The sequence below is a fragment of the Bombus pascuorum genome, chromosome 3 (assembly GCF_905332965.1).
Source record: "Bombus pascuorum chromosome 3, iyBomPasc1.1, whole genome shotgun sequence".
In the NCBI taxonomy this organism is placed as follows: Eukaryota; Metazoa; Arthropoda; class Insecta; order Hymenoptera; family Apidae; genus Bombus; species Bombus pascuorum.
The window spans coordinates 10898421-11729755 of record NC_083490.1 but is presented as its reverse complement, the minus strand read 5'-3'; the positions used below and the strand labels follow the sequence as shown (position 1 = coordinate 11729755).

Here is an 831335-nt window from a genome sequence, read left to right as displayed (position 1 = left end):
TTATTCTACATTTTTTACTTATTTTATCACTTTTTTCGTAGAATTATATGCTTTTCGATTGTACCGCGTTTGCTGAAACACCGTATAATATATAACAATAAAAATTAATTATGAGCATCTTGAAATTATTCACGAAACTTTATTTAAAAATATAAAAATTACAGTAGCTACCAAAAGTATTTGTACACCACTGCATTTATTATTTCATTTTTATATACTAATTAACTAGATCCGACTGTAACACATTTTGTATCATTTAATGGTAACTTTCATATGATTACAAAAATTTCATACTATGGAAATGAAATGTAGAATTTAATAAAGAAACGCTTTATTGAAATATAAGGATATGTACAAATTACAAATATATACTTTTTGTAGCCACTGTAAATATAATCTTTTATATAGTATTTATGTATCCTTTATTCCACATTTAGTATCTATTTATCTTTTTTCCGGTTGGTCGATAATCGAAATCGCTTCGAACTTCAGTTCTTACCCTTCGATCATTAATTCGCGCCTCGAGACAAGGGGACTCGGTCGTCTCCTTACGCCTATTGATGGTCCCCAAGCGAAGCGATAACCCACAGGAAAGGTATAATCCCGCTTACAGACTTAACAATCTCGATACGATACTCCGAAGGAGCAAGAAGGATGAAGAGGAGAGAGAACGCTGAGAAAAACGTGTGAGTGAGAGTGTGAGAAAGAGAAAGAGAGAGAGAGAAATAGATAAAACGAGCGAGCGCAAAGACAAAAGCAAAGATCCAAGGACCAGGGAGAATTTGCGTTCATGGGCGGCGCTAGTTGTGGCAGGTAGTTTTCCAGGAGTCTATCGGCCAGAGAGTGGAAAAAAGTAATCCGTGAAAAGGGGTTCGTTGTTACGCCGATCTGATGCGACGTTGCCGATTCTGTACGAATGAGAAGAGCGGTTGGCTGGGTTGGTCCAGGACCGAAACTAGAACATTATAGAGCCCCTCCCTCATATAACCTCTCTCTCGGGGGAGCGGGGGGCGTTGAAACAAGCGCTATAAATAATATAAATCCTAAACTTTGGAATATTTGAAACAAAAATACAAATCATTGATGAGAGAAGAGAGAGTGCTATTTATATGGGTGTAACAATTAATCCATATGATATATATTTCGTAAAAGTAAACAAAAATTTCGATACAAAATTCGATGAATAGAAATAGAATATTGTTATGACAATGTATGTATTTGATAATTCGTGCAGGGTACCTAAATACATAGTTGCGAGTTTGTTCGGCCCTCTTGAGGTGGCGGTGGCGGCAGTGTTGCCAGGCGAGACTAACCACGACGAAGTGGAAGCCGAAGCCTGCTTATGGGGGTTCTCGCGGGAGGGAAGGAGGGATTGAAAGGGGAAGTTGGATGAAAAAAGAAAGGTAGAATCAGGGCAAAGAAAGAGAAAGAGCGGCACGCGGACCGGGCAGGGGTGGCGGACCAATTAAATATGGCGACGGCAGTGGGGTGTGGCGCTTGCGCATGCGCAGCGCCGGTTTCAGCTGGGGGGACAGGAGCCACGGACAGAACGGGGCAGCGACGAGAAGGAATCAACCGGCCGGCAAGCAGAGGGATTTAGACGAGTACTCGGCGTACGTTTGTGTGGTGCGCGCTGTCTTCGAGAGGATAGGCTCTTCCAGTGTCGCTCGAGAACTTGCCCGCCGACGTTTGTTCGCTTGGCTTAGCTCCGCTCCGCTCTGTAACGAAGCGTTTTCTTCGTTTTCACTTTGAGACCGGGTCGGACCTGTGAAAAAGTAAGAGTAAAGTCGAGAGATAATGACGATGGCAACGGAAACAGAAAATACCGGGCCCGAGAGCAAGGAGATTAAAGACGTGAAAGAGATGAAGGAGGCATTGAAGGACGAAACGCCGCCGGACAACAAGCAAGAAGAGAAAGATGCGGCGAAGAAGGAAGATAGTGGTAAAAAGGAAGAGGCCGCTGACGCTGCGGCCGCTACGCCATCCAACGCACCGACCAAGGCTATCAGCGTGCATAAGGCCAACTATGAGAAGGATATTGTTTATCTCTATCAGTTCTTTCGAATACCGCTTCTACCCTCCATCTCGCCGTATTGTCTTAAGGTGGAGACATGGTTGCGACTCAACGGCATCAAATACGAGGTAAGTATTTTCATTTATCGTAGAAAAGATTTACATACTTAACGTTTTCAAATTCTTGTTTGTTTGCTAGAATAGTAACAAAACAGAAAGGTGATATATAAAATTTGGCGGAGATTACTTAAAAATAGTACATTCGAAATAGAGAATTATTATCACTCGACTATCTGGGAATAAAAAAATGTTTTTTTTTTACAGTGTAAATAATCCTTAGATTCTTAAGTTTCCTTTCATAAGATATTGTTTCTGTTCACTGATTACTATTAAACATAGGATTAAGATATACTTTGTATTCTGACATCATACTTATTACATCGTAATCTTGTTAAATAATTACATTTCCATAGCTCTATTTTAGAGTTAATTTTTGAAGACATCTTACAATTGATGTTTTTCTAGATGTCACTCTTCTAGCAGATATACTCTTTCCGTACTCTCCGATCATTTGAATTTCGAAACTCATGACACGGGGCAAAACAGGGAGATCGATGCGAGCACAATGCTCCCAAGGTTGTACCCCAGGCGTCATGTTTCTTCCGGGTATATCCAAGAACTCTTTTTTTTTTGGACTTCCGTCATTATAAATCTACCGAGTTAAGTTTCAATGTATTCATCACGCTTCATGTCGGGGATATATACAATTCCATCGAACCGATGAGCATGATATATTTTAAAAATTGATAGAGAAGGTGGACCTTTACCGATTATTTCAAAATGGCGACTCTTGTCAACCTTTGTGCATTCAAAGTAATGTTTAAATGCACCTTCGATACTGTTTTCTGTCACTTTTCGTAGTTTTCTGCACAATCAGGATTTCGTTTTAATCACAAATTCGTTCTTCTTATTTTATTAATCATTCGTTCTCTCATGATTCGTGATTTTATCGAGAATTTAAAAATACCTCTTATCACGATATCGATTTCTCTTGACTGGAAACTCGGTGGGCATTTGCATGAATTTTTCGAATCATTAACTTAGATTCGAATGCATGAGATGTTGCATTGTTAATTTATTATTTATCAGAGTAGTTGCTATTGCAACTTCTGTACGCACTGTTTAGTTTAGAACTTCTTAGGTTTCTTTAAGACAAAATAAATTGATCCAATAGCCTACCTTGAAAATTTTGCAACTTTATTGTGTTAATATTGATAGAAATCGTACTGTTCATACTCGAGCTTGTAGACAAGCATTAGATAATATACTCACGACTCTTTGGACGAAGATGAAGCATGTAATCACGCACGTAATAGCTAAACATACAAGAATCTTATTCCTATTACACGATACATACAGTGTCTGCAAAAATTATTGGCACACTATTGTGTGTATTAGTGCATTTACATACTAATTAATTAGATTCAAGTATATTAAATTTCGCATCATTTAATAGTGCTCTCATACGATGACAAAAATTTGATACTATGAAAATGAAATGTAAAATATACAGCCTGTCAAATGGACTGTAAATTTTTATGAAAATTAATATTTATGTTTACCTATTAGAAGTTTGTGAGGGGTATTCTGTTGTATATATATATATATTATGTATTGTTGTACACTATATACATTCTATGCATTGTTGCATCTTCAAATTTTGCATAAATGCATAAAAATCCGCAGTCTACTAATAAAAAACTCCTCCATTGGAAAATAAGTACATGTGCCGATACTTTTTGTAACCATTGTATACATATACTTATCAACCTAATCCGCTGGAACCATCAAACCTGTTACGCTCTTTCGAAACCCAGCAATCTTATACATATCGACCTCGTTATAGTAGATCTCGCTCTGTTACACATGCTACATACATATTATTCTACGAATCGTCCATTTGAATAAAATAATAAATATGAAATATCCATGACCCGTGTCGGGGTCACGTTCTGATTTCCAATCTAGCGTTTCGAAAAAAAAAAAAGAAAAAAAAGGATATGTACATTAAGAACCGATTTCTCTCTCCATGCGCGATGTAGCTACCGTTTTCCATCGTAAAAATTGTATATCCGGCGCGAGAGTAAGGCAGCCGGATGACTGGCACACGCGATCGAAAAGCATGAAAATACATTTTCTCGCGAAAGAGGTGAAAGGCCCGGCGGCATGCATTCCTTTACGGACTTTTAAAACGGGTTTCAACGAGTCGCGTGGGGGGCGAGCCGGGGAAGCCTATTGGAGGGCTTCCAACTTGAACAGAGGCAAAAGTGCCCCCGTATGCGCCGCTGATCCTGCGCGTTTCTGTTTCCGAGGGGGGTGGAAAGGACGCGTAGCAGACTATTTCGTTTCCGAATATACGCACCAGAGATACTACTAACGATTATCGATGTGTTAGCGATATTAGGGGGCTTCTGAGGAATCACAATGTCTAATTTTTCGCTCTATAGATTTATAAGCGATTCACGATCCGTTCCTAGGGATTGGAATAATTTTTTATACAAATATATAAATCAGGAAATATATAACCTGTTATTACCGATACTGAAATTACCAGACTGGACAAAATGATCAATTCGTAATTTTTAATTTTATAGATTTACATATTAGATTATATTTTTATAGATTAGTTTATGTACTGATACAATTTAGTGATTTTTCTCAATTTTCACTATTTGATACTTTTTTTCTTTACGAAATAGAAGATTTGAACAATTGAATGCCTTTTAAGTTTAATTCATTTAATGTTGAAAATGTACCAAACAGGTTAGGTTAGGTTTCTTTGCGGGGTAAACAATTTTTTAAACGAAGAGAGTACTTTTATTTATTCAATTACGTTGTATAAATATTTAAATAAATCTATCGAAATCTAACCTAACCTATCTTGTTTAGTAAATTTTGAACGTTATAATAACAAAAGTACATTAGTTTCACCTACAATTGATATCTTGTTTTAGTGGTAAAACGATTCTTTTAAAAAAAGACTGGTTAAATAGAATTGGGAGGAGTTAGTAAACTGCTGTGCCAATTCTCCAGCAATGATTTCTTTTTACCGTCGTCATAAAATTGTTCTGTCGTATTTTTAGGCGACGTAATACTTGCTCTTTCAGGATAGTGAATATCTTTCTGTACACAAAGAAAGAGACGGAGATATGGTGGTTTCTTATTGTTACTCTCGGGATAGCTGTGATATGTGATCAACTATCTTCGCGGCTGTTTACGCGCGTTTTTGTATCGATTTATTTATATCGTCGACGACGGTGATATTGGTCGTGGGTCACGAAGCAGACAATAAATAATCGGAATGTCTTATTACGGAACTTACATATGGAACAAATACATATCACGTTAGATAGTAATTCGTATTTTTTCTTGTTCTAGTTGTATGAAATTTCGTTCAAATAAAAAAACAATATACTGCTCAAAACTGATCGATTCTAATTTTTAGAATATACATATACTTTTGTGTTTATACATATTTATTTTTATATTTGTTAAAATCAGCCTTACAGTAGGTATCATATTCTATGAAATATATGGCACTTTTTACAAACGGTACTTCCGTTTACTTGGTTGATATGGTAGAACTTTTCATATTAGCAATCGTATGTTGTTATCGTTGTATGATAATGATGTCGATTGATACATTGTAATACAATTTCAAGTGACAAACGAAAAATTTCCGTAGATGGTAAATGATATTGCGTGTAAATGTATATTACGTTTTTCGAATGAGAATAATTTTTAGAAGATAGTTTGTAGTAGCCCATCATAATATCCATCATTACGATACTGATATAGACACAATGTATAATACGTACATTAACAAAACACGAGTAATTGCAATATCAATTTTTAAAATTATCAGACTACAAATCTTTTTTAAATTATATATTAGAAATAACTTAAATATTATATATATAAACTATATATAATATTCATTTTAAATAATAAAACAATATACGGTAGATCGTGTCATTCTTTTCGCTTGAATAATTTCCATAATTAATATAACATAAACAAAAAACTATAAAATAATTAACGTATTTCATATTATTACAAAAAGCAAATTTTTTCTCTTGCAAATATACAGTAAACCGTCTCCCAATAACGGGAAACAAATTCTTCGCGTATTTAGTTTCGTATTAAAGAAGGAAAGAATCCAGGAATTTTCTGTAGCGTGTTTGGAACGAATGGAATTTCGTTCTAGGGTGGTCGCCACTTTTGAAACACTTTTGGAAGCTACCTCCATCTCCTTCTAACTGTTGCTAGAGCGGTGTTTTTCATCTGGCCGCCAGAATCGCAGGGGTCTTCTCACGACATCTGTTGAACATATAACGCTTTCCCCTGAAAAGGAACCACAGATACTGCTTGCAGGGACCTTCTAAAAAGTAGATTTTAGACATCCATATTTCTCTACCTAATTCTATACTCTCGTCTATTGTTCATCATTGCACAAAAGAAATGATATTATTATTATTATATTAGTATTAATAATATTATTACAATAGTATTATGAAATTTTACAAGACACAAATTACGAGTTACTAGTATTAAATGATAATTGCCAAAGTTGTGTCAAAAGCAATATTTGTAATGTCTTTTTAATCAATTCTCATTTGTAATTTTCTTTTTTTATCAAATTACATTATCTAATTTGGCGCAGTCGCGTTGCATCTGGAAAATAGAATTTAAAGAATTTGTTCAACATTCTCTTCGTTTTTAAAACTGTTTGTCTTAAAACGAAGGTTTATAAGCTATAAACCATAACTCGTGAATTCTCTAAGTGTAATTTCGATAATTGATAAATTGTTCCGCAAAGAGTATGTAGAGTATGAAAATATACTTTGCAAATCTCAATTATCTCAAATTCGTGTTGGATGAATAAATATAGTATTGTTTCGTCTGGTCTTTTCGGATTGGCAGGGCTATTTTTAGACATCCTAATGGAGGATTGCGCTTTATGTAATTTATCAGTCGCAATTGTCAAGTGTTACTGACGCCTCCACTTCCGGTACCCGCTTCTGGATTCCCCGATCGCAGCTCTTGATTTCATACGCATGCTCTGACTGAATCATAGTGGTAATTGTTGCATTAGTCACCTAATATAATGATATTTAACACCAAAACTACCAGAATAGGCAAAATAACCAATTCGGCATAATAAATTTCGTCCAAATTTTGTAAATGTATAAGAGTTGCATGTCTAACAATGTGAAACAAATTTTTGTGAAATATATAATTATTATATATATATAATTATTATTATTATTTAATATATATAACATCTCTTCTCATATAAGTATATTTGTCATCTTAATTCCTCTGATACAAATTTATGCTTAAAGACGAGTCAAATTAACTGATCTGTATTATTCATATTTTGTAACAAAATGCATTTTTAAGAATTTTAATGATTTAACACACTTATTAGGAAACATAAAAGATATAACTTAGAAAACACGAAGCTGGTACCCCGCTGGGGTTAGCCACCCACATGCTACATTTATTTTATTTTTTTTTTTTTTTTATTTACCAATGAGATATAACACTTTACCAAATGTCCTTCAGGACAAATTGTAAAAATTAAAATAAAATAAAAAAAAAACACTTCTTAGAAATATATCAAGAAAGAGATTATTGGGAATATTGCAAAAAGAGTTACATACAAATGCATAAATCATTTTTCATTACTATATGTTTATGTTTACCATTCTCTCTGTTATTAAAAATATGCACTACTATCTTCTAATATATATGACTATTTCTTATTATGATATGCATGTATTTATCGTTTTCTTTATTAATAGGAACATTCCTTCCTAGTGTAATTTTCTACCTCTGCAGAAAATTCCATCAATTAAGAGTTTCGATCTCCGCAAACAGAAATTAAAAATCAATTCTTTGATGGCTGCAATAGAACTTATTTAACTTCTTCGCGATACTAAACGCCTCGAAGGACTTAATTCCTAGACTGTGGATGAAGATAGGAAAATCGTATCTTGTTCGTTGGAATCTAGTCGAAAACGATTATAGATCGTATTCCCATCGAAAGAATCGTAGTAACTCGTCCGCAATGTATGGCTGTTCGAATGGCAAAATGACAGAAGCGAAACAAAAGAGGTCACAGGTAATACGGAGGAAGTTCCTATTGAACTAATCATTACCAAGATAGGTATAAATAACGCGTGGAGTGGCCGCAATCAATTGGCCAACTTGACCAATTTTGCACCGGCTATAAACGATGCCTGTAATTTCTAAGAAATGCTTTCTATCCTTACAAATTCCGTGATAAATACTATGCATCCCTATATTTGGTGTTAGATCACTACATTTGGAATAGTATTGTTGTTATTATTGTGGTACACTGAACAACACTATTCTATTGTCTTCTATCTTCAGAAGAAATCGTCGTTTTCAACGGCAAACACTAAAAGAAAGCGTCGTTTTTTCTCTTCATTCATATTTCTAAGATTTTTTAGATCCTTTACAGCCCTGCTGTGATTTTCAAAATCTTCTATTTCCATTTCGCGCTCGTTTTACCAAAGAAAAGAATTTTTAATCGAAGAAGATATGTAACATAAAATTAAAACGAACCAAATCGTGTATTCCATTATTAATTTCTTTTATTCGAGCTTAAGACGTTAATTAGGAAAATGCAATTTCGTCAAAAATGATGGAATGATTGCAACGGGATTGTTTCTTTTTTTCAATCTGGAATATTAACCATCATTGTTTATTGGAAACACAATTATAGCCTTGTTTAAGGCTACATAATTATGCCACAGAAATCGACGTCGCAGCCTCGGTTATTGTGCATTGTCTGTTAGTTATTCTCTTAGCCTGAAATTATATGGGGTGTGTCGTGTGAAGTATTACGAGCTGTTCTCTTGGTTACCGTGTTAAGATCAGCCGTGGAAAATACAGAATTGATATTTTGGGATTTCTCAACATCTTTATGGCTGCCTGAATGTGCTACACTGTACCTTTCATCCAGTTTTAGAAACCAGTCGAAAGAAGCCTTTTTTTCGTCATTTTTCAATTCCACAAATATTTGGATTTACGTCGCGAGATATTTATTTTAGAAACAAATAAAAATGTAGAAATGTCGGGCAATATTAAAGATAATAACAACGGCCAAGTCTCTGATTTTAGCTTTGTAAATATTTATCTTTACATCTCGAAATACCTATTTTAGGAACGAACGAAAAATCCAGATAGAAACTTTTAAATCGTCTTTGTATCGTATATACACACGCTATTGTATCAAAGATAAAAATAGTATTTCTCGCACGTAGATTCTCTTGTCTCTCGCTGATTTGAATAACAAATAAAGATTGTAAAAGATATCACATAATAAAACAGCAGGTTAATCATCGTTCCAGTGAGTCTTAACGAAAATTTACAATACAAAGGGCAACAAAAAGTTTGAAGAACAAGAGTTGTCTATTGTCCGAACGTGTTTGTTATGAAGAATGCTATGGTAAATGAATATTCATCGGAATATTGGAAGTCCTTGAAAGGATGCACGATTTGCATAGAGTTGCGAAATAAAAGAGAAGGAAAAGGCTACTTTCGAAGATGTGCAGAGAGACCTGGAGCAACGCTAATACGCGAATCTAGGTTATGAAAAAATCTGAAACAAGAATTCTCTGTTTCGTATCTGCTTCTCACGCTTTCTTGGCAAGACGCGCTTTTCGGTGCGAAAGTTAGCGGGACACGGGAACGCGTGAAATTGTGCTAATTTATCTGTAGTGCCTTCTCTCCTTCTCTTCCTTTAGTTTTTTTCCAACCTTGTACGGTCATGTGTGTCTTGTTATGCTGCATATTTTTGATATATTATTAATATATATTGATATATATTACAGTCTCTAACGATATATTTATATGCCTGCTTTCCAAAAAACTTATATCATAAAGATGTTCGTTTCATCGTTTGCTTGTTTGTTCTTTTCCTATATATCTCTCTGAATCTGAGAAGTTACCATTAGCGTCGTCGAGACTGTGATTGCTATAGAAATAGCTTTGCTTTCTGATAATTTATTATGTGCTTCACTTTATTGGGCTTTTTATCTATATATAATGTATTATTGTTAAAATTTGCAAGGTGGTATATTTAGTGTAATGTTCTTTTCCATTTATCAATTAAAAATTCCACACAGTCGTAGGTATTCTGATTCATAATTCCAATATGTAATTCTTTCTTATGCATATGTATAGTTCTATTCTAGTAGAGTCTATGTAGAGTTCTATTCTGAAATTTTACCATTATAAGCCATAAGACGTAGAAATTACGTATTTGTATCTTTATATCCCACAATCGTTCTATTACTATACTCCCCTGTATAAGAAGTTCGTAGCATAATATTTTTACTGTCATCTCAGCAACGCTACGACCATTTGGTAGGGCGAGGAATGCAGTTCATAGCCTTATCTATAAACAGATTAAATTTCGCGAGTCTACGATAAGCTGTTCGCTTATGGCAACTTCTTTAGTATGCTCATGTTTCTTTCGGCCGACACACGTCCTGGAAACGTCTGGTGATCTTTTTAAAGACCGAACTCTCATTTGAGTCTCATTGCTTTTGAAGCAACAATTTTTAACCTAACTTAGTCTCTTTTCTCAAGGGAAAAATAAGAGAAAAAAAATGCGATTATAACCTAACAAATCTCATAAATTTCTATTACAAAACTTGCAAATCGATCAGGAAAGATTCGACGGGATGTTCGACGAAGGTCGAAACAGGTAGGGCAACGAATCATGCGTGCGAACGACCGAAGAAAGAACGAGGAGGATAGAGGGAGAGAGAGACGCGCACGTAATGCGCATGTCCAACGAAGGTTTGTCGGGCCGAACCATTTGTGCTCGGCCAATCGATTGTTTCCGACGTTTCTCCAACACGCTAAACTCGTTTCCGGTCCGATTTACCCGCGACCAGTATCCGCGATACATACTGAGCACGAGAAGTCGACTACGAAAGCGATACATTATAATTGCATCGTACAGTCGCCCGTTAAACGGCCGATTGTAGCGGTGGTTTTATTGCCAGGAGTGGGGGTAGAAAGATGTTGGAGGGGAGAGAGTGGGGATTGTATCGGTTTCTTTTACAATAAGTAGAATACGGATTTTTATGTAACATCATATCTTTATGAATATAAGTAAAAAAAGAAATAGAATTTTTAGTGGCTACAGAAAGTACGCCAACTACATTTATTACTGTACTTGTGTACTAATTAATGAGAGCGAACATTCATATGATTACAAAGATTCGATACAATGGAAATAAAGCGTAGAATCAAATAAAAAGAACGCTTCCTTGGAAAATAAGGGTGCGTGGAAATACTTTTTGCAGTCATTGTATAAATAACGATTTGTTTCATTTGAAGGGCTGTGAAGGCATTCGGCGTAAGTGAGCTTTCCATGAAAAATGATTTACCCTGTAAAAATACCTCTTCGTTGGCGGAACTTTCAATCGACGGAACAGTTAAATAATTACGTTACAATAACTGAATTAATCAATGAATTATAAAGAATAAATCGTTCCGTCGACAGAAAGTTTCGAGACGAAAGAATGTAAATGAAAAGCTGACTTACGCCGATTGGCTTCCGAGCCCTCCTCGTGTTAAATGTTATAACAGGTATTCTACTCTGAATATTTCATGTAGTTTTGCATATTATGCACAGCCTATGCTTCTCAACACATTTGAATTTCCTATGGAAACATAAAAATTCGTAGTCTAGCAGTAAGCTTATAAGTAACCACTTAATATTATATGAGGATCTCTCGGTGCTCCATCGAGCATAAGTATTATACTTTCATGACGGCGTAATGAGAGAAAGCAGATCTCGTTGCAAGGAACCCTGGTAAACTCGATCGAGGTCGCGCATCTCGGTTTAACGATCTCGTATATGTCTATCTTATGGCTTTTAGGAGAATCGATTACAGCTTAAGAAGCTTGACGATGCTTTTAGATATTTAGAAAGATTCAAGCGTGTAACAGGTGGTTGTTGCTGTTAATCAAGGAATGATAGGGCAATGATGACTTTTTGTTCCTATGGTAGAATGTTCAAAGATGTGACAATCGAGTGGAGAACTTCTCCATGAACCGCAGGAATTAATAGATAATTAAAAATAAATAACAATTGGTGGATTCGAGGCATCGAGTCTTGTACCAAAGAAATTGAATTTTAAATTCGTTTAATTTAAAATTAAAATTAATTAAATTAGATAAAAATGAAATTAATTTAACTAAATTAAAATAAAAATTAGTTAAATTCGAAATTTAGTTTTAAATTAAATTTAAAACTAAAAATGTCTAAATTAATAAATCGTTTGCAATTTTTCCATTTTGCAAAATTCGATACTACCGCGGAATAAGAATAAAAGTCTTCTATTGTACAAAAATCAGTGCGGATGCTGGAATGACCATAGATCGTATATGATGATAGACGAGTAATAAACTACAATGTTGATTACGTGTACAAGTACAAAATAGAGCGAGAAAAATCGTCTGAAAAGTGGTACAAGGTTAAAGAGGAATTCGAACTCAATTTTCTAAGACAAGTTTCTCCTATCGAAGTTGAGATAACGTATCCATCATTAATTGTAAATGAGAAGGTGTGGATGAAAAATAATAAATCAGACGCAAGTGGCAATGGCAACGATGTTGCAATTGTTTAACGAGGAGACTGGTTCCAGAGGAAACAGTCCAAAAGATCTCCAGTTATGGCTTGGGCTGGGTCGGGATTTAACGAGCCATGGAATGAGCTGACTCATAGGAACTGCAGAGAACGCAGTTCACGAGGAAAAAACAAAAGTGGGCCTGGTATTTAGGTTGGGAGGAGTTATCAGCCATGGACACCTTTAGCGAAACTTTATTACATCGTCTAAGTGTTTCCGATTAAGCGACGTGCAGTTTGGTCGAGTGCTTAAATTGCATGATTGATCGGTCGCTTCGTATCGTTGTCTATCTATTTTGATATTGTAAATTATGGGACTGACCTTCGTGAATGGTTCAGACGTGGATCATTATCGAATATAAATGAACTTGATAAACGTGATACATTGTAATTGAGATGAGTTTTATTGCATATAACTCGATTATATTTTCTATGCTCTCCAACTATAATAAAAAACGTAGATAGAATTTTTGTTCGAAGAATTACAAGAGGAGTAATATATTTCTTGAGATGGTGGAGTACTTGCAAAAAGTTTTCGAGAGGTTCTAGTTTAGAAGCTAATCGTGGCGTGTATGTTCTACAACTTTGATGCTCTATGCTTTTACTATTATTATTATTTATACGTATACGAACGATTTGAGGGAAGTCTGCCAATTTACCTGTTAAAAATCATGAGAAGATATTATTGTGTGCAGCAATGTAGATTTGTAGAGTTATTATATATTTGTCCTTTATTTTCATACTCTTAGCCCTTTATTACTATTTTTATTAGTATTATTATACACAAATGATTTGAGAAAAGAATCAGTTAATTCAGAAACGTGAATTTTGTTTATAAGAATGTATAAGATAATAAGTACGATTATTCGCGATAGATGAGGAGTATTTTAAAATTCCTATTCATTTTCTATGAAACATGAAACATGAACATTTCAATGTAACACGTTCTTGCCACGCGCTAGCCAAGTTTCCACATGGCATCGTGTATCTTAATCTTCACGTGCATTCTTAGAACTGTTCCTCCCTCGTAACCTGTATCTTAAAACAAATTCGGCTGTTCCGTTATATTCTCATCATCGTCACATTCGTAAATTCAGATTACATTTATTTATATTACATAATACATAAATATTATTTTGCACATTATTTTAAGTAACAAACCGGTCTAAGATAACGTTTAGAAATCGATTAACATTCTATAAGATAAATAATTGATGAATTATGAATCCTATTCATAAGTGTTAGGTTTCTGACGATGGTTTATCAAATATGATAATTGATTGGAATTATCAGGAGAATGATTATTTAATTAGAATTATGTATTCGTGCGAGAACGTCGAAAGAATGTGCAAGTATTACTTGCAAAATAATCGAGGAACTTGGTTAATTAGAAATTGTATATCAACGCTCTCGTTGTCATCATTTCTTAAGATCGTTTCGAAATGGGAGCATTTAACGTGGCCGCCTAATAAATTCGACCGCTAAATTATACACGTTGGAAACTGTTAGCAAAGCGTACTAAACTCAGCGTACTAAATTCTTGAGTTTCAGAGTTACTGAACTCGAAGTTCCTGGGTCCAGAAGTTCCGTAGTTAGTAAATCCAGAGTTCGTATATTAAAAAATATCGCTGGCTTCATTTATTTTCACTTCCACTGGTTTTTTCTTCGACCAGTTCTCAAGTAGTGGTAAATGCAGCTCAAAATCTGCAAATAATCCTAATAACCTTTTAAACGGTGCTTCATTTACGAAGAAGCGATAATCGAGACTTGTAGGTTCTTATTTTGTAGTGACGTTAAAACATGATGATTATCGGAGCGGATGGTAACAGTTATAATCATTGTTTATTAAAATTCGATATATCTGTCTCTGTGGTAAATGTTGAATTCAGATTGTTCGAAATAGTTTGAAAAATTTGAGGAATTAAGTAAATTTCAAATCGTATTTTGCTGAAATTTTCAATTTTCTACGTGTGTTCTAGTTTCTTGAAGATGGGTCATTTGAATTGTTTAATATTTGGTTTCATAGAATTTAAATTTCTCTGTTTTTATCCTCTGAATTTATTTTGTATGAAACACAACTATAAATACAACTATACATAAACAATGAGATCTTATTCGAGCAATAATCTAACGATAAGACAGTCTTGAACAACAATAGTCATCCTATTATTGTCGTATCGCGTGTGAAACGACAAAGAGCCTCTTGGAGTAGTTTTCAAAGTTTGTTTCGTCGCATACGAGTTACACGAGCGTAGACCAATGCCTGTGTTAATTTAGAAAACCGATTCGTGTTCTTGAAGTTTAGGATGTTCTCGAGAGTTTATAACGCGCCGATCCCTATTGAGTCAGGCGAGACGAGTTTCTGATCTAATTAGAATTCGTAACTTCCCTACCCATAAATAACTAGGCTGAACAGTGACGGGACAGATGTTTGGGGTAGTTTGTTCCCAGTTGTCGAAAATTGCAAGAAGCTATATGGTTAGCTGACGTTCTAATAGTATATTGCGTTTCGTTTGAATAAATTTCAAAGTTGAAACAAACTTCATCTTTGATTATTATCACGTTGTATCATTTGAATAATACCGTGCTTAAGAAATTGCTATATTTAGTAGAAACTTATATTAAGACAAAGTAATATGAACGACCCGTGAAGCAAAAGCTTTGTAAGATGGCTTAAAAACTTAATCCATTATTTATTCTATTTGTTATTCTGTTAATGATAAAAGATTATAAAATCTTTATATTTTACACTATATACATATTACGTGACTTGCAACTTGACAATTCATATTATATTACACACATTAATATATATATTTATAATTGGAAGGATATACCGTTGAGATAGCAAGGCAACTAAGAATAACGATTCATTGTAAACCGAATCCCTATCCAAGACCAGGAAGTTAAGAAATAAACTATTCCATAAGTATTATTATATACATTTATATATACGATATACAACTTGACAATTTATCGATATTATACATACATTAACATATACATTCATAATTGGAAGGATGTACCGTTGAGAGAGCTTGGCAACTAAGAATAACGATTTATCGTAAACAGAGTCCCTTTCCAAGGACCAAGAGGCTGAAAGATAAACCATGACATATCAAGTATTATCATACACATTTATGTATACGATATACAATACTAATATCAATATAATACAACATAGCATCAGTAAACGATTTTACAAACAAATTCGAAAATCATCCCATCGTCATTGTTACGTCGCGTGAGATGGTCCGTGCGACGTCCTTCATGGTCTGGGCGCCAAGGCCTTCACATCGTTACACTGACCCGCAATAAACCTAAGGAACTACGATAAACCGAATCTTTTTAGCTTAGTCTCTATTCATATAAGTATTTTCGGTTTATGGATGGTCCTTCAAACAGTCCTTACGTTTATTTCACGCTCTTACAAATTACGGAGAAAGCGGGTGTTTGTCTAGCGAAATAGCAGGTTTTTCCCATGAACAAGGACACCCATGAGCCACATCTGCAGGAGACTTTCTCCTCATATTTTTATTTATTAACGTTGGCTATAACCAATGGGCATCGCAGATCGTTATCCTCACTTTTCTGCCGAAAAGTGTGAGCAACGAATCCTCGTTCTTAGTTCAAAAAGACACATCCACACCGAGCTTTCCTCCTTAATAGTACGAGACGGGTCTTCTACTGTTCTTCTTATTCTTCAACGGTCTTAGAGCAGTCATCTACTGTTTTTTCCATTTCAGTGCAGTCATCTACTATTGCTACACATTTAGATCAGTCAAATCTATTGTTCTTTCAATCTCGACGTAGTCATCTACCGTTGCTGCAAACTTAGGCCTCACTACGGTCTACGCGACATTAACTTAATCTACGTTTTGCTTATACGAAGCAGCTAGCAAGTATACAGTTATCAAACATATCTTCCGACACGGCGCAATAATAAGTGTAATAAATTGTTGAAAATATGAATCTTATAAAACTGTTGATTATTACACAACAAACACCCCTATTATCCCACAAGAAATAAGGGGATCGGCCTGTTCGTGGTGTCGATTGTATAATCGTAACGTGAATTTACGACTCCCGTTGACGCGCTTCAACGCGATCGCGTCTCCCCGCGACTGGACGGAAGAACAATCATCTTTTCAATTAGGCCACCTTGTCTGTCGAAATATGCCGCTATTTACCTTAGATCACGAACCAATTGCAACGTCAACGGCATCTACACCGCGCATAATTGTTGAGCGAAATGATCCCGTGCTCGCTATAATTTCACAATATTATCCGGCTCTATTAGTCGCAGTTGGCGAGCGTGTTAATTCAGTGATTACGTCGGGCTATAGTACGTGAAATAGCGTTAATAAGACTTTCATTCTGTACGGCGCACGGTTGGCCTACTGCGCCTCCTGCCGATCGGCTCGAGCCTAAAGCAAAAGGGGGATGAGGCGAGACAAGGAGGCGAGTCGTGTGTATATATGTGCAAGCGTGCACGCTTCACGCTTGAGGCAGGTCGGGCTCTTTAAATCACCGGAAACGCGCAGGTAGAGAGAAGATGTGGGTAAACTGTTCTCCCTTCCCCTATCTTCGCTCTCTCAGCCTTTTAAAAACAGTTTCGTGGAAGGTCTACACGCCTGAAAAAGCGCGTGCACGACCGTTTAACATGGAAAATTTGTCTCGTCAGAATTTCTAGGCGGACCATGTGCATTTTAACGGAGCAGCGGTTTTCCTGTTAGGCGTCCCTTCGGGATGTTACGATATGATTATGGTGGTAAATTCTTGCCGTGGAAAGGTTTGGAGATTAACGCGAAGATTAGGTTTAGTCGACCGGGAAATTTCGAGGGCGTTTGTATACCCATACAGGCTGTTCTACTGTTTACGTAGACGTTTCTGTATTCGTATCTGCGCTTGCGGGATTAAGTGGAATTTCGAAGTGGGTTGTTGTACAGGATTTAGTACTTAGCAACAGTTCGAATCGGAGTATCGTGGCATTACGTGGTATTTGCGGTATCTGTAGCGAACACCGTTTAATTCTCTCTGTACTCTATTTATCGAGATTTTATTGCATAGCGCACTTACGGAATATGCTGTTCGCTTCTAAATTTCGTTTTATCGCGTCGTCTATAGAAGCGGGGTTACATTGTGCGATGAAATTGCACAAAAGATTGGACGGGGAATTAATTCAAGTAGAATTTCCTGTTGTATCGTAGTTTTCGAGCGGAACAATAACAGAGACGAGGACATGGAAAGAATTGGAGAAGGTGGAGTACATACGCGAGCGATATTTTTGAATTTCAACGCTCAAACCTTTTCGCATATCGCACTGCGACAAAATTATTTATAGTATTACGTCAACGGTACTTGGCTGTATTAATACGATGCCAACTTTTAGCATATTTTTTTAGATTGGATCAGTTATGTGTATAATTATGATATTATTCGCAGTAGCAATAAGTAAATGGAAAACATGCTAAGTCTATTACACGAATAAAAAATGTATAGTATTAAAATATATTCCAAAAATATATTTTTTTATTTTAAAGTACAGTTTATACGCAAACTCGTTAGTTGTCCTAGGCTTTTGGCAATTTTAGTCGAATTTTCTCAGGATTGTCTTGCGAACATTAAATTAAATTAACGAAAGACACGAAGGTAATTTTTGGTAAGAATTGAGAAAGCGATGTTGTTTTCGAGTTTCGGAACGAAAATGATTTTGATTCATTGGGAGAAGTGTCCAATATGCCTTCCGGCTGTTGGAACGCGTAATTCGATTCTCTTTATCGAGGCTATTGCACGAGCCTCATTGAGTGCCGGATTTTTTTCTTTAATTCCCGATAATAATCTTAATGGAAATGTTAATGGAATGGACATATTGGTGGATGCTAATAATAGAAGCGTTTTAATGGACGCGTTATAACGGTGCTGTAATGTTCTGCATTTGAATATTACAGCCGTATAAATTAGCAGCAATTTTCGAATGAAAGTAGTGCAGCTTTATGATCGATATTTTTATGACATTCCATACTTGCTGGTAAAAAATTATTTCTACATTTTGCAGTGAGTTTATCATGCGAGATCTATTCAGCAATAAAAGCTTCGATCGCGTAGATAAATAAATTTAAATCAATTTTTTCTGCAATTCTAGCTTCATCTAAAAATGAAACGTTCATGTTTGCGCAAGCCATACTATTCAGCTTTGAAATGAGGCTAAACTCAACTATATATCGTTTCTTTGAAATCGACAAATCAATAAGTAATTGGTTGAACAGTTTTTATCGTTTTTTTACTGTTTCCTAAATATATTCTATGATAATATCGTTAATGCGTATTTTACGATGAAAAGCGTCAGTTTTTTCTCGGATAAGAAATTATGACGGTAATTTTACCGCATGAATCTGCAATAAAACTGCAAATTTTTCTGCGAGTAGTATCTCTTTGTTTATAAATAATGCTAATAAAAATAGCTTACGGTACTTTATAACTAATATTTTATAAAGTTTTTTCTATAAATAATATCAGACACAGATATTCCTATAAAAAAGAGGGAAAGTGCGATGTAATTTTAATAATGCTATGGAATTCTTCTCTGTTAATGAAAAAGGTAAGAAGGAATGCGGAAGTTCCTCGTTAACATTTCCAAAACGTCTCGTGGCGAATTTAATTTGTATCACGCATATCGTCACGTATACATATAACGTGACAGAGTATGCAAATGAAATTTTTCTTTCAGCTGAAACGAGGCTTGAAAGAATTTTAGAGCGAGAGAGAATTTCGTAGTGGCGCTCTCGAGTATCCTTGAATTGATGATTCTACATACATTAAAAATATATGCATTTTTCTCATGCCTATGCGTGCACCATGATTACCTTGTGCAGACTGCGACGTGCCTTGCTATTTTATGGCTTATGCTTATCTTTGTTCCTCGTCCAAGTATTTGCGTTCTTATTTAATAATAGAAAAGTACTAGCGAAAACAAACTCGTCTATTGTTCCATTTCCTCTTTCTATTGCGATATCTTCTTAATAAGCATCAGGAACAATTAAATATAATTATGAATATAACACGCAATGTAATGTCTAAAATAAAGGACTAAGGATATCGATATAAATTTAATTTTACATAATAATAATTTTTAATAAAAAAAACTTGAAAATTTTCGATAGCCCAAAAGTAGTTTGGAGAATTTTAAGAGCCTAACAGACTTAAGAAAAAATTGCAATCTTTCTAACAATATTATTCCTCAGTGTATTACATTACAGATTTTTTACTGTATTTAAATTGCACATTTGAAATTAAAAAAATATATTTTTTCTGAATTACATTCTAATATAAAAATATTTAGACTACAATAAAACTCTCCCATGTGTTATTAATTAAATAAGCGAATAGTATAGTTTTTCACAGGTATTTTAATGATCAGGATAATACATAGACAATAAATATACGATTTTCTAATTGTGTATTCTTTCGCGCTTGTTTTATAAACCTTTTTCTTAATTGAGACATTTATTCCCGTAACCGTAACATTAGGTTCGTTTAACTTAAACTCGTCAGCTACCATTTCCTTCTGATTTATTCTCCAAGGAAAATTTCCTAATCACGTTGCACGTGATTCCCCTGTGCAGTTTCTTGCTTTGCAACTTAAGCAACTTACCGCACGATCGTAGGCAGTAGTAGATGTTATCTTCAATTGAAGACAGAATTTCCGACGTAGTAACATGATCATTGTCGATGCACCAGACCTTTCTTCCATTCGTCACGATTTTATCTTGCAGTCCTTTTGCTTTTCCACTTTTTCTTCGCTGCAAGTTTTACTTCCAATAAGTTATCCACATTGCGGTTACTCAAATCCTTTTTTCGCTATTTCGTTTGTTATTTCTGACTTCGATCAACGATAAATTGGCTTCCGTCAATTGCTTCTTTTCGCTACTTTTTGCCTGAAATTACGCCAATTGTACCTGTACCGCGTAAAGAAAACAATGGAAATTATATTACTGTGCAAGAAAGACAGTTCATTATTCCAAAACTTCAGATCTTCAAACCCATTCAAACTATTTCAAACACGTTAAACAATCACCCATATTATCACGAAACTTTTTTATTATTTCAATTATTATCTTTCATGCCCAAAAGTATTCCTTTATTCGTTCAAAAAAAAAAAAAAAAGATCAAGAGAAACGCTAACTCAATTCCTCAAACATCTTCAATCCACGTCAAATGAATTACCGATACCCAATTTCGGAATAAGCCAAGTAACTTCATCTCCCCTTTGAGTCTCTTGCAGACAGCGGCATTATAGACGTCTGTTTATTCTACTCCAGATTTCAACTGTATACTTCGCACAATAACCTTGCATACAGACACATTCATTTACCTACAGAAAGAAATCAATTTCGATCGTGCATTGAGCGCGCGCGAAAGATCGTCATTGTCTGGGCGCATGCGATACATAAAGAATAAAACGTACGTGTATATGTGTAAGGCCTTAACACGCACCTTGTTTTCCATGGACAGCCGTCAATAGGTATCGCATTATAAATCAACGCGACGCGGTTTCCGTCCGAGGACTGTCCATTCGAAGACGCAATACGCGATGTACGCGTTCTTTCGCTATATAAAGCATCCTCCGTTCGATTTGTTCGACTCGTCCGTGGCTGGTCTATTGAATCGCCTCTCGTCGTCCTGTCGTGCTCTATGAATACAGATTTACTTTGTCGCTTGCACATATACAGTAGCCGACGAAAGTAATTTGAACACTTGCGACAGAAGACATTGATGTATGCGCATATATGCACGTGTTACATAATACATTTCGAAATTTCAGTGTAACGGGATACGTCTGCCCTGATTATACTGGTCAAATTTGAAACCGATCTGACAATTTATATAGAAGCTAGAAGATAGTTGGTAGAAATATATATATTTCATAGAATGTTAGTATACTGCACGAATGGTAGCCTTGAGTTTATAATTAGTTAAAGATAGTCTCGCTAAGTATTGTTTGGATAATACTGAGATAGCGAATAATTGAGTGTTTAAATACTTTGATGAGTTTTGTGAAGATTATGGTAAATATTTCGTCGCTTCTGTATATTGTAGATTTTGAAAAACGCACATATATTTGGTAAAAAATTATTTCACAGCGCGAACGCAATGGTCATAAATATATAATAATCGTTAAAGATAGTTTCACCGAATGTTGAAATTTATTTTAAAAGATGCGCTAAATATCTTGTAATCTCTTTGCAGATTTCTTTCAAATTTTATCGATGGAATCGCGACAGTCGGGTTTCGTTCATGTTACCTTAATGTCACCTTAAGGATTAATGAAACATCTTTACGATCGACCAAATTCGTGATACTAACTATACTAACGTTACCATTCGAGTTTGTTTTGAATTCGTGCGCGTGCCTAACGAAACGCGTTCACGCGACTTATTTGTAACGCGTAGAAAGCGTTTCCGTTTGTTAGGTGAATATTCGGTAGCAGCGAAAGTTCTCCTTTAGTCGGCGATAGTCGATATTAGTTGACGAACGCAAACATATAAAGCGACGCTCGCCGAATAGTGTAGGTAGAATGTAAAGGTTAGATATGTTAGGAATGTATTTATGGGAATGATTGGCGTTTAGCTTTGGGTGTTGAACTGTAGGCTGTGTTGAGTAATTTATTGGGTATGATGGTGTTGTAGGCTTTGAAGCGTACAATTGAAGGTTGAACCTTTCGTAATTACGTCGTTTCTTTTTATTGTGGCCAGAAATATTATAAGGGGTCAGTTATTCAATTGAATAATTGGTTGGTAGTAGATTTTGTTTAAAAGCAATCATGTAGTATAGTGTAACAATACGGTTATATGTAATTGTACCAATAGCATTTATAATACCTTACAATTTAATTAAATTTTATTATATAGCTCTTATCAAATATTCTAATTTAGTTCATCACGCGATAATTAGGATATCCCTGAATTTTTCAAATTTTTCGTTATTGACAATGTTTTGGAAGAATTTATATATGTAGAAATGTAAACAGTGGCTCTTCCTTAGCACGATGCGAGCAAACGGTTTCACTGTTTACGCTGTTTCCTAGTCCTTTGAATCCGGCTAACGTATATATACGTTCTGTATATTTTGATTGAATCCGGACAACGTATATATACGCTACTGTATATTTCGATTGAATTCGCGGGAAATTTATGCGCGCTTTTGTTAAGTAGTTATTTATTTTAGTTATTTATCTATGAAGTGCCGTTTGGGAACTCGGCGTTGGCTTCGATACCGGACTTGCACGCTTTTGCTCGCTCCTAAATTATATCGAATTAATAAATGAATTAATGAGTATTTGAAAATGTTTGTTTTTGCGGAAATTTCAAGGTAGATAGTTCTAGAGACAGGAATTACAGTTGTTTATATGAAAAAAGTCAATGAAGAAATAAAAGTCAATAATGAAGTGTCTGTTGAAAAATTAGATGGAGGAGTTTTGAATTGGTTTTCTTAATATTAAGTAGTACAAGTTACAAAATAATGAAAGTAGTTGTCATAGGATATTAAATTACATTGATGAATGTAAGTCGCGGTACACGTTAAGCGTTAGAGCAATCTTTTTTTATTTTATTTTGGTTTTTTACAATTTGTCCTTATGGACATTTGGTAAAGTGTTATATCTTATTGGTGAAAAAAAAATAAAATAAAAATAAATATAGCATGTGGGTAGCTACTCCCAGCGGGGTGCCAGCTTCGTTTTTTCTAAGTTATATCTTTTATGTCATTAGAGCAATCTGAAGGAAAATTGCATCAAATTGTATATTTAATTAATGCAATTAAATTTAGAAGCTTAGCTGTTTCCACAATAAAATGATAAAAGGACTAAGATGAAAATACACTTAGCGAAATAAAATATCGAGAATTTCAATTGGTACAACTAATGTAATAAGTTTCGCTTTCCTTATAATTTTGGAATATTTAGTATTTCTAATGCTTTGCTAATGTTTATCGCTTGTATTCGTTAAATTCCTTTCCTTTACAGACAGGTGGTTGCATTAGAACGTGTTTCAACATACGTTTCAAAGCGTCAATTTAGAAAAGCGATTGTGCTTACACCTACTTTGCTTGAGCAACGAATTAAGAAATATCTGTACGCATGCAATGAAAATTGTATGTATATACTTGTGACAACTATCATAGGTCGTAGGTACACACACGTCAGACATTAATCTTCTTAGTTAAATTTCAAATATTTAAGCATTATAATGCAATCAATCAATTTCACCGTAGGAATATTATTATCTAGAATCGTTAAATTCTATTTCTAATTCCTCGTTATTTCCTAATTAGTTACAATTAGCCCGCAGCGAAATAGAATCTACTGTTTGTGAAAGAAGTTTGGAAATTAGTCCAACAGTTGATTTTACGACAGACTTTTTCAGTGCTGTAGTGAAAACTACCTGCATGCCCTAGATATTTTCACATTGATACTAAATAACGATAAATAATGTAAATTGCCATGGGCTACGACGCAATATGGGAAATTTGATTCTAGAGTTTGAGATTTGAAATTTCGAACAACGTAAAAATGTGAGGAAATTTTGCAAGAACATTTTGAAAATTTAATTCATTATGTTATAATTTAATTCCTAATGTATTATACAATAATTCGTAATAAAATAACACAACGTTTTATACTCGAAAAATAATGTTTCTTTTCGAGTAAAATTTCAAATAAAAATTTCAAATCGAGTTGTTCGAAAACTATGGAACTTGGCCAGCAGCACCAATATTTACACTCCGTATATCGCCTCGTATTATTTATAAACTTCGTACAATCGTGTGTATCGATATAAATATATAAATTTATTCTTTCTCTCTTTGATCATCAATACTTCTCATTCAGTGACCAGAAGGCATTGATTCTCGTCGAGCATAATTATTTAATATTGATGCGAATGGATCGGTATACGGGACGATAAACGCTTTATCCTAACGAGACGGTTATAAATTAGAGGATTTTAACGTAACGTAATGTGATTATGCGTGGGTAACGTGGGGATTCCTTATCGAGCAGAACGATCAGAAAACAGACGGCAATTATTCATGGTCGATGATTTACTGGAATGGTATGTCCTGGAATCGACACAGTGAAGTCTCGATCGTTGTTACATCGTACAGAATGTAAAAGTCATAGTCGGAAAGCACATTTTCCAAAAGTAAATATAATTCTCGGTAGAAAATGTAATTTTTCTATAATAATCAAAGACTCGATGATCGATGGCTTTTCGCCACATTTGCTTGAGAAAGTATTTTTAATCAGATAAAGATTACACACCGAGGATAGAATTTTCCAAAATACATCAATTTGGTGTTTAATTAGATGATTATGCTTGTTATCTGGGCAATTTGGAATTTGAGAAATTACTTGAAAATTAGCAATTTACACTTCGTGTGTTCCCCCTATGTTCACTTTATCCGAAATTATGATATGAATAGTAAATTCGAAGATTCACCTGTGTGTCAGAAAGTACTGGGTTTACTGGGTTCGTTAAAATTTCATAATTTGGATCTCGAGGTTGTTAGTCCACAGTCGATGTACTATGAATGCAATTAGAAGTCTCAGTCTTCAATAGTTGCCTTTGATGTTCCATCCAAGCAAAATGGAGCTGGATAATGAAGAAGTTCAACCTCAGCAGTCTGGCTCGTTAGACAGTAATCAGTAAATGAAATAATTTTAGAAATCACCTGTCTTAATTTTCAGTTACTAAAGAAATTACTCTTTCGCTCTTGCCTCTTTTCAAATATATTTCTACTTTCTTGTAGATTTTTATTTCCTCTATTATTTACTATATTTAAGTAACAGAAATATTTCTATTCCAATATTATAGTATTACTATGCAGATTTTAATTCTTTTTATATTATATATATATTATTACTATATATTATTTACTATTAAATATCAGAAACATTTGTGTTCCTATACCATGACCACGTTGTACGATATAGTGTCTCTTTCCAGTCACTTTTCCAATTTCTTCAGACAATTTTTTCAAGTAATAGCTTCAAGTATATTTTCCTCCTGTAAACCGTTCTTCACGCACTGGAAAACCTGTTTCTTCGTGGTAACAAAAATGAGATTAAGATAAAAACTTTGAGATTTACAGGAAGTTCGAATTAAATGATAAATCACCTTGCTTTATGTTTATGCACTCTTCTCAATTTTGTTTCAACATTGGATAAGTCTGAGCTATACATTACGAGGCTGTAGAGCTATACATTCCCTAAGATCTAAGCAACGCTAAACAGACGTGTAATACAGCTTACTCGTAATCTGTAACATGACACCAGCAATATTAGTGATCCCGTTACGTTAGCACTACTTGGGTGCCCAGATCTCACCAGCCGATTCAGAGAGCCTTCAGACACGTAAAAGTGGTACTGTCCACCAGCTGGTGCATCGATGACACCGTAAATCGCGAGTGATCATGTCTGCACTTGAGAAACCTGCTTGGAACGATTTCGTTTCGTTTCTTACCGCAATAATTTATATGTATATATATATTTATTTATTTAATATTTATTTAAGATACCCTATATATGGTGTGTTAAAATGGTTGATAACATCGAGTTGTAGATGATTTTATATTAAAAAATAGGTAAAGAATACGAAATAAAATTCTATCATTTGTGGCTTTGCTACTGTGACAATCGAATTTTTAAATCTCTCGGGTATTCGTGCCTTTCGTTGACTATTGATGCAGTAAAGGTATAATAATACCGTGTAGATGATAATTCTAAAAGCAAACAAACGGTTTGGTTAGTAAAGTTTAGTTAATTAATAATTGGAGTTTAAAAATGTCGATTATTTTGGGATTCGATATTATCGAAAACGACGCGTTAAGCAAAAAAGTTACATCGATTCGGACCGTGTTTATTTGTAAATATACATATTCCATAAATTCTGAAATTTGATTTTCTTGAAAAGAACAGCTTCGAACGAAGAGATCGTTATTCTACGTTTCCCACTTATTTCTGCGCACGCCATAAGTTATTGCTCGCTTCTGATACCATTTGGAGACACCCGGTACATGTGCACTGTACACATATCTGGTGATTATTTATATTGGTGGTATAATAACAGGTTATGCGTTTTCAGCATGGAACGCAGTATAGACAGCAATTGAAATTCATGGCTCGATAAAGCTTCATCTGGATCACTGCTTGATAGCGTTGGTGGATCTAGGAAATGATTCGCATAATTGCGATTTAGTAGAAAAGGGATCTGTTGAAAGAAAGTTATAAAATATTGATTATTCTAGAATCTGTGATTTAAAGTAAAATGGTAGTTTATGATGCGTTTCATAAATGCGATAATTATGAATGTATCAATTTATTATTGGTATTTAAAAAATGTTTAATTAAGCATTTAATTTCGGCATTCAGAATGTTAAAGTAAGCTTGCAATTTAATAAAACTCGAAGCCTTGGAATGCACATAATGTATATCTCTTTCAAGGAGATATAGTTTTTATGAACGTGAAATGTAAAATGTAAAATCGACCAACGACGAGTATACACATCGAACGCAAATGTTCCTGTTATAAATTTGACGAAAGATGTAAAGCAAAACGAGGAGGGATTACATTTTTATTCGATAAGAAATTAACAATTCATGGTTGAAAAAGGTGTTGTTATTAAAAACAAAAATTGCCAAAAAATAATAAAATTCATAAACTAGAAAAATTGAAGAAAAAGAATTTAAGCAATTTAGTTGATTTCAGTGTGGTATTTTTCAAAGCGAGGTAGTTCCTATAGTAAGTGGTAATTCTTTATTTTATGCGACGAGTATACGCGTCGAACCTAGCTAACTTGTAAAAAAAAAAAAAAAAAAACTTGAAGAGCCATTAAAAGTTCCTAGCAAAATTTCCCAACATAAAATAACTATTTTAATATCCTTACTCTATTAAAATTAAAAAGTAAATTTTGCTACAAATTTTGTCATTTTTTCGTAGTTACAATTTATTGCAAAACAGATTTTTCTGAAAAATCGAGGATTCCAGGCGAAAGTTTTGCTTTTTCGAAAAGAAGATCGCGATCTTCTATGAAATTAGTTTTATCACATATCCAAAAACACACTGACACAAATCGATTTCGATAAACCCGCGATACCATACAACATCGAGGACTCAAAACTTCGATCTATTTTTATATCTATCTAAAGAAATTAAAAAGAAAATTGTGATTAAAAATCTAATTAAAAGCTGTATCTTATAATCGTCTAAAATTATCCTTAATTGTTTTACGATCGTTATACAATTTTTAATATTCATTTGAAAGATTTACCTTTCCTCTAAATCTCTTTTACATGCTGCATTCTTGTTTGAAATATACGCAATACCTAATTCAACGTGCCACGCTTGAGAAACAGGCTGACTCACTCACCTGGCCATTTAAATCCCTGGAAAAGAAATAAAATGTCGCACCTGGTGCAACGTGTCGTCATTCGCAAATCCTAAAATATACACACACATACACACGTACACATAAATATAAATATTACAATCCATTAAATTTCATGGTGTCCATTTAAGGTGCATAAAATGAAATCTGTATAAATTTCGTAATATCGACCGCGCTCCCTAAATGGAGATTTTACTGTAAATCCAAAAATATACAAGGTGTCTCTGGATTCTTTAAAAGTGAAGGATATCAATATAGAATTGTCGTTGAGGCGAAATTCGATATGTAGAACGCAGTAAGAAAAATATAATAACAGAAAGGATACAAGTGGCAGCTGGTCGATCGTTTCAAGTGTACAGTACACTTTTATTTTTAAAGGCGATCGATAACTATCGATCCTCCGTCGTTTCATTCTTAAACCTTGGTTACTTTTAATGTTTCCTCTGGATAATTATAATTTTCTTCTTATTCGCCTAAACATTCCGATTATGGAGAATTGGAACAACTCTGTCTTATATATAGAATGGCAAATTTGAAGTATGGGAACATAAATATTTCCAAAAATATGTGAATAAATAAAAAAAGAAAACGAATATGTACGTACATACAAATTGAAATATATCAAACGTGTAAATGTGGATGAATTATTTTAGGGGTGTAATTCTTTGGCTTAATTTGTTTCTTGTATATGAAAATGCTGGTGTAATTTTTTAAAAGTTTCTCGACTGATCTTTTCTTAGATGAAACATTTTGAATATGAACTAGCCTAATTCACAGTTTAAAGAACTAGATAACTATAGTTATTCGATGTTTGAGAAACTTTAAATCTACGTATTTTTCACAATGTCAACCTTCAATTGAGATTCAATCTTATTTCACAGTAAAAGTTTATTTTATGAGATATCTATCTTAGATATTTTGTATTAATTGCATTTTTGAAAAATATTGTGCATGTGTGATTTTAATCATTCTGGTAGCTAAATTGTCGATCCGTTCCCTATTTGCATTTTTGTCCTACGAATTGCGATTTTTTTTTTAAATCTTCTCTATGTTTTTCCTTTTATAGACTAAAAAGTACGTAGATGTTTTTGTTTTACGATCTTTATAAACCTGTTCATGTAAATCATCCATGGAGAACATGAACAATATGTACATTGTAGAGCTTTTACTTCACGAAGCTTCTTAAGTATTCTAAAGCGCACTGTATAAAGACATTTGCGACTGATCAAAGCATGGTAATTCCAAGAATACGTAGCTGTCATAAGTATGGCCTTAGGCAAATAAGTAGAACTTATAATCGGAAACTTTGCCGACTATATAGAATTTTCCAAATTTTTCCTGCTGTTCCCGAGTATTCGATTTAAGTAGAAAATATTCGGAGACTAGGAAATTTTCTACTGAAAATTGACAAAACATGGGAAAAGAATACGAAACCGTTGATAAAATATCAAAAGGTAAGGAAAGTAACAAGAAATGCTATAACTCTTTACTTACCATAATAAATAATATAAAAATACAATATTTTATGGAATATTTAAGTATGTAGAAATACGTGTAGGTAAAGTAAAATATTTGTTATAATATTTAGAGGCTGAAGTAAATTTAGTATATTTCTTTAGGTGTGTTTATAAAGATAGGAATTTGCATAAACATCCATAATTTATTATGAAACTCAAGAAAGCTATAGTAATCACAGATGGCTATAATAAGAAGTAAATTTTTTTTTTATTTTGGTTTTTTTACAATTTGTCCTTATGGACATTTGGTAAAGTGTTATATCTTATTGGTGAAAAAAAAACAAATAAAATAAAAATAAATGGCTGGCTACCCCCAGCGGGTTGCCAGCTTCGTTTTTTCTAAGTTATATCTTTTATGCATAAGAAATAAATAGAAAAATATAATCAGTATGATAATTCTTTTAGAATTTACGTTCACAAATATCAGAAATATAGGGGCTGATTTTTAAATGAAATAAGGAACAGGAATGAAAAATCGTTTCTCTTGAAAATACATGGCGAACGTTGGGAAGAAATTTCTCTGAGCAATTTTAAGCTCCTTAATGGATCCGCATGACACGAAATCCTGACACGTGTCCGCCTAAGGAGGTATTAGAACTCTGTGCGTGAGATAAAGGAACTTGGAAAGGTCATTTTTAATTTCGTATGACGCAACTGGTTTAAGTAACATGTTTGCACATATTTTCTCCCCGTTATCGTTAAACTCCTTGCTACGTATATATATATATATAAGATGGTTCATGCAGCTGGGATAAATCCGTGTTTCTTTTTTGATCGCAATCTGCAACGAGTGCAAATATAAATAAAAGATAAAAAAGTATGTGGTTTCGGAGAATCATATTTACTTTTAAAAAGGTAGATGTCCATTTTCGAGACAAGGCCATCGTTGAAATTTTAATCCTCCATAGGCAGGCTAGATCATTCGTGTCCACATCTAAATTCGTTTTTGCTGTTCTGAGCTTTCAAGAGATCTTCAAACTTGACTACAACAATTCTGAGATGTTTGTTGCAAGTCTTCGTTACCTTAGAAAGTCAATGTTTCAATGAGAAATATTCGAAAGATTTTTCAAACGAGATGTTAAAAATTCATTTTGAAGAATTTGGGGGTAAAATTTCACTCTGGAGGTTTAATCTGAATTAATTATTCTATTCATAGCATATCGTGGTGATATCAACGAGTGTTTAAGAGATGAAAAAAAGGAAGAAGAAAAAAGGAAACAGAAAATGGTAAAGGAATTCTGGTTAATCTGTCGCAACGAAATCGTTCCCCTTGAACGATCTCATCACCAGACACCATCATGCGTTTCATAGCAGACGAAGCATACGACAGAAAGACTGTTTCGTGGCCAAATGGATGCTGGGCGTGCATCTCGATGGTTTCTATCGCGGCAGAAATAAAGTCGCCGGAACGAATGCGGGGGCAGAGGCTTCTTAAAATAGCGTCGAGACCTCTGGATGGACCTCGCCGATTGTGCGTATCTCTTGGACACGATGAAACAAAGAGACGAGTCGATCATCGTCATTCGTTATAGAAAATCGGAGAAGCAATATAGGAAGATATTTCCAAACCGGTGATACAAACCAAAAATGGGTGAATTTACGTGAAAGATGAGATAAAAAATAATATTTGTTTAATATACGTATAGGGAGACTGGTTTCCAAGTAAATTGATGTTAAAGGTTCGTCAAATACTCGAACAATTGCCTTAGTCTCTGTTTCTTCTAATTGAAAAGATACAGCGAACGTTTTTACGAATAAATGAATCACCAGGGAAATTAATTTTAATCTCTTGAAGTATATTAGCATATAATGCATACACAATTAGACTTTCTTTTCATTTAAGTGTGATTGTAATTAATTAAGTGATAAGCAGTATTTTAGAGAAATATTTCTAAGTATACGAGATTCTTTTTTAAATCATCGTGCATTTCAGATCGTTGTGTTCAATAATCAGGTATTTGTACATTATTTTCTACAGAAGGAAATTTCTGTAATTTTGGTTAATTTGTCTCTCCAAGAAGCTTAATGACCAAGTACTTGGATATTATTGTTGTAAGAAAAGAAAAAGATAATTACTTGTCGTGGTCTTGATAAATTTGTCCTTCAAGAGGTTAACATCCAATGGTCGCATATTTGGATGTTATCTTTCCAAGAGAACTAAGTAACAACTCTCGTTTTCTGGCCTTAATAAATTCTTGAAGAAATTATTTCATTCGATCTTCTCAAATTGTTGGATTATAGTCAACGTTTCGTACAGTATATGGTAAATTTTATCAAAGAATTATACGATTACCGCCATACAAATAAAGCTTAATAAATTCCATATTACAATGTAAAATCCTATTATGATATTATAATTGTTATTGTTATATCGTAAAATTAAGAAAATTCAGTATCTACCTATATGAAATTCTAGTACATTACGTACAGATTCTATGAAAAATTGTATACAAATTTTGGTCCACATTAAAGTAAACTTTTAGAATTTCAACAAATTCCATATTACCCTATAGAATTACAATCACACAGTGATATTACAAAAACTCAGTATCCAATTACGTTGTACGTACAACAATCTTTGTCGACAAAAGTGAATAACAAAAGAAAAGAAGGCTTAAATAGACGTGGAATAGAAGGCGGAGAAAAGAAGAGAGACGAATAGGAGTAAAAAAAGGTAGTCGTTTTGCTCTCTTGAAGTCGTTGATTAGTGAGCGACCAATTGACGTGCTCCGTAACTCATCCATTCCCTTTCCCCGTCTTTTTTCTTCCTCTTTTTTTCTTCATTCTTCTTAACGAACGATCCCATATTGTCGGATAATTTAAGCTAGTTTCCTTCGTGACGATGCTCGTTTCGGGAATGCAGGGTCGTTTAACCTTTGACTTCGTAGTCACACCGGAATCGCGTGAAGAGTATTCGTGGGATTTCGAGCATCCGTCTACGAACTTCGGTTCTACTTATCTTCGACTCTGTTTAATGACCGATTATCGTTGGTGAAAACAAGATATGATAATTAGGAGGAGGAAATTGTGTCGTTCCATTAGATGCTGTTGTTGAGTGAAGAAAAATGAAAACTACGCGGTATTTTCTACAGTTCGTTTCTTATTTGTAATAGTCGATCGTCGTTGGCGAACAAGATATCGTAATTAAAAGAAGAAAATTACGTTTGTTCCTTTTATTCGTTAGATATTCTTAAGAATAAAAGAAGTAGGACTATATGATATTTTTTATAGTTACATGTAATTAGAAGTTATTATTTTTCTATCTAGGTTGTTGATACAATTATATATCTTTGGTTTCGTTTAATTAATTGTTAATTAAATCGTTAATTGTGTATATATCGTTGAATTAAAAAGGAAGGAGTATATATTTTTATAGTTAGATTGAGATAAAAGTTACATGCAAATAAATGCGGCTACTATATATGCATTTTGAACATATATAGCAGTTCATTATGGTTTTCCGTCTGGTTGGTGTAATTTTATTTTTGATCAAAGCTGCTATTGTTGTTTCATCAGACCATCTCTTTCTATCCTCTTCTTTATTGTGTAATCGATAGGCTATTTATACGAGGTTCTTTACCTCATACAGTTCATTTAAATATAATATGAAACGGATTATTATTAAACACAGTGTGAGAGAAGATCTTGAACATAAATACAAAAAAAATTACAAACTTCATTTCTTTTAATATACTGTGTGCCAGTTTAACGTGACATATAAATAAAAAAGATCTTCCAAAATTGGAAATGAACGGTAAAGAATTTCTCGGAAACGAACGTACGAGCGCAAACATTTAAGGAAGTGTTACATGACCCGATCCACTTTTCGAAGAAAAATTCCCGAAAAAGTAAAAACAAAAATTTCTCCTTAATTCAGCTCCAATTAAGCCGACCCGAACTACTTCTCAAAGAAAAATTAAAAAAAAAAAAAAAAAAAATAAGAAACAAAAATTCCTTGATAATTTAGCTTCAATTAAACAGGACACTATAATTACTGTGTTTCATTATATTAGAAATTTCTTCGTTATGTACTAGATCAACTCACACGCGTGTGATATATATATATTACAGGTAGTAAATCAAACGATGGGTAGACTAAAAAAAGTTTTTAGTTTTAGAAAGCATCGCATGACTCAACACACTTCTCAAGAGGAAAGATTAAAAAGAAAAGAAGAGCAGAAAAAAAAGAAAGAGAAAAAGCAGAAAGAAAAAATTTCTCATAATTCAACGTGGCTCCAATTAAACATGACAGTATAATTACTATACTCGATCATGTTGGAGAATTCTTTATTATGTATTGGATGAACTCGTAACCTCCTAGGTGATGGATCTATTTCCTCGTATCGTGAAACGAATACCTATGCGTAAGTTACTTGTAATGGGAAGTTATGTAACTCTGGACAGGCAGGGAAATTGAACAGTACCGTTAGGTACCGCAACTGCGATAATCGAACTCCGCCCATAATTAAATTATCCTTTAATTGGATCACAATACGACTATACACGGGGCCCACGTTTCCTCGCGATGCATCATGTGGGCCCTATAAACGTTTCTTTTTCGAATCCATCGTTAATACAACCTCCGCATCTGCCATAAATCTTTGGTTGCTCGTAATTCTTCTCGTTCTCTCCTACTTACAGTATTTTTAGCTCGTCTTGTACACGTAAAACCGTTTTCTATTTACTCTTCGAGTTTCTCGTCTCTTGTTCCATTCCCATTAAGTTCGCCTGTTAACCCATTCAGCGTTCCATGAAAGTTTCTTTCGTAGACGTTTCTTCTTGCTGCTTGGCATATTTATTGCACCTTTTTGCTATCTTTCTAACATTTATTTATTTTCATCGTACGATAGACAGGTGTATTCTCAAATTGTAGGAAATTTGTTCTTTTCTATGAAGCAAATTATATTTCTTATAATTAATATATATTTATATAAAATGAAATTGTTTTTAAGGATATTATCGGAAATTTAAAAACGTAGAAGAAAATTTAAAGATGCAGAAGTATGGCAGAAAAGATAGAAAATGTGAAAACTGTAGCGTTCGTTGTATAATATTTTGCGCGTGAAGCTCTCCGTGGCAGTTTTAGTTTTTTAATTGCGTTGATTAAAATATGAATTTTTCCACAGCCTGTTTATTATACGTATATCTTGTAGCTATTTTTCTTATCCTCTTTTCACAACAGAGAACATGCATTTTGCTATAATTCTAATTTCCAATCTGTATCCGTATCTATATCTTCATTTTAATGCCATATTAATGTCAAACGTGAACAAAGGATACCTACGAGTATTGCAGATGTCATTCACGTAAATGTGATTCAGCGAGCAATGGATTAACCTTTAATTCGATCATGCCTCCTAGGCGTAAGTTACGTTTCTATTGAATATCGCTGAATGTCATGATGCATATACAACACAGCCTACAAATTACCTGAATTAATATTATAATTACCTGATAGAAAACCGAGTGCCCAATTTTGCAAATTCCTCCTTAATTATTACGTTTCTACCGTATACTTTTACGCTTAAATTCACAAGATTATGTAAAAATAATATATTAATAATAATTCACAATAGGATGTAAAAATAATAAATAATAAACATGAAAATAAAAACGAACGATATAACGGTATGTAGTAGCCGACGTCATGCACATTCTTCTGGCAGAATTATCCTAGTCGTCATAGCACTCTGCTTAGTACGAATTCTGTTTTTTTATTTTTTCCCGGTTACTGCGAAGAGCCCTAGGACGTTCGGTTTAGCGTAGTGGCAACAGAAGCATCGTGTCGGCATACCACCGCAATGTACCCAATTTATCCCCTTTGCCGCGGGTCTTAATTAATTAATCTTCCAATTGAACCTCATCATTGCTTATCTTATCGCGTTGGAACGCTCGAAAGACTGCACGCGGCCAAACGTTCTGCTCTCTCTATGGTATTCCTCCACCGCGAGAAATTCGTTTCATCGCGTAGGTTCATTGCACCGTTTCAACATAGAACGAACAAGAATATTGGACGTTGCGATATACAGGGCGATTCTTTCCCTAGAGGTCCGATCGATCCGATCACTGCGATTTTAACCGGATCATACAGAGTGTTTCGTTTAGCTTGGATTTCCCCATTGGTTTAGTTACTTTTATCAACAGAACAGATTGGGGCAAATTTGGTTGGATTAAAACGGCCAAGATCGTGACTCGTGATTTTTTCTTACCTAAGGTTATTTTTTAATTTTTTAAGATTATAACGAGATTGTTTTAAACAAAGATATTTTTTTAACGAATTAATTTTTGTACATATCGCACGTATCTTTTTATCTTCGATAGAAAAGTGTTAAGGCACTCTTCAAGTTATTTACATTGCATCTAATTGATACGAGTACTAATGTGACGATCTCACGACGATTTAAAAAGTTAATGAAAATTGAAAGATCTTAAAAAATAGAATCTTAATAATTTAAGAAAATCAAGTTATTTACATTGCATCAAATTGATATGAGTACTAATGTAACAATCTTATGACGATTTAAAAAGTTAATGAAAATCTAAAAAATCTTAAAAAATAAAATCTATAATTTAAAAAAATCTAGCTATTTACATTGCATCAAATTGATATGACTATCACTAATGTGACGATCTTACGACGATTTAAAAAGTTAATGAAAATCTGAAAGATCTTAAAATAATCGAAAAAAATAAATAAGAATCTTCGTATTAAAAAACACTAGATAATGTAAATCCTAATAAGAGTGTAAATCCTAAAACTTCTGAGAAGAAAAGAACCTTCACATGGTCGTAAGAATTCATTGGAAAGTTTTATTCGTAATCCTCTATGTCACGTAAGCGTTATCTATTCAGTATCTCAAGAACGTGGAAAGAACTCGTGTCCCTTAGTGTGTTTCGTTCGACGTTGGTAACCCTTATCAAGGATACGTGATGCCGTAATCGCATCGAGTGGATGATGGCTTGGCAGGCCTCAGACGAGAAGACGCTTCCTTCGAGTCTGTTCTATTGTCCAGATATCAAGGAAGAATTATCTTGAACGTTTCGTAAGACGTCTCACACGCGGCAATGAAGGAAGTTCATTGTTCGATCGCCGACGATCTATCGGAACGCGGCCATAGAAATAGTCGTTTCAAGATAATTCTGTATATGATGAAAAAACGAGGATCTTTATCTGTTCGATGGGCTGGAATATTTTTCTTTTCTTATTGTCAGTATGATGCATGTTAAAGCAGCGATGTATAATTATATAATCCAGTAATGGTTTGATAATTTTCACTCGTGTGTCTTGTGCGGTCCATAATTTTTATAATATAAATATTTATATCCTAATATATTACAGATATATATTCTTAAAGCGTTTATACGATATAACAAAATAAAATAAATAATCAGAAAAATAACATGTAAAAATGTTACATAAAAAATCATCTGCTAATACAAAAAGCAACGGCGATTTTGTTTTACTGTATCAACGATGAAAGCGACGAATGCGATATAATTTTCTAATTGCCCTCGATGTATTCACAATTGGTCTCCCACAGAGCGTAACTCCCCAGTCGGCATACTATTTACTATATTAAATGGCTATAAAAAGAATTTACATTTATCTTCCTTTTCTAACCATGTGTGTTTTTTTTTTACCAGAATCTATATTTCATTTCGATATTATCAGATTTTTCTCAGTCATATGAAAGTGCTATTTGCTACTAAATGACAAACTTATTTAATTAGCATATAAATGTTATAATAAATACAAGGATATACAAATACTTCTTCTAGCTACTGTATGTATGTATGTACGTATAATCCAAGTATACACGGTAGAATCTCATATCTGTCTATAAACGTCGTCGTTTCGCACAACGCTAAAGAGGCGGTAGCCCGTGAAACGACGGTGCTGGTGCACGTTGACGCGGAAACGCGGCGAACAAGGTGAACTATCTGGACACACACGTGTTGAACTGCTGGCCGACATGTGCGGCATCGAGTGTCGATACGTTGAGGTAGGCCGGCCACCGACCTCTCTACCGAGTTCTAGAGTCGACTCGCTCGGGCCGACTCGTTCTCCGTTCTCAACCGGTGTCCCGTCGCATACCGCTACATTTTTATTTATTTTATCCTCTATACGTGGACCTGTTCCAAATGCGTAATCGAAAATCGCCAGGCAAATCAAAATAGATAAAGAAGCTATGGGATGATTTGTTTTCGCGTTTTAATGGGATAATGAAAAAATTGAAATATTGTTTTTTTATCGTATCATATATTGGATTTTATATCTATTATTCATTTGTCTAATGATACCACATTTGTATTTTCGGACCTTGAGGACTTGGTCTTTACATCCTTAAGATTACTTGTTTCTAGTAGATAGTGGATTTATTAATTTCTTTTTATTTTTTAAGAAAAGATCTTTGTTTGGAGGAAGGAAATTTGATCTTGAAATTAGAAGACAGAGAATCGAACATTTGTTTAGATAATAGATTTATATGAAAGATATTTGCAATATCGTATTTCTTAAAATTCATCAAGAAAAGAAATATTGTCAAATAGGTTTTGAAAACACTAATATTACAACGTAAAATTCCAACGAAAAAAAGCTCAAGTATAATCAGTATTTATTTTCATATTTTAAATTTGGAAAGCAGGAACTTCATTTTCATATATGAATGATTACGTAAGAATTGTATTGTCACGTTTGTACTTACAAATATGTCGGGCGTTTACGTAGCAGTAATTAATAATTAGTCGATATGCATACAAGTGTTAGACTTATCTGGTTGGCCTTAATATATCATAAAAGGTAGAAGTTAGTATTCAGTTAGTTTGTAAATATATAGCTTGGCGAATGTTAATTGCAGGCCTGCCATTGAAGCAATCTTTTAAAAAGATTCTCATAATTTCCTACTTCCACCAGTCAAAAGTGTTTATCGTTCGTTAAGTAGGCGTTTTGAAATGAATGTAGCCGGGGATCTTCATTATACACGTTCGTGCTATGAAGAAACCGTTGTTCTCCATAATTAACGCTGCAATCTTGTGATGGTAAAAGGATCCTTAACCCTTTTAATGTTTAAACTAAGGTCAATGTGGGTCAAATAAAAAATTGTACGGAACAGAAAATTAAATACTAGTCGTTAAAACACAAAAAGTTTTCGTCATTACGCTGGGAAATTTAATTCATTCAATGGATTGCTCACGATTAGTTTCGTTGGATGGAATATATAATTAATGAAACTTTCAGGCGTAGGTTTAAAATCCACGTTTTAATTAGCCTTTTATCGTAGTACGTAAAGAATACATATTTTAAATGAAGAATTTTCAATGTACCAAAATATAGGAATTTTCAGATTAGGAAATACAATTTTCTTTAAATAAGAAAGTAGAAGATAGTAGACAAATATAATGTAATGTAAAATTTAATAAAAAATTTTTAGCATTATACTTAGAAAATGTAAGAATTTGCAAAACTGCAAATTTTAGGCTGTTAAAATATCAAAAGAGTTCAATCCATTTCATAGAACAAAAAATCCAACTTCTTACGATTTGAAAATCCTCGTATATTTCATAAAATGTTAAACACTAAAATTTAACTAGAAAATTACGAGCTTAACGTGCCAAGAAAAATGCACAATACACTACGTGTATTTGTGAATCTGTTAGACTTAATCTTCGGTCTTGTCGCACCTTGAGGAATAATATATATATATATATATATATATATATATATATATATATTAGGAGGAATATATATATATATATATATATATATATATATATATATATATACACAAAACATACAAAGTCATATACAATACAAACATACATAGTTATTTACAAACATACAATACAAAAATTATTTCTAGCTTAAAAACTTGCTTGGATACATTTCAATGAGAAAATCAAATCAAGAGAAAGCATAAAATAAATCAATAAAACGTCTGTCTAAAGACAAGTCCAATGTTTGCAACTTCAATAATTGAAACGATTATAATCGACTATAATGTCGTACATCTGTTGTACTGTATCTCTTGTGCTAGTCAGACAATGTAGAGCGTCAGATACAGTTCTGCAAGCACGTATGGTGCACGCTGTCCGTTAAAATTTAATTGTATGATTATGGATCGGAATTTCGTGGCAGGGGGCAGACAACGAGCAGAAGATTAGGCGTTATGCAGCTACTGCAATCTTCTTCCGAGTAATTTCTTCTCATAGGCTTTTCAGATTCGTCGTAAGTGATGCAGACTGTTGCATCCCACATTGGACCACGCATTACGTAGGATTTCCTTCTGCCATTCCATCAGTTGCCACGGATAGTAATTGGCACGTAAGTGCAGCTTCAAGATTCACGAGGTTCTCCTTCATTCACAATCTACCTATGAAATTCTACTGGGGAAACGAGGATTTCTAATTTATGGAAAACGATACATTTTGCATTACCTTTCAAGTAGGTCATCGTGTGAATCATAAAATGGTTCGATGGAGAGGAATTTAGATGAGTAACGCAGAGCGAATTAAACGATGAAAAACGAGGAGAAAAGAGAATTATTTTATACTAAGTCTTCTTCGATTTATCTCGCTCATTGTTAGATATGTACTTTCTGGATAGTTTCAAAGTTCTCCCGTTTAATACATTATATCTCGGTCGTTTTATATGTTCTGAAGTACCGTTTTAAGGTAATGGAGAGTTAAAATTGGATTGAAATTGACTTGGCTTTTGAATCATCGTATCTCGCCTTATGATCAATCTTAGTACATTTATTAATCCGCCTTTTAGTATTTCATCCCTCTTTTATCGTATACACAATCATTCTGTGAATCTTATTTATAAATTTTCCACAGATGCATAAATGTTCATACTCTACCCATTATTAGAAATACAAACACTCTCTGAATTTTTGTATTTCTAAATGTTTTCACAAATGCATACACGTTATTCATTATCTTTCCATTCGTCTAAGTCTCTCATAGATATCTGCAAAGAAAAACCATCAGAAAAGATATAAACTCCTCACACTCGCGTCAAAACGATAAGTTTTTCTTCTCTTGCATTGCCTCCCTTTATATCGGGTTCTGCTTTTTCGAATCCCGCGAAGTTAATCGTCGGTGAAGACCACGAACAGAATATAAGGACCCACTCGTTTTACAGCTTCTGAACATCGCGACAGGGCGCCTATTAGGAATATTTATGGGGTACCACGATTCTGTCACGTCCAGAAAGTCTTTGTTTCTCTTTTATAACCCCTCGATATCTTTCTCTCTTTCTGGCCAACCGGTGGATGTAATCGAGCGATAGGGTCATTTGTTAACGGTTAGATAGGCCGGCCAGCCTGGTGTGTACGAGTTAGAGAATGGGGACCACTTTCAGTCCTCTCCATTACAGTGGTAGGTATACCGGCGGTCTCAAAAGGTCGAAGCGCATCAAAGTGACCGAGCTACGGCCATTTTACGCAACAAATTGCCCATTGTTTCAGGGATACACAAAAAAAAAAAAAGTAAAAAGGAAAAAAGGAACTTCTTCCTACTTTCTGTATTCTGGGATATTTTCCGCGACAATCGTCAACGAAGAGACCCATTGTCAGATACGCTGTGCAATTTCACGTTTCCGCTTTTCTTGAAGCTATATTTCTTGGAAAAAGTGGATGGTTAACGATGAGAACCGCCTCTTTGGGTTAACTTGGTGGTTTGTTTGGTGGAGTATAGCAATACTTGCGTATTAACAAGGTATAGATGGAAAAGTATTTTTTCTTGGTTTATAGTTAGTATTCGTTAATAATAGCACGAACAGAATTATTTCTATAAATCTCGTTTGACTATATTAAATGTTATTTCCTTCGTGAATTTATATATGTAGAGATTTTTGTTGCTATATAATGTTAAATTTTGTGTATTTGGATAAGATTAAAAGTAGTGCTAGAAGCTCTATGATACACATAATCGTTTCTCTTGTTCTGAAAAATGGTATTAATATAGATTTGATAATGTGATACTAGGAATCCTTATAACGCTGTATATTATCTTACGTTTCATTAGTCACCAGTTTCATTAGCAAAAAAGAGATTCTAGTGGATAAGATTACAAGTGCATTATATGAAATTACAATAAGATTGTAGCCATTAATTTAATTTTAAAAGGGCGTGTAAAAAACATGTTATAGAAAAGTAGGACACATTTAGCTATACAAAATGTCTTCTTCACACCTCATGTTTTGACACTTTCCTTCTACAAACCTCGTGCCACATTTAACGACTTGTAACTATAAACTATCAATGACATATTCTGCTTTACAACTTCCCTTCGCTGTCATTCTCTCAAAGTAGTTCTTCACGTATTACGTGGCTATAAATTACGGCAAGACTCTTTGTAAACTTAGTTGCAACGGTGCTCATGCATGAATTACACCCTGTGCATCTATTCCCTCGTGAGTCATAAACGTGACTCATCCCTGTACATCAAATAATAATTTCGTGTATGTGTTTCACGTCCGATTAGAATCGTCCTATCCATCCCCTAAACCAACGAGTCTCGTTAACACGGGGTAAGAAAGAAACTTCATTCAAGAAAATTGGCTGATTCATCGGTAACCGTGTCGAACGGATCACCTGCAATTTCATGGATGCCAGTGACAGTTTTCTGTGCCAACATCGGGCACCGACACTCCGCGGTTAAAATGGATTTAGGTTTAGCGGGTTCAGTGTATTAAAGACACTCTTGAGCACGGACGTCGGCTGCCAAGTGGCAGGTTCGTTGGACTTGGCAGTCACGGCTCGCGTTTGCTTTCATTTTCGGCTCGATCGGTTCTTCGCGGTAGCGGCCGACTTTACGACATAGCCTTGTGTAGTGAAACTATTTTCACGTGCCGCGAACCATTCACCTCTCGCTGGTATTTTCATCGAGACGACGTGTTCCAACCATTGATAGCCGTCCGACATTTCTGCACGACGTGTAGGTGTCGGTGAACGCGCGCTTTCCTCTTGCAATTGGCGAACAATAGAAATGTTGTGGACGTATTTATGTTCCCTTTGTATGCTCCATACATTACTTTTAATCCTTTTGGAAGCCAATGTATTATTGTCGTGCTGGAAAATACAGTGATATATTAATGTTATGATTTTGGTTATAGTGAAGGATTAAAGTAGTAGAATTAATACATGTAGAAAATGATAGAGATATATAAATTACATTTACTCATGAGTTAGATGTATTTGTACCTCATTTGTATGTCTCGTGTCTAGTGGAAGAAATATGGTTATGTTGTGAAACATGTCGCTTTCCTATTTTATATATGGTAAAGAAAGAGCGTAGTATTGGTACAAGTGATAGGTGTAGTTAGCTGATGATGAAGTTGGGTTATTTTGAGATATATTGCGATATAATTAGACGAAGGTTCGACGTTTGATGGGGAGAAGATACGGTAGGGTCATTGATTTGATGTTCACATTTTGCACACATGTAGCACATGTGATGCATGGCTAATGGATTTAGAGTATGTGAACGATATCGTATAAAATTATGGCCAGAATTTTCTCATGCATTTTATGTATATATTTAGATCTTTATGTCATTATCATCTCTATATGAATCTTCTGCATTTATGTATCATAGTATTTTGTATTATTTTAATGTCTGTAACATTTCTCAATTTCAACTTGGACACATTTTCTCTTCTAAATACAAATAGTTATTATATTCTTCTACGGTTCCAAGAAATGAAACAGTATGAAAGAACATTCATTATCACATCTCTATGTTTTTCTATAATCATCCAACTACCACACCTATCAAATTAATCAATCAGAAGTTTTTTTAGCATCTAAAAAGATAAAGTAACAATAGTTTGTTACATTTACTTTCATTTTTGGGCAACTATAATGGGTAGATACAAGCAGAGTAGAAAGTCAAGAGAGAGAGAGAGAGAGAGAGAAATTGGTGGTCCTATTGGTCCTTGGTGTAGGGCTGTGGCTAAAGCTCACTGTTAGCCGGCGCTGGAGCAGCCAGCAACCAGCAGCAGCTAGCAGCAGCATCCCGTACGATCAATACGCAGCGCAAGCTGCGAGGCACGACTACGTGAAAATACAACAACGACTACCATGATCGTCACTGACGAAGACGATGACACGACTACTACGTCCATGACGAGGACTGCCTACGTACGATACCACGACATAACGGCTTGGAGCCTCAGAGAGAGGAGGAGGAAAAGGGAGGAGAACGTTGCCAGGCGACGGAAGCTGCCTACCGCCAGAGTTCATCGTCCTCTGGCATGTTTCTTCTCCCTTCCACCCACCCATTCACCCTCCGTTTATCCTTCTCCTCCCCTTCTCTCCCCGCTCCACTCGACTTTGTCTTGTTCTCGCTCTTTCTCGTTTTTCATGCTCCCTCTATCTCCCTCTCTCTCTCTAACCCCACGCATGCCCCCCTCCTTGACGGTTCGCTGTTGTACCACTCCCTGATTCCCTCTCTGGCTTCTCTTTTACATTCTCGTTCCTTCTCATCTCATCTTTTTCTCTTTCAATCTGTTTCTTCCTCCTCCTATGTAGAGTACTCTGGCCCTTTTTCTTCAGGTTTCGTATTTTCCACATCGTCCCACAATGTTCGGTCAATGTTTTTCCCTAGTCCGATTTTTCCTAGACTGTTTTCTGCAGCTTTCTCTCGGGGGCTCTTCTCATCTGAAGAAAATTACTTTGCTGGGTTATCTCTCTTTCGCTTAGGATTCTCGCCTTCCTTTCTTTTTCCTCTTGTACTCGTCTTACCTCCGCGCATTTATTTTTCCCTTTCGCGTCGGTTTGTTTTCCTTCTTCAACCCTAGCTCCCCTCGATGTGCAAGCGAACGTACACAGAGAACGCGCATGCGCGTATCGTCTCGTGTCATATACACGCGAGTCGACGGGAATCGCTAGCGGAGGGCAGCTGCCCCACGGTAATTTGTACTCCACCGACCTTCCGCCTCTGCTCGACTTTTCATCTCTCGAAATTGATACACGCTTCTCCGCGATATTCCACGGCGTCGGTTCGCTCTCTTTTTCCCGGTTATTATGCGCTTTTGAATGCGCGCGGACGTTTTTTAACGATCGTCGCCGGGTCACACCGGTGTACCACGATCACCGCGCCATCTGCGGAACCGTGGACCCGCGAATTAATCAGTACCGACCGCCTGCATTGATTTTACGCCAGAGGATATTTAATTCTGCCACGGCATATCGGATTTTCATGCTTTCTGCTCAAGTCGTCCCTCCGTTCGGATACGGCTTCAGCGCTCAATTCGCGACCATTTTTTCCCTCTATTTTCTCTCGTCGCGCGTTGTATTCGAAACAAACACAACGCGCGAGTTCAATGTCCAGCCTGGATGCTCGTTTCCAATAATATTCCAGCGAAAACGAGAGAGTACATATACAGTGTATCTTCTCCATATCCCTTTATCTTTCCGGCTACCGTTGCACATGTGTACCCGGTTTCTTCTTTTTCTGCCCTCCAGTTTAAGCTTCTCTTTTTCTCGATTTGTTTTCCCCCCTCGATTGTTTGTTTTTTTTTCTCCTTTCCCGCTTTGTGTCTCTCTCCCTAGACCGTTTCTCCTGCCTGAAATTCACATTGGTATATATTCTCCGCTGCTCTTCGTTTCCCCCTTGTCCTAACCTCTTTTCTCCCTCACCTCTTTTCTCATCTCCTACTCCCACCCCTTCTTGTACCACCCGTTCGTTACTCACCATTATCACGACGCACTCGTATTGCAAAACAGCAGTTGCACCTCCGTCGCTGCCGTCGTAAACGTCCACGTCGTTTCCATCATCGCTATTATCACTCACACAGGGAAGATGCGCACGGAAGCTGCGCGTACTGCGCTCTTTAGGGCCTGTCCTCAACGCGCCTCCCGCCTCTCCTCTCACCATCGAACTGAGAGATCTTCCTATTCGACTTACTTTCGTTTATTTCCGATGATGGTGCAGCTGCACGCGGCAATCGCTGATTGCTGACGATGATGAGCTCTTTCCGAAGAGGTATTCCCACGTATATATATCGCGACGTTGTTCCCCTTTTCGTGGGACCGGACTCGATGCTCCGGTCTCTTCGTACATTATTGTACGGTTAATTCAGGTGATTTCTATAGACACGAGCGCGCACCATTTGTTCCGCTCGTCGATTCGTAATTGACATGTTTCCTTGGCATTTTTCTTTGTCTCATGTTTCAGTATTCTTTGTTCTTTATGGATTTGGCCGACGATTCGACAACGACGCCATATTGGTTTTTTAGGGAATTGTTGAGAACTAAATTGTAGGTGCATACACAATTAAAAACAGAAATAAGTGAACAGGTAGTAAAAATAGATATTAATGAAGTTTCGTTAAATACGGCTTTTTTTACACAGAAATGTAAATCTTAATTTTAATTATGTAATAAATAATTTATATACTATAAGTATATAAGGTAATTAAAACTTAAGTGTATAACACTACTATTAATTCGATTAAACTTTATTGATACCTATGTATTGCTACTACCTGTCCTTATTTTTGTTCCCAACTATATGATACATGATATCTATTGACATAGATATATAAATATCTAATGTGGTATAAACAGATGAAAAGGAGAACAGGGTTAAAATGGAATAGGTTGGAATGTTCTTTATGTTAAAACTAATAATTTCGACGAAGAGGGGATGGAAATACGAATAGAATATATAATTTGTGAGAACATTAAAATGAGGAGTTATATTCACTGCACCCGGAAGAATTTTTAATATTCTACTATTACTATATTCACTGAATCTCCAAAAATGTATAATAACGTTGCATACACATGCTGTGTCATTTATCATTTTGTACCAATTTGCTTAAAGAAAGCCGTAAATCGAGAGATTCTAGGTCACCGTTCATTCACAATAAAATGTGCTAACAGATGGCCAGCAAATAGCTAGAAAGTTTCTTATGTACTGAGGTGAAATCTCAGGTAATATAAATGTTATTATTCCCATTGACAGTGTTTTAAATCTTACCCATTGTAAACGGAGATTGAAGAAAGTGGATCACATCCGTATTAATTTTCATATCCTTACATATCAATGTCATCAGAATGATTAATTCACTGGAATTTTATTTTTTATTTGTAGAAACATTAATATAGATTTATTACTCTTCTTAAGTAGCTTATTATCTATCGTCCTTCATCGAAATCGTTCCCTATTTTGAAACTATATATGCATTGAAATCATTTGCAGACCTATTGTTGTATAATATAGTATAGTGTATACCATAATACTGTTTTGCAATATGATCCCCACCTGTAAAGGAACACCAGAGATATCTTATTGACTGATGTGGGATGAGGATGTGTGTATTCTCTGTCTGTGGCGCTGACGCGTATAAATGTAGCGTGTTTTGCTACAGGTGCAACTGTTTGTATATTTATTTCAATGCACCAATTAAATACTTTTGAACTTAATCGTACATCTGTTTATTTAGAAATCCATGTTGATAAGGAGAAATATGTTTTATTTATGTTGAAGTAGAATGGAATGAAAGATGGAGGAGTAGTATTATTTATTTATTCGTATCAGGATTCGAACTCGAGCCAACAGCACCAGTAGCGCGCGCCTTAGTCGTGACGCTATTGAAGCCCCTTGGTGTTCCTTTACTTTTTCCGGTTTTTTTCCCTGTGAATTTACAGTTTGTATCGCAAAGGCTTCCGATCCCACGAGCACATACGCTTTCAAACATTGCGTGCAAAATATTCAATATAAAGTATGAGAGAAATATGTATTTATTACATTGTGTATAATGTGAAAATTATATTTCTTTTGGATAGATCTTATTATATCCAAAATGACGGATCCACATGAGGAGGGTATCATTCAAAAACGAGTAACAACACTCTACTAATTTTTTGAGGAAACTGCCAAAATTTTGGAAAGCACTAAATGCTATTTTCCACCAAAAGCTGCTCCCCAAATTTTGCAAATTAATTTTCAAAAGCACGAAAAATATTTAGGTTAATATCAAATAATACTTAGGTTATTTAGTATTTTCCACCTCGAAATACGGAATTTCAAATTTACAAATCTCCGTATATAAAAAGAAGTTTGTTTTAATAATAAAGGAAATAATAAAGAAAAAAGATTCTAAAATTTTATTTTCTGAGCGAAAATATTTCTTATAATAATAATATATTAATGATTTCAATAAAAGAAAAGATCTAAAATTTTATTATTTTCCTTCTGATTTCAGAATGTGGACCATAAGATGAAGTTCCGCTCTAAGAAGGGCGCATTGCCGTTCGTCGAGTTGAACGGTGAGGAGATCGCGGATAGCACCATCATCCTTCGCGACTTAAGCGCGAAATTCGACAAGGATTTGGACGCCGTCCTTACGTCTGAGCAACGAAGCGTTTCTCACGCAATGATATCGATGATCGAAAACCACCTGGTATGGGTTGTCATGTGCTGGCGTATCAAGAATCTCGATCAGGTTTTGAAGGGTTACAAGGTGAACCTTCAGCACGCGCTCGGTACTCGCATCCCTAATGGTATCCTCAACTTTTTCTTCAAGCTCACATTCGGGCGTAAGGTAATTTCCTATTCTAAATCCCGTTATTATATCTAAAAAATTTCTTATATTTTGAGTATTCAATCTTTGGAATAGATTATAGCTAGATGTATCACTAAATTAAGAAAAATTTTTTAAACATTAATTATTGTAATAATTAACTCAGATATACCCAATATCCTTCGAAGAGAATGATTCAAAAGTAATTTTATTATGTTCTACTTAAACTTTATTTTTAAGAAAATTTCATTTAATAATATAAAAAATTTTTAATTAATATATAAGGGAGGGAACAATATTTCAAAATGTTTTATGAGATGGATTGGGCATATTTGAGTTAATAAATATGATTACGTCTATGTGAAATGTAATATTTTAAATATCTGAATCAGTACAATGAGTACTTGTTCCAGGGTGCGAAAAAAGCGAAGGCGCAGGGTATGGGTGTGCATACTCCAGAAGAGGTATTCCAATTCGGTTGCGCCGATCTCAAAGTACTCTCCGACATGCTTGCCGACAAGCCCTTCTTCTTTGGAGATGAGCCGACTACGGTAAATTTTTATTCACTTTCTTGGCAAATCTATTTGAAGACTACTGCAGAAAAGCACGATAAGCCACATTTTCCATTTGTTATAGCACAGCAATTTCCAAATTCAATGCATTTTCAAGTAATAATGTATTATTGAAATTCCCCTTTGGGGCTAAATATATATTTCTACCTTAATTTGTTATAACATTAAAATAAAATATTTCAATTTCTTCCAATACGTTAATATTATAACAAACTTTCAAGCTTCTGATATTTTACATTATATTTTTTAAATTATGGAGAAGGTAAAATAAATAACAATTTTGAATTAATCGAGAAACAATATTTTAACATCTTTCAATATTTCATTAAAATATGTTAAAATATTTTAGCCATACAGTGACAATGAAATTATAAATTCAACAAAAATGTACTTATCATGTTTTCTCACGTAATCTTCATTCATATTTAATCTCTGCTAAAATACTTTTATATTTGAAACAGTTGGATGTGGTGGCATTCGCCCACCTTGCCCAAATCCTCTATATCGACAAAGACACGCCGTACAGTCTCCGAGATTACATGCAGGAGAATTGTCCAAACTTGGTTGGTCACTGTTCGCGAATGAAGGAGCGATGCTTCCCGGATTGGGATGAGATCTGCTCCACCCTTGACATGAACACGCACCTACCGAAGCCAGAAAAGCAAGAGGAGAAGGAAGGCAAGGAGGACGCGAAGGAATCGAAGGAATCAAAGGAAGAGAAGGAAGGCGACAAAGAAAAGGCGGATAAGGAAGAAAAAGAGCTGGAGAAGGATAAGGAAGTTGACGAGAACAAAGAAAAGGAAAAGGAAGGGAAATAAGCTGTTTCGAATGGACATGCAAACAAATAAATCGTTCAAAAAAAAGGGAAAGGAAAAAGAAGATTTGAAACTGAAGAAAATTGAGGGTGTGATCTGGTGAGATATAGAGAAGGGGGGAGGGGGTTGAAAAAGAAAGGAGTGTGGAAGAAAGAATGATCGTGTGTGTGTATGTGTATATGTATGTGTATGAATGAGCGCGCGCGCACAAGCGTGAATATGTTTCGTGTGGAATGTTCGACAGAGAAGAATAGAAAGAAAGAAAGAAAGAGAAAGAGAGAATGTGTGCGTGAGAAAGAGAAAGAATGGGTATATAGAGAGCATGGTGATAAGGAGAAGGGGTAAGAATGTGCGTGAAAGATCGAGCGACAGAAATTCGATGAGTGCAAGAAAAAAGAGGGTAGTAGGGGGGTTTCAGGTTTAGAGCTCTCTACTTATACGTATAGATATTAAAATAGACTCATAATGTTAAATACTTCGTTTATACGTTCGTAACACGTTACGCCATTTCTCATCGACACCCCAGCACACCCAGTATCGAACAACAAACTTTATTATTATATTCGACCCAGGGCCCTTTTTTCCCCCGCGAAAGATAATACATACAATGAAAGGTGGATTAAAAAAAAAAAAGAGTGGGAGGAGTAATAACAGAAACGGGGCTATCTTATAAGTCATTAGAATATCGTAGGTTTGCAATATATCAAATGCAATAGCCTGATACATTCAGGTGTGTGAGAGATCTTCTTCGCTGGACAGTGGCCAAAATGAAATGCATCGTACTCGTCGTGCGGATAGACGCGATGTGTATTGTATACGATGCAGTTTAATGCGAAGGAGCAAGATCGTTTATGGTTGCGATACAGGACGATAGATAGCGCCCCTGACACTGATTCAGGGAGAAGGCGTCTTGTGGTCGCTTCTTATACCATTGGCTCTTACTGTGCAAAATGAGTTACGTACCTAGCGTTCCAGCAACGTACCGTATATCACATTATGATCTTCGTTTGATCGTGTTCTTTAGCCACATATGTACATGTCCGTACTTTTAGAATTGCTATTTAATATGTGATGATTTTAATATTTTGCATTTTTTAACCATTCTTTCGACACAATCGGACTCCATTCGAATTATCATCATTCAAAACGCAATATATCATAAATTCCTTTTTGATACATTTGAATACTCGAATGACCTCTCAGAAATCGTTTTTCATGCAACGATAATCAGAGATCGAATTGTCAGGTGCATCAGAAAAAGAATGATAACTGTTTTTCATATTGTCTTCAATTTGCATCGTGATCTTTATTTTTTTATACGACTCTCACCTCGAGTAAACTCATTCACGTATACGCGTGCGTCGAGTTGTGACATTTTTTACAATCTATTAACGTCTCTTCGACGAACGAAGGATCATTTGCGATTGCGGATCGACGGTAAATGATAATATTTACGATGATTTGTATATTATTAGAGATATTTATATTGCGTGCACGCGGATGCAATCCGATTGATGGCGCCGCTGGAAGCGGAACGGCGCCGTCGCCGCGCTCTGAAATCGTTTCAGGCGCTTTGTTTCTTCTTTTTCTTTCATCAAGACAAGAAGAAAAAATATAAATGAAATAAAGAGACAAAAGGAAACTATGAAAGAGGCATCACACAAATATCGATTCCCTCTATCTGTGTTTCCTTTTGATATTCGAAAACAAAATAAAAATTTTTTAAAATAAAAGAAAAAGAAAAACGAATGAAACGCTGTGCTGCCCCCGTGTGTTAGTTGAACTTTATTAGATGACTTTTTTCTTCGAATGTGTGAGAAAAATTTTACATAACGAAGTAAAAGAAGAAGAAAAAAAAAAAAGAAAATACAAAAAAGTGTCTTTCACGCATCGAAATGAAGGGAAAAAAACAATTTACACACAAAGAATACACCAACACATACACACTCACATAAACACACACGTACAGACATTTTGATGTATAATGTTATATCGAACGGGAATTGAATGTTTTTTGTACGAGGCCCGCTTTTTAGCAAGCGTTGGTCAGAAAAATAATTCCACGAGGACACGAGTTTAATATAATTAATATTTAAGTAGCTTACTATAATTAAACGACGATTACGATTACATAAAGGACAAAAGGAAAAAACAAGTAAACAATTAGTGTGTGGAAGCTGTTTATACCTTAGGAACAACGCATACGTTTACACCCGTGGTTACATTATTATTATTATTAATTATTATGGATTATTACGAGTACGAGTAAAATAATAAGATAATGAAAAATTAGACGAAGAGAAAAGGAAAGAAAGAAAAGAAATGGAGACAGCAAGTAATAAGGAAACACAAGACCATAAACGTTGTAAGCACAGTAGGTAGGCACACATCCAGTACAGTAAGATTATTATAAGAGGAATAATAATAATAATTATAATATGACTGCTCGTTTTATGCTCGGCGCTATACATTTCATTGTCATTATTATATCACCATTTATTAACGAAATACATACGAACAAATAAAATGTGTTTATAAATATAATGTCATCTTTACGAAATTTTCATCGATCTTTATTGAACCGACCTGATACGATGAACATTATTTTTTACAAGTAACAGAAAAAAGAAAAATCTATGTTTTATTTTATATTGCTTGTATTTTGCGACACATATTTTCTCCTTGTGCATTTTTAAAGGTAGCACGTATACACTGCATGCAAATTTAGGTTAGGCGATATACGTAATTTAGTTTTCGTTTTTAAGAGAAATCTTCATTTTTTAATCTCCCCCTTTTAATTATGTTATAATTATAACGAATATGTACATACGTCGTGTATAAGCTGTACGATCAATAATTTTTTTCACACAAACCTTGATATAAGTTTTATATTGATATACATATATACATAAATGAAATTAAAGTATAATTAGAAACAAGTAGAACAATATGTGCATTATATTATAAATAATGAATAAGAACAAAATTGTCGATGTCGAGTTAGAGATTTAATAAAACACAATAAAAAAATATATTCACAATGATCGATATTAATGTTTATTTTAGTTTATTTTCAAAAGTGCCATAAGACGAAGATGATAAAACTGAAGAAGCATTTAAATAGAATAACAGTATGATTAGACTAATTCTTGTTTATTATCTAAAATCTGAAGATTTACATAACAACGAACGATTGAAACGATTCTGTAAGATAGTTTACAATAGAATACTTTTAATTTGGCATAATTTTCAACTGTAGCTGTATTCTTTTTAAATTTGTTTGTACCAAATTATTTGAATTAATGAGACATATAACTCGTTCATTTTTATCATACAAGTTTGAGAAAATTTTACTGTTGATTGCCTTTAAAAGAATACAGCTTAATAATACTTTTTATTAATTAAAGCTTTATTTTACGACCTACTCGGCACCAAGATATGTATAATATTGCTATAATTTAACGCTACGATTAACGATGTATACAATTATTCAATGCCACGCAGATAGCTTTTTATTTTCCGAATCTTTTAGATTTGATTATGGTTACACATTAATTTTTATTTCCTGTTTAACTTTTCCTAAAACTTCTTTTAATCGACTTTTTTTTCAACAATGCTTAGTCTATAAAGATTAATAACAGGTTTGTAAAAGCAATAATCAAATCAACTTTAGAAACTAAAAACACAAACTTTTAGATATTAACTCTCCTTTTATTACATTAAAATATTTTTATCAATCGTGTAATTTGATAGTAAGTTATTTTCTGAAAGTCAGAAAATTCTCTAGATATGTAAAAATAGACGCAAGCAACTAATATTGCTATACATGTGGTCCCTACTGATTCAAAAATATTTTAATCATGTTCTAAAAATTGTTATTAAAATATAACCAATGTTTTATTTTCTAAAAAAATAATTTCTGTTTATATAAGACTAACATTTAAAGAAATTAATATACATATTCGTAATGTTTGAAATAAATTACTGTCAAATATCTCATAAAACAAAAGGAAGTTCAGCAGAAACTACATAGCTTCAAATCTCTATAGTTTATCGCATATTTATTTTTATCTTTTCATAGATATAATTAATTTTCAAGATTATATATATTAATCTAAATATCATTATGGACTCGATCTAGAGTACCATGTTCGAGGTAGTGTAATTAAGATCTTAATATTGGTTTAATATTTTATGTTCTTTAGTATCTCTTAATATCATCCTTCCTAGGATTTTTAACTCTCCAAACTTTTGAAGATGTTGAATCAATCAGATTCACAATTAAATTTAGGAAATTATTTTTTCAATTCATTTAACAGGATATATAGCAAAATATTGTAACACACATTAATTCCATAATCGCATAATTCCATTTTACCTTTATTCTCTTATCTAACAATATTTTCTGCGTTTTTTGAACTCATATCACAAGAAACATTAATATTTGCAATTCGCATATTCTAAAAAGTGCCATTGCAACATATTAACATCATAAAAAATATAATAGGTACTTGGCCAGTTCGTCTCAAACTCTACTATTGAAGGATTCTCATATATAATATCTTAACAATCACTCTCAAGCGAGCGAAACAATTTGAAAGAACTGTACTAACGGCAAAATGCAAAGAATCATGACAGCCTCCTCAAAAGGCTGTGGTAGCCGTGGACGACTGCACGCCGGACTTTGAATTTGATCGTCCGGCGTGTGACTATAGCTACGTGGACGCAGCTAGACTTATCGATGTCGATTCAGTGACGGCTGATCGTGGTTTCACGTCCAACGAGTCATAAAGCGGAAACTCACAACAGAAGAGGCATTTCAAGAAGTACGGCACCTCGACGTAGAAGGATGGTGGCATTGGAATTAGTGGCGATGTGGATTGCTTGTAATAGCGATACTCGGCGTTACTGGAAGATAATAGAATATTTTTCTCGACAAATCTTTCTTGTTATTACATACTACATCTTATAAAAGATTTATATAAGACTTAACCCATTAGATCTTAAGATTTTTCCAGTATTTACTTTAACCCTCAAACAGTATTGTTGGGTTAATTATGATAATTGTTATAATAATTATTTAGTTTACGTTTCTTAATCTCACAACCAGATAAAAAGTCAGTTTTGGCAACATAGAAGTGATTATTGACAAGGTGATTATTGATAAGACAAGGAATTAATAAAGACTGAAGATTTGGTAAAGTGATATATGGATTGTAAATCGGGAACTTACTCGCGATACCTCTCATCAGAAGCTCTTTCCAATAGAGGCATACCAGACAAAAATAGGATAATAATTGTAGTGAAGATTGGGGAAGCTATAGCGATCCATTCAAAGCCTTCAATCACGTTTAACGATATCGTGAAAATGCCCCACCATACCACTATTTCCCCGAAATAGTTTGGATGTCTGGAGAGTCGCCATAATCCTGCAATTAAATATAAAGTAAACAGCAGACTTTGAATAATATTTTAAAAAGTTTAGTATAAAAAATATACCATCATTGCACCACTTTCCATTATTTATTGGATCTTGTTTGAAAGAGAATTTCTGTAAATCGGCATATGTTTCGGCTAATAAACCGGTCACAAAGAGCCCTGTACCAGTGCTATCTAATGTCGTCATAGTTTTAGGAGCTGGTGGTATTTTATGCCGCGGTGAATTGATGATAATCACTGGTAAACTTACTACATAAACCCATATAGCCTAAAAATAAATTTTAATTAGTTATATATACATATTTATTGTGTTCTAAACAAATATTTGATTTTGACTAAACTGTACGTAATCTTAAAATTGTCTGTCACCTGAAATGTCCAAAATATAGCGAAGCGAATCACATTACTGCGGCGATCTTCAAACCTCTTGTCACGACCAATTTTAATAATTCGATACAACAGATATCCAGAAAGACGAATACCCCATAAGCAAACGAATATGGTGACCATAAGCTGCCTGCTGTCATAAGGCTACGATACAATTGTTTATACAAATATAAATTAATAATTTACAAATTATTTATGCGATAATAAATCAACAATTTTAAAAGTTTTATCTATCGATACATGTAACATATATTTCATATGTATGATATATACTATAGAAAGTAATTTTCTTTTTAATTTCTAGTCTCTCTATAGAGAAAGATTTAATGTTAAATATTATATTTTTTATAATAATCTTAAATTATTTGCAGTTATAATTTAATAATTTACAATTATGGATAATATAAGTTTTTGGTGAATCTACTGAAGTGGATTATATTAATCTATTATAATATAATATAAAATTACTATAAAACACTTCAAAATACCTTATAAATTTCATTTCATAAAGATACGTTAATAGTTCCTCGAACCTGAGAGGAAGTGTTTGAATTACCTCTTAATGGCGGCCATAGATCTCTTTCGAAAACAAACGGTCGTGTAAAAATAAACTGTGGCGGTTGAATCAAACGTTCAAACGTATCTTTCCGCGCATTTTCGATTAAATGATTTCGGTCTGTTGTTCATTTACACGAACACGATTATGGAAGCGGTTTTATAATTAGAATACCTTGCCCACTTGGCCGAGAAAAAAAGTGAGAAGGGCGAGGATGATGAAGTTCGTGCCACCGGCAAAATCCGTTAATTTGTCCAGCTGAAAGGTCGCCGCAATCGTGAAGAAGATGATTTGCATGCCAACGGTGACGATCGCGCTCACCGCGAAGTGGTCCTCGTCTAAAATATCGACCGCCATTGATCCTCGTTGATTGCCCACTCCCGCGCTCGATGAACTATTTTCGAATCTGGAATCGTTAATCAAGATATTACATGTGCGTTCATGTATATGCTTAGTTAGATAGAGATCTAGAATTTTACTGTTTTAATTTCATTACAGAATGAAACTTTTGGTCACCTATTCATAACTTCATATGTTATTATGTAAATAATTTTTTTATGTAATTTTATTTTATGTAATTAGATATTTTATGATATTTCTTTGAAGGTTATATTTTTTTATGTATTTAGATATTTGAACTACTTGTTTATAATTTTATGTAATAATTAAATGTCAAAGTTATTTGTAACTTTTTATTTTTATACTTCATAATAGTCCTTTACAGGTTATGTTTCTTTCTTTAAATTTGTTTAAATTATCTAGTCAGTCTTTTATAATTCCGTAATTATTAATAATGAATATAATCAAATAAAGTAATTTAATAAAATAATTAGTAATTAATAAATAAAAGAAAATTTATTCTTTGTGTTCTTCTAATATCATTTATATATAATATTTTAGCAATCTGTGTTACTATAATTCCTTATAATACGATTGATGTAGTAGATTACAAGCGTAATAAGTGTAGTTGGAACAGCAGTGTTATAACTGGTAAGTAGTATAAGCAACGGTCTGATCAGACTTAAGAAGATTGTGTGTTGATACATAACTCAAACATCTGACATCTTTATGATTCTATTTTGTTTCTTGTATAAGCAGCCTTGATATCTATAAGCAGGCTCATTTATAAATTATATCGGTTCGTGCGTACTGCAATTGCATTACTCAATAAGAATAGTATGTTTCCAAAAACATAATATACCTATTTGAAACTGAAGAAAAAACATCAATAATTTTATTTTATAACTTGAATCGTTTAATTTGGAGTCAAATTTCAATAAAATTATTGATAGAAACTTAAAACAATTTATGTGTGTCAACTTGAGATAAAAATGTGAAAGATGAAAATAAAGGTACAGTGTCTAAAAATTAAAAATTTTTAATTCAAAGTTAAAAATACAGATGCTATATATTCCCCTGCTAAGCAAACATTAGTTTGGTTAATATATTTCATTGTATAACGTTGATTCCTGCGTCAACATTATGATCATTTTAACTGCCACTGCATCGTAGAGCGTCGCAATGCAGTTCAGTTTGTTCAATATCCTCACAAAAAATGTTCAGAAAGATACCATTCCTTATACAACATATACTCATAACACTTAAATAATCTCTTTTATCTAATGCAGTAAGATTTCACAAAATATTTTCACTCATAAAAAAAGTCAAAAAACAAAAATATCATTATTTGTACTTACCGTCCTTTAATTCGAAACTTTTGCATTGTATACTCTCACAATTCTATCTTTAATCAATCATAAGATAAAACGTATCTTCCTCAAAAAAAAAAAAAGAAAAAAAAAAGGAAAAGAAAGAAAAGAAAGAATTTCTGAAATATCAATTATTTATTCAAAATAGTACGAATTTCCGGAAGTGCACATTATCACCACTTTCGAGCCAGTATAAAAATTCCTACCATTTTTCTACTATGAAGATTGAAGAAGCAACTTGTTCGATGTTATCAATGAAAAACAACGCGAAGCACCATTCACGAGCTCGAGTATCGCCAAATATCAAAACTGAAATCGTTAATTGTTATTCGATTAACCATTTTTAAGTTACGCATCAACGCTACGTTGGAGATGAATGCGGATCACACGAGCCACTGTCACCTCGAGAATACCACGGAAATTTCAGCGGACTCACAATATCTTAGTAGCGCGAATTTTTAGCCAATAAAGAACGTACAGAGTCTGTGCGATGGTATATACATTGGTTAAAGGGATACGACAATTACCTCGACAGAGAGGGACATCATCGTAGTAACTGACAGAACGGGTGGACTTACTTCCACCCGCGGCGACAAGCAGCGGCAGGACTACGAGGGGATTCAATGTCGAGTCGAGTCTAAAACGAGAAACCCATGATCACGTGCTATGAAACGACCGCGAGCGCATCGGCGCTTTTCTTCTAGCTCCGTCCTTTTCTCGCTACGCTACGCGTCTCTCTTTTGTTTATTACTCTATGGTGTCGACCTATTGGATTTCCCGATTCAGATTGACCCCATCTGGCATTATGGTTTATTATAATTATTTCCATAATTAATATTTTTCCGCATGATTACTTTACCATTAATAGTGTCATTAGAAAAAGTTTATTTTACTTAAAAGTAGGTAAAATTAAAATATCTTACATTAAAGAGAATTATTATAATTTGTTATTTAAAATGATTTAGAAAGGGGTAAAAATATACTATAAGGATTTTAATTTATTTCATGTTCTTTAAGATACGTGTATATGATGTTTACTTTTGTATGTGTATATACATTTTTTGTAGGTATAGGTAACGTCTTTATGAAAGATGTCTTTTGCTCTTTTTTCGATAAAATGATACGTGATTGTTTTTCTGCTTTCTGCATAGTTATTTTATCACAATTGCTCTTTTCTCTCAGAGCGCTGTGATCTGCGCCCATTCAGTATGGAATCAATACGTACACGCGAGCGCGGGTGAGTTTCCAGTTAAATGGAACATGGCGCATTACGCTTTTCGTTTGTATTGTCATTCATTTGTACTTGCAAAAACAATGGGCATCCTTTAAGAGCATCTTTTAAAATGCTCGAGTTTGGTATTGAACTTGGGAATTTTTTTTGTAATTATACAAAGATGGATGAAAATAAAAAGAATTAGTAGATTGCTTTTTCAAATCGAATTAATAATAATTTATTTTAGTATTGTACATTATATTATTATAATAGTAACTTTACAAACAATAACTATGTCTTAGATAAGATGACGCTTCTCAATGCGTATCTTCTTATAAATGTTATAAAATCCAGTTTGATGAAGATAAATGATTATAATAAGTGTTTCATGATCGCGCGTTAAATTTTGGTCTTCCTTCGCAATAAAAAAGTATAGAGATCCATTGTGTATGGAAATGTAATAATTTATAACTTGCAGTGCTCTGGTTCTCTTAAATGAATTGGAAAATAATATTAAAAATGTAGCATGTTTTCTTGAATCATATTGATCTTCCGTTTTTACAATATCCTCAACTTCTTTTTAATTCACTTCAACAGCTGCACTGCACAACTCGTTCCAATTGCTTCATTTTCTTCTTAAGCTAATACCTATTTTAGATCTTAAGATCTGGTATATTTGCCCCAGATGTGAAGCATGAAGACAGATGCAATGAAGAGAAGAGACATAACAAGCACAGGCACTGGTCCTCTGTAAATAGATATTTAGATTATTAGCATTTGACTCAAATATATTAGCTCATGAAACTATTTGAACACCTTTAGAAACTTTTTATATATATATTATAAACAATATTTTGAAATTTCATTAGCACTAGAGCAAAACACGACTATTGTGATTATATTGATAAAATTTGAAATGGATCTGGAAGATCAGTACTTACAAGATATTTCTTAGAAACATATACTTTGCAAAGATTATTACGGTATTTCAACAGTCAATAATTTCATATATTAATAAATTAGAATATTTAGCAAGACCATTTCTAATACTAATTGTGTGTTTAAGGCTACTATTCATGTTTTATATTAATTTTTCATTAACCATATGTTTGCAATAAATGTCTTGTATATTATATATATTATAATAAATGTCTTGAATATATTTATAAAAAAACTTTGCAGTTAGTATCCAAATATTTTCATGGGCAACTATACATATTTGAATTCTATATCCCTATATTTTTTCTCAAGACTTTACGTTTACTTACACTTTGATGCCAGGAGAGTCATCGGTATAAAACCTCCACATGCCATCAGAACCAGCTCCTGTGTTTCTATTCCTGGTTGAAGTAGTTGTCGCAGTTTTCCTTTGTCTAACTGTACCACCACCTGTTCTAGGTACTATAGCTTTGCTTGGCGATCGGCCCGCGGCTCCAACTGAAGTAGCACTAGCTGCAGCAGGCTTAAAAAGATGAACAAAATATAACCATAAATATCTACACAAAAAACTGTCTTCATTTCCTATTTAAAATTTTTACGAAAATACTTACCATTGTTTGTTATGTTTTCTTGACGCTTGTTCGTCAGTGAGTACCAAATCAGGAAAAGTTTGTTTTATAATTTAAAATTTTGTTTAAACTCACAATGAATTAATATGTGGATTCGCTTTACTTTTTTTAAGATACGTTTCGTTATCTTATTGCGAACAACATTAAGAGAATATTGGAATAAAGTCACTTGGTAATATTGTATCGTGCAAAGCCTACCTTCAACCAATTAGTTTTAAACGTTTACTGCTAACATAAAGCACAGTATAAAACGACGTGTCGCATGCATACCATCCACGTAGTGAGCTTCAGACACGTCATCATATGCCGTTAAATTCATAGTGATACGTGAACGTTGATCTTTATGCCGCGTTTTCATGTGAAGAATTGTGATCAAACATTTTATCAAATTATATATAATTACAGTCTGTTAATAATATCCAATTATCTTTAAAAAAATGAGCAGTTGCATAAATAATTATTTTCAAATTAAATTAGCAAGTTTTGTAGAACTTATTACAGCATAAAATAAATAGAACACAGTACGGCAAATTTAATTGTAAAATATAGCTTGATATTAAAAATTATCTGCTTTATCAAATTTAAAACAAGATTAAAACGAAACAAAGATATAAATAACGTATTTTGATATATAATATAATAAAAGTAAAAAGTTTTGAAATATCACGAAGCGCTAATGATTTAAGTATTTGTAATTTTATAAAATTTCAAATTTCATCGATTTTGTTAAATAAAAAGAAACTATAATGTTACATACTTATGATAGCATAGGGCATTTATTTGTTATTTACAGAATATACGTTCATTAGTTTGTGTTTCACAGTTTTCTATATTAATTATATTTTTGGTAATAAATAACATATAACTTTTATATAAGTATAGATCGCACGAACTAATGCATGTAATTTGTCATACTGTGATTCTATACAAAAGATCTTAAGTATTACGTGCATGCATAATGGTCGCACGCATAATAATTTATGTTCTACAATTTTATTCTTTAATCTTTCCCGTGTTTTAGCAGACTAGTTATAAAATTATGACAACATATTACACTATCTCTTACAAAATTGTTCACACCATAATTGTGCGATAGAATCTTGGGATATAAAAGAAAATCGTACATATCGTTACAGGAACTTTCCCTTTTTGTTTCACTTGTTGTACATTTTTAGCCAATGTAAGGTAAAAAATACGAAACTGTGTTGCCATTGTAAATCTTTACATGTAAATCTTTACACAAATGCTTTCATTATTGATTAAAGTAAAAAGTTTATAAAATACAAAGTTTAATACTTCTATTGGTCTCAAGGTGTACAGTCTCAATAATTCTTCTCTTTGCGCCAATAACAGAAAATATTCTGTAAATGCTTATAAATGCAGTAGTTGCATGTATTATACAGTACTTATCTGTGTAAATTAGATATACCTTTTCAACGGTATCAAAACAATGATTATTGTATGATTGTTCAGTCACTGTAGAGTATTTTAAATGCATAAATTCGAAATATTTCATACGAATCTTACAGTAATATATTGATATACTAGCAATACAAAATTTTGTAAAGGTATGTTGCATATCTAAGCTACTGTAACTTCATTATGCTTTGGCATTCTGTTATATATTTTACAATATAGAAATACTTAAAAAATTAAAATGACTTTCTCATCCATATAATTATTTCTTTTGTTAAAAAACCAATCAGGAAATACGCTTCACTTTCTTGTCATTCAAATAAAACTTCTTTTTTGTATGTAAATATATACATAGTGTTAAGAAATATTCATATGGACCCAGCGCAGTAGTTACTGTTTGGCACAAGGAATATTGTTGCAAATTTTGATATACAATAAACATTATATAGTGCGATTTTTACGCAGGCGCATCTAAATCACGTTTTTTAAGCATAATTTTACATGAATGATAGCATCATTAGCCATTATCAGAAAAACATTCCCATACAATCACATTTTTTTCAACAACAATAACAAACCATAACAGGACCTTTATACATATATATCTATTGTTCTAATGCTCTATTTCTATTGCAATTAGAAACGGATATTATGCCTGCAATGTAACCATAACAATCAGTGAGTGTGCATCAATTAACATTATGCCCCTATTATAATTGGAATCGTAAATAATTGTTACAAATATGTTTTAAAAATAGAAATTAAAACACAAAGTATTTAATCATTTTGTGAAAACTAACTCAAAGATATCTTACTACTGGTCATAATCTAATACAATATTTGGCAGACATATAGCTCCAATAAATTGACTTTGTTATTGTATAGAGCGAAATAAATATTCTTCTTAGACCAAATAGATCTCTTATTTGGTATTTAAGTACTTGTCACTCCCTTGCGGGCTACTAATAGATTTAATACTGGATGCTTTCTGATATATGATACCGCTTTTTTATGAGTTACCATTGTAAAATCGTACCCATTGCACTGTAAAATTTTATCATGCATACGAAGACCGCTCTTTGCTGCTGGTGATCCTTCGTGTACTTCAGTTACATATATACCCTAAAATATTGTAAAATATCAGTTAATAACATCTGATAATATGGGATGCATTTACAATATCCTATATCATATTAATCTCCATTACATTATCTGTATAACCCTGAGGACTTTTTCTGAAATCTTGATCAATTCCACCTCCAATTTTAAAGCCACACTTCATTACTTCTTCCCCATTTTCATTAACATCCGTTTCTTTTACCAATATAATTGGTATCTAAAAATAAAATAAAGTACATAGTAAAATTTGTTCATAATAGAATATTTTGTTTAATATTACTGCATTAATATCTTTTATTATTATTATTGCATCGTATCAATTTATATTGTATGAAAACGAAAAAGATCAGAAAGAATTTAAAAATAAAATTATATATTGTCAAAAATAAAAAACAATTAATCATGAAGTTCAATGCCTAAAAAATACTTGACAATAATCGAACGAGTATCACTTGTATACTTACGCTTAAACATTCCATAGCAGTGCCAGCTTGATGCTGAAAAGCCATTTTCGCGCACATAATGATAAATCTTGTGTCTGATGAGATCAGATTGACAATTGCTTCTGATGATTCAACGTTACCACCAATTGCTCACGCACTATACACACCAATGTACCGATCACACAACTATTCAAAGATGAGTGTATGAAAATGTATTTAGAAAAACGTGTTATTTAGTAGCAGACAAATTTTGGTTCACTCTGAACGTGAAATTAATCGGACAATGTCAATAAGCTTGGTACACTTCAGCGTTGTTAAGATCAATTAAGTTAAGACAATTTCGTTCTCACGTTGACAGCCATGCGTACTGTTCAATATAGATAGGAAAATATCGTTCCAATAGAGTGTATCGTAGAAAATATCATTGACTAAGTATAGGATAGACTTGACATTCAATGCTTTTTCGTGTTCCATGTTTTAAGAGTTACCTGACTCGCTTATCATTTATGTGTCACATGCGATATTATCGATATATCATGTATCCCACCACCGACGAGGTACAGAATAGATGTGACATTCAATGCTTTTTCGTGCCCCAAGTTTTGGGGGTTATCGACACCTCATGCCATTTTCATATCGCATGCAATGTTATCAATTCAGCATAGTAGAGGTTTGAATTGAAACAAAATTTTCCTATGAAATTACAAATAACGTATAGAATAAGATAGTTTGCCTATGAAGAATTTTTACGATTTAGAATTCTACACTTTTGCAAATATGTATTTAATTATTTCTGTGGGTATTTTCTTAATTTTCTCGGATGTGGTAAACAAGGCATGGGATACAGAATAAAGGTTATCGAATGCAAAAAAAGTAGTGATATGGAGTAGGAAATACTGAATGTAGGTTGTTAGTATTGGATTGTATATATTAGATATGAGGTAGAGAAGACTTAAAATTGGGAAGTGAAATAAGGAATACGAAATGACAGTGAAACTTGACGCGATAAATGTCTGTTCCTCTTTATTAACAAGCTGAGTTAGCATACCTTGTGAAAGTTTGACACTTCGATAAGACATTCGATTGTTTTATTCTTTTTTTTTATATTCTTTATTTTATTTTCGCGTTAACCATAACGGACGACGATTAATTTTATCGAATTCGTCCACGGATAGTTATACGAGGATATGATACATAAGTTCTAAGGTTCACGGATCTCATGTATTATACAAATAATTCGCTGGTTCGCAGTAGCTGCGACGAGTTTCTATATCACACGCATCTCACCTATGCACGCGTTCATCGGACGCACACTCGAAAAACCAATTGTGCTATTTTTTGTTTTCGCCCAAAATTCTTTCTAACTACGATCACGCATTTTTTTTTTTTTTGACTTTGAAAAAAATTTATTAGAAACCATACGGTCGCTGCTATCGTACGTTTTGCGCACGATTTGATTTTCATAAAATTCGCCATGTCCGCTACGTTTGTACAGACGAAATATGTATTTATGCACGTATAATAAATTACGTCGTTATCTCGTAAGAGGGCATACTCTGCATATTTGATGTCTAAATTATGAATTTTTTTCTAGGGGTTTTATAATTTAATTAGTTAAGTATATGTTGCACATCAATAGTAAGGCGCGTCATTAAAAAATGTAAAAAATTTAGAAAACATTGGGATAGCCCTTAATAAATACACACAGTAACTCACAAAAGTATTTGAACACTTATCATAGAAAACTTTTATGTATATATTGTATATTTTATTTATGTCAAATTTTACCAATATAATCATGATAGTCGAGTCTCATTAGAGATGCTAATGAAATTTCAAGATGTTTCGTAGAACAAAAAAGTTTATAAAAGATTTCTACAAATGTTCGAATTGTTGTTCACTTTTCTGAGCTACTGTACACGATAAAAATGCGACGTATTATTGAGCGTGTCGTTAGTGAAAGAGGAACTTCGGAAGTTGAAGCTGTACTCTAGTAAATCCCTGTAAAAAATTTGAAATGGGAAATTGTTACATTCAAAAGTTGATATGGCAGTTTATTGATTAATTTTCAACTAAAGTATAGATATAAATATATTAGTACTATCGAATTCGATAGTTTCAATAGTACTTTTATACTGTTACTTATTAAAAACGTTTGTGTATTAACATTATTACGAACAACCTAGTCTGTTAAAAGTTTTCGTAGAAATATATTATTCATATAGAAAATGAACGTCTTTCCCTCTCTTTCCTTTTGGATAAAATGCACGGAGTATGCCCTCATTTGTGAAAGTTCTGAAATTATCAGCAGTCGAAAAACGTACGGTCTTAGACGCCATGATAACGATATCTCGTTTAATTATTACGATTAAGGCAATAGCCTTATAAATTAATAGTCTTTGGGAACCGTAAACTCTGTTTGGCAGAAATCAACTTAAGCGTAGTTAATTAGCCTCACTCGCATCATTTTGAGAATACGATGCGTGAGACTTCAATTGCTTATTGACATTTGAAAATGCCTTATCAGTCCGCGTAATGGGTAACTTATCGATCATCGTGAAAGTCGTCCGATTCGATAAGTTTTGCTTCGAACAAAATGTTTCACCTTTTGTTTCACTATGCATTTCAAGAACAAGTAATTTAGAAGTTTTTACTCGCTCTTTAATAAAATTTGTATTAGCTTTCATGGAAGCTAACCTTTATTCTCAGAAATCAACTGTCGATAAAAAAATTTCCTGTTTGTTGCTCTTCCTTCGTTTCCTTTTCTTCGTTTCGAAACGCATGGTCACGAAAGGTTAAACATTAAAATATCTATATAGAATATTTCGCGAATTAAAACAACGTAATACTTAAAGCTATCTTTTGTCGTTAATTAATAATCGAGCTCATTGTATGTCGATAAATTGTTCACCCTCTAAATATGATGCATACATGTATGTACATTTTTAAAACATACCGTTAAATACTCTTTCTCACTCACACTTCTCGATCTTTGATCGAAAATGCGCGTTTTGACGCAAATATAATCCTCGAATTATTTTATCAACATAATTAATCAAAACGAAATGTTGAAACACACAGTCGTGCTTTCTTAATGCCGATATTTAGGAATGTTGTTGCAATTAGCACTCTGCGTAAAGCGGAAGTTGCCATGATGTATTTGGAGATTCGTTTCTTTCTTGAAACATCGTTATATTATACTTTCTTATTCTTATTAATTTATGTAGCGATAATTTTACAAATGATATTTGTATGAAAAGAAGAGAATATATAGATTTTTTTACGCTAAAATGTAAACAGCGTCGATTTAATATAGTTGCCCTGAATACACTGAAATAAAGTTGTATTCATTCTTCTTAATTCTTTGTCAGTATAATAGAATTACAATTGTACTTAGTTATCATATCATTAGATTTTCAATGAACGCTTCATGTCAGCATTTTTGTTTTATGATATAAAGCGAAGACCACAGGTAAAAGACACGATAAGCAATTTTAAAATTCAATAATCAATTCCATGTTACTAAAACTATTCTTTTAAGTACTTGTGGAATCACATATTTCTTGAATCCTACTGGACGTTCCAAAAACAATTCATCAGTTGCTTCTTTATATAATTTTAAAGATATATTGCCCGTTTTTTTTTAGACATACCTGTGCACCTAATAAGTTGTTCAAAATCAAGAAATTAACAAAGATGGACTTGTCACGTTCTTTTCGTGTGCTGTTCAAGTATAATAGAAGCGACTATACAATAGATATTTAAACGATGTTTCTCGAGGATAGCAGCAAACGATTCTCGTTACCTCACTCTCATCATGCCTCTTCAACTATACAATCCATGGTAACAGTGTGACTAATGATACGTACAATCTATACTATACAGTAAGACGATTATACACGTGTGTAATCCATCATTCCATCTTTAAATTGACTTGTAACTCTCTGTTGATGTTCTTGTTTCTTCTTGTTAATCGCTGTTGCAGAATCTTTCTAGGAATGATTGCGTTTCTTGCTCTCACGTAATGTATGTGGTTGGGTTTTAGAAGATGAAATTCTTATATAGGGCTAAGGACTTTTGTCGATACTTTCACATGTAACTGGTTCCTGTCGTTTCGCGATTGGTCGATCGGAAAGAACTGCGAATAATGTAACGGCAGTATTCGATGCAACGATGAAGCGATCGTTCAGACGATTTGTCGATAACTTTTAACAGGAGAATGCACTGAGAAAAATGTTTAAATATAGAGAAACTATCGTTATAACCTATAGGAACATTTTGTATATATACATATACAATATTGTGCGTATATATACAAAATGTTGTATATGTATTGTATATATGTATTGTATATATACATATACATATACATATTATATTAGATGTTATGCTAACATTAATTTCTCTTAAGTAAAATGGACATTATCTTCGAAATGTTAAACGCTCTTCTCAGTGTTCCAACGTGAGCAAAGATTTTTATTTTTACGACGAAAATCCCTAGTTAATTCCGATTTTGACAAGAGTTATAACCAGACTCTGTCAGTTGTCGAAAATTACAATTTTTCACTGTACGTTGACGTTTCTGTAAGATCCTTAGATAGTCAGAGGATTCTTTAAACCTCTGTTTATACCTTTTCATGAAGAGTTCCGCTAGAATTGCTAAATCTTGATCATACATGTATAGTGAATTCTTGCCTTTCTTGTTCCTTTCTTTGTTGATACCTGAAACGAAATTGTGTAATGACGTTTTTAGTCGTACTTCAAGTTGCAGGAGGTATGCTATTTTTCTTTAAATACTAATCTATCTTTTAACGCTAAACAAGCTTTGTGTCATTGAAGCTTTTGCTAGATTAATATGTGGCGTGAATTTTTATTTGAGTACGACTGATGATGCTTTTTGGTGTAGCTTCTTTAATCCTTAGAAGACATCTGTTCAATTGGAATCTTTAGATCTAGTTTGAGAGTCTTAGAATAAAATAAAATTGATAGGAATCCTGTTTATTTATAATTCAATAAAATTTTACTATATTTATTCTGAGAATTCAGTGAAATGGTAATTTTGGTCTGAATATCATGATTCAATCTTTACTTGCAGAGGATTCGATCAGGATACTTATAAAATACATTGAATTAACTATAACATCTATTGACCATAATAAGCAATATTCGAAGTCCATGAAGCAAACCTTCGATATTAAATTTAGTTTGCATTTATAAGTACATATTGAACTTAATCTCATCATTAATAAATATAGTGGTGTATAAATACTTTTGGTAACTATCGTATATCTCCTGATGAAATTCATTGAACAGGATATAGTCAACCAAAATTTCAGAGGCCTTCCCAGGATTAACATGAGTAGAGAAGGGAATCTCAACGTGTCAGCTTACTACGGTCTACGGAGGTTCGTGTCGATACCTAGCGAGCATAGATTCGACGGCCTCGATCGGCAGTCTACCCAAACTGCCGCCGTGGCGGGTCCCGGTCGACAGATCTTGCCAGTCCCGTTCACGATCACGATCACGATCACGGTCGCACTCTACGTCGCTCAATTCGCGACTGTCGCTAAACCCGCTTGGCGGCAATAACGTCATGTCCTCCACCGAACTGCACAATGTATCAAAAACACAACTCTTAGGAAAATAAGAAATTATTCATAATATTATATTGAAAAATATTCTTATCGCCATTCATTAAGAAATTGATCTTTGATTCGAGTTTGACTAATTATTCTGGATCTGGTATTTAATGGTTAAATAACGTTTAAATTAAATATTTGTATAATTTCAGTAGATCCAGATTAATTTAGAGAAGTTTGAAAAAATGTTGTTATTCAATATTTTATATGGATATAATTACTTCATGATGATGATGAGAGATTATGATGATATATATGAATTTAATCGTCAAGGAATTTGATGAAATTTATGAAGATATATGATACGATATCTTCAAGTAATAGAAAAATGTAATCAATGTAGTAGTAAGAATGAATTTTTATGAAATGTATTGCATATGAAAGATTTTAATTCTTTTATTATCATCGTGATTGTTCTTCTAGACTTTACATTTTTCTATTATTTATCAGACATGAGATTGATAAAATCGTGATACGAATATTGAACATAATCAGGACTGAGTGCTATGTGGAAACAAACAAACCTTGGCTACCTGCGAGTAGACCGGCTCGGCTGTCGGCTTCGTCGTCTCGCAAGTGAAGGTGAGCCTTCGTTATTGGATTCTGTACTCGATTCCACCCCTCGTGAAAATACATCTACAGAATGATTTTATGCAATTAAGTATGTAATTGGAAATTTATCAAACTATAGACTTATTCTATAAAAAAAGCAATAAATTAAATCAAAAACTGTTTTTACAAAATTACTACCTTAATTGCGAATCTTTCTAAAAATTTAGAAAATAAAATTTTGTAGAAAATTTGCATCATTCATGGGGCAAAGTAAAAATATACAAATTTGAATGAAACAGCGGGGCTATTTATTAATAAATCAAAGAAAAACAATGAATTTCCAACAGGAACTAGAAATAATATTACAAAATTTACCTCTGCAAGGCTTCACTGGCACCCTGTAACTAGGTCCAGCGCACTCTCCGCAAGGGCTTCCGGACGTGTCGCTTCCGGAACCTTGACGACTCGAGCGCAGTTTGCTTTCCGCTTCTGCGATGCTTGGGAAGTATCGTTGCTTGTGCCACCTTGGAGTTTTAGACCTGAACGTGAAAGAACACCAGAAAGAGGAAGAGAAAAGGGTTTGGGAGCAGGATATCAAGCTTTCTTTAGCAAGGAAGTCGAGCAAGGAACGTTTACTCTGTCTAGCATGCGTTTTAAATAATAAAAAAGGGTTGAAAGAAAACAGTTACCTCTCGAAGTCCACGCTGGACCTCTCGTAATCGATCGTGTTGATGTCTTCGTTCTCCAAATGTCCAAACGTTTTGAATTGCATTGTATAATCGAGCGTGGCTGTTGTTACTGAACGATTTTCTCTTCCTGGTACGCTGAACGTGGCGTACGGACTTATTTCATACATTTCTACAAGAGAGAAAATGATTGTTAGTTAATATGTGTAATAAGAATGCAAGAATATTATCTAAAGATTCCTTTAGAAAATTATATTTTTAATATAAGTTTCTAACTTCTTTCTATTGAATCTAATTCTCCAATTTGACAAGTGATAAAAACAAACCTGATCCATGGTCGTTAGACTTATGATTCTCTTGCTTCACTGGCGAACTGGTGTAAACCTGATGATTTCTTCTATTATCACGTTCAGCAGTGGACTTCAATTGCATGGTCGACATACAGCTTGAAAGGTGATGATGTTGCTGATGCTGCTGCTGTTGCTGAACCAAACCCAATCCTGACTGTTGATTCTGTTGTTGTCCAGGAAGAATTTCTCCTAAGTAATTAGCCCTAAAAAGCACAAATAATATCATTCTTAATCATAAGAATATTTATTAAATAAATGACAAGTTTTAAAATTTATACATATTAATGATAATGTACATAAACGGTAGTTTTTGAAACTTATATAATTCAAATTTTATATATAACTAAAATTATAATTTTGAAAGTAATATACCTTCCATTGCGTTTCAGCATTACATATCCCAGAATAGCGGCGGAAATAATTAGCACGATTGCACAGACGAGAGGTACAACCACGTAAAGTACTTTATGATTAGGTATAGCTTTTTTAACATCGTTTTCCATAATCAGGTCATTTGGAGGACCAATACTAACGCCACTGAGAGTGGTCGTCGCGAATTCCATTTGCGTTTGCGTGGATCCAGCGTCATTATGAGCTGTCAGACGTAAACTATACCACGAGGCAGTCTTTAACTCTCTTATGACTAGATCTTCTGTAGCACGACTTGCCACTAAATTCCATGGTTCAGTGCTGACACGTCTACGGTACTCTACGGTGTAATATTGAATTGGACAACCACCATTTGGCCAAGATATAAGATTTAATTTGACAGAGGTGCCATTGGCAGAGATGATGTCTCGTTCTTTTGGTAATAAAGGAGCTGTGAGAAAAATTTGGGAAAGTTACATCGTATTTTAATAGGAGATTATATAAGAAGTTAAACTTGTATTAAAAAGTTACCAGTTCCTTTGGTCGTGGCACTAATTAAAGGACTTGGATCTCCAGTGCCCACACGATTATGAGCTGTTAAATGTGCCAAGTAGGAAGAACCGCATTTTAAACCTGATAAAATGAACTCAGTTTGTTCGGGTGATAATGCGATTTCTTCCCAACCACCCTGGTCCCTTTTGTAGCTTAACACGTAGCCTGATAAAAGTAATATTTTTATATCAGTTTTATTAATTATCATTAATATTAGAAATAATATCATTCTATCGTTTGATTGTTCTATTACGATTTTTGATATTCTATATTTCTAATATACCTTGAATGGTAGCACCACCATTATTAGGATGATTCCACCTAAGTCTTATGCTATTCGTTGTTGTATACTGTAGTTCTAACATTGGTGCTCTGGGAGGCATCACCACGACCAATGTGTAAGTGATGGAATCGTCACCGAATAAATTGCTAGCTGAACACGTGTAATTCCCAGCGACTGATTGTTCTAATCCTAAAATTTTTACTTTCTTTAATTTCTTCGTTTATATATTTTTTAACTTATTCAAAGTTGCCTGAATCTTACATAACATTTTAAAGTTGCAGCAATTCTTTAAGATTATTGATTGAATGAACAAAGTACATATAATAGATTAAAGTACATATAGGTATATTAATTGAGGAACTTCCTGAAGACTCATAGGTTTATATGTATTGTATATTATATATAACTAAAATTATAATTTTGAAAATAATATACCCACGACTAAATACATATATAATTAATCATTTTACCTTATCGATATCTTTACCAGAGATCATTTTAACTATTTTTATACCGATATTGTTAAACTAACCACGGATATTGAGATGACCATCAGCAGTTAATTCGTAATGTCTTCCAGTAGAAACTTGACTATTTCGATATGTCCATATTGGACGAGGCGTAGGATTACCCACGACCAAACAAGACAAGGTAATTGATGATTTAATCGCTCTTCTTAATAATTGTGAAAAAGACGCCACTCTAGCTGGAGCTGTAGAAGCAATTTTATTAAACCCTATTAGGTATATTTAAAATTATCTATAAATTAAACAATTTACAAAGAATATTCTATGAGCAATCAAACCTCTAGTATTTGTAGTTTGAGTTACTATGGTGGTCGGTTCTCCTTCACCCAGCCCTGTTGTTGCTGACACCCAGAACTCGTACAGTTTACTGATACGTGATTTTATTTTACATCATTATTTGCATTAAAGTTTCATTACAGTAATTTTATAAAATGGCTATTACCTTTCAACCAAACCTCTTAGTTCCATAGTAAGAGTGTCAGTCGGTGATGATGGTGGTTCATGCATGGTGTGCGTGTTATGGTTACTAGACCCTGCCTCCCTGCTGTAAACCGTGTACTTGGAAACGTTCCCATTTGGTTGTAGGGGTGGTAACCACGAAACTAATATACTCTCCGCGGTTAGTGCTAAAGCTTTGATACCAGCTGGAGGACCTGGTACTAAAATGAACAATAAACAAGTTACAAGTCATAAATAGTGAAAGAATTTATATTAGGCGAATAAAAAAAATAATAAAAATGTGATTCTTACCATCTTCCTCTGTTGTACAAAAAATCGGCGGACTTAGAACTCCATCACCAGCACCAGTATAAGCCAATACTCGAATAGAGTAATTCGTATACTTGTACAGAGTGTGTAGATAAGTTTCTACGCTGGATGTCTTCTTTACTTCACCCACTGTCGATATGTCCACTGAAACAAATTTTAATGCGAACAAGCCTTTAATGGAGAAAGAGAATCAGATACCTGTAATATAAAATACTTAATTTGAGTAGATTGCAATGCTAAAAATTCTATCATAGATCTATCATACATATATCTGAGAAGTACTATAACTTTAATCCGTGCTACAGTACCAATTTTTGGATCAAAATTATACAAACACATGAAAAATATTTGTTTTTATTAAAATAGATCTAATTTATAAAACAAATCACTATTAAACAAAACATAAATATTTCTTTGCGACAGACTGAGATATTCGTTTGTTATAGAAGAAAAGTAGAAAAATATACAATTAAATACACTGTTAAAAATCAGAAAAGAAGAGACAGCTTTATGATGTGCTTGAAAATACTTACAGAATATAATAAATATTGTGTTTAAAAATGTTCATAAGAAGATACAATACACATTATTTTACTTACTGTTGTCAGTGGGTACTGGTCTGTAATATACTTTATAACCCTGAATGATTCCTCCATGTTGATGGGGTGGAGGTGCGCTCCAAGAAACTTTTACACTTTGGGAAGACAGAGGAATACACGATACTTGCGTTGGCGGAGTCTCAGGCACTAAAATAATTACAAGACAATACAATAAATTAGTAAGAGATCACCATCGTTCCATTAAACGGTAAAACAATAATATTCATAAAAAGGAAATGTTCTTGCGAAAAGTTTATATATATCGCACCTCCTTCCTGAGTTGTTCCAACAATGGGAATGCTGGCTGGGCCGCTGGCTATACTATTGAAAGCTCTGATCGATATATCGTACTTGGTGAACTTTCTCAAGCCTGTAAGCTGCACCTTTGTAGTCGCCCATCCGTTCACGGTTAAACTTTTGCTTTGGTTCACACCTGATGTTGAAGATGAATGCTCCGACCATGTCACTATGTAGCCCAATAGATCTCCGTTACAGGATTCCTTTGGAGGCGGCTGCAAACGCAATAAACCTTTCAGCGTTTCATTAAAATTACATTGAATTAACATCTTCCTACAAAATCAATCAAATTTATCTAGCATGTATAATTGATATATTAGGTTGCGTAACAGTATGCATTGAGTAATAGTCGAGTACTTATATATATTATAAATTATATTTACCTGCCAGCTAACCATAAGTTCTCCAGGTCCTGCTGATTGCACTTTGATATTTTGTGGCGGTTCAGTAGGTGCTGTTAAAAATAAAAAATATGGAAACTATGAAATAACAATGAATAAAATATTTATAAGTTTATTAAAATTATATTAGGCAGGGGTATATTTCTGTACCTTCTTCTTGAGTTTTGGCGACCACGGGATCAGTAGGCACACTCACATCTATTGAATTTATGGCAAATATACGAAACGTGTAAGTCACTGCTGGATGAAGTCCTCCTACCAAAGCTACTTCCTGATCGTCGCTAGTAGTCTCGAAAGGAGATAAACCTAAAAAAAATGAAACTGCAATTATTATATTGAATTATATTGAATCTAATTATTATATTACGTTCTATTGAAATTATTATATTAAATTACAATGAATACTAGATAAAAGCAAAGATGCTACATTATCTAAAGTCAGAGATTAGTTAAAAATTTTACTTTATGTGAATGCGAAGGATATCGATACTGTAAAAAGAAATCAAACTAAACAAAAATTTAGTGCTTTCGTAAATTACATTTTTTTGTAAACGGTATACTTTATACATATAGCAAATAGATAGTCATCCATTAAATATCACAAAATTAAGCTCGAAAGTATTATCGCTTATAAAGATTAAAGAGAAGTAGAATAGAAATAAAAACGAAGACATTTTCAAAAAATAACGACAGCTATAGTTTTACATAATTTAAAATGAAATTACCATTTTGCGTTGGATGTATGTTATTTCCGTTATTGGAACTTCCAGGGGTGTAAGTGACGTTGTGCGTTTTTGCGGGATTCCAATCGTCAGCTAGACCGTGATTCAGAGATCGATACTGAATAACGTAATTTCGTATCGGGCTGTTCCCATCGAAAGCTCTCTTCCACAATAATCGTATCGATCGCGAGCCAATTTCTATGACTTCTAGCGAGGCTGGTGGATCTGGTCTCTCTGTACAGGCGATAGAATTAGCATAATTAAATTATCATCCGTGATCACAGAATAAATTAATTCGTTTGGACACAGAAAATAGAACAATAAATTTATTCATGATGATAATGTGATGTTTTAGGAGCGTGTAGAGATATATTATAGAGATTAATTAAATATTTTTTAATTAATATAATGAGTCAATAGCAATTGTATTATCAATTATTCAACATACACATATCTTAATCGTATTAACAAATATCATCGTTATTAATTATTTGCACTTTAAAACCTTTTCATTTAGAGAGTCTTTCAACTTGAAGAATTTTTTATTCTGAGTATTATGAAACATTTCGAGATTTTAAGAATCTCATGGAAGTATTAATACTGAAAGTATTATCAAGGATTTTAATATTCTAAAAACTATGATTAATACCAATACCCAGAGTTATTATAGTATTGTATTAAAAATATTCTCTCCATTTTTAAATATTTTTTGTCACACTTCTTCTAGTTGAATATTTCATTTCAAATATCAATATTTATATTTATATTTAATATTTCATATAAAATACAAAATTAAGAAAGAAATCACCTAATTAATAATATCAAAAAATTGAAATATGATCCTAAAGGTACAACAATGAAAAATCAAAGGGAGATAAATCTTATCAAAATACTACCTTGAACAGCAAGATAAATCAGATGTTCGCTTCTCCCATAGGCATTGTCCGCTGTGCACCTGTAAACTCCAGAATCTTGACGATCACTGCTTGCTATAGATAATTGTGACTTGAGGCCGTTGTCTGTTTTTATTTGACTGATGCTTAACCGGTGACTGTTAGTATCTAAACGGTCACTATTGTGCATCCATTGGACTTCTATGGGATTATCCCCGATGACAGTACAATCAAGCGTCACGGATTCGCCACGACGGATCGTCACGTTCTTACTCTGGAACTCGAACCTCGCTGGTTCTATAAAAATACGATAAAGTATTCTCGTTTGACATTACTTTATAAGATTACTGCAACGAAATTCTAATAAATTTGGTAATATTTTACAAATATTTTCACCTTTATGTATTCTTAAAAAAAGAAAAGGAAATAAAAGAATGGAATAACTGTGACTATATAAGGACGCCAATTTATTTTCAAATTTCCCAGATACTAAGAATAAATAAGTGACGATTATTCTAAAGTTTGTGATCAATGGGGCTCGTAATAAATGTCTATAAAAAATAGTATTTGAAATGCTGTACAAATATTTCATAAACATATTATCAATACTAATATTTTAGTAAATTTACAGATATATGTTTAATATTTTCTTTTGATCCAAGATTGAATATTAGGATCACAAATTTAATAATACAAAATAGAATATATTTTCTTAATTAATAATATAATAGAAATTAAATACAAATTTTGTCCTTTAACACTCAAGACATAAATGTAGAATAGATAATGTCAAATTTTGCTTAACACAAAATATGAATTAAATAAAGATAATGTCCCCATCAGATAAAATTCAAATATTCACCTTGTTAAACTTGACTTACCATGAACAGATACATAGATCACTTTACTTAGACCTGATCCAATGCCATTATTTGCTCGACACAGATAATGTCCTTCATCCTGTGGTCCAGCAGATGCTGTCCACAGAGATCCATTCGGTAGAATAGTTAATCTTCCATCAGAACCATCAACAAGAGGTTGATAGTCGTTGGAAGTTCTTTCCCTGGCACGCAACCACGTGACACGTGGCGGAGGAAATCCCTTGGCCTCACAATGGACGTTCAATGGATTTCCCAGGAGGGTGGCCACGTCTTGCGGCTCGAAAATCCATTGTGGAGGTACTTTTACCAAAAGTTCCGCTGTGTGGTTGACTTTGGCCGCACTGTTAGTCGCTACGCAGGTATATTTGCCACTGTGACGTGAAGAAAGTTCCTTAAAGACGAGTAGACTGAAGAATTCAGCTACTCTCTCCTCGATCTGAAATGCAAATATTTGTGAATGGAGCTTTTTTTCAATTTAATAGTATTTAATGGCTTATTTTCTAATTTTTTGAAGTTGTTATGGAATCATAAATGGTATTAGGTAGATATGTTATATTGGGTGTTTACATTTATTACACTTTATATGTTACAGTATAATTGTACAGAGTATGAGACTATAAAAGACAGTAAGGGATTTCTTTTTAGAAGCCTAGAATTTTATTTTGTTAATTATTTCTTTCTCAAACAATAGAGTACAGTTTTCAAATTACTTTGAGACTACCAAAAGATACAATTTTAATTTATTTGTAAATTGTTACACTTGAGCAAATAGGAATAGAAAGAAATTTTGTTGTTAAGTCTAATATTGGTTCTTAAATTGTGGAATTAAATATTTTTTTGTCATACGATATAATAGTTGGCTCACATAAATTAGTTTTCTTAGAGAGACAAAGACGTACACGTAAAGAGGAAGGTAACGGTTCACCATCCTTTAGCCAGGAGAAGTAAATTGGAAGATCACCGGAAGTGACGGTGCAGGTGACCTGGGCGCGACTTCCTTCTTGGAGGTTTGAAGGGAAATTGAAAGGACTCATTACAGGTGGACCTGAAACGAGTGATATTTTTTGCTCTTACTATTTCTTTAAATTTCCTTGTCTTTATTCATTTAATCATTATTTCAAATATATATAAATATATTATATACTATACACATAAATCACGCTAATTATTGCAGTAATTTTATACCTTTTTAATATAATTTATATGTTGTTATTTGCAGTCATTTGTGGAGTAAAAATTGACATACAAGAGAAGAAAGTAAAAATAATTATTGTGGTTAACACTTATTAGTTTCCATCCACGTGTATACTTTTTAGCTTACTTTCTCAAACGTCACGATAAATGAGAAAAAGTTGAGAAGTAACGCTAGAGGAATTCTTTCCGGCGTGCAATTTACTTCTTTCGCCTAGTCTCGTGACTTCTTCGTAGACGTAAGCGACCCGACCGTAAAGAAACAGAAACAAAAACTCGTTTCTCGTTAAAATGAATGTATGTATGTGCATAGTGGTACTTACGGTTTTTGCTTCTACTGAAATACGATCTTACCGGGAAAAATAGATAATTATAGTAAATATTTACCTTTTATAATATGTATAATATTGTGTTCCATTTTTCATTATACTTTCATACTTCAATTTCTTATAAACTATCAAATCTAAGAAAAGCATTTTAAACTTCTTAATACACTAATAATTAATTTAACCCTGTAATCACGAGTACTTCAATCTTCTATATCTTAATATTCCATCCGACAAATTAATATTAATATTAATATTCTATAGTATTTTATAGTTGAAGAAATATGAACATTCTATAACAAGTAAAAATTAAAAATCAATATTCGATGAATATTCTATAATTAAAAAATATTTTAACGTAAAAGAATTACTCTATTTTTATTCCCAAAATACTCACTACTGACTGTTAATCGGATGTCTCTGCTCGCCGTTTCACCGGATCTTGCTTTAACCATGCATGTATAAATGCCAGCATCGTTTGGATCCACATTGGCGATGGTAAGATGGCCCTCGCTGTCTACACGGTGCCTTATGTCAAGAGGCAGTGCAACTCCTCCACGAGACCACTCGACTGACGTGATAGGATAGCCGGAATAAGGACAAGCTATGGTGGTATCGACACCGGCTATCGCACGAACTGGTCCTATCGATCGGATGTACGGCGGTCCTGAAATTATTAATCGACGTGAAGTAGCTTCCAACACATTTCACCTGGCCACTAGTCGAATTATTATAGGTACCCCCCCAACGTAATTAGGAGCGATCAATGTTCTTTGAGATTTACCGCCAATGTTTCATTACAACGTCATGTTCTAATATTATCATATAATTTTTTAAGCATTCTCAGTGCCAATAACTAATTTTATTTATTATTTATTTAATTTTATATTTATTTATTATGTATTTAATATCTTTAAGATACTAAGAATATTAGTATTACTAATTACGGAATTATAATAAAAAAATTAATTAGAAAATTAAAAATAGTAATATTCGTGTGAGAAGAATATTAATATTAATGTTATTAACATTCTTGTATTCTTAAAATATTACGAATTTTTATTCAAAACCAACGTTTCTAAATTAATCTATGTTAAATAAAATTCTTATATTAATTTGCCAATTTCACTATTTTAAAACCATCAGTTTCTCTATCACAGGCCTTCTCTAGCGTGAAATTAAAAATCAATGAAGTCGAATTAGCTTCGGTTAGATCAGACAATGTATTAAAGACGACGTAACCCTTGTCAAGTAAATTACCAAGTTCAAAATTACAACTACACTTCTCTCATTAATAATTTACCTATCAAATTCGCAAAATTGCTTATCCAATCTGTTAGACTAAAGATTAAACTTTATTACAGATGCAACCTGCATACTTGGAATTGAAACGATACAATCTCTCTCGCTTGATATCACAAACCAAAAGATGATTCCAATTATCATAAATCTAAAGCCACGATAAAGATGAAATCTTATCACAAATACAATCTCCTTGACCAAATTCGAACAATATTATCCGTGTCATGGCATTAGTCAATGTAACAAGTCAAAGGATGAATCGAATTACCATAAATGTTTAGTCTAGCTTTGTGCTCGACTGTAGCCAAGGTATTGGCAGCGACACAAGCGTAGAGACCACCATCTTCAGCACCAGCCGACGATATGTTCAAATGACTGATCACGTCTCCGGACTGATCGACATACTGTCCTATCGCGTACCTGTATCGGGCATTGTGCTCGGTTAAGAAGCTGAATATTGATCGATGAGAGATCTAGATACGCACCTGTGTCCAGAGGCGATCTCGCTTAGAGGCTCTCCATCCAGCAACCAAGTGAACGATGGTGGAGGAGATCCGGTAGCAGAACATCTCAAGGACACTGGAGGACCTGGCCGCAGTGCTTGCTCGATGAACGTGTATTGCAACTCTGGTACAGTATCTGACAGAACAGATCGAGCGTTAAATAGTTAATTGGGCCAAGTTACGTAGAAATCTGTCAATCCTAAAAATGACAAAAAATTAGTTAAACATGATACGGAGCTATTAAAGGTATCAAACTATAGTTTTATTTTAAGCTTACGATTACTTTGCAGAAAAATTCTAAACTACATATTAATTATACTACTTACTATTAAATAAGTCATCAGAAAACATTGTAGAATAGTAACAAGAAATAAAATGTACCTAGTAGAAATTTGGAAGGACATATCTTTCTTGAGAAATTAAAATCTTAATTTTAGATCGTTAGGACCGGTAATTGAGGGCCTCAACTGAGTAAACAGTCTATTGGAAAATACGTTCTTCTTATAATAAAAAATACAATAAATAAATGAGGCATTTGTTATTGTGAACTTCTATAAATAAAACATTTGTTATATCATATATCTTTGTAAATGAAACACGTGCTAAGGAATAATATTCTTCTGACAAACATAGAATGTATCGTTTTGTATCTTTATTTCTGATTTTGTTTATATGAATTTCTAAGAAAAATGGGTTATTTGATTTCATTATTGTTGATGACTCATAACTATCGTCATTATTTGATTTCATAATATTGATTTTACCATGTTCAGATTCTTGTTTCTGAGCCTTTCAATTTTGTATATCATAATGGGGATGAAGCTTTCAAGATTTCAATAATAATTGAACGGATACCTCGAATAAGAGAGTAAAGTACATGTAGAGGCACTTGGCAGCAAACTTTCCAACGGTTTCTGTCCCGTGACTTGCTATACAAAGACCCTATTCTTCGGACAAGATGATTGCCAGATATCGAAACATCTTCATAGCATATTTTTAACTAGCCTAAGGACCCGCTATAAATCTTAGGATTTCTCAAGCTAAGGTTCTTCAAACGAACAAATAGCCTTTGTCTTAGCATTCTCTAAATTTATCACCTACTACGGAAAGATACGGGAAATCTGTTTTTTCTCACGTACGATGCTTCCCGCTAGCAACTTTCCCTCGAGGGCGGTTAGCATCCTTCCTCAACCACCACCCTAGAGATTAACCAATTAACAGCAACGTCCATTTCCCTCACTTTCCTAACGAAGGTTTTCCTCGACGAATCCGATGATCTCGTATCCTTAGACAACACACCCCATCATAGTTTTCCTCCGCAGCATCATCGTGACGGAAAGTCAGTTGGTAGTTGATAGTTGACTAGAGTTCCTCGGAGCATCTTGAGCAATCATCATCCGAACTTCCTCCGCACATTCTGCTGAATCGCTATCGTAACGCATCGTCTAGAAGTCGAACTTGTAACCGCGAACCTCTAAGTGCAATCGCGAGCTCTACGTAAAGTGTACACCGAGAGTATTGTTAATAAATATACTGTTAATTAGACTCTACTTTTTTTTCAGTATCTATCACGACCTAACTATCTCATAAATTTAACACATTTTTGGAGAAAGCTGTTTCTAAGTTCAACTGTTCCACAAGTTTCAAACATTACATCACCCTTTGAACAGATATCTGCCATTTACGTCTACTAACACAATCCACATGTGCTATAAGCCCTTATTCAATGTTTCCATTCAATTAACGAGTTCTTGAGGAAAGTGATACAAGCAAAGGAAATTCTTCATTTAAAAGTTAGAATTCAAGCAACTTGCCCAATCTAAACAAGACTTTATCAGATGTATTTCTCCATATAGTGGACTAATTAGTTCAACGAAAGAATATAGGCATTCGAGTTGTCATGGCTAATTCTGAAACTTCTATCAGATTTTTAGATTTTGAACTTTCACGATGACTAGATGATGATATCTATAATTAATCTTTCAGTCCTGTTGAACCTGACCTGAAAATGAAGATTTAAAAATGGTGGCGCGAAACCTTCAATTTCAGATCTGCTTCGAGCAAAAATGAGCTGGAATGTTCACAAAACGTGAGAACGAAGCGCAACGTGCTAATAACGCGATTGAAAGCCAACGAATCACAAATACGTATGTCGTCTTTATCAGATTCAGTCGAATATACCTCCAAGCTTCAATTCGGCGGTAGCCTGCGCGTTCTCCTTGTCGCTTCTGACCAGGCACTGATACATCCCCTTGTCCTTTCGGCCGACCGAGCCTATCACAAGCACCAGAGGAGCCAGCAATCTGATTCTCGTGTCCTGCGCGGTCAATACCGGCACACCGTCGTGCAACCACTCGACGCTTTCGACCGGATAACCCTCCACCGTGCAATTCATAGTGGCTGACTCCCCGGAATTGATGATCTGTAAATACCGGGAAACGGTTAACGATTCGTGCTCGAAAGTTAATGCCCGTGCCGCGATTTACGCAGCTGCACGATCCTTTTCCCTTTGACGCAAACACTGCACTGTTCATCCGCTTCGTTGGTTGCCCAACCGTTTTATGGTGCTCGCATTTTTTCTTTATTCTTTTTTTCTTCTTTTAGTTTGTAAGATTTAATCGATCTCATGGAAGAGTGTAGAGGTTTGTTGCAATGTCGGAGATTATTGGAAAGAAAAGTCTTTCGTGGAAAATGGATGGAATCGTCGAAGTGGAGATTCGATTTTGAACTTACGCGGTAAGTGTTGAGATGTTTGTGAGAGTTTCCGTGTTACGAAGCTCTTTGGGATTCTTTGTTACGACGTTAGATTTTCTGGGTACAGTGATTGTATGAGATAATATAATGTTGGATTGTATGTGTTCTTTTTAAACTCTTTCGTGAATCTTTAATTTGAAGCTTGTTAGGAAATCGTTATAGTGATGAGAGTTTTAATAACTTATATGTAATTTTATAGAAAAGATAATCGTCTCTTATCTTCGGTAGTGTAAGTAGAATGCTACTGTTTGAAATAATAGGAATAAAGTTGGAGAACAAATCTTCAAATGATTTGCTTCCTAAATTTTCATTTCTTATTTTTACTAATGTAAGCAGAATACGATTACTTAAAGAAAAATAGAAAGTATAAGACGCGTGAACTGTCAGTAATATTTTCTACATATAGTAATATTATTAAAAAACATATGTGAGAATTCAAGCAGTACCATCTTCAAATCTTCTTATGCCATTTTTCTAGCGATCTGCTGTAAGACGTCTGATAGCTATGAAAGTTTTATTCATTAATTTATCTGTAGGTATCCTTAGGTAGTCATCCTCTACAATTAATCATACGAAAGAAAAATTATCTTCAGACAGTCATTTTTCACGAGCCTCTGCTTTTTCGTTATTTTGAGAACGAAAATATTTTCACATATCAAATTGCTTACAATTCAAGTACCTTATACTTGATTCAGTTGGGACGTAATACATATGAATTGAAATAAAAATGACGCGATATTACAAAAAATATACATGTATATGTGCATGTATATGTATATTCTTTTAATTATATTTCTATTATATTCTATTTATTATTATATTTATATTATATTCTATTTATTATTATATTATATTCTATTTATTATTATATTTATATTATATTCTTGTATATTCTTTTATTATTTTTATACAATTAACAATTTGAGATTTGAAATTAATAGAGGAATTTCACATTTTACTTGCAGTTTGCTAATTGCATATGCATGTATATATATATATACACACACGCATATACTTTGAGTAATAAGAGGAATATGTTATCTGGAATCTTCATAGGATCGAATGATCCGATCTTTACGTTATTTCCGCGATTCTGGGGCGATAGTCGTAAAAGTTAACAGTAAGTGTTTTAGTGTCATAGCTGCCACTTATGATAAGTATTTCACTATTGTGGAACACGAGGGTCAATTGTAATTGGATTTTATGACTCAGAAATGGTCGCGATTGAATTTTGTAGCCTGGGAGTTACCATAGTCGACTTCGATGACAACGAATCCTTGCCAATTTATGTGATTTATGAATTCATAGAAATCGACACCATTACCTATGACTTATGACTTGTGAAGTCATGATTATGGTCCGCCCTTATGTTCGCTGTTATAATTAAAGCTCAAAATTCAAATTTTTTAAAATCGTGATCTAGAATTCATGTTTTAAAAATTCATATTGAAAAATTCATATTTAAAAATTCACAAGTTATAAAAAAGATATTCATATGCCTGTGTTCTAATTTCACTTTTAGCAGGAGTAAAAGACTTTACAAATGATCAACATTATGCTATTGAGAGTGCTAATAAAAAATACAGAATAAAATACGAGCAGATTTAAGACGTCTGTAAGCTATATAAAAAGCATGTAGAATTAATATAGTAACAAAATTATTACTGGAATAGAATTATAACATAATAAGAGAATGGAAGTGATAAAATAAAGAACATAGAGGACGTAAGAAGAATATAGGTTTACAAGTAGAATAAAAGATATAGTAAATAAAAGATAGAGTCAAAATAGAAGAAATAAAATTAAAACATGTGCAACAAATAAAAAATCTATAAAATTAAAAATAGTATAGATAAACATATATGAACAGTGACATGAAACAGATTTTGCAACTCCTCTTTATGTTACAACAAATAAACAAATGAAAAACATTTAGACATATAGAGTATCTTTTCATGTACAATTCTGTCAATTCTTAAGTATTAAATATATCTCATCATAAAAAGTACTATTCTTCAACAGCTTCAAGAAAACTATAAGTAGCATAATTGTTTACTAACAAAATATGAAATAGTTTTTTGGAAATGACTTGACGTTATATTAGCGAGTACCTCACGATCAGTTCTATTAGACTTTTGATGTAGGCTAATTCTTTATTATATAATGGAAGTATAAAATAAATCATTCTTATTGTTATTATTCAGAAAATATGAAGTACGCTTGATAACATGACGAAAAACGAAAAAAAAAAAAATATAATTAATAATCTCTCATTGAAGAAAAGGCAGAGCACTACAATCTATCGCGGATATGCCATCGTAGAAAAAGTCACAATCCATGATATATGTACTATGTATATTTCTTTATTTATCGTAACATGAGGAGAAATTACGAAGATTTTTAAGTCAAGTAAAGTTACACAGGAATGAAGGTGATAAATCTAAATCCTACCTGAACTCGGGGTTGTATTCGCGCGTTAAGTTTTGACGTGACCGACAGGTGTGTTTCCGCTCGTTGCTCGCCGACCTGATTGCTGGCTCGACAAATGTACCTTCCTGCATCCTGAGCGTCCACGCGGCGAATTTGCATTAAATCGCCCCACAGTTGAATTCGACCAAATGACTCTACCGGTATCGAATGACCTGCAACAACGGGATATTCGTTGCTTGATGTTCGATACTACTCTCGCTAACGCGGGATATTACATGTTATCGTATCTCGTCATTTTCATGTACACTTTCGTTCAAGACGAAGAATGGAAGGGAATGAAGTTGTTAAATTGAACTGATTGGCATAAAATTTAATATAGATGATGTATGTATTGTAGTTTTGATCTCACGAAGATTAATCATTTTCATTTATTACAATTATTATTTTAATTTTATAATTCAGCATAATTATGGAGTATATAAAGAATTGGATAGTATAGAAGTAAAAATTAACATTTATGACCGATCAATCAGTACGTAAAAATTCCAAATTTTGTTGTTACCATCAATATAACGAAATAATCTTACTTTTTATTATACTCTTTATTTAAATTCGCGGAATTACTTAAACATTCCTTTCTTACAGCAAAATGCACGATATATAGAAAATAGCAATCAAAATTCTTAATTGTGTGTATAATTCTTTCCAAAATTGATCATATTACAAATCTTGTGGCTCTGATATTGTATCATTTGAGGACAGCATTAATAGCACATTAATGGCAAATATTTAATCGTGCACAAGCTTGCAAACAAATGTTTTGTATAAATTTTATAAAGTGACCATTGTAGCCAAATTCACATGAGATCTATTTTTTAAAAGCAATCGTTGGAATTATAATTATTTAAAGGATATTATGTTTATGATCTGATATGGTTTGATCACGTTGGAATATATGATGCTATAGTGCATTTAGATTACACAGTAAACAATCCTATAATTAAACCAACCGTTAACATCGCGATACCAAGTAAATTGCGGGGGTGGAGTCCCCTGGGCTGAGCAAGTTAGATGAACGTCCGAGCCGCTTTCAGCAGAGATGGCGATCTGAGATCTCTGCATCAACCGTGGTGGCATAGATCCCGTTGGTTCTAAAAATTAAACGATATATATTCTATTAAATGTTCATTCTCTTTGATAGTTCGATGAAAATTGAATTTATATTAACATTTCTCTAATATAATTCATATTGTATAATACGGAATGTGAGCAAATATAGGAGACCAAGTGAAATTTTGATATCGACGCAATTATGAATGAAATAATAATTAAATAATGTTGCAATTGATGTTGTTATTTAATACTTCAATTAAAATTTCATTCAAATTAAAATTTCTGTAATTCGTAGTATGGAATGTTAAGTGAATGTGAAAGTGTAAATTAAATTGTAACATTGTTATGATTATAAACGATATGATACTTGAAGGGTAATAACAAATTAATTTTATAGCGATATAAAAATTAAACAGTATTTTAGTAATAGTTACATTATATCTAAATTTGCCTTCTAGCAAGAGAATCTTGATAATGTGGAGATAGAATTGCTTAAGCGGAGAAATGTTCAGCAGTAAGAGAAAAATATGGCTTATGTAAAAATACAAGTAACATGCCTGCGACTGTTAACGTTGCAGGCTCGCTTCTTCTTCTTTCACCGGTCAATGCGTGAAAAGTTAAGCACGAATAGGTGGCTCTGCCGTCTTCCGGTCTGGCGGCTCGGATATGTAGGTCCCCCTGAGACGTGACCACGAACCTTCCACCTGCGATCAAATCAATTTCTCGGTAAGAAAAATCTTAAAATTGACAAAGGAATAGATTAAAAAAGGGAAACATTGAATTTAGTTCAATTTACGATACTATGAAATTGACAATCGCGTAAAAAGCTTATTAGTTTCACTTCTGAGCAGTTCAAATTATTATCAACTTTCAAATATCTCTTAAAAGTAATATAATCTATTTGTTGGACGATACTGCAGTTTTTTTTCTAAGTACTATAGTAGAAATTTCACTTATGTCTTCATCTAGACTGGATCTTGGTGACAATAAATGTTTTAATTACAAGTCCAGCGTGATCAATTTGATTTCTCAGAGGCTCAATTTATTATCGATGATTAAATGGTACACCTCCTAAAAGTACCATAATCAATCAATTAAACAGCGTTGCAGTTTTTATTCCGCTACAATACCAGTTTTCCTTAAGCTTTCATTTAGACTGTTTCTTGTCATCAGTAAATGTTTTAATTACAAGTCCAGCGTGATTTATGGCGTTTACGGATGAGACTGGTGAATTACATCGTCAAAGTAACGCAATACGTCAGCGGCCGACGTTAATCTCCAGTATTTGACGCGGCCTGCGAACGCCACGTTTCAAATAATCCCTTTGAAATAGCTTTACAAGCTGTACAACTTTCCCACGGTTCAGCCCATCGATATATATCGTGCATCGTATCATTTAATTCGTTGTTCGATTTCACGCGTTTTTGCCCAAAGCCCGCGAGAAATATCATTTTTCAACGTTTCGCTCGCGCGTCCTCGTTTTGCGCAGCTTTTTATTTAACTTCCGTTGCAACGGCGGTGTATATCCGGAAACACGTCATATATTACGAGGTTATACATTAAAAATCGCGAAAAACAAAATGTTCTTCCGACTCGTGAAATTACTTACTGCTATTTATATCCGCGAATGTAGCACGGTGAAATAATTTATTTAACGAAAGAATACAGATATTCCAGTACTTATGGACAATTTACAATGGAATTTATCTCCCAATTTAATCGTTATCAATAAATTAGATACACGAGATGAATGTCTACCCGATAAATAAAAAGTGTACGTAGATTACTTGAAACGAAGCTCAACTTGAAATTTCGTCGAGTATCCCGTAGAATTGACCATTAATGTTCGTTTTCCTCAATTCTTCACCGAGTAATAATTTATATAATGGAGACAGCGCCTTTGATGATTTATTAGCTAGCGGATATAAATATGAAATAATATTATGGAAGTAAGTAATGAATATAAATATTAAAATTGCTGGAAAGTATCATCAATCTCTTGGTATCGTTCACGATATATTTGTGTGTAATAAAATTTGATAAATGAAGAATCGCGTGATAAATATGTTTTGTTCGATTATTTTCACAACTATCTTCATGTATTAATTCATTTTGTGTGTAATATCTCGTTTCTTTTTTTTTTGTTTTTAATATTTCGTGAGAGCTTGATGGAAAAAATACACCTTTAGACCATTATGCTCTGTACGTTATTTACATTTCACCTATCTTTCCATTGAAAATAGTTTTTATTAACGGTATAGAAACATGTATCTTCATTTTGATGATTATCTAAATAAATTTTTCAATAAATTCAAGCTTTATGAAGCTTTTGCAGTTCGAAAAATTATTAGAATCTTGAAAAATTGTTTAATCGACAAACGAAAAGTGTATCTTTTATATTTCATATCGGAAGAATTGTAATTCGAATTACAAATTAACTTGCGTTACGTACAATTTAAAAATATTAATCATTCAACATGAAAATCATTCAAATGAATATAGAAATCGCAAAAGATAATTAACAATTCACCATGGAAATTAAATAACACTATATATAATGCTTATTAATTTTTATATATTCAATTTAACGAATATAAAATATTATTAAATCGATATAAAATTTATTATAAATAAAAACACATTCAATGCAATGTTTCATAATTTATTATGTTCCATATAATAAATATAAAACGCAGTAACGATTATAATAAATTGTTAAAATGCACGAAATACGCAAAAATATATAAAACATTTAACGTCATATATAAATTAAATTTGTTATAACATCCAGTAGATAAAACAATTTTCTATCTAGCTTCCAATCTTCTAATCTATATTAAACTATGAAAGCAAATTAAAGATTCAAACTACATTAAAACATGTATATCTATGGTAGATATATACACATTACAAACAGAAGATGTCCATTATTTACATGCATTATGTTACCATATTTACCTGTCATTATCTATAACAGATCACAAATAAATCAGGAAATTATTAAAAGAATTTATCTACGATCGCTCAATCGCATTCAGTACGAGAAAACAAAGCAATTTTATTTTGCACATCTTCGTAACGCGATCGAAGCCGATATTCCTTTTGGAGCGCGACTGTTTCCGATGAAAAGCGGCTTCAGGAGGCCGGAAGCAGTCGGCTCGATTGAAAACAAAAGCTGGTTATGCGTGGATTTCATGGATCCGGAGGAAATAACGCGATAGCTTCGATATTTTCGTCTCGATTCCAATCCACGCGAGAGGTTATGCAAAATCCTCGGTATCTGTCGATGAAATCCCGCTGCCGACGTACCGTCAGGCGTGAAATTTTCAATTTAGTCGGAGCCAACGGCCGCTCGATTCGCCGGACCTTGGTTCTTTTCTGCTTCTTTTCAAGATCCTTGCCTCGTCCACCAGATTTCGACTAAGCTGCTCGCGTGTAACTGCCCTCCACGCCAACGTAAACGCTCGGACATTTCGAGTGATCCTTGAATCCTCCAGTTCAGCGAAAATGAAATTACTCCTCATAACGATCGTGATGTGCAGATTGTTTTCACTCGGTGTCTTCGTTTTACTTGTCGAAGCTATTTCGTAGTTTGGATTGCCAGCTTTTTGTATCGTTGGAGTTTTCACAAGTTTTGAGATTCTTCGGTTCTATTGTTATTTGGTATCTTTCTATCAAGGAGCTTTTTGTATTGTTAACAGCTTTGTATTGTTAATAGTTGAAACTCTGTATCTTCTGTATTATTAACAGTATATGGAATTCTATATCTTCTATAGCCAAAGAAGACGTTATTTAAGATTCTTTGCTTTCATTGTTATTTATATCTCTTTATTAAGTTAGTGATATCTTTATATCACTAACAATATGTAGAACTCTATATTCTCTATATTATTAACGATATTTAAAATCCTGTACTTTCTATTGTTACTGACAATACCTAAAATGCTATATCTTCCAAAGTTAGAAAAATAGGAATTCCAAAATCTACGCGCCAGTTTTCCCCAACATTCTACGTCTGCTTTTTAAACTTTTTAAACTTCACGACAAAACATTTTTCTTTCTCTACCCAATAAATATTTCCAATCCATTTCCAATGGAATCGAACGAACCAAAGTAGCTATTTATTACCTCGATCGAACATTCGAGCTGGTGCTTATTTCCTAAGTACGCACACAGTCTTTTTGTTTATTACATCAAATAATGTTTTTAGGCACGAAGGTATCCAACAATACGTGAATAGCCCTGAAAGAAACAGGAAATGAGGTTGCTAGACAGCCCCGACGGGGCCAAGTTTCTTGGATGTGAAAGAAGCAATTTAATATCGTCTCTCCCGACGGAATAAAAATACGGAGATAAATAGCTCGTAACTTGCAGCTCGACAGCCCTATGCGAATCGGAAGTACGATTACTGTCGTCCACCAGTGGGACGGCGCATGCACGTCCCTGTCACGAGGCATCAGGATGGATACGTGGACGTGGAGTCGCAGGAAACGGGTCAGTGGCAATCGATTCGAGCTTTATCGACTGTATCCCTAGTTTTTTCTTTCGTTCGATATTCAATATATATAGACTTTGATAAATATATAAAATTATCTGAAAACTCATTGTCAATCCCATTTTTTAACCGCGGAAGGCGTATAAATACGCCTTTAACTTCGTTACAAGGCGATGTCTTCGTTATTTTCAACGACACGCAAAGATGACGAAGAAATAAATTGTTTGGTAGGGAGAGACAAATATCATGGCGAATAAAAATTTTGTCTTAAGATCATATTTTTCGTGATTTCAAAATGATCGATGTTTTTTTTAAACGGAACCATATATTTTGTAATCCTCTATAAAAAATTATTAATCTACTTATCTCGAAACACTATTAATTTAGTAAATATTCTGACTTTTATTTTGTAAAACTTATTTTATGAAAAAAGGGGAAAACGAATACAAAAATAGTTAGCCTTACGTCTTTCTTTGTTTATTCCCTGAAAATTCCCTGAGTTGTTTCTACTGTAATAACGATAACGATGAATTCATAAATTTAAAAACAAGCTGATTATAAATTAAAGTAAACCGGGTGCGTCATATGCAGTTAACAGCGATTGTCTTCTTGCACTTTATCGATCAATGACAAAAATATCATTCGATCTGAAAACCAGTTTCAGAATGTACCGAAAACGGTACACGTGGCTTTCATTTTTACGACACTTCCATTATCCCCAATATCAGAAGGTCTGACACGTCTTCGAGGCTTCTATCCTCTCGCAGGAACAGGATATGAGGAGAAAAGGGGTCTGCGCCGAGGTCTATCGATTCTTTTTGAAGTTTTTCTTCGAGTCACACCGGCGGCTGTTCGTGTCAAACGTCTGTCGGCCAAGCTTTGTCGTCTTCGCAGCGTCTGGATGGCGCATTTTCATTTTCTCCAAGAAGGGCAACATCCAGCCTTCTTGTCACGTCGTTGTCTCAGACACCGAGTAAAACAACGGAACACACGAACCATTCAGCACTTTTTTCCTCGAAAACATTCGTCCTTTCATGGAGATTCGTAGAGAAAAAGGGGATTAACGTCGAGAAACAATACCAGTTTGGAAATTCTCTGGTAATTTGTTCCAAGTTTCGCGTGCTCTTCAGAGAAACACGTACATTTTTTATAACGTTGAAGATAGCGTGTGACTTCCTTTGTAACATCGTTTTAAGGTTTGAATTGGAATTGTTTGTTATAGTTGTTTCTATTTATTTTGCCATTTTTATAATTGGCCACAAAAAGTATCTGACTGTATTACATATTTATTAAGTACTACTATGTATTACTATTAAGTACACGTATATGATTCAAATACTATATTTAATATATTCTTTATAAAATTATGTATTAGCAAAGGGAAAATAAATTGAGATTTATTTTTAACGAACACCTATTATTGTATTTTATAATGATGGGTCAGTTGTTGACACTTATTAATTATCACACACCACTGTAAAACGTGCTGAAAACGACAAAAATAAGGACGATAAAAATCACAAATATCTGTAATATTTACGTAAAAAGAGTAACTTTAAAAGAATTATTTTCAAAATCAAGTTTAATTATATCCGGCTGAAAATAATAATCGCGAACAACTTCAAGTATTCTTAAACCACAACGTTCTCTTCAAAACTATATTAATAATATAAAATCACTTGATACACATCTGGAAATTTCCATGCTCCAATTCTCGTAGAAGCCTCAAAATCTTGCAGAAACTTGCGACAACTTGAAAATTTCGTTGAACGAAACTTCTCACTCGATAATTACGCTACGAAAGCGCAGTGAAAGACGATCGTTCTTTCGTTCAACCGAAGTATCGAGAAGTTCATATAACGGAAGACGAGGCGTTTACGTAAAAGCTTCGAACTACTTTGTAAAATCTTCGAATGCCCTATGGACGCACGTCCGCGACAGATTCTCCTGGCACGTATTTCAATCGAGCGTTCGTTCGCCTGTGAAACTATCCCATTTGATCCCCTTTTCTTATAAGAACCGAGTCAAGAAAGAAGAATATTATTACGAACAAAGGTGGAATAATTCCACGCACGATCTTTGAACCAATGCCAACGAAATATAGACGAGCTGTTTTTTGAATAATTTAAAGGAGTAATGGAGAAGCAGTGTAGCAGTGACGGAGCTTTTAATTTGAGGAAATTGCTGGCAAAGCTAAAAACTTTGATCTTCGATTAATATCTTCTTGCTGAGTTATAAACGATTATAATAGTTTTGGTTTAGTTATATTTAGTTATATGGTTAATTAGTTTTTGGAAAAATTTATATTATTTTTCCAAAATGTATTATTTCTATTTGTTGTTTTTACTTATTGTTTATATTTCTTTATTTATTATACATATATATTATTTTTCCAAATATATTATTTTAAAATAGTTTATATTATTTTTCTATTATGCTGCATCATCGATGGACGTAAAAAATAGATTCTTCGATTTAGTCTCTTATTTTGTATCATAATCCTTCTTAATAGAAAAATTATAATAGTATTATAATAGTAAAATTATTTTTAAAGTTTGAAAAAGTAATTTCAATTTAATCGATTATAGTTTGTGATATAATCTTTCTTGATGGAAGAATAATCCTATTTTCCGAAGTAATGAAATAATAAAATAACATCCAATTGAATTTCTTTTTCATGCGTGAAAGAGTAATTTAATTTGACTCGATTATGATTTGCGACACAATCCTTTTACGAAATAATTTTTCGTTTAACGAAATAATGAAATAACAAACTGATTCCTAGATGTGGTATTTCAAGCGTAAAAAGGTAATTTAATTTTATTCGATAATAATTTATGACATAATCCTTTGTTTAACCAGAGATTTTGTTTCACCGAGTAATAAGATAATAAAATGATTTTTAGTTGGCCCCTTCGAAGCGTGAGAAAGCAATTTAATTTTTTGGCTATTATAATGCTTGATCTGTGATATTATCGAAACAGTGGAATAACTTTAACGAAGGAAAACATGGTTTATCTATTCTTCCTCTATAAAAACTGATAAATTTTATTCGTACTTTTTCAAAATAGTCATTTATTGCAATGGAAAATCTGAAATAGCAAAATATTTTTGCAATCGCTATTTTTTGTAGACGAAAATCTAATTTTAAATAGAATTTACGTATACAATGTTCGATTGTTGCGGGTAATAAAATCTTCAATCTTTCTTTTAAAAGCGCAATACAATTTTATATATCTGTATTTTTTTTCAAATAAAACACATTGTAAACGTAATTTTAAAGAGCTTTACATCAAATTTGTTCTGGAATATCAACGAAACCACTCGAAGCAGCGATTTGTTCCATAAAATGATTCTATCGTTTCATTCTACTCCTATTCGTTATCGATTTCGTAGGAAACGCGAAGGGACAGTGAAATATTGGCAAATGTTTAAACATGCCAGCAAGTGTACGTTCCATGGTACAAATGCCTCTATGAAATACCGTTCAAAGTCCTTTCTTCGATTGACGTTATTCCGCTTCACGTGTCAATTTTACCTGTCGTACAATTCATTTTCAAACGACGTCCCTCGTAAATGTCTATTCTCCCTGATGCCTTGTAAATACGTACGTATCGGATTTTCATAGTGATAAGAAAAAGTCTTTAAACTATTAAATTGTTCCCATCGCGTCGTGTAGTATTCGCAGCAATACGTATGAAAGTCGATGAAAATGAATTGAAATTACTCTTGATTCTTCACGAAGAAAGTACAAACCATTCATACGTAACCAAATCCTACCGTGATACTCATCTCCTAAATATTACACTTAGCAAATGTATTATACTTCGAATATTTTATGCATTTATAAATATTATAGGTATTTCATCGTTTCCAAATTTCCCATAAATATTTAATCATCAGCAGTCCATTCTTCTCCTAAACCGAGGAAAAAAGTAATTCGCAAACGCTTCCCTGATCGCCTAATCACAATCTTGTGAAACCCACTCCCCTAAATATTAAATATATACTTAACAAGTACCATACTTCGAATATTTTATATACATACTTTTAAATATACTATGTGTATTTTTATACACTTTTATCTAGCTTCACTTCTATGTAAGAAAATTTTGTAATTGAATTTTCGCCTACTCCTACATATCCGATAAACTTGAACCTTGGCACGCGTGCATGGTTTCCGTGACAATGTACAATGTTTTAACTTATTTATATGATAAAAAATTTACAGACCGATACGACTAAAAATTGCACTTTCAATCACCCCGGAAATCTATTAACATCCACAGTTCATCCTCCTTAAAAAAAAAAACTGTTTCACAAATTCTTTCGTAATTACCAATCACGTGGCGTATCATTCACAGCAACGAAATTACTCTCGATTCTTCTCGCGAAGAGTGTGCAAAACATCCATACGTAAACAGACATCCACCCCCATCCGTCCATCCGAATCCAGCACGGGCTAACGGGCCGCTTCTACTCTCGTCCTGTACACGCTCAGCCATTCATGTCCCATACATATTTATGTTGGTCGGTTGCACGTAACAGGTATCACCTTCCACCTAACCTCTCCCTCATCCTCTCTCTCTCTCTCGTCTCTTGTATCAGTACAGGTATACACGAGGCACCGTGTGTCCGCTGACGCAGGATATCACGGTGAACATCACGTCGTGTCCGCCTATGATACGTTTGTTTCGTAACCAACTGGGCCAACATTGTGCATGCTGCACGTCGCGTCGCACGGAAACACCTGCGCGTCCTCCTTAGTCATTGCAACGAGCAACGTTATCAGCGACGCTATCCTGACCCAAGAACAGTAGACGGAGCAGCCTTCGACGACGTTGTATCGCGGCGACGTGCCAACGTCGTTAACGCGTTCGTCGTTAACGGGTGAGGTAAGGGGTGGGTTGGTGACGAAGGTGGATGGCGTGTCTCTTGCGTCTCCGGGGAACGATACAATCGATGGGACGATGGGTTTTCTTTTGTGCTTCAGGTTGGAGTATAGGTAGGGATGTAAGATAATGGGCTTACTACGTGGCGAAGATGATGGCGAGACGCTGTTCGAGAGGGTTGATGATTGCTGCTGAAGGGTCTTTTTAGGGTGCGGATGGATATATCTATAATTTTATAGTTGATTTTCTTATGTTTTAAACAGGTATGTTAATCGGAAGATCTCGTTGTGCAGGCGAGAATTATTGTTTTATTAGTTATTATATTTTTCTAACTAAACGTAATAATCTTCCTTTCTTTGTCACTATAGATTTTCATGTACTAATATCCAAAACGAAATTTCGGTTTATATATCGATATTTAGATTGTATGCGATATTTTTGTATGCGATTATTTTGCATGCGATATTTGTATAAAAATATTTCAATAAAAGTTGAGAAGCGGAAATAAATAAAGCTGCAAGTGATGAAATAAAAATTTCGTGAAAAATACCTTTCTGTTCGCCGAAATGTAGTTTATCGATAGAATATAACGAAACTTATTTATTATAGGTTCTGTGCTGCTCTATATAATTTTACAATATTTTTAGTTTTATATTTCGAAGGTTTGTTAATAAATAACAAAAAGTATTTTATATTTCAAGTGAAAGTACCAGTACACATTTTCTGTCTTGATGGGATAAACGAAGCAGATTTATCTTTAATGTCGATGGCGAGTAATTTTATTTTTTTCTCTGTTATAATTCCTGTTCGATGTCCGAATTCTTTTTCGTTCATTACCTTTGCATCTCTCGTCACTTCGTCGTTTCATTTTTTTCCAACACTCATATTACTCATCACGTTTACGTTTTTCACAGGTATGGCGGGTGTATATATGTATTTATATTACGTTTATTTATAGTATACGCTGTCCGCATGGAGTGGTCACATAACGAATGACGAGCAACGAAAATAAAAATGAATTCTTCTCGCAATCCAAGATGCAACGTACATGACCGAGCACTAGGAGCTCGCAGGCACATTTAGTCTAATCTCGGAGACGAATCGTGTAACATACATCCTATATCACATACGAAATGTTATAAATTAATAACACTTGCCTCCATATTTAGTGATATTGGTTTCCATATAAACGGCCTTCTTAAGGGAAAAGGAATTTTTTTTAAAAAGGCACATACAGTTTTTTTTTATTTCCACCCTTTGATTATTTCGCTATCTAAGCTCTTCAGGAAAATGGTACAAACGATGCTTCTTGGAACAGATGTTGAGAAATTATTAGCAAATTGTTAAGGAATATCATTGTAAGAAATTTTCTGTTTGCTGGAAAAAGAGAAGGATATGTACAATTTTGTTTCTATGAAATCAGTTATTGCAATTATCGAGTAATGCAATGGGATCCAGTGATGGTGCAAGTTCATGGCCAAGACTCTAAGCTCCGAGTTTACGAAGTTTCAGAGTTTAACAAGTTCCGTGTCTATCGAATTCCCACGAGTTTGGAATTGTTTTCGCTTGAACTTCTAATTTGTTTTAATCGCGAATGCTAGTCATGATGTTCCAGTTAAATTGATTTGTTTAACCTATTTTTTTAATTTCTTTGAACGTTTACGAAAATTTGATAAACGAAGATAAATATGAAAAAGTGGCTGAAATATTAATTATACTTATACTATACTATTTGTTGTTTTATTGTTGTTGTTATACTATTTGTTGTTATACTATACTATATATACTATACTATTAATTATACTTTTGTATAAATATTATAGATAGTATCAAAATAATGTGCAATTGGATAAATGTAAAAAGATTAGTTTTTAAGTCGTAAAATTACTATTTTAATTACTATAAACCCAACATTTTCACTTCAAAAACTGACCTGCCCGAATTTAAATTCTACGATTGACTTTATTCCCTCCGATATTTTTTATTTTATATATCTCGTATCTTATATGTATGTGTATTAATATTTGAATAAAAATTTCATTATGTCCATTTAATATTTAGGCAAATTTATATATATAATAAATATTTCGAGGTCAAACACTTTTCCATGTCACAATTCTACAGAAACATCATCTGTGTCATAACTCTCTATGTAACTTCTGTAACATCTTTTCCTTTCTTCTTGTAATTCCGCATGATTACAATAAATTACAATAAAGCAATAAATTAAAATTTGAATTCTCTTTGAAAAGGTATGGAATCAATTTAAACACAAATTATTTTATCAGCGAAAGTGGAAAAAATCCTTTCATAGCCATTCAACAAACAGAACCAGAATTATCCTGAACCAAATCTCGTGCACGGTCCATCGACCGGAAGCTGGTGAATGATTCAAGCCTCCATCTTCCGCCAGTCCAGTAATTGGTACTACTCCACGAGGACGGCTAATGTTGACATCTCATTCTCCGGTTCAAACTAGCTTCCATTTCTATTACCGACGTTCCTCCAACTTAAAAATCTTCCTTTCCGACAGCGAAGCTTCGCAGAAGCTGGCCACCTTAAGCGTAAGTGTGTCCGCACACATTTGCACAGCAACTTCTCCGTGCCTTCTTGTTCTCTAGCTCATCTTCTTCTCCCTTTGCGTCGTCGCGTTACGACTTTATTTCTCTGTACCTAACTTCGACTTCTTCTTTCGCTTTTGCTTCCGATTCTTTCACGTGTGTTTACTGGTAGACTACTTGTATCGTGGAACTACAATTCGTCCAGTGTGTTTATAGCGTCTGTTCGTTTTACTTTGGTTTTAAATCTAATGTAGCGAGATACAGCCGAGGACGAAGATAAGTGGACAAATAACGAAAGTAGGTATCCATGAAGTTTCATTAAGTAAGGCAAGTTTAGATAAAAATTCAGATATTAATTTTAATTATTTATTAAACAATGTGCGTACTATAAAAATGTATATACAGAACCTAGTCGAATAATATGTTAATATAATATAAAATATAAAAGCGGCTACTACGTGATTCCATATGGAGGAAAGAATAAGAAAAAATGTAGAATAAAATTGTTTCACTCTCGGCTTAGTTTCCAAGAAAATCCAGTTTGAAAATTTATCAAGTATACTAAAAACATGGCTAATCCTGGACTTTGAAATTAAATAAAATTATATAGGGTTCTACTAAAAGATCGTGGAATCTGATAAAAGAATTACCTCGTCTTGAGATAGCGTAACTTTCTTCTGAAAAGTTTTTCTATACAGTAATTAATAAATCAGATATTTTATGTGATCCCACTTAGCTGAATCACCCTGTACCGTAGTCACGGATTGCCTCGAATTAACTCCTGGCAATTTCGAATCAATAACCGTTCAGTTTAGAGATCAGAAGTATGAAATTCCTTTCTATTCTCATAAGAATCGCAACATCTGTAGGGGATGTCCTCGAGGGCCCTGTAAGGAATCGTTACGACTCCTATGGAAAACTGAACGATAAACGTTCGCGTCGAAGTGGCGCGCTCCGCCGGTTTTAATATCGGCAATAGAGAAAACAAATATGGCCACCGGAAGAAATATGGAAATATTCCGGGGGAAAAGCATTCAGAAGCGAACATCAGCCATGACGAGATGGTAATATACCCTCGTGCACGATGCCCCTCTCTCGATTGCAAACAGTGGACGGTTTCGTGACAAAATGTGGACAAAGAAAGAGGATGGGAAATGGACAGAGGAAGCAGAAATGGAGGGGTAGCCTTTAGAAAATATTCAAACTGGAAAGGTGTTTTAGTTAGGGGACGAAAATTAAATTTGTCTGAATGGTTCTTGGGAATTTTCAAAGTACATTCTTTTGATTTTTGTTTGTTTGTTGCGTTTCATGGGGCATGTCTTGATTAATCGTTGAGGTAATGGAGTTTGAGAAGTTATGGTGAAGTTGGAAAGGATTTTTTGGTACTTTAGATACCAAAAGAAAATCATTACCGAAAGAAAAAAAATTATTCTTTACACCTTTTTTCAAATTCCTTATAAAGATATACTGTTACTTCTTTCGTTATATTTTTAAAACTTTCCAATTTCTAACAACAATTAAATAAGTGTCCATCACGAATTAACAATCTCTATCTTCCAAGCAGTGAGAGGCCAATCAATCTCTCTAAACTAATTAATTGCAAACACACAAAAGACGAATTATCCATCTTTCCACCATTTTTCAAATACATTACCAATAAATTCTATTATCTCTTCTGTTACATTTTCTTAATCCGAACATCTAACATTAATTAACATCTTCAGGCTTCTAAATATCTAAAAACCAATCAATCTCCTAAAACTAATGAATTGCGAAGATCAATCTCTCCAAACTAATTAATTACTCCTTTCCAGTCACATTACCGTAAAACCTGAAATTTCTAACTTCGTCTAATCCCGATCAAAATAAACCAAAATCATCGTGAAACTCTCAAACTATTTAAATTCACGATACTCGCTGGCCAGTAAGAATAGTTGAATTTTCAGTCAGCTTTTTAATTTGTATCGGCGGTGCGTGGCATGAATTTACGAATAAATCTACTGAAAAAGAAGTAAGGAGATTAAGTTTCGAGTAGGGTGGCGGTATTTTTCCCCGAGGGTGCTTCGAGGATTGTTTATAGAAAGGCACGTAGCGAAAGTCTCGCGCCGTGGAAAATGAAGTTTGAAGACCTCCACTTCTCTTTTTCTTTTTCCTCTTTTTTTCGTCCTCTTCCTCTCTCTCTCTTTCATTTGATTTTCCAGCGAGACTGTTTCGGAGATTGTTTATGCAGGATCCACCGATGAAACTTGCACGCGTGTCGGGTATAAACGTTTAAACTTCTCTCAGCCACTACGTTCGGCTTTTTAATTGAAATCAACTCCTTTCACGATTATAAATCCATACACGTGGAGAACTTCGGCTTTAAACGAGCGGATGCAGACTAAAAAATTATTTACGAGTTCGATAATGGAAAGCGTGTTATATTGACGAAGTTTTCTTATGTACAAATTTTGTAATACGTTTTTACCAATTTTTTTCGGTTATATAATTATATAACGAATGTATAGTACTTATGTAACTAAGCGGCTACGAAAGTACTTGTACATATTTTTATTTTCCAATGAAGCTTTTTATCGGGTTTCACAATCGTTTCACGTAAGTACCAAATTTTTATAGTCATATGAGAAGTATTACGAAATGGTCCGAAATTTAACGTGCCTGAACTTAATTAGTTAATAAATGTTATAATATATTCAATGGTGTACAAATACGTTCTATAGTCACTATACATTTATCCGTATGACAAGCATTAAACATAAATATTCATACTGAATATTGAGATTTTTGGTATAATGGATAATGGACCATTTGAATCTATTTATGTTTTTTACGAAATATATACTTGCAAGAAATATTTTGTAATTCCTATGGAGATTTTTGAATCAGTTTCAAACTTTACCAATATAATCATGATAATTAAGATATTAGTACAGCGCTAATGGAATTTCGAAATGTCTTATGTAACACGCACAAGATATTCACAAAAGGTCTACGAATATCGAAATAATTTTGTGAGCTAACGTATATTTATTAGAGTAATCCAAGATACGTAACTAATGTTAGATATGCAAATATAATTTGTGTTTAATTAAAATAATCCGAGTCAGCAGATTTAATGCTTTAAGTCCTTTAATTACCGAGAATGTTACATCACTTAATTTCTCGACTTCCATCATAAATCTTCATATCCGTTAAACCTCTCGAATAATTAGTGTCGGATATGTAAGCATAATTAGTGTTTAATTAAAACGATTTGAGAAGATTTAATGCCTTGTTACTGAGAACGTTACATCATTTAATTTCTCCACTTCCATTACAAATCTTCAAATCGGTTACATCTCTCGAAATTTCACCCTTTCAAGAAAACTACACGCTACAACACACACGTCATCTTCGTGCAATTGCAAGAAGCTCGCTTCCATCCTCATCAGAAGCTTTCTTTTGTCAACGCTTCGCACCTCAAAGATCTCTAAACATCCCTTCGAATATCTGCATCCTGTCTGATGTTGATCTTTGATCCCTCTGATGTTTGATGTAACAAGTGAAAAAAAAAAAAGAAAGAAAGCGAAGGAGAGTGAAAAAGAAAATGGAAATTCGTCGTCGACGGCGGATAAACGAAACATCGCGAAATAAGAAAGAAAATGGTAGCAGGGAAAGCTTCGAGATCGTCTGAAACTGCTTTGTCGATTACGATGTGCTGTCGATTTGGATTTAACAACCGTTACGCTGATGAGACGCATGAGAACACGCGTCGTCGCCGTCGCCGTCGTCGTTGAAAGGACAATGAGGCACGGGAATTGTACAAAGGCATAAAGCCGGAGAGAAGCACGGCTAAAACACGCTTGAAACACGTCTGAATCGCGCGTGCTCCGCTGTCTGAAAAAAACGGAAAGGAGTCGAGCATCTATTTCCGGTGCTGGGACGTCCCAGCCGACCAGAGAAGGGGATGCGATCGTTATTACAGGTATGAGGCTAGTTTTGTTTTAGTTGTTACTGCATAAAGAGATTGAAATGCAAGAACCGAGAATGCTGGATTAATAACGAGCATCTGTACATTTTAGCTTTTCATTTATCTGGCATATTAACTTGAAGAATAGATAAATCTGATTCTCTCAATATACACAATCCGTCATTTGAAAACATTACGTAAAATCTTATATTCATAAAAATCGATTATATATACATTTCCTAAATGTAACACTTCAACTGGACGAATAGATGAAAATAATTTTATCAATACACATAACCTGGTTTTTAGAAACGAGATCAAATTGTATTTTAATGGAAATCAACATAAGAAGCTTTCTTAAAATTTAGGATTTCAATTTTAACAAAGTAAACAAGGATAATTTCCTCAAATATGTACAATCCACTTTTGCAAAAATAATGTCAAATCCTGTCTCAATGAAAATCAATATAAAAAGTTACATATACCGATAGAATTTCATCATCCATTTCTTACTCGTTTAATTATAAGCTACATAATTAAAAGAAGTTTTTTCAAAATACATAAATAGACGTCGTTCGACTCTATCGATATCCATTAAAGTGTCATCCAACGTTTATTCCCAGTTCAGGCACGCAGACCGTTTAAAAACTATCAAACTCCGTTCACAAGTCCTACCTACCACCTGTTCGAAACACGTCCATCGAACGAACAACTTTGAAACAACTCAACAGTTAGTTGGCGTGTTATATTCCGCCCCATTCCTCCGCTTTCCATCTTTTCAACTTTATCGTGGACTCGTGTTCCTTTCGTCGAAACCGTTCCCGCCATCTTCTTTTCCCACGTTTTCTTCTCGCGATCGAATGTCATCCTCTATCTCTCTGGGGACCCACTGTGTTTGTACTCTATTCAGGTGGATATTTTTATGCTTTGTTGGACTCGTTCGATCGTGTTTAGAATTTCATGGCACGAAACGACGATTTATCATCGTGTCGCTACTGATCGATTCCAGATTACATTTTTTGCTCGATTTCCGTTTGATTCGGCTGTTGGAGGTCTTTAAACCTTTGGAATGAGTTTTGTGAGAAGAATATGGTGATAACATGTGGACGAAAGAAGAGATTGCATTATAGTTTGACGATTTTGCTGGTTTCTCGTAACGTACTCATGTTGTTAGAATAAACAACATATTTAAATTTCAATTTGCCGCGCGTTAATCGTAGTATGCAACTCTCGCTTCCGATCAAATGTGACTCAAAATAGGATAGTGAATTGCAGAGTGAAGATAATGAACTGCAGTGAACGAGAAGAAAATTGTGGAAAGTAAGAGAAATTTTTTTAAACTGAATGATACAGTTAAGAGAAACGATAAATAATCTAGAAAATGGCGCTAGAAAAGGTAGAGGGAAAAAGAGGATGCGAATAGATTTTCCTAAATTAAATAATACAGCTAAGGAAAAGTTGCGAATAACGCAAAGAATATTGCGAGAAAAAAGAAGGAAGCGAAAGAGGAAAATGATTTTTAAATTGAGTATATGTGTATTATAGCTAATTTTATATAACAAAATAAAATTCATAAATAATATAACTTCGAAACGTCTAATGTTAAAGCTGCATTATTGTAAATTATTGAAATTTGTTCAAAATCGTTTTAAGAAAGCAATAAACTAATAAAACGATATTCTTTCAATTTCTGAGAATTTGATCGCAGAAAGTTGAACGTTTCACTTCACTTGCCGCGTTAGAATTTTTGTATCTTGTATTTTGAGACAGTAACAGTTGAATTTAATCGAATTCTTAATTTAAATTTGTTCTTTAATGCTTAAGTCAATAATTTGTCGTTATTTGTTCTCCAACATCAATTAAAATTTTAATAGCTTTATATTAATATGCTGTGAGAAATGCACAATATTTACGAGTTTTTTATAATACGTGTATAGTAATTATGAATATTTTTAAACATTTTCAATCAAAAAATGAAAAATTGAAGGGATGTAACATCGCCGAAAATACGGTCGTTTAAGGATCGAATTCTCCTGGTGAATTCCCGTGGAAAACTTGTGAACTTTAACGAACATATATCTCGACGCTGATATTTTGTTTTTAAATATCAACAAAGGTGCGCCGTTTGTCAGCAATTAAAGTCAACTATGTCACCAGAAAGAGCGCGCTTTAAAGTAGGTTATTTTTTATTTTTTAGAAATACCTAGACAGCGGAATGCTGTCGGCCATTTTATGAAATATTTTATGGAATATTGCTTCGTCGACAGGCATTCTAATTTTTACGCTCTCATTGTTTCACGACAACAGGAAAATATTGAAATATTTATCATTGTCGTAAACGTAGGTAATATAAATGTATGGGATGCCAAAAAAGTATTCTTCGTGGCTTTGCAAAGTGATTCTACACTTTCGGGTCGATGGAAATCTTTTAAAAATGTGGAGCATAAAATTGACCTTGAGTATTAATTTGAATGCAGAATCTTTTTCGTTTGCATCGTATGGTACTCATCACGAGGAACAAAAGTCTCAAAGGAGCCACGGATCGTAAATGACAACTTGGAAAAAAATATTTAAACTTGTATTAGTCTCCTTAAACTGATTTTATTTATTATATCGAGGTAATATATGAAAAAACAAATAAACAACAATATAGTGATAGCATAATATATCAGTAGCATCAGCTCTCAAAACCATGACAAATACTTTTTTGACACGTATTCTATCATCTGTAGATTTGAAGAAATGATTATTTCTTCTTCAATGTAGATGGAATTACTTCAGAACTTGTGTTTGGAAGTATCTATATATAAGTAGTCTTGAGTACTTGCACAATAAGTAGAGTGATGTATCTGAGTAACAGATACTTTTCAAGTAGGTATCTCATTAACAGATTTGATTAATCATATTAAACCTGCTAAGTTGTTTTGGTGGTTTTCGACCCAATTGTATTCTTCTGACGTTACGAAGTATCTGGAGTTTGGACTAAATACGAAAGAAGTCTTATTCAAGTGCAAGATTTCTCGTTTCATTTTTATGTTAATATCTTCTCCAAAAATATTACAACTTCTTTATGTTTACCAAAATGAAAGCAAGATTGAAATACAAGAATTGGAGAATCGTTGCAATGTTAATAGCAATGGCCAGCAACTGATCTTGTACTTTAAGAGCTCGTCCAGACGATATTGGTTTTCGATCGATTGGATAATTGTATACCTAACAGTCGAAAACAGCGTTCACACAATTCCTTGTTTTCGCTAAAGATCCTGATTACTTGCTTCATTTGTTCGTCTATTCTGTCATTTACAGTCAAACAGGATGGACGTAAATACATTTTTCATTATGTTTTGATATTACGCTCGTAGAAAAAAGACCATCAAAAAACATTGGTCACAATCTATTGTAAAAAATAGACATCAATGTGGTTTCTATCAGATGCTCATAATTCAATTAAGAAGAGATGAAATAACATTTTTTAACTATTTTCTTCTGTCAATATTTACTATTTAATGATCTGTTGAAAAGAGTGGAGAGGGGTTTAACAAAGTCAAAATCTTCTTTTAATGAGATAAATATCCCCTTCCATTCTGTTTCTTTGTTTGTTATTTCTTCTATGTCATACAGCGCGTCTTTACTTTGCTAACATGATGACAAAAATCTGTATTTATTTCTGCCATTTTCCACGGTTCGTGTACGCTCTCCTCTATAACTCTTTCATAAATACAAAAAAAAAAAAAAAAAAAGAAAAAAAAGGAAAAAGAGTATCGACCGTTCGGTTTTATCGTCCACTTTATACCATCGACAAAACCAAATGTCAAAAGCGAGCGAATCGGTGATCTCATCGAATGCACGGATAAGTAAATGTGCAATTACACAAATAAACAATTGAATCGACAAGTGAACAATTCGCCGTAGTGTGAAGTAGCTATTATAGTAACAGCTATTACACAATTCATTGAATCCACTAATGCGTATGTATTGAGAGCTGAACATGCGACGTGAAATATAGAAATGTGTGGACGTTGATAATTCGACAAAATTATTGAATCGTTCAAAAAAACCATATCGTCCGGACGTAAAGCTGTAAGCTATCAAAGGCATCTAGTAGCAAGTATTACTTCTCTAATAAACATGAAACATATAAACATATGAAAGAAAGCATAAATATATTTTTAAAGAACGTTGACACTCACCCGTGTCCGTGCTTCCAGGTAGAAGAATGGCATCGTCACGAAACCAGGAGGTGACTGTCAGATGTTCCTTCACGTCTTCTCTTGCCGTGCAAGATAAAACCGCGTTGCAACCCTCCACCACCGGAGACCTGTTCACCCTTACATCATACCCAGGTACTGTCAACACTGAAATTCGAGCACAAATTCCAAATTAGAATTATTAAGCTGTTCGTAGCGAAATTGATGAGAAAATTTAAAGACAGTGCAGAATTAACGTTTGATTAAATTATCGTCGATATTAACCCTTTCGCTTCGGCAGTCCAGTCCGCCGAAGTACTGTTATTGAACAGAAACGCGCGCCAGAAATACGCACAGTGTGCGTGGTTGCTGTATATACGTTTCCCTAAGTCTTAAATAACAATAATTCTTGTAAGAACCGTATATGAAATATCGTTTCGCTGTCAATGGATTTAATAGATGTTTTAGCATGAAACAGTATACGATCGATTGGAGGTTTGAAATATATTGCGTGAAACGTTCTGATGCTGTTTCAATAATAAGTAACTTTAAGAAGTGATTAATCCAATATGTCAATAAACTCAACAGAAGATGTTCTGCCGATAACGAAAAAATATATTATTGACTACAGATAGCACTTGTATATGCATCATTTGGATGCCGAATATATGGGGTGCCGGACCCAGGAGTCATCGCGTGGTCACCGCCTATATGCGGCGCTCGTACCCACAGGTCATCTCGTGGGTGCCGCCTATAAGCTGCGCTCGAAGCGAAAGGGTTAAAATTCGAGCAGAAGCTCTAAATTAGTACTATTAAGCTGTTCGTAGCGAAACTGGAGAGAAATTTTAATACAACGCAGAATTAATATTTTAGTGAATTGCGTATGACTCGTTTCTTCCAATGTAACTTCACGTTTTCAAACGACTAATACTCGTATTTTTCAGCAACGAGTCGAAACGAACAATTATTAATACAAACTTGGTAACCAGACTTGACAAAGCGTAATTACCCAATGCTTCATTAAAGTTTCCTTTTTCTCCATCTTTTCTTCGTTTTTCTCTGAGCTTTACGTTTAAAAAGTTTCATCCCTTAAGGAAAAAATGTTGCTGCAGATGTTTGCGCTGCTGTTTGCGTGGATTAAGCGGAGATGAAAGGGAAGTTTGACAAGTTTGGGGTTGTAGATTCCTCATTCTTTAGGAATCGGAGACTTCGAAACTGAGTTTATGGTAAGGGGTGAGTTATCGATTTGTTTTCGAGTGCGTTTTGTCGGGATTCTCTTGAGTGGATTAAAGTTACGCGAACTTGTAAAGGTCTTTGCTTTTCGAAGGTACAGATTTTTGTCTGTTTCTTTGTACGTTTCGAAGTTTCGAATCCAATCGCGAAGTTGTTTTGTACGTTGGGTAGCAAGTTTCTGATTGATAATTAATGCTCTAAACAATACTTTAAAGTAAAGTTTTATCTCCAATTTGTATTTTTCAAATAATATCTTTTAAATGTTAGTCAAACATTAGTTATTTCAAATCCTACTTCATATCTTTCATCTGTTATTGATAAATTTAATATTACGTACATTATTATAAGATTATCCAACAGGACTTTGCGTTCGAACCTTCATAATCATATTCCAGTAATATTCTCTATCTTTTTTTAGTTACAACAACAATCTTCTCTAACAGCCAAATATGATGTCCTGCTTGTAAAAGACATTTTCTAATAAAATATCGCGATTTATTTTTATCCAACGTCACAATGTAGCCATATTAAAATAAATACTAAAAATCTTCAATCAAAAATCATCTCAGCGATGCTCGCAAAATACATCGATCCACAGCTGAAGTCAATTTTGAGATTTACGAGAATGTAGAGAAATAATCTATTGCAAGGATCAATTCTCATAAAACTATCGTAAATTATTACCCTGAAACAAAGTAGAACAATCAAGTACGCTTGTCGTTCTATCCACACGATCCAAAAGAAAGAATCGCGACAGTCGTTTTCGCCCATCCGCTATTTACATAAATCCCCTTCCGGACGAGGATTTTTCACAGAGCTCCACGTTGTTTACCGACACGTTTCGTTCGAATACCGATGCAGGAGCTATAAATCACGCGGATGGACGTGACATCCGTTTCCGACCCGACACGGAAAATTCTCAGAGTAAAAATCGACGATACATCCCGGGAAGACGTTACCACCCCCGCAACGCCATTACGTTCGCGATTCCACTGTTAAATCGATAAAGTAGTGGATCGAAATCTTTCATTCCCGTGTTCCAATCTCCTTTCGCTACAATCGTTTACACGATAAAGTTGCTTGAGCGAATTTATCAAGAGTTATGTATCGAGATAAAATATAATCGTTCATGGAAGTATTTTTGGAGTTTCATTAATTAGAACTGCAGTGAGACTCGATTATCACGGTTATATTGATAAAATTTGAAAAGAATTCAAAAAGGTACAGTGATCCGTATTAATTTAATTTAACTCGGATATTTCATACAGTTTAAAAATTATTTAGCTTATTATTTTTATTTAGAAAAAGTATATGCATTGGACAAGTAAAATATTTTTCCAATTATTTGTATTAATATATTAAGGACTGATTAATTAACTCGTTGACTGGAGACGATTTTCATTCCTTTTTATGTAGTAACCGGGATAAAGTTTATTTCACGGTGTATCGTCAATAATGCGTTAATTATCAGACATAAACTTATACAATAATAATTCTGCGCACACCATGGTGCCGGAATATTAATGCACGCCTTTGTACATAGAAGCCACAGGATACATATTTAGCGGACTTGTATATTTCGAAAAGTTCATATATCGCTATGTATACCGACGATAATAATTTCGATTAAATCATATGATTTTAGAGTTCTCTGGTTTAATCTGTATTTATTATATAATAATAATATTAGTGACATTTATCTTATAGCTTGAGATGATAAATTAAAGGAGACAAATTAAATCCAACCAATGAAATTAAATAGCCTGATTTGAATTCTATACATTAAATTATATCACTCGACGATACCAGCTAAAGGTTAATTATTATCCAACTTCCAGTTACGTGAAATCAGTGAACAACAAATGATTCTCGATTATTACTATTTTCACGTTCACGGATTCGTTTAGGTTTCCTCGGTGAAAAGAAAGGAGGACGTTTGTCGAGGTAAATTCCGTAGCGGAGATAAGATTAGCGTCGCATCCGGAAATTCGTTTTCAGCTCCAGCAGTTCCGTCGCCGCTCCATTTATTCCCAGATCTGACAGGTAGCTACGATATTGCTCTTAATAGCACTGTCAGCTTGGGCGTCACGCTGTTACGCGTCTCATTTCGGAGGCACAATTTAAGTATTAAACGTAACGCGTTTAAGTCACTCCTTCCCTGCTTCTGACATTCGAAAATTTTGCAATAACCCGGCTCCTCTCTTTTCCACGCTTTCCATCCACGGAAAACGCTGTTGCACGACAGTGAACAACGTCGTTTAAATGAATTAGATTCAGTTTATAGTGTTAATTTAATACCTCCGGACAAGGTACTTGTCTGTCATCCGGATGTCAATTTCAGTTCTACGTTTGATACAATGTTATTTCGATTCTAAATTCTATTAGGCTTCTTCTTCGTCTATGGTTGATGGACATTCGGAACTAATTAACAGTTACACTGTTGCAATAAGTTACAAATTGGACAATGTTTGGTGTTATTTTTTAGTTGGATTTTATTCGATTTTGTATTTAGATTTATTAGTTTTCCTTTTTAAGTATGGCAGATATTTGGGATAAATTGAAATTTCTAGTTGAGTAGTATTTTGTGTTCTTTCCCATTTGTATATTGTTTGTTGCTATGTATGGAACACGGAGAAAGAAAATTCGGCGAAACATCGGCGGCATTTAAATAAAACTACTGACAGTCCCATCGTTCGTCTTTATGAAATGTTAAAAAAGAAGAACGTGTCTATCACAGAAAAATTTGGTAGCACGAGAGTGAACAGAAAACAGTGGAAAAAAGGAAATTCGAGGAAGCGTCCAATTGCATTTTGGAGATATGAAAAATGAAGAAAGTAGAGTGTGTCGTAAAAAAATTTGAAACTGAAGAAGCTAGAAAATGTTGGATATAAAAGAAGAAAGTTGGAGGAAATATCGAGTCAATTACTTTCTGCTATCGTAAAAAAAATTAAGAAAATATCCAGAGACAGAATGTCTCATAGAAAGAGTTAGTGGAACGGAAGGAGCTAGAAAATATTCGAATATAAAAGAAGAAAATTCAAGGAAACGTCGAGTCGATTGCTTTTTGGAGACGTGAAAAATTAGGAAGCCACTTGGAGAACGCCCCGTGACTGGAGCTGGCAAATACCTGGATAACGATCAAATTCCGTCGAAGGGGAGGAAAACGAAACGAAACGTGCAAACGAGGCCAATATGCGCAGATCTCCAGCGAACCGGGCAACGATATTTCCCGTGGATTCGCAGCCAACCCCAGGATTAAGTTTCTTTTCGATTCACGTTCCCTCGATATCGTGGTGCAGCCTGCAACGCCTCGATTTCTCTCGGTTAGATTGACGTAATCTGTTGAGGACAGACCGATCATCCGCTGAATCTTCAATTGGAAACATTGTCAAATATTTTTGTTAACTTCTTTATGTAGATACTGTATCGTTGAAATTATTATTATTTATTCGATGGTGCTTGACGTAATTATGAGGATAATTCTTTGATATAATTGAAGACGAGAATTTGTTGTTTGTTTTCGATGATGTCTTTCTTTCTGATATTTTATAGTAAGCTGTTGAATTACGTATTGAATTATTTCATTGTTCAAATTATTGGGTTCTTGTTTCGTTATAAACTTTTGGATACGAAGTTGAGATTCTATTGTCGATGACAAACGAAAGACAAACTTCTCTATAACTCCAAAGACAGTCTTAGAAAACATTAAATCAGTGCAAACCTTGTTACAAAATTAGCCAATCAATGCACCGATCTTTTATCAGCCACTCTTTAAAAACGAAATTTATAACAAACAGTAATATTAAACAGTCTCAGAATTGTCCAAATTAATCTCCAAATCTGATCCACCAATTTATATTTGTAATTGTCAAATTATACCATTAGACACATACTTCTGAATGATCTTAAATCTAGACAGTCTCGTCCTATAAACTCCAGGTTAATGAAATTCTAAATGGAAATTTCAACAACACCGAACAAATTTCAAGATCTTTTTCTTTTTTGAAAGACACGATATTACACAACAAAGTCTAATCTGATCCCGTGATCTAGTGAAAAATAGTAATAATCGAGAATCATTTGTTGTTCACTGATTTCACGTAACTGGAATTTGGACGATAATTAACCTTTTTAATGCGGTTGACGCGACGTTAAAAATCTCTTAAGAAAAGAGAAAAACAGAGGAAAGGAGAAACCAAAAATTCCAAACAAATTTCCTCGACGAACCAAAATAAAAACCATTTCTCGATTCATCTCAGAATCAATTAATGATCCATTCGTTCTCGGTGCACGATGCTTTGCAGTCGCTGTCGGAGGTCATCGTCGGAAGTGGCGTGGCACGAGCGCTTCCCGGGATGCCCTTACGAGAAACCCGCGCCAAGTTGGCCGGAGAGAAAAAGAAAAGCACGTAGAAGGAAACAGAGAGAGAAAGAGAGGAGAAACGGCTCCCCTTTTTTCTCCAGACAATGCAGCTCTTCTCGGGAACAAGTCCTTTGGCGGACGACGAGGGTCGAGCCGATGTCATTTCAGATAAATTCCTCATCGCTTTTCAGCCGGGTCCAGGCCTCACCTCTGTATCTCGGCCCTTTCATTCCAGTGATACCGTGCATCGAGAAGAGAGCAAGGAACACGTGGAAATCAGCTTGCATCTCTCCTCTTTAATCGTGTTCCTTCCTTGCGGTTAGTTTGATTTTTTTCAGGTGCGATGAGTGTTCTTCTCGTTTCTTTCAATTTCATGCAGCGGTATTTCTTTTCTAGCTTTGTCATTGACGTTTATAATACGATTGGTGTTTGGTGGTTTGAAGAGGTTGTTTTGGAAACTTGAAAAAGTAGTTGCACTTGTTCGTTGCGAGAGCAAGCAATTATGTGAAATTATTCATTCGTTTCTTGTACTCTTCACGATGGATAGTACGGTTGATGCTTGTTGGGCTTATGAAAGATTGTTTTAGAAAATAAGGATTTTTCTTTGGGAATTTTGTTGTTTATCGCGGGAGCAAGGATTCGAGAAGTCGAATTCTATCTTTCCATTATAATCGAATGTTTTATCTTATTTAAATTTGCTAGAGAGATCATACAAAATTACCTTTCGTTTCTACAAAATTGTATTTTAATAGTATAAAAAAAGTGATATAACAACAGTGTTTCGTTTTATAATAAAATGCAAAAATAATCTGTTCATAGATATTAAAATTGTATTAATAGAAGGAAGAAGGAAGAATTTAAGAATTAGTTGTCGAAATCTTTTTCATATCAGAAGAAAACAAGAACAAAACGAATTTCTTCCTTAAATTAGCTGAAAATTAATTCTTATCGAAATACAGAATCTGTATATTCTACAATTCAAACGAAAATAATTTCCCTGAACTAAAAACTCGCTTTAAAAATTTATCTTTTTTAAACTAGCTTCTAAACAAATTTTTAATTAATTAAACTACGCTTAGGAATAACCCCCTGCCGTTATATCTCAAGAATTTCACCAAAAACGATCAATTTTCCTTTCACTCGTTACAGAAGCGACAAAATTAATAATATCCGTACACGAGAACCTGCAACTCCTCCCCTAAACTTTGTCTCACATTGTCCGCTATCCTTCCATCTGATGAGCCAGCGATAATTAACGCGCGCAGCAGTTTCTCTTATCCGGAACCGCGGCACGAAACGCAAACTGCTCGAATTGCAAGCGAATAGCTCGGCGAATATATCCCAGTGTCCCCTTCACGACCAATTAACCGTTTCATTCGCGGTATCCGCGTCGGATCTGGCCTGTAGAAGACGCTGCGACATCCTCAAGTACGTCTGTCTCTATCTTCAAGCGCGACACAGACGTACGAACCGGAAACGGGACGGAAATGGTACATGTTGAGGTTGAAAAGGCGCAGAGTTGAAAAGCCTCGGCTTGAAAAACGGAAGGAGAAAGACACGAGAAATACAGAGGGCCAGGCCTAAGGTCCAAGCATCGCGAGGCAACCCTTCTGCCCACCCTTTTACCACCCCTGTTTCTACAGCGGAAACGTGGAAAGAAACAGAGAAAAGGGTAGGAAGATTGAATGAAGATGGCGAGTCCTCTCTGATATTATCGAGACAAGAAACGAAAACGCTACTTTCACAAACTAAAGAGCTAGCGCGCGAGAGAGAGAGAGAGAGAGAGAGAGAGAGAGAGAGAGAAGGAGTAGAGTTTAACCAGAGGGAGGGAATCGAAATGGGGATGAAACGCAGAAGAGCAGAGGTGGGGATGAAATCTTGCTGAATGCCGGGTCACTCGTTTAAATAATTAAACGCGTAATTACCGCCGGCTGGAACACATTTTAATGAACGGTGCCTTTTCCAGGAAGCTCTGCCCCGTCTCTGTCTACCTAAGCTAAACCGTCCTCTCCTGTGTTTTTCTGCCGGGCTGCAAGAAGTCGGGGAAACTGTGCGTGGGTCTAAGAGACTCTCTTACGTAAAAGGAAGTTGCCAGACTTTTTTGGCAGGTTTCCGTGAGTCGTAAGTTTTGCGTAAGTCTACGCGAAGGTTAGGTTTCGCCGAGAAGCCTGGTGAAAGGGTGATGCCGAGCGAAACAGAGTGGTTGATAACGAGCCACTTCTTTTCGAAATCCTCTTTGGCAATCTGCTTTTAAAGGGTGGATTTATTACGAAACGCTGAAGGCTCGAACGGTCCAAGACGTTCGAGAGATTATCGAAGATTTCGATTCGACGGCAGCTTGTTAACGACGAAGTTCGTAGAAAGTCCCTGATGTAACGAGGTTTAATTAACGCCGCGTCTCATAGATCTGGCTTCTATGATCGTTTGCGTTCAACGTCTTTTCCGTTGCCCCCTTGTCGCGTCTTCTCTTCCGTCTTTTTCCCTTCGTTTTCCTTTTTTCTCTTGTCAGGCGGTAATTACGTTTAAGAAGAGAGGAAAGTCGCGTCGTTTATTAGTCGGCAGACTTGTTACCACCGGAAAACGTTGAGTTTTCACGGTGGGACGAGGGAACAGGGTGGGAGGACTTTGAGAGTAAATTTGGCGGAAATTCTTGGCGAATTCATGATAATTCGATTGTTATTGTTGCATCTTTCATGGGATTAAGCAGCACTCAATAGCGTTTAATTGGAAGTTCTACTTTGAGATGAGTTGAAGAAGTCTGTACTTTGTACTAATTTAGAGAATAGTAGATATCTTTAAGAACTAATTTTTTTTTTTTGAACAGAGAATGTTATTTATTTTAATTTTTTAAATGCTTTAGATACTTACGTTGGTATAGTTGATCAATATAAACGAACATTGGCGAACTTGTATATTTTTATATACTTTTTAAAAGTATTTTTATTGACAGATAGGCATATTTTTAAAAATGATGTTCCTCGTTAAAAGATTTAAATACTGATATTTGGGATATTTATATTTGTTTGATTTTATGTTTAAACTTAAAATATAATTTCTTAAATCCTACCTTCAATAGACGGTCAGATGTCGCACTGACCAATTCCATAAAGTGAAAAGTACAGAAGAATAATGACACTACAAACACTGTTTCTTAAATTTACTTTGCAATTTATCATTATTTGTATCATCTTCCTGCATCATATTTATATCTCTCCTCATCTTATATCATCGTCTAAATGAACTTATGGAACTATACATAAATTTATATTTCTTCCTTTCTTTCTTGAGAGTTGAATATTAATCGTGTAGGTATTTATGTAACGAAATAAAGAAATTAATAAACAGTGGAATTGATAAATCTGTCCTCTGTGAGGTTCAGTTTTCCTTTACGAATAATTCTAGTCTAAACAGCGAAATCCTCGAAACGACATCGCGAAACGAGACGAAACTCATGGGATATTAGTCGAAGACGCGATCAAAGTAAACTCTTCTATTCTCGTTCTTCGATCTAATAAACAACATCAATGGAAAACAGTCGGAACACGTGCTCGTCGGACGATTCATGTTCGAGAACTTTTCGCGAAGTGACCGACTTACGAACGAAGGATGAAGTTAAAAAAGGGGAAATCGTATGGTCAGGATCGTAGGATTTGACTTTCGAATTCTTCTCCAGTTTATTTCCTTTTTTTTCTATACCAACTGGTCAAATTGGCTGGCCCGTATACGCTCGCGTTTCCTGTCGGAGAACTTTCTCGCAGTTCCCCAGACGGGGATGTCTCGACGTAAAGTAGAAAGAAGAATTTTCTGTTGCCGCTGACGGCCGCGACTTACGAACTTCCCCAGACGAAAAACCTACCAATCGATACACGTTTCTCCACCTTCGTCTCAAGAACTTGGCCGAATTTACTGTCATTACGTCTCTCCTTCGAAAATTTGTCTATGTGGTAATTGACGAGCACTAAACCTATGTTACGAAAAAAGAACACAGTGGTTATAATGTTATAATTGTACGTATATTGCATATACATATGTATACGTAGAAAAGAAAAATTAATTAGATTGCAGATTTTTATATTTATGTATTCATAGGAAATTTGAAGGTGTAAAAATGCATTCAATACATATAGCGTGCAATAATGTATATGTATAACATTAATATATAATATATATAACAGATATAATATATAAAGTATATAAAATATTCAAAATAGAATATTCATTATAATATTTAGTACATGGAACTTCTATTTAGATTCCATTTCTTTAGTTACATTCATAAAAATATAAAACTGTATAAAAATCCGCAGTCTAATGATAACTACTTAACAATTAAATAATTGCAGAGTTGATTGTTTGAATTTGTAGGAAGAATCAGAGAAGAATTTGACACGGTTAGAAATGTAATTTACGTAATTGCATAATTGCATATCTAATGACGAGGTCGCTAAATTTAAGATCACTTATCAGGAAATTGAGACGAAGACTGGATTATCGTGCGAGGAACGCGAACAAGTATTAAAATTAATAAATTGGCGTAGCGGAGGACTGTGAACGAGGTTGATATGTTTGGATAGAAAAAGAATATCAACGATCTTTCTCCAATATACTTGCTTCTCCAAATTACTTTCTTTAAAATACTTTTATAATTATATTTGTTGGTTTTAAGTTAAGGCGATCATTGATCGTAAGTTTTATTCGTAAATATTAGGAAAAGGGGAATCTAATTTGAGTTAGCTTTCATTCTAAGATCTTAATTTAGGTTGAGTAAATTTGGGAACTTCTTGCTCTTCTTTTTTTAAATTAGGGTATTATTCTCTTTTTATTTTTTATTATCAAACACTAAATTCCAGGAAGAATCCTATTCATAAATATTAGGCTGTCGCATAAGAAATGTTTTTTGAGAAATAATAACTTTCACAAGGCAAGTATTTGTAAAATTGCGTATTTAAAAATGCTTATATATCATAATTTCAAAAAATATCTGGTAAATTAAAATTAAAATAAAGGAAAATTAAAAAGTACTATATTATATTGACCTAAAGTTCAAAACGGAAAAACCTTCATCAACGTTAATTTTCTTTTCTCCTAATCAAACAGAAATCCACCTAAAAATGGGCTAAAAGTAGAGAGAGGACTCGTTTACGCGAAAGTAAAACAGCGTGTCGACGAGATCGCATTAAAAAAGCAACAGAACGAATCGAAAGCAAGTTAAATGGAAGGATTCGAAATTTTCTTCTAATTTCGGTTGCACAGTGTACACGTGCTATCCACGGCAGGCGAAAGCACGTAGCTTGCTATACGCGTTGGTCGGCATAAAATCAGCCATTTAAATGGTGGCTCACGTAAAGCTCGTGGTACCGGACCAACCTTTGTCCCATGTTCTCGCGAACGATGTTCCCCAGACGTTTCTCCTGTCTTCTTCCTCTTTCGCTTCTTTTTTCCTATTTCCATCTTTCCTCTTTCCTTCTCTGTCTGGTCGTTTGTTCAAATCGAACTTGCTTCGATACAATTTAACGGCTTTCATTGGCGTTTTCCCTCCGGTATTTACTCGACGATGTCTCGGTGAAAACGCGGGCCGCGTTTCCGGCATAATGGGATCTTCAGCAACTTTCCGCCATTTCCGGCGACCAGTCACGTTCCAAAGGCGACGTTGGCTACTGTAATTGACGTTTATTGTGCTCACGCAACGCGCCGTGGAAACGTATCGATGGGTACAAGACCTCCTTTTAGTGCTCCTTTCGCGATTTATGTTTTAGGTCCTGTAGCTTTCAGAATGAAAGATGACACGAGCTACCTTTGTACAATTCCTTCTAAATAATTTTTCTTAACATTTTCTAAATAATGAATATACGATTATAATTTTCGACGTGTATTCATCGTTTGCACTTTACAGCTGATAGTTCGGACAATGCAAGACGACACGCAATACTTTTATGCAGTTTCCTTTTCGAAAATTATTAGGCTCTGTTCTGGACAGGGAATTATTATTTTTAGCGTTTCTTTTTTAAGTTTCAGCATTTGTCATTCGAAGAATGAAAGAAAGACGAGATGGAGTATTTTTGTACAGTTTTTCTTTCAAAAATTCACTAGTCTCTATCCTGTATAGTGGATATTCGATTATTATTTTCAGTGTTTTTTTCATCGTTTGCTCTTCAGTTTTATAGATTGAACAATATAAGAAGAACGACGAGTCTTTATGCAATTTTGTTTGCAGATTATTATTTCTTAGTATTGATAGTACAAGATCACTACTCTTCATTGTAGATATTCTCAGTAGCATTCGACTATTATTTTTAGTGATAGTTTCATCGTTTGCTTTATAGTTTAACTGCTTGCAGAATAGAATAATTATATTTAGAATAATTTATTCTTACACAATTTTGTCGTCAAATCATTTTGTCCTATTCTGAATCCTACACTGGACTGTTTAATTGTTTCTAATATTTTTATATAGCGTTTACTCCTTAATTCAGTATTAGGTGGTCCGAAGAGTTTCTTTCGTTTTATAAGAAAATAATAGACGCATAATGTTTTTTGTTTTATATTAGTTTATTGAATTATGCACGAACGTAATAATACAAATATAAGGAAATGGATCATACCTAATTCAATAAAATAATATAAAACAGAAATTGTTCATCTATTATTACCTTATGAAACGAAAGAAACTCTTGGGACAACCTAATAGCTTGAAGAATATATAAAGAACAAAGTATTTCCATACAATATCCTTTTATTTAGTTATTATTTGCTATTCCTACGGTATTTTTTTATTACTTCATATTTCCAAGAAATATATGGAAGATATAACATATAAGACTCGAATAAATTGAAGAAGTTTTTAATAATAAATTTCAGGTTAAAGTCGCGACTATTATTTTCCCGATATATCGTGTATATGTGTATCGCTTCTATACAGCAGCCTGCATGAACATTCCCCTTCCGATGCTGGGACATCGGGGGAAAAAAACATAGTAATTAATGAGCACCGCACTGGAACACGATAATGAGACTTCTGTCCATAAATGCAGAAATACGGATAGAGATTTTCCCTCGTGATATTTTCCGCTATTTTTATGTTATTAACGCGTTGCCCTTTACTCGACTACCTCGCAGAACTGAATAAAACGCGACGCAACCAGAATCTTTTAATTATTCGTTAAGCTCCTTATTTGTTGCCATTTCAACCGACTAAAAAATATACCATAACTTCGATTCAGTTTCATCAGTATTAATCGGAATGAAATTATAGACAAATGCATGCAATTTAGTATGTTTATATTTCTTTTATATTTATTTAAATTTCATTTGAGCGTTAGCTTTTGTTATTGGCTACAATTTTTAATTATGTATAGAATTGTTTGTTCCTTTATGTTATATACATTGTCCATATGTCTTAATATTTTTACTGTATTATTAAAAATTTTATTTCGTCTTTGTACTCGTTGTTTGTTCCAGTATTAAGTCATTGCACTGATTTTATGAGACTATTTGACGACCATAAGCGGAAAACACGATGAGTCACATCTTATGGAAGAGTAATGTCATTTTTCTCGGAATGTAATTTGCATTTGATTTCTAGATTAAATATGTATTCTTCTTCTCTTCTTGTACGTTTAAAAAAATCAAATTCGCATTAAAGATTTATACATGTATAATTTGTTAATATTTATTTATCTCTATACATATACATTTACATATTTATGAATTTCATATCATTCATATTAATCCGTTCTTTCTTATAAACTGTTAATATATAATTATGTTAAACTGACATAAAAACCGAACAAACATCATTCGTTTTTTAAAAAATACATTGTGAATTTATCACCTATTTTCAAAAGATCTGTACTGAATATTACTGTTAATAAAATACTTCCTTTTAGTCATCGAGCGACGTAAAACTGAGAAAATCAATAAAAACGCACTCATCATATTTCTCCTGTCTGTGGTCTTCATTTATAAACTGAATGTCACATTACGAGTTAAAAATTCGATCAGCCAACTCTCTAAATTTTACCAAAAGTATAACAAACTCACCAGCACGAAGAGTAACTTCCCTGGAAAGCACGGTTCCAACGGAACTGGTTGCACGACACCTGTATCTAGCGTTGTGCACTTCCGCTCGAAAGTCCTGCGCCAGAAATGGCGGAAAGTAGAGGGTGCCGTTCCCGAGCAGCTGTCTGAAACAATGGAAAAAGAATGAAAGAGTAAGAAAAAAAAAAAGAGGAGAGAAACGAAGAAGCTAGAATTCTAACGTCTTCGCCCAGGTTCCATTACTGGCGTTACCATTTCGCGATATAAATTCGCCCATTTTTAGCTTCCTTTTACCATTCTGCCTTTTTACCACCGACACTCTCACGAGCAAATGCCTTTTATTAATTCGCCCAGGAAAGCTTTTAAAATTGCAGAAGAAAATACGTGGTTCGAGAATAATTGAAATATGCGAATAAACGAGAGTAATTCTAATGTTGCATTGAATAGAGTGTGTTTCAGATTAAATTATAGCAAATAAAAATGGTACTATTTAAAGCGTTGCGTTGATTCTTTACTATTCACGTACACAATGTTTCTTTGTTTAATTATTCAGTCATTTGGTTTGCGAGATTCAGAGAAATTATTTAAAAGTTTCGTTTTTTAATACCGTTTAAAACATTTCTACGACTTTCTTGTATCCTAAGAATTTTTATACAGCGTAAGGAAATTAAATTATGGAAGTATATTAAATTCTAGAAAATCGGATGCTATTATTTAGAGTTTCATGTTGATTCTTTCCGGTTTTAAGAATTTGCTGCATTTTTATTGCCCATTTTTATGCCCCAATTTTATTTCACTCGATTATATTATCAAAAATAGTTACCTTTTACTTGATATATTTACTCTTCTGTACATAAACTAATAAAATTCAATTACACTAGACAATGATAAGATTAAATTTCAGCTTTAATAACAATAAAGTATTAGCTTGAAATCTAGTGTTACCAAAATCTATGAATAAATGCCATATAATTTAATTTTTATTCCCCTCGAACCCTATGCTTCCTTCTAATCTGTTCCATTTATAGTCATTTTATCAAGAATCGCTAAGTCTATGCACAAATCGCGCTCGCGTCGATCGAAATTTTAATTTCTTTTTCTTCCAGTAACGAAAAAGTCGTTCTGCAGACGCATCGTGAAAAGCGCGCACGTCCATATAAACGAATGTCCTTCCCCTAAGCGATAAATTGTCGCTAATGTATGTGCATAACATAAAAGTCGAGTCTCTTTGGAGCTGCGATAGAAAACATTCTGTAGGTCGATCAACGAATCGAGTTAACCGCAAACGAGATGAAACATTCAGGATTCGCGTCATAATAGCATAGCTAAAAATGGCTAAAAAGGTCTAACTGTGTCGGGATATCGATTCTTCGAGAGGTCAAACTAGCAGCTAGTTTCTGTTCGTCTCGTCACACGTGGGAACATCACGAAGCTTTTCAGTTTTTTGAAAGAATTTAGGATTTCAAAATTGAAATTAATTTGGATCGACTGGGATATTTCCTTAGATATTTGCGTATTATACTTTGATTACTATTATTACGAAGATCTACCTTCGGCAAAATATTTGATAACCTTCGAAAATATTATGGCAAACTAGAATTATAACAAATATGTCTTTTGTTTTCAGTATAAGTATGATATCGTCACAATGAAATCTTTCGATTTTTAAGAGTTGAAAAATTGGAAAATTCCAAAATTGGAAATTTCTCTATGCATCGAAATTCTTCTCTTCGTGTGAAATGAAATTTTCCTCTGTACAATAAAAATCTTCATTCTCTATGATATACGTATAATATCTTCATAATGAAACGTTGCAAATAATTTTTAAATACCGATATATCGTAAAAATTGTAATGCAGTATGATGCATGACATTATTCCAAAATCTAGTCATAGCGAGGTCCTTCATTTTTCACGCTACAAATATAATGCTCTCAAAATAGATCCTTTCAACATTCAATTCTTAAAGATTGGAATATTGTAAAAATTATAATATATTACGATGCAAAATATTATTCCAAAGCATCAACATAATAAATACCTTCGTTTACTGCGCTACAAACAAGATACTAGTAAAATAGGTTTTTCTCAACATGTTAAAGCTAATATTGTTTCTCGTCAGATGTCCGAGTATACGTTGTCTTATGCTACCTGCGTTATTAGAAACCGTTCTGTATTCGCTGCGTAATTACACGCGTTCGTGTACGCCCGTACAATGCGGTTACGTTCCAGGTTATGATAGCCGGCTGACAAAGCTTTCGGCTATACTACTTGTTTAACTACACACCGAACCATACTACTTAATCGCTTACGTAACCTACTTGTACTGATTACTTACACAATCGGGTAACAGTTGTTTGATAAAACACGTTACTGTTGCCGTTGTCTGATTAGATATTGTGTCGGACAATATTTACACCTATTCTACTTGTCTAGTTTAATGCAACCGTATGCTATTGAACTCGATCGTTTGTTTTAATCTTCTGACCAGTTTCGCTTTAAATTTGTTTAACAAATTCTATTGAATGGCTATTATCTACTATGATCGATTTTCTACTCAGAGAAGGTTAGTGTTCAACCTGTATTATGTTTACTGCATATTGGAGGATAGTAGAATGACTCTATTTACTGACCTATTCTACTGCAGCATTCTGTAGAGCTCTATTTTACTTGTTTGACCACATACAATCCAATTCTACTTATCATACAGATAATGTCCTCTACCGATAACTCTATTTTATTATTCGATTATGCACCGTTTTGCGATAGTTTGATCTTGATAGTTCTTTATTGTTTATGGAAATAATAACATGTTTGTAAGATAGAAAAGAGAATAACAGTTTGATATATTTCTAGATATGAATTTTTGGAATTCAGTGCCAGTGTACTATAATGCGAGGTAAAAGTTACGTAATTTTATAACTAAATACGTATATATTGTGTAATTAATTCTAATTAAATGTGTTATTGGTAAAGGTTGTATTAATATACGAGATGCTATGACAGGATTAACATTATCTCTGTATGATGCTATATATGCTCTGTTGAGATACTTAACTGTACAAATATCTACCTCCTCATAAACGGGTTGTGTCGAAGGCAAATAACGTCATACGTGAGACAAATTTATTCAAGTGGATCGGATCATTTATGGAACTACAAACGGAGATCAGAAATGAGAAAGTGTCATGTTTCAGTCTCAATGAGGTTTACTAATACATAATTTACATAGTATCAATGCTAATATCTAATAATTCTAGTAATAATCTACTAATTTCAATTATTATTCGAGAATCAAATTTTCCATAGATCGATGGGGAATGTCAAGTTTTAGCATTTCTCAGAAAACAAACATTTATTTCTCAATATAATATTAGATATAATTCAATAAATATTATATTAAAATAAAACATTTCATTATATTTTTATTCTGCATTATTTTCAACTTCTATGTATAATTTTAAGTAATATATGCATAAAACGTTAAATTGTAAAAGATGAAAAATATGTTGCATATCTCAATGTCTTCCAATTGCTTTAGAATTTAGCCAATTTTAATTCAAATTAATGCAATATAGCCAGTGCTAAGCATCACATACACAGGGATATACGAAAAACAGTTAAACTCGAAAATTTATTAAATTCATGACACGATATTTCCCTCTTTTCCCATCGACCTTTCAAATATATGAATAATAGTGGAAGGAAATGTTGAATCGGATGTGAAAATCGTTGCATACGTGCAATTTCAGAAAGTGTTGAAGAATATATTAAGCGGATGAACATTTGCTTATATCCTCCACTTGTACGCAGCATATCGCACAGTGCAACTAGCACACGCTTGTCATCCACACTTTTTCCGCGTGTCGAGTGTCATCAACAGATTTTCCAAGCTCCGCCTGCGAACGCGAATGTCCCATTTCGAGCTAACTGACTCTTGATCATACATCCTGCTGACTATTGTAAAATGTGGAAATATAATTATCTGATGATGTCGATCCTTCATTTGTCACGAGCCATTTCACGAATCACATTTGTTCCAGATAATTTCGTAGGATTTACGAAATTCCAAAATAATAACATACGAATGAAGATATGAAAGCTAGAAAATGCAACATTTTCGGTTCGCTAGAAGAATAATTTTTTCAAGGAACCAGGTACAAAATAAACACGAATTTGTCGAGACGAAAAGTTATTAGAAATAGTAGAAAAGATGGAAATAGAAAATTACTAACAATTCAAGTATTTGGTATTTAAAAGACTTGCTTTCTTTTATTATTCAACTAATATTCTTTGAGTGTAGAGAGTATTTAATAAGATATCGCGCATTTGCTATTATTCAAGGAAAATAAAAAAAGATTTCTGAATTGTAATATTTTTAGGAAATACTATAATTTTGTTGGATAACCACGACATTTATATTCTAGCAAATAGTAGTACACTATTACGGTAAATTTTTGTAAATATCAATATCGACAGCTTAAATAATATATTACTCTTCTAATAAGCTACGTAGGAGAAAAGTTCAATTCTAAAACAGAGAAAGCAACATCTAATAACATCAAAATTTCGAGGTAAATGAAGAAAAAAGGGAAACAAAACGGAAAAATATAGCAAAGAAAGGGGTTATTCGAGCGAAAACTGCTCCGAAATGGCAGAAACCTGTTTCCAGTTTCCAGGTAGCTCGTTGTTCGCGTTACTTTTGTATGAATGATTTTATAGGTGTTATTCCTTTATGCTGCACTGGCTTTAGTTCTTGATTTCATGTTTTCACATCACCCGTGTTATTTGTTTCTCGTGTATTCATATTTATGTTTCTTTCCTTTTCTGTGGATACTCTTTATATGCTTTTATTGTTTATTATGTAACATTTCCTTTGACATTTTCAATTTCTACCTTTTATCGACGATCCACATTACGTTTCTTTTATACTGTACGTTGTACAATCTCTTTGACTTTCACTTTAATTGTTTCTCGTCTATTCATCATTATGTTTCAATTATACCTTATTTTCAATCTTTCCTTCAATTTCCTTTTCCATTCGAAGAACTGAAATATTCAAGAAGAGGGTGTTTCTTTTATAAACACAACTGCGAAAAACAGCATAGAATTCACTGCATCATTTTAAGTGCAATTTATATTTCAATGGTACGAGTATTCGTTTTCATTAAATATTTCTCTGTGTGCCATTTACATTGAGAAAAATGACTGATTATTTTCATTAACGCTTTTCATATAATTTCAAAATTGAATTTACGTCTGAATAATTCAAATACCATTCCTCGTAAGGTATTCTACGTTTACTTATCTGTATTTATCAAAATTTTCAAACTGCATGTTTGTTTAAACTTGGACCTTTTACCATAAAAGACTTTCATATTTTACTTCATTTATTTCCTTCAATTTCATTTATACTTTTTCTAAATGTATTTTATTTACATCTAACGTACTACAATTTCAATTGTTGAGATATGTATAATTTTCTGTGCTGGACTGGGTTAAATGCGTATTAGAGATGCTTGTATGTGAGTATCAGTGTGTGAATACATGTGTGTAAGCGTCAGAGGGCGTCCAGGCCTTAGTTAGGACAAAAGACGATTGGCAGTGGTTTAGAAGCATCTGGCAGAGTCGGTTAACAGTCGAGTGTAGAAGAAAGTGCTGAGACGCGTGCAAGTGTGTATCGATGAATATATGATAAATTGTCCATGAAATAAATATATTATTACTTTAATATTAATCCTCAGTGTATATTCATTCAAAGATCCACAATTCTCAACATCAATATCAAATGTTTATTTAACGGTTAGTTAATGAAAGACGCATATTTTATTTATTTCGTAATCTCTGACAAATATTTGCACCATTATCCATTCGACTTTCATTTTAATTCGCCAACCTTTCACTACCAGTTTGATTCCAATTTATCAATTCTTCGTCTCACTATTTTATTCATTCCACCCTCCCTTTTTCACCTTTCATCTTCATCATTTCCATCCCTGCATCCTCTTTCGCGCGCGCGTCGTTACATTTATTCCAGCAATTCCTCCTCCGGTTGCTTTATCTTCTGCAAACGAAAAACAGCCTCCAGCTGTTTCCTCTCGTGTCTTTAATCGATCGACGTGTATCGAAACACCAACACCGCCGGCAGTGAATTTTCGTCGGATGCGAAATGAACAGAAAGCTCGACGTCTGAATTACTGAAAACCGAGAATCGAACAGCAAAGAGGAATGTTTCGCGGATGAACGTCGAATCGGAAGTCGAAAGGGGTTGCTTTTGCTTTGAATTCTTCCAGCTTCTCTTGCGGCTTCTAACTGATACAAAGTTTCGACTGCTGAATGTTCGACTGATTCAAGGCTGTGTCTGTTTCTGTTTTGGCTCTGATTTGCTTCTGATCGATGCGTCTGGAGTATGAGAAAGACGAAAATAAAGGCTTCTGCCAGGCTTCAGGGGCAATTAGATTGCGTAGCCTTGACGAGGAACAAAAGATGGTTTTTGCAAGCTCAGCAGTCTTTAACGGAATATTTGAGGTTGAAGAATCAGCGAATAAAGCGAAAGTGTTTTAAGATACTTTAAATATTTGAAGTATTTTATATATTATGTCTTAAGTATGCTTCTGAATTGTGTTTTTTAAAAGAGAGGTTTATTGATTTTTCTGGAATTCGAAGATATTTTTGTAGAGGACAGTGTATCGTACAATTAGCTTGAAGAACAAGAGCTTCCAAAGTTACATTGTATGAGACAGAAAGTTATAGTTATTATATAATTTGAAAATTAGGTGTGAGTGATAAAATTACAAACTAACAAATAAGAATTATAAAATTCTGTGAAATCAGTCGCGGATTATAAAACGAATGAATTATAAAAATAAAGTTAGAATTCGGAGTTGAAACATTAATGAAAAGAAGTAGCAAAATTCGGTATTAAAACTGCAGATTCTGAAATTAGAATTTGGATATAGGTTTTCCAGTTATCTGTTACATAGAAATCGGAATTCGAAATATTTAACTTATTTAAAAATTAAGATCCAAGAGATGTGGAACTTGAGGTTACCGGAGAAAATAGAACTCCAAAAAGGAAGAAGTTAGATCTCCTAATTAAAGAAAGTTACAAAACCAAAATGATCAAATTGCAATTAAATAAAGGATTAAGAAAAATGGAACTGAGTTACAGACCCAACTCTATTGGGTATATCATGATTAGAATTCTAGGAACTTCTTGAAAGATAATTCGTTTCCTTTTTTTTTCATTTATAAGATCACTCGTTGGTTAAAAGTTCATTAATGTGCGATAAGGGTGTTATCGAAACGAGGTCGAGCGGGAGGCTACGCTTTCCTGTGGGACGTCTGCTTGCGGACAAACTTACTGGACGACCATTGGATAAGGAACATTTCAATTATCGAGAGGAAATGGCTTGCCCAGGTGCTACGTTTACGATATTGCCGGACGTGAGGCATCAAACTTCCAATAATATTAACCTTACGCGATTTGCACGCGTTTTATATTGGAATACATTCCGGAGAACTGTTCAAGTTCATGTGCCTACACAACAAAAATGTTGAAGTGGTCACCACTTTTAAGAAAACCCTACATCTGGTCTTTTAATTTTCTCAAGCACTGAAGCCATCGACAGCGTATAGACAAAAGACTGGGACGAAGGCAGACCATAAACAGTACACAGGCGACGATGGCTTCAGGGTTTTCAGTCATAGGGTGACACTGTTAGTATGCGGATCTGGACCAGCTCAATTATATTCCAACTTGTATTTACATTTCCGTATTAAAATATATTTTCTACCTTGCAATTTATCCACGCGTTCCTTTGTTCACATACATCTAATAATTTCAACAAAAAGCATTTACAGTAGAATGTTCAGATTAATAGAACATCAAACGTTTAATAAACTTACCTTGAAATATGATATTAGTAATGTTTAATTAACGAATGGTTCTAGAACAGAGAACTACGAGTTTTGGAGGGCATCGCTGTATATCTAATTAGATAATTAGTGCATAACCGTAATGTAATTGAACAAGTATAATAGGATGACACATGATCAGACAAGTATAATAGAACAATGCTTGATTTGGTAAATGGAATACGTTGTTTGTTCGTGCAAATAAGTATAACAGTACGATAATTAATTAAATAGATTGATTAATATCGCGTTTGATGTAACGTGCTATGTAGAAAATAATAACAATTTTGAATTAAATTACATAGAACAAAGGAGTTCTTTCCCTGTGAAATTTTATCACGCTCGAATTATCTTATTCTTTGTTTCGAAAATGAAATAATTATACGTGAATAATATTTGAAATTACACAGAAGTAATACGTTAAATAATTGAGAACTAAAAATAATTTCATTTCAATCACATTTCAACCACCTTGTTTTAATATCGCTTTGAAACATACGCAGATAATATTTTCAACAATTGAAAACAGTAAAACGATATTTTAGGACATTTGGATCATCTCAAACCTTATTATCAACATTGAATAATTATTCTCGGATATTATTTTATATTTTGAAAATATACCTTAAATATTTTGAAATAATAAAATGATATTTTAGATCATAACGTTGACAGTAAAATTTAGGTTCTCACATTCTTCAAATTTTTTATGGTGGAACTATGTTCGTACAGTGCTTCAACTATTTCCGATAAACGATATTAAACAAGTCTGTAAAGTACAACAAATGAGAAAACCGCGAAAAGTAAACGAAGAAGTTCCTTTTGATTACTTTCCCCCGTCTGATATCAGTAGTTGAACTTCCTAATTATGTTTTGCGCCGTCGTTGCAGCTGTATTTTTTCACGGGACACCGTAATTCCGCCGGGTTCGAAACTCCCGCAATTTACAGCAGCTCGCAACTTCTAAATCCCGGCACTATAATCCGCTTAGACCCTTTCTATCGCGTCGAGCACTCTTACAAATCGTGAATTTTCAGCCGAAAATGCGGATCTTACAACAGGCCAGCGATAGTGGAAACGCTATTATCGGAAGTTATGCCGCATCGATGAAAACCTATTCTCTTCATGCACGTTTCTCAGCAAAATTTCTATACGAATTGGACATATAGAATATTGTTGCGTTGTTGATTGTTCGTTAGTTTACTCGTATATTCAACTAAGTTGTATTTGTGCGTTTGTAATTGTGTAATTTTTGTATTTAATTATACGTTTATTATCTAAAATGGCTATCTGCAATGAAGAAGGTCCATTGTAGTGAACATTCTCCAAAATATTAATTTAATCGTCTAAAGATTAGTAGGAGCAGTAATATATTGTTTTGTCGACAATAATTAATTTATTCTATATATACAGATATTATTTATTACCTTATTATTGATTTATTTATTATTTGTTATTATTTATTGATTGATTGATTTTGATTTATTATTGATATTATTTAGTCAACAGGTGTTATTAGTTTACACATTATTATCTTATTCACATCTTTACCACAGGAAACATTTATGTCTATATTGTATATATTATATAGAACGTTTCGAAACATCATTAGCATTGTAATGATTATACTACTGTCACGATTATATTGATCGAATCTGAATCCAACCTGAAGATGTATATAGAAATTACAAGATATTTATTGCAAACATATAGTTAATAAAAAACTAGTATCTAGCACGAATAACTATTTTAAACTATAATAAGCGTTACATACAGTGTCACAGAATATCGCAGTTCATTAACACAATTTAATTGATACGGATATGGATAATCGACTGTTTAAATATTTTTGTAATCTTTGCGAAGTATATTTAATACATTTAATACTATTTTTAGTACATTTTTATTTCAGTGAATTATCCTGTAATTTCTATATATATATTGTCAGATTTGTTTCAAACTTTGCCAATCATGACGATCGAGTTTCATGGCAGTGCTAATGAAACTTTAAAATGTTTCGTATAATACGTGCAATAAATTAAAAAAAGTCGCCTGTAAGTGTTCTACTTACTTTAGTGAGCATATGTATTTAATTGCGAATTTTACGAAACAGAATTTTTCCACTTTCAAACCTACTGAGAACCTACGAGCCTAATAAAAAGGTTGAAGTATAGTTGTAAGTACTTTGTACTCATGTTAATTAGCTCACCTTAGTCCAGGAACTGCGGTGACTGATCTTTGATCCGGACTAGTTATCCAGGTGACGTGCGGCGTTGGGCTCCCATGAGCGGAACAGCTTAGCTGTGAGCCTGTGGTATTGGAAAAGACCAGAGTACTTGGTGGCTCGAGAACGAACACCGGACCTTGCTGACCAACCACGAGTTCCAGAATGCAAGCTGAAGAACAGAGTAAAGATAGACGGATACGTTAATGGAGTTCCCACATTCGCAAATAATATAGATATTTCGTTTGCTTTTCGCGATCGACAAATTCGACTGTGCAACAGTTTCGTGTGCAAGTAAAAATACGTACAAACAACCCTCAACTGTAAACGTTCTTACGGTAGCTTCGAACCGTAAACGTGGGTCTTTTACGTCCGAAGCATTTTTCAGTAGATAACAACCTGTTAAAAAAATCCAGAAAAATCAAATATCTTCAAACGTTCTAAATTAAGGCTATCATAAAACTTTTGTCAAGCAACTTTTTTTAATCGGACGGAGGGAGGAAGATTTTCTACTTCAAGGCTACTCCCTTGCGAGAAGTTCAACTCGGTCGAAATAATCCGAGCATGAAATATCCACCTTTACAGTTTAAGGGATGAGTACAAGGAAATAATTCTTAAATACAGTGGAACTACGTTTATGTGAATCTGCCGGGGATAAGATAGTTCATATAATCAGGTGGCATATATAAGAAGAGTCCATCTGTTTCTTCATATCACCTATGATTTCTTATTCAGTTAATAGGAATGTTCATGTTCGTATAAGAGTACTCCACGAAACATTTGCTCTTACATAACGCGTGTCCCTACTGTTTACATCTTATCGCTAGACGTTCATATGAGTAGATGGACCCTTGATAGTTCAGATAATAGGAACTCGGCTAAAGCCTATTTAATCTGGCACTACTGAAATTTCGTTCATATAAGTGGAGTTTATTACAAACAAAGTTCATACAATACAACTCAGTATATTGAGCCGAGTCATAAGACACAACGTTTTTTGAGGGTGTCATCAGGAACAAGGGTGAAAGAAGAATCTGTATTTGTCTTAATGTATCGTGTCCTAAATTAAATATAATGTTAGTCTATATACGAATATTTAATATTTTTTTTTTATAAAAGTTATTAGATTTCAATGAGAAAAGTAAGGAATCTATGCCATTATTTCTTGAAGCAAAATTCATTAATTTTTATAGAAGAACCAGGGCACAATATATATGAGAAAAAATATTTAACATATAAACATCCATACATGTAAATGTAGCTGAAAGTATAACAAAGCAAGCTAATAAATAATAAATAACCAAAAATAAATTAATTAGCCCTTTTCTTCTTTTTTTTTAGCAAAGGGAAACAACAGAGTGTGCAATAAATCACTTTTTCAGAAAGTTACAGATAACTTGAGCCATACAAATTTCTTCTCCAGTTTCCAATGTTTCTTTTACGATTGGTTAACAAGAATAGTCGATTAATCTTCTAATATCTCAATGTCAGGCGATGGATATTTACATATCAGAGCAACGGATTAAAACAAACGGACAAAGATAGACAAATGGACAGTCTATGGAGGGATAATTCAGAAACCGGAGAAATCAATTCTGGTAAGCCGAATTCGACCTACATTCCATATCGATTTGACACTATACTATCGGACAGCTTGAGATTAAACGGCCTGGGAACCGAGTGACCGCATCATCGGCTTGCTAAAATATTTAATTCGAAATCCAAAGGATTAAAAACCGTTTTCCGGAAACTGGGCCGTCTCGATTTATGATCAAATCATTTCCCCTTCATTGGCCTCTGTACGATGGCGTCTACGTACCCTAGATGCATTCTTTCGCATCTTGTGCGCCATTTGTGGTACACGGGTAAATAAAAGATTCTTATTGAATCTATATTTACGATAGAACTCCACTTATCTGAACATGTAGGGAGACAAACAGTTTATATAACTGGAATTTCTGTAATAGTACTTCACCCACTAGTTATTATTTTTCGTTTACACAGTTGGAACTCGCGTTCAGATAAGTGGATTCGATCGGCAAAGATACAGTTTAAAACAGAGTTCTGGAAGAAGATATCTTCTGATTTCGACAGAACACTGATGTTTCTACACACAGACAGGTTACTTTATCCACTCGCCGAAAATAGAAACTCGGTTTCAGTATTTAAATATGGATGTTATGGATGTTGCGATCAATAACTGCCACGTTTTCACGTGTTTCTTCCTTAGTTTGTGAGGGTTCGAGTTATTTCTTTAAATATATATCGAAGTATTTCGGTTCTATTTTACTTTACTGTCAAACGTTTAACAATACTTGCTTTCTCAGTATCTTAAATATATTTACTTGATAATATCTTAATACATTTGCATAAGTTTCACAGAAGTTTATACAAATATCAAGCTATCGATCGATTTCTAACTCCTTGCAAGGTATTCAAAAATATAAATCAAACAAAATTAACGAATATAGCATAACATTACCAAGTACACAAAAGATATAAACGCTAAGCTATTAATCGATACGCATCAATCTCTAATCTCTTATAGGGGATTAAAAGTTATTAATCAAAAGGAAATTTTTATCTCACGAGAGTTAACCTGGTCGTTCAATTTGCTGGATGAAGCATCGTCCAGTTTTCGCGATCCTCAGCATCGTGCAGAGATTCGGCAACCCAATGCCAACAGGCAACATGGGAAAACGCAAAGGGCAGCGTTTTTACCACGGCAAGCAGGCAGCCGTGAAAACGTTTTCCTGCCGTGTTTGCAGCAATGGATGAAGATAAGGAATTTTCGCGCGCGTAGCCGCGATATCCACGAGCGAGACTTCTTTATGAAACGCAACGACTTGATATTTTTCGAGTTCTGTATTGGTGAATAATAATACCTAAATATTACGTATATATATGTATTTTATGTACAGATTACAGATTATTATTCGTTGATATTACTCATCAGTCTATAAGTAATAAAATTAGAATAATAATTTTCTCAAAAATCGATAGAGGTTTAGTAAAATCGTTTATACAACAAAATCTCATTACTTGAAAATTTGCTCGCTCATTCATTATATTATACATTTTATATACATATATTCTACATTCTTGTCAAATAATGTTTGTTATATCTTAAACATGTAAAATTTGAGCAAAGATACTAATATTAATTTCCGCTCTAAAAATGTCATTCTTCCCTTAAAGAGCAATTTGAAGAAGAAAAAAAAACGGTTTATACCATCCTGTAATTTTGATTGTTTTGTATCAAGAAGGTACCGTAACACATTGCTGCACAATATTTTTCTGCTACAAACTGTTACACCGTACGTTCTTTACCATTTTAGTTAAATCCATTGGTAATGACGACTTGGCTGAAGAATGGATTTCTGACAAAGCTTATTTGAAGAAAATCTTAAAAGTTACACAAAGCCTCTGTTCCATACTAAACGTCAGTATGAAATGGAAAGGAGGATAAATGATTTCTATATGACATTATTCTTATTCCCGGCATTGGGGCTACTTACTTAACCACCACCATGTATATTTAGAAAAAGAAATAAATATCGAAGAAATTTCAACTGAACCAGCGAGTAAGAAAAATACCAACGAAGACTTGACAAACAGACTTTTACTGACGTCGGATCCCTTCGTATCAAGTTTCAGGAGAACTGCACGTTATATGCATTTTTTATTTTCGTTTCGAACGCTCCGCTCCACTTCTTCAAGAAGCAGATCCAAAATATTCTTCTCGCTATATATTCTGTAATATTTTTCGTAGCGATAAAAACACGATTGAGACACGAACAACCACCGGTTGATGTGACATTTTAAAATGTAAAAAGGTAATCGTAAGACAAAAGTACTTTGCGCAACACGGGTTGCCAGGATCGAGGGAAAGCTCATGTTTGAAATGGAATTTCAATTTCCCGGCTATGGGGAGCGTCGTAGGTTAACAGAATCTAACGAGAGATGCAAATTTCATCTGGCGTCGGGGCGCTGAGACGCCGAGCGTCAAAACGTATTTTAAGCCGTGACACGGACCGAGGGCCGACTGAAATAATTCATCCGATGAATTATTTCCGCTCGTGCGACGCCCGTTAACGAGGATCGATCGTCTTTCGTTCTTCCTTCCATCGATCGAAACCGATTACTCGACCACCTCAAACTCCCACCCTCAATTCGCTCGAAATACGCGCGAAATCACACCGATTAAACGAACCTCCGCTTGCCGTAGAATTCAAATAATAGAATTTCTTTCTGTTCTATTTCCTTCCTTTCTGTTGCGCTCTTCTTTTTACGAGCTCGTTTCTCTGCGAAGAATTGCTTGTATTTTACAGCGTGAGAGTATGATGGCACGTTTAAAGAGTAACGTGTACGTGGGAACTTAATTTCAGATACAAAATGAACAATCGTATAATGTTATTTATAAAATAGAGTCTGGTTTTATGCATGGAGAGATAATTGCAACAAGTTTCCAGGGAAACGATTAAGTGAATAAAATTTCGCATTTATAAAAAGAATGTGACGTCCCGTAATGCTGTGACCTACATCTCATTAAAAAAATGTTGAACGAATTAGATCAAAACTTCAGAGAAGTTCATATGTATATTCGAAATCTTAACGAAAGGAAAATTGAAACAAGCGATATGAACAATAAACGTTATAATTATGGCGAAGAATTGTTTCAAAGAACGAAAGCTTTGTGCAATAACGACTAAACGAATTTTAATCAACGAAAATGGTATTATAATAATAATTGAAGTTTCTTGGAGGAATACAAAATCCAAAGAAACCAGAACTTGAAGTGAAGAAATAAATCTCTCTGCCACCTTACGAACAATTATTTTTATAATTTTTATAATATAATAACTATGCTACTTATTGCGTATAACGCTTAGCGAGTGAAACAAATCTCTGCAGAGATTCCGCTTCTTTAATTAACTGTATAATAGTTAAAATATATAAAACTACAGTATAGTGATACAGTATAGTTTTATAATAACTTTCGAATCATCCTATACGATAATTAGCATGACACATAAATTTATAAACTTCAATTTGACAATCACAGGACTGTAATGAAATATTCGTAAAAATATCCACGTAATTCAATCGATCCTTAAACAGTGCATAAACTCTGAAAATAAATAACTCTGTTTCAATAACTATCATCGATATCGGATTATTATTTCACCGGAAACGTACATCAACAGTGTCTAGGAGGATCGAAATCACCTTTCGATTGGCGCGCATTTAAAACAGGCATGGGCCAATAAATCAGCGATAATGCATTCGCTGTAATGAATAAATTGATCGAGTTATTGTACTGGCAGCCATATAAATTAACGTAGACGTCGGTATGTCGAGCTTTGTTCAGCCATGTAGGATTTGAAGCATGAAATCTATAGCTGGTGTACACTGTTACCGCCATTGGCTCCTGTTAACAACACATGCATCGCCTTCGGTACAATTAGTTTCACGAATGTATAAAACCGACGGTGCTTGAACGAAAATGGCAAAAATCCTGGCTGCTTACAAACCGGCGTATATTCCACTGTAGATAAGTTTTCAATGCCATCTGCGAAACTCTGTACTCCAATTATAATAACATTTGTATATTTTTGCCACACGATATACAGTGGCGGACAAAAGAAAGTTTATAAAATAAGAAATGTTACGGCGTTAGCAATTAGTTTAAACAGGATGTACAATCCGGACGCGACTTTGTTGCTATTTCTGAGTTTATGTTTCTATACGCATTGCTACTACAGAACACGTAATTTTCTTTATAGTCAGAACTTTAATTTGGAGAATTAATGGGATAGTCAAAGTTTCGTTTGGAACCTCAATAGCATTTCACGTAAACTCTCGGAGTGTCGAAGCTTACGCACGCTACATTGGACTTACGCTTTCCCTAACTCAAGTGACCTCTGTCCCGCACCAACTTCCTGAGAGCGGTGTTTTCCTGGGCGTTAACAATGTGAAAGAAGTTGAGTCTTCCTTGGACAAAATTAACTCAATGTTAACGAGGTTAATTCTTCGTTAGACAGCGCATAGTCAGCTCTGCCAAAAGGAATTTGGCGCATTCTATTTTTCTGCAAGAGGATGGAGATTGCGAGTTTAAGAGTTTAGAGACACTTAGATTACTCAAACTTTCGATGGTAAATTGTAATTACACATTATCATACATCTACTTTCATATTAAGCACGTTAAGCATTCGTGATGCAACAAGAAGTATAGAGATACCATAATTTCATATATTAAATAACAGCGATGAATAAATGTGATATTGTATATAGTACAGAACAGATGATTGTTATCAATATGGTAAAACATTTTCGGTAGTTATCTTAATTTTTTCATTTTTAGTGCAAAGTTCATAGTATATCAATTTTTAACTTTCTTTCATTTGTCACTATAGATTCGCCATGACAAGGGGTTTTGAAATATTTTTGTTGAAATTCGAAGATTTTGATAAGTATTTATAGGTTTTATCATGTAGAGGAGAATTTATAGAAAGTTTGCCAGATTTTTTATTTGTCAATTATGATATTTATATACAATTTTATGAGTCGTACTATGATCATTTAGGACTTTTGGTCGAAATTTTAAGTTTTTGATGGTGAAATACCGGTGTTTAGAGATTATGTTATATGAAAGATTTCCAGAAATTTTATGAAAGATTATTATTTTCTTTTTTTTTTTTTTAAAGAACGTTTTTTTTAAAGTTCGTTTTTTATTTTTTTCAAGAACAAATAAAAGATGGTAATTAAATTAGTTTTCATAGGATAACGCGTTATAAATTTTATATTGTCGTTATATCAATGAAGATTTTATCAATTCTTTGCATTCATACAGAGTTTTCGATAATCCAATAGAATTTTTGAATGCGGTCTTGCTATGGAAATTTTATGTATGTAGGAATTACATAAATTCCGAGAAATATTATTTATTGGGAGGATTAATTTTTTAGATAAAAGATTGTAATTTATTATTCAAAGTATCACAGATTTTACGCTGTTATCACGTTGACAAAGGTTTTCGAATTTTTAAAAGTTTCGAAGTTTCTCTCCCGATATCTCCTACAATGAAATGTGTTATTACGTGGTGACGTCTTTTTGACATGGAAATTTAACGTTATACGTAGGAAGATTGATAGAAGTGTTGATTCAGTATAAATGCTTTATTATCAATCTTTTATGTGAACAATAAATAATCAGATTTTATTTACTGGATGTATACATAAAAAATGTTAACATTTTATGTCGTTGAATATTTGAAATTTTACACTTCTGTCACATTGACAAATCAAATATTTTACTTCCATTTCAAATTTTCAACGACGAAACAGTGATGTTTCAACATGGAAATTTTATGTTATATAGGGCTGGATTTATAGAAATTTTATGAAACGTTTTACTTTTGAAAAACCGCTTTTCATCGGCAAATGTAAATAATATTTTGCTGCTGTATTTAATTTTCCATAATGGAATTAATACGTTCATACTTTTTAAATCTAAAAATTTCACGAACCCATAATATCATCATATTAATAGCGACGTATAAACAAGAAGCAGCAACTTTTTGTATTTTCCAACGTATTGTAAATTTTCTCAATATTTGCCAAGACTTTCGAAATATTTCACTGTTATTTTAAACTCTTGTATACGTACAGTGGTGGTTTTTCAAATTTTTAAAATTGACAAATATATACACTTACACATATATTTATTTCTATATATATCTTATTATTTCTCTGTATAATGCATACATTGTAATTCTTGGATACAATCAATTATCACAAATATAAGTTAGTCTTAAACCACAGACATAAAACCTAGGGCCTACAGCTTATAATTAATAGACTGCTTACCTGTGATAACAAGAATTCTTTGGCTTTTATTGCAACTCAGTTTTCTTGCCAATTATTCCACTGTCCTACTATACACAACTATTTCACTAATCTGTCTACTAATAAACTATTCATATTTTCCTTTGTCATTTCCTAAATATTTATATTCATACGATGACATTCATAAAATGTTACATAATTTGAATATATTTTCAATAATTACATTGTAGTTATCATTAATCAATGGATAATAAAATTTGTCCTGTGTATTTCGCCTAACGTTTGCTCTACAGCGAGTAGCATAGACCTACATGTAGCCAGACAAGTGATGAGGCCCGAACACTGGCCGACAAGTGAAACAAGCCAGTGTAATGTCGGACAAGTAGCTTGCTCCCGTACACGATCAGCCACGGCTATACATCCGACACAGTTGAACAACCGAACACGACAAAAACTTAATTTCAATATTCTACTAACACGAACAGAATAGGACTTTACGATTTATTCTAGAGATGAGACAAGGTAGGAAATAAGATTTTTTTAAGAAAAAATAAAATGGGGCAAACATGATGCTATGAAATTTTTGTAAGTATCCTAGCGATTTGATTGTGCAACATTGTTACGATTAATTTTGAATTTTATATTGTTTTGATATTGTCAAATTTTGATAATCTATCTATAAATGATATTCACAGAAATTCTAGAAATATTTTCTCAAAATAAAACTTACTTAACAAGCAATGTTTGTCACTAAAAATTTGTTTTAAACTATTATGACATTAAATTAATAATACAACCACTTTAAAAAAAAAACGCTTCCATGTATTTCTGCCTTCTAAAACTTCATGCAACTTTTTTCTAAAACAAAACATATTCGAAAATAAAAGTATACAAAAATTCGACACTAAACAAATTCCTATACTAACATAGTTCTAAAATGATACCGTAGTAACCTACAAAAGAATATTTACATATTTCTCCAATATCGAAAAAATTCTATCAACTCCACAAAAAAAAAAAAAAAAAAAGAAAGAGAAACAAATTCCTAAACTACGACAAGTTTGAAGCTATTAATAATTCCTAAAGGGGCGAAATCCAAATAACTTCTGACAGAAAACTGTAGTTGACAAAACAATTTCATTGTGTGCGGTCTTTCTTTTTTACTGGTTAATTTAGTCGCGTGATTTATCACGTGACCGGGAAATACGTGTGCGGCAACACAGGCACGAAGATTGATCATTATTATAATCTGGGAGGGTGGTGGCGTACGGAACATCTGCTACTGCGAACTCCTCTCATCTATCTCCATCACGCAGCCGTAGTTTCGCACATGCATAATCTCGCGAGCCGCGTTGTCCGACAAGGAAGATCCATTTCTGATCTTATTTAACCCAGGATCTCCAAGCCTGATTCGTTCCCGCGATTGTGTGTGCGCCTTTGCGTTTCCGAGAGGATACGATTAGTATTCCACACCGTGTTTTAGAGCTCGTTTAGCGCGTTAACGTTTTCAAAGTGTTAAGTATAGGGGAACATGTATTATTATTTGAAGGGATTTAACTTAATTTAATTATAATCCATTTAAATATTAATTTTTAATAGTTATATAAAATGAAATTATTATATTATATTATATAATCTTCAACTATATTTTACAGAACCTAGATGTTCTCTATTTCTATAAAATTGCCCATTATATTTATCATATAAACAAAAAAAAAGCAAACAAATATATATATTCTCAAACAAATATTAAAATGAAATATTATAATAATAAATATAATAAATACAATATGACATTTATATCGCATAATATTTATAATATAATTTTTACGTTTTATATAATATTACAAATATAAAACAATTTCTATCCACTGCAAACAAAAGTCTAAACCCATTAGTAGCAAAATGATTTATGAAACCCTAGAAACTTTTATTTTGAAGGTAATTTGGTAAGCACACGTCGTGAGGTGTTGTCCCATTATTCAATGTATAGCATGAATATCAGTACCACTTTTTGTAAATTTCTGGACACCTCTCTACGTAATAAAATCTCCTTTATTCTTGTATATCTTTTTCTGCCATCGATTACAATCGTACAATCCATCACAGAGACTAAACCAAAATTCAATCAGCTGAAGTAATAAAAGAATTTATCTTCAGTCAGCTTGGCGAACGAATACGAAGGAATATATCCAAGAATGAGATCCAATGGAAATCGTAAGTTCATTAAAGCCCGTACCGTGATCCTCGTTTAATTAATAACTCGAATGTGCGTCGGTTGGCTGATCGGTTGGATCGATTTCGTTTCGATAGCGATCGCTGATTCAAGCGACAGATACACTCTATATCCTTTTTATTAATTCAATTCAATCTCTTCGATATTCATCGATGCGCGATTTCATCCGAAGAATGGAGGCATTCGGGTAAATAAAAAGCAAGAGGGGGTCGGGCTTTCATTAAATTTATGATAAAAGTCTAAGGAAAACTCTCCTCCATTTGAAAGAACCGTCCTTCTTTATCTCCAGGCGTTCCTCTACTTCCGGTCGGATCTATTATTGCACGACAAATCAATCGTCACTTCGAGCCTTAATAAAAATTGGTTTCCACGTAAAGGTTGTCGGAAACAGATGCTACAAGTCAAATTTTCTATTCTTGAAACACTCGCGGTGTTTATCTCAACAGAACACGATGGACCGTACGTAATTTGACAAAATAATATAAAACAAAAAACACTGTGCGTCTATTATTTCCTCATAAAACGAAAGGAACTTTTCGGACAACCTAATGCAACGTCAAAAAACCGCAACACTATAACGTCTACTAAATTGATTAAAAATTACCATAAATTGCAAATGAAATATCGCACCAACTAAAGATTGGCTTTTAATAGCGTAATTTCCAATACAACAGCCACACATTATTATCCCATTGCAAAGTTAAAATTTGGTCTGTAAGGATAAAAAGTCGTGCAACCTTAAAACGAAACAAAATCATAGAATTTCACGGATCCCCTCATCCAGTGATAACGAAGTAACACGTTGGTCGATCCATCCGATACGTGAATAATTCGTGTATCCGATTCGGTCTGCGAACCGAACAGCTGGCCACGTCTTCCAAATAATCTGATCAATAATCCACCCCCCACTGGTGGCCATCGCGCAGACCAATTTCGGCGACCACGTCGAATAATCGGCTCACCGTTCGAGTTTTGCCGCGTGCACTTGTCCCAAGCACGATTTACACACGTCCACGTCGATTCTTCAAATTTCGATTAGCTGCTTCTACTCGAATTGCATTTCTTCACTGGTAGCTATTTCCTTTCTTTTCTTTTATTTTCCTCCTCCCTCCATACTTTTTCTTCTACTTCTTTTTGCAGCAGCGGTGTTATTGGTTATGGAAATTGCAGAATTGAATTTTTCTGGATTTTTGACGAGCAAAGGAAAGATATTACACAGCACGAAAATTATTTACATGTTGCATCAGAGATTCCAGAAACTAATTAGAAATAAAAATATGGATCTTTTGGTTTTTAACTCAATTATTGAAATTTATGTTTTTATGAATGTGATTGAAGGAGAGATTTGATTCTATTATGAAAATAACATTTTTACGAGGTACATACGAAGATTTTCAATTATTTCATTGTTTTAATTATTATTTAGAAAACGTATGCGTTAAATTCTTTTTATTTACTATCTTTATATTTCCTATCTTTTTACATGGCATTTTTCAGTTTTCTTATATGACAAACGAATATATTATTATATGACATACAATATACGACAAAGAGAATTACATAAAAATATTATATTATAATAATGATTGTTAAATAATTCAGGAATAAAACAGTTGAAAGCCTAAACAATTCCTATGCCTATACAATTTCCTACATCATTTTTTCTAACATCGTTCCACCCCATAAAGCCTGTACTACTTCCTACAATCAATCTTTTTCACCAAACCAATTTGTTTTTCTCCCAACGAAACGTGGGCTATTCGTTTCGTTTTTTAACGCAGCGTTTTTTGCACAATAGTGAACGCACGAGATGGCAATAAAGCGCGGGCAAAACGACATAACATTAAACGGCACCGTTCCATCAATCGTGAAAGTCGCGTGTCAAAGGGAACCCACCGTTTCCGTTCCGGCAATCCGTCGATCGATCGATGCGAAAGCTCATTCGTAAGCTCGCAAAATCTGCCAGAATAGCGTGCCTGTACGTGGCACGTGAAGCTGTGGAACGTGAGATCCGACAGTTGCAATTTTACCGCATCTTGTCACCATCCAATCTACAATGTCCTCCCTCTGGTCCCTTTCGACCCTTCGCATCCCCTTCTTCTGTGACCTTTCTGCTTTTTCGGTCACGTTTCCACCAATTTTCATATAGTACTACATTTTTCATTTATACTCCTTCTAGTATCAATACCTGTCAAAGTGTCTTACCTTTTTCGCTCGGTCTTATTATTATACGACGCTTCTCTTGTTATTAGAATATTTATTATGTTATATATTATTATATATTATATACTATATATTGTATATATTATATTATATTCATGCATTTATAAGAAGTGCAGATACATACACACGTAAGTACACAGATGTGTGTTAATAAATAGTAAATTAGTTTTACTTCCTTCCATTTACTTACTTCAAGGTTTACTTCCTTATCTATGGTTTAGAAATATCTGCCATATAAATACCATATATTGTATCGAAATGTGATTTGCATGTCTAATTTAGAATTTATATTACTAGGATCAATTTAGTCGATTAATTTGTTCGATTAGGTACTATGCTCATTCTTACGCTGTATTTTGATGATGTATTGTTGCTTAGAAAAATTATTGGATCATGCTAATATTGTTAACTATCCAGGATAGAAAATGTCTGAAACAAGGTGGGGATGATGGTATCTTCAAATTGGAAATTTAAAATATAAATTGAAAAAGAAGATGAATTATTACAAAATGTGAAAAAGTAAAATTAACAATAAAAATATAACATGTTGACGTTTCACTAATGTCAAGGATACCATAAGTATTCAAGGATTACTCTAATTAATAAAATATAAAAGATAGTACTGTAAAATATGAAAACGTTAACAATAAAATATATATGCGAAATATTATTTGGAAATACACATTCACGGCCATTCACAAATCAATCACGGCCTGGCGATCGATACTGTTAATGTTAGTGAGAGATCAGGGTCGAACGATAAGTTTCCAAGAGGGTCAATAACTCATAATTGCAGCCGTTATGTCGCTGTTAAATCACAAAGGTTCGAGGTGGACTTCAAGGACGTTTGTTATTGGATTCTGCAATTACCACGGGGCAATAATCGTTCGCACCGCAAGAGCGATCGAAAACACCGGGGGTAATTGCTCGACACGTGTGGAAAATGGCCGCGTGAAGGGGTCCGTCCAATTTTCCTGTTTTTAGCAGCCAATTCGGAATGGTTACGCGGCGAATTTGAATGGGGAAAAAAGAAGAACGGAGGGAAAAAAAAGGGGAAAAAATAACGCAACGACCAGTTTCGTTCCAATCAGCGTATTCGTCGCGAATACAGTGTTTTCAAATTTTTCCGATTAGTTCTGGGGTGAACGAACGAACTCATCACGTGAAATGAGAGAAAACTTTTTCATATCGTAACTAGGAGAACCGAGGATTAAAACTATTATTGGATCAATTTCAGTATGTATTTGCAGATCCAAGTCGATTTTAACGAAAATACGAAAGTTTTATATTTTAAACGACAATGAACTATCTAATAACTAATAGCTTATGACATTTTCTATTAAATAATTCATTCTTTGCAATTTGTTATAATTTTATAATATAAATTGTTAAGTTGGAAATTCGAATCTAGGGCAGTTATATTAAACGCGTAACGCATATTGTACCCATGCGAGAAAAGCGATTCAAGTTGAGAAAGTATATTTTCCAGAAAATGGGAAAAACTGTTTTTCAACGTAATTGAATCAAATTTATGATCGGCAAGAATAACGCTTGTAACACTGGCTCAGACGTTTTTTCTTTTTCCATTTTTATTTCTTAACTGAGAGACCACCCTTGCAGTCAGGACACAACAAATAATAAGATGCATTTGCAGGACACAGCACAGTGCCACATATGTAAATCAGGAAGAGCGACATAACTGCTCTACCGGCCAAATTGTGAAGATAAATGAATAAAATTTACATAATTGCTCGAGGAGCGTCTCTGCAATATTTTCAAAGGGATAACTCGAAAATCGCGTTTCTTGAATTGTATCGCTTTCCTCGCGAGGATGCGGCATACATTTACAATCACCTATAGTAGAACTCTATTTTTCCGAAGGAAATTTTAGTTAATGTCCGATAGATTGAACTTTTGCTGGTTGAATTCGTTTATGCGAATCCAAGCTCCTATTGTGTGAACGAAAAATAGTAGATATTAGAAGTAATTGAGGATAATTGGGATAACTCCGATTATATACACTGTGTGTCTCTCGACAAGTTCAAATTCATGGAGTTCTGCTGCATTTCTAAAAATTACATATTGCACTAACAATATCGTAAAGAAATTGACAAGTTACATATTTTACTGTAGGCTTAATTGAAAAAAAAATATTACAAGTGGAAATAAAGAGAAGAAAAAAATACGAAAGAAATGTTTTAATACTTATGGCCAGTAGAGTAGAAAAGTAGTATTAGTTTTTATATGGCCAGACACGTGATGGTATAAGCTGCGGTATGGTGAAAGAGGAATCACGAGGCATTGCATGCCACGCAAGTGGAATCGCACTGTGCATGAACAGACCACTAATGATGAACTCATTCGTGCTCTGAAATGTATCATGCATTAACAAGACGCCTATGTTATATAAACTAATGAATTTCTGTTATTTTAGCGACGTAGATATTACAATAATGTTGCTTGGATAAAGGGATATTGCTCTCTCTCTCTCTCTCTCTCTAAATATGTCGTTTATATGTAAATCTAAAATAAATGTAACGCATTAATTTGTGATAATTATTATTACTATAACTACTACTATCACAAAAGCGAGCTCAGCTCGTGTTTGTCTTTTTTCAACAGAGTCAAAAGATATATGAGGATGAATTAAAAATTTCAGAATTTAAAATGATATATATATGTCGGGTTAACATTAGGGTTAGGGGCGTGTAACGAATCTTTCTTTGGATTAGACATTGTTATGCAAGAGCGATGATATTTACTAGTACAATTATGATTGTGACCGAATTTGACAAGTAACCGCGGTAATTAGATACTCGGAATGTGAATGGCAATGATCTTAGACTCAATAACGAATTCACGGTCAACGGGATGACGAATACGATTTCTGCCATAGTCTGAGTCGAACTCAACTTACTGATCCATGATTCGGGTGTGTCTCAACGTACTTGTCCACAGTACAAGTAGAACTCATCTGACTGGATCTCAGTCCAAATAAAACTACCCTTACATACTCCTCTCTGTAGCTCTCTGTATCCCTCGGATCAATCTTTGTTTTTAAGGAGAGCTATTTAATTACTCCATACCTTTGTTAGATACACGTCCCTTCCGTGGTCGTGGCTACATTCAGCGACCCATTATGTCACTTTGAGCCTAAGCCCATTGTCATTAATCTGGGGCACTTATAATCAGCTTAAATCACAAATAACTATTTCTCAGTTTTATTATTTAAATATAGCTATAATAAAAGGTCTGGACTAAAGTATTGGGGACCTTCCCAAACCTTCCGAAAGAAAAACCCCGATGTCCTTTCATCTCCGACATGTAATTGACAAGATCTTTGGCACGCTTCTTGCTCTAACTGGTAGCCCTATCATTATTAATTTCTGGACTGACAATTCTTTTCCTATGTCTATGTATTTAATACATTGATTAACATTCGTGTATATATGTCTATAATTATCAAAACCTGAGTAAATAAGTAGATAAATAAATACGTATATTTTGTTGCTCATAAAATCAACATACATGGAGCAAACAAAATAATAGGTCCTCCAATAAATGGGTTTAAAGTTATTTGAAGTAACCGGAACGAAAGTTAAACAAGGGATGTAATATGCAACAGTACAATGCAACAGACATCTCAAATCGGTCATCTCATTTTTATTTAGTTTTCATGGTGAGACATAGCACGAAACTACTCCATCGTTCACGAACGAGTCGTAAAAAGCTACGATATAGAGACGAACGAGGAAGAGACAAAAAAAGGTGAAAGAGGAGAAGAAAAGAATAAAAAGGTTGGAGTTGGTGTTGGAAAGGTTGGAGCGTCGATTCGGCGTCGCATCTTCGTCGTCGTCGCCGTAATTCAAAGGGTGTCGAGGGATCCTAAATGTATGACGCAGTTATATGTCGATGGTTTTTTTCTCACCATTGGACACGATAGCTCGGGCTACAATGACATCGAGCGAAATATGCGAGCACTCGTACGTTATCGGCGCGTCAGGAACATGAACCAATTTACAGCGCGTCGATATTCCGCCGTAGACTCGTGACCCGTTGCGAAAGTAAGAGATACTCGTCACGCTAGTATGTACATACGCGTATATTCCTCTGAATTACGAACATTCGAGAATTCGAAGCATCGCAGGTAGAAGCTTCGGATTATTCTGGAAACTATTGTACATGGAATTCTTTTTCGACGGTTACCTTTCTGAATGAAATTAATTTTTCTACATTTAAATTTCACCCGATCTTCGTATCGTTGAAGTAGTTGCAAATTTTAATGCAGGTTTACAACATTGAAGATTAATGCTTTGAATGATATTACTCGCTCTGTGTTTGAAAACAATCAAAAATATTAATAGCAAAGAGCTAACGCTTGTTAAGAATAGCTAAAACAATAAAGCTAACCTACTAATAATAAACCTTCAACAAATTTCAATGGAAATTCAGAATATTTTTAGTGTCTTTTCCGATGATTCTATTGTCTCCATGTTAGAAAATGATGAAAACAGCCTAGTGGAAATAGCTGCGGTATCCGGTCCATGAAACTGACCCGATGAATCGTCTTTAATTATCGGAATGAAATTAATCAACAAATACACGAAAAGGTAATAGATCTAAAAATGTAAGTGGAAGTTAACTAATCACAAATAACAGAAATAAAACAGCTGAATTATCGTAGTCTTCTAAAAAGAATAGAAATGGCACCAAAAGACAAATATTTTATTTACGTCATAAAATACCATCGTCTCCAAGAATAAAAAAAGAATAGATTATTAGATACCAAAACGGAAGAAACAAATAAAAACGAATAATGATAATAAAATAGCAGAAGTGTCCATAGACTTACATTAGAGAAAGAAAAAGTATGAATGCTTGCGTTCTCATTTTATTAAAAAAAAAAAAAAAAAAAGAAAACACGCACACGCGCATGCACAAAAACTAACAAAAGACAAGTAGCAGAAATAAAATAGCAGAACTGTTGGTAGATTTGTGCTAGAAAAAGAAGACTGTCGGAAGATCGATCACTATAAGTGGTCGCGTTTCCGTTTATTTCTCGGGGTCGTATTATTGGACACGTAGGCGTCAAGCACACGCGTGCGTGCGTGTTACGTGACTAAACTCCAAAACGAAAGCGATAAAACGACGGGAAAGGAGAAACATCAATGCAGAATATTTTGGTTTTCCCTTGCAACTTCCACGGTTTTTCCCAGCCCTCTCAGCCGGCGTCTGCTTTGATGAGGAATGCATGTGCGATCGCGGGGCTGCATTTTTTATGAGCCACGAGAGAGAACGTCGCACGGAGACCGAATAACCGAACGTCGGGTTATTCCAGAACAAAAAAAGAAAAGAAAAAATAACCTCGACGCCGGTGAAACGTGAAAACTCATGAATGCCACGGGTTCCCGTGGACTTTGCGGACCGTTCGATCGATTCCTGATTAATATTCGACGGGAAACACCGATTTCTGGTAATATTTTCCCTACCACTTCTAGAAAAGCTTTTTTCTGGATGTAATATTGTTGTCAAGCATGAATGATAGCACGGCGCAAGTATTAGATTAGGGTTATTAGAATTGAATTCTTGGACTTAACCCTGTGATGGTATTGCGGGGTTACAGATTGGGTAAATTTTATTTGAGATCCAGATAGAAAACGACGATTTGAGATAAGAAATTATTTCTGCTACTTGAGTATTTTTATTTCAATAATAACAAGTAACATAACTTTATTTCGTGGTAAGATTGAATAAATTATTGTCGAATAAGTTTTCGTTATAGTTAATTTTTTCTGATACAAGCTAATAATAAGATAAACATTTGAATTGTAAATATTAGCTTTTACATATATACATAGAAATCAATATTTTTAATGCAGTCGATAATGTTGCCATGATAGGATCAAAAATGATCTGAGATCTTATTTCAGGAAGTATTAATCCAAATACAAAATATCTAATGAGACGAAGGATTATCTTTTTCAATGGCTGAAAACTAGGATACATGGTTTTGCGTAAAAAATTGCATATTATACAACTCACAGCAATGTATTTGTGTATGCAAGATATTTAAGAGATTCAGAAACCAAAGAGTTCTGTGTGAACCAATAAGTAATTTGATAATTGGAGAAACAATTCCAAGAATTTTCATTATTATTATCAAGTATAATTTTATTTATTCTACTTTGCATTCAACGAGTGGAAACTTGTCTATAGCCAAACCTAATAATATCATATGTTAAATAAATTTCACGAAGAAACCAAATTTGAATTATAAAGTATAGATATAATAGAAAATAGCCTGAGATAATATGAGCAAAGAAAGGTAATATGCGAGCGTATGTGACTAGGTAAATGGTACGTGATCGTATGCTGTTAGACAAGTAGTACGTGACCGTATGTAATCAGGCAAGTAGTATTAGGTCATATATAATCGGGGCAAGTAGCAGCGGATCGTATATAATCCGACAAGTAGTTCTACGCAGCGTTGTACAAGTGGTATGCGCCGATGCGTGGCCACACACGCTGTGCAAGACTACCGCGGCATGCCGTTCGCGGTCAGGCAAGGCGTGTGAACTATTAATTTTCAACACGAACACGTAACGGGCACGTGTTGATATCATTTAATATTTTATTCCGATATAACAGAACATAACAGAGAAAATAGCAAAAACTTTTTACCAAAAGTGAGTCACGGTTGCAACATGTATATTTTGGTTATACAAATATTTTTAATAGTTTATTTATAAAGTATTTTTACTACTTTATTTACTGTGTTATTAATTTTCGTTTCGGTATGTATTTCTTTCTTCTGTTTAAAAAGATTACATATACTTGAGACCTATATTTTTGCTAAAATGTTAATATTTAGTATAATTCATTTGTATAAATATGTATATGTGTAAATATGTATAATGCAATATCCTACTGCGAATTGATTATAGTAAATCAAAAGAGCAAAACGGTATTTAATTGAAACATTAATTACAATCATTTCTCTCTCTCTCTCTCTCTTAATGTTGACATCTCGTATTCAAAGTAAAATTATTACATGAATTCCCTATTTTTGTGCACAGTTGAAATTAAAGATTTGAAATAAAATAAAAAAATGTTTAAATAAGCTGCAATATTTACTACACAATGTAAGAAGTAACAATATAGCTGAACATAATACACATTGGAAGTAAATGATATTAAATTCTAGACCGATAGCCTACGCTCCAGTTTTGAGGCGGTTGTCTGAATATTGCATACTCAATCTACTCCACTTAACGTTCTACTGCATCATGTACATTCAGTGAGTAATTCAGAAGCAATTTGACTGGTGGTTTTGCTAACTGTAATAGTGAGTAAATATAACATAGACTTGGCTCTTCTCAATTACAACTTTTCAAACTTTCAACTTCTCTAAATATTATATTTTTTTTTAAAGCACATTATTCTATCCGATTTCATTTTCTATTCGATTAAAGCATCCATTTCTTTATATCCTAAATGTTCACAGCTATAATAGTACAGATGGACACAATGCTATTCTTTTATCCATTATCGTTAATCAAGTACTTGCTTCCTCATGAATTTTATGTTATATGAATCGATTTTATTGGCTTGATATTTTCTAAAACAGTTTAATCTCGGTATAAAATGGTCTTTTCCATCGCTAAGCCTCAACCTGCTAATAATTCTCAAAAGTGGTTGCTGCAATTTTAAGCAACAACAGAGAAGAAAGAATTATTGGAACATAAAAAAAGCTACTAACTTTGCAACGAATTAAAATACGAAAGATATTTATAGGAGTTTTTTCATTGTTCCTGTGTTCTCCATCTATTCTGGGATAGGCCGCACATGTTACGAAAGAACTTGTATGCTTCCAGCTTTGAAAGTTTAGTATTTTATTTATATATAGACGAAGACAAACTGCATCAAACGATAGCTTCAAAATAAGAATGTAACATACAATTTCAAATAATTAGAATAATATCAAATCAATTTCAAATGTTATTTAATTGGAATATAAAAATATTACAGACTATTTCGATTTAACGAACCTAATGTCACAAAGTTTCAGAGGAAGACTAATAAAAGATCAATCAAATTTTAATATCAACGATATTGAAAGTCATTTGCAATGATCGTTAAAAAATTGTAATAATTGTTCGGTTCACTCGATCGATTTATACCTAAACGTGATCGACTTTTTAATTCATGTTGACTTTGTATTGCGAAAAACAGGAACAAGATTTTGGTCGATAGTGGCGTCCCAGCCTAAGGCGATTATGACACCGCCTCTGGGCTTCGGGAATCTCATTACTGTCTCGACGCTAGTGTTCTTCAGCCTCCGAGTCGAGACTCAAAGAAACAGAATTAACAGCGAGAAACAGACGAAAGAAATAGGGAAATATCAAAAAGGAAGGACGAACGAGAAACAGATGTTTGGAACGATCCGAAAGAGCATTGAACTCCTGGAGAAAGTTAGAAAAATCAAAATAAAAATACTACATACATACGTGTGTATGCGGATCGGCTGATAAGTAGTGCACGTTCGACTGCGTCTCTTGAACGAAAGCACTTATCGAAATGAAGCAAAATGAAAGTGCCATTTATTAGCTAGAAAATACTGTATTTGTTTTGTATGTATATTATTGAAATATATGTAAGTTTGTGCGCTACACCGGATCAGCCGCGTACTAGTGATACACATATATGTGTATGAGTATGTATATAAGTAATTGCGTGCGCAGCGTCTCGCAGAACGAAAGAATGTTACTGTACCATGGTAAAAGTGAGACAGAAGAACGCTGAAACACGAGTAATGGATATCTATGAACATCTTGTAAATCGCATATTAAATAAATACAAAACTATTTTATTATCGTCTCTAGATGTAATGAAAGTGTTCCTACATATTTATTTCGGCGATTACGATCCTCAATTCTCAACATATATATTGCGAATTCTCGACTAAAGAGCAGCTGGTCAGGTCAAACCGATCGGTCGATATCGCGTACCTCGAATGACTTAACGCTCAAAGTGGAGGAGATTTAATAGATCGAGTGTTAGAGTAATCCAGCACTGTATTTGCACTTGTTTTATAAAAGTAAAGTGTGACGTTATGAACATAGCGGTGGTAAGATCTTGTTGAGAGTGAAGTATTTCACCCGCACGATACGATGTCTGATGATGTACTGTCTTCCTACGTTGCTGATTCTCCCTACCAGCCGTTGGGTTTCGTCTGTCGTGCTCTTCCGGTTAGGCTTTGCCCGGGGTTTTTCATCTGACCTTGGAGTCATTAGGTTTACAGCTCGAGGAGGACATGTAATTCGGAATTTCCTGAAGAAGGGAATGGGCCTGTGCCATAAACGGACGGCCATTCAAAATTCCAAACAATATGTATATATTTGCCAACGAACAAAAAGTTTTCTCATTTTGTCAGCGAAGAATTTTGCCGGTCCGATCTGAAACGAATACTTTTCAAGATTCTCTTCAATTTTGAGAGGAAATAGGAAGCCGAAGGAGTTAGATGTAGACTGTGCAACAACTTCAAACATCAAACTCGCAAAAGCATCATGTGTTGCGAATGGGGTGTGCGGTCGAATGTTGTCGTGCTGCAACTATATCGTCTCGATTGAATTCCAAACCCGACGTGCACGTCTCCGCTAATGCTTCGCCAATGCTTTGTTTTAATGTCATAGCATACCTTGTCAGTAAACGACGATGAATTTCCGGGGGTGTAAAGCTTTCCACGTTGTTTGAATTTCGTTCATATCGCATCCATATCAAACCTCACTCTGAACGATACTGTTCGTGATTGCGCTAAGCAAACTTGGTATGTTTATAAAGGAGGGTAGTAGCTTTAAACGAGTGCTCACGCAGAGCTGTAACTTTTCCGTTCTCGAGATACAAACGAGGGTGCACTATTTATCAACCGACACTCGTATATAAAATAACTGTTGTAAATCGTTATTATAGTGTGCCACTGTAACAACTATGAAATAACTAGAAAATGAAACGATTGAAATCGCAATATCGAAGATCTTCTCAAAAGATACGTAAAACACTCCCAACGGAGAACCAAACGTGCGCATCGCCTCTTTGCTAAAACTCCCTAGAAACCTTCCCTTTCGCAACAAAGCCTTAAGAAGGATTAAAAGCGTTAACAGCGATTTATAAAAACCTGATCAAGAAGCCGCTCGTCGTCTACGAATGGAATTTGCCACGGAGGGGAAACTGCGAGCGAGCCCGCGAGACCAGGAAGAGCGAGGCCAGCCGAAAGACGTGAACACGGAAAGAGGCAGGAAGCTCTGGTGGAAAGTCAACAGTGGAAGGGAAGACGGGAAAAACCAACAGAAGAAGATCGGCGTCGTCGTGGACGAACGCGAGAAAATGGGGGAAAAAAAGGCGTGGAACTCTGGCGAGTTAGACAGAGCGGGAGAGAAATATCGTCGGGGATTCCAAAGTCGACGAGAGAGTAGGTAGTCACGTCGACGTGAAAGATCGTAATTGCGAATTCGTTGACCCGCGAGTCGAGTGAGCTTTTCCACCAAGTCGCAATAGAGGGATACTGTGTTGAAGAGGGGTTGGAAGGTAACCAAAGCAGAAGAGAGGGGTAGCATTCTCTCTTTCTTTCTTTCTCGGAGAGAGAGAGAAAGAGAGAGAGAGAGAAAAGGGACGAAGAAGGGATAAAAAGAGAAAGAAAAACAGAGAGAACGACGGGGTAGGGGTAGAAGCTGTTACACACAGAGAGAAAAAGCAACGAGAAGAGATTCCGCGTGAGAGGGAAACTAAGGGTGAGGGGATGAAACGACAGAGAGTGAGAGGGGGATGAAAGAGGCGCGAGCAAACAGACTTTGCGATCGTTTATTTTTCTGGCAATTATATTCTTCCGTGAAAGGAACCCGAGCCCTTTTCAACTTCGTATTTATTTCTGTCGTGAATACGTCGTGAAACGTCCGACCTTCGCTGGTGCTCAAGACGGGGGCAGGGGGCGGATTCTCCACGCTTTTTAGAAGCGTCAACCGGCGATTCCGCGATTTAAGGAAAGCGCGCTAAGGTTCGGAGTCGCTCGGGCAGCATTGAAATTTATTTTCCATTTTCTTTCATTTTTCTTTTTTTGTGTCGCTTGTGTCGCGAGGAAACGCGAGAAGATGAGGAATAAGCGAAGAATGCCCAGCTCGGCTTTGATGCAGGTCTATCGTAGGTTCTAAGCGATAGAAGGCTGCGTGCTATTAGAGGAACATTTGTCGCAGAGCGACCGAAGAATTGCAAAGGCGATGGATTCGCGGAAAGCTTTTCGAGGGGCGAAACGTGTCCTTCGTACAATCTAATGAATTTGTTAATCTCTTGAATCGTTGGGAGAATCGAGGTAGCTTTAAAATTAGTAAAAGAATTGCCTTTTTCTGACCAACTAAATTCTCAAATATATTAGATCGTAACGTAAGTTCGTTTTTAAAATGGAAATTTTAAGGAACAATTTTGTGTTCAATTCGTTTAAAATGTATTATTATATCATAAATATATTACATGACAAATGAAAAATCAGAATTTGAATTTTGTTCGAAAATGCACCAAATTAACTTACGCGACTAATATATATACACATGCACATACCTGTAATATAATTTCATTGTAAAAAGTATCGTTCCTTTTCCATTATGGGCATTGCCACAATAACAAACAGAGAAAAAGAAAACATTTGTAAAATGTTTTTTGTACGTAATTTGTAAAATAACTGTCCTATAAAATAAGTGTAAAATAAAATCCTGACCATCACCTGTTGCGAACATATTAAATCGGAGCAATTACTCCAGACGAAAAAGCATTCGCAACTGATTGCAACTTTTCACTCTAATGTTTTCTCCCAAGATACTATCTTATCAAGGTATCCAGCAATCCTACAAATAGAATTGTCCGCTGGAAACTTTTTCGTGCAACAAAGAATGTAATAGTTGCTCTGAAGGTGAATCCTTTAAATCCACCGATACACGAAGGATTCTGACAACGTGACGGAGAAAACCTCGGGACAGGCACTTTCACGCGAGCAAAAGTGTCCACGTCAGAACTCTGTTCACCTCACGGGTCAATTCTGTCCGTGAAACGGAAACGAATGATTCTTGAAACGCTCCCCCAGGAGGATTTAAAGGAAAATATCGGAAATGTCTGTTTTATCTTCACTACCTTAACTCCTCGAGGGAGTTGCGTCTTCAGTTTCAGCCTTTTCCACCGTTTTCAAGCTTGTATCCGCGTAACTACTCCTGATTTTTATCTCATATCTCTCAAACAAGTATTTTCCTTCCCAGGTTATCGTTTACAGTAGCATCAACCGCTTGAGGAGAATTATTAGCGACTTCGGTTCAAACTATTTCAACCTGGCATATCCCAGACAGTTTAATTTATTTTGAAGATCGGGAACTGTAGTTAATAAACAAATTAGAGTAAAATGAGCAACTCTAATTAAATAATGTTTCAATTTTACGAAGTTTCAGTAATTGCAGCAACTTTAATAGAAATATCAATCTTCTTAATTTTCTTGAAATTCTATTCTCAGATTTCTGATTGAGATTTCTTGAGATTGTATTTTTTCATGGCACTCTGCCTTTTATTATTAAAATTTTCAACATAGCTTTGCACGACTGTAAGACAATCGTAACTATTTCTCACAGTTAATTAATTAATTAAGCGAATTGTAAAACTAATTTATCTACGTTCTTTAATATCTATGAACTTTATTTTTCCTTCAACAATTCGACGCTTCATTAAATTATTTTGTCTTGCACAGTTATTTACTGACAATTTGTCAACCATTTTCTCTTTGCATTATAATAAAGTAAACGACTGAACAACCCATAAACGAACAACCAAATAAACGATATGCTTCTCTACCATTTACATACAATTAATTTCTAAAATATTAGACTTAGCAATTGTTAGGAGAAAATTCAGCTAGAAGATTCTAATTCTAAGAATTCTTCGTTCAACAATTCGATACTTAAATCTTCGATACTCGAACATTTCGAAACTTTTCTTGCTCATTATACTCTTCCGCGAAACGTCTAATTATTCGCGGAAATACACGTTGTAGCCGAGGGAGGGGTAGGTCTAATTAAAAGTAGCACAGCATTCGTTGAAATTTCGCAGACGGGTCAACGAAATAGAAAATGCCGAAGGGACGGAAGAAGAAGAAGACGACACGCGATAACGGGCCAGGAAATTCCGGGGCAAATAATCGATAGGCAATAATTCTTAATTACAGTCGCGTCCCTAATTATTGGTTTTCAAGTTCGCCTGGCTGAGTTTTGCGATTCGAGTAAGTCGATAACGAAGAGGATTGATTGATCGACACGCACCATTCCGATCTAACGAGGAAACAGAGGGCTTCGCATTTAAAAAAAGAGCAAAAGAAATGTGTTAACGAGGATCGTACATGGAAATGCGACCTCGTGAAGATACAGGGTATCTCTCTTCAATTCGATATCTAAGTTATTTCCATTGATATTCGAAACGAGAAAAGAAATGTAGATGAACATCTGAATATATTTTGCATGATGTTCGATATAAAAAGAAAAGGTTTCAAGACTGGTTGCTTTCAAGATTTGTCTAAATTATTTCCACGGACATTCAGAAGAAGAAATGTAATTTAGATGAGGATCAAAATGATTTCCATTGTTGTTCGATATAAAAAGAAAAGTTTGTATGGTCCGAAGACCTGGACATCTAAATTATTTCCATTGGCATTCGAAACAAGAAAGATCATTTAAACTAACATTTAAATTATTTATATCGATGCAAGTATATATCGTTTGAAAATTTCAGCATTTAAATTATTTCCATGGATGTTCGGTATAAAACGTACAAAACGTACTGCTTTAAGACACGAACATTTAAATTACTTTCATTGTTCCTTTTCGAATCGCATTAATCTATAGATTTCATTCATATGCTTCACGAAGAATAATTAAACACCTCAAGAAATACCTCGTTACCGTGCATCGTAATTTATGAAATTTTTATGAGAATTCGAGAATTATTTTCATCACTTAACTGATTTTATTCTTAACAATGTGGAAAACGAAATAAAAAGGTGGGAAAGACGCGAGGAGGCAGCCAAAGTGTCCTCAATTTACGCGACGCGGCTTCCGGCTGCCACAAACAAAACACTTTTCAGAAGGAAGGGGTTGAATGTAAGTATGCCCCCAAGCAATACGTGGGCGACGAAAAGGGTCGAGCACTTAATTAATCGAAGCTCAACCGAGGGAAATTCAAACAATATTCGAGGAGACCCTCGCCATACGCGCTGTTCTCTAACTTCTGCTCGCGGCTTGCCTTCTTTTTTTTCATTCCTACTTCCCTTTCCTTTCCTTTCCTTTTTTAGCCAACGTTATCCCTAGCCATCATAAATATTCGCGATTACATTGGATTATAATGATCACGTTGAATATGCATAGTCTGTTCGTGTCTCATGCGGAATGTATTCTTGTCTCGGTGAATTCTTTGCGCGTTTTATGCCACATACGCATATTTATGATAATAATTATTTATTAACGTCCCACGCGACTGAAATAATTTTTTCTCTCATTTTGCTTTTATGATTTGGTTTGATGTCGTTTGGTTTGGATTTAAAGAAATAAGCGAGGTGGAAACTATGAAGCTTTTATTTATTGGAATAATTGACATTCCATGGAAAATTACAGTCGCTTCTTTGTTCCTATTTTCTTTCAATTGTAACTTCTTTCTTTTCCTGGTCTGACTTGATTCGAATTAGGATTAATCCTTAAAAGAAGAAAAAGGATCAGTGTGATACCGCAGAATAATAATTCATTTTTCCTCTATTGTCCTTTTCGACACGGTTTGATTTCGTTTGAATTAAGTTTAAGATGCACTGTGCAAATAGTGGATTTTAAAATTGACCTATGGAGATGATTAGTCATCAACTTTCACAAACTCATGGCTGTGTTCTATCTTTTCTTTATCGTTGAATTTTGATCCTTTAATTTAGCCAGAAAAGGATTTAAGAAGTAGCATGGTTCAAGTTCGTACTTCTTGGTTTTCTGAATTTAATTCCGAAAATTGTTTTTCTTTTATTCTCTTCGTATAGTACTGGTTAAGGTGATCAGCATCACGACAGCTAGCGATATTTATAAATTTAAAATTGAAATGCAACGAATATGAATTAATTAATCAAGCAAAGATACGCTGCATTACGAATATGAAATTCGTAATTTCTGGGAATAATAATTTGGGAATATTTGGTTGATTCTCTCTCTTTCTCTTTCTGCATGAAAATTATTTTATTTCCTTTAATGAAGTAAACTTTAATGATTATTTCTTTGTGTATTATGAAATTCGCAATAATCCACTGTCAAATATATCTCATTATATCAGCACGTAATTTTCTTTATATTAAATAATGCCAAAATAAATTACATACTATACCTTTTACATCAGTTTAATACATGCTACTTTACACCAAGATGTGATATAAAATTACAGCAAAGAATTATTACAAATAGAAAAATACAAATTCTAATATTAACACACAAATGTGTGTATCTTTGTTTTACTTTAGAGCACAACAATTTCTTAAGAAGATAACATTCATGAATGATCTCAATAAGAAAATGAAAAATTCCAAATCAAAATCAATTGCCTAGCACTTTCAACAGTTTCAACAGAAGCAAATTGTAAACCTACTGCACCAAGCAATCACAAACAGTAGCAACACGAAACGTTATAGGAGCAAACATTCCAGCAATAATCAATCGGCAGAAAAATTTCATTCGCTCCGACCTTAATCAACTTCTGAACGTCACCGACGCGTTCACAATTACCTATTCCGCTTCCTAGCTGAAATTTCAACACTAAACGCTCCGATTACATTCATTTCTAGGCTCATTGTTACGTTCCTAATAAACGGGACCAAATTCACGAGATTCCAGTAACACGTGCACAGTTACCAGGTACTAGTTGCTAGGTAACTATCAGGGCACTTATTGATGAAAGCATCGAATAACTTGAAAATTAACGAATACGCTATTTCTTTTCTCTGATGATCCTCCGATACAATTCTTTCTTATAATAAAAAGAAACATGGAAATTACTGATATTAATTTATAACGTGGAAATGAACATCCATTTGAAAGTTTCAGATTTAGTGTTTGAATTATATTCAGAAGTTATTTACCACATGAGTATAGTATTATTAAAAATAAATGGTGATTTATGTCTTTTTATTATCACCTTTTTTGTATACATTAGGTTTCAGTTAGAGCTGCAAGTTTTTAAATAATTTTTATGTTATGGAAGAAGCATCAAGGTCTTTTCCAATAACAAACATCCAGAGATAACAGATATCTCTACCTGAATTCAGAGTAAAACTCTAAACAATTATTTTCAATAAATAACATAATATTTATCCTTATGTCCGTTAACAATATGATCTGAATAATACAAAAGAAGCTCCAAAGTCTTTTTAAATAACGACTCCAATTAGTTAACATTTCTAATTTCAGAGTAAACTTTGGAACAATTATTTTCAGTAGGTAATATGATATTCACCCGGTATATCTCCCACAATATAGTCAAAAATATAAAAGAAGCATCAAATTTCTTCTCTAATAACTAATAACAGACACAGTAAGCAACGCAATATTCATCCAGTAAATCGCTTGATAGTATGATTTGAATAATAAAGAAGAAGCTTCAAAATCTCCTCTAATAGGAGAAACCCAAAGATAATTTTGGCTTGTAAAAAAACCTTTATCTTATATCAGCAGAAAATTTAAATATTTAATTACTTTCATTAAGTAGTTTAATGTCCACTCAGTATGTCTCTTAACAATAAGGTCGATCGCATGGACAGATATGCAGATCCCGCAATACACAAAACGGGGAGAGTGGGGCGGCGGTGGTGGTGGCTAATGGCACGTTAATTAGTTGCACGTGCTGATCGTTATAATTACCGATAACAGCAACATTTTAATCGGCCTCGTTTAAATAACCGCGCTAAATTTGTGTCGGTTGTTTACGATCGCTAGCCACGCCGGTTTTTCGTATTAATTTCTCGTCCTCCCACCCGAAAATTGCTTCCATAAATTCGGCATCGTACAACAAGGGAGGAAAGGGTAAATCGGGGTGAAAAGGGTAGCCGATACAATTCACCCCGTGACCTCGATAATTCACCAAATTAATATCGAGCCATAAGTCTCTACGATTCTCTTTACGTGACTCTCCATTCGCTGGCCAGTGCCGTTGAAAAATAAAGGAACTGTTCCTTGTTGATGTTCGACCGCAATCAATGTTCGAGTAACGTTGCTGTTTCATCTTTTATACGTCCAATAACGTTTTCGAACTTGTTGACAAAATTTCCAGCTTTTTCCATGTTGGAATAAATTAGTTGGGTGGCTTGTTTTAGCAAGATGTGAATAAAAATCTTTAATTGAAAGTAGTAAGAAAGATTAACTGTCTATCAAAAAGTCTCATTTAAATACTATTACCAATCCTTCTGTCTTTTCTCGCTGTACGAACACGCTGAAAATCATTTTAAAGACTTCCAAGCTTGTCCAAATATCCGCGAAACTCAAAATTCAAAATCTTGAAACCTTGAAGACTAAGAATTTCAAAGTGTTACCCTCGAACGCAAATGTCCAAAGAATTGAAAATTCATAAAGTCAGCGGAGAGAGCGACAGTGCAAAAATCTCACTTCAGATATCGAGCTAAAAATCCAAAAACCTTTATACCGACAATTTAAAAAATCCGACTGTTGCACGAGAAATATCCTTCGTTTCCAATCCTCACTTTCCACCAAAGATATAATTACTAACCCCCGAAGCTGCCACCGATGCCAGCGAACCCGAAGAAACCCCAGACCCGCAAAACGAGGAAGCTCCGCTCTCTTAATACTCGTGATCCTAAAAATCTTATCGCTGGATGACGAATATCTTTCATTCTCAAGTTTTACTCTCCATCAAAGATATAATTATCACAGCCTGTCTGCTCGATCGCGATACCACCATACCCAAAATTTCAAAGGCAGAGGAGCCAACTTGCATAACAAGGATGCAGGATTTCGAGGCCGCGGAAAAATGCACGTCGTGTCGTTGGCCTCGTACCAAGTTCCCCGCAGCCACAATAGGCATCCTTGCCACCAGATAGGCAGATAATTTCCACCCGTCGTTCTCATTCCCTGTGCACACTCCCACACGCCAGCCTACACATCTATGTGCATATACTCAACATGCACGTGCACATTACACATATATCTTTGTTACGCGATGCATAGGAAGGATAGTCGTCCAGTGAAGAGACATCGATGACACTATACATATTGACAAGACACTCGAGACCGCCTGACTGGGTCCTCGCCCTCCAGGCTCCTCATCGCCCTCCAGCAACCCTCTACCGCCCCTATCTATACAGAGTGTCTCTGTAATCGTGGTGCAACCGGGCGAGGAATGATACTTCATGAGGAAATAGGTTCAGTACATGGAATAAAAATGTTGGCTGTACTTCAATTTAGTGAAAGGAAGTTTGAAAAAGATAAAGGTTTCCGGGAACGTAATGTTAGCATTTGAGGAAGGTTAAAGATACTTCTTATTCTATTTAAGCAAACTTTTCGACGCATACATTATTTTGAAAAGACCTGTAAACGAAGAAATCACGATCACTCTGTCTTTAGATTGAATTGTGAAATACATAATTCTTCTCATAATTCTTAAATCTTGCAAAAGGATTAGCACGTTCTGAGGTTTCTTGAATTGTAAAAGCGATCACTCTTACGCAAGACCCAATGAAACGAAATAAACATTGAATAGGAGTATTGGATGATATGGACATTATTTGAATGAAGTATGGGATATTTTGAGAAAATGATGTATTGTACGATTAACGTTTTCTAATCCAAATCTAGTCCAAAATTAATAAAATAAAGTTTTTGCGTATGAAGCTTGGAACACGTGTAGTAAATGTGACTTCCGACTTAGCAGACGTCGTATAAGACACATAACGTATCTACAAATGCTTTCCACCATTACCTACCATAATATATCCAAAAATATTCAAATACTCTCGCGGGCAATCGTATACTTGTCAAGTTTCCAAACTCGATCATTTGAAAAATGAAACGTTGTACGAAAATATTCTATTCTACGTTTTCCACTTATTTTCCCGTATGAAGTAACCTTTTTTCCTGTTTGTATCACGATTACTGGGACACCCTGTGTATCTTCTCTTGCTTTCCTTCTTCTCCAAGCTCCCTTTCCATCCATCCAGGCCAAAGGCAGTCGCGTAACAGAGAAACGAAGCGCCCCTGGACCGATGGATCGTTACTTTTTTTCGATTGGACCAGGGGAATCCTGGCGACTCACGAAGGGGTGGGACAGGGGTGGTAAAGTGGGAGGCTGCATCGATCTCCGAACGCGGTGAACTCGAGCTTAAACTGTCACCGGCTGTCGATACCGTATCGGAGAGATTCTCTTTTTGCGAGCGTCGCGAATGTTTGGACACTGCGTTCCACGCTACGTTTCCGGCCAACCGGGGGATGTTTTCAGCTACGGCGAGGCTTCTGCAGAGGAGTTGCAATTTTATCGGCTGGTTTAGCTGTGCTTTTTTTGTAAATTGGTTTCTTAGAGGGAGAGAAGCGAGTAGATTGGAACGCGAGGTTTTAGGTTACTCGAATCTTGCTGTTGGCTTCATAAAAAATTCGATAGAAGCTCATGACTATCATTGAGGATTAATTAATTCATTTTTCGCACTTTCGGTGGATTTAGTTCTGCATTTCTAAAGATATCTGCGAAGGTAGCGGTCTACAGGTATTCAGGAGAGAATTTGTTTGCGATTTTCCAAGGTTATATACTATTTTGGAGTACTCAGAACAGTAACAAGTTCCGAAGACTTTAATGTACAAAAGAATGCTTCTCAATGCATTCGATTCAACCACATACACAAACAACAATAAACAGAAATGGAATAACCCATCGACTTAATTCAACTGCATAAAATCTGCTTCCTTTCTGCTTCTAACTATTTATTAATATCAGCAACGTTCCAACAATACCTTTAGCTTCAAACAATACCAAGGAACAAAAATACAAATCATTAACCCCTGACCTGCCCCATTACCAATCTTTTCTCAATTCCCCCTCGCGAATCAACCGAATAATCCAACCTCACCCGATCTCACAAATATCGTTGTCGCATGTACCTACAGGAACAAATCGCACGATACACGACACATTGGTGTAGCACGCATGAAAAGAACGGGACGCAGGACGATATTTGCGAATGTTCCGTGGCAGCACGCGTAAGTATAAATCGAAGCTGGGAAGCTAACGAGGCTGAACCCGCGCGTCGATAAACCGCGGGACAATGGTACGCGTTTATTCCACAATGCCACTCGAAAACTACGAGTGCAACGATACGGAGACCCCCGTCGAGACAATACGTCTCTAAACAATAGCGATATCTTTCGGCCAATTCAGAGTCGAAACCGATGATGGAATAGCGATTGTTCGACGGTTCGGAAAAGGGTGGAGAGAGAGAGAAAGAAAAGAGAGAGAGAGAGAATTCGATTCGTCGTTGAAATCGTTCTACCTTGCGCCAACGAAATCCGTCGATGACTAAATTGGAAGTTACCGATGGATTTCATCTATAGATTACGGGCTATGGTTATGGGTTAATAAGTCTTTTTTGTTTCGTTTCTTTCTTTCTTTTCGATTGATTGATATGTGGAGATGGATTTTATATTTGAAGATTGAGAACTTTGTATAGATTGGATAGTAAAGTAATTTTTTAAATATGTATAAAACGTCATCCCGGTGACCATGTGTCTTTTTGTATTTTTTGATTGTACAAGGTTTGTTATATTATGGTTATAGTCACAATATAAATCAGAAGAACAAAGAATAAAGAACAAAGTCTGATCTACTTATTTTCTTCCTTAAATTATTCGTGTCATTAATATATCGAACTTCTACAGAAACCATAATTACAATCTTAACCATAATAATTTCCAGAGTAATAAATCTACGAAGAAAAATATTTTTACTTTTACGATTATTCCCATTTTATATTACAATCACCCAATCTAACCATCGTCTCTTGTAAAAACTAAAACCTTCGTACTAACAATGATTCAATGAAAATGCTTCTCACCACCTTCTTCTGATATCGTCATCAAGTTTCAGGAAAATTGCACATTATACGTGTTTTTTGATTCTTGGCTGGAATCCTCGTTCAAGTGCCGCACTGTGGAACGTGCGAATATGGCACGCAGTGGACTAAAACGGAAATAGTCATTGTTCGACTTTGGTTGATGATATCATCAGCCTGTATGTCAGTAATGTAAATGTAAACAATAATCGTTTCCAAAATCGATGGAAGATCAGCAAAAATCAGTACACCAGAATCGAATCTTTTGGAAATTAGCTCAATAGTATTTGTTGCGCGTTAAATATGGAAAATTTGAGCAAAGATACATATAACATTAATTTTCAACATGTAAATGTCTTTCTTTCTTTGGAGAGTGGTTTAAGAAAAGACGATTCAAACAGCTCTGTAATTTTGATCGTGTCGAGAAGATATTCCATTACATTGCTATGTAATCTTTTTCTGCTACAAACCACTACACTGAACATTTCTTTTCTTTTCTTCTTTTTCAATAAAATCCATTTCATAATCGTGACTTGATCGAACAGTGAATTTCCGACCATATTTATTCCATGAAAATTTTCAAACTTACTGAAAGACTGTTCTTTACTAAATGTCAGCGCGATACCTGACGAAATGCAGAGGAGGATAAACGATTTCTGCACTTGCGAAAAAATGAAAAGATTGTTCCCAGCGTATGCATTATTTATTTAAACGCCACCATGTGTTTAGAAAAAGAGATAAACATTTGAGATATTTCAACTGTATCTGTAACTGTAACACAGTACAACAACTGTAACTGAGGAAGTAGGGAAAATATTAAAAAAAATATAAAATCTAAAATGTCCAACTCTCAAAGAAACAAAAAAAAAAAAAAAAAAGAATGAAATAAAAGGAAACATAAAACTATACTCGATGGAAAGAATCAAATTTCCGAATGTTTAGGCCACAATCGCCTCGCGTAAGAGCAAAAGCCTGAAATCTAGCGGAAAGTAGCGGCCGAAAGGCGGAGGTCGTCCGCACGAGGGTTAGTTTCCTCATAACGGTGCACGGAGATCTAAAAGACCAGTCAAATATTTACTGGGACTTCCAACGGCCCCTTTAATAAGTTTTTTATTGGACTTCCCTCTTTATACTCTGCGAGAGGCTGGCCTGGTATTTGCGCGCGTCCGATCATCTCTCTTCTTTCCCTCCTACCCCTTTTCTCTTTCTTTTACTCTTTCTCTCTTTCTCTTCTCCACTGAATCTTCAAACCAGGAGGCTGACAATGAACTTGCGTGGGATGGTGGCTGGTTGTTCGCGTTCCTGAATCATTCTCGAGGCGGCCGGTATAAGGAGAGCCGCCGGTACATGGCGGGAATGCGAATCGACGTTGATTACCCGGAGAAGCATCTCCGGGATTTCGCGTTTACTCGACTATGAAGCAAACATCGCGTTGCTATCGATCGCCCGCGTGCAAACCGGCCATCCTATCAGCGTGATTTTATAGAAGGAGAACGGCGAATCGAGCATGTGGATTAGCTTTGTTTCTTTGAGTTGTCGGTTGAAGAGCGTCTGGGGACTGGGGGTGTACGTTTGATGCTGAGGATTCTTGCGTCCAGGCCGAGGACGTATTTTTGAATCACCCGAACGGGTATTTTTAATGAAAAGACAGCGGGCTGGTTTTTGCATATTATGTGCGTTTTGTATAATTTTGAACACTTAAATTCTTCATAAATGCTGAAAAATTTACAGTCTAATGATAGTTTGTTTTAATTATGAGCTTGGTATCTGAAAGATTGTTGAAGGTGTGTAGGATGAAATTTTTGGGAAATTGTAAGATTGTATTGGTGAATTTGTTGGACGAAAGAGCTAAGAAACAAAATTGCTTGAATTTTGAAATGGAAGGCTGAGGTACGGGGAGTATAGTAGAGTGGTAGCGTGTTTTTAAAAGGAAGGGTTTGAATATTCAGATTATAAGAGCGTACAGGGCAAATGGTAGGGGCTGGTGCTACTAGAAATTAAGCGTTGAAACGAAAAGAAATTTAACGTGTAATAAACGAGTTAAAAAGTGTACTTTGATATTGGGGATTCTTGTAATGGGAGTAGTGAAGTATTAAAAATATAGCAGGTGTAGAGGAAAAGAAAGAAAAGAAAATAAGAGAGTGGGATGAAGATATAGTAGAGTACAACTCTATGTTTTAAGAAAGAGAAGTCGGAATATTAAAGATACAGAGATGCAAGTGAAAGCAACGACGTTTTGAAATTAAGCGTTTAGATTAATAAAGAAAAACTTAATACGTAGTATTAGTATGAGAAGAAAAAATCTTAAGAATCGTGAATTGCAGAGTTCTTTTTTTTTTTTTTTGAAGAGAATGCGTTTGATGTTGAGAATTCTTGGATTGGGTGGGGCAGTTGTTAATGGCCAGTATAGATTAAAGGAGTATAATTTAAGAAGGAAAGGTTTGAATATTGATAACCTAGAAAGTGGAAGTGTGAGAGAAGAGTTACTAAAAGCTGCTCATATATTCGAACGAAGGGAAATTTAATATCTAGTGGGAGTATAAGAAAGAGAGAAATCTTAATAACGGTAGATTCTAAAGTCCTTGTTGCTGGTGTTTGATACTGAGGATTCTTGGATCCGGAGTGAAGAAACTGGTAAGAAAAGATGTTTTTAATTAAGAGTATGAGGTGGAGAATATTGAATATATAGTAGTTATAGACTGGAAGAAGATTTAGGAAACAGAAGGATTATTGGTAAGGTGGAGATGTAAGAAATGAAAATTTTGAACAAAGAGAGGCTGAACGTAATGGAAGAGAAAATCCAAAGAATAAGAAACTAAGAGAAAATCTAAGACTCTGAAAATTAAGGATTTAATAAAAAAAAGGAGAAAGAGGCTAAAGTCTAGAGAAGGAGAAGGAATCAACAAAGAATTTAAGTAAAGAAATACTTAGAAAAGAGAGTTAGATACAGAAAAACTAGCAATAAAGGAAAATAGTACAGATAAAATATCAAGGCACGTGTTTCAGAAAGATATAGCAATAAAAAGAATAATATAGATAAAATATCAAGGTACAAGTTTCATTGAGAGTTTGTGTGTAGTTTATAATTATGATAGACCATCATTATGACACTTGGGAACATAGAGATATCTACGTAATACTTAGGAAGCACTTACAGAAAGTAAGGTTTTATTGAAAACGATGTGTACATTTTCAGAGATCTCCGAGTTTTATAAACTCTGGTTTATCGACCATACTCGACATACTATGGAGTAGTGTCGTAGCTACAAGTTAATGGCATAAACGATCTAACCTATATGGTACTCATCTTCTGAATGGCTACTTCAAGTCTCTAGGGAGAATGAGTTATGATTTTTCAACTTTCATCGAATCTACTGCTTACAGCCTTCCTGTATAGGAGAAAAACGAGAAATAATTGAAAAATGAAGATTGACGAGAGATTGGCGCAAAGATATGATTTTAAGGAAAGTCAGCATCGTGAAAAGAGAAATTTGTTATCCCTATCATGGATCAAATATACCTAAGTAACAGAAATCTCACTTTATAATTGATCGTTCTTCGAAGACGTCTTCCAAGTTCTCCTTTCACTCAACATACTTATACCTATTGAAACAGTCGCCAAATCAGTTTCACGAAGGAACACAAGCTACTTTGATAAAATAATACAAAACGAAAAATATGTATCTATTATTTCCTTATGAAACGAAAGAAACTTTTCGGACGACCTAATAGACCCTCTTACGTGGCCGAAAAGTCATAGCTAATAACAAGAATCACCGAACTACCCTTCTACATACTCTGCGGATTTTCATGTATTTTATGCAAATTTTAATACGCGAAAATGTATAAAATATCCAAAATAGTAGATGAAACGAATTCCCCATCAAATCCCTTGAAAAAATCCTTTGAAGCATAAACATATAAAAATATAAAAATGCATAAACTCCGCAGTCTACTTATATCAATTCCAATTTGTACCAACTGCTTTTGCCCCAATGAGTCTTCGTAAATAGACTCATAAATTGTAAGACGTAAATTGTACAGTACATCAGCTCCAAAGCACCGCAATACGTTCGTCATTTTCATTCAAACGTCGCCGTACGATCACCAGAACCAAAACGTTCCGAGGATCAAAGGGACACGATGACAGCAACGCGTTATCCTCTCCTTGTGAAGGGATCGGGATTCCTTGTGGATGCAGGACGATCGGGAGTGGTATTAATCCGGAGCCTAGAAACGGCAAAGGAAGTGAGAAAGCATAACCAGAAGAAGACAGGAAGGGAGGGAAGAGAGTGGACGACTGGTGTCTTTGAAGCAGAACCGTTGGCGGCCGCGGAGTGAAGGGGATCTTTGTAGCTCGTACATCTTGCTAATTAAATAAAAAAAAAGGTCCCCTCCCGGTATTTTCTGCCGTTGCTGCTGCTCTCTGGCTGTCGTGCCGCTATTCTTCTGGGTGTCGGCCCGCGGGCAACCGTCATTCGGTGAAGCATATAGAGGGTGAAGAAGAGGGAAAAAGAAAGGGGGCGCGGGGATAAAGAGCCGTAGCACTCCGTACCGAGCATTGTCTCCGCCATTGTTCCCGTGTGTTTGCGTTGCTCGCGGTGAGAAACCAGTCGAGCGACGTTACGCACTTAGCGTTTCTGATATCGAGTTACCGATGGGGCTTTTGAGATTTCCAGATGGAAGACTGGTGTAGGTCTTTTTGGAGGTTATGGGGGTAGATCTTTGAGTGGTTAAACATGGTGAGGTAGTAGAAGGTTTGGGTTAGGTTTAGAGTCTCTCAGGTTTCTCAGGTTTTTGGTATTTTGGAAGAAATTTTCGGGGCAGGGGTTAAGTTTTTGGGAGGTTTGCGAAGGGACTTGCGTAGTTGCCATTTTCATACTTCCTGTGGGATATTTAAGAATTCAGAATATTTTGTATTAAGAGTTAGCGAGTGAGAATTTAAGATTTTGAATGTATTACGAATGATTAATATCCTTTCGTAAAGTATGTTGACTTTGAAATATTTTCAGGAGTTTGAGGTTTTCGAGATGTTACGAATGATTGATGACTCGATCTGCGTTTCATATAGAACGTTTCTGAAGTTGGCAGAAGAGTTATAATGTTGATCAAAATTTCCTGTCAAGATAATAATTGAATTAAACTATATAAACCTTCTAAACAATGTAACTGTTTAGTTGTTTGTTGGTTCGATTACTTTCAAATTTCAAAATTCAAGCTTTTAGTTTTTTAGCTCTTTTGTCCAACAAATTCGCCAATAAAATCTTGCAGTTTCCTAAAAATTTCATCCTACATAGGTTTGACTGCAAATTTTCCCGCATTTATGAAGAATTTAAGTGTTCAAAAATATACAAAAACGCATATAATATGCAAAAACCTGTGAGATCCCCAGGGTAAACATCTCGTTATAATATCATAGGTATAAAACAGATATTTACCTAGCTTTTACTTCTTTTACAGCGTTCATAAAAATACGGACGTTTCTAAAATCCGCAGTCTATTCACCATACAAAGAATCAACCAAATAATATTCAAACTTAACCAAATTCCCTGAAACCTCATCCAACCTCTTCAACGGGTACAACGGTTTGACAGCGTTCATAAAAATACGGATGTTTCTAAAATCCGCAGTCTATTCACCATGCAGAGAATCAACTAAATAATATTCAAACTTAACCAAATTCCCTGAAACCTCATCCAACCTCTTCAACAGGTACAACTGCGTGCAAAATTTTTCACATCATATTTCAAATACGGTATTTTAAAGAATTTTAAGGAATATTATACAACTATATAACAATGTTTATCTATCATACTATTTTATTTTTACTCGACACACTCTTATACCCAATATTGTTTAAGATTTGTTTATTACACACAAAAATGAATCTTCTCCAATTTTTATGTAAAGTGGAAGTTTCATTGTCGGAAGGAATTCGTTTCTGCATCTAATAGACATTGCCTTTTGAATATGAATTTAAAAATCCATTCTTGCCGGAAATCTTCGCGCGCCGCTTTATAACATCGGCTTACTCCACGCGTCTCGCGAACATCACACGAGTTCCCCAACTGGTGAGCTCTTAATTCAGCTATCTAACAATAAAACCCCTCGCATGGCGTTCCCCTAACTCCGTCACCCTATTCATCAGCAGCCCTTTGGTCTGTTCGCGTCTCGAACGAGATCTATTCTTCCGTCATCGAGGATGCGCGCAATTTTTCAACCGAGTAGACACTTGCGCGGCGATCGCGAGGAATCAAGAGCCAGAATTACAAAGTCATGAAGAAAGGGGACGAGACAAAAAGAGAAAGAAAGAGAGAGAGAGGGAGAGAGAGAAAGATAGAGGGGAATAGAAGAAGCTCGGTATCCAGGCTTTTTGCAGCGCGAAACAGAAGACACTTTTCGCTTTGATCGGTCACGACACGAGGAGGCTGGCGAACCTATTGGACATTCGACGCGTGCGTTTCAATTTCGCGCTCGCGGCGACACAAGCGTGGATTGGCCGTGATTATACGAGCCACCATTGTTTTCACCAACTGTAGAACGGCTTGGTAACGTAGCTTTATTATTCTTGCGCGTTCAAAAGTATCGGGCTTTATTTTTGCTTCGAGTGGTTGATCGTGGCGATTGATGCTTTCAAATGATTAATTGGATCGAATGAAAAGCGTGGTATATTGTTTGAGGAAGAAACGTAACATTAGATCATTCTGAATGTTTTCGTAGTCGGAAGGTGTTCCTTTTGAAAGGATATAACATTTTCGAAATTGTTTTTATCTAATTTCAACTGTGTAAATCGATATTTTTGATATTATCAGACATGTAGTTCAGACGTTTGATATTTTATTTATTAAATTGTTTGGTAAATTAAAGCGTTCTTTAATCACAGATGGGTTTGTTAGGATTTTTTTGTACGATAAAAAACACTCAAACGCAGAAGTTTCTGGAAATCTTTCCTAGATTTTGAGGATTAAATATATAAATAAAAAATAGAAAATTTGTGTCACGAAATCTCAAATTTCAAAGATATTGTCCGATGGAATTTACGTACACAATTATTTATTTATTTGTTAATGTCATATTCTTCATATTCTTCTGTTATATTTTAAAATACTGCAAGTATTTTTTCTTAACGATTAATCGATTTTTCCATTCAGATTGACTGTTCTTAATAAAGTTGCAGTGCTAGACAGTATTGGCTGAAATTATTAGTAGATTTCATGATTACAGTATATTCTGGTGGCGGGTTCATTTATGCACGTATAGTCGGCTGAAAAGCAGAGAGACAGTGGCACCCATAGAGACGCAGATTAGTCGAGATTGTGGCTCGCCAGAGGCGCTTTCTCACGTTACTCGAGTTTATTACGTTGCCGTACGTTATATATATATAGATAATTTATTAATGTAAATAACGCACAGCGGTCCGCGGTGAACCTAACTATAATTGTATAATAAATTCGTAACGCCTTCTCTCCTCGCTCTTCTCGCTTTCTTCATTTCTGTTATTCGCGATGCTGAATCATTTATTAAGTTTCGAGATGAATAAATTAGATAAATCGCGTCTCCGTAATCGGAATAATCTATTTCGTTTATATGCAATTTCCATAAAATAAAAAAAGAAGAGAATAATTACGGGAAGAAATAAAAAATAAAAAAAGATCAGCCTTAATATATTTCACTAGAATATTAAATGATTAAAATAGAACAGAAGGAAGAAGCGAGAAAGTTCTGTATTATTTAAAATAATTCCACGAGGAAAAAGAGTCCGAAATAACTTCCAGCCTAAAAAATGTAGGGAAGGGGACATACAGAATTTAATAATCCTGAAAAAAGGAAGAAAACTAGAAAGAAAGATATAAAAGAAGAGATATTAGATGTAGGAAGTTAAAGAAGTTGGAAGGAAACTTATAGAAGAAAAAGGTACACGCGGCGCTGTCTGTGAAAATAAGAGCTGGAAGTTTGACGCTTCTTATCGCGAGTCGTTCGACTTAACACTCTGTTCGATTCTTTTCTACGCCAAGCATCGAATTCTCGTCATTATTTAGATTACTTCGCTCCTCGCGGCAACCAACCACCGAAGAAATAACTTTTTAGGTTTGAACCTGCTCCTCGAGAAAGTTTTCACAATCACGATCTTGTTATATCGTTCCACGGCAGTGGCGTCGATCAACCATTCGATTCGAAAGTCTAGCAGACTCCTTGGATGAGTCTAGTTTGGACATCCTCGACAATTTTTCACTTGCTAACGAAGCTTAAAAGATTAACTTGCGCGATAGTAGATCGAAATGCTTTTAAGTATTCCACACCTGGCGAGATCTGTGGAAAATTTGATTGTTAATTACGAAATTGGGTTTCAGGTGTGTGTACGTGGATTTCTTTCAACATTTTCATCCAAATGTTCATTCATGTATATTAATTGTAATATATGTTTGATAAAGTGAAAATTGAAGTTTTCTAATGGCGATAAAAGTCAAATTATTTTGACAATTTTTGCATTTACTGATGAATGATAGATGGATGTTTCTTTCAAATGTCCGTTTCATCTATTGATTCATCTATTTCATCTAGTTTAGTTATAATACGAGCTTGACAAAGTAAGAGTCAAGTTTTATGACGATGATACAAATCAAACGTCTTTCTGTTTAATTAATGAATCAGTTGCAACCGAGAACTTGACAGAAACTTTCCATCCGTTTCAAGCTACGGGCTCCTCATATTCGAAGTTAGTTCAAATTAAAATTCAATAAACTTTATCTCCTAGTATTCATGATATATTTGCTGAATTTTATTCTATTTCCTTATCATCAAAAACTATATTGAGATATGTATAATTTTGTGTGTTAGACTATATTGGCCGCGTAGTAGTGACACACGTATGTGAATATGAGTGATGTGCGCGGTGTCTCGAAAAACAGCTTAGCTGAGACGCGTGCAAATGTATATCGACGAAGATCCTGGAAATCATTTATTAACCCATTTGCACCCAAGCGCGGATTAATCCGCGCGCTGCGACTGTCTTCTATCACCAAGCGCGGATTATTACGCGCGTTGCGACTGCTTTTTTTTATTTCCATTTTAATCTAAATAATTTTTTTAAATAAATAATTTTTACTTTTTTCCTCTGTTACAAAGAATGTAAGATGCGATGGTTGCAAAATAACATTGTCTACCAATCGTTTTGAATAGCAAATTTTCGATAAACTCTATGATGTCATTTGCTGCACCTACGTCCGACCGCACGCGGTGACAGGGACCAGTCCTCTGAAGTAGGGCCATGACGCAAATGGATTAAATAAATCTATAACTATTTTAATTTGAATTCTAAGTGTAACCCTAGTGTTCCTTTACTTTTATTTCGGCAATTAATTCCACAATTCTCAACAAACTATTTTTATTTATTACATGCGATTATATTATTGTACCGATCTCCAATAGCAGACTATTCGCATCAATTCTTACCTTTCGACAGTACTACGTTAAACAAATATTTGTATACGTGTAAAGCGCGAAACGATATTCGTATAAATTTCCAGTCGCAAAAACCTGCTAAATTTCTGCTAACAATAAAACAAAGCTGATCCAAAGCTTCCACTTTCATCATTTATACATACTTACGCTTAAGGATATTAAATTTTGCAATACTTCCACAGGAATATAAATATAACTTCAATCTACGAAAATGGAACATAGAATCTGATGGAAACACGATTGATTAGAAAAGGATATACGCAAATATGTTTGGCAATCACCGCACGTAACTATCCTTTCCAAACGAAACAAGAAACGATGAAAAGGGAGATACAAAATTACGAATCAACATTCTAATTTCCTTGTTGCAGCGTTGTGACACTTCGACAGGTAAAAAAAACGGGTATAGAATAGGCGGAAGCCAGCTCGGCCGCATTTCGCGGGAAATACGAACGGATCACCCGACTCTCTCTTCGTATTTCCATTCTGTTGAAGTCGTAGACCCCGTGAGCGAATGCCGGCTTTGCCAGGCCGAGCGAGCCGAGAGTAGAGAGAGGGTGAGAGAGGGTGGGAGTTATATCGGGGCTTTCGAGGTATCGAGGCTTTTGGGGATCAAGTCTGCCCGTCCGTTCACGGGCTCGTCAGGCTGCGTTGCTGTAAGCCGATTATACCCGCTGCAGCCTGCATCCTTGTTCATCCGACACACTCGCCAACCTCCCACACACTGCTGCTGCAGCCCCTGATCGACGGCAACGTGGCGTGTTCGACGATAGGCGCTCGAGTTTTCGACGAAACGCGAGATCCCCAGACGTGGAATCGTAGAGACGGGTTACCTCCGAGACTGTTGCCTTGATTTATCGTGTCGTTGTCTTGATCCCTTGGCAGGTAGGTTTAGATGTTGCATGCTTTCCACAGTTGGGAGGAATGTAGTGATTATACTTTAATAAGGATTCTTAATGTGACTTATGATAGCAAGTCACATTTGTGACGTGTGTGGATTTCCTCAGGAAGCTTTATACTCGCGAGGAAGAATTAAAGATTAATTTTAAACAATTTTAACAAACTGTTTGTTAATGATGATATTTGCTTCATGAATTATTGGATGATCGAAGATTTCAATATCGACGAATGTTCATAAGAGATGCCAGTTTCCTCTGAGATAATTGAAATTTGTACTACGTGCAATTACAATATTCCAAGTTAACGTCCCTTTGGCTAAATTTTTACAGACTTTTTTGTCTCTTTATAAGACACTGATAAATTCTTAAACTTTGGCCTGCCTATCCTGCTCTCTATCTCGATCCAGTTTCACAAGAAAAATTCTTTCTGTGTTTCCCGGTAGATACGCGTATCCCTTTCAACGACAATCTTCCAACTCCTACGTTCTCCACGAATATAGAAACAAATCGGAAACTAAGAACGTAACTGTTGCCCGCGTTTCCACTTCAATTCCTGTATCACAAATTTTCCAACATTCCAAAAATTCTCTTCGCATTTATCTATCGTCTATTCTTCCTGATGACGATTCCGCGATCGCAGTATTCTCCTCCAACATAGAAACGAATGAGAAACTAAGACACTCTGAAATGCTGCGAACTCCGACTATTTCGTCCTTTAAAAATTCTCTCTACACTTTCCAATTGCGTATCCTTTCCAATGACGATTCTTTAATCCCAATACATCGGTGCAGTATCGAAACAGGCGAAAAGCACACGACAATTCAACAGGGGAATGTTTCTTAATTTTCTGCGATGCGCACGTCTCGTTGCAGAATCGAGCCGTTAATCGTTGCTAAATTGCCGATGAAATCCTGCACGTGCATCGGATATCATACGGATCGCGGATGGAGGATGAGCTGGACGATCGAGAGGACCGGCATCGAATCGAGCAGGGATTTAGAGAGGTCTGGCTAAGGGACGGAGGGAATGTTAGGGCAACGGGGTCATCGATAAATTCGAGGGAAATGCAAGCTTCTCTCGCAGGCCTAGCTTCGTGTTTTCAAAGCGTTTTCAAGCATCGTTCGACCAGGCTAACCAGACTGTTTTTGACCTGGTTTCCGGTGCATCCCGTGTCTCCTACTTTCACGTTTCTACGTGAAAGAGAGTATACCTTAGCCTCAAACGTTTCGCGAAAAGGATATTCAATATGGTTTGCAGGGATGATACCCACGTATTTCGTTTACGAAATATCATGTTCGTGTGGTTGCTATTTTTTGTCCTTGTTTCACGTTCCTTCACCGTGGAAGATCGTATATATATATATTTGCGTGCAATTTCAAAATAATACTTTTTCTCTCACTCCTTTTTTTTTCTTTGGCTTGCTTTTAGAGGATTTTTGTTTGATATCGAACGATGGTTTGTGGCAAAAAAAAGAAAGAAAAATAAAAATGTTGCTTCCTGATATAATTGTCTCGGCGCGGATAACGGGTATCGCGATTTGTTGAAATTTAAGGAGAATGAATTTTTGCTTGTTTCATGCACTACTTTCGTGATGAATGATGGATTAATGTAGATAAAACGAAGAGAAATATTATCGTAGATTGAATGTTTTTGTTTATGGAGATGTATGTTTTTAAATAAGTATGATTAAATGGATATTATATAAACATCGTTAATAAGTAGCGTTATAATGAATTGCATGAAAAACAATTGTTACTAAATCGATACCTAAATTATATGTAGTCTTCTTCGTCATGGTTTATTGAATATTCTGAATGGTTCTATATTATAAGTATTTCTCCCTACTATACTCTTATTATTGAATACTTCTTTTTGACTAAATAATTTTTTATTTATTTTCTATAATGAACACGTATATTTTCATACTTTTCCCGATTGAAAAAAATACTGTTTATCGTAATATTAAAACGTCGACAGGCATTTAAATATCGAGGCTGTTGAAATATCGTTCGTTTTAACAGCTGTATGTTTAGCTGTGCTAACACAGTCATAAATGTCATAAGGCATCATTAAAATATCATAAAGTGACATTAAAATGTCATAAAGTGACATTAACATCAAAAAATCAATAGAAACGTACTTCTCATCTTCACCTCCCACGATCTTCAAATACAGTAAACTAAATTTACGTAAACTAAACAAATTCCTTTTTTAACTACCGTTTCTCATTTTCGTCATTTCTACAAATCAAAAAAAAAAAAAAAAAAAAAAAGAAAGAGAATGACAGAAACGCAATTCTAAATTTCGCCATGGTAAAAACGACGATAAATAAGCGCGTGACGACCGCGAGAACGGAAGCTTTGTATGTTTCGAAAACGTTGGCTATACAGGCTCGTCTCTACAGGGTAACTGAACTGCACTTGACCCAGTTTCCGGTATATTGCTATCATCTCGACGCGCGGCAAAACCGTGCTTCAGATCAAAGCCAGCCCGCGACGAGAATGTCCTTTACATTTTGATTGTTTTGTCGCTGCCAAGCTTTACAAATCGTCGCCCCGAACCACGCTGCTAGAACTATTCATTTTCTTCCAGAAGCGTTCTGAATTCATTCCACTTTTATATCAAACGTCACCACCTGCATCATTCGGTTTATGCTTTCTCTGCCTTTCGATTATTATTCTTTCAATGCTTTGTTCGACGTCGCGTTTTTCGGAACGTTTGCCAATGTAATTTGCTATTTGGACCACGCAAGAGCTTTTTGCCTGGTGTTTTTCCGTTCGAGATTTTTAATTTCTCTTTACTTTGCTTCGACGCAAGGTAATATTCGTCGAATAATACAAATAGGCCGAGATTGCAAAGGACTTCTTCATTCTCCTGCTGACTCGGTTTTTCAGGTTAAATCTGGATTACACTTTGTGTTCGAGAAATGTTAGTTGGTATTGACGAATAGTAAATTCACGTGGAAGCGAGCTTAAAGAATTAACGTAACGGCCAGCATTGGAATCGACGTGGATCTGTACCAGATTCAAGTGAAAGTAGGTTAAGCCTGGATTAAGTATATTTCCTTTAACTTTCACTTCCTATGTTACATTAAATTCTCGTCACTTTTCTTCGTTCTGTTGATTAGAATTTTACAAATATGACAAGGTTCTGACTAAATTTCATCGCTTCATAGACGCCTCACGTTTCTTCAGATTCTATTACTACGTGTAACCATTCGTAACAATGAGAGATTCCTCGCGAATTATGTTAATTTGACTCTTCACGATCGGAACTCGTTTGATAGCGAAATAGAAGATTACAATTGATCTTTCGATATTTTCGTCTGATTTGAAACATAGGAATCAAGAATTGCGATTAATAAATGGCTAACAATCACTGCTATTAATAACAAAAAATAAATTACATTCCTTCGCGTACAATCACCTTAAAATCAAGTAAAATCATAGTTCCTCTAGTTCAAATTTTCTAGTTTAAAAAGTCATTCGTTACTGATTACTGTTGCTAATAGCGTTAAAGAAAAGACCTCGTTCCTCTTTTTCGTGTTATCATGGAAAACGATATTGTAGCGACTCCAAAATACAACGAAATGTTTAAAAAACAAATGAAAAGCGTTTTATGCCATTGAAATGCTATTAAAAATAATTCCCATCGTCGATACAATGCCCAGGTGAAAATGTCCGATTTCGATCGCGGTACTCACGGTTCTCGAGATAATTGAAAGCGAGCAGGAAAGCAGGGCTGTCGCGCGTTCGAAAACAACGCCGCCGGAAACAGTTTCCTGTTGAATTCGAGCGCGTTCGCCCAACGTATTGTTATAACCGATGATAGCTGAATGGAGGGTCCTAAGTAACTCTAAACTGTTTGCAGTGTACCGTGACTGTTGTTCCGTACGAATAGATCAATCCTCTAATGACGAACGCATTGGGCAACAATTTTCGGATTTGTCGATCTGATGAACTGTGTTACACTCGGTATATATGTATCTAGATTTCCAAGCATTTATATAGTTAGTTTTATGAATTGAATTTACACCAGTAGCAGTGTTATCAATTTTTTAAAAATGGATATTACGAAATCTTTAAAAATTACCTTCAAATCTATCATTACATGTGTCGATTCTGTATGATCAATAAATTTACGACGGTGGATCGTTCGTTTTTTAGGAACTAAATATCAACTGTGCGATAAGAAAATTGACAAATTTACAAAAAGTAAAGTCAATTTGACTTTTGAAAAGAGGCACGTTTACTGTGACTTTTGTCACTCTTTTGTGATCATTTGTCAAAGTAGATCACTTGTTTCTTTTGCTATCTTTTTTTTTTGAGAATCGGGGAATTGAATTGAGAAATTTACAGATCAGCTTGGATTCTGAAAGGCACAATTATATTTACTGTTGTTTGTGTCGTTTTGAATCGATGAATTTCTGAAAGTAGATGATTTGTTTTTTGAGAGTTGAATATTAGTCGATCTAGATAATAAAATTGGGAAATCTACAGAAAGTGTGTTTAATCAGTTTGGCTTCTGACTCGACTATCAGAAAATAATTAGCCACATATAATACACAATAACATTGCAACGAACCGAAAACAGAAACAGACATTCGAAAGAGATTCAAAGAAGATTAGAAAATTGCATAAAGTAATCTAGTGGTTTGGAAGAGAAACGAAAATGAGATAGACCCTTTAAACTATTCAACCACGGTAATATTTATCGTAGCTTGGTTATACGAGGGAAGTTTTCGCAATTTATTTCCCTTGCGTTGGCCAACGAATAGATTTCGTCTATTTCTACGTAACGTAACGTCGGATTTAAACATCAAGCATAGAGGCAAAAGCTCCAGTGGCCGTCTGTTACGCCAGGGATTACGTCATTCACTTTTAAATGCACATGAGTGCAACAGCAGGAAGAAATTTTAAATCGAGTAGTCGAGATATTGCAACGTGGAACGCGATCTACGTAATAGCTTGCTATGACCCGGAAACAAGAAAAATTCAAACGTATCGTGCTGATTCGCCTTCTCTTGTTTTCAGATCGTCACGTATGAAAATCCCTCGCAGAAATATGGCAATATGGTTTTGTATTGGAAAACGGTTTAACGATTGGTGGAATAAAAGGGATATATGTATTTAGGTTTATTTTACGATAAACGAAGCACGGTATAGCCTCCTATATTTGAACCAATATGCACACACAAGTGTCTGAATAATGGAATTCTTGAATAACAGAACGTTCACTTTCTTGATATTTTTCATTCCTGTGAATGACACATTAATTCGTTCTAACATTTAATTTGTCCAATGTTCTAATTCCGAATATGATTTTCTATCAAAATATTGTAGCTATAATTAATGGAATAAGAAGGATATATTGAAAGTGAATAAACCATGATGATAGTTGTAGTAGTTGCTGATGAGTTTGTTGTAGAGTCTCCTTAGTTAATGTGCTAAGCCTGTGTGTTGTGTGAGAAAATTTCTGCTGTGGGTCGCCGGCGATGTCGCTGGTGGGGTACTGCTGTATTTCCCTTCTCATTTTTGATACCGCGGAAGAAAAATCGGACTCCGGTTGCCGGGATTTGAACCCGGGTTCCGAACGTTCGTAACCTAAGGCGCTAACCACTGCACTGCCGTCGTTGGACAACTAGTTAATGTCGAGTGGTGGTATTTTACTGTCGAGTGCCGCCACATATATTTAGGAATTTTCTATGATAAATGGAACACAGTAGAGACAGGGCTTTGACAAAATAATGGAAACATCTCCTATACGTCATATACGACAGATACGTATTTATCGTAATTTAACATGGAAATATAATATCAAAGAAGTGACTGTAACCATCATCCAAAAAGTGCATGTATATGATATATATATAAGAGGCGTTTCCATTATTTTATCCAACCCCTGTATTTCAGCCAATAAGCAGACAGAAATGTCTGAATAATAGAATTTCTTAGATCATAAGTATGGACTAAGAACATTAACAATTTGTCACATATGTAACATTGTCTATCAAACTACATAAATTGTTTAATATAGATAAATAACTTTGCAAAATTATATTCTCTTTATGTTTCTTTTCCCATCCTTTTTCTGGTTCGAATCGTCGAAGTCCTTTCCCAAGTGCCTTAAGTTTAATACAACAACTATAATACAAACAAGCCATTTCTTATAGCAGAAATTATTCCCTTCAATAAACAAACCACAACAGTTATGACTGTAAATGCTTTATGGACAAAGTATCAAGCTTCTTTAAAGATACGATTTACCCTGTGAAAACCTGTAAAATTGAGTCAGAGCAAGAAGCTGTGCTTTTTATATCCCGCTGCAATGTACAGATTAATAAGCACTTTCTTCGTTTAATCATAAAATCTGCTTTATGGGATTAATCTCCTTCTTCGTTGTATATTACTTGTTCATTTTAATTTAGTTTCTACTAAAATAAACCAGAGGTCTACTTCGTAATACCAAGAACAGAGTTAAATAAAGCTTCAACTTGCTATTAATATCTCTGCAGAAAGAAACTCCACTTTATTGCTCTTCTAGTTCATCAAACTACTTTGTAATAAAGCAGCGACAAACGTTACAAGGTTCGCGAACGGAGGTTGTCTCTGGTAAAACACGATCCGTTGTTTGTGGAATGCTCGTAATCGCGACAGAAAGCACGCCGAACGTTTCCCAACCCTTCTGTCCCTCTCTCTTCGCCCTTCAGTTTCGTCTGGTTTCGCAAATCACCTCTAACAACGAGATTGTGCGCGAAATTTACGGAAGATAAGCGGGATCGCGGCAGTGTCGATTTCGCTCGCAGGAAGTTTCTCGGTAAACCGAAGTTCACTGCTAATTTCTCGTCCCGCCACACCTCAAAGTACACTTTAATTACGTTAAACGGTAAGTAAATGACATTAGATTGTCAACGCTCGAGGATGTAAGCCCCAACGACACAGAGCCAGGTTCCGACTTCCGGTACGCCCTCTACGTTTCGACAGAGTTCAGTCTGCAGCACGAACAAGATTTAATTAATTACTCTGGATATCGGTGTATAGACTGTTTACAATCGATAAACTAATTTGCAAATATGTTGCAAGATCGTCAAAGAAGAAGATCGCGATGAGAATGACAAGGAAATAATAAGGAAGTTTTAAGCTTAGACAAGTCGCAGGAATAATATGCCCGAAAATGGTGATAAGTGGATTATAAAATCGATCGGATGGAAAAATCATCAAGGGAGCAGATGATAGAACGAAGATAAAGAAACAATAAAAAGTTTTCGAGTCAAGTCACGACCTCAAGATACTCACAGTCAAAGAAGAAATATCAAAATTCAGCAATAGACGTAGCACAAGAATTAACAACCACCAAAACCCTCTAATTACTCAACTACTCGACGCGTCGGAACAGATCCGCAGGCTAAAAAGATATTACACTTTGCACCTAAGCACTAGACTCAGATAGAACCAAACATATTATAAACACTTACTAATCATGTCATAGTACCACGTCAGATAAATTTGCTTAAAATTCTCCAACGAGAATTAATTGTAAAATAAACGCAAATAAAATAAAAAAAAATAAAGTTTAGAAAGTTCTTAGTAACCAAGCCTCTATTAGAACCTCCACTGGAAAGTGTAGAAAATGTTTGTGAAACGTAAAATCTATTGAAAGATCGATAAAGCGGTAGACTGTGAAGCAACCGTAAAGAAGGGATAAGAAGGTTCCAAAGATAATATATTCCAAAATCCTCTTGAGACATGAAATCCTTTGAAAGATACCAAAGGGGAAAGTTGTAAAACAACGATAAAGAAATAATAAAGTGATCTGAAATCTAAGAAATTCCAAAGTCAATATTTCAAAATCTTGATAAAGCCGATAAAGGATAAATCGTAAGGCGACGAAATGATACAGAAATTACACAGACAATATCGTTGTAAATTCACTAAAAAATTCTTACAGAGGAAGATCACGAGACAAATATCGACTTTAGTGGAATCTTCGCTCTACGCTTTTATTGTTCTTTAATAAAATAAAAGGACAAAAAAGATTTCAAATGCTCAAAAAGTCCAAAAACTAAATATATACAACGATTCTCATAAAATACCACTGATTCAACGACTAATCGAAATACTCGAAAAATAAAATAAAGTCTACTAGTCTATTTACTAGATAAGCCTAACAGTGGACCAATAGTAGACTAATAGTAGTAGTTCAATGGTCACGAAATACCAACAGCTTGACGATTAATCGAAATACTGAAGGTAAAATGTTCGGCCAATGAAAAAACCGTCACAGAAGAAAATCAGAAGAATTTCATTGTTTGTTTGTCGTTGCTTCATGATATTCTTCCGTCTGAAATCCGAAAAATTCCAAAGCGATACACACGCTGAAATTATATACAAACACAAAATCAATGGAAAAACCGTGAATCACGAAGCAGCAACGATCGAGTTTAATCGTATCTTTTCAGTATCTGGCGAGTGGTCTCGATTTATCCAGAGCTCTCTATTTCGTAGCTTGTCGTCCATATTTGTACATTATCGAAACATCGTGGTGGGGTTTGCAGCTGGGAAAATGGGGATGGAAGCGAGCGGGCTTTTGACGGCGGGTTGCAAAGCTCCGGAAAAGCGGAGAACAGACGGAAGCTTTGATATACGAGCAGAGACCGGTCGCAATCTCGCCGTGTCCTCGCGCGCCCCGTGACTACCAATAATCGAACGTTATTGCGTTACTCGTGGCCCGTGGTTGAGATCCGTTCGCAGTCGTAACACGTGCACGTCGAAATGGAGAACGGGTGTTGGTCGATAGGGGTGGAAAAAATCAGAAAGAGAGACAGGCAGAGAGAATAGAAACGAGATTCGATCGTGCGAGAAAGATTTTAACGCGTCGTTTCGCGTGTAACTCGCTCGGCCAGCTTGATGATTGCTCGTGACTAGGGAGAGATATGTGTTGCTCGAAAATAGGGTAGAAATTTAGGGAAGAATTGAGAGGAAATTTCAGCCACTTTCACTGGTTGGGAATTAGTTACAGGGGCTTGTTATTTAAGTTGTATAGGTATACTTGGGTTATTTGGGTTGTTTGAATTATTCCGAGTTGGGTTTGGTTTCTTTGGAAATAAGATGAAAATAGGAGAGAATTAATAGAAAGCATGGGAAAGTTTTTCTTGGTTAGAAGTTAGTTTAGAAGTTAGTTTGCGAGGTTCGTTTTTCTTAAGACCGGTGAATTTATTCTGTAATTCTCGCGTTTAACGGAAGGTAGAGGGATTTATTTATTGAAGTTCGCGGTGGAAAATAAAGTTTCTAGATGTTAATATTCAAACGCAGTTGCAATGAAAGATATAGAATGAATGGGTTCATAGCGGAAACTACAAACTTTTTCCTTTGGATCTAAATAGTGAAACGAAATTTTTTCAAACAGAGTCTTTTTAAAAGTAATATAAATAAATATAATAATAATCAAACGACTTTCCGGATCAACGATCAGTCTCACATTGTTCGTCTCATCAACAAAGAGTTCTAACTAATTAAGCCACTTCCACACTACTAATTTCTACGTTCGTTTTATATTTTACAATTTGCTCGAAAACATAATATTTTGTACTATAAAAAAAAGAATAAAGAAAAAGTAATTTCCTGCAGTTCTTTATTTCGATTTAACGCATCTCGTGGCGTTATCTTTTTTCCATGGGAACCGGATATCTCGTTTGCGAAACGCGAACCACGTTACGGCAGCCGGCGATGTTTGCTGAATTTTTGAAAATTTGTTTTTCATTTGTTCGGCCTGATAGTGTGCGCCCAACAATCGACACATATATGTCGACGACAATGTTCCGTGTTGTTCGTGACTGCCGTTGTTCCCAGGTAAACAATTTATTTATTCGAACAGGCCCTCTACTTCTGTCCGATCATTTCCAAGGCTCTCGCTCTTTTCTACGCGTGAATCGAACCGGTTCGATGGAATGTTTGCGGATCGTTCCGAGCATCGCGTCGGCCGTGTTAAATGAATTCGAAATAAAATTCTATCGATGGCAGATGGTGGTAAAAGAGACGAAAGGGGGCTGGGGAAATAGAATGAAAGAAGGGATAAAATCGAACGTCGAAATAGTGTCAGGACGAATAAAATATTTCTGACCTAGATCCACCGATCTGTTTAAGAGTACCAAATTTAGAATTCTTGTCCTGTTTTCTTAAATTGCATTCACCTGTTTCTTCGTTACTTTTAAAAAATCATTCATCATTTTATAATCGACCGTGTTACTTTGAGATTTTACACGTAGGTGAAATTTCTTTGATTTCTTGTGTTGGATTTTTCATAGCCTGGAATATATTCCAGCGTTTTTGCCACTTGAAAAATTTGTACAGTTTAAAAATTTACAGCCGGACTATTGGCTTTTTGTTGTTTTTAACAGATTCAATATATCCCAATGTTTTCATCATTCAGACAGTTTTTATAGCTCGAAACTGTGCAGTTTTATTATTAATTTGATCCTACAATTTAACCGACATCTGGATTATTTAAATGATTTTATGATGTAATTATTTTATACTGCTGTAATGTGAGGTTTTTGTACGAATATTAATATAATCGATATCGAGTAAACATTAAATGGATAGTTTAATTTTAAGTTTGATAATAAAGTAAATTTGCTATATCGTTTCTTAGTCTACTTTATACTTTGTGAAGTTTTTACTGCATGAGATACAACATCCCTGATGCATCGTTTTATAAGTTTAAAAATACCACAGTTCTTTAAGATGTTGCCTCCTATTTATCCTAACTTGCACGTATCGTATCATATTTTCATACGCTTCGCTCCTCTTCTTCGCTACTTTTATTCATCCTGCTTCTGTATATCTTTAACGTCCTATACACTTTATAATATTATAGAGAATCTCATAGTTGTGTCATTGGATCTTACATTATCGTAAGCACAAATACCAAACTGATCTTCCAATTCCTTTCCTTAAATGCAAAACTTCGAACACAATATCCTTTTAAGTCACGATATGCATTCGCTGTGAAATTCGAAATTCATTCGAAGAATCGATAAAACGCAAGAATTTCTCGCATAAATAAAATAGAGCAGAATTTAAATACTAGAAAATGGTGAAAAATATGGAAGGCAGATATTCTATTCAGGAAAATGTTTATTCTCTTTTTATGAAAGAAATGAACATTAAAGCTGTTTGAAGAATTGGAGAGAAATTCAAAAAATGATTATAAACTCGACAAGGAGTTTAGCAATTACGTTTAACCGTTATCTTTATCCTCAAAAATACATAAATAATTACTAAAAATCCACTAAGTATTCTCAAAGGTTGTATAACTATTCGAAAATGTGTTAGTTCCTTTGATGAAAGAGGCAAGTACCACGAAACTTTGAAAAATTGTTCAAAGCACTAGCTGCAACTCGCCGAAGAAGAGTCAAAATCTCGGCAAAGGTTTTAACAGTTACGTTTAATCGCCACCTTTTTAGTCCATAAAAAAGTACAACGAAATCCCCTAAAAGCGATACTTTCAGATCTCCAGAGACGGTAAATCTCTAAAAGGAGGAACATCAAAAGAAGCAATTATAACCTTACTACACAATATACGTAGGCTAAAAATGCCAGATAAAAATCGACAAGAAAAAACAAAGATAATTCTCAAAGATTGAAATATTCGACAAACATAACTTTACCAATCACCGATAGACGCATCCTCCTTCTAATATCTTCGCAAAAAGCTTCACGTTGTCTGTTCTACCGCCCGTACTTCGGCATCGACGAGATTAAAACACGAAAAAGAAGAACGGGCAAAAAATCTGAGAGAGAAAAAAGTGGAGACTAGAGAGGAAAAAAAAACGAGGATGCAGGAAGAGTTGCGGTCCTCGTACGGGAAATACGGTCGAGTGGCCCTCCAAAGCTCCTTTTACTATTTCTCCCTCTCTCCCTTTATCTTCGTTTTTCTTCTCTCTTTTCTTTTTACATTCCTACAGTCATGAACGTTAATAATGGCAGAACGTTATTGCATTATTCTGTCCGGCGGCGAGTGGGCCGACAGTACGGAAAGACATTACTGTGTGCACACTTCACGTTTACAGTTCCATTATGCTATGATTACGTCAAGTATCGCGAACGAAGGTCCGCCCAGCTTTTTAACGAGGAATCGACGCGGTAAAACGCGGGACCTCCATGTTCAGGGTATCGCCACTTGACTCCATATTCTTCTGCCCTCTTCTCCATTGCACCGAGGACAATGTTCCGCCGGGAATTACGCGGTTCTCGATGATAATTCAGTGGTAGAGTGGAAATACACGAAATTATTGCGATTATGTGACGTTATTAGGGAACGTTCGATGGATAGGATAACGAGTCGATCGTTACGCGTTTGGTCCTGAGGCTCGTCGATGGAAATCGATACATTTCTGGTTATATGCAAATATCGAGACGTTTATGGCCGATGAGTGTACTTGGAAATTATTGACAAGTGAGTAGAAATTTTAAGAATTATTATATGTACGCTTGTGGTTGTATGAGAATGTTGAGACATTTATGGCTGATGAAGCGTACTTGAAAAATATTGAGAAATGAGTAACAGATAGAAGAATTGTTATATTGTAGTCAATGAAAATGTTTAGTTGTGATTACATGCCAGTATCGAGACACTTATGAACGATGAGACGTATTCGAAGATTGTCGAAGAGCGAGTAAACGCTTTAAGAATTATTATATCGCTTGGTTGGAAACACTGGCTCAAATAATTGTTAGAAATCGTGACATTAACTAATTGAATTCTGTGTTAGACACGTCAAATGGATTCTGTGATTAATATCGTGGCTTCTGTATCTAACATAGTACATACGTATGCAATTACTACTAGGTACGTGTATCCTCAGGCGTGACTAATAGGACATTTATAGAAAATGAAATGTATATATTTGGAATATAATTTCACATCTAATCAAAGAAAATGCATAGTTTTATACCGTTCTGAGAATTGTTAAAAAATTAATTAGCGTAGGCAAATAAGGAACGAAGATTAAGTCAGATTAACACGTGTAAACTAATTGGAAAATAATGATTCGTATTGATGCTCTGTACCGAAAATATTAATCCATCCTTTCGTTCGACGTTGGAATATTAATATATCTCACGGGTTTAATATTTTCTTAATTAGTTAAATTCAACAATTGCCTAACGAACATTATTTTACATATACATAAATACATTTGCACCAGAATTATTGCAGTAGCGAAAATGAAATACACAAAAGCTGCATCGTAAAACAATTAAATCTAACCATTCACCTAAAATATCCGTGTCAATAATTTCTCTCAAAACACAAATTTCATTCACCCGTTAGATATTACAACTCTCAATTCTTGCTCCCCAATTATTTCAAATCTCTCGATCAATGTAACCATTTCTCTCTAATTAAACCTGCCGCAACATCATCGGCAAGTGTTCATTTTCCTTCGCTATTATCCGCAAACCTTCGCAAACCTGCACAAACAACAGATACAAACTCATCGCGCCAGTTTCAGCACGGTGTCGAATTATAGAGACGAGTCATCGATTTCATCGGAAATAACGGTGGAATCGTGACAATGGGACAATGCTGGATTCGCTAGACGCTGCAGATAGTACGGAATTAGCCCTCCAAGTGCATCGAACCAGGGGAAAGGAGTCAAGTGGGCCGGTTCACCACCTAAGCGGTGAATTAAATATAGCCACCGTGTAGCAGTCGAGTGGCTGTTCGATAAGTGGTCTAAAAAAGGCAGCCCTGGAACGCCCTTCCGTTCGCGCCCGATTCCCCTTCCTTTCTTTTCACACATCCTCTTGTTTCAATCGCGTGAATTCACCCTCTTGAATCGTCATACCGTCACGCCACACTGTAGGTCTTCTCCCCTTTTACTATCAACTTGTCTGTTTGTTTGAAAGTTCTGATAATGCTGTGGCAATGCGGGTCAGCGGGTCTGGTGTATTAGACGAAGGAGCAACTATGTTTTAGAGAATTCACGATGACCAGGACTGGCGATTTAGGGGAAACTCGAAGACACAAGAATACACAGGATGCACGTAATAAGCAAACCGAAAATAGAATATTATAAAACTCATTGTGGTATTTAGCAAGTTAAAAAGCTCGAACAGAATATGAAAAGATCCTTATTAATATGCATGATCTTTCGTATTGAATATTTTATTAAGTCGTTGGCAGACGTCGACTCTTTGTACGAATATTTCATATTTATTAAATTCATATCTTTAAGAAGGTAATTACGAGAGTAGAACCTCGGTAGAAAGTTGTTCAAAAGTATTATAGAATATTATAGAAAGCACTGCATTTTGAATAATTCGTATATTTTTTAATATCACCCTGTACTTAATGTACCCTGTGCAATTTTCCACTTCCAAATTTCCTATAAACGCGTAAATCGCCGTCTAGTCATTACAGGTTCTCGTTAATTGGTAAAATTGGAGCAAAATCGGGATATAAAAATTGAACGATCGCAGCGGTGTTAGCTTCACGTAGAATCAACGTGTATGCGATTTATACGTTTAAACTTTATACAAATTTCGTATAACTTGACTAATGGACAGAGATGTACACCTATACATCGCTAAAACCACAACTTTCCATAATCCATAATCCATAATCAACCCTCTCTCGACCCTTCACACAAACCTTTCTCATAATTATTATCAACAATCACCATCGACGTTCATTCAGCTTTGACCGAGGTCAATTTGCGGCTTCGTACATTTCAAGTACGGCGATTAGATGCGACCAGTCAGATAGAGATGATGAGTCGCGGTTCGCTGTCCGATCAACGCGTAAAAGCGTCGCACGGTGGATGATTCACTGGCGGAAATACAACGTGCCACCGACACTAAATCTTTTCGTCGAGGTAGCCTTCTGTATCGCGATATCGTGCACGCCTTCCGCGAAAGACGCGATTACCAACGGGCACGGATACCAGCGGTACACGATTTACCGATTTAATCGGATCCTCTCCGTTATTATGTAGATAACCCGGCGGCGGTGGGAATAATTGAATTTGGCGCGGCGATCGGACGCGTCATGGAGACGAGTGGGATTGGGAATTCCGCGGACCGTGAAATAGGATTTCGCGAAATTCTCTTTCGCCGCTGGGATGGGTTTCGCGATATTAAAAATGAACAATTTTTTTCCGATTCTTTTCACAGAGGGCCAACTATTCCAGGAAATTTTTTCCCCGATTTTAAGGGTCGCAGAAGTGTAGTTGACGAGGTTGGAGGAAAGTTGCACGGTTTTAAGGTATTTTTAGATTTCAGATTGCAGCTTCGGTCCATTCGGTTATCGACGTATACTTTGGAATTTTTAATTGTTAATTGCCTATGTTTAGGGCAATTTGAGAAGATTGTGGTTCGTGATTCTTGAAGCTTTGTCTCTTTTGCTTCTTCATGGTTGGTACTTTGTATGTTTGTATGTCGGAGTTTAACCATATTAGAAATTTCATTTAATTTTTTGGGAGTTTCAGTTTTTAAGTTAACCAACTCAAGTTAGTTTAAGTTCGCGTCTTGTGGATTTCGTCCATTTGTAGAGTTGCGAAAAACGTTGTAATTAGTTGCGGTTGCAGCTGCTCTCTGAATTATTTTTAGATTCTAAATTAGAATTTCAATCGGTAGGACAATTTGTTTTGTGAGACGTTTCACACCTAAAGCGCTAAACTACAACGGCTGAATCTGTAGGCAAAAGAGGGAAAAATATAGTTTGTCAAGAAACGCTTTGTTACAGATCTGTAAACTAAATATCGCACGTATGAAACAAGCAACGACGTATTTTCCATTACTGCACACAAAAATTAATTGTATTATCGTGTTAGCGTAGTTACGTGCTTTTTATCATGTGATAACAACCGCGTGCCGTTAATAGCTACAATAATAATACAATAAAAAACAATTAACTAGTATTTTTAATTATACTGTCCCGGTGGTTGGATACAAGTTTGACATCGATGAACAATGGAATTAATAGCATTTTGTAATTCCTGGGAATTTTGTTGAGTTTCAACGACTGCGTGTTTCATTCGTTACGCTAGTTTTTCATGCGAACTCGTCTCTATAAAATAAACCTCTTCTTTTACAGTTTCCCGTAAGTAAAAATCAAAGTACGTAACGCTCGGTGATCTCGGTGGCTAAAAAGCTGCTCCACCACGTCCTGTACAGCTTTCAGCGTACTTGGCACGAAGAACTAATCTAACGAATAAAAAGACACAGTTCTCGAAACTGAACAAAATTGTTCAGGACTGCGAGATGTTATTAATCCCATTGTTTATCGACGTGAAACTTATATCCGAGCACAAGGAGATTTCGAAACGTGGGATTAAAAATACTAAATAGGTAATTGCTTTTTATTGTATTATTATCATAATTATTCTAAACTGGGCACAGAATTGTTACCACGCGATAAAGAGCATGTAATCACGCTGACACAATAATACAGTTAACTTTTGTATGCTGTAATGGAAAATACGTCGTTACCTATTTCCTGCGTACAATATTCGTTCATAACTCTGTAACAAAGCGTTCCTTGGCAAACTTCATATAATAACGTTTCTTTCTTGCTTTTCTTGCAGTTTAACGGTTTAAGTTTCCTACGCGTACGCAAATTTCAAATACAGGTAACGGGAAACGCGGAACTTTATCTTTCTGTATATTTCAGTGAATTTTTGAATATTCATATGTTTTCTTAAAGGTGTTGATATTTTTGTATGACAAGTATTTCGTGCCTGAGTTTGCAAGTTGTTTAATGTTCTAATATTTCATAGTAAAATAAAGAAAATATATTGAGAACAAAAATTCTTCCACAATGTGACTTATCGTACAGCGTACCATTCTCAAATAAATTTTCTGCAGTTCCGCTTAAAGTAGCATCAAACATCCGGCATATGGTGTCACTTGGAGACAAGTTCCTTTTTGGTTTTTCATGATGTTTATTGACCCAGAAAATTATTACATATGTATGGCATTCATAATAAACAATGAATTTCGGCCGTGGGGTGGATTAGGCAAAAGTATCGATACGTGTCGTTACGACATAGCCATACAATGTTATGTGTGTCTGAATTACATATTTTTGGCATTACAATTTATAATTTGGATTTAAATCGCTGTAGAGCGGTGCTTATATATGATATTATTTTTTTTTCTATCTCTGTCCTGAAAACCTGGTCGCAAAAACAGGGCAATTTGGTAGTCTGCTTTTGGAGACAAGTTCCGTGGTGGTTTCTATGATCCTAAGTTTCTATCCCTGAAAGCGGTCCCATTTTAATAAACAGGTCGACGAGATCGCTGTAAAACGCGACACCAGCCACGAGAGTCCGCCAATTTCCGCTCCCCCTAATATCTCTCCGATTACAACGTTGTTGGGCGGAACAGGCTGGCAAACCCGATTTGTTGTGTCAAGCTGACAGCCGAGACGAACTTCAACACGCAATAGCGAACGTGTACGCGTCGACACGGCGTCGCGATGCCTAACGCCGCTGCCACGCGGTGATGGATTAGACGCGCGGAACGACGCGTCACGGATACCAGATGAAAATCTGATTCGGAACGTATACACAACCAGCGAGTATTCCGACTGGTAGAGGATTCAGCTTTCTCACGGATATTTCAGATGTAACATCTAATTTTTTTTTCAGTCGGTATACAAAAAGATTCGCATTAATTTTTGAGAAGAATACGGTGATTCGAATTTTCTGCGAGTTTTAATTATTAAAGACTGTGAAGAATTTTCGAAATTTGGTAGATTATAATGTAACGTTGATGTCTCGTAAAAATGACTAAAAATATGATTTTAATATTTAATATTCTTTGGAAGAATTAGGTTAATTTAAAGTTAAGAATGTTTTATTGGAAGATCAGTGGGAAGGAAGTAAAATAATTCTGTAAATACGTAACACAACGCTATTGCAAAATACTGTATCTTTATGTAAATAAGATAATTACACATTTTTTGAGAATTTTGTGTGTGTTAGATGCAAGCGAGCAAGAAGAGAATATAGGAAGATCGACGAAAATTTGTATCTTTTAAATTCTGAGATTTAAACATTATAATTATTGTAATAACAAGAACATAAACAGTGAAATCATTAAAATTTAATTAAATGCCTGTTGGAATACAACGATATTACACACATAGACACAAATACTCTTATACAGACACCTACACAGGCATTCGAACAGGACACTTACACAGGTCATACTCATTACTGCATAGAAGGTGAGGTTCAAAATATTTAAGGGATCATGGGTCACTACCTACAGTTAATTTGAGAGTAACTGGCCAACAACCCATAAATTCTTTACCTGCATACTTTGTTAATTATAGCATATCACTCACTTGTATTTTAAATACGTTTGGTTCTTTAGTTCTGTTTAATAAATATCACCTAATATTATTTTAACATAAATATGGTGTCTTCCACAGATTATTTATCTTAACTTTAAGATTAAATTCTAACAATATCTTTAAGTGAGCCTGTATCAATTTTATATCAGAGTTCGGATATTTATTCGAACTGCGAAAGTATCACGTCACGTCTTAAGATTATATTAGTAGTAGACAAGAGCTTTTGTGAAATGTGATTAAAATTCTTATTCCATCACGCGTGTTACAGGCACGTGCGGTCGTTCCATTTTTCGTGTTGCATCTTTTACGATCTTTTAATAACTTTCCCTACTACGTTTCACAATGTCAACGTGTCAAAACGTAGGATAGAACGTGCTTTGAATATCATCTCATTTCTCTTGAAAGCTATCCCATAAGCCTATTAAACCGTTGCCTGCTGCACCTTCAAACCTCCTATTAAGATGTTAAACAGCAAAATAGTTTGGTACGCGACGATCGATCCAAAATCATTCTATTACGATCGATTAGAAAAAATAGAAGATTTAATATACGTACCCCTACTCCAAAGCTACTGATTAAATTTCAAAATTTTTCACTAAACTATATTTCGAAGATTGGGAGAATTTTATTCCATCAAAATCGTTGTTCGGAATTTTCCCTTCTTTAGGAAAATCTAAAATACATGTCCTCTGCGAGCTGTAAACCTAATGACTCCGAGATCAGGTAAAAAACCCCGGGAAAGGATCAGCTGGAAAGGCACGATGGACAGACGAAACCCAACGTCTGGTAGAGAGAATCAGCAACGTAGGAGGACAGTTCATCATCAGACATCGCACCGTACGGGTGAAATACTTCACTCCCAACAAGATTACACCACCGCCGTGTTCATAACATCATACGTTATTTTTTGCTGAAGTAGTCACCACTTCTAAGAAAACTCTACATCTGGTTTTTTTAATTTTCTCAAGCAATGAAGCCATCAACAGCGTATAGACAAAAGACTAGGACGAAGGCAGACCATAAACAGTAGACAGGCGATGATTTCAGGCCTTTCAGTCTTAGGGTAACACTGCTAGCGTGGGGATCTGGACCAGCTCAATTATATTCCGACTTGTATTTACACTTCTGTATTAAAATATATTTTCTACCTTGCAATTTATCCACGCGCTCCTTTGTTCACACATCTAATAACCTCAACATTTTTATACAAGTGCAAATACAGTTCTAGATTAATCTAACACTCAATCTATTAAACCTCCCCCACCTTGAGCGTTAGTTCATTCGAGGTACGCAATATCGACCGATCGGTTTGACCTAACCGGTTTCTCTTTAGTCGATAATTCGCAACAATCATTAATGCTATAAGATTCTCAATTAGATATCTCAAATCAATAAAAATCCTCTGTTAATTAAATTTTCAAATCAGTCGAAAAATATTACGTAGCTTGAAATCAAAGACGATGTATACGTACATTTAAAACCTTTGCTCGGAAAAATCACATAAATTTTTACAACCTAAAATCATTGAAATCTATCTATTTTCGTGAACGACACAGATAATAAAAATAAAAACAACGACTAAAACAAAAAAAAAAAAGGCGTAAGAGACTAAAAAATAAAAGCAAATAGTGTAAAAAAGAACGAAATGAATCAAAATATAGGAACGGTTGTTACGGGGCAGGCTGTCGATTTTGTCGAAATCGATTTTATCCGCGATATTACGGCCCCAGCCGGACGTTTACGTGACCGCAGAGCACGCGTTGCCAGAGGCGCTAAAATGCGCGCTTAATATTTACTCTGGACCGCAAAGCGGAACGCATCGCTGCCAGGTATCGCAAATTTCATTAACAATATCGTCGATCAAACGTAGCCTGCCGTCGATAGTTCGCGATCGCTTTCTCTTCGGGCTTCGCGTTTCATATTCGCGGTGCTTTATTCGTTCGCGACAGTGGCAATCGAAATATTATGTGGGTCAAATTGAAATTCTACGGTAAACGGATTCGCGATTGTCAGAATTGAGCAGAGCATGTCTGCTACATGTACTGAAATTGAACGAATAAAAATAATGGCGATCTATTTTGTATAAAAATAAGGGATTGAGAAAAAATTGTTGCGAATGAGCCTGTCCTTGTGGGGAAATGATTTTGTACATTTAACGAGTGTACATTTGACTATTTTAAATTCCCGCGGACTTTTGCCGGACAATGAGGTAACAAGGAAATATGAAATCGAAGTTTATTTCAATTTATAATGCAATTTCTCATCGTCTGAGTAATAGTCATTTTTTATCGATTTTCTGGCTGGATGAGAAATGATAGCTGTTAGCTGTTGTAAAACAGACTCATACTTTACCATGTTTGATATATAATACAAATTAAATACACCGATGTTAAAAAATCTAATTTAAATATAATACGATGATATTCTATAGTTTTATTTTGATATTTGATACTCTGTGAATGGCCTTTAGAATATTTTTAATGCTTTCTAACTTAAGATCAAAAATACACCGAGATTGATAAAAGAAAAATAGAAAAAGGTAGAACGTATGATACGAATGTACCTTTTTCACGGTGTAACCCGTGAAAATTCGTCAGTCGTTGGACGAGATGGAAATCCGGCAAATTCGATCTATCGTTTTTCCACCGCTTTGATGTGCATGCCACGGACACGATTTAATCCGGAAAATAGGGGTGAAGCGAGGGTTGACTAGAGTGGCGAAGGGTGAGCTGCAGGGAAGAAACGAAAAACACATAATAACGGGAGATCAAAATCGGATTCCCCGTGGTACCGTGCAACGCGTGAAATTAGTTTTCGCGGTGTTCTGAAACGATCGAATGTTAAAAATATAAAATCGATTTGTGGACGATGAGGATGCCTGCAGCGAATTAATATTCCAAGTATCTGTTTGTTAATTAATCTGATGGATTTAGCCAGCCAAATAAAGTTCGTGATCGATGAACGGTGATTATTTACTTTGGAAATTTTCCGTTAAATATTTTTGGTGAAAATTTATATTAAAGGCATTAAATTAGATAGTAATGTACTGTGCGGAGCAGTAACTGCTTAAAAAGATTCGACACGAGGAACTTAGAATTAAAAATTCAGGCTCTTAAAAAAGTTGGTTAAAATCCTGAGAAGGTTCGTTAAAAGTTTCAAAAAGAATTCTCTGAAAATTTCAAACATGATCCTCGAACTGCATGGCAGAGATTTGTCTTTTTTCAAGTAAAATTACACGATAATTCTTATTAATTGGATATAACTCTCCATCTACTGATTTATGCGTCAATCGATGACACTGAAAACAGCGTATATATCTGTACATTTGTTTTATTAGAAACGCTAATTAAATTAAATATTAAGTTGTCCGAAAAGTGTCCTTCTTTCATAAACGTGTTTTTTAGAACAGCGAACCTTCATACAAACGTGAAAACAAGTCTGTGAAATGTCGCGGTGTTCGACAAAATTCGACAAAATAATATAAAACAAAAAACATTGTGCGTCTATTATTTCCTCATAAAACGAAAGAGACTTTTCGGACAACCTAATACGTAAAATTGTAGACAAGGAAATACAGAATCGTATTCTAACACACTTTGACAATCTCAAAAGATGCTGCCAAATTCTACATTGCAAGCCTTTCATTCATTACCGATAATTGAGCACGAATGACAGACAATTTATAGAATTATAAAATTATCATCATACAATTATTCAACTACCTTGATCTATCGTAACTACTCACGTAACTCGCTATATTATACTATCTCCTGAAACTACTATCACAATGAATCTATACTTTCTATATAAATGTCACAGGTCAGCTATTTCAAGTTCCACGATGAACCATCGTATTAAGGCTCACTTATCAAATTCTATATCTGAAGCCTGAAGACGATTTATAGAATTATAAAATTACTACAATTAGTAGCTACAATTACCAAATTCTATCGAACCGTTACAGTCACTTCGATAGCTCATTATATTATATTGCCTCATGAAACTACTAGCACAGAGAAATGAACCAACGACCATCTCAAGTTTCAACAACCCCTATCATTCACTTCGACCCTTCATTCAAGATGTGACACTTTCTATATCCACCCCGAGAATCAGTTACTTCGAGTTTCATGGTGAGCCATCGTATTAAGGGTCACTTATCAAATTCCAGATCACAGACCTACATCGATGGTTTATTGTCCATGACAGACGATTTACAAATCCATAAATTTATTACAATTATCAACTGCAATTATTAAACTACAATTACCTACATACCTCGCTGTATCATACTGTTTCATCAGACTATTACCACAGACAAACAAACCAATAGGCACGTCAAGTTTCAACAACCCCTATCATTCACTTCGACCCTTCATTCAAGATGTGGCACCTTCTATTAGTTTGGTCGAAAAGTTTCTTTCGTTTCCTAAGATGATAATAGATGAACAACAACTTCTGTTTTATACTATTTTATTGAATTAGGTATGAACCATTTCGTTATATTTTTATTATTATGTTATAATTCAATAAACTAATATAAAACAGAAAACATCGTGCATCTATTATTTCCTTATAAAACGAAAGAAACTTTTCGGACAACCTAATATATCCACGTCGAGAATCAGCTACTTCGAGTTCCATGGTGAGCCATCGTGTTAAGGGTCGCTTATCAAATTCTATACGCCAGATTTGTCACGATTTACAGAATTATAAAATTAATACAATTATCAGCTTACATACCTCGCTGCGTTACACCGCATCGTAAGACCAAAACTACTAACACGGACAAGTTAACCAACGACCATCTCAATTTTCAACAACCTCTTCAACTTCGCTTCGGCCTTTCATTGAGGATGCGACCATGTTCCGTGTCAATTGTTTGGAGTCTTACGATAAATTATCGTATTAAGAACCACCTATAGATAAACAGAATCTTTCGATCGGCGAATGCTGGAGGAGCGAAAATGATCATGGGATTATTACGCGTGCATACGCGTTATCAGATAGCACTCGCGCTATCTTGCGAACTGAACCGTTCGATCTGAGAATACGGTCACGTTTCATCACTTGGGAACGGGCACAGAGTTGAGTTATGGCAACGTAAGCATTGTCAGCGAATGAAGCTCGAGCGACAGGCGCATGTTTTCAGCTGCTTTTGCAGTGAAGCGAAGCTGAGAAAGAGTAGTGTCGCGTCAGGAAATTGCTCCTCGCGCGGAATCGAGTGAGTTGCAGGTGGAATGGCACGAATTTCGCGGCCCATTGATGGGCTCTTCGAGTTCCCCGGTAATTATGCGGTGTAGCGCGAGTGGATGTGGAAACCTATTGGGGTTGAAATTTCTTCGGCTTGGCGATAGAGTTTCTCCGCGTTCAAGATTGACGATTTAATTTGTTTTGCAAGAAGAATTCGTCTAAGATTTGAGAGGAGAATCATTTCCGTATGTGGCTGTACTTAGGACAAATTTCAATGTAAAACAATGTGTAGATTGCACATCTGCGTTTCTTAGGAAGGATTCGTGTAACATTTACGAGGAAAATTATTTGCACGTGTGTCTGTACTTATGAGAAGCTTAAACGTAAAACACTGTGTAGATTGCACATCTGTGTTTTTTTTAAAAAGATAATCCGCATAAAATTAGCAAGGAAAATTATTTGCGCATATGTCTGTATTTAGAAGTTTAAATGTAAGAAGAAATCGTATGTTCGCGAGAAAAATTATTCGACTACGTATGGTTTGTTTATTTATAGGAACTTTAATTATAAAATATTGTACAGATCGTACATCATTGTTTTATAAGAAAAATTCGTATGAAATCTGTCAGAATGTTTCTTAGGAAGTAAATTATGTGAGAAAATTAGGTAACAGTGAATTTCAAAAAATGAAGATGTTATACGAAAGTTCAATTTAACGATAATGTATATGATTTCGTGAAACAAATTCTTCTGAAGTAAAATAAAATTACGTCAAAAAATTCGAAATATGCTTATTTAGGTATTTTGGTATAGCTTCAAACGATTCGATGTTATTTTCGATGATTTCGATACTCGCGTGAAATGATGGAAATTATTCAGTTCATTATATGACAGTTAATTGCCTCTGTAACGTGAAACACTAAATTACATTAAATTCGGCTGTTTAAAAAAAAACCCTAATTTAATTTTAACGTACTTAGTCCAATGATCAATCAAGTATCGCTCTAGAAACGGATACGTATTTATACTGACGGTAATATTACGATCATACAGATTCGAAATTTCAATCACGCTTTGAAATTAATGGACATCTCTGATATCCCTTCTCAATCATCGTTTAAAGAAAATCGTACAAAATAAGGAAAATTAGAAGGATAAAGAAGACAGGCCGAGAAGATAAAATAGTAAAACGATATACAAAAATATTAAAATAGATTCTCCAATATTATTTGACAAACTGTATTAAAAATTATTTCGTTAGATCACTGCAACATTTATTATCATTAGGTAATGTTATAAACGTCAAAATATCGTTATTTACGATAATATTTGCTACATTGTCAGATTTATTCAAACGAATAATATTAATAAGTAATTGTCACGATAAAAAAATCATAGATAACTAGAGAAAATATCTCGTTTAACAAAGAATATGATATTTATGCTTTGTATAAAGATTTTGACTGAGAAATAAAATAAGATTTTTGCGCGAGTGTAATAGCTAGCTTAGTATTCAATATTTTCGCAATAAATAATTATCATTCCGTTATCACTAAGCGAGTAAAACAATCAAAGAAAGACGATCCCATCAACGCCGATCTAAATAATTTATATCGAATCCGAAATCGAAACTGCTCCATTTTTCTTTTCTTTTCTATTTTAATCGTCGAAATATATAACGATAAATCGAAGATTTTCACTGTGATTCGAATAAAATGTGATAATGGAACGCTGATTAAAAGAAATGGTAAGATAAAAGAAGATGAAGGATTGAAAAAAGATGGCTATCGTGCCTCATTAAAAACGTATTCTTTCATGAAACGTAAACGAGGTGAAGGGAAGATCGATGGAAACAGCAACTTGTAACGCGAAGGGAAAATGATTCATATTTTTCAACTTTCTCAATATTTTAATTTTTACAAGCAAAGAGATATGCCGCGATTGTTTTCAATTTGCTTTGCAAATGCATTAGAATCTACAGATGCCGAAGTGAATCAAAATTTGAATTGTTAAATCACATGTTTTTATAAAATCAATTTTACGTGTTTTTGTGACTGTTGAAATGAATAAATTATTCTTTCAAACATTATGCATAAATGTAAATTCTTGGTGATTGATATATACCATAAGCTTATTGAATTTTCCTTTGAACGATAATTTTTTCATACTTGCTGAAAGAGCATTAATTCGAGTTCCATAATGTATTGCTAAAAATACGAATATTTTATTAATATATTGTATCCTAAAAAATATGCAGCTTCTAAAAATAACAGAAGCTTATTCACATGCTATTTTAATACTACTTAACAGCAAAATCTTTAAATCATTTTTTTGTTCTGGGTTTCCTCTATATATTATATATATTTGTATTTTTAATTTTAGGCTTCCTGATATTCAATAATTATTCAAATTTTCCTTCAAATATTGCACGTACAAAATTTCGTAGTAATACATTTTTGACCAATAGTATACGAGTGTCTTACGCTATAGCACAAATAACTGATTCAGCCATTCATTTGTCTTATTAATTTCTAAAATCAAATAATAAATGTCCTAGCAGGTTATACCTCAACGAAGAGTATTAACAAACCAAACAACTCCGTCATCATCCAGCTTTTTACAATACAAACACCGAAAACACACAAATCCAAATCCATCATTCGCTAATTAAAAAATTAAATAGCCCGAAAAAACCTAGAAACAACGTTCTGTTAGCGATTCAAACGGAAGAAGAAACAGGAAACTCGTTCGCATGCTTATCTTCCATTAAATTCCACCCCTAGCGAAGACCAAACTCATCTACATCTAGCATCCGTTCGTTCGCGTAAAACAAACACAGCTAGAATTACCATAGGTAGGAGATTCCCTGCTGGCGAAATGTTAACAACGATCGCTTTCCAAACAGGTCGAAAATTCATCATCTCGTCAACGTTGAAGCACAGTCGAAAGCCACGTGCAACGTGTATCCGAGGATCCGTGCCCACGCGATGCTTCCGCGAAAAATACAGACAGCGAAGAGGCATCATACCCCTGTAGTCCCTGTCCCCCTGGCCATCCCCGTATCGATTTCTGCCCGATGGAGTATCGCGATACTCGCTCTTTGCCGCGTCTACCCCTTCGCCAACCCATCCAACAACCCCCGCTGCCTGCCTGCCATCGTTGGTCCACCCTCGATCGCCATTCTTTGTGACTCTGGCGGGCGACCCACCACCTCCCGAAGCCTTTTTTTTTTCTTCTTTCTCTGCTACCCCTCGTGTCCTTCGTCCTCCGACCATTTCCCTTGCACGCGTGTTCCTGCATCACCGTGAACGGACATTAAGCGAAGGTACGTGTCCGCTGGAAAATGGACGACTTTACGGTGGCTACCGTTATTCCGGTAGCTCGCATCTTTCGCACGAAAACGTCACTGTTAGGGGAATGATGAAGGGGGTGTTTGAACGTGCATGGAGTTTTGAAACGGTGCGATGTAGTAGCTGAAGAAAGGTGTTCCAACATTTATCGTTAGACCGAAGATTTCTATGCGAGTTCGTATTTTTTAAAATTTAATTAAGAAACTATAGAACCTCGGGAGAAGGTCGTTTTATCTAACGGCTACCGTGGAGAGCATATTTTATATATTTGTAGAGAATGGTTGGTCGTGTGGTAGTTTAATGACGAGATTACTCGATGTTGAAACCGTCAAATATATTTTAAAATAATTAATTATAAATACAAAGTCAACCGTAGATTGCTCGATACGGGTCATTAAAAGAATGTTCGCTAAGCCGCTCGGTACTAACTGATTCGCTAAAGACTGTGTGTTGATCGCTAATAAAAATCGCTTGAGCCTGAGACTGAAAAACTGGCCACCTTACGATCGTGTTCGTTTATTTATACTGGTCGAAGGGGTACCAGTAAATTTCCATTCGCCTTTGTTTGCCGGTTACACGTGGCGGCGATATTGTTTTGCCCGGAGTTGGTTTATTATTACATTATGTATATCCTAACGATATCAGTATTCCGAGGCAAAACAACAGCGTGGCTCGAATTGTCCTCTAACTCATGTGCCGCCACATATTTTTGCGTATTATGTACACTTTTGCATCTTTCAGTTTTCTACAAATGCGTAAAAATCCATAGTTCTCTTATCTTGGATTACAGTATATATATATGTGGAAAATATATACAGTGGCTACAGAAAGTATTTATTATGGCATTCGCGTACCAACTGATTCGATTCGATATTAAATTTTGTACCAATGTCGATATTAAATTTCTTGTTTAATTCTTGTCTTTTATCTCGTGGTACTTTCATTTGATACTATGGAAATAACATGTAGAATTTGAGAAGAAAAGTGTTTCTTTGGAAAATAAGAATATTTGCCAATATTCTTTGTCAGTATATATCGTGTCACCGTGTATATCGTGTTTACTATGTAGAACATTTTGAAATTTCATTAGCGCTGTAATGGGACACGACTATGCTGATTTGATTAGTTAAATTTGAAACTAACCTGAAGATATACGTAGGAGTTACGATATGTTTATTGCAAATGTATATTTAATAGAAAATTAACATACAGTATGAATTACCATATCAAACATATACTGAATATTAAAAATGGTCTCTGAATATTTAGATTTATTAATATAGATTTATTAATAAACGACAGTTGACTATTTAAATACTTTCGCATTATCTGCAAAATGTATACTTGCACTAAATATCTTTGCAGTCTCTATGTACATTTTTATATTTTGAAAATATAATTATGGTAGTCGAGTTTCGTCACAGATTTCTTTCAAATTTACAACCGATAAAACTATGATAATTGAGTTTCGTTACTGTTAATGAAAGTTCAAGTAGTTTCATATAACACACATAATATATTCGTGAAAGATTTCCATAAGTATTCGAATACAATCGCGAGAAACTGCATATGGGAGAAGCTAGAGCTTTTATTATAAGGAAGCAATTAATTACCAGGACGAACACTGTAAGGAGAAAAGGGTCTGCGTATGGTCAGACGCAAGTTATCTTCGCCATAAGCGTCATCCTCTGACGCTTGATTTAAAAATTCACGTGAACAAAACTTTCCCACATATTTCTTTACTTTCTCACAAACCCAACCCAAACAGGTTAAAACTTCCAGAACTTTTATCGATAATATAATAGAGTTTAAAAACGATCTACAGAAGAGTATTATACGATTATAAATATTAACTTTTAAAATTATTTATATTCCATGAAAATATTCTGTGGAATTAAATTTGCACCTTTTTACATGCACATATAACTGTATGACGTTTATTGGCAATGATCATCTTTGTTATAATCAATTATTTACTTTATAAATTCGATCAAACTTTTGATTAAAACCGCCACGAAATTGAATTTTTAATACCTTCATCGTTTTTAACTCGTAACGTTAATTTGAGTGAAAGCAGGGAAAAAGCATTGTGAATGAAAATTACGTGCTTGAAGTAGAACGAAGCACGGTTTTTTATTCGTTTGATTTTGCAACGGCAAGTGTTATAATTATTGGTGCTTCGCATCAATTCTAGTACTTTAGCTTAATTGTTCGTTAATTAACTGCGAGAAATTAATTAATACTTCATTCAGCTCGTTACAAAGTTGTTAATGCGGACAAGTTATTCGATGTGGATTCTGCTGAAGCAGATCTCCAAACATTAATTCGAGCTTATCGAAATCCTAATTCTTGGGCGGATGAAACCGTTGTTAATTAAGAAACAAGCGCTTTTAGCAGGGAGAATTCTAATTAAACTATTTGTTACATGATCAGTCTTGTTTAATTCGTTTGTTCTTTTATTTTTCTACTAAAGTATTTGCATTATAAATAATCAAAAAATGTTGGATTTCTATAATTAACATTACGAGAAGAAAATACTTCCTGGACATTCAACTTTTTATCCCCTTATTTGGCTAATAATATACACAAAGTAAGGATAATTAAAAAAGTTCTAATTTTTATGAATAACAAACTATACATAAATATTATTTATTATGAAATGTTACGTCGAAACAGAAGGCGTTAATTAGGAAACTTCTTACTTTACAAACTGATTATGGGATATTATTTCTGATTTTTTAATTTTCTACTGATGTGCAATTAAGTATAACATCACAAGTATAATGTAAATTAAGTAATTACCTAGTTAAATTTGATTTTCATTTGAAGTTCTTGATTAGTTTTGGCAATATCTTTGTAGAAATATTACGGTGATACTTCGAAAATTGATGTAAGGCGGGCCAAGTTTCTGTTGGAATTGGATTAAACCATACCGGCAGAACAAACAGAGGAAGGAGAAGAGGACTGGCTTTGGTCAGACGCACTTATCTTCAATCCTAGGCTTTAATTCTTGTTTCAATTTTTTACGTGCTTAATACTACTTTTTCGACCTATCGCTACAGTAATACTATCCTCCTTTAAGACGCCTAATTTTCTATTTTCGAAATTTATATTTTATATTTATTTATATAATTTTACATTCAAATTGGAACTTCAAATTGAGACTACCAACGACTTCAAATTCGATTTAATTCCACTATCACACATTTCACCCTAACTTTTTACCATAATTCACCTTCTATAATAACAAACCACTCAATACCTAATCAAATCTCGACCAAACAGTACAACATTAGGTAATCGTAATTAAATGTTATTTGAAATATTATAATTTTTAAATATAAGTAAATATTTTTTAATCCCACTGAACGCACAGAAAAGTTAGGAAAAATCCATCCAAACACTTCATTCTCATCTGAACGAAGCCATCCTATTACCATTAATTACTCAACAAATCCCACTTTGCAGAGCTCTTCGTTACCATCAGGCAGATTAAGAGGAATAAGCAGAAGCAAAATCTCAACGGCGTATACCGACTTGTGCACCGTAATAATTAGCGAACAAGCGATTCGTCAGCATTTTCAGATTCGGCTGATTCGCTGACTTCCGTTCATCCAAAATTAACTGATAAAAGCAACGCTCTTTGCGATCGTTTCTCTTAAATATTTAAAGAATATTCGTTTGGTTTCGATTCTTACCGATATCGAGGACCGGTTGAAATCGCGAATCGTCGTCATCGTCGTCGTATCACCCTGTCGTTTTCTGTCGTTTACTCGTCGATATTTCAACGCAGCCTATCTTCGCTGTCCTCTAATGGATAATTTCCACCCCACCCCTGTTCCTGCATCGAAACTTTGTACGAACGAGCGAAAAAACCCGGTCTGATACGCTTGTTGGCATCGACGATTGCCTCGATCAGAAATCAATAGGCCTGTCTAGAGCGTCTCTTCTCAACGCGAGTCTCTCGCGTACGTTGCTTGAATTATTGCCATAGTGTGACACGTGATCCCAAGATCCTAGAATCCTTGAGACGAGTATGCGTGTCTTTTCTGTGGTGCTGTCTGAGGAGTGGGTTTTACCGAGCTGTTTTTCGTTATTAACGTTTTGCAGCGTTAGATATTGTAAAATATTATTGTAATTCAGCCAAGGCAAAATATCAATTTTACAGTTGTCCAGTCGAGTAAAATACACAAGCGGGCATGATGCCAAAGAAGTCTTAAAAACCACATTCCAAAGTAGAATACCATCAATGCTCAAATTATAATTCCCAGACGATCAAGATAATCCGCAAAATGTTAAATTTGGAACTAATCTAAAAATATATGTAGAAACTACAGGGTAAGATTTAAGCTGTTGTAACAAGTTTAAATTCTAACGATGTAAAAGTAAATTCTAGTGAATTAACTCGAAATCGTTACCTTCCCCAATCTTTTCGATCTACTACAGTACGAAACATCGATAGACAAACTTCAAATGCCTTCCCATAGCTTTGAAATTATACAAGTGTTCTTTCTTAAAATTTTGAAATACCCTGAACGCACAAACCATCATTCCAAGATTCGTCGAATCCTGCGACCTCTTGGCATCGATAAACCGTCATAAATATCATGTCATCGATAAAGTGTCGAGTTTGAAGCGAATATACATATATATAAATTACAAGACTATATTGCACACTTGTTACAGCGAGCTCTAATCTTTTTAACCATCTAGAGTAACAAGAAGTAGATAGATTTTTGTGCTTCTAAACTTTAAAGTGTCTTCTCATTGCTTGGCAATTGCTCTGGCAAAAGAGCCAACGAAGTCTTGAGAAAACACATTCCAAAGTAGAATATACCCTGCACGCTCAAATCATCATTCCAAGATTCGTCGAATCTTGCATCGTACCGGCATCGATAAACCATAAAATGAGAATCACTGAGCTGTTCGGGCCGGAGTGTTGGCACAGTGCTCGTGATCGATTACTCGTCATCCGCGCGCGATGTCCCGAGTTCGACGCCCACCGCCCGCTGCCAAACCAAACGTACTTCTTTCTCTTTTTTCCACACCCCGCCAACCCCTTCTGCAACCCCTTCTCGCCTATCCTCCTACTCGAGCTCGTTGTCTCCTGCTCTCTTTCCCCTGTTCTATTTCCAACCTACGGGTTCCTCTCTTCGGTCGTTGCATCGATCTCTTCTCTTTCGTTCGCTCCCACCTTTCTCTCTCTCCTTCTCTCTCTTTCGACACACGTAGAAAACGGCCGTTGTATACGATGGACGTTCGCACACTCAGACTGATCCTTCCTCTTCTGCTTGCCATCGGGACCGCTTCCACCGGAAGGGAATCGTAGGCGCAAAAAAAAAAAAAAAGAAAAAGAAGAGAGAAGAGAGAGACCAACCACGCGGGAGGAGTCGATCTTTGCCAAATCAAACTTAAGCCAGCCCCCTCGTCTTCCGTCGCATGCTGGACATTCGGAATATGGTTCGCCGCGTTCAAAGTATCGATCGTAGGTGACTAGACGACCAAACTATGCTCTAGTTTTATCTTCTTTCGATTCCTTCATAGAGGACTCTTTCTTGTCCACGTTGTTGCGGACCAAGGTTCTTTATTGGAGGTTGCTTCGAGTCGCTTGTGTGGATTTTTGGCTTAAATATCGAGAGCTTTGTACGTGGAGATAACGACGTTTGAACGGATGATAATTTGCAATGAGCAGAGTTATGATTTATCCACAACTTTTCTTTCTCTGTTTCGAAGCAGATTTTTTGAAGGTATTTCGCTGTGCGGATTATGGTTGGAATATTTAGAGTTTCGTACATGCAGGTGGATAATTGAGTGGATGGTGATTTGGAAGAAAGTGACTAAGATACGATCAGGATCACGATATTTTTCGATTTCTTGATAGAGGATTTACCTCTCTCTATTTGAGAGAGGAAGATGCTTTACAGGGATTTGATTTGGTTCGGCGAATTGTGATTTGAATATTGAGAGTTTCGTGGATGAAGATAGGATTGTTTGAATGGATAGTGATTTGAATAAGAAGATCACTAGTCTACGACCATTCTCGATACTTGCGTTTTATCTCCTTTCGATTCTTTGATGGAAAATTTTCTTCTGTTTTTCGCGATAAAGCTTCTTTACAGAGATTTTGTTTGATTTGGAATAAGGTGACACTAGTCTGCGATCATCCACGACATTTTACGATTCCTTGATACAGGAAATTCCTCCTCTATCCGTTTTCCGGAACAAGGTTTTTTAAAGATACACCGTGCATTTATAGTGGAACAGCTGTAAAACTATAACAGGCGAAAAAAGAACAATACGTATTTCTTTTAATACGATAAATCTCAATCGACGCGTAATCGAAGTTGAGCCGATCAAACGCGTTATTTTTATTCGAGATTAAAAACGCAAATGTATGAAAACCGCGGATGCTTTCAGAGAGTGCGTGTGACGAAGCTTTATCGAAAGCCACGTGCTTCTAGCGCAAACATCCACCTCTGTCCTTAATTAAAATGTAGAGTAACAAACAACGTGTTGAGCAAATAAAACTCAATACCGGAATTAAAAATACGCAAATGATGATCCACCGTGCGTTCTTAATTTACATCCACGGCTCCCGTGACTTTCAAATTATTATCATAATCTAGCCGAACGGGCGACTAGCAAGATATTTATTTTCATTAAAAAATCATGGTTGTTATACAGCATGATAACGTGCGCATGAAAATGTTTCCAACGTGATTGAAAGAAAACATCAGATTTTCTAACTCTACTCTGCTAAATTTTACAATTAGTAGACAAATATAGGAAATATAATTGATCTTTCAGCTTGTAATATTCTTCTATCGTTTTAAATAGGAATATTTGAATCATCCAATATAGAGACGAATGATTTCAAATAATAAACAGGTTTTATCAGGTTTGTCAATTACAAATTTCAATTCTGCTAATATATGTTGATGGATTCATTTATACAATACGGAAATTAATGTTACTGTTTGTATTATTTCAGTATATTAATATTAATTGAAATAATGGTATAATAATAATAGGATGCTAATTATACTAATTAAAGTTAAATAATGAAAATTATTATAGAGTCCTGTATATGTAATTTAGTCCACTGTGATTTTATTTGCTTACAAGAAAAGAAAATATAAATTCAATATTCTATTAAAATTCTGAACGTAGAACTGTTAAACAATATTAATTAATTGTTTAGAATATAAATAAATCAAGTTTCACTTTCTTATCACCCTTTGTAAAGATGTGAATTTAACAGTTTTCGTCATACAACATTAAATTACATTCTGATTAGTTACTTTTTAATAATAATTAACAACTGTATAGATTTCGTAAACATTTTATCCTGGGATACCTAGTTACTTCTCGATAACAATTAACTTTTGTAAACATTTCGTAAATATTTTATCCTCGGATACTTTTAGATAATATCGTATACAAACTTCCTTGCTTTACAATTTAGCATCTTAAGCGATATGAAATTTAGAGTACCACTTCAAAATGCAATCTCTCGTTTTCTAAACCGAAAGAGAAACTCAAATCGCAATCACACGTCTTATCTACGCTATTATCAATTTCTCGATAAACCAATCGGTCAACCGTACAAAGGAAACAATCTCGTTCATATAATGTTTTCTTTGTACTCCACATAAAATGGAATTCAAATTACTCCATACACTTCTGAAAAAGATCGCCAGATTGGGTAGGTCATTGTCTTACGTTGCTTCCATATAATAAGAACGCTATCTGTCCATTAATCTAGACACAGTTCAAGCACGGCAACGCGTCCCCTAGGATACACAAACCCTTTTCTTTCCCCCTGCTGGTGGCTATTATCGAGGCGAGAGAGAGGGAGAGAGAGAGAGAGAGAGAGAAGAAAGTAGAGAGGCAGAGGTCGTACTATGTTCAGAAACGAGAATAAGCCTAGACACTGGACACGCCAGAACGCTGCCAATTCTCCATTGTCCTTGGCAATCGGCCATTCTACCATTTCACCTGTACTCCTTGTTGGGGTGAACATTTTTTGGAATTACCCAGGTGGAAAATTTTGTTGCAGAACGTTGATTTTTATTCCATTATTAGACAAGACATGTCATTACGTGTACAGAAAAATATATTTCCGGAGGTTATTTTGCGAGCTTGATTAACGAGCTTTCACTCTGTTGAATGAAGTATGACGATGAATATCGATCATATAGAGAATAATATTTTTGAAGAGTTTGTGTCGGAAGGTCAATTACAGAATTTTGATTTCGATCGATGAATTATTAGGTTGTCCGAAAAGTTTCTTTCGTTTTATGAAGAAATAATAGACGTACAAGCTTTTTTGTTTTATATCATTTTGTCGAATTACGTACGATCCATTTTGTTTTGTCGAGATAAACACCGTGACATTTCACAGACTTGCTTTCACGTTTGTATGAAGGCGCACTGTTGTAAAGAACACGTTTGTGAAAGAAAGACACTTTCCGGACAATCTAATATAACGATGAAGCTGAATTAAATATACGGAAGATACCATTTTTTGGAATTTCATAGCGAAGAACGAATCAAAGGATTTTGATTCTGTTGGACAAAGTAATACGATGAATACGGATTATAATATAAAATATTATTTTTCGAGATGTTCTTGCAAGATGAATTAAAGAATTTGTATTCCACTGGGTAAAATATGGCAAAGAATTATTTCATAATTTTTACTAAATTCTCGGATTCTGGAAAATTACTGGAAAATTGTATTTTTACATATCTATTATACTACTCTAACATACTAATTCAACTTCCGGAAATAAAATCATTTTATATCGTTGAAAATAATGGAAACATCGAACCGATATAGATAACCGAATAATTCATTACATTCCAAAGATAGCAGATATGAAAATAAATATTTTTAAAAATGTACAACATACACGATATAAGTTTCTATAAATTATAACTCGCAACTGTAAGAAATCAGTTTACAGTAACACGATGTACAAGAAATATAAGTTGAACGATAAAGTTTGAAAAAGTGACTACTCACCGGTCAGAAGGAGTAACGCCACGGTCGAGTCCATTCCCAAAGCCGAAACTCTTTGAAACGCAATCAATTCAACGCATTCTCGGAACATTCCTGTAACAAGAATTACCAGGTGGTTAGGGAACGAAGCAAAAAGCTGGGATCATAGGGTGGCAAGTAGTTTGGAACAGTGTACGTTTTGCTATGATGGATTTTGGGAGTTTCTTGTGGGCGTCGGAGACCGGACGGAAATGGCTTTCCAAGCGATTAATTAGGATAGAAGGTTCCAACGGATTGGTCGGTGATGTATCGATGTTTGAGCGGTAAATACGTTTACTACCCGCATTTATTCGATAAATTTCGCTCGTGAGGTCGTCAAAGTCTATATTAGGATATTATATATAATTCTATACCATGAGATATATATTGGGAATATTATTGTTGAGAATTTTCGATCTTAATAGCCGAAATAATGGTATAGGAATACTAAATTTACACTTAGAATTTATATTAGAATAATTATATATTTATTTGATAAACGATTTCAAAGATATTCATCGATACACACTTGCACGAGTCTCAGCACTTTCTTCCATATCCGACTATTAACTGACTGAACAGTTTACATTCCTTTGTTTTCGAAACGCCGCGCACACACATACTTGCACACTGATATTCACATACAAGTATTACTACTACGCAGCTAACCTAGTCTAGCACATAAAATTATACATATCTCAATAATTATGTACAACGCTTTATGTAACTTTGTGTATTTATTTATATCTAAAGGATGCGTTTGTCATAGAAGAAAATTAACTTCACCAAAAAAGGTGAAAAAATTTATCCTATTATTTATCTATTTTTTATTTATTTATTTTCTATTTCCATTTATCCTGTTTTATAATTTAAAATTGCTTCTGTTTAGAAAAACAATCTTATCCTTTTATCAGCAGGTATTTTTTACCTCAGAATTAAATTTGACATAAAAATCCAAAGGGATATTTAAATAATTCATTTAACAATATTTATCTTAATTTGAAACAACTTTCATTTCATACGAGCAAAATCAACTTCGGCCAAGTACAAGTTGATCCTACCAAATTTGTCATAATTCTGTTCAAAATAATGAAACTGTTTGCTAGCACGGTATTAAACAACTTTCGTTCATAAAATCAACTTAATCCATGTAACTCAGAATCGAGTCAAACTTCGAAACGACATTCGCTGCAAAACCTACCATGGTACGAAGCAATTCTCATTCATAAGATCAACTTCACCTAGAAATGCAACATTGAAGCAACTTTTCTGTGAGATTTCATAGGTTTAGCAAAAGATATTTTGCCAGCCTATCTTATAAAATCGTTTATACTAATACAACTTATACTTAGTTAACTTCGTTAACATACTTAGAACAGAACAGAGCTTCGTTAAAAATCTAGAAAATTACGGATCTTTTATTATTCCTCTTTGTTTTTCCCACTATACAGTGTAAACAACGACTCGATCGATTAAACTGAAGCTATTGGAACGTCCTGATCTTAAAGATCATTCATATTAATAAGGCTTAAAGATCCATAAAGTAACGTTTTACTGAAAAATCGTTGCCACATCTAAACGCGAATCACAGTTGCAGATTTGTTATCGTCAACCTCTCTTTTGTATTATTCTAAAGCGAAAATTAGGTTTCTATATTTTAAGGTCATTCTTGTTGATACGATTCAAAAATCGTGTTGTAGCGTGAGACTTCTCAAAATGTCGTTAAAAAAATTAAGAAATAAATCGCACTTGCAAATGTTTTACTAAATGATCGCGGATTTTGTCATTAGCACCTAATGCCCAATATTACGTATCACGAGTTAGGTTTGTATGTTTCGTATTGCAGTCATTCGTATTGACGTAATTGGAAAATCTCTGAAAATTTCTCTAAAAGGAGTGTCGAAGAGGATGGGACATTTTCGAATCTTTTATCTTCGTCATCCTAATTTCACGTCATTTTACGGGGTTAGTTGGACGAGTTTTGCGAGAGCTTTAACGACGGAGACAGTTTGAGAATCAGAGGGCGAATTAGCATGCTGCCTACGCATCTGTTGACCATTAATCAATTAGCGCGATTCCACGAGCATGCAGGCGGTGTAACGACTGTCCAAGCGATAGAGTGTCCCCGTGGCGTAAAATTTCAGTTAAATGGCGCACGCTCGTACTACGCGCGTGTTAAATGATCACGTCGAAAACCGCGGCGAGAGTAAAGTTTAATAACGCGACAGAAACGGCCATCGTCAAACCGTACCGGCCAGACCATGGTGGCCGTACGAAATTATTCGCTTTATGGTGCAATGGTGTATTGTGGTTGTTCATGGTGAAGGATAACGCGCAATGTTTTCGGGAATTTGGTTGGGTTATTGGACGTGAAATGCCGGTGAATGGGCATCGTTGGTGAGGATTATGAGGTGTGCTGTATAAATGGAACGAAAGCAGGTGTCGAAGATAAATGTGATTTTTGCTATATTTTTTTAATGAACTATTATAAAAGAAAATGGTAAAATTGGAATAATATTGATACGCGAGATATACATATAAGAGATAGAAATCGGAAGATCAGCTTCATCTTTCATTGTCGAAATATATGACTAATGCCCAATTTTCCAACAAAATAAATGAGCGTATGATGTACGCTGAATAAATCGTATGAAATCGCGTGTCGGATATAAATGTGATTTTTATCAGGTTTCTTTAATTAATCGTTGCAAGTAATAATAAAATATGCTAAATATTGGTACGAGTCTCTTAGAAGCCACAAAAATCAATTCTCTACTTTTTTATAAGTTTCACAATTTTACTGTCGAGGTACATAATTAACGTTCGACTGTTAGAAAATAAATAATTCATTTCCATAATTTTGCTTATCGAAGAAACATGGCATAAATAGTAGCGGCAGCACCTAGACTCGAGAATCAACGTTAGTAATCGATAATTAGAATCTAAATCTTAATAAATTCGATATCCTATTATGTCGTTTTTTAAAAAGTAAAACTACCTTTGCCTTCATTTTTCTTAACAAAGTAGAATCATTTTATCATTCTACGTAGAATTAATATTCATATGGCAAGGAAAGTATTTGAGAAAATTCTACGATTTCAAATCCTTCGTATAATTCTTCCTAAAAATATTTTTAAAAATATTCACCTCTTTGTAATATATTTCCTGTTACAGTTAATCAATAAATAATTCTTACCCGTGTCAATTCGATAAAGCTATTAAACGTATTCTACATCTGTTAATTCTATAAAATTCTATAAAGACGTTGCTTTGAAAAGTAACATGATGTATAAGTGAAGGAATTTCTGTTCGAGATTCCTCGAATGTCCAATGTTGGAATTGAAACGTATTAGGCTGAACGTGGGTACACGTATAAACCGGTCGATAAGCGATAAGATTGATGATGGCGTGGTTAAGATATTCATTTATTTCTGAAGAGTGACACGCTATTTTTCAGGACGCTCTTCGACGAGCGTAATACATTTATCTTAATATTTCATGCTGTCCAGGGAGCCGAAAACGTGTGTGCGTATGTATATATATAGAACGAATGTAACTGCGAACGTTGGAAATAGAAAGAATTACACGACGTATTTTATTTTTTGCCATTCACATTTTATTCTATTCTAACTCTAAGGGATAACAGTAATTGTAGCTTTCCATTTATATTATACTCTTTTTATTCTTCGTATAAAGCTTTTATTTAATATTCAAGGGTCGAAGATATTGTGATATATGGTAAATGGTAATATATGATATAAGAAATATTTCATCCTCTGTGTATAAATTGAATTTTAAATTTCAAGGCGATTCATCTCCCTATCAACTTTGGAATAAATCATCGTATTCAAATTCTCTTCTCTTTCTTTTCTTTTCTCTGATGCAAGAGGTCTAAAGTAGGTATGGCTAGATATTACAAATAAAAGGGAGGAAGAGATTTTTTTATATCGACATATTGTTGAAAATGGCAACGTGAGTTCGTGCTCTCTCTCCATATGCAGATGCGCTAGTTACAAAAAGCAGTAACTAGAAGATTGTGCTAGATACAATCGATAGACTCAGTCGATAGTTTTAAGATGTTCTCTTGTTTCTCTTTTCCCATAGTCCATGTAAGTGTGTGCAATAAAGGTTTTTCGGTTCAGAACGGTGTGATAGATTTATCCATACAAAATAATAATAACTATTGTGATCCTACCTTTAAGTATAGAAATAACAACACATATAAAGAACTTTTCCTTCCTGTCTAGGATATTCCTACTATTAAAATATAGACAAAATTGAAATTAAATATGAAACTACTTTGCAAAGTGTTTCAACTAACCCTTCATTCCTTCAAGATTATATTTTATTCACTTTTTGATAATTCTCCCAAAGGATGGTCGATTCTTCGCTTTCTCAAGATCTTTCGATAAAACATCAGAAATTAAACATTACCAATATCCTCTATCCTTCGATTCTATCTTTTTATTCTCATTTTTTTTTAGTATTTTATACTCATTTATCAAATTGCAACATGCTACTCTTTATCTCACAATTCTTCATTCTTTATCATCCTTCTAATCATCCTTCGTCATTCCCCAACACAGAAATTAAATTAACAGAACATGATCGTAATATCAATTGCTTGCTACTAACTCATGCTACCAATAATTACTATGATTACTTCTTATTAAATAATTAATTAATTTTTCACATCATTTTCAGAGCGTTTGAAAAACAAGAGAAGAAAATTACAGTCAAAAATACTATTCCCTATCCTTCAACTTTGTCTTTCACCTCTATCCATCCTCTCTACTCGTCTTCCATCATCCGTGAAAAAATACGCGTACCACCAAACCCCTAGTTCCTCGATTTCTTTTTCGTACAGCAGACTAAAACTCCAAGTATCCAGAGTCGCACGTACTCTGCACCGCGGTATAACTTCAAAAAGGCCACGCACGCTGCTGTAGTTGGTTGATCCCAGCGGAACGACGACGACGTCCGGGTTATGGTCGCGTGGGGGTTTACGGGGGTTGTAGGTTGGGTGGTTGGCTTTAGAAGCACATTTCGTTGACCGGACAGAAAAGCACGGGAATAGTTCAGTAGGGATGGTGCGGTTGTACTGGTGTCCGGAAGCGCGACGACGGTCATTTTTCACGGCACGGACGTCCGTTTCTGGTCCACGATCACCGCGAAATACAAACAAAAATGGGCCAGGAAATATGCAGGGAATGAATAGTGGCTTCAACTGACTTGTTTTCCGCGTATAGTAACTTTTCTCTTGTTTCTTTCTTTTCTTGCATCTTTAAGAGGTTAACGAGTAACGAGAAGATTAACGTTGTTTGTTAAGAGGTGCATAATTGTGCGTACGTACTTCGCGGTCACGTGTTATGTAAATTTGCTGGTTTCTTAATGGCACGTTCTTTTATCTTGCTTTTAATTATCGTGATTTTCCGTTCTATGCGTAAATTTAATTTTAACATTATAATTGAGAAGGTTATTATCGATGGTTCCTCTTATGACTACATGAACCGTTTTTTCCTTTTTAAATGAAATTGCATGAAATTTTCATTTTAATTCTTATAATTTTTCGTTGTATTATAAATACTGAGAAAAAGAGATTTGTTCTGATACTCAATTTTATCATTATCATTGAATGTGTAGCTTCCTACATTACTTAACACTTTCTATCATATCACTGTGTTTTATGAGTTAACTTATTAATGCAACATTCGATGTATATTTATTTACAACAATTTTTTACAATTAAAAGTACGCATATGTTGGAATGTCTACAATTTTCAGCCAGAGCCCGGTAATGAAATAAAAATTCAATCTTTAGGAAACTACAAGAAATTGTTTAATAACTTCTGATTGTATTATACAATAAATACTAAGAAAAAGAGATTTGTTCTGATACTCAAAATTTTATCATTGCCATTGGATGTGTAGCTTCCTACATTACTTGACACTTTCTACCACAATACTGTGTTTTATGAGTTAACTTATTAATGCAACATTCGATGTATATTTATTTACAACAATCTTTTACAATTAAAAGTACGCATATGTTGGAATGTCTACAATTTTCAGCCAGAGTCTGGTAATGAAATAAAAATTCAATCTTTAGGAAACTACAAGAGATTGTTTAATAAAAGAAATTGTTCGACTTAATCCTACGATCGTTCACACTTATAAAATTACACTAATATACTTACGTACTTACACTTTATAAAATAAATTCCAAACAGATCATTTTATATATTACGTTCTATTAAACGTTTCCTCTTAATCTTCGCGTATGTAGGTAAAACCTGAAGTTTGAATAAAATAATAAAAGATAACTAAACAGCTAGTGGCTGAAATAACTTAAAAAGGTACTCAACATGAAATAAATTCACAAAAACGAAATACTCTGATAGTTGTTGCCAGTGGGTGACTTAGCGACCAACGACAAATATCGTCTCGGTTCTCTCCCCTGTCGATCGTATTTTTTCCTGGTTTATGGTGCGTACACAAGAATTTACTGTTAAGGTCTCTTAGGGTCTCTTTTTCTTGCACAGCCGAATAGCGACCAGCTTGACTAAAGTAAGCCCAAAAAGGATGATTTATGATCCGACACGGTTTCTTTCCAAGCTTTTCAGGGAAATCGACCCCTGCGATCGCAACGTATCATGCGATATGAGAATGGCGCGGGCGAAAAGAATTTAAGCTCAACCGTTTGATAGGAAGTAGATAGTTGGAAATTGTCCCGAGATGAAAATTTTCGAGAATATTTTGCTAGGAAGCTTGTGACGGAGAAAAATTGAAAATCTTCAATGTTTGTGGTTAGTATAGTTACTTTTTACGGTCTGCTGAGAATATAGAACATGGTTAGAATATGGTTAGGATATGGAACATTTATCAAATCAACAGACACGTGGAACGAGATCCAGATATAAGCAAACCGTAGCTAATGACCGTGTTGTCGATGCGACGTTGAAGAATAAAAGAAGAAAAAGAAGAAGAATATTGTACAGAAAATATTTCCTTACGAAAAATTATTACATAAAACTCAACTCTTCACTCGAGAATAAAGCGATATATATTCGACATATTATAAGCGTTAAAAAAATTTATAACTTTCACTTCTTCCATTTATCGTTCGATATACAAATTACGCTCAATATATTAACACGTTCGTCGCCCAGCGTGATTCGGCTAAGTTTCCTGCGGGGCCCAAATCCGACCGCCGGTACGCAGAATGTAAATAGAGCGACAAGCAGGAATTCATCGTTTATCACCTTTGAGTCATTGTAAAGAAAAGATTATTTATTTCTGAAATGGAGAAAGCGATAAGCTATCCAGCTAGAGTATTCCGAGGGATCTCATGGCAGATATCTCAGATCTTTCATTTAGTCAAGAAGCATACTTGTGAGACGTACATCAGTGATTTTTTCTTCCTCAAAAGTCTATAACTATTGTTCGAAGTGCCCAAAATCACCCCAAATGTGTTTGGAATGTTTTAACGAATACCATGCGACATAGAATAATGTAATATATTATCCAGAATATAAATTAATAAAAAGTATGGTATAATGTGTTTTTAATATTTTTATGTTGTATATCCTATATATAATATCGTATGTTTAATTAACTCGAACAAGAAGAGCGTCACCATACTTTGGTGATGGGGTCCCCATGGAAGTATACCCGTCGCATAAATATGTGCGACGTGGTGACGAACGTGTTAATACTGTACAGGATAATGGTATTTCACATACAGTAAGCTCGTTACTAACTTGAGATGCAATCATTATAATTACTAATGTTACACAATTAGAAATGGAATTAGACCATTTATTAGCAATATTTTTTATTTTTCGCCGCCTCTCGAGAAGGTTGCAATACAATTAGTATACTGTTTAGTAACTAAATGGGTAATCTAATCGCTGTTGCATATGTGCGTAGATAAAATACAAATAAAATAGAAATTATGTCATACTTTTTAGCGTTTTTCGAAGTCAGTAATATTTTTTGGCAGAAAGTCTTTTATTTCGCATTTCGGCAGCTTTTGACGCGACCAATACGAAAATTCGAGGACGAGGAATCATCAGGATCGTTGCTCATTCGACCCCAAACTGCAACGTTGCGATTTTTTGCAATTTAAATGCAATAACAACGAAGCATTTTCATGGAGGACAATTTCATGGAGAAAGAGTTCCCGTTACAACATCCTCTCGAGTTCGGTTAGCTTTGCAATTTACGTTGCATGTAGCTGCGAATACAAATCGGTTTGATCGATACACCGAACCAATGGATCACTGTCGAGTTTCAGAACTCTCGTTCATTTGTTGTAAAGAAATGTGTCGTTGTTGCATCGTTGTCGTATCGTTCGTGCGGTGAAAAGATATATCGGAAAAATTGACGTTTCATTGTACAAGCTTTTATGAGTGTCAACCATAAAAGATATTTGGTGCACGAGAATTATTAAAATGGATTGTTATTTCCCTTGTTTCTATTATACTGATTTATCGCGAATTCCATTTACAAATTTTTTATTTTATGAAATACTTCACGTTCCTGTTAATCATACACTGAATTCGTTACATTGATATAGCCATGACTATTCGTGCGATTAATATTTTAAGCAGCAGTGGAATTTTTGTTAACTCCCGACGTGTTACTATGTATTCCAAAACTCTGTTCCAAGTATCGAACGAAGACTTTAGCTACAAAGCGCGATACCAACTCTTAAACGTAATTTTTAATACAGTACAAATTAAGGACGCAAATAAATAAAAAAAAAATACTACAAATCAAATTACCAATCATTACATACAAAGTATACCAAAGACTTGAGCAATTACCTACTCACAAACTAAAAAATAATTTCACAGAAGGAAATCGCCTCTCATATATATACAATCCTCGTTAAATTAACAAGTAAATGGCCAAACAAAACATCGACGTTTCCCGACCCAATTTCACGCCCGCATACAGAACGAATAACCAAAGAACCCCCATAGAATCGCGCCAAGTCGCATTCAATCCCTCGATTCGAGAGCCGCTGCTTGTACTCTGCGTAACCATTAAACCACCCTTTCCTCGTTCGCTCGCTATCTTCCTACAGAGAGACGCATCTCGAAAACACACACAAAACGGAAAAGGGAAGAAGAAAAATATTCCACGTAAACCAGGAAACGGTAGTTACGTTGAAACGATAGCGCGTAGCGTACAGAGAAAATACGAGAGGAAGATGGATAGGACAGAAAAAAAAATTATTAAAGGTCTCGACGACGACGTCGACGACGTTGGAACATCGCTACAACCGGGATCAACCGTTTCAGTATCGCATGAATGCATTATTCGCCTGAAACGCGCTCACCGCGGTGAGTAACCATAGACACGCGTGCAGAGCCTCGACAGATTTCGTTCGATCATGCGACCGAGGGAAAAAAGGTTTTTTCAACCTCCCTGCCCCGCCGGGGGTTGTCACTTTGCGCTGACGTTTGATGCTTTTACTCTGGCGTCTCTCTCGCTTTCGTTTCTTCTGCCGTTTCTCCCTTTCGTTTTTCAAAGCTTTTTGCATCGGTGAAAAGAAGCCAGGAACCGGGCACGGGAAACACCGACGACGACGACACGATTTCCTCTGGTCGTCGTCGTCGTCGGTGGTTTTTACGCTATACACGCGTCGAGAGCATCGCGAGCGTAACTCGCCTATACGGCGAATGGCTATACGTTCGTTACAACGAACTGCATGGAAAAGGGAGATTTTTTCGTTGATATTCGATTCGTCACGAGAAAGGGAGCCTTTCAGGGGCTGTTTCTTTTCCCTTTTTCTTCTATATTTTTCTGCCAGTCTCATGGCAGTGGTTTAAGTCGAGTGGTTGAAAGGGAACGTCGATGGATAGCTTGGTTTGATCACGTTAGAGACGGTTTGACGAGGTCCTCTCGCCGACTTTCGGAGTTTTCAGAGGTTCATTGGTCGCTTGATAGAGTTTCGTAGCGAGAAATTCGTACGATTTGGAATTTGAAGCTTTCTGCAGCCTGGTATCGTGATGTTATTAAATTGGAAACTTCAGTCAAATGGAACCCGTTTCATATCCCTTTCCAAGCAATACGAATTACGTCTGAATTTTCCACTTTTATAATTGCCGACGATTGATCACGATCGTTCGAGTATTCGCTAATCGATGACAAACATTTGCGTACTCTATCAATTGGAATTTTAACTTGAATCCTCAGAAGATTGGAAAGATCTCTTATGCAATTGCAGCGACTGATAAACGATAAATCCGTGTAAAAGAGAGCGTTGGAACCGTGGTGACGTGAGTTGTAAATTCACTATTTAGTTGTCTTAGTTATAGCTCATTATTGTATTTAGTTCACGTTAAATAACCATCGTTTTTTGTTTAATCCATCTTAAATAAATAAAAAAATCCTACAGTACCTTAATTTCCTCGACACGTTCGATACTCCTTTACGTAAATACTTCTTCACCCACACGACAAAGAATTCTCGTCGTATCCTGAAAATTACATGTCTCGATGCATTTCGCGGCGGCTTTCGCTTAAGGATACCCTCCGGTAATGGAAACCATTATTACGGCGAATATCGAAAGGATTTTGCGGGTAAGCGGGCAAAGGGAAGGGGGAGGAGCGGAACAGGATCGGGTTTAATCGGTGGAAAATCTACTTTGCCAGAAAATTACGATATTGAATTCGTTGGCACTTTAACAAGTCCCCCACGGGCCGAGTCTTCGCCGCGATCGATCGATTGCAGAAACTCGGCCCCGCTTTTGTCCGCCACCGCGATACGTCTAAATCGCTTATCCGAACGTCTCTGCGTTCTCTCACCTGTTGAATACCAAAGAAAGTTCGCTCGGCGGGCGCGTCGATACGCCGCCGCGCTCAGGAATAACGAGAAAAGGGTCTCGCAGTTGGTTGCGCGCGAATAATAGGTCAAAACCGGTCACGTGCCGACCTTTTCCTTCCTTTCGTTCGTTCGAACGATCCCTTTCTCTTTCTTTCATTTTCTTTTTTTTTCTTCTTTTTTTTTTGTGGGATGCGTCGACGCGTTCTGATGTTTCGTTTCATGCCTCGCTTTAGAGGAATCTTCAACTTTGCGTACAGTGGCTGATGAATGAAAGTATTCGAACGCTTGACCGTAGAAAACTTGTATGCATATATCGTGTGCGTTATATAAAACATTTTGAAATTTTTATTGTAATATTATAATAGTATTGTAACGAGACGTGACTCGTGATTATGTCAATTAAGTTTGGAAACGATTTGGAAATGTAAGTGGAAGTTAGGAAGGATTTATTGCGAATGTATATTTAGTAGAAAATTAGTACGCTGAAGGAATAACCAATTAAACTCGTGAAAATGTTTGAACATTTATCATAGGAAATTTGTATGTTTGTTTTATGTTTATGTATCATATGAAACACGAAATTTGAAACTTTGTTAGTATTACAATAAGACACAACTGTCGTGGTTACATTGTTAATATTGATAACCAATCTGAAAATGTATGTAAAAGTTACAAGAGATTTATTCCAAATATATAGTTGGTAAAAATGTAATATATGTATAGCCTGGACAATTATGTTAAACATATGAGTATTAAAAGTAGTTCCAATAAACATTAAGGCGTACCGATATACTGAATAATTAATTGTTTATAAATTATTATATTTAGATACATAATATATATATATCGATTGTTTATAAATACTTTTATGATCTCTGTGGGAGAATCACCTACACTAAACATCTTGAAACTTCTATGTACATTTTCAAATTTGTTTCAAATTTTACCAATGTAATCACGATAGTCCACTTACATTATAGCGCTAATGAAACTTTTAAGTGTTTCGTACAAGACTCATATTAAGAACACAAGGCAAAATATAATTAATATTCACAAGAAATGCCTACAAGTTATAAGAATAATTTCGTATCAGACTCATATTAAGAACACAAGACAAAGTATAATTAGTATTTACAAGAAATGCCTACAAGTTATAAGAATAATTTTGTACAAGACTCATATTAAGAACACAAGGTAAAGTATAATTTGTATTCACAAGAAATGCCTACAAGTTATAAGAATAATTCCGTAAATAACTGTATGCATGAGAAAATGCGGTTTATCTGTCGTTTCAAAATACTTGAAAAAAATATGTAAGAGCTGTATGAGCAGAATGACACAAACGTACGGAGGTACGCAGAAGAAATCGAGGAACGCAGCGTTTGTTTTGATGGTACGACAAGGCATAACAGACGACAGAAATCAAGAGCAGAACTTTCATTAAGCGAAGGAATATACTTTTTACTGTACTTTTTCCAATGAAATTTAATAAAATGTCATACTAATTAAATATTTACTTTCAAACATTTTTCGCAACGCAGATGTTGACTCTTTGACGCTAACACATGTTCATGAATCGAAACTACACAACAAATCGTATAAGAAATTATACAAAAATATTCGACACAGAATGGTTTGTACTTTCCATTTATACTTTTTCTTTTTCAGCAAACGTACAACCGTACAACAACGAAAATGTAATAAACGCGTTACAATATTCACGGGATATGAATTTATATAAAAGGAAAATAATTTCATATAATAAATAAAATAATAAATATAATGAATAAAATCTCACTATTAAGAGGTTAAAACGTTCCTCCTAATGCATTTTGCACAATAACACCGATGCAATTCACAAAATGTCTAAAAAATTAGACTTTTATAAATTTATTACAGCAACGCGTTAACTATTTGTTAACTGACTTACTTACACTCAGAAAAACTCTAAAATCTTTTACAAAGTCGTCTAAAGTAGAAAGAAATCTTACTTGTAATTCCCTATGTTCGTGTCAATTTTGAAAAAAAAAAAACAAAAACGTACTTGTATCGGTCGTTCCTCCACAGAACTTCTCACTTAACGTAAAACAAAAGGAAACTTTTTCCAACCTTCCACATCGGTCCCTAGCAGCCTTCGGTGTTTTTCCACGACCTCCACGATGAAACGCACCAAAGTTGCTCCATTATCACGAAAAACACGTTTACTTCACTATCGAGAAGACCGGTAACTAATCGAAAGTTTCGCGATACGACCAGCTCCGTACGGCTTAACGCGATTAACTGAAGAAAGAAAGGGGCGAACGTGAAAGGTCACGGTTGTTTAGCCGGCCGAACTTGTCTAAATGCAAACACAATAAGCCTCCGGTGAGGGCGCGAGTCACGTAACGTCGCGTAAACAAGCTGTAACGCCGACAGCGACTCATTATGAAATCCAATAACGCGAGTTAAGACATCGTTACGCGACACAGAGCAAACGAAACTGTCCTCGATTCGTTACCTGGGCCCGACTAATCGCGACTAAGCTTGAAAATCGATCACAATTGACGCTTGGCGAAAGGTCGTGGAGGGGATGTCGTAGTTCTCTGCCGATGATTCGACTGTAGATTTTCATGGATTTTTACACCCTTCGACAAAAAGATAGCACATGTGTGCTATCATTAATTTCTCATAGATAGAGTCCGAATTTCCCAAGTTTGACGAATGGCATATAAACAGTACCTTGTAGTAATAAGGTATATGAGCTTGAAACTGTATCTTCGCTATTCCTCTTGTATTTATCAACAATGATTGTGAAATCCGGTCGGCGAAATGATAGCACACCAAGCATTTTGTTTCCATTCCTTAGTATTTCTGTGTATTCTGAGTGGTGTAGACGTAGTGAAAAGTAGAAGAATTTCATTAGAAACCTTACAAATTTCGATTCAAACAATGGGACGTGGAAAACAGCTAAATAGTGAAGAGATTCAAACAGTTTTGAAATTAAAGAAAGAAAACTTTACTATTTCTAAAATTGCAAAAGTTCTCAGTAGAAGTCGGAAAGTCATTTATAATTTACTGAAAGATGTAAATAATTATGGAACAAAAAAAAGCAGTGGGAGACCTTCCGCGATTAGTACTCGTGAAAAACGTGCAATTTTACGTGCCGCGTCAAATTCGCTTCTCACGTCACGTGAAATTGCAGAAAAAGTTGGCGTAAAAACTAATCCTCGGAATGTCAGACGTGTACTACAACAATCCGCGCACATAAAGCGGATGAAATTAAAACGAAGACCAGCTCTAAAGCAGATTCACAAGGAGCATCGATTATATTTTGCAAAAGAACATATACGGTGGAACAAGAAGTGGAGGAAAGTTATATTTACAGATGAAAAAAGATTTAATTTAGATGGCCCAGATGGATTCAATTTTTACTATCATGATGTAAGAAAAAAAAAATTGTCACAAATACGGCGTCAAATGGGTGGAGGTAGCATTATGCTTTGGGCAGGTATTGGGTATAACGGAAAGACTGATTTAATATCAATTCGCAGCAAGATGAATGCTATAACCTATCGTAATTTGATACAAAATCAAATTGCAAAGTACGCAACACATATTGCGAGACAAGATTTTATTTTTCAGCAAGATAATGCTGCAGTTCACACCGCTAAGGTTGTGAAAGAATATTTTTCAACAGAAAATATTGCAGTTTTGGACTGGCCTGCATGCTCCCCCGATTTAAACATAATCGAAAACTGTTGGAGTAAATTAAGCAATGCCGTTTATAGAGAAAATAGGCAATTTGAAAGTATTAATCAGTTAAAAAAGTGCCTTGAAGAGGAATGGAGAAATATATCGCTGGATTATATTAGAAAACTATATCGTTCTTTGCCGAAACGAATGCTGGAGGTGGTGGAGAATAAGGGAGGATCCACACATTATTAAATTTTAAAAGGTTTTTTATTTTTGTACAATTTAGTAGATAATAAACACTACAACTTTTGAAAGTGTGCTATCATTTCGCCGACCGGATTTCACAATCATTGTTGATAAATACAAGAGGAATAGCGAAGATACAGTTTCAAGCTCATATACCTTATTACTACAAGGTACTGTTTATATGCCATTCGTCAAACTTGGGAAATTCGGACTCTATCTATGAGAAATTAATGATAGCACACATGTGCTATCTTTTTGTCCAAGGGTGTATATCCTTGCGAAATATTTCTATTGTTACGACTGAACGTATACATTATATGCGAATGTATAGTTATATTATGCAAATGGAATTTAGATAGAAAATTATTTTATATTGTTATGCTTTTATGAACAATGATCGACGAAATAGAATTTCAATAGAGGAATAGAGAGTTTTTCGGTAGAATTTTGTATATGCATACACATTATAAACATTTTTCACATTTTTGCATTCGCAGATTTCACATAAGCTTATAAAAAATGTATGTTCTAGTTATAACAAATACTCTATTTTGGATATATATATATATATATATATTGCATTTGTGTAGATCGTGTGCAATTTTGAGTCATCAAATTTTCCATAAATACATAACAATAAACAATCTTGGACACTAATGAAACATAATGTTTCTTTATGAATTAAAAGTTATTTTTTAGTTTGATAAATATACAGCGTGTTACGGTTTTTTGATCCAACTTTATTAATTTATTCTGTAGCAGGCTTGACCATTGGTTAAATAAAATATTGGACATGTAATGACCAAAGCAATACAAAATACCTTATTTTTACTAGATATTATATTGAAATAATTATGTGTTTCCTACAAATTATTTCATTATTTAATAATATTAGATATTTGATATATATCATTAAAAACGATGAAACAGTAAGGGACCAAGTCGAACGTAAATTTAAGTAGAAAATGCCGTAGTGATCAGACACTTGTGACCAACTGCATACGTTACAACCTAATAGAAAACGAGAATAGATTGCTAATAACCATAATCGTTAGTATTAACATCCTCTATCAAGATGTTTACTGTATTCTTATTATAACTTTTCAATAAAACGTTAATTTAGTAGTATTGAGTCGTCCGAAAAGTTTCTTTCGTTTTATAAGGAATTAATGGATGCACAATATTTTCCGTTTTATATTATTTTATCGAATTGCGTATGGTCCATTTTGTTCTATCAAACTAAAGATCACAACGTTAGACAGTGCATTGACAATTGCATAAAAATGCATTGACGATTTATTTAAACATTTAAATATTACAAACTTTAGTATTGCTATAGTCTATTTATATATTATATACCCTTCTTTAAACACGAACAGGCAAATATTTATATTTTTCCCTAACACCTTTATTCCGCTTTCGCAAGAGAGAAATCCACTCTCATCCCCATCCGTCTACAACCGCACAGAGACTCGAGAGAAAAGTCATTTCGAAAATCCCCCTTTTCAATCATCGCATTCCCCGCTTCTTCAAAATCCATCTCACCGGGTTCCCATATACATCTCTGACTGTTTCCATTTCCTTCCTTCCCCTCCTGTGTCCTCCAACGCGTATTTATAACGGCGTTATCGATCGACACACAGGTTCACGGGACACTAATTGAATAGCCGTGCCTTATCAGATGCCACGAGTGCGCTCGTCGCCGAGCAGATCGAGCTTTTTTTCGTCGTCGCCTCTTTCCAATTTACCGACCAACGACTCGGTGCATCGTGACAGACGACAAGGCTGAAGAGCGGAACGGAGTGTCGCTTCGACCACTTTAACGAGCTCCTCTAGTTTCCTCTTTTCCAGCGAACCCTCTCTCGCCCCCCCTCCTTTCGTCCTCGTTTTATCTCTTTTTCGACCTATAACTCGCTGTTATTTAATTCTTCGGCCATCCTGTTTTCTAGTAAGCGTTAGAAACGACGACACCATTAGTGATTACTAGATCGTGTACTTTCATGTAAATTTATACCGCTGTGAACGTAATTAAAAGGATGGAAGTTAAATAGAGACTCGTTTTACATAGTGCAAACGATAAGAAATATCCTATCTCGAGAAGTGTCATACACATTTGTCTTGTATTTTTTGCTACGTTATATACGAATTCTGTGCATCTCCTGCGTCTTCAAGTTTTACATCAACGTAGAAAACGACAGGGTCTGGTGATTACGTTTCGCATTTTACACGTCAAGCGAGGTTTCCAAAATTCTTCTGTCATAAAAATCGCAGAAGAGTATTTTTGATATATTTGCGATTCTTCGTGTTTAAATGTGTAAAGCAACGCAACAGTGATCGGCTGACCTTCTCACATTATTTTTCTGCATTTTCGTGTCTCTCATAAGTCTCAAAAACCGTAATTTTCTGACACACGCATTTCGAAACGTTTTCCTACGTTTGAAGGGATCGTGCAATTGAGAATCGAAGAAAAACGCAAAGATTTGGAAAAGCGTAGAATATTGAAATATTACATGGTGGAATTTAGAGAATGTTCGAACGAGACTTCGCTGGAACTGTTTCCGAATGATCGAAGTTCCGTGTGGAGCGACGCGGTGAAATTACAGGACGCAATTTATGTGACGCTCGAGGGACGTCCCGGTAAAGGATACAAACTAGGACCATTTTTAAACGTGTGTTCGTAAAGTGCTAGCTAAACCTTATCTAAATTCCGCACCCACTTTATCAGTGAAAACGATTGCAGTTGTCAGTCTCTAGAATCGCTGTGGCAGCTTTTCAACCTTTCGCTTGTCAGATAAAAGAGAGAAAGGCTTGGTTGGCTTTCGAAGCGTTTGACTTGGAAGCATGTGAAGGAATTTGTAGATTAGCAGATGCTTTGCCAGCTGAAGAAAGAAAGAGGAACGTTGAAGAGGGAGGAACAATTTTTTGTATTGCAATTTCCTCTAGTTCACGATACGTATTAGTTTAACGTACGAAACGATTATCAGTAAATTGTTATAATTTATGGAAAAAGTTTCTACTATATCTCTCTCCTGTTTTTAACGATGCGAGTAAAATATAGTCATTCACTTAGAGAAATAAAAATGGACACTTTTAACGTGTAGGTAAATGTGTTGCACCCAGTGAATTAGAATTAAAATAGTACGTCGAAAGTTAACAAGCACGTATATTGGGTTGGCAACTAAGTGATTGCGGATTTTGTAATTACCATCTAATGACAAAATCCGCAAACACTTAGTTACCAACACAATAATTATTAAATATGTAAGTACAGGTAATTGCTTTTTCGTCTCAATAAAAATAGGCATTTCTATTTTCGATAAAATCGACAAATCTGATAGCGACAATTTTTCATATGGTGAAAACAATTAATACGTAAATTATATATACATTTTCTGCGTATTAATAAGAATTGGAAACTCTATTCGTTTTAATTGCTCTTATACGCGCTCGAACTATTCATTCAGACCACGCGCGATCAAAGAAATGTTAAAGTAAGTCCTAACCTAACTAGCTTCCTATCTTACCCTAACTTCCTTATCCAAATCCTTAACTTCTTCCTTATCCTTAATCCTTAACCCGTAATCCTTTCGAAATCCTTAGCTCCTTACCGAAGTGCAAAAAACAAGATCTAAAAACCAAAACTCCATTTCGTCATTCCGTTTCGTGTAATAAAAATCCAATCGCTCAAGCGACCAAAATCATCGCTAAACTGTGCGTGTCTATGCATTTATGGGAAATCGAAATGTGCAAACATAAGATGTTTGAATTAAAGATGTATAGAATGTGCAAAGTAGAGCGTATCTAGCACACACGTCATAATATTTAAAGGATGAACCACATTTCTATCTAGGTTACATTCCTCTGGTTACATTCGTAAATGGATTTTGGATGTTTGCGCAAATCGGTATTTTCATGAACACGTTTAAAGAAACGGAAGTTGAACAGAGGAAGTCTTTCGCTCCTTCATATTCTGTACACCTTTATACGGTGGTGGATAAAAGAAGGTTTATACAATAGAAAATGTTGCAAGGGTATTATAATTTTTCAAAACGAATTTATGTTTAACGATAAGAGCAACGAATAAATATGACACAGGGTGAGTCAATAAGAAGTAGTAATTAAATTAATTCCTTATCTATTGGTTTCATCGAATTACACTGTATTTCGGTGGATGAATCATCGACACGATAGAAAGCTTTCGATACGATAACATCGATTTGAAACTTTATATATTCTTATATATTCTTCTGTATATTGTAGTGAATCAATTTTAAACTCTCTTTTATCCGCCGCTGTATTATTTATGTATGATTTCGTGCATTCTCGCGCCTTTAAATTTCTCATGAATGCATAATCTGCCGCGATCTGTTCGTACAAATCTGAATTTTCATAATCGAAAATCACGGCAAAAATCATCGGTCGACTCGGTAAAGACGCGACGAGTGAAACGACCGCTGTGAAACGTAATAAGTGACGGATATAAGATCGCCAGGGCCGCGAATACCTAGCAATCTCCGTTTTCTACGTTCTCAATTTCCACCCTTCTCGCATAATGTGGCTTCTTTGTCCCTCTTCAACTCTTCGCCTTTTCCTTTTCCAACCGACGCAGCCAGGTACTAAAAAGGAGAATTTATTTTCTCCGACGGTTCATCTTCGATTCAGTCGATTGTCATAGCGGACACTTTGGAGGACACTTGGAGAGGACGAAGCTGGCTTAATGAGAAGCCGGAGCTCGGTGTAAATGTTCTAGCAGAGGTTTGAGGAACTTCCAGACCGCGGAAAAATCACAGCTACCTGGAGCTAGGTTCCTGCTGCTGAACGAAGGATCGGGTCATCGGTGACCTCTTCAGCGGCGGTGAAACGCCTCCGGTGAAGAGAATTAATTGAAGCGCTTGGAACGCGAAGAGGGCGAAGAGAAGAGTTGGATCGGTTTTGTGTGACGCGAAATTTATGTAGCGGTTATATAGCAGTACATAGCGCATTAGCATTCCCAGGGAAATTGATAAATTGTGTGTGAATTTATGTTTGGTTGTGACGCGAAGGAAATTTAAAAGGTGGAAACGTTAAAGTGAGAAATTGAAAATATTCGGCAGAATAGTTTCTGTATGTTGCAGATATTTCAGTATTTCGGAGGAAATTGATGCATGAATTAATTTTTAATTGTGATATGACGGAAGCTCTGAAGTATAGAATCATTGGGGCGAGAAATTGGAAATATTCGCGAGAGTAGATTCTGTATGTTGCAGATGTTTTAGTATTTCGGAGGAAATTGCTGTCTGAATTAATTTTTAATTGTGATATGCTAGGAGCTTTAAAGTATTGAATTATTAGTATTAGAATTGTTGAGGCTGAAAATATTTGGAAAGGTAGTTTTGTATGTTTTACATATATTAATACTTAGGAGGAAAACGATAAGTGTGAATTCATTTTCAATCTTAAAAGTATAGAATTATTACGACCAGAAATAGAAAATATTTGAGAGGGTAGTTTCTGTACTGTTCGATGTTATAAATCGATAAATGTGGAATTACTGGGTTGACAAACTGACAATAGGTTTTTGAAATATTTCATAGCTTAATACCATGTAATAGCATGTACCATAGTACATAGTATACCCAGGAGACTTGAATTTTGTAAAAAAGTTACAAATTAGTCTTTGAATCTAACTGGAAAAATTCTATGGAGATAAACAATTTACAAGACCATCGTCTTAAGTTTTACTTCTCCTCTTAAAAATTCCTGTGTTTAATACATTTCTAGTAAATAAAACTGTGGTAAAGAGAGATCCATTTACAAGGAAAACAAGTTAATCGAGTTTTAAGTAGAATGCCTCAGTCGCTAGTCAGACACGGGGAACTCTGGAAGTTGGACAGTCAGATCGTCGCACAACAAGCAGGAACAAGGATTTTGCATTCTCCTTCTACAAATTGTACCATAATAGCTTCTTCCCTTTGCGCGGCTTGTACCATGTCAAAAATTAAAGTCGAGAACCAACTATTTACCAAATTATATAGAGTAGAATAAGAAACTAATTCGTGAGAGTTAATATTACAAAAAGCAAAGATTCGACAAAGGAAATAATTTGCATCCTCTTTCACTGCACAATCACACTTTTTCTTACTCTAAAAAAAAGAGAGAGAGAAAAACATAAAGAAAGGGAATAAAACAAAAGAATAATTAAGAAAAATAATCCCTTTGCACAGAGAACAATCTCGGCGGCACGCAACACGTCACAGGGATCGATCGACAGCTTCCGTTTCCTGGAGAAACCTCGGGGTGAGCGTCAACGGTAACCCGCTGGAAGTTGAATAGCTGAGCCCGAGGGGTAAGACAAGGACGGCCAAGAGTTATGCATTATGATTCGCCGTTCGCAGGCCCCCTTTTCACCCTCCGCCGCCAACCTAATAGCATCACTTGTTGCACGGGCCGAGAGCCTCTGTGACCCCGCTCCAACCCCCTCGCTTCGTCGAAATCTCGAGCTGAGAGCAAAACTATTGCTCGCCAACCACCGTTTCTCAAACCTGCAGACCGGGAAAGTCCCGTCTGGAGGATAGCGAACCAGTCGTCTTATGAATTTCATTTATCTCGCGGAGCATCTCGCACGCGAACGACGTCGCGCCGCGTCCCGACGCGTCCAGATGTCTGCGAACGTTTATGGTTGGAACGAGACCACTTGTACGATTATTCGCCAGGCTATTTTCCAGGGTTTAGAGTGGATTGAGATTTTATTGGGGCGTTGCGAAGCGGAGCGGTTGGTGGAACCAGCAAAACGGTGGTCTTTTTTATAGAAATGATTTTTTAATAGGTATCTTTTCTGTTTTATTTTTATTTTTTTTTTTTTTTTTTTTTTTTTTTTTTTTTTGGTGTTTTTATTAGATTTGAGTTATGTCGGTATTAGATTCAAATCTACGCTACGTGGAGGTGATTGTATTTTTATTGAAGCGTGGCGATTATTTCAACAATGTACTGTTGTATTTTTTGAGAATTGTTGTCGGGTTCGAATTATTTAGCTGTTAGATTTAAATTCCTGCCATTTGAGATCGTCTGATATTTTTATCGAAATCGTGGCGAGGGTAAGGTCTGATTACATCTGAGCAAAGTGCAATTTCAAGATATTTTCTTGGAATTTACAGTCGGTATTAGATCGGAGTTCAAGTTATTTATAATGGATTAATGTTTTATTGGAGAGCATTAAGAAGATGAGACCATTTAACGAAGGGCTGGGATAACGATCTTCAATTAAGGCGCAATTTTAATGTATCTTCTTTGTTAACTCCAACTTGTAGCTTCCTAAACTTCCTCCTCTAAATGTCTGGCGAAGTAGTACTTCACGTGCCACAAAGGAGAACAAACTGTATCTTCTTTCATCCAAGTATTCAGTTCGATTGTCCATTGAAAGAACATTAATTCTCGAGTATATTCAAGCATACTATACAAATATTGTACGCATTTGTATGCATTCCACGAATTACATTTTTTACAACAATCGTCACGAAATACTATTATTGAAATATGTATAATTTTGTATAAGAATAAAATGTTAAATTCTGTACATATGCAAACGAGTTACTTTACATAGTTGGAGATTGTATGAAAGATAGTGAGACAAAGAAAGTGCTGAAACGTGTGCAAATGTATATCGACGAAGATCCTGGAAATCGTTTGTTAGATAAATCTAAAACTATTTTAATATAAATTCTAAGTGTAACCTTAGTGTTCCTTTACTTTTATTTTGGCGATTAAGATCCACAATTGTCAACAATTATTTTACGAGAATTATCAACAAACCAACTAACGCTATAATTTACTGTACAATAAAGTCCATAAAATTTCACCGTGTAAAGAAACATCATCAAACCCATTATACATAGCAACGCATTCGAACGTCAATGTACCCTTTAAAACGTGAAATCATTGGTGCTATTAAACGAAAACTATCTTTAACAGGAGATCGTTATCAGGAACTCTTGATTTGTTGTTTCATCGCGCGATCGTGGCTGCAGAGGCAGGGTGCGCCGACATCAGCTATTTTCACGAGAGCTGTGCTCGGTTTGATTGCGCGTCCCGGCCACGGCTCGTTGTAAATCTCATAAATCTTTCATCAAAGCGATCGGGACGACGCGTCTGAGAGCGTTCTTCCGTTAACGACCAAGCGTGTCAGCTTGATATTTCGGCGAGCGGGCTACCACTCTCCCCCCGTGATATACGACGAACCCATTGCTAAAATCCGCAGCGAGGAATCGCTAACGACTGTTAGAATCGCCGCCAACGATGAATCAACGTTCGTCCAACCGTCGAGATCGATGTACTTTTTAACCTTGTGATCGATGGTGAATCGTCGTTCAATGAAAAGTAATTTTGAAATTTGCAAATTCCTTGATCATTGCAAGTTCTCAATTTTGTCATTGAAAATTCTTTTTTATCTTTCTTTTTTATCATAGTCTATGTTCCAGGTATTAGGTTGTCCGAAAAGTGTCTTTCTTTTACAGACACGTCTTTTACAACGATGCATTTTTATACAAACATGAAACCTAATCTGTCGAACGTTGTGATCTTTATTTTGATAGAACAAAATGGATCGTACGTAATTCGATAAAATAATATAAAATGTTGTGCATCCATTATTTCCTTATAAAACGAAAGAAACTTTTCAGGTGACCTAATATTTAAAAGCTACCCAAATGACGTATATTACCAGTGTAAATATTTGCTGCAATCATTAGAGCGTAAATGAAAAGTGATTGACGCAGATAAGGTTTGAATAATTTACATTATTTACTTCGTCTACATATTTGGAGCTCAGATTCTGAGTGCATCCAGCCGATCATTTTAGCAAAATTACATTTTACATGTTACTCGTATCAAATTTTTCACTCTTCCCGCGGGTGAACATTTTTCTGCCCCGTGTTTGTCACATAATAATGCAAAAATGATAAGTTTGTATCTCGTTCCAAGGCAAACAGTGTATTTTTCATTTCAAAAAGCAACAATGTCCAGTACACAAATTCACATCCAAGCAATAAAACTCAACAGTTTTTATCTGCGTTCGTATAAACTGGGCAAAAATTTTGTATACGTTCAACGATCACGAAGTTACAAGGTTTCTGCAACTTTGATTCGCTTTCCTCTAAAGTTTGAAAATCGTAAATTAATACGCTTTGATTCTATCAGCCAGATATATATATTTATATACAACAAGTATCATTGCTGGGAAATTAATTATATTTGAAAATTCCTTCAGAAACGATGTCGCTTGAACACGATGAAATTTTCTTTCTCGACATCGAACGTTGAACGTACGTAGGCAACAGAGAACGGAGCGATTTTTTTGTCCGATGGTCAAATCGAAATCAATGCAAGTTCGATAACCGGGTGCGCGTTAATCGGCGTTTTTCGTCGACCGTAAATTGAAAATTCGCCGACTCTTTAACGAACGAGCGCTGTTGCCGATTACCAGATACCAGGAAACGAATGTCTGACCGAATGGGAATAATCGAGTTCCCCTCTGTCGCCGCGTGGCCGAATCGCGGCTGGTAATAGCCACATTGCCACGCAAAATTAAAAGTGCCGCGTCAACTGAACTATGCAACGTTTGCGTCGCTAACGTTCCATTTCCCCGTGCGTATTATCGTGTATAAGTAGAAGCACATTTTAGTCAATTTATTGCAATATATTGGCTGTTAAGTTTATGATAGTAACATTGACACTATTATTACTATTAATAATGTTACGTAATATACTATTACATTAATACTATTTACGTTTTTTTTTTTATCAAATTGTAATTGTTGCAAAGGTACAATTTAGTGCTTATCTGAACATATATCAGAGCGAGCATGAATCTTAATTATTTTTAATTATTTCTCTATTTAGATTGTTTACATATTGCAGTTAGATATTCCAAAGTTAAAAGTTCCAAATGTACAATATTTATTAAATTCCAATTAATTTCGATGTTTTTCTATCGTTGCTGAAAAATCTTCTTTACTTATCTTCTTTATTCCTACAATAATTTAAAAATTACACAGAGCCTGAAGATTCCTATAAGTTTTTTAATTAAACACAAGAGTTCCATACAACTACTGACTACTACGGAGTGGCTTTAAGAAATTACTTTTATCGCATAATAACGTAGAATGAACATAGCCAAACAAGTAGAAACAACATGTAGATTTGCTTTGTCTTCTAAATATTCTAACGAGTTTTAACATTCTGTGCACTTTTATATATTATATATACGGACTATAATATATATTTGCACGTTTCATAGTAATAGCAATAGGCTAGTGTACATAAATGTACCGACTACGTAATATTAAAGTGATCGCACAGATTCTTTTACGAGCGTAATTCTATTAAATTGCATTCTGTTTAAAACGAGCAATTAGTTTCAATGAAAATCCAATGGTTACTCGCCGTTCGAATATTCGTGACACGATTCACTTGTGATTTTATTAACTAACTGCCTTATTAAGTCACACCCTGTACATTGTCTCGTCGACGCACATATCAATTAAAGTCGATATCGACGAGCTGGCGAGCTTGATTTTTCATTCTGTAGACGAGCTTTGTCATCGATGTAATTCGAATATAACTTTATACATATCTATATAATGTAAAAGCGTCTCGTATCGAGTTAGTCGCGTCGAACCTCGATTGCACTTGAGAATCAGGGGCTTATTTCGCGTCTGTCTGCGTCGCGACGCTTCCGATATTGCGTATGGACAAGCTTGCATCAGTCAAATGGAAACGTAAATCAGATTGAGACTTGCTCGAGTAGTTTGTGTTGCGTTATATTATGAGAATCGTATAAGAATAAAATGATAAGTTCTGTGTACATGCAAACGAGTTACTTTGATACATTGAGAATGAAAAAAGCACAGGAAATATAGAAATATAAATAATTGTGTCTGCAAGCTATTTCTTGGTTCGTGCTTGCAGAATTTCCAATAATTTCTATAATTTTAAATTTTATGAATTTTATGAATTTTAAAAGTTCATACGTGTTCGTATTAATTGTAAAATCTAATCATTTAAGGGGTTGTCTACATCTCATAATAAAAATGTGCGTTTCTTAAATTGATAATTTTAGCAATTTTATATATCAGTACTATAACTATTGAAATATGTATAATTTTGTGTAATAGACTAGACTGGCCGCGTGGTAGTGACTCACGTATGTAAATATGAGTGTGTGGAAGTATGTGTGTGCGCAGCGTCTCAAAAAGCAGATGAATGTGACTGTTCCATTGGCAGTATGGTATGGAAGATATTTTATTTTATAATGAATTCTCGTTAGAGAATTTTAAGTAAATTTATCTGACGTGGTACTATGACATGATTAATAAGTGTTTATAATATGTTTGATTCTATTTGAATCTAGTGCTTAGGTCTAAGGTGTAATGTTTTTTTAGCCTGCGGATCTGTTCCGACGTGTCGAGTAGTTGAGTAATTAGAGGGTTTTGGTGGTTGTTAACTCTTGTGCTATGTCTATTGCTGAATTTTGATATTTCTTCTTTGACTGTGGGTATCTTGAGGTCGTGATGTATCGTTTCGTTGGTGATGCGTCTATTAGGGATCTTAAGGTTTTCGATTGGAATCGTTGGAGAATTTCTATGATGGAATTACTTGCTGTTCTCCATAGTTGGAGATTGTATGAAAGATGGTGAGACAAAAAGAGTGCTGAAACGTGTGCAAATGTATATCGACGAAGATCCTGGAAATCGTTTGTTAAATAAATCTAAAACTATTTTAATATGAATTCTAAGTGTAACCTTAGTGATTATGATTCACAATTCTCAACAATAACTCTACTAATAAAAATTTGATAATTCTATTTATTTGGAATCTCAATGATTTCCGTAGATTTTGTCAGGGGAAAATGTTTTCATGAATTTTTTCTCAACTCGTAATATGATTTAATTATTTTATGTTTTCTTCGTCTCTTATAAATTTTTATAGGCGTTGAATATTATTTTTAAATAATCCTCTTACTTTTCTAAAGGAAACCTAGTTGCTCTTCCTTACGATATTTTCTTGCTTGGCCTCAATTTTGATACGAAGTTCTTGCCAAAATACTATTGAAAACGAGTCCTATTGCGATTTATTAGCGTTTGTCGTGAAACGTGAGAAACTTCTTAAGGCTAATTCTCAGAGTCGTTGAATTATCGCGACAGATTTCTAACTGAGAAATGACCGTCGTTTCCTTACGTGCTATTACCAATGGCCATTCGTTTCCTTGCTGTCGCCTGTTCACGAACTGCGGTTGCTTTTATTAGAATTCGTCGAGCGGCACACTGTATATTCGCGTTCCAAAAGGAACCCTAATGGAAGCAAAGGCGACAACTGTACGTCTAGATATTTAACTTAATCGCGTCTGAATGTTTGTACTATTTATTACGTTTATTTATTTCATCTCTTTCTTTATTTGAATGTAAATTAAACGTATTTTTTATATTTTTAGCTGATTTAAAAAAATATAAAACTATTTTTTCAGGACGATATTGATATTGTAGAGATCGTAAAATATTGTTCACGATTATCAATTCGGATGGCATTGAAAGCTGTGAGTTTAAAAATTTTCCGATAGCGTTTTGTTAAAATAACTTTTTTTTCTATTTCCGTTACATTTTTCCGATATTCGATTCTATTGATATTTAATTACGTCTCATATTCATAATTTGATATTTATTAATGTTAACTATTTCATATCAGGATAGATCTGAGTACATTGTTAAATTCGTCATCGACATTGTTTAAAAGTGCAATAAATATAGTATGATATTTGTATTAATTAAACCTGCTATTTTATATTATATATAATAATTAAAATATTATTTCACTCGGAATATTCTTTATATATTTTTCTATTTCACTGTGTTCCGATATGGATTTCCGGTAGACCAGCTTCCTCGCGACGTTGTATTTTTCAAATTTAATAACATCACGCTACAAGTACGTCGAGAAGCAAATAAGACAATAAAATTGGTATTCCCGTTCATCAAAAGAAATCAGATTTTTACATCCTCGTTTGTTAAGGAACTAGATTTTACGTTCGAATTCACCTTCAAGTGTTTTTTATTAATTGACTGCTTCATTTCACTTGACTTACTCGTTGGTACTTTTTTCAGATCATCAGCATACAAACACAGGAAACGTATTATTTTATGCACTTTCTTTTCTTACTTTTCTTTTCTTCTACTTAAACAGGAATATTCCTTCTTTATATTCCTATTTCCCTTCCATAGTCTTCTTATTTTTCATTTTCTCCTATTTTTCTATCTTTCTTCTTTTTCCTACTCTTTGTGGTATATAATACACACCATAATATATTTCTAAAGAAATACATGCATGATATGTAAGAATAAAATAATATACTATGATATATCCATAAATAGAGATAAATAAACGTATTAATAAGAAATTATATTGGAATAATAAATATTTAACTAATATAAAATGTTGTCAAATATCAGAATAATTATTATAAAGATTAGAATGTTACAAATCTCAAGAGTTTGAAATTGAGTATTATCGAGTATCGTAGTTTCTTATGAGAGACTTTTAGCTAATGAAAAGAAAATAGTCGAGACGAAGGTAGAAAAAAACGTACTACGCAAGCTTAAGGCGAACAACGCGTTAATATATTAACATATATTAACATCGATGGGCAAATTTCCTGTGTCTTGCTCGCAATAACATTCGTTTGCTCCACCACGTGATATATTCCAACACAAATATACTTTACAACTGTAATTTATCTCTAAAAAGCGAGAACAATTTATAATCCAAAATTAGCGACTCTTAATCTCAGCATCTTTCTAGAAGAAACCTGATGGCTTCTATTATTTTCATATTTATGGAAAAATTATTAGCCTAACTCTTCGAACTTAAGTTACAGGCTGAAGGTTTCTCAAACGAGGACCAGATATTGGCGATAATCTCAGAATAATAATAACACCAACGAGAATAATCTTGTTAACCCTGAGATATGAATTTAAACAATGGAACTTGTTACGATATTCTACTTGCAATTTCCAAAATTCGCAACAAGAGAAAACTTGTCATCGATCTAATCATAAAGCTCGATTTATCGTATATATTCGCCATACATTTGCAATATTATCCAGTATATTTCCCAATCATACACCAAAATTCCAATGAAACGTAGAAAAATATCTTTTAACCGCTCTTCTAGCCCACTTAATAAAAGATTATCCTCATCAATATCAATCGATTCTACTTTTCCTGATCCATTCCAACTGCTCTCCAATTCGTATTTCAACGAGATAAAACGAGCCAAGATTGCCGTGGATATGAAAACATTTATTACAGCGTAGCTCGACCGGAACGCCATCAATAGATCAAAGAAATCCTCTGGTTCCCTTTGTACGCGATTCGACTCTCTCTCTTTCTCTTTCTCTCTCTTTTTATTTTTTATTTCGTTATCGACGCGAAAGGACGCATAAACAACAGACCGAGGAGGCTTTTGTAACTTGCACTCGAAGTGTGTCCCCACTTGGCGACAGGAACACGCAGACGGATCGTTAATTTTCACTTTGGCCAGGAACCGCGTTTTTTAAACGCTCGATAACATCTTCGCGCTGTTTGTCGTTTCACCGTGTAGCGTACCGTTACACGTATATCCGATATATCGGTCGCTCAGAGAGCAATTTATATCGAAACGCAGCTCCATCTCGAATCTCGGATCTCTTTTTCATTCCTATTAAATCCTTTCGAAGCTTCGATGCGATACGATCGCTTGCATCCCGGTCCAAATCATCTTTTTGAATCGTTGATACCGCTTTTCTTTCCATGTTTCATGGTGTATTTATTTTTTAGATAAAAAAAACTATCATGTGAGATGTATCTCTAGCGATATTGATATTTGTTACAGCGAAATGGCAATTTTTGACAGATTTTTCGTAACAGTTCGACATTTTTTGCCAAAGTTTCTGTATTCTTTTTGATGAAACTTTTACGTAGCGCAGACGAGTGATAGAAGAGTCGTGGGTTTTCACGAGAATGAAAATCAATTAATGGACGTTTCCGTTATGGGTGAAACGGCAAGTTTTTGCAAAGGAATAAAACGCGCGACGTTTCGATTTTTACAAGCGTAAATGAGCTACATATAACGCATTAATTGATATACGTATAATTCATATGAAATGAGAATACGTTGAAAACTAGGGATTCTTGGATGAACCGTTAAATTTGAAATATTGGAGGTCCACACCTCTAATTATTTCTACTATTTCGAAAATTCAAAAACGATCTTCCTCTAATCTGCAAAATCGATAGATGAAAAAAATAAAATAAAATCTACCAATTGCAAAATCATGCGATACGTAATCCAATATACTGTAACACCATCCATATATCTTTTATCTCTACTATCTGGAAACCTCGAATAACCTCAACTCTCAACTAACCTGAAAAGGACGCAATACAAAATCCACGTACCATTTCAATATTCAAGCAAAGTAGCTATATGAGCTGACAATCCAAACAGAGAATCCAAAATGAAACAACGTCCAACCTATCTAATCTACCCCTAACTATCCATTTCCGGCGCCTGGAAATTTCAAGCAACTGGTGAACAAGCTCTTGCGGAAGCGAACAGCGAAGAAAGATCCTAACCATCCAACCAAATCAAACGTAACACAACATACAATCTACCAACATCCACGAAACTCGAATCGTCTGTACAACATAGAGATCCGCAACAACCGTCGTAAACTACCTGGAACGATGGAAAAGAGGCAACTAGAACAAAATCCCTGATGCACGATTACCCATCTAGCTGAACTCCAGAGACACGAAGCTACGATGCTTGTAGTCCTGGTCGGAAAGGATCTTCGTTATCGTCCTCCAATTGCCTAATTCTGAGGAACGAGCTAACCCTCCTTTGCAGAAGGTGGTGGAAAAAGACCATCTCCTATTCTCCGCACGCTTAACCCTTCCGTTCGATCGATCGATGCCTGAGCGGCTAGAAATGAGATAAAACGAAAGCGAACGGTGTATAGAGTGCAGGAAATAGAGAGACGAAGAAATGGAGGTTTCGGGAGGCAACTGGGGAGGAGGAAACGCGGAGGGGAGAGAAGACAGGAGGAAGGAGGGTGGAGCACGAGGGAGGTGGGTGGCAAGGAACGACAGCAGCGGGTTTCGAAGGACTCGAGGGAGGCGAGGGAGGCGAAAGGAGGATGTGCTGTCGTTCTGAAAGGATAGATTGTTAAGCTACGGCTGAATGGGAACGTCTCCTTTTTACCTCTCGTTCGGCTCTTTTCTTTCGCTCGTCTCGCAGCCGACTTTTCGATTTTCTACGTCGTCGCGAAGAAAGGATATTGTTCAGCTCCGGCAGGAGCAACCTCGGGACACAAGGTTGCTTCAAGAAGAAGAGTAAGATGGAGGAAAAAGGAGTGAGAGAGGGGGGAAGGATAAGACGGCCAACTGCTATGAGGATTTTTCATCAGCGTTTGCCCAGCCAAAGTGCTGATTAGCGGGAACCGCGCCGATGAAACTGTTTCCTGCTTCGAAGCTGCGCGCGAATGGAATCGAGAAACGCCGACGGATCCTTCCGCAGACCTGAATAGATAGCTGGTTCTTATTGAACCGGTGAAGCTGTTTGAAGACACGTGGCGATAAGAGGGGAAAACGGTGCTTATGGGGAAATTTATGCAGTTTTCTTTATGCATATTTTATTTAGGCGTTGGTTAATTTATTGAAGATGAACGCTGGCTTGGTAATTCCATTATCAATGTTGGCAATATTTCATCTGTAATTTCTCTTTTAGGCAATTTGTGTTATCGAGCGTTAATTCTAACATTATGCTAACTACGAAAGTGTTGAAGTTTTAGGATTGAAATAATCTTTGTAATTTGTTGTTGTGTAATTTATTGTTTCGTTTAATATTGTATTAACGCACTGTTTTATTTGTAGTTTTGTTTTTTAATATTTTTGAACGTTTCAGTTATGGAAGAAAATTCCAAGGGTTCCTTTTATCGTTATATGTTCCTCCATTAATCTATCATTTTAGTAACAAATGGAAATTCTAAGAATTTGTTTGGCATTTTCCCCTGCTACTATTCTTCCATCTAAATTACGCAGTGAAGATTAAAAAGATTTCGGTGAGTTAATTTAAGAGATTTTTGGTACTATTCACTCGAAACCGTTTTTACTGCGAGGCTGATTTCTTACGCGTCCTTTTTTGGAGTAGAAAAGAAGTCACCTTACAAGTAAGGTGATTTATCTTCGTTTTCTATGACGATCAATCGGCGAAGTTCCGGTCAGATTGAGGGTACAAGACATTCCACTATCATGAATTGACGGTACAGTAAACGCTATAGCATTGTAACGTCGATCATGGTAAAAACGATTAAAGTGATGAAAACTATCTTATGCAACTATTATACAACAGGGACTTTTTTAATTTGTTTAAACCGAAGAGAGCCTTGAGCGAATTATTGAATTGTAAGAATCACTTAAATTAGTAAACGTGTTGCCAATTGTACCTTTACCATCATTCGTCACTAGAATATCTATTAGTAGTCACTATAATGAACTATTATTTGCTACCTACAAATCCATAAATTTCCATTTTTTCGCGAATTGCGTTCACAAAGACTCGGGATTCATCGTCAGAAGCTCTCCAAACAAATTAAAGCTCACTCTCTCCACTTACAATCAATCTACATCTACAAAATTTCGTTCTCTCAAAACTCGGAATTTATCATCCAAAAACAAAACAAAAAGAAAAAGAAACAAACAAACTAAAGCTCGCAAAAATTCTCAGCTTGTAATGTACCGATCCTAAAGTAACCAACATTCTCATCCTTTTGCTTCTCCAACCCATCTTACACCATTACATCCCGACAACTTCCAATTTCACCTTGTATCCACCTGTGAGGGTAATCCGAACTTGCCATCGAAGCGAGGTAAAGCAAGGGATGACGAAGGGGAGGAAGAAACGACGAGAGGCAAGAAATAGGAGACGACGAAAGGGAGATGGACGAATCGTCCGAGTAGTCGGTTTAATTTCCGGTTGGATAAATTTTCCAACGTGGAGAAGCCGAACCAGGTTTCGCGAGAAGCAGCGAAGGCAACGAAAGGTAAACCCCTTTTCCACCCTCTCGTAGGAATGGAATCTTTTATGCGGTCGAAATGCAATCAGCTTGTACTGCACGCTGAAATATCCGCAGCAGGTACAGTTCGGATCGTGTTTGCGTATCCACGACTCTCGATTCTATTTTCCAGCGGAATTATTAGCGAAGGGGTGGAATGGGGTGCACGAGAGCGGGTTTGATCGTTTGAGTATCACGAGGACAGGAGAATCGAAAAGGTGAATAGGAATTGAATGGTTTTTCAGGTATTTAATTAATACGTTCAAAACGGCCGAAACAATTTTGGAACGTTTTTAATTTATCAATTAACATCACGTGGAAACTCGTTTCTTTCCGAATACCATGCTTCTGTCGTGGGTTTTTCCAACCCATACGCGAGCACTCGTAATGAGCGTGATTAGTTATCGAGATTATTAGACATCAAGATCTGGCAGGAAAAACAATTTCGAAATTAAACTAGCTATTTTTCTCAACAAGACGGAATTATTATTGTTGAAGTGGTCACCATTTCTAAGAAAATTCTACATGTGGTCTTTTAGTTTCCTCAAACACTGAAGCCATCGACAGCGTATAGACAAAAGATTGGGGTGAAGGCAGACCATAAATAGTACACAGGCAACGTTGGCTTCAGGGTTTTCAGTCATAGGGTAACACTGCTAGTGTCACAGGTCAAACTCTACTAACTATGCGATAAGATAAAAATCCAAGCGCCTTATCACGTGTGACTGTCCCGGGTAGCATTTGGTCACTCTAGCCGTTCTTAGAAATATATGACAAGTACGACCAAAGGGCTTCTCCCACTCCAACGAATAAAGAATATAAATACTCCCTTCAAAATCATCCAAGTCAGAATATTAAAAAGATTATCTTTGCAAATCGCAAATACTATTGTATAAATTGAATAAAAATAAAGAACTCGATCTCCTGTTCGGAAATCGACGTTCTTTTTTTTATTTTTTGTCAATTGTTGAATTTTTTACGCGACACTAACGTGCGGATCTGGACCAGCTCAATTATATTCCGATTTGTACTTACACTTCTGTATTAAATTATATTTTCTACCTTGCAATTTATCCACGCGCTCCTTTGTTCACGTACATCTAATAACCTCAACAATTATTAATTACGGAATAAATTATGGAATCGTTGAAAAGAAGATACTTGCTGCTGGTTATTGGCAAATATTGTCAAGGAGATGGAATTTCGAGCTAAAGACTACAACGTTATGTTGTCGAACTTCGAGCAACTACAGTGAATATTCGGATACAACGGTTTGCCGATTAAAAGAAGCACGTGTCGAACATATTTGAGTACATTCTAACATATGGAATATTGAGATACTATCAGCAGCAATCAATTTTGGAATTGAGAAACTTATTACTTCAGCAATCTTCTAAGCTTTCAATTGAAGTCGCAGAAACGCTTAAACTCGAATTCCAAATTTGATGATGATAACTATGAAATTACTGTGAAATTATAATTGTGATAAAATTGTCAATTCTTTCGTGAGATTCCATAATTCTAACGAAATCTCGATGTCGACTGAATAATTATTACAAGAAGCAACGAAATGGAAAATTTGAAATGTAACATTTGTTTAAACATATCCAAGAGTTAAATGCACGTGAGAAATGTCCTATAAATGGCAAATAAGCGGAAGGTATTTGGAATAGCGCGAATAGATCGAACAGCAGGAATTGTTTCGTAATTAGTTGTTAAGAACGTGTTTGCGGATAGAATATATTTTTTGGAGGTGAAAATCCATAAATTCCAGACGTAGGAAAAAATGAATCCGTGCAAGGAATTTATGAACGTGCAGCGTAACAAAAATTAATCGCATGGTCCGCGCGAGAGCACAGCCGCGAACAATAAACAATGTCAGCCAGGAGTGAACGTGTAAAAGTGCTTTGCGCGGATTTCACAAACGTGGCTGGATATAGCGATCGTAAATTAGCAGAATAACATGGCATGAAGGAAAAATGCGTCGTAAGTGTCGCGACAAACTTAAATCATACTGAGATTTTTTGGATCGTTAAAATTTCCCTAAAGACGATTTTAAAACAGAACAATAAAATATTTCTTAAATAATAAACAGAATATTTCTTTTTCAATTCATTTTTAGAATATTCTGTAACAGATAGGATATCTAGCGTTTGTATAATATTTAAATGAAAAGTATTCTTAATTAACTTTCCAACATATGCAGTAAATCAATAAGAATTACTAATAGAGCCATCGCGTTACCGGTTGATTTAATAAAGAATTTTTCATATGAAATATATTACATTTTTTTTCATCTTTTAGTGTTTTATTTTATCAGAGACGTCAAAGAATCTTCTGAGCTTTTTAAATTTCAACGAATCGAACTTCCCACAAAATTCATCAAGCTTTGTAAATACTTTCTTTAATAAGTTGCAACCAACAAAAGGACGAATTCAATGATTTCTAATATTAACAAATATTTCGTGTATATTTTAATGTTTAGAATACTAGCAATAGGTATACAAATTCTGTAGTTGCACGGATAATGTTTAATATTCATGTATTTTCGACAGATTAATTGATATTTGTAACACAAATATCGAATATCGATATTTTACTAATATTATCTAAAAATAATTATTAATTTTGTACAAATACCGAATCTGTTTATTTATTCTGTTGTTTGTATGTGATTATAAAAATGGTTTGTTTGACTCTATTAGAATAATGTAAAATCAAAGCCAAGGAAAAGGAATTACATACCAAAGGGATTTCTTTAAGGAGGTTAAAGTGAAAGACTCGAAAAGAGAGGATTATTTCACATAATAAAAGATTCTCTTTTCCTGTGATAGAATAAATCTACTTTCTATCTCAGTCATACTTTGTAAATCCTACAATATCCACCAATAAATCCTATAAATTCTGTCAATTTTTGACATCGCCAAATTTATATTCGCATATAGCATTCTGACTTTACACTCCATATTATTTATGTACGTGTAGTACCTATACTTGCCATATCTGTGACAAAAATATACAATTTCCAATATGCATATCTGGATATTGTAAACAGGCTTCTCGCATATTTTAATATCGCGACTCGAATTATTTAATGTTTCATCTACAAAATCATAATAATCCTTTTTTATACTAAAGAAATATTTGATGTGAAATGGAATCTTCATAATATCTGGATAAAGTTAATATAATAAATCCAATGACTAATAAATAATCAAGATACCATATGGTATTTGTATATAAAACGCTTTAAAAATCATGCAACTTTCTCTACGTTCAAGAAACATCACATTCGACGATCGGTCATTTTTCTACCCTTAAATCCTTACCACCCACTCTAGGAATCAAACTCTGTCGTTTTAGCTGAAATTGGTATGTTTCTGACATCTGATGAATTATTAAGATTACTATGATTTCTAATTAATTAAATACATGTATCTTGCTCAACTGCGTTGAAGTTCTTTTTTCATTATTATATTACTTTGAAATTTTCTACGTGAAACCCCCGATCGCTTTTACATACATACGAACATTACGCGTATATTTTTAACATTAAATCTTGAAACTTAAACCTTCTAATGCAACAAAAATATTACATTCTAATATCTCTAATAAAATTCGAAACAATTTCTTTTTCCACTCGAATTTCCTCGAGAAACAAATCTGTTCCATCCAAAGCCATAACGCAAGAACCGCAGTGTCTAATAAATAGACTGCTGACTTTTCATGCAAATTCGTATTTTCACACTGCCGATTAAACAAATGGAATTTAAATTTCAACATTTTTAATTTCATCCATTAAATATACTGAATAAGTGCTTTGGACATTTTTTCTATTTTTGCATGTTACGTGCATTTTGTGCATCCTTGCAATTTCTAATTTCCTGCAAGCTCATATAAATCCACCGTGCTCTAATAGATAATCAAGATGCTGTACTGTACAAACTATCAGCTAAAATATCGTACAATGGATGCAACGATTCTCAAGCGTCTCGTCGAGGCGTTTAACGAAACCTCTCTCAAGAATCTCTCCCGAGTTCCCGGCATATTTTAGGATCGTCGAAGCTCGCCGTAGGATCCAGGACCGTGCCATTAGCCGGAAGATTCAATTACCTCGACAAGATATCCCTCCATAATCGAGGTCTTGCCGTCCGCGTCGGTCGAGCGTTTTATTAGCGACCTTCCAAACGCAACCCTCTACCGCAGCCATTTTACCAACGAACGATTAAGAACTATGGCAGGATAACCGTGTGGATAAGATAAGACACTATAGCCGGCCACCCGTTCTCAACGTGTATTTGAACGTCACAATTAGAACAAGTTTATTCCGTACTTAAACAGAAAGTTCCAAGCGTTGGAAGCAAATTCAAGCGGATATTCGTCGTTCGTTGAATTCGCGTTGATTTCCACCGAATTTGCGGCTCGTTCGCTATTTATCCCCACCTGCGCTCCCTGATCCCGCACACTGATTGTCCCATTAACTCCGGAAACGACGATAATGAATACCTGCGCTAATAGTGTCTGTTTCCTTTCTTTGAGTCGACGATCTTCGCGCTCGTTACAAGATGAATGTTTGAGGTAAGAAGCTTGGATTTTGTCTCGTTTGTCATCATTCGAGGCAGAGAATATTCACTTGTATGTCTGGCTATTTGCATTGTTTTCGTTCCTTGTAATTTATCTTGTTGTAACGTGCAACGATTATATTTTGCACACTAGAAATTATTTTCATTGGATGTTGCGACGTGCATTTTTGGGAGCTTGTGAGAAATTTTCAAACGCAAAGATATATGTGAAATCCATGTAATTTGCGATATATGTGAAATATGGAAAATAAAGTGTTGAATACCTGCGCTAATGGTGTCTGTTTCCTTTCTTTGAGTCGACGATCTTCGCGCTCGTTACAAGATGAATATTTGAGGTAAGAAGCTTGAATTTTGTCTCGTTTGTCATCATTCGAGGCAGAGAATATCCACTTGTATGTTTGGCTATTTGCATTGTTTTCGTTCCTTGCAATTTATCTTGTAACTTGCAACGATTATATTTTGTACACTAGAAATTATTTTCATTGGATGTTGCGACGTGTATTTTTAGGAGCTTGTGAGAAATTTGAAGCACAAAGATATATGCGAAATCCATGTAATTTGCGATATATATGAAATATGGAAAGTAAAGTATTCGTTACGATATGAACTAAATAAAAGGAATTTCTATTTAGAACTCTAAAATCCATCGCTTTAATAAGTTCATCGTTCCGTTGGTAATGTTATTCGTACTCAATCTTCCGACTGTGACTTTAAACATTTTTCTTTTATAACAATTTATATACGGAATTTCAAATCTATCATTTCGTTAATGTAGAATCCAACTTAAGATTCATCGTTCCGATAAATTACGATACACTTTCGAATCTATCATTTCGATAATTTAGAATAAAAGTCCTACGTTTCATGGTTTGTCAGAAGAATCGTGTCCACTGTGAAGTTCATTGTTCTGTCAGGTTCGGTATTTCTACGATTAACGATATTCACTGAGCGTTGTCTGAAACTTCTTTGATAATTGTCCTCTCGACAAAACCGAGAATGGCGCGCGCTTAAACGCGCTATTACCCGCGTCGAGCTTCGATAACAAACGGGTTTCGAAGGAAAAGCACGCGACTCAAAGGATCAACACGCGATAATTACCCGAACAAAGGACACAATACCTCTTCACCCGCGTGCTTTCACACCCCTTTTCACCGAAACTATACACTTTCTCAAAACAAACGTTCGTCTGGCCGTTCGTCGCATCGACTGCGAACAACGCGCGATTTCTCAGTAATTAAGAGTCACATAATGCAAGTCGTTTTAATTGCGGAATCTTAGCGAGCTTCGCTAAGGTTCGTCCAAACAATGAACGAATGTCTTTCGGAATCGCAGCCGTGAAAGTGGCGTCTGAGGGCCAACGCGCGGCGTTGATTGTTCCCGCGCGTTGTTTGCACCATGGAAAAATTTCGAAAAGGAAGTTTCTATGATCGACGACTGTTTGGTCGTCGTGGCTACTTTCCTGAATAAAGCAAGGTTGTGCAGATTCTGGATACGAACGTGTGTTTCTTCGTTTCCATCGATTAAGTCTCTGAATTAATCGATATCGCATGTATTACTGTGATTTATTAACCAATCAATGTTCAGATGCGAAATGTGTCGATAGAATATTTTCTCAAATATTTCTAAAATCTCGGACAATAAAAAATTGCTTAATTATGTGAAAGGCGCTGTAAGAGATTTTTAAAAATTCATCAAAACCTACGATGAGATGTAATCTATCACTGTGATTTATTAATCGGTGTTCAGATGCGAAATATATCGATAGAATATTTTCTTAAATATTTGTACAAGATCGGACAATAAAGAATTGCTTAGTTATACGAACGACGCTGTAAGCGATTTTTAAAAATTCATCAAAACCTACGATCTTCGATCCTCATATACATAATAATAATCTCTGTTTCCATTAAACAAGTGAACTTCGAACAAAGTTCCACAATTTTCAACACTTTCCTTCAAGAGGCTGCCAGTCGAAACTCGACGATACTCACAAACCAAAATTCATTTCTCAATGACCAACTAAAATGCCCATAGTACCTATCATTTCCTTATCCTCTGAAAACCACAGAACTCGTTCCAGTCTAATTTCCACCCTGAAAAAGGATCACAGAGACAATCGAGGCAACGTATTCACCGGTCGAAAAAACCTTCACCCCACAGTATCATCGGCCGAATCGAGATCCACCCAGGCGAAAGCGAAAAGACAGGGCGACGACGGGGTGCCGTTTCTCATTTAGCCGGTACATCTATCCGCACGGAAATCGTAATTGCATAACTCCGTTGCCGACAACGCGAACAAAGAGCGTACCCTAATCATTGATTTTCACGGTTTCACGATGGCAGAAAATCGTTTGCGGCGAATCACATCTAAACACAACAATGGGCTATATGATCAACAATGGAGGCTGTATTGTTTCCTCCGTCATCATGCATCCGCCCCCGCGAACATCGACTCGCGATTCCATCATCAGAACTCTGGAAACCAAAACACAAAGGGCATTTCCAATCACCGATACTATGCTATTCGCATCTTTCGCCCTCTTGCTCCGCCCCCGACGCGATAATCTACCCTTGCTGTTTCCTTTTTTTCTCCCCCCTCTCCCTCTCTTTTTTCTTCTCTTTTTCTTCTCCTGCGTTCTCAGCTAATGCGAAACGCATAGCCTCGCACAATAGTTGGATGATCTCTGCGGGCCTCGAGGGCGAAGATCCTTCATCGTGGTGGCTTCGGGTCGATGACATCGAGATATTCAAGTATCTGATGGATTCGTCGATCGTCTATATTGTTGCTCGTTTATCCGCGATAGTCGTGGCTGTTTGTCCATGGTGTCGGGGATGGGCTTGGCGAAATATCGAGGAATCGCAGCAGCGACGGAGGATGTTCAATGGAACATTTTCGGAAGACCGTGAAAGATTATTGACGATAGCTTCGTTTTTGATGATAGCTCGGTAGAGTATGCGAAATTAGAGAAACGATTGACTCCTCTTTTTGCGTTTTTTCGCCGATAGAAAATATTGATCCGCGCCATTGATATTACCGTTGATTGGTAGCATTGATGCGCGATATTGATTGGTCATATTCAAACATATTGATTTCTATATGCGACGTATATGGTGTCGGAGTTGAAGTTTGCAAAATATTAGAAGCGCTGGAGAATGTGGAAGATATGGTACTCGTCTCAAGAACCTTCGAGGCTTCGCTTGAAAAATTCCATCTCGCAAACTTAAACCTGATATCGCGCGTACAAGAAAAAGATTCTTCTCGTCTTATTATTCGAAAATACCTCATCTAACTTTCCCTATCGGTTCGTGTTCTCCATAAGTACACCGAAAATGAGAATCGTCAAATACTACCACTTGAATAAAGCTGGCTCGGATGTTTTCAAGGAAACGACAGAAAAAAAACACGCGCTGTCCGTTTATCCGGCTAATAAATAAACGTTATCTTCGCGACGCAGAACGATTAAGCGGAAACGTCGTGCGACACATAGCCATTTATACAGGGTGTCCCAGACAGTTAGCTGGAGTTAGGTAGGTACGGGTTTGGAAATGTTGAAGATAGAAAGTAAAATTGCAATGTTAAATGGTTTGCAGGGGTGTATTATATGATGTACGAGCTTTATACATAGATGGATACGTCTCAAGGTCAACTGGATTTTTTAACGTTTCATTCAACGTTATTAAAATCTCTTAACGTGCTCGTTTAAACAGAATCGTATATCTTTTTCACGTGTTAATTGACGTACTTTACAATTATAATTTTTAATTATATTATAACGTAGGTTTAATTATATTATAAAATAAATTTATCTCCGTATAAAATGATATTAAGCTGCTGCTGTTTTAAAACGATTATTTTAAATGATATATTAGCGCCGATTTTTCGCGAAGTTATACTTGCGCTCGCGCACCTTCCTCTTCCTTTTGTTGCTAACAAACATTTTTTTAATTTTACATTCGAAACGCAGAGAGAGATATACGAGAAATACCAAAGCGTAAACTATTGTTTCATAAAATTAAATGTAACATATCTCGTATCAATTTTCTGACATGAGTATTTTAATATTTTACATCTTTAATGCTGGTTAGATGATATATTTGTGGTATTTCGGGTCTCGGTCGTATTTTCATTGGTACGTTGCGCATTTTTCCGATGTTTCGTAAATATCTTCGTTCACTTCTTCAAGACAGACCCGAGGTCTGTCGGAACAAAGGGCGATATACTAAGAGAAAGAGGATTGAAATTCAGAGAACTACAAATATGTCGAGTATTTTAACACTATGTGGCAAAAAGAAAAAAATTCGTCAATCTATATTTTAATGAATATCTATTGAAATATAACATCCGTTTCAGGTCATGTAAATCGGAAGAGATTAAACTCTGAGGCACACTACAGTAGCTGACGAAAGTATTTATACGATTTCCTGCGTGTTTTATGAACACGTTACTTGTATTAGCCATTTTGAAATTTTATTGGTAATGATACATAACTATATCATGATTATATCGGTAACATTTTTAACGATTCTGAAGCTGTATACAAAAGTTAAAAAATATTTACTGCGAGTATATATTTTCCAGAGATCAGAAACGTATTTGAACAGGAGATCATTCACGATATTATAGGACTTTTTTATTTATCGTATATGATAAATTTATTGATCGATAGATCTGTTTATAATAAATTAAACAGGAAACAATGGTTGCTAAACGTGAACTAAATACAGTAATGTGCTATAACTAAATAGTTAATTCACAACTCATAACAACTCGGCAACTCAACTGTCGACACCTCATAACTCGACTTATCACCACTCGACTGTCAATTCACAACTCGACCACTCGACTCTCAACTCATGACTCCTTAACTTCTCACATTTTGACTCTCGACTCACGACTACCTCAACTGGATTCTCAACTCGGCTCTCAACTCACGACTATCTCAACTCGATTCTCAACTTACGACTATCTCAACTCCTCACGCCTCGACTCTCAACTCACGACTATCTCAACTCCTCACGCCTCGACTCTCAACTCACGACTATCTCAACTCCTCACGCCTCGACTCTCAACTCACGACTATCTCAACTCGACTGTCAACTCATGACTCCTCAACTCCTCACACCTTGACTCGCAACTCACGACTATCTCAATTCGACTGTCAACTCAAGACTCCTCAACTCCTCACACCTTGACTCTCAACTCACGACTATCTCAACTCGACTCTCAACTCACGACTCCATGGTAAAACAGCCAGGCCTTTTTGGCCTAACGGCACTTAGGCCTTCCCGCAATATTGTTTATGGTTCACCTGATATTTCTTAGGCCCTTTGTCCACGATACTACAATACATTTACAATACATACCACGATACACAAAACACTTATATGCTTCACACGATCGTTGATACCGTACACTAATTTCTCGCTAAATATAAGTTTGCACTAAATATCTTGCAAGCCTTATGAATATTTTCAAATTACATTCAAATTCTGCCAATTTAATCTTCCGAGTCGCGCCTCATTACAGCGTTAATGAAATATCAAAATGTTTCACGTAATACGCATAGTATGAGCATAAATGAAAATTTTCTATGAAAAGCGTACGAGTACCTTTCGGAGTAACTGTATATTCGCGTACACACGAAGCAACAAGGATAATAAAGCCATTTCAACCGAGCTTGGCGTCCGGCGCGCTCGTTGCGAAAATAATCGCGGCTGAAAATGTTTCTCGGACGAGCGATTTATCGAAGGAAAAAACTCATTCTTGCGCGGAAACGGAAGCACGCGAATCCTCCGCCGCTCCTCTTCAGGTCGCTGCTCGCTGGTCAAGCCACCGGAAAATGTCGCGAAAATTTATGCGACCATTCATTGAAATTTCGAAATGAATCTGATCCTACTACGTTAGCCGGTGTCTGAACGGAAGCTCGACGATACAAGGAAGTTGGCCGGGAAATTTATAGCGGCACGGGAATGAAATTCCAACGAATCGTGCGCGCGTTCCCAAAGAATTGTCTCGTTTTAACGGTAACGCACGCCGCGGAAAATTTGACTGAATTGCAAGCAATTGTTTCGCTTTCTGCGTCTCCGTCGGGGAAACGGAAACGCGTCGAGTCTCGTTTTCAACGATGCCGCAATGAACGTTTCGGGGATATGAGAGCTCGATGAGACCTCGATAGATCACGCGAGATTTCGGTCTATAATCGTGACATTTTTGCGGAAAAACGTTATTTCTCTGTTGTAGACATACGCGTTTTGTGATAGACCACGTGTATGTAATAGATTTGAACTATCTTCCTTATCAAACCGAAGATGCTTCGGTGTAATAAATTGAAGTACCTGCGTTATCAAATTGAAGGTGATCGAGGATCGCCAGCAAGCGAGACGATGGTTTGGAAGGAAAACGGGAGAGACAAATACACGTCAGGAACGTAGTGAACTGTAAAATCGTTAATTTGTAAAGCTTCCGAAACGAAATCCTTTCTTAATGTCTCAGTTAACTAGTGGGAAGAGTTGTAACGTGTTTTATATCAGTTAGAAGAGTTCAACAAATTGTTGCTTCGTCTATTTATCGTTATCTCTTGCGAAATGTTGTAGTCATACAGATCTTGTAATATGATCAACTATTCCTCGATCAAATTGAAACTTAAATAGTTTTGCCCTTTCCATGTTGGAAGATTGCTAGAAAATATAAACAATAAAGAGTCATCATCTCACAAAGGCAGTTACAATAAAAAAAACTGAAGAATACTAACTTGTCTAGTGTATATAATGTAAATAAATAGTATGTTGTTCGATACAGTGCTCATCTCATTCCTCCTTCATGTTCAAACGAGCTCTCGATATTGTCGCCTAAGAATAATCTCGAGCGAGTTAGCCTCCTTCCTCGGATATTAAATTTAAAAGCGATCTATCAGTGACAGGGATGATTTATCGAGCATCCTGACTCGTTGTCCTAATCCAATCGCGGTCCAACCCTTCTATTTATCCGAGGAAAGTCTCTGGCAGTTCGAAAATAAACGTAAAACGAAACTCTTATAACACAAACTTGATACACAATAAAAAAAAGTCATAGATCAATTGCAAACGATGTATTTGCCTGGATCGCTCATCTTGCATAATAGAAAATGAAATTGTTATTTATCCAGGAAAATTTTCTGACAGCTTCAAGATAGACAGAAAGACGAATTCCTGGTCGATTATGCAACATTAATTTATGCAAACGCGTGTCTTTCCGAACTCGATTAAAGAAATGAAACGAGCAGGGATTTGTATGACAATGAATACTGTATTTTAAATGTTTTCTACATTCTTGCATGTTATGTGCATTTTATGCATTCCTCCTATGAATTTATTCATCGTATTCGTAAACATCCGCAGTCTACTCGTCACGCAAACTCAAAACACGATGGAACACCCACAAATTGCAAATGATCTATCCCGCTGGACCATTTATCTTACATGATAAAAGATTCATACAATTGTTATTTAAATCCTTATTTATCTTCTCTTTTCAAGACAACTCGCCGACAGTTAGAAAATAAATGAGAAACAAAATGTTCGTCAACTCGAAGCACAGTAAAAGTGTGAGTGACAGACCGATCGCAAATGATCTGTAGAGGACTTGTGTAGAGGATGTTTGACTGTGCGATTTATTGGACCAGATTGCTCGTTGTTGAAAGCGTCGAATATATTTACAAATAATTAAATAAATTAATGTACAAACAATATTCCTCTGTTCCTCTGTTCATAAATCTAATAACCACAACAGCGTGTATCCTAACTGTTAAGGTTTTTTGATGTATGTGGAATCAAAGAAACGCGTGGGTAAATTGTAAGGTATTGTAAGTATATATATTGTGAATATTAAAGTACAAAGTGTGGAATACAATGTAAACTGGTCCAGATCCGCACGCTAGCAATGTTACCCTGAGACTAAAAGAATACGTCGCAGATCTTTGTCTATGCGCTATCGATAGCCTCAGCGCTTGAGAAAACCGAAGACCAGATGTAGAGTTTTCTTAGAATTGGCGATCACTTCGACACTAAAGATCTTGATACTCCGAGGCAAAACAACATGATTTGAATTGTCCTCTAACTCATGTGCCGCTACAGATTTATTCTCTTGCACCAGTTACGTGATAGAAATCTTCTGTCTATTAAGTTCTTTTTTATTCCAAAAGAGAAAACTCTGCAATCCTTCAGCCGTGGGCAACGTGGAAACTGCGTTCCTGGTACATTTCTTGTTAATTTGCGCGGATGACGCGATTATCGAGTTGCCGCGGTATCCGCCAAACAATGCCAAACGATGGTTCTCCTAGATTGAATTGTATTTTCTATTTGACTACATGGAGTCGCTATTTCATCAACTAATGTCGCTATACAGAACATGTTTGCAGATATATCATGCTGGAAAACAGTTTTAACTTTCCTTCTGTACAGTACGTCGATATTCGCGTTTCCCGCAAGATGCCAGAAAGCAAATAGAAATATTTCCTTCGTCGACACTAACTTTCAGATTTCTTTTTCGATATCAGTGAAATATTTTCACACGGTAAACGCATAGGCGAGAAAAATGCCCGTGGTTTTATAAGGCAGCGGTTGGCTGGTTAAATTCTAAAATAAAACAAAATTAATTTTGCTCGTCAGCTTGAGACACAATAAAGCAGTCGAAGATCGATCGCAAACGATCTACTCTCCCGGACTACTCGTCTTCTTGGGTAAATAAGAAACCTTCGTAGGTATAGAATTTCTATCGCGTAATTTCTTACGTATTTCTTACGAAGGTTTCTTATTTACCCAAGAAAACTTCCCAAGTTTTAACGCGAGCCAAAAACAAACGCCTTGCCAACTTGGAACGAAAAAAAAGTCATTGATTGGTCGTAAACGACCTTTTCTCCTGTCACCGCTCATCTTACGCGATAGAAAATTCATAGCCATCCGATTGCCGCTCGTATTGTGCTACGATCGCCAGAAGAACAGCGTTTTCAATTGGGGCAGTACGTTGGAATCTAGCGGATCATCGGATGACCATTAGCCGAGTGCTCCGGTGCATCTAAAATTCATGTTTCCATTACCAGTTTCGAACAGTGTGCACGATCGAGAGGGTGAAAAAGAGGCGAAACAGGAAAATGTACCGACAGAGTGAAACAAACGGAAACGAGGAAGATGGCGGGAACAGGCTGCATCGTATATTTCATCGGGTTCGCGGCTACTGAGATTTATGTCCGCGGTAGTAACCCGTTTTATCAGGAACGAGAAGAATCACACGATATTTTATATGTTTTTGCGGTGAACACAGAGGATGCACGTTTTCTGTCTGGCGTCGTTAACACGCCAGGGCGTCTCGTATTGCGTCCGGTGAGCGACAGACTTTCCAAATAAAAGCCGCGCTACTTTTCAAATGCAACTATAGCGTAACGACGCTGGTTCTTTTATAGACGACGACTGTTTTCCTCGAGAAACTAGACGGTCATTGAATTTTTAGAATCATTGTTATTGCTACTGAATTTGGTTGAGACCGACGTAATAAAAATTATAGATCGACGACTCGGAATTTAATGTAGTTGTTATATATGTTTCTATATCTTTACGAGTGTTATTTTAGTTTTACCGATAGTATTCTTGGAGCACGCATATGAGAGAATTGAAGAATAATTCCTAAGATTTTGCAAGTAACTGTGGAGGATGGTTGGTGGCGTGGTAGTTTAAATGACGAGATTACTCGATGTTGAAACTGTCAAATATACTTTCAAATAATTATAAATACAAAGTCAACCATAGATTGCTCGATACGGGTCTTTAAACCGTCGTTATCGTTAGACCGAGGATTTCTATGCGAGTTCGTATTTTTTAGAATTTAATTAAGAAACCTCGAAAGATTGCCGTTTTATCTAACGGGTACCGTGGAGATTTTTATATATTTGTAGAGAATGGTTGGTCGTGTGATAGTTTAATGACGAGATTACTCGATGTTGAAACCGTCAGATGTATTTTAAAATTATAATTATAAATACAAAGTCAATGCTCGATACAAGTCGTTAAAAGGATATTCGCTAAGCCGCTCGGTAGTAACTGATTTGCCAAAGACTGTATGTTGATCGCTAATAAAATCGCTTGAGACGGAGACTGATAAACTAGTCACCTTACGATCGTGTTCGTTTATTTATACTGGTCGATGGAGTACAGGTGAGTTTCCATTCGCCCCTGTTTGACGGTTACTCGTAGCGGCGACACTGTTTTGCCCGGAGTTGGTTTATTCTTACATTATGTCTTACCTAACGATGTTGGTACTCCGAGGCAAAACAACAACGTGGCTCGAATTGTCCTCTAGCTACGTGCCGCTACATAACAGCGGGATATTTTTAACGTGGACCGTCGTGCAAAGATACTAGTTCTTTTAACACTACACGTTCGTAAATATTAAGACACCTGCTGGTCTCGCACAGAACATTACAATTGATGTATATTATCAGGGAAAAGGGTTATATCAATTAGAATTTTCTATTTATATAAAATACTACCTAAGGTGTAAAAGATGGTACAGATTGTTTGCAAATATTATGGGAGAATAATAAATTAACTATTCGGATTCCGTTTATTTATTTGGAATTTTATATTAATAATACATCGGTTCTTTTTTTCTTTTTCTTTTCATTATTTGAAACGTGAAAACGAAGAATGGAGAAAATTCGAAGGTTTAACTATAGTTTCTCTGGACCTCGTGTGAAAATTTTCGACTACTGAAAGAAATTTATTTTCAAAGTTGCTTCATTGGTAAAATCTATACGAGAAACATACCAATTATAATATTTTAACAATGTATACTTCAACGTACACCAATTATAATATGTTTCGGAGATTGTGTGTATTCAACGTGAATTTACAGTAATGTTTTTAATACGATACGTAGAGTTTGATAATAATCTGTTTTAATGTTGCAGGATGGAATTTAATACAACTTTAACATATGGCCACAATATTTTTCTTTTATTAGATGAAAAAATTCAGAGAATTTTCAAAATACTTCAATGATGGTACAGACTAAAAGGTGGATTTACCTAACAGCATATTTCGTTAATTATTTTTAAAGATGGCAAAGAACGAAAACCAATGAAAAATCAGCAAAATTTCTAATACCGAAAAATTCACGAGGGTAACAAACACTCACTGACTGTTTTAAAAGCGCATAAAATCGAAAACCCAATCGTATTCGAAAGTTGGAAATCGGTGGACGATAGCAAAGTTCAAGTCTCGTTTCCGATTCAGGCCCGATAAATTAACAAACAAAAGTTAACAATCGCGTTCCAGTGCAATAGAAGTTGCAGCTGATCGAACGTTGAATCGGAAAGTATCAGTGAGTTGCACTATATCTCTCTCGAAGGAAGACTTGTCTAATTTCATTGTAGAAGAATAATAGAGACGAGGGAACGCAAAGAAGACAAGAGAATTCTCTCGAAAGATGTTTTAAATTTTGAAGATCGTCGTTTGATCTAACGTAATTTTAACTTGTAGATTGACTGTTCCCTTCCTTGAATCAACGATGAATAAAGATACATTCTTTTTCTCCATATAGTATTCCAGATCGATGACTGGTGATTTGCGAATCTGAGCGTTTGCCAATTTGCAACTCAAATTTGTATTGTACCTTGTCGACTTGAGAAAAGAGTACTTTTTATACGTTTGCAAAGATAACTAGATAAAAATATCATTTACAAATCATCCCTTTAGAGCTCACCTTAAATCCAGACCAATCCCAACACATCTTAATTCTTGAAACCTGTATAGAGAAATTTAAACAAAACCAAATATCTCGACGCCCAAACCCATCCAACGTAGTGGCACACCGTACGTCATTTACCCTAATGATCGTTCACAAATAATCCCTCACGATGAACGCTCACAATGAACCCAGGCCCACTGAAAAAATACATCTTGGTTATTCAAACCTACCCCTACAGAAAAACATGGCGAACAAAAATAAGAAAACAGGTTCTTCGACCCTCTCTATATATATACAAACAAATCTAAAACCTTTTTCCGACCTGACCATACGTCATACAACATGTAACTCACGGATCATCCCACGAGCCATCCTAAGACCTTCCAACAAATCGCAGCATTCTAACTACGACAACAAACACGTCGTAATTCTTAACTCCACGAAACAGATCAATTTTGCTGAATGGGTACGAATTCAAAGGGAGACGACCAGCATCGTTCACAATCCTCCTACCGATTATGGAGGCACGCGAACAGGCTGCGAACACCGGAAGCAAGAACGCGAGTTTTGTTCCGCGTGGCGGATGTCGCGTCGCGTACGCCTATGCACTATGCAGCCGTTTGTACACGTACGCAAGCGTTACAGTGGACACATCGTCTGGTCTATACTGGTCGAGATAGGGCTTTGGATCCGGTCAGGCACCGGTAGGAGGCCGGCGCTTGGATTTATGTCCTATTCATTACGTAGCGACACAACGACGTGGCGTCACGCCGCAAACGCACACGGGGAATCCAGCAAGCGGGCATCGATCCCGCGGCCTGCATCTGCTGCTACCTGCCGTGTTTACCGTGCTCCGAGCTCCTGTTTGCTCGCTACCTACGCCAGCGATACATTAATGACAGGCGGTCCGCCGACGAGGATAAGGCTCGTACCAGAGGACGTAGGACTCGCTGAGGGCCACTCTGTCACGAGGACTTCCGTGGTAACGAATGGTTTCGAATGGTGAATTTTCGGCTTGATCGGCAAGACGTGCAACGTGGTACATAGACGCAGGAAATTGTGTTTTAAAAAAGGTGTGTTAGATTGAAGAAAGTTCAGGATGATTGGACTACACGTCTCTGAGTCTTTGGATTTCGATCTGTGTATCTCGTCGATCCGTTTGTCCTGAACAGATGAAGCGCAGACATCGCGACGAAACGCAACGTACCGGTAACTCGATTGAAACGAAGATTCACAAATATGCGAAAGAGCTGTTTTAATCTATTTTTGGGAACCTGTGGTTCAGGATATGCACGGTTTTTGCTGAGATTTCTGACAAGCAGAGATCAATCTTTGATTTGGAGATTTTGAACTCGATGGAGCGTGGAGCGTAATACACAGATGCGAAATGGTGGGAGTAGTTTCGCTTGATTTTTGCGGATTCTTCTGTAAGTTGGGTCGAAAGTGCTGAATTTTTTAGAACAGGTGATCTGTGGTATATGTATGTTTGTGGGTATTTGTTGAGATCTATGACGAGTGGAAATTAATGATTTCGGAAAAATGCTTTTGAGAGTGGAATATAGAAGAGTTCTAAGATTGGTGACTTAATAAAGAAAATGCAGAACGACGTGCCAGAGCCTCTGAGAACGTCGTTTTTGGCACAGTTAAAGAGTATACAGTGGAGAAGCTAAGACAAAAGTACGAAGCTGCTTTTATGCTGAAGAAATGGGTCAAGGTTTAGGTACACAAGCTGGAATACTGCTAAGCTAAGTACTGCAGGTGGCAGCCATCTGAATATTAGCTTCAAGTAGAATGAATTTGTCGATGGCCTGGATTATTCCACCAGTTTGTCTTTCGACAACTAAACAAACAACTAAAGTTCTAATCCTTTCATATTAAAATATCCCAAGCGAAAGCATTAGATTTGTTTTTTGAAAAGAGGAAAGCTGAAGGCAGTAGAAGGAAGGTAATGCATGTTGATTTTATGCTAATAAGATTGCAAATTCAAATTCCCATTCGACCAAATCTGCATTTCTTTGCCTCTGCAAAGCATCCTTCGAAAGAACTTTCGGCATATCCACGACAGTCATTTTGCATTCAAACTACCCCTCCATGGTACATATGAATTATATCTACACAAGAATTTGAAGAAAATGTTTTAATTCAATTGCTATTCTAAATTCCCAAGTAAACGAAACGGAACACGAGTTAAAGATTCCAACAGCGAATAATCTAATTCTAACGAAACAAGATTTAACCACGCCATCAAATAACCACGAGATTTGTCCTGAATTAAGAAATCAAAAAGAATTCCAAGTTACTGGTTACTCGATACGAGTTACTACAATAATCTACGCGATATCGCTCAGTATTTTCCATCGTTTACAATGTTCCGAAACCATGCAACCTAACTCAAAGTGTGCACCAAAGTATTGTAATCACGTGTGCATTAGCAAAAGCAATCAGAGTTCAAGCACGCCACTACAACCACGAAATTCTTCTTGAAGCAAGAAATCAACGCTTGGAGGGGCAATTCGAAGTTACCTCTGAACAAGCCACAGTAGTGTTTCCAAAGTTGGCAGGCCCGCAATGGCCCTCGACCATCGGCGTTACAAAGCAACCAGTTGTTTCAGGGGAGCGTTGTCCCACCTCTGTTTGTGCAGGCCTGCCAGCCGCAGTATCGTCGCGTTTGATGGCGCGGCTATTCTCGCTGAATTACGATGGAAGCGTGCGTCGAGCCAGGTCAGAGTATTCCGCTCGGACGATTTCTCGTTGGTCAGAGCGTACAAGCATTGCTCTTTGTGAATGTAGCATGCATGGGACACGTGCGTGCTGTGGTCCTCTCTGTCCAGCGATCACGCTACTTTCGCCCGTCGACGCGGCAAATGAATGCACCGTCACCGGCACCGCGAGTATTTAACCGGATGTCCGGCGTACACCGCGCGTTTCACGGCGGCCGCACGCGCGCTCATCGACGTTTATGACGACAGCTTCTGGTTCGATATTACGCCAACTGGTATATCGAACGCGTGATGTTCCAACCGACGCTGAGTATTGTATTTTAGGCTGACTGAATTGGGCATTTTATAAATTTGGGAAAAATGACAGATAGAACGTTTATATATGGCATGATTGATAAATTGTGTTTCAAATATATCATATATTGAGGATCTATGGTAATAGCAGCTAAATTTTTACGATTAGGAAACTATGGATATTTATATTTTTAAGAGCAAAATTAATGGAATGCAAGCTAAACAGGCGATGTCTGAATAGATACCGAGAACTGTGCGATGGAGTATTTCGCAAATTTGGAAAAATTGGTAGATAAATTAGGTATGTATTATATTTTGAGCAGCTAAATTTATGTAGTTATTACACCATGGATATTCGTACGAAAACTAAGCAAGTGATGTTCCAACCGATGGCGAGTATTGGATTTTGGAACGAGTAAATAAATTTGGAAACGATGGTAGATGGAAGCTTTTTATGGAATGATGTGGTCAAATTGTAAAGATATTAAATTTCGAGGCTCCAGGATAAGGGTAGCTAAACTTATACAGTCACTATATTTATAAAATATTATATATTTCTATGGATATAATTAGAGGAAACTAAGCAGAGATATGTTTCCTCCGTTAAATATTATTCCTAACAGTATACTGTTACTATTTTCCATATTTCACGTATTCTGTGCTCTGTTGCACCCAAATATTTCTTCTAAATGAGTGTAAAATGTACCACTTGCTGCTTATAAATTTACTATATACTATATAAATACACCATATTATATTTCTATCCTGCCTCCGTTACTATTCAAAAGAGATATTACACGTTGTACCTGTAATTCCAAGAATTCCAACATTCATAGAAAAAATAAACTTATCAATTCGCTCAGGAAAACGCTTCGACCATGCGAACTCTAACGACTGGTCAGCTTTATTATCTCGTTATACGATGCAGACTATTATAAACACGTTTCGAGGAAGTTTCATTACGTTGTTGAAATTCTGACTACTTTCTGAACAAGCAGTCTATGGACCTAGGTGTGTGTCAGCTGGATATCGGATCACCCGATAGAAGAGAAATCGATAGCATTGTAATCCCAGCGAAGGATTTTCGGGGAACCACATTACCAGCTCACCCTCTTTTCTATCGATGGGAAAGAAGTACTCGCTGCCAGCGAGCTTATTAAGATTTGCGAACTTTCCTCTCTCGTAAATTTCGCGGCAATGGCCACGGTCAAGCGTTCGACGTTCGAACACTCCAAGAAAGTTCCCGTTCCGCTTGGAAATCCTACTATTTATTCCTGTGCTATACAGCAGCCCTGTAAACGATTTCATCGATACTACCCCGTTCTTTGTTTATTTTAGAAGGCTCTTGTCGAAGGAAAGTTATAGTTTCTTACAATTTATTCGCTGAAATTTGTGATTTAATCGAAATATGTCTGAACTTTTCTCCAATGTTTTGTGAAGTAATATCGTTTCATTTAATAATAATAATATTTTATACTAATCATTCGCGATATCATAGAACGTTGTAAAGCATATAGAATAGATCGTAGAGTACGTTGTTTATTTATACGTCAGTGATAAAGATCTTGTAAATCGACTAGATCTAATTGACGAAGTTTGACGATTGGAGAAATTCGTATTCGAAGATTATTGGAAAATGAAGAGAAATCGAAAGTGAGTTACTCAACAGGAAACGAGTTCCTGTTGATAATTACGAAGATAAATATATATACGCCTCTTATTGATATAATTTCACTGGAATGACGAAACAGTAGGACAGAGAAACGCGAGAATGTGGTAGAGACGATAGAAGGGAAAAAGCAAATAGCAACATCTGCATCACGCCACATTATACCCATATTTCCCATGGGGTGACAATGAAACTCTTGTAACCAAGAGAAGAGCTGCGTTGCGTTCCAGAGATCATGAAAAGCTCGTACATTTTCGAGGGGAGACAATACGATTTAAGATCTCGATAATAGATGAGATGAGATGAGAGGAGAGGAGAGGAAAGGAGAGAGAAAATGAAATTTTCTCGATACCTCGCCCTTTAAGAACCTCGTGAACGACGTCGGACAATGGTCTATCGAGGAAAAAGTTAATACTCGTAAGTAATCGCAAGACGTGGAACGATTTTCCAACGGACATACCGATGAGAAAGTTTTGCGCCCTTTTCTACGGTCAGAAGCTCGAAGAAGCTAACGGTGTCACAGAGTTGTTTTTTTAATTTATTTTTAATTATAGTTATATTATAGTATAGGTATTTTATTTATTAGTTGTCGATACGTTTGTTCAATTGTTGTCGAATGAAGAGATCTTTCTTCTGTTCTTTTGATTTTCTTGACATCTTTGCTACGAGGTTATTGTAAATGTTCTTTGTAAATGTTCTTAAATAAATAAATTACTAAATTTTATAAAGATCATTAATTATTGAATATTACATCGAATTGACTAAATTCATTGAAGTATTTAGGTAGATTAATATTGAATATCGAAAAAAACATTATTGCTGATTATCAGAACTTTTGTTCAAAATTTATAAATTGATGAGTAATTATTAAATTTGGAATAGAAAGTGTCTGGAATTTAAAGATAGTAATTCCTTTTAAGGTTCTTAGATTCTTTTAACGTTTCTCCCAAATATTTCTTTTGTTATCTGTTACAATGTGTGAATTCACTGATTTTCATATCGCTTGGTAAATAATTTTAATAACATACATTTAAATTGCAGCTAAAAATCAATAGCCTATAAATGCCAATATGTAATATTATGACAGTTGATATTTTTGGAGTTCAGAAAGGTGATAGAAATACATATTTAATCGCAAAGCGGAATAAACTGACAGTTTAGAAATTGATTAATAGAACTGATTAACAGCATATGCAATTTTCAAATTTATCTCCCACAAAAACAGACTAAACAATAACCTTACAGTTTAAAATATTGGAAAAAATTCCTATAACAATTTTTTATTCCTTTTATTCCTTTCCATAGATTTTAAACTCAAAAAAATTCCTCTTACCTCAAAATTCAATAAAAAATCAACGAAACTCTACTTATCATGTCTTTACTCTGTAGTCTTCAAATACAATTGACAATTGATAAAAATTATTAAACTATCAAAACCACGTTACGCATGGTAAAAAAAAGCCGAAAGGATTCAAACAAATCCCTAAACAGTAAATTCTACCAAGTTCCATCAAGTTCTACACAAACGAAATAACAATACTCCACTACGTGAGAACAATCCGAGATTTGCGTCCCGGAAACACCCGCCTCTTCCATCAACATGTTCCTTTCTTTGCTGATACCAGGCGGCATAAGCGATCCGGATAAAACGAGCGGAAAACTCGAGTTTTCCTTGGTATTAAGAACCGATTCTCGATTTTGAGAATTCCACGGACGTTTCTGGCCCGGTGGGAATGGGCCAGCATTTAAATTCTCTGCGCAGAAGAATCGATTTTCACGTAGATCTATTTCCACCTGCTGTGTTCACGTTCCAGAAACTGTAAACGAAGTAGGAAAAAAGCCACACGTTCATCGATCCATTTGAAGCTTTCGCATAAGCGTACCGATACGGTGAAGAAGAGAAAGGAACATAGAAACGTGGTTTTTCTTTCCTTTAGAATCTTAGCTTTGATGTTTCATCTTTGATTTAGAAATCTTTCTAGGGTTTCTGGAAATCGAATTAAAACCATATGTGGAGGACCGAGAATCATAGCGGTGTAAGTCACTTTGCTGATTAAAGTCGTTAAGTAAATAGAAAATTAAAGAAATGATACTTGTCCAAATTGAAATAACTGATTAAATTGAAATTCTGAAAATCTTCATTTATGATTTTCAGCTTGCTATGTAGAAATTCACTTTTCCAATTAAAATACTGTAATAAATGGAAAATTATGCTTGGATAAGCAGATTAGCGATGAATACTACTTTGGAATATTAAATGTGCAAAACACACATAATACTCAAAAATATATATAACCTTAGCATGGAAATATAAATTTATACAAATATTTGCAGTCTAGTTATTACACTTACGTTATACCGAAGAAATAAATTTGTTACAGAGTTCCTTCCATTGAAACGAACTGTATTTATTTTATTGCTACGCGATGTTACAATTCTACTGCGAACGATATCAATTTTCTCTTCCTGTTTCGTATCGAAAAAAATTGTAAAAACAATGAGAGATCGAGAGAAAAGTTCAATTTCTAGCGCTATGTGTATATTCATAGAAATTCGATTCTATCATCATACGAGATCTTCAACTAGAATGAAATAGAGTAGCAAAATATCAGAATATCATTATTACAATATCATATTAAATTAGAAGTTGAAAGATTCTAAAGAATTTTCTATTCAGCTATAAACAAATACAGAGAAGTTTCTCCACTTCTCCAAAGTGAATTACTTACCAGAAACTTCTCCATTGTATCTTCTTTGTATTCCATTTATTTTCTATTAAAAGACAAATTCTATCTCTTATATCTTGACCACATAAATTCCACTATCGAATGGCATCATTATTCAAAGTTAAATCTGTCAATGTAACAAAGCAAATTCTTCAAAATTTCCCATGTGGCAGAAAAAAATGAATAAACATGGAATGTAGAAGCTTCGATTATTAAGTTGATTTTTCTTCAACGTAGATATATGAACAGATAGATAGATTTTCAAAGTGATCTTTGATCGAGCACGCTGTCGAACATTAGGAGCAACACGATCATGACAGAGGCTCTTTTTTAATGCGTCAGCGAGCAGACGGCCAGGACCATACGATGAATAATTTACAGGTTGAAAGCTTTTCGGGCAAACATCCGTGCCGGCGACGATTTAAAATTCCGATTGACCCTCGTCCGGCTATGGTTGCGCTGGGAAAACGCCCACGGGTTCGTTTCACCTCGGCGTTGGATGACCACTTCCGGTCACTCCAACCGATCACCGACCCTTCGCTTTTCAATAGAATTTTAATTCTTGCAAGGAGCTACTGATCTCAAATGTTACTGTCTCAAGTGTCGCTTGAATGAATTGAGAATTGGGTTTTCTTCTTTCTTTTTTTGTGAAATCAGATTTTCTAAGCTGATAAATTTCTGTAGTATTTTCAATGGTTGACGATAATGTTCCTTTTTTATTGTGATTCCTCAAGAAGAGGTTATTTAAGAATTTGAGAATTTTTTCTTGCTTCTGAAAATCGAATTTAATAAGATGGGATATTTTGTGGTGTTTTCTACGTTTGACGTTTATATTCCTTTTATACTGTAATTTTCCAAGAAATATTTACCTTGACTGTTGCGTAAATAAGCGTTTGGGGTTAGGTTTCTAACCAAAATAACGTTAGTATTCAAAAGCACAATAACATGGATCTCTCCCAGCTTTGAATTTTTCGTTTCAACTTGACTTTTTCTACGCTCATGTGCAAATAAAATGAGAAACTCGCTTCGAGTGACAAGTACTTGACCACACTCAAAACATTCTCGAACCCTAAATCACTCCCATCTAAACTCAACAAAGAAACACCGAACGTTTGTCAGAGCGATCAAACTAACTCGACAAAGGTACACACAACGCGATTTCCCGGTGTTCAAGCCCTAAACGAAACGATTAAAGGGAGAGACCTGACCCTCGTAGCTCTCAGTCGAACGCGCGTTAATCGACATCGCGATTACATATATCCATTGTCGTCGCTGCTCAGATATTCAGATACACCATGGTGTAGAGGGCCTAATCCGGACAACTGCAGTCCAATAACGATAAATAGCCATTTCACGAGGGCGTGTGCACCAGCGGATAAGCATCTAAATACCCGGTGTCCCTGGCATCCTGAATCTCGCAGAGCAGGCTGACTATTAGCTTCCCCAACAGCCAGCCGTTGTGCACGCCGCGTGTAACGCGATATAAACACCTTATGATTGCCCTTAGGGGGATTTCGTAACCCTAGCCAACGATAAAGCCATGGTATTTATAGGGGAACAGGGGGCCCAAGCAACCAGGGTAAACTCAACCGCGATTTACCAGGATCATCGTCGTTCGATTGAATGAAACAATCGGACACGGTCATTAGGTTTATACGGGGACGTGTTAATAAATGTCGTGTCAAAGTGGGCGGTTTGTCGGAAAACTCGCGATTTCTAGCTTGTTGAACATTTGCAAGGGAAGATTCCAGGATTTAGAAATTTTGGAAATATTTCTGCCTGCGTTTTTATTCTCGGTAGAATCTTCGACGATGCTTTCAAACATTTCCGTAAATTCTGGCACTTTAAATTACTATTCGTGTACCTTCTAATGTTTTTCAAGAATTTTAGAGGAATTCTATAGGAATTTGATAGCTTTATTAAGGTGTTTAGTAAGTTTCTCGGAATTCTTTGAAATATTTTCGTGCATGCAAACTTTGGCAAAGCTTCTAAGATCTTTTGAATATTTTTGTGAATTACGAGGGCGGTTGATCGCTGGTAGTTCCTTGCAATGGATTGATAGTATTCGAGAACTTTTGTGAGTTTGTTTTTGTTGAGAATTGTGGATCTTAATCGCCGAAATAAAAGTAAAGGAACACTAAGATTACATTTAGAATTTATATTAAAATAGTTTTAGATTTATTTAATAAACGATTTCCAGGATCTTCGTCGATACACATTTGCACGCATCTCAGCACTCTCTTTATCTCACCATCTTCTATACCAAACTGCCAACGAAACAGTTGCATTCATCTGTTTTCTGAGACGCTGTGCACACACATACTTCCATGCACTCATACTCACATACGTATGTCACTACTACGCAGCCAATCTAGTCTAGCACACAAAATTATACATATCTCAATAGTTTTGTATTTAATTACAGGTAAAGATAATCTTACGAGTGTGGACAGATACAATTGAAAATTAAAAGGTGGAATTTTTTGGAATCCAACAAAGACGTTGATAGGTGCGAGTATCCTAGGAAATGGCAAGTTAAAATTTCAGGATTTTGACGGTGGCTCGAAATAAAGCGCGCCGGTTTGTTACCCCGAGGAACCTGCGCCGCGGCTTTTTACACAATTACAACCCCCTGACGACTTGCCCAACGGGTTTGTTTTTCGCCAACTTAATTACGTGGACGAAACAATCTTGCCGCGTGGCAGCATGAAAATTCAAGTTTCGGAATGCAACGAGATTTTTTATCTCCTACTTCCCTGCTCTGAAATTATTATACCACGTAATAATGACAATGATGATTATATATAATAGGTAATTGCTGGTTTTATTTTAGTTTATTCAATAATTATGTATATTTCAGAGTTTCTGAGAAAAAAGAGTTTAAGGGAATTGCTGAGTTTAAGATAAAATTCTGAAACACATTCTGAAATAATTAAAACGCGGGGTATCTTGAAATGCTGCTAAAATTTCTCTTAAAACGATACGTTTGAAAGCCTGAAATTATAAAAGAAGCTTCATTATCCCAATATTTTTCGTTGCAAATGTTATCCTTAAAAATTGATGAATCTTAACCCAATTATTTTGTCCCATTATATATAGAAATTTCTTTGTACTATCATAACATTAATTCCTGACTGTTAGTCTTAATAATCAACGACTTAAAATTACTTAGCTTGTCTTGTTAACAATGCAAGACCTTTTATCCTATCATTGATCTGTAGCTATTATTTTAAGAAATAAACAAATCGAAATGAATTATTCTTCTCTGTTAAAGATAAACGCCAAGCGATTATTATTGCTCCTAAAAATAAATCTCAGAAAACTAATTAACGTCTTCTCTCAAACCTAAGTCTCTTCGTTCTACCATTAAAATATAACGATCGCTTCTACAAAGAAACAATTATTATTTCACAAACAGAAGCACCAATTTCACCCTCCATCGTTCCTCAACATCCACAAACAGAAAGTACCACGCGTTCTAATCAAAACTTCATCTTCTTTCCAATTCTGTCCAAGACACTTCGTCATCCCGCGTTAACTAAAAAGCGACAGCAACAACGAGAACCATAAAAAATAATTAACATCGACGCGCGGAAACTTCGTACAAAGAGTCCGGTAGAACAAAAAGGAAGGGCACCTGAAACATAAATAGCCGCTGGAAAGGTAACGGAGGCCACTTTCAAGAAACTGTGTCGAAAAAGCAGTAGAAAGGTAGTTTGCTTGAAACGTGGCCGTACTTTGGTGCTTTCCGTAAACGAGAGCGACGTTCATTGTCTTCTGGTCCGAACCGTGTCACACCGTTACAGTCGTGCAATCGCAGATTTCCCTTAATTGTTGTGCAAATTGCTCGACAATGCAAATTACACGAGTACGCGCGATTAAAAACAGCTCGCCACTCTAAAGGCGACCTGGAAACGCATCAGGTCGTACGTCGTAGTTTGTTGATTGAGAACATCGATTGTCTCTTCGTCCTGCAAATTCGTGTGATCGACGATTGTTTACGACAGAGGCTACAGAACTTGCTTGTCAGCCGCTGCATTTCTTATTGCGTTTGCACTGGTGTACGTGCGCTAGTTAATTAGCTTCAACTGTAATAAGTTTCGTATTATTCTGCAGCGCTTTCCTGATCGTCAGTGTGATTAGAGAAATTCGGTATAATGTGGGAACGAAGCGTAAAATTCAATAAAACAACGCTTTATTAGAAAATAAGGTTGTGGACAAGTACTTTTTGTACTCACCGTACATGAAAAGGATGAAGATTTGTAAAACTGGTTGTGTAAAAGTGGGGGGGAAAGGCGAAGAACGATAGATGATACGCGAGTGAGAAAAGTGATGCAGACAAAAATTATACACGATGATAATGTATTTGATGTAATGATGTTATCTCGATGCAACGACATCATAGTTAACACGTTGATTTGCATTTACATGAAACTTGTACATACGTTGCCCTGAGAATCGGAATAGATCGAAACGTATCTACGCTATAGCACGTTTTCTCTTACGATATTATTTACATCATTCGTATCGTTGATAATTTGTCAGTGCATGAAACTTACTTTATTTTAATCATTCTAAAATAATTCTAAAAAAAAATAGCCACCGTTGTAGTCAACGTGTTAACACAACAACGCGATCTATGCTCGATGCAACGACGCAATGATGCGACAATACCATTGTACATTGAAGGTAAAAAAAGGGTGCCGGAGCGACGTTATGTTCGATGTAAAAAGAGTACATCTCTCGAAAGCTATAAAAAGATTCTTAAAGTATTCAGAATTTCTCTCGTGAGAAAAGAAAGTAAAAAGTACATTTCTGTGAGCTGTGAAAGAAGAACCAATCGAAGAGAAACGCAGGTGTATTCCAGCATTCAACAATAACGCCATGTTCAACGCAATAGCGAAATCAATGCAATGACACAACAATACTATTGCGCGTTCAACGCACAAAAAAGAGGAGAAAAATGTAACAACGTTATATTCGACGCAAAAGGAGTCACATCTCTGGAAAACTATGAGAGGATTCTTAAAGTGTTCGGAATGTTCCATCTGTCTCGTAAAGAAAGAAAAATAAAAAATACATTTTTGTAAGTAATCGAAAAAGGATCAATCAAATGGAAGCGTGGGTATAGTTCAGCGTTTAAAGTGGGCTTCTCGAATCGAGCCGTAAATTCACATCACTCTCCCTTTTCATAAAAGCACCCTCACGCACGTGCGCCCTCGATCACAACGCGTCGGCGATTCTTGCACCCTCGACACCATTCGCGTCCCGGTGCACCGTAAAAAGAGGAAAAGAGAAGCACAAAATACGACGATGATGAAAGAAATGGCGAGAAAAATTCGTAGTTACTTCCCAGCGGAGATAGTTGGAAACGAAGTTTCGTCGCGGTCGAATCGAAGAATATCCTAAACATGTTTCAAGTATTCTATACGCTCCATGCACCAAGGGAATGGAGAGCGTCGCGAGAAATTTCCAACTAGGTCTAAAAGTTGCATTGTGATACGTAATTGCAGGAAACTGCGATACCATTGCAAAATTTCCGATTCGCTTCACTGGAGAAACATTTTCAAATTTTTCATTTAGAATTTTTAATCCACGTTGCACATCCGACAATTGGTAGAATTCACAAGGATATTTGTTAGAATTTAATCTTGAAGTTAAGATTAATAATCTGTGGAAGACACAATGTTTATGTTGAAATAATATTTAGTGATGTTTATTAAACAGAACTACAGAACCTGATGTATATAAGCAAGTGATATAATTAACAACGTATACAAGAATTGTTGATTGTTGGCAAGTTACTCTCAGACTAGACTTAGGTAGTGACCCATGATCCCTTAAATACTTTGAGCCCCACTCTCTATACAGTAATAAGTATGACCTGTGTAAGTGTCATGTTCAAATGCCTGTGTGGGTGTCTGTGTAAGTGTATTGTGCCTATGCGTGAAATATCGTTGTATTCCAACAATATTGTTGAACTGACGTTGTTCGACGAAAATAAAAAATTCTCTACGTAAAGAAAAAGAGGCAATGCAACAACGTTATATTCGATGTAAAACGAATACATCTTTGCAAAGTTACAAAAAGATCTTTAAAATATTCAGCATTCCCGTGAAACAAGAAGATGAAGCACGATTTCTCTAAGCACTGGGAGGATCCATCCATCGACGATTAACGTCGTTCGAACAACTGATGTTTTGAATAATGAACAGTGAACACCTCCGATTCTACCATCGATTAAAACTCGTACGTGTTTTAAATTCAAATTACCCAGGAACGTCGTTCGATTAATTACAAACAATGCGCCACGTTTTTTATCGTATTGTTCGTCAAAAACTGCACGTACCTCAAATTCGAATTATTCGAAAACTATCCATCAGCTGGTAATGTCGATCGAACAATTACAAACGGTAACATACAAACGATGTACATCGAAGAACCATCTTCTTTCGCATAACGAGGATTCGACTTCCGGTGGCCAACGATAAGACAAGGGCGTTGATGGAATATTTGACTCTGTTTAAGAAATATTTCTCCTACGCGAAGAAATTTAACTGGCCACCCACGAGTAAGATGGAAAAGATTTTCCAGCAACCTTCTGTCCACGTGGACCTTCTGAATACGTAACGAGAACGAAATGATTATAAATTATGTGGAGCTCGTGCCACGGCGTATGAGGGGTGTTTCGACGTTGTTGGGATTTCTCTTTTAAAGAATGAAAAGGGAAGAAGGAAGGAAAAAGAAGAAAATATAGCGAACTCGAGCGGAATACAAAGATGCGGGTGTTCTAGCGGAAATGTGCGTTGGAAAAATTTGATGGATTCTTTCGCTACTTTCCCTTTGGACGATATTTCAGCAGTTATGGGATGTCGCGGCATTTACATGTCAAAGAAAGCCAGGATAGGAAAGATGCTCCGCATCAGAGCGTATTCTCTTAGCAAAGCTGAGCCAAGGGGCGTTCTGTACGTCGCGTTTCTCTTCCTTCCTACGAGAATGAACTTCTTTCCAAACGCCCGTGGCAACGTTCTTTTCAACCGATACTCTGTTTCTTACGTGAAATGATGAAATAAGAGCAAACGTCGGTTTGATTATCGCTCACTTCGTATCTATTGCCTCCCTACGTGAGCGATTTGCAACAATGTGTAATAAATAATTTCGCGTTATCATTTCTGTATTTTGATTTTTCCATGTTACGTTTATAGGTTCTCTGGAAATGATATTCCTGGATTAAACGATAAGAAGAGCAAGATTAACGAATGAGAGAAATGATATTCCATATTGTACTTTCTCCATCCTATAGTTATAGATTTTGCTGAAACGATATTTCTCGAGTGAAATAAATAGAAATATATAACTTTTAGTATTATTATTATTCTTGCGTCTTTGTTGCGTGTCTGAATGATAAATCTTGAAATACCGTGTAAGATTCATTGTATATCCTTCTGCCATTAATGAATCTCATATATCATCTGCTACAGTCTAGATCGTTATGAAAAATGACCTGAAGAATAAATACATATGTCCAATATAACCTGTTAATAGAACGTGTGTGTATATATATTTCATTGTTAAGATCTAGGATATAGAAGTAGCAGAATATGAAAGTAGAAGGAAAATTTTCCTTTGCTTTATCTTTTGCGTAACTTTAAACATAATTGATGGAAGCAGCAAGTTCGAAACTAGTATTACATGTAATCCGTCATGAAAAGATTACAGGACTTTCCTGAACCGAGAAACTGCTGTATTTATTACGCTATTTATTATGGTTACTATTCTGTCGTTTATGTCGTTTCCGTTACTGTATGCTACGAGGAATACAGGATGGTATAGGGAAACATTGTAACGAAATGAAAGATTAAAGTTTCAGTCGGTGGATTAAAGTTGAATATATGAATGGAAGAGAAAACATTAATTGTGAATTTATTTACGAGAATCTTCTTTGTTATACGCCGATCAAGATAACGTTCCTCGTCCAATTTAAATCAGCCTCTGCCAGTGATATAATATGGAAATGTTACTTTCTATTTGCATAGAAGTTCGTTGCATCGATGTGATATGAATTGCCAACATGTTTTAAATCAGTATAACGATTATAAAATATCATGAATAATATATTAAAACAGGATGCAACTATTTCTTCGATCCTCGCCGTTCTTATCAGAGAGGACTGATAATGAATTATTACTAATTCGTAAAGAATATCGTCGGATAAGATGCACGCGAATTTTTCTTTTTACATTATTGTACTGTAATAATATCATCGTAATTTTATTTGCAACGATCTTGTACAATAATTTAAAACGTAGACATTTTTTTATTATTCGATACGTAAATCAATTCAGCGTATTCTGGAACAAGAAAAATTCCAATTTCATTTACGAATGTGATATAAACTTAATCGCTAAAATAATTTTTATTGTCCATAAAAATTAACTGCAATTACAGGCAGTGCTTCTACAAGATCGCAATTTAAAATACAGTCATTTAGAATGAAGTCATAAAGGTTTGAAATATTCGACATGAAAAATAATAAAGTTGACATTTTCGAATTACTCATGAATTTCCATGATTTTGTTCTATTAATTAATCGATCGAAGATCAAAGAATACCCGAGCTTGTGAACTTTCCCTCGTAAAATATCGAGGGAATAAGAGCGAAGGGAGCAGAGAGGGGAAAAAAGGAAAGGTGGAAAAAGGGCGCAAGTGAAGTTTCAGGAATGTTTTTAAAATGATAATACAAGGGTGTGCCATCGTATCGGGGATTACCACGAACGAGGTCCGACACAAAAGGCATTTTTATGTAAATCCTTCAGCCGGTGGACAATAATTCTACGTATTATACGACGGAACCCTGGGATAAATCTGAAATCTCTCGTGAGATACGGTGCACGACGGAAGAATGTAGAATTTCGACAGTAAGAAATTCAGAAACGGTTAACTAAGAAAGGAAGCACTCGAATTCTTGAAACGAACGCGTGGAACGTGCTGCGCAAGTCCTTTGGTAACTTATAATATTTTCGTGTTATCTCCAAGTTTGGAGACTCGATCTTCTGTCGCGTAGAGAAGTAAAATTTTTAATTTACAAATCGACACCTTGGTTCCCTTTTATCTTTGAGGAAGAAAATTTTTGAAAACGAGTTTCGAGATAAGTACTCCTTCGAATAAAATTGTAGACGAGAATTAAATGTATTAAGCAATGGCTAAAACAATAGCAAAGACTCGCTCGATATATCGACATAGAACTAAATATAAAGAGAAGATATGCTGAGAGAGACATAATAAGTGAAATTTAATATAACTTAGGAAAAGGGATTAAAATATTTTGTAAGTTTATTTTGGGTGGAAAAACCAAAAAATGCAGCTTTGTCTGGGTATAGAAATAATTTTGAACTAATTTCTAACTTAATCTGGAAAAATTGAAGGTAAGTTTGATGTGATTTATTGAATAGCTGACTAAGTAACGTTTCTTCGTCGTCAGAAATAAACACTCTGTTCTAGTTCAAAATTATCTTCGCCTTTGACCTCAGTGGACTATAATCGTCCAGAAGCAGTCCATAGAGGTATATCGTATGTACTATATTAACCTATGTTGATACATCAAACACTAGCGCAATAGCATCTGAACTTCGAAGATAAACAACCTTCAGCCTGATATACCGTATATTATTTCTATACTAATCTAGACTACCTATTACTAAAAATTCATGCGAAAAATCAAAATACTCTTCAATTCAACAAAAAAATAAGCTTTTCCTACGAAAAAGACGAATGTCTAGAAATTCTAATAAATTCAGACTCTAAACTAGCTGTAACAAAAACTTCACGCTAGAAATCAAGTATACTTCCTAATCGAGTAACATGCTCGATTGCAACATCATTCTACAAGAAAGATGAATACCTAAAAGTTCTAAGCTACGATTTCTAATTTCTCTTAGCGAAATACATTCTGCCGTAAAAATATTAAACCAAGATAGTTTTAAAAGTAAAATAAAAATGCCCTTTTCCCTCGCGTATATCATAAATTCTACCTTTAACGACACCTTTAAAACCCGCACCTTGACGAAGCTAAATGGCCAGCAACCACGCAGCTCCAAACTCATCAACGAACGAAGCCATTACACAAATCACACGCGATCGTCGGTAGATCGTAAAACGAGCCAAGGAACAGCGATCAACCGGCCGAAAGAAATCGCTAGAAACGGATAAACTTCCTCTGGTGAAACGAAGAGGGAACGCGGAAACCTGGAATTGAGGATCGACGTGGATCCAACGGCGGAACCGTTCGATAGACGCGACGGTGGCTGTTTGCCATGGAATCAGGCGCAGGACGAGCGTGGAGAGGTATTTGCCCTGATGAAAGGGCCTTTCAGGCCGAGACAAAAGCGCCGCCGGCTTTCCGGCGCGATCGATCCGCGCCTATGAAGGGACAGATGGAAGCCGCGAGCGGACTAATTCGAGGAGCTGTCCTCGAATCAGCGCGTCGCGGCGCGCTGAAAGACCAATCGCCACCGATTCGTTTGCAACGAGTCGAGCGAAACGAAAGGGATGGTTCTCCTTTCGTCAAATAGAAAACTATTTTTCTTGGTAATTGAGACGCTTCACTATGTTTGAGAACGTTTGTCTCGCTGGGGAAATTTATTGCTTTGCCCATTCTTTATTATGAAATTTGTGGTTTGTTTGAGAATCTAGATAGAAAACTATTTTTCTTGGTAATTGAGACGTTTCACTATGTTTGAGAACGTTTGTCTCGCTGGGGAAATTTATATCTTTGCCCATTCTTTATTATGAAATTTGTGGTTTGTTTGAGAATCTAGATAGAAAACTATTTTTCTTGGTAATTGAGACACTTCACTATGTTTGAGAACGTTTGTACCGCTGGGGAAGTTCATTGCTTTGCCCATTCTTTATTATGGAATTTGTGGTTTGTTTGAGAATCTAGATAGAAAAATATTTTTCTTGTTAATTGAGACGCTTCACTATGTTTGAGAACGTTTGTCTTGCTGAGGAAATGTATAGTTTTGGCCGTTCTTTATCATTTAGTTTGTGCTTTGTTTGAGAATCTAGATAGAAAACTATTTTTCTTGGTAATTGAGACGTTTCACTATGTTTGAGAACGTTTGTCGCTGAAAAGATTCTAATTGTGATCATACTTTGTTACTCAGTTTCTGGTTTCGTTATCTGCATTCAACAAGAAAACTATTGCTCTTGATAACTGAGACGTTGCACTATGTTCGAGACAGCCTGTGTCATCGGAAGAAGATCATAACTTTGATCGTTCTTTTTTATCTGAATTTTTAGCTTCTTTATACATCTACACTGGTTCGCGAAAATATTTGAACACTTATCCTATAGAGTTTTGCACTTTCTGATTTGATGCACTTTTATCACATTGTATGCGTTATACAAAATGTAAGATTTTGAAATTTCATTACCACTATAATGTCGTTGCCACGTTCCTGTCATGATTATATTGGTAAACTTTGGAACACAGGCAAATAATTCGTGCAATTTAATCCAACTGTAACTACAAAGTATCTAATCAAGATAGAAATTTACTTATTAGCTTCTACCAAGATAACCTTTCCTTCCTGTTATATTATTTCAAATCCAGTTTTCCAATTTTCGTATCTCATACATAATTCAACGCATTCGGTCGCTTTAACATTCATCGAACTAATCTTCCAATCAATTCAGTCCACCTATCGATCTATTAAAATCATCAAACTCAATCCACGCAAGAAATATTCCATCTTCATAATCTTAAATCTAACAATCCTACCAACTCCAACATATCCTAAAGGAATAATTTCATTGAATTTATAAATTTATGTAACAAAATATCCCTGAACCTATAAATCGAATTCGAAACCCGTACCGAGGGTACTATCAATCTGGCGATAAAAAAACTAAAAATTAATTTTGTGTTACGTAAAGGATATTGTCATGGCTCTGCAATTTCTGTTGCAGTGATATGTAACAGCGTGAACCGCAATTTCTGTATCGCGTCAAAGGGATCTAATTCACGCGGTAAATTTTTCTCCGTGCGATCGCGAGGCGGTCGTTTTGCCGCTAATTACGCGTACGGAGATACGCGTAGCCGCAGCTGGATGGCTCGCGTAGATCAAAGCTTGCCCTAACAATGACGAGCGAGCTCGACCTCTGTCTCGTTGCCCTTTAACCGGCCTTTCGACCTCGTCCTGATGGTCACGTGAGAGAGGAAGGGAGAAGACAGGTTGTACCTCGTTATCGGTCCCGTGTGACCTGGTGATACAACCTGTCGGTCGCATTGCCGCACAAAAATTCCACTGTTCGACGAAAATTAATATTCCCTCGTTTCGTAGAACGTTTACGATTCTGTGGTGTACAGGGAGTGTTAGTCACAGCTGAGAAATCTTTTTAATTGTTGTTTATCTTATCCTATGCATACGTAACGACTCGTGAAAATATTCCAGCACTCGTAGAAACTTTTTATACTTTTATATTATGTGTATTATAGGAAGAAATTCTAAATTGTATTACAGCGAGACACGGCTGTCGTAATGGTATTACTGAAATCTGAGAATGTTTACAGAAGTAACAAGGTATTCTATTTACATACATTTATCTACTAATAATAGATTCCTAATTCGTTGATGCAACACTCTTCTCATCCTCTATTTCTTCCTCGTGTACAATTTCCTCCTTTCAACCGTCTCTCTTTGTTCACACTCAATTTCCTAAAGATTTCCTCATTAGGACTTTTGTAGAAATAAAATAGCTGTACACGGTACTTTTCAGTCATACTCGATACACATAATACGTACGTACACAGTATACCTTTTGCAGCTAAATAATTATCCTCTACCACTATCGTACTAATAATTAACTAGTAATAGTTCCCTAGTTCATTAACGTAGTGTTTCCTTCACTTTCGCTACAACGTCCTGTACATATACAATTACCTCAACCCTTCCAAACCTTTCCCTTATTCTCACCCGACTTCCTAAAGATACTACGAAACGACTACCTGAAAATGAAGAAGTTGTAGACAGTATACCTTAAATTTGCAATCACGCATGATGCAATATATATGTGCATATGTTGCATACACCGAAATAATAATTACAATACCACTAACAACACATTTCCACCATTGCCATTATCTATGAATTTATCTGCCAACAATACTTTCCTAATACACCCACGTTGTGCCTCTTCCATTCCCCCTCCAACTTCTTCCACCCTTCGAATTTCCTCGATCCTGTCAACCTTTCCTCCTGCCTAACGTTCTAAAAATATATATGGACACACGAGAATTAATTTCCCGATAGCCTCGCCTACTCTCTACCATAAGGGTCAATTATTTCGTCCGTTGGTAACAGTTCTGCACGAGGTCAGTGTACACGTAACCCATTTGCACGCGTGTATTCCGTATCGTCGTGCGTGTACGTATATAGAACGACGTGAAAGGGCCTTGTGTATCTGGCTGTATGGATGTCCAGTGGGCAAATACACGCTAGGTCGAGCACGAAGGCAGCAGAAACTGTCGTGTCATTACTCTGTCGCGAGTCTCTCCGTGCACAGGCTCGTGAACGAGAATCGCGAACGAGGATCGTGAACGGCATTCGCTTCGTTATCGAAAGGGCGTGGTATCGTGATCGATTTTAACGGTATCCGGTCAATGACAGAGCGATACGTGTGTTTTCGATAACGAAGTTTCAACGTGTGGCTTGTTATTAGACCCCGTTTCCCATAAAATCTGTTTGATTTACCTGTCGATATTTGTTTGCTCCCTTTACTCTAACAACGCGACAATTGTTTGACGAATTAATAATGCCAGCCGGTCAACTCGTATCAACGAATATTCTTCGCTCCGATAATTATAACGCGGGCTGATAGATAGCGTGACGAGTGAATATTTTCAGAAATATCGCTGGTATCCAAAGAATATTGCACGAAGGATATTGTAGCTTCCGGAGGAATCGAGTTTTCGATCGTTTCGTTGCTTGGTATGAGACAAGCTTCGAGATATGGTAAAGATACTGACTTCTTTTTAACGCGTTCAGTGTGTACGATATGAATCCAAAAATTGATACTTTTAGATTGTTTATCGTATAGATTCGAATGTAGGAGACGCGAGTCAAAAAGCACGAAACTATGACAAAATATTTTATAATAATTCGCATCGAATAAGTACGTAACAATTTACGTTTAAAAAGTACTTGTTAATATACAGCACAGTAAATGGAAATCGAATTCGAAGGGAACGGATTAATGATTTTAATATTCTGCTTTGGATATGATGCTGAAGCAATAAACGTGGTAAGGGCAATGCCAATGTGCGTGTAACGTATGTAGGCAAAATTATAGTACGATAGATCAATTACGTAGGTATGATAATTTTATCAAACTTCGACTTTATAAACAAATTTCTTCCAAGATAGCGAAAATTTCATCGAATTGTTTGACAGCATATGATCAAAAATAAAAGAGATACATACGATTAAATGAAAGTTTTGCAATTTCAGCATGGAATCCGGAAATATCAGAATTTGCAAGTTTGAATTTAAATCTGTATTCGTGAATATATAAATTTGAATGTAAATTGAAATTTGAATTTTGAGAGTCGTATGTTCGAACGTAGATTTGGATTCGTATTCGAATAATTAGAGAAAATGTTTTTCGGACACATGTACAACGAGTAACAAGTTTTACCTAAGTTGCTTATACTTTATACAAGCTTTCTCGTAGTCGTTATGTTTGAAGCGTTGTTAAAATACTACTAATTATTCGTTATTACAAAAGCAAATGAATAATCATGCCTCATGTAGAACATGCAACGGTGCAAGTAGTCAACGACGGAACCGCCGCGTCGTGTCTGACCATTGCGGTCTTCTACTACTGCTGTTCTTCCTGCGTTTCAATGTTAAACACGTCAAATATTACGCAGCCATTTACCGTGAGATTTAATATAAACTCGAATGCAATGTTATTAAAAAATAAATTATAAAAGATCTGAGCTTCTTTTTTAACAAAATAAATCAAATATTAACGCAACTCCTCTTAAACAGGAAGATCGGCTATAATTTTAAAATACGAAATATATCGTTTATTATTAATTTTGTTAAACGATTAACGTTGAAATGATTCGTAATAAACTAACTAAATAAATTGAATATAAATAAAATAAACAGTACCAAATAAAATAATTTCTTTCCTATACTATACTATATTATTTTATCAGATAAGAAAATAATTTTTTTCTACGCACCAGTGTGATTACTTAATTACACAATTAACGTTAAAATACAGAATATACTAACATCACGTGACGTTCAATCGGTAAAATTAGCGACGGTTTAACACTATGAAGATTTAATTGATAAATCACCGTTTGGTAATAACTTAAAAGCATCCAGCCACGTCACGAACGTTGTACCAGGATCGCTAACGAATTAACATTAAACAGGCGACTAATTTTAGGCGACCCATTAAATATATTTGTTGCCGATGATTTAGTTACGAAAGGAATTTCGAAATCGAACCCGCAGTTTACAACTCGCTTATCCCGGGTTAATAGCGTTGATCATCGAATGGAGAAATACGATCCGATTTTCAGTTCCAGCAACGAATATTTCGATAATTGATAATTATGTATGTTTTACGAAATGAATGTTATTATAGAAGAAATATGAGATTGCAGGACACTCACGTTAGAGTTGTTTGATCATTCAGGCCTGACCTCCAGGATGACCTCTGATCTGCTACACCCACGCTGAAAAAAGAATAAAAATATTCGTGGTAAAGGAATTTCTTTAAATTTGCTGATCGAATTTATACAAATTTGAAGAACTCGAATCGAAAGATAAGCTTTTCATATATCGCTTGCAACGGGATACGAGGATTTCATAGAAAATGACATGCAAGTTTTTTAAGAATATAGAATTTTTTTTAGCCAATGATAAAATTCTATGGTGTAAGGTTTTTGCAAATTTTCATCGCACTTTTCGAAGAAAATTTATAGAAACGAAAAATTTGAAAATGCCAGCGCCTTGTGTTAACACGTTGAAATATAATTTGAAAAAATATTTAGAACAATTTACATGGATTTCATTAAGTAGACATTCGTAGTTTCAGTGTGTAATAAATTCTTTAAGAATACACAAATTTTTACTAAACTTCTTTATGAATCTGACATTTTTTCATGAAGATTATCAAATTTCTTATCACATTTTCGAAATCTACCGCGAAATCGGAAAATTCAAAGAGACGTAATATTTTAAATTAATAAAAGTGTACTAGTGAAACTTTAAAATCATTGAAAAAAGAAAGAAGTCTATAATCTATCAATTCAGTAATATTATTAACTGGTGAATTATCGTAAAAGACTGCAAGTAACGAAAGCTTGAAAAATGAAATTTCTCATTTTTCCCGTTCCTGTCTCATGATTTTCATGTCGCTTCGTTCGAAATCGCGAAAGGTGCTCGATCCGTGTCGGACATAATTAATTCTGTGGCGCATTCCATTAAACGCGACAGGTCTGGAATTATTATTCTAATTAATATACGACGGCCGATACGCGTGTATTAGCGGCCGACTGTTGCTCTATTAAATGCGACGCCATGACCGGACAAAATTTAAATTTCAAATCGGTTTCGGTTGCGCGACGACGCGGCGGCCAGGGATTCAGCGCCCCTTTTCACCTATGCCACTGATCGATACAATCGTTCGACCCTCTTTTGCATTCGCCAATTTTCGTTTATTAAAAATGGCAAACCGCTCGGTGCATACGCCAACCTCTACGAGATAGTATTTCGCGAAACGATTCAGTTGTTTGAACTTCGATTTCAGTTACGGAACTATGAACTGGAAATTGTCGTCCAGGAAACTATCTTCTTGAGGTTAAGATGATAGAAAGCGATATGGTGAAATCTGAAGGTTGAATGAAAAACAGCAAACGAGATCATCAAATTAGACACAAACTTCTTATCCGATAAAACATTCTATCCGCAACACATTGAAATTGTAAAACAATTACTTATATAATTCTCATAATAATTTAATTGATCATTTTCAAACCAGTAGAAGCACCGTAGAAGTATACAGATATAGTGATCAAACTGAAGGAAGATCGTTTAAAAAATAAATATATGTATCTAAATTAATCGAGGCGACTATAAAATCTAAAAACTAAACAAAGTCAATTTATCGAATCTAAAAATCATAGAAATGATTTGTAATGAAAAACGATGATCATGAGTATATTATACTCTCTATCTTTATGATACCAAAATTTCATGTTTCAGTATCGTTTTTCTCCGTAGTAATAGATTATAGGACAAAGGAAAAAATTTCAATGGAATTTTCAGATCGAACGCAAGTTGAAACGGACATGACAATCGAGAAACTGACTGAAACTTTTCCTCTCGGAGAACCTCTTCGTTCAGCATTCGAATTTCCACGGCATCCGTTTAACAGGAAGTTGCCGGTCCCGTTGGCTCCACCGGCGCTCTCCGCGAAACGTAAAACGAAATCGTAAGCCGCTTAAAGACTTAACGGACCCGACGAAAATTCTACTGGTTCGCCGCAGCTCGCACGAAATCCTCCTCCACCCTGTTTCATGCTGCTCCACTCGCGTTTTTTCCCGCGATACGAGTCCAGAACAAACAAAATGCAGCGGCGCCTGTTACCGTGAGATAGGTGAGAGAAATTTTTGTTGCGTAACGGGGTATAAATAGATCGTTCAACAATAACAAAATTGTAATGAAACGGTCCAGAATGAATGAGGTTACTATTTTTATCGTTTTTCTATTTTTTTTTTTTTTTTTTTTTTTTTTTTTTTTTAGATCTTTAAATCTTCAACCTTTCGAATTTATGAGTTTTTAAATTCGAAAAATTTGAACTTCTTCAACAAATTTTTCATATTTTCAATTAACTTTCATATTTTGAAGCCTTTGATCTTTCGAAATTTTGAACAGTCGAATATTTAAATTTTCAATTTCTATTTAACATTTTGAAGTCCTCGAATCTCCAAATTTCATTTTTTTATATTTCCGAATTGCCGAGTTTTTGTATTTTTACATTTCTGCATCTCTTTCGTGTAACTTTTTTAATGTTTCGGGCAATTTGAATTTATAGATCGTTTCAGCTTCAAATTCTTTGGAACGAGAGAAATTTTGAAGAAAGAATTCAATAGTATGCTTCGAAAGTGTTATCCAAGTTTTATTGAAAGGAATTTGAGAAACCTTAGTAATCCTAATGCTACATATCAACGATAATATCCTGAAAGGAAGACCCTACGGCTATAGGGCTGAATAAGTACCATAAATAAGAGGAATAGCAACCACCAACCGACTTCACCAACGTTTACTTACTCATAGAAGTACCTGTTGCGACGTACATTCTATTCCTCTAAATTTAACTACCTACTTCAAGAAAAATCCTCTTAAAATTGACATTAACTTAAACAAAAAGTATAAAAACTGAAAAATAAAGTAAACCCTCGTTAAACATTACACGAATTCCACTAAACGAAGCTAATATCTGTTTACAGAGAACACAACAAATTAATTAAAACTCGTGTTAAATTACTTAAACAAACTTTGAAAAAGGAAAAATTGCAATTAACAGAGTGTCACATTTTTCAGTGTGGGAAACCATAATGAGAATCAGAGGACGGAAATGCAGAAATTGTTAAGTTGAAATATTTGAAATTTCGCAAGTTGAAAGATTCAAATTTTAAATCTCTCGATCTATCAAAAATGTCTTACGACAAATTTGAAGAAAATGACTAGAACGATAATTATAATTTAATCATAACACATATTATGTAAGACTAGTTCTAAAAAAATTATAACTGACCTATATTTTTTCAAACTTCAGTGTATTATAGGTATATCTATTAAATTTCTGTGTTCGTCGTTGAAAGAAAAATTCATGTGGGAAAGTTTCAAATTTATGGCTCCTTCAAGCGATACTTCGAACACTGAAAACTGAAATATCGTGGATCTCGGTACAACATCTTAGAAATTACGAAAGGAACAAATCGACCAGTCGAAGAATTATCGTTGGCGATCATGTTTCGTGACCGATCCAGAATGCAGGGTAAAGCACAGATGAAAGCCGACGGGAGATGGAACGGGTATTTTATGGAAAACGAGAACTCGATAGAACGCGACGCGCTGCGTCGGTTTCCAGGGTGCAAATAACGCGCTGAAACTGGAGACTCTCGAACGTCGCGGTACGTTTCCAGCACTGGCTTTATTATGCGAGAACACGGCCATTCTGTGGACGTTTGATGCGCTCGCGAGTAAAAAGAATTCTCATTCTTCTCTGCGGAATCTAATATCGAAACGGTGTCAGGTGTTAAGACGTTCTTTTGTGCTTAAGAGAATGTACATGTGCGATATAAAGAAACGGAATTATCCACTCTGTGAAAAGTTCCAGTTTGATTTTCTAACGTTCCGAGTATTTAAGGAATTGAACGATTGAAATGTAGAAATGTTTCTGATTGAATATTTATATTTTTGCGGAATAAAGTGTTCGAGTTCTGAATTTGTTCATACGAGTGGAATTTTAAAGCAAATAGGTGGATTTGATGGAGAAATTTATTTAACAACAACCTCCTTTACGTTGTTGTATATCGAATAATTTATAATTATTGATATTTTTTAATCTTGAGAAACAATATATAAAGAGATAACTTTGGTTGTAAGTAAGTGGAATAGGACGCTACGACGGTGTGGCAACCTTAAGTAGAATGTTGCCTTATAGTCAGACAAACTTACATCCCTACGTTTCTCAACTAAAGATTATTTAGATCTTCCGTCGTTAAACGAGTAAAACACATAACACTAGTAGTGGGGTTACGTATTTATGATATGGAAATATCTCTTATTAAATGAAATATACAGACATACACATGACGGTGTAAACTATTTCAAATAGAATATTATTTGAGAGTCAGACAAACGTAAATCCCTATGCATCTCAATTAAATAAGCCGTTTACCCAGCATGAACACAGATTGGCGTTCTAACTGAAATCTAACTAAAATTATGTTATCTGTAACGAGCAACACGACATAGTTGGTGTTCGATGCGAAACAGAATAGAAACATTATAATCCCTTTGACTCTCACGAAAGAGGTGTACAAATGCGATATTCTGCAAGGTATAACATTATAATTAATAATTGCCTATCAGTCATTTTACATTAATCGAAAAACGAAATTTTATTAAGCATGAATAACATCTTAAAACGACGGAGAAGAAAATCTTCACCCAACACTCAAGAAAAGAATTAAACATCTTCATTAAAAAATAAAAAGAACTTTGTTCGTTAACAGTTTCCAAACTACTTGAATACGATTGTTATCCATTAATTCGCAGGTTAACCAAAGTGAATAAAACTCAGTGATTGTATATAAAATTTAAATAGTACGAAATCTGCAAAGCTGTACGCGGGGGAAAAAAGAGGAGAAACAGTAAAAAGAAATTACAGTTCTAAGTACTGTTGGACGAAAGCAGTCGTCGCTTAACGACACTAGCGTCGAGTTCACCAGAAGAAAAATCTAACGCCTGGACACCGAGGGCAACGTAATAACCACAAATTGTCGAGTACAATCGCACGGTGAGCGCTTTTCCTTTGGAAATTTCCATTGTAGCGAAATAGAAAAAGTAAAATCGTTATCTAACCGACGAGGCCGCGGGGATTCGTCCGTAAAGAGGGGATGCTATGAAACAACGCTGGAGAGGGTCTCGCAGCTTTCGTCTGGTAAACGCGAGGAAAAAGAAATACCTAATTAAGTAGTGCGTTTGAAACGCGGCAATTTGCGTGAAGAGCCGAACGAACAGCGAACAACCAGGGAAAACCGTCTCTGGATGTATCCCGACTCTCGAAGCTCGATAAGAGAACCTCTGTTGTTTCTTCTTTCGAATGCAGATCCCCTGGAATCTTCTCTATCCCTCCCGGTTTGTTTTACATTATTTATCTTCCTTCTATTTCTTCTTGTTGTATCGTTACGATCGATGTTACGGGGTGAATGACGTATTGCGAGGAATTAATCGACGTGTTATATGTTCCATGTATTTTTTAATCGAGGTGTATACAGCAAAAAATGCGAGGTTTATTTTTGCCGAATGTTTGATTTTGATACCGTTTTTAACGAACAACTCGTTAGATTAAAAGTCCAAATCTTTCAAAAACAGGAGATAAATCTGTGGAACTTTTAGATAATCAAGGGAATATTTTATGTTATCGCACTTGGTATTTTTGAAACGTTCGATAGGGTGCCAAAAAAGGCATGTCTGATTCTACAGGCGAATTAGAAAGGTGTCGATCGGAGAAAAATTATACAGAAAAATTATTTTGTAAATGATTTGAGTAGAAGAGAAACAAGAGGCAAAGCGCAAGGAAGAATGAACAATGATAATGGTTAAAACTAACCATATGATAAAAATGATTTTAGTAATTTTCACAGGTTTGTGGCTCTAACATCGAGAAGAATACCAAATAAAGAGAACGAAAATTCGTGTTAATTAACACGGAACAACTAGCTGTCTGTCTAGTCGTAAACAATTAAGTAGAATAACTATCGAACAAAAGCGCAATGACAAAAGCAATATCATACGAATCTAATAAATTCTCTGCTACGGAACGTCTCAACGTAAACTACAAGAAGAGTAAACTGTAAGGAAACCGCGTTTCAGCAACTTCTCCCTTCGATAAGACCGTTCCGTCCGCGTAGCAAACACATCAACGAAATATGAGACAAATTTCAGCGGAAGTTGCGAGGTATTTCGGGACGAAAGGGATCTCGGCAGAAGTCGCTGGAATCCCAACAAAATATTCCCAGGCAACGTGTATCCGTGCCCGTGTTTCAATTCGAACTATCCGACGCAGCTTCGTCCCGGAACTTTTTCTCCTGACTTCGTACTATTCTCCTACGTTTCTGCATCTTCCTCTCTTTCTCTTTCTCTTTCTCGCTGTCTCTTCATCGTGCGATGGCGAGTCAGAAGTTTGAAATTCAAATACGCGAAAGTTTCGCCAAGAATAACGTTGTCCCGCTTGTATCGTGGACCGAAGTTCCAACGGTGAAAATTCTTGGTATTCTTTCGTGACATGGCCTGCCTCTTTTCGCTGGGACGTCGACTGAATTTTCCGGCAATAATCACGAGAATCGAGACGAGAGAGGCTTTTGTCGTTTCTCCGCGTATATTGAGTTTCGGAGACGGCGGAGTTTAGGTGCGCCGTGTGCGATACGTTCGCTGGAATCTTTGATATGAGAGAGTCTAGAGGAAAAGAGGTGGGCTGTTTTGTTGTAACAAGTGTATTCGGAGATGGGAATCGAGCGTTAGGATTATTTGATGCCACGGTGATGTAAATTGCACGTTACCGGTGTAGACCTTTGTCCGTGAAATGTGAAAATTTATTCATTTAAAAAGTATATATGCTACTGCCAGATACTATCTGGATAATGCTTACTGTATTATAAAAATAAATTAACGTTTCAGCTTGTCTTGTGTATTGTGTCAGTACATTATGAAACAAAATAATTCTTCCCTGATATAGTTCCTTTCAAACAACGGATAATATCGTTTTTAATTACGTAAAACATACTATTACAATTATGCGAATAGAATATACAGTCATTAAAATTGAGAATACTAATAACAATTTGTCAATCCTGTCCCTTTTATACATATAAGATAACGACATTACGTGGTTAATTTATATTTAAATTTCTGTTTCTCCCTTTCCCTTGGTAAGGTGTTCATCGATAAAACGCAGAAACGAGGGAAAAACGTTATTACAGTTATTACACAGAGCCATAAACGTTTAGAACCTTTTGCTTCTCGAAACGCTTTAGTTTAAAAGAGTTTCATTGTGGCAATATATCGAAGTCCTTTCTGATCATAAAAATGTTCAGAGCGCAAAAGCTTAAACCACGGACGTCTTAAACTCATCCGTATCAACTTCGCCAAAACCTCAATATCTTCGCTATAAATCTCCAGCGTGAAACTGCTACACATTCCACCGCTATTTCCTCAACTTTCGGACGAGCATCGTCTCGGACAGCAGTTCTACGTCTGCTTTCGGTGCAATTTGTTTTCCAATGATCCGCAACTCGTAATTCCGTACGGGAAAGAGGGCAGCAAACAGCGTCCGTTAATGCACACGGCGCAAACCAAGGCACGTGGTGGAGAACACATTTTTCAGATTCCACGTTTATTGCCGCAGCTTTATGATACCTTTATGATACGTGCGCGCACACGTCCGGCCACCGTTACACGCTCTTGCTCTTACCTCGTTCGATTCTTTTTGCACGCGCAAGGCGTGTGCAATTCGCGTTCCAGCCGCACCGCAAATTCCATTCGTTGTTGTCTGCCCATAAATTACGTGCCTTTTTCCCACGATACGATGCAGCTCGCCACCTTCCAGATACGTTGAACGAAAAATAGACGTCGAACGCTATGACTGGTTCCACTTTGTGCGCAAAGATCGAAGCGATTCGAGAGTACATGAGTTCCATAAAAAAGTATGCGTCTGCTGGATGTTCAATGTTCAATGTTTATAGCGCGATCAGCATTTGATATTTAGTTTCTTCTTAGTTTATAGTCAAAAAGATATTCTCGGAAGCTGCTCAGAATTTAGACAACGACGCGTGTATCTTAAAATATTTCTATCGAATAAACATGTATTACGGAAGAATATTTTATGCATTATATTTTATATGTGAAAAATGAAAAAATTCGCATGAGACAGAATGTCAAAAATAAGATTTTCATTCAAACGAAAGTTCAGCCAATGCTCTAGCTAAATAAACGTTTGTCGTGAATTATTCGGTGAATCCAGTTATCTAATCGCGACTGTCCCTTGTTACACGCATGAAAAATTACAAGTAAAGAGGAAAATCAGTGAACTGTTCATCTCTTGATAAGTTTATATGAATAAAGTTCTATCGTAATTCGTAAGTGGCGCATCATTCCAGAGTTAACATCATTTGATATGATAATTATCCTTAGTCGTATGAGAGATCTAACCTACCAGCAAACGACCATAACCGCGGTCAGAACTGTTCATTAAATTTACGCTATCAGTGTGACGACTCTATGAGACAACAGATGTTCACACGTATTCGATAACATTTGTTTAAAATGGCTGTTAAGTTAGAGCAGCATCGCCCGATGCTCCAGATGTTCAAAATATTTGGATACTTTTCAGATAAACGTCCTACACGCACGTAACATTTCAAAATGTAATATTCAAGTAAAAACGAGAGTATAAAAGTTCCATTCTCCTGTGACTTTATTTCGATACGCTCAAACGCCACCCTATGAAATATTGCAGCCTTTTGGTCGCTTATGGATGCCTTGGAAAATGCGCGGGTGAACGTGCAACTTCTCTGCAACGCTCGTTCTGATAGCGAATATTTATCGTTGTCGTTATTATTGGAATTTTGTGGTAGTGTTAGTACGTATAACAAGAAGATGATAAGATTGCTCGTATTTAATAATCCTGAGAAATAATAATAAAACGAGCTACCCTATTAGAATTCGATTCTTCGCATTGCAATTATGATAGTGTGAAAAGGATGAATATTATGCGAATATTACATATTCGTAGGGACGCGCAAACCTAACTTAAACTTTAACGATCGTAAATTGTACAGTTTTCGATTATGAACAAATTCACGTGTTCGACGTCGTAATAAAATGGAATGGGAAAGGATTAAAAATTTAATTAATTGACAAATATCAATTTAATTTGGCAAGTACAGAGTGTTTCACGCAACTGGACCAAGCCATAACTCTGAGACGATAAGACATACTTTTACGGAAGGAATGATAAAACACATCGATAGCTATGTGAAAAAATATATGGTTCATGACATATATAATTTTATATTCAATTTCAATATATGATTTTGAAACATCTCCATTTCCAGAGTGGATACATACGTCGTGTAATGTATCATTCGAAGACAGGTAACCTTTTTCGATATTCTACCATGTCAGAATTACAACTTGGCCCAGTTGCAAAAATACACCTTGTAGATACGTAAGTTATTTATTACGTTATACTTTACTTTGCTATTCATCGTTACGAAATACACAAGAACACAGTTCCCAACGAGATAATAAATTTTAAAGCTCTCGATAATTCCTTAATTTCTTAGAGGTTCACTGAATTTTAGAAAAGTGCGTGAGAAAGAAAAGCTTTGCGTAATATTAGCATTTTCATCAAACATAATGTTACGCGGATGAAATTTTAGAACATAGGATCAATTATTTTTCGTCAATTCTCTAATTATTCTTTTGCAAGGATCTCAATGCTATGGAATTCAAAGCATCGATACGATTTAAGCATCTTTCCATATTCTCCCAAATATATTCGAAAATTCTCTACGTTCATAATCGATCACAATACAACGTTGAAATTAATTTAACCACCTTCCGGGCGAATCTTTCAGCGTACAGCCGTATCAACGAACTCATTAACGCATTCGACGCATTATACGGTCCGTATTTCTTTGTCCCTTTGTTTCGTTTCGTCGCACTCGCTCCACGATAATTCCACCCGCCATGGAAACTAATCGCAGAGCTCACGGTTTGCCGAGCAGAACTAACGTGGCATTATTCCGGAAACGGACAAATAGGTAACCGTTGTCGACAAGCGGGACCGAACAGATCATATTTCTCTTCGGGCAACCGGTTCCCAATCCCCTGTTGCGTTTCTCTGCGAATTGAACGTATGGCGATTAGAATCGATCATTCGGTTCCTTCGATGAACGAGGAAAATGTCGAACTTTATGAAGAAAATGAAAGAATGCTTCGAATTACTCTCGTAATTACATAGCGAAAAGGAAAGTAAACAAATATTTCAAACACGTCAAATTGCTTTAGCTTTCTGCCAAAGGGAAACATACTTTCGATACCCCTTTTTCTATGTCGATAGATTTTCTATTTTATACCACTGAGCTTTTCTTTGAAACATTTCTTCGTTAAATTATTAGAATCAATTTAATACTGGAAAGATCAGCGGGATTATTTTGTCCCGTTAAATTAATTTTGCGTCGACAAAGTTACTGTTTTTACTAACAAGTATAATTATCTGCGAGGTTTTAACTTTCAAAGAAAATCGTTTCCTTGTTTTAGACAAAACTTTCTGTTGCAGACGAAACAAGAGATTATTTTTAACAATGGTTTTTATAGGGTATAATAATAAAAGTATAGATACCTAAGGGAAAGACCAGAAGCAAGAAACTCTGGTACTTCTAATGCTGAATACCGTAACGATTAACATCTTCTATAAAGAGTTCACACGTATAGAAGAAAAATGGTACAAAAGTTTGTTCGTGATATTAACTGACACGTATTTGCGATAAATACTTGAAACTTCCATGTACATTTTCAGGCTTGTCTTCAACTTCGTTCACATAATCGCGATAATGATGTCTCGTTACAACGTACACGAAGCTTCAAAATATTTTACACGACATACGTAACAAATAAAATTTCCTTCACTCAGTTTCTTTCGAATAGTTTAACGAGCCACGTCGATACGCTTAATGTTGCTATTTGAACGACCATCCAATATGCTGAGGAAATTGTAGAATTTCTAATTTCCAAATTTTGTATTATCATCATTTTTTATTAATAACGCTAACGTGTTAAATACGCATATTCACAAACACATAAAGGATATCGTATTCATCAGAGAAAGATTTGCAGGTTGAAACGAGATCCGTACTCGAGACACAAGACACAAAAGGATTGGGCACATGAAACTTTAAAATATTTCAACGAGGAAAAGCGCAAGTACTAAACAAGATCCGGCGAGATTCCCGTCGCATCAAAAACTCGGCTCACTTTAAAAAATGCATTTTCTGTGTACATCTGCCGTGACTTCCCTCTACGATTCTCCAAAAGCCCTTTCCCGTGACGCCGTCCCTAGTTGAATTCGTTATATGGCATAATGTAACTCCATGAAATACCTTGTACACGTGACGTTTTATTTAAAAACCCGAGACTCGCTCGCACGTGTACCCTTCACAAGCCTCCACAGCAATTTGTTTTCATGGCTTTCGAATGTTCGACTATTCGATGCGACGATTACCACGTTTCGCTGCTAAATTAAATTCTTCGTGAATTTTTATTCCGATATATGCGTAATGCGTTGTTACATTTCGTAATCCTCTTTAGAATATGTGTTTTTTTTTTCTTTTTCATGTGACGTAGATCAGGAGTGACGGAAGTACGTACCTGACTGAGTATTTCGTATTCAATCGTTCGTGCATAATTCGGTAATTCTATTTTATCTTGAAAATTTGAAGATACGATTGTAGATAGGAATATAATAGATATTCGTGAAAGAGAGATTTCGAATTGCTTTCTCATTATCGATATCTCGATATTAGCTCGTGAAATAATAATTTTATATAAAGCAGACGGATAATCACTAATTTTAATCGAGCGTTTCGTATTATTTATTCATTTTGTATCGTCCCTACGTCTGTTTATATATATTCATATTTTTCCATGATAGAATAGTTTATATTCAATATTAGTTCTATATTCTAGTTTACATTTCTCCATCCGTGTTTACTCGTAATAACAGAGATTATTATTTATATAGCAATGGAATTATACAGATCGGTGGATATTACATTGATAACAATCTGTGACATATGTAATACGATGTTTCACATTTTAAAGCAATCTGTATGTGATTCATATCATATGAAAACCGTTTCACCAACCCTTCTATTCCGTTCTTACAGAATACATCATTTGTCAGAAACAAATTAACAATTTTGTTTTGCGAAACAAATTAGCGAATTACCGAACGAACTTGATTGAGAACGATTTCATAAGAAAACGCCGATTATGACTGGAATTAGTCCAGTCGCGTTGTGTCCAATCAGAGCTTCTTTTATCCGATACAGAGTTTCGTCAGATAATTACAGTCACCTTTAGCAAGCGTTCGACGTTAGGTAATTATAGTTACCTTCGACTTCGATGAAACTGTTAAAAAATAATCACACGTATACACATACAGAGAATATACCTTAACGAACCATTTTATTTTATCCGCTAGCGACCAATTATCGTGGCTTTCATCAGATGGCAAAAGAACGATGGCAACGAATCTGGGTCGAACGTGGTGCCGGCTGAAAATTGCTGGTATTATAAACAGTTAACGACAATTAGCCGGACGTCCGGTATCGTAGCACCGTGTACGAAATCTGTTATCCGCCAGCCGATAACAACGCGACACTCGGCCCGCTCCGAGCCAAATTTATCGTCAATAATTGTCAACGCGAGCTCATCTGTTTGCGCGAATGGTGGCCCCGATTTCCGCTGTTAACGTTTACTTAATAATTTGTAATTAGCGAGCACACGATCGCCGTTAATCGACTCGCCCAGGCGAACGCGATCATTCTTGCAAGGGAGGAGGGTGAATTGTGACCCTTCGGTGACTTCATAATACGATCTATGATATAACCAGGTCGTAAAATTAGTCGAAGGATTAAATTTATATGTTTAAACATGTTATCGAGTGAATTGAGAGAAATTTGATACGAGAAACATTCGAGAAAATTTAAATAATAACTTCGATCTTATTAATAATATCTTTTCTCTTCTTTTTTTTTTTTGTAGTACGTAAGTTGATAAAATTTGTTCTTCTTCTTTTTATATCGTCAGAATGGTTGATTGGATGTTTGAGATTTTGAAAACATAGTATTTTACTGATATAATATCTGTTGTTTAAATATAATACTTGAGATTTGGAAAATATGTTTCTAGTTTTATCGATATTAATCCCAACCCTTTATAATTCTTTCCAGCCAACCGTTTCCTCTTAAATATTCCGTTTTCCACACACGAACGTCCGCTTCCACGTCACTGGAAATTTTACGCGCATTTCTACGTGGATAGCTCGACGCGAAACACTTTTATTGTCCATCGCGAATCCACGAGCAACGTTCTCCTCTTCGTTGCGACGCGTCTCGTCACACGCGTATAAACACATCAACGCGTTAATGGACCGCAATTTCTACACCGTTTTCGTGTTCAGTCGTCAAATGGAATTAATTTCATATATATTCTGAGGTACGAGCACATCGGTACTGGCAAATCAAAGTAGGAATGATATATGTGCGTACGTGATCCTGGACCAGATATGGAACATTTCTGAAGAACAGTACTTCGGTTCAACACACGTTAATTTTTCGTTACGTGTACAGCGATACTTAAATGTGCGGTGCAAAAGCATACGTAAAGTAAACACAAGAAATATTCGTATACATCCATTTTTATTAATTATTGTTAAGGTTATTGGATGTATGTGAATACAAAGGAACGCGTGGATAAATTGTAAGGCAGAAAATATATACATTTTGAATATTAAAGTGTAAGTACAAAGTTCGGAATATAATTGAGCTGATCCAGATCCGCACACTAGCAGCGTTACCCTATGACTGAAAAACCCTGAAGCCAACATTGCATGTGTACCGTTTATGGTTTGCCTTTGACGCAGTCTTTTGTTTATGTGCTGTCGATGGCTTCAGTGCTTGAGAAAACTAAAAGACTAGATCTAGAGTTTTCTTGGCGACCACTTCAACAATTAAGTCCCATATTTTATTTTTATGACAAAATATAGACCCTGATGTGTGATATATTTGTTGAATTTATAATCTAACGGTTACATATAAATAGATTATGGTAAATTGTTAAATATATTAATAAGTACTATGGAATTTTTATAAATGAATTTTTATAATTTATAAATTGCATGAGAACGTAGGCTTATAAAAGGAAAAGAAATAATAATTCTTGTTCCAAGTACCTGGTATAAAGAAAAGAGACAGAAGGTAAAATAAATTAAGAAAAAGAAGCAAACAAATACCAGTCGAAATTCCACAAGTAAAACTCTACGTCAAGTATCCTTCTTCGTTTTATTTCCTGACAGATGAAGGAAACCAAGAATTTAGAAAGAGGAAAGAAGTAAAACGAACATAGAAAAGTAAACAGAGCTGCAGAATTAAAAGACCGCGTCAAATTGCACGAACAATTCCTTATCGTATCATCCTCGTCGTTCTCGTAAATTGTCCAATCGACCAGATAAGTCTACAACATATCCTAAATCCACTTGCATTCGTTCCTCATTCTCGCAGATAGAACCTCATCATCGTAAAACAAGACGGAATTATCATTCATGAACTTTCTTCGACCGTGGAAACCGACTTCCACCAGTTACTTCCGTCTTGTTGCAACGGCGCGGGCAAGAACGATGGAAAGAAGAGAGGAACTCTTTTAAAAGTTCCGCGCGAGAAGATTAATTAAAAGACGTCGCGAAGAAACAGTTTATACCGTGCAAAAGCGACATCGAACTTTTTAGCTTCAACGTGATTCGCGTGTTCTTCGTTCCATCCGCGACCTTTCGACCACTTGCGTCCTTTTAAGCGACTTTCTCCATCGACTTTCTCCAAGGTACAGACTCGTCTTCAGAGGAGACATCAAGGTTTTGATCTCGTTGGATCTCTGGCCTCTGTCTTTGAGAAAAGTTGCCGATGCTTTTCCGCATCAAAGAAGGAAACTGTCGCGATCCCTGCCGATAATTGGAGGAAAACGAGCAGCGAGGAATTCAGCCGTGCGATTAATGAACGTATAAATACGTCGTCGTTGGCCGCATTTTGTTTCCCTCGTTTCCTTTCGCCACGGCAGTTTCGATTCTCTCATCCCCCTTTCTATTTTCTTCGCGTGAACTTTTAACGACGCAACTTTTCTACCTCGCTTCTTGTTAACGATTTGCAATCGATCGAGGAAGCAGCTTTCGCTGTTTCCGGGACCTTCGAATCTCGCTCTACAAGTTTTTGGGGAGGAAAGTTGGAGAAAAACGTGTTACACAGAGCGAGGACACTTGTTTTAATTTGACCGATACAAATGAAATTACAACGTAGCTAATTAGAGTGCAGATGTTTATACGTTTGGCAGAAAATCGCAAACCTGTACAAAGTGCAGATGATGTGAAAAGATATATAAAATGTGCAAGGTATAGTGCTTTTCTACAGTACCTGATGGGTAAAATAATCTGCCACGTTTTTTTAACTATATTCTCAAAAATATGAATTTACATAGAAGAAAAGGAAAACCGCAATCTACCGATAGTATTGTCCTTTTAAAGTCGATTTTGTCTGCTTCAACCAAGCAGAAAAGGTTCTAATATTTTTTTGAGGAGATCTTTGATAGAATTTTATTTCTGGGGAAAAATGCATTTGCGCTGATTGCGATGATTGTTGAGGTTCGAGTATCTTTTAACTTTCTTAATTCTCTATTTGGAATCGCATGAAAGAAAATCGTAACTTTTCGTTGGAAAGTTATCCAATTTTAAAAGCAATCTTAATAGATAACTTTGCTGAACTCGCTAACTCGCGTGGTGTTTCTTTACGTCGAATGATCTCAAGAGAGAGAGTTCGCGACTCCGAGAGTTTTCGATGTGACAACTTAATGGCGCGAAGCTATCATTGTTATCGAAGACGGTGCGACGAAAATTGAAAGAATCGTTTAATTTAAACTAAACTACTGTTGAAATACTTTGCCCTTACTTTTAAGCACTTAAGTGCCTCAAGTAATTTAATGTATCACTGTAAATTGAATTATTGTATTTTCACAAGCGTAAGAGTAATTCTTTGCTTATTACAGTGCTTATAATCGAATAGAATATTACACGTATATTTCTTTCTCAAAGCAAACGATGTCTTTCTACAGTATTTTAATGTTCCTTATATTGCAACGACAGGTGAAATATCAAAAATATTTTAGTAGATGAGAGAACGACCATTTAATAATTCCTCTTCTTATTTTTCTCTCATTCTTCGTCGGGAAGAAGCATTTAATAATTCTTTGCAGATAAAATGGAGAGCAGAAGCTAAAAATCCATAAAAAGAAAAATTGGAGAAGATCTATAAATCGTAGAGATGTAAGGAAAATGAAAAGAAGGTAAAAAGGTTCGTAGAAATAAACCTAAAACATTTGCCTTGATTTATCCAGAGATATCAAATTTCTTAATATTAATAAAAATTCCACGCCGAGTTTAAGTTCACCGTTTCACAGATAATTTACAACAATGATTCTTACTACAATCGACTCATTTCGTCAAATCTATTCGCTTTTAAAATGCTTTTCTGTCCTACCATATCTACCATTGAAATCCAAAGAAAATATAAAGAACAGACATGAATCTTTCCGAGAAACCACTGAGACTGGTTTGTAATTTCGTTCCTGGTAGAACGATCAGTTTCAGTTGCATGGGACGCAAAGATGGAATCTGAATGGCGCGATACAACGAACGAACGTTCATAATCCGTACGCAGAATCCTATAAACCAGCTCGCCGATCTGCAGTTGATTGATTCAAAAATGTTATGACCTGTGCGAATGACAGCTCGATAATGAGTTTGTCAACGAACGACGAGCTCGAGCTGATCGCGACTCGATATCGGTGAATTATTTTTTCCCCCGTAAACAATGGTCGGACAGCGTATTATCTTCGTTCATTCTCAACAAAAATATACCAAGGAAATATTCTTCACCGAAATTCTCTCGAACGATCTTTAAAGATATAAACGGGACCTTCGACGTTGCTGAGATAAAGTTTCTCTAACGCTTTCGTAAAAATCTAAATTTACATAAATATCCGTAATTTAACGATTACAGGACGAATATGAAAAGCATCTTCCTGTTTTAAAGCAGCGTAATTTTTCAAAGTATACTCATTCGACGTGGTTAATAATCGCATCTGTTTAAACAGTTAAACTTAACAACGAAAAAAAATCGTTTCGTCGATTTCTCCGTTGCAGGATATTCAAGAACGAACAGAGATAAAATATAAAAAGTAAAAGAATGGGAAGTAAAGCGAAGAAAAGGGGATGATACTGGAATAGGGAAAAATAGGGCTCTCTGTGTTTGAACATTTTTTTTTCAACGACAAGAGCAGACTCGACGTGCTTCAATATACTAAAAACCTTGCTGTTTTTCATCCTTTGGAAACTCTATTTAGAGAAGTCGCGTGCGCGATGCTACGCGTGCATTCATGGGACACGTGTCCCCCGTGTGTTTTGCATATTTCGAAACGGAGCATTTGACTGATGAAAACATTTTTGTGTAGACCATCGTAACGTACAATGGACGTACATGCAAAACCACCTCCTCCCTGCTTCACCCTTTTTTACATCTATAGTCTCATTCCAGTGGATGTACGCGAAAACGACGGAATATCGACGCCGCTTTAATTACTTTAATTATCTCGAAAATATTTTACCAGACGTTTAATCGCGGGGGACAGAGGTAAGCAATTTCGTCCTTCGACGAAATTATGAATTTCCCCCAGCAATTCGATATGGTTTAAAATGTTCCTGTTTTTAAGATTAAATTGAATTTTTGGTATTAGCAGATTTTTCCTTATCTTTTGTTGTATCTTTTTATTTCCCTCTTTTTTAGGAGCCAGGGGGAGGAAAGATGAGGAGATAGTTTTGGAAGGAAGGAAGACTAAATACACTGGTTCGAAGAAAGTGTCGTTTAATTGAGAAGTAGAATTCGAAGTACTCTGATACTTTTAATTTCTATTCGATATATTTTAATTACCTTTGCAAATCGAAAACCTAAAGAAGACACTTGTTTCGAGGAACAAGCAATTAATTGACAGATTGCGTTCGGGACGCTCTGGTATCTTTAGTTTTCGTTCGACAAAGTCGTTTCTGCAAAGTTAAAAACTGAAATCTGAATTAACACGATCTTCAATTTCGATAGCGAGTAAAGAGGAGCGGAAATTATTTTGAAAACATCGTGACAACATCCTTTGCTAATTACATCTGAATGTATTTCCCGTGTAAAACGACGAAGCAAAATTCGAAAAAGCTCGCTTGCAAATTTCCAGCTGTCTATCGTGTTACGTTCGGTCCATAAAATCTTGTCTTTCCTGTCGTTTTTCGGGAAAGTGTAGAAGAAAAAATGCAATTAAAGGGGGAAAGAGAGTAGAATCGGGGGAAAAGAGGAGGAGAGAAATAGAGAATAGCGGAAGTAGGCTGTTGGATTACCGGGGATTATTCAGAGAAGAGACATTCGCAGAATGCAACGTCGATGCGCAGGATCTAGCAATAAACTGCGAAGCCACCCGCTGGAAACGATTCGATTTTGCGCTCGTACGAGCATGCTTTTGCCACCGCTATAGGGACGTCACCATAACATGCGTCAAATTATGTCTGCAAGATACTCTCCTCGTTTCACGATGAAAACACGTCGTCGTCGAGCTTCTCTGAACTTTAACCGATAACACGACCAGAGGAAAACAAACATTTACTCGACGACTTAATCGTTCGTCTTAATCTTTTATTGAAATTCCACGGGAATAGCGAATTTCAATTTAATTAGATCCCCGGTGTTATGTACTTTTTCATATAATATTTTTATCTCTCTGAGTACAGCCGCTGTACATACTTGTTTCCTTATAATTCTAACGTTATCATTGTATTATTGTAAAAATCGATAATTCTACTTTTTTTAATTAATCCATGCCAAATCTTCTTTTCTGCATTATTGCCATTTATCCATTAAGCACCGGTACTGCATTAACGCAACATTATATTTGCGAATTTTTTTTTTATGAATCTGCATTATCAAGTTTCATATTCCGTATTTACACTTTTTCATATTGTAGCTGTGAGAGGGAATTTTAAGGATTCGTTTAATATTGCAATATTGTTCCGTCATTATTTCCTTCATTTCGGTTCTACGATTTTATGAAACTAGTGCGTCATATAACGTTACGATAAACCATTGCTCGATCCTTAATGGCTTAACAGAAGCTTTATTTACTAGAATTGATGTATTTTGCATGAATTCACGATAGATAATTGCCTTTCAATTTCATGAAATACGTAACGGATCATATTGATCCTCAAAGACGTACCTGACTTCTCCAACAGCTCAAATATTTATAATAAAAGAGCGTTGAAAACTTCATTTCACTACTTCAGAACGTAGAAACTATCGAGATTTATTAAATAAAATTTGGTAGCGGATTATTTCCACACAGAGGTAGAAAAAATATCATTGTTGAATTTATTATAACGTCGGGATGAAATTTTTTAATTTTAAAGGAACTACACTGTGATCAAAGGTTCTCCTGTTACGAATTGCTGTAATTATTTTAAATAATACACATTTCCCCCGTCCTTTCGTTAATCACGATTTTACAACTTACGAGAGATTCAAATCTCGACCGAAATTCCAGGCGAAAAAATACAGAGGATCCACACGGACGGTCTTGTAATGTACAAAACCGAGTTAATGGTGCTTCGTTGTCTGTTGATTAACATACGATATTATTTCCGACGAGCTTCTGCTTTTTAAATGAAATCCCCCAACAAAATCATTCTGAAATTAACACGTGCTTTTTAATTCCACGTTTCGACCAAATTATTATTACTGGGTTTAAAATCTCTCGTACGAATTATCTTTCTCGTTCAATGAACCGACAAATATCAAGATATTTGCATAAAGAAATACGAAAGGATCGTTTGACAATCTTTGTTTCGTCGACATTTTTCTATTTATTTCGATTATTTTCTCTAGAAGATAAAGGCAAAGAAAAAGATCTTATCTTACATTCTTCTTCTATTTTTCATTCTATTCTTGTCTTATCTTTCGAACAGAGAAAAAGATATAAGTAGAATTTTTCATAAGATTTTTCAACGATTTCTTAATAATATTCTGCGTGAATATTTTTCCATTTTTTCTATCGTCTTCTCTGAAACATAAAAATACTGTAGAGAGATCTTGATGCTGTGGTTCGTATACGCTTCCGCGTTTTCTCAAAAGGACATAACTCCCTGGTTAAAACTTTTTCCGCGGTAACACACGCGAATACTCATTAGCATTTCCTGTGAAGCCGGTTGAATCACCTCCTTTGATAGCATATTATCTCGCTTTTTGAAAGAAACGAAAATTTGCTTTTTCCCCTCGTTTATATGCAAGGAAAAAGTATAGTGTATGTCGAAAGTTTATGATATTACATGTATACAGGTTGTTTTATCTGTTTACTATTTGCAATACTTTTGCTATATTAAAGTAAATTGTATGCAATGTTTTCTATAAAAATTATATGTCTTTTCTGAAAGCCAGCGTACAGTGATAATTTTATTCTTTTATATCTCTGTATTTAGGGTGGTAAAGTTAAACGACCATGTGCAATACACGCTTTGCTGGAAATAGGTCGAACATACGTACATGTTTCAAAAGGTACCTTGAATTCAATGGAAATTGATCATTGAAATTATTAACTCGATAGAATTCTTTTAATAATCCATAGCTAAACGTGCCTTTAATATCATACACGAAACGAAATTATTTCAAATTACTAATAGATGAACGTTCGCGATAAATTTATGCATTTTCTCTTCTAATTATGATCCTATGGTATTGATTCCTATGGTATAGTTATGGATCCTATGATATTCAACTAAATATAAAATCCTATCAAAGTGGAAAAGAGTTCATTTTCAAAATAAATCTTCCCCTATTCAAAATACTGTTCTCGATGATATTTTATAACGTGTAACCAACATTTAAACGCACAAAAATCCATAACATTTGATAAAAATTAAAATTCCACAAAGAACTATGTGTAATATGCTTATATGTAATGGCATATCTAATATGTATATATATAAATAAATATAGAATTTTTTTAATAACTCCCATTCTCCTTATTAAAATGATATGTAATGATATTTAACAATATTTGTTTCGAAAACTATGATGAATAAAGGAGTTTCTATACGAGAGCGTAAGAAAGTAATGATTGGAAATGTATAGAAACTGAAATGAATTTAATTCAAAGATAGTCCGTGTAATATCCCTTTTCCATTTTCAAAGGGTTATCATCACAGTACGAACAAGTTAATTGAATTCCTCTTGCATCGTAGCATCTGAGACATTACTGTTGACTATTCAGAGACTGATACGAGCGAATTAACCCAGTCGATCGAGACACGTACAGCTCCATGGACGTCTCAGATAGAGCATTATAGACAGCTGTTCGATGAAGATGTATAGGGTGCCCGCAATATCATCTACGAAATAATTCGAACAACGTACGTGCAGAAATAAGACGCTTTCAAACAAAATTTCTTCTATTAAGTTTAAGTAAGTTCAATTTGTTGCTAGTTTTTCACAAAACCCTGTTTATATATATATTTAATAGAATATATTCAATAAATTGTTAAATATTAGTACAGTGAACGTTTAGTAAAATTTATCAAAAATATTATCCGCAACAATGTTAAATACACCAAGTTCTATGAAATTTCACGATATTAATTTTGCTACGGTCTTTAGTTCATTTTCAACCTGAAAAAGATCATACTAAAATCTCGAAACGAGTATAAAGAAACTATTGCTACGATCTTTTCTTAAAACTACGAAGAAGGAAGATACAAATTTTGCACACCAGTTCTCTCCCAGATTAAGTCCGCAAATTTAATAACAAAGAAGATTCTATTTCCCAATTTATTTTCGCCCATTGCAACACCCTCTAGTCCAATAAATCTCATCGTGCGGATCCACCCTATATACATAAAACACGCCAAACGTCTAATCTGATCAAGCACCTACTTGTGTAACGATCTCTATGTACTACACATCAGATGCTTCAAAATCCTTTCGCCACTCTTTCGCGCCTAACGCATCGTGAAACAACGGGAAAATTTCATCGAAAAACACGTTTCAGTCTCGAAACTTGAAGAAATGGAAAATATCGGGGAACACGGATGAAATTTCATGGCGAACAAAATGTTACATAAAATCGGGGCCGATCGCAGAGGTTCGAACCGATTCCCATGGAAATACGTGGAAGAGCACCGCGAACGCCGCATTATGCACGCGCGGATTATTCGTTCGAGGAATATATGCGTGAGATTCGCGCAACTGACGTACACGTATATCGTGGCGAGCCTCGAAATTAACGTGTGAGCGTAATTATTTCAATGGTCGCGCCGGTGGTCGGTCCGCTGTTCGACCTACATACCTGCAAAGCGACCGAACCACCCTCCCAAACGCGTTAAATTAGCGATCGGCCTACTTAACAGCCTCTACGACCAACCAATTGTCATTGTCTCTCTCTCTCTCTCTCTCTCTCTCTCTCTCTCTCTCTCTCTCTCTCGCATGCGCGCGTGCGTAATATCGTTCTATTAATGTGAAACATTATTTGAAACAGCTTTGTCTATGCGGGTGCAATTTGGAAAATTTGGATGTTTCAACATACGTGGGATTCAATGCTGAGATTTTCGTTGGAATATAAAAATTACGAAGTTGATAGCGTTGCTGAGTTTCTGTGCGTTCAGTGCCGTTTGAAGCTGTGAGAAGAGGCGTGCATCTAGTTCGGAGGATTCAAATATTTGGGAATGTAGAGACTCTCATGGAGATGCAAAAATTGTCGTTATTGAGCGCAGGAACGTAGAAGAATGATAATAGGCATACAATTGTAATGGATGTTGATGAATTATCAATGAATTTCGTGAGTAATCCTGTTTGACCTTGTCTGAAGTTCCTGTGAATCTCAATGTTCTTATAAAAATGTAAAAGTCTTGAACGTGGAGTATTAAATTGTAGCAGAGTCTTACGAGCTCTCTTATTTATGTAAAATAGAAAATATTCATCTTATTCGTTGGAAAGAATAATTTAAACTCGTGGAAACGTACAATTATAGGAATCCTATAAAATTTCATAGCGACAAATAAAGCAGAAAATAAGCATCAAAGAAAGTTTTAATGCAGGATTTGCACATTTTATTCGATTTCCAACCACCGAAACCTCATTGATAATTTGTACCTCTCTCGTGTAGTACTGCACATTTTACACGCACCTCCGCAATCCAAAGGCAATCTAACGTAATAACATCGAAATATTCAATGTAATTCCAAGTAAAATGACAAAATGTATACCCGACCGAATACAGAGAAGCTGACTCGTGTTCTAGCCTTAATTAAAAGTCCGTGAAATATCCGAGTAACGGCGTAATAAAGGTCTCGCGGTAGTTCACACCTGTGAACGTTTAAATAACAGGCATTTCAGCCCACCTCGAGCAGAGAATCAAGAATCTATTCGCGTAAACTGGCGTCTGTTGAACAAAGAGCGTTTATTGCTCCAAGCTGTAATAAGAAAGACGCACTTAATTCTTTCAACGCGCTCTTATGTCATGGAACACTGACAAACTATGATAGTAATTAAGTATCAAAATTTTTTTGCATAGTAATTTATTAGCCGTTGCAACATGGATAGATTTATACTATTAGATTGTCCGAAAAGTTTCTTTCGTTTCATAAGATGATAATGGATGAGCAACAATTTCTGTTTTATATTATTTTATTGAATTAGATATGATCCATTTCGTTCTATACCTATTATTATGTTCGTGCATAATTCAATAAACTAATATAAAACAAAAAACATTGTGCGTCTATTATTTCCTTCTAGAACGAAAGAAACTTTTCAGACAACCTAATAATTTCTCTTATTGTAACTCTACCTGGTCATATCAATCAATCGAATTAAATTTATCACTAGCCAAAATACATAAACAAATTTATCTAATTGACTCCTAATATGCAATTTACAAAAAATTATCTGGAGAATTATTTGTAATAAAAATATTTCAAGTTATGAATATTTATAAATCAATAGTAAATTTGAGATTTAGGAAACTGAAATACATTTTGTCTAATATTTTGCAGTAAATTCGTCGATTCAAACTTTCGTTTATGTAAATCGAATTTAATTACACGCAATTTGACAGTAATATAACTGATATATAGAATAGAATAGAAAATAACAATAATCATCTCTAAAAATGTACAAGCTACTTTCAGAATGAATCGAAATACTGTGACTAATCGCAATTCTTTTTTTTTCACTATAAACATTCTGATCGCAAAAGATGAAGAAATTTCCAATCAGCGAATTATCAGTTTCTAAATATTATAATCTCTGTTTGTCTATGCTTCTTTCTATACTTGCCAAATTTATTCTAAGTTTATGAAACACGAATTTCTGTGAGAAACAAAGAATAGACGAATATTTCTCATATCTGAAAGAAGTCGTCTGGCACGTGCATGATAATGGTATGTTGTATCAGTGCCAAGTGTCATTTATACCTTGGGGAGAAACGAGCCACGCAGATTATTGGTCGCCCGTTTGTGGGATCATCCTATCCATGGATTTCGGATACAAGTGCCTAACCTGCCATATTCAGGTCTCCATTGCCTTTGAACATGGACAACCGAATGCCTCTAGCACATCTAGCCCACAATGTGGCTTTGCTGTTCTATGAAGATGATCCTGTTCTTCGAGGACCACACTGTTCGATCGCAGTTCCCAATACTCTCTACATACTACGTGTTTCACAATGCATTGCGTGTAGTTTTAGAAATCTTACGAAGAAAATACAGAATATCATTGTTGAGAATTTTGGATCTTAATAGCCAAAATAATGGTATACGAACACTAAATTTACTCTTAGAATTTATATTAGAATAGTTATATATTTATTTGATAAACGATTTCAAAGATATTCATCGATACACACTTGCACGCGTCTCAGCACTTTCTTCCATATCCGACTGTTAACTGACTGAACAGTTTACATTCCTTTGTTTTCGAGACGCCGCGCACACACGTACTTCCACACACTGATATTTACATACAAGTATTACTACTACGCAGTTAACCTAGTCTAGCACATAAAATTATACATATCTCAATAATCACAAATACGAAAAAGAGTGGGAATATCGTTAAAATTAGATCGTTAGTGTAAATGAAATGGAAAAGAATAGGTGCGTTGGGTGGTGAGGAAAAATACGTCACAGTATATTTACCCTTTCGTACGGTTGTAGTAGATTCCGAATTTTCTGTAATATCAGCATTTTAACGTAGAAAGCATTTGTAATTTTGAAATGATGGAATACCGTGATTAGTGCTACTTTTGTGTCACTGGGAAAATTCTACGCTTTTAGAATTTTTGTTATTCCAATATTCGTACTTATGCGTTATTAATATTTTAATACGGGATTTAAAATTTTGAAATGATAAAGAGGTAGTTGGCGTTGCTTTTGTATCATTAGGAGGATCCTGTTCTTTTCTAATTTCTATAATATTAGAATAATAATTCTTCTACTCCCATATAAGGTGTATAGAAATGAGAATCGACAAAATAATGGTTAGAGAAGAATATTTCTTGTACATGCTTTGACTATTCGAAAGCATTCGACTCTCCCTCGTCGCTACATTCGCCAACGTTTCCCACCCCTCATTAACCCATATCGCACCACCTTACACAATCTTGCATTTCCTTTCAGCATCTCGATCATCTTCAATGAGAAACCTACTTCCAACACACTCATTCACAGTGAAAATCATACAAAATAGAATTGAAAAAAAGCCATTCGACCATCACAGTATCAGTGAAGATGTGATTCCCTGGAATTAAAGAATACGACAGAGAAACACGCATTCAAACTCCCACCAAAAAAAAAAAAAAAAAAAAGAAAAAAAAGAAAGGAGGAAGATAAAAGAAGAGAAAGATTTCACGGTTTAATAAAAGCTGACCTATATGAGAATCATTAGAGGGAACGACGAAGCCGCGTGAGAACATTTTGAATCGAGAAATACGCGATATCAGTTGAAAGAGGTTTTTCGTCGAAGCGCGTTTTCAGAGTGCTTTTACTTTTCTTTCGCACCTTTTCGCTGGTTACTTTTCCAGACACACCTTCCGCGTGTTAACGTTCGCTTTAAATGCCCTTCTGCTTCAATTCGCTCGATTTTACGCGCTTTTCTAATAAAAATATACACGTGCACACAAAATTTCACGAGAGACAGGGTTCTCGAGCTTTATGGCGGTGCTACTTAACACGTTCCGTGCCACGATGAAATTAACAGTACTGGTAGCAGTTTAAAAAGAGAGGAATTATACAGGGTGTTCCATCTACTCTGTCCACCTAACGCCAACCTAACCTCTTCGTTATTTTATTATTTGGATTAAATTTGGATTAAGTTTGAGCTGTAGTATAATATAAACGCTTTCTTGTTGTTATTTAAACACGTATTTCTTAAACGAACATATCCATAGACATACTGTTTATCAATTAACAATATTTATAACGTCGCGGAGATTGGCCGCTCAAAATCTCCAAGTCTTGAAACCCTCGAAACTCAAACCTTTGTGATATCAAAATTCAGACACGTACAATAATTTATTTTTATTGCATTGATAACGATGCAATTGAGCTTGTGTTTAAATATCGCTTTAATCGGTAGCATTTCACCAAGTCACTACGATCGTTTATATCGAGAAAATGAATTTTAGTTCCTGACAAAATAGGCAACCCTTGGAGAAAAAAAGAATTATCGATTATTTAGTACTGACCAGTCCAGAACCAAGCCATGTTTAATTACACTCGATAAATTTTCAAATTCGATTTCCTCAAAAACTAAAGTTTACATGAAAAAAATTGTATTTTGTTCTTATTTTTTCATAAGGAACCGCCTCGTGGCCGCCTGTACATGTTATTCGGCCGCATCCTATATGTTATGTCGTCATATCGAAAAGCTGAAAGTGCCACGCAAACAAGCTTCGAAAAAGCACCGACACGGCAAGTAGCGAGCAGGCAAAGGACACGGTGTTCCACCGGACATTCAGCAGGCATTTCCTGTACGCCATCGACGAGCTTCCGCGCTCGCGAGACAATGGTCCGGCGAACAAAGGAAAAACGAAAAGCAGCGGCTAACGGTGCCTCGAAAAAAAGAAAAAAAAAAAGGAAATAACGCCGTGCTGCATCGTCGTCATGGTGCAATCGGATGCAAATCAAACAAGAACGTAACGACGAAACGAAAGGCTAAGAGAGAAAGAGAAAGGAATAAATAGTATCGAAATAACGAAAGCGAGATAGAAAAAGAGAGTGTGTGCCGTCTAGCGAACGAGCCTAGCTCTTCTTTCGGCCTGGAACACCGCGAAAAACGCGTTATTATTAAAAAAGTTGGGCTTGTTATCTCGCCGGTATTCATCCATTAATTGCACCGCGTCTCTCGCGAGGTTTGTCCGCGTGCAACTGCAATGGCCGAGAGTCCTGGCGAACTAACCGAATCCTCTCACGGTGCAAAAGGATTAATAATTTCGTGATACCGCGATATTGCCACGCGATAATCCCTTCCTGGTCTCAGGAGGTATTCCCTGTTTCCAAGGAACCAGAGTGACGAACGTTCTTGGATATTAACATATATGGACCTCTGAGACCTGATACGTAGTGTTCTCTAGTAATCGCTATTTACGCTTGACCTCCATTAAACTTGGGAGAACAGCAAGATTGGTTGAAAGAGTTTATTCTTTCGTTTTCACTGGAACTGCAATTAGAATTAGCTTTCAATTTACGAATGTTGGGAATAATTTTGTCTTCTGGCGAAGGCAGTTAGGATCGTCCATAGAGGAATTTGTATTTGTCAATAATGTTGATAATTAGGAGAATATTCGAATAATATATAATATATAATATATAATATTTTATTCGTCAGGAATTTTCGAAAATGGTGAATTTGAATTTAATACTTCGATAATCGGATATGGTGAGAGTTTATATTATTTATTGGTATTTTATTAATTAAATATTAATAGAAAATCTCACATTCTGTTAGTGTCTTATCTATTGTGCATCAAGAAAGCGATACAAATCTGTCTTCTTAACAACTCTTCTTCGCAAGAGATTTATAAGAAAAGCCATAAGCAATTTCTTCGCGATCTAATTATGTATTTATTATACGTAAACTACTTTCACGTATATCTGCGAAGAATTGAATTAGGTATTTACAGGGAATTTTCAAGCCATTAAATTACAAAAATTAAAAGTCTACTTGCAACAACACCGGAGGCCGACCAAGAACTTAAAGTTCAAAGACTTCAAATCACAACAACCGGTCGCGGCCCAAATTCTTCGACGTTAAAGACTCGCTAAGTACGTATATTCCAAACGACTCCACGGCCTACGAAAGAAAAGTCGTGGAAATTCACCCCTGCCGATTTGGAGAGGCTTTTCTCTTTCAATATCGACGACCTCGACACCCCTAACACGACTCCCCTAAGTGAGAAACAACTCCGGTGAACGTTCCACGTCTTCGAATAGTCGCGGAACTCATTCATTCGACCTCACTCAACCCTCCTCGACAAGATCGAAAGAAGAAAAGCGGCGAGGCGAGCGAAGCCAAGTCAAGAGTCTCGGGATTAAATTGCAAAATAGTTTCGGTGGTAAATAACGAGGAGGGAAGTTTGGCAAATGGCGTCTTCATTTTCGCCGTTAGAAACCGTCACCAGCGTGTACATACAGTGAGAATCAAAAGTGAGCATACACCTTGCAAGCATACGGAGATATCTTGGAAATTTATTAAAAAACTTTTATGTGCGTGTTACGTGAACTAAAAATAAGTTGGGAAGATTTTTTATTTATTTATTTACGAGGCAAATCATTTAGTACAAAAGGATATATTGTAGGGAAAATATATGTATAATGCAATGGTGAATAAAAGAAAGTTTGAGATTAATGCACTATGAATCTTAGTAATTTCTGTACTAACAATTTTTTGTCATATTAATAATCTTTTTATTGCTTTTGATAAATGAGAAGCAATTTTGTCAAATTGCGTTCCTCTTTTATTTTCCTTATTTTATCAACTTTCTTTTCGCCACCACTGTATATTGCATATATACAAAAATGAAAAGAAGCGAAATAGAAAAGATAAGGAAGAGAATGTTAGAGAAAGAAATATATAATTAAAGTATATGCCCTACGAATCTTAAGGATACTAGGAATTGATACAAAGTATATAGGAATATAAATTAATAGTAAAAATCATAAATAAATTTGTGGATAAGTCAATATTGTACGAACCTGATTTTCCTAAGATGTGTACTCACTTTTGACTTTCACTGTATATACGATTACATAGGGTTGACCCTACCCCTTCTAGTATGAAGACCGAGCCTGCCCAATGGGGAACGACCGAATCGAATTTAATTACCGATGTGCAGATATTTACTTCGTACACCGGCTCGCCGGCGACCAGCTCGTTAAAAATTTAATTTTCCACGACGTCGGGGCTCGCTGCCTCGCGTACACCCACGCCAAAGGTCATCCAAAGTGTGTACGGACCAGATGGAATTTATTTAACCGCCAACTTTCCATCGATTGCGAATCCCCTTCCATGTTTTTCTTCTTGTACTTTGCTTCCCATCCTACGTCTTCTTCATTCATTACTCACCGTACTTCATTAATGTAGAGGAAAGTAGCCAAGTAAAAAATATCTTTTCTTTTTTCCTGAATGTCATTCTTGCAGAATCGATCGCAACAAATAAAAGACTTTTATGGGTATTCAGCCATATAATTACGGTCAATTTAAGACCAGTCACATGTCTCTAACGTTATGAATAATTTTCAATATTGGACTAACATTAGGCAAACATAAATTTATGTACCTAACGTGGAACAGGTTGTCAAATATGAGACACTGACATCAGATACGATGCTTTTATGGAGAACAAGCAAAAAATAATTGTATTCTTCTTATTGATTACATTAAAAAATTGCTCTGCAATAATCACATATCCAAGCGTCAGTCTACAAACAGCATACTAGTCGTATGCCTAGAATGAATTAAATGTGTAACGTGCATTTAATTCATATTTCCTCAGCAGATTATTGCGAGAAGAATTCTTGTCAGAATTGAACGAGTGAGATAGCTCATAATCGGCAGACGATAATTTTTAGCCATTTGTTATATTTTTAAAATGATGATTAAGATTGACACTACTCCATATTTTGCCACTTTCCTCTAAAGGATATAAAATTCAATACGTTCCAGTCTTCGTCTATCTATAAGCCAATTTTTTTAAATTTTTCTATTTGCCAAATGAAATGTATTTTCAATCCCTTGGCAATCCAATTCAACCAAATTTCAAATATCTTACGTGACGTTTGTTGCTTAGCTCTATGGAGTTTTAGAAAGTTTGAAACTGCTTAGTCCGGTTTCGTATTGGAAAGTTTCGGGGGTTCATTGACCATCCTCCCCACGAATCTTCCAGAACCTTATGATTTTCTTTCGCGACACACACACACACGTGAAGTAGAATTGTGCTGACTCGCGTGGAGTTCAAAAACAATTCTCGTACGTTCGCAAATTTCCTCCTTCAGATTTCGCTGGGATAGTGGCAAGTTTCTTCGTTATCGTTACTTCGCAGTTTTACAGTCGATAAGGCTGAAGGAATATCAATGAAAAATACGAACGTCGATCTCGCCCCTGCCTTTTCGAATATCTCCTTCCGAACATGAAGTGTCGAATATTTCAGATCTAGGAATGAATTTTCTTTCATACATTTTCTTTCTCGAATTTTTATAAGATTGGGATTTCTGATATTCGTTGGTTGTTCAGAAGTGAGAAGATTTATACAAAAATTATTTATCAAGCAAAGTTAGTTAGCAAAAAGATCAAAATCCGGGAAACAGTATAATTTTTTCAATTTTTCATTCTTAACCCTCGAAATTTCTCTTCGACGATTTTCATATTCTTCCAGTGCAAGACTCAATATGATTCAATCCACAAGATTCAAATTCTCAATCAAACGGAATTCATCCTTAACCCTGCCATGTCCCTTTGCAATTCTATGCCATCAGACGATTTCCCAAATTCGAAAAAGCTATTGTTACAAAAGAATCCTCATCGGAACGCGTCGTGTTTCATTTGAATTCCACTCCAAAAAGTATCAAAAACTTTTCCCTTGATCGAAATTCTAACAAGATAAAGATATACGAAATACAGTAAAAATAGTACGATTAAAGAAGCCTAAAACTTTCGCCGAAGCAACATAAAATAACCAACCTAACCCAACCTATTCAAACATTCAAACATATACAAAATCTCCCGTACGTTTCTCGGACTTGCAGCTACGCGATCTTCTGCCCTACGACCTTCCACTTACAGAAGCTAACGAGCAAAGACGGGGGATGTAACCCTTCGATTTTTCCGCTTCTCCGGGCGACAGTGCCAGGATAATTGTGATTACGGTCTGGCTCGACGAAGAAGAGAAAGTCAGGAAAGGCTAAAAAGTGGAAAGAAAGGAAGAGGAGAGAAAAGAAACGAAACACCCGGTGCACTGGTGAATACTCGTTTTTTCGGTCGTTACGAAATCGGTAATAGGAGCTGCGCCAGAATGCAAATGAAACCGTAACACGGCAGAAATGTAAATCCGACGTGGCGACCGAACTCGAGGGGGATCTCGTTACTTATAAGCACTTGTTACCCGGTGGTTACCACTTAATGGAATTAATGGGCGACGTTGGTGCACGCGCGGCTCCTGTTACTTCGTGAACGTGTTCCGGACCTGTGTTCCGGTTGTCTGTCCGAAAATGTAGGACGTTCGAGCCGAATGAAGCTAAAAGAAGCTCTGTTATACCGTGAATTTCTTGTCCTACTTCGAAGGTTCGCTGTAATTGAAAGGTTAATTTGGGAACACGCGACTTTTTCTATGTACTGGTTGTACTTGGTCTTGTTTGTTCAGTTTTATCTTTCAGTACAGAGGTACGAGGGAAATATCGAAGAATATATCGCGTTTCATACGAGAAGCTAAGATGATGGCTTTCTGCAAATCAGGCAATTTCTATTGATCGAATATAGAAATAATTAATTTTCCATTCTCAAGAAACAAATACAAATATTCAAAAATGTAGAAGAATACGTATGAATGCAAAGGTATATAAAATATCGAAGGTAAAGCACGTATTATTAAATTCAAATAATGAAGCATTCTTTCACATGTAAATTTCGTTTCTTTATCTGTATTCGTGACAATGTGAATCTGCATGAACATACGCAATTTTATACCGCTCTAGGTATTGGCTTATCCAAAAATGGAAGAAAGTAAATGTCGGAAGTTAATCCCATAAGAAAATACCTGTAACAATTTCCTTTCATATTTACTGTAATCTTCTTCTCCTTTTAAATCTCCACAGTTTCGTAGTTCTAACTTGGCTAATGCACGCAAGCACCCGCCAAGGGAAAATATCGATGAATCGTTTCTCGAATCAATTAGATCGAGATTTTCCAGAAGCTGGGGCGCAAACATCGGGGTATCGGTATGAAAACTTGAAAAGTATTTCACCTGGTGGAAAGCAGTCCGTGGCAAGGGTAGTAATGAAGCACCGCCGAATCTCCTGGGAGTCAACAAAGTTTCATTAAAACGGAAGTAGCTCAAGCTGCCGGGTTCCCTCATAAATGAGTATCCCCCATGTAGGTAACTTAAATCGATTTTCGTGGAGTTACCGCGGCCGCATCCACAAACTTTAATTCCCTCCGTCACCAATTATTCCAACGCCGACGTGGGACACTTTTGTTTAACTCTATCGGATGTACACCGACGTACAAAATCGCTTCTCACATTCCCTCGATATACGCCACGCTTCTATAATCTCTGCTCTTCTTCTTTTGTAAATCGTATCAATTATGGTAGATGTATGAGTAATATTACTCTTAGGCATGATTCTTATCGTCGCGATGCTTTCAACGAAAGCGCTGTGGCTTTGGAGAAAATTATGCAAACGTTTATTTTATTTAGAAATTTAAAGGAGCCGAGGAGTATTTTTATTTTATTTGTAAATTTATAAGAGTTGAGAAATTGTTTATTTCGTTTGAAAAAGAAACTGTTTATTGTATTTGTGTATTGTTTTATATTTATAAAATGAAGATCAAGTTGAATATTAATGAAAATTCTCTTTCTCTTTCACAATCGAATTTTGCATCAAATACACGGCACGAAAGACTTCTGCGTTATGATATTCCGCAAAAATGAATCTTATCTGATCTACGTAACTAACAATTTTCTACGATTAACATGCTTCAGTAATGGTTATAAAAATGAATTACACGATATAAAAGATTCCTGTACTATAAGTCCCTCAAACATCAAATATACATAAACTTCCTAACGTTACTTCTACCGACTACAAAATTCACAACTGCACGACCTGCAATAGACAAAATTGCGCCCATAAACGTGCATCATTATGTACAAAATACAGACAAAGTTGAAGACGGAAGAACGTTCTTTCTCTCCTGAAATCAACGCTTTAAATTAATCACGTAACGTAACATCCTTCTGTGTCACGATATCCTTCAGAAATAAATCCATCTGATTTATGTAAAATCTAAAATTAACACTTTCTAAGAGTATTTACAAAAATTAACTACTATCTAACTTAACACCCATCAACGATAAATCTACCTCACCTACCTAACAAAAAGTCTTCTAAAATCTTAAAAAATTAATTGCACCGTATAAAAGATTCCTGTATTATATAACGTCGGTCAAAAGTAAATCTGCTCAACCCTCTTAACGATACTTCAACCAATTAGAAAATTTACAACTCCACAACCTATAATAAAAAAAACTGCACCCATAAAACGGTTAAACTACTCATTCCGTTCGGTAAACGAGGGTTGCAGGTGACTCGGAAGGTTGGACGAAACGCATCGTCGGCTAAATGAGTCGAAACGACGCGAAAAAGGGGAACAAGCGGATACCAGCGGTGCATCGTGATCGAAGAAAATCCTGCGTGACTGGGCGAGAGGATTTAACGAGGCCCGTTTATATCGTGCCTCCGTTAGCCGGCTACGGCACAATCCAATTTTTTTGCCTCGTTCCTGCTCGTCTGGCGTCCGTAATGCGCGCCGCCCACCCCTTTCATCCACCCTCTTGCCACCTTGATCCCATGGTGGAGGCAATTACCTATGCAAAGAGGCAAAGGAAAAAGTAACGAGCGGAGCGGACGCATCGACGGTGGAACGCACGTCAGAACGACGCCCTTTCGAGCTCGGTTTAAGCTCGTTGTCTTCCTGGACGAGCAAAGAAAAGAGGGGTTGAGAATATGGGCTATGGGGCCTGCTCGTGATAAGCTTTCACGTTAATGCCGGTAATCCGGGACTTCTTGGAGGGCATTCGCCGAGTTTTAAAAGGATTTCGTTCGGAAATGAATTATTCCAGCCGCCTCCTTCTGTCCTGCTTGGATTTTACCTTTTTTGGCTGCACTTTCTTTTTTGGGGGAGGGGGCAGTGGATGGAAGATTATGCGCAGATTTCTGGTCTTTTCTTGGATGCAAGAGTTTGGCGATTCATCGTGGAAATGGGATCTCGACTTTTAAAAAATATGTTCTTTCAACAAAATTTTGCTTAGGAATTGTTCCAGCAATCTTTGGAATTCCGCCTTCACTTTCCTTTTCCCTTGTTTCCGAACATTTCGCGGAGATTTTGCATCTCTGTCGAATACCAGAGTTTAGCGTTTCATTGTGAATTTTTAAAAAGTATGTTGCTTCGACAAGGTTTCCTTCAGCAGAGAATTATTTCAACGATCGCTCGAATTTCGTCTCCGCTGCAAGGTTTTCCTTCTTCCCTGTTTTCCAGTAAATAGAAGATTATGTGGAAATCTCTGGACCTTGCCCGCATGCAACAGCTCAGTATTTCGTTGTGGAGACGAGATCTTGACTTTCAAGAAAATATGTTGTCTTAAAACAATTTTATTATAGAAACGAATTATTCCAACAATTTCACTGAAATTTGGCGTTCAGTTGGATTTTCCTTTCTCCTTGTTTTGGCGCGGATGGAAGATGATATGAAAATTGTTGGTTCGCACGCAAATACAGAAGCTTAATGTTTCGTTGGTAATTTGCAAATGAAGACAACGCCTTAAATGGATATCCTACAATAGTATTTGGTCTTGGAAGTGTCGAGTCAGAAACTGGTTTATCAAGATGAAGTAAGAGGATTTAGTAATTCGAAGGGTTGTCGGAAGGATGGAGTGAGATTAAACAGTTTGTTGGGTAATTCATTACTCATCTTGAAGTATATAATCCCTAATTTGAAATACGTAATTGAATATATGCGAGAGTCCCAAAAGGAGATTGATGTCTGGTCATATATACGCTCATACTACTTTTCGTGTTTGATTACCGTAGTAGTAAATTGCTTCCTTCGATTTTCCTTAAAAATTTGTATACACTGAAAAATAAGGAATCTACCTAAGGAATCTAAGAAACGTCGATCTACACTTTTTTCCCTTATCATCTCAAAAATAAGAATTCTGTCGAGTAACTTGCTAAATAATTTTTCAACAAACTCATATCGTACATTCTCTTTTCATTTACTTTCTTCACCTTCTATCTCTCTTGCCTCGTTTCAAGATAATTCTATGCTTGTTTTACAAAATTTCACTTGCTTACCGTAGTCACTGAAGCATCTCTAAAAACTTGTGAACCAGAAAAGATTGCCAACACGTAAATAAATATTTAAAACAGTCTGTGAACGCGTAAAGAAACGCATAATAATCGAACAAAATAACAGAAACATTTGCAAAAAAGAAATCGCCGTTTCATCCAAGCTCCGAGAAAGCTGCAATAACTTCAAGAGGACGATTAATAATCATCGAGGTCGATAGGAACGAGCTTTAAAGAGTCTCTTAATATTCCCCTTGGCAAGCAGCACGAAACACGGTAAACAGAGAAGCAGAAACGAACTGATTTTCACCTAGGCCTCTCCCTCCGTCGGGGACTCACTTTAATTAATTGCGGTCAGTCAGCGGAAACGACGTCGCCGTCCTATCAACGGTAAATTGCTCGACATTTTGACCCTTCGCCTTCGGCCGATGCCTCGGAGTAATTGAAATTTAAGACGCGAAACGAGCGCATCCACCAAGACGTAGACGACGGCCACCAGTTTGGCCTTGCGTCGCCTCGATTCGATCCAATTAACCACCGCCTCGAGAAATCGAACGACGACTACGACAGACTACGTCTTCGTTCACGAAGAGATTCGATTCTGGTTTCTGTGTTTCTTCCTCACGTTTACTCTGGTCTTGTCCCGTCCTCTTCTTCCAGGGAAGGTGACGTACAAACAGCGGCTACAATGACGCGAACCAGTTTCCAGAACATTGCAATCCCCTGGTCGATCGAGCGTCACACTTCCGGTAAGAGACTCTGATTAGACCGGTGCCGAGGATCACCGAAGGAGTTTACGACGCGACGTGTCCGCTTGTGCAGAAGATTTTTTGATTTTGATAATTTGATAACAAGTTCTTAAATCGTTAAAAGGGGCAGGCTTAATATGTTGGAAAATGAGAAAGGCAGGGGAAAGTGGTAATGGAAGGAAAAAGATATTGAAAATTCTGGTTCTTGACTTTCGACGATTAGCGAGGAATTTTTAATAAACCAGGAAGGCGATGAAACACTATTATATTGACTCGAGAAAAGCTATTGGAGCATTCGTTTTCAACACAGATCTTCTACTTTTCGTTTGGCAAGAAGTTTTGATTGGAAATAAAACGATATAAGAAATTTGAAAAGCTACTTTTAAATAACTGAGAGACTTTTAATTTGTGCTACAGAGGTTTTAAATTCTTGAAAACTTCGACAAGTTTGATTTTACCTATTTAGACACGTTCCTTCGCTACTTCTTCCGAGTACGTTGACCTCAACTTCTCTGTGTCTGACATATGACGATCCTACGTTACTTTCTTAATTTAAGGTGAATTTACAAATTTAACTTTTAATTAAATTTTAGTTTAATTTCTTTGGTGATAAATTAATGAAGTTTTATGACATCGTAATAAAGATTGAAATATTTGTAGAACTATTAAAATTTTAAATTTAGAGAATATATATATATGTTAGAGATGGAGAATATTAAAATATTGATTTAGTTTCAATTATTCTCGAAAAATAACTGCCAGCAAGATGTTTAAATTGGGTATTACATATTAATCACATTGAATAAATAACTGTACCTACTATAAATTTCGTATAAACGTTCATTATGTTTTTCGTTAAATTTATGCAGCGACATGAACGCTCGAAATCCACTCACAGCAGACCGGTGTTAAAATCACTATACTTATACATCCTACGTCTATATCTACACTAAAGCTGACGCTACTAGCCGTGAAGGTACTTAAACAAATTGGCTTAAACCGAGTACTTGTTAGGAAGTAATCTTGTTGATGGAACAAAGTACACTCTTGTGGATAGTAGATGAAGTTCTATCGTTTTCTGACTCTGTGGTCTAGATTTCCTTGTAAAGTAAACTTGAAATATCTTTTTACTTAATTTCTCTGTCTCATTTAACGAGCAAAATAATTATCACTCTCGTCCTGAATATTTATTAACATCACTAAAAACTGGACAACGAAAGGATAAAAGTTTCGTGAACGATATTCTCGAAAAATATAAATAACTTGACTTGCATATTTAGTTTTATCAAGAGTTTTTAATTAATTCTATATAGAGCTGTTACAACTTCTTCGAACATCAGAAAATTGAATCATTTAAGTTACAGAAGAAATAGTGAGGCTAAAGATATTGTCGAAGATACTTCTTGTTATAAATTCACCGGTATAAAGTAATTGAAAAAACAATCGCGAATGAAATGTCCCGTTAATACAATGCTAAACTTTAATAGCTTAAATAAAACTGCGTTGAAAGTTCTATTCGAACTACTTTAAAACCAAAAGAAATAATTCGAACCACTTTCCAAGAACGAAGCTCAACCCTTCACCTTTTCAATTCCATTTCCATTTGAAGATCTATCAAAAGCTCTTGAAATCCTTCCGAAAATTATTCCAACGCGTCAAATCGTCCTCTTACCAAGAAACCAGAGAGCAGCTCATAATCTCGATTCTCGGGAGACCGTCGAAAACTCTCTCTCCCTCTCTGCCTCTCTTTCTCTCTCACTTGGCCTTTATCTCTTCCCTATTCTCTCAAGACTTAATATCCGATTTCGCCTTCAACGGGATACAAACTACGCTAATGCAAATCCGTGTCGAGGAACGTTTGAAAATTCCGCGAGCGGAACCGCCGCAGATTGCAGCAGATTAAAAGGCAAAAAGAAGTGGGAGGAGGTCTAACCGGACACGGAAATAGATAAAAATAGTAAGAACATCGTAGCTAGCTACTCTACTGGATGTTAGCTGCTCTTAGTAAATCCCTTTTATCGACTTTCTATTCGAAAATCTACCATTCTTGCTTATTGGTGATTATGGTGCTCTTATTTAGTTTTTTAAACAATATGAAAGTATTATATGCGACCAATTAATGTTAATAGTATACTGGATTATCAACTATAGTGTAAGAAAGTAGATTTTGGGGAAATGAATTCTTTTTGTAAAGAAGATTCGTATACGAAGATGTTTCGGAAGTGTAGCATGAGATTTTTTTATTTGAAGATTCGTTTTTGAAGAGACAGTAGATTTGAAAATTCGTAAAGCGTACTGGGGTAGTTTTAATTACCTCGCTGTCATATAATTTTTATTCTTTCGTTTTGTTATGGATTGCGTTAGTTATTCAGTGGCGTTTAATTGTGTCTAATTATTAAACAAAATTTTACTGCACGTATACAGCCGACTGTAAATATTAGAAAGGGGATATTTCCATAACGAGACAAAATGTAATATTTTTTTACAAATCGAACGCTTTCAAATATTATTTTTATAAATTTACTTTGGGATTTACTATTATTTACGCTATACGTTTCCTATCGATGAACATATTTACAAAATTGAAACATTAGACTCTTCAGTTGCAGATGTGCACTCCAATAGTGAAATTTAAGAAATCATAAAAAGCAGGATTCACTTCACCGTCTAAAGAAGCTCGATTGATATTCGAAATAAAAATGTTGAAGTTGTTCCACGTTTATGATACTTGAAGCTACCACCAACTGCTATGTTATAACAAAATAGAAATGAAATACGATTAGTTAAATTTATAAATTCATTATATATCTATATATAATAAATAAATTTACATATTACAATAAATTTACAAATTTCCTTATTAGTACTATCACTATTGCACACCATTCCTCGTTTTAAAAGCACAGAGAACTTACAGTAAGGCGTTGGTGTCACGATATGCGAACAAACGCCGATTACGACAGTCTCTTAGCTTATGACACCCTCGTGTGCAATGGGAAACTAAGAAGAAACCTTTAGAAACTCTCTTTGTACCTTCGTATTGGACGAACTTTAATGATACTTCCATCTGAGCTGACCTTAACGTGTCTATTTTGCGAACGAGTTTAGTCCCTGGAGAATTGCATGGCAGGAGGGTGTGTGTGTTTCATGATCAGATTATCGCGATTGTTATCGAGGGATGAAACACTGAATGGAAGTGTAAGTTACCGTAGTGTGATTGATATTGTTGCTACTCACTGAAAGCGGATATGTTGGATGGATCCGAGCTTGTAATTTTGTTTTCTCCTTTAGACGCTCGATACCTTTGTTCTTACATTATTGCTTTTTGAAATGAATATGTATACAGGGTGCCTTGTTTGAAATTACCAGCTTGTACGATTATTTTCGTTGTTATGAAGATCGACTGTGGCTTTTTAAATCAATGTCCGATCAAGTCAAGCCCTTCGAAACCATTCGACTTCCATTCGAATATTTCTCGCTGCGAATGATAACAACGATAAAAATCAAGCTGGTAATTTCAAGTGAAACAGCCTGCATTGTGAACCTGTGTTTTATGAAAATGTTAAAATGTTCTTAAATATAATTTTTAAACATCATATATAAAGTATCATGGCATTAGTTGATCGGAAGTCCTTCATATCGAAAACGTCGAATTAAATATCAGAATTTTACTTAAGTTCAGATAACACGTTGCATATTTAGAATATTTTATAATCCATTGAATTTCAATAAAATATTATCACGCATACTGTCTCAATTCAACCGCTTAAAAGCTTCTCTAATATCTTAAATAATAAATTTTAAATAGACTTTATAGATATTCTATTTAAATATTAACTACATTTTACTATATTAATATTTCAACATTTTACAATAAAACATCTAATTAACATCGATATTATTAATTAAACATTTATTTTTTAAAACACCGAATATTTTTGTAATAGCCTTTAAATCGAATTATTCACAATTACCCTGCAACAATGCAACCACAAAACTCTCATAAAGGAACGACAGAACTCTAAGATTTAATGTGATTCGATGGTTTGTTGGATTAATGGCAGGACGACGTTTATGTAATTCACGTTTCCTTGTTCGTTCCTTTAAGGAATGCAGCGAAGATGGTAGCGCGGAACAGGAACAAGGCGGAATTAAATCGATGGAATGTTCAACGACATTGGCCCTGAACGAAGCGATCGCTCCAAGTCGGTGTAATTCCTTGATTAGAAACAAAAGACCGTCTCCTTTACTGGCTCGGTCGCTCGATTCTTGATTTTTACTTTTGTCGAGGCGAATAGACCAGAGAAAGGTGGTCTTAACTTCCCTTGTAATCTCTTAGAGAACTTACTTTTGCTCGCTGAACCTTGGCAATCGCGTTATTGAAATGTATTTGTGAAGACATTTTGTTAAATATCATCGTCCTTCTTCTTTGAGTTATCTATCAGGTTAATTCGTTTAAGAATTCAATTAATTAGGAATTATAACATTCTGATTTTACTGCAGAGATGATCCCGCGAAATATCATTTTTATTAGTTTCAATACGCAATATATTATTCTTAATTCTAATCTGCAATTTGTTCAGAAATTTCGTTAATTGATAATTATAATACATATTCTGATTTTGTTGGAGAGGAATGTGTGAAATATTATTTTCATTATTTTTAAAACTCAATGTATTATCTCTAATTTCACCGTGCCATTTATTTAGGAATTTTATTAATTGATAATTACAATAGTCTGATTTTGTTAAGGAGAAACGCGTGAAATATTATTTTTAGCATTTTTAATGCGCTATGCACTATGTCATTTTTAATTATGGTTAGACGGATTGGTACTATTACGGTAATTGAATGAATGTGTGGCGAAGGTTTAAACCAGGCAACGCAAAGTATATTGGAACGATAATTATAACAAATGTGAGGAGTTCCGTCTCGCGTGAGCATCGAGCCGCGACTACCTGAACTCGGCGCAGCTTTGCTCTACTTATGCTACTTCGCTCATGGTAGTTCCGTCACAGCAAATGAGTGTAACGTTAAGAATGTTTTAACTTAACGAATATAATAATAAAACTACAGTACTACAACGGAAACTTCGTTTATTCTTCATCTTAAGTTACTTTACATTTCATTACATGAAATTTCTAAACGATTTTTTAAGTGACAAGAATGATGTTTGACATTTTACTAATTTCAAATAACAATTATTCTAATTTTCATCCATTTGCTTTAAAATTTGTCAATTTATCCATTATTAAAATATCACGCCGATAAGATTTATTAGATAAAATTTATGCTCCAAATGAAAACTTAAAAAACCTAAATTCCCTGAATACCTAAAAATCTATCAATTTTTCTTCCAATGTAATTAAAAAAACAAAAATAGAAAACAAATACCGTAATCTACCCAACGAACCAAAATCTTCTCTTCAATTTGATAATGGGACTGTTTGCCACGCCTAAGCGATTTCCGAGCAATTCTTTCGGCGACAAAGCGCGCTCGTTAATTATTCACGGAGTTGCAATGGGCAAAAGGATTTCGCGGTTAAAAATTTCGAGCGACGAAACAGCAAGATGAGACGACGCGCACGCGAAAGAAAACCGCGAAAACCGAGTCATTAGGGGAACAATGCCTATCGCGAATTTTTTCCTTTTTTCTACTCTCCACGACTATTGTCCAGCCACTGCAAACATTTTTTTCCCTCACGATACGGATTCTAACTATTTGTAAACGTAACTCATTTAACTAGTTAGAAAAAGCGTAACGTTTCCAGTAGAAACGCACAGAATAATTGTTTATAAAATTGCAGAAATCAGTTGCTAGCTTCAATCAATAAAATTGCTTTAATACATAATATGTCACGAGTTTCTTCTTAATAAAATCAGAATATCGTAATCGTCAATTAATCAAACTCCTAAATAAATTGCACGTTAGAATTGAAAATAATATGTTACTTATGAATTTAACATTTTTGTTGAGATATTGCTATGATATTGGAATTTAGAAAACTTGTCGAATCTGAACGAAGGTTAAGATATACAACGATCGATAAGAGAAACGACGAAGAAGGGAGAAAATAAAAGTGGAAAATCGTTTTAGAAATTAAGAGCAACGAAAGGCAGTCGTCCAGGGGCGGTACTTCCGGCGAATAGGGCGTAATGCAATTACCACAGGCTGAAATCACGTTTCGGTCAATCGAGTTTGCGAACGAACGAACGAATCGGTCGAACCATCCTGTGATACTGCAGGAATTTATGTCTCGCCGAGGTTCTTCGTAATTTATATTTGACGTTTTATTGTAGCTTCAAAACGATTTTCTTTGGTCGTATTTCATGGCAGAGATATTAATTGTGTTTGTAGAATTTTACTTTCGTTCATTCAGCAACATTTTAAATTAGAACACTTAAGTGAAACAATAAGATTAAATGACAGAAATTGTCTCGAGTTATAAATCAACGTGGGATTATTTTGCTCTTCTACTGGATTTGCTTGTGAAGATAGTACGACATGGAAACGAAGGAACTCGCTGATTTATAGTTCCATGTAATTTTCTTTCTACGATCATTCAACAAAAATTCCAAGTCAATCGCTTAAAATGTTTCTTCTAAATCTTATTCGAAAGAAACAGATTACGTTACTCGTTCGAACAGCTTCCTGTCTCTTAGATGCTTCTCATCCTGTGTGACAAAGAGATTACAACAAAAGGGAGCGACTTTGAAATTATACCAAAAATTATTCGGTTATTCCTACATAATCTAACAACAAAACAGTTACGTTTCGTTTAGTATCTCGTTTCTTTTTCCCGTTATTTTTCGTTCTCTCTTAACATCAAGTAATACCTTTGGTCGTTAACAGAATAGACGATACAGTAGTTCATCAGCTACTTTTATATCATTGTAAACTCACCATAAAGTATATAAAGTATTACTATATTTATCTTTCTATTATCATCCTGTTGTTATTGCATCGCGTTAAGTTAGAACAAGAGAACGAAGCGATAAAGAACGTGAAATGGAAGCTCTATAACTCTTTAGGGAATCAATGAAGAAGTAACGATCCACAGTATCAAAACATAGCCATCCATCACCTACTCCAATCCGCGCTTACCACGAAAATTCCTAACAAACGATCGTCCGGAAGTGGCGGATTCTCCGGCGCCGAATCGTATCGCGGTGTCTGATTTCTGTGTGGGCTGGTCTCCGACGTATCAAAGCGCGAGGAAAACGCGCACGGGCTTTGCGTACGTTCAGGGTAACTCTCGGTGTGCCGTGTATGTATTATGCAATGAAGCTGGAGTGTCGCTCTCGACTTGGTCCCTCGTACTCGCGCGCTCCACGCGAAGAGGGCGGAAAGGCGGGGGAGGATGGGTTGGCGCAAGAGGCTGAAAGAGGAACCAGGGAACAGGGACGTGTTTGAACAGACACGCGACACTCGTGTTTGCCCTCTCTCCTACTCTCTCCGTCTCTGTCCACCCTTTCACAACCTGTACGCTGTCTTTACTTCCGTCTCCTGTCCCGCGCGCGCGTTTCCAACACTCGCTCCCGATTCCCTCTGTGTTTCGTTCTTTCTGCTTTTTTGTCCTTCTTCTTTGTATCATTTTACAATGGAGACACCGGTGCCGTCGCCGCTTCCACCGCGTCGCCTGACCCCTCGTCCTGGGCCGAGGATTGAAGTGCCATTCATTTTCGAGTTGTGCGAGATTCCGCGCGCCAAAAGAGTCGAGCGTCCCCTTTTCCTTCGTTCTTTCTCTCCATTTTTCTACACCGCCGCCCCGCCCTTCTCCTCCACTTCGCCACCGTCTTTCGTCCACCGAGTAATACTTGCCCCGTCACCGGGAGGCGAGAAACTGGAGAACGTGGAGAAAGGACCGAACGCTGGACGCGATTGAGAGAAAAGCAATGGGAGGATTTTCGGTGACACGGTAATGGGAGATCGACGAGGTTCCTACGATCCGCAACTTGATCGACGCGATTTTGAATAGAAATCTTGTGGAAGGAAGATGCGACGAAACGAGAAAGAAGGTCATTTGACGATCGTAGAATGTGGTTTGTAGACCACGGAATTTTCTTCATTTATGAAGAACTTGCGCATGCAAAGATTAACAGAGTGCGCGTGAAGAAGAGTGCAGAGCGAGAAAACGTATCAGACATGGAGAGTAAAGCACAGAGTAAAGAGCTGTAACGTTTACCTTACGTGAGGCAAACTTTTGTTTAGGTTTTAGTTTCTTAATCAACTTGATAAGAATACAACTTTGCGTAAATATTCGCTGCCTAGACAAGGTTCTATAATCGGAAATTTTCGATATAGTTGAAAGACGATATAATTGAACGACCTGTTTCTAAACAGAGATCTTATAGAAAGAAGCTGTTGTACGTGTTTTAAGAAAGAAAGTGTCATCTGTAATTGTAGGCCATAAAAAGCTAAGTTATTGACAGTATGCGGTATAACTGAGAGAATCGCTCCGATTCAAATTTAATCGGCGTACTTTTAAATGGAGATATCGTGAAAGAAAGACGTGATACCAAGAAAGAAATGATTATCTGCGATTGTACAATAAAACAGAGGAAGATAAGATTCTACGTTCGGATATCTTCGATCAGAAGTATAAAATGTAATTGTGCTGCAATTCGGGTTTGACTGACGTGTTTTTGAACGGAGAATTGGTACGACAAAGATGTGAGGAAGACAGAGAGAATTATCTATAAGATCTGTGTAATGTGAAAGATAAGGGTAAATTGAAAAATTTTAGGTCGAGATTCTATAATACAATTAAAGGGCTGTTCTAAATTCGACTCAATGGACGAATCTTTAGCTAGAGATTTCATAAAAGATGATGTAGTATAGCAGTTGTTCGTGATTATAAAGAATAGAAAAACTCTGAATTGAACAGCTGAGAAATTATTATCGACTCTTATAATTGTAATCGTTTATCTCGTTCAGATTTGATCAAAGATGTTGTGAAAGATAAAACTATGGAAGAAAGGAAATTTGCAAATGAAATTTAACTATCAGAGATGGAAAGAATTATTTAGAAATTCAGAATTAATAAAATCTTGTTTGTAAGCTCTTAGAAGCTTCTAAAATTTTATTAACTAACAGCGACTGCTTATAAAGAATCTACAACTTATCGAAGAAAGGTGTCATAAAGGTGTTACTACCGATATTATTACCCATATCCCAATCCAGACAAGACGTGCTGCCATCAAAAATTGATTAATAGTAGCCATAACCTGTATCATTACATATTGCGATTACCATAAAACAGACGAAGCACATTTACAGGCTCGTATAGACAGCTTATTAATTATGGGGACTTTTACGATGTCGACCTAACAAATTAACGACAGACACGAAACGCTCGTAACGCGCTTTACGACGTATAATTATCTGCAAACGCGACGTAAGCTTTCCAACAGGAGAAGAATCGTCGTTTTTTGCAACGTCGACGAGACAGACAGACACGCGTTCTTTAATTATAATCCGTTCACGAAAGTTATCGCAACGTTTAATCCAGTGGCATACTAAAGCTTTTCACACTGAACGTTGCCTATTTTTACCTATTTTGCACTAAACGTTGAAAGCTTTACTTTCTGAAGTTATACCCTGGCTACAAAAATTATTAGCCTCCTTATTCTCCGATAGAGCGTTCTATATATCGGGTTTTATACATTTTGTTTTCATAGTATAACATTCTTGTAGTTGAATTTGAATCTATTTTGTAGGTGAATCTATAATTAATTAGCATGTAAATGGTGTCCGAATATTTCCTGCAAGCCATTGCAACAAATAATCTTCAGAAAGTAAAACTAACTATAACTTCAGAAAGTAAAAATTATATTTCTGTCTCTTTTTTTTTAAATATGTGATTGAATCGAAATTCTTAAAATCTTGACCTACACAACTATGATATTCAATCCGCTAAATATCGCTTACCGCGCTTTTTAATATCCTGTATTTGCCAAGCTTTCGACCGAAACTTCATTGCTATAGAAACAGGCTGCACCGCCATGTGACTCTGATGCGATGAGAAAATCATTTTTAAAGGGTCGACGTCGTAAATTGTGTCACCGGCTGTCCTAAGGGCTGACCTCTTAGACGTATTTCACGCTTGAAATTCGAAGGGGACGACGGTCTGGCGCGAGGAAAACCAACTGAGCGAAAAGTTGCGGAACTTCCTGCTTCCAGGGAGGATTGACGAGGGTAGATTTTACTGGAAAACGCAGCAACTAACGTGGATACGAAAGCTGCGCTTCATATTTTTCAAATATGCTAGTACGTGGAATTAAAGTCTCTTTTCGAAGTTTAATACGTGAATTTCGATGCGATAAGTGGAGATTAAAAAGTTTTCTACCGACGAGCGAAATATACGATTACTGGAATTTGAATGACGAATGATGTTTGCAATTTGGCGTTTTAATTTCGTATTTAAAAAATTGCTTGATTTGGGAATTTTTTGAAAGAAGAAACCTGGTGTATTTGTTAAAATTTTTGTTATAGAGTATAGAAAAGAATGAGTTATCGCTATAGGATATTTTTATTGAAGTTTAGAAACTCTAGAATTTCGTATTTCAATAATAAAAGCACTCCGAGTTCTTTTTCTAAATGCGAAACACCTCCATCATTTGGGATAAACTATTGGAATAATAACTATCTCGCTTCCCAAGAAATGAGAATGAAAATATGAATTTCCCTTCCGAGTTCACTGAACCAAAAAATCTTCCAACCTACGGTACAAACTTTCGTCATAGTGTAAGATATATTTCTGCGAAAGTAGAACGTAGAATTCCAAATTAAAATAGCGTCGAATCTGTGAAATATTCAGAAATTAAAATAAAATTCTACGTTAAAAAATCTGAAATCTCGAATAAAACTTCATAGTCCTCAATTTCCCATCAAACGCCAAATATTTCCAAATGTACCAAAATGTAAGGAAAATACTATAAAAAAGAAACAAATCCTTAAACGTAAAACTAACTAAATTAAATTCATTGTATCAAAAAGTATGTTCTAAACATAGTGTTATAAAGATCAGCAAATACTACAATTGATACAACAAGATACGTAATTGCATTGAAAATTCAATGAAGAACGACCTCGCTTTCCAATAAAATAGGAAATTGTATACTTTGTGTTGCGTTCGAATCTAAAAGCTGGAAATAAACCATCACGTTGCGAACGTCTCTATTGTAACCGTGAAACGTCTTATATATGTACTTCTCGTAAAGCAATGAACAAAACGCGGTAACTCGAAGCAACGTTAGCGAAACGTCGCTGCGACGTCGGGACCAACAATAAGAAAGTAGAAGGAAAGTGTCGGTGGAAGGACGAGAAATTATGGGGGCGGCGTAAAAATGCACCGCTGGGCGATTTTACGCTTCGAATAGAGACGCAAAATCCTACCGCAGCTTTATGTACACTACTGTCCAAAAGTATTCAGACACTTTTGCTAGAACGTCTCTTAGCTACGAAATTACAAATGGGAAGGTCTGCAGTCATTTTATTCTTTACGATCATCATATCTGCACGCTATAAACTTTGAAGCGTCCTGCATTTTTTTAGATAAAATATTTGTAAAGCACATGTTTTTGAAGAATAAGAAAAAATGTATTGTAGCTATGGAATTACAGATGGAAAAGGTGTGCAACAAATTTTATTCTTTACAATCATCGTATTTATACTTGAGGCTATAAGGTAGGAGGGATGTTGTGCTTTTTAGGTAAAATAAATCGTTTTGTACGTTTTACGATATTTTTTAAAAGTATTAGGATTATAATTTTCATTTTTAAAGCTTAATTAATTGCAGTTTTGATTCTTCTGAAAAATTTAACGGAATTTTACGTGAAATGATAGAGAAAGTGGTGCTTCTAATTATCAGCTCGTCGTTAATATCGATTTTAATTAGAATTTGTCAAATTAAATTTAAATTCCAAAATTTAATTCCATCGATTCAACTTCAACTCCGAAATTCGTTTGGTCCTGTTCAAGTGCAACTCCAACTACGAAATTTAATTTGTATATTCGTCTTGGTCAAATTCAAATACAACTCAGCCAAAGTGTTTGGATACTTGTAAATGATAGTGTATATACATAACGCATTGTACATAATCGTCTAAAGGACCTAGTTTGTTAGAAAGAAATATTTTTCCACTAATTTTCATTCGTCGACATTCATCAAGTGTGGTAATTAACGAAACATAAGCGATAATACTATCGATTTTACCATCATATCAGATTACAATGTAATTTCATGGTGAGCTACTTATGTTACCACAATACACGTCAGCACGTTAGTAATTTGAGAAATCACAGTGATTGTTATTATTATTATTATTATTATACCCGCGTGATTTTAATGTTATTAATGAATTCGTGATGCATAAGCATAATCTCGATGATAAATTTATACTATTTACTGGGTTTGTGGTACAAACTGAAGATACGATAGATGAAGATTATTTTTTTAATTAAATATTCTCCTTCGTAGTAAATTATACACACTTATCGTTTATTATGTTATCGAGTTAGACTTTTGTTCTTAGTATAGATTTTTTGTGAGAAATTCAATCACCTTAATACCTTTGGAAGAATAATTAAAGGTTTATAAAAAGGTATTTTCTTGCTTCTCATCGGTTCTTCGCGCGTATTAAATTTCACTTTTTTAGTATCGGATATCAAATTTATTCCGAAGAATGAAAATTTACATCGTCGTCGTCTGATGGAGATGAACAAGGTATTATTATAAAAAAGTATCCTTCTTTAGTATCCTTCGCGTCGTGTCAAATTTCACAACTTGAATAACACTCGGTATATTTATTTAAATAGAAAATTTTTAATTGGCCGTGAATAATTTCTAAGAGAACATTTTCAACAATTTATCCGAAATAAAAAAGAAAACAATTCGTCAATCTCAAAATCACTGAAAGCCACTCTTAACTGCATTTTCCTCAGACGAAATCTCCATTACTGAAATCCCAGCGACCTAATTCGTTACTAAAATCACTTTTCTAATTATACATCCTCTGTCCGACCCAAATACTCGTTTCATTTTGCAAACTTCTCTCATAAACGTCTCTCAAACATGTTTAAATCGAAGCTGCCTGTATATTTCAACCGTCGATACATTACCAAAAACTATTTTCTTAAATACACTATTAGGTGATTAAAATCTATATGCAATTCAACATTCTCAACGTTTCAATTCTCTCCAACATGTAATTAAATATTTTACACGTGTATAAATCATTATCGTTCAAACGATATGAATTAAAGTAAATATGTCTATATAACAGAAACATCAATATATCAATTGTAGCAAATACTTGTTAGAATTGCAAGAATTTGTTATTTCGATAGATTTGGTAATCGCAGTGTTAATTTTCCAAAATTTACAACGTGAAACCTAAGAAGGGAAACAAGAAACAATAGGCTCGTATTTATATCTTCTTTCCAAGAAATGAAGCATATTTCTACCATCCCCTAGATTCGCTTCGCTCTCAACCTTCCGAACAAAGAAAAAAAGTACAAAGTCTAAAGAACAACCCCAATAACTCTGTCCCTGTAACGCTCTCCAATTATTCTTGCGAAACGAAAAATTGTTCTTGTTGTTTTAATATTCGGATGCTGTGACACAATTGTCCAGCCGCAAAGAGAAATCAAAGGACGTGCTGGTGGTATGGTGGCTGTCGTTCCTAAATTTTCAACTTTGATTCGTCAAAATTGACGACCCCAAGCAGAAAAACGTAAAACCTTGTAGCCTAGTATTACCCAATGCTAACAATAACACACTTCAACACTTTTTCTGTTTTCTTTCCTCAAAATTTTCAAGAAACAACCGACGATGTTCGGATATATCGTACAATTGGATAGCAACGACTTTCCCATGTAATTTTTTCTTTTCATTTAGCAGTACAAACTAGCTCCTCGATACTACGACATGAGTCTCGTATAGTGAATATCTTCCTTCAAAGTATAGTATCTTCCTTGAAAGAAAAGAAGCATACTTTTTCCATCCCCTAGATCCACTCCGCTCTCTCAATCTTCCAAGCAAAGGAAAGAAACGCGAAGCCTGAAGAACAACCCCGATAACTCTGTCTCTCGGTAACACTGGCCAACTATTCTTGAGAAAGAGTTACTGCAAAATTCAGAAACCCGCGAAACAATTATTCGGCAGAATCAAGCAACGTCGTAAGGGTTTCGTGGCGGTCGTGAAATTCTCACGGAAGTTCGACGTGTTCGAAGCATGCTCACCATGGTGTACACCCCTTCGGATAGAACACTAGGTACACAGGGTCGCGTTTCAGTGGCAGAACGACCGTAGGAAACGTACTGCTTCACCGTGGAAACATTTTTAAACTGGCACGCTCGTTTCTCTCTTTAAATCGCTCGATGCCGCTGCGATACGTTACAGAGATCCATGGCTATGGCCTCGAAACGTTCCGCTCGTTTCTTCTCCGAACGTTTAGGGATCAGTTACCCGCCGTGGTCACCCTTATCCCTTCCGGATAATCGCGCCGCGATCTTCGCTCATCCGTCTTCCTTCCTTGGTTTTTTCCCGGCTGATTTTCTCCAAAGTCACCGGAGTCCATGGAAACGGATGGGATAACGTTTTTTTGCACGGGATGGAAGTGGTTTTCGTACGGATAATTAGGTTAACGACCGTTATTGAGACTGACAAATTGAACATGATTTCGACATGTTGATTTTTGTTGGACACTTCATAAATAGACCTTCGAAGGGAAGAATATTTTGTGTAATGAACAGAGGTGATAGGAAAGAAGGGGGATGTACGTGGAGGAATAAGAGAAGATATCTGTATGTATATGTATGTATTTTAAGAAATAAGATTTTTGAGAGCAAGTGTGATCTGATAGGATTTTGTACAGAAAGTTTTATGTAAAATTTGTTAGCCTTCCTAAATTCCTGCTAAGAACGCTTTTCGAAGAATAAAATCTTTTAGAAAATAAGATCAACTTTGGGAGAACTTTATACATATAGAGAATCTTATATAGATTTTTAGAATTTTCTACTTTTCTTCGAATCCCTTGGAATCAAAGATCATTCGATTCACAAGTTTCGTCGTCAAGTCGCACGTCTAAATCTTTAAAATTTTGTTGGTTTTATCATTACATCGTTGTACTATTTTCTTTTACAAATACAATATTAGCTTAATACCGAACTGTTACAATGCATCTCATGGCCTATTTATCACATGTAAGTTCTAGATAAAAATGTTCAATTAAAATACTCTTGCTCCCTCTGAAATTACGATTCTAAAAATTTTGCAATTTTCATCGTAATTAGGAAATTCCGTAAAAAACTTCTAAACTTGAAACTCCATCATCGAAAGTAACCCGATAAATATACTTAAAACGAGCATCATCTCATCCGAGCCCCTCGATGCTATCAGACGATTACCACACCCCTACTCGATCGAACCTCGTTCGATAATTAAATTAGTCCCGCCTTTAATCGCGTTACGCGATTTTTCCTCGATACAAGTCGGAGGGGAGAGCAACGATAGATAATAGAATACTTTTAAGAAGTAGCCGATTCACCTCGTTGAAAATCGTGTCTATTTTTCAAGAAGACCGATCTCGATTTCTATTAAATCTGACGTTTCGTTGCATTTACAGATCGAATCGTTCTTTCGCGATCATTGTATCCTCAACCAATCGGATTTCGCAACTTCCTGTTTACTTTAGTTTCGCGCGTCTTGGATAGAAGAACGAGCAAGTAGATATTCGAGAAATGCTTGTACCGCAAATTCGATAATGGAAATTCGCCGATATCGCCTGTAATCTTTCCTTTCCGTGAACGTTTCCTGGGAAAAAATAATATAGTACACCCATGGTAACTAAGCTGCAATAATATTTTTGCATAATTTTTATAGATACAACTGAAAACAAAATGAAGTTGTAATTAGACTAAGCAGATATTTAACTCGCGTTTTAAATATTGTAACAAGTGTTCTACTTTGGATATTTCGTATTCTTTTGCACATTATCTGCGTTCCTTTTTACCTTTAAATTTCCTAAACTATTATATAAATTATTAAGACAAACGTATAAAAATCCGTAGTCTGTATGTTTAATTAACTTATATGCCATACATGTAATAGATACATATAGTATAATACAAATATAGCTAGATATAGTTACATATATTTGTCATATTACTTTCATTCTAATTAATCACGTATGACGTGCCTGGTTCTAGCGTAAAGTAAACTTCGAACATTTTGAATGGCATTCAAATCGGCTGAATTGCCGGTCCATAGAAGTACGAAAATGAATTTCGACGAAGAGAACTCTGTGATGGACTTAGCTCTGTGACATTGCGCAGCAACAAATTCAAAACGTCTACGGATCAAATTCGTAAAACAAAAAGAAGAAAGAAAAATACCAAACGAATAATAAATAAATAATTAATTATAAATAAGCAAATAATTAGTCTAACCAAAACATTTCCTAAAATTTTCTACATCGTAAAAATTCCTAAATACGCTTCACACAAAATTTATCGAGATAATAGAAAATAAAAGATTTAAAAAAGGAATTCCAACGATCGATATGAAATATCAGAAGCACAGGACATTTCCATTTCAATCGCGCATACAATTTACGCGCGTTGCATGTTCCTCGTATTACATCATCTCGCGAATCAAAAGCCGCCGCTCGATTAGTCCATTGAAAATTCGCCGGGCGATCGCCGCGTGTCGCGTCCATCCGGTTGAATGTCGGGTTCGCATGAATGCGACGCGACAGGCATCGAAGTAGCGAACGTCACGCACTCTTCAGACGGGACACGCGGGATTTTAATCAGCCGCGGCGTGTAATGAGGCCGTATGCTGCGGGTACCAACGATTTTGAACAGGCTTCGTCCTAATGAACACAAGTCCTGATCGAGCTAATTGAAGAGCTCGACTCTCCTGTGACTTCATCGGGATAATTAACTCGTCAATGTAAAATTGTCGTCGTTAAAATTAAAATACGATGTCACGACTATTGGACTCTTGATGTACGCGACTGACTAGTATGCTGTTGAATCGATGTTAGTTGCATAGATTTTTTTATTCGGTTCGAAAGGGTATTCTACAAAAATTGGCAAAAATATTTTCAAAAATTCTATTGATAATTAATTCGGCTGCGTGATTTAGTTTCGTGGATTATTGAAGTTACGATTCGGTGTAAACTTCTTTATAAAATATGTATATTTTATTAAATGTGGGAAATATTGAAAATTTCGTGTATCTTTGATTCGATTATAACTCGAATTGGATACAGTTAACTGAGATATTCAGCTATCGCGTGAAATATTAGAATCTTGTCGTAATTTAATGATACAGGTCTTTTTGAACGGTTCTTGAGAAACTGAGACTTTTATATTGAAAATTCTAAGCAGTGTCTATATTAACGCGGAATGTTATAAACTAATTTTAGGAATTCGAGATTTTTAATGTATCACGAGTAATTAATAGTCCCGTATAGAATTATATTAAAAGATAATGAAGAATATCAGCTGAAATTTGTGTAAAATACCCAGAGAAGCGTGAAATATCTTGATAAACCTTCAGATAAATTTTTCTATCTCGCATAATTTCCAATTCATCTTAATTTAATCTCAATTTAATCAGTAGCGATATAAAGTAGTTACTGTACACATCTATTTCCTTAATAATTTTCCCTTAAAGCGTTTGTTCGCGCGGAGTATCCTTTTCCAGCTGTCTAATAACTCAATTACCACTTAATTAATCTCAAACGATCGTAAAATTCCGCCTCTCATTCATAAACCGATCTCTTCCTCGACGATCTACATCCGCTTTCAAGCTAACTCGATTGAATAAAACACAATAAAACTCAAAAACATATCTGTCATCATCGTGATTTCTTCAAAGACTGAGAACAATCGTCGCAGTCTTTGAAAATTTACAAAGTAGAATTACTAATTTCGATCCTCAGAAATATAACATTTTTTAAAGAACGAATCTTCAGAAAGTTGAATATGAGAAAGAGATACAACACTGATCTGAATACTAATCGAAAAGAGACAAGAAACAATCTAATGTTTTTAATAAACACAACATTACTGACTTGATTGAACGACATTACCAATTTCGAGAAGTTCACAACACACCCTAATCCTGCAACAATGATTCTGATAAATACGAAATTGCCGATTGCTCGAACCAATCTTCGGGATAAACAAAGAAAATGAAAAGATCCAAAAATCCAAACTTCATACTCGACACTGCACAAATCCCAATATTACACATCCAAATCCTCCAACAATGTTCCTAATTAATACGATATTCTCGATTCGCTGAATCGATCTTCCCTACCCCCTCCTCGTCACATAGCGAATTTAATAACAATACGAAACGAGAAGCTCTGAACGCTGAAATTATATCCTGGATTCTGTACGTATCTCTCTAATCCTCTAATCCTCCAATAGTGGTTCTAATAAATACAAACAAGCCCCGACGAATTGTTAACACCTTAGCAGCTAGCTACGTCAATTACGACTACAAACATCGGGAATTTACCCTCGTCGACTAATACTCGACATAACGCAACAAGAAACGTTTCAGCCAGAGTAAAATTGGTGGTCGATAGCGAAGGATCTGCGTTCGTTAAGTCCGGCAACGATCTTGAGTGTTTATTAATACACGAACAAGAGAGGTGGAGCCAGGTTGACGTACACGTAACCTGTTTGATTATGCGACGGTTTGCGTTGTAATTAGCGCGGCCTGTTTGACCAGGCCGACCAGATACTCGTGCTACGTGCCTGTAACTCATGTGACCCGGTTGCAGGGCCACTGAATTACATAATACACACGCGACGCGCGTACGCGAACGCTGCAAATGACATTTCCATGACGTATGTAGCTGCAAAATGAACGGACGGGTCGGCCCTTGTCGCGAGACCGGCCCTCTGCCAACGAGTGTCGTGAAAACACGTTTTAATACGGCCAGCCGGACAAGACGACCACTCTCAGCGAAGAATTACAGCGAAATAACAACGACGTAGGATAGGTTCGTGGATGGAGAAAGAGGATGTTTAACTGAGGACAAGGTTGCGTTGTTATTGTCGCGAACGATCGAATATTTTATCAATAAAAAAGAAAAATTCGTAGCAAGGTTCGAGAAAGATACGTCGTTTTATTAAATTTTATGGAAAACTTGTTATTCTTTTCAGCAACGAGCAATGAGTTTTTTTTAATCTTCGAGTATTCCGTTTTCCATAATTAGACTGCCGATCTTTATACAAGTTAACATTTTCGCGAATAGAATTAAAAAACGGAAGCTTCCCATCTTTTAAATTTTATAGTAGCAGCTGTTGTCCGCGACTTCGTTTGCGTAGAAACTAATATGAGTTTAACTTCGTTATTCTAAATTCACTGCATCACATTCAATCGTTTGTAACAGTAGGCAATATAGTAAACAGTTTTGGAGGAATATTTGGAGGAGGTGACGACTATCGATCAATCGAGGCGCAATGGAAATTAAACTGCGTTAGTGCAACTTGGATCGAATGTGTGCTCATTGCTCGGTTCCTTGAGAAGTAAACAATAATCATAAATTATAGACTGTGTCCACGTATGGAAATGTACTTTCCAACGGTGAAAGAAATAACCAAATCAATCGAACAGTTTCTCGGATTACCTTGGACACACGTACATATACCTACATACTTAATGTTATAATATATATATTAAAAAATTCAAAGTATTTAATAAATAAAACATTACTAAGAAATAATCTCAGAGTAAATTGAAGTATTCACGTCTAAATCTCCTTTATCTCTGATAAATTGTTAAAGTGTAGATCGAGTTAAAAATAAAAGAAACTACATTGACACAAGTATTTTGCACTTTATCGATATCAACGATTGAATGCGTAAAAATTATATTATTTGTCGCTGTTTTATTCATTAGAGAATTTTAGTCTAGTCTTTATTTATCAATTTTACACATCCCAATATAAGCAAACTAATATTCGTTTAATGTTCTCTATTCAGAAGAGAACTCTTTTAAGTCCAATCCCTTTTGCTCTATACATCAAGTATGTCCAAGAAAAGTGTCTCTAATTTCAATAAAAATTTCCCTATCCCATAATTCTGAACTATTCCAGCGTATTTTACTTAGCTCGCATCTAATTTACACCTTTCCAACTTCAACCCCGCATAACTTTCCAAGCCTCCGAAGACGTATCGCTTTCCCAGTATGCGTACCAGCCACGAGATACATTTTTATAAAATAGTCGGAAGGTAGCCGACTGCGCCCAGGTGAAAAATTTTAATACGGACAATGGCGGTGGAATTAGCATAAGCGCATCGATCATTGCTCTCGCGTAGTATCGTCGTCTAAGAGAAAGTTTCATGACAAGAGACATTCTCCTCTGCCGTTTATTTCCACGGGATGAAAATGGCCTCGTCCCTTTCTTCTCTCCGTCGTTCTCAGCATGTAAATCCGCGAGAATTAAATTTCACCCCGATGAGGTGAATTTCAGAGGCAATTTAAGATCCCACGATGCCTTTTGTAAGAGCGTGCACCGTATCGACGATTACCCGGTTAAATGGCCTGGAAGTATCAAGTCGATTGTAACCGCGACAAAGTGGATTACCGGTGTAGCATAATCTCGATTCTACGCCAAGGCCGTCGTAAAACTTCCATGCAATTCTTTTCCACGATGCGCAACCATCGTCGAAAGAACGCGGACGAAGCCCCTCGCGACATTAACGAACTGTTGTGCCCCTCGATGCTATTCGAGGGATCAATGGCTCCTCGAATCGGAAATGGATGATTCAAGAGCTTAGGACGCGTTGAAGAGAAAAAGTAAGATGGTAAAGCGCCAACGTTTGAGCTACTGGGTTGACAACTAAATGATTGCGGATTTTGTCATTAGGCGGTATTGACCTAATGACAAAATCCGCAATCACTTAGTTGCCAACCCAATACACTGGAATTTTTGCAAATTCTGTGCGAGGATGCTAGTGAATGGACGATGTTCATTCGTTTATGATGAGCGCGAATATGCAAAACTCGACAATAACGAGATACTTTTATGCAAGTTTTGTACGTCAGTTTTCATGAACTTGGAAATTTGCACGAGTATATATGCAGCTTAGTAACAAAGAATCACAGTTGAAATTAGGATATAAATGACGTAAGAGATTTAATTAGAAATTTTGTTGCAGGTATTCGTTTTACGGTAGCTTCTTCGCTTTGCCTTGTATTATGACCTTGTACATGTACATACATGTACAATATAAGGGAGATTTCTTCGAATTTGAACATTGATCGAATAGAATGCGCTTGGAATAAAGATTTTGTCAAACTCTGTGTGAGAATATTAATCTTTAAAGTTAGCTACTGTTTCGTACAGAAGCTTACATTAGCCTAACACCCCTATCATCGTAACAAATTCTCCAAAGCAACTCGACAAACACGCAAAAGGCGTTTAGGAGCATCGGGCCGTAAAGAAAGAAATAAAAACAAGTTGGTTCCGAAACAAGCGGCGTAAGAATACTCATTTTCGAAGAAACGAGCACGAAAGAACAAAAGTTGGGAAGTAAAAAAGCAGGATCAGCCGTCGAGTAATCCACGTTTAATCGAATCACTCGTCAAAGCTCGCGGCCCCTGTTCTCTCACGGGTCGTAGAAAATAGATTTCCAGCTAAAATATTTGCACGCTGTCACTGGTCGTCATATTCATGAGAGCAGCACGAGAATGGAGTGGGAAATGGATGACAAGAATTAGATTCCACGTAGGAAATGCGACCGGCTTTTCTAGACGATGCCTACGCGCCATGTCAAAGCTGACTTCATCTCCGTGGTATGCTCCCTTTTTTCCATTTTCTCGTTTTTCCAAACGGTGTTTCTTTCCAACGGTATACCTATGGCTTATTTTACCGTGTCTATGTAAAATCGTTTCTTTACACTTATCTTCGCTAGAGACGATAGGAATAGATGAAGAATCGGAGAATAATACGAATTGTAGAGACTTCCAACAATTTGGAATACGCACGAGAAATGTTTTCAAAATCGAAAGAAACTTTAAATGTAAAAGAACAAATATATCTTATCTCCACTAAACAATAGTTGCACGACCTATTTCATTACAGTGTATTGGAACATTTATTTTGTCCAACTGTATTTGCTAAAGAACTAATCCGTGGCAAATCGATATGATATCAACGTTACGCCATCAATTTCTTATTTACAGTTCAATTGGACTACAGCATCAACGTTTTAAAGACGATACTCGATGATACAGTTAGTAATTTTCTTGTTTGTATTTATTACGTTTTGTTCAAAGGCAAGTAAGCGCGTTACTGGTTTTTATCGTAGTACTAATTTCAGGAAACTTGAAATCCAACGAAATAATTTTATTTCCAACTAGAATAGGAAAGTTATTTCAGAATAACGCGAATAAAGACGATAGGCAAGCGAAGCATACAAATGAACGTTTGTTTAAGGAAAAAGAATACGACTCATAGAAACTAAGATTAACGTGTTGCTCATAGGAACAGTTGGCGTGTTCTACTGGCTAAATGAAATAACAAGCTTCTGTATGGACTTGAATGAAATTATACGAGCAACGATGTCTGGGTCGGATGTAATAGACTTTTAAAACTAGCAATTGTTGATGTAAATCCATTGCGAACGGTACATGCGATTGAAATTCGTTTAACGCGTCTCTGTTACATCGATTGCGGTTGAGAAAACGTACTATGAATGTTTGATTTAGACGCCATGCTATATTGATTTCAGTACTTCCTTTGATTTATGGTGTTTGTTTCACAACGGAGGAAAACAATCGGACTATGTATTTCTCGTATCAATATAACTCGAAGAAATAGAAATGTAATCGTTAAGGTGCTGTTTGCTCCATCCGTAACATTTTAATCTCGTAAAGGATAACTCATTGCTAATATTGGCGTCATTTGTAATTCCTTTAGCCTGCAAGAATCACTTATTCTTAATCCTTATAATTTTTCCATTGCTTCTAACAAAGTTCAAATAATGCCATATTTCTTTCATAAAATACCAGCAAAATATAATGTAAAAGCCATATGTTATTACCATATAACCATAATAATATAAAACAAATAATTTCTTCATTTTTCCCTGACAATTATTCCCTTCTTCCAGCTTTGAAATAATAACAATTCCGCATGAAAAATAATCCTGCTGAAAATCTCGCCTCGAAACTAGCCCCTTTCGAATCCTCTGTTGCTTTTGCCTTCTTTATTTCTTAAAAAAGAATCATTCGTTTGAAATGACTTCGTGTCTTCGATTCACAACTGTGCCAATGCTACAGCTATGGTGTAAAATCGTTATAATCGCGACTCGAGGAAAGAAAAACGACTAGGAAAGAAAGAAAGAAACAGAGAGCCAAACGAACGGTAGGTAGCGCGCGTAAGCACGAGCGCGGAAAAAAACGCAACACGAAAAGCTCGCGTTAATTTCCGTAGGCAACGCTTTAAGTACGAGCGCAATTAACGCGATCCTGTAACAGCGGTATCAAAAGGCTGGCATTCCGGGTTTATTTCGCGCCACTGTAACGTCGCTCTTAAACTTCGTCGTCGTTCCAACGCTACTACTTCCCCAGTCGCTATTTTCGAAGCCGAACAAAACTTCATCGCGGTATAGATGAAATATATTTATCACACGATGCTTAATGCTCCAATTCCAAACTAAAAGTTAGTCAGATATCTGGGCATGATTCTGGACAGAAGAATGGCATGGAAACGTCACGTCATAGATAAATCCAAACAACTTATATCAAAATTTAAAAAATTCTACTGGCTTATTGACAGACGTTCCAGCTTAAGCGCGCAGAGTAAAATAATGCTATATAAGGCCATGCTAAAATCTGTTTGGACCTATGGAATCCAACTATGGGGAACAGCAAGTAATTCCAACATAGAAATTCTTCAACGATTCCAATCGAAAACTCTAAGATCCTTAATAGATGTTCCTTGGTATGTTACCAACGAAACAATACATCGCGACCTTAAGATATCCACAGTTAAAGAAGAAATATCCAAATTCTGTAATAGATATAACATACGAGTTAACAACCACCAAAACCCACTAATTACTTAATTACTTGACACGACGGATCAGATCCGCAGACTAAAAAGACCTTTAGACTAAATAAGATTATAAATTAAGAATAAATTAAGATCCTCAAGACTAAAATTACCCTTTAGATTTAAGCACTAGATTTAACTAGAATCAAACGTACGGTAAACACTTATTAAACATGACATAGTACCACGCCAGAATAATTTACTTATAATTCTCAATGAGAATTAATTGCTGAATTCTTCCAAATAAGAAAAAAAGATGCTTAATGCGAGCTACAGTATCCTGGCTGTAGCGTGTAATTCATGCCACCAATCCGATGGAGAAGAGGATAATTCTTAACTAGTTTCTAAACTAGATTTAAAGGTGTTGAAGTAATTACTTCAAGAAAAACTCTACATCTTTTCTTTTGTATATCCGTGACCTGTTACCAAGAGAATAGAATTTAGTGAAAAAATTCAAAATAAGGAGAGGTCCATATTATTGTGCCCTTGAATATAAACTTTCTTTTGGGTTACAAGGTCTAGAAACAAAAGAACTATAAGTAGATTTCTATTGCTGTTTTCTTATAGTCTTCAGCTAGATCTACGCACCAAGGTTAATTTTTTGGTAATGTCTTTTGCTATAAATATATGAACGTGCTCCCTATCATTTTTCCTATTGTACTGTAACACTGTAAGAGTGAGAATTTGGATCACTTATACTTATTTCAATATATTTTTCTATTACAAATTCATCCACTCGATCGTCTATCAGTGAACCTGAACAAAAGGATTAAATGCTGAAGAAAGAATTGTCAGATGTAAAGATTTAGTAAACTTGGATTCGACGATTTGAATAATTTATTCAGTGTGGGATTCTATGATTTGTTATTTTAATGATTCATTGAATGTGGACTTGGTGATTTAGCGGTTTTAAGGATTTATTAAACGTGGTTCGCATGATTTATTAATGGAGCTTTGTGATTTATTCAATGTAGATTTCATGGTTTGTGAGTTTAACGAATTGTGAAACGCGGATTCGGTGAGCCGATGACTCGTGAATCGGTTGAAGGATAAAAACGATCTGGATGTGCGATTGGAATTTTGAGAAGAGAATCTTAAAATCTTCGATATTTTGGTTATTAAAGGGTAAAAACGAGATTAAACGTGTGACAAGAATTTTCCAACGATGGAGAATTTTGTAAAATACGTATTCCAGGCTAAGATGAAACAAATTAAAGGAAATCTTAATCGTTGTATTCGATAATTTTCGAAACATATCGTATGTTTTCATGATACGTTAAGCAAACTGACAGAAAAATAAAGTAAATACGTATACCTTTGAAATTACGGAATATGATTCTCTGTAAGGTTGAATTGATCCATGAAGATATGTCGAGAATTCTTTAAGGGAAACGAAGTCGACGTTAGAACATTTTTAATATTTCAGATTTCCATCAGCAGATTCCGTCTGTGAATTCCTAATAGAAGTCTCGATGTTCCTCCAACATTTTATATTCGACCTTTTTTCGATTTCAAATTTTTTCTCGAAATATTCTTCCATGTTAATCAACAAGCTACCATTTCAAAGGTGAATTTTAAATAAATTTCTCTAAATTGAGATACATCAAAATCTTTGGAAAAATTTCCGAAACAGTTTCCGAATTAGCTTGAACAATTCCTCCAAGCATCTGACGTTCTCTTGTATTTCTTTATATTTTCAAGCCGTGTTGCAGTCTACTTATCAGAAGGCATTACGCGATCGCGAATAAAACGAACACGGAAAGCCTTATATTTTTCCATATCTCCGCTATCAGTGTAATCTTCGTGAAATCGATATGCTGTGTAAAGAGAGAAGAGCAGAACGAACCTATTCACATCCCTTTACGTTTGCAAGCATTTAACAATCGTTTCGTAGTGCTTTTAAAACTCGCAAGAACTCGGCAAAGTGCAGAGTGTACACAGTGTATCAGACACCATGAATTTGGCCGGGTGCGGATCGAAAGTGGCGCGATTCGAAAGGAACATTCGCTGCTTTTCGCTTACACGAGCGGAGCCATCCCTTCGAACAAACAGCCGGAGAGAAATTCGGTGGGCGTGACCGGTCGTAAATTTTTACACTCTAGATTACCCGGTGCCACGGCAGCGAATACCACGTTTTAACGGCTCGTAAATTTTTTTACGCACCTTTTTTTTATATATACATACATTTTGTTACGCTGTCTCTAGCTGCCGCCTCGTTAATTCCATTAATAAACCTCGGGACCCGCGTAACAAACGCTACGACGAGCCTTAGCAGTGAAAACAAATAAAATGCAACAGCTGAGTGCTATTGTGCCGTATAAAACAAAAGAACTACTCAGAGATTATGTTAACCCTTTGTCTTATGATATTGATTCACGCTCGTCGAGTGAATTTAAATACAACGAAGGTAAGCTGTACTTACGTCAAAGTTCCATTTTATATTGCAATTGTAGAAATTAAATACGGCGTTGTCACGTGTAATTGTGAGTTTGCCTTAAACTCGAATCTTTTTCCTCTGCTTACTGCATAAATATACTATGTCTATATTCTGTGAAATTTGTGATTTTATACGCAGAAGTTGTTGACTATTTCCTTATGCTGTATAAAAATCGTATTTATACCCAGTTTATAAATTTGTCAAAAATAATATTTTTGTTTAACGTATTTAGTGTATATAAACCATAAACCATCTTCATCATTTTAGAAGGGATCAACGCACAATTTGCAAGTAAAATGGCGTTAATAAAGATAAATACAATACATAAAGTATTTATTTAATTATAAAATATCATGAAATGTTTCAAACTGTTTCTCTCAAAAACACTAAAAGCATAGAATGTTTGTCAAATAAGCGATCGATATTTAAATCTCTTTTTTTTTTATAGTTTCCAAGATGTCCTATAAAATATATTCCCACCGTTTCAACTTAAATTTTAAAAACAAAAATCGACCTATTGAACGTTTCTTCGAGAAGTACATGACTCGGACATTTTATAAATAGCAACGACTTATTCATCCACCATAATACGATCCATCATCGTTCTTCGATTTTTGATTGGTATCGTTGAATCATAGGTGCCCATAACATCTTAGGGATCAGAGGTTACTTAAATTTAATTTACATTCTATACTTCATTTAATAAAGACAATTTGATAACTCTCATTGCGTAAAATATCGATTTAAAGGAATTAGATATTCCAAGTAACATCCTAAAGGAACAGCGACATTGTAAGAGAAAGTTTCCGTTTGATATCGAAAATTCAAATTCAAATTGTGGCTGATAGTCGGAGTACCACTAGACTTGGCTCCTGTTCGTATCGATAATGTAAAAAAAAAAAAACGAAGAGAAGACAGTATAGAAAATATATTACGGAACGAAACAGTGGGAATTCGAGCTCGATGGGGAATTTAAACGTAACATAGCTGGAATTGAAGTATCGCGACGACTCCTCGAGACTTTTAAAGCTCCACGGTTGCACCTCCGAGGCCGAGTATCAATTCCGTTCAATCGACGTTACAAATTTACGAGGGAAACTCGTGATAAAGCGGCGCGTGCCTACGATATTTTAATATTATTCTCTGAAACTGCACCATGAGGAGGACGCGCCGGCGAATATTCCATGAAACATTGGGATGCATCGGCCGTGAATCTTTGATATCTTCATCGGATATAGGATTATGGAGTGGCGCTAATATTTCAATTGATCCCAGTTCGTTTCGATGAGCACCCGACCGATGTAACAAGCGAAAAAAAAAACCGCTGAATAAAACTCGTGAGAATTATTACAAAAGGCGTTGATCGGTGCATATTTTTTATTTTAAATCGATTATTACGCGAAACTGTCTCGTCTGATGTTTATTTATACCTTGAACGATGCATTTTTCATCCGATCTTGAATAATACCCCGTCGGTGAAAAATGGGATCGAGGGGAGAGGGAAGAGAAAATTGAAAAATTAAACTCGACCGCTGACCAACGCATCGGAAAAGTTGATATTTTCATATATATATATATATATATATATATATATATATCTGTACCTTCTATATATATAGAGAGAGAGAGAGAAGACACAGAGAGGAAAATAGACGGTTACTAAAATTGCCAAATCGACAAATAAATCAGAATTTTTCTTTTTTTAACTGGAGAAATAATAACACGGGCTCAGCAGAGGTCGGAGCGCCCTATCAGCGAAAACGTGAAAACGTTCCGTTAGCTCGAGCGGACAATAACGCGAAACGATTATTAACGAAAATCGTCAGCGGTGGGCTAGTTTAAATGTTTTATACGCTGGTTTGATTCTTTTATCCAAATCAGAATGCCTCGAAGCAACTAGCATTTAAAATAGTTTCGCTGAAATTATGAATCTTTAACGAGGTAGAGAAAAGCTGACTTTTAGGGAGAATGAACACGATATTTGAAATAAAAATATTACGTGTTACCAATTGTTGAATAGAGAAAAATCTGAATCTAGTAGAAAGTAGTAACATATTAACAGGATTATTGAACTACCGAGCCAAGATCAAATTTAGTTAATATAGATGTATTGTGTTGTATCGCGAGTAGAATAAAGTATATAGTCACACAAGTTAATTGAAAAAATTTCGAACGATCAAGGAAATAGAAGAGTGCCACCGAAATGATAAATTTAACTAACAAAGAGATATTACATGCGTTGACAAGTGAAATAGGATTGTATATAGTCAGACGAGTCACGAAAATATGATGCGAACATCAGGATATTAAATCAATCAAAAAGTTGGGCTAATATAAAGACATCGTGTGGCTTCATAAGTGAAGTAACATTGTATGTAGTCAGACAGGTGAAAACATCAAATAACCGAAGAATAGAACTCCCATTATCATGGTCGCGTTGGATTAACATAGAAAGACGTTATACAATTGTCTGGCGAGTGAAATAAGACTGTGTATAGCCAGACGAGTTATGTGAAATAAGGTTGTATACAGACAGACGATTTAAGTGAAATAATCCGGACAGTAGAACACATCCGCAATCGGTGAGAATAATTTTACAGGGCCATCGACTTGAAAATACTAAAGTCCTAGATCAGATTCTGCTGACTATATTAAATTCCACGATTCTGAAGTGTCTACTATCTACGTTCGTATATCCCATGGATCTGCATCAAATCCTATGTTCTCGTGATTTTTATATGGAAGTCTAGGAACTTAGCAGAATCCTACATCGAGACCATATGTTACCATGGCCATCTGTATCAAAACCCTATCGTTCTATATCCTGAATTTATTTTATTAGCAGGCATTTTCGTATTCTTATATTCCATAGCAACTTACTGGATTCCAAAACGTCTCGTACTATGGCTGCATGATTTTTATCGTTTTGTTCGATGTTCTACGCGACTGTGGCTTCCTAACGCATCTATATTATGTCAATTACGATCTGGCAATTTACTTCGGACGACATCGCTCGATGTAATTTCATCAAAAGCGGTTCGATGCAACATTCAACGCAAAATATGATTCGGAAACGCACGAAGCGCACGTCATTGATCATTCCGTGTATCATCGCGATAGATATAAATACCAATGACACAATTTTCCAGAATTCACTCGGCTTGAATCAGTTGACGGGTTTATAGTAACACAATATGGTTGTCGCGGACGCGTTCGAATTAAAATTACGCGCGTTATAAGCCAAGTGAAAACCGGGTCAACTCTTTGAATCGCGTTGCGATGATAAATGACGTTCCAGTATTTCGCCAGTGTGGCGCCGAGCTAAGAGAACGAAATTCTCAGACGCGCGTCAAATTCCATAAACTAACGTAATCGAGCTCCTGTACACGCCTGTACACGCTTCGGTTACGGGGTGACAAATTAAGAGAAACATTAACGTCGTACCGACGCGACGCGGATCTTTCGAATGAACCGCGCTCGACCGTACCGATACCCCACATAATTTATCTCTTCTCCCAGGAGGAGATTATCGTTAGACAGAGACCAGAAGATCCATTGTTCCTATACGATTAACAACGACGAGCCATACCGATGACGGTTCTCGTCTACGATCTATCGATCGTGGTGCACGCCGAGACACCGAGGAAGATTAATCAGCCGTCAAACCGTCACGGATTAATTTATCAGGTGAATTAATGAATGAGAGTTATGTGCCAGGTTCTATCACTCCGAGAAACGTTAATTGTGGTAAAATATGTGCTTGCACGAGAAATAGAAGGAGATTTAAGCACGCAGCACCTTGTAAAAGTTTTAGAGACACAGCAAGTAGAAACATTCTGGTCTTACGAATGAATGTAAAAATACTTGTACAGATGTTGCTCTTTGATCAATCTCGTCTTCGTTTTAATTGATAGAAAGGTTTTTAATGGTTTAAGAGAAGCTAGAGAATAAGACTTAAGCAATTAGAGTTTTAAGTTTTTTGTATAAGCTGTGTAGAGGGATCGATGTCTGACCAAATACGTATTTATACTACTTTGGTTGACAATTATCATATCGTACTACCTTCTCGGATCTTCTTCAGAAAATTTCACACGATGAGCTAAAAGTATGAAATCGAAACACGTAACGTAAGAAAATTTTCTTTGAAAACATAATTCTTTCTTTTATTCTCTCCTTGTTTTCTTGTCAAATAATTTTTCAATGGACTTATTTCGCATCGTCAGTCATTTTGCTTCCAATATTTCAAATTATCTATTTACTTTTCCATTCCTAACTGTTTTATATATTCGTTCTAAATCGTTCTACATATAATGATTCAGCGAAGCTAAAAAAAATTCGAGAATCGCGAAAACTGATAAAAAGTTAATACTATAAGGGAAATATCTAAAAATTCATCGACCGCGTCGATCCGCAGCCTAAATTTATAACTTGAAAAATAAGCATTGTCCATCGTGAATCTTCTTCATCATCTTGATATCTAGAATTGAAAAAATTACTCGAATTCCATGCATAAATTTCAATCCTAAAGTTTAATCCTAACGTTTTTTCTAAAATCATAAGAACGTACTTAAGCATTCCTCTTCTGTGACTTAATTCCACCCAATACAAATATACCGTGTGACACCGTATAAAAATATTTCCTAAAAGGTACGATTAGTCTCCGTTATGAAACTTACTAACGTAGGTAGGCTGACTTTTGCATGATACAGCATAGAGAAAGTGTGGATAAAGGAGAAGCTTGAACACGGCAGAGTAACAATGCGACCAGCAATAAAACGGGATGGAATGAAACACGGGCATTCACGGGCCAGCCTTGGAAATCCAAGACTCTTCGAAACGAGGGTTTCGCGCGTCCGAACAAACCTGCGTCGCGTGATAAACGCGTCTTGAATGGAATTCAGGCTGCCTCGTTTCTGTGCAACGTCGCTCCAAAGTATACGTTGATTACGTTAATGGAAGTCGCGTGCCAACTACGAATTGAACCTTCGTTGAACGATTAAAAAATGTCAGTGCATTTTGCGTGACTGACTGCAACATGAACCTCGTTCCCGTTTCCACTTTCTGTCCTACAGTTTCGTATCGGTATTCGATGTAATTATACTGTTTTTAGAGTATCGTTCTCGTGCAGAGATCGTCGAATAACGATCGAAAGAAACGTATGTGTTTCGTACATCTTTACTAGTCTCTTTAGTGATCACTTTATGAGTATTGTTCTAGCGTGATGATTATCAAATAACGATGATAGAAATTCTATTTCTTTCTTACATCTTCGCTGGTTCCTCTAGCGGTTACTTCACGAGTATTGTCCCCGTGCGAAGATTATGAAATAACGATCAATGCAATACTATTGGATTGGAAATTAAGTGATTGCGGATTTTGTCATTAGGTGGTATTGACAAAATCCGCAATCACTTTCTTGCCAAGCCAATATATGTTCGCTACAGTTTTACCACGTAGTTTCTTTGTTATTTATTTTGTAAATGGATACTCGTGAATATCAAATGGTTTCCTCTTTGCCAGAACCTATACGTAATTATATGTATGCTTCGAGCATCGCAACATCCCCGTACAATTTCTCTACTGACAAACGACCAACAAAGAACACGTAGATCGGCAAAGGCACGCAACGCTTGGCTAAAGAATAATTATAAACGACTCTTCGTGCAGAGAGCAGTTTCCATCCGACTATCGCGAGGATACGGAAGGGAAGGAGAAGAACGAACGAAGAAGAAAAAAGAGATCTGTGGTACGCGTGTGCGGAAATCCAAGAATATTCGAAAACCGAGTTTCCGCTCGTTACGTAGCCGGAAAAGCTTGGTCGCGTTAAAAGTGCAGTAAAAGGAATCCAAGCTCGCTCGACGAGCGTACCAACGTCTCTGCCGCGTTAATTGTAATGATATTAATTACGATAATGGAGATCCCCAACCAGCCTCTCCGCCACTTACCCTCATACCCCTTTGCCTCGTCCCTTCTCCCCTCCCTTTCGATCCATCCTGTTACCCTTCCTCGTACCATCCCTTGCCCGCGTTTTCTTCTCATCCGTTCACGCGGAGTCAATTAAGTGGATATCTCAAACGAAAAATTCTAATAAGCCCGCAAAACGACTCGACTACGGGCGAGCGCGCCGAGAGAATCGCAGAGAAAGAAAGATCATTATTTTTCGTTCCCTTTTAGAACGGTCGCGTTAATTCCCCAGCCCGTTAGTTTCATGCTGAATTTAATGGGGTTTAATGGTCTTCGGCGTTATTAGGTTGTCATAGGCGGAACTTGAATGCAATTCTCTTCTCTCTTATTGCAATTTATTTTCGCTTTATTCGTTTGTTTTTCCCCTTTCTTTTCCTCTTTTTTTTTGTAAATAGCAGGATTGCAATACGTTTTTCTTTGCGGACGTTTTACGGGGTTTAATTTATTGATCTAGTGGCGGAATTTTATAGAACGGGATCGTTAAGTCTGGAAATAAGAGGTTTTGATTGTTGTTTAGGAGGACACGTTCGTCTGTATTAAATTGCTTTATGCTACGTGGTTAGACTATTGTGAAAATAGATGATCTGCGAGCGTACTTCTATTCTTCCAATTTATTTCTTTCCATCTTTTCTTTTCGTACGTAGCGAGTTTATAACGCTTCGTTTTTCTTAATTCTTCTCTATGTATGTATCTTCATTTATTTAATATCGAATTTCAAAGGAATAGAATGAAAATACAAATACGAATTATGGATGAACTTAGAAGCAAAAGATTTCGATCCTTGTTAAGCTCTTCGTGATATGGAAACTTCTTCCGTTAATCTGAACGTCGAAGTTTTAAGAAATAATAGAACGATTTTGTTTCTCTTAAAATCAACAACTTTTTTAGATGTATTTAATATTTTGTAACAATTTAAAGACTCTGATAAAACCAAAAATTTTGATACATTTATTATATAATAATTTAATAAAGTCTCTATTGAGAATCCAATGATTTTATGAATGAAATACTAGTTGGTGATTTTTGACATTACTAAAATATTCTAATTAAGTTCGCAATTACACGCAGAATTTTCAACAATTGTATTTCCTTTTCTGTGACTCAACACCAAGTTTTCAGAGAAAGGTAGAATCAAGGATGAACATCGGAGTAGAGGATTTTGGTTTCTGTTAAAGCGACCTCGTTAAGCCCTGGCAGTTAGTTTTACGCTGGATTTAATAGCGTTAGATGGTTTTCAACGTTATTAAGCCGGCATATTGGGAATGCTCGAATGCGATTTGCGTAGAGATTTATTCCTCGCTTCCGAGAAATCGGAGAGACCGTATACAAGGACAAAGGAATCATCGTTCTTCCCTTGACATTAAAATACTCCCATTAACTTGAGCCAAATTGAATAATCTGCTCCCTTTTTGATTCTCTTTCATATCAAATAATTCATCTAATCTAATATCCTTTTCATCGTCTTTGTCTCTCAAATTTCATGGATGATACACATTCTGTTATTATCGAAACGAAATAAAAGACTAAACAGGCGAGATTAAAAGAAAAGTAAAAGAAAAAGCTTAACCTTAATTAATTACTATGAACATATTCAAAACGACGTCAAAATTCCAGCAGAATCCCAGAATCTGAAAATAAGTATTTTAAATAAAGCATTAAATCGACAAATTATTAAATTACACAGTCATTAATTCTCGATGATGTTAATAAGAAGAACCTAATGGAATTGATAAAAGAAAATCCGTGTATTGAAACATCCACTAATCCAAAAAAGAATTCTCAAGTTGTAGCATAATTCCAGAGAGAGAAATTGACTAATCCAAATTTTTGCATTCAATGATATTGACAAGAGCCTAATCGAATCCATTCAAGAAGGTCTACCGATCTGTTAGAATTTAATCTTAAAGTTAAGATTAATGATCTGTGGAAGACACAATGTTTATGTTAAAATAATATTCAGTGATATTTATTAAACAGAACTACAGAACCAAATGTATATAAGCGAGTGATATAATTAACAACGTGTGGAAGAATTGTTGATAGTTGGCCAATTACTCTCAGACTAGACGTAGGTAGTAACCCATGATCCCTTAAATATTTTGAACCCCACTCTGTATACAATAATGAGTATGACCTGTGTAAGTGTCCTGTTCAAATGCCTATGTAGGTGTCTGTATAAGAGTATTTGTGTGCCTATGAGTGTAATATCGTTGTATTCCAACACAACCGAAACGTTCGCTACGTTCCAAAGTAATTCTTAAATTGCAGCAAAATCTCAAAAAACGAGAAAAAGCAAAATAGCGATATTTGCTGTCTTCGATGACAAAACAAAATAGAAGGCTGATCGTAAATTCGCAAAGCCGCAACACCGTCGAATATTCGATCGCGGGACAAGGTTCGACGTCCCCGATAAAACCGTTCCCACTACACAAAAGATACTTCCGGCATCGATCTTCCACTCGTGACGTTGTGTTCGTCATCGATATCATCGTGATCTTTCCTATCAATCTCGTCCTGCCAGCCAACGACTCGATACGAGTGCCACTCGAGTTCCAGCGGCAACTGAATTCCCATAGGGAAAGAAAGGGTGAAGATAGAAAAGAAGACTTTCCGGAGAAGAAAACGATGGAAGGGAGACTTCCGAGAATTCCTACTTTCCCTTCGACGGGACGAAAGGAATGAAAAGAAGAGGGGAATCAGCGAACGAAGGGTGAGAGTGGCTGAAAGTATATCCGAAAAGGCAAGTGGGAGGCTTTTGTCTGGACGAGAGCACGAAAAACTTTTGTTCCATCGTACCTTGTCGCTGGCATCCTGGTTCGAGCCAGTGTCAATCGACATCTGTCGTCGTAGACGAGCCATGCGATTCCCCTATCGTGCGAGAACAATCGCGCCACGATTCCGATTCTTATTAAGAATCCGCCTTGTACCATTCTGCCGCTAATAAAAGTTGCTGCCAGGTGGTCCGAGATATAGACACCATATCGTTCCATTAAGGAAACTTCGATGGAAGATTTGTTGAGCTGAAAGCGTTAGAAAAAGGAAGTTTGTAATATAAAGAGCGCGTATGCCAGTAACAACGAGGACGAGAGGATGGTTTTAAAAGAATTGGAATTTTAAGAAAATAAATTCGTATGATTTTTGTAATTATTTTTCTTAACTCTTTCACGAGCAAATGTCTCTTGGACTGTGTAGAACAAATAATATTTTCGTTAATTAATTGTAATGAAAATACAATTTTTCTGGCCCTCTTGTAAGGCACATAGAGCACGCTAAATAGCCTAATACTAAAATTAGGTTTTTGACGAAGATAAATGCATCTATTATTTTGTTAATCAATAAGATCTTAAAATACAATGTCGTTGTAAATATATCGAACTCTGGGTGTGATTTTTTAAAAAGATCGATATCTTTTCATCGCGCCTCTTAATCGCGAATAATTAAGTATTTGCAATGGAAAATAACGAGGAATACTTGTTAATGCAGAACGAATGATTAACGAAAGTGCAAAAATAACGTTCGATCAGCATGGAATAAATTGTGCCGGATATATATGAAATTAAAATCACCGTAAAGAAGTAAATATTCATGATCATCACGGTTCAGTTATTCGACGTTAAATGGTTATTTAACGTCGGTAGGGGAAAACTTCCGGCGATTTTCCTTCTCATCATGAAATTAATTTCCGAGTAACGAATTTCGAGTTTAAAGGTCTCTTAATTGACAGAAATTATGCGGGTTTCCAATAAATCAAGAGGGTGTACTTTGGAGAAATCTCACCGGGGCGAATTAAAACGTTCAACTCCCTAACTATTTCGATGCCGCCATACGACTCCAGTGAATATTTATACATAGTATGAATTGCTGTTTCAATGAATAACTTGTAAATAGAAGTAGCAGTCGTAACTGCGATTTACCCGGGGGAATTTTAATTAAAGAATTTCGAACACTCGATTCCGAATGAGCATCTGCAAACCGGAGCAAATGTAACGATGAGACTCGCAGTAAATATTTTTCGAAATTTTCGACATATCCAAATTAAGCAATTTTTGTACGTACAGTTCTGTGATGTCCTGGTATCACCTTGTTATAAATGGATTTTAAACGGATTTTAATGGATTTTAAATTTTAATCAAAATTTTTCTATGTAAAACAGTTCCCCTCGCTATTAGAAACCAGGTACGAAATCTCTCGGTATATTTCTTCGATAACCTAAATTTCTAAGCACTGTCTCATATTTTGTAACTATGAATTATCGATAAAAAGAAATGATAAAAGTAGTTGAAATTCAATCGATTAAATTTCTCGTTTAAAATTCGCCGGATAGTAAACGTCACCATTGCTGTATCTAAAAAGAGCAAATATTTTTCTGCAAATGTTCTCTGTGAATTTTCTGGTTTTTACAAATTCTCTACGTTTCCTGATCAATTTATCAGCGACAGAAGAAAAGAATATTAATATCTGAATTTTGTTCAAAACTCCTCTGTTAAAAGTCATCATCGCGGTCAAATTCAGGAACAAAAAATTGTACCATACAACCCATAGAACAGCGAACTACAGATGCCCTATACAACGTTGTTGATTCCTGTGAATTTTTCATGACCTTTTAACTAACAATTACTAAGGATAAAAAAGACGTAACAGCAACGTATAAACTAATAAATCACTATCTTTCCAAATTACGAACCATATTTTTTAAACGTACCAAGCTTCGTTTATGGATCACTGTGCGTGCCGCTCGAATCCAGAAGCAAAACGTGGCAAAGACAATAAGCGTCTCGCGTAAACAACAAGAGCTGCTCTTTATTGGACGATGAATATTTCAGATGGTGTTGCAAACACAACGCGTGCAACGACTCGCCGATTAAATAAATTTCATTATTCCTCCCGCTGAAGTATCGTTGTAGTAATGGCGCGTCAATTGAATTAACACTGAAAGTATGAATTACCGATTAACGCGTCTCCCGGTCTTAACAACCATCCGCCCCTTCTCTCTCCCCCTCGACACTCGACTATTGTGATTTATAACAATGTTGTTTAATATATCGACTACACGGCAGAGGAAATAATTATTCCTGCTGAAGTTATAAATAACAGACATGAAATTGTGCTGTTTCCTTCGCAATATAACTTATCGATGTATTAATGCTCCTACTGATCGTTAAAAGCGAAGAATGACGAGGGTGCGCCAGGATAAAGCGGCAAGGGGATTAACCGACTACGAGGGTTAATTGGCTCGTTCGTCTTTATTACCATAATACCAATGGTGTTATTAACCCCGGGATTCAACGTTTCGAATGGTTTCTCGCGTGCAACACTCGCGTCAATTGTTACACATTCGTCACAAGTGGACATCAGTTTCGTAGCATTTTCAACGATGCTGTATTTTTTGGATGATTTGGATGCTTTGCTGCTGGCCTTTTTCCTTTTCGTTTTATTGGGTTAATCAATAATAGGATAGTAGATTTAATCGAAGAAATATGAAATTCGTTTTATCTATTAAATGCAATAGTAAGTGCTATACTTTGGATATTTTATATATTTTTATATATTATGCGTATTTTTGCAGCTTTGAACTTCCTATGAATACACAGATATCTATAATCTAATAATCAGGAATTGGAATTAAACGTATTGTATAACTTAATACAGTTTTCAGATCATTTTTTATTAGATGATGTTATCTCATAACTACTGAAAGAGCCTAACTATGCAAGAATATATATAAAGTTTAACTGAAATAAGCTGAGGATTATTGCAATGAATTTTACATCTTATTTGAGGTCGATCGACTAGTAATTTATAATTGTAGGCTTTTAGTATATCCATATTTATTGACTGATTTCATGTGGTGTATGATCCTCATTCTTTATTGAATGTTGAAGAGTCGTACTTTTATAAAACAGAATGTTAGTTCAAAATAAAACGATCAAAGGGACAGTTGTTTTTAAAATAAACAGAAGAAACATTTGCATTAGATTGGACATTAAGTTGGATATTCCAAATGAAAGAAGAAAATTTATTTCCAGCTACAGAAAACCATTTTTAACGTGTCGTATCAGACATTTTCATACGTTATCTAAAATAATAAAAATATTGAAATTGAAGATAATTAGTGGGACACCTTTTATTTATTGGTCTATTAAAATTTAATTGTAACTCACTTACGCTTAATTAGTTGCTTGCTATCCTCAACTGTGATAACCAATAACAAATATAAAATCAACTTACGATTTAATTAATGCTGTTACCTACAGATATTCGATCTTTACGTTCTTCTCTATTAACACATTGAATTAATGCAGGAACACCGAGAGTAAATTAAATTCAGCACACAAACAGCGTAGTTGAGATAAACAGATGCAAAGTTCACGAAATTGCAGAGCTCATTTCAACGAAAAACACCTACGCAGATGATTAATTGAATTTCGTTTAATTTTTATATAAATGTGTTCACTTCACCTTTACATTCTTTCGTATACCAACACTTGGAATTAATGTGAAATACAGAAAATTAAACACGTCATACAAACGCAGTCGATTCCAATGAATAAATACAAGATAGACAAAAATATCAGACTCATTTCCATCAAAACGACTGAATAATCATATCTCATCCAATTCAAATCTCTTTACAGCCAATCTATACATTACCTGTACATTATCTTTATATTAATATTTCGGATTGATATAATGATATCCACGAATATAATATTAATTCATTATATTATATAGCATTTATGGTATAATATTTATCCTACACTATATTAATAAATCTCAATGTTCAATCGGAATGTATTCAGCACTTGTTATACGCTTCAAATCGCTATTCACGCTGTAATAACATTTTATTAAATTCTAACACATTTCCAGATTAGTTTCTAATTTCACCGATATACCTAATCATAACAGTCGCGTTTCATGACAGTGCTCATGAAATTTGAAAACGTTTTAGTAACACGTACGATATATTTTTAAATGTTTCTATAAATGTAAAATACTACCTTGAATCAGTGTATTAACTTAACAAGGAACGAGGATGGCTATTTAAACTGCATACTAATTTTTCACTATACGAATCGCTCAGAAACCATGCTAATCAATTCCATAAATTAAAATACATTATAAAAATGACATTTACAAGTATTACTCTTCCCATTAGATTTTCCTCGGTATTTACGATTATTTATACCTTTTCCTTGCGATAAATGAATTTATGAAAATAAAATTCCATTATGAAGATGTTGAATACTAATTACGTATACATCAGGATAATGTGAGATTAATAACTTTATAAAAAGTCGAAAAGCTCGCGTATTTTGCCATTTCTACACAGATTTTCAGACTGATTCCAAACTTTGCCGACATAACAACAGCGATCGTGTCCTCGTTACAACGCCAATGAAATTTTAATACGTTTCATAAGACACATATAATACAGACGTAAAAGTTCTGCTATTGTGGGCGTCGAAATACTTTCGCGAGCTGATGAGTATACAAAATTGCACACCAAGTTTGAAAAGGATTTTCATGAATCTGGCGGAAGAAGCAACACGGTCCACCGGCGAAAATACGCGTGTCACGTTCGCATAATGATTTCGAGCGGAGTGGCGTGTCGGCCGTCGGTCAATATTCAGCTGGGTTTTCCCGTAGAATGAAATTTATCGTGCAACGCACGCCATTATCGGTTATTACGTCACGAAAGACACGTGCCACTGATGTAGCCCGGGTCGCGCCGAATGCATGCATTAAACCCAGTTTTGAAATATTCAATACGATATCGAGCCGAACGCAAATAACAATGCTATTATCAGCACCGAAGTAATAATTAATTTACGCGCCAAACAATAGCCTGTCCCCGTCGTTTTTTATTTCCTGCAAAACGGGTTCCTTTCGACCGAGTTCCATTAACGCTTTCAAACGTTCTAGCATTTCGTAAACTTCATCAATTTATTCATCTTTCTATGGATTATGTGTTTACTTCACGAATACACGGCCGTTGTTATACATTTCATTTGAAATGCTGTTGCAAAAGAATGGTAAATGTCAGACAGGCTTATGTTTTTTAATTGACCCATTAATGATCATGGAATAACGCGTATACGGTGCGTAAATATAACGTTCTGACGAATTGTAAATGGAGTAATTTATACAATGGCACGCAGAAGTATTCGTACATTCTTCGATATCTTTCATCTACGTACCACGTTTGTTATACGAAACATTTAAAAATTTCATCGCATCTGTAATGGACACTGAACTATAGTGATCACATTGGAAAAATTCGAAACGATTCTGAAAGCATGTTGCCCGAAAAGTTTCTTTCGTTTTATGCACAAGGCTTTGTTTTATATTATTTTGTCGAATTACGATCCAGTTTCTTCTGTTGAGATAAAAACCGCAACATTTCACAGACTTGGTTTCACGTTTGTATGAAGGTGCACTGTGAAAAAACACGTTTGCGAAAGAAAGACACAAAAACTACAACTATTTAGTTAAAAGCTACGAGTATACTTATTTGCAAGTTACAAGTAGTTCGTACAAGGATATTACTCAACCCATTTATCTCAAATTACGACAGTCCTTCTATAACACGATATTTTTGTAACACGGTTTCAAATTAACCGTGTTATACATAGAAACGTTCACTGTATACATTTTCTAGAAATCACAGAGGCACTTGAACAAGCAATCATCCGTAATAAGAGACGCGAGGTTTTCACGGCCTGAATTGTCACACTTAACGCTGTTGTACACAACACTGTTTGAGTTGGACCCTGAAGAAGCTAATTGCAGTGCTGGCGAAACGTCGAAAAGAAATTCCTCTCAAATACGACTTTAACCAGTGTTGTATACAGCAGCGTTAATAATAAATTTCCATATTCAATAGAACCATCTTTAACACTTATTGCTTAAAATAACTGTTTATACTGTAGACCAATTTTTTATTAAAAATAAATTTACAATAAACATCTTGCAACTTCCATTGATAATAGATATATGAATTTTCAGAGTAGATTCAAATTTTGCCAATACAATCTTGACACATTGCATTATATTATTAATGAAATATCAAAATATATTGTTTAACACGCAGGATGTGCGTGTATAAATTTTCTATGGTAAATGTATATTTTTATTTTACTGAGTGATACGCTAATTGAAGTGGAAATCTCATATAAGAAACAGTAGCACATTTTGCTGGGAGTTGAATTAAAAGTTTTACAGTCTCTATCGTTTTAGTACACACAGATTGCAGATATTTCGTCGAGAGGCGGTTTAATGTTAAACACAAGAGGCACGTTAAGTATTTTAGTTCTTAGTATTTTTTTTATATAAAAGTCGCTTTTTCACAAAATGCGTTAGACGTGCTTTAAACCTTTATTCGAGGCTTCCATTTAAACATTACTTTAATATATTTATTTATATTTTTATTCGTATAGTTATATATGTTATATTTATCTAACTTTCACTTTTTTCTTCGTATCAAAGATAGTTAACAAGTAAAATTCCTAGGAAAGTATCATGAATAGTCTGAATGTTCAAAGAGGAGTTGTTATGAGACCAAATATCGCAGTAAAGTCGAATGAATAAGTCAGCTTGTTACAATTTTCACTAAGATATTGGCAATGAAATAATATGTGCGAGAATAGTTGCGCGAAATATGCAAATTGCGTAGTGACGAAGAGGAAAAGGTTTCGATAGCATATCGGGTAGAGTATTGAAAAGTAGAAAAGCGGTTTTCGGAAAATGGGAAAAATTTACGTGGCGGATTTCGTGAATAGAAATAAAAAAAAGTTCTTCTGAAAAGGGTTTTTGAAGGCGATGGTTTAACAAGTTCAAAAGGATTCCGTGCGAATTTTGAAACGGATATTATCCCGCTTTAAAAACTGAATCAATAATCTGGAAAGCAACTTGCAAATAATTTTGAAAAACTATGTTGCTACGTAATCAGAGCTCGATCTCCGTTACAATATCTCATATATATAAATTGAGGATTAATCGAACTTTAATAATTAATTGGACAGATATCGCGTTCAATCGGCGACAGTTGTATCATTGAAAAAGGAACGGAATTAATTACTTTGTTCGCAAACGATCCTTTATTTGCAATGTAGAATAATGTTAAACAGACTGCGTGATTCATTGGTAAAAAAGAACATATTTGTACTTCATAATTTTGCTTATCTGAAGTAACAGACACCGAGATCCATTTCGTTCGACCGATAGTCCCGTGTAATTAATGAGAATATGTATTTGATGGGCAGCAAAATTTGCATCGTAAACGTACGTGCAATCATAACGATTGATACCGAACATTCAAGTTCATCCTCCTTATTTTCATTGTGGTTGTGTGCTCAATGCGTGCACAAAGTAGAGACTCTAAGGGGGAATTATTAAAATTAATGTCGCTTCTTTCTTCAGCAGCAATAACATGAAAGCAATTCTTCGTATAAATTTGTTTATTTATTGAAAATTTTAATATGAGAAAAAAAACCAATCGTCTTCATACGTTAAACGATACTTCTATACTCTTGTATACTATTTGAAGATTCCTATGATCATCCCATAATTTCGATTCCCATAATTCCCACAAAAATAGTTCATCTCTATGTTCACCTATAACTCTAGCCATTGCTCCGAACAACCATTCAGAAACTTTTCTCTATCTATATTCAACGATAACTTTAAATTATTTGGACTTTTTCACAAGCACCTTGTATTTTTACCGACATTGTCGAATCACATAAAAATGTATGTATATAGCCTTTGCTTTTTAACAGTATCTTCGAATCACCCGAAGGACGATAAACCTTTCATCTAATGGAATAAAAATGATCATAAAACAACGGTATAAATTTACCATAAAACAGTGGTCGGACGAAAAAAACGAGCTACTTCCTCGTGAGACAACCTAACTAAGCAATATGAAAGCACTGAACACGTCATAGAAATTTACGTGGATCGATTTTACGGGCTCGAGTTCCGTCATATTCACGTACAAATTCTATAGAAAGCCGTACGTGAGAGTCTTAATGTTATCTGGGAAAGCATCATGATAAGAATATACGAAAAGATTATTTTTGTGAACGAAAACGAAATACAGAGAGAGGTAGGTTTCATGGAACACTCGGCGTTTGATTATTCAATCCACGGGATAATTATACAAAAATAAGAGCATGTTTACACGAGTGCATAAATAACGGGATAAACGGGTTGATTTCTCGTTATCGTCGGGCAAAACGAGACAACGATCGATGGGTTCAACGATCGAAAAACTCGGTTCAAAGCGAACAGAACGAGGAAGAGAGGGAAAAAAGGAAACAGGATGTATGAAAAGTAAATTGGTCTGGGATGGATCGACTGGACGCCTTGTTTGAACTGGCCAGGCAAAATTAGCGAGTTGCTGGGCTACTGTGCAACCAGGTAAACGATGTAAAGTGGAAAAAAGAATACATATACGCGAAGAGAACCGGGCTCAGAGGAGATTAAAACGTTGCGAAAGCGTTCCTGATGTCTTGAATTATTTAGAGCTTCAAACGGAAAAACTCGCCTTGTTTTTTCACTAACTCAGATTCGACGCTTTCATTAAACATTTCGCATAAATGTATACGTCAACTACTCACAAAGTAGATCAAATAAAAACGCCATTACTATCTAGATACGGCGTATATGTATAATATATTACATTTACGCATTTCTCTCTTGACACATAAAATAATAGTAAAACGCATTTAGTCGTTCTAAAACGTACTAAACTACTTTGCAATACTATTTTATAACATTTCAATTGAATAAATACAACCTTTTGATAGGCTAAACAGACGTTTATGAGTAATTGTAGGCGTATCAAATTTTATACTTTCCCTGTGACATCCACAGCACAAGAACTCAATCGAAACTACCCCTAAATCCATGCTACATCGTGCAGAACAAAGCATCCATAAATCTTGTGCAGACCGCCGCGTGTCACCCTTGCCAAAAAATTACGAGCACGCGCCGAAAATACACTACTGTTCATAAATATCTGGATAACAGTGCGTAAATGTTAATGAAACATATAAATTACAGAGAAGCCAATGGTCCAAGAACAGTACTTATTATCTTCTTATAAAATCAACGAGTAATAAGTTTTAGCTATTCAATCATTGAACGATCATTGTTCATCACCTCGCATAATTCTTATCGGCAATTAAAATACATCTCGTCACGAGTAAGCGAGTCATGGTCCTAGTTCTTAACTGTTCTATCTCTCCACTAGCTTCTACACCAAGAAAAACTAATTTAAAATTTATCAAGTTTAATATTATTGCGCGGATTTAACCTTCTAAATAGAATTTTCATCGCATTATCACGAATTTCAATTCTTTACACCAACGAGACTACGTGCATCATCGGTTAATTATTCGTGAAAAATAGACTTAGTTAAGAACCAGGACAATTAATTCTCTCGGTATTTTTCTACATTTATTATTGTACCTATTTATTCGCCCAAGTTCTCCAAAGCCGATGAAAACACGCGAACAGTGCTATCCTTCGAAAAAAAAGAAAAAAAAGAATTAATCGTCGGTTGTACGCAGCATCGTCACCGAGCATCATCGAAAGGGCGATTCGTTATCCTGGTAACAGGTGCTCGGGACCGGCGGCGTAACAAAAACACGAGGGGCGGTTCGGCGCGCGAGAAAGGAAGCCCATTAGCGTTCGCGCGAAAGCGAAGTGGTCGCTCATTCATGAACTCGCCAGACATACCGTTGTACCCACTATCGTACTACTACTATTACTACTACTACTATTACTACTACTACTACTACCGGTGTTACTACCACTACGATACGGCCACGTCACCACCACTTTTACGCCACTCCAACGGCAACGTTGGTGTTGGTTACGTGTGTTCCACCGCAAACCGGCACCACCACCGCGATACTGCACATCCCGTGGCCACCCGCGTTCCTCGCGTTCTTACCCGAAGGAGTTTCGAATGCTACTGCGTTCGCCCAGCCCTCCCCTCACCCGAACCGCCCAATCCTTAACCACCTCAATCTGATCACCGGCCACCTTGACACTGAAACTGAATTTTGGTAGCGCAAGTATCGACTTGCGTGAATTAGAAGAAGATCGTCTCGGTGAGGAGTGAAGAAAGAAGGAGGATTTGAAATTTCGTGAACGAAGAGCGAAGAGAAAATGAAGAAGATCGGGGATCTTTCGAATATTCGAGTAGCGAACGAAAAATGAAAGGAAATTGAGAATTCTTTAAGCGAAGAGTAAAAGGAAGATAGAAAAGGTTGGTAATTTTTCAGATGGGTTTATGGGAGAAGAAAATCAAGAAGATGTGGAATTTTTGAGCGAAGAGCGAAGAAGAAATGGAGAAGATTGGGAATTTAATTGAATAAAGAGTATAATTCGTGATAAATAAGGATACTATTTTGGGTTTTGTAATTTAAAAAATTTACTCAATAGCAAAATCTATCTATATACGAAATGATCGAGAAGGATCCCTATAGAAGTCCCATAATTATTCAACGTGTATCATAATGAGTAGCTTTGGTATTAATCGATCGTGACAAATTATGCTATTCAAAAACAAGCAATAGATCTTATTTGTTTATCCTTTGTGACTTTCCTAGTAATTTCTATGTGAAAGTATCCTCTTTAAAATCAAAATCGAAATCAATATTCATCGTGAAATTATCTAGCCTATTTTTTTTAATTTGGGAATTCATAACATTTATTTTTCTATTCTTTTCGGTTTTTGTTTTAAGTTTGTTCATTCATTAACCCCTTAAACATTTTCTCTTCAAGCCCTGTTGTTTCGAGATTTTTTATCTTTGAATGTTTTATATGTTTCCTATCGCTTGGAACTATGAAACGTTTCAAGATTTTTTATCCCTTTTCTCTTATTGGAAACTATTTTTTTCTTGGTCGTTGTACGTTTAAGAGATCTTTCGTCTACCTTAAAATATTGCAGTTATCCTCTGCAAATTATTATCTACGAATAAACAATATCTTTTTAATACTTTCATACATTCCTTAGCATATAGCGGAAAAAATGTATAGCGTTAGTTAAAAAGATAATTATCACGATATTAAATGTTTTATGCTAAAAAGTACAGCCGTAAGATCTTAAGAATATTTACTATAAAAGAAAACAAGGATCTTTTTCAGACTCTAATTAACTAGACTCGAAAAACTGAGAAAAAAACTGTAGACTGTGAAGTAGAATTTAAACAAATCCTATCGCTGGAAACTTCGAATGATTTTCCCTTGATGGAAGATTAAGAGACGAGTACATTTCCATTTTATGGAATATTTTACTGGATCCCGTTCATACAGGATACGACGGATCAATAATTCAGAAATTCCAGCTTAGCGAGCTCCCAGCATAGGGAGAATGGTTTTTGGAATTTCTCGTAAAAAAAGATAAAAAAAAAATACGTATACCGGGACCGTTTTTATTTCGAGCTATAAGAAGTTTATTCGCGGCGTAGCATCCCATAAAATGCTCGTAAACCGTCACGTACAGGCGTAAAAGGTATTTCAAATTTTTTTACTTCCCAAGTATCGTATACGACTGATTGCAGTGTTTAAACTTCCATGGAAGTTACGTAAAAATTGTTTCCCTGCCTAGAATGTATGTTACTACCACTGAATTTCGAAACCGGAATGAAACCTGCAATATTTATATTGCATCGATACTTGCACGATATATGCATAGTAGCTACAAAAGTATTTAAAGTATACCACTGTATTTATTACAGTCTTTACGTACGTAAAAACGTTAGTTAGTAAACTGATCAGACACAAATATAACGTATTAAATGTCATATAGTAGTCTCATTTGGTAGTCTCATATGACTAAAAAAATTTGATACTATAAAACTGAAATACATGTAGCGGCACATGAGCTAGAGGATAATTCAAATCATGTTGTTATTTTGTCTCGGAGTAGCAATATCGTTAGGATACACATAATGTAATAATAAATAAACTCCGCGCAAAACAATGTCGCTACTACGTACAACCGTCAAACCAAGACGAACTTGAATTTTCCGGCTCTTCCCCGACCAGTATAGATAAACGGACGCAATCGTAAGGAGTTCAGTATCTATCAGTTATCAACGAGTTATCAGCGATCTTATTAATGATTTACACTGTATAAATTTATTTATTATTTATTATTTAGTTATTATTTTAAATATACTTGACGGTTTTTAACGGTGAGTTGTCTCGTTATTCGAACAAATCAATCATCTTGTACAGTGACCAACAAACCTCTACATGCAGAACCTGGGATAATAAAGGTTACGTGTTTCTTATGCACATAATAATAATACTTCTTCCACAGCCATTGTAGCTATCTCGATAGTGGACTACAACCCCCATAGGATTAAAGTACAAAGTCTTCTACTCTTTCTCGATCGATATAAATCAATATCTGAGAAAAACTTCATTCAAATCAACTTGATGTATATTACATTATGAAGCTGGATATTTTCATACAATAGAAACTCGATTTGACTTTCAACCACTCGTTCGTAGCGACAATTATCGGAGAATTCATGAAAATGTTAAATATCTTCTCGCAGAGAGCTCGTTCACGGTCGAGTTTCAAATTGAAAAGAAGTCGATTCTCGAATGGAGGCGTGATTTCATCGTATTTTTTTCTTCTTTTTTTCTACCACCCCTCGTATCCTCCCTTTTCCACGAGAGCCTCAAACGATTACCACGTACTGCGAATTTTCACGCGAGAGACAGCCTCTTGAAAACAGTTCAGTTGACCTATTTCCTTCGTTCCAAATGACAGATTGGAATCAAACTTTTCTCCGGGAAATTCTCGCCAAAAATAGTGCACGCTGACGTTACCGGATGAAGATCGATGATATGAAACTGCCGCTGAAGATTTTCCTACTAAACTCGTGCTATCCTCATGACACTAATTGACTCGTATTTATCATAAAAAGAACAACCGACGAGTAATATTTTACTTCTTTAAATTGATTGTTTACAGTCGCATTGCAACAATATATCAGCATATTATATATTTTTGAAGTTATATTTTATAGAAAAGAAACGAACTCTAAAGTATCATCTGGTTTGATAATAAAATATGTTTCAGTATAAAATGAGATAATCGATAATAACTTTTTAATTACATGCAATGGCTCGTAAAAACTGTGTGTGTAGAAAACATTTCGAAATTTCGCACAATCCAAATAAAATAATATTTTCATATAATATGATATTGAAATATTTTTCCTAGTCACCGTGTATCGCACAACGAGGATTTCACGACAAAATTTCGAGATTCTGTAACACTTAATATCGTTAAGGTAGCGGTGGAACGACGTCTGGATTCTCGATATCGACGCCTTGACCCTGAACAGCCACTGAACTTCATAACTTTGCAGCAACTTCCCGAAAAGTTTTCTCGTAAGAATAAAAAGTGACAGGGATGTGCATAAACAGGATGAACTTGTACTTTCCACGTTGAAAGTGTATTCGATGGTTTCGTGTAGAAGTTTTAACTTTAAATGGACCAAGTGCAGAATGAGTTTCTTAGCGTTCTTGTTTCAGATTTATGAAAACTACTCGTTGAAACCAATGATATTCACTTTTCGTTTAATACAATCTTCTTTACTCTACTTAACCACTCTAGTTAATCCTGATATTCTACTTCATTTTAATTAAAAACAAAATTAAGAAACGGACGAAATTAATTAGTCACCAAAATATAAGAAAGATGTCTTGTGAATGAAAAAATATCTACAAACGGAATAACGAGCCGATAATATAATTTCGACAACCCAAATACAGGATAATAAATCAGAAAACAGCTGACAAATGAATGAATAAATAAAGTAATAGGATCAGGCGAAGTTTAAGAAGAACGCACGAAATGCACGTGGTAAATCTGCGCCGATTAAACAACCCTTATATTGCTATGTATTCTATAACAATCCTAACAATATTATAATAACAATAATGTTATCCCGCAATCGTAATAACAACAATTTACGCGTTGATTTTTCTCAAAAGTCAACGATCCAATTTTTACATTAAAAATTCTCAATTAACACGAATGAATCGACCAAAGATCCAACAATTAAACGTTCACATACGGACTTGAAGCAGATACACCCACGTTCCAACCAATTATTCACTGTTCCCAGCCGGAACGTGCATCTTGACTCACTCTGCACTCGACGAATCAGTTTCGTCATCAGGCAAACCGGAACACATATCGGGAACGAACGTAGTAGGCATCAGTGAAATTCGCAGTTCGAAGGCTGCTTTAACGAGCAGCTCGTTAAACGCGAGGCAAGCTCGCACGTAAGCCCACGACCACGTGTCCTCCGAACAGATTCTACGCGTTCCACCATTCATTACCTTCTTTACCCATATCAACTCACCAATCACTCTCACGACTGCGAAAAAAGCAAAAATCCAGAAATCCCAACCAGAGCTAAACCATCTGGATAATATCATTTAGAAACTGACCAAACTTTTTCCTGCAACTGTTCGAAGGATAGGAAACCTTTCTCCGAAATACGACAGTGTATCCAAAATGAGAATGCCACCATTCACTCTCACAAGTCCAAAAAACAGAAATCATTTTGCCTACATCTAACACTTAGCTCATACGTGTGTACTGAGAAACGATCAAACTTGTCAAACTTATGCCAAATTTTATAACAACGTGTCCGAAATTAAAGTGCAACGATGGTGATGAGAATGACCGATGAACGTGTTAAAAGGCCGAGCTGTTTTGAACAGAATTAAAAAGGTGTGAAGCAAAAGATTTCTCACCCCCCGCAGCAGCCAGGCCTCGCAGCTTCCGCTGGAGCTCCGACCGTAAACACACGTCGGTGGTTGATCGCGTACTGAAGTTTCCACCGCGGATCCGACATCCGACTAGGATCCCACACCGGCGAACACCGGCAACCCCCGCCTCCCCTTGCCCCACCGTGCGTCCTCTGCGCCCCACCAGACACCCCGCTCGACGCTCGGAGTCGACGAACAACCACCCTTTTTAACCCTCCCGCCTAGCCGCCACTCGAAACCGTCACCCGACGTCACCGTACGCCTCCACCTACGGTACCATCCCCCTATCCATCCTGTCGGCCTGACACCTAGTCGCCCGACAGAAGCCGCCGGACGAGATGAAGTAGTTTCTTCTTATCTCAAGAGGATACGCGGGGGTAGGGTGCTCTGATCGTACCGGGTTGTGGCGGTGTGCGCCGGATGAGAAAGAATTGGATGGGTCGTGGCTTTTGTTTTTAAAGATAAAGGTTGGCTCTCTTCGGATTTTTGGAGGAAGATTCGAAGATTCGAAGAGAAACTAAGGTAGCTACACGAGGGTTCAATGGTACGCAGACGAGTGCGAGCCTCGGATTGTACAATAGTATTGCAGTGGGTCTTGTTTGCAAGGTTGCTTATGGTTGAAGTTTTCTTCATCTAACAGGTTTGAAAGAAAGTATATGGGCGGAAGTATATGGGGCATGATGATTGAAACGTAAGTGGCATGTAGTAGCTTGCAAACGATTAGGTGATCGTAGTTGGAAGTTATGTTTGAATATGTCGAGTGAGAGAGAATTGTATGGGCTGCTATAGTTACAGTGCTGAATTTTCTTTTTAAAAATAAGGGTTGGCTGTTTTCAAATTCTTAGAGTTCTTGGAAGAAAATTGGGAAATTCGAAGAAAAACTCGGGATATACGAGGGTTTAATGATACGTACGTGAATACGAAGATTGCTTTCGTTCGAAAGGTTGGTTATGCTTGAAGTTTTCGAGGATTTTTTGTATATTTGGAGGATCTAACAGGTTTGAAAGAAAGTATATGGGGCGAAGTATACGGGGCGTGATGATTGAAACGTAAGTGGCATGTAGTAGCTTGCAAACGATTAGGTGATCGTAGTTGGAAGTTATGTTTGAATATGTCGAGTGAGAGAGAATTGTATGGGCTGCAGCTATAGTTACAGTGCTGAATTTTCTTTTTAAAAATAAGGGTTGACTGTTTTCAAATTCTTAGAGTTCTTGGCGGAAAATTGGGAAATTCGAAGAAAAACTCGGGATATACGAGGGTTTAATGATACGTACGTGAATACGAAGATTGCTTTCGTTCGAAAGGTTGGTTATGCTTGAAGTTTTCGAGGATTTGGAGGATCTAGCAGATTTGCAGAAAGATGAAGTATATCGGGTGTAATGATTGAATCGCAAGTGTTATGTAGTAGCTTTCGAGTCGATTGTATGATCGTACAAATTACGCTGCAATATATTGGGTGAGAAAAAATTCAAGGAGTTGCAACGTGCTCGGCCTTGTTTGTTGCCAAAGTGTTGATTATGGTTGAGGTTTATTGGGATTTGTTGAGATATTTGGAAGATTTGAAAGATTTGAAGAAAGGCAAAATATTTTCGGTATGATGATTGAATCATCGATTATGTCATGGTACTGATTGTGCAAAGGAGAATTGGATGTCTTACACTATGCTGGGCTTTGTCTTTCAAGATAAGTTAGTTCTCCAAAGACTTTTTTGTGGAAAATTTGACAAATTCGAAGACAGACGAGGTATATGGCAGTGAAATAATAGGTGAGTGTGAGGGGATCGTACGATTGTATAAGTTGTGATGGAATATACTGGATGAGAGAAAGTTGAATGAGTTGTAGGAGATGAGTTCTTTTCAAACTTTTGAGAGGAAATTTGGAAGATCCAAAGAAAAGCGGGGTTGAACGATAAATGAGCGTAAGTGTAAGGGTTGCATTATACGATTCTATAAATTGTAAGAAAATTACTTGTAAGAAAATATTCGATCGATTGCATTATTTCTTCTACTTTTAAAGATAGTTTTTAAGACAAATTTTTCGAGAAATTTGGAAGATTCGAAGAAAAATGGGCATGTAGTGATTGGACGATAGGTGGAATGTGAGATGTATAATATACCGTATGTGTGTGTATAAACAAAGCCTCTACATAAACTGCCATGTTATTATTCAAATGCTGCTTGTTTTTGTTCAATTACGTTAAGCTCCTCACCTATCTGCACGTCAAATATGTAGATTTTTCGTTCGATTAATTCTCTTGCAACTTCGAATAAGAATCGAACGAGATATATAGAACATCAGCAAACAAAGTACGCTAAAATTCATAGATTGTAATCGTTGATCTATGTCTTCGAATAATTCCAACTATCCAAAATTAAAAAAGAAAACATGTAAAATACTTAAATACACTAAAACAGTTTATCATTTTAGAGAGACTATCGAAGCAGTACGTTTCAAAATCAAATAAAAGTTATAACCTTTAGGAAGATTCCTATACATTGTTTTAATTTTTCTAATATTATTAAAGTCTATCGAGATTTACGGTTTCATGATAAATGAAACTACATATCCTATTTTAAAAGCTACGCTTTATAACTATATTAAATAATAATACTATGCGATACTATAATACTATAAAATCTTATCCCCTAAAAGTTTGTTTTTAATACTAACGTGCACGATCGTCTCGATTCTAGAAGAAACGAGAGAAATGAAATAAAAGAATATATAACAGTAACTTGAAATTAAAAAACAGTAACTTGAGAAATATATCTTTCTTGGAGGTACTGTAATTTTTAAAATTTGATTCTAGCGATACGCATTTATAAAAAGATTGGAAACCTTCCATTCATATTATTATTATATTATTATTATATATAGAAAGAAAGATCTATCACGGAGAGATTAAATCAATCCCAAGAAGAACAATCTTTTTTGCTGTTACGCTTAAAAGATTCCTATTCTCTCAGAATCGAGATATTCGCAATTCAATCACAAGTCCAAGATAGATATCTAAAGATGAAAAGTATTGTCAGGGTGAGGTAGCTCCAGGAGATGATCCGCAGATCGTTGAACCTTGGATTAAAAATTTTTGAAAAGCGGTTTTTCAATGGGGAAGGGAATCGGATCTGCCCGAGAAAGTCGACGGTTTTCACCGGTTGCAGATTTGCCAGAGTCCCAAGTCGGTGAAAACTTTTTACTTCAGCAAAAGGCTTCCTGTTTCTGCAACTTGTTAAGAACTCGCCCTTTCGCTTTTCCACCGGCACTCGTATAAAACGACCCGTTTATGTGAACCTTGCCCTCTCGATGTATATGCAATGTCCTCTTTGAATAAATTTCCGGTAATACTTGTCGAGCAGAGGAATATCATACGCGTCGTGTCGTAATACAAGTTTTTCCTATGTGCACACGATCGAAAATGTCTTGTATAATATGTGAAAAGAGTCCAAATTTATCGTAATTATAGTCCACTTATCTTGCTACGAGGAAATGTTGCAATAAGCTGGTTTCACTGTAGAAGAGTAACCTAATGTTTCTTTGAAGAGACTGAAATTGCGATCGAAGTAAAAATATTGAGATATTTATTAGATTATATCCATAAGTTTTTATTTATGGTCCTTGAGAAAAGTGTAGGAAATCACTTTTTATGTAATATCTATTTAATCAAGGATATATGTATTATTTTGTCCTGATATCCTTCGCGAATGGATTAAGTAACTCAATTACCCTATCACTTTAAACTGTAAACTTCGTACATTGTTTTTTTATAAGAATATCAATTTCAATATATATATTGAACGTATGTATTTTTATATCTTTGAATTATTTATTGCTTACTCGTAAAACAGTTCTTCAGATATTGCAATAATTAATACTCCAGCACAAGTTAATAGTTTAAAGTTGAGTGCACCTAATGTAGTTTCTAATCTTCAACGAAGAAACCTAGACAAATGCTAATTGTGGTAAAATGTAATGTTATACGTGTTTAAACATTGTCCTAAATATTTAGTAGCTTCACAAAACATCACTAGTGCAATATTAAAGAATTGTACCAGTTAAGGATTAGATGCTTTACACCTTCAACAATACTTAGGAAATTAATAACACTATATAATATTTTCGATGGTCAAAATCAGTTATTAGAAATACAGGTTCACATAGTGTTACTAATTATCTCGCATTCTGACGCCGTGGAGGATTTTAACACAACCACCTAAGAGGCTGCCGTGCGGAGGAGGGTTAACCATCGCGGTTGGCCGCGAGATCACCACCAACCTCCTAGCTTCCGAAGCTCTCGCCGCGAGTTTAACCGGTTGTCGGTACTTACTGAATCTGGAGCGATTAATAGCCCGATGTACATGCGCAAGCATAAGTGAAACGTAATCCCTGGTCAGAGGATGCTCATGAATAAACAATAAAGTGTGAATTACACTCGTAATTTGAAAACGGTCAATCGGATTAAATTGGACGATTTTTATAAAATTACGGTAAAAGATATACTCCCTCGAATACACGATATTAATTGATGAATATCATGCGACGAGGGAGCGACTATTTTTTCCCTTCTTTTGTCAAGAAATATTTGATTAATTTATTTTAATATTCTACATGAATATTATGTTATATGATATATTATTAAAGGGATTTTATCTGGAATTTGAATATCTAATGATAATATAAAAATAGACTTGATTTGGTTTTAAAATGGTAAAAATGATAAAAATGTTGAAAATGTATTTTACAGACTTACGTATGACGTATATCACCACAAGAGAAGGTAGCATAAAGTCGTTTCGGTGTACTGTAGTAGTTATATATATATATATATATATAGTAGAACTCGAACGTAAACTCTGAAAATGTTAGAAGATAAAATTGTTTATAAATAAATCCTATTTGTAAATTTGAATATTGTTGACAATATCAAGATTTTTACCTGTTTGTGCAGAAATAAACTGCAGATGCAATTCATATTTTCAGTTTGAAAATTTTCACACGCGATATCATTACATCGTCAAACTACAGATCACGAATTTACAAGTTTAAGGACGAATATAGAAACTATATTCGCGTATAATATGACGCGTACTGACTCTAATACTATGAAAAGATAAAGTAATAAATAATTAAGAACACACATTTTATATTTAATTAAGTAAAATTACATAAATAATTAACACAAGATAATCAAACACTCTGCTCGAACTTTCGAACACTTCTATTTTTGCAAGCATAATGCAAGTCAATTCAATGTCAAGCCGGAAGTCCATTTTAATTAAAATTTAATAAGTAGTGGAATTCAAACAATTATTTCTAGTAAATACTGTTTTGTTTCGTTTATATGTGGTCAAATATATTAATATAATTTTATATATGACAACATAATGGCAAAAAAATTTGTAAATATAATGTAATTTGCAAAATATAAAATCCCGCCAATATTAATTGTATACGTACAATGGATTAGAGTAGTACGTTTACAAAAATTTAAAATTAATAGCACATTTTATTTGTCATTTCAATTTCTTTAAACCCAAACTATTTTATAATTCAATAATACAATACTATGTTCTTTACACATCATATCCATTTAAAAAAGAGAAAATGGGACAAAAAATAAAGATTCATATTTTGATTATTGATCTATATGTATGTATATTTTATTAGTAACATACTTATTTATGTAGCGACATTTATAAAAATGTTAAATAGCATATAAATATGTTATCACTACATATTTACAAAGTATTTAATATAAATGATTTGATATCCAGCATCGTTTTCTTCATACCTTCATATGATACATAAAATATTATGATTTTATTCCAAATTATAAAGACTATAAAGAATAAATAATCTCACGTCACAAGAAATAGTTCCTAAAATAATTCACTGAATATATGGACCCTCCATTTCAGAAATGCTTCTGGCAGTATTGCATTTCAACCGTTTAATGTACATACATCGAGTAAACTGATATAAATAGTCCTTTTACTCAGTTGCTCGGAATGGCATATTTTGTGCTTGTTCCTTATTCGATTACTAGTGCTGTTAAGGCTATCACGTGACATTTTTATAAAAAATTCCTTGTATTTAAGATATGAAATGTTCTTAATTCCTAGCTAGACTAGTTTTGTGCGGTCAATAACGTTGCAGGCGTTAAAGCAACGCTTCTCTTTCCGTTTCGTCCTATTTTAAAATGCGACGATAATATGATTCCTATACAATTCCTTTTTCAAATGACTCATGTCCAATTTCCACTGAATACTTTTCCCTAAAATCCTGCTAGGTGCAATATCTAGTCAACATTGACATATTGCCCTGTGACTGTGGCTGTTTGATGGTATCTTCTTCTTCCAGCAAAGTCTTCATTTTCCTCGTTTAATTGAGTCGAACAAGTTTCTACACCAGGATGCACAGGTGTAACCACAATTTGTTCGTAATCATAAACTTTTCTTCTGAAATTTGTAAACAATACCTCTTTTATTATTATGGTTTCGTCAAAAGAATATTACAATAGTGTTAAAAATTACCCCATTATTCTCAATAGCGACGTTTTCAGCCATTTAAGCAATTTAAATTCGGACGATACACCTGGTTTAACTGCAGGATTAGCATGACCAATATAACTCCAAACAAGGAAAACAACAACAATATTGGCAATAGCATAACCCCAATGAACAAGAAACATGATGAGTATTTTTATAAGACACTGCAAAAGAAATTCACGTTATAATTATACTTAAATCATAAGTTTGATGATGTATAAAAAAAGATTTACCCCTAATAATGAAAACCATCTATTACACAAAGGACTATACCAATTTCCCAGTTTATTATGGATATGAATTTTTCGTTCTGAATTATCTGTACTGCTAGCATTTTCATCGATACTTGGAGAAGAATCTATATACATATTATTTTCAGAAAGGCTAGGATTTCTCTGAAAATGATAAATACAATATTTTCTATTTTGTTCTTCGTACAATAATTAATGAAACATTTACCTGTACTTACGATAAGATTTTTATGTCGTATTCGTTCAGGAAATAAGTTATCGAGATCATTATCGATATCGGTTATTGAATTATTTCTACTTGCAGAGTCATAATCGTGATCAAACGTCGGAGACTGTGTTCGAAATCTTTGTTCACGAGACAGTTGAATATCGAATGTTTGTGCAAGGGCGAAATATGCATAATCCAAGCACGCATATGTCAAGAGAAAAGGCATAGTAACAATTGGCGCAAGTGTGTTAATTTGACCAGTAATAATGAAAGTCAATGTGACGATGGCAACGACTAACATTGCATACACGGGTACCTTGTTTGGTCCTTTCTAAAATGTAATAATTATTTTATGGTTATAACCACACGTGATAATAGAAAAAATGTATAATTGTAAAATCATGCTCACCCCTCTTTGCAAACAACTGATTCCTGGTATTACGTTTTGACTAGCGATAGATTGAAGAACTCGAGGTGTACCATACATTGCACCCAAACAACTGCTAAATGATGACACATAAAGACCTGCCAATAGCAATACTGAAATCGCTGATACTGTTGATGCAATCATAAAGTTCGTAAGTAGTGCCTTTCGAGTACAAGTTGCCGCAAGAAATAATGAGAAACATAAATACAAAAAGGTTCTGAAATTAAATACAAAATTATGATTAAGTTCTTGCAATGGGTATGACACACTTAATTTTGAATTATGATTTTTACCCAGTCCCTACAGCTGCCAATGTTCCATTAGGAATATCGGTAGATGGATGTTTTAAATCTCCACTCATATTAATACCAGCTAAAACGCCAGTTACTGTGGGAAAGAATACACCAAAAACTGTAAACCAATTATATCCATCCTGATAGTTGGTAAAAGTATTATTTTTTAAATTTCCTGATAACCATCCTTCAAAACCTGCCTCTATAATAAATTCATACAACATATATACAAAATTATACACTTGTCAGAAGTTTCAATAAAAATATGAACTATAGACCATTTCTCTTACCAACATTCACATGAGTAAAACTTCCAACCATAAAGTCTACACCAGCAAGCAATAGAATTAATAATAGAATAAATTGGAGTTTTATGACCCACTTGACACCAGCAATATTAATAACAGATAACAAGATAACAGCAGTACAAGCAAAACCACGTTCTGCCCATGTAGATTCTAAACCCACAAGACCAGCCATAGATTCTCCAAACCCTAGAACATTTAGAGCACAGCCCACCGCCTACAAAAGGTTTTAAAGTAATGTTCTAAATATTATTGTTATACAAATTGTCCCACCTGTCCAAAACAATATAGTAATCCAATAGATCCACCAAATCTTGATCCTAACACATGTGATAGTAAAAAGTAAACTCCACCACTCTCTACGCGACATCTTTCACATATTCCCACAGCAGATAATACAGTCACTAATGCGATACATACTAAAATAATGATGAAATATTAAAATTCTTCAAATGTTCAAATCTAATCATTACTGATATATAAATACAATTGTTATTACCTGTACACAAAATTATTAAAACAGCATTAAGAACACCAACTTGGCCTACTATCCACCCAGATCTCAAAAAGACAATAACTCCAAAAATATTAATTAGACAGGACGTAAAAACCCCATCCCAAGTTCCAAATAATACAGGTTGAGAAATGAAAAAGTTTGATTTCCACCAAGGATCAGCACTCTGAAAGGCAGGAAGTTTAAGAATATAATGATAAATACTCTTATCTTAACCACTTACATATTCTTGCGCAAACAATTCATTTGCTCCGGTTTGATACATTTCAGGACCAAGTTCTTCATATTCTCTATTATGTCTTTGTGCTTCATTATTTCTTTGAGACTCTGCATTATTATGCAATCCATATCTAGACCAATCGATATCCCTATTATTTGTGGTATCTCCATTTGACAATTGATTTCTTTCGTTTGACTCCATATCTTCTTTTATACAAATAAAATATTTATTTTATATAACAATTACTTATGTTTAACAGTTGAATCAGTCTTCTTGTCTTCGATCAATTCCGATTTTCTGAAGATTTTAGATAATAAACTGATAAGCACATAAAAAGTTTTTCCCTAAGAATCATGTCTACGTTATTTGTTAAAATACATTTTATTTGATGCCTTGAAAGGACAATTTTTAACAACCGATCTAACTTGAATAATATAAACATCGAATTATTTTATTGTCATAACGAAAACGTCAAATGTACTTAGTGTTTACTGACGATTTTTATTAAAATAGGTTAGAGCTCGATTTAGGAGCTTTAAACAAAACGATAGTTATCATAGGCCTTCACAATAACGTAGTAATTTAATACATTCATCTTTTCAAATTTATCAAGCTCTTATGTTAGTTTTGTCTCTTCAAATATATCACCAATATATACTGGTGACGTGTTGTTCCACGATAAAACGACCATTTTTTATCTTTCTAACGGTATCAACTATAAATATATACCATAGTGATTAGTTCATCTCTATAACGCACTATGACGCTGACGCTACTAGATCGAATATTCATATTTAAATAAATATGTATATCATTCTTTCTAGAATACAGAATCATTTATTTAACAATCAGGTAACGAATATAAAATTCCATATAAATAAAAGTTAATTATATAAGTAAAATAATCTTGTTCTGTTAATGGGTTTAATAAAACATTTTGGACATTATTGCATAGTCTGACTTTAAAATATACATTTATTCGTATCCATTACAGGTTACAATCAAAGTCATACCCACATATATGTATTAATCTAGAAATACACTCATTCACAACAACCATTCACTTCATAAAGGTAGAAAATCCAAATACTTTCCGGATTTATTTGAGGTCATTATCCATTTGTAACATAATGGTTACGCACAATCTACAAATACCGCTAAACACTCTCTTCAATTCACACACTCGGAAACATTCTCATAACACAAAACATACAGTTGTTCAATTTCCTCGAAATTTAAATTTATCGGAATAATAACAATAATCAATAGTTCTATCTCACGAATTATTATAAATTGCATATTTACAATAGTATTCATGCTCCTCTTCTCCATTTTTCACCATTACTGAACTTAGTCATTTCTCGACCGCTTACTCCACACGTGCCGATTCCAACTCGACCATTTACATTTTCTGGCGTTGCAAATATACTTTTTTTAATCACACCTTTCTTAGAAGACTGCGTTAAAAAACATATTATATTAATAATTAATAATTAAGAAATTTAGTAACGATTTGAAAAATGAAAAATACTTTATTTGTAAATGCTAGCCATTTGTTTTTCTCCATTTCGCGCTCTTCTTCGAGTTCCTTAAATCGCTGAAGTTTCCTCTGTTTCTTTTTTTTTAAATATTCTCTCTGTTTGTTAGGATCTGAACCTGCTACTGCAGCAGCTTGCATTTTTCTGAAAATTAATAAACTTGTCATTCATGAAACAACTAGTGATAATTCTACCATGAAGTTTCCATATAACATTTCTGGCTAAAAATAGAAAATATGAATAATGAATTCTGTAATGAATTCTAGCAATATTGATTATTGTAAAATGAATTATATGTAAAAAAAAATAAGTGGTTACTACTACTTAATGAAATATAAAGTCTAATAAATCGTTCCATCTCTATAAGAATAATGATAAAATAGAAATAATTTTAATTCACCTAGAAACTTATTAATGCAGATTAATGTAAATACAGCTAAAAATTTACTTACAATTATTAATATTACATATTATCTTAAATTTCACTGTCATAAAACTCTTTATTACTTTGTCCTAAAAACATTATTATTATACTGAAATTCAAACTAATATACTATTTAAAATCATGTGTAATAGTATTTGTGTATGTGTGTGTATGTGTATGTAAGAAAAATAAAAAAATATTCCAACAAAAATCTATTATTTCTTGTTACCTTTTCCTGGGTTCCGGCGATGTACACGAACAGAGCGACACCAAAAGACAAATGAACAATAACGGAATTTCAGATCGAAGCAGACCAAACAGTGGAGTGAATATTGTAGCCAATTGGGGATAAAGGAATAAGGAGAAAAATGAGCTATTAGTAATCATAATTTCTTGTAAAACTTATCCCACAATGTTCTTAAAAAAAGCTGATATGTGCTCAAAATTGTAAAGAGGAGATCATGTTAATAATGAATAAATAAAGTTAATAAATAATTGTTAACTCACTTTGACTTTTGATCTGCCCAATCTGACGCTGGCCTTTTAGCTACAGATTTTAATTGACTAAGCATTGTGACATCTGTGTTTTTATATTCGTTAAATGTTATATTGACAACACCATCTTCACTTATTGCATCTATGGTTGCCTCATAGTATCTAAAAAAAGTAAATGAAATAATAAAAGATATTGTACATATATTTTCAGATTGGTTTCGAATTTTACCAATATAATTATGATTATTGTTTCTTATTACTAAACTATAGATTTGTATGCATTTATGAGAAATTTTAAGCAAAAATACACAGAATGCATATGATACATACAAATATAAGAAATACCTAAAGTGTAGTATTTCTTATGATTGAACTACGAATTTTTATACTATTTTATATATTTCAGAATATATTTAAAAGGTAGAACCTTTGTGCAAAATTGTTTTACCTATCAAATATTATAAGAAGCGTTATATTTTGGATACTTTATATATTTTTGCACCTTATATGCATTCTGTGCAATTCTATACTTCCAAATTTTCTATAATTGCAAACAAGTCTACAATATAGTTATGACATTTAAGAGGTAAAACAAATTTCTATCTATGTTCCATTCTTTAAATTACATTCATAAAGCCACTGTAGATAATTGCTAATTTATCAAAAAGATATATGCAATTACTTACTTGCCATCCTCGCTCCAGGGTGCCATGCATTGATCACCAACCTTCCACTTATTGGCCAAAACTGCAAGTAAAATAGGATCTTTAGCATCCATGCCATTGGCTTGCCTTTTTTCCTGCTGTTGTGATTTAATTAAATCATGTGTCAGCTCTATTACTTCCTCAAGATCAATTTTCAATTTCAAGAGTTCTTCATTAGTAGGGTCCGTAGTAAGCGCCGCTTCCACCTAAAACGGTAAAACACAAAATTCATTAAACGTCTAGTGTCGTAAACAAGGAAGGAATCGCTAAAAATGGACTCGCCATCCCATCGTTCTTGTTAGGTTAAACAAAAAACAAAAGCCGTACCTGTTGAAGCTGTAACTTATAATTTTGTAAATCATCCATGGTAGGATCAACAATATCTTAACAAAGATAAAAATAACGTCCAACAGCTGTTTTTTTCCCTTTCTAATGCTCCTGTCAGAAAATCAAGTAAACGCGAACACTACAAACCACCCTACCCTCTATGTATGTATACGATCGTTTTAAATGCAAAACAATTCGTGAGATGGCACTGTCGATGGTAGGGCTTACAAAAATATAGATATTATTAACGTTTTTATAACAAAATGTTGTGAAATAAAATATATCCTTTCTTTCATGAAGTATAAATGAGGAAGTAACATTTCATACAATTGAAAAATTAGGTACACATTAAATTTCTGATTGTATGAATGACTAATTAACTATATATGCAATATATATACATACATGTAATTATTCCATATATGTATTGTGTACTTCACTTGAGTTGCATTAGTACAACAATTGAATACACGCTGTAATTAATACTATTTGACAGCTGGCAGAAAACGTTAATTATGGCCTATCCGGTAATTATCTTCCTGCAATTCAGATAGAAATACTTTATCAATAAATTAAAATACCTTTTATCATTTTAAAATATATAATAGTGCATCCTGCATGTTTGTTATAACTATTTATAAAGCATTACAATATTTATGATAATACTTATGTTATGTTTTGCTTATTCATTACTTGTTTATATTTTATTGTTTCAAAGTGAATGTTATATATTTTTAGACTTCAATGTTTGGAGCAACAAATCCTGAACCACAAGTAAGTTCAGAAGTACAGCAGTGGTTTGCTGCTATTGATAGAGATAACAGTGGCAGAATCACGGCTATAGAATTAAAATGTGCTTTAGCCAATGGACAAGGGAGTACATTTTCAGATACTGCTTGTCAACTTATGATAGGTATATTCTTATAATTTAATACTCTAGTTTATCGATAAACTTCAGAATATCTAAAACATTTTATTCTCCATTTATAGGAATGTTTGATAAAGAAAAGAATGGTACAATAGATTTGTATGAATTTCAAGCTCTTTATAATTATATTAATGCATGGTTAGGTGTTTTTCGTAGTTTTGATCAGGATAATTCTGGAAGTATACAAGAAAGTGAATTAAGTGCAGCATTAACACGAATGGGATATAGATTAAGTCCAGAGTTTATATCATTTCTTATAAAGAAAAGTGATCCTAAGGGCCATTCTAGTATCACAGTTGATCAATTTATTGTATTATGTGTACAAATTCAAAGATTTACAGGTAAATATATACATATAACAATTAAAAATATGTTAAAATCATTAAAAATAATAAAAATATTGAAAAGTATAAATTGTATAAATAAACTTCATTTTTAACTACTTTTTACAGATGCTTTCCGAGTAAGAGATACTGAACAAGCAGGGGTAATCAGTATTGGATTTGAAGATTTCCTATGTGTTGCACTTGATTGTTCTGTATAACAGTTCTTTTTAACAATAGTTGAATTACATTTAATACAATTGATTCCGAAATTAATATTGTAAGTTATGATCTCCTTAATAACAGACACAGCTACAATTTTTCTAGCTTAGAATTATTTTACAATAATTGCATACAAATATAATAAAACAGGATATTTTAATTATGCTTGGATGTTTAATGAGGATTCAATAAAATAGAATGAAAAATAATTAAATATTTTGAAAATTAATTGTAAGATTACAATTATTTTATGAATTTGCGTTTTATTTAACTTTCATTTTATGTATATAAATAAATTAACAAAAATTATGTTTAATAAGTGGCATTACTATAATACTAATGTAATATGTATATTTTATTGATTTGAACAAAAAATTGTTAATTTATTTTATATTATATTATTCATATTTGCTTGTATTTAGTACACCATTTTATATATATAGTTGCCATTGCTTTATTGGTTTAAGTTTAAACTGGTTTAAGCAATGGCAGCTAAAATGTATTATTGCGTGTTTATACATAAGTTTCTTGTGAAAAGCCTACTTATATTTTTGAATGTACATGAAATAATGCATCGAATTATGTGATAATTCATATATGTTTATATGAAAAAATTAATATTTTATTTCAAATAATCATGGTTCCAACATATTTTTCGAAAAATGTTTCTCTAACCTAACATCAAAAGGATGAATACATTAAGTATCTTTTAGAAGGCTATATGCAACAATAATAAATATGAATTTGTTCCGATGTCCACATGTATAACTACATATATTACAAAAGGTTATAATAATGTAAATTAAAATTGAAAATAATTACAACATTGTTTATGGAAATAATAGTAGTATACAATTAAAGACTATATAATTAGGTAAGAAGATAATTATAAAATTTATTAAAATATATTTCACTAAAGAAACATACTTAAACCTCAAATGACAGTGAAATACAAAATTATTAATGGTACATTATTTTAAGTAAATAAGGAATCTTGTCGAATGTACATCACATGACAATTATATAATCTTTGTAACACAAATAATTAAGATCCTATTTATAATATAATATTATTGTTCATATTTAAAAAATTAAGATAATACTGTTTATAATCACATTTAATTTAGAAAATAAGTAATGATAATTATCTAATTTAATCAGATGTTTCAATGAGGCTTTGTACGATGAATCAAAGCTCAAGAATTGTGATACAACAACATCACATTCTAGACAGGCACAGGAAAGAATTCAAGAGTTCAATAGATTAAAACGAGCCAGACAACTTCTTGATGCTATTTCTCTTACAAATGAATTACTTGCAGATGGTTCAAATGTAGAAATATTGAGTCTTGCTAATACAATAATAAAAAGATTTAAAGTCTTGGGTATATCTAACATATCATTAGGTAAAAAATATATTCATGTAAATATCATGATCTTCTGTTATATATTTTTTTTAATAAATACAAATTTTTACAGAAAATTCCAGTCAAAATACAAGGACATCTATATTCAAACCTCTTCATACTGGTATTTATCACTGTTGTACTTTCTGTTCAAGTGGGGGTAAGAAAGAAGCCACTTGTGGCTGTGGAGGAATTATACCTGGTAATATATAAATTCTCTAAATAATTTTATTATTTATTATAGTATAGAATATATCATGTAATTAAAGGTGGATATAAAGGTTGTGGCCATGGTCATATTGGACATCCTGGGGTATATCATTGGTCTTGCTGTGGATCAATCTTACGTTATGGATGTTGCCTCTCTTTTAAAAAAAGTATACATCAACTGCTGTTTTAATGGTAGTGGTTTGAAATAAATTTTATTTTTTCATGAATATGTTTTATTCCTTTTACAAATATAAACATTTATTATATATAGATAATAGCATAAAATTATATAATGGAATGTTTTATTTTTTTTAATTATTTGTATAGTAACAGTTATTTTTTATCACAGTTTTTTTTATCCTACAAAAATGCATAAATTTTTACCTCAAATGACAGTCACACAATATTCTTAATTGAATCTTAAGATCTATAGTAATAATCATCACATGACAATTCAGATACATGTATGTAAGTAGTATATGTATGTATATTTACTTATGTATGTTTCTCTTATAATATACCTTCTGTCTTAGCATATCCCTAATTTTTTTTATATGTGTATATATATTTCTTATAATTGTAATATTATCTGACGAATAATTGATTTAAGAAATTATCAGTTTAACATACCTATAATCAACTGAAATGCAGGTATCATTTATTTCCTCAAAAGAGCTATTTAAAAATGCATCTCGATCGTACTGCGTTAGGAGCATGTTTAAAAGCATTTTTGCTCTTTGCAACATTTTCGTTAAATATAAAATAACTCGTTTTGCAACTCCAGCAGCATTTTCACTTGCATGACCTCTGTGTTGACTACTCCACATACATTCTTTACAGGTTACCTAAAAAATATCTTATATACATAAAAAATACTATTTGTTAAATAGAAAAATGTTATACATATAATTAAAATAGCAAATTATGAACCTGTTGACAAGCAATACAATAAAAACGCAAAGCATGTGTAGGATGTTGCTGGCAAAGTGCAGTACGTCGTACTTTTGTAGCTTCCATTAGCGGTCTTATCGAATGTTTTAATGGTTTTAATTCCAATGTGATTTGTTGTTGATGTTTCATACCACACTCTAAGCAAAAATTGCGGAGACACGTGGAACACTGAACAACTGCCTTTAAAAATATTAAATATTAAAAGTATAACATTTTTAAATATCTTTAAGATGTAAATTTATTTTAATTTGACATAATGCTTACAACAACTTCATCTGGGCAAATATCACAAAGTATTTTGTTTGTAAATTTAGAGCGGATAGCACTCATTATCAAACGATACTGAAGAGGATAATGCGGAGGTGGAACTGTTGAATTAGCATTTGGTAATTGAACATCACATAGAGGGCAAATTTCGTAATAATTATTTTGGTTGCTTTCCGATTGATTATTTTGAGTTTTAATACTTTTTGTAAAATTATAGAATGCTGTGAATGTAAAAGAGAGCATAATAAGATTTCTGTTTTTGAGAAGGTACATTAAATTTTTAATTCTATACCACTTACGTTTACTCATTAATTCTGAAATACATGTTGAACATATAGGATGCAAGCAAGGAAGTAATCTAGGTTCTTGCATGCTTTGACCACATCTAGGACATCGAAAATCTTTATCTTCCTGCATATTAAAGGAAGAGAAGCTTTCCTCTTGTATATCTCCATTTATTTGGTCTTTTATACTAGAAGGTAACTCAAAAAATTGATATACAGAATTTGGTCTATTCGCATTCCACGATAAAGATGGATTGGAGCATTTATCATAGTTAAATGAAAAAAAAATTATGTAACTTTTTTTATGGTAAAAGATTCTTTTTTTAATTTTTTAATGAACTTGTTGCTTTATTTGCTTCAAAATCTATAGTGTGTATATGAATTAGAAAGTCATTTCTGTCTTTAGATTCTTAACAATGAATTAAATTTTTAATGTTTACTAAAATATATAAGAAAAGAATTTGCATTTTATATCAATGTACATAAAAATTAAAAGTAACACTTACCGTACATTTTTAACGAAACGTAATGGCTCCACATTAACAGTGGAATATCCATCTTCGATTTTATTTTTTCGTTCAAGGAATATACAATCTTTATTACGAAATTCATTGTTCTTATTTTCATCGTCCATCGATGACTTTTCACTGCAGCAACTCTTTATAGATCGATATTTCGAACAGTTGATATAATCCATAGACACCATTAAATTGTCACGCTAATTTATTTATTGAATAATTACAATTGCGTAAATTATTTAATCTAAAAAAGATTAAAGAGGACTTACTGATTTATGGAGAAACGTAACATATACAGAAATTCGTCGGTGGATGGTATGAATATCTTTTGCACTACTTCGTGCTTGCCATAGCGTAATGAGTTATAAATAACGTTAAAGCGAACGCATGCGAAACGAAAATGTGGATGCTTTAGAATGCTTTATACTAAATTTAAAATCATTTTATGATTCCTGTTACTTATATTATTTTATAATTGTAACACGTGCTATAAGAAATAATTACAATTTCTATTTAACATCGAAAACTATATTCGCTTAAAATATATGTTAAGGGAAATTAAATACCACATTAACTATATGGATAATAAATTTTATTATTTATCCATATACAGTGTAAAAATAAGATCGATGATATACGTATTAAAGAGCAAGTATTACATACAAGAGATATATGAATAAGAAACGATTATTATATATAAATACTAATTCCAATACTTTCTAAGGCCGTAATCAAATCAAGTTTGATCATTGTGCTATAATACCGCGCGCATATATACGGCGGCACAACTACAATTATATAATAAAAGTTCCAAATATGTGTACACAATACCAATAAATATATGTGTTACTTCGAATAAATCAAACAAAATGCAATAAAGTGAGCGCGTGTATTTTCTTGTTTCTAATCAGTACTTCTTTAAGTACATCTAATTTCGTCAAATTCTTTTTACAAGTGGCGAGTTCTGAGAAATCATATCCTTGCTAGATACATACTTAAAATTACAGCCTTGTAACTGACTAGTAAAATTTACGGTTTTCTTATTTTTTTTTTTTTTTTTTTTTTTTTTTTTTGCCAAACGTACACAAATGTGCGTCGTTTAACGAAATCTTACGTTCTATACATTCCTGAAACAAATTCCTGAAATTATGGCTTACTTGATGCGCGATTCATTAAAACCCTAACAAGTGTGACTATTACCTCATGTTTTCACTCTAGAGCCCACTTTAATAAAGCCATTTCGAGATTTACCGTTTCTTACTTGACTGCTATTTTTTGCTTTACGATGTTCGAATAAGACATCATCAGAGTCCGTGTCTGATTCAGATAACACCATTTTATGTGTTGAAACTATAAAAATAAACACAAAGAGTCATGACGTAAAATTATTTCTAAATTCATATAAAAGAGAAGATGCCGTACATGTGCTGCTGTCGTCCTCCGGTTCCGGTTGTAGAAGAGAATAACGCGGTGGTTTTTTCTTAGTACCAAGTGAACGTCGTTTACCTGTACATATTCTTTGACACAGACAAACAAGACCCCAAATAAGGCCAACCCAACATACGACTAAAGACAATAATGCTATTATTACATAGAGAATACTCCAATCTGAAAAAAAGTATGACTTCAAGTCAGCTTAATTCATTTTCATATTAAAATTTTTCGTATCTAATTTAACATACCACAATTGGAATCGCCATTGCCAAAGTATTTCTGTATTAAATTTTGCATCCAAAATGCTTCACACATACATAATCTTGTTTCTTGATCACATACTCCATGACCTATTTAAAAACAAATTTCGTACAACAAAATTATTTATAATGTAATGATATTTAATAAAGAATACTTACCCGAACAATTATTTTGACACACAGCAGTATCAATGTTTGCAACAGACAAGTGAAGAATGCCTGAATCTTGTCTTAATTTTTCTTTCAATCGTTTAACTACTTCTGGCCCGTACATAGCAACTTTTCCTCCTTTTTTCTCTACATAGAAAATTAAGACAGCTCTGCCTGTATGTGGCTCCGCTCTCAAATTTCGCACAACAATAGATGCTTCATCCCGCAGTAACATTTGTAATTTTAATACCAAAGAATTTTTTTGCGACACTGTTAACAAATTTGCTTCGATATTCAATGTTAATTCAACTAAATGCAATAATTGTGGGTCTATAAAGAATATATATACATTATTTAAAGCTTTATTACAGTATTGTTTCTTTTCTTCTGTAATATTTACCAGATTTTACTATCACGGATACAGTATCCTCACTACTAAGACCTTGATCATCTATTACTTTTAATCTAAAAAGGTATCTTCCTGGCACGATATCTGTCAACTAGAAATAAAATTTTAAAATACTCTGTTATGAATAAACAACTGTCTACTTATGATACTGTTAAATATTATTACCATTAAGATTGGCGATTTATCAGAATTCTGAACTATAGTGCCTATAGCAAGACTAGACGGATCCCTCGACCACATCCATTCATTAATTCTTAGGTCGTCAGTTGATTGAGATCCATTAATAATTAGTGCGCTAATCGGGGCTACAACAACCTGATCTCCACCTGCGTTTGCTTTCGGGGCAGCATTTTTATCTATGTAATGAAGTTAACTTTAATAGCCAAGTAATTACAAATGCTAGTTAATAGAGTGTAGGATAAAATTCTATTTACTTTGTGTAACTTTTACTTTAACGGTGTCCGAATCTTTATTTCCATTATCGTCAATTACAGTTAACTTAAACTCGTAATCACCCTTCGTTAATTTTGTAATATTCGTAACTGATTCATTCACTGCCGAAAATACAGCATTACTAGGTCCACTGTTAAATTAAATTTAATACTGCATTATAATATTACAAGATATAATGTAACAAGATATATGAACTTAAATTTACCTCATTTGCTCCCAATGGTAAGATACAATCTTAATATCATCTTTACTTTTCCGACCATCAAGTACAGTTTTTGTTTCGGGTAACGCTATAGTTATAAGTTCTCCAGCATCAGCTATTTCAAATTATGTAAAATAAAATAATATTTAGATTTTTTCGATAGAAATATAAGAATAATTAAAATCGTGTAATTACCTTTCGGCGGTTTATTGGTTGGTGGTTTCACAAACACATGAACCTCAGCTGTAGAAAATTGTTCTGAATCATCTGTTACTTTTAGCACAAATGTATACATTCCTTCCTCCAAATTAGACAGTTGTAAATACGGCGTTCTTGTATTCTGCATATCTACTGCCTTATTCTGATCTGAAGGACTTTTTGTCCATTCCCAACTTGCTATTCCATGATCATCTGTACTTAAGTTACCATTGAGTGTTAATGTGTTCTGAGGTAAATATATAATAATGTCTTGACCAGCATTGGCACTAGGAGGATAATCAATTATTTTCAAAACTGTTATATTAGCACTTGTAGAATTAGTGATATGATTGGAATCTTCTACTGTCAACCTAAAAAAATAAAAGATTTGAAATATTAAACAATTATTAAATTTTTTATAAATAAACAGTTTGTAATACCAATACTGACTTAAAAGTATAGTTGCCGGGGATAAGATTATCTAACTGTAAAGTAGGCGTATCAATTAGATTAGGATGATATCCAATAGGACCTCGTTGCAATTCCCAATGATAAGAAATAACACGATCGTCATCTTTACTCGACGAACCATCTAACACAGCTCCCGTATTCGGTAATTTTACAACCTGCGACGCGGGTGAAATTATAGCAACTGGTGCTTGATTTATTCTCTTGGCTGCAAATAATATTAAATCAATAAATTATAATAACCAAAGAAAATATAAGCATAATAAGAAAACTTACGTGGTAAAACGCTAACATTTGCGTATGTTTCTCCATAGGTATTTGGACCATTTACTGTTACTTTAAAAGTATATAAACCCTCAGATAAATTACTTAATTTAACAGTCATACAGTTCTGATCAGACATTGTGCCAGTATGGCCATCTGGTTGGCTTAGAAGACTCCAAGCATAATTGTAATGTTCATTTCCTTGTTCTGCTGGCACAGTATATGCAGATAATGTTACTTCATTCTCTGGTAAGCGTACTTCTTTTGAAACTGCAGAAACCAGCAGTCGTTTTACTGGTGGCTTCATAGATGTTCCAGAATCTTTTATACTTTGTGGTTTTCCTTGAGGTGTTACACCAAGTTCTATGTCTTCCACCAAAGTGCAAATTCCTAACACAATTAATACGAATTAAAAAATTCTCAATATATTAAAACACATTGAATATCTTTCTAATGACTGCTTAAATGATATAATTACCTGCACTATTATGCTTAAATCCAGTAGAACACTGACAAATTCCAATATCAGACTTATCCCCAGACTTAACACAAATTTCATGCTCTAAACAATTCGTTTGAGTGATACAACTTATCCCATTTGACCCACCAAAAAGAATATGATCTCCTTCTGTACCATCCATGAGAAACCCTCTAGAAATCAATTAGAATAATTATTAATTAAACAAAATTATAATAAAATATTATATATGAAATTAAAATCTTACCCAGTATCATCATTTATTTGATCCAACAAATCACTCCACATCTCATCTTCTTCTACAGGTTTTACTAAAACCATGCTTGGAGGATTTTCATTTGCCAAATCCTTCCTATATAAAGGTATACATAATTTGGAACTTTTACACTGCACATGATAGCAGGTACCATTATGCATAAGTGCCACATTGCATGTAGTTTCGGTGCAGCATGCAGCGACACAGTGTTTCATGGTATTTAAAGGCTGGGTAGTATATATTCCACTAGATAGATTTCCACGAGGCGTGTAACTTGTAAAAGCTCTCGGATATAAACCTGGGCATAGCATTTGCCATTTTGTGTCCCTATCTGGATAATCACCAATGCAATTTCCAAATAGCAATAAATATAATCCTAAATAAAGGATCTTAAACATCTTCAACTACAAAAAGTTCCAATATAAAATATCTTATTTGAAATCTTATTGTAAAATTATTTATGTTAATTTTTACATAAAAAAAATATTTTACCTTCTTATTCGTACACTTCAAAATTATCAATAAAACTTGGTATGATCGAGATAATTTTTCAGGTTATTCTACTACACATCTGTCACCTTAAGGATTGCTTTACTATCTAATACTGGTCGCAGACTGTCAAGAGATCGTATAGTATTATGTTCCGTTGGTATTAATTCCAACTTGTGTATACACATATATGGCCCAGGCTTATCATATATTAACAGCATGTTATTATCAGCGCCAGCAGCTAATCAACTATAGGGGAATTTATCATATTTCCTGTTACACCGGAATAAGGAAAGGCCAAGTGAAGAAAACCGACGTTTCACCTAATAGCACGTTGTCAGTCTAAAATGTATATTATTGTTGATTAACATCATGAACTTATCATATTCATCAAAATAAACCATTACCGAAAGTACTTTGCACACTATTATCCTTTGACAATTCACATGCTGTAACACCTGTGCTTAACAGAAATGTTTTGCAGAGGTCGACACCAGTAAAAATAATAATTGACAGACAAATTAACCCTGGAATAATTTACGAAATTACACATGTATCCGCGTATTTGTTACGTTGTATTTTTATTACATTTATTGATGCACGTGTTTCATCGTTCATTTTAAAGAAAAACGGCGCTCCGTGTTATCTATATTGATTATGTAAATGAAGCGGCTTACGAGTCTTATTGTCTGGCTTATTGAATAATAATTAGATGTCAGAATAAAAATTTTTAGGAAAAGTTTCTGTAAAAAAATATCATTTCACATTAGTAATTAAACTTAATTTCAACAGAATATATTTTTTAATTTAAGGTTTATAAAATTACTATTTATATAGCGTAATATTGAAATTAATATTAAATTATTACTCAAAGTCGACAAGATGATATACATAGGTTGTAATACATGTAATAACGGATATATATAATAATATGTATATGTAATAGTTATAATAAGTTCATTTATGTTTTCTTTAAAAAGCACGTCAAGTGTTATTATTGTCACATAAAATCTAATGATTGATTGAACCAACGAGTAATTTATTTATCTCACTTTATTGTAAATACAGATACATGCATCGCTTCTGTATTTAAAAGAATGAATTTACTACAAATTATAATAATTGCTAAAAAAAATCACGCACAAAAGAAAATACCATGTATTATTAATATTTTATTTATGGGATGAGTTATTTATAAAATTTCCCGCGTTCGATGCGCAGATAATACTGCACATTCCACGATGCTGCCACTGGTGAGGTATTCGCGAAGTTGTTTACAGCCCCGTGCATTCAAACACCGGAAAGAGGTATGGGTATGAGCAAGTTCATTGGGTTCGTCGTGGGTGGCCTGGAAGCGAACGGAACGTGTGTGTGGTCCGAGCGTTCGTATGCTGGATGCGACTGTCGCGAGCGTAGAAGATGCAAGACGCTTTGTCCGAACGAAACGGAGAGCCTTCTCCGTGGCACTGTATAGTCGTTCAGAAAATAATTGGCGTGTAGTTTTAAGTGATGCGTCCGAAGGTACTATTTTTATTCATGGAATACTTTTGTTGTTTATCTCTGGTGCAGTACACGTGACATTTTCTTTTTAATTGAGCCGATAACATGCCGGGGAATCGCGCACCGATTACGAAAGCCTATAACAAATTATCACTATATAGTACATGACTGTTTTTTTTTCTTTTTAACAATATTAATTCTTTTTTTTTCATGATAATTAATGTTTTTCCAGATGACGCTCCTATTGATTTATTATTTTTTAATCTTTCATCAAGCGTCGTCGGAACTGGCGCACGGATTCCCTACTAATTCGAATAGTAATAATGAAACATGGAAACATGGTTTAGAGTTGAGTCCCAGGCATAGGATTAAGGATTCCACTTATCTGCTGGACAGGTACCCCATGAGAGAATTACCACCTGATTCTTTAAATTGTCATAGAGCAGCAAAATGTGTAGAAATGCAAAGGAGTACTTGTATGGGTACAAGATTGTCATATACCACTACTACATTGGATCTTATACCTGAACATGTAACCCAAGATATTGTAGAGGTATATTATATTACATATGAAGTATAATTCACATAAGTATTTTCAAATATGAATATATTTATAAATGTAATTTTTTATTTTTAAATTACAAGAGGCAAATCTTTCAAGTTTAGAGTCACTTTCTCTTTTCTTTGTTCTCTTGTTATACCAGATATCTCAGGTCAGAAAAATCCTATTTAAAATCACCTCAGGTACTTCCTGCCTTGACTATATCACTCCTAAATATTACAATTCTTTTTCTTGTTCCTATATTGTTTAAAATATTCTTTACACTAATATTTTATTTTTCATTATGTTAAATGTATTTATTATGTACTTATTTTACAGGAAAAACTACATGTATTGCAAGCATTAAGACATATGCCAAAGTGTTGGGCAGTTGTTCAACCCCTCCTGTGCTCAATATTTATGCCAAAATGTATCAATGACACAGTGGATTTACCATCACAAGAGATGTGTAAAATGGTTTCAGGACCGTGTAGAATAGTGTTCAATCACACAATATGGCCAAGTTTTGTTAAATGTGAAAATACAGATTTATTTCCCAGACTATGTAAAAATGATATTAGAGAATTGAAATTTAATATCTCTGGTAAATGCTTAAGGCCATTAGTTCCAACTGATAATGCACTTGCTATTTTTGAAGGAGTTGAAGGTTGTGGAACACAATGCAATGATCCACTTTTTACACCAGATGAGCATAAGCAAATTCATTCTTTTATTGCCTGGGCCGCAGGCATCTGTGGTTCATTCAATTTATTTACAGTTGTAAGTAATAATTGTCACGATAAAGGAATATAAAATAGATAACATTGTATCTAATTTATGTGTTATTTCAGATAACATTCTTAATTGATTGGAGAAGTGCAAACAAATATCCAGCTTTAGTTGTATTTTACATAAACTGTTGCTTTATGATGTCCTGTATTGGATGGCTTGCTCAGTTTACAGGAAGCAGAGAAGTAATTGTGTGTAGGAAAGATGGAACCTTAAGAATGAGTGAGCCGAGGTAGCTTATAATTATTTAATGTGTACAATAAATTGTTGCATAATTACATATGTCGTATTTCGTTGAAAATCTTTATATTAAGTCAGATATAAAAACTTTGTTTACTAATATGTTTTCAGTGGAGAGAATTTGTCATGTGTCGTAGTGTTTGTTCTTGTGTATTACTCCCTTATGGCAGCTATGGTATGGTTTGTGATCCTTACATATGCTTGGCATATGAGTTTTCAAGCATTAGGCAAAATCCAAGACAGGATTGACAAGAAGGGCTCATACTTCCACTTAATTGCTTGGTGTTTACCACTTGTCCTTACTGTTACAATCATGGCATTAGGGGAAATTGATGGAAATAGTGTTACTGGTATATGTTTTGTGGGTTACACTAATCATGCAGTCAGAGCTTGGTTTTTGCTTGGCCCTGTGTTAATTGTCTTACTCGTTGGAGGTTATTTCTTATGCAGAGGTATGTTTTGAATCTACATCTTTTTTCTATTTAGCTTTCTTATTTAAATTTTCTATTGTTCTATACTTTTTATTCATATAATAAAATATATTTCTTTGTATGCTTTCATAAAGATCATGGTCTAGTAAGTATCTTGGTGAAAATAAATATTAAAAAATGATATTTTTACTTCGCTAACTAACGTTGTTAATATTTTTAGGTTTAATTACTTTGATTCGACTAAAAATAAGCAGTCAAGAAATTATATCTGAAAGAGCAAGTTCTAAAATACGAGAGACCATTGTGCGCACGGGACTATTCTCGATTTTCACATTCGCTGCAGTTGTGGTGACTTTTTATTGCCACATTTACGAATTTCAACATTCTGAAGAATGGCGTCAGAGTTTTAGAAATTACATGATGTAAGAAAATCGAAACATAAAAAATTAGGACACGTAATAATATACGATGTTTAATAATATTTTATATTTCACGTACAGATGTGCAATAACAACAAAGTATTTGGATATTTCTGAATGTAAAATGGAAGTACGACCGAGTGCAGCTAAAATGCAATTACACTTGCTTTCACCATTTTTTGCTGGTATTCTTATGTCTTCATGGGTATGGACTGGTTCAACTGTAGATACTTGGACCAGATTTCTTAGACGGTAGTATTATATAGTAGTATATAACATTGCTTTCATTCTTTTTTTTAACTTTTAAGCTATTAAAATTATTTTATTGTAGAACATTCAACTGCGAAACAGAAGAGCCTATTAGACTGAAGAAACACAAAGTAATTGCTCAAGCGTTTGCAAAACGGAAGACATTCAATAACGCTGGTCGATTGTCTATCAGCTTCCATAACACCCACGAGGATCCAGTCGGTTTAAACTTCGATCTAAACTCTGTAGCTTCTCAGGATTTCAGTTCAACGTGGGCAGCTGCTTTGCCAAAGCTAGTTACTCGTAGAGGTGCACTCGTCGGTGGTACAACGGGCTCTGTATCTAGTAACAGGAGAAATTCTGTAGATTCTGAAATCAGCTTTAGCGTACGTCGGGTGTCCGTGGAATCTAGAAGAAACTCTTTGGACTCACAAATATCAGTTCAAATAGCTGAATTGAAGACAACGCGGAAAGTCGCTAGCAGTTCACGCGGTCGACGCGGGAAACGACGACGAGACTTCGGAAAATCTAGATCAGGTAAAGTAGGTCCACTGTTTAGAAGAGGCAGTACGACGTCACAGGAAAGTCAGCTCGGTGCACAGATATTATCGGCGTTGACTATAGGTGGCAATTCGAAAGTACCGCCCATTCAAGTGCCTAATATGAAGAGACGATCGGCTAGCGCTGGTTTGGACGACCGCGCCTTGAATCCTAAACTATTCGATGGGAAGAATGCTGGGATGCTGCTTCCATTCCTATTTCCAGGGCAAAGTGGCAGTGATGAAAATTTAAGTAGTGAGGAGAAACAGCATCAAGAAATATCAGGAAAAGACGTGGATATCGAAGGAGGAAATATGGAAAAGGACGATCAAGACAGTGACAGTGATGACAGTCAACCAGAAGAAGAAGCTAAAATGTTAGATCCTGAAGAACCTCATGAACGTAGCAAGAGTAAAATTAGCAACAAAAGTTCGAAAAGTTATGGTCATGAGAGTGATAGGAGGAGCAGAGAAGGCCGTAGGAGTAAATATTTGCTCCAAGATGAAACCATTTTAAAGCACTTGTTTCAAGAATCCAGTGATATTAAGTTGAAAAGTGACGCAGAAATAAAAGAGGTATATAGAAAAGCTGGAATGGGAAATCTGGCATCTAGTTTAAACTCGTGTTCTCCTGAATTGACAAGACTAATGCAGTCCGAGGCGCAGACTGGCAATGCACGAGAAATGGCAACACAGACATCATTGCCATTGGACATTTTAGAAATGGAGGAATTGAAACAGAGCATAGATGAGATTATCAATAGCCGAAATTGTAGCTCAAAGGGAACACAGATCTCACCGCAATTAAATAAAAACAAAAATATCACTACGTAACGTCAGTTTTTCCTTTGATTTTACGTACAAAAACTTTTTGTAAAAATGATTTGCAATACAGTGAAGTTCAAAATCTGTCGTTTTAGTTGATAACTATTATACTGCTAGACTTATCCAAGTTTTTTTTAGCTTTGTAAGTTTTTTTATTTTTTATATGTGTATGTTCAGAGTATTTTCTAAGGAAGAAAACAACATATTTCATGAACGAAATGAATTTAACGGTATAACAGCTATATGTGGCTTGTGTTATTTACATGTGTGACTGTATATGTGTAATGGTGCAGTGGCATCACTGCAATTGTAAATACTATTTTAAAATAACTCAATCTTAGTAGTATATATTATTACTTTTTATACATTTTATTATTGATAAAATTTCAATATAGTAAAAAATAATTTGATGACATTTTACAATACTAAAATTGTAAACGTATTATAAGTATAATTTTCGCTTGGCTTTTTATACAGAACAATTTAAATCTATTTTTAACGTTGCTCTGTATATTACAGTATTCTACAAAATGCATATCCTACTGTACTTAAGTCACATACAAATATTTTTTTATGTATGTACAAGTAGAATCTATTTCCTTATTTTAAATTTGTCCTTTAAAAAGTTAAGACGAATTGTGCAACAAATTGAAAGAAATTACATTTTACATTTTTAATACAACATTCAAAATACATATAATATTAACAAAAAAATACATTAAAAGGTGTCTTTATTCAATAGTATTAAACAAAAATGATACGTATTTAGCAATACATCATTTCTTCAACAATTTTTGCCTCCATTTTGTATAAATTATTACAATAATTAATTATTATTAAAATTTTTTATGAAATAAATGGAAAATATCTAGTTCTATAAATAAAAATATCTCAATTGAATATTAGTACAACATATCGTATCTTTGTGAAAATGTATTCTGAAATTTACTAATATATTTATAGATGAGGTCAACCCGTTATCGATAATTGATATTTTCCGTATATAGTTTAACAGTATACGAGTCCTCCATTACTCACAGATAAAGTCAGTCACGTTAACGTGATATTTTGATTTTATTGTAGTAATAAATATTGAAAATTCATGAAGATCTTTCAAAATTATACATCTTTTTTTCTTTTCTTTTTTAATACACTTATTGTTTAAAGGTATAACTAAAATCCGTTAACAAACTCTATACTCCTGATCGACTATGTCATATTTCTATGTACACTATATAAATGACGAAATGCTAAACTGGATCTCTAAAGTTAGTCTAATCTGTTATAAATGCGAAAACGGTATTTCTCATCTCCATTCGATACGTTTTCAAAACGGGCATCAAATCTTGGTGAACACGAGTACACGTGTTAATGATTTCTTTGCTCGATCAGTTTGCTCAGTCCAGCAAAAGCATATTCCTCTTGCTCGATTCGCCTCACTTCATTATGCTTTCAAATCCGGTCCGATACATTCTGCTACGTACTTTTTTCCTATACTCGGTACAAACACAGCCGGATTTTAGTATTTGATAAAACGGTATTTGCAAACATGTCTGTTGACCTTCAAAACGCGGAACAATGCATTCATTCCACACACGTGTTCACAGTTCACCACATCTCTATGACGCATTTTCTTCCTTTCTTTCTACATTTTATTTCATTTCTTTGTTGTCAGAGTAACAAATATTGAACGTATAAAAATGTACTAGCTGTTGCATCGTGTGTACGTATGTGTGTTGTCCGTGTTTTTCTTTTTTTTTTTTACTTTCCATTTCTTTGCATTTTTTAATTTACATAACCATGAATATCAGGCATCAGAGTGTGTGCAGTGTATTTAGTCATTACAATTAGTCTTCCCTTTTCTTTGTTGCATATGACACAAACCACACGAGAGAAAAAAGTCACATCTACATGCTCCAGCTACGCAACCCTCTTCAAGTGAACAAGTTGTTAACGACCATGTTCTCCTCGTGCTTTCTGCTTTTGAGTAAAAATTAACGCACTCCGTCCTTGCATGCACATATTACTATGTTTTTGTTTAAGTGTTTCCGAAAGAAAATTTATCCATTGGATACGCGTGCATGCCGTAATGTAGGATAAATGGAGTAGGGGGATGATAGGAGGAGGAAAAGGAGGAGGAGATAGAAAATTGGTTTTTAATTTTTATTTACCACCACCTTAGAGGAGGCTAATGTATGACCGAAGTCAGCGCAGCTAATCACCATGGGCGAGGCTATTTGTTCTTGGCATAAGATTTTTTACTTTTAGTATATTCGTTACCCCAAAGAAAGTTGTCCACTGCTTCGCCGATCACATACAAGGATAAGACGATTAAAAACATTGCAATGAAGAATATAATTCGTAACGACAGCGGCAATACATCTAGTACTGGGTACACCCAGATACCGCTCTTATAGAAAATTATATGCAACCTGAAAATAGTAATAATTTACGTAATTAACTTAATAATAAATCTTTTACGTTATATTATACTTTACGCTACTATATATTAAGCCTACTTTATATTTACTTATAATTTAAAAATCCTAATCAAAATTTTAATCAAAGTTTAAAAGCAAAATATGACAGTTGACCAAAGCATAATATTCTCTTATAAGTATTATATATTTTATTATATAGTCAACGTACCAAATTAAATATATAAATATGAAGGAGAATAAACATAAAACGCCAATCCATCTCCTTGGATATTTTCTCGGGGCTATCATCATTTCTATTAGCGTGGAAACCATGATCATTGTGTGCATTAAATGATTGAGCCACCATGGAAAGTAAGGATCCAGCGCCTTTGGAAGTACCAATTCGCGATCCACGAACATTAAAGTCCAGAATACTACTCCAACGAACTATAATCCGAGAAAATCATATGAAAATGTATGAAAATTTTTAACTTTTTACTAAATTTTGTAGTTTTTGTCTTTTTCTTAATTTACCATGGCGACTGGAAAACCGAGGATCGCATGTATATTATCCTTTAATTTACGTATGAATGGTGTCTTCTTAGGACTAACTGCATTTGTGCCGAACCAATCATTCAGAATACATATGAAGAAAAATATCGCTTGAACGATCTGAAACAATAAATGATTACACACTTAATTTCTACTGTTTAGATTAATAATTAAAAAAACTTGAATATATGGTACTGTATTTTTCTGTAAAAATTATTCAAAATATTTTTTACCGGTTTACTTGTTGCGATTTATGTAACTAATAAGTAAAAGTTTAAAATATATTAGTAATTAGTTTAGAAGATAATTTTGTACAGAATGTAGATTTCTTCAGTGAAACTTGAGACGTAATGTTGAAATTTCAGTACAAAAGTAGTATGATGTTGCATCTCCTTTGAAATTGAACAAACATCATGTCTTCAATAATAATAATAAGAATAATGCAAATAGCAAATAAAAAATCCCAATAATTAACATAACTATAATAAGTTTGACAAAAGACCAAATTAAATTTGCATACGTACATAAATATATTGCATAAATTATAAGTCATTTCATTATTCTATCTAATATAACCTATAATTTGTAATTTGTCAATTACACATATGTATTTAGTACAAAGTGAAAACTTTCTTCTGCTTCTATTCTCTAATTATTTTATTATAAATGTATTCGCATATCATGTTTAATATTAATTCTAAAATGAATAATGTAGTAATACATTATGTATGTAAATTTAAACATCTAGAGACAGAAACAAAGCAATAAAATTTAGCCAAACTCTTGCCGTTTTTCATTATGATAATTATACTGTACTTTGGATATTCTTTGTATTTCTATATGTATATGTATCTATTATCTTAAATGTATTTTATGGAGCTTGTAATTTTTCATGAACTAATGAATATCCGCAATATGTTAATAATATGAACGCTGATGAATATTTAAACCAACATTATATATGAATAAAAAATTATATATGTACGTAGTTGTATGTAACGTCGTAACATATAAAATATATTCATACATGCAGATAAACAAAGTTTTATTGTCATGAATTATACCGAGAAATATTGACAGCAATTAAATACTAATAAAACAATTGTCTTGTATGGACACTTCAAATCATGCAATGATAGTCACTTGACTGTATATAAATAACATGACATGACATGTACTGTAATTTGGAGATAATATGGAGTGGTACTCGAACAATTGAGTTTTGTTGTTATCCGAACTTCATAATTTGTAATATCAACGTGAAATGGTCATATGAAATCGTTCAGTGGCAGCAAAAGATTGTGAAAAATTTATTTTCCCAGCTTAGACATTAGTTCAATAAATATATAAATATCATAATGTATATATGGAGTATTGTGATGTCCCTATAGCTCGCCCAACGAGATGAAGCAATAAATGTAAACAAGTTTATTGCGAATGCCAATATCGCAGTCGCAATAATAAAATTTTCTTTATTTACACTGCTTCATTGGAGATACTATATATACTATGTTAATGTTATTGACGACTACTTTGTTTGTTATCTAAACATTTAAAACATTTGATTTGTAAATCACTTTGATGTGTAAATTAATTTTTTATTACAATTTTGAGAAATCAGTAATTATAATTAAATATATTCAATTTCCAAAAAGATCACTGTATTATCCTGTAATTTCGACTGTTTTCATTTTTGCGAATGCAATATGCGAATATGATACAATATCGTATTCTTACGTCTCCTTAATAATGAAAATAATGAAAATGTGAAATAAGATGAAAAACATCACGCAATTTCAGTTTAATTGATGTAAACGAATCTTACAAGTATTTATGTAAAACATGCCTGGAAAATAGTATACCGATAATTGTTTTCTAATAATTAACAATTATTTTAAGTCAATTGATATTCTATAATTGTAAGTACCATTTTGATCAGTGATGTTTATTATATTATCAGCTTTATTTGATAAGTAATTATTAGGTTAGTATTTTTAACAGAATCGTAAGTGGTTATGTAAGGTGGATTTGGAAAATAATCTAATCGCATGTGAAAAAAGAGACCAATTCATTGATCATCACGATACTAACCGCGTCCCAGAAAGTGAGGAACTTGAATTTCCCGCCGTAGCTGTTGTGTATTTTGATAACATTCGGAGGGACAATAGTGTACATGTAATCATAATACACGGAGAACGCGAATTGCGCACAGGAGATCATGTGAAATCCAATTAGTAGGCCTTCCTGCATCTCGTAGTTATTTCACATACAGTTTTTTCGTGATCTGAAACGCTTTGATAGATTTCCATGATGGCGATCGTATTCGACCAATCACACAGGAATAAATTGATAAAAGAATTATTCATCTTTTCTGTGTGTATTCACTATTTTAACAAACATTTCTTATGTCATGCAAAAAGGATGTATTATTGAATTCTCTATTTTTATAATAGAAGCCTTTTTTCAAGTTACAATTTATAACAATCGCAATTTTATCCATTCTGTATTAATAACATTTGTTTTAAATTTATGAAATAGTTTATGAAAATTCAAAAAAATGGATAAAAATGTGCAAAAAAAGATATTGTTTCTTCCCTTTTGTATAACATATTAGCTAAGTTACATATTAAATATTACATTAATAAGGAATTTATTTCTTTATTAATTACATTTTCTTGTGTATGTATACTGTATATAGTATATATGTAATGTACTTATATAGCCGATTAAAGAAAGGTATATAAGAAACTATAATATTGTGTTCAACTATGAATTACATAAGGCAGTTTACTCTCAAATTACGTAAATAGCACGTAATAAAGTGGTATTGTAATGGTATGTAACATTTCAAACAGTTATTTACTTTGTTTCGATAACTTTATCTAATATTAATCTACTACTATTATATATAGTATCGTGTATTAGATTCCAAGTAACAGATTGAGCATAAAATTGAAATTTAAATTATTACAAACAAAGCAGATGGCTCCTACAATAACACGTGCTTTTTGTAGTTGATTTCATTACAGTAAAAAAATAATCGTGGGACTAAAAATAGCGTTTCTATATAAAAAGAAATTTATAATATTTTTAATCTTAAAAAATAATATACTATAAATAATAGGCTTGTTGAAGTCACTGACATTTACTTTGTGTTTCTAAGATCATCCACCTACACAATTCACAAAAACAAAACAAAAAACTAACGATGCAAAATGAACAATGCACAGACCGTTGATGATAGCAAAGAAAAGGGTAAATGTAGCTGTCTATATAATTATGCAAAAATAGATAAGATATTAACCTCACTTAATAAAACCGAAATAACTAAAAAGTTGAAGTTATTGCAAAGTAAACATTCTATATTACTTAAATATTTTCTAATTATCTTTTTTTTAATAGCAAAAATTGGAAACTTCGGCTTTCTGAAACCGCACTAATAGTATCGACCGCGTCGACGGTCTGCAACGTACTGACTGACGGATAGATGAAAATACAGTATGAGGATTGTGAGAAAGAGAGAAATAGCCAGTTCACCATGTGCGTAAGGTTTCATCTGGAGAGAGTTAGATACTACGGTGCATAGGTTAAAATTTACACAAGTAAATAAAATTTGCATATATAATGGATACGCAAAATGATCAGAAACATAAAAAGGAATCTGTATATACATATATAAGGCAAGAAAGAAATTTACGACATTGTATACGATCGTATTCTATTACTAATAGAACTAACTAACACTGTCTAAATCTGCCTATATTTAGCAAGTAGCACATCTACAGTCATTATCTTATTTTTTTCAATCAAAATGCGCATTAATTTCGAAAGCCAAATAAATATAAAGTATATAATATAGTACGAAATTAGGACATAAAAAAAGGAATGGGGCGTGTACGAAATAGAGAAGCGCCATTAAAAGACAGAGAGAAAAGATGCTGTTGTTCTTGTTGCTCTTTTTCTGCGCGAACGGAATGCGCACGAGTTTTTGCTGACAAAAATCGTTTCCTGACCTGTTCTAAAGAATATCATGTTTCTTTCTTTTAAGTTTAATGCCCGATGAAGATTAGATATTTTAATCTGTGTGTCTATACTAATTATATCTATATAAAAATATAATTGAAGATAAATATAAATTTCGTAATTATTTACGGAAATTTCATAATTATCATCGCGATACATGAGAAACTTCTTTCGATTTTTAAAGCGCTTTCCATTTCAAAGTTCAATATTACTTCATTGAGACGTATTACTTATTTATATAGTAATAAATAGAGGATTGGATCCCAAGACTGGAGAAAGGTGATTACCACCACAACATGTTACGTGATTTTTCACTTCCTACCACCATTCACGATTTTATATTACATCTATGCTCGAGTGATACGCTGATTTCTATTATGTACACGCTAAATTTAAACAGACTCTCGTATAGTGGTCGTTGCAGATTTTATTTTAATTAAAAAAGAAAAAGTATTATGAATTTCAATATCATATTTCAAATAAACCATATTTTTTGAAAAATAGTATGTCGTAACTCATTAATCAAGTTGAGATACGTAAATATTTCTTGACCTTATAGAAAGATAAAATATGAATACTTCGTTTTATCGATTGCGTGCAATCAATAGTATAACTAGAAATTTTGCGTTCTAAATTGGACACTTTATACGGGACACTTTATACAACCATTGAGATTGTGTTGTATAATAATATGTAACTTCATTTTGGTAATTTTTACAAGATATTGTTACACAATTTTGTAAAAGAATTAACATTACCTATTTTCTGACCGTAGATATTTTTTATTTATGGAATATTCGTTATGTATCACAACCTTGTTTGATTAATGAAACCATGTTTTTAAAACGATGGGTATTATGAGAAGTTTGTTATTCAAACAAACATCAAGGAAGCATGTTATTTTGCACATACTATATATACCATTCATTATATATACGACCTTAGTGTAAAGTACAGATTCTGAAACTGGTAGAGCTAAATTCTGAATATAAGAAGAGCAAGAATCTTATATTGTCAATATTTTTAGATTTCAAATTATGAGATTCTCATATTTTGTTTGTGCTACAACCACGTTGTAAATAATCTGTGTAATATTAGAGAGGAGAAATTCTCTGGTAAAAAATGGTGTTTTGACGAAATATCTCTATCCTAGTATCTCTTTGTGACGAATACTGAGTAGTTCCCTTGACCTTCGCAAGAGACATCGTTCTTAAAAGAAAGTTGTTAAAAAGTATAATACAGATTTTACTGATGATATTATAGCAAAAAATCAGAGGAATTTGGATTTTCGGCAATTGTATATAAAGGGATACATTTCATCGATTTTAATGAAATTTAAATATGTATCAGGATGAAGATTTTATGTATAATATATAACCACCGCTCAGTTTTAGTTTTCGAGTGATTGGTAAAAAATTGTTGCTATTAGTACATTGAATTTTGTCTGTACGTGCACATCAATGGCCCATACACATCACGATGCGACAGCCAGTAAGCGATCTATAACGGGTGAATTCGTCGAAAATGTGTTTAGTTTTTTAGTTTCACAATATATTTAAATTTGATCAAAATCACTGAGCTCTATCCCTTTATGCACAATTATCAGACTTTTTACTTTGACGCAATCTACAGGTTGTCAGAGAACTACCAGGAAATAGTCACAAATCGCTTGAGGGGTGTTCGAACACCTTTATACTATACCATGACTAGAAGTGCCCCTATCATGGGACTTTCAGAATCTGTATATACGATCGTGCTTTATATGTACGCTATACCAAGCTATATACACTTACGTAACGGTGTCAGAGCATGTATAGGTTATGACGTATTGGCAATAGCGAATAGAGGCAACCAGCGTCTGTGCTATAAGGCCGATTTCACACGATGATACGTATATGAAATGTGTGGGTATGCTATAGTATATCCAACGAGGCGAGGCAGTCGACTTTCGAATGCACTAGTCGGCAGCCAATAGCTACAACTGCAGTTTTTCTTTTCAAAATTTTGTTTACATTTACTGTCTCGTCACGTTGGATACACTATACATGTATGCCAACAGAAGCATTTGAACGGCGATTGTTGACAAATACAGTTTGACGGTACTGATTTCGTGCATCTTGAGAAACTCGATCGCTGGCGATACTTTTCTATAGATCAAAGAACGATCTATACAAATGATTGACTCAAGTATAAATGATACTGTACATTTTATTCCTGGAAATATATCTCATACGTATATTGCGGCACGTATTTTGCGGTACACGTATCGCCGTGTGAAACCGGCTTAATACTTTTGATATGGGGAAGGAGATCCAGATTCACACACACATACCCAATGAGCCGCTGCAACGCGCATGTGTCTCGAAACACGAAGTAGACGCGGAGAGCAAACCGTACTTGAGTATTGGCATCGAGACATTGTACGAAGTAGAAAAGCGAGAGTAGAAAGGAAATGTAAAAAAGGGTATTAAATAATGACTGTACGTAACTAGCATATGAATAAGAATTTTGATGTATAAACGTAACGTCAAGGCTTCATATTTAGTTTCGGTATGAAGTCATTTATTGACGCTCCTTCATGTTACAAAATGTGGAACGAAATATTATTGTACTTATTTAGCTGACACAAGTGCGTTGATGTAAATTCATTAGCGTTTGACTAAACGTTTATATAAGACTATAAATACAACGTTCAGGGTGAATGACGTATACAAACTTTAGATGAAACCACAAAAAAACTAACTAGCCTCCGATCTCAATGATTTTCGGATATGTTGTAGAAATTGATATTTTAATTTTTGTCTATACATAGAAAAAGTGGATTTGCTTAGTTTCCAAGATATTCGCCAAGAACTACCGGTACTACAGTGAATTTCGCCTAGAGTTGTGTGTCAGTGTATACATCAATATTTCTTGCCGGTTGCTGGCTGTTTATTTTCTGTTTATAAATGACTGCTGGGCGAGCTTAAAGATTTCGTGTACAACGTGTATCTGAATTTCGGAATTGATTAAAATATAATCTTAAATATCTTAAAAATACATCTGCATATGCTTAAAAATTTTGGTATTTAATTAAGAAGTATGTCACATCATCTAAGTTAATAGTTGTTTTATATTCTTTGCTGCCAATATTTTTCATAACATAACATTTTTTGAAATTTATATTAATTATATCTGTCGACACTTGTTACATGTCGTGAACCATAAGATATGATGAACAATAGAAAACAAAATATGTCGAATAAAAGAATTATAAATGTTTTAAACGAAATACAATTTTGTTAATATTAAAAATATGCAACTTACCAGGTTCCATACAGTCAAGAACTTAAGTTGTCCTGGATCGAAGTCACCATGTGGGGTTCTCAGCAGAGGTATCGTAATCAAAAACCCCCTGTATGTCGTAAACGTGTACATCAGACACGATGAAATATGGTGTAGCTGATTTATCATGTACATTTTCCTAATATCCTGATAAAAAGATAAAACTTTGCTTTAGGGGATTAAATTATAAACTTCTTTATACATTATGGTAGTTCTTGATACGTAGAATCCAAAAATGTAAGTCATTAGGAGTCTAGCGATTCAAAAACTACGTAGGGAGAAAAATATTCGGTCGATCGAAATATTCGGGTTGTTGAGCTGAGTTTGAATCGGAATGTTCTACTTGCCAAGCGGGTATTTTACTAATTGAGCTATCCAGAAAACTACGTGTCCGGTTGAGAATTAAACTATTGTATGTTGCTTTCGAGAGTATTTCTTCAACGTTTGAGAGTAACTGTTCCAGAGGGATGAGGTAGCTTACTCTCGAATAGACCATGATCGGAGAGCTACTGGCACAATTCAGAACAATTCCTTATTTTAAAAGTAGTATATCACGAGAGTTGGTTACAAGTTTGAACGCTCATAACTTGACAATTCATAACTTGAGAAACCAGGTAAGTGAAGTATAATAAAGTATGTAATAAAATGAAGTATATGAATATTATCAGAATATCAAAATTACAGCTGACATAAGAACTCAAAAAAAGAAAAAATACAAAAAAGAGGAAGTAGCAGCGATTCGATAAAAAAAAGGAACTTCAAATTGGGTCTATTTTGGGATTTTGAAATTTTTAGTTCCAGCTCTTGCAACAAACACCACAAGATCGTCACACACGAAGGCATCGATGGTTAGTTGCAAATAAAAAGAATTGGTTTAATTATACACTGAACTTTTGTTGCCTTCATTTGCACAAAATTGCAAAACATCTTGGTAAATGATGAACATTACAGATAGTAAGCTTTCGGTGAGTCTTTCTAGTAAATTCGAGGGTATCAATTTTCGAACTTGCTTTCAGATAGGCAGACAATTTAAGAGTACTCTCGAGAGCAACTATCGGAAGAAATTCCCAAATCAACACGTACCTTAGCATTGTTTTTTTTATAGAAATGATTTTTCCGCGAAATTTGCAACAACTGATGCATAATCCTTACCTGATAGCTATGACGTGTACGTAGGTTAGGTTCAACTAACGATTGACAGATGGGATGCAACCTTGTATTATTGGCTAAGTTTATACGGAAAAATCGTTTCTATTTTTATTTTATTATTTTCTTACTGTAAGATTTTTGTGTCTTCACGAAAGTATTATATTAACCGGAATAGCATTATTGTGATAAATAATTTTATTTAAATAAATTCAATAATTTTAAACGGTATCGACATACACGTAATTCGGATTACGTTACATTAAATAATACATTATTTATCAATATATAAGAAATAAACACGGTGCTTCATATATAATAAAAATAGCTTCAGTAATTACACCAAAAGTAAGCTGAAGAATAAATACTTGATTTTTAAAGAAACCCAACTTTGTTAAACATTATTCAGATTTTTAGAAGATTTTATAATATTAAAAAGAAACGTCACTAAATTTTATACTGAATAAAAATAATATTAAAAAGAAATGTCATTTTTTTTTCAATTTTCAATTCTACAATTCTATTAAGCTTTATATCTAATCTAAATGAGAAGAAATAACTTCATGAATATATCATGGAGATCCTGATCGACGAAGTCATAAAAAATCTAGACAGTAAACAAATTTTAGACGTTTTAGGACACGATACTGTTTTTTACAAGGAATTGATATTTAAAAGTCAATGCGGAACTGAATTATGTATTTCTTAGTATACGACTGGATATATCGCGAGAAAGAAAAAAATTTATTAGATAAGAAATCAATATTGACCACGATCATATAACTATTCTTGTAAAATTCCTATAAAATAGTTGGAGAGACTTGAACGACATAGATATGTATTGCGCTACAGATAGTGATGTAAGATACATTTCAATTACATGGTAATTGTACATAGCCTAATATTATACGCATTTTTACTAATAAGCTTTATCTCCAGTATACATTTCTTAAAAAGTTTGGTTTAAGACAGACTCGTTCTATCCATTGTGAACTATATCCAGTGCTCTATATTATTATAAATAGTTTAGTATTGTATACTGCATATATGCATTTTGAGAACTTTTGCATCTTAAATGCATCTTGGAATAAATATTGCAAACAACAAGTATGTCAAATATCATAGTAATGGAAGTAAAAACACAGTTACGTAATAACCATTCCTATATCAATAAATATATTAATAAATATATATAATATAACAAATAGATACAATAACTAACACCAATCTATTAAGTAAGGTTTACCATTACTGCTTAATAAAAAAATATCAGTAAATATTTTATTCTAACGTTCATTTTTTAACTTTTACGAAATCTTATTAGATAGGCATATAATAAAATATTATATAAGCTTGTTCGATGAGGTTGCACTTATTTTACTAACAACTTCCAGATAAATGACTGAAATTCGAGTTCAACTTGGTTCAAAGTATCTCCTCCTTCCTCCTTTAGTATTATCATCCAGAAAATTATCAGTTTCCGATCCTTCATAATAACAGTAATAAAATTGACAAAGTGAAGAGTCATCAAGATGAACGTACAAGATGAATTTACTCTACTAAAATGATATTTCTCTTATACATATAAATAACGTATTGCATTTATTGTACTTATTACTTCTTGTCTTTCGTTTGCGAGAGGCTTCCGGTTTGTATAATACTCCTTATGAATTTCAATAGCTGCTTTCGTTACGTTCGTTATATTTTACAAATTCATAACATATTCATCATTAAGAACGTGGTAGAAATATAATTATAAGTGATAATGTAAGTGAAATCTTCAAGTAAAATATGGTAAATTTAGCTATCATAGTGATGAAAAACAATGTATAAATAATGAATAATTAGCGAAATAATTTTGTCTATGGAAGATAAGGTATTGCGTCTTTAAACAATTTTTTTCATAGGAGACTGAAAGTTTGCAGAATTAATGTGAAAACAACAAATACCATAGTCACAAATAATTCGATTATTTGATTCGAAAAATAAGTGGAGATCTTCTGGAAGGCATCACCTTTCTGCAGTCCAGAAAAACAGGTTTGCAGGACAACGTTTTCGTGCGAAGATCAATTTCAGAGAAACACTTATGCTGGAACGCTATTTTTCTTTCTTCGCGAAATATTTAAATTAATTCGTACTTCATTTTCCGTACAAATTGTTAAATACAATGAAGATTTAGTGAAGGAAGAATAATTCGAGATCATTCTAGAGAATAAATTTCTAATACTAAGTATATGCTAAATTGTGCAAATTGTGCCAAGAGTTGCGCTACAACTTTTTTTGTTGCTAGTGTCAGAGGATAATTGTAATGATTTTCAAAGAAGTTTTTTACTCCTATATCGACATAAATGGAAAATTTCAAAATAATTTTATTACTTGCCCACAAATTACATTCTGTGCATTAGCACCATAAATTTACAAAAAAGTTTATTTTATTAAAAAGAAGAATTACATTTATAAAATTCACAGTCGAGAGTATTGTAAATTCATTAAAAAAAAAAAAAGTGAGTTTAGTTTCTAATGAAATCGATCAATTTTTATTCATTCCTAAAACTGATTAAATCTATTACGAATGTGATTTACGTTTTTTAGAATGAGAATGCAGTTACCCTTTTAAATAAACTGCTTCGATCTGTTTTTCAGGGGATTCGATTTCTCTTATCCCATAAAATATAAGTGAAGTAAAATTGCACGCAAAAAATTTGTTTTAATATATTATCACTTTATTACTCAATTTTCTATCTTTTAAAAAATACACTCCTCGATCATCCGAGAAAGTAATTATTTCCAATATTATCAGCCGCATCAGCGCGATGTCCAGTTTCAGTATAATATCCTCAACGATATTAATTTAACAACTGTTATATTAAACAAGTTCTTTCGCGCTTATTTTATTGCATTCCACTCAACCCTCCATTTAATATTTCTTAAAATCGATAATTTTTATTTTAAATAATTTCTCAGTTCAATTTAAATTTCAAATTTATTATATATCGCATCAGTCGATTTTTGATCACCCTTAATTCATTTTACAATAATCTAAAATCAACAACTTTTATTTAAAAAGGTTTCTCGTTTCATTTTTATTTCAATCATATTATAAATCACATCATTCGTCTTCTATCTCCTCTAATTCATTTCTTACGTTAGAATAGTATTTCTCTCCATTTCTGCATTCCTATTTAAACAATTGACACTTCGTGGCCCTAGTTCTCAACTGTTCCTCTTAACTTCATCTCTTAGAAACATATAATTAATCAATCCATATACGTCTAATTGGTATAAAAATAAAAACACATGATAATGTGATGAAAATTCTACCTAGAAGGCAACGAATATTTAGTTCCTTTAAGTCCTACCTCTACGCAATAATATCAAATTCCTTATAGACTTTAAATTCAGTTTCCTCAGTTTACGAATTAATGGAGATAGGACAGTTGAGAACTAGGGCAATGACTTATCTTACTTTTAATTATTTTTAAACCTACCTTGACGGATGACTGAAGAACGTTGGAAGATCTAATTCTATTTATTTTATAAAACTATGCCGAATGATAAAATTGAAAAATCAGGAGAATTAGGTCTGTTGATATGTACATTGATCGAAGTACGTACAATGAGATGCGGTACAACCAACTGAATCACAGGTCGGTATTGTGAATTCACGAAGCATACACATCAATTTCGACGGAAAGTCAGTCACGGACTAACAGTTAACTGTGCTCCACGATTCGTTGAATCTTAACTGAATGGGGAGCGATAGATAAAACAAAGAAGTCAGCTGATTCGTCGCCGTTGTCTTAAAACATTAGGTAGATATCTCTAATTTCAAGGTAGTTTTAATAACCTTCTTTATCTCAATCTTTATCTCGATTATAGCAACTTTTGATAACTTGTAGGAAATATTCGCGAAAACTGATAAAAAGACCGTGTGATACCGTGGCGCTAGCATCGCGAAAGAAGGTGAACAGATTTTGAATGTTCAAATTCATTTGACGAATCAAGTAATTTATATTTTATTCAACGAATCTGTCGTCACCACATGACTTACATTAATGTTTCCTACGCTTTAAAACAGGATAAATTTTTTTATCGCATGAAACGATGTAAATTTATTTAAGAACTTAAACGAATTGGTTCACTAGATGATGTGTAAACAAAATGTTGAAAAAATGACAATTAGTCCGAATCGCAAAGAAAATAGTGGAAATGGCTTTTTACAATGTTTTTATTTGAGCCTGTAATGAAAATTTAAACTATGCTACTTATATACATGCTGAAAATTTTATCGGAACCAGATCCACGTTACTATGAACTACAAACGGTTAAAAATATTGAAAATCATAATAATCGACATTCAACCTGTAACTGTAATAAATCTAAGGGGGCGTTCAGACAATCAATATTATGGTCAATATTCCAGGATTCTCAACACTGTATTAACAATTATATTCATCGTCTAGATGGTTTTTTCTGAAAGATTTTACATGTTACGATTCTTATCGCTTACATCAACAGATTTCGATGTATTAAATTTTAAAAAAGTTAGTCTATTTTAAGGAGTGTCCGAGTATTAATTTGACTCACTATATGTAAAAATATTGGTTGATAACATTTAGCATTTGAATCATATACGATAATGAACATTATGACGTTTCGTCTCGTTTCGACTTTATAATCATATATTTACTGTTTATTATGTCTGGATGGTCAATTTAAATGATTAGTTATCAGAAGTTTATTAGTACAATCTTGGCGAAACAAAAAGTTTTAAATATATTAACGTCGTAAATTATAAATACAAACAAAACAGTATCAAATGTGTATGATGGTCAAAGTTCAAATTCTTGTTTAATTATATTTAAATGTTATTTGTATTTGCAGATATGAAATACCTTTAATTTTGTTTTATCATTTTTTTTTCGTTTTTTAAATGAAATTGCGCATGTTAATTATCTATAATTTGTGCAAATGGCAAAAGCGTACATTCGCAAATTTTTAAAAAGTTAGGCATATTACTGAATCCGTTAGTGAATTCCAGAAACTCTAGCAATCTGCGCATGGAGATCTTTCCGTATAGTTCACTCCTTGGAGATAGATGGATTAGAGATCGCCTCACCTTTTGCGTAGTCTTTTTGCATGATGGGATATATCTTATTTCATCTCGAAAAGTTGAGGTTACTCACAGTCATACAATTTAATATTTTATTTAAAGTTCTTCGTTCAGTTGACAATGCTATGAAGCAACGGTAAATGTGTAAATATATAGTCAAAACGTATTAGTAAGTTGTTGACACTTTTGTGATTGAGGTTGGAGAATTGTATGGTGCAATGAATTTTTGTCTTCCATAACGATATATGTTGTTTCGTTTCTTAAAATTTATTATAAGTGAATAAATTGTTTTATAATAAAAAAACATATTATTTGATGTTTTATACTAATTTTGAAGCTGAATATGTGATGGGACTGTATGTATCCCACCCATCCCATTTCATTCCGTGCAACTTAGTTTTTTATTTTCTTTAGGATTTGTGATTCAAAAAGATAAAAGATAATATTACCTTGTATAAGGATAAAGCCACAGATATACACTTATCGACAAAGATAATAATCATATGTATCACATGTTGCCCAATATTTTATCTTTTATTTAGTTTTTGTTGAAGAACTAAATCGTAAATATAGTCGAAAAAAGACACATCGCAGTTTCATGTGTGTACTGTTACTTTTTTACAATATTTTTCATTTCATCTAATATATCTAAGAAGATATATGGTAATCTCTTTTAACTTTTGTCAGCAAGTGTATTTCTGCCCACGGCATAAATACACCCCCAAATCAGGACACAATAAGAATTTAATATCAAGCGTAGTGAGATCGACATCCTCGTGACTATTGTAGTGTAGTAGTTAGTCGCAGTAATAGAAGTAATTTGTAAGTGTAGTGTTAATTAGATTTTATAGTAAGTTCTGTCAGGGAATAAATGTTATTTAATTTCAGCATAAAATGTAGCATTGAATTTTACTCATCTATCTAGTAATTCCGTCTCAACATAATCATATGTAAAAAATAATTTATATTCATTATAAACATTAATATAATATTTACTAATGGTAATATTAACATTAATTTTCACAAGTACGTTAAAATCAACAAGGTGATATATTGTGTGCGTCTGTATTTTAATAAATATTAGCTCCCTGATTGAACGATATAACTAAGCAGTACCACTGACTAGGTACAGGATCTATACCAGTAGCAATACGTCATACATCATTAAATTCTCAATAGTGACCTCATACGGTAATCAAAATAACTAAAAGAATGACCATTCAATTGTACAAAACTACAAAATTTTTGTTGATGTATTAAAACCATTTGTATTATGAAGTAAACAATATTTCTTGTTATTCTAACAAAATTATAACTGTCACTAAAAAGTATACACTCAGATAATATTATTTATATCATCGAAAACATAATCTAGTCTTCTTGAATTTCTAATGAAAATTTAATAAATTACATTTCATACAATGGTTCCAAATAAAGTTTAGTTGCAATAATCAATAAGAAAAATACAATCACTGAAATAATTTAATTTATATTAATAGAAATTTAATTTATATTATTAGTGATTTAATTTATTACGAAAATTTACTAAATCAAATTTTATAAAGTATTATTAAATAAGATACAGTTTTTAGTTACATTTTTAAAAGAATTTTTACCTAAAATACAGAACGTTCCTGTTAGCAGCTGTTAGTAACGGTAGAGTCCATAGAGGGCTCACGAACGAAAACGGTTAACTAAGAGTTTCGAACAGACAGTTTCGCGCCGCAGGTAGAGTGTTCACCTGCTACCTTCCGGAAGTATTGTTCTTTGTGTCTCGTAGTTTCGAAGGATCATCCGTATGTGCAGTTGCGTATGAACGAGAGCAGGCATTTTTTCGTTCGCCTGATGCAGTGGTTAAATTCAATGTGTCAGTTGTGGTTACGGCTTTCGATGCAAAACTGTACTGTTGACGTAGTATAAACAGGTAACTATGTACTATATACATATGAACATACTTATGGCTCTATGCTGAGCAGGATATAGTAATAGATTTTCTTATATCTTGATTTTTGTCACCGTCACGATTTATCGAATCTTTAATATTTATTGAAACAATATCTAAATTATTATTGTTTAAATTTTTTATAAATCATTCATTTTAATTCAATTCATTTTGTATCATACGAAGAAAATTAGATTAAAGGGTAGATAAATCGTATCATATAAAAAAAGGACAAATTTATTCATATATATATACACATATATATATACTTATAATATTTTTACATAGATTTCTTTCGTATCGTTTGTAGGATATGTTTACGGAACCATGATTTATTGTAACGTACTATCTTTACATGGAACGATAGGCACCAATTAGTAAGACTACGTTGCTATAGGATACGTAATAGTTTAGTTTCTCGTAAGCCTTTTCTACACAATAATCAGTCCCTCTTCCGAAAGAACGTAATATAGGTACACGTAATTAAGGTATACGTAAATATAGACGGTGCAAATTACAATTTAATTATTTTGTATTTCCTTCAACCCGTAATACAAAAGAAAGTCATCGTTGTATCTACACCTGTATCTATGACGTGCCGTCTATGTTCATTCAGAACTAGCCATAAGGCTTATATGCAATGTAATGTGAAGATAAATAATAATCTAAACATAGAGAAGAATTTAACAAATATTGGTACTTAAAAATTATTTTCATATTAAAATAGTACTATCAAATAAAAATCACAAAATACTGAATAGAAACAATCTCTGGTGGGCAGGTAAAAGGGTGGAAATCAGAATGATGTATTAGCTTTGCAGAAAAGCACTTATAATATTTAAAATACAATGCAGAATTAGGTATTAGATTTTTGATATACTATTAGAATTTCAGGTAAAGAAGCGGGAAAGAAGTGAAATTGTCTTGTACCATTAGAACCATAAATAAAAGACAGTAATGTAGAAAATATTAGCGTTCTTATTCAGTTGACCAAAATTTAACTTATACTCTTTTATATCCGCTCACCAGAGATAACGTTTTAATGCTTGTTGTGTCAGAAACGGATCGTAATATTGAAATCTGATTGCACTAAGATATCAAAACCTCGAGAAAATGGGTTGCGGCTACCTTTTACAACGTTAAAAGAAACCGGTAATTTCTGTCTTCTTCTCTGCTACGCTTCTACCGTTATGTTGCGTAATGTATGGCGGCGTTACACGAACAGATCTGTTTTCGTCCTTCGAGTGCAGACAAGCCCACGATGCACCGCAAAAAATTGGTAATTTATATGTGTCGTAGTTTCAAAACTCCGTGATTGTTGATTAAAAATGTACATTGAGACATAGCAGTCAGATTTCACAATGGTTAATTGATATTTGAGGTTATCTGTTCGTAATTTCCACTTAAACAGTTTGAGTTTGTACATTATTCAAATTCATAAGCTCTGACACCTTTTATCCATGTCGAAAACGAAACAATAACCCCATTAAAAAGTGATTACTAATTTCTAAATCGCACATGGTTGTTTTGCATTCAACCTTAAGTTATTATTAATCATATAAAGAGAATCTCTTTTTTTCTATTAAGCCTAAACAAGCTGCTCATAAAGAGTCATATGGCTATAAAGAGGATTTATACAACACGTGTAGTGTAGTTCGATATAAACTGCTACGCGTACTTAGGGGATGTCAAAGTTTATTGAACTCAATTGGACGTGGCAGTGATACATTGGAGGACCATTAATCTTTAATGTTACGAAACTTTTTCATTATTACTACAACATATTACACAGAATTCCTATATTCTTCCATATATAGAATTGCTATTTTTGCTTAATAATTAAAATATTAATACATAAGTTTCTCAGCTTGATTATTATATTAAATTTCACTGAGTAATTGAAAAACATCATGCATTCAATTAGGCAATTTTCTACACAAATATTTGTATTTTTGTAGAACTTGAAAACTCACCTTCTTTTAATTGCGAATTAAGTTGTGTGATCAATACCCTATAACAGTTTCGACAAAATGATCGCGGGTCACAGTGTTTAATCTAAAGTACGATACCGGTAGTTCTCGTCCTTGAGGGAATCGATCGATGGAAGAATTGAATGGTTTCGCACTATAAAACAAGATTTTCCTTTATCGGTTATACAATAGGACTTTAATCGCCGAGTCGCTTGTTCTGAGAGGACGTTACGTACTTACGAAAACCTTTATCGTGTATATCTCTTTTACACAAAATGTTAATCGTGCATATACCAATAAACAGTTATCAGCGGTTGTTAATCGCCGTGAATGTTTATGAATTGATTAGCAGTCTTACAACTCTCGAACGTGACTCATCAGTATTCTTACAAAAATATAGTATACGAATTTGTTTATTTTTTTAAATTATCAAGAACGTATATCATTTGTGTGTCGAGGATCAACCTTTCGTAATGACATTATTAGTATGTTATTTGTTTTCAGCGTAAAAATATTTAAAGAAAATCGAGCTGATGGAAGTTCGTGGAAACAACATAACATATTTTATATAATTACGTGACTGGGCAGGATATTACCAAAGTGAACCGTAACCAGTAATTTTTCAACGATATTTTTACAGATCCGTTTTTCCTCGTTTCTTTTTCTTTTATTTAAACTTACTCAAATCACAAAGTGAGGTTTATGCAGCTATACAAAAATGATACAATCTGAGTACATTTTATTTTCCCTTCCCTTGAAGTAATATATTTGTTACTTTCGAAATCTTGGTTGCTCCTTGAAAATACAAATTTTCGAACGAATCTTTTCTCAATAATATACGAGACGATTTATTAAAGATAAAATTAGTTCACCGTGTTCTATATGATCGTATCGTGACAAAAATCAACTCGGGACAGCTGGTCAATTAATTTTTCTGATTAGCTCGTCACAGATGCGCAATGGTCAAACAGACTCGTCACTAGAACATCTACAGACAATTGTTGCATATTGCAATTCATTTAACAGTAATATGTCAACCCTAATATTCGAATAATATGTACTTCTTATTTTGAAAGCAATTGCCACACAAGTAAAATTTTGTCGTTAATGTCAGAATGTAATAAAAATACATATATGTACATATTACGAAACTCCTTTAAGAATTCACTGATCACATACTATGCGCAAAGAATTAAAATGACATATTGTGCAATTTTCGTTGAACCACCAAAATTACGTAATTGAATTTTATTTTTGCACCTTGTAAGCGTTTTCTATATATTTTACTACTGGATGTTCGCATTTTTTGGACAACGGTTTTACCTGATAGCGCAACGAGAACGATCGGTGAGTCAGCCGTACTGGTAACCGGCTTCGTCCGTCTTTCTCTCTATCTTTTCTACTCCCACCTTCAGCGGTCATCCTTTTCCTTCTTTGTCGATGTTTCATCTCTTTCCCACGCGTTACTTTTTCCTTTCTATCGCTGTTCTCTCTTAGTTTCTCTTTAACTTTGCCACCCTCCTTTCTCCTTCCCGTTTGATTTCAGCACAGGTTACACTTTTTCTCTTTCTCTCGATACTTGTCCTTTTCACGTTCGATCGTAACTACGCTATTTTCGTCTCTCTCTAACTACCTATGCCCTTTTTATTATATACCGTCTCTTCCCTGTCATGTTTTTTCTATTAGTTACATCAACAAAATTTGAATTCATTAAATTCGAATTTTCTTTTGTTCCATTTCGTTCCGCACCACCCTTTCTGTTACTTCTTTATTAAGCGTGCCGTTAATAAGAAGAGATCGAATTAATTTATACGTTGTTTGAATCTTTGACTTATATTAAAAAGCAAACATAACCTTTGTGAGAAATTTGGAAGTTTAATAACGTCAAAATTTTTACGATAGTTTGCTTAAATGTAACTTTTAATGTACAAGGTGAAGCAAATAAAGAGTTCATAGCTTCTGAAGTAGATCGTACTTGCCAAACGATGGGAAAAGGTCGTCATAGACATGGATGGAACAATTAAGAGTTTCAAAGTTATAAACAGATTTTGGTTTCCGTGGAAACGAGAAAGTTGCTATCGTACCGCATGGAAACAATGGATTACCTTATCATTTCTTCTTTTTTTTGGTTATAGAAGGTTTTGTACATGATTTCCTTCCATTTTTACACACGCTTGATACTTTCGTATCAGAGAATTGCACATTCTTTCAAATATCCCTGGACGTGTTCTAACCATTTCACTGGTATTTTGTATCGAGGTAGATAAAATCCATTGTGTCCGTACGGTACAATATCTTCTGAAGCGAGAAAATTATTCGCTTCAAACGCAACAAAGAATTATTTGACTTTGAATCTGTTCTATTTCCGACCCAAGCGCACTATAACTCTTTTTCATCATTTGTCAAGTACTATCTATTCTAGAAGATACAAGTTTTTTTTTTTTTTGTTTCACCCTGTATGTATGAAAATATAAAGGTACTGAAAACTAAAAATATGTAGTGGATTTTGTAAGTTTCCAGGAAGATCGAAATCATATTTTGCAAAATTATATAAATATCGATGGTCTAAAGATAGATTTTTTAACGTTATTTTTGGTATATTAAAAAAAAGAAGAAAATGTATAGCGGATTTTTATATTTCTAAGAAGCTCAAGTCATGGTTCTGAACCGTGCGTCTCAAGTCCATCGTTACATCGTTACACCGCCGGCGATTCTTTTCCTTGTTCCTTCAATCAGGCAAGCGTCTCTCCTTGAGAGTCTCACTCGCTCCTTTGTTTCTCAATGCTCTAACACTTTCGAGCGAATCGCAACAGGCGACTTCATTGCGCGCCGTTCGTTCGTGACCGTTCGAGCAACAAGGCTTCTCTGATGAACGAGTCCTTTGTTTCTTTTGTTTACAAATTTATACTGAATATAATTAACATTAGCGGGTAAATTAAAGGTGTAGTATTTTTTGAAACAATTCATGACACGGTGTAACTCCATATTTTGTAGAAGTCGCATAGATACCTCGTGTGACAGTGAACAATACCGACAGTGATAAGAAAGAAACAAAGAGGAAGGAAGTGTGATTTTCAGTGAAGTGTTTTACGGCTGTTGCAAATATTTTATGTAAGTGCGGCATTAAAATATAACTTATGCTATTAAGCTAGTTACGATTTACAACAATTTACATATGTCGCAGATCGTCTAGTGTGAACAGTTTCCTCTACAGTATACATGATTCTAATTTGTTCAAATGATCTACAGGTTATTTTTTACAACTCGATGTATCAAGTGAATTTCTGAGAAAATGTCATATGACAAAATGGTGTACACGAGTAGATCTCGTAAGTGCTTCGTGTTCAAAGCAATGGCTTAGATATAACCTATGATGGCTATCTTAATGAATTTTAAATGGCTTTGAGCTTCTTTGATTTTACCCAAATTAACGTTCCGTAGCATTTTTAATAAGTTCCTGTACTTAATTACACCGTGCTCTGTAATTACACGCACTGCGATTAAGAGGATTACGTTTCCAACAGATTTTAACGATTTATATGTATATACAAACTAAATCTGTGGTTAACATAAGTGTACGTTTTTTAAAAGAAAATAGTATTGACGTTAATAGACTGTCATAAACGTAGTTTATAAAATGTAGTAGTAATAAAATGTTTGTTGACATATGTTCAATTTGCATTGTGTTTGAAGCATTAAATTAAGGATGATAGCTGGACTACGGATGTTTATATATTTATCGAGAAGTGAAGAAAGCAAAAATACATGTAATATACAAAAATATATATTTAATGTATATTATATGGTACTATTATATTTTTATCTTGTATTCTATATTAGGTTTTATATAATATTTGTCTATATATAAAATATCTTCTATATATGATATAAAATTGGTAAAGAACGTAGTATTTCGCATACATATAATATTGGACTAACTCTAGAATTTCTAATCTTTATTCAAATTCTATTTCTCGTTATAAAAACATAAATTTGCATAAACATTTCCAATGCGGTAAATAATTCACTGAAAAAATAGTTACATGACTCGACAATTATTTAAATAACGATGAGCAATAATTTTACAATAACACTGATACGAATTCGTTTCTTCATTTTTAAAGTGAAATATTTCGTATCCTAGAAATTTTTACCTTAAAAATATAGATTCATGACTCAAATTAAAATTCATGTTACAAAAAGTAAATCTGAAATAATGAATTATTACTGAATGATTTTATGAAGTTCGCCGGATCAAAGTAAAAGTCTCAATAAGCAGTTACACGAACCGGTCGCGGTTATTCTGCAAGCTGTATTGCGTCTCAACGGTGTTTCACCTAGAAATGAGTCATTCCGGCTACTAGTTAGACTCGTTCGATGTCTTCTTAAAGCGTTGATTCATCTGTCATTTTTTATAGAATGAAAACAAAATTATGAAGAATAATTAAGACAGTGATATTTTTACAAAAGTATTCCTAAAGAAAAGACAGTTAAATATATTTTTAGCCATCATTTATACATACTTACTTCCTTCAAACATAATTATCATAGTTCGAGTATATTTTTACACACGTGAGTATATGAATTATATATTGATCACGTATTGATCACGTATTGACCACGTATCAAATGTTTGCATTGACCGATCATTTTTGTATAAATATCGTGCAAATATAATACGCATGAAGATAAATTTCGTTTCCATAAGGTACTTCATTTACTTTAAGGGAGTGTCCCTTCAAGTGTTCCATGGTGCTGAGTGTTTCACGTATATATACGTTTGCGGCTATCTTGTGCTTTTATATCTGGAAGTGTATTTTTTATATTTACAAGTTGTGGAACTATAAATGTTAATTTATCGATAAGATTCCGCAATCTTCTCAAACATATGTATACATATAGTGAAAGCTAAATAAATATATATACATATAATCAATAAATATAGTACATGTATAATAGCTAAATATATACAACAGTGGATAAAAGAAAATTTAAAATTGATGCGCTATAGAGTCTAGTCACTTTTGTACTAACAATTTTTTTATCATATTGGCAACATTAATCTGTTCTGTGTCATATGTATATTAAATATAATAATAAAACAATATAGAAAAAATTTATGGTATCTTTTTATATTTCTTATTTGATAAATTTTCTTTTGTCCGTCATGGTATATGTTTGTATATTAAACAAAAGAATGTGGTATATGTTATGGTATATTAAACAAAAGGATCTTTCGTTTTTACCGGATGTTTCGATTACGATTGATTGCTGCAGATCTGTGGTAAGGCGAAAGACGGGTCCGCAAGATGTCTGAGTATTGTGAGTACATGTGGGACACCACAAGAGGTCACATGAGCCCCTCACTTGCACGGAGTATTTATGAGGAGGAGGCCAGATTCGACAAATGCGACAAGAAACTGGCCATTAAGACCGTCCGAGCAATATTGCGTGAAATGCCGGATGTAGGTAAGAAGGGGTTTATTCGCAACGCTCGACCGTTATTCGACCGGAATTATTTATCGAAACCTCTGTTGTATTAAAATTACCAAATTGGAGATACAAAAGCAAATTAAAGTATACCAAATTAGAAAAAACATAAAAACCAAATTAGAGTATACCATATCGTAATCTGTATGAAGACCACAGGTGAGAAACACGATAAGTCATATTTTTCATGTCCTATAGAAGATTAATTTTTAAGTTTCGTTTAATTTTCAGATCGATCACTTATGTATCTTTGTTACTCTCTTGAAAATTTTTAATTTTTAATTAAATTAGCGTGTAATTAAATAATCAGTAATTAAACTGTGGACTTTTACTCATTTATGGGATATCTTCAAATGCAAAAATATATGAAATACTCAAAATATAGTACTCATTATAATATTTGATGCAATTTATGAAACAATTTGCTAGCTGGCTTACGTTCTTTTAATTATCTTCATAAAAATATAAATTTGCATAAATATGTATCCGTAGGCTGGGGATAACTGATATTATTTGTTTCTTACAAAACATTGTACGTTTATTTGTAATTCTTTTCAACCAGTGATACAAAGTTAAAAAATCAACAAAAGCTGATTAATCGTATTTTTCCCATGTGATTTCCATACGGTATTATGTATCTCTTGATAATACGGAGATATAGTACTCGCATTAGTACATTTCGTTCGATTGGTCCCGTTAGGTTCGCCTAGACTGATTCGTTTTCCACGCGTCGATCCTCGAATTTCCGGCATAATGTCCGCGTTCGAGCGGCTTCCTGCCGGCTATTTTTTTCACGCGAAGCATTACAATGACCCATCTGTTTGCTTCTAGACTTGAAGCACTGCACGGATGAATATATTACACGTTTCCTGCTAGCCCGGAAATATCGCACGGAACAAGCTGCTGCCCTGATAGCCGCTTATCAGGCGCAAGTAGCGCATCGACAGGATATCTTCGGCAATCTAACCGCAAGAGATCCAGCTTTGCAGCGGGCGCTGCGCGCTGGAATACCGGGTGTACTTCCTGCACGTGATAGGTACCATTTTGAAATTTAAATTCGTTTCCGGTCTATTTAACACATTCTGAAACTTATATTAACATTTACGTACACATAGCGAAGTTAGTATTTTCGGATATTATTTAGAATTAAATCAATGTTGGTTGTAAAAATAAGTTAATAATTTATAGTAATTTTATAGATAATTTACTTTTGTTATATAATGATAAAAAAAATTTGATTGACAGATGATTAAATCTGAGTATAATATATGAGTATCATAATTGATCAAAGGGAATATTTAATCTTTTTTATTATTATTATTATAATTATAAAAGAATTATAAAAGTACAAAGTTTACCATATCTATTGATGACATCGTTCTTTGTAACTACAACAATTTTGCATATTTCTAAAATACCATTTCAATATAGCTATTAATAATTTATTATTGTTATTAATTTAAAAATATTGTTATAATATCGTAAGTCAAATTCATTTTCAGAAAAGGGAGATGCGTACTCGTTATTTTAGCCTCGCAATGGGATCCTATCGCAGTACCAGCATTATCAGTTCAACGCGCACTCTTTTTGGTTTTAGAAATTCTCATACAAGACCCAAGGAATCAGGTACGATTCACGTATAAGTTTGTGTATCTTTAAGCCTCGAACAAACAAAGTAAGACTTTTAGTCTTCTATAGCTCTACACGTTACATTTCTTTTCCTAGCAATCCGGTTTCGTGGCGGTGGTAGATTGGAGCGGATTCTCTTTACGACAGGGCGGTGCCTTGGGCGCAGCGGCTCTGCGAAACCTAATAGCTGCTCTTCGAGGACGATTTCCGGCTAGATTCAAAGCTATACACTTCCTGTCGGCGCCGCTTTACGTTCAGGCCACATTGGCTCTTGTGAAACCTTTTTTGGACGAGAAAACTCGGAACAAGGTAGGAGAAACTACTGAAGGACAAAGTACATATTAGAAAGTAGATAGAAAGGGATGAAATAATAGCTTGGAATACGTATCATAGTAGCGTATTATATTAAAGATAGAGATAGATTAAGAAGATTAATTAATGTAAACAGTATACATCAACGTACACACTAAAATGCAACTACTTGACGTCAATTGCTGTAATTGTATCAATTAAGATAATACACTCGGTAAATTCCACATCCCGGTAAATTATTATTACAAGCAAAGCTTTTAATTGCTTTTAATTTCTAACCACGTGTATAATCGCTTGACGTTGAAATCGAAACGCTTTGCATACATACATATGGGTTTCAGATATGAGAAACTAAATATTGTCCAACAGATAATCTAAGATAAGGTAAGGCTCTGAAGTGTTGCATGTTTGCATAAAATGTGAATATCCGATTTCATTAAACGAACATTCGTTATAATTTCAAAGCGGTCGGATATATCGTATTTCAAGAATTATCTTTCAATAAAAAGATTAAGTTTTTCAATGGAATTTATAAACATAACTAATGTATATCTAATATTTTCAGATCTATTTACATGGAAATAATTTGAGCACCCTGCATGAACACCTGCCCACTGACATTTTGCCAGCGGAATTAGGTGGCACAGGACCTGCATTTAACCCAGGACTATGGGCCGAACCAGTCATTCATTCAGCGATGAAAGAAGCTGAACTGGCTGCGATAAAAAAAGAGAAGGAGCAAGCTGAGAACGTAGATCAGTCTCGTGATAAGAAATTCGAGTCCAGAGACATGGAGAATCATAAAAGAAACGAAGCGGACTCTATAAAATCGAACAATGGTGTGAATAAAGAGAACGGAAGGCGATTCTTCAATCCTTTCGGTAATTCTACGAAGAATCAGTCACCGAAAAAACCTGGAGGAACAAATGTAGAACTGAATCTAATTAATCGTACCAATGGATATGCAGAAAAAAAAGAAGGTAGGAGAGATAGTAGAACGATAAAGGAAGACGAGGATTCTTGCAGTAGAAGTAGAGATAGAATGTTAAGCAATGGTAGCGCTGATTACTTTGACGATAAAAGAGAACAATACAAGGATGTGCAGGATAACTTGTTAGGATCTCGATCTGAAAGACGCTCGAATGAATATGAGATCTCAAATAGACCAGACAGCGACGACAGTAAGGATAATTCGTTAGATAACAGATCAGAGAATGCACTAATTGATACAAGTAAAATTGAAACTGCCTCCGAAGAAACGAATCTCATAACGTAATGTTAATTTTCTCCACTTCTTAGGTTAAAACAAATTAACGCAGTAGTACTTCCATGAGAAGTGTTGACTTTCAATTTTAAATATAATGAAATCAAATACTGTCGTTAGGTTTAAGATCGGTAGAACGTAGTAAGTTCCGTGAAATTTGTATTCTCTGTAGGTTTTAAAAGATATATTGTGATATGATATACATCATTTTTAATAAGTATTTATACGTTAATGAGGCTTTTGTTCTTTATACATATATACGATTCTGTTTCAACTAGTTTCACATCAATGTTATTTAAACATTGAACTTTTTATCCTTTTTTATCTTATTTTACTTTTAATACTTTTCATCATGAAAAGAATGAATTCGTTTCCATACGAATTTTCATTATTTCATAGACATATTTATATACTGCTACTACTATTGTTCGTGACAAAAATAAAGTGAACATTGCGCGAACATTCTCTATGTTCCTCTTTCTATTGTATGTGTAAAACACATATTCACATATAGTGTTAAAACTTTCAATGAGTACTTACATCGTGAACTTAAGATTATGATATTTATCAATTTTTATATGCTATTTATCGCTGTCCACGAAAACACGAGCATAGGTAACAAAAATCTTTGCATGTGTATGAAATTCATACAACTATCAGTCACATTTTTTTAAAGAGTTTATACGACAGGCAATTCGTATTAGGACTGTAAATATGTATTAAATTATTTATTGATATCAAATGTATCATGAAATCGAAGATCTCTCATTTCGTATGACATTCTCGAGAAATGCGTATCCTGTACTTACATATTGTTAGCATTATAAGTGTGATAAAAATTGCGTCGTAGATAGTTTTTTAGTTCTTCTAACTGTATTTTTTAATAAAACAGTATTTTAATATTCGGATGACTTTTCTTTGGATTTATTTTATATTACAACAAATTGAAAAATATTTACAATTTTCATCATAAAGTAAATCAACAAAATTATAGATTAAGAAATGTTCATTTTTCACATTGGTTCACATTGGTAAAAGAAAAGTTGTGATAGAATAATGGGGAAGAAATAAAAATTTATTTCTTTAGTATATAAAATATATATGTATGTATACGATATATTAACATCAATACACATTATAAACATAAAAGTTTAATACTTTATCACATCATTATCAAAAGCATCCTACTACCATGTAATTGGTTTTTTTCTCTATATCGTCCATGCACACATTCTCTCCCTCCCTTTCTCTCTCTCTTTCTTTCTGTCAATTTGTATGAAAATAGAAAACCCTATATAGAGATCTATGATGAGGTATATAAAAACGGTAATCAAATACAGTGTAGTAGTTTACTTATGTACAAATGTTATTACTTCCTTCAACATGATTTTTGTTAGAAAAATGAATTTTATAACATCAATTTATAAATATAAATATACGCACATCTCATATATTCATATAGTATATATTTATTACGCACAATTTTGCGTATTCGGCGAGACTTAGTTTATAATCGGTTACACAAACCGATAAAAAAAATTTAGTATTTATTATATCATGTATACTCGTAAGAATTCTCAGTTTCGTCTCAGTTCCTTCTCAGTCCTTTCTCAGTTTTTTCGAAGTATTTGAAAGATCTGCGTTTTGGATAAATGTTTGTACTTTACCTTAGTGATTGGCTAGTATCGATTAATCAGGTATAAGTTAGTTCTCGAAAAATGACGATAATAGGGCATGGTAAACAGAAACTTTATGCATCGTATTACGCACAGGATTATTGTCTAAGCGACAAGTATCATATCAAGCTACAATAGTTGGAGGTACCCAACCTCCAAAACCCCGTTCTAGTTCTTCACAAACGGCTATGGTTAAACGATCCTGATGTAGGCCACTAATAACCTGTAAGATACAATTTACATATGACACTAAAATTCTTATTTTACCATTCTAGTTTTATTAATACTAATAGTCCAGAGCTTATACCTGTATACCAATAGGAAGTCCTTGTTTGTTCAAACCTAAGGGACACGCAGTAGCCGGTAAGCCCAAAACATTAATAATTCCAGTGTATGAAAAATTGAATGGTTTAATCAACGGTTCGTAGTGCATTGGTGCCGCAGTTGGATGCGTTGGGTATAGGAACACACCGTCTTCACCTAAAATATCCTATTCGAAGAAAATTGATTAGAAATAAATATTAACAATAAGTATAGTAATGGTATTGATTTAGGAAAAAGATAAAAGTTCGGATATTTCTGGATACATGCTTCAACTTTAGTCAGTCGTTTTCTCGTCGCGTGAATACAACTACAAGATGAAAAGATATTTACAAAAATAATAGAGATCTTTAATAATTGGATGGAAAAAATTTCATTCTGCATGCAGAGCAATATCTTTCTTCTACTTATTAGAAATAACTCGTGATACCGTGAAAGACAAACTAGTATAGTCTGACCAGTTCGCACGAAATACTCGAGAAAGAAATCACGTCCATTTTAATAAATAGTATTGTTCCGTAACGCAATAGTAAGAAAGGAAGACGAAGAAGGTAGGAGCCAATTCCAATCCTGATGAGTTACATTACAGGCACTTGTGAATGTACATCATATTGCATCAGTAGTTTATAAAAGATAAGAGATCATTGATATAATTCATAAATATCAATAATTCATTACGAGATCATACCTGAAATTCTCGATAAAGTTCTTTACTTTCTTGTATGAGTTTCGTGTGTTTGTCGCTTCCATGCTTCACGGCAAATCTTTCAAACGTGGCAGTAAGAAGAGCTATCAATGTATGATTACTCAGGAACAGTGTCCATTTCAAAAATTCCCACCATAAATTTATATGACCCACTCTGTTCGACAATTCATAAGTAAAATCTTTCTCGTCTTTACAACTCATATTGGCCATCCAGAGAGCGATGCTTTTTTTCATTTTTTTTATGTGGATTTTAGTCGCTTTAATTTTATGAGCTTTCTCCAGGTATTGAACTACCTTTCTCATGGCTTCTCTTATCTCTGACTCAACTGGAGACGTGAAGTATTGACCACCGTCGTCTTCCATATAATAAAACTAAATTGAAATAAATACTTATCACATATTACATACGACCAATGATTGTAATATAAACATTCTACCCGTACCTTAAGTTTCGAAATGTCTACTTTTTCGTTCAAATGCAACATATCTGCGTTCTTGTTCGCAAGAATCTTTAAAACAGGCAGTAAATCTTGTGCGTATCTGCACATAGGGCCAATAGATAACAATCTGTTTTGGTCTTCGCTTTGTGCACTCGGGTATTGGCCATCATTCGAAACCATTCCAGTAGAAGGTTTATGCCCGAAAAGTCCATTGAAGTAGCTCGGTATACGAATAGAACCACCAATATCTGATCCTATTCCTAATGGCGAACCAGCTGCAGCTTGTATACAACCTTCACCGCCGGAGGAACCTCCGACAATATGTCTCGTGTTATAAGGATTTTTTGTAGTTCCATATAAACAGTTAGAAGTTTCCCACCACATGGCTAATTCTGACACGTTCGTTGTAGCCAGAGGGATGGCTCCAGCAGTCCTCATTAACCTAACCGCTTCTGCGTCACGTTCAGAAACAATGTTCTTACGAAGTGTTAAACCAGCTGTCTGTTTCATTCCAGTAATTGCAATACAGTCCTGTAATCAAAAAAATTTACATTTGTTTTAATATACATATAAAATCATCATAAGATGTTTATTGCATACTTCATGAAGTAAGATTTACCTTTGTTGTGAAAGGCACACCAAAGAAAGGTTTTTCTTCAGCTAATACTTGAGGAGATGGAGCATTCTCAGATTTCAAAAGATCATCACACAATTTTGCTTCTTTGAGGGCGTCTTCAAAGCGATCTTCCACTACACAATTTAGTATTGGTTGAATTTCTTTTATCCTATCTATGTATGATTGTACCACTTCTTGTGAAGTTAACTGTAATCATATGTGTTCACTTGTAATTTGTATATAAAGACTTATTAACAGATAAACGGAGATTGTGATCATTTTAATTTATTATTTTATAAGTGTCTAGAATTTATCTTACAGTCATTTGCAAGCAGATCTGATTTGTATTGGAAGAACACAATGAATTTACCTGCTTATTTCGAATTTTTAATGCTAAAGTAGTTGCACTGTGTAAAAGCGTTAGATCCTTTATAGGAGGTTGAGACTCTGCAGGACCCTTCAAGAATGCAATGAAGGTATATATCCATTTGCCAATGAATTCAATTATTCGATGAATTGCTTTCAATATTTGTCCTTTAGGCTGCATTTTCCCTTGATCTTTGTGTTTAGTTGACATCTATCTAGGAAAAACGTAAATACTTTATGTCAACTACTATCGTCATACTATAAAAAAATAAAAATACTACTTTATCTAATTGCGAGTGAAGTTCGTAAAAAGTAATAGATACTAGAAGATAAATATAAAAGATCATTTGTTATAAGCTATCGCATTAATTCTGTGATTACGCAGAGAAAAAATTATAATAGCAAATAAAAATTACAATAAATATAGAGAATTATTAAGTAGTGAAAATTATTAAATATTTATATCGCATCATTCATATGATTATTTATAATTATTTATAATTAAATTACAGTAAATATAAAAGAACATGCTAGAATACTTTATCTATTTTTGCAAACTCTAAATTTAAAAATTATATCATTTCGAGAACAACAGATTCCATTTTCATCTTTTGCTTATATCGTTTAATGTTACATGCTTATTTTTGAGAATTACGTTACATTTGTGCTAACTAGCTTGTTTGGATATTTGCATAAACAGACACAAAAAAGAGAAGATAAAAAGAACATTTAAACAAGAAGCAGACATTCTCAATAAAATTGCGAGTACTGATAGAAATATTTTACGATCGGAAATTGCATTTACGTGCAACACCAAATGTCCTTGCTTCGAGGCAGTAAAAAGTTGTTTTGTTAAAATATCTTTACACGACTCGTCACATATACGCATATTAATATTTCTATAAAACCTGCGAAGAATTCAAGGAGGAAAGAAAAAGATTGAATGACTTTTAGCACAATCGCTACTAGTCCATCGCACGTTTTCTTTATTATATTTTACATTAAAAAAATCGAGCAAATTACTATAAATTATATAAACGTCTCTGTCATTACGTCGTTTAATGGTCATTGAAAGAGATCATCGCGTCGCGTTAATAATGCTTCAACAGCGTGTAATTTAATACAGGGCGGAACAATTTATAATTGCGTATATGTACAATTAATTCATTTCAGTCCGTCAGAGTCATCGAAGAAGGTTTTATTTAGACAATTTGGCTTCAATCGTGTAGCAAGGATTATTTTATTATTATTCCTTCTGATAAGAATCATGTTGCCGGTTTAAATATCAGAATCGTAATCTTTCTCTGTGTTTATATACCATTATGTCAATGTTGATTAATGGACTGACCTTGTGCAATTATCTCACTGTGTCAGCTTGCCGCTTTTATGGGAAACGCCGGTCAGTTTATCGATTAATCGGGCGTACACGAACGCCTTAAGGGACGAACATTAAACGTACCTACGCGAATACGCGACGCACATTTGAACAAATTCGTTGAAAGTGAACGAATGCCGGCGGCGCAATAATTTTAGCGCGCTGACAGACTCGATAATGATGTAATTGAGGTGTTACGCATCAAGGCTACTCAGCTACCAAGCCATGAGAGTTTGACAGTATCCGTCGGGCCGGAAATCAACTTGCGCCGCATTTCAGGCTGGTTGGCTACGCTTAAGCGTTTTCCATTGAAACTTCTTCTTGAAGTCGTTCGTGTGCCGTAAACGCAATTCCGCTTCCATTCCGTTAACAAGCAATACGTGAAAACTGACTTTTAGAGGTGTTATCAGTCGGAATGATTCGTCAAATGAGTTCATTTGTAATAGGCTAACCGAGCATAGTCACGAAGTTACTCGCGTAACGGTGGTTGAATTTCCGTGAACGTTCCAGCGATAGATTATTTCTGTGACTTAGAAACCAAATTGATCGACCGCGCTTTTTGAAAAATTCTTCATTTTAGTACTAGGATATATAATAAATAATTTATTGCATGTTTTCAGAAATACAAAATGATTTTACCTTCGATGGGAGTCGATCAGTTTGACTTCCGCGTAGCTCGTTTATGAATTTTATTAAATGAATTTTTTCGTTGCACGTACTCGACGAAAGTTACGAAGGCTTACGTGAGATCGACTGTAGGAAACTGTTTCGCTATTTCAACGTATAAATTGATGATTAATAGTTGGGCTATAGAATGTACGCGGCTAGTTGATACGTTTACTTACTATTCTGCTATTATACTTTATTTGACGAGTCAGCCGGAATTAGTCGTTGTATATTAATGTGTAATTCAGTATCATGTGACACTTTACGAAAACTAAGCTGATTTAAGTCACGACTTATCGACAGTGCAATACCGCGTCTCGTATGACGTCGCTTTCCCCAACGCTCGTAGTCGACTGACACCACTTATACCTTCACCGGTTCTGATTATACGAGATCCGCGCAAACGCTATAGTTGCTTGCCGGCCTGGGACTTACTTTTATGCATTGGAGAAATATTTAACGGGTCGGGGATAGACTTGTAAGATGGCTGCCAAGTTGCAATGGATAGATTACCGTTACGATATGATGTTCATAATTTCGCGAGATATGCTTCGTGTTGATATTACGTTTCAATAGCCCCTCAAAACCCGAATTTTTATATTATTGATTTAGTAATATTTCAGCATTTCGTATTGCAAATTTAGAATTATGACAAATCGTAAATTATATTATAATGTTAAACTAATTCTGTATAACGTTACAACTTCCGTTGACATTTCATTATTTTATATTGTATAAGGTTGGATTTACGAAGATTATAATGTTAAATTAACTTTGTATAGTATCACAATTTCTATAGACAGATTTTATCAGTCGATAGGATCTTTTTGTTATCAATTTGATAACCTTTCAGTGTGTTCCATTATAAATTACGATTGCAGTATTAAGAAATCCAATGTTATTATATCACATATAAAAGAATACACTTTATCTTATCTAGATTCATATGTGTATTAGATTTGTTGTGACAATAACATCGAATACTAATTATATATTGCTACATTTGATACATATATTAAGTTGACAATGATCTTGTACATTTTATGTAATACGTCTTCGTTATCCTTATGTAAGTTGTTTTAATGCTCTTTATTTACTGGATTAATAAGACGGCTGTAATTGACGTCGTTAATTTTACACTGATACGCGATTTTAAATGTTTATTTATGCTTGACTTTTGCCACGCGGTTTTAAACGTTTTAGTGTCAGTTTTAAACGTGTATGTATACATTTGCAATAAAAATTGCAAAGATATATATTTAGTTACACGTATACATTAAATTTTAGTTACACTATTTTATGCGATATTTTTCTCATTTTATCTGTTCATTTATTCTCTATTTTTATTTTTCTTTGTTCATTCCTCTATATTTCATTCTAAAATTTCAATAAAAATATGTTCAGTGTACACAGTCTAGCTTCGTTAAAGGACCACGAATCGGGATATAATCTGGCTAGTTACCGAAACAGGTGCATTTTTTAAAAATTCCGAGAAACCTTCTCTATTGGTTATGAAAAGAGATACGAATATCAGACATTTGTTTACTTACTTGATATACGTGTACTAGGTAGAAACAATATAGTACAATTAAGAAGCTGTACCTATTGATGTAGCCGCGCCCAGAATCGTATAGATTTTATAGAAACACTTCAAATTTTAGACTATAAAAATTATTTGAAAATTGATATTATACTTACAATCTTTACGATGTATAAAATCCCTCTCACCTCCCACTTAAATATAATTGCCGTATTAACACATTGTTGACGGGAGACGTGAATCGAAATTTTAAAGATAGGAGACGATAATCGAATGAACTTTTCATTTCATAAACATTGACATATTTTCTAAAAATATGCGAGAACTAAAATTTATTTCGCTGTATACCGTTAACAATGTGTTCATAAAAAATTAACCTATATTAACCTGTGTATTATTAAAACACACGAAAAGACGTCTCCACTTTGACATGTCACGATCCTGAAAGGGACTCTGATATATATGTAGTAACGTGCTCCAGAAATACTTCAAATAGTTTCAAACGTATGTGTATAGCGGAAAATTCGAATCATTCGACGAAACCAGCCGCAATAACTGGTGGGGGTATCTATGGTCAGTTATCGAAGTACAATACAGATCAGTTAACATAGCACTACTGTATTCCGAAAATTTCGGAGCATTAATTCATGAGAAGTCACCAGATGGCAGCTCGATCGCAAGCCATTAACGAGCAAGAAGGAGTGGGAAAGAGGGCATGGCGTCAATGTGCGCGCGCGTGAGTAAATGTGTACGAAGGGTGAATGTCATTTTGTGTCCACTTGCTTCCTTATCACTCGACAAAGAACTCTTATTATTATTGGTGATTTTATTATTGGCCACGTCTCCTGCTAAGTTAACGACGCAGCGGTATAGTGCAGCGAAGACTGGACACTTACGTCTTCTGTCGTGACATGCGGCTCACGATCGTCGATCACCTTTTTGAGGTTAGTTCAAGAGCGCGCGGCTAAGCGCCGAAGTATCTCACGAAAACGTCCACCATCTACGCGTTTCTATCTTTTCCATTCTTCCTTTGATCGCGTTACGAAATTGTTAAAACACGTTGAACAATTCGTTGGAATGCTTTGAAGCTAGTTTCGAGATCGAAACGCGATTTGGGTGTCGCCTTGAAGCAGCCGTTGCGTTTCTACGTCTCGTCTTTTACTCCCACCCACGCGATTCAGTTTGATTACCGATTAGCTTTATTAATATTTCCACATGGAGTGATTCAAACTCTACCCACGCCAGCTATGTGTATCAGTTTTGATAAACAACATTCGATTTCATTATCGCGAAATAAATCACCATATGTTCTTTTTATGTATTTTTAATCGATTTTTCTTCCATTGTCAATGTTTTTATATTGTTAGTTTGTCAGATCAATTTTGAGGTATTTATGAAAACTAACTCCAATAGTGAATTATTTATTGGGATCAGAACGTAATTATCCAATAAAAACATAGTACTTATAGAAAGAATAGTATAATTCGAAATGGACATGTTTTACGTGTTTTTTTAATACGAAGCAATGCATATTTGAAGTATCTTGTTATACATATATAAAACTTGAAGGTTATTAATTAAATTGTAAAAAGGGCAACATTTTTACACTGGCAAGTGATTAAGTAGTTAATAATTTTCTAGTAAAGCAGACAGATGTAACGTAAAGTTTTCTAATATTGCTTTCTAATATTGTGTCCAATATAAATTATTTGACATAGATTACAAGATTATTTTTTTATATTAATACTTAATTAATACTAAATAAATATTCGATTCTTTAACTGTTTATAATATCGAGAGTTAAAATATTTTTAGTTGCGTTAAAATATTTTATACATTATTTTTTTCAATCAATCCATATTATTGAATTCTGTGTTTAAAGGTTATGATTATTAAAGCAAGTTCTTCTAATTGTATATAAATTAATTTCAAGGATTTATATAATATCTTTGTGTGTTATGTTTGAAGAAATTGAATTTTTCATACCATTATGATAATGTATCTCTTTTATAAACCATAATAACTTCTTTTTAAGCTTTTAATCTATTTAATATTTTCATAAAGTTTAGTTTCCCAGCGTTTAGTAGTCTGTTTGGTATTCTAACGTATGTTTTATCTGTAGACAAAACAATATTTCATTGCTTCGTCTCAAGACTAATTGTTTTGTTTTTCTAGTTACTATTCGCTATATATAGATTATAAATATTACGACGAAGTTTCTTGTCTCCTTTTCCTTCCACTATGTACCTATTTCCAATACGTCGTGTTGAGTCTTTAACCTCGTGACATCGTATATCTTTTCGTATTCTACGTTTGCTGACAGGCTTATTTAATAGCGCGCTATATATTTCGTTTATCGGTTTACTGAACTGATTCCAATGTTATATTGTGCTCCGTTCGTACTCCCAAAACCTATTTTAATTTCTCGGCGATACTTCTTTTGTTCGTATTATTGTAAATTTCCAAATAAAAGAATTTTTGAATTCTTTTTTTTCAATATCATTGACTTTCCCCTCCTCTCTTCTAATTTTAAAAAATAAGGCTGTAATTTCGAACTTTAATTTCTCGATGGCAAGCTTCTTATTTCTATTAAATTCCTAATTATAAAAATGTCTACAACTTCTCTCGCTTCCATATCTCGAATGTTTCTATTTCACATTATAATTTTTACAAATGTGCTATAAGGAAGTAACTTTAAATTAAATTAATTTCGAGATTCTCTTTAGATTTTATCTTTTCTTCCGTCTGTATACTCCTATAACGTGTCCAGAAATAGAAAATAATTTGTGAAATAATGAAAATGAAATAGTTTTCGATGAAAATTTGTCAAAGCTCGTAAGTTTCTGTAAGTCGTGAAAAGTGAGGAGAAAGCAACACAGATATTCTTCTACAATTCTCTCTACATTTGTCTAACGATTATCTCTTTGCGATACTATGCGAGTTAGGTATGTCGCGATAAATTTAAGCGAGCGTGACAAAACTCTATTTGTCCAGCGATTCCGTACACGGGAAGAAACTTCCGGCAGTCAAAGTGCTACCTACCATCAAACAACATTGTTGCCTTCTATTTTGAACGTTTCTATGCGCACAAACATCTGGATGATTTTGCATTATGTCAGTACCAATTTCACGTGTAGAATTATTTCCTCTGCGTGCAACAATTTTTACAATTACTTCTTATAGTTTAGAGACATAGAATACATCTTTTTTTATACGATGCTTTATTTAAAAAAAAAAAGGAAACTGGTTTTAATTATTTGACTGATACACCTGATTTAATTACGTTTGATTTTTAACCATAAAGTTACACGAAATTAATTTTATATTCTGAAGAAGTTGATGAATATAGAAGTAATTTTTGTTATTAATTAGAGTTCTGAGTTAGCGAGCAGTATTTTACGACTTTTTTCGGCGTTTGATAGAATACATCATCAATAAATTTCAATTTGCATACAAAAATCGAATCTAAATAGAAATTTCAGTCATTCCTTAAACATTACGTTACTTTATTTTTATATTCTTGCATTCTTTAATCTTAATTCTTAAATGTAGAATTATCGCTTCATAAGCATTCAGTACAAACGCATAAATTCCAATAATCGTGTTAAACACAGTGGAACCGGCTTTAATAAAAGAAACCTTCACCTTGACCTTCCATTCATATGATCATTCCTCAAACTCGAGCCTACCACTGTATTATTTTCTTCCTCTGTTTCTTTAGGTTCGACGTTATACTATGACACAGTCTATGTTGGAGAGGATATAGACTACAAACTTGTTTCTTCAAACAAGAATACAAATAACCAAGAGATCAATATGCAGAAGAGTCCAAGCAAGAATCAAGGAAAATCAGATGATACAGACACGAAGGATATTCGAGAGAAGATGGAGGAGATCGACGTGAAGCCCTCGTCGTCGACAAATTCTATGAACAAGCCTGCATTGTTACCTAGTGGTGTTAGTCGAATGAAGCAACTGCAGGGAGCGAAGATGGTTAACCAAACGGAATCATCGTCATCTGGCTCGGCTACGGGTGAGCTGATACACTGATTATCAAGAAATAGTTTTCTGAGTTTGACTTTTAACTATTTGCTTATACTTGGCTGGATGAGCTATTTTCTTTTGTTCTATTTTGTTTTACTTGAGTTAGAAATCTGTTGTATAGAATGGCTCAACAAACGTAAGTAATTAACTCATCAAGGATCAGTATAGCGTTAATGCAATCCATCTTATGATTTAGAATTTGCTTTTAATTCATTTACATCATTGAATTCCTTCATCAAACGATTAAATTGGATCTGCATTTTGTTAATGCAACATATATCCTTTTATAGTCTGGTTTTTTATTCTTATTATTATCATATGGTTTTTAAACTGGGTAAATCTGCTTTTTAATATTGTAGAGACTATTGTAATATTGTATTTGCTTGCTATTCTCCTTCGTTGCTATATCTTCTTTCACTTGGCTTCAACCCTATAATTTCATGAAATTTGAAGAAATTGAAGCATATTCTCTGGCTCTGATTTATGTGGTGAGCCTGTGTAATGTATCTGCCATTTTAATACTACATTCTTGTATCTTAACAAAATAATATTCTGCTTTACTTAATGGGAACTTTATGCAGTTAATTACTTCCTTATTATCTCGTGAAATTGATAGGATACAAATTCTTGAGTGCTTGATACAGAGAGGGAGAGGGAGAGAGAGTTGTTCTTTTGTTCGCAATTTATTCTTAGCAAGTTTCAATATCTTTTCTTTAGCAATAGTAGTTATAATAGAAATGAAATGTATTTCGATATAAAGTTGCAATCTGTTATATCTTCTTCTAATATTAGTTTAGAAGTTAGTATTGGGAAAAATTTCAAACGAAGTTTGTTTCATTTGTGCAAACAGTTAAAAGTTTTCCGTGCTTTGTTCTCGTTAGAAGAAATCCATCATCGCTGATCATCGTTGCATCATTCTGCTCTCTTTTAAGCCACGCTTGCGATTTAATTTCGAAACGGGCATGAATCGATCCGAAGTTCCACAAATTGTCCCGCAACTTCGTCAAACTCCAAACGTTTCCAGGCTTTCGACATTATCTGGGACGCGTCAGACGCTTGAACAAATTGAAATATTGATTAATTACTGGCAAATATAATTTAAACCCCGTTCGTTAAGCAAACTTTGATTACGCTTTATGAATTTCCGCTTTGATGACATCGCATGACCCATAGACATTGCGCAATGGCATGCACATTTCACAAACAAAATTCTCATTACGTAATACCAGAATTTTTTGCGAATAATTTCCAAGTAATTTATGCGTTTTGATACATGAATTTTAAATTCTATATTCTAAATTATAAATAGTGTTACGTCGCGTGAGATGGTCCGCGCGACGTCCCTTTCGGTCTGGCCGCCGTGACCGACCCCTCGTTAAACTGACCTGCAGGAACCTAAGGAACCACCATAAACCGAATCTTTTCAGCTTAATTTCGATTCATACAAATATTTTCGGTTTATGGATGGTAATGTGAACAGTCATTAGGTTAATTGCATACTCTTGCTACTTACGGGGAAAGCAGATGTGCCCTGCTAAACAGCTGATTTTTCCCCAGAACAAGGACACCCATGAGCCATATCTGCAGGAGACTTTCTCCTCGCATTGTTTATTAATATTGGCCAAAACCAGTAGTGGAGAAATTAGTTTCGTTTGTTAGAAATACGTTTTTTGTAATATTTTATTTTATTGATTAGAAATACATAGCATAATGGTAAACCTGGTAGTTAGTGCAATTTCACTGACGAATGTAATCGTTAATAGGATTAGAATAGGATAGGACAGAATCGTTGATTAATAGGATTCCAACTCAGCCATGACCTATCCACAAAATTAAGTATCGTTAGCTTCAATTTGAAACTCTATTGCGCCAAGGTTTAGAAAACAAATTGGAAATTAATATATAATAAATATATACCTGGGGTACATTTCCTTGTAAAACTTGAAATCTGACTTCTCTATACGTTGGTAGATAGAAGAAGACTATATTTCTCTATTTATCCATAATTCCATTTATTAAACACTAACGTTTAATGCTTTACGTTTCATTCACACAACTCTTGTCGATTAAATTCGCTTATCTGTAAATAAATTCTTTTATTAAATCTCACTTTCCTTTCTCCTATTAAATTTCTGCAAGCTGATAATAAATTCTCTTCGTTAACTCTTACTACTCCAACTATTACCATTGCTATTACTGTTACTATACTATTGCTATTTTAATCAATATAATGAATAATAATAGTGGAGAGGACTGATCAACTCGTATCACATAAGTGAAACATTTTCTTATCTGTAAATAAATTCTTTTATTAAATCTCACTTTCCTTTCTCCTATTGAATTTCTGCAAGCTGATAATAAATTCTCTTCTTTAACTCTTACTACTCCAACTATTACCATTGCTATTTCAATCATTATAATGAATAATAATAGTGGAGAGGACTGATCAACTCGTATCACATAAGTGAAAAATTCACTTATCTGTAAATAAATTCATTTATTAAATCTCACTTTCCTTTCCCCTATTAACTTTCTGCAAGCTGATAATAAATTCTCTTCATTAATTCTTACTACTCTAACTATTACCATTGCTATCACTATCAATATACTATTGTTATTTCAATCAATATAATGAATTATAATAGTGGAGAAAATTGATCAACTATTACATAAATGAAAAATGATAATTAGAAGAGAAAAATAGTGAACTACAATTATATTAAATGATAGTTAGACAATGAAAGAAAAAAATTCATATAGATTCCAATTATATGAACAGTTTATTGAACAGTTTTCTTCTGAAGACTTCGGATCAATGAAATTCTACTATATAAGGAAATAGGGATGGCAGTACGATGCATATTTAAATTGATACATCTTTAAAATTGATTCTGGGTAGCCGAACGCCATCGTCAATCGATTGGATATCTCCATATGCCTCAGCAGTCGATTATTCAATAGGATCATGCCCGGTTCGCATTATTGGGTCAGGATAGGGCAGGGCAGGGCCGTTTGGCGTATATATTTTGTCCCCTGTCCTGTCCCGATAGTGAGAATCGGTCCTACTCGAGCTTGAAATCGCAAGAAGAAGAAATCATCGTGGGACCTGCAACTGACGTTTTCGCCTATGCAAAGGATTTTTGTGACCGCAGAAAGGATCGTTCCCGATTTACATTATTGGGTCAGGATAGGGTTGGGCAGGGCCACTCGGCATAAATTCTGTCCCCTGTCCTGTCCCGATAGTGAGAATCGGTGCTGGATCGAAATTACGAACCACTGGTGTGTTTATTGACTGTTCATAATGTCATAGATTTACCGCGGATTTTTATGCAAATTTATTCCTTACGGACGCAGTTACCTCGAGATAGAACTGAAATAGAGTCTCGTTTTACGTAATTAGAGATGATACGACGAGTATTCTGTGTTGGATGTTTTATATATTTTTCTTTGCATATTATTTTATTTTCTATTTTCTATCTTGCATTTTGTTCTTAGTTCTTTTAATTTCGTCGTATAATTAGTTGCTTATCATTATATTATTACGTTTTATTAGGAATTTTTTACGCTTTTGTAGCAATTATTTATCGGTACTCGGATCTCTAATTAAAGTAAAAGTCTGTAATCAGTTACATCTTTTTGTTGTCGTAAACTATCCAACTATCAAACTATATAAAAGTATATAAAAGTTTGTGTTATAGATTTCCTTCTTTTCCTTTTTTAAGGAAATATAAATAAGAGCTTGTAAATTTGAAGTGTAAAGATTTGATTCGTTGTTAACGTGTTTTTCTTTATTAGAAGTTTATTACCATTAACTATCATTAGATGTCTATTACTATACTATCTATCTATTATTAACCCTTTGCGGTTCTGTATTCCGAGTCTGTACACGATGATCTTATATTACTGTGTATCGTATTGCCATAGTGACTGGACACCGTATTATGATCCTAAGTTTTATTACAATTTCGCGTGTATATGGTAATGTACCATTATTATGCTTTATCGTAATAAAGATGTTCCAATCTTTTTGAAGATTTTTTCTCATATTATCTCGTCATATCATTTTTCTCATTTACACCTATCTGAAAATGTTTCAAAAATAATTAGAAACTGCAAAGGGTTAAAGCTTTAACAAAGTTAAAAACTCGATGGAATTTATAATTAAATAATAGACAGTAGAAATTTTTTAACGATACATTTGATTCATAAAAATATCTAAAAAGAGAAATTTAATTTATGCTGCGATCAAGCTGGACCGAAGATTTTAAAAAGTCAGGGCCGTCTTCTTATTTCTCTGTAAATGTGTTATACGTTTTAGAGATTGGGTAGAGAATTTATTATGCTACAGATTGTTTGCATTTAATCGAGCTATTATATTCTTATATTACTGTTCTACTTTATTTCTTAGAAATGGAATAACAAGGATGAACACGGTAATGTAAATAATGCTATTAAGGAAAAAGATTATTTTAAACGTTTGCAATTAGGATAGAACAATTATGTAACCAATATGCTTTTAATGAGTTTCTATATATATCTCAGGAATTATATTATCTTTCCACTTTAATAATTCAGTGCAACAAAACAAGCCTTGAACTTAAAAACTCTGCTCCCAGCTATTACAGCACATCATTCACACACACACATCTCTTCTATTTATATATCATAATCGTGGTGTAGCCTCGAATACTATAAAATATAGTGCACTTAAACGCTTCAAACGAGTACTTAGCGTGGGACTTAGACCCCTCTACACGTAGAAGAGAGACGTTTTGAAAATTAGAGTTAATTGGTAATATTGCATCTTGATTGGTTTAAATAGCCTTAATCCTGCTTCTGAGATTAGTACAATCGATTCTTTCCATTGCCACGATATGATTCATCGGGCACATTTGAGTCGTAATACGACTTCAATGTGATCTAACATTCGGATAAAAGATTTATTAAGAAATAATTTGTTTGCACAAATGTTTCTTGTTCGATCATCAAGGGGGAGAGAAAGAAGAGAAAATAAAGAGAAGGATATATGGAACAATTCTTTTCCATTTCCTAGATTACGTATTTTGATTAACGTCACAGAGTTATGAGAACAGACTTAGAATGTCAAGGACAATTGCAAAAAATGAAAAATAACTAAGAATATCCATAATTGGTGATTACTCAACGTTTGTTTACCTCATAAACGACTAGTTCAGTATTTTTTGTTCTGTTTTCATTTATAAAGCGCGCATAATTAAAATCAATAATATAAATAATCATATTGGAAGAAGAAAATTATTCCATGTATTTGCGATTAAAATAACTATTTTTCAGAATAAATCGAACATCGATACATCTTTGCATGCTTCCTACCAATTATATAATCCGTTTTATTTGACTTATTAATCATTCTATTTGACTCGATCTTATCTTGAAGTAATCACGCGATAGTTTACTCGGCTGAGAAAATTTGTTCATGTTTCTTACCAATTATATCATCTATTTAAACCTGACAAGCCTAAAAATAGAAAAAAACATTTCAAAGGATTCGCTATTTTTATCCGAAAGATAAAATTCGCTCAAACTTGTCTGTGAGGATTATCAGAACGAAATTAAACCTCCTACGAGTACTGAAATTTCTGTTGCTTTTCGTCGCTGAATCTATGAATAGTACGAATCTTATCATAATAAACGTTCGAATCAAAGGAAATTAAAACGAAGACTATGCTTATACGCTCCAATTCGAACGTTTCTCCATCTGGAAAATTTAGTCGACCTATTCATATTTCATGATTTAAATAGACGTTCGATACTCCTGTATTTATTTATAGTGTATGATTCACAAAGTTTGGCCAAATATTGACCATGATGGAAGGTTCCTCTGTAATTCACGTTTGAATGTTTGCAAAGCCTACCGACGCTTTTGTGATTTTATCGTTATTAATCGTCGATCGCTATGAAGCCGATAAATCTTGTTTCTAGGTCATTGGTACTATGAATAGGAGGCGATAAAAAATGAAAACAGTGTTAGTTTGTTCAACTGACTCGTACAGATCGATAAGTAGGTCTGACATTACATTGAGTCTTGTGTTTGTATTCTAATTTGGAGGTATTCTAATTCTTATACTCTGACGTCTTCCTTGTCAATAAATTTCTCGGATAATTAGGGATTTGTTGATGTTGGAGATTGAAAATTTTAATTATATTTTGCTGGATGAAGATGTTAACTTTTATGATTTTATCATTCATACGTGTGATATTCAAATTTAGGAAAAAGCGTCTCGAAATCCTATTTCGAGAAATTACTTCAAGTATGTTTCCTCTTCGAATCTGAGATTTCTCTTAAGATATAATTTCAGGTATTAAATCGTAAGGAAGACAATTTTCTAATCTCTGATTTTTATTATTTTCTTTTCTTTCTTACAGATTCTTATAATCTTGTGCTCCGTATAATTTTTAGTCCCAGGAAAAGGATATTTTTATATGCGGTGTTTCCTTGTTGTTCTATAGAGAAGCATAGAACGTAAAGTATCAGTCGTTGTGGGTTTATTTAATCAAAGCTCGATGTCTCCAGTGGAAATGGTTGTGCTGATCGAATTTTCTTTAGTCACCGGACGTCAGCTGATTACGTATTTCCTTGAGCAATCTCTCTTTTGAACGTGGCTACGATAATGGTGTTACTGAGTCTTCCACGAGTTGGGAGACGTGTCACGAATCTTCTCATTTACATAACAATTAAATAGAGAAGCATTTTAAACCTCGTTGAAAATTATAGAAAGTCATCGTACAAAAATTAGATATTATTTTGGTATTTTGGTTGATCTTCTAATTAATTCTATCTAATTTTCTATTTAATTTTGTTCAAAGTTTGAAAATGATTCGCTACTCGAACGGTTGTTCTATAATGGTAAAAGCACCTGAAACGAAATCTCATTCTGAGCAATAACTTCGTTATCTACTTGTATGCAGCAACATAATTGAGTTTCCTCTAATTAGTAAAATTCTGGCTCATTAAATAAAAGGCTTTCACGAACCTCTGAAACTTAAATCGCTCTGTCGACTCTGTACACTATGAATTCATTTAATGCAGCACTCAATCATGGAAAACCACGAGTTTGAAAAAGTTTTGAGTATTTTTTTCACGGCATTCTGTAGTTCTTACTTCAATTAAAATGATACAATAATAAGATAAACAAATTGTTCACGCTGTACTCTAAATTCAAAGTACACGATCGGTCTCAATTAATACGCGTATTATGCGAAATATGGTATATGAAAATTCTTTTCATCGAAGTATATAAAACCAAAAAATTGTTTAATCAACGTTCATTAAAAAATCACAACAGCGACGATCGCATTTTTGCATGACCTTGTCGCAAGAAAATTACATACGAGAATGCAAGCAAGATCATGTGACGAAAGCGAACGAAAGAGGAATGCAAAGTCCAAAAATCTCCGCTAAAATGCCTCGTACAATTTTCAAAAAAGCGTCATTACATATTCATATATTTTAATTTTCAAAAGCATGTTACGCTATATGGAACAAATTAGGCGCATATTATAAAAATTTCGCAAGCGTTATGTAACAATGCTACGTTCCATTAGCTTCTTCTCGCATAGCCAAAATCGAAAAGATAAGGAAGATCAAAGAACAAAAAAGGAAAAAAAAAGAAATGTCAATACACGTTGCTTCGTCTAAAAAATTTAAAGCTTTAAATAATAAACTTTCACGAACTCTTCGTTTATTATTTTACATTACAAGATATCGTATAACGCGAGAAACGTTAGAAAATAAAAGCAGAGGACACTAAAACACTTGCACTAAACGTTCATCAAACGTCCTAATACTTATCGACTTATATGGAAGAGTATGACGGTATCTCTGTTTTAGTGTTAAGCAGTTGCTCCTTCAATTACCAAAATTGCAAGCAAAATTGTGTCACGTCGTAGCTAGCTTCTCTACAGGATTGCCAATACATCGTCGTGAAAGAATCGCCGCCATCCAACCGAATTAACGATGGTAAAAGCCTAAATCTAAGGGTAGAAAGACATAGAGCTATCGAAGAGAGGTCCGACGATGTCCACGGGCAGAGAAGCACGCGTTCACTGCTGAGATCCTGCGTGTTAGGCACATCGTAGCTACTATATTGATCTACCTGTCCGAGGGCTATATCGGTCCGCGTGTTTCGGTGCAGTACCTTTCAGTCCACCAGCGCGGGATCAACGTTTCGTCCTGCTGTATTCATCGAGATCACGTTTCCTTGAAATACAGTTCACAGTTCAGTGTTCGTGTTCGATCGACACCTGTGAATCTTTCTGTTCTTTCTGCTTCTTTTTTCTTTTCTAATTATCTGACACGTTATCACTCGAGCTAATTATAATTCGTAAGCCAGAAGCATTCAAAATTCGGGATATTCTGTTTGAATTTCACGAAACGAAATTAAACAATGAGCAGTTCAGTTACCGTGTTCGATCACTCGTGAATATTTCTCATCTTTTATTATTCCACCTATTATTCCGTACTCTATTATTCTGCAGTTTAAGAATCTACGAAGGCGATAAAATTCAGTTAATTAATTTTGGTTGCAGTTTCGTCAGAACGAAATTGGTTTATGGCTCAGTTACCGCGTTTAATCGATACCTATGAATGTTGTCAACGTTGTTATTCAATTTCGTAAAATTACGCAGTTCGCCGTTCGGTTTTCGCGTTCGATCAGACCCCTGAGTGGTCCTCGCATTAACGTCTCACCTTTTTTACTCTAGAAACTCGTTACTCCACGGTCTAAGAATCGATGAATGAAGGAACTCGAATACCTTCGATTCCAATTTCGCGAGAAGCAAATTGCATAGTTTACAACTCAATTTCCGCGTACGGTTGGTACGCCGGTTCGAATATTTTTATTCAATGCGCTATCGAATAAAATCATCTTTTATCGCTCGATTTATATTATTTTATCAATTTACTATTCTTCGATCTAAACAATTTGAGATGTCGAGTGGTGCCAGTTGCAATTTCGTAGAAACGAAATTACATAGTTCACGGTTCAGTGATCAGCGCTACTGAATCTTTTTAACCTTATTATTCCATCTGCTACTCTACGATTAACCCAAATCTAATTCAAGCCTTGAATACATCGCAGTTCACAGTTCACTGGTCATCGCTTGTGTGCTTCGTTTTAACCTGATTACCCAGTTTATTTCATCAACTACAAATTTATTATCCGGCAGTATAAAAATCGCAAACCTTTGATACTCTCAGTTCCAATTGCACGACGATAAAATATTGGAATTGACTAAAGTGTCTAATGGACGTTTAACGAACATTAGAATGGACAAAATGAATTTTAACAACATGTGTCTCCAGAGATCGTCAGTAGGTGGTAGATTTTTGCCATGAGAAACTGATAACTGGATAACAGAGACAGTGGGTGTTTGCTTTTCTTATTTCTCGCTTGTCACTCCTATTACAAAGGATCACGCTGAAAGCGAGAATTGTTCGAGCTAGAAGAGGATCGATCGACGCGGTTCTCCAAACGACCGATCGTTTGGACCGGTCTCAGCAACTTTTCCTGAGATATATCCAGGCCATCCTATAAGTAATGCGGTTTTTTGGGTACGTATCAAATGAAAACAAAGCTTAACGAAGCTAAGATCAACGACGTATTCATTTTTCGTCCTCTAGGATTAATTTCCTTCGTCTCTTTGCGTTAACATGTTAATGGCTGTTGCGATGTTACGTCTTACGTCTAAAGCAACGTTTGTTTTATAAGTCAGTTTGTACAAGTGATTTCGAAAAAATGGAGAAAGATCGTCTATTTGAATTAACAATATTTATGCGATTATGGAGAATTTAAATTTCTAAAAATGTAGAATGCAAATGTGGTTATTATCTGAAAAGAAATATTTATGTAGTAGGTCAAAGAAATCTCTGTTTAGATAGAAATCTCTGTACATATATATATATGTAAAAATATATTATTTATTCAGAATTACGTATTCACTACAACATTCATGTAACGAAAGAAATTTCTATTTACATTCCGTCCATGTCTCTTTAGTTATGCTTCTATGCACTTACGAGAGATTTAACGGTGCAAATACGTACAGAATACGAGTACAGTATATTCTTGTTATACTAATTAGTACGTAAAATAATTCTCTATCTAGATTCCAATTATCTTCTAATTACGTGCAGAAAATATGAGTTTGCGTAAATATCCGCAAATTACGATAATACAAATATCAATGTCTATAAATACCAACAATTTAATAACTAGATATTTTTGTCCATTTCTATTTTTACTAATATAATTAGAAACACGTGATCTGGCTAGATTGCTTTACTTATTAAAAAACATAACGAGTATTATACCTTTAATATTTCGTATGTTTTTCCCTATTATATGCATTTTTCCATCTACCAATTTTCTATATAAATGATCCTCTGTATAGTGCTAACTATCAAGCGATATACTTCAGCTACACAAAGTATTCGCACGTATCCTTATTCTGTAAGGAACCTTTTCTTTCTTCTTTTGTCAAGCTTTATATCTTTTTACATTTACATCTTTAAAGTATCAAATTTTTCTAATCGTATTAAATGTGCCATCAAATGGTACGAAATGTGATATACCTAGACCTACTTCAGTATTACGTAAATACTATAATAAATACAACGGTGTGCCAATACCTTTTGTATTCACTGTAAAGCAGATTCGCGTCTGCAAAGTTTTCAGATTATTCTGTTTCCGTTTCCCTCATATCGAAATAATAGGTCGACGTTTGTGTGCGTTTTTCCTATCGTTTCATCTGCGGTTCAGGTTAGACTGCTGACGCTGTTAAAGTAGTTCAACGCTTATTTCTGGTGTATTCAACTGTGATTCGAGTTTACTCGAGGTTAGTACGCGTTGCTTTCTTTCTTCTTTTTATTTCCTCGTTGTTTTCTCTTGTCGTTTGCTGTTCCCTCGCTGTTTTTTTCATTTCGTCGCCGCTTTCCCACAGCAACCGTGGTTTGTTTCAGCGGAATTTTCACTGGGACAGTTACCTCTCGGGCACGGGTGGTCGCGCTTTTGTTGAAAAGATTTTAATTTTTCTGCGGGAATATCATAGTTCTTTGTGGACCATTCAGAGAGATTTTTTTCTTCCAGGCTTTCTTTTCTTCGCTTCTTTATGGTTTGCTGTTTTAATTAGATGGAAGTTGGTTATTTTGTATTCATTGCAGCCAGTTCTTGCGCCACAAAAGATTCTTCGCTTGGTCCTATCATATTCTTTCACCTTAGCTGTTTCGATAACCAGATGATCGAAGTGTTTTCTTGCGAATGATCTCAAGTAGCATAAATGCTTGTAACTATATATTCTCGGGTTGTTCTGTACAACTTCGAGCACAAGTGTCTTTAGAATATCGTTTGAAGAGTTCTTCCTCGATGGAATACTTCGAATTGTTTTAGCTTCGCAACTTGCTACATTAAATTTTGAATTTAATAGAAAACAGCCGTTTAATAGCTCGTTTACCATTATTAATTTTTTCTTCCTTGGCAAGAAGATTTTCAGTGCTTCTCGAATTATTTTTTTTATTTGAATAGCAAAGGACCATTTTTCTTCTATTTGCAATTTTATTCGAAATTATGTTTGTAGTATTTCTACGGATTATTTTGTATGCCGCAGAATTAACGGTTTGATTAATGATCAGAATATCATATGTATCTAACTGCTGGAATGTTCTTCGAAAAGAAAAACTGGAGACTGACAATTTAGCATAAAGTATAGATAATTTCTATGGTAAATAAATCATTAATAATTCAAGTTCGACGTATTTGAAATTTAGATACGACATATATCAGATTTATATCTTTATTTGAATAATAAATATTATGCATTACTCTTAGAGTAATTTGTACTATCTATATTAATTATGTACTTGGAAGTAAAAAGAAAATAATTTACATTTAAGATTGTCTCTTTAGAATTTTTTACCTCATTTGTTATTATTATAGTCTACGATGCATGAAATGTCTATTTATATCAGTCCTTACAAATTACGTAGACGACTGAGGATTGATTATCTACATTAACATAATGTGTAATACATTCATCATATCAATGAAGAGTAATAAATTCTCATTGATTATTCATAATCACGAAGGCGAACAAGATTATGCAATATTATTCAACGGGAGAAAAATATTGAATAACCTTTTTCACTATCCTGGTTATACAGGGTGTCTGGTAACTAATGGTACAACCGGGTGGTGAGGCGATTCTACGTAAAAAAATAAGTGGAAAATGTAGAATAAATTTTTTTCATACGACGCCCCATTTTTGACAAAATCGAGTTTAAAAATTCGTCGGCTATACTTGGACTTGGCTAATTCCGAACTGAACAGAAGTAAATATAATCGACAGGAGGTTAAACTGGATGAAAAAATAAGTCGAAAATATAGAATAGAATTTTTCCATAAGACTCTCTGCTTTCGAGGAAAATATATTTGAAAATGTATCGCGCGTGTGCAATAGATCGACTGATAGCTAAACACGTGGAACCTTTATTTTCTTGAAAACGAGGTTTTAAATGAAAGCATTTCATTTTATTTTATATAATTTAATTTTATTTTCAAAATATTTTTAGTCGATACATAGCCGACCAATTTTCAAACTCGATTTTCTCGCGAACGAAGCTTTATACGAACCAATCTTATTCCACATTTTCCACTTATTTTTTCACGTAGAATCACTCTGTACCGAGTTGTACCACCAGTTACAGGACACCCTGTACATACACAGAATCGTATATTTTAAGAATTGCATCGTATCACACGAATTTTATTTTCTACCATTTCATAGCAAACAGAATGAAATTTCCGGGACCTTCTATCATCGTACAAGAAATCCCTCTATAACCTACATAATTCACGAACAACCCTAATTCACGAAATAAATCTCTTTTAAACAAGCGGAAATTTCATCGCCAATCTTTTTATCTTTGTTTCTCGTGTTCGAAACATTTCGCTCGTCGCGGGTTGCTGCTTTTTCAATGCAATGCAATTTCTATGCAGGAGGATGGTTAAAGGTTTGCGGACTGTGACGTTTCGATGAGAAAATGCCACGATGCTGCGGCGCGTCTTTGGTATCCGTCATGGGCGGCGAGGGGTCTCCGCAGAGTCTCGGTTTGCAGATTCAGGACGGTCAGTAATTAACGATAATTGCCTATTAGTTTTACTTGCGTCCCGTTTCTGCGAACGTTTGCGTGTTTATCGTGTTTTCTGTGCTACGAATGAGGATGGGTCCTTCCATGTGAATTTATAGAGGGTTGAATTTATGTATTTTGGTTGAATGAGAAATAACTGGATTTTCTGTTATATCATGCACCTGATCGTCTGCTGATATCCGTTTTATTAGGTTTATTTGTTTGAACCGTGGTAATTTTATTTATTATTTTATGTTACATGTAATTTAACTGTATGCAAAGAGGCAATATTTGTTAACTAATCAATTTGTGACTAATGAGTCGTGCAGTTTTATGGATATTACTGGATCTATTATGTCTTTTCCACGAGTAGCAAGGATAGTTCGTGACCTTTTTTTTGCTACTAGTCGTACCAGCATTTTAATATGTTTTTGTGTTATATCGAGATACGAAATATTTATAATAAAATGTCGAAAGATACGAAGAAATTTGTTGCATACTTTTTACCAGCTATTGTCTCTTTTCATACTTGGACAAAATATATACACGTGTTGTGGGAAATGAGTAACTGATTAGTAGAATCGAACGAACTTTACTGGTGTACTACAGTGGCCGTTATCTATTTTCCATTATCGTTGTATTACTTAATTTATGTTTCAATTAGTATTGTATCGTAAAGAAAAATAGATTTTGTAATGCAGAATAATATCGATATATTGTCTTTGTATTTAACGTTCACTGTTGGGCGAATTTTTATTCGCTATGCTACACATATACTAACAAATCCTTTTTCACCTAAAATCTATTTTCTGTATGGTATAATGTCGTGTGCCGTATTACAATAAATTTCCTACTAACATACACGTTGTAATTTTGAAATTTCCAAGAAATGCTAGAAGTGCGTATTATAACTTTTCAATTTCCAAATTTCAGGGAAAAAGAAACGAAAAATCGAGAGAAGCATTGCAATCTGCAAAAAGTAAAAAAAGACATACACGCACACACAGTATCGTAGTTTCCAAAAAGTAAAAAAGAATAAAGAAAAACAAATTACAGAAGCATTTTGTAGTTTCTAAAAAAAAAAAAAATACAGAAGATAAATGTAGGTTTCAGGTTTTTATACATTTCAAGTTTCTAATAAAATATGTATGTATTTGTACTTATGTGAGTCCCATCTGAAAAGAAAATACGAGAAATACACATAAGCATTGTGATTCTTAAATTTTAAAAAACCAATAGATACTAAAAATACAGCTAAATATTTTAGCAACGTCACGCACACCATAAAAATGTAATTCTTAAAAATACATTTCTTCCTCTTCCTCTTCTTCGTTCTCTCGATTATTTCGATGTATGTGTTTAAACGCGTAAGCAAACAAGCGTTTGTTTTTCTGAATTTTTCCAGGCAATCCTCGAAATAAAACGGCCTTAGCACCTGGCCACAGTTTGATGGACTGGATTCGATTGGGAAACTCTGGCGTCGATTTAACCGGTGTTGGTGGAGTTCCACGTGTCGTAACTTTGTCCGAACTGGCCACTCACAATAAGCGAAACGATGCTTGGATCGCGATTCGAGGTAGGTCTTTTTAAAACATGCTTCTAAAAATAATTCTCCTCCCCTAACATAAGAGAATTTCTTCTTCAATTTTTCAATTTTGTCTTTCCTTTAATCACACTATCCGAGTATTTAAATATTAAATATACATATTCGACTATTTAATTTTTGGATGTAATTGAATTTAAATTCCCAGAATCTATAATTTTCTGAATATTTCAATTCCTCGTTTCTCACATCCATAGCCTTTTAACAATCTCCAAAAATCCAAAGTCCTAGAAATCTATAGCTTTCAGAGTAAAAATCCCTTGGTTGTCCAAATTATAATCCTCGAAACGGCTAAATTCTCGTCCAATTTTCAAACTTTCTCGTTCGCTAACAACCAACGGTTCGTTCATTAAACAGCAAAATCTACTCTCCGCTAATGTGATTGCTCGTTAATCCCATTCCCACTAGCAAGAGTCGTTGCCTCGGAAGTACACAATTTCATTGAGATTAAATCGAAGAAATGAAAATCAATGGCCGCAGAAACGTGATCGCATTTTAAAGGTGATGCGATATCGCTTTCAACGCTACTTCCTGTGGAAATTGGCTTTAAGAGCGTTCGTAATGACAGAGTCGCCGAGGACATCTTTGCCTGGGAAACTAAGTGCTAGATGTTACGTGAAATAAGAGAATCCGGGCCAACGTGATATTAAGGAGAGACTCTCGTGTAGCATCGATAAAAGCGTGTGATTTTAATGAATTCTTTTTCTTTTCTTTTTTTTTAGACTGATTACCAATTATTCATATGCGATTAGACCTTGTTGAGATGAAAACAGATTAACTTTATTTGATGGAAAAATATTAAGATATATACAATTACGAAAAGGCCCTAATAAATTAGGATTTAAAGGATTACTTCAACCTATTAGTGATGCTTTAAATTTATTAATAAAAGAAAATTTTTTTTAAATCTAAGAAATATATATTTATGTGGACCAATAATTATATTTTTTCATCAATAATATTATGATTAATTTATCCTTGAATTTATATATTTTATTTTATTGATAATAGAATTATTTATTTAACATTAATTCTAAGATTAATAGTTCATCCTATTATATTAGTTTTGAAGTACAAATGTAATTTTCACGTCTTATGCTGTGGACTATGTTTGACAATATATCGTTGGCGTGTAGTGTAGCATCTGTCACAGTCATCTGAATGCAGAAGTTAGCAAATCTCCTTAAAGTTAGATATTTGTGTTTCGACCTATTTTTGTAAGAAAAATATGAAAAACTGGAAAAGTTCTAGCGTTTAAAAGAGAAACTTACTCTTCTTGGCGGACCAGTTGAGTTTCTATCGCTTAAAGAAATATTGTAAATAAACAAATACATATTTATGATTCAATCCCTGGAGAAATTTGATTGATCAATCAATCAATCAGCCTTTCCAGTTATCGTACACGTCAGTTTAAAAGCTTATTGAACGTGTCAGATTAAGAAGTTGATAGATGGTAAGAGGAAAAAAATTACATTTGCAAGGCTATGTGCCATTTAATTTTTAGCTTCTACTATAACTGGCAGTTAGTGTAAAAAAAATTTACAAAGATCATTCGTCTTTGTTGCTGCTTTACAACAATCTTCTCTTGGACTTGATCGCATTTTAATTTACATTCAGTCGACTTTCTTTTCTTCTACTACGTACAGAAAATATAAAATATTAATATATATGTAAGATCTTAAATCTTGGGATAATTCAGGTGATCGATTCTGAACTCTGAAAGTCGAATTTTATTGTGGAAGTAATTAGATAAAATACAAAAATAAAAAATAATTGATATCCGTCTATAGCAATAAATAACAATAAATTACATAGACGCGAAATAACAAATTCTATAGAATGTTTACCTGAAAATCGAGAACCGATTTTCAACGTTCTGAGCTACCGATTTTTCTTCGTCAGTCCTCAAAATTTTATATTCTGTGCTCTTGTCCGTCTCTGATGTTGCTCTCTGTCCGTTCGTTTGGGAAAAAAATGTCTTTCAAAAATGGTTATCCGTAGAACCCTAAGAGGGTCGCTCTGACCGTGAAACGGAAAAGTCGTGCTACATACTTACGTAAAATGAAAACAGTCCCTATCCCACGTGAACTCTAGGGAGTTTACATATATATATATATATATATAAAATTTATTATATGATATATAATAATATATTATTAATTCTATTAATAATAAATATATAATAAATGTATAATAATATATAAAAAATATTATATGTTATATATAAAATATTTTCGGTCCTGAAAATATTCGATACGCTAGCATAACTTTGACTTTTGTCTGAAATGAATGTAGATAAAACAATAAAAATATCTTCATGAAAGTATATTGAAGCCTCGTGTATAGTTGTGAGAAAGCAAAAGAACGTTTGTTTTGAAGCAAACCAATGTTTAAATATTGGGAGAAATATCGGGGATTTTTATGTCTGAAAAATATTTCTCATTCGGACATTCTATAAATTAACGTGAAAAAAATATCGAAAAGTCAAAGTTACGTTAGTGTCAGAATATTTTCCACAGACTGTATTTTCTTTCACTACATTTTATGAAAATATTGCCAATTTATGTATAAAAAAATAACGTTTGGACACTTTAGTTTTTTCGTTGTTATCCCTCTAAAGTCCAACATTTTCATCAAATAATTTTCTTTATAATTGCAATTATATAATACAATAACTGGACTGCGAAGTTTCATACAAATTTATATTTTTGAGAATAGATAGAACATTGGTAGGAAATTGCGTAACTTGCCAAGTTACATTTCTAAATTTCCTACAAATTTTCATTGTACAAAACATTATTAAATCATAAAATTGATTCATTTCCTAAATTTCTAAAACAATTATGTATATATGTACATACAATTTTGATATTATAAATAACAAATAACTTCATGAATTATTATTGTTAGATAATAAAATTGATTCATTTCCTAAATTTCTAAAACAATTATATATATACATATATATATATATATATATATATATAAATATGTACATACAATTTTGATATTATAATAACAAATAACTTTATGAATTATTATTATTAGATCATGAAATTGATTCATGTCCTAAATTCTTAAAACAATAATATATTTATGTACATACAATTTTGATATTATAAATAACAAATAACTTTATAAATATCAAAATGTACGTTTGGCAACGTATATTTGACAATTTCAATACCACAGTCACAATATATTTTTTAATCCCTTTTTTTAACAAATAGATAACATCTCTTGCCGTTAAGAATGTGAAATTTTTATTAATTTTATTACAATATGTTCCTGAAATATTCCGGCACTTGTCTTTATTCCATAATTACCGGGCAGATTAATTGGTTGGTACAAAAAAGCCTTCTTTGGAGACAAGAATATAAGCGACAGTCACGAGAGGGAAGGAATAATATAGGTCAACGTCGAACGCTTTTAGTTTGATTAAAATTTACTTTTTCCCACCATCGTGCGACGTCCAATCGTGCAATATTTATTCCATGCTCGTCACAAATCCTATTTTAATTCTACCTATGTTCGCCGGTATATTTTTGCCATCATGATCTGGCATATTTGATGAGGCATGACTCAGACAATTTCTAGGGAACAGAGGAAGTACGAAGAAATAATCCAAATATTAAGTAGCATGATCGAATACTAATGAATGAAACAGACGGTCAATAATTATGGGTGGGAAAAACAACATTATTGAATTTCTGTTTTATATTGCTTTTTATTAAAATGATGTTATTTGAAGTTTCAGTTTAGTTCGACATTAAAGAAACTTTCCTATTGTTCTTGTTCATTGACTAATTAGATCAATAATTTATTAAACAAATTTATGACTGTGAAAAATTTAATCGCAGACTACCAAAGTTATACTGCAGTCATTTTTATGCAGGAATAATTAATATAAATTAGAGGAAGGAAAGTGAATGACAATGAGAGAGAAAAGAATACAAGTTCATACGAGTTATCTATTATATGTTTGCTGTTGCGTATTTTTGAAGTAAAAACAAAATGATTTAAAGTTTATAACATAGGATTCTTATACTCTAATCAACTTGAAACCTCAATTTTTTGTATTTTTATAGCATCAAATTTTTGTAACCATACGGAAGTGTTATTTTGAACGATACAAAATTTTATATATTTTATATATATTTTTAAATGCAGAAATTACAAAAATTACTTGCAAGTAGCTTTATACTTCAATGAATATTCTATTTATTAGGTTTCTTCCTTTACTTCCCTATAGTACTAGACTTTTGTAATTATACGAAAGTGCTATTAAACGATGCTAGGCTTAATATATTTGAACCTAATTAATTACTCTGTAATTGCCATAAAAAATACAGAGTCAATATGCCAATACTTTCTATAGCTAACTGTGAGTTAGCGTGATAAAAAAATAAAAAATAAATGAAACTTTAAAAAAGAAAAAGAAAAATAAAGCTGTCGCAATGTAAACGCTACCTTTCAAAAACAACCTAATCTAGAAATTTTATATATTTTATATATATTTTTGGATACAGAAATTACAAAAATTACTTGCAAGTAGCTTTATACTTCAATGAATATTCTATTTATTAGGTTTCATACTTTCCTATAGTTAGTATTAAAAAATTAAAACAGCTAACAACGAAAAACAAGTTGAACATAGAATTATAGAAATATATTGCGTTGGCAACTAAATGATTGCGGATTTTGTCATTACCACCTAATGACAAAATGAGATTTGACTACCCTGAGATTTCCATATCTCTTTCTTCTGCTTCGCAAACGTAAAATTGATTTACATAACACAGAAAGTAATATCTTCAATTTTTAATTAATTAAATAACAGCTTTTCAGTTATATTAACTCCATCGTTTCAAAATTTCTGACGCACACCGCTGGCCATCGGTAATTCTCCTCTTAATTCCAACTAGTGCATTACCACCTAATGACAAAATCCGCAATCACTTAGTCGCCAATCCACATGATAGTATCGCTGAAATAGCAAATAATTAATAAGAATTCGATAATAAAACAAGCTTTCTTAACTACGCAGGAATCGTTTTCAACGTAACACGTTACATGGACTTCCACCCAGGAGGAGTCAACGAATTAATGAGAGGCGTTGGAAAAGACGCCACGAAGCTTTTCGAAAACGTAAGTGTAATGACATCCGACCATCCATCGGATCAACGGTACGATTCATCGTTGATCGATGATTATTTTTACGTACCCATAGATCGTTCGTTGCAGGTGCACGCTTGGGTCAACTATCAGAGCATCCTTCAGAAATGCGTGGTCGGGAGGCTGAGCCGTGGCTCGGTGAGCGGTACCTCCTCGCCACCGACGGAAAACGTTGCCTCGAGCACGAGCAATTGTTCGTCAGCGACGGTGAACCTGATAACAAGTTGCACAAGTGAGTAACTAACGCGATATCGATCCTGCCCGCTTGTGTCTCGCCGATGGTGATAAAAGGAACGAGCGTCAGGGAAACCTTGATGGCTCTTTTCATGGAAAATTGTGAATGCAAAGAAAACAAAAAAATATGTGTATATATATATGTAGATATGGCTTTTAAAGTGGCTTCATGCCGTTTATAGAAAAATTGAAATGTTAAAGTAGTTGAATGCAAACTATGTTTGCAGGGTGTTGGAAAGGATGCAGAGCCTTGCGGGTCTGAGTTAAGAGAAAGATATCAAGGTTTTGGTATACTCTATAAAAGTAGTTATCTTTGTTGGAATGTTTATTCAATTTTCAAGGGTGGATTATTATATTATGGTTGAGAGATGAACAGAGATGATGGGAATTTGTGATTATTTAAAATAAACAATTTATTATTAAAATAATTTGGTTAATATAGAAATACAAGTTTGTTTAATTATTCAAGGATAATTGTCTTCATAATTCATGTCTATTTGTATTTATTCATATAAGTCACGTTTATCACATTGTATGTTGTTAGTTTGAAACTAAATTGTTGTGAGCGAGTTTTGAACAGACGCGAGCGTTCATCGTATGTAAATATTATATTTGTATTTACTATACTATATCTTTCGTGGCAGAAGACCCGAGCGAGCTCTTAGCAACCTTCAGGTTGCTAAGAATCATTTTATATTAGGGTATGTACTTGAAGTGAATGTTTGGATATTTTGTTGGAATTTTTGAATTAGTAGGAGAGTTTATAGCGAACGTTATCTCTTCAAACATGGACCATATGGTTTAATTACATCGAGCAATTTTACATAACACGTTTCGTTACATATTCGGTGTTATACGAGAAAGTGGACAAAGTGTTCGTTGTTTGACGGTTAAACATTCATCTTCTCGTCTCAAAATTAAAATTGAGATCTCGTTTTCAATACACGCTTCGACAAATTGATGAAGTACTAAAGTCTTTTTTAATTTCGACATTTCTATATAGACAAATGATGAATTATGTAGCGAACAAATTGTTAATAAATTATCGTAGGAGGTAGTGGGAAAGAAAGTTTTGAAAAATCAAGAGAGTAAATAGAAACCGTTATTATAGAAGGGATGTTGGAAGAAGAGTAGCAAAGTTTGATTGATCGACAAGAAATGCACAACAAGAGAATAATTAGAACGTATTGATTTTCAGCTCATGGTGTCAGCCAAGAAAATATGTCAGATACTAGTTCAGCGAAAATAAAAATGGACTGGAGGCAAACATCCAACTCGCTCACATTGTTTTATCAAACGATGCGCGATCATCCAGGCATGAGCTATCAATTAAGTACGATAAACGATTCGAAGTTGATATACAAATTATTTTTCGCGAAGGACATATTAACGCACGAGTTGGAATTAACAGAAAAAATACAATGGCCACCGGTCTGCGTCAGAAATTTCGAAACGATGGAGGTAATGTAACTGAAAAGCTGTTATTTAATTAATCAGAAATTTAAGATATTAATTTCTACTTTCTGCTTTATGTAGATCAATTTTACGTTTATGAAGCACAGGCCAGATATATGGAGATCTTATGGCAATCAAGCGGTATACAGGGAGACGAATACGCATAGTCGAATATACAGAGAATACGAAGTACTTACGAACAAACCGCTTTCTAAATTAGTTCATCTGTTAGTCGTGCGAGCAAAAGACTTCTTGCAAATTGTACCTATTGGCAGGTACTTAGAAGCCAAAATGAACGTCATGGGTGAATATCATCCTTTTTCTTTTCGCTATTTAAAATCCCTAATTCATTGATCGACTAATTAAGAAAATTTAGAAACGAAATTAAAATGGCACGGTAATTTTCATAACAGCTACAGAAACTACAAACGAAACGAATATCTTTAAATCATTCTTCTTCTATTTATCTGTACTGCAATACTGTAATAGTTTCTATATTATTAATATCAAAGACGTTCAAAGTATTTTCATCGAAGAGATTGCTCTACCCTTCAAGTAACTTGAACATTTCTACAAAATTAATTATTCACGTAGTTCTTCGCAGTAATTATTTTTTTAACTTATCCTATTGAAATGTAAATGTTTTGTCAAAATGGAAAAAATTCTTTCATTTTTATATTGGTTCGTATAATCATATTTGTTGTCGGTGAAATAATTCTATTAATTCTGTGCTGTATACGTTATACAATATTTAACAAACTATAGTAAAGATTTAGCCAATTCCCTCTTTGCATGGTAGATAATAAGTTCTCGAAGCAAGTATGTAAGAAACTATAAGATATTTCGTTTTAGGGATAGAAGTATCGCGAATGTACACGCCTGTCCCACCGTGCCTTCATCCGGACGACATGGCGCCAAACTACAAGTCTGATTGCCTGTGTTTCATGATCAAGAAGTACCCGAATGGCGTTCTCAGTCCGTCCATAACCGCTCTTCAGATTGGTCAGACCTTCCTTTTGAGCAATGCTTTAGGTGCCTTCGTAGTAGAATCCTTTGATCGCTATTCTATCATTCATATGATCGTTGGTGGCACCGGTTTGACAGTGATGCTTGGCATCATTCAGCGAGCTTTGGCCAGACGCAATGTGTTAGTATCTTTTTATCTATAGGGCTTGTGAAAATCTAGTTTTCCAAACGTACTTTCTGAACGCATGTTACATGACAAGACATGACATTTCTTGAAAATTTGTCACGTTTTAGAGATTTGGCGACTATGAAATGGCCATTTTCTTTAAAGTAATACCGAATTGCTTTTTTACTTTTAGTTGAATTTTAGTTAGGAGGAAGTAAGCTTATTAGTAGCAATAGCGTTATTTATTGTACCAACCGTACGTTTCTATAGTTTAGGATCTAAAACATAACATAATAAGATTCCAAGAGTGCAGGAAATATGCAAAAGAATTATTATAATTATTATATAATTATTTATATTATTATATATAATAATATAATATTAATATTATTATTATATATTATATTATTATTAATATATTATATAATATATAATATTATATAATTATTATAATAGAATTATTATAATACGAAAGTAAATTTGTGAAAGAAAGTCTAAATGTTGATATTTGGCTTCCTATATTTTGATAACGTTACTTCCTATGTAATTCTTATCGAATACCTATAGTTTAATAGAGCGTGATTAAGCTTTTCAGTTAATAGATGAGATGTAATTATACATATATAATCCTTGCGCATGTTTGTAATTTAATAATTTATGGATGCTGCAGAAAGTCCATAAACTTACTCAACTTCAACAAGAACGAAGATAACATGTTTTACGTGGCGGAAATGGAAAAGGCTACCGTAGACAAAAAGTAGGTAGACTTTTTTGGATTTGTCTTTTCAATCTCTTCAAATGGAACATTTGTACGTTGCAGATTAAAAGTTACACATATCCTTTCAAATGCCAAAGGCGCGTGGACAGGCAGACGCGGCAAGTTATCTGATAATTTATTAAAGGAACTAATCGGAACAGGTAATCCTGATGGATGCGTTTTCACGTGCGGGCCTCGAGGATTCATACAGGCCGCAAAGAAGTAAGAATAAGCACGATTTACCATTCTAATTTCGAATTATCTCTGACCCTGATATTTAAAATGTACAAAAATTTCATAAAATAAGAGCATAGCATGAATTTTGCAAATCATAGAAAGAAGCATAAGTCGAATAACGTTTGTCTTTAGTTTATTTTTTATTAATTGCGTGTATGTTTTTCAGGTCACTTCTAAAATTCAATTGGAAGCCGTACCAAATGCACCAATTCGACGATTAGCTGTACTCATCGAAAGCGTACTCCCTCTCTTTTGATACCAAACGTTGGAACATTGGCAAACGTGTGGAAACAACAATTACATGTCGTACCGTCGAATTTTTAAAAAGAACCTTTTGGATACCTTTATTCCTATTTCCGCCCACAATCTCAGATTCATGCGTGTGAGTTTATCAGGGAATCGGGTGGCAAATATGTAATAAAAAAGAAAATGTTTGGAGAAATAGAATTTTTTTTGTAGAAGTATCCTCTATGGAACTTCGTTTGATAAAATTTTTCTATGAAATTTATATTGAATTTTTTATTAAAAGATGTAAAATTTTATTTCAAGAAGTAGTAAATCTTACCATTTTCAATGTTACTGTCAGAATTAATTTAGAAAGTAATTATATAAAGATTGAATTTGTATATCCATATAGAATATTGCAGCAAAATTAATTATGATTTTGTTTCTTTCATGAAATTATGTCTTCCGTTTCGATAATTCACTCGGTTTGACCGCAATACGCAAAAGCAAACACCTGTATATTTGTACTTACTATGAGTAAGTAGACGCGCATACTTTGTACCATATCTACGAATTTCGAAAAAAAAGAACAAGAAAAGAAAAAAGAAACAATAGAAGTAAGGATCACGGATGAAAGTCTTTGAAATCTACGGGACGAGCCATAGATGTAATTCCTATATGGTTCGCGAGTAACAAATTATTTTTACAAACGTCGTCTTTTAATCTATCATCCAGAGAGTTGTATTTTGAACAATTTATCCGGGAACATTAACAAGTATTTTCAAACGCAGGTCAATTCGAAACGATCATGGTGCTATTTCTTAAAACGAAGCGAAACAAACACCTCACAACCATAATTTTTAAATTCCCAATTTGCATTTTATATAGAAATATTTTTAATCAGATTTTTATTTCCACACAATAAACTGCAGTCCCCTGTGTCTATCGAATTAGAATCCCTTGCGAGATTTGAATATTTTTTACTTATTGTTAGTAATAAATTAAATAGTTGACAAGCTTTCTACAAAAAGCTATATATGTACAACTTTCAAATTGAGTAAATCGTGGCGAGAATTTTAGTCCTAAAATTTGAATATTATCTACGTTTGAATTAATAATTACAATTCTTAATAAATCTTCTACGTAGAGTACCATTTGCATATGTTTATAGATATTTTCTTTGGGAAGTTGTTCAATCGTTATGTATACAGGATCGTCCACGTATTTAGTAATAATTATTTGGATAATCAAAAATAGTTTGTTATTTATCCTTCATAGCATACGGTACAATATATCGTTTGCGTATATAATAATAATAATTTGCGTACATAGTTCTAATTCGATAGCCAGGTACTGTGAAGCGATTAAAGCATCATGTTGGGCCCTTTCCTTTGGAAATAAAACACGTGCCAGACAGGGGCCTTAGAACTCTGGGTGAAAACTCTAGAATCATTACCAATAAAATGGCCTAATTACAGAAACGTTTTAAAATTAACAGCATAACGCAAAAGTACCAGAACCATAGTTCTTCGATTTTTCATAAAACTGAAGAAGAATTACGTTAAGTACGTGACTTGGAAAGGTGGAGAAGATCGAAGAACTTCTGCAAGTAATTTTTACCAATCACGTGCTTTCAGATTCGAGCGTGTACGATTGTTTCATTCGAAGTTGGCCGTGTTTGAAAGAGAAAAGTATAGTGTCTCGTGGTTTGCTGAACGACACGGGTAGTTTTATTCAAAATATACTCGAGTACGGACCATTTTCTGCATTTACGTACATGTTAAATACGCCTATGTGTATGTATATGTGTGTATGTACATAGTTGTTACCAGAAATAAATGAATATTTGATGGCTCCTTGTCTTGTCGTGTTCCTCTTTTCTTTTCATATTTTTCTCCGCTTTCCTTTATCCTTTGAAACTTCTGTCATAACTTCAGCAGTCTTTCTACTTGGCAGACGAACAGAGGAATACCATGTTCTTTTATCTCTGGAAGTTCTACTACGACAGATTTCTTTGTCTTTTCATTCAGAAATTGAACTGATGAATCTGTTGGTATTTGAAGATTTGAATGTAAGAAATTTAATTTTAAATGCAAGTCGACGTCATAAAAAATTAATTTGAATAAATTTTAGCTCAAATAATGTTTAAAAATTGTTTCAGCAATTTTAGAATTTACCATATATTTATTATATCTTAGAGAACACTTGGTGGAAAGAAGAATCTTCAAATTTCTGCAACTTCTACTATTGTGAACTCCAATTATATAAATTGGTTGCTCCTTGACAATTTCACATAAACAAAATTCTACTATCCTATAATACTCCAGAAATTGTATATTTAACACGAATCCCTCTCTATTAATTATCATCTCTGCATCCAAATTCGTTTGATCTTCCAATTGCTTCAAATAATAAAGTACCAATAACTCCATTAAACATAAACATCAGCAGATTGATCTTCCAGCAAAAGCAAAATATAATTGACATCATCACCATGAATGTACTCATAAGAATTGATACACAAGAAAAACGAGAAATGAATACCATTTTTATTAATAAAAATATAAAGTAACTACTTCACAGATATGTTAGACAAAGAGTATCATTTTTGTACTTCATAAAAATGTACATTTTATACTAACCACAAGTGAAATAAATATCTAAACAGAGTATCATTTCCCAAAAGATTCATTTCATAAAAATTTATATTTTATATTAACCACAAGTAAAATAAATACCTAAAAAGACTATCATTTTTATATAATTTCTACTGTACTCTGTGTTGAACAAAAGTAGAACAAATACTTTTATAAATAAATATTAAAGATAGTTCAATATCAAGGTAATTGATAAATGTGGGGATGGGAAGGGGAGGAGAGAGGAATTTAAATCTTTTCAAAATTCGTCCTCGTATCTCGTCAAGCCTTTCCACACTCCAATTATAATTTACAATAACATGTCTTGCATAAAGCAAAGAGTGTTCATTATTGATCGTACAAAGTTTTTCACTGCAACGTGACGTAACTACATCGGCGAACGAATGAAACTTTTTGGCCACAAAAAATGTGTTGCGGCTGATTTTTGGCTTCCAGAGCACCTGACCTTGGAAAGTCGCACTGCGAATTTTTCGCACGATATATCGATGTTCGTGGCCGGATGCCTACCTCGTGCTTGCCAAGCACATTCTTCCGTTTGTAGGATCGATCAATCTTGGAGAAGAAATTTTTAATTATTTGACAAACTGACGGTAGAAAGTTCAGTGGAAATCATAGAAGTTATTATTATCTTCATCGACGATTATATTCCCAATTATAATTATTAAATGTAATTATTAACTGTAACATAAACTACAATTATTCCCAAATTTCTATCTCTTCGGCAGGTCGGCAGAAAAGTACGAGGAGAGAACGGCAACACATCCAAACCAGCTGGCTGCTGAAGCGAGCAAAACTCTCATAGAAAGAAGACTAAGAAGAAAACACCGCACTGACCTCACTAAAGAAATAAAATAGACAAACTCGAAGATCATAAAAGGTATAACTTAGAAAAAACGAAGCTGGCACCCCGCTGGGGGTAGCCACCCACATGCTATATTTATTTTTATTTTATTTTTTTTTTCTTCACCAATAAGATATAACACTTTACCAAATGTCCATAAGGACAAATTGTAAAAAACCAAAATAAAATAAAATAAAAAAAAAAAACAAACTTGAAAATGGTATCCTGTTGAGGATAGCCATCCACATGTTATTTAGCAATTAAGTTAGAAAAATTTACCACATATCCAGCTGGACAAATTGTAAATTACAAATTAAATAATAAAAAACAATTTCTTAACTCGAAAAGAAAATTTATTTGACTTTCGTATGAAATTATAACAAATTGTTCTTAAGCTATAAAAAATATAATTAAAGCGGAGAAGGGAATTTCCGGTGTTTCCAGTGTCAAGTCTCTTAGTAGACATTACTCTTTCGATTTAAGCACTAGATTCAACTAGAATCAAACACACGATAAACACTTATTAAACATAACATAGTACCACGTCAGAAAAATTTACTTACAATTCTCAATGAGAATTGATTCATCCAAATAAAAAAATAGTAAAATTCAGATTTTATAAATAGTAAATAGTAAATAGTAAAGTAATAGTAATTATAAATAATAAAAGTAAATAAAAAAATAATAAAATTCGTCCAAATAAAAAAAAGTCTCTTGGTGTTTTTAGTTGCCTTCTTTTAATAGAAACTAGAAATAGTTGGCTTTTCGATTAAATTCTTTCACGTCATGTTAAGGATACCAAACATTGGATCATTCAAGTCGAAAGACATTATGATTCTTCGATGTTCAACTATACTTATTATCAAACGAGACAGATAACGTTAGAAAATATGGTGAAATATCCGAGAAGAATATTGTATGTAAATATTATCTTGTACATCGTATATCTAAAAATAATTCTTTGTGAAAATGACATTTTATAAATAAATAGCATACACCGTGCGCGATTGTAACATATTTTCAGAAGAAAAGTTACATGACGCGAGTCATATAAAACTCGTGTACAGATATTCTATTGTTTTTGTTGTTTTCGACGATTCAGTTAAATATAATTCCTATGTATGTTTGTCGTAATAAATCGCAGATGACGTAGAAAATACTAACTTTTTTCGAGGTCGGTATTTTAGAACGTGAGACACGAAATCCCATATAGTGTCATGCCCATCCTGTCTTTAAATCAATGAGGATAACGTAATTATCAACATGATAGTTAATGGAAGGTGATTAGCTAAAAGGCCTATTAAACATGGTTTTGGAATAATGTTGTACCCTAGAGGATGCCATAACGTAGAATGACATAAATCTAACAACCGAAGGAACTTCATTGTCACGAGAATTGGAACAGTGTCTCTACTTTGTGAAATCAATTTCTTCTTTTTTAACTTTCAATCAGAAGAATTCGTTGTATATTGGACGATTAAAATCGATGAAATTAATGCAACTAGAAATCTAAATTTCTTCTGTTCCCATAAAATAAATATTTCAATTAATTAATACTTTTAGTTAATGGTTAGTTCTCATTCCATAGAAATTTAACACGACATATAATATAACAGAATTTCAAAGTATCTGTCGTAATAATATGCTTGAACACACGATCGTCGGTATATTATTATAGGAATATTAGTCATTTTAGCTTTAATTTAAATTTAATTTAATTTAATCTCTCAATGAATTAGCTCAAATTTCCAGCTTTAAGGGGAAATAAGAGTATTTCTGCTTGTTCTCGCAATGGAATATTTACCCTACTTCGACATGCTTCAAATAATAGATTGTACTTTAAACATTATTTTTCAGGTATAACAAGAGCATACTCGACAGAAATATCAGAAAAACAGACTCTGATATTTGTAGTATTAAGCGATCGATTGCAGCTAATAAAACAGGGCTGGTATTTACTGGTTGGTTTTATCCGGTGGAAACGAGCACAATGAAGTAAAAGCAAGTTCAAAGCTTCGACGGAACATCAACTGGTCTCATCCCCGTTCTTCAGAACCGATCGAAGCTTGGCGAAATTTCGTACCAACCTATCGGTTAAGAAAAAAGGGAAAACAAACATAGAAATAGATCGGAGTTTCCGATCGATTTTTGGCTGCATGCCTCACGTCTCACATAGACGTTCTGAAGGCTGAACATTTTGTTAACGATGCGACAAAAATGAAAGAAAACTGTTAAGAAGTATTAATTGAATTAATAAAGCGAATTAATTTTACTTTGCCTTTTTTGAGTTTTTCTTTTTTTTTTTTTTTTGGAACTTTATGGAATTTTTACTTTTTTCCTATAAAAGTGTTTTGCTCCAATACTATATTATTGTACGAACTTGCTCTTTTATTTTAAATGTCCGATACGAATGGATTTTTTATTTGATAAAAATCGTTTCGAGAAATATTTGATTTGATACTCTCCGGTTTTCCAGAGATTAAAAACTAAATACCGTTTCAATACATATTTTTCGGCAATTGCTCACACTATTTAAATATTGATGATTGCAAATGAAAAGTAACACGTGTGAAATATTTTTTTAAGAACTTTAGTCGCCAGATGAATTTCATTTAAGCGATATCCTTCTAAATAATTTTATACAATTATTCAATTATTCTATTACGTTCCATATTCTATTATAAATTGTTAAGATTATTTTTCCATTATTTTTCCTGCAATTTCAATATAAGGTATGAAAATTTCCTAATGTTACGCACTTTAAGAATAGAAAATTTAGAGAAAATTATCAATTGTTTCCTGATTTAGAGATTAACAATTTCCGAGATGTATTGGGTTGGTAATTAAATGATTGCGGATTTTGTCAGTACCACCTTCTATTGTTACCAGCTCAATAATTATTTCTCAGATCATAAATGAATTATATCGATGTTCAAAGTTTAGATGGTTTATATCCCTGTTTTCCATCTATCGTCTAAACAGCAACCGACATGTACCGCCTCAGAAGAGTAATTAAACTCAAAGTGGAACTTACAACTTCACGGATGAGACCCATAGTCGGAGTTTCCGAATGCAAAACTAAGGGAATCGTGCAAAAAACACTCGTTAGTCCCGAAGCTCACCTATACAATATCGCGAAGATCCATAATTTCGGAACGCTGAAACTCTATTCTAAACAATTTGCAAACTTAAAGAAGCTTAAAGCCTGAAGCAATAAATCAAACGTTAAAAATAGGTGCGGTAGTGTTTCCATCGTCAGAACATTTCTTACGTTTCAGGAAATTAGGCAAAAAAATTGCGACAAATGCTGCATTTCTATCTCTGTATTTTATATTTTCAATATAAGACAGTTTTAACTTCATTAACTATTATCTTTATTTATTTTCAGTTCATGTCTTTCAAATTTGCACGAAATTCCGGTTTTGCAATATACTTCAAAATACTTTGCAATATACTGCAATTTCACTTCAAAATCTACATTTTCCACTTCGAAAACGGCAATACGTAAAATATAAATCTTTCACTTCATAAACTATATACATACGTTTGTGATATAAGAGGGTGTCCTGAATTAGAATATTCTAAAACAGCGATTTTTGTGATTTTTGTTTAGAAGGGAAAGAAAGAAATGAAGTTAAAATTTTTTTTAAATAAAAAGAAAAAATTATAACAGATTTCTAGGTCTATTTCATGGGCGTCTTGTCGCTGCAGTCTTCAATCTGCGAAAAAGATCCACCTCGTAATTCTTGACTGAGGCAAAAAACCAAAAAAGGATTAAATTACTATATATTTTTCTTCTGGGTGAACTAAACAAAGGTAGAAAACAGTTTATTTAAATAATTGTTATAGCACTTTGAAGTTTATTTTCTTTTTTTAAACACTCTAAAATTTTTAATTTCACATTTTTTGCTGCCGTTGTTTAGTTCACCCAGAAGAAAAATAAATAATGATTTAATCCTTTCTTGGTTTTTTGTTTCAGTCAAGAATTACGAGGTGGATCCCTCCCGCCAATTGAAGACTGCAGCATCAAGGAGCCCATGAAATAGGCCTAGAAATCTGTTACAATTGTTTTTTTACTTCAAAAAACAATTAGTTGCATTCGTTAAATATATATAAAACCATACCTCAAAATTCAATAACTTCATTTCTTTCTTTCCCTTCTAAGAAAAAACACAAAACAGCACCGTTTTAGAACATTCTAATTCAGTACACCCCATGAAGCAGCCATAAACATGCACAGCGAGAGAGAAACCAAAAACGTTGCACTTTTCTATTCACCTGTAGCAAAATGACATTGTCAAAAACCATATCTGATGTTACAATAAAATTGAAGTATCGACTCAATCATCGCGCGACGAAATCTCACGGAATTTAGCTTAACCGGGTTCCCTGGTTCGACTGATAATCGAAATTCCATAATTTTCCATTGAAAATTCTATAAATTTCGTCCAAATGTAGGCGTTTAATCGTGCGAGAAGGCCGAGCAGAAAAAGGTGGTGAAAACCACGTTGAAAGGAAATTCTGCTGCTACGGTTAAAGGAGAACGTTAAAAGCGGGATTTCCTCGAGAAACCGTTGCGACGATCGATGAGGTTTCTATCCCATAATAGAAACTAGGAAAGAAACCGCGAAGCATAATGGCCACGGATTTTTCGAATGGACGATACGCGAGCGCGTACTTTGTGCAAAACTTTTCTTTGTTCGTTGCTGCAAGGGCATTCATCGAACCGCTATCGTCCGTGGAACGAACGGTGCTTCGCTGAAATTGTGACTTTCCACGATACGCCAACGACTTGCCTCACAAAAGCCAACTTCTCCGTGAAGTCGAGTCTTGAACCATCTATAACTTGTTTCATAGCGTAGGAAGCATTTGTTTTCTGCAACTCGATCGGAAGGTTACATTCTTCTTTGCGTAGCAAGGGAAATACGTAAGAAGGAATACCATAAAAAAATTTCACAATGTTTAAGATCAATCTGGTCGAAATTCAAGAAAATCTTTTGTTTATTGCAACGTCGACGTGCTCAGTACGTAGACGATTTGTAATGAAAATTCTCGTTCAACTATCATGCGGATCGAAGGAGTTTCCAATTTGGGACACGCAACGTAATACCAAGGATATGAGAAAGGGGCAAATAAATTTTTCTACCACTTTCTCATTCAGTACAAGGAAAGAACAACATTCAAAGCAGCTGACTGCTGAAGCGAGTAAAACTCTCATAGAAAGAAGACTAAGAAGAAAACACCGCACTGACCTCGCTAAAGAAATAAAATAGACAAACTCGAAGATCATAAAAGATATAACTTAGAAAAAACGAAGCTGGCACCCACCCACATGCTATATTTATTTTTATTTTATTTTATTTCTTCACCAATAAGATATAACACTTTACCAAATGTCCATAAGGACAAATTGTAAAAAACCAAAATAAAATAAAATAAAAAAAAAACAAACTCGAAGATGGTATCCTGTTGAGGATAGCCATCCACATGTTATTTAGCAATTAAGTTAGAAAAATTTACCAAATGTCCATAAGGACAAATTGTAAAAAACCAAAATAAAATAAAATAAAAAAAAAACAAACTCGAAGATGATATCCTGTTGAGGATAGCCATCCGCATGTTATTTAGCAATTAAGTTAGAAAAATTTACCAAATGTCCATAAGGACAAATTGTAAAAAACCAAAATAAAATAAAATAAAATAAAAAAAAAACAAACTCGAAGATGGTATCCTGTTGAGGATAGCCATCCACATGTTATTTAGCAATTAAGTTAGAAAAATTTACCAAATGTCCATAAGGACAAATTGTAAAAAACCAAAATAAAATAAAATAAAAAAAAAGCAAACTCGAAGATGGTATCCTGTTGAGGATAGCCATCCACATGTTATTTAGCAATTAAGTTAGAAAAATTTACCAAATGTCCATAAGGACAAATTGTAAAAAACCAAAATAAAATAAAATAAAAAAAAAAACAAACTCGAAGATGGTATCCTGTTGAGGATAGCCATCCACATGTTATTTAGCAATTAAGTTAGAAAAATTTACCAAATGTCCATAAGGACAAATTGTAAAAAACCAAAATAAAATAAAATAAAAAAAAAGCAAACTCGAAGATGGTATCCTGTTGAGGATAGCCATCCACATGTTATTTAGCAATTAAGTTAGAAAAATTTACCAAATGTCCATAAGGACAAATTGTAAAAAACCAAAATAAAATAAAATAAAAAAAAAACAAACTCGAAGATGGTATCCTGTTGAGGATAGCCATCCACATGTTATTTAGCAATTAAGTTAGAAAAATTTACCAAATGTCCATAAGGACAAATTGTAAAAAACCAAAATAAAATAAAATAAAAAAAAAACAAACTCGAAGATGGTATCCTGTTGAGGATAGCCATCCACATGTTATTTAGCAATTAAGTTAGAAAAATTTACCAAATGTCCAGCTGGACAAATTGTAAAGTACAAATTAAATAAAAAAAGAACTTAACTCTTCGAGAATCTTCAGAAACGTGGCAGTAACGAATTATTTATTTTTATTTGTCGCGAGTCAAGATACACGATATTATAAATAAGAAAATCACGCTCAAGTTAAAATTCTTTATCAGTGAAAATAAGAACTTGCGTAGAACTTACAAGAATCCTCAGTCTGGTGATAGTCGTACACGTTTACGTATTAGCGAACGTGTTGATCTAATAATCATATGGCAAGATTGCAAATTTTTACGGTATCGATCGATAAGAAAATGCAACAGCCTTATCAAGATATCGGCGTTCAGTGCGAACGAGCCGAGTCTACCGTCGATATCATTTTCTTGAAGCGTGCAATTAATCGTTCTCGATGGCCGCAATATCCGAGCATTTAATTGGCGGCCCACGAGCCACGAATTCAGGCCGACTCGAGCGATTGTTCGCCCGGCTATGGTTAAAACATAATGATATTTGCTCGGCGATTAATCGCCGACTGGCCCGTTTCTCGAACAATGTTTCCGAAGGGAACGCGCTGAACGAACAATGCACGGCCACGCAGAAAATGGACGTATTGTTCGATACCAGCATTCTTCCATCCAGCGATCAACATGCTGATGACTTGTCACGTGGCAAGAAGCTTTCGTCCTTTCGATCGATTTCGCATCTAATAATTGAATTTCAACGAGTAATTCCGCGTTAACGCCGGGCTGGTGTTATGTAAAATAAAAAAAGGGAATCGAAGATGTAAATAGAAGATAAAAATAAAAAATAAAAAAAAGAGAATATATTTCTTAACACTTGTTTTTCACTGGCTACAATTTACTTCTGAACTGTAGGCGCGACTTTTCAAGACTGAAACTCTTACAACTTGACTTTCGGCGGAATCTGATTCTTTTTCTTTGTCATCCCTCGATATCCCCGCTATCCGCGCGTTTGTTAGGCATTCTCGAACATTCGGCGAAAGGACCGTTGGGATATTGAGGGTTCATTAGGCACTTCGCTTCGGCGACGTACATTGTCGCCAGATCTTTATTTCATCAAGGAGGAGATTACCAGATTCGCAACAAGATACAGAACAAGAATAGAAACACACCCGAACCAGCTGGCAGCTGAAACGTGCAACACAACAAACATCGCAAGAAGACTAAAAAGGAAACACCCAATAGACCTCATAAAAGATATAACTTAGAAAAAAAACGAAGCTGGTACCCCGCTGGAGGTAGCTGCCCACATGCTATATTATTTTTTATTTATATTTTTTTTTCTTCGCCAACAAGATATAACACTTTACCAAATGTCCCCAAGGACAAATTGTAAAATAACCAAAATAAAATAAAAAAAAAAAAAAAAAGATCTTTATTTCCGTCATCACCCCATCGGTTCCGAAGCGTGGCCTGGTCTCTCACGTGGTTGGCGTCACACTAGCATCATACAGAGAAACATGATAAATATATGGTACGTAGGTCGTTGTAATTGTGGCGGAATTCGACGACGGAACTTTGCGACAGCTTCGCGACACAAAGCGCTATACCATCAAAGCGTAAAGCCGGCATGTCCAATGTACTGTCACGTAAAATAAAAAAAAAGAAATCGAAGATGAAAATAAAAAAGAGAGAATTTATTTCCTAACACTTTGTTTACACTAACGACGGCTTACTTCCGAACTCCAGCCGTGACTTTCCAAGTCTGAAGCTCTTACAACTTGACTTTCGATCGGATCCGATTCTTTTTCCTTTCTCCCTCAATATCCCCACTGTCCACGCGTTTGTTAGGCGTCCGCGACAGGTGCCACGCACGCCTTCTTCTTGATATTAAATTAATAAAAAATTCTTCTTCTTCGGATATTAATGGCTCATTAGGCACTTCGCTTCGAAGATATACATTATCGTCGAATGTCGCCACATCATCATCCCATCGGTTTTTTTTATTTTTTTATTTGGTAGATTATTTATAATCAATTCTCATTGAGAATTATAAGTAAACTATTTTGATACTGTAACTTGGATTGTAAGAGTTTGTTGGAATACAACGATATTTCACACTGAGGGATAAGTACCCATACACAGACACCCACACAGGCATTTGAACAGGTCACTTACACAGGTCATACTCATTACTGTATAGAGAGTGGGACTCAAAGTATTTAAGAGATCATGGGTCACTACCTAAGTCTAGTCTGAAAGTAACTGGCCAACAATAAACGATTCTTGTATACGTTGTTAATTATATCACTCGCTTGTATACATCAGGTTCTGTAGTTCTGTTTAATAAACATCACTGAATATTATTTCAACATAAACATTGTGTCTTCCAAAGGTTATTAATCTTAACTTCTAGATTAAATTCTAACAGAGTTTATAGCATGTTTGATTCTAGACATCGGTTTTAAAGTGTACCGGTCGTGACAGTACCTTCGATATCCCTACGGTCCTTACGGCACGCCGAATATTCGGAAGGATGCATATGTCACGTAAAATAAAAAAGAAATTTAAGAAAAAAAAGAAACTTTATTTTTGTCTAGTTTGCAATACACTTCTGAACTCTGGGCGTGACTGTTCAAGACTGACTTGGATGATTTTAGGGGGAGTATTTAAATTCTTTTATTCGTGGGAGTGGGAAAAGGCTCCGATCATATATTTCTGAGAACGGATAGAGTTTTAGTTTATTTTGTTTTTTTTTACAATTTGTCCTGAAGGACATTTGGTAAAGTGTTATATCTCATTGGTAAAAAAAATAAAATAAAAATAAATATAGCATGTGGGTGGCTACCCCCCCTATGTTATATCTTTTATGAACGGATAGACTGACCGGATGTTATCCCGATGGTCACTCGTGCTAAGGCGACTGGGTATTTCGCTATCTTATCACTTTGTTTAGTCGGATTTCGTCTGTGACACATACGCGGCAACCGTCGTGGATGTCACGTCGGAGACACAAGAAATCGCGAAATTAACAGATCGCCGGTAATCTCCTCGCGCCTCCAATTCGAACAAAATGATTCTTTCACGAATAGGATGAAGAAAATTGAACTTCGTATACGACAATGGAATTTATTATAGAAATCCAACAGAGTGACGGTTCAAAGTGTTACAACAGAATGATGTCAAGCGCCAGTTTAGGAGGGTTTTTATATTGAGGGTCTAGTCACCTTGGAGGGGCCATCGCGTCAGAGGCGCCTCGTTCGTTATTGTTTCGATAGTTGTGGCATGCAGGATGCTTATAGTCCCTAGTCCCCAGCGAGTGGCTCTTCTTGAGCGGGTGGTCTTCTTGTGTGACAAACGCGTGCGTGTGGAGATATCGAGGGGCAACAAAGAAAAGAATCCGTTTGGTTTTGAACAAAAGATTCATTCCGTTTCGAACAGCAAAGTGCGAAGAGTCTAGCGTAACAGCGAAGCAAACACATTCGAGAAGCTGATTGTTGATTGTTGACTGTTAATTGTATCATAAACTTTTTTGTTGAATATCAAGAGTATTTCTTGGGCACTTACATTATAACACCAGCTCATAATTAATCCCTCGAGCATTATGCTTCGTTACTGAAACTGTATTTCGCAGTGACACGAATTTTCCGTCATCAGCGTACATGTGCATACGTGGTAATTAATACGCTATCTCGAGGACTGAATTTACCATGGAGCAGAAGAAGGTAAGGTTGAACAGAGGATCGGTTGGTGCGACGAGATGCTTCAAGATGCAACCCAGTACAGTGCCATAAATCAACGTATCCCGACATAAACATCGAGACGCGCAACAATTTTCATAATCCGATTACATTGTTCCATTGCTGTGAATTTATTTTGCTCTTGATGCACGTGTGTAGGTATACAGCATAACCGTTCTAGGGGTTCAAGAAGTGGAATGGAAATGAACAAGCATGCGTATATAACATAATCTTTAAATTTTTCAAGTAAAATATTATAGGATTTATTTATTCAGAAATATTAGAAATTAGAGTTTCCAATGATTTCTATCCTATGTAATAAGCTTATTGATAGATGGATCTATTTCATTCATTAGCTGGTAATGACAAAATCCGCAATCCCTTAATTGCCAACTCAATATTTACAATGGATTAAACAGGAAACGATATTTAACATAAACTAAATATAATAATGTGATAGAACTAGGACAACTAAATTGATAATTCACAACTCACAACTAATAGTTTACAACTCGGCAACTCAACTCCCGACTCCTCACAACTCGGCTCTCAATTCGCAACTTCTCACAACTCGACTTTTAGTTAACGACTGACTATTAATTCGTCTTTCTCCCTTAAGCATCTCTTTGTCTTTTCTCTTACCCCTACCATGTACGTATTCCGTAACCATCATGATCACGTACGCTTCCTTCCGCGTAACTTTTCGACTGAAAGAGCAACGACACATTGATAGGCCGCTTGGGCCGTTGAAGTTTCCCGACTCTTTCGGGCTGTCGATACTTAGGTTTCCTCGCAACATTGTTTATAGTTCATCCGATATTTTCTAGGAAATTTGTCCACGATCATTAGATTCAGCTAGTATCAAACATACCATAATCATTTATTATTCTCGTTATAGTACCACCCAGAATAATTTATTTATAATTCTCACCGAGAATTGATTGTAAAATTCTTCCAAATAAAAAAAAGATCTGCCCACGATTACCAATACCATCTATTGATAAAATCCGCCATCACTTAGTTGGCAACCTAATACACAATTATGCGAAAAGTGGAAAGAAACGTGGATTCTTTGTACCGTTACTATTAATTTATTCTAGGAGAGCTCATTACGGAGTCAATAGATTAGACCTACGTTACGTAAACTGTTTTTGCCGTTTTTCTTACAGTACTAATTGCGTTAGGTATATTTTGTAGAGATCATTTCGTTGGATAGGAAGGAACGTTTATTTTCTAAAAAATCTTTAATTTTATTTTCACGGAAGCCAGTGTCGTTATGATCGTATACGTACTTTCTGAACAATCGTATAATATAACAAATTTGAAATCTATCAGTTCGACGAACCAATAGTTACGATATTTAGAGCTTTTCTCGGAGAGATGTGAGCGAACGTTGAACGGTTGCAGTACTTCAGGGGGTGGTTTCGTTCTTATTAATATTCTGATCTTGTTTGTTGATGAAACTTTACAAGTTACTGTCACTAATGTAGTTTCTTGCGCGTTAACGATAAGTTTGATAAGAAGGAAAGTCGATAGGCGCAAGTGAACCTTACAAATTACGAGTCAACGCTGTCGCAGTTTCCATCGATATCGTTAAATAATTATGATTGAAACGGTACGATCAAAGAATATTGGCGAAATAAACTTTTAAATTCAGGTGAAATTTGAAATTTCATGTATTTCCAAGTTGCAGCAGTGCGTTTTACGTATATTTCGTTGAAACGAGCACCGACAGTGTATAATGTTGAACACGTGCGACGATGAATTCTACAATTTTGAAAAATGATACACGCAACGCGCCCCAGTTTCGCGTAGAATTCACCTCCTACCAGGTTAAAACTTTCGATATCAGTCTGATGACGAACGAAATTCTCGTTCGCACGAGAACCGCTCTCGATTCCAATGGAAACTATACGCAAGCGTTGGAAACATTTGAAATTCACAAGTACGCACTGAACTCGATACCGGGATATTCCTAATTATGCCACTTTTCCAAACAAAACTACTCTACTTAGTAGCGATTCGATTTTCATCAAACCATGCACGTCCATCGAATCGATCGTTCGTCTAATTAGGGGATGAACACGAAGGCCACAAAACGTGAATAGCAATTCCGATGGATGAAATACACCGGAGATGGATTAATAAAATAACGATTTTAATACGAATGTAATAATATCACCAAATTTATAAATTATCGACACTGAATATTATAAAATATACGAGCTGAGGAACATGATGGCTCGCGTTCTTCATTTGAAATTTTATTGTCGATTCTATATCGAAACTATCTTTTCAGTTGATTTCGTGATCAAATATATATTTTGCGATCCACTTGAACATTTAAAAAATATTCGTAATGTTAGTCACGTAGACTAATTCCTCGTTTCTTCCAACTATTATTATTATTATTATTATTATTATTATTATTATATATAATTCTTTCTATTCTATAATTCTAAAATATTATATATACAATTCTCTTATTTTTCGGCTTCACTCAGCTTGAGAAAAGGACTTGGCTCATATATTTCTAACTCTCACTCATTCCCATACTTAGTTTTTTCCAGATATTTCATATTGAGGTATTTCTATTTTTTTGCCAAGTAATATAAAATTGAGAAAATCGATAAAAATGGATTTACGTCTATAAGAAGAGAATGAAAATACGAGTTTCGGGAAGAAAGACCGAGATTAGGTGTGGAAAAGTTTATATTATTAACCCTTTGCACTCGGAATTTTATTTCAATTTCGTTGACCAACGTTTCTAAGTGCTTTATTTGAAATTTACTTTAACTAAAATATAAGACAATTTAAATAAATAAAGGAAGAAACAAATTCACTTAAATACCAGTTTTATTCACGCTATTGTTGTATCTTGAAACAATTTCCAGGATGCAATCCTGGTTTTCTTTCAAAGAAAGGTGGAACTGAAAGAATATTAAGTGGGACTCGATAAAGTAACTCCTGAGATAAAAACTGATGTCGAGTCACACTCGACATAGGAGTGCAAAGGATTAAATGGTAATTAGTATTAATTAATAATGACAAGTGTAACAAACAACTTTTGTAAGGCAGTTTCTGATAACTTTAATCCCAAGTGAGATATTCCACCGTTTCCAGTTAAATGGAACACCTGTATACATAAATGAAACTATTTAAATTAGATTGCACAGGAGATGGTAATTTAGTGTAACACTATTCGAGACTGCACAGATTTTAATACAATGAAATTTATAAGTGGTCTTCAGGTACAAACTTGTCGATGCATAAAAATGAGAGGCTTTAATGTAATAGCGTTTCATGGCTATAAAATTTTTATACCGCGAGATTTATGAATAGTTTTCAGAAACGAACTACACAACGCATAAAAATGAAAATTGCGGTTCTGATGAATCAAGTATATCGCAGGCTGGTTAGTAACACATAATGATTTCAATACAAATATAATTTTTCCTACCAAATACCTCCTATTAGACCAACACGTTAATTAAAAAAATCACAAAATTAATTCTCACTAATTCCAGAACCACCTCGGAAGAAACTCTCAGAAATCAACTACTTCCAATTCCTAATTTTAAAAATATAACTTCCCGTCACGTTCTTCCCTTGATCGTCGCCCATTAGATCACATGAATTAAAGAATCACAAAATCGATTCCCACCAACCATAAAACCACTCTAAAAGAAGGTCCAAATAAAAAGTCATCCACGTTCGACTGCTAATTGCAAAGGTCTAACTCACCTGCTACATTCTTCCATCAATCGTCCCCTTAATCATGCCACAAGAACTAGAAAGTTTTACTAAAATCTGAAGAACCCACCCCCAAAGAAGCTCTAAATAAAAAATCATCCACGTTCGACTGCTAATTGCAAAGGTCTAACTCATCTGCCACATTCTTCCATCAATCGTCCCCTTAATCATGCCACAGAACTAGAAAGTGTTACTAAAATCTGAAGAACCCACCCCCAAAGAAGCTCTAAATAAAAAATCACCCACGTTCGACTGCTAATTGCAAAGGTCTAACTCACCTGCCACATTCTTCCATCAATCGTCCCCTTAATCATACCACAAGAACTAGAAAGTGTTACTAAAATCTGAAGAACCCACCCCCAAAGAAGCTCTAAATAAAAAATCACCCACGTTCGACTGCTAATTGCAAAGGTCTAACTCACCTGCCACATTCTTCCATCAATCGTCCCCTTAATCATACCACAAGAACTAGAAAGTCAAGAAATCCATTGCCACTAATTCCGAAACCAACCCGAAAGAAGCTGAGGAATCAATTCCTCCATTACCTTGCTTCCTTGATGCCATCAACGCACTAATTAAAAGAACAAAAAAGGATTCCCTACTAATCTTCCCTACTAATCACCCAGAAAGAAACTTCGAAAAATCTCCCATTTCCAATTCCAAATTCCAAGAACCTAACCCCCTGCCACATTCTTCCCTGAAACGTTGCTGAGCCATCAATACCACGCAACTCGAAGAATCACGAAATCAATTCCCGGTAACCTTAAAACCACCGCAAAAATAGCGTTCCTGCACAGTCTAGCCGACGATCTTGAAAAACCGCATCGCTATACGTTTCTCTTAATTATTTCCCTCGAAAGCCACCCACGCGCGGATTCAAAGCCACGATCAGAGCGTCACCTCTGCGTACTTTTCCTTCGAATCCACCCCCGCGTAATCCCACGCAGCATTGAATACGTCCAACAAAGAGGGAGATGGGGAGGGGGTTGACCGAGAGAGGGTGTTGTCGGTGAAATAAGAGGGAATCGCGCGTGCACGCTGGAAGAGGCTGAAAGAGCGGGACACGTCGACGAACGAAGGGGTGGAAAGGACAGGGATGCTGTGGGCAGAGAGCGGTTTCAGTCGCGCGACGGCTTTCGCCCAGGCCAGTCGATCGAGCTCCTCTCCGCAGGAAGAGCTATCTCGCGCTGTACACCATGAGATCGTCGGCAGATCGCGTCGATCCAACGGCTCGCGACTCGCGACGTACGCCATCGATGTGATCGCGACCAGTGCGCATCCGGTTGGTGTCTCCGATTTCAGCAATTTGATCGAAGTTTCTCCCCTATCGAAAATATTTCATTCGAATGGAAAAAAGAGCAGTGGTCAATCCAAATTGGTATTCTGGTTTGCCGTGGCACTTGGGTGACACTTGGGTGCCCGCAACCACCTGTGCTAGACAGCTTCGGGTTCTCTCGGTTAATAAATTTGTGTCGCGTGGGGTGCACGAAGTTCGGAGTCTAAGGTCTTTTTTCTTGGGTCCTTCCGAAGGGGGTGATGCTTGTAATTAGATATTTTTTAGCGGATCGGATGTTTTTCAGGGCGTTGCGTGGGACGAGTTTCTTTACCAAGGGTGACGCAAAGGGATAAATGAATTTTCGTGCTTTTTCTCTGGCATTCTTTCGTTATGGGTGATACCAGGGCGCCTGTAATTAGTTATTTTCGATGCATTAGACGTTTTTTGGGGATTGTACGGGACGATGAGTTTGACGTTCGTTGCTTGAGATTCTTCGCTGAGGGTAACGCACGAGGTAGATAAATCTCGCCGTTTTTTGTTCGAGATTCCTTTGTAACAGGCAATGTTACAATGCATATAATTAGTCACTTTTTATGGCTATTCTGGTGTTACATGGAATTATGAAATTCGCCGTTTTGCTCAAGAATCTTTTCTAACGAACGACACTAGGCTTCCTACGAGGAAATATTTTTGATAAATTGTTTTATTTGGAATAATAAAGATTGCAATTTGATATCTACGATAGTTTTGTAGTAGATGATGCTTGACTAGAGTGCTTTCCTGGTGTTGCACGAAATTACGAAATTTGTCGTTCGTCTCTCAAGTTTCTTTTCCAACGGATAATAGTACAATTCCGAGGATTAATTATTTTTCATACGTTGAAATTTCTTACTATGTTATGTGGAATAACGGTGCAAGAAAAATTGCCATTGTTTAGTCGCTTTTAAAAGAGATGACGTTAAAATGCCAATAAAAATTGCAAATAATCTTTTAAATGGATGACTTTGAATTTCTTATTTTATAGTTCCGATCTCATTCTTGTGTTACGCTGCAAAATAAAATTTCGCGTTTTGATAGATTTACTTTACGTTGAATAATAAACGTCGGCGTTGCTTAGTGGTCTTCTATAACGAGATATCACAAATGCTGATGCTCGATAATTTCTTTCGGTATAATGGTGTTACGTGACGCGATGCAGCTTGCCATTCAACTTTTAATATTCTTCTGCAATGTGTGACAGTAGGCTACATATAATCCCTTAATCTCGATAGCTCGGGCTTCCTCTGCTGAACGTAGAGCAATGGAGTTTGATGTTTGTCATTTACTATTCTTCTCTGAAGAAATACGACGAGCCACTTACGTTTATCCTCGATCACCGACGTTAGAGAGCATAACAGAACAGAATTTACCGTTCGCTCTTTAATATTACAAGTAGCAAGATCTTGCAGTTATTAACAGTAGACCTACCGATAGTTAACACGAAGTTATTTTTAAATGATTGGTCTTTAAAAAATACGTAATAATAGAATATTTTTATATTTATTGATTTATTACTTTCTTACAGAAGCAATTCCATGTTATGTAGTACATTTTGGTATTATTAATCCATCTGGGACCATTATCCCTAAACGAGGGTTGACACATTTATAAAATTGTCGAACCAGTCGTTTTGACTGATATGGTATTTCTAGTGTTAGCGTCTAGCGATCCAGCGATCGGTCCGGAATTTTCCTGATAACTGATATCATCATATCGAATGATACGCAGTAAAAATTTAAAAAACGCGTGGGAAGTTGTAGAAAACGAAGAAACTGGTTAATTGAGGTTCGATAAACAGATTGCAGGATCCTTTTACATTTTGACAAGTGCCAATCATTTTGACTGGTATTGTTATAAGTAGCCTTGGTGCAAAATTATTTTCAGGTTGAATACATAGAAAACAAAATAAAATTCATTATATTATTTTTTTAGGTCATCACATCATTGCGGAAAAAAATATAACATGAAGTAGGAATTGGAAAATAAAATTGTAAAATCAATCAATTTGACTGGCGTGGCAGTTCTAGAGTTAAAAATATGCCAAGGTCTTTAATCTCAACATTTCCTCATTCTATCTCTGTCGTATATGTTTAATTTCGGTCATTTATGTATATGTATTATCTGTGTATAATATACTTGGATTCTTTAAATTCACAATTATCATTTTATTGAATGTTATTCAACTCTGTAAGATATAAATAGCATTTTATTTAGCATTTCGTACTAATTGATTCCTATTTAAATAAACTTCTCTCGAAACTTATTTATTAATTCAATAAATTTCGACATCATTCGTATTCAGTGTTTTACATAACATACTTACACCATCGTGTTCCCATTAACACAAAGAAAGAGGAATTGGATAAAATACGGTATAGAGCCTAACTCGGTAAAATACGGTATAGATTGGCGGATATATAAATAGCAAGAATTCTTCCTTACCATATTTCACTTAATTTGGTTTCTAATTATCTTTGAAAATGAAATTTTGTAAATCATCGCGCGTTTATAATTCTTCAAAATGCGAGAAATATATTCGCAAGTTCCGTATCAGATATAGAAACGAAACTTCTCATAAAACAATTAATTGAATTTATGAGCAACAGTGGTATTTTTTAAATTATTGCAATTATATTCAAGTTTTGAATTACAAATTCTGTTGTGATATTCCATTAACATTCCTGCATCGACTTAATTTAATTTCCAACGTACACTTAAATATACCTACACTGAACCACGTAATGGTTAAGTAGAATTACAGTTAATTGGAAATAAATAAGTACGTATATGTATCTAATCATAAGTTTGTTCCAATAAAAGTTAATATTACAAAAAATCCGATAGTGATAATTTTAACTGGTTTTATCGTAGAATAAGAAAATTCTACGTTCGTTGTTCGATGTTAGCCAGCATTGTGGGTTGCGCAACCACCTGTGCTCACGAACTTAACCTCTCGCAACAGGGACCTAGCTGCGTGGGTAGAGAAACCGACGAAGGTTGCCACTCAGCCTTACTTTCTCCAGGGATTTCTTCGTTGCTTGTCTTTCCTCTCTGTTTCTCTTTTTATCTATCGACCATCCCAGCTGTGTAGAAAATTGACTCGTGGGATAAAACTCGTCGCTGGTCAAGGCTAGCTCGTTTCAACCTGTTCACAAGTTTCTTTAGATTCCGATTGTCTCTAATTAAGGACATTGACACTCAGGGTCAGACAAACGCCGCGTCTCACGGGGATGAATCGCGCGCGAAGAGAAAAGGAAGCATCGTGAATTAATCGGCGGGCATTAACGATTGAGCGGAGAAATGAGCCGGGGAATTCTTCGGCGAACGAGCAGCCAGGTCAAGGCCAGGGCTTCGAACGCATGCGAAACGCCAGGCTTTGTTCTCTCGAATTTATTCCCTCCATCGCCACATTTTTTCCCCTTTTCTTCTCGCTGTGGAACAGCTTCCACCGAGGGTAATGCCTTTCTTTGAGAAATGCGCCGTCTTCCGGGAATTCAAGGCCCTCCACGTCATTCTACCGTCGCCAACCGTACGACCGGAAATTCGTAAAAAGACGCCACGGAGAACCAGGTCTGCAGTTGGTCTCGGTGACGCATTTGAATTTCGTGCTGTTTTGGTTTCTCTGTCGTTTTCTAAATTACCATTCGTTGTTCGTATCGTTGGTAATTTTTGGAAATTGTTGCAAGCTTCTGGCTTGCATCGGCGATTTTCAATCAGCGTGCCGCGAGGATTTTTAAAAACACGCGATGCGGAAGCGCCGACCTCGTTCATCTTAGATTGTCAAATCGAAAAATGACAACAGCTAGAACAACAATAGCCGTGCGGTATGAATGTCCTGTTTCGAATCAAATATTCTTGATGTGCCACAGCATTTTTACGATTACGTAATTTACGTATATTACGAGAATAAAAACTGTTGGAAATCGCTACTTTACGATCATACGATTGAAATTCGCATAGTAGAAAATGAGTCGAACTAGACGTATTCGGTTGAACTTAGTGACGTACCTGAATTTCGAGATACAATTTGTTTTTTGTATAATATATTTTATATAATATACGTCATAATTAGCACGTCGTTCAGTATCTGCTGCTCGTTTATAACGTAGTTAATTATGGAAATTTTCGGAATTATAGCTGTGGGAATTGTTGCAGATTTTTTAATTTCTGTTCGTTGTAGGAGAAGATGGAAACATTTTTCTACAGTTGGATGATTCTTCGTTAGCAATATGTATTGTGCAGTTAAATACATAGACGTTGGATAAATAATTACAGTTGGAATAGCACAATGAAGATAAACGTTTCTGTCGTAATAAAAGTCACCGTTATATTTCTCAAAAATATCTGCATCTCTTTAACAAACGTCTCAAGTTCCTAATTTTCGCAAACTTGCTAATTCTAATGTTACCTACGAGAGAAAATCTGTCGATTCAAACCAAACAAAAATTTTTGTCCTAATCAAACACCTAATATTAGCGATAATTTGTAATTGTTATTACAAATTCTTTCTTACATAAACTAAGAAACGTTCTGATTCGAAGTTAAAGCTAATTGTTAGCAGAAGAGAAGACAAATGTTTCCTTTTACTTTTCCCGTTTGATCTTCAATTATTAATCTATCTAATATCGGGAACTTCGTGATTCGCAATTAAACACTATCAGAAAATGAGAAAAGAGATTATTCCTACCTAATAGAAATTTCTACCATAAGTTGACTTGAAATTATCGATCTATCTAACATGAAAATTAAGGTCATCGCAAACCTCACAGCAATCAATTCTAATCCTTACGATTCCGCTGCCAACTGCGCTTTTCCATGAAAACCAATTTTCAATATCGCTTTATAATATTTTCAAAATCGCTTTATAATATGATTTCATAAAAAAAAAAAAAAAACAAATATTTGTTCCACTGCATGAATCGTGTCTACCATCGTGCACTTGAAAGATCTCGATCGCCGGATTTTCCCCAGTGTATCCAGTTTCCGGCAGAAGTGTGAAACACCGTGTCGTGTCGTTTAAACGTGCGTCGAGCAAACATGATTAAATTGGTGGTTCAGCGATCGTGCGCCAAGATGGACGAGTTGATTTCGATCGAACTGGAAATCGTGTTGCCGTTTTAGCGACGTGAAAGCATTTGAACAAGTTCTATTCATCGAGACTGGACGCGTCCTTCAAGGAGATCGCACAACGTCGACAGGATTCTTTTTCGGAAATGATCGCTTCCTCGCAGCAGTACAAGGTTGGTATTTTAATTAAGTTTAATTGAATTGTATTATTATTTGTCAATTTTGTAAAAATAATTTTTCAGTGTTACTGATTATGTATTTAGTTAATTCTCGGTATTTATTGGATTTTTGTCGATTTCAATAAACATCAACTGTGGAATATTTGTTGCCTCGGAATATACGAAAATTATACTGAAAATTAGTAGCCGATTATCATGATGTTAACGAGGAGGGCTACAGATAACATAAATTGCCAAGGACAAATATTTATGCAATGATATGAATTAATCGTCTCTACAGAGAATATTTCCACGAAGGACAGTACTCGTACACTGGAAAATAAACTAAACAGTACGAATCACTTTTGTCTAGAAAAATATCCTCCATAAAATAATAAATTACCCTAAATAATATGATAAACCTAGCTAAGTTAAAAACACCAACTTAAATAACAGTCATTTCGATCTCCTTTGCGTAGAACATATTATCCCACGTTATTTCTACGTTAAAACACTAGAATATTAAAAAGCTAGTATAATAAATAAAATACAATTAAAGTAATAATTAGCTAAAACGTAAATTAAATAAATTCCCTCAAAACTTAATGATGTCTTTTTCCCAATACAATTTGAGACATTGCAAATTTATACTCTTCGATAAACGTGACAATTTATCGTTAATTTAAGTTTAATCTTGAGAAGTGGACCGTTTCCTGATAAAAATAGAAAGTAGACGATGCATGTATAGTGTCCTTCCAAACTAAACGATTAAATTGTACCGTCTCGAAGGCAATATTGGATGGACGAAGGTTTAAAATCGTCTCGCTGAGCAATTATAGAATAAAAATATTGAACGAAGGAAATATTATGATAGAGGGAGAGAGGTGGATGATATTTATTTGGTCTGTTTGCTTTCCACTTGCACGTTATTCGATATTATTGAAGTCGATGGATGTAGCTCGTATCGGTAATAACGAGACATATAACCTTTGACTTTTTGATTGATGAAAGGTTCTTTGAGATGGAAAATTGCTGTAAATTAGTTTGTTACTTTGTTCTAGGTATTAGCTCTTGGCAAAGGACTTGTTAATATTTTCTATTTCTTGTTAACCTTCCTACGACGATATTACGATATTCTCAGTTTTAATTTACTTCTACTCTGCATGTAACAAGAGTCTTTTCTTATAATTTTTCTCACGAGAGAAATCTTTTCCTTGTAGCGTCTGAACGATTTTTAAACTATCGAATGTTTTATTTTAAAAGGCTCTTAATTATTCCAAGCGAAATATCCTATCATTATAAATAGTCCAGGTAGCGGCCTAAGCAAGCGTAGTATAGGGTCCAATAAGTATAAATAAAGTCCCAGCTAATCACGTTGCGTTATCAATAATGCTTTCACGAGGAACAAACCTAAACGTTCAAGACTGAATGAAAAAATTTCAATACTTAAAACGACAACTTTTATATTACATACACGATGGAGGTGAAATTTCATTTATTTCATGTTGCAAGTGTAACCATTGCATCGCATTAAGTGGATCGCCAATGAATCACTATGTAACACACGCGCATTAAATCCGTTAAATACATTTAACTGCACAGTAATTGTGCATTAACGAACGATATTATACCATAGATATTCTCTAATAGCGTATTCAACAAAAGTACTTGCGTTTTAACGAAATAATCTTTTCTATGACTCATTCATGGTTCACGAACATCGAGCAAAGTGAACCTTGTCAGAGTTTCTCAATGAATATAACAAGTAGATTTCCAAATGCTCATAGCTGTTGATGTATATTAGCTCATAACTATCAATAGCTCATAACTATTGACTTTTATTAAAATTTACTACAAATATCAAATATTTCAAGTAATCGAGCGAAGTGAAACTTGTCAGAGTTTCTCAGTATACACAACAAGTAGCTTTCCAGATGCTCATTGCTATTGATGTATATTAGCTCATAACTATCAATAGCTCATAACTATTGACTTTTATTAAAATTTACTACAAATATCAAATATTTCAAGTAATCGAGTGAAGTGAAACTTGTCAGAGTTTCTCAATGAATATAACAAGTAGCTTTCTAGATGCTCATAGCTATTGATGTATATTAGCTCATAACTATTGACTTTTATTAAAATTTACTACAAATATCAAATATTTCAAGTAATTGAGTGAAGTGAAACTTGTCAGAGTTTCTCAGTATACACAACAAGTAGCTTTCCAGATGCTCATTGCTATTGATGTATATTAGCTCATAACTATCAATAGCTCATAACTATTGACTTTTATTAAAATTTACTACAAATATCAAATATTTCAAGTAATTGAGCGAAGTGAAACTTGTCAGAGTTTCTTAATGAGCATAACAAGTAGCTTTCCAGATGCTCATAGCTATTGATGTATATTAGCTCATAACTATCAATAGCTCATGACTATTGACTTTTATTAAAATTTACTACAAATATCAAATATTTCAAGTAATTGAGTGAAGTGAAACTTGTCAGAGTTTCTCAATGAGCATAACAAGTAGATTTCCAAATGCTCATAGCTGTTGATGTATGCTTTTATTAAAATTTACTACAAATATCAAATATTTCAAGTAATTGAGTGAAGTGAAACTTGTCAGAGTTTCTCAGTATACACAACAAGTAGCTTTCCAGATGCTCATTGCTATTGATGTATATTAGCTCATAACTATCAATAGCTCATAACTATTGACTTTTATTAAAATTTACTACAAATATCAAATATTTCAAGTAATCGAGCGAAGTGAAGCTTGTCAGAGTTTCTCAATGAATATAACAAGTAGCTTTCCAGATGCTCATAGCTATTGATGTATATTAGCTCATAACTATCAATAGCTCATAGCTATTGACTTTTATTAAAATTTACTACAAATATCAAATATTTCAAGTAATTGAGTGAAGTGAAACTTGTCAGAGTTTCTCAATGAATATAACAAGCAGATTTCCAAATGCTCATAGCTGTTGATGTATACTTTCATTAAAATTTACTATAAATATCAAATATTTCAAGTAATCGAGCGAAGTGAAACTTGTCAGAGTCTCTCAATGAATATAACAAGTAGCTTTCCAGATGCTCATAGCTATTGATGTATATTAGCTCATAACTATCAATAGCTCATAACTATTGACTTTTATTAAAATTTACTACAAATATCAGATATTTCAAGTAAGGACAAAATAAAACAAATGTCTGATTAAAGTTAAAAAATATAGATAAAAGTTAAAGATGAAGTATAAAGAAAATTGCTATATACCAAATATTAAAAAATACGCACTTCTATCATGGGTGTGCCATGCATCGGGAATGATCCATAAGCCACAATAAACGTCGGCAGAGTAAATTAATTTTGTCAGATGGGGCGCGCGACTTTTCGAAGGGAAGAAACCCACGGGGTAAAGGGGACAAAATTTCCCAGAGGGTGGCAGGGGAGGGAGAAAAAGAGCACGGAGGCTCGCCGGATATTAAAGCACGTGTACCTTTTACGTCTTCGTGTTGTATAGCGGTTCGCTGTTGTAATACGAAGACTTAAAAGTGCTCGTGGCTTTAATATTGGCTTTGTTTCCGATTTCTGCCTCGCTATCTTTCGCGAAATCCTTTCGCCCGAGCGTATTCCAACGAGCAGAAAAAATACATAAAAAATAGATAATAAAAGAAGCAGAAAAGCTTCGGTCGTTATTGCAAAAATAAAAGAGACAGAAGAAGACAGAAGGAAATATCGATTAATATGGAACGAACCGTGAACGTATTTCGATACAAAGATCGATACAATCGTGTCCTTCGTCTGCTCGTCAATTTTTCTTCTTTTTCGCATTGTTTTCTTTCGTTTATTTGATGTATTTTTAACAAAAATGGGATCTTAATGTCCAGTGACACGGAACAAGCAATATCATCGCGTTGATATTCAATTGATAGCGTGTATTTTAATTAAACATTGACAAACGATTCGCGAGTTGCAGATTGATCCGTGTGATTCGTTTATCGATTTCAATTTTTGTTTTCTAGCGTTTGTTTGTTTGATACGCATTTGTATTCTTGTTATTCGCGGTGTTGCACATTCGCTTGCACGTAGTTTAATTGGATTAGAGAAGATATTCTGAGAAGCAACACAATTCGTTTGTTTCGAGGTGATTCGTTATCATAACAAGATCTTCGATGACGGATTGATAACGATACTTCGGTGACCTGTTATCGGTGTCGTTTATCGAATCCATCGATTGGATTATCACCTCCTTTTTTCCATGGTGAATTTTTGTTTGGGAAAAACAAATATCGCTTAAAATGTTTTCGCGAATTCAAACAGATGGAAAACAACGGGATGTAACTGTTACGACGAAATGTTGCACAAAATATTGCGTATGATAAACTGGCCAAAATGGTATCAACGAAAAGCTACGAAAAATAGGAAAATGACAACAAGAATGTCATGATTTTATAATTACACTTTTTTATAAGCAACCAAGGTTACGTGTCAAATCGTAAACAACAAAAAATCGTAAAGCTGCATAAAACCATAAAACTGCAGAAACGTCACGGATTATCTTGCAAATGAAACAGAAATTGTCAAGTTACGAAGCACAGGGTTGGCTAGAAAAATTTGACAAACAGCGAGCAGATACGCGCAACACTTTTTACTTGAGTTTCAAACCTTCGCTTTACATTAATTGTCCTATCTTAAATCCAGTGATAGGTTCAAATTTATTCTAAACAAACGACAATCGTCATTGGTGGAAAACCGCGAAACAAACGCTTACGTGGAAGCTCGACAACAGGTAGCAGGATTTTTAAAATTTTAATTCTTTACAATCTCTTGGATTCGTTATTTCTCAGTTTAAATTTAGTAGAATTTCCGATGAACGTCATTAAGAAACATTATAAAGGAAATAAAACCTGGACAAAAATCGCAGAAATTTCATAGTGTTCATGGTAGAAATTTTCAAATCCTTTGGAATTACAAGCGGCCAGTTCCAAAAGCTAAGAAAACACCCGACAAACTAACGTAAAGCAGAACCTGGGAACCCCCCAGTTTCTATCCTTTGCATTACGTTAATTACCCCACCTTGAATCTGTTGCTAAATTTGAAACACACCACAATCGTAATTAGTAAAAAATCGAAAACGAACACTTGAATGGAAACACGACATTAAGAGATGCATCAATGAAGTACAACATTAACAAACAACATTTTCTTTTCTTTTTTTCTTTTTAATGTGATTCTTTAAAATTTTCTCCAGCTCCAAAATCTGACAAACACTCGGCGGCAGAACAGAACCGTTTCTCTTCAAGTTCCAATCCTTCGCTTTACGTTAATTACATCGCCTTTTTGGCGATAGTGTCGAGACAAACGTCATTAACAGAAAATCGCAAAGCAAACATTTATTGTAAATGCGAGCAGAACAGGCCGGAAACTCGACAATAGATCATCCCAGCGAAGCAGAAACTTTTTCCAAGCGATGGTTCCTACCGATAAAACAATAGACCGCGTGTGGCCGGGGTCATTAGCGAAACTGGGTTGCGTGGATTCGCGTGGTGTTGCGTGCCTCGAGCACCACTCGCTCTCGCGTCCATTCCTCCCTCTTTATTTTTTCCCACTCTATGCACTTTCTACTCACCCCTTTCCCCTCGCTTCGACGATTCCGCAAGCCCAGCCGCACCCTATTCCACCCCTGGCGTTTCGTAGGTACGAAAAGTTGGCACAGTGTCTCTAGTGCACCTTGACACCACTCGCCCCTTGTTGCAGCCGCTGGGGTTTGCCAGCTAGAAAATTAGATTTCCTAATTTTTACACCACACTCGAGCACGGTGGAGGTTTTGTTACGAAATTTCGGAGAAACTGGCTGACTTCTATGAACAGGACATTTTTGAATATATCTTAATATCTTTGATCTCCAATATTCTATTTTTATATGATTTAATATTATACTTATTTATGAATATTCTTTTCTTTTTTGAAAAATCTCTTTTCTGATTTATTGGCTTTTCCTTGACTCGCAGAGGACACTCAATGAATCAACTAATATACTAATAATAATAATAAATCAAGTATAGGGTTGGCAACTAATGATATCGTTCTTCTGGCCTTTTTGATGATTCGAGGAATATTCCTCTGGTGTTTCGACGCTTAATAAGTTCGTTTTATGTAAGGGTGTGATTGTTTAGGAATTTTAATGGTAAAATTTGGTCAGGAAATTTTCGTGAAACAGACGATATTCTGCGAATAGCAGTGTATATCTTATCCGGTCTCTTTATTCACTCGGAGAATTGTTAGAGATTTTTCTTTTATATTCTTAAACTCGTAAGACACGATGAATTAGATTTTCGAATAATAGTCGGCATTTCACCTGGGTTTTTCTTGGAATTTTTGGCGAATCTGTTTACGTTCTATATATGGAAGATATTTTCACATCTTGTTTATTCTCTTAAGGTTTCTAACACTCGATGAATTGCTTAGTTTCGTGCAGTAGCGATTTTGGGATAATAGTATTCCGTATTTAATATAAATCTTTATTTATACTCCGTTTGTTAGTAAGACAAACCGAAGGAATTTTATTTTCCCCTTCGTGATGGTCGCCTTTTGGTTTCTAAAGCGTATCTTTAACAAACAAAATTGAAGCAACTAGTTGGAAGAGTTGGTCGGCCTTACGAGAAGACACGGAGTTTCATTGTTGGAGACTTTGAAGAGCATGGTCGCGATAAAATTCTGACAAACAAACCGCGTTCCTTTGTCTATTTTATCCTACCTGTTTTATCCTAGTTTTTTACCGACTCTCTAAAGTACGATAATCAAGACAGCTCGATAAAAGAGTTAAGCTACTTTCACGCGTAAACGACTCTTCTAATTGTTTCAAGGGCATCTGTTTCTTTGAACAAGCCAGGTATGATTCAGTTGTTTTCCTACTTAATAAAGATGTTCCTTTACTTACGTCAACTTTTAAACGTTATTGTGGTTCCATAAATTTCTTAACGCTGATAGATCAGAGTAGTTGATTGATTTTCACGATGCAATTCGCGAGGAAAGGGAGTCTTCACTTTGTGAAAATACATTTTTTAACCGTTGCAATGACATAGGAAGAAAAGTTATCGCGTTTCCTTTTTCGTTATCAAAGGGACTAGAGTCTCTTAGGAAACTTTTATTGCATGAATCTTTTATCGCTTGAAACGCTGACAGATTTAAAGTTGAAAGCAACACAGTTTTATTCTATTTCGTTTCTCGGTGTTTCTCGTGATCAACGTATCTAGCTTCCTATATTAAAAGATTTTTAATTTATACAAATATAAATATATATATTGTTTAAATATTAATATATAAAAATGCGCGAGACTTAGTACAACTCCTCACGACAAACACGAAGATGGCACTCTGCAGGGAGTAGCTACCCACATGCTATATTTTTATTTTTATTTTTCCTAATCACTAAGATATAATACTTTAAAATGTCCTTCTGGACAAATTGTAAAAACCAATAAATAAACTAGAAAAAAAAAAAACTCCTCACGAGTCAAAATTCGTCGAAGAAAATCGAGTCCGTTCAGATCTTCACATTTGTTTAGAAGCCCACGTGTTCGAGCGATACATTTCATTCGATTAACACGAACATAAACATATTAATGTCTGTCTGCATAATTCGGTAATAATGGTTGTCGTTAATACGTCGTAATTGGAGTTTAATGATGCGTTGTTGTCGATAAGATCATGTCGACAACATTCCGCATTATGTGCTACAAAATAGAATTATTACAATAATAAATATGTAAATCACTATTTACGAAATTTGTAAAATTTATACCCCTTACAGTTAAAATAAAATCGTCGCTTAGATATGTCATCAGTTTGACAAAATTTATTAGCAAAAATTAAATATTAAAGAAATTTACTAAGTTGCGTGATACCTTATCACGTCGAACGATGATACTATTAAATTCCATCAACTGAGTTTTAAGTGATAAAGTGTTAAAATCTCCGAGAGACACAATGTACAGTAATTCACGAAGGTATTCAAAAACTTTTATAGTTAGCAACTCTTTATGTTGTACAAAACGTTTGAAACTTCGTTAACATTGTAACGAGGCACCGCTATCGCGATTATGTTGCTAAAATTTCCAATGAATTTCAAAATGTATATACGCAAGTTACAAGATATTTATTGGATGCATACGCTTTGCACGCAATTTGCACGCAAAATTCACCAAAGTATTCGAACAGTCAATTGTTCGCTATATTAATAAGCCACGATATACAGTGAGATCAGTTATAGCACTAATATTTATTGATACTTTATTTTAACACTTACTAATATTTATTTCAAGTCTAAGTTTTCGCTAATTATACGTTTGCAATAAGTGTCTTGCAACTTCTAAATACACTTCCCGATTGGTTGGAAATTTTATTATTATAATTACGATAATTGTGCCTCATTACTATCGAAATGTTAAGAAGTTCCGTGTAATTCACGTGATACGTTTCTAAAAAAATGTCTATGGTGAATGCTGGAATACTTTTGCGAGCCACTGTACGTGTCAGCAACAACGAATGCGTAAAGAATCTGACTGATGAATATTTATTTTGCTGATAAATCTTGATATCACGTCGTGCGCTTTAAATTCGTCTCGTTTGGCGTTTTTATAAAACTTATTAGCCGATACGAAGATACGCCGGAAATATCCTGAGGAGGCTGGCTTCCGCATGTCAGAAGACTGTCGTTGCGTGAAATGCGTCACCGGTTTTCCTTCGCGCCCTTGGGGAGTTTTCCAAATTCGTTCTACTTTCTAAAGATATTTCTGAAACACGACGCGACGGACGTGTTGCTCGAACGCATTAAGGATATTAAATATCGAATATTCTACGAGTGCTGGAGGAGAAAAAAAAGAAACAGAACAGAAAGAAGGAAACACGTATTCCGCCCTATTTTCGAGTTTACCGCGCATCTTTTATTTCCCGCGGTGCGTTTTCTTCTTTATTTCGTTGCGGTTGACATTACACGTTAAAAGTACCTCCAAAGTAACACGTATATTAACGTTAGAACTACCGATAGTTAACACGATGTTATTTTTACCAAAAGCAGTCAAAATGATTGGTTTTTAAAAAATACGTAATAATAGAATATTTTTATATTTATTGATTTATTGCTTTCTTACAGAAGCAATTCCATGTTATGTAGTACATTTTTGGTATTATTAATGCATCTGGGAGCATTATCCCTAAACGAGGGTTGATACATTTATAAAATTGTAGAATCAGTCGTTTTGATTGCTGTGGTATTTCTAGTGTTAGCATCTAGCGATCGATCCGGAATTTTCCTGATAACTGATATCATCATATAGAATGATACGCAGTAAAAATTTAAAAAACGCGTGGGAAGTTGTAGAAAACGAGGAAACTGGTTAATTGGGGTTCGATAAACAGATTGCAGGATCCTTTTACATTTTGACTGGTATTGGTATAAGTAGCCTTGACACAAAATTATTCTCAGTTTAAATACATAAAAAACAAAATAAAATTCATTATATTATTCTTTTAGTTATCGTTGCGAAGGTCATCACATCATTGCGGAAAAAAATATAACATGAAGTAGGAATTCGAAAATAAAATTGTAAAACCAGTCAATTTGATTGGTGTGGTAGTTCTGATGTTAAATTACGATTGATAGTGAATCAGATATTAGTATTTCGAGGAGAGATTGAAAAGATGAAATGTGGCTTTGTATTAAGGGGCGAATAGTAATTTCGTATAGATTTCGATACACTTCCCTAATAATTTCCCTAAATAACACAATTTTTTAACAAATTTATCCTCTAATTTTCGAACGCTATAGAACACGTAACGATCCTATTAACACACAGTAATATAATTTCCTTTACTTTAATAGATTTCCGATTGGACGATTTTCGAACGTAACACGATTCTAAACTACTTTCCTCCGATTCTCGTATTTTATAAAATGCATAACGACGCTCTTATCCTACTGCAATATAATTTACTATACCGTACTGTATAGAATTACCACGTATAATTTACTGTAATTAATCTACTTTACCTGGATAGATTTTTGATCACACGATATCACGAACATCACGATCTCATTTCCAATTTAATCCTAATCTAATTTCTCTAATTTTTCTACCATCGTATTTAATTTTCATATATAAAGTACACAGTATTTCCATTATCACAAAGTAGTAATTTTCCTATCAAAAGTTTCTACGATTTCAAACGAAAAATTCTCGAAATTTCGATGTAACGATCGAATATATATCCACGATGATTCCAAGCTTCCAACGTATACTTTCATCGTCGGTTATTTCGAATCATTTGTCTCGCAGCCTCTAAATTACGCAGGACCCTGCCCCGTGTTTTGAAAGGCCCTGTGGTCGACGAAAATTACCCAATTAAAAAACACCGATTTTGATTAACTTTTTACAGAATGATGGTACCATTAACAGATTCAAGACATTTTTAGTAGCGATGATTCAGTTTAAAGGAGTGACAAGGATAATCAAAGTTCAGTGTAACTCCATAAAGTCCTCATATCCTGGAAACTACTTTAGATAAAAAAAATGCAAACGCTTTCAGAGAAATGTACTTTTTAGAGAAATTAAACCACATCAATAGTTTTTTGCAAAAGTCATACATTACAGATTTTGTACTTTCATTGATTTTCTGCCCCTTTAAAGCGAATTATGGTTGGTGGAAAAACTGCTTAGAAAAAATATATAATATGCAATAGCATTTGTAAATAAATAATTCCTCGTTGTAAAATTTAAGTGTAGGATTTGAATGTGTATTCAGACCCCGCAAAAGCTCCCACCAGCCCTGAAATTATTTTCAATTTTACGAATGATCAACAAGGAATCGTTGCTCGGATTTCGCCACCAGCTGATTGATAACAGGCAACGATCGAGGAAGATTCCTTGGATCACGTAACACCACGTGTGACACACGTATATCAACGAGAAGCTTCACGGTGAAGGGTAATCTTTCCGCTGCACTGCCTCGTTTATCGGCTGGATTACAGCGTATTTATTCGAGGCGCGAAGGAAGACGACTTTCTCGATAGCTTCTCTCTCTCGATATTTTCATCGGCCAGGGAAACTTACTACCCCCTTTCAATTTCCCTCCGTATTCCTCGAGCATCCGCTCGCTGCATCAGGAATTTCGATAATTCATTCCCTCGTTTGTGAAATATATACACGCCCTTCTCTACGATTCTCCACTTTTCTTTTTCTTTCATTCTGCTGCAGCATCTCCTCTCTTGATTTCATTTGTTTAGATTTATTTGCGTTCTCTGATAATTTAGCGAGATAGATGATCGTATATTTCAAGTATTTTAGTAACGACGGAGAAATTTTACGATTAAATTACGGTGACAATTGATATCCTTTTTTCTTTTTTAATTAGAATTTTGCATACGATATGCCATATATAGTACTGGAAAAAGCAAGCTTAAAACTGATACTTGCGTGGATCAGCATACGTGGAATTTGTATTAAACGTTTCTTCTGTACCAGACAATTGTCTGTTATAGGGCAATTATATCACAATTATATTGTACGATTGTTTCTCTTGTCAGTCATAATTCAGTTTTGCACAAATACAGTGTTATTTCCCGTCGTTTTACCTCTTGAAACTTTCTTTTGCTCGTTATCGTAGATATAAAGGTACGTAATTGAAATCGTTTCGTTGCACGATGCATTATAATCATTCCATTCTGAAACTTGAACTCTCTCATTGATCAACTCTTTTATCGACTTTGTCTAAGAAATAAGAAGTGAAAACATTCGAAGTAAAAGAGAAGCTAATTTTAATCGATAAGAAGGAAAAAGGTAATCGTAAAGTTTAAAAAATAAATAAAATATTCCTGACACGATCTATCAATTTACGATAAACATAAACAACGATATAAAGTAAATTGTAATTCTTACAAGAGAAAGGGTTAATATTAGAATGATTCGCGAGCATCCACATTCGTTGCGCAAACAAAGCAACCGCTGGAAACAATGGAACGAGGTGACGACGTTATAATGGGAAAAGTCCAATCGATCTTCGAACACTCCGTTTCTCCTCGTTCCCGATTATTTCCAGCTACCTCTTTATTTCGCCTCGATTGCAGTGCAAACGATCCGTTCTGTTTTCGCAGGAACTTCGCGATTGTCCTTTGTTCATCCGTTCGAATGGTTTGCAGTATGAATAAAGGCCCGTTTACATTAGGCAACTTTTGGTTGGACGACTAAGTAGATCGACCTTAACTCGTTCAATTAAAAGGTTTACGCTACCACGTCGTTGTTTGACATTTTGTTGTTTAAGCATGAATTAGTACAGTGCGTAAAGAGGTTTTACGCGTATGGTAATTGCGTTAACACTAGAACTACCGATAGTTAACACGAAGCTATTTCTACCAAAAGCAGTCAAAATGATTGGTTTTTAAAAAATACGTGATAATAGAATATTTTTATATTTATTGATTTATTACTTTCTTACAGAAGAAATTCAATGTTATGTACTACATTTTGGCATTATTAATCCATCTGGGACCATGATCCCTAAACGAGGGTTGACACATTTATAAAATTGTAGAACCAGTCGTTTTGATTGCTGTGGTATTTCTAGTGTTAGCATCTAGCGATCCAGCGATCGATCCGGAATTTTCCTGATAACTGATATCATCATATCGAATGATACGCAGTAAAAATTTAAAAAACACGTGGGAAGTTGTAAAAACGAAGAAACTGGTTAATTGAGGTTCGATAAACAGATTGCAGGATCCTTTTACATTTTGACTGGTATTGGTATAAGTAACCTTGACACAAAATTATTCTCAGTTTGAATACATAAAAAACAAAATAAAATTCATTATATTATTCTTTTAGTTGTCGTTGCGAAAGTCATTACATCATTGCGGAAAAAATATAAGATGAAGTTGGAATTTTAAAATAAAATTGTAAAATCAGTCGATTGTCTGGTGTGGTAGTTCCAGTGTTAAATTTCGTATGGAGTCACTTCTTTCTTTCATAGTTGCTATTGTTAACACTTTGACTGTCACACAGAAATCGGGAGTATTTTTATTATTAAAGCATACAATGGCAAAATAATAATAAATTGATGATGTAAGACAACATTCTTCCCCAATGGACCGTTTATCTTAGTCGTGGTCATGGGTGACCACCGTGGCACTTCGGTAGCAGTTGATAGCGACATAGTATAACAAGGCTTCATTTATTTCAACAAACCATTCGCATTCGTTATTTCGTCGTAAGCAAAACGTGCAGAATATATTGTTGAAACGTGTAGAAGATATTAGTAAACGGTATTTGCTCATTCTATATATAATAGCAAGGTATGTTCACACTTCTAACTTCAATTATATGATTATAAAGCAGCATTTACGATTATTTCCTAAGCTGTGTTTATAATAATATTCGTAGATCACCTCTCAAAGATATGAATGCAAACACAGTGCACCGTTAGATGCAAAATTTGTTCTCATTTTTTTTTTATTGATGTTCTAATAAAAATGTTTAATTGTTCAGTGAGGCACTTTTTATTTCAAAGTATCTTCTATTTATCGGTTATATTTAAAATGCCCTAATTTTCATTCAATTTTTACAATTGTAAGAACGTCAAGAGTTCTGGTCACCAATGACCACCGTAGCGTCACAGGAGGAACCGTGGTCGATCACATATGACCAACGTGGTACTCAATGTGTTAATTCGTGAAAATTGAATTTCTACGCTATCTCCTCAATCGCTGTTTTCTTCTTATCGTTATTTTATGATCATTCGTTAGATTATTTATATTTCAAAAAATTATTACACGTATCGCTTGCAATGTTCCACGAACATTCGTGTAACTGATACACGTATATATAGAAATTTATTGATCTTCATCTATTGTTTGATATAATTTTGGATATCCTCGTAGTCTTGCTGTCGCTGCTAATTTTGTCAACTAATTTTCTAACGTTTGCACGATTAACTACAAGATCAATAGAAACGATCACATTGCTCGACCAAAGATAGACGAACGAGCTACTTCTGGTTGAACGATTAGAAATAGTTTCGAGTTGTTCGACGCTGTGTTCACACGACTTTGGATAACTTAAGATCTAAGACAACTAAGGAAATGGAGAAAATTATGAAGCTTTGGTAATACGTGGAGCATATAATATGTAGTATAACGTAATTTTTCTTTTTGTTGAAATTCACTTTAAGGGGGATAAGATTGATTCTTGAAAATTCGGATATTTTTCGATTTTGTGTTTTAACTGGGAAACTGCAAAAGATAGAAAAAATATTTTAACGCAAAAGTTACTTCTTTTAATTAGGATTGTCGCGTGGTAAAAGATGTATCGTTGGTTTGTACAATCGGGTCGAAGTTATAAATAAACATATGGCTTTTTCTAGTTGATTTTTTCACGACGTGAAATGTGGCTGAAAAAATTGGTGGTTTAAAGAAATATGAAACAATATCATATTTGTTTTTAATACAAACGCAAGCTTTGTTGTATTATTGGATTGTTTTCATCGAAAATCGAGGAGCTTCCGGATTCTACGCGAACAAATGAATTGCGTCCGACCGAAAGTTACCTAAAATAAACGGAAGTTAAAGGAGACACGTGTTTTACCAACGAACGAGTCTGCCTTCTGTTGAAATTGCGATCGAAACGTGTTGTCTATGAGCATCGATTTTAGCACTTTACCCATCGAGCACTTTTCATGTTTGTTTTTCTTTTTGCCATTTTTATTTTCATGGATAAATAAATATTAATCTACTAAAAGCCAACGCTGCGCTAACAAGTTAACTGTCACGAATTTTATATATTTTGCCCTGGAATCTGCAACAGCTTGAAATACATTGCACCGTAACATTTATTCTTTGCTAAATACAATACTGCATTTACGCATTCTTTTTCACAATGTTATATAAATCATTCACATTGCTGAAAATTTCTTAGTCCATAAACTTTATCTTATTTTATTATTATTAATCATTCAAAAAAAAATTAGTAGCACGATATTCCATTTTCGAGTTTTCTGATTCTCAGATCTTCGGAATATTCAAATCCGTTATCGTGCGACAATATCGTGTCAAAGAAAGGCTAATCCGTAATTAAATGCTGGAAGCGTAGGAGAGTGTATTTCTGTGTTTCTACGCTATCAATCTCACTACGATTGTGTAAACTTCCGAATAGAACGTCCTACTTGTTGTTAGAACTTCGCTTGCACTCCGGATCACCAAGCCTTTCGAACTTTTCCAATTACAACACCTTCTAAATTCTAAGCCAACATTCGAGATTCAAAGCTAATCAACGCTTCAACTTTGTATGTATTTCGCGTAATAGCACAACCCTATTGCAACATAGTTGAATAGCATTTTGAAAATCTGGAGGTTAGAAATAGAAATTAGAAATTATGAAAAATATTTTGACAATATTCCACGTAAAGAACGTATGTGCAAAGTTATAGAACCTGCAAACATAATCTGGAATTATTAAAATTATTCGTTACTTCATAAGTATTGGGTTGGCAACTAAGTGGTTGCGGATTTTGTCATTAGGTGGTATTGACAGAATCCGCAATCACTTACTTGCCAACCCAATATAACAATACACTGAGTATATCATCGCGTATTACTGATCTGACCATTTTTTGAAAAATATTTGTTGCATCTGTGTATGCTAGACACAATGATAGTAATATTGAAATAAAAGCTATCAGCATAGCTTACTAAAAATATTTATGTTGTTTCTTCATTTAATTTTATCACTCTCGATTGCAAAGAACCAATGATTTTTAAACCGGTGACTGATCTAGAACAATCATAGTGTAAAAAGACAGAGAAAAGAAGAAGAAGAAGAAGATAAAAGTTTGCAGTATGAAAGAAATTAGAAATAAGCGAAATAGTAAAAATCATAAAATGGTTGGAAGCGAAAGAATATGAAAGGGAAGATAAATTGATACAGAGAATATAGAGTGGAAAAATGGTGCTTTCATCTTTGATATTGTATAAAAAGTGACGAATGTCGAACAATCGGTGAATTCGAGTGATTTATTTGATATTTTTTCGAAATGGTATTTGGCTTCTGTTTTCGATTTGACGTGCAGTGAAAGGTAATTGCTTTGGGGGCTAGCAACAAGTGTAGAACGAGAACTTACCTACGAGAATTTAGGATAGAAATCATTTTATTCGCAAAATTTAAGCAAGATAACATGTACACACGAAATAATATTTTCTCTACTATATAATCTACCAATCTATTCCTTGTAAATGAAAAACCAACATTTTTAATTCTAAGAGCTACAATAAAATTGTAGTTTAATTACCAATTTATTCCTTCTAAATGAAAAACCAATATTTTTAATTCTAAGAGCTACAATAAAACTGTAGTTTAATATTACATAGATTTCTTAATATGAAAAATATAATTATTAATTCCTAATAAAAATTCCTTATAATATTATATATATAATATTATACATATATAATATATATATTATATATATTATATAGGAATTTTTATTAGGAATTAATAATTACATATATATTACATTTTATTAAATATATTACATATATTACAATTATATTAAATATTACACATATATATTATATATATTAATTATATATTAATATATTATATATATGCATATATTACAATTATATTAAATATTACATATATATATATATATATATATATGTAATATTTTAAAAATACTAAAAAGTTCTAGAGTCATAAAGTACAATTTCTAAACCAAGCACGTAGATAAAAATACCGGAATACGATAGATTTCTGACAAAAATTCAGAAAAGTTGCAAAATTTTTCAATTGAATGCTAGGTTTCTAAGCAATAGTCATCTAATAGAAATGATTTCACTGTTCCATTTTTCCATTGCACGTTTCATTTACTCTAGCAGTGAGACGCGAAGTCCAGCTCGTGGAAACTGACTTGCAACGTCGTTCATCTCACAGTTAAGTCTCTCTCCCTTTTAAGAAACTAGGCGAGGTGAATTGCAAATACCTTCATTATTCCGCGTTTTCTTTTATTCATCGAGGACAGCTAATTTTTCCAAGAGAGTCGTTCGTCCTGTGAATCGATCGAAGCATTCGCTTTTTCAACGCTCGAGAATCCACAAAGGATCCACTCGATCTTCCGTTACGTATTATTATTAAATTAACCATTTATCATATTCAAAATATTCCACTGTTCACATGAGAACACAACACAAATATTCCACAACACATGAGAATTTGAAAAAAATTATAAACAAAATCTTCCACTCCCTTAATTCTCTCATAAGGTTGTTTCTCGTCTAAACCAAGTCAGGATAAACGTAAAAAATTATAAAGAAAACTTGTTGCCCCTTGAACCCTCTCAGAAACTTATTTCTTACTTAAAACACACGAGCATTTGAAAAAAATTAGAAACAAAATCTTCCACTCCCTTAATTCTCTCATAAGGTTGTTTCTCGTCTAAACCAAGTCAGGATAAACGTAAAAAATTATAAAGAAAACTTGTTGCCCCTTGAACCCTCTCAAAAACTTATTTCTTACTTAAAACACACGAGCATTTGAAAAAAATTATAAACAAAATCTTCCACTCCCTTAATTCTCTCATAAGGTTGTTTCTCGTCTAAACCAAGTCAGGATAAACGTAAAAGATATAAAGAAATCTTGTACAATACTCTATCAACTCGTGGAAAAAATTATTTCTTATTCAAAACACGTCACGACGGTGGTGTCGTTAAAAAATTAACTACGTTGTACACAACTTGGCGCGAGCACGTGCGCGGAAAGAAGACGAGGAAACGTGTCATATCGCGGCTATTTTCTTGGCTCGACGACCTTTAACGGCGGCAACAAGCGCCGTCTTGAGGGCTTGTCGGCTTTTTAAAAGTCACGAAGGCTAGCCAGCATCCCCCGTGTAGCTTTGCTTCGCGTGTTTACCCTATACGAGAATCGTTATACGCGAGGAACGTGTGTTCTTTACACTCTTGATAGCCTCCGAACGAGTATTTTCTTTCGCTTTGTACTTCAGAATGAGTCGAGTGAAAGAAACGTGCGTTTGAAACCTGCACAAGATTTGAGAAATATTCCGATACGAAGGGTGAATCGTTAAATATAGAGATGAAAGTTGAAGGGATGAAAACGGGATAGTTTCTTATTTTATTCTTCGGGAATGAGTCGAGTGAAAGAAACGTGCGTTTGAAACCTGCACAAGATTTGAGAAATATTCCGATACGAAGGGTGAATCGTTAAATGTAGAGATGAAAGTTGAAGAGATGAAAAGGGGATAGTTTCTTATTTTATTCTTTACTTTTGTCGAAATATAATTATATATATTTACATCGTTAAATATTTTATGTTTCCTTGGGAAAATTATAGAAATATTAGCTGGAAACTTTGTTTCTTAGTTGAGCTAAAGAAGGTTATTTTCCTCAATTTCTACGTTTGATTGAAAGAAGAGAATGTGGACAATTTTTTATTGAGAAATATATATATATTTACGTTTATCCCGTTGAATATGTATGCAAGATCGTAAATCTTGGGGGTAATTCAGGTGATCGATTCTGAAGTCTGAAAATCGAGTTTTATTGTGAAAGTAGTTAAAAATAAATAATAATTCTCTCAATAATAAAATACAAAAAATAAATAACAATTGATATCCGTCTATAACAATAAATAACACTAATTTACATAGACGCGAAATAACAAGTTCTATACAATGTTTACCTGAAAATCGAGAATCGATTTTCAACGTCCTGAGCTACCAATCTTTCTTCCTCAATCTTCAAAATTTTAAATGGTTATTCTGTGCTCTTGTCTGTCTTTAATGTTGCTCTCTGTCCGTCCGTTTGGGAAAAGTGTCTCTCAAAAATGGTTGTCCGTAGAACCCTAAGAGGGTCGCTCTGTCCGTTAGAAAAAGTCGTGCTACCCGTAAAACAAAGAGTCCCTATCCCCCTTGAACTCTAGGGAGTTTACATGTATGTGATATATTTTGTACAAATTGTGGAATTTCTCTTAGTATTAAGTTAAAGAAGGGTAGTTTTTCTAATTTTCATGTTTGGTGAATGACAAAATTCTAAAGAGATTGTGAATAGAAAATGTTTCTGTGGCATTAAAGAGAGGTAATTATTTTATTGCGTCCGAAGTGAAAGATGAAATGGACAAATTTCCTGAAATCCGACAACTTGTTCTAGTGGAAAATATATTACAAAGTTAGGTAAACATTATGAGAAACATATGCCGCATAATAGTGAGAAACTCCTAGTTCCGGTGCAACCGATCCTTTGGTGGCTTTTCATTGTAATAGGGGCAATTCGCCTGGCGGCATGCGATCAAAGGCAAATTCTAATTCGCAAATTACAGGCGCCTAAAGGTATTCGTTTTAAAGCAGCTCAAGGAATTAATCCGTTAAACCGACGGAACGGGGCTAACGAAATTAGACGGAATTAATTTAACGACTTACGCTTCTCCTTCGGTTAGTCGCCAAAGTAAATCGATATTCGCGAATTTTACCTCCACTTTCTTACCGCCAAACGGACCATTCTCTTCTGTTTCTATCGTGTCATACTGAACCGATAGAACAACGACGTCTGTTTTTGATTCTAATAAGAAAACCAGTTTCATGTAGACCACGCACTTCTATTTGTAAATATCGCCACTTTTATAGAAACTGAAATAAACCTGAAAAATCATTAGATTGAAGAGACTTATCCTTATGAATATCAATTAATATTTATGAAAACTTTATGATTCTTTTTACGTTTTAAAGCGTAAGCTGCGAAGAATTCATATTTTCTATGTTATAATAAGCTTCCAGTAAATGTTGAAGTTGAACTTTTCTCTCGTTACATCTGTTTTTTTCTCATTCATCGTGTTTGCACCGAATTTTTTCGCATTCGTACTATTGGATTTTTTACTTCCGCGTATCCTACAAATGATTTCACGAGTCATATTTAAATTTCTGTAGATTTCATTGAATTAGTCGATTCTCTCAATCGGGTTCAGATGAAAAAAATCGTACGCCTCAACTTTTCTGTCCGAATACTTCCGTAAACTAATATATATATATAGATAATCCAAGAAGACGAATAAATTATCCAATCGATATTTAAGAAAGTTATTACTTCATTCACATCATTCAGACGTAGCTAATTTTAATTGGGCGCAATCGATTCGATTGTAATTAAATTACATTGAAAATATGTGAGCCAGTGTGTTATATGTATTTTAAATTTATCACAGAGAGAACAAACGAGTTTCTTCTCACAAACCCAACAGCTAGAAAATTCAATATCATCCTAGAAAATGCACGTTTCCGCGCCAAACGTTGTTTCACAATTAAAACTTGTCTCGTTCGGGGGACTCGTTAAAACCCAACCTAATTAACGATCGAAACTTTCCATAATTTCGAACGATCACCGTGAAATTAGTTGTTTTCAAGCGTTGTATTATATCGTAGCAACATTTCTGTTGATTCCTTGTCTTCGAATCAATTCCAGTTACTTTCCTGAAATCTAAAAAAAAAAAAAAAAAAAAAAAAAAGAAGGAAGAAGAAAAGAAGAGAAGGGAAAAAGAAAAAGAAGAATAAGAGGAAGAGGAAACGTGGAATCGGAAGAGCCTATGGGGAGAGCGAGTTGTTTCGGCGAAAATTAAAAAAAAGGAGGCAGAGAGATAAAAGGGAAATAGACGAAACGTTCCTCGACGAAGCCACGCGAGACAAAAGTATTGCACTGACCCGATTCAATCGTCGATGTTCTCGTTCGAGACGAGCTTAGGCTACGTATCCTATGAAACAATGGACGATTCTTCAACCTGTTAACCGGGCAAAACGAGATACAGATCGTTATTTGTTTTTACGTATCGTTTTGTTTCTCTTCAAAATAATTTGTATTAATATGTTCGACGCTTTTATCACCGTGTGGTACATCAAAGTCAACGTCCATCGCAAAAATTAAAAGACACTCGATTTTTATCGACGTCAGGAATATCTATTATATGAATTTAGATATTTAGATAGCCGTTTTCAAAAGTTGAAATATTCGATATCCATATTTTACAGCTTGGTTTTTCATGCATTTATAAAAAATTGAAAGCTGCACAGACGAACGGAATATATATAATACAGAAATTATCTTTATAGTATTTAGTAAAATAAAGCTGCGAGTAGATTCAATTGGTTTCATTCTATTCCAGTTTATTCGTAAAAATGTACATCGACGTGAACATGCGCGGTCTATTCATACTACGCATGATTGGATTAACTATACCATTGGAGTAATGCTACAAGTCCAAAAAAATAGCATTTTCATGTATATATCGAAGAAATAGCTTTAGTTCTTTAGCTCAAGTCGTACTGAATCATTCCCTTTCAGCCATCAAATAAAAGTATAAAATATACAGAGGTTGATATTATAAAATATACATCGTAGAATAGCGTTTGGATAATGGAAATTAATTAAGATTTTACAAAGATTGTGTGTGCTTAATCAATTTCTTCCTAAAGACTTCACATTGGATAGAGATTCTAGGCAAACGTAACGAAGCTGACAAAGTTTCTTGCTGATGTTTCCTTTCAATCCCTAGACAATTCCGAAGGACCAAATTAACCAAAGTTCAAGTTGGCGAAAGTTAACATTTGGCCAATGAGAAATACGAAGAAACTTCAAGAAGGAGAGCTTAATTTTTGTTTAGATATTATTCGTGGAAGTTGCGGAATAAATTTAGAGAAATGCTGAAGTATCTAGAGAGATCAGCATTGTTTAAAAGCTAAATTCGTAGGTTTAGAGCATCGCTCGATGGCACGCGAATCGGGAAAATATTCTGCTGCATTATACTTTACAAACGTATACTATTTAGCAAGTGAAATAGCTTGCCACGTAAAATTTCCGATTTGAATAGACGCAAAATTGCATAAAGCTGTGACCTGAATTTTCCAAAATGGCGTGTTGTTTCGAAATACCAGGAAAACGTTATCTTTCCTATATGCTGCTGATATACTGATACGTTCTATACTGAATCTCCAATTTTGTTATTGTCTACGAATACAATAATCTGATTTAGCACGTTTACGTTAATAATTTATAACGGAATTAAACTTAATTGTACATTAATAGAAATTCAATGAAAATCATGCAGAGATTGTTTATATCAGAGTGCGTTATGGGAAATCAATTTATGCTACGAACGTATTTAACTCGATGTTTTGAAAGAAAGTATTAAAAATATTCGATTAGCTTCAAAATATGAGCGTGGCTGAATTTCTTACTTTGTATCGATATCAACTGATTGCGTGACACGGAAAATATTCATTGGTTCTTCGGTCGATTATGCGAACGAACGGTCGATCCTACGATTAATCGATATCACGAGAACGTGTTGGATTATTTCGAACCAGATTATTCTATCAATCGAATCATCTGTTAAAGAGAAACCTTTCTAATCCAAGTCAGTTTCAGTTCAATGGTTTTTAATTCTTTCACATGTAAATATTATGAAATCATTTCTTCTTCATTTACAACATCGCTGTATAATATTCGTCGAAAGAAATCGTGTCGAAGAACAACATGAATCCAACGGTTTTGATTTTATGTATTGAAAATTTACGAGATAAGACCAACCATAATTTAATCCTTCCTTAATCCTTGAATTGGGAATTTCTATTATAAATTCGCATTTTTATGAATCCGAATCCGAAGATAGAATTAAAACAGATATTTATAGAATATTTTATATATTTTCGAACTACCGTTCTTCTTCTTAAATCACAATTTTTAAATTCTAATTTTAGCATTCAACACAATTTTATTACTTTTTCTGTATCCCACTTTTTTTATCAATTTAAAAAAAATATATATGTGAAGAGACACAAACATGAAAAAGAATCAATGAGAGTAACAAGGTTAAATTTATTAATTAACATTTTCTCTCGCTAATTATCACGTGTGTCGTCATATTCCTGTTCTCGGATTTATCAGCGTCGCACAAAATGTTCAAACCGAAATTGCACACACGAAAACGTCCAAGAATGTCCACAGCGTATCTCGAAAGTGACTGCAAGTCCCCGAGAGCTTGTTCAGCGAGGGTCAAAGGAGAGATTCGCAAGCTTAGCGACGCGAAGAAGCTGTTCCCGTAAGATAAAGCGATTTAAGTTCGTCAGACGACGGGCCGCGTTTAGGCTAGCGTTTCTCACACTCGTTAAAACTTGCTAACGGAGCTTGAAGGACTCACGAATCGCGTGCACGTGGTCGAACGGTGAAAATCGAGGGAAAAATCGTCGAACGACCGAGTAAGTCACGGTACGTTGACTTTTTCCAGGTGAAGCTCTGGCTTCCGTCAAAGATCTCTGCGCTCGTTAGGTCTACGTTTAGTATGGACGAATATTTCTTGGCAATGTATCATAAACTTTTCGACGTAAACATCAAAATAAAATTTACGAACGTGTGCTTTATTCTTGGTCCGTTGGCGACGAATGATCTATTTGAATGACATTTGCGAGACATTTTGTTCTGGTATCATCTTATCTTTAATTTAATTCACCGTCAGTTATCAAGATAATAATTTACAGAATTAGTTCAACTTATTATTGATTTTTGTACCAAATGAAGAATCTGAGTTACGTAAATACAGTTTCTCGAATTCTGATACTCGTAAATTTATTAGTAATGGCGATTTCGTGTTCTAAGGATTTCTGATTTAGATTTTAACGAAAATCTGGAATTTTCACGAATTTTGCGTATGCGTGTCTTTAACAAAATTCCAACATGCTTGCTGTAGCTCTATAAATATGCGATGCGTGCGGTACACAAATAAACTCAACTCGAATTGCTGCATGGGAAAGTTGGCGATGTAAAATTTTACCCCTTTACCGCGTTCATTTATCGCACATATCGTGATATTACGCTACATCGTTGATTTACAAACATTGTTTTTATTTATCTAACGAGGTAACTGTGATAAACTTGATGTGATTATCCACCTCTTTCGTTAAATTCTTCCAAAGCAAACATACGTAATACAAACCATTCTACATGCAATTATTTCCTTAACTTCATCGTTTGTTTCAACCTTATATTGGGTTGGCAACTAAGTGATTGCTAATTTTGTCATTAGATGGTACTGACAAAATCCGCAATCACTTAATTTCCAACCCAATATATGTATTTAACACAATAATATTTGGCCTTCTCCATGCTGAAAATCCTGTTTTATATTTTATTGTCGTCTGATATCTTTTAAAGCATTCGCCAGTATTAAGTCCTTCTATTTCATTGTCAAAGATCCTACGATAGGATTCTATCAGCCCTATCTTCTTATTATAGCAATGTCATAAACATTATCGTAATAACAGCTATCTCTGTCTACATAAAAGAGAATGTTCGAAGGGCGCAAATGAAATTCGTCGAATGAAATTTCTGCTCTTTATTTTCAACTCGCTGGAATAGATCTTTCGCTGTCCTTCTCTTCACAAACAGAGAAATATACACATTTTTATACATAATTTTCTACCACTCTTGTTACTCTATAGAAACTCCATAAAATAGTTCTGAAATGGATCTATAAAAAAGTTCCAAGTATACACAAGTCGTAGATAGAGTTACTACTTTTTTATACTTAAGAGGATTTCCGGAAGAAAATCTGCGAATAAAACAACCAAGTTCGAATTTACCAGTTTCACTGCTTACCACCGATTCTTTATTCACCGTGTCATCTCTTAGCCGGAATCTGATCGCAGACAGTGAGTTCCTTGCAATGGAAAATCAGAAAGTCGTAACGCGCTTAAATTTGCGCGTGTTTCTACAGTACCGAGATGGAAGGGAATAAAAAAAAAGGAAAGAAATGGAAAAGAGCGGGTGTCCAACGAACGTAACGCGCTCATATTTCATCATCGATACGCAAGCGACAAAAGCCTGGCTCCGTGATCTGTCACGGGTAAGAAGACTATTGAGAATCGAAGCGAGCGGCATTTCTATGCGAGCTGCTCCCTTTTGTATCGTCATCCTTCAATGTGCACGCTCGATAATAGGATTTTTCTTTTCCTTCTCTTTTTTACACCCTTTTCGAAGGCACACGATGATTCGACGCGAGAAACGGCTAGAGAATACAATTTTTAAGGGAGGGTTCAATGTTTTTTGGAAAGTGCATTTTTGTATTTTGGTTTCAAGCACGCACGACCGTGTTCCTCGCTAGAAGGAGGTGGATACCGCTGATTTCTTTTAATCCTCTTGAGTTTCCACGGCTTGAAGTGAAAATTGCTATAGTAATTACACGGTGAATGCTTCACGAATTCTTTGTTTCGCGCCTTCTTGTGCAGGATACAAGAAATTTCATTGAATTCTTCGTGCAATTACGGAGAGCGCAGAGATTTGAGAAACAGAATTCTAGCGATAAAAAGGGATCAGCCCACACAGTTTCAACTACGTTCGTCGCGTGCACGTGTATACAAACATAGAAATATTTTTAATATTTCCGCATTGCAAAAATTACTTTACGAATGGAACAAGAAATTTTATTAAAGAGGATCGTCCTTTACGATTAAAACTAAAAGGAAGCGAAGCTTGTATGCTCATAATGCGATACTTTCGCAGAGGTAAAAAATTCTTTGTTAGTGCTATGAGGTTTTTGTAAAAGTCGGCGAAAACTGACAGTTTTTACAGCCAGTGGCACGACGATTGAAACCTCCCTCAGTTTTATATGAATCGCCATTTCAATTTGCATAAGATCCCAGATATACATACAATAGTATAGCGTACAATAGCGATCGATTTCACTTGCAACAGAATATACGTGTGAATCTAATTCAGCTTTCAGATTATGTTTCATATATAGTGGCTAAAAAGATATTTGCACACCGTTGTCTTATCATAGCGTCTATTAGGTTGTCCGAAAAGTTGCTTTCGTTTTATGAGGAAATAATAGACGTACAACGATTTTTGTTTTATATTATTTTCTCGAATTACGTACGATCCATTGTGTTCTGTTGAGATAAACACCGCGACATTTCACACACTTGGTTTCACGTTTGTATGAAGGTGCGCTATTGTAAAGAACACATTTGCGAAAGAAAGACACATTTGGACAACCTAATACATACTAATTAATTAGATCCAAGTATATAATAACTTCCATATGAAAATTCCCTATGATTCCTTTTCCTATGAAAATAAAGTGTAGAAGCTAGAAGATAAATAAACTGTAGATTTTTAGGATTTTTATGCAATCTCATATTTTTATTTGCTACATTAAAGAACTAAAAAAATAGAACCTACATAAAAATTTGTTTCGTTAACTGATAATTACAAGCATTCCTCTTTGAATATTTTATGTATTCATACATTCAATCTGTGAAACTTTGCACGTTTAAATTTATTATGGATACATACAAACACGCAATCTACTGACAAAAGATCTTCTATTAGAAATGAATGACACCTATGTGCAAGTACATTTTGTAGCCACTGTAAGTTTTTGCCAATTTTTTTGTTTGAATAGTCGATCATGCAAATTTTTATACGTAACCGACTTTACGATCTCATTACACCGTGGAAACTACTATAAAAATGGTCTTTCGAATAAGAATCGGGAGGGTCGTGTGCGCTTGACAGGCTGATTTTATCGCGCATCGATCTTAATGTTTGATGCTGGCTTATTATCGGGCTGCACGAGCCACTTTTACCGGCAATGCTGAAAGTAACGAGGATTTGTGGAGATGATGATGGTGGGCTCGCGATATTGGGATACTAACACGCCTTTTGTGATTTATTGCGTTTGTAATATGGAAGTTTCTTGTTTTTGTATCGTTTCTAGCCAATAATTCTTTAACCATTGGCATAAAACTGTCGTATAAATAGGAAATCTACGTTTTAGTCATTTTTGTCGCCGGTTGCAATCGATGGTTGGATTTCGATTCTACAGTTTCAAAGATTTATTCAGATTTTATGGTTCAAAATATTTTCTGTATTTGTCGGCAATGCACGAATATAATGTAATTTTTGTATAATATTATAACACGAAAAATACCAAGTTTTATCTAAAATCGATTTTTTCACTATTAACATGAAAATGATACAGAGATAGGAGAACAATTGAATATTTTTAGTTCGACAAGTACATGGAAAATGAAAGTCTTATTTTAGTTACAATGGTCTAACCACCATTGCTGATCACTATCATTGTATTACAGTTAATAATCGAATTTACATTTTATTTCATAATGTCAGAATTAGATTTATTATCTTAGAACCATTTCTAATTTCATGGTTTATAATTTATACGTACATTCTTTATGATTCTTTTATATAATATAAATTTTCTTTTATACTATAACTCTTCTGAATCCTCCCCATAACGCTAGATTTAACGGCTAAAGTATAAAGCTTCTATCAAAGGAATGAAAATAAGAGACATATGAAAAAATATATAATGCAACGAAGAAAACGACCCTGCAGCCATACACTCTGCAAATAATCTACTCGGGTCCCAAGAATCTTTAAACTCGCTACGAAACGCGCAGGAATCTACAAAATTTCTATAAAAATTCCGGAAATTTCTACGTGAAATTTAAAAAAATCTCAAATCTCTAGGAAACTCCGGCGAAATGTATGAAATTTCTATAGAAAACCGGAAAAATCTAAAATTTCTATGAAACTCCGAGGGATCTATAAAATTTCTACGAGAACACGAAAAATCTAAAATCTCCATGAAACTAGTGAGAAATCTACGAGATATCCATGCAGAAACCAAAAAATCTAAAACAACGACATGTTAACCATTTTATTCGCTGTGACAGTGGCGATATTAAAAAATCTCCAATGTTTGAAAGAAATTTTTCATTAAAACGCTACATTATATCCTCCGTCGTGCGAAGATACCACAGCTCTTAGAAATCAAAAGATGTCTCTCGCTAATAACTACTTACCGTTTCCCTCGAAGCGATCGCACAAGTCGTCTGAAATCCAAGTGCACGGTAAAATTAAACGCGCGACACTCGCCGAAGCAAAACACGTTATTACCCTGGGAGCCATCAGCATCATACTCCTCTAATTGCCTCCGCCTTGTGAACATCCTCAACCGGAACGTGCATCCGCATGTACTATGCACGAGCATCGATGTCGATATCGCGACGATGAAGGTGGCTCGTGCACCATAATTGGCCCGCTAACTCACACGGTGTTTGCTCATAAAGGAGTCACGAGGGCTGAAGTTAGGTGTATTCCAGGGCTCTCGTTGGTGCATCGCGTTAATTATGGTGGAACGTGCAACTTGCATCGATCCGACGATTTCAAGGGAGTTGGCCAACTGAATTCGACGGATTGATGATCTGCCTTCCCGTTCCAATCGATTCATTAAGGATGCTGATTTTAGAAGAGAAGAGACGAAGAGGGGGTCCCCGATGCTTAATCGATCGTAATTAATACGTTTGACTGACACGTGAATTTTACATACGATTACTCGCGTTAATATTCGCACACAGCACTATCTCTGCATTTGTTGCTTACGAAAGGGGATGATTTATACGTCGTATTGATCATTCTATGAGAACATGAACCGTTTATCGTGCATTCAAAATATATGAACAATATCTTTCTAACAATAACGTTTGATTGAAGAAAAGAATATTAATCTTGATTGTAGCCTTTGATACAAAAATATTATTTTAATCGTTCTAAGAAATTTAACGAAAGACAAACCGTGGATTAGCGTGATAGTGAACGTGTTAAACAATGCATCACGCGTCACGTGTTCCTGACCCCAATATATCGAGAGCGCTGCATCGACTCTTTCTTTGAGACCGTAGTCCAAGGGGGAAAACAACGATGTTTCGGCCTTTTACGTTTGAGAGCGCCGTTTGGTAAAGGGGAACGTTCGATTGGTGTACGCTAGAGTGCTCGGTAATTACCTGTGTAGGGTGAAAGTTGGTTTCGATAATGGAGAGATTCGCGCTTCGAATAGAAAATATGTACGGCGAATACATTGATTCACGAAAGTATTCGTATCCTTGTAGGCAGCTTTTACGAATATTATATTACGTGTATATATTTATGAAAAATTTTAAGGTGCAAAAATGCACAAAATACACATAATATTACGTAATAATGTAAAAATACTTGTATGAGATATGCAAAATGTACTCTACTCGTTACAGTACTTAGCAGGTCAAATTTTCCAAGTTACATTTTTTCAATTATTTTCATAAATATATAAAGTTGCATAAGTATGCGCTCTCTAATTATATGTGTTATGAATTTTGAATTTTATAACGTCACTATCACTGTGTCGTGACTTGTTTAAAGTTAAAAAATGGCCATTTCGAAATGGAAATATGTACATATATTAAGAGATTTAAAATTGCTTTGTTTTTAACACCGTCAAATAATTTTACCATTATTTAGCACAAATAACCAGATGAAATTGATTGCTACATTTTCTACAAAATATCTCCCTTTTTGCAATCGCATTACATCTTGTGAACTAATGATATATATACATACATACGTTTCTATACTTTTTCTATTCTATTCTAATATATCTATCCTAATATACTACATATATCTATATCTATTTCTTGAAAGGCTGGCTGGACTTGACTTGGAGCAGATTGGCTCTCTGCAAACTTGACTCAATGGATAGTTAGCTACAGAATTTGATTTACTGTCAGATTTTGTGCAAGTTAAACTTGGCAGAGAGTAATAACAAAGTGTACTGTAAACTAGTATGGTAAACTTAGAAGCTAATCTCTTTTAAATCCTTTGTATGCCTATGTACCTTTATAAATAGAAAATTATAAAAAAGAAGAAGTAGTAAATGATTATTTCGTTTGAAGTTTTTCTTTCATACCTCTGCTTTGGATCATTTATAATTTTCGTGTTGTATCATTGAATTGTTTCTTCGCGAATATCATTAACTTTCAACGAAAACAATGATCTGTCTGATTTCCTGTTAACTATACATACAATACTTCTCCTTTACTTCTCTTTTCATTAGAAATAGGCATAATCTGTGCGAAAATATTTTCAAGAAAAACAAGTAATACGTATAATCTCATGCTACTCATTTTCTTCTTTTACGTTTGACTAAAAACTCAAACGACTGTTTCGTTTTAAGCGACATCGACAATTAGACTACTATTTTTCCCCAAAAGTACCGCATATATATTATCAAATATCTTGTACAGCAATGTATAAATTGCATTTCGTAATTAAATTCACGCAAACCACAAATTATCAAAACCCACTCTCCGTTTATTGGGAAATCTACCGATAGAATACCCAAAGACAATCCTAAAAATATTCCAATATTTACCACTGTAAGGGCATCAAAAGCTTCTATCGAAGAAGCCAACTCTAAGCTATATTACAATCGACTGTTCTTCAATTTCCTGAGGATCGTGGCAGAACCAAGAAAAAACAAAAAAAAAAGAAAAAGGAAAAGGAAAAAGAAAAAGAGAACCTCCACCCTTCCTTCCCTGGGGGAAAAGCAACGAAAAGGGACCTTCAACAAGTCGCGAAGAACCGGTGGAGTGGTCCCGGAAAAGAAAACACTCGACTCGCGAGTATTTTGTTAATTAACATCGAAGCGACGACAGGGTTGGAAAGCAACGTCGAACGAGAGGCAGAAATCCAACGTTAGGGATGGGATCCAAGGGAGAGGATCCAACGGACTAATCCACTTGGCCGATGGAAAAGCGAGCAAGGGAAAAGCCGGACCAGCAATTTACCGTATTCACCGTGTATAACGTAATAGCTTGGCCTGACTCCAATAAATGAATACGAGCGAAGCTACGCGCGAGCAAAACACGTGATAGAATAAAAAGCGAAACGTTATTTCTACGCGTCGGTCGATGAAACTCTCGTCTCCAGCGTACCGTTCTTTTCTATTCTTTTCATCCTTTTCTGTTCTTTTATTCTCATAATACTCTAACACTAGGTACTGTAGTTCCTTTCGTCACCATAGGAGCATTCGTTACGCGATGCAGATGAATTTTTGTATCTTTCGATGGGAGGTAGCTTTCTCGTCTGGACATTGCTTTGGCTTCGGGCATTCGTGCAATTTATCGCCACCGGAGATACACGGCGTAAAAACAGATCATTGCTGCAAGGGTTTTTGTTCGATAGTATAAATAAACGATATATAGTCTACACGGGGAAACTGAAAGTTGCATGATGGGAATATTTTTTGCTGGTGTTTGAGGTTTTGTTCCATTTCGTGAATGGAGATGGTGATTTCAGGTTAGTTGTGGGATGTGGATGTTATACTGAAGTAAGTAGCCAATCTTTTGAGTGCTCACTAAAGTAACCAAATACGGTCGAAAAAGATCTTTACCCTTTTCATAATTGGAACTCCGACATTTGTATTTCACGTATATTGAAGGCAATAGTAGTGATTTTACATTAGCTACGCGATATGAATGTTATACCGAATAAAGAGTTGATTCTTTGAGTGCTCCTCTAAGGTAACAGAATGTAGTCGAAGAAAATTTTCTAATTTTCTCTTTTTATAATTTCCACTCCAACGTATCTATTTCATATACATGGAAGATGTTGGTGGTTTTAGGTTAATTATGATGGTTAAATGTAGATAATTAAAGTAACCAAATATGGTGGAAGAAAAAGTTCTTTTTTAACTTTCTTACCCTGAAAACCTTCTTTCAATAATTTCCACGAATAAGTCGACAAAATCGTAAAACTCACCCTGTGAAGTATTATGTAACTAAAGCAACAGAAAACGGTAGAATTTTCGCGAGTCGAATACGTAATCAGAAATCGATAAATAATATTCAAAGGTGTGAAATGGTAGGTTTTAGGGAAAATTAGACGCCATTATCGAAGGAACTGGAATTTGCCCGACGAAAGAATTGTTGCGGCATTTTCGTTGAACACGTTTCACCGCTACTCACTCGTCGAATAGATCAGAACGCAGTGCATCAGGAATTTCAAATGGTTCGCGGTGAGAAATTCATCTTGCGCAGTCTGTTAGAGATGATGATGAGTTCTAGATGGAGGATTTTCGATACCAGTCAGCTTCCATTTGGACTAGTTCAGGTAGACGATCGGAACGTAGTCTATGAAATATGAACGATCCTAATTGTTATATTGTGGATTCGGTTTAGGAGATCATCCTGAACGTTCAGTTTATTCTGTCCTATAATACTATTCTACTGTCTCGAAATTACATCTAGATTAGGCTTCTGTCCTCTTGTTGCGTATCAAACGATCTCAGATGCAAATCGAATTATTGAATGAGACTTAATTTAGATTAGATTATTACGTTTTTCCATTCTGTAATTCTTCTTTCTCATTTCTGGATCGTAGATTCTTCGTCTTTCTTTCATTCTGTAATTTTGTAACATACGCTTCACCAAAATACCTATTTTTATTCTGTCGAATTGTGACTCCATACACAACATTTATATCCAAGTTCGTATCGTACCTTTTTTACATTTTTAGCAGACAATTTTATTAGATATTATATATAATCTATATTTTTATATAATTTAGATTTATATCTATATTTTATATAATTTAGATTTATAATTTAGATCTATATTTTTATAAAAATCTAGATTTTTATATAATCTATATGATACCGTTATTATTATTATTACTTAGTCCGTGCTTTTCGGCTTTGGACGAGCTTTCGGTTTTACATCTCGTTTACCTATCACGCTTTTTACATTCTATCAGTCTTATGGCGTTATTACCTTATTGCCTCCTTCCTTATATCTACCTAAACTCTTTTCCTTGTCTATCTCTCTTTTCTTATGTATCTACCTCCTCTCTTATCCACTCTGTTATATTGCACTACATTATATATTCTGTTTCTAAAACTATGGCAACTTTTGGGCTTTTGCCTCCTTACTGTGCTTCCTTATTGTCGTTCCTCCCTGTCTTGTATTGCCCTTCTTTTCTCCATTATTGTTTTCAATTCTATTAGTCCTTCTCCATTCTCGCTTAGTATTTTTTCTGTGTCCTTTGGTCCTCCCGTTATTTCGCATTCTTCTATTACGTGTCTCAGGTCTTCTTCTTTACTTTTACATAGTCTGCATCGTTTTTCTCCCTCTTCTTTCCAGTATTCCCTTGCTTTGGTCTCGTTTCCACATCTGAATCTTGCTAATATCTTTCTGCCCTTCCACTTCATCCTCCCTTCTAAGTATTTTGGTAACTCTTCTTTGGTGATTTATAGGATATTAAAATCTACTTTTTAATATTTTATTTTATCCGATGTTTCGTTATCCTTGGCAGAATAAAATAAAATTTTGCTTTTGTGTGATACTTAGTTCCTACGAAAAATCTTGATTTCTTAAAACAGATATCGATCAAGAAGAGCTTCGAAGCTGTCGTTCTATGTGAAGGTAGCACGGGAAGATATGACAAGTCCGATTTTATCGATTTCCTGACTCTTATGTCGCTTGATAGCTAACACGAAATATTTTAATACAAAGTAGTTGGAAAAGGATATAATTTGACACTTTCGAAGATGTAAGACTTTCGGAACGAATAACATTATGTCAGTTTATCTCGGTCAGACTAATCTATGTTCTCTAGTCTGTTCATATATATTTTAAATGTTCAAGAGAATGACATAAACACGTACATATTTATTTCTCAAAATCAAGCGGGAAGACAGCTTTAATATGCAATTGGTTGACGATATATTGAATTTTAATTTTGCTCTTCCATGAAAGGCGAGAAATGACTTCACATAGTTTTAACATTATTATGATCATACAACAGATTTATATATATATATAAATATATATATATATTATATTATAATATATTATAATATTATATTATATTATATAATAATATTATATTATAATATATATATATTATAATAATATTATATTATTATAATTATTATTATATTATTATTATTATTATTATATATATTATTATTATAATAATATTATATTATTATAATTATTATTATATTATTATAATATATATATATTATAATATAATATTATTATATAATATAATATAATATTATAATAATATTATATTATAATATATATTATAATTATATATATATATATATATATATATACACATACGTCTTGAAAGTTTTCATCATATAATCTCATTATCCAAAACAAACACACGAAATGTAGAATTCGTGGCATTATCAAACTCAGCAGCACCCAATTCGCGTGTTTCTCACGGCAAATGGAGCGAATATTAATATTTCAGAAACTGTTGTCCAATTTGCGGAGTAGCGTAACGGAAGCACGCGAAATACACCTGGAAGGTTTGTTTAAAAATGCAAACGAGCTTTGCATACCAAAGCGTTACGATTAGCGCGCGATAGAATTTTCTAGGGAACTACGTGTTGCATTAGAAAAGATATTGCCGTAAATGGTCGTGCAGAAAACGCATCCTAAATCTTCGCCTAAATGATCTATACTCGTTCTGAACGAAATGACACGCGTTGAACAGTTTAACAAATGATGGATGAATTTAATGCGTTAAAATGATTAGATCAATGTCCGATAGATATTAAACACTAAATGTTTTCTATTGCAGTGTTAATTTTTACGAGCATATTTCATATTTGTCGTGCTGAGAGAAATGTTAAAATTTTGTTACATAATTACGTTTAAGTGAACAAGTTTTAATTTAAAATAGATAGGTATTTTCCTCGAAGAATGATTATAAGATAATTTTTGTATTATAGTATTCTTTAATATTATAATTAGAATAATAAATAAAACAGAAATACAAAAAATTAATCGAGATATTCGATTCAGATTTCGAATAGATTGTTTCGAAAAACATTGTGCAAGAAAATTTCACGAATGTGGAAGTTACATTGAAAAAGTGACACTGAAAGTTTGTCCAAGAATAAGTGGAAATTATAACAGAATTCATTTAAGAATTCCTAATTTCTGACGCCTTTTAAGAACGTCTTCGTTAAAGATATATTCGAAAATATTTCTGATTAATAAGATCTACGAAGCGTAACAACATTGACACTGTTGTTTTACAAGAATTTGTAAAATCTTCACTTATTGTGAATATGCAGGAGACATGAAAAAATCAAGTGAAATCGATTTCTATTTTAATCTGAACTTCCTTCGCCCATTATTCCAAGCATCGCACGTTCCACAATTCTTTTATCTCTTGTGCGAGAGCAAAACTCCCTATACAACCTCGATCTTACGATCGTAAGAAGGTCATTAAATTAGATTCACCTCGATAACGAAAACTCTCCGATCCATTCACGAAATCGGATTCGACGAAAGTTTCGTGGCACGAAGTTCCTTTAGTACTTTTCGACTCTGCACGAGTCTCACACGTAATCGTTCGTAATCGTTTGCCAGCCGAACTCGAAGGGACGTGTGTTGACCAGGCGGAACTTCGTTGCTGTTGTACCGTTTTCCATCTCCCGCCGTCTCTCTGGAGACTTTTCCTCTATTAACATCGGCTACTACTTCTAGTCAATTACTACACTTGCAAGATAGAAAACTTTTATGTTACATCATACTCTATGTTTTAGATAATATAAAACGTATATTATTTTATATGTTTTATATAACAAAACATTTTGAAATTTCATTAGCATCGCATGAAACCGAGACTGTTATGGTTATATCGATCAAATTTGAAAGCAATCTGAAAATGTATATAGAAGTTACGAAATATTCATTGCAAACACATACCTGGTAAATAATTAACGATATAAATGGCCATAATTAGGAACATAATAAATGTTAAGTACGATCGCACTGAAAGTTAAGGTTTATTAACATAATGACTGAGGTTTATTGACATAATTGACCGTTTAAATACTTCTATGTCTATGCGTATACATGTGTGAAATATCCTGCAATTTCCATATAGCTACATACATAAATGTATATTTCCAGACTAGTTGCAAACTGTGCTAATATAATCGTGATAGTCGAGTCTTGCAACTCGTGATGTCTCATATAACACGTCTGACATTCACAAAAGATTCCTGGAAGCAATCAAATATTTTTGTGAGCTCGTGTGTGCTTCTGATTCTCTGTGAGACGAGTAATTGTAATGGCGAGATATTAACATGTATGCAATTGGCAATTTCACCGAAATCTTAGAACATAAAACACGAGACTGTGTTTTAACTAAAGCAACGAATAAATTCCGAGAAATAAAGGGATTATCATTAGTCATTCCGTTTGTACATTCGTAATGCAACAAAACATGATTTAAACATGTCTGGATAACCACTTAATGGTTAGGAAGATGAGTTTTCTTGCGAGATCAAAAACGTTCCCACGACAGCATTTGGGAAGTTGCCAAAAGGTTTTCAAAAGCTGTAAATTTCTTCGCGTCTAATGCATCTCTGACATAGGAATTTACGTCTAAAAACCATCGTCGGTATTTCAACTACCAAATATACTTTAGTCTTCGCGTGTACTTTCTAGAATAATAGCAATGTTTTTGAAGTCGTCGATGAAGTCACGAAATTGATCATTAGGCTGGTTCAATTATTTAATTATAGATTATTTCTAATAGCAAAATTATTTCTCTCAATTATTTTCCTACATGTATATGTATAATTTCAGTCATAAGCTGACAGAATATAGCGAGGAAACTAATTAATCTAGATCTGAATACAAAGTTTACAAATTAAATGAATTAATTGCCTATACATATTCTTGCATTTGTATTAAAATTCTCTCATTTAAATCATCATATTAGATAAGAATTCTTTATTGTAGATTTGCAACAGATTATTTCTAAACATATATAATACAATGCCGACCATAATTATTAGACTGTGACGTTAACTTAAATCGTATACCTTCCACTGTTTTCGCTTCTCAATTATTTTAGTATTAATTTTTATTCATATTGCCTTACGATGTAAAATACCAAATGAAGAAAAATTTGTTAGAATTTTGCTACCACGAGTAAAATAGATAATCCTAATGCTTATCAATAGCCGGCAGTATGTGCGCGTGTGTGTGTATTTTAACGTAACTTAGAACGAACTAATTCTACAACGAAGTAAATTTAAAAATCGTTCTAGCATATCCTACTATATTCATCATCCTCTAAAAACGACAAGAATATTTGACGTCGAAGGGGCTTTGCACTCGTGAAAATCACTTTTTCAAAACCAGTCCACCATCGTAAAAGTCCATAATGTCTTCCTGAGCGAGCGTGCTAGAGGTTTATCTTGAGTACAAGATCGCGTGGCACAGCTCCCAGGGAACCAATAGCAAACGTTAAACGGGATGGGTTACAACCCTCGTTCGAGCCGAATCGTGATCAAATACATCCTGAGCAAAGGCGCCCGTTCAAAGGGGCGATTTCGCTCGCCGTAACCTCCGTGGAATCTCTGCGGTTAACGAGACCGGAAACCGATGACACGAACATCCCCACGGAAGACGCGTTAATTAATCGGTGTAATTGAATATTGTTCGCCGCAATCCCCTAACGTGTTCCACAGACGTTTTACACTTATCGTGTAGACCTGATTGCACACGTGACCGATGAGTTTGTTTGTCTTCGTTGATAAAGAAGAAAGAAGAGAGAAGTGAGAAAAAGGAACGGGGTGGTATACGAATAAATAAAAAGTCAATTGAATAAAGGGAGATCATTTGATTGGAATAATTGGTTATGTAATGTAATTGTTATGTAATTTTCTATTGTATTATTTAATATTGCAATATTATATTAGTAGTATAACAAAGATTGGGAAGAAAGGGAACATAAAGGGTAAAAGTGAAAGAGAAGAGAAGGAAGCAAAGGAAGATTTCCTCCATATTTCATATATTAATATTATAATAAAACTTGGAAGTAAAATTTAGGGGAAAAACAGGTGGAAAGCAAAGAATGCAAAAGGAGATCTTCTGCATATTTTGTATGTTAATATTACAATAAGAATTGGAGGGGAAAAATTGAGGGATGAAAAGAGAGGAGACTACTTCTAATTATTAGCTTGTTATCAATTTGTACACTTTGGTAATATTCCTATACTGTTACTGTACATCGACCAAAATATTAGGTTGCCCGTAAAGTTTCTTTCGTCCTATGAGGAAATAATAGACGCACAACGTTTTTTGTTTTATATTATTTTCTCGAATTATGTACTATCCATTTTATTCTGTCGAGATAAACACCGCGACATTTCACACACTTGGTTTCACGTTTGTATGAAGGTGCACTGTTTTAAAAAACACGATTGCGAAAGAAAGACACTTTTCGGACAACCTAATACATGCTATAATACTTGAGGATCCAGGAGCAGCAAGCAAAGAAGTTTCCAAGACAACGAAAATTAACAAGATCTGTTCGATTTCCACGAGGAAATGCACGAGGCGTAATCCACGACGATTACCAAACTCAATTAGCGCCAACGGCAAGAGTCCATCAATAAGCGAGAAAGAATCGGGCCGTGTAATCCTTGACACCGTGCACCAGCTTAATGGTTTAATTTATAACCCTAACTATTCACCAGAAATTTCCACCCCTTCGCTGTGAAACATCCCAAGAGCGATATTTTAACGTGAGGACGCGATTCACCGCAAGAAATCTTCCCTTTTTTCGTGCTAAAGATTAAAAAGAGAAGGAGAAATATACGTCTTCGTGAATCATTGTCTTTGACGTGAATTTATCGGTGAGGCTGAATGGTGGATTCACTTTTCAGGAAGCTAGGTTTTGGTGTTTAAAATCTGCGAGCTTCGTTTGCATCGAATGGAAATTAAAGGCGTTACATATTCATGCCCTGTTCGCTGCTTCTCTTGTAAATACGCACCCTCTTTCGCTGTACTTTGTACGTGATTTTTTTTTCTTCCGGTTCCTCCTTTTTCTCTTTGTTTGTTGGCTTTTAGTAGATTTCTTTTAGGAAGTAGAATAGGAGGGGTGGATAGACGTTTCGCGGTTCTTGCTTCTAATTGGCAGTACTGGCAAACCTTCTGAATGTAGATTGCGAAATTGTATTCTGTTTTTCTGCTTCTGCTTATTTCTTCACTTGAGTCAATTCGTTTCGTTTGGCAAAGTTATGATTATTTTATGGAATAGATAAAGAAGTAGACCAAAACGAGAAGAATTTACAAAGAGCTTTGGCTTATGATGCTTCTACATTATACTTATATATATATACAGGGTGCGCCGTTAGAATCCGGACAAAAGAAGTTTTGTGCAGAAAGTTGTTTATTTAAGTCAATACACAAAAACACATGAAAATGTTGTTATATCTCATTTAAAGGGTCCTTGCTGAGAACTTTTATTCTATGTAACCACCCTCTGCCTCTATGACCTGCTCTATTCTTGCTCTAAAGCGCGAGCACGCTGACTTCAACTGGTCGCGTTTAATTGTCGCGAATTCTGACTCGATAGCAGCTCGTAGGGAGTTGACGTTGGGGTGCCTGCATTTATTAGTTTGTCTCTCGATAACGCCCCACACGTAATAGTCCAATGGGTTTAGGTCGGGACTGTTAGGAGCAGCTTCGTGTTTTAACGAACACAGAATCAAATGACAACGGGCAAATCTTTTAAGCTTGGCGGCCTCGGAGAGCATCTGACGGACTTTGAGAACGTAGGAGGCATATCTAAGATCCTCTTGAGCTATTCGACGGACAATCGTTTCACTCACCCCCAAGACGGAGGCTAATTTTCGGAGAGAAGTTCCCGGATCTTCCAAAATCATGTCTTGGGCCCTTTGAATAATTTCTGGCGTCCTTGTTGATTTTTCCCTAACCTGAACTTTTCTCGCCGGAGAAGGAGAACCCTTCTCGAACCACTCTGAGGCTGCGTATCTCTTAGCAATGTCGTATACCGTCGATCTTGGGTAGCTAAAGAATTTTATAATTTCGACCGGCGTTCTCCCGGCGCGAAGACTTTCTATAATCGCCGCTCTTCTATCGTATTCCGGGTTTTGCTTAACGAGTTCTGTCATTTTGAGGTTATAGAAGACTTATTGACATATTTAACTAACTTCAGAGTCAATCAGCACAAACATCTGAATTCTAATATGGTGGGAACTACAAATTGAATTCTGTCCGAATTCTAACGGCGCACCCTGTATAGTACTCTATCTTCTGATGTTCTGCATGAGAATATTTCGACAAATAATAATTCCGTAATTTTTAGTTATAATAGAGTGTATGAGAAGCATCGTTATTGCTTTCAAGGATTTATATGAAAATACTGAAATTCTATTACTGTGTAATTGATTAATCTATTTTATGTAACTATATCGATTATAATCGATTAATTCATTTTACATATAGATATGCATGACTAGTCTATGGTAAACCATATTGTAGCTAGAGAAAATAATTTTGCAAACTGAAGAATCCAAAGGAATCTAATAGATGTTGACCCATAATCCAGATCTAATGTATCAACATGCGATGATTAAATAATTTTCTGCTAAAGATAAAGAATTCCAACGATAAAACGAAAATAATGCAATTATAACGAAAACACCGAAGTTTTAGCAATTGGAAAGTTTTGAGAACTGGTCCCTAATCCTATTTGGTGGAACCAGAAAGTAACGCTGAAACGTTTTAGGTCCATCGTATGTAAGTTCCAAGCACAATGCACGTACCGGTTGGAAAAGGCAATATTATTCCGTGAGAAACGTCGCGGTAACAAAATACCGACCCATTCGACTGAAAAACCAATTCGTACTCCGTTTCTACACATGGTCCAGGGACAGTTGTGTTTTATCTTGGCCGTTGGAAAATGCTTCATTCCAAGATAGCCGCATGTACGGCGAAAGAAAGAAAAATAGCAATTGCCTGATGTCCACCTTTCCTATCCAGCGATTCCGGAATCTGATCTCGCGCTACAATGCGCTTTAAGCTCGTTTCAAAAGCTTAACAGCTAGCTTCATAATTCTTCTCTTTTGATAACCACAACCGACGTTCAAGAGTTTCCAGTCGGATAAAATTTCATGTAACTGGTTTGAAAAAGTGGCTGAATGTATATTATATTTAAGGATTCTTTATATCTGAATCCAGAGACAGAATTGTACAAATATTCTAAATGTTGCGAATCTCGTAAGAACTTATATCGAGGTGAATATATTTGAGCGTCAAAATGGATTCACGTGTCTTCTTATTTCAAGTTTTCGATAGATTTCATCAGGAGACATAAACAAGTTACCATAGAACGTTATACGGCGCAGCAATATGCGCCAATTGCTAAAATTTATTACTATTTAATGGACACTTAATTTCACAAAGAAGAGACATCAACTGTCCGCCAAGAAGGTGATATGATTCGACATCGTTAGGCTTTTTCCTGTGCAGATTTGTGAAAAATGTTGAAGTGATCGTCACTTCTGAGAAAACTCTACATCTGGTCTTCGGTTTCTCAAGCGCCTAAGGTCATCGAAAGCGCATAGACAAAAGAATGCGTCGAGGAAAGACCATAAGCGGTACACGTCCGACGTTGGTTTCGGCAGTTGTTTCAGTCTCAGGGTAACGTTGCTAGCGAGAGGATCTGGACCGGCTTACATAGTACTACATATTTTGTAATTTATTATTCACAATATATATACTTTCAATACCTTGCAGTTTGCCCACGCATTTCTTTAATTCCATCCACTGAATAACCTTAACAAAAAATACAGCCAATAATCCACCATATGATAGCATACGACACGAAGCTGACGAGCGATAAAAAACATCACAGCCGCCAGTGATAAAATTAAGTCCCAGTTACGTGAATAGCGTTGGTCCAACTTTGTATTAAAGCAAGGCAACCAGACAAATCTCGAACAACTTGTGTTTCATTTCAACTGGAACATTTATAATCTTGATAGAAACACTAATTTGAATAACTCTGTATATACAGTGAATCACCTTAAGCTTAGAATTTATGTAATGCACATTAGAAAGAGCAATCGAATTGTTCAAATTCAGAAAGATCAATTTTCAAGATTCAGCGTGATAAAATCATGCATTTCTTCCAATAAAAAAGGATACTACTGTAGCATCGGGGGGAAACCCTGGCTAATTAAGAAGATCTATTTGACAATGGGACATGTGTGTGCCAGGTGTACAATGTAGTATCGGGGAAATATCTTGGGTAATTAAGAAGATCTACTTGACCATGGGACATGTGCGGGCCAGGTATACCGGAGCCAGAGTATAAAAGGTAGCTGTGAATGAGTTGGGAAGCTTTAGTGTTGCCAGTGTGGTCGGAGGATGTTGCATTGAAAATGTTGTGTTGTCAGCGTTGTCAAGGAGTATGGTCGGCGTGAAAGAGAGCCGTTGTGACGAGAGAAATTAGTGACGAATGATGACTGACGGAGCATCATGCTTGATTTTGTGTTGGCGTGAACAATATTGAAATAAATCATACCGTTAGCACGCTAATTAGTTTTTCCCACACTACTGCTAATGTGACTCTTGTAAAGTATCAAATTTAACGCGATCCAGCCGTCGCTTCGTGTACAAGATACGAGGATCATTTCTGAGGAAACTGCCCTACATAAAAGACGTATGGTCATAAAAAGCGGCATTATATATCCTTGCAGGTCTCTTTAGCAAGCGAGGAAGAAAGAAATCCGAGATTAAGTCTCTGTATAAGTTAGTTACGCGATCTCCATCGAATTCAAATCTTTCACAGTCTTAGTGGATTTTTAGTCATCAATGCTCCATTACACATTTAAATTACAATGATGTTGGTTGTCGAGCCGCTGGCAAAGGCGTCAGGCATCCCCCGATGGATCTCATAAGGATCATCTGATAATCCATTATCGACGATAATCAATCGATAAACGAATTTCCAACCTTGCTAACGAGCGTATTTTACTTAACGAATAGGTGTAGATAGCAAACTAAGAAACCTGAGCCACGTGGCATCAAGGTGATTAATTAATGGAACGTGATGGATTAATCAAACATGTCAGAGGTACTTCTGTTTTTCACTCGTTACAGGAAATATTGAATTATGGGAAATTAGTTGTCCTCGGTATCGAGGAGATTCGATAATTAAGGACTTAGGTAATTCTTCGTTTGTGATGAATTCTTTGCTGATTAAAGGGGGGATTAATAATTAAGGATTAAAAGAAGATTAAACGTTATTTTTGTTTCACGATAGGGACAATAACAATTGCTCACTTTTACGAGCTAATCATTGAAGAAATTATTTAACACACATGTGGCGTAACTGTGTGCTTCTGAAAAAGAAAATATCGTACCATTAGTCTCACAAGGATTAAAAAATACGTCCCATTTTCTTCTATCTATTATAAAATCTTATAGCTTGAATTTGATAAAATTGTTAACCAATCATCAAATATACCATTCTTTAGAGTGTTTATAACTGACTGAATACAAGAGAATGGTACCAGCGCGGAAATTTTAAATCTGATTACGCTATTTAATTGCATCAGGCTAATTATAATTGTCTTAACAATGTTGCTTTTGTAATTCAAGAGCAACACGCGCGTGGATTAATCGTGCGAGTATATCAGTTACGTGTTGCAATAATTCTCCAGTAAAATGTTCCACGGGTGGCGTTCTGCTGAGTAATTACGTGCGGTCCAACTCTATTATTCTCCTTTCCATGCTTTCTTTCTCTCTATTCATTGGTGGTATGAATTTGTTTTATTTACAGCGGAACGTTAAATATAAGCAATCCGCGTGTTATAAATATTCGTCTGGTCAAATAAAAGTGGTAGATACAAATTTGTGGACTGGAAGATACTGCGTTGGAATTAGGATTTATTTCTGCAAATTTTTAAATCATTATTTATATACGTGTATTTGAAATGAAATTTTCTTCTATCGAGTAAACTATGCGAAAAATAGTAAATCAGGAGACTTTCGAAATGAGAATGAAATATCAGCTAATTTAATTAGTATTAAGAATTTCGATGTAAAATTAGTACACGTCGATGCTAAAGAAAAAGAATTGCAATATTTAATCGTTATAGATAATATTTAATATAAAATTTTATTTTCCAAGTATGTATTAAGTCAATTTATACAAAAATGAAATGAAGAAATTTCCTCGTTTTAATACATCTAATTGTCAAACTAAAATGGACAATATGAATTTATAAATTAGAGAATACTATAGCACATAGAAATTATTTTTTTACTGTAATATATTTTATATATTTCTGTGAACAAACAATTTTATATCTTAAACACTATTTTCTACCATTAACGAGAAACAGTAAAAAAATGATATATTTCTTCCTTAATGCAGAATATTTTCCAAAGAAAAATGAAAATTTTATTTTGCAACGATGCAGGTACGTGAAAACATAAGTGTACCTTTATACGATACAATTTGGGAGGTAGCGTGTGCTTCTGGTCGAATTAACCAAAGGCAAGAATCAATGACATTTATATACCTATGGTTCCTCTAGTTAATTATACATGTACGTAGGTCAATTAGTTGGGACAATGTATATTTAATTGAATTAGGATGCTGGGAGCGTTAACACGATGTTGGCGAATTAACTGAAACAAAGTAACGCGACCTTAATTGTTCAAAGAGTAATTAGACATACTAGCGAATCACGTTGTCCTATTTCGATATCATTTTCCCGAATGTTCGAAAAATATATAAATGATATAATCATTATTTTGCTAAATCGTATCTTTCATAACATAATTAACTTGTCGACTAGATAGAGTCACTATAATAGCAATTTATGAATTGTTTTCTAGGCGAATGATTATTATGTATTATGAATATACATGGAGAAGAATTAAAATATATCAGTTTATACCAGTGTATTTTATTACTATAGTTTACTAATACGTAAAGTATTTAATTTTTTACTCAATAAAATCATTCTTGCATCCAAGAATACAAGTTTTCAATAACCAGTCCTAATAAAATTTAACTATTGTAATTTCGAATATTGTAATCCAATACATGAATAATACATTAAGAACAATATATTATGATTGCAATAATAAAATTAACTAATTGAATTTTATCATCCACTTTGCAGAGTTTGCAGAGAATTAAAATATATTAGTTTATACCAGTGTATTTTATTACTGTAGTTTACTAATATGTCAAGTATTTAATCTTTTACTCAATAAGATCATTCTTGCATCCAAGAATACAAGTTTTCAATAACCAGACCTAATAAAATTTAACTATTGTAATTTTGATAAAAAATATCCAATACATGAATAATATATTAAGTACAATATATTATGATTGCAATAATAAAATTAACTAATTGAATTTTATCATCCACTTTGCAGAATTTGCAGAGCATTAAAATAAATTAATTTATACCAGTGTATTTTATTACTGTAGTTTACTAATATGTCAAGTATTTAATCTTTTACTCAATAAGATCATTCTTGTATCCAAGAATACAAGTTTTCAATAAGCAGTCCTAATAAAATTTAAAGAATTCTGATAAAAAATATTCAACACATGAATAATATACTATGTATAATGTATATATGGTTGCAATAATAAAGTTAATTGAATTTTGTCATCTACCTTGCAGAGTTTGCACAGAATTAAAATATATTAGTTTATACCAGTGTATTTTATTACTGTAGTTTACTAATACGTAAAGTATTTAATCTTTTACTCAATAAGATCATTCTTGCATCCAAGAATACAAGTTTTCAATAACCAGTCCTCATAAAATTTAACTAATTTTGATCAAAAATATCCAATATAATGTATTATGATTGCAATAGTGAAATTAACTAATTAAATTTTGTCATCCATTTTGCAGAGTAAATAATACAGTCATGGTAGCACTTTTTGACCATTTTCACGATAGTGCAATGGTTAAGACGCGCTTTGATTGCCAACATTTCAATGTGCCGATACGAATTTAGTTATGCCCGATAGCGGAACGCGTTTCGATAAATCCATCAACGAGCTTTTATCCGTGGGATCTCTGCCTGCCCGACAATCCTCGTAAAGCACACTGCGTATTCAATGCGAAAACGCTCTCGCACGAATAGAACGAAACGAATTTCGAAAATCGTTTTAAACGTGACACTATAGGACAAACAAAAAGTCGACCAGCGAAATCTCTGTACTCGATAATAGAAGAAAAACAGATCACAAAACAATGACTCAGCAGTATGAATAAATTTTCCAAAGTATGCAGAAATATATAAGATATAAAACTGTACACGATATTTGAAACGATCTATGATGAGATTCTACAGAGATGAATATTTTGATCATTACTTGGTGAAAATGATTAGATATTCAGATTATCAGTACATTCTGTTTCTATGCGTTTTAGCAAAATCATTTAGGAAAGCGAAACGTGCAGTGCAGAATGTGTTTGTGCAAATTATATTCATTTATTATATATATATGTCATACGTATGATCATTAATTTTATTATTAAAATAAAGCTACTTTTTATTGAAAAAATTGTTAATTCCATATGTGAACACATAGTAACATTTTCTAGTAATAAATGTATTAAACGATGTAAATTTCCGAATGGAATTTTCTGGTTTATGTTGCTAAGGATACAAAGAGCTAACTTTCAGCACACGAGTGAATTTTTACGATATCGGCGAGAAATATAAACCCGAATTTCTGAGTATTTTTACGTAGAATTGCTTTTGGAAATTATCACGTGGCGAAGCGTAGCTCCATTTTCAGTTACTGATAACTGAAAACGTTGAAATAATTAACAAACCCGATATCCAATATCTGTGGTAATATTCGCACACCCTCTTGCGGTTAAAACGCGGGTCACGGTTAAACAAGTTTCTGAACTTGAAATGGAATTTCCGTTAATTCTTAATTTTTGATCATTTAATCTTCTGATATTTAACATTAGCAAAACGACCGCTTCATCTAGTAAACGTACTCCATGTTGAAAATTTCAAATATTACAGATACTTATATAAATTGCGAAGAAGCGATTTAATTTCCATACAGTTGCGTTTCTCAACATTATTAGAGTTGTGACTTATTTTTATTACAGCCAAATGATCTACTCACAGTTGTGTAAACAAATATTTGCAATACGATAAGAGTGGTGAAATTGTTTGTAAAATAATTATACATAAATAGAGCTAAAAAAAAGTCATTTGGAACGTCAGAAAATACAATATTTTGCAACATTGTTAAGGATCGCTACAGGATTGCTACAGGTTTGGAATTCTGTTGGCTTTGATATATTAACATTTTGCAATTTAAGTTGAAACTTCCCTCTGACTGATTCACACTGAACAAATTGCTTCCAGAATTTGATGATTTAATTGTATTTTCGTATTTTACTAATCAAAAGCAAATACACAGTTTCGATTAATCTAAGTTTTCATGCAAAATAGTTGCTTATCTTATAAAATTATGCCATAAATTATTTGATAATCGATGAATTTCTAGTTGACCTTTACCCTTATGCAAATACCAATACTGAATATCACAAACTTTCTGATAACAGCCAGATGAACTCCTAATTAATCTCCAACAATATTTAAATGCCAATATTGAATCCAATTTAGGGTGTCTGTTAATGTGTACGTATTAGAGAAGTTACAAAGATCGACGTGAAGGATTTAAGAAAATTGAAGCAGCTTCTTATTCTACAAAGTTACATCATTAATTTTCTGGTAATAGATGAACACGTAATTAATCTTCAATATGGAATGCCGATACTGAATCCAATCTTGGTTTCTATTAATGTCTAGTTATTTTCAAAATTATTATTAAATCAATGTTTAATTATTTTGAATATCAACCTAAGAAATTTCTCAAAATAAATAACAAAATAAATTGAAGTAGTATGTCGAGTTCTTAGACATAGGACGGCAAAACGACCATGAAGAAGAGGAAACGCGTGCATCTAGCAACCCGATCTACCAATTAAACTATCTCTTCTGAAAAATGGTCAGCGTCTGCAGTTGCTGGGTTGCCAGGGAAACCAACTATTAATCTTCATCGGTGTAGCAACAACTAATTCGCTTCTGAAAAGTAACGCTTGAAAGAAACATGTGCTGGTGGTACTATGGGTTGGCAACTATGTGATTCCGAATTTTGTCATTAAGTGGTATAGAAAAATTTCTGGAATGTATCGGGGAATCTTGGGTCTTGTTTTACGTGGGCGGCGTTGCGATTCGTGGTAGTTGTCGTCGCGATATTTGACCAAAAGTTAGCGGCCTTTAATACTAAATCGTGGCCATTGTACGGCTCAACGTTGAAAGACGGCACAGGGACCATAGATGACACCTGGGACAATACAGAGATTGAATTATGTACCGGAAGAGCCCTTTTCATGGGCTCGTATGCGAACACGTTCCCTTTGTTTGACCATAATCGTAGAACAGCTTTTAAAGACTCTGATCTGAAGTTTAGTAATTCATAATTTGTACCGTGTCATTCGTTAATGACGGAAATAATTCTGTTTAGTAATAAAGGTCATTTGATGTACAGCAAGAACAGTCAGAAGTATCAATGGTTTATTTCCGACAGGATATAATTCAATCAGAATTTTTTCATGGAAAAGAAAATTATTTTATATCGCATCATAGCTATTGCTGAAATACTATAACACGTTGAAATTGATCTCTAAAACTTAATACGATTGGACTGATTTGCCCCAATTTAATAGATAAATATGACAATTAAAATAAAATTTTCAAGAATTGGAAACTCAATTTTAACATCTTTTTAAAGAGTAAATTTTAAAATTAAATTTTTGTATAAAATGAAGTAACTTCAAATTATAATTATTCTGGATTATAAGATAAAAATTCAGAAAGTATCATTTAAATCAATTAAGGTTATTTTATAAATAAATTCTCATTTTAATGTAAAAGTTAAAAATAATGGGTATTTTGGAGTTTTATACAAATTCAAATTAACAATAGATATAGTTAAAAAAGATACAGACTCGGTAGAAAGTTTTTATGGTTACTAAGTATTATAGAAAGCATCAAATTTTCATTTTATTTTTCATACGTATATTTTTTCATACTATGTGCATTCTGTGCAATTTTGCACTTTCAAATTTCCTATAAATGTATAAAAATCACAGTCTGATACGATTAAATTGGTACTTTTAATTGCTCAAATCCTTATCTGATAATTATTAATTTGTCATTTAATTTAAAAAGTGGACAATTACGAGATAGCTGTTATCATGGGACTGCATGAAAAAGATTTTATGAAAATTATCTCCGGGTGTAAAGATTAAAATTTCTTTTGCGATGGAATTTTCGGATGGTTTGAAAAAGTAACGTCACTGGTGAGCAGAAAGATCGCAGAGATATTGGATATTCTGGGGATCCTAGTTAAATGTAACTCGAGGACTCTTGAGAAATTTCTCAACTTAATTCAACGTGTCACGTGCAACTGGCGGCACGGGATCATTTTCCTTTGAAATTTTAGGTCATACACCGTGATGGAATTAATAAAACTCGGACATTTGTAACTAGCTGCCCGGGAGGAAACATTATGAGGAAGAAATATGCGAAAGAACCTCGAACCAAGGTCTCATTTTTTTAAATGACGCAATATTTCTTATTCTCGTCAGAACTGACAGCTTTAAATTATAAGTCACGTGACCTAGATTCGAGGATGAGGATATTTAACAAGAATAGGAAGGAAAGCAATGAACACGAAAGGTAATAGTGATAATTAGACTATGAATGTTTATATAAATTCACATTTTATACTATGTTGCAAGACGTTTTCATATAATAGATATCTATTAAAAACATAGCATATTTTATTATTTATTATACAATTTAATATTCTCTTACACGTAGTTATAATAATTGAATAATTTCATTTGGAAAAATCATGGAATTATGTAAGAAAGATTTAAAATTTAAAAAGTTTTACAAGCTGGAGTTAAACACGTTGGCCTGGGAACGGCTCGATTATAAAGAATGAAATCGTTGTAATTGGATTGGATTGTAATTTTGTAATTAAAGAAATTAAAGAACATTTTGTCAGAAGTAAATGAAAACGTCTTTGCACCTTTGAATTTTTCACGTGTAACATTTTCATAGTTCGTCGCGTTAAAAAAGACAATCCATTCAAAGAAGAGCTAATATTTGTCTCTATCGAAGGGTAATCGATGAAAAATCCAATACGATATCCTTTCTCTTCATCTGGATTCGCTCATAATCGATCATATCGACAGTCACGTCGTTTTAATTCCACCGTGTGCGAGGATCGGCCAATGCAATCTCGTTGTCGTGCCGCGGTATTAATCACTGTGCAGGAGTTGCGAAAGGTTAATATTCCATTCGGGGTATTACCGGAGAAGTTTCAAGTTACAAATTGTAATGGAAATCCAGAGAGCCATGGATTCTCGGAAACCCTGAACAGGCTGGTTGCGGTTGCCTTGCACCAGAGATTCTCGAATAAAGACCGAAGTTCGATAGCGGTGCTTGTTAACGATATTGTTACCGATATACATATGTTGTTACTACCGGATCACCGATAAACGTGATTCTTGTAATTATTTACATAATTAGAAAAAGGACTTTCTAAATCCAAAAGCGTACGAGTCTTTTAGAAATAGATATCTATGAATTTTATTAATAATTAATATATTGATGAAGATATATATGTAAAAATATATGTCCAAAATCAAATAAAAGGAGGAGTATAATAAAGCATAAAAAATGTGAATTATTATACCTTTTCTGTAATTTTTAAATACCAATTAGATATTTAAATATTAGATTTTTAAATATTAAGGGAGGAGGACATTTTTGCTGTATAATGTTCTCCACAATACTCCATTATCATTTCTTCAATATACATATTTAAGTATTTGAATATTTCTTCAAGAAATGGTTAATGGAATATTACTGTAAACATTATTGTGGACTTATCCTTAACCATGGATATGATTAACAATAAAGTTAAATTTGGAGTAAGACGTCTCATACTATATTAGGTAGAAACAATAGAAATAAAAAGCAAATAAGCTTAACAAAAAAAAATTAAGAAAGCTACACAATTGTGGCACCCTGATGAACATTAACTTTGTTAACACGGACTCAGAAGTAACTCTATTCACTTGGTAAATGCTATTCAAATAAAAATTAGCTTTAACAAAAGTTACTTTTATAGAACGACTAAGTTAACAATAAGCTACGATATTGGTAGAAATTCATATTGTCATAGATTGTTTTCTATGACTCCATTGAATGCTAAATATGAATTTGGCTTTGTTACCTAAAAGATCAAAAAATTTCACGAGAGTTAATTTTATTGTGAACTCTTCAAATAACAAGATGTTGCGTATTATTCTATCTTCTTCTACTTCTTTTCTAACTTTAAACTTCCTTGCTTCATTTTATAAATCCCAAATTTAATGTTTTTTAACTTAGTACAAAGAAAATGAACGTTTCTTACTAAATTTGGCCAATTTACCAATTGAAAAGTGAATTATACTATATAATCAATAAGAAAAGAAAAAAAATTGGTGCAGAGTGCAAAAAAATAATTCAACCCAATTAAATTTATGCAATAGGTTGAACATTTCTAATTATACTCTTGGGAAGACAACTTTCAATGGAAAAGTAATTACTGTGTTAAATTAAAAGAACTCGAGCAACGTTATACTTCGTGTACGTTAATCGATAACCAATCGATGATCAGTGCCATTAACAATGCCAACGGCGTACAATGTCTCTGTGTTTGCGTGGCAGAATGCACAGCAGTGAATTTGGTCTATGGATTGTACGTTCATGACACTACCGATAAACGCCATCCATTATTGGCCTTCTAAAAAATTTATTTTAAAATACTTTTCGTACAAATCATGTTGTCATAAATAAAATGTCCGGTATTGAATTCGACAGTTCTGGGCCATTGTATTTTCGTACTGCAAAAATTTACAGAGAATGCGATTAATTCCACTGGTGAACGTACAGTGACACGAATGGAAAATTAATAAACCCCTAACATGATCAATGAAATTCGTGTTTAAATTTGTTCGATCGTTTCTTCTATCATTTGCTTGTACAAGAAATAAAAACGAATAAAAAAGAATGGAAAAATAGGATTAATATGATTTCAGATTAATAAAAAAATATTATCGTAATATTTCTATTTGAAATACGACGAGCGTGTATATTCTACGAATCACAAGTCACAATTTATTTCGAACGTATCTCAGGAACGTAACTCGTAACGAACTAAAAAAAACAGGCTAGAAAAATACGATCGTGTTTTATCGTAGTTTATTCGTGATCACGTGAATGATATTCGGTATCGACATCGGGTTTCCGACTCGCATTTCGCAGAGTAACTAATTACGACAAAGGGTGACTTATTCCGAGAGAGGGCCAAAGAAAACAAAAAAATACACGCGTCGTTTCGGCGACAGTTTCAGAAGCAAAAGTCAGCACAACGGGTAAATGGTAACAGATGCCATTTCTCCTGGCTGTACCTCCGGAAATGTGAGTGCTTGTGTACGTATGTAGGTATAAATCACGGATGCAGCAGTGGCATACACATTACCCGGCTGATGCTTTATGCATCTTGCTTTATTCAACAGGCAACACTGGGATAATATCAGGGTGTTACGCAATTCTGATTGAAGTCGATATTCTCCACAAATCACAGCCGTCAGTTGAATGATCTATGTGTAAATACTCGTTAAGAAGACCAAGCTACGACGTTAATAATGTTATAAAATATTCCAATGAAATTATAGGAAGGAGAGAAATATCGCGAGGTTAGGTTAAAGAGAATCGCAAAAACATCATCATCATAAATTGCAATAGACGCTAATGGAAGTGAAAGAGGGCGCGATATTACCTACTGTGGTTAACCTCACAAGCACAGGGGAAACATTAATCGTCTTGCAAGTGAGTGACCCAAAGAGGTTCAAATGGTTCGAAAGAAATCTCAGTAGAATGGTTGTCGTTTTTCATCCGTGAATATTAAAGAAGAGCGAGAAAAGTGAGATTCTGAGGAAGATAACCTCAATTGCGACAGGTTACTGGTCTGATTAACACCCGTAGAGATATCGATGAGTCTTTTCAAATCTAAAAGTTAATTTTCTTTACTGATAACTGTCGATTTTCATTTCGTAAAAATAGACTGGAGTGCAATAGATGGCATTGAGAAAAGTCTTGCAATGCATAATTAACCTCTTCTAAAATATGAATCGCGGATTAACAGACACGACAAGTCAATACACAATTCACGAATCCATCTATAAAATTCAATAAATTGCACGCGAGATGAAAACTGATTCTTTCCCTTGCGTTACAGATACCTTCATACATCATTCATCTTAAATTCTTTACCCTATATGTATAGTGTATGTATAGGTGGGAGCTATAGTCTATAGACTATAAATCCTGCATGAAAAGTATATTCTATTTTACGAGTATACCGACTAAATTATCTTAAAAAAGATTAAAAACAAAATAGCTGTGTTGTAGAAAACATAACGAGACATTTAGATATAATTGATTAGAAAATAAATTTCATTTTTTATTTATGTAGATTCATTTCACTTCCTCCCTTATTTTATGAAGCTCTGCTTGTCGATAGTCCCATGCCTCAATAACTTTAATCCAGCAATGACTACTGTATACTGAATTGAGTTGACAAATACGTAATGCAAACATTTTTACGTAAGAGATCGTACGTGAAGATAAAAATACAAAAAAGATTCGTGATGTGTATGGTGAATGAAAGAATGATCCAAAGATGGTTCAAAACGTTCTGTGATTTTAGTTTTACCGATGGTAGACATTAAAACATGGCGGATCTATTGAGATTACTAGCGATCAAATTTCCAGTCTATACCACATGAGAAAATGTTGAAATGTCAGCAGTATCTAATATTTGGCGTTGAGAATCGTTTACATCAGTTTGGTATTACCGATATTATTTTTTGGCCAACTCAATACAAATTTTATACTTTGATTGTTGTCAGCAGTTGCATTAAATAACTACGATAACTACGAACGAATAGCGTCACGAAAATAATATTCTTTTAGTGACTCTTACCTGCACAGTCGAAGTTGAATAATTATCATTGGTAGCGGTAGAATGGTAGATGAACGTTATTATTTCGAAAGATTAATTTCCACGTTGCACTGGTTCGACGATGTTCGGATAATTATTATCACGATTCCATAGCATCAAATGTTGAAGCCCGGTTAGGACATAGATGAACGGAGTACCCGGCACATACTGCATACACATTATCAGGAACTGAAGCCATGTCCTGTATTTCCAAGTCGATCTCTTTTGGTTATATTTCCGGCATCGAAACGTGATTTGATATTTTCTTCAAATAGGATTTCGAATAATTAATGAAATTCTAGATGAAACGAGCTGAACTGTGAATTAACGCGAAAAAATCATGACACAGTGTGGCAAATGGCATGCTGGGAAATTATTAACTAGGACATGACGCAGCGCGGGGAAATTAACCACATAGAAAATTGTTTTTACATACCTGTATGTTAAGTTTCTGGTTTGCTTATTATCCTTGTCAACTTGTGCTCGATTGTGCTTTTATTTTATGGAACTACATTTCACTGTGAAGCACGTTAAAGTATTACGTGATCAAAAGTGAAAAACTGACACTCTTACGACTATTAGAAAGTTTTGGTAACTGACGCCATTATGGGACGGAATTACGAAACTCTGTAATACTGCGGTAAACAAAAATCTGATTATATTCGATAAATCTATTTATTGAATTTTAATCAAACAATTTAAAATTTATATCGATAATTAATATAAATATTTTTAAAGTGACTGAAGATGATTATTATATTTAAATCGCGATTTGTAATATATAGACAGGAAGTTTTAAACTAATCAAATGTTACAAACTCAGTTCGTCTCGCGGAATTACGTCGTTGGTAGTGTCTTACATTCTTTCCAGACAGTTTTGCAACTTTCTAAGTGTTGTTGATAGTGTTATGATAAAAATTAATATGTGATGTATAGATATTGACAGTGAAACAAATGTGTGATAGGTTATAGTGTTAATCGTGAAATGTATTGTTAAATTAAATCAATTCCTGTGATGATTGCCGTATGCAGACTGGATGCCGCCATTTTTGCTATTCAAGTCGAACAGGTAAATTCTTAGTTTATTTTTTTGTTTTAATTTTTCAAATGTATAGCTTTTATGAATATAAAAAATACTTAAAGTTAAGCTGACATTAGCGTTTGTTTACCATTTCTCTTTGTCTTTAAAGCTTTTGTTTCGAAATCCACTGTAATTTGATATAATTGTACATATTTCGTTATGATTTATTTGTCACTTTCTAATTGTCCATGAATATTCCATTTATAGAGAAATATTTGTTTTTCAGAGCAAAAATTCATTTTATATAATATAATTATGCTTTACGGAATAATTGAATGTCGGATAACGAAATTTCACAGGGCACATACTTTTTAGACATATTTTAAATTTAAAATGCATATAAAATTAAATTTGGAACATTTGAAATATTGAATATTCATGAAAGTATTTTAATAAATAATCAATATATTTTACATATATATTTGCTTCTACAATTTTAATACAATCGTTAGAACCTATAACTCATAGGTATCACTATTTTATTAATACAATACTAGGTTGGGATTAGGTTTTTGTTTTACTAGGTTCTTGTTTCATTGCCTTCAACCATACAATTCTAAATCAATATAACTCGAATAGCATAATAAATAAACTGAGGATTTTTATGGACTAATGCAAAATTTGAAAGTATAAAATGAAGGTATAAAAGCTATAAAGAAAAAATATATAAAATGTCTAAAGTATAATATCCCTTATAGTATTTAATAGTTAAAACAATATGTATTATTTTAAAAGATCAGAGAAATTGTCTATTATTAACCAGATCAATCATCTAATATCTATTATCAATAATGATTTTATTATGTTATTTCTATTATCAACAGTAATATTAATTAATATACCAAATACTGGACGATATTATTTATTGTCTAATATTTTCTAAATATATAGTAATTATTAGTAATAATTGAAAAAAAAAGTTATTTTCACGTTCCAAAAATATTTGGTTGTGAAAAGGTTAACTAAATTCTGTGTATGGCTGTACATAGGTGTAGCATTGCTGATTTAAAATTATGGAAATTATCAATGTATATACATGTATTCGCCGTGTTCCAGGTTTATCTCACATCGGTCCATATTTCAAAATTACAAGTGCCTAGCTCTATCAATGCGTTCGTAACTCTTGTATAGTGATAGTCATAAAGTGGAACACTCGAAAGACAAGCATATCCAGGTCTGGCACATTGAATATCCTCCACTTCTCGTGTATTTCTCCAGGGTTTGCTGGTTCGAATTTTTTACTAGCTCAATACGAATATTTCGGCCGTCTTTTTACGATGTAACACGGAGTACTTCCTCATAAACTAGAAGATCCAACGAACCCCAAACGTTGAGCACTCTTCAAAGCTCGCTAGCTTAGACATCCAGCTTGTTCCACCGATAAAATCTGAGACTTTTCAGAGAGATGGTATGCAAGTAAAGGATCTCGATTTCCAATTTCAAGTACACCCTTCAACGCTTTAATTTCGAAGCTTTGAAAAGTCTTTTAAGAAATTCAAATCCTCTGTCTTCGGGTCAACACACTTTAACTTTAGTAACACGGGACGGTGTTAACTACGACTTCTGTTTTTTTTTTTTTTTTTTTCTAAGGTCACGTTAGTCTGTTAACTGGGTCATCAATTGAGCCTGAAATGCCTGTACCCTTATTTTAAGAAATATTTTCAATATTTATAAATAAACATTGTATTTTAAACGTAAGGAATATTTAAAGAATTATTTTAAAAAGTCAAAGAATTTCAAAGTTTAAATTTAAGTTTCATATCTAGCTTTTTAGTAGATAAATGATAAGAAATAGTATTTTTTGAGAATTCTGGTTCATAGATACACCATAGTAATCCAGACGTATTTTCAGTTTTTCCTTTCAAATAAACAGAATAATGAAAACTGCGTCAGTCATTAGAACAATTTTTTAAGAAGACTCTACGTAATACAACTTACATGTTTTTCATTATTTTCACTTGAAAAAAATGGTCAATATTCTCCAATCATTAATAGATATATACGCAAGAAAACCGACTGAAAATGTCCTATGATTCCTTTGAAAGAAAATCTCAAAGGTATCTGGGAAGTAAGATTTTAAAGCAGAATAGCCCTTAAAAGACGAAGTCAAGGGAAAAGTGTCAATGTTAGTCGGTCAATAGCTGTCAGAACGCATTTCCAGTTGAATTAGGCGAACGCGTAGCGATTCGTTGATCCGTAAAAAAAATTCTTCGGCTCTCATGATCGCAACGCGCCGCCGCCGCCGACGACGACGACGACGACGACGAGCGGATCTTTCCAGTCGATAGAGCAAAGATTTAGGTGAACCGGAACAGCGCCTCTGAAACCGCCGCTGCTAAAGGTCTTTAAAAGCTTGCACTCGCGCGAAAGCCTTGCAAAAAAACGAAGACGGGAAGAGAAAACGAGAGAAAGGAAATTGAGAAGAAAAAAGAAAAAATAAAAGCGTGGAACCAAACCGGAGACAGAATGCAATGGCATCAGTAGCTGAAAGAGCCCGTTGCTCGGTTCGTGAAAATGCTCTCTGAGCCCTCTCGAACTTGGTTTGAAATTAAGATAAGCCGACTCGAAGTGATACTCTGCTCTATTGAAAAGTAATCCCGTTAAAACTTCATCTGTCTTGGAAAAAATGCGTCGCTTGACGACGGAAGATTCTCAGTCGAATAACTTCGTATCAAATAAGTTTTCCCTTGTTGGAAATTCTACACTAGCGTCCGTAAGTATTTTTAAACACGTGGTGCAATTCGATCAAAATGTTTCATTGTCAGATGTTCATTACATTAAGTTGTTACATATGAAACGATCGATTTTGTAAACTGTGTACAAAATTATTCAGAACTTAGCGATTGGAGGTGATGTTAAATAGCATTTGTTAAAGGCCAATTCAAAGCTTCAAGCTAACCATATATATGCTTATAACATTAACATCTATACGTTCTTGAAAAGCTACATGAAAAGGAAACAATTTGTCATCAGTGTGAAAAATTTCGATTGGAAAATACAAATGTGGAAACTATTTACAATGAACAATGAAACGTTTCAATTTTAACGATTGTCATTTTGTTTTACAATGGTCAATATGTTTTGAATCTGTTGTAATTGGATCGAGGACATTCGTTTGAAGTTTATTTTACACATTTACAATAATTTGAAACTGTGCAAATATGTACTTATGGAAGGTCGTTTAGATTTGATTAAATAAATGAGTCTTCCGCGAAGTTTAATATCAGCCACTGTTAATGTTAGTAATTTAATTCAATAAAGCATTTAGGGGCACGTTATCAGAAGTTTGTTGTTAACTGTGTCGGAATGGCGATTGAACTTGCAGAGGGCTTGGCTGTGAACAGATAAATTTATGTCTTTGAAACGATCAAAGTTTAGTTTCGAGTGATCACGTATAACTGTAGATATGCATAGTACCTATACGATGTTATTTAGCACTGGTAAGTCAGAGTTTCCATTTGGTCCCTTTAGGCAGAGATATATTTCTAACGCGACAAAACGTTCAGAAGAAATAAGACGAGGAGATTGCAAGTTGGAATATATTTCATTGAAACAAATCAAACAGAACAAAATGTATGATTTCAATTCAGATGAAATTGTAGCTTCAAATTAATCTGATTTAAATCAACTTTATGTTAATCCCGAATTCTCGAAGACTGAAATGCTTAATACTTTAGCATAAATGATAAAGTTTCACTTGTCTTCAGTTTCGAAATAATAAATAGAGCATTTTAAATCAGGATATTTAACGTGTAAAAAATATCCTCAATTTAAATCCTATTTCTTCACTTGTATTTATGAAAATACAAATTTACATGAACAGCACATTGTAATCATCATATTACTGGGAATCATGCTGAACACACATGTACCAGTATCTCTAGAGAAATTAATGTAGTATCCAATTTTCAACTCAAATTGATAAGCTCATTCTTATAATTGAATTTCAGAAAACGAAATGGACACATCCGAAGGGGAATTGAAATTTTATCTAATTAAACGCTGTCATAAATGTATAAAGAAACACGTGTCTCCCGTTTCGTGTGGATAGTCATTGCATTTAAATAGTGGGAATTTTCGATGACAAGTATCAGAATCATGATTTTGCCAGAGTCAGACAAAAACACGTAAATGTGCTTGGCCGCTAATCTCTATTTCCCGTTGATCTGCAGCTGATCAAATACACGATCAATCGGAAGCACGGCTAAGTACCGAAAGCCGACGAAATGAGTTGATTGCCGTACTACAAACGTTTCCAGGCCGATTCTATGTATCGATTAACGTCGGCTCGACGATCATCGCATATTTACACGCGAAAATTATAGGCTACTATAATCGTCCCAATTAACTCTTTTCGATTTAGTGAAACGCTGCCTCACACGTTCACCCATGACACACCGTCGCAGGAATTTCTCTTCTTCTTCTGTTTCTTTTCGTCTGAAATTTCGCGACTGAAATTTCCAGAATGGAGAAAATTAGAAATTTCCCTGTGCTTATCCGAGATACTTCAGAAGTTTCCTTTGGACATTATTAACATTATTAAAATTAGGTGAGGCTTTTTATTTAAGTGGAAGGGAATTAGAGGAACCCGCATTAGAATTATCTAATGAAAGTTGCGTTTCACAGTGAATGATCACGTTTCATGATGGAACTGTTCGTAAGATAGTTACAACGATCAATTTTACAAGTTGAAAAGAAGAACGTGTTGAAGTAAATCATTCGTTTTTTGAAATATTGAACACTAATCCTGCGATAAATTACTTTCCACTTCGGTTTTTATTCGCCCAACAGTTTTTTCGATCAATCCTTCAAGGGATTGATAAATTGCTCAGTAAAACAATTGAAAAATGTAAAACAGCTCCGAAATATATCGGTGTATCCCGCGAGAAGCTTAATTATTGAAAGTTGAAATTTAGGATACAAGGCTTGATTAGATTGATTACTACGCTGCGGATTTCTTATGCAAATTCATACTTTTGAAAATGCAGTTAAAAGAAAAATACAGGGTGCGCCGTTAGAATCCGGACAAAAGAAGTTTTGTGCAGAAAGTTGTTTATTTAAGTCAATACACAAAAACACATGAAAATGTTGTTATATCTCATTTAAAGGGTCCTTGCTGAGAACTTTTATTCTATGTAACCACCCTCTGCCTCTATGACCTGCTCTATTCTTGCTCTAAAGCGCGAGCACGCTGACTTCAACTGGTCGCGTTTAATTGTCGCGAATTCTGACTCGATAGCAGCTCGTAGGGAGTTGACGTTGGGGTGCCTGCATTTATTAGTTTGTCTCTCGATAACGCCCCACACGTAATAGTCCAATGGGTTTAGGTCGGGACTGTTAGGAGGCCAGAAATCTTTCGACCAAAACATGTCCACATTGTCAGAGAGCCAATTTTGAACAAGATGACTTGTGTGAGCAGGTGCGCCATCTTGTTGAAATAAATACGGCCTTCCAGAAGCCGTAATTTCCATCCACGGCTTTATTACTGTCTTCAGGACCTCCAAATAAACCTCCTTTGTGATTCTTTCGCCTTTTTGGAAGAAGTGCGGAGGCATGACGTCGCCCTCACTTGAGACAACGCTCAAAACGTGAACACTTGCTGGAAATTTGGTTTTGCCCACAACAAAATTAAATTACCGTCGATCTTGGGTAGCTAAAGAATTTTATAATTTCGACCGGCGTTCTCCCGGCGCGAAGACTTTCTATAATCGCCGCTCTTCTATCGTATTCCGGGTTTTGCTTAACGAGTTCTGTCATTTTGAGGTTATAGAAGACTTATTGACATATTTAACTAACTTCAGAGTCAATCAGCACAAACATCTGAATTCTAATATGGTGGGAACTACAAATTGAATTCTGTCCGAATTCTAACGGCGCACCCTGTAGATAATTATCTCATCTACCGAGTATTATAGCAGGCGCTGTACTTTGGATATTTCATATACTTTTTCATATTGTGTACATTCGATGAAACCTTCCACTTATCGCCTACAAATTTTTGCATGAAAATCCCGAGTCTATCGATTAATCGTTTCAATTTCTTCGATACAAATTTTATACAACCAACGTCGATGGTTCTAACAGTTAGGAACAGCCGAGAAGCACGTTTGAAAATCTTCTATCAGAATCAGAAGATCATTTGATCGTATAAGGCTATTAAATTAAACACGTGGATAAAAAACAAGGTGGTCGATTGATCACGTGCAGGTGGAAGCATTGGATAACGTTCTCGAGCGGATTACAGCCGAAGGGATTGCATTCGCGAATTTCCCTGTGTTTACGAAACGTTCGATCGCCCATCCGCAAACAAGATGCAGATCGCGGGGTTGTGAACGAGCCCTGTTCCCCCTGTTAATTCCCCTCGTTCCCTTGATTGCACCCGCTCAAGAGAACCTACAGGAAGCTGTTAGCTGCGTGTTGTTATGCGCCAGACATAGTGCACACTGTGACGGAAGGCAAATATTCTGCTTCTCCCGAGACGCCAACGCGTGTTTGATGCCTCTGCTTCTCCACACACAATGAGAAATTCCTGTATTTTGGGTTGATGCTGATGAGAATACATGAAAGTTGGAAAGAATTGAGCGTACGATTAAGCAGATGAACGTTGAAGTCCAGATGTGCTCAGATTTTTTTTTTTATTTGGTAGACTTTTTACAATCAATTCTACAATAATTGAGAATTACAAGTAAATTATTTTGGCGTGGTACTGTAACTTGGATCATAAGAGTTTATAGTATATTTGATTCTAGTTGAATCTAATGCTTAAATCTAAAGGGTATTGTTGTCTTTTTAGTCTGATTTTTAGATCCCATCCATCGTGTCAAGTAATTGGGTAACTAATGGGTTTTGGTGGTTGTTAACTCTTATATTATATCTGTTACTGAATTTGGATATCTCTTCTTTAACTGTGGGTATCTTAAGGTGGCGATGTATTGTTTCGTTGGTAACATACCAAGATGCATCTATTGAGGATCTTAGAGTCTTTGATTGGAATCGTTGAAGAATTTCTATGTTGGAATTACTCACTGTTCCCCATAGTTGGATCCCATAGGTCCAAACAGGTTTTAATATGGATTTATGTAGCATTATTTTACTCTGCATGTTTAAGTTAGATCGTCTGCCAATGAGCCAGTAGAATGTGCTCAGATTTTAACATGATTTTGTTGTGAAATTTTTTTGGAAGGTTCTTAAATTGCAGACTACAAATATCGTATGGAATTGTATAGCATGTGCAAGTACTTATCATAAAATATTAGATTTTAGGTATTATTAGATGAGATGATGAATGGATTTTTGGCGATGTTCTTTGGGAAGTTGTTAAATCGTAAAATGTAAATAGTATATTTTGGTAATGATAATTTGTGAAAGTCAGCGCGTACGGTTGATTAAGAATATGAAGATTGGATTGTAGGTGTTGAGGTTGGTAAAGTTTATTGGGAAGTTATTAAATGATGGGTTTTCGTTTTTGTGGAAGTTAAGATATTTATTTAATTCAGCAGACGAATGTTGTCTTTCAGGTATAAGAGTGTAGCATGATATTATGATTGAATTTCTACTGAAGATATTTTTTCTTGTAAATAATGAAATAGTGAGATGTGTGAATTACAAATTATGCTTATGTATGATATGTATTCTTTTCAACAGTTTTCAAAGAAAACTGTTAAATGTTAAAATGTAAATTTTATATTTTTGGTAATGGTAATTGCTGGACCTTTAATATTATTATATCATATTACAATTACCATTGCTTTCTCTCATCCTTTAATTATTTATATCACAAATTTCTCACTTCATAATTAATTCCATGGCCACGAAGATCCTCAACCGTTCAAAGCGAGGCTCGTGAGATAAATTTCAGTGCTTCGAAATGCATCCTGCAAGGGCAAAAACCGAGGATCGTTTCGTGCAACAGTTCTCTTGTTCGCAGTTTCCGTTCGATTCCAGTCGCGTCCGACTAGATTCCATCGTAACGAGGAGTCGGACGAGCCATTAGGTCGACGTCGCGACCGACGACGTCTCCGGAAATTGGTTGTTTCGATCGGAGTTCGGGTAGCGCGCGTGCGGCAACTCATCGAGCACCGGGTGTCTCGTTCCTCGGCCGTTTTTACCGGTGCACCGATCACCGGGGAATCGTTGGAACGCCGGACGACCGAGAAAACGATATCTGTCAGAGGCACGTGCGACGTGACATCGTTTCGACGACCAGGTCGCTATTCCACGCTCGTTCGTTAGAATTTCGACGCCTCTGCCGTTCTACGATTGAATCGTCAGTCGTCGAGTCCTCTTAATATTTAGGAACGTCGTTTAGTTTCATTCGACATTTCTGTTATTTTTATTCTTAAAGCAGAAATTGGTCTGTGGGTTTCTTTTATCTATTTATTGGCGAGAGATGCTTCGGATTTTCTTTTTTTAATTTAATACATTAATTTAATTTAAACAAGAATGCTTTTAAGTAAAATTTTCTTTCATCCTCTGTTTGCCTCTATATAATTTAATCGCGTATCTTATTCATTTCTAATTGGAGTTATATTGGAATTATATCAAACAAACATAGATATCCTTAAACAGCTTCGTTTCGGGCATTTTTTAGATTATTCAAATAATAGGCTAGTATTTTCTCTGTACTAGGGTACTTAATAAAAAGATACTTTTTAACCAAATCTTTCCTTTAACATTCTTACTCTTATTGCAGTTATATCAAATAAATATAGGCATTTTCACCATCTGCGCTATGAGAATCGTCGGCTCGTAAAACGAAAAAAGAAAATAGCACTTGGCTCTTTTTATAGGAATTAATCGGTTAACTGGTTTAAATTTTCGATTTTCTATAATAATATATAATAATAGTATATAATTATAAAAGTAATGTACAATATTTTCTATAATAAAAAACAACCCCCTATCCTAACGATAATTACGATGATAATGACGAATGATATTGGGTTGGCAACTAAGTGATTGCGGATTTTGTCATTACCACCTAATTGCCAACCAAATAGTTCCTGTAGGCTTCATCTTCATTTTTCTCGATAAATACGGAGCTTACAATCTACGTGGACTAATCGTGGAAACAGAAATTGTGTAGCTAAACCAACATTGTTCTATTTGGATCGTTCGAATCGCATTGTGTGGCCGTTGTCGAACGATAATGAGCACGCGCCCTAGGGAATAATGCGATCTCCTCTGTTTCCATCGCGACGAATTTTGGTAATCCGTGGCGTTTGACGTTCAAGATATCGCGATTGGTCGGGGCCCCAGTTTACCAGCTAATTAGCGATTTCCGGAAGGACGACGCGTGCGTGTCGCAGCTGAATGCGCATTTCAATGCGTACTGTTCCAATTAACTGGTGGCCCGGCCTACGGGGTTAATTGGCCACTGATGATCGATAGATGCGTTAAAAACGCGCCATGCTTCGACTCTGTAGAAACAGCGGATGCTAGGGAATTTCACCGTGGAATAGAAAAATTGATTCACGGTGTTGTTTAGAATCATTCGAACGGTTTTATTTTTTATTTGTTTATTTATTATTTCGTCGATTTTATATTGATTTTTAATTTTATTCGCATTAATTAAATTGTACGTTACAGGTTGGATATAGTTCGCGTTTATAGTTTATAGTTAACTTTTGTATATTTCTGAAAATGAAAGCTCGCTGTGGATCTGTGAAGACAGTTCACGTTGTTATTCGAATACGTTTAAGTAGCTTTGTTTGATATTCGTCACTCGAATCTTCAATGTCATATTGTTTAGTTTTCCTGGATATTTAACGACGAACTACATTTTTCAACTATGGACGATCAACTGCAAATTTTTAGCCGATAATCTGTGTAAACTTTTACAACGTAGAAGTAGATTTTAGATGGAAGATATTTAGTATATGTACAGTATATAGTATAAGGAAGATACGATTACCTGTGTATGTAGCAGTGAGAAAATTTTTCTTTCATTTTTTAATCTCGCTAATAGTATTTAGATCTTTATTGTCTTTATTAAAATATTGTAAAATGTTGCACAGTGTAACGTTTACTATTAAAAAAAGAGAAACAGTTTTTGAATCGTAACACATTTTTATAAAATAATTTTATTACAAAATAATTTCATGGAATAATGAAACTCTCATTTTTGAAAACAGCTTACCTGTACAATTAATTTTGGAGAATATCCAGATATTATTCTTCTGGTAAACGATAATATGATCTTGTCATAAATCAATCTATTTTTTATAATTTAAATATACTAGAATAATCAATACTTCTATATCATTTCCTCTATTATTATAGAAAATCGAAAATTTAAATGAGTTAACCGATTAATTCCTATAAAAGGAGCTAATTGCTATTTTCTTTTTTTTTTGTTTTATTAGTCGACGATTCTCATAGCGCAGATCGTTCTCGATTATATACCAATGGTTTCACGATGCTGTTTTATATGAAATTATTAACCTTCGTTTTCTCGTTGCTCTTGTTAGGGGAAAAGGAAGGAAGATGGAAGTCTGTCAGGAATTAAATGATTTCTTTAATTCGTTATTTCGAGGAACGCCTGGAACGGTTGATGAGAAAAATACTTAATTTTCTGGTCGGAATTGAAGGAATGGGAATCGCTTAGGCTATTATAAATTTGCAGTCTGGTAACTAGTTTCTTTTCTGCTTGAAGATAATTCGGAAATTTATAAAATGATGCGAAGAAATAGTTAAATAAGTCACACTGTAATTGAATTAATCATTCATTCGTATAAATTAAACTTAGATAGAGTAACAATTTAACCAAAGAAGTTTAGCAGCTGTTAGATGTATTGGTAGGTAAATATGTAAAATTGGCGATTTAACATACAAAGTGGCGAAAAAGTGGGAAACAACATTGATCAATCCCATAAATTGATTTTATATTTATGTCATCGTCTTACAACGTTGGACTTAAATAAACTATTTATTTCTTGAAAATTGAATATTAATAGTATGCTTGCGTAATGAAATTAATAAAAAGTGAAGTTGATCCGTTTGACTTTTGAGAGGTTTCTTCATAGACGACAGCTTAAAGTTACTAGACGTGCATTTTTAATAATTTCTTTTAAACTAAAAATTTCAAAAAAGATAAATAAATCACGACAATGAGAATAATTCGTACACGAAAAAGTTATACAAAGTTCATATTCTAAACTGTAAACGATTTGATAATATTTAAGACCATTATTTAAGAATCAAGTGTAAAATTTCAATTTAGAGGTTTTAGAAAGTTAGAAAGTTAGATAGAAAGTTAAAACGCCATATTTCCAAGGACTAAAACTCCATTTCTTGAGATTTAAAATACTAAAAATTCGGATTAAATTCTAACGTTCTGAAGCTGGAGATTAAATTGAATTAAGATCCAATTCCCAGAGATTTTAAAGCTACAACATAGAGGATTCCAAATCTCTTTTACAAGTCTCTTTCCCATGTTGCTACTGCAATCCATCGATCACATCCTAGTTCTGTCCTTCTGCTATCCTCTTTACGAGAGTCTCAGATTCAACAATTTCGAACAACAGGGACGCAAACACGATAAAACAGTCTTCCTAGCAGCGAAACGCTTTTGAAATAACTGCATTCTGGTTAACTCGATATCAGCGTTCGCTCGTGATAAGTTGAAAATGGATCTGACCGGTTAATCCAAATGTCCAAATTATTCTATTTCAAATGTCCAAATTATCTGTTTCCGAATACACATTATCATCTTGCGTTAGTATCATATTGTTTTACAAATTTAGTCAGAAGGTTGGCATGAAATTGTAGGAAAAGTATTATGAATTCAGTCATCTACATATTTTTCTTTGTTTCTTTATTATATTCTTTCCTATACAAAACCAATTCACCAACATGGTACTTTATTAAACTCTATTAAACATTATAGTGTCGTGTTAACAAGCTTTTTATATTTCTTCTTCTTCGTGTTTTATATATTTTTGCACATTGCATATACAATTTTGTATCCTTTAATTTTGCATGAATGCATCAGAATTCATATTTTCGATCGTAATATTGTACTGGGATTTTATGGGGCTCGTGTAGAATTTAAATATTAGGTTGTCCGAAATATGTTTTTTACAATAGTGCACCTTCATACAAACGTGAAATCAAGTGTGTGAAATGTCGCGGTGTTTATCTCAACAGAACACAATGGATCGTACGTAATTCGAGAAAATAATATAAAACAAAAATCGTTGTGCGTCTATTATTTCCTCACAAAACGAAAGCAACTTTTCGGACAACCTAATAGACGCTATGATAAGACAACGGTGTGCAAATATTTTTCTAGCCACTATATATGAAACGAAATCTGAAAGCTGAATTAGATTCATACGTATATTCTGTTGCAAGTGAAATCGATCGCTATTGTACGCTATACTATTGTATGTATATCTGGGATCTTATGCAAATTGAAATGGCGATTCATATAAAACTGAGGGAGGTTTCAATCGTCGTTCCACTGGCTGTAAAAACTGTCAGTTTTCGCCAACTTTTACAAAAACTTCATAGCACTAACAAAGAATTTTTTACCTCTGCGAAAGTATTGCATTATGAGCATACAAGCTTCGCTTCCTTTTGGTTTTAATCGTAAAGGATGATCCTCTTTAATAAAATTTCTTGTTCCATTCGTAAAGTAATTTTTGCAATGCGGAAATATTAAAAATATTTCTATGTTTGTATACACGTGCACGCGACGAACGTAGTTGAAGCTGTGTGGGCTGATCCTTTTTATCGCTAGAATTCTGTTTCTCAAGTCTAATACTTCAACCTAATACTTAGATGGAGTTCGCGTGAACGTTGATTCGACGACATGTGATTTCAATAAAAATATTCTTTGTTAAGAGCGTTTAATTTAGTTGTTGAATTGAACACGTTAAGAGTCGATGGTGCTTTGATACAATACCTGATTTGAAATTCTTTCCAATCAATTTATGTTATTGTGCTTTTCAACACTACGATTATACAAGCAGAGAGAAAACACTCAATTAATATCTTTTTGGTCGCTGTTCTTTCTTCTAATTTAGATTCCATTGGGTTGGCAACTAAGTGATTGCAGATTTTATCCTTAGGTGCTAATGACAAAATCCGCAATCATTTAATTTCCAGCTCAATATAATTTTACACGGCTCGTGGTATCAAATATCTTTTGTAATCTGCAAATCTTTATTTGTGTAATTTTTTTCTGGTGAAATATTTATTATTTCGATACTGGTTTTGTTCCTTTATAAGACACAAAAGTTCTTCAATGACATCATATTTATGCTAGTTCTAAATTGAATTAGAAATGGACTAGCGATAAACTTCAGCTACAGCAAAAAGATGTTCAAGATTCGACAATTATACAATATTAGTTATATTTGCAAATACCGTGGTCAGTTAGTTTACCACGTTATTATTGGTAGCTTTATTTAAACTACTAGTTGATATTTCAAAATAATAAACAATTGGCACGTAAATCGGTCAACTGAGAGGAATGCTTCAAAATCCACCTCTTATTTTCTAACATTACACGTTCCTATCTCGAAACATCCATCCATTGGCAAATATTTCCAATATTTCCTGGAACACAATCACAGTCATCGCAAAACGATTCTATATTCCATTCGATCTCTGACTGGCATTTCGCATGGAAGAGGCAAGAAAACCAGCAGACATTCATCGTTATTATCGTGATTGTTGACGCGTGATAATTTACACGACGTCGAAACGAAGATTTTAATTAGAAAGTGAACGAGAGCGAATAAATAATATAACGTCGTTGAACAACGAGGCTCTGGTTATCGATTGACATCGGGAATATCGATGCTCCTGTTTACGTGCTTTCGTTGCTATGTCATTAAAATAGTGTCTGATAGCTGAGAGAAAGTTTAAGAAAAAAAAAAAAAAAAAAAAAAAGAAAAAGAAATATAAAAGAAAATATAATTCTAAAATGTTGGGATCAAATTTCAGAAGAATGTACTGTTTATCAGAGCAAGCAAAAATACTAATAAATGCGTGAATTTAAATATCATTTATTTTTGGAGTTATAACAGGTTCTTATGAGTAAAGTTTTACTTTCTTGAGAATGTTATATATATAGACTGTGATTGCGTACGAGTATATGAGAAATTTTAATGTGAAAGGATGTATAAAACCCATATAATATGCAAGAATGTAAGAGTAGAATATGTTAAGTGAAAAAGCAGCTATTTTAAATATGGAAAGATGAATGAAAGAAGTTATAAATTCATTTCGAGGCTGATGGAATTAATTAACGTGATAAATAGTAATAATAATATGCGAGAATGTCCAGAAGGTCGAAAGTATTTATAGTATTTTCCATAGTAGTTAAAGAACCAGACGAATCTCTATTTTTACGTTTGCGTAGACTTGAAGATAAAGAAACAGCGATTGGTTCATACGGTAACATTTATTTTTTTTTTTTTTTTTTTTTTTTTAGTAGATTATTTACAATCAATTCTCATACGGAATTTTAAGTAAATTTATTTGGCGTGGTACTGTAACTTGGATTGTGAAAGTTTATAGTATGTTTGATTCTAGTTGAATCTAATGCTCCAATCTAAGGGTATTTCCTTTTTAGTCTGCGGATCTGATCCGTCGTGTCAAGTAATTAGGTAACTAATTATACGGTAACATAGCTAATCTTCCTCGACAATTTTTATTTGAATTGTCACCAATCCTTTGCAGAACTCTTTCTTCTAAATGATTACTATAATTATATATTACACATATATATTATATATTACACATATATTACACAATTATATATTACACATATATTACAACAATTATATATTACATATATATTACACATATATATATATTACACATAATACATTAGAATAAAAGCTATGACAAAATGAAACATAACAAAACAAAAATATCTTGCTATTTCAATAAAATTAAACGACTGCACTATGGGAAACATTCGCGTACTTTTGCTAATTGAAAAAGCAAACAGTCAGTGTCTAATAAACAATAGAATTGGTTTATTAGAAAGCATTGAAATCGATTATTCCGAACGCGATCCGTAGATGTAGAAGATGTAAAAAGAGAGAAGGGAAGAGAACGCGTGCAAATCGACGAATCTATCTCGATTTTAATTAAAATGGATTCACGCCGCAATCAACCGTTTATTTATTAATTAACATCGTCGATGTTTCGGTGGTTGCGTGGTATATCGTCAGGGATCGATCGTGATTTCCAGGAGGCGAAAATGATTGAAAATTATGCGCGATCGTGGTAACAAATTGAAATTGTGAAAAACGGAAACGATTAAACGGCGAAGATCGGGAAAAATCGGTGACCCGAACGTCGCTCAAAATACAATCTCGATACAGTTTCCAGCTATTTCGTCGATAAAAAATATGGATTATATTGGATGGGTTCTCAGAAAGTAAAAGTTGATGATATCTGAAATTTTTAATATTATTGTCCGGTAGTTTCAGGGTATTTTCTGATCGCATTTTGGATATTTCCACCGATGTGAATCAGAATATTAATTATATATAGAAAATTAAACTCGACGGTGATTGACATTTTTTATACCATTCTACAATTCGAATGTGCTTTCCTTTTGAAACAGCTGTAGTTCGTAAGATTATATGTAGTTATATGGCAATAAGTATAGAATGTTTATGTATTCGTGTAAAATTTGAAGGTGAAAAAATGCACAGTACACGTGTACCTAAAGATATTCAAAGTATTTTTGTACCATCTTCCATGTTTTGGACTAAATTAATATAAATCGAAACGGGAATATAAATAAATCAGAATTATAATTTATACTATTTTCTATGCAAAAATATATTACTACGATGTCGAATATCGCACTAAACTATCGTGCAACTCCTTCTCAGACACGATATACAATATCGTTCACGATATCCAAGAACAATATCCAATATTTCTTGAATAGATCGCAATACATCCATACAACCATCTCGTCTTCTCTTCATAATGCTCACGCTTATATATAAAAAATTTCGCATTTGCTAGTTTATACTTTTCTTCGTGTTCTGTACGAAGAAGAAAAGAAGTGGAAGGGAGAGAATGGAGAGAGGAAAGTTCGAGGATGTCGATACAAGAGTCATTCGCACGCAGACGGCGATGACTTGGGGACGGGCAAGAGTCTCGACAAAGTAATTCCCATTGTACGCTAGCAAATACACGGGGAGGGCCACTTAACATCGCCACTTTTCAGCGACCCTTTCATCGCGCATTGTATCAGAAAACCGGCGCCGGATATACTCGTACGATATCCACCCTGACGCTTCCTGTTTCCGTTGGGTTTCCTCCCTTTTTCCGAACTTCCTAGCTTAGAACGCTTCAAGTAACTTTATTCACGCTATTTCACGCTTTACGACGCGTTACAAATCAGATTCTGCTTTTTTAAAAATTCCAACTGCCAGGAAGTTTTATGGATTTATTTGGTTCGTTCTTCTTCTAATCACGTGTATCTCGCTTTCTACGTAGCTCTATCTATTTCCATGTAATTTACGATTTTACGAAGTTTACAGAATAATTTCATACGACAAATTTTCTATATTTCTAATAAAATAACTTCTTTTTTTTGTATTCTCATATATTTCCATAGCGCGATATAATGACGTGTAAGTTATTCTATTTCTCGCAACGATTCGTTGGTTCGAGTTGAGTCTGAAGCAGAGCAAGGGTAGATGCAAAATTTTGTAACAAATTGCTCGTTGATTATGGAAATTGCTTTCCTAGCCGGCCACCACTACGCTTTCGCACGAGTTTATGTTGATAGAAGACGGAGAATCAATATTTTGCCACGCGTTGCTTCAATCTCTGAGAAATCTCGATTTTAAGGTAAACTAACAAACATTCTGACTAGACGATAAGGAACGTGGAAGTATTTTCCGAAGTTTACTTGTGGTCAGCGAGTGAAACGGTAAAAAGATGTTTCTCATAAATAAGTTATACATTGAGGAAAATTTGCATACCAGATAAATTAAGATTTTAACTTTCATTAGTAATTTTTCTTGTAATTATAATTAATTTAAATAAAAAAAATAGAAACGATACGATATAAAATAAAAAGATCATTCTGTCAAATATAGATTTATAAAATGTACCAATAATTTCTTCACGCGGATATATGCAAAAATTTATCACAATTTGTTTTCCTAATTACAAACCATAAATTTTCTCGTACGTATCTTTTATTATTTTATTACTCTTCGGACCCTTAACTACGTATCAGTATTCTAACTAAAAAAATATTAAAAATTTCTTTATTTCCTTATTGCTTCGTTCCTTTCTTGCCATATATTTGTTTGCACGAATAATTTTATGACTCACTCTAACGTTAATAATATAATTTTCAAACTGGAATAACACCTTTTCAACTGTTAATTTTCTCTAAGATCAATTTGATCCATCGGAAGCAGAATTTTAAAAGGAAATGGAATTAATATAGATATCCAAGTTTGAATTCGTCTTGTCGATAATTTGATCAAAGATGCACTTGCTTGCCCAGGAATGTTGCAACAGAATTATGTACAATATATAGTTGAAAGTTGAAATACACAGTCGTGTTGGATTCACATATCATTTCCTGTCACGTTTATCTGGTTGAGAGTGTATTCTCGAGTTGACAAATTAACAGAAGCAGGATCACGGTGCGAAGTTATTCGATGATTCGACGAGTTAAGCAAAGTTTCGTCTCGCTTGAGACGCTTCGTTTTCCTGTTCAGAGTTACGAACGTATTTGACTGTCACGTTAAATGTCAAGACACGTAGTTCGTACCTTAGTATTCTCTGCCGATATCTCGTGAAAATTTGAAATAGATGCTTTTACGGTTAAGTGTAAACGATTTTACAAGTTTCGTGTATACGCGTTGCTATTCGAGGAAATTTCAAGGTATTGAAAGTTTTCGAAATGGAAAATTGTAAGTCTAAATTTCAGAAGATGCAAGTCTAGATTTCTTAATTCTCGATATTTCAAATCTTCCAAATTTTCACATTTTTAAATTTCTGAATTTCCAAAATTGCTAGTGCTCCAAGTTCTATTGCTTTCAAATTTTTGCAATTCTAAATGTCAACTCTTCAAATCCCGAAAATATCAATTTTCGTCGCAGATGTCAAATTGCGGCGTATCTTAAATTTATTTCTATTTTTCCGACTCTGATAGAAAAAATTCTTCTTTAGGCAAACCTTCTTTCGCTTTGATCTTTCACCGATTATGTGTGTCTTGAACTTTTAATTTCTCGTCGTAATAGTCTTCGCCCTATATAGCTCATCAGCTTCGATAGCTGAATCAATTTGGTCGGTTAGGAAGTTGCAAAGACTCGCAAAACTCGGGACGTCACGTCGTGCGAGCAATTGGGACGTGACCCGCCGATAAGCGTATTATCGAATTAATTCGACGCGGTCATCTTTCTTGTCGATGGTTTTGTTTTCTAATTTCTTCCAGTTTCGAAACAAAGCACGTGTCTCTGTGAAATTAGCCGCGATAATTTCCTGAATAATTGACCAAAGCTGCAATCCTTTCTCCGATTCTTTTTATTACAACGAATTAAATTGATTCTTGATCTTGCTATTTAATTATCGAACTTTCATTAAAAGGAAGAAACGTAAAAAGAGAGAGCTGTTCATCTCCTAATTAATGCGGATAATTGGCGTTCCAAATTTACTGTATTACAAATAGTCATCCACGATATTCATTTCCTTTCACCCCATAGCATTTGATATCTTATGGACGGTTGACGCAATGCCGCGTAAAATTGAACATTTCTGCCTGTTATGAATGACACCATATTTCGTCAAATAATACACGGCGTTTAAAACTCATATGTGTGGAAAAATACGATGTAAAATAAAGGTCAAATTCTGTGTTTTATGTAGTATCCGGATAACAAAATATTATGCTAGAACGATGCTTTGAGGTCGCTGACCGAAATTGAGGATCGCTTTTTATGGAAATAAGCTGCGAAGAGTTTCGGTTAGATACCTGTTGATATACTGTGTTCTGTGCTAATATCCTTCGTACTGTATTGTACAGGAAATTTTATACGCCGAGTTAGAATTTCTTCTTACGTTTATTGTATATCCTATATTTATATTTTTATCCATTTACATCGATACGTTTGTACAACTTTTTATAATTGAATTCACAAAATTCTGATTAACATTATGAGGCCATTGAACATTTATTCTATCGCTTAAGAAATTAACAATTTTTTGCAATGATCAGCTACCTGCAATTTTCCTTTTTTTTATCACTTCTTATTGCGATATCAATCTACATCTCACATCAAACACGTAAGTTTATATACCATCCATTTAAACTAGTTTTTTGGGTAATTAAACCATTTACGAATGAAACATGTATGATAACCTTCTCCTATAAATAATTCAATCTTGGTTGTTATGTCATGAACAATTATTCACAATTATTCACAATTATTCACCATTGATATGAAATCGCATTAATCGAGGTTGAAGGTTCACTAGACGAAGAATTACGCAGATAGTCTGAGATAGTCGTGACGTAATCGCGTCCAGAATAATTCGAGTAGAATATCGTTGGTCGTGCACGTACGTACGCTATGCATCTAAAAGCAGCTTTAATGCCGCGTTATGGATATAGAGTTTGGCATAGATGGAATCGATGCTTGGTGTGTTTCTAGAAGGACTTCCTGGTCTGTTCTACAGTTATTGTTGGAGAGCAATTTGATGACGTTCAGACTTTTCCTGTAAGATTCTCCTAAGTATTTAATACGGCGAATCCATATGAATTCACTCTGATGGATGCATCCAAGGAGTTTAACGTTACTTGCATATTTTATCTTTGTGCTTGCTAGTTGTAGCCCTGGAGGTGTTTGACAAAAGCCTTTGCTAGACTCCAATTTTATATTTTTCGTTCCATTAGAGTACCATCCGTTGTCTGGTTTCCTTAGTTCTGGTTGACACGGCAACTCCCTCTGTCCCAGTGTTGACGATTGTTTGCCTGATCATATCTGGCTTTATTTAATAATCTGTTCATTTTTTTAGACGTTCTACTATGCTTTTCTTGTGGTGAGACTAATTTATTTTATTGATATCCTATTTAGGTGAAAGTGAGATTTCAGCGGAGATGCTTCTGTCTACATGGCTTAGGTTTCAATAGTGAACTGATCAGCATAGTGTAAATTTTTTAAGGCTTTCTATTTCATGCGTTCAGATAATATCGCGCTCAGTATTGCTAATTCTATTGCACTGAGGGATTCGTTGCTTATATTACTGATATTATATTATGGCTCGCTACAGATTTAACGTTTGAGAATGTTAAGTTTGAACCTTTTTATTGGTCCAGTTATTTTATCTCTGGCATCAGCGGATTTGGATGATCTCCAAAGATTATAACGATTATTGAAGTCCCCGCCCAACAGCAGCGGTTTTGCGATTTGTTCACTGAGTTCTTCAAGTCGTAAGCTGTAGCTCATTGTATATACGTTTACATTACAAATATGGATTTTCTTTGCAACCGTAGTTATTGCTACACTTTTGACCTATTGACACACTTTTTATACGTGTCTGGAATTTGTAATTTTTCGTCATAGCCTTCACACTAGCTTGGTGGATCAATTGGTCGGCTAGGAAGCTCGAAAAGCGCAGAAAACTCGAGACGTCACGTCGTTCGAGGAATTGGGACGTGATGCGCGATGATCGGCGTATTATCGAATTAATTCAACCTCGCCAACTTTCCTGTCGATCGCTCTGTTCCCCCAATTTCTTCCAGTTTCTAAACGAGGGAGTGCTTCTATGGAATTAGCCGCGCTAATTTCCTGGAAATTTCACCAAGATACCAATCCTTTCTTTTCCTCTCTTCATTCCATCGAATTCAATTGATTCTTGATCTTATTAATTATCGAATTTTCGTTAAATGGATAAAAGGTAGAAAGGATAGGTCGTAGTAAAGCAAAGAGAAAATAAATGATACAGGATTCTGTATCGTATCTCCATACTGTTCATCTTCTTTCCAATTTTACTTTTTCCATTTAATTTAATAAAATGTATCTAGCGATTAGTCGTTGCCAATTTTATAGATAAATATTAAGAGTGTTGATTGGTTAATGTTGAAAATCATGAAAGTTTAATACATTACAGGCAAATAAAATTAATGGTACAATAAATAATTGTTGAGATATGTATAATCTTTCGTGCTGGACTGGGTTAAATGCGTGTTAGAGTTACTTGTATGTGAGTATCAGTGTGTGGATACATGTGTGTAAGCGTCGATGAGCGTCCAGGCTTTTGTCAGGACAAATGACGATCGGCGGGAGTTTGGAAGCATCTGAAGAAGAGTCGGTTGGCAGTCGAGTGTAGAGAAAGTACTGAGACGCGTGCTAGTGTGTATCGATGAATATATGAGAGATCCTTCTTATAATAAATGTATTATTATTTAAATATTACATCCCAGTGTATAGTCAATGTTCCTTCAACATTATTTCGGCACCAAAGATCCACAATTCTTAACAATAACAATAAAAAAAAGAAGAAAACATAGAAGATGTGCTACAACCAGTAAAATTCAAATTAGAAGAATTAGATAAAATGTTAAACTTCCAATTTGAAAAATAAAGCGTAAAAGTTTTTTTGAAAAGTCATTTAGATCTTCCAACACCTAAAGAGACTGTCACAGAATATACAGAGGAAAAGAATTTGTAACAATTTTCATGAAAGGACCATGTCCCTATTTCACGGATCGTATCGTTAAAAATCAATTCGCGAGCCTTTTCAACATTATTGAATACCCAACTTCAACCGATTTATGTAACAGAGATCATTGTCTCATTTTTATGCAAATGACAAGAAGAAATACTTGTGCTTGAGGAATTAATAACCGACACTGCAACAAAATCTATTACAAACGAACGAAGAATTCCAACACGCGCAAAGGATAAGAAACACGCTTTCAAGGTATGTTCAAAGTGTAATTACAAAAAATGTAAGAAGTGTAATTACAAAAAATTAAAAAAATTTTTTAACGATATATTATTAGAGCAGCTTCTTATCCATGTATATAAATTTATATTGTCGCGATTGTAGACAAATTTCCACTTCGATGTCACAATTTATTGCAGTCGTGTTAATGTAAATAATAAGTTAATGATCTTCGCTTTTTATTCGAACACATGAAACTGTCATTGAACGAACAAAAAAACATGTTTAATTGCGTGTTTTTGTATCTTGAACACATCGCATCGTCGATATCGATCATTGCTGACTTTTAATTTTCTTCTAAATATTCACTCCTTTTTACGATCTTTGTAAAAAGTTGTAAACTTTTATAATGGTCGTTTAATAGAAACGAACAGACAATATCATAGACAAAGTTAGGAGAACAAAAAATCAGCTACAGAGATATTGCAAATAACTTATGATAATCACTAGCGAGACAGTTTCGCATACAACGAGTGCAACCATATGAGAACTCAGGATCTTTCGTCTTTCTTCGTTCGAAGAATTTGCCTACGAAAGAAAATTAGTTCTCCTGAAAATATCCACTTTGTAGAGGGGAGGTTAAAATGGAACACGTATTTAAAACCATGTAAAAGTACAAAATCATTATTCTTATGAATTAGAAACTATTGATTTGTATAAAAATATATGTTTGCTCTGGATATAGCTACTATAGCTAATATATAACAAAGATATATGTTATATAGATACAAAAGGTTTTATAAGATAACATGAAAATTATTGAAGATACCCAAATATAAATATAAGTTGCAATAAAATGTATGGATAAATACGTTTGGTCTTTTATTTTACGAAATAAAGTTCACGATAAATATAACATCTTCTCTCTGTACATTGGTGCAAACCTAATAGATGTACCCTTGGCCATGCGCTGTATCCAATTTTCCACTGATGTGAAGTATATGTGAATTTTTAACCGAGTAACGTCTGCGTTAAGTACTTATGTGGTGAGACGAAATTAAATTAATAACGAAACGAGTTGATTTTGTTAACTACATTTACAGATATTTTAAAATGTAGAATACACAGTTAATCGCAAGCATTGCTCGCTCGATGATATTCATTATAAGATTGCGCGATACTGCGGTATTAATTGCTATGCTAATTCGCTAGACTGATTCGTTGTACTTATTCGTTTGACTGATGATCTCGATGACTCGATACTGACATTGATTCGCGCAACTGACTGACTGACTGACTATGTCTGGAGAACATAGTCGTCTATTTATATTGGCGGTGGGCGGGGGGGGGGGGGGTAACGGAAGGTTGAACTTGGCTCTTGTTGACGGTTGCACGTAGCGGCGATATTGCTTTGTCCAGAGTTTGTTTATTGCATTATGTGCATCGTACAGTGTTAATCCTCTGTGGCAAACAACTACGTGAGGCACCTTCGAATCGAAACGTCCTGTGACGCATATACCGCTACACTTACATTATTTTATATACAAAATCATTTTTCAAAATTTTCATGTAATCAAAATTTCATCGTACAATCTAATAATTCCAAGAAAGAACGTATACGTGTACTATGAGACATTTAATGCACTAAACTTTCATGATTTTCAACATTAACCAATCAACACTCTTAATATTAATCTATAAAATTGGCAAATATATATATGTAAAATAAACTAAAAATCTACAAAACGATAATAAAAACAATTTGGACGTGCGGAATATCGCTATGGGGGACAGCAGCGATGAGCCACATAAATGAACTAGAGTCGCCTCAATCGAAGATACTGAGAATAATAGTCAATGCCCCATGGTATGTCAGAAACGAGGATATACGCAGATTTAAAAATACCAACGGTCAAGAAGAAATCGGCAGGTATAGAGAAAAATACAAGGAAAGAACAGCAACACATCCAAACCAGCTGGCTGCTGAAGCGAACAAAACTCTCATAGAAAGAAGACTAAAAAGAAAACACCCCACTAAACTCACTAAAGAAATAAAATAGTCAAACTCGAAGATGGGTTCCCGCTGGGGGTAGCCATTCACTTGTTATTTAGTAATTAAGTTAGAAAAATTTACCAAATGTCCAACTGGACAAATCGTAAAGTACAAATTAAATAATAATAAAAAAATATATGTATACGTTCCGTGTTACTTCACGTTGAGGTTGAAGTTACACGAGCATCGAGATGACCGAACGTTATGACGAACATTGGAATGCTCGTGTGACCACAGCTTAAAGTGTACTGTTTTATTCCACGTAAGATTAAACATTAAACATTTAGCAGCGTGAGGTAAAGAATCACTTTATACAAATAATCCGATGTAAGGAAAGTATGGTCAATACATAAATACAATATAGAAACTTGGACACTAGAAATTTTGCCAACTCTGTCAATCAAAAACTGACATGTGACTTTCTTTGGTACTATACTATTCTTTCCCTGCAGCGAGGCAAATTTATTTTATCGATGTTCTATTTAGGTAAAAATGAGATTCGGGGATAAATGTTTCCGTCTACATAAATTATGTTTTAATGGGCAAATGATCAATATAGTGGAAATTATTTAAAGCTCTCCATTTCGTATGTTTAACTAATTTTCTACTGAATAATGTCATGTCTATTGCACTAAGAGATTCATTTCTTATATTGCAGTGGGTGCATGATTTAATGTTTATGAGTATTAAGTTAGGAACTCTATTTATGGTTAGCAGCTTCTAGATTGTTTTATCGCTATTTTATTACATTATTATTTATCAGATATGTGAAACGTTCCACATGGATCGTTGTATGTTCGTTATAATCATCGCCGTCATAAATGCAGCAAAAACGAAAGAGTTCAGGCAGAAGTGGAACGTACAACTGTCTCGTTATAGTCCTACGCTAATAGCCTGTTATCATTGTATCAAAATACTTTACACCAGGTTGCTTCCAATTACCAGATTGTTCAAATACCAATCGCTAACATGACATGTATCAAACCGTGGAAAAACGTGTGTATCGTAGATGGAAATCCAGTATACGACAGTTGGTAAGCAAAATATTGTAATAATGTGTTTTTTACGGGTGAACTTGAATCATTGTTCACTCGTTCTTTTAATTGTGTTTTCTAAGAATTATATTTATCAGCGAACAAGAGAATTGCTAGTCTCAGAGACAGTTCGAAACACTCACACATCCTTCGGTTTACTCATAGCACGGTAATGAGTCTTTACCATATTCCAGTGATGTGTAATTATATGTACGCGAGGTTCCATTTTTTCCCCGAGCCAACCTTCTACGTAGAAAATGAAAAACAATGTTTACAACTATTCCGCAAATGATTCTACATCAAAATTGATTCATCTTTTTAGGTATTGTGAGATATTTAATATAATTACGAATGTTCCCTGAAACATTGAATGCCATTATCGTAACAAAATGAAATATTTGAAAATTTCGAATACGACTGTGTATGTGCGCCCGCACACAAAGTAGTTACTTCTGTTCATTGGTTTATTAATCAAAAGACTAGTATTGTACAAAATAGAATAAGAATGAATAATCTATTCTAAGCATACGTACATTTACATATTCATAAGGTTATAAATAGTATTAAACATTTTGCATGTAAGCTGTTAATTAAGAGTGTATGCCGTGTAAATGAGTGACCATATCGATGAAACTATTGTAACGACGCCTATGACCACGGCGAAATTGTAATCCCTGAAATAATCGATTTTGTAGATCGAGTAAAACTAGACACTAAAAGATTAACAAAAGAAATTACAAACTCACATGATCGATAAAGTGATTGTAGGAGAAAACTGCCAAATACGAAGAATTGCATTTCATTGTATCATAAAAAATCGTAAATTTCACGGGTTATTTTAATTAGATAAATTCTTAAATTCATGTATAAACTGGCTACATACTGATTGTCATTCGCATTGCAATTTGAATCGTTAGAGATATACATTCGAGATACAAATTCTAAAATATCCATCTGCTTACTTCGTCTTCCATTTCTACATGATATTGTACAGTGCTATTGTGCCGCGCACGTGCAATAAAAGAATCGAAACTCAAAAGGTGAATGTTCTTCATTCGGGTTCCGGATATCGAATAGTTCTTTTGTACTTTCTCCCATAAAAGTAGCGTGCGATTTTCAGAGAGAAGCTTGCAATCTTGTCGATCTCTTAACCAATGATCGTTCCCGACGACAAATGTACGCCACTGGTATCCAACGCTTAAAAAACACATGATATCTAATTGGAAGCAGCTCGTGATGCAATTAGCGATAAGGATTTGAAGCGGTGGGAAAATTAAGTGCACCGTGTGAAGCCAACAGCGTCAGCTGATCGGGTAAACTATGACAACGACGATCGTAACTCTTACACGCGCGTACGAAGGAACTAGTTTCTTGTGCAACGCACGAAGAAAGTCTCGAGGTCGAGGTTTATACTCGGGACTAGGTAAAGTCTTGACCGATTTGTTACTTTATCGACTTTCGTCGTCACGTAATTTACGCGTAAAAAGTAAAAATCTTTTCCTGACACGATGTACTTCTTCGACAAAAGGGCTTTTATCCTGTAACGAACGACCGTTTCTTAGATTTGCATTCGCCTAATTTTACGTCGTTCTCTCCATTTTTGACAAACATCCGAGCTTGTTTGAAATTTCGTCCATTCGATATTTTGTCCCATCGTTTTATTTTTTTCCCTCTTATTTTACACCTTCTTAATTAAAGTGGCGAGTTGCGGGGTTTTCACGATCAAATTATTTTTTATTGTTTTTCTTTTGTTATTAATAATATCATATTCTGTTCGTTGTAGCGATAATAGGTCTCATGGGAACTGGGTCGTAGCAACTCAGCCGTTCCCTTCGAAAGAATTGTTAAAGTTTTAATTATTCTGAAATTGAATATAATTTATACATTGTGTTTTTACGTGTACATTCACATTTAATAAAAAAGTACCGTGTTATTTACGAAACAACATAAAATCAGGATTTCAGGATTAGCTCGTAAAATATATCAGAATATAGGAATAATGGAAGATCTCTAGAAATATATATAATGGAAGAGATGTAGAAGACAATGCATTTTGCGCGGCTATATTAAAAATTCGGTGATCAAGAATTAGTACCGTCACACTTAAAATGCGAGCTTGTTTTGAAATATGTTGAGGTTTATCTGGAAGGCGTCAGTGTATGTATAATAGAAATATATTTGAGTAAGTATAAGCACAGTGTATGCTAGTCCAGATCCGCACGCTATCAGTGTTAGTTTATAATAGAGGTTCGAAACCATGGGCCTATGAGTATTTATATAATTACGAGAACTGGTCCGTCTATAGCCCGCTACATCATCCGTGCATGACATATTCCTAAAAAAGGATATGAGGTTGAGAGACCCCTCAAATTGATTTAGAGCTAAACAATACTCAATGGCTTCGAGGATTAAGAAAACCAAATTCTAGAGAAGATGTAAAGTTTTCCTAGAAGTGAGAATCATTTCAACAAAATAGACAGAAAGAGAAACGGGAAAAAGGGGGAAAGAAAGGAAGAAAGATATGTAATATACTATACGATACAGTATAATGCTGGACATCTACGTTAAACAACAGACGCTACTTTCCCAATTGTGGTACTAGAGAACATCATAATAAGTTGAAATGTTTCAACATTTCGAAAGAGAGAGAGAGAGAGAGAGAGAGAGAGAGAGAGAGAGAGAGAGAGAGAGAGAGGGAGAGAGAGAGCGAGAGACAGACAGACAGACAGACAGAGAAAGTGCATATATCGAGAGAGTAATTTCATTAGTTTATCAATTAAGGAGCTTAATATATGTTTATTTCATTCTTGGCGGATTATTGTACAATCGGAGGAGTGATATAAACGGCATTTCTGTTGTTGCGGATAGGACAATAGCAGCAGAGAAACTGCAAATAATCATTGTAATGGCCATATAGCTCTGAAAAAACATAATATGTTATTATTACATAGGATTCATATTATTTTGAAATTGTTTCAATAAAACTATTTTATCATACTTACAAAATTGGTGTAATACATGAAGAAAGAATAATTATCTAACGAATATAACGAAAGAGTAATAATACAATTTATGAGATAAGCACCATACGTTAATTTACCCAAAATAACGAAAATATCTAGCGATAAGAATTTGTTCACGATACCTGCAAATGTAAAAAATATACTTCGGTGTAGTTTACGAAACATTATAAACTTCGCATTACACAAAGAGTATTTTTACAATAAGAAGAATGACATCAACGCATTACTGAATGACATGAAAAACATCGACTTACCGCCATTATTCGTAGTGCATACAACTACGAGCCAGGCAATGCCTAATGCCCAGCCTATTCTACTGAGGGCCAAATAAAGAACGGAGAGACCTAAGGATATGTTCCTGTTCTTGAGTCCGAAGAGAATCGAACAATTACATAAAATTGCCATGGTCCAACCAAAGAATAAGCTTTGCTGAAACATAAATTTAATCACATGTTTGAAAGATGCAGAGGAATATAGGTGTAACGAACAAGCAGTATGTATTACTTTTGATAACCGTAATTTGTAATTGCATTTCGTAAGAAGGTGACATGTGGCCATTCCTATGAGATATGGCGGTATTCTACACCACGGTCGTATATAAAAGTATGTCAGCGTCTTATATTGTTCGTCAAATCTAGGAAAGTAAATATAAGTATATTTACAAATTCCCTGTGTTATAAGGAGTGCTAAACATTTTGTATTCTTACGTAGGATGGTAATTAAGAGTGTAGCCCGTGTAAACTACTGATCCTATCGATGAAACTAGCGTAACAACGCCTATACCCACGGCAATATTGTAATGCCTGAAACAGTCGATTATAGATCCCGGATAAAAGTGGATACTAAGGGATTAAAGAACGAAATTACAAACTCACGTCATCGATAAAGTTAGGAGAAAACTGCCAAATACGAAGAACTGCATATCATTGGGCAAGTACCAACTCCATGTGAGACACTGCAAGCAGTATTTCTCTCCGAAACGATTCTTTTGTAGTATCGCGAACGATGTTTGCAATAAATTATCTGAGAAAGTATACGTACTAGCTCATCCCATCTATAGAAGTTGTTGATGTAAAGTATATTAGTCCACCAATATTTGGAACACTTAGCATTTGGATGCTCAACGGAAAGAAGTGCTGAGACATTATCATGCCAAGTGAAAGTCAATATGGCTATCAATATAACGACGAAATATGCAGGAGTAAGCCTTCGAAGTTAATGTATTTATTTTATCATCGAAATCTCATGGATAGAACTAACTAAGCATTGCTAGAATACTATACCTTATATATCGTTTGACAATCTTTTGAAATAGTTCGTTCATCCTTTTTCCTATAGGCGGGATTTCCTGATATTTTCGTCGTTCATTCAGAAATGTATATGACAACAGAAAACCACTCATAAAGAAAAATGCATCCACCGAAAATGTGAAGTTGCTTATGATTTGCATGAGTAAATCTTCAGCTTGTGTATATATAAGCCATTTGTTACCTGAATACATGAGTGACTCCATTAAAAAAATACATGGTAGATCACAAATCGGATCGGAGTAGTAAAATTGAAACATCGTTAAAATTTATTTCTTACTCAGAACATGAAATGAGTAGAGCAATACGTGTCCCACAATAATCCATGCTATTGTCAACGTTTTCAAGCCGTAGAATACTCGCAGATTATCACTACCCTTTTCCGGTTTAAATATTTCCTCCACATTGGTGAAAAATGAAAAACACAGAAGATATTGACTGATACGATTCTGCTGCCCCAACTCGGGAGGTGCCAGTTTCTCGTTGTTGGCTTCACATTTTTCATCTATTCCGTTGTTCAATGCTGTTGGAAGTTAATCGTACGTTACACAGATTCCCACGAAAGAAACTCGAGGCAATAAAAATAATTAAGACTGGTAACGCGAGCGCAGTTTTGTGTTGAGTAATAGTTAATATCGAATATCAATGTATGTGTAGCTTACCTATCGCGTTGTTACTTTCGAACGTAAGCTTTTCCCTTTCTTTATTTGAACGCATTCGATGGACGAAAACGTCGTATACTGTTGCCGCTATTACGGTAGCACACAGCGATAGCAAAACTGCTCTGTAATCGGAATTTTAAAGTTCCTAGTTGGTATTTTATCGGATGCAGATTCCGACGTATGTAATATATATCTGGCTAGACAAAAATTCGTGTTTTCAATTACGAGCTTGAAGTTTACGTACATGATGGAGATCATTTTCGCAGAGAACAGCCATTGATGATCGTCCACCGAATCGGAGATTTCGATGAGCTTGAAGTGCATATTAAAAAGTTTTCCAATGAAAAGTGTTTCGTTACGAAATACTTTATCAATCATAGTGGCAACATCGTCAATGCTGCAGGATGCCGGTAAGCAAAGTCCAAGCGTGATCAAATCCTAAAATGAACACATCTTCTCAAATGTCTGATCGTCCGTCGTGATCGTAAAAATTCGCAAGTAATTTTCACGACACATATTAATATTAATGATGTTATATATCAATATTATTTTAATGGGATAAATACTTAATTGGCTGCATAAACTGGCTACATACTGATTGTCATTCGCATTGCAACTTGAATCGTTAGAGATATACATTCGAGATACAAATTTTAAAATATCCATTTGCTTACTTCGTCTTCTACTTCTACATGATATTGCACAGTGCTGTTGTGCCGCGCACGTGCAATAAAATACTGAAACTCAAAAGGTGAGTATTCTTCATTCGGGTTCCGGTATATCGAATTGTTCTTTCGTATTTTCTCCGATAGAAGTGCCGTGCGATTTTCAGAGAAAAGCATGCAACCTTGTCGGTTTCCTAACCAATGATTGTTCCCGATGACAAATCCTCCGGATGGTACGCCACTGGTATCCAACGCTTAAAAAACACATGATATCTTATTGGAAACTGCTCCTGATGCAATTAGCGATAAGGATCTGATGCGGTGGGGAAACTAAGGGCACCGTTTGAAACCAACAGCATTAGCTGATCAGGAAAACAGCGACGTCGACAATCGCAGCTTTTGCACGCCCCGTATGAAGGAAATAGTTTCTTATGCAACGCACGAAGAAAGTTGCAAGCTCGGGAGTTGACTCGATAAAAAATTACGCATCTTACACAATCGCGACGTAACATGATGGTATCGTGATCAGAAAAATCCTCGCGGTTGCACAGGAGTTCTATTGTTTTTTATTCGAATTTCCCACGGTATAAACGTGTTCATCGAGAACATGTCAGGATACACAATCGCAATCACGGTGTACATCTTTTTGAATCACGGTCAGTTATACGTATTTCATTCTTCCTTTTCGCTGTAATCGACTAGCGGTAGCTTCGCGGAATCAAAATCGACTATATATCTTGAAAGTTGTATTAACCTCTTAGAGCCCAAAGTATCTGGTTATCCACTGCATTTCGAAATTCATCTATCTGCGTCCGACATCTGCTGGAATTTAGAAGATCAGCATTTTCCAAAACCGCGTACACTGGAAGTATCTTCCTCGTGGTCATCGGGTCTAGCGCGGTCGCTTGCATTGACACGTAAAAGCTTGTTAAAGATAGAAAGAATAACCATGTCCACGAAATCCTTCCGCACTTCATACTTTGAAATGAGATTTACACTTGGATTATTAGAATTGACTTTCCATGAATATCGGTAGTTACCCGAATGTATTTTGTTCTCTTTCGCAATAAAGTATTACTGATCTTTAGGTACTATGTTCGATCGAATATGCTGCTGTGTTGAACGGGGCTCGAATGGCGAATGAAGCTCGAGAAACTCGACGGTGTCCGATAAAATTGCTGCGTTATGTGTACCGTATTCGGTACAGAACACAGTATTTATGATGTAATGTATCGTAATCATTCGAATTGCTAATAAGTTTCACACGTTACTTCTATCTATCCATTCCTGTCATCCGGTATTAGTTTTTTTAAAACCCTTGCCTCTGACCTTTGTTACTTTTTACCACCTTATATTTTAATTTGGGAGCGTGTTTTTTTTAGTGTAGTCAGTCGATTAGTATCGTTCGATTAAATTTCTAGTGCTTACAATTAAAAGTTTTGACGCGAAAGCCTAAGCTGACCTTTTTCTTGCAATTTCCATAAATTTATTGCTCACTGCTGCTATTAAATGCGTATCAATTTAAATATATCGTTTTAAAATGCTCATTTCTTTTATGGAAACCCATTTACTGAATATTACCAATCTATTACTTTATTTCGCGCCTTAGATTCTTTTGAACCGCGGTCAAGAAGCTGCAGATTATTTTTCCTGCTCATATATCGTCTTTGAATATATGGCATTGTATTCGAACAAAAAAAAAAAAAAAGAAAAAAAGATTATAATTATAATAATTTCTATAAAATAATTATTAAGGTGCATTTTTTGACCAACTCTATAGAGCATTATCTGAGCTGTAAAATTACAGGTGACAGTATGTTCAAAACCATTAAATACGATAACTTAGTAGCAACCAAAAATAAGTTTACGAAACAGCATGAGTATGCGTCAATGATAATCAGAGTCGCAATTAAACATTTCGCGAATTTAAGTCAGCAGTAGAACAATGTATAAAGATGATTCTACATTTAATTCACTTTCTTCTTCTGTGGGATTCTATCACTGACAGTGAAGGGGATACGTAAGGATTTGTAACATACAGACCTACTCTCGTTTCCAGTTTATGTCATTTTGCCGATCGAAAATAGACCAAGCACCTCCGCGATTTGTTTTCGTTTAAAAACTTTCACTCTTGGTCGCGGCCTCGCGTTTAACGCTTCTTCGCTAGATTTTATGTTCGCTGGTTGCGGTCAATTAACATTCCATTTTCATACGCGTGGCTGGGTAAAGTCTTAAGTGGCTTATTATTTCATCGACTTTTACCGTCACGTAATTCAAGCGTAACAAATAAAAATCTTTTCCTTCGTCTACATACTCCTTCGACGCAAGAACATTTACCCGTAACGAACGCTCGTTTCTTAGATTCGTATTCGTGGAGCTGCTTCCTCAAATAGGCATGAAAAAATTAACCATGGATACGTTTTCTTTGATCGACAAGACCACCCTGTTTTCTAATTGCCAAGAATGTTTTTATGATCGTTCACATTCCTCGTCATTTTTTGTATTTTCGACGAACATCCATAGAGCTTGATTGAAATCTTGTCGACTCGATCTTTGCTCGATTTTTCATCTTTTTTCCTATGTCTTGCTCCCTTGCATCTTGTCTATCAAAATTGTCATGATGGCACACCGAAGTGCAACTTTGTATAAAATACATGCATTTCGTAATTTGTATAAAATTTGTATAAAATACAAAATTTCGTCTATTCATTGTCCAAAAGAAAGTAACGATTGTCCCGTTCGAAACGACCAAAACGTAGGAATCTTCTTACGCAATTTTATGACGCCAGTTTCCGTGGGAAAATTCCTCTTAGCAATGGGGACAACGTTTTTAATTTTCCATGTCCACCGTGTTCTCAATACCCAAGCGTATTGTAAACACGGCTACTTCTGAATATTAATTTAACTAATCGAAACGTGGTTGCTATGATGGTAGCAAAGTAATAAAATTACTCTGTACTCAAAATTTGTAAGTTTCTAGTCGATTTTTCATCGGACGCAGATCCAGATATGTAGCATGTCTCCCAATGGGTGACAAGAATTTGAACTTTCAATAACGAGCTTGGAATTTCGTAGCGAGAAACCATTGTTGATGGTCCGTCAAATCGGAGACTTCGATCAGCCTCAAGTCTGTAAAAAGAGTATTCCGACGAAAAGAGTTTCATCATGGAATACTTCCTCCATCATAGTGACAACTTCGCGTATGATACAGAATGCAGGTCATATATTAATGTCATGAGTTGTTTTAATGAGGTACAGTGTTAATTTGCTGTATTAATCATACGGATAATTACATATTGATTGTAAGTAACATTGCGACTCATATCGTTGGATATATGGATTTGAGATGCAAACACTGAAATATCCATGTACCTACTTTGTATTTTGATTTTATGCGATATTCCACAGCGCTATTGTGTCGTATACGTCGAATAAAAAGTCGAAACTGAAAAGGCGGATGTCCAATCAGCGTGTCCTATCCCTACCAATATGTCTCGTCCGAGATGTCATCGGATGTATTTTTCGAATACGCCTGACCTTACTTAATGCATATACCATCCGTTTAAATTAAGTCTGACAGTTATTCATACTGATAAGTAATCTTTGTCAGCCTCCCTTCCTTGCAGTAAATAATCTTTACTGCTACATCACTTTCGTGCTCGGCGTCTCGAACACTCTATGTACATTTGATTCCTGAATAATGGATTAGGTTTCGATCATTTTTTGCGTGACTTGTAGTCTTGTGACGTGAACTTGTAACATTGTCCACCTGTTTTTTTTATCGTGTTCTCGAAGGCTTCTGTTTTTTAACATGCATGGCAACTGACTGTGTCAGGAACAAAAAACAACTGGGAGAAGGTCACCGTGTACTGAACGGCAAAACTTTTTCGCCTGTTTCAGTGATCTACATTTATTTGACTGATTTATTGGTTACAACTTCATTCGTTTTTCTTCGTGCACTAATATACAATCCCACTAGTGATATAAACGGCATTTCGATTGTTGCGGATAACAGAATAGAAGCACCGAAACTACATATAACCATTGTAACGGAGTAAACACCCTGAAAAGCAGAAACGTCATTTCGTGATACTAATATTACGTCGAAATTGCCCGAACGAAATAGTTTCATTGTACTTTGCAAAGGTGACCATATTAACGTAGAAAACATAATAATTTACAGTGTAAGCCAAAAATATAGTAACAGGGTTTAGGAGATAAGCACCAAACGTTAATTTACCCAAAATAACGAAAATATCTAGCGATAAGATTTTATCCACGATAGCTGCAAACATAACAAATATACTTGGGTATAGTGTTTCATTACATCACGAAAAGTGTTTCGTTACGAAATACTTTATCAACTATAGTAGCAACATCGTCAATGCTGCTGGTTGCCGGTAAGCAAAGCCCAAGCGTGATCAAATTCTAAAATGAACACATCTTCAAAAATTCGAACAAAATATTTTAATATTAATGATATTATATAGCAATATTATCTTAATGAGGTAAATTCTTTATTGGCTGCATACACTGGTTACATACTGATTGTCATTCGCATTGCAACTTGAATCGTTAGAGATATACATTCGAGATACAAATTCTAAAATACCCATTTGCTTACTTCATCTTCTACTTCTACATGATATTGCACAGCGCCATCGTGCCGCGCACGTGCAATGAAAAAATGAAACTCAGAATGTGAATATTCTTCATTCGGGTTTCGGTATATCGAATTGTTCTTTCGTACTTTTTGTCACAGAAATGGCGATTTTTACAGAGCCAGAAGCAAGTGAGACGTTCTCCTATCGAATAATTGTGCTCGTTGACAAATCCCCTGAATATCACGCTGCCAGTGTCTAACGCTTGAAAAACACGTGATTCTATAATGGATGAGCTGATCGGCAAAAGGAATACATTTGGACGACAACGTTCATCATTTTTATGAAGCCTATGCTTTTGTTTCGACGGTTGATTCGATGAAAAATTATGCACGTGATATATTCGCGACGTAACGCGACGTAAATGTCTCCAGGGAAACGGCCGCGGTTGCACAACAATTATTTTCATGTGTTTTGAGTTTAACTGACTGTATAATTTGTTGAATCGTAATCGATTATGCGTATTTCGATTGATTTGCATCCTTCTTCTTTCCGCAGTCGTAATCGACTTTCAGTAGCTTCGTCGCACAACGTTTGTCAAGATATCTTAAAAGTTTTATTTACCTCTTACTCGCCAAAGTATCTGGTTATTCACAGCATTACAAAATTTAACTAACTCCGTTCGACATCAACTGGAATTTAGAAGAATACTGTTTTCCAAATGGTATGTTGGCTGTATAATCATTAGCATAACAGATTTCTGTTTCTCATACAACGTGTGTAACCATCACGCGACAGCATCTCATTCGGATCATATATCAGAGAAAACGGGAAATAAACTACATCTGTATTTTCATAACTTTGATGGAAATCACTTTTTTCCTAAAATTCTTGTTCTTGTTCTTGACATCTTTTCACTCGTTTCTATGCTTCACCTAACTAACGTACGTATCTCGAACTTGTAATTTCTCATCGTAACAGTCTTCGTACTAGTCATTGTCGATTTTATAGATGAATATTAATAGTACTGATTAATTAAAGCTCAAATTCGCAAAAATTTAGAACATTATTCAGGTCGTTGAAATGGAACAGGACGAATAATTAAAAAACTACGAAGTATGCTGTACTCTTAATATTCCTTTGATATTCATAAATTTTTACAACTCACAGTTCTTGCCATGTTCATATTACATCCATATTACAAAATTGTCAAACGGTATTTTAATGCTTCTATAAGTGCTCACGTAAAGAAGGAATAGCTTCGCTTTACCAATAAATTTCAGTAGATATGCGACGAAACATGGTCAAATTAGTTATCATGCATAGCAACGAAAGTAGCGTGTAACTCTAAAAACGCATTTTAAAGGAACGGTCATACTGACGAACATTATAGCGACGCAAATAGATACCCGGTATTTTTGTAGTTCATCGACTGCATGTGCCGAATAAGCAGGCAGGTTCTGAATGCGTTTGAGTTTAACGCACACTTTCAATTACAATTTTCGTTTCATTTATACTTTTATATAATTAACATATCTTTATATAACAGGTATGTGGAATATTTCCCGTAGATTGTTATACGTTTGTTATAATAATCACCATCATAAATAGGTTTACAACGAACGCAAAGAATTCAGGAAGAAGTATGTCGCATCGCTTTCCTTCGTGCACTATTATGTAATCGCAGGAGTGACATAAACGGCATTTCGATTGTTGCATATAAGAGAATAGAAGCACTATAACTACAAACAGCCATTGTAACGAACATGGTAGCCTGAAAAACAGAATTGTTATTTCAGAATACACTAGTAATATTACATCGAAATTGTCCAAATGAAATAGTTGAATTATACTTACAATGTTGATGTTATCACTGTAGAAAGGATAATCACTTGAAGAAAGAGTCGAAAGTATTATAATAGGGTTAACGAGATAAGCAGCATACGATATTTTGCTGAAGGGGACGAAAAAATCCAGCGACAAGATTTTGTTCACGATACCTGCGACCATAAATCATATAGTGGGCTGCAGCTTATAAAACGTTAAATACTTCGCATTGCAAAAAGGATATTCTCGCAACAGGAGGAATAACACTATAATATTAATGAGTGACTTGAAAAATATCGTCTTACCGCCATGATTCGTGGTGCATGCAACTACCAGCCAGGCAATACCCAGTGACCAGCCCGTTCTGCTGAGGGCCAAATAAAGAACGGCAAAGTTTAAGGGCATGTTTTGGTTTACGGGACTAAATAGAATCAAGCAATTGCACAGAATTGCCAAGGTCCAACCAAGGACTAAGGATTTCTAAAAGATACGTTGAATTACGTTATTGATAGATGCACAGAAATGTAGGTAGGTAGACATAACTGATAGAAACAGTATATATTACTTTCGATAACCGTAATTTGTAATTGCATTTCGCAAGAAGGTGACATGTAGCCATTCCTAAGAGGTATGGCGATATTCTACACCACGGTCGTATATAAAGGTACGTCCCCGTGCTATATTGTCCGTCCAAACTGAGGAAGTAGACATACGTATATTTACATATTCCCAATGGTACAAATTGTATTAAACAGTTTGTATACTAACGTCGGCTCGTAATTAAGAGTGTATCCTATATAAGCGACTGATGCTATTGACGAAATTAGCGAAACAACGCCTACACCCATGGCAATATTGTAATGCCTGAAACAATCGTTTTTAGTGGTCGACTAAAACTGCCCATGAATGACTACAAAATCAAATTTCAAACTCACGTGATCGATAGCAATAGGAGAAAACAGCCAAATACGTAGAACTGCGTATCATTGGCTAGGTACCAACTCCATGTGAGACACTGCAAACAGTATTTCTCTTCGAAACGATTCTTTTCTGGTAATGCGAAAGATGCTTCTAATGAATTATCTACAAATTATACGTACTTGCTCATCCCAGCTGTAGAAGTTATTTATGTAAAGTATATTAGTCCACCAATATTTGGAACACGTAGCACTGGGATGTTCAAAGGGAAGAAGTGCTGAGACATGATCATGCCAGGTAGAATTCAATATCGCTATGAGTATAATGACGAAATATGCAGGTGTGAGCCTTCGAAGTTAATGTATTTATTTCACTCTCATGTATTTGTATCACGCATAAATTAAAACATAAGGACATATTGAAATCGTCTATACCTAATATATCGTTTCATAATTATTTGAAGGAACATATTCCCCCTTTCTGTTATAGATGGTACTCTCTCCATTTTTTGTTTTTCCTTCAGAAAAATATAAGACGTCAGAAAACCACTCATAAAGAAAAACGTGTCCACCACGAACGTCGCATTAATTAATAGTTGTGAGGATACTTCGCCGACCATCATGTACATATGCGACTTGTTAGCTGCACAGATGATTGATGTCATTAAAAAAGGCGAGCTGTATCAGAAATCAGAATGGGCTAGTGAAATTAAACTGCGAATGAATTTCATTTTTTACCCATAATATGCAATCTGTACAGGAACACATGTGCCAGTATAACCCATAGCGTTCCCAACACTCTGATACCGTGGAATATACCCAAAGCCTTTGTACCCTCTGGTACTTTAAATATGCGCTGTACATGTCTAAGGAGTGAAAAACATAGCAGATATTGGGCCATGCGATTTTGTTCGCTCGATTCTGAGGGTGCCAGTTCATCGTAATCGGTTTTGCCTTTTCCTTCTGGTGCGTTCTCCAATTCTGTTCAAAGTTATCCATACGTTACATAGATTCCCATGAAATATACTCGTGTCGATCAGAATAATTAACATCCAGAATATTCGGTATCATCGTATGTATCGCTTACCCTCCGTATTTCCATCTTGAAGCGCAACGATTTCCTTCTGGTTGTTTACACGATTGTGGTGGATGAAAATATCATATGCTGTGGCCACTGTCACGGTAGTGCACAACAATAGCAAAACTATTCTGTAACCAAAGTTTTGTGGTTTCTACTCGATAGTTAGTCGATCACCGATCGTGATACTTGTTTATGTCGATTGAGAATAGAAATTCGAACTGGATTAGGAGCTTGAAATTTACGTACATGATGGAGATCATCTTTGCAGAGAGGAGCCATTGATAATCATTCACCAAATCAGTGACTTCGATGAGCCTAAGGTGTATAGCAAAAAGTTTGCCGATGTGAAGAGTCTCGTTGTGCAATATTTTATCTAGCATTGTGGCTACGTCTCGTTTTGTGCAGGATGCCGGTAAGCAAAGTCCAAGCGTAATCAAGTCCTTACAAAAACGTTTGTCACAGTCGTAAAATTCTGCATTGTAAATCTGTTTCATTATGCTGATGAGGTACATGAGATATGTACGTGCTTACTTCTTCTAGTACTTCTTGGTGATATTGCATAGTGCTACTGTGCCGCATGCGTCCAATAAAGAAACGGAACTCGAAAGGTGGATGCTCCTCGTTCGGGTTGCGATATATCGTATTGTTCTTTCGTTTTTCCTCCGAGACAAACACCGTGCGATTTTGGGAAAGAATGGTGCAACCCATACGATCTCCTAACCAATAATTGTGCCCGCTCATAAATCCCCCGGGTGGCACGCCACTGGTGTCCAGCGCTTAAAGAATATATGATGCTGCATTGGAAACATCTGATGATACAATTGACGATAAAGATTTTATGCGGTAAGGAAGTTGAATGCAGAATTTTAGCGTTTCGTGTTTAAAGTCAGAAAATGCAGTTCGTTGGAATAAGAAAAACAGCTACGACTTTGACCGTTCACTTTTGCGCACTTCCAACGACGAAGCTAATTTCTTGCGCAAGATGCGAAGGAAGTTTTGGGGTTGAGGTTCAACTCGACATAAAATTATGCAGTTCATACATTCGCGACATAATCGTCGCTAGAAGAATTCTGGAAGTTGCATAGGTTCTGTTCTTACTGTTCTGTGAGTTCTGTTTACCTCTTAAACCCCAAAGTATCTGGTTGTCAACTGCACTACGAAATTCATCAATCTCCGTCCGACATCTGCTGAAATTTAACAGATCCACGTTTTCCAAAACCGCGTACGCTGGAAGTATCTGCCTCATGGTCTCTGGGTTTAGCGTGGTTGCTTGGATCGGCACATAAATCGTTGTTATAGATAAGAAGGATAACCATATCCACCACGAAATTTTTCCGTACTGCATGCCCTGAAATACGATTTGCGCTTGGATTGGTGAAAATATCTATTGAAAAAAATGGTCAAGCACGAATGATCATTATTTTCTCTTATATGATGAAGTACGTTGTCGCACTCTGGATATGGTCGATCCAGTGTACGACTACTAATACGACTGGAATGTTCGGCGTAGCAGTTGGGTACGAGCATTTCAAAAAGGAAAGGTCTGAACGAAAATGTAACCATGGCAGGCTATTCTGTAGACGTTTGCATCAAAAGAAATTTGCAAGTTGTGTTTTGCTTACAATTTGAAGGAGGAAGACTTTGGCGAAATACGCTATGGGGATGACATATACAACAATATCGGCAGGCGACTGCTACGCGCGTTCTGTCGAACAATCGTTCAACTATTGTATCGAGCATTAAACAAAGCCACTCCTCGCATTGAATACTACTGGCGTTACTTTGTTTTGTTTTCAAATTTGAAAAAAAAAAATGATTTTCTAGTTCTTTTTGATGATATCCCCAAGCAAGTATGCCTACTTTCTCTGAATACTCAGAAACTGAAGGGCTTATTTACACCACATCTAGTGGAGAAGATAGTATCGTAAAAAAGAGCTTCAGTGAGACTCTATTTTCTGAAGGGGAACTGTTCTTACTTGAAGCTTGGTGGAGCAGTTGATGATGCGAAGTCACGAACAATACTGAAGTAACCGTTTCTAATGCCGATACTAACCCTCGGATCGACGTTTCTGTTTGAACGACTACACGAGACTAGCGATGTCATGTTCGACTCGATCTAGCGTCTAATAAAATTCGAAACTACTTACGCGGCTTCCGCGCGCTGATTGGTTTCTCACCGAACGCAAAAAATTCCCAGTTAACATTTTACGAGCGAATCATTCGTCAGTGTCCTTAGTCAGGTTCCCGATACTAAGTCCGATCGAGCCGTTATTTTATGGAATAGATCGTCCGCTGAGTTGAAAAGTTACAAGATTAGGAAAAACTCCTATTTAAACTACGATGTGCATAGAAATTTAAAAATATTGCTATGAATGTTCAATGGAATTTTTTTGAGTGTTGCAGCGTCGTTGTCGGGAAGTTTTGTTTTTTCGGAAGGAACAAGTTATTTTCACTCTTGTAATGTTAGCTAATACGCCATTACACCGTTCCACAAGTGAACTTTTTGGAATTGAAAGTGATATTGTAACGCTCAATTCTTTAGGTGGTACAGTCGGTGGTGCAGACGGTAGCTGAATCTTTTAAGAGGTGTTACGGAAAAAATTTATTGTGTTGTAGATTATTATTTATTAATTGCTGACGATAGGCATACGGGAGTTTGACGATTTCATAAAAGATTAAGTTTAAAAGATTCTATTTCTTTGTTGTGTGAAGCATGAAAGATCGTACCTCTTGAACCACTCTTATTCGAGCCAAATTAGTTTCACGTATTCTTTCTCCAGGCAATATTGACATGAATGGAAACATGCACACGCGTTGGATTGGATTAAGATATTTAATAGTACAAAGCAATACAGATGCAATACAAACATTTATTGGAGAAGGAATCATTTCGTTATATCTAAAACGGATTGTTTTATTTTCTATATCTCCTATAACTTTGATTCTTCTCGAATCAATTATCTGAAAAACAGCTTATAGAAACTTTTTTATCTCTCAATAAGTTCGGATAATTGACGTTTTAAAATGCCTGTGTTGCAAATAGTTATGCATGACATTTATTTTCTTTCACCTCATATCATTTATTATCTTTTCGACGGTTGACCCCATGTCTCGTCCAATAGAACATGCTCGCCTGTTACGAATGACGCCATATTTCGTCAAATAGTACACGGTGTTAAATACTCATATGTGTTGAACAATGCGATGTAAAATAAAGATCAAATTCTGTATTTTATGTAATATCCGGATAACAAAATATTATGCTAGAACGACGCTTCGAGTTCGCTAACCGAAAATGTGGATAGCTTCTTGTGGAAATTAACTGCGAATGGTTTCCGTTAGACATTTGTTGATCCGTGACGTTTCTAACTTACTGTATTGTTCAGTCTGTGTTCCGTGCTAATGTCCTTCATATTTTATTCTAGACCAAATTGAACACACCGAGTCAGAATTTCATCGTATACTTTATTTCATTTTCTATATTTATAAAATTATCTGTTTATATCGATAGCTTTTTACAACTTTTTATAGTTGAACCCACAAAATTCTGTTTCTCATAGCAATAGTAACGCTATGAAGCCATTGAACACATATTCTATCGCTTAAGAAATTAAGAATATTCTGCAATGATCAGCGATTTGTGACTCTTCTGTCTTCTCTCTTTCCCTCACTTCTTATTCCAGCATGAATTTTTCGAGTCGCTACGAAACCCGGGTGTTGGTAGTGGTGGGCTGGTCATTTGTAGAAGGATTGCGATCAATGACATTAAATCAACCATCTTCGCGAATTCGAAAATATTTAATTCAGCAATCAGCGTGTCTTCGCTGCCAACATGTCCCGTGCGAAATGTCATGGGACATTTTTTTCGGATAAGTCTGACCTTACATTCAAATTGACATATTATATCAAACAGTTAATGTATATACCATCCACCTAAATCATGTGTGACAATTATTAGTACTCACAAATAATCTTCATCAGCCTGTCTTCTTTGCAGCAAATAATCTTTTTGCTACTTCACTTTCTGGCTAGGCGTCTCGAGTACTCTACGTGCATTTGAATGCTGAATAGTAGATTAGGTTTCGATCATTTTTGCTTATCTTATAGTCTTGTGACGTGAACTTGTAACATTGTCCACCTGTTTTTTTTATCGTGTTCTCGAAGGCTTCTGTTTTTTAACATGCATGGCAACTGACTGTGTCAGGAACAAAAAACAACTGGGAGAAGGTCACCGTGTACTGAACGGCAAAACTTTTTCGCCTGTTTCAGTGATCTACATTTATTTGACTGATTTATTGGTTACAACTTCTTTCGTTTTTCTTCGTGCACTAATATACAATCCCACTAGTGATATAAACGGCATTTCGATTGTTGCGGATAACAGAATAGAAGCACCGAAACTACATATAACCATTGTAACGGAGTAAACACCCTGAAAAGCAGAAACGTCATTTCGTGATACTAATATTACGTCGAAATTGCCCGCATGAAATAGTTTCATTGTACTTACAAAGGTGACGATATTAATGTAGAAAACATAATCATTTAAAGAGTAAGCCAGAAGTATTGTAACAGGGTTCAGGAGATAAGCACAATACGTTAATTTACCCAAAATAACGAAAATATCGAGAGATAAGATTTTGTTCACGACACCTGCAAACGTAACAAATATACTTGGGTGTAGTTTGTAAAACGTTAGCTATTTCGTATTACACAAAAGGTATTTTTACCCTAAGATGAATGACATTACCGTATTAATCAGTGACTTGAAATATACCGACTTACCGCCATTATTCGTAGTGCATGCAACTACGAGCCAGGCAATGCCTAATGCCCAGCCTGTTCTATTGAGGGCCAAATAAAGAGCGGATAGACTTAAAGGTATGTTCTTGTTCGTGAGTCCGAAGAGAATCGAACAATTACATAAAACTGCCAAGGTCCAGCCAACGAATAAGATTTTCTGAAATATAAATTTAATCACATTATTGAAAGATGCAGAGAAATATAGGTGTAACGAACAAGCAGTATCTATTACTTTTGATAACCGTAATTTGTAATTGCATTTCGTAAGAAGGTGACAGGTGGCCATTCCTATGAGATATGGCGGTATTCTACACCACGGTCGCATATAAAAGTATGTCAGCGTCTTATTTTGTTCGTCCAATCTAGGAAAGTAAATATAAGTATATTAAAAAATTCCCTGTGTTATAAAGAATGTTAAACATTTTGTATCCTTACGTAGGCTGATAATTATGGGTGTATGCCCCGTAAACGAGTGATCCTATCGATGAGAGTAGCGTGACAATGCCTATGCCCATGGCAATATGGTAATGCCTGAAATAATTGATTTTAGAGATAAGACTAAGCACTAAAGGATTAAAAATCGAAATTAGAAACTCACGTGTTCGATAAAGTTAGAAGAAAGCTGCCAAATACGAAGAACTGCATATCATTGGGCAAGTACCAACTCCATGTGAGACACTGCAAGCAGTATTTCTCTCCGAAACGATTCTTTTGTAGTATCGCGAACGACGTTTGCAATAAATTATTTGAGAACGAATACGTACTAGCTCATCCCACCTGTAGAAGTTATTGATGTAAAGTATGTTAGTCCACCAATATTTGGAACATTTTGTATGCGGATGCTCGGGGGGAAGAATTACTGAGACATGTTCGTCCCAGGTAAAATTCAATATCGTTATCAGTATAACGACGAAATATGCAGGTGTAAGCCTTCGAAGTTAATATTTTTATTCGATTATCATTGAAATCTAAACGATAGAACTATTTAAACATTGATACTATATTTTACCTTATATATCGTTTGATAATCTTTTGAATATATTCATTTATCCTTGTTACTGTTACTTCTTGGTGATTTTGTCGTTCCTTCAGAAATGAATAGGACAAGAGAAAACCACTGATAAAGAAAAATGTATCCACCGATAATGTGAAGTTGCTTATGATCTGTGAGAGTATATTGTCGTCTATCGCATATACAAGCCATTTGTTACCTGTATACATGAGTGACAGCATTAAACAAATACGTGGTAGATCCGAAATCGAATCGGAGTAGTAAAATTAAAACACCGTTAAAATTCATTTCTTACTCAGAACATGAAATCCGTAGAATAATACGTGCCCTAAAATAATCCATATCATTGTTAACGTTTTCAAACCGTAGAATAAGCGTAGTTTATCTTCACTCTTTTCCAGCTTAAATATTTTCTCTATATTGGTGAGAACTGAAAAGCACAGAAGATGTTGGCCGACACGATTCTGCATTGCAGACTTGGGAGGTGCCAGTTCCTCGTTGTCGGTTTCGCGTTTCTCTTCTCTTACGTTCTCAAATTCTATTCAAAGTAAGCCGTACGTTACATGCATTCCCATGAAATAAACTCAAGGCGATATAAATAATTAAGATTGGTAACGCGAGCGCAGTTTTGAGTTATAAGTAATAGTCAATACGAAGTACCAATGGATATGTAGCTTACCTATCGCGTTGTTACTTTCGAACGTAAGCTTTTCCCTTTCTTTATTTAAAAGCTTTCGATGGACGAAAACGTCGTATACTGTGGCCGCTATTACGATAGCACACAACGATAGCAAAATTCCTCTGTAATCAAAATTTTGAAGTTTCTATGTAGTATTTTATCGGATGCAGATTTCAACGTATGTAATATACAACTGTCTAGACAAAAATTCGATTTTTCAATTACGAGCTTGAAGTTTACGTACATGATGGAGATCATTTTCGCAGAGAATAGCCATTGATGATCATCCACCGAATCGGAGACTTCGATCAGCTTGAAGTGTATATTAAAAAGTTGTCCAACGAAAAGTGTCTCATTACGAAATACTTTATCAACCATAGTGGCAACATCGCCAATGCTGCAGGATGCCGGTAAGCAAAGTCCAAGCGTGATCAAATCCTAAAATGAACACATCTTCTCAAATGTCTGATCGTCCGTCGTGACCGTAAAAATTCGCATGTAAATTTCATGAAATATTTTAATATTAATGATATTGCATATGAATATTATTTTAATGAGGTAAATTCTTAATTGGCTGCATAAACTGGCTACATACTGATTATAATTCGCATTGCAACTTGAATTGTTAGAGATGTACATTCGAGATACAAATTTTAAAGTATCCATTTGCTTACTTCGTCTTCTACTTCTACATGATATTGCACAGTGCTGTTGTGCCGTGCACGTGCAATAAAAAAACGAAACTCAAAAGGTGAATATTCTTCATTCGGGTTCCGGTATATCGAATTGTTCTTTCGTATTTTCTCCGATAGAAGTGCCGTGCGATTTTCAGAGAAAAGCTTGCAACCTTGTCGGTTTCCTAACCAATGATTATTCCCGATGACAAATCCTTCGAATGGTACGCCACTGGTATCCAACGCTTAAAAAACACATGATATCTTATTGGAAACTGCTCCTGATGCAATTAGCGATAAGGATCTGATGCGGTGGGGAAACTAAGCGCACCGTTTGAAACCAACAGCATCAGCTGATCAGGTAAACAGCGACATCGACAATCGCAGCTTTTGCACCCCCCGTATGAAGGAAATAGTTTCTTATGCAACGCACGAAGAAAGTCGCAAGCTCGGGATTTGACTCGATAATAAATTACGCATCTTACACAATCGCGACGTAACGTGATGGTATCGTGATCAGAAAAATCCTCGCGGTTGCACAGGAGTTTCAATTGTTTTTTATTCGAATTCTCCACGGTATAAACGTGTTCATGGAGAACATGTCAGGATACACAATCGCAATCACGGTGTACATCTTTTTGAATCACGGTCGGTTATACGTATTTCGTTCGGTTTGCCTTCTTCCTTTTCGCTGTAATCGACTAGCGGTAGCTTCGCGGAATCAAATCCGGCTATATATCTTGAAAGTTGTATTAACCTCTTAGAGCCCAAAGTATCTGGTTATCCACTGCATTTCGAAATTCATCTATCTGCGTCCGACATCTGCTGGAATTTAGAAGATCAGCATTTTCCAAAACCGCGTACACTGGAAGTATCTTCCTCGTGGTCACCGAGTCTAGCGCGATCGCTTGTATTGACACGTAAAAGCTTGTTAAAGATAGAAAGAATAACCATGTCCGCGAAATTCTTCCGCACTTCATACTTCTAAATGATATTTACACTTGGATTATTAGAATTGACTCTCGATGAATATCGGCAGTTACTCGAATGTATTTTGTTCTCTTTCGCAATAAAGTATGTTGCTGATCTTTAGATATTATGTTCGATCGAATATGCTGCTGTTTTGAACGGGGCTCGAATGGCGAATGAAGCTAGAAAGACTCAACTGTTTCCGATAAGATTGCAGCGCAATAATTGGAATTCACTGCAGGACATACCATTTGTGATGTAAAATATCCCAATTATTTTAATTGCACTAGTTTTTCATGTTATTTTCTCTGAGCCAATTATGTAATCTGGTATTAGTTATTTGAAACGTTTGCCTCTGATATTCCTTGCCTTTTACCTTATATTTTCTTGTCCAAGTGAGTTTTTCAGAATTGTCAGCCAAGTAAGTTCTGCCGGTATAATTACTAATATGTTTACGATCAAGGGTTTTGACGCAGTAGCCTGAGCTAGGCTCCTTGGGATTTCTATAATTTTATTGTTTATTGCTTCTACAAAAATGCGAGTGTGTTTAAATATATCGTTTTAAAATGCTCATTTATTTTATAGGAACGCTGTAACTGAAAATTACCAATCTATTACTTTATCTGGTTCCTTAGATTTTTTTGAGGCGCGGTCAAGAAGTTGCAGATTAGTTTTCCTTCTTAGATACCGTCTTTAGATATATGGTCTTTTATTAGAATAAAAAAAAAAAAGAAAAAAAATGAAGTTTATAATTATAATAAATTCAAGAATTTAATGATCGACGCATTCTTTGACCAACTTTGTGGAGCATTAACTAAGCTACTAAATTATATTATAAAATTATTTCAATTCCGATAGCCGGACTATTAATTTTCAAGTAAACAGGATGTTCAAAACCGTTAAATATGATAACACAGTACTAATTAAAAACAAGTTTACCAAACAGCATGAATATGCATCAATGATAATCAGAATCGGAAATAAACATTTCGCGAATTTAAGTCAACAGTAGAACAGTAGAACAGTAGTATAAAGATAATTCTACATTTAATTCACTTTCTTTTTCTGTGGGATTCTATCACTGACAGTAAAGGGGATACGTAAGGATTTGTAACATACAGACCTACTCTCGTTTCCAGTTTATGTCATTTTGCTGATCGAAAATAGACCAAGCACCTTCGCGATTTGTTTTCGTTTAAAAACTTTCACTTTTGGTCGCGGCCTCGCGTTTAACGCTTCTTCGCTAGATTTTACGTTCGCTGGTTGCGGTCAATTAATATTCCATTTTAATACGCGTGGCTGGTTAAAGTCTTGACCGGCGTGTTATTTTATCGAATTTTACCGCCACGTAATTCCAGCGTAACAAATAAAAATCTTTTCCTTCGTCGACTACTCCTTACGACGCAAGAGTATTTACCTGTAACGAACGTTCGTTTTTTAGATTCGTATTCGTCGAGCTACTTCCTCAAATAGGCATGAAAAAATTAACCATGGATGCGTTTTCTTTGATCGACAAGACCACCCTGTTTTCTAATTGCCAAGAATATTTTTAGGATCGTTCACATTCCTCGTCGTCTTTTGTATTTTCGACGAACATCCATAGAGCTTGATTGAAATTTTGTCGACTCGATCTCTGCTCGATTTTTCATCTTTTTCCCTTTGTGTTACACCCTAGCATCTTGTCGAGCAAGATGTTAAGGTGGCACATCGAAGTGCAAATTTTTATAAAATACGGCGTAAAAAAAAAAAAACGCGAGTTGCGGGATTTTCACGATCAAATTCTTTTTTATTGTTTTTCTTTTGTATTTTAATAATATCATATTCTGTTCGTTGTGGCGATAATAGGTCTCATGGGAACTGGGTCGCAGCAACTCAGCCGTTCCCTTCGAAAGAATTGTTAAAGTTTTAATTATTCTGAAATTGAATATAATTTATACATTGTGTTTTTACGTGTACGTTTACATTTAATAAAAAAGTATCGTGTTATTTACGACACAACATAAAATCAGGATTTCAGTATTAATTCGAAAATATATCAGAATATAGGAATAATGGAAGATCTCTAGAAATATATATAATGGCAGAAATGTAGAAGACAATGCACTTTGAGCGGCTATATTAAAAATTCGGTGATCAAGAATTAGTACCGTGACACTTGAAATGCGAGCTTGTTTAGAAATATGTTGAGGTTTATCTCAGGATAGAATAAAAAGGAAGGCGTGAATGAATGTATAATAGAAATATATTTGAGTAAGTATAAGTATAAGTACAGTATATGCTAGTGCAGATTCGCACGCTATCAGTTAGTTTACAATAGAGTTTCGAAGCCATTGGCCTATGAGTATTTATATGATTACCAGAACTGGTCCGTCTATAGCCCGCTACATTATCCGTGCATGACATATTCCTAAAAAAGGCTATGAGGTTGAGAGACCCTTCAAATTGATTTAGAGCTAAACAATACCCAATGGCTTCGAGGATTAAGAAAACTAAATTCTTGAGAAGATATAAAGTGAGAATCATTTCAACAAAATAGACAGAAAGAGAAACGGGAAAAAGGGGGAAAGAAAGGAAGAAAGATATGTAATATACTATACGATACAGTATAATGCTGGACATCTACGTTAAACAACAGACGCTACTTTCCCAATTGTGGTACTAGAGAACATCATAATAAGTTGAAATGTTTCAACATTTCGAGAGAGAGAGAAAAAGAGAGAAAGAGAGCGAGAGACGGACAGACAGACAGACAGAGAAAGTGCATATATCGAGAGAGTAATTTCATTAGTTTATTAGTTGAGGAGCTTAGGAATATGTATTGGTATATGACTTTTTTTTTATTTTTTTGGATTATTGTATAATCGGACAAGTGATATAAACGGCATTTCTGTTGTTGCAGATAGGACAATAGCAGTAGAGAAACTGCAAATAATCACTGAAATGGCAATATAGCTCTGAAAGAACATAATATGTTATTATTACATAGGATTCATATTATTTTGAAATTGTTTCAATAAAATTACCTTATCATACTTACAAAATTGGTGTAATCCATGAAGTAAGAATAATTATCTAACGCATATAACGAAAGAGTAATAATACAATTTATGAGATAAGCACCATACGTTAATTTACCCAAAATAACGAAAATATCTAGCGATAAGATTTTGTTCACGATACCTGCAAACGTAGAAAATATACTTGGGTGTAGTTTACGAAACATTAATAACTTCGCATTACGCAAAGAGTACTTTAAAGTAAGAAGAATGACATTAACGCATTACTGAATGACATGAAAAATATCGACTTACCGCCATTATTCGTAGTGCATACAACTACGAGCCAGGCAATGCCTAATGCCCAGCCTGTTCTACTGAGGGCCAAATAAAGAACGGAGAGACCTAAGGATATGTTCCTGTTCTTGAGTCCGAAGAGAATCGAACAATTACATAAAATTGCCATGGTCCAACCAAAGAATAAGCTTTGCTGAAACATAAATTTAATCACATGATTGAAAGATGCAGAGGAATATAGGTGTAACGAACAAGCAGTATGTATTACTTTTGATAACCGTAATTTGTAATTGCATTTCGTAAGAAGGTGACATGTGGCCATTCCTATGAGATATGGCGGTATTCTACACCACGGTCGTATATAAAAGTATGTCAGCGTCTTATATTGTTCGTCAAATCTAGGAAAGTAAATATAAGTATATTTACAAATTCCCTGTGTTATAAGGAGTGCTAAACATTTTGTATTCTTACGTAGGATGGTAATTAAGAGTGTAGCCCGTGTAAACTACTGATCCTATCGATGAAACTAGCGTAACAACGCCTATACCCACGGCAATATTGTAATGCCTGAAACAGTCGATTATAGATCCCGGATAAAAGTGGATACTAAGGGATTAAAGAACGAAATTACAAACTCACGTCATCGATAAAGTTAGGAGAAAACTGCCAAATACGAAGAACTGCATATCATTGGGCAAGTACCAACTCCATGTGAGACACTGCAAGCAGTATTTCTCTCCGAAACGATTCTTTTGTAGTATCGCGAACGATGTTTGCAATAAATTATCTGAGAAAGTATACGTACTAGCTCATCCCATCTATAGAAGTTGTTGATGTAAAGTATATTAGTCCACCAATATTTGGAACACTTAGCATTTGGATGCTCAACGGGAAGAAGTGCTGAGACATTATCATGCCAAGTGAAAGTCAATATGGCTATCAATATAACGACGAAATATGCAGGAGTAAGCCTTCGAAGTTAATGTATTTATTTTATCATCGAAATCTCATGGATAGAACTAATTAAGCATTGCTACTATACTATACCTTATATATCGTTTGACAATCTTTTGAAAAAGTTCGTTCATCCTTTTTGCTATAGGCGGGATTTTCTGATATTTTCGTCGTTCTTTCAGAAATGTATATGACAACAGAAAACCACTCATAAAGAAAAATGCATCCACCGAAAATGTGAAGTTGCTTATGATTTGCATGAGTAAATCTTCAGCTTGTGTATATATAAGCCATTTGTTACCTGAATACATGAGTGACTCCATTAAAAAAATACATGGTAGATCACAAATCGGATCGGAGTAGTAAAATTGAAACATCGTTAAAATTTATTTCTTACTCAGAACATGAAATGAGTAGAGCAATACGTGTCCTACAATAATCCATGCTATTGTCAACGTTTTCAAGCCGTAGAATACTCGAAGATTATCACTACCCTTTTCCGGTTTAAATATTTCCTCCACATTGGTGAAAAATGAAAAACACAGAAGATATTGACTGATACGATTCTGCTGCCCCAACTCGGGAGGTGCCAGTTTCTCGTTGTTGGCTTCACATTTTTCATCTACTCCGTTGTTCAATGCTGTTGGAAGTTAGTCGTACGTTACACAGATTCCCACGAAAGAAACTCGAGGCAATAAAAATAATTAAGACTGGTAACGTGAGCGCAGTTTTGTGTTGAGTAATAGTTAATATCGAATATCAATGTATGTGTAGCTTACCTATCGCGTTGTTACTTTCGAACGTAAGCTTTTCCCTTTCTTTATTTAAACGCATTCGATGGACGAAAACGTCGTATACTGTTGCCGCTATTACGGTGGCACACAGCGATAGCAAAACTGCTCTGTAATCGGAATTTTAAAGTTCGTAGTTGGTATTTTATCGGATGCAGATTCCGACGTATGTATTACATATCTGGCTAGACAAAAATTCGTGTTTTCAATTACGAGCTTGAAGTTTACGTACATGATGGAGATCATTTTCGCAGAGAATAGCCATTGATGATCGTCCACCGAATCGGAGATTTCGATGAGCTTGAAGTGTATATTAAAAAGTTTTCCAATGAAAAGTGTTTCATTACGAAATACTTTATCTATCATAGTGGCAACATCCTCAATGCTGCAGGATGCCGGTAAGCAAAGTCCAAGCGTGATCAAATCCTAAAATGAACACATCTTCTCAAATGTCTGATCGTCCGTCGTGATCGTAAAAATTCGCAAGTAATTTTCATGACACATATTAATATTAATGATGTTATATATCAATATTATTTTAATGAGGTAAATTCTTAAATGGCTGCAGAAATTGGCTACATACTGATTGTCATTCGCATTGCAACTTGAATCGTTAAAGATATACATTCGAGATACAAATTTTAAAATATCCATTTGCTTACTTCGTCTTCTACTTCTACATGATATTGCACAGTGCTGTTGTGCCGTGCACGTGCAATAAAAAAACGAAACTCAAAAGGTGAATATTCTTCATTCGGGTTCCGGTATATCGAATTGTTCTTTCGTATTTTCTCCGATAGAAGTGCCGTGCGATTTTCAGAGAAAAGCTTGCAACCTTGTCGGTTTCCTAACCAATGATTGTTCCCGATGACAAATCCTTCGGATGGTACGCCACTGGTATCCAACACTTAAAAAACACATGATATCTTATTGGAAACTGCTCGTGATGCAATTAGTGATAAGGATCTAATGCGGTGGGGAAACTACTCGCACCGTTTGAAACTAACAGCTTCAGCTGATCAGGAAAACAGCGACGTCGACGATCGCAGCTTTTGCACGCCCCGTATGAAGGAACTGGTTTCTTATGCAACGCACGAAGAAAGTCGCAAGCTCGGGAGTTGACTCGATAAGAAATTACGCATCTTACACAATCGCGACGTAACGTGATGGTATCGTGATCAGAAAAATCCTCGCGGTTGCACAGGAGTTTCAATTGTTTTTTATTTGAATTTTCCACGGTATAAACGTGTTCATCGAGAACATGTCACGATACACAATCGCAATCACGGTGTACATCTTTTTGAATCACGGTCGGTTATACGTATTTCGTTCGGTTTGCCTTCTTCCTTTTCGCTGTAATCGACTAGCGGTAGCTTCGCGGAATCAAAATCGACTATATATCTTGAAAGTTGTATTAACCTCTTAGAGCCCAAAGTATCTGGTTATCCACTGCATTTCGAAATTCACCTATCTGCGTCCGACATCTGCTGGAATTTAGAAGATCAGCATTTTCCAAAACCGCGTACACTGGAAGTATCTTCCTCGTGGTCATCGGGTCTAGCGCGGTCGCTTGTATTGACACGTAAAAGCTTGTTAAAGATAGAAAGAATAACCATGTCCACGAAATTCTTCCGCACTTCATACTTTGAAATGAGATTTACACTTGGATTATTAAAATTGACTCTCGATAAATATCGGCGGTCACCCGAATGTATTTTGTTCTCTTTTTCGTAATAAAGTACGTTGCTGTTCTTTCGTTACTATGTTCGATTGAAAATGCGACTGCTTTGAGCGGAGCTCGATTGGCGAATGGAGCTCGAGAGACTCAACAGTTTCGGATAATATTAAAGCGCGATAATACGTAATCGGTACAGGATACAGTATAGGTGACGTAAAATATCGAATCGTTTTAGTGGCTACAATCCTCGGCAAAAAGATAGTCCATGTATTGTCTTTAATTTGTCAATGATGCGTGTAAAATTTTCATCTGTAACTTATAATATCAGCTATGAGCTAAGAATATGCGGTTCATTGAAAATAATTAAAAATGTTATGAGGTTTAGTGTGTAAGAAAAAATATTGTTTCATTTTACGGACGAAATGATAGCACATGCACAATAAGAAAATAATAAGCAGCATAAATTGTAATTAACAATAATTACTTATCAAACATATATACTTATTTAATAATGGGTACATTCCCCTTTTATTTTCCATTACTTCTATTGTACGATTTGGTATCGATTTATATAGTCTCTGGATATTATTTTGATTTAACGTATCCCATTCCCGTACAATTGTCCTTTTTTTATTCCTGTACGTGTTGATAATGTTTTCCATTCGCGTATACCCGGTGAAAAAGTTCTGTCCAGCAATTTTCAATCATATTAAGGTTTAGAGAAAGTGCAGGCTACAGATTCATTATCTTGTTGAAAGATGTAAGTTCCAGAAATACATTCTGCATGATTATTTATTTATTCTTTGATTATATTTATGTATTTATATATGATTAACCGATGCCGACCCAAACCATCACGCTGCCTCCACCCATTTGTCGTCGAATTGGTGATATTATCTCTTTTCTTATGTCATGAATATAATATTGGAACCCATCAGTACCATCCAAGTTGAATCTTTTTCGTCCGAAAATAGTACCTTTCTCCATTTCTTCTTCCAATGCATTCTTTCTTTTGCAAAGTGTAAACGTTCTGCTTTGTGTTTCGTTGTTAACGAAGGTTTCTTTTTCAATTTTAGCCTCTTAATATCTTTGCAGGATAGTAGAACTCGACGAACACTTGAAACACTGGCACTAACACTAGATTTTTCCACTATTTGCTTCGTTGTTAACTGCGAGTTGAAAGCTACACGAAAATTGCTCGTTTATCACGATCGGATAACGATGACGGTGGACCAGTACTTTTCTTTTTGCCATAATTTTCAACATTTTTTAAGAAATTGTATATTACTTTACGACTTCTTCTTATTACTTTCGATATTTTTGCTATTGATAATTGCTTTTGTTTTAGTTTAAGAATTTGCTTTTTTTCAGACTCGTTTAATTTTTTTCCGCTTCCCATACTTACAAATATAATATTGTACTATAACCTTTAGTCGTTGATAGATCATGAACTACTGAGCAATTTCTAAACATATTAACAGAGTGTGCTATAATTTCGTTCTCAAAATAAAACAATCTTTTTTGTTACGCACTAAACCTCATAATATTATTAATTATTATCAACGAATCGCATATTCCGAGATCATAATGTTTGGATATTATACGTTACAGATGAACAACTTTACACGCGTCATTGAGAAATTATAGATAGCACACCTCGGCTATCTTTTTGATGAGGAGTGTACGTTCGCTGTTTATAACCAATAAATATTCCACTTTCATACGCGTGGCTGGGAAAAGTCTTGACCGGTTTGTTATTTCATCGACTTCAATCGCCATGTAATTCACGCGTAACAAATTCCTTTTTTTTATTTGGTAGACTTTTTACCATAAATGCTCATTGAAAATAATAAGTAAATTATTTTGGTGTCGTACTGTAACTTGGATTATAAGAGTTTTTTTCTTTTTATTTTATTTTTATTTTATTATTTTTCACTTGCTTTTAATTTACAATCAATTTTCGTAGAGACTGTAATGTCTTTTTAGCCTGCGGATCTGTTTCGACGCGTCGAGTAGTTGAGTAATTAGAGGGTTTTGGTGGTTGTTAACTCTTATGCTGTGTCTATTGCTGAACTTGGATATTTCTTTTTTGACTGTGGGTATTTCAAGGTCGTGATGAATTGTTTCGTTGGTGACGTATCAAGGTGCATCTATTAGGGATCTCAAGGTTTTCGATTGGAATCGTTGGAGAATTTCTATGTTGGAATTATTTCTTGTTCCCCATAGTTGGATTCCATAGGTCCAAACAGGTTTTAATATGGCCTTGCATTATGTCATTTTACTTTGCGTGTTTCGGTTGGAACGTCGGTCGATGAGTCAGCCATTTGTGGAACCACTCTTCCATGCAGTTGAAACCTCACTGAAAAGTAGAGGAGCAAATTGTCGGGTCTGAGTGCGAGGCTAATAAGGCTTTATCATCAGCAAATGTCGTTGTGGTTATCTTTGTTAAATCGATTAAAGTTAATAAATCGACAGTGTAGATGGTGAACAGCAGAGGTCCAAGAACACTGACTTGGGATATTCCAGTTTCTATTGGAAATGTTGCGGTTATACCGTCTGAGTATTTGATCATGAACAGCCTATTGATTAGATATGATTTTAAGATAGAGTAGTAGGTGCGTGGTAAGATTCTTTTTAGTTTGAACAAAGTCCTTCATGCCACACTTTGTCGAACGCCTGCTGAATGTTCAGGAATATCACAGAGCAATATTTTTTCCTCTCAAATCCTCTCAAATAGTTTGGACAAAGTGTGTAGAAGATTAATTGAGCGATAAGAGCTAGTTTCACCTGTTCAATGTCCAAAGGAAAGTAACGATTGTCCCGTTAGAAACGACCAAAACGTAGGAATCTTCTTACGCAATTTTATGGCGCCAGTTTCCGTGGGAAAATTCCTCTTAGCAATGGGGACAACGTTTTTAATTTTCCATGTCCATCGTGTTCTCAATACCCAAGCGTATTGTAAACACGGCTACTTCTGAATAGTAATTTAACTAATCGAAACGTGGTTGCTATGATGGTAGCAAAGTAATAAAATTACTCTGTACTCAAAATTTGTAAGTTTCTAGTCGATTTTTCATCGGACGCAGATCCAGATATGTAGCATGTATCCCAATGGGTGACAAGAATTTGAACTTTCAATAACGAGCTTGGAATTTCGTAGCGAGAAACCATTGTTGATGGTCCGTCAAATCGGAGACTTCGATCAGCCTCAAATCTGTAAAAAGAGTATTCCGACGAAAAGAGTTTCATTATGGAATACTTGCTCCATCATAGTGACAACTTCGCGTATAATATAGAATGCAAATCAGCAAACTCCAAGCGTCATCAAATCCTGAAAAAATATGACAGTATCTTAAATCTCTCATAATTTGTTGAATTCGTGAAAAGTCGCACATAAATTTCATGAGTTGCACAACTTGTTTGTGTTAATGTTACGCTCTGAGGATTACTATAGACCGTGTTTCTAATGGTCGACCACGTTTCTATTACCGGCCGACCGGCGAAATATATACAATATAGTGACAAGCACATAGTTGTCGTCAAGCAGCGAATTCTAGAAAAATCAATTCACCTTCAGTCCGTTATTTTATATACACAAAGAAGATGGTGTACGTGATCATAGGAGCGAACAATTGCGAAACCCGAGCGTGGTGGTGGTCGTCTCCCAGAGTAGAGAAAGGAAAAAATCGAAGGGCAATAAGTGTGATTTGACGATTTAAACGGAATACGTCGTGAGGTTTAGACCTTGCGGATCAAATTACAGTAACAAACTAATGGCATCATCGTTAAATCATTTGTGACGTGTTCATTATAATTTTAAATATTGTTAAATGTACAAGTTTGTATTAACACTGTTAATACAGTGTTAGAATCATTTGAACTACCTCTGTTATCCTAATAGAAACAGCGACTGATTCGTGGAGTCAATTATTAGAATCGTAGCGAGAATTTACGCCTCTCGCTGACACGTTTTCCTCGCGATTGCGTCTCTCCATGAACGGTCGTAACATATATCGTTAATTTGCTGTATAAATCATACTGATGATTATGTATTGAATGCAAGTAGCATTGCGACTCGAATCGTTGGATATATGGATTCGAGATGCAAACACTGAAATATCAATGTACCTACTTTGTTTCCCGATTTTATGCGATGTTGCACAACCCTATTGTGCCGTAGACGTTCAATAAAAAGTCGGAACTCAAAAGGCGGATATTCCTTGTTCCGGTTCCGGTATATCGAACTGTTCTTTCGTACTTTCTGTCACAGAAATGGCGTGTGACTTTTAGAGAGCATGGAGCAAGTCAGACGATCCCATATCGAATAATTGTGCTCGTTGACGAATGCCCTGCGTGGCATACCACTAGTGTCCAACGCTTTAAAAACACATGCTTTTGTTTCAACGGTTGATTCGCTGAAAAATTATGCACGTGACATGATCGCGACGTAACGCGACGTAATTGCCCCCAGGGAAACGGCCGCGGTTGCACAACAATTATTTTCATATTTTTTGAGTCTAACCGACTGTATAATTTGTCGAATCGTAATCGATTATGCGTATTTCGATTGTTTTGCATCCTTCTTCTTTCCGCAGTCATAATCGACTTTCAGTAGCTTCGTCGCACAACGTTTGTCAAGATATCTTAAAAGTTTTATTTACCTCTTAGTCGCCAAAGTATCTGGTTATTCACAGCATTACAAAATTTAACTAACTCCGTTCGACATCAACTCGAATTTAGAAGAGTACTGTTTTCTAAATGGTATGTTGGCTGTGTAATCATTAGCATAACAGATTTCTGTTTTTCATACAACGTGTGTAACCATCACGCGACAGCATCTCATTCGGATCATATATCAGAGAAAACGGGAAATAAACTACATCTGTATTTTCATAACTTTGATGGAAATCACTTTTTTCCTAAAATTCCTGATATCCACCTTGTTCTTGGCATCTTTTCACTCGTTTCTATGCTTCACCTAACTAACGTACGTATCTCGAACTTGTAATTTCTCATCCTAACAGTCTTCGTACACAGTCATTGTCGATTTTATAGGTGAATATTAATAGTGCTGATTAATTAAAGCTCAAATTCGCAAAAATTTAGTACATTATTCAGGCGGTTGAAATGGAACAGGACGAATAATTAAAAAACTACGAAGTATGCTGTACTCTTAATATTCCATTGATATTCATCAATTTTCACAACTCACAGTTCTTGCCATGCTAATATTACATCCATATTGCAAAATTGTCAAACGGTATTTTAGTGCTTATATAAGTGCTCATGTAAAGAAGGAATAGCTTCGCTTTACCAATAAATTTCAGTAGATATGCGACGAAACATGGTCAAATTAGTTATCATGCATAGCGATAAAAGTAACGTATAACACAAAAAACGCATTTTAAAGGAACGGTCATACTGACGAACATTACAGCGACGCAAATAGATACCCGGTATTTTTGTAGTTCATCGACTGCATGTGCCGAATAAGTCGGCAGGTTCTGAATGCGTTTGAGTTTAACGCACAATTTCTAATTAGAATTTTCGTTTCATTTATAATTTTATATAATTAACATATCTTTATATAACAGGTATGTGGAATATTTCCCGTAGATTGTTATACGTTTGTTATAATAATCACCATCATAAATAGGTTTACAACGAACTCGAAGAATTCAGAAAGAAGTATGTCGCATCGCTTTCCTTCGTGCACTATTATGCAATCGCAGAAGTGACATAAACGGCATTTCTATTGCTCGAATATGTTGTGCAATATAAGAGCATAGAAGAGAATAGATGTTGTGCAATATTTTATCTAGCATCGTGGCTACCTCTCCTTTTGTGCAGGATGCCGGTAAACAAAGTCCAAGCGTAATCAAGTCCTTCCAAAAACGTTTGTCAGAATCGTAAAACTCCGCATTGTATATCTGATTCGTTATGCTAATCAGGTATATGCATTATATATGCGCTTACCTCTTCGGGCATTTCTTGGTGATATTGCATAGTGCTACTGTGCCGCATGCGTCCAATAAAATAACGGAACTCAAAAGGTGGGTGCTCCTCGTTCGGGTTGCGATATATCGTATTGTTCTTTCGTTTCCCCTCCGAGACAAACAACGTGCGATTTTGGGAAAGAATGGTGCAACCCATACGATCTCCTAACCAATAATTGTGCCCGCTCATAAATCCCCCGGGTGGCACGCCACTGGTGTGCAACGCTTAAAGAATGTATGATGCTGCATTGGAAACATGTGATGATACAATTGGCGATAAAGATTTTAAGCGGTAAGGAAGTTGAATGCAGAATTTTAGCGTTTCGTGTTTAAAGTCAGAAAACGCAGTTCGTTGGAATAAGAAAAACAGCTACGACTTTGATCGTTCACTTTTGCGTACATCCATCGACGAAACTAGTTTCTTGCGCAAGATGCGAAGGAAGTTTTGGGGTTGAGGTTCAACTCGACATAAAATTATGCAGTTCATACATTCGCGACATAATCGTCGCTAGAAGAATTCTGGAAGTTGCATAGGTTCTGTTTTTACTGTTCTGTGAGTTCTGTTTACCTCTTAAACCCCAAAGTATCTGGTTGTCAACAGCACTACGAAATTCATCAATCTCCGTCCGACATCTGCTGAAATTTAACAGATCCACGTTTTCCAAAACCGCGTACGCTGGAAGTATCTGCCTCATGGTCTCTGGGTTTAGCGTGGTTGCTTGGATCGGCACATAAATCGTTGTTATAGATAAGAAGGATAACCATATCCACCACGAAATTTTTCCGTACTGCATGCCCTGAAATACGATTTGCGCTTGGATTGGTGAAAATATCTATTGAAAAAAATGGTCAAGCACGAATGATCATTATTTTCTCTTATATGATGAAGTACGTTGTCGCACTCTGGATATGGTCGATCCAGTGTACGACTACTAATACGACTGGAATGTTCGGCGTAGCAGTTGGGTACGAGCATTTCAAAAAGGAAAGGTCTAAACGAAAATGTAACCATGGCAGGCTATTCTGTAGACGTTTGCATCAAAAGAAATTTGCAAGTTGTGTTTTGCTTACAATTTGAAGGAGGAAAACTTTGGCGAAATACGCTATGGGGATGACATATACAACAATATCGGCAGGCGACTGCTACGCGCGTTCTGTCGATCCATCGTTCAACTATTGTATCGAGCATTAAACAAAGCCACTCCTTGCATTGAATACTACTGGCGTTACTTCGTTCTGTTTTCAAATTTGAAAAAAAAAAAAAAAAAATGATTTTCTAGTTCTTTTTGATGATATCCCCAAGCAAGAATGCCTACTTCCTCTGAATACTCAGAAACTGAAGGGCTTATTTACACCACATCTAGTGGAGAAGATAGTATCGTAAAAAAGAGCTTCAGTGAGACTCTATTTTCTGAAGGGGAACTGTTCTTACCTGAAGCTTGGTGGAGCAGTTGATGATGCGAAGTCACGAACGATACTGAAGTAACCGTTTCTAATGCCGATACTAACCCTCGGATCGACGTTTCTGTTTGAACGACTACACGAGACTAGCGATGTCATGTTCGACTCGATCTAGTGTCTAATAAAATTCGAAAATACTTCCGCGACTTCCGCTCGCTGATTGGTTTATCACCGAACGCAAAAAATTCCCAGTTAACATTTTACGAGCGAATAATTCCTCAGTGTCCTTAGTCAGGTTCCCGATACTAAGTCCGATCGAGCCGTTATTTTATGGAATAGATCGTCCGCTGAGTTGAAAAGTTACAAGATTAGGAAAAACTCCTATTTAAACTAGGATGTGCATAGAAATTTAAAAATATTGCTATGAATGTTCAATGGAATTTTTTTGAGTGTTGCAGCGTCGTTGTCGGGAAGTTTTGTTTTTTCGGAAGGAACAAGTTATTTTCACTCTTGTAATGTTAGCTAATACGCCATTACACCGTTCCACAAGTGAACTTTTTGGAATTGAAAGTGATATTGTAACGCTCAATTCTTTAGGTGGTACAGTCGGTGGTGCAGACGGTAGCTGAATCTTTTAAGAGGTGTTACGGAAAAAATTTATTGTGTTGTAGATTATTATTTATTAATTGCTGACGATAGGCATACGGGAGTTTGACGATTTCATAAAAGATTAAGTTTAAAAGATTCTATTTCTTTGTTGTGTGAAGCATGAAAAATCGTACTTCTTGAACCACTCTTATTCGAGCCAAATTAGTTTCACGTATTCTTTCTCCAGGCAATATTGACATGAATGGAAACATGCACACGCGTTGGATTGGATTAAGATATTTAATAGTACAAAACAATACAGATGCAATACAAACATTTTTTTGAGAAGGAATCATTTCATTATATCTAAAACGGATTGTTTTATTTTCTATATCTCCTATAACTTTGATTCTTCTCGAATCAATTATCTGAAAAACAGCTTATAGAAACTTTTTTATTTCTCAATAAGTTCGGATAATTGACGTTTTAAAATGCCTGTGTTGCAAATAGTTATGCATGACATTTATTTTCTTTCACCTCATATCATTTATTATCTTTTCGACGGTTGACCCCATGTCTCCTCCAATAGAACATGCTCGCCTGTTACGAATGACGCCATATTTCGTCAAATAGTACACGGTGTTTAATACTCATATGTGTTGAACAATGCGATGTAAAATAATGATCAAATTCTGTATTTTATGTAATATCCGGATAACAAAATATTATGCTAGAACGACGCTTTGAGTTCGCTAACTGATAATGTGAATAGCTTCTTGTGGAAATTAACTGCGAATGGTTTCCGTTAGACATTTGTTTATCCGTGACGTTTCTAACTTACTGTATTGTTCAGTCTGTGTTCCGTGCTAATGTCCTTCATATTTTATTCTAGACCAAATTCAACACACCGAGTCAGAATTTCATCGTATACTTTATTTCATATTCTATATTTATATTATTATCTATTTATATCGATAGCTTTTTACAACTTTTTATAGTTGAACCCACAAAATTCTGTTTCTCATAGCAATAGTAACGCTATGAAACCATTGAACACATATTCTATCGCTTAAGAAATTAAGAATATTCTGCAATGATCAGCGATTTGTGACTCTTCTCTCTTCTCTCTTTCCCTCACTTCATATTCCAGCATGAATTTTTCGAGTCGCTGCGAAATCCGGGTGTTGGTAGTGGTGGGCTGGTCATTTGTAGAAGGATTGCGATCAATGACATTAAATCAACCATCTTCGCGAATTCGAAAATATTTAATTCAGCAATCAGCGTGTCTTCGCTGCCAACATGTCCCGTGCGAGATGTCATGGGACATTTTTTTCGGATAAGTCTGACCTTACATTCAAATTGACATATTATATCAAACAGTTAATGTGTATACCATCCACCTAAATCATGTGTGACAATTATTAGTACTCGGAAATAATCTTCATCAGCCTCTCTTCTTTGCAGCAAATAATCTTTTTGCTACTTCACTTTCTGGCTAGGCGTCTCGAGTACTCTACGTGCATTTGAATGCTGAATAGTAGATTAGGTTTCGATCATTTTTGCTTATCTTATAGTCTTGTGACGTGAACTTGTAACATTGTCCACCTGTTTTTTTATCGTGTTCTCGAAGGCTTCTGTTTTTTAACATGCAAGGCAACTGACTGTGTTAGGAACAAAAAACAACTGGGAGAAGGTCACCGTATACTGAACGGCAAAACTTTTGCGCCTGTTTCAGTGATCTATATTTATTTGTATATGAGCTTCTTTTCGTCGTCCAAATCAGTTTCCTATGTACAATATCCTCGTTAATAAAGAAGACTTAGAAAATTTTGTGCAAGTGATTCTCTTAACTAATTCTTCTTCCCAGGTATTTTAAAATATTAAACAACATTAGGAATTGTGAAACTGTCATAAGTTTAATAATTGGAAGATTCAGACTGATTTATTGGTTACAACTTCTTTCGTTTTTCTTCGTGCACTAATATACAATCCCACTAGTGATATAAACGGCATTTCGATTGTTGCGGATAACAGAATAGAAGCACCGAAACTGCATATAACCATTGTAACGGAGTAAACACCCTGAAAAGCAGAAACGTCATTTCGTGATACTAATATTACGTCGAAATTGCCCGCATGAAATAGTTTCATTGTACTTACAAAGGTGACGATATTAATGGAGAAAACATAATCATTTAAAGAGTAAGCCAGAAGTATAGTAACAGGGTTCAGGAGATAAGCACAATACGTTAATTTACCCAAAATAACGAAAATATCGAGAGATAAGATTTTGTTCACGACACCTGCAAACGTAACAAATATACTTGGGTGTAGTTTGTAAAACGTTAACTATTTCGTATTACACAAAAGGTATTTTTACCCTAAGATGAATGACATTACCGCATTAATCAGTGACTTGAAATATATCGACTTACCGCCATTATTCGTAGTGCATGCAACTACGAGCCAGGCAATGCCTAATGCCCAGCCTGTTCTATGGAGGGCCAAATAAAGAGCGGATAGACTTAAAGGTATGTTCTTGTTCGTGAGTCCGAAGAGAACCGAACAATTACATAAAATTGCCAAGGTCCAGCCAACGAATAAGATTTTCTGAAATATAAATTTAATCACATTATTGAAAGATGCAGAGAAATATAGGTGTAACGAACAAGCAGTATCTATTACTTTTGATAACCGTAATTTGTAATTGCATTTCGTAAGAAGGTGACATGTGGCCATTCCTATGAGATATGGCGGTATTCTACACCACGGTCGCATATAAAAGTATGTCAGCGTCTTATTTTGTTCGTCCAATCTAGGAAAGTAAATATAAGTATATTTACAAATTCCCTGTGTTATAAAGAATGTTAAACATTTTGTATCCTTACGTAGGCTGATAATTATGGGTGTATGCCCCGTAAACGAGTGATCCTATCGATGAGAGTAGCGTGACAATGCCTATGCCCATGGCAATATGGTAATGCCTGAAATAATTGATTTTAGAGATAAGACTAAGCACTAAAGGATTAAAAATCGAAATTAGAAACTCACGTGTTCGATAAAGTTAGAAGAAAGCTGCCAAATACGAAGAACTGCATATCATTGGGCAAGTACCAACTCCATGTGAGACACTGCAAGCAGTATTTCTCTCCGAAACGATTCTTTTGCAGTATCGCGAACGATGTTTGCAATAAATTATTTGAGAACGAATACGTACTAGCTCATCCCACCTGTAGAAGTTATTGATGTAAAGTATGTTAGTCCACCAATATTTGGAACATTTTGTATGCGGATGCTCGGGTGGAAGAATTACTGAGACATGTTCGTCCCAGGTAAAATTCAATATCGTTATCAGTATAACGACGAAATATGCAGGTGTAAGCCTTCGAAGTTAATATTTTTATTCGATTATCATTGAAATCTAAACGATAGAACTATTTAAACATTGATACTATATTTTACCTTATATATCGTTTGATAATCTTTTGAATATATTCATTTATCCTTGTTACTGTTACTTCTTGGTGATTTTGTCGTTCCTTCAGAAATGAATAGGACAAGAGAAAACCACTGATAAAGAAAAATGTATCAACCGATAATGTGAAGTTGCTTATGATTTGTGAGAGTATATTGTCGTCTATCGTATATACAAGCCATTTGTTACCTGTATACATGAGTGACAGCATTAAACAAATACGTGGTAGATCCGAAATCGAATCGGAGTAGTAAAATTAAAACATCGTTATAATTCATTTCTTACTCAGAATATGAAATCCGAAGAATAAGACGTGCCCCAGAATAATCCACATCATTGTTAACGTTTTCAAACCGTAGAATAAGCGTAGTTTATCTTCACTCTTTTCCAGCTTAAATATTTTCTCTATATTGGTGAGAACTGAAAAGCACAGAAGATGTTGGCCGATACGATTCTGCATTGCCGACTTGGGGGGTGCCGGTTCCTCGTTGTCGGTTTCGCGTTTCTTTTCTCTTACATTCTCAAATTCTATTCAAAGTAAACCGTACGTTACATGCATTCCCATGAAATAAACTCAAGGCGATATAAATAATTAAGATTGGTAACGCGAGCGCAGTTTTGAGTGATAAGTAATAGTTAATACGAAGTACCAATGGATATGTAGCTTACCTATCGCGTTGTTACTTTCGAACATAAACTTTCTCCTTTTTTTATTTAAACGCTTTCGATGGACGAAAACGTCGTATACTGTGGCCGCTGTTACGGTAGCACACAACGATAGCAAAATTCCTCTGTAATCAGAATTTTAAAGTTTCTATGTAGTATTTTATCGGATGCAGATTTCAACGTATGTAATATACAACTGGCTAGACAAAAATTCGACTTTTCAATTACGAGCTTGAAGTTTACGTACATGATGGAGATCATTTTCGCAGAGAATAGCCATTGATGATCATCCACCGAATCGGAGACTTCGATGAGCTTGAAGTGTATATTAAAAAGTTGTCCAACGAAAAGTGTCTCATTACGAAATACTTTATCAAGCATAGTGGCAACATTGTGTATGCTGCAGGAAGCCGGTAAGCAAAGTCCAAGCGTGATTAAATCCTAAAATGAACGCAGCTTTCCAAATTTCTAATCGTCCGTCGTGACCGTAAAAATTCGCATGTAAATTTCATGAAATATTTTAATATTAATGATATTGTATATGAATATTATTTTAATGAGGTAAATTCTTAAATGGCTGCATAAACTGGCTACATACTGATTGTAATTTGCATTGCAACTTGAATTGTTAGAGATATACATTCTAGACACAAATTTTAAAATATCCATTTGCTTACTTCGTCTTCTACTTCTACATGATATTGCACAGTGCTGTTGTGCCGTGCACGTGCGATAAAAAAACGAAACTCAAAAGGTGAATATTCTTCATTCGGGTTCCGGTATATCGAATTATTCTTTCGTATTTTCTCCGATAGAAGTGCCGTGCGATTTTCAGAGAAAAGCTTGCAACCTTGTCGGTTTCCTAACCAATGATTGTTCCCGCTGACAAATCCTTCGGATGGTACACCACTGGTATCCAACGCTTTAAAAACACATGATATCTTATTGGAAACTGCTCCTGATGCAATTAGCGATAAGGATCTGAGGCGGTGTGAAAGTTAAGCGCACCGTTTGAAACCAACAGCATCAGCTGATCAGGAAAACAGCGACGTCGACGATCGCAGCTTTTGCACGCCCCGTATGAAGGAACTACTTTCTTATGCAACGCACGAAGAAACTCGCAAGCTCGGGATTTGACTCGATAAAAAATTACGCATCTTACACAATCGCGACGTAACGTGATGGTATCGTGATCAGAAAAATCCTCGCGGTTGCACAGGAGTTCTATTGTTTTTTATTCGAATTTTCCACGGTATAAACGTGTTCATCGAGAACATGTCAGGATACACAATCGCAATCACGGTGTACATCTTTTTGAATCACAGTCAGTTATACGTATTTCATTCTTCCTTTTCGCTGTAATCGACTAGCGGTAGCTTCGCGGAATCAAAATCGACTATATATCTTGAAAGTTGTATTAACCTCTTAGAGCCCAAAGTATCTGGTTATCCACCGCATTTCGAAATTCATCTATCTGCGTCCGACATCTGCTGGAATTTAGAAGATCAGCATTTTCCAAAACCGCGTACACTGGAAGTATCTTCCTCGTGATCATCGGGTCTAGCGCGGTCGCTTGCATTGACACGTAAAAGCTTGTTAAAGATAGAAACAATAACCATGTCCGCGAAATCCTTCCGCACTTCATACTTTGAAATGAGATTTACACTTGGATTATTAGAATTGACTCTCGATGAATATCGGCGGTCTCCCGAATGTATTTTGTTCTCTTTCGCAATAAAGTATGTTGCTGATCTTTAGATACTATGTTCGATCGAATATGCTGCTGTGTTGAACGGGGCTCAAATGGCGAATGAAGCTAGAAAGACTCAACTGTTTCCGATAAGATTGCCGCGCAATAATTGGTATTCGCTACAGGACATACCATTTATGATGTAAAATATCCCAATTATTTTAATTGCACTAGCTTTTCATGTTATTTTCTCTGAGCCAATTATGTAATCTGGTATTAGTTATTTGAAACGTTTGCCTCTGATATTCGTCGCCTTTTACCTTATATTTTATTGTCCAAGTGAGTTTTTCAGAATTGTCAGCCAAGTAAGTTCTGCCGATATAATTACTAATATGTTTACGATGAAGAGTTTTGACGCAGTAGCCTGAGCTAGCCTCCTTGGGATTTCTATAATTTTATTGTTTATTGCTTCTACTAAAATGCGAGTGTGTTTAAATATATCGTTTAAAATTACCAATCTATTACTTTATCTCGTTCCTTAGATTTTTTTGAGCCGCGGTCAAGAAGTTTTCCTTCTTAGATACCGTCTTTAGATATATGGTCTTTTATTAGAACAAAAAAAAAAAAAAAGAAATTAAATGAAGTTTATAATTATAATAAATTCAAGAATTTAATGATCGACGCATTCTTTGAGCAACTTTGTGGAGCATTAACTAAGCTACTAAATTATATTATAAAATTATTTCAATTCCGATAGCCGGACTATTAATTTTCAAGTAAACAGGATGTTCAAAACCGTTAAATATGATAACACAGTACTAATTAAAAACAAGTTTACCAAACAGCATGAATATGCATCAATGATAATCAGAATCGGAAATAAACATTTCGCAAATTTAAGTCAACAGTAGAACAATGTATAAAGATAATTCTACATTTAATTCACTTTCTTTTTCTGTGGGATTCTATCACTGACATTGAAGGGGATACGTACGGATTTGTAACATACAGACCTACTCTGGTTTCCAGTTTATGTCATTTTGCCGATCGAAAATAGACCAAGCACCTTCGCGATTTGTTTTCGTTTAAAAACTTTCACTTTTGGTCGCGGCCACGCGTTTAACGCTTCTTCGCTAGATTTTACGTTCGCTGGTTGCGGTCAATTAACATTCCATTTTCATACGCGTGGCTGGGTAAAGTCTTAACTGGCTTATTATTTCATCGAATAGTAATTTACTATAGTACTACTTCTGAATAGTAATTTAACTAATCGAAACGTGGTTGCTATGATGGTAGCAAAGTAATAAAACTACTCTGTACTCAAAATTTGTAAGTTTCTAGTCGATTTTTCATCGGACGCAGATCCAGATATATAGCACGTATCCCAATGGGTGACAAGAATTTGAACTTTCAATAACGAGCTTGGAATTTCGTAGCGAGAAACCATTGTTGATCGTCCGTCAAATCGGAGACTTCGATCAGCCTCAAGTTTGTAAAAAGAGTATTCCGACGAAAAGAATTTCATCATGGAATACTTCCTCCATCATAGTGACAACTTCGCGTATGATACAGAATGCAGGTCATATATTAATGTCATGAGTTGTTTTAATGAGGTACAGTGTTAATTTGTTGTATTAGTCATACGGATAATTACATATTGATTCCAAGTAGCATTGCGACTCATATCGTTGGATATATGGATTCGAGATGCAAACACTGAAATATCCATGTACCTACTTTGTATTTTGATTTTATGCGATATTCCACAGCGCTATTGTGCCCTATACGTCGAATAAAAAGTCGAAACTGAAAAGGCGGATGTTCCTCGTTCGCGTTTCGGTATATCGAATTGTTCTTTCGTACTTTCTGTCACAGAAATGGCGTGTGACTTTTAGAGAGCATGGAGAAAGTCAGACGATCCCCTATCGAATAATTGTGTTCGTTGACGAATGTCCTGCGTGGCATACCACTAGTGTCCAACGTTTGAAAAACACATGATTCATTTGGGCGACGTTCATCATTTCTATGAAGCCCATGCTTTTGTTACGACGGTTCATTCGATGAAAAATTATGCACGTGACATATTCGCGACGTAACGCGACGTAATTGCCCCCAGGGAAACGGCCGCGGTTGCACAACAATTATTTTCATGTGTTTTGAGTTTAACCGACTGTATAATTTGTTAAATCGTAATCGAATATGCGTATTTCGATTGATTTGCATTCTTCTTCTTTCCGCAGTCGTGATCGACTTTCCGTAGCTTCGTCGCACAACGTTTGTCAAGATATCTTAAAAGTTTTATTTACCTCTTAGTCGCCAAACTATCTGGTTATTCACAGCATTACAAAATTTAACTAACTCCGTTCGACATCAACTCGAATTTAGAAGAATACTGTTTTCCAAATGGTATGTTGGCTGTATAATCATTAGCATAACAGATTTCTGTTTTTCATACAACGTGTGTAACCATCACCTGACAGCATCTCATTCGGATCATATATCAGAGAAAACGGGAAATAAACTACATTTGTATTTTCATAACTTTGATGGAAATCACTTTTTTCCTAAAATTCTTGTTCTTGTTCTTGACATCTTTTCACTCGTTTCTATGCTTCACCTAACTAACGTACGTATCTCGAACTTGTAATTTCTCATCGTAACAGTCTTCGTACTCAGTCATTGTCGATTTTATAGATGAATATTAATAGTGCTGATTAATTAAAGCTCAAATTCGCAAAAATTTAGTACATTATTCAGGCCGTTGAAATGGAACAGGACGAATAATTAAAAAACTACGAAGTATGCTGTACTCTTAATATTCCTTTGATATTCATAAATTTTTACAACTCACAGTTCTTGCCATGCTCATATTACATCCATATTGCAAAATTGTCAAACGGTATTTTAGTGCTTATATAAGTGCTCATGTAAAGAAGGAATAGCTTCGCTTTACCAATAAATTCCAGTAGATATGCGACGAAACATGGTCAAATTTGTTATCATGCATAGCGATAATAGTAACGTATAACTCTAAAAACGCATTTTAAAGGAAATGGTCATACTGACGAACATTACAGCGACGTGAATAGATACCCGGTATTTTTGTAGTTCACCGACTGCATGTGCCGAATTGGTCGGCAGGTTCTGAATGCGTTTGAGTTTCTAATTACGATTTTCGTTACATTTATACTTTTGTATAATTAACATATTTATATTTAACAGGTATGTGGAATATTTCCCGTAAATTGTTATACGTTTGTTATAATATTCACCATCATAAATACGTTTACAACGAACGCGAATAATTCAGGAAGAAGTATGTCGCTACACTTTTCTTCGTGCGCTATTATACAATCGCAGGAGTGACATAAACGGCATTTCGACTGCTGCATATAACAGAATAGAAGCACTAAAACTACAAACAGCCATTGTAACGAACATGGTAGCCTGAAAAACAGAATTGTTATTTCAGAATACACTAGTAATATTATATCGAAATTGTCCAAATGAAATAGTTGCATTATACTTACGAAGGTAATGTTATCAATGTAGAAAGGATAATAACTTGAATAAAGAGTCGAAAGTATAAAAATAGGGTTAAGGAGATAAGCAGCATACGATAGTTTACTAAAGGGGACGAGAAAATCCAGCGACAAGATTTTGTTCACGATACCTGCGAATATAAAACATATATGGATTGCAGTTTATAACACGTTAAATACCTCGCATTGCAAAAAGGATATTATCGCAACAGGAGGAATAACATTATAGCATTAATGAGTGAGTTGAAAAGTATCGACTTACCGCCATGATTCGTGGAGCATGCAACTACCAGCCAGGCAATACCCAGTGCCCAGCCCGTTCTGCTGAGGGCCAAATAAAGAACGGCTAAGTTTAAGGGCACGTTTTGGTTCACGGGACTAAATAGAATCAAGCAATTGCACAGAATTGCCAAGGTCCAACCAAGGACTAAGAATTTCTAAAAGATTCGTTGAATCACGTTATTGATAGACGCACAGAAATGTAGGTAGGTAGATATAACTGATAGAAACAGTATATATTACTTTCGATAACCGTAATTTGTAGCTGCATGTGGTAAGAAGGTGACATGTAGCCATTCCTATGAGGTAAGGCGATATTCTACACCACGGTCGTATATAAAGGTACGTTCCAGTGCTATATTGTCCGTCCAAGCTGAGGAAGAAGATAAACGTATGTTTATATATTCCCAATGGTACAAATTGTATTAAACATTTTGTATACTAACGTAGTCTCGTAATTAAGAGTGTATCCTATATAAGCGACGGATGCTATTGACGAAACTAGCGAAACAACTCCTATACCCTTAGCTATATTGTAATGCCTGAAACAGTCGATTTTAGTGATCGGCTAAAACTGGCCAATGCATGACTACAAAGCCAAATTTCGAACTCACGTGATCGATAACAATAGGAGAAAAATACCAAATATGAAGAACTGCATATCATTAGCCAGGTACCAACTCCATGTGAGACACTGCAAACAGTATTTCTCTTCGAAACGATTCTTTTCTGGTAATACGAAAGATGCTTGCAATGAATTATCTAAGAAAGTATACGTACTAGATCATCCCACCTGTAGAAGTTATTGATATAAAGGATATTAGTCCACCAATATTTGGAACACTTAGCATTTGGATGCTCAAAGGGAAGAAGTGCTGAGGCATGATCATGCCAGGTAAAATTCAATATCGCTATGAGTATAACGACGAAATATGCAGGTGTGAGCCTTCAAAGTTAATGTATTTATTTCATTATCATTGTATTTGCATCACGCATAAATTGAAATATAAGGACATATTGAAATCATCTATACCTAATATATCTTTTCATAATTATTTGAAGGAACATTTTCACCCTTTCTGTTATAGACGGTACTTTCTCCATTTTTTCTTTTTCCTTCAGAAAAATGTAAGACGTCAGAAAACCACTCATAAAGAAAAACGTGTCCACCGAGAATGTCGGATTATTTACTATTTGTAAGGATACTTCGCCGACCATCATGTACGTATGCGATTTGTTAGCTGCACACATGATTGGTGTCATTAAAAAAGTCGGGCTATATCAGAAAGCAGAATGGGCTAGTGAAATTAAACCGCGAGTAAAGTTCATTTCTTACCCATAGCACCCCATCCGTATAAGATCACATGTGCCAGTATTACCCATAGCGTTCCCAACACTCTCATACCGTGGAATATACGCAAAGCCTTTGCACCCTCTTGTACTTTAAATATTCGCTGTACATGTCTAAGGAGTGAAAAACATAGCAGATATTGGGCCATGCGATTTTGTTCCCTCGATTCCGAGCGTGCCAGTTCATCGTAATCGGTTTTGCCTTTTCCTTCTGTTGCGTTCTCCAATTCTGTTCAAAGTTAACCGTACGTTACACAGATTCTCATGAAATAAACTCGAGGCGATCAGAATCATTAACATCCAGAATACTCGGTATCATCGTATGTATCGCTTACCCTTCGTATTTCCATTTTTGAGTGCAACGATTTCCTTTTCGCTGTTTACGCGGTTTCGATGGGCGAAATAATCGTATACTGTGGCTGCTGTCACGGTAGTACACAACAATAGCAAAACTCCTCTGTAATCAAAGTTTTAAGGTTTCTACAGGATATTTAGTCGAACGCCGATCGTGATACTTGTTTATGTCGATTGAGAATAGAAATTCGAACTGGATTAGGAGCTTGAAATTTACGTACATGATGGAGATCATCTTTGCAGAGTGTAGCCATTGATAATCATTCACCAAATCAGTGACTTCGATGAGCCTAAAGTGTATAGCAAAAAGTTTGCCGATGTGAAGAGTCTCGTTGTGCAATATTTTATCTAGCATCGTGGCTACCTCTCCTTTTGTGCAGGATGCCGGTAAACAAAGTCCAAGCGTAATCAAGTCCTTACAAAAACGTTTGTCACAGTCGTAAAACTCTGCATTGTAAATCTGTTTCGTTATGCTGACGAGGTACATGAGATATGTACGTGCTTACTTCTTCTAGTACTTCTTGGTGATATTGCATAATGCTACTGTGCCGCATGCGTCCAATAAAAAAACGGAGCTCAAAAGGTGGATGCTCCTGGTTCGGGTTGCGATATATCGTATTGTTCTTTCGTTTCCCCTCCGAGACAAACAACGTGCGATTTTGGGAAAGAATGGTGCAACCCATACGATCTCCTAACCAATAATTGTGCCCGCTCATAAATCCCCCGGGTGGCACGCCACTGGTGTCCAGGACTTAAAGAATATATGATACTGCATTGGGAACATGTGATGATACAATTGGCGATAATGATTTTAAGCGATAAGGAAGTTGAATGCCGAATTTGACGTTTCGTGTTTAAAGCCAGAGAATGCAGTTTGTTGGGATAAAGAAAGACAGCTACGACTATGACTGTCGTTTTTCCGTATTTCAAACGAAGGATTTAGTTTCTTAAGCTAGGTGCGAATGAAGTTTCAGGGTCGGGGTTCAACTCGACTTAAAATTATGCAGTTGATACAACCGCGACATAATCGTCGCTAAAAGAATTCTGGCGGTTGCATGAGAGTTGTTTTTACTTTTATTAATTTGTTACGGTACAAATGCGTTTTACATGCGAATAAGGGATGCGACATGTCACGAAACACAGCCGCAAGCACGGTGTATAGTTATTTGAATTCTATATCCATTTATGGTTGTACGTTCTTATGTAACGGTTATACGACTATGTGTTTTATGTTTAATGTAATTTGTTTTATCCTTCTTTTGTATGCAATCAGCTGGCAGTAGAGATTCATTCACAATACCTTAAAAGTTCTGTTTACCTCTTAAACCCCAAGGTATCTGGTTGTCAACAGCATTACGAAATTCATCAATCTCCGTCCGACATCTGCTGGAATTTAGAAGATCGACATTTTCCAAAACCGCGTATACTGGTAGTATTTGCCTCATGGTCACTGGGTCTAGCGATGTCCCTTGTGTCGGCACGTAAATCGTTGTTAATAAAAGCGATAACCATATCCATGACGAAATGTTTCTATACTGCATGCTCTGGAGTAAAATTTACATTCGGATTATTGAATATCTCTATTGAAAAAAATGGTTACGAACTGAGACGTCTATTATTTTCTCTTATACGGTGAAATACGTTGTAGCACGATTTTTACTATGGTCGATCAAGAATATGGCTACTATAATATGAATGCAATGTTTAACTCAACTATAGGGAACCATCTTTTTCCAGGAAGATCGCGATAAGACTAACCGTGTCCAGCAAGGAACGCACAATTTATCACGTAGGATGCCGGGAGTGATTTCGCCTGTTCCATCTTATTTTTGATCACCTAGTTACGGACCGCAGTTGAAATAATTTCGCAACTGCGTCTGTTATTGGTATGTGGTTGTGGTTATTGGTAACGTGAATTAGCATATGGATACTCCGTTGAGAAAATTTTAAAATTTTTTCAGTTTTTTGCGGTTCAGTATTTGATCGTAATAGATTCTTCTAAATTCGTCTAGATGACGTCAAAAGCGTTTCTCCCCAAAACTAACAGTTACCGAAGTAAACCAATTTAAAAACAAATTTCCGGGTTCCATCATTGGAGATGTTTTATGCTTTTACAGTAGCAGCTATCTCATTGCAGGAGTAGAATGATATGTATAGTCGTTATTATTATAAACATATAAATACGAGTGAATTAGAATCAAAGTGAAAAGGACAGCTAAGTGGGGCCATTTTCTAATTACATTTTTTAATTTATTTAAGAAACTAAAAGTCTAACAGAAAATGTAACGACTGCACGCGATACTGCAGACGTTTGTGCCAGGAGTTGCGTCAAAAGATACTTGAAAATTGTGTTTTGTTTAGAATTTGAAGGAGGAAAACTTTGGCGCAATACACTATGGGGATGATATATACAACAATATCGGCAGACGACTGCTACGCGCGTTCTGGCGATCAATCCTTCAACCATTGTATCGAGCATTAAACAAAGCCACTCCTCGCATTGAATACTACTGGCGTTACCTTGTTTTGTTTTCAAATTTGAAAAAAAAAAAAAAAATGATTTTCTAGTTCTTTTTGATGATATCCCCAAGCAAGAATGCCTACTTCCTCTGAATACTCAGAAACTGAAGAGCTTATTTACACCACATCTAGTGGAGAAGATAGTATCGTAAAAAAAGAGCTTCAGTGAGACTCTATTTTCTGAAGGGGAACTGTTCTTACCTGAAGCTTGGTGGAGCAGTTGATGATTCGAAGTCACGAACGGTACTGAACTAACCGTTTCTAATGCCGATACTAACCCTCAGATCGACGTTTCCGTTTGAACGACTATACGAGACTATTTACGCGGCATTCGCGAGCTGATGAGTTTCACACCGAATTCGACTCGACTTTTGATATTTCTCGATAAATTCGTTAGACTAAACGACTTTATTTTTAATCGCCAGATCTCTCGATGTATGTCGTTTGAATCTTCAAATGAGACTGACTGCCCTTAGATCAATTCCTTGTCTTCTCGGGGAGACAACCTCCACTACGCTCAGATCACGCCACCGCTCGCGCCGATGATCGCGTAGTCGGTTTCTTTCTGAGAATGAAATAACGGACCGAAATTGACGTTTATAGAACTCCCTGCTTGGTAATATCAATGCTCTCGTCGATACATTGTAAGTGTTTCGTCGGGCAGATAAGACGATCCGTCCGTGACGCTGTAGGACCGCGAGCGACGGTTGGTAATACGATCTATACTAAGCCTCGTGGCGTAACTAATTCCTTTCGTCACATATCATTTATTATCTTTTCGGAGTTTGACCTCGTGTCGTGTCAACTAGAACATGCTCGCGTTTAAAAATGATACCCTATTTCGTCATATAGTGCTCGTGATTTCGAATAACACCATATTTCTTCATACAGTACTCGGTGTTTGTACTTTTCGTACTTAAATTTACTTGAAATCCTTGTTATTTATAATTGTCATGCGGTGTAGGACGTGAAGGGTGCCAAAGGACTACTCGGCGTATTAATTTAACAGTACATTTATTAATATTAGTAGTGGTTGTTACGTGGACTGTATTCCGACTGTTGCTCCGAACTCACTGTCGACTCAACTGTTCATTTGCAACTACTGAACTCCTCGCAACTCGACTCTTTACTAGCAACCGACTGTTGACTGAGGTACCGAATGCATATCGATGGGCCATTAGTCCTATTGAAGCTTCTCGATCCCTTTGCAACACTGTATATATTTCGTCAGTCTTTTTTGAACAATTTTTCCGCGATACTACAGTAAGGTCCAAAAAAGCCGCTGAAAAGGGAATCGTTGAGTCAGGGCCGCGAGACACTTCGCGTTCGTCGTTAGTTGTAGGTTTAGCAAGATGACGGTTCCTTGGGATTATTGCGGGTCCCGGGACCTAACTAAGGCCTTGTGTGGCTACAGTCATTATCACAGGCGTCTCTAATTTGTCGTTTTAGTGACAGCTAACTGTTCGGGATTTGGGTTGGGCCGCCTGCTACGTCCTGTGACTCTCTACTTAAACCAACCTCTATCCTTGTGTAAGATATCCACCAGATGTTTAAACACCGTTATTGCGGATCCTCAAGAATCGTAAGAAGATTAGGGTCATCATAAATTTTAGCATTTTTATAGTTATGACCCTTAAGATCACACAAGTATCTTTAAAAGTTGAAGCATTCCTTTGAGTTATTGTCTATTCCGAAGGCGCGGTTTCCATGTACAACACTACCTATAACCGACCGTTGATTGGCGGCAGCCAACACCCATCCTTACCCATCAGTCTTTTCCCTATCCAATTAGCAGCAATAATCGTTGCTCTTGTTACGTCGAAGACACGGGGAGTGATGAAATTAAAAAATCACTGGTCGTTTCCCCGTGTTGTTCGAATAATTTCGCGTGGATTTAAACGTTTCACGAGCAAGGTAAGAAAAATTCAGACTTTAGATATGTTAGATACGCAGATTTTATTATGTGAATTCAACAGAGCGACGGTTAGAGTGTTAGAACAGAGAGTGTCGAGAACTGATTTTGGCAAGGTTTGTATACTATGGGGTTGGCCCTAATGGAGCGGGTGTCGCCTGCTCTCGTGTCAGAGGTTGCCATGCTGTTACTGTCTTCTGACCCTGGATCATTGTCTACGTTATTGTTTCGATGACATGCATGATGTTCTTTAGGCCCCTTCCCTTGGCTTTTCTATAGGCAATTTATGGCTCTGTGACATTCTCATATTCTCAACGAATCCGCTGGTTCCGTACTTTGTACACACCCATTACTAATTTTCATCCGCGACAACATCATCTCCGAACGACAGTAGTTTTCCAATCTTCAATCGGTCAACATCTTAATTTGCTAGTGTATACTAAACGGTGTAAATAAATCAAGTAAACATGACATCACTCTGCATCTTTAATTTACCTCTACCTTGAGCGTTAATAGCGATTACGGTTCGCGATATCAATCGATCAGTTGCAAACCTGATCTGATCACTAATTAGCTGAGAATTCGCAACAGCTAACTGCTCTGCTGTTTCGATGATTTTTGCACATGTTGTGGAAATTGATATTTTGAATAATTTTTTTTTTATAAGGCGAGAAATAATGAAAAGTTTCTTGATATTCTAGAAGTAAATGCTACAGGTTGTCACCAAAATTTTGTTCAATCATTTTCCATTGGGGGTGACATATTTCAAATGAATGTTACAATGACCAAATTCTCAAATTTACAGTGTAGTTTCGTCAAATATAGAGAATGTTTCAACATATCTTTTAACTTCAAATTATGCTCTTTGGCTTAATGGTTATATGGATAATTTTTACAGTAGCGCCAGAAATTCGGAAATTCTGCTCCAGTTCAAGACTCATATGTGTGGGGCTATATAATGTAATCGGTAATTAGCAGAGCGTGTGAGAAATCCAAATCCTAAATCAGAGGAACTGATGTATTGTCGAATAGGTTAAATTCTAGGTTCTATACAGTGTCCAGATAACGAAACATTACGCTGAAACGACACTTTGTAAAGCTCTTTGAAGTCACTGACCGAAATTGACGATCGCTTCTTACGGAAATTAACTGCAAACGGTTTCGCTTTACTTGTTGATCTGTAACGTTCTTAACATTTGCTTCTCTTAATCTATTGTATGACTTAGTCTGTGTTCCGTGCGAATATCCTTCCAACATTACTGTATACAAAATTTTATACACCGAGTCAGTATACTCTATTTCATACTCTATGTTCATATTATTATCCATTTATATAAATAAATTTTTACAACCTTTTATAATTGAATGCACAAAATTCTGTCTCTCCGAGCAATAATAACGTTACGAAGTCATTGAACACATATTCTATCGCTTAAGAAATTAACAGTTTTCTGCCATGATCAGCGACTTGTGACTCTTCTCTCTTCTCTCTTTCTCTCACTTCTTATTCCGGCATGAATTTTTCAAGTCGATGCATAACCCGGGTGTTGGTAATGGTGGGCTTGTCATGTGTAGAAGGAATGCGATCAATAACATTAAATCAACCATCCTCGCAAATTCCAAAACATTTAAATAACTCAGGAGCCTGTCTTATTCCTGCCAATATGTCTCGTCCGAGATGTCATCGGATGTATTTTTCGAATACGCCTGACCTTACTTAATGTATATACCATCCGTTTAAATTAAATCTGACAGTTATTCATACTGATAAGCAATCTTTGTCAGCCTGTCTTCCTTGCAGCAAATAATCTTTTTGCTACATCACTTTCGGGTTCGGCGTCTCAAACACTCCATGTGCATTCGAATTCTGAATAATGGATTAGGTTTCGATCATTCTTTGTTTATATTATGGTTTTACGACGACCGGTTAGGCCATGATCGTACAAAAATCAAGAAGCTGTAAAGTTGGAATTTGTGGCGCTTGTGGTCAAATTAGGTATTATGCACGTCGAATGAGAATAAATTTTAATCCTATTAAAAAATTTGTATCATCAATAGAATTCCAGTATGAGACAGCACGATTTACTTTGTGTACGTGAACCTGCAGCATTGTACACGCATTTTCTTATCGTGTTCTCCAAGTCTTTTGCTTTTTAACATGCAAGGCAACTGGTAGTACTAGAAACGAGAAACAACTGCAGAAGGTCGTCGTGTACTGAACGGCAGACTTTTTCTTCTCTTTCAGTGATCTATATTTATTTGTATACGAGCTTCTTTTCGTCGTTCAAATCTCTTTCTTAGAAGGACGTGCAAAACTTTTGCGCAAGTGATTCTCTTAATTAATTCCCCAACTAGGTGTTTGAAAATATTAAACAACATTGTGAATCATGTATAATGAAATGTTGTGAAACAATGAATTACAGTAAATCCGGAGATCGTCGTTGTAAACATATATATTTTTCTATATTTTAACATATGGAAGGTTAACTTGCTGTTATTAATTTAATTTAATAATTTAAAGACTCAGAGAACTTTATCAACACCAACTTCTTTCCTTTTCTTTGGTGCACTACTATGTAATTTCAGGAGTGATGCAAACGGCATTTCGACTGTTAGGAATAACACAATAGAAGCAGCGAAGCTACAAATAACGATTGCAAGGAACAGAATACACTGAAAAATAGAAACGTTATTTCATAGTACTAATACCACGTCGAAATTGTCCAAATGAAATAATTTCATTATACTTACAATGGTGACTTTATCAAAGTAGAAAGGATAATATTGTGAAAGTAAAGCCGATGTTATCAAAATAGGGTTTAGAAGATAAACACCATACGTAAATTTACTCAAAACAGCGAATATATCTAGGGATAAGATTTTCTTCACGATCCCTGCAAACGTATCAAATATACTTGGATGTAATTTACAAAAGTTAAATACTTCGCATTACACAAAGAGTTTTTTTACAGTAAGAAGGATAACAATAACGCACTAATGAGTGCGTGACGCATGAAAAATATCGACTTACAGGAATTATTCGTAGTGCATACAACTACCACCCAGGCAGTACTCAGTGCCCAGCCCGTTCTACTGAAGCCCAAATAAAGAACGGATAGATATAAGGGTATGTTCTTGTTATCGAGTCCGAAGAGAATCGTACCATTACATAAAGATGCCAAGATCCATCCAATGATTAAGCTTTTCTGTAAGATAAATTTAATTGGATTATAAAAAGATGTACAGGAATATAGTTGTAATGAATGAACTGTATACATTACTTTTGATAAATGTAATTTGAAATTGCATTTTGTAAGAAAGAGACATGTGGCAATTCCTATGATGTATGGCGGTATTCTACACCACGGTCGTATATAAAAGTCTGTCCCCGAGGTATATAAATTGTCTATCCTAGGAAAGTAAATTTTTATATATTTACATATTCCCTATGTCATAAATTATGTTATAAAATGAAAGATGTTAAACATTTTGTATACTTACGTAGGCTGGTAATTACGCTTGTATCCTACGTAAGAGACTGATAGTATGGATGAAACTAAGCTAAAAACGCCTAAGCCAATGGCAATATTGTAATGCCTGAAACAGTCGATTTTAGTGGTCGGCTAAAACTGGCCAATGAATGACTGTAAACCCAAATTTCAAACTCACGTGATCGATAACAATAGGAGAAAAACACCAAATATGAAGAACTGCATATCATTGGGCAAGTACCAACTCCATGAGAGACACTGCAAACAGTATTTCTCTTCGAAACGATTCTTTTGTAGTAACGCGAACAATGTTTGCAATAAATTATATGAGAAAGTATACGTACTGCATCATGCCAGCTGTATAAGTTGTTTATGTAAAGTATATTAGTCCACCAATATTTGGAACACATATCACTTGGATACTCAAAGAGTAAATATGCTGATACATGATCATGCCAGGTAAAAGTCAATATCGCTATGAGTATAACGACGAAATATGCAGGTGTGAGCCTTCGAAGTTAATGTATTTATTTCATTATCATGGTATTTGCATCATGCATAAATTAAAACATAAGGACATATTGAAATCATCTATACCTAATATATCGTTTCATAATTATTTGAAAGAATATATTCGCCCTTTCTGTTATAGACGATAGTCTCCTCATTTTTTGTTGTTCCTTGACGAAATTATAAGCCGACAGAAAACCACTCATAAAGAAAAACGTGTCCACCGGAAACGTTGGATTATTTATGATTTCGTTGAGTATATCACCGCCCAACATGTTGAAAAGCGCCTTGTTAGCTACGCACACGATTGGTGTCGTTAAACATGTCGTGCTATATCATAAATCGGAATGGACTAGTGAAATTAAAACGCGATCGAGGCCCATTTCTTACCCATAGCATGAAAGCTGAACATGGCCAAATGCCCAAAAATAATCCATAGCATTCCCAACACTCTCATACCGTAGAATATACGCAGAGAATCTGTACTCTCTCGTATTTTAAATAATTGCCGTCCATTTCTGAGCAGCGAAAAACTGAGCAGATATTGGTTCATGCAATTTTGTTCCTCCGATTCTAAGAGTGCGGATTCATCGTCACTGGTTTTGCATTTTACTTTCCTTGCGTTCTCCACTTCTATTCAAAGTTAACCGTACGTTACACAGATTCTCATGAGATAAACTCGAGGCGATCAGAATCATGAACATCCAGAATACTCGGTATCATCGTATGTATCGCTTACCCTTCGTATTTCCATTTTTGAGTGCAACGATTTCCTTTTCGCTGTTTGCACCGTTTCGATGGGCGAAATAATCGTATACTGTGGCTGCTGTCACGGTAGTACACAACAATAGCAAAACTCCTCTGTAATCAAAGTTTTAAGGTTTCTACAGGATATTTAGTCGAACGCCGATCGTGATACTTGTATTTATGTCGATTGAGGATAGAAATTCGGACTGTCGATTAGGAGCCTGGAATTTACGTACATGATGGAGATCATCTTTGTAGAGAGGAGCCATTGATAATCATTCACCAAATCAGTGACTTTGATGAGTCTGAAGTTCACGGCAAAAAGTTTTCCAATGAAAAGAGTTTCATTATGGAAGACTCTATCTAGCATTGTAGCTACATCGTGTTTAGTGCAGGAAGCCGGTAGACAAAGTCCAAGTGCTATCAAATCCTAAAAGAAGTGTTCATCACAGTCATAAAAGCCGGTAATGTAAATCTAATTCGTTATGCCAATCGGAATATGGAGGATATCCAGGTGTTTACATCGTGTGGTAGTTCTAAGTGATATTGCATAGTGCTATTGTGCCGCATGTGTCCAAGAAAAAAATGAAATTCAAAAGGTGGATGCTCCTCGTCCGGATTCCGGTATAGCGTATTGTTCTGTCGTTTCTGCTCCGCGATAAACAGCGTGAGATTTTGAGAGAGGCTGGTGCAAGCTAGGCGATCTCCTAACCAATAACTGTGCCCGTTCAGAAATCCCCCGGGTGGCACTCCACTTGTATCCAACGCTTAAAGAATATATAATATTTCATTGGAAACAACTCATGATACAATTGGCGATAAGGATTTGAAGCGGTAAGGAAGTTGAATGCAGAATTTGTCGTTTCATGTTTAAAGGCAGAAGATGCAGTTCGTTGGAATAAGAAAAACAGCTACGACTATGACCGTTCACTTTTCCGCACTTCCAACGAAGGAACTAGTTTCTTGCTCAAGATGCGAAGGAAGTCTTGGGGTTGAGGTTCAACTCGACATAAAATTATGCAGTTCATACAATCGCGACATGATCAGGACTAGAAGAATTCTGGCGATTACGCACAAGATCTTTTTGTTGTTATTGGGATGAATTTTCTACGGTATAAACGTGTTCCACGTGTGAACAACCGTTTGTCAGGAAACACAATCACAGCCACAGCTTATAATTATTCGAATTGTATATCACTATAGCCTTATACATATTTTGTTCGGTCTATTTCCTTTCTTCCTTTGTTGGCAATGGACTGGCAGTAGCTTTGTCGAACGAAAATCATCAATATATCTTGAAAGTCACATTTACCTCTTAGAGCCCACATTATCTTGTTGTCAACAGCACTACGAAATTCATCAATCTCCGTCCGACATCTGCTGAAATTTAGAGAATCGGCGTTTTCCAAAAGCGCGTACGCTGGAAGTACCTTCCTCATGGTTACTCGGTCTAGCGTGGTTGCTTTGGTCGACACATAAATCGTCGTTAATGATAAAAGGGATAGCCATATCCACGATGAAATATTTCCGTGCTGCATTCTCCGGAGTAAAATGTACATTTGGATTATTGAATAGCTCTATTGAAAAAAATAGTTAAAAACTCAAATGTCCATTATTTTCTCTTGTACGATGAAATACGTTGTCGCACACTTTTTACTATGGTCGATCAAGGATATAGCAACTATCATATGAATAAAATGTTTAACTCAACTGTGGGGAACCAACTTCTAGGACGATCACGGTAAGACTAACCGTGTCCTGAAAGGAACGCACAATTTATGACGCAGGATGCCGAGAGTGATTTCGTATGTTCTATCTTCCTGTTGATCGCTCAATTATGGACCCCAGTTTAATTAATGTAGTAACCGTATCTGTTACTGGTACGTCGTTGTCCGAAAACGTAAATTAGCATTAAATATTCTGTTGAGTAAATTTAAAATTTTTTCAGTTTCTTACAGGGCAATATTTAATCGTAATAGATTCTTATGACGCAATACCGAATCTGCTAAGCGTTTCTCCCCAAAACTAACAGTTGCCGAAGTAAACTAATTTCTACAAAAATTACGAGGTCCATCATTGGAGATGTTTTATGCTTTTACAGTAGCAGCTACCTCATTGCAGAAGCAGAATGATATGTAATGTCGTTAATATTATAAACATATAAATACGTGTGAATTAGAATCAAAGTGAAAAGGACAGATAAGTGGGGCCATTTTCTACTTACATTTTTCAATTGATTTCAAAAAGTAAAGGTCTAACCGAAAATAAAAAATGTTAATAATATAATGAAAATAAAAATAACCATGACAGGCTATACTTCAGATATTTGTACCAAGAGTTACGTCAAAAGAAACTTTCAAGTCATGTTTTGTTTACAATTTGAAAGAGGAAAACTTTGGCGAAATATGCTGTGGAGATGATATATACAACAATATCGGCAGGCGACAGCTACCCGCGTTCTGGCGTTCAATCTTTGCTCGATTTTTTCGTTTTTGTTCTTTCTCCCTCACCTTCTCGAGAAAACTTCTTTCTTTTCGTGCAAAATAAATTAAAAAATTTATCACGTGCGCGTGCCAGGCCAGTTCTTACCGAGACATGTACGAACTGTATCTTCTTGAAAACGAGAATTAAAACAAAAATGTGTAGTTGTTCATTTTTTACTTATTTTTGCATGTGGAATAACATTCTGTTAATTGTTGCGATATAGAATTAATGTTATCTATAACGTATCTACATTTTGCAGTTAAATGTAGAGTAAGTAGGCTATTTCTTCTTTTCTAGATCGATGTAATAGCCGTGTCAACTTCTAAGTGGAAGCAACGCTTTCAGTTTAGCGAAAAATGAGTTAAAGGATTAATGAGAAGTATTACTGTAATTTCTTTTGCCTCAACTGGAACTATGTATTAGTTATGCTAATAAATAATACATTTTTATTTCACTTCCTACGATTTCTTATAAACCTATTAACATAAGGAAGACATAATGATCTTTGCCTCTTGCTCGAATGCAAATTGTAAATGCAAGATACCATTGAGAAATAAAAAAAGCTTTAATTGCGTGTTCTTGTATTTTAAACACGTCTTATCGATGACGTTATGATTGGTGAATTCTAATTATTCTCTAAATATTCATTCCTTTTCTCGATATTCACAAACGTTTCTATAATAGTTCTGCTCGTATATAGATGACAAAATAGGTTCCAATTTCGTCAAATATACAATGAACTGTTTGTATTAATTTCATCTGTCCTCGTATATAATACACGTGAATGATTCATGGAAAACTTTCTCTATCAGCGCTAATATCTACTCACTCAAGGAAAGATTTTGAAACTTCTAATAAAAAGGATTTTGCAACATTTAATTAGCGGGCATTTAATTAGCGCTTTAATGATTATGGACGTTTTAAAATGTCATTTGTAAACTGAACTTATTTATAACAGACACCTGTACTTGTCTTCAGAATCTTATGTAATTAAAATTCCAATGCGCTATTTTTGCAGGGTTTGATCAATTGAGTGTACATTATAAAATATTTTCTGAGGCGCAACTAGAATAATTATACCATATAAGTCGTACAGCAATAACAATCAACTATATCGTAACGTATGTAACTTAGAAAAATATAAGAAAAGTTTACGAATGCTAGTAGTATCGCTTTAGATGGTTCGGTTGCGGTTTCTATTCGAACGTTGAGAACAACATTCTATTCCTCGCTCCAAAGAAATATTGTAATGTACTCTTAAAATTAGTAAAACATTTGAGATATATGTCATTCATGAAATAATTATTACAAGATCTATTCACGTTGGAATATTTTAATATTAATAAACATTCGCTAACTACGCACGTTCGTTCATGAATAAATATATTGATTAAAATTATCGATTAAAATTTTAGTATTTACATGTGCATGTACATAGTGATATTTCATTCCACCTTCGTTTAGTAATGTAGCGTTAGCGTCTCCGTCAGGTACATCGAACGAGTTAAATAAGAAGACCGAACTAGAGACTAGGCGAAATTCTTTGACCACAGTTTATTCTAATACTTAACTAAAATTAACAAAATACAGAGCTCAAGACTCCATATAAAAGAAATAACAAATTAGGAGAAAGGATTTCACTCGTAAAAGGTGGGCGCAGCGACGATGTACGAGGTCGTACGGTTCGCAGCGAATTAAAAGACGAAAATGACGAATTTGTAAATGGCAAAAATTTTATGAGCTATACGGCGAGAGTCGAATTATGTCGCTGCGTGTTCTTCATCTCGTTGGAGAATTTACATCGTTGAACACGCAGCGGTTGAAAGCGTCGCATCGTTCCTTGAAACCAACAATAAATAAAAAATTTACCAGCCTTGATGATTCGACAGACTAAGTCCTAATATGTTTAAAGCTAGGGATACAAAAAGTAAGTTGTAGCCTGAGCGCTGTAATTACCGATGCAGACATAATCGCTGGAGATCTCACCTTCTGAATAGAACAGCTCGAAGCATAGCTTTTTTAAAACACGGTTTTTATTCATAGCGATACATATGCATATCCGCGTTAACGTGTTTAATATCCAACCGGCGATGTTGCAAGAATTTTTATAATAATAAGAAGAAGAATAATAGGAATAATTAAGAATAAAAACGTTGTGACAACTTCTCCCTTAAATCGCCAGATAAAGCTAATAATAGCCGTCCAATGTAAATGGCCTGTGTCGAAGCAAATAACGTATCGTTCGACGTGCTGCAGAGTTTTAATGTAAATTAGTTTGCGCGTTCCGTGAGATGAAAAAATTTGATCTGTGTGCGTTCGTAACTCATTCAGGACGATAGTAATTTTAAATAAAATTTCTATGCAACTGGAGTCCTGTTTTGTCTGAAAATGCTGTACCTCAAAGAGATAATTTCAGATTTCATAGAAGACGCAGCATGTTATCACCAAAATAATAGAAGCTCTTCCATCATTGTGTCTAACAAATTGTATAACAGTGTTAACAAATTGTATAACACGACATAATCTTCCTTCCAAGTAATTCGTATATTTCTCTCTTTTTCCTGGTACAACAGATCATCTTCTTTTTTGTGTTCTTCACTTTCCTCTTCTTCTCGTTTGATCCTATAAATCCTTAGAATTTTTGCAATATTTGTCTGATTATGTCGGTTACCATATTGACTACTGACTTTCCGACCTCTCCATTTCTGTTTGTACTTTACATCAACTAGTGCTACTTGTCGTAAACTAATATGTTCAACGATGGATAGTTTGCATAAATAATGGCTCTTTGTCATACTGTAACATTTGTGATAATTAATTTTTATGTAATAATATCACTTTGTATCTGATTTTCGCTTAATATATTCAATTCAGTTAAAAGCTTTTTCACGAGACTGATAACCAAAAATTATTTGCATCGTTTTACATTTTTCGATAAAGTATCACCATATGTCCTTCGTGTAACTTTGACTGAGATTTTCACTTTCTATCAATTCACCTTAAGGTTACTTTGATATCGACTGATGGAATTTCTATTTTATATTCGTTTTACGAATAAAAGACATCAAGTTATATATAAAACGAATTGAAAAGTATACAATGTTATTCGTAAATTAATTATCGACGTAACGGTGAAATTAACGCACGATAAACTTAGCGTGTAACCGGACCTGGATATAATGTACCATAATTATAGCAACCTTTTTGCATGAGATTGTCTGTACATGCTTGTAGTCGGTTCTTTAACCAGGCAGCTATTAACTACTCGAATTTCCAACAATAAAACGGATATTGTTGATTCAATCCATTTACCAACTACTGTATTACACATCTTTTGTGCTTCGTCGAAAGACTACTTGAAACATCATTTATCATTATTTCATTCTACTATATACATTTTGAAGGATTACGCTTTATTCATAGTAAGTAGAGAAAAAGTAAAATTTAATGGCTGCAACTTGATGCAAATTAAATGCACAGAAATATGAATTGTAAATCTAATGTAGAAGATTACCATTTTCCGGTCTCATTTTGAACCAAATCTCAATGTTCGATGAATAAAATTTCTAGAAGGAAATGCATCGCATTTCAAGAATTTTCTACATTGTTCTTTCACCGAATTTGCTTTTCTCGAACAAAGTCGATGGAATAGTTAGAGTTAAAGTTACAGGTTTCAAATCTCAAGTTCAAGTTCTCCTAAATGCAGAGTTTCGGACTTTCTAAAATTCTAAAATTAAATTTCACGTTTACAATCTAGTACAAAATTTTATATTTACCAGTTAGACAGTTTTTCTAATATCACGTTTCTTTCTTTAGATATTTTATTATCCTTCCATCCCATTCCAACGAGAATATTGAATACTTCGTCCATTAATATTATTTCGCTAAAAAAAATGCTCGAAAGGAGAATTTCATGCAAATTAAATATAAAAAATACTTTGCCGATATTTCAAATCTTCGTAGCTCTGAACTATCGAACTATTAAATTCTCAAATTTATTCATTTCTTTACAAGTTCTCCTAAATGCAGAGTTTCGGACTTTCTAAAATTCTAAAATTAAATTTCACGTTTACAATCTAGTACAAAATGTTATATTTACGACGAGTTAGACAGTTTTTCTAAATATCACGTTTCTTTCTTTAGATCTTTTATTATCCTTCTATCCCATTCTAACGAAAATATTGAATACTTCGTCCATTAATATTCTTTCGCTAAAAAATGCTCGAAAGGAGAATTTCATGCAAATTAAATATAAAAAATACTTCGCCGCCTGAACTTTTTATCGAAACAGAACTGTCACGCTATTAGTACAAATAAATTCACCGTTACTACAAGTCGGTTAATAAATCCACATGTCCATAATTTAGATAAAAAAACTCGTAGCTGTTAAGTGAATTTGTTCTCAAAGAAGGTCGCTGGTCAACGTGTTTGTGACAGACGACTGCACAAGTCAGGAACTGTTTCTCGGAATATCGAGAAAGAGGAGCACAAAGAATAAAGAAAGTTGCAATTTTTCTGCGACACATGTTAGCGCATTTTGTTTCGTTCTCAGCGGTTGCAGTCGTAGAATACGTTTCCGGTTCGCCAGGGACCAACTCGAAGCTGATAAGCCTCTTCTAACAATGTCTAAACTGTCTGGAACATCTTGCCTCTTCGATTAAAAATAAATGGCGATCTGTTATCAATTTTCTCGATATCGAACAGCGCACAGTGTGCTCTTGAGACGAGGTGTAGGATTTTAGGTTGAGCGGTGTCTTGTTGAGCTGATTGGTTCCTTGAAAGGAGGGCTTGCTTCTTCGTGTATCGAAAGAATGACTTTGGAGGGATGAAAATATCGATTATTACTTGATATTGTATAAGTCGATGATTAATTCCATCTTGTTTATAATAGTTTTCGTCAGAGAATAAAGAACGAGCTGTGATTTATTTACAAATGATAGAACAGAAAAACTATAACTAATTAACTAAAACTGTTTCGTAATAAATTAATAAATTACAACTAGAGCAATTAAATTAATACAGCTAATTAATACAGCTCGTAACGACTAAAGGCGACACTTTTCCACCACACACGCGTTTTTGTACTCGTCCATGACCAAATATGGTCGTGTTCGTTTTTCACTTTCTCAGGCACCTTCTCTTCTCAAAAGGGTCATGGACGCACTGCTCCTGATGGCTCATGGAGATCTGCAGTTCCTTTTGGTTCGTTAGCATTTTCATTTTTATAATAATTATCTTGTTTTCGTACTCCTTAAAAATTCGACGAGTTTTATACGATTATTTTACGATACTACAGTGACGATTCAGCATTTTGTAAAGATGATTCTTGTGGTAGATGTTGAAAAAATTAGCGTTATTTATTTAATATGTTTATTCTCAAATTCCATTTAATATATATATATAAGAAATTATAGATACGATTTCATTTATTATATATTATTCTTTCGATATTGCGACACTTGATAATTGTATTATTAATTTGAAATTACCGTTGCAAATGTCAATAATAATAGCTTTTTCTTCGATAATATTTCTTACCAAATAGTTTTCTAAAATTACATTAAATTCTGTTGCAAACTATCTATCGGTAGTGTATAAATAAATTAAGACAAGGAAGCATAGTTTGAAACTAAAATTGATCAAGCTACGAACGATTTTGTGAAATATAATTGATCACGAGCAAATTATTTTTAAATCTGTTTAAAACAGTTTTAAATGTGTATATAAATAATATTTCAAAAGAAATCGATGCGGGCTCACTAGCGTTCTTAATTAAATTATTCCTTCTATGAAATTGTTGTTATCACGATCAGTACTATGATACTGAAAGAATTTAAATCGTCTTCTTAAATGGAGAATTTTGAAATAATTTACAAATGTCAAATCTTCCTGGATTCATGATTTTGAAATTCTAAATTTACGAATCGCTGATATTTTAAATCTTCGTAGCTCTGCATATCGAGCGATTAAATTCTCGATTTTATTTATTTCTTTACAAGTTCTTCTAAATCCAGAGTTTCAAACTTTTAAATTCTAAGCTCAAATATTTTAAATAAATAACGTTTAATAAAATGTGATTTTTTATTCGCCCATCACAGCTTAATTATTTTCTTTGACATATTTATTTACTCGTATTTTTATTTATTATGCGCATTAAATATCGAGATATCTATAAGACAAATATGTTATCTATGTATTATATCCGGAAAATGTCTCTTTTTTTTTACAGATATGTCTTTTACAACAACGCATCTTTATACGAACATGAAACCTAATCGGTCGAACGTTATGATGTTTAGTTTGATAGAACAAAATGGATCATACGTATTTGGATAAAATAATATAAAACGGAAAATGTTTGTGCATCCATTATTTCCTTATAAAACGAAAGAAACTTTTCGCATGACCTAATATTTTGCAGGTATGTAAGTAAGTAATTTACTTAGCTGTCATACTAAATTAATGTCTCGCGATTACTTAGATACGTGCACGCTCGTAATTGTAATTAATTATGTTAGACACGAGCACCTTGCGATTTTCAACGACTAAAACCTTCATCCTTTGAAACCTGTCAAACGAAGCTTGTCTTTAATGCATCAATCTTCCAAGAGTAGGTACTTAGAATTTCATCGCGAATTATTGTAAAGATTGAATATTTATACGATGGTAATAATTTTATTACATTTCTGTATTTGATTAAACGACTTAGAATTAGATATTATCATCGAATTGTTTTATACAGTATAGTAACTGTTTATTCATCCATGAAACTAGACATTACTAGCTTTTGATATTACGTGATATTATTTTATGAAATAATTCTGTATTTTAGAAATTATACTATACAGTTATCAAGATGAACGATGTATCGTGTGTTCAGGATAATTAATCGTTTATATATTCTAGGTAGATGTACGCAGTCATTTGCCAAGTAAATTTTCTTCCAGATGGAAAATAAAAATAACACCATACAATGAGGCAAATTAAAAAAATTATTTCTCTACGATCTTCAGCACGCAAATCAGTAATTCGAAAATGTTTTAATTGCATGCAAAAAATTATGGGCTTAAGCGTTAATTTTACATTCATACTAAATTATTTCTTTACGACTTTGTGATTCGTAGGTAATTAACCCATAATATTTTAATCTACATATATATAAAATATGCATCATTATTTCAGGGACGTCTGTAAATTACAAAATTATGAATTAACGAACATCATAAAGTCGTAAAGAAATAATTTAGTATGAATGTAAAATTAACGCTTAAGCCCATAATTTTTTGCATGTAATTAAAACATTTTCGAATTACTGATTTGCATGCTGAAGATCGTAGAGAAATAATTTTTTTAATTTGCCTCATTGTCTGGTGTTATTTTTATTTTTCATCTAGAAGAAAACTTTGTTGGCAAATGACTGTGCACATCTACGTAGGATATATTAATATATTATATATAATATAAATAAGTTTGAATTACATCTGTTGTTCCATTGCACGACCCACTTATCACACACTCGTCCATTTCATCATCCATAATAACCTTTCGACGATAACAGTTTCGAACATTCTACAGTTGCCATACGTCTATTTTCAGTTTGATTTCGCTGTTTACGCTTTCCTTGACAGATCCATCGGAAAAGCAATAATCTTGTTACTGTCGTGTTGAAAATTAATCTTTATGTTAACTGATTCCATCTGTCAGTCATAAGGCTTAATGTTTGCCGTCGAATCATTTAGCTTTACGATGCATTCGTTAAATCTCGATTTCAGCCTCGACGCTCCTTCGGTCGTTAAACGTTGAAACACGCGAGATTTTCCCGTGATCCGTTCCATAATTGCGAGTAACCATTAGTTAAACAGCAGTCAGTTCTCATCTTGCATATCAGCTATTTTTTGTCAATTAGCAACGATGATTTTTCTTATTGAAAATTGTAACTGACGAATCTGCTTGTCTTATGTTCTAAGTACACCCACCTGAAGTTTTCATTTTCTCCACACGCATCGTCGATACTTCACTTGCACTCGGCTGTTCGCTCAAGAAACGCAGTAAAACAACATCGTTCCGTGTACATTTAACGTTCATCGGCACACCCAGTCTTCGAAGGTGTTCTTTGTGAAATATACAGTTACATTTAAATTTCAAAATCCTGTGTCAGGTCCCATCCGAATATATCTGTCGTCTTAATCGAGATAGAGAAATCTGCTGACGTTAATTACGTCGATGCTAATCGAGACGAGAATTTACTATTCTGATAAACGAATCAAATTAAGTGACTTTCCTTATCATCATCATCAAATCATAAGATTTCGCCTACAACTATCTCATTGTGATTCTATGGCGCATAAATAGCTAAATCTGAATATACGTGAAAAAATCCTATATTTAAACATCAAGTCTGGATTATGTCTATGTTAAAGAAGTGGCGGTTCCGTTGCATTATTCCAACGTCTTTAACGCATAAACGTTACACAGTTTTGCAGCGCTACCGCGAAATTCGTTACGAACCGAACGATGGTAATTGGAATATCAAACGCGATAAAGGGAAAACGGTGAGCAAGTTTAGAACCGAGTGTATTCTAAAAGAAGCTGAAGCTGAAGACGTAAGTTGTCTGTTCGCTGAGCTTGTTAACGGCGTACAAGTACACGTCGTAAGGTCTTGATGATTTCACTTGGTGGTGTGTTATTGATCTCATCCAGCGTGCACGCACGGGCAAAGGCAGAAAAGGAGAGAAAATTTTCCCTTCCACGCACTTCCCTTTCGCGCCTTTCCCTTCCCTCCCCTCGCTCAATGGCACCGCTGAAAGCACAGAACATTGTTACGCGGGCCGCTTTTCATTGCGACGTCGATGCAGCATCGCGGTGTATGTACCGTACACGTTTTATAACAGAGAATAGATACGCTACGAGCGACACGCTCGCGAATCCACGATTAATCGTTCCACACTCTGCAAAACTACGTGCACTCGCCGATGGCTGGCTGAAATTTTCGAATTTCCTGCCAGCCACTGCACACCAGTTGTTTAGGGCTGTTGCTCCGGCGACAGCACGGTTTCCAATGTTGTTCAGAGAAACGAATAAATGCGACTTGGCAGACTGGTTTTCCCCATACTGAGTTTCTCGTTCCCCAATTAATCATATTTATTATTTGTTAATGTCACGCGAGATGAGTCGTTAATAAATACTGTTTAAAAGCTAATAACTCATTACTTATTGGTTTTATCGAAAAAACATTTGAATAAATTAAGTGCCGCATTTCAAGGAACTCGTCGTAAGCGTCTAAATTTATATATTTTATTTCATGTATCGTACATATTTTGAGATATCGAGATAGCTTTAAATTTTTGAAATGGCACCGTATATTGTTCACAACATTATTCCAACCGGGCATCACTAAAGCGATAAAGAATAGAGCTAGTTCTTCTCTACTTGCATATGTAAGTTAGCTGTGAAATAACTTGTTGCATATTTATCTAATTGAAAAATCATTTGAATAAATTAAGTGCCGCATTTCAAGGAACTCATCGTGAGCGTCTAAATTTATATATTTTATTTCATGTATCGTACATATTTTGAGATATCGAGATAGCTTTAAATTTTTGAAATGGCACCGTATATTGTTCACAACATTATTCCAACCGGGCATCACTAAAGCGATAAATAATAGAGCTAGCTCTTCTCTGCTTGCATATGTAAATTAATTGTAAAATGTTTGTTGCCTGTTGATTTGATTAAAAATCATTTGAATTAAAAATATGTCGCGTTTCAAAGAATTCGTGGGAAGCGTGTAGATTTATCTGCAAATATCTTACATATTTTGAGATATCAAGGTAACTTTGAATTTTCGAAATGGCACTGTATAATTTTTGCAATATTAGTCGATCCAACCGGATGCCATTAACACGTAGACTGCCGCACGTGTTTTCAATGAAATTTCCTGCAGGCTACAAGTGCCTTATATATGCCTGTATCTTAGAGAATTTAAAATTCATGTCTGAATTTATTAGAATATCGAAAAAAAAAAAATGGAAACATTTTTTAGTGAGTCAAATAAGTTAGTGAAAAAAAAGCTTTTACGAGGCTTACACAAATTCGGATAGTAGCGACGAGGAAGAAATCAGATTTCCTAGAAATAGAAATATCAATAGAATTACATCGTCTGATTCTGATTTGGATATTGATAAGTGCAATCGCAGTGATACTGAATGTAATGAAGATACTGTTGACGAGATTTTACAAGAATTGGTCATTGAAGAAGAAAGAAGAACCGATGATACCGAGAAAAGTACAATTTAATTTGGTGAATGGAATGAGTTTAATGGTCGGCAGAAGTCATTTCCTTTTCCTGAGACAGACGGCCTCATTAGGCAATTACCTGGCGATGTCAATCCAAATAATGTGTTTCAGCTGTTCGTTGATGACTAAATAATAAACTTACTTGTATCAGAAAATTACACCAAGGAAGGATGTAAATATCAGAAGATTTAGAGAATTATTAGCTGCAAAATTATTAGTGTTTAATAATACAAAAAATCATTGTCTTCGACGGAGTCAGCATAATATCGCCATTCGGAAAAATAATTCCGGAAGAAGCATTAAACGCGCATGAAAACTATATTATGCAGATAAAAGAGGTCGAACGGACCGATCAAACACACGGGAGAATTTAAAGAAAACAACAACTTATTATCCAAATTATCCCGATCAAACTCAACTTTGTATAGAATACTTCAATGTTTTACATTCTAAATAATTTTCTTAGTAAATCATTTTCGTATTACTTTTATAGCAATTCAATTTATTAATTTTTATTACTTCCTGTGGAATATCTTTGTTCTTAAACTGTGTTCCTTTATCCTCAACAAATAACTCAGCCATCTAAATCACTGTCGGCAAGTTTGCCGGGTAATTCGTGAACGAACTTTAATGCCGCGAAGTACCTTCATAACAGGGGTACAACTCGAACGGTCCATCATCTTGCCCAACCTACTAAACAACGTCTATTTGAAGTCATCGCAGATACCTCGTAACACGTTTCTCAAAATTTTTCACGCGACGAATAATCGTCAGCTTAACATCGGAGCAGCCGTGATTCAAATCTTTCCACTTTCAACTTCGCAAACTACCAGCCTCGTCTCTCGGGTGAATTCTGTCGTGAAATAAATTTCACTTTCGGTAGAAGAAAAAGAAGAATGATCGGTACTTCAACCGATCGCTGTGTTCAATATAATTGTCGCGACGATAAAGTGGAGCAACATTGGAAGGAAGAAAGTGACGAGTGTTCTAATCCCCTAAACTCTGAGAACTTTTTTTACAGGATCGATTGGCGACATTGTTTTATGTTCAAGTTTTTAAGTTGTGAAGCTATATTTTGAAGGTGTAAAAATTATGTTAGGATTTTTATACTCTACTTTTTTACGGCACTGTTATGCAAACGAAGAAGTAAGAGTTTAATAGAGATCTCTTCTGTATGTTAACTTTGCGCAATAATTTACATAATTTAATATTGAATATGTACACATAGTTTACATGTTTTCATGTATCGTCGTATGCTTTTATCCAAGAAACATTATCGTTAGCCTTTTCATCGCGTCCGATACCAAACCTCAAACGAAATACTTGAGAAATAAATATTCCGCTGCAGTAATATCAGTTGAGATATGAAAACGTAAATTAAAGTGATAGCAACTGGGTATTTTATAATATATGGGCGGCACTTGGCAGCAAATGCCACCGGACGATGACAGCGCAGTGATTAGCGCCTTAGGTTACGAACGTTCGGAAACCGGGTCCAAATTCCAGTGACCGGAGTCTGATTTTTCCTTCCACGGTATCTAATTAAGAAGAAAGCAGCAATATCTACACCAGCGGTAGCGCACTATCACCCCACAACAAACCACTATAACTACTACAACACCTCAAATATAATTTTCCATATTAAATACATTCTGTGCCTTTTTGCACTTTTAAAGTTTCTCATAAATACATACATCATTCTCCATGGTATAACGTCTAAATGGACGTTATACTTTTTCCACTTTTCCATCTTATTTCTCAATGAAAAAGGAATCGAGCAACTTATCAACCTCGTGAAAATGTAGTAAAAACGGTTAATGAGAAACAAGGATGTCGGACAAACAACAATAAAGCATTGCTTCAAACTGTCGTGTGAATTAATTTAACGAACGAAACAACAGCGAGTCGCGGTTCTCCGGTATTCATCGTTCGACCATTTAAACTTCTCCGGCTGACAGTTTCGGAGCGAGCTGCCGTGAGACCTAAAACCCGTCTGCCTCGTCCATTTCTCTCGATGGACGTTTATTCTCGGTTGTTGAGAATGTCGTTTGTCCGTAGTTTTTTCCGCCAACTAGCAGTGACATTGTCTGCTAAATGGACGTTGTTATTTAATTGCTTCTGAGCTCACGATATTATTACGAATTATCCGAAGAATTATTTGATTATGATACGCGAATATATAACGTTAGTTTAGGAGGAAACTACAATATAAAACACTCGACAGTGTCGGAATGAAATTGCTGAAATGTTAAATTATGTTTGTTTACTCCAAATAAGGATTATACGCTGAGGATAATAATTCTTTAAGTCCATGATTTATTCTGTCGTATAGATCTGTCTAATCCAAAAATTGATAATGCAGAAATGATAGAATTTGTATGAATGGGAAAATGATCGATGAACCATGAAATATACGCGTCGCGATAGCTGTACTCAGCATTGTGTGAGAGATGTGGAAAGAAATCGTCGTGGTAGAAGTCGTTGGAGAATTTGTGCGGAATAGTTTCACTGAGAATTATTATTATTATTAAATATAGATTATTAAATGTTGTTTTGTATTTCTCAAGTACAATTTACCTTCAATCCGCTATTTCTACCGTGACCTGCACGTAAGAACCAAGTACCCAAGAAGTACTCGAGTTTTATGTTTATTTTTATGGATTATTCTGGTTCTAACCTTTGGCAATCCTGTGCAGGCCTCGTCCCTTTCTGGAATTTCTGAAACTATTGAGTTGGCAAGTAAGTGATTGCAGATTTCATCAATACCATCTAATGACAAAATCTGCAATCATTTACTTGCCAACCCAATACAATTGTCGCTGGAATTTCTATTTTCTTCCAAACTTATTCCTTTGGTTTAGTGGTATCTATTTCTTATTCTTCTTTTTATTATTTAATTTGTACTTTTTCTAGCTTGTAAATTTTCTAGCTTCTTATTCTTTCCAGGGAAAATTATATTCATGAATTGATGGTATACATTTAGTATATTGTACGTTGTAATTTATTTTGGAATAAATATTATTCCAAACGAATGTATACTCGTACGTCACTGTAAAAAAGTACGGGGAAACTTGTCCGACTATAACAAATGACTGGAGAAATTTACAAGACCATTCGTCATGAATTTCATTAGATTTTGTACATTTTTATATTTACAATGAATAATTAATTGAATAAATAGTAATTATATATTTCTTTCGTCGTCTACAATTTTCGCATCTTTTAACATACGAAAACGATACGTTTCGAATAAGTTTCGAAACAACGTACAAATTCCACTAACAATTCTATTTTATTTAAACCGATTATTCCAAACACGTTATAACACCATAGATCATTTCGCCGGATTGTTTCTACTCGTTTTATGACACTTACAAAATCGTATCACTATCAGAAGTCTTTCTCCAATCCCGGTTTCGATCGTTTTCCCTTTTACTTTTCCATTTCAGCTACCGCTATCATTTAGTTGCCAACTCAATAGAAAAATAGGGAAAGACACGAATACGAACTCTATGACCCAAGATTACTCTCGATCGAAAAGATCTAAGTTAACATATGTGTCACAGGATTTGCTGATGATCGACGTTAGATTTGCCTAATCCTGGTTTTCGCCGGAGGCTTTGGATTGGGCACCTGCCAAAATCCGTAGAATGCAAAGATAAATGTGAAAGAAATCGAACTATAAAAGAGAATTTAGTTGGCAAGATCTAGTTCGCTATTTTTCAGTGTTAACTCTCGTGAACTCCGATTGAATAAAATATAAAAAAATATGAAATATAATAAAGAGAAGTAACATCATCAGGTAAGAAAAAATCAATGGATGCTGCGTTTGGAATAGCATCGTATCTGTGTACAGAAGTATCCGGATGAATCTCGTTAGAGTCCGGAGATGTCTGAAATAATTAAGTCGCATGATTGTGCACCGCGGTACATTGAATAGAGACGTTGCTTAGCACAGAAAATTCTTCGAGGCTCGAGTCTCGTTACAGAGTTAGCATTTGTCCACGATTACAGTGAATTTCAATGAACTTCTGTTGTAAAAGGGAAAACCTTTTGATTGCTTGCCTTCGTGTTGTAAAAAAGGGAAGCTCAAAGGAAGCTTTTTACAACGCGTTTAGAATCGAAACAGATGCAGATGTAATAAAAATCTTATAAAAATCCCCATGCACATAAAGATACGTTTCCTAAAGAGATGTATTTGTCTTTTAACTATAATTAAACGCATTGAAGAACTAGAAAGACAAGTGATAAAATATTTGTTAATTGTAAATGCAACATAATATCAGTTCGTTTATCATTTGACTATTATACAAATTTACGTGCGATAGCTACAGTACGTAGACATACGAAATTCTTGAAAAATTGTAACATTCGTGTTGGAATACAACGATATTTCACGCTTAGGGATAAGTACCCATACACAGCACCCACACAGGCATTTGAACAGGACGCTTACACAGGTCATACTCATTACTGTATAGAGAGTGTTTCTCTCAAAGTATTTAAGAGATCATGGGTCACTACCTAAGTCTAGTCTGAAAGTAACTGGCCAACAATAAACGATTCTTGTATACGTTGTTAATTATATCACTCGCTTATATACATCAGGTTCTGTAGTTTCTGTTCAATAAACATCACTGAATATTATTTCAACATAAACATTGTGTCTTCCAAAGGTTATTAATCTTAACTTCAAGATTAAATTCTAACAATTCGACATACTTTTCTTTGCTTCAGTGTTGATCAGTATGGCTTTTGAATGGTTCAAACTGGAGTTAGAGAAATCTGAACGATCTTATTACACAGTCCAGCAGCATAAATGAGCAATAAAAACCAGCTGTTTGTGTTTCAATTCGAATTTCTTTGAAGCTACTGCAGCGTTTCGTATGGCTATCGTTTCGCTGCTAACTGCAACGATCGAATAGCTGCCATCAAGGTCGATTGGTGATAATTATCGACCTACGAATGGTAGAAAAGGGACCAAGAAACCATCGAAACTCTGATGACAAAAGAAAGAAAGAAAAAGGAAAGAAACGCTCGTTAAGCCGGAATCCAATCTGACTAGGGAAGAAATTGAAATGGAATCTCTTTTATTTCTGGATTTAGAGGGATTCTGGAAGACAAAAATGGAGAACGCTTCGAACGGAAGTTCGAGGCACGATGCTGATACCGCGATTTCGGTATTTCATCCTTCGATCGACGAGGGATATTTAACTTTGTTTGACGTTTTGCCGATAAATCGATCACTGTTCTCTATAATACACTTCACCGCGAGATATTGCGCAGAGATTAGAGAAGTTTATGAGCCAAATAATACGAACAGAATATTCTTCTTCTCGATGATGAATGCATTTCGCATACTCGGATGTTGAATAAGACGATACGAAATTTTTATCATACACACCCTTTGCAAACACGAAATAAGTAACCTTCGTATACGACCCTCTAACGGTGTTCTAAATTTGGTAATTTTTGCAATTTCCAAAAGAACTTTTCATCTAGGGTTTTGCAAGTCGAATAGTATAAACGAGATTTATTATTCCTTTTAATGAAACACGTATTTTACGGAGTCGGATATTGAACAAATAAATACGAAATTTGTGTTGTACATTGCGCAAACGAAATAAATAATCTGCATGTTCGATCTCCTAGCGTAGCAATTTTCACAAGGAATTTTTATTAAAACTTCTCTCATCTAACAGCGCAATTTTTCAAAGCTTGATATATAGGGAAAGATTTTCACCGGAATCACCAAGAATTGATTTGAATCTCGCTTAGGATAACATTAAAAAAAAATTGTTCCTGCAGATTTTCTTCTACAAGAAAAGGAACACCGAAAAAGTTTGCGAGGACAATGAACAATCTATGTATAGAATTTTTTATATTTATTGTATTTCACAATTGAACGAGTGACCTACGCGATTTTTCGGTTTTCTAACGTAGCAATCCTCACAAAAATCTCTCATCCCTGAATTTTCCAAATTCTACTCTGAAACGCTTTCAAAGAAAACCTTTCAAGAAGCGCAATCATCAACTTGCCAAGGTCATGCTCTCAGACTGCAACACCGTAAAAGATGTCCAGTAGCAACGTTTCCAAACTCGCAGTCTTAGTCAACGTTCTTGCAATTTCCGCTCGGACAACCACCACCACGCTCGACATTTGCAACGATTTGCAAAACAAGCACGCGAGAAGCGTGGCAACGCGTGACCGACGAAAGCACGGGTTGTTGCTGGAAGCTGTTTGAAGCTGCTCGAAGCACGTAGCTTTCGCTTCAACTTCCTGTCTGACACTCGCCTCCACTCTCATCCCCAATGAAAGGTCACCAAGAGGTTGGTTAATAACGATAAAACGTGTCTTGTTGGACGTTCAGCAGTCGGCGCACGCTTCCGAAGAAAGTTTCCCTGTAGAATCGGATATGGCCAGCTCCTACACAAGGAGTTATCCTTCGATGGCCAGGCGCTGAAATTGTTGTCTAAAAATAAAGTTGGTACACAATGGCGCATAAGAGAAAGCTGAGTATTTATGAGTATACATTATGAATTTTAATCATGTTTTTATTGATAATGGTCGTATATTCTATGGTATATATCAGGTTGTGACATAAATTTATTCACATTTCGTTAAATAAATGTGATAAAATCTGTGTAATCGAGAAGTAAGTTATGTCTGTTCTATCAAAAGGAATAAATAAAAAAATTCGTCAAATAACTTTTATAACATTTCACGGGGTGCATAAATTAGCGAATTTAATGACCAATCTAAATTTATATTTATTCGTTGATCTTATTAAATATAAATCTGCTTTGTTAGATTAAAGCTTCTTTTTATACTTCTTATTTTACAAGCTTTCTTTTTTTGCTACTATACACGTTGTGTATTTCGTTATCTCGAGATCAAGGATACTAATGTTGAACTGGTCCATACGTTATTCGCAACGGAAAATTTTCATTTATGGCAAAGCAGGATTACTTGGATGAGCTAAGCTTCAATATCTTAAAATTCAATCATGAATTTTCGCTCAACTTTGGACCATTTTTATCTGCATTGTATTTATCTGTCGTTAAAATTAATCTCTATCGAAAGTAAGCAAATATCGCAATCGATGTACGCGATTTCTCGGTTCAGCTTTATGCTAAAAATTTTCCCGGATCCTTGTAAGCCTCTTAACCGACTAAAGTGAAAGTGAGATTAAAATATTGGCTCGTCGGATAAGACTTAAATCCTTCTGCAGTCACGTTTCTGCACGGAAACAATTTTACACACGCTAAGCGCTACACACTAACTGACAGGAGATTATCGAACAGAACACCGGACGTTTCGTTTAATTGTATCATCGCAAGGTGTTGGAATAAAGTTTGTAATTGGCGGAAGAAAACACCGAAGACCTACTCGATGATCCAACATAAGAAATTCGAAGATCGCAGCTTAACACTAGAACTACCACACTAGTCGAATTGGCTGGTTTTACGATTTTATTTTCAAATTCCCACTTCATGTTATATCTTCTTTCCACAATGATGTAATGACTTTCGCAACGAGAACTAAAAGAATAGTATAATGAATTTTATCTTGTTTTTTATGTACTCAAACTGAAACTAATTTTATTTCAAGGCTACTTATAACAATACCAGTCAAAATGATTGGTACTTGTCAAAGTGTAAAAGGGTGCTGCAATCTGTTCATCCAACCCCAATTAACCAGTTTCCTCGTTTTCTACAGCTTCTTACAAGTTTCCAAAATTTTTACTGTATATCATTCAATGTGATGATAATTCAGATATCAGGAAAATTCCGGATCGATTGCTAGATCGCTAGATACTAATACTAGAAATACCGCACAATTCTACAATTCTATGAATGTGTCGGCCCTCGTTTAGGGATCATGGTCCCAGATGGATTAATAATACTAAAAATGTACTACGTAGCATGAACTTCCTTCTGTAAGAAAATAATAAATCAATAAATATAAAAATATTTGTTACGTCGGTCGACTCTCTATCTAAGCCAGCCCACTCACCGCGGGTAAGGTGGAATCCTGATGTCCATACATCCTTATTGCGTACCCTCAATAGTCTTAAGGACCGACCATAAATCTCAGGAATTTTCTAGCTAAAGTCCTCTTCAGACCGAACAAAGATCTTTTTACTAAAGCGTTTTCTAAGGTTTATTATTTACTACGAGAAGACACGGGAAAGTTAGTTTCTCTCACGTACGATGCTTCCCACTATCAACTTTCTATCGAGGACGGCTAAGACCCTTCCTAGTCCACCAACCTTCTTATTATCCAATCAGAAGCAATGTCTACTGCCTTCACTTTCCTAACCAAAAATGTCATCAACAAATCCGATGGTCCCGTGCGCTAGACACTCCCATCACTAGCTTTCCTCCGCCACAGCATCGTCACTGAACTTCGCTTATTCTTCAGCGTTAGAATAGTCAACATATCTTTACCGGGTTTCTACCCTTAGATCAATCACCTACTTAACTTGTACATACGCACCAGCGTAACTAGCTTCTATATAAAGTTGTTGGAATAAACTGTAATTTATACGTGTTAATTCAGTGTATATGTGGCGGCACTCGACAGCAAAATACCACCACTCGACACTAACTAGTGTGGTTAGCGCCTTAGGTTACGAACGTTCGTTCGGGACCCGGGTTCAAATCCCGGCGACCGGAGTCCGAGTTTTCTTCCACGGCATCAAAAATGAGAAGAAAAATGCAGCAGTCCCCCAGCAGAGACACCGGCGATGCGCAGTAGAACCTGTCTCACTCTACACACGAGCAGTAGCGCACTATCACCGCAACTATACCGGCCAGACAGCAACAAACAAACATGTACACCTCATATACTCAATTGAACCACCCCTATTATCTTAACAGAAATAAGGGGATCGATCAGTTCGTGGCGTCGATTATCTAATCGTAACGGTAACTTACGACTCCCGTTGACGTGCTTTCTCGTAATCACATATCTCCGCGAAGGTTCGATTAAACAATATTTTATTATTACGTTAAAGACCAGTCATTTTGGCTGATTTTGGTAGAAATAGCTTCGCGTTAACTTTCGGTAATTCGTGTTAATACTTTGCCACGTTGGTCATATATATGACCCGCTACACTTTCTCCTGTGACGCCACGGTGATCATTGGTGATCGCAGCGCTTGAACTTCTTACAATTGTAAAAATTGTATGAAAATTGACAATTAAGGCATTTTGAATATAACCGATAAATAGAAGATACTTTGAAATAAAAAGTGCCCCATTGAACAGTTAAACATTTTTATTAGAACATCAATAAAAAAAAAATGGGAACAAATCTTGCACCTAACGGTGCACTGTGTTTGCAACCATATCTTTGAGGGTTAATCTACGAATATTATTATAAACACAGCTTTGAAAATAATTGTAAATGCTGCTTTATAATAATATAATTAAAGTTAGAAGTGTGCACATACCTTACTATTATATATAGAATGAGCAAATACCGTTTACTAATATCTTCTACATGTTTCAACAATATATTCTGCACGTTTTGCTTACGACGAAATAACGAATGCGAATGGTTTGTTGAAATAAACGGAGCCTTGTTATAATATGTCGCTATCAACTGTTACCAAGGTGCCACGGTGGTCATCCATGACCACCAATAAGATAAACGGTCCATTGGGGAAGAATGTTGTCTTACATCATTAATTTATTATTATTTTGCCATTATATGCTTTGAATAATAAAAATACTCCCGTGGCGTCCGGAGCGAAACGTGATTTCGGCGTGGTAGTCAAAGTGTTAACCCATTTGCATCATGGGATGCTTAAGAGGACTGGTCCCCATCACCGCGCGCGATCAGTCGTAGGTGCAGTAAATGGCATCCGATTTCTTCATGGAGTTTATCGAAAATTTACTATTCAAAGCGATTGGTAGACAGCGTTACTTTGCAAATATCGCATCTTATATTCTCTATAACAGAGGAAAAAAGTAAAAATTATTTATTTAAAAAAAGAATTATTTAGACTAAAATGGAAATAAGAAAAGCAGTCATAGCGCGCGTAATAATCCGCGCTTGGTGATAGAAGACAGTCGCAGCGCGCGGATTAATCCACGCTTGGATGCAAATGGGTTAAAATAGTTGCGACTAAAGTAAGCATCAGCGCAACGTCGGTACTTTAAGTGTTAAAATGGCGCGCACAGACGATTGCACGAGCTTCGTGACACGTTCGACAACGATGGATTCAATCTAGTCGGATTATCCGGCCCTACGACTGGCCATCCACGTTCCACGATCCCAAGTCCCAAGCCTGTGTCAACTTACCTCTTTCTAGCTGCTCTCTGGACCACTCTAATACCCGACTTCCGGTTGCTATAGGAGTAATGAACACCGGTGGCGGTGTACGCTGACTCGTCGAAATGAATGCCGGAGCTGTTTGATGCTCTGTGATATAAACTTTATGGGTATATTTTATGATTCTCTCGGGTTTCTGTTGTCAGAGTTACGTCTGAGGAAATGTGAACTGTGCTGGGAGAAAATGTGAAAAATAAGCTACTTAGGGTTGTCGTGATCGTGTGGGATGTGTAGATTGGTTGAGATTGGTTTAATAGTACAAATGATGTTTATGTGGCATATTTACTATTGTAGTATCGTGGACAGATCAGGTGAACCATAAACAATGTCGCGAGAAAGCCAAAGTGCTGACAGGTCCAACAATGTATCGTCGGTTCTTCAATCGAATAGTTTCACGAAAAAGGTCTGCGTGAGCCTGGTCACGAGCAGTTGCGGATGGGGCTAAGACAAAAGACAAAGAGATGTTAAGGGAAAAAGACGAATTAACAATCAGTGTTAATTGAGAAGCCAGAGAGTGTAGTCCGCGTGAGAGAGAGCGTTGGATCCGTGGTGATGAGAGTTGCAAAGTTGTCTTAACTATAATACGTTATTGTAATTAGTTCACGTTGAATCATCGTTTCCTGTTTAATCAACATCTGTTGAATCCATTAGTTGTAAATAAACTAATTGTAATAAAGACCCTACACTATACTACACTATTATACATAGCATGAATTTTACATGTTCATTAGGATAGTCTTACTCATCGCGAATCGTCGGATGTACAGTACAAAGTAGCTTTGGTTAGAGTTTACATGAGAGTTATTAATTTTTGTCTCGCTTCTCCCAGCTCTCGTACCGATATCGAATCAATTTTGAAATGTTTGTCAATCAAATTCGACAGCAATTACATTTCGTGTAACCTTCGAGCGGCTCGTGTAAATTTACTATTCCCAAAAGTGAGTCGCGCTAAAAATAAAGGTTTGGGAATGCTATATTGCAGACTATATTGGTTAAACCTAAAGATAAAATAAATAAATAAATTACAGTTTGATCACACGAGAAATGAAAGGAACACGAAAAAGCATTAGAAAGTTATCAAAACGTTCCTTCTACCGGTTTCTACATGCGTGTACAATCTGAACAGAAATTCACTGATTCTCTATCGCTCTCTACAATTTCTTGTTTGTCCATTTAATAAAAACTCGCGTCAACATTCAGTGGTTTCCATTTAACATGTCGACTGCCACGATGTGGGTCGATGACACGCGTCCTACTGAATTTCTTAGACCGATAAACTCGATGAATTAAACAATTATCAACGATGTGAACGATTTAGATAACATCGCTGAAGAAGAAATGCGCGAACACGATATGAGACACGGCAAAAATGAAATGTCGTACCGTAGCATATTTTATAACAGTTCACGTGTCCATCGGACAGCAACTGAAATTCCGTTTCAATATTCTTCTTTAATATTCAACGATATGTTTTCACATTTTCTTACAACGTCGCGAAATTTATTTCACCAGGCAGGTGTACGTAGCGAAATGGTTCGGCGTGATGTGAGCTACCTTACAAGGTTTTGTCACGCTCATAGCCAGGCGAAACATTCGCAAGCCTCAGAGTGTTAACACAGTTTTCTTCGAGAAAAAGGACGATCTTGGGGAAATGTGCGATGTGGTTGGTTTTTTATTAGTGGGGAAAAAAGATGGTCTTTCTCTCGAAGAAAGGAATGTAAATGATGATTTGTATGGAACAGGGATTGTTTGCCTTGCTGGGGAAAGGTTCAGCCGGAGGATATGAGTGGAAGTGGGATTAGAAGGGATTTCTCGTGGGAAAGACATAAGTGTCGCGTTACAGAACGATGCTTCCATGGAGAATATGCAAATGTGAAATCACTAAGCGCAACTTTTTAAGAAACGTGCGTGCTCTGGATATTTCGATCTTGCAAAAAGAAATTTATTATTTATTAGGAGGTTACGTGTGAAAATCATAGGAAAGGAACGTGATGAGCAAAGTTTCGTTGATTTTTTTCATTTCTCTGTCGCTTTACGTTAACTGGAATCAACGTCGAATTCGAATGTATCTTTTTCTTTTTTTAAATAAAGCTACAAACTTTTTGATTCGACGCAGTAAAAGTTTGCAAAAGTTGTAGTGTTAATTTAGCTGTCGAAAAATTATACTTCGGAGAAGCGATGAGATGTGAAGAATTTAGATAGAGAAATAGGTACAGTAAATATTATTGTTTTAACAATTAAAATGTTTTCATTGAAAGTACCACTGAGATTTTGATCATTTCGTTTTGTGAAGATCTGATATGATGTAAAAGTGGCATTCAGAAGGAAAACTTTAATCAACACGGATGTCAGTTTTGTCATTAACGTTGGAAACTCTTTTACGAAATGCAAACTCGAATTTTAATCAAAGATTCGTATTTCTGGATGGGAATTGAAATGTAAATTTAAGAAGACGTACATTACAGGGAATTTTCCGAGCTTTGATCTACGAGTGAAAATCTTCTTGAAATGAGAAATGAGATTCGTCGGAGATGTTTTCTTAAATTAAATTTATATTTAACTAACTTGTGATGGGAAGATTTAGCAATAATAAGTTTAATCATTATTCGCAATAGAAGAATTTTCTGAGATAATTTCACCTTCCTTCGAATTTTTATGGACCAATCTTTCTCGCGTTTCAGCAAGCAACAAGACTTTTATCGTTTCAAGAGAAAATTTAACATAAAATTAAAACGAGAAAACGCGTATACAATGGCTCTTTTATATTTCCCTCGGACTTAAGAAACTTTCTTACAACGTAAAAACATGATTGAGTTGAAAACAAGCTAAAGACGTAACAGGATTAACGTTTAATCAATCTAACTCTCGCAAGCAGAAATTTTTATGACAGGAGAAAGTAACATGTTTCTTTGCTCGCACATTTACTACAACTTGAATGTATCAATTTATTATTATTATTAATTATTATTAATTAGGTAGATAGCACGTAATTCTCAGGATAAGATCAACTAACAAACTGACTAAATAAAATTAACTTAACATAATCTTAGAAAACATATTCTTGTAACATTTTTAAAGAATGAATCGAATATATTTCAATAATGAACACACTAAGTGTAGAATAATAAATACGAAACATAAAATTCAGTGTAGCAATGTCACATTTTTCATATATTATCATAAGGAGTGTACATAAATATGCAAACAGTTCTAAACAATATATCTAAAAAGCAAAAAAAAATCTTTAATATGTTAATAATTATAATATATTATAATAAATTTAATATGTTAATAATTATAATATATTATAATAAATTTGCATAAACATCAATTTACAACACCTGTAACTCGGAGAATCAATTAAACAATTTTCGATATCCGAACAAACTAAACATCTAGCAAAGAATAAACCGTAGACTTTCATACATTTTTATATCTCTGCGAACGTAACTAAAGAAATGGAACCTAAATAAAAATCCGTTTCATGTACTAAATATTATAATAAATATTTTAAGAACATTTTACTTATATTAGGTCGTGCGAAAAGTTTCTTTCGTTTTATAAGGAAATAATGGACGCACAATGTTTTTTGTTTTATATTAATTTATTGAATCATGCACGAACGTAATAATAGAAATAGAACGAAACGGACCATACCTAATTCAATAAAATAATATAAAACAGAAATTGTTGTTCATCTATTAGCACCTTATGAAACGGAAGAAACTTTTCGGACAACCTAATATTTAGCTAGAGAAATTCTTTATACAATTTGATAAAAATATTTCATAATCGTAAGTATAATTCCTAATTAGAATATTCTATCTAATCCTCGCTACCTAAAATTTTCCGTTTTATATTATTTTATCGAATTACGTATGATCCATTTTGTTCGATCAAACTAAAGATCACAACGTTCAACGGATTAGGTTTCATGTTTGTATAAAAGACGTGTCTGTAAAAGAAAGACACTTTCCGGGCAACTCAATATTTGCATGTTAGTACGCATGTTGCGTAAAAATCTGCAGTCTGTTAATAACAAGTTCGTGCTAAATTTCTGCCCGATCACGTGCCGTGTTTAAAAACTTGGTCCCAACAATTCTTACCGGCGGAAAGCTAACTTCCGACAGGGGCGAGGCTGGCGGGTTTGTGCAAAGTGTTTCGATTAAAAAGCGTTTTGTAAAAAGATTTACGGCCCCGGCATGCTTTTGCATTCCGCAACGAGGTTCCTCCGCAGTGTAGCGCCGGTAAAATTGAAATATATAGGTTGTAACGCTGGCGGCGCATACAAATCCGCCATTTGTTTCCGGTACGGTCCTTCTTATTGCGGAAGTTGCGCACACAGTCGCGACCGTGAAACCGCGCGAGTATCGAGTTTACGAAACGGCCGGTCATCGGATCAACGTCGGAAGTCGTAAATTTTCGGGCTGGAAAAAGGATGGATCGATAAAGAAACTTTGGTGAAATAATACGAAATGGCTGACTCTCGTGTGTATTACAACGGTATTGTTTCCAACTACTATAGAACCTTAATTATTCCAACTATTCGTGACACACGCTGGTCGGATAATCGGCATAACTTTGTTTTCCTATTCGTAAGCAAAGATCATTTATGTTAAACTACGTATTTTGTGTATGCTAACGAGGGAAAGTATCGACAGAGACCAAATTTCCCTGTAAAATCATGTTATATCTGTTGGGATAAACTTTCCATTTGCGTGTGAATTCGCAGCGCGTTAATGGAAATACTCGAAGTATGTAATTTGAATTTCCCTACGAACGTGATCCATTGCGTATACATATCGATGTATAATAAATCACGCTATGTTTATTGAATTATATTTGCATCCAAAAGAAGCATGCAGGACTTGTCAAGTTTGAATTTTGATCAAATTCTTTGAAACTTATTGAACTGTTATATCTTATTATTATATCTTAACACTTTCGTCGCCCAGCGTGATTCGCCTAAGTTCCTGCGGGTCCAAATCCAATCGCCCGTGCGCAGAACGTAAATAGAGCGATAGGCAGGAATTCGTTGTTTATCGCCTTGGATTCATTGTAAAGAAAAGATTATTTAGTTCTGAAATGGAGAAAGCGATAGAGTATTCCGAGGGATCTCATGGCAAATATCTCAGACCTTTCATTTAGTCGAGAAGCATACTTGTGAGACGCACATCAGTGATTTTTTCATCCTCAAAATGTTCGGTAAACAGCGTGAAAATATATTTGAAAGTGAGGAGAGTTGTGCTGACGAAGTCTACAACTATTGTTCGAAATGTGCAAAATCACCTGAAATGTGTTTGGAATGTTTTAATAAATACCATGCGATATAGCATAATGTAATATTTTATCCAGAATATAAATTAATAAAAAGTATGGTATAATATGTTCTTAATATTTTTATGTTGTATTTTATGTTTAATTAACTCGAACAAGAAGAGCGTCACCCATACATACCTATGGGTGACGTGGCGACGAACGTGTCAATTGTCATTCAATAGCTAGAAAATAAAAATAAATAATGAAAAACATACAATGAATCGTTTTCACTGAAACTTGAAGTTTCTATTGTTATAAAACCAGTACAAGAGTCGATACTGAATAACTATTCCGAGAATTTGATATGGTAATTGCTTTCAATTTTTATCTTCTTATAGTTTACGAAAACTCTGTATGAAGAATCGTGTTCTTTTGTACAAATTCATAAGAAGATTTTACAAAGAAAAGTCGATGTTTTTACCGATAGTTTCATCCATCGTCCTAAACTGCTGAAAAGAATCAAGGGACTGCGTTGCCATTCTTTATATTTCTGTGTCTAAACATTATTTATTAACGATCGCCTTAAATATAACTCGTCTTACGTTGTAATAATATTATATATTTTTATATTTTACGTTCGATATAAATAAACGAAATATTTCACGTTCAATATATGTATGTTATAGTTTCCCATAAAAAAATCAACTCAACTTGTTAAAAACATTCTTTAACCATAATTTTCATATCTATCTAGAATATCAATATTCAAAATTTTCAATTTACCTAACATAAACGTACCAACACGTAAACTCGTCCAATCTCTTCTTTTCATGAACCTCGTTCGCTCTTTGAATATTCAACGAATTACCGGTTAATATGTCACCCATTTTTATAAAAAACCTGAAGTAAATTTTTGTACCATTGATAAAAAAACAATTTAAATATTGACGATAGTTTGGCTTGGCTGGATAAGTATGCAACGATTTCGTAATAAATTACTATGCTCTGAGCAGACAGGTCGAACCGGATTCATATCCTCGGTCCGCTTATTTATGCATATGACGCGGAATAAATTTTTTAATCCATTTGCATTATGCCCTACTTAAGAGGACAGTTGAATACATCAGCAGCATTCAGTCAGTCGTAGGTGCGGTTAATGGCATCCGATTTCTTCACGGAATTTATCGAAAATTTACTGTTCAGAACGATTGGTGGACGATGTTACTTCCGAAACGTCGTATCTTACATTCTTTACAACAGAGGAAAAAAGGAAAAATTATTTAGATTAAAATGGAAATTAAAAAGAGCAGTCGCAGCGCGCGTAATAATCCGCGCTTGGTCATAGAAGACAGTCGTAACGCGAGGATTAATCCGCGCTTGGATGCAAATCGGTTAACCATGACGACGGGTATTCCAGATGTAAATCACGGTTCGTTTTGTCTCTAGACCGGCGAGGAAACTCATTCCGAACTGTTTTATTCGCGGTCTACGCGTTGCTCTATTTTTTTTCTCCACTCTGCCCCGTTGTCCAGCGGTTGAGATTTTTCGCACGAGACACGGGATTAATTGCGGATTAATTCTTATTATGACAACGCAAATTGCGGTGATATTGAGGCGGTGAAGTGCGTTCCGTGCTTTCAGTAAAGTCGTTCCGCTCGCTTGGACACTTGGTAATTCATCTTAGCTGGCGTTTAATAGCTTCAGCTTCTTTCTTGTCAACGTAAACTCTCTTCTTCTGTGTTGGTCAAGACTGTTTTATTATTTTAAACAAACTGAGATCATCTAAAATCTTCTCTCAAGTCAAATTGACAAATGTGGTATAACGTTTTACGAGAAAAGGGAATCTTAAACATTGTCTGTGTATATCTCTGCCGTAACAAATAACGTCATTCGAATCATGCCATAAAGAAGTGAAATTACTTTATCCCTAATACACACTTTTCATTAATATTCTACAAAAAAAAGATGAACCTTAAATAGCCCCTTTATTCCTACCATAATGCGTAACATAATTTGGTGATTTCGTGAAACCATAGATGAGTAAACCGTAGATGAAAAATAATATACGAATCTTGAATATTCTATTCTATATCTGCTCTAGGATATCTTTAACGTACCACGATAAGCTCAACGATATATAGAAAAAGAAATCGAACGTGGTAAAATTCTTATCTCGCATCGTTCCGTTGGAATCCTCATCGAGTAAAGTACAGTTTTAATCCACGTCCCATTTCACCTCTGCTACCTCTCTCGCCATTCCCATCCGCTTAATTACAGTTCTAATCGACAGCCAGCGCTCGCCAATTCTCTATTTCACCCACGTTTCATATTTTCTGCTTACAGATCCAAGCCTGAATCGAGACGATTGAATCCTCAGCAACGAAAGATGAGTTTCACGAACAGCCACCGTACCACCGTCGTTCTTCGACCAGTCTCAATTTCAATCTCGATCTCCACGTGGTCGATCACCAGCGTCACTCAGATTAACGACAATCACGGGAAAATAGGAATTACCTTGAAGAATAATATCGAGGACAATCATTTCGAAGAATAGTTTTAGAACTACGCAAGCTTCCGCCGATAGAGCAGCAAGACGACGAGTGAAATCCAGGGAATTGCAGGTCGTCGAGTCGACGAAAGAGGATCAGTGAGATGCCCGGTTCGCTGTGAAAATGCTGGTGGACGATTGCGGCAGCGCTATGGGGTGGACTTCGGCCAGCGTGCGCGGGGGTTGGTCCACCCCGGGCGGCTGTAGGAATTCCGCGATGAACTTCGGTGGTAGCGTGCCCTCCCTTCACCCAGCTGGCTCGATAAGATCGCTCCGATCCCAGCATTCTATGCAGGTATTTAAAAAAAAAGGAAAATCTCGTCGTTTTCGTGTCGTTGGATTATCATCGTTAGGGTGATCATATCCGGAGAGCGCGTCAGGTTATAAGCGAATTCGTGGATTAAGTCCGACGTTAAAGTTCTAGTGGACCGTTTTGCAAGCTCCACCCCTTTTTCAGCTATCGGTTTTCGACGAGCTATCTTTTGTTTTATTTGTCGAAGGAACATCGTTTTTCAATAGCTGGCTATTAGTTGAGCAGTTGGCATTTCGACGTAGAATCTCTAATAATCGCGGAGATGTTAAGAAGATTTTCAGCTTGGTGAATAATGAAAAATGGACGCGGGAATGTGTCAAAGACTATTTCTTGTTTGTTAAACACGCGTGTCATTGAAAAAAACGTTTTTCGGTAGTTGAATGTTTTCTTTTTATTAGTATTTAATCTGTAACAATAGGTGGACATTTTAGGATGATTGACAGAATGGTAAAGAAGAAGATGAAGGATAGGTTTTTTTTTATCGAAAGCGTACTGTTTTGCAGTGATTGGTTATCGACTGATTAGTATATCGAGTAGCAAGTGCAAATTTTAAAAAGATTGACAGGGTGGTAGCTGATTTAACAATTGTACAAGTTAGGGATGGAAGGAATATTAATTGTTAAATGGAAACGAATGGTAGAGTTTGATCCGTGATATTTGGAAGTCACAGAAAAGAGGATGATCTAACGATCACATTTTTTAAATTCACGTTGAAATTCCTTATCACTTAGGTCATCCTCTTCATAAATATTTATCGAAGTACGTCTTTATCTCCTTAAAAGTTCAATATTAATCACGCACTCTTCAAATGTACAAAAAATAGAATTCAATTTATCTTTTAAGTGTCTTCTCTCATCTAAAAAAAAAAAAAAAAAAAGAATATTTATACTACGTTCCCGTTAAGATCCTAATTAGCCCATGTCGAATTCCTTACGTCTTATCTATCATCTTATCCACTCATACAAAAGAAGATCATAAAGATTCTATTCTAATTTTCCACGCATCAGATACGATAGATTGATTCGATTATCGACGCAAAAATCGATATTCATCGGATCGCGCATTTTACAAGTAGATGTAGAAGGTAGGCGTCGTCGATCAGTTTGCGAGTATTGCGTGGGGCGTTCATCCCCTAATTGGTATTCGGCTAGCGACACTTTCCCCTGTCGGCGGATATCCTGCGACGTTTAATTTTCAGGCTACGTCGTCGATCGTCGCGATTTATCATTGGTTCTCGCGTGCCCGATCGCTATTGCTTTTCTCGATGCATTACAGACATGTTTCTTTTGTCCAGGGCATACCGGAGACACCGCGAAGATGTATGCACTGCCATCCGGTACACGTGCCGAGCACCCCGAACAATTACGTGCATCATCCAATGCAGTATTACACGCCGAGCCACTGTCCCGAGCCCAGGAACGGTATCTACACTCCTCATCGGGGCAGTTCCTATCACGGTGGTGAGTACACCTTTGTAAAAAATGAATTCTTCCTGTCGGCTATGAAAAAAAATTGCTTCCATCGACTATGAATAAATATGAGGTTAGCGCTCGTGACGTGTAGTCTTGTAAAATAAAATTTTTAACGTACGTTGTTTTATCAAAATATCGGGAAAAGTTTAGAAGAAGTTTGTAAAATAAGAAACATAAGGGGACACCGTGATTTTTTAACGTGGATTTATACTTGTTAAGGGCAGCGAATAAACGTAATATACGTACAACGTAGCACACTGTGGATGATTATTATCGATATGTAAAGAATTTATAGCATAAAGGTTACTAACATACATAGCGTATCAATTTTTAATATTTTTCTGTTATATATCCTGCACTGTATGCCCATGATATTCCACATAACTCTATAGATATACATCGACACTGCTATGTGCTTTCGATCATCTTCCACCCAATGATATTTTCCTAGCGTTGAAGAATATCTTCGGTTACCGGGCGAAATAGGAAAAATGTCCTGTTACGCAAGCTTTTTCGTTCCAATTTTACCTTGCAGTTTCTCACGAAAAATCCTGTTTGTTTGCTAAAATGCAGCAGGATCGAGCGCGATTAACTGGTTTCGTTGTTCAAGGTTTGTAAGATTCAGCATTTTTAGAACTGAGATAATCTTGGAACGAAGTTAGAACGGAACTTTGTATTTACAATTGCTTTGAGGATAACGTATACTAGAGAATTGTTTAAGCGAAACAAAAAAGATTTTTCATCTTTTGCAAATGCTGAATTCATGTTTCGAGCAACTTTCATGACACTACGTGGAAAGGATATTTCTAAAGTTGAAATACGGTGTCCCTCGTCACATACACACGACGATTCTCAATCTGACGCGTTGAAAAAGTCTCTCTGGTCCTCCCTTTTTCTTCCTCTCTCGGCATTCACCTGCTGTTGAATATTGAACGTAGTCGCGAAACTTGACGGAAACGGATTAGGCCGGTGTCCTGGTAAGCAACGTCGCGCCGTGGGAACGAAAACAGAAGCATTCTGAGATTATGAGCAAGTTTACCAAGAGGGCCGAGTGGATAGAGTCGTTCTTATACCGACTTTACGAGAAAACTTGCGCAATCTCGCTGAAAGATGCCCCCGAGAAATCGAATAAAATGCAAAACGCGTTAAATGAAACAGTACTTCCTCGTATACAAAACAAGTGGAAATATCTCAGAGTTTTTAAATCGTTTAACTTTATAGGCCTTTATTCGTACTAGAGTAAGACGATCCAGCATTGTATACAGAGTGGCGAACAAAAGGAAGTTTAAAGAGCTCAAATTAAGAAAATATCATAATTTTCGAAACTGAATGTGTAATATGATATATTATATATCTTAAAATACACGGCTATTACCAAAGTGTTCAGTACAGACAAAATTTAATAGAAAATTTACTCGCACTTATCCATACAAATATTAATTTTAATTCTTCTATTGTCCTCTACTGTCTAAACCGCCTAAACGATTTTCCTGCTATTATTCACATTTTCCTAAGAAATATCGGCGATTCGTTACGAGGAATCTTCACATCTTCGGACCCTAAATCAGCTGAGAAGCCACGACGAAACGGTACAGATCATAAAATTAAATTAACCAAGCAACGTGTGTCGACTTCGACAGTCGCGTAAATTCCAACAATTACGAAGCACAGTATAAATAAAAATATATTCGCGCTTCCCAGTGCAATATATCTACTGTGACGAAAGGTGTAAAAATTGTACGTATCGTTCTCCATATAATCCAAAAGAATAACAGTAAAATTCTATCGGAATTTTCATCGTCGCTGTCACAGTGAACAACGAAATCGCATACGTTTTAATGAAAAATATCGCGGGAATTTCGCAAGTGACCTGTCAGCTGGCAGAGGCGCGTGAAAAAGGGAAACAATTCAACAAGTTGACAGTCGCGAATGTCAGCCGGACCGCACGCGTGTTTCACAAGGAAAAGGTGGGAAAAATCAAATTGATGAAATGAACGAGACTGCGGAGAGAAGGAGAGAAAGGTTCACGGTACAGTTAGGATTTTGCTGAAACGATGAAATTCGCCCACGGGCACGTTGACTCGTGTTAATTTGTCGTGTCATTTACAAGCTTCGAAGCTGACCACGACGCGCGACCCACTCATAGTTTTCGAACGAATTCACGTTACGGTTAAACACGGTGGACACTTGCGATTGAACAAACCGACCCTTTCCAATTGTATTTGCACGGTCAACCCTCCTTCACCCTCTGCGAAAGAATCGATTTCGAATCAGTTGCAGGCATCGCCACGCTCGCTTCGTATTATGCAGATGACCCGCGTGCACGCAATCCCAACCGAAATATCCGTGGCGATACGAAATTTTCCGATTTTTCGCTCGATTTACCGATATCCAAGCTTTTCCCACTTGTTTTATTTCTATTGTTTTCGATAAGCTGATGCATTCGTTTTTATCCTTTTTCTTTTCTTTTTCTCTTTTCTTGTTGACGATATAATGCTAATGCGACAGGTTGAATGGTAATTTTGGAGGCAGATGTTAAAGATGATTTAGGTAGTTAAGATTTATCAAGCGAGAAATTTATGTTAGTGGATATTACTGAAGATATATTGTGTGTATAAATGGGTTTACGTGGAATATGCTAATGTTTGATGGGATTATGGGATGTTAAAATATTTTTTCAGAATTTAAATTAATAGCATAAAAGAAATTTGTATAATAGAAAAAGAAGGAAAGGATAGAAGTTGAGAAGAATATTTACGATATTGTTTTGTTTGTTAACGATAGAAATAGAATAGTTAAACAATTCGAATTTTTATCAATTTCCCAAGTGTGACTTTTTATTAATTTTCTATTTTTTAACATTTACAAAATAAGTAATTCAATAATTTTGAAATAATTGTTTCATTGATGTTCGTATTAAATAAATGTGTATACGACATACTATGAGATATTGATCACTGTATCGAGTGCAAGATATTGCCTGACCATAGGTAGACCATTGCTACTTACTGTACTTCTCGCTTTCTTTCTAATTAATATCAAAAAATATATTGATTGCGACGTGCTGAACGAGTCTGACCATAGACGAACCTTTACTACTTGTACTTTTTCTCGCTCTTTCTCTAACTTCTAATTAATCGCATTCTTTTATAGTTCTTTATAAACATTCCATTTTATGATGACTATCTTATATTCAGTTTAATAAAATGTCAAATTGATTTGCAAATTTATAATTATTGTATACAGAGTATTTAAATAAATAATTAAAATTCTACCTCTACCTCCATTTGACATTTTGATAAAATAATAAGCTCTTCTTCGTACACCGTTCCACTTTTCGACAACAATGTAACAGTACATTCCATTAATTTCCTTCTACGTTTGTTTTATCAAAAAGCGAGAAACCAAACTACAAATATTCACTGAGAAATTTCGTCAGTCGTTTTACTGGGATCAATACCATTTTAACTGCAGCGAGGACACATCGAAACTCTCAGTACAAAAGTGCCACTAAACCGCACAATCATAAAAATGAAACTTGAATCACAGTTAAAAAAACCGCTGCTCGTTTTCCATCGAAGAAAATTACTCGGGCTCGCGTTTTTCTTCGGAAAACAATTATTACAGGAAGCGATGCAATTCCTGATATCGTTTCACGGATCGGCAACAACGTCTCGATCTACTTTCCGGGACAGTTAAATCGTCGGACTCTTTTAAAATCCTTCGACTTTTTCCTATTCGTTCGAAGAGACGCGTGTTTGTCTCTCGTGCACGATCGATTTTTGACAAATCTCCCGTGGAACTGGCACATATATCAACCAGAAGCTTCAATCGGGACGAGTGTTTTTCTTTGTTCCACCATGGTTGCCACAGAATAGAAACGGAAATATGTCGCTGGATTTTCTTTATCGTGGTCAGTGTTTTGTGACTTTGTTGCCGAGTAGAAGTAGATACTGTAGTTCCTGAAATAGAAAACTTATTTTGGAAGAGAATGTTTGGGAAAAAGAATGTTCTGCTATTTTTTATGATTCAAACTGATATTTTTTATATATATATTTTTATATATATATTACAATAACAGTTTAGAAAAGAATCTAGGGGAAGAAAATTGTTTTGCGAAATTTTCAAGTGAGATTGGTATTTAAGGCCTTGATACGTTGATTTACTTTTTCATAATTTATTAATATACATTAATGTACAGCAATAAAAATAATATTTTATTATAGTTTATATTTTAAGAAATGTAATAAATAATAAAATATCCCGAAATATAATACTTGTTCATAATGCCACTTTGAATAGCTTTTTAAAAGCTCAACTGACTCCATGCATTTTTCATAAGGCTCGCAATTTCATTACTTAGGCTTCACCCACTACTTGATTAATTAATATTAGGTAATGTAGGTAAATTTCACTATCCACGTAATTAGTATACAACATCTCAGGAAGCAAATCACCTTCGAAAATCTTCTCAAGCAATCCTCTAATTAAACTCACTCTAATCAGACCATATACCTCAATCACGTCTGACCGAGAGCGTCTCATTTTACTTTCATCCATTTCAAGATTTCCTATTAATATTCCTCCTCCTAGTTTCCGTATAAGAAAACCTTTTGGAAAATTGAAAGAACAACCTTACCGCATGAAATATAACCCGTTCCTCTAGTCTTCTACTCATATTTTACCCGACAAAGTAAGAAAAAAGAAAGAGGAAAGAAATAGGAGGAGGAGAAATTCGGAAATTCACGGCACAAAATTCTCATAAGTTTTGCATCAAAGCGGTAAGTTACGATGGCGGCGAGATCTTAGCAAAGCGGAGGAAGCGTCGTAATTCCTTTTCATGGCAATTTCGTCGTCCGCAGTTTTTGTTTTTCAACCTGGTTTTGGCGCAGAACATCCTCCGTTCCGATCCATTTTTCACGAGCAGCCTCATTTTTCGGCCGACCCACGCGCTTATCTCCTTCGTTGGCTCACGTTCGTTCGCACTCTAATTAAGAATATTTCGTCCCTTTGATTTCTCGCCTTTGCGTCCGATCCTCGGCCATTGTGCACTATCAGTCAATGGAAAGAGAAGTTCCTTTTGCAGTTTTTTCTTGATCGTCAGAACTCGGTGCGTTAATGAGTGTTCCGTTTCGTATCTCAACCGCTTGTCGTGGAATAGAGGAAGGAGATTATTCACGGTAGAATCGATAGAAATTTAAGAGGAAAATAGCGAATCTTCCTTCTCGTCCACGGAGAAAGGAATATCGAAGGGAAATATAAAATTGTCTCTTTGATCACAGAGACAGAGAGGATTTTAAATTACACGTGAACGAACGTTGAAACGTTCTCTGCGAGAAACGAGTTTTGTTCCGGCAGTCGACTGTGGAGAAAATTAACCGTAATGTGCCTAACTCGTGCGATCCGGTAATTAATTATGAAGGTAAACTAGTTTTGAATATCCTGGCTTTGTCCTTTTCAAATGGAATCGAGAGAAGAACAGGATGATAAATTGGAAAGACATTTGACGTGGAAATTAATTCCCTTTCATTTCCACACCAAGTTATAATACCATTTATTAGCTTTACTTTTGAATCAGCCTTAGTTCAGTCATTATTTGTTTGGATTGTTCCAATTTCTTGTATTTCAAGGCGACTCCAACTTGACACTCTTTCAAGTTGTCTGTTGAAAATTTTCTGCCCGTCGTCCAACAACCAATAGGATCTTGTTCCGAAACAAAATCACTTGGAAATGAAAATTACTAAAAACATTTTCGTCATTTTAGTCTGCCACCGTCGAAAATCTACGAACACGAGACAAGCACCATTCGTTACAATCCAACACTATACAATAATTATGTTACGTCTACTGACTCTCCACCTAAACCAGGCCACACACTGCGGGCAAAATGGCATCTAGATGTCTACACATCCTTACTGCGTACCCTCAATAGTCTTCAGGACCCACCATAAATCTTGGCATTTTCATAGTTAAGGTCCTTCAGACCAAACAAGCATCTTTTATTTCGAGTGTTCTTTACATTTATTGTTTACTACGGGAAGACACGGGAAAGTTAGTTTTTCTCACGTACGATGCTTCCCACTAGCAACTTTCTATCGAGAGCGGCTAAGACCCCTTCTAGTCCACGAACTTTCTTATTATCCAATCAGAAGCAATGTCTACTGCCCCCACTTTCCTAACCAAAAATGTCATCAACAAATCCGATGGTCCCGTGCGCTAGACACACCCATCACTAGCTTTCCTTCGCCACAGCATCGTCACTGAACTTCACTTATTCTTCAGCGTTAGAATAGTCAACATATCTTTACCGGGTTTCTACCCTTAGATCAATCACCTACTTAACTTGCACATACGCACCAGCGTAACTAGCTTCTATATAAAGTTGTTGGAATAAACTGTAATTTATACGTGTTAATTCAGTGTATACGTGGCGGCACTCGACAGCAAAATACCACCACTCGACACTAACTAGTGTGGTTAGCGCCTTAGGTTACGAACGTTCGTTCGGGACCCGGGTTCCAATCCCGGTGACCGGAGTCCGAGTTTTCTTCCACGGCATCAAAAATGAGAAGAAAAATGCAGCAGTCCCCCAGCAGCGACACCGGCGACCCGCAGTAGAACCTGTCTCACTCTACACACGAGCAGTAGCGCACTATCACCGCAACTATACCGGCCAGACAGCAACAAACAAACATGTACACCTCATATACTCAATTGAACCACCCCTATTATCTTAACAGAAATAAGGGGATCGATCAGTTCGTGGCGTCGATTATCTAATCGTAACGGGAATTTACGACTCCCGTTGACGTGCTTTCTCGTAATCACGTATCTCCGCGAATGGTCGAATAAACAAATTAATAATAATTAAGTTCTACGACTAGTATTAACAATGCTTCTGTTGCTAAGAAATATTCTTATACAAAGGCTGCAAAAAGTGTTTTGCACGCGTTATATCTGTTATAGCACTTGAATACCAGTCTCTTGGGTTTAACTGTATTAAATTTCCCACCATTTAGTAGTATGATTTCTCGTGACTACGGAAATTGGAAGGTGCATCCATGTTTTTCTTATTTCGAGAAGAAACTATATTTAACTTGACCATATTAGATCTAAGTTGGTTCTTTCGAATAACAGAGAGAATTGAAATATCTGCAACGACGTATCATCGCTACTCTTTATTTTTACGCGGTGAGGAAGCTTTCGATGGGTCCAGGAGAAAGGGCCATTTTCCAACAGCGACCAGAAGAGCGTAATAAAAATGCAAACAGCGAGCGTCGCTAAAATTCTACTTTAAATTGCTTAAAACTTCATTAGCCCTGTAAAGACGAATTTTACGAGGAACTTTTGCTGTTTGCGGAAACTTTGCCGTTGTACGTTGTAATTAAGAGGAGAAAAGAAGAGAAAGGAAAAGAAGCGGAAAGGAACGTTCAGCGATGCCGGCACGAACGGTCGTGCCATAATTAAGAATACGTGTCACGCCGATTCCTGTTCTTTTTTTTTCTTTTTTTTACTTGCTTTTGCTTTGGTTCGCGCTACTTAAATATTTTCTTTTTAACTTTTTTCTCTCCTTTTTTTCTTACAAGCTGTGCTCACGCGAGCTCGTTTGCGAATCGACATTAAGAAATTGTTTCCCATGGCCGAAAGACAGATGGAAATTCAAATTGCGCGGTTTTGTTTCCTATGGCTTTTGAAAATTTCCCGTGTTTCCGAAAATGTTCATCGTAGAGTATTATAGAAGGATATTATATAAAACAAATAATATAAACGTTTTAACTTGTGACGTTTTCACGTCTCACAGTTTGCAACGACGTCGTTCCTCCAAAGTTTAGTTAGAACAGGATAGAATTTCATTTGGCGAACGGATTGATCTAGTTTCAATCTCTTCTGTGAATCCAATTCTGAATTCACGCGAACTCACGAGTATATCGATGCGAGTCGTGTTTCAATTGATTCGCTAATTAAATTTTCTATGCGAATTATTTTTAATTTTTAGTTTTTAATTTTTTATTTTTTATTTTTTAATTCAGTTTTAATTGAATTATTATTCGCGTATTTCATTAGCAAGAAACGTGTTTATCGCACACATATTGCGTGTCCACGTTTTTTGTAATTTGAGTTTCTCCACGTACATGATAGTTCTCCAATTAACAGTTAATTTATGCACTATAAAAGTCATGGTTATGTCTACTTCATAAATTTGTCAAAAGTAATATTTTTGTATTTCGTATTTAAAAATATTTTCAAGGACCACGATCTCCACCTTCGTCATTTTGTGTTTCTAAAAAGGGACCAATGCACAATTTTTAGTCAATTTTATAATAGCATCGATAAATACAATGTAAAATGTTTTTATTTAATTATAAATTACCATTGAACTTTCAGAGCTGTTTCTCTAGAGAATGCAAAACGTGGACAAACAATATGTGTACTATAAGTCATCGATAGGTGCGAAATAATGGAGGAACACTATTTTTCCAAGATTTTTTCTGAACATTTCTTCGGCTGAAAATCATCGACCCGCTTTCTTGAACCCTCGACCACAAGACTGCTGACCCTCGTTCTCACCCCATAGCAACTAGCATCTTCTTTTCATGAGCACTTTTATCTAACCCACTTGACTCTCCTTTTTCCTCTTCATTTCTTTCAACTCGTTTCATCCCCGGTCCGTGGCACAGGGTTGCGATCTTGCAAGACGAAAACATCGTGGATACACTGAATACTTGTCTCTCTCTCTCTCTCTCTCTCTCTCTCTCTCTCTCTCTTTGGAATCAATTTTGTAACACGTTGAAAAATTTTCCATTAACCTCGAATTAAATATTTCGCGCGCTGTAATGGAAATTCTGATGTAAAACAGAAAATATAGAACGGATGATGAATATTTGTGTATGGAGGTTGTATAGCAATAAAAAGTCGAGAATTAATGGAGTTTATTACGTACAGTGATGATAGAAAAATTGGGAAATTGTCGGAATAAATAGGAATTAAATTTCATGTTATTGGTCTTTGTACACGTATCACAGAATTTATTTATTATCTTTTTTTTACATTGTTACGATTCAGTATGTGTTAGAAGTAGTTTGCAGGATTTACAGTGAAGCTCCATAGGTATAGGAAATACGAAAATTTTATACTCTGTAGAAACTATATATCCACAACATTTAATTTCTTCGATTAAAGCTCCTTTTTCAATATAATCATTTTAACAAAACTGTACTATGAACTTGGTAGAATCTACAGTATAAGTTCTGTGTTGTAGCCTTAAGAGGCTCAAGAGAAACAGAAATTAGTATTTTGAATATCGAGATCTCGTGACTAATATTAATAAACGTCGGTTACAAAGTCCGTGATTATAATAGAAATATCATAATGGAAACAATACAAATTAGGAATAAAATATAGAAATGGCAGAGATTTTTAGAAGCTAAGAAAATGATATAAGCAAGTAATATAACAAGGAAAGCAAAGTTTGTATTTTCATGCTGTGAAACTTAGAAAGACTTTGCAAGTACGAATTTAAAATTGTAGAACAACTGTAACGATAACATTGTTTGACAGTGGGAATTTCAAATTAGTAGAAATTCGTGATATTTAATATCGAAATGACAGTAGATTCGGAAGACGGAGGTTCCAGCAGCAACAACTCAAGCTTATAGGATTTTCCAGTGATAATTTCGCGAATGTTGGACTAGATAGCGATAATTCTAGGATCAGGGAACTCGGTAATGACAGTCGTGGGGTCGTACAATTGGATAATGCTAATTTTCAGATCACGAAGCCAATAAACCAATCCTAATTCCTTAGAGAATTCAACAATAATTATTTCAAAAGCAAAAATACAGCACAAAATTAAATATCGTTAATTTCATAATTATTTTAACACGTTGTAACCTGCACGCACTAAACTATCACGCGTCACTATCACCTAAAATATAACAGTCTCTTAAATTCCAATTTAAAATACTAAAAAACTCATCTACAGTTCCTAAGAGATAATGACAATTCATAGCATAAAAGATATAACTTAGAAAAAACGAAGCTGGCACCCCGCTGGGGGTAGCCACCCACATGCTATATTTATTTTTATTTTATTTTTTTTTTTTTTCACCAATAAGATATAACACTTTACCAAATGTCCTTCAGGACAAATTGTACAAAAACCAAAATAAAAATAATTAAAAAAAAAAAAAAACAATTCATAGTACAATTTCAGATACAAAAGTGAAATAGAAAGTCGAGTAACAGTATCCACATAATTATTCAAAAAAGTAGAAATGAAATGCACAAAGCAAGTAACATTAACTTCGCTGCAATAGTTCTAAATCTATTTAAAAGCTGTGAAACGAAATTCTAATTGAGTTATATCCTCTTAAATTCCAATTTAGAATGTTAACAAAGCCTTCCCTATTTCCTAAAAACGTTACTCACAATAAAGTACCGCAATTCGCGATATTAAGTTCACGAAACGTAATTTTAATCAAACGTAATTTCAATTTGCCTCTTTTTCCTGGAGGGTTCGTCTTCAACGATACCGAACTCACAATAAACAGCGTTTATCTTTATCGCTCGGCTTAGCCAGCGCACAAAACGGGTCGTGCCACGTAAATTCATTGGACGCATCTGCGAGCCAGTTCTCGGTGTAATTAAGTCCTGCAAATATATCGTCGAATTACGCAAAAACAGTGGTGCCTAATCCGCCAGGGGTTAATCCGCGCGTAGCCTTCTTAATTTACATTCAAGCGAACGTAGCGTCGATTACGAAAGTCACGGCATTTCGTATATACGCAGGGCTCAGAAGCCAATCAGTGCAAGACTAAGATAAATATAGTTTTTACAAATTGGTTTTGAACAAAATTTGCCACGCCAGTGAAGATGCGAAAAATGATTTTTATTACGAGATAACGTACAGATGAACTTAACTGCAAGAGACGCGAAAGAAAATCACCATTGTTCTTTAAAAGAAATCAGAGCGAATTAAAAAATTGTGTCTTGTGTCAAATGTCAATTGAAAAATTTGAATATATCGACCTATGCATTTGTCCGGATTTTGATTTCCCTTTGAGGTTGACGCTCGTGTTTTCTGATTTATTAATAAATATTGTAATTGGAAACAGTTTAACAATAAATTCGTTTTTAAATTGTCTCATTCATCCCCAAGGCAAGTTAAATTTACGCTGATTCGCTTCTCAATGTTTCATATATTCATGTAAAAATGGTTGCTTCTCTTCTGATTTTAGATACTCGAATGCGTTACATGGACGCAGAGGGAAGTCTGCATGATGGTATGATCGGAAATAGTAATTGGGTGCTCGGTGATTTGAGAAGTCTTCATCGTTGTGTGCCAGCCTTTCGTCGTCCAGGTAATTAAATACGTGTCTTTCATGCTAGAAAGTATTTCCATACTAAATACAAATTCAATACTATTTCAATACTGAATCGGGTTAAAGTATTCTCGTTAGATCGCGGATGTTTGTGCAACTTTTTTTGGATTTCACTATTGCTTATCCCTGAAAGTCAATATCAAAACAATTTCATACTTATATCAATATATTTAAACAGTAAAAGGTATGAGCGTTTCTCTTTCGATACTTGAGGTATTCTTCCTGCGTATTACATGCATTCTATACATTTTTACAATTTCAAATTCCCTATAAATGCACAAGCATCGACCATGCAATTATTATAATTAATAAATGTCGATAAAAAAATTATTACTTTCTCTAAGGGGATAGATTATCTGCAACTTGTTAACCTTGGAAGACGAAAAATCTTTTTATTCGTTGAATAGTAAAATTTCATAATGAAATTTCTCCAAATTAATTTTTAAAATCAATTTTTAACGTACAAGAAATTTTAATTCAAATGGAAATTCTAACTCATTCTAGATATCACATTTTAGTATAAAATATTACGAGATTGGATGTAACAGGGTTACAATAGCGTCTCGCTCTTGCACTACAAACGAATCGAACTTTTGTACCCTTTATTCACAATTCTCATCCAACACACACACACACACACACACATGCGTGTACCCATATACGCAGTTTGAATTTGGCACTACAGGGACACAGTCGGTTCGATCCGGATAAAACCCAACACAAAAGATAATACGCGCACGTATCCTTTTCCGTGCAAGCTACAGTATAATTTTATTATCTTTTATGTATATCATGCTTTTTACGAATAAAGTATTAAAAAGAAAAAATATTTAAAAATATAGAAAAACGAGAAAACATCAAAAAGAATAATAGAATTGATTCGTTAATTAATTACTATGCTCATGGCCAAGCGGACGAAAAAATTCGCTCACACGATCCATGTAAAAAGCAATCGTAATTAAGGCTAATCTTTCCCTTCAGGCATAGACGTCGCCGCCATGCGAACACATTTCTATCCAGAGGGTGGCTGGGGATGGCTGGTTTGCGCAGCCGGGTTCCTCGCCCTGTTGCTCACCACTGGAATGCAGCTCGCTTTCGGGCTTCTTCATGTTCACGCTGTGCGACGATTCGGCGAGGAACATCTCATGGATCTGGGTACGTTTTCATACATCTTACACTTTCTCCGTCGGACAATATTTCCTCCTTCGTGGACCCGTGACAACCAGAGGAAACTTCACCCTGATAATTTTCCTCGGTGAAACTTTAGGCTTCCGAATAGTACGTTCTAAATGATGCTTCTTTCTAAAGTCCTTTTATTGCTTGCGGTTTATGAATTTCTGTGGAAAGAGGAAAAAATATTGTTGCGACGTTGATCCTAGGAATTCTTGGGAATCTCGGTTTGTAAATGGGAAGCCTAAAGTGGGAAAAATATATCCGATAAAAATAGAAAGATTTTGCAAATTAGTAAAACGTATTTATCTTCTTAACCGATGTTAATTATACGCTGCTTATTTATTACGATGAAACATAAGTGTAACATATACAATCGCTCATGAAAATACTTGAACATTTATCACAGAAATCTTTTTGTGGATATATTGGCTTGACAAATAAGTTATCATTACCATTTAATGACAAAATCCGCAATCACTTAGTTGCTAACCCAATATTACGTGAGTTGTACGAAACCTTTCGAAATTTTGTTAGCGCTATAATGAAACACGTATGGTGATTGCAATAGTAAAATTTGAAACTAATGCTATCGATAAATATCTTTCAAATTGTTTCAAATAAAAATAAAATCTAAAGATAAAAATCTAAAATCTCTAACATAAAGATAAAAATCTTTCAAATAGATACTTTCAGATCTGTCTCAAATTTTATCAACATAACCACGATATTATAATATTTTTAAATGTTCGAATGAGCGTAGATCGATGTATCCGAAATTATCCTAAAATCGAAATGCAAAGGTATACAGTTACTTCTGCATCATTTTTATCGTTTATCATGGACATTATAAAAGTAGCGAATGAAAAAATTCGCACAAGTATATTTACGAGCAGAACGTCTCTTCAAAAGTTAGGCAGCTTACAGCGCAGCGGGTGGATACTTTCTTTGAAGCAACTGTGAAAACTCCGATCGTAAGGTTACAAACTCGTGAAAAATTCATACGTGGCGACAAGAGTTAAGTGCTGTCTGCTGTTCCACCGTAGGATTGATTCGATGATTCTTTCGTAATCGCGACGGATCGCATGAAACTTTCATTTCGCTAGAATCGAGTCGAGTTCGGATGATATCGTTCGTTTAAGTTTCTTTGTAGATGTTACAATGTACACACACACATACGGTCTATTATCAAATTGATTTTCTATTCAGTCGATTAATCCTCTCTGTAATTGACATAATAATTCAACGAAATACCCGATACGAGAATAGCTTTTTAATTCAACTTTTCGAGTAGTGTTTGGTTCGAAGCAGTTTGGTAGACTATACACAATGAACTTTTATTTAAGTTTTAGATGTAACGAAATTAACTCTGCTCTCAGTTTGGAAACAAAATAAATTTCTAATGTTTTAAGAAAATATTTTTCTCGTGCAAGTTAAAACGAGAAGTCAACGATTGGATAACAGCTTTTTTAAAATTCCATTCGCATTTATAATATCTGTGGCGTTCGAGTGAAAAAGTAAATAAAATGAATTATAAATCTTGTAGAGATACACTCGTAATATGTAGAACAAAATACAATGTAAGCTCAGGTGTTGAACTTTGAATATACTGTGCGAATCTTAGGTAAAAGAACGAGCAAGAAATGAAATCGACTTGTCTATTGGAATCATAAGCAAAAGGCAACGATGTAGAAGTATTAGCAGCGAAAATTTACGACGAAAATTCTATCGATGTTACTCTATTGACCAAAATTTCGCTTACATATTGAAGAATAAAATTTGATGAAAAATGACGCAACAAGGTTAGCCTAATCGACTGCAATAAACCGTTCCGCTCTGCTTTCAATTTATCGCAGAATAGAACGAACCTTTCGATGCACCATATTTCTCAATTTAACGCCAAAGACGTCAGAAAGTATCAGGCATCGGTATTCGTATTGGCCCGCTTTTCCGCTTCCTTTCACTGAAATCGACGTAACAGTCTCTCGAAATTTGCCTTTCTTTCACCGCGATGAATTATTTTGTCAAAATGCCGCGCGAAATAAAGCCGGCGTCCCATCGACGGGGATCTCGCCGTTGCTCCAGGGATTTTCAGCACGTCTCGCCGAACACCGCCGAGGAAGGATCCTTTCTTCGGAATATTTCAAACGTAAGAGCCGGTGCTCAACTCCGAAACGAAGATCTGCTGAGGATTTATTCCCGTGGAATCGTGCGTTTCTCTTCGCCCAGTTATTTCATAATGACAGCCAACTTGAATTTAAAATAATCCCTCTGTTCCTGTTCTCCTCTTATTCTTTCGCTAGCCGAGGGAAGCCGAGAAGGTAATCAAAGAAGGAAACACGAGATGAATTTCCTAGTTCGTTTTCGAGGTTCAGTTAGTCTGTATCAAAGGAGTTTTTCCTCTTTTTGGGGACGTTGATGAATAGCGTTGAAAATTCTTGCAGATACTTCCAACAGGATTCGTTGGGGGAAATTTGGAGGGAAGCTATGATCGGCCCGTGTAAGCTACGGCTTCTCTCGCGATGGTTTTGTTTTGCAAATTGCTCGACAAGTTTCTTGAAGAGGCCTATTTGGGAGCAATTCGATGGACTTTTAGAGATTTATCATAGCGTTTCACTTTTATTATCGCGGTACAGTGATGTGGGACAAATACTAGGTTGTAACATATGAAAGTCTCAATTTTCAATCTGTATTCAACGATTTAATCAAGATGTATGATGTTGATATTGCACTTAATATCATGTTAATTTAATACCAATAGTAGATTTACCAGAATATTCAAATCTCCAGAGTATATATAATATTGACATTACATATATTTAATGTAATATTTATTATCGAACAATACTACGTATAATGTAGTATTAATAAATAGCTTACAATTGAATGACCACTCTCTCTCTCTATATATATATATGTATGTGTATATATAACCACATATTTCAAACATCAAAAAATATTCCTCTTCGATACACGCTGCTTTCCGTTGGTATTATTGCTCGTTATAGTTATTGCAAAAATTCAACGAATTTTACCGTATACAGTACTTTACACGTATGATACAAACGATTCAACAGATTTATAAAACAATAAAAAAAAAAAAAACCATGGGAAGCATTCGATTCAAGTTAACATCACGAAGTATCCATATATTTATACTTATGAACTGCAGTGTATTTTCAAAAATTTCCTCAATCTCGAACCACATGTTAGAAATGCAACATACGTCGTTAGATTACCTTGTCAAGTTAAAAGAACGTGATATTCCGCTTAAATCCAGTCATCGCTACCAGATAGCGAAAAATAATTTGTCTACGTATGCGTTAAATAAAAAATCTGCATCTGCATTGAAATAGAAAATGTAACATTTTGTACGTTTACACGTATGTGAAATGGACGCCTGATCGTTAAATACTAAAAGTCATTTATCTCGAAACCACCTGGATATGTGCCTATTTAAATTAACACGGCGATATATTAAACCATAATATTTTTTATATAACATTTCTGTGATAAACCGTTATCCCTCTCACGGCCTGTAGCAAGCAGTATCACTGTTGGAAAGGAAAAAGTATTAGAGTGAAACGTTAAAAGTAACCCTGACAAACTCGAGGCCTACCGAGGGGAAAAGAGGCTTTCCCTTGCGGCGCGACATGAAATACGGAAGTCCCCGATAAGTCGAGGTTTATTTAAAGTCTGTGGGAAAATAATGGCCGCCGAGAGGCTCGCGAGAAAACGATTTGATCGAAGACTGAAGAAGCTCCGTGGACGGGCTGATAGATACTGGCGTTGTGGCAGCGGCGGTCGGGCTTATCGTTGACCTACTCTACTTAGTTATCTAGTATACATCATAGGCGGCGATGTGGTTGAAAAGTTCGATCGATCGATCGGTATATTTACGTGGTTTCCGCGTCCGTGGACTGACGACGGTGTAATTTATGGCGACCAGCATCGCAAAAATTACGATATTTTCAATACACTGCGCCAGCAGCTAATCTATCGTGACGTCTCGGTCGCCGCGCCAGTCGCCGATCAATCTTCAAAAGGTGTCGCGTAAAAGATATATCGTAACATCTGGCGGCGCTGGATATTTTATGTTGGCGAGTTTTGGTCTTTTGATCTGTCGATTTGCACGCTTACGCTCATAAATATCTGGACACTTTAGTTGATTTATAGTAATAGTATACGAATTTTATTGTATTGTATAAAAAACGAATGGGTAATTGGAAGCAACAGTTACTACTTTTTTATGGAATCGTCAGACTGTAACGTTCGATTAATTATTAATGTTAAGATTATTCAGTGGATGGATTTAAATAACTGCGTGAGCAAACTGCAAGGTATTGAAAGTGTATATATTGTGACTAGTAAATTACAAAATATGTGTTACAATGTGAGCCTATCCAGATCCTCTCTCTAGCAGCGTTACCCTTAGACTAAAAGCAACTGCCTCAACCAACATCGGACGTGTACCGCTTATGGCCTTTCCTAAACGCATTCTTTTGTCTATGCGCCTTCGAAGACCTTAGGCGGTTGAGAAACCGAAGACCAGATGTTGAGTTTTCTCAGAAGTGACAATCACTTCAACAATTAATGAGCGTGGTAATAATATATTTTATTGTTTACCATATATATTGCTACACGCAGACAGTAGACATGGAATAGTAAAATAAAGGTAGAATAAAATTGTGTGTACAGATGATTAAGTGAGAGTGCAAGGCAATAGGTAAAATAATTGTAAAGCGAGTTCCTCTTATACCCGGGAAGCTAAAAATAATTTATACTTACTACTACTACTACTACTACTACTACTACTAATTACTATTACACACATTTACTAGTTAAATATCAGAGATTCTACTGATATTATAGGTTTTTCCAGCAGCTTAGACGACCTTTCATAATCTGATTTCTAATTGAAAGATTAAAGAATCTGAAGATAAAGAATTTATCCAGTGACAGAATAGTTCCGTGAGATTTGACATTTATAAATACCAGTTTCATAGCTACATATAGGCGTGCAAAGATCACTTTGGTCGGATTGTAATACGCCATTAAACGCGGCTATAATGATTATAAAGAATAAAATTATCACAGTTTTATTTATTAGCGCTTGTATTAAATACACGAATCCTCAAATTTTTATTCATTTTTATCCGAAAAGATATTTTTATGCGTCCCAAAAATTCTATTTGATGAATCGAATTAATTGTTGAAGCGTTAATTTCGTTAGACTAAAGTGGTTTAATTAATTTTGGTAAAACTGGAAGTTTACGAAATATGTTTTAGTCGACAGATGCAATGCCAACACGACGACAGATAAAATTTAGATGAAGCAAATCGAACTCGGTTTCAGAGCGGCTCGCTTCAGGTATCATTTTCTAGTATTTACGACTTGCCTGACGCTTGATACGTACGTGACTTTGAATACTCGTAGTTTGCTTTAATGCAGACCTAACTATCGTCGTTTAACCACGCATCCCACATGGAACTACCACTTGTTCATCCCTCTGGAAAGCCATAAATTTTGCGAAAGTCAAATAACCGAGCTTCGTGTTGCTCGGACGAACGAACGCTTCATGAACGCTAGCTGTGAATGAACTTTCTATTGAATGTTTCTGCGCGTCTGTTTTAATTCGTTTTAACTAGTGAGATTTCAGAAAACCAACGCTTTCCATCGATTTATTTGAATCGAAGTTTTATCGAAGTTTCAAACAGTTTGATTCGAATTCTCTTTTTAATTTTACCGGTAGATTTCATATGGTGGAAAGATAAATTTTGAAGGTTCACGAACGGTGTCAAATAAAAATCTCCGAATAAAAACAGAGACTCGAAGCAACTATAATCAAAAACAAATCTCAAATTAATGAGAGAAAAATGAGTTTGAAAGGTTCACGAACGATCTCAAATAACAACCTCCGAATAAAAACAGAGACTCGAGGCAACTATGATTAAAAACAAATCTCAAATTAATGACAGAAAAATGAGTTTGAAAGGTTCACGAACGATGTCAAATAACAACCTCCGAATAAAAACAGAGACTCGAGGCAACTATAATCAAAAACAAATCTCAAATTAATGAGAGAAAAATGAGTTTGATATTTTCACGAACGATCACAAATAACAACCTCCGAATAAAAACAGAGACTCGAAGCGACTATGATTAAAAACAAATCTCAAATTAATGAGAGAAAAATTAATTTGAAAGGCTCACGAGTGATCTCAAATAACAACCTCCGAATAAAAACAGAGACTCGAAGCGACTATGATTAAAAACAAATCTCAAATTAATGAGAGAAAAATTAATTTGAAAGGCTCACGAGTGATCTCAAATAACAACCTCCGAATAAAAACAGAGACTCGAGACAACTATGATCAAAAACAAATCTCAAATTAATGAGAGAAAAATGAGTTTGAAAGGTTCACGAACGATCTCAAATAACAACCTCCGAATAAAAACAGAGACTCGAAGCAACTATGACCAAAAACAAATCTCAAATTAATGAGAGAAAAATTAATTTGAAAGGCTCACGAGTGATCTCAAATAACAACCTCCGAATAAAAACAGAGACTCGAGACAACTATGATCAAAAACAAATCTCAAATTAATGAGAGAAAAATGAGTTTGAAAGGTTCACGAACGATCTCAAATAACAACCTCCGAATAAAAACAGAGACTCGAAGCAACTATGACCAAAAACAAATCTCAAATTAATGAGAGAAAAATTAATTTGAAAGGCTCACGAGTGATCTCAAACAACAACCTCCGAATAAAAACAGAGACTCGAGGCAACTATGATTAAAAACAAATCTCAAATTAATGAGAGAAAAATGAGTTTGATATTTTCACGAACGATCTCAAATAACAACCTCCGAATAAAAACAGAGACTCGAAGCGACTATGACCAAAAACAAATCTCAAATTAATGAGAGAGAAATGAGTTTGAAATGTTGACGAACGATTTCGAACAACAACTTCCAAAGGAGTAGGTTTCAAGCAGCAACCCCGAGGAAAGATCTCAAATTATTGATAGAGAGACAAGTTTGAAATGTTGGCAAATGGACCCAAACAACAGTCTCTAAAGAAGAGATTACCAACTACAAGTTGGAAAAAAAGATCTGAAACTAATCCCTCCGCAAATTTCTTCTGGAACAAATAATTCCCGGAACGTTCTCGGGTTGCGCGACCTACAAAACTGCGAGAAGCAAGAAGCGTGTGTCGTAGGATCTGTGAGAACACGTATCTCGATTCTACGTCTCTTCAGACGTAGACAAGAAAAGTCTGGCAAGTCCCAGAGCGTACCGTTTTCGCGGCATTGAGTGGAAAGTTGGACGCGGTATCCGCGTTTCTCGATACCCTTTGGGCAAAGTTTAGAAGATGAAACAAGGAAAACGAACGAAAAGATTCGCGAGTCTGATGCGCGTTGACATTTTTCAGACTGGCGCCGATTGGTTCTATATTTTAAGCGGCGACCTTTGTGTCTGACGTTGTTGTACAGGTTCAGTTACTTTTATTTTTCCATGGTTTATTTTTCTCGCACTCTTGTCACGCTCGTCTCTCGCGGTACAGTGCAGCTTCGATCACGCTGAACGAGCCACGCGTCGTTGAATGTTGATATAAAATCGGTATCTATCAGAGTACCACGGTCATTGCTTTCTTAATTAAGTGTTTTATACATAATTTTAAACATTTTGATCGTTATCGGGCTTATTATTATACGTATTATTTCTGCATAATCTAATTTCAAATCTAATCTGTCTCACACCTGTTTATTTATCATTTAATATTAGATATAATCATAAGTAGTATCCAAGCTAATATTCCACTCATTTTCACGAGTAGAACAATCCTCTTATCGATTATTTAGTCCTGTCTAGTCCGGAATTAACCATGTTCAAATATACTTGATAAATGTTGAAACTCCATTTTCTCATAAACTAAACTTTAAGTGACAAAATTTTATTTTTTCATAAGCAATCAGCTCGCACCCGTTTGTACATGTTATTCGGCCGCGTCATTAAGCAACATTAAATTTTCGCAGAATATTATACTGCACTTGCACACATATCACTCGCGATGCTATCTAAATTATTCACATTGTTGAAAATCGTTTAATCCGTGCAATTTATCATATTCTAATCATCCTAAGTAATGTGGGGAAAAAATGTACTGGCAGTCAACGCGTTTAGGAGAAGAACGATCTTGATAGTTACACGTCTAGTCGAGTTGAAGAAGGTTGGCGAGTTTTCAGTATATGGTGAGAAATAAGAGAACCCTTTGATGGATATATAGTGCACGGATATTGTGATACAGGTAGTTTAGCGAGGTGTTGGCGCTTTACTTTCGAGATGGTTGCCTTGAACTTTCTTCCTGCTAAGGGCTGCATTATGGAGTCGTTGAGGTTTATGAGGCTACGTGGTTGCGATGTAAGCGATAGTGGATTGCGAGTGTATTTGCGAAATTATTTGAGAATTACAGCGGTCTGTACTACGTACTTTACGTACATATATTGGATTGTAAAATAAATTCGTCTTGTTTCTCCTGCATATATTACACATATCGTATAATACATACAACGAATATATATATAAAGAATATTAAATTGTGACATAAATTCATCCAGTTTCTATACGTGCATTACGTACATTGATAAATAAAAGATACGAATGAAAAGAAAATATAAAGACAGGACGAATTTATGTTACAACGCAATGCAGTATACGAAGCGAACAAAGCAACGTAACTGCTTTCTAATGAAAGATTTGACGCTGTCTTCCTGTTCTCATCAAACGCCGGAAATTAAATCAGTCACAGTAGAAAGGAAACATTTCTTAATTAATGCACGCGTCGTTAGAAGTCACTTGAGCATCAAGCGTGATGTTTTCGGCGCAATTTTCCTAAGCAGCTGAGTGTTAAATGCTGCTTAATTTGCACGACAGTCAAGAGTGAAAGGTGAAAGGGCGGGCCACAGAGAACTAGCGTGATTACCGTGTCGCCAGAAAAGTGAAAGCCTTTCATCACGACAGGCGTGACATTTTCACGATCCTGAAACTGGACGTACCTCTCGTCATACAGACGCAAACACGCATAAGCATAATCTACGCGTCATGTCCTCGTATCGATCGTCTTTTTTTTCTCTCTTGACGCTACTCTTGGCTCACCATCGAAGAAACCACGCGGAAGTGAATGGAACTCCGTCGTTTATAACGTGTAAAAATATTGCAGACTCCAAGTTCTTTGTGAATTTCCTTTGTATAAAGATAGCCTTGATTTTTCTTCTTTCCTCCTGCTTCTTTTTTTTTTTTTTTTTTTAGGAGAGGAAGGGTTTTTTTTGTCGCGTTGCTAAGATTGTTTGATGGGATTTGTTTGTTCTAGGTTTCACTTTTAAAGTAAATGTTAAGTGCAAGGGATGGTTTAGTTTCTTAATGCGGTGTCTTCTTTCTTTACACTTTCGCACAAACCAACAATTTTCACAACGAACGTTGGAGCGATGCGATGAGAATTAATTTTATTTCCTTGCGTGCTTTTCCAAAGAACATAGGGAAGCACCTGCATATTTTTAAAGCATAACGGAAATTGTAAAAATTATGAATCTGAAATCCTTATTATTATTTATTATTAATAATAAGTATTATTTTTATTATTAATCTATTATCATTATTTTAATATTAATTAAATTATAAATGTTATTTTTATTATTAATATTTATTACTACTATTTATAGTTTACGTAATTTATCATTTGTAAAAGGGTGAAAGCTCGACTACAAAAGATTGAATTATTAATTCCTGTTTTATATGTTTGACAGATTATTTTGTAATATTTCGTATCGGTGTCTCCGTGAATGTTGGAATATAAAATTTGAATTTATTATATCGAATGAGTAATCGTCTTATAAACTACGATATATCGCGCGGTGAGCTTCTGCAATGTCGATAGCGTCTAATCTGTAATCTCTAATTAAAATCTACGGGAAGCTAGAACGTGCAAATACATTACAAAATATAGTATAAAATGTATAATACACTACTTGTTACAACATTTAGCAGATATAAGAACTTTCTGTCCCTGGATTACATTTTTTAAATTAAATTCATAAAGATATAAATTTTCGTAAATATCTGAAATCTAACTATAACATACCTTCATTAAAATTTCTTAATTTTCAATAATGACGAGAATATCTATCTTATTTAATGTATAGGTGTAAAAAAATATGTAAAATGTTTTTTACTTATTAAAATATTTAATAAACGAAACAAGCTTCTATGTCTGGATTCCATTTTTTTTTATTACATTCATAAAAATATAAATTTGCATAAATTTACAATTCACGAAACAAGCTTCTCTGTCTGGATCCCATTCTTTATTACATTTTACTACATGAAAATATAAATTTGCATAAATATCTAGTCTTTCTATAGCAATCAAACACAACTTCATTAAAATTTCTGATCACGTCCGATAACAAAAATTTCACGAATGAAAAGAATACAATATTCTTTCAATTTGCGATTCTTTCAAAACTGTTTGAAAGACTCGGCTTTTAATTTAACTTCTCCCCAGTGAAATCAACAGAACCGATAGAGAACGATTTCCAATACGATTTATAAAAATTCCCATTCCTCGTGGCGGATCTTGCGAAACGGGGTCGCCCGTATCGTCGGATCGAAATGGCGCGACATGCTGTCGTAATTCACAGTACGGAGACCTGGTTGGAAGTCGAGGCTGCATGCTCGCTAGTTTTCATTAAAGTATGACGAACGCGACTCTGTGCTCGCTTTTAAATATCGCGTGCCGATTGTTCGCGCCGCGGCGCGCTTTTGTTGCCCGATAGCTGCGGCTACATTTTTCCACCGATGTTAATAGCGTTTCCTGATCACTTGCCTTCCCCCGTGTACCTGTACGTGTATCCTTTTTCTCCTTCTATTACGAAAAAAACGACACGCGACGAATGTCGAGTTTGCTCAACACTTGTCAAGTTTGCGGAAAACTCGTAACGAAATGAAATCAGCTACGCGCTTCAGTTGTGTGTAAACTACTCTGTTTCTTTTTTGTTAATACTTCTTCTCGGTTACGCGTGTTTTTTGTGCCGGGAAAAAAAGTATAAAGCTTCTGCGGTGCACAGCACGAAAGTGGAACGAGAGGATTTTTCGAGAGGCTGTAGAAAAATGGATTTAAAAAATTTTTCTAGGAATTTATAATTGAGGAAATAACATGGTTTCTAAAACATGATCCTATTGGTTCGTGTGTAAACCGCCACATAATTGTATTATTATTAAATTATTTATGTACCAATTACGTATTATTATTCGAAAACATTGAAACATACAGATGGTGCAATAAATACTATTATATATATATATATCAATTATTGAATTATATATACGATTGAATGATTATGGAATTATATTGCTGGCAAATAGTTAAATTATTGTGAAATTTTTATTCGTTTTAGAAATATAAGAAGAACGAAGCTTTTTTAGACTCGTTATAGTTGTTAATTTAGATGTAGCTTCATTAACGTTAAATTAATTCTTAATTATTGTTGCTTCCTCGGCTCTTTGTTACGTAATATTTTCATCACATTCTCTAATTGCTTACCTACAGAAATATGGAGGAAAATTTTTATTCCAAACACATCGTTATATAATACATTAAATTTCATAGTAATATCATGAGACCTCTGTTTACAATTTTCTAATAAATCTGTTCCTTTGCATTTTTCATTCATGAAAAAATCACCTCCCCGTATTCGCTGATTTATCTCCTGAATTTGCCAATTTGTCTAATTTGCCACTCTCATAGATTATCGTACAACGTTAGGTATTTCTACTCGCAAGCTTCATCTCAAAACACCGTTTTAATATCACGATTTGAAACGTTGTCAAGCACTTCCCTTCTTCCTTTTCTTTCACCCTAGACGTTCTCATTATTGAAAGCAACCTGCAAGCTGAAACTGAACTCACGTGCATCCTCGTTGTGTCTTCTCGGTATTCTCGGAATCTCGTGCCACGAGCAAGAAATTCCAAGTTCAATTCGCTCGACAACTCAGGGAAGAAGACGTCACACGGCTTCGCTACGTTTATTATTTATACATCGCCGTGGTGCTCGTTCTGCGTTCGTCACGAGGTATCCCAGCAGCGACTCGTGACATTCAATTTCCACCACGTCCCCTGGTAAATGAGATTTCCCTCTTCGACCCTTCGATCGCGGATCCCTGAGAAGCTGTCTTCGTAATCTCCAAGCGGCAAGAACTCGACAAAATCGAACGATTTTATTTTTCAGTTCAGTTTCTTTCGAGTTTTCGATTCGACGGTTTTTTAATTTGAAGCTCGCACGCTAGTGAAAAAGAATAATTCGCTGGAGTTTTCTATCGAAATTGCGAAACTTCCTGCGGAGTGACGTTGCGCAGAAAAATGGTTGGCGATTGAAAAAGGATTTTGGGCAGATTTTACGATTTTTCTGACCGAATAGAGAGCTTCAAGGTTTTAGAGAGTTTTATTTAAAAGTTTTAGAAAGAAGAGAGGGATGAAGAAATTCTTAGAGGCATATCGAAGAGACTGATGAAACAAATTTTCTGTAACTACAATTCGTTCAATTATTGAACTATTTAGCACTTTGAAAATTCAACGTTTAATCCTCCCGCAAATTGTTCGTAGAAACTAAATGGAACAATTTGTACCTTCGATCGTATTATTGAATTATCAAACTCCTTACTAGATTCTAAAAACGATAAAATACTGAAGCACTAAATTATATTTTGCACTGTTCAAATATTTAAAATAACATTAAATTAACTTGTCAATTTAATTACAAAAAACTGCATAATTACTATTTAATAATTACTTTTTAATAAAATTTTAATAATTACTATTTAATAAAATACTGAAGCACTAAATTATATTTTGCACTGTTCAAATATTCAAAATAACATTAAATTAACTTGTCAATTTAATTGCAAAAAACTGCATAATTACTATGTAATAATTACTTACTAAAAATTTAATTTAATAAAAAATTGCCTAATATATATTCTGTTTCTACTAACAAGTACGAAATTCAATGTTTTTCTACTGAAATTCGCGCAGATCCACAGTTTCGGAGAACAAACAGAGAATATCGTGTTCAAAGGAGTAGTTCAAACAAGAGAGTCAAAGAAGCAGAACGTGTGGCTTATTACAGCGGCTGAAACTCGGCTCTCGAATAAGTTTTCTACCAGCAGCCAGCATCCTTAATGACGTTCTACAGCTGAATGAATATCCTGATCGCGTGAACCGCATATTGAATCTTCGCACGTTCATTAAGGATGCAACACACGGCGTATCTCTGCCTGCGCATATTGAACTGAACGTAAAGCGTCGCGATTCGATGAACGTCGCAACATTTTTTTTTTCTGTTAAATTATAGCCACTGGGGTTTATAATGGGTGCAGCTGTGTGGCGCAACGCATTGTCCATGCTTTGGAAATTAGTCGGATATTATATTCGGAGGTACACAAACGTAATTAATATGTGAAATCCTTTGCGTGGTTAGTTTCATAATCATTTAATTGTAAAGGACGCACAGACTAAGTTAATTAATTAGTTACTAACTGTTACGTACCGACCACTATGTTTATGCGTATATAAATAATTTTTATAGATTAAATACAAATATTTCAATTAAGAATTAGAAACTTTGAAAAAGCACAAAAATTAGGTAATAGGAAATGGCGAAAGTTATAATTAGACAGCGGATTCGTACGCATTTGTACAAAATTTAAAGACGTAGAGAACGCGTACGATGTACAGAAATATATAAAATCCCCTAAAGCATTACTTTTTGCATTCCTTGATCGATAAAACTAATCTCTGTTCGACGCTAGAACTAGCGAACTCTTAACTGCGAGAATGATAGTTTTCAAACAATTGTTTTCCTTTCTTACAAATCGCTGGGAAAGTACAGGTATCCCTGACAAAATTAATATCGATTTTAGTTGTTTCTTTCAAATTACTGATACCTCAATATTCTTTAAATTATATCGATTTATATGAAAATTCACAGATCGCTAATTGTACTGTCAAGTTCCATTTACTTAACACTAGAGCTACCGATAGTTAACACGAAGCTATCACAACCAGTCAAAATGACTGGTCTTTAAGAAATACATAATAATAGAATATTTTTATATCTTTCGATTTATTATTTTCTCACTGAAAGAATTCCATATTATGTAATACATGTTTGGTATTATTAATCCATCTGCAACCATAATAGAGAGTTGACACATTTATAAAATTGTAGAACCGATCATTTTGACTACTGTGATATTTTTAGTGTTAACATCTAGCGATCCAGCGATCGGTCCGGAATTTTCCTGATAACTGATATCATCATATTGAGTGATACGAGGTAAAAATTTGAAAAACGTGTGGCAAGTTGTAGAAAACGAAGAAAGTGGTTAATTGGGGTTCCATAAACAGATTGCAGGTCCCTTTTACATTTTAACAAGTATCACTCATTTTGAGTGTTATTGGTATAAGTAGCCTTGATACAAAGTTATTTTGAACTTGAATACATAAAAAACAAAATAAAATTCATTATACTATTCTTTTAGTTATCATTGCGGAAAAAAGATGTTACATGAAATAAGAATTTTAAAATAAAACTGTAAAACCAGTCGATTTGACTGTTGTGGTAGCTCTAGTGTTAATTAAGTACAACCAGCGAAATATAAATTTTCGTAAAAATCCGCGATCCAGTTACGAACATCTGCCGCTTAGACAGTGGTTCTAATACACTGCGAAACGGTTTCCCATCGAGTGGATGCGTGTCGATAATCGAACGCGAAAGGTCTTTCTGGAGGAATCGATGCACGCGCATTTCGCAACCTCGATCAATGACGAGATGCGGAAGAAGCTCCATTGTGTGCGAGGAGTTCTCGACGTCGTTGTCGTTTATCGCCTGGCGAATATCGCGTCTGCTAGACGGACAATGGCAGCGGGTACGTGGTCTTGCTAAACGAGACACGCCACGAAGATCGTTGAATGCCGTGTACGCCGTTGATCGAGGTTCGTAAGCCGCGCTGACGTTCGTATCTTTATCGCGAGCTAACGCGATAAAGGCAAACGTGAAAGCTGGTTACCAACTGGAAGATTGAATTTGCGGAGATCGGGAAGTTTATTGTGAAAATTGCAGGCGAAGGAGAAGGAAGTTTGCGGTGGCTGTTGCTTGGCTGATTGGAGTCGAAGGGCGACGTTTCAACGCAGAGAAAGATGCTTTCTGAATGTTTTATTTTGTAAGATATGGTTGTGGGATTTTGTGATTGATGGTTTTCAGTGATGGAAATGTTGCAAAAACGTTGGCAGATTGAGAAGCTGTTTGGGGAGATGAAAAGAATGGAACTTTGAAGTAACGAAAAAGCTACTTGTTACAGTAATTGGAGAAGACTTTATTATTCTATGTTATTATTATATTGTTCTATCAATTATTATAAGTTAGGATATTAAAAGGTAGAAAAATTAAGGCGTATGTCTCATGGAATATTATTCATATGGAAATTTCAAGGAATTTGTTACGTGGCAATGTAGCTTTTTATTCTCTGTTATATCGGATAATATTAGAAATCGATTTTATAATTTTCAGTAGCTTGTAACGACGTTTGCGAATATTTAAAAAATGGAATTCTAAGTATCAAGGAAATTACTTGTTATAAGTATTCCTTAAATATGAGATAGCGAGGATTAGATAGAATATTCTAATTAAGAATTATACTTACGATTATGAAATTTTTTATCAAACTGTATAAATAATTTCTCTAGCTAGATATTAGGTTGTCCGAAAAGTTTGTTTTGTTTCATAAACTGATGATAGACGAACAACAATTTCTGTTTTGTATTATTATATTGAATTAGGTATGATCCATTTCGTTCTACTTCTATTATTACGTAAATCACATAATTCAATAAACTAATATAAAACAAAAAACATTGTGCGTCTATTATTTCCATATAAAACGAAAGAAACTTTTCGGACAACCTAATAGTATTCTAATTAAGAATCCTCAAGGATTCACAGACCTCAAATATCTTACAATTGAGACTTTTTCTCGGTTGAGACACTCGTTCTTTAATATGAAGCGACGTTTATTATGCAGCTTCTTCCACGTCTCGTGGTTGATCGAGTTCCAAACGCATGTGCTTCATCGATTCCAGCAGAAAGCCCTTTCAGATTCGATTATCAGCACACACGTACTCGCATACCGTGGGAAACCGTTTGCGAATCGCGGATTCCACGCAGTTACGTGGATAAATTATCGATGTAGACTGCGGTTAAAGTCTGCTCGACGGTGAGTTTCCGCTGATTGGGCGAACAGGAACCGAATGGATTGAACGCTGATCGAAGCGGATGATGTGATTGATTTCTGGGGTTTGAGATTTCAGGAGCGGTGGATTTTTGGTGATTGTTTAAGCTTGTTTGATTATTTGCTTCGTGAATATAGCGTGGATTGTGGTCTTGTATTGGTTTGGATCGTTAAATGTTCCAGAGACTCTTTAGGCAATTTGTTTTATTGAAATTTAAATGGGATTAAGGATTTTAAATTTATTTAACCATTTTATAATGAAGAGCAGAATATACGAGAATTTCAGTGGAAGATTGATAAAGGTAATTTCTCTTTTTTTTTTTAAATTAAGAGCAAATAATAATGTAAATATAATATATTTATAGCGAAATATAGCGCGTCAAAATACTTAAAGTTGAGAAACATTATATATAAGTACGTAATCATTGCCATTTTCATTCGTCGATTAATCAACACTCAATCACCAACGAATATCTCCAAATAACAATTACTCAATCATTGAAACAATATACGGATATTGAACTAAATTGCTTTTATTCATCGATGAAACAATCAACTCTGTTTTCTGTCAATCGCCCCAAAATACTGAAATCTCTGGAAAAATAGATACACAGTGATTCAACAAGTTGTTTTAATCTGTCAATCAAATCCATCAATTATTATTAATCGAAACGAAAAATCTCGTAATAATTTCTAGGGATATTATATCATAACAAAACATTTTTTTCCCCTAAGACAATCAATCTTTTAACACTCTACCAACCATCGTAAATCTCGAAAACACGAAGAAAGTTTATTTGATCACATATCTTTCAACAGCATTACAGTTACAAAATCAAAATAAAAAATCTGCTGGTATTTCCACAAAATGTACTCTTTCTACTAACAGTACAAATACACAACGAAAACATATTTTCTCGTAAGACAATCAATCTCTTAATTCGCTACCAATCACCAGGGGATATAAATCTCGAAAACACGAAGAAAGTTTATTTGATTACACATCTTTCAACAGCATTACAGTTACAAAATCAAAATAAAAAATCTCCTAATATTTCCACAAAATGTACTCTCTCTACTAACAATACAAATACACAACGAAAACATATTTTCTCGTAAGACAATCAATCTCTTAATTCGCTACCAATCACCAGGGGATATAAATCTCGAAAACACGAAGAAAGTTTATTTGATCACATATCTTTCAATAGCATTACAATTACAAAATCAAAATAAAAAATCTCCTAATATTTCCACAAAATGTACTTTCTCTACTAACAATACAAATACACAACGAAAACATATTTTCTCGTAAGACAATCAATCTGTTAATTCGCTACCAATCACCAGGAAGTATAAATCTCGAAAACGCGAAGAAAATTTATTTGATCATAGTTCTTTTACGTATTACCACCGTCACTGGTTCAATATTGTCTCGAAGAACAGGTCGCATCCACGAAAGCCTTATCGTCTTTGTGATCCTCCCGATGCTTGATACTCGCCAAGTAGCAAACATAGTATACGTATGTATATATAACCGATGGCTAGGTAAGAAATCCGAAGCTTTAGGGATTTATTTTCAGAGACGTGCAACGATACGCCATTGGCCACGCGTGTAACTCGTATTCACGGGATTCAGGAAATAGACCCAGTTTCCACCATAGTTATACTCTTCTACAATACGTTGGCCAAAATTAGGGAAACCGTGTGTTGTATTTGCTGTACTCTCGTTTGATAAATCGTGTCGCTTGTTGTATTCAGGATTTATCGTAGTTTTGAAATTATTTCCTGTGGTTTTATGGTTGCAGTACGAGGTTAGCTCGAATGTTAACGGGTCATTGTAGCTTTCTGATATTACACGGAATTTTGTTAGCTTCGATAACTTTTGTATCGTTAAATTATGATTCTTTTATACTAATAGGTTTTTATTTAAGAGTATACTGCGGATTTTTATGCATTTATAGAAATTTTCTGATTGCATAAAATACACCTAACAATTTTCAAAACAATTTTCTACTAACGTTTTGTATCTTTTAATTATATTCACAAGAATTTGATATTCCATAAAAATTCATAGTCAACTTACGAGATGTTATGAACTGATGGATACTGCGATTCTGGTACAGTGAAGCAGTTAGCGCCAAGTATTTAACGCTATATCTATAAATCATGAAGTATTACGTTACTAAATTTACTACATTATCACTCAAAGTTTTTCATTTAAACGTTTGCTTCGTTAACCAGTTCGTTAACCAGAGGGATATAATTTAACGACTATTTCGTCCCAATTACGTTACCAACGCCAGAACTACTATGTATTTCCATAAAGTGCGAAGGTAGACGAGTAAACAACACGAGCGAGGGAAACAGGAAAGGGACGAGATCGAAAAACTGTGTTTCCAGCTTCTCCTAATAAGAAATTAAAAACTTTCCGGTCGCTTGGTTCCTCGCGCGAAAACTTGTTGTTCGCTGTTGCAAGTTAACAACGTTGTCTAACGTCGTCTATCGATTACGCGCCGCCTCCTGCTTCGCTTCTGCCGTTATTACTCGAGCTCTGAAAGTTTCGTTTCTTTACGGCTCCTTTCTCCTCGTTCTCCCCCATTTTTCCTTTTCTCACTTCTTCGTTTTACACGTATACATGTACAGGGCGACCAAAAAGACAATGCAGAACTTCGAAGATACATTATGCAGTTGACTGGTGGTACAACCAAGGGAGATATGATTCCTCATAAAAAACAAAAAAATAAATAAATCGGAAATGTAAAATAAAATTTTTGCATACGAAGCTTCCTTTTCGAAGAAAACGATTTTGAAAATCTACTGGGTATACGCGTACGTATTAATTCCAAGTTTAGACTTGACGATGACTGTTTGTGATGTTCTATCAAGTCAAAGGTGTAGCTTAAAAAATAACAGGAGTATCGAACAGCTAAAATTAATCCTTATTTTCAGAAAATTACGAAATGCAAATAATACGTTGTACAGGGACCGTACGATGGTCATTTAGTTCAAAAGGTACATGTTTATTTATAAAATAATATGCACATCTCGAACGATTTCTACATCGACGAAATTATTTTTAAAAACTAATACATAGTTCTATAAAACCATCTGAATCAAATTCAATTAAAGAAACATATAGTACCAAACGACAGAAAGTATAACGATACTTTATGATAATTGCAAGAAGTAAATAATTATATTGGCGGTTTTTATTAGTCCAAACACACTCTTGCTCCATCAATTATCCAACATCCGCACCGTACGCCGAGTAATTAAGTAGAAACTTACTTCTGTCATTTGTAAAATAAGAATAATAAAATAATTGAAGCGATTTATGATAATTGCAAGAAGTAAATAATTATATTGGCGGTTTTTATTAGTCCAAACACACTCTTGCTCCATCAATTATCCAACATCCGCGCCGTACGCCGAGTAATTAAGTAGAAACTTACTTCTGTCATTTGTAAAATAAGAATAATAAAATAATTGAAGCGATTATTTATCTTCATTTCAACTGAGATCTGTCCGAGACTGCGATATCTATCAAAACTTTCTTCCTCCATATAGCCGATGCTATCTTCTTTCGAAGCTAAAATGAAAGTTTTCAATTTTTTTTCACCACCCTGTACATACATACAAAACAACAAGGCTCTGCTACTGCTCGTCCACTTCCGTTCGCTATATAAATGGCGATCGTTTCAAGCTGCTACGGCGAACATCGTAAATTATACAAGGCGCGTGTTTCATCGTTGTAAGAAACGTACTTAGTTGAAAAAAATAGTAGGTTGGAAAATAGACTGGTAGCTCGTTAAATATTTGGTAGGAGCAAAAGAGCGGAGTCGGTCGTAAATTGAAAATCACACCAGGGCTTTGAAGTTCGCATCGAACTGGAAATCCTTTCGTCCGGTGAAATATGAAAATTCCATAAATGGACCTTGCCAGTAGAAAGCTCGTTAATCCGGAAGTCGAGTTTAAATCAGGTTTAGTTCGAGACCCGTGACCTCCTCACTGAATTAATTAGTATTAACGGAGTTTTCCTGTATTTTTCACTCCCCGTCCCTCCCTAACGATGCTTCTTGTTTGAAAAGCGCTGTTCATTCGGATCAAAGCTTCGACAAATATTTAAACGTCGTAGAAGAAAAGACACGATAAAATAGATTTTTATTTGTTATTTGATTACAGGGTTGAGTGTATGATTCAAGGCTAGGAGGATTTTCTAATCGGATTTGATTCTATGATTCCGTCAGACTCTACTAGATAAGTTTACTAGGCTCACTTGCTCTTACATATAGCGTTATAAATCTTCAAACGAGCGTATACATTAAATCTTTAATGTCCAATGACATGGAAACGTCTCACTTAGAATGTAAATACGATCTATCTCTGTTGAATTCTAACTATAATCCGTACATTTGTTACGATCAATTGAATTATTTTACAGGGGAACAGCGTTTGTTCTTCGAAATTATTTAATTTCTATTTCTCACGCGATTCACAACGTTAAGTGATAACAGACTAGAAAGTATTTGAGATATTATTTCAGAAAACACCGATTCCGGAATAAAATGTCAAGTAAAATAAAAAAGTGATTTCGTTTCGCGACTAAATGGTCAAACAATTCGGAGAGAAATCATTTGCTTACGTAAATAAACTAATTATTTCGAAATATAAATAAAATTCAGTTAAATAACATAATCATTGTTAACTAGATAATCACTTCCTTTTTTTAATGTTCTATTTAACTAACTCCCAAGTTTAGCTTGCGCATTTTTTCCCCCCTATTTACTTTTTAATTAAATTTCGTCGGTGTTTTGTTTGGACGAAATTTCCAACGCTGGAAATTAGTTTGTACAAGTTATTCGAGTTGGGATTAAAAAATTCATTATCGGAGATTTTCTGGGAAACAGAGTGTGTTTAGATCTTGCTGTTCGAGCTAAAAACAGGGATATCCAGTGTTCAAGAGCTGCTTATAGTAAGCGCTTGGTTACAAGGATATATAAAATGGATATATAAAATTGCAAATAGGTAATGGTGCGCTATCAAACGTGTATTTACAGGGTGCGCCGTTAGAATCCGGACAAAAGAAGTTTTGTGCAGAAAGTTGTTTATTTAAGTCAATACACAAAAACACATGAAAATGTTGTTATATCTCATTTAAAGGGTCCTTGCTGAGAACTTTTATTCTATGTAACCACCCTCTGCCTCTATGACCTGCTCTATTCTTGCTCTAAAGCGCGAGCACGCTGACTTCAACTGGTCGCGTTTAATTGTCGCGAATTCTGACTCGATAGCAGCTCGTAGGGAGTTGACGTTGGGGTGCCTGCATTTATTAGTTTGTCTCTCGATAACGCCCCACACGTAATAGTCCAATGGGTTTAGGTCGGGACTGTTAGGAGGCCAGAAATCTTTCGACCAAAACATGTCCACATTGTCAGAGAGCCAATTTTGAACAAGATGACTTGTGTGAGCAGGTGCGCCATCTTGTTGAAATAAATACGGCCTTCCAGAAGCCGTAATTTCCATCCACGGCTTTATTACTGTCTTCAGGACCTCCAAATAAACCTCCTTTGTGATTCTTTCGCCTTTTTGGAAGAAGTGCGGAGGCATGACGTCGCCCTCACTTGAGACAACGCTGAACTTTTCTCGCCGGAGAAGGAGAACCCTTCTCGAACCACTCTGAGGCTGCGTATCTCTTAGCAATGTCGTATACCGTCGATCTTGGGTAGCTAAAGAATTTTATAATTTCGACCGGCGTTCTCCCGGCGCGAAGACTTTCTATAATCGCCGCTCTTCTATCGTATTCCGGGTTTTGCTTAACGAGTTCTGTCATTTTGAGGTTATAGAAGACTTATTGACATATTTAACTAACTTCAGAGTCAATCAGCACAAACATCTGAATTCTAATATGGTGGGAACTACAAATTGAATTCTGTCCGAATTCTAACGGCGCACCCTGTATGTATAATAGATTGGCAATGGGTATGCATATGGGGTAATATCTGCTATCTGGTAAGCATGAAAATACTAGGAAAATTTCCTGTTACGATATAGGTATTCTCCATTGAACATCGACTGGTTATTTTAATATAAGCTTTTATTTTAGTCACGTACAAGAAATACCGTGTTAAAAGCACTTGTGTGCTTTCAAAACTTTTATATTCGAATATTTTTACCAATGTAGCTAGTCGATTAAATCTCTCATTTTTGTCTTTTAGAAAATATTCATTTACTTGGTTTAATTTATTGAGAAAAAGGCGCGTAAACGTAACATTGTTGAAAAACGTAGATTAGGTAACTCACGTATTATTTTGTTACAATACAAGAAATATACGAGAGAAGTTTAGTGGTCTAATCAAAAAGGAAAAAAAAATTCCACGAGGAGTTCCAGTTTTCTTGATCTCGTTCATCTTCCGTATTTTCTATCGCATGTTTCGACGTATTCTCATAATTTAGCGCGTAAATTTGTATAAAATAATATCTCCGTTTTAAAAAAAATGTCGCAAATCAAAACGCCAGGAGGAATTTCATTATAGATTTCTTCATATCTCTCGTTGTTTTTAAACTAGATTCCATGAATCTATCCCCTAAGATTTCATAAAGTAATATTTTCATCTGGTGGAAAATATCGTAAACGTAAAATAATCACTTTGACCAGGAAGGAAATCCAATTTTCTGTCCTCCGTTATCTAATTTATCACAATTTTTCGCTCCGAGAATTCACTCCTTAAAATTGCAGGATAATTATTTAAGGACAAATCCCCTGTCGGATAAATTCCACTACTTTCGAATTTCACTCTGAAAATTCAGAATTGCAAAAGATATTTTTATCTCGCACAGAATATTGCAACTATTCTAAAATAATGACCTGGGACAAATTTTCTCTCCGAGGAGTATCGCTTTCCCTCGTTCATCTTCGTTTATCGTATTCATCGTCATTTTTCAACTGTACCATGAGAATCCAGCCATATCGTTACGAGCCACCCCGTATAACTTCAGACACGCACGAGCTAAAGACGAGAATAATCTGTCGCAAAGCTGGAAGGTTAAAGATTCAAGGGCGGCTATAATGTACCCGATGACCATTACAATTTTACTATCGGGACGCATAATCCGCAGTGCATCGCTTTTGAAGGGTAAAAAGGCGGAAGCACCTAGCTCATCCCGACGACCCCTCGAACGTCGACGACGTTCCACGGCTTCCTGTAATTGCCTCGCGTTCTTTAATCGCCCATCCATTCCGTTCACCCATTCAAAAAAATCGATGAACCCTTTATCATCGTTGGCAAGCTCTAATATTCAACAAATTTTCCTACTACCTTGCCTCGAGTTTAAGCGAGATAGAAATCGTTCTATTGGAAAAAAAAGTATAAGTGTTTCGATGGAGTGTGGGTAAATGGAGCAAGATAAAAATGGCATAAACCTTGTCTCATCGATATAGTGGTGAATATATAGCCTGAACTTTGCCAAATGGATGATAAATATGTTGCAAATTATCGACTAAAGAACAACCGGTCAGGTCAAATCGATCGCTCAATATCGCGTATCTCGAATGAATTAACGCTCAAGGTGGAGGAGATTTAATAGATCGAATGTTAGAGTAATCCAACACTGTATTTGCACTTGCTGTATAAACGTAAAGTGTGATGTTAGGAACATGGCGGTGGTAAGATCTTGTTAGGAGTCAAGTATTTCACCCGTACGGTACAATGTCTGATGATGAATTGGCCTCCTACGTTACTACGTTGCCAATTATCCACGGAAGGCAGAATCAGAGATATCCTATCCTCCGTTTGTTTAGATTCCTTCCATCCGATTGGATGCAGTGGATTAGGATTTACAGCTGCATGCGTATGTAGCCATCCTGCTTCATTGTGTCGATCTTTATCCGATGATGTATCGCTCCGAAGTTGTCCTTTTGATATTGTCGCCGCCTTGCGTGCGATAGCGTCCGCTGGTTTCGCGTAACCTGGAGATTGTTATGCCCAGACTCTGGTTTCAGGGGCAGTTGCGCTCTAAATTGCCCAGCATTAGGCCTTGTTTCTTTCCGGGAGGTGTCACCATGCTGGGCACCTTGGCAGCCTGAGCGATGCACCGATTTAGCTGCCAGCCTGAGCAGCGCAGGATTTATTTGCCAACCTGAGCGATTTTTCTATTTATTTTATCTGTTTATTGCCTTTCGTTCAGAAGTTTCGTCAGTATTTAGATAAGAAGACACTAATGGCAATTGTAATTCGTTTTTTCATAATTCAGAGTGAACATGATGATCTTATACGGAAAACTTATATTTTGCGGGAAATCTGTATATTAACCTTCGGTTTTTTTATTTAAACTTACAATTCTAACGGGATTGCAATAATCTTGAAGTTACTAAAGTGTACGTACAAAGAGGATCAATGGTAACATGAAATATAAATTGTTTATTCGCAACCTTATTAATGGTGTATTAAAATTAAATATACCATTTGTCGAGGTGTTAAATGATTTTAAACATTGTTAATATATTACTACCGCCAAATTAATTGCGAATTTCATGCACATCGACGTTTTTACGAACATAACTATAAAAGATAAGATCTACATAAAGATTTCACATTCCAGATATTATAATGAATATTGTATATTATTATACATATTATAATGAACGTTATCCTTTCAATATTTTATATCTGTTTGCATATTATATGCGTTCTTACATCCCCGGATACTCCATAGATGCATAAACATCAACAATCTATTTCTAACATTTCGCTAACTATGACAAAGAATAAAATCACCGTAAATCTATTTCTAATTCTACGACTAAATAGCATTCTTCTTCAAACCATTCTACCAAGTCTCCACATATTTCTGAGTACTACCGCACGTTACAGACCGGTAGTTCTAGTGTTAAATCTTCAAACTTCCCCTATATCGTTTTCCGGGGCAACGAAACCCTGAAACCTCTAAACCGCAGTGCACAATGCGCGACGAAACTTCCTTCTCCTCGGTTTCTTGGCCACTTCCGGCGCAAATGCATCGAACAGGAGGGACGAGGATCTCCGGTATCGGAAGAAACATGGTCAGTAGCCCGATGAGGTCGCGAGGAGCTGCGAAAAGAAGCTTTTCCATCGCCCGACTCGTTACGCCGGCATTCAACGGGATCTGGGTCAAAGATTCTGAAACGACCGGGTGCACCGAGGCGCAGCACGATGTTACGATAATTAAAACAATGCGACGAGAAAGTTGTTGAAATCGTTTTGTGCGCTGGCGACGACAATGGCCGGCACAACCTCTCTGAGCCTTGCTAGACTAGAATACGAAGTTTAGGATGAGTTTCGAAGAATGGACGAAACGAGATAAAGAACGAGAGAATACAACTATAATGAAAAATAGAATAAAGTTAGGATGAGAAATAAGATAAAATTGTAATAAGAAAATATACATTTTAAACAATCTATCTTTATTTCGGCCTGTTCAGCCTACAGTAGAAATGGATCGGGCTTACAATTCTTTTCACACATCTCTCCGTGCTTTTTACAATCTGAAACAGCTGCATTGGTGACAAATTTATTTAATACGCTTTAACCATAACTTTGCTTTTATCTTATTGACCTCCTTTTTCTTTTTCAATGCGGCTGAGAAACTATACAAAGAAATAATAAAGGAGAGAAAGGGTGAATAGAAAGAAGAAGTTTCTATCACGAGAGCAAGCTATCTTCGATTTATTGTTCGCGATGAGCAGAAAGACTATAGGAAAGTGAACGTTCCATTTTATCCTCTCCGAAGCCAAATTAATCAACATTGCTTGTCGTAAATTTGTCAATTTTATTATTCGCATGTAGAACTAATACTTCAATTCGAATAAAATAAAGGATTTATTTCTTTCAGATTATTTATGACGATAGCGTAAATAATCTCGAGTTTCAAGGTGAATTTTAAAAAATAATGGTTACAGTTGCTATTCATTATGGTTTTCAATTGATAGACTTGACCATTCATTTATCGATTGTAACTCACTATTGGATTTCTAAACGTCGTAAGTGGATGCTGAATATTTTTATGGATTAATTATTTTACTTGATATTTCATACGTTTTATGTATTCTCGTAATCAATAATATACTTTTATCGAATTCAAGTTTTCTGAAAAATTGAAAAATCCGTGTCTAATACAATGAGGGATATGAGTATACATACAGTAGTTATATAGAAATATAAAAAGCATTATTTCCTACATTATTCGATATATTCACAGATAATAAAACTTACGATAATAAAAATTCATAAATAAAAGGGAACGACACTTATTGATATAAATATCTGTGAATAATACACTGTTACTTGAATATTATTAATAACATAGAAAATTGTTTCTCCTTTTATTTCTACATTCCAAATATACAAATACTTTTGTTCGTCACTGTGCGTTAAAGATACAAAGATTTAGAAGCAAATATTTTTGTTGTCTACCACAAAGTGTTCGAGGTTTGATCGTAGTAACGGTTTTAAATTATTATTTTATCTTTACGACACCAAATACCAAGAAGGGAAATCTAAAAAGAATCTTACGTTGTCCAGGAACGATTTTAGGAATTTCTTGAACAAAATTAATGGAACTCGTGCATCGAACAGCCGCAGATAATGATGGACATTTCGTAGCGAAGAATTAGATGACGGTGATTAAAGGAAAGTAATCTGGTAAATGTATGGCGCTCCTTTTATTTTCCTTTTCTTTTTTCCCCTCGTGTTATTTCGTGTTACGTTATTTTTCTTCGCTTGTTCCAGTTATCCTTCTGTCGGTATCTTTTTGTTCCATTTCTTGCGTGTTATCTTTCTCTGGGGTTTTCTCGATCTTTTACCGTGTACCTTTTGTTCCTTCTCCTGGCTTTTCACTCGGTTTCTTCCGTGTATATTTCGCATCCACTGTTGCTTTCTTACATGTTTTTTGCTTTTGTTCCACGATGGGACTTTTTTATGCTTCTTCTGTATTCATACCACTGTTACTGATTTTTCTTTCGGACCTGCTCGTTGCTTCTCGATGAACAATAACCTTTTTTCATGAGCTTTCTTTTCCACGGTGTAATTAAATGTTCCTCGAATTTATTCCTAGTTTTACGATGGTGCTTTTAGTGCTTCGAGGAAGATTTCGTGTAGTTAAATTGAGTGGAAGATTGGAAATTGTGGGAAATCGCATTTAGCAACATTAGAACGTCTTCCCACTTTAAACACTTGAATTTAAATGTTGCAGTTCGAGTTTTTTAATACAAACTTTTTAATTCGAACATGCAATCCCGAAAAATATATAAAGTAAAGAATGGGAATACACACTGCTGATCAAAATGATCCGACCTTAATTAGCAAAAGCTAATTCAATTAGGTGCGGATAAAAAGTTTATACGATGTATATGAATTTTTTCTTTTATTAACGATGCTATGATCATTCTCATAAGAGATCATCGTTCAAAATCTTATCGTTGAAAGTCTAAGAAAATTTCAATTATTTGAGGAGACATTGCATTATTACGAAATTTCTCACGAAATGTGCGAATTACAAATCAAAGATCATCGATGTATTGGAAATGGTGTACGAAAAGAATACCATGAATTATCAATAATTTATGAAAATTCATACATATATAGGTCTCAGTTATGATCGATACAAGCATACTTTCTTTATTCAATTACATTTAATTCGAACGGTGAACAAAGACACAAAGAATAGCAACGTTCTCGGTCGTATTTCAACTTCAGCCAATGCTGCAGGCTGTCTTCTTTGAAATATATCTCTCCTTACTTTCTGGCGGAACTAAGAGAATAGATGGACGTAAAAAGCCTGTCATCGAACCTCTGTCTAGCAACGAAACATGTCCAAAGACAGACAAAGTCACGCGTCCGTTCGTGTTACTTTCGTAGTCTCCTGTGCCTATTAAGACGACTTTTTCGTCTGTTGCACCGAACTGAGCAATATCGTCTCTTCTTTCACCTTTTTTTTTTTTTTGAAGGGGGAGCAGAAAATTATAATACAAACATCTTCAAAACCATATAAATTTTTGTTCAACTGTATTCGAAATAAATCCACAGAATCCAATTAATTAATTTAACTAGAATCAGAATGAATCTGACAGTAAAAATGAACTTTATCTATGAATTATATAACTAAAATCATCTTTAATACTATTTGACTAATTTTATTTTGAAATATCGGAGAGCCAAATTTTCGATCATTATTCTATATTAAAATCTACCATTAAATCTAATTTCTTGACCATTATTCGACATCAAAAAAATGCCATTAAATTCAATTTCTCCGCCATTAATCTACATTTAAAAAGTACCATCAGCTTCAATTTCAAGATCATTATTCTACATTACAAACTACCATCAGATCCGCTGCGTTTTTTACGCTTCCCTTTGAACGTTATTCTACAAACCATTGAAATCCTCGAACGAAGCTTCCAATTAGAAAAAAGGAAAAAAGGGTGGATGAGTGAAATTGTCGATAATCAATTTCCAAATGAGTATTCAATAGGATCTACACGATTCCCAGAACTCGCTAAACTAATCAAATTAACCACGCTGGAAAACTCTCAAAGAAATCTTCGCTTGAATCTCGGCATATTACCAACGTTACACTAGAAATCAATCACTTTTACGCTCTCTTATCGCCATAAAGTGAGTGAATGTCGGTCGTTATCGTCGCGTGAAACGGTGCTTCTTACTTTGAAAAAGAATCCTTGCCTGGCCTCGGCATCGAGTAGGGTAACTCAAAGAGGTCCATCCGAAAGGACCGCACGTTCTCGATGATTGGAAAAACGTCGCTTGGGAAATACTCTTTTCACTTCGTCGAGCAACGTTCCGTTTCCCTCGTGTTCCATCGGCGAATCTGAAACACGCGAGTCGACGATAAACGGCGACACGGTGTGTCATCTTTGCTTCGCTAACGGATGACCAGGTACTAAATACCATTAAAAATACTTTTCATTGATTGGTCGTGAAAGTTGTATCGTCAAAGGCTGAACAAATTGCTGTAGATACTTGATACTGTGAAATTCATGCTGGTTTTTATTGTATTAGGTTGTCCGGAAAGTGTCTTTCTCTCGTAAACGTGTTTTCTACAATAGTGCACCTTCGTACAAACGTGAAACTAAATCTGTGAAATGTCACGGTGCTTATCTCAAGAGAGCAAAATGGATTGTACGTAATTCTATTATTTGCTCATAAAACGAAAGAAACTTTTCGGACAACCTAATACGTGGATTTCTTTGTAAATATCGTAAATTTATGTGTAAATTAGGATAAAAATGGATCACAGGATATTAAACTTATCGTAAAAATACGCTTTATTATCCAACCATACGGTGGTCCTTAGCTTTTCTGGAAAGTGTAACCCAGAACAGTGGAAGTCGTTACTATCGAAGTTTCTATAAAACTGGAATAAAAAATTTAGTTAGGGAAAGGGCAAAGAATTGTAAAATATAGAAGAAAAATGTGTGAATTAGTTCACTTGTTTTTAAAGAAAATTAAGATTTTATCTGTCGATGGAAAAATATTTTTTTTTTGTCAAAGTAGATTTGGTTATCTAATTATCGAGTCATTGCCATCAGTAAATAACGTAATCTGTCTGAAAAGTTAAACTTAAAACAATGAACTATGGACGATGTTATTATCGAAACTTTATAAAATTGTAATACCACGAACCTAACAGAAAAACGGAAGCAATTATATAAAGAGGAAAAGGGAAAAAATTAGAAAGTAAACATTAAACATTCTTTAAAGGAAAGGAAGAACTGTGATGAAAATGTAGATATTAGGAAAAACGTATTGTTAAAGCGAGTTGATTAATTAAGAATTTCCAGGAATTTTCATCCACTGCATTTCAACCTTCCAAGTGAATTGCATTTATCATCCGAAATCCCCATTTCTAAGGGATCTCTTTCAAAAGAATTTCACGGAAAAGCGAATCGCACGTATGAAGCGCATATGACGAAGGAAAACGTTGCAACATTTTTCTTTATTTCACGGCTGAATCTTTATTCTGGTTACATCGGCGATGAAACTTTATCGTTAATTGAGTTACGAAATCAAACTGAACTGAGAAGACGATCAGTCAAGATGATGTATGGCTTCTGTCAAACGAAATCCACGTTTATTCGCCATTTTTCATATCGTCCAAGAATATGTATTTCCATCCTTTTTCCAATATTCAAACGTAGATATCTCAGCGTATAGTAAAATTACGCGCGATCTTTAATACCTTAGGGAAACTATGCAAAAATCGTGACAAGATTAAAAAGATTTTTCGAATAAATTTCTGTAATGATCCAGGAGACTGTGCATTGCCAGCAGCACTTTAATGAATTCGTTTCTATGCATGAATGCATAAAAGAAATATCAAACTGAATGAATAGAAGATTCAAACTGTATTTGTTTAATATGACCGGAATTTTAATTACGCGAATATAAAGCAGGATGCAAATGAAGCTGCTATCGCTTTTTACAGATGAAATTTGGCATGAAATCGCAATGTACATGTCAGAATTTTGCTTGCGCCGATTAACATCGAATTTACCACTTTTTATTGCTTTAGGTTTATAAACAATCCTTCGATCTCTACCTTGAAAAATCGTATTACATTTCCCGACTAATCTTTATATTTTTTCTCCAAACGTACGATACAAGTAATAATTAGATAATTAGCTAAAACACGTAGTACAATAAAGTATTTTGCATTCACAAAAAATATGCAATTCCTACTCCAAGAAAAAGGAAAGAATACGAATTGCGCTACATTTGACAATATTCTAATCCTGTAAAAAACATCAAATTTCAAAAAGACACAAGTTTATTGTTCAATCGCTTCTCGGATGAAAACAAACGCACAAAATTTACTATTAGGTTAGCCGAAAAGTGTCTTTCTTTTACAGACACGTCTTTTACAGTGACGTATCTTTATACAAACATGAAACCTAATCCGTCGAACGTTGTGATCTTTATTTTGATAGAACAAAATGGATCATGTGATTCGATAAAATAATACAAAACGGAAAATATCGTGCATCTATTATTTTCTCATAGAACTTTTCACACGACCTAATACTTTTCACGAACGCCATAATTTCCAATTTATCAATTAATAATCGTCATGCTGGCCAATCAAGCAACCAAGAAACACGACCAACCTCTCATAAACGCTTCAACTTGCCAGCCCCATACCGCATCTCCACAGCCCACAAATGCAAATTTCATTCATGGCGTATCTGAGCAGCGTTCGGAAACGTCATGCATAAGCTAATCAGTACAAGCCAGTGGAACTATAACCGCAGCAGCCTCGATAGCCGCGTTGTTCAGCAAGTAACATTTCCGGCCGCGGTGTTCATACCTATATTCGATATTTTATGCGACGGTACCAGCAACAAGTGTCCTCTCTGTTTAGACATACTCTTTGCTTAGCGAAGACAGGGCGTAAAATCGAGCGTTTTCGATGCAAATATTGCGGGCTTCCGCGATGATGATCGATCCTCTTGTGTCGAGCAGAGGGTTGTTTCCGCTGGTAAACAAGCTTCGTTGATTTTGGACGGGCCACTGAGCCTCTGATGGATCGATGGGTTTAAGAACCACCGCCATGGAACGATGGGGATCTGGGACGATGAAGAGCGAAAGGGTTGAAAAGTGATGGCACGTCGCGCATTGTACACTTAGTTTCCTGATAACGCGGTTGCTTGCTTTTTCAGTGAATATGGAACTTTCGACGAAATAATGGAATGTAAAAATATCGAGGAATTAGAGGCCGTTGTTCATTTTATCCACAGTTGAAAGTTTAATTGTTCGCTCTGCAGAGAATTGTTTCGGGTTTTCTGTCTGTGTATATTGCATTTTTACGAAATGAGGGAGAATAGTAAAATATCGAGGAATTTCCTTCTATGTTTTCCATCCGTCTTCTCAAATAAAATTACTCCCTTCCTGCTTGCATCATCAATTATGGTACACTTTGTATATTTAAGTATAAATCGTTAATGGAATATTTGGTAGAAATTTAGATGAACGAGCAATGAAATAGTAAGTTCGATGGTTAACTATCGCTAATTATTTTTAGCATTACAGAGAATAGCTTGCTCATGTAAAAATTAGATTTTTATTTCCACTCTAATTACTGTTTGCTATAGATTTTTCTAATTTAACGATCACCGAGTGTATAACTGGCCAGAACTCCAATTCGGTTGCACTCAAAATTATTTCGTCGACTTCTATTTTCGACAATATTCCAATATTAAGTAGCAAAGTAGAAATCTCCACAGACGAAGAATCTGCTTCTTTCGTCGTAAGCTGTGTTTCTAATGAAACGATCAACGACACGACCCATCGATAGAAACTTAAACATAAAATGAAGCATATCTAAGATGATCACTGGTACTCGAACATCATGAAACACTGAACTAACTGGGACTTTCGTGAACTAACTGGATTTTTAAAAGCGGCTGGCATATTGTGCTAAATTGCACAAAGAGGAATTCTTCAATCCCATTCGAATATTAATAAAGCTCACGCGAAATTCAATTTACTCGATAAAAACGTTCCTCGGATAAAAGTTCGTAGGAAAGTTAGTTACTGGCGCTTTCAAAGAAACCAGCACGCCTCGTTAACAGCAAATCTATCCACCTTTTGTCTCGTCCACCTTGCCCCAGAAAAACGAGGACAGTGAAACCCATCAGCTTCCAATCAGAAGCATCGCACGACACACAACAAAGCAAGAAATAAAGTAGCAACATCCCGCAAGACACACCACTCGATCTCTCTTTTATCCTCGCACGAGTGCAACCCGCCAGTCGATGTTCATCTATCGTGGATCTTTACTGGAACGTGGAACGAAGTTTTTCCTTGACCCAGCTACGTCCCCGTTCGAGATCAAAGACTTCACCCACGACAACTCTGCCTATTCCATCGTCTGCTAAACATTTTCTCTCTTTTTCTCTCTTTCTCTTCCTCGATTCGTACTCCATCCAGACATCGAGAACGAATGGATTAAACGAGGCCGAAGGAACGGAATTCAACCACCCCTTACGATTCTCTAGTTTTGTTTCCTTTTTTTCTCTTTCTCTTTTCTTTCTTTTTCTTTTTTTTTTTTTTTTTTTTTTGTGCGGCCCAATTTTCATCTCCATTATCGTGAAAACTTCGCAGAAGTCAGATAACGTGCAATTATTGGAGCTTTCGCGATTCCGAAGTGTGCCAACAATTTAGAGAACTTTTTTGCTCTGTGATATTTCAGGTGGGAAATTTCGACGGACTGTTGGAAATAATAAGAAGGCATCGAATACTAATAAAGCTCACGCGAAAGCAATTTTAGTTCGTGGAAATACGACAGTTATTAGCTGCTCGTTGGAAATAATGAAAATTCCGTTTTCTTTCTATCTTGAGAATCGTCTTTCACTTCTTGGAAATTATGCGAATTATTTTCTCACAGATTATGAATTATGTAAGTTATTTTGCCTTTTTTACCTTAAATAATAGGAATTGAAAAAATTAAGTGGGAAATGAACTCGTTTCACGATAAAGATAAGAATTATAATCGATATTTGCTTATTCGCTTGGAAGCATGTGAAACTTTCGAATTTTCTTCGAATTCTCTCGACTAAAATGTTTAGTAATGTAATTTATGGTATTCGAACTATCGAACATTGATTTATAGGTTGTGCACGCATCGGATCGAACTGCATTGAATATCAAAATTAATTACCGTGGATCGTACAATGCTGTGTTTATGAATAGATTATTCTGTTGGAGAGCCGAAACTTGTATGAGGCCCGTGCATCGTTTGGTGAATTTATTTGGTAAATTCACTTGCGCTTATTTAGCCATAATATTCTCTCGAGTATTATATCGCACGAAAATGCAAATTCTTATGTAAAGAAACCAATTTTTATCGATTTGTGGAATTCTTTATTGTTTTGTTATATTTCTAATACTATGTTGAAAAGTGTTAAGGCTATTGGATGTATGTGGATACAAAGAAACGCGTGGATAAATTGTAAGGTAGAAAATATATATATATACCAGCTCACATTGTATTCTACACTTTGTACTTTAATATTCACAATATATATATATTCATAATATATATAATATAATATAATATAATATAATATATAATATATATATTGTGAATATTAAAGTACAAAGTGTAGAATACAATAGAATACAATATATTATATTATATATTATATTATATATTATATTATATATTATATTATATTATATTATATTATATTATATTATATTATATTATATTATATTATATTATATTATATTATATTATATTATATTATATTATATTATATTATATTATATTATATTATATTATATTATATTATATTATATTATATTATATTATATTATATTATATTATATCATATTATATATATATTATATTATGAATATATATATATTGTGAATATTAAAGTACAAAGTGTAGAATACAATGTGAGCTGGTCCAGATCCGCACGCTAGCAGTGTTACCCTAAGACTAAAAAACCCTGAAGCCAACGTTGCATATGTACCGCTTATGGTTTGTCTTCGACGCAGTCTTTTGTCGATGGCTTCAGTGCTTGAGAAAACTAAAGACCAGATGTAGAGTTTTCTTAGAAGTGGCGACCACTTCAACAAAAAGTATTTGTAATACTATTTGTATAATGGCAATCACAATATTAGATTAGTGCAATTTGCTATAGATTTGCTATAGATAAAAAAATATGACATAAATTGTAGGCGTGAAATAACATTATGTTTCGCTAAACGTACACTATACTTTATAATTCGATTCTAAAGTGTCGATTTTAAAATGTTTAAAATTGTGCAAAGAAAGGAAGTATGTTTGTATTATGGCTCTTGTAAGAATGAAAACACAGATTTCCATAGAGCATGTACGTGTCGTAAATTTCGTGTTACAAAAGTGTAATGTTTCTTTAATGGAAACGAAATCAGGTGGAATTCCAAATTACCGTAAAATTACAGAGCGATAGTTTCTGTTTAGTAACGAGAATCGAACGAGCCAGATGTTTCGAAGTAACATTCGCGTATTTCGAGGAAATTTATTGTGGGCAAATTGGACAATTGGAAAATTAACAGATAATCTCTCTTTTAATTTGTATCGTGGTAATAATCGAGAGATTGAGAGATCAATCAGATTTAATAAACTTATAATCTTAATATATTACATTTGTAATTTTACAATCTTCTATTTCGATTTTGGTTTTGCTACAAAGCAAATGCCTACAAATTTAGAAATAATTCTAAATTAAAATGTTTTTAAATAAACGTCTACGACGTATAAAAATTTTTCTATGTAACTCGATGCTTAAATTAGGTGAAAATCTACGTTAACAAAGCGAGTTTACAAGGCCGAAATAAAATTAGTTTAGATCGTAAATCACACTATAATAAATATAATATCGATAAGATCAAAAGTCTAATTCAAGAATGTAAATATACTACAAAATAAAATAATATCTACGGAGTCTAAAAAGTAGGCAAAATCTCTAAATACACCATAAATCACTGCAAAATAAAACGATACGGACAAAGTGTAAAACTGCTACACAGGCGAAATTTCTAAGTACACCATAAATCACGTGAAAATAAAATAACGTCGACGAAATCTAATATCTCAGTATTATCAGCAACCCTTACAAGCGCGTCCATATAATACTTACAAATCGCTAGTATCATAATTTATGGAATCTTTCATAGCAATCATAAATCGCACCAAAATAAAATAATACCGACAGAATCTAAAACCTAAGCGCCATCAACAACCTTGGACCAAATTATTTCGCAAAAATCGGTCGAATTTTGTTACTGTAAATTTAACAGGTGACTATTTTGTCCAATAACGTATCATGATTAAATTAGAAAAAGAAAAAAGTTTGTATTTCAAAAAATATCGCTCCTCTAAAAAGAAGAAAATCCCAGAAACCGTGTTAACTCGTTCGTAGGAGAAACGATAAAACGGGAAATTGTGAGACAAATATTCCAACGTGAACTTTATTGCAACCTGATTTTTACGGAGCTTGCTGGATATTTAGATTTTCGCGATTAGCGTTTATATTTGATTTATGGCGCGATATAAACGGAAATGCATGCACAAAGCTGCGCTACGATCTTTGCAACGATACCACAATTCTTTTTATTATAGCGGTAAAACCGAAAGAATAATATTTAATCGATACGAGTATACTTAATTTCGCATAAATTCAAGCGATAAGATAAGAGGTTAAGGAGTTGAAAGAGCATCTATAAAATACAAATCACTACCGTCGTAATTTACAAAACCTTGTCTGGTATGCGAGATTCGCGGAGGACGCAAGCTCTAAAAGTTAAGCTGCTGGCGTATCACGGAGGCCATTTAAGCTGCACTGTCCTATACATAGAACAACGATGCCAGCACGAGACAGATAATTATCCAGCCAGACGAGACCTGGTATCCACGTCATGGACTGCGGATAATTCTCTGGGAACAGTCAGACGGCAATCCGTGCGCGGTTAGCCTGTTCTCGAAAGTTGGCATTACTGGGATTCGACGTGTCGTCGTTAGAATTTCCGAAACTCGCGCAAGCTGATTGTCTCGTTGTTTTCGTTCCCTTTGAACGACACGTGAAATGCCAAAGGTCTTGCGGCTCGCCCCGGAACCGGACGGATGAAGAGGTCGAAACGAGATAATGGGAACCGACGCTGGTCCATACAGTTGCTTAATAATTTAAGAGCAACGATAGTCGATTAAAAATGACACAACGTGGACCATAAGGTGGTTTAGAGTCCTATGACCACTCTAATACTATGTATGTCTTCCAACGATACAAGTTGAAGCTTCAGGTTAAAAATACGTGTAAGTGGAGTAGATAGAGCGATGAGAAAAACACTGTGGTTTGGTATTTTGTTAGGTGTGTTAGATCTATGGATAACACGTATCGTGTAGTGTTAACGAAAGGAATGATTTTTTTATGATTATGGTGAAAGAACATTGATGATTTTTGAATTATTCGACGATTAATCGGCGATGAATTATTTCAACGATTTTTCTTGAAATTTGAGAAATCAAAATTGCAAATAAATTCTTTGACGTTCAAGTCGAAATTTGAATAAATTTGCATAGTTAGGTGAATAATTCTTCGTTGGTTGTTTGATTTTGAAGTAGCCGTTTCCCGATTATTCTCAATGAATCTTAAATTATTTCATGATTTAACAGAGAAGAGACTTCTTGTGTTTTTCTTATGTTACAATTGTCGAATTAAATTAAATAATGAAAATGCAAAAAAAGAATATAGAGTAGAAATGAATAATACGGATGATAAATAACATGAATGATAAAAATATATGGATATAGCAATAAACAAAAGTGACTAATGGAACGAGGCAAGAACAAGAATCAATTTCTAAGTCGTACAAAGTAGCACAGAATAATAAAACCTCGGTATAAGTCCAATACTTCGATAAGATACATGTTATCTTCGAAGAAGCTTATGTCCGCTACGCTCGTAAAATGAAAGCCTAGCTGAACTTCCATTTAGGTCGTGCAATAAGCCTGTAAGACCCTCGTTAATCTAATCTAGTCAGGCAGAGATACGTTTGAATTAAACGAAAGTGTAACTTCATGATGTTTCAAGCTTGTGAAACTTCATGTTTACTAAGACGAGCAAAAACATGGTTGAGTCCATTACATAAACCATGGAATCTCGCAAACAGATCTTCTTATCGATCTGTGAACTACTTTTAATAGAAAATTATCGCTGCAATTACAACGAGGTTATAGGATATGAAAAATAAGAAAAAACATGTCGATATCTTTCTGATTTGTCTACAATGTCCGGCTGTGGAATAATTTATCGACATACGTATAAATAGGCAAATTACGAAAAAATCTCATGTCTATCTTTGTTTTTTATACTTGAGATGCGTGGAACTTAAGATCATAGTATTTTCGAACATCTAAGCTTCGAATATAACTTTCAAATGCTCGAAATACGAGCGTGATAATTTTGAAAATTTGGAAAAAATTGAGTTTCATATTTTTCCGATATAATAATCTCGAATTCTCGACGACTATAATAATCTACATAAAATTCTACATTATAAGATTTACAAATTTCTTGTACCTTAAAGCGATGTAGTCTAATTTTTAATTTTCCCTCTACGATACCAAAATTAAAAAATTCTTTATATGGAAAGGCTTTTAGAATTTGCTTCAATTCTACCAATTTGTAATATTTATTCGCATTATTAAGTAACGATTAAACCAAATTAGAACTTTCCCTATTATACTATATTCACAATTGTATGATGAAAGAAATTACTATACTAAAATTTGTATCTCTAGCAAACCTAAAAAGACAGCTTTTCTTCTGGCAATGTAATTTCCAAACACGATGTATTTATAACATCTTTGAAGAAGGGAAGAGAATGTCAGACGTCTAATTCGCGGAAAAGTCTCTTGCTACGAAATTTAAAACGCGCAAGGGTAGTTTCGCGGACGAGAAAGCAAGGGAGAAACGAAACGCGAGCATGATCAACGTGAACCAGAGAAAACTCAGCGAATTGGGGTTGGTGGTTGAATATGAGGATAGGAAAAACAGCAACAGGAGCTGGAGAAAGAGGAATGCTTCAAAGTATCCTACAAATTCAGCGGAAATGCGTCCTCAGGGCCGCCGAGAGACTTGCTTTTTTCCACGGATGAAACTTACGAAAATGAACGTTCGCAGATGGCAACCGAGCAGAAAATTTAAGATATGAAATGTCGTTATAGAAGCGATATTTCGAGTGAAGTTTAAAGCAGTGATTTTATAAGGTGATTTTATGAGATGGTTTTGTGGTGCAAGGATAAAATGATATAACAGTTGGAAGTGAAGAATTTCCTGTAATATTTCGTTCGAGGAACGATCGAGGAAAGCAGTGACTTGATATAAAATGCAACAGAACAAATCGTTTAAGAAAAATTCCCTCGGTTTTAAATGAAATCCAATATTTATTCCAATGTCCAATATCCAAAAATCCAATATTTATTCGAATATTTGAACGTGCATGAAAGTGACAAATATTTTTTGAAACTTTTTATAATCGTACAAATTCTCTAATCCTATAATGAATAGCGTAACAATGAAAGAGCCGGTGAGGCGAAGTTTTAATCTGAGGATCGACAAACAGAAAAATTATATTTTGTTAAACAACCAGAAACAGGCAGCGTACGTAGCCGGACAAAGAGAATGGAAATGGTGCATTGTTCAGTGACCGGAAATGGCAACCGTATAGGGTCGGACAAGTAGAATAGGAGGCTATACATATTCACGCGAGTAGAACGGAATTATGTATGGCTAAGTAAAAACTACGATACAAACTTATTGCGGTTAAAACCAAAAAGCTCAAAAGGTTACCTACATTGTTATCTGAATATTACGAAACTCTGTTTTTGTATAAAAGACAAGAGATAGTTCCTACAACCACGTGGATTTTTATTTAAAAAAAAAAAAAAATTAAATGAAACCAAGACAAACGTTGCAAAGCAAACATTTTATCTACAACGTTCCTTTTGTTCCCTTTATATCGATTCGAAAGTATGTCATGCAATTTCGCGTTGATTAAATTTACAAAAACATTCGATTATTTGGTCGTTCGAGCGTTTAACGAGCAGAAATTTTCTTGTTGCTGCTCTTTTTCCGCCAGGATTTATAGCAAAACTGATTCCTATTAGCGTCACAAATTATTGGTATCAATTTCAGGTTTGGCAGAATTCGAATTTAGCAAAACGTTTTAAATTCTGATTTTTTTTTTTTTTTTTTTTTTTTCAATTATATAACGTGTGTGAAATGTCCGAAACATGAACCGGATAAAATTATTCACGCTTGTGTTCGCGTATTTTAATGATGACGATTGATTTTCAAATGTTACAGCGCGTTGATATCTGTACATCACCGAACCTTTGGTTACGTATTTTTATCTCGTTATAAGGCGGTTTTTTGATAGTCAGCAAACATTTCCCCGTTTCATTTATTTGCTGAAGATTCAGACAGCTGTGAAGCTAATAGCAGGGAAAAAGTTTTCAGCAACTACGTAAAACTGAAATTATTCTCTTCTTTTGTATGGGTTTAATTAACGACCACTCATCTCCGTACAATGGTTACCTAGATAAGTAGGGAATTATTACCTGTTTTATTAGACAGTAAAAGTATTAGGTTGTCCGAGAAGTTTCTTTCGTTTTGTAAGGTGATAATAGATGAACAACAATTTCTTTCCTTTTTTATTGAATTAAGTATGATCCATTTCGTTCTATTTCTATTATTACGTTCCTGCATAATTCAATAAACTAATGTAAAATAAAAAACATTGTGCCTCTATTATTTGCTTATAAAACGAAAGAAACTTTTCAGACAACCTGACATATACAGAGATATCGCTTCGAATGTGATAAACAGGAGATTTTAATTTTAAAATAGGGAGAAGGAAAAGCTAGTAAAACTATTATTATCTCAAAAGATCATTTGATCTCTAACATTTAGATATTTAGATATCATAGGTAATTTAATTCTAAATACATATTTGCAAAGTAATAATATATCTTTTTACCATCAACGATTGGATTCTTGAAAAATTTAAAATAAAGAAAAAATTCTTTATGAAAATAAAACGTCCAAATTTTTGGTAATCGCTAAATGTATGTTTCATTTGTAGCTTTGAACTTTTATATCTACTCATATACATATGTATATTTTTCTGATTTTGTTGTATTTTATTGGTGTTTTATATCCATTGCGTCAGAATAAAATCATCTTTCGTGAGCAAGTCAAATTCTTACTTAACAGCGTTACTTATTACCCTCGTTTTTCCTCACAATTATCTCTTCTTTCATTTAATCATTACACATATTTTCATACTTAATTCGTTCGCAGTTAAAGCGCGTATTGACACTTTATATTAGACTAGAACCAAACAATACTTTCAGTAATTATCATCTCTCAGAAATTTCATATTATAAAATTTCTCTCGTGAAGAAATCTCGTAAAATTTGCTTTGCAAAGCAAACAGAATTCTCTTCTAATTCCAATATACTTTCATCCCAATTTCACGTTTGCTTCTACCTTCTCCATTCCTATTTCTCTTATTATTATTTCCTCTCTTATCCAATATTATACAACCATGACGCAAAAGACAGGTTGAAAATTAAGATTTCGAGAATTTTGGTTTAGTCGTGTATTTCAATTCTTAGGAATATCGGCCCTTAAAACAACGATCAATTGTGTTGTAACTTTGCTCTCTGTTGCGACAGGTTTCCATGGCTTGAAGAAACATAATGAATTTTTCATAACAACGAACTCAGAACGCCACTTTATAAGAAGATAGCTAAGAACTCACTTACGTAATTATGATTCTCAGCTCACCAAAATAATCGTCGATAGAATTACTTAACTTTAGACGATAACGAACTACAAGATACAGCATTTTCTACTGTTAAACCATAACCGTTGCGCTAGCTATGAATCTTGCAGGCTAACACGCATGTATAGTATAACTCGCAGCGTGGAACAACGTCTAGGCCATAAATTTTAACTGTTTCTTCATTGAATTATACGTGGAGGCTACCGCACCGCTCGCGACAGCCCTGCGAAACGCTGTTAATTTGCAATTTAAAACCTGCAGTTCGTGGCGATCCCTAATTTTTCCCGTTACTCCGTCCGTGTTCGTTACGTCCAAGCAAGAATATGAAACTCGACGTTGAGAACGCGAATTTTGCAGACGTGTCTCTAATTTTACTGGCTTTCCGTTTTCGCAATTTCCTTTCTGCTCTGCTTTGCATTTTACTGGCTTATTTGTTATTTTATTCATGGCATACGTATATTATTAATATATAATTTAATACTAGGTATATTATTATACTAGATGTATTATTAACTTAATTATTTTGTTTTACGATTAGTACACATTGGTATTACGATTTTCCTTGGCAATGAATTTGTTAGTTATTTTACGTATTCCATTATACATTATTTGTTTCAGTATTACCCTAAGAATGTTTCATTTTCTGAATCTTCAATTGGAAACAGTGTCAAATATTTTTGTTAACTTCTTTATGTAGATACTGTATCTATTATTGAAATTATTATTACTCATGCGATGATGCTTGACATAATTATGAAGATAATTCTTTGATATAATTGGAGACGAGAGTTTGTTGTTTATCTTCGATGATGTCTTTCTTTCTGATATTTTATCGTTCAAGTCGTTGAATTACGTATTGAATTATTTCACTGTTCAAATTAATGGATTCTCGTTTCGTTATAAACTTTCCGATACGAAGGTGAACATGAGATTCTATTGTCGACGACAAACGAAAGACAAATTTCTCTACAACTCCAAAGACTGTCTTAGAAAGATGAAACACTAAATCAGTGCAAGCCTTGTTACAAACATTTCTTCCTCTTTCTAATGGCGGTTGTTTTGTTAGTCTATTTATTCTAATAAATAGATTGTTGATCGTAATAATATCTATTAGAAACCCTATAAAGATTTTGGTTTCGAGGAGAAGGGAGGAATTTTTCTTGATAATGGAATTAAGATATTTCTCTTCTTTCGTCAATCAAAACTGATCAATAATTTTCCGAACTGATTAACTTCTGAATATCTTGAGTATCTAAATATATCTCAAGTCAATAAATTTGTGATTTCTAACTATTTTGAACTGTCCTTTGATTTCAAAATATTTTTAATCTACGGCTTTTCAATAATGTTCGAATAACTCAAGCTTCGAATTTCATTTTATGTGAAATTCTGTTAGTTACACTCGTTTAAGCACTGAATCTTGTAGATAAAGAGCCAGAGGTTGGAGACTTCAGGGACTTTTGGAGAGCAGCCAGAATAATTTTCCAGGTGCACGATGTTCAGTGAAATTGAAATTGTTTAAACGAGAGACATCGAATCGACCAATCTTGGAAATATTATTAAGCAGGAATTGGAATTGTCGTTAAATTTGCTGAGGAAAACTCGTAACTGTGTTTCCACGACGAAAGTAAACTCATAGATTTGTTCAGAGAAGCTGGCTAAAGTGACCAAAAGCTTATAATACCTTTTCTCCTTTCATTTGCTTATTTTATTCTGTTGAAACTCCAACAAATTTATACTTGAACTCCAACTTTCTTTTCTAAATTATTAATAACGAGTTTCATATCGATTCACGTGTATGCGTTCTTTTATATATTTATATATTACTATATTCCCTTCTATATTTTTATTTCAGTAATTTCTTCTGTACTTTTACTTTCCTCTATATTTTCATTTCAATATTCCCTGCATGCTCGATATTTTCATATCAATTGTCAGTCGAGCAATTAAACACCGAGAAACGTTTTTTTACATAATTGTTTTTACATAAATGGGTCTTACAAAATTCCTTTATATTCTGTATTTTGTAAAATACAAAATTGCATTTTATTCCCTGCATAATCGACAAATATCTTATGTACATCGAGCCTCTATTTAATCTCCAAGTAAACTCCTACAATAGAAAATTTACTCTGACATCGAAGACAAACAAACAGATGTCATTTTCATTTTCAAAAAATGTAATCTTATATTAAGAAAACCAAACGAATATTAATATTTCAGTAGAAAATCTAATCTTATATCAGATGGCGTCAAAGATCAATTCTTGATCAGCAAAACCAATTGTCCAGGTAAAGAATTATAATTTGATATCCACAACGAACAAACATACGCAATTTTAAGTTTCTTAATCTAATCTTACATCGGTAAACAAATAGCAATATTTTAACGAAATTTAATCTTATATCGACGACGAGCAAAGATTTCAAAAAATAGTTCAAAGCTATTTTTCAAACAGAATCCAAAGTTTTAGCAAACTTTTCCCAAGCACGTCGGAAGTTCAACGTATCGTGATTAGGATCATATGTCCTCTTCGGCATTTCGTTACCGAAGTATCGAGCTACGAGACCCGAGGCCGGTTTTCTATGCAATCTGGCCAGGCCGCGAAACAATAGTCACGAGCGATCGTCGAAAGTTCCCGCGACCGAAGAACATAGCGGCCAGTAAATCTTGTTCCACTTCCGGAAAAGCTTTGCCGGCTGTGAGCCGCGTGTTGGCCGTGCACGAGGCGTGAATACGGCCAGGCCCGCAATCAAAACTTTCGACTAATGGCCCATGTTGGAAAGTACCGTTGAATAAGCGTTATTTTCCGCATCGCTTAAAATATTTTTCATTATCGAGCTTATTCGTACGCCGTGATATCGATTACTGTAGGTGGAAGGGGCAAATACAGATTCGCGAATTTTGTGAAGTATTGAAGTTTGTAGGATCTTTCTTCAATAGGAGAATTAAATTAGAATTCTATCAGATGGCATAAGTGGCCGACGAAAGAAAGTTTGAAATTGGTAGGTTACAAGTATTGGGTTCGATAATAAATTCGTTCAGCTCTCGTCGGGAAGGTACGTTGAGGAAAGAGTTATAAAAGCTATTTGAAGAATGTAGAGATATAGCTGTTTGAATTTTTTTATACAATAAAATTCGCTGTTAGCGTAGCACGTTAGGCGACTAGGTTTTAAGGACATGGACTTCAGATTTTAAGTTATATAATTTGGAATTCGTAAGCTTAATATCACGAACGATGGCCATGTTAAAAAATAAGTAAGTTATGGATGGAGAAGACAAATAATTTTAATATGTATTTTTGTAAAGAAATAAATTACTAGAGAAATTTTATGTGAAAGACATAACGTTTTGTATATTATATTTAAAAAACGTGGACGAGCTTACTACTCAATCTAAATAAATAACTTCCACACTGCTATTAAACACTTTTATCATATTTCTGATATCGTTTATTGTGGGATATTATATCATCGATTGCTCTTGTCAAATATAATTTCATTTTGAAGAATCATGCTACGTCGTCATATCGCTTATCTTCTCAACTTTCTTCTGACCGACGCTGTATTTATCGTTGTCAGATTTAAAATTGTTTCCAATATGCCCTGAAGAAACAAAGTTCAATTTTAAATGTTCACGTAACACCGAAACAAAACACAAGTATTAAGTTGTCCGAAAAGTTTCTTTCGTTTTATGAGGAAATAATAGACGCACAATGTTTTTTGTTTTCTATTATTTTGTCGAATTACGTACGATCTATTTTGTTCTGTTGAGATAAACACATTTCACACAGTTGATATCACGTTTGCATGAGAGTGCATTGTTGTAAAAAAACACCTAATAGAATATCCTAATAGAATATCCACGTAACGCAAATATTGCATTTAAAATCCACAATTAGAATAGAATAGAATAGAATATGAAAATATAAAAAAATATGCAAATAGAATATAAGGATAGTTTTCGAATTGTTAAAAATCAAATATAATAATTCTAGAACGTATAAATCTTCCGAATATTTAGGATCCATATAATGTTAATAATCTACAAACGCGTAATCACGTTGCATAATACGTTATTATCATTCTGAGTAATTATCAACTGTAGAGTTAAAGCAAGCAACTCTTTAAAATCATAAAGTTCAAACATGTTGGTCTTCGAGTTGGCTGAACTCGATTATCTTCGTGACCCTTCACTTTGTAGACCCTAATTACGATGATCGGTGGTCTCGTAGAATTCAATTACATCATCCCATAAATTACTAAAACTCGATTACGATAATCTCTTAATTCCTACATCTCGCTGAGTTTCCTCGCTTTCGGTTTCTTCTACGAAACCATCAACAATTTTTTAAACCTTATCTATGAAGCTGTTACAAATATTTACTTTTGTAATAGTATAACTTTCTTTTGATAAATTTGTTCCTTACGCAAATCTATGAGTACGATATGAATATTTTAATTGGTTCAATCTATAAAATTAATTAAAAATAATAAAACACTGGCATTGTAACAATCTAGTAATTTAACGATTACACAAAACCACGATATAAATATTGTAATTGTTTAATCTATAACATTAATGAAAAATAATAAAATAATACTCGCATTATGACAATTTTCTAATTTAACGATTACACAAATTTCAATAGAAGTATCCTAATTTTTCAACCGATAGAGCTAATGAAAAATACTAAACTATTGAAATTACAAGAAATTGGTAGAATCTCGTTCATCGTCCATTTACTTTTCATTATATCTCGTAAAATCATGACAGTTATTTTAAAGCGACGAAGGAACCAATGTCCTATCAGACTAATTGAAGTAACAGCTACGGATGGTTCGAGGGTGGCGATCGATTTACGAAGAAAAACTGCACGGAAAATGAATATGTATTGGCTGGGTTTACGATTCGAAAGCGTTTCCTGGGCGACTTCACCGATCGTCCGTTTCAGCTTCAACAGGTAACCAAGCCCGGTGGTTCGATCGGCTGAGAATAATTCAACGTGCGGACATTTTTAGCGCCATAGGCGAATTGGAGCAACCAGTCCACTTCGTGGGATGCCTTGTTCCCACGGAACGATCTCGTATCTGTGAAATACATCTACCTGGAAGTGTCACAGTGATAAAAGTAATTTATAGGAATCTTTTTTATCAGCAACGGTAAGAGAATTTGTGCTTGGGAAAGAAGTCTCAGTGATTTAACGAAACGAAAGGCAAGACGATTGAAACGAAACATCGAAGAATCCTAACGCAACATCCGAACGAACGCCGATTAATCTGTCGTCATAGATTTTAACGCAGCCTCTTCTAATTACTCTATTGTGGCGTGCATATTGCGATAAATGCTATTGCCATAAGTGCAAATTGCGTATAACGAGAAATGTGATAAAAACAAGTACCCTAAGAACAATTAAATAGATTTAGAAAAATGGCGAAAAAGTTGTCGGCTGTATATTGTATTTACGTCAATGAATTCGGTGAAAATTATTTGCCACCAGCGTGGTCGAATGGGAAATAAAATATTGGATTGGCAACTAAATGATTGTCATTAGGCGGTAATGACAAAATCCGCAATTACTTGGTTGCCAAACCAATATATCTAGCTCAGACAACGTAACACGCGTTGTGTCTTGTGATCTGTTACTTAGTTCACAATATGTCCAATGTGTAAGAAATTAAAATTTACTTCTGCATGGAAGCTGCTTCAATTAACAACGTTCCAATTTATATCCATTTTATATCATCGCCAATGAATCTGAATCGCCACGATAAGAACCATATCGTGGATGATGTTTTATTTTATCAAAGTCGTTGGAGTCTGACCGTTAGGATCCGTTACATTGTTCAAAATATGTCCAATGTGTAAAAAATAAAAATTTACTTCTGCATGGAAGCTGCTTCAATTAACAACGTTCCAATTTATATCCATTTTATATCATCGCCAATGAATCTGAATCGCCACGATAAGAACCATATCGTGGATGATGTTTTATTTTATCAAAGTCGTTGGAGTCTGACCGTTAGGATCCGTTACATTGTTCACAATATGTCCAATGTGTAAGAAATTAAAATTTACTTCTGCATGGAAGCTGCTTCAATTAACAACGTTCCAATTTATATCCATTTTATATCGCCGCCAATAAATCTGAATCACGACGATAAGAATCATATCGTGGACGATACTTTACTTTTTCAAGGTCGTTGGGATCTAACCGCCCGTTTTTATTGTCTTCCTTGTTACATGCACGTCGTAACAAAGTTATTAAAAAAGGTCTCGTTAAAACCCACAAGGTCCAGACCGATAAAGTTGACCCAAGCGCTACGGTGTGTCGAGCGTATGGGCGTCCGGAATGAAATTCATAGCATGTAAACTAATCAATTTTCAACCTAAGACCCCTAATATCATTTGAAACGGAATGTAAAGATGCGTTGATTGATACATCGAAAGAGATACAATTTCATTTTAAAAGGAGAGGTGATATTTATTTTTTGTTTAATAGGAATTTTTCAGTCAATTTTTCCTATTGCAATTTCATCTCAAATGAATAAGTTTTGTTTGAAAGATTTGCTTACCAGTTTAGCGAAAACGCTTTAAAGGTAGTAGTCATCATTTCGATTGTCTGTGTTTCAGGCAGAAAGATCATAAACCTGCATCTGTATAATTTACAAAGTTTCTTTTAATTTTTTCAATTCGTCACGTGTTATTGTCTTTTTTTAAATGTAAAAATATATAAACATATTTATGTAAATACGAAGACTGTGCTAAAGGTCTGAACAGTGATGTGCACATCGGTAAATGGATTGACAATGGTTTTCGCTATTCTCTATGGTTTGGCCAGCTAAATTTGATATTAATATTCAATGTTTAACGTGTCCTTGATTAGCATTAAAAAAATCACGGATGTACTTGCTGGTACTTTCCTAAAAACTCAATTCGAACTTGATAAACGTTTAACATAAAAATTACGACAAATAGTTAATTTCGTAAAAAAATTACTTGCCAGTATGAAAGATAGTATAACATTAAACGTAACTTGTAAAAATCAAATTAAACGTATAAAGAAAAAAGGGGCCGAAAATTGCAATAAATTTCAAGCGTCGCTTTCTACAACAAAATTCCTAAAAAATTTAGCAAAGATTATGAGTAGATTATGATCCAGATTCATTTCTTTATACACAAAAATATAAAAAGTTGTTATTCGTAAACTTCATTTTCTTTTTTTTTTTTACTTTTGTCCATCGCTTGACACATTGTGAGGCGTCTTAAATGTCACTTTGTGTTGTCTAACCATCTGTAGTGGATACTCAGTCTGAAAGTTATTCGATCCACGAATCGACGTAATTAGAACAAAACGTCTTAATCGAAGAACCTTCGACCAACTCTCTCTCTCTCTTTTTCTCTCGAGGATATTCTACAGGGAAAGAAGACATCTGTTTCGCGTAAAACGAGAAATACGAGCTGCTGGTATCTCGTTTAATCGACGCAAATATTTTCCATCGATTTCATGTTGTTTGCCCAACACTAGCAAGAAACGAAAGAGGTGGAGGTGAGGCCGGGCGGACATTGGTCCGACAAAACCAACGAACGCGATAGGAAAACAAAAGGGCTTGAAACGGTCGACAAGAACGAACAGATTAATTAATCGCGCAACCACGTAATTAATCCAAAAACGCCACAATGCCTTACAGTATACCGAAGAAAATAGTCGATGGAACTGACGTTTTTGACTTGTTTCTCTTGAGGCAAGTTCGTAGGATGAAAAAGAAATAGAGTACAATTTACTTCGTCGCGAAGTAATGTAAAGTCTTCAGGGCTGCCAGAGGAATTAAATTGATTGCGTAGAATTAATCGTTTCGAAAATTAAATGGAAATTTTTCCTGTTTTATTCAACTGTGTTAACAGATGTCGTTCAGAAGTTTTGAAATTCTGGCCGACCGAAAATCATTTTTAAATGTAGGTGTTTCTGATGAATTTTTTGTTTCTGATGAATTTAATAAGAAATTTGATTTCTCTTAGTTCTATAGTTTATAATCACGATTTTCTAATAAGAGAAATTAAATCTTTAAAAAATCTCAACTCCATTTCCTTGACAATCGATTAAACTTGTTAATGGAATGTTATAATTAATAAAGACTTTATTCTCTCGATACTCGATTAAATAAATAAAATGTAAATTGCTGGGAAATTTAAATTCCATCCTATCTCGATCTATTATTCTATTTAATCTGTAAACCTATTTAATCTATTTTAATCCATAAATTCTATTGAAATCATTCACTTAAACAAATATCGCAGAAAGATAAAATTAATCGAATGCACACGAATGGCGCGTGCAATTCCAACCCTATGTCATTCATCTCCAAAAGAATCTGCGTTCATTTGACTTCGTAAACTCGCCATTCCCGTCTCACACCATCACGTCGAGGTGACATAATGAGCGTGCCGTCTCGCTGACGAAGCAGGAATATCGAAAGCCATCGATTGGGTCGCTCCATCGATTGAAACCCTGCTTTTCTCAAACTTACTCGCTTTCCCATTGCTGAATTTTCCACTGTAAATCAAGCATCTTGCCTCGTCGACTGTTATTCCCCGAGGGTAACTCGACGTCGAAATAAAAGCCGCCATTTTATCAGGAAAGAAGAGGAAAAAATAGTCGGCAAACAATTCCTCGAGAAGCGTTCGTTCGCGATAATAATCATCCCCGTGGCGAAGTCGCCGCCGGAAACAGCAGTAATATTCAGACCGCATTGTCCGAAAGTTCGAGTGCCGCGAGAAATTCTTCGCCTGCCAGATATTTCCCGGTTTTCACCGGTGCAGAATGTTCGATTTTCGATTTTCACGGCGGAAGCTTCGAACCAGCGAGAACGATGTTCCACATGGAACTGCGTTCGTGTATCGAGTTTGCGGTTCCTGGAACGATACACGAGGTTCATGGGCGATCTAAATGACTGTTGCCTTTAGAGAGTGAATGAATTTCGGTACCTGGTGCTGTGGTTAAATGTTACAACTTTCCAATTACGGTCGAGCAAATTGTATCTGCTGAAATTTCAGAAGAACGTAGATTTTTAATTGTTTGCGTTCCGATTCTTTATATTGAAATGCACGTAATGAAATAGAAATTTTAATAAATCCACTGATCTTTCTAATCTTTCAAAATTTCAGAAAAATTTAGATTTTTCATTCTTTGCGTTTAGAAACTGCGTTTTTCAATTCAGTTTTCAAAGTCTAAATTAACGCGATAAGATGGAAATTGATATTTCAGCAAAATTTACTTCCAATTATTAATCGATCAAAATTCTGTCGGGAAAGGGAAATTTTTGTGGCTCTATTAAAATATCAATTACGGAATCGTAGACACGTGTAAGGCTGATATATTTTCTGCCTTCCACCGGTGCAAAATGTTCGATTTTCGATCATCGCGACGAAACCCCTAAACTGGCAAGAACCATGTTTCGTATCGAACTGCGTCTGCGGTTCGTGGAATGATAGAAGATCCATGGAAGGATGAAATGACTATTCTTTTTTAGATAGCGAGTTGATTGAATTTTGGTGGGTTCTGTGGTAGTCTACGTACAGTTCTACGTTTGAATGTGTAGTTAGTAAAAAGTGGAGATACGATGATGCAATATGAGTTTACATCTACACAGTGTTTATGTAATGTAAGAAATTTACGTAATGCAAGAGATATACTGAGCAACATAGTTGTTGAAAAATAAAGAATGTTGGGATGAAAAAGTTTTCAACTAATAATAACGTTTAAACAACACGGGTAAAGGTTAAATAAAAGTAGAAATAAATAATAAAAATTTCTCTGACTTGTTGTAGTCGTATTCCTTAGATAATATAGATATTAAAAAACAAGTTGCATGTAAGGGTTGGATGAATTTTGAATGTGTAACAATCGTAAGTAAAACCCTTTTCATAAAAATGATTGTCTTACAAACTTACAACCAGTGGTACCATTTTGTAGACGTAACTCGAAACTTGTCGTTCTTACTACCCTCATTTTATGTTTTACAGCGTTTAAAAGAGCGTAAACTTCAGTTTCTCTTGGCCAATTTCTCCTATGGCTTGATAACCATAGTTATGTCAGTACATAACATTCGCGTGCTAGTCGATGATCCATCGGAGACAGACGCGGCCATGCACTTTAATCATCAAATGAGTCGCTCATATCGAGCAACTGGATAAATTGAAAAGTGGAAAAAAGTGACATTTCTGTTATCTGTTTTAATAATAAATAAATTCATGGAAGTTATATATAATCAGCTGTCGGTCCTCAAATTTTTATTTTAGAAATTCTATTCTAATCGTGTATACAAGTAAAAAGATGGACAAATTTCCGAGAAATGGAGTTGATCGGTTTGGCTTCTGAAAAGTCAAGTGACAGTCAGACGTGTTAAAAATGGGATTCAAACGTTACACGAACGAAATTTCATATGCTGCAATCTCGCATTTCCGAGAAAATATATAAAATGTTCAGCGCGTGTTACTTTTCACGATACTCAATAGATAAATCAAATTTCCATCAAAGTGCTGCTCCTGCGGTTGTATTCCTGAAGATACTGTTCCAGATTTGGAGTGGCCGTCAGTTTATGACTCGGACATCTCCCTTTTTTGGGAAGTCCGAATTGCCTACCTCCCCAAGCTATAAACCTTATGATGCTGACATCATTAAGATGTTAAAGAACACCCTAAATGCCGATCAAGGTAAACAGGTGGCAATACCAAAGGATATGCACCCACGAAAGTAAAATTAAACCAGGGAAAACCCAAAGACGGAAAGCCAGGATGTAAGGACGAGACGAAGCTTCTGATAAGAGTAGCTACAACATCCCACCACAGTCTTCATCAGAGCGTCGTACTGTTCGTATTCAAACTCAACCAGATCGTACAATCATCTGTATCAGAACGTCAAACTCTACGTGTATACTAAAAAGCGCAAATAAAAAATTTGCACTTTGAATGCACACTAAATGACCAAACTATACTAATACTCGATATATTTAATTTACCTCCACTTTGAGCGTTAATCTCATTCAAGGTTCGCTATATCAACCGGTCGATTGAATCTGACCGATCGTCATTTAGTTTAGAATTCGCAACAAATACGAATTTGCATAAAAATTCTACTAATCAAGATTGCAGAGCAGAGTGCGAATGAGATGTTTGAAGAATAAGAATTCGAAGGTGGGAAATAAGGACAAGTAACTAGTCCGAGCGAAGTGTCTGCATGTATCTACAGACGAGTGAATCCTCTTAAGCGCGCAGCGAGAAAAGTTGAGAGTAGAGGAAAGAAAGTTGCGGAAAAAGAGTCCGATGGGAGACAGACTCGCCTGTCATGGACCTGCGAAAGAGTTTAATGAGTGCATTCAGAATACTCGTTTCTCTGCTTCTACTCTTATCCCCGTTTATTTAATACGATACAGCCTACACGAGTTTCCAGAACTGTCGTTCGGGATAACAAAGCACCGACGAGAGATTCTCCACTCGTAAATCATCTGTAATCCTCCGTTGCAGCGCTATTACGCCTCTCGTCACATTTCTGTCCTTCGTCCTCGATATGCAGGTCGATAGTACTGAATCGCCAAGATCCTGAGGTTCTTGGAATTTGATTACAAAGTCTCGTTACACTCGACGATGTATTGAGTTGGCAACTAAGTGATTGCGGATTTTGTCAATACCACCTAATGACAAAATCCGTAATCACTTAGTTGCCAACCCAATACAATTGTCGCTGGAATTTCTATTTTCTTCCAAACTTATTCCTTTGGTTTAGTGGTATCTATTTCTTATTCTTTTTTTTTTTATTATTTAATTTGTACTTTTTCTAGCTTGTAAATTTTCTAGCTTCTTATTCTTTCCAGGGAAAATTATATTCATGAATTGATGGTATACATTTAGTATATTCTACGTTGTAATTTATTTTGGAATAAATATTATTCCAAACGAATGTATACTCGTACGTCACTGTAAAAAAGTACGGGGAAACTTGTCCGACTATAACAAATGACTGGAGAAATTTACAAGACCATTCGTCATGAATTTCATTAGATTTTGTACATTTTTATATTTACAATGAATAATTAATTTAATAAATAGTAATTATATATTTCTTTCACCGTCTACAATTTTCGCATCTTTTAACATACGAAAACGATACGTTTCGAATAAGTTTCGAAACAACGCACAAATTCCACTAACAATTCTACTTTATTTAAACCGATTATTCCAAACACGTTATAACACCATAGATCATTTCGGCGGATTGTTTTTACTCGTTTCATGACACTTACAAAGTCGTATCACTATCAGAATTCTTTCTCCAATCGCGGTTTCGATCGTTCTCCCTTTTACTTTTCCACTGCAACTGGAAGTCGCGAGGAACTCGAAATCAGCAGGTAGAAAAGTTACGAGGACGGCGACTTTTAATAGAAAACTTGGAGGAAGAGTCGAAGGAGTAATCTTATCGGAATTATCACCGTGATATTTCACGTTCCAAGCGACTATGGCCGTTCGTTGACGAAACTTTCTTGTTCGTTGGTCGATTTAATGGCCTGCGAGCTTTCGTTTAGAAATTCACGAAGACAGACGATTCGCTTCGATGATCGGATTCAACATTTTGTGTACTTACCTCTCAAACGCTCCTCTCTGTAATCTTATTAAATGCTGTTGCTGTACTTTTGGAAAGTGCTGCAGATTTTGTATCTATCGAATAAAGGAATATAAAAATGTTATTTTATCGAGAAAGGGTAGAATTTTTCATTTCAGATTTATTTGAAATTTTCATCCTAGTCGAAGCGTGTAACAGAGTGTCAGTGAATTTTTGTTGCTTTAATTGCTTGTTAAATTATTAGATTTTATATTTTTATTATTTTGTTATTTGTATTTAGAATGATTTTTTATACTGCTTTTATTGAGCTCCGCTGAAACTTTAAGAAGCTTCAATTCAAATTGTATCAATATTTTTTTGTTCTTCTATTCGGTCTTCCACATGATTTTGTTTCGATGATTTTTAACTTGCAATTGTCATTTATACAATTCGTAACATTATCCAGATTCGAGGAAGTCATAAACTAGCACAGTGCGATAAATCTGTTCCAGGGGAAGCTTCTTAGAAGATTGCGAACACAGGTGGAAAACAGATTCTCGAATAACTTCCTGAATTCTATATTTTTAGGTGATATATGTAGGGACATAATGCTATTACGTGTCCTTAATTTCAGGGGAAGCGGGCTGAAATTCAGTAATCCAGCTCTAAGCACCGTAACTGGCACCAGATGTGTTCTCGGATTTGCACCTGCCTGTACATTTCGATAAAAAATGTCTGTTTTCAGTTCGGATCTAATTTCGAATTCATTTCAGTGAAATATCGACTTTAACCAGATTTGCTCGTTTTACGTTAATTTCGATAAAAAAATCTAAATATAATTAATTCCAGAATTTCTAAACACTGGACGAGCTAACAAATTTAGTCAAATTTGATTTTTATTCCGGCGATTTCAATTTTAAACTTAAAGGATTTAAATATAAGAAATTTAAGGATCGAAATTTCCATGAAATTTCTAAAAATTAGGAAGATCGCAAGATTTAATCAAACCTCCACTTTACTACGTTCGTTCTAATCTCAAAATTTTAGTCCAAAGTGCAAGCTTTAACGTACAAAATTTAAGAGTGCAACTTAAATTTCTAAAGATAACAAAATTTATAAAGTCGATTTTAAGGCTTCTAAAGGTGTCCTTTATACTTTCTACGATACTCCATATTATTTTGATTGAAATTCGTTTGCGTATAGGCGTTACATCCAACGTTTTACCACTTAAAGTACTTCAATGATGATGTGTTTGAGTTCGATAAGCACGCTCTCGTGTTTTCCGCTCTATTAACCGATCGTTTCTGAAAAATCTTGTAACAGATTCGACAACCCTATTCGTGGGATTAAACGAAGGGAAACTCGGTGTACGTGACCGATCCACCTTTCCTTGGCTAGTTGATTAAAATCTCGAGATTAGACACTTGCCGATGTAAAGGGTTCAAGATCGATATACATCACAATATTCCTTTTGAAAATACCTTGGCTAGTTTCAAACTCTTACGCAACTTTTAATTGGTAATTATTTATACGTTAAAATTCTGGACAATATAATATATATTATCATTTCTAAAAATGTTATTCTCAGTTTACAGCATAAAGATTGCAAGGGAATATTTAAAAAAACGTTGTGCTTCGAACGAACGTAGCATGACAAATTTCTGTTTAAAATTCCAGCTTTCAAACTTTCACGCAATCTTTAATTGTTACTTAAGTATATACTGAAATTTTCATGGGCTTTTTCCTTACTTAGTAGCACAAAAGTTTGGTAGAAAATATCTTTAAAATATCTTTTACCTCAATTCGATATGCAATAATAATACATCAAAAAGCTTTCAAATTTCACGCAGCATTTGACTGTCCTTTACGTACCAATATGTTCGAGAATATTACAATTTTGCAGAGTATAGTAATTATGAAGAGTACTGGAATATTCGAGGATGCTCTAAATCTCAAGCATTTCCCGAGAATATTTTCATTTTTAAGAACGTTATTCTCACTTGTATTATCCAAGAAGATGTTCCTAGAATTATTCGATTCGAGCCAGTAATTTTACTCGTGAAATTCTCACAGGCGAAAATAAACACTTGAAATTCCATTTTACATGCGCTCCAAACGCTCCAAAGTGCCTCTAGTTCCTCTTTTAATCTACTCATTATTAATTACAACGAGTCATTAATTACACGCAAACGAACAGTTGCGTGTTCCGGATTCCACAATGTGGTGGCCGCGCTTTCATCCAGATTCGTGGAAATCGAATAATTGCGAGCGAATCTGCGTGTTGTTATTCGTTGGGCGCTAAGTGGAAGTTTTATCAGAGGCCGGTGGATTCCTGTTAATGAAATCTTCGATTTACGCGACCGTTCGAGCGTAAAGTGCGCGAATGGAAAATTATTGGAAGGCGGTGCACGTGTTTAGCAGGTTTGCACCGCGAAATACGTTTGTTAGCTGATGACTCAGGATGGCTCGGCCCCTCTTCCGGTCCCTTCTCCAACCTCACCTTTGCACGACTGAAGACGACGTTTCTTAACTTTGTTGGCTGGCAAACTTTCAAACAGAATGCGAATCGTGCGTCATTGGTGCAAACGTGCTGTTCATACGGCAAACAATGTGTGTTACTGCGGAAAGAATTTTACTAAGTGAAATTGTGGAGTTTGAGGAATGTTTTACTTGAAATGCAATTAACAGTATTTATTTAGCTATTCGTTTATTTATTTGTTAATAGGACGTGTACAAACCCGATTTACGGGGTATGCCCAGTATAAATTTCAAAAGTTCTTGACGTTCTTAAACTTAACAATAATAAAAAGAGGGCTTTTAAACGTTTGTTCGATTTTGCTGCATTTTGGAGAAAATCGCAGAGGAAGAAACAACGAAGTTCTCGTTCTTACGCTTATTTGTTATTTATATTTATGCTTATTTATTTATGATGTCATGTATTTAATGAAGATACTGTTTAAAAGGCTGTTGAAACAGTGACCACTTTAATTGCAATTAGACATCGCTCCAGTGATATGTGATGCACTGCAGCTACGATTCAGTGTCACCCTCGTTAAATAAGTGTAAATAAATAAGCGTAAAAACGAAGAAGTTTCTGTTTCTTTCTTCACAATCTTCTCTAAAATGCAGCAAAAGCGATTAATCCCTAAAAGAAATTTTTTTTTAGTTTATCAGTCTCCTATGTGTTCCCGAAATTTTGACGTTTAAATTGGGGCACCCTGTATATACACGATTATACATATATCCATACGTATAGTATCTAAAGCAAAGGCAAAAAGATAAAAAGAGAAATCTAATCGATAATATTCCATATAAATAAAGATTACTTGAAACAATGAATGGAAAAACAGAAAAATTATTCGATTAATTGTTAAAAGTAGGAAGGTGTTTAATTGACTTATTTAGATGTTAAATCGTACAATTTTATGTTTAAATATTAGTCTCTCAATGTAGTTCGATTTGTCATACCAACTATTGCATATTTGTTGTACACCTTCTTACGTATACAAGAGGATTAATAATTCTAAATGTTCTGATAAAAAAGAAGAAATATAAAATAAAAATTAAATATTAATTGCAATCTTTCTCCTTATTAATACTAGAACTAATAAACTATACGGATAAGTAGAACTGCGCGAGACGATAGCGAAGGCGATGAAAATAGTTAGTTGGCCAGGGAACAAGAGCAAACAATGTATTATGTACGGTAGATAACGCAAAGTACAGAAAAAAGTGTAACATTGTAAAAAGCTCCAGAGCTGTACATGTAACTTCTATTAACTAAATAAATACCAGAACTATCAGCAATTAAAATATGAAATTTGTACGAATGGAATTAAGTAGCGAAGGATCAAACAAGAAATAGAGCAAACCTGAAGAAAAGTAAAAATTTCTAAATCTAACAATAAACTAAATGTATAGTATAAAAAAAATCGTTGTAAAATATTCGTATACTATGAGAAGCCCACCACGCAACAAATACGTGACTGACAGAGGAGAAATAGGGAAATCTTTAAAAAGGATAAAAAAATCGTAAACCTAATAATAAACTCGATGAAACCTATGCTTCCACCAGGAATTCAAAAGCAAATCCTAGTTCAAAATCCCTCGAGACGGACAGCCATTCGATTCTCCGACCTCGATCAATTTGATCGTAGAAGAAAAATTCAAAAATTCCAAGATGCTCGACAATGTTGCAAGCACAAAGAACAGAAGCGAAGGAAGGACCGGGCTTCTTGCATTATTCATCAAGCGGACTCGAACGTGCTCCCTTTGTTCACGGCGTGCCTGCGTTAAAGTCCTATCCCGCCATTTTTCTTTCAACGAACCGTGGAACCCGAACGGCCATAACTTGAACAATAATTTTCGTTGGTATTAAACCGGCGCGGACTCCGCGACGTGTCCCTATCGATTTCTAGTTAGACGGTGAGATATGACACTCTGCCTGATAACGGTGATAAGCGAGTGGCCTCGATGAAGTTGGAAAGTTAATGAGCATCCCTACGACCCCGTCTTTGTTCAGAAGCTATTTTGGACGGTTGCATGGCTACATGCCTTGAATTATAGCAGCTAAAAATGCCACTTGCACATACCTTTATCTTCCATTGGAGCGCTTTTCTGTAGCAGATTCTACATGTCAGTTTAAATAGTATCGAATTTTTGCAGTGATACGAAAACACTGTTAAAAGATGTGAAACTTCGTATACTTGTATTTGGACCTAATTAATTAGCACATAATTTAATCCGAATTACCATCGATATGCATAGCGACGTATGATGCTTTCTTCATCGGTGTATATCTTCAGGTACAAGTTCCAAACTTTGCCGATGTAATCGTGATAATCGAGTCTTATTACTAGACTGCAGAGCTTTATGTATTTACAGAAGCTTCAAGAATGCAAAATTGCATTTGCAACTCGAACGCAGCAGAATGCGCATGATACGAACATATGAAAAGCCACCTTTCTATTCAAACCTATATACTTAACGTGCGTTTACACTCCCATAACGAAGCTCGTTAAACTAATTCCGCTAGAATCTTTCTATTTATGTACCAATGTAATCTTCCTTCGAGAAACAAAATAAAAATCCACCTGCGGCTTTAATGAAAACCACCTAACTACAAAACGAAATCAACAAACTACCCCTATGTCCCTTCAAACATTCTGATTCAACAGCGAATATTAGAAACAAGCTAAAAGTCAACTTCTAACATGCTCCTACGAGAGTCACCTAACTGTACCGTGAAATTTAACGCTATCTCAACTTTGCTGGCATCTATAGAATTCGCAAGCTTCGTCGAAACGTTAAGTCCGTACTACGGTTAATTAAGAAGCCGACGGCCTGACCCAGACGGTTAATTCGAGTAATTAAGAACGGTCCAAGCTTGTTCGCGTTACGCTCTCCTTATTAATTAAAAAGGCTCGCAAGCAGATGTATCTCCTCATCGTGGCAATTCCTCCCGGTTATTTCGCACGGCGATCGTTCCGCCAAGTGGGCAAACAGCGTGCTGGAACGTCGAGGAGGATCATGGCAGGACAACAGGGACCATTTGGAATTTTATTGTTCGATGTCCGCCCCTTCTATTCGCCCGACAGAATGGGAATTGCTGTTTCGGAGATTTCTTGGTATTTCGTGTCTAATAGCGTTGAAATCGACGACTCATGCATTTTTATTATAGCGATGAGCCGAGATTATTAAATCGTCTAGGATCATATAGTTTTCGGTTAATAGACTGCCGATATTTATGCAAATTCATGTTTTTACGAAGATAATTAAAGAAGTGGAACGTAGATATTGCGTACTAAATATTACAATGAGTACTATGCTTTGGGTATTTGATATATTTTTACTTGTTATATATATATACATTCTGTGCATTTATATAGGAAATTTAAAAGTGCAAGATTGTACAGGATGTAGATAATATAATATAGAAAAATATGTAAAATATCTGGTAAGTGGAACAATTTTGTACCCAGCTCCTATCCTTTTAATTATATTCGGAAAAATATGAATTCGCATAAAAGTTCGTAGTCTGGTTATTATATATTAATATAATCGCCTTACGATTTATTTCGAAGCAAACGTGGCTGTTTGGATTATTCAATTTTACAATGAGCTAGCAATTAACACTCGACGAATGTTCTTTGCCTTATGAATTTTTATTAATGATTTCTATTCTTACGATTAATAACCATCGGAATGGTATTAATTGTTAGTCGATTCTTTGTCCTACGATTTATTTTAAAACACACGTGCCTGTTCAGATTATTTAATTTTATAATACCATGTCGATCGATAACTGTTTTCTTTCGCCTAATCGCGAATAACAAGCAACATATTGAGCTAACAAAGCTCCAAGTAACATGTCGTTAATCCTTCCAAAACCAAATATTTGTCCAATGAAAAGAGTTCTCCTCGTCATCTTAAAATCTCGTTACCTCAACGATACAACAAACCTTTGCCATAACTAGAACCTCTCAACAGTTACTATATTATCTTATGGAAAAATCAAAAATTTCCCAAGAAAGGATTGTTCGGTAATAAGAACTCGAGTCGATGGAAAAGCATGGTTTCCAGGAAATAGAAGAGCAACGTTTACCCTTCCTGGTAAATACACTGGAGAGAAGAACTCCAGCAAGCAATCCACGTGTTTGGTCTTTTCCAAGTAACCATCGAATTAATGTTTCAGCGTGGGTTGGCGCATTGAGCGCTGCGGTCTCCCGTGGATCGGCACCCTTGGTCGTTGGCGCGTGTCGCCGTGGAAGTACAAGGCTTACAGCGGTGATCGGCGGTCTCGTGCTGGCATTGGCCTCGCTCTTCACCTCGTTCGCCGCAGAATTGCACCAAGTCCTCCTTAGGTGAGTAACAAACTGCCTCGTTCTTTCAAAGATGCAAGATGCAAGATTCAAAGTTCGTATTCGTCCAATCTACTTAACAAACACGTTGCTATTGGAGTAAGATAAGCTTGGACAAATGTTTTGCGTTATTTATAGATTGCATAATATCGTAAATAAGCTGCGTACATTCAGAGCCAAGAAATAAATCGGATGAGAGGAATAAATGATACTTTGAAAAAATTCTGAAATTGATTTTTAGGCTTTATAATTTTCTGCAATTTTGTAACGATTTCTTTGGACTGTTCAACTTGCTTAAAGTAGATTTTCGAAATCAATAAGTCACAGTTGAAAATTAAAATTAGGAATTTCCTTGTTGTTTTTGAATTTTCAAAACTGGACGTTGAAAAGTGACGCTTTATTCTAAAATACATAACAAGAAACGTAACATTACAATAAAATGAAAACGATAGTGATAGAAAGATATTTATGGAATGTTATTAAATAATTAAGAGGCGGAATATAAAATTTGAAAATGATCAAATACATTCACTGCTGGTTGAATTGTTTATACCTCTGTCGTTTGTTTTCATATTAAATTTACATAAAGTATGTGTATGTGAATTATTTTTATATTACTGTGTTGGTAAAAACAACAATGCTTTCTTGAAACAAAAATTCAGACGATCTTTAGACTTTGGAAACGATTGAATTAATTCAAACTATATTACTGATTAATTCCAATAGCATTTGAAACGACTTTCTTCGTCGTAAACAGGAGATAATCATGAAAAATGACGATTATTTTATGTCCTCCTTTTACTTCAAAGAATTTTTAGAAACGTACATTTAATTAAAAACTTTTTGCCAGTTTCGAGTCTCAAAGATAATTAATTCGCGGATCTCCGGTTTTTATTTTCTTTTTTTTCTCTATTCCGCTTTAACTTTTAAAGCTCGTGCGATTCCAGCTACTTGAACTTCCACTGAGAACCATCCAAGAGTTACTACGCACTCTTGTAAAGAATTAATAATTCAGTGGAAACGCAACAAACGCTCGCGATATCTCGCTTTAAGTCGCTGGAAAACACAACCACGTTCTCATACTAACTCTCACGAACTCTCTTTCAAATAATCAGAAACTCTGAAATGCATATCACGAATTTACTCATGTTTTATTTAATCTTTTTACATTAGCTTAAAAGCTATCATTAGATCGGGGACTTTCATGCATTTGTGGGAAACTTAAAAATATAAACATGCATAGAAAGCTCATGACACATCGTCTAAGTCACACAGTATATAAAACACGTCAAAGTATAGTGCTTTTTATAAACTTCGTTACGTAGAACAATCTTTTATTTAAAATTATGTTCATAAAGATATAAATCATCAAACAAAATCATGTTTGTATCGTTAATATTATTTATTTTGTTTATAATGTTGTTAGTGACATTTCTTCCCAGTACATATTTTTTATTTGTTCTACAGATTAATAAAATCAAGTAAATGTAATTTTTTATTTTTATTATTATTCAGTATTAGGTGAAAGGTAGAAAAGTTACTATTTTTAGTGATAAGGTACAACGTCGCGATAGTGTCATCACAGGATAATTACATGAAGCCGAAATCCATAAGAAACTCATGATTCCTTCTAAAGATTAATTCAAGTGATTTCAATTTTATACAACATTTCCTCGAATCCTTAAAGCATTCGCATTTTCTCATGTTCTGACGAATTAATTCACGTTTCCTCGAATTCTGGCAAATTTGTTCCAATTTCCTTGGTAATTCCTTCTGAGTTATTTCGTATTTCCTGGAATATTCGCTAATTACGAAATTCGCGTTTTCCACGATTCTGCGCGAATTACGTAGTGTGACATAACGAACAATTAATTTACATTTCTTTCCAGTTCTAATAAATCAATAACTTAACGAAAAATTAACATACATTTTGTCCAATTTTAACAAATTTGTATTTTGCTGAAACGTTGTGCGATTTTCTTTTGAAGAGCGATGAGAACATTTTGTTTAATGTTTGAAGCGAAAGTGAAACATTAAAACTGTGACATATTTTTTTCCTTATACGAAACGCAAAACTGAGCTTTTCCAGGAAGTGAAAAATGATAGGGGATAGGCGGAAACTAGCAAGGCTGGACCTGTGGCTCCCTTGAGATACGACCCTTCGATGTCCGAATCGAAGACGATCAGTCTTCGTTGAAAGCTTAGATCCTGAACTCCACAGGAAAAGAAAAAATTAACAGGATTTGTTCGAAGAAATATATGGGACATATAGCGTTAACAAATGATTCGACGTGATTAAAGCAGAAAGCGGAAATATGAAAGTTTTGATAGATGATTCCCTTTGATCGTATAAAATTTTTATTCAATGAAATATCAGTTTTTTTCAAAAATATCAAGAATCGACTTTATGTCGTTTGTATGATGTAGCATTTTGTGTCGTATTAGAAACTAATTTATTTTTTATTGTTATCGGAATGGTTATTGGAACAAGGAAAATATTTCTTGAGATTTAGCTTCCATTTTTTATCTTGTTTTTCTTCAGTAGTACTAATTTGCCTTGAAAATAGCATAAAGAGACAGTGGTATTCGCTCTAATACAAATTAAAATCGTATTAAAAAATTCCTTTATTTTTATTAATTGTATACAAATTTTAATTAATCTAGTTGAATTTAAAATTCCTTCAACCCTTGGAAGAAATCGGACAAACAGCGTTACCAAATTACTAACACCACAAGCAAAGTTTAAGACAATCTTAACAAAAGTTCTAAGAAATCTCGAAAAATCCTCAAAATATAAAAAAACTTTTAATAGAATCTTGCAAAATCCTACAAGTTGCAAAAAGATCTGACTCTGCCTCCTCGTAATCCTACCCACTGCAGCTCGAAAATCTCGAAATCTCTAGTTTCTTTCACCCTAAACTATGATAACATCTTTCAATCTTTTACGATCAATCAGCAGCTTCAAATTTGCCAATATCTCAAGGAAACTCGCCAGCACTTGTAAATCTCAATTGGCTCGAAACTTGGCTCTGATTCGCGTATTGCGCGTATGCCCTCGAAAACGTATCTAACGCTTTGCCTCTTTCATCCTGCCCACTCTCGCTCTTCTAACAAATCGTTAAGCTATTCCCAGTGCTCGCTACTGCGAAGTGAAACGATTCACCGTTTGCAAAATGTAACAGCTACGGCGTGGTACTGGGCACCGGTGCTGGCCTCGTGAGAGAAACTGCCGGCCTGGTGCTGGGCCATTACTTCAGAAAACGGCGGGAGTTCGTCGAGATGGTCGTGCAAGCCGGCACGGGGGTGGGAATAGTGCTCTTCAGCGTCTTCTACAGGGAAGCTGTCGGGTAAGTTATTTCCGCTAGTAGATAAGAATAGCGTCGTCTACCTCGAACACGAGACAAGCAGAATATTGGCACAGTTTTAATTTTCAAATTTGATGAAGATTTAATCGACACGCGGTGGATACTTTGGAAGATGCTTTTCAGCATTTTTAATTTGGAAGGAAAATTTGGAATTATTATATATATTTGTTTTTCGTATCTTTGATTATAAGAGGAAACTTGGAATTATAAATATCTTGTAATACTCATCGTCTACTTTGAAACTGATGCAAGTAGAATATCGATATAATTTGATCTTGGTAGAAATTTAATTGGCGCGCGAAATTTAATTGTATCTTTGATTACGAGGGATAATTTAGAATTATAAATTTTATAATGTTGTATCTATAAGTTGACATTTTGTTGCTAGCAATATGTTTGGAATTTCGTTGAAGACAGACAGATCGTTTAAGTAAAAGTTGAATATTTACAGTATTTACAATGTAACTAATTTTGATTTCATTAAAATCAAGATATTAAGAAAACAAGTATTGGATTGTATCATAAATTTGTTCTGTTTCTATATCTACTGTGTAAACGAAGAAAAGACGTTGAAATAATGTTAGAAGCTGACAGAATAACTGACACAAGATACAAAGTAGTATATGGAATAATAATCAATTCTGAAACATAGTAATTACGCGTATAGACACGCAGGTAGAATACATCATTGTGGAAACAGGAAAATGGAATTTGGACGCGTATGATCAGACAAGTAGAACAGTCGCGTATCAGATCTGACGGGGCCAACTGAATAACTACGTTAGCCCAATAAGTAGGATAGATACATATCTGGACGGGCAAATAGAACACCTCCGTGTCTGGTCGTCCAAGTAGAATGGGATTGAATGTAATCAGACAAGTAGAGCAGTTCGCTATAACACGTGTGACAATATTCATATCTAATCAAACAAATATACAATATATCCATAAAAATAAACTGACATCAAACAATTTCATATTTGATCAAGGAATTAACAATTCTCTTTATTTAATTAAACATTAACTTCATATAATTTAAAAAATGGAAAGCGTAATATCATCTGATATGAATAAGTTATCGAATGATATAATCTTATATTTGTTTAATAAATTAACAATTTTTATATTGAATTAAATATTAAAATTAATTCCACTTAATTAAATGAGAAATAAACTAACCAGTGTAACAAATCCGCATTTATTCATCAAATGAACAATTTTATGTGTAATTAAGCATTAAGTCTTTATTTAATTAAACAAATGAGGAACGAATATATAACGTATGTTTAATTAGCCATAAAGACACACATAAGGATTGTCAGAATAATTTCACATTCATTCGTTAAATCAATCATTTTTATTGATTTAATTTAACTCGAAATAATAGAGATAATATCTAGACTATAGGTAGCTATGCAGATTCAAATTTTTTGCGATCATAAGTGACAATCTGACTGAAACCTCAGCAAAGATTTCTTTCACCCATTAAATGTATTCTGACGAATTATCTACGCTGAATATTTTATATATTTTTGCTTATTATGTCTGTTCTGCGTATTTGTCCGCCTTTAGATTATTAATAATAAAAATAATGACTAATGAAATAACAAAATTCACATGCAGTAAAGCGTAAAGGAACGCAAGAAAATTATAGTAGGAACGCAATTATCATTCCATATTTCAATACCGATCATCTTGCTCCAATAGCCCGCGCACAATCCAACGAGACAAATCAATCGATTTAGAACGAGACTACCAATCTTATTGCGTGATATCACATTGCCATTACGCGAACAGTTTGAGCATTTTATCGGCAACGAATAATTTTTCCATCGACTATAACCGATTATTATTCAAACGATTTTCTGCTGCACGCTATTGAAACAAAGGAAAAACGAAAATCGTACAGAGGTGTCTATTAAGTATCGACACGCAACGACGAGCAACGTAAATTGCGGCCAATAAAATTCCTCTGAAGATCGTATAAAGGTTTTTTGCCATGTCCATCTGTTGAAAATGCCGGACAGATTGGAATCTAGGTGGACGTAGAGATAATTGCACATCCAATTTTCTCGATGCTGGTATCGTCTCGAACAAATGGAATAGTTCGTTCGTTCGAATGTCGATCACAACTGTATAACATATCCTCTAATCTTTTCAATTTGTTTAGATATTTCACGATAGACGAATGGATTGATTTCGAATTGTGTTATAATTAACATATACTTTTGTCTCTATACGTCCGAACATTTTGAAATTATTTTTTATTTAGTTACATTTATCTTAATCGAAAGGAATTTATTGAAATCCATGAAACACAAGGCTATAGAATTATTTATTCTATATTTTAATAAAATTCGTTATTCACAAACTTTGCGAAAATTTCGATTATTGATTCATTCGATCGAATCTTCCAATGTTTAACTTTTTCGTAACAATGTATTATATATTTGCAAAACGATTAAAAAATATTTATATTTTTCGAATTGAAAGGACTTTATATTTATTTAAGAATTCATTTAAAAGTATATGAAAGGTGTCATGCATAGTTTATATTATAATATTACTCGTAGTTGTTTAAAAATTGTTAAAAAATTCAGGAATATTTATTATAATTTATCGTTGTAGAATACGTCAAACATTTGTACATATCCTGTTTGTAAATGCTAGTGAATAGAAGGGAATTCCGAGTGTTTGAGCTTAAAGTGGTCTTATTATGCTCGAAGACTATGTTCATTCGCCATAATTAAAGCAATACTGTTCTCTGAATCAAATATGATCGTGTTCTACTTTTGTAACCGTGTAATTTTCTCGTTATATCAAGAATTTCGCTGACCTGGCTAGATACGAACTTTTTTCACTTCCTCGAATACCCTAATCATGCATACGTGCACATGCATATTTTCTCGTTTTCAAATATGAAAAATTTTCTCTTCGTAATATTTTGTAAACAAAATACCGGGTAATGTTTTCCCCAGCATTACCGTGTATTATATTTTCAAGTTTTTATCAAAATTGAGTTTTCTTCGTAACATTATAATAATTCAACTTTAAAATTAGATTTTTGTAAAATGCTAATATAACTTTTCATTGAAACCACTCCAATTTTATTCAAATTCTGAACTCCTTTCTTATTTCTTTCTTTCTTATTCTTTATTTATTTTTTTCTTAATTGCTTTGGATAATATTGCCACAGTTGTCGCTAAAATGTTATTTTTATTAGGATTCTTAAGAGTTCCACATTTTTTCTTGTCCACTTCTATTTTCCTAATACAGTTATTCTATCTTTAATTAAATCAAATTAATTACTCTCGATAATATTCAATATTTTAAATAAACTAAAATTAATTACCTTGAATAATATTCCCACAATCGTCCTCAAAATTTTAATTTCACTGAAATTACTCGAGTTTCGAAAATTTCGAATTGGACAAGTTCCGAATTTAATAGGTCACAGAATTTTCTAAACAGTTTTCTAAATAATCAGAATTCAGAGAACGCGCAGTTCAGATGACATATTCTGGTTCGACTGAACCGCAAGCATAGAATGTGCTTAATCTCGAACATCCAAGAAGGAAAGTTGGTCGAGACGCGAATTACTTTTCCCACTGTTCTTAATTGTGTTAATGGATCGATCACACTTTCCGGCCGAATATTAAGCGGCGATGACGAGAGAAGAAATGGCCCGTTTGGAATGCTTTTAATTAAACGAACGAAGGAGAAGATCGTAAATTCAGCGTGGGACAGTGCTCATAATTAAATCTCGAGCGGAGTAATTCGAGGGTAAAAGTCGAAGTTGGGAACGCCAGAATCTAGTTTGGCAGATAAATTCATTTTGAAGGATTTGCTTTGACGTTCAAACGCTCTTAACTTGGCCTCTGTCTTTTCATTCTTCATTCCTCAAATACAAACACTTGCGCACAGGTTTTCGTGTGCTTCATGAGATATCTTCTAAGAAGAAATCAGTTTATATGTCAGGTTGTTCGAAATGTTTCTTTCGTTTTATAAGGAAATAATAGACGACAATATTTTTTGTTTTATACTAATTTATTGAATTATTCACGAATATAATAATAGAAATAGAACGACATGGATTACACATAATTCAATAGAATAATATAAAACAGAAGTTGTTGTTCATCTATGATCAACTTATGAAACGAAAGAAACTTTTCGGACAACCTGACACATATAAGTTTACAATACGTAAGTTTCATAAACGATATTATAATTGTGAGACAATTATTAAAGAAGAGAAATTTGGAATAATTTGTTATCAATTTAATATTTTATATTTTAAGCTACTTTAAAAAAAAATCTACATCCATGTAGGTTCATAATTGGTCGTTTTATAAATAATGTTCTAGGAGTTGAAATTGGAAGAGAATTTTTTTCACAGAAACAATTTGGCAAGATCGATTTTCATCAATCTTCGTTTCCAGTTTTTAATTCCCAAAATATAAATAGTTTGATGATTTTCGTTTTATGGGTATTCAAGTGTTTTATAAATGACACTCGCCAGCGGTTGAAACAGGTCGAGATAAGCGAACTCATATATTACGTGCTATATTACTTTGTGGTGGCATGAAAAAAATATTTGCCGAAAAAACATAAACGAAAATTCTTCATTCATGGTGATACGAAAAATATTTTTCAATCGAGAAAATTGAATCCTCTCGTCGAGTTGAAATTTTGATAAAACAGAGTGTGCACATGGTTTCGATGCAGTAAAATTTTCACTCAAGTATCAAAAACTCAATAGAATTTTTATTACTCGTAATAACTGCACGTGATAATTTTCGAGAAATAAAATTCTCGACAAATTTTCAGTGCAGAAGTTCTTTCATCCCTAAAAATATTCTCACTGAGAATTCAAAGGCAATGAGAATTTTATCAAGAGAAAGGAAAATAAGTGAACAGCTTAAGGAAATCCTGGAATCAGCAAATGACTTGTTGCATCGTTAAGATAGCCTAATCGTCAGAGATGAGACACGACTCCTCGCCATTTGCCAGCGGACTAATGCTTTTCCCGGATCCAGACAAGTGATCCATGGGTCACAGGCGAATCCACTGCATTGCAGGTGTGTGGTACCGGGTATCTTCATGCGAAAATAATCCAGATACAAACTCGATTTCGAAACTAACACGCAACAGTAACAATTAGATAACATGTGATATTTCTCTCTTATATGTTTAGTACAACTATTTTTTCAATTATTTATTAATAACCTTTTTGCAAGCGAATAATACTAATCTTGTTAAAAGAGACAGAAAATACATTTATGTACTGATGGAAATTAATTATGTTAATAATATTTGTATCAAATTTACGTGAAACATATTTGTTTAAATATTTTGAAACTAGCAGCACGTGATTTAATCACAAAATTATGGATGAAATTATATTCTTTATGACCATTGCGACCATGTAGATGCAACAAAACATGATAATGATAAGATCAGTTTTAGAAGCTAGCATGTAGTATTTAAAAAATTGCACGTTGCAAACCTTGACATTATTTATTTATATATTAATATAACGTAACATGATATTTAAATAGAAAGTTGACAATCAAGTGAATTGTATTAACTATATTGTACATAGTGCACGTACACTAATCTTTGTTAAAGAATTTAAGAAAAATTCGAAAATTTTGAGAGTAATTGGGAAAACGAATTAAAAGTGTAAGACTGATATGGAATAATTGAAAAAATATATAATTGATGTAAAAGTAATTTATAGGTAATTTGATATAATAATTTACCAAAACCTATAGTCCATATAAAATAATAAAAGGAAACATATCATTGATATAAAAATGCATAATTAAACAGAAGACGTAAATAATTTTATACAACGATGTATAGAAACGTGAAATCGCCTGATCAGTTTATTCATAGTGAGTCAGTCTATTATGCCACTTTACGAACTATAGATTTAGCCAGCGCTTCGTCTGTAGAAATTTCAGAAGTCTACTAGAAATTTTTCCATAGAGTGGGCACACTTGTACGATCATTAAATAAATGATAACAGAGTATCGAACGAACTCGAAATTACGAAATTAGAGACGAAACTCGATTGTTATTAGCTGGCGTAGCACGAACGAAGCAGACCAAACGTTCGTTCTGTTTAGGAAATTGTAGGAAATGAAATTGTATCGTTCGTAGCCTGTACGCTCTGCTTGCCGCTAATTGAACGAATTCGCATTCGCCTCGTTGTCAGAATATTTAGGGAACCGTGTAACCTACGCGAGATTGCACGGTTACCAGTGAATTTTATTTCGCGAAGCTTGTTCGAATATTAAAAAGCCTGGCGAACATACCACTGCAATAATTAATACCCATAACTCGTTCATCATTTTCATTTTTCATTTGCAAGTTTTTTTCTAAAACTTTTATATGGTTGAATGTTGGTAATGTAATTAATTTTATTATCAAGTTGTTAATTAAATTAATATAATGGTATTCATAACGGTCATGATATTAAATTACAATAGTATTTATTAACTTTTAAGTTGGAAAACAATGTAACCTATATTTATTAGTATAACGTGTTTTATTCAGAAATAAATTATTTTTCTGTTCTATTATTATCTCTGTGGTCAGTTCAAATGTCTCGATATTATTCATAATTATTAACTTCTTTTATGTTTAGAGTTTAATTTTTTATAATTTTTATGTTCTTTATTTTTTATGTTCTTTATTACGACAATTCAACAACTGATTTCTCTTCCAAAGAAGAAAAAAAACATAAAATAAATGAGGTGGATATTTTGAATTATTTTACTAAATTTCTATGACACATAAATTGACATTCATTAAATGTTACATTGCATTTGTAAAATTTATTACACTGGCGTAAAATCATTTATTTGTAATAATTATTGTCAAATATTCATACTCAGTAATCCAAAAATAAAATGAAATAAGAAATAAAAATTACAAATATCCAATTTTCGAATTCAATTGAAAATCTTCTACCCCTTACACTTTCCTTCAGAAATAAAATTTCGATTACAAAAGATCAATATAAAATATCCATACTCAATAGCCGGAAAACAATTTATAAAAATTACCATTTTCAAATCTCCGAATCAAAGCACAAGCTTTTTATCGCTTACGTTTCCCTTCATCCTAAAAACACAAAATTCCATTTATAGGGGACAAATTACATTCCTATGAGACACACCCGAACCAATTTTCTCCGGAAAAAGATCATTTTTTCCATGAGCCATTCTCGCGATATCCAGCCGTGAGCTGCCTTGAACGACATTTCATCGATCGGCTAACACCGTGATTGGTTCGATCATTGATTGATGGACCGTCGAATGGCGATTGATTGATGGCGGTTGGCGTTTCGCTAGAGTCTCTGTATCATTTGGACGTTTGGTAACTTGTGCGTGGTTTCAGACGCGAAATACATCGATTAATGTTCCTTTTTTCTTCTTTTTTTTTTCTTGCCACAGTAACACGTTGAATAGTAGCCAGCGGAGTTATAAGCCAGAGAGTTAGATTTATCGGATGCGTGGGACTATCGCGCGAAAAATCGCGTGGGCGTGTTGCCCTTGGTTACATTGAAATGCGTGGGCGTCCAAGTCCACGCTCGTTCCATGGTAACATCTGCGTAACTCTTACAGACGTAACGTTTTATTGTACCGTTGACTCGCGCGATGGAATTCTTTAACAGAATTTTTCTATTGGGAAAGCTTATTATTTGTTGGTTGTTTAGAAGAAGCTTTGTTCCTATTTTGCGAAAACTATTTCATTGTGTCGAGAAACGGTTGCTTTGGAATCTTGTAAGTCCGAATTAGGTTGATGATTATGAATATAAAGTGTTATTCTTTGTTAGAAGTTTGCAAGATGAACAGAAGAAGGTTGGTTCCCTTTTCGCGAAAAGCATTTTATACTTTCGACTTCGTAATTCTTACTTGGTTCCTTCTTGTTAGTAATTTGGGAAGTAAACAGAAGTAACCTGGTTCCCTTCTGCGAAAAGTATTTTATTTTATCCTTTTTAAGATTATTATTCTTGTTCTAGGTTGCTTCTCAAACTTAATTATTGAACTATTTCGTCTTAAATGTCACAGATAGTTAAACATGTACATCCTAGTTATAACTTAAGGAATTATTATCAAAACAACATTTTAGTATGTTGATAGTAAAAAAGAATGTACAATAAAAATAGTTCAAAAGAAACTCGTCCCGCAATTGAAACAGCTACAGAATTAATTACCAGTCATTGTAACAGAATGTTAATCAGAATGAAACAAATATTCCAAAGTACCAAATAATCCCATTCCATGTATTTCCACTATGCAGCATTCCGACTTTCCACCCTCAAATACTCAAATAACCAAATCAAAAGGACTACAATCTACCACAACAAAAACCTCCCTTAACCGCAGTAGCCACCTTCAGTGAAACATTTCCAAGAACAGACATTAAAGCAGGATTTAGTGACATGATTCGTTAGCAAGTATAAAAAAGGAGAAACAAGGGGAGAGTTTAATTGCGTTCCGTGTAACCGAGATGATGAAACCATTAAACAGGCGAGCATGTACACGTGCTTGAGACCAGGCTGCATCGTCAGCCAGTGGTATAAGCACGGTATTAACGCGACACGTGTTACGCGTACGGAGTACAGTCAGCCGTGTTTGCCAGGCGATCGTAATACCTCGTCACCTGTTATTTATTGTGCCTGTAACAAAGCAGTAAGGCGATACGTTCTCTTCGTATGAGGAAATACGCGTGCCAGAGAGAGAATAAAGGGGTTCGTACTCGACGAAACGTGTAGGAACGTCGTAAACGTCGGCTGACGGCTGACCTGCGACTTTCACTCGGCAATAAGCGACGAATAAAGATGGTTATTGTTCGTGGCTGACATGCAAGAACGCGTCGAAGGAACGACAGTGAACATCACGTTCCTTTAAAACGTTCCTCCGTCATGCACGAGGATTTTATTCTCAAAGAGGCTTTTATTTGTACGCGATGTTATGTGGACGTTGGAAAATTTGCTTATTGCAATTGCAAGTAAATAAATAACATTTTATCATTTCGTATTAATTTATTTTATTATCGATTTGATTTCAGAGATATGAATTTTAATGTAAATTCGGATGTTTCGCCGAGAAGGCTACGTGAAATAATCTCTTTGGCGTTTTAAATTCCCCTGTGAGTTTTGATATTTCATTCCTGAATCCGTTTAAGCTTGTGAATTTTAAAATACGAATCTTTCAGTTGTTTAAATTGATATTTCCGATATTACGAATTCGTATATATGTATCTCACGGTATACACGTTTCGAAGAATCGCTCAAGGGAACTGTTTTGAAAGCATATCTTTGTATCTACAAATATATCTTTTTCATCGTTTGAGTGGAAATTGTGATACTACAAACTTACGTACGTGTTTCGAAATTTCGTTTTAATTGATTGCTTTGGAATTCTACGCGTTCGCGTGAGTTTCGTAAAATTGTTCGAGTGAAATCGTTAAATAACTCTTTCGACGTTATAAATCCAAATGTGAATTCTTTTATCGCTACATAATCAAAATGGATTCACAGACACTAACGAACAAAAACCAAAATAATTAACTGGAAAAGAAACTGGTACAACATCGTAAATCTGCTCTTATTTGTCCAATAAAGTAGAAAGGATGTGCAATTACAGGACGTCTGAGTAATTAAGCGAAACGAAGACATGCACCAATAAGCAGTTTCATTTAAAATTCAACAGCGCGTTTTCCCTGCCGTATCTAGTACGGATAAGTATACCGGATAAGTAGTACAGGTATACCTGTATACAGACAAGTAGAAGAGGTCAACATCTGTGCAAGTAAAGCGGTAATGTACCGACAGGCGAAGAGAATAATCCCGTATCGAGTCAAACACGATCTACATGCACCTGACCTGGCAGGATATAGTCTCGCATGGGGTTCTATGACGCTTGTAGATTGTACATATGTACATATGTACGTATTCAAACGACGTTCTAGACTTTGTAAACAGAATATTCGCGTATTTCGACGAGCAAGTAGAATAAGTTCGTTCGTGGACGGATAAATATGTATCAGGTCTTATCAAATTCTTAGGATCTTTCCACTATTATTCAAATATTTTTATTTTAATATTAATATATTAATATCCATGAAAGATTCGTCATAAGACTGTTTATAATTTTATATTTCATTGTTTATATTATTACATTGAAATTTGGTTTTTCGTAGATTTTTAAGATTAAAAGTTTTATATTTTTTGTTTTTTATAGTTTGCATTAGTATCTTTTATAATAATGTTATTATGATAATTAGTACGCTAAAGATTCGTTATAATTATACTGAGGGCTTTCATGCATTTATGCGAAATTAAGAAGTGGAAAATTATGTCGAATACTCGTTATATGAAAAAATATACATTTTATGTAATATAAATATACATATCATAAAGATAATATGTGATAGATGAAACAATTTTCACGTTGTATAAGATATTCAAAATATAATAGTGATTTGTATAATGTGTGGCAGGTAGAACCATTTTCTACCGAGGTTCTACTTTTTCTATTATATTTTCGAAAATATGAATTTGCATAAAAATCTGTCATTTTAGTCATAGAATTTTTTATATTCCACGTTTCATCATTTACATTATTATTTTTTGTAATAATACATTATATCCTAACTGAACCTGAATTTTTATATATTTTGTTCCTTTATAATTTATGAAAAAGACGAAGAACGATAAATAATTTATTTTTATGAACGATCACGTTGAAAACTTAAGTTTCGAAGTTTGCATTTCGGAGATCAATTCTTTGCGAAAACGTCCAAACAAGAGCTTTATTCGATCAGAACTTTTGACCGGAGTAAACTTTTCAAGAAAGGTGCCCCTATTCTTCTTTCCCCATTGAGGAATAACTTTCTTCTTAACGTATTGGGAACTTCTTCTTAATCTAAATTTTTGTACCACTCTATCGTAAAAGTCATCGATAACAACCTGATTGGTTTGTTAAGAGGGAAAATTTTACTGCGATATATAGATTCTTAAAAACTACATTTTAATTAGAAAATACCATCAAGTTCAGTAAAAGTTCCCAAAATTCTAAGAATTCTCCAAATAATTGAGAGAAAAAGATGAATTAACTGTGAGAGAAAAGGGCGGTTCGTTGTATCCCATTAATGAATCTTTAAATTATTCTCATTAACAAATATAATTACTTGCAATTCTTTGATTTTTAATTTAATCCCAAAGCTTTCCTAAAATATATTTAAAACGAATATTAGCAAACAGAAACTCTAATATGTGCAGCATTTAAAATGAAGATATTAAATATCTAGTGACTAAAAATATACTTTGGAAAAATAGCAATACAACAAATCAATAAATTCACACGGCCTAATCGTTAGAAGTTTACTTTAAAAAAATTAATCTACAAGATAATAAATTCATATTGTCCAATTGTTAAAAATATACTCTGCATCCTTTAATTACACACGTACATTTAATGAAACAATTAATTTGCAAACCGAATAAATTGCACACCTTCACGCGCAAGTAGTATGAGTCCATACATCATCAGACAAGTACAAAATTCTATTTCTCGTCTAAGTAACACGTCCATCGAGTCAGACATCACAAGTGCCATTATTTATCGTAACGTGTTCGAAAAATGTTTGTCACTATGAAAAAGATTATCGAAACGTTTCTTTCTATTAAAAAAAAAAAAAGAAAGAAAAGAAAGAAATGAAGAAATCTCCCTTGTCATAGAATTACAAACGATTCACCGTTTAATGTCTCGCTGAAACAAAAGCGTGTAAGACTCGCTAAAGTTGGACTTTACAGGCGCCAGTTGCGGCGAAACGTCGCGTTATGAAGTTTGCGGTCGCTTCCAGTGAACGACGAAACAGAAACTTTCTCTGTTCGGTGAATGTTGAGAGTCTGCGAATCCATCGTGCGTAATTTCGCCTTTTCTTAATTAAGGATTCCTCTTTCACTGGCCAGATTCTAACGAATTCACGCTCTCGAGAGTGAGAATATGAAACTATGAACAATTTTCTCTCTCTGGGTATAATTTCTTCTTTCCTTTTTTGTGTGGCTTTTTATTTAGTAAGAGCCTTTGAATATATTAGGTGTATACAAAAGTAATGACCATGTTTTTTGTTGCCACCAACTTAAAGCTAACGGCTGTTACTTTCGTATACGCTTAACACGTAGCTATTGGGTTGGTCAATACCATCTAATGACAAAATCCGCAATCACCTAGTTGCCAGCCCAATAGAACCATCGGTGTGACTTTATTAAACTTATTGTGAGCAGGTAAGAATTTATTGAACGAATATCGTGGTACATTGTTGTGAATAGACTACAGATTTTTATGCGTTTACGAAAAATTAATAATTGCGACAGAATGTATATACGAATGTTACAATATTTAATGGATCGAATAAATCTTCACGCAGATTGCATTTTAACAGTTCCGTTAATAAAAATATGAGATTGTAGAAAAGACCGCGGTCAAGTGATCAATAATCACAAATATTTGTGACATCGTTGCAATTATTACTTTACGAATGTATATCAAAAGATAGAATTTCCTCTGTACAATTCCACTTTCTTATATTTTCAACTCCCCTGTTTCCCTTTTAATTAACAAACAAAATATTCAGAAAGTTCATAGGGAAGTTTAGAAAAACAGATTGAAGACCTTATATGTTCGTAAGAAAAGTGAGATTACAGGACAAGCATAATACAGTAGGATGAATCAGCAGCCAAAAACGTTGCGAATTTTTTCGAACACTCCAACATTTACGAACAGAGGTATATAAGAATGTAATTAAACAAACAAACGTTTTTAACCGATACTAAAAATTGACAGATACGATAGAAATACAAATGGAAGGAGGGGAAAAAGTAATGGAAGGATTTAATAGCGAAGGGAGGAAAGTTGCGTAAGGGTGGGTCGTAAGCAGAGAAAAGAAAGAAATTCTATTGTGTAACCATAACGACACGGTGTTCCCGCAGAAAGCTGGGCTGGGAGCGTGGCATGCAGTCAGTAACCGGAGCTCTGTCGTTGGCCTTCTTCCTGGGCTTGATTTACAGGAGCGCCTCTCTCTATCATCCGCAACGACGGGCCATGTTACACGTGAAGAATCAACGAGGTGGCAAGTTGAAAGAGAAGAAGACCGCGTCGAAGCCACCAAGACAGCCATGGGTGGATCTCAGCCCTCTAGGTAGTCGGCCTGTCAGGATGTTGATGTTGGCCGCTGGGGCAGCCGGTTTCGGCCTTTATACGCCCGCCTTTTACATCGTGAGTACCTTAATTACTCTACCAAGCAACTGCCTTTAGGCTGGGTCCTGTTCTTGACTCTCAGAGTTGAGAAGTTTGATATTGCAACGTTTCTCGGCTGTATATAGGCTCGCGATAGTATTCGAACGTCTGTAATTTTGCGAATGCATTACGTTGTTGTACGAAACTTCAGATTTTTCGTTGTCCAACAATTCGACGAGAAAAGAGACAATAATTACGTCGCGAAATATTTTAATTTACCTATCATTACGATGGATTGTTCGTTTCTTTTAATTTTATCGTAAAATCCAGCCTCCAATAACATGTTATGAATATATCGCGTGTGTTACGCGAAACATTTTCAAGTTTCATTAGCCCTGTTGCGAAACTCGACTGTCAATCAAGCCTCAATCAAGCCAAAAACCAAATTGATCATGTTAAGGTATGGAGAGAATTTGGAGAGGTATTACAAAGAACTTGTGTGTGTTTTCCCTCACTCTCGCATGTACAATACAAATGTACTATATATTCAACGAATCAATTTCACTTTTTGTAAACTTTTCAATTTTATTACATACATAGCGTAATTGATGTTCATTTTTGAAGAAATATTTGATTTATTTTCATAAATCCATTTATAGCAAATACCAAAGTCAATATAACCTTGTACTAAAGTTTGTAACATCAATTTTCCCTATTTTTCGACTTCTGCATATGAGTCAGTGTGGCTTCTGAGTGTTTCAATTGCCGAAATTCTTTCCTCCTTTACCCTTTACGAACATTAAACGCCTACAAACATTATCTTCATATTTTGCATCTGTATAGGCTTTAAAAATTGAGAAATAATCGAATCATGAATTAATAGAAACATCGCAGGTTCTATTTGTCACCATAAAATAGATAGTAACTGATGATACGAGATATACAACGATTCAGCGGAGTTAACTTTTCAACAAAAGGCTAACTAACTGATCACTGGCCAGTTTGTAATACCATGGTCGGACCATCCGAAAAGCTGAATCGTCAAACTGCCAGAAACACGCGTATTACTCGGTAGCAGCAATCAGAGAACGGGCCACAGTTGGCAACTTCATTCTACAGTGAAGTTTCGGCAAAGTTAGGCGGTTTACACGTTCATAATCGCGGTTGACCTCGCTTCTGCACGCCCTGTCTCAATTTCTGCACGCCTACACGCGTCAGTTAGTATTTCTGATCTGATAGGAGTTCGTGAAACTGTTTCCAACGTGATATTCTTCGCAGTGAATGACGTTCCCGAATGTTGGAAATCGATGTGAACAGAAATTTAATTCGTAGAACTGTGAAAACTGAATATTTGAAAGCATACACGAAGTAGAATTATTAGAATCGAGACAGGAAAACGTAATACACCTCATCTTTTAATCTTTCACACAGAATAATTATAATCCCCTTTGAGTTCTCTCACTTCGTATGATACTAACAATAACTTCTGCCTTTATCGATTCTGTAAATCTAAAATCTGATATAAATCCTGAAAGATCTTCCTAGCTTTGGAATCACTTCTCTTCCTATCTTTCTTCCACGTTATCAGAAGTCTTCGTCAAACCGTACAGGTAATAGGAAAAATATATAAAATATCCAAAACACGATTCCGTTTATAATATTTAGCAGATAAAACAATATTCCACCCAAATTCTATTTTTTAATAACCTTCATAAAAATATGAATTTGCATAAACAACTTACTGACCTACCATGACGATATTAAACAACAAACCTCGTAATTAAAAACGTGCCATTACCTTTCTTTCTCCAACAAACCAGATCAAACCTATTCGTCAAACGTCTCCCAACGCTATCGATCCGATAGACCCCTCTTCAATTAACCACTTATTCAATCTATTGTACATTCAGATCTGTCTCTGTCGTGGCAATCAGCTAATGAAAAATACATCGGTTTCAGGCTATCCAGGGCCACAAAGATGGTTTGGAGGCGAGTGCAGTGGTACTTTTGCAGACTTGCCTGGGTTTGGCAGCGACACTCGGCTGCGCAGCTTGGGGTGTCGTTACCGCGAGACCATCTGCCCAATGTCTAGTGTCCAGGCAATATCTCTGTCAGGCAGCACTACTCGGAGTTGGTCAGTATACAACGCGTTACGCTGTTGTGGCGAGGGTGCTCGAACCGCGTTGCGGATCACGAGGGAAGGTAGTTTGGTCGAGAGAGAGAGAGAGAGAGACAGAGAGAGAGAGACAGAGAGAACGGAGGATCGCGTGACTGAGGAGCGTTCTGCGGTGTCGAGGAGTTTGCTTTGGTTTGAGCGAGACGACGTTACCCACAGATCCGCCTTGGATGGAGAATATCGGGCTTTTAATGAAAATCGAGGGAATTTTGGAGAGACGTGAAACGAAGTATAATTTTGTTGGAAGTTTCAAGAGATTCGAGGAGAATGTGACTCCGAGGCCTTTTTGCACAGTGGTTTGACGATTAATAATATCGATTAACGAATCACAAGTTTTAGATTATAGAATTCTGCTGTATAATTTTATCATCCTTTCGGGGAATAATCAGATTATTTGGAGTTTGTAGAATTTACTTGTGAATTTTAGGCGTTTCCTTATCAAATTTTGTCGGTATTATGCAAGAGTATTAGAATGTGTAACCTGTGACTCGTAAAACTTTGCTGATATTACTTTAATCGTGCGAGAAAGCGCGGGTGTGAATTTTAGAGATTCGTAAGAATTCTCTTGAAATTAAATAATTTTGTAGTATTGCAAGGAATTTGCGAAAATCCAGAGGAATGTATTTTGAAGAACTTTAAAACCGTAGGACATAAAATTCTATATCACTTGTTAAGTTCATGAATTTATTCCTAAAATTGTTTCGCAACAAAAGTGGAAAACAATTCTAGCCATTCGTGTGATACTATCTTGTAGGTTTTTGAACGTGTATCTACTACGTTTTATCAACCATTATAACAACCTAGGAAGCTTAGTGAGATGGCATCTTGTATTCAGATGGTTTCTAGTACCGAAGCTCGCAACATTGCTACATTATTCGCAAAACGACGAAGCTCTATCCCAAAAGGACAGGAGTTAAGCGCGCAACCTCAAACAGTATCAACTGTAATTTCGGTGTTTCGCTAGGTTTGACGTTGCTGCAGTTGAAGGTATGCACGAAAGAGGATATATTCACGATATATAGGAGATGTGATACACATTGTACTACAACGAGCAATATCCTGCAATTACTCTCAAAGCATATAATTTGATTACTGTATTATAGTCGCGTTTTCAAAGAACGTCATTTTCCTACCTCGTAATTCGATTTTATAATTCTAACATGTATGCAGTTATAGTACAATATATAACAAATTACAATCTTTTTATTCGTATCAAACATACCTTGTGTACATTATATATCAATCAAACTTCAGCTAATCCTTTTGCAGTATTCTAGATTTGATTATAACAAAATCTCTATGAGACGCAAAGCTTCCCAAAAAATTCCCAACTCACTGACAATCTTTAAATCTGATGCAAATAAGAAAAAAGAAAATTAAAACTAGAAGCGATCCATCGATAGAATTTCCAATATCAAAATCTCTCTAAAAAAGTCCATAATTTATACAACTCACCGACAAACTCTAAATCCAATCCAAACACGACACAGAAAATTAAGCATCAGTCAGGGAAAATTATCCATCTTCCCACGATGAAAAATATTTTCGAGCACCCAGTAAGTAGAAAGGGTAACCACGGTCGTTGGTGGCCGTCGTGTGTGTTATGCTTTCGTCCAGAAGGTTCGTCGTCCGGAGGTTTCTAAACGTATAGCCCCCATTCAGTCCCGGGGTAGACTTCAACCCCCCGTCCACCTTCCCTCTACCGGTTGTGTGCACCCTTTTGAAGCGGCCTGGGCTCTTCGAGTGTCAGCCGCATACACGTCTTTGCCCCTCATTCAGCCGGCTTACCCTCGACTCGAGTTCTCGACACAAAGTATTTTCCATTCTGTTCTCGAGTCACCCCCTCGATGGCTTCGCCACTCTCCTCTCTCCTTCTCTCCCTTTCTCCCTCCTCTCTCTCTCTCTCTCTCTCTCTCTCTCTCTCTCTCTCTCTCTCTCTCTCTCTCTCTCTCTCTCTCTCTCTCTCTCTCTCTCTCTATCTCTATCTCTATCTCTATCTCTATCTCTATCTCTATCTCTATCTCTATCTCTATCTCTATCTCTATCTCTATCTCTATCTCTCTCTCTGTTACACATACGTGCGCGCACATTTTCTCTCTCTCGTCCCTTCCTTCCTTTCTTTCCTTTGGCCACATGGAGACGAATATCGCTCCGACAGAGAAGGAGAGAGAAAGAGGACCGTTGCAATCGTTAATGGGGTTGCTTCTGGACAGAGGAAGCGCATTTAAAACGCAACGCTAAGCCCAGGCTCGCAGTGATTTCGTTAACGAAGGAGAAACTAATCTACCAATGCTGTGCAGGTTCCACCACAAAGGATATTTCTGTCGATTTTCGATCCGAGCTTCTAATTGGCTGGATAATGGGATGGAAGTAAAATAGAGGTTTAGTTCAGCTTGAGGTTCTCTTTTGGTACTTGGTATGCTGTTTCATTTAATTCTGTTGTAGAGTTTTCTTTTTATTTTCGTGAGGTATACGTAAAGGTAGACTTGGATTCGTTTGCGTGATTTTAACGCATTCTTAAAGCGATAGGGATAAATTTTGATGGGAAAGTTAGTTGGAATTTTTATATGTATTCCTGGGCTTTTTAATCGATCAACCTTGGACAGTGTTATTAATTTTGAGAAAGATATAATTCCTAAAAATAGACAATTTTTCAACGTGTATGGATATTTTGGTAAGAAGAAAAATACATTATATATATGGTGCTCGATACACTTCTACAACCATGATGTAAAAATGATAACTTTAAAGCGTTGAAATACCAAGATACATGGCCCGCTTCATAAATTGAAAAATAGAAAAAGGTAACAATATTAAAAACATTCTGTTTTTAAATTTTCCTCGGAACTTACAATTATTTATACTATCTTGTTACACTAAACGCATCTAAATAAGCAAGACACATGTCTCTTTTTTTTTAATCGAACACCAATCATAAATTATCAAAAACACAGTTGGTCAATCTTCTAACGGGCACGATAAATTTCACGAGTGAATTTTGCGAATTACTATCGAAGTTGATAGCCTAATTAACTAATTAGTAATAATAATCATTGTCCAAGAGAATCTAAAAATCACAGTAATTCGTAATAGAATAATTTCTCCTCTCGCGAGCATTTTAAAATAATCTTTCAAACAACTAAAAACAGTCGTTTCGAAAGAAGATAATAATTTCTTAAATTCCAAAATATTCAGATAATCGAACAAAGTCGTTTCAAAGCAAAATTCACTTGCATTGATCCAGTCATTGATCACTCGCTCGTTATAAAATTGTAATCGTTGCAGAAAGCATGGCATAAAGCGAGCTTTGAAAAAACTACTTGCTTTTAATCGCACTATGTACAATTTAAGAGACGAAATACGTGGAATTGGTTGGAATTGCGGTTATCTCCGAGAAAAAACGAAACTCCCGCGATCGTCGAATCGTTCGGTGGATGTTTGAGAAGCGCGGAATATTTCATCGCGGCCGCGCGCTCGAACGTGAAATTTTAATCCCACGCTGGGCGAACAGTCGATTGACCGAACCAGTTCTACCAGAATCCGGATCGTTTCCAGGAATCTGAGAATCGCGACGAGATGCAGAGACGAATGCAACCTGAGGCTCGAAACTCATTGTTCGAGAAAATTATGGTAAAAAAGAAGACGATTGCTGTAATTTCAGTCGGCCGTTGATTTTAATTGGGATGGGATCGATCGTGGACGAATATGTTTTATTGTCAGAAGATGGTTTATTGTTACCAATTATCTAGAAACGACGATTATCGTGAAGCGATTATTTTGTATCCGATGAAATATTTTTAGTAGCGATGAGGTTTCTGAAAGGAAGAAAAAAATCATTTGGAATATTTTTTATTCGCGATGGTGTTATCTGGGTATTATGATTGTTTCGGAACGACTTTGGATCGTAATTGGATAATTACGGGTTATAAACTTCAACGATAATTTGTAAAGTAATTTTTGAATTGTGACATTCTTTTTGTTAAATAGGGTAATTTTATTAAGTAAAATACAGTGACTTTGATGTTAAAAAATAATTCACTGTTAGAATTAATGGAAGAAATATAATGAACAAACCTTTACTTTTTTAATATGATGAAGTGTCTTATTCTTTTCTTTGATTGATTTTTAAAGACGTTTTAGGCAGATCTCGCTTCGTGAACAATTATGTGCATAATTTAGATACACGAATTATTTAACATATAATTACCAATTTTATATAGAATAGTAGTTTAATTTATTGGAACCAGTACGCGTAAATTTGATAGCAATCGCACGGAGACATTCGCGAGAACATTAAACAAATCCTTGGCAATTAACTCCAATGGAAATTAATATATTTATTCTCTATAGAGTCATCAATTACCTCGTAACTTCGAGACAAACCCAATCAAAAATTTCATTTTTTAATTAAATATCACAATTCAGCTATACAGAAGATATTTCAGAAATGTAACGGTGATACAATATTAATTTTATCTACAATTTTACATTGGAAAGGATATTTTTGGAATCAATTCGTTACTATTGGAGAGTTTATTTAAATATGGTAATTAAACATATGTAAATTGGTAAACGATAATTAACGGTATAAACGTTATTTCACATGCAGATAGCTACGAAAAAATTGTCTAAAATTAATCACCGTGTGATTTCGAAATCAATATTCATTATCGAAATGTTACCAAAAAATAAACGTGCAGACCGAGAAGCCAAATATTAATTTTGGTTGTAACCTTTGATTCTCGGAACGTTCGAAATTAACCACTTTCTACCACACGAATCCGAATTCCACCTTTAAAATAGCTGCCCTAAACGATATCCTAAAATATGAAAATATAATATGATATAACAAATTATAAAAAGGCTCAAACAACGTTGATATAAATATCGTTTATAATAAATAATGAAAAAATGATATTAAACAACAGAATCTATAAAACAATGTAACTGTGCTACTGGTTGAAAAATTATGTTCCTTGTTGCGTATAGATATATTGAATTTTCTACTAATTTTATTATTACTTAATTGGAAATTAACGCTATAAACATAAATAAGAATTTCCTACAGGTGTTTTGGTAGAGTTTTAAGGAAATCGTTTTCTAAGGCAACAGATTGCTTTAAAACTACATTTTTAGATTCTCATAAGAATTTAGATTAGATCGTTTGATTTCAGAATATTTTATTTCATTCCTATCTTATGCTCTATCTAATCAAAAGAAATCAAAATTAAATATCCTACAATATAATTCACCAATACCAGTTAAGAATTAAGATATTTATAAAAGCAAAAATCATAGTATTCGAAATGATCCACACCTCTAAATTTTCCCAAAAATGAACCACCCTCGACCACTTAAATTTCAATTGCAACTTTAAAACACGTATGACCAATAAAACGTCAAAAAATACTTCACGCCACTAACATTAACGTAAATATCGTCCACGAGGGAAATAAAACCGGCTAAACCCGGACTGGGAGCCGTACTAATTCCTGGACGAGCATCACGACGTCCATGAACGAGAACAAGGGTTGAAACGTGGGGCATAGCAGCAAAAATTCCTGAAAACGTAACTCGTAATCAGCGAAGAACAATATTTTCAGTCGACGACCCTAACGCATACAGTGGCTGCAACAAATATCTGTACACTGTACAGGCTCTTAATTTCTCATGGAGAATTTATTTATTACCATTCATTTTTTTTTTTTTTTTTTTTTTTATTAGATTTAACACTTAATTTTCATAATAACAAATTTTTGTAATCGCATGAAAGTACTGTTAAATGACGCGAAATTTATTATTGTTGGCTCTAATTAATACATAGATTGTCGTTTTTTGTCAATTATTGGTGATCCACGTTCTACTAAATTTCTTGAAACGCTTGAAATAAAATAAATTTCATAGACTGAAAAATATTGAACAATATGTATGGCTTTGACAATATTGTCAAATAGAATGCAGTATTTTGCAAAGATTGAACATTATGGTGCAGTAAGAGATAGTAGTTCAAAGTAAATATTCAAATGTGTGCTATAATGAGTATGGTATAAAATATGATATGAAATGTGATATTCGCGTCAACCTGTTAACTACAATTACAGTGCAATTAACTAATGTATTCAATAGTAGACGAAAGAAGGTTCAAAGTTGCTACCTTTTAATAATAACTTTTACATTAGATATTTTTCACCACATTGCTAACATATATTACAGTATTGTACATATATTAAATTTATCCAATGTGTGATCAGAGACAATCACACATGTTTTGTAAAAGTATAGTACTTTTTGTACCAACTTCTCGTATCTAAACCTTCTTTTGTCATATAACTCGTAGTAAACGCATTGGTGGACGCAAATACTTTTTGCAGTCAGTGTAGCTGGAGCGTGCACACGTGTACGCGAAAATGTCCCTTTTTCAACTTCGTGGAAACGGCTAGAGGAGATGACAAGCGAGAGCTAAATATACAAGCGCGACCAGGAAGAGTTGCAACCCACCAAAAAAGCGGCTTATCCCGGTGGCTGCTGTTGAATCGAGTTTGTTGCCAACGTTGCTATTCACTCGCGATAGATAAACTATCTGACGAAAAGAATTTGCAATTTCCTCCGAGCGACACAAAGAGGACAGGCAAGGAGTGTGCGAGCTTCGTCGCGTTACGTCTTCATCCTCTTCCCGTGTGGGAGTGACGTGCATGGACGTGGAATGTTACGATAGTTAAAAATATGACGATTTAGGAAAGGTTTAGATTGGGGCTGATCGAAGAGGGTGAAAGGAATTTATGTTCACTCTTGTGTTGTTTATTTATGTCTGAAGAAATATCGTTGCAAGAGGATGGACAATTAAAGATTGGAAATGATACACGCGAAGATGGAGAAACGTTAAAAAGGGAGAGCAAAGAGAAGATTATGAAAAAAGGGAAACATTAATGAGATTATACAGTAAATTTCGAAGCAGTTATACTTTGATTATTAAGTGCTTTCAGGGAACTTTAGGACAGTTTTGAGGAAAAATCGAACGTTTCTATAGCCATTTTTTTTTTTTTTTTTTTTTTTTGACGAAATTTGTCAACATGAATGTCTTCTGCGATGAATTTATTTTGCCTGGCGATATTAAAAATTGATGAGTTTCTTTACGATGGAAGTTAGGTGAATAGGTGTACAGTTCAATTTCAAATTATATAAAACTCACAGATATTCCAAATGTAATTTAAAATTCAGGTGTATGTGTGTGATGAAGACACGTTTCATGAATTTGCAGTGCGTTCTTATAGGTATTTGTAAGTTCTATTAAAATATTTTTCTTATGATTTTCGTTTTCTCGAATGAATATTAAACAATAGAATATTTTAAAATTTAATTAGATATTCCGTGACTAATTGCCAAAAAGATATTCTGAATTCTTCAACTCAATAATCGTCAAAGAAAATACTCTCTATTTTCTTCAAGATCAATGACTCAAGATGCATCGCTCATTTTTCAGCCATAGCTCAGGTGGCTTTGGGCAGCGTGCAAGGTTACCACGGGCTGGTTCTGGCTTCCGGTTTGTACGGCGCATCCCTCGGCGGCGCACTTTACTCCCTAAAAATGCTGGCCCTCGAAAGACTGAGGGCAAAACACTTTGCACGCTCCTGGGCACTCGTGCAGGCCGCAGAAGCTTTACCTATTCTTCTCGGAGTTCCTCTTACTGGTAAACCGCGTCTCTTTCAGATTTATTTCGTTCATTTACTTTCGTATCTTTTTGTCAAATGCTATTATTCACTTTAGTCGAATCTTCGAATTATTATAATTCATACACATATATGTATTTCATAAAAGATATAACTTAGAAAACACGATGTTGGCACCCCGCTGGGGGTAGCCACCCACATGCTATATTTATTTTATTTTATTTTTTTTTATTTACCATGAGATATAACACTTTACCAGATGTCCTTCAGGACAAATTGTAAAAACCAAAATAAAATAAAAAAAAAAATATATGTATTTTCCTTAAAATAGAAATCGAGCATTTCTCAACGACTGAACAAAATTATTCATTCTACGTTCTAAAAAGAATCGTAGTGCTCTTAAACAAATATATTTTATCAAATAATCGATAAGAGACATGCTCGATGAATTCTCTTTATTCGCATACAAAATTCATATTTCCTTCCATCGATCACCTCCCATCGACGATATTCAATTCCTAGATTACGGATTTAAACGGAGAAATTTGATTGATGGAATTTTCCAGTTAAATAATTCTCACGAGAAGACTCTGTTTTTCAAAGCAGAACTTGAAACTCCACTCTAATGCATTCTCTTTGCTCGCGTACATAATTCATCCTTCCTTTCGCTGACCAATAACGAGACATATTCATTTTTTAGATTAATATTACCAGTTAAAGCAGAACAATATTTCATGGACGAAGCTTTCAAATTTCATGATCCTCTTTAGAAATCTTTGTGCCTGAAAATAGAACTTGAAACCGTGTTCTAATGGATTCTCTTTACTCCCATACAAAATTCATGTCTTCCTTCATTGGCTAATTCCCATAACGATACTCATCTGGAAAATCATGAATCAAGAAATAAAATTCCAGGCCAAAATTCCTGTTTATAGATTAAAACAGAAAATTTTTATCGACGATACTTGTAAATTTCATGATACCCTTTGAGGAACACTATTTTCCAAAACAGAACACCAAACTCATCTCTAGTGCGTTTCTTTGTTCATATACGAAATTCGTTGATCAACCTCCGCTAAAAGCACCTAATTTCTAAATTTCAGGTTACATGAACGCGAACAGCTCGAGGGTGGGTTACTACGCGTGCACGTTAAGTTCCTTGTGCGGTGCAGCGTTGCTCTTCCTGGTTGGCTGGGGTCGCCAGCCGGCGTCTCCTCTACTTCCTGGCTCGCACCTCTCCAACGTGACCATACCTCCGCCGTGTGCCTGTCCTCCGCCGCCAAGGCCAAGGTTGCCAAAATCACAATCGTTACACGTTCCCTTGGACATGGAGGAGAATCTTCGGGACAGAGAAATGGAGAGGATGCACACTGCCGAACATTACTATCAACCGCAATTCTACGGGCCTCTGAGACCTAGCAAGAGCGTTCCAGAGGGTCTGAGTCATCAGGATTCCTACAGGAGTCGGCCGAGACGGCACAGAGACGTCACGGTGATCGAACAAATCACCACTAGCGTTTGAATCAATTAAAAATTGGAAAAACCAGGAGAAGGGACGAATATAATTGATTGGTTGTTGGAGACAGTTGGATACGACGATGATCAAGCTTGGAGCTATGATGGAGAATTCTTGGGATTTGTTGATTGTTAGTTGTTTGAAGTTAGATCTGGTTAAGTGTTAGAATGTTGTACGTGGCGAGAGAAATTTTTGATCTAAAATGTGCCAACTTCGTTCAAACGTAGCTCTTAGCTTCTTAGTTTAAAATTTAAATGAAGTGTAAATTTATATATAACAAATTTGGCATCACTTTTTCATTCGTATCATCTATACACAAAATTGTCTAGTTTTAAAAGATTCAAGTACAATTTTTTAAATGATTAAAACTAAGTTTACTATTAATGTAGAATTATGCCAGAAATGTCATATATCAGTATTATTATATTAATATTAGATAAGTTTCTTACGTCTTGACATATAGCTGAATGACCAAAGGATTTTTTAAGTTATAATAGAATTCTAAACTAACTCTAATCCCTTTATGTCCATACATTTTATAGAGCACACAGTGATTTCAAACTCTTGATTAAAAATATTGAAACAAACTAACAAAAATTCAAGAAATAACAAATCTCTTGCTGACACAAGTTTGGAATTCGTTTACGTATAAAATAGATTCCTATGATATTCGTTTCTAAAGAACACTTTTAACTTTAAAGAATATTATCGTTGTTACATTCTTGGTCTATAGGACAATTTGGGTTAACCAGATCTATCTTAGGTGACCGAACATGGTTCGCGTAAGAAGGATATTGTGGAGGATATAATTGTCAGGGAATTTTTCATCGTTATTTACATGAATCTGTACGTGCTCTGCTCAGTTGCTTTCACGAAGAAGGAAAGAAAAAGAGAAAGACTCGCAACAGCTTGCCTTGAAGACTATAATCTAAGAGAATGAAGGATTTTACGATAAAGGAAAGATCTTTACGACCGCTGTGAATCCGATATTGTACCGTTTTCTGTAAGATTTGAGAATCGCAGAGTGGAGAGCACGTTCTCTTTCTGGGAATTTTTCACGCCTTCCGGTGAATAATCGTACAGAGTTTGAGCGTGTTAAAGAGCGACCTTTTAACCAGTTTAAAAGTTACTGACTGTAGTACCGATTCTACTTCATGGAACCATAAAATTGATTTCCTTTAATCGAACCATAAGTTTGTTGAAAACTAGGTATTACGACTTTCCTAAACCTAATTGATTATTCGAGATCACAAATAAATGAGCAAATTTTTACTTGATTTTATCGCAATTAAAAGAACTCAGGAAAATATTAATATAGATATTAGAATTTACAATACTTAAATTAAATAATTTCTTATAACATTACGCACTTTTTGTACTGTTATTATTATCTGATGTTTTATATTAATTTATACTATTCCATTATTAACTAAATATTCTATTTATGGCAATTATTAATATATTTTCAAAACTTGTTTTCCCGTATAGTTAAACACCATAAAAGTTAAATGACGTTAGTCAAATTCATCTTAAACAACTTCATAGCTTTTTTCTTATCTTTGCTTTTCCTTTGAAAGTAGGCACAAAGAAGAGACTCTGTCCTCTGTCTATTCAACGTTCTCTTTTACTTAACTTTTAACCCCCATATTTCTTCAAATCTCTCCCATTCGTCGGCAAACAAAAGCCAGATTACGCGTAGGCTTTGAAACGCCAGAGAACGTCGCTCCCTAAACCACTTATCCCACCCTTTCGTTCAGTATCCGAATTACGTGCCCGGAAACAAATGCGCCAAATGATTCTCAATCGTTCATTATACAGGGTGTTCCTAAATTGGTGATCCAATTCGAAAGAAGACAAATTTAAGATTCATGAAATTCGTATTTGAAGTACTCCATTACACAAACTTAAACTATTATATCAAAAACGAAGTACAAATGTTTTTCGTTTTATATTGTTTTTATCCTATACACCTTTTCGCGTTCCTTTTCCCTTATCTTTCTTTTCTTGTTTCGTTCCTTGGGTGATTTTAGTTCCAATAGCAAAATCTCTGTAGTTAACGTCTTATTACGAACATTTAACGCAAAGAATTTGGCACAGGCATATCCTTGCAAATATAATTAAAAAACTGAAGCTTATATAAACGATTGTTCATTTGCTAAATACTATGACGAATGCTAAATCTCAACTTATTTATACTTCTCCACTTATCACGTGCATTTTGTACATTTTGCTGCCTTCAAATCTCTCACAAATGCATAAAAATCTAACAAGGAAATTATAAATATTCTAGAAGATGGAGTTGCGTGATAACTTTAGCCTCCGAGAAGCTCATATTATTTATTTAATTATTTACTTTCCCATGAAGCCGCTCCACCGGATTGAGCCGATCTTTCAATCGCATTTCTCCTCTCTACTTTCCCAACGCCCAAGCTTCTCATCTCTCCTACTTAGCTTCTACTTAAATCCCACAACTTAAACTTCACCTCGCAACATCTACCTCTTACGTTGCTTATTCTCTACATGTCTTCGCTACTCGCATATTCGCAGCGTCTACGCTCCGATAACATACGAATCCGAACAGAAACATATTTCCTGAGTTTCCTTTTTGTACCGTCATTATTATTTGATGTTTTAAATTAATTTACACCACTCCATTATTAAGTAAATATTCTATTTATGGCAATTATTAATCTACTTTCAAAATTAAAAATACAAACTTAAAATGTCGTTAAATACAAAATATGAGACTCTAACGATTCTGATATTGTATCACCGTTTGGGTAGCACCCTGTACATCATCATCCCCCTTCCCTACCCCTACCGCATATTTCCATAAATTTAGCAGCGAAGCCACGTGGAAACACGAGCCCTCATCGTTGCTCTTTAAAATCCGACAATTATTGGCCGTTGTTGCGCACGGCCGGAAAGCGGAAGAGCAGAGCGCGGACCGGCGCGGAGGGAAACGCGTAATCCGGCCTCGGTTCGGTTAATCGAAACGATCTTTTGTGCGCGCAATATCCGTGAACAATACGAGCGGCTATTATCGCGACGTCGTCCCCGGGTATATATGCTTGACAACGCGCGCCTCGGCTGACATCGAAATCTCGTTGTCATCGGAAATTCTATTCAGTCGGGCCCGATTGGCAGATGCCAGGCAAACGATGCGTGTCGACAACACGATGGCCCGCGTTCAAGACCGCCCACGGCCGAATTACGCCCGCAACGTTCCATCGCCGATCACTAAATTTTCGAGTTTACATCGATTATACCGGCGATCGACGCGTAAGTGGATGATTACCGGGATCCGAACGCTTCTGGCGAACGCGAGTCACCGATCAAGGCGGAGAAAGCTCGAAGTGACTTCTTTCGATGGTTTGCTTTGTTGAGCGCCAATTTCATATTTTTTCCAGATTGGTGTTCTGCGTTCTTTTAGCTTATTCGTCTCAACTTTTTTCTAATTATCCATTTTAATTTATCGGCGGTAGAACGCGATGATTTCTTAAAAATTTCACTTTTGGAGGAATGCCTCGTGTGTTTCCTTTAGTTCGACGAGTATCGAGGGAAAATGTGACGATGCAGAGCTGGATTTCCATGGTCGTATTTATCGGAGGACGATCTCAGCTTCTTTTAGTTTCTCGAGTATCGAGGAAACGTAGGGTAACGAGAAGTGGAGTTTTGTTTCTCAGTTGTTGAAATATTAGAGCATTTATTGAGTACCGAGCAAGAACAGGATAATGGACAGCGGTCTTTTAATTGGATCTTTGTTGGATCGAATTATAACGCGCTGCGATATTAAAGGATCTATCGAGTGTGGTGGAAAGATAGGATGATCGAAATGTGAATCTTGGATTGAATTTAGTAGACTGTTGCCACGTTAGAGTATTTATCGCGTATTGGAGAAACGCAGGATAATAGAAAGTGGGCTTTTGCTTGTTAGATGTGGTTAAAATATTATAGAATTTATGGAATATCGAGGAGAGATATGATAACAGAAAATGGATCTTCAGTTGGATTCTTATTAATTAGTAGCTGTTGAAACATTAGAGAAATTCCTTAGAAGTACTTTTAAAAACTGTAGCTTCGACTGGAGTAATAATACCAGTTGTATCTTGAAGAATGCAACAGTATGACAGTGAATTGTTGCTTAACTTTTGTAATAATGATAGTAATATGAATTTCTCAAGGAATTTTTTTAAAACTAGTTTAACTATAATTTTCTTCTTTATTATTTGTAAATGATCGATTTACCTGAAATAATAAATTTATTCCATATTGAAGCACGATTCATGCAAGATATGATTTAGATTGTCAGAGTTGATTGTGTGAATAAATAATGTTAATTGTTGGCTAATAGTTAAATGAATAATCTAGATGATTATTGAACCAATAACATGATGTAACTATTTTAATCATTATGATATTAATCGTTAATACATATAATAATAATAATAATGATAGGTAAATATGTTTAGTTAACGAATTACTAGAATCATGTTCTCCTTATTTATAATATCGATTGTTAAATTCAATTATTTCATTAATAATTCTATTCAATTATTGTTTAACAAATTATTAAATTATTCGATATTCTATGTATAGGCATAGAGAACGTAAAAATGATCATCTGGTGAAATGAAGCAAAAATCAAAAGAAGACACTTCGAGTTCCTCTAATAAAAAGAAAAATACGACCGATTATTTGGAAAAGATAACTTCGATGACTCGAAAAGGCGAGATAAGCGTGAATGTTAATAAAGACAACTGGTAGAATCAAACGTGAACGCAAGGAGAGATTATGAATGTTGGGAGAAACGAATCTTAAAATGCACTATGAAGAGATTTTATGCCACTCGCTTGTCGATGGTGGAAAGTGAAATGGTGTTAAGATGTATGATGTATGTAAATGGAATTTATATAGTCTATCTGATCTATAATTGAAGTATCAAAGTAAGTTAGGGAAATACTTATTCGTGTTAATGGTTTCTTAGTTACGATGTTACTGTGAGAGAAGTATCTGTCTATATATTTCCTTATTTAATCATCATCCTACTATTTCAAATTCTTCAATTTTGATATCGAGAAACATTCTCATGCAATTAAGTTATCTTCTCGTTGTAATTTTTTAACAAGTTCCAAACATCCACATATTTCAATGCAGAGGTTGCAATTTGTCTTCCTTCGTGACTTGAAAGAATTCTAAGCTCCTAAACGTTTACACCTGAATTAGGAAAAAGAATTATTTAAATGCATTGTTTTATGTTTTCAATATTAAAAAAGAAGAGTTGCCCCTGTTGTAGCTTTAAGAAATAGCAAACTCGCAAACGTCTCAATGGAAAATATTCCAAAAATGTCTACATATAGAGATAGGTCATATGTTTTTCTCGTTTGTATCGTTTAAAAGGCACTCGCCCATTAACAAATGGATCGATACTTCCCTCCCGTGTGTGTTCACGAAATAATATTTAGAGACTTAAAAGAAAGAGAAGCACAGAAGGGCGAAAGCAAAAGGAAAGTGGAATGCAGAACAAAGTAACAGAAATATCGTGGCAGCATGAGAAAAGGAGATTCGAATTTCTAGAGATATAAAATATACAGGATGGAGCTGGTCTCCAGGATCGTCACATCAGAATCGTTAGAAACTTTGCTTATGTTTTAATATACACTATCGTAGAAACCTGGGAAAGTAAGTACAATTTAGGAACAATTGAAATGTACGCATACCTACGATTTAACGAAAAAAAAAAAAAAGAGTCAGAAAAGACACACTCATGATGGAATATGTCGACGAATCTTGTGTAATTCGTGTATAATATATCCAAAAGCTCAATTATTGTCTCTGTTAGAGAGACGATCGTTGTTTCCTTTCGAGTTTCTAAGTAAGATGAAAGAGTAACAGAGGAAGAATAGACTTTTAAAGAAAGAAAAGCTTGTACAGCCTGCAAACAAGTATTCAACTTTAGTAGTTCACTGAACTTTTCATTCAGATTCTAGTAGAAATTCCTATTAAAAGGGAATCCTTTATTTGAGGATCCAGGACGAACAATCGAGAAACACGTGAAGTCAATATTAATCTTTGGCTGATGTCACTCGCTCTTTTATTTGATAATAGCGAATAGCATGCTTTGTCTGATAACAAAATTTATGGTGTTATTGAAATCTTATTTTGCACGCTATGGTAGTGTTTTAATAGTTTCAACGTGCCAAGAAGAAGATTTAAGAGTGAGTAAATGCTACAGGAAGGTTGCAACAATGATTAGAAAATCATATTTTATAACATTAAAAAGGAAGATAAGTTTATTCATAGAATTTTGTTATAAAAGTTAAGTTTAATTGTTAAATAAATACAGCTATTTCGAATTTTATTTTACACTTTGTGGACGCTCAATCTGCAAGTTAAACGACCTCTAAAAATTTATGTTGAAAAATGTTTATTTAAATTAAGTGAAACCCGTATAAACGAGTTTTGCGAATTGAAAAAAAGCAAGTAGTCGTTATAGAACTACTACGAAACTTTTAATTTACTACACTGAATCTCATTCTGAATTTCCCACGCTATTCGCCTTTAAATAGCCACGATTTAAAAACGTAACCGGTTCTATTAAGAAGTATAACTCGTTTTGTATCGAATCAAAACTATCTAAATTAATTTGTTGAATTCTAAAGAACGGTAAAACTACTCTAAGACACAAAGAAGAATAAGAAATCCAGAAGAACGTCCACGATGTTTCGTAGATAATTTCTTTCTCGGTTGATTTTTTCACGTGACTTGTGCATGATTCGAGGGAATCTTCGTTGTGATAGGATTTCGAGAGGACAGGAATCAAAACTAGATTACAGCAAAGTAATTGCGCGATCGAATTGACGAGAATCAAAACTAGATTAGGATAAAATCGTCGCAGCAATCTCTTCGCAATGTCTGACGACATCAGCCAAAGGTTCAGCCATTCAATTCCTACTAGCTCTTAAATAAAAACAACTCATCTCGAAGACTTTGATACACAGCAAACGAGTCACCGAATGATAAAGTGATTAGTACCTGAATATTAAGTGTTCTAGGTTTACGCGACGATTCAGCCACGCGAACATCGTTTGTTTATCGCGAATCAAACAAAAGTATCAACTCCCTTTCACGCGATAGACTTTACTGTGGGTTTTTTCGGATCGGCTCTTCCGAGACCATCGTGGTACAAGCTTCTGAGATGGAAAATTACGAAGAAAAGGGGAATTAAAAAACGCCACGAGAACGACTACAAAGTTGAGAAGAACGATTCGCTTTGCTAATTAGATTAGATAATCCCATAAAAGGGACACAATATCGTCACGCTTCCGCTTCTTGCTGTCACTTGTCGCGCTTAAATTGCTGTCCAAGACCTTTCGAAAGTCGCGTCGTTACTTGAACGTTGCTAATTGTAAGTAAAATAAGTAGACTGTGGATAGAGCTACTAGACGCGTGTAAATTACGCAGAATGCGCATATTACGTAAAAATAATATCCCAATTTTTTCGGACAAACGTCGTGAGGATGTTGGGTGGGCATAAACGAAGGAAAAGTGTTCATTCGAAGGTTGGGTAAAAAGTTACGAAAAAGATCGAAAATATCAAGAGAATAATACGCTTGAGTTTTCGATATTGCTCGATCAAACGCTAAACTTTTACGTTGAATGAGAAAATATATTCGATAAGACACAGAATGCGCGGTGAACAGGATACGAAGAATATGAGAGAAGATGAAATATAATTGAAATGAATTTTATAAAACAGTAAATTCAATTATTTCCTTTTTATTGCTGATACTCTTGTATCTATCGACAGAAACGATCAAGACTTCCGTATTTTCGTATCTCTTATCTCAACTAGTACAAAATTTGCCCGGAAAAACTGGACATGCTATTTGTTATAATATTCAATAAACTTTGTATTATTGTATTATTTCAGTTATCTTATAAAAATATCAATTTACGTAATCGTCCACAGTCTACTAACGAAGAAAGCGAAAAATATTTGGTAGTGATATGAAAAATCAGAGGATCATCAGCGAACTTGCAAAGCTTCAGATTTTTCAATTGTATCGTAATTTTGGTAACTCAAAGCGTAAAACGTTCCATTGTATTTAAGATACTTTGCGTTTGGGAAATGATCCTCTTATAATCGCGGAAGAAACTTTACGTTGTTGTAAAAGCAAATTAATATTTTACTGCGATTGTTAACGAATTACGTTGAACAGTCATAGACTGATGAAACTTTCAACGACCAATTACTGCAATTAGCGAAATGTGTAACGTGAAATTTTGTTTGAAGGAAGAGATGAACGAAAGCATCACAATTCATCGAAGCACAAAATCAGTAGAAATTTATATCTACTGCAGCTTCTTCGAGTAACATAACCAACGTGGTACCTTTATTAGAAAAAAAAAAAAAAGACATAACTCATAAGTACCAACGATATAAAAAGTTTAACGAATCGTTAAGAACGTGTCGTATAGTTTTTAATGTACGAAGTTTCGCCTAGTTAGATGGACGATATACGAAAATTTCCGCGTGAAGAAAAAGAAAGAAGAGAAGAAGGATCGATGTATCGTTCTTTTTAAACGATCCCTATTCCAAGATGTTCATACTCTTCGTTGATTCTCTTTGTGGTGAATTGTTTGTATACTGCCAATTTTTATAGAACACTGTTCGCATAATAATTCTTCGACACACTTGTATCTTCTTGAACGATCAAGCGTTTGAAGTGTAATATCCAAGAGTGGGAAGAGCGAATTAATTAATCAACTAAGAAGAACTCACTCGTCATAGGATTAATTGTCTTTATCGAACACTTTACCGTGTGTTTTTCCCACGACTTATTGTATGTCGATCAATCGCGACGAACGTCGAGTGAGAAGCCGGAGATGCGAATTCTCAACTCTTTAAAGCCGCAATTTCATTCCGTTAAGGATCAACATTCTGTTAATCCAACGTTGTTTAATATTCGAGTTTAATCTAATATTAGGTAAATATTTAAAATAGCAAATTTTGTTTAGCACCTTGAGGTTTATGTAGATGCTTCGTTGATCTAATTGCTTTTCATAGATAGAAATTGCTATTTCGTCTTCCACATAGACTGCAGAATTTTACGGAGTATGAAATATTGAATTTGATCAATTATTTCTATTTCTTAAATTATTGAAACGTTTTCGTATTTCTAATTTTTCGAATGAACTTCAGTGAAGCATTTACTAATCTAATGCGTTTTCGTAGTTTAATGAAACAATATACGTAATTGTAAATTACTTTCTTTTTCGATAATATTCTATCGTACTGGGTCGTTAACGAACCAGAAGAAAACCGTCATTTTATGTTCCATATGCTGCGCAACGCTTTTTTATTCCCCGTAAAAAATTTTTAGGCGCAAAAGTTTTTAAACGTTTTCAAGAAATTTAACGTAGGTTTAATCGAAGTGAACGAGGAGTTTGAAATTTGTATCTTCGAAATCGAACGATTAAACGACAAACGCAGATTAACGAAACATAAATGATAAGAAGGAAGGTTCGCAGAAACCTTTTAACAAGCATCGTACGACAGTTCCTCCCTTCTCATTGTCCACGAGTATCTCGAATGTTTTTTCTACAATACAATCGTAGCTTTCTATCCACGAAGAAACATAGAAGACCAGAGTCTTTTTCTAATCTTTACGGTCCATCAGATCTTTGTTATAGCAAATGTATCAATTCAGCAAACATGTACACTAACTGGTCAATGTATGCACATATTGATTTGATGAGTTTACATGTATTGACAAATTTTTACATATGCATAAACAAAAATGCATTAATTTAAAAAAGGATATGTATTTATTTTATTTGAAATATTCTGAATATTCATAGATTTATCAAATAAAATGTTACTAAGTTTTCAGTTTCATTCTATTGATACTACAACAAAATGTGATCAAAGCATCAGCAATCTATAACTTTCCACAGAAATTTTCTAGTTTTATACAGTGCTATGTTTTAGGGATTTAAATGATTTTTTTATAAAATATACAAGTGAATAATTCTTTTCTTTTCTCTATACATATGTTTCTTTCACATACTTTGCATTTCCATTCGTCCGACACAGTTTCTATACTTATCACGCTGTTATTATGCTTCTACCAATGTGTCGTACTAAGTAAATATATTTATCAATTGTTAATTAATACTAATTACAGGCATTCGTGTGTTTCATTCCTTTTATAGTTACTTGCTATCGACTACTGATAAGAGAAACATATTATCGCTAATATTTTCGCAAAGAAGATAGCAAATTTAACTGTATGGAAAATAAATAAATTTATCGTTTGGTTAGTTAACAATCGACGCGTATATAAAATCAAACGATAATTGCATACATTAATTACCAGTATTAGGTGTAGTATATACGTTCACTGAATTTCACACTTTTATTACGACAAATCAAACGTATCCTCCTACGATATTGAACGAACAGTCTCGAGCGCGGAATTTAAAATGCAGCAGCGTGAAATCGAGTTTTATACCTCGTACCAATTTTAGCGAAACGTCGTAAGAACTAAGAACGTAGAGACCAGATTTTTCGATTTCTATTCGTGTACCATTTTCCGTTCGTTCGTAACTACTAAATGTACGCTTAAAAGGGAAAAAGAAAAAAAGAAAAAAAAAAAAAAGAAAGAGATTCTGCGTGTAAAGCGAGACTACGAACAAACCTATAGATATTCGAGCGATTCTCGACGCGTCGTTCTCGAGAAATCGTCGTCGATGGCCGTTTAAAGGGAACTTTTTCGATTCGAACGGCAAATTTTCGCACGAAAGTTTCATAGAGGAACAGAGGCTGAGATATAGCGGAAAGTATTTGCGCAATCACGATAGACTTGGAGGCGGCAAATCGCTTTCGAAAATCCGCTATCCGCGTAACTCTGTTCGTAGATGTATCTCGAGAAATTCTCTGATAACCTGTTGTACACACGCATACATACACGTACACGTACACGCGTAAAGACACATATACAGACACACGTAAAATGTAATACTTGATCCTTGTGAAAGCTTCTTGTAAACCGACATTTACGGGAAATCGTAACTTCTTTACTTTTTAAAATACGAGACGATTGAAGAGGAAGAGGGAAAGAGAGAAGGAAATACGCAAGGTCTCCCATTACGAAGCGTTGAGCATTTTGTAAAAGTTTTATAAATAGTTCTATGTAGTTGAACAGCTGGACCAATAAAATGTATATCCGATTGTACGAGTCAATTATTTTTACTCGTGTAAACCTGTCACGCCTTTCTAACGAATATTTTGCGGTTCGCAAACCACTTCACTTCGCATACTATCGAACAAGTTCGATCTACAATTTTAGAAATCAATGGTAGCTTCACGAACGGCTTGATAAGTTTCTTATAATCGATTATATAAAATGTCGCGGGATAAATAGTTCGTATAACTGAAATTCATATAATAAGATCTCATTGATTCTCTTTATTACTTACGATTCCTCGTTCATAAAATGGTACTTCACGTTCAGATACATGAATTTAACCACTAGAAACTAACTTAATCGAGCACTAATTAAAATTTTATTTAAATAAACGGTCTGCGTTCAAATAGGCTAATTACACTCGACGCCATGTCATAAATTATAGAGAGCGTAGTAATAGCTCTGAATGGTCGGTATTACAGAACGTGATGCGATTCTCTGTAAGCGCCAAGTCCATATTTATCGCTTTCTTTATTTTTTATTCTATATGGAATTGCGAGTTTTCGAGTCGTACCTCATTTCACTAACATGCATTTTATTCCTTTCATTGATTCCTATATTCGTCGTAACAACTCACAGAGGGCATAAGAAACACTCCGATTTTCTTGGTCGGTATTTCAGAACGCGACATATAATTTATTTTTTATTCTTATCTATGTACATACTTAGTAAATGACTATATCTAAAATAATAACGTAACTACATGTTTAGAAAAGATTAAAAATTAATGAATTGAAAATGAAATGAATGAAATGAAAAAATTAAAGAATTTCTATACAGTGTCTTCTGTTTATGGTAAGACTGACATTGAAAGAAAAATCATATTTTACCTCCAGACGATAAGATAGTTACGAAAAAAATTACATATATAATAAAATATAAAGTGTACATCGTATTTAAATGTGGCACAATTAAAACTAAAAGAAAGATCAAATGACAGAATTTTTTGTACATACAAAATTCTATTTCATCTACTAATTAAATTTTCCTTTAATTCCACATATAGACATTGACCGTAGATATGCACATATATCTAAATGAAATACATACTAAAAATAACGAAAAATGGAGGAAGAAATAATTTCAGAATTATCTTTGTGATACATTTAATCCTATTCAGCGTTTAAAAACGGCTATATAAACGATGAAACGAAATTTCGTAAATATGCGATATTAAAATCTTAACCAAATGTAAGACGTAGGAATCCCTTATTGACAACTCCATTTGATATTATATGTATAATTTATCTTTCTCATTTTTTTATGTTCGAAATAATCGATTTATAAAAATTTATTTATGCCTGAATGTTTTCAAACTTCATTACTGACCTACATACGATTCGAACAGAAACGACTACAATAATTCCAGTAGCAGTCACAAGAGGTGCGCCGATCGTCTTAGTGGAATCAATGAGAACGAGTCGAATGTGAATGGAGTCGAAGACTTCAATTGTTCGCGTCCGATAAATCTCGATTCGGTCGACGGGAGTTCTCGATAGTGCGTATATCGGCGATCGTGGCCACTATCGATATCGGGAGGCCACGCACCGCCGTCAGAACGTAGAAAGTGCTGCTACGGATGTCGAACAGGTGTCCCCACTACGATAGCCTAACCTCGGCGCTGCTTTCAGTGGCTCTGCAGTGTCGGATGTACACGTATGTGCGATGTACGGGATGTGCACCTGGAGGCGTTCTTGTTACTAGGTCATAAGAGGTGTGTATCAATGAAATTCGTGCTAATTAGTCGTTGCTTATGAAAAATAGATATTTACAGTCATGAGAACCGCGTGTGTCATGTAGAACGCCGTCGTGTGAAGTGCATTCGTCGCCGTCGTCATCTCGAGAGAGAAGTTTGACCGATCGTTTGCTTCTAGCACCTGGCGTCTCTCGCCAGTCTGATCTATCACCACGACGTGTGTGTTGCATTCCTCGTCCCGCTTTCTTTTCGTGTTGCCACAAACAGTCCGGTGCTCCATGAAACGTTTCGTTTGCGTGTATAGGATTACAAAAAAAGATCGCGTGAATATACCTATACGTGCGTCCGGGATCGCAGTGACGTATCGATACCTCGTTACGTGCCGAGATGATTTCCACGCCGGCTATTTCCACTATGGGCTTCTAATAACAGACTTTTTTGTGGTGCCTCGTAGAGCACGAAGTTCGACGGTCGTTTATTTCGCCAAGTAATATCACGTAGTGTTGCCCGGGACGAAAACGAAACCGAGGGCGAAACGGAGGCTAGCCAAACAGTGATCGAAAGAGCGCGGTCTCGACCGAGGATAAAACTGGGTAATATCTTTTTAGATCGTGTCACGCGACCAATACTCGACCATGTGGTGTTGCAACGTAACGGTGCTGCGTGGATAGGTATATATAGGTATAGACGGGACAGTTTCTTCGCGTAGACGCGACTACGCAACTAATTATGCGACTTTTGCAATGATGTGTGTTGGCTATTTGGTGGATACAATAAATATACGGTAACTGTATATCAAAGCATTTACGGAACATCCATTGATACAACCGCAAGTAATATTATACACATTTTCTTGAGCCATTTTAGATCTTATGGGTTGATGTTTATCTTACAATCTTTTACTAAAATCGTTCTGTATTACGTTGTTGTTGTCGCTTAATAATAGTAATCGTATTCATGAAAATTAGCTTGTATGTTTTAAACTTATTATAGCATACTTTCACGCTACATACTTTATTCGATATAATAATATACTTTTGAAAGAGACAAGAAGAAATAATATTTCAGATTTGTATCACTGCCAGTCCTGATAGGGTCTCGCGGCCCATATCTTCTCAAATACATCTCAAATTACACATTTTGAAACAGTCGAAACGTATAAACCTTCAATTTCCCACTGACTTTACGGCCTCTGTATATCGTTTTCACCTATTAAGTACACATATATCGTTTTAGTGCGGCGTGCGTTACGCATTTCCGATTCACCGTAGAACCGTACCGCGCGGATTCCATCTCGTTCTTGCCAGTCCGGTCGTGAAGCGAGTAATCTTATTCTACCGGCTATGTCGGTATTCCGTTTAAAGGAATGCGGCACACCTGCTCGTCTTTTACTGTATTCCCAAGGTCTTCCATCGAATCCCCATAATGTATTAACCCTCATCCCTTGACTCATTTTCAACCTAATTATTCTCTTTTCCTTTTTTTTCTTTTTCTCATTAACAAATTCTCTAATCTTATTTAAGATCAAAAAGAAACATTAATACACGCGATTTCTTATTTTTCTTTTTAAGAATCTTTATCTATTGGGAGGAGAACAAAATTGGGATATAAAAATTCGTAGACAATATATCTGATGGATGGACGAAAGGGTACATACGTTATGTAAGTCAAATTTTAATTAACGGGATAGATATGCTAATATTGTCTGTACTGTTGTCTATTGGTCTTTTGATACAGGTCAGTTTCATTTCTTTCTCGCTCTTTTACCTGATACTCTAATTATATATCCTATAAATGTAACACCTGACCTTACTTTGGACTTTAAACTGCAAAACTAATAGTTCTGACACTTGCACTCTTTTGCCCGCCCACCAGAGATATAAGAGCTTGGAGAAGCACGCGTGAAAATGTCGAACAATAATAATTTCTTTTTCCTGTCCTTACGTGGAACAACGTACGATCTATACCGCGGCGGTTCGCCGCGAATAACCTTCATTAACGGATGGATAAATAATTCATGAAGACAAAGCCGGTTCTTTCCATCGAAGAACGTTAAATAGGTAAATGCAGCATACCTCGGTGGTGATTAATAAAACGAGTGAAAGGTCTGGCCGTGTAAAGTTCTCTCTCGTCGGTTGATGAGTGAATTGGCCAGTTCAAGACGACACGTTATTCGACCTGCAAGGACACGTGTACCGATCGGCCGGACCCCTATGTGCAGTTAGAACAAACGATTGCCATTGCGGTAATAGGCTTGGAAAACGTGATCGCGGGGCTAACGTGTTAAAATCACGTTTTGTCGTTCCGAGATGGCATTCACGGAATCCTATACACCTGATAATGCCAATGATTAACATATTTTACTTTGAAGCAACGCTTTGTAATGCTAACGATAAATACACGAACGATTTGCGTTTGGCTAATCACGTTATGATGAAATTTCCTGCCGGCATAGCGTGCAGTTCAGGAATTTGGAAAATTGGGGGCGCATCGTGCGCACCGGCTCGGTAAATCTCGTTTATCTCAGAGGTTAGAATAACAGCATTATCTTTTTAGAACATGGTATCGGCATTTATAGTAGCTCACGGAAGTACATATTCGAAAACTTTGTAACGTAAACTTGCGGATAGGTATATCATGTGCATTATGGGAAACTTTTTGAAACTTCATTAGTACTATAATGAGGCATGGCTATCATGATTACATATGTATGTTGGTAAAATTTTAAACTAATCCGGAAATTTACATAAAAATTACAAAATATTTATTTCAAACATATATTTTGTTGAAAATTAATATACAGTATGAACAGCCACCTGAAACACGTAATTGGAAATGAAGATAGTCAAATTGAATACTATAACTTATTAATATAGTGAATAAATTGGATGTACAAATAATTTGTCTACTTTTGTTGAGTATCTAAGTGTTTGCAATAAATATCTTGTGATTTCTATATATATTTTCAGATTCATTTCAAATTTCACTAATATAATCACGATAGTCGTGTCTCATTATAGTACTAATAACATTTTTTAATGTTTTGCATAATATATTTGTAAAAAGTTTCCATAAATGTTCAAATACTTTCTTGAGTCACTATATATATATTGCTTTCAAACGATCCAGTTACAAAAAAGACCCTGATTTGAGGTTTTAAAAAACGAAGAATATTTTTAGGAAGTATGCACTTATTAATCTTTAATATTTGATAAGGTAGTACCATTATTAACAGATACTGATTTCTACAACTACTGTAATCTTCGATCATTTTATATCAGGCAATAGATAAGATTAATATCTGCCATTTATACTGATATGAATATTTCAATGTCGTCTATTCGAAAGTGGGACGTTCTGACTCAATTCGAGCTAGCTGCATAATTAGTTCTAAAAGGATTTTTCTTTTTATGGACGCCAGGAAGAATATAGTTATTAAACGTTGCTAATTAATCCGTTTTAAACTCGGCTCTAGCATCGCGCGATGAGATTAAATGGTTCCAAGCAATTGCGGTAAGATTTTATTGTTAGAACGTATACTCTTCCCTGTTTCTCGCGTTAATTATGCACGAAACGGTGAAATGTCGACTAACCTCATATTTTATGCACTACATTCGCCTCGTTTTTGAATTCGATACGTGTTGAACGATCTTCGTCGCAGGGTATTTCGATTACAGGTGCTAGTTGGTGAAAAATATTTTGTGATAATTTATTGAAAACAAATGTAATTTAAAAAATTGAATATACGTGTTTCGTTTTATTTTTTCAATATTTATTAACTATTTTTCATTTATAACTGAAAATAAAATTGTACCAAACAATTTTATACATTTAATTTATTATGGTTAACAAAAAGTTACTTTGAATTCACAATTTAAATACGGAAGATAAAAGAGGAATTTAGATAATAAAAAATAAATCCAACGATACAAAGAATCGAAAACAATATCATAAAAATATTTTTATTTCCCGTTGAGCTCACGCCTTCATATTAAAATTGATAAAAAAGCTGTAGAGAATATTATTCAAATATTGACGCAAAAAAGGAGTACTACAAATAATTACCTTAATTAACCTAAAAAAATATCGTCTCAAATTACCACTGTAAATCATAAGCTTAAGGTGAAACACACCGAATTCACAACCTAATTTAATAGGATTTGTTTATGCTAGCATCTAAGTAGTAACAAGAGCTCTTAAAGGGAGTCCCACCTAAACCTATTATTCCATGTATACTAATACTACATAATTCTCAAAAAAAAGCTTCTTAAAAAATATTGAAGTTAAATTTGTCAAAATATTAACACATTTCGTATGCTCCTCAATTCAAGCCACGTGTATTAATTACTAATGATCCATGTGGCATAGATTATGTTCGATACATTAGTACCTTAAGTACGAAATACAATTTTTCTTACAAAATTGAATTTTTTTTTATGAAACTAACTGGTAAGCTTTGTCCAGCAAATTATCCTTTAACGAAGCAATGAGTATTGTAGTTTAATTCACGCGAAGGGTTTTCGAACCTGAAACATTAACGGTAAGGTAACACAGTGTGTCGCCACATTCGCAAGTGCTGTGATGCATTCGACGAAGAAAAACGATGGGAGGGAGAGAACGAAACGGGTCGCGAGACGACGACGACAGCGATGACGACTTTCATGAGTGAAATAAACCGTGAACAAAACGTGCATTGAGTGAAAAGAGTAATTTATAAATTCAAGAAGTCTTTTACGTGGACGTGCACGCATAGGTCTTTCGTAATCGGTGGATAAGCGACGCGTATTATTTTTCGCGCGCGCCGGTATTATCTCAAACAAGCGATTTCACTGGAAGCCTCTTAGAAACCTGTGTTACGCCGTCGGTAGTGCGTCGTAAAATTCCCGATCACGCTGACAATTATCTATTTACAGATATACGCGCAATAGCAAACTTGGCACGAACAACCTCCAATTTTGCTATTTATTTTTCATGTCTTTATCATACAATAGGCCGGGGAAAATATATATCTATCTGTTACTATAAAGAGATTTTATAAATATAGAGGTTATGTTTTATGCAAAAGATTTTGAAACTTGATTAGTACATTTCGCTTTTGTTTCTTTGTTACGTTATGCTAAAGATTTTGAGACTTGATTAGCTCATCATTATTATAGTTTAAAATTATGAAGTTTAAAAAAAATGTGTAGGTACGGAGAAGTTTTAAAACATTTATTGCAGACGTACATTTGATAAACGTCACAGAAGTATTTGATCAGCTAGTCATACATTTTATTAAATAAGTATTATATTATATATATTCGTGAGACCGTTCTGGTACCAATGGATGATGCATAAACTACTTTTGTGACTTGCACGAAATACATGTAATAGAATAACATTTATATACATTTTTATATTTGTTTCATACTTTAGCAACATAACTATGATAATCATATCTCATTAGGATGTTAACGAACTTTCGAAAAATCCTACTAATACGCATAAGATAAGTAAAAATGTTCTTCAATGCATATTCATAAACTTTCATAAATCACTCTGATATCGTAATGCAGAAATTCATCGTTAGCCTCGGCATTAAAATTCCTAGAATATCGTACTCTGGAAGTTTCGCGACGATTTAATCAAATTTCGATCTCATGTTTCAAAGCAAAAAACGAAGATGATGGACCGATACGTTTGAACTATACCGTATGTTTGCAAAAGCAAACACGCCTAAGCGAGCTTTATGAAAACAAGGTTCGCATGTGCATATGTGCAGTTTATCGATGCTCACACGAGAAGCCTTTAAAGACTGCTCGTTGTGCTGTAACGAGAATTGTTCACGACACTCGACCCACACGATCGCGGCTTTCAACGAGTCACGCGGACCTCTTGTGATTGGATTTGTAACACTACGTGCTCGAACATTACAGTCTCGTGTATATGCGGGATGCTTGATACACTGTATGGGTCGATAAATTAGGTATACCACTTATATACGATAGCCCCGTGCTTCTTATCATTTCGTGCATTTAATAGCTGTTTAGTGGTAGCCTTTTTGGGGCCTTTTTCCTTTTTCTCTTCTGCTCCCCCTTCCCCCTCTTCTTTCTGCATTTCATCGATCGCTAGGGACTTTTAGAAGTTGGAAGAAGAAGCTGGTGATGTTAAGAAAATTAGTTGGCTAATGTATTGTCAGTTTGTGTTTATCATGTGATTGTAGGTACCAGAAAACGTGATTCTTTCTACTGCTTTGCAAATGCTATACATGTAGTAGTGTGTGAAGTCTTAGACCATCTATGATAGGAATCTAATAATTCATGTTATATTATATCTATAGGAAAAATCCATTGGAAGAAATATGTATATGCGTGAGATACAGAGTAAACTATGAATAATAATAATAATAGCAATTATAGATAATTATAGCTAGGAAATATTCCTATGTAGTGCAAAAAGACACGAGTCGTCGAATGTCGTCTTTATAAACATATTTATTTGCAGCTTTTCTTGATTTTGAAAAATTGTTTGAAATATTAGACGCAGGATGATAAATAATAAAAATGAGTTTATTCAGAAATTATGTGGTGAAATCGTCGAAAGAAGTCTCGCTGTTGCAAGAACAAAATATTAATTATTTCGAATTAATCACTGTTCTTTATTAAAATTAACAACAAATTTAAAAATAAACATCAAACATCTTTATATTTATTATTCATTTGTAAAAGCAATTTTATTTGATACGTAGCTTTGCATGGTAGTGTATATGTGCTTAAATTAGCGCGCGAAAATTTTAAGTGACTACTAGAGTCAAGTACACCGGAAGTATATCCAATCTTGCAATTAACATTACAGTTTGCTTTGAACTAAACAAATTTTCTTAGTCCCCCTTCAGCACACGTACGCACGCACATAAAATGCATATATAATGCATAAAGTTAGTATCAACAGAAACTTTGATCTATCCAGTTGATATGCATTTCAAAAAAGTTCAGCCGCCATTCAAAAGCAGGAAAGGTGGCCTTTCTTTATACGATAACGCTCGGCCTCGTGTTCCTTTTTGAACTCGTTAAAAAATAAAATATGTCGGATAACAATTTTTACCACATCCTCCTTGCAATCCAGATCTATCCCCTCTAACTATCACCTATCTTCGTCAGTGTCAAACTTCTTTGTATTTAATTAACAATTTTAAAAATGATACACACGCCGAATCAACATCGGTTAGTTCGTGCTTTGCAATTAAAAATCTAATTTTTTACGCCGAAGAAATACACGAGCTTGCAGAACGCTGGAACAGAGTTGTCAAAGTAAATAGTAATTATAGAGTTAAATGAAATTACGTTACGAAAAGACTCAGAATATTTGATTTTGGTTCTAGAAATCCTCGCGAATTTTTCCCGGTACCTAAGAAAAATAATAAAAGAGCAAGATACAAGATGTAATAATATTATAATAATAAAGCAAGATACAATAGTATTGTACAAAATTTAGGTTGGAGTATGCGTGATAGTGCGTCGCGATATTCCAACTAATCTGCAGAGCGTTTAAAAAAAAATATACGATCATTCGACACATTTCCTGTATAAATTCCATTGTTAATTTAGTCGCTATTACCCGGAAAGGTTTCTGCCGGTTTTGTGACCCGTATAAAACAGCGCGTAATAACGGTATTCGTATGATACTGCGATCTTCATTGTATCGCTTGCATTGTCGAGGTTCGCCAGCATAATTAGAAATATAATACTACCGGCATTCTGAATTTAGAATGCGAGATAAGAGGTTTAAAAATTCTACCGTAGTGAAGGATTATATTATTAAAACTATGATATAGAAACTGTGAATATGAATCGATCGATACGGAACTGAAATGTTAAAGATAATGGTTGGTCAGGGAAGAGTAATGCTAACTGCGCGTTAAAGAAAATATTATTTCTTAGTAAAGGATAAATATTGACAGTACTTGTTTCGTTGATATGTGTGTATTTGTATATATATATTTCTTTTATTTTTATATTATTATTACATGCGAAATTTGATTACTATGTAAATTGTATCTTTAGTATAATCTAACAATATTTATTTTTGTTAAATGATATGATAACGAACTCCATTTCAGTGCATGTATTATTTTTGCAAATAATATAGCACCACGCGTAACCAAATATTTATCTTTTATTATTAACACCTGTGCAAACGAGAGCTTTTAGTCGTGAATACACACGCTGTTAAAAAATGACAGCTATAAAATTGCGAAAGTTTGTATTTATTGAAAAGAATTAAAATTAATTAACGATTGATAATATTATTTTACTTTTTGAGAGATATTAATACACATACACGTATTTAGCTTTTCAGGCATGATTGAAAAAAGAGAACAATTATTGCAACTACTACCTGTACTATCACGCATAGTTCATTCTATGCTGCCCTGTTTTTATGCTAGCTTTAGTTCAAGCCATTGGCTTGCACACCACAGGCGGTGCACATCGTCGTTTATTTTACGTACCTTAAATATGTACGTGAGCGACTTTAATGAAAAGTATAGTGTCAGCATATGAGATCCATGGGATATAAAGCGTCTTGATAAACGCCCAATTTCTGCACATACAGGATGTTAAACAAAAATAGGCAATATTTATAAAGCATGAATTTAGAGGAAAATTTCTATATAAAAACGTCGTTTAAACTTTCTGCGTTATCTTAGTATCTAGAATACCTTGCCTTTTAACACACCGTATACGCAGTATCTTCTCTTAGAAAGGTAGAAAATGAAAAAGAGCACACGAAGAGAATAAATATTCCTATAAGAAATTAGACAAAAATATTGATCGAACATTTAGTATTCCTTGCGGTGAATATTCTGAACCTTTAAAGAGACATTCTCAACCGAATCATATTTTCCTATGGTTAACAAATTTCTCAAATTTGACAAAAATAAGAAAGAGTTGTTAGGAATAGTAGCAATTTCTCGTTACAATTTCGTCATTAAATTTTTCTTAAAATTTTAAAAGTCCGTCTTGAACTAAGAACAAGCTCAATACGTAAACAATTGATCGTAACAAGGTGCAACTCCTTTCTATGACACCTTGTATATTCCATATCGTAAAAGCGTATCTCCAAAGCGATATTTTCTCGTAGATACATATATCATAGACTGCAAAGTAACGATACTTAATAAAGGCCTCGCGTGCATATTATTTTAACCTAGTTTTATCACCTTCGCGACGATGTTAGCCGGTTTCTTCGTCGATAAATTACTCGGTCGGGACGAAGAACGAATGGAATGACGCGGGCAGATGCGATTTTCAACGGAAGAATTTCATTCGCGGGCCAAACAATGAACGGACGCGAGGACTTGAATCGTCGCGCGAGTTAATTACGCCAGGAGCACTCGTGTCGCGAATTGCATCGCTCCCGAGGATGCTTTGCCATGAATTCTCTCGCGTATATTGGATCGGCCTTGCTTTACGGCTCATTTCGTGCCGCAGCAACCGGAAATGGAGTGGATCCTCACGCGAAAATAAATTGGACAGTCACGAAATAATATTTTCTCTGTCTTTCTTCCTCTTCCGTGTTTTAATTGAGTGAAATTTTATTTTTTTGGCGAAATGGCATTTCCAGAGTCAATCGAGAATGGGAATGGTTTTTCGAATGGCGTGATAAATATGTACAGAAAATTTAATCGAAACGTGATTCGCGTTGTTTGCGAGAAATGTTATTTCGAATTTTATTTATTGTTCGCATTTAGCTCCTATCGGCACGTTCGTTGATTCATATTCTTCGCTTCGATTTACGGCCCTGTTGCGGTGTTTCATATTTGAAAAAATTATAATAATGTTATCGTTTATTAATAAATGATGCAACAACGTTGTTATCGTTAGTTGCGTTTCTGAAATACTTCCGTGACAGGAAACTTGGAATACGTATTATCGTTAATTTTGCAGATATATCTTTCTGAACCAGCAAAATTCTTCTTTTCTTCCTCAATTTCCCAAATCAGAGATACAGAATAGCTTACTATTTCGGAAATAAATAATAAAGTGTTTATTAAAAAATCCCTGGCCTGTTCTTAACGTTTTTAATGTTAATGTTTTCAACATATAGAGATACAAATTCAATAGAAATTTGGCAAGGAAAAACAGATCGTTGAACATTCTAAATAAAGGAATTTAGAAGGCAACGCCTGCATTGAAAGAAAAAACATATCCAACCAATCGTTTTGTCCAATAGAAAGCTTTTCTTCTGAGAAGCTCACAGTAAAATCATTTATTCGGGTGAACGGAACTTTAATTGAAATTCCTTCAATAGTTTGAGAAAAATAGGTCGCAGAGTTTGGAACTATTCCTATAAAAAAAGAAAGGACACTCAATTATAGATTTCCTTCGAATACATAAAAGTTCAGGATATTTATTCATTACATACGTATTACGACATACTTGAAGTAACTTTGCCATACCTTTGCTTTGTTATCCAAAAGCAAAGATGCAAGCGAGATAAAAGGTAGGATACTCGAGATGAATCGCAAGATTCGCATAATAAAATCAATTCGCTTTCTAGAGGGACAGAGACAGACAAAGAAAGACAAAGTTACCCTTGCAGTTCGCGTTTAATTTTCTAGCAACACCTAGTTTCACCGGCAGAAAATACGGCACGGTACATTAGAAACTTGTGTTCCAGCTCCCAGCAACGTCGTTTAAGATTCACCGCGATTCCGTCGATGGAAAATCGATGTCTCGAAGGGAACAAAGTAGCGCGTTGCTCCATTTACGATGCACGTTGGCACGTTATTGAACCGTTAGCTCTTAAACAATGGCAAATCCCTGGATTTGTTTAGTAATTCCCCGAAAGCAACCTCGAAAATGTGCTTTTAAAATGTGCACTGCGAAATATACACCGCCTGATGAGGATATTTGAAAAATTTACCATAGAAATTTTTTAGAAAGTCTTGTTAGCACTGTAATGAAACAGGACCACGATGGTTATACTGATAAAGTTTGAAATCTATCTGCAAATGGACGTATGAGTTGCGATATATTTATCGCAGACATTTATTTATTAAAAAGTCAATGTACGATATAAATAGTCATTTTAAGCATGTAAAAAGTAGCAAATATTAAGATTTGTTAATATAATGGATAGATAACATACATTGTATATTCAGGTATACAAGGTGTACGAATACTTTCGTGAGCCTGTACGATTGCAGAAATACGAATATTGGATCGATAGGTACTGACGATTACAGTAGAAGCCCAATTACATAAATTTCATTTAATTTGATGAAATTACAGTTGGTGCCTGATTAATTGAATTCCTGGATTGAATCTACATACTTATCTAAATGCGAGCTTCTATTATAGTCACTAGCGCACTTCTTTCACTATGTTGATGTACGACATCATTGAAATTCTTGAATCCTTAGATTCGAATCCTTAAATTCACAATTAAACAAATGGAATTTAAATTTGAGTATACACGCTTGTCGTTCGATGGTCTCAAGGACTCGATTTACAGGATAGTCTCAAACGCTTTTCAAAGATTCTTCGTTTGTTCCATATGCAGTAAAATTTCATTTATTGACTCAAATAAACACCTGACTATTGGATCTCAGGTATCCGAACGTAAACTTCTATAAAATAAAAATGAAAAGTAATAGACGATGGAGGGAATCGATGAATTATAATTATAATTATAATTATAATATCACAGATTCAGTATCCGAATTTACAGACATTAAATCTGATTGATAAACTTGAGATTACTAAAATTTAAATGAGTTCCATTGTGGTCGTAAATTCTATTATTTTCGCGATATTTATATATATATATAAATACACATACACGACTGAAATACTGTGAAACCCTTTTAGAGAGAACGTTCCTCCAATGCATTACGTTTTCACAAATCGCACAAAAGAAATCGTTGTTCCAGAAGGGATGAAAGGGGTTAATCGGGAATTCGAAGTTATATCGAGATCGAAGAAGGGAGTTATAGGCGCGGAAAGGATATATCGATAGGACGTCGACGCGCCACGGGGAAGTTGAAAAGCTCTTTTGTAAAATCCATAACGCGTCCGGCACGAACGTTTTGTACGTGTTTTAGGAAAAGTTATTGCAGCCGCCCGGCGAGAAACACAGCGCGAAACTCTCGGCCGAATTCGCTGCGGAACGGATGAGACGTGCCTCGAAAGTGGCCGAACATCCATCACCAGGGTGAAACAGAGAAATGGAAATTGCGTTTGTTAAATTCAACTTCTGACCGATATTTCTGACGAAACATCCTGCTTGTGATCTATGATCGATCCCAGCGATGCTTTGATCGTTCGTGTTGAAGCATCGATCGATTAATTAAATTTCGATTTTGACAAATGTGTTTCCAAGTACACGTTATTAGGTTGTTGGAAAAATTCCGAGCGAAAGCTGAGGAAAATTTAACTAGAATTATACGCTTCTTGCCATTTACAATTTACAGTCTTACGATCTTCTTTTTGACAAATTTCTAATGCTTTGGCATGGTTCTCATCAGATACGTTATTCTCTTATCATGATACTCTTCGAGTATCATTCTGGATCAATCTAAGTAGAATAAATCAAAAATTCCTTGATAATTTTCATAAGAATTTCATAAAGTAATTTCATAAAGAATTGAACGAATCAAAATGTTTTTATGTTGTCAATCCGCCAAGGGTTAACGTTGCAACGTGTTTTCATCATTGTGTTCTTAGGAAATAAAACTTGGAAGATTCGCTTATTAATTTTTTTGCGTCTCTATTTCTTCCAACTACTATGTTATACTATATCTCATGTAGTTTAAGGAAGTTGGTGTATTTATAATGTGATAAATTATGTGCATATTACTTGGTTCTTAATGAACTGGATATTACAATCGTTCTTAGCCTCATAATTCCACTTCAGCATTGTAAAGCTTTTCTCATATTTGTTTTTTATAACGAATTCTCTGAAATGTCTTTTACAAGCTTCTACGATATTTCATTTCTTGTCTTGGAATAAGTCCTCTAGCCAGATTTAGATATCTTTTAAATAAGTTTTATAAACACCTCGATAAAGAATAATGAGATTATGCTACATCACAGCTATCTCTGTCAAACAGCAATCGCATGATGTTGTTTGAAGCATGCATCTGCTATGTGCATGTAATTGCGTCGATAGGAATATTGTTGGTTTATTAGTGTATTATCTATTAAAAATTCAAGTGCACGTTGTACAGGCGTCACGCTTAATGTCACAGAAAATGAAAGAAACGTATAAAGAATGTCATTTACGTTTCCATGTATTTATTATGATTACACTTTCAGATGATGTTTTGTATTACATCATATCATTACAGCATCATCTTCTGATAAGGAATATCTGCGTTTGTATAAATTTCCATTTCCAAACGTATCAGTTATTGCAGGTTAAATTATTTAATAAACTACATACACGTAAGCATACGTAATAATATTGGGTTGGCAACTAAGTCATTACCAGCTAATGACAAAATCCGGAATCACTTAGTTACCTCATAAAAGAAATAACTTAGAAAAAACGAAACTGGCACCCCGCTGGGGGTAGCCACCCACATGCTATATTTATTTTTATTTTATTTTTTTTTTCTTCACCAATAAGATATAACACTTTACCAAATGTCCATAAGGACAAATTGTAAAATAACCAAAATAAAATTAAAAAAAAAAAAACTTAGTTACCAACACAATAGTTTCGTAAGACTGTTTGGATGCTCAGAATTGTAATATTAATTTCATTTCTGCTATCAAACGTTAGGAAGGAGAGTTTGAAAATGTACAATTTTAAAGATGAATCAGAGCGAGAGAAATTTGCGCAAGCTTAGGATTGCAAGTATAAGAGAAGGATTTTCAGAATTTCAAGGTAGAATCGTCTTGTGGTTGAAATTCGAGGAACATGGCAAGAGTGTTTCGAGATGTCGGATTCGTGTATAGAATAGAATTTTACGTAAATTCGGATCCCTAGAAAAAGAAACCGACATAAAGAATTCATACAAGATAATAACATTTACATTATTCAATTTCAAGCTCGATGTTTTTAGCGGACGAATCGAAAGACAACGTCGAAATTTTGTTACATCTGCCATTTAATATACAGGATAGAAATTAAACGAAAAGAAATGATATTCACTCCTTTGTTCTTCCATCTAAACGGTCATTCGATTCGCTCTAAACTCATTTTTACAAACATTCGAGATACGGATTCAACGTGAGAGTTTCGCGTTTATGAAAGTGGAAGTTGTATCATTAAGTTTTATCCTCGGCTACTATCTCGCCGCGTTCGGAATGCTGGTTTCGTTCAAATTCAGAAACAGTTCAGTTCTGTCTGGTTTCTTCACGAGCTTGAAGACTGACACGGAACAATTTTTATTATGTTAAGAATTAATTCTTTGCCATTATAAGCGCGCCTGCATGTTCGGTGCTGTTTCTCAAGCTGTGACTTGAAAATCCTTAAAATCCGATTGTGAATTGTAAATAAAAGTATAAATCTTTTTCTTGTCTCCTCTGTAATATTTTTTAAGATTACAGTAGAATTCGATGGAAAGGTGGATTAGACGTTTTTCAATATTTCATGATATTAAAAATGGATTAATGATATTAAACATGCGTAATCTTTTTAGCCCCTCGACAATGACTTTTAATTTTACATGAAGATGATTGATTAATCTGCAATATTTTATGTTATCTTAAGGATTATTTCTTTAATTTCATTGATTATTCATCAGATCCCTTACACAATTTTAATGAAACCAGAATAGAATTCTAACAGAGGAATGAACTTTGCGCTTTTATATATAGAACATGCATTTTATCGATTAGCATTATATGATCGCTTTCTATCTTTTCTTTTTTTCTTTTTTAAGATTAATGTCGAAGATGAAACGTTAAACAATATTATATTTCCGAGATTAAATTTTCAAAATCGAAGGATATTCAAGTATTGCAAGTTGAAGTGAACTACGTGATAAGACAAGAAGTTTCTTCTCTTTTCTACGCTTTAATATCTTCTATTTCCATTCGATGTCATCCAATTCTAGAAAAAGTAGCATGCATCGGCATTCCAATTAATTGCCTAGCCGTCGCCATAAATTTCAATTTTCGTTTATTACTTTTTCCTATCATATGTTTACACGAAAAAGCTTTCCGATTTAAAAAAAAAAAAACGGTATTCAAAAAAGTGAAAAATGACACGATTAACGCATTAAAAGCATCACGAGGACTGTTGCACACGTGAAAGCAGAAAACAGAACGAGTGCCGTTCGAAGGTTGATTTCCATTCACTCTGGTGCACGCAATTTCGCTCGAACAATCGAGGCACCGTAAACGATCGAATAATTCCCGTTTGTACGATTATTTGTTCCGAACTATGCACGCGCTGCTACCTACGGTTTAAATCGTTTCGAACTGCTCGTCGCTGGCCACCGTAAAACCAGATTCACTTTAATCCCCATCGACGCGATGAAACGAACTGCAAATTAGCCCATGTACCATTTTGTATAGCAACGGTTCTCAAATTATTTTCTAAATTCACTTACAAAGCAAGATTTCAATCAAAAGTCGCGACAGCAAGATTTGAAAATGTCAATCCTTCTAAGAAAAATTTATTTTGCATGAACATCATCCTATCAGTTTCATACGTTCCTATATGGAAATTAGAAGTTAAGATAAGAAGGTACAGCGATGAACAGACTTGTGCATGTGCATGTGGATATGCAGATTTACATTTTGGAACGAAAGAGATAAAAGCCGAGAGTAAAGATTTTTATCTCTAAATATTATAACGAGTATTTTACTTTGGATCTTTTATATTTTACGCATTCTGTACATGTTTTCGCACAGGTTTAATCACTAGACTGCGACTGTTCATGCAAATCTATATTTTGTGAATACAAATGGATCTTAAATAGCAGTCGGTCATTTTATACAACTATTGCACGAATCTAATAGTTCTACTATTTTTGCCAGTTCCTCAGTCTCAAAACTTACTTTGTCGATTCTACGTTGGCCCGAAAATTCTTGTAGAATTAATTACAGTAAACGATGAATTTCAAATATTTTCACAATTACTGAAAACGTAATGGTATATTTGCCAAAATTAATATTGACTTTTATTTAAGCACAGACATAGCTATATAAACCTACTTATAATTAATAATCCTTTGAATTATAATGATTTATATGTGAGACATTTAGATATATATTATAAACCGGAAGTTCTAGCGATAAATCTCATGTCTCTCTAAATACACGCGTTCGTCATATATTTTCTACTATTTATTGTATTTTAATAACGACGATGAATTACAACATATTTAATCTTTATATTGGAAAGTTATATTTTACGAGCAGACTAAGGATAGAATTGTAGATTTTAGAGATAGAATCAGATTTTACGGAGAAATCTGATCTATGTCGACACATCTGTTCATCGCTACACAAATTATTCACGTAGAACCAGTTATCTCTTCCATATTGAGAACCAATGTCCTATTTCCCTTTTCTCTCTGTCTGTTACTAATTGGATAAGAGTTACACTCACGAATCGATAGGATCTCTCTGACGATATCAGATGATGCTCGAATATTAATTTGACTAGAAATATACAGAGATGCCCTATCCACGAGAAAAAGGTTCTTTTCATCAGCATTCCTATCGAAATGCACGTGTTATCGTCAAAGGATCGTCGATACAGAGCGATGCTTCTCACACCGCATCGTTGCATCTTGCGAATAGGATCTCGTGAAATTGCATTCTGGTAACGACTATTTTGTACGCGAGCGGATATTTTTGCAACTTGAATATATGAAACGAGAGAAATGATCAATTTTACAAGAAATCGTTTTCCCGAAGTTGTCCTTTTTGAGATAAATTCGTTACTAGTAGAACTACCAATATTTATGCACTCTTTAGGAATTAGGAATTTTTAAAATGTTTAAAATTTCAAATAGAGGTAATAGGCAGGTGAAACAAATTTCTGCCTAGATTACATATCATATAAATATGGAATTGCATAAACATCTAAATTTATTAAAATTGAGAATGCTTTGTTTGGCAAGATTGGATGCTCATTTTTCAGTTTGTGAAAAATTTTAAACAAGACGAAAGTGTACATTTGATAAAAATGCTGACTGTGCGGTTTTCTAAGTTCTGCTATTGCATGATACATTTTTTTCTAATTCCTCGATATATAAATTATTTGTCACAGTTTGTACAAACTTTGAAATATATACAAAAATCCAGTTTTCAGCGATATTTAAAATTTAGAAGTATTCGAATACCAAGTTAAGAATTCTATTTATTTATAGAAACGAGAGGATACCGTCGCGCGAAGGATAAATAGGCTTTTCATATTTTATCATCGGCGTCGAAAGCGGAGTTTCTTTCGTGAGAAATGAAATTTCTCGCGCCCGAGTGTATCAAAGGATGAAAGATGCAGATAGAATTTTTTAGTCGGTGAAGGCGCTGTGACGTTATCAGACAAGTCGCGCGTTATCTCGTGTTATATAGCAATATAATATTCGATTGCACTGCGATTCTGTGGAAAGGAAGGTAGAGTAATATTCAAGGACGCTGATAAAGTCAACTTTTCTACCGACGTTGATGGAATTTGAACCGATTATGTTCAAATTTACTTAAGACTCACTGCTGGTAGATAATCGCATTCTTTGAGTAATTCAATAGAATCGACTAATGTAGAAAATTGGTAACGGAATTGATAAAAAATCACGATTAGGGTTGTCGATAATTTCATATAATTACATAGGTACTTGAATTTCCGAAAATTATGAGATCATCTCTAGTAAAACTGTATCGAACTTATTTCATATGAATGACGAAAATAATAGTACCTTCCGATGATATACCTGTTGTTTCAACTATTTTCTACTATAAACTATTTACTTATTTGCCTTTTATCGAGATTTCCATATTACATCACTCGAATTCTGCTCCTTTGTGAGAGAAGCAGGATTATAATTCGTTGATTGAATTGGTAATAAAATTATTACCATCGCTTCGTGATTAATATCTCTTAATTAATTCCTGACGTTTTAGCAAAAGTCGAATTGGGAATACAACTAAAATAAAGCTGTTTTTATCATCAAAAGTATTGTTCCGTTTGTAGTATTGAAAGCCACGTAACATTTGCAATTCTTTTTCATTTGACTGCTCCAATCTGAAATCAAAGAAACGATAATTGATACAAAAAATTCCGATATTATTAGTTAAACACAATAACAAGTAGAATCTTTGAAACGAAAATATACCGATGAACTATAAAGAATCGATAATTATGATAAAATTTAGAACGCCAAATGCGATAGTAGGTACAGGTACATAAGAACAGTGGGTAAAGCGAAATATCTGGAGGAGGATGAAGTAGGAAGCAGCCACAAACTAATAACAAGCGACAGGATACGAATACGTTGAGGAACTTTAGTTACTAATTGGCAGAGGAACAAAGAAAATGTATTTCACGTAATTTAGAAATGAGCACATTAAAATATTTATCAAAAGGCTGCTATAGGTTCGATTCTAGCGTATTAAGAGAGAAAGATTTATAGGAAGATGGGATAAGTGAAGCAATGATAAAATAGTTACAAGTTTTCTGTAAAAAGCAAATATAGCTATTGAACTAATTGTAAGTCAAACACAAGTATGTAATGATATATATAAAACCAAATGTTAGATAGTGTAAATAGGTCAAGAAGAATAAAGATACATATTGATTTTTAGTATTAGATATAAAAGGGAATATCTATGTGTGTTTGGAGTTTAAGTGTGGATGAGTGTGAATCTTTGTATGTGATGGGTGGCTCTTAAAGTTATATGGGGACGAATGGAAGTTAGAAATATATGAACCATTCCCTTTTTCAAGCTGTAAAACCGAAAAATAAATAAATATATATATTTATATACACGTAGGGAGAGAGGAAGAAAATCGATACCTATGCATTTTCCAAACATTTTATTGAACAACTGACAGAAATAAACGCATAAAGGACAGAGAAGTTCGTCGATAAAAATTTCTAAACGACCCGGTTTCTCGACGAACCATATAAAAACACGTTGGAAAGTCTCGTTTCGATCGTTGTAACTATTTTCATCGAACCGCCTTCGATATGTTCCTCTAAAAAAAGGCCAAAGACTCATAAATCTGATGAGGTTGCGGGTCGATCGTTTAGAACACGAGCCATAAAGAAACGACGATTAAGATGGTCTATGGCACGACATCGAAACCGCTATTTCGCCGCAGTTATAAAAGTTTCGCGTGTCTCCGTGAAACTTACTAATCCGTTATGTCAGTTATCCTAGTTGATCAAAGTTCAGAACAGATTTTATAGGAAATTCAATTAAGTGGTTGAATTTAAAATTCTCATCGAGTTGTTAATGATACGTATACCTTAACGTGTCATCAAGAGGTTGATAATAAATTGATACGACCAATATATATCACCTTAAATATCACGTCAAATACGTAATGTTTACCTATATTATTCATTTTAAGACGTTGATACATAGTTCGTATTCTTTAATCAGATAATCTAGATTTCAAAATTACATTCCCGATTTTAATCTAAAGCCTTGATACACAGATTCGATATTTATTCTTACAAATATATGATAACTTTATTCTATGTTTTAGTACAGTAGCACCCTGTATAACGTCGTAACATTAGAATGAAAATGAGGAAATGGTAGGAAATACCAAAAGAAACATTGGCAAACAAAAAGAACGTCGAAACTGTAATCTTTACAGGATACAATTTATATTGATGAAACTGGTGTTCTGTTTGTTAACATGGCCATTGAGGTGAAAATAGACCGTGTCTCTCATCGGAAAAATTAATTACGTGTGCACCAGTTTCGAAAATAAAATTCAGTTATTTTTACTCGTAGCTTCGTCGTGAATTTTTCCATTATAAATTTCCAAAAAACAAACTCTAGAAATCTGTATCTAACAAAAATTAAAATATATACTCACAAGAGAATAAAAGTTGTACATATTTTAAATAGGAAAATAACATACATGCGTTATCCTTTATTACACGTTCAATTCTCTTGCGAGTTATAGGTCAGTTTTACAAAATTACACCATTTTTCCTCCGTTTTACACTTTAAACTTTCCGATGGTCGTCACTGTATCTCCTGCGTTATGGGGGGTCCTATCGTATTTCGCGTGTGCATTCATAGGACCCTACGAAACATTGAGCAACGAGGTTTCTTTCCGTATCTCATTTGCACAAGTGCATTGCACCTCGACTCATTATTATTCCGCTAATTTGCCTTCGTAAATGGCCGGTGTTCCAGCATGGGGCTGCACCTTGCGAAACACGATTCCTTCCACGAGATATTCGGCGCCTGATTCTCAACCTGGCGATTTCAATTTTATAATTAACTGTTCTCTGTAGCAACATCCGATTGCGTACACGTGTTATTTTGAAGAGATTCGAGGATTAAAAGACACGGCTCCTAAATGTCTCGATAATTTCGCATTCTCTGGGAGACGTTACGGAATCGGTGATTATTATCTGTTAAGTAATCGTTTCACGATCTGGTACTGTTGCCAAAGGTCGGACTATTACGATTATTGGGACAGGTTCTCATTGAAAATTATCATAATATTCGATCTTGTAATCGAAGATGCATTTCGAGAACAATGGAAGAACGCTTTGTAGAAAATAGCGCAGGTGCTAAAATTGAAAAACGTTTTTTTTATTGGGAAATTTACATGCCAATGAAAATGCTGTATCATAGAATTTAAGTGGAATTTTCTTTTCTACAATAAATAGTTTTTAACAACGTTAGAAGATGTTGTCACAATATTGCCTTTATAGAAAAGTATTTAAGTAGCAATAAATATTAGTTAATTGTTTTTTGGTCTTTGTCTATGCCACCTACTGAAATTCTAAATGAATGGAATATTGAATTTTTTTTTGCAACCAAGAGCTGGCACAGACAGGATTTTCTACAGATTTGACTTGCCTTTCTCAAGAATTTATTGTTACATTAATGCAGAAGTTTTCTTTTCCACCTGAGAAATTCGTTTCTTGATACTTACAGAGTTCTCTGCAAGCGCTCTGCAATTTTAGAGTCTCTGATAAAATTTACGTTCTCTGAAAGATGGCACGATTGATCGATAATTGGCAATTACAGTCTGTTGGGTAATCATTTCGCGACTTAAAGATGTTGGCAAAGATCAGGTCGTTATAAGTTTTAGATAAAAAGTTTTGTGAAGGAAAATTGTGGGTTTTGTAAATTGCACATCGTTAATTTCCATTATTTATTATAATTGTTTTACGATTCGAATATACTGTCAAAATTTTAACAATTTTTTGTAAAAATCTTGGGATAGTTCATTGGAAGATTCTCGGCGAATTTCGCATTTTCGAAAGTTCTAAATATCTCAATGTCTCAATAAAAGATTACCTCACCTGTTGAGTAATCGTTTCACGATTTGCAGATGTTGCAAAGATTTGGGTTACGAGATTACTTGATGTAAATTCCTCGTTGTTTTGATACATTTGTTAGTTAAAGATGGCTATAATATCAAGAGAGTTTTGAATATCTTGATCAATTTGCATTCCAGATACAAATACATATATTTCCTCTTTGTCATCAGGAGAAAAACTTATGGAAAAGAACTTAGAATAAAATTGAGAAATCTCATATGATTAGGCGATTAGATAAATTCATTGCTAAAGATTTTAGTCTGTTTTTAAATTTTGAATTTTGTATCATCATAATATGGAAGAAATCCCTAAGTATTTAGATAAAATTGTATTCTTCATTTATCATCGGTAAAACAACAACTTTATCGCCTTAGATAATCAGATCTGAACTTGAGAAAAATGTTATGAAACGATGTTAAGACTATGAGAGTTTTCATGCAAATTCAGGATTCTACGTTAGATGGGTAGATAAACTATCGTTAGCGCTTTTGTTTTACTATTACAGGAATTCTCGAATGTTTCAATAAATTTGCATTCTCAAAGGACCTCTGAATAGTTCTGAATCCACAATTTTAATCTCTTGGGTAATCGTCCTACCGTTTAGAAATGTTACGTGAATATATGGGAACCGTGAGAGTTGTGCTATAAATAAACTTGTTAGCAAAGATTCTGTCAGATTTTATAATTGAAAGTAATCGTAGTATAGAGGCTAACGAAAATTTCTGAGCGTTAGAGGAGAATTAGGGAGCATGAAATATTGTAGTTAATTTGCATCGCTATGTGGCTAGCCATAACGTTGTTGCAGAACATCTGCGACTCTGAATTCCTGTTTAATACTGAAACGTTAACAACAAACTGCTCTTAAACTACTCTTGGCGAGATTTATCCAGAAATAAAAATCGTTTGTTATATTTCAATAGTTGTGATATTTTTGAAAATTTAAAAGTTCCAAAAACTTTGTGTTTTTGTCCTTTTCCCCCTTTTTTTTTCTTTTGAAGATTCATGAATGTACAAATTTGTATTTGTATTTTCGAAAATTTTTACAATTTTGAGAACATTATTTTCTTAATTTTTGATCTTTAGAACAATTTGTATAAAGAAATGGAATATTTCATGCAATTACAGAATAATGATTTATTAACTGCGGAATAAGAAACCTACAAGTATTAAGGTGGTATTTGTACATACTCAAAACACTCGAAAATATCCGAAGATTAATCTTTATTATCGATAGTCATGGCATCTCTTGAATTGGATTTGAAATATAAAAATACATATGTACTGAATGGTCTTTATCAAACGGAACGAAAATTTCTTTCGTATTTTTAGTAATTGAAAATTCGTATACAAATATTAAACAAATTCTTTATTCCATTTAAACAATTTCTTAATGCGTACATTATTTTATTGTCTCCATATGCATCAACATAATACAATAATTCTATATAAAATAATATGTAAAATAATTATATTACATATTATTATCATCAAGATTTTCAGTGAAAAAAATTCTAAACGAATATCCTAATTTCGCCTCAACGTCAAATTTCTCGAATACCCTAGAAAACTATAAAATATGAATTATTCATCCGATACGACAAAACTACACCTAAAGTATCGTACTGCGCTCAAAAACAATTATTTAAAAAGTTAAGCAAGCCAAACTTCCATCGATCCTCGTGTACCACGATTTCGAATTTCTCGACAGTACAGTGTCAATTAAAATAAAATAGTTTCCGAGCAACTCCGGCTGTTCCTACCGAAGAACCTTCCATGGGGTTGCTGCGCGAAATCAAACAAAATTCCGCGTTTCCGAGAAGCCAACGTAAAGAGTAAAGTATCGCGAATTCGCTCGCGGAGCTCGACTGCAGAGTATTTTGTTTGACATTCCCCATCCATAGGGTCGAAGTTCGTCCAGCCGCTTATTGCCTGTGCAGACTTGGCTGAAGCCTGAAGCCGAGTCCTCGAGGCGAGTACTCATCAAACTTCGTGCATCCCACCGGCTGTGGCTGGTTGCTGGCTGCTGCGCGAAACTTGCATTCCTGAATGACAAACGACTAGGATTTTATTAATACGAGCCGCTTTGTCTTTTAGCAAAATTGTCCACATGAGTGGATGAGTTTAAAAAGAAAGAACTATAATGCAGCTTTTCAAAAAATTGTGATGAATTTTCTCATGGAGGTTTTCTTTTAATTTTTTTACAGGTGAATTTCATAATTGCAAAGGGCATGGCTAGTTCTCATTTGAAATATATTTGTGAATATTAATATTGGTATTTTGAAGAAAATCCTCCTCGCTTGTGATCGAGTCTGAAATTAATTGGAGCATAAAGAATTGCAATGAAAGTTGTAGAAATTGCTGTGATTCTTTCATGGAAGTTTTGTTTTACATTCTTTAAGGATTTTATCAACGACAAAGTCGATTCTTCTTTCTATTTGATATACGCACCTTTTAACAAGATTTCCTTCCTCAGTGGACGAAATTAAAATAGAAGAATTGCAACGAAATTTTTCTGAATTCTAATGAATCTTCTTACGAGGATTAGATTTTCTTTTAACCTTTTCACAGATGAATTTATTAATGTCAAACACGATAATTAACTTTTTACTCTAAGAAGTCTGGATTTTATTGTAACACGTCAAACAAGCTTTACCACTCTTGCTACTTGTATAAAAAAAAAAAGGGAAACCTGGTAAGCCCGTGGTAAGCCCGTTTCCGTTGCATGAATTTTCTCGGTAGCAGGTAATTATCAACAGTTATTTACCGCGACACTCTATATCCCGATGAAAGTGAATGATATGACTGAGACTTTAATTAATTAGCATCTGCCAGGTCTGCCACTGGCTGCTGCTGTCTGCTCGCTTCGTTTTCCCAGCTATGTCCTCGTTAGACTATTCTCTCGTGTGTTGAGCACAAGCACGTGCACACATCCACGCATAAATTTGCCACTTACTCGTTTGTTTCCACAAATTTCCACGGAACACATGCAACGTGTCGCGATCGCTCGATCATTATTATAATCGCGACAACGAGCGCGAACTTCTCGCTTTCTGTGCACGCTCTTCTCGCAATTCTCTGGATCTCACTGCAGGAGGCCTTCTAAGCAGCTTATGAACTGTATAAGTAATAGTCCCCATTCTCCAGTTCTCTTCTTCCTTCCGCTTCTCTTGTTGCGCCTCTTTTATCTTGCCTCGCAGCTACCTCTGGGAATAGAAAATTGTTTCTACGCTGGTTTAGACTACGGCCAATCAAGCGTCTGAGAAATGGTTAATTTAGCGAGACGAGAAATCTCCGGATTTCGTAAGAGCATGGCTATGGGATGAGCACTTTGAGGATAATTGCTAAATTGGCTTTTGGCTTTCTTGTGATCTCGCATGACTCCATTTGGATAGGTCTTGTTTCCTTCTTGACTTTTTAATAGCAATCGTTGGTATTTTTACCGGCTTGACGAAAGGACGAAATAATCGATGAGACACGAGGAAATCAGGAAGTTCTTACATTTACTGTAGAAATTGGAATAGAACGTTGGCGATGGTCGATAACCTGGTTGCGAAGTTCGTTGCTTTCTGTGGATATATATCTCGTTTATCAGATCTTGCTTCTATTAAAATTTGATCTGTGTAAAAAAATAGGTACTTCAGGACGATGAGAAATTTTATAATACGAACGAATTAATTGTTTGCGATTGGTTTTCTATTAGGTTTCTTTTACAGACACGTCTTTTACAACGATGCATCTTTATATGAACATGAAACCTAATCTGTGGAACGTTGTGATGTTTATCTTGATAGAAGAAAATCGATCATACGTAAATCGATATAAGAGGAAAAATACTTATTAATACTTTATACTTATTTCTCCTAATTAAAACGTTCTACTTTCTTCTGGTAGATTTACCAAACTTTGGAATTTCCTACTTGAGGAATTCCAGAACACATCGAGATAGGGATTGCTATTCTTAATATTTATTGCTTTTCTAACGGGTTTTGAAGAAACACGTATTTTTGCGAAACTAACGGAAAGCTAACTAGATTTATTTAGAAATTCAGTTAGCAAGAAGAATCGAGAAAAGAACATCCTCTTCAGATCTATATCACGAGATGGTGTCCCTAGAAGCCTAATTACAAGACAAAAATGCAACGCCACTTGTATTAAAGCAAAACTCGATTACATCAATTGCGTTACAGATTTATTTTAATTATACTCTTCCAATTAACACTTGTTCCTGCTGTATCTCTTCATTCCACTTCATAACACTTGGCAACAGAAAATTCTCTCTCCTGTCCTCTCGTAAGATCAGCAACAGATATAAAGTCGTGCCATGAGACTTGAAAATATTCCTATACTAACACGTGTGATACTATAAATTAACGGTAAAAATGTATTTATTATAACAATTTTATATCACATCTAACTGAGATAATAATCTTTCAGATATAATTTAATTTAATTCTGTTTCTATAAGAGTCTGTAAACTCTCTTGATCTCTGAATCAGTGATACTATAAATTAACAGTAAAAATGTATTTATTATTACAATGTTATATCACGTCTAACTGAGGTAATAATCTTTCAGATATAATTTAATTTAATTCTGTTTCTATAAGAGTCTGTAAACTCTCTTGATCTCTGAATCAGTGATACTATAAATTAACAGTAAAAATGTATTTATTATAACAATTTTATATCACATCTAACTGAGATAATAATCTTTCAGATATAATTTAATTTAATTCTGCTTCTATAAGAGTCTGTAAACTCTCTTGATCTCTGAATCAGTGATACTATAAATTAACAGTAAAAATGTATTTATTATAACAATTTTATATCACATCTAACTTAGATAATAATCTTTCAGATATAATTTAATTTATTTCTGCTTCTATAAGAATCTGTAAACTCTCTTGATCTCTGAATCAGTGATACTATAAATTAACAGTAAAAATGTATTTATTATAACAATTTTATATCACGTCTAACTGAGATAATAATCTTTCAGATATAATTTAATTTAATTCTGTTTCTATAAGAGTCTGTAAACTCTCTTGATCTCTGAAGCAAGATTCTACAAATTAAATCGAGCTTCGTTTAACTGGATTATGTCTAACAATATTTACAATTTGTCAAAAGTAATTCTTTAAACGAATTCTTCGCAACTATATAGCATTAAGATCAAATGATTCTGTTCTTAAATTATCTTGAATCTTCCTTAATGGATATCTTGTTATATCTTGCTGGTATCTTCTTGATCATACATATACTGTTAGATATAGTTAATTAACACATTCTATTCCAATAAAGTTAACAGCTTTTCTAAGATTATTTGTGAAACGAATTTCTTTAAACAATCTACACGATCTCATAATGAGTAAATTCAGTTCCAACGTCATTTTCAACTTTCTGGCTGGATATCTATAAATCGCGCGCTGGCGCTGTCAATTAACTTCCTCCGTTTCGATAAAAATAACAATACCTCTGTAAAATAATTCCTGAAATTGGTTTCTATAAAACGGATACTATAATAATTCTAAAGAAACGAATATCTATAAATCTCACGACGTTGATAATAGTTTTATTCCATTATCGGAACATCAATGAAATAAATTTCTCTAAATTATATAATATTTGTCATCGATTCACTTTTCAGTTTATTTCAAGAAATGTTATTTTTAATATTACACATCCAATCTTCGAGACAAACTCCAATAAATCTGACAGTATCGTTAATTAAATTACTCAGCCGTTCTAAAATTATCAAAACAAATTGTTTCCATGTGTGATATTTATGATCGGTTCGCTTTCCAAATTTTAAAGCGATTCGTTGTCTCATTTTCTATTTCTTTTTTTTTTTTTTTTTTTTTTTTTTTAAATATTGCGACGCACAACTTTTAAAGTAAACCCTAAATTACATGATATTTTTCGTCACGTCGTTTTATTCCTACAGATTTATCAATTTCGTTAACGAATGTTTATAACTTACCTCGCTCTTGCAATCTAATAAAATATTGTTACGTGTATTTTTATGCCACTATACAATACTGCCATAAATCTCCCAAATCTATAAAAAAAGTAGGTTTATGTATATAGCAAAAAAATTAGAACAATGGCTGATCTTCTGATATCTTCAATTCGTAAAGTTTATTGCTGATCACATTCAAATAAAGTATAGATATGGAAACAATAATAATAATAATAATAATAATAATAATAATAATAGTCGCTTATCGGTTTTCGTCTATTGCGACATTATCTCGACAGCTACGAAGAGTTTTCTCTTTCAATTTGATCTTTTATCAAAACAACAAACGAGTTGTTATCATACTATAGTAGCAGTATCAAGTATTAGAATTGAATTCAAATAAAATCTATGTGAATACCTTACAAAGTTACTATGCTATACATTTTTAGTTTTCATAAAATTTCGAACTCTTTTACGCTTTATGTTGCATATACACAACATACTGTACTTTATTTTACGTTGTACATTCATAAGTTTTTAATTGCCTGAAAGATAAAAGCATTTGTCTTTGGTAAAGTTAGTCTCAAAGTTTATTGCATTATGTCTTTTCTAAAAAAAGAAATTTTGTTTTAGAGAAAATTCTATTGCCTTGTTTCCTCTTTGAAAAATTTTACAAGAGAAAACCAATATGTTCCAACATGTTTTCGTTATCGATGAATAATAGGAAGGAAATTTAGTAACAATTTTAAAACAAAATTGCTTGCCGCAAGGATTAACTGGTCGAATTGACTGGTTTTACAAATTTATTTTCAAATTCCTACTTCGTGTTATTATTTTTTTTCCGCATTGATGTGGCGAGTTTCGCAACGATAACTAAAAGAATAATATAACGAATTTTATTTTGTTTTTTACGTATTCGAACTCAAAATAATTTTGTATCAAAGCTACTTATACCAATACCAGTGAAAATGACTGGTACTTGTCAAAGTGTAAAAGGGTCCTGCAATCTGTTTATCGAACCCCAATCAACACGTTTCCTCGTTTTCTACAACTTCGCACACGTTTTTAAAATTTTTACCGCGTATCACTCGATACGATGATATCAGTTATCAGGAAAATTCCAGATCGATCGCTAGATCGCTAGATACTAACACTAGAAATATTACAGCAGTGAAAACGACTAGTTCTACAATTTTATAAATGTGTCGACCCTCGTTTAGGGATTATGGTGGATTAATAATATCAAAAATGTACTACATAACATGGAATTGCTTCTGTAAGAAAGTAATAAATCAATAAATATAAAAATATTCTATTATTACGTATTTTTTAAAGACCACTCATTTTGACTGGTTTTGGTAGAAATAACTTCGTGTTAGCTATCGGTAGTTCTAATGTTAAACCGTTTTGTTCTCGTACTATTTTAGATTATCAGGAAAAAAATCGACAATTTGTTCGAATATAGAAAATATAATTCGAATATATTTTTCTCGAATATAGATAAAAATCGCAAGTTAGCCAATTTCTTGCTCAGCTTTTACCGTCCTCTTGTTCCTTTCTAGAGCCATAAAAAAGCTGGCCAGCCGGTGAAACAGCCTCTCGATCCATCGTCGATCAAAACGCATAAAATGTGGCACAGAACTGTCTTTGTTCCACGCACTCGAAATCCCGCTTCGTTCAGGATGAGTTCGCCTCTTTTTCTGCCCATTCATCCGGTGTAATATTCGCGGTGCATCGACGAGAACACTCGCTATGAACCGCGAGAATGAAAACCCAAAGATATAAAACGTAAGAACGAGCACAGTGTGTGCTTAGGTGTCGTAGAAGTCTGTTTCACTTTGTTTTCTCTTTCAGTCACGCGAACAGATATCGCTTAACTGATATGGTACTTGAGTTTCATGGACATTTGTATACTTGTGCAATAAAGTTGTAATAACTGATAAATAAAAGACACTTTAATAATTAAACAAATAATAACATACAGGATATGATTCGAAAATTATGATACGAGTTAAAGGAACGTGATTTTTCACGCAAAAATAATAAGTTGAAAATAAGCAATGAAACTTTTCCGTTCTATGGTTGCCTTTCGAGAAAATTGAAATTGATAATTTCTCGAGTACATTTGCATTTGACTAATTCCTGACCGAACAAGAATAGGCAATTGGCAGGAGATTATTCTGAATGCAAAAGTAAATTGAAAATGTAGATAGAATGAGATTTTTTCATTTGATGTCTCGTTTGTAAGGAAATTAAATCCGAGACTGTGTCGGGCACGTGCAATTTTCTGAAAAGCAAGGCATCGTACGAAAGTATTTTATTCCGTATTTTCCACTTATTTTCACGTCCTTTCTCATTGTATCGCGATTTCGAAATCACTCTGTATATTTGATTTTCGTAACGTCAACTCTGCGTAGGCAAACTAGATCTCTCATGCCCGAACCTAATTCCTCTGGTAGTGTAGCCTTTCAAAAAATTCTCCAATGCTTACGAATGATTTCACTGATGTTAAGTCAAACGTTTGGTATCTTTGACAAAGAAAATAAAGATCTGAAAATGAAGTATCAAGAATAAAATTTTGCTTACTACGCAGACAACTCACTGCACTAAAAGACGAACGAAACATCGATAAATAAAGAATTATTATTCCATCTACTTACTCGATACTTGTGTAGGAAGGAGGCAATGTGCCAGTAAATGTAAAATGAAAAGCTTGGCAACTAAGTGATTGCGGATTTTGTCATTACCACCTAATAACAAAATCCGCAATCACTTAGTTGCCAAGCCAATATTATTCGACATACGCATACATTTACACAATACCAATGAACATAACTAAAAAATAAACAAAGTAATGATAAATAAAAGAATATAAATTTTATACGAAGTTCAATTCAACGCTATTCAAGAGATACTTATGTAATACATATGGCAAGAAACGAGTAGAAACGAATCGATAATGGTAAATGGTCCCCCATATATTATGCACGTGATAAAATAAACGGCCTCGCGTGACTTCCGGTTCGATTGTAACCCGCAAGAAGTCTTACAGGAGTGGAAACGACGTTTAGCTGGCCTAGCGTTACACACGAGAACGAATTATTTGTGTAGCACATTAAAATACTTATAACAGGCTGTTTAATTTGAATGGCTGGAACGAGTGTTCCATCCATTTTGGCGGAAATCAATGGCTCGATTGCAGCCTCGGTAACAGGTTCCAAGATGAATTTCAAGCTCGTTTAGAGGATTCAGTTTGCTCGAAGGATTAATCTCGTGGGGATCGAAGTTCGTTTTGGATTTGGTGATTCGTTGGGAGGAAATAGGGGGCTTGTGCATTGTATCATGAGATTCTGATACATCGATGGATGTGCACTCGTCTGTATTAGACAACTATCTGTAATCTGGATTATGCGAGAATTAGTGGAAATGGTGAGTCAGTTATGAATAGATTTCAGAATCGCAGATTGTCATTTACTTAAAATTCTGTAGGCGTTAGAATAGGTTCAACCTTGATGTTATTCTTACTTCTTCTTTACGTCTGTATGTCTCTTCGGATGTCTTCCTTTTTATAAATACTTCGTTCATAAGAAGCGTGGAATACAGAAGAAATGATAAAATTCTATGGAATACCAAGGACGAATATTTTCAAATTATCTATATTATCAATGATAATATTCATATCGGATTATACGAGGATAACAACGATTTAAAGAATAAGGAGAATAAAAATTAGTCGAATTTAAAAAATTTACACGAAAAATTCTTAATCGCTACAAAAGTACAAATAGCTACGTTCCCAAACTATTGTAGTCCTCAAACTCTTTCAAACTCCTACATTTACGTACATTTCTTCCATTTGAAAACACGAGTTCTCCTCTTTCTTCACTGATATCCTCACACGACACCCAGTGCAACGTTCACAAAAAATAACCGATAAAATCCTTGATCCAAACTACCATATTCTTCAAATACCTTCAAACTTCTCCAACTGTAAACGCCAGTATGTATTTCGTTCACTCCCGAAACATCGCACAGACCAATTTCCTTCAAATTCTCTGTTTCTTTCTTTCAGATCACGAAAGTCTTAGCCAGCGTAGTCATGTAATTCAGTGGATCACGATAGCTCACAGTGTGTCTGATCTTCCCTGAGTGACGGGTAGCCGAACGGTCGTTGAACGGCCGGTGCACAGAACGGCCTGGTCGGACAGGAAGCTCGTCGCGTCTCCAACCGCGAAGGATCGGGTGATGAGCTCAGGGTACCAGGCGACCGGCCCCGACACAACATGTTCCGCTCTAAAATTCGCATTCACACGTGTCAAGTGATACTGCTCACGTCGCTGGTATGGTTCCTGGTGGACGTGATGGTGCTGATGCTCTATTCGGACTGCATCGGAGGGTCCGGATGGGGTTGCACGGAGAATAATAAACAACAGCAAACGTTAACCGAAGAAAGTTTACCTCATTCGAAAGAAGCTTTATTGAAAGAAGAGGAACAGATACAGTCGGCTGGACAAGCGAGCAAAAGCCGATATAAACAATCGGAATTACATTTATGGAGGCCAGCTAAGGTCGTCCGAGAGAACAAAGGGATGCCTGGCGAGGTAGGTGCGGCGGTACACATTTCGCCGGAAGACGAGGCCAGGCAACAGGAGCTGTTCAAACTGAACCAATTTAACCTGATGGCCAGCGATATGATCTCGTTGAATCGGTCACTCAAGGATATTCGATTAGAGGGCTGCAAGACCAAGAAGTACAACAAGTACCTGCCGGATACTAGCATCGTGATAGTGTTCCACAATGAAGCATGGAGCACGTTGTTGAGGACTGTTTGGTCGGTTATTAATCGGTCTCCGCGTACATTGTTAAAGGAGATCATATTGGTGGATGATAAGAGCGAGCAAGGTGAGCCTGAGAATGGTTGGTGGTAGAGGAACTGGGATGGTCTGGTCTTGGGAGTGGTCTCAATAGATGGGTGCGGTTTTGAATGAGTTCATGAGGTTTTGTGTTCGTGCGCTTCTCTAGTAGAGAAACCATTCCATTTGTGGGTAAATCTAAGGCTAACGTGTATACGTTGCTTAAGGAATATAATGGTATTTTTAAATTTAGCATCGTGTTAGATATTTTTGTTTCACTTTCTTTGAAGAAGTGAAAGGGATTATGTATTATATATATCTTATAGATTCTAAGATACTTTTCTATATACTTTCTTGCTTATATAATTGCCATTCTAATTTTTTTTTCTATATTTTAAAATATCTTTCATTCGGTCTAAACAAATTGTGTAAACATTCTCAAAATCTTAGACGATCGCTCACTTTTCTTTCACATTCTACTTTCAAATACTCGATCCTTTTACTGATTTCTAACATTAGAAACTCAACCTAAATGATTCACAATAAACATTCACACCAAATGTCTGCGATGTGAAAGTAGCAGGGAAACGTGGCATTATATAGAATTTAATTATTGTCAAGTCAACCAGTTCCTACTGCCGCAATGGATGTATTATTTTTCAATATTCAGTCATTGTGATCTGGTAAACATTGCTTTCACTTCTCTACGCTTTTTTGCTCACGCCATGCACTCGATTCGTAGATCACTTGAAGCAAGACCTGGAGGACTATGTAAAAACGCTACCGGTCCCTACATATGTGTACCGTACAGAGAAAAGATCTGGTCTAATCAGGGCTAGGCTCCTCGGGGCGAAACACGTGACAGGACAAGTTATAACGTTCCTAGACGCTCATTGCGAATGCACAGAAGGTTGGCTCGAGCCTTTGCTATCCAGGATCGCTGAAGACAGGACAACCGTTGTCTGTCCCATCATTGATGTGATTAGCGACGATACCTTTGAGTACATTCCGGCCAGCGATATGACGTGGGGTGGTTTCAATTGGAAACTGAATTTTAGATGGTAAGGACCATCGAATTGACTTTGTGAACAAAGTTCTGTAGCTCAAGACTGGGATTTCCCGATGTGACAATTTCAAAGAACCGAGGTCATAATCACTTGAGTTTATGTCTATACATCATTACATAGCTATTTGTTATATTTATTTCACGCTTGTTTAATAAACAATTTAATGTCAGACGATTTCTAAAAATTAAAGTTCTAATGACTCAAACTACATTAGATTATCTTCAACTTGTAACTAAAGCAAGGTCACTATTTCTGTATAATTTCTATGTAGTATATTTTATCTTTTTAAAATTATTTACTATATTTGTTTTACATTTGTTTGTTAAACAGCTTGCTTACTATGAGACAATATCCAAAAATTGTAATTCTAATAATTTAGTTTGTGCGGATTATTTTTCAGTTTAACTTTAAAAAAAGAGACTAGCCTTTATTGTCATCTTCAGGACAATATTTTCTACCGATAGATTGAATTATTTAATTTATTTACTGACGCGAAGTTTCGTAAATCTTCAAGGTACAGGGTGGCGCAAAGAGAAATGGACAGGAGATTAGGGGATAGAACAGCCCCTCTGAGAACACCGACGATGGCCGGCGGATTATTTTCTATTGATAAGGATTATTTTTACGAATTGGGAGCATACGACGAAGGCATGGATATTTGGGGCGGTGAAAACCTCGAAATGAGCTTCCGGGTGAGTATTGATCGATGACAGTATTTACTTTATGCGGTCAGACTATTTAAATGAAAATGAAGTTACAAAACGCGAGCAAAAAAAAGTGTTTTGGTCACGGAATACGTGCCTGTGCTGTTCAAATTCATATCTAGTTAATAATAAAATAAATAATAATAGTAGTAAAATAATAATTAATGATTTATATATATATATAAATCGTTTCTTTTTTTTTTTTTCATTTGCTTTCACAGCTAATTGCTCGTTCTTAATGCTGTTGGCTCCATGAAAAACTTTCCTTTCTCTGTTATCTATCTGTAGTTGTTTGTTCGATCCTCTCTTGTGTGGCAGAACTTTTATTCGATAATTAGCACGAGAATTTGAAGAAATTAAAAATACAAAGGCTTCATGAAAGCTCTAGAGTTAAAAGTAATCGATAATTTTGATCAGAATTGGGCGCTTTGTCTAAAATAATTATCCGAATATTATTAATTCTATTTCGTCGAATAATTCGTCCGGATAAAACTTGTTCGTTATATCCATAACAAATTATCTTCTCCATTTCATTATCATTCATTGAGATAATTAACAGGATAATTATTGTAAAATTATTCAAATCATAATACAAATGATCGTTAATTGTTTTTTCCCCCCACTTAATTTTGTAAGCGTCTCTTCATATCACGTGAATTTACAACACGTGTTTCACGCATACTTAATCAATTGCTGGGTATTATTATTGATATTATTTAAACAGTACTAACTTTTAATCACTACAGTGATTACTATAACTGATTTAATAGTAACAGTTCGATTAAATTCGTAATCGAATAAAGTTTAATCCGGATATTTTTCGATCGGATATTTTTGATTTGTTACTTGCAATTAAAATTTCTTGTTTCTTTATAATAAATTATCGTGAAAAGATTTTGCTCAACACTGGATACACACGTTGGATTTATTTATTGAATAATCTAGCGAAACGTTTGAGTTTGTGATCCCAAAATACACAGAGGGTTTAGCTATGGACATTTTCATCTTCATTTGTGAAGTCATAAGTACCTTGTAGGTATGGCAATGCGGTGGGACGTTAGAAATCAGTCCATGTTCACATGTTGGGCATGTGTTCCGAGACAAGAGTCCGTATACATTCCCTGGTGGTGTCAGCAAAGTAGTTCTACACAATGCGGCTAGGGTGGCCGAAGTCTGGATGGATGAGTGGAGAGATTTTTACTATGCCATGAACCCAGGTTAGATAACAGCGTGTATCATTTCATTTGTATACTTTGTTTTCTTTTTTAATTCAAGTATATCAATTAATAGACAGTTAATTATAGCTAGCCAATTTGTTGACCCTCCTCGAGTTTTGCTGTAGAGAAGTGTGCATTTTTCTTTCTTTTAATTATCTATAAACGAAAATATATAATAATAATAATAATAATAATAATAATAATATACTGTAAGAAAAATGAAGAAAGTAAGAACAATTGTAAGTTTAACGTTTGCCATCACATACTAAAAAATTGTATAAACTAAAAGTTACATAAAATACATTAGTATGTATAACTTAATTAAAAAATAGGATTGCGAGCATTTACATGTATTTGACGGGTATCTGATAAAACCAATGCTATAATATTATTCAGATAAAATTCAGTTGTATTATAGCACACTTTTTTATTTATTTGGAATAAAAAATTTGATAGAGTATTAATCTAAATATCTTTATAGCTAGTAACGGTCTATAGATTAAAAATATTAACACCCATAGCTATATGTAGTTGATTTATATTTGACTCTAAAATTAATCTTAAGTGTGTTTTTTTTTCTTTTTAGCGTGATATTAACCAAATTATCTTTTAGCATTTACCATCGAATTTTATATTAACATAAATGTACATCACGTATTTTTATCTAAATATATAGTATATATTTTTTTTTTTCTTTGTGTGTATGTATGTGTATACGCGCGTGTGTGCTAAAGAATTCTGGATATTCTAGTTACATTTAGCCATGAGATTTGATTTGCAGGAATACTATTGATTTGTTTGTGGATTTACAAATATACTTTGGTATAGTCTTAACCACTCATCCATCCAGCCGACTAACAAAATAAGTTTGCTTGCTTCTTTGTTTGATACATTTTATAAGCAACGATATTATAGGTACCAAGAGAGGAGAACACGAGCGTCCATCTAATCTGAACCTTTTTAATGTATTAGATCTTTTTGTTTCTTGTTTGTTATGAACTATCCATTTGTAATTGCTAACATACTAACAGAACTGAGTTGGTTAGATATGGATGTGTGGTGGGACATTGGAAATCGCAACGTGCTCGCACGTCGGTCATGTATTCCGTAAGTCAACACCATATACATTCCCTGGTGGTACCAGCAAGATAGTGAACCACAACAATGCGCGACTCGCAGAGGTCTGGTTGGACCAATGGAAGTACTTCTATTACAACATTAATCCAGGTAGCACTAACACCAGCATTTCTGGAAAGAGAATAGACTGCAATATCGCTAACATCATCTTAAACTTTCTTTTTTCTTTTTTGGGATTTACTCTATCTCGCATGAATTTTTTTCTATCGGGTGATTGGTACGCTTTTATAAGTTGCATTTAACTATAAAGCTTAAGTGCGGTTGGATACCAGCTACATGCGCATATATCAGATACCCGTTAATATTAGGAAACTAATGGAGAAGTGCCTTTTTGTTTCGTCCATCTCTAAAGCAAGAAAATGCTCTATATAATAGATGTAATCTCAAGAAAGAGGGTTATAATAAAAAATAAAAGACACAGTGAAGAGATTACTCTATTCAATCTAAAGTTTCCTTACATTTTATCTTGAAAGAGATACAGACTTACTTTTTCAAATTTAACATGTTAAGAAAGGTCAATGTATAATAGCACAATTATTTCCAATAACAAGCATACAGCATCGGTATAGCACACATGGCAATGTCTTTATTTTGGCACATACTTTTAACACACATCTTTCTTTCAGCGAACAGTCATATGTATAAGCACACTATCGCATTATAAAGTCTATAAATATTAATCAAATATTATTATTATTCAATTGATCCTTCTGTTCATAGGAGCCCGAAACGTAGCTGTTGGAGACGTATCTGAAAGAATTAAGTTAAGGGAACGTCTTAAGTGTAAAAGCTTTAGGTGGTATTTGGAGAATATTTATCCAGAATCTCCTATGCCACTAGATTATTATTATTTGGGTGATGTACAAAACGTTGACACACAATCTTGTTTGGACACTATGGGTAGGAGAACAGGTGAAAATGTTGGAATTAGTTACTGTCATGGATTAGGTGGTAATCAGGTCAGTAACTAAATCTTCTTGATTTCTTTGAAAATAGTAGATTTTTCAGTATTATTGAAATATAATTTTTTATTTTAATTAGGTGTTTGCTTATACTAAACGACAGCAAATTATGTCTGATGATATGTGCCTTGATGCAGCTAGTCCCCAAGGTCCTGTCAAAATAGTGAGATGTCATGGTATGGGTGGAAATCAAGCATGGGTTTATAATGAAGAGGTACGATGTAAATAATTTAAACGCAATTTTTTTTTAAAAGTAATGATATTTCAATAAAATATACATTTATTTTTAGACAAAAATGATCAAACATACCAATACAGGACATTGCTTATCGAAACCTCGTTCAAACGACGCAATGCAACCTGTATTAGCATCTTGTGATTCGCATAACATCGGCCAAAAGTGGATTATGCGCAGTAAATTCAAATGGCAAGCCAGCTAATACGAGGTGTTTACAAGTGCAACATTTATATGTAATACTTGTTGATTTATTTAATGCTACATTGAAGGACTGATACTCAAGAGACTTCCATACATTGAAAAATCAAGGAGAAGCACTAGTATTGTACTTCATGAAAACAATTCAGTATCACGTTTTGTCGATCTATTAAACGTCGATGGGATTAATAGTGATCATAAACAAGAAATTGAGTACACCTTGAAACTGAGAGATTGAGGTTGATGCTTTTTAGTTATATAGGATTTATTTACTGTTACTAGCAGTATCGTGTATTTACTGCCATTTTTCATGGTATGCCTTCATTGATAAATGCACAAGTGTTGAAAGAAAGAAACCTATTTCCGACTGTGTATGGATATGCACAAGTGATACAAAGAGACATGTATGCGGACATTCTTCTTTTTTTCTTTTCTAGTAAACAGTAGAGAGGAAAGCATATCAGACCACTGTTATAAATAAATAATTGTTAATACAAAAGAGAGACATATTTGATAATATGGGATGAGTGCAATGCTGGATGACTGGAAGATATATCAGTGCACTGAAACACAGATATGTTAATAGTATAAATGACGTATTACTACAGGGAATGAATGATGGAATGCTAGTGGAATTATTGTGACACTACCGATTACGATTTAGAACTTGTATTGTACAATTTTCTAGCAATTAGGGAAGAGCACTGGATCTTTTTATACTGATATTTCTAACAGTTCCTTGTTGCATCTCGTTCATATATAATTTAGTTGTTACTTTCTTTTTATTTGTTTAAAAAGATAAATGTACTTATACCTGAATTCGCCATAGCAATATGAGATTAACGAGATATCGTTTAAGAGTATAAAAAAACTACTATTGACTGTTATTCACTGTACTGTTATACTTTAAATACTTTCTTAAATTCAAGACAAAGTGTCTTCCGCATTTTCTTAACAAAAAGAAATGCTAGATATCTTTACGATGTTCTAACATTTTACATAGCTATAATTCTTCATAGATTTGGAACATTTTTGTTTTCTACATTTAAAGTGTGCTAAAAATTTAGAGTGCAATATTCTTGTCGAATAAGACACAATGGAAAAACATTTCGTGTAACTAATGTAAAAATGTTGTTATTAGATTCTGGCGCCCTTCCCTTGCATTACATTAAACTAAAGTTAAACATCTTTCGTACTTCGAAAGAAGAGGAAAAGGTAGTCAACAAAGTAAAGCAATGTTTCTGGAAAATGTTCGCTAATAGTTATACTTACATTCGAAGTTGGGGGAAGAAATTAACTGATTCTATAACTTTAAACGCGCGCGCGCGAAGAAACGCATTAAACTACATTTATAATATATTAAAATATATATGACACTAAAATTTCAATTTAGGAACCTTAATGTCAAGAAATATACTCAATCTTAAGTTACATGAAAGAATGGTGATGGTGCAACAAATTATCGCGTCTTTACAGCTTAATTATATATTTAATTATTCGTGCAAGACGATAGTATTTATTTTTGTACAGCAGTTAATTTTTATTAAATCAATATATTATTTGAATATGCGTTTAATTGTATTAGCAGAATTTGTAGATAATTTGTTAGTCGTTTTAACTGATAAAATTTAGTTAAATTCAAGTGCACAAAATATAGAAAAAAAAAAAAGATAAAGTCAATAATAATTTGTAAACAAATTTTTAATCTTATAAATTATCCATCGCATCGTGAATTTATACGTATTGTTTTATCATCTTTATTTTACTTCATCTTAGGCTTAGAATTAGAATTATTTATAAAAATTATATTATTAACAAAAATAATTGTAAGAATTACATTGGAACATTAAAGATTACTTATTGGCACACACATACGAATTAATAAAATTTATTTTTAAGAAATTTTCTGTTACATAAGAATATTTATGCATATGTATGTAAATACCATTTAAGTAAAAAAATCTACTTTTTCTATCATTTATAATAAAGTCAAATACTAGAATGAACATACCTTCAAAGACAATAAAATATTCTAAATATGTTCTATTGAATTTAAATAATATATGTGCATAATATTTAATTTCAACAAACAGTACTTTTAATATATTTTTTTTTTAATTGCATACTCCTTTAAATATTAGTTTGATCGAGATAATATGTATTCCTTTGTTATGAAAAGTTCTCATTAAAGAACCAAAAGAAAAAAATTTATGACGATTATAAAATTATTCTAGCGGAATTTAATATACATTAGAACAATGAAAACATAAATATAAGTAAGTAGATATATCATAATTTTGATGTGCCTCCAAAATAATTTCTAAATATTCTTTCTAATAAAAAAGAAAAATTCTACCCTCATATTATCAAATATTGCTTCAAAAAATTTAAGTCTTATGTATCATGTTACATTGTCATGAATCTATTAAATACCACACAAAATAATCTTGTTTTTTAATATTACTCCTTTACCAGAATAAATCTAGTAACTGATATCTTACAACTAAGTAGTATTAAAAAGTCAAAAGGTTAAATAAAATGGACAAAATATTATTATGAACTACATATTACATTTATTTACTGTTCTTTAACTTCACGTAACCTCCTGACAGCAGATCTAACAGAAGCAGCAGCTGTTGTTGAATATACCCATGCACCTCCAGCAACAGTCCTCTTGCAACGTTTGCAGGACCAGATACCCACTACACTCCGTTTCATAGCATCCTATAATAAAAGAAATAAAATAGAAATTATAATCTTTATTTACTTCACATTACTGATTATAGGATTTATCTCTCACCTTGCCACAGAAGGTGCAGGTGTATTTGCTGTGCTGGGTAATTTCCATCTTCTTAACCATCTTTCTGAGAGAGGCACCATATCGAGTACCATATTTACCAGTGATTCCAACCTTCTTCGTGCGTTTAGCCTAATAGATAGACATAATCGTATTTCATAAATTAAATACCTTTACCATTTATAGCCTAAATGTATTTATAGATCACAACAATTGAAATGATAAAACATTTATTTACAAAAATAAGACACTTGTTTGACACTAATAGGTTAACCAACCATAATTATCTTTATAATATTAATCTTTCTGACAAACTTTTATTATAAAAGAAATTAAATATATTGCATTATTTTGTTTCTATTTCATAATAATTAAAAGTTTATTGCACTATAATAATTAAATAGCGATTTAACTGTAAATGCAAACATAACCTTAAATCACTATTTCTACACAAATTATTTGCAATAAATAAACAATATACACAGAAACATTTTGTCGGTGATGCTTTTCAACACAAAATTATCAACTTCATCAATATTTTAATAAGATTCACAAAATATTACCAAATAACAATTCTTACCATTTTGCACAAATATCATATACGTTCCAAAAGAACCGGAAAAGAAAAGAGATTTTAGAGTCCGATTTTCACTACACGTCGTCGTCACCGGAAATCGTAATGCAATGGTGCATTTACAAAAGGCGCGAATTTAAATCGCGCGTTACAGAAAATAAACGGACATTTTCACGCGTACTCCTAAATAAATACTAGAATAAGTTATCACGATCATTTTCATCATCTTCAAAATACCTACAAAATGTATCGACAGATCATTGTATTTATTGTAGTATTCACCTACTAATTAAATAGGTTCCAAGTACATTAAATTTCGTATTACGCATTTAGTAGTGCTTTCATACAACTACAAAAGTTGTAATGACAATTAGATTTGATACTATAAAAATGAAATGCAGAACCTAATAAACAAACGTTACATTGAAAAATAAGGATGTGTGCCAATACTTTTTGTCTAAATCTCCTAATACAAGAACATACGTTTAGGTACAGCGGATATGCAATCTTAAGTGACCAAAAAATTTTCATAGGCAGATATAGTTGTACAGTTGACCTCAATACCGAAATCGTTACGTTTCGACGAAGTGTACGTCTGAAATACGCGAAGTGAAGTAAGTGAATGTGAAAAATAAAAACCGGAGTGTTTATACCAGTTCAATTTTATTCATAATAGAGATTAACTCTGCTTCGTTCAGTAATCATTTTGGACGATCACTTTGATTAGAAAGCGGATGAAAACAATATTTTTCCATGAATCATCTGCGTTGATCATGCAGAGTGAAAAGATGTAAATTCGGCTTTAAAAACATTTCTCCTTCTATATCGCCACCTGTATTCTTATTCTGCGCGCCATTTTCAAACTTTTTCATTCCTCATTCTTATTGTACAAATCTGAATTGCTCTTTGAAGTCTGTTTTATATCGATTTTTACATTATCTTCTTATTCTGTTCGACAGAACGATCTTACAGAATAACTACGGTCTTACATACAGAGTCCTACAGAGTATTTCTTACTCAGTTGTTCTTATTTTTATTTACTTAAATGATTATAGAATTATTCGATATTGTGACATTATAAAATTACAATGTGTCGTTAGAAATACATTTTTTCTTATATTTAATTAACGTTGTTATGAATTCGAGTACAACATAAATATAAATATAAATATACAGCGGCTGACAAAAGTATTCGAACACTTACCATAGATGATTTTTATAAATATATTATGTGCATTGTACGAAACTTTTTAAAATTTCGTTAGCACTATACTGAGACATAACTATCGTGATTATAATAGTATAATTTGGAACCAGTCCGAGAATATATATAGAAGTTATAAGAAATTTATTGCAAACATATACTTAGTGAAAAATTAGTATACAGTATGAATAGTAATCTTAAACATGCAATTAAAGCTAAAGATAATATCACTACATATTGTGGCTTATTAATACAGTAAATAATTAATTGTTCAAATATTTTAGTGGCTTTTGTGAAGTTTATGCTTTCAATAAATATCTTATAATTTTTATATTTTTATAACATTCCCAACACTGTTTCATATTTTACTAATATAATCACGATATTCGAAATTCCAATACGTAATTTATATATAATGAATAATTTCAATATGTTTCGTGTAATATAAACATAAAAAGTTTCTAAGAGTGTTTGGATACTTTCATGAGCTAAGTAAGTAGTTTCTAGTCTCTGTCAAGGCTGGTCAAGGATTCGTCGTGTACACTGTGCAATGACGTGCATGAGAACGTTCCTATAACTGTCCTAAATAGTATTATCTGTTTCAGTGTCCTTCATAGTTTGGTCAATAGTAGACTCTACACTATTCTACAATTTTTAATTCATCACAAGTCACAAGCACCCCACCTATAGAAAAAAAAGAAAAAAAAAATAGAAACAGTGACGTGTACACGAACATTGAGAACGCTCGAAAACCGGCCTGAAATGACGTAGCCAGTGGATCCCAGACTAATACTAGCCAAACCCGTGCGCATTAAATCAGTGTTGCTCACTGTTGGCGATCCGCGGGCTAATATCCTATAGTGATTCACTGATCGCTTATCACTCCGCGAAACCGCTAACCGTGGCACACGTCGAATAAAAGCGCGAGAGTGTCAATTGGTAACAAAAGCACCGGTTAACGATGGTCGTTAAAGTCTACATATCGGGTATCAGCGGCAACAAGGAAGTGAGTGGAAAAAGAACGTAACCAAAGAATATCAAGATATTTTATCCCCGAGACCGAGTAACGAGAAAGAGAGAATGTGTGCGTGCCTGTGTGTAGACCTATTATATATGTGTGTATGTGACTTAGAAGAGAATGCCAGATTTACGGGCACCTGAATTCTTATTTGATATTTTCACGTTGGATCGAATTACGTCGGAAAAACTTCACGGTCGAGGCGTCGATTAACGACCGACAATGTCATCGAGTGAAAAACCTTATTGAACGTGACACACTACACGGTTTATCGATCGAAATGATTCATTTATATACGCGTCTAACGAAATGCAGTTATCCCTTGATTGGATGTATTAAAGGACATACATATGTTAGATTCAGTTAATACGATTGCCACACGAATTTTATGTACATATTTTACACTGTCAGTCGTAATGGATTAAAATATACTACACTATAATTTTTGCTGAATATTGTGTTGTATTTACCCACTTTCTCTCTGACAGTGTTATCAAAGTCGTTCACATTGTTGACAATTTCTTAGTTCGCGAAATTTATTTTAACCTCAAAAATTTAGTAACATAGATCATCGATGACCATCGTGGCAATCAACGTGTTAACAAATTGATTGTACCTCGTAATTTTGCGAGAAATGTATACATACAACGAAGAGATACACAGAATGCCGAGGGATATGTATTCCTGGAATATAGCCACAGGTTTTGGGTAATCGAATCTTTGGATTAACAATAGAATTGTTAAAGTGAATCTATTTGAAATCGTTCGTAGAAATTTTGTAGATTACAATGACGCAGTTTCAGAGGTCCGAATGACATTTTGTAAAATGAATGAAAGCTTACTTTTTTTGTTTCACTTTCCTTTTATGTATCTATTATTTTAACTATTCTGATACATATTTTGTACTTTAGTCGTGAATGGTTCTATAATGTTTACTTTTGACGTTGTAAGGAAAACTTATGTGGCTTTGATCTTTTACTCAGTTTTTACCTCAATCTCGATCCATGATCAATTCGTGTGCATTTTTTTCGGCACCATTTATAATGCCGTTAGATCTTAATAGTCGCTGATAAGATTATAACGGCATACGTTTTTGTTTGAATCGATACGTTATTTCATGTTGCACCAGAGACTGAAACAGATGAAGTTTCATTTACAACTTTCGAAACTTGGTCTTTTACTAGTAGACTGCGGACTTTTATGCATTCATGAAAAATTTGAAATTGTAAAACGCAAAAAATACGTATAGTATGCAGAAGTACATACAATATCTAAAGTATAATAATCTGTAATATTCAGTGGATGAAACACTTCTGTACGTAGGTTCTATTTATTTAGTTGCATTCATGAAAATTCAAATTTGCACTTGTCTACTTTTGTTAGTGGACTACTAATGTCCATGTGTTTATAAAAGATTTAAATGTGCAAAAGTGCACATTATGAAATATAGGAAATATTCAAACAGTATTTAACAAGTGAAATAAATTTTTATTTAAGTTCCATTTTTTTTTTTATGATAAAAATTAGTATACGAAATAAAGATATAAATTTGCATAAACATTCATAGCCTACTTATTAATAATTAAGTTTAGATTGTAAAGAAAATATCCAGGCTTTATATTTAACTGAATTCTTTTAGGTGAAAAAGAGGCAACAACGAGTATTGATGATATTAGATAGCAAAAATGTAGAGTATGAGACAATTGATATAACAGAACCAGGGAAGGAGATGGAAAAGGAATTTATGCAATCTAATGGTATTGCGAGAGATAGTAAATATCCATTACCTCCACAAATATTTAATGAAGATGAATACTGTGGGGTAAATGTCATTATATCAATTCTGACAATTTATAATCTAAGTTATAATAAACAATAATAATGATAAAAGCTAAGAAAATCTAGCTTCGGAAATTAATAGTAGCTTATACATGATTCTAAAACTTGAACTAGAAATTCTCTAAATGTCACGCTTGAACTATAAATGATTATCATGAATCATCCCACAGGATTATGAAGATTTTGATTTGGCAAATGAAATGGATGAATTGGAAGAATTTTTGAAAGTAGAACCACCTGCTAGTGGAAAAGAAAATGTTCCTGATTCAAATCAAAGTGAGGAAATTCAAGAAAATGGAAATACTACAAGTCGAGAGGTAAATATTGTTGGTAATAGAACTCTGTTTAACAATTGTAAGGAGAATGTTAAATGTACCCACATATGTTACTTAATTTATATGTATATATTTTTTTAACATTATTCAAAAACTTCATCTGTAATCATCTTAGTTATATTTATTTGCCGGTGTTTTGTCCTTGGTACTAAATTTATACCCTGTCCATACTAACTACTACATGTTTATTTTAGCCTTCCACAGACAAAGAAGCAGCTGCAATACAAGCAGAAAGGTAAGCACTATAGATACATTGATTGCATAATTTTGTGATCAATCGTTTAAATTGGACAATTGTTATAGCTGTAAATATGTGTAATTGAAATTATTTGTTTTTATTTCTACATAACAAGTTGTTTAAAAAATAAAAATTGTTTTATTATAGATATTTTAATTGCATTTTTTATTTGTTATCTTAGTGTTGAAGAAAGAACAACTTTACCAAGTGAAAATGTACAGTCAGATGAACCTAAATCTATAGAAAATGATGGTGAAACAAAACCTGAAGAAGATACTACGGAACATACAGAAGAAAATGTTGAAAAAAACGAAGAGAAATCTGGTGACCAAGAGAAAGAAGAGTAGATGTGAAATAAACCCATATGATCGTGGGACATTTTATATTTCTTTAAAATCCTTGGTTTTCCACCGAAAAGGATATTTTATAAAAGCTATATTTATCACACTTCTAAGGCTGAGTGAAGGTACTGCCAAGATAATATTTCTGCTTTCTGCAGAAAATATAGTTAACAGTATAAATGAAGCATAAGCGATACTTTTATAGAAATATTTTATATTTGAAATCGAGCATGTTTTCACCATCAGATTTTTTATCTGACTAGAAGATAATGAATTTCACTTTTCTTCATATCAGTAGATAATATAAATTTTTTAATTTCTTATGCTGATATTTTACATTGTTTATATTATATTTTATTCTTTATTTTTAAATGAAGTTCTAATAATGTGCTAGGAGTAATAAATTTTCAGTATTGAGAACGCTTTTTTGTCCTGTTACTCGCTAAAACTATAGCAATGAATTTTAGATAGATAAATCCTACTTAGAAATTTATTTTTTTGTCTCAAATTTCTTATTCATTAATTACTCTTAATCATTTTATAATTACATTAAATTGTTTTTAAGAGTTTATTAAGTGTCCTTGTATATTTATCAGTGGTCCAAGCTATAAATTGTAGACTTACCATTTGTACTGATGAATGGCTTCCATTTACATTGATTTGGTCATAAATTGTACTAGTGTCATTTGATTGGTTTTGTACGAAATTTCTAAGAAATTTCTTAGTGTGTAGTAAGTTCGGACAGTACGACACTCAGTTTTGTATGAAATGCAATTCTTATAAAAGACGACACGAAATTAGTTATAATAGGTTGTACCGATGATGTCGTATACACTAACGATTTTTTATGGTCAAATGCATCCTAAAATAATTCTCGCTATTACTTCAAAAAAACATTAGGCTTAATATAGGTCAGATTTCTTAGTTGCACGTGATATATCTGATAAATTTGTTTAATTTGTTACGATTATATTTATAATCTAATTCGCATAGATATTCCGTAATTGAAAACAGGAATAGAGTAACTTATAGCTATAGCTGATTTCCATTTCTCATGCTGAAAATGTTTACTTATGAGATCAAAAATGAGTGAAAGTTTAATGGAGATGTTAAAACCCTTTCATCAAAGGCCTATTCATTATTGTTTGTACAAAAATTTGATATTGACTACATATATTTATGCAGTGTTACTCATCCAAACAGCTTGATATAGTTTGTTTTACAATATACACACATACTGATCAGATAATAGACGGGTATTAATCACGAACAAATTCAAAGCTTTATGCGAGTGTTATGAACTGTTTTATTATGAAATGAAGGTGTAAAGTATCGAGTTCATTACACTACGTTTATGCATGAGATAAAAAGCCTGACTAATTTTAATATAACATACCGCAGCTTTTGAATATCAAATATATGCTATTAAAATCAGACTAGGAAAAAAGAGAAATTAAGAAGCTTTACACATACGAATCAAAATGTCCACCTCGTTCTTATTAGAGAATGATATATTCACGAGCAACAGGTGTTGGACATGAGCATCACAGTTAATAAATTTTAACATTATATGTATTGAAAATATATATTTACAAGAACAATGTTCATTATACATGATATATATAAGTCATGCCAATCATTGTTACATACATATAAAAATTTACTAATAAATACCATGATAGAGAAGTTTAAAAATTTGTCTAATAATTCCACATATACAGCTTTGTCATCTATGTAAGTGTATCATACGAATCTATCCTATGTACCTGTCACTAATCAACATTCGCTGGCTATTAATTGAATTTATACATTCTAGGAATGTTTTTTGGTAAGTAAGTTACTTTTACTTTATAAAACCTGATATTTCTATTTTCAATAAAAAGCAATTTAATATACTTCGTAATTTTACACGTCAATTTGATGTTCAGAAATCAATCTAACTATCGTATTAACAATTTTATATATATTTATATATTCTTCATAACATTAATTTTTAAAAATAAATATTTGTTTTCCATACTAATACGTAATGACGAATAACGTTATATACTATTACGTACTAACGTATAACGTTATATACTATTACGCAATGACGTATAACGTTATATACTATTACGCACTAACGTATAACGTTATAAAATAAAACGTACTAACGTATAACGTTATATACCATTACGTAATGACGTATAACGCTATATACTATTACGTACTAACGTGTAACGTTATATACTATTTCGTGCTAACGTGTAACGTTATATACTATTACGTAATGACGAATAACGTTATATACTATTACGTACTAACGTATAACGTTATATACTAATACGTAATGACGTATAACGTTATAAACTAATACGTAATGACGAATAACGTTATGTACTATTACGTACTAACGTATAACGTTATAAACTAATACGTACTAGCGTATAACGTTATTGAGTATTACCTTATAGCGTATAACGTTATATACTAATACGTAATAACGTATAACGTTATATACTATTACGTAATGACGTATATCGTTATATACTATTACGTAGTAACGTATAACGTTATATACTATTACGTAATGACGTATAACGCTATATACTATTACGTACTAACGTATAACGTTATAAACTAATACGTACTAACGTATAACGTTATACACCATTACGCAAAGATGTATAACGTTATATACTAATACGTAATAACGTATAACGTTGTATACTACTACGTACTAACGTATAACGTTATATACTATTACGTAATGACGAATAACGTTATATACTATTACGTACTAACGTATAACGTTATATACTATTACGTACTAACGTATAACGTTATATACTATTACGCAATGACGTATAACGTTATATACTATTACGCACTAACGTATAACGTTATAAAATAAAACGTACTAACGTATAACGTTATATACCATTACGTAATGACGTATAACGCTATATACTATTACGTACTAACGTGTAACGTTATATACTATTTCGTGCTAACGTGTAACGTTATATACTATTACGTAATGACGAATAACGTTATATACTATTACGTACTAACGTATAACGTTATATACTAATACGTAATGACGTATAACGTTATAAACTAATACGTAATGACGAATAACGTTATGTACTATTACGTACTAACGTATAACGTTATAAACTAATACGTACTAGCGTATAACGTTATTGAGTATTACCTTATAGCGTATAACGTTATATACTAATACGTAATAACGTATAACGTTATATACTATTACGTAATGACGTATATCGTTATATACTATTACGTAGTAACGTATAACGTTATATACTATTACGTAATGACGTATAACGCTATATACTATTACGTACTAACGTATAACGTTATAAACTAATACGTACTAACGTATAACGTTATACACCATTACGCAAAGATGTATAACGTTATATACTAATACGTAATAACGTATAACGTTGTATACTACTACGTACTAACGTATAACGTTATATACTATTACGTAATGACGTATAACGCTATATACTATTACGTACTAACGTATAACGTTATAAACTAATACGTAATGACGAATAACGTTATATACTATTACGTACTAACGTATAACGTTATAAACTAATACGTAATGACGTATAACGTTATAAACTAATACGTAATGACGAGTAACGTTATATACTATTACGTACTAACGTATAACGTTATAAACTAATACGTACTAACGTATAACGTTATACACCATTACGTAAAGACGTATAACGTTATATACTAATACGTAATAACGTATAACGTTGTATACTATTACGTACTAACGTATGACGTTATATACTATTACGTAATGACGTATAACGCTATATACTATTACGTACTAACGTATAACGTTATAAACTAATACGTAATGACGAATAGCGTTATATAGTATAACGTACTAACGTATAACGTTATATACTATTACGTAATGGCGTATAACGTTATATACTAATACGTAATAACGTACAACGTTATATCGTATTACGTGCTAACGTATAACGTTATATACTATTACGTACTAACGTGTAACGTTATAAACTAATACGTAATGACGTATAACGTTATATACTAATACGTAATAACGTACAACGTTATATCGTATTACGTGCTAACGTATAACGTTATATACTATTACGTACTAACGTATAACGTTATAAACTAATACGTACTAACGTATAACGTTATAAACTAATACGTACTAATGTGTAACGTTATATAGTATTACCTGATGACGTATAACGTTGTATATTATTACGTAATAACGTGTAACGTCATATAGTGTTACCTGATGACGTATAACGTTATATACTAATACGTACTAACGTACAACGTTATATACTATTACGCAATGACGTATAACGTTATATACTATTACGCAATGACGTATAACGCTATATACTATTACGTAATGACGTATAACGTTATATGTATACTATTACGTACTAACGTACAACGTTATATACTATTACGCACTAACGTATAACGTTATAAACTAATACGTACTAACGTATAACGTTATATACTAATACGTGCTAACGTATAACGTTATATACTATTTCGTGCTAACGTGTAACGTTATATACTATTACGTAATGACGTATAACGTTATAAACTAATACGTAATGACGTATAACGCTATATACTATTACGTAATGACGTATAACGTTATATGTATACTATTACGTACTAACGTACAACGTTATATACTATTACGCACTAACGTATAACGTTATAAACTAATACGTACTAACGTATAACGTTATATACTAATACGTGCTAACGTATAACGTTATATACTATTTCGTGCTAACGTATAACGTTATATACTATTACGCAATGACGTATAACGTTATATACTATTACGCACTAACGTATAACGTTATAAAATAAAACGTACTAACGTATAACGTTATATACCATTACGTAATGACGTATAACGCTATATACTATTACGTACTAACGTGTAACGTTATATACTATTTCGTGCTAACGTGTAACGTTATATACTATTACGTAATGACGAATAACGTTATATACTATTACGTACTAACGTATAACGTTATATACTAATACGTAATGACGTATAACGTTATAAACTAATACGTAATGACGAATAACGTTATGTACTATTACGTACTAACGTATAACGTTATAAACTAATACGTACTAGCGTATAACGTTATTGAGTATTACCTTATAGCGTATAACGTTATATACTAATACGTAATAACGTATAACGTTATATACTATTACGTAATGACGTATATCGTTATATACTATTACGTAGTAACGTATAACGTTATATACTATTACGTAATGACGTATAACGCTATATACTATTACGTACTAACGTATAACGTTATAAACTAATACGTACTAACGTATAACGTTATACACCATTACGCAAAGATGTATAACGTTATATACTAATACGTAATAACGTATAACGTTGTATACTACTACGTACTAACGTATAACGTTATATACTATTACGTAATGACGTATAACGCTATATACTATTACGTACTAACGTATAACGTTATAAACTAATACGTAATGACGAATAACGTTATATACTATTACGTACTAACGTATAACGTTATAAACTAATACGTAATGACGTATAACGTTATAAACTAATACGTAATGACGAGTAACGTTATATACTATTACGTACTAACGTATAACGTTATAAACTAATACGTACTAACGTATAACGTTATACACCATTACGTAAAGACGTATAACGTTATATACTAATACGTAATAACGTATAACGTTGTATACTATTACGTACTAACGTATGACGTTATATACTATTACGTAATGACGTATAACGCTATATACTATTACGTACTAACGTATAACGTTATAAACTAATACGTAATGACGAATAGCGTTATATAGTATAACGTACTAACGTATAACGTTATATACTATTACGTAATGGCGTATAACGTTATATACTAATACGTAATAACGTACAACGTTATATCGTATTACGTGCTAACGTATAACGTTATATACTATTACGTACTAACGTGTAACGTTATAAACTAATACGTAATGACGTATAACGTTATATACTAATACGTAATAACGTACAACGTTATATCGTATTACGTGCTAACGTATAACGTTATATACTATTACGTACTAACGTATAACGTTATAAACTAATACGTACTAACGTATAACGTTATACACCATTACGTAAATACGTATAACGTTATATACTAATACGTAATAACGTATAACGTTGTATACTATTACGTACTAACGTATGACGTTATATACTATTACGTAATGACGTATAACGCGATATACTATTACGTACTAACGTGTAACGTTATATAGTATTACGTACTAACGTATAACGTTATATACTATTACGTAAAGACGTATAACGTTATATACTAATACGTAATAACGTACAACGTTATATCGTATTACGTGCTAACGTATAACGTTATATACTATTACGTACTAACGTGTAATGTTATAAACTAATACGTAATGACGTATAACGTTATATACTATTACGTACTAACGTACAACGTTATATACTATTACGCACTAACGTATAACGTTATAAACTAATACGTACTAACGTATAACGTTATATACTAATACGTGCTAACGTATAACGTTATATACTATTTCGTGCTAATGTGTAACGTTATATACTATTACGTAATGACGTATAACGTTATAAACTAATACGTAATGACGAGTAACGTTATATACTATTACGTACTAACGTATAACGTCATAAACTAATACGTACTAACGTATAACGTTATAAACTAATACGTACTAATGTGTAACGTTATATAGTATTACCTGATGACGTATAACGTTGTATATTATTACGTAAAAACGTGTAACGTCATATAGTATTACCTGATGACGTATAACGTTATATACTATTACGTACTAACGTATAACGTTATATAATATTACGCAATGACGTATAACGTTATATACTATTACGCAATGACGTATAACGCTATATACTATTACGTACTAAAGTATAACGTTATAAACTAATACGTAATGACGAATAACGTTATATACTATTACGTACTAACGTATAACGTTATAAACTAATACGTAATGACGTATAACGTTATAAACTAATACGTAATGACGAGTAACGTTATATACTATTACGTACTAACGTATAACGTTATAAACTAGTACGTACTAACGTATAACGTTATACACCATTACGTAAATACGTATAACGTTATATACAAATACGTAATAACGTATAACGTTGTATACTATTACGTACTAACGTATAACGTTATAAACTAATACGTAATGACGAATAGCGTTATATAGTAGTATAACGTACTAACGTATAACGTTATAAACTAATACGTAATGACGTATAAGGTTATATACTGATACGTAATGAGGTATATCGTTATATACTATTACGTACTAACGTATAACGTTATATACTATTACGCAATGACGTATAACGTTATATACTATTACGCAATGACGTATAACGCTATATACTATTACGTACTAACGTGTAACGTTATAAACTAATACGTAATGACGTATAACGATATATACTATTACGTAATAACGTGTAACGTTATATACTAATACGTAATAACGTAAAACGTTATATACTATTACGTAATAACGTATAACGTTATATCGTATTACGTGCTAACGTATAACGTTATATACTATTACGTAATGACGTATAACGCTATATACTATTACGTACTAACGTATAACATAATACACTATTACGTAAAGACGTATAACGTTATATACTAATACGTAATAACGTATAATGTTATATACTATTACGTACTAACGTATAACGTTATATACTAATACGTAATGACGTATAACGTTATAAACTAATACGTAATGACGAATAACGTTATGTACTATTACGTACTAACGTATAACGTTATAATCTAATACGTACTAACGTATAACGTTATTGAGTATTACCTTATAGCGTATAACGTTATATAGTAGTACGTAATAACGTATGACGTTATATACTATTACGTAATGACGTATAACGCTATATACTATTACGTACTAACGTATAACGTTATAAACTAATACGTAATGACGAATAGCGTTATATAGTAGTATAACGTACTAACGTATAACGTTATATACTATTACGTAAACACGTATAACGATATATACCATTACGTACTAACGTATAACGTTATATACTATTACGTACTAACGTATAACGTTATATACTATTACGTACTAACGTATAATGTTATATACTATTACGTACTAACGTATAACGTTATATACTAATACGTAATGACGTATAACGTTATAAACTAATACGTAATGACGAATAACGTTATGTACTATTACGTACTAACGTATAACGTTATAATCTAATACGTACTAACGTATAACGTTATTGAGTATTACCTAATAGCGTATAACGTTATATAGTAATACGTAATAACGTAAAACGTTATATACTATTACGTAATAACGTATAACGTTATATACTATTACGTAATGACGTATAACGTTATACACTATTACGTAAAGACGTATAACGTTATATACTAATACGTAATAACGTATAACGTTGTATACTATTACGTACTAACGTATAACGTTATATACTATTACGTAATGACGTATAACGTTATATACTGATACGTAATGACGTATATCGTTATATACTATTACGTACTAACGTATAACGTTATATACTATTACGTAATGACATATAACGCTATATACTATTACGTACTAACGTATAACGTTATAAACTAATACGTAATGACGAATATCGTTATATACTATTACGTACTAACGTATAACGTTATATACTATTACGCAATGACGTATAACGTTATATACTATTACGTACTAACGTATAACGTTATATCCTATTACGTAATAACGTATAACGTTATATACCATTACGTACTAACGTATAACGTTATATACTATTACGTACTAACGTATAACGTTATAAACTAATACGTACTAACGTATAACGTTATATACTATTACGTGCTAACGTATAACGTTATATACTATTTCGTGCTAACGTGTAACGTTATATACTATTACGTAATGACGTATAACGCTATATACTATTACGTACTAACGTATAACGTTATATACTATTTCGTGCTAACGTGTAACGTTATATACTATTACGTAATGACGTATAACGCTATATACTATTACGTACTAACGTATAACGTTATAAACTAATACGTAATGACGAATAACGTTATATAGTATTACGTACTAACGTATAACGTTATATACTATTACGTAAAGACGTATAACGTTATATACTCTTACGCAATGACGTATAACGTTATATACTATTACGCACTAACGTATAACGTTATAAACTAATACGTACTAACGTATAACGTTATCAACTAATACGTACTAATGTGTAACGTTATATAGTATTACCTGATGACGTATAACGTTGTATACTATTACGTAATAACGTGTAACGTAATTTAGTATTACCTGATGACGTATAACGTTATATACTATTACGTACTAACGTATAACGTTATATACTATTACCCAATGACGTATAACGTTATATACTATTACGCAATGACGTATAACGCTATATACTATTTCGTACTAAAGTATAACGTTATAAACTAATACGTAATGACGAATAACGTTATATACTATTACGTACTGACGTATAACGTTATAAAATAATACGTAATGACGTATAACGTTATAAACTAATACGTAATGACGAGTAACGTTATATACTATTACGTACTAACGTATAAAGTTATAAACTAATACGTACTAACGTATAACGTTATACACCATTACGTAAAGACGTATAACGTTATATACTAATACGTAATAACGTATAACGTTGTATACTATTACGTACTAACGTATAACGTTATATACTATTACGTAATGACGTATAACGCTATATACTATTACGTACTATCGTATAACGTTATATACTAATACGTAATGACGAATAACGTTATATAGTATTACGTACTAACGTATAACGTTATATACTATTACGTAAAGACGTATAACGTTATATACTAATACGTAATAACGTACAACGTTATATCTTATTACGTGCTAACGTATAACGTTATATACTATTACGTACTAACGTGTAACGTTGTAAACTAATACGTAATGACGTATAACGTTATATACTATTACGTACTAACGTACAACGTTATATACTAATACGTAATGACGTATAACGCCATATACTATTACGTACTAACGTATAACGCTATAAACTAATACGTAATGACGAATAACGTTATATACTATTACGTAATAACGTATAACGTTATATACTATTACGTACTAACGTATAACGTTATAAACTAATACGTACTAACGTATAACGTTATAAACTAATACGTACTAATGTGTAACGTTATATAGTATTACCTGATGACGTATAACGTTGTATATTATTACGTAATAACGTGTAACGTCATATAGTGTTACCTGATGACGTATAACGTTATATACTAATACGTACTAACGTACAACGTTATATACTATTACGCAATGACGTATAACGTTATATACTATTACGCAATGACGTATAACGCTATATACTATTACGTAATGACGTATAACGTTATATGTATACTATTACGTACTAACGTACAACGTTATATACTATTACGCACTAACGTATAACGTTATAAACTAATACGTACTAACGTATAACGTTATATACTAATACGTGCTAACGTATAACGTTATATACTATTTCGTGCTAACGTGTAACGTTATATACTATTACGTAATGACGTATAACGTTATAAACTAATACGTAATGACGAGTAACGTTATATACTATTACGTACTAACGTATAACGTTATAAACTAATACGTACTAACGTATAACGTTATAAACTAATACGTACTAATGTGTAACGTTATATAGTATTACCTGATGACGTATAACGTTGTATATTATTACGTAATAACGTGTAACGTCATATAGTGTTACCTGATGACGTATAACGTTATATACTATTACGTACTAACGTATAACGTTATATACTATTACGCAATGACGTATAACGTTATATACTATTACGCAATGACGTATAACGCTATATACTATTACGTACTAAAGTATAACGTTATAAACTAATACGTAATGACGAATAACGTTATATACTATTACGTACTAACGTATAACGTTATAAACTAATACGTAATGACGTATAACGTTATAAACTAATACGTAATGACGAGTAACGTTATATACTATTACGTACTAACGTATAACGTTATAAACTAATACGTACTAACGTATAACGTTATACACCATTACGTAAATACGTATAACGTTATATACTAATACGTAATAACGTATAACGTTGTATACTATTACGTACTAACGTATGACGTTATATACTATTACGTAATGACGTATAACGCGATATACTATTACGTACTAACGTGTAACGTTATATAGTATTACGTACTAACGTATAACGTTATATACTATTACGTAATGGCGTATAACGTTATATACTAATACGTAATAACGTACAACGTTATATCGTATTACGTGCTAACGTATAACGTTATATACTATTACGTACTAACGTGTAACGTTATAAACTAATACGTAATGACGTATAACGTTATATACTATTACGTACTAACGTACAACGTTATATACTATTACGCACTAACGTATAACGTTATAAACTAATACGTACTAACGTATAACGTTATATACTAATACGTGCTAACGTATAACGTTATATACTATTTCGTGCTAACGTGTAACGTTATATACTATTACGTAATGACGTATAACGTTATAAACTAATACGTAATGACGAGTAACGTTATATACTATTACGTACTAACGTATAACGTTATAAACTAATACGTACTAACGTATAACGTTATAAACTAATACGTACTAATGTGTAACGTTATATAGTATTACCTGATGACGTATAACGTTGTATATTATTACGTAATAACGTGTAACGTCATATAGTGTTACCTGATGACGTATAACGTTATATACTAATACGTACTAACGTACAACGTTATATACTATTACGCAATGACGTATAACGTTATATACTATTACGCAATGACGTATAACGCTATATACTATTACGTAATGACGTATAACGTTATATGTATACTATTACGTACTAACGTACAACGTTATATACTATTACGCACTAACGTATAACGTTATAAAGTAATACGTACTAACGTATAACGTTATATACTAATACGTGCTAACGTATAACGTTATATACTATTTCGTGCTAACGTGTAACGTTATATACTATTACGTAATGACGTATAACGTTATAAACTAATACGTAATGACGAGTAACGTTATATACTATTACGTACTAACGTATAACGTTATAAACTAATACGTACTAACGTATAACGTTATAAACTAATACGTACTAATGTGTAACGTTATATAGTATTACCTGATGACGTATAACGTTGTATATTATTACGTAATAACGTGTAACGTCATATAGTGTTACCTGATGACGTATAACGTTATATACTATTACGTACTAACGTATAACGTTATATACTATTACGCAATGACGTATAACGTTATATACTATTACGCAATGACGTCTAACGCTATATACTATTACGTACTAAAGTATAACGTTATAAACTAATACGTAATGACGAATAACGTTATATACTATTACGTACTAACGTATAACGTTATAAACTAATACGTAATGACGTATAACGTTATAAACTAATACGTAATGACGAGTAACGTTATATACTATTACGTACTAACGTATAACGTTATAAACTAATACGTACTAACGTATAACGTTATACACCATTACGTAAATACGTATAACGTTATATACTAATACGTAATAACGTATAACGTTGTATACTATTACGTACTAACGTATGACGTTATATACTATTACGTAATGACGTATAACGCGATATACTATTACGTACTAACGTGTAACGTTATATAGTATTACGTACTAACGTATAACGTTATATACTATTACGTAAAGACGTATAACGTTATATACTAATACGTAATAACGTACAACGTTATATCGTATTACGTGCTAACGTATAACGTTATATACTATTACGTACTAACGTGTAATGTTATAAACTAATACGTAATGACGTATAACGTTATATACTATTACGTACTAACGTACAACGTTATATACTATTACGCACTAACGTATAACGTTATAAACTAATACGTACTAACGTATAACGTTATATACTAATACGTGCTAACGTATAACGTTATATACTATTTCGTGCTAATGTGTAACGTTATATACTATTACGTAATGACGTATAACGTTATAAACTAATACGTAATGACGAGTAACGTTATATACTATTACGTACTAACGTATAACGTCATAAACTAATACGTACTAACGTATAACGTTATAAACTAATACGTACTAATGTGTAACGTTATATAGTATTACCTGATGACGTATAACGTTGTATATTATTACGTAATAACGTGTAACGTCATATAGTATTACCTGATGACGTATAACGTTATATACTATTACGTACTAACGTATAACGTTATATAATATTACGCAATGACGTATAACGTTATATACTATTACGCAATGACGTATAACGCTATATACTATTACGTACTAAAGTATAACGTTATAAACTAATACGTAATGACGAATAACGTTATATACTATTACGTACTAACGTATAACGTTATAAACTAATACGTAATGACGTATAACGTTATAAACTAATACGTAATGACGAGTAACGTTATATACTATTACGTACTAACGTATAACGTTATAAACTAGTACGTACTAACGTATAACGTTATACACCATTACGTAAATACGTATAACGTTATATACAAATACGTAATAACGTATAACGTTGTATACTATTACGTACTAACGTATAACGTTATATACTATTACGTAATGACGTATAAGGTTATATACTGATACGTAATGAGGTATATCGTTATATACTATTACGTACTAACGTATAACGTTATATACTATTACGCAATGACGTATAACGTTATATACTATTACGCAATGACGTATAACGCTATATACTATTACGTACTAACGTGTAACGTTATAAACTAATACGTAATGACGTATAACGATATATACTATTACGTAATAACGTGTAACGTTATATACTAATACGTAATAACGTAAAACGTTATATACTATTACGTAATAACGTATAACGTTATATCGTATTA

At 34.6% G+C, this 831335-nt stretch overlaps 27 protein-coding genes, 8 long non-coding RNA genes and 1 pseudogene across 79 annotated transcripts; 11 read left to right on the top strand and 25 right to left on the bottom strand.

The window, feature by feature from the left end:
• Positions 1-1538: 1538 nt before the first annotated feature.
• On the top strand, positions 1539-52194 carry LOC132904881 (failed axon connections). 2 transcript variants are annotated; one of them, XM_060955702.1, is made up of 4 exons: positions 1539-2142; positions 47930-48268; positions 48649-48798; positions 49281-52194. In XM_060955702.1, the coding sequence occupies exons 1-4, from the start codon at positions 1798-1800 to the stop codon at positions 49635-49637; spliced, it is 1191 nt and encodes a 396-aa protein (XP_060811685.1). In that variant the 5' UTR covers positions 1539-1797; the 3' UTR covers positions 49638-52194. The 2 variants fall into 2 exon arrangements, with proteins under 2 accessions (XP_060811685.1, XP_060811686.1); XM_060955703.1 differs by having other exon boundaries at positions 1540-2142; positions 48661-48798.
• Positions 20155-21721, bottom strand: LOC132905007 (uncharacterized). Its single transcript, XR_009657720.1, has 2 exons — positions 21219-21721; positions 20155-21125 (listed from the first exon to the last, which is right to left on the bottom strand). It is a non-coding gene; the product is annotated as an uncharacterized LOC132905007 (long non-coding RNA).
• LOC132904775 (uncharacterized) lies at positions 41703-44362 on the bottom strand. Its single transcript, XR_009657656.1, has 2 exons — positions 42895-44362; positions 41703-42785 (listed from the first exon to the last, which is right to left on the bottom strand). It is a non-coding gene; the product is annotated as an uncharacterized LOC132904775 (long non-coding RNA).
• Positions 44491-46564, bottom strand: LOC132904774 (uncharacterized). Its single transcript, XR_009657655.1, has 2 exons — positions 45412-46564; positions 44491-45283 (listed from the first exon to the last, which is right to left on the bottom strand). It is a non-coding gene; the product is annotated as an uncharacterized LOC132904774 (long non-coding RNA).
• A 572-nt stretch (positions 52195-52766) lies between the features above and the next one.
• On the bottom strand, positions 52767-58380 carry LOC132904883 (uncharacterized). 3 transcript variants are annotated; one of them, XM_060955708.1, is made up of 6 exons: positions 58253-58380; positions 56191-56422; positions 55443-55604; positions 55134-55341; positions 54868-55063; positions 52767-54542 (listed from the first exon to the last, which is right to left on the bottom strand). In XM_060955708.1, the coding sequence occupies exons 2-6, from the start codon at positions 56371-56373 to the stop codon at positions 54350-54352; spliced, it is 942 nt and encodes a 313-aa protein (XP_060811691.1). In that variant the 5' UTR covers positions 56374-56422; positions 58253-58380; the 3' UTR covers positions 52767-54349. The 3 variants fall into 3 exon arrangements, with proteins under 3 accessions (XP_060811691.1, XP_060811692.1, XP_060811690.1); XM_060955709.1 differs by lacking the exon at positions 58253-58380 and adding an exon at positions 57932-58222; XM_060955707.1 differs by lacking the exon at positions 58253-58380 and adding an exon at positions 57714-57858.
• A 767-nt stretch (positions 58381-59147) lies between these two features.
• Positions 59148-60816, bottom strand: LOC132904890 (protein transport protein Sec61 subunit beta). Its single transcript, XM_060955720.1, has 3 exons — positions 60489-60816; positions 60207-60400; positions 59148-59686 (listed from the first exon to the last, which is right to left on the bottom strand). The coding sequence occupies exons 1-3, from the start codon at positions 60489-60491 to the stop codon at positions 59599-59601; spliced, it is 285 nt and encodes a 94-aa protein (XP_060811703.1). The 5' UTR covers positions 60492-60816; the 3' UTR covers positions 59148-59598.
• Positions 60817-61255: 439 nt separating this feature from the next.
• Positions 61256-63889, bottom strand: LOC132904889 (tax1-binding protein 3 homolog). The gene is made up of 3 exons (XM_060955719.1): positions 63506-63889; positions 63130-63258; positions 61256-63044 (listed from the first exon to the last, which is right to left on the bottom strand). The coding sequence occupies exons 1-3, from the start codon at positions 63560-63562 to the stop codon at positions 62856-62858; spliced, it is 375 nt and encodes a 124-aa protein (XP_060811702.1). The 5' UTR covers positions 63563-63889; the 3' UTR covers positions 61256-62855.
• A 601-nt stretch (positions 63890-64490) lies between these two features.
• Positions 64491-369319, bottom strand: LOC132904862 (cell adhesion molecule Dscam2). Of its 5 annotated transcripts, none has more exons than XM_060955649.1 (34): positions 369210-369319; positions 282514-282576; positions 210222-210311; positions 130463-130649; positions 120342-120484; positions 106710-106874; positions 87180-87326; positions 86520-86660; positions 85531-85721; positions 82507-82747; positions 80308-80461; positions 80091-80242; positions 78918-79187; positions 77903-78048; positions 77004-77439; positions 76126-76419; positions 75233-75463; positions 74658-74813; positions 74490-74560; positions 74078-74321; positions 73810-73956; positions 73193-73354; positions 72885-73101; positions 72721-72809; positions 72448-72651; positions 71916-72104; positions 71612-71797; positions 71084-71531; positions 70688-70914; positions 70365-70533; positions 70051-70214; positions 69657-69759; positions 68876-69092; positions 64491-68206 (listed from the first exon to the last, which is right to left on the bottom strand). In XM_060955649.1, exons 3-33 carry the CDS (start codon positions 210307-210309, stop codon positions 68882-68884), a joined length of 5973 nt encoding a protein of 1990 aa, XP_060811632.1. In that variant the 5' UTR covers positions 210310-210311; positions 282514-282576; positions 369210-369319; the 3' UTR covers positions 64491-68206; positions 68876-68881. The 5 variants fall into 5 exon arrangements, with proteins under 5 accessions (XP_060811632.1, XP_060811629.1, XP_060811630.1 ...); XM_060955646.1 differs by having other exon boundaries at positions 68904-69092; XM_060955647.1 differs by having other exon boundaries at positions 68904-69092; positions 70051-70199.
• Positions 369320-374850: 5531 nt separating this feature from the next.
• LOC132905367 (solute carrier family 12 member 8) lies at positions 374851-378703 on the bottom strand. Its single transcript, XM_060956584.1, has 10 exons — positions 377991-378703; positions 377753-377933; positions 377527-377672; positions 377239-377470; positions 376949-377150; positions 376638-376872; positions 376239-376559; positions 376003-376164; positions 375755-375933; positions 374851-375679 (listed from the first exon to the last, which is right to left on the bottom strand). Exons 1-10 carry the CDS (start codon positions 378186-378188, stop codon positions 375520-375522), a joined length of 2016 nt encoding a protein of 671 aa, XP_060812567.1. The 5' UTR covers positions 378189-378703; the 3' UTR covers positions 374851-375519.
• A 239-nt stretch (positions 378704-378942) lies between these two features.
• On the bottom strand, positions 378943-381650 carry LOC132905369 (survival of motor neuron-related-splicing factor 30). Its single transcript, XM_060956591.1, has 5 exons — positions 381476-381650; positions 381131-381354; positions 380457-380606; positions 379519-379669; positions 378943-379444 (listed from the first exon to the last, which is right to left on the bottom strand). Exons 1-5 carry the CDS (start codon positions 381512-381514, stop codon positions 379301-379303), a joined length of 708 nt encoding a protein of 235 aa, XP_060812574.1. The 5' UTR covers positions 381515-381650; the 3' UTR covers positions 378943-379300.
• A 141-nt stretch (positions 381651-381791) lies between these two features.
• Positions 381792-383191, top strand: LOC132905370 (peflin). The gene is made up of 4 exons (XM_060956592.1): positions 381792-382002; positions 382214-382388; positions 382466-382744; positions 382856-383191. Exons 1-4 carry the CDS (start codon positions 381991-381993, stop codon positions 382945-382947), a joined length of 558 nt encoding a protein of 185 aa, XP_060812575.1. The 5' UTR covers positions 381792-381990; the 3' UTR covers positions 382948-383191.
• Positions 383192-383433: 242 nt separating this feature from the next.
• On the top strand, positions 383434-384791 carry LOC132905083 (uncharacterized). Its single transcript, XM_060956033.1, has 4 exons — positions 383434-383447; positions 384110-384354; positions 384428-384556; positions 384624-384791. Exons 1-4 carry the CDS (start codon positions 383434-383436, stop codon positions 384752-384754), a joined length of 519 nt encoding a protein of 172 aa, XP_060812016.1. The 3' UTR covers positions 384755-384791.
• Positions 384792-384849: 58 nt separating this feature from the next.
• LOC132905368 (E3 ubiquitin-protein ligase TRIM45-like) lies at positions 384850-387023 on the bottom strand. Of its 5 annotated transcripts, none has more exons than XM_060956589.1 (5): positions 386573-387023; positions 386082-386254; positions 385780-386003; positions 385495-385695; positions 384850-385409 (listed from the first exon to the last, which is right to left on the bottom strand). In XM_060956589.1, the coding sequence occupies exons 1-5, from the start codon at positions 386770-386772 to the stop codon at positions 385170-385172; spliced, it is 1038 nt and encodes a 345-aa protein (XP_060812572.1). In that variant the 5' UTR covers positions 386773-387023; the 3' UTR covers positions 384850-385169. The 5 variants fall into 5 exon arrangements, with proteins under 5 accessions (XP_060812572.1, XP_060812570.1, XP_060812569.1 ...); XM_060956587.1 differs by having other exon boundaries at positions 385780-386254; positions 386573-386784; positions 386854-387023; XM_060956586.1 differs by having other exon boundaries at positions 385780-386254.
• A 136-nt stretch (positions 387024-387159) lies between these two features.
• Positions 387160-392169, bottom strand: LOC132905366 (dyslexia-associated protein KIAA0319-like protein). Of its 3 annotated transcripts, none has more exons than XM_060956582.1 (15): positions 392053-392169; positions 391649-391987; positions 391148-391560; positions 390901-391073; positions 390435-390812; positions 390141-390366; positions 389688-390061; positions 389496-389607; positions 389272-389420; positions 389003-389193; positions 388829-388928; positions 388438-388758; positions 388267-388368; positions 388007-388192; positions 387160-387934 (listed from the first exon to the last, which is right to left on the bottom strand). In XM_060956582.1, the coding sequence occupies exons 3-15, from the start codon at positions 391552-391554 to the stop codon at positions 387786-387788; spliced, it is 2868 nt and encodes a 955-aa protein (XP_060812565.1). In that variant the 5' UTR covers positions 391555-391560; positions 391649-391987; positions 392053-392169; the 3' UTR covers positions 387160-387785. The 3 variants fall into 3 exon arrangements, with proteins under 3 accessions (XP_060812565.1, XP_060812566.1, XP_060812564.1); XM_060956583.1 differs by having other exon boundaries at positions 387160-387724; positions 387836-387934; positions 391649-392135; XM_060956581.1 differs by having other exon boundaries at positions 391649-392134.
• Positions 392170-392942: 773 nt separating this feature from the next.
• Positions 392943-398862, top strand: LOC132904864 (protein smoothened). 2 transcript variants are annotated; one of them, XM_060955653.1, is made up of 9 exons: positions 392943-393166; positions 393378-393698; positions 394026-394466; positions 394538-394707; positions 394827-395167; positions 395367-395568; positions 395647-395817; positions 395897-396351; positions 396439-398862. In XM_060955653.1, the coding sequence occupies exons 1-9, from the start codon at positions 393155-393157 to the stop codon at positions 397185-397187; spliced, it is 2862 nt and encodes a 953-aa protein (XP_060811636.1). In that variant the 5' UTR covers positions 392943-393154; the 3' UTR covers positions 397188-398862. The 2 variants fall into 2 exon arrangements, with proteins under 2 accessions (XP_060811636.1, XP_060811635.1); XM_060955652.1 differs by having other exon boundaries at positions 395897-398862.
• Positions 398834-407632, bottom strand: LOC132904885 (androgen-induced gene 1 protein-like). 4 transcript variants are annotated; one of them, XM_060955710.1, is made up of 5 exons: positions 403455-403639; positions 402242-402442; positions 400133-400270; positions 399828-400045; positions 398834-399610 (listed from the first exon to the last, which is right to left on the bottom strand). In XM_060955710.1, the coding sequence occupies exons 2-5, from the start codon at positions 402398-402400 to the stop codon at positions 399412-399414; spliced, it is 714 nt and encodes a 237-aa protein (XP_060811693.1). In that variant the 5' UTR covers positions 402401-402442; positions 403455-403639; the 3' UTR covers positions 398834-399411. The 4 variants fall into 4 exon arrangements, with proteins under 4 accessions (XP_060811693.1, XP_060811696.1, XP_060811694.1 ...); XM_060955713.1 differs by having other exon boundaries at positions 402242-402434; XM_060955711.1 differs by lacking the exon at positions 403455-403639 and adding an exon at positions 403294-403421.
• On the top strand, positions 400266-402195 carry LOC132904900 (uncharacterized). The gene is made up of 2 exons (XR_009657691.1): positions 400266-402069; positions 402152-402195. It is a non-coding gene; the product is annotated as an uncharacterized LOC132904900 (long non-coding RNA).
• LOC132904895 (uncharacterized) lies at positions 403764-407661 on the top strand. The gene is made up of 2 exons (XR_009657686.1): positions 403764-406723; positions 407483-407661. It is a non-coding gene; the product is annotated as an uncharacterized LOC132904895 (long non-coding RNA).
• Positions 407662-412360: 4699 nt separating this feature from the next.
• On the top strand, positions 412361-427271 carry LOC132904879 (clavesin-2-like). 6 transcript variants are annotated; one of them, XM_060955701.1, is made up of 6 exons: positions 412361-412455; positions 422946-423137; positions 423990-424194; positions 424661-424784; positions 424884-425096; positions 425665-427271. In XM_060955701.1, the coding sequence occupies exons 2-6, from the start codon at positions 422978-422980 to the stop codon at positions 426373-426375; spliced, it is 1413 nt and encodes a 470-aa protein (XP_060811684.1). In that variant the 5' UTR covers positions 412361-412455; positions 422946-422977; the 3' UTR covers positions 426376-427271. The 6 variants fall into 6 exon arrangements, with proteins under 6 accessions (XP_060811684.1, XP_060811680.1, XP_060811682.1 ...); XM_060955697.1 differs by lacking the exon at positions 412361-412455 and adding an exon at positions 415447-415680; XM_060955699.1 differs by lacking the exon at positions 412361-412455 and adding an exon at positions 420467-420609.
• A 427-nt stretch (positions 427272-427698) lies between these two features.
• Positions 427699-434650, bottom strand: LOC132904875 (fatty-acid amide hydrolase 2-A). Of its 9 annotated transcripts, none has more exons than XM_060955691.1 (8): positions 432709-433165; positions 432583-432634; positions 430493-430703; positions 430126-430329; positions 429510-430037; positions 429049-429438; positions 428347-428529; positions 427699-428262 (listed from the first exon to the last, which is right to left on the bottom strand). In XM_060955691.1, exons 3-8 carry the CDS (start codon positions 430697-430699, stop codon positions 428164-428166), a joined length of 1611 nt encoding a protein of 536 aa, XP_060811674.1. In that variant the 5' UTR covers positions 430700-430703; positions 432583-432634; positions 432709-433165; the 3' UTR covers positions 427699-428163. The 9 variants fall into 9 exon arrangements, 8 of the variants coding, with proteins under 8 accessions (XP_060811674.1, XP_060811675.1, XP_060811669.1 ...); XM_060955692.1 differs by having other exon boundaries at positions 430493-430699; XM_060955686.1 differs by lacking the exons at positions 432583-432634; positions 432709-433165 and adding an exon at positions 434457-434650 and having other exon boundaries at positions 430493-430699.
• A 75-nt stretch (positions 434651-434725) lies between these two features.
• LOC132904873 (cytochrome b5 reductase 4) lies at positions 434726-463949 on the top strand. 8 transcript variants are annotated; one of them, XM_060955683.1, is made up of 12 exons: positions 445916-446377; positions 447457-447705; positions 451145-451273; positions 452681-452851; positions 457926-458026; positions 458123-458285; positions 459486-459748; positions 459824-460046; positions 460595-460889; positions 461545-461631; positions 461695-461853; positions 462035-463949. In XM_060955683.1, exons 3-12 carry the CDS (start codon positions 451189-451191, stop codon positions 462087-462089), a joined length of 1602 nt encoding a protein of 533 aa, XP_060811666.1. In that variant the 5' UTR covers positions 445916-446377; positions 447457-447705; positions 451145-451188; the 3' UTR covers positions 462090-463949. The 8 variants fall into 8 exon arrangements, with proteins under 8 accessions (XP_060811662.1, XP_060811661.1, XP_060811667.1 ...); XM_060955682.1 differs by having other exon boundaries at positions 445916-446476; XM_060955681.1 differs by having other exon boundaries at positions 445916-446476; positions 447321-447705.
• Positions 460302-564128, bottom strand: LOC132904898 (uncharacterized). Its single transcript, XR_009657689.1, has 3 exons — positions 563770-564128; positions 563255-563528; positions 460302-460312 (listed from the first exon to the last, which is right to left on the bottom strand). It is a non-coding gene; the product is annotated as an uncharacterized LOC132904898 (long non-coding RNA).
• LOC132904871 (monocarboxylate transporter 10-like) lies at positions 480589-769170 on the top strand. Of its 4 annotated transcripts, none has more exons than XM_060955669.1 (12): positions 480589-480759; positions 485764-486032; positions 654209-654708; positions 656021-656186; positions 667436-667558; positions 668561-668734; positions 729779-729947; positions 733127-733291; positions 746325-746610; positions 748531-748705; positions 756228-756434; positions 757518-769170. In XM_060955669.1, the coding sequence occupies exons 3-12, from the start codon at positions 654538-654540 to the stop codon at positions 757934-757936; spliced, it is 2055 nt and encodes a 684-aa protein (XP_060811652.1). In that variant the 5' UTR covers positions 480589-480759; positions 485764-486032; positions 654209-654537; the 3' UTR covers positions 757937-769170. The 4 variants fall into 4 exon arrangements, with proteins under 4 accessions (XP_060811652.1, XP_060811656.1, XP_060811655.1 ...); XM_060955672.1 differs by lacking the exon at positions 480589-480759 and adding an exon at positions 480975-481255; XM_060955670.1 differs by lacking the exon at positions 480589-480759 and adding an exon at positions 480975-481267.
• Positions 568819-572737, bottom strand: LOC132904870 (nose resistant to fluoxetine protein 6-like). The gene is made up of 13 exons (XM_060955668.1): positions 572439-572737; positions 571694-571938; positions 571264-571457; positions 571020-571141; positions 570638-570880; positions 570334-570541; positions 570092-570257; positions 569926-570005; positions 569758-569853; positions 569555-569684; positions 569305-569479; positions 569030-569172; positions 568819-568946 (listed from the first exon to the last, which is right to left on the bottom strand). Exons 1-13 carry the CDS (start codon positions 572659-572661, stop codon positions 568824-568826), a joined length of 2148 nt encoding a protein of 715 aa, XP_060811651.1. The 5' UTR covers positions 572662-572737; the 3' UTR covers positions 568819-568823.
• LOC132905082 (nose resistant to fluoxetine protein 6-like) lies at positions 577919-582208 on the bottom strand. Its single transcript, XM_060956032.1, has 14 exons — positions 582142-582208; positions 581230-581458; positions 580642-580886; positions 580357-580550; positions 580117-580238; positions 579768-580010; positions 579465-579672; positions 579213-579378; positions 579048-579127; positions 578881-578976; positions 578678-578807; positions 578418-578592; positions 578143-578285; positions 577919-578059 (listed from the first exon to the last, which is right to left on the bottom strand). Exons 2-14 carry the CDS (start codon positions 581453-581455, stop codon positions 577919-577921), a joined length of 2169 nt encoding a protein of 722 aa, XP_060812015.1. The 5' UTR covers positions 581456-581458; positions 582142-582208.
• On the bottom strand, positions 584375-588309 carry LOC132904893 (nose resistant to fluoxetine protein 6-like). Its single transcript, XM_060955722.1, has 12 exons — positions 588036-588309; positions 587279-587523; positions 586849-587042; positions 586605-586726; positions 586221-586463; positions 585923-586124; positions 585678-585843; positions 585512-585591; positions 585349-585444; positions 584896-585275; positions 584621-584763; positions 584375-584542 (listed from the first exon to the last, which is right to left on the bottom strand). Exons 1-12 carry the CDS (start codon positions 588256-588258, stop codon positions 584390-584392), a joined length of 2247 nt encoding a protein of 748 aa, XP_060811705.1. The 5' UTR covers positions 588259-588309; the 3' UTR covers positions 584375-584389.
• LOC132905081 (nose resistant to fluoxetine protein 6-like) lies at positions 591180-592871 on the bottom strand. The gene is made up of 8 exons (XM_060956030.1): positions 592588-592871; positions 592346-592511; positions 592180-592259; positions 592012-592107; positions 591809-591938; positions 591559-591733; positions 591271-591427; positions 591180-591201 (listed from the first exon to the last, which is right to left on the bottom strand). Exons 1-8 carry the CDS (start codon positions 592869-592871, stop codon positions 591180-591182), a joined length of 1110 nt encoding a protein of 369 aa, XP_060812013.1.
• On the bottom strand, positions 593364-595154 carry LOC132905080 (uncharacterized). Its single transcript, XM_060956029.1, has 3 exons — positions 594705-595154; positions 593948-594192; positions 593364-593711 (listed from the first exon to the last, which is right to left on the bottom strand). Exons 1-3 carry the CDS (start codon positions 594925-594927, stop codon positions 593364-593366), a joined length of 816 nt encoding a protein of 271 aa, XP_060812012.1. The 5' UTR covers positions 594928-595154.
• LOC132904899 (uncharacterized) lies at positions 600947-602513 on the bottom strand. The gene is made up of 3 exons (XR_009657690.1): positions 602447-602513; positions 601528-601756; positions 600947-601184 (listed from the first exon to the last, which is right to left on the bottom strand). It is a non-coding gene; the product is annotated as an uncharacterized LOC132904899 (long non-coding RNA).
• Positions 604684-608810, bottom strand: LOC132905079 (nose resistant to fluoxetine protein 6-like; annotated as a pseudogene).
• LOC132905078 (nose resistant to fluoxetine protein 6-like) lies at positions 612023-616044 on the bottom strand. The gene is made up of 12 exons (XM_060956028.1): positions 615623-616044; positions 614811-615055; positions 614526-614719; positions 614271-614407; positions 613937-614179; positions 613634-613841; positions 613381-613546; positions 613215-613294; positions 613047-613142; positions 612844-612973; positions 612584-612758; positions 612023-612452 (listed from the first exon to the last, which is right to left on the bottom strand). Exons 1-12 carry the CDS (start codon positions 615843-615845, stop codon positions 612028-612030), a joined length of 2322 nt encoding a protein of 773 aa, XP_060812011.1. The 5' UTR covers positions 615846-616044; the 3' UTR covers positions 612023-612027.
• On the bottom strand, positions 621259-625207 carry LOC132905077 (nose resistant to fluoxetine protein 6-like). The gene is made up of 13 exons (XM_060956027.1): positions 624797-625207; positions 624007-624251; positions 623721-623914; positions 623477-623598; positions 623128-623370; positions 622825-623032; positions 622572-622737; positions 622406-622485; positions 622238-622333; positions 622018-622147; positions 621768-621942; positions 621488-621630; positions 621259-621409 (listed from the first exon to the last, which is right to left on the bottom strand). The coding sequence occupies exons 1-13, from the start codon at positions 625041-625043 to the stop codon at positions 621260-621262; spliced, it is 2199 nt and encodes a 732-aa protein (XP_060812010.1). The 5' UTR covers positions 625044-625207; the 3' UTR covers position 621259.
• A 1101-nt stretch (positions 769171-770271) lies between the features above and the next one.
• On the bottom strand, positions 770272-771093 carry LOC132904897 (uncharacterized). The gene is made up of 2 exons (XR_009657688.1): positions 770955-771093; positions 770272-770882 (listed from the first exon to the last, which is right to left on the bottom strand). It is a non-coding gene; the product is annotated as an uncharacterized LOC132904897 (long non-coding RNA).
• On the top strand, positions 770757-811117 carry LOC132904872 (polypeptide N-acetylgalactosaminyltransferase 5). 4 transcript variants are annotated; one of them, XM_060955676.1, is made up of 9 exons: positions 770757-770896; positions 772450-772540; positions 802369-803198; positions 803892-804210; positions 804731-804908; positions 805957-806137; positions 807995-808233; positions 808316-808450; positions 808527-811117. In XM_060955676.1, the coding sequence occupies exons 3-9, from the start codon at positions 802580-802582 to the stop codon at positions 808674-808676; spliced, it is 1821 nt and encodes a 606-aa protein (XP_060811659.1). In that variant the 5' UTR covers positions 770757-770896; positions 772450-772540; positions 802369-802579; the 3' UTR covers positions 808677-811117. The 4 variants fall into 4 exon arrangements, with proteins under 4 accessions (XP_060811659.1, XP_060811658.1, XP_060811657.1 ...); XM_060955675.1 differs by lacking the exons at positions 772450-772540; positions 805957-806137 and adding an exon at positions 807184-807364 and having other exon boundaries at positions 770762-770896; XM_060955674.1 differs by lacking the exon at positions 772450-772540 and having other exon boundaries at positions 770762-770896.
• Positions 811118-811224: 107 nt separating this feature from the next.
• LOC132904892 (large ribosomal subunit protein eL43) lies at positions 811225-812172 on the bottom strand. The gene is made up of 3 exons (XM_060955721.1): positions 812050-812172; positions 811473-811601; positions 811225-811396 (listed from the first exon to the last, which is right to left on the bottom strand). The coding sequence occupies exons 1-3, from the start codon at positions 812050-812052 to the stop codon at positions 811250-811252; spliced, it is 279 nt and encodes a 92-aa protein (XP_060811704.1). The 5' UTR covers positions 812053-812172; the 3' UTR covers positions 811225-811249.
• A 1660-nt stretch (positions 812173-813832) lies between these two features.
• LOC132905605 (SH3 domain-binding glutamic acid-rich protein homolog) lies at positions 813833-818713 on the top strand. 2 transcript variants are annotated; one of them, XM_060957081.1, is made up of 5 exons: positions 813833-814253; positions 815905-816087; positions 816275-816421; positions 816634-816674; positions 816859-818713. In XM_060957081.1, the coding sequence occupies exons 1-5, from the start codon at positions 814209-814211 to the stop codon at positions 817022-817024; spliced, it is 582 nt and encodes a 193-aa protein (XP_060813064.1). In that variant the 5' UTR covers positions 813833-814208; the 3' UTR covers positions 817025-818713. The 2 variants fall into 2 exon arrangements, with proteins under 2 accessions (XP_060813064.1, XP_060813065.1); XM_060957082.1 differs by lacking the exon at positions 813833-814253 and adding an exon at positions 814375-814973.
• The last annotated feature ends 12622 nt before the right edge of the window (positions 818714-831335 follow it).

What these genes read in the sequence shown, in the direction of transcription:
- LOC132904883 (XM_060955707.1), bottom strand. Translation starts at nt 57,739, where the DNA reads ATGCAAAAGTTTCGAATTAAAGGACG. An exon ending in AAGTTTCGAATTAAAGGACG is followed by an intron (nt 56,423 to 57,713) that starts GTAAGTACAAAT and finishes TAACGATTCCAG; the next exon opens with ATTCGAAAATAGTTCATCGA. An exon ending in CTATATTTTGGACATTTCAG is followed by an intron (nt 55,342 to 55,442) that starts GTGACAGACAAT and finishes ATTTATTTTTAG; the next exon opens with GCTATATGGGTTTATGTAGT.
- LOC132904862 (XM_060955646.1), bottom strand. Translation starts at nt 210,309, where the DNA reads ATGTTCCGAGAATGCGTTGAATTGATTGCGTTTCAAAGAGTTTCGGCT. An exon ending in GTCTAACGACCATGGATCAG is followed by an intron (nt 70,534 to 70,687) that starts GTTTGTTTTTAT and finishes TCTCTCTTGTAG; the next exon opens with AAATGTATGAAATAAGTCCG. An exon ending in GCCAGTGAAGCCTTGCAGAG is followed by an intron (nt 69,760 to 70,050) that starts GTAAATTTTGTA and finishes ATCATTCTGTAG; the next exon opens with ATGTATTTTCACGAGGGGTG.
- LOC132904893 (XM_060955722.1), bottom strand. Translation starts at nt 588,258, where the DNA reads ATGAAGTGCGGAAGAATTTCGCGGACATGGTTATTCTTTCTATCTTTA. An exon ending in CTTCTAACTTTATCGAACAC is followed by an intron (nt 585,445 to 585,511) that starts GTGAGTTTCTAA and finishes CAATTATTTCAG; the next exon opens with GCATTACCATATTGCCATGG. An exon ending in ACATTAATATCGTCACCTTT is followed by an intron (nt 584,543 to 584,620) that starts GTAAGTACAATG and finishes TCTGCTTTTCAG; the next exon opens with GGTGTTTACTCCGTTACAAT.
- LOC132904873 (XM_060955679.1), top strand. Translation starts at nt 437,886, where the DNA reads ATGCAGAAGAGTCCAAGCAAGAATCAAGGAAAATCAGATGATACAGAC. An exon ending in GAAATTTCGAAACGATGGAG is followed by an intron (nt 459,749 to 459,823) that starts GTAATGTAACTG and finishes TGCTTTATGTAG; the next exon opens with ATCAATTTTACGTTTATGAA. An exon ending in AAGGCTACCGTAGACAAAAA is followed by an intron (nt 461,632 to 461,694) that starts GTAGGTAGACTT and finishes TGTACGTTGCAG; the next exon opens with ATTAAAAGTTACACATATCC.
- LOC132905083 (XM_060956033.1), top strand. An exon ending in TATATCTAACATATCATTAG is followed by an intron (nt 384,355 to 384,427) that starts GTAAAAAATATA and finishes AAATTTTTACAG; the next exon opens with AAAATTCCAGTCAAAATACA. An exon ending in CTGTGGAGGAATTATACCTG is followed by an intron (nt 384,557 to 384,623) that starts GTAATATATAAA and finishes ATGTAATTAAAG; the next exon opens with GTGGATATAAAGGTTGTGGC.
- LOC132904871 (XM_060955673.1), top strand. Translation starts at nt 654,538, where the DNA reads ATGCTGGTGGACGATTGCGGCAGCGCTATGGGGTGGACTTCGGCCAGC. An exon ending in TTGCACCAAGTCCTCCTTAG is followed by an intron (nt 729,948 to 733,126) that starts GTGAGTAACAAA and finishes AAAATGTAACAG; the next exon opens with CTACGGCGTGGTACTGGGCA. An exon ending in ATACGCCCGCCTTTTACATC is followed by an intron (nt 746,611 to 748,530) that starts GTGAGTACCTTA and finishes CATCGGTTTCAG; the next exon opens with GCTATCCAGGGCCACAAAGA.
- LOC132904892 (XM_060955721.1), bottom strand. An exon ending in CCTGCACCTTCTGTGGCAAG is followed by an intron (nt 811,397 to 811,472) that starts GTGAGAGATAAA and finishes CTTTTATTATAG; the next exon opens with GATGCTATGAAACGGAGTGT.
- LOC132905077 (XM_060956027.1), bottom strand. Translation starts at nt 625,043, where the DNA reads ATGTACATTTTACTCCGGAGAATGCAGCACGGAAATATTTCATCGTGG. An exon ending in CTCCTATTGTTATCGATCAC is followed by an intron (nt 622,334 to 622,405) that starts GTGAGTTTGAAA and finishes CGACTGTTTCAG; the next exon opens with GCATTACAATATTGCCATTG. An exon ending in TCAAATTACATTTATCAAAA is followed by an intron (nt 621,943 to 622,017) that starts GTAATGTATACA and finishes TTTATCTTACAG; the next exon opens with AAAAGCTTAATCATTGGATG.
- LOC132905081 (XM_060956030.1), bottom strand. Translation starts at nt 592,871, where the DNA reads ATGTTTCAATTTTACTACTCCGATCCGATTTGTGATCTACCATGTATT. An exon ending in CTCCTAACTTTATCGATGAC is followed by an intron (nt 592,108 to 592,179) that starts GTGAGTTTGTAA and finishes CGACTGTTTCAG; the next exon opens with GCATTACAATATTGCCGTGG. An exon ending in AATTTTGTAAGTATGATAAG is followed by an intron (nt 591,202 to 591,270) that starts GTAATTTTATTG and finishes ATGTTCTTTCAG; the next exon opens with AGCTATATTGCCATTTCAGT.
- LOC132905369 (XM_060956591.1), bottom strand. Translation starts at nt 381,514, where the DNA reads ATGGATGATTTACAAAATTATAAGTTACAGCTTCAACAG. An exon ending in ATAAGTTACAGCTTCAACAG is followed by an intron (nt 381,355 to 381,475) that starts GTACGGCTTTTG and finishes TTACCGTTTTAG; the next exon opens with GTGGAAGCGGCGCTTACTAC. An exon ending in TGGGCAGATCAAAAGTCAAA is followed by an intron (nt 379,670 to 380,456) that starts GTGAGTTAACAA and finishes ATTAATTTTCAG; the next exon opens with AAAAATGCAAGCTGCTGCAG.
- LOC132904864 (XM_060955652.1), top strand. An exon ending in CATTCAATTTATTTACAGTT is followed by an intron (nt 394,467 to 394,537) that starts GTAAGTAATAAT and finishes GTGTTATTTCAG; the next exon opens with ATAACATTCTTAATTGATTG. An exon ending in AGGTTATTTCTTATGCAGAG is followed by an intron (nt 395,168 to 395,366) that starts GTATGTTTTGAA and finishes TAATATTTTTAG; the next exon opens with GTTTAATTACTTTGATTCGA.
- LOC132905605 (XM_060957081.1), top strand. Translation starts at nt 814,209, where the DNA reads ATGGTCGTTAAAGTCTACATATCGGGTATCAGCGGCAACAAGGAA. An exon ending in GAAATACTACAAGTCGAGAG is followed by an intron (nt 816,422 to 816,633) that starts GTAAATATTGTT and finishes TGTTTATTTTAG; the next exon opens with CCTTCCACAGACAAAGAAGC. An exon ending in GCTGCAATACAAGCAGAAAG is followed by an intron (nt 816,675 to 816,858) that starts GTAAGCACTATA and finishes TTGTTATCTTAG; the next exon opens with TGTTGAAGAAAGAACAACTT.
- LOC132904889 (XM_060955719.1), bottom strand. Translation starts at nt 63,562, where the DNA reads ATGTGCGCGAAAATGGCTTTTCAGCATCAAGCTGGCACTGCTATGGAA. An exon ending in CTGCTATGGAATGTTTAAGC is followed by an intron (nt 63,259 to 63,505) that starts GTAAGTATACAA and finishes TTTTATTTTTAG; the next exon opens with ATACCAATTATATTGGTAAA. An exon ending in CTCAGGGTTATACAGATAAT is followed by an intron (nt 63,045 to 63,129) that starts GTAATGGAGATT and finishes ACAATATTTTAG; the next exon opens with GGTATATATGTAACTGAAGT.
- LOC132904875 (XM_060955686.1), bottom strand. Translation starts at nt 434,501, where the DNA reads ATGTCAAAGTGGAGACGTCTTTTCGTGTGTTTTAATAATACACAG. An exon ending in TGTGTTTTAATAATACACAG is followed by an intron (nt 430,700 to 434,456) that starts GTTAATATAGGT and finishes TTTCCTAGATAG; the next exon opens with ATGTCAACTAAACACAAAGA. An exon ending in GACTTCCTATTGGTATACAG is followed by an intron (nt 428,263 to 428,346) that starts GTATAAGCTCTG and finishes TGTATCTTACAG; the next exon opens with GTTATTAGTGGCCTACATCA.
- LOC132905367 (XM_060956584.1), bottom strand. Translation starts at nt 378,188, where the DNA reads ATGGAGTCAAACGAAAGAAATCAATTGTCAAATGGAGATACCACAAAT. An exon ending in TACGACATAAAAATCTTATC is followed by an intron (nt 376,165 to 376,238) that starts GTAAGTACAGGT and finishes TATCATTTTCAG; the next exon opens with AGAAATCCTAGCCTTTCTGA. An exon ending in GATGGTTTTCATTATTAGGG is followed by an intron (nt 375,934 to 376,002) that starts GTAAATCTTTTT and finishes TTTCTTTTGCAG; the next exon opens with TGTCTTATAAAAATACTCAT.
- LOC132904885 (XM_060955710.1), bottom strand. Translation starts at nt 402,400, where the DNA reads ATGCAGGAAGGCCTACTAATTGGATTTCACATGATCTCCTGTGCGCAA. An exon ending in TCGGTTTTCCAGTCGCCATG is followed by an intron (nt 400,046 to 400,132) that starts GTAAATTAAGAA and finishes CTCGGATTATAG; the next exon opens with TTCGTTGGAGTAGTATTCTG. An exon ending in ATATTTATATATTTAATTTG is followed by an intron (nt 399,611 to 399,827) that starts GTACGTTGACTA and finishes TACTATTTTCAG; the next exon opens with GTTGCATATAATTTTCTATA.
- LOC132904881 (XM_060955702.1), top strand. Translation starts at nt 1,798, where the DNA reads ATGACGATGGCAACGGAAACAGAAAATACCGGGCCCGAGAGCAAGGAG. An exon ending in TCAACGGCATCAAATACGAG is followed by an intron (nt 2,143 to 47,929) that starts GTAAGTATTTTC and finishes TTCTGATTTCAG; the next exon opens with AATGTGGACCATAAGATGAA. An exon ending in TTGGAGATGAGCCGACTACG is followed by an intron (nt 48,799 to 49,280) that starts GTAAATTTTTAT and finishes TATTTGAAACAG; the next exon opens with TTGGATGTGGTGGCATTCGC.
- LOC132904870 (XM_060955668.1), bottom strand. Translation starts at nt 572,661, where the DNA reads ATGAAGTGCGGAAGGATTTCGTGGACATGGTTATTCTTTCTATCTTTA. An exon ending in ATGTAGAAGTAGAAGACGAA is followed by an intron (nt 571,458 to 571,693) that starts GTAAGCAAATGG and finishes TGTTCATTTTAG; the next exon opens with GATTTGATCACGCTTGGACT. An exon ending in CTACTCATTTCATGTTCTGA is followed by an intron (nt 570,542 to 570,637) that starts GTAAGAAATAAA and finishes TCATGTATTCAG; the next exon opens with GTAACAAATGGCTTATATAT.
- LOC132905082 (XM_060956032.1), bottom strand. Translation starts at nt 581,455, where the DNA reads ATGCAGTACGGAAAAATTTCGTGGTGGATATGGTTATCCTTCTTATCT. An exon ending in TCAAGATGGAAATACGGAGG is followed by an intron (nt 580,011 to 580,116) that starts GTAAGCGATACA and finishes AACTTTGAACAG; the next exon opens with AATTGGAGAACGCACCAGAA. An exon ending in TCTACAGCTGGGATGAGCAA is followed by an intron (nt 579,128 to 579,212) that starts GTACGTATAATT and finishes TACTGTTTGCAG; the next exon opens with TGTCTCACATGGAGTTGGTA.
- LOC132904879 (XM_060955701.1), top strand. Translation starts at nt 422,978, where the DNA reads ATGTCTGAGTATTGTGAGTACATGTGGGACACCACAAGAGGTCACATG. An exon ending in GTACTTCCTGCACGTGATAG is followed by an intron (nt 424,195 to 424,660) that starts GTACCATTTTGA and finishes ATTCATTTTCAG; the next exon opens with AAAAGGGAGATGCGTACTCG. An exon ending in TACAAGACCCAAGGAATCAG is followed by an intron (nt 424,785 to 424,883) that starts GTACGATTCACG and finishes TTCTTTTCCTAG; the next exon opens with CAATCCGGTTTCGTGGCGGT.
- LOC132905078 (XM_060956028.1), bottom strand. Translation starts at nt 615,845, where the DNA reads ATGCAGTATAGAAACATTTCGTCATGGATATGGTTATCGCTTTTATTA. An exon ending in GATACCTTGGGGTTTAAGAG is followed by an intron (nt 615,056 to 615,622) that starts GTAAACAGAACT and finishes ATATTCTTTAAG; the next exon opens with TCCTGGACACCAGTGGCGTG. An exon ending in ACTCTTAATTACGAGACTAC is followed by an intron (nt 612,974 to 613,046) that starts GTTAGTATACAA and finishes CTTCTTCCTCAG; the next exon opens with CTTGGACGGACAATATAGCA.
- LOC132904872 (XM_060955676.1), top strand. Translation starts at nt 802,580, where the DNA reads ATGTTCCGCTCTAAAATTCGCATTCACACGTGTCAAGTGATACTGCTC. An exon ending in GGATGATAAGAGCGAGCAAG is followed by an intron (nt 803,199 to 803,891) that starts GTGAGCCTGAGA and finishes CTCGATTCGTAG; the next exon opens with ATCACTTGAAGCAAGACCTG. An exon ending in ACCTCGAAATGAGCTTCCGG is followed by an intron (nt 804,909 to 805,956) that starts GTGAGTATTGAT and finishes AGTACCTTGTAG; the next exon opens with GTATGGCAATGCGGTGGGAC.
- LOC132905368 (XM_060956586.1), bottom strand. Translation starts at nt 386,772, where the DNA reads ATGGTGTCTATGGATTATATCAACTGTTCGAAATATCGATCTATAAAG. An exon ending in CGTTTCGTTAAAAATGTACG is followed by an intron (nt 386,255 to 386,572) that starts GTAAGTGTTACT and finishes GTTACCTTCTAG; the next exon opens with TATAAAAGACCAAATAAATG. An exon ending in ATTGTATTGCTTGTCAACAG is followed by an intron (nt 385,410 to 385,494) that starts GTTCATAATTTG and finishes GATATTTTTTAG; the next exon opens with GTAACCTGTAAAGAATGTAT.
- LOC132904890 (XM_060955720.1), bottom strand. An exon ending in GACTCTCCTGGCATCAAAGT is followed by an intron (nt 59,687 to 60,206) that starts GTAAGTAAACGT and finishes ATCTATTTACAG; the next exon opens with AGGACCAGTGCCTGTGCTTG.
- LOC132905080 (XM_060956029.1), bottom strand. Translation starts at nt 594,927, where the DNA reads ATGAAGTGCGGAAGAATTTCGTGGACATGGTTATTCTTTCTATCTTTA. An exon ending in GATACTTTGGGCTCTAAGAG is followed by an intron (nt 594,193 to 594,704) that starts GTTAATACAACT and finishes GTGTTTTTTAAG; the next exon opens with TGTTGGATACCAGTGGCGTA. An exon ending in ATGTAGAAGTAGAAGACGAA is followed by an intron (nt 593,712 to 593,947) that starts GTAAGCAAATGG and finishes TGTTCATTTTAG; the next exon opens with GATTTGATCACGCTTGGACT.
- LOC132905370 (XM_060956592.1), top strand. An exon ending in TGCTTGTCAACTTATGATAG is followed by an intron (nt 382,389 to 382,465) that starts GTATATTCTTAT and finishes CTCCATTTATAG; the next exon opens with GAATGTTTGATAAAGAAAAG. An exon ending in ACAAATTCAAAGATTTACAG is followed by an intron (nt 382,745 to 382,855) that starts GTAAATATATAC and finishes TACTTTTTACAG; the next exon opens with ATGCTTTCCGAGTAAGAGAT.
- LOC132905366 (XM_060956582.1), bottom strand. Translation starts at nt 391,554, where the DNA reads ATGTTTAAGATCCTTTATTTAGGATTATATTTATTGCTATTTGGAAAT. An exon ending in CAAATAAATGATGATACTGG is followed by an intron (nt 391,074 to 391,147) that starts GTAAGATTTTAA and finishes ATTGATTTCTAG; the next exon opens with AGGGTTTCTCATGGATGGTA. An exon ending in AAATGTTAGCGTTTTACCAC is followed by an intron (nt 390,367 to 390,434) that starts GTAAGTTTTCTT and finishes TATTATTTGCAG; the next exon opens with CCAAGAGAATAAATCAAGCA.